Source organism: Bos grunniens, chromosome 28 (genome assembly GCF_055505025.1).
Source record: "Bos grunniens cultivar Pamir isolate PY7600 chromosome 28, Bosgru_T2T1.0, whole genome shotgun sequence".
NCBI lineage: Eukaryota > Metazoa > Chordata > Mammalia > Artiodactyla > Bovidae > Bos > Bos grunniens.
Genome location: NC_141192.1, coordinates 12,676,411 through 13,829,843, shown reverse-complemented (window position 1 = coordinate 13,829,843; position 1,153,433 = coordinate 12,676,411). Strand labels below are relative to the sequence as shown.

Genomic DNA, 1,153,433 nt, shown 5'->3' with positions numbered 1-1,153,433 from the left:
GAAGAGCCAAAACTCTCTGGAACAAGAAAAACAAAGCTTTATGGTAAAGTTTCGTGTGAGGTTTAGGTAATTAAAGCATACTGTACTTGTGCAAGGGTGAAATATAGGGTGACTTATAGGAATAGTACTATAAAGGGGGGAGCAATTACTCTCACAGGTAACAGTCAAAACAGCTGGACCAAATTATCTGAAGGCACAAGAAATTGACCAGTGACATAATAAACGCTGAGAGGTGTTGACTCTTGCTAAACTGCAGCTGCATCAGGTGAGCCCAGGTCCTCTCGCCTTGGAGTGTCCCCTACCACCATCTTGTCCTTAGGTCTGGTGGTGGGAATCCACAGCCTTACGGACTTGAAATGAGGTGGCAGAGTTCACAGCGGCAGAGCAGGTGGACATTGAAGCAGTAAGTTAGGAAATGGAAACCCACACAAGGGCTGAGATCCACCATCTTACCAGAAAGATACAACATCCTAATTAGGTATGCAACTAACTACAGAGCTTCAAAAATGACCCTTATAGGTTGAACTGCATCCCTCCAAAAGATGTGCGTGAGCCCCAATCCGGGTATTAATGCTGTCCTTGTAAGACAAGGTAAAGAGACACGATGGGATAGATCTTTTAACAGTTGTTGCCTTTGGAGGGGCAATGACTGGGAAGGGCCATGAGGGATTTTTGGTGGTACCAGTCCAGTTCTGTTTCTCAATCTGGGTTGTGGTTAAATGGCATGGCAGTTTCCACGTTTTGGAAAACCCACTAAGCTCTACTCTTGTGTTTTGTGTAGTGTTCTGCATGTATATCATATTCCTATAAAATTTTTACTCTAGATATCTAACAATAAGTAATATGCCTGTTGTCATCATACCTATACAGTCCTACACCATACAGTCCTAGAACTAATTTTGACTTCTAATACTGTGCTCCAAACCAGTAAAAGACTGATAGGTGAAAGATGATAGTTACATATGTACATAGGTGATAGATAAGTGATAGACGATAGATAGAGTGATACCGAGAGATAAATAGACAAAAGATAGATAAATGAATAGTTGGATGGATAGACAGGCAGAAAGACAGATACCCAGGGCTGCTTGGAGAGCACTCATTACTGCATGTTTGGGCCAGGAGAGAATACTTTTGATGTTGACATAAAGCAAAAATATCTTTAGCAGTTCCTGGGAAGAGTGTTAAAAAAATAACAGAGCAGTCAGTCTGAAGAGAAGGATACCTACTTGCCCTATGACAATTGGAGGTTTTATAACATAAAAAAGCAATTCTTACAAGTACTAAAATTTGTTAACCCATGAAACATTATAAAATGGATAGATATGTTCACAAAATGATAACATAACTGACTCATTTGCTTGATATCTAGTTTCTCCTCATTGCGTAGTTCAAGTGATAGTTGTATATAACTCTTAATTTTTTTTAAAAAGATATTTTAGAAAAACAAGACAAAACAACATAAAAACACAGCAAAAACCACAAACAAATTTTTTTTTTTAATGTGCTGAAATGATCCTATGAGAGTACTGACTCTCAGATCAGAAGGTACACTTCAGGAATGACCATTATGCGTGCCTGAAGCATGGGCCTGCTGCAGTTCCCTAGATGTGGACAATTAACCATTTATTTTTGTGGTTAATGCAGCACATTTATGCAGCAGAGAGAAATGTGCTGGAATGCAGAGCATTCATCACTTGCATCTGATAAGCAAGCAAGACCACAGTCAGAGACTTTGTATCAGGCAGGTAAAGGTTAGGGAAGAGGAAGACAGGAAGCTGTTTTTAAGAAAAGGAGAGTGGCAAAAGCAGGCTTCTTGCAGCTGGCTGAACCCTCATTCCACGAGGCATTGTTCACCATAGCTGTTTGCTCTGTGAGGGACTTGGGAATGAAGAAGCCCTTCCCTGTATCTGGTATCTGGGGTCAAGCTCTCGTCTTATGCTTTGTCAGAACACCATTTCCCATCCTTGACCTCTAGAAAAAGCCATATTCTCTAAACATGTTTGTTGATGTCTTCCACTCAGTATTTATCATCCTGCTGGTCCACCATGCATGCAGATACAAGTTAAACCTTGCAGGTTAATAAAACCCTATTGCCGTACTGAGACTGTTGCTCTCAATTTTAAGAGGAGTCTGCTGAAAGTTTTGTCTTGGACTAAAATGATTTATGTTTTGCAATGAGTACTCTGTCTCTCACGTGGCATCAGATTGAAGGTTCTGTTAACAAATGTGGGATTCGTCAGGAGAAGCTCTTTCAGATGTCCAGTAAGAGATGGTTTAGCCTAGGATAGAGGTCAGCAAGCCTTTTCTGTAAAAGATCAGGCAATAAGTAGCTTATGCTTTGCCAGCCCTGTGATCTCTAGCAAAAGGACTCCACTCAAAATAGCTATAGACAATATGCTAGTGAGTGGGGATGGCTGTGGTCCAATAACCCATGATTCACAAAACCAGGGGGTAGACTGGATTTGGCTTGCAATCTGAGGCTTGCTGACCTCTGGACTAGAATGCTGGTAGGGAGATAGAAGATTTTAAGAGATGGTTAAGAATTAATCAGGTCTTTCTCAGGGATTGGATGTGAAGAGAGAGAGGGGTGGTCACTGACTCACAGATACAAGTCAGCTTCCTAGAGTGATCCTGCTGCTGCTAAGTCACTTCAGTCGTAGAGGCCCTTAAAGCTGTGTCTTCAGCTCCCCTGTCCATATCTTGTACTCATTAACTATTATCTTGGCTGTTTTTCACATTTGAACACTTTTCCCAAGCTTCCAATTTTCCCACCTGTGAGTCCACAGTACCCTGCAGCAGATGCCAGAAACTTGATTTGGCAGTTTCTCTTGCAGGGCTGGGATGTGACCTATGCTCCACTGACCCAATGCCCCTGCTTGAGGCTCTGATTCAGAAGCAAGGGACTCAGTACAGCAGACACTGCTCTGAGGGGATGCAGAGAGAGATGTTCTGAGGGCAGCAGTGACTGACGTTCTAGTGACATGTCCTGACTCAGCATAAGGGTGACTGTGAGCTGCAGGGTCTGAGCCAAGTGATGCTCTCACTGATGTAGCCTGAGATAGAGGTTGTGAGGTTTTCGGGTTTGGAGGTTCTCTGGTTCTCTCCCAGATAACTCTGCAAGTGACATAATGTCTTCCAGGAAATGTCTTTCCTTCTTGAACTTGCCACACTGTCCTGCTGTGCATAACCAAGAACCCTCATTGGTACCTTCCTTCATCTCTCTCTCTCTCTCAGTCCTTTAATCCAAGCAGAAGAGGATTCTGTAGAAATGCCCAAATAATCCCTTCCATGAGACATCTTTTGGCTGCATCGAGCCTTAAGGATTACCCAAGAAAATTGTTTTTCAAAACCTAAATGTACAAAGCAGAATCACTACGAATTAAGCACTGCATTGTACAAATTGAGAGGAGAAAATAAGCTTGAAATCAAGTTTTTGAGAATAAAATAAGGATGGCAATTGATAAGAGAAGAGAAGGGTGCTATAGGCTGGAAAGCCCATACAGAGCCTCAGAAGCAGCAGGGAGATTGGTTTACATTTGTGTGGGGAGGTGGATCAGGAGAGGTGTGGATGAGCAGGGCCAGGGCATGCTACCAAGGCCTGGGATGTCAGTGTGAGAGGCGGGATCCTCTCTCGTAACAGACCAATGTCTACAATCCAGTGCTTCTCTTTCTAGGCCTTTGCAACTGCTGTCCTCCCTGCCTAGAGACACGTCTCCTTATTCTTTATGCTGGGATGATCCTTCCTCATGGGATGGGTTATGTTATAGGTCAGGTATTCAGGGAACCAGGTTCCGAGACCAAGATTTGCATGCAGGTCTCCTGGGAAGTGTCCTCAGGAGCTAGTCCTTATAAGGAAGTGAGAGGAGCAGGACTGGGCAGAGAAAGTAGCTAAACTGGATGGAGCTGCACCCAATCCCATCAGCAGCTCTGGAGCTGGGACCTGCTTCAGAGTTGTCCTGCCTTGAGGCAAGGAACTCAGGCCTTGTATCCCCTTGTGGACCAATCATTGGCTGTAAGTGCTCCAGAAAAAGTATGTTTTCTTAGGTTGGGGATTCTTCAGCTTAGGGCGATTCTCAAGGATGGAGAAGGGGAGGATTAGTTCCTTGGCCCTGAAGTAAGGATTCTACAGACTGACTCCCACCCACCCTTCTCAAGTAGGTCCCGTGTTATTCTTTTTTATAGCATGCTATTATTTTCCCTCCTAGCACTTATTATGATTTATAATTGCATATTTATTTTTATATACTTGGTTACTGTCTATCTCTTCCACTAAGCTCTAACAGTCATAAATGTAAGGACCGTATTAATCATAAGTGAAAGTGAAAGTCACTCAGTCGTGTTCGACTCTTTGCAACCACATGGACCATACAGACCAGGGAATTCTCCAAGCCAGAATACTGAAGTGGGTAGCCTTTCCCTTCTCCAGGGGATCTTCCCAACCCAGGGACCGAACCCAAGTCTCCTGCATTGCAGGCAGATTCTTTACCAGCTGAGCCACAAGGGAAGCCCAAGAATACTGGAGCGGGTAGCCTATCTCTTCTCCAGTGGATATTCCTGACCCAGGAATCAAAGTGGGGTCTCCTGCATTGCAGGCAGATTCTTTACCAACTGAGCTATCAGGAAATGTCCCTAAGCCTCACTGTATCCCTAGCATCTAGCAGAGTGCCTGCACATAGAAGATGCTGAACCAGTATTTGTTAAATGCACGAGTGAATATAAAAATAAAGATGTAAAGCCATAAAGCAGGCATGGTTGGCATTGGTGGTCGGATCAGAGCAGCAGGTGGGCATGCAGCCTAGACCAGGGAATGAGGGGCTGGTATTATGGGTCACCTGAAGCCCCCAGGAATACAGATGTAGAGACCACGGTGAATGAGGTAGCAGGAGAGAGTGTGAGTCCAAGACATACGTGACTGCCTTTGCTTTATGGAAGACCAGCCACCTTTGACTTTGCTGGAAATACCGAGGAGCTCACACTAACAGGGTGTGAAGCATGAACCCTGGACCGGAAGGACAATCATGAGATGCCTCACAGAGGCTGTTTCATCAGCAACAAATCTCTATGGGAATTCAGAGTGGTTGCTAAGTCACTTCAGTCGTGTCCGACTCTGTGCAACCCCATAGACGGCAGCCCACCAGGCTCCCCCATCCCTGAGATTCTCCAGGCAAGAACATTGGAGTGGGTTGCCATTTCCTTCTCCAATGTATGAAGGTGAAAAGTGAAAGTGAAGTCGCTCAGTCCTGTCTGACTCTTAACAACCCCATGGACTGCAGCCTACCAGGCTCCTCCATCCATGGGATTTTCCAGACAACAGTACTGGAGTGGGGTGCCATTGCCTTCTCCAGAATTCAGAGTACTTCCTGTCAAAAGATGGCTCGTCTCTCATATCATGGGGCTGACTAGTGGTAAAATTAAATGTCAGCCAAATAACTTCCTGTGTGGGTGAGTGGTTTCTCAATCCATTATGCATGTTCACACAGCAATACATTAAGGGTGAGGTCTGACATCAAGGCTAAGACACCAGATAATTAATCAAAACCCTAATTCATTCCCACAAACCTCTGAGCAATGCATTGAGCTGCACGTTGTGGTTGATACAGGACTTTTATTCTAATGGGAGAGACTATACAGCTTAAGACAATGTGAGCTGGGAATGTGGAAGTCATGTCATTTAGGGGGAAGCACCTTAAAGACTGAGGCCACAGGCCTCACACCCCATTTCACACAAGCTTGTGCTGTAAATCACAGATTCAGCCTCCTATTTAGGGACATGTTTAAACAAAATATTTCAATAAAAAAATTTAGCCAAGCTTATAGACAGTGTAAATTCATAGCTACTATCAGCTTGGATGTAAGACAAAGAATGGAAAAGGGGCTTTTCCTTAAGCTCACAGCTCAAGCACTGGAGAGCAACTCTGGGTACCTAATTGAGGCCTTTTGATTGGAGGCAGTCTGAGCAGAAGTTCATGGTATATAGCCAGCACACACACCATGGGTTGTAGAGGGTTTGTGCTCATAATTCTTCAGGGCAGTGTCTGTGATTCACAGAACCACCATCTTGGTGTCAGAAGAATAGGTGCCCAAAATGGTAGTAGTCCTAAAAAATGTACTTTTCTGTACATGTTGACTTCCTAAGCGTACCTTTCTAATGAGAGCAACACAGGCTGTGAACATCATGAGGTCTGGGAAAGAAACTGAATGTCGAGGAAAAAATCAAAACGGCTTGATGTAAACTGCAGAAAGGGCTTTCCTGGTGGCTCAGTGGTAAAGAATCCACCTGCAATGCAGAAGATACAGGTTCAGTCTCTGAGTCCGAAAGATTCCCCTGGAGAAGGAAATGGCAACTCACTCCAGTATTTTCGCCTGGGAAATCCCATAGACAGAGGAGCCTGGCAGGCTACAGTCCACGGAGCAGCAAAGAGTCAGATACGACTTAGCGACTAAACTACAGAACAGACTGCAGCAATCCCACTGAAGGGTTCTGCACGGGGTTCACGAAGCACAGTGGCAGAAGCACAGGTGTTGAGATCAGACCTGCTTAAGTGCAAATGCCGTATGACCGTGGCTGTATTACTTGACATCTCAGAATCAGTTTCTTCATCAATATGATAGGGTGTTAAGTCCAGTCTCAGAAGGACATGGGTGATGCCACACACTTATTTCATAAGAATGATAGATACTATTATTTTTAGTTTTACTGCTGTTACTATTTCTACCATCTTGCCTAAAATAGAGCTATAGAACTGGGACTCTCCACTCAGCAGGTACCCCAGAAAATGGGACTGATCCAGAACCCCTAGCCTTTTTGCTGTCAGGCTCACATGTGGTATCCTAGCCTTACAGCTGAGAGGTCCATTTCCACACCAAAGCTACCCTTGACAGAATTCTGCTTTGAACCAAGTTTGCACTTGTCCCTGGAGACACGTAAAGGAGTGAGAACCACGGGGCTGATAATCACTGAGGGAAGAGACAGGAAACAGGCCTCTCCCTATGACATGTAGTGGAGAAGGGGTTGCACGTGCAGCCAGGGCGTCAGGGGGAAGCCTGAGGAGGTCAGTGAATGCTTTCTGGAAGAGGAGAAGTCAGAAGGGTCTGCCTGCCTAAAGGTTGGCACCAGCTCCATTGTGTTTTGGTGCCCCAGCAGGTTCCTGTGGGCAGCCCCTTTCTCGCCTTAGTAAGGTCTTCAGATCCCAGGTGACCCAAAATTCATCATTCCTTCAAGAGTCTTGCTCACAGGATACTTGCAAATTTGATGAAAACTTGGATGATTTAGACTTAAGTCATCCCAGCAAAGAGCGGTGGTGAGGCAGGACTTGAGTGGCCCGACAGAGCTGTGTAGGAAGCGCGGGACCGTCACTTGTCTTGCAGGCTTCCTGGTCTGCCACGCTGTTCCCTGGGCGCCTTGCCAGTTGCTGGAAGGTGCGCCATACATTTGGTACCCTGATTCTGGGTCAGGAGGAGGTAATAGGTTGCCTCAAAGAGAAAGTTCTCCACTTCCATGGTGCTCTTGACTTGGTGGGTTTTGCTGGAAGAATGTTTCCCAAGACTAGGGCAGGTGCCTCCTATGCGAATCCTACAGCAAATCCCCCAGAAGTTGATTCCCCTCTCAGCTAGATCTTAGACATCTCTTCATGATGTTCCCAGAGAGGGACCTCACTTCCCTCTTCCTTCTTCCATTCCTTCCACGCCTCAGTGGGAGCTCAGGGTCTCAGGATAGCCAGGGCCTCTCCCAGTGCACCCACACTGCTATGGCTGTGGCCACCCCCCTCTTTATCCAGGGTCCCTGCTTCTCCTACATTCCTCACATCCTAGGATTTTGGCATCCTTCACTGTGAGTGAGTGGTCTGATGCCAGCCAGAGTCTGGGAAATGAGTCGTCCACCCCAGTTTGGGGTGTGGGAGGGAGTGGACAGGGATGGGGATGCAGCAGCAATCCCATTACTGGTTCCACAGGCAGCAATCGCCCCCTCTCCACATTCTCAGCATAGTCACACTGGTCAAATATTATAAAATGATAGAGTACAACATGCCTAAATACATCACTGATTTGCCAATAATTGGTATCGGTGTAGAAGTCTAACTGGCGGAGCAGCCACCCGAGGGATTGATTTTACTGTCTAATGGTTGAAAAAGATGTTATCGTGATTAATTAGGAGTCAAAAACAAATGCGTCTTCTATTAGATCTCCTGTGGCATTCACCGGAAAAAAATTCTACATGTGTCTCAAAAATGTTGGAACCCTAAAAGGACAGGGTGAGGAGGGAGCAGCCCATCCCTTCCACAGCCTGTCCTGCAGGAAGATAACGTTGTGAGCACTGGGCAAGCTGCTGGGAGCTTATCGACCAACAGGCAAGGGGGTGCCCATCTTTCTCTTCTTTCTAACTGCAGCCTTAAATTCAGAAATTAAAAAGAGAAGGCCACCACTGAATACAGAGCTTCCGCTGGAGTCGGTAGGGCAGCCTTCCTGATCTTGGCTGGATGTAAGTGTTCCACTTACCTTGCTATCCCCAAAACTGGTGAGCAGTCAGGTACAGGATTACAAAGGCACTCAGAAGCACCTACGGGATAATTTCCAGAAGTCATAGACAGAGTGCTGAATAATGTTATCCTTAAAGATGAAAGACATGCATATCATCTGTATGATGCCTGAATTGTGGTCGAAGAACACTTGTACAGAAAATCCCAAGGAATTTAAAAATAGAAATATTACTTGAGCATTTTTAGTGAACTTTAATGGAGAAGGCGATGGCACCCCACTCCAGTACTCTTGCCTGGAAAATCCCATGGATGGAGGAGCCCGGTAGGCTGCAGTCCATGGGGTCGCTGAGGGTCAGACACAACTGAGCGACTTCACTTTCACTTTTCACCTTCATGCACTGGAGAAGGAAATGGCAACCCACTCCAGTATTCTTGCCTGGAGAATCCCAGGGACAGGGAAGCCTGGTGGGCTGCTGTCTATGGGGTTGCACAGAGTCGGACACGACCGAAGCGACTTAGCAGCAGCAGTAGCAGCAGTGAACTTTAAAAAAACATTCATTGACTTTAAAATACCTATTCATCCAAGATGATAAGCCATCATATGAAACAAAGCTATAATGAGGGTCTATTTTCTTTTGGATTTGTGAGCTAATTTCTAACAAGCAATCTACGTTAGGTTGTTGGGTTTTGTTTTGTGTTTTTTTTTTAAATTTTATTTATGATCTGAAATTTTCTCTGCTCTTAACTTGAGCACTATCTGAGTTAGTGAAGCTGAAAGTGAATCTACCTGCCATGTAGGTATCACAAAAGGCTGAATTATGAGCACACTGGAAAACATTGTGAGCTCCCTGTGCCAAAATGTAAGTGCTCTGCCATTCAGGAGCTGTTTGCCATTAGAGAAGGTATGTGACATTTCTAAACCTCTGCATTCTATTTGCTGTCACTGGGGTTACTCAACAAATATCTATTAACAAATATTTGTCAAACTTAGAGACTATAGTGAGATTCAAAAGTGCCTGGTCCCTGCCCTTATTGGAGCTTAGTGGTAGCTGGGTGATTTTAAGTGGGATAGTGTATGTAAGAGGATTCTGAAGTCTGTGATCTGCTTACTAACTGTAATATAGTGTGTGTATATATGTGTGTGTGTGTGTGTGTGTGTATATATATATATATAGGTGTATAGTAATCACTAGATGATTTCTGTGTTCATCGGGCCTGAGTTGAAGCCATCCCATCATCCCATGAGATGTTTATTCAAAAGTCTACACTACAGGTTTGAAAGACTGTCTGCCAAGTTAATTTCCTGAATTTACTTTTTTTTTTTTTTTTAAGGACATTTTTCCCACTAGGAGAATAGTGTTCACCCGCAGAACTCAGATTAGAGAACAAGACCTATGTCAAGGTCACCTTGATGAAGGCATCCCTCCCCTACAACTAAACAGAAAGTTTTTTTTTCCTTTTTTGCTAAGTGTCAGGACACTAGACTTACCTTAAATGCTTCCCCAGTCTCCTTGCCATTCTTCAATTTCCACATTAGGCAGATCAGATCAAACCAAATCTTGACCTGAAGTTAACTTTTCTCATCATCTGACAGTGCCTGGATGCCCACTTTGGGCTGGGTTCTGTACCACGGGGCAGGGACACGGTGGACTCTTCGGCCCTTGTGGAGCTCACTGGTTTATCAAAAGGCCCTCAGAGAAGTCCCCACTTTCTCCTTTTTAGGCAATTTTGAGGAAGAGGCACAGAAGCGAACCCTCAGCTGCTTGAGGATGAGGTGGGAACTTGTATAATCATCTTTCCCTGCTCCACCTGTTTCAGCCGCTCTGCACACTCAGTGAAAAGAATGGCCCAAGAAAGCTGCCCTCAGCACCACACAATTTATAGGCAGAGAGTGGTTTAAAGGAGCCAATTTTAAAAGCTTCATGTTAAATTTATGTGGGTTTTTCCAACGAGTTTACCAGGAGAAAAAAAATATATATAGTGTAAAATGTCCACAGTTTAGCTATTCAATTATCCCCTTCTTCCTCATGGGGAAGGGACTTCACAATAGGAAACCCCTTTTCCCTGACCCACTGAAATCATTCACTGAAAATAAGAATCTCGAGTTCCTCCCCAAAATGCTGACACATTTATCAGACCTGCTCCTGGGCAGGCCAAACTGACACCCCCTCATCTATTCAAGTCTTTACATCTTAGTCCATTCAATGAATGGGCAGTGCCTGTGACAGCCGTGGAAACTCACACTTTTCCTCCGATTATTATGGGATGTGTGTGTGTGACCATAGTTAATAGCAAGTGGCTTTTGATTCCAATGTGTTCCTCTTTTTGAGCAGAGTCAAGCCTAGCAACATAATTCCTCCACAGAGATCATTCATTTAAGCATCTTTATTTCATGGAAGAGGAAATTGAGGCCTGGTGATGAAAAGACTTTTCCCAAAGTCAGCAAACAAGTAGAAGGGCCCTTAATAGGCCTGATTTCTGTGTCCACTGAAACCTCACCCATTCTTTAAGACCCATTTCAAATCCCAATTCTGGGCCTTTTTTGCCCCTATGTGGGCTATGCTTTCTCCTATTTGTTGTCTGGCTGGCTCTTTCTCATCCTTTAGGACTCATTCTCAATGACCTTCCATCAAAGAAGTCCTCTGTTGTTACCCAATAAGGATTAGATTACCACCCCCACCCCCCCGCACACCTGCCCCCCAGCTGTACCAGCTGGACAGTGAGTAATCCTGAAGTTTAATAATGATAGTAATGCTGGTATATAATGTGCTTAGGCACTCAGTCATATCCAACTCTTTGCGAGCCCGTGGACTGAAGCCCACCAGGTTCCTCTGTCCATGAGATTCTCCAGGCAAGAATACTGGAGTGGGTTGCGATTCCCTTCTCCAGAGGATCTTCTCAACCCAGGGATTGAACCCAGGTCTCCTGCATTGCAAGCAGATTCTTTGTCATATGAGCTCCAGGGAAGTTCCTGGTATATAATATATATATATATATATCAGATCAGATTAGTTGCTCAGTCGTGTCCGACTCTTTGCGACCCCAGGAATCGCAACACGCCAGGCCTCCCTGTCCATCACCAACTCCCGGAGTTCACTCAGACTCACGTCCATCGAGTCAGTGATGCCATCCAGCCATCTCATCCTCTGTCGTCCCCTTCTCCTCCTGCCCCCAATCCCTCCCAGCATCAGAGTCTTTTCCAATGAGTCAACTCTTCGCATGAGGTGGCCAAAGTACTGGAGTTTCAGCTTTAGCATCATTCCTTCCAAAGAAATCCCAGGGAGGATCTCCTTCAGAATGGACTGGTTGGATCTCCTTGCAGTCCAAGGGACTCTCAAGAGTCTTCTCCAACACCACAGTTCAAAAACATCAATTCTTCGGCGCTCAGCCTTCTTCACAGTCCAACTCTCACATCCATACATGACCACAGGAAAAACCATAGCCTTGACTAGACGGACCTTTGTTGGCAAAGTAATGTCTCTGCTTTTGAATATGCTATCTAGGTTGGTGATAACTTTCCTTCCAAGGAGTAAGCGTCTTTTAATATGTGTATATATATATATATATGTATGTCAATTATATTAATACTAGTATGCATGTCATACAAGTGTGGGGGGGTAAAGTCCATGGCAGAGAGCCAACAAAGACAGATTTGACTTGCAGAAATCAAGGACAGGCTGGAACCTACAGACTGAACTGGAATAAGGAGGACAGCCAGGAGCCCATGTTGGTCTCTTACCTCTGACAGACACCAGCTTTGAGGAGCAGTGGGCTTTAGGAGAAGCTAGCCCCATTTGTCAAGCTGGCGCTTCTTCCAGGCAATAGGAAAGCTGAAGTAGAAGACCCAGCAGGAGTTTGGGATGCTTTGAGCCCGGCCTCTGTCCCAGACCACTCAGAGGAGCCGACAGATAAATGACAATGCGTGGCCTCCACTGCCCTCCCAAGAGGAACGGAGCACATGCGCACCTCCACTGCCCTCTTCTAAATCTCAGACAGAATGTCTTGTGTGGCCCACATTAGCCTGAATCTGTGAAGGGGAAGGAATTCTGGGAAATGTTTCAGTGTGACTGAGTCCATACAATTGAAATTCACTGCAGTGTCCCCTCCCCCCGCCTTATTGAATTGGCATCCATCAACAGCCTTTTCAGCTGTAAATAAAGACAATAGCAAATTACGGGAAGGATCCCAACGTACCTAAAATTGCCCTAAGAATTCCACAGTCTCAAAGGCCTTCTAAGATCTTTCTTGAAATAAGCCATGTCCAGTGACTTTCCTGCTCCAAAACTCTTATTTCACCCTTGTTCTCATCACTCTACTTTATATCTATAGGACAGAGTTCTTCTTTACTCAGTTTTTTTATAATAGTTCTCAATTTCTTCCAACCGAACTTTGTCTGGGAGGCAGGTTGGGGTTATGTAGCAGATTTGGATGTTGAGAGCTTAAGTCTTGCCCAGGGCCAAAGTGGAGGGCCTTGAACTCTAGCCTCCTGACTTTCCTCCTGACTGGGTAACAACGCACAGACGAGCCTTTCTTTTCTGAAGTGCCTTTATCTTTTAAAAGGAGAATTCATTCTGTCGCCTTATTTTGGAGAGCACAAAACAGAGCAAAAGTCCCCGTGGCAGAAAATAAACTCAGTGGTAATTCCAAAGGGGAGTTGCCCTTTGTAACACCTTCCATCTTGGAAATATGTGACTTTCGTGTGTACCTAATGCTTTGAGAAAAGACTCTACATGCCTGTTTATTGCATGTCATATCTTCCAAATTAGCAGGCGTGCTCCTAAAGCAAGAGAATCCCATTGCTGCTGGTGCCTCCTCCACATGTGTCACACACCAGGGTGCCTGCTTTTCAAAGCAACGCCTGATGGAGAGGGAATAAGGTGTCATGCCTCCAAAACAGTTTACTAAAATTGCATGCAGGAGAAACTTTAAACACAAGGATAATTCACACAATTAAACACAAAAGAGCTTTTGGATAAGAGGTGGCCAGGGAAATGATCCACCTTGCCTTTGAGTATCCCCCCAAGTGACCCCCCAGAGCAGCTGTACAAAGCACAAAAGACATTCCCCCAGCTTCCGTATCATCACCTGAGCTGCACGCGGTTGATGGTTAAGAAGAGCTTGGCTAATTCAGTCAGCTTGGTTCTCTCTGCCCTGCTCTGACTGACAGGCCAGGCCCCTGCTCATCCCTGAAAACTAGCATCAGGGAATGACATACAGTTTGATAACATAAGATGCTTAGGTTTTTTGGCTCAAGTGAGATGTTCAGAGCTAATAGCCCTGTGAGCTGAGTTTTAGCTGCGATCTGCACCTTGAGATATCCGTTATGTCTGGCTCAGGAAAAAGGGGAAAGAATGAGAGCTTATTTCTAGAAAGGTTTCCGATGAGCAGCATTTGTCATTGAAGGGGAAGATGGGTATAATTAGCTTGTCAGTCTAGTTTGGGCTGAGCAGGCTGTCTCTGCTAAGAAAGATGGACTAACTGCCAGAGCCACTGACAGGCAGTCGATAGCGCAGCAATTAATGTCATAAATAATTCCAGAACCAATTACATCAAAATGGACTCGGAGCTTTAAAAAGGTACAGAATTCTCTTATTCTTCCTGCTAACAGCAAGAAACAGCTTTCATTTTTCTCTGTAATTACTTTTCATTGTATATAGCAATACAGCTGAGCTTTTTCTGTCCATATTTAAGCCTTGTCTTTCTCCCAGCCTCTTCCCCCACCGCCAGCCTCCCTCCTTCACCCCACAGGACAAGGCTGTTAAAGTCGATCTTCCCTGCCAGAGCAGTGGGGTGAATGTATAATCTTTTAACTTGGCTGTTGCTGGAGAACTCCAGCTACACCTAAATGATTAAGAGCCGAGTTTTCGAAAATGTCATGGACAATGACAGCCGAGTGCCCCAAACAATGGCATTTGGAAATGAAGACATTTGTGAAATAAATGGATTTGTCTTATTATTTTAAAGGTTGCTGTGACTTTGCTTACACTGAATTTATTGATTTCTTTTCCCCTTCTCCTCTTCTTCTTCTTCTTCTTCCCCTCCTCCTCTGTGTAGTTGCAAGCATAGAAGCCAGGCCAAACTATTCCCTCTGCTCTGCAAGCGCAATTCAATACCGCCCATGTGTGCTAATGGGCATTTTTTTTTTTTTTAAGACGGACGATCAGTCTCTTTAGCATAGCATTTTGCTTAAAAGCTATTCTCTTGAGCTGTCTCAACTCTTCGTCTCGTTCTCTGTGCGTTACAGCACATATGTAGATAACACAAAGGCTATTATAGCCATAATCGCAACGACATACCAGATACCACTGGTGCTAATGGCCTTTTTTTTTTTTTTTGCTCTAGCCCCATCAGTTGCTTCTCTGGCTGGTTTAGAGAAAGGAGGGGATTGTGGGAAAGCAAATTACTGTAGTATTCATTCACAGCTTTGTTCCTGGCCTGACAAACATTTCCAACTTTTCAACCATGGTGGCATTTGCTCCTGAGGGACCAGAGAAAATGGCTTATGAAGCTCCCACAGCTTCGAAACCAGAAACAGCTGCTGGTGTCGCTGGCAGTTTGCTGAGTGTGCTCTGGCTTTGAGCTCCTGCAGCTGATGGCTCTCCCTTTAGCAGGAGGTGTCACTGCGGTGAGTGGTAATTACAGCGCAAGATTTTAGAGGACACGGGATAATTAGGCCAGCCCGCGCAGGCATAAACACTGACATTTACCATATTAAAAACTGGCGATGTTGGCATTTTCCTCCCTCCTAAGACCACAACAATAGCAACCTCACCAACAAAGACACATTTTCAAGAGAACAAAGGGTCTTTGCATCTGGGGGATTTGGGACACCCAGTGTTCAGCAGTTGGTATGGGAGGGATTCTGCTGACCTCTTCTGAGAGGGTCTGGCTGAGGTTATGTGGCTCATATCCTACCCTCATAATCCTTGCCCCTGGATACACAATGCCGTATCCTAGGTTTGGATGATGGAGGGAGAGGTATATGTCATAAGTGCTACCATCCAGAGAGAACCTCTTGTCTTCCACTTCAGGTGGGGTATTGGTAGACTTTCCCCTTCACCTGGGTGGTTCTATGGCAATGACATTAGGTATATTTCCTGGCTCTTTGGCAAATGACAGGCAGGAGGAAGGTAGGAGACTTCCAACAATAGTCCTGTAAAACCAAACCACCTCTCCATGGGCTCAAGCTGCAGGGATGCTCCTCACTCTCCATCCCAAGTAGAAACAGAAGAAATGCCACCCTCCCAAAATTCAGTACTCCCTTGGGTCCAGCTGAAACCACAGGACGGGTCCAGCCTGCTTCCACTTCTGAAGGATACCAGTCTGCTTTTAGTGTGATGCTGTAGAGCCAGGACCCATGTTTGAATCCCGGCCTGGCCATTTTCCTATTAAAGGACCCTGGGTAACTCCGATCTGCAGTTTTCCCCTTTATAAAATAACAAAATAGAACTATCTAGCCCATTGGGCTGTTGTAAGGATAAAAAAATATAGCTGTATATTTACAGCATTGTGCATACTGAGTTTAGTAAAATAATAGGAAGAATTTGGTGAAATGATTTATGGTTGTAGAAGTTCATTTGCCCAAAGTAGGGAACTGTGTTTGAGCTTGATTTTCCCAAGAAGAAAAACAGCTCAATCAAGTCAAGTGTCCTATGCTTGGGAGACGGAAGTGGTTAAGTGAGGAGCCCTGGATACTCTCTGGATGCAAGAATGGGAGAAATGTTTGGTTGGTGATGAAGTGGTGTGAATCTGATGTCACATCGGCTCCCTCACTGACCCTACAGATGTAGGGGAGGCCTTTCTTCAGGCTGAGACCAGATTCCAGCTTTTTGGATGAGAACTTCTCAACATGGTCTCTATTTTAAAACATACTCCTGACCATGGAGGCCTTCATGATATATCAGAACATTGGCCTTTTCTCTGGTGAGGGCTCAGGACCTGTATCCCCTAAAGTAAGTTGTTGGGAATGGGGTCACGTAGGCATGTGATCTGGAGGGAAAGGCACTGCGGATCTGTGGAAAGAACTGGAAGCCTTGATTTAGGTGACTGTGCGCTAACTGTATCACTCTGGACAAATTACTTCAACTCTCTGAACTTGAATTTCCTAACTTATCAATAGGAGAAAATAGCTTGCCTCCACTTACCAGTGCTGTGGGAAGAATAAATGAGCCATCCCAAGTGAAACACCTGGCCCATCGCTCAAGGAGTTCGTGAGGATCCAGTGTCAAATGTACGTAAATATGAAGTAATTTCTTGTTGTTATTATTCATGGTACCCTGAGGAGCTTTCTCTACGTGGCTCTTGCCTCTTCAGGATGTCTGACTCTGTGTTCCTTGTCCTGATGCTGGCAACAATGCAACCCTTCTGGGATAGCAGCAACAACAGATGCTAGCAAGCTGAACTGGAGATGGGTCCTGCTCAATTAGCTGTATTTTCCAAATTCAAAATAAGCCCAGTAAATGTATTTCAGCTATTTTTAGATATAAAAGTTAGGCCTTAAGAGTGTTTTAGAAACATAAACATCAGAATTTCCAGAATCTTTTAATGACTTGTGAAAGTCACTTGTAAAAGGATCACATATTTTAAGTGGTAGCTCTCTTAGACGGTTTGGTCCCACTGAAGATGAGCATCTCCGCAGGAACTGAGCAGATGGTTCAGCACCCATCTGTACCAAGCAAGAGTTTGCTTGCACAGGGAAGGTCAAGGCAAGATTTGTGGTTAAGCCAATGAGAGAGTATGACCTATGAGCAGCTTTCAGCACTACGGTGGTCTCTCTGGATTTTGTCTAATATGGTCTCAAAGCTGTGTTCCCTGTGGGCTTCCTTGCCTCACTAAGAGTTTTTGCTGGTGTTTGGTATCTTGGGCAGCCATTCTTCTTCCCCCTTTTTCCTTGGCCTTAAAGAAGCTGAATTCTTATCTACCTTGTAGGTAGTGTGGGTTATTGGACAAGCACATAGGCTTTTGAATCAAACAAACTTGAGTTTAAATAATAAACCTGATGCTTTCTTGATCAACATTGTTGGACAAATTAGCCAATAGTTCTTAGTCTTGCTATTTCTTTCCTTTTCATTTCTTTCTTGTTTTCTCTTCTTGGTATAATGGGTAGAGAAATACCTGCTTCATAAGGTTTTAGGGTGGGTTGCATAACATCCAACAAGCTAGTCATGAGAGTAGTAGCAAAATTAATATTTGTAAAGTCTTAGGCCAACCTTGCTCCAGCCAGCCTGCTCCAGGTGTCCGGAGGAGGCCACCCTTTCTGCTGGACAATGAAAGGCCTGCAGTCCGGGCTACAGCACAGCCTCGGGGTCAAGGCAGCCCCCACCCCTTGGCTCCCCAGCCCCAGCCCCAGCCGCCTGCCTGGCCACCAGCCTCTAAGCTTCACAGACCTGGGCTCTGACCCCAAGGGCCAGGTCCAGGCGGTGATAATAATACTGGTAGAAGATACTATGATTTACACACTTACTCAAGTCACAGATAAAAATGATTGTAGCTAAAATCCCAATTCATTTTCTGATTTGAAATTCCTTTTTGAAATCACTGTAAAATATGCACAAAGCACCAGGCACACAGTAATCTGTGATTATTGGTTTCCTTATTGTTTGAACTAGAGGATAGTCCTTAGGGCCTCACGTTGAATTTTGGATTCACTTGAGACATCTGGATTCTATGTTGCACTCTCTTCCTCCCAAGGCACTTCCAGGGGGACAGATGACGTCTCAACACCGCTATTGCCAATGCCACTCTTGTGAATTGGGAAACAGGTTTGGTGGAGATGCTGGCTGTGATGTTCCCAAAGAAGCATAGAAGTGAGTGGAAAACTCTAGCCCAGGGTCAAAGATACTATAGAGTATTAGACATTTCCTAAACTCTTGTTTATTAGATATTCAGTAAGCTCTTGTTTGTTTTATTTTCTGTATAATTCAGAAAGTACTCAGAGCCTACTTCTGCCCCCACCCCCAGCCAGTATCTCTCTCATTTTTCTCATCATCCAAGTCTGTCCCTTCTTAATTCTGATAAAAGTTTGTCCTTCTTGGTATGTTCCAAAGTTATCAGTTCTTCTTTCCTCTGGATTGTAAGACTGAGAAGCATAGGAAACTTTACCATTTGTGTCTATTGATATATTTCTGCCTCTTGGAATAGTGAATGGAACTCAGTGAACGGAACTCAGTAAATATTTGTTGAATGAATGAATGAATGAGTGGCTTTAACTAGAGCCCTTTAAAATTTCATATGCTCAGAGAGCTTCTTTTCTAAAAATGAGGAAAACCAAGTTTTCTAAGAAAAAACATAACCCAACCTCTGAAATTTCAGGTTAGATTTCATTCTCTCAAATGACCACGCTCTTTTCTTATCAGAAATGATTCAAGTGCCTCTACCTGGTAGGCTTTCTATAATCTTACACAGCTGGTGGCTGACTTAAAACCACATTGTATGTCATATATATTCCTAATTCTGAAGACTAATAGAAAAGGCATTGTAGATATCTCTTTGAATATAGATTCCTTCAACAAAGCTTGTGTCATCTATAGATTTGATAAGCATGCCTTTGTTGTCATTATCCAAGTCTTTGTACAAGAAAAATATCAATACAAAAATTTTGAAAAGTTATCTTTTTGTGTCACCTAAGATATAATACTTATACATATAAGTATGCTAAATATAAATATTACTTAACATGACTACTACCTACATAAATTTTCTGTGCTTCTTGACTAGGCAAAGGTTCACTTCTGTGGGGTTATTATCATTTTTTTAAGATGACAACTAACCCCTTCTTACCATCACCACCCATAAATAATCTCATAATAGTCCATCATAAATACATTTCTTTCTCTTCTAATAGAACCACCTCCCTGAATGGACACCCTCGAGTAACACTTGAGTTTATTAACCAATGAAAATATCACCACGAGCAGTACCCAGGAGCAGGAGCTAGGGTATTATTGAGTAATGCATCTGAAGAATGTAGGCATGGTAGTAAAGAGAGACAGCCTTCTTTTGAGCCTGTCATTAATGAACAGAATGCAGAGATGAATTCTGGGCTTTCAAACAGTCTATCTCCCACTTCTTATTTGACCTGACTGTGCTGCTGCTCTTGGATTTCAACCTGATTTGAACACATACATTCAAGACTTAAGAGACATCTTAAAAACCAAACTTAGAAATTTTGTATTTCTTACACTGAAAAAAGACTGTGTCCAAGTTTGAAGAGTAAAGAAGATGCATTTAGTTGGAAGCTCTATTAAAAAGAGTAATAGATTCAGGGAAGTACAGAATGTTCACTCCTCTGGTCTTGCAGGGAGCAAACATTTTAGGCTTCTTATGACATAAGAGCCCTTAACCCAGAAGTATATAAAGCCAGCCATATGATCTTATAGATTGACTTGAACTGAATTTCTGTCTCTTATAGCTGAAAAAGGCCTAACACAGTATCAAATGGTTCCTTTTTCTGTTTAACTTACATTATCTTTCTTACTTCTATTCTCTTTCCTTGTTCAACTCATAGGAATATCTCATCCTTTACACCTTTAGGGAATTTGCCATCTCATTTGTCACCATTTCATATTTTATATTATTGATTTTTATGTAGTTGTCTGGTTTTTATCAATAAATTGCAAGTTCATAGAAAGTAAGATCCTAAACTTCTTTGAATTACACCTAGTATAACTTCTTTCCACACAATAGATGTTCAGTTAGTATTTGGAAATGAGAATGAATGGCAGACATGGAGAAATTCACATGCCATAGGGTTAATGAAGTTGCCACTCATTAATTCATTCATCAAATACTTATTAGATATTTACTGTATATATGGGAATGAACTTAGTCTGAAGATACATGTATTCTTCAGAAATGTTACAGATTCCCGGCATGTTAGCATGGATCATTCAGGAGAAGATTTTGGAAGAACCACATCTAAGTTATCATTTCACATTCAAATACAGAATACAGCTCAGCCTACTGGACAGAATATAGATGCAAATTCCCTGTGTTTAATATCTGTCATTAAAATGACAGCAATAAAGCCTAAAACCCAAAAAGGGAAAATCAGCTGGGTCCTTATAGATTGTTGCAGCCAAGAGCAATAAAAACTAAATCAATCACAAATTGTGGCAATAGATAATTTAGCTGGTACTGGAAATTAAATGGAAGGACATTTCCAGCATTCAGCCCCATTTGTGGGAGGATGAACATGCCCTCAGAATTCAGATGGACTTCAGTGAACAGTCAAGGGTGACTATAGGAGAAAGAAGAGAAAATTATTTAAATAAGATTTAAATTGCTTTGTTTCTTTATTCCTCCAAAGGTTGCCTTTGTTATTGCACTGCAATATTTAGCCATCAAGATTTCTGACACACTGTGGGTTCCTTGGCATTTTAACCCTTGTTCAAGGAGAAGAAAGGCAGCTCTCCTGATAGTGGGCCTATAGTCTGGGCAGCTGGAGCCCAATCATCAGCTTCTTGATAGGGCTGGTTCTGGAGAAGGGATTTTTGGTACAGAAGCAAACATGGAGAGAGGTGAGGAGTACTCTTAGGAGCCAGGAGATCTCTGTTCCAGGCCTGTTTCTGCCACTGTCAAGCACAGGTAGACAAATCTGGGCTTCTAAATTCTCACTGGCAAAGGGAAAAGATCTAACTCAGTGGCCTCTTAATGGTTAGATTTTGTAATTCCATTATTAACGATCAGTAGAAGTCCCAGTATCATGGCCTTGACCTTGAGAAGTTTGGCTACTAGACTGAGTGAATGCCTTGAGTTTAGGAACTCCTCCTCCCCACCACCCCAGAAAACATTATATCTAGAATTAATGGATGAATGAATGACCAATGGGCAGTCTACCGTTATTTGTGAATTGGCTCTCTAGTTCACCGCAGTATTCCCAGTGAAGGATCATTTTTTTTTCTTATTCCAAATGCAGTATCACTTTTTCCTTTGGGCTGATGCAAGAATTTCTGCATTCATTTCCAATGTTTGCTGTCTCTGAAGGGGATTTCCATTGGATATTAAGCCATCTTTTCTGATCCATCCAATATGGGCTATTGGCTTTGTATTACAACATGCAGGAAAGAGAGTCCAAGCCCTTTCAGGAGAAATGGATGGGGCTCAAGGGTATTCCAGCTACCTTTGAAGACCCTGAAGGCAATATTTTAAGGAACAAAATGCCTGCCCCCCTGCCATTGGCATGAAGAGTTGATGTAGGCCAGTCACGTAAATACAGATGAATGAACTTAGATGAACGTGTTACCTGTAAGGTGGGGAGTCCAGGTGACAGTGGACACTATCAAGAGCAAGGAATGAAAAGGACGGAGTAGAGAGTGACTGGGAAGACTCCTTGAAAAGTGTCAGCTGATCAGTGGATTTTATAACCATGTTCAAGGCCATTCCAAAGGCCTCAAGAAATTTCTTTGGATATGAAAGTTAATATTTAGTGAACTATTGATAAAGGGACATGGATAGCTTCTTTGAACTTTAGGAGGGAAACCCAGTTTGGAAACAGAAAACAAGTTAAGCTCTTAAACATTCTGACTTTCATTTCTAGCATCAGGATTGTTACCTGTTTCTGGAACCCAGCAGGCTTTCTGTTCTTCCAGGACCCTGTTCTCTCTACCAACCTCCATACTCCTTTTATCCTTTTAAACTTCCATTTCAAGTTCTTTCTAAAGCAGAAAGATCTGCCAGATGTTCTCAGCCATCTCTTCACCACCTACTCACAGAATTTACAATAATGACAAATATTTGGGGAGCATAGCAGACTGAGTTAGGCATATTACGTGTATTACCTTAATTGACCCTATCAAGAGGAAAGTATACGTATTATCCTCATTTAAAAATAGGAAAGCTGAGGCTTAAAGAGCTGAAGCCAATTTTCCCAGTGGAGCTGGGAGTCAAAGTCACGCATCCTAAATCCGGGCCCATGTGTTGAACCCACTACAGTACCGCATGACTTCTACTGTAATGATTAGAACTGGACCTTCAGAAATTCACTGTTTGCTTTAGATATGGTTTATATTTCTGTATCCCTGGAATGCTGTTTAGATCTCTTCTGCCAACCTGGCCCTAAGGTCTGTAGACCCATGCTCATGCCCCTGCCCTTCTTGCCACTGCCTCCTCTGTCCCCTCCGTTCTACAGTGAGAACACAGTGACACCAGCATGGCAGGTCTCTCCAAGCCCACTGTCTCCTTGGGGCCTTAACTAATTGCTTATTCAAGACCAATTTCCTACAGGATTGTCCTTTTGTCCACCTCCTTCTCTCTGCTAAGCTGTAAGAAGCCCAGGAGGCAATGTAAAATGATTAGTCCCCCTGTGTACACACAGCCTCAGCACAGCTGGGCTGCAAAGCCAGTTTATTATCTTAAGAAGAGGATCTGGTTTAGCCTGAGTTTACATCTCATCTGCCTCCCATTCATTAGATGAGCTCTGGGGCTCGGCTTACATTGCATAAACTCAGCTGGTATGTATACAATGCCAGCAATATGGAGGAGGCTAACATGTGTTGAATACATCTACTGCATCTCAGGTCTCTGAAGGTCACTCACTAAAGTAATATATGGTGCTAGTGTTGGTGGCTGAAGGTCAAGTCATCTTGCTTTTCATAATGCATAAACCTGAAACTCACTCAGACACCAATCATATGACCTAAACCTTGGAACAAATATTTTACTAAGTAAATCAGTGAGCATGCTGGCATTTCTATTAACCTTCAATGCACTGCTGACAGAAAATGAATAATGATAAATAATAACTCAAGCCTGTAAATCATGCTTAGCATCAGAAGCAAGAAAAAATGCTCATGTGTGCTACCATCTGTTAGGAGGAGAGCAGCAGGGACTGGAGGAAAGGGGTGGGAGAAGAGAGAGCGGGCTGCTAGTGGCTGGGGTAAGCACCTTTTGGATTCAATAAACTGACCCAGGAAGGGTAAGCCACTCAGAGCAGGATTGATGGCTTAAGAAAAAATCCCTTTTCCTCCTGTCTTCTGTTTGATGGACATCAGTTCTTGACTTTGATCTGCCACCCTTGGGTCTTTCCTCTTTTCCCCATCTTCTGCCTCATTAAATCCATTTCCACTTTACCCACTAGGTTTCGGGCCATTTATAAAGGAGCCCTCTAACTAAGCAAAACCCTCTTGGTGACACTCTTCTCTTCCCCTCCCTGCATCTCAGTTATAGCAATTGGTTTTCCTTGCCCCACGGGCAGGAGTAGAAGCTGAACCGTTGCCCCCAGGTTGTCGCCCTTCCTTATAAACACCTTTGCAGAAGGAGGTCCCAGGCAGAAGGGCCTCCAGCCTGCCAGCCCAAAATGGTTTACTGTGATTCCAAACAATTTGACAAAACCCTAACCTGACCCCTAGGTCTTTACATGTGAAATGGTAAAGGCTCCATGAAACATTCCCCCTGTAGGGAAACCCTCAGTTCATTTGGATGGGGAAGTTCTAGAAGCTGATGCTTGGCACCGAGGAGACCTCTTCCTGGGGCTTCATTTGCTCTTCTCTTTCTTTCAGTGGAGCCAACATTTGCCAATTTATCATTGCCTTCAAATGCATTCTGACCAAGAAACACACAAAAGCATGGTCTATGTTCAAATGTCTTGGAATAAAAATCCCCCCTTATCATTTTCTGTGGGCCCTGACCCTGGATTCACTGAGAAACCTGTCTTGAGATCACACTGGCCCCTTCTCTTTGCCTTATGACCCCAGCCTGCCCAGACAACAGGCTGCTAGAGAGGAAGCCAGGACTTTCAACAGACTTTCCGTCTCAGACCCCATGTTTTGTTCTCCAAGAGAGATGGGGAGCAGCCATGCCCGCAAGGGTGCCAGCTCATTGGGTTGAAAAGGATATTACTGAGCATAATGTGTGGCCCTGGAGCTCTGTCCATGCTGACTGCTTTGTGAGTTAAGTGTGTTCTTCTTCTTGGGAATTGTATAATCAAAGAGAGAATGCTTTCCTTTTACTGTCTGAAACATGAGTCTTCTCTGAATGCCAGTAATTTGAAGTCTTTCTGCACCCCTCATCAGAATTATGCTAAGTGATAATAACCCAGAGAGTGTAAATGGAAGAGAAGTAGTGCTAGTTGCTCATATCTGCCTTGGCCTTTCCTTTACTAGCTGTTGGATCTGTTTCCCCATTTGGATTTGGGGCCTCAACAGCGAATCGGCAGAGAAATGCGGCCAAAGAGCACTGAGTGTTCAGTGGGAACTGCGCTGTGAACTCCCCTCCACACTGAGTAACTGTGGGCCTCATCCTCTGGGCCTCAGTTTCCCTTTCCATTAAATTGTGAATTTGTGTTGTAGGTTCTCTTATCACTGTCTTTTTGCCCTCCCTTTCTTTTTATTTCCTTACTGTCCCCATTTTTTTAATTAGAGGGGAAAACAGATGAAAGAAAAAAATGAAAGGAAAAGCAGAAAATTAGCATTTTCTTGGCTTCACATTTCGGTTATTAATATTGCAATTTGGAGTAATGAAATTCACAAAATGCAAGAGGTTTAAGGTTTTCCTGGTGGGGTGAACTCCATCTCATAGTATATGGCTGGAATTTCAAGGTAAGGTTCATTATGCAGAATGCACAATGTGGGCAAGCTAACAATGCCATAAACCCTTCACTTTTGCATTTCTTGACTTTAATGTTGCATTACTGTAGGTTTTGAGTTTTAATATGTTGTATAAATACAGAATACCTATTTGTAAGTATAGGCACCACGCAAGGGAGGATTTTTCTGTTTTAAATCTCAGGCTTTGAAAGCCCAACTGTGTTTGCTCTCTGCTTGACTTTGTTAGAAAGCAGGTGGGAGAAAGTAGGGCAGGGTGAGTTACCTAGGAACAATCCTCATTTATGTCCAAATCCATTATGAAAGGCAGAGCCTTGTTTTTTACCCTCACTGGAGTTTGCAGAGGATTTAGTAATGGAGACCGGAGGCTCCTGGGAGGGGAAGCATCAGGATAAAGGAGAGATTCTGCTTGGCTCATCCCTGGCACCTGCCCAGGCCAGCCCTTCCTTTGGCTCTGCTGATCATCAGTGCCAGCTCCCTCTCTTGTCATCTCTCCGATTAATGATGTTGTTCCCACTGAGCAGTGAGTGGAAGTCTCTGGGCAACAGAAAAGATGAGAGTAGTTGCACAGTTTACCTCTAGCAGAGGACATGGTAAATTCCCTGTACTTTACATGGCCCATCAGTGAATGGGGATGGATGTTCTCCAGGGGATAATGTTGGGTTCCCACTGTCAAGGACCTCCCAGGCCCTCAGCCAGTCTGACTAGGTGCTCTCCACCATCAGAGTCACCAAAGGGACTACTGTTTTCTCTGTTAGGGGACATAGTCAGTCTCAGCACTCATGGTTGTCTGATGGGAGGCCCTGTGACCCATGGCTGGGCTCCTATTGATCTTATTGGGCATGGACTGAGCTGGGAAATAGCTTGATATTATAGGAGAGACTAATATTGTGGAGAGGCAGGATTGGGAAAGAAAGCAGAAGTCAACTTTCAGAACTCAAAAATCAAATGATTTATACCCCAGGACTTCATTTATGAGCCCTTCTGCAGGACTCACCAATCTGCCCGGAGCACCATTCTGATGCACGCCATGCCCCTAAGGTGACAGCATCTCAGCATTGTACGTGCTTGAAGCCAAGGGAGGCCCTCAGGGTAACGTAGCTCTTCTCAGATCTTTTCTCCTCTAAACTGCCACAACCTTAAGGCCTGTGCCCCTTCTAAGTTGCTTGACACCTTTTACTCTGCCTTGACCATTGGTTTACTCTGTCTCCTCTACTTTCCTTTGAGGTAAGATTTTCTCATGTCATAATCAGTTGACTCAGCGTTTATGGCATCTACCATATGCCAGATGCACTAATGGGAATGAACCAATCTGCCAATGCAGGAGACACAACAGACTCAGGTTCAATGCCTTGAAGTAGGAAAAGGCAACCCACTCCAGTGTTCTTGCCTAGAAAATTCCATGGAGAGAGGAGCCTGGCAGGTTACAGTCCATGAGGCCAAAAAGAGTCAGACTATGGTCCTTGCCTTCAAGAAAGGATATTACATGAGTAAGGGGGCTCACTCTTTGGGATGGTGCTGTGATAAATAAGCACACACAAAGGGAGAAGAAATTCTCTCTGCCTCAGGCAGTGGAAGCTTGGAAGAGTGAAAGTACATTCAGGGAATGCCAAGCAATTTACTATGATTGTTACTTAGGACTAAAGGGCGGTCCCAGTGAAATTGAGATTGAAAAGTAGATTGAGGCCTGGAGGTCAAGGGCATGTCTATGTCCTTGCCTGCTACTGCTACTGCTAAGTCACTTCAGTCGTGTCTGACTCTGTGCGACCCCATAGATGGCAGCCCACCAGGCTCCCCCGTCCCTGGGATTCTCCAAGCAAGAACACTGGAGTGGGTTGCCATTTCCTTCTCCAATGCATGAAAGTGAAAAATGAAAGTGAAGTCGTTCAGTCGTGTCTGACCCTCAGCGACCCCATGAACTGCAGCCTTCCAGGCTCCTCCATCCATGGGATTTTCCAGGCAAGCGTACTGGAGTGGGGTGCCATTGCCTTCTCCGTGTCCTTGCCTAGAATTGCACATTAAAGAAAAGAAAGAAAGAAAGTGAAGTCGCTCAGTCCTGTCTGACTCTTTGCAACCCCGTGGACTGTAGCCCACCAGGCTCCTCCATCCATGGGATTCTCCAGGCAAGAATACTGGAGTGGGTTGCCATTTCCTTCTCCAGGGGATCTTCCCGACCCAGGGATAGAACCCAGGTCTCCCGCATTGCGGGCAGACACTTTAACCTCTGAGCCACCAGAATTGCACATTAACACTTGATTACTGCAGGATTGGAACTAGAGGCCTGGGGGAGTCTACATCTGGAGAGTCTTCATGAGACCAAGCCTGGGTCTTCTAGCATCTGCAGCCAAGCCAGGGCTACTGCAGTTAGCAGACTTATATGGGTGCTCTGAGGTCTACCTGCCACATTTTGAAGAGCATGCAAAATCTCCCCTTTCCTGAAATACTTTTCTATCTCAAAACTCAACATCGTTGGTATTATTCATGTGGGTTCAAGTATGGTGTTCTGAAGGCATAGGTTAAGCTCCAAATATTTCACCTGGTGAAGACAACATGTTTTGATGTTACTTGTCATGAAAACCTGGGACCATTTCAGAATCACAAACCTAGCAGGCATCTCAGAACATCTGGAACTAGAAGATACTAAGTCCATGATAGAAGCCCTCTTGAAGGGAGTAGAAAAGTGGTTCTAGAAGCAAAGGTTACTCTTGTCCCGACCTAGAACAACCTAGATTCTCTCAGAGCTCTTCTTTCCTAAGTCAGAACTGAGGACTTCCACTAACCCACCTTGAGGTATGTAAGTCAGGATTGAGGACTTTCACTAAACCATGTCAGGACATGTGCTCTTGTATATTTGTGCTAAAAGGAAGAAAATTACCCTCTCTGTGCTAGGATACAGTGGCGCCAGCTGATACATTAGCATCCTGATCTGACATGGCTGTCAGAAAAATTATCCATGACCCAGAAAGGCCACACTAAAGGTGATTTATCCCCTTACTTGGCTTTGGCTGAGCTCTCCCCAGAGAAGGCCACACCAATTAGGCAAAAAATAAGGCAAATTGTGTGTGTTGTAATGCCTGGTGTTGACTGCTACCCCAGAGAGGCTTACAAATTAATTTCCTCATCGTATCCTTATTCTGAAACCAGTTCCAAAATGGAAACCTCAGCACTTTATCTTCTTAATCTCTTATTCCCTTCTCATCCACTTTTTTTCAAAACAAAATTAAATCATTTAGCAACGATTTTAATAAGCACTAAAAAGTGTAATGAACCAGATAATGAAGAAGAACTCATATTATTTTCTTTATCTACTTTGTAGTTAATTTATTTTGTATGTTTCCTTTGCATGCCTCTTCCCTGAGAGGCTTTTCAACATTAGGGTTGTATTGTAGGTAAATGTTTCATTTAGTTGCACTGAAACCTCATAAAAGAAAAAAAAAGAAAAAAATCCAGATTTGAAAGCTGGATGGACTCCTGTCCAGATCACCCAGGACAGGATTTCAAAGCTTATGCCCAGGACATAGTGCCCCCTTTTGGGACTTGGTGTCACTCAGGCCCCAGTGAATTCCCTCTCAAGATCAATCCAAATATTGGTCCCTCCTGAGACTAAGGAAGCCATGCTAATTTCTACTTTGAGTGTGAAGTACAGTTGGAATAAGAGGTATGGCCCATGCTGGACTGGACTTCTCCTAGTCTAGAGTTATGATCCTTGGTTGAGAGGGTCCAGACTAGGATGTAACTGAAGCTACAGGATCCAAAGTCCAGGCACTCCTGTCTCCTAGGAGTTCTTCCACATGGCTGAGCATCATTTGCCCATTCTCTGTAAGATGCTCATTACTATTCCATAACCCATTAAGCATGTAGATTAGGTAGGGAAATTAGGTGGGTATTCCTTTCAGTGGCTCCTCATAGGAATGGTCCAGGTGATGGGACAAGCAGAGTGGACCACCTAAAGACTACTTCTCTGACACTGCATCCACCTTGCTTACAGCCCCCAGAGTGAAGTAGACCAGCCAACCTGGGGATATTAGACAGAATGGATAGTACAGAATATACACAAAAGCCATCTTCCCCCACCCCAAGTACAGAGTATTTCTGTTTAAGTGAAAAGAAAATACAAGTGTATTTGTTAAACCCAATCCCCAGGTTTGAAAGCGTGTAAAGGAAGGTGGGAAGGGGGGAAAAAATAAGAAAAGAGGGAAGAAGAAAGAAGGAAATTCACTTATTTAGTTGCACATCAGGACATTTTAGAAGGAAAAATACATCTATTAAATGGCAACAAGCATGATCCAGATGGCTCAGTGGGTAAAGAATGTACCTGCAGTGCAGGAGACACGGGTTCAAATCCTGGGTTGGGAGGACAGCATGGCAACCAACTCCAGCGTTCTCGCCTGAAGAATACCATGGGCAGAAGAGCCTGGTAGGTCACAAAGAATTGGACATGACTGAAGCAACTGAGCGCATGACCCTAATTGGTTTAACCTTGAAGATGAGATTGAGGATGAGGTTCCTGGAGACTGTTTAGAGTTTAGGATTACTAGCCTCTGGGAAAAAAAATACAGAAGGAAAAGGGATCAATGGTGAGAGATATTTGCCTCCCAGAGAGGCAATCTGGGGGTATGTGTGAGGAGGGAAATTCCTTCCTACACAGAAGGTATCTGTGTAGGAGGAGGACCCTTAAGCTTCTGGACTCTAGGGAGAAGTATGGACTGAATTATAGATAAGTATTACTCAGCTCTCTCCGAGTCCTTCATGGAAGCCCAGGGTGGAGCAGAATGAGTTGTACAACCTGGCTGTGAACCCTGACTTTCCCATTACTGGCATGGTATTTCTCAGGGCCTCAGTTTCCTCATCTTCACAGTTGATATGAAGATTGGGCCTATCACATGGGTAGCTCACCGGTACCACTTGGAATAAAACTCATGACCCAGGACTGTGAATGCCAGCAGGTCCTCACAACCCCTGGAGCTTCTGTAGATGCTTCCTGTGGCTCTGAGCCCATTCCTCTCACCCACCCCTCTTGCTTTGCTCAAGCTCTCCTCCCTCCCCTGCAAACTCCTGATGTCCTCGGCTCTGTGCTAACAAGGGGTTTTCGGGAGCGGGGTTGATTAAAATGTAGTGGCATACCCTCATTTTGCGTCACCGCGTGTGTGACTAATAGCCATGGAATTCATGCCACAGATAAATAATTGGCCCTTCAGCCATCTTCCATGTCTTCAGAGACGCGCAGCCATGATCTATCACAGCCACAGACATCTCAATGAGCATCATCTCTAGATCATAATAGATCATGTTACATTTGTATATGCTCAGGAACATAATTTACTATTAAACAGGGCCAAGATCAGCTCCAAAGAAATTATCCTTCCGCAGAAGCGGACTCTTCGACTGCATTATATGCACGGTACGCTTTTTAAAATATTAATTATATTGTAAACTAAAGGTTTACTTTACCTATCATAAATCTGAGTGTCTCTTCTTTCTATGTGCCCAATAAATATACTTCTCATCAACTTTTAATTATGTTGTTTGCATTATCCTGTCCTGAGGATGAGAGGGCATGCTAAATCATGGCCTTCTAATGTGGACCGCAGCATAAGTTTAGTTAATTAAACCATATATTTTATTAGTTCTTGCACCTTCATCTTGTAAAACTATGCATTATTATGCTGAAGGGGGGGCATAAAATAACACAGCAAGGGTGTTTTTATGATTGTTGTTGTTATTATTATTAGTATATCTGGAGAGTCAGATAATTTAGGAAAAGTTGAATTGTATTATGTCTTTATGGTCCTGCTGCCCTCTGGACTCTCGCCATACTTTCTTTCTGAAAGGTGGACATATTATCAAAAGGCCAGGATGCAGTTTTGAGATCAATTCCAGACCTGAGGATGAAACTTGAGCTTGTGGGATACAAACAAGGCAAAGAGCAGCTCCCCAGATAGACTCATCCAACCCAACTCTTCTCTTCCTTTATTTTGTGCCTTTGGGCAAATGACCTTTGATATGTAGGAGCATTTCTCTCTTTACTTCACACAGAAAAATCATAGGGACTTAGAAATATTAACAGTTCTCGTTCCAGATTTTAGAGAGGTTAGCCATGGCTTCTAGCATGGATATCTGAGGCATCCCTAAAGGTAGGAAGCTTGAGAAGGAGATGAAGCGATAGAGATCCAAAGCCCGATTGGGTGATATTGAAGGTCTGCCTCTGTGCTATAGATCAGGAGTTGCTGATAAGTAGAAGCTTAGGAGCCAAAGAAAATTGAGTTGAAATCTTGCTTTGCCATTTACCAGCCAAGTGACCAAGAAAATAGACACATGACTCCAGACTCAGTTTCCTCATCTGCAAATGGGGTGCATAAAACTACCCCTTAAAATTATTGTGATGAGTAAGGGAGCTATGTCAAGGGTTTGACATAGTGCTGAAACATGTGTAATAATTGGGTTACCTGTTGCTGCTACTGCTGCTTCTACTCTTATTGTTGATATTCCCGGAATCTGTTAGGTCTGATGAGTGGCTGCACAGCCTTGACTTGAGTTGCAGGCCCAGGGGACCAAATCTGCAGCGTCAGTCAATGGCTGTACCATAACACAGCTTGACCCAAGCCGCTCTTGAGTGAAGATGGCTGGCGCTGATAGCTAAAACTCTTGTTTCTGGCAAATTCTCTATGTCCTCTCTTAAGCCCATGTTGACCACTGATTTGCATTGTCCTGTAAGGTTCCAATTGCTCTGTCAACCATCCCTTGGCTACAGACCACTGTCTGTAGTCATTCTCCTGACTTTCCCGTGGAGACATGCATCGCCATCCTCTTCTCTGCAGGAGTAGAGGCAGGCCTGCTCAGAGATGCAGGGGGCTGCCACCCCATTCAACAGAGAAGGTCCCTTTCCATGCCTGCTCCTTTATAACCAACTCCAAGGAATGTGTTGCCTTTATCAGCTACCACATTCTCCTCCCCTCTCTCCTACCACCAAAAAAGTAAATAAAGAGCAGAAGCAAGATCTGTTTTATTTCAACTTTTAAAAGCCTTTGAAGGCACAGCTATTTGAGAACATTTTAAAAAGTGTTTCGTTACTTAACTGCTGCTCAGGTGGTGAAGCCCCCCTCATTCTTCCCACAGGGAAGGGAAGAAAGGGAGGTTGTGTTTTATGGTTGGCTCGGGCTTTTCTCCTACCCACCCCCCCCAACCCCCAGCTGGAGGGCCCTCCATTTGCGCTGCCCTCCAGGCCAGAGTCCTCAGCAGAATGTGCAATAAACAAAGGCAGTGAGTCACAGCAACATGGCCAGGGTTGACTGGAAGAGCCTTTGCTTGAAGCTCCCTCCCCTGCAGGAGTGTGGGTGGGGACCAGGGCAAGGAATTCCCAGAGGAAGACTTCTCGCCTATAATGGATCCCATATGCCCAGGGCTGAGTTCTGATATTCTCCAGTCCTGAAGCACCTAGGCTTTGATTTTTATTTTATTTTTGGATGGATGGAGGGATAGAATCACTATGCTTGGGCCTCAGATCTCAAGTCGACTGTTAGGCATTAAATAAAGCATTAAACACAAAGGTGCATTTTTTTCCCCCCAGTGTGCCTGTGTGTGGTCTCACCTCCTCCTGCTGCCCTGAGTGGCTCTCAACTCCCTTCCCTTAAGACTATCTTTATCTACCTGTTTTAAAAATTGCAGAGAGGTTCGTGCTCTTAACTATGAAAATGTCACTTGCATTTCCCTCATCTAAGGACCCTCAAGGGCAGTTGACACTTTCCTCAATGTATCTTCCTGTGGATGGGATAGAGCTGTGAAGAGCAGAGGAAAAAGTGGAAGGGAAGGGATTTCAAAGGAGGTCTCATATCTAAGAGTCAACGATTCTAGTCTAGTCAAGTAGCTGAGAGAATGAAAATTAGAGAATTTTTTGTGCCTTGAACTAAATATTACATAAGCTTATCCCCTTTTTGTTGCTATTTTGTAGAAAGGAAAGCAAAGAAAGTTAGAGCAAGATCTACCCTGTTGACAAAAAGAAATTTTCAACTATGTTCTAAAAATCTGTAATGTAAAAGGCCAAGCAAGGGCTCCCCAACTCTATTTTTTTAAATCTAATGTCAAGTTCACACTCCTTGATGGGTATAAGGAATTTCAGTAATCAGTGCTACAGGCAGGGAACTTCTGAGAAGACATAAGCTTGAATCATCATAGACTGAATCCATTGACAAATCCAAGAGGATCCGGATGGAGCACAGACCTGGAGCAATTTGTGTTTGATCTGATGGACTCCTTATCTCCGTCAGGACAGGAGGCTTTGCAGGAAAGCAGAAGCTAAACTAAATTCCAGATGGAGAGGAAATCCAAGTGTCACTCTGGGATGCCGATGATCTGGTTTAGTCATTAAGAATGCCACAGCTAACAGAAAGCTTCAATCTGAGCCGTTAAGAATTTACTAGTTTTGTCTCTCAACCCCTACCGCGGGAGACCCCTGAACCTTTATTTTCCTTCGAGGCTGTCCTGGGTTTTCTTCTTTAACATTGTCCCTGATTTATGGTATGTCCACATTTCCCTGGATAGTACCATCTTTTGAGTTATACATCATCAGGGTGACTCATTCTGATGATGTATGGCCCCAATACATCATCAGAGCTCCTTGCTCTGCCGTTGCACTAATGATATGTTAGTGTAATACATCTCCGGGCTGAGCTGCAGCTGTGATGGATGGTGCTGAGGGTGATGGGAGCCCATGGAGAGGGGACTGAGGAGCAGGCTCTGGGTAGGAACAGGAGGAAAATCAGTCAATCCCAAGTCTGCCTTCTTTCCTGGTACCAGTGCCCATATTGAATTTGTACTGTGACATGCATCCTGCAACCTTAAAGAAACACAGAAGCATGTATTATCTGCAAAAGGAGTGTTGGCTCAGAGCTCATGCACCCTAGAGGTACCTTAGAGGTTTTATATATATACACCACCTAATGAAGAGGTAGGAGGTGTCTGTTGAATTGAACTAGGCAAAGAGGAGCAAAACTGAAGGTGAGCTCTGCAATAAGAACTTTTTTCCAGCAGGAGGGAAGTGAGTCCTTACAGAAGAATGCAGCATCAGAAAGCTGCTACCCTTACTCGAAACTCCCCAGTGGAGTTTGGATGGGAGTGTTCTGTGGTTTCTCAGCTGCTTTTCTCTCTGCCTTGTTGTCAGTGCTTATTCCTGCCCGGAGCTTCTGACTAAGCTGTAAACTGTTTGCTTTAAGGGAACTTTGAAGCATGAGTGTTTGTTGGTGGACGGACCCAAGTGCTAGACTGAACCCATGTCATCCATTAAGTAGCTGGGACTCAGTTTCCTTATCTGTAAATAAGATTAATAATATAACTCCCTAATGAGTAAAATAAAAATAACACAACCTCTTTTTGAGAGTTGTTGTGAGGGCTGTGGGGTGAATAGCTCTAAAGTGCTAGAACAGAGCATGGAATACATATTCACTAATGTTAGCTGTTACTACAACTACTGCTGAATTCCATGTCCCACCTGCTATAATCCTGTGTATTCTCTTACTTGGAAGATGTCAGTGTACATTAACTTATTAAAAGAGCTGGGGGATTCTGCAGTTAAGAAAATGAAATGCTACTCTAATTCTGATGGGCTGAGTACTCTGACAAATCCCCCTGCTAAAATACACCTAGAATAGGGAAAATTACAACTAATAACATATTTTTTGAGCTGAAATTCACATAACAGAAAATTAGCTATTATATAGTACAATTCAGTGGCATTTAGTGTATTTCTAGTGTTATATACCACCACCGCTATCTAGTTCCCAATTTTCATCATCCCAAAAGAAAAAGTCTGGATTCATTAAGTAGTCACTCTCCAATTCTCCTCTTTCCCATTCCCTGGCAACTACCAATCTCCCTTCTGTCCCTATGGACTCAACTATTCTGGATTTTTCCTATAAATGAGTCATATGATAGGTAACCTTGTGTGTCTGACTTCTTTCATTTAGCATAATACTTTTGAGGTTTATCCCCATTGTAGCACGTAATGGTACTTGTTTTCAAAAAATTGAAATTTAGTTGATTTACAATGTTGTGTTAGTTTCAGATATATAACAAAGTGATTCAGTTGCACAGATATATATACATACATATGTTTATATTGTATATGTATATATATATTCTTTTAAAAATTCTTTTCCGTCTTAGGTAATTGAATATAATTCCCTATGCTATACAGTAGGACCTTGTTGTTTATTTACTTTATATATACTGGTGTGTATCTGTTAACCCCAAACTCCCAATTTATTCCTCTCTCCCACTTCCATTTTGGTAACCCCAAGATTGTTTTCTTTGTCTCTGAGTCTGTTTGGGTTTTGTAAATAAGTTCATTTGTATCATTTTTTTAGAGTAAACATATAAGTGATATCATGCGATATTTGTCTTTGTCTGACTAGGTGATAATTTCTAGGTCTACCCATGGTGCTGCAAATGGCATTCTTTTTTTATGGCTGAGCAATATCCCATTGTGTATACATATCTTTACCCATTCATCTGTCATTGGGCATCTAGGTTGCTTCCATGTCTTGGCTATTGTAAATAGTGCTCCTTTGAACATTGTCATGCATGTTTCAAATTAGAGTTTTCATGTTTTCTGGATATATGCCCAGAGTGGGATTGCTGGATCATATGGTAACTGTCATTTTAGTTATCTAAGGAGCATCCATAGTGGCTGCACCAATTTGCATTCTAACCAACAAGGATCTACTATATTGCATATGGAACTCTGCCCAATGTTATATAGTGGACTGGATGGGAGGGGAGTTTGGGAGAGAATGGATGCATATATATGTATGGCTGAATCCCTTTGTTTTTCACCCGAAACTATCACAACACCATTAATCGGCTATATCCCAATACAAAATAAAAAGTTTTTATAAAATATGGTATATATGTCAATGCTGGGGCTTCCCAGGTAGCACTAGTGGTAAAGAACCCGCCTGCCAAATCCAGGAAACATAAAAGTCACGGGTCCAATCCCTGGGTCAGGAAGATCCCCTGGAGGAGGGCATGGCAACCCACTCCAGTATTCTTGCCTAGAGAATCCCATGGTCAGAGGAGCCTGGCGGGCTATAGTCCACAGGGTCCCAAAGAGCTGGGCACGACTGAAGCAGCTTAGCGTGTATGTATACGTGTCAACCCCAGTCCCCAGTTATCAGCCTCCCCTCTTGCTGCCCATGTGCTTGTTCTCCAGTCTGTGTCTTTATTTCTGCTTTGCAAATGAGATCATCTATACCATTTTTCTAGATTCCACATATATGCATTAATACATGATATTAGGTTTTCCTCTTTCTGACTTCTCTCTGTATGACAGTTTCTAGGTTCATCCACATCTCTACAGATGACCCAGTTTTGTTCCTTTTGTGGCTGAGTAATATTCCATTCTGTATATTATTCTTTATCCATTACACTATTGATGGACATTTAGGTTGCTTTCATGTCCTGGCTATTCTGAATAGTGCTGCAATGAACATTGGATTGCTTGTGTTTTTTGAAACTATAGTTTTCTCTGAGTACATGCCCACTAATGGGGTTGCTGGGTAATGTAGTTCTATTTTTAGATTTTTATGGAAGCTCCATATATTCTCCATAGTGACTGTCCCAGTTACATTCTCACCAACAGTGCAAGAGGATTCCCTTTTCCTTATACCCTCTCCAGCATTTATTGTTTGTAGATTTTTTTTTAATAATGGCGATGGTGACTGCAGCCATGAAATTAAAAGACACTTATTCCTTGGAAGGAAAGTTATAACCAACCTAGATAGCATATTCAAAAGCAGAGACATTACTTTGCCAACAAAGGTCCGTCTAGTCAAGGCTATGGTTTTTCCTGTGGTCATGTATGGATGTGAGAGTTGGACTGTGAAGAAGGCTGAGCGCCGAAGAATTGATGCTTTTGAACTGTGGTGTTGGAGAAGACTCTTGAGAGTCCCTTGGACTGCAAGGAGATCCAACCAGTCCATTCTGAAGGAGATCAGCCCTGGGATTTCTTTGGAAGGAAAGATGCTAAAGCTGAAACTCCAATACTTTGGCCACCTCATGTGAAGAGTTGACTCTGATGCTGGGAGGGATTGGGGGCAAGAGGAGAAGGGGAGGACAGAGGATGAGATGGCTGAATGGCATCACTGACTCAATGGACGTGAGTCTCAGTGAACTTCGGGAGTTGGTGATGGACAGGGAGGCCTGGCGTGCTGCGATTCTTGGGGTTGCAAAGAGTCGGACACGACTGAGCAACAGATCGGATCTGATCTGATTCTGATTGGTGTGAGGTGATGCTTGCTCGTAGTTTTGGTTTGCATTTCTCTAACCATTACTGATGTTGAGCATCTTTTCATGTGTTTTCTGGCTGTCTATATGTCTTCTTTGGTGAAATGTCTATGTAGGTCTTCCACCCATTTTTTGATTGAGGCTTTTGGTTTTTTGATATTGAGCTGCATGAGCTGTTTGTATATTTTGGAGATTTATCCTTTGTCAGTTGTTTCATTTGCAAATATTTTCTTCCATTCTGAGGGTTGTTATTATCCATCATTTTTGGCTTGAATTATCAGTACTACTTTTATCTCATATCACTTTTAAGTGTCTGATTTTTCTCTTTCACTCTTTTTAAGATCTTTTGCCTTTAGTATGGATACAGATTTTATTGTTATATGTCTAATGTAAAGTTCCTACAATTTAGTAGCATATATTATGTCCTATATCTCTGAATTACATTAAAGAAGATTAAACACAATTATTACAGAAAATGCCATGATGATATCAATAGTTACAGAAAAATCATTTGCTAAAATTAAGCAACTATTAACAAAAGGAAATAAAATGAGTCTTATGAGTCTTAAAAACAAAAAGTCTTATGAATAGAAGTGTTCCTCCTTAACTTTACCAAAAAAATCTAACAACTACAGAAAATAGCATTATAAATAGTGAAGTTAGAGTTATTCCCTGAAAAGGGGGAATAAGGAATTCGCAATATCATCACTCCTATTTAATAGTACACTTCTATTTAATAACTGGTGTGGTGGGAAAAGGTTATAAGGATGGAAATGAGGGAATAATATTGACAATAACATGTTGTCTAATCAATTTACTGGAAACTCAAAAGAATCTAAAGATAAATTATAAAAATTAGTGAGAACTTTCAATGGTGGCTAGATATAAGATCCATATAAAAATTAATGGCATCTTCTATATCAAAAATAAACATTTAGAAGATGGAAAAAAATAAAAGTACACTATTTGTAATCACAATAATATACCTAGAAATAAATTTAACAAAATAGCTGTAATTCCTTGATGCAAAAACATTAAAAGTAAATACTGTAAGACATTAAAGAAAGTTAAGCAAGTTGAGAGTATTCTTTGCTTATGAGTTGAAAGACTCAAAATTGTAAAGATGTCAGTTCTCCTAAGTTGACATTGTAGAATCAATGCAATTCGGATAAAAATTCCAATTGAGGTTTGTTGAGAAACTTGATAAGCTATTTCTAAAACGTATATAAAAGAACAAATGTGCTCAAATAGCCAAAACACTAACTAAGGAAGATGAATAGGATGAGGGGACATTCTCTATTAGATATCAGGACTCATTTTCAACCAAATAATTAAGGTATGTCACTACTTTGAAGAGAAAGTTAATTTGGAAGAAAATACAGTCTAGACAGAATTCCATGCATAAATAAACACTTGATAAATGCCAGAGGAAACATCCCATCACTGAAGAATCAGTAAATAATTGGTTCAGGGACAGATGGCTTTAGTTAGGGAAAAATGAACTAAAATTATCTACTTACCTCATCCCACACAATCAATTCCAGATGAATCAGATGCTTAAATATAGATATTAAACAATTAAAATTTAGAAGGATATATAAGAAAATATCTTCTTAAAATTGAGTTAGGCAATGATTTCTTAAACACAGCTCAAAAAGGGCTAGTCAAAAGAGCTAAATCCAATGACATTAAACTAATAATTTTGTTCCTCCAAGGACATCATAAAGAGAATGAAAGACAAGCCATAATACTGGGAAATGTGTTTGTGCTGCATGTAACCAAGATTAGTATCTGAAAAAAAAAAAAGAACTAATCAAAATGTTTTTTAAAAAGACACATTTTTAAAAAGAAAATAGTTGAAACAAACAAACTCTAATGATCCCCCTCTCTACAGAAAGATTGTTAGAACTAAGAAATGACTGCAACAAAGGCGCAGGATACAAAATCAGCATACGAAACCACTCGCATTTACATACGCTAGCAATTATGCAGCCAGAAAAGGAAATGAAAAAAATTCTGTCTATAAGAGGGTCAAAAAGAATAAAATGCTTAGGGATAAACTTAGTAAAGAAGATAAAAAACTTGTACAGTGAAAACTACAAAATGTTGCTGAAAGAAATGAAAACAACACAAATAACTGGGAAAATACCCATGTTCATGGATTGGAAGATTCAATATGTTATGCCAATACTACCCAAAGTGACAGATTTAAGACAATTCCTACAAAGTCCCATTAGCATTTTTTTTTTCAGAAATATCTATTCAAGTTCTAGAAGAAAACATAAAGGAAAAGCTTCATGATATTGAATTTGGCGATGATTTTTTGACTATGACACCTAAAGCATAGGCAACAGAATTAAAACTAGTTAAACTTGGCTACATCAAAACGTATGTGTATCAAGGCACAATCAACAGAGTGAAAAAAGCAACCTACAGAATGAGGGGAAGTATTTGCACATCATATATATAGTGAGAGGCTAATATCCTGAATGCATGAAGAATTCCTACAGCTCATAACAATAACAGCAATAAAATAACTGGGTTAAAAAATGGACAAAGGACTTGAACAGGCATTTCAAAGAAGATACACAAATAATCAACAAGCATATAAAAAGATGCTCAATATCACTAATCTTTGGGATAATGCAAAACCACAGTAAGAAGATACATAAATTGTCAACAAGAATATAAAAAGATGCTCAATATCAATAATCTTTGGGATAATGCAAAGCCACAATAAGCTATCACCTTACATCTATTAGTATGGAAATTGTTTTTTAAAGTTGGCAAGAATTTTAAAAATTTAAACTCTTGTACACTGTTGGAAGAAATGTAAAATGCTGTAATCACTGTGGAAAATAGTATCATGATTCCTCAAAAAATGAAAAATAGATTACTATATGATCCAGCAACTTTACTTTGGGTATACATCGAAAGAATCAAAAGCAAGATCTTGAGGAGATATTTGCACACTCGTTTGTCGCAGCATTATTCACAGTAGTTAAAATGTGGAAGCTGAAACTCAAGTGTCCATTGATGGAGAAATCAAATTTGGTATATAGACAATAGAATATTATTCAGACTCAAAAAGGAAATTCTGACACATGCTATAATGTGGATGAACATTAAAGACATTATGTTGAGAGAAAAAGACATTATTATGAGAGAAAAAAAAAAGAGACATTATGTTAATTGAAATTAGTCACAAAAAGACGAATACTATCTGACTCCATTTATATGAGCTATCTAGAATAGTTGAATTCTGTTAACAAAAATAGACTTGTAGCTGCCAGGGGCTAGGGAAAGGGGAAAATGGGGAATTGTTTTTTAATGGGTATAGAGTGTCAGTTTTGCAAGATGAAAAAGTTTTGGCGATGCGTTGTACAATCAAGTATATAAATATACTTGATACTACTGAACTGTACAGTTAAAAAAATGTTTAAGACGTAAATATTGTGAGTATTTTACCACAATTTAATGAGTGGTTAAAGGACTTAGAAAAACATTTCAGAGAAAAAGTGTTATAGTGAAAAGTAAAAATAGGAAAAATGATCAAATTAGTAATCAGGGATATGCAAATTACCACCACAGTGAGAGCCCATCTCATACCCACTAGGTTGCAAAAATTAAGACATTTGACAGCGCTAAGTGGTGATGGGATTGTGGAATTGGAAAACTCTTCCTCCTAAAGTGAGTGAGCTTCTAAGCAAATATATTTTTCAGAGACTGTGTCTATATGAACAATTAGAATCGCCCAAAGCAGCTCATCACCTCTCTGCTAGCAGCCCAATCTCACTCAATCCTGCAGAAGAAATACAGCCTCAGGCAGCAGAAGCAATGTGCTGACCAGGCCAAACCCTGGAACAGACACCCCACCTCTGGGCCACAGGACGACCCCACAGATGAAAGCCTGCGAACGCCTCATGGTGGATGGGGCAGGTGGGTTGAGGTGAAGTGCTAGAGGGACAGAGAGAACCCTAAAGAAACGAAACAAGCCCTAGAGTGCCCTGCCCAGTCACTGCTCCTGCGCGGGACCAGTCTTAGTCACACAAGGGAAATAGAAACTTTTCAGAAGGGCAGTTGGAAGCGCACCAAACTTTGTGGTACAGAACTGCCTGGGCAAAGACTTCTTGCTGGGCTTAAAATCAGTACTGTTCTTAGAGAGCGCAGCAACATAAGCACTTTAGGAAGCAATGTGCTTTTATCTTGTCAAGTTAAACATGCACATTACTTATGATGCAGGAATTCTCCTCATAGGTGTACATACTAAACAGCTTCTTGCATATTTTCACAGACGTCTTTTATGAGGCTATTCATTGTATCATTACTCACACTAGCTAAAAACTAGAAACAACTAAATTGTCCATCCCAGTAGTATGGATAAATAAACAGTAATATTTTTACATCATGGGACATTAGGCATTTCATGATCGATAGTTACATACAATGACATGGATATATCTTAAATGTATAATGATGAATGAAAAAAAAAGCAAGTTGTTCAAAGCTATGAACGGTATAATTCGATTTTAATAAAATTACACTAAAAGCAAAATTAAATGTCTAATACACACACCTATGTGTGTATTGTATGTAGGTAACATATGTACGGAGGGAAATTGAGGGAAACAGGGAGGAATTCACAAGTAGATTTAGAGACATTGGCATTGTTTTCGTTCTTAAGTTGATGGAAGTTCATGACTATTTATTTTACCATTAAGTTTCATAGTTTATATACGCCATATATTCTTTTAATGCATCAAATATCACATTTATTCACCTACTTTTTAAAAAGGAAATCAATTTAGAAAACCCTTTAAGAATTTCCCAAACACAGCTGAGGACAGAACATTCTTTCTAGGGGACTTCATCAGCATGGCGAACCAGTGCCCTTGGAATGCTCTAAGTGCCTGGTTTGAGAGTAAGCTGAGCTTTGTTAATGTGGTTTCCCAAGAGAGCAGGCGGAGATGATGTGTGGTTTTGTGTCTCCTCATTTCAACAGCAATGCCACCCAGGAGGGGACCGTGTTCAAACTTGCAGCTCTCCAAAAATGAGGGAGGAAACTATCGAGACAATGACAGATAATTCAAACCTGATTGTCCTCGGTGCTTGACTTCTTTATTTTACCTTCCTTGCGAGTCTAAATTATTTGCTATTTAGAGAAACATTAGTTCACTCTGAAACAATAAGCATTTTCCACGGCTGTCCGCCTGAATCCAATCCATCATGTCCTTACCCACAGCCTATCTCTTCTTTCAAAACCTAAACTGTGAATGAGAAATTATGTGTAAATTGCCCATCACACCTTCATGATGAGTAGCCCTGGTGTTTGAAGAACCAGTGATGTCAGCCTAGTGCTGGATAAGAAGGTGTTTTGACTCTTTGATCAACATATAGCTAAAGAAATTAGTTAGGCACAATCATCCTTCTCCTCTTCATGAGAGCAGGAGACCTCCGGGGAACGTGGCAGTCATGTTCTCTTGGCTGAACAGTCTTAGAAATTTGGTTCTTGGCCTTGTAACCAATGCTTACTCATTCCCAGCTGAAGTCAACAAATATCTATTGAGATTTATTGAGTGTTGGTTACAATTCTTGGACTGTGTGACTAAAAGAAGAAAAATAGGAATTCGAAATTATCCCCTGTCCTCAAGGAAGTTAAATGAGAGTCAATGGTGAAAAGGAAAAAGATTCTCATCTCTGCTGTGAACTTGCTGGGTGGGCCCAGGCCACTCATTTCATTTGTCTGAGCTGCTTTTTCTTTCATAAATTAAAGTGTTGAGAGTGGATAATTTTGAATATTCCTTCCAAGTTAAAAATTGATGTTTTTGTGAATCTTATTGAATAGATTAGACGAATCAGAGAAATCTATGATTACAAGCCATAAAAGTCATGTAGCGAACCAGTTCCTTAGGTTTCCAAACATTGAAAGATGTTTCTGACTCGTTCATGGTCACATAGCTACAGTGTAGGAAGATGGTGATCAGGGAGGAGGTGTGACTGGGTGTTCTGGAGGCACTGAAATCTTTGTTTAGGTTGTAATGTAATCTGTGGGCTGTTTCAGAAGATCAGTGGACAATGGGAAGTTGAGCTGACCCTCGTCCCTCACATTTCTGCTTTAGAAGGGTAGAAAAAATTGACCACATAGATGGAATTACATGATGAACTGTGTCCAAAGGGCCATGTTGCCAGAGAGAGTTTGCATTTAGTATAATGAAACATCCTACAGAGAATTAAAACGGCAAATGAAAAGGTCTCAAAGAATTGCTCTCCTCCTAACCACAGCCAGTGTGCTGGCTCCTCTTTTTGGCCTTGGCAGCTCAAGAGCACTTATGTTCTATTATCATCTCACTTCCATTCTGCTAATGTCCTCTCCTGAAATTAACCTGAGTGAACAGAAATCTCCCATTTCCCATTAATCCTGCCTACGATCATTGATGAGTAATGCTCACAGGACGTGAGACAAAGTGGGTGAGGAGAGCTCACTACAGAACACTTATAGAACAGTTCTAGAGGAAGAACTTGTGGCCTTATCCCCAAGCCTTGTGTGGGGACAACAGAGAAAAGTTATCAAAGATTGCACTTGAGACCATATCAGCATTGGTAAGAGTATCAGATCCCAAATGATCTTTCCAGAGGTTTACTCTCCTTAAGTATTGAGTGGTGACTCAGTTAGCTACTGCTGAGTAACAAACTTTCCCAAACTCAGTGATTTAAAACAACAATCATTTATTATTATAGTTTGCATATCTGTAGGTCAACTGGGTGTTCCTACTGAAGACTAGGTTTGCTTCATCTCAGCTGGGCTTGCCCAAGTGTCTGAAGGTTGTCTGAGGGCTTTGTCCTGAGGTGGGCCTTGTTGAGGCACCTTGGTTATAGTACCTTAGGACTCTTCATCCTCCTTGTGGGGTCAGCAGGCTGGCCTAGGCATATCTATCCTGTAGTGATGACAGAAGCCAACGAGACCAAGCAGAAACACACTTTATCTTCTGATGCCTAAGCTTGGAACTGACACACTAAATTCCTCATTCCATGGATGAAAGCAAGTCATGGGTCTGAGCCCAGATTCAGGGAGTATGAACATAGACTTCACTTCTTTAGCAGCAGGAATTGCACAGTCCCGTGAACAAAATGTACACAGAGAGAAAGGTGAAGAATTTGAGTCGTTAATGAAATCTACCACAGGAGCCTGGAAAGGGCAATGGTTTTTATTTTCATTTCTTTATATATTTATCATTTGTTTATTGAAGTATAGTTTGCTTGCAATATTATATTGATTGCAACTGTATAAGATATTCATTTGATACTTTTATAGATTTTTTACCATGTAAAGTTCATACAGTATCATTTACTGTTTTCCATACTCTGTATATTATATGACTGACTTATTTATTATACAATTTGTAGTCTGTACCTCTAATTCCCTTCATTTATTTAGCCCATCTTCCACCCCCATCCCTTCTGTCAACCACTAGTTCGTTCTCTGTGTCTGTTTCTATTTCATTATATTTGTTCATTTGTTTTGTTCTTTGATTATACATATGCATGAAAACATACAGTGTTTGTCTTTCTCTGTCTGACTTAGACTTATTTCACTTAGCATAATACCCTCCAGGTTCAACTATGTTCTCACAAATAGCAAGATTTCACTCTTTTTAATGGTGGAGTAATATTCTATTGTGTGTGTGTGTGTGTGTGTGTGTGTAATTATATAGATAACACATCTTCTGTATCCAACTCATCTGTTGGGTCCTAATTATCCATTTATAGGTTGGGTCTGTATTCTCTGTTGAGTCCTTCCTATCCATTCACAGGCTGGGTCCATATCTTGACTATTGTAAATATGATGCAATGAAAATTGGGGTGCTATATCTTTCCAAATTAGTGTTTTAATTTTCTTTGGCTAAATAGCCAAAACAATCTTAAGAAAGAAGAGCAAGGCTGGAAATATCATGATCTCAGACTTCAAACTATTCTACAAAGCTATAGTAATCAAAACACCATGTTACTAGCACACACCTAAAAACAGATATATAGATCAATGGAAGAGAATAGAATTCCCAAAAATAAGCCCTTCCCATATGGTCAATTAATCTGCAACAAAGGAGGCAGGAATATACAATCAGGAACGATAACTTCTTTATAAGCACAGATTCTTGCAGGTGGATTCTTTACCAGCTGAGCCACAAGGGAAGCCCAAGAATACTGGAGTGGGTAGCTTATCCCTTTCTCACCAGATCTTCCTGACCCAGGGAGTGAACCAGGGTCTTCTGCATTGCAGGCAGATTGTTTACCAACTTAGCTATCAGAGAAGCCCTTTATAAGCAGAGTACTTTTTAAAACATGATTGAAAATGGATAGATAATTTTGAGGGTAAAATGAAAAAGAATTCCTCCTCTCCAAGACAGATCTGTGGTATGTAAAATGTGCTTGTGTCTCTGGGGTTTATTAATCCTTTGAGTCTATCCGTGGACCTCAAATTAAAATTCCGGGCCCAGAAGGTCAACATGGCTAACTAAGGGGTGACTCTGTATTTCTATTATGGAGAGAAGGACACTGCCGCCCAAGTGAGTCCAGGTGGCTCTCCAAGTTTGAGATATGCTAATCTACTAAGAACAGGGGTTTTTCTATCAAAGGGTTAAAAGTTTTGAGATCAACAAGTGTAAGACTCAATGCCAAAGTATGTACAGAAGAAAGAGCTCTGTGTGGGTGGCTGTTCTAGAATGTAGCATATTGACACTCTATCTTGGCAGTGTTTTCATTAAATACAGTACTTTATGAATTCTAGCTTTATTGCTCCATTAGCATAGTGACAGGAAGTTATATTTCACTTTTCAAAATAAGATTATTTGTCTCTCCTTAATAGCCTACTGCTTTTGGAGAGGATGTAAGCAGTGAAAGGCAGTTAGGCCTGCAGAGTAGATGCCAGACCTGGTTCTTGAGAAGCACGGCTCTTTCCAACGCTCATCAGGTTTGCAGTTCTGATTTCATGCCTGCATCCTTCCCTGAATGGGGAGCACCATAGAGGGTTGAACCTGCACCTGCTTTTTATTCCGTGTGGTATTTCTAGCATCTACACAGTGTCGAGCACACAGTGAGAACTCAACAGATTTGTCAAGTGATCAAAAAGAGTATTTCCAAAGCCCTGGGAGCAGTTCTTTCCACACAGTAGGCACCTTATTGCACATTAGCCATTTAAGACAGAAATGAACCTATATTTATAACTGAGATCACTGTCCTTGGGTTTGGTTGTAACTTCAGGATTCCTTGGGGAGGAATGGTAATTTGAAAATGTGGTATTATAATAGTATAATTTGGAGTCAAAAATTTTGTAATGGAGCTAAATTCAACCAATGATTAAAATGCAAAATTTGAAAGCTGTTTTCCCACAGCGGCTTTATATGATGAAAATATTTTTAAGGAACTTTTTTCTTTTGATTCTATTTAATCAGGAAATTTTAACATGTTCTGTTTTACATAAAGAGTTGAACATATTATTAACAATAGGAATATTAATTGATAGTCACTGTGAACTATAATACTGTCTAGCCTTTGGGATGAACAATTAATTATTATCACTTTTTTGTTTTTATTTTAATTAAGCACTTATGCAGCACTTTACATATTTGATGTATTTTATAACCATTAATTACAGAATTAATGCACAAACATAAATTATACATGTTCAGAAAAAAAGAATCATCTTTAAATTACGAATAAAGGCGCTGTTAAGTTTGCACAGTATTTCTCTTTGGGGAGAAAACTCTCCTATACATAATTAGGAGGTTCAAAAAGCATTTTCCTATAAAGCATGACTGGACTAGTAAATGTTAACTAATTGTTTTTAAGAAGGACTTGTGGCAGATACTAAAATATAAGTGATTTAACTTTTTAAAAATATCTGCTGTTTTCACAAGTGCATGTTTTTAAGAGCTTAGTGCTTTCTAAGTGTGCCTGTTACCCTTGTGGAACTGAGTGATTAGAGGAGGAGTATTTGTTCATTTTTCCTCCTCAGCAGAGGACCTGGGGAAGACAATGGCAGATATAAGACGGAGGGTAATGTGCGTTGTCCTTTAGAAGCAGGGAGAAACATGGCTTTTGGATGCAGAGATTGGCTTTGTGAGGATTTTGAGTATGAAGCACAGAGAAGCAGGGGCTGAGGGCTGCTGAGCTGAGGAGTATCTATCATGAGCCTGACAGCCTACTCAGTGGACCCAGGAAGGAACAGGAAGCTTCTCAGAAGGAACTGTGCTGAGAAGGGATTGGCCTTGGCTGGTAGAAAACAGACTTTGGAACTACCTTTCCTGAGATAATAAAAAAAGATACTGTAAGAGGTAAAGTGTGATCTCTGGAACAAGACTGTTGAGATTTGGTTATCCAAATGACTTTGAGCAAGTTTTTCCACTTCTCAGAACCTCAGTTTCCTCATCTGTGAATTGGGAACAGTATCTCCTAGGTTTGGTGTGAAGATGAAATTAGTTAAGTCATGTGAAGTGCTTTGAACAGTAGCTGATATATAGTAAATTCTCAATATTAGTCATTTCTGTTTGTTATTCTTTGTTGTAAAACTAGGCAACTGTTTGAAAATGATGTACCAGAGTCCCTGTCATAAGAGAGCTTCTTTGAGAAAGCTTTCCTTTGAAGGAACAGGGGGCATTTTGATTAAAGAACAAACTTAGCAGGTTCAGATAACTGAAGGAAATAGATTTGTTGTATAACTCCAAGCAGCATATCTGGCAGGTCTGTATTTATAGAAACATACAGGTCAGTACTTAAAACAAAGAACTCAATACGTTTATTCAATGGAGGAATGGATGAATGAGAAAGTGAATTTGTATGAGAAAGAACTTAAAATTACCACTTAAAAAGAATGATCCCCTTTCACTGGACATGGGCAAAAATAGCATAGGCGAGAACATGACTAGAGACACTTCGGAGTCAGGCTCAGTTTAAAATTCGGCCAATGCCATGTAACGTCCATGTGGCCCTGGGGATTTTACCTAACTCTTCTCAACTCTTGCTCCTTTATCTGTAAAATGTATATATTGGCTGTACCCATCTCGTAGGGTTGTTGGGAAGCTTAAATGAGATAATGCATGCATTATAGGAATTCAATAAGTCACAATCATAACGGCAATGAGAGTAGTTATTATTGTGGTCAGGCTGGGAAAATACAGGTCAAAGATATTGTAGGTGGACTTGGAGGATCAGACTGGAGATGAGAATGACTTCTTGCTTTACTTTCAAATTATAGATCCCCTGCTTCTATTTTCAGTAACTCATACTCTTCTACTGAAACTTTTGAGAGTTTCGGTAATAGACAAAGTAGAAAGTATGAGTCTGCATGTTAAAGAGAGAGGGAGAAATCTGTCTGGTAATAAAGAGTGCAGCTTGTGTTCAGGGAAAAGAATAACAATAATAGGTATATCTGAGGAGGGATTACCTATATGACCATTGTTTTGTTGGTGCTGTGCTCTATGTACTAAGGCAATCAACCATAGAACTAGCCACAAGAGATTAGAGGTCAAAAGAAAAGAACGAAGAATGATTTCCCAACAACTATGAGCTGACAAGCTCTGGGTCCCTCTGATTAGGACCATTCTCCATGGTCCTCCATTTTCAGCACAGGGTCAACTAGAAATGCCTTCATTCTCTTATTAGTTTGATGCCTCAGGTCTCTTTGACACTAGACTCCAAGCTGAAACTTCTACTGCTGGAAGCATAAGACTGATACAACTTGTTATAGGTGGTCCTAGACTGCAGAACCCAGGTCCAGGATGTGAGGACCTAGCAAAGTTGGGTAAGGAAGAAATTTCTCATAGCCATATCAAGGCCACCACATTGCATAATTCCAGGAAGTCTCATTAATATTGTGATTCTGTACTGCAGCCTCCTGGACCAACATGGCAGTCTCCAAAATTCCGATGTACCCTGTCACCAGAGATGATCCAGGGGAGGCTAGGAGACCAGAGTTCTGATGGAGAGACTGTTGGCTCTCGTCAAACCAGAACCTTTGGCTGTTAAACCATATTAAGACATAACTCTTTCTCTACTTTGGAGAACTTATATCCTCTCTAAGGAAAGGAATCAGTTAAGGTACAGTCCATTATCATCTATGATTGAATACAATCACAGTTGCACAGGTAGTATTCTGTGTATTATCTCATTTGAAATAAAATGTTATTTTCATAATCTGGCAAGGGAAGAAATAGAGACTTTACCAATGATACTGCAGGGTTCTATTTTTTTTTTGTTTGTTTGTTTTTTTGAGGGAAAGATGCTTATTAACAAAGTCATATTCTCAAAGAGAAAGAGAGATGATCTTTACACACTTAAATATTTGTGTTTTAAAAATACAGATTTATAAGACTTGAGCAAGTGCAATCTGGCACAGGCAACCTCTGGATCAGAATCTAAGATATTGAGTGAAAAAATAAAGGAAAAAAAAAGACAAAATGAATTTGCTCATTTTGGCATATGTTAACCTGAAGAGCCGGATTTGGGAATGGAGCTCCAACATACAAACAAGAAGGAAGGACTTCCAATATGTGGAAGTTATCTGGGGGGCCTTTTGAGGAATTCAGTAAACTATGGATTATTATTCTCAGAAAAGAAGGCATATATGTGTGTGTGTGTTTCTGTGCCTGTAAATATCTCACACATACATATGCACATAAATGCTCTTACATACAGAATCTCCTTTGTGGACTTTGAAATTCCTGGATTCCACATAAGGAACTCATGTGTAGAGTGACCATCATTCCTTGGCAGTTATGCTCCTGCTCTTTCTAGGGTGAAGATTTTAGTTCTGCATTTTGTCTGGAATCTCCCCAAGAGTAAGAACTTCATTTTCCTTTCTAGTACCTTGGTACCTAGTGAAATGCCAAATGTAAGGGTAAGTGTTTAATAACTTCAAGTCAAATGAGTCAATGTTGAAAAAGACTGATTCCAAAGTTAGACCCAGAACTAGCATTTTCTCCAGCTGCCCCAAGCCTAAAGAAACAAAATTGTGGTTTTGGTATGCTTTTCTCCTCTCATAGAAGGTAATCAGTGGAAAAACAAGACCTTTCAACAGTTCTGCTTGAAGGACCACAGAGATTTCTTCTCTCTGAAAAGAATCTAAAACCTGATCCCCAAAAAGAGTTTTCAAAGCAGGAGAAACAGCCCCAAGCATGCAAACAAACATCACAAAATGTCAAAATAAAACGACATTAAAGAGTGACTGTGCCAGGAATGCCAAGGAGCTTAAGAAAGCTGTTTCAGGCGGGTGAGGATGGGGCTGGTTCTCAGGGGGGTCTTCCACCCAGGTCCCTGCAGTGCCCTGGTCACATGGGCTGGATTTTGGAACTGTGTCTGCCTCCTTGTTCTTGGCCAACTATGCCCTCAGCCAAAACCAACTGGGACACAAGGAATGTGTTCTGAGGGACTGTGAATGTTACAACTGGCCCCTTTATGAGCCTTCCTGGAAGCCCAGTGATGCTGCAGCCCCACGGCTGGGACAGTCCTTTGACATGAACCTGGAGGCCCTTCCAGGCCATGCCTCAGCCCCTGGAAAGTGAAAAATGCCACCGAAACCATTGGGAGCAGTTCAGAGAAGACAGGGTGAGAATGCTGCCGTGGGTCAGGCCCCTTCTGTGGAAGGACCAGCACAGGGTCACTAATTTGGCATGAAATAAGAGAAAAGATGCCTACTGGCGGGTTTCAGTGAACAACAACGGGCCTTTTGTGGGCAGAGAGACACAAGGAGGGAATTCAACATCCCAGCTGCCCAGATCTGCCCTTTTGGGTCCTGGCTGGGTAAGACTTCAGTCGCCTAGGGCCAAGATGCTGACTTATTCATTGGTATTTCTCCCAACACTGGGCTCTGGACCAACCCTTGCAAGGCATATTTGTGATTATTTGAGTTCTCAGAATCTGAAACACCAAAGTTTTGTGGTCCATATTAAGCCTTGGGGAAATAATCCACTTAGTTACATGGTTTATTCCCCATTTATGAATTCAGTCAACATTAATTTAACATTGGCTTTGAACAGAAATGAGCAAAACTCAGTGCTTTTCCTCTGTACAGGCATGTGCAGTGTGGACTGGGGAGATGGATATGGCCTCAAGCAATTGCAGTGGCAGAACATGGTGATGTGCAAAGCCAATGGGACACAGAGCAAAGGGTGCAAATGTCAATGATAAAAATCAAGAAAGCTTCAGGGAGGAGGAGGCGTTTGAACTGAAGTGCAAATTGGGTGGTATGAGAGGAAAATAGCACATTCTCTGCCCAACCTTCAAAAGTTCTAGGAGTAAACTTAATATATATGTGATTATGTAGTTACAGAACTGAGATTTCCCTGGAAGAAAACACTGCAGACCTTGGTTTCGGATAATCATTTAACGTAACGATGACATACTGTTGGTCTGATACATCTCGATAATGTTGCATTAGCCCATCGTGAGGAGCCAGCTGAGGTCTGACAAATACAACATCATCCCTGAGAAGAGAAGACACGAAGGCAAGAGTTAAAAAGTGGCCACACTGACTTTCAGACAGAAAGTGTCCACAGTGTTAGGTCAAGTGAACATCTTCAGGATCTTCAAGACAGAGTTTTATAGCGGGATGGTCAGACTCACCCGAGGACAAATCCTGATCGTACCAACGCTATGCACGTGATCTAGGGCAGGCCGCAGATCAGACTCTCTGAACCCGAATTTCCCCAACTGGACAATGAGTGCAGTTTTACTCACCACACAGGGTTCTTATAAAGAGTGATGCTTCAACAAAAGCAGTGATGCTTGAAAAGCACCTATCAGGCCCTCAGTGGAGGTTAATATCCCTCCCAACATGTCATAGAGTTATGCCTTGATAGGCCTGATTCAAGGTACCCATCCATGATCCCTGAACTATAGTGATAATTCTCTTACTTCTTACTCCAGCTTCCACTGGTATAAAGTAAAAACCAAGCTTCTTGGACCTGCGTACATTTCATTGTACCTGGACTTGCAGCTAATTGAACTAAAGATGGCCACGGGGAGGCTCCCGTCGGTGACACCGTTAGGCGCCCCGCTCCCCTTACGCTGTCCCCTGTTCATTTCCCAGTAGTCTCTTACCTAGATATTTTCTCAAACAAGGGCTTTAAATTTGTCAATTTGATACATTTTTACCACCTTTATAGCCAGAATTTGAAAGTAAAGATATCCAGGGGCTTTTGATTTTCATAGGCTTAAAGCAAGCTGTGGAAAAGACCAGAATTTTGTATGGTATTAGAGGAGTCTATTCTCAGAGTGTTGATTCCTTGTTGACCGCATCTGTCCACATCACCCCGTCAATAAATTTTTTAGTGCAGACACTGCTGCCAAGGATAAGGGACCTGCTGGAGAGGACTAAACAAGCAGCAGCCTTGATTCTTACAGTGTGGACCCTGGACTGCTTTTGTCGAACATGAAGAAACCCTTGTGCTACTTGATTCGTGTACAAGCAAAGTCATGGGACTCAGCGCAGACCTAATGGTTGGGTGGTGAATTGCATGCTTGACGTCTCATGCCCACTATAGTTTGGTATTTACCATCCAGATGAGGATGCCATGGCTTTCCACCAGCCTGTTGATGATGGCCATCAACAGGCCTCAAATCCATGGAAGGATGCTATGGCTGGAATTGAGGAAGCCTGGAGGGGCTGGTGAGCTTGTGTTTGGTATAGTGGTATAGAAAAACAAGACAAGTGGTCAGCGTCATGATGAGGAGACATAGGATAGGAAATGAAGGATCAGAGCAAGCAATAGTTAAACAGGGAGGGGGCCAAGAGTAAGAAAAACATACTGCCATTTCCAGAGAGCTGTGGATTCTGTGAGGATTCTCCAAGGTGCTTGCCTGGGCTCTTTGAGGAGAAAAAAAGCAAGATATCAGGTGTCTAATCAGAGAGGAATAAGAACATCTTTGGCTTTTGTTTACAAAATTCTCTGAACAATCCTGAATCCCAGTGTCCAGCTCTCGTCTGTCATTTAGCTCCAATCATGGGACATTAAACACCAGCCATGGGCCACGTCGGTGCAAGAAGCAGAGCCATACATCAGACAGTGTCCTGCACATTTTGGATATTAATCCTGACAGAAAAATCTTTAGCATTGTATGGATTAGTCAATGTAAATTCATTAACTACTTGTCATGACTGTAATATAATCTGACCTGACCGTAAAGACTCGACAGCACGGTGTTAATCAAATCTACGCAGAAAACAACGCATTTCTGTTTAGACTCAACCCCTGCTCCTCTTGCCAGATCACAGGCTGGTGTTTTAAGGGGAAGAATGGGGTGATCCTTTGCACTTCCCCAGGGGGGGGCCTTCCTACCTGCCCGTGAGCATCACAAGCCATGACAATTTGAAAGCACCTCCCGTTTTCCAGCAAACCTCGCAACTCCATGTAATAGAAGGCCGTCAATCTCCAGTCCCCATCAGTGAGAAGTTCACAGATAATAAAGCAGAATGTATTCTGCAGGGTTGAACATTTTCTCCCAGGATGAGTCATTACCAGGGTTTAATCATGCTCATTAGCCAGCCATTAGAGTCCTGTCCAGCTTTTCACTGCCAGAAATGAGAGCAGCGAGGGATTGTGGTTGGGGGCTGCACCCTACCTGGTGAAATACTCACCATCTGTTCCCAGTTGTAACTCCCTGTATGAAGCATCTTGGTTTATGGCTACAGCAGTCTTAGATCTCCTTATTTCTCCGGATCGAGCCAGGCCTGAGCCTGCCAGAACTTGAAACAGTAAGAATCGGACATTCACTGAAATCAAGGGCAGGCCAGCACCAACTTATCAATCTGGAGGTTTCCTTTTCAGCAGAAACACGCATTTTAATTTCTATAACTTGATACATTAAAGATCCTGTAGGAATGTGGCTTTGAAACAAATGAGCACAACTAGATTGAACAATGTGCCTGTTTCTTTTCTGTTCTGGAAGCAACTGCCACTGGATAAACCAACACACACCTTACAAATGCAGAGAGAGTGAAGTTTTAAAATTTCTAATGTCTTACTATTTGTACACAATTCTCTGTTGTACTTTGTCTCTGGACTGTTCTGTGTTATACAAATCTGTGTTTTATTTGAGTAGAAAACCTGAAAGATGGCTTCGTATACTGTAGGTGTTTTATAAAGTTTTGTTGAACGATAGACTATATTACATCTGTATTTTCTTACCTATAAATTATGAATACAAGGTGATTTCATCTATTTCTAGCATGAGTGTTTTTCTTTTTGTGCTTAGGTCTAATGCCCCAAAATATTCTGCCTGAATGTTAACCTTACCTATTACCCTACCTTAGCCTTTTCAGTTATAACCTGCTAGTTTAGAATTTTGTCTGTACCATAGACTAGCAAAATTAGTTAATTAAGGTTTTCGCTTTCCTTCCTGGTTGCAGCAGCTATCAAATCTCTTCTTCCCACTTTTGCCTCTTCCTTAGACTCAGATTCTATCCCACATTAATTTCAGCGGTGAGTTTTCCTGCCTTTCCTCCGTGCTCCTCATTTAAGCTCCTGTAGTGCTCAGTGCAGTAAAACGGGGCAAATGTGTAAGCCCTTGACCTCTAGCTTGATAGCCTCCCCTTCCAGTGTTAGAAGTCCAGGCAGGTGGTAAAGCAGAGTATCTCAAACAGGGATGCTCCAGGGAAGAATTTATATATTGCTGCAAGTGAACGGGTAGAGTTTGCTAATGGGAAGGAAGGGAAAAGTCAAAGAATGAATCGGTAAATTAGCCCCCCTGAGTGGAGAGCAGCCACAAGAACCTGAGTTCTACCTCCAGGGGTAGGATACCTCAGCAAAGCTGGAACATAGCTGCAGTTCCAAAAGAATGTGGTATTAAAGCACAATTTGGTTGTTAGAACCAGGCATTTGGCCTCTGAAACGAGGTAACCGGAAGCAAACTCCATGCCCAGAGCCGTGTTTTCTCTGAACATCGAGTTTGAGCTCTTAGTTACCTTCCGACCTAGGACAGAAGTCAAGAGCTCAAGTAGGTGGTGGACAACTGGCCCTATTAGGCGACAGAACCTAGCTGTGAAGACTCCAAAATTAGTTTTCTTTCTTTGAGGACAAGCTGCATTCCAAGAGATAAATGTTGCAGAAGGAGCCATACTGAAACTCCATCCATATGGCTGTGATTGCTGCGAGTTTATTGGGGTCATTGACACAGAAGTACCCCCATTTCTACTTTTGGCCAAGAATTGCCTCTCTCAATATTAAAATATGTTCTTACCAAGAATCAGTTTTTTCCATATCTACTTTTTTTCCAGTGCCTATGGATTGGTAGATATTATGATTGACACCAAGTTTTTATTTTAAGGACAGTGCTATAAGTAATTTTCTAGAGAAAACTTTAAGATCTTCATTAAGAAGAAAGAATTTTTTAAGCACGAGAAGGGAAAGTCAAAGCCCGAATCCCTACAACTTTTACTCCACAGCAGACTCAGCATCCCAGTAGGACTAGGGGATGCAAGAGGTTGGGATGGTGACTGAGACATGATGGACAAGGTGTATAATGAGGCAGGTATGCTGGCAGCTACAGGTTGTGCCTTTACACTTCTGGTGTGGGTAGCTCTGAAATCAGACAGTGGTGGAATCCTATCACTGCTCTCACTAAAGGGTTAGCAAATGAATGGAGGTAATAATGCATGCAGAACAAGACCAGACCACTTTTCACACCTGCAGTTGTTGCTGGTCAGCACGTTCGTCATGATTATTGTGATTCTTGTTATTCTTCATGGTTCCTTTGTTTGGCAGGAAGGTGTTGTGGATGTGGCACCAGGGAAGGAGAGAAGCCTTTTTGGTAGTAGATCTTCTGGAATTAGCAGGACTTTCCGCAGAATCTTGAATTATTTTGAAAGCGGTTGAGGGAATTGGGAAATGCTCCTGTTTAGGTATTGAATTCTGCAAGTGATATATTTTTTTTAATTAACCGAAGCTTCATTCATATTAGTAATAGAGTCACAGTGTTATGGAATGTTGAAATTCTTCTTTCTGCTCATAAGGAAACCAAGGCACGGAGGCAAAGGACCTTCTTGGTGGTTTGTTGTGTTTTCTAACACTTTCTTAAAAACTTCTAACTTCTCAGTCTGCGCATCCATTCTCCTCTTGAGCTCTTTGATCATCTTTATGATCATTACTCTGAACTCCGTCTCGGGTAGATTGCCTATCTCCACTTCACTTTGTTCTGGGATTTTATCTTGTTACTTCTTCTGCCACCTCTACTTGTCCGAGTTGCTATTTGTATTTTTATGTATGTGGTAGGTTAGTTATGTTTCTTGACCTTGGAGAAGTGACCTCTGTAGGAGGCATCTTATGCGTCATAACTCTGCACTCCCCTCTCATCACTCAAGCTGTATGCTCTAGGGCAGGGGTCCTCAACCTCTGGGCAGTGGATTGGTACCTCCTGTCAGATTAGCAGTAGCATTAGATTAGAATTAAAGTGTATAATAAATGGCAGATGCCGCGGTTAGTACCAGACTACTGACAGGCATAGCTGGTTCCTGGGGTCTGGCTGCAGGGCCCAGGGATCCCAAAGTCATGTCAGATTTTGGTGGGAGTGCCAGTCCTTGACACAGTTACATACAGGATTCATGGTGTCAAGTCGTGTTGGCCTGTTAGTGGGTAGGGCAGGGCCCAGGCGGTTCCCAGGATAGGTCTAGCCCACATTGCCAGTCTTACTTTTCTTGCTTCCTGGCCTGCCTCCTGGTGGTTGAGGCTGGCCTAGAGACTTCTGTAGGCTTCCTGGCAGGTGGGGCCAGTGTCTGTCCATTGGTGGGTGGAGCTGGGTTTTGGCTCACTGGTGGGCTGGACCCATGTATATGCGCACACCTAGTGGCAGGTGTGGGCTCTTTAGTGTTTAGCCTGTTGGCTGATGGGTGGGGCTGAGTCCTCACTCACTTAATTGTTCAGACTGCAGTGACCCAGCACTGACACCTGATGGCTGGTGGTGCCAGGCCTTGGTGCTAAGGAGCCAAAATGTTAGTTTCCAGTGGCAGCAGTGTTCACGCAGCTGAGTGTCAGCCGCCAACATGCCTGACACCAGCGTGCACGTCCACAGCCACCCTGCCTCTCCAGGAGACTCTCCGCGACCAGCAGGTAGGTCTGGCCCAGGTTCCTATCAGATTACTGCTCTTGCCCTTGTCCCCTTGCCTGTGAGAGTTTGCATGTGTTATTTAAGAGTGAAGACCATTTCCTCTAGTCTTGGGAGCTCCCAAAATTAAGCCCCGCTGGCTTTCAAAGCCAGAGGCTCTGGGGGCTCATGGAAAGTGCCTTCTTGTCCTTGCTGTCCCCAAAACTAGAGCCCAGGTCTTCTGGCTCCTGCTCTGAGCACTTTTCTCAGTTGTTTGGTAAGGTGTGGGCGGGCCCCGGGTGCCAGTTTTTCTGTAGAGCCCAGCACAGCCCTGGATAAACAAAAATGCTGCGTTGGACCCTGTCACTTGATCAGGTGTTTGATGAGGGCCTCTGCAAAGATGGCTTCTCACTTTCCTTCCACGCCCCAACTGCTTAAGACGCCTGATCGTTTCAGTGTGGCTTCCCTGCAGCTCAGTCCTTGCGTCTGGAAAACCTGTTCTCCCTTTCTGAGACTGCCTTCCTACGAGCTTGTCATTCACCTTCACTTTGTTTCTGGTGCCTGAGCAGTATCTGGTGGTGGCGAAGGGCTTGGACTTTAGAATCAAGCCAGCCTACGCTCAGCACTCACAGTTTAGCTCTGAGACTTCTGGCAGGTTATCTGACTGCGCTCAGTCTTGATCCTTTCATCTGTAAAATGTGGGTAGCAATGTCTATGTGTTTGCATGGGGAGGGGTAGTGAGAATGACAGAAGATGATGTTTTAAATTGAATTAAGTTAGATGAAGTATGAGGAATGTCAGGCTCACGTGAAGTGCTCAAAATCTGACAGCGGTTAATTATAATGTGCACCCCTATCATATGAGTGGTGGGGACAGTAGGTGACAGAATTCAGTGCCCAAAAGCTATATATTTAAAGAGGTCTCATTCTTTTTTTTAAATCCTGTTTCCTGATATCTAGTATTCCATGTTGCCAATCATTTTTTCTCATATCATCTTGAGCTCAGAGTCAGGAATTCGGTACTATCCGTCATTTTTCCACAGTGACCAAGCACCTGCTCTAGCAATCAAAGTGAAAGCCAACGGACCCCACTGCCTCAGCCTGCTTTCTTTGCAAAGTTGTGTTTGCTGGATGAAGGGTAGTTCACAGATTCTGTGATCTGAGGGTTCTAGTAATGAGATACGACATTTGTGGGAGGGAGTTTGTCTGAAGGTCTCCCCTGAAGGCACCACAACAGGCTCCCTTGTCTCCCTCTGGAGGGAATCGCAGTCCAAACAGCAATGTACTTATGCCTCCATAGATATGGAGTTCCCATGCTTAGAGCAAGAGTGGGGCAGTGGGGCTTTTCAATGGCAAAAAGAGGAAAGCCCTTGTTTTGCTGACCCTGCATTTCCATGACAACACCCCCTCCTTCCATGGGTCATCTATGGACTAACCACTTGAGAGTCATTCCTGTTCTCTAGTCAGACCTTGGGGCCAGGACTCTACTGGCTGCAAAGCCCAGGTGTCATGACAGCCCTAATTAGAATAGCAAAGAAATATCACTTAGAAGACATCACCAAACACAGGAAATAAGCTGTTCTAGTAAGTAGTGACCTTTACCTTTTTATGTAATTTGGTATTTCCACTTGAATGATGTGAGCTCCATGAAAACAAGGATCCCCCCTGCCTTGCGCTGATTTTACATCCACAGTACCAGGTATAGTAGGCATTCACAAAATATTTGTTGAGCAAATGATTTTCAGGTGTCCAGAGGTGGCCTTCCAACACTGAAGAGTTTATCATATGCTCAATACTGCTTTGTACACCTTACACAAAGTAACATCTTCACGCCTCAGTCCCTCATCAGTAAAATGGGTATAATATTAGGAATGAGAGTTACTGTCACATGTTATGAATTAAGTAACTTGTTCTGGGTCACATGGCTAACAAATGATGAATCCAGGCAATCCAGATCTTGAGTCTAGGGGCTGAGCTGACAAGGCCATAGAGTTACCTTCTTGGAGAAGTCTGTCTGGGCCTGCTACCCTCATAGGTGCTTATGTTTCCTCACCCTTACACAATGGGCTCTGATAAAATTACATTTAAATGGCTTGGTAGAGTGGGAATGGGTACCAGATTACAAGCTTGCGGGAGGAAGTTAATGCCAGCCTTGCCATGTGGCAGTCCCATGGAGGGAAACTCTGGACGTTAACTAGTCCAGGGCTTGTCCCTCTTCTCCAAAGCACACTTCTCTCATCCATCTCAGACACAAGTTCTGAGCTAGACTAAGCTCTGCCAGGACAAGGGCTAAGTCTGTCTCATCCATCCTATAGCTTCCTTGCCCAGAAGAGTACCTGACCATACCTGTGGCTATAAACAAGTTTGTGGAATGAATGAATGATGAGATTACTATGTGATGGGTGAGGATTTTTTTTTAAAACAAAGAGCATTGAGTGTAACTGTCCAGGGTTCAGGGAGAAAAAAAAAAAAGCCAGTAGATACAGTTTTCTTTTTTGGGGATTCAAGTTTTGAATCGGATCCCAGAACTCAGATTCCAGAAGAGATGACAAAAATAATTATCTTTAAAACTCACATTGTATACTGTGACTTTTCCTTGGAAATATTCATTGCACAATTTTGAGGATGCCAGTTGGGAGGGAGGATTTTTTTTCCCCAATAAAACAGTACAGACCACTTCAATTATCCTGGGAAAAGAGACGTTTGTTCTTCCCTCTGCCTGTATCTGACTGGTCTCTGCCTTCCTCCTGAGGAACTGTGGGAAAGAACAGGATGTGTCTGCTTCTTTCCTTTCCTCTAATAAAGTTTGTCATTTACTGAGAACTAAAGTGCTGTCCTCTTCCCTGCATGATCCGTGCCCAGCCAGCCTCTCCAAGTTGGACCTCTGAGCCACCGGTGAGGAATGGAGCCCCATAGCCTCCCCTCTGCCTGGAGCCTTCTCCGTGTTTGTGTCAGCGCAGGCCAACAAGCTTAGCCGAAAGGGAAAGACCACTGTTTCGTGGCCCCTTAACCAGGCCCTCCTGGTTGTTTTCTGGCTCTCTGCAGATGGCAACAGCTGAGATCAAAGTTGCCCTTTGTCTTCTTTGGGGACTCTAGGGAAATACAGAACACACCACAGCTAGCTGTCTTGGATGAGTGGGACGAGGGGGCCATCCCAGCATAGAGATAGCTGTTCAGTCTTGCTGAAGCAAAGGTGGCATCCGTGATGTGCTCACAGCATGTAAGTGCCAGAGGGACAGGGGTCCTTATCTCTTGAGTTTACTGATGTATTCTCAGTCCCTACAAGTGTGCCTGGTGCTCAGCAAATACGTTTTGAAAGGATGAATAACTCTGGATAGTTTTTAGAAAAACATATCATCTTTCCTCTCCTGGACTACCTTTCCTGCCTTGACGATCCCTCTCTCCCCTACCCTTCCTAAGGCAAAATCCCATTTCTATTTCACAGGTAGCACAATGCAACCTCCCCTTTCCCAGGTGCCAGTATTACTGCCTCTCCCTAGAGATCAAATGTATCATTTCACTTTTCTTAGGGAAATGGGCACATGAAGTTGCCATTATGTTGTTACATGTTTTTGTCTTCCTCTAGTAACAAGGTTTCTCCAATGTGACACCCCGTTTGTTCATTCTGTTTCTAGCATCCACTAAAGCTATCACCAGCCACTCTGGCACAGTGGCTAAAATGCTGCCGCTGGAGCCAGGAGAGCTTGGTTGGAATTCCAGTTCTGCTATTTGCTAACCATACAGACTTGGCCAGGTTCTAACATCATGTTTTTGTTTCCTTTTTTTTTTTTTGTAAAGTGATAATATTAACAGTATTTACTTCATAGAAGTTGTGAGGCTTTTAATGAATCAATACATGTAAAGCACTTAGATGGGCCTCATAGATGGCACCAGTGGTCAAGAACCTGCCTGCCAATGCAGGAGACGTAAGAAACATGGGTTCAATCCCTGGGTTGGGAAGGTCCCCTGGAGGTGGGCATGGCAGCCCACTCCAGTATTCTTGCCTGGAGAATCCCATGAACAGAGGAGCCTGGCTGGCTATAGTCCACGGGGTTGCACAGAGTCGGGCATGACTGAAGCAGCTTAGCATGTATGCACAAAGCACTTAGAATGCCTTTCACATGCTTTGTGAAAAGGAAGCACTCAATAGATACTCACTGTTATTTTTTAATTAAGAGTGGTGCTTATAGTAGAATCTATTTTTAATTTCTTTTTTAAAATGTACTTGTTTTTTGGTTTCCTATTCCAGCAGTCTTTTACCAGTAGTAACCTTTGCTTTTTTCTTTGGGAGCTCATCTCACCCTAAATTCTAAGTCTCAGTGCTTCTAGTTTTCCCGGAGCTCCATCCAGCCTTTCCTTCCCCAGTGCAGTGGGCTTATGAATCAGGTCTGCTCAGTAATTTCTCTGGTTCCATGATTGGGTCAGAGATGGATACCTGACATTACTTTAGACAGAAAAGGAGTTTGAAGCTTTTGTTGGGATTTCTGGGGCAAAGGAGGAGACCTTTTCTATACCAGACTGATCTGCAAAGATTTGACTCGCTCCAATTGTCTCACCTCCAGAAAGGTGGAGAGTGTTGAAAGCATCAGCAAAGAAGAGCTGGACCAAGAGATAGAGAGGGGAAAGCTGTGGCCTTGATGACATTGTTTGAGTCCTGATCAACCTATGCCAGGAGCCAGCAACATTTCTGGACGTTTCCTTTTATGGAGCCCTGTTCACATGGCGGTGGCTGCATAACAACTGCTCCTGAGTGTAATAGTTTAGCCAGTAGAAGACTGTATTTTGCTCATAAATCTGCAATTTGGGGAGGGTTCAGCAGAGGTACCTCAGATCTCCTCCACTAGGTGTCAAAGGTGGTGGCCCTTTGGGCTGGGGGCCAGGGCATCTGAGGGCATTATGATTGATGCTGGCTATCAGCAGTGGGCTGGGAAATCAGCTCCTCTCTATATGGTTCCCTTCCTGTGTTTTTCCCTCATGAGTTAGTCTGGGCTCCCATCATCAGGTTCAGTTCAGTTCAGTCATTCAGTCGTGTCCAAACTCTTTGTGACCCCACGGACTGTAGAACGCCAGGCCTCCCTGTCCATCACCAACTCCAGGAGCTTGCTCAAACTCATGTCCATCGAGTCGGTGATGCCATCCAACCATCTCATCCTCTGTCGTCCTCTTTTCCTCCTGCCTTCAACCTTCCCCAGCATCGAGGTCTTTTCAAATAAGTCAGTTCTTTACATCAGGTGGCCAAAGTACTGGACTTTCAACTTCAACATCAGTCCTTGCGATGAATATTCAGAACTGATTTCCCATCATGGTGACAGCTTTTCCCCAAGTGAGCATCCTACTCTTACAGCCGGTGAAAGAGAGAACCAGGCAAAAACTGCCTCTTTTAATGGAAAGTCACTTAGCACCAATTCTGTCATCTTTATTTTTTGGAACACTCACAAAGCGACTTAGATTCAAGAGGAGGGGAAGGGCAATGTTCTGGAAGAGCACGTGGGACGGGAAATATATAACTGGCCATTTCTGGAAAATATTTGTGTCATAAGTCCTTCTGGATAAAGTTTGTCGTTTTCCCCTTTAATCAAACCACAATGTTTATCATCTTCTGCTCCACATTTTGTTTAGGAAGAAAAGAAATCTTGGGTTGTAGGAAAACCCAACAAGAGTGGCATCTAAATAGATTTATTCAACTTTTCCAGTCAAGGCAGTCTTACTCTGCAAGCCTTACAGCATGGCACCCAGGACATATTTGTGCAGACATTCTAAGCCTCTCAAAACATTTCTATACCCATGAAATAGCTTGGCCCATCCAATAAGGCTTCTGCTGCTGCTAAGTTGCCTCAGTCGTGTCCAACTCTGTGCGACCCCAGAGACGGCAGCCCACCAGGCTCCGCCATCCCTGGGATTCTCCAGGCAAGAACACTGGAGTGTGTTGCCATTTCCTTCTCCAATGCATAAAAGTGAAAAGTGAAAGTGAAGTTGCTCAGTCGTGTCTGACTCTTCACGACCCCATGGACTGCAGCCTACCAGGCTCTTCCATCCATGGGATTTTCCAGGCAAGAGTACTGGAGTGGGGTGCCATTACCTTCTCCGATCCAATAAGGAGGTGAAGGTATAGTTGACTTTGAGTCACCCAGTTTAAAGATGAATAGAATTTGATAGCTAAAGAGAAAATCATAATACTGTATAGCAGACTGTAATGAGTTTAATAGAAGCCTACATAAAATTGCTATAGACTCATAGATATTTGGGGAAAGTTAGGATGAAACACAATGAAAGAAGGGTGTCTTTTTCATTTTCAGTCTAAGACTTTCAAAGTCCTTAACATGTCATTCACCTCCAGGGACTAAAGCACAGACTATTCTGAGCTAATTGGACCCTGGAATGTTTTCTTCTAAGACCCTCTTGCTCAATTCTGATGTTCCTAGGAACATAATTTGAGAAATAATGGCATTGCTAAAATCTTGGAGGCAACTACAAACCTTTTGAATTATTTTTCCTACTTGCTTTTTTTAAAAAAAAATAAGAATTTTTATTATTATTTTCTCCAGCCTATTAAATTTCATAGATTTTGTATAAACTCTCCACAAATGGTGTCCATATGAGAATGACATCTTCTGATTTATTTGAGGGAGTTCCTGCTATCTTCCTGGGTGGGATAATGTCTTTCATCTGTAGAATGTGAGACTCTCTGGTGTGTGGTAACACTGACATGCCATTGAGCAAGATAAGTCTTTCTGCCACCAAGAGAAGTGCCTTTTCCCAATTCGGAGGGGCTCTAATTCTTTTTGACAGCCTCATGGGTGCCCTGTGTCTGGTATATTATTCCCGACTCTGGAAACTGGATCTCATCCTTCAAACTGGGACTTCTTTTTAAAGAGAACACTATGAGCCAACCAACAAATAGTGGATATTTGCTTGTCTTTCATAGCAGTGTTGCTTTCCTAATACACATTTGTTGTTGTTCTCTAGTTTTTGTTTGCTTGGAACTTGGCCTTGTTGTGATTGGTTCTTCTAAGCAGAAAGGATGATAAAACAATTTCTAGAAATGTTGGCTTCCTTTCAACTCTGTTCATTTCTAGTGAAGTTCCCTGGTACTTGCTGCCCCCTGAGCATTCTTATCAGGAAACTCCTCTATGGTTTCATGTGGTATTCAGTACCTATTGTTGTCAAATATTTACAGACTGCCAGCACTCAATGCGTGACATGGAACGGATCCCAACTAGATCAGTCTAGTGAGCATCTACCCAGCTATTTACAATTCTTTTGTTGTGGGTTTCTGATGGAGAGAATATTACAAACAGCAGGAGGAAATCTTATCCACCAGCTGACACTGAAGTGTTACATTGTTCCAAATCTCTCTCTCTTTAAGAAAAAAACTCTCCCCAATAATACAGAGGTCTTTAGAAAAGAAACTATGGTTCTTAATTAGATCTCCTGGGTGACCATAAGAGAAAAGGACAAGGAAGTAAACAATGAGCAGAGAGGGTTGATGTTTGAGTCCAGCATTGCTCAAAGTATTTTCCAATTAGCATCCATTCTGCAGAATATTAATAGTCATTAGTTGAAAAAGAAAGAGGTTGTTTTAGTCAGATGAATTCTTAAAAACTGGCATTAAGAACTCTTTTTAGTATCAGATCAGATCAGATCGGTTGCTCAGCCATGTCCGACTCTTTGCGACCCCATGAATCACAGCACGCCAGGCCTCCCTGTCCAACACCAACTCCTGGAGTTCACTGAGACTCACGTCCATCGAGTCAGTGATGCCATCCAGCCATCTCATCCTCTGTCGTCCACTTCTCCTCCTGCCCCCAATCCCTCCCAGCATCAGAGTCTTTTCCAATGAGTCAACTCTTCGCATGAGGTGGCCAAAGTACTGGAGTTTCAGCTTTCGCATCAGTCCTTCCAAAGAAATCCCAGGGCTGATCTCCTTCAGAATGGACTGGTTGGATCTCCTTGCAGTCCAAGGGACTCTCAAGAGTCTTCTCCAACACCACAGTTCAAAAGCATCAATTCTTCGGCGCTCAGCCTTCTTCACAGTCCAACTTTCACATCCATACATGACCACAGGAAAAACCATAGCCTTTACTAGATGAACCTTTGTTGGCAAGGTAATGTCTCTGCTTTTGAATATGCTATCTAGGTTGGTCATAACTTTCCTTCCAAGGAGTAAGCGTCTTTTAATTTCATGGCTGCAGTCACCATCTGCAGTGATTTTGGAGCCCACAAAAATAAAGTCTGACACTGTTTCCACTGTCTCCCCATCTATTTCCCATGAAGTGGTGGGACTGGATGCCATGATCTTCATTTTCTGAATGTTGAGCTTTAAGCCAACTTTTTCACTCTCCACTTTCACTTTCATCAAGAGGCTTTTTAGTTCCTCTTCACTTTCTGCCATAAGGGTGGTGTCATCTGCATATCTGAGGTTATTGATATTTCTCCCAGCAATCTTGATTCCAGCTTGTGCTTCTTCCAGTCAGGACTCAGCAAAACCCTTAACAGTGGTCCCCAATCTTTTTGACACCAAGGACTTCTTTCCTGGAAGACAGTTTTCTCATGCATTGGGGATGAGGGTATTTTGGGGATGATTCAAGCACATTACATTTCTTATGCCCTTTACTTCTATTATTATTACATCAGCTCCACCTCAGATCATCAGGAATTAGGTCCTGGAGGTTGGTGACCCCTGTCTTGATACATTAGTGTGTTTATGCATCTCCAAAAGGAGATAGGCCAAAAGGACAGTGTTCTAGACAGTTCACATGAATTTATTTTAATCTTCACAATTCCATGAAATAGGTAATATTACTATAACTCATTTTACAAATGGGAAAGGCAGGGCACAAAGATAGGACAATTCTTGCCCAGAATCACTCAGCAAATGGGTCGTGGAATTAGAAGTTAAACCCAGGCCATCTCACTCCAGAGCTGTTGCTTTGACCCATGATGTGCTGTGTGTGTTCAGTCACTCAGCCATGTCAGACTCCTTGTGACCCCATGGGCTGCAGCCCACCAGGCTCCTCTGTCCATGAAATTTCCTAGGCAAGAATACTGGAGTGGGTTGCCATTTCCTCCTCCAGCGGATCTTTCCCACGTGTCTCCTGTGACAGCAAGTGAATTCTTTACCACTGAGCCACTTGGGAAGCCCCTGACCCACTATACCATACTGATTTTATAAATATTGAAGAGTGTGAATGCACCATGAGAGTTATTTCAAGGAAATGAAAGAGCATTGCCCTTAAAATGGTTCTGCAGCATGTGTCAAGGAAAGAATCAGATGGAAAAATATCTATACTTTTTCACGTAATAATCATTTTCCTGACTCTTTCTAGTGATACCAGCTTCTCCCACTTACATCATGTCCTTAAGTGTGCAGTGAGTGGCTCATGAGAGCACATGTGAATCCTGGCTCTGTATCAGGTGGCTCCCTCCTGACCTTGGAAAAAGGTCCTGTTGCTTAAGATGTTCTTAAATTATATTCCAAAGTTTCATGTGCTTTTTAAAAGATAACAGACTTTGTTAAAGCTGACTTAGGTTTTCAGAAAAATTAAGCACAAAGTATTTACAGTTCCCATGCACCCCCTTCTTCCCACTCCCATAACCAGTTTTTCCCATTATTAACATTGATGTCATACATTTAGAATTGATGAATCAATATTGATATATTATTATTAATTAAAGGCCATAATTTATGTTACGGCTCACCTTTTGTGTTCTGTAGGTTTTGACAAATGAACAATGTCATGTATCCACCTTTACAATATTATACAGAATAGTTTCACTGCCCTAAAAATCCCTTGCTTCAATTATTAACCCTTCTCTCCTTAGATCCAAGCCCCTGGTACTATCTTTGCCAGAATGGCATATAGTTGGAATCATATAGTATGTAGCCTTTGTAGATTGTATATAAATTTAAGATTTCTTCAAGGCTTTCACAGAATGGTAGTTCATTTCTTTTTATTACTGAGTGACATTCCATTATATGGGTATACCATAGTTTCTTGATCCGTTGACCTTTTGAAGGGCATCTTGGTGCTTCCAAGTTTTGTCCATTTGAGTATAGCTGCCATACACATCCATGCACAGGTTTTTCAACTCCTTTGGGTAAATAACTAAAAGTATGATGATAAAATCATATAGGAAGAGTGTCTTTAGCTTTGTAAGAAATTGCCAGGCTTCCAAATCACCTTCCAAAGTGATTGTGCTATTTTGCATTTCCATCAGGAATGAATGAGAGGTCCAGTTGCTCCACACCCTTGGCAGTATTTGATGTTGTCAGTGCCTTAGATTTCAATTCGTCAAATAGGTGTGTTGTAAAAGACTGTGATGCTGGGAAAGATTGAGGGCAGGAGGAGAAGGGGATGACAGAGGGTGAGATGGTTGGATGGCATCACAGACTCGATGGACATGGGTTTCGGTAGACTCCAGGAGTTGGTGATGGACAGGGAGGCCTGGCATGCTGCAGTTCATGGGATCACAGAGTCAGACACAACTGAGCAACTGAACTGAACTGAACATCTCATTGTTTTAATATGCAGTTCCCCAGATGCTGAACATCTTTCATATGCTTGTTTGTTATCTGCGTATCTTTACTGAGGTCTTTTCAGATCGTTTTCCCATTTTTTAATTGGGCTGCTTCCTTACTGAGTTTTAAGAGTTTTTTGTGTGTATTGGTTATGAGTCCTTTATCAGACTTGTGTTTTGAAAGTATTTTCTTCAAGTCTGTGGCTTGACTTTTCATTCTGTTAATAGTTTCCTTCACGGAGAAGATTTTTTTTAAGTTTTAATGAAGTCCAGCTTGTCAGTTTTTCTTTCATGGATCATGGATTTGATTTTTTTTTAAAGTAATTGACAAACCCAAGATTTGTTGGTTGTGTTAGTTTTATGTACGTAGCTGTAATGGTATTTTGTTATGGCTTAAATTTGCATTTCCTTTGTGAATAATGATGCTGAACACCATTTTTGTGAGCTCAGCCATCTCAGTCATTTTTTGTGATGACTTTTTCAAGGTACTGTTCAAATAATTTTCTAATTTTAAATTGAGTTGTTTTATTTTGAGTTGTATAAGTTTTTCACACACTTTGGATATGTGTATAGTTGTATATTCTATAAATATTTTCTCATCTGTGATTCGTCTGTTCCTTTTCTTAATGTTGTCTTTTGACAAGCAGATTTACAAATTTGGTGAAATCTAAAAGAAAAAAAGCAATTGACAAACCCAATGTGTCACCTAATTTCTCCTACATTAGTTTACAGGAGTCTCATATTTTTGCATTTTGCATTTAGTCTGTGATATATTTTAGTTAATTTTTGTGAAAGATGTAACATCTGTGTCTGAAGTCATCTATTTTCCATGTGAATATCCATTTGTTCCAGCACCATTTGTTAAAAAGACTATACTTTTGCATTGAATTGCCTTTGCTTCTTTGTCAATGATCAGTTGACTATATTTATATGGATCTCTTCCTGGGCTCTCTATTCTGTTGCATTGATCTGCTCATTATTTCATCAATAACATACTGTTTGATAACTGCAGCTTTATAGCAAGTCTTAAAATTGGGTGGTAGGAGTGTTTCCAATATCCTCTCCTTCTTTAATATTGTGTAGGCTATTCTGGTCCCTTGCCCTTTCCATATCAATTTTAGAATCAATTTGTAGATATCCATGAAGTAACTCGTGGGAATTTTGATTCATATGGCCTTGAATCTAATATCAAGTTGGAAACCCTGACAGCTCTACAATATTGAGAGTTCTTATCCATGAACATAAAATATCTCTCCATTCATGTTGAGATTTTTTATTTCTTTCATTAGTGTTTCATCATTTTTCTCACATATTTTATATATATATTAGATATTTGTGTGTGTGTGTATGTAGTATATATTTTTTTTAGATTTATACCTAAGTATCAATATTTCTCTTTCTTTCATGGCATTGTAAATGATGTGTTTATAAATTAAAATTTTAATTCTAATTGCTCTTTGTTGGTATATAGGAAAGTAATTGGCTTTTTTATATGAATGTTATATTTTGTAACCTTGCTATAATCACTTGTTAGTTCCATCCAGGAGTTTTTTTGTAAATTCTTTGCAATTTTCTACATAAAACACAATGTCAGCTGCAAGAAGCAAAGTTTTATTTCTTCCTTCTCAGTTTTATACCTTTTATTTTCTTTCCTTGTCTCATTGCATTAGCTAGGAATTCCAGGATAATGTTGAATAGAGTTGGTTAGAGGGGGCATCCTGCCTTGTTCTGATATTAGGAGGGAAACTTCTAGTTTCTCATTATTAAATATGATATTAGCTGTAGGTTCTCTGTGATGTATAGTTGTGGAATTTCTCCTCCATTTCTATTTAGCTGGGAGATTTTATCAAGAATGGGTGTTGAATTTTGTCAAAACTTTTCTGCATCTATTGATATAATCATCTGATTTCTTTACTCTGTCATTGTGATGGATTATAATAATTGATTTTTGAATGTTGAACTGACTGCTTACCTGACATAAATCTCATTTGGTTGTGTTGTATAATTCTTTTTGTATATTGTTGGTTTTAATTTGCTAATATTCAGTGAGGATTTTTGCATCTGTGTTTTATCATATATATTTTGTCTATAGCTTTTTTTTTTTTTTTTTAATAATGTCTTTGCCTGGTTTGGGTGTTAGGGAAATGCTGGCCTCATAAAAAGCAATAGGAGGCATTACCTCAAAATTTTTATTTCTGTATAAGGTTGAAGATAAATGGCACAATTTCGTCCTTAAATGTTTGGTAGAATTCACCTGGTAAAACTATTTGGACTTCACCAGTGAAATCATTTTGGTGTCAGGAGTAAAGCCATTTGGGCCAGGTGCCTTTTGTTTTAGAAGTTTATTTATTTATTTTACACCACCACCTATTTCACCCTTCCTGTGGCAATCACTAGTCTTTTCTTCCTATCTATGAGTGCAGTATTTTGTTTTGTTTTCTAGATTCCACATATAAGTGAGATCATACCATATTTGTCTCTCTTTCTTACTAATTTCACTTAGCATAATGCTCTCAGAGTCCATCTATATTGTAAAGGCAAGCTCTCCTTTGTATAGCTAAGTATATATATCGCCACACAATATGATGTGGATATATATGAATATATATCACTTTTCCTTTATGTGTTCATATATATGTATTTCCTTTATTCACTTATATATAATATGTATAAATGTTTATCACAGTTCCATTAAACATTTCATCTGTGTATAAACCCTTAGGTTGTTTAGCTTGCTTTGGTATCTTGGCTATTATAAATAATACTGCAATAAACTTGAGGCACAGATATATTTTTGAGAGAAGGATTTCATTTCCTTCAGATAATATACAGAAGTGGAATTATTGGATCATATGGTAATTCTATTTTTAGTATTTTGAGGAAACCCACAATGTTTTCCATAGTGTCTATACCAATTTATCTTCCTACCAGCAGTGTACAAGGGTTTCTTTTTATCCACCTCCTTGCCAACATCTGTTACTTCTTGGTGCTCTTACAGATTTGAGATGATATCTCTTTGTGTTTTTAATTCACATTTCTGTGTGTTTCCCATTATTCGTTATTTTAATTTCTTTGAATAAGTCTATTTGAGTTGTCTATTCCTGTTGGTGTGAGTTTTGGTATCTTTTATAATTCAAGGAATTAGTCCAGTTCATCTCAAGTGTCAAATTGGTGGGCACAGAGGTGTCAATAATACTCTTATTATCTTCTTAATGTCCATGGAATTAGTAGTAATGACTCCTCTTTTGTTTCTAATATTAATAATTTGGGTCTTCTCTTGTCTCTTCTTGGTTAGTGTGACTAAATGTTGTCAATTTTATTGACACAATGAACAAACTTAAAATAATGTATTTCTTATTTTGGCAGCGTCAGGCCTTAGTTATCGCACGTGGGATCTTCGTTGCAGCGTGTAGGATCTCTCGTTGCAGTGCGCAGACCCTCTAGCTGTGGCACACGTGCTCCAGAGCATGAGAGCCCAGTAGCTGCAGGTCCCGGCTCAGGTGCTCTGTGGCATGTGGGAATCTTAGTTTCCTGACCAGAAATTGAGCCTGTGTCCCCTGCATTGCAAGGTGTGTTCTTAACCACTGGACCACCAGGGAAGTCCCAGTGAACCAACTTTTGTTTTCACTGATTTTACCTACTGATTTCCTTGCTTCAATTTCATTGATTTCTGTTCTGACTGTTATTTATTCTTCCCTTCTTATTTGGAGCTAATTTACTCTTCTTTTTCTAGTTTCTGAAGGCGGAAGCTTCAGATACTGATTTTGGTCTTTCTTCTTCTCTAATCTGTGCATTCAGTGCTATGAGTTTCCCTCCAAGCGCTGCTTTTGCTGCATCCCACACATTTTAATAAATTGCGTTTTCTCTCTACCTTCAGTTTGGAAGATTTCTGTGGATATATCTTCTAGTTCACTGATTCTTCCTTCAGCATGTCCAGTCTACAGATGAATCCTTCAAAGACATTCTTAATTTTTATGACAATGTTTTTGAATTCGTACATTCCTCTTAATTTTTTCTTAGGGTTTCCATATTTCTGTTTATATTATCCATTTGCTCTGTTGTCCACCTATTCCATTAGAACTGTAGTATGTTAATCAAAAGTACTTTAAATTCCTGGTCTGAGAATTCTAAATTTCTGCCATAGTTGAATCTGGCTCCAATGCCTGCTTTGTCTCTTAAAGCTGTGTTTTTGCCTCTTCACATGCCTTGTAATTTTTTGTTTATAATTAGATGTGATATATTGGGTTAAAGAAAGTGAGGTAAATATGCCTTTGCTGTGAGTTTCTGTGTTTATCTGGCTAGAATTTAGGCTGTATTTGCTGCTTGTTGTAGCTGTAGGTATTAGAGACTAATTTATTCTCTTTTATTCTTATTTTTGCCTTCTCTAATTCCTCTGGGTTCCCCTCAGTCAATAAGTCAGTTTAGTCACTCAGTCGCATCCAATTCTTTGCCACCCCATGGACTGCAGCACGCCAGGCCTCAAGGTCTATCACCAACTCCCGGAGTTTACTCAAACTCATGTCCATTGAGTTGGTGATGCCATCTAACCATCTCATCCTCTGTCGTCCCCTTCTCCTCTCGCCTTTGATCTTTCCCAGCATCACGGTCTTTTCAAATGATTCAGCTCTTCACATCAGGTCACCAAAGTATTGGAGTTTCAGCTTCAATATCAGTCCTTCCAGTGAATATTCAGGACTGATCTCCTTTAGGATGGACTGGTTGGATCTCTTTGCAATCCAAGGGACTCTCAAGAGTCTTCTCTAATACCACAGTTCAAAAGCATCAATTCCTCAGCACTCAGCTTTCTTTATAGTCCAACTCTCAAATCCATACGTGACTACAAGAAAAACCATAGCCTTGACTAGATGGGCTTTTGTTGGCAAAGTAATGTCTCTGCTTTTTAATATGCTGTCTAGGTTGGTCATAGCTTTTCTTCTAAGGAGCAAGCGTCTTTTAATTTCATGGCTGCAGTCACCATCTGCAGTGATTTTGGAGCCCAAGAAAATAAAGTCTGCCACTGTTTCCACTGTTTCTCCATCTATTTGTCATGAAGTGATGGAACCAGATGCCATGATCTTCGTTTTCTGAATGTTGAGCTTTAAGCCAACTTTTTCACTCTCCTCTTTCATTTTCATCAAGGGGCTTTTTAGTTCTTCTTCGCTTTCTGCCACAAGGGTGGTGCCATCTGCATATCTGGGGTTATTGATATTTCTCCTGGCAATCTTGATTCCAGCTTGTGCTTCATCCAGCCCAGCATTCCACATGATGTACTCTGCATATAAGTTAAATAAGCAGAGTGACAATATACAACCTTGGCGTATTCCTTTCCCTATTTGGAACTAGTCTGTTCCATGTTCAGTTCTAACTGTTGCTTCCTGACCTGCATACAGATTTCTCAAGAAGTAGGTCAGGTGGTCTGGTATTCCCATCTCTTTCAGAATTTTCCACAGTTTATTGTGATCCACACAGGCAAAGGCTTTGGCATAGTCAATATAGCAGAAATAGATCAAATTGCCAACATCTGCTGAATCATCAAAAAAGCAAGCGAGTTCCAGAATAACATCTATTTCTGCTTTATTGACTATTCCAAACCTTTTGACTGTGGATCACAATATATGTGTTAAAATATGGTGTTTATTTTTGCCTTGTATGAGAGTCTCAGGTTCCATCTGTGGTCTCTACATATGAACCAATTTTGTTCCTTTTTATGGCTGAGTGATATTCCATTGTATATATGTACCACATCTTGTTTATGCATCCTTCTGTTGATGGGCATTTAGGTTGCTTCCATGTCCTGGCTGGGCTTCTCTGGTGGTGCTAGCAGAAAAGAACCTACCCACCTGCTAATGCAGGAGATGTAAGAGACAAGGGTTCAATCCCTGGATTGGGAAGATCCCCTGGGGGAGGGCATGGCAATTCACTCCAGTATTCTTGCCTGGAGAATCCCTATGGGAGAGGAGCCTGGCAGGCTATAGTCCATAGGGTTGCAAAGAGTCAGATGTGACTGAAGTGATTTAGCACAGCACACAGCACATGTCCTGGATATTGTAAATAGTGCTGCAATGAACACTGGGGTTCATGTTTCTTTTGAATTATGTTTTTTTTTTGGGTATATGCCCAGTAGTGGGATTGTTGGGACATATGGTAGTTCTATTTTTAGTTTTTTAAGGAACCCCCATACTGTTCTCCATAGAGGCTGTATCAATTTACATTCCCATCAACAGTGCAAGAGGGTTCCCTTTGCTCCACAACCTCTCCAGCATTTATTGTTTCCATATTTCATGATGATGGCCATTCTGATCAGTATGAAGTGATACCTCATTGTAGTTTTGATTTGCATTTCTCTAGTGAATTAGTGATATTGTGCATCTTTTCATGTGTTTGTTGGCCAATCTTTTGTCATCTTTGGAGAAATATCTGTTTAGGTCTTTTGCCCATATTTTGATTAGGTTTTTGTTTTTTTGATATTGAATTGCATGAGCTGTTTGTATATTTTGGAAATTAACTCTTTGTCTGTTGCTTCATTTCCTAATATCTTCTCCCATTCTGAGGATGAACTCCCTTATTAGGTTGAACAGAATAAGCAGAACAAAATATTCTGGGAGTATTTCAAAATGGTTATTTCTTTACTCCTCATACCCACTCACTCCCATCAGAAACACAAGAGAATGTTTCTCCAATGTACATCCTGAGAACCTAGTGGAGGTCCTGGAGATAAAAGTCAACAGAAGTACATGGTCATTCCCCTCCCCACTTAAGACTTTGTCTCTCATACTAATCTACACTGAATTTATAGAAATTTTTGAGTTACACTCTAAGTATTCCTACCATAACTGGGTTCATTGACAATTTCTATTCCTGGACTTCTGCTCTAAGTGAACTTTGATTCTATGTATCTACCTCTCTCTCCAGTTTTCAGGGCAATGATTTATTCTATGACTTCAATTCTCTGATGACTCAAGAAGTGTTGATTTTTCACTTTAGTAGCTTTTTTCTTGTTGAGAGGTTGAGTGGGGTAACTTCCAAATTCTTTACATGTCATACCAGAAGCTAGAAGTCAATTTCATATGCTTTAGAGGAGAAATATTTCCCACATTCCATATGCTGTCTCTTCGGATTATTTTTCCTGCTTCTGCACCGTCTCTTGTATGGAAATTCTCTTACCACCTGTAAATAATGACAAACATTTAGTGCTCATTCAAGGTCCAGGTCAGTTGATTCTCCACCAATGCACAGTAGATTTTCTTCACAGAGAACATTTGTAGTACTTATTCTCTATACCTTTTCATACTGTTCAAGGGGTTCTCAAGGCAAGAATACTGAAGTGGTCTGCCATTCCCTTCTCCAGTGGGCCACGTTTTGTCAGAACTCTCCACCATGACCCATCTGTCTTGGGTGCCCCTTACAGGTCATGGCTTATGGTTTCATTGAGTTAGACAAGGCTGTGGTACATGTGATCAGTTTGATTAGTTTTCTGTGATTGTGGATTTCATTCTATTTGCCATCTGCTAGATAAGGATAAGAGGCATATGGAAATTACCCAATGGGAGAGACTGATTAAGGGGAAAACTGGGTCTTGCTCTGATGGGCGGGGCTGTGCACAGTAAATCTTTAATCCAATTTTCCATTGAAGAGCTGTGTTCCCCCCCTGTTGTTTGACCTGAGGCCAACCTATGGTGGAGGTAATGAAGACAGTGGTGACCTCCTTCAGAAGTTTCCATGCCACACTCAGTGCCCCAGACCCTGCAGCAGGCCACCACCAACTCACCCTCCACAGAGACTCCTGGATACTCACAGGCAAGTCTGAGTCAGTCTACTGTGTGGTCACTGCTCCTTTCTCCTATACAAAAAAGAATTATGAAAGAACTATACAAAAAAGATCTTCATGACCCAGATAACCATGATGGTGTGATCACTCACCTAGAGCCAGACATCCTGGAATGTGAAGTCAAGTGGGCCTTAGGAAGCATCACTACGACAAAGCTAGTGGAGGTGATGGAATTCCAGTTGAGCTATTTCAAATCCTAAAAGATGATGCTGTGAGAGTGCTGCACTCAATATGCCAGCAAATTTGGAAAACTCAGAAGTGGCCACAGGACTGGAAAAGGTCAGTTTTCATTCCAATCCTGAAGAAAGGCAATGCCAAAGAATGTTCAAACTACCAGACAATTACACTCATTTCACACACTAGCAAAGTAATGCTCAAAATCCTCCAAGCCAGGCTTCAACAGTATGTGAACCATGAACTTCCAGATGTTCAAGCTGGATTTAGAAAAGGCAGAGGAACAAGAGATCAAATTGCCAACATCCATTGGATCATTGAAAAATCAAGAGAGTTCATGAAAAACATCTACTTCTGCTTTATTGACTATGCCAAAGCCTTTGACTGTATGGATCCTAACAAATTGTGGAAAATTCTTAAAGAGATGGAAATACCAGGCCACCTTACTTGCCTCCTGAGAAATCCGTATGCAGATCAAGAAGCAACACTTAGAACTGAACATGGAACAACAGACTGGTTCCAAATATGGAAAGGAATATGCCAAGGTTGTATATTGTCACCCTGCTATTTAAAGTATATGCAGTATATATAGCATGTGAAATGCTGGGCCGGATGAAGCACAAGCTGGAATCAAGATTGCTGGGAGAAATATCAATAACCTCAGATATGCAGATGATACCACCCTTGTGGCAGAAAGCAAAAAAGAACTAAAGAGTTCTGATGTGAGTGAAAGGGGATAGTGGAAAAGTTGGCTTAAAACTCAACATTCAGAAAACTAAGATCATAGCATCTGGTCTCATTACTTCATGGCAAATAGATGGGGAAACAATGGAAACAGTGTCAGACTTTATTTTCTTGGGCTCCAAAATCACTGCAGATGGAGACTGCAGCCATGAAATTAAAAGATGCTTGCTCCTTGGAAGAAAAGCTATGACCAACCTAGACAGCATATTAAAAAGCAGAGACATTACTTTGCCAACACAAGTCTATCTAGTCAAAACTATGGTTTTCCCAGTAGTCATGTATGTCTGAGAGTTAGACTGTAAAGAAAGCTGAGCACCGAAGAATTGATGCTTTTGAACTGTGGTGTTGAAGAAGACTCTTGAGAGTCCCTTGGACTGCAAGGAGATCAAACCAGTCAATCTTAAAGGTAATCAATCCTGCATATTCACTGAAAGGACTGATGCTGAAGCTGAAACTTTCATACTTTGGCCACTTGATGTGAAGAACTGACTCATTGGAAAAGATTCTGATGCTGGGGAAGATTGAAGGCAGGAGGAGAAGCAGGTGACGGAGCATGAGGTGGTTGGATTGCATCACCGACTCAATGGACATGAGTTTGAGTAAGCTCCAGGAGTTGGTGATGGACAGGGAAGCCTGGCGTGCTGCAGTCCATGGGGTCACAAAAAGTCAGACATGACTGAGTGACTGAAATGAACTGAACTGAACTGATTCTCTATACCAACCATCTGACCCAAACTTCTCTTTTGCTTTGACTTTTTCTGATTATTTTGTGACCTGATATTTCAAGAGAGACATGTAAAATCCCTCAGGTGAAATAGGGCCTCACTTTTTGGGTTGGCCAAAAAGTCCATTTGGGTTTTTCCATAATGTCTTAAACCCAAACTTTTTGGCCAACCCAATAAAACAACCTGAGAACTGATGTCATTCCTTTTACCCTAAGGGTCTCCTGAGACCTTGCTGGATGAATTCAGAGACAGGAGAATTCATGAATTCTGACCATAAAGGATGTGTTCTCCCTACCTCTCAATCTCAAGCTTCCGATCACCCATAGGGTGATTTTGTAAGAATAAAAAAAGACATTCTTCCCTTAAGAGGTCTACTTCTAGCACTCGCTCATTAGCATAGTAATTTTGTGAGAGCAAGGTGCTTTACTCCCATCTGCAAGGAAATGTAATACATGCACGCCTATGATGCTTACCCTGTGAATGGAGCCTTCTTGGATATGCATGCACAATCTGCACATCCAAACTGGGAGGCCCTGCCTCTGATTGCTTAAGACGTTTAAAAGTCAGTTTATGGTTCTCAGTCAGAACCATAAAAAAGCAGACCTCCGAATCCCTCTTAGTCAATTTAAAAGCCAACAACATTTTGCTTCTTTAAATGTTCTTTTTATGCTCAGTTAAATCTCTTCTCTGTTTATTTGACTATTATATGTTCTTCAAAATCCAGCCTAAGTTCTACCTTCTCTAAGACAATTTCAGTAACTCCTGCAAACCTCATTGTTCTCCCACATCTCTTAAAATCTAAACCACTGATCAGCCCCACAGAGTTCATTATATATTGTCATGTCTTGTTCACTATTATGTTAGAAATGTTAGCTTTTAGACTTAAGCTGGTTGGGGTGGTCTGAGCACAGAAACAGAACTTTTTACTTTGTCTTATATCCCCCATTGACTTTATTTGGAGGCATTGAGTGGTCTTTTTGTAAACACATTCTTGTTGGATGATAATATCATTAGGAGACAAATGAACTGTCTCCTAAACTTTTGTTTCTATGGCCTTTCACAGTCCACCCCTTGCATCTCAGCTATAATTAATCCTCTCCATTTTTTGCAACTTTATACCTGGATAAAGACATAAACCACGAACAACCCACACTACCCTAGATTGAGAGTGTGAATGAAATTACCACAAAAATATAAAATAAGCCAAGGGTGGTTCATATACATTTTTAGTGAATTTTGGGGCCTTCTTTTTTGTTTGCTTTTTACATTTTCATTGGAGTATGGTTGATTTACAATGTTAGTTTCTGCTATAGAGTTATACAGATTTCCACTTTTTAAGATTCTTCTCCCATATAGGTTATTGCAGAGAATTCAGTAGAGTTCCCTGAGCTAGAGTAATAGGTCCTTATTAATTACCTATTTTATATATAGTAACATGTATATGTCAGTCCTAATATCCCAATTTATCCTTTCCCCCAGTAACCGTAAGTTTGTGTTCTACACCTATGACTCTATTTCTGTTTGGTATTAAATAAATTCATTTGTACCATTTTTTTTTTTAGATTCAACATGTAAGTCACATGATATTTGTGTTTCTCTGTCTGACTTACTTCATTCAGTACAATTTCTAGGTCCATCCATGTTGCTGCAAATGACATTATTTAGTTCTTTTTTATTGCTGAATAGTATGCCATTGTCTGTATGTACCACATTTTTATTCATTCCTCTGTCGGTGAACACTTAGGTTGCTTCCATGTCCTGGCTTTTATAATAGTGCTTCAAGTGAACAGTGAAGTGCATGTATTTTTACAAATTATGGTTTTCTCTGAGCACATACCCAGGAATAGGACTGCAGGATCATATGGTAGCTCTGTTTTTAGTGTTTTTAAGGAACCTCCGTATTGTTCTCCATAGTGGCTATACCAAATTACATTCCCACCAACAGTGTAGGAGGGTTCCCTTTTCTCCACTCTCTCTCCAGCATTTATTTGTAGACTTTCTGATGATAGCCATTCTGACTGGTGTGAGGTGACACCTCATTGTAGTTTTGATTTGCATTTCTCTAATGTTGAGTATCTTTTCCCATCTGTATGTCTTCCTTAGAGAAATGTCTATTTAGATCTCTGCCCATTTTTCTTATTGTTGTTTTTTTTTAATTGAGCTGCTTGAACTGTTTGTGTATTTTGAAGATTAATCCCTTGTCAGTTAGTTCATTTGTAATATTTTCTCCCATTCTGTGGGTTGTCTTTTTGTTTTGTTTATGATTTCTTTGCTGTGCAAAAGCTTTTGAATTTCATTAGGTTTCATTTTTTTGCTTTTATTTTTATTACTGTAGGAAGTAGGTAAAAAAAAAACTTTATGTCACAAAGTGTTCTGCCTGTATTTTCCTCTGTTTATTTTTGTGTATGGTGTTAGGGAGTATTCCAATTTCATTCTTTCACATGTAGCTCTCTAGTTTTCCCAACACCACTTATTGAATAAACTGTCTTCTCTCCGTTGTATATTCTTTCTTTGTCACAAATCAATTGACCATAGGTGCGTGGGTTTATCTCTGGATTTATATCCTGTTCCACTGATTTCTACTTCTGTTTTTGTGCCAGTGGCATACTGTTCAGATGACTATAGTTTTGTATATATTCAGGGAGCCTGATTCCTTTAGCTCTGCTTTTCTTTCTCAAAATTGCTTTGGCTATTCAGGGTCATCTGTGTTTTCATACAAACTGTAAAATTTTTTCTTCTAATTCTGTGAAAAATGCCTTTGATACTGTGAGAGGGATTACACTGAATCTGTAGATTGCTTTGGGTCATCTCATGATTTTCATAGTATTGATTCTTCTAGTTCAAGAATATAGTATATCTCTCCATCTGTTTGTGTCATCTTTGATTTCTTTCATTAGTACCTTATAGTTTTCTGGGTACAGGTCTTTTGCCTCCTTAGGTAAGGTTATTCCTAGGTATTTTATTCTTTTTGATGTAGCGGTAAATGTGATTGTTTCCTTAGTTTATCTTTCTGATCTTTTGTTGTTAGTGTATAGGAAGGAATACACAAGATTTCTGTGCATTAACTTTGTATCCTTCAACTTTACCAAATTCATTGATGAGCTCTAGTAATTTTCTGGTAGCATCTTTGGGATTTTTTATGTACAGTATCATGCCATCTGCAGACAATGACATTTACAAACAAGTAAAAGAAGTTTTACTTCTTTTCAAATTTGGATTCCTTTTATTTCTTTTTCTTCACTGATGGTTGTGGCTAGAATTTCCAAAACTATGTCTCACTAAGAGGTGAGAGTGGACATCTTGTTTTTCACCTTAAAATAAATGCTTTCAGTCTTTCACCATTGTGAATGATGTTTGCTGTGGTTTATCATATATAGGCTTTATTATATTGAGGTCAGTTCCCTCTATGCCTACTTTCTGGAGAGTTCTCACCATAAATGCATGTTGATTTTTGTCAAAAGTTTTTTTCTACATTTATTGAGATGATCATAGGGGTTTTTTTAGTTATTTTTTATTTTATTTTTTTGATTGGAGTGTAGTTCCTTTACAAAGTTGTGTTAGTTTCTGCTGCACAATGAAGTGAATCAGCTCTACATACATATATCCCCTCCTTGAAGCTCCTTCCTGTTAGCCCCCATCCCATTCATCTAGGCCACAGAGCACCAAGCTGAGCTCCCTGTGCTATACAGTAGGTTTCCATCTAGATAATTATTTTGCAAAGATTATATGGTTTTTATTCTTCAGTGTGTTCATGTGGTGTATCACATTGATTTACATATATCAAAGAATGCTTTCATCCCTGGGATAAATCAAAATTGATCATGGTGTATGATCTTTTTAATGTGTTGCTGAATTTAGTTTGCTAGTATTTTGTGGAGGATTTTTGCATATATATTCATTGGTGATACTGTGATTTTCTTTTTTGTGGTATCTTTGCTTTTAATGTTGGGGTGATAGTGGTGAATGTTGGGTGATAATGTTGGGGGGTGTTCCTTCTTGTGCAAATTTTTTTTTAGTTTCAGAAGGATAGTGTTAACTCTCCTCTAACTGGTAGATAGATTTCACCTGTAAAGTCATCTGGTCCTGGACTTTCGTTTGTTGAAAGTTTTTAAATCACAGTTTCAATTTCATTACTTGTGATTGATTTGTCCATATTTTCTATTTCTTTCTGGTCCAATCTTCCTGTACCTTTCACAGATTTTGTCTCTTTCTTCCAGGTTGTCCATTTTATTGGTGTATAGTTACTTGTATTAGTCTCTTATTATCCCTTGTATTTCTGTGGTATTTGTTGTAATTACTTTATCATTTCTAATTTTATTGATTTGAGCTTTGCCCTCTTTTTTATCTGATGAGTCTGGCTAAACATGTCAGAGAACGTTTTAGTTTCATTCATCTTTTCTGTTGCTTTCTTCATCCCTATTTATCTCTGCTTTGATCTTTATGATTTCCTTCCTTCTAAGGGTTTTGTTTGTTCTTCTTTCCCTAGTTGCCTTAGGTGTAAGATAAGGCTGTCTACTTGATATTTTCTTGTTTCCTGAAGTAATCTTGTATTTCTGTACATTTCCCTCTTAGAACTTCTTTTGCTTTGTCTATAGGTTTAGGATCATTTTGTGTCTCCACTTGTTATTTGTTTCTACCTATTTTTTATTTCCTCTTTGATTTCTTCAGAGATCCATTGGTGTTTAGTAACATTCTGTTTATCCTCCACCTGTGGAACTGTGTTCCTGTCTTGCTGGGTTTTGGCCTGAGGCTTTCCAGCACTGGAACCCGCAAGCTGTTGGGTGCAGCCAGGTCTTGGGGCCAAAATGGGGACCTTCAGGAGAACTTATACCAATCAGAAGCGTGCCGGCTGCGAGGGACCACGCCAGAGCGCGGCTAAGAGGAGCTACCCCTCACCCAAGGTCAGGGGCGGCGACCGAGAGTGCCAGGCTGCGACGGCGCAGGAGTGGCCTAGAGGAGCTACCCCACGTCCAAGGTCAGGGGCGGCGGCTGAGAGGAGCTACTCCATGCCCGAGGTCAGGGGAGGTGGCCGAGAGGAGCAACGCCACATCCAAGGAACCGTGGCTGCGCGGGTGCAGGAGGGCTGAGAGGAGCTACTCCTCATTACGGTCAGGAGGGGCGGCCTGAGGAGATACCCCTTGTCCAAGGTAAGAGAAACCAAAGTAAGATGGAAGGTGTTGCGAGAGGGCATCAGAGGGTAGACACACTGAAATCATAATCACAGAAAACTAGCCAATCTGATCACATGGACCACAGCCTTGTCTAACTCAATGAAACTAAGCCATGCCGTGTGGGGCCACCCAAGACAGACGGGTCATGGTGGAGAGGTCTGACAGAATGTGGTCCACTGGAGAAGGGAATGGCAAACCACTTCAGTATTCTTGCCTTGGGAACCCCATGAACAGTATGAAAAGGCAAAATGATAGGATACTGAAAGAGGAACCCCCCAGGTTTGTAGGTGCCCAATATGCTACTGGAGATCAGTGGAGAAATATAACTCAAGAAAGAATGAAGGAATAGAGCCAAAGCAACAACACCACCCAGTTGTGGATGGGACTGGTGATAGAAGTAAGGTCCGATGCTGTAAAGAGCAATATTGCATAGGAACCTGGAATGTCAGGTCCATGAATCAAGGCAAATTGGAAGTGGTCAAACATCAGATGGCAAGAGTGAATGTCGACGTTCTAGGAATCAGCGAACTAAAATGGACTGGAATGGGTGAATTTAAGTCAGATAACCATTATATCTACTACTGTGGGCAGGAATCCCGTAGAAGAAATGGAGTAGCCATCATGGTCAACAAGAGTCCAAAATGCAGTACTTGGATGCAATCTCAAAAACGACAGAATGATCTCTGTTCGTTTCCAAGGCTAACCATTCAGTATCACAGTAATCCAAGCCTATGCCCTGACCAGTAATGCTGAAGAAGCTGAAGTTGAACGGTTCTATGAAGACCTCCAAGACCTTTTAGAACTAACACCCAAAAAAGATGTCCTTTTCATTATAGGGCACTGGAATGCAAAAGTAGGAAGTCGAGAAACACCTGGAGTAACAGGCAAATTTGGCCTTGGAGTATGGAATGAAGCAGGGCAAAGGCTAATAGAGTTTTGCTAAGAGAACACACTGGTCATAGCAAACACCCTTTCCAACAACACAAGAAAAGACTCTACACATGGACATCGCCAGATGGTCAACACCAAAATCAGATTGATTATATTCTTTGCAGCCAAAGATGGAGATGCTATATACAAAAACAAGTCAGCAAAAACAAGACCAGGAGCTGACTGTGGCTCAGATCATGAACTCCTTATTGCCAAATTCAGACTAAAATTGAAGAAAGTAGGGAAAACCACTAGACCATTCAGGTATGACCTAAATCAAATCCCTTATGATTATACAGTGAAAGTGAGAAATAGATTTAAGGGACTAGATCTGATAGACAGAGTGCCTGATGAACTATGGACAGAGGTTTGTGACATTGTACAGGAGACAGGGATCAAGACCATCCTCATGGAAAAGAAATGCAAAAAAGCAAAATGGCTGTCTGAGGAGGCCTTTACAAATAGCTGTGAAAAGAAGACAAGTGAAAAGCAAAGGAGAAAAGGAAAGATATAAGCATCTGAATGCAGAATTCCAAAGAATAGCAAGAAGAGATAAGAAAGCCTTCCTCAGCAATCAATGCAAAGAACTAGAGGAAAACAACAGAATGGGAAAGACCAGAGATCTCTTCAAGAAAATTAGAGATACCGAGGAAATATTTCATGCAAAGATGGGCTCGATAAAGGACAGAAATGGTATGGACCTAACAGAAGCAGAAGATATTAAGAAGAGGTGGCAAGAATACACAGAAGAACTGTACAAAAAAGAGCTTCATGACCCAGATAATCAGGAGGGTGTGATCACTCACCTACAGCGAGACATCCTGGAGTATGAAATCAAGTGAGCCTTAGAAAGTATTACTACAAACAAAGCTAGTGGAGGTGATAGAATTCCAGTTGAGCTATTTCAAATCCTGAAAGATGATGCTATGAAAGTGCTGCACTCAATATGCCAGCAAATTTGGAAAACTCAGCAGTGGCCACAGGACTGGAAAAGGTCAGTTTTCATTCCAATCCCAAAAAAAGGCAATGCCAAAGAATGCTCAAACTACTGCACAATCACACTCATCTCACACGCTAGTAAAGTAATGCTCAAAATTCTCCAAGCCAGGCTTCAGCAATACATGAACCGTGAACTTCCTGATGTTCAAGCTGGTTTTAGAAAAGGCAGAGGAACCACAAATCAAATTGCCAAAATCTGCTAGATCATCAAAAAAGCAAGAGAGTTCCAGAAAAACATCTATATCTGCTTTATTGACTATGCCAAAGCCTTTGACTGTGTGGATCACAATAAACTGTGGAAGATTCTGAAAGAGATGGGAATACAAGACCACCTGACCTGCCTCTTGAGAAACCTGTATGCAGGTCAGGAAGCAACAGTTAGAACTGGACATGAAATAACAGACTGGCTCCTAATAGGAAAAGGAGTACGTCAAGGCTGTATATTGTCACCCTGCTTATTTAACTTATATGCAAAGTACATCATGAGAAATGCTGGGCTGGAAGAAGCACAAACTGGAATCAAGATTGCTGGGAGAAATGTCAATAACCTCAGATATGCAGATGACACCACCATTATGGCAGAAAGTGAAGAGGAACTGAAAAGCTTCTTGATGAAAGTGAAAGAGGAGAGTGAAAAAGTTGGCTTAAAGCTCAACATTCAGAAAACTAAAATCATGGCATCTGATCCCATCACTTCATGGCAAGTAGATGGGGAAACAATGGAAACAGTGGCTGACTTTATCTTTTTTGGCTCCAAAATCACCACCGATGGTGATTGCAGCCATGAAATTAAAAGACGCCTACTCCTTGGAAGGAAAATTATGACCAACCTAGATAGCATATTAAAGTGCAGAGACATTACTTTGCCAACAAGGGTCCCTCTAGTCAAGGCTATGGTTTTTCCAGTGGTCATGTAATGATGTGAGAGTTGGACTGTGAAGAAAGCTGAGCGCTGAAGAATTGACGCTTTTGAACTGTGGTGTTGGAGAAGACTCTTGAGAGTCCCTTGGACTGCAAGGAGTTCCAACCAGTCCATCCTAAAGGAGATCAGTCCTGGGTGTTCATTGGAAGGCTAATGCTAAAACTGAAACTCCAGTACTCTGGCCACCTCATGCTAAGAGTTGACTCATTGGAAAAGACCCTGATGCTGGGAGGGATTGAGGGCAGGAGGAGAAGGGGATGACAGAGGATGAGATGGCTGGATGGCATCACCAACTCGATAGACATGAGTTTTTGTGAACTCCAGGAGTTGGTGATGGACAGGGAGGCCTGGCGTGCTGCAGTTCATGGGGTCGCAAAGAGTCAGACGTAACTTAGCAACTGAACTGAACTGATACCAATCAGTATTCCCTGGGGCCTCTGTTCTTGCCTCATAGCAGGCTACAGCCAACCCCTGCCCCCCAACCCAGGAAACCTCTAAGGCCCCTAGGTAGGTCTAGCCCTGGTTCCCTTAGAGGTATTGCATTGTGCTTGATCCCAGTGCACGTGAGACCTTGTGGGCACCCTCCAGGAGTGGAGTCTCTTTTTCCCGCCATCCTTATGGCAGAAAGTGAAGAGGAACTAAAAAGCCTCTTGATGAAAGTGAAAGTGGAGAGTGAAAAAGTTGGCTTAAAGCTCAACATTCAGAAAACGAAGATCATGGCATCCGTCCCATCACTTCATGGGAAATAGATGGGGAAACAGTGGAAACAGTGTCAGACTTTATTTTTCTGGGCTCCAAAATCACTACAGATGGTGACTGCAGCCATGAAATTAAAAGACACTTACTCCTTGGAAGGAAAGTTATGACCAACCTAGATAGCATATTCAAAAGCAGAGACATGACTTTGCCCACAAAGTTCCGTCTAGTCAAGGCTATGGTTTTTCCTGTGGTCATGTATGGATGTGAGAGTTGGACTGTGAAGAAGGCTGAGCGCCGAAGAATTGATGCTTTTGAACTGTGGTGTTGGAGAAGACTCTTGAGAGTCCCTTGGACTGCAAGGAGATCCAACCAGTCCATTCTGAAGGAGATCAGCCCTGGGATTTCTTTGGAAGGACTGATGCTAAAGCTGAAACTCCAGTACTTTGGCCACCTCATGTGAAGAGTTGACTCATTGGAAAAGACCCTGATGCTGGGAGGAATTGGGGGCAAGAGGAGAAGGGGACGACAGAGGATGAGATGGCTGGATGGCATCACTGACTCGATGGACGTGAGTCTGGGTGAACTCCGGGAGTTAGTGATGGACTGGGAGGCCTGGCGTGCTGCGATTCATGGGGTCGCAAAGAGTCGGACGCAACTGAGCGACTGATCTGATCTGATCTGATCTATGGAGCTTCTGCACTCAAGCCAAATTTTAATGGTTTTCCTGTCAAGGCTGCCTCTCACAGTGTCTGCCAGTATTCATATACACAGACACTCATGCAAACACACCCACACTGCACTGGGTCCTGAGAGAGGTTATTTGCAAGAGCTGAAAATGGATTCAATGCAGTGTATGCCCTCAAGGAGGCTCTGAGTCTTGCTGGTGCAAAAAACAAACTCGTAGAGTACAGTGAGTGCAGGAGAGTAAATGTGGCTTAAGTGGTGTGCAAGAGCTCATAGGAGGGAGAGAAGGTGAGCTAGAAATCAGAGGGAAAGGGGCTTTGACCTGGATAATGAACTCAGAAGTTTATTTGGAGAAAATAACAAAAGAAAGTGTTAATGATGGGCATGGAAAAGACAGCAGAAGCAAAGACATAGAGAAGGGAGGTGGAGAGATGTGCTGGCTTCCACTAGAAGCTACATTTATAGTAGCACTGTGAAGATAAAGGAGATGTGGGAAGAGGTCAAATTTTTAGAAAGTTGATTCAGTAAGTTGTATCTTAGAATCCTTTTTATTTGAACGTTCTGCAATCCCAACTCCAACTTGCTTAAGTTAAAAAAAGAAAAAAGAAAGGGAAAGATGGAAGATGGAAGGAAAGGAGAGAAAAAAATTTATTAGTGTACGTATCTTTCAGCTCAGTTCAGTTCAGTCACTCAGTCGTGTCCAGCTCTTTGAGACCCCATGGACTGCAGCACGCCAGGCCTCCGTGTCCATCACCAACTCCTGGAATTTACTCAGACTCATGTCCATTGAGTCAGTGATGCCATCCAAGCATCTCATCCTCTGTCATCCGCTTCTCCTCCCACCTTCAATCTTCCCCAGCATCAGGGTCTTCTCAAATGAGTCAGTTCTTCATATCAGGTGGCCAAAGTATTGGAGTTTCAGCTTCAGCTTCAGCTTTCAGTCCTTCCAATGAATATTCAGGACAGATTTCCTTTAGGATGGACTGATTGGATCTCCTTGCAGTCCAAGGGACTCTCAAGAGTCTTATCCACACCACAGTTCAAAAGAATCAACTCTTCAGTGCTCAACTTTCTTTATAGTCCAACTCTCACATGACTACTGGAAAAACCATAGCTTTGACTAGATAGACCTTTGTTGACAAAGTAATGTCTCTGCTTTATAATATACTGTCTAAGTTGGTCATAACTTTTCTTCTAAGGAGCACATGTCTTTTAATTTCATGGCAGCAGTCACCATCTGCAGTGATTTTGGAGCCCAAGAAAATAGTCTTTTTCTCTTTCCACTGTTTCCCCATCTATTTGCCATCAAGTAATGGGACCAGATGCCATGATCTCTGTTTTCTGAATGTTGAGCTTTAAGCCAACTATTTCACTCTCCTCTTTCACTTTCATCAAGAGGCTCTTTAGTTCTTCACTTTCTGCCACAAGGGTGGTGCCATCTGCATATCTGAGGTTATTGATATTTCTCCCAGCAATCTTGATTCCAGCTTGTGATTCATCCAGCCCAGCGTTTCTCATGATGTACTCTGCATATAAGTTAAATAAGCAGGGTGACAATATACAGCCTTGATGTACTCCTTTCCCTATTTGGAACCAGTCTGTTGTTCCATGTCCAGTTCTAACTGTTGCTTCCTGACCTGCATACAGGTTTCTCAAGAGGCAGGTCAGGTGGTCTGGTATTCCCACCTGTTTAAGAATTTTCCACAGTTTGTTGTGATAATATCTTTAGGTGTACATATCTTTAGGTGTTACCTGGATCCAGGTGTTTTAAGGTAGCATCAAGAATGTCCTTCTCCAATTTTATTGCATCCTCTTCTCTCATGATGATTAATGACCACCAACACTTCATATTTCCATTCTGTTAATTCGCAATCCCAATGGAAAGGGAGCTTCACTTTTATAATGACCCCAGCAAGTGATTCCATGATTGTCTCACTGGATAGGTTTATTCCATGTGTCAATCTCTGCACCAGTTACTGAGGTCAGAGGGACAAAATGCTTTGCTTGGCTCACTCACAGTGTGCAATCCTAGAGTCCCAGGATAGAGTCAATTGTACCCAATCCACTGAATCTTGTGTTGGGGAAGAAAAGAGACAGCTTTCCAAAGAAAACTAGAAAGCTATTTCCTGAAGGGAAATGCATGCAGGGCAGAAAACAATGAGACAAACCAGATACAAAGGCCTTAGAAAACTAGGCAGAGGGCAGCTTATGAAGTAGACATCAGTGAATAATAGCTAGGAGTCAGAGGGAGCAATTTAAAGATACCTTGGAGGAGCACAAACTAGACAGAACCCTTCAGGAGAGTGTGTAGCTTGGAGTCAGGCAGGCCTCATAGCAATGCAGCCCCAACACCAGTACTCTGAGAGTATGATGATATTCAATAGAGTTTGCTTTTATTGTGGTCTCTTATCTTCACTGTCTATTACAGTAGTCACTAGCCATATGTGGCTATTTATATTTACATTATTTAAAATTAAATTAATTAATTAAAATAAAAATTCAGCTCCTCACCTTCACTATGCACATTTCAAGTGCCCAGTAACAACATGTGGCTGATAGCTACCACATTACATAACACAGAACAGAACAATGCAGAGCAGAACATTTTCAGCGTTACAAAATGTTCTAATAGGTAGCATTGGATTAAACTATTGCTTCCATCACTTCGGTTAATTTACCCAAGAAACATATGTGCTCAGACATCACAGTTTTCTTTTGTTTGCTGGCCAATTTAAAATAATGGGAAAAGGAGTAGAATTATTCTGCTTGGGATAGACCCAATATAGAATCTCCGATGAAAGGCTTAAGTTCAAACCTGAAATTCAATTAAAAATGTTGATTATCTATGCATTGCTACACTTACCCCCCTGTGTGCTCTCTTTTTCTCTTCCTCTAAGCATGTCCTGTCAAGTTGGAAAATACATTGTGATTATTGGAAGCCAGTCAGGCTGATTAACAGACACCAATTAAGTATCTATCGAAAGGAACAAACATGAGGCTGGTAATTCTGGCTTTGGGACTCCGTGGCCTTCTATTGGCATCATGCAGGCCTCCAGCAGGGTTTAGGATAAGATCTCCAGTTCCTCTGTCAGCCAGCCTCCAGGCACCCTGGATGCTCCTGATATCGTCAGGGGAAGCCTGGTGTTCCGGGACTGAATCTTGTAGTTGATGAAAATTATTTACAACCACTACATCCTGAAACTGTAGCATATGTTTCTTATCTTAAAGGAAATCTTATGGCACATATAAGACGTCTTTTTGGTTTTATGAATGAATTGGGAGTGTTTTGAAGCGTCACTTTACAGGGAAAAGGGAATGGGATGGTACCATCATAACCAGACTCTATGCCAGGGATCTGACAACAAAGAACCCTGTCCTGTAGGAATTACACCCATTGTTACTGATGAGGAAGCTGAGGCTTAGTGAAGCCAAACAAGTTTACAGGTATTTCAAATGCTGCCATTAAGTGGCAGAGATGGGACACAAACCTATCATTGTCTGACACCTCCTTATACGCCAGCGGTGTTTGTGCTGTACAGATAAGAAAGCACAGCCTTGGACTGGGACCACCTCCTCCACATTATCAGAAGTCCACACAGGCTCCATCTGTAAAGCCTTAAGAATTTGAGCAGTGTTAAAGTTGGAAGTTTCTACTTTTGTCATGGGCATGTATGTTTGGATCTTGGCCCATTTCTTATATGCATGTATTCATTGAATCATTCTTCCAGCAAACAGTTATTAAGAATCTAATTGTGCGTCTATATGTTGGGGATATAGAGATGAGTAAATAAGGCCTTTCTGCCTTCTAAAGCTCAAAATATCCTATATGATATAGATACATCAATAAACTATTATAAAGCAGGGTGACAGATGTAAGGGAAAAAGGAAACAGGGTGTTCTGCAGTGCATTCCACAGGTAAGATGGGAGGAGCAGCCAGTGAGGGGATGCATTGTGGGGAAATTAAAGATAATAACAAAAGTAACTAAAAGTTAGATTTCTTTTTTTAATATCTCCATGTGATAATAAATTCTAGGCAATGTCAGCAATAAAATTCTCCTCCTTTCCAAAATAATTTCTTGGTGTAAATTCTAAGAAATTGCTGATATTACGGTCTAGTTTAAATAATATATACATAAACAAGAAATTGGCACATTTTTGATGCTTTTCCTTTAGGAAATATTTCACTCTGTCTGTAAGTTAATTCAGAGAACTCTCAGTTATACTGTCAACTCACCACCCCCAACTCCTCCATCCCCTAACACACACCTGACTGCACTCACTGGTTCCCACGGTCAGTTCATAAGAGTATAGGTGCCTTCTCCCCTGATGTTGTCTCCACCCTCTGTAATACAATGTATTCCTGAATTTAATCAATAGATTCCAAATAAGCACAATGGTTGGGAGGATGACAGGACAAGTTATTTCCTGCCAAGTGACCTCTTATTTGATTCAAAATTGAAAACAAAAACAGTAAGAGTTTTATTACAGGTAAGAAGAGATTTTAATTTCTACATGAAATCTTTAAAGATTGTGTACAAACCTTTGAAATTGGCATCTGGTCTTTTAAAATTGTGCATTGTTTTTAAACCAGTGAACACATTAGGAAAATAACAATTATAATATTATGAATTCTTATGCAATTTCAACTGAAAATAATTTCATCATTTAGGAGAGGTGTTAAAAAGTATGCTGTGTATATCTGATACACTAGGTCTTGTGGGTTCAGAGAAGGAGGCTCCTGAACCTCCATAGACTTGAGGGAGCTCCGTGCATTTGAAGAGTTGGAGATGGTGGAAATCTAGGATAGGTGTTGTGAAGAACAAGGGCTAAGTTTGATGAGGCCATCAGGGACCAGGTAAGGAAGGCCAGAGGCTCAGAAGGTTTTGAACAAGGAGGGAAGTGGTTACATTTGTGCCTTGAAAAGTCCATTGAGAAGTATGAGCACTGGCAGCAGCCTAGTATTTTGTCACTGTACTTATTAATTTTTTTACTTAACAAATTTTAACAACTTATTTAATTTATTTATTAAATATAACTATTTATTTTAATTGGAGGTTAATTACTTTACAATATTGTATTGGTTTTTAATTTTAGGCTTACAGTAAAGTTGCAAAACGACTTTTCAAATATTCTTTGCCCAGAATCCCCAACAGTTATATCTTAGTAGGACTGATACAATACTACACATATACTACTGTTATCTAATCTATAGACCTTATTTGAATATCATCAATTTCCCACTAATACCATTTCTTTTGGTCTAATATTCCATACAAGGTATCACACTGGATTTAGTTATTATGCTTTTGCTTAGTGTCTCCTGGAATTTGGGACAGTTCCTTAATCTTGCTTTGTTTTTCATGACCTCAGCACGTTTGAGAAGCACTGGCTGTTTATTTCATAGCCTGATCCTCAGTGGAAGTTTGTCTGCTGTCTCTACATGATTTCTTTCTGATTTTAATTTTTTGCAGAAATACTGAAAAATTGATATTTTGTTCTTTTTAAAACATATCAAGAAACACTTGTTGATTTGTGACATTACTGATAATGTTAACATCACTTTAAGGGGACATATGCTTGGTTTCTTCACTGTACTTATTATTTTTTTCCAGTTGTAAGTATATTGTGTGGTGATATTTTGAGATAATATAAATATCCTGTTTCCCATCATACTTCCACCCACTAATTTTAGCATTCACTAATCAATTTTGCCTGAAACAATTTTTACTGTGATGTGTCTCAAATGATGACTTTCTATTTCCACAATTTCTTCTACATGACTTAGTTGGAATTATGCTATAAAGAAAAGCTGTCTTATTTATTTGTTCATATCAACATATAAATGTATAAACGTACATTTATATAAATATCAGTATATATCAGTATAAAGCCACAGAGTCTTATTTTAATCTATGGGTTATAACTGATTACTGTCATCATTTTGTTCCCTAAAATTTCCTAGATTTGGCCATTGGAAGCCACTTTATGTTGACTTCTGAGTCTTTGCAACATTTCCTAATGTTTTTATTTTAATTGATTTATTTTTTCAATATATATATTTATTTATTTATTTTAATTGGAGGCGAATTACTTTACAACATTGTATTGGTTTTGCCATACATCAACATGAATCCGCCACGGGTGTACACGTGTTCACCATCCTGAACCTCCCCCCACCCCCCTCCTCATTTTATTGCTCAAACAGTATGTATATATTGTGAGGGTTTTTTAGGAAAAACAAAAAACCAGAATTTGGATATATTAGGTCTCCTTTTCCTGTTACTGACATGACTTGATATTGTCTCACAACTCTAGGGTACTCTGTTTTGTGTTTCCGCACTTCCATTCTTTTTCCTGCTTATGTTTCCGTTGGGTCATTGCTGATGACTTATCCTCCACCTTAACTGATTATTTCCTCAGCTGTGCCGGTCTACCAGTGAGTCCAACAAGCGTGCTCTTCAAGAGTGCTATTACCAATTGTTCTTCCTAGGACTCATCTAGGAATGAATATTTCCTATAGCTTATTTCTTCCAAAATGACCCATGCTTTTATTTTTTATGAATGCTGCTTACCAATTTACTGGAGCCGTTAGCATGTTAATTATATTTATGTTTGATTCCCTCTCTGATGTTTCCAACATCTGGTTTACCTTTGAGCATTATTCTGCTGATTGCCTTCTCTCTTAGCAGTGGGTGCATTTTCTGCTTTTTAGCATCTTGTCATTTTTGATTGAATGGCAGACATTGTGTATAGATCAGTTGAGGCTGATGTAAATAATATTTTTGCCTAGAAATGAGCATATATTTCTTCTGGCAAGCCATTGAGGGGTTTAGTCAGTCCATTTAGGTCTTGAACTGAGTTTAGGGTTTATTGTTATACATAATGTACTCCATCTGTAAATTTTTTAGCATTGCCTTGTGTTTAGGTTGGAGTCTCCAGCATGGGATAGCATGCTTCAACTGTCAGCCTTTCCCATGCACCTGTGCAAGAGTGGTTTCTCTCTGTGCTTTGCCATTCTGTACTTTAGTAACTTCTGTTTATATCTGTGTTATTTTCTCTTGTGCTTTCTTTTAGTCTGGTTTCTTATACATTGTTTATATTTTTGTTGAGCTGAATATTTAAGTTTTTAACTTTCATGGTTTCATTTTTATTTATGAGAGTATTTTTGGCTATTCACTTTCTGAAAATCATTGCTTTAAGTGTATCTGTAGATTCTTATAATCAGTGTTTTCATTATCATTAAGTTTTTAGATTCTGCATTTTCAGTGTGTACTTTCCTTTTACATGAGGTAGTTTTCAATTACAGGTGGAAGGGAGTTTGGAATTTTTTATTTTCTCGGTGATATTTAAGTGCTCAAGGGTTTTTTGCATAGTAATCAGACAGTAAGTTATATTTCTATTTTATGAAGCATATTACTATTTTCTTTGTAACTTAATATTAGATCAGTTTTTTGACGACCCACAAGTAGTGTAGAAGAAGGTATAATATATTCTTTGTTATCAGTGTGTGAAGTGTGTCTGTATTATCAGTGTAAGACGTGTGTGTATTCTTGAAACCATAAGGATTTTTCTTTTATCTTTGAAGTATAATAGTTTTATATTACCATCTCAGTGTTGATCATCCATGTTTACTTTCCCAATACTTTTATGGGTCCTTTCAAGATGTAGATTTAAGTTTTCCTTTGTTTCTGGAAATAGTATTGAATTACAGTTTTAAAATATTCGATACACTAAATTACTTTGGTTTTCTTGCTCTGGCCATCCAATTATATGTATGTTCTTTCTTCTTTGCCTGTTTCCCATTACTAACAGTTTTTTTCTGTCTTTCTTCCTTCTTGATGTATCTCATTTACATTATCTTGGATATTTCCTAACTTTATTCCATACCATTTATTAAACTTTCATTTGAATCTATTTTTCCCTGAGAATCTTGCAATTTAGTCATAATTTCTGAAATAATTTTGCTTATTTTAATCATTTTATTTCATTGGTTTGATGAACTGTCCTTTCTTTTTTTTCTTATATTTTTGTTTCTGCCTTTTGAATTTCTGATTCAAGGTGATTTTTCATATTTCCAAAGGCTTGCTCATTTATATGTAATTAAGTCTGCAGTGATTTCTTGTAAGTTATTTCTACTTTATGATTATTTTTGGGGGGAGAATTTACATCAGCTTAATTGAGTTGACTCTTCCTTTCTGATCCATATTATAATTTTTAATAGATTCTTGTTTCCCATGGATTTTTTTTAAAGATTTGATAATATTTAGATTTCTAATTCAATGCTGCCCTCTTCTGCCAATTCTAAAGTCCATTTCTTTAGTGGAGTGTGTGTGTGTGTGTGTGTGTGTGTATGTGAGAGAGAGAGAAAGAGAGAAAGAGAATGGGAGAGAGGGAGAGAGGTGAGGAATATGGACCATGTCTTTTATTTTTTGTTAAGTCTTTTTGTTTTGCTTGTTCTCTTCCAAAACTCTAAACTTTTCCAATTTGTTTCTTTTCTCCTTTTCTATTAGTCAAGGGAGTCATCTCCCTTTCCTTTTGTTGTTCCTCTCCCTGAAGCCATGCCTTTCAAAAGCTGCCATGTGAAATCATGTGTACTTTTCAGCATCCTTCTTGTCATCAGTAATTATATTTGTCAATAGACATTTTTAAAGTACTTTCACACTTAAGGTCAACTTTCTCTTTTTGGCTGTGCTTTTGAGAACTCTTTATGTACCTTTACCTTCCATCTCCTCATTTTCTTATAGTTTTTTTCAAACTTGTTCAGCTTTTGGTAGGAGTGTGCGTGAGAGATCACAAGATTTGACGAGTTTTATTTCTCCGGTTATTATAAAGTTTGACAATCCTCTGTGGTTTAGTTATGCTGAGATTGCAGGGTTTATGTAGCTTCATTTGCTCCTCTTATTGTTCTTTCTTATTTTTATAGGATATATGCAAAGTGTAGACCTAGCGAGCTGCTATTATTTTCAGCTCTCCTGAAGTTCTCAAAGCGTCACTGTAGAGCAGCACACCAGTTTTATACTCAAAGATTAAAAAATGTTGAGGCTCTATGGGTAGTAAACCCAAGACTATACAGCTCATCAGTGACCAGAACTGACAATAAAGTAGTTATTTGAAAGCAAGTGTTCCGTTAAGCCTTTCTTCCCAGACTATGGAGCCTTCATTGTTTTGGTGCCTGATTCTTCTCTGTAGAAATAACTAGACTTCTGCATGATTGTCCCTAAGGTGGGTTGTAGGATGTTTTTCCCTATTCACTAAGTGTACCGGGCCCCTCTCAGAAATGTGCATTTTGGATCTTTTCTAGATTCCATTCCTTCCATACAGAAGAACATCTATAATAGTGATTTCTGCCACAGATGCTAAAGTTATAGGATATAGATGCATGCCCAGCAGAACTCAAGACCAGTAATGAAAGCTATCATTTCTGATTTTTCTCTGATGCTTTCTCTGATTCAGCCTTTTTTTTTTTTTCTTTTTTTTACAAGGGGGATGGATTATCTCACTGTTACTCTCCCCATTCCTGGCAGCATTTTATTGAATATGATTGTGTAGGTCAGTAATTTAAACTGATAAGTTGCATAGAAATGTAATGCAAATATAAAGGCAGATTTCATCAAACAAGTTTAGAACGGCTCCAAGTTTTAAAAATAGTTACAAATAGACTTGTCATCAAACCTCAATTTAGCAGCAAACATGACAACAAAATAGAATTCTGTCTTAAAAACGTGTTACCTGTATATCTACCTTGCCCATCATGTCTAATGTAATGTCCTAATTTCAAATAAATATTTTTTACCACTTTAGGTCACATGTCAAAATTTTCATTTAGTCAACACAGTCACCAAACCCAGAAAGCATGTGATATTCCTATTTCCCCAACTCAGTGATTATCATCCACAAAACTGTAGTATTGTTAGTAGCTGTGGTAATAATCATGGTAGATAGCTTTTATTGAGTACTGTATGTCCACTTTGTTGTTTAATTTAATCATCATAAAAATCCTGTAGGATTTTTGTATTCTGTAGGCCATGCCTTTTCCTAAGTTTACTATAAAATATGTTTCTTTTCACCAAACTTCTTAGAAGATTCTCTATTTCATGACTTTCCTTTGCATTCTTTTAGCATGTGGCTCCTGCCCTCATCACTCTATTGAAACTTATAACCGATAATCATCTTATTGACCAATGGAAAGGCTTCTCTTTATTTCTTATCTAGGTGGACCTTTCCTAAAGCCTTTGATATTGTTTACCACTCAATTTTTTATGCAGTTTTATTTATTATTAATTATTTATTTGGCTGCATCAGGTGCTAGTTGTGGTACATGGGGTCTTCATAGCAGCATGGGATCTTTCTTTGGTGCTCAGCTTTCTTTATAGTCCAACTCTCACATCCATACATGACCACTGGAAAAACCATAGTTTTGACTAGATGGACTTTTGTTGGCAAAGTAATGTCTCTGCTTTTTAATGTGCTGTCTAGGTTGATCATAGCTTTTCTTTTAAGAAGCAAGTGTCTTTTAATTTCACAGCTGCAGTCATCCTCCGCAGTGATTTTGGAGCGCAAGAAAATAAAGTCTTTCCCTGTTTCCATTGTTTCCCCATCTATTTGCCATAAATTGATCGGTCCAGACACCATGATCTTAGTTTTCTGAATGTTGAGCTTTAAGCCAACTATTTCACTCTCCTCTTTCACTTTCATCAAGAGGCTCTTTATTTCTTGTTCGCTTTCTGCCATAAGGGTGGTGTCATTTGCATATCTGAGGTTATTGATATTTCTCCTGGCAATCTTGATTCCAGCTTGTGCTTCATCCAGCCTGGCATTTCCCATGATGTACTCTGCATATAAGTTAAATAATCAGGGTAACAATATACAACCTTGACATACTCCTTTTCTGATTTGGAGCCAGTCTGTTGTTCCATGTCCAGCTCTAACTGTTGCTTCTTGACCTGCATACAGATTTCTAGGAGGCAGGTAAGGTGGTCTGGTATTCCCTTATCTTTAAAAGTTTTCCACATTTTGTTGTTATCCATACAGCCAAAGGCTTTGGAGTGGTCAATAAAGCAGAAATAGATATTTTTCTGGAATTCTCTTGCTTTCTTGATGATCTAACGGATGTTGGCAATTTGATCTCTGCTTCCTCTTTTCTAAATCCAGCTTGAACATCCAGAAGTTCACAGTTCATGTACTGTTGAAGCCTGGGTTGGAGAATTTTGAGCATTAGTTTGCAAGCATGTGAGATGAGTGAAATTGTGCGGTAGTTTGAGCATTCTTTGGCATTGCCTTTCTTTAGGATTGGAATGAAAACTAACTGACCTTTTCCAGTCCTGTGGCCACTGCTGAGTTTTCCAAATTTGCTGGCATATTGAGTGCAGCACTTTCACAGCATCATCATTTAGGATTTGAAATAGCTCAGCTGGAATTCCATCACCCCCACTAGCTTTGTTTGTAGTAATTCTTCCTAAGGCCCACTTGATTTCACACTCCAGGATGTCTGCCTCCAGGTGAATGATCACACCATCGTGGTTATCTGGGTCATGAAGATCTTTTTTGTACAGTTCTTCTGTGTATTCTTGCCACCTCTTAGTATCTTCAGCTTCCGTTAGGTCCATACCATTTCTGTCCTTTATTGTGCCCATCTTTGCATGAAATGTTCCCTTGGTATCTCTAATTTTCTTGAAGAGATCTCTAGTCTTTCCCATTCTATTGTTTTCCCTTTATTTCTTTGCATTGATCACTGAGGAAGGCTTTTTTATCTCTCCTTCCTATTCTTTGGAACTCTGCATTCAGATGCAGAGTAAATCTACATTCAGGTTTGCTCCCTGGTCCTCTACAAAAAAAGAAAAAAATTGATGATCCTTGCTTTTGGTTATTGAAAAGTATACTTAGCAAATGTTAAGTATAATTATATATATATATGTATATACACACACACATATATATGCATATATATATAATTTTTATCTTTGATATCACTTTTAATTCATTCTAATTTGTTCACACTAGATCCCATGATTTTAATTGCATCAAGAAGAGAATGTTCCAGTAAGTGAGGAAAAATAATAATTTCCATCCAAGTATCTCTCACACTACTCGTTTCGTTCCTCAGGAGTTCTGCCATGAGGCACTTCTCTTATTTTGCTAAACCATTGGATGGTTTGGAGAAAGAATTGCTGTGGAATCATAGTCTTAGAAGATTTAAAATAAGGCAAAATGTTTCTCCAGGGAAATATATTTTGTGAAAAAAAAAAAAAGCAACAACTCTGTGTATTTATGGCTTTCTTCAACCCTGATTTATAAGTCTAAAATAATCAGCTAGAGCCACTGGTGAGAGTAGGCTTCCTGGCTGATGCAGAGAGAGGCACATTCAGTGAAGGCCTTGTGTCCTTACATGTTGCTTTGGCAGGGTGTTAATGGGATTACCCACGCTTCATTTGGACAAGGCTTGGCCCAGAATACATATCTGGATCATACCTGAATACCAAAGGAGAGATTCCTCCATCATAAACATCCCTGAGCCCCTGCATTGATGTTAAAACCTTGGATGCCTTTGTTATGGCCCTTAATTCTGTTAATCGCCCTAGGTAAAGATTAGCTGCTCTTGTCAATTTAATTCAGCTTCAAACAAAGCAACAAGGTCACTATTTTTTCCCCTTCTCTCCCTCTCTCCCATTCTCTCTCTCCCTCTCCCTCTCTTTGCCAGCACACAGGATTGAGTTGTCATGTAGCTCTAATAGGCAGCGTGGGGAATCGTTAGTCCACCTCAACGCCCTGACTGATGGGCACTTCACTTCAATCATCTGCCTGAGCAGTAGTGGCCCAGTACTATTGACACTGTGTCAGCTGCAAGAGAAGATGCCTTAATCGGCCTCGACACCCTCTGCATTGATTTGACAAGTTGCTGTAATGACCTTCTTGTTTTTCTGAAGGATTACTGTTTACTCAGGAGGTGCTGCTGACTAAATGTACTGCATCGTCATGGAAACGCTGCTGGTGGAGGCTGCCTCCCCACCAGGACTGGGTGGAGGGTGACATTGATAGGAGACTCTGAATATTTCAATGAACTGGTCTGTCCCAATAGTACTAATTCCAGCCCATTAATCAGACCTGCTCTGAAGAGCCAACTGGAATTAGGGACCAGCCTTGTCAGGTCCCCTGTAAAAGACAGTTTGCTACAAAACTCATTTTTTCCCCCAGAACCCATGTTGAGGTTTACTTAGAGTGAGAAGGCACTGTTCACTGTGGCTACTTCCTGAGTGCACCTGGAAATTATGATCATTTACATATTATAGAAGGAGGCTGCTTTCTCCTTCACAGACACACCCTTGTCCGTGAAGGGACAAGGGACAAGAAGGGACAAGAATGGAGGAAAGGAAACAATACTTGTAACTGGCAATGTGTCAGCGCTGTTTCCTTTATGAATAATAATTGCTCTATAAGTGATAGCTATTGTTATTTTATTTCGTTGATTCTAAGATAGAAAATGTGCACCCCTAACATTCCTGAAATCAAGCACGTCTTATAAATCAATCTGTACATCTGTTGTCAGCCAGGTGGCACTTCTGACACAGGAGAAAATGTTCCACTCACCTTTTCTAGTAAGAACAAAAACAACAGCATCAAAGTCTCTTAGATTCAATATTGCAGGTTTTTGCAGTGAGTGCTTTATACAGATTACTTCTTTGAATTTTTAACAAAACTCGTGTAAGTGCATATTGTATTTGGCTGCAAGAAACAAGGGCCCTGTCTACAGAGGACTAAATGCAAAAGATTTATTTTTTTGTTGTTGTTCTCATTAACAAGAAATCTAGAAGTAAGTGTTTGTTGGCATTGTCTCAGCAAGTCAAGGATTTCAGATCCAAAGTCTCAGCAATTCTCTTTATCTTTTCCTCGTGGGTCCAAGATAGCTGCTGGAGTTAAAGGCATTGCATCATAACTGCAGTTGAAAGGAGGAAAAGGGGGAAAGAGTATAGCTCTCATCAGCCCTTCAAAAGGATTCCTGTACATCACTCTTAACTGTTTCCACCGTCTTCCATCCAAGGGTAGATGAGTAGTAGATCTCATCTACCCCTCCTATATTCAAGAAAAGCTGGGTCTTTTAAAAATCATGGCATGTTGCATCCCTACCCAAACTGGAATTATTGTCACTAAGGAAAAAGAGCAGGAAGGATATTAAATAGGCATCTCTAGTGTATCCTATGAGTAAAATATAACTATACATATGCCCATTGTACAGATCATGAAATGGAAGCTTAAAGAGGTTAAGTGATTGAAGCTTCACAACTGTCCCATGAAAGAAATATTCTTGTTCCCATACTACAGGTAAAGGGTAAGCCAAGTTTACAGAAATTAGGGAATTTGCCCTCATTGTCACACATCTACCTTCTTCTAGAATTTTGACACCATGTACTACACCACAAGTCATTCTAGGGAAGGCTTTGATTCAATGGCAAGACAGTTTGAAGATGGAAAGAGGAACTGGGCTAAGAAACATGATTGAGACTTTGTTTTTCTTCTCCCAGTGATTCGGCCAGTGATCATGAGCAGAATCTATTTTGTGGTTGCGTGTGATTTGTTTGATGTCTATTAAGTGAGCACAGAACATCTGGCTACTTTTCCAAGACTCTTGAATGGAGGCCATCTGCCCATTTTTACTGCTTATTTTGAGGCTCATTGGCCATGCGAGTGTTTTATCTCTTGGGCTCCTGTTGACTCCTGACTTCCCTGGAAAGTCCTGGGCAACTTCAGCTATAAATTAAAGACTACTTAGAGGAAAAAAAAAAAAGAAAGAAAGAAATTGAGACCTGGGTGGAGGGCAAGAGTCCTGTACATGGTAAGATAAGGAGAGATGACCATATGAGGTGATCCTGAGTCAAGGCACCTGGGTAGGTAAGGAGAATTCTAATTCCCCTTTCCTATGAAAGCTACTCTTCCCACAAACAACCCCAACCCCCAGGACACAACATTACGTGTAGTTCTGATGGGGCTATTTATACTGAAATTCCACTTTTAGCCCCCTGGTCCTAAGCTGTGCTCTGTCTCCAGCAGACCTGGAATGTAAACAAATAGTGTTTAGTCCAGTGATTGGCAGTGTGCACTAGGTAGGGCCATTTAGAACTCTCCCTAGATTCTAACTCTTAACAGTGAGAGAATGTCCCTATTTTTTCCAATGATGAGCCATTAGTATAAAGGTCTAGGGATGCTAATACTCTCTCTCACCACCGGGAAGAGAACTTAGCTGCGAATGATACAGTCATTCAGTGGGGGATGAATCCAGACACGGCAACATAGCCAGAGCCCTGAAAATATCATTGAGCCCCTGGATCTACCATTGCCTGACCTGTGACCTATTTCAAACTAAGTTAAACAAAGGAACAGCAACCAAAGAAAAACAGCAAGGAATCTGTTGTCTGGTGTAACTGGAAAGTCTCTCTCACTTTTGATAACAGTGATGCTGACTAAGACTCTAGAAATGAAGCACCTTGCTAAATAAAATCAACTAAAAAGTTTAAAGGAACATAACCAAGGCAATAATCCAAGACTATTTGAAGGACATATAAGGAATGAGTTGAGAAGAATGGCTGAAAACTAAGTTTGAGAACATGGAAGGTGAGATATTGCTTTTCTTTACACAGTGAATGTATACATACAAGTACATATATGAATGTATGTACATACACACATACATACATATATTTGTATGTACACATGCATATGTGCACACACAGACGTATATACCTTGTATTATCTCATGGATGTATGTGTGCATGTACAGGTGTATGTATGTGTATATACAGTTATTTTCAGATCTATTTAAGTGCTATTGTGATTGAGTTGATAGTGCTTATAGACAAACCTGAATTTTCTCCAAGGTCCTTTTTATCGTTTTCTATAGCAACAAATAAGAAAAAAAATGTTCCTACCCCATTCATAAAAAGGTCAATTAATTTTTTGTGTTTTTCTATGGTCTAGTGGCTAACTGAAAACTCTCCCCATCTCTTACCCCCAGCAAGAGCTTCAGAAACACAAAAGCTGATGCAGTGTCCCTAGTTCTTAAAGCCCCTCCTCCAGACTTTTTCCTTTAATGAGTTTAAAAATTCAATAATAACTATGCATATGGGAGTAGAATCCATTGTGTCATCCTTGTTTAAGTGTTTCACTATTAACCTCTTACATTTATAAATATTTTCAAGGGAGAGCACATGCATATTTCATATGCCATGCTGAATGTGCTCTCTACACAGGTTGCCAGAAGGCAAAATACAAACACATGAAATGTTCAACTAGATCATATGCAGCTCAGTTAAATAAATACTAAGATGACAGACTCTAACAGTAATTCACTATCAAATTGTTAATAGACAGTACATTGTCTGTTATGCCCAAATTGTGTTACCAGTGAGTCAAATTAAAGGGTGAAGAAAGTTAGATTTGTGTGTCACTTTAAATTGAAGCCTGCTTCAAAATGCTCTCGAGCATAATGAAAGAATACCTATAGACCATCCTCTGTTGGCATGGTAATGTATTAAGCTAAGATAAATGGGGCAGTCATCTGAAGCAGGAACTAATGTTGACCAAACCAGCAGTTAACAAGCTGGGTACCTGACATATATCAGATTTTGAAAGACAGAAAACATTAACAGTCCTGCTGATCAAGATCTGATGAGGGTTTTTTTTTTTGTTTTTTTTTAAAGTTCACTGGGTCTTGCTAACCACATATCTAAAAGAAAGAGTCCCTTTTAAAAAAATGTAATTTATCATTTCATGTATTTATTTTTGGCTGTGCTGGGCCTTCATTGCCGCACAGGCTGTTCTTTAGTTGCTACGACCGGGGCTACTCTTGGTTGCTATGCGCGGGTTTCTCACTGCGGTCTTCTCTTGCGAAGGAGCACGGTTGCAGGGCACACAACGGTAGTTTGTAGCGCGTGAACTCCGCACTTGTGGCTCAAGGGCTCTAGCGCACAGGTTCGATAGTTGCCCGTGGGCTGAGTCGCTCTGTAGCATGTGGGATCCTTCCTAATGAGGTTGAAGCCATGTTTCCTACATGGGCAGGCTGATTCTTTTACCGCTGAGCCACCAGGGAAGCCAGTAGTAGCAGGGTTTGCAGTGGTTGGGAGGGTTAGACCTCATTATCCATACTATCACCTCATGCCACCACCCCAGCTATGTCATCTCAGCATAATGACCAGATGACTTAAGTTCCTCAATGAAGTATACTTCTTGGCAGGAGAAAAGAAAATTCAAACTGTGATCTATATTTCAGAGCTTAAACGATGTGGAAATTTCTGCTGTTGTTATTATTTCTTGATATTTGGGGGTTCTTTTGTTTGTTTTTCTCAGTTTACATCTTGAAAGATTTGTGCTACTCTACCATTCCAGGCCAAAATGCTATCTTATTCAGAGAGTAGGTTAGTATCATCATGCCTCTGCTGGACCACAGCCATGTCTCCTTAACGGAGTCTTAGGCCATGAGCCTGGGAGGAAGGAGCTGACATTCAGTGCCCGAGTGCTGCCCATCCATTCCCTTCTCTGACCCCTTCTCCCCCATCCAATCTGAGTGGTCTCCACTCCTCTCTTTTCTTTATGCTGTATTTCACTTATTCGTAATGACCATACACTGAGGTACCCAACTCACATTCTACCCCTAAGCTGTTGCAGCTGCTGCTAAGTCACTTCAGTCGCGTCTGACTCTTTGCAACCCCATGGACCGCAGCCTATGAGGCTCCTCCGTGAAAACTCCATGGGAGTTTTCAGGCAAGAGTACTGGAGTGGGTTGCCATTGCCTTCTCCATCTACTCCTAAGATGTGCCTCCTAAAATTGTGTTGTCTATTTGTGATTAGGACCATACAGCAATTCCAGAGACAGTATGTATATGTGTGTGTATATATATACATACACACACACATATATCTACCTGTATGAGCCCCGAGGCAGCTGTGACATGGACTGAAATGAACTGGTCAGTGAATATCAAACTGAACATGTGTACATCTGAGTGATCCTGGACATATCTGTGTACACATGTGTCTGTCAGTCTGGGGAGCATAAAGAACAGTGACCTCTGTACTGATGGAGACATCTGTCAGGGGCTGAGATATATACCCCTCTGCTCCCCTAACCCAGCCATGGATAAGTAGATACCCTGATAAACCTCTCTCTACACACCTGTATTCATGAGAATTTGATAGTAACAGATAACCTTTCCTGCATATAATACATGTCCGTGTTAATAGAAGCCACATGGTGATTGGATACATTAGTGAGAATGCTAAGATAGTAGGATTTGGAACCTCCTAAGCAGCCAGTGGGACCTTCCAGTCCCTCTCAAAACCATCTGCAGCAGTAGTCACCTCGGTGATCCCCATAAAGAGCTGGGTCTTACTGTGGACAAAGCCCCATCATTAACCTGTGCATATTTTTCTTGTGCAGCAACAGAAACATGAGGTCAGTCCAGCCTGGGGCAGTTTCTCTCCAAGAGAAGATGGAGGAAGCACAGCTAAGTGACTGGAAATTTGACATGCCTTCATGTCAAGAGATACCTGTACCTCTTGGAAACAACAAGCCCTTTGTGGTACCTCAGTGGGATCATCAGTGGGGCATGGCCCTCTCTTGGACGACGTAAGAGCTCTGTTATATTTCCCTGGCCCCTGAAGGGCTTCTGAAGCATCACCTCCTTTCCCTCACCAGCTTTACACTCCTGGTTCTGCCCATCACATCCATTTCCCCAAGTGGCATCTGCCTATTGCCTCCAGGTCTGTGGAAATTGTCTCCATCTGCCTCTTCCCCTGGAAACCTCTCACTGACAATCTAAGTCTCTGCTTCTATTCTCTTCATACAATACTATCTCAAAACCAGTGGTCCTTAAAACGTGCCCCCGCCCCAGACCATCAACACTGATAGTGTCTGAGAGCTTATTAGAAACGTATTCCTGTGTGTTTATCTTGTTTATCCTTTTAAGAGTATGGAAACAAACCGTGCAGTTCCCATTCATTGTGAAGCCTCAACAATCAGACCCATTGTCCGTCAGAGCCGGGAATGCGCTTGTTCCTGCCTGATCCTTTGTGTCCAGGTGGTGTTGCTGGGGGAGGCTCTGAGCCTGACTGAGCAGGAGGCTTGGTAAATGTTTATTGAATGAATACATGATTTACAAGTGAACAGGAAGCAGAATCATAAGGCAGTAGAAAGTCCAGGCTCTGAGGCAAGACTTTCTCAGAGCAAATCCTGGCTCCTATATTGCTGGTTCTGGGGCCCTAGACAGTTACTTAGTCTCTATGCTGCTAAGTCACTTCAGTCGTGTCCGAGTCTGTGCGACCCTGTAGGTGGCAGCCCACCAGGCTCCTCTGTCCCTGGGATTCTCCAGGCAAGAACACTGGAGTGGGTTGCCATTTCCTTCTCCAGTGCATGAAAGTGAAAAGTGAAAGTGAAGTCGCTCAGTCGTGCCCGACTCTTCACAACCCCATGGACTGCAGCCTACCAGGCTCCTCCATCCATGGGATTTTCCAGGCAAGAGTACTGGAGTGGGGTGCCATTGCCTTCTCCTATGCTTGCTAGCAAAAAAGGCATGGTAATGGTGCCGATTCTGTGGGCAGTGTGTGGATTTGATATATTAATACAGATAAGTACTTTGAATGGTGCATGTCATCTAGTTGCTATTGTTATTGTTTAGTTGCTCAGTCGTGTCCAAATGTTTGTGACCCCATCGACTGTAGCCCACCAGGCTCCTCTGTCCTTGGGATTTCCCAGCAAAGAATACTGGAGTGAATTGCCATTTCCTTTTCCAGGGCATCTAGTAAGCACCCCCTATTATGAGTATTAATTAAGAAGGATTTTAATTCTGATATATTCCTGTTGAAGGATTTCACTGGATTTCCCCAAAGGATACTTGGAATTAGAATCTGGAATATACAGACAGACAGTCTGTGACTTATGATAGTTCAACTTATGATTTTTCAGTGTTATGATGACGTGAAAGCAATGTACATTCAGTAGAAACTGTACTTTGAATGTTTCATTTTGATCTTTTCCTGAGCGAGTGATACGTATTACAAGACTCTCTCAGGATGCTGGAAGTGGCACCCATAGCTTGCAGTCAGCCCTGACTGACAACCAACACACTTACAACCACTCAGCACCCAGGCAACCATTCTGTTTTTCACTTTTAGTGCAGTGTTCAATAAATTACTCAAGAGATTCAGCACTTGATTATAAAATAGGCTTTGTGTTAAATGATGTTGCCCAACTGTAGGCTAATGTATGTGTTCTGGGCATGTTTAGGGTGGGCTAGGCTAAGGTACCATGTTCCATCAGTTGGATATGCTAAATGCATTTCAATTTGTTATGTTCTCAACTCATGATATATTTATAGGGACATAACCCATCATAAGTCAAAGAAGAGCTGTATATATATTATCTTCTGATTCTATTTCTTGGCACTTCTCAACACAGTGTCTGGAAAAGAGCTTTATTTGGTGATGTCATTTTCTACCCACTAACAGTGTTTATAAATTTGAGACAGAGTTGAAGAGAGCAGAATTTGCTGAAGTCTGTCTTGCTCTTCCCTTTTCACCTCTCCTTTTCCTCAGCCCCCATCTTCTTTGGGGCTTCCCTGGTGTCTCAGTGGTGAAGAGTCCACCTGCAATGCAGGAACTGCAGGAGACGCAAGTTCGATTCCTGGGTCAGGAAGATCCCTGGAAGAGGGCGTGGCAACCCACTCCAGTATTCCTGCCTGGAGAAGCCCATGGACAGGGGAGCCTGGCGGGCCATAATTCATAGGGTCACAAAGAGTCAGAAGCAACTTAGCACACATACATCTTCTTTTCCCTCCTATTTCCTGCTTTTCCCTTTTCTTTCTTGCTGTCTTTCTATGCATCTCTCTCTTCTCTCTGCCTCCCCTTCCTCTTAACCCACACTGACTTCCTCCTTTTCTTCCTCTCTCTCACCCAGATGCTTCTGGAACCATCACAATTGGTTTCTGCCAAAACAATGAAATGCCACAAAATGTCTGAAATATTATACATGACTCTTAACTGCCCTAATGAACATGCTAGGAAAGTGTCCAGGGAAACGAAACATTATTGCAAGTGAAGTACTCAAAGTTATTTTTTCACTGTACCTGAAATTGAACTTCTTTGCTATTCTTTCAGCTGAGAACATCTTGTTACAAACTATCCCCAAAGCAAAGGCAGGAAGGGCTGCCTGGGGACCACTTGGGTACCACCTGGTATCCCAGCCCACCAGCAGAATGCCAGTCTCACCCGCCTCGCAAAGCGGACAGACTGCAGGTCTCATGGCTGCTGTCTTCCATCAGATGCCTCATTCGCCCCTGCAGCTTGGAGGGGGCCTAAAATGGAGAGTTCATGATCCCCCCGTGCTCAGAGGCTGAGTATGCCCCTCACATGTACTGAGGAGAGGATTCTGATGTTTGGTGGGAGGTTGGACACAATGACCTCAGAGATCCCTTCAAAGTGGGAATTCTGTGATTAGGGTCAATTCTTAACCTCTGAACTGTTGAAGGTAACTGGAATTCTGCTGGACTGTGGGTCACCCCACCTCAGCCCTCAAACCACGGAGGCCTTTTTTAATGGTCAGCATTCCCTCAGCCCTCTGACAATCATCCAATACAATTCCTCTGTATTCCACCTTAGCTCTGTACTCTATCTCAAATATAAACAGTAAGTCAAACATGTCTCTCTGAAGTGGCTGCAAAGATAGGGTGTTGCCCACCCAGGCCAGCTGATTATGGCTTTTTGGTTCAGATGGGGGGTGGCTCAACACAGGAGTGAGTGACGGTGCCAGTGGGCCATGCCCGTCCTTGACTTCTGCCTCAGCAGAAAAGCCCTCTCCTCCTCTTGGGGGTGCATCCTCCTCCCGTTTTAAAAGTCAAGCCGAATTTATACCCCCTTTCTCTCCCAGCCAAACAGGTGACTCCTGCCAGGCCAGGAAGAGAAAAAGGGCATTGTCTGCTTCTCCCTCTGGCTCCACTTCATTTCATTGAGCTCACGTGTTCCCTCTTCATGTCACTGAAAATGTTATTTATCGATCCTGCTGACAGTGGCAGTAAATAGAGCCCAGGCTGTTTTACATCGCTGATGAGAAGGCAGGCTCCATAACTCATCAGGCCCAATCTGATTCCACATCAGTCCTCTTCCCCTTTTTTCTCCTCTGTATCTCATTACAGAAAGAGGAATTAATACACATGGACAGAAGAGAAATGAGTTTGGCTGCTCTTAGGGCTTTTGTGGGAAAGCAGACATCCTCAGTGGCTCTTTAAGAAAAATGGATGGAGGGTCAGCCCACTTGCTCGCTGTGGACCGTTAGCTGTGCCCTGATGATAACAGACTGAGGGGTCCTCATACCCTTGGACTGGAGCTGAGATTTGGGGATTAGCATAGAGATGGCTTCCCAGCCATTCTTTTGAATCTCGATGTACAGCTATGGGCCAGGGATGCTATGAACTGTAAGATAAAATGATGCATTTTCTTGCAATGCCTACTTTAGATTTAAGGAGTAAATGTATATTAAAATAAACACAAATATTTTAATGTGGGGTTAACTCGAATGGACATGGATTTTAGTGTGACACTTCAAAGAAATTTCGCTTTTGTGATGAGTTCCATTGGAGCTATGCTTCAGACCTCAGTGACGAGCAATCCCTTCATCCCTTCATTCTGGCTTTGGGCCTTCTCAAATAAAACACTTCCAAAAATGAGCCAACCTGTTCATCCTACTCTTCCATCTTTTAATGTTTATTTATTTGGCTGCATCAGGTCTTAGTTGGGGCATTCGAGATCTTCACTGTAGCCGTGGCCTCTCTAGTTGTCGTGTAGAGGGCTCAGTAGCTGTGGTGCTTAGGCTCAGTTGCTCCGCGGCATGTGGGATCTTGGTTCCCTGACCAGGAACTTCTGAAAACACTTACTTTGCGTTGAACCCACCATAGTAGACAGTGAGTCTACACTGAGACAAGTGGTACTGAGTGGAATCCGTGCTGAACGTAGGGTGGGAACCCTGAGATTATTCTCCAGGCCTGTCCCTTTGTTGCTGGATTTCAGGCACAAAGCTCCCTCTTTCCCCAAACTCACTATCCTCCTCTGTTAAATGGGGTTGATGGTATCTGCCTGCCTGAGCCTTCGTGAGCATTAACTGAGACAGAGAGAGGAACTTTGCTCGTCAGTCGTCTTGTACCTGGGATTAAAGCAGTATTAGAATGCAGAATCAGCGCCAATCACTTTTCTTTTATCTTTTTAATATTTATTGGTTTGTCTGTACCAGATATTTAGTTGCGGCATGCAGGATCTTGGTTGCCACCTATGGGATCTTTCAGTTGTGGCATGCAAGACCTAATTCCCTGAAGCCCCTTGTGTTGGGAGCAGGAAGCCTTACCTGCTGGATCACCAGGGAAGCCCCTGAGCACCCGTTTCTGATGGCAGGTACATCATCGTCATAAGGGCGTGTGGAAGGACTACATGTTACAAAACGTCCCACCATGTGAAACAGAATTTGTGTCATTATTGAGCACTCGCTAACCGACTTAAGGTCAGACACGGAGAATACTCTGTGGAGTACAAGAGGACTCTGATCTAAGGAAACCCATGTCTAACTGAGATAAGTAGACAAATGTCACTAGTGTGGGACATGGGCAAGCAATAGCTAGACTGTGCAGGTAGACTGTCTGTCCAGACTCTATAATAAAAACAGGACTATCACTGTGAATGTTTATGGGTGTTTAGTATGTTCTAGCAGAGAAAGCAGTGGCACCCCGCTCCAGTACTCTTGCCTGGAAAATCCCATGGACGGAGGACCCTGGTAGGCTGCAGTCCATGGGGTCGCTAAGAGTCGGGCACGACTGAGCGACTTCACTTTCACTTTTCACTTTGATGCATTGGAGAAGGAAATGGCAACCCACTCCAGTGTTCTTGCCTGGAGAATCCCAGGGACAGAGGAGCCTGGTGGGCTGCCACCTACAGGGTCGCACAGACTCGGACACGACTCAAGTGACTTAGCAGCAGCAGCAGCAGCATGTTCTAGGCATTGTCCTAAGGACACTACCTGTAGTTATCTCCACTAAACCTTCTAACAAACCTCCAAAATGTATCTTCATTTATAATTAAAGAATCCAGGCTTAACCAGATGAGGAGGTTCCCCCATGATCCTGCAGTGTTTGCACCAGATTTGTTTGACTTTGGAGCCTCTGAAAAGGCCTTCTCAGGGAGCTGTGACCATGCAGGGCAGGGGTGCGTGAACATTGCCAAATAAGCCCAATTTTGTTCACTTTTATCCTCTGGGCACTAGGGCTCCTCAACCCCTCACTGTGCCTCAGGTTCTTCATTTGCAAGAGAAAAGGACTGACTTAGTTGATTTCAATTCTGAGACTCTGGATATACTTGTGAAAAGGGGAACTAGATAGATTGAACTTCAGTCTAAAAAGCTTGTGATAGGCTTTGAAAACGGGCATGATACAGCCCTAAACTAGGACTCGGTTATCTCTCAGGAGATGGTTCCTTTAATTTTGGAAAAATAGATGCACAATTCATCCACTTCTTTGAAATAAATTTTGAACATATGTGTGTACATGTATGTACATACACATATATATTCATATGTAAAATATGTACATATAATACATATACATTCATAGGTAAAATATAGGTATTTATATAAATATGTACCACATATATATAAACTATATATGTATATGTATACAAACTATATATGTATATTGTATATGTATACAAACACTTATCATTATTATTGCAATCTTTATTAACTTGCTTGAATTTTAAGTTGACTCTCCCTCTCCTATACTCAAAGTTTAGAGCTCTGAGTATTGAGATATCTGAAAATCCTAGCTTTTATTCCTTTATTTGCCATCTTTAGAAGTTACTGCTGCTTGTTTTCTTAGCTATTTCATAGTTCCTAAACTTTGCTTAAAAGTGTTTCTAATTCTTCACATTGAAAAGTGGACTGCAAATGAAGTTTAATACGGAATGTTTTGTACCAAGAAAACTAATGCCTCGTTTTCCCCCCTAATGAGTGCCAAAATCATCACAGACTCAAGGCTCATGAATAATGCATATCATCCAATTAAGTACAAATGCTGTTCAGTTCTTGCAAGTGGTATGTGATACCAGTCTGGCCTTAGAATGGGCACTGAGGGTAGGGATGGAAGAAGGGCTTGGGGAGCGTTGTGGTTGTGTGCCTGTGTATCTGACAGCTAAGCCCCCACAACTTGTCATGCTCGTTATATCCTGCGAGCTAAACTTCCCATGCTCGAGTCCACAGAGAGGTGTTTTTTGTTTTGTTTTGTTTTTCCTAACCATAAATAGAACTTATCTTAAAATTTTAAATCCTCAGGCTCTAATGGCCTGGGAGCTCTTGTCTGGTCATGTCCTCTGTTTGTGAAACCATCCACTCTGACTGGCCAGCAGACCCCTCTCCCCAAGCTGAACTGCTTCAGGTGGTCACCCTCTAGAGGCTGACCCTCCGAGGGAGATGCTCCAGTGATTCTCTGTACCCAAAGAATACACTTCACTCTTTTGGCTCCTGATCAAGATGTCCTTCTTCACCAAGAGATCTTGGCAACCTTTTGAGGGTGCTGATTTGGGTGTTGGGTATGTGTTTGTTTATTTTTGTTTTAGCATTTATTTATTTGCACACAATACTGTGGTCAGGAGCTTGCTACTTCTCCAGGGAAGTTGTCTGCAACGCATCATTGAGGCGACAACTTAACGATTCAGAGAGATCATCCTCTGTGGTCTGCCATGGAGACTCAGGAAAGCATGAACTGGGCATGTTCTTTATCTTCCACGACCAAAAACACAGAGCCTGAAGGACATGATATCACATCAGCACTTTCAGACAGCCAGTAAAGGTGATTATATGTCTGAACCTCAGTTCCCTCATCAGAAATAGAAGATAGTAACTAACAAATGTTTTATCCAGGTGGGTGTATAGAGTAAAAGCATTGTTACCTATAAATCCTGAAGCCTTGTGCAAATGTTTGTAATTACCCTCTTCGCTATGAGTGTATAGACATCCCCACTAGGACTTCATGACTGGACATGACAAATCTCCAGGACTTGGGCTTACCCAAGCCAGGTTAATGTTGTTCATAAAAAATATTCATCTATCAGGGTTTGCATTTGTAACATTTAGTTGTGCCAAATAACAGAGCCAGCCGGCGGTTTCTTAGAATTACACCACCTAATAATGAATGCTGGAGACAGAATTTTTTTCAGCCTAAAATCTCTTCTTATAACTCAGGGTTGATGAGTGCTGCCCTACATTTCTCGATGGATCCAATTTAACACCAGACGAAGCAGTGACTCAGACTAACTTAAATATCTCAAGACAAGTTTCACCTTTTCCTCTGAGGCCGTATCAGTTCAATTGCATAAGTGCAAATTTATTGAAAGTGGTTTGGTGCTTAGCTTTTCTCTATTGGCAGTAATGGAGTTTAAATTTATAGCAGGCTGATGAATTTCAGATAAGAGAACCATTACCTTACAACAACATTAAGGAAAAATATATAACTTCAATTGCTGAACCTCAAATGCGTATTGTTTGAATGAGGGGAGATGGATGAGGTAGGCTGACATTTGCAAATGCAATTCCTTTCCATCCTCGTGGTACTAGCCCAGGAGTTTGAAAGCATGGCATATTCCAGAAAGGGCTCGGGATAGTTATGCATTACAAGTGCATTATAACAAAATAGCAGAAGCAGGACATGATCTAGAGGTGAGGGATTTTTCCTTCTCCTAATTAATATAATTGGAGGTGTCTTTTGGCAAAGGACCAACGCTGTCGTAGGGCTTGGGTGATTCGTTTGGTACTTGTGACATCGTCGCCCATGTGTTATGTTCCTTTTATACTTGCTTTGTCTTCCCACAGGGTGGAACTCTGGCATTATATAGACGAAAATGAAGGATGCAGTCCACGTGTGAGGGCCAAAGAGGCCTGGGCGTCTCCATTTTCTTGAGACTTCCAATATATGGGGGAGGGGGAGAGGAATGCAACTGAAACAGCTTTATAAAAATTATATGTGTTATATTTATATGTTGTATTTTTAAATGTTTATGCTGAGTAAATGAATTCTTTACCTTTAAGAATGTAATATTATTTGCTACATTAAGATTATCACAGAATTGATAAAATGGGGGTTATAGACAATATTCTCACACAATGGAACACAAATTTCGGGTTGTGTGATGCACTTTATCTTTTCCCCATTTCTGTCATGCATCTTAGAAATTGTGTGAATGACATCATTTAGAGATAGTCTCTTTTTAAAATAATTTATTTTGATTGTAGTTGATTTACAGTGTTTCAGGAGAACAGTGTGACTCAGTCGTACATACATATGTATATCTATTATATTTCAGTTTCCAGCATAGGTTATTACAAGATACCAACTATGGTCTCCTGTGCCATACAGTAAGTCCTTGTTTGTTTATTTTATATAGTAATGTGTATCTACTAATCCCAAATTCCTAATTTATCTCTTTGTCCCTTTCCCCTTTAGTAACCATTAGTTTAATTTCTAAGTCGGTGAGTCTGTTTCTGCTTTGTAAATAAGTTCATTTGTATCTTTTTTTGAGATTACACATATACTCCACTTTGTATGAATATAAAGTCTTAACATGAGATGCTTTGTGAGTTTGTGTGTCAAATACGCCTTTCTGCCTTTCCATTTCCACCCCATTCCTCTATAGACCATAGCTTTCCAAAAAATGTCATTCTTGGGCAAGTTACTTACTTTTCTGGCTCTTGTTCTCATTCCTAAAATGCATGTGTGTCTGAGGCAGGGGTAAAGGTACGGGGGTCCCCAGCACCACCACAATCCAAGATGAGACACCAGATTTCCCCAGGGTGAGAAGCATTTTCCCAGCTTTTAGAGAGAAGGTCACTTCAGTCCCCAGGGAAACCCCACTGGGGTTGACTTCTCTGTGGTCCTCTCTCAGTCCAAGGCCCCTCCTTTGCAGTCCGTGCTACCCATGGGGAACCAGTCACTACAAATGCCCCAACCCTTCTGAGAAGGGGGTGGCTGAGGAAGGAGCCGTGAAAAGTGTCATTTTATTGATTTTATTGACGTTTAGTTGCTTTACAGTGTTGTGTTATTTTCACGTGTACAGCACAGGGGTTCAGATAGGTAGGTGGATAGACAGTTCTTTATCCAATTCTTTCCCCTACAGATTATTACCAGATCATGAGTGTAGTTCCTTGTGCTATACAGTAAGTCCTTATTGATTATCTATTTTATATAGTATGTATATTTTAATCCCAGAGTCCTAATGAATCCTTCCCCACCCTCACCATTTCCCCTTTGGTAACCATAAGCTTGTTTTCTATGTCTAGTTCTGATTTGTAACTGAGTTCATTTGTATCGTATTTTTAGATTTCACATAAAAACGATACCATCTGACACTTGCCTTTGTCTGGCTTACTCAGATTAGTACAATACTCTCTAGGTCCGTCCATGTTGCTACAGATGGCATTATTTCATCCTTACGGCTGAGTAATGTTCCCTTGTATATGTGTAGCACATCTTTGTTATGCATTCATCTATTGATGGACACTTAGGTTGCATCCATATTTTGGCTATTGTAAATACTGCTGCAGTGAACACTGGGGTGCATGTATCTTTTGGAATTATGGTTTTCTCCAGATATATGGCCCAGCAGTAGGATTGCAGGATTATTTACGGTAGTTCCATTTTTAGTTTTTAAGAAACCTCTGTACTGTTCTCCATAGTTGCTGTACCAATTTCTATTCCCACCAACAGTGTAGGAACGCCCCCCTTTCTCCACACTCTCCAGCATTTATTATTTGCAGACTTTTGATGATGGCCATTTAGAGTATTGTAAGGTGGTTGGTACCTGTTTAGTTTTGATTTGCATGTCTCTAATAATTAGCAGTCTTGAGTATTTTTTTCATGTGCCTGTGGGCCTTCTGTATGTCTTCTTGGAGAAATGTCTATTTAGATCTTCTGCCCATTTTTTTACTGGATTTTTTTTTTTATACTGAGCTGTATGAGCTGTTTGTATATTTTGGGAATTAATCCTTTGTTGGTTGCGTCATTTGCAAATATTTTCTTCCATTTCATAGATCGTCATATTATTTCGTTGATGGTTTTCTTTGCTGTGCAAAAGCTTTTAAGTTTCATTAGGTCCCATTTGTTTCTATCAACAAATATTTAGGTTGCTTCCAAGTCTTGGCTATTGTAAATAGTGCTGCAGTGAAACTAGGTACATGTATCGTTTTGAATTATACTTTTCTCCTGCGTCATTTTAGACACCATTCCTCTGACCGTTGTCCCAGCACTATGGGCAGGGAATGGAAGTTCTACACATTCAGTGTCTTTCCTATTTGGCTTGTAATCTCTGTCCTACGATACCAGAGTCAGCCCAGCACTTAAAACACAGTTCTCTCTAAGAGAGACTCTTCAGTTTTCTGTAAATAATACCAGAGGAATTTGTGTGGAATGAGACATTCGTTTTGTAGTTATTCACACAGCACATTTGAAAGAAAGGGAACTGAATTCAGTTGGCTGGTGGTTTATTATGAAAAGAACTGGCTATTTGAACTCAGGAAAGTTTGAATGAAATTAAATAGTCAAACACATGATGTTTTGCCAGCAGTTTTTTCAGCCAAGAAATAGCTTTTGGTGTGGCCCAGTCTTGGAAAGGTTGATACTGTCGCTCTAGGCCAGAGCAACTGACTCTGGTCCCTTGTTATAAAAGTCCGTTAGAAAACACCCAGACTAATGTGGCCTTGGGGGGAAAATTATATTTCAAGTGCAAATTGCAGAGCAGTGTCCATAGCTGATCCAAGAACATCGATTATAATTTTAATATGGAGCCTTTGAGGATCTCACAGTAATCCCAAATTGATTTTTTTTTCTAACATAAGGACAATGGCACATCAAAATCATAAAACTAAAAGTGACTGCAACTATCAAAGTACATTTTAATTCACAAACATAACTTTGAAAATAAGAGATTATTTAGTTCAGTTTTCTAATTTTACGGATGAAGAGACTATGACCTATAGAAATGACCCTCGTGCCTTCCCTGGGGTAGAGATTATAGTCCCATCTCCTCTTTGTAGTGTCTTGCCTGATAGAAATTGACATCATGGAGCTTCATGAATTAGGAAGGACAGATTACTTTTTTTGGTCCTATTTTAATTTTTCTCAAAACTCATAAAATATCATTAGAGTGCTTTTTAATTTTTTCTGAAAAGCAGGAAATCGTAAGATTGATAAATAGTTTAATGTGAACCTGATGGCTTGATTAATTAATCACCAAGCTGAGGAACCACTACAATTCATATGTCAATTCAGACTATTTTCGGGAAATGATTTGAATCAATTGCTAATGAAATTGAGAAATTTAGGAGCCACTTTCTGACTTCCAAATGACAGGGCTCATATTTAACTCAAGAGATGTGACAGTTAATGACAACATAAAAAGTGCCATGAATTATTTTCCAGATCATGGGAAAATTACAGCATCTCCCCATTGAAACAGCTTGCAGCTCATCAGCATGAAAATAAACAGCCTTAATCACATGCTAAGACATCTTCGATGCTGTTTAAAATCTAGGTTCTTTTTGAAATAAACAAAGACCATAATCCTCAGGAATAATTGTAATATTTCATAACCTCTTCCTTAATACAGAGTGATAGATGAACCTAGTCTAACTGATATTACTCCTGAAACCTTACAGAAAAAAAAAAACAGTATGGATCATTGTAATTAATAAATCTAATTACTTTAAATCCTTATACTAGATAAAGGTTAATTTCTCTTCCCTACTTTAATTCATAGGCTGAGGTTTCCAACCCTGTTTATGGCTTGCTTTGTATATCTTTCCATAACTTTTCACTTCTAGGCAGACACCTTAATGAACTTAACATTACATCGAGATATAACAAGACAGTTGTTGTGTGTTAATGAAATATCAATGGCAATGGGAAAATGCACTGATCAATATTTAATCTAATTAAGGTGTATACAAGGCAATATTATGTAATTAACTCAAAAGAGCATAAGTGATACATGCATGTTTAAATTTTTATTAATATATTTGTTAAGAATTTTTACATCATGCTGCTTTATGGGCTTACTTGAGAGATATAAAATTAAAATGTTTGTCAAGATGCTACTGGAGCAAGTATTAAATGTGGCTCTTAATCATCTTAACAGTCTTTAAGGTTCCCGTGCAGTTCTGATAGTCTCACTAAGGATGAAAGATGAATTTTCCAACAAACAAGGGTCCATATATAAAACCTTTCTGGAATGGTCTTTTAATTTTTTTCTTCTAGGTTCTCATGCTGCTTTGCAAAGAGAATATATAACAGGATTTGTACAGGTAAGAAAATTTGAAATATGTTTACTATTTTTAAGAACATTCTTTAAAGAGCTACATGTTGCCAGGGAGAAAATATACGGAACTGTAAATATCATTGAGTTACTCTACATATATCTTTTGGGATTTTAATACCACAGCTTCACAAATTCCTGTAGAATTGCAATTTGGGGGGGGCGGTGAATTTTGGTGGGACGGTGATTATGTATCTCATACAAAGACCAGAATAGACTGTTATGATTTTCTACTTTGCAAATATACAAAGCTGCAATATGGGAAAACACTTAAATGGGATCTTGAAGCAAATCCAGAAACAGGCCATTGTGCATAGACATTAACAGGGATGGTGCTGTGGGATGTACATTTGTGCTGAGTAAGAACAAGTTCAAGGTTACAAAGTCTAAGCTCCTTGTTAGGTCATATTGCTCAGAAAGTTTGTAGTGTCTCATGGTTCTCTAAACCCCGCAGGCAAATCTAGCTCTTGAACCAGAGAACCATCTACTTAAATGTACTCATTTCCTGTGCAGATATTCATAGATGTGGTTAGAGCCTCTTGGATTGCTGTAGCTGCTGGAACACCAAAACTATAGGAGAATTTTTATCCAAATAAATATATAAAGACTGACTGTGGTTGCACAGTGATCTTATTCTAAAAACTTTCATTGCTTCCCTCCATCCTACCATTTTATTGTGGAAAGAATATTGGAGTCACTGGGACAATTTATTGTTCTCATACATTCCTGGTATGTATATCTTGCCTAAATGTTGGGATGGCATTTCTGGTTTTATCTCTGTGAATGAGGGAGTGAGGGATAAGTCATACCTTATGACTCCCCATCTCTCCTGTGAGCAATGATAACAACAGGGTGAGTCATCATATAATATACACACAGCTTATTTTTCTTCCTCTCTCTTGAGAAGGGCTGCAAATGCTGAAGATGACAGTTAAGGAAAATGAAAACTCCATAAAAGGTATGGGATAAAGATGTTCCAAATAGAAGTAAGCTTTTAAATACTTCTGTGCAACTGTGTTGGTAATGAAGCCATTGATAGGTGTGTGGCAAGCTAACAAGAATGGCTTGAAAAGGATTACCTTCACCTCTGGGCTTTTTTCACTGTAGTTAGAATCATCTCGAGTCCACAATTCCTGTTGTGTTACAAATCTTTTACAGCTAGACAGTTTTTAGGCCTAAGCAACTCTTAAGGTGAGCAAGGGAAAGATTCACAATGTCCTTCCTCGTGTAGGCTCATGTCTGAGCCCATCATGGTGAGGCAGGACAACCCATCTTGGAGTTTGTGAGGGAGCGGGAGAACTGACTAACCCAGATAATCAAAAACTCCCCTACCTCATACTGTCCCTAGAAGGAAATGTGCAAATGAAAATTCTGGCATTTGATTATCCTTTTCATATCAAAACTGAAATTTTAAAGGTTTTTGCCTGTAAAGGAACTATTGATCCTTCATCTTAAGGAAAAGGAAACAAACCAGCAAAGAACACAGCTAAACTCTTTAGAAGAGTTTTCTAACAGTCATTTCTGAATTTGATGTAATAAAAGTATTCCAAGTGGCCTATTACCCTCAACTTTTAATTTGCAAAGAAAAATAGTTCTTTAATTCCTCTGTCATTTCTGAGCCTTTCTTTTTTATCAGCTTTGTTGAGAACTTTACATACCAAAACTTAATTGGTATGTAAAATCCTAAAAGATATATGTTGAGAACTTCACATACCAAAAAGAAAAAATATCACGAATTTTCAATGTACAACTTTATGAGTCTGGCAAATATGTAGTCATTTAATAACAGCAGTCAAGATACAGAATAATTCAAGTTTTGTCCTGCTCCTTTGCAGTCAATACCCTTCCATGACAGTTAGAGGCAACCACTGATACTATTTCTGTAATTTTGCCTTTACTAGAATTTTATTCTTATGGAATCATAAGATTGTCTTTTGTGTTAGGCTTCCTTTACTTAGCATAATGCTTTTGAGATTCATCGTGCAGCTGGTTATTTCAATAGTATGCTTTCATACTGGTGAATAGAACTCTTTGAATGGATATGCCATAATGTTTAATTCACCGATTAATACGTTTTTGGTTTAGTTTTTAGCTATGAAGACTAAGACCCATATGAACATCTGAATACAAATCTTTCAACAGCCCTATGTTATAATTTGCCTTGAATAAATAGAAGTGGAAATGCTGGATCAAATGGTAACTGTGCATGCATGCTTAGTCATGTCCAACTCTTTGCGACCCTATGGACTGTAGCCCACCAGGCTCCTCTGTCCATGGGATTCTCCAGGGAAGAATACTGGAGTGGGTTGCATGCCCTCCTCCAGGGGGTCTTTCCAACATAGGGATCGAACCCACGTCTCTTGTGGCTCATGCATTGGTCGACGGATTCTTTACCGCTGAGCAGCCGGGGATACACAGAAGTGGGAATGGTAGATCGAATGGTAAAGGGAAGTGTGAATTCTTAGAGACTGCCAAGATGTTGTTTAAAGTGACTGTATAACTTTGTATTCACACCAGCAATGTATGAGAGATCTATTTCATATCTTTGCCGAGACTAAGGTTGGTGGTCTTTTTATATATACCACATCTTTCTTTTTCCATTCATTTGCCAATGGGCATTTGGCTTGTTTACATGCCTTGGCTATTGTAAGTAGTGCTACTAAGAACATTGAGATGCATGTATCTTTTTGAATTTTCATCTTTTCTCAATGATTACAGGATCATACAGTAACTCTATTTTTATTTTTTAAGGCGCCCCATACTGTTTTCCATGGCAGCCGTACCAATTTACATTCCCACCAATAGTTTAGGAGGTTTCCATTTCCTCCACACCTTCTCCAGCATTTATTATTTGTAGACTTTTTGAGATGACCATTCTGACTGGCACAAGGTGATATGTCATTATAGCTTTGATTTGCATTCCTCTAATACAGTAAGCCCCCCACATAGAAACCGTGGAATTGTGACCTTTCAAAGAGACAAACGTCCATTCACATGCCCAATCACGTAAGTTAGTTCACATGTCTGGCATACACTGCCAGAGGCATGCACCCTGTACGAGTGATTGTGCTCCTGTGAACTTTATAGTACTGTATGCAGTAGTACAGAATCTTTATTTCAAGCCCAGATGTCTGGAAGCAAGCATCAAAGCAGTGGTGATGTAGCTGGTACGACTGTACTTTTCAAGGCACTTTGCTGTAGGATTAAGTGTCTTAGTTTTTATTTATGTATTATTTGTGTGGAAAGTATTATAAACCTACTACATTACAGTTCCTATACAGCCGACCGTGTGTGTTGGCTTCCCAACTTCATTGGACTTAAAAACATGCTCTCAGAATGGAACTTGTTCATATGTAGGGGCTTACTGTAATCAGCAATATTGAACATATTTTTCATGTGCCTATTGGCCTTCTGTATGTCTTCTTTGGAAAAATGTCTATTTAGATCTTCCACCTATGTTTTGATTGGGTCACTTGTCTCTTTGAAATTGGACTGTTTGAGCTGTTTGAATATGCTGGAGTTTAATCCCTTGTTGGTCACATTGTTTGCAAATGTTTTTTCTCATTCTGTATGTTGTCTTTTCATTTTGTTGCTTCCCTTTGCTGTACAAAAGCTTTTAAGTACTATTTATTTTTGCTTTTGTTTCTATTACTGTAGGAGATGGGTTCAAAAAATATTGCTGTGATACACATTGTGGAGTGTTCTGCCTGTGTTTTCCTCTAGGGGTTTTATAGTATCCAGTCTTACATTTAGGTCTTTAATCCACTTTGAGTTTATTTTTGTGTATAGTGTTAGAGAATGTTCTTAAATACAGTATACTAACGCATGTATATGGAATTTAGAAAGATGGTAACGATAACCCTGTGTACGAGACAGCAAAAGAGACACTGATGTATAGAACAGTCTTATGGACTCTGTGGGAGAGGGTGGGAAGATTTGGGAGAATGTCATTGAAACATGTGAAATGTCATGTATGAAACGAGATGCCAGTCCAGGTTCAGTGCACGATGCTGGATGCTTGGGGCTGGTGCGCTGGGAAGGCCCAGGGGGATGGTATGGGGAGGTTGGGAGGGAGGAGGGTTCAGGATGGGGAGCATGTGATTTTTTTTTAAAAAATAAAATTTAAAAAAAAAAAAGAAAAAAAAAAAAAAAGAGAATGTTCTAATTTTATTCTTTTTGTATAGCTGTCCCGTTTTTCCAGCACCACTTTTTGAAGACACTGTCTTTTCTCCATTGTATATCCTAGCCTCCTTTATCATAGACTAAGTGACTTTTTCTGTCCTGTTCCATTGATCTGTTTTTGTGCCAGTACCATACTGTTTTGATCACTGTGCTGCTGCTGCTAAGTCGTTTCAGTCGTGTCCGACTGTGCGACCCCATAGACGGCAGCCCACCAGGCTCCTCTGTCCCTGGGATTCTCCAGGCAAGAACACTGTAGTGGGTTGCCATTGCCTTCTCCATTTGTTCTAAACCTACAGTAATTGAAATCTGTGATGTTAGAGTCAAGATAGAGGGACAATGAAATAGAATAAAGAAATTAGAGATAGATATCTGATTAGTTTACCTTCAACAAAGAAGGAAATATTATTTAATGGAGAATAAATAGCTGTTTCAACAAATGATGCTAAAAAAGTTAATATCAATATTCAGAATTGAAAAATATTCAATGTCATGTCTTACAATATTTTAAACAATAATTAATTGGACTTTATCCAAATTAAAGACTTCTGCTCTTTAAAAGACACTGTTAAGATAATGAGAGAGGCCACAGATAGGTAGAAAATATTTGCAATCACATATCTGATAAAGGACTGGTATCCAGAATATGTAAAAAAAAAAAATAGCAAATACTTCACTATAAGAAATAACCTAATTTTAAATATGGACAGACCATTTTATGGCTAGAAGTCCCAATATAATATGTAATAGAGGTTTTGGAGAAAGGAAGAAAATGAAGGTAAAGCAATATCCCAAGTCATAACTGGTCATTACTAAGAAGTAAATTGAAAGGGATGACAGAGAAGACTAAAGCACCCACAACAAGAGCACCAAAGCTGTATTGACATATCTTGTGTACACCTCAGGGCATTGTTAGTAAAGGGAAATCTACTTGTTTGCACATCTTCGCCTCAGAACATGCTGCAAGAATTCAGGTTACCACAGGTTTCTTGTCAACAATATTGGAAAGAAGACAGTGAAACGCCTGTGAGTCCAGATGGAAATACTTTGATCCTAGGAGTCTGTGACCACAGAGACTAGCAGGGAAGGGTGAGTTTCGTCTCAGGCTGTTTCTGAAAATAGCTACTTTTTGGAGGATAAAGTACATCAGGGAAGAAAGTTAATCCAGAAAGAAACAGGGGGATGTGTGACTATATAGTTGATGGAAGTGAGAACTACTCGTTGGTAGGTCTAAATAAGTATTATGAAAAGAAAAGAATCTCAACAATATGAATTAATATTCTAGGCATTTTCCACATGGACATTGGTGGAGGCAAGGGAAAAAAAGCAGGAAAATGAAAGCATGTAAAACTTTTACATTGGTCTGGAGGAAACAACAGTTACTAATTAACTGACTCCAGACTTTAAATGAAATAAAAACTATAATAATGAGTAATAGAATTACCTCACATAGAGATCGCTCAGTTAATGATGTTGTACCATAATAACTTGAAAAAACGACTCCTTTTTTCCTTGGCATAGTGACTTATCACCTAAAAACACATTAAGTAAATGCCATCTAAGATCTGATGTTTTCTAAGATGTTATATTTTCAAGCAGAAACCTTCACCAATTTACTAGACACACTTTCTAACCAGAGACTATGATATGGAACAAATTTAAACTGCAGGCCATAGCTCAATGAACAACGTTTTTATTTGTGAATATATGCCAAATGAGTTCTTCTTCAGCTCTTTAGTCTGTGCACTTTTTTCAAATGTTTCAATGTGCTTCTGCTTCTAAGTCGCTTCAGTCGTGTCCAACTCTGTGCGACCCCATAGATGGCAGCCCACCAGGCTCCCCAGTCCCTGGGATTCTCCAGGCAAGAACACTGGAGTGGGTTGCCATTTCCTTCTCCAACGCATGAAAGTGAAAAGTGGAAGTGAAGTTGCTCAATCATGTCTGACTCTTTGTGACCCCATGGACTGCAGCCCACCAGGCTCCTCCGTCCATGGGATTTTCCAGGCAAGAGTAGTGGAGTGGGGTGCCACTGCCTTCTCTTTCAATGTGCTTTTAGACCTACTATTATTTTGCCAAGATTGGTGTTTCCTCCTTTTTGATTTTATTTGAGTCCAAAAATATAAACTCCAAAATGTTAAGTAAGAAAGAGGTGCAAAATAGTGAATACACCTTCCAAAGAGTGAGCTCTACCCTTCTCCACCAAACAGCACCTATTCTGAAATTTTCTCTTTGCTCCATGGAGAATGCAATAAATCTGTATTACATCAGGTATTTATTGGCTTTAAAATTATTATCTCACAGTTATTTACTTATTCAATGTACATAGTTATTATTTGTGAGATTATGTGGGGTCTTAATGGTGACTGCAGCCATGAAATTAAAAGACGCTTACTCCTTGGAAGGAAAGTTATGACCAACCTAGATAGCATATTCAAAAGCAGAGACATTACTTTGCCAACAAAGGTCCGTCTAGTCAAGGCTATGGTTTTTCCTGTGGTCATGTATGGGTGTGAGAGTTGGACTGTGAAGAAGGCTGAGCGCCAAAGAATTGATGCTTTTCAACTGTGTGGTATTGGAGAAGACTCTTGAGAGTCCCTTGGACTGCAAAGAGATCCAACCAGTCCATTCTGAAGGAGATCAGCCCTGGGATTTCTTTGGAAGGACTGATGTTGAAGCTGAAACTCCAATACTTTGGCCACCTGATGTGAAGAACTGACTCATTTGAAAAGACCCTGATGCTAGGAAAGATTGAGGGCAGGAGGAGAAGGGGACGACAGAGGATAAGATGGTTGGTTCGCATCACCGACTCAATGGACATGGGTTTGGGTGGACTCTGGGAGTTGGTGATAGACAGGGAGGCCTGGCCTGCTGCAATTCATGGCGTCACAAAGAGTCAGACACGACTGAGCTACTGAACTGAATACTGAAACCTTATCTCACATAGGGAAAGAGATTTTCTTCCCCTTGTAGTCCTTTGTAGGATTAGTATTTCATCTAAACGGGAAAGGAAACATGAACAAGGGACAGTTTCAAGGAAATATATCAGGAACTGGGTACAGAGAAGATGGGAGGAGCTCTATGCCTTGAAAAGGAATAGAAACAGGGGTGAAGGCCACACTCTGAGACCAAGTTCCACCAAAAGACATTCTTACCTTCTCTGCACTCAGCCCCCACACCAACAATCAGTGTAGCAGAGAATTTACAACTGAAAATCTATAAAACATAGAGCCCTCTGAGAAATAGTGTAACAAACCTTAAAGCCAAAAGAGGAAATAAATAATGACAATAGAGGAGCTTGGAATCTCTACCCTTATAGCTACAGCAAACGTTAAAATACAGCCCAACTCATATGTAGATTACCATAAATCCTGCCCTCGAAAGGTGTATTTCCTGCAGTGACTATGGACACATGTCAACTTTGAGTTTTTTATTAAAAGGCATACTATAAAAGTCACAGTTTTGGAAGACTTGGCAATCATAACCACATTCAGATATGTGAGTTAACAGATAATCATGGTTATTTGAAATGCCTTAACATGTTAACAAATAGCATGTAAGATCAAATGGGTAATGTCAGCAGAATTGTAGAAATTTCTAAAGTAAATGTTAGAAATCAAAACACAGTTAAAGAAGGCCTTCGCGAGGCTCATAGACTTACCCACAGTTAAGCAAAGAACTACTAAACTTGAAGATAGATCAATCAAGACAAAATTAAAACACAAACAGAAAGAAAAAAAAAAAAAACCCTGAGAACTCTGTGTGTGTGTGTGTGTGTGTGTGTGTGTGTGTGTATAATTGCAACACCAGAAAGAATGGGGCAGAAGAAATGTTTGAAGTAATAATTGCTGAGATGTTACCAAAATTATTCCCAGACACCAAACCACGATTGCAGAAGTTTGGAACACCAAGCAAGATAAGTGCAAAAAACAACCACATCTAGACTTATTACTGATATGTTTACCTATAGAAAAACCAAAGACAAGAGAAAATGCTGAAAGAGACTAATTAAAGAAGAAAACCTTCCCAATATAGGGAACAAAGCTACGAACACAGCAAACGTCTCATTGGAATCCACGCAAGCAAAAGTAGAATACTGCACAATATTCCAAGTGTTGACAGAAACTAACCAACATAGAATTCAACGTCTAGCAAAAGTATTTTTTAAAAGTAGACGAGAAATAGACTTTCTAAAACAAAACCATAGCAAGTTTGTTGCCAGCAGATCAGTCCAATTAAAAAACTAAAAGAATTTCTTGAGATAGATGAAAATTTTCTGGATCAAAAATTTGGATCTACAGAAGTGTGTCAGAGAAGGAACAAAGGTAAAAATAAATATTTTTATTATTCTTCTTTCATCTAAAAGCAATAAAGTAGTAATGTATTGAGTAACTGTAACTTATGTGTAAGTGAAATATATTACAGAAATTTCACAAGGGATAGTTGGAGGAATTAATACTCTGTTATAAGGTCCCTGCACTATGCATGAAGTTGTATAATGTCATTTGAAAGTTGATTTATATTGTTAACCTATATATTGTGAGCCCTAAGGAAATCACTAAAAGCATGTTAAGAGGAAATAAAAATGATATACCAAGGGGAGACAATTGAGAACAATTGAGAATCATAAATTATCAACTAAAAACCAAAGAAGAAAAACAAGAGGTAAAAAGAAGCAAAGAACAAATGTAATGTTTAAAAAACAGTTACAAAGATGGCAGAATTCAATCCAACTATATCAAAAGCCACTTATAAATGGACTAAACAATTAAAAGCCCAAGATTGTCAGACAAGAGAAAGAAACCTAATTATCTGTCATCTAGAAGAAAGACATTCTAAATATAAAGACTGCAGATAAAGGAAAGCAGTGGTAAGTGATATAAGATGCTTAACATCAAAATTAAGCTGGAGTAACTATATTAATTTCAGATAAAGTAGACTATCAGAGATAAAGAAAGATATTACATAATGACAGAGGGAAGTCAGTCCTCCAAAAGCACACCAAAAATTATAAACCTATTGGTACCTAACAAAAGAGCATCAAAATGCATGAGGCAATAATTAATAGAATAGAAACGAGAATAGATTAGTCTGCTATTATATTTGCAGACTTCAACACAACTCTGTCAGTAATTGATAGATTAGGCAGGCCAAAAATCAGTAAAAACATAAGTGACCTGGACAGCACTATAAATCAATTTGATCAAATTGACATAAATAGAATACTCCATCAAAGAACAGGAGAATACTCATTTTTCTCAAGAACACATGAAATAGTCACCAAAATAGAATGATACACTAGGCCATGACATACATCTTAACATTTTTAAAAGAATAGAAATCATGCGGAGTATGCCTTTAGATTACCGCAGAATTAGACAAGATGTCAGTACCAGAAAGATAGCTGGAAAACGCCCAACTATTTGGATATTAAACAGCATACTTCTAATTAATCACTAGGTCAAATGTTTCCAAGAAATTTTAAAATATGCTAAACTAAACAAAAATATAACATGAAAATGTTCTTTAGCGGTTTATAGTGTTAACTACTTATATTAAAAAAAGAGAAATTTACAGTTGATTTCTGAAACATCCACCTAAGAAAACTACAGTAAGAAGAACAAATTGAACCTAAAGCAAGCAGAGGAAATAAATTATAAACACTAGAGGAGGAATCAATAAAAGTTAAGAGAGGAAAACACAAGAAAATGAATAAATCAAAGTGTTTATTTGAAAAGATTAATAAAAATCGATAAGGCTCTACACAGCCTACACCTGAAAAAGAAAAATGATGCAAATTACAAATATCAAGAATGAGAGAGAGAGCATTACTACTAGTCTCAAGGACAGTAAAAGGATAAAAAGAAGTACTATGAACAACTATACGCCCCCAAATTTGATAAGAGATAAAATGATCTACAAAGGTCTGTCTAGTCAAGGCTATGGTTTTTCCAGTGGTCATGTATGGATGTGAGAGTTAGACTGTGAAGAAAGCTGAGTGCCAAAGAAGTGATGCTCTTGAACTGTGGTGTTGCAGAAGACTCTTGAGAGTCCCTTGGACTGCAAGGAGATCCAACCAGTCCATTCTAAAGGAGATCAGTCCTGGGTGTTCATTGGAAGGAATGATGCTAAAGCTGAAACTCCAGTACTTTGGCCACCTCATGCGAAAAGTTGACTCATTGGAAAAGACTCTGATGCTGGGAGGAATTGGGGGCAGGAGGAGAAGGGGACAACAGAGGATGAGATGGCTGGATGGCATCACCAACTTGATGGACGTGAGTCTGAGTGAACTCCGGGAGTTGGTGATGGACAGGGAGGCCTGGTGTGCTGCGATTCATGGGGTCAAGAAGAGTCGAACATGACTGAGTGACTGAACTGAACTGAAAATGATCTAATTAAATTATAAAAATTTCCATATCTCACTTGAGAAATAGATATTCTGATAGTACAACATAACTATTAAAGAAGCAGAGTTCACTATTTACAAATTTCCAAAAGTGAAATCACCAGGTCCAGGTAGTTTTACTGGTGAATTCTATTGAACTATTAAGGAAAAAATGATACCAATTCTCCACAGTATCTTTTAAAATGTTTTCTTCATGAGGAAACACATCCTAACTAGTTTTATGAGACCATAATTATCCCAAATAGAAACCTGGTAAAGACACTATAGCAAAGGAAACTACAGGCTGATATATCTCAGTTCAGTTCACTTGCTCAGTCGTGTCTGACTTTTTGTAACCCCATGGACTGAAGCATGCCAGGCTTCCCTGTCCATCAACAACTCCCAGAGCCTGCTCAAACACATCTCCATTTAGTTGGTGATGCCATCCAACCATCTCATTCTCTGCCGTCCCCTTCTCCTCCTGCCTTCAATCCTTCCCAGCATCAGGGTCTTTTCAAATGAGTCAGCTCTTCATGTCAGGTGGCCAAAGTATTGGAGTTTCAGCTTCAGCATCAGTCCTTTCAATGAATATTAAGGACTGATTTCATTTAGAATGGACTGCTTGGATCTCCTTACAGTCCAAGGGATTCTCAAGAGTCTTCTCCAACACCACAGTTCAAAAGCATCAGTTCTTTGGTGCTCAGCTTTCTTTATAGTCCAACTCTCACAGCCATACAGGACCACTGGAAAAACCATAGCCTTGACTAGAAGGACCTTTGTTGGCAAAGTAATGTCTCTGCTTTTCATAAACTGTCTAGGTTGGTCATAACTTTTCTTCCAAGGAACAAGCGTCTTTTAATTTCATGGCTGCAGTCACCATCTGCAGTGATTTTGGAGCCCCCCAAAATAAAGTCTGTCACCATTTCCACTATTTCCCCATCTATTTGCCATATAGTGATGGGACTAGATGCCATGATCTTAGTTTTCTGAATGTTGAGCTTTAAGCCAACTTTTTCACTCTCCTCTTTCACTTTCATCAAGAGGCTCATCAAGAGGCTTTCATCAAGAGTTCTTCATTTTCTGCCATAAGGGTGGTGTCATCTGCATATCTGATGTTATTGATATTTCTCCCAGCAATCTTGATTCTAGCTTGTGTTTCATCCAGTCCAGCATTTCACATGATGTACTCTGCATACAAGTTAAATAAGCAGGGTGACAATATACAACCTTGACGTACAATCCTTTCCTGATTTGGAACCAGTCTGTTGTTCCATGTTCAGTTCTAACTGTTGCTTCTTGACCTGAGTACACATTTCTCAGGAGGCAGGTCAGGTGGTCTGGTATTCCCATCTCTTTAAGGATTTTCCACAGTCTGTTGTGATCCACACAGTCAAAGGCTTTGGCATAGTCAACGAAGCAGAAGTAGATGTTTTTCTGGAACTTTCTTGCTTTTTTGATGATCCAACAGATGTTGGCAATTTGATCTCAGGTTCCTCTGCCTTTTTCTAAATCCAGATTGAACATCTGGAAGTTCATGGTTCATGTACTGTTGAAGCCTGGCTTGCAGAATCGTGATCATTACTTTGCTAGCGTTTGAGATGACTGCAATTGTGCGGTAGTTTGAGCATTCTTTGGCATTGCCTTTCTTTGGGATTGGAATGAAAACTGACCTTTTCCAGTCCTGTGGCCACTGCTGAGTTTTCCAAATTTGCTGGCATATTGAGTGCAGCACTTTCACAGCATCATCTTTCAGGATTTGAAAGAGCTCAACTGGAATTCCTTCACCTCCACTAGCTTTGTTCGCAGTGATGGCTCACTTGACTTCGCATTCCTAAGGCTCACTTGACTTCGCATTCCAGGATGTCTGGCTCTAGGTGAGATAACCACACCATCATGGTTATCTGGGTCATGAAGATCTTTTTCGTATAGTTCTGTGTATTTTTGCCACCTCTACTTAATATCTTTTGCTTCTGTTAGGCCCATACCATTTCTGTCCTTTATTGTGCCTATTTTGCATGAAAAATTCCCTTGGTACCTCTAGATTTCTTGAAGAGATTTCTAGTGTTTCCCATTCTATTGTTTTCCTCTATTTCTTTGCACTGATCACTGAGGAAGGCTTTCTTATCTCTCCTTGGTATTCTTTGGAACTCTCCATTCAAATGGGTATATCTTTCCTTTTCTCCTTTGCTTTTCACTTCTCTTCTTTTCTCAGCTATTTATAAGGCCTCCTCAGCAACCATTTTGCCTTTTTGCATTTCTTTTTCTTAAGGATAGTCTTGCTCACTGCCTCTTGTACAATGTCACGAACCTCTGAATATAGTTCTTCAGGTGCTCTATCAGATCTAATCTCTTGAGTCTATTTGTCACTTCCACTGTATAATCATAAGGGATTTGATTTAGGTCATACATGGTCTAGTGGTTTTCCCTACTGCTGCTAAGCTGCTGCTAAGTCACTTCAGTCGTGGCCGATTCTGTGCAACCCCATAGATGGCAGCCCAACAGGCTGTCCTGTCCCTGGGATTCTCCAGGCAAGAACACTGGAGTGGGTGGCCATTTCCTTCTCCAATGCATGAAAGTGAAAAGTGAAAGTGAAGTCGCTCAGTCATGTCTGACTCATAGTGACCCCATGGATTGCAGCCTACCAGGCTCCTCCATCCATGGGATTTGCCAGGCAAGAATATTGGAGTGGGGTGCCATTGCCTTCTCCAGTGGTTTTCCCTACTTTCTTCAACTTAAGTCTAAATTCGGCAATAAGGAGTTCATGATCTGAGCCACAGTCAGCTCCTGGCCTTGCTTTTGCTGACTGAACAGAGCTTCTCCATCTTTGGCTGCAAAGAATATAATCCATCTGATTTTGGTATTGACCATCAGGTGGTGTCCATGTGTAGTGTCTTCTCTTGTGTTGTTAGAAGAGGGTGTTTGCTATGACCAGTGCGTTCTCTCAGCAAAACTCATTAGCCTTGTTAGCCTGCTTTGTTTTGTACTCCAAGGCCAAATTTGACTGTTACTCCAGGTATCTCTTGACTTCCTACTTTTGCGTTCCAGTCCCCTATAATGAAAAGGACATCTTTTTTGGGTGTTAGTCCTAGAAGGTCTTGTAGGTCTTCATAGAACCATTCAACTTCAGCTTCTTCAGCATTAGTGGTTGGAGCATAGACTTGGATTACTGTGATATTGAATGGTTTGCCTTGGAAACGAACAGAGACCTTTCTGCTGTTTTTGAGATTGCAGTACTGCAGTTGGACTCTCTTGTTGACTATGATGGTTACGCCATTTCTTCTAAGGGATTCCTGCCCACAGTAGCAGATATAATGGTCATCTGAGTTAAATTCACCAATTCCAGTCTATTTTAGTTCACTGATTCCTAGAATGTCAATGTTCACTCTTGCCATCTCCTGTTGGACTACTTCCAATTTGCCTTGATTCATGGACCTACCATGCCAGGTTCCTATGCAATATTGCTCTTACAGCATCAGAGTTTACTTCCATCACTAGTCACATCCACAACTGGGTGGTGTTGTTATTGCTTTGGCTCCAGCTCTTCTTTCTGGAGTTATATTTCTCCACTGATCTCCAGTATCATATTGGGCACCTACCAACCTGAGGACTTCATCTTTCAGTGTACTATCTTTTTCCCTTTCAAACTGTTCATGGGGTTCTCAAGGTGAGAATACTATAGTGGCTTGCCATTCCCTACTCCAGTGGACCATGTTTTAATAGAACTCTCCACCATGACCCATCTGTCTTGGGTTGCCTTACACCAGCATGGCTCACAGTTTCATTGTGTCAGACAAGGCTGTGGTCCATGTGATCAGATTGGTTAGTTTTCTGTGATTGTTGTTTTCAGTTTGTCTGCCCTCTGTTGGAGAAGGATAAGAGGCTTATGGAAGCTTCCTGATGGGAGAGACTGACTGAGGGGGAAACCGGGTCTTGTTCTGATGGGCGGGGCCATGCTCCGTAAATTTTTAATCCAATTTTCTGTTGGAGAAGGAAAGGGCAACCCACTCCAGTACTCTTGCCTGGAGAATTCTGTGGCTGGAGGGACCTCATAGGCTATAGTCCATGGGGTCGCAGGGAGTCAGGCAGGATTGAGTGACTTCACTTTCATTTTCTGTTGAAGGGCGGGGCTCATGCCAAACTACAGTGGAGGTAATGAAGATAAGGGCGACCTCCTTCCAAAGGTCTCATGCATGCCCTGCTACACTCAGTGCCCCCAACCCTGCAGCAGGCCACCACCGACCACACCTCTGCCAGAGACTCCTGGACACTCCCGGGCAAGTCTGGGTTGGTCTCTTGTGGGGGTCAGTGTTCCTTTCTCCTGGGTTCTGGTAATCACAGGGTTCTTTGTCCCCTCACAGAGTCTGTTTTCCAGTCCTATGTAAGTTCTGGCAGCTCTATGGTGGGTTAATGGTGACCTCCTCCAAGAGGGCTTATGCCAAACCCAGGTCTGCTGCACCCAGAGCCCCTGCCCCCGCAGCAGTCCACTGCTCACCTGTGCCTCCTCAGGAGACACCCAAACACAGTTCTGCCTCAGTTTCTCTGGGGTCTCTGGGTCCTAGTGCACACAAAGTATGTTTGAGCCCTCTGAGCATCTCTGGCAGCTATGGGGTTTGATTATAAATGTGATTTTGCCCCTCCTACCATCTTATCGGGGCTTCTCCTTTGCCCTTGGATGTGGGATATCTCCTCAAAGTCACTCCAGCACTGCATAGCCACCACTCCATTGCTTCAACCTGAGCCCCATGCAAATATCTCAAATATAGATAAAAGATGTTAATAAAATATGAGTAAATTGACTCCAGTAACATACAAAAAGCTTAATAAAGCACTATTGAGCAGGGTTCATTCTGGGGAGTCAAGGATAATTTGATATCATAGAACCAATGAAATTCACTGTGTTAACAGACTGAATGTGAAAAATTATATTCTCATATCAACAAATATAGACATTTAACAAAATCAGCACCCATTTAGGATTTTTAGAAACTAGGATAAAGGGAATTTCCTTAACCAATGAAGTATATATTAAAGAGCCCCTATGCTGCTGCTGCTAAGTCGCTTCAGTCATGTCCGACTCTGTGTGACCCCAAGAGCCCCTATAGCTAACACTGTAAGATACAGAATACTTTCTTCCTAAGTTTTGGACCAAAAAAATGATGCCCTTTGTTACTACATATGTTGAATGTTATAAAAGAGATCCCAGGTAGTACAATAAGAGAAAAAAAAAGTTACAGAGCTTGTAAAGAAATTAAACTATTCTTATTTACAGATCACATGTCTATGTAGAAACTCATAAAAAACAAACCCTTGAAATTAAGAGTTCACAGGATACAAGGCCAGTATGCAAAAGTCAATTACTTTCCTTTAAATAAGCAAAGAGCCAATTCATTGGAAAAGACCCTAATGCTGGGAATGATTGAGGGCAAGAGAAGGGGTGACAGAGAATGAGATGGTGAGATGGCATCACTGACTTAATGGACATGACTTTGAGAAAACTCAGGGAGATAGTAAAGGACAGAGAAGCCTGGCATACCGCAGTTCTTGGAGTCACAAAGAGTCAGACACGACTTAGTGACTGAACAACAACAACATAAGCAAAGAAACAACAAATTAAAAAAAATTTTTTTAACACCATGTAAATAAAAAAATATGTACAGGATCTATATGTAGAAAACTATAACACACTGATAAGATAAATCACAAAAGATCTAGATAAATGAATAAATATTAGACATTCATACATTAGAAGTTTCATAATTGTCAGTTCTTTCCAGCTTGTTCTATAGAGTTAATACAATCCCAAAGTCCTGGCAGCTTTTTTGGTAATTAACTCTAAAATTTATAGGGAAAATCTTTGGAGAAATGTCTATTTAGATCTTTGGCCCATTTTTTGATTGGGTCATTTATTTTTCTACAGTTGAGCTGTAGGAGTTGCTTGTATATTTTTGAGATTAGTTGTTTGTCAGTTGCTTCATTTGCTATTATTTTCTCCCATTCTGAAGGCTGTCTTTTCACCTTGCTAATAGTTTCCTTTGATGTGCAGAAGCTTTTAAGTTTAATTAGGTCCCATTTGTTTATTTTTGCTTTTATTTCCAATATTTTGGGAGGTGGGTCATAGAGGATCCTGCTGTGATGTATGTCAGAGAGTGTTTTGCCTATGTTCTCCTCTAGGAGTTTTATAGTTTCTGGTCTTACGTTGAGATCTTTAATCCATTTTGAGTTTATTTTTGTATATGGTGTTAGAAAGTGTTCTAGTTTCATTCTTTTACAAGTGGTTGACCAGATTTCCCAGCACCACTTGTTAAAGAGATTGTCTTTAATCCATTGTATATTCTTGCCTCCTTTGTCAAAGATAAGGTGTCCATATGTGCGTGGATTTATCTCTGGGCTTTCTATTTTGTTCCATTGATCTATATTTCTGTCTTTGTGCCAGTACCATACTGTCTTGATAACTGTGGCTTTGTAGTAGAGCCTGAAGTCAGGTAGGTTGATTCCTCCAGTTCCATTCTTCTTTCTCAAGATCGCTTTGGCTATTCGAGGTTTTTTGTATTTCCATACAAATTGTGAAATTATTTGTTCTAGCTCTGTGAAGAATACTGTTGGTAGCTTGATAGGGATTGCATTGAATCTATAAATTGCTTTGGGTAGTATACTCATTTTCACTATATTGATTCTTCCAATCCATGAACATGGTATATTTCTCCATCTATTAGTGTCCTCTTTGATTTCTTTCACCAGTGTTTTATAGTTTTCTATATATAGGTCTTTAGTTTCTTTAGGTAGATATATTCCTAAGTATTTTATTCTTTTCATTGCAATGGTGAATGGAATTGTTTCCTTAATTTCTCTTTCTGTTTTCTCATTATTAGTGTATAGGAATGCAAGGGATTTCTGTGTGTTGATTTTATATCCTGCAACTTTACTACAATCATTGATTAGTTCTAGTAATTTTCTGGTGGAGTCTTTAGGGTTTTCTATGTAGAGGATCATGTCATCTGCAAATAGTGAGAGTTTTACTTCTTCTTTTCTAATTTGGATCCCAAAGAAGACATACAGATGGCTAACAAACACATGAAAAGATGCTCAACATCACTCATTATCAGAGAAATGCAAATCAAAACCACTATGAGATACCATTTCACACCAGTCAGAATGGCTGCGATCCAAAAGTCTACAAATAATAAATGCTGGAGAGGGTGTGGAGAAAAGGGAACCCTCTTACACTGTTGGTGGGAATGCAAACTAGTACAGCCACTATGGAGAACAGTGTGGAGATTCCTTAAAAAACTGGAAATAGAACTGCCTTATGATCCAGCAATCCCACTGCTGGGCATACACACTGAGGAAACCAGAAGGGAAAGAGACACGTGTACCCCAATGTTCATCGCAGCACTGTTTATAATAGCCAGGACATGGAAACAACCTAGATGTCCATCAGCAGATGAATGGATAAGAAAGCAGTGGTACATATACACAATGGAGTATTACTCAGCCATTAAAAAGAATACATTTGAATCAGTTCTAATGAGGTGGATGAAACTGGAGCCTATTATTATACAGAGTGAAGTAAGCCAGAAGGACAAACACCAATACAGTATACTAATGCATATATATGGAATTTAGAAAGATGGTAACGATAACCCTGTATACGAGACAGCAAAAGAGACACTGATGTATAGAACAGGCTTATGGACTCTGTGGGAGAGGGAGAGGGTGGGAAGATTTGGGAGAATGGCATTGAAACATGTGAAATGTCATGTATGAAACGAGATGCCAGTCCAGGTTCAATGCATGATGCTGGATGCTTGGGGCTGGTGCACTGGGACGACCCAGAGGGATGGTATGGGGAGGGAGGAGGGAGGAGGGTTCAGGATGGGGAACACACGTATAATTTTTTTAAATTAAAATTGAAAAAAAAAATCTTAAAGGGGCACATATTTTCATCAATTTTCATTGATTTAGTAATCCTGATTTCAAATATTTTCCTTTCTGTTTGTCTAGGAAATCATGCTTCCTCTAAGAACTCACTTTATTGAATGATTTCCTCATATTGGCATTTTGATTGGATTGATTCTACTTTCTATTTCTAGAACTGCAGTGAGTTTATTTACAGATTTTTGTATGGAGGGTTGACAGTTAGAATTTGTTATAATCTTGCATTTAGGCCCCAAGAAAAAAGAAAAAAAAAAAAGAAAGAAAACCATTCCAAGACACAGCATGATCCCATTGCTGAAAACCAGTGATAAAAGAAAAAATCTTAAAAGAGGTCAGAGAAATAAGATATACCATGTGGAAAGGAACAAAGATAAGAAAGTACAGACTATTTATCAGAAGTTATGCAAAGTAGAAAACATTGGGATGGAGTCTTTAAAGAGCAAAAATAAATAAATAAATAAATAAAATTTATAGGGAAAATCAAAAGACCCAGAATATTTCCAAAATACTGAATCAAGAAGAACAAAGTTGCAGTGATCAACTACTAAACTTCAAGACATAATAGGAGGAGGAGACAACATGTCAGAGTAGAAGGACTTGAGCTCACCTCCTCTTACGAAAACATCAAAATCACACCTAATTGCTGAACAATCATCAACAAAAATGACTCGAGTCTACCAACAAGGATGTTCTACATCCAAAGAAGCCACAGCAAGGTGGTGGGAAAGGTGCTCTCTCGATAGAATCAAATCCCACACCAGAGTGGGTGACCCACAAACTGAAAAATAATTACGTCACAGAGTTTCTCCAACAGGAGGAAGTTTTGCACCCCATGCCAGGCTCCCCAGCCTGATGTTCAGGCATGGGGAGGAGGAGCCCTCAGAGCATTTGCCTTTAAAGGCCACTGGGGCTTGAGTACAGGAGATGCATGGGCCTGGGGTAAACAGGGAGTCAACTCTTAGAAAATGCACAAGGTTTCACGTGCACTGAGACCCAGGGGAAAGCAGTGGCACCACAGGAGCCCGGGACAGAGCTACCTGCTGGTCTTGGACAGTCTCTTTTGCAGGCAGGGGTTGGCTGTGGTTTACAGTGGGGACACAGACACTGGTGGTAGAGGACCCAGGGACTACTTCTCAGTGTGAGCTCTCCCAGAGGTGGCCATTTGGCACAGAGATGGAGCACTACCCACTGCCAGCAGGCTCCAGTGTTGGGAAGCCTCAGGTCAGATGTCCAAAAGAGTGAGAACACAGCCCCACCCATCACCAGAAAGGCTCTCTAGAGTCTTCCTGAGCCAACAACTGCCTATCAGAACACCTCTGGGATTAAGCCAATAATACAGACAAGCTAGAAGAAATGGACAAATTCTTAGAAAGAAACAACCCTCTAAGACTGAACCAGGAAGAAATAGAAAATATAAACCAGGGCAATCACAAATAACTGAAATTGAAACAAACAAGAATACTGGAATCAGTTGCTTATCTCTTCTCCAGGGAATCTTCCCAACCCAGGAATCAAATGGGGGTCTCCTGCATTACAGGCAGATTCTTTACAAGTTGAGCTACCAGGGAAGCCCAAACTAAAGTCTAAGAGAACATAAAGTCTATTCCCCAACCGAAGAAGCTGAACAGTTCTATAAAGACCTACAAGCCCTTCTAGAACTAACGCCAAAAAAAGATGTGTTTTACATCATAGGGGATTGGAAGGCAAAAGAGGCAGCCAATAGATATCTGGAGTACAGGCAAATTTGGCCTTGGAGTGCAAAATGAAGTAGGGCAAAGGCTAATAGAGTTTTTCCAAGAGAATGCACTGGTCATAGCAAACCCCTCTTCCAACAACACAAGAGATGACTCTACACATGGGCATCACCAGCTGATCAATGCCAAAATCAGACTGATTATGTTCTTTGCAGCCGAAGATGGAGAAACTCTACACAGTCAGCAAAAACAAGACCAGGAGTTGACTGTGGCTCAGATCATGAACTCTTTATTGCAAATTCAGACTTAAATGAAGAAAGTAGGGAAAACCCCTAGCAATTCAGGTATGACCTAAATCACATCCCTTACGATTATACAGTGGAGGTGTCGAATAGATTCAAGGGACTAGATCTGGTAGACAAAGTGCCTGAAGAAATATGGACGAAGATTCATAACATTGCACAGCAGGTTGCGACCACAACCATTCCCAAGAAAAATGAAAGAAGCTAAGTGGTTGTGTGAGAGTGTCTTAGAAATACCTAAGAAAAGAGAATTGAAAGGCAAAGGAGGAAAGGAAAGATATACCCATCTGAGTGCAGAGTTTCAAAGAATAGCATGGAGAGATAAGACAGCCTTACTAAGTGATCAATGAAAAGAAATAGTGGAAAACAATAGAATGGGAAAGACTTCTTCAAGAAAATTAGAGATGCCAAAGGAACATTTTGTGCAGAGATGGGCACAATAAAGAGCAGAAACAGTATGGACCTAATAGAAGCAGAACATATTAAGAAGAGGTGGCAAGAACTATACCAAAAAAAATCTTAATGAGCTGGATGACCATGATGGTATGATCATTCACCTATAGCCAGACATCCTGGAGTGTGAAATCAAGTGGGCCTTAGGAAGCTTACTATGAACAAATCTAGTGGAGGTGATGGAATTACAGCTGAGCCATTTCAAATCCTAAAAGATGATGCTGTTAATCTGCAAATGTGGAAATTTGCAGTGGCCAAATGTGGAAAACTAATGTGGAAAATGTGAGTTTTCTAATGTGGAAAACTCAGCAGTGGCCACAGGACTAGAAAAGGTCAGTTAGTTTTCATTCCAATCCCAAAGAAGGGCAATGCCAAAGAATATTCAAACTGCCACACAATTGCACTCATTTCACATGCTAGCAAGGTCACACTCAAAATCCTCCAAGCTAGGCTTCAACAGTATATGAACTGAGAACTTCCAGGTGTTCAAGCTGGATTTAGAAAAGGCAGAGGAACCAGAGATCAAATTGTCAACATTTGTTGGACCATAGAAAAAGCAAGAGACATCCAAAAAGATCTACTTCTGCTTTACTGACTACACTAAAGCCTTTGACTGACTGGATCATAACAAACTGGAAAATTCTTAAAGAGATGGGAATACTGGGCCACCTTACCTGTTTCCTGAGAAACTTGTCTGCAGGTTGAGAAGTAACAGTTAGAACCGGAGATGGAACAACAGACTGGTTCAAGATTGAAAAAGGAATGTGTCAAGGGTGTATATTGTCACCCTGCTTATTTAATTTATATGCAGAGTACATCGTGTGAAATGCTGGGCTGGATGAAGGACAAGTTGGAATCAAGATTGCTGGGAGAAATATCAATATCCTCAGCTATGCAGATGACACCTGCCCTCAATCTTTCTGAGCACCATGGTCTTTTCCCATGAGTTGGCTCTTTGCATCAGTTGGCCAAAGTATTGGAGCTTCAGCTTTGACAGAAAGTGAGGAGGAACCAAAGAGCCTCTTGATGAAGGTGAAAGAGGAGACTGAAAAAGCTGGCTTAAAATTCAACATTCAAAAAACTAAGATCATGACACCTGGTCCCATCACTTCATGGCAAATAGATAGGGAAACAATGAAAACAGTGACAGACTTTGTTTTCTTGGGCTCCAAATTTACTACAGATGGTGACTGCAGCCATGAAATTAAAAGATGCTTGCTTCTTGGAAGAAAAGCTATGACAAACCTAGACAGCACATTAAAAAACAGAGATGTTACCTTACCAACAAAGTCCCGTATACTCAAAGCTATGGTTTTTCCAATAGTCATGTATGGATGTGAGAGTTGGACCATATAGAAGGCTGAGCACCCAAGAATTAATGCTTTTGAACCATGACATGAAAATTAATGCTTTTGCAGTCCACAGAAGGACTGCAAGGAGATCCAACCAGTCAATATTAAAGGAAATCAATCCTGAATATTCATTGGAAGGATGATGCTAAAGCTGAAGCTCCAGTACTTTGGCTACTTGATGTGAAGAACTGACTCATTGGAAAAGACTCTGATACGGGAAAGATTGAGGGCAGGAGAAGAAGGGGATGACAGAGGACTAGATGGTTGGATGGATCACGGACTCAATGGACATTAGTTTGAGCAGGCTCCAGGAGATGGTGAAGGACAGGGAAGCCTGGCATGCTGCAGTCCATGGGGTCACAAAGAGTCAGACACGATTGAGCTACAAAACTACATAGGATAAGATGACTTCAGAGGTAAATTCTACCGATCATTTAGAGACAGTTAATACCAATGCCTCTGAAAGTGTTCCCAAAAAGTTGCAGAGGAAGGAACCCTCCCAAACTCATTCTATAAGGACAAAAATCACCCTGATATCAAAAGCATACAAATAAAATAAAATTACAGCCCCATATCACTGATGAACACAGACATGAAAATTCTCAACAAAGTATCAAGCAAACCAAATCCAAGAGTACATCAAAAAGAACATATACCACAATCAACTGTGATTGATCCCAAGGATGCAAGGATTTTTCAGTATCTACAAATCAATCAGTTTGTTACACTGCATCAACAAATTTAAGAATAAAAACCATAGTATCCTCTCAAGAGATGCAGAAAAAGCTTTTGACAAAATTCAACACCCATTTATGATAAAACTCTCTCAAAAGTGGGCATAAAGGAAACCTTAACATAATAAAGATCGTATATGATAGACTTACATCTAACATCATACTCCATGGTGAAAGCTAAAAACATTTCCCTCTAAGATCAGGAACAAGAAAAGAATGTCTACTCTTGCCATTTTTATTTAATATAGTTTTGGAATTCCTAGCCATGGAAAGAAGAAAAAAGGAATCCAAATAGGAAAAGAAATAAAACTGTCACTGTTTGCAGATGACATGATATGATACATAGAAAATCCTAAAGATGCTACCAGGTAACTTCCAGAGCTCGTCAATGAATTTGGTAAAGCTGCAGGAGACAAAATTAATGGACAGAAATCCCTTGCATCCCTATACACTAACAATGAAAAATCAGAGATAAATTAATGAAACAATCCCATTTACCATTGTAACAAAAATAATAAAATACCTAGGAATAAACCTACCTAAGGAAGCAAAAGACCTGTATTCAGAAAATTATAAGATACTAATGACAGAAATCAAAGACAACATCAATGAAAAGAAATGCCATGTTCTTGGATTGGAAAATCAATATTGTCAAAATGACTATACTACCCAAACTAATCTACAGATTCAGTGCAATTCGTATTAAATTACCTGTTCCATTTTTTTACAGAACTAGAACAAAACATTTCAAATGTGTATGAAGGCTCAAAAGAGCCCGAAGAGTCAAAGTAATTGTGAGAAAGAAAAATGGAGCTGAGGAATCAGGAATCCTGACTTCAGTATTCAAAACGGTATGGCACTGGGACAAAAACTAAATAGTGACCCATGGAACAGGATGGAAAGCCTAGAATAATCCCATGTGCCTGGCCGATTAATCTGTGACAAAGGAAACAGGAATATTCAATGGAGAAAAGACAGTCTCTTCAGTAGATGCTGCTGGAAAAACTGAACAGCCATGTATAAGGAATGAAACTAGAACACTCCCTAACACCATACGCAAAAGTAAACTCAAAATGGATTTAAGACCTAGATGTAAGGCTGGACACTGTAAAACTCCTAGAAGAAAACATAGGAAGGACTCTTTTTGACATAAATCACAGCAGTATCTTTGGGGATCCACCTCTTAAGAGTAGTGAAAATAAAAACAAACAAATGGATCCTAATGAAACTTAAAAGCTTTTGCATAGCAAAGGAAACCATAAAATGAAAAGACAGTCCACAGAATGGGAGAAAAATTTGCAAATGAAGTGACCAACAGGGATTAATCTCCAAGATATAAAAGCAACTCATGTGGCTCAATATCAGAATGGTCATCATCAAAAAGTCTACAAACAATATCTGCTAGAGAGGGTGTAGACAAAAGGGAACTCCCCTGTACTGTGGTTGGAAATGAAAACTGGTACATTCACTATAGAGAACAGTACTGCAGTTCCTTAAAAAACTGAAAATAGAGCTACTATCTGATCCAATAATCCCACTGCTGGCATATATCCTGAGAAAACTGTGGTTCGCAGGGATGCATGCAGCCACTGTTCATTACAGCACTTTTTACAGTAGCCAGGACATGGAAGCCACCTAAATGTCCATTGATAGATATGAGTGGATAAACAAGATGTGATACACACACACAATGGAATATTACTCAGCCACTAGAAATGAAATAATGCCATTTGTAGAACATGGTTGGATCTAGAAGTTATCATACTACTTGAAGTAAGTCAGAGAAAGACACTTATCTATCACTTATATGTGGAATCTAAAAAGATGATACAAATGAACTTAAAACAAAAACAGATTCACAGACTTCAAAAACAAATTTCTGGTTACCAAAGGGGAAAAGTCAGGGAAAGGACACACTCAGAGGTTGGGAGGTTGGAATTAACATATACACACCACTGTATACAATGTGTAGTCAACAAGGACCTGCTGTATTCTTCAAGGTACTCTGCTCAATCTTGTGTGATAACCTATATGGGAAACAAAACTGTAAATCAATGGAAATATATGTAACTGAACCTGTTTTCTATATACCTGAAACTAAAAACACTGTAAATCAACTATACCCTAATATAAAAGAAAGATTAAATTTTTTAAAAAAAGACATAATATGTCTTACACCTCATTTTAGAGACAGTACAGTTTTGGTGAAAGAATAAACACATAGATCAATGGAAGGGAATAAAGATACCACAGGAACCTAATCACCTGACTTTTGACAAAGATGCAAAGGCAATTCAGTGGGGGAAAGAATGGTCTTTTCAATAAACAGCACTGAAACTATTAGATATCTCTCTATATAGACACAGATCTCACAACTTATATAAAATTAACTCAAAATATATAGAGACCTAAATGGTAAGTGAAAACTATAAAACATCTAGAAGAAAACTAGTACGATATTCACTAGTTATGACTTTTTAGATGCAAAAACACAAAGAATAATTCATGAAAAAATGACCCCAAGTTGGATGTTATTAAAATTAAAAACGTGATCTGTGAAATACATGGTTAAGAGAATGAGAAGCCATAGACTGCGAGAAAATATTTGCAAATCACATATCTAATAAAGGACTTGTATCCAGAATGTACAAAGAATTCTTAAAACTCAGCAATGAAAAAAAGAAAGTTTTAAAAGATCAAAATATTAAGCACGCCAGCAAAACAGATATGCAAATGACAAATAAGCATATGAAATGACCCTCAGTATCATATTTCATTGTTGTTGTTTAATCGTTTTTTGCAACCCCACGGACTGTAGCCTGCCAGGCTCCTCTGTCCATGAAATTTCCCAGTCAAGAATACTGGAGTAGGTTGTTGCTTCCTACTCCAGGGTTCTTCCAGACCCAGGGATCAAACCCACATATCCTGTATTACAGGCTGAATCTTTACCACTGAGCCACCTGGAAAGCCCCATATGTCATTAGGGAAATAAAAATTAAGACAATAATGAGATGCCCCCATCAAAACAATGAGATATCACTACACACCTATTAGGGTAGCTAGAACAAAAACCCAAGACAAAGTCTGACTACTAAATGCTAGTGAGAATGTGGGAAAGCAGGAACTCTTGTTCATTGGAAACAAGTTGTAAGGTTTGTGTTTTTTAGATAAAGCATACTTCAATTGTGCTAAATATACATTATGTAAAATTTCTCATGTTGATTATTTTTAAGTGTATAGTCCAGTGGCATTAACTGAGGATATTCACATTATTATGTAATCATCACCACCATTCATCTCAGGAACTTTTTTCATCTTCCTAGACTGAAACTCTGTATCCATTAAAAATGCATTCCCCATTCCTCCCTCCCTCAAACATCATTCTCCAATAAAGCAAACTAGGACTTCCAGGAGAAATGACAGTTTTGAAAGCCAAGGCAAGAATATACAGGATGAGCCTGGAGCATCTCATAGTGTCGGAAGGTAAGGAAAAACAAAGACCAACAGGATATGTCAGAGGGGCGTAGAAGCAACAGAGAGAGTGAAGTCTCTCAGTCGCGTCCGACTCTTTGCGATCTCATGGGCTGTAGGAGCCTACTGTGCTCCTCTGTCCATGGGATTCTCCAGGCAAGAGTACTGGAGTGGGTTGCCATTTCCTTCTCCAGAGGATCTTCCTGACCCAGGGATTGAACCCAGGTCTCCCGCATTGTAGGCAGACGCTTTACCATCTGAGCCACCAGGGAAGTCCTAGAAGCAACAGAAAGAGCTCCAAATGTCCAAAGCTGAAGCCTTGAGCAATAAAATAAATAACATGTATTAGAATATAACCCAGTGTATAAATCTAAACCTAAATATCTATGAGCCTATAGTGATGTAATAAATAAATTAATAAGAACAGGCAAATCTCCCATACAGAAGAATTCCTAACACTATATATAGTTACTCTCTCAAGAAATAGGTGGATCATAATTCCTCACTCCCTTAATTGTGGGAGGGACTGACTTCCTTCTAAATAACATAGTATAGAAAAAGCCAAGGAGTAACTTTACAGTGGAGAAAGTTGACAAAACTGCCTCAGCCATGTGATTAAATTTAGCATCTTGAGTGATAAGTCATATGGGTAGCATGTGCACTTATGATGTGATAAAGCTAGCACTTTACAGATACTGTGGTCTTCTAAAGACCTGGAAGTTCTGTTTAATCATGAGGGGGGGAAAAAAAATCAGACAAACCCAAATTGAGAAACATGCTTCTCAATACCTGACCAGTATTCCTCTAAAGTGTCAAAGTCATTAAAAACAAGAAATATTTGAGAAAGTGTCATACTCTAAGAGGAAGGCAATGGCACCCCACTCCAGTACTCTTGCCTGGAAAACCCCATGGGCTGAGGAGCCTGGTAGGCTGCAGTCCAGGGGGTCGCAAAGAGTCGGACACGATGGAGTGACTTCACTTTCACTTTTCACTTTCATGCATTGGAGAAGGAAATGGCAACCCACTCCAGTATTCTTGCCTGGAGAATCCCAGGGATGGGGGAGCCTGATGGGCTGCCGTCTCTGGGGTCGCACAGAGTTGGACATGACTGAAGTGACTTAGCAGCAGCAGTAGCAGCATACTCTAAAGAGCCATTATTCTAGATGGAATCCTGGGACAGATAAAGAACAACAGGTACAACCTAAATAAATCTAAGTAGTTTGGACTTGAGTGAGCAATAATGAGTCAATATTGTCAATCAGTTTTAAAAAACATACTAATGAAAGATGACCACTTCTGTCCTAGAGCATGAATGATTAAGATCTATAAAACAACACATTATTATACAGAGTGAAGTAAGCCAGAAAGAAAAACACCAATACAGTATACTAACGCATATATATGGAATTTAGAAAGATGGTAACAATAACCCTGTGTACGAGACAGCAAAAGAGACACTGATGTATAGAACAGTCTTATGGACTCTGTGGGAGAAGAAGAGGGTGGGAAGATTTGGGAGAATGGCATTGAAACATGTAAAATATCATGTATGAAACGAGATGCCAGTCCAGGTTCGATGCACGATACTGGATGCTTGGGGCTGGTGCACTGGGACGACCCAGAGGGAGGGTATGGGGAGGGAGGAGGGAGGAGGGTTCAGGATAGGGAACACATGTATACCTGTGGTGGATTCATTTTGATATTTGGCAAAACTAATACAATTATGTAAAGTTTAAAAATAAAATTAAAACAACAACACATTAATACTAACTTTCCATATTCAACCCTCAGAAGTTTAATAAATGCAATAAACTATCAAAAATATTTGATCTTTTCTTTTTTTCAGAATCCCATTTCTCATTTCCTCAAGGTCCAATCCTCACAAGCCAGGACTATTCAAGCACATCCCATAGTCAACCCATTATACAGTGGCCCAGTTAAGCTGAGCTATTGGTTTTCCTACAACTTTTCCTTCCATAGATCTTTGTGAAAGCTTGAACATTAAGCTTTGTGAAATGACTCTGATTCTTCATTATCTCTATATCTTGCTCAATGAAGGACATGCAATCCTGGAACTGATTCTAGAATCCATTTCAAAAACAAGGGAAGAGAGAGTAAATGACTGCAAGCAATATATCCCTGAAGTTTCTTCATTCCCAAGAGGATATTTTTACCAGATGAAGGAACCGTAGATTACTGAAATTGGGAAAAGCCATGGATAAGATCCTTGAACAAGAAGTAAAGATCAAGCCCTATAGAGATTGCATGACTTGCCCAAGGTCATAGTTTGTTAGTCTCAGAGAAGAAACAATGCATTTTTCTAAAATAGGATGCTTCTCACATTTTAGTCTTTTAGCAAATTTAACCTTCCATACAGCTGTTGAGATAACCTACTGGTTTTACAAGCTAAATCAACACAAGGGACATCGCTCAGAAAATGCCCCCAGACTGCCTCCCTTTTCATTATTGAAAACCACGAGATGAAAGTCTTTAATAACTTACTGCACAAGAGGACCATTACTGTCAGCATATACCACTCAGCCATATATTATAGCTTTTTACTTCTCCACACAAAATTGCTTTGAAATTTACATTTGCTATAAAGGATTTAAGTCCATCACTATTAATTTTCTTCTACAAATTATGTTTAATTATCACCTCTTTCTACCTAGGAAGAAGCCCCTCTTGTACTGCCATCTCCATATAGCTCTCAAGAAGAGTGTCCTCAGCATGAATCTTTGATGGTAATTTTATACTCCTTACTTGCCCTTCCTTGTCAAGCGCACACAGCCCACTTAGAGATATGGAAATGAACTCTTTGCCTGGCTCTGCATTTCCTGCATACATATGAAATCTGGTCTCCCTAAGCAGGAGGAAAAAGGAACATTTTCCAGCTTTAGCCTGTGGAAAATTAGGCTAGAAACATCCCATTTTAAGATTCAAAGCAGCTTTGAAAGTCCATCTGTGATTGATTGCTTAACAGGTCATATACTACATCTAATCTTTCTGATGCTTCAAGAATCATCTTATTTCCTCAGTTTTGGAGCCCTAGAAGAAACTAGTTTGAGAGAAATAGAAATCCAAAAATTATACTTTACTATTTTTCTCCATTTAATTTCTATGCTTCCTTACTACACAGTACCATATAAATAGCATAGGCTTCGAAGTTAGAAATACTAGCAGTCCAATCATAACTACCAAAAATTTACGTAACTTCAGGCAAATCACTTATCTCTGAGCCCCTGTTCTCTCAACCTTAAAGCTATCTTAAGTTTAACTAAGATTAGCATGTATTATGCTTGGCACATTCAAGGGATTCAAATGCTAATTGTCCCCTTCCAGATTCAGTGCAGCAGTATTTTTGTCTATAATCAATCTTCTGTCTGCAACTGATAGAAACTCAACTCAAACTGCTGCTGCAGCTGCTGCTAAGTCGCTTCAGCCATGTCCAGCTCTGTGCGACCCCATGGACTGCCAACTCAAACTAGCTGAAGCTAAAATGGAATTCACTGATTCACATAACCAGGAAGTCCTGGCATGTTTCTGACTTTAGACATAGCTGGATTAAACTTCCCAAACAATGTTGCTATGGCTCTTAACTCTGTTGATCTCTGCTGGTATTGCTCTGAACGTAAGCACTAACCAAAATGACTGGCAAAATATAAGTTATAGATCTCCAGCCCCCTCTCTTACTAGACCCTCAGTGAAGAAATTGCCTCCTACTAATTACATACCAAGTCCAGGGCAGACTCTGATTGGCCTTGCTTGAATCGTGAACCTGCCTCCAACCCAATCATTGTGACCATGGGGAAGGGACGATTCAGTTTAGCCAACATGGGTAATGTCCTACCAGTGTGGTAGAGAGCAAAGTGGCATGATTTATAGTCTTAAGATTAAATGGAGTTAGGGACCCTGAGGAGAAGGCGATGGCACCCCACTCCAGTACTCTTGCCTGGAAAATCCCATGGGCAGAGGAGCCTGGTAGGCTGCAGTCCATGGGGTCGCTAGGAGTCGGACACAACTGAGCGACTTCACTTTCACTTTTCACTTTCATGCATTGGAGAAGGAAATGGCAACCCACTCCAGCGTTCTTGCCTGGAGAATCCCAGGAATGGAGAGCCTGGTGGGCTGCCGTCTATGGGGTCGCACAGAGTCAGATACGACTGAAGCGACTTAGCAGCAGCAGCAGCAGGGACCCTGAAGAAACCAGAAGAAGGACTATTAAAACTAATACTGAAATAAAGAAATTAAATAAATGACAACTATAAATCAATAAATAAGTACCTGGCGTCTTTATTCACAATCTGATTTTCCTTTTCACTCTAGGTTGTCTTGTTTGGGGATCTGCAGTCTATGTCAGGGATTAGCAAACTACAGAGACCAAATGTGACCCACTACTTGTTCCGTAAATACAGTTTTACTGAAACCCAGTCATGCTCTTTCCTTAATGTGTTATCCATGGTTGTTTTGACACTACATTATCATGGTGAAGTAGTTGCAATAAAGTTCACAGAAACTGCAAAGCTTAAAATGTTTACTGTCTCAGTCTTTTCAGGAAAAGTCTGCCGACCCCTAGTCTATGTCACAATAACAAGATAACAAGGCAGGAAAACATGCTTATTTAGAATATTTACTTGAAATAAAATAGAAATATTGATGACAATTTTACATAATTTGCATCCACAACCTGTTAGAAGTTAGAAAAATGTATCTTGTCCAAAAAAGTATCCTCCACACAGTAGATGCTCAGTATATATTTTTAATACATATTTAGCAGCACACCATCCACTAAATTCACTCAAGCTCCCAAATTAGTACTATCCTTAAAGCATCCTTTTCCCTCATATTCCACTTCATCCATAATGTCAAATCCTCTTAGCTCTACCTTGACGATACATTTAAAATGCCTCTACTTCTCTCCATCTTTCAGCTCCATCTGTAGTACAAGCCAACACCATTTCTTGTCTAGACTAATGCATTCATTTTTAAAAAATTATTTATTTTAAGTGAAAGTGAAGTCGTTCAGTCGTGTCCGACTCTTTGCTACCCGTGGACTGTAGCCCACCAAGCTCCTCCGTCCATGGGATTCTCCAGGCAAGAATACTGGAGTGGGTTGCCATTTCCTTCTCCAGGGAATCTTCCCAACCCAGGGATCAAACCCAGGTCTCCTACATTGCAGGCAGATGCTTTAACCTCTGAGCCACCAGGGAAGCCCTTAAATACAAAAATACAGTCTCTCAGAAAACCTACTATAGAGACACAGAACTACTTTACAATATTGTGGTGATTTTTGCCATCTATTGACATGAATCAGCCCTGGGTGTACATGTGTCCCCCATCCTGAACCCCCTCCCACCTCCCTCCCCATCCCATCCCTCTGGTTTGTCCCAGTGCACTGGCTTTGAGTGCCCTGTGAAACCAGAATTGAAAGAGACACGTGTACCCCAATGTTCATCACAGCACGTGTATAATAGCTAGGACATGGAAGCAACCTAGATGTCCATCTGCAGACAAATGGATTAGGAAGTTGTCGTATATATACATAATGGAATATTACTCAGCCATTAAAAAGAAAACATTTGAATCAGCTCTAATGAGGTGGATGAAACTGGAGCCTATTATACAGAGTGAAGTAAGTCAGAAAGAAAAACACCAATACAGTATATTAATGTATATGTATGCAATTTAGAAATATGATAACAACAACCCTATATGCAAGACACCAAAAGAGACACAGATATAAAGAACAGACTTTTGGACTCTGTGGGAGAAGGTGAGGGTGGGATGGTTTGAGACAATAGCGTTGAAACATGCATATTACCATATGTGAAATAGATGACTAGTCAATTCAGTGCATTCATTTTTTAAACAGTCTCCCTGCTGCTATTCTTGTTGAAGTAATAGAAGTAATGCTGAAGTAATGTTGAAGTAATCCCTTCAACATCCGAGAAGGAACCTTTTAAAAACAAATCAGATAATATTTCTTTCTTCCCTACAGCCCTCCAAGGATTTCCTATTTTGTTTAGTCTGAAACCCAACTTCTTGTCCATGGACCAAAAATCAGTACATAAACTGGTCCCTGCCCACCTCTTAACCTTAACCAGATTCACTATAGCCCTTCTTCCCCATTACAACTATGAAAGACCCCTTTGGTTCCTAGAATATACCATGCTCATTCCCTCTTTAGGACTTTTCCTGTCCCTCCTTCTGCCTGGAACTTTCTGTTCCCATCTCCACATGGCTTTTGAATTCAGGAATTCAAAAGTCACCTTTTCATTGGAATAAAATATATTGTTTCATAGCTTTTATAGAATACATTATATTGTAGTATTAAAAGTTATGTGATGTTGAAGCTGAAACTCCAATACTTTGGCCACCTGATGCAAAGAGATGACTCATTTAAAAAGACCCTGATGTGGGGAAAGATTGAGAGCAGGAGGAGAAGGGGACAACAGAGGATGAAAAGGTTGGATGGCATCACCGACTCAATGGACATGAGTTTGGGTGAACTCTGGGAGTTGGTGATGGACAGGGAGGCCTGGCATGCTGCGGTCCATGGGATTTCAAAGAGTCAGACACAACTGAGCGACTGAACTGAACTGAACTGAAAAGTTATGTTCTGTTTTCTAACTGATTACCACATACATTATGAGGTTTACATTATGTGTAATTACAAAGTAATTGATATCTGTAGCCTATTGTTTATGACTAATCATCACATGTTAATAGCCTGACTTCCTAACATGATCTTGGTGGTGATTGGAGTGATATGAACATGATGATATATGCTAGGCAAATGACTATTAATGAAATTTAGCAATACAATATTCATATATTTTCTTATTTTCAAAGACTTTGACAAACTGTTTTATAATGAGCTCTAACTCATTTACAAGTTTTGTGAGCTTGCTGTTGAAGTTAACAATCATTGGCTAAAATAGATTTGACACTGATATGTACTATGAAAACATGTTTCTGTATCCAGTTTAATAAATCAATGAAGCTATATATTTTGACCCAAGAGCTTTTGATGTCAGGTAATGCAGGCAAAAAAAAAAAACCTTCTTCATGAGCAAAACATCAAATCTCATAAATCTCATGTCTTTTGAGAATAATGCGAGGCAGGAGGTATTTACAGATATTCTGCTATAGGACATAGTTTTAAATGACCCTGAATATGACCCCGATCTAACAGGGTATTAGCACTACATTAAAAAAAACCAAAAACCACTTCTGTGGCACTATGACTAACCTCTGCTGGTTCATAGTTATTCTGAATAGCCACAAGTTGAAAGAATATATTACTGCAGGTTAAAATTGAAGAAAAATGAAAGTGTGAGTCGCTCAGTCATGTTTGACATTTTGCAATGCCATGGACTGTAGCCTGCCAGGCTCCTCTGTCTGTGGAACTCTCCAGGTAAGAATACTGGAGTGGGTATCCATTCCCTTCTCCAGGGGACCTTCCCAACTCCAGGATTAAACCCAAGTCTCCTGCATTGTAGTCAGATTCTTTACTGTCCAAGCCACCAATCCATACCGTTTAGAGACAATCCTTCCACCAAGTACTAGCCACCTTACTGAGTATGTCAACCCCATACTTGTCCATAAAACCATTTTGAGGTAGTCAATGCCATTAAAAAAAAAAATCCAGATACAATGTATACATATGCTTGATCTACAAACAGTATCAGAAACAAGAAATGGGATTTATCTATCATGATTTTTCTTGATGACCCCACCTTAGGTCCTGGTGGGAACTGCTTTCCCTCTTCAGTACTTGTAAAGCAGCTTATAATTTTCATCCAAAATGTCTCAGATCGATAGTGCATCATGCTTTTCAAGAAAGCCAAATGCTGCCTCTCATCTCTAGCACATCTCTTAATGTTAAGGGATATTATTTGGAAGCTGCCTTCATAGTTCAGCATATAAGGGCAGCCATGAAGGAACTATGCACTCAAGTAGAACCACAATTGACCTCCTACCATCTTGCTAATTACCTAGGGTCTTAGTTGCCGCACACTCAATACCAAAGCTTTCAGTATGAAAAAACATTTCTTTGTTTTTTCATACTGATGAAAGGAAAAGTGAGTTTTACCCATTATATACATTGTTCTGATAGAGAAGAGTCAAAGAAAGACATCTAGATATTCAGCGGATCAGCTCCAGGCTGGTCAGTGGCAGTGGTGAGGCCGGGGGGTCCTCCACCCCAGGCGTCTTCCAACATGGGCTCCAGCCTTCCCCAGAACTCCTTCCCAGGCACTCCACCAGGGCCTTTGCCTCGACCCCTGGCAGCGTGTTAACTGACAGTCAACCCCCAGTGAAGGTTTACACACTCCATGAGGACCAGCAGTGGGACAACCAGAACACCAGGCGTGTCATCCAGCTATGTTGAGTGGCTGAAGGACATGTCCCTGCTAGTTTGGGACTGATAAAACATGGTCCACTGGAGAAGGGAATGCCAAAGCATTTCAATATTTTTGCCTTGAGAACCCCATGAACAGTATGAAAAGACAAAAAGATAGGACACTGAAAGGTGAACTCCCTGGGTCAGTAGGTGTCCAATATGCTACGGGAGAAGAGTGGAGAAATAACTCCAGAAAGAATGAAGAGGCTGAGCCAAAGCAAAGGCAACAGCCAATTGTGGATGTGATGGTGATGGAAGTAAAGCCTGATGTTGTAAGAACAATATTGCATAGGAACCTGGAATGTTAGGTCCATGAATCAAGGTAAATTGGAAGTGATCAAACAGGAGATGACAAGAGTAAACATTGACATTTTAGGAATCAGTGAACTAAAATGGACCGGAATGGGTGAATTTAGTTCAGATGACCATTATATCTACTACTGTAGGCAAGAATCCCTTAGAAGAAATAAAGTAGCCCTCGTAGTCAACAGAAGAGTCCAAAATTCAGTACTTGGTTGTAATCTCATAAATGACAATGATGTTGGTTGGTTTCCAAGTTTCCAAGGCAAACCATTCAACATCACAGCAATCCAAGTCTATGCCCCAAACCACTAATGCTGAGAAACCCGAACTTGAATGATTCCATGAAGACCTACATGCCCTCCCAAAACTAATACCAAAAAATATGTCCTTTTCATCACAGGGGACTGGAATGCGAAAGTAGGAAGTCAAGAGATGGTGGTGTGTGTGTGTTAGTCACTCAGTCGTGTCCAACTCTGCGACCCCATGGACTGTAGCCCACCAGGCTCCTCTGTCCAAGGGATTCTCCAGGCAAGAGTACTGGAGTGGGTTGCCATTTCCTTCTCCACAAGAGATAGTGGAGTAGTAGGCAAGTTTGGCTTTGGAGTACAAAATGAAGCAGGCAAAGGCTAAAGAGTTTTGCCAAGAGAACGTACAGGTCATAGCAAATACCCTCTTTCAATAACACAAGAGACAACTCTATACATGGACATCACCAAATGGCCAGTATAAAAATCAAATTGATTATATTCTTTCCAGCCAAAGATAGAGAAGCTCTATACAGTCAGAAAAACATGACCTGGAGCTGACCGTGGCTCAGTTCATCAGTTCCTTTTTGCAAAATTCAGGCTCAAATTGAAGAAAGCAGGGAAAACAATAGGCCATTGAGTGGTTGGATGACCTAAATCAAATACCTTATGATTATACAGTGCAGGTGAAGAGTAGATTAGAGGGACTAGATCTGGTAGAAAGAGTGCCTGAAGAAGAATTGTGGACAGAGGTTCATAACATTGTATGGGATGTGGTGACCAAAACCATCCCCAAGATAAAGAAACTCAAGAAGGCAAAGTGGTTGTCTGAGGAGGTCTTACAAATAGATTAGGAAAGGAGAAATGAAAGGCAAAGGAGAAATGGAAAGATGTACCTAACTAAATACAGAGTTCCAGAGAATAGCAAGGAAAGATAAGAAAGCCTTCTTAAGTGAACAGCGCAAAGGAATAGAGGAAAACAATAGAATGGGAGAGACTAGATATTTCTTTAAGAAAGTTGGGCATACCAAAGGAACGTTTTGGAAACTGGCTTCCTCAGTATCTCCTACACTTGCAATGCAGGAGCCATAGGAGATAAGGATTCAATGCCTGGGTCGAGAAGGTTTCCTGGAGGAGAGCTTGGCAACCCACTCCAGTATTCTTGCCTGGAGAATCCCATGGACAGAGGAGCCTGGCAGGCTACAGTCCATAGGGTTGCAAAGAGTTGGACACGACTGAACCGACTTAGCATGCACACATGTAAGGGAACATTCCATACACAGATAGGTACCATAAAGGACAAAAAGGGCAAGGACCTAACAGAAGCAGAAGAGATTAAGAAAAGGTGGCAAAAATACACAAAACTATACAAGAAAGCTCTTAATGACCCAGATAACCATGATGGTGTGGTCACTCACATAGAGCCAGACATCCTGGAGTACTAAGTCAAGTGGGCCTTAGGAAGCATCACTATGAACAAAGCTAATGGAGGTGATGGAATTCCAGTTGAGCTATTTCAAATCCAAAAGATGATGCTATTAAAATGCTGCACTCAATATGCCAGCAAATTTGGAAAACTCAGCAGTGGCCACAGGACTGGAAAAGGTCAGTTTTCATTCCAATCTCAAAGGCAATGCCAAAGAAAGCTCAAATTACCACACAATTGCATTCATGTCACATGCTAGAAAAATTATGCTCAAAATCCTTCAAACTAGGCTTCAACAGTACATGAACAGCGAATTTCCAGATGTATAAGCTGGATTTAGAAAAGATGGAGGAACCAGAGATCAAACTGCCACCATATGCTGGATCATAGAAAAAGCAAGGGAATTCCAAAAATACATCTACTTCTGCTTCACTGACTATGGCTAAAGGCTTTGACTGTGTGGATCACAACAACCTTGTAATATTGTTAAAGAGATGGGAATACCAAACCACATTACCTATGCTATGCTATGCTATGCTAAGTCACTTCAGTCGTGTCCGACTCTGTGCGACCCCATAGATGGCAGCCCACCAGGCTCCCCTGTCCCTGGGATTCTCCAGACAAGAACACTGGAGTGGGTTGCCATTTCCTTCTCCAGTGCATGAAAGTGAAAAGTGAAAGTGAAGTCACTCAGTAGTGTCCGACTCTTAGCGACCCCATGGATTGCAGCCTACCAGGCTCCTCCGTCCATGGGATTCTCCAAGCAAGAGTACTGGAGTGGGGTGCCATTGCCTTCTCCACACATTACCTAACCTCCTGAGAAACCGGTATGCAGGTCAAGAAGAAACAGTTAGAACTGGACAGGGAACAATGGTTCATAATTGGGAAAAGATATGAAATGCTGGGCTTGATGACTCACAAGCTGCAATCAAGATTACCAGGTGAAATATCAACAACCTCAGATATGCAGATAGTACCACTTTAAGGGAAGAAAGTGAAAAGGAACTAAAGAGCCTCTTGATGAAGGTAAAAGAAGAGAGTGAAAAGCTGGCTTAAATTTCAAAAAAGTGGAAACAGTATCAGATTTCATTTTCTTGGACTCCCACAATCAATGTGGACAGTGACTGCAGCCACAAAATTAAAAGACACTTGCTTCTTGGAAGAACAGCAGTGACAAATTTAGGCAGTGTATTAGCAGAAATGTCACTTTGCCAACAAAGGTCCATGTAGTCAAAGCCATGATTTTTCTAGTAGTCATGTATGGATGTGAGAATTGGACCATAAAGAAGCCTGAGCACTGAAGAATTGATTTTGAACTGTGGTGCTGGAGAAGTCTTGAGAGCCCCTTGGACCGCAAGAAGATTCTAAAGGAAATCAGTACTTAATACTCATTGGAAGGACTGGTGCTGAAGTTGAAGTCCCTACACTTTGGCCACATGATGCAAAGAACCAACTCACTGGAAAGGACCTTGATTCTGGGAAAGATTGAGGGCAAGAGGAGAACGGGGTGACAGAGGATGAGATGGTTGGAGGACATCACTGACTCAATGGACATGAGTTTAGCAAATGCCTAGAGATGGTGAAGGGCAGGGTCACTTGGCTTGCTGCAGTCCTTGGGGTCACAAAGAGTCGGACATGACAGCAATGGAACAACAAGATATTTGGGGAAAACCTTAGCCTTGTCACTACATAGCATCTGTAGCATTTTCCCCACCAGGAAGTCTCACCGGGTGATTGCTTGATTGACGTGAACTGAGAGCAATGTGTCTATCACTTGCTGATAACTGCAGAGACAGAGATTTAATGGTAGACATTCCTGGAATTTAAGTCGTGTGTGTGTGTGTGTGTGTGTGCGCGCACGCATGCATATATGTAACCAGTTTGGAGCAGAGAAGAAGAGAATCGCTCAATAGATTTTGAATCCAGTTTCCATAAATGGATCAAAGGAAAATTGAACAAAGCTGGGCACGTTTTTTTGTTTTTGCCTCACCTCTATTTCCCCCTCCTTATATGCTCTAGCCCCTCTTTTCTCCCAAGGCCTGGGTCGTGTTTCTCCCTAGCAGTTGCCTCAATTTCCCAAAGAGACACCTCCAAACCCCATACATAAAACTTTGTGCTCCTAATTTTTTAATGATAGACTCTTAGAAATGAGCTACTAGAAAATATTTTGAAAACATGTCTAAGAACCTTATTACATATTGCCAAAACAGTTTTCTTTTTCTTCATCTCAGAACTGAGATCTGTGGTTACAAAGTTTAACTCCTAGGACTGTGAAGACCTCAAGACAGTTCTATGAACTTGATTTTACTCTTTCTTCTTGGAAATTGTTGCCCATGAAGATAAGGTTATAAACCAATAAATCACTTTCACTGTTAGCTTCAGAACTTTTCTGGAAACTAAGTTATATGGATAATTAGGTTGCCCATCTAGATAAACAGAACTTGTCAAAACAATAGATTGTTCACATGAGCAAACAGCTCACATATCAAACTATTTTTACTTAGAACACTTGCTTGAAGATCCTTATCTTACAACACTCACCAGTCTTAAACTCTTGTATCATAGTTTGACCATTCCTTATCAAATCTTTAACACTAAAGCCTGCCTCAAACCACTCAATCATCAAACTGTATAGATTTCTACCCATGACCACCCTCTTTTGAGGCATAACTAAGACTCTGTCGAGGTTTGCTCTCCCTTACTGCAGTAGGTTTACTCAAGTTAGCTTTGCTTAAGCCTCAGTTTATTCTAGTGACATTTTGGGAGGTCAAAGTCAAAACATCCAACAAATATGTATTAACTCTCTGGTCTTTTTGGCTAGATACAGGGGATTCAATGTTGACTAAATGTGACAACAGCCCATGTAATCCTGGAAAGGAAAAACATGTTAGTCAAATCATTATAAATATATACATTTTGATTGTGATTAGCGTCATATGGCAGAGAAGGCAATGGCACCCCACTCCAGTACTCTTGCCTGGAAAATCCCATGGATGGAGGAGCCTGGTGGGCTGTAGTCCATGGGGTCGCTAAGAGTCAGATACAACTGAGCGACTTCACTTTCACTTTTCACTTTCATGCATTGGAGAAGGAAATGGCAACCCACTCCAGTGTTCTTGCCTGGAGAATCCCAGGGACGGCGGAGCCTGGTGGGCTGCCATCTATGGGGTCGCACAGAGTCGGACACGACTGAAGCGACTTAGCAGCAGCAGCAGTGTCATATGGGCAGGTTATAAGGTGGTGTGAGAGCAAATAATTAAATAATGTGACACTTTCAGGGAGAATAAGGTGGATGCACTGAGCAGGTAATGTTTAATCTGAGACTTCAAGGATGAAAAAGCCTCAGCTAGGAAAAGATGCAAAGAAAGTGGTTGAGGAAGAGAAAGAATGGAAGGGAAAAGGGAAAAACATGGGAGAAGAGGGGGAGCAAAGAAAAGTGGAGGAGGGGAGCTAAGGAGGGGGCTAAGACATGAGGAGGAGAAGTGGGAGGGAGGGAAGAGATGGGAAGTCTCAGAACCTACTAGGCATACAGAAAATCTGTGTGAAGGCAACTGGGGGAAAAAATTCCCCTCATCCTAGAATAGAGAGCAAAGGGAAAGCAATATGAGGTGCAACATATAGGCATACAGACCAGAAAAATCATACAATTTAACCTTCATCCTTAAGTATACGAGAGTGTCAGCTTTACCACGTTATCACTAACATTATTACCCTATGTTTATCCTTACTAATCTGATGCATGAAAAATATTCTATTACCTTAATTTTTAATCCTTTGTTTACTGGTGAATATACGAAGAAAAGTCTTCCCTGGTGGCTCAGACAGTAGTCTGCCTGCAAAGCAGGAGACCCAGGTTCAATCCCTGGGTCAGGAAGATCCCCTGAAGAAGGGAATGGCAACCCACTCCAGTATTCTTGCCTGGAAAATCCCATGGATGGAGGAGCCTGGCAGACTACAGTCCATGGGGTTGCAAGGAGTCAGGCACAACTGAGCAACTAACACTTTTTATACAAAGAAAAGCCAATTTAACATTTTATTTCCTCCATTGTAATGCATCTCTTCATTTATTGACCTCAATATAACATTGAGATTCCTGTTTCTTACCTATTTGAACAGAACTTTATATATTGTGATCTTAGCCCATCAGCTTTAGTTTTACAAATATTCCCCCTAGTTCACTCTTGGTTTTTAATCTCTATATTGTTTTATAAAGACATAGCAATTTATTTTTATGCACTAAATACATGAACATTTTCACTTGCGATTTTCCCTTTGCTTTTCTACTACAAGAGTCTTTCTTAATCCAAAGAGTTAATCACCTAAATATTTTAAACAGTTTTATAATTTGCATTTCTACATTTAAATCTTGAAATATTTGGTATTTATTTTGGAGCATATCATCTGTTAAGGATCTAAATATACTTTATCCCCTTAGTAAGTTTCCCGGATTGCAGAGTCATTCGTTGACTAATCTTCTCATTCTCTCCTTACAAGTCCTTGATATCTCCTTTATCATATTTTGCCTTCTCAAATACTAGCTGGAAGCTTTTACAAGGTCACCTATTCTACTTTGTCTGTTTATCCCTGGGGCCAGTGATTTAATTATTTGAGCGTTAGACTAAGTTTTAATATCTGGTTGTAGCCTGTCCCAGCCCTCACCTGGTTATCCTTCCAGAAACACTTTAGAAGAACAGTATCAAGTCCTGAAGAAACAAATCCTTTTGAAATGTTAATTTGGAGGTTGTTAACAGGTCCACCTTCTTATATTGGAATGCCATTCCAGACACTTCATGTAAGCACATATATTATTTAGCCTGCTAATTCAGGCTTCCAGAGCCATAATTAGATAGACTAACACCCAAAGGCCTGCGTTTGAGGTCAGATTTCATGACTTTCAGCATCTACTTAGGGTGCCGTGTGATAACTTCTGCTTCCCCACATAATAGATGGTGGTCCCTGTGCATCACATGATGCTATTCCAAGGATGAAATAATGTATGAAAAGGCTTTTGTGGGCAAGAGGTCAAGATAAGTGCTAAACTCTGGAGCTGCGCCAGGCCATCCACTTGTGGCCATGACTGCACCACAGTTACACCAATCTCTTTGTCATCTTCCCTGGCTTCTTCAGCCTAAAACCTCCCTATTGTCAGGATCAAGTTTTGTAATTTTTGTAATTAATATTGTAAAATCCAATATTGCAATGCTTAAAAGGGACCACAGTATAATCAGGCTATACAGAGAAGAGCCTAAACAAACACATGAAAAGATGCTCAACATCACTCGTTATCAGAGAAATGCAAATCAAAACCACAATGAGGTACCAGCTCACGCCAATCAGAATGGCTGCTATCCAAAAGTCTACAAGCAATAAATGCTGGAGAGGGTGTGGAGAAAAGGGAACCTTCTTACACTGTTGGTGGGAATGCAAACTAGTACAGCCACTATGGAGAACAGTGTGGAGATTCCTTAAAATACTGGAAATAGAACTGCCATACCACCCAGCAATCCCACTGCTGGGCATACACACCGAGGAAACCAGAATTGAAAGAGACACGTGTACCCCAATGTTCATGGCAGCACTGTTTATAATAGCTAGGACATGGAAGCAACCTAGATGTCCATCAGCAGATGAATGGATAAGAAAGCTGTGGTACATATACACAATGGAATATTTCTTAGCCATTAAAAAGAATACATTTGAATCAGTTCTAATGAGGTGGATGAAACTGGAGCCTATTATACAGAGTGAAGTAAGTCAGAAAGAAAAACACCAATACAGTATATTAATGCATATATATGGAATTTAGAAAGCTGGTAATGATGACCCTATATGCAAGACAGCAAAAGAGACACAGATATAAAAAACAGACTGTTGGACTCTGTGGGAGAAGGTGAGGGTGGGATATTTTGAGAGAATAGCATTGAAACATGTATATTATCATATGTGAAATAGATTGCCAGTCCAGGTTCGATGCATGAGACAGGGTGCTCAGGGCTGGTGCACTGGGATGACCCTGAGGGATGGGTTGGGGATGGAGGTGGGAGGGAGGGTTCAAGATGGGGAACACATGTACACCTATGGCTGATTCATGTGAATGTATGGCAAAAACCACCACAATATAATAAAGTAATTAGCCTCCAATTAAAATTTAAAAAGAGAGAGAGAAAAGCCTAAAAACAAACAAAAACCAGGGGCCTCTCAGGTGGTAAAGAATCTGCCTGCAATGTGGGAGACATGGTTTTGATCCCTGGGTCAGGAAGATCCCCTGGAAAAGGGAATGGCCACCTACTGCAGTATTCTTGCCTGGAGAATTCCATGGACAGAGGAGCCTGGCGGGCTACAGTCCATGGTATTGCAAAGAGTAGGACACAGAAAGTCACAAGGAATGACTAACACTTTCACTTTCTCAAACTGAAAGAGCTTGAATTTGAGGATCTGGAGATTTTTCCAAGACCAGATGGATAAAAATGATGGTTTCCTGTGTGTTCATTCTATGTGAAGAAACGAAGACAGATGGGTCTGCCACGGGGTCAAGCAAATAGCTAACAGAAACAAAGAAAAGAGGAACAGGAGAGGACCCTTTAAAGTTCATCCAGGCCCCCTCACCTAGGTGGTAGAGATGAATTTCAATGAGGATGAAAATCCCCACTCTTTCCTAGATGGGATCTCTCTTCCTCCAGCCCATAGGGCTATTTGCCCAGGTCCAGCCTTACAGGAAGGCAGATCCCAGAGAGGCCTCTCTGAAGGCACAGCCACCCTCCCCTCCTCTGTGGCTGGGCTCCAGGTTGTCACACAGCCCAGCAAACCCCAACAAGTTAATTTGTAATCTTAGGGGGAAAATGATGGTCGCTCTGCGTCTGTCACCGAGCACTCTCCCTGCCAGTTTAAACAGCTGATTAGTTAGCACCACTGGAATCGATCCGCATCAGTTCCACCTGCATGCACCCACCAGGAACCACTTTATAGTAAATCAATCATTCTGCAAACATCTCACAAAGGGATCAGGCTTTGCTAACAAGCCGCCCCTTCCTGTTCCCTCTTGGAAGCGCCCAGCAAAGGTGACCAACATTTGTTCAAAAATTATCTCTTTAGGTTCTTTTGAGCCTGAGCAGGGAGCAGAAAGGCAGAAAAGGATTGAGGCTTCCTAATACAAGCGCATGCTCAAGGTTGTGGGTTTGTCTCTCTGGAATCAGGGCCAATGTTTGTCCACGCCCTCCCTTTAAGAAAAATAAAAATGTCTGGGCAAAAGTTTTGAGTCGACTTTTCACAAAAGAAGAAATATGGATGGCTGGAAGGACATGAAAAAATGCTCAACATCACTTGTCATCTCAGAAATGTAAATTAGCACCTCAGTGATACCTACACCACCACCAGAAAGGCTAAAATTAAAAAGACAGACACCTGATGTCAGGGAGGATAAAGAGCAAACTGAACTTTCAAACATGGTAGGTGAGAGCGTAAGATGAGATAACTACTTGGAAAAAAGGTTTGCTGTTTCTTATAACACTAAACATATATATACCCCATCACCAACAATTTTACCCCTACTTATTGACCCAAAATAAATGAAAGCATATGTGTTCTTGAAGACTCGTACACAGATATTCACAGCCACGTTATGCACAACAGCCAAAATCTGGAAACAGCCCAGATAATCATAACCAGGTGAATGGATGAACAAACTGTGGTATATCTACACATAGGGAATAATACTCAGCAATTGAAAAAGGAATGAATTACTGATACACACTGCATGGATGAATCTCAAAAAGATTATCCTGAGGGAAGAAATTTACCCAAAAGAATTATCTACTCTTATGATTCCATATATATGACACTCTAGAGTGAACCAAACTATTCTATCTATAGGGGGGAAAAGATTGTAATATTGGATACCTCTAGGGAGGTGGCACAGAGAAGGCAATGGCACCCCACTCCAGTACTCTTGCCTGGAAAATCCCATGGATGGAGGAGCCTAGAAGGCTGCAGTCCATGGGGTCGCTGAGGGTCAGACACAACTGAGCGACTTCACTTTCACTTTTCACTTTTCACTTTCACTTTTCACTTTCAGGCATTGGAGAAGGAAATGGCAACCCACTCCAGTGTTCTTTCCTGGAGAGTCCCAGGGACGGGGGAGCCTGATGGGCTGCCGTCTATGGGGTCGCACAGAGTCGGACACGACTGAAGCGACTTAGCAGCAGCAGCAGTAGCAGTAGCAGCTAGGGAGGTGGGGTCATAGGTTGACTGGAATGTGACATGAGACATTCTGGAGTAATGTTCGTATTTTATACCATGATACGGGTTTGGATTCTACAGGTATGTGTAGATGTCAAAACTCAGTGAAGGGTCCACTGAAAATTTCTACATTATATTGTATGCAAACTTTACCTCAAAATTCAAAGGTAAAGAGATACATAAATATTTGATTTAAATAAGGATATGTATGCTGAAGTGTTTTGAGTGAAGTGTACCAAAGTCTGCAACTTATTTAAAATGTATTAAAATAAGATGGATTGGTAATTGAACAGAAGGATGGACAGAGAGATAGATGTGACATAAAGCAAGTACAATAAAACCTAATAGGGGTGGGGGGGGGTTATTCACTGTGAAATCTTTTCCACTTTCTGTATGTTGGAAATTTTTCATAATAGTATACTGTGAAGAAAACGAGAGAAGGGAAAGAGAGTGTCTTCCTCACCTGGTCAGCATTAATAGTACACCAGGGCTTTGTGCCTTGTCTGAGTGTTCCCACAGGTCTCTAAACCAGTCTTTACGGTATCCATGGGCTAAATGAAATTATTAAATTTTGACTACCCAGAAGACAAAGCTGCCAGGTATAACACTGGAAACACACTCCTTAGTGAAAAAAAAAAAATTTGCAGGAAATACTGTAATTGGTTTCCAAGAGCCTTCTATAAAATAAGTTCAAATCTTTAATTAAGGAGATGGGACAAAAGCATTTCGTCTTGAGATATTTTCCCTCTACCTTTGTGGCTTCTGCGTGAATCTCAGAATGTGTGCAGGAAAGACAGAGAAAACTGTGCTCCCATTCTGGGTAAAGGAGAGCTCTGTTGTTTGCATTTGGTTAGAAGGCAGGAAGGTAAGTCATCTGACTTTGCCAAATATGGCCCAGACAGCCTCATGCAGGAACCACTCAGCCCATTTGCTGGCAGATGACTGCATTGTCAGCGCTGCGTGGCTGAGGGTGACTGTGTGGTGCTGATGACTCCCCTATAAACCTGGCATCAGAAGGCAAATTCCGAGTGTCATTTGAGCAGTGGAGAAGAGGAGAGCTGGATTGCAAGGACCTGTTGCCCGTTACCTGGGGCCACACTGACTTGGGTGGGGGTTTGTGGAGGCACAAATAGGAGAACTGCTGGCTCACCAGGGAGACAGTTACAGTAATGCAGTGTTAGGTTTCAGACATTACTCTCTGTTGCTTGGCTACTCTCAGCCCCCCATTCAGGTTGGATATTCTTGTTCTGGGCATGGGCCATAACTTATCATAGTAAGCACTATAAATGCAAGCTATGAGCAAGTCTTTTTAGGCTGAACAAGTGCATCTTGAGGATTCTTTCACAGAATTAAAGCACAGGGTCCCTATACTTCTGGGTGGTTATCAAATATTTCTAGGCCTTAGCTTTCTCTTGTTAGAATAAGGATGATAATGCCAGTTTTTGCAGAGTTATTATGGGGGTAAGAATAATAAATGTAAAGTACCTGTAACCATATATAACTCATAATAATTGCTAGATAAATCATATTTGCATACATATGTGCATTTATTGAACAATTAACATATGCATGTGTAAAATAAACATATACACACATATAGCTGTAGTAATAATTATCATATGTAGTTATAATCAGATGAATGAGGGCTGCAGGTGAATTATCTAGATATATGAGTATCCTTCTTTTTCAGAAGGAGGCAACTTGTAAAGTAACATTCTAGCAAATGATTCACCTGGAGATGTTTGGTAAAGTTTACTTCTACCTGACTCTATTTTAAAGCTATATATATCATAGTAATGAAACTTATGAGCTATTTAATACTCCATGTAGAGCAAAGGTTAAAAGAAACAATTTTCTGTGACATAAATATTAATAGTAATAGATTGGTAGAGGGGGTTCTGATGATAGTAATAATAATATCATATAAGAAATGAATCGCCAGTCCAGGTTCGATGCATGATACAGGAAGCTTGGGGATGGTGCACTGGGATGACCCAGAGGGATGTTATGGGGAGGGAGGTGGGAAGGGGGTTCAGGATGGGGAAAATGTGTACACCCATGGCAGATGCATGTCTATGTATGGCAAAACCAATACAATAAAAAAAAAAAATGTAATGGAAAGAATAAAGTCAACTGATTAGAAACCTTAAAAAAAAAAAAAAATCCACAAAGTATTTCCCAGTTTAACAATGTATGTTCATTCAAATTGTTCTTCTAAACATGTTAAAATCACAAAACAAAATAACATGTAATCTTAATTCTACATATCTCAGATAATCAGATTGAGAACTTGGGAAAATACATAACTTTAATCATTCTTTCATTAAATATGTTTGATAACCCATCATGTGCCCAGCCTAGAGCTCTGAATTTAGGGCATAAAGAGGACTAAGTCAATATAACTGTGGATAGAGGATTAAAATCTAGGTAACATACTGTTTTTCCAGGTCCCACCAGACACATCCTAAAAATAAAAGTCTTCAGTTAAAAAAAAAATGTGAATTTCAACCCTCCTACATATGCCCCTGATGGAGGTTTGTAATGCATGTAGGCATATTAAATACTCTAAGTTTTAGGAGAAGTTCACTAATACTTCACTTCAATTATTTGACCACAGAATCATTTTGCTAGCAAGACATGTGTTGATATAATTTGGAAATTCTGTACTAGAAGAGAACAGACGTACGCATACATGTGATAACATGTGATAACTGCTGGGACAGGTTGGTGGCCTGGGCAGCCTGAAAACAGAGAGGATAGGGGAGTCAGATCTGCCTCTCTGCATTAACCAATGGGTCAAGGAAGGCTTCCACATTTGAGCCAAGTCCTGTAGCCAAACCATGGAGGTACCAGGACCATCCCAGAGCACCTTGAACTAGACCACAGTGCTTCTAACAAGAAAATACGCATACTGAATAGAGATACTCCAACAAATACAATTTTTTTTAAGGCTTTTGCTGTCTTTGAGAAGTTCAGCATTGACTTCCCAACATATAAAACAAAGAGATTGAACTTGGTTATTTCTAATTGCATGCCAGCTTTCCAGGATTCTGTGCTTTAACTAAAGGTACACACATTCTGCAGAGTTTCATTAAAGGCCAGTGGCCTACAGGTCAGCAGAGCAGGGCGTTTCTGCCCCAACCCCAACCAAGTTGAAAAACCAAAGCTCTTTACAAAGAGGTTGAACTCTTTAATGATGAAATGTATTGATTTAGGCTGCAGAGGACAACAGAACACATCATAACAGATACTATGAGAAAGAAGCTTCTAAAAAAAAAAAAATAAATTAAAAAAAAAAAAAAAAAGAAGCTTCTAGGTTAGATTTGATTGTAATTGGGAAGTCAGAAAGCCATAAGTAATTGCTTTGACCTCTCCACTGATGAAGGACTTCATCATACCAATGGGTAACTCTGGGTTATTCTAGAACCTAGAGTTCTGTTCAAAAGAAATACAAATAAGAAATAGACTCACACACATAGAAAATGAACTTATGGTTACCAAAGCAAAAAACATGGGAGAGGAGAGATAAATTAGGAGGTTTGGATAAATATATACACACTACCATATAATAAAATAGATAAAAAACAAGGACCTAGAGTATAGCACAGGAAACTATACTCAATATTTTGAAATAACCTATAATAGAAGAGAATCTAAAAAAGACTACATATACATTATACATACATACATATATATACACATGAGGAGGAGGAGTTTTAGTCACTCAGTCATGTCTGACTCTTTGCAGCCCCATAAGACTACATATACATTATACATACATACATATATATACACATGAGGAGGAGGAGTTTTAGTCACTCAGTCATGTCTGACTCTTTGCAGCCCCATAAGACTACATATACATTATACATACATACATATATATACACATGAGGAGGAGGAGTTTTAGTCACTCAGTCATGTCTGACTCTTTGCAGCCCCATAGACTATATGTAGCCTGCCATGCTCCTCTTTCCATGGAATTCTCCAGGCAAGAATACTGGAAGTAGATAGCCATTCCATTCTCCAGGGGATCTAACCCAGGCATCCGACCCAGGTTTCCTGCATTGCTGACTGATTCTTTACTGTCTGAGCCACTGTATATACATATATCTGAATCACTCTGCTATACACTTGAAACTAACACAACATTGTAAATTAACTATAGTTTAACTTAAAAAAAAAGAAATACAAAGAAGAGGTGCATGCATAAGTACCGTGTAACCCCACTTGTATAAATAGCACTCTCATGCAACCATCCTCCCGTTGGTTTTCACAGAGATCACTAGCATATGGGATACCTCCTTACTCAAACTAGAGTCTCTAACTCCATGGGTTGAGTCTCAGGAATTCATATAGTTAGAAGGAGATAAAAAGAAGAGGGCAGAGTCAGTGAATATTTTAGAGAGATTCTTGGCCAGTTAAAACATGAGGACAAAGACGTAGAATCGTGAATGGCCGCCAAATTTCTGACTTGAGCAACTTTGCAATTTAGAGAACAATTTTGTGTGGGTTTCACTAATAATGTAATGCTGATATCTTTAATTAAAATTGGCATTCTAGGACTTCTAACATGTAAAGTATTGACAGAGAATGAGGCCTGATTTTCCTGACCTAGCAAACAAGGTCTGGATAGTATTTGCCTCATTATGAAAAGCTTCCTTTGCATGCAAATGCCCTGTGCATTCATATTATTAAATTCAAAATACAGGGAAAATAAGTTCATTACAGAACTAGATCTGAGGCTCTTTTTATAAATAATGACAACTTCTATGAGTTAGGGTTAGTGTAAACAATAATATCTGTCACACTGAATTAATATTTTAAATTTGATTTGTATTGCTTTTAAATTTTTTTACTTAATTTTCAAATTTGCTATATAGCTCACAGCTTTTGTTTTATTTTATAGTTGAGGAAGAGCTATATGCATAAAGATTTCATTACTAGTTTTATATTTATACATTTATAGAAAATTTTATTTAACACATATAACACCTAATATATGCCAGGTTATCTGTTTTTAATGCTTTGCAAATATTAACTAATTTGACAAACCTAATCCAGCAACACATTATAAAGATCATGTACCACAACCAACTTGGATTCATGCCAGAGTCACAGTATGGTTCAACTTTCACAAATCAATGGGATGCGTCACATCAACAAAAGACAAAAACCACATGATAATCTTAATAGATGCAGGAAAAGCATTTGATAAAATTCAACATCAATTCATGATAAAAAAAAAAAAACCCTTATGAAGGTGGGTATAGAGGAAACATATCACAATATAATAAGACATATTCATGACAACCCACAACTAATGTAATACTCAACAGTGAAAAGCTGAAAGCCTTCCTGCTAATATCTGGAACAAGACAAAGATGCTCACTCTCACCACTTCTCTTCAAACAAGTACTGGAAGTCTTAACCACAGCAATCAGACAAGAAAAAGAAATAAAAGGTATTCAAATGGATAGGGAAGAGGTAAAATTGCCATTATACAGAGATGACATGATACTATATATAGAAAACACTCAAGTCTCCACACAAAAACTACTAGAAAGTTTGGGATTAGCAAATGCAAACTATTATATATAGGATGGATAATCAAGAAGATCCTACTATGTAGCACAGGAAGCTATATTCAATGTCTTGTGATAAACCATAATGGAAAAGAAAGAATATATATGAGTCATTTTACTGTGCAGCAAAAATTAAATGTAATTAAAAAAAAACCTAATACAACAAATATTAGCTACTTTAATTCTTATAACAATATTATGAATATAGCTATTATTATCCCCATTTCACAGATGAGAAGGCTGGGGCAAAGAGAGTTCAGTGATTTGGTCAAGGTCAACATAACCAATAAATGGTAGATCTAAGATTAGATTCAAACCCAGGAAGTATGGCTTTTGCGTCTATGCACTTACATAACATTAATAATTTAAGATAACAAAGGAGGATCTGTGAGTTTTTTTAATGTATTACTCAAGTTTGAGGAACACTGTCACAGAACATTTGATCCCTTGAGCAGAATGTAAAGAAGATTCAGTATAACATCCTTCTTTTTAGCCAGAGGGAAAGAGGCAAGTATTCTTTGGAACCATTTATTTGTTGCCTTATAATGTTATTCCAGTTATTTCAGTAGTCTCTGAACTTCCTATTCAGTTTATGCAAAGAAAGTGTCTTTTCTGTCTCCAAGGACCTTAGGACAGTACTACACACAGACTACAGAATTCACCACCATTTAATTAGGCTTGTATGATATTTAGACCAGTTAGGGATCTAACTCAGAGAAGGTGATGGCACCCCACTCCAGTACTCTTGCCTGGAAAATCCCATGGATGGAGGAGCCTGGTAGGCTGCAGTCCATGAGGTCGCTAAGAGTCGGACACGACTGAGTGACTTCACTTTCACTTTTCACTTTCATGCATTGGAAAAGGAAATGGCAACCCACTCCAGTGTTCTTGCCTGGAGAATCCCAGGGACGGGGAGCCTGGTGGGCTGCCGTCTATGGGGTCGCACAGAGTCGGACACGACTGAAGCGACTTAGCAGCAGCAGCAGCAGGGATCTAACTGGCTAAGAGAAATTGGGACACATTTCTCTCCTCTCAAGTATCAGAGGAGGTCCTTAATATGAGACAGCACTGGCCTACATGAGCCACTGAGTTGACCCTAAATATCCGCCCATATCAAATGCCCATTTCTTTCCTCGTCCTTCCCCATGACCTGGAGAACTACTACAAGGATGGCAAGACCCAGTACAAATACTGTCTCCCTCCTGCCGTTTTCTGTGAATTAAGCAACTTGACTTGCCGATTCTTCCTGGTGCCCTCCCTACACTCAGCATCCGCCTCTACTGCCACACGTCTTATTCCATAGCGCAATTAGTTTCATTTGTTTCAATGACTGGGTCCTGTGGGGCAAGGACTATGCCCCATTTGTTTTTGTCTCCTTGCATCTAGCAGTCTCAGCTGAATTCTATCCCAACCCCCAATAACTCCAAATGTAACTGTATTTGGAGATAAGGTCTTTAAAGAGGTGATAAAGTTGAAATGAGGCCATTATAAGAAGAACAGTTGCCAGATGAACACACACAGAGGAAAGGCCACATGAGGACACAACCAGAGCTCAGCTATTCTCAGGGAGACTGGCCTCAGAGAAAACCAAATCTGGAGCACCTTAGTCTTGGACTTCGGGCATCCAGAAATGAGGAAAAATAATTTCTGTTGTTTACCACCCTGTCTGTGGTATTTTGTCCTGGCAGCCCTAGCAAATGGTTACAGTTAGTACAGGGCAGTCACATATGATTGGTGCTAAAGATACAGGTGGGTATGTATTTGTATTTATAATTTCATTTATCCCTGCTGTCACTTCAGTCCTGTCCAACTCTGTGTGACCCCAGAGATGACAGCCCACCAGGCTCCCCCATCCCTGGGATTCTCCAGGCAAGAACACTGTGGGTTGCCACTTCCTTTTCCAACGCATGAAAGTGAAAAGTCAAAGTGAAGTCGCTCAGTCGTGTCTGACTCTTCGCCACCCCATGGACTGCAGCCTACCAGGCTCCTCCGTCCATGGGATTTTCCAGGCAAGAGTACTGGAGTGGGGTGCTATTGCCTTCTCCACCTTTATATCTATGCTTAAAAATAAAAGTGACTTGTCCAAGGTCAAGTAAACTGGTAAGAGATTGTGAACAGAAAACCCGTCCTCTCTTCATCCAGCTCTCAACCCTGCTTTCAACCCCAAGTCTCTGTGATGATATGATTCATGTGATTTCCAGTTGCTGTGAAATGACTGAAACCAGCTACCTTGGTCAGGCATCACAGTAACCATTTGCATGAGTTATTTTATTCCAGGAGATCCTGGTAAGGAACAGGGAACTAACAAGGCAACACCGACTGGAAGAATTCAGGAAAGGTCACAAAGAGACGCCACATGTCCTACCAATCTCCCAGAAATCTCCTTGCTGGAATCCGTCTTGGCTGAGCAACGTGTGCACCACCAAAAAGGACCCTGAGCCAGAATGACTGGCCAGAGACAACCTGGAAACTAACCCCATCACCATAAAACCTGAGACTGAGCCATGCAGCAGAGCAGCCCTCCGCCCAGGTGCCCCTTCTCAGTAGTCGCTTGCTTTGTCAGCATGCGTGTCTCCTTGGACAATTCATTTCTGAGTGTTAGACAAGAGCCCACCCTTGGGGGCTGGAAGGAGTCCTCTGTCCTGCAAAATGAGGACCTTCCAAGAAGTACAAAGTTTTAGCTATGACATAATAAACTAGATAAAACAATTTCTTACATATTTGGAGAGGATGCCTGATTGTTTCAATTAGGATCAACTGAAATAAAGAATAAAGCAGCAAAGTGTGTGTGTGTGCACACATGCACACATGCACAATCACAGCACATGATTAAATTTATCAGAATCCTCATGGGCCCTTTTTGGAACCATGATCTCATTCATACTTTTAATATTTCCCCCCAATAAATGTTTATACTTTAAGCAGCCACTGGAGACAGGAGATGTGGAAGGCTATGATAACCCTCTCAGAGTTGAAAAAGAGACAGAAAATCAGCAAATGCAGACATCTGGGTTCCCGGCTGGAAGCTAGAGCCAGGACAACCAAATGCCTAAGACCTGACTCAAAGGAGGCAGACATGGAGAGAAACATTTGGAGACAGAGATGTGGGAGGCAGCACAGCCCATTTAAGGATCTTCTCCTTAGCCTGTGGCTGAGTTCTGTGCTGCCCATTCTCAGACTTCAAATGCATTCTAAGTCCCACTCTGCATGCTGTTGAGTCTCAGTAAGTATGTGTTGAATGGATGAATAAATCAAAGCAACTGATTTAAACTGGGAACACACTTTAATGTTGATTATAGAAAAAGGAGGTGGGCTCAAATACTACTAGCCCACAGTATAGAAAGCAATTCAATTACCAACACTAACAGACAATAAACTCAGGCTAAAACATGGCAATCTGATGAGACAGTTGGCTGCAACAACTCTGCCTTTCTTGTCTCAGTTTCTCCTTTCCCTTTCCACCCCCTATTGACTATTTGTAAGCACCACAGCATGGTATCCCAGCTTTTTTTGCCCCCTGAATCTCCTCATCACTGTGTGGGCTATGGGAAGCCTAAAATGGCTGATTAGTCATTTGTTTTTCTTTTTCCTTCCCATATAGTTGAATAACTCATATGGTCTACAGGCTTAGGTATTTGGCATTACAAACACTGCCCACACAATGAATGAGTACCTTATTTGTTGAGAACTGGGAAATAGAGTTGGGAAGGAGTTTAAAGCACTGAAAGGCTAGAATTTGCCCTGACTCCCTGGTGGTTGAGTAGGTCAGAGAATAAATGTAACCTTAAGATTTCTGGGTCCCTGAAAACAGGGCAAAGGCATTCAATCCAAGGGATTAGCAAGTCTGTTAGTTAACACATGAAAATGCCTTCACAATCTTCCCTGCAGGAGGTCAGAGAAGGGGTAGGGAAGAGGGATTAGTTGCTGGGAGGAGAACCAAGAGGAGAAAGAAGGATGCTGATTTTTAGACTAAAAGAGAGGACAAAGTCAGACGCATGTTGGGATCTGTCTTTTGGGTGATGCAGGGTAGGATGGGGCTTTGATCTATATTTAGTCCCCAAAGCTCAGAGCTGCACGGCAACCTTTGTTATGCAAGAGAGACTCATGTTGGACACCAGAGCAAGGGCAAGAGAGGACAGTGGGAGAGAAGAATTACAGGAGGGAGATGAGGGCTCACAAGGAGGGGGCTACAGTGGGGGGAAGGGGAGCCCTCTCCTCCCCTCCTTTGTGAATATACAGACAAGTCCATCAAGCCCGTGGCAGGCGGCAGTGATGAGAAAGATACATAATATGATAAAGCTTGGTAGCAGGCATGTGTGATTGAACAGACCAATGAAGAGATAACATTTGAAAGCTTTACTGCTCGGAAAGCTGTTAGCAAGCTGGTGTCCCCTTCATCATGTTTAATTTTACTTTTACTACCCTTCATTTGCTTTGACGGGTTGATGTTGCCATGGTGCGGTTGGAATTCTCATAAAAGTGCTGTTACCCTTTCAAGATGGCCATTTTTTTCTAGGGTTTATACCACATTTTATAGTTATGTCAGAAGGTTTACTTGGTTTATGAATTCTCCAAGCTCTAAGATTGCTCTCAAAAAACTCTGGGTTGCCTTCCATTCTCGCCGGTTAATTTGTGATCTTTTCACAACAGTCACATCTTTGGATGACGTCCCGACATAATTAGAAATGCACACACACACAGAGAAACCAAGCCCACTTTTCCTAGGTCATAAGTCCCTGAATCTGTGTAACTGTCTATGTGTGTCTGAATATTGCATTTGATGCATAAAATGGTAATAAATAAAAGAACTATGACCAACTATAAAATCTAATGATTAATATGCAGCCATATAATGATGACTTCTTGATTTCCTCTCTAACATTTCAAGGCTGGTAAACCATGTGAGAGGAAAACACTCTTTATTAAATCCCTGAGAAGCTCAGGCTATAGGTTATGAATAAGCCTTTGAGTAGGTCTTCAACGTCATCAATTAAAACAGTCTATTCACTTATTCAAAGAAGTTTCATTACTCATCAGATCTGGGTCTAGGAATTTTGGAAACCGGAGGAATTCAAGCCATAGTGTACCATCACATGAGAAAGGTCATCCAAGCCAAGACTGTCAAAAGCAGCGTATAATTACAAGACAGCATGCTAAAATCTTGTATGTAAATTCAATGAACTGGAATGTGGTTTTAGGTTAAGATTTGAGGTGAGACTTCAGAAGTATATTTTAAAGCCCATCTGTCAGGTATATCCTGGTCAATAAATATTCAGTCCATTGTTTCTGCATTGCCTTGCAAGGCCTGAAATATGGAAGCAGTTTGGAGACACGACAAACTACCCATCTACTCAGCGTGCTAGGGGTGCTCTAACTAATTACCACAAATTTAGTGACTCAAATTTATCATCTTAGAATTCCAGAGGTTGGACGTGAAAAGGGCCTCACTGGGCTAGGGTCACATTGTCAGCAGGGCAGCATTCCCGTGCCGGCTCTAAGGTAAAATCCTTGCCTTTCTAGCCTCCATAGGCTGCCTGCATTCCTTGGCACATGGTCCCTTTCCTCCATCTTCAAAGCCGGCAGTGTCCCCGTCCTCTGACTGTTCTTCCAGTCAAATGTCCTAACATTCTCCTCCTATTTCCCTCCTTCACTCTTAAAGACTCTTGTGATTACACTGGACCCACCCAGATAATCCAGGAAGATCTCCCTTTTGTAAGGTCAGCTGGTTAGCAACCTCAATCCTCCCTGCAAACTTAATGCCTCTTTGCCATGTATAATCACATGTTCACAGTTTGTGGATTAGGACATGGACATCTTTGGAGGGGGCTCTTTATCCTGCCAATCACACCATCCATGGAAAGATAGCAAGCAAGTCAAGCAGTATGGAGAAGGCTCCCACATTAAATCAGAACTGAACTAAATGACCAAAGGGCAACTTTCCAGCACAGTGATTATGTGACACTTGAAGACTGTACAAGGAACTAAATCTATGTTTAGCTTCCTCACTGCTAAAATGGGTGTGGTAACATTTTACTACCAACAAGCAAGAGTTTTAAAGACTTCAGCGTGTTGAACTTCCAAATTGCAATCATACTTGATCCAATGGTATGAACATTTTTAGGGATCTTGATATTTTCCAAAATGGCAGCATAGTTGCTAATGTACATCCCAAGGAATGGACAAGACAGGACCGACAAATGAAACTACTTATGCCCACAGTCCATGGTTCTTGAGGCCTGTTATGAAAGGCTTAATGGTACACATGTTTATATATCATGGCCAATAAATTCAAAGGAGTTAATTTTACAGTGCTCAATGAAACTTCAGAAAGAAAAAAACCTGTTGCAGTTATTATGTAGAAAAATGGCTTAGGATGTCAGAGTTCAGAGAAATTTACAAAGTGTCCCATGATACTCATCATTGTAATTTTTATGACACACAGCTCCCCATTACAATGAGATTGAAATCAAACCTCTGTGTGGGATAGAGTTCACTAATACCAGTGTACATACGTACCAGACAACTCCATTCAATGCATTTATTCAACCATATTTATTGAAAGTCAACTATGTTTCAGGACTTGTTCTAGACACTTGTGATACATCGACGAACCAGAGTCCTGACTTCACGGGGCTCACATTCCAATGGAATAGATGTGGCTACTGCTGAGTAACTACTGATTGAGGAAGGCATACTTAAATCAAAGCCGATTCAACTAACCCTAACTTGACCCATGTATAAGGCTAGTGTGTGCATGCTAAGTAGCTTCAGTCATGTCCAACTCTGTGCGACACTATGGACTGTAGCCTGCCAGGTTTCTCTGTCCTTGGGATTTCCAGGAAAGAATACTGGAGTGGGTTGCCATGCCCACCTCCAGGGGATCTTCCCAACCCAGGAATAGAACCTATGTCTTTGACATCTACCTGCATTGGCAGGCAGGTTCTTTACCACTAGCGCCACCTGGGAAGCCCTTAAATAAGGTTAGCGAGTGAGTAAGTGAGTGAATAAGTGAAAACTGCCCAGTCATGTCAGCTCTTTGCAACTCCAGGGACTATACAGTCCATGGAATTCTCCAGACCAGAACACTGGAGTGGGTAGCCGTTCCCTTCTCCAGGGGATCTTCCCAACCCAGGGATCGAACCTAGGTCTCCCGCATTGCAGACAAATTCTTTACCAACTGAGCCACCAGGGAAGCCCTAAATAAGGCTAGCTGCTAAGTCGCTTCAGTCATGTCCGACTCTGGGTGACCCCATAGACAGCAGTCCACCAGGCCGCCCCATCCCTGGGATTCTCCAGGCAACAATACTGGAGTGGGTTGCCATTTCCTTCTCCAATGCATCAAAGTGAAAAGTGAAAGTGAAGTCGCTCAGTTGTGTCCAACTCTTTGCAACCCCATGGACTACAGCCTACCAGGCTCCTCGGTCCATGGGATTTTCCAGGCAAGAGTACTGGCGTGGGGTGCCATTGCCTTCTCCAAAATAAGGCTAGAGACCCAGCTAAATCATGCCTAGACTTCTGATTTCCCCCCACCAAAACTGTGAGATAATAATTCTATAATTTGTTAAGCCACCAAGTTTTGTGGATAACATATTCCTAAGTTGTCTCCTAAAAATGTCCATTAGTTCAGCCATCCTTTAGACTGGAAGTAATGATGTAAATTGCTTTAAACTACTCAATATCACCTTTTTTCTGGAAATGTTCTGCTCTCATCACTTGTGATTTTGATGGGCCTGGAAATCATGACTCTTTTCCTTTACTGTGGGGTTATCATCCTACCCCCACAGTCAAGGGAAAGCATTGATGCATTTAAACTGTGGTGTTGGAAAAGACTCTTGAGAGTCCCTTGGACCGCAAGGAGATCAAACCAGTCTATCCTAGAGGAAATCAGTCCTGAATATTCATTGGAAGGACTGATGCTGAAGCTGAAACTTCAATACTTTGGCCACCTGATGTGAAGAACAGACTCATTGGAAAAGACCCTGATGCTGGGAAAGATTGAAGGCAGGAGGGGAAGGGGATGACAGAGGATGAGATGGTTGGATGGCATCACCAACTCGATGGACATGTATTGAGCAAGCTCCGGGAGTTGGTGACAGACAGGGAAGCCTGTCATACGACAGTCCATGGGGTTGCGAAGAGTCAGACGCGACTGAGAGACTGAACTGAACTGAATCAGAATCTCCTCCTTATGATTTAAATATCAGCTTAATCAGAGAAGACATAGGGGAATATAAGCTGTGTGGTGCCACGCCTCAATACGAAGAGGCCCCAGGGAGGTGCACCCACTGCTGCAGCCCCTGGAGGAGGCTTGGTTACTTCCCTTGCAGCGGCCTAGTTATTCTACTCTTCCTGTCAGGCCATGAGCCCCCATTATCCTTCCAATAAACATCCTTCTCCCTCAAACAATGATTTCGAACTTTAGTTAGTGAGAGTCCATTTCTGTTGCTTAGAAGGGCGAACCCTGACAGACAGACACCAGACGCATTCAGCTGGTGATTGCATGCCGACCGTAAAGAAATCCTGTAAGGTTTTCGTTAGTACTTCTTTTGATGGGCCCCAAATAAAAACACTTAATGACGAAACTGTAGGGAGCTTAGTCCCCGTCTAAAGTAAACTTATTGCTTTTTAAGGAAGCAAATTGAGTCTCACAGTCAGACGATAACTTGCCTCAGTTGCCACAAGGAATTATTGGTAGATTCAGAACAGTTTTATATACTTTAGGTCACACCCATATCAAGAGCCAGTAGACCAAAAGAGTTGCTATTTTAAATTCTGAGAGAAATAACACAACAATGTAACTTTAATCACTATATAGGAAAAGATTTCGTTGCTAGTAGTAGCCGTGATGATCACACATATGTAGGTAGTAGTGGAAATGAGAAGGAGCACCTGTAACTCATGATTCTATTCTTTTTAGAATGATTTTGCTCTAAAAATTGGGAAGGAGGCTATTAATTAGACCTTGGCCTTTCATTACTGTATGAAGCTTGGCCAAACCTTAAAACCCCTTTGTAGTGGCTGACCTTGGAATCATATCTATTTCTAGGGGATGACCTCTAGGATGACTCCCAGTGATTCCCCACCTTCCCGGTATGCACACCCTCGTGTAATCTCCTCTTGAGTGTGAACTGACTGGCCTAGTGACTTATTTCTAACCAATAGAACACGGAAAGGCAATGTGATAACAATTCTATGATTAGGTTACAAAAGACTGTGACTCTGTCTTGCTGGCCTGGATGAAACATGCTGCCATATTGGAAAGGCCACATAGTAAAGAACAGAGGGTAGCCAGCAAGGAACTGAAGTCCTCAGTCCAACAGCCCTCAAGACACTGAAGACCAATAGCAGCCAATGAGTAAGCTGGAAAGCAGATCCTACTGCCTTTAAACCTTGACTGCAGCCTTGCAGGAGACCCTCAGATCAATGACCTCGCCAAGCCAAATTCTTGACCCCCAAAAAACTGAGAGACAGCAGTTTTGTATTTTTTTAAGCCACTAAGCTTTGCAGTACTTTATTACATAGTAATAGATTATTTATACAGACCTTGATGGAATACAATTTTTTGCTCAGTCCTGGGAGACTGAGGCTTTCTTATCACAGTTACATAAGAAAGGAAGTTGGGCTATGGGTTTTGAACACGGTCACCCTAATGGCCCCGTGCAGAGCAGCAGGGAGTGCATTATGTCTGTTAGAGCCAACTAACTCTAGATAACTAAAGACTGTGAATCAGGGAACTAGGATTTGTAACACATCTTGAAAGAAACTTTTACCACACCTTGAAAGAAACTTCTGCAAGAAAGAAAAAGACTCAAATAGCACTGGTAGGAGAGAGAGTTTTTGAGATATAGTCAGTCTCACCAGTGCCCTTAATTGCACATCTTTATTTAGTTTTAGCCAACTGGCAGTTAAACACCATTTTAATTATGTTAGCCCTGGAAAAAGAAGAGCATCTAGTTCAAGTTCCTTGTTCCAACTGCTGTTCTTAATTGCCTTTTCATTCAAGCCAAAGACTTACAGTGGCAGCCACAGCCCAGTTGGAAAACAATTCATTGTGTCAGTGACTAGGCCTCATAACAGAGCACCTTAATAAGACCAACTTCTGTACTTCCTGGCTCCCCAAGATGGATTATGTTCATAGTCTATTATTTGAACAAGGGTATCTGACTTATGGCAAATCTATCTGAAACAGCATTGTAGTACTGTATTTTATCTTTAAGAAATGTATTTTATAAAAGTAAGATATTTACTTCTGTTGCAGGAAGGAATTTAAGCAGAAAAATTTCTCTCTAATGTTTGTTGAATCATAGGAGAATGATGAGGGGGAACAGAGTGATACATCAACCAACTAACTTGAAAAACTCAGTTGTATTTTTATTTCAGGAAGAAAGGCTGAGCTAAAGGCGCCCTGTGGTATTGCATGAAATACCTTTCTTCTTTTTCCAAGTCATGCATATCACCCAGGAATCCACAAGGGTAGCATCTCTGTTCTCTATTACTTAAATTTGCACAAGCATGTGATCAATTCTTCTTTCCCATTCCTTCCTCTTTAGGGCTTGTGAAAGGAGTTGAAATTTATAGTCTTTGAGGATGGCAACCTTTGTTTGAAATCATAGAATCACAGACTGTAAGAACCAGCAAGGACCTCAGAGATTATCTGGTCTGACTTTCTCATTTTACAAGCAAGGTAACCAAAGCCCTTTAGTGAAAGACCTGGCTGTGATTAATGATTTTAATGACACCTATAGCCCTGAACTGGGTGAAAACCAGGGTCAGGATCCACACAGAGCAAGGAAATCATGCACACCAGGTAGCAGTTTTAACTTTATCTTAATTTTTCCTTCTTCTTTGAAGGAAATTAGAACAATAGTAGAGGGCCAGAGTCACACAGACCCTGGGGTCTGTTTGGCTCACCCACTCTCTGACTCTGTGACCTTGGAAAAGTCACTGTACATCTCAATCTCAGCCTTGGTAAACCTGGAGAAAAGCAAGGTAGGACCAGTGTCTTGGGTGGTGGTGAGAACGACACAAGCAGACATATGTAAAGCTCTTAGCACAGGACAAGAGCTCATAAAATGTATGTAATTGTTATTCTTAGCTTCCACTAGTATTGTTGGAAAAGATACTGATGCTGGGGGAGATGGAAGGCAAAAAGAGAAGAGGGCGGCAGAGGATGAGATGGTAGGATGGCACCACCAACTGAATGGCCGTAAACTTGAGCAAATTCCGGGAAATAGTGAGGACAGGGAAGTGGAGGACAGGGAAGCCTGGTGTGCTGCAGTCCACAGGGTTGCAGAGAGTTGGACACGACTTAGTGAACAAACAACAATGAGTATTATACCACCTTGACTGTGCTGACCCTTGCCAATAGCAAATAATTTTACCTGCTGGGCCCCAGTTTGGGCACATACAAACTGAAAGAATTTCGGCATTACAACTCTTTTGATCCTGGGTCATACTCTTCCACTGACCTCAGCTTGAAAGTTACCTCCTCAGCCTTGAATGGTCTCTTCCATCAGCTCCCACCCTAGCTACCTCTACACCACTGGGCCACAAGTACCTTGAGGGTAGAGCTCACAGCTGACCTTTTTCTGCTTTTTCCTCAGACCTAACACCGTGTCTTTGACTCCTAGGTTCCCATTTTAAATAAAAGCTTTGAATTTGTATTGCTTCTAGAGACAAGGCAAGCCGGACAGCTTCGTGCAGATGCAAAAGAGAAGATTCTAGCTAAATAACAGCTGAGGATAATATAAAAGAGCTCATAATTAGTGTCAAGGGCTCTGGGAATAGCAGGCTATCAAACTACACAAGGCTATGGGAAAGCTGGTAGGTAAAATATGAAACAAGAACCCAACCAAGTCATCAGTTTAAGACTTGGGGTTGAATAGAAAGATCAGTTTTATTGGAGGGGGAGCCTATAGTGGGAGGTTAGAACAGGTTTAGTGGTGGAAAGGGATTCACAAATATTTATTAGTTATTTTTAGTCACTTATCCCTGAGGCAAAAGACGAATTGGTGCCTTAGTGGATTTTTTTTAAGTACCTGAATTGTAGCTGCAAGCATGAGGATCTTTAGTTTACCAGCATGCCTGCTCCACAGAGTGGCCCTGCTGTGATTTTTCACACTTCTTTCTTGCCTTCCACAGAGTTTCCATGACAGGCAAAGGTTTTGGAGAAAACAAAGTGCAGCGTGTCCCCTGTTGTCAGGACTTAAATTTTAAATCTTTCTTGGCCGCTCAGTGTGGTAGCCGGCAAAGAGTCTTTGTCAGGGAAAGGTCAGAGGCAGTTATTAACACAGAGTGACAACTGTACTTCAGAAAACAACTGCCCTCATCCATCCCTCCAACCTTCACAGAAGCCTTTGCTGACAATCTCTTCATTTCTATACATTGTCAGCAAGACACTTAACAGCACTTTGTTGTCCATCTTGGCTCTCTCAGAAGTATGACTGAGAGAGCGCAATGTAACTTGGGAGAATAAAGGAGAGAAAGAACATTTTAATCTCTGGCCGGGTCAGTTCAATGCCACTTCAGTGAACATTTTTTGTTTTTCCTCCTTGGCTAGCAAGACAGAGCCAACTCTGGGTCATAGCCTTTGAGTTTTAGAGCTGGGAAGAGTTCCACTTACCCCCTGAGGAACCCCAAAGAACTCCAGGAATCTGACCCTGTGGCTAGAGCTGTCTCTATGGGACCTATTCTCCATCACTCTCTCTGCCTGAGATCTCAGTTACTGGTAGAAGTTCTTGGTTTCTTGGGACCCCAGGTCATGCCAACCAATATGTGGCTGTGATTTCTCAACACTGTGCATCCTGCTGCTGCTACTGCTGCTAAATCGTTTCAGTTATTTCCGACTCTGTGTGACCCCATAGACGGCGGCCCACCAGGCTCCCCTGTCCCTGGGATTCTCCAGGCAACAACACTGGAGTGGGTTGCCATTTCCTTCTCCAGTGCATGAAAGTGAAAAGTGAAAGTGAAGTCTCTCAGTCTTGTCCGACTCTTCATGACCCCATGGACTGCAGCCTACCAGGCTCCTCCATCCATGGGATTTCCCAGGCAAGAGTACTGGAGTGGGGTGCCATTGCCTTCTCCGAAGAGAAAGGCAGTAATGCAAAATCTCACAGCCTTCTATGACTTTGAGTTATGCATCTGGGTCTAGCTAAACAGGGATTACAGATTCAGAGCAGCACACCGTATTGATAACGTCCTGTCTAAATATATGTCTGTGTGTGTGTGCAGTCGTGCATGTGACATGCTCATGGTCCCAAAACCATGTTCCCAAAGCTGTGCGTATGAAGGGAGGAAGAAGACTGAAAGGGTAAAGAGGACTGAATTATTGGCAGTATTATTTTTCATAAGTTCCCAAATCAGGTAGTGACCATGAATCACCAATGTCTGGTCCAAATACTAGTACGAATCAAATCCCTCTTCTCAGTGGAGGAGGGCCTCTGTGTCTCTCTGTTTTGTTAGCATGCTGCTACTACAGATTCCTGAACCTGGCCAGCCCTGTCGTAGGTAGATTTGCCCTTCAAGGTAGAACTTGCCCTTCAGATTGATGCTGAAGCTGAGGCTCTAATACTTTGGCCACCTGATGCAAAGAGCCAACTCACTGGAAAAGATCCTGATACTGGGAAAGATTGAGGGCAGGATGAGAAGAGGGTGACAGAGGATGAAACGGTTGGATGGCATCACTGACTCAATGGACGTCAGTTTGAGCAAACGCCAGGGAATAGTGAATGACAGGGAAGACTGGTGTGCTGCAGTCCATGCGGTTGCAAAGACTCCCACACAACTGAGTTACTGAACAACTTTCCTCTTCAGAGCCTGTAGAAGAAAGGAAATCTGCTCTGGAGAGCATGTTGAGACTGAACAAAGCTGTAACATGTGATAAAAAGATGAGTTCCCCAGGGAAATCCCCACAGGCATGTCACTAGCTCTATAATTAGTATTGTCCTCATCGGGGGATGTATGTTGCCTTTTTCCAGCCTTTCGGAAGGAACAAGATATGATTTGGATATTGCCCTGCTATTGACATGTTGGCATTTCAGCTTTTAACAACTTTTAAAGAAACAAGTAGGAGTTTACAGTGCTGGATACTTCACAATCCCGGAAGACAGCTGAGGGAGGTTGCATGGATGCATATTACATTTTTCCGCAGGCTTCTTTAGGCCATTAAATGTACCCCAAGCACTTCATATAGAAATTTCACTTATCTATACTCAGATAAGGAGAAGGAAATGGCAACCTACTCCAATATTCTTGCCTAGAGAATCCCGTGGACAGAGGAGCCTGGTGGGCTGCTGTCCATAGGGTTGCACAGAGTCAGACATGACTGAAGCAACTTAGCATGCATGCATGCATTGGAGAAGGAAATGGCAACCCACTCCAGTGTCCTTCCCTGGAGAATCCCAGGGACAGAGGAGCCTGGTGGGCTGCCGTCTATGGGGTCACACAGAGTTAGACATGACTGAAGCGACTTAGCAGGAGCAGCAGCATACCCAAATAATAATTGCTGATGAGGTGGATTTTCATGGATTTTCAACAGATGGGGTCAAGAATTTAAAGTCAAAATCCTTGCCACCCTGATTCCTTCCTAAAGATTGGAACTTTATTGCTCTAGTGTTGTATACAGAGCTGATTTGTTTCATAAGACTTTGGTGTCAGAGACCATAATTTCTTCCAAATCTGCAGAGTAATAAGTTTTGCCAAAAATGGGTTCATCTTTGTTCTATCTACAAGAATTTAGACATAGACACCGCAGGCAGAGGTCATAGTTTTTAAATCACTTTTCAGAGATGTCATTGGTCATTGCTTCTCATTAGCTCCTTATTCTCTAATTGAGTCTGAACCACTTCAGGTCAATGACAGGAATTTGTTTCCATTTCCAATGTGGAGGGTGCCAAATGAAAAAATGCTGAGTTGAGGTAGGACTGAAAAGTTTAAAGCAAAATTCAAAGAAATTTGTCTAGTTTGCAACAATGTTGATGCTGTAATGGCATCATTTTTTATTCGACTTTTTAAAGAAATGAACTTGTTCCTGTTTACGAAGTTTAGACTCTGCTTCTTACACATTAATGATTGTTTGTTTGCTTTGGTTTGGCATAAACACTGAGACCAAAACCAGGAATCCAGTGGCTGTGAGAAAGTATGTAATTGTGGGTGTTGCCGAGTCTAAATAGTACCCAATTCCAATCGCACTGCATTCCTCTATTCTTGAAGATGTTATCACATGCCACGAAAACCCAAGGCTTCCACCCAAGGTGGTATCTGTTGACACTGGTCTGTCTTGGCACTTGAAAGCAGGTTCATAGCCAACATTCTTGACCATTTTATCTGCCATCTGCTTTCTAGCGTTAATTGAAGTTATTCTCCCTCACACATATTTTGAGTGAAATTGCATGTAATCTATACATAAATTTAGAGAACATTTTTAAATTGTGAAGATTGAAACTTTTCAAAAATAAACACAGTGTCTCTCTCGATTTACTTAGTTATTTCTCATGTCTATTAATAAAACTCTTTTATCCATGATGTTCTAAAGCTTTGTTGCTGTTGGGAATTACAATTCTTAAATTGTATTTTTGAATTGGTCATTACCAGCATGTAGAACTAATTTACTAATTTATGAATTAATTACTATTTCTAAAAACTATTACTACTTTTTATGTTGATCTCCTATTTAAAAATATTGTGACTTCTAATAGTTTGTAGATTCTCCTGAACTTTTTAGTCTAGAAAAAAAAAAATTCTCATAACAGAGTTTGCCCCCTTTCTTTCCAATATTTATACTTTTTGTTGATTTTTCTGAAGCCACAAGATTGAAGCCCAAGAGCCACAACAAAAGATGCTGTGTGTCACAGCAAAGACCCCACATGTGACAACTAAGACCCAACACAGACAAAATAAATATTTAAAATCCTATACATAATATTACTAATTGTATGTCAGCATATTTTTTAAGAAAGAAAATAAAATTTCCCTTTAACTCCTTGAATATATATATCATTACTTCTTTTAATATATGTATAATAGTTGCTTGAAAGTTCCTGCCTGCTAACTATAACATCTGGGCCAACTTAGCTGTTTTCTATTTCTATATCTTTTTCCTTGACTGGGAGCTATACTTGTCTCCATTTTCCCATATCTGGTGGGTTTTCATTCTCTATTAGATACTGTTGATAATACTTTTGAAAGATTCTAGATTATATTATATTCTTCTACAGAAAGTTGCTTTTTATTCAAGTATACAGTTCAATTCTGGTATGACCTAAATCAAATCCCTTATGATGATATCATATCAGATCAGATCAGTCACTCAGTTGTGTCCGACTCTTTGTGACCCCATGAATCGCAGCACGCCAGGCCTCCCTGTCCATCACCAACTCCTGGAGTTCACCCAGACTCACGTCCATCAAGTCAGTAATGCCATCCAGCCATCTCATCCTCTGTCATCCCCTTCTCCTCCTGCCCCCAATCCCTCCCAGCATCAGAGTCTTTTCCAATGAGTCAACCCTTCGCATGAGGTGGCCAAAGTACTGGAGTTTCAGCTTTCGCATCATTCCTTCCAAAGAAATCCCAGGGCTGATCTCCTTCCAAATGGGCTGGTTGGATTTCCTTGCAGTCCAAGGGACTCTCAAGAGTCTTCTCCAACACCACAGTTCAAAGGGAATGACAAATCGATTCAAGGTATTAAATCTGATAGACAAGGTGCCTGAAGAACTATGGACAGAAGCTCGCAACATGGTACAGGAGGCGGTGATCAAAACCATCCCCAAGAAAAAGAAATGCAAAAAGGCAAAATGGTTGTCTGAGAGGCCTTACAAAGAATAGAAATGAAAAGCAAAGGAGAAAAGGAAAGATATACCCATTTGAATGCAGAGTTCCAAAGAATAGCAAGGAGAGATAAGAAAGCCTTAAGTAAACAATGTAAAGAAATAAAGGCAAAAAAAAAAAAAGAAAAGAAAGGCAAACAATAGAATGGGAAAGACTAGAGATCTCTTCAAGAAAATTGGAGATACAGATACCAAGGGACTATTTCATGTAAAGATGGGCACAATAAAGGACAGAAACGGTATGGACCTAACAGAAGCAGAAGATATTAAAAAGAGGTGGCAAGAATACACAGAAGAACTGTCCAGAAAACTCTTAATGATCTGGATAACCTTGATGGTGTGGTCACTCACCTAGAGCCACACATCCTGGAGTGTGAAGTCAAATGGGCTTCAGGAAGCATTAATACGAATAAAGTTAGTGGAGGTGATAGAATTCCAGCTGATCTATTTCAAATCCTAAAAGATGATGCTGTTAACATCCTGCACTCAGTATGCCAGCAAATCTGGAAAACTCAGCAGTGGCCACAGGACTGGAAAAGGTCAGTTTTCATTCCAATCCCAAAGAAGGACAATGTCAAAGAATGTTCAAACTACTGCATAATTGCACTCATTTCACATGACAGGAAGGTCATGCTCAAAATCCTTCAAGCTAGGCTTCAACAACACGTGAGCCAAGAACTTCCAGATATACAGGCTGGATTTAGAAAAGGCAGAGGAACCAGTGCTCAAACTGCCAAAATCCACTGCATTATAGAAAAAGCAAGGAAATTCCAGATAAACATCTACTTCTCCTTCATTGACTATGCCAAAGCCTTTGACTGTGTGGATCACGACAAACTGGAAAATTCTTAGAGATGGGAATACCAGAACACCTTACCTGCATCCTAAGAAACTGGTGGAGGTCAAGAAGCAACAGTTAGAACCCAGACATGGAACAATGAACTGGTTCAAAATCGGGAAAGTCTACATCAAAGCTATATATTGTCACCCCACTTACTTAACTTATGTGCAGAGTACATTATGTAAAATGCCGGGCTGGATGAAGCACAAACTGGAATCAAGATTGCTAGGAGAAATATCAATAACCTCAGATACATAGAGGATACCACCCTAAATGTCAGAAAGCAAAGAACTAAAGAGCCTCTTGATGAAGGTGAAGAAGAGTGAAAAAAAAAAAGGCTTAAAACTCAACATTCAAAAGACTAAAATCATGGCATCTGGTCCCATCACTTCATGGCAAATAGAAGGGGGAAAAATAGAAATAGCAACAGACTTCATTTTCTTGGGATTCAAAATCACTGCAGATGGTGACTGCAGCCATGAAATTAAAAGATACTTGCTCCTTGGAGGAAAAGCTATGACAAACCTAGACAGCGTATTAAAAGGCAGAGACATCACTTTACTGACAAAGGTGTGGATAGTCAAAACTATGCTTTTTCCAGTAGTCATGTACGGATGTGAGAGTTAGATCATAAAGAAGGCTGAGCACCAAAGAATTAATGCTTTCAAACTGTGGTGCTGGAGAAGACACTTGAGAGTCCCTTAGACAGCAAGGAGATCAAACTAGTCAATCCTAAAGGAAATCAGTCCTGAATATTCATTGGAAGGACTGATGCTGAAGTTGAAGCTCAAATACTTTCACTTCCTGATGCGAAGAGCCAACTCATTGGAAAAAAACCCTGTTGCTGGGAAAGATTCAGAGCAGGAGGAGAAGGGGACAACAGAGGATGAGATGGTTGGATGTCATCACGGACTCAATAGACATGAGTCTGAGTAAGCTCCGGGAGATGGTAAAGGACAGGGAAGCCTGTCTTGCTGCAGTCCACATGGTTGCAAAGAGTCGGATATGCCTGAGCAACTAAATAACAATAACTATGGGTTAGTCAATTTGATTTTATGTAGGCTTAGTTTTGTACTTTCTTGGGGAAGACCTATGAAAATCCTAACCTCTTCCTTAATTAAAATATTTCTACTTGGAAGGACTCATCTTTCAAACTCTGCACTCTCTATAGATTTGTGTTGGGTCTTCTTATCAGGGAAGATCTAGAGTAGGCTTTCTAGAGTAGGCCCCTGTTCTTAGGTTGGACCTTTTTGGTATCTCTGTTGGATGCTTGAGATGTCAACAAGGAGTTAATGAGAACTTTTCACTACAGCTGAACTTGCTTTGTTCCCTAGATTTGCATGACCTCCAGTTTCTCTGTTCTAGCCTCATCTCTGATGAACTTTTTGGAAATCCTCCACTTACTTTGTCTTAAGCAAATACAGTCCAACACATAGTCACAGACTTCTAGGGAATTGCTGTGCATACTTATGGGGTGTCATCTCTGCACAGCTTCTTCCTATCTTGGATCTTTCCCACAGACTCCAGCCTCTTCAGCTACCCCAAACCCTTATCTCCACCTCCTTGATTCATCAAGATGACTGAACCTGGTTTGAAGCTTAGCTTACCACACCATAATCTAAAAATTGCCTTCAGGCAGAGGGCTAAGACAATCATTCTTAAATGTAGCTTACTTCTTCAGTTTCTCTTCTTCAGGGGTCAGTCTTGAGCTCCCTGTTGTCCAATGCTTTATAAATTTTTGTGGGGTTTTGTGTTTATTAAAAATGAGAAGGTGAATTCAGCACCAGTTTCTCTATCATAGTTAAAAACTAAATCCAGATATAGTATTTTTTTTTAATTCTAGAAATTTTATCGGATCTTTTAAATAGATTCTAATACTTTAGCAAAATTTTCCTTCTTTTATTTTGGCCATCTTTATCTCTATTGTCTTGAATAAATTCATCACATTGATTTTAGGAACTTTGTCACCCAAAGCACAATGGATCTATTTCTATTTTATGCATTATTTTCTCTTTGTTTTTGGTTAGCTAGCCCTGTATAAAGTGAAAGACTTCACTTTCACTTTTCACTTTCATGCATTGGAGAAGGCAATGGCACCCCACTCCAGTGTTCTTGCCTGGAGAATCCCAGGGACCGGGGAGCCTGGTGGGCTGCCGTCTATGGGGTCGCACAGAGTCGGACACAACTGAAGCGACTTAGCAGTAGCAGCCCTGTATTATAATCCTGTATTTACAAAAGAACTAATATTCTTTTGAGTTGATGTACAATAAAAAATTCAAAAATCTTAAGTTCATGATTAAATGAATTATTACATATGTGTAATGACTGTGTAACAGCCATTTAGATCAAGATAATAGACTATTTCTGGATCCTGGAAGACTTGATTATGCTTCCTCCCAGTCATTAGTCCCCTACAGGTAGTCATTATTCTAATTTTCTGTCTCTACAGATTAGTTTTAAACTTTCATATAAACATTTTATGTACTCTTTTGTGTCTAATATCATCCACTTTATGAGTCTTTAGATTCATCCATGCTAGCCTGTGTATCAATAGTTTGTGTTTTTTCCCATAGTGTGTATTATTCCACTGTCTGAATTTACCACACATTATTTATCCATTCTTGGTGGACACAGCAATTCCTTCCAGGTGGGATGTTTAATTGTAGTTACTATGATTATTCCTGTATATTACTTTTGATAAATATATAAGCTTCCATTTCTCCTGGGTTCATATCAGAGAGTAAAGTCATTGGGTTATAATGTGTATGGAACCTAGGCTTTAGGAAATACTTCCAAATAATTTACCAAGTATTTTATTCTTATCACTGTAGAATGCTCTCTGCTGCTGCTAAGTCACTTCAGTCGTGTCCGACTCTATGCAACCCCATAGATGGCAGCCCACCAGGCTCCCCTGTCCCTGGGATTCTCCAGGCAAGAACACTGGAGTGGGTTGCCACTTCCTTCTCCAATGCATGAAAGTGAAAAGTGAAGTTGCTCAGTCGTGTCTGATTCTTAGTGACCCCATGGACTGCAGCCTACCAGGCTCCTCCATCCATGGGATTTTCCAGGCAAGAGTACTGGAGTGGGTTGCCATTGGCTTTTCCGAGAATGCTCTCTGGAAACTCTCAAATAATCTTGTCTTGTGAAAGTGAAGTCACTCAGTCGTGTCCAACTCTTTGCGACCCCATGGGCTGTAGCCTACCAGGCTCATCTGTGCATAGGATTTTCCAGGCAATAGTCCTGGAGTGGATTGCCATTTCCTTCTCCAGGGGATCTTCCCAACCCAGGGATCGAACCTGGGTCTCCCACATTGTAGACAGAAGCTTTACCATCTGAGCCACCAGGGAAGTCAGGGACAGCCCAATTCTCTCTCACAGACCTTCAGGGAATCCCCATACATAAGGTATTCCATTTGTTCTACATCCTTTCTAACACCTGATATTATCAGGTTGTTTTAATTTTAGCCATTCTCAACGGTATGCCTAAAAATGATCCTCCTATCTTGGATAAGAGGATATATATATAAAATAGTATCTCATAGTGGTTTTATTTTGCATCCCTTTGATGACTAATGATATTGAGCACCTTTGTACATGTTCCTTTCTGTTTATATGTTCATGTCCAATTCCATCAATTTATTTATTTTATGAATATATAACAGAAATGTAGAGATGCAAGCTGACAGTAACTTCTTCTAAAGGATTCCTTTCCCTTCACAGGGAAGGTAGAGTGGAATTTAAAGTGATGATTTCTCTTATAGGTATTTTCTGGGTTCCTCTGACTATAATCCTGTGATGTAAGAAATATACATCTTCGTCCAGGCCTTTCTGCAGCCTTATTTTGTTGGAGAACGCCTCTTCCCAGGCCTCTCTGCTGGAATCCTGCCACCACTCTAAGTGGTACTCAGTGGTCATGGTGGGTTAGTCACTAAGTTGTGTCCAACTCTTCCAACCCCATGGATTGTAGCCTGCCAGGTTCCTCTGTCCATGGGATTCTCTCGGCAAAAATACTGGAGTGGGTTGCCATTTCCTTCTCCAGGGAAACTTCCTGACCCAGGAATCAAACCCAATCTTCTGCATTGTAGGCAGATTGTTTACCAACTGAGCTATGTACTCAGTGGTAGAGTTCTTAAATGGTCCCAGGTCCACTCTTTCCTCTGATGACTTACTGTTGGTCCACAGGAAACACACAACTCCATGCCTTGTCAGGTTATTTTCAAATGCAGACTTACTTTTACTTTCCCTTGATCGCAGTGCTCAGGTCAGCAGCCACACTTCTTTTCGATATTCCTCAGACATGGATCTGACAATGGTCAAACTCCAGGGGCATATATTTATTCCCCAGGTGGTTTCCCATCAGGCATTATGTTATGGAGAAGGTATTTCCTCTCCTTTATTATTTAGGACTCATAGCCTAGCTTTCACCAAAGAAATTCTCAGAATCCACTCTTGACAGTTTTATACCCAGAAAGTGGTTGAGGGTTTCAAGGGCCATGAAATCAGTTCAGTTATTTCCCTTGAAAATTTGCATTTTGGTCTGTCAATTTACTTTACAATTTAATATCTGTGATACTGTCATAGGCTGAATAACCTCCCTGCAAATATGTTTACATGCTCACACCCAGAATTTTTAAAATATGTTACTGTACATAGTAAAAGGAAGTTTACTGGAGTGCAGAACCAACATGGCATAGAAAAACCCTGAGCTCATCTCTCATGAGCACTCCAAAGCCATACTACCTGCAGAACAACCATCAGTGAAAAAGACTAAAACCCACCTGGAAAGATCTTCTATGTCTAAAGACACAAAGGAGGAACCACAGTGAGATGGGTAGGGGTGCAGACTCATGATACAATCAAGTCAAGTCCCATACTTCCAGATGGCTGGCCCACAAACTGCAGAGGTTCTGCAGGAATGAGTGTTCTGAGCCCAATGTTGAGTTCCTTCAGCCCGGGGGGCCTGCACAGGAAGATGAGCCTCCAGAGCATTTGGCTTTGAAGGCCAGTAGGACTTAATTTCAGAGGTTCCCCAAGGACTAGGGGAAAGGGAGACTTCGCTCTTGAAAGGCACACACAAAATCTCATGTGCACCAGGACCCAGAGTAAAAGCAGTGACTCTATAGGAGCCTAGACCAGACCTTCCTGTTGAACTTGGAGGGTCTCCCTGAAGGTGGGGTGGGGTGGCTGTGGCTCACTTTGGGGACAGAGACACTAGCATCAGCCATAATTGAGAGTTGGGTCTACCACCTGGAAGCAGCCAGGGCTGGTGGGTGCAATCTTGGAATTCTTCCTCTACCTCATTTGCACCAAGACCTGGCCCCACTCCACAACCTGTAGATGCGCAGTGGTGAGACTACAGGTATCCTCCACGTCTCAAAAATTTGCTTTACATCACTCCAATTTTAGGAAAGATCCTACTTAAGTATCACTTTTCAAACTGAAAGAAATCCAAAGATTTTTGCATATACAGAAAAGGTGGAAAACACAGGTAGCATCAGCATTTGTTTTGCAGCAGGCCCTTATAGAGGCATTGCTCACCCTAAGCCATGAGAGTGGTACCACCAAGCTCCTCCAGCAACTATACTCCACACCTCAGCGTCAAGCTGCCAGGGCCTTGGACTGTATCTGTGAGCATCTGTGCTTCATCTCCACTTATTTAGTGCACCATTTTGCAAGAGGTGCCTCAAGGTAATAGCTATTCCACTTTACACATTTTGGCTCATGAAAAATTTCATAGGCTGACTCTACTTTCGCATAGTGGAGGAAACCGGTATGTTGATGTATAGGGAGATACCAGCGTAGGCAGCAGTCATTGTTTTGAGGTCTCTGAAGGCCTTAGGTATGTTTTCAATAATTCAATTACCCTGGTTTTTCTGTAGAAAAAATGAAAAGACAAAGGATTTCTCATGTTCTAGCCTAGGCCTGCCCTTGGCTAATTGCATTTGGGCTGTTTCCTAATAACTCTCTTCATCATGTGTCTAGAAAAACCTTTAAAAATGCATCCTCATTGTGTGGAGCTATTTTCTTAAATGTGAATGCCAGGTAGCCTATTAAAAGCACTTCAAACCTGTGTGTGTATGAGTTTATGTAGGCTTATATATGTATGTTCTATGCACATGTTTCATGTATATGTTTGTATGTACATGTAACAGTTTGCTTCTCCCTACCTCAGCTACTCACTCCCAGTGTCACACTCTTAACTTTTGAACAATCTACTACCTTCAGAATCTTAATTTCTTATATTCTATTCTCAAGAGACTGTTCTATATTTCCAGTCCTCACTTTTATAATTCCTTAGCTCTCATCTGACCTCATCAAAAGTTCAGTCTCCAATTCATGAATCCTACCATTGTCTCATAATCCTTTATTTCTCTGTTCTGATATTCTCTCTTCATGCAAGCAAGAGCCCGTCATCTATTACTATAATTCAGTGTTTGCCATTGCAGGAGTTTACAAGGGCAGGCAGAAAACCTAAACAAGTACAACAGGCAAGACAGAGCACGGCAAGAAAGTCTACAAACATGGTGAACCAAATTGACTGTGTTCTATCAAAAGGAATTCAAATGCCTAATTTCAATACAATAGGCAAGCCAAGTAAATCTGTCTCCAGGCTAAATGTGCCCATTCACCTCTTCCCTTACTCCCATTTATTACTATCCTCTAAAACCTCAACTTTTGTTGAACTCACTCTCTGCTTTCTCCATGTCTGCATCCACGTTGCTTCAGGTAGAGGGGAGAAAAATCATACAATGAGGCTGACCATTGACTTTCAATTCACAATCACACCGTGAGGCAGGCAGGAGCTCTGAGCAGCCATCCTCCCACACTTCCTAGAAGGCTTTCTGTTCTGCTGTCAGAGGTGACAACTTCACACTTTCTCCTCTCCATGTATCTACTTATTGAGATGCTTTTAGCTGCAGTAATATTCACAATGAGATTTATTGTGAAATAAATGTATAAGAAATCCTCCAACTTCAGTTACTTGTTATTTCTTTCTTTCATTGCTGTCATTATAATCTACAATTATTTGGTTTTACTTACTGATTTTTGGTGTGTTTTTTTTTTTTTTTTTTAATTTCCCTCCACCAGAATAAAAACTCCCTGAGAGTCTGATGCTGGGAGGGATTGGTGGCAGGAGGAGAAGGGGACGACAGAGGATGAGATGGCTGGATGGCATCACTGACTTGATGGACGTGAGTTTGAGTGAATTCTGGGAGTTGGTGATGGACAGGAGGCCTGGCGTGCTGCGATTCATGGGGTCACAAAGAGTCGGACACAACTGAGCAACTGAACTGAACTGAGAATAAAGACCATGCCTTTCTTATTTATCAAGTAGCTCCAGTGTCTAGAACACTGGCTGCCATAAATTAACTCAATAAAAATTTGTTAAATAAGGAATTGACAAGGTTCAACATGTGTGAAATTCCAAGAAATTTAGGAAAAGTGTTTCAGATAAGATTGAAAACAAGACTTTGTCAACTTTGTTCTACAAAGGGACAGAAAAGAAACATTTTCAGCTTTGCAGGCCATACAGTCTCCGTCGTTATTATCCCATTCTTCTGCGATAGTGTAAAAGCAACCATGGTAATACACAATGAATAGGAGTGTCCCGATTTGGACCACAGTCATCATTTGAAGATCCTTGTTCTAGATGAACAGATTCTTTGTGCAAACCAAAATCCTGGGCTCATACTGTTATTTGTGGGTGTTCAAGAAATGATATATGCATGCATAAATTACATCTGTACTATCTACTGAGCAGCATATCAGAGGGATTGAGGGTGGCAGACACTAGAACCAGGATACTCTGTTTAAGCCCTGGTCTTTACATATGTACTTTGTGACCATTGGTAAGTCACTACCCTCTCTGCACTTCTGTTTACTCATCCTTGACATAGGGATGAAAATACAGTCTACATCATAGAGGTAAATGAGTATTAAGTGAGGTATGTGAAACACTTAGAACAGAGCTTGGTACCTGAATACTAGGTGTATTGCATAAATGTAGAATAGGTTCTTGCAAAGAACTTTGCATACATAGTCACATATCCTTCTCACAGAAGGCTAAGTATTATTTCCATTTTATTATCTCAGGGATTCAGAGACACTAGGAAAGAGTCCATGGTCAGTAAGTGATAGTATTAGGGGCAGATAAACACATTTAGAAATAAAAAGCTCTGAAAAGAATGTATTTCTTATCTGCAATATCAACTCAAAATCAGTTCACTTCAGTCACTCAGTTGTGTCCGACTCTTTGCAACCCCATGGGCTGCAGCCAGACCTCCCTGTCCATCATCAACTCCCAGAGCTTGCTCAAACTCATGTCCATCGAGTTGGTGATGCCAGGCAACCATCTCATCCTCTGTCGTCCCCTTCTCCTACTGCCTTCAATCTTCCCCAAGATCAGAGTCTTTTCAAATGAGTCAGTTCTTGGCATTAGGTGGCCAAAGTATTAGAGTTTCAGCTTCAGCATCAGTCCTTTCAGTAAATATTCAGGACTAATCTCCTTTAGGATGGACTGGTTGGATCTCCTTGCAGTCCAAGGGACTCTCAAGAGTCTTCTCCAACACCATAGTTCAAAAGCATCAATTCTTCAGTGCTCAGCTTTCTTTATACTCCAACTCTCATATTCATACATGACTACTGGAAAAACCATAGCTTTGACTAGACAAACCTCTGTTGGCAAAGTAATATCTCTGGTTTTTAATATGCTGTCTAGGTTGTTCATAACTTTTCTTCCAAGGAGCAAGCATCTTTTAATTTTGTGGCTGCAGTCACCATCTGCAGTGATTTTGGAGCCCCCCTAAATAAAGTCTGTCACTGTTTCCACTGTTTCCCCATCTATTTCCCATGAAGTGATGGGACTAGGTGATGGAATTCCAATTGAGCTATTGTAAATTCTAAAAGATGATGCTAATACAGTGCTGCATTCAATATGCCAGCAAATTTGGGAACTCAGCAGTGGCCACAAGACTGGAAAAGGACAATTTTCATTCCAATCCCAAGAAAAGCAAAGCAAAAGAATGCTCAAACTACCGCACAATTGCCCTCATCTCACACGCTAGTAAAGTAATGCTCAAAATTCTCCAAGCCAGGCATCAACAATACGTGAACCGTGAACTTCCAGATGAACTTCAAGCTGGTTTTAGAAAAGGCAGAGGAACCAGAGATCAAGTTGCCAACATCTGCTGGATCATTGAAAAGGCAAGAGAGTTCCAGAAAAACATCTATTTCTGCTTTATTGACTATGCCAAAGCCTTTGACTGTGTGGATCACAATAAACTGTGGAAAGTTCTGAAAAGATGGGAATAACAGATCACCTGACCTGCCTCTTGAGAAATCTATATGCAGGTCAGGAAGCAAGAGTTAGAACTGGACATGGAACAACAGACTGGTTCCAAATAGGAAAAGGAGTACATTAAGGCTGTATATTGTCTCCCTGCTTATTTAACATATACAGAGTACATCATGAGAAACGCTGGGCTGGATGAAGTACAAGCTGGAATCAAGATTGCCGGGAGAAATGTCAATAACCTCAGATATGCAGATGACACCATCCTTACGGCAGAAAGTGAAGAAGAACTCAAGAGTATCTTAATGAAAGTGAAAGAGGAGAGTGAAACAGTTGGCTTAAAACTCAACATTCAGAAAACAGATCATGGCATCCAGTCCCATCACTTCATGGGAAATAGATGGGGAAACAGTGGAAACAGTGACAGACTTTATGTAGGGGGGCTCCAAAATCACTGCAGATGGTGACTGAAGCCATGAAATTAAAAGACGCTTACTCCTTGGAAAGAAAGTTATGACCAACCTAGACAGCATATTGAAAAGCAGAGATATTACTTTGTCAACAAAGGTTTGTCTAGTCAAAGCTATGGTTTTTCCAGTAGTCATGTATGGATGTGAGAGTTGGACTATAAAGAAAGCTGAGTGCTGAAGAATTGATGCTTTTGAACTGCAGTGTTGAAGAAGACTCTTGAGAGTCCCTTGGACTGCAAGGAGATCCAAGCAGTCCATCCTAAAGGAGATCAGTCCTGAGTTTTAATTGGAAGGACTTCATTGGAAGTACTGATGTTGAAGTTGAAACTCCAAAACTTTGGCCACCTGACACGAAGAACTGACTCATTTGAAAAGACCCTGATGCTGGGAAAGGTTTAAGGTGGGGAGGGGTTTAAGGAGGGGTTTAAGAGGTTTAAGGAGAAGGGGATGACAGAGGATGAAATGGTTGGATGGCATCACCGACTCAATGGACATTAGTTTGGGTAAACTCCAGGAGTTGGTGATGAACAGGGAGGTCTAGCATGTTGCAGTCCATGGGGTTGCACAGAGTCAGACACGACTGAGCGACTAAACTGAACTGAACTGAAGCAGGGTGATAATATACAGCTTTGACATACTCCTTTCCCAATTTGGAACCAGTCGGTTGTTCCATGTCCAGTTCTAACTGTTGCTTCTTGACCTGCATACAGATTGCTCAGGAGGTAGGTAAGGTGGTCTGGTATTCCCTTCTCTTTAAGAATTTTCCACTGTTGTGATCCACACAATCAAAGGCTTTGGCGTAGTCAAAAGCCTTTTTCTCTGGAACTCTCTTGCTTTTTCTATGAGCCAACAGATGATGGCAATTTGATGTTTGGTTCCTCTGCATTTTCTAAATCCAGCTTGAACATCTGGAAGTTCAAAGTTCACATACATTGAAGCCCAGCTTGGAGAATTTTGAGCATTACTCCACTAGTGCGTGAGAAATGTGCAACTGTGTGGTAGTTTGAACATTCTTTGGTAAAATTCAAAATAAAGGTAGCTAATATAGATTAGTGTCTGCACAGGTTTTAAAATATGGCTGCAAATACCCCCTCACTAGGAGGAATCCCCTCCTCTTGAATCTAGGTGGATTTGAGACTACTTTAGCTGATAAAGCACGGTGAAAATGACACTGTGCGACTTCCAAAGGGCTGCTCAGCTTTTGCCTTGTTCACTGGCACATAATATCTCAGAACTCTGAGCCACCTTGTAAAAATTCCCTGATGCCCACATTTCAAGGATGTCCAAGTCAGGCTCCTGCCATAGGGTCCTTGGGGCTGGAGCCTGGAGATTCATGAGGTCACAGAGAGGGTGTGACTACTGGTTGACTTGGAAGCTAGTCTTAGGCACTTGGAGGCACCTGACATACTCCCGTCTTGGACTGTCCTTCTGTCCATTGTTCCCACAGTGGGAGGTGTTCCAAGGACACAGCCTTGAGAGACCAAGGTGTTTTTGAGACCATCTGGACTGAATATTTGACTGAACCCAGGGACAAGAGACAAGATGGCAGAGTAGAATAACATGGGCTCATCTCCTCTCACGAGAACACAAAAATCACATCTAACTGCTGAACAATCATTAACAGAAAAGACTGGAACCTACCACAAAATATTTTACACCCAAAGACGAAGAAGCCACAATGATAAAATAGAAAGTGCATTTACATGATATAGTCAAATTCCATACCCACAGGTGGGCAACCCACAAATTGGAAAATAATCATATTGGAAAATAGATATATTTTCCCACAGGAGGGAGTTTTGAGCCCTACATCAGGTTCCCAGCCTGAGGGTCTGGCGTTGGGAAGAGGAGCCCCCAGAGCATTTGGCTTTGAATGCAGGAGTGCAGGAGGTCTTAAGTGCAAGAGCTCTTAAGTGCAGGAGCTCCGTGGGAATGGGAGAAACAGACTCCATTCTTGGAGGATTCACGCAAGGTTTCATGTGCACTGGGACCCAAGACAAAGCAGTGACTCCATAAAAGGCTGAGTTAGACCTACCTGCAGGTCTTAGAGGATATCCTGGGGAGGTGGGAGTCAGCTATGGCTCACCGTGAGGGCAAGGACACTGGTGGCAGATACTGCATGGAATACTCATCAGCATGAGCTCTCCTGGAGGTTACCATTTTCACAGTGAGACCAGGCCCCACAAAACAGCCTGCAGGCTCCATTTCTGGGACACCTCACACCAAACAACAAACAGGATAGAAACACAGCCCCACCCATCAGCAGACAGGCTGATGAAAGTAGTCCTGAGCCAACAAAGCCCTTCACAAACCCTGCTCAACAGATGGATAAGACCTAGCTCAACCCACCAATGAGAAGACACCAGTCTTTCCCACCAGAAAGCCTGCATAAGCTCCTGGAACAATCTCACCCACCAGGGAGCAGACACCAGAATCAATAAGAATTATAATCCTGCAGCCTAAGGACAGGGACCACAAACACAGAAAGTCAGACAAAATAAGATGGCAGAGAAATTTATCCCAGAGAAAAAGAACAAGATGGAACTCCATAAGAAAAATTAAAAGAAGTGGATATAGGCAATCTGCCAGAAAAATAACTCAGAGAATGAAAGTAAAGATATTCAGGATCTCAGAAAAAGAATGGAGTCACAGACGAAGAAGATACATGAAATGTTTAATAAAAAGCCAGAAGTTTTACAAAACAAACAGATGAACAATGCAATAATTGAAATGAAAAATATACTAGAAGGAATCAATATCAGGATAAATGAGGCAGAAAAATGAATAAGTGAGTTGGAAGACAGATTCATGGAAATCACTATGGCAGAATAGAAGAAAGAAAGAAAAATGAAAAGAAATGAGGACACCAACATTTGCACTGTAGGGGTCCCAGAAGGAGTCGAGAAAGCAAAAGGGCTTGAAGAATATTTGAAGAGATAATAACTAAAAACTGTTCCTAACATGGGGAGGGAAACATTCATTGAAGTTCAGGAAGCAAAGAGAGTTTCATACAGGATAAACCAAGGAGCAACACACCAAAATACATGTTAATCAAAATGACAAAAATTAGAGAAAGAGAAAATATTAAAAGCAAGAAGGGAAAAGCAATAAATAACATGCAAGGCAATCCCTATAAGGTTATAAGCTGATTTTTCAGCAGAAACACTACAGGCTAGAAGGGAATGGGATGATAATATTTAAAGTGATGAAAGGTAAGAAGCTACAACAAAGAATACTCTGACCAGCAAAGTTCTCATTCAGATTTGACAGGGAAATCAAAAGCTTAATAGACAAGCAAAAGCTTAGAGAATTCAGCACCACCAAACCAGTTTTATACAAATACTAAAGAAACTTCTCTAGATGGGAAACACAAGAGAAGAAAAGGACCCAGTAAAACACCTCACACCAAACAACCGACAGGGTAGAAATTGTCCCATACAGTTAAGAAAATGGTGATAGGAACATACATATTGACAAGTACCTTAAATGTAAATGGATTAAGTGTTCCAACCAAAAGACAGACAAGCTGAATGGATTCAAAAATAAGACCCATATATATGCTGTCTATCAGCATATACAGACAGGGAAATATACAGACTAAAAGTAAGGGGGTGGAAAAAGATAGTCTATGCAAATGGAAATAAAAAAGCTGGAGTAGCAATATTCATATCAGACAAAATAGTTTTGAAAATAAAGACTGCTACAGTCTTTATAAAAAAATTAAAGAGACAAGGAAGGACACCACATAATGGCCAAAGGATCAACCCAAGAAGAAGATACAATTTTAAATATTTATGCACCCAACATAGGAGCACCTCAATATAAAGCAAATGGTAACTGTCAGTAAAGGGGAAATCAACAGTAAAAAAATAATAGTGGGGTATGTTAACATCCCCACTTGAACCAACGGACAGAACATCCAGACAGAAAATCAATAAGGAAACATAAGCTTTAAATGACACATTAGACCAGAAAGATTTAATTGATATTTATAGGACATTTCATCCCAAATCAGCAGAGTACTTTCTTCTCAAGTGCAACGTTCTCCAGGACAGATCACATCTTGGAGCATAAATCAAGCCTCGGTAAATTTAAGAAAATTGAAATCATGTCAACCGTCTTTTCTGACCACAATGCTATGAAATTAAAAATCAATTACAGGAAGAAACTGTAAAAACACAAACACGTGCAAGGTAAACAATATACTACTAAATAAACAAGAGATCACTGAAGAAATGAAAGAGAAAACCAAAACATACATAGAAACAAAGGACAACCCGAACACAAGGACCCAAAACCTATGGGATGCAATGAAAGTAGCTCTAAGAGGGGAGTTCATAGCAATAGAACCCACCGCAAGAAACAAGAAAAATGTCAAGGAAACAATCTAGCCTTAAACCTAAAGCAGCTAGAGAAAGAAGAATAAAACCCAAAGTTAGTAGAAGAAAAGAAATCATAAGAATAAGAGCAGAAATAAATAGAGACAAGAAACAATGGCAAAGATCAATGACACTAAAAGCTGATTTTTTGAGAGGATGGATACAGCTGATAAACTTTTAGTCAGACTCATCAAGACAAAAAGGGAGAGGGCTCAATCAATAATTAGATATGAATAGGAGAAGTTACAGCTGATACCACAGAAATAAAAAGGATCATGAGAGACTACTACAAGCAACCATATGCCAATACAATGGACAACCCAGAAGAAGTGGACAGATTCTTAGAAAGGTCCAACCTTCCAAGACTGAACCAGAAAGAAATAGGAAATATAAACAGGCTAATCACAAGTAATAAAATTGAAACTGTGATTAAAAATCATCCAACAAACAAAAGTTCAGGACCAGATGGCTTCACAGGCAAATCCTGTCAAACATTTAGAGAAGAGCTTACACCGATCCTTCTCAAACTCTTCCAAAAACTTGCAAAGAAAGGAATACTCCCAAGTTCATTCTACCAGGCCACCATTGCGCTGATACCAAAACCAGACAATATCACACACAAAAAAAGAAGATTACAGACCAATATCACTGATGAATATAGATGCAAAAATCCTTAACAAAATACTAGCAAACAGAATTCAACAACACATTAAAATGATCATACACCATGATGAAGTGGAATTTATCCCAGGGATGCAAGGATTCTTGAAGGGTCACAAATCAATCAATGTGTTACACCATATTAACACACTGAATAAAAACCATGTAAGCATCTCAATAATTGCAGAAAAAGCTTTTGACAAAATTCAACACCAGTTTATGATAAAAATGTTCCAGAAAGTGGGCATAAAGTGTACTTACCTTAATGTAATAAAGGCTATATACGACAAGCCCATAGCACACATCATTCTCAATGGTAAAAAACTGAAAGCATTTCCTGTAAGATCAGGAACCAGACGAGATTGTCGATTCTTTCCAATATTATTCAACATAGCTTTGGAGGTCCTAGCCATGCACTCTGAGAAGAAAAAGAAATAAAAGGAATCCAAATTGGAAAAGAAGAAATAAAACTGTCACTATTTGCAGATGACATGGTACTTCACATGGAAAATCCTAAGAATGCCGCCAGAAAACTGCTGGTGCTAATCAATGAATTTAGTAAAGTTGCAGGACATAAAATTAATGCACAGAAATCTCTTACATCCCTATACACTAGCAATATCAGAAAAAGAAATTAAGAAAACAATCCCATTTTCTATTGCAACAAAAAGAATAACATACTCAAAAATAAACTTACCTAAGGAGGCAAAAGACCTGTACAAAGAAAACTATTAATATAAAATTCTGATGAAAAAAATCAAAGACAATACAAACAGATGTAGAGACATACCATGTTCTTGGATTGAAAGAACCAATACTGTGAAAATGATGAGACTATCCAAAGCAATCTACAAACTCAATGTAATCCCTACCAAATTATCAATGGCATTTTTCACAGAATTAGAATAAAAAATTTTACAATTTGTATGTGGTGTGTGCTAAGTCCTTCAGTTGTGTTTGACTCTTTGTAACTGTATGGATTATAGCCCACCAGGCTCCTCAGTCCATGGGATTCTTCAGGCAAGAATACTGGAGTGGATTGCCATTTCCTTTCCCAGAGGATTTTCCCAACCCAAGAAGTGAACCCAAGTCTCTTAAGTTTCCTGCATAGACAGATGGGTTTTTTACCACTAGCGCTATCTGGACCCTGAATAGCCAAAGCAATCTTGAGAAAGAAAAACAGAGCTGGAGGAATCAGGTTCCATGATTGCACACTGTACTACAAAGCTACAGTAATCAAGCCAATGTGGTACTGGCACAAAAACAGAAATATAGGTCAATGGAACAGAATAGAAAGCCCAGAGATAACCCTCCACACCTATGGTTATTTAATCTATGACAAAGGAGGCAAGAAAATACAATGGAGAAAAGACTGTCTCTTCAGTAAGTGATGCTGGAAAACTGAATAGCTGCATGTTAAAGAATGAAATAAGAATGCTCCCTAATAGCACACATAAAAATAAATTCACAATGGAGCAGAGACCTAAATCTAAGGCCAGACACTATAAAAAATCTTAGAGGAAAACATAGGCAGAACACTCTTTGACATAAGTCAGGGCAAGATCTTTTTTGATCACACACCTCCTAGAATAATGATTGGGCTTCCCTGTGGCTCAGATGGTAAAGCATCGGCCTGCAATGCAGGAGACCCAGGTTCGATCCCTGGGTCGGGAAGATCCCCTGGAGAAGGAAATGGCAACCCACTCCAGTACTTTTGCCTGAAAAACTCCATGGAGTGTCGCCTGAGGAGCCTGGTAGGCAACAGTCCTTAGAGTTGCAAAGAGTCGAACACGATTGAGTGACTTCACTTTCAGTTTTTCCCTAGAACAATAAAAATAAACAAAAGGGACCTAATTAAAGTTAAAAACTTTTGAACAGCAAAGAAACCATAAACAAAAAGAAAAGGCAGCTTTCAGAATCGGATACAATATTGGCAAACTAAACAACTGACAAGGAATTAATCTCCAGAATATACAAACAGCTCATTCAGCTCAATATTAAAAAAAACAAAGAACCCAATCAAAAAAAACGGATGGAAGACCTAAATAGACATATCTGCAAAGAAAGCACATAGATGACCAACAAACACATGAAAAGACCAATATCTCTAATTATTAGATAAATGCAAATAAAAACTACAATTACGTATCACCTCACATCAGTCAGAATGGCCTCATCAAAAAGTTTACAAACAGTACTGGCGAGGGTATGGAGTAAAAGGAACCCTTTTACACTGCTGGTGGGAAAGTAAACTGATACAGCTATTATGGAGAAGAGTATGGGGTTTCCTTAAAACGCTAAAAACAAAACTGCCATATGGCCCAGCAATCCCACTCCTGGGCATATATATAGGGAGAAAAGAATTATTCCAAAAGATGCATGCACCCCAATGTTCACTGCAGTCTTATTTACAATAGACAGGACATGGAAGCAACCTAAACATTCATCAACAGAGGAATGGATAAAGAATATATGGTACATATATACACTGGAACATTACTCAGCCATAAAAAGAAACAAAACTGTGCCATTTGGAGAGATGTGGATGGACCTAGAGACTGTCAGAAAGAAGTCATAAAGAGAAAAACAAATATATATTAATGCATATGTGGAATCTAGAAAAATGGTACAGATGAACCCATTGGCAAAGCAGGATAGAGATACAGACATAGAGAACAGACATATGGACACCAGGTGGGAAAGGGAGGAGGGGGATAAATTGGGAGATTGGGAATCACATATATACACCACTATGTGTGAAACTGATAACTAATTAGAACCTACTGAATAGTACAGGGAACTTTATTTGTTGTTCTGTGGTGACCTAAATGGGAAGGAAATCCAAAAAAGAGAGGATATATGTATGCATATAAATGATTCACTTTGCTGTATAACAGAAACTAACACAAATGTGTAAAGCAACTATACTCCAATAATTTGGTTAAAAAAAGAAAAGCAATTACAAACTATGCAAGCATATGAATAACCATATCTCCCAAGAGATTGTACAAGTGACCAACATGTGCATGAAATGATGCTCAATATTATTGCTCATTAGGGAAATGCAAGTCAATACCAAGTCTCAACCATGAGATACCACTACGCACCCACTAGGGTGGTATAATCAAGAACACAGGAAATAAAAAGTGTTAGCAAGGATTTGGAAAAATTGGAATCCTCTTACACAACTGACTTGCAATAACGCAATCATGGTGGTAAACCCTCTGGCAGGTCCTTAAAAATTCAAACATAGAGTTTCCATATGACCCAACAATTCCCGTCCTTGGTATACACCCAAGAGAACTGAACACATGTTCACACAAAAATATTATCCTCAAATGTTCATAGTACCATTATTCATAATAGTCAGAAAGTAGAAACAACCTACATGTCCATCAGTTGATCAGTTTACAAGCAAAGCAGTCATGCAATGGAGTGTTATTCATCCATGGAAAGGAATGAAGGGTTGACACACTGCAACATACTCATCCTTGAAGACATTATGCTGCACAAAAGAAGTCATTCACAAAGTAACAGATGCTATACAATTCCATGTATATGAAATGTCCACAACAGGCAAACCCATGAAGTCATAACGTAGATTAGTGCTTTTCAGGTAAAGGAATAATGGGAACTGAAAGTGACTGATAAGAGGTACTGGGTGTCATTTCTGAGGTGATGGAAATATTCTGGAATGAGATAGTGGCAATGTTTGAACAACACTGCACATATACTAAAAACCAGTGAATGATGAAAGAGGAGAGTGAAAAAGTTGGCTTAAAGCTCATTCATAAAATGAAGATCATGGCATCGGGTCCCATTACTTAATGGGAAATAGATGGGGAAACAGTGGAAACAGTGTCAGACTTTATTTTTTTGGGCTCCAAAATCACCGCAGATGGTGACTGCAGCCATGAAATTAAAAGATGCCTACTCCTTGGAAGGAAAGTTATGACCAACCTAGATAGCATATTGAAAAGTAGAGACATTACTTTGCCAACAAAGGTCCATCTAGTCCAGACTATGGTTTTTCCAGTGGTCATGTATGGATGTGAGAGTTGGACTGTGAAGAAAACTGAGCACTGAAGAATTGATGTTTTTGAACTGTGGTGTTGGAGAAGACTCTTGAGAGTCCCTTGGACTGCAGGGAGATCCAACCAGTCCATTTTAAAGGAGATCAGCCCTGGGTGTTCTTTGGAAGGAATGATGCTAAAGCTGAAACTCCAGTACTTTGGCCACCTCATGCAAAGAGTTGACTCATTGGAAAAGACTCTGATGCTGGGAGGGATTGGGGGCAAGACGAGAAGGGGACGACAGAGGATGAGATGGCTGGATGGCATCACTGACTCGATGGACGTGAGTCTGAGTGAACTCTGGGAGTTGGTGATGGACAGGGAGGCCTGGCATGCTGCGATTCATGGGGTCGCAAAGAGTCGGACATGACTGAGCGACTGAATTGACTGAAAAGTATATTACATACTGAGTTGTGCATTTTAAAATGTTGAAATTTTAGGTATTAAATTACATCTGAACAAAAACTGTAAAATAAAATAATAAACATTACCAAACTAGAAAAGACTATAATGAAGTATCACTTCACACTGGTCAGAATGGCCATTAACAAAATGTCTACAAACAATAAATGCTGAAGAGGATGAGGACAAAAGGGAACCCTTCTACACTTTTGGTGGGAATGTAACTTGGTACAAGTATTATAAAGAACAGTATGGAGGTCCTTCAAAAACTAGAAATAGAACTACTGTATGATCCAAAAATACCAATCCTGTACATACATTCAGAAAAAATCATACTTTGAAAAGATACAGGCACCCCAATGTTCATTGCAGCACTATTTACAATAGCCAAAACATGAAAGCAACCTAAATGTCCATCAACAGAAGAATAGATAAAGAAGATGCGATACATACATACAATGGAATATTACTCAACCACAAAAAAGGAATGAACTAATCAACAAGGATCTACTGTTATAGCACAGGGAACTCTAATCAATAATCTGTAATAACCTATATGGGAAAAGAATACAAAAAGAATGGATATGTGTATATGCATCGCTGGGGCTTCCCTCATGGCTCAGACAGTAAAGAATCACCTGCAATGTGGGAGACCTGGGTTCAGCTCCTGGGTTGGGAAGATCCCCCGGAGGAGGGCATGGCAACCCACTCCAGTATTCTTGCCTGAAGAATCCCCATGGACAGAGGAGCCTGGTGGGCTACAGTCCATGGGGTAGCAAAGAGTTGCACACGACTGAGCAACTAAGCACAGCACTTATGTATAGCTGAATCACTTTGCTGAACACTGAAGCTAACAACATTGTAAATCAATTATACTTTAATATAAAATAATTAAATTTTAAAAATGGGACGCCCAAGCCACCTCGAGAAACAGGTGCATAAGTCAATAGTCCCTTCTGAGCCCACGTTGGAGTCATTCCTATTCAGGGACCAGACACGAAAGTTGAAAGTCTTCAGTTCCCAGTAATGGAGCAACTCAAACATCTAACTCTTCCCAACTAGGCCCCACATATCATAGAGCAGACAGACCATCCCCACTATGACCTTGGTTCTTGAACCACAGAATACATGAGCATGATAAAACAATGGGTGGCTTATGTGACTAAGTTTCAGGGTGATTTATTATCACATAGACACACAGAAGAGTCTTTTCCCAGATTTTCCTAAGCTAGAATTATAGTTCCATTTGTCAATACTGGTCTTCCTCCCGTATTTCAGTGGCCTCGCTTCAAAGTCTTCTGAGTCGCCCAGCATTAGAAGGAGCTGGGATCTGAACCCAGAAGTCTTCCTTTGGAACAGGGCTGCTGACCCTCACACACTACAAGCAAATCATTTCATTTCTTTGGGTCAGTTTCCTCTTCTAAAATGGTGAGCCAAGCCTGCTTTGCAGGACTGCCATGAGAATCATATGATACCATGGACATAAAACTGCTTTCAAGGAATTTAGATTTCAGATCTATGGCAAAAGACCTGGGGCAGAGGGTAGTTTTAATCTTCCTGGAGTTCCAGTCTTAGAAAGAAGCATATCTGCCCAAACAAATCGACAGTGCTGATGCCACGGCCACCAGGAGAGCAAGCACGCTCCTCACCACACACTGGGGGTTCCTGAAAAGTCTGCATGTGCACATACACTTGTGCAATTGAACACCGGGCCAGCCTGGTGATTCTGAAACAACTCAAGTGTCTGACTTGAAAGCGGGTGACGGTACTTGGAACCAGGGCCATGAAATGCAAGTACATTGCAAATCACTCAGTCGTGCTGTCAAGGGAATCGTAGTCACCATATATATTTTCTTAAATGTAGTTTCCCAGCAAACCTTTCATAAAATTCACGACTGTGACTGACCCCTGCTGCATGCTTGCCTCCACAGCTTCCCCTTTCCCCTCCAGTATAAGACACTTGTGGCTGATTGGCTGCTGAATTGCCATTACCAGCACCCTTCTCCCTTTCTCCCTCCTTGCAGATGGTCCTCAAAATCGATGCTTGCCATCCCAGCTTCCCATGCAGCTGGGGTAGCCAGTGTCTGTGAGGACTAAGCAGCAGTCATTTGGGAAAGGTCATTTGTAAAACATTTTTCTTTTCCGCTACAAGGATACATAAAGTCACAGAAAGCCAGCACAGGCTTTCTCATTTACCCTTCCTCCTGCCTTGAATGCATAATGGATGCAGCTTCAGCAGCCTCCATGGAACAATGAGGGAGACCCCAAAAGTGGCATCTGCTCTAATTCCTTTGAACCAACCACCTTTCTTTGGGGGGGGGGGGGCGGCGGGGGCAGAAAGTCCCAATTCGTGTAAGCCACTGGGGCTATATTTTCTTTTACTGGCAGATGCAGAAACTTCTAATATAAAACGTATGTCATGAGCAACTGAAGCCTTGTCCTGTGTAAGCAGGTAGCTTTCCCTTCCCTGACCTTTACAATGAAGGTAAAAACAAAAGCCCATGAGTGTAAAGTCACACTAAGAGACCATGGGTTTCTCTGTGTCTACTGGTCCAGGACCTCACAAACAGTCCCTCCCGTAAAGTTTTGCCACTCTGCTTAGACCACTGCCAAAGCCTCCCTGGGTTTCTTTGGTTCCTAATTCCGGTGCCCTGCCATCCTCTACACTGAAGCCACAGGGGTCTTCCCAAAAGCAAATGTCCATCCATGTACTCCTGCGGAAGGCAGCATGCCAGCGCTTGCTCAGAAACGCCTGAACTTCCCCGCTCTGCTGAGAAGACTCGCCCTGACCTGGCCTCTGTGTCCCTCTCCAGCTTCTGCTTCAGCCACTTTCTCTGCAGTTTCCCCCTCTATTCTTAGCTCTTCAAACTCTCAGCTTGAATTTCAAAGCCCCTTCTCTGACTATTCTAATCCCTCTGCCTGGGTAACTCAGTCTCACCCAGACTTCTCTGCATACACACACTCTCTCTCACTCTCACACACTTTCACACTCTCACTCTCTTTTTCACACACACTCTCTCACACACTCTCACACTCTTTCACACTCATACTCTCTTTCACACACACTGTCTCTCTCTCTCACTCTCACACTGTCTTTCACACACTCTCACACAATCTCACTCTTTCATATTCTTTTTCATACTCTCTCTCACACTCATTCTCTCTCACACACACTCTCACACACACACACTCTCACATTCTCTTTCTCACAGTCTCTCTCTCACACTCTCACTCTTTCACACTGTCTTTCTCATACTCTCTCTCACACCCATTCTCTCTCACACAAAATCTCACACAAACTGTCTCTCTCTCACACACACACTCTTTCTCATACTCTCTCTCATATTCTCTTTCTCATACTCTCTCTCACACTCATACTCTCTCACACACACACTCTCTCACACTCTCTTTCTCACAGTCTCTCACACACTCTCACACTCTCACTCTTTCACACTCTTTTTCTCATACTCTCTCTCACTCTCACTCTCTCACACACTCTTTCACACCCTCACACTCTTACTCTTTCACACACTTTCTCATACTCTCTCTCACGCTCATTCTCTCTCACACACACACACACTCTCACACACTCTCTTTCTCACAGTCTCTCTCTCACACACTCTCACACTCTCTCTTTTTCCCACACTCTCTCTCACACACTCTCACTCTTTCACAGTCTCTCTCTCACACACTCTCACTCTCACACACACTCTCTCTCACTCTCTCTCTCCATAGCACCCTAACACCAGTACTTGGAGCAGCAAACACAGAATACAAGCAAATACCTTTCCCACAAGATGGTAAGCCTCCTAAGGGCAAGGCCTGCATGTATCTTATTCTCTCTTGTGGTATCAGCACAGGTATTCTGATCAACTCCTATGCACCCCACTGGTGTGGGATGATTCCTTCATTCTAAACAGTAGGTGGCTAAACACACACCACCAGATGCCAGACAGATCACTAGCCGCATGTACTCACAGAGAAGAGGAAGAGGACGCCGTAAGCCAGGCAGGACCATGCAAGGACTGTACTTGGGAGTACAGAGAGCCAGCCACCGCCCTAGGAGTCAGGCTTTGTGGTGAAGAGAGTGCGGTAACCCTTTGTTCACATGGAGGGATGTGATTGGCTTGTTTGTATAATTTCACGATTTGACAGGGAGGTGAAACTCATTAGGCTGAAGACCAGGTGAGGCACAGCTGATTCTGCTGATTGGGGAACTTTCCAGGGAGGGAGGCTTTCCTGCTGGGCTAGGGGTGGAGCAGAGGGAGGGCATATATACAGGAACAGGGAAACTCACAGCTAGGCATTGAGGAGCAATGAACCTCAACACTATTAAGGTATCCCTTGACATTTTACATTTTATAATACAGAAGAGAGTAGAGGGGAAGAGAGCAAAGGAGAGAGGAGGAAAATTTCTTTTCATAGTCTGGCCTGCTGCTGCTGCTAAGTTGCTTTAGTTGTGTCCAACTCTGTGCGACCCCATAGATGGCAGCCCACCAGGCTCCCCTGTCCCTGGGATTCTCCAGGCAAGAACACTGGAGTGGGTTGCCATTTCCTTCTCCAATACATGAAAGTGAAAAGTGAAAGTGAAGTCGCTCAGTCGTGCCCGACTCTTAGCGACCCCATGGACTGCAACCCACCAGGCTCCTCCATCCATGGGATTCTCCAAGCAAGAGTACTGGAGTGGGGTGCCATCACCTTCTCCGAGTCTGGCCTGACTTGATTCCTATTTTAAGATCAAAAGTTAGACAGGGTGACTTTTCAATTGCCACCTGGAGTAGTTATTGATTGGTTGATCCCAACCCCAGTCCCAACCTCCTTTTTCTTTGTCTATTTCCCAACCAGGTCTGGTCATGGGTCAAAGTGCTGGTCAGTGGGACACGTGTAGAATCATGCTGTGGGATTTCTGGGAAAGTTTCTGCTGCTTGATTTAGGAATGTCCTCTTCTCTTTATTCCTCCTACTTAGTTTCTGCTGGAATGTAGATATGATGGCGAGAGCAATAGCAGCCAACTTGTAGCCATGAGAAATAACCAGGAGAATCATAAGGATGTGCAGTATCTCAAATAATTTACTTTTTATTCATTACTTCTCAGGAAGTTTTTGTGTAACTGGGTTTTACTTTTTTCCATTTAGGGTTTAATTATAAATATATTTTCTATGCCACTAAATAGTCTTTCTAAGTGTTAGTTAAATTGTCCACATGGCAAGAATGAAAATAGGAAGTGAGAAATAGAGTCATCAGTAGGGAAAGCAGCAAAGTGCAAATTATGTTATGTGGTTGCAATCCATGATGAAGCCGCGGACACCGAGTCGACACAAGGCACCGGTTGCAGGATGCTTGCCTACAATCGTGGGAGTGGATACAAGAGAACTAAGGGACCCTTTTCAGCTAGATAATCCTACTTTTCACTTTTCCTAGTTATTTTTCCAACTTTTGTGTAATTTAAAACCATTTCTACATGAAAAAATAAATTTTCAAAATTGCTCTTACTGAAGTTGGTGGGGGTAGAGGTGGAATTGCCGTATATTCTCTGTCCAGGTGGCTTGGTGGTAAAGAATCCGCCTGCCAATGCAGGAGACACAGGAGACTTGGGCTCAATCCCTGGGTCAGAAAGATCCCTGGGAGGAGGAAATGGCAACCCACTCCAGGATTCTTGCCTTGAAAACCCCATGGACAGAAGAGCCTGGAAGGCTATAATCTATGGAGTCATAAAGAGTAGGACACAACTTAGAGACTAAACACCACACAGACACCACCACCACCTCTGTCCCTTTCTTCCCGCCCCCAGTGGCAGCCATTGAGAAGGCTCAGTGGATGTCAAGGGATCATAGACCAGCCCACATCATTCCTCTGAGCAAAGCCAGGTAAGGGCAATTCACAGTCTTCTGAGAATCTGAGGAAATCTACTAACCCTCTTCTTAGAGATTAAAAAAAAAAAAAAGAAATGCCAACATAAAACTGCTCACAATTTCAGAGGGTTAGAATCTCACCTTAAAAACTGTAACACTGAAATTCAGGGGCCATAATTGCCACTTTCTCATCTCTTTCTGCCTCTTTCCTGCTACTCTTTCTCTCCTACTCTTATCAGTCCACCTCTTACAATTATGTTCTTGGATCCCAGCCTATGACTAAACATCCAGATAAGCCAACGGCTTCAGGAAGTGCAGAGGCAGAGTCCTATGGCACACTTTCTTCCTACCAAGGAGACTTGAAGTTATTTATATCCAACAAGAGTTAACAATTAGAGATGAAGAAATTCGGTAAACATTTCTGCGGGTGGTCCCCAACTATGTTGAGCACCCCATAATCCACAAGGGAACTCTGTCCCCATCCAGGTGTGATAAACCAGTGCCTTCACACAACTTCCCCTTCAGAGTCTTCATGCTCTGGGGGACTCTCCAACTGTAGAATGTGCCCCCTCTCTTTGGAATAGCCATCAGGAACTCATCTCTTCCTCTCCTTTCTGGACTTCATTCTGCTTTTCCCTGCAAGGATTCTAATCATCTTCCATCAGACCTCACTCTAATTTTCCCTGCACTGAAGTGAGTTTTTTTTCCTGCACTGATCTTCATCCGGACTCAAATCTCTAGCTCCTAATTTGCTCTGGGCTCCTGTGCAACTATACTTCTCCATGGGCAAAGTCAAAGGCAGAGATTCATGGAATAACAGGCAAAGGAAGAACGACTACCAAGTGAATGAAAAAGCCAAGACCTAAACTTGATAGAACAGACAATAAGTACTGATGATTTCAGAGGAAAACATAATTAACCAGGACTGTGTAAAACAGGGTAAGTGTCACACTGATGCCTGGATTTAGGTAGAGAGCCTTGAAGCTACTACATCTGTAAAGCTTACCTTGTGTTAGGAAACAACAACCCACTTCAGTATTCTTGCCTGGGAAATCCCATGGACAGAGGAGCCTGGCAGGATGCCGTCCATGGGGTTGCAAGAGTTGTACACAACTTAGTAACTAAACCACCTTTACCACCACCACCGAATATCGCACTACACAAGCTCTTTTAATCCTCACAGTATCTCAAGGGACGAATTACCATGCTAATTTTGCATATGAGGAAACTGAAGCTCAGAGATAGTAAGGAACGTAGTTTCACAGAGCTGCGATTTGAACCCTGGCACATAGGAACTGCTCTACCAGTGTTTGTTAAATGAGTGAATAGAAGGAATAAATGAAACAGTCGTGTGAGGATGAGAAAGCTCACATCTTGTAATGTGGATTACACATCCATGGTGGAGGGGGGGGGAGTTTAAATGGAGGAAGTGGTTGTTCAGCTACCAGATCACTGATATTTACTGAGCGCTTACTATGTGCTAAGTGCTTTAACACACTTCAGGACAATCCTCTGGAAGTCAGCAGAAATATACTGAGCACGAGACATTCTGGCTGGCCCTGTATTGTGCCCTGAGGATGGCAAATTATTCTCAGGCATCCTCAGCCCAAATGTAGAAGAAAGATGTGTAAAATGCTTCACACCACAGATAAGGCTATCTGGGGGTTTAATTTACCTACTCTCTTCTCACCCTCCTCAACCACGAGCAATCCATCAGGAGTTAGGTTTCTTTGGCTGTAGGGGTGTTAGGGTGATCCATGGGCTCTGAAAATAGTTGGAATCCACCCCCCTTTCCCAGTTCTCACAAACTCCTCGTAATAGACTCCATATAGCATGAGCAATTTACAGTATAATGAATTTGTTTTATTCCGGTTCAGTCTGGGCACCGCGGCCCCCGGCTGCCTTCCTATTGTTTTATTTACTCCTCAGCCACTCTCATCTTTGCAGCTATTCCCTTTAGCTCTCCTGTTTCTGTAAGGTCATTCTAAGGACAGGATGTTGCAGTGGGCAAGATGAGTTGTGAACAAGTGCAAGCTGGGTGTGTGTTGGTGATTCTCTCTTTTTGGGGGCTCTCTGAAATCTGGTCCATAAAGAAAAAACATCACATGCTCAAGATTTAAAGCTTAAATTCCGATTCTGAGGTTGGTGTCATTCAGATGAATGCCCCTGAGCCCAGGCACAACAGAGCAGTTACTGGGAGAGATACGGTGATTCAGTGTCACACCTCAGTGAGCTGTAACTCACCAGGGGTGGGGGAGACATTTCTGTAACCACTAAAATGTGTAAGGCCAGCCTCAGCCCTATATATCGCGGTTTTCCACAATGGCTGTTTCCTGGAGAATCCATCTCTTTCACCACAGGGTGCTAGGAGCATTGAGAATTAGTCAGTTTGCAATACTGGCCTTGTTAACACTTGTGGCAGGACATTAATACAGGATAATAGTCCTCTCATGGGTGTTAAATATTTGCAGTGTTAGGGCAACAACTTCGAATCTCAACTCACTACGTTTAATTAATGGTAATGTTGATGGTGTCACCAAGGAAGACGGACTTCTCAGCCTTCTTGTTCAGACAGTACAAACACTCCCGTACTAAATGCTTCATTTATATGTGAATGCTAAGTAAGATTAGCTTCTAATTCTTTCTGGCACATGCTTTTTAGCGCCAGAGCCTTTAAGTCACAGCGGTCAAAGGGTAATGCATCATAACAGGTTACAACATCCCCAAGGACTTCTTGATTGACATAAAAAAATTTTTTTCCTCCAACTGATTGACACGATGGCAGGTGTGAAGTGATGGCCAAGCTTCTAGACGTCCGTTAAAAGATCTCAAATCAAGGAGAATGTGACTTCAATAATTAGCTTCCATATTTGAGGGTTGAGACCAGCGGGGCTGTACATAGCATTCTTTTAGGAGTTAGGATACCTCAGGAATGGTGGGACAGTCTTTCAGTGGAGTCTCTCAGTGCCAACAGCTTGAGAAAAATTTCCAAAATTTCTGGAGTAGGTGTTTTTCTGGATTTTTTTTTTTTTTTACTTTTCTGGAGGATCATAAATTGTAGTAAAGCAACAGGATGATCTTGAGCTAGAAGTAGGAAATTTGCCAATAAGAAGAATTTGCCTTTGTCTTTGCAGAAACCTTGTGCAAACAGACGGGAAATGTGTTTACCTTCAAATATTAGAGCATGTATTTCAGCCACTCATTGGGAAAGTGAGCAGGTGTTGGGTCTTAGGAACTGTAACATACTGTAACCAAACGGGTATATTTGGGAACAGTTGAAGGACTGGCACCTCACTGTGTTCGAAAGCTCTGTGTGCCAGGATGACAACATTCCCTTGACCTTCTACACCTGGTCTCCCATTCTCCTGCAACTTGATCTACATCACGGCTTTGGTTTGGAGAGAAGGTCTTCAAATTTATGTTTGTTCACTGGAAGGTGGGAGGTTTTGGAGGCAAGAAATCCATGGATTTGAAATCTGCTCTCCTCTCAAAAACTCCTGGGGAACAAGGACCTGGCTTTTCCTGATGTCTGAGACAAATTAGCCAATAAGAGGAAGGAAATAATACTAAGTAAAGATGATTCAAACATCCTGGAAAGGCAAACCATTATTATTATTATTTTGCTTAAAAATTAAATCTAGGCATACCTGTTTAATGTGTGCAATTGAGTTAATAGTTCTTAGTCTTCTTGCTTTCAGGTTCTCTACCCAACTAGACCAAATAAAAATTCAGTGTTTCCTATGCATGCTGATGCTATAATCAAAAGAACAAAGGCTTTTCAAGGAGTTCAGTTTGTAATCAAAGAGTAAGATATAATACATATACCAAATAATGAATCCTTAGTGCTTAAAGCACTTGGAATCTGCATTCACCAAGGGGTGTGGAAGTACAAAGAAGGAACGGATTAACTCCTCTGGGAAGAGAGAGTTGATCTACAGACTCCAGGAAAGCTTAACAGAAAAGCTGATATTTAAGCTGAGCTTGAAAAATGACCATGATTGTGCCAGGTAGGGAACATAATGGGAAAGTGGGAAATTTCCAACAGCATGCCCAAAGGGGTGCCACAATATCATCTTCACCCAGCAGGATGTGCCAGCAAGGCAGAGAGGAGAGCAGCAGCAAAGCCTCTAAGGGCATATCCATTCACTCAGGAACTGGTTGTTGAGAATCTTCTATGTTCCAAGCACTGAACTATGCAATAAACACTTTCATGATGCTGTTTTAAAAAAGAGAGAGAGAAACCTCAATTAAGTAGAATCAGGAGACCAGAGGGGAAGCCCAGCAGGAAGAAGAAAGACTCCTCTTTTTTCATGGCAGGCACTCGGTTGATGAAAAGCTATGAACTCTTTTACTCTGGTCCCCTCAACTTCCTCCTTCCCTCTATAAAAGAGTTCTCCTTTTCTTGCCCTGCCAAAGACTTGGATGTGGCTCACCGTGGCTCACCATGGTTGCAGATGCCAAATTGTAATTATTTGCTGATCCCCAATGTATCCATCTTTATTGGAGCAATATCTGGCAGTCTATTTGCTTTAAGTCAACATCTTGGTGGCCTGTATAAGGAACAGAGATGAACCTCAAAGGCTCCAGGCTGGTGAGCTAACAGGTACAATATCCACAAGTGAGCCCATTGTCACTCACTGCTTTTCTTACCAACCCTGAAGTTTGAAGATATGTCTTTCTTCAGAATCCCAGTTCATTCCCTCTTTGCATTTGAAGCTCTCCAGACTTCTTTTAGGATCTATTTTAAGGTCTTTCTGGTTAAGGTCTTGTTCTGTATGCAATATTCATTTGGCACATCAGTCTGATTTCAAAATTAAAAAAAAAATTTCAATGGAAGCTGAGAAGCCATCAGTCCATTCCTTTAGAACAGAGGTTGTTGTCTGGAACCTGGCTGAAAAAGTCTTTGACCTGGCTTCTCCAGGACCAAGCTATTTCCTCAGAACTGGCTGTTGTTAGCTTGCAGACTGTTTGAGTTGCAAGCTGTTGGTATTGAGCTGTTTGTGCTGTAAGCTGTAACCCTAACCCTATTTGAAAGTTGTTCTTTTACTCTAGAGAGAAATTTCTGAGAAATGGAATTTCAATTATATAAATACTTTCAGGGCAACTCTCCTATAGAGACTCTGACTTCTGTGTTGGCTCAGTGATAAAGAATCAACCTGCCAAAGCAAGATACACAGGTTCGATCTCTGGTCCAGGAAGATCCCACATGCTGGAAAGCAACCAACCCTGTGCACCCCCCTATTGAGCCTGTGCTCTAGAGCCCAGGGACTGCGATTATGGAGCCCACAGGCCACAACTGTTGAAGCCTGTGCACCCTAGAGCCTGTGCTCCGAGACAAAATGAGCTACCGCGATGAGAAGCTTGAGCTCCGCAACTAGAGTAGCCCCACTCACAGTAACTAGAGAGAAGCCCACGCAGCAACAAGGATCCAGCACAGCCCAAAATAAACAAATTGCAGTCCTGGGCTTCCCTGGTGGTCCAGTGATTAAGAATTTTCCTTGCAATTCAGGGGACACTGGTTCCATCTCTGGTCCAAAGATCCCACACGCCATGGCGCAACTAAGCCCCTGCACCCCAACTACAGAAAGCCTGTGTGCAACAGCAAAGACCCAGCACAGCCAAAAATAAGCATAAACAAATAAATAAAACTGTGTTAAAAAAATCTTTAAAACTGCAGTTCTTCCTCAGGTGCAGTTCCAAATAAACGGACCAACCTGAACAACAACAATTTAGAATATCAATGAACATTATGGGGAACTTCTGAAATTCCCAACCTTTATTTTCTTAAAACCAAATTGGATTACAATAATTTAAAAATTTCCAGAACAGAGTGGAATGCCTATTTTAATTGATAGTTTGAGGATTCCCAACATTATCAAGAGCCTAAAATTACCTCTCTATAGAGTAAGATTTTAAGGTTAACTGAAGCAAACAAACAATAAAAGAAAAATAAAATGCTCCTGAAGCCCCGGACTCCTCTTTTTGGCTTCTGCGTCTCAGGTTCTGCCCCCAGCACCATCTGGTCTCTCTCCTGGGCCCCCGTAGCCAGGCCCTACCTCTGGAACCATCTTCATCTTCCCTGCCTATGCATCCTCTATACCCTAAATTCCCCTGGACTAATTTTCTCATCAGAACTTCCCCTTTCCTCTGAAATTGTCCCCACTCGCTCTTCCTTTGATCTTGTTAGACCCTATCCCTTTAAAAATAAGCCTTCAGGAAAAAGAGAACCCTCTTGCACTGTTGGTGGGAATATAAATTGATACAGCCACTATGGAGAATAGTATGGAGATGCCTTTAAAAACTAAAAGCAGAACTACTGTATGATCTAGTAATCCCACTCCTGGGCATATACTCTGAGAAAACCATAATTCAAAAGGAAACATATACCCCAAAGATTCATTGTAGCACTATTTACGACAGCCAAGACATGGAGGCAAACTAAATGTCCATCAACAGATGAAGGAATAAAGAAGATGTGGTGTATGTGTGTGTGTGTGTGTGTATGTGTGTGTATAATATACATAGGAATGAAATTGGGTCATTTGTTGAGACATGGATGGATCTAGAGTCTGTCATACAGAGTAAAGCAAGTCAGGAAGAGAAGGTCCATCTAGTCAAGGCTATGGTTTTTCCAGTGGTCATGTATGGATGTGAGAGTTAGACTGTGAAGAAAGCTGAGTGCTGAAGAATTGATGCTTTTGAACTGTGGTGTTGGAGAAGACTCTTGACAGTCCCTTGGACTGCAAGAAGATCCAACCAGTCCATTCTGAAGGAGATCAGCCCTGGGATTTCTTTGGAAGGAATGATGCTAAAGCTGAAACTCCAGTACTTTGGCCACCTCATGCGAAAAGTTGACTCATTGGAAAAGACTCTGATGCTGGAAGGGATTGGGGGCAGGAGGAGAAGGGTACGACAGAGGATGAGATGGCATCACTGACTCAATGGACGTGAGTCTGGGTGAACTCTGGGAGTTGGTGATGGACAGGGAGGCCTGGCGTGCTGCGATTCATGGGGTTGCAAAGAGTCAGACACGACTGAGTGACTGAACTGAACTGATGCATAAATGTGGAATCTATTTTTTAAAAAAGGTACAGATGAACCTATTTGCAGGGCAGAAAAAGAGACACAGATGTAGAGAAGGGCCCTGTGGCCGCAGAGGGGGAAGGAGAGGGTGGGGTGAATTGGGAAGGTAGCACTGACATGTATACACTGCCGTGTGTGAAACAGCCAGCTAGTGGAAAGCTGCTGCAGAGCACAGGGAGCTCAGCTCAGTGATGACCCAGAGAGGCGGAAGCGAGGTCCTACAAGGAGGGGATCTATGAACACATACAGCTGATTCACTTTATTGTACAGCAGAATCTAACACAACACTGTGAAACAATTATAGTCCAATTAAAAAAAAGCCTTCTGAGGATCTAGAAGCTAAACCCTTTATTTTTTATATTCCTTGCATTGAAGCTGAATGCGGAACCATAGTCAAAGATTTTCCCAAAGTAACTGAATATTTTCATAGATTTGTTTAGGGACTTAATATAGTCATTCAAACTTATCAACCTAGTCTCTCTGAATTATACTGGCTAGCTCATGTGCTTATTGATGAAGGCAGGGATCAGCGTTGGATGAAAATCACTGGGGAAGTCCTGGAAGATCACTAGAATTTTGACTGTTTAGCTTACTAACTTCCATCACCAAGCCCAGGCAATTGCTAGGAGACTTCATCAAGCAGTTCCTAGAATTGTCTACAGCCTGTTGTTGGAAGAGAATTCAGGCTTGCACACAAATATTGTATGAACCTGTTCATGACTATTATAATACAGCTGTAGACAATTTTTAAAGAAAACTCTGGTCTTCCTTCAGGTGTTGATTCTACCTGCATAGCTTTCAACCTATGCTTATTATTGGGCTGAACTGAGACATTCTCTTCCATTAAAAAGAACCGGGATGGAATTGTAAACCATGTCCATTCCAGATTTTACTTAGTTTGGCAAACCAGCTCTCTCCCATTCTAGATGGGTCACCCAAATGGAAGATCACCAACATTCTGGGGTTTTCAACTCTAGCAGATGAAGCTTCCCAAATAGAACCAAACCCTTATAATTTCTGCTATTATTGCAAAGAACCAGGACATTGGAAAAGAGGGTGTTACAAATTTTAGTGTTTCAGGCGACTTCACTCCTCTAACCATTAAAAAAAAAAAACAAACATGTTATTTTATAATAGAGTATAGCTTATTAACCGGAGAAGGCAATGGCACCCCACTCCAGTACTCTTGCTTGGAGAATCCCATGGACGGAGGAGCCTGGTAGGCTGCAATCCATGGGGTCGCTAAGAGTCAGACATGACTGAGCGACTTCACTTTCACTTTTCACTTTCATGCATTGGAGAAGGAAATGGCAACCCACTCCAGTGTTCTTGCCTGGAGAATCCCAGGGACGGGGGAGCCTGGTGGGCTGCCGTCTATGGGGTCGCACAGAGTCAGACACGACTTAAGTGACTTAGCATAGCATATTAACAATATTGTGATAGTTTTAGGTAGACAGCAGAGTGACTTAGCCATAAATAAATATACTTGTATCCATTCTCCCCTAATCTCCCTTCCCATCCAGGCTGCCACATAATATTGAGCAGAGGTCCCTGTGCTATGCAGTAGGTCCTTGTTGCCTACCCATTTTAAATCCTAATCAGCCTTTCCAACATCCCCTCAATTCTAATGCTAGGATTCTGAGGAAGTACAGGGCTCCTCTCGATCCTTCCTCTTGATTGGCTTGGGGGAACACTTGGGGTGGGGGTGAGTCTATTCCAGTCCTAACTGACGCCAGAGCCACATACTTGGTGCTCAGCTCCACTATTATAAAGCAGTTCCTGCCTTTGAGTTCAAAAACAGTTCAAATGGTGGGATTTCTATTGCGCTTCAAGAGGTTCCTGTCTTTGAGCCTATCCCATTTTGTTTAGATCCTTTAAGAGATACACAACTTTTTCTCTTTCATTCTTCAGCGCCCATGAATTTATTAAGCTGAGATCTCTTAGAGAAGTACCATGCGAGACTTTCTTTCTCTTAAAAGAGGAAACTATTCCAGAACTTGGCGGCCTGCAATGCAGGAGACCTGGGCTCGATTCCCTGGAGAAGGGAATGGCTACTCAATTCAGTACTCTTGCCTGGAAAATTCCATAGACAGAGAATCCTGGTGGGCTATAGTCCATGGGGTCACAAAGAGTTGGACACAACTGACCAACCACATGAATTAAATGACCCTTTGACATCTTTTATTTGTTCCAACTTGGACGGTACTAGAGCTAATTCTGAAAACACTGACAATTTGTCCCTTATCGAATCAAATACCACATTCCTTAAGGGCAAAATCCCCAACAGACATTGGCAAAATTCACAGTGTGACTCCCATCACAATTCAAATTAGATCCCTCAAACCTTCTTCCTAGGATTATTCAATAGCCAGTGAGTAAAGAAGCCTTCAAGGCATAAGGTCCCTAACAGGAGACTACAAGGCTCAAGGTCTCATTTTCCCTTGTAACACCCTATTTTACTGGTCAGAACACCGGCGGCCAAGGGTGGAGGTCTGTCAAGGATCTCTGAGCGCTAAGCCACACTGTCATCCTGGACACCCTGCTGTCTCTTACACTCCTGTGTCACGGGCATCCATTCCCGCTGGAAGTACATTTTTTACTATAAATGATCTATGCAATGCATTCTTTAATATTCCAGTTGATGCAGCTCAAAAACACCTTTTGCCTTCATTTGAGAGAAAAAAATTCATCTGGATAGTAATGCCTCAGGGTTTTACTGAGAGTCCTTTGTATTTCTCACAAATCCTAAAGGCCGATCGGGACAATATAAAGCTCCCTAGAGGCTCTATTTTGTTGCTATATGTGGATGATTTGCTTCTTTGCTCTCCTCAAGCCTCCTCACAGGAAGATAGTGTCCACTTGTTAAAACTTTTCACCTTAGAGAGAGATAGTCACCAAAGAAAATTTTCAGTCTGGGTTAATGCTGGTTTGATATTTAGGGCATCTGCCATCAGAGTTAGAGATACATCTAGATCCAGATAGTCTTCATGATGTCTTAAGTTTTCCAAAATCCACAACTGAATGTCAACTATGAAGTTTTCCTGGGCTATTTGGTTACTGCCAAAATTTGATCCCAAATTTCTCTCTTATGGCCAAAATTTGTTATGTTTTTACTAAACAATAACAATGATAACAACCATGACAAGCTATGACAAACAGTGTGTTGAAAACCAGAGACATCACTTTGCCGAAAAGGTCCGTATAATCAAGGCTATGGTCTTTCCAGAGGTCACCTATGGTTGTGAGAGCTGGACCATAAATAAAGCAGAGCACCAAAGAATTGAGGCCTTTGAACTATGGTGCCAGAGAAGACTCTTGAGAGTCCCTTGGACAGTAAGGAGATCGAATCAGTCAGTATTACAGGAAATCAACCCTGAATACTCATTGGAAGGACTGATGCTGAAGCTGAAGTTCCAATATTTTGGTCATCTGATGCAAAGAGACAACTCATTGGAGAGACCCTGATACTGGGGAAGATTGAGGGCAGGAGAAGAGGGCATCAGAGGATAAGATGGCTGGATGGCATTACTGATGTAATGGACATGAACCTGGGAAAACCAGGGGATGGTGAGGGACAGGGAGGCCTTGCATGTTGCAGTTGGGGTTGTGAAAAGTCTGACATGACTGGGCGACTAGGCAACAACCCTGACCCAATGTGATGGGGAAGACTGGACAACATAGCTTTCTAGGCCTTAAAAGAGGATTTGATGAACCCACCTGCTCTTGGGCATGGCAATTATCGGATTCCTTTTTCCCTTTTGTATATGAAAAAGGATGGAAAAGCTCTCATGGTACTCACCTAAAAACACGGGGACCACCATCAACCCATATGCTATTGTAGTCACGAACTGGACTCTGTGGCACTGGGACACTGCCCTTGCCATAGAACCATTATGGCCAGTGCCCTTTTGATTAAGACCTCCAAGAAATTGTGGTGGGATCCCCTTTAACCATGTTGTACCTCATGTAGTAGAAGCCCTCCTGAATTCTCATCACACTCAACATCTCTCAGTCAGCCCCCTCATTACCTATGAAATCCTTTTGTTAACTGCTCCTCACATAATCCTTTTCTATTATAGTATCATTAACCATGTTACTCTTCTCCCCTCCAACACTAACTTCCTCATGACTGCTTACCACTGTCAGATCACCTCCTGACTCCTCGTGGTGACCTACAGGAAGTTCCTCTGAGTAAACTGGCTTCTCCTGGTTCACTGATGGTTCTTATTGAAAAGGTGACAATTGCAAATATTGTACCAGGTATGCGATCGCAACTTCTTTCGATGCTGTTAGGCAGCATCTGTACCTATGGCTGTGCTGTGCCGAGTCACTTGGTCATGTCTGACTCTTTGCTACCTCATGGACTGTAGCCTGCCACACACTTCTGTCCATAATTCTCCAGGTGTGAATACTGGAGTGAGTTTCCATGCCCTCTTCCAGAGGATCTTCCCAACCCAGGCATCGAACCCAGATCTCCCACATTACAGGCAGATTCTTAACTGTCTGAGCCATCAGGGAAGCCCTTCAGCCCAAAAGGCTGATTTATACACTCCTTAAAAAAAAAAATTAATCAGTTTTATACCTAACCTATGGATCTTATTCTAACATTCTTTTTCTTTTTTTTTTAACCCCCTTGCCTTTAAGTATTTCAAATAGTTTATTAGCTTTGCCACCCTACTGGTTCCCTCAGTATTTCCAGTTGCTCAGTCGTGTCCAACTCTGTGTGACCCCATGGACTATAGCCCACAAGGCTCCTCTGTCCATGAAATTCTCCAGGCAAGAATACTGGAGTGGGTTGCCACTTCCTTCTCCAGGGGATCTTCCCGACCCAGGGATCAGACCCAAGTCTCCTCATTGCAGGCAGATTCTTTACCATTTGAGTCACTCGGTATGTTTAAAATTTTATTATTGGAATATAATTGTTGCACAGTGTGTGTTAGCTTCTGCTGTACAACAAAGTGAATCAGCTATGTGTATACAAATATCTCCTCCCTCTTGAGCCTCCCTTCACCCCCCATCTGACCCCTCTAGGTCATCACAGCACTGAATTGTACACTCTTACAAGGGCTTAAAGCCAAGGGCAAAACTGCCATATTTATACAAACAGTAGATATGCTTTTGAAGTAGCTTATGATTTTGGAATATTGTAGAAGCAATGTTGCGTCCTTACTTCCCACAGAAATAAAATTTAGCACTGCCCCTATGTTTCGGGAATCATTGGATACAGTACTTTTCCATGTCACTTTCGCTATTAGGATACCAGGGCATTCTACACTTGACTCTCTGAGAACTGAAGGAACTCACCTTGGTAGTATTTTCTCAAGGAATGCTGCTAATAACAGGGACCACCAGCAGCTACATCTCTGTCATGGTTCAGAGGGATATTTCCTCAAATTATATTTTAGAAAACTGGCTAGAGAAGCCAAAAAATTGGCTAGAGAAGCCAAACAAGAATAGAAATTCAACAAAAACAAGAATGGAAATTCGACAATTGTCAGTTTGATAAAAAGAGCAAGTTCTAATTGAATCCTAACCCAATCCAGTCCAGCCAGAGACTAAAATTCCCACTTCTCATCACTGCACATGCATTGAACCGCCAGTCTATGGACAAAATCATAGAATTCACAAATCAATATTGATGGGGAAATACTACCATGGCCACAAAAGGTCCCTACCTCTGTGGGCCCACTTGTCTAAACACAGCTCAGGGAAGTCTGTTGGTACTACTCTCAGACATGTGGCCGTTTGAAGTCTGGCAAATGGATTTCATACAACTCCCTCAATCTCATGTACATAAATATAGTTTAGTCACTGTCTAGACTGAAGACTTGCCTTGCAGACAGGCTACTGGCTCTTCAATAAATAAAGTTCTTATGGAAGAAATGATCCTTACCTGTGGAACTCCTCTTGAACTTCACAGTGATCAAGGAATTCATTTTATTAGCCAGGTACTTGGAAAAGTCTATACTATTTGCCCAATTTTATAGCACTCTTACTGTGCTTCCCAGCCTCAAACCTCTGGTTTATTCTATTGCACTAAAGGTATTATTAAGACTCTGTGGGAAAAGTTTTTAGAGGCTCTCCAAATACCTAACCCCAAAACATTGCCATTGGTCTTTCTAAATCTCAGATTTACCCCTTTTGGAACTCAAACTCTCACTGTTTGGGACAGTCATAGGATGCTCAATACACTTGGTTCATTCTTCTTTTGACCCATAACTTATAAAAGGAGAGATACTACAACAGTGTAAAGGCCTAACTGCTTCTATTAAAAATAACCATGCCTGTCATAGTGGAGTCAGAGAAAAAGAAATAGTGTATGATATCCCTTATATATGGAACTAAAAAGAAACTATGCAAATGAATTTATTTCCAGAGAGAAACAGACAGACAGACTTAGAGAATGAATTTATGGTTATGAGGGGGCAATGGTGAGGGGATAGGATAGTTAGAAAGTTTGGGATCTATCTGTACACACTGCTCTATTTTAACTGGATAACCAGCACGGACTTCCGTGTAGCATAGAGAACTCTGCGCAATGTTATATGGCAGCCTGGGTGGGAGAGGAGTTTTGGAGAGAATGGATATACGTATATGTATGGCTGAGTTGTTTTGCATTTCACCTGAAGCTATCACATTTGTAATCAGCTATACTCTAATATAAAAAAAAAAAGTTAAAAAAAAATAAATAAAATCAATCACCATCTGTTATACAAGAGATGTTGCTTGATTAGGGAGGAGATGGAGAAAAAAATAACCATGCTTTGGTAGAGCAATCTTTTCACAGTGCCCTCTGTGTAGACCAAGACCTTAAGCATAACACCTTGTATCCTGGAGATTTTGTCTATTGGAAAAGCATCTCCAGAATTAACTCTCCTCAATCTTGCTGGAGAGGCTTCTATCAGGGACTGTTAATGAACCCTTAGGCCATCAAACTACAAGGAACAGACTCTGGGATTCACATAGTACACTTAAAGACAGCACCAAACCCTGACTGGCCTGCGCATCCTGTAGTGAGCTGAACGTGCAAATTCCCCAGGACTGAAGCGGATGACCTCCAAGGAGACAGCTTTCCCAAGATATCCAGACCAGGCCAGTTGGAAGTTTGCCACCAAATCTTTGACAATGATGTTACACTTCGTTGATCTCCAATGTCTATAATAAAAAATGCCTGACATTTTCCCCTCTTACCCCATCTTGTCACTCAAATGTGACCTCAATAGTTTTCCCATCTATACACTTTCCCTCCAATGTGAGACATTACACCAGTGAAAGGTTCTTCCTGGCATTGAGGGACAAAAACCTACTGAAACTGGATAACTGACTCCCAGTTACAATGCTTTTAGAAAAATCTTGATTGAAAGGGGAAAATGCCTGCGAAAACCACCATTGAAAAATACTCATGTACCCCAATGTTCATAGCAGCACTATTTACAATAGCTAGGTCATGAAAGCAACCCAGATGTCCATCGACAGATGAAGAGATAAATAAGACGTGGTACATATTTACAATGGAATATTAATCAACCATAAAAAAGAATGAATTTGAGTCATTTCTAGTGAGGTGGATGAACCTAGAGCCTGCTATACAGAGTTAAGTGAAGTGAAAGTCGCTCAGTCGTGTCCGACTCTTTGAGGCCTCATGGACTGTACAGGCCATGGAATTCTCCAGGCCAGAATACTGGAGTGGGTAGCCTTTCCCTTCTCCAGGGGATCTTCCCAACCCAGGGATAGAGTCCAGGTCTCTCACGTTGCAGACAGATTCTTTACCAGCTGAGCCACAAGGGAAGCCTAGAGTGAAGTACGTCATAAAGAGAAAAACAAATATCATATATTAACAAATATATATGGAATTGAGAGGGTAGCAGGCAGGCAGGCTAGGGGTCCCCAAGTGGAGGAAATGGACTGCAAGTAAGTGTAAGACTTTTTTTTTTCCTCTCTCTCTTAAGTGGCAGGAGGAAACAAACCTCAAGTGTCAGATATTTTTTCCCCCTTCTCTATACAAAAGTGAAAGGTTAGTTTTTAAAATTCACAACTACACCTGGTTCCACCAGAACTTTACTTTTCTCAAACCTTGAGCTAACCAATGTGCTTTTCTTATGGGAATGTTTTTCTTAAGCTATGTTAATGAAATTATGTATTTGCTTGGAAACCTGCCTTTCTTCAAGATTCATGTTAATTGTTTTATGGCTCTGGATGACTTACCTTATTCAAATGCTATCCCAAAATGTGTGTTGTAGGGGAGGGGTCTGGTGCCACTCTCTCAGTTTTGAGACATTTCCTGTCTTAATTAGCAGCTTGCTAATAGTCAAGGCTATGGTTTTTCCTGTGGTCATGTATGGATGTGAGAGTTGGACTCTGAGGAAGGCTGAGTGCCGAAAAATTGATGCTTTTGAACTGTGGTGTTGGAGAAGACTCTTGAGAGTCCCTTGGACTGCAAGGAGATCCAACCAGTCCATTCTGAAGGAGATCAGCCCTGGGATTTCTTTGGAAGGAATGATGCTGAAGCTGAAACTCCAGTACTTTGGCCACCTCATGCGAAGAGTTGACTCATTGGAAAAGACTGATGCTGGGAGGGATTGGGGGCAGGAGGAGAAGGGGACGACAGAGGATGAAATGGCTGGATGGTATCACTGACTCGATGGATGTGAGTCTGAGTGAACTCCGGGAGTAGGTGATGGACAGGGAGGCCTGGTGTGCTGCGATTCATGGGGTCGCAGAGTCGGACACGACTGAGCGACTGAACTGAACTGAACTGAATAGGTATATAACTTCTTGGTATAAACTAGCAAGGCGGGACTCTTTCTGCCCCTTCTGATGTCTATGTCAGAAGCTTTCTATATCTCTTTTATACTTTAATAAAACTTTATTACACAAAAGCTCTGAGCAATCAAGCCTCGTCACTGGCCCTGGATAGAATTCCTTACCTCCAGAGACCAAGAATCCCGGTGTCATTCGGGGCTCATAGCAACAACCATTCAGGATCTAGAAAAACGGAATTGATGAACCTATTTACAGGGAAGGAATGAAGATGCAGATAGAGAGGATGGACTTGTGGACACAGTCGGGGAAGGAAGGAGTGGGACGAATGGAGAAAATAGCACTGACATGTGTAACCAGACAGCTGGTAAGGAGGAGCTGCATAAAGCAAGAAGCCCATCACAGCCTGGCGCTCTGTGATGACCTAAAAGGCTGGTATGGGGGAGCGGGGGAAGGAGGCTCAAGAGGAAGGTGATATATGCATAACATGGCTGACTCATGTTGTTGTATGGCTGAAACCAATACAACATGGTAATCTTCCTCCAATTAAAAAATAAATTAAAAAAATAAGAAAGGGGGAAATGTAAAAACAAACAGAAACCTCAAGTAGAGTCAAGAGAGAGAAGCTCTCATACCCTGTGAGGATAGCAGAGCCCAACAGGAAGAAAAAAGATGCCTGGCAAGAGGTCAGCCAATCAAGAGCCAGGAGCTCTTTCATTTACTATAGACCTCCCAACTAACTTCCTTTTCCCCTCTGTATAAGTGCTCTTCCCTTGCCATGCAAAGACTTGCACGTGGCTTGACATGGTTGCAGACCCTGAATCACAATTCTCTGCTGATCTTAAATAACCGACGTGTATTTTCAAAAATGCCTCAATTGGCTATTATTATGCACACTGAACTTTACAGAGGACTGTTACAGAAATATGAAAAGAAACTGACCAGAAATGAGGAAATGGACTAAGAATGTGGGCTCAGGTGAACTAAAGCATGTAAAGTAGCCCATCATCATGATTACCAGATTCTTAACAAGAGCTTGGAGATAGAACCAAAAAGGAGGGAGGCTATGTTGATCCAGAATATGTGAAATCAAAAGGTGAAGAAGATAAGACTACGGAAAGTAAGAGAGTGCAGCTGATTTGACCGAACCACGTTAACCACACAGGTATGGTAGAAGTACTTCCGGAAATGAAATAATTAATGGGGAGTCTTAGCCAAAGTTAAAGGATTTAAGGATGCTGTGATGTCCCAGTGCCACTTTCCTGAGGTGAATGACAGGAGAGGTGAAGGGAGATGGTCAGATAAAGGTATGGTGGTACACGTAGGTTGCTGAAGCGGAACAGAGCTAAAAGACAGTGTTCTACTCACAATCAATTCCCTGCTTTTCCTGATATAACAAGGAAGTCTGGTCACTAGCAATATGGGGGGCAAATTACTTGTAAAACAAACGAGAAAAAACCCATTCCCTTTCTGTAATCTCTTTATTGGTTTTATTCATCCATGTCTCACCTCTCCCTACCTTCATCATATTCTAGTGTTTCCTGAAGGTGAATAAATCTGCAATCCAGTTCCATCTCCCCAAACTGCAAATTAAAATGGAGCTTCAGGATATGCATACACACACAAGCCTTGATTTTCCATGAAAGATTATTTCTTCCTTTGCCTATCTAGAGAAATCACTTGACTTCTGTGTGTTGCGTTAGGCCACTGTCATTAACAACAGTGGTGTCATTTTGACATGCTCTGTGAGGCAGCGGTCACTTTGAAGTTGAAAGATAGAACAGACATGGATAAATAGTACTCTGAGCAGACTGCTATTGCACCATTATTGCCAGCAATTATTTCTCCAAGTGACACATCTGATAAAAAGTCAGCCACCTTCCTTCAGGAAGTGTCTCAGTAGCTACAGCTAGACACTTCTGCTTGATTTTTTTTTTTTTTTAAATGGACAGAGCTTATTAATTCTCTAGCTGGAGGTCTGTGCTCCCTCTTCTGTTGGTTCTGTCTCCATTTCTGGAGATCGAGGTTTTAGATCCTGGCTTCATGGGAGCTAGCATGGATTCAAGGCTAATTCCTGGGACGGGATGTGTAGTGCCCTTTTGATTGGTCCCTTCCAGGTTTCCTTTTTGCGCAATTCCTCTTCTGCCTGTCATTACCCTTGACAGCTTTCCATTTCTGGCTTTGGAAATGCAGATGTGATGGCTTAGAAACTAACTGCTATGTCTAAAGAAGACAGCATTTGATGGGCTGTTATTTTGATCATCATGTATAGCATGATGTGCATGATATTGTGTTAAGCAAGTCTACCAATATTAACTCACACAATCTCCATAATGATGATTGAAGGTCCTTATTATCCACATTTTGTTCAGACAGGGAAACTGAGGAACAGAGGTGAAACAGAGGCCAATAGCTCATGGACAGCAAAGCAGGATTCAAATCCAGGCAGTTTGGTTACGGACTACCCAGCTGCCTCCCTGGCCGTGCTGTTCTTGTGGACGATGTGACCTGGTGTCAGTGCGGGGAGAGGGAAATAGTGATGAGTTAGAGGGGATGAAATTGGTCCAATCACACAGCCACTATGGCCGGGACTGGGACACCTGGCTCCTGATCAGAACATTGTACAGGGGAAGGCCTGGACGTACCATTGATGGGGAGGTAGTTCCAGTGCCAGAGATGGAGGACTGAATCCATGCCATGAGCCTATGTAGCCGAGAAACATTCAGCAGTGGGGGGATATGACCTAAGGCTGGGACGAGAGCTGCTGGCAGATATTCCTTGGAGCTGGCTGTCTAATGGTTGGTTCTGCAGCCACAACTCGTGGGCCTCCATTCAAGTGGGAGTTTCCTGAAACCCCCACATCTCTTCTCTGAATGTGATGCCAAAGGGAGTCCATACTTGTGTGCAACGTCTTTTTTTTTTTTTCTACCAAACTTGTTATTTAGATTGAATTCCTGCTTTAAGCAAGAGTACCAGGACCTGAGGATTTTTCCCATGCCAATTCCCTGGCATGGAAGACTGTGTGGTCCAATCAAATGGCATATTAATGACAATAATAAAGGCTGAGCACTCTCATTCCATTATCTAGAACTGAGGACACATGCCTTATAAAAATAAACAGAAACCTCAGTTTAAATAGTCAGCAGTAGATAACTGGTAAGAACCTACTGTGTAGCTCAGGGAGCTGTATTCAGTGTTCTGTGGTGACCTAAATGGGAAGGAAATCCAAAAATGAGTGGATATATGTACACAAATAGCTGATTCACTTTGCTGTACAGTAGAAACTAACGTAACATTGTAAAATAACTATACTCCAATCAAAATGAATTTAAAATAAATTAATAAAATAGTGTTATAGAATGGAAAAAAAAATAGTTAGGAGGCCAGAAGGGGAAACCCTCACATCCTACAATGACAGATGAGTCCAACTGAAAGAAGAAATGCTACTGCTTCTTGCATGGCAAGAGCTCAGCCAATGAGAAACTGCCACAACTCAACCAATGAAAAGCCACTAGACTTCAAACTCTCAATTCCTCCAATGGACTCTCGCAACTTCCTCTTCCCCTTTTTAAAAAGAAGTTCTTTTTATTTTCACTGGGGACTTGTTCTTGACTTGCCATGATTGCAGACCCTCAATTGTTATCCTTTACCGATCCCAAATAAACACATTTTATTTTTTGCTGGAGAAATAACTAGCAGTCTATTTGTTTTAGGTCAATAGTCTTTAGCCAGATTTCACTATAAAGGTGGCAGAATATTTCTACTTCCTCACCTCTGTCTTTCTTTTGTCTATTCTTACTGCTAGGTGGAAACTGGTCTTTGGTAAAACTGGCTAAAGAAGTGGATTACCATCTGAAACTTTTAAATTATGTTGAACAATTTGTTGGCAAAATTTATCTTGCCAACAATTATGTTGGCAAGATAAAATTTAATTCATATTATAGATGTTCCAAATTATCAGTTCATTTGAGGTTTTTGTGCATGTTTCATAATTCCCACTAATTTTTTAGTATAGATAGAAAAGGAGAAACATTAAAGACTTGAAGTTTCAAAAGAGTTAAGAAATCAAAGCAAGAAAGTCATTGAGTTACAAGGCAAATGTGAAGTCAAAGCTTCACAGTGAAAGCAAAACAGTTAATCCAAAATCTTGGTGCACCAAAAAGCAAGCAGACTAGATAGGAAGTGTATGAAGAATCTATTATACCCAAAGAACAGGAAATCAGTTTATCATCAGCCTTGGGATCTTGAGGCAGGAGGGGGAGGACAGAGGAATAGCTGCGGGGTAAACAAATACAGTGTCTGCCAACCAGCGCTTAGGGTCATCTGAATCCATTCTTGCTTCTTGTGGAAAAGTCTTGCAATTTTCTTGCTCTCTGGGGCCCTGTTATCCAAGGAGACACTATAGCCCCCAGATCCAGGGGTGGACAGGATAAGGAATACGTGCCCTCAGACTTTTCCTGGGACAATCATGAATGACAAGTTGCACAGCTGCTCAATTATAAGCCTGGAGCTGATGTTGGCCATTTTTCCATCACAGTGGGAGAGCTTACCTGTTAATAAAGTCAACCCAGAGGAAAGCGGAGTCTAGAGACACAGAGACAAAATTCTCGATACCATGTGATTATGTGAATTACACTGCACCTGAAGACATTAACCCTGGACTTTGAGACCCATAAGCAAATAGTTCACTCTTTATGTTTAAGGTTGTCTTAGTTCTATTTCTGTCCTTTGCAACTAATACAAACCAGGACTTACTCCCTTGAGACCACACAAAGTTTTATAACCAAGAGTGTTTTCTGTCTCAGAATCTGGAAGATACACCAAGAATTACTAGGAAATAAGCATTTAAAGTTTCAGGTGTTGATAAGCAACAGTGTATACTGTATAGCACCGAGTGTTAGAGCCATTATCTTGTAATAACCTTAAAAAGAGTATAATCTGCAAAAATATTAAATCACTATGCTGTATACCTGAAACTCACATAATACTGTAAATCAACAATACTTCAATAAAAAAAGCTTCAGGAATTAACAAGCATTCTCTTCAAGTGTGTGTGTGTGGTACTCAGTCGCGTCCGGCGCTTTGCAATCCCATGGACTGTAGCCCACCAGGCTCCTCTGTCCATGGGGTTCTCCAGGCAAAAACACTGGAATGGGTAGCCATGTCCTCCTCCAGGGGGATTCCTGATGCAGGGATTGCACCCGTGTCTCTTGCGTGTCCTGAATTGGCAGGCATATTCTTTACCACTGTACAACCTGGGAAACCTCTCTCTTAAAAGTACCTGATAGCAAATATTTTAGGCTTTATGGACCAAGAGGCAAAACTGAGAACAGTATGTAAATATTTATACAGCTACTTAAAATGTAACCATTTTAAAAAAAATGTAAAATTCAATCTTAGCTCCTCGGCTGTAAGAAGATGAAAAAAGAAAAAAAAGTCAGGTTCCTTGATTTAGCCTGCTGGCCCAAGAAAAAAAGTGGCACATCTTACTTTGAATATTCTTTCTGTTTCTGCTTCATAGAAGAATGCGTTCTTTTTATTTTCATCCTTCAAGACTCAGCACGATTGTCTCCTTATCAGGGAGCTTCCTATGAGCACCTTGGCCCGGTCTATGTTTCGTCTTTTATGCTCACAGTCTGCCAAGCTCGTAACCTTTATTTTGTTCCTTCATTATGCCTTCACACACTTTGACATTTTTAAATTTTTAAACTTCAGACCAAAAAATGATATAAGTTAAAATAAACACTTGTGTAATGTGTAAAACCAAGCATAACACTTAATGTAGTTCCAATATATTTGAAACCCATGTTGTATATTTCCAAAACATGTTTCCTCCCTCCTCTACAGGTAGCTACTGTCCAAAATTCAGCACCAGCCATTCTTTTGCATTTCATTCTAATTTTATACCATCTGCAATTAATCCTTTATAGGTGAATCCTTTATATGTGAATATAACATTGTTAAATATGTTTAAAACTTTGTATAAAATATATGGGTTCTTCTAAAATTTGCTTTTTTCTTTTTTCTTCTTTTACACCTCAAAATTGTGTCTATGAGTTGTCAAAGCTAATTTATGTAGTTATAGTTCATTAACTTTTATGGCTCTATTGAAATATATTTGATGAATGTACCATAATCCGTCCAGTTTCCTGTTGATGGATGTTTGTAGTGCTTCCAACTTTTTTCACATGCAAAAGTGTGCTGCTCTGAAAATATTTTGCCTGCCTCCTTGTATCCTCCATCTTTGACAGTACCTCTACAGTATATATGCAGAAGAGGAATTGATTTGTGGTACATTATGCTCATCTTCAAATATACTTGAGCCTGCTACGAAAGTGAAAGTGTTGGTCGCTCAGTCTTGTCTGACTCTTTGTGACCCCATGGACTGTAGCCCATCAGGCTCCTCTGTCCACGGGATTCTCCAGGCAAGAATACTGGAGGGTGTTGCCATTTCCTTCTCCAGGGGATCTTCCCGACCCAGGGATCAAACCCAGATCTCCCGCATTGCAGGCAGATTCACTACCATTTGAGCTACCCGGGGAAGCCCAAAAGTGAAAGTCACTGAGCTGTGTCTGACTCTTTGCGACCCCATGGACTATATAGTCTGTTTCATTCTCCAGGCCAGAATACTGGAGTGGGTAGCCTTTCCCTTCTCCAGGAGATCTTCCCAACCCATAGATCGAACCCAGGTCTCCCACATTGCAGGCAGATTCTTTTCCATCTGAGCCACAAGGGAAGCCCAAGAATACTGGAGTGGGTAGCCTATCCCTTCTCCAGTGGATCTTCCCAACCCAGAAATCGAACGAGAGCCTCCTGCATTGCAGGCAGATTCTTTACCAACTGAGCTATCAGGGAAGCCTGAGACTGCCATATTTCTACCAAAAAGTGAACCAGTTACCTGACTTAATAACATCTATGAGTATTAGTTACTCCAAACCATTACTAAAGCTTGGTGTTGTGAAAAAAATTGTTTTTACAGAGAAATTCAAACATATAAAAAATAAACAGAATTGTACAATAAACCTTATGTATTCATCACCCAGTTTTAATAGTCATTATCTCACAGCCAATCTTGTGGTAGGAGGGGTAGGCTCACGATAAAATCAATTTCCATCGGACTCCTCAGTGTAGAGTCTGCAGGCCAATGTAGGAGATGCAGTTTTGATCCCTGGGTTGGAAAGATCCCTTGAAGGAGGAAATGGCAACCTACTCCAGTATTCTTGTCTGGGAAATACCCTGGACAGAGGAGCCTGGCAGGGAGAGCTACAGTCCATGAGGTTGCAAAGAGTCAGACACAACTTAGTAACTAAACCACCACCACCCTGGGGTAGATGACCACAAACTGGAGAATAATTTTAGTGCAGAAATTCTCTCATAAGAATGACAGTTCTGAGCTGCACAAGAGGCTCCCCAGCCTGGGGGTCCTGCACCAGGAAGACAAGCCCCCAGGAAATTTGTTTTTATTTTTTTATTTTTGGAAATCTAGTTTTGAAGGCCTGGGTGGCTTCACTTCGGGAGCCCCGCAGGACTGGGGGAAATAGACACTTCATTCTTAAAGGGCATACACAAAACCTCACAGACACCCAGACCCAGGGCAAAAGCAGTAATTTAATAGGAACCTGGTCCAGACCTACCTGCTGGTCTGCCCCCTGGAGAGGCAGGGTGGTGAGGTAGGGCGGGCTGAGTCTCATGCTGGGGACACAGACACTGGTGGCAGCCATATTTGGGAGCTCCTTCTAATGTGAGGAAACTGCTGGCATGCTATCTTAGGCTCCTCCCTCTTGCTCATTACCTCTGAGACCTGGCCCCACCCACCACTGCTGGGATGCCTCAAAACAAACTGGGCAGGGACATGGCCTATGCATAAGCAGACAGGCTGCAGCTATTTCTAGACCTGATTCAAGACACAGCCCTGCCCACCAGGGCGCCAGGACACAGCTCTGTCCACAAGCCTCCCCACCAGGAGGCAGACACCGATGCAAGAAAACCACACTTTCCCCATCAGGCCATACCCTACCTTGTGACCAGCTGGGCTTTGGCCCTGTCTGCTAACAGGCCAACACAAACTCAGGATAACACCCAGACCCTGTACTCAACTGTATCAGAAGCTAGCCCCCCATCCCCCCAGTAGAGATCTGACACCAGCTCTGAGACCACTGGGCTCTGTAACCAGACTCCAGGACCCAGCTCTGCCTGCCAGGAGTCTGGCATGAATCTCAGGACCTGGCTTTACTTACCAGTGTGGGAGCAACAGCCCTGGAGTTTTCTGGACCCTGACCTGGCCCACCAGTGAGCCTGCACTAGCCCTGGGCTCCCTGGGGTTCTGCCTTGTGACCAGGCCCCAATAACCAGCAGCTAGCAGCAACCCCACAAAGCAGGGCCCATAAACCAACCTGGCCGAGGGTATTTAAAATTAAGAGATCAGAAATTTTAAACTGTCATGTATATATATAGACTGCAATACAAAAACCTCATGGTAACCGCAAACCAAAAATCTATAAGAGATACACACACAAAAAAGAAAAAGGAATCCAAATGTAGCATTAAATATAGTCATCAAATCATAAGAGAAGAGAATCAAAGAAGGGGGAAAAATAAAGAGACCTACAAAAGCAAGTCCACAGCAATTAACAAAATGGTAATAGAGTATACTGCTACTGCTAAGTCAGCTCAGTCGTGTCTGACTCTGTGTGACCCCACAGACGGCAGCCCAACAGACTCCCCTGTCCCTGGGACTCTCCAGGCAAGAACACTGGAGGGGGTTGCCATCTCCTTCTCCAATGCATGAAAGTGAAAGTGAAAGTGAAGTCGCTCAGTTGTGCCCGACCCTCTGCGACCCCGTTGACTGCAGCCTTCCAGGCTCCTCTGTCCATGGGATTTTACAGGCAGGAGTACTGGAGTGGGGTGCCATTGCCTTCAGTAATTACCTTAAATGTAAATGGATGAAATGCTCTCCCCAAAAGATATAGAGTGCCTGAATGGGTACAGATACATACATATGCTGCCTAGAGGAGACTCACTTCAGATCTAGAGACACACACAGACTGAACGTGAGGGGATGGAAAAAGGCATTCCATGCAAATGGAAGTTCAAAGAAAGCCAGCAACAACAATCACTCCAATGTTCATAGCAGCATTATTACAGTTGCCAGTGTATTAGTGTTAGTTGCGCAGTCATGTCTGACTCTATGCAACCTCATGGACTGTAGCCCGCGATGGAATTCTGTCTGTGGAGTTCTCCAAGCAAGAATACTGGAGTGGGTAGCCATTCCCTTCTCCAGAGTATCTTCCTGACCCAGGGATTGAACCCAAGTCTCCTGTTTGCAGGCAGATGCTTTACTTTCTGAACCACTAGGGAAGCCCACAGTATGGAAGCAACCTAAACGTCTATCAATAGATGAATGGACAAGAAAATGTGATACATATATTCCCTGATATTGGAACAACAAGGCATACTCACTACATCTTTTGTTAAAACACTATCCTAAGAGGTTTTCACTAAAGCAATGAGGCAAAAAAAAGTAATTGAAGTATAATAGTTGAAAATAAATAACACTTCCATGTTGCTAGATATAATTGGGATTGTGTACATAGGACATACAAAGGAATAAAGCCAAATTATTAGAAGTGATTAAGTAAATTTAGGAAAGTCACTGGATATCTGGTCAATAAACCAAAATGCATATGGATCTCTAGATAAGAAAAACAAAAATAAAAATTATGAACTAAAACAATGAATCCATTTAAAGTCACAAAAAAAATTCTAAATACAAAGTCACAAATATCTTTTGTCACTGTATTTGTAGCTCACCAAGGCCCTCCACAAACATTTTGTCTTTGAAAAAAAATAGATAGCTTTTCTAGTTGTTCTTCCTGGAACATTTGGAACAGGTTACCAAAAATATAAATATTTCTTAATTTTCCCCCTCTGCCTCCTGCCCTTCCTTCATGATCGTTGTTTATGCCTTGGGCTAACTTTCTTCCAAATTTTAATAAATGTATAAATATATGTAATCAGTTAACAGTAATGGAGTCTTTCTATTCATTATATTTTCTCCCTGTATGCAATATGGGCCAGGAGTCAGTAAACTTTTTCTGTAAAAGGTAATATAGTAAATAATTTAGACTTTACATGCCATACAGTCTCTGATGAAATTACTCATCTCTACTGTTTATGGCAGGAAATCAGCTAGAGATGATACATAATGAAAAGGTATTGCTATGTTCCAATAAAACTTGATTTACAAATATGCCTCAGGCCTGTGTGACACCATTTGCCAACCTCTGATAAACATGAATCTACTTCATCCTTTGTCCTGAGTGTCTAGTACTTCACTGAATGGATGAATACATTTATTTAACTCATGTCTCATTGATAGAAATCTGCAACTGTTTCTGTTAAAAATCCTCTCGGGACTTTCCTGGTGATCCAGTGGTTAAGACTCAGCACTTCCAATGCAGGGGGCATGGGTCTGACCCCTGGTCAGGGACCTAAGATCCCACATGCTACAGGAAGCATCCAGAAAAAGCCAAGACAGAAACCTTTGGAACCAAGTACTACTTATCACCCAGCTGGGTTAGCTGCTGCTCGCTCTCCCTCCTCTGGGGAGCATGCTCACTGCTCTCTGCAGTGCACTGGCATTTCACACCTGTGGGCTGCTCCTTGGGCTTTCGTCAGCTGACCTTACCAGTAGCCCCAAGCCAACTGAAACATGTGTGCTTGTTCCTGTAGCCTGCCACTGAGGTAAAGAGCATGTTAACCAAAGAAACAGAAGGACAAGGAAGAGATCATTGATTCTACAAAGTTAGTTATTTTTGGAAAGAAGTGATTAAGGTAAATTGCTTTTTAAAAAATCTGTTAAATTAGAAATGGACTCATTGACATAGGAAACAAACTTTTGGTTACCAAAGAGTGGGAAGGGATAAATTAGAAGTGTGGGATTCAAAGATGCACCTTACTATATATAAAATAGATATACAACAAGGAACTACTCTATAGCATAGGGAATTATATTCAATACGTTGCAATAACCTGTAATGGAAAATAACTTGAAAAAGAATAGCTACATATAGATCTATAGATGTATACCTGAACCACTTTGCTATGCACCCGAAACATTTTAAATCAACTATAATTTAAAATTTAAAGAAAGATTATTTACAAAACAGACCTGTTAGGTATGAGTGAGGCAATTCAACAGACTGAAAACTAGGGAGTGTGAGGTGGGCAGTGAGAAGACCCCCACTTTAACTCTTGGATGGTACAGGTCTAGCAGCCATGGTGAATCTGGTGCCTGCATAGCCCTGTCTCCTCCTCTCACAATTTTCAGAAGCTGGCCTGGGCAGGACAACTGCCTTCTGCCTGGCGATACCCAACGCCCCCACCTTGTCCAATCATTCTTTCCAGGTCTCGGTGGACCTCTTATCTCTGACTCCTAGCCTACATTTTCAGACTCTTTAGACGTGAAAGGTTAGTAAGCATGAGATCCTGTTTCTTCTCTCAGAGGCCTGATCCATTAACATTTAAAATAGTCCTGAGCCCGTATTTACATGTTGATATCATTCATGCTTTTATTTTCTTTCGTACCCTGTCTGTTCTGTTTCCCCACCTCACCCCCAGTTTTTCTTCCAGGCAGAATCTATCTCATCTGACGTGGCAAAGCAGTTAACATTGATTCTGGTGAATGGTCTACTTTGATTTTTGCTACAGGGAGATTTAAACACAAATTCACATATATTGTTTTCTCAACAAATAGAAAAATATGCTCCACATTCATCACGCTGTGTATGCCAAGCCTGCTATTCTGTAACTCACTGTCTCTTCTCTTTTATTTGCTTTCTCCATCACTGTTGATCTCTCCCTAATACTTCATCCTTTATGCAGACTCCTTCTTTGGAGCCGAATTTGGCAGTGAAGTTTGCCTAACTAATGAGAACCATATGCTCTGCAATTACATTCCCCAACAACGTTCAGATTTGTTAGCAAATATTGGAGAAGGCAAGTTGAGAAACCAGAATCCAAAGACTGTCAGGAATTGGCACATTCTGACAGGTGAACCTGCTTTTGCTGGAAATGAGTTCTAGTTTGGGCTAGTATTAGGAACTTCCCTGGTGGCTCAGATGGTAAAGCATCTGTCTACAATGTGAGAGACCTGTGTTCAACCCCTGGGTTGGGAAGATCCCCTGGAGAAGGAAATGGCAATCCACTCCAGTACTATTGCCTGGAAAATCCCATGGATAGAGGAGCCTGGTAGGCTACAGTCCATGGGGTCGAAAAGAGTCAGACACGACTGAGCGACTTCACTTTCACTTTCGGGCTAGTATTGGCTTATGGAAAACAGGGATTTGTTTTCTCAAAGTATCAGTCAATTGGTCGACCGTTCTTGAAATGGCTAAATGCTTCTCTCATGCCTTCCCATTGGCATACCATACTAATCCCTATAGGTTAATTTTTAATATGTGATTATTACCTGTTGATTTGTTGGTTCTATTCCTCCCCAAACTGGAGACTGGAGTCATGATGCTACTCCCTGTTGTATCCCCAGCTCCCAGTAGAGGAAGGTGAGCATAATCACTATTCAGTAAATACAGCTCATAAACAAACGAGATAATCTCTCAAATACATTAAGTGCCAATCATCATACACATTACATACATACAACTTGGGTGGCTTTTATCCATTCTCAGCTCCTCCTCTTCCTCCAGGCTAGATCAGCCTTAAATTTGGGAGTCCAGTCTCCCTAAAACAGTTCAGACTTAGTATTTTGAAGATGATTTAAATCACGGCTCAGGGACCACAGCATCAAGTTTTAAGAGATTTTTTTTTTTCTGTTTTTTTGCCTTGTGATAAAGTTTCATCGATTGCTCTGTGGGGGTGAGCGTGGGGTGGGATGAGTGAAAACTTCTGATGGTTGTCTTGATATGCCAAATGCATGGGAAAGGAGCACTGTTTGCTATGCAGGTATCAGGAAAAGAGTAACTAACTTGGGTACAAGTGGCTGAGGACAGATATGTTCTGGCTTCCCATGGGCTACATAAAAGCTGTCTATCTCTTGAGCAACCTGCATGCTGAAGGTTTCTGCAGGAGCGTGTGTGCCCTCTGGCCATGGTGTGACCCTGGAGGGACTGACTCCCAGGCACCACATCGAATGACAGAGTCTCTTCCTCTCCTCTGCCATCCATTGCTGTCTTGGGCTGGTACCTACTGACAGTCTCCTTGGAGATGCAGGGCTCTGTTTGCACTTGAAGTTGCAAAGGCAATGGAAGGGCATTCCCATGGCTCCGATCTGTCCACAACTCTGCCGTCACCAAAGAGAGGCACAGCAGCCTGATGGGGACCCACAGACTCCACTCTCCCCTCCCCCACCCAGCCCATGAAGTGCGGGTGCTGGAGACAAAAGGCACATTCACCGATTTAGAACACAAATACATAAATTTTTAATCTGCGAAAAATACAAAATGAAACCATGTACAAGTTATGTACAAACCCTTTTTACAAGACAAGAGAGTTATCACTGGTTGTTACAGATGACAGGGTAGATCATTTCAGAGCACCAGCATTTAGTCTCTCCTCTGATTTGGTTAGGTCCTAGTAATCCGCCATCATCATCATGCCAACGATCAAACGTTTGAAAGACAGATGAATAAGCCACGCTCTTTTTCCTTAATGAACGAGTAGGCTGACCTCTGTGTAAGCATACTTTTTTTTTTCCCTTTATCCCCTGAAGAAACGTTGAGTGCAGGTTTTGGTGTTAAGCGAGGGACGGTTACTTTTCAGCATCTGGGGGGTGGGATGTGAGCCAGAAGTTTTACACAGGATGTGATTGTGCCACCTGGGAATGGAACGTTTTTAATTAGGATTTCCAGGCAGACCTTGGTTTATGTTTGAAATGTTGCAGTTCTGGTCGAATGTGTCAGGCTGTACTCAGTGGAAGGAAGGGAGGGGGGCAGGCTGCTCTGGGGCGGGGGGATGGGGTGCTTTGGAAATGGGGCCCCGTCAACCTTGGTGGGGCTCCCCTACCTGTCGGCTACCTCCTCCCACTGACCCTGAATCCCACCTGACAGCCGCTCCGGTTTGCTCTAGCAGGCACATGTCGGTGCCATGTGTACATTTCCATCTAAGATTCTGAGCAGCGGGCCCAGGCATGCCTCCCAAGGCAGGCACACTGGAGACCTTTGGTGTTACTTCTGTCCCTGCTCTGCCAAATAGCAAGGTGGAGGAGAAGAAACACAGACGTCCTCAAGGGGATAAATAGACCAAAGGAAACCTTTTTAAATTTGAAATCTACCTAGAAATTAAGGTTGGCTTCACTGAGTCAAAAACCCTCTCTCCTCATGCTGTATGTCCAGAAAAGCCACTAAAGCAACAGACTGTTGTGTCTGTTTTAGCAACGCTGACACCAAAGCCGCCAGGATGTGGGAACGGGGAACGATGGAATGACAAGCACAGGGAGGTGAAAGAAAAAGCACAGCTCAGGATCCCTCTCTTTGGGTCCCTCTCTGGGAAGAGTTCCAGTGGCCTAAAAGTCCTGTGCAACCTTCCTTGCCTACAGCATCCAAAGTAACACGGAGCAGAACCTGACTGCCTGCCAGAGCCAGGCATCCTGACAAACTCCACAGTTAAACAAGCGATGTCCCTGCCCTCTTCAAGGGAGCCATTTTCCTTCTTACTTCCAAGTCACCATCTCTTTCATTTCCAGCCTCATGTATGATCCACCCTCCCTTTCTCTTAACGTTTCCATCTCTATTAGTTTCCCTTTTCCTGATTCTGGGGTACCTGAGATCTCCTTTCCCAGCAGCTTCTACTTTTTTTTTTTCCTTTTAGCCCGTAAAAGTACAGTTGCCATTGCCACATTCTGCTGCCTTCAAAAAATCCTCCACACCCACCCTTCCTCCTTTAGAGACCCAGCCACACTGTGTACGTACCTCTGTGCTTCTGATGTCCAGATCCCACAGGACCTGCCGCGACCCCCTCCCCAGCTCCATTTTCCTCCATGCCTTTCGACTGCCAGACCTGCCTTTATAGATAACGCTCCGCTTCTTCCACTCTGAACTAATTAATACAACAGTTCTCAGCTGCCTGCAATCTTTCCTGTTCCTCCACAAGTTTCTTGTATTGAGGTCCAAATTAAGTGTTCCTTTACAAAGGATCATTTCTAGATTCACAACCATTGCCCCAAGTCCCAGCCCTCAAACCAACCTCTATACTGCCAGTGGAACTTCTACAGCTATGAGTGTCGGTAACATGTATTTGAGGAAGGTAGGACTTCACATGCTGAGTTTTCACTTGGAGTTTGTTTGAGTTGGAGTCTTTGACTTTGAGAACTCCATGCTGCTGAGAAAATGTTCAGCCCTGTATATTTGCCCTTGATGACTTCCAGGAAGTACTGACTTCTCAAAACATACGATCTAAAAATGCACAGGTTCATTTCTGCACAAGTTCAATTCATCACTCTTTGTTTAAAACACTCAGTGACCTTCTATCACTTTCTGGATGAAGCCTCAACATCTTAGCTTGGCCCTGAAGATAAGTTAGTTTCTAGTGCCTTCTCTGAAGTCTCATCTTAGTTTCCCTCTGCTTCCATAGAGAATGGACAGATTCTGCAGTGGAATACCATGTCTAATTTGAATGATTGGTTTAGTCACTTATAAGGTAAGGTGACTCACATCCCAGTTGGTTTGTGTTTTTTTCTCTCGTTCTTCCCCTCTGCCTCCTTTTGTTCCTTCTTTTTTTGTTTTAACTGAGATTCTTTTTGACAAAGAAGAATGGTAGATAAATGTTAGAAATGTAGAAAGAAATAGCTGGTTTACTAATGAGAGGGGGAAAAAAATCAAATAAACAGAGGACAGGAAATGAAGTGAGAAGTAAGATTAGTAACTTCCTAGTGCCTAGATTCATATCCAGAATCTGGGAGTTGTGAGCCTCTAACTACATATTGGAGATATGGGTTAGAGAGGAAGGGATTGATAGAAATTGAGCCAATAAAAAAGGTAGGCTGGGATGAAATTGAGAAGAAAATCCTAGGAATACATAGAAAAATCACATCAAAGTGACTCAGGTGGCTTTAAAATTTGAAATTTGTATTTTGACCCTAAAGAGATTCTGAAATGTAAAACAGAGGAACAAATCTAACTACCATGTGCCCAGAGCAGAAGAGGCGCCACCCTCAGGAGCACTGCTTGGGCAATGCTGCAGGAAGGACAGAACGGGGTTTTCTCCACGTTCCCACTTTTAACTCAGATCACATCCTCTCAGATCTGAAAAGGACCTTAGGAGTCATCTAGATGAATCACTTTCATTTACAAATGAGGTCACTGAGACTCAGAGAGTTTCAAGAACATTTCCTAAGTGTAGAGCTAGTTATCTGCAGATGTAGCTTGTTGAACCATCATAATTAAAACGTAAGTAGGAAACTTGGACTCTTTTGCTTTTAGACATGAAAACATCCCCAATGTTATTATGCTTTCTCACTTTCTTCCCTTCTAACCCTAACCAAACAGTTCTAATTCCCTGTTTGTTTAAAGCCCTCAATTAAATTTTTTACAAAGTACATCATAAGATGCCCCAAGCTTTGGAAGGAGAGAGCTTCTGGGTGTTCCCTGTATGCCTTAGTCACAACCACTTTTACTGAAGATGTTTTATCTTGGCTCAAGACTATTTTAAAATACAAAATTGCTCAGATGAAAATAAGAGTTATGTTAATGAAAAAGATGATGATGATGCTTTGATAAGTAGGTGCTTTCTGCTTTTTCAATAGCTTGTTGGAGAGTCTGATTCCCAAAGCACTTGAGTTATTAATTTAGGAAAATGGCTTTTCTGGAATCCTAAAGTGGGATGGGACATCAGAGCCTTATAACACAGACCACACCAATGACAGCCATCATTGGTCTATGCTGAGTGTAGCCAGGAGGAGGGGTCTGTCAGAGGGTGGTGAGGACTTCCTTCAGGCCAGATAGCTCAACAAACGGAAACAAACCAAGAAGCTCTGGCATTCCTCCAAGCCCTTCAATGATCTTATGATCTTGTTTCTATTCTCGTTTCACTTTCCATCTACCAGGTATGAGTTTGTGCCAAAGGAGCCAACAACCAACCATTTTATAGATTTCCTTTTTAACAAAATGCATAGCTGTGTTTTCTGGCCCCTAACAATTCATTATTAACAAAGGCAAAACAGCATGACTTTGCTCTACCTTAGAAGGAAATGGATTCTTGCCAACTGGTTTTTGAAGGGGAGCCCTTTGCTTTAGGAAGCTATCTTTGCCATTTTGATTAAAAAAAAAAAAAAAAGAGTTTATCTTCAAACCTCTAGCTGTAAAGAGCATGGAGTTTGTACTTGCGTTTCCATTGTCCCTCAGTTTGCAGAGATGGGGAAGAGAGAGCAGCGGGCATGGGGCATTGTGGCCTAACATTCTCTAATGGAAGGACATTTAGGTGGTGGCCATCACTGCCTGCCAGAGGAGATCAAATAGTTAAGACAAATTCAGAAATGGTTATCAAGTTATCAGTAACCCACTAGGGTTCATGAAGGAAAGAAGAGCGTGGGTCGATGTACTAAGAATGTATACGAAGTGACCCCAATGCAAAATTATTATGTATAATAGAAGAAGGCCTAGCTTTCAGAAAAGTTGTCAAATCTTAGCAAGGGATTCACCCCCACAAACCCATTTAACTTCTGTTGGAAACCAATAAATGTGTATAAGCCTGAATAGAGACAGCTGACATCATTTTAGTCTGCTGAGTAGACTAGTGATCGGTTATAAGTAGTTTTTAAACAATCCAATTGGACATACATTATATTCACAATACTTTTATAGAACTAATTCTACAAAATGTGACGACAGGGTAACCACAGTCTGACAAGTCACTTCAGGACGACGCCTACAAGGTGGAAACACGACATTGGCTCTGCAGGGACCGGACAGAGTTGGAAGCTCATTTTGCCTATGGTGGTAATTGGAGTACCTAGTGGACATGTTTTCAGGATGGTTTCATTGCTTGGCTCTGATCTGATTTGCAGTAACATACTATGTACCACGGGGTCAGGGCCTAATGGAAGAGATCGCATGGGACTTTGGGGGGATATTTTGGTTAGTTCGTTTTTTTCTCTTTTGAGTGTCCACAATTAACATTTTTAAGAAAATAAAAATCATACTTCATGCTGCTCCAGAGACCCTGATGATTCTATCAAAGATTTATCGTTTTGAAGTTGAAAATCATTTGAAATGGAATAATTGCTGGGATGCTGTGACACTGAGCATGCAAACATCAGAGCTCAGACACATCAGAATTGTGTCTGATGGCTAGAGAAATCTTTTTTGACCACAGTTTGAAGTGGCTGATACATAAAATCTCATCACTGGTAATTTTCAAAGGCCTTTTCTAATAGACTGTATTAAGTGTATTCATAGCTGTCCTTGAGCTAATATTTTTTAGGTTGCTGTTACAAGTTTTGTGTTTTGTGCCAGCAACTAAAGGAAAGCCTGCAAAATTTAGATCTGGGCAAAAAGTTGTCTCCTCGATCATGAAACTTTTCTGGCTTTTACACAAAAACTCAGTGAATCGCATACATGTGTTATCCCATCCTATTGTTAAGTAGAACTATTAATTGATGTTTACAAACTTTCAGGCTAAAAGCCCTGGACCTGGGAGATGGGGAGAGTCCACCAGACCTTACCAAAGTTGAAATTACTTGCTTGGTTGGTTTGGAGATATGATATGAGAAGCATAACAGCATGTAGGAGTCCCCGCCATTGGAACAACAAACAGAGAAATGTCTTCTGCGCATCTGGTCCTCAACTCGCACATCCCAGGCATGCTCACAAGCCTCCTGGTATTTAGCTGACAGGGTAAACCCGATCCGGCATTTGTAGAAAAGCTGCAAGACGCTCTTCCCTTTAAATATACGAACAAAAGGATAAGAAATACAGGATGAAAACTAAAACTACAAAAATATGACTTTTGAATGTGAAAATAAGTGTTTCCATTTATTAAGAGCTGGTGTCAGTGTAGCCAAAATACACATCCATCCAGGAAATTCACCTGCCCCCTTTTGTCTTTTTTTTTTTTTAATTTACTAAAATACATGTTTACATTATTGGGCCATTTTAAAATTGCCTTAATAATCCAGTTTCCTTAATTACAATTAATTGTGGTGGTGACCATCACTCTCCTTAAAGAAAGAGATAAAGAAGAGAAATATGCATTAAGGAGTCTGGCCACTTAGGCGTTTTGATTTTGCATTGTTAGATATAGGGAAGATATTTGACAATGAGAAAAAAAGAAAAAATATATTTTCTTTCTAATAAATAAAAATAATTTAAAATGCTAGAGGCTATACAGGACTATTTTAGTATGTTCATTTATAAATGAAATCATTTTCTTTTCCAAAATACATGGAAGCAATATTCAAGGCAGACAAGGAGAAAGATCTGTCTATTTTTCTTGCAATTCTTGCTTATCCTAACATTTCCACCAGTGATTCAGCATGTTAAGAGGAAGAAAAGTCACGTCACCATTTATGAAGTTTGTCAGGCTTTAAAAAAAATAGTTCTGGTCTCCTGGGAGTCAACATTCATCTTCAACTTCTCTGATTGGTGGAATCAAGCTGCTTGTGGATTTATATTGGTTGATCTGGTTAGCCATGTGGGTACTCATGGGCTTGATTTGAATGTTTCTGGGATAGGCATTATCCGGTTCATCTGTAAACCATTTCTTTTCTGCTAAAGGGCAAAATGGATAGAGAACAAGAAGGAAAAATTAGAAGCTTAATTAGTCCTAGGCCAAAGATTTTGGAAAGTTCATTGAAAAATGCAAAAAGGTAATCGAGAGAAGCTGACAGTGAGTAATTGCTAAAAGAGACGGCACAGTGTAGGGAGAACCCCAGAACCTGAAACATACCTCTGCTGCCTGTAGCAAGTGATGAACCAACGGGCTATTGGGACCTGGAGGCACCAGGCGTGGACTTCAGAGAATAAAGAGGGGTTGGAAGATTAACTCTGGCAGTGTTCTCTGGGGTTCCTTTGGTGGCCTGAAAAGCTTTGGTGGTGAGGAGATGACGCATATAACAAGTATTAGGCATGGGTGTTGCACCTAAAGAAAGCCTTGTGCATCCATTGATTTGAGTGGAGATGAAGGGACACTGTCCCTTCCACAGATTAGGAGATCTAGAATCTGCTGCAGGGTTTCCTCCTCCCAGCCTTTAATTGGCTTTGCTTGTACAAGCTCACTTAAAGGTATATCTCCGTTACAACACTCCTTTATTTCTTTTGAAGCCAGTTTTGGGAGTCTTAAAGTAAGCCCACAGATTTTTGCTGGCCAGTGAGGGTGAAACATTAGATTAGCAACCAATGTTTTAAAAGGCTTTTGAGATGGCTTTAATTTCAATAAAACTCTCTTGGTATGAAGTTATGAAAAGAATTCCTAGTGGCACTATCTTAACCGACTATAATCACCCAAGCTGTCAACAAGGGAGCTTGACAGGGTCTTGGCATTTCATTCTCACCCTAGATCCAGAGATGGCAGAAGAGAATGCTGAGTCAGGGCACTCAGAGGCTGGGGTGAGGATGCGATGGCCTAGCATCCTCCTGGCAGCTAGTATTATTTCACAAGACTCAGCCCTTATCCCTACCTTTTTACACTGGAATATTCTGGGAAATCAGCCACGGGCATAGATACAAAGGAACTGGGGCAAACAGTGCATTCTAACTTGAGAATCATATGCCTCATTTTAGCGGCTTTTAGGAAAAGCAAAGAAAAAGGAAAAAGCTTTCAAGCACGCCCACTGCTATAGAAACGACGGCCTCTCTGGCCTCTTCTTCTGTCTTTCAGAACAGTTCATAACTGTTGGATATGGCTGGATATCCATATGGCTGGATATGTTAACAAAATTGCTCACCTGGCTTGATCCTGATAGAGGACCATGCGTATGTGTCCCTTTATGGCTAATGATTTATAGATCCGACACCTACGATCAGGTCATGACCACTCTGCTTGTCTCTCCTTGGTCCATGCTTCCTCTTGCTGTGTCCAGGGCCCTGGGTCCCCAGCGTAGACACTAAACTAAGTTGAGCCTTGAGAAAGCTCACTCACTGTCCTTTGTTCAGCAGCTCGGTGTACCCCCTCCTCAGGAAACTTCCTGCCTCTTGCATCATTCTCCACCCCTTCTCCTTCCTGCACTGGCTCTCTCACCTATTATAATTAAGTTCACTTTGATTTGAACAGATTGGACGATAGGAATTCATAATGCTACATCCTCACAGTGAAGCTAACTGATTAAGTGCTTTAAATTATTCCCCCTGACAGAATGATAAAGTTACAATCTGTTCTGAGATGATCTACAGCTTGCCAGACTCCTACAGCTTCTTTCTACATTCATTTATCTTTTTGTCAAGCAGAGTTTTTTTTTTTTTTTTTCCCCTCCTAAGCTTCAATTCCATAGATCTTTTAAAGTCATCAGCACATCTGAATTATTAATGAGGCTTTAGAGGCAAGGTTCCTGATGGGCTGGTTAAAAAAGGTTGTATAGAAATCCGGGACTGTGTACACATCAAAATAATTTCAGCTCCATTTAAAAAACCATTTAGTTCAAGTGTGACATAGTGAACCATTACGCATTTGTGGAAACCAATTTTTTTGTGGTCTACGATTAAACTAACCTTTCAGAGAGGAGTAAAGTATGATGGTTATCATGTTTTAAAAGCATTGCCAGGCCGATGAAACAATTTCAAACTATGACTTTTTCCAATGGTTTACGTATAAGGATGATTTTCAGAAGAGCTGAACCCAGTGTCTGTGCTGTTTGCCTGAGCTGCTCTTGGTTTTGGCTGTACCCTTCTGCGGACTGATTTTGCAAAAGGATTTAGTGCTAGGTTGGACATGCCAGGTTGGAAGGGAGAGTGAACTCTGCTGATGGAAACGAGTAGGTCTTCTGGGTGAAAGACCTAAGACAGCTGCAATTTGCTGAAATTTTTACAACTGCTGCAGAGAATAATTGTTCAGAATTTAGTCTTTACAGTTCAACTCAAAGTTGGCATTTTGACCTTTCACGGCAGAGAGAGTATCAATTTCCTTCTGCTGTCTGTAAGAAAGAGAGCATTATTTCCCCATTTAAGTGCCTTTCTCTCTTTCCTTTTACATTTCTTGCCATAAAAATAATCTAAGCAGAGTCATCCCTGTGTTGACCATTCAGCTTCTGCACAGAAAGGAGTTGTTTTAAAGCATATCCTGGTGATGAGCCTGAGAAACAGGCTTTTTAATTCAGGTGCCTTGTAAGATATAAACAACTGTGTTGTTGGAGACTTGGTTAGATAAGATGTTGAAGAAATGGAAACAGATGAAGGCTAAAATGGGTAGGGGCAAAGGTGCCTCTCCCAAAAGGCTTGACAGGAACCACACTGTAATGACTGTCAGTCATTCTGCTCCAATGGAGAGAGCCTTGCTACGACAATGACACTTGGGGTTATCGAACTTTGCCTTCCAAAGAAGGAGCTGCATCACTGGGCGCTTACAAAACTGGCCATAAGGAAGAGTACTCAGGGAAGGAATTCGAGTGAGTGTTGGAGTGGTCCAAGGTCAGTCCAAAGCCCTGAGCTGGTCTCCTCTCCCTGTCACACCCCACAAGCCAGAAAGACTTCTGGGGGCTTTATTTTTATCCCTAGAATGAGAAGGGCAATGATCTGGTTTTGAGGCCCTCCTCCCTACCAAAGAAAAAGAAATTCATTTGTTAATAAGTTCTTGAAGATGTGATACATGGTTCCATCACTGTGAGTAGAATGTGTGACGTGCCTCAAGTCAAGGAAGGAGTGGCATTTCAGTCTGTGACAAGTAGGCTGGTGGAATAAGATCAAACCCAGAAAATAACTGCAGAGAGTCAGGACACTGCCACTGGGAGGCATCAGCTATCAAGACCAGACAGGCCACAAGCTATCCACTGCAACCAAGGAGATGGCATAGGACAGTACGTAAGGCCAAGGGTCTTACCTACTGTCTGGCTACTGTGAGAGCGTCTGGCTCTCTCACATACTAATTCCTGGCTCTGAGTGAGTTGTTACATAATTTATCTTAACTTCAGTTTCTCTTCTGTAAAATGAGGCTAATGGTCTTTCTAATGGTGTTGTCTGGATGAAAGGGGTTAGTGTCCATGAAGCACTTATCTACATACATGATACATCAATGTGAGCTGTTAAGGCTATCAGTATTGTTGGTAATATTAGGGGGCATTATAGCATAAAGTTCATGGACTTTAGTTTTAAACACCTCTCTGGTACTTCCTGGCTGGGTGACTTCGAACAAATCTGTCCCTTGAATCCTGTATCTTTCAGATGGGAATACTAACTGCATCTACATCTGAGGTTCTCTGGAGAACTGAATAAGTTAATATACATAAAGTGCTTAGAAGAGTGTCTGACTCATGGTAAGCACTTGGAGTGTGTTAGATTTTAGTTACGGTTAGTTAACTATGCATAAGGTTAGCATGAATATGAGTACTCAGTGCCAAAGGACATAAGAATAGGTGATACCTTTTGGTGTGATTACAGGTGAACTAGGGGTGGAGAACTGAGGTGTGTAAACCTGGGGGCTGGCCAGAAGAATGGGGATTGTGGCAGCAGAGATGGTGAAGAAGGATTTGACTGGATATCCCTCCTTAGGAAGAGGAGGAAAGGAAGGGGTGACGACTTTCAGTGGTACTTGTGTCTTTGAAATATTGGCTTTCAACTTGGCAGGGGCCCTACCCCACCTGCAAGACATCCATGTCTTCCGTTGCTACTTTCATCACTGACCTTCGAAGGTCTAGAATAAGGGTCAGGACTTCCTCCAGCCATGAAGGATCCCAGAGGAGTGGGCTATGGCAGAGAAGGGCTCATGATCTGGGCTGACATAACTGCTGGGTTTTCTGGTGCTGTGGGTTGTCAGTGCTGTGGGATCTGGCCTTTTCTCTTAACACTCCCAAGAGAAGAGCACATGAAAAGGGAGATGATGATACAGCAAAGGTATTTGGAATAATTGGGCCTTTTCTTGCTATACCACTAGCTGAGGTTGAAACAGAAAGGGTTTGAAAGGGAAAGATTCCATTTGGATAGAGATAATAGTTGAGAACAGTAAGAGCTAACAAAGAGCTCAATCCTTCAAAGGTAATACTGTGTGAGAGCTTCTGAGAGCTAGTCTGGCCTTCGCCCTCTGCCCAGCAGACCCCAAGGCCCCAGTGGACCCCACCCACCCCTACTGTCTCCTTTCCTTTCCGTGGACAAAGTATGGCTAGAAATGAAAACTGCAATAGAATCAGAGTAATTTTCCCTTATAAAAGCTGTCTTGCTCCTTTGCAGTTCTCTGGTGTGACCCCTTTTAACTGTAAGTCTGATGCTGCCGTTCCCTAAGCAGAACAACTGCCCCCTCCTGACACTCAATAGAGACTGACTTTCACTCCTCTCTTTCAAGTGGCAGGGAATAATCCCTCTTACCTCCCTAGGTGATGGATGTACAACTTCATGGTGGGACATAGTCTACCAGGTTAGTGACGGGTGCCCACATGGACTTCATCACCTTATGACAAAGCAGTGATGGGCTGAAAGAAGCTGATTGAGAGACTGATTTTTTTTTTTTACCCTGTCTTGACTTCTGCAGTCCCTGAAGTTTCTGCACCCTCTTCTTTCTCCTTCAGGAGCCTGTTGCTATAGAAACCTGGCAGGTTGATTTAATTGCCTCTATTGGGATACAGACACCTTTCAGCTTTTCCCATGCTGAAGAGGAGCCAGTCAAAAGGTTTTTCTGGTCATCTGGGATCTTGATGATGCTGGCAGAAGGCACAGTCAAGTCTCTCCTCTCACTGAACTCACAGGACTGTTCCCTTCTCTCAGAAGCTGTGTACTCAGCCCAAGAAAGTGTCAACAGCATGATAGCACTATGAAGCACCTACGGGCATTCCTTGAATTTTTGTAAGATAAACCAAGGAGGTGAAGATAATTTATCAAGTGACTAAAGATATAACAATATTTAAGATCAATTTATTTCAAAAATATGTATTGAGCACATATTGATAGTAAGGTTCTGGGTCATAGCCTGTATGGTCTTCCCTGGTGGCTCAGATGGTAAAGAATCTGCTTGCAATGCAGGAGACCTGGGTTCAATCCCTGGGTCTGGAAGATCCCCTGGAGAAAGAAATGGCTACCCACTCCAGTATTCTGGCTGGGAAATCCATGGAAGGAGGAGACTGGCGGGCTACAGTCCATGGAGTCGCAAAAGAGTTGGACACTACTTAGTGACTAAACTCAGAATTTGAAACCTCTCCTAATGGTGGTAGAAATCTAACTGTAAGGGTCCAAGTCTCCCTCTATCCATTTGAACCGGCTTCAGGAAGGGACCTGGGTAGCAGCCATTAGGGATGTTGATTTCATGATCACCTGAGTGTTGAGGCTGAGGTTTCACTGTGCCTCCTGTTCTGTCCATTTACTTAAGCTTCACCCCTTTCAAAGCCTAAAACAAATTGAATTGAATGGCTTACAAATTGCTTCTCTTTTAGAATGGTGCAGATAATTGAGTTTCTAGCTGTTGTTCTCTTTAAGTACACATACTTTCTCTTCAAATAACCTTTCACTTTCCACCCTGACCTACTTATTCTTTGGGTGGGGAGGGGGAAGAGGAGAGGTATCACGTGAAAACCTTGAATGCCTCCTTGCTAAGAGAACCTGAAAGAAGGATGAGAATTTGGGGGTCACATGGAAAACACTGGAAGAGAGTCTTCATTCAACTGAGGAAAAACAAGATTGTAGTTTGGACTCATAAAAAATAGAAGTAATAATGATCCCTTTTTCATCACTGAATATATCATTAGCCAAGTATAATCAACTTTCAGTTGTATGCCTGAAGTCCAGAGAACATCCCCAAATTTCATTGCAAGTCAGTCTGTTCCCCCTCCATTCCCATCACAAGATCATCTCATCATAGCTGCTAACAGATTGTATATAAAACGCATTTTGGATTTACTTCTCTCTATCTGCCCAATCTCTGGTTGGGATTTCACAAATGTCTGAAAGGCAGGTGGGAGAAGAGACCCAGGTAATACAGAGACTGAATCATCAACCCCCAGATAACTGGGTACGGGCTATTGAGTTTTTACATATAGCTAAACAGCTTTAATTTGGGAGTCATTCTGATCCAACTTCAAGAAGATCAAATTTTTTTTTTTTTTTACCCGTTAATAATCCTCCTGGTTTAAATCGAAAGGAGGGTAAACTATTCACCAAGAAGCAGGTTTGCCAAGTGGAAGAGCTGCAAATGTTTTCCAGAAAAGTTTATCACTTGGCATTGTCACTTGATTTAGTTGGTCTTGCCAAGATAAACACAGAGATGTGGACAGACTGATGGGGTACTCGGTTGGGGTGATGGTGATGGGGGGAGGTGGAGGAAGCTGGGTTTCTTGATGGGAAAATGCTTTTGAACTTGGAGCAAGGTACCAAGGTGGGCAGGGAGGCCACGTGCAGATTGAAAGGCAAGCCAGATGGAGAGAAGTTCCCCCCAGATTACCCAACCCCAACCCCAAGAACACCAAAACAAACTCTAAGGGGTCTAGCAGTAGCAGCAGGACAGCCTCATTGCACTGAGCAATTTAGAAAGTGGAGGAAGGGGGAGAAGAAGGAAGGGGAGAGGAGGGGAGGTGGGGAGGGGGGAAAAAAAGCAAAACAAAATAAATAAACCCACAAACAGAACAATAAAAATAAAAATAAACAAACCAATAACAGAATAAAATTTGTAACTCCTTTTTTTTTTTAATTTCACAAAAGTTTTCACAAGGACAATGTTATAGAAGAAAACCCCCAGCAGTGGCTAGGTCATGCAGAACCATTAATTGTCATACCTTGGCCCATTCTATTCATCCTTGTTGCACTTTAGAGAGAGAAGTAAGCTATGTGAGTTTTACAACGCTTTTAAACTGTCATATTTCCTGTTGAGCACTTTAACTGGCACATTCTTATAGTTATAAATGTTCTGAGGGCATAACTTTATAACCTCCTTTGCAAAGAATGCATGAATAGCTCTTCATGATCCCAAACTAGGGGATATGTGTGTATGTATATATATACATATACATATATATACGTATATATGTGTATATATATAATTATATATAAAAAAGATAGTTGTATGTAATGTATAAATCAATACATGGGGACAAAAATAATTTGAAAAAATCTTCCACTCATAGGGCTTTTTAATATCCATGTATACAATGACTGCCCACTCGAATACTGATTGGAACACCGCCTTGCCCTGTCTTGGGTGTGGGGATGGAGATTTTGAGTAAGCCTCACTATTTCGTCAGTAAAAGTGCTTGTCAATTCACACAGCAAGCAGATCTCAAAACTATCATGCTTGGGGGGACAGGGGATTCAAAATCTAAACCCAAAACATTCACCATAAAAACACCTTTTTAGAGATGGTTACAGCTGTGACATTTTCCTCCCCCCACCCCAACACCTGTGCTGTTCACTGAAATTTGTTTTCAAATAAACATTTCAAATATATATATTTATATATATAGCAGCCCAAGGCTAGTCCATCCTCACAAGAATTTGATTATGGTGGAGTTGGCCAATATTTAAGAACTACTGTACATTGCCTAAAGCATGGTTTGCATGCATAAAATATCTGAAAACTGCATATTGAAAAAAGGGTATTTCTCTACTTTTTTGCTCATGCTTACTAACTGTTTAAAAAAGAAAGGAAGAAAGAAAATGAAAGAAAAAAAGAATTATACCAAAATGTGTTTGGCTCACTGTTACACTCTTTTTCTTCTCTCCCATCTGTTAATGACAAGGGGTCCTTCTCTATGACTGTCATTCACCTGCCTAAGTAGATTGGCTACGTTAAAGCAACTGACGATGAGGAATTTCTCCCACTGGCTTTCTGCTCTGGAACAGCCAGCATCATGCAGCTGTGCCAACAGTTGAAGCTGGCTTTTGTCTTTGTGGAATCAACTGTGGCTTGATCCTCCTACATTCTGATTTATTTAGCATGCTGGCTTCTAGAAAAGCATGATCTGCCGCTGGGTTTATCTCCCTCTCTCTCTACCATGGCCCCAGCCCTTGCTCCTCTGTGGCACTGGGGCCCTAGCTGATCAAACAAAGGGGAGTAAAAAGGTCCCCAGAGAATGCGTGGAAAAATACTTGCTCTTTCCTGAGCATTATTTATTCTGTACATAAGGTAGGTAATTCACCTTTTAAAAGATGTAAAAGTCCCAGGAAGGCAGTTTTTAATGACTTACATCTGATATTTATGATACATATGGCTTTTCATCCCAAATGTCAAAAGTGAGAGAAAAAACATAGCTATTCATATGGCAGCATAAGGAGACAGAATAACAATATGCAATCAAACCTCTTTTCACTTAAATGAAATGACTTGCATTTGATACATCCAAGAATGGAATACTAGTCTTTCCGCCACAGTAAGGGTAGAAATGTTCCTATAGACTCTCAAAGGAAGCTAGCTCAGGGACAAAAGGCCTTGGTGAGTAACTAAAAAAAATCTCCGATGTTCTAACAAGCAAGTGCATTTCACCATCGACACAAATGGCGAAAGACATTGAAATGCTTTGAGATACTTCGGCCCAGAGAGTAGAAACCATCGATAGATACGTTTCCGTTGCTTTGGGGTTGCTTGTTTCAAATACATGTGTGTGTATATATATATTATTGTGTATATATAAAAAAATCAAGAGAAGGAAAGAAAGGAAAACAACAACGAAATCAAAACCCAAAGCACCCTGATAAAACTGATACATCAGAATAAACTTTTCTACACTAACTAAACTTGCTTTGCATAACTGACGTGGGGATCACACGCACTCCCTTCTCATCTGTGAACTCATTCCTGCAGTGAGCTATTTATGTCTGGAGCATGCCTTTGGGTTATTTTTCCCCTAGAATCATAAATAACTTTTGGTCCGTCTGCTTATTTGCTGTTGTGCTCAAGGGTTTTATGGTGGTGGAATAAAAATGACAACCACATGCACACTATCATACATATGCAAATATGTGTAAAAAAAAGGGGGGACTACAGGGGAAAATGGGGGAAGTTACTGTTGGAAACACCCACTGGGGAAATGAGTGGCAGATACAGTTTCACACACGGAGGCAGTGGATACACACATCAGAGCCGCTCTTCCTGCACGTACTTCTGTTTGTCTCGGGACTCCCGGGACTTGGGCCGGTTCTGTCGGTTTGCCGTGGATGGGATGGAGTGGACGGAGGAGCTCTTCTTGCTAGAGGACTGGGATGAGTGGGAGGAATGGGAGAGGCTGGCCCGGGACTGGCCGGCGTTGTGGTCAAACTGCATTAAGCAGAAGATCAGGTCCGTCGGCACGAGCTCAAACTCGTACGGGGGGTTGGTGATGACATACCTGGATGCGGAGAGCAAAGAAGTCACAGAATGAGGATAAGGTGGTGGAGATTTCACCTCTCTGAACCAAACCAGGTCTACCCGAGGATTCCAGCCAGCCCAAGGCCTTAGACAGTATCTACGTAGTGGAACAAATTTGTTTAGCTCCACAGAGGAAGTCAGCCATAAGCCCTCCCAGAGATTCTGAATTAGCGCTAGACAAGGGAGAAAACAAGTGGTGCTTCCTGTGGTCTGTATACCCACTTCAGTACAGTATCAAGTTCCCTTCTGATCCTGAGACGCACAAGCGCATACAGGAGGTTTCAAGGACTGCCCTGCATCTCTTATCCTAGAATCTTACAACAATCTCACACCCATATCACAGTATCTTTGTTTACCACCATCTAGCAAAACCTTAGTCCTCTCTCCCTCTTTATCTTTTAAAAATCAACGTTGGTGAGTGATTTCACCAAATGGAAAGCTATAAAACACCTCCCTGCCTATGTGTCTCTCAGGCTTTAACTGTTCTCCTCAAAGATCACCTTTTTCCCTAATTAATATCAGATATGACTAAAAAATCACCATTTCATTTCTAGTAATGGATCTCAAAAGTGTGGTTCTCCGGCCAGATATATAAGCATCATCTGAGAACTTCTTAAAAATGTAAATTCTTTTTTTGTAGCTGATGTATATTTGATTTACAGCAAAGTATACAGCAAAGTGATTCAGTTATATATATATGTTCTATTTCAGATTCTTTTCCATTTTAGGTTATTATAATATATTGAATATAGTTCCCTGTGCTATACAGTAGGTCCTTGTCAAAATGCAAATTCTTAAGCAACTCCACTCAAGTCCTACTGAGTCAGACACTATGCATTGGGGATCAAGCAATTTGTGTTTTAATAAGTTTTACAGATGATTCTCATGTTCACCTAACTTTGAGAATCTGCTAGACTACAGAAATTATGTTCAATTCTGGCTCTATTGTATAATCTCTGGGCATTCAAACTTCATATTTTCATTTCATACCAGTTAAGTCAGAGTAATCAGAGTACTTTTAAAAAGCACCCCCGGAGATTCTACTCTGCAAGTAGGTCTGAGAAACACTCATCTATCTCTATGGCATTGTTTCCTGAGGTATATCATACAAACACACTGACTGACAATTCTAGGATGTACTTTTAAGTTTAGGCTGCTGTGAATTTACTTTAACGTGTATTAGAGAAATATAACTAGCATACATGAACTGTAATCTTTTTTCTGCTTCAGGCAATAATATACAGTTTTCTTTAAAGTAAATATATAAAAGTAAAAAAGTGAGTCAACTGAAAAATACATTAAGTAAAAATATATGTGTCCATGAAAATAGAATATATATATAACTGAATCACTTTGCTGTGGACCTGAAACTAACACAACATTGCAAATCAACTACACTCCAATAAAAATTAAATATATATATATATATGTGCTTGTGTGTGTGTGTGTGTGTGTGTGTGTGTATATATATAGAGAGAGAGAGAGAACGCACGTCCCCAGTGGTGCAGTGGTAAAGAATCCGCCTGCCAAGCAGAAGACATGGGTTCAGTTCCTGGGTCAGCAAGATCCCCTGGAGAGGGAAATGGCAACCCACTCCAATATTCTTCCCTGGGAAATCCCATGGACAGAGAAGCCTGGCCAGCCACAGTCCGTGGGGTTGCAAAGAGTCAAACACTACTGAACAACTAGACAACAACAACAGGTATATACGTGTGTGTGTGTGTGTGTGTGTGTATAGGTGTGTATATATATATGTCTAAGACAGGGCAAAGGAATCATTTACCTTAAACAGTAGCAATATGAAGTATTTCTATATGAGATACCAACAGAATTATCCCAGTAGCTGGAGTCTGGAGGATGTTTTCCTTCAGACTTGTGTAATTAGGTGATAGATGGATGGAACCATCCCATAAAACTTGAATTCTCCCCACAATGTCTTTATACTTGCTATTGTAATGAAAGAAAGAAGCTTCCCATAACCACCACCAAAGTCAGCACTGGATTTAGTATGGGCAGAGCAATTTGCATGCTGAGAACATGCATGTAGACTTTTGCCCTCCTTGTGGGAGACAACAGAGGGCATTTTTGTCTCTGCCTTTGGGAGGGCAGATTGGAAACATACTCACCTCTTCGTGCACTGGCTGGGGGTGCTGAGGTGAGCATCTCTCAGCCGATAAATTCCAAAACAAAGCATATTGTATGTTTTCAGAGCTTTGCAGAACAGATCACCATAACAACCACCATCCTGGGAGACAACAAAAGAGCAGAGAGAAAAATCATTTTTATTTGCCTGAAAAAAAAGGTCCTGGGGGTGGGAGGGAAGGGCCTTTTCATGAAAGCTCACACTAGTGTCTCCTGAGTCGGAGGGTCTGTGCTGAGGAACAGTGGCTGAAGAAGTTAAATGTGCTTTATAGCCTACACCCCAATGTTGGTGACTTTTTGGGATCAAATAAGAAAGGGTTTTCCTCTGGTTGTCTCCAGTTTTTCATCTGCAGGAATGAGAGGTCTAAGGAGCCGGTGCCTCTCCTCACTTTAAGGTATGATATAAGCTTGAAGGTCTCAGATGTCTGTTCGGCTAAGGAGTAGAAATCAGCTCTGCAAAATGTTGATGATGTTTAGCCCCAGCTCAGTTGCAACCACAGTTATCTGACCGCATTGTCAAAACTGCTCAAGTGATAATTAAAATCACTACCAGAAGAAAAGACCCCACCAGGTACTATGGTGACAGGCTCTTTCAGAGAAGGACTGTGTGAAAAGCACAATTTACAGACCTTGGAGATGGCAAGGGTGGAAGAGAATGTGTTTCCCCAGGAGCTGGAGGTCTGCAGGCTGAATAACTGGGATTCACAGTTCTAATCAGTTCACAGTCATTTTCCAAGGGTCTGGGGCCAGACGAGGAATGTGAAAGCAAACTCACCCAGAAGCACTGGCTTCCTGCAGCCAGCTAGCTTCAGGCATTAACACAGGAAGGGCACCAAGGGCTGACTTCACTGGGAATAAAGTGACTGCATCTGTCCTTCCTGTTACTGAAACTGCCAGATGGGCCTCATGCTCGAGAACACAACTGGAACCAGATCTTACCATTATTTAAAGTCCTTGTTCTTTTAAAGTGTTATTGTTTAGTCGCTAAGTCATATCCGACTCTTTTGCTACCCCATGGTCTGTAGCCCGCCAGGCTCCTCTGTCCATGGGATTTTCTCAGGCAAAAATACCAGAGCGGGCTGCCATTTCCTTCTCCAGGGGATCTTCTCGACCCTGGGATTGAACTCACATCTCTGGCATTGGAAGGCAGATTCTTTACCACTGAGGTGTACCAGTGAGTAAATGATAGATAAAAAGAGCCACCAGCTATGGAGATGACCTTTTAAAGAAGCTCTAAGTCTAACACAGATTTTTGTCCCTCACCAAACTAAAACACGTGCAAATTAGCATCACAGTTTCAGAAGACATGGAGAAAGTGACCCTTTCCTTGGCTCCTTCTCCACTATTTGGACTTTCTGGGTGGCAGGCAGTACTGTTCATACAATAGGCTTACTGGCTCTTAAGACTGCTGGTTCCAGCCGTTGAATACATTCATGGAGTTGGGCTGGGAATAAGGGTCAACTAAGAATGCATACTTCTGCCAGAGTGCCTGAAGCAGGCTGATGCGTGGAGCCGGAAGGGAGGCCCGGGTCACCTCTGTAGCAGGGAGGGCAGTGGGGGAGTGGCTGAGTCCACACCCAGAATTAACAGCCCGCCTGCATGTGTGCTAAGCCACTTCAGTCCTGTCTGATTCTTTGTGACTCTGGACTGTAGCCCACCAGGCTCCTCTGTCCATGGGATTCTCTAGGCAAGAGTACTGGAGTGGGTTGCCATGTCCTCCTCCAGAAATATAATAGTCCCCAGAGCTTTTAAAAAACACTGATGGCCAGGACTCTGGGCCTGACCCTGACATTAGTGGTTTTCAGAACACTGTAGCTTATTATGTGTCTCTAGACCCACTGGCCCAACCAATAGCCTCTCATGTGGATCCTTTATGTCTCTAATTCCAGACTGAGTTCTCTTAATTCTGAGGCTGGAACTAGTCACTCTCTCCTAGCCCCATTCCTCGCTGCAGAGGTGACCCATGCCTCCTTTTGGGTGCCACATTCCAGCTTGCTTCAGGCACTCTGGCAGAGCAATTAATGTGCAGTTGGGGTTAAGTAGCCCTGATCCATGAGAAGGCAATGGCACCCCACTCCAGTACTTTTGCCTGGAAAATCCCATGGACGGAGGAGTCTGGTGGGCTGCAGGCCATGGGGTCGATAGAGTCGGACATGACTGAGCAACTTCACTTTCACTTTTCACTTTCATGCATTGGAGAAGGCAATGGCAACCCACTCCAGTGTTCTTGCCTGGAGAATCCCAGGGATGGGGGAGCCTGGTGGGCTGCCGTCTATGGGGTCACACGGAGTCGGACACGACTGAAGTGACTTAGCAGCAGCAGCAGCCCTGATCCATACTAAGACCTGCAGAATGGGTTCCCTAACTTGTGTGCTTCTGAAACCACCTGAGGCCTCCCATCTTGTGGCAGAAGATACTCTAGGAGAGTCAGTAAGCCCGTGGGCTCTGAAACCAACATTCCTGGCGCAAATTCCCTGAGAGGGCCAGTCCTTGGTTTCTCTGAGCCCTAGTTTCCTTAGAGCATGTGATAAGAGAACCTATGCCAAAGGGTCACCGTGGGGATTCAATGAATGAATCCATAAAGCACAGTGCCTGATACACAGTCAACCACAAGCATCACCTCTGATACCTCTCTTCATGTGGAAAGAACCAAAGGCAGGGGGCTAGCCTGACACATTCAGATCCGGTCATTTCCACCTAACAGGCTCAGGTGCCCTCTGCCCCCTGAACTCACCCCCAGGTCCGCAAAGGGCCCGTCCAGCAGCGCTAACTGCGCCACACGGCAGCGGTCCCTGTTGGCCAGCGTCTGGGGGGTGCTGTAGCCCCCTCGGAGTGCATTCTCCTCGGCGATCAAAGCCTCCAGCTCCGGTGTGGCTCCTCCAGTCACCAGGGTCCGTATCAGGGTAAGGATGTTGTCATTGAAGTATGTCTGGGAAGAGATGGGAGCAAAGTCCTTTAAGCACACACCCTAAAGTCACGACAACCGACATTCAAATTACTTTTCTTGATGTCTCCTGTTTAAAGTTCTGGCCTGTCTCTTCAAATAGTTTTATGTGGGAAGTGAAAAGACAGCAGCCTCCAATTATTCCATTCTTTTCTCTCCTACTTGGTTCTGCTATGAGAGCCTGACTTTAAAACCTGAAATTCAGTGGATTTTTATTAAAGGGCTAAAGTCAAAATGGCTGGTGTTTACCATAATTGGTGCTAGTAGGGATGTAAATACGGCTTCCTCTCCTGCTTGCTAAGGGACTCTGGGCGTATGTACTAAAATGCAGCCTGACCCAGGCAGGACGGCCTCTGAGTTTCTGCAATACACATGCCAGGAAGCTGCTTCCCCCAACAATGGTTGAACTTCTCTCTAGAGTGAGATGCCAAGAGCATCATTAAGGCCATGTGTTCAACAATTTATCACATACTTTGATAATAGGCTAAACCAGAAGTTTCTATCAATTAAATATGCCAGATAAATGTATGACAAGGTGGATACCCTGGTATTTTTAAGTAACCTCTGTGGTCTGAGGCGAACATAGCTTATTAAGGAAGTTTCCCTCAATGTGTACATTTGTCTCACATCTGAAACATTCTGCCAGGAACAAAACAATAGGAGTTTTAAAAAATTAATAGGATGTCAAATAAAAGAGCTCAAAAAGGCATTTTTCACACAGCCTAATTTGAGGAAAATCTCAGTTAAGGGTCTGTTTTCCATTTTCCAGTGTAAGAAGAAATCAAACAGGCTAAATAATATCAAGCTAAAGTTTGCCTGTGGCTTTTGAGGATGGATGGATCTTTTGAAGCAGGTTAGGCAAGACAGCTGCATTTTTACTTCAGCAGTTTTTTGGACAGTTCACCTGGCAAAAATCTAGTGGGTAACAAACCAGGTAAAGGATGAGTTCTCTACAGTTTGGCCATCATAATTCTATGTCTCGGGGGAGGTTGTCTAATCTTTCTGGTCTTTGATTTTCTCATCCGTAAAATAAGCACCATCATTAAGATCAAGTTTATATGCAAAGAATTCCAGGAGGACTTCTGAGTTAAAATGGTAGCTGCTAGTGAGGCTAGAATCCCTAGGTTATTGAAGTACTCACAAAAGCACCCAAAGTGATGCAAAATTTCAACAGCAACAGGAAACTAGGAATGTGATTCAAAACCAGTCAGGCCCTAAGGAGAAGGTATCATCTGCCAGAGCTTAGATGCCCCCTGGGGGTCAGAGAAGCTGAAGGAGGAACTATTGCTGGTGTGGTTAAGGGGTGAGAGGCAGGCTAGGGGTTCAGCGCTGACCTCGCCGCTTAGTAGCTGCATGACTTTGGAAAGTTATTTCTCATTTTTGTGCCTCAGTGTCATGATCTATAAAATATAATAGAGTGGGTTGCTGCTGCTGCTAAGTCGCTTCAGTCGTGTCTGACTCTGTGTGACCCCACAGACGGAAGCCCACCAGGCTCCCCCGTCCCTGGGATTCTCCATGCAAGAACACTGAAGTGGGTTGCCATTTCCTTCTCTAATGCATGAAAGTGAAAAGTGAAAATGAAGTCGCTCAATTGTGTCCAACTCCTAGCGACCCCATGGACTGCAGCCTACCAGGCTCCTCCGTCCATGGGATTTTCCAGGCAAAAGTACTGGAGTGGGGTGCCATTGCCTTCTCTGAGAGTGGGTTACAAGGACTATATAACTGATACCTGTGAGGCACTTAGAAAAGTGTTTCGTGCACAGGGAGCACTGAAAAATACTTTTGGGACTGATACCAGAAACTCGGGCCTTTGTCACCTAGTGTTTAGTACATGGAACTCTGCTCAATGTTATATGGCAGCCTGGATGAGAGGGAAGTTTGGGGAAGAACAAATAACCAAAAATATATGGCAGAGTCCCTTTTCTGTTCACCTGAAATCATAACAACATTGCTCTACCCCAACACAAAATAAAAAATTTAAAAAAGAAACTTGGGCCTTTGTTGATGAAAGACAGGTCAATTCATGACCAATTTTCCCTTTCAAAAAGTCTTTTCTGGCTTTTTTTTTTTTTTGGTGGGGTAGAGGGGTGGGGCTACAAACCAAGGCCATTCATTTCACCCTTGAATCTGCACTTCTCAGGCTGCCTCCATGCTAAGACTCCATTTAGACTTTGCAAAGAGCCAGCAAGGGTTAATAGGGACTACATGCTGAGTGGTGACCAGAGCCACGTGGGCCACCATAGGTGAACTCTCATGGAAACTGGTTCTGGGTACACATATAAACACATATCCCAACGTCGTCAGAGGTAAATTGTCTTCTCTATATTCAATAGACCATTGTCAGAAGCAGAAGCCCCCTCACCTGACCTCAGCTCTGCGGCGCATTAAATGAGGGAGTGCCCGACACAGAACTTTGACAAAGGCTTTTGTGCTATAATTATCCTTCTAGATCAACACCCAGGGAGGAGTTAGCCAGTATGAAGTGTGGACGGCAGAACACTAATGACCTCGTGGTGAAAAATGGACCTCTGTCTTGCTCAAATGTACAGAGAGAAATAGCTAATATAAATATTTTTTAATATTTACTGGAAGAACTGGAAGAAGTAAAAGAAAAATTTAGGAAGCATATGTTTTAGAATAAAAATCAATTAAAAAAATAATGAGTATCTCTAACAAACAAAAAATCAGATGATAAGAAAGCTGACTTCATACAACTTACTCAATTCTTTTAAAATGTAAGATATTGAAATTAAAAAGAATATATTTGGGAGAATGGCATTGAAACATGTATAATATCATATAAGAAACAAATCGCCAGTCCAGGTTCGATGCAGGATACAGGATGCTTGGGGCTGGTGCACTGGGATGACCCAGAGGGATGGTATCGGGAGGGAAGTGGGAGGGGGGTTCAGGATTGGGAACACGTGTATACCCGTGGCAGATTCATGTTGATGTATGGCAAAACCAATACAATATTGTAAAGTAATTAGCCTCCAATTAAAATTAAAAAAAAAAAAATAATATAATTTAAAAATGCCTGAAAAGGATCCAATGCTTTTTCATGATAAACACACTCAAAAAACTAGAAATGGAAGGGAATTTCCTCAATCTGAAAAAGGACATATATTAAAACATCAGACTTATAGGTGAAAGATTGGAAGCTTTCCTTTTACATTAGGAACAAGACGAAGAAGCAGCTCTCACCACTTCTATTAAGCACAGCACTGGAGGTCTTAGCCAGGGCTAGAAAGAAATAAAGGTATCTATATAAAAACTGAAGAAGAAAAATTATCTGTATTCACAGGGGACATGATCTTGTATATAGAAAATCCTAAAGAATCCACTAAAATGGTATTCTCGGTAATAAATGAATTCACTAAGATTGCAGAATACAAAGCCAATCATTTGTGAATCCATGCACGTCCAATGAAAAACATAAGAATGAAATTAAGAAAACAATTCTTATTACAATAGCATCACAAAGAATAAAATACTGAGGAATAAATTTAACCAAGGAGATATAAGATTAGTACACTGGAAACTACAAAATATTGTTGAAATAAAGAAAATATAAATAAATGGAAGGACATCTTAACTTGATAGATTGTAAGACTTACTATTCTTAAGATAGCAATATTCCCCCAAACAATCTATAGATTTATTCCAATTGCTATCAAAATCCCAAAGACCGTTTTTATAGAAGTGAAGAAGCTCACTTTAAAATTCCTGTGAAATTGCAAGGAGCCCTAAATAACCAAACCATCTTGAAAAGGAAAAACAAAACTGGAGGACTCACACTTCCTGATTTTGGAGCACACCATAAAGCTACTATAATCAAGAGAGTATGGTATTGCCCTAAGGATAGACTTATGGACCACTGGAATCAAATTGAGAATCCAGAGATAAACTCATACGCTTTGCCTCAGTTGATTTTTCAACAAAGCTTCCAAGATCATTCTACAGAGGAAGAATATAGACTCCTAATCAAATATTGCTACCACAGCTGGGTATCCACATTCAGAAGAATAAATTTGGATCCCTACCTCACACCCTATGCAAAAGTTAATTCAAAATGGATTAAAGACCTGAATATAAAAGATAAAACAATGAAACACTTAGAAGAAAACACAGAAGTAAAGCACTATGCTTTTGATTTGAAAACTGATTCTTAAATATGACACTCAAAGCATAGGCAACAAAAGAAAAAAATAGGTAAATTAAACTTCATCACAGTGAGAACTGTCTGTGCACAAATCACACTATCCAGAAAGTGAAAAGAAATCCTACAGAGTGAGAGAAAATATTTGCAAACCATATATCCCATAAGGACCTAGTATCCAAATATATATTTAAAAATATTACAATTCAACAACATAAAGAAAAGTAACCCAAATTTTAAAATGGACAAAAATGAGCAAACTTTACTTAAAAATACTGGTGAAATATATTAAAACATGGAATTCTTGAAGGATATATTATTATCAAACAATGTAAATGTCAAAAGTAATTCTTGAAAGAAAAAATATGACAAAATTATCTATCAGTAATATTAAATCATTTTTAAAAGTCAGAAAAATGAGGTAGGAGAAAGGAGGATGGAAGTAAAGACACATGTAAATTCCCTGATCATATAGAGGAAGAAATCAAGAGCTACTAAATTTTCTAGATAATAATATAAATAAAATGTAGCTTCAAGTACATTTATAGAGTATATGGTATCCACTAACTAGAGTTAAAAACAGAATGTATAATTTACACATCATTAGAGAAAATAAGCATACAAAAATAGACTAATGCCCAAGGATAGATAATAAAGGACACAATTATCAGAGCATAAAGTATAATGCAAATTTTAGCATTATAGATTATATAACTAAACATAAATGAGCTAAATGATTTGATAAAATGGCAAAGTTCTCAAACTTGTTCAAAAACTACAATCAAAATCAAACTCTGGTATCTTCAGAGACAGGAAAACACACACACACACACACACACACACACACACACACAGAGCAAAGGAAAGTATATTTAAAGGAAAAATTTTTTAATTTTTATTATCAAATTAACTACATGTTCATGTAGTTAAAATTTACAAAAAATATATAACATTTATGGAGAAAATATTAGAACCAAAATATAGACAACAAAACTAATTAATCATTATAGTAAAATAAATACGGATTGAGAGTCATATGTAAAAGGGATATGTGAAATATCATTGTGTTTCTTGTTTTCACAGCTCAAACAGACCAGAAGTATAAGGAAATGAAGGATATAATATGGGCATTAAGTACATTTGTGCTAAACTTTACAACATTTTTAGTTAGCTTCCAAGTAATGCTAACAAATCATGATCAATGGCCCAAAGTATAAAATCTCAATATACATACTAAAATATAAGATGTATGGCCTATATTTTAAAAATAAACATAATAGTAGAAAGAAAAGTAAATAACCCAATACTTCAAAGTTTTTTAAAAGTATCCTAAATAATTACAGGTCAAGATGGAAATAAAACTCAAGAATATAGAGTATTAAAAAATTAAAGACTATTTGAAAATAACACACAAAAACGTCATGGATTGAGGCCAAAGCTACAGAGACAAATTCAGAACCTTAACTGCTTTTATCATTGAATAGAAAAGAATGTCAACTAATAATTCTAAGCATTTAAAATAATTGTTTTTGGTTGTTCTTTTTTATTTGAGAAAAATAGAAGGTTGAAATAATAAAGCATCAATTAATGAAGTAGCAAGAGGATATTTAGTGAATTGATACATTTTTAAACTTGATAAAATTATGCTAAATTTCCTCTGGAAACAGTTTATGTAACTGTCTTTCAAAGTTTTGAGAACCATACTCTAGTAGTTATATGACCTTAATACAGGAGTTAGCAAATCAAGGCCATGGGAAAAATGTAGACTGCCAGCTGTTTTTGTTTTTTTTAATAAAGTTTTATTGAGATGCACACATCCCACTTGTTTACTAACAGTTTTTGTGCTGTAATGGCAGAATTGAATATTGTCAACAGAGTCTATATGGCTCTCAAAAGCCTAAAATACTCACCATCTGGCCCTTTATAAAAAATGCTGTTCCATTTCTTAATACAATAAGGAAAGCATGACACACCATGGAGAAGGGACGTTTACTCAACAAATGATTTAGGGGAAATTGCTATCTGGAAAATTTTTTTCAACAATATGGAAGTGATTAAATAATAATGATATACTTATGTGACTTACATTGTACAGATATTAATATTATGCTTTCAGAGAGTATTTAATGGCATGGTAACAATTACATGACATAATATTAAAATATATTAAAAAAAGCAGGATCCAAAAATCACTAAGATCTCATGTTAAACTCATGTTAAAAGTGCAGACCTCCAAAGATATATAGTCATATAAAAATATTTAATATTATGTAAATATTAAATATTTAGTACCCCAAAATTTTACATGGAAATTAATTCCTGGTAACAAACAGAATTCTGATCCATTTTCATTTTTTCCTATAATTCATTTTATATATTTCCTACTATGAAAATACATTTACTTAAATTTCTAAGAGAGGAAGCAAATGGAATTTATACAACTCATTGGAAAAAAAAAATCCCAAAATTTGATTAAAAAATGGATAAAGGAATGGAATAGACATTCTTCCAAAGAAGATATTCAAATAGCCAACAGGTACTTTATAAAAGATGTTCAACATCACTAGTCATAAGGAAAATGCAAATCAAAACTGTGGTAAGACATCATCTCATACCTGTTAGAATGACTACTGTCAAAAATATGAGAAATAAGTGTTGGTGAGGTTGTGAAGAAAAGGAAACCTTTGTAAAGTGCCAGTGGGAATGTAAGCTGATACCGCCACTATGGAGAACAGTATGCTGGTTCCTTGAGAAATTACAAATATAGCTACCATACGACCAAGCAATTCCACTTCTGGATATATATCCACAGGAGAAGAAATAACTATCTCAAAGAGATATCTTTTTCATCCCTATGTTCACTGCGGCATTGTTTACAATAGCTAAGACATGGAAACAGTCTAAGTGCTCACTGAGAGATGAACTGATAAAATGTGGCAGATACATACACAATGGAATATTTAGCTGTAAACGGAGGAAATCTTGCCCTATGCAACAACATGGATGAATTCTGAGAGCATGAAGCTAAGTGAAGTAAGTCAGAGAAATATAATTTATACTCTTACTTATATATGAAATCTAAAAAAAACCGATCCTATAGAAAGTGAGAACAGACTGGTTGTTGCCAGGGGCAGGAGGTGGGGGCTGGGAGAAATGGGTGAAAGTGGTCATAGGATATAATTAATAAATTCTGGAGATATGGCACACTATAACACAGTGTATAAAGTTTACAATACTGTACTATATATTTGAAAACTGCTTAAGAGAGTAGATTTTTACAGTTCTCAGCAACAGCAAGAAAAAATTGTAACTGGGAGGTGATGGATGTATTAACTAACTTTACTGTTGTAATCATTTCACAATATATACATATATCATTGTACACCTTAAACTTATGTTATAATGTTATAACTCAATGATATAAATCAATGATATCTCAACAAAGTTGTGGTGCGGGGGAGGTAAATGTTATAAAATAGTTAAAGGCAGAAAATATAACCACAAACAACCTGGTGAAAATATAGCTGAATATTTAACCTATCTCAGGGAAATTCCATGGACAGAGGAGCCTGCTGGGCTACAGTCCATGGGGTCACAAAGAGTCGGACACGACTGAGCGACTAACACACTAACAGGATACTTGATGACTTCTTTTGTTCAGCAAGCAGAATTCAGGCATAAAATCTATAGAAAAATTCACAAAAGACCATATGCATTTACATGGTTATAGAGAAGGCAATGGCACCCCACTCCAGTACTCTTGCCTGGAAAGTCCCATGGATGGAGGAGCCTGGAAGGCTGCAGTCCATGGGGTAGCTGAGGGTCGGACACGACTGAGCGACTTCACTTTCACTTTTCACTTTCATGCATCAGAGAAGGAAATGGCAACCCACTCCAGTGTTCTTGCCTGGAGAATCCCAGGGATGGGGGAGCCTGGTGGGCTGCCGTCTACGGGGTCGCACAGAGTCAGACAGGACTGAAGTGACTTAGCAGCAGTAGCAGCAGACACAAGTTAAAATTATAGATACTTCAGAACAACCACCAACACAACTGAAGGACCCCCTAAGGAAGATGATAATCACTGCTCACCAAAGTGCAAGAGATGGCATGCACACACCACTGATGGTGGTGCAATGGTACAATTGTTTCTGGGGGATAATCTGGCAATAGATACCAAGAGTTTTAAATACGTTCATATTTGTTTAAAACCCAGTAAGTTTACCTCAAAGTAATAAGTTTCTTCTTGCTCAAAGATTTATGTACAATAATACTTATCACAGGGTTAGTTATTTTTATAATAAAAATGATTAAAAACTGAAATGTCCCACAATAGATAATGTTTAACAAGATTCTGGGACATCCATATGTTTGAGTCTCAGGAAGTCCTACATGGAGACCATTACAATGATTCCAAAGAAAATGACATGATTAAATACTCTGATAAAAATACTAACTCTGAAAAGCAAAAAAAAAAAAAAAAACCAGATATAAAACTGGATGATTCCATATTTATCTAACCATCTGGAAGAAAATATACCAAAATACTAGCCAGGCTCATCTTTGTGTGTTGGGAATATGATTTATTTAAATTTTCTTCTTTATATATATCTGCACTTTCCAAAGTTTCCCATGGAACAGGAATTCATTTTCTAAGGAAAACAGTCGATGGTTCTTAAACAAAGAACACTCTAAGTTCTGCTTTGCAACAATAAGTCAGGGAGGTCAACATGAAAGGTTATTGTTTTGTCAAATCTTTAAGATTTGACCTTAAAGTGTTTCCCTTGCTGTGCTAAAATCAGTTACGCTGAAACAGCTTAATCTTTTTGATCAATCAGTCACTGACATTTATTGAGCACCTACTAATCCCTGGCTCTTGGTTTGGACTGAAATTGTATGCTATTCCAAAAGTGTGTCACTTTCAAAATTGCCCATCAAGGGGTATAATTTCAGGGTGGGTCAGAGGGTTTCAGAGGTCCCTGCACAATTCTAGAACCACTCACAACATTGAACACAATTCTCTGGCCCCTGAGCTGGCACTGTATCCCAGATCTCTCTCCTTGATTTTTTCATCCAGGCATCAAGGAGCAGAGCTATAGGTAACAGTTTCTGCTGTGACGGAGTATAATGACGCCTGTCAGAGAGCTCTGTTGCTCCCATTTTGGTGCCTCAGTATTCAGCTGCAGAGAAGTCCTCTGACATCACATACAGGTGTGCTCTGAGCACGTTTCAACGTCTCTTTGTGATCTGAGTAACTTGGTGGAAAGACAATGCTTCCCCTGATAAAGGATGTCCAGTTATTTTAGGGGGCAAATTTCTTTATGGGGCTGGGGTACCAGTCACAGAACATAGACAGGTCTGCAATTAAGCATTCTATCCAGTGCTTTCTGCTTAGGAAGTGACAGTTTAAGCATCACGAGGGCAAACCAGGTGCTAGGACTTCAAATGCCAGTTATCAAAGACTATTACTATGGAGGATGTGGCAGCTAGAACAAACCTCTCCACAGCTCATCTGACCCAGAAGGCACCATTCTTTCCCTGGGTAACAGAGACACCAGATGGAAGAAACAGAATTCTGTAACACACAGGTGTGTTCCTTTGCCTCCTAAGCTTTTGTACTCCTAGTTTTTCCTGTGCTCTGCATGGGCCTGTTCACTATATTTGTGCTAGAAGCCTTGTGAGAAAGTCTGGCACAGAATCTCCAAACCGGGCCAGGACTAGTCTCCAGGAATGCATTCAGGTCCGACTCTTTGCGACCCCATGGACCATACAATGTCCACAGAATTCTCCAGGCTGGAATACTGGAGTGGGTAGCCTTTCCCTTCTCCAGCAGATCTTCCCAACCCAGGAATCGAACCTGGGTCTCCTGCATTGCAGGCAATTCCTTACTAACTGAGCCATCAGGGAAGCCCTCATTTTCAGCAGAAGACTTTGCAATGGCTGTTCCTGTGTCACATGTTTTTGGGGGCGCTAAAGAGAACAGAATTCTCCAGGGTTCTGCTCAGTGCCTGGGATCCAGACACGGGTGTAATCTGAATAATATGGGAGTCCCTCTTCCCAGTGCCAAAGTCCGGATTCCACGTCTGGTCTGGGCAGACTTTCACCTAAGTATGGCAACATGGCACCCCTAGATCTGTGTACAGACTTCAGAATTTAGTTGCTATTATTTAAAATCTCTTGCAATGGCTATGACAATAGGAAAGTTGCCTAACTTTTCTGGGTTTTGGATTCCTTATCCATATAAAAGGGATTAGAAACAAATAAACCCAGATTATTGGATAGTGTTAACTGAGATATTTTGTGTAATTTTAATGAACAACAAATGCTCAGTGTGCTCAGTCATGTCTGACTCTTTGCAACCCCCTGGACCGCAGCCCGCCAGGCTGCTCTGTCCATGGGATTTTCCAGGCAAGAATACTGGAGTGGGTGCCATGTCCTCCTCCAGGGCATCTTCTTGACCCAGGGATCAAACCCAAGTCTCCTTTGTGTCTTCTGCATCGGCAGGCGGATTCTTTACCACTGCGCCACCAGGGAAGCCCATCAAATACTCAATAAAGGGTAGCTTATAAAAAGAACAACCAGCTGACAATGCAACCAGTTTAGAACACTGCTTTCTCTCTGCATTCTCAGCTCCAGTATCAGCTGGCCCAGATCACATGAGTGGCCCCTTAGCTTCTGAACTTTGGGGAGTAAACCCAGAAGTGCTAGGGAAAGGACCAGTGAGTTACAACAGGGAAATCTGAGCCCACAGCGCCATCTAGCCCGTTCCATGGAGGTCCCTCTGCGCTCGTGTCTCCAACACGCTGCAGCATCCTTCTCTTTTTTATTTTTTCAAAGTATAATTACCAGAGCTTATGTTTCACAGTTAATGCTGTCAAGCCTTTTAAACTAATTGGTCTTTTATAGAAAATTTTACTGAAAATTAACACATCTTTTAATAACATTGCCTTAACTTTAATGGCACTTTGCCTTTCGTTTATAATTGCTCTAAAATTGTCATTTTCCATGTCATAGCTGTCATTTTTTATATTTGCTAGTTTTCATGGTGTAGATTTTTATTTTTAGTATTTTTCTCTCACGAGGGATGAGAACTATTTGATGTTTTGTTTGTTTTTTTTTTTTTCCCCTACCCCAGCCCTGCCTGGCCTGATTATGACAGTGGCAGTGTGTTCTGAGTCCATCCATCGTGCCCACAGTGGTGCTGGCTCACCTGCCACAGGGTGGATTACGGGCTGCCTGTCTCCTTGCGAACAGTCTACATGGTGACTCTGGAATGGAGTTCGAGGAGGAGAGTCACAGAGGAGGAATCTGTTTATGTAACTGACATCACAGGGCACTGGGCTGCCTGAGAACTCAGGCTTTTCCATAACGCACCTCAAGGGTTCAGCCCTTCAGGCAAGTACAGTTAGCAAAGTAAATCGTGTGGTTCCCTCTTCCAGAAGGTCCTACTCTCCCATCTTAGCCACATAAGTTCAGTTATTTCTGGCAAGTAGGGAGGTCAGCTCTCTGTCTCACAAAGCTAAAGATCCTCACCCTCAGCTGTACTCCTCTGGTTTTTCAGTGTAGTTCTCCACACCCATTCAAACTATTTTGTGTTCTTCAAACTAGTTATCCCTATCTGCTAGAGTCCAGGTGCCCACTGACACAGCTACTGGCCTGAGGCAGTGACCACCCCCTAAAATGACAGTTCAAACCCCAAGAGGGCATGGGACCGCATCTTTCTTCTTCCAGCAAATACTGGATCCTCAGCATGAACAATAGTGCCTAGGCTCTAGTAAGTGCCCCAAAATGTATTGATTAATAACACTAAATGCGTATGGAGCTTGCCATGTGCCAAGCACTGCACTAAAATCTTTGACTGTGTGGATCGCAACAAACTGTGGAAAATTCTTCAAGAGAAGGGAATACCAGACCACCTTACTTGTCTCCTGAGAAGCCTGTGTGCAGGTCAAGAAGCAACAGTTAGAACCAGACATGGAACAATGGACCGGTTCCAAATTGGGAAAGGAGTACATCAGGGCTATATATTGTCACCCTGCTTGTTTAACTTATATACAGAGTACATCATGCAAAATACTGGGCTGGATGAAGCACAAGCTGGAATCAAGATTGCCAGGAGAAATTTCAATAACTTCAGATATGCAGATGACACCACCCTTATGGAAGAAAGTGAAGAGGAACTGAAGAGGCTCTTGATGAAGGTGAAAGAGGAGAGTGAAAAAGTTAGCTTAAAACTCAACATTCAAAAAACTAAGATCATGGCATCTGGTCCCATCACTTCATGGCCAATAGATGGGGGAACAATGGAATCAGTAGCTGACTTTATTTTGAGGGGCTCCAAAATCACTGCAGATGGTGATTACAGCCATGAAATTAAAAGACACTTGCTCCTTGGAAGGAAAGCTATGACCAACTTAGACAGCTTATTAAAAAGCAGAGACATTACTTTGCCAACAAAAGTCTGTCTAGTCAAAGATATGGTTTTTCCAGTAGGCATGTATGGATCTGAGAGTTGGACCATAAAGAAGTTTGAGCACTGAAGAACTGATGCTTTTGAACTGTGGTGTTGAAGAAGACTCTTGAGAGTCCCTTGGATACCAAGGAGATCAAACCAGTCAATCCTAAAGGAAATTAATCCTGAATACTCATTGGAAGGACTGATGGTGAAACTGAAGCTCCAGTACTTTGGCTACCTGATGTGAAGAGCCGACTCATTTGAAAAGACTCTGATGTTGGGAAAGATGGAAGGCAAAAGAAAAAGGGGGCAACAGAGGATGAGGTAGTTGAATGGCATCACCAACTCAATGGACATGAGTTTGAGCAAGCTCCAGGAGATGGTGAAGGACAGGGAAGCCTGGCATACTGCAGTCCATGGGGTCACAAAGAGTTAGACACGACTGAGCGACTGAACAACAATGAACAAATCACTTTACAACCTTAGCTCATTCAATCATCTCAACAGTCCTATGAGGTGAGTGAGTGAGTGAAAGTTGCTCAGTTGTGTCTGAATGCGACCCCATGGACCATACTCCATGGAATTCTTCAGGCCAGAATACTGGAGTGGGTAGTCTTTCTCTTCTCCAGGGGATCTTCTCAACCCAGGGATCGAACCCAGGTCTCCCACATTGCAGGCAGATTTTTTTTTTACCAGCTGAGCCACAAGGGAAGCCCTCCTATGAGGTAGGTACTATTAGCAGTCCCATTTTAAAGATGAGAAAAATAAGGCACAAAGAGGTTAAGGCTATGCAAACAGTAAGTGGCAGTGCTGGGATCCACATGCAAGCAGTCTGGCTCCTGAGGCCCTGACTAATTTTTTTGTTTCTAGGGTAGGTAACTCAAATTGAGGTGAGACTAGGGGAAAGTGGGGGCGGTGTGAAAAAGAAATCTAAATACCCATGTGCCAGTTTCACGGAGAGGCTTTATCTTTCACATAAGTATGAGCAACAAACTGGATGATTCTGAGAAACACATTTCTTGTGATCTTCTTCTCAGAGGCGTATATCCATAAGCATACTTCTTGCTTCTCATCATGTGTTTCTGCTGTGGGTTCACAGGACAAAGCCAAGAGGATGTGTTGGTAACATCGCTATCTGTTCTGGGAATGCATGTGATGAATCAGAACATTGTTCTTTTTCACAAATGAAGCAGTAAGCAGCAGGAGTTGAGTTATGAAGGACAATATTCAGGGAATGTTTAGACACATTATTAAATGGCAATTTGGGGAGCAGTGCTAGAAAAAGGAGATCATAGACATCTAAAGAGATGTGTGTGCGGATATTGTGATGCTGCTCATGAGCAAGTGCCTGAGATGGAAGCTTACCTCTGACTCCTGCTGTTTGGATTCTCACTTTCTCAATTTATATTCCAGTTACTGCCTTGGTACTAGATAATCTCCTGTTTTTTCATAAATTACAATTGTGGTAGAAGGCTAAGAAATCAAAAGTAATCTGTTATCAGAAGGTCTAGATCCAATTGGGTCTGTTGAACCAGATCGAATTTGAGACCTCACTTTGGAACTTGCTTATCCCAGACAATGAAAACAAAGCCTGGAATAAGTGGACAGGCATTCTGTTTTATGATTTGAGAAGTCACAACAGTAGATCAGTTAAATAGGTGTTGCCTCAACACTTAAACCAGGTTGACTCACATTACTGCCTAAAATAATATTGTCCAAAATAATAATAATGAAGGGCTTTGTACAGTTCTGGACGTTCAATAAATAATGCTGCTGCTGATCATTACAATGGCGTTACTAGATTCCCGACACCCCTTCTTCCCAGGCTGGAATTCAGAAGTGCTACTTTGCTAGCAGGCTGTTGTATTCATACACACCTTAGCCATGCTCTGCCAAACATTTCAGTTTGCATTTCAAAGGAGTTTAGAGACAGATTTTTTTTTTTTAATTTCACACTTTGATTTCTCAGCTGAGTTTCCAAGAACTGACTCACTAGTGCTGCCGTAGAGAGAGTAATGCAGCTCAAATCTAGGCGCACCCCCACTCCTACCCCATGGCCACCATGTGTCCCCTTGACTGTGTGGAGGTGAAGTTCTTGAGTCCTTTCATTCCTTGCAACCAGGGCTGGTTTGCTGAGTGTGTGGCCTGCATTGTCACCCAAAGTGCATGCTCAGAAGAGCCCCTCATTTGGTTCAGCGCTCTGCTGTCATCATTTTGAAATTCTTAGTAACTTATGGTGGAGAAGGAAATGGCAACCCACTCCAGTGTTCTTGCCTGGAGAATCCCAGGGACGCGGGAGCCTGGGGCCTGCCGTCTATGGGGTCGCACAGAGTCGAACATGACTGAAGTGACTTAGCAGCAGCAGCAGCAGTAACTTATGGAAAAGTAGACTTTCAAATTATGTAGCCAGTCTCACCTGGAATATCCTGCATGTCTGATCTATAGGAACAATTTTGTAAATTTGGATTTTTTAAAAAATTTGGATCAAGTATTTTATAGTTCTGAATAAAATCTATTATAAACAGTTTCATTGTCTTCTTGTGAAAACAGTCTTCTGAAATCTGTCTGATTAGGATCAGAAGTAAAATGAAACTTCTGAGGAGTTACCAAAATCTGTTTGGTAACTGGATTTGGAGACTGCGTGGCCTACTACAGAGAATCCGGCACCCTAATGAGCATATCCTGCTGCTTCCGTCAGGCCCTCTGGCCAGCCTGGGGAGTTGGCCCAAATGGGGCCCAACATCACTGGCAGGTAGAAAGATGAGGCTCAGTATCCTCACACCATCAGAAAGGTCATGAGCCCTGGGAAACCAAGATGGCCCTCTCTAGGGATCTCTTGCTCGCTCTCCTCCTTGGCTTGGCAAGTGGTGAGATGGCATGAAGCCCAGTCGACCTTAATTCAGATGAATGTTGTTTCATGTTTATTTTTAAATGCATAATTCTGATTTTTCACTAAGATATGCTCGTAGTTGGACCACATTCAGGAATATAGAATAACTTAAATTAGTCTTAAAAAGCTTTATGACTTTTCTTTCCTCAAATAGAGGTCCTTCTGGGATTAGCTTTAATGAATAGATGAGAATAATGCATAATTAGCACATCAGTTGTTTAACACATGCAGGAGAATAGCCTTCTTAAGCACTTAAAGAAATGTACGTATATAAAAACTCTCTGGGCTATGTTTACGGTTTTAATGAGTTCAATAAAACTCTTTTTTGTGTATGTGGGTGGATTCTCCAAAGGTCAGTTATTATCTAGCCTATGTCTATATTTTTACAAATGGTAAAGTTGAAAATTCCAAAAAGAAGATTTTTCTATATAATAAACAAAGCCACTCAGTGGGAACACTTTATAATCCCCATTCTAGTCTGCTTTGCTTTTTGTAGTTCAAGACTGCTTCTTTAAGATGGTACCTAATTTTTTTTTTTTTTAATTTAGATATGCTGGGTCTTAATTGTGATATGCGGGATCTTTAGTTGCTGCATGAGAACTCTGAGCTGTGACATGAGGGAGCTAGTCCCCTGACCAGGAATCGAACCTAGGCCCCCCCAGCATTGGGAGGCCAGAGTCGAAGCCACTGGACCACGAGGGAAGTCTCAGGATGGGACCTTTTTGTCATTTGATTCTGGTCTCACAAGTGAAAACACAAATGCCTTGATCGTTTGATGCATATCAAGTTACAAAAGCAACTGGAGATGCTCTGGATCCCTGGGCCAGCCCACCATCCTCTCTCTGCCACCGGTCCACTCCTACACTGTGCCAGAGTCCCGGCCAGGCCTGGCCTCACACCACTCCTCTGCCAGGACCCCATCTCCATGACTGACAGTGACCTAGGAGTCCCCCTTGGCATTCTGACACTCTGTGCTCTTCTGCCTTTTGCTCATATTCAGTCTGTTCCCAAGTCCTACAGCTTTTGCTGGCAAACACCACTCAGACGCATCCACCTCCCTCCAGCTCTGCGGGCTCTATCCTACTCCACAGGGCAGGACAGCCCCTTACTTAGACTTCCTGTGGCCATCTTGCCTCCTAAGCCACCCTCCACACACCTGCCTGGGCAATCCCACAAAACATAAACCTGATCACATCACTTGCCACCTTAAAACCCTTCAGCGCCTCTTCACTGCTGTCAAGAAAAAGACCAAAAACATGAAGATGGGTTTTGAGGTCCTATGGGTCCAGCTCTGCCTTTCCTCCACTTTCGCTCCCTCAGGTCCTGATACCCAGGCCTTCCCTATCTCCTTTGAGCCTGGCAGGTACCCTTCTCCCTAGCAGGTCTTTCCCTTTGCTGTCCTTCTTTGGGGGGTACTCCTCCCCACAAAAGCTCCCTTCTCCATTGTTCCGATCTTGACATAAAATAGATACTGTTTCTTTGGAGAATTCTTTCTCTAGTTTCGAGACTGGGTCAAGTGCTCACCTATATTTACTCACAAGCTCCCTTGTACTTTCAAGAATTTATAATCAGGTGTTTATCTGTGTACTAGTTAGATCAACAACAGCACCTCCTACCAGATGGCGCGTTTGCATGGCTCTGCTCTCCAGTGTAGCCCAAGCTCCAGCCCATGCCCCTTATGCACTGGAGGCACGCCATCCCCACATCCCTGTGTCCCCCACTTACTGCGCTCATGAGTGAATCCAGGACACTGACGGCGAACGCTGTCCCACATGCAAACGGCTGCGTGAGGTACAGTTCTGTGTCGGGGTCATCGTCATCGTCTTGGTCCAAAAACTGAACATTAGTATCGTTCACTAGGAAAAGTATGAAGTAGGAGTTAGCTCGAAAAACTACATGGGGGCAGTAAAGTCAGAGGTTTAGAAACACTGAGGTCACTGGAAAGGAAAGAAAAGCATGGGAGAAGCTGTCGATGGAGCTCGGGGTAGGGGTCGGTGGGACTCAATGGACTGCTCTGAGGTGCTTGTTCAAGGTTCCCAGACCTGGAGAGCAGAGACATCAAGTGGATATGCTCCATGGCAAGCTGGTGGAGCTAGGGTACACTGGTGTTGGTCAGTTCTTTGGTATAGCTTTAGGATCATGATGAAAAACACTCTGAAGTGTTTTTTGGTAGCCAAGTCCTTTGAGAGATGGACATCTTTCAAGGATGAGGAGCCATGAGTAGCCATGCTGGGATGGGAAGGTTAGCCACAAGGAAAAGAAAGCCATTTAGATTAGGAGCATAGCAAAGACAACTAGCAAGGGATCCACCCTCAGGCACCACCATGCCTCAGGCATGGATCTGGGTAGTGTCCAGCCCTGAAGCCAGGCCCACATCCAGCAGATCCCATTCAGTATAAAGGCGACTCCAGGTGGGATGTACCCCTGGCTGTCTCGGGCTGTGGCTGACAAAGACTTGCTCTGCATCCCAAGATGCAGAGGGACGCCCACGTTCTCCCTTTCCCCTTCTAAACAGCTCAATCTTTTATGTGCTTCAGCTCAAGCAGACACAGCATTTGATGCTGTATTTCATTTCCATCTGAGGATTCCTCAAGGCCTCCTCTGGCATGCACGTGCAGACTGATTGGTTGTGTCACCGAGATGTCTTTAACTTATTAAAAATTAAATGACAAATTAATTTCCATTCCCATCTTGGCTTCAGAAATTATCAGTTTTGCAGAGCAAGTAATGGGGAGGGGGAGGGTGTGAGGTGGGGGAGGAGATGAGCACTTGTGATTTCTGGAATAATTATCATGCTTTTAGGAAAAGAATAGATGAGGTTTCCTTTTTCTGAATCCTTTCTAAAGCTGATTCTCTTTTCTAGAGTTATTGTTTTATTTTATTTTTTCCAAAAGGAATTTTTGAGAGAACTTTTCTTTTTTTAAAAAAACTTTTATTTATCGTATGAAGCAGAATAAATGATAATAGGATAAAAGGCTGGGCATGGAATTATTTTTAAATGACACCATCCTGTTTCCCTGGAGAAAGATCCTAATGGGGAAAAATTTTTGCTCTCTGTTCTTTCGAAGTTTATCACATCTGGCTCCCCATTGTCTTAGCAGCACTTAAGTTACAGGCTAGAGAAAATGCAAAATCCAGGATTCAACAAGTGAACTCTGATTCAGGCTTTGTCACTAATTCTCTTGAGCAAAGCATTTTATCATTCTGCACCTTAGTTTCTTTCACTGTAAAACAGGGGGGCTATTAGCAACTTTCCTGATAGGCCGTTAGGAGGTTCCTATGGGATTCTCCTTGGTGAGCCCAGTTCAGCATCTTGATAAATAGTAGCTTTTCTCGTGATCTCATGAAATTATGAAAATTCCCAGCCTCCCTCTGCCCCTCTCAGAAGACTCAAGGAAGGCCTTGCTCAAGGATCCTACCAGAGTCACGTGGAAGCCATAAGTATGTTGTGGGTCTAGTTTAGAAGACTAAACTGCTTTGTGAATGGGAAAATGTGAACTTGGGACAAGATGCAGAGGGATGCGGTTTTAATTACTCGGAGCTGAGGAGGGCATGTGCATGGACCCTCCCTAAAGGACCTGTTGGTTACCTCTTCTCAAGATGATGGGGAGGGTCTGGTTCTAGATCTGACAGACGACGAGACTGTCAGCCAGTTAGGGATTCAAATCTTTGGGAAAAAACTCCAGGGCACAAGCCCAGGCATCCTTCTGGGTTACTTAGCCAGTATTACCTGAAACCTAATTCACAGAACAATAATTATGTGGGTGCTAAGAGATGAAAACAATCACCCCCAAGCGTTGGTAATCAAATGCAACTGAGAAATGGATTAAAGAGCTTCAAACAAATTTCCTTTATGTGGACCTTCTAGAATCCTTTGACCTGCTAACATCAATTGGGACTCTTCAAGTACACAAAGACTGGGACAGACTACCCGGTTTAGCGAGTTTGTTTGACATTGGCATCTTTTGTGTTTTGGAACCTGTCCTGGTGCAATGCAAAGGCATCTCAGAATAAGTAGGTAGATAGTAAATATTTGTGTGGATAAGGAAGGTGAGGTAGTCAGAGGATGATGGTCTAACTGCCAAAAGTGGTACGCCCAGTAGGAAAACTGGTCTTAAGGCAGAGGGTGAAGGTGAAGTGAACACATGGAAGGTTCTCTGAGTTCATAAAAGAAATCTGGCAAGGGACGAAGCCTTTAGGATACTCAATTATGCTGACTGAATACTTGAATTGTTGGACAGATTGGGGGTATCAAGCCTTTTCTTTTCTACTCGTCGCAAATCAAGATATCCCAGTTATTTGGCAGTGCATCAATTCCAAACAAATTCCTGGCAATGATGATTTTGAAACACTGCTGAATTTTTCTGAGACAGAGATGTCTGGATGAATTTTCCACCTAGAGGTCTGGGCCACACAAGCTCCTTGGGTCTCTTACCTAAGGTTCTGAGAAGAGCAATCCACCCGTAGGCTTTTAACCAACTTCTCTAAACATGAAAAAGACACCTGTCCTACTGTTAGAAACATAAAATAGTGTGCTGCTCCTTGACCTGAGTCAATTTGTCCTGAAAAATAGCTCCATCGACAATAATACAGTGCTGAATGGTGGACAATTTATTCCTTTGTTTCCAGACACCTGGCAAGCAAGATTACTGTGTTAAAAGCCTGCTCTCTTATTTTGAAATATATTTTGGGGCCAAGAAAATGGCATGTGAGTTTCATTTGTGAGCCATTTGAAGGCAGGTGCTCCCTACCTCTCAATTCACCCTCCACTGAACAGCACTTGCTGTCTTTGTCTAGAAGATCAATCCCTAGTTCTGAGACCTGCTGCTGATGGGTGCTTTTCATTGAGTTATTAACCAAGTCATAGGGAATTGTGGAAAAGTTTGACAAATGCCGTCATGACCAGAGCCCTTCATCTTCTGGATGAGTCCTCTCTGAATCTCCCAGAGAGGACTCTGGGCCAGTGGGGTGGGGGTCAGAGTGCAGGGCTGGGCCTTGGTGATTGCTAACCTCATCCTCTGCATCCTTTCTGAAGACCTGGCTTTAGCAAGAAAGGGTCCCCTAGGAACTCGCTGCTTTTATGGCTTCAGAAACCAGAGCTTCTGAGAAAGGGCCAAGTAGTGGGGGAGAAAAGGCAAATAAAGTCAGAATAAAGGAAAATAAACAGCTGCAGGGAAGGTACCGTATTAGGTTTCTTATCTTAAAATTTTTATATTTCTCCTTTGACTTCCTCTGAGAGTTGTGAAGACACGTCAGTCAAACTGACAGTATGTTGGAAGAGGAATAGAAGGGAGGAGGTGGGAGGAGGAGCAGGGGGACACATAGCGGCGGGGGGGGGGGGGGGGGCGGGAAGGCCCAGGCTAAAGGAAATGAATTAGAGCAAAGATGCTTTGGAAATAACTGCCAGCTCAGATGGGTGTGATCAAAGGTTTACTGATGCTGTGTGGGGAAAAAATCATTAAGAAAGGCCAGAACAAGACAGTCGATTCCAACCAGAGCCACAAATAAAACACATTCAAAGCAGTGCCATGGGGTAGCCGTTCTGCTACAGCCGGTGAAATAAAAAACAAGCTGGTGATAGTCGGAAACACCAACCACAAACGAAAGGAGATACTGATGTGAAAGAAAACAGTGCTTCTTACCCAGTTCGGTTATCATTAGAATGTGCGTCCCACTGTTTTTTTCCTGATTGACTGATACCAAAGGCAACTTGCCAGGTTTAGCTAATTGGATACAGCATTTAGGGTTGGGGAAAGGGAGTGGAGGAAAGTACAGAAAAAGAAAAGAGTGAGGGAATAACAGAGAAAGCATTCTGAAGTAAAGGGACCCGGGACCATAGGTAGTTTAGTGTTTATCTTCCAGGGAAGAGACCTTGTAGCAGTTTTGCAAATTCACAAATAATAGCAGGAAATGCCATGGCCAGGTTAAAAGCTGGATCCCACCGGTCAACGATCGTGGCCCTCAAAACCCTGTCATTTTTCTGGACCAGGGTGACAGTCACTGAAAATGCCTTTCAGCTGAAGAGTTTAACTAGAATAGATTAAATGTAAAATTATCACACATCAGGCCAGTGTTTCTATGCAGTTCTCAAAATGGGATTGGCTTAGACCTGAGGCTTTGTACCTCAGGGGAGGGAACTTCCACAGATGCTTCCAATGAGAATCACTGGGAAAATACTTGTGGACTATACCTATCCTCCCTTCCTCCCCATTCCCGAATGTATGCCCCAGTCTCCAACCCATCATCTCATGACCCTTTGCAAACAGTGACCAGCATGCAGGAAACTGTCTATTCATCTCAGAGGAAAGATAGATCAGTTTTCCTCTGGGTCATCTGCCATATTTCTACTCATACTCTTCTCCAATTTTCCCCTTCTCCCCCCAAAAAATACACCATTAGAGCCTACCACAGTAAGAGAGCTAAGAGACAGGCCAAACTCCTCATATCCTGCATGGTTGGAAGAGAGGACCAAAAAAATCCACCCAAAGCTGACGTTCACTCCTACCTAGTTCAGTGATGATGGGGATGTTGACCCCAGTCGTGATGGAGGGCTGGCGTAACATCCCATGTACCGGGCTGTTATCTGGTGAGGATCGGTCCATTCCTGGAGGTGTGAACCCTAGTGGGAAGGAAAGAGAGGAAGGAAAAAAATAAAAAACGTGCAAAACTTGGAAATAATGAGAGTACAGTGTATACACACAGTAAAAAAAAAAAAAAAAAAAGCATTATTTATAGGTCAAAAATTAACACTTCCAGGATAAACTCTAATGACTTGTTTTCAAAAGAACAAAGTGTGAGACTATTATAAATAATTCTTTTTTTAAAATATAAATTTATTTATTTTAATTGGAGGCTAATTATTTTACAATATTGTATTGGTTTTGCCATACATCAACATGAATCCACCACAGGTATACACATGTTCCCCATCCTGAATCCCTCTCCCCTCTCCCTCCCCGTACCATCCCTCTGGGTCATCCCAGTGCACCAGCCCCAAGCATCCTGTATCATGCATTGAACCTGGACTGGCAATTCGTTTCACATATGATATTATACATGTTTCAATGCCATTCTCCCAATTCATCCCACCCTCTCCCTCTCCCACAGAGTCCAAAAGACTGTTCTATACATCTGTGTCTCTTTTGCTGTCTCTCATACAGGGTTATCGTATTATAAATAATTCTAACCCACATTGACAGATCCCTAAAAACCAGTCTTTACACCAGTTATTGATTTTGTTCACAGATTTCTGCTCCCTCCACACAGATTGCACCTCCATGCTTCTGAGAAGTTAGACATGACCATGTGACATAGGAAATGCTCTGGCCCATGAAAAGCAAACAGAACAATGCATAGCATCACTTCCGGTATAAGTATTTGACTTGCCATCCCTCTCCCAGGCTGTGGCAACAGTGAGAGCATGGGTTACCATGGCGATGCAGGCTGGGCCGCAGCCTTGGAAAATAACCCAGACACACAAAGCATTCTGAGTGAAAAATCAATCTCTGCTGCTTTAAGCCACTGAGATTTGTTTTGTTGATTTTTGTGCTGTTGTTGTTACCACAGCATATCCTAACCCATCCTGACTGTTACCTTAAACCAATTGATTACTTATTCTCTTGCCAGTGAGTGACTTAAACCTGGGTTCTAGCCAAGAGAAAGTGGGAGGAAATCTGCCTGGGGCCTCTAGGGAGTCTTTCTTTGCCTTTAAAAAGAATCATATGAGAAGAGATTCTCTTTTATCCACTGGGCATTGCTTCTGTGCCTGTAGTGAGTGGAACTGTAGCGGCCATCTTGTAACTTGGGTGGGAACTAGCCAAAGACAAGCCAGCTTAATGAGCTGGCTGAAGCCAATGATAGAAAGTTTGAAGGACAGGAATAATTTTCCCTACTGCCTGAATTAACCAGCCCTAGAACCAAAACCAACTGATCTCAGGATTTCTTTACTACATGAGATTTTATACATTTATAAATGATATTATAATATAAAATGCATAATATATATAAAGAGATTTCATATATATTATATACATAATAATGAGATTGTTTTTGTTGTTCAGTCACTAAGTCATGTCTGACTCTTTGTGACCCCGTGGACTGTAGCACACCAGGCTTCCCTGTCCTCCACTGTCTTCTGGAGTTTGCTCAAAATTCATGTCCATTGAGTCAGTCATGCTATCTAACCATTTCATTCTCTGCTGCCCCCTTCTCCTTTTGCCTTCAATCTTTCCCAGCATCACGGTCTTTTCCAATGAGTCAACTCTTCACATCAGGTGGCCTAAGTATTGGAGCTTCAGCTTCAGCATAAATCCTGCCAAAGAATATTCAGGGATGATTTCCTTTAGGGTTGACTGGTTTGATCTCTTGTTGTCCAAGAGACTTTCAAGAGTCTTCTTCACCCACTACAGTTTGAAAGTATCAATTGTTTGGCACTCAGCCTTCTATATGCTCCAACATCTATACATGACGACTGAAAAAACTATAGCTTTGATTATACAAACCTTTGTCAGAAAAGTGATGTCTCTGTTTTTAATATGCTGTATAGGTTTGTCATAGCTTTCCTTCTAAGGAGCAAGTGTTTTTTAATCTCATGGCTACAGTCATCGTCCAGTGATTTTGGATCCCAAGAAAATAAACTGTCACTGCTTCCACTTTTTCCTCTTCTATTTGCCATGAAGCAATGGGACCAGATGCTGCGATCTTAGTTTTTTAAAATGCTGAGTTAAACAATGATATTTTATATGTGTATATTTATGTACTTTGTATTATGTATTAAATATTAACATATATACACATATACACAGCTTCCCAGGTGGCACAAATGGTAAAGAATTCCCCTGCCAATGCAAGAGCTGTAGGTTTGATCCCTGGTCAGGATGACCCTCTGGAGGAGGAAATGGCAACCTACTCCAGTATTCTTGCTGGGAGAATCCCAAAGGTAGAGGAGAATTGGCAGGGTACAGTTCACTGGCAGGGTACGGTTGCAAAGAGTCGGACATGACTGAGCATCTGCGCACACATACACTATATATATGTATATTTCCCCCTTCTGTCTAAGCCATACTGAAGACTTTACTTGCAACTGAAATAGTCTTGATTGATGCATATGCTACCTATTTAGAGTGGACACTTGAACTTCCCAGTGTGACACAGACTTCACATGGTAGAACGTAGATGTGGGCACAGTAAACCAGAGAGTAGCCTACGTGTTTTCTGATTTTTGCAGTTTTGGCTTTTTTGGGTTTCAGACCGAAATCTCAATACATATTAGAATGAGTTTGGCCCAACCATATCTTCAATTGAGGGAAGGTGGGAAAGCATCCCAGCTAGGCCAAATGGCTGCCCCTTTAAGGATGTACGTAGCCATACAGGCATGAGACATTTATTTTCTTCATACACTCATTTGGTGAAAATTAATTTTACCAAGTGAAGCATGTGGCAAGCAGCAGCACCGGCACTGTGCTGGCCGCCGTGCCCTACTTCCGCCTCCGCCTTATAGAACAGGCCAACAGAGGTTCACGTTCACTTTATCTTCTCTGCCTTTGGCGGATGGCTACCTGGGCTTATTGATGAATTAGGGAATTACAAAGTCACTTGCTAATTTTCCAAGAACAAAATTTCAAAGATGATGTGACCCGGTTCCTTACTTACTCGGGAATGTGACAAGAGTGGGTTGATTTTGGCATTAAGATATGTGTAAATCTTTATCCACCAGAAATGAAATGACAAGTGCATGTAATTGCCTGTTGTTTTGGAAGCACATCCTGCATGAGATGCCAGAAAAATATAAAAGAGTTTTACTATTTTCTGCTCTCCTGTATATAAATATCATCCAACTGAGTGCCATACTTTCAGAAAGAAAGAAAAAATGTTCCACTCACCATTCACTCCCTGATTGCACTTAATTTTACTCTTTATATTGATACACTGTGCATAGGTAAGTAATTTTGAATGACAATATAAGGTCCATCTTTCTAAGCTTTGGAAAGTGTGTGTTTTCAGCCATGCACATAGCCAAGAACATGCAATTGAAATGCTACCTGTTTTCTTCCCCTAGAATAGTGAAGGGGAAAACTAAACTGTTTTCATCAGAAGTTTCATTCAAAAGCATGAAAAACTGCAAATGACAGCTGTGCAGATTCAGTGGATGTGACGTTTTTGAATTTCTTCAACTTGACAAGTAAACACCTTAAATCGGTAATGCTATATGCATAATACATGGCCTGTATTTTGACATCCATCAACAAATGCTGACTTGAGAAAATACGGGTTTGTACATCAAGGAATAGCACCCATAAAACAGGGAGAAATGCAGGTCACACGGTATTAGGAAAACTGTATTTCATTACAGAACCTGCAACAAACCAAAGCATCCTTTTATTTTATCTTATTTAAAGATTCCATTTTCAGCTGTGAAAAGACTCAATTCCTTTGCATGAAACCTTCATTTAGAAATGACATGCTTGCCTCTTAGGCTTCTTGCATTTTGCTTTCATATTCCATTTTCCCCTTCAGTCACCAAGCCTGGTTCCATTAGCATCTGCAACTGACAAACTATGGTGGATGGCCAAAGACATCTCTCCATTAAAGGTCTTTTTCTCTCCTACACGTGACCCCAAGAACGAGGTGCTTTTGTTGGAAAGAAAACTTCAGCAATGATAATGTCACTTATTATTTGCTACTTTTATAGCCACACGTTTTTACAAGCAAGGGGCAAAGACAAAAGAAATAGATTTTATTTAATTTTTTTTTAACCCTTCCTGGAGAGTTGTATTAAAGAGGAACAGAATGTATTAGCATTGTTTCTTTCTTAGAGATTCTAATACAGGAAAATTGTGGCTTGAAATAGCAGGATTGACCCAGATTCCTGAAGTGACCTTGAAAAGAATAGAAAATCAGGCACTTTCCTTCCAAGGGGATGAGTGAATTCGGCCTTTGGTATCATTTGTTGGCAGCTACCCTATTCATCACAGCAGCTGTTGATAAAGGGGCAAGTCTAAATTGTATCCAGTTCTCTGATTGTCTTGCTCCTCAATCCCTTGTTTGCTGCAGTGGATAACATCTTTGGTTGAACTTTAAAGCCCTCTACATAAAGCAGTGCTCTGGTCCTGCATGTGAAAGTCCTTGCACATGGAGTGTCCTCCAGGGACCCTGATCTACAACTAGAGGATAGTGAAACTGGGAAATGCTCCTTCCATTAGTTGAACTAACACTCAGGAACTTAATTTCAGAAACACGCTCATTTTGCCAGAAGAGATGAGGAGGAATGTTGGCATTGGATGGATAGAATGAAAAGTTCTCAATCAAGAAAAGATTCAAGTTAAGTAAACACAGCCGCAGCCCAAGCTCTTACCAAGACAGCCTCCTGGTTCTTTAGATGTGTTCCCATTTCTCTCTGTTGAGTGTGGACATGAGAGGCAGGTTCTGGGCCAAAGATAACTTTAAAGACTACCTGATCTCCTTACGTTGAAAGCCCTGCCCCATTTGATATCAGGCAGAAATGGGCCCAACATTGCCCTCTGCCAAGCAAGCTTACTCCATATGCTGTAGAGGAACTTTAGGTTAAAGCCTGAATTTTCTATATATTTAAGCATCCCAGACTTTCTACAAATTGCCTGGCTCACAGAGAAGAAATGGAGTGGAATAGTTAAGAGCGTGTGCATTGGAGTCAGATGACTTAGGTTTAAATTCTGGCTCATCTACTGATAAGAAACATCACCACACACATGGCACAGACTCTCCAAACCTCTGTATCTTTGTCTAAATTGGAATTACCTCTTATACAGGGCAGTTGTGAGAATAAGATGAAATAGTATGTTCAAAACATCTAGTACAATGTCTGGAATGAAGGAAAAACTTTAAAATGTTGACTACCAAGGTTAATATTTTACCAAGTACATAGTAAATATCTGTAGCAAGGAACAGCTTTCATTGCTTCCCCCTTCCCTATGGCTAAAGAACTAAGGTAGCTTTTGGTAGAGATTTTTTAAAAAGAATGTTCACATTGAGAAAATCATGAAAAATTAATGGGAAGGTATTAGTAGTGTGAACATATTTTAGTAGAAATAATCAGATCAACTCAGTGATTAAAAATACAGCCTAAAATATTTAAGGAAGGAGTATTTTGGATATCAGATGGCTAAGATTTTTTTTAGTATGTTGAAAGACTGGTGTCCAGTCTCATGAAAGAAAGCTTCTTAATTCATTACAGCAACTGCAAGGTCTCTGGAGTCTTGTTTTCTAGACTTAATTTCCACTTCCTCTATTTATTTAAGGACATGAACTTTCCTATTTTGCTTCTTGAGCTTTTGAAATGGTTTTCACTACTCTCTATGTTCTTTTCCAACATTTGTGTTCTCAATCACATACACCACTGCTGGGTTCAGCTCAACAAAATCTGTAGTACTTGATGTTCTTTTTATGACTGGTTATTCAACAGACTGGTTCCAAATAGGAAAAGGAGTACGTCAAGGCTGTATATTGTCACCCTGCTTATTTAACTTCTATGCAGAGTACATCATGAGAAACGCTGGACTGGAAGACACACAAGCTGGGATCCAGATTGCTGGGAGAAATATCAATAACCTCAGATATGCAGATGACACCACCCTTATGGCAGAAAGTGAGGAGGAACTAAAAAGTCTCCTGATGAAAGTGAAAGTGGACAGTGAAAAAGTTGGCTTAAAGCTCAACTTCAGAAAACGAAGATCATGGCATCCGGTCCCATCACCTCATGGGAAATAGATGGGGAAACAGTGGAAACAGTGTCAGACTTTATTTTTGGGGGCTCCAAAATCACTGCAGATGGTGACTGCAGCCATGAAATTAAAAGACGCTTACTCCTTGGAAGAAAAGTTATGACCAACCTAGACAGCATATTGAAAAGCAGAGACATTACTTTGTCAACAAAGGTTCGTCTAGTCAAGGCTATGGTTTTTCCAGTGGTCATGTATGGATGTGAGAGTTGGACTGTGAAGAAAGCTGAGCGCCAAAGAATTGATGTTTTTGAACTGTGGTGTTGGAGAAGACTCTTGACTGCAAGGAGATCCAACCAGTCCATTTGGAAGGAGATCAGCCCTGGGATTTCTTTGGAAGGAATGATGCTAAAGCTGAAACTCCAGTACTTTGGCCGCCTCATGCGAAGAGTTGACTCATTGGAAAAGACTCTGATGCTGGGAGGGATTGGGGGCAGGAGGAGAAGGGGATGACAGAGGATGAGATGGCTGGATGGATGGCATCACTGACTCGATGGACATGAGTCTGGGTGAACTCCGGGAGTTGGTGATGGACAGGGAGGCCTGGCTTGCTGCGATTCATGGGGTCGCAAAGAGTCAGACACGACTGAGGGACTGAACTGAACTGACTGATTCATTGGTGAGCACCACTTGGTCTGTATCAGGGAAGTTACTGGAAGATAAATTGACCTCTAGTTAAATATGACAAGGCCATTTCTGTTTGGATGGCTTCACATGAAAGAATTTAACACAAACACTTGGTCTATGCCCATAAGGTTCAAGGAGAAGAGACTCAGTAACAGCAAGATTATTAAGGTTTCATTTTTTAAAGTAACTGTTTTGGGTACCTGCTGCATGCATGCATACAGATGCAGCATCCAAGGAGCATCCGTGGTTACAAGCAATTGACAGGTTCTGACTCAGATAAGATCTACCAGAGGGAATGGCTAGAAAAGGGTTCCAGGATAATGAAGTTGTGAGTACATTCAAAAATGAGAAAGACTCAATGTCATGTTCCTTATAGAACTCAAAGCAAAGGTAAGAATGTTCTAGATCTAGACTAAGACAACTGAGAATGAAGGCGGTAGGCTTAAATAGAACCTTAAGGAAAAAATAGTAAAATCCAACACTTACTGAGTGTTCAGTATGTACCAAAACCTGCTCGTGTTTTAACTTTCATTCTTGCTGCTGCTGCTGCTAAGTCACATCAGTCGTGTCTGACTCTGTGCAACCCTATAGACGGAAGCCCACCAGGCTCCTCTGTCCCTGGGATGCTCCAGGCAAGAACACTGGAGTGGGTTGCCATTTCCTTCTCCAATGCATGAAAGTGAAAGTGAAGTCGCTCAGTCATGTCCAACTCTTAGCAACCCCATGGACTGGAGCCTACCAGGCTCCTCCGTCCATGGGATTTCCCAGGCAAGAGTACCGGAGTGGGGTGCCATCGCCTTCTCTGAACTTTCATTCTTACCAAAATCCTATCCCTATAGATTGGGATTATAAGATGTAGCTCAGTCAGTAAAGAGTCTGCCTGCAATGCAGGAGACTCGGGTTCGATCTCTGAGTCAGGAAGATCCCTTGGAGAAGGAAATGGCAACCCATTCCAGTATTCTTGACTGGAGAATCCCATGGACAGAGGAGCCTGGCGGGCTACAGTCCATGGGGTCATAAGAGTCAGACATGACTTAGTGACTGAAATACCATGTACCAAAACCTGCTCTTGTTTTAACTTTAGTTCTTACCACCATCCTATGTAGACAGTGCTGTATTACAGATGAGGAGATTGAAGAACAATGAGTTAAGCAACTTGCCCCAGAGGATACATCTAGGCCTAAGCAGATCTAAATCTGAACCTAGGTTAATGGGCTCCAGGGCCTCCTCTAATGGAGGCCATGGCATACTCTTTCTTATTACATGCCAAAGCTGAGCTAAGGGTTTTTTTCACAGGCCACCTCATCTATTCCTCATAACAACCCTATAAGGAGAAGGCAATGGCACCCCACTCCAGTACTCTTGCCTGGAAAATCCCATGGACGGAGGAGCCTGGTGGGCTGCAGTCCATGGGTTCACGAAGAGTCGGGCACGACTGAGCGACTTCACTTTCCCTTTTCACTTTCATGCATTGGAGAAGGAAATGGCAACCCACTCCAGTGTTCTTGCCTGGAGAATCCCAGGGACAGAGGAGCCTAGTGGGCTGTCATCTATGAGGTTGCAGAGTCGGACATGACTGAAGCGACTTAGCAGCAGCAACAACCCTATAAGTACAGGAACTGCTAATACTACCATTTCGCATATGAGGAAAATAAGATTCAGAGGAAGTCAGACAACTTCCTTCAGCATCCCAGCTGGTAAGGGGCACATCTAGGGGGCTACGGCCAGACAGTCTGACTTCAGAGGCCAAGGGTTAGCCTGCTCCATGCTGCCTTCCCTCCGAGTGTGACGGCCTCTGTTTCTGTGATGGTCTCTCTTTCTCACGTGCTGAGCTTGGCAGGCAAGTTGGAGGCCTGAGCCAGTCTTACTCTTTTATTGTTTTCACTTTTAAACAATAGCAGATAACAGCTGGGACCCATTGCAGTTATGCTTAACTTGCTTTGGTATGGTAGCATGCACAACTCAGTACATATAATAAATGCTTTATTACAGTGCTTTTCCGTGGGGGAAAACACAAAGTACTTTCTAAATCTTCCCTGGTTAAATCCCCAAGCTTTTCCAGGGAGAGAGGGAGATGGAAATTCTTATAAATCACCTCCCCTAAAATAGATGGAGAAAGGAAGGTAAGTGCCTCCCCCGCCCCCATAGATTTAACATAAAGGAATTGGTTCAAATGGTGGGGCAAATTATCTTTTATTGTGTGCATATAAATGATGGTTAGAAATCCATATGCTACGTTAAACTAGGGAAATAAATTAGGCAGAGTCATCTAGGTTTGCTGAGACAGGTATTCAATATGAAGTTGTAAAAGGGAAAGATCACCATTAAAAATGATCTATAAAGACATGTTAAAATCAAGAGAAACATCTCATATTACATCATCTAGGAGATGAATTAAATTTCCTGTTAATGCCAGGGGAAAAAAAACCCCAAAGCCAAATGTCAGATGAAGTGAAGATCAATAAAAATATTTTGATAAGTAAATGCAACAATGCTATTTAACACATGATTGGCAACTGCTGAAACATAAATTATCCAAATTTCCCATTGCTGCTTATGGGAAAATTATGCAGATTAGAACTTGATTAGGCTTATATCATGAGACTCAATTTGGACTTTTAATCTATTAAGCTCCAATAAATGAGGCATCTGAATAGCTCCCCTGAGCAAGTACAGTAATAGCCACAGCAGTCATTTTTGCAGTATGTATTCCAACAAATTCTTCAGCAGCTGAAGTAAAGAAAATTCCATATATAGAAGCATGATTGCTTTTTAACTTGTGGGGAAAAGTCCACATGCATAGGCTGATTGGGAAATAGATTTTTTTTTTTTTTTTTTAGAAAAGTCTGCAAGAGAAATCTGGCCAAGGGAAAACCCCAGTTGAACCTTGTAATATTTTTTCATAGTCGTTTTCAGTGGCTTTCCACAAAGTTGGAGTCCTGTCATGACAGCCAGGAGCTGACTAGTAGTTGACTCAATAAAAAATGATTATTTGTCAAAGCAGCAACTTCTCCTGACACTGGCCAAAGGCTACTCTGACCACTCTCCACTTAGAAGCAGGAGGTGGTGCTGGCCCCCAACAGGTTACTGGAAGTCAATGCTGGGGAAGAAGGGGGATGAGAACACCCTTGCTAGTTTCAACTGTGTTATTTTTGCTTTATTCTAAGAAACTCATGAGCTTGGAGCTGGTAATTGTTCCCTACCTAGAGCCTAAAATCAAAGTTTTATAAATTATATTAATAGAGAGCTCTGAGGAACCTAAACTACACCAGTTGGGTCTCTTTTTGCCTCTTTGCCAATCACTCTGTTAGAGATAGAAGAACTTTGGAAACGCTCTAATCATTACTTCCATTTTACAGATGAAGAACACTAAGGCTCAGAGCAGAGAAGTTACTAAGTCCAAGGTCATGGACCAGTTGGTGGCAGAACCAGAATAGCTCATTTTGTTGTTACTTGCTTCCTTTAAACCTTCTCTCTACATGAGAAACCCATTCCACAGTGTTTGGTATGTGTGTGGTGGTGGTGGTGGTGGTGGTGGTGGTGGTGGTAGGGTGTGTGTGTGGAAACTCTGCTCCCACCCTGTCCACAACAGTGGACAGCCAGGCAGTCTGACTCCAGGGCCAGCAAGATCGACCCCATCATCCTGGACATATGCCTGGCCTCCAGGCTGGGGCCAAACTGTTTTCTCCTCAAGACCTGATAAGATGTTAAAGAAGGATAAAAGTATGAGGCTGCTGGTGACCATTTAGCTCACCAAGGGTCAAAGGCAAGCAGGGATAAAGAAAGTGAGACAGAGCTCTGACATAGGCTCCTGGGCTCAAATGTGCCCAAAGTCAGAGGCACCCCAGTTATAAGACTTTCTTTTTATTTAAGCCTTTGGGGGTTGGATTTCCATTACTTGTAACAAAAATGCCAAAACAATACAGTAACTGAGAAAAATCTCTATTTTTTTCTTGGTAAAATGGTGCATGAATGTCTGAGTTTCTATTGAAACAAGTGACTGTATCTTCATTGAAGCTTTCTTGTTCACTTCCAGTGTCTAGGAATGAGACCTGGGTCAATACTTCCCTCTCCATTTCTTTATTTATAATCAGCAACATTGATATTTTTAACAATACTCTTTTCTAGAGACTGTAATTAATGAAAGCCTTGGGAAGCTGCACAAAGTACTTGATCTTTTTTGGAGTTTCTGTTTGGGTCTAAATTAAACCAAAGGAAACTGAACCAACCAACCAATCAACCAACCAAAGTTCTCCATAGCTATTTGTCCATGAAGTTTCATAAGATATAATCAGCACTTAACAAATATGTTTGCAAGAGTCGTCTCTCTAAGCAGTCTCTTTCCTTAAAGAAAACTTAAAGAGCTTACTGTTCTTAATACCTGTCTCTCAGAGGGGCCGGTGTAGAAAGGAAGGGAGGGAAGGAGAGAAGGAATGAAGAAGGGAGGGAGGAAGGAGAGGAAACTAGCTACAGCTCAAGCACAATTAAGACCACAGATTTGGAAAGAAACCTAATATCCACCTGGTCTAACATCTTCATTTGCGCAAAAGTTCATGGTGTCATGATGAATTTTCCACAACTTCTCAATCGCTTTCTACCTCCTCCAAATTCATCTTACAACTTAAAAATAAGACATACTTTGGCTATACAGATCAAATGACTTAAAATCTGACATACCCTTTGGCTTAAAATTTTTCATTTCTAAAAATATATAGAGAGCCAATATTTCTTCATATTAAAGATTTGGTTATGTTCTTCATTTGTAGTTATTAAGTAACAATGTTATAATGAAAACAGCATGAATATCCAGTTTTAGGAAACTGATTATGTCAAGTATGCATCCACTAAAAATAATGCAGAAAATCATTTTATGACATGGAGAAATGGTCATGATAAAACTGTGTGGGGAAAAAAAACAGGTACATACTATTATGTGTGATCCATTTTAGAGGAGTAAAATATTTATATCTGCAGAAACAAGACTATCACTAACTTTCTTATGTCCGAATGCTAAAATTATAAGGAATGTGTATTTGTTTTCTCTTTGTTTATACATAGTTGCTAAATGTTGTAAAGTAAATATGTTTTATTTGTGCAAGGAGGAAAAAATTACCAAAATTATAAATTAATGAAAGAAAAAGCATGAAACCTCACAACTTCTTGTCATCTTCATGGGCTGAAAACAGTTGATTGACATGGTGGAGGGACTCATACTACTGAGCTGTATCAATCCTAAAGGTCATTTTGATCTACTTAAACTTGGGGAAAACAAGATTCTGGGATAGATGTGACCAACAGTTACAGATTAAGAGGCTTTAGGAAAACATTGTCAAAATAAGAGTTTTCATGGTTCCCAGTTCTCTGCTATTTCAACTTCCTACCATTTTATGAGCCATTCAATCTCAGAGAAAAGGATGCTGAGAGCTTACATGGGTCCAAGGCTTCCTTGGTGGCTCAGATGATAAAGAATCCGCCTGCAATGCAGGAGACCCAGGTTTGATCCCTGGGTCAAGCAGATCCCCTGGAGAAGGGAATGGCTACTCACTCAAGTATTCTTGCCTAGAGAACTCCATGGACAGAGAATCCATGGGTTGCAAAGAGTTTGGGCATAATTGAGTGACTGATGCTTTCGCTTTTCAAAGAACCCATGGAAACGTATAGTGCTCTGTGCATTCAGCCAAACAGAGGAGCAGTTAGAGCTGGTTTCTACACAGAAGAGTGGCACTTGCTGATTCCCACCCCTGCTCCCACCAAGTCTTAACCACCTAAGACATACTGTCCCCTCGATTTGCCCTCAGCTCAGCTCCTGCCCTTCCTTCACCACCTCTAGGAAGACTACCTTGACTAGCTTTTCTCCCCTTATGTAGTTACTTCATAAAGATATCTTCAGCTGGACTTTTTCCTTTTCCTTTATTCATTATTTTAAAATAAGAATTACTACTGATTATGTACCAATTTTGTGCATAAAGGAAAAAACCTTTCTCATTTTTGCAAAAGTAATACATGCTTATTGTAAAGAATTACATTTGGAGAAGGAAATGGCAACCCACTCCAGTGTTCTTGCCTGGAGAATCCCAGGGATGGAGGAGCCTGGTGGGCTGCCGTCTCTGGGGTCACACAGAGTCGGACACGACTGAAGCGACTTAGCAGCAGCAGTAGCATGTACCAATTACTATATACCAGTGGTTAAAAATTTTTTTAAGTATCTTTAATGTTCTCTTTTCATATAGTCATACCTATTGGATTCTTCATTTCAATATGGCATGAACTGTATCAGCCTTCTGTATCATTATATTGAACTATATGGAAAATTCTATTATTATTTCTACTTTATTATTATTATTATTACTTTTTAGTTCCTTTTCTGGACCCTCCCTCTTTGCTGCCATTACAAGAGGACAAAGGCCGTTTTGCCACTAACATAGAATCTTCTCTTCCACGCTGGGTCACATTTCCAGTAAACTAGAGGCGTACTATGCCAGGGCAAAGGCAGACGCACATATTACGAGGCGGCGATACAGAGTGGATACTAGTAAAACACACGGAAACCCTCACGCTGCCAAGACTATATACCGTTTTGTTTCCATTACATCAACTTTTTCTCCCACTTTTGTGAGCATTAATCAAAGAAATGCAAAGAGCTCATTAAAGTGATAGATTGACTGAAAATGTAACCACCTTCACATTATAAACAGTTTCTTTATGTTCTCAATGCTGTGGGCTTTGTTTTTCAGCATTTGCCATGTAGTTCAAATGTCCTTTTATATTTAAAACACCAAATGCCAAATGGGCCCCAGTTGTTTGGTTTGATACAAACCAATGGCCAGCTAAGCAAAAACCAGGGCTAGGAAATCACGAGCAGACTAAAACACCCATATCTTAAGCGCCCAGAAAATTAAGTAGCTGTAAAAGATGGATTTGCCAAGTAGTCCAAGGCATTGCCCTGTAATTCAGGAAGAACAGAATCCCATCACTGACAACTCTCCGCCAGCTGTCTCCGACAGGTTCTAGAGACAGGACGCCTGGCCGGAGATAGAGGCTAAGGTTCCAAACATGTGATAGTCTTTTAAAAGAAAGCACTGTAAATGTTTTCTTTGAAGTTTTAAAGGCTTTCCTGCATATATGTTGATGCTGGCAGATGAATATGTAACTGGGATCTTGTATTTTCAGAGTGAGGCATTCCCCACACACAGATCTTCACTAAAGCAGGGGCTGGCTGGTGCTAGTTTGATTTTGAACATCTCTGTTTACACCATGATCGATATCCTTGGACCACATCCTGAAATGAGCCCTAACACCACGGAACTGGAATTCTGCAGTTAGACTGCTTAGGTTGAGTGCTGCCTCCTTCAGTTTCTAGTTTTGTGATCTGGGGCAATTTAATTTTACGTCTCAGTCTCCTCATCTATAAAATGGAAGCGTAATATGATATGAAGATGAAATGAGTTAAATAATACAGTTACATAGCACAGAGAACTCTGCTCAATTTTACATAACTACCTAAATGGGAAAAGAACTTGAAAAAGAATAGATACATATATTTGTATAACTGAATCACTTTGCTGTATACCTGAAACTAACAACAACATTGCTAAGCAACTAAACTCCAATATAAAATTTATAACACAATAATATTAATACAATTAATAATAATTAAATGTATATTATTATTTCAATATAAAATCTGAAGTTAAAAAAATACAGATGAACTGCCTGCAACAGTGCCCAGCACACAGTAAGCACTTTATAAATACTACTTTATTTTTGATGATGATGATGTCAGTGGTAGACTGGTGATGTTGACAGAAAAACAGAGAATCAAAAGACATGGGTTTTAGCTCCAGGTTATCCCCTAAATCCCTGTGAGAATTTAGAGAGATTCAACATGTTATCCAAACTCAGTTTGCCCATGTGTAAAACTGAGGCAGATAAAGCAATGGCTTCCCAATGGCTTCCCAAAGGCTTCCCAGTGGCTTCCGGCTCTCAAAAATCTATCATCCTAATTCTGGGGAACTGTATGCAATATTAGAACCATGATAACTCTGAGTTTGACCACTCAGTATTCAGGAATGTCTGCAGTCATTTCTGGGATCATCTTTCGAAAAAGTGAGAGACAGTAGCCCTTCCTTCTAGTATCCTGGCATATGTGCTGTGTGCTCAGACACTCAGTCAAGTCTGATTCTTTGTGACCTCATGGATTGTACCCCACCAGGCTTCTCTGTCCATGGATTCTCCAGGCAAAAATACTGAAGTGGGTTGCCATGCTCTCCTCCAGGGGATCTTTCAGACTCGGGGATCGAACTCAAGTCTTTTATGTCGCCTGCAATACTTCACATCAAAAAACATCAGTACAGGCATATGAGAGACACGCACTAAAGGCACTGCACATGACAACTGAGCAGCGTGCATATCGCAGCTCTAGGCAGGAGATAATATCCTGTCTCAGGAGTAGCCCATAAAGCTAATCCTCCCTCCAGGAGCCCTGCATCCAATCCGCTCATTAACAGACAATCCGGGTTCATCTCCTATCATGTGATCACAGTCATAGAGGCCACTCTGGTCCTCAGTTTCTTCATCTATAAAATGGGGATGACTCTAAAGTTTCTTTCAGCTCTGAAGTTTGTCTCTTTTAAGACCCTAAATTAAAAAAAATAAGCTCCTACAGAAACTAACAAGAAGAATCAAGAGGATCTCTTCTCAGACGCCCTCACACTTTGTAGGGCAGATCCTGCATTTCAACTCTGTTTTATACCTTTGCCAGGAGAATGAAATTTCAGCGCCAAAACCAATGAGAAGGATGTACTTTCTCCAAAGTTGCTATAATGGCTGAAAAGGCCATAAATAACCATTTATTAAACAAACAGTGTGGGCTGAAGGAAGAGAAACTGCCACAAATAGGTCCCTGGGGCCTGCAGGCACAGTACAGAACAGTGGGACTAGCTCATAATCCTGGCAATATGTTATCAGTTGTTCCATTTTCTTGAAGTTATCTTCATAATCAAGATGCTATCCCAGTCATTGTGGGCTTTAGAACTATTTTTAATTTTAATTTAAAGAGCAATTAAAGAAAGACAATGGATATGCGGGATAATAAAGTAAGTGATTAGCAGCATGCAAATGACAGAGGCTTAATGATAATATGGTTCTAGTCTCCAAAGGGCTTGTTGAGAGAAAGCCCTTTCTACATGTGGTTGTTCAGCTAATGTGTCTCAACCCACAATTACAACATTGCTGACACCATTAACCAGTGAAACAACATCACTTCGAGAAATCCTTGTTGTCTCATTAAAATGGAAAGGGTCAGGTAATTTACCAGCGTTGTATGTCTAGTTTTGTTGTTGGTAATTAGCGAACATTACCCAGCATGGACTCCCGCTGGGAGCTGGAGAAACTTTGTGAAATATTAAAGAGGGAAGTCTTTATATTTCACTGGAAAATTGAAAAGAGGTGCAGTAATAGTCTCCCTGTCACTTCTTCGCACTTAGGAAAAGGAAGGACCAAGTGGGGACTCTAACGTAGCGAGAAATGTTCAGCACTCATCAGGAAGGCACCACCCAAACCAATAATACGCTGCATCGGGGAGCATACTGGCCATCAGGGTCTGTGCCCCTAAGAAAGGAGCTGGGGAGGAAGGGAAAATTGCAAACTACATCTTTATTGTTCTGACTAAGGTTCTCTGAATTAGTCTCCTCGAGTAGAGGAAAGGGGCTATAAAAAGTTTTCTCTCTGGAATGCTTTAATGATTTAAATAAGCACCAGAATTGTTTATTCAAAGAGTTATTTATATATAGTTTTAAATATAGAGATGGGGGAAATGTATCTCAGGGCCCTGACTTCCTGCCTCCCTGCTTCCTAATGCAAGCCTCTACAGACACGGGGACTGAGACCCCCACCCGAAATGCCAGCCAACACTTGGTGTGTTGTCAGGAAGCAGAATGGTATCTTATTCTTTAAATGGAACTTTTGGAACATAAAACACATTCCAATAAATGTGAACAGAAAATTACGAATTCATTAAACTACTTTGGTATCGCGTGCTATATATAATATTTATATTCCGACTACTGTAAAATATGCTTTAATATCTTTAGGCAACTATAAGGACTTAAATATTTATAAAATGGCTAAAGATAAAGTATGGCCCTCTTATTCCTACATACAGATGATGTAAGGCGTGCAATCAAAGACAATAACACTCTCTGCCCATTTGTCATCTTAAAGGAGCCGATCAACACGCCATCCCTCGTGTACCATCTACATAAGAGTTGTTGCCGACACAGGCAACTCCAGAGGAGTTTGCGCCTTAAAAACTACCTAGAGTGCTATACTTCACAGAAAACAGGGCTTTCTGAAAATGGAGACAAAACAATAAATTTGCAGGCAAAACAGCTCCAAGAGGGGCTTCAATATACTGCTGTATTTATCTCTGGGACATCTGGGAATGGGAAGCATTTTGATTTAATATTTCATAACGTACAGGCAATTGCTTCCTTGCATGGTATATAATTAATGTTCATAAAAAACAGGGCTTTAAAAAAATTCTTCAATATCCTAAATGTAAATAGATAAATAAATGGATAGATAAATAAATAAGAGATACATCTGGGCTGCCTTTAGAAATGTGGAACAGCCTTATATAACCCAATAAGAAGAAAGGTATCATGAATTTATAATCACCCAAGGGCCTGTTAAAACTAGGTTTATAGATTAAGTGTGAAACTTCAACCCTGACGTTCTCTCATTATTTACTGTCTTTCCTTGTCATTAGAACCAGAGACTGACTGATTTTCAAAAATTTCCCATTTCCTCTGCCGATTAGGCATTCTGAGAATTACCTGCCCCCGCCTGCCTTGGTCTCTCCCATGCACACTCCCCTACTTTATCTCCTCTGCTCTTTCTGGACTGGAATAGAGGAAGGCTGGAAGTTCATGAGTCAAAGTTAGATGCCCTCCAAAATCCCCAGTTATCACCCTTAGGAGGCTGCCAGTCCATGGGGATTTGAGCTTAGAGACTCTGCAGCCCTGATAGGAGGTTCACAGATAGTCACTTTGCCTAAAGAAGAGCAGAGGCCTGCGCTTCTCAACTCTAGTTGCACCTTGGAATCTCTGATGCTCAGAGTCTGACTTGGTCGCTCTGGGATGCAGCCTGGACTTGGCAGGGTTAAAAAAGTCACCTAGTTGATTCAGTGTGCAGCTAAGGTGAAAAGACACTGGGCCTGGTAGATTTCTTGAATGCATATGCAAATATTTCTGCACAGACCTATGGCGGGGGTTCCCCTGGAGGAGGGCATGGCAACCCACTCCAGTATTCTTGCCTGGAGAATCCCATGGACAGAGGAGCCTGGCGGGCTACAGTCCATAGGGTCATAAGGAGTCAGACATGACTGTAGTGACTGAGCATGCACGCATGTGGTGGTGGTGGGGGGGGGGTGGTTTGAGGGGGCACTAAGGAAGGGACCCATTATTTTACTAGGCATTTAAAAGGATGCAAGACCCTTTCTCAATGAAGAATAAGTCATTCCCCAGCATCCCAGGCTGAGGGCCTAAATTATATTTTTTGAAGTAAAAAGAGGTAAAGGAGGAAGGCTGGGTAAAACCTACCATCTAGCTGGAGCAGCATGAACTCCACTCAGCCAGCAGCAGCTCTGGATTGATGTCATTTCACCCAATCGTCAGCGCTCCTCCATAACCAACTGCCACAGAGCAGCTGTGTGTGAGGGCTTCTATCACTGAGCGGAGGCCTCACCTTTCTGCTTCCTAAAAGAGCTCCATTGAGGGATACCACACTGCCTGTCTATGAGGAAAAACTCCAGTGGTAACAATGAGTCTGCCCTCGTTCTTCTTCAACACTCTGTAGGCTATTGTAAGTCTCCCTAACCTTGATGGCTCACTTCCCAAAGGGGTCTTGGTTTCGACCACTATCAGCATTCCATGCATACCTACTGATGAACAGAATCAACAGGAAATCTGGTTGATGGATACAAATGGCTAACCCTACCTTGCTAATTGCTATTTTGAGTGAGCAAATGAAAGAAAATGAAAAATTATCAAATATTAATAGCAAAAATAGAAGAAAACAACAGAATGGGAAAGACTATAGAGATCTCTTCAGGAAAATTAGGGATATCAAGGGAATATTTCATGCAAAGATGGGTACAATAAAGGACAGAAACAGTACAGACCTAACAAAAGCATAAGATATTAAGAAGAGGTGGCAAGAATACATGGAAGAACTATTCAAAAAAAGAGCTTAATGACTGAGATAATCATGATGGTGTGATCACTCACCTAGAGCCAGACATCCTGGAATGTGAAGTCAACTGGGCCTTAGGAAGCATCACTACAAACAAAGCTAGTGGAAGTGATGGAATTCCGATTGAGCTATTTCAAGTCCTAAAATATGATGCTGTGAAAGTACTGTACTCAATATGCCAGCAAATTTGCAAAACTCAGCAGTGGCCACAGACTGGAAAGGTCAGTTTTTGTTCCAATCCCAAAGAAAGGCAAAGTCAGAGAATATTCAAACTACTGAACAATTGCACTCATCTCACACACTAGCAAAGTAATGCTCAAAATTCTCCAAGCAAGGCTTCAACAGTATGTGAACTGAGAACTTCCAGATGTTCAAGCTGGGTTTAGAAAAGCAGAGGAACCAGAGATCAAATTGCCAACATCTTTTGGATCACAGAAAAAGCAAGAGAGTTCCAAAAAAAGATCTACTTCTGCTTAATTGACTATGCCAAAGCCTTTGACTGTGTGGATCAAAACAAACTGAAAAATTCTTCAAGAGATGGGAATACCAGACCACTTTACCTGCTTCCTGAGAAATCTGTATGCATGTCAAGAAGCAACAGTTAGAACTGGACATGGAACAATGGATGGGTTCCAAATTGGGAAAGGAGTAACATCAAGGCTGTATATTGTCACCCTGCTTATTTAACTTATATTCAGAGTATATCATGTGAAATGCCAGCCTGGAATCAAGATTGTTGTACAAGGTGGAATCAAGATCGTTGGGAGAAATATCAATAACCTCAGATATGCAGATGACACTATCCTTATGGCAGAAAGTGAAGAACTAAAGAGTCTCTTGATGACAGTGAAAGAGGAGAGTGAAAAAGTTGGCTTAAAACTCAACATTCAAAAAACGAAGATCATGGCATCCAGTCCCATCACTTCATGGCAAACAGATGGAGAAACAATGGAAATAGTGACAGACTTTATTTTGGGGGGCTCCAAAATCACTGCAAATGGTGATTGCAGCCATGAAATTAAAAGACACTTGCTCCTCGGAAGAAAAGTTATGACCAACCTAGACAGCATATTAAAAACCAGAGATATTACTTTGCCAACAGAAGTCTGTCTAGTCAAAGCTATGGTTTTTCTAGTAGTCATGTATGGATGTGAGAGCTGGACTATAAAGAAAGTTGAGTGCCAAAGAACTGATGCTTTCAAACTGTGGTGTTGGAGAAGACCCTTGAGAAGACCCATGCAGTCCCTTGGACTGCAAGTAGATCAAACCAGTCAGTCCTAAAGGAAATCAGTCCTGAATATTCTTTGGAAGGACCGATGCTGTAGCTGAAACTCCAATACTTTGGGCACCTGATGCAAAAAACTGACTCATTGGAAAAGACCCTGATGCTGGGAAAGATTGAAGGCAGGAAGAGAAGCAGATGACAGAGGATAAGATGTTTGGCTAGCATCACTGACTCGATGGACATGAGTTTGAGCAAGCTCCAAGAGTTGGTGATGGACAGGGAACCCTGGCGTGCTGTAGTCCATGGGGTTGCAAAGAGTCTGACACAATTGAGTGACTGAACTGACTGAACTGAATAGCAAAAAGGCTAAATTTGCTTGACCTCTAACTACACCCTCAATACTGTTTTATATCCATCCATTCAAGCCATGCATGGTTATGAAGGTCAGATACTGAGCAACAGCTTCCAAGTGGGCATCACTCATACTGTGGACACATTATATTTGCATATTTATTATGATGTTTTTTTTTCCCCAGCAGATGGTAGAAAAGCATACTGTTCAAAGATAATCAGTGTATTATGAGAATTTTTCAACAGATGGGAGTAAAGTATATCAAGAAAGAACTGACTTTTTCTGACTCATGTAAAGGTAACATATGGACTAGAGAAAGTCCTATATCTCATTTATATCTCAAAGAAATTTGATGAACCAGGTACAGTTAGTGTTCTCAATGAGAAAACTGAGGGACAGAGAGGTTAAATAGTTTGTCCCCGCCTACTAGGTAACAGAACTGCATTCAAATCCGAGTTTTCAGTTCTAGAGCGCACACACACCATGGTTAACTTGAGTGCACAATGCAATCTCTAAAGCCCTTGATGTTTTATGAAACCACTCTGCAGTCATCATCTTCTTGGGTTCACAAAGTCCCTCGGGATATTTAGGTGGTGCCACTCTAACAAACCCCGTTTCTGGGATGAAGAAGTGAAATCAGAGTGCTTATCCAAAGTTAAATACCACACGACTGACATAAGTAGGATTTAAAACTTGGTTCCTTGACCCTACACAATGGCGCCATCCCTCTGACGGTCCACTTGTGATTCACCATTACTGTGTTCAGTCGCTCAATCATGTCCCACTCTCTGTGGCCCCCATGGACTGTGGCCCGCCAAGCTCCTCTGTCCATGGGATTCTCCAGGTAAGAATACTGGAGTGGGTTGCCAGCGCCTTCTCCAGGGGATGATACTGACCCAGGGATCTACCCTGCGTCTCTTGTATCACCCGCATTGGCAGGAGGATTCTTTACAACCAGCGCCACGTGGGGAGCCCTCAACATCAATAAGCAGAGAAACAAAACCCATCTGCTGGATTGCCCTTGTCTACTCCCCACCCAGGCGATAGAGCACAGTTGGCTGCCCATCAGATGCTGAGAGGAGACAGCATCAATCTCCATGTGGCCAGGGAAGCTCTGAGAAACCATTCCAAGCCCCCCAGAGCAGAAAGTAGAGATGTTTTCTGTATGTTACTGAACTTTGAGGCTTTCAATGCTACAGCCTCCTCAGGCCTTGGGCTGGTACAGTGAAATATACCTGCAGTGAGGCTAGTAAAATGCTGAGGATCAGGAGCTATTAGCATAGATTAAAAGAATGGGATGATTTGCACTAGAGAACTCTTGGACAAGTCTGACCATGGCTCTTATGAACAAGTTCAAAGTCTTTGATCTTTGGAACTCTTGCCCAGTGCCCAGCTATCAAATGAATGGAGAGTGGCTGAAGCCTGGAAGGAAAGGATGTAGTATTTAACAGAGGGATTGAACTGCTTTATCTCACTGGAGGGCAAGCTAAAGCAGAGCAGACTGCAAACACAGATATGGGGATTAAATCATGTATCTACTCACTCCACCAAGCTCTACTGAGGATTTACTAGGTGTGAGGTGCTATGCTAAGCATTTAAATGCCTGACAATGGGTGGGAGAGGGGAGGTCAGCAAGATGGTAGAAAAGGCCATTCTTTGAAAGCCTATCCAAGTTAACAGTGATCTCCCCTACAATCATTTCCTTTGACACTCTGAGATCTTTAAGCCCCTCAGCTATGTCATCAGTAGACATATAGCCAAGTGCCCTGTTGTGAATAAACTTGACCTTTCCTGCTTGTATGCCTTTTCTCACTTTGCCCCAGCCCTTTCCATCTGCCTGCAGCCCCTTTACTTACAATAATCACACCTATTTTGAAATTCAAGTCCACTGAGTCTGGAGCATCGCAGCCCAAAGCAACTTCTGCCTTCTCATAACACAGTGTGTGGTGATGGCCAGTGGTACTTAGGATATCTGGGAGAAACTCTTTACAGGAGATATGTAACAAGATGTTCAATGACTACTATATTGCTTTTCCAGTGGGGGAATAATTTCCTCCAGAACATTCCTTGAAGTATAACCACTCATACCCTTAAATATTCTGTCAGTCCAAAACTAAAGTCATTTATAAGTCACTTGACTTTTTTGCAGGGCTATTTTTTAAAAAAAGGAAATAAAGGTTTTAGGACTTCACATGAGTTTTTGCCTATAAAAGGATGAGTAATGAAACTTCCTTGGTGGTTAAGTGGCTAAGACTATGTGCTCCCAATGCTGGGGACCTAGGTTTGATACCTGATCAGGGAACTAGATCCCACATGTTGCAATAAAGATCAAACATCCTCAGTGCTGCAACTAAGAACTGGCACAGCCAAATAAATAAGTAAATTAAAATAATTTTTCTAAAGAAAAGGATGGGTAGAGACAAAAATACACAGGATAATTGGCTAGGTTCATTTGATAGCCTGAGGCACGCGTGCTATCTTCACAGCATATGGATCTCATTTGTGCCTCAGCAATTACAAAGGCCTCACACCATGCATTTTGCAAGGTACTCTAGAATGTTCCAGCCCCCATATCATTAAATATGTACATTCAAGTTGTGTCATACTATTCACTTTACACATCTATGTCACTTCTGCCTAGAGATCCCTATAGTGTCATAATGGCATGGACCATGGAAAGAGCAGGGACTAACCTCAGGCAACTTACAAAACTAATGCTCAGGTAAAGAACTGTTGATCCTCATATGGAATCTCATCAGCAGTTTCAGTGAATCAGTGAAATGATAAGATTTCTTTTACCTTCTCTGATTATACAACCACCCTTTCCAATGCAAAGAAATAGGAGGAAAACAATAGAATGGGCAAGACTAGAGATCTCTTCAAGAATATTAAAGATACCAAGGGAACTATTCATGCAAAGATGGGAACAATAAAGGATGGAAATAGTATGGGCCTAACAGAAGCAAAAGATATTAAGAAGAGGTGGTAAGAATATACAGAAGAACTATTCAAAAAAAGATCTTCATGACCCAGATGGTCTGGTTATCTGGCTCACCTAGAGCCAGACATTCTGGAATGCGAAGTCAAGTGGGCCTCAGGAAGCATCACTAAGAACAAAGCTAGTGGAGGTGATGAAATTCCAATTAAGCTATTTCAAATCCTATAAGATGATGCTGTGAAAGTGCTGCACTCAATATGCCAGCAAATTTGCAAAACTCAGCAGTGGCCACAGGACTGAAAAAGATCAGTTTTCATTCCAATCCCAAAGAAAGGTAATGCCAAAGAATGCTCAAACTACCACACAATTGTACTCATTTCACAAGCTAACAAAGTGATGCTCAAAATTCTCCAAGCCAGGCTGCAATAGTACATGAACCAAGAACTTCCAGATGTTCAAGCTGGGTTTAAAAAGGCAGAGGAACCAGAGATCAAATTGCCAGCATCCATTGGATCATTGAAAAAGCAAGGGAGTTCCAGAAAAACATTTACTTTTGCTTTATTGACTACTCCAAAGCCTTTGACTGTGTGGACCACAACAAACTGTGGAAAATTCTTAAAGATACAGGAATACCAGACCATCTTACCTGCCTCCTGAGAAATCTATATGAAGGTCAAGAAGTAACAGTTAGAACCGGACATGGAACAATGGACTGGTTCCAAATTGGGAAAGTAATACGTCAGGGCTGTATATTGTCACTCTACTTGTTTAACTTCTATGCAGAGTACATCATGCAAAATGCTGTCCTGGATGAAACACAAGCTGGAATCAAGATTGCCAGGACAAATATTAATAACCTCAGATATGTAGATGATACCATCCTTATGGCAGAAAGTGAAGAACTAAAGAGCCTCTTGATGAAAGTGAAAGAAGAGAGTGAAAAAGTTGGCCTAAGACTTAACATTCAGAAAACTAAGATCATGGCATCCAGTCCCATCACTTCATGGCAAGTAGATGGGGAAACAATGGAAATAGTGACAGACTTTATTTTGGGGAGCTCCAAAACCACTGCAGATGGTGATTGCAGCCATAAAATTAAAAGATGCTTGTTCCTTGGAAGAAAAGTCATGACCAACCTCGACAGCATATTAAAAAGCAAAGTCATTACTTTGCCAACAAAAGTCCATCTAGTCAAAGCTATGGTTTTTCCAGTAGTCATGTATGGATGTGAGAATTGGAGCATAAAGAAAGCTGAGCACCGAAGAATTGATGCTTTTGAACTTCAGTGTTGGAGAAGACTCTTGGGAGCCCCTTGGACTGCAAGTAGATCAAACCAGTCCATCCTAAAGGAAATCAATCCTGAATATTCATTGGAAGGACTGATGCTGAAGTTGAAACTCCAATACTTTGGCCACTTGATGTGAAGAACTGACTCACTGGAAAAGACCCTGATACTGGGAAAGATTGAAGGCAGGAGAAGTGGATGACAGAGGACGAGATGGTTGGATGGCATCACCGACTCGATGGACATGAATTTGAGCAGGCTCCGGGAGTTGGTGATGGACAGGGATGCCTGGTGTGCTGCAGGCCATGGAGTCACAAAGAGTCGGACACGCCTGAGTGACTGGACTGAACTGATTACACAACCACACTTTCCTCCTATAGGACAATTTATCTGGGCCATTTTTCAGCATAACACACACCCTGAAATCCTAGATTCTGAGAGCTACAGTAATCTGTTCATTCTCTGCCTTCCATGGAAAATTCCACCTGGAAAGTGGGATAAGTAGATAAAACCTGGAAATATTTTATACATTTCTGAACAAAAGAAAGCAATGTCTGGTTCAAACTTTCCACCTTCTTTCTGACAGCTTCAAAATCAAATGTATATTAACAGGAAAATAAGTTCAACAATTATATTGTTCACAGAGGCAGGTAAGAACTCTTCTCCCAACTCTGCTCTTGTCTGTCCAGTTGTTATGGCAATGAAGTGGTACCAAGAGGGTCCTAGTGTCTCTGATTGCTGGGGTACAGAGGATCAGGGTCACACAAAATGAGGATGTCCAGAGACAAGGGCATTCAGAACAAAGTTAGCCCTTGAGCACAGGAGGCAGTTTGGAAGTCTGGTGAGCCTTGAGTGCTTCCATTTCCCTGAATGCTTGTCCCCAGGGATGCTTCCATGAGCCTGAAAGGCAGATGGATAGATGCAGGCCTGCTTGCTTCAGAATAACACTTGTTCTCTTTTGAGAACAGACTGATGTGGTAAGAAAAAGTACAGGCTTTGGAATCAGACAGTTTGGGGATCTGAGCTAAGAGGCTCTGGGCAAAGTGGCTGTATTTTCCTGAATCTCAGTTTTCTCATCTGTAAAATAGAAAGAAATCACATCTGCCTGAGCAGGTTATTGGGGGGATTAAATGAGATATTGTCTATGAACATGCATGGTACATGATTCATCTGAAGATAAAAGGGGGGATAGTAGTTTTTTTATAAAGAGCATTAACTAGGCACATGAGTTTTGAGTAGCTAAGCAGCTCATGAAAGCCTGATGCTTGGACAATGAGTTCAGCCGCACCCCAACACCTCCCCACATCTGTTTTCTGTCTCTGAAGCTCAGATTTCCTCTCACTGCAATTGTCCCAAGCTGGGCACAGCTTGAGTCAGGAAGCAAATTCTGCTAAGCAGGCTATTGAAAGGAATAAGTGATACTGTCCATTCTGACTTTCTCTTCCCCATCTCCACTCCCCTAATTAGATCTCGTTTTACGGAGGGTCTAAAAGCCTCCACAGGTTCAGAAAGTATCCCTCCTTCCTCGATCTCCTGTTACAGATTGTGATGGTGGTGGTTTTTCCTTGTTTCCTTCAGTGTCAATCAATTGCCAGAATAGTAGATGGCAGTCTTCAGAGCATCTCTCATGTGGTGAAATACGCTGTGTAGGAAAAATTCTCCCAAGTTGAAGTCATTTAGAAAATGGCTGCAATGACTGCTTTGCTGAAATACATGTGTCCCACTGTGCTGAGATCCATCTCATGATGTCCATGCAAGAAACGGGATGGGGCAGGCCCCTTTCTGTACTTGAGACCCGCTCAGAGCCCTGAGCCAGATTTTCTTTATTGTTTAGTAAGCTCTTTTAATGAAATGTACTCCTCTTATTATAGAGGACTCAAAATAAGATCTAAATCACAAACCAATAAAAGAAAATTATTGGGCTGGGTATCTAAAGTTACTACCTAGAGGCTACTCCAGTGTGGTATTTATAAATCTCTAAACAGTTAAGTATAATTGTCTTTCTGGTTTTTGGGACAGAAGCCAACAGCCATTTCAGTTACAAGTGAAGAAAAATATTTTAGCGCTGAGCTTTGTTCGTTTGGTGGGTATAAAGAGAAATGGCTTCTCCCCCACCACCAGTTCAGAATTGAGAGAGAATATTGTGGTAATGAAATGTTATATGGGAGGCTGAAAGAAAGGCTTCTCTGGTTTCAGGGAGAATGTGTGTAGGATATGTGTATAGGTACACTTGCAAGCGAGAGAAGTCCTGGGTGCAGGATGGGAGGGCTGCTGGGAGAGGGGAGGGAGGGAGAAAACTGGAAAGGGCAGGTGTTGAGGGCTGACATGGGAGTTGAAGATGGGGGTGGTCCGTCAAAATAATGCAAAAGCCAGATGTGCAGCTGCTCACCCCGATGCAGGCCACTCCCCATCTCAGACACAAAGACAGGGCCATTCTGGAAGGCATGAAAGTTTCCACGAAGAGATCTGGTATAACCCCAATTCTGCCAAAGACTGTAGCCCCGCTTCTGGAGTAAGACCTGCTAAAACACAGAGCTCTGTATCATCAAAATCAAGAAAATAACAGAGACCCACAGTTATAAAGGACCACAGAACTCATCTCATTCAATTTCCCTGCCGTCAAAAAGATCATGCCGGGAACTTGCCTTTGGCAAATGGTCGTGTGGCGATAGGACTCTCACCATCGTTTTAGGCAGGCTATTCTGTGCTGGACATGCCTTTCTTCTGCGAGGTTAAAATCTGATTCTCCTTAATCATTAGCCATCAATCCCAGTTTTGTTCCATGGAGCAGAAGCTAAAATCACCCTTTCAGTCCCTAGCCTCATTCTCTTAACCGCTGGGCAAGTGACATGTAGTCAAGCATTTCCCCATTCTGGTTGTCCCCTTGGCAGCATTCCCTGTCTGTCAATGCCTTCCTTCAGATCTTCATAGCTCTTGACACACTCCCTCTCAGACCAGCCAGGATGAAACAATCACTGCTCCAAACAAATTGCACCTCTATCAGCAAGGTTTATCCAGCCTGTCTTGAGTAATTATTTGAAACTTAATGCTGAGTGGTCTTCATTCCATTCCATTCTGTGGATTTTGTCCCATAGTTCAAGTTTAGGAAGGTCCCTTTTGAATCCAGATTCCTGTTGTCCAATATAATTTAGAGATCTTAATTCATATGATCTCCCTCATATATAAAGCAGAAGTCACATTTTCTTCTCTGGAACAGTAAAAGCTATCTCAGACTTTAGGATGTACCCTGTGCCCCCAATTAATGCTGGCTCTCCAAGGACTACAGCCATACTTCTAAAGAAAAATGTCATTCCCTACTTGAGGCTCTTAACCTTTGCTGAAATTCAGACAAAGGAGAGTATCTGCTTCTACATGGACATTACTTAGTGTGACTGTGTCTGAGGGTCATGGAGGGCTGGAGGAACCGTGGTGTGTGTGTGTGCACACATGCATGTGTCTCAAGCTTGTGTGCCTGCTGGTGTGTTTACGTAAGTCTATTATAATTTTTTTAAACTTGTGGCTGTAAGAAGGCATAAAACATAAACAAATTTATTTAGAGGAAAATAGGCAGTGAACGTTTGTTCCGAGTTTGAGACACATGCTCCTCCCTCCTCAAGGACATTGAGAACTCGGCTCAGTTTGTGACTCTCTGGCTTCTACCAATGGTTCCCCGTGTCCTTTCTAAAATGGTCTTCAGATTTCTGTGTTTCAGCTTGCTTTCAGGATCCTCTCCCCTGAGTCTCTTCTCCACTCCTAGAACATGAGCAAGGGGATGGATCTCTAAGTGTGACCCTCTCCTGGAGTCAGGATTTCATTTCCACCCACCTTCAGGCCCACCTGGACTTTTCCATTGAGTCCATGCAGAAAAGAATCATAACTGAAACCCAACACAACCAACTGACCAACACTGATACCTACTGCGTCCTCCTACAGCCAGTGTCTCCTCTCCACAAGCTTCTTCCTATGCATGGGCCCTGGCTTCCATCACCAGGCAGGAAGCTCACGTTCATTCATGGAGTCCGTTTCACCATCTCATCTCACACGAGATTCTCCCCTTCTTTTTCTGATTCAAGGTTCCTGATCTCCTCCTGGGTAACCACTGTTCCTACACGGTATCTCTGCATCCTCTTCTTTCTAGGTGAAACAGTGCTTCATATGGCTGCCAGGTCAATCTCTCCAAAGCACAGGTCTGATCCCACCACTCTCTTGCTTTGAAATCTTCTGTAGCTCCCTAGTGCCTACTGAATTATTTATAGCTTCCTAACATACAGACTCATAAAAAATTATTTATAGCTTCTTAAGTAAAATAAAAAAGTTCCTCAATGCCCAACCCACTCTTCAGGCTCATGCCTCCCTGCTCCCTGATACACACACCGTGCTCCTGCCAAACTGTACTGACTGCTGTCCCTCAAACACGTCCCCCTGTACCGCTGTCCTTCTTACCGCCATTCTGCTCTCTGACTACAGCCAGTTCTATTTGTTTCCAACTACTGAAACCTTGAGTACTTTTTTCCAGAGTGTCTCTCAAACCCACTTTCTTTCTCTTCTTGCCCCCGGTGTTAGCCTCAATAGATGCTAATTCTCTCACAAGAATCAACCAGCGTCCTGAAGAAGAGTTATATATTTGCTAGGAAGTTGCAATGGCAACCCACTCCAGTGTTCTTGCCTGGAGAATCCCAGGGACGGGGGAGCCTGGTGGGCTTCCGTCTATGGGGTCACACAGAGTTGGACACAACTGAAGCGACTTAGCAGAAGCAGGAAGTTGCAAAGACTGAGAATGTGCATTATGACTCTTGACTCCTCAAGAATGCCTGCCATGCACAGTCTGGGCACATGACAGATGCTTAATAAATTTTTGTGGGATTGGATTGACAACTTCAGGACAGATAGCATGAATCAGACGAATGCAAAGCATATAAGAGGAAGAAGAACAAGAGAGGAACCCTAACACCAACAACCGAATTTAGCCCAGGCATGAAAATAAACCCCTGCCATCTTCTTGAAGAGATCCAGACACTGGGAGAAGCATGCTGCTGGCTTTAAGGTAAGTGCTATTTAATAGCTATGTAGTCCTAGATCTCAGCCCTGCCACCTTTCAAAAGCTGTGGTCAAGAAGAAGGTCTGTCTACGGGCAACTAATATCCTTTACTTGTCACTTTGAAACATATGACAGAAACCAAATGACAAACATAGCCAGTTGGGCAGAAGACAGAGCCTGATTGCCCACTGCATTCCCTCATCCCCTTTTTCCACCTAAGGATTTTCAATACTGGGAAAGCTAATGATCACCCAAAAATATACAAAAAAGAAGAATGTAGACCAACAGGTCAAGACAACAGACATACGTGTTTAGTTGCTCTGTTGTGTCCGACTCTTTTCGACCCCAGGGACTCTAGCCTGGTAGATTCCTCTATCCATGGGATTTTCCAGGCAGGAAGTATTGGAGTGGGTTGCCATATCCTTCTCCAGGGGATCTTCCCCACCCAGGGTCATATCTGAGTCTACTGTGTTAACCTGCATGTAGGTGGATTCTTTACCATTGAGCTACCTGGGAAGCCCTGTCAAGACAACAGAATTGTTCTAGTTTAAAGGTTAGGATTTCCAGGAAATCAGGAGATTCAGGTTAAAATTATTACTTAGCTTCTATAAGCCTCAGTTTCTTCCTTTTTACAATCAAAATGGTAACCTTCTTATTTCATACATCTCCTCTGAGGACTGACCAGAGGAGTGGTTCTGGACAGTGGTTCTCAACCCTAGCTGCACCCAGGAAATATCAGGGAGCTTCAGAAACTCCTGATCCACAGGTTGTACAACCTTCCACCAGCTAAATCACAATTGCTAAGGGGAAACTCAGGCACAGATATTTTTTTTTTTTTTTAACATTTTTCAAGTGATTACAATGTGCAGCCAAGGCTAGAAACTGGTGCTTTGAGAAATGCATATTGTCTTGGTTGAAAAAATACCTACCACAGAATGGCAGGAAATGTTCCAAAAGCATAAGAATTACTATGATTGTTGTGATCAGGGGTGGTGGTGATGGGTAGCGATGGTGCTGGTGGTGACCAAGTGATCTTTGCTTTGGGCTCAAAGTCCTTGTGGAGAAGAACTGTTTTCAGGGCAATACCACCAAGCTCTGTTCTGGCTCTGCAAGGAACACTTCACTCTCTGAGGTCATCACATATTCCTCTCTCTATTCAAACCTCCCACCCTTTGGCTCTCCCACTCCTTTACTTCACAATCCTGTTCTTTGACCTCACAGGGATTTGTTTCTTGCTTCATTTTTGGCCTATCTGCCTACAAGCCCCCTCTAAATCCAATCATCTCCTTACGTGTTTCCCGTGATGTCTGCGCTGACCCTTGATTACCATCAGTTCCCTATCCAAACTGTCCAACTCCTTAACTCCTCAAGGAAGGCCAAGCTGGTTGCTTCATAAAGAAAGGAGGAGCCATCAGACTGAAGCTTCCTCCAGCTCCATCTTCCCTATCCAGCTTTCTGACTCAGAGAAACAGGAGTCATTCTTACCCTTTTAAAGGTCACCTGATCTCTCCTGCTTCTCTCTGATTTCCTCTTTATCATTTAACAACTCTGTCCTATAGCTTCAAACTCTCCCTCTCTGGGGCTTCACCCTAGTCTTATGTAGCAACAACTATGGCGTATTTTTCCCTCTTCTAAAAACAAAAAGGGATTCCTTTCTTTGAGCTCCTCTGAACTATCCCATTTCTCTCCCTTTCTCCACTTGAAAGAGTAATAAAGGGTCTCCAATTCTTACCTACCATCAAGGCTTCAGCCGCCTGAATGATGGCTTCTACCAGTGACAAGCTACAGCAGCTGCTCCTGCTAAGATCATCGGGAACCTCCTGAGGGTCAAATGCACTGCTGGCATTTTCAAGCCCTTGTCTGTTGGACTTTTCTGCAGTATCTGACAGTGCTAATCACTGTTTCCTTTCAAATCAGTTCAGCCCAGCAAATTCTTCTGGCATGCCAACGCTGTGTCAGGTCCTGTGCTTAGAGAAACTGGAGACATGAAGGTGAGCAAGATAAGGAAGAGTCCTTGTTTCTCAGAGAGCCCGGAGTCTACTCAAGAAAACATGTATAGGGGCAAACAATAAGGAGACTAGATGGTGGCTCTGGAATTTATCCAACTCTCTTCTCATTTACCTTCATACCGCCTACTCCTGTTCCCCTAAATCTTTGTCCTCAGCCCTCTCATTGGGTTCTCTTCCTCTGTTTGTCCCTTCAATATTGATGTTTCCAAGGTTCCATATGAACCCCTTTTCTCTTAATTGTCCTGCCTGTCTCCCTGAGAAATATCCATCCTCAAGGCCTATACATTGTCTATCACCAATGACCCCCAAGTCTATAATTTCAAATCTAACTTTATCCTTATAACCATATGTTCTTATTTCTTGCTGGATATTATCCAGAAAATTTCAATACAAATGAACGAAGACAAAATGTTTACCTTCTCTCCCAAGTCTGTTTCCTCTTCTGGGTCCTTTGCTTAATCACTTATACATTTACTCAGTGGCCAACCTTGAAATGCATTCCCAACTCCTCATCCTTACTCATCCACACTTCCTTCCCATCAACCAGTCTTCAACCTTCCTTCCCATCAACCAGTCTTCAACGACTGTTTCCTCTATTTCAGATCCATCTCAATTTCTGTCATCTTCACCACTAACATCACTAACCTGTCCTGTTGGGCCTCATCTGATCCCCTCTAGTCCACTGAAGTAGTCTTCTCATGTAGCTCACGCCACCATCTCTTTCCACCTCTACCATGGTCATATTTTTGCTATCATCTTTTTAAAAGATAGATTTAATCATCATATTTGTATAAATCCAAACGCTTAGCAAGGCAATAAGCCTCCGCTCTAGATCTGCACTGTTCAATACTCATGTGTGTTCTGGGTGCTATACTGCCTGATGCATAGTGGCCACTCACTTACTCCTCTTTCTTTCCCTTAAAACTTACTCTTGAGAGCTTCAGAAGATGGCGGAGGAGTAGGACAGAGAGAACACTTTCTCCCCCACAAATTCATCAAAAGAGCATTTAAACGTCGAGTAAATTCCACAAAACAACTTCTGAATGCCGGCAGAGGACATCAGGCACCCAGAAAAGCAATCCAACTCTTCGAAAGGAGGTAGGAAAAAATATAAAAGACAAAAAAAGAGACAAAAGAGGGAGGGACGGAGCTCCGTCCCGGGAAGGGAGTCTTAAAAAGAGAGAAGTTTCCAAACACCAGGAAACCTTCTCACTGCCGAATCTGTGCCGAGCTTTGGAAGCACAGAGGGCAACATAACAGGAAGAAAAAATAAATAAACAATTAAAACTCGAAGATTGCGAGTCCTACGGTAACTCCCCCAGTGGAGAAGCAGCGCAGACGCCTGCAGGCGCCATTAACAAGCGGGGGCTGGGCAGGGAGGCGCAGCGCGGGCTGCATCGCTTAGAGTAAGAATCTGGCCTGAATACCCTGAGCACTATCTGAGCGAAATAATTTGGGTTAACAAACCAGACTGTGGGATATCTACTACGCGAAAAGCCAGCCCCAACCTAAGACCGCCAGGCCCGCGCACGGAACAAAGAATTGAACAGAGATAGCCGGCGGCAGACCTTCCCCCTCCGGTGATAGGCAGCCAGAGCCGGAAGGGGGCAATCGCAGCCCCAGAGAGACATTATCTATAAAACTGTAAGCAGGCTTCTTTGCTAACTAAAACTTCTTGGGGGTCTGGACGGTTAACATCTGCCTAAGAAGGTGCGCCGGTTTTGCGCCCAGATAACCGAGTGGCGGGGAGGCGATAAGTCGCAGCATTGGCGCTCGCCAAACACCTCATCACTTGAGCTGCTCGGACCTGGGAAGAGCACAATACTCAGGCCCAACTGAGTCTGCGCCTCAGAGGACTATCCGAGTGCCTGAACCTGAGCGGCTTGGACCTGGGAGGTACATGCAACCCAGGGCCAGCCTCGGATTGTTCCCGGCGGAACAACCTAGAGCCCGAGCAGTGTGGGCAGGGAAGCTACACGCGCAGTGAGCGGGGGCAGACCCAGTGTGGCTGAGGCACTGCGAGCGCACGCCAGTGTTATTTGCTTGCAGCATCCCTCCCTCCCTCCCCACAGCGCGACTGAACAAAGAGAAGAAATACAGTTCCACCCATCAGAACACTGACACAAGCTTCCCTAACCAGGAAACCTTGACAAGTCACCTGTACAAACCCACACACAGTGAGGAATAGCCACAATAAAGAGAACTCCACAAACTGCCAGAATACAGAAAGGACACCCCATACTCAGCAATTTAAACAAGATGAAGAGACAGAGGAATAGCCAGCAGATAAAGGAACAGGATAAATGCCCACCAAACCAAACCAAAGAGGAAGAGATAGGGAATCTACCTGATAAAGAATTCCGAATAATGATAGTGAAATTGATCCAAAATCTAGAAATTAAAATGGAATCACAGATAAATAGCTTGGAGACAAGGATTGAGAAGATGCAAGAAAGGTTTAACAAGGACCTAGAAGAAATAAAAAAGAGTCAATATACAATGAATAATGCAATAAATGAAATTAAAAACACTCTGGAGGCAACAAATAGTAGAATAACAGAGGCAGAAGATAGGATTAGTGAATTAGAAGATAGAATGGTAAAAATAAATGAATCAGAGAGAATAAAAGAAAAACGAATTAAAAGAAATGAGGACAATCTCAGAGACCTCCAGGACAATATTAAACGCTACAACATTCGAATCATAGGGGTTCCAGAAGAAGAAGACAAAAAGAAAGACCATGAGAAAATACTTGAGGAGATAATAGTTGAAAACTTCCCTAAACTGGGGAAGGAAATAATCACCCAAGTCCAAGAAACCCAGAGAATCCCAAACAGGATAAACCCAAGGCGAAACACCCCAAGACACATATTACTCAAATTAACAAAGATCAAACACAAAGAACAAATATTAAAAGCAGCAAGGGAAAAACAACAAATAACACACAAGGGAATTCCCATAAGGATAACAGCTGATCTTTCAATAGAAACTCTTCAAGCCAGGAGGGAATGGCAAGACATACTTAAAATGATGAAAGAAAATAACCTACAGCCCAGATTATTGTACCCAGCAAGGATTTCATTCAAGTATGAAGGAGAAATCAAAAGCTTCTCAGATAAGCAAAAGCTGAGAGAATTCTGCACCACTAAACCAGCTCTACAACAAATACTAAAGGATATTCTCTAGACAGGAAACACAAAAATGGTGTATAAATTCGAACCCCAAACAATAAAGTAAATGGCAACGGGATCATACTTATCAGTAATTACCTTAAACGTAAATGGGTTGAATGCCCCAACCAAAAGACAAAGACTGGTTGAATGGATACAAAAACAAGACCCCTACATATGTTGTCTACAGGAGACCCACCTCAAAACAGGGGACACATACAGACTGAAAGTGAAGGGCTGGAAAAAGATTTTCCATGCAAATAGGGACCAAAAGAAAGCAGGAGTAGCAATACTCATATCAGATAAAATAGACTTTAAAACAAAGGCTGTGAAAAGAGACAAAGAAGGTCACTACATAATGATCAAAGGATCAATCCAAGAAGAAGATATAACAATTATAAATATATATGCACCCAACACGGGAGCATCGCAGTATGTAAGACAAATGCTAACAAGTATGAAAGGAGAAATTAACAATAACACAATAATAGTGGGAGACTTTAATACCCCACTCACACCTATGGATAGATCAACTAAACAGAAAATTAATAAGGAAACACAAACTTTAAACGATACAATAGACCAGTTAGACCTAATTGATATCTATAGGACATTTCATCCCAAAACAATGAATTTCACCTTTTTCTCAAGCGCACATGGAACCTTCTCCAGGATAGATCACATCCTGGGCCATAAAGCTAGCCTTGGTAAATTCAAAAAAATAGAAATCATTCCAAGCATCTTTTCTGACCACAATGCAGTAAGATTAGATCTCAATTACAGGAGAAAAACTATTAAAAATTCCAACATATGGAGGCTGAACAACATGCTGCTGAATAACCAACAAATCACAGAAGAAATCAAAAAAGAAATCAAAATTTGCATAGAAACGAATGAAAATGAAAACACAACAACCCAAAACCTGTGGGACACAGTAAAAGCAGTCCTAAGGGGAAAGTTCATAGCAATACAGGCACACCTCAAGAAACAAGAAAAAAGTCAAATAAATAACCTAACTCTACACCTCAAACAACTAGAAAAGGAAGAAATGAAGAACCCCAGGGTTAGTAGAAGGAAAGAAATCTTAAAAATTAGAGCAGAAATAAATGCAAAAGAAACAAAAGAGACCATAGCAAAAATCAACAAAGCCAAAAGCTGGTTCTTTGAAAGGATAAATAAAATTGACAAACCATTAGCCAGACTCATCAAGAAACAAAGGGAGAAAAATCAAATCAATAAAATTAGAAATGACAGTGGAGAGATCACAACAGACAATATAGAAATACAAAGGATCATAAGAGACTATTATCAACAATTATATGCCAATAAAATGGACAACGAGGAAGAAATGGACAAATTCTTAGAAAAGTACAACTTTCCAAAACTCGACCAGGAAGAAATAGAAAACCTTAACAGACCCATCACAAGCATGGAAATTGAAACTGTAATCAAAAATCTTCCAGCAAACAAAAGCCCAGGTCCAGACGGCTTCACAGCTGAATTCTACCAAAAATTTAGAGAAGAGCTAACACCTATCCTGCTCAAACTCTTCCAGAAAATTGCAGAGGAAGGTAAACTTCCAAACTCATTCTATGAGGCCACCATCACCCTAATACCAAAACCTGACAAAGATGCCACAAAAAAAGAAAACTATAGGCCAATATCACTGATGAACACAGATGCAAAAATCCTAAACAAAATTCTAGCAATCAGAATCCAACAACACATTAAAAAGATCATACACCATGACCAAGTGGGCTTTATCCCAGGGATGCAAGGATTCTTCAATATCTGCAAATCAATCAATGTAATACACCACATTAACAAAATGAAAAACAAAAACCATATGATTATCTCAATAGATGCAGAGAAAGCCTTTGACAAAATTCAACACCCATTTATGATAAAAACTCTCCAGAAAGCAGGAATAGAAGGAACATACCTCAACATAATAAAAGCTATATATGACAAACCCACAGCAAACATTATCCTCAATGGTGAAAAATTGAAAGCATTTCCTCTAAAGTCAGGAACAAGACAAGGGTGCCCACTTTCACCATTACTATTCAACATAGTTTTGGAAGTTTTGGCTACAGCAATCAGAGCAGAAAAAGAAATAAAAGGAATCCAAATTGGAAAAGAAGAAGTAAAACTCTCACTATTTGCAGATGACATGATCCTCTACATAGAAAACCCTAAAGACTCCACCAGAAAATTACTAGAACTAATCAATGATTATAGTAAAGTTGCAGGATATAAAATCAACACACAGAAATCCCTTGCATTCCTATACACTAATAATGAGAAAACAGAAAGAGAAATTAAGGAAACAATTACATTCACCATTGCAACGAAGAGAATAAAATACTTAGGAATATATCTACCTAAAGAAACTAAAGACCTATATATAGAAAACTATAAAACACTGGTGAAAGAAATCAAAGAGGACACTAATAGATGGAGAAATATACCATGTTCATGGATTGGAAGAATCAATATAGTGAAAATGAGTATACTACCCAAAGCAATTTATAGATTCAATGCAATCCCTATCAAGCTACCAACAGCATTCTTCACAGAGCTAGAACAAATAATTTCACAATTTGTATGGAAATACAAAAAACCTCGTATAGCCAAAGCGATCTTGAGAAAGAAAAATGGAACTGGAGGAATCAACCTACCTGACTTCAGGCTCTACTACAAAGCCACAGTTATCAAGACAGTATGGTACTGGCACAAAGACAGAAATATAGATCAATGGAACAAAATAGAAAGCCCAGAGATAAATCCACGCACATATGGACACCTTATCTTTGACAAAGGAGGCAAGAATATACAGTGGATTAAAGACAATCTCTTTAACAAGTGGTGCTGGGAAATCTGGTCAACCACTTGTAAAAGAATGAAACTAGAACACTTTCTAACACCATATACAAAAATAAACTCAAAATGGATTAAAGATCTCAACATAAGACCAGAAACTATAAAACTCCTAGAGGAGAACATAGGCAAAACACTCTCTGACATACATCACAGCAGGATCCTCTATGACCCACCTCCCAGAATATTGGAAATAAAAGCAAAAATAAACAAATGGGACCTAATTAAACTTAAAAGCTTCTGCACATCAAAGGAAACTATTAGCAAGGTGAAAAGACAGCCTTCAGAATGGGAGAAAATAATAGCAAATGAAGCAACCGACAAACAACTAATCTCAAAAATATACAAGCAACTCCTACAGCTCAACTCCAGAAAAATAAATGACCCAATCAAAAAATGGGCCAAAGATCTAAATAGACATTTCTCCAAAGAAGACATACAGATGGCTAACAAACACTTGAAAAGATGTTCAACATCACTCTTTATCAGAGAAATGCAAATCAAAACCACTATGAGGTACCATTTCACACCAGTCAGAATGGCTGCGATCCAAAAGTCTACAAATAATAAATGCTGGAGAGGGTGTGGAGAAAAGGGAACCCTCTTACACTGTTGGTGGGAATGCAAATTAGTGCAGCCACTATGGAGAACAGTGTGGAGATTCCTTAAAAAACTGGAAATAGAACTGCCTTATGATCCAGCAATCCCACTGCTGGGCATACACACTGAGGAAACCAGAAGGGAAAGAGACACGTGTACCCCAATGTTCATCGCAGCACTGTTTATAATAGCCAGGACATGGAAGCAACCTAGATGTCCATCAGCAGATGAATGGATAAGAAAGCTGTGGTACATATACACAATGGAGTATTACTCAGCCATTAAAAAGAATACATTTGAATCAGTTCTAATGAGGTGGATGAAACTGGAGACTATTATACAGAGTGAAGTAAGCCAGAAGGAAAAACATAAATACAGTATACTAACGCATGTATATGGAATTTAGAAAGATGGTAACGATAACCCTGTGTACGAGACAGCAAAAGAGACACTGATGTATAGAACAGTCTTATGGACTCTGTGGGAGAGGGTGGGAAGATTTGGGAGAATGTCATTGAAACATGTGAAATGTCATGTATGAAACGAGATGCCAGTCCAGGTTCAGTGCACGATGCTGGATGCTTGGGGCTGGTGCGCTGGGAAGGCCCAGGGGGATGGTATGGGGAGGTTGGGAGGGAGGAGGGTTCAGGATGGGGAGCATGTGATTTTTTTTTAAAATATTTAATAAACTTAATAAAAAAAAAAAAAGTAGAAAGAAAATAAGATATTTAATTCCCAAAACAATCTTCAAGAAAGAAAGCAGTATGAATATATTTATGGGAGCAATATGGTTGATAAACTATATTCAGATGTTTTGGTGGTAGAACTTTTCTGGCATAAAAAAAAAAAAAAAAAAACTTACTCTTACTAGAAGGTTAAGCAGGAAGAAACTATAGATGCTCATTTCATAACTAGATATAACTGCATAATAGCAAAAAATTAAAAACGGAACTACCACATAATATAGCAATTACACTCCTAGGTATACATCCCCCCAAAAAACAAACAAACAGTAATTCAAAAAAATGCATGAATTCCACTGTTCATAGCAGCATTATTTACAATAGTCAAGATATGGAGGCAACCTAAGCCTTCACCAAAAGATGAATGGATAGAGAAGATGTGGCCTACACACACACACACACACACACACACACACACACGAATATTAGCCATAAAAAAATTTTAATTCTGCCATTTGCAACAACATGGATTGACCTAGAAGGTATCATGCTTAGTGAAATAAGTCAAAGACAAAAATAGTATATTATCACTTACATGTGGAATATAAAAAATAAAACATGTGAATGTATATAACAAAACAGAAACAGACTTAGAGATATACAGAATAGACTAGTGGTTATCAGTCAAGAGAGGAAAGAGAATAGGATAAGATAGGAATAAGGGATTAACAGACACAAACTACTATGCATAAAATAAATAAGCTATAAGGATACATTGTACAGTACAAGGAATAAAGCCAATATTTTATAATAACTTTAAACGGTGCATAATCTATAAAAATACTGAATCACTATGCTGTGCACCTGAACCTAATATAACCTTGTAAATCACCTCTACTTTAACAGCAAGAAACACATAATGGGAAATTCAATCGCATGATCCTTCCTTTCAGGGTCTGACTCAAGCAGCTCTCTGAGAATAGACCCTTCCTCCCTCTGCTCACCCTCCATTGCAAGATCAGACTCGGTTCCTATCTTTTGGAACCACAGGGACAGAGTCTGGCAAGAGTCACTGTTGTACCAGCTGATTTAAATTGAAATGTTTTCCCCAGATAAATGTGTGCTAAATAATACACCAGCTCTCCAGCCAAAGGGAAGTGACAGGCGCTCTGTAAATAAAGGCACTTAGTTGCTGGTAAAGAGCTGTAAAGTGGTTCTGAGCTGATGTTTGCTGACCAGCAAGAAGCGGCTTCACCTGCTTTATATAATTGTCACTGCAGTCTTGCCTGCTGTATATTAAAACTGCATCTCATAGACCCAACTGTCACATCGGATATACCGTCCAGCATGGAGTATGCCACCTCTCTCTGTAATTGTTTCTGACAACCAGCCATCACATTTCAGATCTTTTCAGAAAGTATCTGGTCCAGAATTCCTATGCTGGGCCAGCCCTGACACCATGTGGGCTAGAACAGCGACACCAAAAGGGAATATGAAAAAAGAAGAGGAAAAAGAGCTTGTGTGAGTCTAGGAGAGCAAGTGACACGCAATGTCAAGTGTCTGGACACAAATCCCAGGGAAGACTCTGCCTCCTCAATGTTAAGACACATCTTGTTTCATTTCATGTTAGAACAACTTGCCGTAAGGCTGCATGAAGACTGTGGCCCCAGAGGACACACATCTGTCCTGGGTCCACAGTTCTGACCTGCTATGTTCTGGAGAGATGGAAACATAGCTCTCAAGGCGAAACAAAGGAATGGATCTCATAAGGACTACAAAATAAAGAGTGATGAAAGTGGGGAGTGGCAATCAACCTCAATAGCTGAGTTGTGTCCAATTCCCTGTGATCCCATGGGCTGTAGCCCACCAGGCTCCCCTGTCCATGGGATTTCCCAGGCAAGAATACTGGAGTGGGTTGCCATTTTTCCCTCCAGGGTATCTTCCCGACCCAGGGTAATTCCAATCCACTTGGAGCTTGGTCATGCCAAATGCCCAGATGAAAGGTAACAAAAGTATCTGAGACCAGGGGACGTTCTAGTGGGTCACCGGGGTCTCAAGGAGGGGGAGCAGTTGGAATCTCAATTTGTCCATCTGATCCCATGGATTGGGATGAACCCGAGAAGTGGGCTGTACAGTGAGCTACCAGAGGTGAATTTACAACACCCACCCATCACGGAGTGACTTCCTACGTTGACAGCCACCACAGGGCCACCGCTTTTAGAAGGTCAGAGTGTCACCACAGGGAAGTGTTAGAAGGTCAAGAACAAGAGAGGAGCAGGTAGAATAAGAAAGCGAGAGGGAATATGGACTCAGTGAGGCTACAGCTTCAACAGTCCTTCATTAAGAGTTGAATGAAATGCTTGCTGGTTACTGGGGGATGTACACTCCACTCCAGTGCCAACCAGGAGTCTCTGAAGACTACCACCAGCCATAGAGCACATCCTCTGCCTCTTCTGGGGTGTGTGTATGTGTTTGTGTATGTTTATTTACAGAAAAGAGCCCCTCTTTATTGCAGAAAAAAATGAGTTCCCTTACTCTTCCTTCTCTCCTTCCAAGATCTACTTTTCTTGCTTATTGATGTGATAAAAACAGTTAAGAAGGCTTTTGAGATTGAGTGAGTATCTTAGAGGAAAGGGGAAGCATTTTTTTTTAAACCAGTTTGGCCATTAAATAGGATCTCAGAGTCTGGGAAAAGGTTTAAGAGAGCTGGAAGAAACACCGACGTCAGATGCATATGTGACTATACTGTATGTCAAGATACTAAACTAGGACCTTGAAAGTTATGATTACTGAATTGGGAGGAAACTGGCATGCTGGGGAAAGGGAGTCTTTTCCTTCCCACCTGCCCCCCAATTTGGTTCCTTCTCCACCTGAAGGGAGCACTTCCCCTGCTTCTACTTTTTTCCATTCCCTCTGCTAGTTCCTGCCAGGAGAAGAGGGGCATCTAATTGGGTTGGGTCATGTGTCCACTGGACCCCGTGCTGTGAATGTGAACATTTTTTGTGCCTTAAAGTAGTGCACACAGTCACCCAGGGATGCTGTTAGGATGCAGGTTCTGACCACGTAGGTCTGGGTGGCATGAGAGTCTGCATTTCTACATGGTCCCTGTGTGATGCCCACGCTGGGGTATGGGTGGGACGACACAGTGAAGATCAACTCCCTAAAGGCAGAAACCAAAACCTAGCTTGCCTCTTCCTTCTACAAGAAGACAAGCTCACTGTTTCCTCTCATCCTTTGTCATCTCAGCTCCCTGAGCAGGCCGTGCAGGAGGCAGGAAAGAGTTTAGGCTCTTTCTTCGGGCCTTGGCACATTGCTCTGTCCAGCAGGCATGACCGAGCAAATGGAGACCAAGATTTAAATTGGGGGGCAAGGCAAAGGAGGTGGAGTGGAGAGGCCAAAACCAAGCTACAGGCTGTATCAACCAGGGTATGTCAAGAATAGAAGCCACTCTGCTACAGGTAAGATGAAAACTAGAGGCTGACACTACCTAGAGAAGGGCTGGAGGAGCAAAGTCAAAGAGGCCAGCATTATCCATTTCACTTGCAACACCAAGGGGGAAGTTCTCCTGAACTTCAGCAGAACCTCGGGACCCTCAGGGAAACTCGCACCCCAGTCTCCATTTCAAGTAGCAAAGTCAGTGGTTGCCAAAGTTTCTGCTGAGAGTCGCTTTGAACCTTGCATCTGTTCAAGGTCTGGCTGTAACTGCCTCCCAAGAACTAAGGCTTCTTTTTCTCTCCTACCATCTAGATAGACCCAGAGTCCTCTCTCATTGGTAGACTCCAGCCCATAGCCATGCAGGTAAAGGGATTCTAGGAACTATCGTTCCTGGCTTCACTGTGATGTTGAGGAGACCTCAGGAGGAGGCAGTGGTGATGCTGAGTTGACAAAGATAATGTGGCACATAGGCCTAGGCTGCAGGATGGAGCTTTATCAAACCACCAAGACGGTGCTTCATCGCCCAGTGGCTATAATTCTCATGGGCTGTGCATCGTCTGCCTTTACTCTTGGGGTGATGGCATTCAGGTCCCCATCAGGCACCCAATGCCACCCATCCAGCAGACCACATGTGACAATGATTTTCCAGCTCATGGCAAACCCACACAGAGGTGTTACTTGGCAGAACACACTTCCCATCCAATCCCGTCAAGGCCATGATGAGTGAGGTTGTTTGCTGCAGGGGTTCAGCAGTGCTGCTTCTCTGAGACTCCTAGACAACATCTTTACTTGTTACCATCTGTCCAGGATCCCAGAGCAAATGACAAGAAAGACTGGGGCAGAGCAGAGATGGCAGATGTGTCATTTAAAGCCACCGTGCCTCCTACAGAGAACGCTTCCTGGGCTGACAAGTGTCACCTCTTGCTAAATGACTTTGAGTGTCCATATAGTCCTCACTCTCCAGAGGCCACCATCCCCTGATCATCCTGTAACAATGCAAAGCTTAACACCCCCGTGCAGCTCTAACAATGGCAAAGCTTAACCCAGGTCAATGGCAAAAATATGTGTCCGGCAGAAACATTGGGAACTGTTTGGCCAGCATCATTTCAGTGCTCTGACATTTTGCTTGTGACCTTGGTCATGAAGCCACTGTTTGGGAAGGCTGAGGGGGTGGTGTTTCAAAAGCTGGATCATTCTCGGGAAGGCAGTCTATTGTGAGTGTGGGTGTTCAGGTCTCAAGCCCGCTTCCTGGGCTGGCAAGAAGAGGCAGGAGATGCCCCTTTGAAAGCTGCGGCAGCCACAGCAGGTTTCACTACCAGGCAGGCTGATGTGAGCCTCTTTGAATTACTGAGTGAAGGATATCCCTCTTGCCAGCCCCTGTCCCCTGTAGGCACAGCAGAGAAGTATTACAGGCTGTCCTTACCTTGGGAATTAGCCTGCAAGACCCCGATGCTGTCATCAAACTGCATAGATTTGATGTTGAGTGACGCCAAGATGCATTCCTTGTCCTGCAGCGAAGTATCATCAATATTATTCTGATTGGCTGACAGGATAACGCACATGTCACAGAGGTTGATGTTGACGGCCCTTAAATCAGCCCGACTTAATGGCGTACCCTTTGGCATAGAGGAAAGAGAAAAAAAAAAAGGAGAAGCAAAAATGAGACTGAGGGACGAGAGGGAAAGAGGGGGAAAAAATAAAAACAAATTAAAGATTGAGCCGGAGCTCTGGGAAATTATTTAACAAGTATCTTTTTTATGCCTTGACATTAAGCTGGCCTAACTACATTCAAGGGAATAGGAGCTGTGTGCTAATCTAAAGGGTAGTTGGTGCTGATGGCAGCATTTTAGGCTTGCTCTCAATACTCAATCAAGCTATTACTAACTAACGAGGGAGAGGAATAATGCCAGGGTTCTACATCTTCTTCCTGCCTGGAAATTGTCTTGATTTAAGTAACTGTCCTGTGGCAACCTCTGGCTTTCAGAATGTAACAAAGGGGTGGATTTCAAATGCCTGTTTATTTAATAGCAAGTCACTTCCGTCTCAGGCAAAAAGACAGCAGCTCCAACTAGAATTTCCAAGGCAGCCAAGGGGAAATAGCCAGGGAGCATGGTGTGATGAGGTGGGGCTGAATGCAGCGCTCAGTTTGGAAGAGGTGGGAGAGAGTGCAATCAATGTGCATCTTGCAAAGGGGAGATGGAAGCGTGGGTAAAGCTTCATGTCATATCATTTTACTGCATCTTTTGAGCAAGAAAAAAAAACAAGGAAGTCGAGTCATTGTCCAAGAACATAGGCCTGGTTAAATACACCATCAGATAGATTTACAGTGGAAGTCTCTGTAGTAGGTAAAAGGACTGAAAAAGAGTTCTCCATGTAGTATTGCTTTGGAAGGATCTCAAAGAGAGAGGAGCAAGTAAAGCAAACAAACAAAAAACAAGTTCTAGACAATTCAGAAAGTATGATTTCATTTATGCAAAAAGAAACCCACAAAATAGAACTATACATGCATGAATGTATATACAAACTTTCAGAGAGAAAGTTCAGAAAAAGTACACACTAAATTAATAACAGGAATTACCCCTGGGGAGGGGAATAAGACTGGAAGGAAAAGTTTGTTTTTGACTTTACATACTTCTTTTTTGTCTGAATATTTTATAACAAGAACATATTTGTATATTACTGGAGTAATTAAAAATAAATAAGCCAGTAAACAGATTTTTTGAAATGTCCCATAACAACAGAAAACAATGGGGAATTACATTTGAATGACAAAACAAAGGAGGGAATGACAGAGAGGTCAGAAATGTAGCCACTGGTAAAATATAAGGGTTAGGATTGAAGGACAGGGGCATGACCCCCACATGCTCTGTGTCCTCGTCGAGGGCTATGGCCGAATAATCTGGCCATCCCATGTAAGAGGGGCCCACAGGCATCATTTTGGAGTTCATGGCCAGCTACCAGCCTCCCTCATCCTCCAGCCTAAATCCAGCTTCTGATGTGCCTTCATAGAGATCTGAGTTACCTTCAACTCACTGAGCCAGTAGGGAGAGGGTCTGCCAACTGCCTGTATCTCTGGATGCCTTCCTCTCATTCTCCTTCCTGGAAAGGGGACTTTGAGAATACTAGACTTGGCCACAGAGATCAAGGCCATCAGCCCTCTTTTTATGACTCAGTGGCAGTAATGATTCTATTCTCAGCCTCCAAAATATTGCTTCAAAGTGAAATTATGAAGGAAGAGGCCTATAGGGTGGGGAAGCTGCTAGTTCCAAGCTCTGGAGCAGGATCTTTTGAGAGAAGAACTCTCCCCTCTTTTCCTGGGGTCTTTGGTGCAAAATAAGTCTGACCAGCTTCCTGAAACATTTCACCAATGCATAAGCTTCAACTGCTTACATCCATATTCTTTTAATTTTCACCTTGCAGAAAATCCAACAGTAATTGTGATATAAGACAATCCCTGTACAGCTGTACACACATGAGTTCAAAACTCAAGTAATACAAATGACATACACAGAAACACTGTGTTTCTCTACGTGTGCTAAGTTCTTTCAGTCACTTCTGACTCTTTGCGACCCCATGGACTGTAGCTCTCCAGGCTCCTCTGTCCATGCGATTCTCCAGATAAGAATACTGGAATGATTTGCCATGCCCTCCTCCAGGAGATCTTCCTGACCCAGGGATTGAAGCCACACTTCTTAAGTCTCCTGCATTGGCATGTGGGTTCTTAACCACTAGCACCTTCATGCATTGGAGAAGGAAATGACAACCCACTCCAGTATTCTTGCCCAGAGAATCCCAGGGACAGGGGAGCCTGGTGGGCTGCCGTCTATGGGGTCGCATAGAATTGGACACGACTGAAGCGACTTAGCAGCAGCAGCAGCACCACCACCTGAGAAGTCCATGTTTCTCCGGGATGGCCCAATTTAAGGAATGAAATAGATGAAGAAAAAGGTGAGGGCCCATTTTGTACAAATATGCCATGCCTGAGTGTGCTAAATTTTGGAAGGTTTGAAATAGGAGAGGCTGCAAACAGAACTAGTTCACATAGACATAGGCAGATGAGTAGATGTGCACAAGGGCACGAAGAAGGAAGCACACACAACAAACAACCATACATAGCAAACACCGTACACAGACCCCAACATACACGTGGACAACTGTGTCCCAGAAAAACAGTAAGCTCTTCACAAAATACTTTTGTACCCCAGTCTATTGCTCCCAAGGACATGTAGGAAGGCACATGTAGGAAAAATAATGGTGGAAATATGTAATCACAACTATCACGTTCCTGAAATTAGCAAGGTGTATCTCTGCTTCTGCTCTTCTGGGTAAGACTATTTGATTTTCTGCAGGTGACTATTTTTAGCCACATGTGTTCATCAAGTCAGTGATGAACTGACTTTTGTGGTCCAGCATCCAAAAGATCTCTGTCTGTATTTTTCTCACTTCTTTATATATTTATTGTCTATATTAACTGTCTTTTGTGCTAGGTGTATATAAGGATACATGGTAGCTACAAATGGCATTGCTTATGGATAGATTTTTATGTCTTTCTTATTGAATTATATTACTTGATTCTTTCCATTTCTGAGATTCCAGAAGCTAATAACAGAAAAAAATGAATTTTAGCTTCAAAAGTGGGGAAAAAATCCAGACTTCTTGAAATATAGAATCAAATTTGTGTCCCTCAGTTTTAGGGATATGAACTTCCAAGAAAAATGTCTGGAGAATAAGTAGCATTTGCATGGATTTGTAGCTTGAAGAACTACAGGAAAGGTTAAAATGTAAAGTGCTCTCCAATTATTTGGGAATTTATAGAAAATATATTGATTACTAATTAAGGAAGTAGTTACATGACTCTCAAATCATGAACCCCATGCCCTCACATTAAATTGTGGAGTCCAAAACTGTTCCTTTTATGTGTTTTATAATCAATAATATCACAAGCACACATGGGCACCGATGTGTACACATGCAATGGTATGGAAACATTACAGGGTTTCTAAATGACGATGATGGAAGCAGGGGTTGGCCAGCAGAAGGGGTTGGTCCTCTGCACAGCAGAAATAAAAATTCTGTTAAATACATTTAGTTAAAAACAGAACAAGATAAAATAAGATTTCTCCAAGCAGTTATAATGCCATAAATAAAGTGATATAAATAGTTCCATATGTAAATTCCACTATAAGCATTATACTATTGCAAAGCACTGGGTTTGGGTAGGTAAGAGAGAAAGTGTTTAGACACTGATATGGTTAATACATTTGATATCAGCTAAACTCCATGTCTGGTGAGTGACTGAACTTGGCTGCAAATTCCTTTTAATAAGGTCTCTCAGGGTTTGGATATTCCTAGACAGAGTGTAGGGGAAGGGCTGAGTCCTCAGGCCCATAACCAGATGAAGAAGCAGAGGCATGATCAAAGCTACAACCATTATATTCATCTGGGATTTCTCTTTTGTGAATACAAAGGAGAAAGAAGCATTGGTAACGTGACCTTGGACTTACAGGCAAGATGGAAACCTTGGGGAAGTTATGCAGTGTCTCCCATTCCCGCTTGAGGTACTCGATGGAGCCCACAAACACGATGTGCTTGAGCTCGTGGTAGTGAAAGTTGCTGGCACGGAGCGGCATCACCAGGTTCCGAAGGCCAATCAGGGCAGAGCTGACGTCGCCGAAGATGCAGACCACCACGTGGCCGCTCAGGACGGTCATGGCAGCTTCACTTCGGGTCTGCCGGGGGAGAAGAGCACAAGCATTGGAGAGAAGACCTCACGGGGTTGTGCAAGGGACTAGAAAATCACTTTTGTAAAATAACAAGTAAACAGTCACTGAGTGCTTGCTATGTACTATTATTTTTTATTCCTTCAATGTTATATCCATGCCATGTGTTAATCGCTCAGTCATGTCTGACTCTTTGCAACCCCATGGACTATAGCTCACTAGACTCCTCTGCCCATGGGATTCTCCAGGCAAGAACACTGGAGTGGGTAGCCATTCCCTTCTCCAAGGGGATCTTCCTGACCCAGGGATAAAACCTGGGACTCCCACACTGCAGGCAGATTCTTTACCATCTGAGCCACCAGGGAATATATGCCTATACCTCGAGTATGTGTACAGAAACTATACTGATGTAATAAATATGAAGTCCATGGGGTTGCAAAGAGTCAGACACGACTTCGTGGTTAAACAACAACAAAAATATATATTCACACACATCACTACTTTCTTTTAAAAAAAGATTTAAGGAAGCTATGCCATACATACATATGAACAGGATTCATGGGGAGAGATAAGAAAGAAGAGCAATACTGACGTCATTTGGAAAAGGAAGTCTTAGTTTCCAGGAAATTGTTGATAAAACTGTTTTCCTTTGTTGCTGAGATGATGATAAAATAGTCAGACTCGTGCTGGCCTTGGCTCAAGAGATGAGCTTTGAATTCTAGACTCATCAATGGGATCCCACAGGACATTACTACATCAGAAGGTAGAAAATGACAGCCCAAAACCAGGGGCTAGCAAACGATGACTCACAGGCCAAATCTAACCCAGTACCTGCTTATCTCTGGCCAGTGAGCAAAGATTGGTGTTTATGTTTGAAAATTGTTGGCAAAAAATCAAAAGAAAAATATCTCATACTACGTAAAACTTATATGAAGTTCAAATTCCAAGAAAGTTTTATCACAACACGGCTGGTCTTACTGGTTAGGTGGCTGGTTTTACATTACAAGAGCAGAGGTGATTAGTTGTAAATTCTTTGTTATATGACCCGTTACAGAGAGAGTTTGCCGACCGCTATCCACTGCTGCCTTAGGGTTTGCAGGGACACAACTAGAGCGACCACTTGTGCTAAGTCATCAGAGGAAGACTCCCAAACAATCACGAGAAGGATCATAACAGCAAGAGCAACAGGCCCCCGTCTTCCCCCAACTCCAGGCCTATAATTCACAAAGGGGACAAATGAAAGAATAAAATCACCCCAGTTTAAGCTTCCCAGGACAATTAAACCTTTAGCCCCTGCTGGCCCCTCTGCTTACTGTGTTCGTGCAAAGAGCAACACAGGAGGCCAGTTGTGGGTCTTTCTCTGCCTCTCTTTCTGGTCCAATGCCTCCCAACTTCCTTTCTTCCTCCCAGTTCACCCATTGCATGTCTGGACGGCCCCATGTGGCTTACAATGCTTTTGGGGAGGCATATTAATGTCCACTGCACATATCAAACTCTGCTCAATTTAATCTCTAGAATTGACCAGTGTATTGATTGTTTAAATGCCAATATTGCAATTCATGACAATGTCAGGGTTATTACAGCAACCCCCAAGGAGAGGAAGAAGCTAGCTTTTACTCCCTGATCGTTAGAATAAAGCAGGGGCTGTCACTGTTATTGGTTTCTCTCTGCAACAGTACAGGGACATCTAAGATGCAGGCCATAAAACATGTCTTATAAATGGTGACCAAGGAGGAGCCGCTAGGGAGTCACATCCCCATCACTGCTTCATGGATGAGTGAGTTATCTTGGCTGGATGGAGCATGCATGTCTAGGTACCAGCAGCAGAGGGTCAACCTGTCTGTAATGTGCTGTGATGGGATTCCTGATTAGTTTTATTTGGCCAGGTCATTTGGGAGGCTAGCTCCCTTCAGGAAGCCTGGGAAATAAAAACTAAGTTCAGAATACAGGCCGGAAATCTAGACGTGTGGAGCTAGGGAAAGCACCAGTTAGCAGAGTGGCCGTTCACTGTGCTAATCCCAGGAGCTTAGATCTGGTGTCCAACACACGAGATCCTCAGACTAACCAGAGCAGTATGACCTGGAGAACCTGGTAAAGACCCCAATTCCCAGGATGTAGCCCTGGGGAAACGGATTCAGTCAGATATTAGACCCAATGGAGAAACCACTTGTGTGTATCTTCTTTTTCCTATATATCCTTCAAGGCCTAGTCCATGTATGTGGGGCCTTCACGGCCATTAACCCCTTCTCAGCTCAACCTGTTTGTATCTAATAAGATTTCCCTGGCCACTTAAATACACGCTAGAGTGAAACAGCACTTTGTGTCTTGCCACGCTTAGCTTTTAATATATTGTTTCATGGTACATTATATCTTTTAATTAGATGGTCATTTTCTCAGAATTATAGCCATCTCAAATTTTCTAACTCCAAAAGCACTTAGTATCCTACATGCACAAACAATCCTCGTGCAGCTGGCTCTCGCAAGCATTCTCATCTCTTTGAGAGGGTTATTTGACAACGGGTTTTTTGGACCACCCTGTCTAAACAGCACCTACAAGTCCCTTTCTAGCCCATGCATGTGTGGGTGCTCCGTTGCATCTGACGACACGGACTGTAGCCCTCCAGGCTCCTTGGTCTGTGGGATTTCCCAGACAAGGACGATGGAGTGGGTTGCCATTTCCTTCTCCAGGAGTTCTTCCTGACCCAGGGATTGAACCCATGTCTCTTACATCTGCTTTACTGGCAGGTGGATTCTTTAGCACTGTACCGCCCGGGAAGCCCCTTCTAGCCCACACTGCTGCTGTTGTTCAGTTGCTAAGTCCTGTCTGACTCTTTGCAACCCCATGGACTGCTACAGCATGCTGGGCTTTCCTGTCCTTCACTATCTCCTAGAGTTTGCTCAAACTCATGTCCATTGAGTCAGTGCCATCCAACCACCTCATCCTCTGGTTGCCCCCTTCTCTTCCTACCCTCAATCTTCCCCAGCATCAGGGTCTTTCCCAATGAGTTGGCTCTTCACATCAGGTGGCCAAAGTTTTGAAGCTTAAGCTTCAGTCTTTCCAATGGATATTCAGGGTTGATTTAGCCCATGACCCCATTTTATTTTCTTCATAGCATTTTATCAATATCTAAAATGTTATTACATAGTCATTGTCTATCTTGAGATCTGGTCTTTGTCCCCACTAGATTACAAGAGCTATGAGACCAGCTGTTGTCAGAGGTTGTATCTTTAGCAACAAGAACAAGTGTCTAACATGTAATAGGTTTGTGAAATACGTTTTGTTAAATGATCCTATTTTTCAGATGAGAGGAGTAGTAACACCTCATTAAACTCTTTGGGGCTGGTAGGGTGCTTTGAATGTCAGCCATGCACTTCTCAGGATTATCTAGGCAAGCCATTGAAAGCTTACATCCCAAAATGTCAACCCAGCTTCTGACATGCCCCAAGGTGGGTAATAACAGGATGAGTTTATATCCCCAGAGCAAAAGTGGGGCAGATACAACATCAGAATATAAACAAGAGCAGCAGCTTTGTAATGAGAACCATTTGTACTCCTTGGAAAAGGATTGCTTCCTGAGAATTCTGACTTTCTATGCTTTTGTCTGCAACTTTCACACCTCCCAGACAACCTCCAGAACAGAGCTGTATTGGTTCTTAATGCTCGATTATAATTAAATTGAGAAGTCACACACATATTCAGATAAAACACAGGGGAAAACCTAGTGGATTAGAGCACAAAGGCATTCTGAGGAACTGGAACCTTCCTTTCTTAGGAACAGTGGCCATAACATCAGCAATGATAGGATTTTCCTGGCTGACATAAAGGAGCAGGCGTCAGCAATCTGAGGATTAGAAAGCACAAGGGAGGAAGAGCCTTTCCATCTGACCTTCCTGATTATAAATCCATTTTGCATGGATTAGCAAGACAATAAACTGGTAGGAAAGCCGATGTAGGCATAAAACCTTAAGCTGTTAATCGGACAAGTCTAAAGAATAGCATGGATTATTATCTGTTCTAACATTCCTGAGACAGACCAGAAGAAGCCCACTGCTGCTACTGAGATGAGTCAACCAGGAAACGGGGCTATGGGCTCCAGCCTTTCCGAGGTGGATCATGGTCATCCTTGTCATCATCAGCAAGTGGGATTTGCCTGCCTACCTTATGAGCTAAGAAGGATCACAAATATGCAAATATATTATCTAGAAAGATACAAGACACTATTATAAACAAATGATGATACAGGTAGCATTCAGATTTCTTCATGGCATTTAATATATAATAAAAATAGGTAAGTTTATGGAGTCCTATGTTGGGTTTTAATCTTCACTACAATTCTATGAGTTAAGGTCATTCTCATCCCATCTTCCTACACATAAGAGATGAAGTGCAAATTCTTCAAGGGACTGATCCAAGGCCACACAGCTAATGGCATAGGCATGCTCTGGCCTGACAACCACGCCTGCAGGATATGGTACATACTGCTCCCACGATGGCTTTCACACCCTAAGGTAATGAGCGAATACATATTCACAGATCGAAAATTCCACTCTTGGGTCATGCTCTGATATGAGTTCTAGCTGCTTCAACATATGTCCTGAATATTAATTACCAAAAATAATTAGGGCCAGGAACAAACACCCCACCACCCAGCTAGGAAAACTTCATTCACAGCAAATATAATTTGGGACAGAAGCGGATGGCACAGATTCTGCAACCTGTCACTCACCAGGATGACTTTCTCTATCTCCTTGGGCGCACACCAGTGAAACATCCCAGTAGAGTCATATTTCTTCACATTGGAGTCCATGTTGTCAATCTGATCATTGCCAGGAATTAACAAGGGGTCATGCCTGGGGAGAAAAGTACAGGAAAACCTAAGTGGAAAATGTGATAAATTATAAATGGAAAGTGCCCCCTGAGTTACATCTCAGAGGAGGTGGGAGAAGCGGAGGAAGCGCTTGTCTCTGAAGGCCAATCTTTTACTTGCAGAACCCATCCTGTGAAAGATAACTGCCCTGAACCCCCACCAACTCCTGAAAGTGCAGGTGACCTGTGCTGAGTAGTAATTCTGCCTTTCTTTCCCATTCCCCTTTCTCTCCAATGGACTTCACATCATTCTGTGGATTCAGTCTCCCTTCTTATGGATGTCTCACTCCTTCTGTTCTCATTTACCAGCTATCCAGTCTCTCCATGACACACACACGCGCGCGCACACCCAAAGGGTTGTTATTAGCATTGGCAATGAAGAGGAAAGAAGAGGAATAGAGCCTCATGCTGACTGACTGGCATGAGGATGGAAAGCCAATTACTCGCTCTTTCTGACTACAACTTCTGACGTGATGCTCTTCGCAGTAAAAGCTTTAACAGGCTGCACTTTAAATATTTTAGCAATTTGCCCAATCAGATTTTGCTCTCCCTGGCTGAAGCCCTTTAAAGATTCAGCAGCATGTCACTTCAGAGCAGATTGACTACCAAATGCCCACATCTGGAATACATGATTTCAATACTAAACAACACGCTCTCTCCTTGCCTTGACAGCTGTATTTGCACTCACTGTCCAATGACGCACCGCCCCACCTGCACCTTCACCTCCCAACTGCCACACTCCCTCCACAGATGAGAGCCTCGAGCTCAGAGGCATCTTAATAAACTTGTCTTGAATTCTCAGAGCTACATTCACTTGCTCTTGCCTTATTTACTGGTGGAGAAAAAAGATGTCTCTGTAGAGGCTTCCCCTCCAGCGGACTGGCAGAGCCTTACCAACAACCATAAGAATTACAATAGAATCAGGCAGCTCTAACAAGCTTACAGCATAAGAAATATAAATCGTGCATCTTGGCTCATATCTGTGGTCTAGATTCTATCTCTGACAGAGATTCTGGACCTCCATTTTGAGGGAGGTATTTGAGTGCCTACAACAATGACCATATAAAATTAGGATAGTATCCTAGGCATAGTTACCACAGTATCCCAGGGATAGTTACCTATCTGTACAGTGGAACTATTTCCCCTGAATAATCTCATCAGTTTGAAACAGAAAATATAAATAAGTTGAAACTCCCAAAGTTTAAAGTTATTTTACCTTTTAAACCATCTATTTCAAGTGTAAAATTGAACTTTTAGTTCTTAATATTTCTTCCTCTGAAATTTCTCTGATGTATCTCATCTGTATGTTTGGAACATAGACAGTGTAATACCAGTCCCTTTGATATGGTCCAGAGACCTAGAATTGAACATTTAGGATTCCTACCATGGCCCTCCTAGCAGGCCTCCCATTCCCACTTAAGTGGGGAAGACTCTCACTGCTTTTATTTATTCCTGCAAATTTTCTTTTAGGCTGCACCAAATGACAAATATTGTGCAGGGCAATCCTACAGTTATCTTCCATGAACATGCCAGACGACTACAGGAACTGTCATATCTGATCTTAAAAGGAGAAGAACGATCAGCTCGGAATAACATCTCAGTAGTTGGGTTGCTGCAAAGTCTGGAGGTGTTGTAAACCAGCAGGTCACCTTTCAAACACTGAACTCAGCCCAAAATGCTAAAATAAAAAGGCAGTTGCTGATAAGAACGGGTTACAGATCATGGCAAGAGAAAACTTAAATATTTTTGTCCTTGAAGAATTTTTTAAGAGTCCTATAGATATCCACTACTCACCATAAAGAAGGAGTCTGAGAAAATGAACAGAATAGATTCTTTCTTCCTAGCCCTAGAATGTATTTTAGTTGGAAGAGAGTCTTCCCTGAAGATACAGAATCAGTTTGTTCATTGGTTGGAGAGGAAGTATTATCTCAAGGAATACTTCTGAGTATTCCTACCCCCAATATTCAGGATTTATATTCATATAATATGAGCAAGCAAGCAAATGATGTAGCAAGCTGACCAAAATTCCTTTTGGAAAATATGTGCCTTGCAAGGGAGGAGATACATTTTGATTTCCTATCTTTCTTGGGAGGAATCATCCCTTGGTTGTACTGGTCTCCAACCCTCATCTTAGAAAAGTAAACAAGCAAGCCTGATGATCAATTGCCCCTCAATGAGAAGAAAAAGACAGCTTTGTAATGTCAAGCCTCATTAACTAGGGTGAGGATTTGGGTACCCCACGTATTATTTGACACGAGAGCTGCAAGCCAGGATTTGTGCTGGAACATCTAGAAGCATCACGGAGGTCTCAGTGGTAAACCACGTTGCACTCTGCACTTCCTGCAAGCCTCTCAGCCTGCCCCAAGATCATTTAAATATAAGTCGTCCAGGACGTTCCTGCACCCCACTCCAGTACTCTTGCCTGGAAACTCCCATGGATGGAGGAACCTGGTAGGCTGCAGTCCATGGGGTCGCTAAGAGTCGGACATGACTGAGCGACTGCACTTTCACTTTTCACTTTCATGCACTGGAGAAGGAAATGGCAACCCACACCAGTGTTCTTGCCTAGAGAATCCCAGGGACGGGGGAGCCTGGTGGGCTGCCGTCTCTGGGGTTGCACAGAGTCGGACACGACTGAAGTGACTTAGCAGCAGGATGTTCCTAAAAGAGGATCATCTGAAGACTGTCAAAAATCTCCCTGAACAAATATATTTCCTTTTCTGACCAGTCATGGTACCTGAAATTTGACCTTTGGTTTCTTGAATCAGTAAAGCACCCAGTAAACCTGAACCCCCTCTTCTGTGCCAGGAATGGAGGAGACTGTAATGATGAAGGCTCAGTCCCTTGTTAAAGAAAGGGTTATCATACATTGAGCAAGAGAGAAAACGCCCATCAACAGCTGTGATAAACTGCAGCAAGTGTTATAGCAAAGTAATGTACAAGGTGGTCCGAGAACACCAATAAAACACTCAATTGCCTGGTATTTGAGTGATCAAGGAGACCTTCGCAAAGAACGTAACATTTGCTCTGAGCCCTGAAAGGTGAGAAGGAATCTCAGCCTATTTTAGTCATGATCCACTAGAAGCCATTCACAGGATTGAGGCCCCAAAGAAGATCCAAACAAAAGATGTTATCTTGGAGATGTTGTATTGCCTGACCTATGGTACAGAAGACTCAGGCCAGGCTCCCAAGTGGCACTCGGGTGTGCACTGGGAGTCAAGTGGAAGGGATGGATTCAGCTGATTGAATACGACTGATGGAGCCCAGACTAGGGATTTAGATAGAGCCAAACTCAAGTTTCCAAAAAGGAAGAATGTCATACAAATGGGAAGTATTTTTTAAATGACATGAGTTGTTTCCCAAGGCAGTGGATTGCTCATCATTTGAGACATTCCTAAGGAGCTGTGGATACAGAGGGGATTTCACTGTAAATGTTGGGTGAGCCTCGAAGATCTTTAAGATTTGAAGCACTGTTCTCTCAACGAACAAGAGGTGCCTGGAAAGTTTGTATTTTTTAACCACTATTGGGTATCAAAAGGCTGGAGGGCATGCAGTAAGCATAGAAAAGTTGTTTTTGGAGCAAAGATGGAGGATAAGTAGCACTTATCCTGAAGACTGATGACTAGAACTGCTCCTCGTTAACTAGATTCACTAGATGTCTGGGAGGAATCTTAGAATGTGAATCATTCCAACAGCATGAGAGGCTGTCACTACTCTGGGCCAGACAGGATATGTTTCTTTGCCATGTCTGGTCCTGCATCAGTGCACGTGACATAGGCTGGCTTAGGCTACTGAGAGATCTCTGACATAGGTGAAGAGTAAAGAGTCAGTCATTCCACAGGAACTTCTGCCCCTTGAGCATGTCAATCAACAGTGCTTTGGTCAGGGGAGGCCCAGGAGAATAAGGCAGTTTGTTATACATGGAAAGAAGGACCATCAGAAACCTCCCCGAATATTGAATCTCATCATTATTAGTTTACAAAATGATGAAGAGAGTCACTTTCACAAGTTCTCAGACAACTCCTTTAAAGACTTAGCTGGAACCGAGGACCAATCCTAGATACTGTCCTTCGCATCTGAACTATTTTATATGCTTCCTCAACTCACAAAGTAATCCCAACTCCCACCAAATGGACCATAATTGATTCAAGGTTCATTTGTTACTTATCACCTACATGCCTTGTTTTAGGGTGAAACTATGAGGGAAGGATATCTGCTGTGTAGTTGTTAGGGACTGAATTGTATCCCCCTCCATCCCACAAAATCTGTATGTTGTAGTCCTAACTCCTAGCATCTCCAACTGTAACTATATTTTGAGATATGCTCATTAAAGAGGTAACACAGTTAAAATGGAGTCATTAGGGAAGGCCCTAATTCAGTATGATTGTTGTCCTTACAAAAGGAGAAGACGGCCATCTACCAGCAAGAAGAGAGGCCTGAAACAGATCCTTCCTTCATGGCTTCAGAAGGAACCAACCCCGCCAGCACCTTGATCTTGAACTTCCAATCTCTAGAGCCATAAGAAAATTAATTTCTGTGTTTAAGACACTCACTCTGTGAACTTTATTATGGCAGCCTGAGCTAATTAATACAGTTGTGTATCTTGAATAAAAATGGGCACGATTGACCAGATGTCACTCCACTGATGACCCTGGCTGTCCTCTTGCACCTTAGGGCTCAGCTGTTCATTTAAAGGAAAGAAGCATCCTGCCATCAGTTTAGAAATACATGGAAACATACCAGAAATATACAACATCTTCACAAAAGAGTTTGGGCCACATACATACCCAATTAGATATGCTCTGCCTGGGAGGCTTCCTGGTCTTTAACTTATGCATTTGAGGATCAATACCTCTGACAACCCCATCCAGAGAAAAAGAAGAAGCCGAGACACCAGCCAGTTAATTTGTTCAGTGGGACCAAGAGAGCTAATCCTCCAAGGGAGTTTTTGGAAGTGGATACCACTGATAGAAGAAAACCAACTATTTCTTTAGCAGAGTGCTTGTGTATACTGGCTCCAGAGCCAAAATGTTTGTCTTCAAATTTTGGCTCATCTACTACTTGCTACATTGTGCAAGTTTCTTCATTTGGAAAATGGGAGTGTTAAATGGCATCATTAACTAATGGGTTCAATTTAAGGACAGTCTGAGTAAAGACATGCCACGCACCTGGCACAGAGCATGCCCTCACTAAATGTTAACTACTATTATTATTATCATTCTTTATACTCTGCTTATACATCACCAAAACGGTCAATACCAAAATCAGACTGATTATATTCTTTGCAGCCGAAGATTGAGAAGCTCTATACAGCCAGCAAAACAAGACCAGGAGCTGACTGCGGCTCAGCTCATGAGCTTCTAATTGCAAAATTCAGACTTAAATTGAGAAAGTAGGGAAAACCACTAGGCCATTCAGGTATGACCTAAATCAAATCTCTTATGATTATACAGTGGAATACTGTATAATCTATTGGTAATACTACAAGTAGACTCAAGGGATTAGATCTGATAGAGTGTCTGAAGAACTACGGACAGAGGTTCCTAACATTGCATAAGAAGTGGTGATCAAAAACCATCCCCAAGAAAAAGAAATACAAAAAGGCAAAATGGTTGTCTGAGGAGGCCTTACATATAGCTAAGAAAAGAAGTGAAAGGCAAAGGAGAAAAGGAAAGATATACCCATCTGAATGCAGAATTCCAAAGAATAGCAAGGAGAGAAAAGAAAGCCTTCCTCAGTGATCAATGCAAAGAAGTAGAGGAAAACAATAGAATGGGAGAGACTAGAGATCTCTTTATTAGAGATACCAAGGGAACATTTCATGCAAACATGGACATAATAAAGGACAGAAACAGTATGGACCTAATAGAAGCAGAAGATGCTAAGACGAGATGGCAAGAATACATGAAAGAAGTATACAAAAAAGATCTTAATGACCCAGATAACCATGATGTTGTGACCTAGAGCCAGACATCCTGGAATGTGAAGTCAAGTGGGCCTTCGTAAGCATCACTACAACAAAGCTAGTGGGGTGATGGAATTCCAACTGAGCTCTTCCAAATCCTGAAAGATGACGCTGTTAAAGTGCTGCACTCAATATGCCAGCAAACTCGAAAAACTCAGCAGTGGCCACAGGACCGGAAAAGGTCAGTTTTCATTCCAATCCCAAAGAAAGGCAATGCCAAAGAATGTTCAAACTACTGCACAATTGCACTCATTTCACACACTAGCAAAGTAATGCTCAAAATTCTCCAAGCTAGACTGCAACAGTCTGTGAACCAAGAACTACCAGATGTTCAAGCTGGGTTTAGAAAAGGCAGAGGAACCAGAGATCAAATTGCCAATATTTGTTGGCTCATAGAAAAATCAAGAGAATTCCAGGAAAACATCTACTTCTGCTTCATCAACTATGCCACAGCCTTTAATTGTGTAGATCACAAATGTGGAAAATTCTTTTTTTTTTTTTTTGGCCATAAATAATATTTATTTGAATTGTTTTGTTGTTATTTAGTCACAAAGTCATCTCCAACTCTTTTGCAACCCCATGAACTGCAGCCCACAGGCTCCTCTGTCCATGGGACTTCCCAGGCAAAAATACTGGAGTGGGTTGCCATTTCCTTCTCCATCAAATGTGGAAAATTCTTAAAGAAATGGGAATACCAGACCACCTTACTTACCTCTTGAGAAATCTGTATGCAAGTCAAGAAGCAACAGTTAGAATCGGACATGGAATAACAGACTGCTTCCAAATTGGGCAAGGAGTACGTCAAGGCTGTATATTGTCACTCTGCTTATTTAACTTATATGCAGAGTACATCATGTGAAATGCCAGGTTAGATGAAGCACAAGCGAGAATCAAGGTTGGTGGGAGAAATATCAATAACCTCAGATATGCAGATGACACCGCCTCTTCGCAGAAAGCGAAAAGGAACTAAAGAGCATCTTGAAGAAAGTAAAAGCGGAGAGTGAAAAAGCTGACTTAAAACTCAGCATTCAAAAAAACGAAGATCATGGCATCCAGTCCCATCACTTCATAGCAGATAGATAGGGAAACAATGGAAAGAGTGACAGATTTTATTTTGCGGGGGGGGTGGGGGGGCATCCAAAATCACTGCAGATGGTGACTGCAGCCATGAAATTAAAAGATGCTTGCTCCTTGGAAGAAAAGCTATGACAAACCTAGACAGTGTATTAAAAAGCAGAGACATAATTTTGCCAACAAAGGTCTGTATAGTCAAAACTATGGTTTTTCCAGTAGTCATGTATGGATGTGAGAGTTAGACTATAAAGAAGGCTGAGTGCTGAAGAACTGATGTTTTTGAACTGTGGTATTGAAGAAGACTCTTGAGAGTCCCTTGGACTGCAAGGAGATCAAACCTGTCAGTCCTAAAGGAAATCAATCCTGAATATTCACTGGAAGGACTAATACTGAAGCTGAAGCTCTAATACTTCGACCACCTGATGTGAAGAGCTGACTCATTAGAAAAGACCCTGATGCTGGGAAAGATTGAAGGCAGAAGGAGAAGGGATGACAGAGAACGAGATGGTTGGATGGCATCACCAACTCAACGGACATGAGTTTGAGCAAGCTCTGGGAGATGGTGAAGGACAGGGAAGCCTGGCGTGCTACAGCCCAAGGGGTCATAAGGAGTCAGACACGACTGAGCAACAACAACAAAGAATCTACTCTTATATTTGTATCTCTTATAATGGTGAAAGGAGACAGGAAAGAGAGAGTGGTTCAATAATAAAGATGGGTTCTCCTACTATTCCTCTGACTACTATATTACTACTACTGCTACTACTATTGCTACTAAGATGAATAGCCATCCTGGGTTGAGCTCTTACAAATGTTGCTGTGGTAAAACTTTTACCTACATTTTATGATGTACTCATCACAACGACACAGGCAATTTCTGTTATTATGATCCATTTGCATGGATGGGAAACAGAATGTGACTAAGTATGTGGCTAAGATAACACAGCTAGAGGGAAAACAAGGCTTTGCCCAGAGAAGACTTCTTAACTGGAAGTCAGTGATGCCTGGTCCCTATCTCACACCTTCCCACTTGCAGGAAGCAGCTGGATCTCGTTCATTCCCCACTGCAGTACCCCAAGCCGCAGTGCCCTGTGTCGCAAAGAGAGGAAAAGCAGCATGTCGGGCATTTATGAAATGCACAGCTGGTGTGAATAATCAGTAGAAAATTTCCCCATGAGCCCCTGTCAGGACAATGTGCTAAGGAGAGCCTCAATAATCAATTAAGGCTAGACATGCTTTTGTCTTGTCCTAATATCTGAAGACTGCATTTAGGAATACCCACATTTTTATAACAACTGAGAAGCCCCAGTGAGTTAAATTTTTCATAGCTATGCTTCTTGAATCTCAGCTCACACCTCCAAAGTCCACAGCTAGAAATTAAGCATGCCTGACTTCAAAAAAAGAATAAAAGATCATTATTTTGAGGATTTGCAGAGCAAGGAATGCCACTTGCCATCAATTAATCTCAGGAAGCGAAATAAATGCCCAGCTACAGCAGACACACCAAAAGCTTGCCTTGAAGACAACAGCCTAAAGCAAAACCACAAATCCCTTCTCTAGCAAACCTGCTGTGAGGAAGCTGGCATTATATTTTAAAGAGCACAGTTCCCCTAAGAAGAGAATCTGAGTTTTTTCCTGTGGCAGTGGGTTCTGTGCTGGCCTTCAGAAATTTATACTAAAGTACAAGGAACCAAAACCAACCAACCAAACAAAAGGTATGAAAGAGAAAGTTACCACATGGGTTTTAAATTGTCTCCTTTCCTTGCTTGATTTTCAGGACCTCATTTCTACCTACATGATGCAGCCTTTCCTATCATTACAGGCATCCCATCTAGATTGAGGCCAATCCTGCAGTGGTCCTCCTGGGAATGGGAATCTTGATAAAATGGGGCGATTTCTCCTGCCTCTGTAGGCCTTTCATCCCAGGGGTAAGAAAGTGATTTTACTGAGTGTCTATTATGTCCCATAGTAAGGGTATCAGGACATTTCTGAAGCCTCATCTGTTCAGTTCAGTTCAGTCGCTCCGTCGTGTCCGACTCTTTGCGACCCCATGAATCGCAGCACGCCAGGCCTCCCTGTCCATCACCAACTCCCGGAGTTCACTCAGACTCACGTCCATCGAGTCAGTGATGCCATCCAGCCATCTCATCCTCTATCGTCCCCTTCTCCTCCTGCCCCCAATCCCTCCCAGCATCAGAGTCTTTTCCAATGAGTCAACTCTTCGCATGAGGTGGCCAAAATACTGGAGTTTCAGCTTTAGCATCATTCCTTCTAAAGAAATCCCAGGGCTGATCTCCTTTAGAATGGATTGGTTGGATCTCCTTGCAGTCCAAGGGACTCTGAGGAGTCTTCTCCAACACCACAGTTCAAAAGCATCAATTCTTCGGCGCTCAGATTTCTTCACAGTCCAACTCTCACATCCATACATGACCACTGGAAAAACAATAGCCTTGACTAGATGGACCTTTGTTGGCAAAGTAATGTCTCTGCTTTTCAATATGTTATCTAGGTTGGTCATAACTTTTCTTCCAAGGAGTAAGCGTCTTTTAATTTCATGGCTGCAGTCACCATCTGTAGTGATTCTGGAGCCCCAAAAAATAAAGTCTGACTCTGTTTCCACTGTTTCCCCATCTATTCCCCATGAAGTGATGGGACCAGATGCCATGATCTTCGTTTTATGAATGTTGAATTTTAAGCTAACTTTTTCACTCTCCTCTTTCACCTTCATCAAGAGGCTTTTTAGTTCTTCTTCACTTTCTGCCATAAGGGTGGTGTCATCTGCATATCTGAGGTTATTGATATTTTTCCCAGCAATCTTGATTCCAGCTTGTGCTTCCAGCCCAGCCTGTCTTATGATGTACTCTGCATATAAGTTAAATAAGCAGGGTGACAATATACAGCCTTGACATACTTCTTTTCCTATTTGGAACCAGTCTGTTGTTCCATGTCTAGTTCTAACTGTTGCTTCCTGACCTGCATACAAATTTCTCAAGAGGCAGGTCAGGTGGTCTGGTATTCCCATCTCTTTCAGAATTTTCCACAGTTTATTGTGATCCACACAGTCAAAAGCCTGAAGCCTCATAATTTGCATCAAATGCTCCTCTTGAGCTGTCCTCCTCCGTAACCTCAGGCAGACATGGCTAGGAACTCTTACAGAAGTGAGATGATCTTTCAGAGATAATAAATTGCCTGACTGTCTTATCCATTAGTTGGTGATGTTCTTCAGGGCAGGGAACTCATATTTTACTCCCCCACACATTTCTGGAACCCAGCAGAGGACTTAGTAGATGCTCAATAAACAACCAAGTACCAAGAGAAGCTGATGATGAATGATCTCTGGTCTCTGACTATCTCTTCAACAGAGTACCCCAGACCTTCCAAGCAGACCAGAAAAAGTGTCCAGAGAAAGCCCATTCAACTTTGATTCCTGTAACAGTTTGTTTGGGGAACAGTCAAGGCTCTTGGGCTGTTTCCCACTTTACAGGAACAGAGTCTGTAATAGTGCATGGTGACTGGGAGGGAGACCCTATAAATATGTCTGTAACCATTCAAACTACCTGGTAGGTGCCCAGAGCCAGCTGCTGTAACTGATCAGCACAATGCACTCATGTTTGATGTCCAGTGGCGGTCAATGCAGATGTTCTTAACTAAGCAACTGTTTAGTGCTCCAATGCCAGGTCTGAATATTTCTGTGAGAAGGGACCCCATCACATGAAGTTTCTCGCACTGCTCTGATTCATGTAAGGAGCAGTTCTCAAAGTGTGGCCCCACACCAGTTGCCTCAGCATCACCTGGGAGCTTTGAAGAAATGCAATTCTCCAGTGAAGCCCAGACTTACTCTGTCTTAACAAGGTGCTCTATATCCCTCTGACACATGCTAAAGTTTAAGGATCATTGTTGTCAAGTTTCACCCAGATGGACAGGCTTTGTGGTTCAAGTCAATCCTATCATAGTTAACATCTATTTGGAACATACAGACTGGAAGGTTATAGTCCTGTTCAACAAGGACAGGACCAGAGTGGGACCATGGAGGGGCGTCAGTGCAGAGTTGAAGGAGATACCTCACATACCTCACTCTAGTCCCTGCTTTTCAAATGGAGAATGTAGATTTGGGGACACAAGCAAATCCAGGCCACCTGCTCTGACTCTCTTTCTGTGACTCTCTGGAACTTTAGGGGTTGTGTCAACATTTGATGGAAATTTCTAAACCAGATGCAAGTGACTCTCTCTTGCTGACCTCTATCTCCAAGAGCTAATCAGCAAATAAGCATAAAAAAGTAAATGAAATATTCATTCTTATTAAGTACAACATATATTTCAGTTTTTTACCCTCCTTGGTTTCCAACACTTCCACTCCACAGAAGGCAACCTGGCAGGTATTAACTAAGTCCTTCAGAGCCACATTCAGGAGCAGCAGGTCACACACACGCATCTCTGGCTGCACCAGTCAGAGAAGACTGGAGGGGGTCTCAGGTGGTCTCCTCTAAAGGGACCATACTTGGGTTTTCAGTACCATAAATGGTTCTGACTCAATGGATCTGCATCATTCTTGGGTACATTTTATTTCTGGGTGGATTTTATTTCCTGCTATGTTGCAAGGATCCCGACTTTGGGATTCTGGCTCCAACCTTAATTCATCCTTCACCATTGCCTTCACCATCCTGGGTAATGCTCATCTCTCCTGAGACATGGCTGCCCCTACCCCCATCCCCAAATCCCACCAGATAGGCATCCTGGGAGCCACCTTCAGAAAACCTTCAGGCCACTCTGGCCACACTTTCTGTATCTCTACTTGTACTTTTTTTTCCCCTGCCCAACAAATAAGCAATTAAGAACTGTTGCTCCTGAGTATGTCATCTGTTGCTAGGCAGCCACTGCTCTCAGAGGAAGAAGGAAATTAGTGCCTTTATGTTTGGGAGACAAGCAAGGAGATCTGACTTGTTCTTCAGTCCTGGAGGAGAGTGGACAAGATGCTCCTGAAACCAGGGGATGGGATAATGACCCTCTGCTGTGCATGCATTGTGTCCAGGGAGCTATGTCCAACTCACCCCAGCCCTGGGATGACGAGACTCACCATTTCTTTCCTCTCCAGTCCTGTGGGGGCCTGTCACTTGTGATTTGTTTGTGCATTAAGAGGTGAATTTACTCAGCTAAGCTGTCCTGGCTTTCCTTCTTCATTCTGCCCAGTGGACGGAATTGTAAGAATGGCATTCTGTCTCCGACTCTGAGTGGACTCAGGCCACTTTGCTGTTTTCTATTACTAAAACCTTTCAAGCTGGCAATCCTAACAAAAAGACCCAGTGAGAGGTATGAATCAAAAGGGAGGGGATGGAACTTAACAAGCAGATGAGTTTATTTCACTTAATGATCAGTTAGTGCCCACAAGGAGGATAATCTGTTTTTCTCCAATCATATTTCCACTTTCATTCAGAAAACAAACCGCTCATGTTTCCTGGGTCTTAGGATATGAAGCTCCTTTCACAGTGTTCAGTTTCTCTCTGGGGCATTGTCATTTATCCTCACTAGCCTGGCTGGGGGCTATCTCTTTGCGGAAAGTGTCTACTCAACACACCCTGGGTAGATCCTCAGGGCTCATGGCGTCTTATCCCAAGTTCCCCAGCACCTGAGGGAAGCGATGTAACTGATGTCAGGAATGCTATATGTCCTTCTTGGGAAGATTGTTTAGCCTACATCTGGCCCATGGTTTGACAGAGACCCTGAATGATTTGGTACCCAAAGGACTTAGGCAGAGGCCAAGGCGGGGATAAGCCTTCTCTTCACACCTCTGAATTTATGTGTCAGTGTCTCCAGAAGGCCCAGATGCAGGCTTCTAAACCCTTCCTTATAGCATCATCAGTGATCCTCTCAAAACACAAGTTAGGGTATCGCTTCCTCAAAAACCTGCAAGGTTCTAGTCTACAACAGGAAAGGCCTTCATGATTAAGTGCCAGAACACTCTCATACTGTCAACTAAGGACCTCTTTCTCCAGCCACTTGCAATGGCCTAAGCACTGCCCTGTGAAGCAGTAAATACAGTGGATTTGGAAACTAAGCCATTTAGGTTCATACCTTCCCAATTAGGTAGGACTTACTAGATTTACTACCCTTTATATCTCTGTGATTCAATTTCCTTATCCATAAAATGAAACAGTGGTCCCTCCTCATGTAGTTAGGACTCCATGAAATAATAGGCATAATGCTCTAGAAATGATGCCTGGCACCTGGTAAACAGTGGACAAGGGTGGGTAGTGCTCTTAGTCAAGAATTCTCCTCATCCTTCACAGCCCAGGCTCAGCCTCCCAAACCAGAGGCAATGAGGGCTCTCTCTGTTCTCTCAGCCTACATTGGTAGGTCGCCACCCTGCCTTTATTATATTTTGCTGTATATTCTTGTCTGTCTCCCACATTAAACCATGAGCCTTTTGAAGACACGGGCCTGAGTTTGATCCCTGAGTTGGGAAGATTCCCCTGGAGAAGGGAAAGGCTACCCACTCCAGTATTCTGGCCTGGAGAGTTTGATGGACTGTATAGTCCATGGGGTCACAAAGAGTCAGACACGACTGAGTGACTTTCACTCACTTCATTAAATCCATATAATCTGAAGACTATAATCCACTTTATTTTTACACCCTCAAAGACCTACAATATCTTGAGTACAGTAGATTCTCTCTAAACCTTTCCCAGATAAAAATTAATCTGAGAAAGGAAATAGAAGTGGGCAGCTGAAAGGCATAACCTTTGGGGGTGCATCTGAGGACAGAGCAAAGGATCCAGGGCATTTTCCCCATACCGGTCTATCCACTGAAGATATCTACTCAACAGCCAAAAAGCATCTGTGAAGGCAACCACTTGAAGGTGGTCATGAAATAAACTGAATGTGATAGTAAACGGGGCTGGAATTCAGAGAATCCAAGAATCTCCTTCAACTGTAGTCAAAATGGTGTCCAATGAGCTTTTTTTTTTTGCCCCTAGAAAGTCTTCCTAGATATATTTCATTGAATAGTCAATGGGTCTGTGTACATGCTAAGTCGCTTCAGTTGTGTCCGACTCTTTGCTACCTCATAGGCTGTAGCCCACCATCCTCTATCCATGGGGATTCTCCAGGCAAGGACACTGGAGTGGGTTGCCTTGCCCTCTTCCAGGAGATCTTCCTGACCCAGGGATTGAACCTGTGTGTCTTACATCTCTTACATTGGAAGGGGGGTTCTTTACCACCAGCGTCACCTGGGGAGCCCTAATGGGATCTGGCAGCACCCTAATGAAGGCAGAACACTCTCATATTGTCAACTCTAAGAACCTCTTTCTCCAGCCACATCAAGCCACTTGCAATGGCCTGAGCACTGCCCTATTCCCTCCAGCAGCTGCAGGAGTGAAGCAGTGAACAAAATGGGTTTCGAAACTAAACCATGTAGGTTCATATCTTCCCAATTAGGTAAGACTTACTAGAGTAAGATTACTTACTAGATTCCTTACTAATTAAGAACCCTTGACTTGGTTATTCAGAGACAAAGTGCTTCACTCTAGAGCCTTAAATGGAAGGAAGATACAGCTTTCCTTACAGGGCACACACCCACTGAGTAGGGAGAACTGGGCAACAGGTGCTTGGTGATTTTAGAGGAAAGCTAGGAGAGGCTCCTTAAACTATTCCATGTTAAGAGACCAAGAGGGAGAAGAATAACAGGGCCCTGGTCACCTCTTCAGTCCACTCCCTTGCGGGATCTGAAGCCAAAGGTCTCTATCATGACACACAGACCCCTGACTTGGAGCACAGGTGCTCGCCATTGGCTGAGTCTGGTTGTGAGGGCACTTTTCTGTGTCAGGGTAACTGAAAAAACATACTGCCTCAGGATCCAGACACACCAAGCAAGGCAGCTCATCTAATGATGCTGCAGAGAGTGAAGTGACACTCGGAAGCCAGGGTAGGCCTGCTACCAGAACAAAGGGGAGACAAAGACCATTAGTACAGAGTTCCTGCTGCATTTCCTGCTGGCAGATGGCTTGCAAGGACCCCTCACGCAGGAGTCTGTTTTATTTGCAGAGGCCACAGTGGTAAATTAGAGCCCAGCCCGGCCCATTCTGGGCTCACCAGTTTCTCTCGGAATGATTCCTATCACTGCCCATAGGCCACTAAAACCTGCCCACATTCAGAATGATTGATTCTGCTCAAGCAGCAAGCCACAAACTCATGTCGAAACATCCACTTCAAATGAGTCATTAGCTTCCTTTATGGATGTTTCAGGTCATAAGGAATGGGACCTGCGAGTCCCATCTCTTGTAGAGTAGATAGGGAGTGTTTGCAGATGTGGTGGAGAGTGGGAGGGACTCTGCTTCCTGTCAATCAGCAAGATGAAGCTAGAAAAAAATAAGCCCTGGCAACCTCATGGCCAGAGTTGGGGATTCAAACCAAACCACCCACGGGCTCTTCATTCCTACCCTGGAAATGAAGGGCAACAGCAACAGGGCTCCACAGAGCCTATGGAGTCTCCACAGACAGACTCCCATCTTGACTCTGTAAAGTACTGGAACACAGAAAGTTGCAGTCAAGGAGGGGGATGTCTAAGACTTTCTGCCTTGTCATGGGACAGCCCGTTCCAACTGAGCACCGATCCAGGTCGTCATGGGCTGGCGGGGTAAAGAGCTCCAGCGACAGCAGCCACAGCCATAGCAGCAGCCCAAAGGCAGCAACACCAGAAACCTGAGTTCTGTAGCCCGGCAAGTTTCAGCTCACCGCCTGACCCACGTTTAGCAATTCTGATGTACCGCAGAGCAGACAGCCCCAGCCCGGGATGACTGCCTCCCTCAGCCCCTCTCTGACAGGCAATGAAAGCAAGACCCACTTTGAAAATTCTCCCCCATCATGCAAACTGACACAGGCATGCTTTTCAAAAACCCACAGCCAATCTGTTGATCATTACTTATTTACAAAGGCCTTCGGGCAGAAAGTCCTGTAAAAACCATACTTGATACGGTATATACTTGCTTTTTCTGCTTGTGGAAAAAAAGTCCCCCCAAGGCTACCTCAAACCATCACTTTCTATTGCACATAAAATGTAGCGTGTAACACTAAAGTATTTAATATATAGGGTATAATATATCTACAGGAAAGGCATTTGTGTAGAAGTATGTTACCCCGGATTTGGTAATTTGATGTTTTGCTGAAGGCTACGACTTAAAAAAGCTTCCACCTCGTACAGAAGACCTGTCATCTTGGTACCCAAGAGCCAACAGAATAAAGAAGTACCCTTAAGCAGCAAAACTTTGACACAGCTTTGAAGCATATGAAAACAGTATAACTCCTCAGAATTATTATTACTCAAGATCAAAGAAATGAGCCATACTTTACATAGCAAACAGGGACAGGGAATTTGGCTCCAAAGGTTTCAGATTTTCAGACTTCTCTTTATTTATTTATTTGCTTCTCTAAATTTAGGCAAAAGCAAGTGCCTGGGCTTCTCTGTATTTTCAGTGGATAAAACCATTAGCATGAGATAAGGCGATCACCTAATGGTGAGTCAATAGAGAATGGATGCGAGCATGACAAGTGGCACCGGAAAAACAAGGGCTTGGCAGTTGGCACGTTTTATTTCTCCTCACAAACTGTAAACAAGCAGGTAAATCAGCAGCACCCAAGGAAGACTGAGCAAATGGGAGACAGGAAACACTGAACAGGGAGAGGGGATTGTGATGGAAAAGGACATGGGGCTGGGTGAGCCTTCTGGGACTTGTGTTCTCGACCACATGAAGAACTGCCCTGTCTCCATCCTAGAAAGCTGGTTGTGGAGAGGCAGGAAGAGGCGAATGCTAGGAAAAGGTAGGGAGGAGGAGGAATTCATCCTGATTTTTGTATCAATCATCAAAGGGAGGAGACTGGCCAGTGGCAATGAGAAGAAGAAAGCACCATGAAGATGGCAGGTGTTTCCATGGCAGGCAACATTTAGGGAAAGTGCAAATCTGAAATCATCCCTGTTTCACTGAGGTGCTGGAGAGTGAGGATGATGGGGAAATAAGCACTAGGATTGGCAGATGAATCAGAGACAAAAAAAAGGAGAGGAAAGATGAAGAGGCCAAGAAGAGGAACCAACAGAAGTCTACTGAAAAATTGGCTTCACTTGCCTTTTCCTAGAGGAAGCTGCAGTCAAGATAGAGAGAAGGGAAGAAAGGAAAGAAGGAAGGGAGCAAGTGAGGAGCAGAGAGAGGGGCAGAAGGAGGGAGGGAAGGAGAGAAAGAGAGCAGAAGAGTGCACACAAGCTGTATTCCATAATTAATATTGCTTTTAGCCTGAGCAGAAGTGGATTACTTTTGAACTTTGCTTTGGCAAGTCCACAGATTATTAGACTTTTTTATCAGTCAAAATCAATTAACAGAAATTTGATTTCAATCGACAGGATAAAGAGAAGGTAATCTTCAGGTTCATTTTTGATTGTGATGATACATCTCACATATGGCCTTAAGTACAGAAAACAGTCCTCGGAGGGACTCCAGCAGAAAGAGACTTGCCGGAGGCAAACTAACCACACACATCCCTCTGATTGGCTGCTGCCGTCATTAGTGCCACTGCTGTTTAGGAACTACACATAGACAGGACATGGTGACAGCTCAGACTTTAAAGCCTATGTATTTTTCAAACAGCTTTTCAAACTGTTTTTCATGACAGAATTTTTTCAGCTCTATCATTAACTGCTGACAAGCTGACAGAATAAATACTCCAGCCTTTACGAAGCCATCTAACGATCTCGTCCCCTCCTCCCCTGCGAGCTTACTAGGGAGGGGAGCCGCTGGGCCCTGGAGGGTTGGGTGGGGGGGCGATGAGAGGAGATGGAGCGAGAGGGGGACCTGCCACCAGGGGACCCACTGCACAGCCCGGGCCCCCATCCATCCTTACCTCATCAGCTTGGGTGACGAGCTGGGTGAGTTCCGCATGCCTCCGTTGCGCTGCTTTTTTTTGGGTGACAGTGTCGACGGCTGTTCATCTTCAACTGGAAATACAGGCAGCTCATGAGATTATGAACAGTTTGAGGACAGACTGTGAAATACAGGCAAGATATCAAAGGACACACACTTACGGCTCAGTCACTCACTAGGAATTCGTGGCCGTGTCTTAGGACCCAATGACAAAAACCAAGGCGTTAGTCAAAGAGCCCGGCTTAGAGGAGGTGAGAGCATCACCTCTCAACACTCCAGCATTTGAACATGCACTCTCAAAGACTAAAACAGTTTATAAACACCCTGCCAATAGAAAGAACAGAAATTGCAAAAATATGGATGTATATATGGGAAGACGCCATCATTCTGCTTAGAATTCATTTTGGTTCCTTTGCCTTGCTGGATGACCAAAAATCAGAAACAGAGTTGTCTTTGAAGCAGCAGCATGAGAGCTGCCAGCTGGCTGCTTCTGCAAATGAACCAACAAAACCGGTTCCTAATTCCTGCACGCCAGAGGAAAAGAGCCTTGGAGAGGCAAGGATTGGAGGCCTTAACAGCCAATGTTTCAATCCATCAGGACTGGGAACATTGGTGGGTTCTGGCTCAAGAATCCCAGCCCAATGCAGCTCTTGTCCCTCCACCTCCCAGGAGAGAGGGCCTGTGGGGCTGTGCATGTGGGGTCCTTTCTCAATTCATTAAGATGGGAGAAAGGGGCTGCAAGCACCCAAACGAAGGAGGAGGTTGCCATTGAATGATATCTCTGATGATGCGGGGGATTGCAGGGAGAGGGGTGGTGGGCAGGAGAGCAGGGCAGCAGAGACTATTGGAAACCACAGGTTGTTTTCCAAATGTTTAAACCACACAGATCGCTAAGCAATGTGAAGCTCTGCTCACAAACAACACAGCATACTCTACTGCTTTTGCCCAAAGACACCCACTAAGAAGCTCTGGAGATGTAGTAGCCTGCATCGTACCTCTTTTTTAAGAGAGCTGCTTGATAATTAGCAGATGCATACCCAGCCTGTCACCCAAGGGCACCAGCAGCACAATCCTAGTCTTCCTCTCCCCACCCCCACGATTCAGGCTAAAGCTGTAATGTCAAGAGGGAAAAGCAGGATCCTTGGATTCTTATTGTTGACTGCAACACAGACTGGGAGGAAGCATCCCTGAAACTCAAAATGACATGCAGTTACCTTAAAGCTAAGAGGAGAAATATTAGCAGCGACAACATCAAAAGAAGCTTGATAGGTGTTAAAGGTGTACAAGGCTTAAGTGGGGGAGGAGATGCCATCTCAGCTGCTTGATATTATCCAGGAAGACCCATATCAGAACGTGCATGATATGGTACTTCCCTGAAAACACTAAATACATTTAATGTTATGATATATGGCCTCAAAGAGTTTATAATAATCCAGTGTTAGTGTTAGTCACTCAGTCGTGTCTGACTCTTTGCGACCCCACGGACTATAGCCCGCCAGGCTTCTCTGTCCATGGGATTTCCCAAGCAAGAATACTGGAGTGGGTAGCCATTCCCTTCTCCAGGAGGATCTTCCCAATCCAGGGATCGAACCCAGGTTTCCAGCACTGCAGGCAGGTCTGAGTCAACCAGGAAAGACCATGATAATCCAACTACCCTTCTTCCAAGTATCGCCTTGGTACACTCCTTTATTCTACTGTCAGTCTGGGGTTGTCTAACTTTTGGCTGACACAGGAAATGGAACAAGAATGTAGTTGGAAGTGAGAGCATGACTGGAAGAAATAAAGGCAGATAAATGACCTGCAAATGCCCTTAGCCCTTACTCTCTATCACCTGCTGCTCCCCCTGCACAGGCTCCCCTCCCTCACCCTACCCCATCTGCCCGCCAGAGGCCCAGGCTCAGGCTGTGACCCTATCAGTCACTTAGGTCTCCAGGAAGGAACTATGTGGCTGGAAGGATAACGCATCTTATCAGAAATGAGTATCCACAAGCAAATCACAGAGACTAAACAGCACTTAAAAGATTAAAGGAAATAAATAGAAGCCACATAAATGGTATTGAAAAAAATCACTTAGAGGTGATATGCATCTCTCAGCAAGCAAGCAGGCACTCTGTTCTTGACCTGCATTTATCTTCCTTTCCTAGGAGAGGGGCCAGGCATCCCAGGCAATGATGGAGTAGAAAGGGAGTAAGACTGAGAGACAGAGAGAATGTGTACGGGTGTAAGTGTATTTTTGCACTTTTCCCACCTTGAGATGGGGTAGAAAGTCTTGCACTGACTACCCATGTAATACAAAGTCATCTTTTAATATGGACCACTTGCAATGCTTGTATTTTGTTCAAGATGACCTAGATTAATTGAGTAGCATGTGAGTTGATCTAGTAGGAGGTGGAAATTCTTTTCTTCTTATCACACAAGCCTTCTTATAGTTAGGATGAAATGTCCATAAAGGTTTTTTACCTACCCTAGCCTAGCTTTAGTCAAGTCCACCAGATGTTGCCACGGTTTTGTCCAATTATACAAGAAGCCTGTGTTTGTAGGAAATCACAGTCTCGGGCATTTCTGCTGGATTCTTTTGCTTAACTTTACTTTCCTCATTTACACTGGGCTAATGATACACAACCCTCTCTTGTTAAGTGCCCATTAATCTGGCACCTGGGCACTATCTGTTTACCTGCAGTGATCTTCAGAGGGAAGACTTGCAAGTTAATACCTGTTCGCCAGCTCCAGGGAAACACCTAGTTCTGGTGCTAAAGTCAGGCACCTACTATGCAAGGAAATGATTTATTTTCATCACAACTCAGAAAGCTCATCCATCATAATCATACTGCATTTAAACTGGGATTTGTTCTCTTAAATGAAATGCATGTTCAAAGGTTTCCTCGTGTACTGGAAATGCAGATCTGTTCCCTGAAGAGATGGGGCAGGGTGGGGGGGGGGGGGTGTGGTGCAGGGAAATGTCTCCAGCTTAAATATACGAACGCTGTGTAATGGAGACCATTACACGTGGCTTAGATCCTACCAGAGGAGCCGTGATCACTTCTGCCTCCTAAGTAGGATATAAACCATATTTAATTATTATCCTTTTATATGGATTCCATCAATTTCTGCATATTTAAGGAAAGCAGATTGAGGAAAACTTTTAGTTAGGCTATAAAATATAATTTTCATTTCACGGCTTCTGTGACTACATGAGAGGAATAAAAATTGAATTAAAAAGGGAGACTTACTTTGGTGAAAGACAAGTATTAAAGGAATGGGCTACTACCTCATGCCAACACACACATCCAGGTTCACAGTTAGCCTGGTTTCTGGCTAATTATTATACACCTCTGTCTCCGGCATTTCCACTAAGGTCCTCCTGCTGTGGAAGCAGTAGGAAGATAAGATCTTTTAAAGGAACCTGACTTACCAGCTTCTTTAAAACACAAACAAGTTCAGGAATCCAATGTGGAATTTTTATAGGAGCTGAACTCCATCCAGTCTCTGAGTACTCATAAAATTCAAGGGCTTGTTTTTGCACATCCCTAAGTATAACACTTAATGTGCTGTTGTAACTTCCCAGTGCTCACTTGTCTAATAGGCACTGAATCTAACAGTTTTACAGTTTGGGAAGACTCAGTGCTAGAAAAATGTCAGGCAAATCTAATGAGCCTTCAGATCCCTTGGTTTGCGCTGGAGTTTAATTTAAAGTTACAATGATGTTTTAACATGTTTGCTTATACTTGACTAAAGAGGATTCATTATTTCAATGACATAACCTCCAGACAATGTTCTGGGAATTGATTTAAGATGTGGTGGTAATTCCAACAGCCTTAATGCAGAGCCGAGCATCTGTAACAACATTTTACTCAACTTTTCATCGGCACTTTTTTTAAAGCAAAAGCAAGGCAACGTCTTCCAGAAACACTGGCCAGAACTCCGGGCTCCCTTCAAGATGATCATATACTTTACTGCACTTTTTAAAAAAAGAGAAATCCCTTTCTTTATTGGCCTAGCCAACTTGCAAACACTGTGTAAAGGTTCATCAATGCCTCTTCACGGGCACTTTGAGTAAATTGGGCAACAATTTCAGCTTGCCTACGTAGTCCAGAGCTGACCTGTAGTGGACCCAATTCTCAGCTCCAGCCTGGGGCACATTCCTTTGTCCCTGTTTCCTCAACAGGGTTTAGGGGGATGATGCCCTCTGAGACTTAAAGGTGAGTTTGTTGGCTGCAGTTAAAAAATAGTTCAAAGCAAATAAACTCGGAAATGTAATAAAAGGCAAACAACCCATAAACATGAGTCAACTGGCTATCTTCATTACGTTATTAATCACCACATCTGGCGAAACCCACATCTGCACACACTTAGCAGATCATTAGTAATGTCATATTCACACTGGAATCACTCAGAGTAAGAGGCATGCAAAGTGGTTTGAACGCAGAGGCATCGAACTAACAGGGCTTCCGACTGGAGTCCTGTGCAAGCTGCGAGTTTGGGGGGAGGGTCGTTTTAATGATTATTTATCATTTTGTATGGGTTTTCTCTTTGGTATTTTGCTGCCCAACAAGCTAGATGCATGCTGAAATCCACAGTAGCACATCTTCCTTCTCCCCCTGAGCTCAGCATGTTAAGGTAGAACATTAAGGGGTGCAGTTATTAAAAATTGGGATGGATTCCAGAGCTCCTTCACCTGGCTCGGTCACAAGCTGAGAACTGTGAGCTGTGTTCTTGAACTCAAATGGGTCTTTGGGATAGCGTGATCTAGCTCCAACCTTGACTGCCAAACAATAACAAGAAAAGAAAACTGAAATTAATCCTTTGTGAAATTTTTCATTGGAAAAGCTCCAAACCAGTTTTCACAGTGAACAAAATTATAGTTTTAAATTAAAATGGAAGTTTCTTCCCTCACAGCTAAATTGCAGGGTTTTTCCTTTTTTCCCCCCGATGACTTCTTGAAATTCTTTTCGCTGCATTATTGTCATCGATGTCAGATGGGATAATGTGTCAGCAGACAATCTTGCTTGTGTCATCATTTCCCCAAATATACAGAGTTCCTTTCTCCCCCCATGATATATACAAGACACAGACAATTCAGTTTTGCAGAAAGACCAAACTCATTATCTTCTAAACACTGCTAAAATGCATCCTCCTGAATAATCATTAGAGTCCAAGTCATCAACCCTCAATGTGAAACTATCATTTTCATCTCAAACCACTGGCTTGGTTAGCTCCCTTGGTTGTGATACCGCTGCTTAACTTGCATTAAATGCCAGGGGTCTGCCACTCCTAAGAAAGGGTGATGTGTCACATCTCCATGTATGGTGAGTGATATCAGTGAGAATCGGGTGTGTGTTTTCAGCCTTTCAGGGCGTGAATGCTGTTTTACTAAAAATGGCCACTTATGAAATTGTGGGACTAGAGATTGAACAAGTGTGCTTCCTGTTGCCTGGGTTTATCAAACTTCCCTTCCTCCCAAGAAAAATCAAGTAAGTTGTGGTAATACAGTCACTTTTCAACAAACTGATTGATGATAGACAAAACTCCCAGGCTGATTCAACCTCTCTATAGGATAACTGCCTCAGACTTTCACTAGGAAATCTGGGCTAGCAAATTCCAAGGTCTTACAGTGTAGCCAGGAAAGAGAAATCCCTGGCTTGTAGCACACAATGGCACCTATTTTACAAAGGGACATTTCCTGTCTTACAATTATAGACCACCAGAACCCTGGCTGTCTATCACTCAAACCAGACGAGTGAGAGGGTATGAATGTTCCCATAAGCAATGAAGGCAAAATAAGAACAAGAACAACAAATGCCAGATAAATAACCCATCCTGTGAGTTTGGTCATATAACTGCTATAAAGGAGCACTTAACGATTGTTTCAGGATGAATCTTGTGGTGGGAATGCTATGTGCCCATCAATGGGCTGAGCAGCTACAATAAAGTAAGACAGGCATCTGAGCCAAGTTCTATGCCTACAAGGTCAGTAGGCAGCTCAAGAACACGGGGAAATTAAAGTGGGTGATATCCCGGAAGTAAGAGTTTCTGGTCTGACAACCTAGTGTATGTGTGTATATGTGTGTGCATTCAGTAGCATCTGACTCTTTGTGACCCCATGGACTGCAGCCCACCAGGCTCCTCTGTCCATGAGGTTTCCCAGACAAGAATACTGGAGTGGATTGCCATTTCCTTCTCCAAGGGATCTTCCCAACCCAGGGATCAAACCCACATCTTTTGCTTGGCAGGCTGCTTCTTTACCACTGCACCATATTTCACCAAGAAGTTTGGTGAAGCTTTTGCAGTATTATTGATAAAATCAATCCCCCCAAAATCTGATTTTTTGGAAACATCATGGTGAATATTAATACAGAGCTCATTAAAAGATGAAGGATACTGCCTACCCAAAGCAATGTGAACACTAATAATATCACCAACACAATATATATAACTCTCTACAACTGAATAATCACTTTACCACGTACAGTATCAGGCAGGATCATTTTACAACTTCTAGCTGAGAAATAGTAAATACATTTATTTGGAAAACCTAGAGGACGGAGGCTGGAAACAACAGACCTGTTACCATGTAAAATGAAGGTGGAAAGAGTCCCCAGGCTGCCTGAGTCCAGGCATGGGGTGTAGCACCCCACGGGAGACTGAGGGGGCAGGGAAGGGGAGGCTTGTTGGAGCTTTTTCATTTCTGGCTTTTGTGGAGCTAATAGGAGAATGGGGAGGGAGACTTTAAGGAACAATGGGTTATGTAGAAGTTAATCACAGGGTATATTTCTGGCTCTATTCACTGCCTAGGAAACCTGAATTGTGTAAGTTTGAGGCCATCAACACAGAGTAATGAAAGAATTCAGCTCCTGCATGGGAGAGAGAAGAAATACTATATATTAACAGAATCCACATGACCTGGTTTGTAATGTTCTCTACAGAAATACTGTGGCCTAACAGATCCTCAAGAATCAAATCTGGTGGTATAGATGTACCTTCTGTACCGACGCACCCCATCTCAAACCACAGCCTCCTGTTCTATATGCATCCTGGTTAGAGTCCAACATTCCCCAGTCTCCTGTATCTAGAATCTCAGCTCAAATATCTTTACTAACAATCTGACCTGTCATTACAACTTGCCCGGTGCTCTTGCCCTGCTCAGTATTCGGTAGAAAATTTCTTTTGGCAATCCAGTTGCCTTCGGTACTTTTCTTTTCTTTTTTTCTTGGAATAACTGTCTCCATCACCTCAAGGGCAAAGAAGAATCTCAAGAAAAGATTACAATGCATAAGCTTCTTAGAGATGAAGACAGAGAAAACAAGGAAAGTTTAAAAGCAAATACACAGTGGAAGTGAGAACTGCAAGAACGTCTTTGAATTTTCACTATGGAGTTTGGAGTTGGGAAGACAGTAGAAGAAAGCTTTTACTTTGAATTAAACAGGAAGAAAATGTATAGAAGTTCAACCAAAACAGCCTCTTCTCAACTTTCCTCTCCTTCTCTCCCTGCTTGCTACTCCCAACACCAATAAAGCTTTGAGGTCAAAAAGTGTGTCTCACTTCTTTCTGCAACCCTGACACATGTAATACATGTTTTGTGGGGACAAGCTTCAGAATAAGGATGAAATCTGCCAAGTTCCTGGCACCAACAGCTGCCGTCTTTCTTTTTATATTTCTCAAGTTCTGGAATCAGCAAACTATACTGTGGAACATATTCGTGTAGAGCTTATAAGCTAAAAATAATTTTTACATTTTTAAGTGGTTGAGGGGAAATCTAAGGCGAATAATATTTCATAACACATTGAAATGATATGAAATGGAACCTTCAGTAGCTCTAACTGATGTTTTATCTTTACATGGCCACAGGCATTTCTTTACCTAGCATCTCTGGCTGTTTGCACTCTACAACACAGAGATAAATAACTGCAACTGAGACCGTGTGGCCCGCAAAGTGTAACACATTTACCCTTGATAGCAAAGGTTTGCTGATTCCTGCTCCTATCTTCTCACATTTTCCTAGCTTTCCAGTTTTCAAAAAGGACAATGCTCTTTCCAATCTGCCAAGATAACCAGACAATGAAAGCAACACATACGGAACTCACATCCAGTGCACAGATGTGGAAAAGTCGGGAGGGAAGTCAAGTCAGGAGGGAAGTCAGGAGGGATGGAGCATTAATAGTGTAGAGCCTCGAATGTCCTTCCCACCAAATCTGCTATTTGTCCGGCAGGCTCCCTTGCCTCGGGGGGGACCAGTCAGGTGAGTTTCTCATTTTCCCGTGCGAGCTAAGTTAGAGCCCTCCACCGTGCACTTTGAGAATCAAGGCCAACCACATCCACCATGAGCAATTCCTCGGAGCTGTCAGTGTGTGCTCCAAGTCCACCCGGCAAGAGCCCATCCAAGACAACAGATTAACCATTAGACTAGATATGTTGAAAATATACAGCGTCAACCTTTCCCCAGCTAGCTCAGAGCGATATATAGATGATTATTTCAACCGTCAGCTGCCGCATAGATTTAAACCCCTGCACAATAACTCCCGGATTCATCTGCCCCTTGTCAAACTTGCACAGCTTTACTTGCAGGGTACATGGTGTGGCAGTTTCACTGTGAACCCAGAATGATCCAGACGGCTGCTGTCTTTTTGTTAACAGGAAGCCAAACTGATGAGTTTGTAATGCATTTCTTATCAAAAGTACTTTCAGAAGAGAAAATGTGCCCCATACGTTTGGCTAGAATTTCACATCGACTAGATTATGGGCTTAATCAGAACATCTCTGTGATTTTCTTGGGGAAACAGATAAATTCTGCATTCATCCCATTCAAGTCACTATATGCCCATAAGAGACGTATATATGAATTTATAATTATTCTTGATTTTTTCCCCTCCTGCAGTATACTTAATAAAAATCATCAGTTGGAGTCTACGAAGCTATGGTGCTGAATAGGTTCAAGTGTGCTAGTGTATTTTTTAAAGTTAATGCTGTTCCTTTTGAGCTGTGTGTCTGAAATGACCATTGTGAATAAAGGGATTGTAATTTTCAACTCAAATGTTTAACAAGGACAAAATGAACCGTAATGGAATTTATGGAGTCTGTGAAGGAACTCTCTAATATGGTTTATTATCAAATAGATTTGGATTTACTGTAGGACAAACTGGTCTCTCTGAAATGTATCAAGAGAAAATGCCTGGAAGGTGCTGAACACTGTTCAGGAACAATTAAAGTGCTCACATAGATGGCAGAGCTGCCAGTTGTGCTGGGTTTGTTATTCTAACCCCTACTGACTTATGAAATTCAGTACTTAAATGCCAACACTAAAATCACTGTTTGTCCTGCCTTTATTTGAGATTCTAACATTTTATTCATCATGCATTTTTTTGCATTTTGATGCTTTAAAATACTGCATGAACCTATTATTTATCTTGGGGCTTCCCTGGTGGCTCAATCAGTAATCACCTGCAATGAAGATGTGGGTTCAATCCCTTGGTCAAGAAGACTCCCTGGAGAAGGGCATGGCGACCCATTCTGGTATTCTTGCCTGGAGAATCCCATGGACTGAGGAACTTGGCAGGCTACAAGTCCATAAGGGTCACAAAGAGTCGGACACAACTGAAGTGACTGAGCACATGTTATTTATCTTGATGACTAAGGTTTTTGGTGACTCCTTAGATTTGGTGCCTCAAGCAAGTGTCTCATTCTTCCCACTCTGGCCGCAGCCCTGCCTGGCCATTTCTCAAGAGTGTTCTAGGCACTGGACTCTGCCTGTGGTTACAGAGAAGTTATCTTAATTTGCCTGTGTGTATACATGCTCCCTTGTTCAGAGCTGGACAAGGCAAATGTGAAATATGACTCATTCTTTTGATCACTTCATGCTGTCTGTATAAGACTGTTCAGGAAAATCCTTGCAAGAAAGGCTTCCTTGTGGATTTACAGATTGTCAGACACCCAAAGGAGTGGAGGAAAGATCATGCTGCCTCCGGAATTTGAGATACACCACCAGCCCAGGGTGAGAATCAGAAGACAAGCAAAGGGTCAGGTCTCCCGGACTTAATTTCACACCTCACATCAAATTCTCCCGCTGAACACAATGTGTATTTACATTTCCACTTTGAGGTAGAAGTTTCTATTTGCTTACATGTGTTGACTCAGTGGATACCTTCCTTCTCTTTTTGTTTTTCCTCCCCCTAAACGGCTTCTAGTAAACAAGACTGGCAGAAGATGTCAATCAGATTTTCATTTCCATTTTCACTTTGGTATTTATGTCTTCAGAATTAATGCTTGCCCCAATGATTCTATTTGAAGATCAGCCTAGGATCTAATTGTGTGTATGTTAAATTATTTTCTAAACCATAAGACGCTATACAGATAAGGACCATTATTATTACTAATATCATTATTATTATTGGTTCATCCATAAACACCATATCTGCCACTGAGCCAGTCTTGTCAAGAGCCCCCTAGCATTCTAACATGTATTCCACATGACTGCACTGATATGCTCTCTGAAACTCAGATAAAGGTAAAATGCATGGGTTTTTAGTGTAACCCAGGCGCACTGCATGGCCTGATGAAGAATGCCCTGCCAGACCACTTTAGAAATTCTGCATGCTTTTAACCTTGGGAGGTAAGGACCAGTCTGGGTTGTGACTTTACACTAGACACAGCATTTAGTATATTTCCTAAGGGCATATTCACCTTCTAAAGATGTTCTCAAACTATAAAACCATCATCCGTATTCTACTATAATTTATCTTCAGACATAGCCCCTGCCACATTTGAAAATGGGAGCTCACAGCAGGACATTGCTGGTCAACACAGAGCAAGCGGAATGTAGGTGCGGGGCTGGACTGGGTTTAGGCATGAGCAGGCCTGACCCTCCCTGGGCTCAAGGCTACACTAACAATACCAACCCAGGAGCACCCAGGTCTGTGGACTTCTCTAGATCATTTGCTGTCAGAAGTCTGTTAGTGAGAACAGCATGAAGACATGGGTTTGTGGAGTAAGGTGACCTGTTCAAGCCCTAACTCTGATCTTCATTAGAGGTCTCATCTTACACAACTCCCCCAATGTCACAAGATCCATGCTGAACAGATGAGAACACCAAAATCTGGAGATGCTGTGGGCTTAAGCGAGATAACCAGTGACCATATGCTGAGGACAAATACTGTCTTGGTGTGCTCTGCATAGCACCATCTGGCTGCTCCATCAGATTTTATATGTAGGACAATCTTTAAAGATTATCCATAAAAATATGGATTTTAACTGTTTAAAAACCTTGCAAAAGACTGGGCTCCCATCCTAGGAAGGTAACTGTCTCACAGGACATGAGCTCACCAGCTCCTCAAATGCTGCCTCCTGGACCCCCAGTCACATGGCAGGTACCCCATGTCAGCATCTCTGGCTCTGACTCCAGTGACACTCAAGCGTGCTATTCCTGAGACAAGGAGCATTGGGGTGGAAGATCCCTCTACATACATCAACTACTACTGAGCTGCAGTGAGGATAATGGTTAAGCACACAGGACTTGAAACCACTCTGTTCGGTCTGAACTTGAGTATCTGGTAAATTACCTAAATTCATTTTTCTCACCTATAAGCTGGGAATAATCTTTCCTCACAGGGTGGTGGTGAGGATAGATTGAAAAAAATGAAGAAAAGGGAATAGCTTGAAAAGTGCTAACAAGAGTTCCTGGCAGGCTCTTGATAAATGTTACCCATCATTATTATCTTGGCTTTGAGAAGTCAAAGTAATTAGAGCTCTTCACCATTACAAGGCCAATCTGCTTTATTTTGATTTTGTCCTACTCAAATGGGTTCACAAACTCTCCTCTGCCCAAAGCAACTGAGCTGGTATCCAGCCACTAGAATGGGGTGAAATTCACCACTCCACCCCCATTCTCTACGTCCTGTCGACAGTCACCTTTGTCCCGTATTTCATATGGCCCCAGTGAACTGCTCGGGTCAAAATAATTAGGCTATGCCAAGTGTCATAAAAACAAGAAAAGCCAGAAAATGTTTAAATGGGCCTCAATTGAAGAAGGCTGGAACCATTCAGAGCAACAACAAATGAAAGTCAGATGGAAACATGGAGAAGCCCCACTGTTTCCTCTAAATTACAGGAAATTCATGTTGCCTGATTGTGAGGGGCTTTTCCTTGGATTTCTCGTGGGAGGTCATGGGATTGGGCATGAGCCTGGGAGATGATAGGAGGGGCAGGGGGATGATGAGGTAGAGGTGTGGCGACTCCTCATCTGTTCCTTCCTTTCACCTCCCTACTCTAACTACCCTTCAAGAAACAGGTTAGCTTGCTTCTTCAAGGGAACCTTCCCAGATGACTGTAACAAGGCAGAATCCTTAATTTCTTTAAAGTCCCTTGGCACTTCTCATCTCACACCCCTTTGATATCTCTCTTTTTTTTTTGCATTATTATTTGTTTCCCATTTTCCATGCCTTCTCCCCAACTAGACGTGTAAGTTTCATAACGCAATCTACAAATTTCTGAATCTCTTATAGTGCTGAGCCCCTAGTAAAGTTTCTAAGAAATAACTCCTAGTTACCAAGGAGGTGTCATTGCAGAGGGAAAAAGCACAGCCAAGTGGTGAGGAGCCCAGGTCTAGGTCCAAGCTTAGACCCACTGTGTAGCCTTGGCAAGACCCTTCCCCTTCTGAGGACTGGCATTAATTAAGCATAGGAGTTTTTCAGCTCTGCTTTTAACGGTTCTGGGCTTAACCTTCTCTTCTGTTACTTGCCAGATATCACAGGAGCCAGCCATGGACTGAAGGCCTCATAACCCTACAACCACAAATAATTATCCACAACTTCCTACCCAAAGACTCAACCCAAAGCACTAAAGACTAGGAAAAGTAGGATTTCTGGTCCAAGGGAAATGGTTCTCAACTCCTCCTTTCAATAGAAGAAACTGGAGAACTCTATAGAACACCAAAGCAATTCAACACAAATCCTGAGGGATCAGAGGTTAGGCATTTCTTTTTTTCCAAAATCTTTTTCAAGATGTACAATAAAATAGATCCACAAGTCTAGCTGGAGTAACAAGCCAACTGCATTAAAGTTATCTATAATTGGGTAAAATTCACAAGTTGTATGAAATAACAAGGTTGCATGATAATATCAAGTGAGGGCTAAATGATACCCGCTAGAGAGAAAGGGTGAAAAGGTCTGAGAGGTCAGGGAAAATAAGACTGGAAACAAGAGTTGGATGGCGAGAGATGTCAGTCTCATTCACCTGTGTATCCCCAGAACCAAACACAGGGCCTGGCACTCAAGCTGTGATGCTGAATAAACTGGGGGTGGGAAGGGCATGCTAGGTGGGGAGGTGAGCTGGAGCAAAGAGAAGGAAATGGGGGGTCACTAAGTCTAGGGACTAAAGGAAAAGCAGTTTGGCTGGAGTAGGAAGGTTTATTTAAAGGCACATTTGGGGGACATAGGAACACAGAAAGTGTACAGGCTTTGAAATCCAAATGGAGGGATTTGGATACTACTTAGTAATAATCTGAATCCTCTGGAAGGTATTTTTCCTTTGATTTCAATACTCAGATCCAGAGAGGACAGTATGAGGTTTGCATCTTGGAAAAGTCTATCAGAAATCCCCGTAATTCAGTCTACTTTCTTTCTGGCCACTTAGAAGTTATAAAGGTTCAAGACAAGATGCACCGCATGTGCACGGAATTGATAAGGAAGAGGCCCCTGGCAACCGTCCAGGTCTATTGGAGGCCTTGATTTTACTCTAGAGAGTAAAATATTTCACAGGAAAATAAAGTTATTTAATGCCTGGGCAAGGGGTCTTGTGAAACCCACAGGCTGCTTCCTCAAAGCCCAGCCAAGTAAATCTACCCTTGACCCTGGGTGGTTATTTCCTGTCTTCAACTATACATGTTGATCCCAGTCCATATACACAGAACTTGAAGCTACAAAACTGATTGCAATCAATACTTTGAAAAACATTTTCAACAAAGCCAGTGTTTTCAAGTGGATTCACTGCAAGGAAATGTTGCCCCCAATCCTATACTTCATGGTTTCACCTAACCAATAACACTTCAGGATTTTCTCTGCCAAAAGCATATAAGTGGATAAAATAAGAATGTACATGATGTCATCTGGATCCTTAACCTACACCCCTATAGATTAGTATGCCTAGAAAAAGTTTTTTAAAAAACTCAGAGAAAAATTCCTACAGTATTCCCAAAATTAATGGTTTCAAAGTTTTAAATTACAAAAAGAGTAAAATATTTGCATTGAAATTTCTCCATTTGACAATGAAGAAAATAAACCCAATATATGAGTCATCCTGGAATGTATTTTAATTCCCCCCTTACATAATCTCAATAAATCCACTGTCTCCTAAATAAGCCATGTTTATAGCAAACACCCTGTAAAAAAGCAATACTGTAGATTAAAGAAAAAAAAATAGTAAAAATATGTAGTTATGTCTTTAAACAAATTTAAAAGATTGAAAAATTACCCGTGGGTGGATTAAAAACAAAAAACAAAAGTAAGTTTTGCCTGTACATTTGTTTTTCCCCACTCACTGTTGACAAGCTGATCAGCCTTTGTGTGGATAATCTTATCAGAAAACAAAAACAAAAAACCCTCTGAGCCTGTTTGTCAGAAATTTAGTCCTGGCCCAAGGAGAAAAGCAACCTTCTTTGGTTAACTTGGATTCCAAAGTAATTCTTGATGAAAGAGCATTATGTTAAAATCATTTTTATATAGCACATTAATCTGGAACAAAAGCCCCCTTTATAAAAATGACCCTCATTATCCTGCTATGGAATGAAGCCTAGGAAATTAATTTGTATAAATAAACATTAGTTAAGAATGAGACTTGCTGCATAACAATGATCAGATGGCAGAGGTAATCCAGTCTTAGGGGTGAGAATATGGTATTGTGTAGTTACCTTTTAACAACAGCAACAGTTATTTAACTAGGACTTGTTCCAAATGAGCCTTAAATCAAGCAACTTGGATTTAAGGAAATCTTTGCAATTTAAAGGCGTCGCCTTATTTGAGGGCTGTCTCCTCAACAGAAAAACAAATGAACATAGTTTTAGAAATTCATTGCAGAGAAATAAAGGAGAGAGAATCTGTAAAAGAAAAAGCAGGGAGTGGACGGCTGAGGGTAGGACCTAGAGTGAGCCAGGAAGGTTTCATTTATAGAAGAGCAGCGCCACCTGCTGGTAGACCGGCATTTCGAGGCCCTCTGCAGCGTGGGGGCCATCATCTATCTTGCAATCTATGCATAAATATACAGCGGTAGTTTTCAGCTGCTGTTATACATAAGAATTTTATTACCAGTCAGCAGATTTCTAACACACTGGTTGCACTTTAATAATCCTCTATTACCTGAAGTATGGGTTATATAAAAACCTAGAATGTTAATTGTTGACAAACCAATTCTAATACGTAAAGCACTGTAAGTCACCCAGTAAATATCCAAATAAATCAAAAGGGATGGCTCTTTTTCCTCTAACAACATGTTATTAAACTCCACAACTTGATCACTTATATAAAAATAGTGTTCACACATTTCAATATACTAAGAAACAAGGAAAAATGCATCATAATCTTACTAATGGAGAGCTTTCCCTTCATTTACAATTTAGAGGAAAATGTTTTTGCAGAGAATATTTTTCCCATCTTTAAAAACTGGACTTAAACCAATGTGTCACTTAGGGAATTTTCTCATATAACAAAACCTGAGTTATAAACAACTAAGATTGCATCTGTAAAAGGTTATATTTTTTAAATGGCACCATAGGAGTCACAGAGCATATAAGTCACTGATAGAGTGAGAAACAGTACCTGTCATTTTTTTCCAGAAAAAGATCATACAAACGTGATAGCAAAGGAACGCAATAAAAGGAAGAAACAGGAATGTGATAGGTGACTCTGATTAGATCAGCAAAGGAAACTGTGAAATAAATTAACACCCAAGCACCCGGGAAAGGCATGTTGCGGCTTTACGGCAAGTGATCGGTATGCAACAGAGAAGGCTGGTGATTTTGTAAGAACGGAAATAAAGTGTAGGCTGCAAAATCTGGTGGTGATAACTAATGACCACACTACTTACAACTCTGATTTGATCTCTAACAGAAAAAAATTAAAAAGCACTCTACAGGATAGATGTATCCAAATAGGAATCGAATTTTTCACTTGAAACGAAAAAACCCCAAATGGGATCAAAGGACCCCAGAAAATGAAAAATGACAGTTCCTATGTTGCCGTGATTTGATCTCAAGCCAAACGACCATGCTGATAACATTCCATAGCTTAAGAAGAAGGTAGGGCTGTTCTTGGATGGGAAGTGGGTGAGTGCCACTGCCCATTCAGCTGATGGGAAGCCTGCTCTAATTTCAAAAACTTATTGAGATTTAATCTCTAACAACTACAGTGAAGAAGAAGCTGGTCCAGCAACCAAAGGGGCATCCCTTAACACACACACACACACACACACATACTCAATTTTGTTATTTCTGAATTGAACTGTGGAATCCCTCCACATTCCATTCTTCCACCTAAGTTGGGTAAGACATGTGTAAAGAGAATCAAACGTCAGAGTGCCTCCTGTAAGCCTACGGCATCTCCAGTTACCTATAACAGGGGACTTGAGGAGGAGGGTCTTGAGCATGAGCAGAGAGCATCTTCTCTCCCGTTTCAGCTGGTTCCCACTCACGGGGAGAGACAGGGTTGCCAGGAGCAATTCCAGGTAGATGTGGAAGATGTGTGGGACTCTGCAATCTAGGGCTGTAAAGACTTGAGTGGGTCATCCAGTGTATTAGCACAGCGAGAGAAGGTCCCCGCAGCTGACTGGGGTCTGAGCGATTAAAGGTACAAGCCTTGCCTTCAAACCCGTTGGGACAAATTCAATTAATGGGGGATCAGAGTTCGATGAAAGCAGCTTGTTTGAGTTAGAAATGTACTGCAGATCTGAAGGGCTTTGTGAGGTTACTCCAGGAGAAGTGAAATAATGGGTCTGCCATGCATTCCCAACTCGCACCTCAACCATTAAGACTCAAAGGCCTGATAACATATAGAAGGGAACGTATCAGCATCCCCAGATCTACCACAGACTCCAAACACTCAGCCTACCGGAGAAGCAGTGGAAGAAAGAAGAAACAGTGCTCATTTCTGCACCCAGCTCATCAAGAGTACTCTAAGCAGTCAAAGGAAGCAGCTGCTCAGAAACAAATGTTTTGGTCAAGACAGCACGAGGAAACAAGCAGCAAGACCTCTAAGCTCATCTCTTCTTGTCTCTTGAGATTCGTGCCTAATAAACTGTGGAAACATAATCCCAACACAGTGTATATGTTATTCAGCAAATCTGTGTTGAATTCCTACTGTGTGCCTTGGCTGCTGTGTGTAATACACTGGGAATCCAAAGACCAATGAGAGTTGTGTGTGCGCATGGTTTATTTCTACAAAGCTCAGTATGAAAACTGCTCTAAATGAGGCTTATAGCAAACTAGATGTCCATCAACAGATGAATGGATACAGCAGTTGTGGTACATATAGACAATGGAATATTACTCAGCCATAAAAAGGAACACATTTGAGTTCATTGTAGTGAGGTGGAGGAACATACAACCTTTTACACAGAGTGAAGTACGTCAGAAAGAGAAAAGCAAATATCGTTTACTAATGCATATACATATGGAATCAAAAAATGGTACCAATGAGCCTATTTTCAATGAAGGAGTGGAGAATAGAGAACAGACTTGAACACAGCAGGGGAAGGAGAGGGTGGGATGAACTAAGAAAGTAGCATTGATATATATACACATTGATACATATGTGTAAAATAGATAGCTAATGGGAAGTTACTGCATAACATAGGAAGCCCAACCTGGCACTCAGTGATGACCTAGAGGGATGGGATGGGGTGGGCGAGAGGGAGACTCAGGAGGGAGGGTGTGTGTGTGTGTGTGTGTGTATATAAATATATGTGTGTGTGTGTATATACACACACACATACATATATATAGTTATGACTGATTCACATTGCTGTATGGCAGAAACCAACACAATACTGTAGAGCAATCATCCTCCAATTTAAAATAAATAAATAAACGAGGCTTATAGGAACTGTTAAGAGAATTAGAGAAGACACATCCATTTGAGGGGGGTGGGGCAGTGAAGAAGTCTTCACAGAGATGGCGATATTTGAACTATGTGCTTAAATCAGGAGTCAGCCAGTGTTTTTCTGTAAAGGTCAGGTAGTAACTATTTTACTTTTGCTCTCTGTTGCAACTACTCAACTTTGTGGTTTTGACTTGAAAGCAGACATTGATAATATGCAAATGAATGGCTGTGACTGTGTTACAATAAAACTTTATTTACTAAAACAAGGAGAAGGGCCACAACTGGCTGGCCTCTGCTTTAAAGGATGGATAAGTTTCTATCAGCTAGAAAAGCAGAGGAATCACAGGCACAGGGAAAAGTTATAGAAATGTGTCTATAACGAAAACTAGACATTTTTTAAAGAAAAGTTAGATGAAAGATACATGGAGAATGGAACTAGAAAAACAAGGTGACGTCAAACTGTGAAGGGCTTTGAAGGCTGGAGGTTGCCCTATTGAAAATGAGAAGCCATCAAAAGTTTATTATTTTCTCCTTTAAATGGGATAACAACATGATGAAATCTGTGCTTTAATATAATAAATGCAGTGGCGGTTTAGTGGCGAGAGAGACTAATTAAGTGGCGGGCAGCAGTAGTATAACAGATGAGAGAAAAAATGAGGGCTTGAAGTTAGCAATGCCACTAAGGAGAAGAGAGGGCTTGAAATGTAATCTGGAGATCAAACTAGATGGCTTGGCCATCAGTAGGATGGAGGAGAGAGCAGGATCACACAGAACCCTTAGGATTTCAAAATGTGTATCAATACTTACTCAAGCCATCTCTAGACTGTCCCCACATCAGGTCTGCTCAAAGAAAGAGACAAAGGCAGGGTGTAGGTATTTGGTACCATTGACCCTGATCCTTGCACTAATCTTACTAACAGGGAAATCAACAAGCAGAAGAGCCCAACTTTTTGTAAAGAAATTTGGAAGAGGTGATGTTATGAAACCTCAACACCACTCAGGCCTCAAAGATCAGCTGAGATCAAGATCACCATCAAGAAAAGAAATTTGGATGGAATTTAAAAGGAAAGAAATGTTCTCTCTCCCAGTCCTCTGTTCCCCTCATTTGCTCTCCGACCTTCTTCCAAAAACATACTGAATTCACCATCTCTATGTCTACTTTAGAGACGGAAAAGTCATAAGGCAACTTCAGTAAGATAAAGAATGATGAGAAACAGAGTCACAGTTGGTCCATGAGGTCCTATTATCCTTTTTTCAGAAGAGGAGACTAAGGAATAGAGAGGTTCTAAAGCTCGTGCAAAGGCCCATGAGAGCAAGGGATGATGTCAACTCTGGGACTGCCTAGATAAAATAAGACAATGTCGGCGCCTAAGGCATTATTCTTATGATAGCAATCAGCATCTGCCAAACATCCATTTGGTGAACAAATCAAAACATGACTGCATCAGGACTGTTCTCTAAGTCCCCAGAAAATGTACAAATCTCACCCCTTCTCTCTTTTTCCCTGCCTGAAGGTTCCCAAGAATGTCAAGCTTTAATTGCCAAGGAGATCACTTAGTTCACTACACTAAGTGAGTGGGAATAGCTTGGGAGTTCCCTACTATAATGCAGAGAAAAGACAGGGGATGTTAGCCTATCAGAGACACATCTTTGTGTTCATGGGAGAAATCCGTGAAGGAGCGGCCCTCCCAGAAACTAGCACCTTGCATATTTCACATCTACATCCCTAGACCTCCAGGCCACATAACCTGAATCTCTACCTCCTCCCTGTCTGCATTCATGGCAAGTTTCATTCTGTCATTTTCACTGTGCATCTCTTTTCTCTGCGGGTCATTGTACCTCCTTTTTCAGGAACACCTGTTTAGGGCTTGGGCTTTGAAGAATCGCTGTGAATGTGTTCTCTCAGTTGGATATGTTATAAGCCATATGTGGAAACTGACTCATCTGCACTGAAGAAATGACCAGATCAACCTTGACAAAATGCAAGAGCAATTCAAAACCACTCAAAGGTAAGGGAACGCTTGGTACATCCTGAGAGAGCTCTGTGAGCAATGGAGAAAGCTCCCTGCCCACTTCTTATCTTGAGAAGAACACACAGAAAAATGATACAATAGAAAATATCCATGAGACATGAAGCCTTCGGACACCTTAAGGTGGGAGGAATTGTCATTCTGGTGCTGTAGGACTCGATTTGCCCACAAGTCACTGTCAATGATCTTAATAGCCATGAAGCGAAAGTGTTAGTCGCTCAGTCACGTCCGACTCTTTCCAACTCTATGGACTGTAGCCCAGCCTGCCAGGCTCCTCTGCCCGTGGAATTCTCCAGGCAAGAATCCTGGAGTGGGTAGCCATTCCCTTCTCCAGGATATCTTCCAAAGCCAGGGATAGAACTCTGGTCACCTGCATTACAGGCAGATTCTTTATTATCTGAGCCACATGGAAGCCATGAGTGGCCTTAGATGTGTCTCCACATTTCAGCAGGTTGACCGGGTCATCTACAAATAGTCACAGCTCTCTACAAATGGACCCATTTCTCACATGACCCCACCTGATGAATTATTATGTTTGTGTCACCCTGACTCACATGAAAGTGGTCAACTTCATCAAAATTAGTAAAACTGAATGCAAATACCACAAGTCCTTGATTTTCTGGGACAAACACACTACATACATGAGCGTACTTTGTATGGTGGTATCCCTGTCTTTCCTCATTTGAAACACTGGTGGTTTTTGTCTACTGTGATTTTATTTTATTTTATTTTTTGGTATTTGTTTCTAGATCTTCTTTCCCAGTATTGAACTTTCACAAAGAATATGGATTGTAACTCCTAGCTGATGATTTTTCAAGATCCTTCAGTTATGTCCTAGTTTTTCTTTTTCTTGCTGTATTATTCCCTCTGAATCTTCTTGTACACACACATGCATTACATCTGTATACCTGTATCTGTACAGATGTACATACTATATTGTAAGCGGCTTAGAAAGTTTTAGGAAACTTCACAGATCTGGGGCCATCTGGTTTCTGGCAGACCTTCTATTCCTTTAGCTGATGGCTGAGAATCCTTCATTCATTCATTCATCAAATATTTACTGAACTGGAACCCTTCAGGCCATCTCCTATTCAGGTATTCTTGCCAAAACACAAAGCCCAGCCAAGAATGCGAGTGTAGTATATTTCTGGCCCTGGAGGGAAGGCAGGCAGTCCCCCAGGTCTTTTCTTGACTGAGTGGCAATCCAACTGGCTCCAGCCCAGAAAGCTGGCAAGGGCTCGAATGGAGATCACATTCAGGCAAGCAGTCGGCTCCACTCCCAGAAGACAGCCCTTGCTTGGTGGTCTGCAGAGCGCCCCTGTAGGTACCATCTTATGTGGCTCCAGCTCCGAGGAGCAGTCTTTCTCACTTCACTTCTAAGTCTTTCAGTGTAGCTGATCGTCCCTGACGCAGACCTGCCTCAAAAGCTTGCACTTCGTGCACAGGGTTTTCTCTTTAGCTTTAGGAGTATTTGGTGGTGCTCATCCTATCCTACAGAACGGGATAAAACCAGGACTTTCCGTTTTATGAGAAGAGGTTGGAAGAGTTTTCCTTTTGCTATTTCCCTTGGTGGTGCGAGGGTAGCTCCTCCTATGGATGACCAGATGACATGATCAGAGAAGGAAGGCCACTTTGGAATCTCCAGACCCTTTTTCCCCAGCTCATCTGAGCTAGACATCAGAAGAATGCCTCCTCAGAACAAAAATCTAGGGGTTTGTCTAGAAGCTCTCTGCAAACGAGGCACTATTTATCAAAAAGCCTTTTTGATGCTATCTGAAATTTCAACTGTGTGGCTCTGACAACGCTGAACTTGTTTCTGTCCATTCAGATTCTCTTTGAAAAAATGTTTGGCTGGAGAAGCAAAATTTTGGTAAGCAAATGTGAGGATGGATGATGCCTTGATTATCTAAGTAATTCAACATGATGGAGCACCCAGTGGCTAAGACTTTGCACTCCCACTGCAGGGGGTGCAGGCTCAAGATCCCCTGGTCAGGGAACTAAGATCCCATCAGTCATGTAGCATGGCCCAAAAAAGAAAAATGTTGGTTTAGGAGTAGACCTCTGAGAACATGGCATTTTCAGCATGCATGCTCTACCACTGCTTGAGAGCTCAGGATCCGTGTGCTTTTCTGTGCTGTTTCAACCACCTTTTGGGCTTGAAGGGGTGCATAAATCCTCCAGTCCTGGATGCTCACATACAGACACAGTGAACTCAGATCAAATTCATGTGCACTGAGAAATGAAAAAGAAGATAAAATTGCACCATGGTACTTAGAAATGCCACATGACTTCCTCGGATTGTTTGTGGCCATACTTCACAGGAAATGTGTTTTGTATTTCCACTGGAGTTGGATAAGTGGTTGGAAACAACGGTGGATTCTCAGTGAATGGGACATGAAGCACTTGATTATTTTCTTCCCTCCATAGATGGAAGGAGATGTTCTGTCTTTCTGAAAAAGATGGGAGGAGAAAGTCGCCTTGCCATACACAGGGATTTTAAAAAAGAATCCCCAGGAGCTCTAACTGAAGCCACTGCAGGCAGCTTGAGCCACGACCCTCAGGCTGGTCACATGCCCCGCTGGTGGCCCTCCTTGGTTTTGTTTCTGCTGCTCAGCCTGGGTCAAGGCCATTCATGCCAGTGATTCAGAGATGCCTGGCTCTATCCCCATCAACACACTCAAGATGTGGGTCTTGCTGGAAAATGGGAGGCTGGTCAGGGAGGAAAAAGAAATACTGATTCAAAAAAGAAAATTGATGGAGTGGGTCCCCAAGACCAAGGGCAGTGGAGGCAACCCAGTAGGTCTCTAGTCCCAGCCGTATTGTTGTTATTGTTGTCCAGTCACTAAGTGGTGTCTCTTTGCAACCCCATGGACTGCAGTATGCCAGGCTTCCCTGTCCTTCACTATCTCCTGGAGTTTGCTCAAACTCATATCCATTGAGTCAGTGATCCTATCTAACCATCTCATCCTCTGCTGCCCTCTTCTTTCCCAGCCATGACTTCAGGAAATTCCCTAGAAGACGACTTCACAGAGCCCCAGTCGGAATCACAATGACTGCTGGGTCACCTGGGGAGAATTAAGCTCAAGAAATTTAACTAATGGAATTCAGCCACTTCACTGCCATTAATTCAAGTTTCTTTTAAAAGGATTTAATTTCTTGGAATTGTATCCGGATAATGTGCTTCAGCTGCGAGTCCTAGAGGCTGTTAGATGGAGTCTTCCTTCTTTGGGCTTCTGAGGGGAGCTTGCTCCCTCCTCCTCCTGGCATAGCCCCAACTCGCTGGTCTTCTTCACTCTCACAGCGGGGTTACTCAGGACCTCCTCAGGTGCAGTCCTTCCTTCCATGCCTGCCATGGAGGTCTTCCCAAGACAAAGCCTCTATGGCCCATTCCCCTAGCAAATACCTAGAATGCTTTTTATGCTAATAAGAGGGCCCTACTCAACCTGTGATTTTTCCAGTAGTCATGGACAGATGTGAGAGTTGGACCATAAAGAAGGCTAAGCACTGAAGAATTGATGCTTTTGATCTGTGGTGCTGAAGAAGACTCTTCAGAGTCCCTTGGACAGCAAGGAGATCAAACCAGTCAATCCTAGAGAAAATCAACACTGAATATTCACTGGAAGGACTGATGCTGAAGCTTCAATACTTTGGCCATCTGATGTGAGGAGCGGACTCACTGGAAAAGACCCTGATGCTGGGAAGGATTGAAGGCAGGAGGAGAAGGGGGTGACAGAGGATGAGATGGCTGGATGGCAGCATTGACTCAATGGACATCAGTCTGAGCAAACTCTAGGAGATAGTGATGAACAGGGAAGCCCGGTGTGCTGCAGTTCATCGAGTCACAAGGAGTCAGACAAGACTGAGCAACTGAACAACAACTCACCCTTCAAGGCTCTTCTGCTGGCACTCCCAGGCACAGGTCTCAAGCTCTAGCCAAACTGGGTGGCCAGCTGTTGGGAGGCACCGGCCACCATCCTCTGCTGCCACACCCTCTCTCATGCTATGAGGCAGGACACTCTCTGCCTCCCATTCCCCAAAGCACATCTGAACTGCTCCGTCCTGTGGAACCTTTCCTCAGCTGACCAATAGGAGGTGGCCTCCAGGCCTGCCCTCCCTCTCTCACAATAATCCCCACATTATCTCCAGCTCTCAGGACTGGAACCCTCGTCTTTCTTCCCCTTCCTTGGAGACAGACTGACCTATCCATCTTCTTCAGTAAGTCAATCTGCTAAAGGCTGCAGAACTAACCATCCAGCCTGACCTCAAATCCAGCCCCACCACTGACTCACTGTGTGGCTCCTGGCAATCTCTTAACCTCTCTGTGCCTCAGTTGCCACACCTGTCAATGCACAAATGTGTCATTTACAATTGCTTCAACTGAAAATAAAGATTACTACCTCATGGTAAAGATTAAATAATATTTGTAAAGGGCACAGAATAGCACCTGCAATGCAGAAAACGCTACATGGGTGTTCAATTTAACAACAACAAACACACATGTATACACACACCCCCTGCAGTGTTAGCAGAGTCCCTTGCACATAGTAAGAGCCTCCCTGGTAGCTCAGTGGTAAAGAACCTGCCTGCCAATGCAGGTGCTGTAAGAAATGTGGGTTTGATCCCTGGGTCGGGAAGATTCCCTGGAGGCGGGCATGACAACCCACTCCAGTATTCTCTCTGGAGAATCCCATGGAAAAAGGAGCCTGGCGGGCTACAGGCCACAGGTCACAAACAGACATGACTGAAGTATATAGTAAGAGCAGATATTATACTAAGGCCAGTCTTAACGTGAATCCAAGTTAAGCAACTGGCCATTTCCCAGCACTGCTACATAAACAAGCCTTGGGTCCTAGATGATGCAAGATATATACACTAAGAGGTGCCAACCTTGCTTCAAAAGGGGAAAGTGATTTTCCAGCAAATTTTAGTAGCCCTTCTTCCCTCCTCACCAATGAGTATGACCTGTGTGTACTCTCTACATCCACTCTATTCTGAAAACAGTTCCCATTATGTCGTTCCGCGCTTCATCGCTTGTAGGCTTAAACGCGAATCAAAGAGATCCCAAACGCTGAGAACTTTCCTATAAGCATGCTGGCAAATGTCCTAAATCTGTTGGGCCAGATGACAAATGTCCATCTCAGATCAGAGAAGCATCCAACTGACATGATGGGCACCATATGAGAAGAGAAGGTCCCAAAGCCTGATTGAGACCAGAGCGCTCAGATCAACTGCTCATTTCCGTCTGGATGGGATTTGCAGGGAGGATGCAGTGTAGCCTGGGCCGCCGCCCTGCAAGCCTCTCTCCAGTGGCTTTACACCATCCTCAGTCTGATGTTAATTCAAGACAATGCCTCATCGCATCACAACAAATTAGCCACAGACACGCGATAGCAATCAACTCAGGGGGCTGTCCTGAATGCGGGCTGGGGGATTCCCTGTCTCCACGAGCCACACGCTCCCACAGATGTTTCTAAAAGCCTCTTCCCAGAGGCCCATTTAGAGAGAAATTAAATGCAACTTTGACTTAATTAACGTTTTAAATGATAATGAATACAATGTAGATTCATAGGAGGCATTTACATTGTGTTGTAAAATTGATAAAAATTTAATAACTCTTTGTTAATAAGTTATGTCTCCCCAGACCCATAAAAGCCTAAGGCACTGCAAACTCCAGCCTGGGTCTAATCCAGGCTCCTGGTGCAGGTGGAGAAGGGAGGCAGAGATGGACTTGACATTTGCTCCAAGCCTGCTCTAATTCAAACCTCTGCTTGTTCATCAGGACTTTATTTCATACAGTAAAGGTCAGGATTTGGGCTCAAGGCACAGCCTTGACAAGAAAGCTCAAGTGAAAGGCAGGCTGGCCCTGGCATCTGTCGCCTGCTATAGGGGAGGAGGGGGGAGATGGCGAGCCAACTGGCCACATCTGCCCTCCACCATGGAGGTAAGAGGCAGGGTCCCCTGCCTGGTGGTAGGAGCTGTCAGGGCGAGTATGGTGACAACTGGCCACTGTTCTGAAATAAAAATGCAAACATAATTTCCATGTCACCTTGCATAAGGACTTCTGTTTAGCTTCCTCGTGGCATGCCAACGCTTTTTCCGGTTTGTCCTTGAAGAGCCCAGTCCCTTATTAAGGAATCATATGCCTGGGAAGCAGGGTGTCCCACAGACAGGGATGCACACAAAGCTCCCTCTCCTCTCCTCAATCTGACTATTGTACTTCCTGTCTCCCAGCTCTGTTTCAAAGGATTTCTTTTAAAAAGTTGGCTGCTGTTTGCCTACTGTTCCCTTCCTCTTTCATCTACATGCAGTGTCTTTTCACAGCATATTTATCTTGAAGAATTCAATGGTACTATTTTTGAGAGAAAGAGGAGAGCACGTCACGGTCCCCAAATGCAAGTCAGTTGCTTTCACTAGACCTGTGTCATAATAGAAAAAGCAGTTATTTATTATGAATAAAAACATGATTTGTATAGAGATGTCCTTAGAGATGGACAATTAAAAGGGTTCATTTCAAAGGAAACTTTGCCGAAACATGATGGTTGTCTTACGAAGTGCAAATTGTCTTACAGTGAGCTGCCCACTGTAGGAAAGAATATATTGTGTCACCCTGCTGCTGAATGTGGCTACCAGAAAATCCAGGGACAGATGTGGGCTTCTGCAGTCTTGCCTTCTACCAACAAAAGTGCCCTAAGATTCCCATTGAGGTCCATTACGCGTGGAATGATTAAATGGTTTCCCAGGTTGAGTTGCTTTCCTGTTTTTCCCTTCCTGTGATGAAGTGCAACTGGCCAAATCAGGGCACATGGGCCAAGCCTAAAGAGGTAGGGCAGCTGCCAAAGGTTGCTGTAGTATTTGTAGCTGTAAACGGACACTGGGGAGGGAGGGAGGGATAAGGGAGAAAGAGAGATTCCACCAGCAAGCATGAACAAATGGGAGATACTGCAGATCCAGAATTAATGGGTTTTAAAAAATACAGGGCAAACCATGATTTAGATCGATTTGGGCTGAGTGTGCTTTGACTATCCTTTTTCTTTCTACCACTGACGGTGGTCATGGGAAGAAAAAGCCTTTGGTTTCAAGGTCCAGAAACAAATAAACAAAAATAAACAAAATTTAGGATTGGGGAGCTCGAGGAAGTCACCCAAAACTATACCTACAGAAAAGGACTGAGATAATTATGTGCTGTTGGTTTTTAAAGGCAGCTTATTACATTAAATCTCCCTGCAACAGGCATTGGTGACTGTCAGCATAGAGTCCTATTACAGACACTGTTCTGGAGCTATTTGCACCCCTGCCCTAGTATCTGATTTTATATACTTCAAAATGTCATTAGTGCAGTCGAGTGACTTTAGTTCTACTGACAACATTAATCCTCTGCCTGTACAAACCAAAGGCTACTTGGGATAAGCTGATTTTTGTTTATTATCTCACAAGACTCAAGATTACACTAAACTGATCTTGGTATTTCTCCCGTCAACCTAATCGTATTGGACTTCTCTTGACCAAACCATTAGAGTTGAATGCCTCCTTGTATTATATTTACACCCAAAAGAAAAGTTGTGCACCATTTAAAATTAGCTACAGCAATGCACAAGTGGGTGTATGTAATTGTGCAGGCTTAAACTATTAGTAAATTGAAAGGCTAGTGTGAGTGATCATACATGTCCTTTAGCTGAATCTATTTCCGTGTGCAAGTCGAAAGATCTATTTCTCTTCGAGCTCATGATTAATTTGTTCATGCCAGGGTTACTGATGGCTTGAGGCCAGCACCATGTCAGGCAGACCTCAGCAGGTCTGAATCAATAGGGTCTTATGTTGTCACTGTATCATAATTTGGATTGTCCCCTTTATATTAGACTTTACAATCAAATATCAGGCCAGGCTGAAATAACAAGAATAAATTCTAAACAGAGAAAAGACACTATTTTACAAAATTATATGGAAGAGAAGTGGAACCGATTAGAACTTCAATCTATATTTATGTGTGTGTGTGGATACTGTCAGTCATATGTGTGTGTGTGTGTGTATGTGTGTGTGTGTGTTTGAGAGTACTAGAACATAGCTACTTGTGAAAAGTCTGAGGCCCATACTATCTGAGCATCTTTTAAGATAGCTGGTACTTTTATTTAGGATCAGGCAAAGTAGAAACAGAATCAGAATGATCCCAAAATGATGCACACCAATTCTAACCTACCATATTGCATGGTTCATTCCTGCCAAAAATAGACAGAATAGCCTTGTGATGCATCCTTACTGGTCACCCCTTGTCTAACTTTTCTGACATTGCTTGTTAGGTCTTTTGTAAAGAACTCCTCCTTCTCTGCAAATCTTTTTGTCAGCACAGTGTTCACAGACATCTCATGAGTTCAACAGAAGGAGACATCTGTGAGAAAAGTGTGTGACTTAACAACACAGGGAATGTGTAAGGGGCCACACCTCCAAGGAGAGGTGCGGGGAGCAGGCAGGCCCTGCTGTTAGGAGGCAGATTTCTAAAATTGTGTGAACACTTTTAATATATCACTGCTCCTCTGGGAACTGGCTACTTCTTTTCCCACTTCAGAAAACACATAATGGGACTTTGCATTTCAATTTAATGTCCCTTGAAGACAGAAATCTTTCCCCTTATAAGAAAAAAAAAAAAAAAAAAAACAGGTAGAGGAAAGGCAAAAGAGTGAATCAGCGAGTCTCCAAAATACACTGGCTCAACTAGGAAACTGCGACCAAAGCAAGCTCCATAATAGTATAATGACCTTTAATGACTGTCTTGGGAAACAATACAGCCCCGGCATAAAAGACAAAGGGCAAAACCCATCATGGTTCTGCTGACACTAATTCAAGATGATTTTCAGAACAACTAAAGAATGTAAGAGAAGTAATCTGATCCGCCCATCTGACCTCACTTTGATGCAAGGGCCCTTCTGCTGCCATTTCTAATTGTCAAACCCTCTACGTCTCACATCTGTTCATATTTAATGAAAAGCCCACTCTCACCACTGCTTTTTGAGGCAACCAGCCCTGTCCAATGGGCACCACCCAACCCCACCACTAGCTAGGGGAGCCCGGGGATTGCTATTGGAGCTCTACCAGCGGAATTCTGCATAGACATAGACATCCTTTAATTGGAGAAGAGGGCTTACGTGGGCCCACGGAGGGGTTCAAATTGGAACGGATTTTTCTAACTTATTATTAATGGTCAAAGGTGAGTGGACTCACACAGGGATGGATGAAATCTGCTTTTGTATGATGGAGTGACGACGGCGGGGAGGCTGATGAAACAGAGGAGGCAAACCTCCCCCCTGAGCTGTCAGTACCAGTTACGCCTTCGACATACAGCCCAGAGCTCCACATTCGCAATAGTGGGGCTGATGCTGGATACGTAGAAAGACAACAATCTCATGCCCGGGATGCTTCTGAGTAGATGGGACAATCCCACCCTTAATTCTTCTCCTGGTCTCCATCAACACTTGGATTAAATTGCAGAGCTGAGAAATCCCTCCAATTATGGTTTTGCCTGCATAAGATGGAAATTGCACATACTAGGCATCATGGGCCTCAAGCAGGGGACATAGATTTGCTGTGATTGGTAGAGGCGGCCAGTGCCAAGACATGACCACAGGCCTGAGTTTAGAGCCTGAGTGGCTCCTTCCTTTTCTCCACTAGATCTCTGGCCAAGGTTTTAGAGCCCAGTGGTTACTTCAAAATAGAAGTCGTGCCTTACGTGGGTAACCGAGGGGGCTGGTGCTTACATTTGCTGCCATCAATCAGAGATGTGGTCAAACTGGAGCTCACTAGAGCTCACCCCTCCACCACCCCACCTCCCCAGCTCCTGTCTTTGAACCTGGTGTCTTGCCACACATCACAGACAAACAGGTTCTTTGCATGTTTGTGACTCAGCTCACTGTGGTGGTGTCATATGAACTGGAGAGATCTGTGATGAGAAGAATGGTGTAAGGGCATGGACTGTGGCATCTGAAAATTTTCAAAGGAAATTTCCTTTTGAGGATGTTAGGCCACTGTGATTGGGACAGTTCAAAATCTCTCTCACACTACATCTACTCAGTGTCACTGTAAAAATAATTAATCCTATCCCTTGGCACTGTTGTGAAGGAGCAGTGAATCACAAACCAGAGACAATGATGATTCTCTGGTCCTAGATCAGACTTTTCCAAAGGCCCCTAAGACCACTCCCAGCACAAATAACGTCTCAGACCTCAACTGTGAGTTCAAATATCAGCACCGGGCTTGCCACACTCCAATGCGTACAGTGAAATGAGGGCTCCCTCGGCCCAGGACACCCCATGGGTCACAGCCATACAAGCACATCATGCTGGGCTCACCTTCAACACTAGCATGTAAGCCAGCTAACTTCTCATGGGGATAAATTCTCAAGAGTGAACTGCTCTTCCCTCCCCGCCCCCTGGTGCCAGTATGAAGTAACTGCTGCTGGTGAAAATTTAGTTGAACCAGCTCTGGGCACTTAGAAGAAAAGATAATGGATAATATGATTACCAACAAATATGGCGGGTGCTTCCAAGAGGAAGTGATGAACACAGACGGAAGGATCGGCTTCTACCGTTCATGCTACCGAATGCGGTGACAGCCACCCTTGAAGGTATCCAAGTCCTCATGCAAACCACAACCTCGTCTGCCCTTAGAAGAGGACCCTCAGTGAATAAGCTGGAACTTTCAGTAATATCACCTATGAACTGTTTCAGTAAAACACCAGCCAAGCCCATGCTGAAGGCGAGGAACGGGGGTGTGGTGAGACTCAGACGTGCCAGCTGTCACTACAAGACCACGAGAGACTCTGTAACCCTTCTGAGCTTGCGGGGGGCAAAGACTGACCCCAAGGACTGCACAATGGACACAAGGAAACCAGGGAGATTCTTGGCTTATGATTTTTGCTGTTATTCAGAATCACCATTGTGACAAGACAGCTTAGTTAAACAGGGGGAAAAGGAAGTTTGTAGTGGACTGATCCTTCGAATGAATCATCATTGGGAGGAAAAACTCTAGAATCCACCAGCCTGTAAGGGTTGGCAGATTCAGAATATTCTTTTTCAGAGCATTAGGAGGCAATCCGGTACTAGAGGAACAAGATACAAGTTAGGAAGACACTGAAAGAAAAGAAAAAAAAAACCCGTCTGCATGGAAACCCTGCTGTATTTTGGAAAGTATCTAAGCTCACTAAGAGCAGTTTTATGCCAGAGTTGGCTTGTTCTCCCTACATCGTTTTCCTACCTCCTTTCAACCCAATCCAATGTCTGACGCCTTTCCCCAAAGAGGAAGGTATACATTTCCATGCATCTCTGTATCAATTCAGCATTTGATGTGCTGTCAGATTAATTTCTTTAAAGGAGAGAGGAATAATGTCACTGGATTATAATATCACAGCCTGCACGCTCTTACAAGAAACGTTAAGCTCACAGAACAGGGAGGGAAGCCTCCCCAGCACACACAGTGACACAGGCAGCGAGGGCAACACGCCATCACATGCGGTGGGAGGCAAGCACAGCACCACGGGGCACACCAGACGGGGATGACGCCACAGACAGCACAGATACGGAACTCTGTGTGTAGGGGTTGAACTTACAGGCACGGAAAGTGGTGGAGCAATCACTAACAGAGACAGAAGAAAGTGGGAAGGCTCTCTCAAGGGTGTCCACGTTACCACGCACACGGCCTGACATGCACGAGCAGTCACGCTCAGAACGTCCGCAATCAAAACAACATGCCCGTCTCATTCTCTTGTAGATGGACATCTTGGCTATAACCACAGGGGTTGGATGGGAGGAGAGGAAGAGCGGTAGTTAATGGCAAAGTCACACACAGCGAGGCAGCTGGAAGGGAGCTGAAGGGATTGAACACAGGTCTTAGTTCACATTAACAGTCTTGACCCAGAAAAAATAAAATGCAGAGAGACTCTTGGTAACAGTTTGGTTGTACATCGAAAAGAGCAGAGAAAGCATCAGTGGCCTGTAGAGTCCTCCAAGGCTGCTGCGTATTATTTTTCTCCCCTATGTAAAGCAAGTGACCACAGAAAAGGCATGGCTGATGACAACAGTGTTGTTGGATAAGAAGCAACACACGTTAGAGACAGCAAAAACACAACCAACATTTTTTTTCCCCTGGCACGATGAATACAGGACACAATATACACACAGCCAATTAATTAATTCCTTATTGGGTACAATAAATGTTGTGGGGTTTTTTTTGCAAGATGCAAGAATATCTAATATGTAGGCTTTCTAATTTCCATCCATTTCTGGGCATTAGGCAGAGGCTGGGATAAGCTTTCATCAAATTAGATGTGAAACGATTACATGTTAATATCGAATCTGAGGATGCCTCTGTTGAACTTCCCCAGAGTGAGTTTACATGATGCCTACAGGAATTTAAATTTACTCTTGACAGAACAAATATCCAAATCTGTCCATGTAAGAAATGCAGCTACTCAAGGCGAACGCTGCATATTTGACATTAAAAGCATTTCACAAATAAGAAATCACCAGAAGCATATGAGATGTTGGTCTGTTGGAATGCACTAAGCTCCTCACGGGTGTATTTTCTGCTTACAGCTCAGAGAATGAAAATCGCATCTGCTTTTCTCTCCCCACCCACCAAAAATTCAGAAAGTTATAGGGTTATTGGTTAACAATAATTTTTTCCTATACAGAAAATACTGGCCAGCATAGAGGAGAAATTACAAAACATGAGACAAGAGAATAGATCCCATGTAAAATATCTTACTGAGATCTGCATGAGGCCTTGAGAGCTTGTCTTAAGCCACTATCATAGGTTCTGCACTGCCTGGGAATCCAACTTGAGTGCTGACCTACAAAACTTGTTGGACCCCACTGTTCTAGTTCTGAAGGCCCTTCACCTCCACCCTTCAAGCCAATTTAGATTTCAGTACAATGAGAACCTTTTGTACCTCATTTTGATGCTACAGCAGGCAAACATCATGACTTATCCTTAGCACATGCCTGCCTGCTCCTCTCACAAGATGGGAGAAGAATTCATGTTTATTCCAAGCATCACAGCCAAATAGTCAGCTAGACTGGAGAGGTGTTATTCCCTGTGCCCATACCTTTCATTTTGAAAGTCATTTTTCCTCCATTTTTTTTTCTTAGCGGAGAAATGGTTGCACTCTTACTTTAAAATATGGCCAGTGGTTTTGCCCTCTTGGAATGTTACCGTCACCAGGAAGAGAGGTTTAAATCTCTCCAATGGGTCAAGTCCTGTTCTAAGACCTTTATGACTTGCCATCCAGTCTATTTGTCAAGCAGGGGGAACGTTATGATTGTGAGGAACAGGCACTGGGGGAGATGGATGAGAGATCTCTTCAGCAGCAACTCCATTCCCGTGATCTTGGCTCACACTTCTAGCGACAGGTTCTGTTAGCATCCTAGCTAGTCAGCTGTTCAGGTCATCACCATGCAGCCCCAGCCCTGTTCGATGCGTCATTCCTGAGCTTAGCTTTTACAAAGAAAAAAAGCAAAGAAAAAAAAGAAAAAAATTCCACTATAGCATTTGAATCAGAAGAATTTAGAAGGCACGGTATGATTGCCCAGACACCCCAAACAGCAGTTGTTGAAGTCAAGAAAGGGAAAACAGCCTTTGGTGGAAGACATGAAAATCAAGTTATTTTAAATGCATCCAGATCTGGTGCCCAACTCACAGACCACTTGCTTGGTTTTGCCTTCTCAGTTCTTTTACTGGAAATATTGACTTGTTATTTACACAGAGGAGGGAAACGAAGATGATTTTTTGTTTCGCTGTAGATAAATTGTTTTGAAAAAAATTTTAATCAAATGCTGTAGCAGAAGAGAAGCCCATCAAACTCTGAAATGCTATGCTTCTCATTAGCAACAGTGCCTGGTTTTCGTTTTCATACTGCCATTTTGGGTTCATACACAGTAATAGACTCTGACACATTTATAGGGAAAAAAAGTTCTTATATGTATACTGTCTTTAAGGACAAGGGGAGGGAGGAAGGGATGGAATAACTTTTGAAACGGTTTTGTCAGGGGTAAACCCATCATAATGGGTGATTGAAACCTCCTACTTGATAAGGGTTCAGGAGGAAACACAAACTTCAAATCAGTGCCTCTCGGGGACTGTTTGCAATTGTTACTGTTGGCTCTTCTGGAGACCATGCATTGTTCTAAAATTTCATAGTGTTAGCATGCAAGAACAGGCTGAAACTGGTAATCAAAGCATCAAAAAAGAAAAAAAAAAAAAAAAAAACTTTTGCTATAAGAAGATTAAATGTTAATTGTCAGCACTCACATTCCAAAGCAGCATATGCATAAGAAAGAAAGCATGCTATTTCTTGTCATTCCTTCCCAGTCATCAGTTTTACAGTCACACCAAATCCAAAATAGAAATCTCAGGAGACAAACAAGCAGCACCGCACACACACAAAATCAGCAAGAATGATCAATGAGAGGCTGAAAGACAAGACAGAAACAGTTAAAAATGACTGAGCCCCACACGCTGATAAACCTTTGTGAATTACAGCATCTAGACCAAGGTGCCACCAGTTAGGAGGCTGGCACTTCTGCTTTACTTCTGAAACAGTCCATTTTCACCGATCCCCCATCAGGTGTCTTCACCTATACACTTCTGGGTCCACTTTCTTAGAAGGGAAGGCCCATTCTGACCTCCTCCTGGTGACTGTGATCCATCGGGCTTGAAGGATGTTATGTCCCAGCCAGGAAGAACCTTCCACTGGGCCATGTTATGAGTCACAAACAGGCTCTTTAATTAAAAATGGATGAGGATGTGTCCCTCTGGTAGTAGCCGTTCCAGGAGAAGTAGATACTCTGTGTGTAAAATTATACTTTCAAGCCGTAAAATTTTATCAAAATTAAGTCATGGATCTCCAACTTTAGAAAACACCGTCCTCATCCGCCTCGACTTTCTCTCTGCTTCCTAATCCTTCGTTTTTGTTTTAGTGAATTGAGGCTGTTCAGAATTAACTGATGTTTTTTATTTCCATGTCTCCATGATTGTTTCCTCTTTTAGAGCTGATGTAGGTTCGAAGGTTAATTTCAGATATCAGAGTGCCACTTAAAACTCCCAAGGTTAGGTTTCAAAGGGCAATTGTGAAAGTTTCAGTATTTATTTAAAACAGAAGTTAAGGTTCCTATCTACTCTCTGGCCACATAGAGTGCCCTCTCTCCTCTGGTGTTTGCTGATTTTCTTTTTTTATCTAGTCACATAATGCTCTCTTCCCCAATCTCCATCCTCAGAAAAGGGAGTTTTCCATAGGATCTCAATGGTAACACTAAGTAGACCTGTGAGGACATCTAGTGGATCCGTGTGGAAGAGCAGCTAGTTAACAGACCATCCGGCCAAGCTGGGTGAAGATGCTGCGTGCCTCTAAGAATTGAACCCTGCAGTGTCATTTCAACTCAGCGGCTTCTCCCAATCCACAGAAGATTTTTAAGGGAGAGCCAGGATGAAAGCGAGAGAGATTCCAGGACATGGTCCTAGAGTGGTCAAAAGTGGCAGCTTGCATGGGCTGTGCAGTCATGACCCATAGAGCAGGACTGCTTCGGCACCGGCTGGCTGGGTCTCCTTCAGTCAGGTCAGTTCAGTCGCTCAGTCGTGTCCGACTCTTTGCGACCCATGAATTGCAGCACGCCAGGCCTCCCTGTCCATCACCAACTCCCTCCACGTCCATCGAGTCAGTGATGCCATCCAGCCATCTCACCCTCTGTCGTCCCCTTCTCCTCCTGCCCCCAATCCCTCCCAGCATCAGAGTCTTTTCCAATGAGTCAACTCTTCGCATGAGGTGGCCAAAGTACTGGAGTTTCAGCTTCATCATCAGTCCTTCCAATGAACACCCAGGACTGATCTCCTTTAGAATGGACCGGTTGGATCTCCTTGCACTCCAAGGGAGACTTAGAGTCTCCTTAGAGCCCTGTTATAGCTTCCTGAGACAGGGAACAGACAAGAGTGTGTCGAGGAGAGGTGTCTGTGATGCAGCTACGTGTCATTCCATTTCAGCGTTCTTAGAACTTTATGCTCAATTAATTGTCCCCATCAGCTGGCTTAACTCTGGGAAAGTAGAGAAATATAAGCCCCTGGAGACTCCGTTTCCTTTTGGCCCACATCGTAAGGTTCTTGTTCTTGGACTAGTGCCACAGATGCAAACAGGTTATGTGGTTGCCAAGAATTAGACCCTAGGTCTAAAGGTGTTTCTCCTCTAAGAACTTTGTCCTAGCAGTTTTACAATTTGAGAAAAAGCTTTTATGTCCTTTCCTTCACCACGATGAAGTGCATATTCATCCAATACTTCCATTATGACTTCCTAGTGCTATTTTTAGAGACAAAAGTATTTTCCTCATGGACATCATCAAAGCTGTTTACTCAAGTGTTGAAAACTGGAAGGTGTCTCAGACATACTCTTGGACAACTGTTCCTATACATGCAAAGGTCTTGATCATGAGAAAGGAAACCTGTAGAGAAGGGGCTGCTATAGATTAGCTTGGTTACTGCTCTTTCCTTGTGTCAAGCTGACAGTCAGTTGTCAAGTTCAGGTTCTCTGCTGGTTAGCCCTTCAGAGCCAAGCTTGGAATGGAAGAGGGAGTTGGACTCCATCCCGTTCTCACACCATCTGCCTCCTGAATCAGCAACCAAATTGTCAGCCAATTTCCAATTGTAGAATCTTAATTTCCAGGGTGGGCTGGAAGGGGCATGAAAATCAGTGCTGGACTGAAAGGCTCAGGTGGAGTTTTCCAACTGCTGGGAAAAAATACTGTAGGTTTCAAATGGAGCAATTCGAGGCAAGACTGGAGTGGAAGAAAAAGCAAAACAACAAAAACCTGCTCTTCAATTCAGATTGCAACTTCATGTTTAAAATCAGTCCAATGAAGGGTGGATTATTTGCTGAAGGCGGAACTCTAGAGCTGCTCTTTGTATGCTCGGCAGCAACTAAAATTCTAAGTCAAAATATCCATGGAAGAAAAAGTCCACTGAGGTGTAAGACAGAGGCATTTGTTTGATAGAACGATGGGAATCCGAGAGCATTCTTTCAAGTCCTATAAATGGGGAGTGATGTCTTCACTTGGTGAAATTCTCCAACTAGCTTCTGGAGGGATGAGAAAGACCTTCCCAGGTAGTTTTCCAGCAATGGAAAGAAGGGAACAAAAAAGCTGGTTAATGACAGCAGCAGAGAGCACACTGAGCTAGTAGGGTGATCCTGCCCTGAACGCTGTACTGTGGCTGGAGAAGACAGAAGAATTTGGCACTGGACTTGTTTGCGGACTGACACCATGGTTTCCCTCCACTAGCTACAGTAGGCAGCTTGGCAGGAAGGAAAGCCGTCCATGTCCTCAAGCCATTTTTCAAGATGTTCTGCCGATAAAGGGAGCCACGGAGCCAATTCTGGCAGAATTTTGCCCCAAATTGAAGGTCACTTTTGTTTTGTTGGTACACAGAGTGTTCCATACCCTCCAATGACTAGCCCAAACCAGATGACCAACTTTCTTCTTCTTCTGCAAAGGAGTCAGACAGGACCAGGTGCAGAAACATCTCCACATTCCAGGGCTGCTGTACCGAACGGTCTATAGGTCGGGTCTCTCGTACACGAGTAAAGGTGGGTGCTTGTTGCTGGTGCCGTGGAAAGCAGTACTGTTCCAAGGCTCACACGGAAACGCTGGCCTCAAAGGTCATCATCAACTGCCACATCTTGCTGGGAGAGACGGTCCAACTCTTTGAGTAACTTAGGGCTCAAAGACTTCCATTTACTCATCCAGGCTTCTACACAGCTCATTAATAAAACGGAACATAGTCTTTGAGCCATCCCTTTCTGCCTTAAACGAGTAAGCAGATCTTGCATAGATGTCTAGGTATACAGGAACTAGGTATGTCCTAGTGGGTATTGCTGAGGGAGAAATTTTATTTTAAAGCAAGGTACTTCACAGACTATAGAAAATAATTACCACTGTGGAAATACTTGTCTCCAGTAAGGCAATTTAGGTACTTACAGTCCCAAAGTTGGGTGTCCAATTAATTCTCTCTCAAGCACTTACTTCGTGTAGAGAGGCACGTATGGTGTAATAAATATATCACTCTCTATATATCTCTATGCTTATATATAAAAATGTACATTTTTACATATAAAGTACTGGTACATATCATATATATATCACAACATGGGAATATATATGTAGCATATGTGTTTCCTTCAGGATAGGAATTCAAGCTTAATAGCAGAGGAGACCAAGTATAATTTATCAAAGGCAAGCATGACAATGACCCCCATTTGATGAGGCTTCTAGAGCTAGTGGTAATTACCTCAGCCGACTCAGTGTCCCCTCAAGGTCCCTGAGACAAGGCCTTCAAGACAAACACTGTTGTTAAGGTCTTATTTTCAAGTGGAAAAATAAGACAACGCCAGAAGCTGGCAAGAGGTTGGCAGAGGGGGCATGGGGGGGGCCATGGAGGGGGTGGGAGGTGAATGAACAGAGAGGGGTTCCCTGCTCGCAGGGTTCTCCAGCTCCAGGCTACTCTGCAGACCGAGTTGGGGCATGATGTTACTGCTACATGCAACATGAATACCAAAAGAAAAAAAGAAACTGCAACTGTACAGAAAATAAAAGAAGTATCTCTTCTAGAGAAAGACAGGGGGAACTGGACTCTGGGCTGCTGGGAACCCGTTTTACTCACAATATATCACTACCAGTGTGCAGTTAAAATAGAGTAGGGGCCGTATTCCAAGGCAGCAATGAGAAAAAAAAATAAATCAAAAATATGTCAATGATTAGAAGTTAAAGAAAATCCCTTCAAAACACAGCAAATTTAGAACATGACTTGTCCCCTAGGAGTCCACCTTTTGGCAAACTTTTAGAAGCTGGGGGAGAAAAAAGGAAATCATTAGACTGGATTTGTTACACAGAAAAAGAAAATGAGTAAATAGCAGATTCTGAGAACTTGCTCCTTGGCCAGACAGCTGAATTTGACTCTCTTCCTGGATGGAGAACTATGAAAAAAATGGGAAAAAATGCAAAAGTTAAACTATACTACCACAGAATTTCCAGAAACACAATGTCCACACTCAATATTTCTCCAGGTAGTATGACATAAGACATTTAAGACTGAATGAAGGTGAATGGGGATGTTGGGGATGGGATGGGAAGATTTAGAAAGGGAAAAGCGAGGTTGGGAGGGGAGGGTTAGAAAACAATAAAATCCAGGGATGTCATCAGCTCTGCCCTCCCAGAGACATATCATTCCAGGATGAATTGTTAATACTTGGCCTACCAGGTTTGGACAACGGAGCGTGGGTCATGCTGCCCTCTCCAATTTAGGGTTACAGGCAATGTGTGTTCAAAGGCAGGAAACCACCCGACTTGCATGCATTATTAAAACTTCTAGCTCCTTCTAACAAAAGTTTCTTGGCAACCCTATCTTCCCCAATTTCCTAACCTGCCCAGCATGCCCAGGGAAGTTCAAGTTTAATCATTCATTTTATTCTAACCACCCTGCTCACATATGCATCTGCATCCCACCCTCTGTAACACAGGCTGCTATGGCCTTTTAATGAGGAAGAATGATATGTGAACAGTTCTGACTGTTAGCAAGCATTAGCCTCACAGCTGAAGGCCTCCATGAGGCCCAGAAGGGGAGAAGGGTACAGAGAGAGGGAGCGAGGTCCTATCTCACTGCTTGGCTCTGCAGGGACAGTCCTTTTGTAGAAGGAAACGGCAACCCACTCCAGTGTTCTTGCCTAGAGAATCCCAGGCATGGGGGAGCCTGGTGGACTGCCGTCTATGGGGTCCCACAGAGTTGGACACGACTGAAGTGACTTAGCAGCTTAGCAGCAGTGCTGCCCTGTAGGATGGGAGATCATTCGATTCACTAGCTGAACCAATGTTAAAGGTAATGAGAGTAGAATTATTTCAAACAATTACGTCCCTCTCTCTCCAGGAGGAAGCTAAAGTCAGTGGCCGCTTGCTTGCCTGGAATCAAGATGGAAAAATATCTTAGAGGCCAAACTCTCATTTCCAGGGACTTAAAAACCTGATTGCTGGGTTCCACGTCAGTGCCCAGTGAGGAACATGGAGTCAGCATCCAAGCAGGAGTCATTCCCTGCCATTTCCATTCTCGCCTCCCTAGAGCCTGTTCTCTGTCTAGTCACCAGGGAGATTCTTTAAAACAAGAATTGATGATATCATTAACTTGCTTAAACTCTTGCAATGGCTGTATTTATTATAGGACTAAAACCCAAGTTTCTTCCCATGGGCCCTGCCTGACCTCATCTCCTACCAACCTCTCCCCAACCCCACCAGCCTCATTGGCCTTCCTGCCTTTACTCAAACACAACCAACTTATCCCTGCCTCTGCCCATGCTGTTTACCTGGACTGGATCTCAGCTTCAGCATCATCTCCCAAAGAACACCTTCCAGACCTTTCTGGCTAAAGCAGCATTCCCCTACAAGATCCCTCACTCTCTCAGGCAGTCTTCTCTCTCTTCAGAGCACTTGTCTCTCTCTGAAGGTATTTAATTATTTCTATGCTCACTGCTTATCTCCATTCACTAGAGTGAAGACTCCAGGAGGGCAGGGACTGTCTTATTCACTGCTCCCTCCCTGCCTCCAAGAGTAGTGCCTTGCACAAAGAAGGCACTCAAACACATGTGAATGACTGACCAACAAGTGAAGGGAGTCTTGCCATTTCACTGATACCCCATGGGGCCAGATTCTCTGGCAAGTATCTGGTTAAGGGTTATTGGCATTAATACTCTCCTGCATTCCCCAAACCCCTTCACTACAAGGGTTTTCTGACAAGGGTTCATCCTATCATACTTGTTTCTCTCCCATGTACTTCTGCCTTTGGATGTTGTATTCCTTCTGATGGAAGTGATCCAGGCGATGCCTGGTCAACTGAGCTCTGTTTCTATGTTTCCAACCAACCGAGCTGAGCTGAGTGGGTGCACTGCCCAGTGAGAAGGGCCTTTTGAGTTATGGAGTGTGGGGGACTGGATGAGAAGTGAGTTTGTTCTGCGTCTTTACAGGATTTTAGATGCTCTTCCTGGTAGGCTGCCAGAATTAGAGCATTCTTAGGCCCCAAGAAGTTAGAGGTATGGATACTCTGCATGGTGAGGTCTCAGAGATGGGTAAAGCAGACCATGTGTTAAGTCCGTGGAGCAAAGCTGCCCCAGGCTTGTGAATCAGCCCTAGAATATTTCTGAAGAAACTTCTCTAGACAGAGAGTGCTTCCCATGAGCATTTGCCACAAGACTGACACAAGCCCATGTGTGTGCTTGTGAAAAAGTATTTTGTGGGTGACCTTTTATCATTGGGTTCTTACTCTGCAGATCCAAGATCACTCACCTTGCCCTTCTCTCTTACTAAAAAGACTAGGGAACAGCATCAAGAGGAGTCTTCAGCTGAGCCTGAACCCCTGTCTGTCGGATCTGTGTGATCTCATCAATCTCATCCTCCCACTAAACTTGGTGCCTCACTTTCCTCTTTCTGTAAAATGAGATTAATCATACCCGCTGACAACTACGCAAGGTTATGCTGAAGATCAAAGATAATAATGATCGTAAAGAGCTCAAGAAACATGAAAAACACCACGGGAAGGAAGGAATCACTATTACTGTTTTCTCCAGGGTTGTGAACAACTTCTACTAGACAATGCAACGTAATGACTGCAAGCTTTACTTGATGTCCTAATGCTTTAGGTCAAGAGTTCACCATCCACCATTCCTGATTTACCATATCCTCAAGAAGTCCCACTGGCTGCTTTGTAAGGAGTTTGAGACAAGATAGGCCAGCAGCTGTCGAGCCCAACCTAACCCATCTCGAAGAGCAGTGGTGTTTGAGGTTTGGTCACCAGGCAATGGTATGTAAAGTCCAGTGGTGATGATGACCAAGTTCTTCCCTTAGGCCAGTCTGAGGGTATCGCAACTGAAAACTCTGACCTCTGGTAACCAATCCAGCAAGGATCCCAAGTGGAAAGAGAGTCATCTCCCAAACCCTCAGACTCAGTTTCCCTTCAGCCCTAGCACAGCCACCTTTACACTTGACAGCCCCTAGTCCACTGAAAATCACCATGCGAAAACGCTCCCTCCTCCAGGGCCTCGGCTGCCCGCCGTCTCAAACCTAGATCGCATTTACTGTGTTTGATGGACACAGCTACCTAGGCATCCCTTTAGAGTCAAGAAGTGGGGATTAGGCGTGAGGCTCACACCGAGGTGTTGATGGTGGCGATTTTCCATCCTCTGCTCTGATCAAGTGAGGACGAGAATGTATTTCATGTCTCTTTAAACTGTGGGGTGAAACATAAACATATTCAAGAACTCTCTTGATGTTTAGTGTTTCTTTAAAAAGGAAAGGAGAAGGGAAATGAATTGGGGGGAAAGAGGAAGGAGAGAGGGAGGGGAGGGGAAAGAAACACTACTTACGCCGTTTGCAGCCGCATTTTTTTATCCTTTTGGGATCCGTGATGTCATCATGACAGGCCTTGCAGTAAAAAAATGCCCTGGAGAGAGAGAATGGAAAAACTGACACATTTCATAATCCACCCAAGTGAAATGAGGACCACATTTCCTCCACCACGGTGCCAAATTAATGAAACACGCCAGCACTAATTTCCTTTAATCTTCTGAAAGGTTTAGACATTCATAGACGGAAATGTTTGTTGCAAGACCATTTACTTCAAACACAGGATTCTGCAATTTGAGTTAGTGCTTCTTTTCATAAACTTTTATTTGAAAAGGAGCTGGGAGAGGGTTTGCTGACGTGACACACCATGTCTGCCCTCCCTGCTTGCATTTTCGAGAACAGCCCTCAATGCCACTCATCAGAACACTGGGCAACCAGCTCTGGGCCCTCGGTCGGAGGTTTAATACATCCCTGACATCCTCATGGTCTGATCAAAGAGGTATTAAAAGGGCACAAGGATGACTTTCCTCAGTCAAATAAAAATATCAGCCTTGTCACTGATAGTTGAAAGCACGATCTCTTGTCAGCCAAGGTAAGCAAGAAATTGAAGAAGAAGGGAAAGTCATGGGGGTCCTCTGTCAAATTCCTTCTGGGATTTCATAGCCCATATTTACTCCCAAACAGGCCAGACCCACTCCCACACTCTCCGGACCTGAGAATACTACATCAGTGAAGGTTTTCTTCTTACTAAGGAGCACAGTTCACTTGACCCCAGGGATGGGTTGGGCAGAGGGTGTTATAGGGTTAGGGTAGAGGACTAAACCTGGGTAGAAAGGTGACCCACAGGCAGCAATCAACAAGAAAATCCCCTCGTGTGACTCAAGTGTCAATATGTGATTACAAGGTGCATTGGCTGTGCTGGAGATATATTCTGGATGAGACAAAGCAAGGTCACTGGGGCACTGTTTAAAATGTACAGGGCCTGGAAAAACAGCACTGGGGGCCTGTATCCTTTCAGTACTGGGGAGGGGGGTGGGTACTGTGACAGTGATAAAATTCACCGGAACAACCTTCTGAATAAGGAGACTAACAAAATTTCTGGCTCACCACCTTCATCACTCCCAACATGCAACTGAATGCCAAGGATAAACATGGTCCTTCCTTGACCTAGGCTATAAAGAAAGAAACACATTTCTTGACCATGTTATTCTCGGTTCCTTTTTGTTTTTCATAGGACTTCATTTATGTTTGGCACTGGCTGGAAACCAACTTTAAGACTTTGGGATCTGGAAGAGATTGTGTAGATCTTGCAGCTGAAGTCCCTGGGACTCAGGGTCCTCATCTGTAAATCGAGGAGGTTGTCATGATCTGCCCAAAGTCATCCTGTCTAGACCTTAGCCAACTCCAGGACTTCTAAAGTCAAGCCCAAAGCTCTTTCTACCTTAGCAGCTCAGCCACTGCTTAAAATGCCAGTTCTCAACCATCTTGCAAAAAACAAAAGGTAGCTGACTGCTTGCCTGAGTGACAGTGTGGCTAAGAACCCAATCAGTGATGACTTGCCCTGAAAGGGGAAGGACAGGAAAGGAGGAAGCAATTTTTCTTTCACTTCCCTTGGACATTTTCTCCCCCATTTGATGTCTCTACACATAATAATAATTGTAACAAAAATGCATTTATAGAGCACAGATTATAGCCCAGGAGCTGTTTTAAGCATAAGTATTAACACATTAACATATTTGATTCTCAAACAATCCTTTGAAAGAGATATGATTATCTCTGAATTACAGATAAGGAAACTGAAGCACAGAGAGTTTAAGTGGCCTGTCCAAGGTCACAAAGAAAAGAGTAGCAGATTCAAACTCACACAGTCAAGTGCTAGAGCCCAAGGTCTTAACACATCTCCACTAAAGAGATGGTGAGACAATGGATGGGTCTGAATAGATGACTAAAAAGGTAAAGTATGATTATTTCATGAATTAAAGCTGGATTCTGAAAATGAAATATGCAAAGGGCCAGACATGTAAACTTAATGAGTAAAATGGGGGTGGAGGGGCCTGTGGTGACCTGGAGATGCACTACCCCCAACCCAGGGCAGAGTATCTAAGCTCCAGCTGATTCTTGCTAAGAGGCACTTCTCTGCACTTCCCCACCCATCTCTGCCTTCCATGCTTACCTGGCAAAGCCCTGGCGCTCCGTACACCTGTACTCAAGCAGCTGAGCCTTGCTGGGGAAAGGAACACACCTCTATGCCAACTGATTTCGCTTTAAATCCATGGTTGTGCATGCCAGGGGTCTTTACACACTTCTCGGGATCCCCTGCCTCGGACCTCCTCCTCCCTGTCAACTTTCTCGCCACTCCCTCTCCTTCTCACCCACCCCTTCTCCAGTTGGTGACCTTGCCCTATCCATCACCAAGACGAGATCTGCATCCTGCAAAGCTGGCCTTTAGGGTCTCCTTGTCCTCAGGTTTCCTGTTGTGTTTGGCCAATGGGAGGGGCCGGCAGGAGACTGGAGGGTGAAAAGTGGTAGGAATTGGCAGTGATGAGATTCCTTTACTGAAGGACCCGGCTCCTGCCAAGCAGTGTTTCCTACACTGCAACCTTTCTCTCCACATTCTGACAGCCCTCCTTTGAGTCTCCAGATCCAGGGCTAAGAGTGGCTCCCGTCTGTTGTGAGCGCTGGTGTGCTTTGTCATCCCTTGCTAGTTTTCCTTAACTCTGTGCCCATAGCTTTACATGGTCCCTTCATAAAACTCGCCTCCCTTTTCCCATTTAAGCATGTCATTTGTTTCTTGCCAGGACCCTCACTGAAACAGCAGCCACCCAAATGTACATCTCCAGCCCTCACTTTTTCCCAGAATGCCAGAATCTTAGGTCCCACTGGCTGTATGACATCTCCATGTGTATGTTTAGTGTGTATTGCCTGCTTATCCTAGTCTAGATAGAATTCTTGATTTCCTACCACCCAGAATTTGCTCCTTCCCCAATTTACCCTATCTCGGTAAGATGGAGCCATCATTCCCCCAAACAGTGTAAGCTCCAGATCTAGGCTCCATTCTTGATTCCTCTTTTCCCCCCTTTCTTATATTCAGTTCATCAGAGGGTCCTACAGACTCTGTAAAATGTATTCTGAGTTGGTCTTACTTCTTTCCACCTCTACTCACCTCTTGCAGCAGCCCCCAAGTCCATGGGCCTCCTCTCCCCTACTCCCACTACCTCCCATTCTCTACCATGCAGATAGAAACACCTTTTAATACATCATCTCCAGCTTAAGACCATCCATGATTCCATGTAATAACACAGCCTCTGTATAAAGTCCTATGGAAACCAGCCCCTGCTGTTCCCTCTAACCTCATCTCACCCCCTCAGTTCCCTAAACATGACAAAATTGTTACCACCATGTCTCCTCTTCCTTTCTGATCCCTGTTCAATGGATTCTTTGTCATCACCTCCATCTCTGCTCATATATCTCTCCCTCAGAGCAGCCATCACTTCAGTTCAGTTCAGTTCAGTTCAGTCCAGTTCAGTCACTCAGTCATGTCCGACTCTTTGTGACCCCATGAATCACAGCACACCAGGCCTCCCTGTCCATCACCAACTCCCGGAGTTCACTCAAACTCATGTCCATTGAGTCAGGGATGCCATCCAGCCATCTCATCCTCTGTCATCCCCTTCTCCTCCTGCCCCCAATCCCTCCCAGCATGAGTCTTTTCCAATGAGCCAACTCTTCGCATGAGGTGGCCAAAGTACTGGAGTTTTGGCTTTAGCATCAGTCCTTCCAATGAACACCCAGGACTGATCTCCTTTAGAATGGACTGGCTGGATCTCCCTGTAGTCCAAGGGACTCCCAAGAGTCTTCTCCAACACCACAGTTCAAAAGCATCAATTCTTCGGTGCTCAGCTTTCTTCACAGTCCAACTCTCATATCCATACATGACCACTGGAAAAACCATAGCCTTGACTAGATGGACCTTTGTTGGCAAAGTAATGTCTCTGTTCTTGAATATGCTATCTAGGTTGGTCATAACTTTCCTTCCAAGGAGTAAGTATCTTTTAATTTCATGGCTACAATCACCATCTGCAGTGATTTGGGAGCCCAAAAAGTCTGACACTGTTTCCACTGTTTCCTCACCTATTTCCCATGAAATGATGGGACCAGATGCCATGATCTTTGTTTTCTGAATGTTGAGCTTTAAGTCAACTTTTTCACTCTCCACTTTCACATTCATCAAGAGGCTATTTAGTTCCTCTTCACTTTCTGCCATAAGGGTGGTATTATCTGCATATCTGAGGTTATTGATATTTCTCCCGGCAATCTTGATTCCAGCTTGTGCTTCCTCCAGTCCAGCGTTTCTCATGATGTACACTGCATATAAGTTAAATAAGCAGGGTGACAATATACAGTCTTGATGTACTCCTTTTCCTATTTGGAACCAGTCTGTTGTTCCATGTCCAGTTCTAACTGTTGCTTCCTGACCTGCATACAGATTTCTCAAGAGGCAGGTCAGATGGTCTGGTATTCCCATCTCTTTCAGAATTTTCCACAGTTTATTGTGATCCACAAAGTCAAAGGCTTTGGCATAGTTAATAAAACAGAAATAGATGTTTTCCTGGAACTCTCTTGCTTTTTCCATGAACCATCACTTACCCGCAATCTAAATCAGTGACAGTTGCATTAATTCTTTGCAACATGAACAAACAAAACTGCAATTCTCTCCTCCCTAGATTGTGAGCCCATGAAAGCAGTGTCTCCTCCCCACTGTTCACCACTGCTTCCCTGGCACCTAGTACAGAGTGTTCTCAAAAGTGAGCGACCTGCAGATGTTTGATGAATGAAGGAGTAAGATAATGCTCAGAGGGTTTCACCCCTCTTTTCCTAAAGCACTGCATCTGAAAGTTTCTCTGAGCTACAATCCATTAACTTTTTCCCAACACTTTTTTTGCAACTGAGGGTGCAAACTCAATACTAGATCATCATAATCTACTTTTCCATTTTAGCAAACTTGTTTAGTTTCCTGCAAACCTCCAATGTCCTTTCTGTGGTTTTCAATCCCCTGACAGCATTTGCTCTTGACACATCACACACCACGGAAAATTACAGGCTGGTGTTGAGGCTGATTGTGTCAGCATGTATTTGGAAACACCATAAAGCACTGAAATGAGACATATTGTACTCCCTAACACAGGAGGTAATTTGCTTTTTGGACTGCCTGGTATTTGTGACATTCATTAGTGAGAGATGTAATGGGAAATAGAATTACACGAATAGGAGCTTCATGTTAGATTTGCTATCTGGGAGGCCCATGGGATCACTTGTACACTTGTGCCCCCAGCCCCTATGCATGCTGAGCACTGTTTCCAGCTTTTGTGTCTTGTGTCTGGTCAAGGGATCAACCTTCTCTCCCAGGAGACCTGGAGGGGCTTCAGTCCCAGTTAGCCTCGCTTTCCTCTCACAGGTGACCCCAGTTTGGGGGGTACTCCTGGAAAAGGAGAAGCTCTATGAACTGGATAAGGAGCTTTTCCTCTTTCACCTGAATAATGACAATCCTGTCCAAATTTGCAGAAGTAAATTTAAGTCATTAGATACCTCAGTCTCAAGGAGTTTTTTCTTTAGCTTCTACACCCCTTTTTTTTTTTTTTTTTTTCTGAGCTTTTTTTTTTTTTGGCTGTACCACAAGATACACAGGATATCTTAATTCCCCAACCTGGGATTGAACCCATGCCCCCTGCATTGGGAGCATGGAGTCTTAATCACTGATCCACCAGAGAAGTCCCCCTAAAAGCTTTTATAACTAGCAGGGCTAGTTTTTAAGAGGGGATGAAGAGGAAGAAAATAAGTGTCAGTTGTCAAATCTCATAGGTCTGTGCTCAGCATGGCAGATTCACCTCTTGGCAAATAAGAATGTAAGCTCTGGAATGGGACTTCCTGGTTTTAAACCCTGGCCCTATGACTCAGTAGCCATGTGGCTTTGGGCGAGTTAATTTACTAATCTGTGCCTCAGTTTCCTCACATGTAAATGGCAGTAGCAATGCTCCCTGTCTCACAGTCTGTTGAGAGGATTAAATGAGTTCATCAACGTCTGGTGTCTGCAACTTAGAACACAGCTGGCGCACACGGAACTCTGCATACAAATTCACTAGTGTTTCTAACTGTGGTCAAAAATGTCCTTAGAAAAGGAAAGATCAGTTCCAGTTGGGCTCTGCCACTTGCTTATATGCTGCATGCCCTTGTACAAATCATTTGTCTCGATTTCACAGATGAGGAAACTGAAGCCTGGAGAGTTTCAGAAGACCAACCTCACCAGGTTATTTTGAGGACTAGCAGCAAAGACTGTACAATACCCAGCATCAGCCTGGCTTTGAATAGGAGCTCACTGGGTGAAGACAATGTTCTTATGTTCAGTTGCTAAGTCGTTTCTGACTCTTTGTGATCCTATGGACTGTAGATCACCAGGCTCCTCTGTCCATGGGACTGTTATAGGCAAGAATACTGGAGTGGGTTGCTATTTCCTCCTCCAGGAGATTTTCCCAATCCAGGGGTCAAACCTGTGTCTCCTGCTTTGGCAGGCAGATTCTTTGCCACTGAGCTCCTGGGAAGCCCAGTGAAGACAACAGGCTTAATATAAAAATGACACCTGAACAATTCATCATTTATTTAAGATATTTTATGTAACATTGTCCTTGAGCTGAGTGACCTTTCTGACCTTCTGAGTCACATTTTTCTATTAGTAAATTTTTTCTAGTTCACAGGCTAGAATCAAATATAATAACACTCCATGGTATTCTGCAGAAAGTCCTATGATTTCCTGGGCTGTTTAAACAGGTTTGAGAATATGAACAAAAGTGTCATGAAACATTGAGGCCAATGAAATCCTGGACTGTACCTACAGAGGCTTAAGAATTAAACCTGACAAAGTCAGCCACTTATCTAGAAAGGCCACCAATAGAAATATAGCCAGTTTGGCATTTCATCTGAAATTAATCCAAACTTTTTTGAGATTCCATTTGACACTTAGAGTAGAAAATAGAGACTTCTCGAGTAAATTTGCCTGGATAATGTTAAGAGCACTAGATGAGGGGCCATTTTCCTATGTTGTCCTGGGTCATCAGGAATTAGGATGATCTTGAACAATCGCTTAATCTCCCTGAGACTCAGCTTCTTCACTTGGAAAATGCAGGACCAGGTATCTAGGGTCTCCTAGGTCTAAAATGTTATTATTCTAATTCAAAGGTAGGGAACTCGTTGTGTGATGAGGAGCCCATGGGGAAGCATGTCAAAGCACAATCCCTTTTTCCTAAGGTTCAGCACCATTTGATGGAAATAGACATGTTAAGCACTTCTGGGGTTAGGGCCCAGTACACATTGAAAGCATAACTCAGTGCATGGAGATAGGTACAGCTGAGCCAAAAAGGAAGGCAAGTGAAAATAAACTCTTACCTTTTAACTTCTTTGGCATCACTTGCGATGAAAAATCCTAAAGTACCTTCTTGGATCTTAAGATGGTTTCCAGGATTAATTAATATACTGCTCAGTGAAACAAGAACAAACAAAAAAGACATAGTTATGAGGTCATGTTCTGAAGAAAACCTTAAAGACTACACCATATTGTTAACTTTATAGGGGGCCCACTAGTCTAATGCTTTCCCCAAAGATTTTGTCTAGAGCCTGATCTCCATGGCCCTACACATTTAATTGGACGATGCCATCATAAAGTTCTGCTGCCAGGTTCCCAGGCTGGCATACTCCCAGTTGCAGATATCAAAGCAAATCCAGATTTTAGGGCTGAGTTTGTACAATGGGATTGCCATGGGCTTCTGGTTTGAGGCAAAGTTCCTAATCATGTATTGTTTTGGAAATTACAGTTGATGGTCAGTGTTGAGTGTTATTAGTCTAACAGAGCTATGGCTACACTGATTTTCCATTCGAAGGCAGGGTATTAATGGGACCCCTATATGCATACAGAAACATACATGTATACACACCACATATTACTGCAGGGAATGGTACGGGATGCCTGTAACCAATGTAGAAGCAATCAGAATATCTGCATAACACTGATACGGACCTGGAAGTGGATTCCATGTGCAGCCTGGGTAGAAAGAATTGCATCTACCCTGACAATGAGAAAAAAAAAATGCCAGCAGTTGGAAATACTTAATGATTCCAGTCTGCTGTTTACAAAAATGTATGGGAGTGTTTGAATAATGTATGTGTCTAGTATATCCTGATTGGGGCCAACTTGTAATTAGAAAAAACAAATGCAAATTATCCCTAAAAAAACTTACCCCGTGAGGGAAGTATAAACCTAAATATACACTGTCCTACTTCAAAGTGGTATAAATAGATTAGCTGACCAAACTGTGTTTGGACTGACAGAAGAGATAAATGTATCCTAATCTAATAAATGGATGAAACAAACAAACTTAACTGTCTTCAGACCAAAAGCAGAATACAGACTATTTTGCACAGAGACTGAGATGAGGCTTTGAGCTTAAGGGACACAGAATTGAGGCATTGTAAACGCAGCACTGGATACCACAGAGTTATTTTTTTGATCTGAAAAGTTGGTGTTTAGTAATATATGTCTGGAATCAGGTTAAAGGAACTCCTCCACTGTCTAAGACAATCAAAACGGAGGATGGCATTTAAGACGTCATCTTTTACTGCTGGTAAAACCATTCCAGAAGAGCGCCATGGCTAGCACAGTAATGCATCTGTAGCAAGACAGGAAGGACCCAGGTGAACTTTTGTTCTCTTTGGAGAACTCAGAGCAGGTCATTATTGCAAAATGTTTGCAGTCACAGAAGCATCGATTATTACCAATAACAAGACCTGACAGGAGGAAATCGATCCTGTGAGATCACTGTGATTAACACTGAATGACAGCAAGCATCTGAAGATTTGAGGGTTCTGCCCTAGAACCACAGGCAACAGTGAGATTCCTCACAAGCCAGGAAGCAGCAGGTCACACTAAAGTGCAGTTTGCGAGGGGCAGGAGCTCCATACAGGCACCTCCTGAACACACCCGTCAACCCCTCTTCACCTTGGGTTAGCAGCCCTCTGACTTTTCACCATTATAGAGGAAGACAGTCAGAGCTTATCACAGTTTCAATGGGTCCCTGTTTCAAAGTCAAGCAAACGGGATGTTTTAGAAAAGCAGAAGGCTGGATTTTGCACTTTCTTATCCTCATGACTGTGCTGTATGGCAGTTCTTCTGTGCCCTAGTTCTACAATAAGAAATTGGGTCCAAATTCCAACCCCACCATTCAGTTACTGTCTGACTTTGGGCAAGTTACTAATCCTCCCTAGAACTCAACTTCCTCACATACAAGATGAAGATAAGCATAGTCTGCTTTACTTTTTTTTAAAGGATTAAGGGAGATGATGCATAGAAAGCTAATGTATATTAGCTTTTTTTATTTATTATTGCAGAAAAAGCCAAAAATGTATTTCATTTTTAATGAAATCATTACTTTAGCTGGCCCTGTAGAATGGAACATAGAACTTCATACCAAAATACCTTGGCCATAATTATATAAAGTTATTATAGGGAGAAGAACTGTACACTCCAGAATAATATACAGGAATATACATGAAAATTCTGAGTCCTTCTGGAGTTTAAAGGAACTAATTTCTTGAAGTTGAATAAGCCTACATTTTGATGTGTATTCATATAAGGATGTAAAAGCTTCTGAGTGAAAAAGAAATCCTATCGTAGTTTTAACAATGCAATTCAAAAGGGGAAATTTGACACTCATCAATGTCTGGGTGACATATAGGAGCAAAACAAGCCTCACACAAAACCCTGTTTCTTTTTTTTTTTTCATCATATGCTTCATTAATTGTACTCCAATGATCAAGCCCATTGTGTCATGGTTCCTATCAATGGAAAGTTTCTTTTCATTTCCTTTGTTCTTTAGCAACAGTGAATAAGAATCGGCGTACAGTGAGGATTTGGGACTGTCATTCTGGAGACAGCAGGTTGAGATAATTTATTACAGCCTCCAAGCTTGCTTTAGTCACGTCAGTGCAGCGGAGAGGAAAGCTTTTGGGCACTGATGGAAGGTACATTAGTGTTCAAATCTCAGTTTCGATGCCTGTGTTGGTTAAGGGAACAGGTGTGTGTGTTGGACAGCCGAGCTCAGGTCCTGGCCTTGGGCATGGACCTGCTGATAAACCTCACTCTCCTCATCTGTAAAATGGGGGAATAATTGCTAGCTTACAGTGTCACAAAGCGAATTACAGTACACACCATACATACTATGTCCTCAGTGAGGGGTCACAAAGCAGGTCCTTAACACTTGGTCACTATTATTAGTAAGCAAGGTAATGACAGCACCTAAACAAGAGGTAGACAATCTCTCAGAGCCTCACTGCTCTCCGTTTGATCTTTGGTGCTAATAAACTACCTGCTGCTGCTGCTGCTAAGTCTCTTCAGTCGTGTCCGACTCTGTGCAACCCCTGAGACGGCAGCCCATCAGGCTCCCCTGTCCCTGGGATTCTCCAGGCAAGAACACTGGAGTGGGTTGCCATTTCCTTCTCCAATGCATGAAAGTGAAAAGTGAAAATGAAGTCACTCAGTCATGTCTGACTCTTCGTGACCCCATGGACTGCAGCCTACCAGGCTCCTCTGTCCATGGGATTTTCTAGACAAGAGTACTGGAGTTGGGTGCCATCGCCTTCTCCAATAAGCTACCTAGGAGGCATCTTACTGGTACTGGAAGAGCTCTGTACTGACTGAGATATCCAAAGCGTTTTTATCCCCATGCCGTATCTGGAGATGGGCTCATCTGGACCGGCTTTTGGCTGCACAGTGGAGTATCTCCCTGTTCTTTAAACCTCATGGCTGATTGTGTAAGGCACTGTAAGCACCTCCAAGGGCATCACTGACTGTGTGATTCTAGGATGCCCTCTTGTTCTCTTTTGGACAGGAGGGGAGGCTTCACATCATCTCTGTGTGAGATTCAAGGCTGCATCATTTGCAGTACCCTGCTCAGGCTAAGGCAGCCTTCTGGGTGGGAATCAAAAGACTGAGCTCAGCTCTCGAGAATAATGAAGGAAAGAAATCTAGATACACAAAGAAGTTTGTTGTGCTGGATTCCACTCATAGATTTAAGGGTTTGGTAAAGAAGCACGTGCCCCTGATTTCAGGGGACCATTGCATATAATACTTCCTGTGTAAGGGTACAAAGTTTCAAAGTCTCTTGAAGGAAGTCTATTACTCTTTTTGATATTTTAGACAGTGAGTCTTCTATCCACATTCCAAATCTAGAAAGTTTAAATCCATTAAATCCTCCTCTCTTTGAAACTATAAAAAGATAAGGATCCTAGACAGAAGTAACTTTTTTTTCTGCCAAATGCTTGCTACCCTTAGAATATGCTATTGACCTTCTAATGGGAATATGTAAATCTTTCCAAAGATCTTTGATCTCAAAAGATGTTAAGTTTGTTTGGCTTTTATGGCTGCCAAAAGTCTCCCTCCCTGTGCCTCACTTTAAAACAGGCTTTTGCTCCAATTTTGTCTAATTCACTAGCTTATCAGAGATAAACTTCAAGATGTGCCATGTGAAGAATCAAGAAAATCTCTAAGAAAAAAAAGCCTAAATATCAATTAGCAGAATTCCAATAGGGACATCTTCTTGGCAGGGGTGGATTTTTTCTTAATTCAAGAAACTATAAATGATCCTCTTTTTTTCTATGACCTTGTTAATTTGAACTGAAAACATTCAGTAACAGCTGGAGGCAAAGGGCTGGTGTGATCCCTTCCCCAAGGGTTCTTACTCTCCCTCTCTTTTTCCTAGTTTTGTATCTAGACTTATTTTTTGGTTCCTTATACACCCTATGGAGCAAATATTTATTTTCTGTAGGGAAACCATAATTAAATAAAAGACTGAAAACCATAATCCTATTTTATTTACTTCTATAAGCAAGTTTCTCATGCTGCTGCTGCCGCTGCTAAGTCGCTTCAGTCGTGTCCGACTCTGTGCAACCCTATAGACGGCAGCCCACCAGGCTCACCCGTCCCTGGGATTCTCCAGGCAAGAACACTGGAGTGGGTTGCCATTTCCTTCTCCAATGCATGAAAGTGAAAAATGAAAGTGAAATCGCTCAGTTGTGTCTGACTGTTAGTGACCCCATGGACTGTAGCCTACCAAGCTCCTCCGTCCATGGGATTCTCCAGGCAAGAGTACTGGAGTGAGGTGCCATTATCTTCTCCGAAGTTTCTCCTAGTAATCAGCTTAAAGCCCTGCCTGCAATAGGCACATTTCAACTCTCTTGAATGAGTGAAAACCATAAGCAGTGGCCTCAGTTACAGAAGTGTCTCTTTCCTTCTCTAATAAAGAGAAACGTAGTCGTAGATGTTCTTCCAAAGACCAAGCTGCAATTCTCACCAGTTGGGCCTATCAAAGGAGTGACCACACTCCTGGGGATTTGGGGCTTGACAGCAAAATGATTTGTTCCCTTTCTCCACCACTTACGCATAACAACTGGGAAACATCTAGTTATCCCTTCTTCAATCATCATAAACTTTACTTGGTTGCTATTTTTGGAGACAACCAAGGATTAGTCATTCAACTGAAACACATTTTTTTAAAGTGAACTTTTTATCCATTATGGATAAATATGACAGGTGTGTATTTCTCTCCTCCCTCCCCTCAGTTTTGATAGGTGTAGCGTACCATTCCCTGAGCAATTACAAAAATATCACTCACATGAGAAAACAGTTTGTACTTGATAACATGGCAATTATATCTGTGTCTAGCAAGCTAATGGGACTTCATGAACTAGAGCAAAAAGATAAGGACATCGAGCACTTTATTTCACACTGTGCCCAGATGAATCATGCCACTGGGGGGTGGTCTTTCTGACCACACAAGGTCACAGAGGTTGCTATTGGGTGGGACTTTGACCAGTGGTCGCCCTGCTGTTTATGGGCTATGTTCAGGAACAGCCTAAAGAAACCCCAAATCACAAATCTTATTGACTTTCTGGAACTTTTCATTTTTTCTTGGGTTTAAAATATATTCTGCTAGAGTCCCACACAACTAGACACACGCACTTTTCCTATAAAATATATGTAAGGGCACGGTGAGTATTCCATGCTTCAATATGTTTGAGCCCAATTCACTTACACAGAGACAGCATAATAAAGATTGCTCCCAGTTGGTCACACTCAAATGACCACCTCTGTGGTCTGCCAGTGACAGGGGCAAGGACTTGTTTTGCCTGAATCCATCTCAGTAATTTTAGAAATGTCATTTTAAAATCTATTTTGCACATAAGGAAAACAGTAGCCATATGCGATGGGAGAGAGAGTTCGTTTGGGAAGGACCATGATGCATATTTGGTTCTGGGAGCAAACCGTGTCACTTTCTGATACACTTCAGAACAAGTCATGCCTATATCACGACATGCCTCACCACAAGATAAAAGGGGTCAAAGGCCAAAAGTGAACAGCAGAGGTGCACCACTGTGGACCTTTGAAGATGCAAAGTGTCGCAGTAACTTCTTGCAGTTGGATCATATCAATAATACCAAACTGACAGGAAGCCACCTCTACTCAAGAAAATCACAGAAGAATCTGATTTTGGAAAGTTTCAGATAGATAGATACACACACACACACACACACAATTACAGACAAAAACACATGGCAGTGATTACAACCACAGAACAAAACAACTCTAGAGAAGACGAACAAAGAGGCATCTCAATAGTATGTTTTCAAGAATACTGTCTTTGAGAAAACAACACTGCAAATATTAACCCAAAAAGTTGGGGGGAAAAAACATCTATTGATGAGGATTTGGTCGTGCTTCATGCAACATAAAACAGCAGCAAAACAGGGTGAGGTCACATGGTGAAAACTGAGATACTTCATATTAAGAAATATGTCCAAACACATTGGGAAGAAAGAGAAACATGAGTTCATCTCAATAAACAGTACTCATTCAGCAAATCAAATGTGATGACCTGGCAATTGAGTAGCAGCATTCTAAGTCTGTACTGAGTACTGGCCCAGGGAGAAAGTACAGTCAAATGTTATCATCAAAATTAGCATACGGAAAGAGAGTTAAGTGTAAGGGCTTGGTCTCTGTTTTGTGGATAAAAGGACACAAACTTGTCTCTACAAGCTGGAAACGGGACACAGGGCAGAGGAGGTCACTGGGAATGTGGATGTGGTATGCAGACAAACGGCACCAAAGCACATCAGGACAGGACAGAAACAGACACCGAGGGCTGGAGAGACGCGTTCTCCTTTGTCAGCTCTACTAGCGTTTGCTCCCATCGCTGGTGCCATGACTGAAAACAGGGTTGGGCCTTTGTTTTGTGTAGCTTTCCTGCAAAGAAGTTAGTGCATGATCCGAAAGAATCAACAAATCAAACAAGAAAGGCAATATGCTACTTTCAGTGTTTATGGACTCTGGTTGGAGAGAGGTTTGTATATAAAAACACATATATACACACACATATATATATATGTATATACGGGGCTAGACAAGGGAATGAGATTATATATATGTATACACATATATATAATCTCTATCTTCCTGAATTCTTGGCAAAGGGTTAGTCCTGTGGTTAGACGTGAAGACGGAGGGTGGAAGTTGGGAGGAAAGTTAACGAAGAGAGCATACCGCTTTCGGCTTCTGCAAAACGACAAGAAAAGAATTGAAAATCAAACAATTGGATAATTAGTTGATTGACACCAGAAGGAAAGAAGGAATAAAACCTTTGTTTCAAGTTATTTGAAGGATGCATGTGAAAACAAGGTTTTCTGGCAAAGCATGGGAACAGTATCATGGGGGTGAAACGGCAACAAAGGAGGCAGTCCACACAGGTCAGAGGCACGGGGCAGGGTGGAAAAAGAGGGGGGGGCGGTCCTCTGAATGTTAACACCCAGTCACTTAGGAAATGGGAGAGGAAGGCAAATGGGACATTTTTAAATGAAGAACAAAATCAAAATGAGTATCTCAGGAAGGGTCAGAAGCTCAGTTCTTTTTAACACGGACATTGTGTTTGAGTCCTGTGTTTTCTCGGAGGCATGATCCACATTCCCTCCAACACACCTTTTTCCACAAGAACCAATGTGCTTCCACACTGAGACCAAGCCATGTTTGAGGATTAAAGCTGGCAGCTATAGACAGAAAACTAAACCCAAGTCTTATTGGTTCTTTTCTCCCTCTTCTGAAAAAGGAAATTCTAAAAGCTCTCTGTATGTACAAATATGGCTTTGTTGAAAACATCTCTGATTTGTGAATTAATTGGAGCATCTATCAAATAAATGATTGTGCCTTCAGGGAGAGCACTGAGTTATTTTTCTTAGAACAGTGACTGTGGATTCACACTGAAACCATTAACAGTCTTTCTCTCTCCCTCCTTTGTGACCAAAAAGTGGCAGGTGGGAGATGGCTGGTTAAGGTACAGGGTGCAGGCTCCTGCCATGGAACTATTCCAGAATGGCTGAGAAACACTCTTCAGCGTCACCCACATGATGACATTTTTTCCCTTAGAGATGCACAGAAGTGACAGAGAGCACTAAATTATACAAAGATTTACTAACTTGGCAACATGAGAATATCATTTGCAGAAACCCAGGATACACATTTTCCCCTACACAGGTACAAGGATATATTGGCAACAACATGGAGAAGCAACAATCCCAGAAACATCCACTTTATCTGTTGAACTGCAAATAGTCAAGAGCTCTCGGGTGTTTTGCAAATAATATTCTTCACTTTGCCAGCACAGAGAAGAAAAACGTATATCTACATAAATAGTTGTCAACTGCTAAGACCATGGTCTACCATGTGGTCACCAAATCTACCATTTTGTCTTCCTTTTGGTTGATTTGGATATTCAAAATTATTTAATATGTGATCAGATTGACTTTGTGAGCAATCTGATCTGGTGGTTAAGGTAACAGAGAACATTGGATTGACTGGCTCACAATCCAGTGTTTGATTTTGTTTGTTTGTTTGCTTTGTTTGGGTCATAGAGACACGGACTACATATTTGAAAAGAAAGTGAAAGTGAAGTTGCTCAGTCATGTCTGACTCTTTGCGACCCCATGGACTATAGCCTACCGGGCTCCTCTGTCCATGGAATTTTTTAGGCAAGAATACTGGAGTGGGTTGCCAAAGTCTGGCTTTATTGAGTCATTCACTCAGAAAATGGAAACTCCTTAAATGATGATAGCAGGAACCTTCTAGTCCTGCCCTGCAGTCAGTTAATAAGGCATTTATTGGAGGATATTTCCACCATTCCCATGGACACCTACAGGTAAACTTTTTAACATGGATGTCAGTTCAAGGGCCATAAGCCTGAGCACTTCTCAGTAAGCTCTCCTTCTTCTAAAGCTATTGATAAGAATTGAGGAGCAAAACGTCATCTCTCTTTTATCTGTAATGCATCCAGTACTCCAACAAAAATTCCTTGTTAATGGCAATGCTTCCTCCTTCCAGCACAAACTCATATATTGACTGGAGTGTTATCTATTTTGACCAGACCTGGTCCCTCATCAGTCTGATTTGCACATAATTAAGTACAAAATAAATAAATAAAGAGGGCTCCTGCCTCCAAGCCCTGTTCTCTGGGCTAATTTACATGAAGCTGATATTCTGCCACCTGGATTTCAGTTGCACCGGGAGAAACACATATGGTACACAATAGGCTGCTTGTAATTTGGCTCCAAGAGAGCTGTGATCTCCCATCACGGCTCTGCCCCATGCCTGCTTTGAAGGAGGCCAGAGTCCACCTGCTTTTTGCTCACAGCAGTAAACATGGGTTTAAGGACAGGGTCTGTCCCTCATTTTGTATTTAGAGGGTGAAAAGTGTAAGTTGGTGTGATCAGGTGGAGATCTGGATGCCTCATTCCTTTCCCCTGGAGAAACAGTCTCTCCAGTGGGGTTTGGGATGCCAGGTGTGTCTGCGATAGAAGTGGCAGGATCTAGTTAAATACACCTTGAAATGTGACTTCAAGTCAGAGAAGTATTGCATTAGGGTTCCAAACAAATAAATAACGCGTTACAAAAGAAGTGAACTGAATGTTCCCAGCCTGCATGCTCACCATCATAAACGTCAGGTGGGCGCTGGGTCACGGTGAACTTACCGGCTCTCTCGATTGGCGGACTTGTACTCAATGGCTATCATGAGAAGTTTGAGCTTCACAAAACACAGCCTGCAATGAGACAGAAAGTGCTTCCCAGTCAGTGGTTCCAAATGACCAAAGCCACACAACAAACACTGTTACGACCTTTCCATCTCCTGATGCGGTCATTAACCAAGGGACCCCTATTCAACAGTCTGTGTGCCAGAGGGAGGGGGCTAGGAGCCACGCCTCCCCATCCTCCCCATTAAACTTGATTTCTCACAAGTGATAAGGTGCTGAATGTTCAAAGTGCAAATTGCACTCAGGTCTGGATGTCTAGACATACACCCCAAGCAGGGATTTCTGCCTGGGGATTTATGCTGGGCCAGATTCATTAGTTACTCGGTTGGGTAGTAAAATGTTAACTGCAGGGGGAGGGAGGTATTTGGAGCAGCTGGACCTGTTATTTGGATTCCATTTTGGTTTTTGTACAAATGGCTCATATTGTTGTTCCGAGCAGACCCCTGTGCGCTTGGAATGATGGTAATAACCCTTAGCACGTGATGACGGCACCGCGACTCCTGGCTCCATCCAAGCTCTCTCACCGCATCTGCCGGGTGTTCCTACCTGCAGCCCAGACTGCATGGAGGCTGGCTGGCTCCTGCCTCCAGGTCTTCACTCACATGGTTCCTACGGCAGAAAGCCTCCTCTGCTCCCAACCCAATCTCCAGGCCCAAGTCAAATTGGACCTTCCAACGTAGGCCTTCCCAGACTACCATCACTCTCTGATTTTCTATCTCAGAACACCTCCAGCACCTTGTGTACAACCACATCATTTAGCCCTTAGTTGATTTTATACCGGCTGTGGTTGCCTCCTACGGTTTCATGTGTCTGAACTTTATCTCCTCAACCAGTGCAACTTCTTCAAGAGTTACAGACTTGTTTGGAATTCCTCACAGTACTATACATTGAACCTGATACAGAAAACTCAAAAAATGAATGAGTTCTGCTTACTCATGTTTGGTTCTAAGAGAACAAAAAAAAAAGTTCAGTAAAATACTTATGCATAAAGATGCTCATGGAAGTACTACAAATACACAGTAAAAAAAAACTGAAAGTAACCTAAACGTCCAATAAAAAGGCAAAGATAAAATAACATGCAGTATAGTATTAGCATTCAAAATGACTTTTAGAAGAATATTTCAAGGTAGATCGACAGATATTATTTTGTAGGTACAAAGATGTGAATAACCTGATACAGTGAAAACATATATTTATAAACTCATAGAAATAAGAGCTCACATAAACTAACAAAGAATTATATACATTCTGTATCAAAAGTTTCCTAAATGGGCATTATCACTCATGCTCTAAGGACTTTTCGACAGAAAAACATTGGTTGACTGATAGACTGAGAAACGAGTTGGTGGTTATTCGGCTTCAGTGTTGTGGGGGAGGAGGTGCTGGGTCACAGGTCAGGCTCTTGGTGTCCTCGTTTCACCCCCATAATCTCCCTAAGAGGGAGATACGACCCAGCTATTCAGACTTCCACTGGTGTTTCTGGGCTTCCCTGGTGGCTCAGATGGTAAAGAATCACCTGCAATGTGGGAGACCTGGGTTCGATCCCTGGGTTGGAAAGATCCCGTGGAGGAGGGCATGGCAGCCCACTCCAGTATTCTTGCCTGGAGAATCCCCATGGACAGAGGAATCTGGTGGGCTACAGTCCATGGGGTCTCAAAGAGTCAGACATAACTGAGTGACTAAACACACATTGATGGTTCTGTTTTACAAGTGATGAGACTAAGGCTCAGAAAGCCCGTGCAACTTGCCCTAAGTCCCCAGCTCATACCTGGCAGGATATACAACATCTTTGTCCCCAGTGAAGCCTATTTTATATCAGGGTAGATAGGCAATATACCAGTGAATAGCAGATATACCCGGGTAGATAGCAAATACACCAGTGAATACATAATACCTTTCCAGATAAGGACAAACACTGCAGAAAATAAAACACCTAAGAGGTTAAAGAGTAACGAGGGAGGTGTGTTATCTGTGATGGTCCAGGGGGAAAAATTAAAACAAGAGCACAGAGCACTGGAGCATGATGATCAGGGGCAGGCAATGAGGGCATCTGGGCAAAGCGCTTTCTAGGCAGTGGAGACAGCAAGTGCAAAGGCCCTGAGGTGGAAAGGGAGGCACAGTGTTTAAGGACCAGCATGCCAGCCAGTGAGGCTGCAGCTGAGCGAAAAGGGCAACGGTGACCAAGCAAAGTGACAGCAGAGTGCCAGTCACCAGGTCAGGGAGAAAGGTGGGAGCCAGAGCGTGAAGACTTTGCCGGCCACAGCAAGGAATCTGCAGCTTATTCCGAGTGGACTGGGAGGCTCGGGGTTGGTTCTAAAGAGAAAAGTGACATCATCAGATTTGCTGAACCTGGGGACGTGCTGCTTGCAGGTAACGTGCTGGTGAAGGCCTCAGGCTCTCTGGTGGGAACAAGGACAGCTGCTCATCCCTGCCTGGGACGTCATGGTCCCCCACACTGCTTTCAACAGTCAGATTTCAGAGGACCACTTGCATCCAGGCGCTTCTGGACTCTCCCAGTAATTTGCAGGTTTTCTGATTCCTGCCAGCAAACGCTAATGACCTGGGCTTTGTGCTGATTATGCAGGCTGCTGAAACACCAACCCACATATCCAACTACGGCTGGAAAAGTGCTCTTCTTAAGTTATGTTTGATAGAGCATCACACTAACACACACCGTTTATAGGGCTGTTACCTCTGGAGCTTAAATTGTTTAAAATATCAGATGGCTTGTGCAATATTTGTTGAAATAAATTACCAGATTAAGTAACCACTTTTTAATGTAAATAGCAACCAAGAGCCAAACTTGAGGAGAAGGCTGATCTTAACTCAGTACAGATCATGAAGAGGCTGATTTGCTGAAATCTTTCGAGCAATAGCCACTCCCATTAAGGATTCTGATGGTTCTTGGCATCAAGGACCTTAATTGCTTTAATGACCTGATTGTATTGGTGAGAAGGGAAGAAATAGTTCATAGTTAGGGTGAATCATGTCTGCCTAGCTACTACAATACCATTTTCCAACTCTATATAAAAAGAAAGCCGCTTTATAACTCAGAAAAGTCATTAAAATCTACATGGCTTTGTGCATATTCCTCACCTAGCCCAGGGCGGACCAGCAGACCTGAGTCTTCTTATGTAACTTTCAAATCCATATCTAAAATGATTCTATGCGGGCTTAGAGAGGCCTCTTTCAAGAACTCTTTGACTTAAAACAAGCCTTTGTTCGCTGGCCAAGGGGATTAAGAAGACAGGGACTAAGTGATACAAACAAAGTGATCACAGGGAGATCCTGGGTTCTGTGTGTTTGGTTCCAGGCCACCTCAACAAAGCAATATCACAATAGAGCAAGTCACATGAAATCTTGTGTTTCCCAGTGTATGAGAAAGTTATGTTTACACTATACCATGTCTATTAAGTGCACAATAATAGCATCATGTCTAAAACATAATGAACATACTGTAATTAAAAAAAAAATCCATTGCCAAAAAAACAAAACAATCACAAGAGTGACATCAAAGATCACTAATCACAGGTCACTATAACAAATATAATAATAATCAAAGTGTTTGAAATATTGTGAGGATTAGAAACGTGACACAGAGACATGAAGTGAGCAAACTACTGGAAAAATGGCTTGAATAGGCTTGGCTTGAATAGGCTTGCCACAGACCTTCAATTTGTTAAAAAAAAAAAAATGCAGGGTCTGCAAAGTGCAATAAAGACAAGCATAATAAAAAGAGGTGTGTGTGTAAATGCAAACAGTGTCACAACCATAGGTTTTGCAGACTCAGGCACTTCAAGATTGACCGGCCCTGCCCTTCTCACACGGAGGACAAGCTGAGGTTCAAAGAAGGAAAAGCAACGTGTTCAAGGTCAAGTGGTGTTTAAGAAGAAAAGCCAAACGCAGAAATCAGCAACTTGTTCAAGATTAAACAACTTTCATGGAGAAATGTCAGAAGTGGAAACCAAGTCTCAGTGCAGCGTGCAACACAGCCGCTTCTTACAAAAGCAAAGGGAGTGAAGTGGTTGCCAGAAGCACACAATGCAGACATACTCTGTTTGGTCAGTACAGGGTTTAAAAAACAATAACAACAGCAAACAAAACACTAGAATTAGATACCAACAAGTGACTTCATAGAAAAGCTAGCTTTCAGTTTTCCTTGAAAACCAGATCTGGCCATATTAGAGCTGCATTCAGGACATGTGCTCTCCAATGTGCCACAGTCCCCTTCACTCCCTAAGGTCCCAGACCTCCTCTTTCTAATTGTCTGTTGCTGTCTGTCCCCAGTAGGCATTGTTGTAGTTGTTCAGTCGCTCAGTCGTGTCTGACTCTGTGGCCCCATGCACTGCAGCATGCCAGGCTCCTCTGTCCTCCACTATCTCCCAGAATTTTCTCAAATTCATATTTATTGAGTCAGTGATGCTATCTAACCACCTTATCATCTGCTGCCCTCTTTTTTGCCTTCAATCTTTCCCAGCATCAGGGTCTTTTCCAATAAGTTGGCTCTCTGCATCAGGTGGCCAAAGAGTTGGAGTTTCAGCTTCAGTAATAGTCCTTCCAATGAATACTTAGGGTTCATTTCCCTTAGGATTGACTGATTTGATCTCTTTGCAGTCCAAGGGACTCTCAAGAGTCTTCTTTAGCACACAATTTGGAAGTATCGATACTTTGGCATTCAGTCTTCATGATGATCGCAACTCTCATATTTGTACATGACTACTGGAAAAACCATAGCTTTGACTATATGGACCTTTGTCACAAAGTAATGTCTCTGCTTTTTAATACGCTGTCTAGGTTTGTCATAGCTTTCCTTCTAAGGGGCAAGTGTCTTTTAATTTCAAGGCTGCAGTCACTGTCCGCAGTGATTTTGGAGTTCAAGAAAATAAAATATCACTGCTTCCACTTTTCTCCCTTCTATTTGCCATGAAGTGATGGAAGTGGATGCCACGATCTTAGTTTTTTGAATGTTGAGTTTTAAGCCAACTTTTTAACTCTCTTTTTTCACCCTCATCAAGAGGATCTTTAATGCCTCTTCACTCTCTGCCATTAGAATGGTATCATCTGCATATATAAGATTGTGATATTTTTCCTGGAAATTTTGATTCCAGCTTAGGATTCATCCATCCTGGCATTTTGCATGATGTACTCTGCATAGATGTTAAATAAGCAGAGTGACAATATAGAGCCTTGTCATACTCCTTTCCCAATTTTGGACCAGTCCGTTGTTCCATGTTCAGTTCTAACTGTTGCTTCTTGACTTGCATACAGGCTTCTCAGGAGACAGGTAAGATGGTCTGATACTCCCATCTCTAAGGATTTTCCACAGTTTGTTGTGATCCACACAGCTACATGCTTAAATGTAGTCAATGAAGCAAAAGTTGATGTTTTTCTGGAACTCCCTTGCTTTCTCCATGATCCAACAAATGTTGGCAATTTGATCTCTGGTTCCACAAATCTTGAGCAATTTACAATTTACACTGGAAACAGAACTACATCTTTCCCGGTTTAAAATCACAGTTTTTTGTGAGTTCCTGCCATAGAAAACTGGCGAAAGTCAGGTACAGCCTCTCTTGGGGTCCAGGAGGAAGGGGCAAATCAAGGTAAGTGAATAGAGTGGGTGGGCTGTGGTCACACGTGTTTACTTGTCTCTCTGTCCTCAGACGGAGATTCTTCAGTGCACGACATATGCTTTGTCTCTCTGGCATTTTTCAAAGTGCAAAGAGTAAGCTTTCCGGAAATGCTGATTAAATGCATGTATGAAACAATAGGAACCAAAATCTCATGAGCTGCTGGCATGATCCACAACAGATAAAGTGGTACACTAGGAGAGTCTAGTTTAGGCAGAAAAGGATTAGGAGTCTAGAATCGTGAAACAAGATACTTTTTAACCTGTGAGTTAGAAGCAGACAGGAAAAGAAAGGTGTAGAAGGAACTAACAACAGTGATATGCTCTGGGAATCTAATGTTTGCCTTCAATCTGCTGTGACTTGAGGTAAGTACAGTTCTAAGGTATAGACTGATTTCTCCTTGGAACCACCCCGCCCCCGCCCCAGATCCTGTTACAAAAGATGTGCCTTTGGACTACTTAGAATGGATGTCCTAAAATTAAATATTTACTTGCATCATTTGACACCATTTTTTTGTAAAGCAAAATAGGTTTTGCTCATCTAATCTTCAGAGTCATTCTTATGGCTTGAGCATATACAGACCTGGGGTGGGAAGAGAAAGGAGGCTTAATGTGAGGGAAAAAACAAGAAGGAAGCCAGGAAGCTTCCTCAATGACATATACAAGATGAAATCATCCATAAGGTAGCAAGAATTTAATTCTTGTTTTCTAAAATAAAATGTCCCAATATGTTCAAGGCAGGAAGTTGCCACTGGATGCAAAAATAATTACAGGGGAATCGAAATGAATTCTTTTTTCAAGGAAAAAAAAAAGCACTACTTGTCACAAAAAGGTCTTAAACCAGCAATCTGCAATAAAACTGTTGTAATAACAAGTTAGATTGCTTTCTTGATAATTATTAAGTAGAGGTCTACCAAATTTGACAACATTATACAAAGCCTTTTTTTTTTTTTTTAACTGCCAACATCATCTGTTAACTACAGTAGTTTCAACCCAGATGTTCCTGAACAAAGGCTCTTAAGAATTAGAGTCCAACTGTTTCCATCTACCCAGAGGGAAATAAATTGTTCTTGCTATTAAATCAGCCCCCTTGACTAGAAAGACTGCTTGCTTGTATGAATTAAGCACAGAAACCTGTTGTAGAATTGATACTTTCTAATGTGTTCAGGGAGGGTATGCAAAGATGTTGTTTGGGGCTACTGAAGATGATTCACCCAGGAGTGAAGGGGCAAGGACAGAAGAGGCAGCTTTCACTGTGCCCTCCAAACCTAGCTCCACCCTGAAGCGCCAGCCCCTCTTCAGTTGTCCAGAGGCACCCTGGGAATGTCAGACTGACACATGTAATCAGAGTGGATGAGGATGTGAACACTGAGCACTGTGAAACCAGATCTTTAGGATCTAGGGGCTAAAACAAAGAAAAAAAAGAGAGATGCACATTTAGGAGCTCTGATTTAAAATGATAAGCTCTCAAAATGAAAACATCTAGTTAAAGAAGCTTTGAACCAGTGGGATTTGTGAGACTCAGTACCAGGAAAATGGAAGTGATTTAAAATGCTCATGAAAAATGTTGTTCAGATTTCCCAGTAGCTTTGAAAAAGATGGAGTGGGGAGGCTTTAGAATACCCACCTTCAAACATACCCAAACTCACAATATTTCCACTGCACACCTAAGACACTTGAATGTAAATATAATTATATTCTTTCATACGGGCAATTAACATCTGCCTAAAAATCAGTAAGTGCATTTTCAGAAAGCATCAGTAAGTACATTTTTAAAGAAAGCTTTGTTAGTATTATTCATCAGAAATATAAAACATAAACTGCGTATTTCTTATGTGCATCCAGACTCAAGTCAAGTCCAGGCATTTTCTGTTGGACTGCCTCCCTAACCTGTCCTGTAGAGAATTCTAGACTTGTCGTTGCCTCTGTAGCTTTTAAGAGTCTTAATAGATTTTATGGTCACTGGTTTATTCACATGTTGAAGGATTACTAGTCACTTTCTGAATCCCTATAGTAGAAATAATCATCAATGTTGTATTCCTGTCATTATGTGCTCAGTCCTAATTATAATACCCTCAGATAATTGAATGAATAGGGCTGGTTCTTCAAGGAAAAATATTTTTTAAAAATGAAACTTGAGCCTCTCCATAAATTCTCACAAAATGTTCATTTCTGCAGCTGGCTAAATAAATCTATCACATAATAATAGAGCCTGCTGCCTTCTTTCTGTTCCATGTTCAAATTCTGATGTCTTCCTCTAGAAATCATCTCTAATGATTTCATAGAACTCAAGTTAAACTAACTGTAGTTTTCATTGGGCAAGAGACCCAGCTTCCTCTAAAAAAAAAGTGTTAATAGCTCAGTAATCTCTGACTCTTTGCAACCCCGCCAGTCTCCTCTGACCATGGAATTCTCCAGACAGGAATACTGGGGTGGGTAGTCATTCCCTTCTCCAGGGGATCTTCCCAATCCAGGGATCGAACCCATGTTTCCCACATTGCAGGCATATCCTTTACCGTCTGAAAATCAGGGAAGTTCCAGCTTTCTCTTTGTTGTTGTTGAGTCACTCAGTCGTGTCCAACTCTGAGACCCCATGGACTGCAGGCTGCCCTGCCTTTCACCAACTCTTGGAGCTTGCTCAAACTCATGTCCATTGAGTCGGTGATGCTATCCAACCATTTCATCCTCTGTCATTCCCTTCTCCTCCTGCCTTCAATCTTTTCCAGCATCAGAGTTTTTTCCAATGAGTCGGCTCTTAGCTTCAAGTGGCCAAAACATTAGAGCATCAGATTCAGTATCAGTCCCTCCAACGAATATTCAGGATTGATTTCCTTTAGGATTGACTGGTTGGATCTATTTGCAGTCCAAGGGACTCTCAAGAGTCTTCTCCAACACCACAGTTCAAAAGCATCAATTCTTCAGTGCTCAGCTTTCTTTATGGTCCAACTCTCACATCCATACATGACTACTGGAAAAACCATAACTTTGACTACATGGACCTTTGTCAGTAAAGTAATGTCTCTGCTTTTTAATATGCTGTCTAGGTTGGTCATAACTTTCCTTCCAAGGAGCAAGCAGCTTTTAATTTCATGGCTGCAGTCACCATCTGCAGTGATTTTTGGAGCCCAAGAAAATAAAGTCTGTCACTGTTTCTATTTTTTCCCCATCTATTTGCCATGAAGTGATGGGACCAAATGCCATGATCTTTGTTTTTTGAATGCTGAATTTTAAGCCAACTTTTTCACTCTCCTTTTTCACCTTCATCAAGAGCCTCTTTAGTTCCTTTTCGCTTTCTGCCATAAGGGGGATGTTATTTGCATATCTGAGGTTATTGATATTTCTCCAGGCAATCTTGACTCCAGCTTGTGCTTCATCCAGCCCAACATTTCACATGATGTACTCTGCGTATAAGTTAAATAAGCTGGGTAACAATATGCAGCCTTGACATACTCATTTCCCAAATTGGAATCAGCCCATTGTTTCATGTCTGATTCTATCTGTTGTTTCTTGACCTGCATACAGATTTCTCAGGAGGCAGGTAAGGTGGTCTGGTATTCCCATCTCTTTAAGAATTTTCCACACACAGGTTTTTGTGATCCACATAGTCAAAGGCTTTACTGTAGTCAATGAAGCAGAAGTAGATGTTTTTCTGGAATTCTCTTGCTTTTCCTATGATCCAACAGATGTTGGAAATTTGATCTCTGGTTCCTCTCCCTTTTCTAAATCCAGCTTGAACATCTGGAATTCCTCAGTTCACATACTATTGAAGCCTGGCTTGGAGAATTTTGAGCATTACTTTGCTAGCATGTGAAATGAGTGCAATTGTGTGACAGTCTGAACATTCTTTGGCATTGCCCTTCTTTGGGATTGGAACGAAAACTGACCTTTTCCAGTCCTGTGGCCACTGCTGAGTTTTCCAAATTTGCTGGCATATTGAGTGCAGCACTTTAACAGCATTATCTTTTAGGATTTGAAATAGCTCAGCCGGAATTTTATCATCTCCACTAGCTTTGCACTTGACTTTGCACTCCAAGATGTCTGCCTCTAGGTCAGTAATTACACCATCGTGGTTACCTGGGTAACTAGGATTTTTTTTTTTTTTTGTATAGTTCTTCTGTGTATTCTCACCACCTCTTCTCAAAATCTTCTGCTTCTGTTAGATCCATATCATTTCTGTTCTTTTTTGTGCCCATCTTTGAATGAAACGTTCCCTTGGTATCTCTATTTTCTTGAAGAGATCTCTATTCTTTCCCATTCTATTGTTTTCCTCTATTTCTTTGCATTGTTCACTTAGGAAAGCTTTCTGATCTCTCCTTGCAGTTCCTTGGAACTCTGCATTCAGATGGGCATATCCTTCCTAGCTTTCTCTAGGTAGTCTTAAATTTAAGTTTCCTCAAGTGGCTTCACTGGAAAGATCTGTCCATGCCAAACAGCCCAGGATGAGAGCATGGCTTTTTCAGTGTGAGGGGCCCTGAATGCCTGTGGGTGAGGGAATGGAGGACTACACCCTGGAGCCCTCACACTGTTTGAAACTAGCATAGAAGCCTCCAGGCTGGTACCCAGGCTACAGTGCAAAACTCCAGGTAACATCTGATTAGAGATCCTCAAGTCACCCAGGCATGAAATACTCCACATCAAATATGACTTTTAACTGTTCCACCAGCTGCAGGGGGACACAGAGAGACACGCAGTATTTTAAACACATCTTTTTTCCTAACCCTTCTGAGCTGTAAAACCTGATACAATTAAGCATCAATTAAGCGTTTATATTTTGCTAGTGAGGAGTGTTATATTTCACAAGGGATGACCGACTGGCTAATCTCCCCACCTAAAGGGGAGATCCATTTGTTCTTGTTGGAAAATCTCAGAGATCTAAGTGTTTGAGAGAGTTTTGTGTGGCTCTCAGTCTCCTGGTTTGTTATCACTTAGAATTCCCTCTTTTCTCTCTTTATTTCTTCTCTGAACCCAACCTCCATACAAGGCACACCTCAAGTGTCATCTCTTTCAAGAAGCCTCTTCTGCATCTCCAGCCTACAGGGAACTCCCTGTCCTTGCAGCTCTCAGTCTCTGATCCCTGGTTGCGTGCACTCATCAAACACTCATCAGTGGGCGTACTCATCTCCCTCTGAGGATGGCTATTGTTTTCTTTGGCCAGACTGCGAACTTTCAGAAGGCAGTCGCTGTAGGGAAACAGAATCCTTTCCCTGGCATTTGAAAGTATTGGTATTAATCTTTTAAAGAGCATGCATGCATGCTAAATCTCTTCAGTCATGCCGGACTCTTTGCAACCTATGCCCCCCAGGCTCCTCTGTCCATGGGATTCTCCAGGCAAGAATACTGGCGTGGGTTGCCATTCCCTCCTCCAGGGGATATTACCAACCCAGGGATCGAACCTGCTTCTCTTATGTCTCCTGCATTGGTAGGCAGGCCCACTAGTGCCACCTGGGATGCCCTTTAATGAGCATATATTTAATCAAATCTAATTGTAGGTTCTTCTAGAGACAGCACCATGCCTACACACTGGGACAAATATCCCAAGATAATTAAATATCTAGCTGATTAACTGGCTGGTGACTGATGGTAGAATTTTCTAAACAGTTGAGTTAACAAAACTTGGAAATGCCAGGATATATTTCTTTCTTTCTTTGTGCTTACAGTCTATTCAGTGGGGCAAAATAGAAGGATGGTGGCAAGAAGGCAGCAGAAGAGGGGAAAAGGACATCAGCTGGTACTGAGAAAAGTTCTATCATTTTGATTTCAGCATCTGACCATCTAAGGTCAGGCAGTTGGTAATTATCAAGAACAGGATAGGCAGAAATCAAACATCTTGTCCAAATCACATATTCAGCAAGTCGTTGATCTGGGGGTGTGACCCTTGCAACTCCACAGCTCATACTTCATGATATCACACAGCACCCTACTATTCAAACTACTCAAAAACAGGACCCCTTGGTGCAAACATAGTCTCATACCCTAGCCCCTGGATTCCTGTAGGCTTGGCTGGCACTGGCCATCTGCACTCTCCATAGTCCCTTGCTGAAGAAGATGAGGAATACGAGGGGAAATGGAGCAGCTTGTTTACTGGTGTTTAGAGAGCAGTGGATGGCACCCTCTCCTTCAGATCCCAAAACTCCTCTGCCTTGATCTTATTGCCACAAAGACCCAGGGGAAAGCCAACCATGCAAAAACCAAGAGGAGATGTTCAGGAGTTGCTGGTCCTTAAAAGGAACATGTTAAGGGTATTCTAGGAACGGCCACCATGATGCCCTCAAGGTCAAGAGGTATCTAGCCAGTTGTATCTTGAATTGTCTTTCTCTGCATTTGGTGCTTATGTGAAACTGCTTTATGATCCCCAGTGGACAGAGAGCATTAAAGGGCTCAGAACCCCCATGCCTTTTTCCTATTCTAATTTGGATTAGGTGCAGAGAGTGGGGAGAGCAGTCGCAGGTTGCCTGGCATGGTAGTGGGTAGACTCACTCCTAATGTCCATAGAGATTCAGAATACCCTTTCATGAAAAAGGAGAGATGGTGAGGAAGCTGCCACAAAGACACAAATCTTAACTTTAGCTTATAAGATGTGACCCACCTACAATTCTATGATTTGGCTAAAATCAGAGAAAAGCATCCCAATAGCTAAGCCCAGAGTGGGGTGGTTTAGTCTCTAAGTTGTGTTTGACTCTTGTGTCCCAATGAACTACAGCCTTCCAGGCTCCTCTATCCATGGGATTTCCCAGGCAAGAATACTGGAGCGGGTAGCCATTCCCTGCTCCAGGACATCTTCCCAACCCAGGGACTGAAGTGGAAATAAGAGGTTATTCCAGCCTGTGTGGAGGAATGGGGTCTGTAGGGGTTTTGAGTCATCAGACTTCAGATCAGAATCACCTGACTTACTTGCAAAACAAATGCAGATTTGGGAGGCTTATCCCAGATATAAAAATCTGGAGATGGAGTCTAGAAATCTCTGTTTAATAAGCTCCCCAGGAGAGTCTTAATTAGCTAGCCTTCAGCTAGCAGCTCCTCCAAGCTGTTCTCAATTGTATAAGGCCCCAGCACAGGAGGCCTGGCTCTGTAATTTGTCTGCTCGGTGTCTTTGGAAGGGAACACCAACATTTGAGTCTCAGTGTCCTCCTTTATAAACCAGGGATGGTGATAGTCACAGAAAGGTCACAGGATTGTGGTGAAAATTCATTGAGAAAATGTAAATGATATTTATATTTATAAATGATATTGTATTTTGTCTAAATTATTGTTTTTGGAACAAAGCTGTGACTTCTGGTGATGCACACATAGAGGCCAATGGCTCATGCAAGTCTCACCTGAGCCGGAGAAAGCATCACTCTGCTTGAAATGCTTAAAAGAGTTAACCTCGGGGGCCTCCTGCCCTTGCTCTCTTCTTCCCACATTCTGTTCTCTTGGGGAATGACCTCAAATTTCACCTATTAATCCTGCCTCTTTATCTTTTCACTGCATGACTCTCCCAGCTTCTGAGAAAACTCCAAGCTTTCCGGTGTGGTGATCCTACCCTGCAAGGGGGCACTCTGCCAGCCCAGGGGAAGAGCAAATTTATTTCTTTTCCTGCCTCAAGACGTTATTGGCTGCATATTGTTTTAATGCTGTGCATAATTACAGAAACGGCTCTGAAAATCTGTATATTTTATCTGTGTTTTATTATACCCGGAATATTCCCCAATTCTTTTTCTTTTACACGAACCAGCTGAAAATATATTTTGGCGTCCTTTATGTCATCTTGAAATTGAATAGCCAATTCTTACTGTAATGAAAATACTTATGTGCCAGCCCAGTGATATACAGCCCCACACTCTAATTACAGCTGTGCTTTAATTAACCTGAATTGAAGAGTCTTATCATTAAACTGCTGGTAACTTTGAGTTATGGCTTTTCTTTAATTTAAAGTAGAAAACACAGATAATTAAGCCTCCAGATAATCAAATGCTTGAGGAGAGCTTCAATGTTTTGGGATGTTCCTAAATCTCATTAAATGTCCTTTCTTTATTGATTATTTCTACCTCTGCTGTATCATTGTATTAAAGGAATAATAGCAGTAAGTTGAGCAGATTCTCACTCTCAAGTTTTTCATCATGTGTGTGTGTGTGTGTGTTCTAGAAGCTGTACCAAACAAATACTAAATTCTCTGACAACAAGGTATGTCTGAAGGATTTTCTCCTTCTCAGAACATGTTGTCAACATGAAAATCAATCAAGGGGAATATTTACAGACTGGTGTCCAGTTCTTGAGCCGGCTCCAGTGGGCAGAGAAGTTTCACACACCCCCTATGTCAGAGTGGGCTAGCTCACCCACGGAGGAGGCCAGGCCCCAATGTAAATGCGAATTTGGCCACTTTAATAAGACATCAGGGAGAGAATGATCCTTCACTACACCCCTCCTTACGGTGAACTGGAGCTACTTAAGCCTCAGTAGAAATGCAGGTCCCATGTTGGCTTATCAAATTTTCAAAAGAGGTCGTTAATCTAGTTTTTATGTGAAAAACCATTTATTTGAAACACTGGTGACCAAGTTTTAAGAAAGTAAACACTGTGTAAGACAAATATGTGAGTCAAACTGACCCCAGAGATACCCCAGCTGGAACTTCCAGACAGGGCACTCCTAACCCTGCAGGTTAACACTGTTAAAATGAACTGCCTCAGTTCCCAGAAGCAAAAATGAGAAGCAGTCGAAAAGCAGAGGGCCAGGGAGGGGGGCGGGGTTGCGGGACACAGATGAATGGACTTCCAAGGGAGCACTCAGGTTGACACCAGTCAAGTCAGGGAGGCTCAAGAGCCAAAGAAGGGGGCTTCACATAGTCCCCCATCATGTCCCCAGTGCCGCAGGGGACTCCAGGCCCTGGCAGGTCTGCTGTGTGCTCAGACCACCCATACGTTAGACATAGGCGGCTTCAACTGCCTTTCTATAGAACCAGTTTCTAATACAAGTCCTGAATCCTCCTGGGCTTTCTATCCTAGGCAGTCCACGTTCCAAGGTAGAGAAAAATCCCCTGGGACTGCCTCAGGGCTCCTGGACCCAGTGCCTCTGAATGGTTAACTCCTCTCTACGGCGGAATGAGAAATGGCTCTAAAAGAAAGGAACTCATGGGAGTTACAATAGGGCATCCATTTTCAGAAAATAACTCCTTCGGAATCAATTACCTATTCGCTTTTCCAGTCCATTTAGCATTTAAACTTCCGCATTGAGACAGGGTGAGAAATCTCAGTAAACAGTCAAACGACTCTGGATTGCTCAGGGTCTGGGCCCGGGGACAGGCAGGGTGCACCTGCTGTGCTCACTGATGGAAGCCACTGACAGGTAAACACCAAATTACCGGGTGCTCTGGCCCCTCTCTGCTGCTCAGAGAACAGAAAACTGTGAGGAGCCCAGGAGCCCCCAGGACTGTCCTCCTCAGGTCGTCCTTTCCAGAAGGTGGCTTTGGTTTGCAGGCATGCAGACAGCACAAAGGAATATCTCTTCTTCCTCAGCCCAACGAGTTTCCAGATTTTCCTGCTTCGTCACAGTTTTTATCAGTGAGACTGAGTTTACCAAAGTCTTTGCTACAGTGTCAAAGGATGGGGCTGCATGTTGCAACATCCCCAGTCTGTGTTTCCATGGGGACAAAGCATCTATTTGACTTCTGTCCAACATCTGAGCCATTGTCCTGGTGAAAACTTCTTGAGGTCTGGGATACCTGGAGCTCCCGACATCATAGCCCTTAAATGATCACCTGTTCTACCTTAAAGGGTCATGCAGGCTAGGGCTACCCCTTGCTCAAATCCATCCTGCTGAGCCAGTAGAAGGAGACACTAAGGCTTTTTATTGTTATAATGTGGCAGATGTCCATCTTGGGCTAAATTGCTCAGGACTATTAAAAGCCTCTTTGTGTACATTTGGCTCCACATTCCCTCAGCAAATACTGAAAGCACTTTGAACAGCAGCTTCTCTAATGTCTTTATGATCTGACTTGATTGAAAGAAATTAAAATTTCTTTTATCAAGGGGCTAGCACGACTTGGCTTACCCTGGTAAAATCAGAGGCACGGGTTTGTGCCACCCTTCATACAAGTGTCTATATCACAGGGGCATAATTCAAGACATGCAGGAAAAACTGCAGTTCATAATTTAGTGCATATGAAGGATCCAAGCCTAAGAAAAGTCAGCAGAAACCCCCAAAGCAGAAACCAACTTTCCCCTTCGTCGCAGAAGGCTGAGCACAGGACATTGGTAATTGTCAATGGCTGCACTGTGCTGGCTACAGGTGAGATGTTTTTCCTGCAAGGGACACATTGAATGTTCGTGAAAGCCAAAGAGCATATGGTTAACGGTCACTTACTCACAAACAGTAGGGAAGGACAGACCCACGAAGGCACTGGAGAGATATTCTGTGTACATTTCATTTGAGACTCCTTCCAAGTAGTATTTCTGCCACGTGTCTTCCTCAATCTAAGGGAGAAGAACATAGGAGAAGGGTTTAAGGTAGGACAGTAGACTGTACAAAGGAAAGCAGGTTATCCCATCTGGCAAACAAACGAATGCACTGGTTGGGCAACGGTGACTCACTTCAACAACCAGGAACACAGCCACGTGGTCACGTGATGCTTTCCATGACCCTAAACGCATAGACTAGCTATCCACTCTAGAGCACCACATCTTCCGGTATGATTTCTAAGAATGTGGAGGCATGGGCACTCACCACAATTGATACAATTTTTTGAGAGCAATTTTTAATTGTTACCAAAATTTACAAAAGTGCATACTCTTTTTTGTTGTTGTTTAGTCACTAAGTCACGTCCAACTCTTGCGACCGCATGAACTGCAGCACACCAAGCTTTCCTGTCTTTCACTTTCTCCTGGAGTTTGCTCAAACTCAGGTCCATTGAGTCGGCAATGCCATCCAACCATTTTATCCTCTGTTGCCCCCTTCTCCTCCTGCCCTCAATCTTTCCCAGCATCAGGGTCTTTTCCAGTGAGTCAGCTCTTCACATTAGGTGGCCAAAGTACTAAAGCTTCAGCATTAGTCCTTCCAGTGAATATTCAGGGTTGACTTCCTTTAGGACTGACCAGTTGGATCTCCTTGCAGTCCAAGGGACTCTCAAGAATCTTCTCCAGCACCACAATTCAAAAGCATCAGTACTTTGGCACTCAGCCTTCTTTATGGTCCAACTCTCATATCCATATGTGACTACTGGAAAAACCATAGTTTTGACTATATGGACCTTTGTTGGCAAAGTGATATCTCTACGTTTTAATACACTGTCTAGGTTTGTCATAGCTTTCCTTCCAAGGAGCAAGCATCTTTTAATTTCATGGCTGTAGTCACTGTCTGCAGTGATTCTGGAACACAATACTCTTTTTACACAATTCCAATTTAAGTATTCATAGCAAAAAAAAAAAAAGTATATAAGTATACACATGCGTATGTACAAGAATATACTTCTATTTGTGAAAAATTAGAAACCACAAATGGTAGGTTTATACCACTGGATACAGGAAAGCAATTAAAAATTATGATGAAAATTTCTGCATAGAGAAAATTACATTAAAAGACACATTACTAAATAGCATATATAGTCTGATTCTATTTTTTAAATATCCTATAATTAACTAAATGTTTGTAAAGCCATAGAAAAATACAGAAAGCTCTATACCAAAACAGTAACAGTTGTTATCTTTGAGACATAGAATGACTATGAAATACGGAAATCTATAGATTTCTGTGTAGTCTGAAGGCTTTTTCAATGAGCATTATGTATAAAACAAAACAATGTATCTATTTTTACTTTGGAAAAAGTAAAATTTTCCAACCCTAACTTGAATATCACTAAAAGTTAAATGTAGTTTCAGAAAGGTCTCCATCCCAACTTCATTAAATGTCTTTTTTCCATAATTAATCAAGTTCAACTGGTTTTCCCAACAGCCCTCTTCATGCTAGGCATTTCTGGAAGGGATTTACCATGGAGTCAACCATTTCAAACTATATAAAGTGAATAGCAACAAGAACACTGAGCCCCTCTGGGAGTTTGGGGATGTCCTGGATTCCCAAGCCAGGAAAACAAGCAGTCTGTGTGGTTCTTGGGTATCTGTAAGCTGCCACCTCCTCAGTTCACTCCCACTGGAGGTTAGATTAGGGGGAGGAAGAAAGAGAGCTTCCCCGCCAATCAGGGAAGTGACTCTTAATAATGGCCTGCACTGGTAATGAATGAAATGTATCTTGCTTACGGGTCAATAATCAGTTAACTGGGGGAGATATGAGAGACTTGGCAACAGTAGGAAATGCACACCTACTATCTACTTGGTGACACTCTGAACTACAAAAGCTAGGAATAATGTAGAAATAAATTGACTGCTCCCTGCTTCTCTGCTATTTGTCTGCTTTGTGCTAGGGCTGGGTGATTAAATCGTGTGGGTTAACCCCATTAGTCTGAGCTGCTTCTGACCTACTCCCACACATTAGACATGTTCTATGCAGTATTGCTGGGTATGGTTATTCATCTACACATTAGTCTTCCCCAAAGTGGGGTCTTTTAAAAAAAGAAAACAAAGAAAGGACTCAACCTTTTCTATTGCTAAATTTTATGATTTACTTAAAATTAACTCTGATGTGTTTAGCTAAGCACGAACTTTTTAATCTCTCCCATTCACAAGACTTCAATTTATTTTTTCAAAAACATATTCTTGACTTAATAAGCAACGGTCATCAATGCTAACTAATCTGAAGAAAGCTTAGTCTGCATTAGTAAATAGTTTGAAATATATAATATTTGGGACACTATATTATTATAATTTTTATTGGTAAATAGGATACTACCTGATGGATTACCAGTTATAAATCCTTATAGTTGAGTTTCATGGGAAAATAGTTTTCTTGAAGTAGAATTCAGCTGATTCTTTCAGCAGGGACATTCCTTTTATAATATATTGCTTCTGCTGTTAATTTAAATATTCTACTTGATTTTTAAAAATAATGAAAACATGACTCTTTATCTTAATTATTATTATTGACACCATTCCTAAATTAATATGGTTTTAATTTGGCTCTTTTGGTTATGATCACTATTTTCATGCTTCTATGGCCTAATGGAACTATGCTTGAGACCAAATTTTATTGTAGGTTCATCATTAAACTTCTTAAATTTAAGTAGAAACAAATTCTTTGTAGAGTATCACTATTACTGTTTTTTGAACTTAGCATACATTTTTTCATTGATTCATCCTTTCAGCAAATATTTATTGAGCATATTCTGTGTCTTAAGAGTCGTTCCAGTTACTGATTGAATTTTATTTAAACTGGCATACTTTTCTATTTGCTAGTACAACATATACCTAGAATCTGCCTGCAGTGCAGGAAACGCAGGAGGACTTGTGTTCAATCCCTGGTTCAGGAACATTCCCTTGGGGGCATGGCAACCCACTCCAGAAGGGGCAACAGAGGATGAGACGGTTGGATGGCATCACCAACCCTATGGACATGAGTTTGAGTAAGCTCTGGGAGTTGGTGATGGACAGGGAAGCCTGGCGTGCTGCAGTCCATAGGGTCGCAAAGAGCTGGACATGACTGAGCGACTGAACTGACTGACATATGCAGATTCTCAGATGGTATCTACAGTGTAAGATGGAGTAGCATTGAATGGACATTCTAAAAGCTGAGGAGTTTAATGTCATTGTCATAACCCTTTCAGATTTCTGTGTCTTTAACACAGTCTCCTTATTGATAACAAGTTTTTCAGGTTCTAATAAATGTTCCCAGAAAAAAGAAAACCCCACTGAAAATGACTTAAATGGTAAAATGGTAAATTTTATGTTGTATGTATTTGACCACAATTAATTTACAAGACGATACTATAACATAAGAGGAATCAGTAATTATAATAAACACTTACACCTTTTAATCCTTAAGGGCAAGAATGACAAGTTGTGACAACAACGACAGGAACAGGCCAGTCACATCAGGAGAGGCAGGGACACTGTAACATGTCACCAACTGAGACAACAGGACAGCAATCTTCATCCCGAGGCAAGGGCTTCAATTACCCCGTCTTATCAAAGTTTACTTTTGTAAGTCTCAAGCATGGCACCTTTCACTTATTTTGAAAAGAGCCAGAGCAAAAGTGCACATTCCTTTTACTTTTGTCAGCAGTAATAAGATACATTATTAGAAAAGGAAAAATTAGTGTGAAATACATTGAGTGTAAAAACTTGGCACTGTTCAATGACAGTGAACAAAGAGATCTAGAGAGAGTACAGTGAGTTATTGTCATTATGAGTCCCTTTAACAGAGGATAAAACAGAGGCACAGAGAAGTAACCCACTAAAGGTCACAAAGCCAATGAGTCGTATAAACAGGATTCAGAGTTCATGCTATTAACCACTCCCCAAATTATCTCTTGCTAGAGACTGAAGAGGCAAATGTATAAGGAAGCAATGGTACTAGGATTTTGGTGGACTTAGAGGGTTTGCTAAATATAAAAGCTTTGCTAAATATTAACTAAGAGGAAAATACCAGAACAGAAGCACGCAATATCTTAAACCCTGGAGCCCCTGACTTTGTAAGAAGTCAGTGAGAAGTATTATTGATTTTAAGTTGAGCTGAAAGGAGAGTTCCTCCTCTCAGAGCACGAGGACATCATTTCTATTCTATAAAATGGAACCATCCCAGCCTACAACTTCTTTCCTGAAATAGTACATGCTGTTCTCCACATTTGTGTTGTCAACATATTTTTAACTGTAATGTGAATACATACTTTCCAGCAGAGAAATGGAGGAATGGGAGCAAAATGACTTAGGTAAAGGTGCCAAAATTATTTTGCCAGCCATTCAGCGATCAGTCAAAGGCGAAGCATTCCCTGAGGCAGCAATTTCTCCTTTGGCTGTCACATCAAACTCCTGCTGCTTTAGAAGAGCACCTAGCAAAGATGAGCAGGTGATGTGCTCTGGGTCCTTATTCATCAAATACTCACAGATCTTCAGAGAGAAAACAGAACCGAGCCGTGGGGCTCGCTCATCCACACTTCTCATGGTCTTATTTATCTGCCCTTCATTATCTAATTTTTCAACCAGCCTAGTTCAATCCCTTAAGTAAATGGTTGTACACCAATCCGTGGGCTGATGGCTCCATCATCAAAGGTACCATCCAACTGGAAACATCAGCCTTGGCTCTGGGGGAAGTAACACCTTCTTGATCCCAGATTCTGCATGTGTTACTAATGGTGGGTCAGTAATGACACCTTTTATATTTTATGCTTTCTCTGATTAGAGTGAAACTGTGTTTCTCTAATGCTAACAACCCAGTGAATGTGAAAAATCAACCTTCCCAGCTGGGGTATGTTATGACCACTGTGATTTCTGTTTCCAGTGAAGAGTCTGAATAACCATGTTGATTACAGCTAAATAATTTTGCAAAAGTCTGTCCCTACCTCCAGAGTCATGTAAATGATTCCAAAGACTATCATACCTCAATCCTTATTTAATTGAAAACAAGTACATTGTTTTAATCTAAATATATGTTATGTTGTGCACATCAAAAATAACGAACTAAGAGGAAATTATAAAAACCAATGACCATTATGTTAATAGCTGCAATAAGAAGAGGTGAGTCATAACAAACACACCAGCGTCACCTAAAATTGAGAGAAGAAAGCTATTGTAATAGCAGGCATTTTTTACATTTACGATTTTTTAAAAACCTATCCAAATTCTCAATATTCTTCCTTTAAAGGATGTACAGCTTTCAATCATAAGTCTTTAATTAGAATTAATTAATTGCATCTGAATATTTGTGCATATAAATTATACTTTATCTCTGTCCTTTGTAATGTGACAGTCTAAAACACAGCGCTGAGATAGGAACTGGCCAATGTATCTTTAATCCCACAAAACATATTTATTCCCACAAAAAAGAGGGAACCCCCACAGAATGTGTCAAGCTTTTAATTACAATTAAAAAAAAATGGGATCAGCATTGGTGGGCTCTAGGCTGGTCACTCGGAGAAGGCAATGGCAACCCACTCCAGTGTTCTTGCCTAGAGAATCCCAGGGACAGGGGAGCCTGGTGGGTTGCTGTCTATGGGGTCGCACAGAGTTGGACATGACTGAAACAACTTAGCAGCAGCAGCAGCAGCAGCTCAGGTCCTCCTGGGTGCCAGAACAAAGAATGCCTCCCTGCAGAGCTTTCTAGGGGTGGAAGAAACGTGTGATACAGTTGAGATGACAGAAAAGCAGAAGAGATGGGAAACCAATGGTGATTTGCACCTTTTCAGAATCTCTCTCTCCTCTGCGCCAAATTGCATATCAACGCTGTACTTCTTGGATGTGGACTCAGGCCGGCTGCCCTTCCGAGAACGGCATTGGATTTCAGGGACCCCATAATGATTTGGCATTCCACCATTATGGCCTATTTCAGATTGCATTTTCCAGAATGAGAGGATAGGACCAAAGGATCTCAGATTGTCCAAAGGCTTTGGGATAATGTCAATTAAAATACATTATTTGGGATTTGATGGAATGCCAGATAATTGGTTGCTTCAGCACTGAACGAATAAATAAACAACTCCAAAGATAAATTTTGGGGTGGACTTGAGCCAAATCTCTTATTCCCAGACTAGTGGGCTGCAGACTATCAAGTGAGATTTCTTCCATCAGGCATTATGAAAAAAAAAAAAAAATCAGTCCACGTGAAGTGTGCAGAGAGAGGTTAACAGACCACAGAATACAGGGCATTTCCCACCTCCACCCCACCTCCCATGTTACTCCAGTTCAGATTATTTCTGAAAACACAGAACAAAGAATGCCAGAGGAACTGCAGTTAAAGGATGGGTTAGCAGAAAGAGAGATATGAGAACTTTTAAAAAGAATTACTACTTATAATTTCAGAAAGTATCACCTATGTGGCAGAAAACTGGTAATTTTTTCAATATATAGGTTTGTCTACCCTTTCCTTCTTTTCCTCTTCAATGCAGAAAGGTATTTATGCTTAAGTGATGTCAGACCTTTTTAAAGATGGGCCTATTCACTATCTGTCCAAATAGAACTTGGTTTTGCAATCTTGATATTAGTTAAGAACATTCTCATTTGTACTTCAAACAAGAAGGCTCTTAAAATACTACTAAAAATAATTCTCATCTGGGTAGTGCAAGCAGCAAGTGAGTGTTCTCAAGCAGACACCTGCCGAGCAATCCTCAGGGGAGTAATGCAGCCCCTGGCAGGCAGGGTTTTCCAGAACAGCCTCTCAACCCATTTGGGGTAAGAGACTGGGTTTTGTTTGTATTTCTAATATTCACTGTTTGGCAGACTCAAACTTCTGCAAAAATCTAACAGAAATGAATTCCTTAAAAAAAAGAATAGACAAGAGATGCAAAGTACAAGTCCAAAACTTTTATCATTAGATTCAACTAATATAAAATGAATTTGTCAAAGATTTAGGAACTTAGAAGTTCCTAAGCACTTCCTCTCATTTCCTGTACTTGACTCTTTGTAGAGGCAAACAGTTCACAGCACCCATCCACAGACTGCATTTGCAGTTACACTGGTCCCACTCTATCTTACAAACCTTACTTCTCACAATTTCCCCCAAATTCCAGTAAAGCAGGATTATTCCCAACCAAGATTTCCCAAAGTAAACTCAACAGAACTTGTTAACAAGTGTCGCCTTGAACACAAGAGAGTGAACAAGGAGTCCTGTTAGTCCCCATTAAAATGTAGGTTTTTTTAAAGGCAGAAAAATTCATCTAAGTCTGCAATGCCTGGAACAGTGAATGGATCACAGCAGTAGCTCAATATTTGTTGAATGGATGATGAAATACATTTGGGAAGCAGTGGATTTCACAAAGCCAAACTTGGACTTTTCTTAGTGCAATGCAGAGTACTTCACATGTTACTATGAGTTTTAAATCTCCATAGCAGGAAACGTGATACTTAGTTATGGAATCCCTTATTTCAAGGAGGAACTGGTGGAGACCAGGATGCTGTTCTTAACATTCTCTCTCCCTCATCTCCCCACCATTTTGCTTCCCTGATTCTACTGTCAGAACCCAACTCTTACTGTGAAATTCCCATCATATGCCACCTCATCTGTGTGGTCTTCCCTGGGTTCCCCAATTTGATGTGCTCTGTCCTGCCTTATTCGGAACACAATCATGCCCACCTCTGGGGAGCTTGGGAGGGCTGAATAAGTTGATGGATAAAGAATGCTTAGAACACTCCCTGGCTTGCAGGAAGCACTCAGTACACATTAGCTATAGTTAGCTACCATCACAGCATCTGAGACTTCTAATGACTGACAAGAACTATAATAAAGTGGAATTTGAAACACAAGCTCCTCGCTAATGCATTCAACTTTGTATCCTCTAGAACAAGCAGCATACTACCCTATCAGGTGCTTAAAAGAAGTGCTTAATTAATATTTGTCTAATTGAACTGAGCAAGACAAAACTGGAGAAAGAGAGACAAAGAAGTCTAATTTTTCTAGGCATCCAATCACAACTCAGTACTGATAACTTCACAACATTAGGTGTAACCATAAAAGAAATCAATTTGTGCTTCTGAATGCTGAAAAATTCTACATTCTTGGTATCTCATAGGGAATGTGTATAATTAGGTGATTTTTAAACTTCCCAGAACTTGCTGAGCAATACATTTTTGGGGGGAAATTTTGTCAACACAGAACATCTTGGGCTACTTAGTAAGTGGTTTATGATTTTCTAAATTTTAGATCCAATACCTTAGAGACTTGAATATGAAAGGAGGGACTCTCAGGAACTGGTGTATTTGCCAGCAATCTAATAGAAGTTCTCGTTCTTACTAGCTACAGTCCCACCACCCTGCCTGCAAAAAGGAGCCCCCTTTGCTCTGTCCATGACTATGCTCTCTTTCCCATGTGACCCAGCCCTCAGTCTTCTTATTTTACTCTCTGAATTTCAATGTAGGATCAAACAACAATTCAGCAGGAAATAGAGTCCAGCAAAGGCTGTACTTGGCAATTCCATTGCTCCTAAAACTGAGGCCAAAAACAACTGTTGGCTATTAATTAACTAATTAATTAATTAAGAACTGGGAGAAAAGAAAGGAGTTAGAGAAGCACTTGAATCAGCACAGGAATCATAAGGTTGCTTCTGATGAGACAAATCACTGGAGAATTACCTATGCTTTTAGAAAATCTTCAATATTTTAGACAGTTTGGGGAGAATCTCACTGAATTCACTGACGTTAATACACGATAATTTCTTACCAGTGGAAACATTTAAAGCTGCGAGTCCAGTGCTTCCCAGACTCTGATGAAAATGTGTTGTCTGTAGTCCTAGAATAAGGTCTAAGATTCTGCATGTATAACAAGCTCACAGATAACATCAATACTCCCCAAAGATGGATCACACTTAGAGTAGCAGAGGTACTCCCAAAGAGAGTGAAGAACAGGGAACAAGTATTCTCCATCATGGCTTTGAGGACCAGGGACTCAATCATGGCTTAGCAGATTTGAGTAAGAGATGAAAAAGGATGCTTTCTACAAGTATCACTAAATACTGGAGCCAGTTACAGTGAAAGCTTGTGGATAATTAAACACAAGATGGGTATCCCAGTGTTTTGGTTGCTGTGGTCATTAGTCTAAAAAATATTTCAGGCATCCAGATTTATCTACTTAGTCTCTCTCCATTGATTCAGGGACCCCAATGATAGCTTAGTCTCCATTTCAATGTGGGCTGTGTAAAGAGGGAACAATGACATGGCTATATTTAATTCAATTAAAATGAAACTTTCAGAAAATGGCTCTAATTTGTATCCCTAATTTTTATTTAACTTTTCCACTGTAGGACAAAGTGTTGAGTGTGAGGATAAAAATGCTTGCCAACTCAGTCCTGTTTTAGTGACAGCAGATTCTGGATACTTATGTCTCCTATCGCTGTACAATACAGCCTAATAAAGTCGGGCCAAAGAGACTAGATTTCATTTCAGAGCAAAGGGTTTCAGCCATAAACTTTGGCTTTCTGGCTGAACAGAGCCATTCAAGCCACGAGCATAAATTCTGCTAGTTTTAGGTATCAGGGTGATTGGGAAGCCAAATGGGTTATTTGTGAGCCAGGTATCCAGGGCAGAGGCACCCGCTTTACTGTGTATTCATTGTTACCTAGAAAATCTCTTGCCAGCTAGAGAATATTTTCACAGGAAGTTAAAATGACTTCAGAAATTCCCCTCTGTGGCTTCCTAGAGTGAATTTTGGGCCTCATCAAAAAGACATTTGGTTCAGAGATTGAAAGTGGACAGCTTATAAAATTGCTTAGGTGGTTAGCTGGGCTTAGCAGTTTCTTTTTAAGAGGAGCCCTGATCCCGAGTGCAGTAGCAAGGCAGGAAGTAACAAAGTACATGCAGCCTCTGAGTTCAAATCCCATCTCCCTGAATGCCCCAGGCCAAACTGTATAACCTCTCCAAGCCTCAATCCCCTCACCTGAAAAATAAGAACAACAACAGTACCTACTTCTTAGGAAGATAGATGGAATGAAGTGATCCCTGTAAAGCACTAACGTCCAGTTCCAGTTCAGTCTCTCAGTCATGTCCGACTCTTTGTGACCCCATGAATCTCAGCACACCAGGCCTCCCTGTCCCTCACCAACTCCCAGAGTTCACTCAGACTCACGTCCATCGAGTCAGTGATGCCATCCAGCCATCTCATCCTCTGTCATCCCCTTCTCCTCCTGCCCCCAATCCCTCCCAGCATCAGAGTCTTTTCCAATGAGTCAGCTCTTCGCATGAGGTGGCCAAAGTACTGGAGTTTCAGCTTCAGCATCATTCCTTCCAAAGAAATCCCAGGGCTGATCTCCTTCAAAATGGACTGGTTGGATCTCCTTGCAGTCCAAGGGACTCTCAAGAGTCTTCTCCAACACCACAGTTCAAAAGCATCAATTCTTTGGCGCTCAGCCTTCTTCACAGTCTAACTCTCACATCCATACATGACCACAGGAAAAACCATAGCCTTGACTAGATGGACCTTTGTTGGCAAAGTAACGTCTCTGAGCTTGTATATGCTATCTAGGTTGGTCATAACTTTCCTTCCAAGAGTAAGTGTCTTTTAATTTCATGGCTGCAGTCACCATCTGCAGTGATTTTGGAGCCCCCCAAAATAAAGTCTGACACTGTTTCCACTGTTTCCCCATCTATTTCCCATGAAGTGATGGGACTGGATGCCATGATCTTCGTTTTCTGAATGTTGAGCTTTAAGCCAACTTTTCACTCTCCACTTTCACATTCATCAAGAGGCCTTTTAGTTCTTCTTCACTTTCTGCCATAAGGGTGGTGTCATCTGCATATCTGAGGTCATTGATATTTTTCCCGGCAATCTTGATTCCAGCTTGTATGTCTTCCAGTCCAGCGTTTCTCATGATGTAGTCTGCATATAAGTTAAATAAGCAGGGTGACAATATACAACCTTGATGTACTCCTTTTCCTATTTGGAACCAGTCTGTTGTTCCGTGTCCAGTTCTAACTGTTGCTTCCTGACCTGCATAGTACCTGACAAATAGCTAATGTTTGCTGAGTGGTTCTCTGTGATGTGATAGGTACTCTGGTGGTTTAATCATATTAAAAGATGGCACTTATTGGGCATGTACTCTGTAGATGTTCTGTAAATGTTCTAGCATTATAAATAATGAATGTTTGCGACGGTAATGATGTTGGTGATCGTGACGATGCTGATGCTACTGATGATGATGGCGACGATGCCGGTGATGGTGATTATGAGGACATCTCTATCACTCACACAAAGGTACATAGCTAGTTAGATGCAGGGCCACCGATTCATGGCTTAGCTGCTGGTAGAAAAACCTGGGACATCACTAATGATCCAATGATCCTCTGGATTGAGGAGAAAAACTAACTAGCTTGAGTATATCCCCTAAAGATAGCAGTGTTCCCTGGAGGTCCTCCTGCCTCCTCCCCTTCCCAAGTTCACTCTGAACAGATAGGATGATAAGGGAGACATTAGGCATTTGGAAGAACTGATGTCTCCCCAAATGGGAGGAAGGTCATATGTGATCAGAAAGGTCATATGTAATCTGATATAGAAAGACCCAGTCTGGTCTCCTGAAAGGACCCCTGAGACAAAAAGACCCTGATACGTTGACTGGATTAGCTACTTCTGGTTTCTGGGCTTGACTTCTGCCCACATCCCTCTAAGTAGAGACTCACTAGATTCTACTCTTGTTATAGTTCAGTATTCCCAGAAAATTTCCAGGATGATGTCCTCCAGTTGGTATAAGATGAGAAGAAAAAGACGACTTGTGACGATCCTTTTTGGTCAGGGACAGGTCTCTCTGTCCCTATGCTCATTGGTCCCATGAGCAAGTTCAAGTCCATCAGTTCAGTTCAATTTCTCAGTCATGTCCGACTCTTTGTGACCCCATGGACTGCAGCCCGCCAGGCCTCCCTGTCCATCATCAACTCCCACAGTTTATTCAAACTCATGTCCATTGAGTCCGTGATGCCATCCAATCATCTCATCCTCTGTCATCCCCTTCTCCGCCTGCCTTCAATCTTTCCCAGCATCAGGGTCTTTTCAAATGAGTCAGCTCTTTGCATCAGGTGGCCAAAGTATTGGAGCTTCATCTTCAACATCAGTCCTTCCAATGAACATTCAGGACTGATTTCGTTACGATGGACTGGTTGGATCTCCTTGCAGTCCAAGGGACTCTCAAGAGTCTTCTCCAACACCACAGTTCAAAAGCATCAATTCTTCAGTGTTCAGCTTTCTTTATAGTCCAACTCTCACATCCATACATGACTACTGGAAAAACCATAGCTTTGACTAGATGGACCTTTGTTGGCAAAGTAATGTCTCTGCTTTTTAATATGCTGTCTATAGTATATATCAATACTCCAGGCAGGACCCAGGAAGTTGCTGCACTCTCAGATTTCTCCATAGGTGACACAGCCCAGCATACAGCTGTTCTTCCAGAAACTGCTGCTGCAGGGCTCTGTCCTGGGCAGGGCTGCTCTTGCTAGTTGGAATCTCATTACATATGGGAAAGACCAGTCAGCAAACCTCCATTCACTGAGACACCTGGGAAAAGCCAGGCACACACAGGTTTCACCTGTATATGTAGATAAAAGCTTCTAGCTTTGGGGTAGGGGTGGGGTTTTGGCAGAGAATTGAGGGATTTAAAGGACCCAGTGTCACTTAGGCTAATGAATAATGCTGCACTCCTAGAAAATGTATTCAGGCAAATCATAAGTAATCTAGGGTAGGCTGCCTTGACACCACCCTAGGGGTTAGTTTTAGATAAAGTTCACCCCTCTGTGTTCTCCCATCAGTAGCCCAATCCTAATCCAGTATGAGGTCTCATTGCAAACCTAAACCATACCACCTTAAGAAGGATAAAAAGGGTGAGTGCCATCATATATTGGTAATTTTTCAACAGTCTGCTAAGCTCTTCCACTTCTTACAGTGGGTAGTATGAAGCCCAGAAAGCTTAATCAAGTAGTGCAAGGTCTTACAACAAATCATGTTCTAAATCAGAGCCTTACAACCACTCCCTCTAACCTAGGCCTCTGCCCACCACACAGCTTCACAATTTCATTCACATTCCGTGAGTGAGGGAGAGCAGGAAGGGTGAGGATGTGGGGGCACATTTGAATAATAGCATGTTCCATGGATCTACTTGGACAGGGAGACACCACCCAAGATTTGTGGATGATCAAGTCTAATACTTTATTCAAATTCTGAAAGAGGCACCAAATATTCCTCTTTCTCTGGTACTTTCCTCACTAAATTTAAGGAGAAGAAAAATATACCCAACCATCAAAATAAAAAGACTTCTCATCACCAACAAGAAACCAATAGAAAGTCCTTATGAAATGATATTTATTTTGTCACAGTCAATGCTATGCTATGCCACTTCAGTTGTGTCTGACTCTTTGCAACCCTTTAGACTGTAGCCCACCAGGCTCCTCTATCCATGGGATTTCTCCAGGCAAGAAAACTGGAGTGGGTTGCCATGTCCTTTTCCAGAGGATCTTCCTGACCCAGGGATTGAACCCGTGTCTCTTACATTTCCTGCATTGGCATGCGGGTTCTTTGCCACTAACACCACTTGGGAAGCCTCATTGTCACAGTCTAGGGGGGGAAAAAGAAACTGATTAAATCCACTGTCTGTAAAAGAAATGCCAAAAATATGGACTTCTCCAAGAAAAACAGACTTTTCTTGGCAGACTGATCATAGCAAAGAGCTTCTGCACACCAAGGTCAATGGGCATAGAGCTGTCTGCTACTTCCTGGTAGACAGAGATACTCTCCCTGCCAACAGGAAAAGGAAAAGGGAGGAAGTGATATCTCTCACTTATATAACATCAGTTAATTCCATTCACTTCCTGGTCTACTTCCAAACCCCTAGCGTACACAAAGCACAGTGTTGAGGCAGGACCCCCATATTTCTTTGTACCTGAAACTCTAATCAGTGGGCCTGCATGATTCTTGCTACCATGGGATGTGTGTGACAGCTAATGATAAAAACTACAAAAATTATACCCAGTTGAAAGGTTTTATTGCATGCTGTTTTTCAAGATGGCAGATGGATGCCTAAAATGATCTCAGCGTCATTTTACAGGTGTCCCAAAGTTTCTCTAAATCAGCCAAATGAGTCTGAAGTGGAAAGAGCTACCTCCTATTGTTCTACCAGGAAATGCATAGGATTCCATTGTAAAGCAGCCTGCCAGGTTATGTTATTCATAGTCACTGATGAAAAAGGCTGATTACCTCAAACTCACCCCTAAAGACAGTGACTGCTGAATATGCTAAAAGGACATGATGATGATAATGATGACACTGCCTTAGAGGCAGTATTCCCCCTGGTCCAGCTACAAAGGACAAACATAGAGTATCATTTCTAAAGTGATATCTGGGTTTCTGGCTCTGAATAAAATAGAATAAGGACATTCCATCATGTGTCTTTCATTGAATGCATCTATTAGACCTGGAAAAAATGCATAGAGCTGATACTTGAAGACTCTGAGACATAAACAGTAAGCAGGTAAGGAGAAATGACCAGAATTGGAAGCAATCAGCAGAGTTTGTTTTTGCTCTGGTATCCTCTAGCCTGACTTCAAGGAAAACCAAAATCTGTAAATGAAGACAAGAATGTGAAAAGAGAAAGCTCCAAGAGAAGCTCTTGCTCTGACTCAAGACCAGTAGAAAGAGCTCTTAATACTCAGAGGAAGAGTGGGGAAAATCATGGCTTAGGGTATTTTTTCTTTTCTTCTCTTCTCTTGGACCCCAACCCCTAAGCACCCAGTGGTGGCAGTAGCAGTAGTGGCAATGGGAGATAGGCTGCTGTTGCTGCTAAGTCGCTTCAGTCATGTCCGACTCTGTGCGACCCCATAGATGGCAGCCCACCAGATAAGAGGAGGTAGGAAAAACTTTTCTGGCCTGAGGATCTGAGGTCCCAAGAGAGTCTCTCTTTGTTCTCCCACTGGTTTGTCCAGGTGAGGAGCCCCAGCTTTCTGGTCAGAGGATAGAAAAGAAGACCCCATGGAAGCTCAAATTCCCCTGGAGATCACAGAGAAAGAGAACTTAAAGTAGCTCCTTACAATTAGTTATGAACTCCTGGGCTCACCCTGAGCTGTGCAAGGAAGAAACTGACCGTACATAGTATATATAGATTTTGAAAACCAAAGCATAAACTATCACCCAGCTTGAGATCGATGTGGGACACATCCAAATAGCCCTGCCAATGTTTTGAAAACTCAACTCATATTGGAATTACAACCCATAGAAGCTTGGTCAGGACTTGCAATCTAAAATAAAACAGGTCAATTAAATATACCACCATAAAATTATCAACGTGTTTGCAAAATTTAAACAAGACCTACTACTAACACTGGGGTTCTTCATTTCTTCTTTTTCTAGTTGCTTTAGGTATAGAGTTAGGTTATTTATTTGATTTTTCCCTTGTTTCCTGAGGTAAGCTTGTATTGTTATGAACCTTCCCCTTAGCACCGCTTTTACTGAATCCCACAGGTTTTGGGTTGTTGTGTTTTCATTTTCATTTGTTTCTATGCATATTTTGATTTCTTTTGTGATTTGTTGGTTATTCAGAAGTGTGTTGTTTAGCTTCCATATGTTTGTATTTTTAATAGTTTTTTTCCCCTGTAGTTGACATCTAATTTTACCACATGGTGATCAGAAAAGATGTTTGGAATGATTTCAATTTTTTTGAATTTACCAAGGCTAGATTTATGGCCCAGGATGTGATCTATCCTGGAGAAGGTTCCATGTGCACTTGAAAAAAAAGGTGAAATTCATTGTTTTGGGGTGAAATGTCCTATAGATATCAATTACCTCTAACTGGCTCATTGTATCATTTAAAGTTTGTGTTTCCTTGCTAATTTTCTGTTTAGTTGATCTATCCATAGGTGTGAGTGGAGTATTAAAGTCTTGCACTATTATTGTGTTACTGCTAACTACAAAAAGAAGAAATGAAGAACCCCAGGGTTAGTAGAAGGAAATAAAAGTAGGGCAGAAATAAATGAAAAAGAAACAAAGGAGACCATAGCAAAAATCAACAAAGCTAAAAGCTGGTTCTTTGAGAAGACAAATAAAATAGACAAAATATTAGCCAGACTCATCAAGAAAAAAAGGGAAAAGAATCAAATCAACAAAACTAGAAATGAAAATGGAGAAATCACAACAGACAACACAGAAATACAAACGATCATAAGAGACTACTATCAGCAGCTATATGCCAATAAAATGGACAACTTGGAAGAAATGGACAAATTCTTAGATAAGTATAATTTTTCAAAATTGAACCAGGAAGAAATAGAAAATCTTAACAGACCCATCACAAGCATGGCAATAGAAACTGTAATCAGAAATCTTCCAACAACAAAAGCCCAGAAAAAAGCTTCACAGAAGAATTCTATCAAGAATTTAGAGAAGAGCTAAGACCTATCCTACTCAAACTCTTCCAGAATATTGCAGAGGAAGGTAAACTTCCAAACTCATTCTATGAGGTCACCATCACCCTAATACCAAAATCAGACAAAGATGGCACAAAAAAAGAAAACTACAGGCCAATATCACTGATGAAGATAGATGCAAAACTCCTTAACAAAATTCTAGCAAGCAGAATCCAACAACATATTAAAAAGATCATACGTCATGACCAAGTGGGCTTTATCCCAGGGATGCAAGGATTCTTCAACATTTGCAAATCAATCAACGTGATACACCACATTAACAAATTGAAAGATAAACACCATGTGATCATCTCAATAAATGCAGAGAAAGCCTTTGACAAAATTCAACATCCATTTATGATTAAAAAACCCTCCAGAAAGCAGGCATAGAAGGAATATATCTCAACATAATAAAAGCCATATATGATAAACCCCCAGCAAACATTATCCTCAGTGGTGAAAAATTGAAAGCATTTCCCCTAAAGTCAGGAACAAGACAAGGGTGCCCACTCTCACCACTACTATTAAACATAGTTTTGGAAGGTTTAGCCACAGCAATCAGAGAACAAGAAGAAATAAAAGGAATTCAAATTGGAAAAGACGAAGTAAAACTCTCACTGTTTGCAGATGACATGATCCTCTACATAGAAAACACTAAAGACTCCACCAGAAAATTACTAGAGCTAACCAATGAATAAAGTAAAGCTGCAGGATATAAAATTAACACACAGAAGTCCCTTGCATTCCTATACACTAACAATGAGAGAACAGAAAGAGAAATTAAGAAAACAATTCCATTCACCATTGGAAAGAAAAGAATAAAATACTTAGGAATAAATCTTCCTAAAGAAACAGAAGACCTATATGTAGAAAACTATAAAACACTGGTGAAAGAAATCAAAGATGACACAAATAGATGGCAAAATATACCATGTTCATGGATCGGAAGAATCAATATAGTGAAAATGAATATACTACTCAAAGCAATCTATAGATTCAATGCACTCCTTATCAAGCTACCAATGGTATTTTTCAGAGAACTAGAACAAATAATTTCACAATTTGTTTGGAAATACAAAAAACCTAGAATAGCCAAAGCAATCTTGAGAAAGAAGAATGGAACTGGAGGAATCAACCTGCCTGACTTCAGACTATACTACAAAGCTACAGTCATCAAGACAGTATGGTACTGGCACAAAGACAGAAATATAGATCAATGGAACAAAATAGAAAGCCCAGAGATAAATACATGCACGTATGGACACCTTATCTTTGACAAAGGAGGCAAGAATATACAATGGAGAAAAGACAATCTATTTAACAAGTGGTGCTGGAAAAACTGGTCAACCACTTGTAAAAGAATGAAACTAGAACACTTTCTAATACTATACACAAAAATAAACTCATAATGGATTAAAGATCTAAATATAAGACCAGAAACTATAAAACCCCTAGAGGAAAACATAGGCAAAACACTCTCTGACATAAATCACAGCAGGATCCTCTATGACCCACCTCCCAGAGTAATGGAAATAAGAGCAAAAATAAACAAATGGGATCTAATTAAACTTAAAAGCTTTTGCACAATGAAGGAAACTATAAGCAAGGTGAAAAGACAGCCTTCAGAATGGGAGAAAATAATAGCAAACAAAGCAACTGACAAAGAATTAATCTCAAAAATATACAAGCAGCTCCTGCAGCTCAATTCCAGAAAAATAAATGACCCAATCAAAAAATGGGCCAAAGAACTAAACAGACATTTCTCCAAAGAAGACATACAGATGGCTAACAAACACATGAAAAGATGTTCAACATCACTTATTATCAGAGAAATGCAAATCAACACCACAATGAAGTACCATCTCATGCCAGTCAGAATGGCTGCTATCAAAAATGGCTGCTACAAACAATAAATGCTAGAGAGGGTGTGGAGAAAAGGTAACCCTCTTACACTGTTGGTGGGAATGCACACTAGTACAGCCACTATGGAGAACAGTGTGGAAAGTCCTGGAAATAGAACTGTTATATGACCCAGCAATCCCACCGCTGCACACAGAGGAAACCAGAATTAAAAGAGACACATGTACCCCAAAGTTCATCACAGCACTTTTTACATAGCCAGGACATGGAAGCAACCTAGATGTCCATCAGCAGATGAATGGATAAGAAAGCTGGGGTACATATTCACTGCTGCTGTTGCTAAGTCACTTCAGTTGTGTCCGACTCTGTGCGACCCCATAGATGGCAGCCCACCAGGCTCTGCCGTCCCTGGGACTCTCCAGGCAAGAACACTGGAGTGGGTTGCCATTTCCTTCTCTAATGCATGAAAGTGAAAAGTAAAAGCGAAGTTGCTCAGTAGACTCTCCGCAACCCCATGGACTGAAGCCTACCAGGCTCTTTCATCCATGGGATTTTCCAGGCAAGAGTACTGGAGTGGGTTGCCATTGCCTTCCCCAATACATATACACAATGGAATATTACTCAGCCATTAAAAAGAAGGCATTTGAATCAGTTCTAATGAGGTGGATGAAACTGGAGCCTATTATACAGAGTGAAGTAAGTCAGAAAGAAAAACACCAATACAGTATATTAACACATATATATGGAATCTATAAAGATGGTAACGATGACTCTATATGCAAGACAGCAAAAGAGACACAGATGTAAAAAACAGACTTTTGGACTCTGTGGGAGAAGGTGAGGGTGGGATAATTTGAGAGAATAGCATTGAATCATGTATATTATCATATGTGAAATAGCCACCAGTCCAGGTTCGATGCATGAGGCAGGGTGCTCAGGCCTGGTGCACTGGCATGACCCTGAGGGATGAGATAGGGATGGAGTTGGGAGGGGGGTTCATGATGGGAAAACATGTACACCCATGGCTGATTCATGTCAATGTATGGCAAAAACCACTATAATATTGTAAAGTAATTAGCCTCCAAGTAGAATAAATAAATAAATAAAATGGATAACCAATAAGGATCTACTGCATAGCATAGGGAACTCTGCTCAATGTTATGTGGCAGCTTGGATAGGAGGGGAGTTTGGGGGAATATGGAAATATGTATATGTGTGGCTCAATCCCTTTACTGTTCACCTGAAACAATCACAATATTGTTAATTAACTATACTCCAATACAAAATAAAATATTAAAAAAAAAAATAAACAAGACCTAGAGTTTCATGGAGAAGGCAATGGCAACCCACTCCAGTACTCTTGCCTGAAGAATCCCATGGACAGAGGAGCCTGGTGGGCTGCAGTCCATGGGGTCTCGAAGAGTCGGACATGACTGAGCGACTTCCCTTTCACTTTTCACTTTCATGCATTGGAGAAGGCAATGGCAATCCACTCCAGTGTTCTTGCCTGGAGAATCCCAGGGACGGCGGAGCCTGGTGGGCTGCCATCTATGGGGTTGCACAGAGACGGACACGACTGAAGCAACTTAGCAGCAGCAGCAGCAGCAGAGTTTCATAATAAAATAACCAAAGTGTCCAGAATATAATAATGAAAAAACCTTGGCATATGAATAAATTAAAAAAAATCTCAACTTGCATCCCATGCTTATATGTCACAAATATTAGAATTATGTAACAACGGCCTTAAAGTAGCTATTATAAAATCTTCCAATAACTAAGAACACTTTTGTAAAGAACTGAAAGACAGAAAGCCTTAGTAAAAAAACAAGATAAAAGAAAGAATCATATGGAAATTCTAGAATTGGAAAATATAACAACTAGCACACTCACTGGATAAGCTCAATTGCAGAGGTGAAAAAGGAAAGAACCAATAAACTTATCGTTGCTTTACTCACTAAGTCATGTCCAACTCTTTGTGACCCCATGAACTGTAGCCCACCAGGCTCCTCTGTCCATGAGATTTCCCAGGCAAGAATACTAGAATGGGTTGCCATCTCCTTCTCCATGGGATCTTCCTGACCCAGGGATCAAACCTGCATCTTCTGTATTGGCAGGCAGTTTCTTTACCACTGAGCCACCAGAGACAGGAAACGACTAAAGGCTTAGGGCCCTATGGTATATTTAAAAGTCCAACATTTGCGTTATAGGAATTTCAGAAGGAGAGCAGGAAGAGTATGCTGCAGAAGATATATTTGAGGAAATAATGAATGAAAATGTCCCAAATTCTGCCAAAGATGAAGCTAGAAATTCAAGAATCTCAGTGAGTCCCAACAGAATCCAAAAAAATAATGCTTAAATCCAGTGTAATCAGATAAGAGACAACTAAATACAAAAAGAAAATCTTGACAGTAATTGGAGAAAAATGACTCATTACTTATAGGTTAATAATTCCAATGACTAAAGATTTCTTACTAGAAACAATGGAGGCAAGAAGGAAATGAAACAAAAATTTTAATTACTGAAAGAAAAGATTTCAGCTTGATTTCAGCTGGAATCAAGATTACCGGGAGAAATACCAATAACCTCAGATATGCAGATGACAACACCCTTATGGCAGAAAGTGAAGAGGAACTAAACAGCTTCTTGATGAAAGTGAAAGAGGAGAGTGAAAAAGTTGACTTAAAACTTGACATTCAGAAAACTAAGATCATGGCATCTGGTCCCATCACTTTACGGCAAATAAATGGAGAAATAATGGAAACAGTGACAGAGTTTATTTTTGGGGACTCCAAAATCACTGCAGATGGTGACTGCAGCCATGAAATTAAAAGACACTTGCTCCTTGGGAGAAAAGTTATGATCAACCTATACAGCATACTGAAAAGCAGAGATATAACTTTCCCAACAAAGGTCTGTCTAGTCAAGGCTATGGTTTTTCCAGTAGCCATGTATGGATGTGACAGCTAGACTATAAAGAAAGCTAAGCACTGAAGAATTGATGCTTTTGAACTGTGGTATTGGAGAAGACTCTTGAGAGTCTCTTGGACAGCAAGGAGATCAAACCAGTCCATGCTAAAGGAAATCAGTTCTGAATAGTCATTGGAAGGACTGATGCTGAAGCTGAAACTCCAGTACTTTGGCCACCTGAAGCAAAGAACTGACTCATTGGAAAGACCCTGATGCTAGGAAAGATTGAAGGCAGGGGGAGAAGGGGACGACGGAGGACGAGATGGTTGGATGGCATCACCGACTCAATGAGCATGAGTTTGAGCAAGCTCCAGGAGTTGGTGATTGACAGGGAAGCCTGGCATGCTGCAGTCCATGGGTCACAAAGACTCAGACATGAAATGAGTGACTGAACTGAAAGAAAAGATTAATCAACCCAGAATTCTGTGTCCACCAAAAATGTCCTTCAGGAATGAAGATGAAATAAAGACATTCTCAGATGAAGAAAAATCATTTATAAGGAAGACAGAATGGAAATGATTCCAAGGGGGAAGTTGGAACATCAGGAATGAAGATAGAACAACTGAAATGGGAAATATTATAGCACTGTCTGATGGAGTTATCAACAATACAACTATAACAAAAATGGGGAGGGTAAGGAGATCCACAGGTTAGTAAGTTTTCCACATTACACTAGTATGCCACTGAATCTAAGTAGATTTGAAAAGTTAAGTATGCACATTATCCCAAGGGTAATCAGTTAAATACTATATAAAGTTATATAATAAAAAACACTACAAATAAAATGAAATCTAAACTGTTTGTAAGACGAAAATTAAGAGGAAAGAGGAGAACTAAAACAGAGGAAATTCACAGAAAACAAATAACAGAATATTAGATATAATCCAAACATATCTATGTTACATATAAATGGTCTAGAGATTCACAGAGTAATTTTTTAAATGATCCAAATATAAGTTGGCTATAGGAAAATCACTTAGAATTTAAAGAGGTAGTTTGTTTCAAAAAAAATCATGAGAACCTATATATTTCTTCATTAAAACATTAATCAAAAACAAATCTTGGATGGGTCTATTAAATCAGATCTGAAATCTACTGGACTTTAGAACAAAGAAAATTGCCAAGGATATAGGGACAAAATATAATAACAAAAAGTTCAATTCATCAAGAAAATGCAACAATCCAAATATATATATATATTTAGTAGAGTTTCAAAATTCCATTGTCCATCTAATGGCCCAAATGAACATTAATAGAACATTGTACCCAACAATAGCAGAATATTCATTCTTTTTAAGCTTGCATGGAACATTCACCAAGATAGATCATATAAAACACACTTTAACAAATTAAAAGAATCAAAATCATACAAAGTAGGTTCCCTTACCATAATGGAATCAGAGCATAAATAATAATATAAATATAAGAGGAATAGCTCTAAATACTTGGTGATTAAGCAACAAACATTTAAATAACCCATGAGTCAAAGAAGAAGCCTCAAATGAAATTATAAAATATTTTAACTATATGCAAATACATCATTTCAAAAATTGTGGAATGTACCTAAAGCAGTTCTTAGACTGAAACAGATAGCCTTAAATGCTTACATTAAGAAAGAAAAGTCTCAAATCCATAACTACACTTCATCTTTAAAAGTTAGAAGAGTAAAATAAACCTAAAGCAAGCAGAAAGAAAACAGAAAATAAAGAATATAATACAAGCAAAAACTTTGAAAAGATCAGCAAAATTTATGTGCCCCAAAAAAAGAAAGGAAGGGAGGAATGAAGGAAGGAACAAGGCAAATCTAAAAATCAAGAATGAGCAGAGGTCATTATTATAGACCTTATTATAATGTCCTGAAGACATTAGATGGACAACAGAAAACTACGACCTTATATACATAAATTGAACAACTCAGATATGTTCAACTAATTTCTAATTTTTTAGAAAGTTCAAACTGCAACAACTCACCCAAGATTAAATAAAATAATCTAAACATATTTCTAACTAATTACATTAGTCTTTAAATGGCAACCCTCTCCAGTGTTCTTGCCTGGAGAATCCCAGGGACGGGGGAGCCTGCTGGGCTGCTGTCTCTGGGGTTGTACAGAGTCGGACACAACTGAAGCTACTTAAAAATTTTTGGTAAAATAAATCTAACGAATTCTACTAAACATTTAAGGGAAAGAAAAAAACCCACCATTTCTACATAATCGCTTCTAGAAAATTGAAGGGAAAGATTTCTCAACTTATTTTATGAAGTCAACTTTACCCTGATACTAAAGACAGACAAACATAGTATAAAAAAATCTATAGAAAAATATTTACTCACCAACACAGACATAAAAAAATGCTTGCAAATATATTAGGAAATCAAATCTATATATCTACCTAAGGATATATAGCTATAGAAATAGATAATAGACATAAATAAATCACACTGTGAGCAGTGGGGGTCTGTCTTGGAATGTACAGGGTCTGGTTCAAAATTCTCAAATCAGACAATGTAATCCACAATATTAAGAAGAAAAGAGACATGATTTATCAATTGATGCAGGAAAAGCCTTTGGCAACATTCAAAATCCATCCACAAAAAAAAAAAAAAAAACTCTCATTATATTATCAATAGAAAAGAACTTCCTCAACCTTAGGAGAACATCTACAAAACACCTACAACTAATATTACACTTAATGGTAAAATAATGATTATTTTCCCCCTAAGAGGAGGAATAAACAAAGATGTCCACTCTCACTCCACCTATTCAACATTCTGCAAGTACCAGCTGGTGCAATATAGTGAAGGAGTCAATGTCAACATAGAAAAATAACGTTTACTTCTACTTACCACCAATGAACAACTGGAACCTGAATTTTTTTAAAACGCCGCTTAAAATATCTCCCCCTAAATATAATATTTACATATAAACCTAACAAAAATATAGAGAATCTGTTTGCAGAAAACCACAAAACACCAATAAAAGAAGTTAAAGATTATCTAAGTAAATGGAAATACCATGTTCAAGGATTGGAACAGAAGTTCATGAATGCTAATGTTCCCCCAAACTTTATCTATAGGATTAACACAATTCCAATCAAAATTAGTAGGGTTTTTTTTTTTTTGTAGATATAGAAAAGCTGATCCTAAAATATATATGAAAAGCCAAAAGCACTAGAATAACCAGGGCAATTTTGAAGAACACATTTGGAGAAATCACATTACCGATGGCAAATTTTAAGCCACAGAGGATTATTCCCAGATCTAAAAACCCAATGGAACTTGTTTGGTTGGATTTTGAAGGTACTTGGGGCTAGTAGCTCCTTTCTTCCTCCCATTTTTTTCCCTTTGGAATGGGAATGCCTTTAACTGTTATGGCTGTCCTGTTATTATATTTTGGAAGCAGAATACCTGTCTCCTAATTTTAAAGATCCACAGATGCCCTGAAAATACTTCAATTTTAGTCCAGAGAAACTGAATTCAGACTTCTGGCCTCCAGAAAAGGAATAGAAAAAAAAATCTGTTGTAAGTAACTACCTTCGTGGTAATTTATTATAGCAGCTAGAGGAAATTAATACATATGGTTTCATTTCTCTTGGGTAGATACTTAACAGTAGAACTGCTGGATCATATGGAAACTCTCTAACATTTTGAGAAAACCTCTGAACTTCCAAAATTAAAAACTTTACCTGGGAAAAACAGTGTAAGAAAATTTCCTTTCTTCTTCTCAGCACTGTTTAGCTCTTCTGGATCTCATGTCCTTTTATTGATATGATCCCCATGTTGGAAATCCAGCATCTTCTGACCCACTGATACCCTCCTTTAGAGGGCTGGGAGTATGGTTTTTAGCTTTTTTACATCCTGGCTCAGCAAATTGGTCATCATCTCCCTCCCTGGATCCAAAGCAGCACTTGACTTGAGCAACAAATTCTCCCAAATGACAAGGCATTATGGTCTTATCAGTCTTGCTTGGGTCTTTTCCATACTAAGGTGCCATGGAGGGAATGAGGGCAGATACAAGAATTTACCACCTTTGAAAAATATCTTATTTTTCATATCATGTATTTAGGCATACTTGGAGAAACCTAGGATACTACTTCTGCAAATACTGCGAAGTGATTTCTGTTCTTAGAAGCCATAAATTTGAATACAAAACCAAGTAGTGTTTACCTTTAAAGCAAAGTGTAATTGTCGGGAAAGTACTGAGTGAAGAACATAAAGATCCAGCAGCGATCTGGTCTTTGTACTATCATTCCCATCGACCATCTTCTATTTTCCCTTCTCCTATTTCTTCCTACCCTACAGATTAAATGACAGTATTTTAACTGAAATGCATTATCTTCTAAATTCTAAAGTGCTGTGCACATTTAGGATGCTATGGTAACTAGAGATCTTGACAAAACAGCTCCCTTATCAAATCAGTGGTGGTTTCTTGCTTCACACCCCTGAGATATGTAAAATGGTCATCTCAGAGGTCCAGGTCCCTCATCATTATTCTGGGCATAGATTTATATTTGATATCACTTTACGGCAGGGATAACCAAAAGCTTTAGTAAGGGAATCTGAGATTTTATTCCTAATAGTTTAACAGCATTTTGAGATTTTTGCTTGAAAAGTCAGTGATGGTGGTTAGCACCCATAAAACCTAAAAGTTAGAAATTGTAGTGGGTGGGGGGAAGGTGAGGAAGATGCCCAAGTGTACTCAGAAATGACTCAATTAATTAAAGGCCAATAATCTCTGAAAGAGCTTGTTTTGATGTTGTACCAGAGGCTTGGTCCAGAGGGCCTTCCTTCATGTTAGTGACAATAGCCTACCAGCTGATAAGGGCCAGGGGGAATGGCAGCTTCTCCTGGGTTTCACTGAGTCCTGGCCACTGCAGTTTCTGGGGCTCCATCCTCAACAGGCACAGGGCTTTGCATATTATGTAATCTGTGTTACTTCCCCTTTGCTCAGTCCTTGCCAAGAGCCAAATAAAAGAATCCATATGTGATTACAGCTATAAAACCAAAAGGAAAATATTAGACAAAAATATAACATTTTGGGGTTTCTAAGTTTGTTTTACCTTTAATGCTAGGCAGACAGTTTACACAAATCATTTTGCTGCAAAGTAAAGAATAATGAATTAAATGTGTTCCCTGTCACCATCAATCATGTACGTTTGCCTTTGATTGACCAAACATATAAGACACATGAAATGACTTTCTAATCATGTTAGGGGGAAGAAAAGAGGGAGAAGGGGAGAAGATGGGGAAAGGGAGTTTCAACCATTTTTATTTTATTGAGAAATTCCATTGACATTTTCTGGCAATCTTCTAACATGCTGTATGGGCTTCTCTTTGCTAATAATGTTTGCCTTGAGAATTTGTAAAGGTCTGAGAACTCTTTAATTCAATGTTCTAGAAATTACCAGGGCCAGAGGGGAACAGAATCCTTGTTAATAGTTCATGGATTAATTCTCTCTTCACTTGAAATCGTTTCCAGGGAAGTTGTTTTGCATTCAGGTGGGTGTTAGTCATCTTGGGCAGAGTCAATAGCAGTGGGGGAGGCAGGTAGAGCCCCTCATCTAATGAGATTAAAGTAGGATGGAAAGAGGGTACACAATGATGTTGCCCCAAATGGGATACTGAAGTTCAGCAAATTCATTTCAATTCATGGGCATTTATTTTGATTTGTGAATTTAAACAACACACTGACTGGATTTTCTGGCAGTCAAAATGGTTTAATAACCAAATCTAACCAGACTCCATGCATCCTCACCAAGCATTATAAAGCTTTGAATTTCTAGTTTATATATGGAGTCAAAGCTCTTTAATTTGGCAAAGGAACCACATATAGTAGCAGAGGGAAAAGTTTTCAGCACCATAATCACCTCAAATTTTAAGTCTCTGCTGGTCCTGCCCCCACCCAGCTATCTGTAATAAAGGCTGGTAAGACCATTCATTCATTCAAAATGCATATATTGAGAACCTACTGTGAATCAGATGCTGTTCTAGGCACTGGGGAGAAGCAAGTAGCTCTAGGCTTCAGGATGCTTACACTGTTTATGAGAAAAGAGGTAATACACAATAAATACCATGGAGAAAAACAAAGCCAAGAGAGTCAACAAGGATGTGGACATATGGGGTGTGGAGGCAAGGGGGATGCAGATTTTAAAAATGCAATTCTGATGTTTTTCTCACATGGAAACTTTATTCTCCCCATGAAGTCTAAGAGAGCATACAGATCCTTCCTAGAGAATATGTAAAGTAGGCCATCTACTCCTGGTAGGGACCCTCAGAAGCCCCATCAAAATTTGTGAAACTTGGTCACTTTCTTCCTGTTTTTCCTACATTTGCCAGGGAAACTGCTGATTTATAAAGCATCCCTTTATTATGTAAAGCATCCCTTTATGTATATATATATATATATATATATATATATATATATATATATATCCCTTTGTATACCATCTTCATAGATAGGAGAGCTCAACATTGCAGAGATGTCAATGCTCCCCCAAGAAATCCCCAAAACAGACCCACACATACACTGTCATCTGGCTTAAAAACAGTGGTTCCTAGGGGTACTAATTATGTAGGGTTTCTTAATCTAGGCCCTGGTTACACAGGAGTGCAATTTTGTGACTATTTAACAAGCTGTCCATTTATCAGATGCACACTCCGGTTTGTATATTATACTTCAACAAAAAGTTTGTTTTTAATCCCTTTTTAAATATGTGATTTTAATGTTTTAGAAAAAGGTCTCCCCGAGAAATTAACACTAAACAAGGACATGAAGGATGTGATAGAGGGAAATCAGAAGCTATCTAGGGGAAGAACATTCCCATCAGAGGAAGCAGCCAGTGCAAAATTCCTAGATTAGGTAAACAGAGTGTGGATGATGTTAAGGAGCAGGAGATTTAGGAGACAAGGTCTGTGAGGCCACAGGAACCTGACTTCATGGGACCTATAGACATTTGTAATAACTTTATTCTGATGAGATGGGACACCATGGAGAGATTTATGCAGAGGGGTGATGGGATCTGACTCATGCTTAATAGGAGAGGGATAAGGCAAGGCAGGGAGGTCAGTTAGGATGCTGATCTATACTTTAGGAGATAGATGATGGTGGTTTGGATCTGATAATAAAGTGGAGGTAATGAGAAGTGCACAGATTCTGGGCTTATTTTGAAAGTTGAACCAAGTGGATTCTTTGCTGAATTGAATATGGTGCATGAGAGGAAGAAAGGAGCTAAGGGGGAATCCCAGAACTATAGCATGAGCAATGGAAAGGATAATCTTGCCAACAGTGCAATGGGAGAAGATCAGGTTTACAGAAAAAGAACAGGAATTCAGCTCTGGATAGGTTAGGTCTCAGAGGAGATGAAACATTCAAATAAAGATGTTAAGCAGCAATTAAATAAACAACACTGGGGTCGGGTTCTGGATGGAGATATAAATCTGGGAGTCATCCATAGGATTTATGAAAATAAATGAGATGACCGAGGAAATGAATATACGTGTATCAGGAGCAGCTCTCCACTGGTGACAGATGTCTGTAGAAGTCCACTGTTATACCATTTGTGATCAGGGTGACATCATTCTTGGGTATGGAATAAGCAACAGTTTGCATCTCACTATCTAACACCCCAAGTAGGTTTACTTTGCCAAGTGAACCCTCTTCTCTGGCACCATTAGGATTTCCTCCTGGAGCAGAAAGCCGCTTGGATCCCAGCCTTATCAGTTGGAGTCTTGGCCCCTTTTCATAAACCCTGTCACCCACCTCTCTCCCAATCCACACAGGGTTGAGCTCTGCTTCTCACATGCCTCCCTCACCTAGATGAATACTTCCGGTTTCCAGAGCTTACACACCCATCAGCCAATAAGAATTTCTTGCTATCTCCCAGAAGCACCTACTTAAGTCAATCAGCTTCACCTCCTGAATAGGCCATGTGTAATGTCATTTCCTTCTTGAGAGCCTGTTCATTTTCCCACCTTGACTCATCCAAGCCTAAGTTAACCCCTCACCTGTCTAATGCCATGACTTCTGCCCCTATAGAGCTGACCAGAGACAAAGGCCAACAAAAGCCACAGGATAGGGCTGTGCAAACATGTGCCCAGACATCCCAGTCAGAACAGAAGCTTCTTGAAGCTTATGAGTACCTCTTAGCCATAAAGATAATAGGGTTATTAGCACACTGCTTGGAATATGGTAGGTGCCTGGGGAATCTCTATTGAATCAAGAGTTCCCATAACATAAACAACAGAAAGCTAAGGTTCCCTCTTATCGTTTATCTTATTTCCTATAGAAATACTCAAGGATGGACTTGGAACCAGCATTCCTGGTTTGACACGTGAGTTTGCCAATTCTGAGCTTTACATTCTCACACAAGATGCTAAACTTTCCTTAACCCACAGAACCTGTCCCTGTACAGAGGTAATGATAATACTGCCAAGTTTGGGTGGTTTGTGAAAATTAAATGAGACAAAGCCCATACTGCATTTAGCACAGGGCTTGGTACATAGTTGGAACCCAATATAGTCTAGCTATTACTAAAGATTCTTGATTTCTATTTCCATAATGTTTTTATACATGCATACATACAAACACACATATATACATAAATATAACCCAAAATAAAGGTACTAAAAACAATTCCCTTGGCTACAATTAGTACTTGGACTCTGTACTGCTGACAGTGTATCTCAATGTGACAATGGCAATACTGACAAATGGTTTCTACATACAGCAAAGTCCACCTCGGCCAAGATACAGTCTGAGGGACTTCCCTGGCAGTCCAGCAGCTAAAAGACTCCACACCCTCAAAGCAGGGAACTAGATCCCACATGCCACAACTAAAGATCCCACATGCTACAACTAAGACCTGGCGAAGTCAAATTAATAAATGTATTTTTTTAAAAAGATACAACTTGAATAACATGGGCCTGATTTCCCTAGTGCTTCCGTATTCAGAAATAGACGATGTGATAGAAGAGACTGTGCTGTAATCAATCTTCAGTAAATTTCACCCATAAATTCCAAATCTTGTCAAACAGGGAAAACAAAAGAAGTGCATCATGTATTCCTCCAATTTCATAATCGATTTATTCAAATAATATAAACTTATGGAATACATACCATGTTTTAGGCTCTGTGTGTGTGTGTGTGTAAAATGGTAGATTAGCAGAGTTAAAATCATCGGCGATCCTGAGAACAATTTAAATGTGCTAAATTCGAAGGCAGCACGGATTGAAAAGAAATATCAAGAGTTAATCACTCTCTAAAATACAACACCCACACACATAATTCTGCATGTCCAAGGACAGCTAATCCTAGTAAAAATAATAGCACAATTCACAAAGACAGCAGGTCAAGCCCCAGCTTGAAACCAGATATTTTGAAGACAAAGTTTAATATTACCTGGCAAATCTCTAAAAAAAAATTTTTTTTTCTAAATCAATGGATCTTAATTATATCCAAGTGAGGATGCCAAGAAGAGGATACACGTGGCCACTTATTCATGGATGAGGCAACAGCAGATAAGCTAAGTAGTTCATTTGTCTTGGTCGGTCCAGAAGATGTTAGGAAGATACTCATTTGAACCTGACAGGCAGGTGGTAGGAGATCAGATAGCAGTCAATGAACAGGATGTTCTGAGCCCGATTGATTACATAGATATTGACAAGTCACAGGAATCAGGGTACTTGCCTGCACCCCTTCAAGGCATTCAAGGGTGAGAACTGGGTCCTGGTGGACAAAATGCTCCTTCACCTGCATCATAAGCAACAAGCTGCTGAGCCACAAGACCCCTGAGTGACCAGTCTGAGCTGCTTTCATTAAAGGTACTGACTTATAAAGTTAGGGGATTTGTTCAACAAATCCCAGCACATGAGAAACTACACAAGCCATGTCTTGAAGGTTAAGTGGAGCAAATTAAGGACAAATAGTCAGAAATAAGTCTTTAACAGCAGTTAGGAATTCTTAAGGAAACTTAAGGCCTTCCCCAGTGGCTCAGAGGTAAAGAATCTGTCTGCAATGCAAGAGTCACAGGCTTGATCCCTGGGTCAGAAAGATCCCCTGGAGAAGGGCATGGAAACCCACTCCAGTATTCTTGCCTAGAGAATCCCATGGACAGAGGAGCCTGGTGGGCTACAGTCCGTAGGTGTCAAAGACTCAGACACAACTGAAGCAATTTAGCATGCACACATGCACACAAGGAAACTTAAGGAATTCATTAACCCCAAAGATATAAGCTAAAAATATAAACAGATTCCCCAAAAGTTTAGATCAATTCAGAGGAAGGCTTTCAGAGGCAATGACTTGGCACCCTAGGGCAAAATGTCTTTGAAAGTGCCCTTGCTGAAGGGATAAAGAGGTGTTCCCCTGTATTTTCTGGTACCCCAGGGGTGGGTCTCTTTGGTATCTTCCATTTATCAGCAGTCCCTCTTTCTTTCATGGAACTTTATCACCCTCACTGTCAGGCTTGGCTTTTTGGCCTCATGCATTCCGAAAGCCTGGTGGACAGTCACTGTGATACGTCATTCCTGTTTCAGTCTTGTCCTGTCTTCTTTCAGCAGGGTCAGGTTACAATGGATTCCACAGGAGGAAGGAACAGACGTCATATCTGCCCAGGGCCAGGAAGAGGGTGAGCTCACACTCCACCTTCGGCTTCCAGAAATGCTAAGCTTTCTCAAGGGATCAGGTCCTGCCGAAGCCTCATGCCACATCCCTCCATCCCTACAGGCCTGCCTCTCCCCATGGAAGATAAACTCTCTACCACAGGACCCAGGGGACACTGCAGAAGGAAGCCATTTCTGCAAACAGTAATCCAGGTATAGATTCTCTTTTCCATCCAACACCCCAAATAAGGCTTTGTGACCCCTGGAATGTGAGACAATATGTAAAATATGCCAAAGAGAGCATCATTATGGTGTTATTATGACCTAAAAGAAACAAGGATCTGGAATGTGGAGGATAAGAGCATGAAGACAACCCTGCAGAATTGGGAGTGTGTGCTTCAGATTGTCCTTATTTCAAAAGAAAAGAAAAAAAAAAGCATATCACTTGTTATATACAGGTCATGTGCCTTAAAAAATTCCATCAGAAAGATCACCTGAATGTCAGAAGGTGAAGGCCATATTCAAAGATCTACCTCCAAACATGGAGGGGTTGGCCCTGGACACAAATCACATGATAACATGACCCTGGGAGGGAAATGTGTTCTGAGTTATACCAGGGCCCGACGAAGCCTCTCCCGCAGGCTCTTCCTAAATAGGAACTGGCCAGTGGGATTAGCGAGGGCTGGAGGGGACATCCTTGGCTACAGAGGTGCGGCCCTTTAGAGTCTTGAGGAAATTTGGACAGAAGTTCTTTCTCCCTGCTGGTAATAACACTGAAGGATCAGCGTCACATCTATTTTATTAATTGTCTTGACAGGCAGATCTAGTTTCCACGCAGGCACCACAAAATCAAAACATACGCATGTCAAGTGCCCCGTGTGGGGTGGGGCCCTGCCAAGGCCGTGTTCTATCAACACCAGGAAGCAGAGCCAAAGTCCCCAGATCATGTGTGCTGGTCCTGTGGGTAATTCCCTGCTGGAAGAAACCACCAGAGTTCGCTTGGTGACAGTCCTTTATCCTGGTCTGGGCTCCTTGTGTTGAATGTAAGAGCCCTGGGAGACACTAGGCTACACATGGCTTTGAGGCTCGTCTCTGGGTCCAGCCACAAAGACCTCCCTGCTGCCTCTATTTGCCTGCCTTCAGTTGTATCCAGGCAGGGACTGGCAGCCTGGATTAAAGGAGCCATTTAAAGAAAAGCAATGTCCTTATTTGTGAGCTGGGTCTGAGCCAGGATTCTGCAGAGTTGAGGTCTCTGGGCACATAGTAAAGTGAAGGATATTTTCGTCAAGGCATCCGTCACTAAAGTGATTGAAAGGACTCCAGGATGATTTGTTCTTTTCTGTAACGTTAACTATAAATTGGCTAAATGATGTAAATGAGTTGGGCAGAGAGGGTGAGTTCTGAGATGAAAATCCTATTCTAAGTCACACAACTTACGGACGCCAAGGGTGAGCCCTGACAGGGAGTTAGCTCATCACCTGCATTCCCATCCTCCCTACCCACCCCTGTCTCTGCATCCAGGGTCACTCCCGACTGCTGGTGGTGGAGGCAGCAACAACAGCAGCAAAAGGCTGGAGAGTTCACACCTTCCATTTCAGAGTTTCTGGCCCCTTTGCAGGATCTCTTAGTGACTGACTCACTTCCTACCTCAACCATTAACAATTCAGGAAGCGGAATGTAAATAAACAAATAACAGGGAGAGGAATATAAGGCTAGATCTTGAGCTAATGGCCACCAATACCAAATCAAGGAGGCCCAGTCTAGACAGGATTTACTGCGCTGGTTTGCTACCTTGTCTGTCTAGGCTAAGCAGTCCAAGGATAAGGATCACCAAGAGCTCTCAAAGCCCACTTAGCAGAGTCCTGGGTCCTCAACCCGATGTCCTAGAAACACTCCTGGCCTGGCATGTGAGGACAGAGTTGGGTCTTCCTGTGTCTGAGTTAGTCCAGTGGTCAGGGGCCACTTTGGGGACTTTGGAGAGGCTGCCCAGTCACCCTAGGGGTGAACTGCTGACCGCCTGATGAGTATATCCAGACCGCCCATCTCACGGTGTAAAGGGCCCTGTGGCCTGGGACTCAGTTCCTCCCTTGACTCTTCATGCAAACAACCATGGCATGTCGGCCCTGCTGGCCTCCTTGATTGTGCAGAAATAAATAAATGAATTATGTTGTTGGGGTTTGGGCTTCAGCACAAACACATGGTCTGCATTTATCCGCACAGTGAGAGGTCCAGCAGCCACTTGATGTAAAAGAGCAAAATGATAATTCTTTTCTTTAGGCGCTCTGGTGCCATATGGAATGTATATAAATCATATTTTTGTTTTAACAGCGGAGGCTTTGTTGATAGATAAACATGTGGTTTATCTAAAAAAAGAGAGAGGATCATGCTTTGAACAATCATTTAATGGCCATGGATGTGCCAAATAAAAATAAAAACATAATTTTGAAAGAAGCTGGCCTTGTGCCCAAATCTGTAACAAGGAATTTCTCCTTAACCAGAGTGGTTAAAGCCCGTCGATCTGTTTTGAGTTTAAGTTGTGCTCTCTACTCAACCCCACGACAAATTGAATCCGGGGCTAATGCGCTCTAATCGGACGAGACGTTACCTTTATGAATGACCTCATGGAGAAGAGGTTGGCGAGCATGGTGGAGAGCCCTTGAGCCAGGCAGCTCTGGGCGATGAACCCCAGCTTCAGTTCTGCGAGGCAGATTGCATCATCCCCCTCTTTCCAATTCCAGCTCGGGATGTTTAGCAGATGGGCCTGCGGAAACAAAAACAGGTATGAGACCTTACTTTGTTAAATGTTCAATTGTTTAAAGTCTCCTCTGGGAAATGCAGTATTTCCCAACTGCTCAGGGTCATCCAGACTCCGCCTTCCTCTCCCTTGCCTGGGTCTGGCATTTCCTGCTTTATTCAGCTCTTCTGTGCATTAGATCTCAGTCTCCCTGCAACTCTGCTTCTGCACCTACCAGGTCCAAGTCTTCCCCTTGGGTTTGTCACTGAGCCAAACAGAGTCCAGAGAGAATTTCCTCTTGTGACAGACACGTCAACTTGTGCTACTAGAATGTCTGGCTAGGTTGTTCTAAACTGGCTCTCCAAAAAACCTTAAGACTGTCAGATGCCTGTATATTTTAGATATCTTTTTTTATCTGCCTTCCCAGATCTCTCGCTCTATGACTCCTGAGCTTGAGTGGGCATCCAGATCAACTGAAGGATTTACAAACTGCCACCCTCTCCCCCCACAGGTTCTGACTCTTTGCGGGTGGGGTAAGGTTGGAGAATTTTCATTGCTCACAGGTTCGAGGTAATGCTGAGCTAGGAACCATTTTTTGAGAAGCACTGCCCTAAATTATCAGGCATGTCACAGTGGAGACATGTTACAATCTCTTGCAGATGGACTGATCCTATTCACCAGCGAGGTCAGACCCTGAAACGAGGACCCAGCGGCATAATCATCCAATTATTTTTAAGTGGCATGAAGCAGAGAGTCAGAGATAATACACTAGATGAAAGAATTAAGGCTCAAAAGTTCTCCAGAGTTGGAAAATGGGCCAAAGAAACAACCAGAAAAGATTCAAAAGGCCTTAATGTCAAGTACAGCACTTAGGTTTAAAAAAATCAATTATATAAATCCAAAATGAGAAGCCCTTATTTGGCAACAGATATGAGGGGACAGAAAAAAAAAAAGTGTTTGGGTAAACTAAAAATCTCCAAAAGAGGCCAATCTGTGACAGATTACAGAAAAATCCAACGGTAGTTCGTCAGAAACTGTCTCCAGATCATGGGACATACAAATATTCTCTTCTGCTGTGAACTGGTCAGGCTACTTCCCCAGCATTTGATCCAGTTGTCAGATTAAAACAGTCAGATTTAAAGAGAAGTTGACAACTGAATAACTCCCAGAGATAAATGACAGGCTTTAAGACGAGACATGGTTTCTAAACAAACATCTTTTGAAGAACAGTTAAGGAGCCAGCAGCATTCAGCCTGAAGAAGCGCCACACCTCCAGGAAGGCAGGATGGTTACCTGGACATAACTCAGGTGCTGCTGTGACCAGGAGAGACCAGGCCTGTCTTGCTTTGGTCCAAGGGCCAGAATTAGGAATGACTGACTGGTGTCTATTATAACAAAGAAGCTTTGGGCTTGTTTTATAAAGGAAGTTTTTAAGGATGTAATTTGCCTAATAACTGGAGAAAGTTACCTCCAAAACTGCAAGGTCTTTGTCCCTAAAACTCAGTATGCATTTCTCCAAGACTCAGTAGATAGACTTATGCTTTGCACAGGACACTGAGTCAGACCTTTCTAGGCTTCTACTAATGCCAAGACTCTATGGCCCTGAAATGACTATTTCTCTCCAGGTATCAGCAAACACAAGGAGCACAAAGGAGGAGTCCCTTCACTTTCAGGGCAACATACGATCGGTGTGCTACTAGAAAGAGAAGACTCCATTGTGGAGCCACGACCAAGTCCAGTGTCCAAGCTTGGCTTTCAGAAATACCACTCTTGTGAAATTCCCTCTTACAAAATCCTGTTCTGTAACAATCTTGTGAATCCTAATCCAGCAGTGTTTACTCCTGGGAAAGCTGACTGTATCCTCCCCAATGAAAGCAGTTAAAATAGTCCCATGTGTGGGCTATAGCAGATGGGAATTTCTGTCAAGCTAAGTATCAGAGACCTTCCCACATCATAATTCATCACATCCCAATTCCATTAATTACCCTGCCCTCCATCCCATTTCTCTCCCTATCCTTCACTGGCTTAAGAAGCCCATTTTTCCCCTTTATATCCCTGGCATCATAGAAAATATATCAAGCTAAGTGGAAAAACACTCATCTGCATGAGCATCATCTGAGAAGAATGAGGATAAATTACATCTAAGTCATGAACAAATAAATCATCACGTGTGAAAGGAGATGTGGGTGGTCCAAGCCCCAGACAGACAACATGTAACCTTCATGGCACCTTCAAACAAATAAAAAAATCTTTTTAAGATGATCTTTCACATCCCCGTGTGCCAATTGTAGGATTTTAGGTCTTGGGTCCCTCATGTACCCATCTGGTATTGAGTTCCTTAGACATGCTGTTACACAGAAATGTCATCTGTTTCACTCGTCAGCCTTGTTTGGCTATCATATCTTCTCCAGTTGTGGAGCAGGGAGTCACCAGGGACCTGCCAAAGGTTGGAAGGACTGTGTTCACCTCCCCCCGCCACCCCCCCCGCCAAAAAAAAAAGAGAGGAGACTGACCCAGGATTTCAACTCGTTTGCTTCTGGTGACTCTGTATTTTTTCACTTTAGGGAAATGTGGGTCCAGTGGGAGATGCCAGCATATTACTATGTAGGAGTCTAGAGGCAAATCCTCTCTCATCTGGAGAACCAGCCCTGCTAAGGCAGGACCAGAGCTTTCCTCTGTTTGAGATCAAAGGAACGTGAAAATAGGCTGTTCTGGAAACCAGAACAAACAGATTCCAGGCACAGTGCCATCTCTCACTACACATGCAACTTTGGGGAAGCCACCATGATGAAGAAAGAAGGTCATCTCAGAGCAAACACCTTAACATTTCTGCTCAAGGATAAGGATTTACAGTGAGAAAGCTCAGAGAACGTCTCTCTCCATTGGCCCACTGGGACTTGGCTTCAGGTCATAGACAAAGATCTCTTTTTCTAGAGTCTGCTGGGAACATTTTAAAAATCCATTGATAGTGAAAGCATCAGGAGTGACATTTTTCCAAGATGTCATAAACCATCCTTTCCTTCAAGAGTTTTAAGCCATTTGCACTCAAATAAGAAAAAAACCCTGTGCCGCCTCCTTTCCATGTTAAGAGATGGTGAGATTGAGTGTTTCTCTCCTTGAATTCTACTGGGGGAAACAGGTGGACTTTCGAGACCCTCAGTCCTTCTGTAAGTCCTACCCAGAGGAACCGCAATTTGGTTCAAAAGCCTGTGGCTCGACTGAATGAGAGGGTGGCAGTTGGCAGTTCTGTCTTAGTTCACTGTCTGCCAAGTGACCATGAGTTATACCCCTCAGAGATGCTCTGTCTGAGACAGAACTTAGACCCATGGTCTGCAGTGACACTGAGATACTGAAATGCACAGACGGTTAACTGAGGGTTCAACGAGATAATGGATGTCTAAGCTCTTTTAAAACTGTAAAATATGACACGAATGTCTGAGATTATGATGATGATAAACTCAGAACCAGTTTTATATGGAAAGAAGACTGCTTTCCTACATCCCTAGATCCTAGAAGACCACCATCAACAGATCATGGGATATTGAAGTTCTTCCTATTTTAAGGTTGGTATTCAATTATGGAATTAACTATCCTCTGGAATATGCTGACAGTCATGTAAGTGTACATGCATGCAACAGGTTCTTTCCCGAAAGCAAGTTTGTTTTGTTTTGTTTTTTTGAAAGCAAGTTTTAATGGATGGAGATCTATTGGCATCTAGTTGTGGGTAAAGAGAAAGTGCTAAGAAATGAAGAAAAGTAATATTATAAAGGCAGCTAGGAGGATCTTAGAAAACCAGCAAAATTGTAAAGCAAGGTGAAGAACGCCTATTTGCAATTCTACAAGGAATGAGATGACAAATAATGACCAGTGGACTTCCTGTTCTTTCTCTACAAAAGGAAAAGGAAATGAAAAGAGCCCTGTGACAAAGTCACTATGCCCCATTCACTCTCACACAGACTACAAGAACAAAGTCTTATAAGCGACTTTTCCTAACTCTGAAACCCAAATAGATTGGGGTGGTTCTAAACAAAATGTGTTTTAAGCAATTAATCATGGGTCGATTGATGTGTTCGTCACTGTTTCTGAATAATGACAAGGCAGAGGCTGTAAAAGACGTTCAGCTTGCCCTGATCATGTGAATACTGACCAGTGGCATCTGGACCCTAGGTCCACAGAACTACTTCTGAGTTTGACAAGAATCACAGAGCTGAAATTCTCCTTAATTCCTTGAAGATGCTGTATCAGCACTCATTGGAAGGAGAAGAAAAGGAACTGACATCCCTTTCTAAACATGCAACATTCATTTTCCTATTCAATCTAAATTCAGCCCCAAATCTAAACAATGGCTTAAGGCACTCCCACACTAACTGAAATTTCAAATCACAGAGGAAGGAGGGAGAGTTCACAGCCTCAAGAGCTTTCACCAGCCACAGCCTTGTTCATAAACTTCACGTCCGCTACAGGGGCTGCTGTCAAGACTTCTCCAGATTGGTGCTGGTGGATTACCAACATCCTCACTTTCTCTTTAGTGTCCTGGGTTTTCCAGAGACAAAGAAGACACTGTGACCCTGGGTGCCCACCACCCAACCCACTGGCTGGAGCCCAGTACAGTCTGCAGGGGAACCACCCGGGAGCACTGGGAGGCAGTGGGCCGTGGGCAGCCTCCCAGTCATTGCCAGCAGGCTCCGGTCCACAGTACCTCCGACGGGCTTCCACACAGCAAGAGGGGACAGTACTTGCCAGCAATTAAGAAATAATGGCAGGGCACTGGCACATTTGGCAGAATGGAGTCCTCTCTGGGTCACCTGACTGCCTATTTCGTAGGGAATATGGCCCATAAGATGGGACAAACGCTCGCTCACAACCCAGCAGGGAGTCATTCTGTCCAGACAGGACACCTGGCGGCAGGTACTGAGCAGCCTCCAGTTTCTCATAACTGGTTCCACATCAAACACAGAGAGACGCCACCTTCCCTCCCCCAAAGCTGTTTTCCTTGGAGTCTCCTGGCAGCCAAGCAAAGGAGTACTGCCCCTGAATGAGAGACAGGATTGTGGTTTACGGAGAAGGAATCATAAGGAAAACAGCGTAGACTCCAACACTGGTTTTCTTTCTGATCCCCCCTAAACTGTAACACGAGGAAAATCCCTCTATGTTTAATCTCTGGAGAGCCAGCTGTTTTCCTCAATTCAACTGTGCACATGCTCACCTTGAGTTTGAGAACTCCGTGTTCCACATTCTCCACCCATGCACGGTCCACCCACCCCAAGTTCACCTGGTCTCAGGGAGAAAAGTGCCCTCACTCACCTGGGACACTCTTCACCTTGACTGCAAAATCCCTGAGCACATACCATTTCCATGTGGGCTTGGAGGAGTCAGGCCAAGTGCTCACCAAGTAGTAGGCATTCATTAAATACCGATGGAAGAAATGAGTGCAGCACACAGAAATGGAGGTTGTTGGAGTGGAGTCTAAGGGCATATTGATATTTCTGAACCCAGGAGACCAACAAATGCTTCCTGAATAAACGAGTCACTACGTGAAGCAGTTTCGCTCCAGGGACCACCTGCAAACAAGGTGTCTGGACTGAAGAAGTGTCCTGGGAGGTTTTCACCATCACTCCTCCTTCTCCAGGTCTCTGGATGGCACTGGGGTGTGTGTACATGCACGCACACACGTGAGTGTGCAGCTGGACCTCATACTCATGAGAGCTTGGACCCCGCCTGTACCTCTGAGCTTGGGACAGGCTTGCTACTCTACCTTATTGTGATACTGCAGCATCTGAGTGATGATTCTTATCTTCGGGTGGTAGTTCTTTATGGAGATGACTCTGAAAGAGAAGAGAACAAAAGCTGAGCCAGGGTCTGCCTCACCCTTGGAGTCCAATGGGGAGATTCATTTGATTACATCCAAATGCAGTGCCTATGGGGCCGGCAGCCAGGGCCTTCAGAGGTTCTGTGGGCACTGGGCCAAGTCAAGCTGCGTTTCCACCACCATATCCGATGGTCGTGTGAAAAGGAAATCACAGAGCGGCCATAGACCATGTCTTAGACATGAAAGAAGAAAGAGATCCTGTGATGCCATGATGACAACGTGTGTTTACTGGGCATGGGGGGTCTGGAGCGGCGTGTCACGGGCTTACTGCCTACCTAGGCATCTAAATAAAGCAAGTTCTACTCGTGGGGCCAACAGAGGTTTGCCATCTCACATACCCTAGGGAGGAGCCCAGAAACAATTTGCTCTGAGTTCAATATTCCAACAACATGAGACAACGTGACAAATCAGACAAGCAGCCTGACAAATGATTCTAATTGTCACGCACACATGGCTACTCTCACAGAAATGATTTCTGAGCAGGACTCTTAGGAGGGGATCCATGACTCAGCCTTTGAAAGTTAATAGCATCTAGATGACGACTTTGATGCCGGTTAGATAAGTGCCAAGGCCTTGCGGAGGTCGTGGTCTGCTGGAAAATTCCCCCGAACTGCTCTCAGTCCATATTTAGTATTAACCACTGCCTGCCCCCATCTCAACCCTCCCTTCTGTTCCCCATAACAATCACAATGCTGAAAGGGGAGGGGCTGGGGACAGAGGACTAGAAACACCTGCATACTAGTCTCAGCTGCTACACTAACAAACAGGGTGACCTTCAGGAAATCCCTGGGCACTCTGTGACTGTTTCCTCATCTGGACAGTGGGGGCAAGGGTACCTGCTTTATGTATTTCACAGGCTTTGGTATGAGCAGCACATGAAAAACCAGATGTGAAAATGCTTTGAAATCATTAAAAGCTCTCTCCATGTGTAAGTTATGGTTTTTGTCATTACCGACTCTGTCAGAGGTGACATTGTACATTTCCTTTTGTGACAAGGAAGGCTAAAGAATAGAATTCCACAAAAGGCCCACCTCCTAAGCCTAATCAGAAATGCAAGTGCGTTTATCATGACCACCCCCACAAACTTCCCACCAGGAAGTGCTCTACGCTTCATCCCTTTTTGTGCAAAGATGGAGAGAAAGCAGCCAGGAAGCAGCTTTGTCTGAAAAGCGACCACTTGTGAATTTAGGAAATGGATCATGCAGAAACCTCTCCCGGCACAAATTCACCCTGGGCTTTTACACTTGAAGGATTTCATTTTATTTTTGAAAAAGTGTTGTGTTGGCCCATGCTTATAACTCAAGGACTTTGAGCCTCTGTCAGCTCTCGGAATTCAGTTCACAGCATCAGCCAGTTTTCTGCATTAGCTCATTTCAAACGGATCTTTGACATTTTAATTTCAGAAGGGGCAGATTGGTCTCATTAAACTAAGGAGAAAGGAGGATTATACAAATAAGGGAAAAACAGAGCCCATTTTTTAACCCTGAGCTTCCCACTTCCTTCTGCTGGCTGGGCCTTAGTTCTGATTCTGGTTAATGGATGGCTTAATCACACTTCTGATACTACCTTTATTCAGTCATTTTTTTGCCGTGGCATAAGGTGCCCTATATGTCTTTATGTTAACCCTACTGTCGTCAGGACTTAAACAGAATATTGTGAAAAGAAACGGCCACTTCGAAACTATTATCAATTATTCACTTAAAAAAGTAAAATAAAAGGCAGTATCAGCCCCAAATTTCTCCATGGGGTCAAAACATTAAGCTTCATCTTCTTTTGGTTTTCCATTTGACATTTTGAAAAACAGTGTTCTTTAAATCTACAATTTTATCACTTTAAATGACACAAAAATGTGAAGGCTAGAAATCTAGTTCAAGGAAACAGTCAAGTGAGGCACCTTAGGCTGGGGCCACTGTGGTCACTTTGGAGCTGTGACTGGTTAGGGGACAGGCCCAGATGTGGCAGCAGGTCCCCCATTCCACCAATTCCCTGTAGCCTGGGAAGCCCAGTGCCTACAGAAGTTTGTGCATTGATTCTTTTAAGATGACTGCGCTAAGCATACTGTCGAAGAAAAGTGAGCAGAAAGAGCACTCTGAGCCAGATGTCACTTGCCAGATACAAAGACCAGGTGCTGAGAGGAGGATGGACGTGCTCCAGAGGAATTCCGCCCCCTCACTGATGGGAAAGCTCATGGCCCCACTGAGGAAAAGCCAAGCCAAGGAGAGGCAAGCACTGTAGTGGTGCAAAGGCAACTTCCTAGCCTCTGTCCCAGGTAAATTCCCAGGACACAGGAAACCAAGCTGCAGGGAGAAGGGAATCTTGGTCTAGACCCAAGGGATGGCTGTTCACAATTAGCCAAGAGTTCCTGGGAATCTAGTGGGAGTGAAATGTTTCCTCTTAGTTCATCTTTTCTCCAGAAGATTCTCTTTAGGATCCCCTCCCAGTTCTCTTAACTACTCTGCAATTTATGCTCCAGTCAAGAAGAATCCAAAAAGAGCTTTGACTGTCTGAAGCAAAATATCTTATCTTTCTGGTCACCGCATAGCCCCAAGATGTCTGTAACATGGGTCTATGTGAAGAAAAATACGGAATATATTTTGATAAAAACAATAAGGAGCAGAAGTTGGCCTGAAAATGGGCTTAGATGGGCCCAGCCTATTGACAACAAAGGCATTGGGGAGCGTTTTCCAAAGACTGACCGCCACTCCCCCTCCCCCACCCCCACCAGGAGGCGTTCTGTTAAAAAAAAGGCTGGGGGGGACTGTAGTCAAATAGGTTTGAGAAACTCTCTACAGAACATTACCTTAGAAATTCATATGAGTATTCAAAGCACTGAGGAGGCTTTCAGTAAAGAAAACTATTTTGTTTGGGGAAACTGGTTGAAACAAGCCAATTGATCAACAAACCCCTCTTTGTGGGAGATATTGATGAGTGTGCTGTAGATGCACTTGGAATGCTCTAACATGGGGCTTCTTATTTGGGGCCGGACAGTTTTCTGCTACAGGGGGCCATCCTGTGCATTGTAGGATGCTGAGCAGTAACCTTGGCCTCTACCCACCAGACATGAGCAGCGCTGTCCCCTAACTATGACAACCAAGAACACTTCCAGATATTCCAAAAGGCCCCCCTAGTTTAGGCATATTCCCAGTGAAATCTCTTTCCTTTGCTAGTCCTGCACCTCACGTCTGGTTGTGAGCCCTCGTATCTTTTAAGGCTGACGATGCCTTGTGTCATTGCCTTCTGCACCCACCACGGCCTCAGTTCCCCCACCCTGGGCCTATGCAGGTGGTGAGCTAGAAGGTGGCTAATGAGGAAAGAAGGTCCTGCAGAGACGGTGCTCTGCAGAGGGACCCAACAGAACAGCAAGTGGCCACGGAGCACCTAGCCCGGAGCCCTCCCCATCTCCCTGAGATTACCTCATGATGTTGGAGGCATCTTCAGCGTCGGGGTCTGCGCAGTACTTATTGGCAAGGATGAGGCACGCATCTGCTGACTCTATCTAAGACACCAAAGAAAATCACAGAACATAGAAATATGAATAGCCATCCTTGGTTGCAGTCTCTCTCTGCTGACAGCTCTGGGGGAAACTGGTGCTTTGCAAGGAAAAGAAAAAAATAATAATCCTGAGAGATTATAGTTTTTGTCAAAAGAGTAGGTTGCAAGTTCTTGTTATGGTATAAACATTTCATCTTGTTGCTGCTGGAAGGGACAACGTGTACCTTGGTAATTACACTTTTCATTTTGCATAGCCTCTTACACAGAAGCTTTCTGTCTTGAGGTAACAATTAATTAAGGCTTTCAGTCCCTCTCCACCTCCTTTCCCCACCATCTGCACCATCATCCCAACTTTTCCAATCGGGAAGTGGTGTTAGGTGGGTGAAACCCCTTCTCTCAGGCTACCAAGCTAACTGAGTCATTGAGGATTCAGAAATTTAGACTCTTAAGTCCTTCATCTAACCTTTTTTTCACATCTTAAATGTGGAATAAGAGGAAATGAGAGCCCTAACTCAGATAATGGCTCAGTACTGTTTAGTATTCAGTTAGCATTCAGATATTCAAAAGACAACAAATCTGAGTGTGAAATGGTATGTTACAGATGACCTTGAAAGACAACCTAAAGACTTAGCTAAACATGTGCCAACAGAGATTTATTCCTTTGAGAGGATCACAAGTTGTGCTAAGAATTGCTTGCAACTAAATCAGGTCCATGGACAATAATTATTTCCCCCAAGTTCTCCTAAGATTTCACATTAGACATAACTTGGATCGTGTCTGGATAATAGTAACTAGACTCTGTAAGCGAAAGAATTCCCATGCTGGCTCTGGTCGGTCCTACTTGGGATGTTGTGTTTATGACAGACTATTTCTGCATTTGATGGGAGGGCATGGTTTTCTCCATGGTATGTCACAAGTTGTCTCCAGTTTTCTTTCTTTCATAAAGCAAAGAATTTGCCCAAATTCTTTTGGCTTATTCATGCTTGCCAATTACATTATTTACTGAATTATGTAGTGACCACAGTAAGCACTGAGATGTCAATGGATTCAGAATATTAATCTATCCCCAATGGCATGCAAATACGGAACATGCTTACAAAATCCATATAAAATGAGTACAGTAGTGGATGCCATTTTGCTATATCCCTTTCCCTTGTAAGTCTTAGGTGTGTGTATAAGGAGATTCTAACTTAGTAGGTTCTAGACAGAAAGACCAGCCCATTACCAAGTGCTGCCAGATAGCTACATGCTTAGTTGTGTACCTTTAGTCTTTGCTGAGGAAAAAAAGGAAGCTCAAAATGTTTGATGGCTTGGGTAAACTTTATTTATACTTTATCCTTCATGTTCCTTCCTGATAGAAATAACAGATTTCAGAGCTACGCTGAGTCCAATTTAAGTATTCAAAATGGGGATGAGTTGATTGCTATGTCATATGAGACCACTGAGCCCACACAAGTGGTCTGCTTCCTTTAGCAGTGCTGATATTGAGGGGCCCAGTGATGTCTAGCGTGTTACATACAAGCAATCCACATATGGACTGCTCATAGCTGGTCTACCCAGTGCCAGCAGAACAAAGTCCTGGGACCAGTGCAAAGGTGATATCAAGGTTGGTAGTATCTGATTTATTTTCTAAGGGCTTTGGAAGGGACTCTTGGCCAGGTCAGGAGGCATGTCCTGTCACCCCAGAGTCACACACCCCCTAGATGGAATAAAAGCAGAAGTCACTTCTTCCTTCTTACCTTGACTCTTGCAAGATCATGTGGATTGAGGACTGAACCCTGATAAAACTCCACCTGAGTAAAATGTCGTTTGAACAGAGCTTCCAGCTCCAGGTTAGGGGAGATGCTGTTCAAGGAGAGAAGAAACAGCTGTTAATATAGCAGAGTCGGGTATTCAGCCTCCGTGGCCTCCCTTCTCTCCAATTTCCACAGAGAGAGACAAGACTTTCACCTTCAGAGCACCCTCTTTCTTGCCATAAATAAGAGGCTCACACTGAAGAGAAGTAAAACCCCAGCCCAACTGAAAATCAAAACCAGTACCAAGTTAAAATGAAGAGTTTCATAACCTTTATAGAGTCTGAGGCCTCTGCGGCAAAATGTCTTCATCACAAATGGAATCCCTATTTTTTAAAATTTCATTTCACTCGCTGTTTTCGTTTACTGATTGATTTGTTCATCTGTGTTGGGTCTTAGTTGCGGCACGGTGGGATCGACCTTGCTTCATGCAGGATCCTTCTTTGCGGTGCACGGACTCTCTAGCTGTGGTGCAGACTCAGTAGTTGTGGTGTGTGGGCTTAGTTGCTCCACAGCTTGTTGGATCCGAGTTCCCTGACCAAGGATCGAACCCATGTCCCCCGCATGGCAAGGCGGATTCTTAACCACTGGCCCACCAGGAATCACTATTTTATGAATGAAGAACAGAGGCTGTGACATCAGGGATCAGCCAAAGGTCTTCCTGGCAGAGCTTCCTGCTGTTCCTTTCACTAAAAGCCTTTTCCCTACTTTCCCACCTCATGGACTTCTCAACCTCAGGAACTGGATCAGAAAAAAGTCTCCTCTGAGTAGACATACACAGAGTCAATCCACTCCCAGTATTGTTCTTGATTCAGCCTTGAGCCACACCCTGCAATCTTTCCCATTGCAGGACAAGGATTAAAACATTGGTTAACCTATCCATTCATTTATTAATTCTGCAGAGATGAGAAACCCCTAGTCTCTGTTAGGTACTTCACTAGGCACTGGGAGATCACATTCAGATAGAACCTACTAGGTGCCAAGGACTGAGTTAATCAACTCTTGCCTAACACAGGACTTAGTAATGATGATAACTGCTAATGTTCTTGACCAGTTGCTATGCAACAGCCACCATTCTAAGCACTTGACAAATATTAACTCATTTAAACCTCAGAACAACTCTAGAGGAAGGTATGTTATTAACCCAAAGCTTGGAGAGGTTAATTAACTGGGCCGTGGACGACAGGGCTGACAATGATAGATGCTGGGGACACAAAAGTAAATCCTAGCAACTGAAGCATTAGCAGCCAGCTTGTTGATTTGGACTAAAGCAGTGGGTGAGAGAAATCCATCTGCCTGTGCAAGTCCAACTGGTCTTCCAGATCTGTTACAAGCAGGGCCTCCTTCAGGAAGTCTGCCTGCCCTGGTAATACAAGGAGTGGTGGTCTCTCCCCAATACAGATGTCCCACGTGATTCTGCCACTTGATTAAACTGGCATCAGTACATTAATAGAACTATGTTGTGCTCTAATTGCTGCACACGTGCTCATCTTGAAATGTCCAAGCAGGATGACTTGTCTTCACCCTTCCACATGCTCAGCAGAGGACAGGCCCCACAGCTGGTCATCAGTGGCTGAGCAGTTAACTGGATCTATGGGTTGAGCTCCTGTGTCCATGGCCTGCCCAGTCCTTTCAGAACTTGGAGAAGTCAGTGCTAAGGAGAAAAATGCTGGTGCTCAACCATGGTTGCCAGTTCCATATTCACAAATGTCAAAAGGAAGCAGATGTACAGGATGACCTTCACTGAGGTTGTAGGGAAGTCAGCCTCAGTGAGATCCCAGAGCAGGACTGAGTCCTGGGTGGTCAATTCCGAGTGCAGCTTGTGCAGCCCAACACCAGCATGTGAGCTCTGTCCCTTGGCAGCGAGGGGCTAAGACCTGCCCCATGATGACCCCATCTCCATAAAAGAGGATGACAGTGCCACCCACGTGAAAGTGCCTGCATTCTCCATCTCTCCATCCCTGTGGTGGGCTACCTTTTACCTAAGAGGGGACCAGGCAAAAGATCTCAACAGCAGTGGATGGAAGGGAAATATCTTGGTTTCCTCCCCTATAAAACAAACTTGATTAAGTCCTACCACCTAAGTCCACTGTATAGCCTAATATATTTTTTCTCCCATGATAACAGCTAACATTTATTGGGCACTTACTGTATGTCTGATTCTCTTTATATGTGTGCATGCTAAGTCACTTTAGTTGTGTCCCAACTCCTTGCAACCCTATGGACCATAGCCCTCCAGGCTCCTCTGTCCATAGGATTCTTCAGGCAAGAATACTGGAGTGGATTGCCAGGCCCATCTCCAGGGGATCTTCCCAACCCAGGGATTGAACCTGCATCTCTTACAACTCCTGCATTGGCAGATGGGTTCTTTACCACTGGTGCCACCAGGGAAGCCCACTGCTCTGTACACTTGGAATGAATTTGCTTTTCATTCTGTTACTAGCCCAAGATGGTAGGTAGAAACCATTTTGACCTTCCCATCTTATGGAGGTGGAAACTGAGGCCCAGGGACTTAATTGGTTCGGGACTTAGTTGAGTCAGGATCCAGATCGTCCCCTGAGCTGAGCATGCACTCTTGCTCCCTCTTCTGATTTAAGGAGAGCCTATGGTGACCAGCACTGTGTCCTACACTGAAGGTTCCTAGGAATGACAGCTGCTGTTGCTGTTGTAATTGCCTAGTACCCTGCTTACGGTTACTTCTGTGTCTTGCTTGCGCACTATGTTAGTCCCACACTCGTAAAGAATCCACACCAGACACTGTGGACACAAGTGGACTGCACAGATCCAGACAGCTTTGGGGACGGTAATGATGTGTTTGACCAATAATGACCTACTGTCATTTGCCAGAGTCACCTCCACAGAGGCAGGTGCTACTCTCATCACCAAATGACTGGGTTGCTTCCTTCCCATCGTTCCTAGAACATCCTCTCCAATGAACCTAGCAGAGATGGTGGCTGAGTCAATTCTGTCCTGCCCTCCGGTGCCACTCCCACATCACCCCACCTACAGACACTCAGGGGGTCCCCTTGTGCTGCCTGGTTGGGTGGAGGGTCTCAAAACCACGGGGGCCTCTTACTTGTGAAGAAAGACGATCTCCACATTGACATCGTCCCGGTCCTTGTGCAGAAAGTCCTTCAGGAAGTTGGAAACGCTCTCCAGTGTGATGTGTCCACAGACCACTATGTGCCTGAATAAGAAAGGCCAGTTAGATGAGGCCATTCCAGAGACGCCCTGGCACCCACCCCTGGCAAGACAGAGAAAAGCGCACAGCTGCAGGGAAGCGTTCATGACCTCCGAGGAGGCTCGTAAAGCCCAGCTCCCTTCCCCAGAGGGCTGTGAGGCAAAGCAGCAGGGCCAGAAGGTGCTCAGAGACTCCTCGACAGAAAAGCATATGGCTTCTCACCTGATGCTACACAAAATCCTATTAAAAGCCCAACCGCTTGGCCAAGTGGTTTTATGCATTTAACAATAAGTGACATTATGCTTGCGCTTAAACGCTGCATTATCAAGCCCCTTGCAGATTCATATCTCTCCCTTTCTGCCCACAAAGCGTCCTCCCGGGAGATTTACCGAATGAGTCTTGGTTTATGACATAGAGCTTATCAGGTAATGAGATAACAAATCTTGCTGAAACGATGATTTTGTGTGTAAGAAAGCGGACTTTTATCAGGGTGGCTAATGTGCGGCTTGACACGTTATGGGCTTTGCTGGCCATAAGCAGTAAAAAGGAAATTTTGCATTTTTCTGCCATAACTCCTCCGACAATGGGAGCATGTAACACTTTACAGTAAGTGAGCATCACTCAGGGCTAAATGTGGGATGGGACACCTATGGAATCTGAGATGGTGCCGCAGGCAGGCTGTGCATCCCCAGGCAGCTAGCTGCTTCCTTAGGGTGCCTGAGATTTCCACAAGAGACAAAGGAATTTACTTTTGGACAGGGGAGAAAAGCTAGGAAGGGATGAGGATGGAATGCTTTGCCTTTGTTTCAGGGTGCTCTGGACTTGTCTCCAGAAACAGTGGCTCCCCTTGAGGAGACGAGCCCATCTTCCAGGGCTACCGGAAGAACAGTCCTCACCCCCTGCACCCCGCCAGTATCTCTGGGCTCCTGGACCAATCTGACTTTGACACTGGGCTATACTGTGGCCATTTACATTCGCTATTTATGACGCTCAATCAGGAGTAAGCTCTTTGATACAAAAGTATCAAAGAGACTAACTGCGGAGATGAAATCTGCCAGCTTCTAGTAAAGAGACTGCAGCAAAAGGCTCACTAAGCCCAGATCCCTGTGCCCCTCATGTTGACAGCAACAGAGGCTGACTCCCTGGCTGGGCTGTGAGGCATGGGCAGGTGGTGAGCATGAAGCACAGTAATTTTGTGGGAGAAATTTAGAATGGCCAGGCCCCCTGCACTCCATAATTGCTCTGTGCACATTCCAGTAAGGCAGAGAGCTCATTGGCTGGAGGCGACTCCTAAGAGGAGGCAGTGATGATCACTTATGCGATGTTCCATTAGGTGCCATTACAAGAGCCTGCCCTTTCAGTGTAATTTGGTGCTTGACTAAGTATGTGAGAATAATGCAGTAAACTCATTGGTGAAAGGATAATGATGCAGAACAAAGAGTAAATCAATAATATGCACGATGCAGTTAATAATATCACCATTATGGACTGTTATTGTTACGGAGCTGCACTTAGTGATAGGGCAAGTGGAGGACCTTTTCGGGGGGGGGGGTGTCAATGGGCTTCCTCAGAAGAGATGTTTTAATATAACCACTTGACTCTCAAGCCAGTACCTGCTAGGTTAAGGGAGGTCCCCTGGCCACTGACCCAAATTTGATGTCCCCAAATGTGTATGAGTAACTCCCTTCTGAAATGCACAGTATGTCAGAAAACATGATGCAAATTGAACAACTGGATTATACACATTTTTGTCGGGTCATATCTTGAAAAAATGATTCTTGTGGCAAATGTGCATTTATATGGACAAAAGAGGCTGCAAATAAATGTGCATTTTCTGAATAAGATTTCTGATTTTGAATTTGCCAAGCCTGTTCAGAAACTGACCAAAAAAAAAAAAAACATCTCCCTCCTAATTTGACATCTCCACAAAAGACAACAGGGTGTTTGGGGGACAATTCTAATGCTTCTGCCTACAAACTTCCATGATTGAGAATGAGGCCAGAATGAATTCAATGTATGGGCACCTCTGCAGAACAGATAGGTGAGTGGGACTCTTCTTGATAGTAAGGCAGGTGTGATTCCCTGCTCTGCCACCAAGGATGTGTGTGATTCTGGGCAAGCTACTTATCCCCATTCGATAGATGAGGGGGCTGAGAGGTTAATACTACCCATCCAGCCTCCTGCACCAAGCACTGCAAAGCTCAAAGTTCTTTACCCGCATAAGCCTGGTTATCATTCAGAGCAGGACTCAAATCAATGATCAGTCCAGGGAAATGCCAGAACATTCATCCTTCCCTATCTTGTACGCAAAGAACTGAATGAACATCTGCCAGCATTCCTTCTTCCTCTTGTGAGATCATTCATCTCTAGGACAGATGTGTGAGAAGTGGAGGGGAAGGAGGTGAGTCCATCCTTTCACCCTTGAATCAAAGACTCAGGCAGCTGATTTATTCAGCCTTAGAAAGAGTCAGGGTTCTCTTAGTTGAAAATGTGCTGGGTACATATAAAATATATTCCAATGCAATCAATATTATCCCTTAAGCCTTTAATTAGCTTTCACTTCTCTTAAGAAGCAGACAAATGTTGGCAGGAGAGGGGAGAAAAAAAAAAGGATTGACTTTTCTCATTTGATGCTGGCCTATCCAATACCATTCTAGACAATTGAAAAAATATATATCTTTAAGCTATAGCATGATTTCTGAGGTGGAGAGCAGTCTTTATCAAAAAAGGAAGAAAAAAATCTCCCTTCAACATAATTGGTATTTTTGCTCAGGAAAAAAGCGAGATTGATTGAAAGCAGATTGCCTTTTTGCCCAAGAAGAGTTATTAGGTACATTATCATGGCAACCTTGGAGAACCCATATTGTTCCAATCTGTCCTCTATCTGAGTTGAAGATTTACGGCTTCCCCCTTTTGTGCCAATAATCATTTCCCTCCACTTTGTTTTCCATACAGTGGAAGTTATCAGGGAGCCCACATATTGAAAATGTTTGAATGCAGTTGGAACTGATGGGTGGGGTGAAGCTGCCTCTCTGACTCAGCACCTGCATTAGGAGGTCTGCTCCTCACCAGCCCGTAACTGAGGGAGTGAGTGCTAGGGGCCCTGTGGGAGTACAGGGAATGGACGGTGAACGGGGAAACATTCTTTTTCCAGCAATATTTTCAGGGTTCTTGAAAATTCCAGAGGCACTAGTTTGAAGAAGGCTGTTATTGTTGGGGAGAAGAGAAGCAAGAATGTCTCACATCTTCAGTGATGGAAAATATTGTGCGATTGAGAGCAGGGTGTGCCCTCCTTGGAAGCATACTGATGGTTGTTCACTGTGCTCAACTTGAAGAACGCCAAAAAGTTCCTCATCCAAAATGATCTCTGTCGGGTTCCTTGACACCTACAAATCTACCATGTGAGATTCATATGTTGATAGCCCTGTGTCAGCTCAGCTCAGACACTAAATAACTAAACAGTCTTGGGCAAGGTACCAATTCTGCATTTTACAACCATAAAGTCAGAGTCTCTGAGGGGTTGGAGCTAGTACCTGATTCATGAGGTTATCTTGAGGATTTATGTAAATAGACAGTACATATGAAGGGTCTACTAAAGAGTCTGGGCCATTGTAAGCATGATTAAATGGTAGGATTCATGTGATGTCTGTAAATCAGGATGTAATAGATATGGAGTGCTCTGTAGCTCCTGGAGTCTCATCTGATCCTCAAACAACCCCACATTCCTACTCTCTGCATCTTTCCAAATAACTCTCTGAACCTCAATTTCCTTAAGCCACATGCCTGACATCTCACCGAAGGTAAAGTCACTTGCCCAGGACATGATCTGGGTCTCTGACTCTAATTCTCACAAAGACAAAGGTGAAGACGTGGAGAGAGAGCAGAGGCTTGGGTATTTCAGCTTCTACTCCTTTACAACAGACAGGAATAGGTCAATGAGAGGTTCCCTCAGACGTACAGTGGAGGAGACACTGGAGGGTCCTCCCTGGGACAGGAGAGAGGCCCTCACTTAAAGCATCACCGCAGCCTGGTATCAATAGACACCAGCTGCATCTTGTCAGCCAGGCTGGCAAGCTCAAGACAGCAAAGGCTGAATGACCGCAGAAACTCAGAACCAAGTTGTTAATTGAAGGCACACAATTTGGCAAGCCAAAGGGCTGCAAGGTGACATAAACACCACCTTTACAGCATTATATACCATGCCCAGCCCAAGGATCCCACAAGAGAACAAAAAATCTAATAAAAGATTCACTGACAATAGAGAACATTCAGGAACATTGGCTGTGAAGGGCTCTAATGCTCTTCCCATCTGTGGCTCTGCATTCAAACTTTTCAAGACTTCCAGTAATCTTAATGATTGATGTCATTAAGGGCCTGGCCACTTGGTTTGTGAAGATGGCTAACAAGCCTACATCAAAAACCATTTCTGATGGAATGACCTCTTTGGTTTTTAAAGTTCTGTCAAGTCGTGTGAACAACTCTTTCTTGGGATAAACTAATTTTAGTGGCTTGGATTAAAAGACCCATCTCAGTCAGATACGTGAGGAAGCATCTTAAATGCCAAAATAGTAGCCAATGGCACTTTGTGGGAAGAAGTTACTCATCCAGTGTAAGAAAGCATGCCTGGTTTGGATCAGGGCTCCAGAAAGAGGGGATGGATTGAATTAGAATGGGCAACCCTAACATGTCATGGAGCAGGCTTGGCATCAAGGGTGGAGTGTGACTTAATCAGAGGAATGATGCTTGACTATTACAGGCTCTATCGTGAAAGTGCTAATTGCTTATTTCATGGGCACATCCTCATTCAATATTTCCCTCCCATTAAGACGCATCTCCACTTTCGGAATGAAATCCCACACAGTATCCTCAGTCTCACTCCTCTCTTCTTGGAGATGGGCCAAGCATGCTGGAATGCCCCAGTGGAGTTGGCAATTCAATTTAAGAACTCAATTCCACTGGCATCTTTCTGAATGGATCACTAAGGGGAACTGACTTATGGCAGAAGGCATAAGATGAGGACAGAAAAGGGTCTCCCAAAGGTTCCAGCGAATGAGGCATCCGGAGATCAAATGAGGTTGAGTGTAGCTCGATGAGAACCAATGTCTACACCTTTTGAAAGATTCAAGTAACGTTTCTTAAAGCCAGTGGCCTTTGAAAAAGAGATCTGCGGCGACGATAGGCTCTTTTCCACGTCCTCCGTGTATCTTAGCCTCAGGACAGCCCTTGGTGAATGTTTAGTCTGCTGTCTGCATTATTTCAATGTGGAAACCGAGGTCCAGAGCTCAGTGCAAGGTGAATGCCACAGGAAGGGCAGACCTATCCCCTTGGTTTGATATCTGCAATACCAAAGCAGCTGGTGCGCCTGAAAGGAGCCTGGGCTAGGACTCAGGAGTCAGGGGGACCTATGCTGTGTGACCTGGGGGCCAGTCACTAGAAAATGAAGAGACCCAGACTGTTGGGGCTGCACCCACTCAAGTGTTCCAGCTCTCTGCCCCTACTGTGTTCATACCAGCCTATCTGGTCTAGACGTCTGCCATAGCTTCCCAATGCAGTTCCCTGTTTACTAAACCCCCACTCTAAAAAAAATTTTTTTAAAAAGCTCTCAAGAGTGAGGACTGAGAATCTGACTGCATCACTTCCCACAAGGGCAGGGAGGTCTCAGATCTCTCTTCAGCTGAGCCTCGCTCCAGGAAGACAATGTAAAATGCACAGCTCTGGGCTGTTTATTTTTAAAGATACTATATCCATTTTTACTGGAACAAGTATAAAGAACTTAAAAAACCCATAGCTATCCTGTCACAATAAATCATACAGAGTAAATTGAAAATCCTATACAGCTTTCCCTGAATACATTGCGCTCACTTTGTCAAAGAGGCAGATGAAATGTGGCATATATTGATCTAGATGTCTCTGTAAAACTATAATATTTATATCAAATACATATGCTAGAATCTTTCCTGTCTCTCTGCTGAGCCTTCTAATCATGCTTGGCTCGTCCTCGCTCTCACCCCCAACACCTCCCACTACTGGAGACTGTGTCTGATGGGAATGAATTTTAAGAAGGACTTGTCAAGGGAATTCTGCAGCATTTTATCACATAGAAAGCAGGGCAGGGGTGATAAAAGACCCCACAAACCAGATCACACGGTGGTCAGCACCCAAAGTTCACGTTGTCCCTCCTACGTTGAACTGAAACCGTCAGGGGTCAACATAACTCTCTCCCCAAGACTGTCTCTTATGAGAGAGAGATTCAGGAAGATTCTGAGCTTTCCAGTGTGTCTCACTCGGTAGTGCTTCCCCTGACTCGGGGCATGTCCTTTACAGCAACTGTTACCCAGATTTCCCCTTAAGGCTCCTAATCCCATTGCCTGAAGGAAGAAGGCTAACCCTAGTCCTGCCTTCCCACTGCCTCTTATACTGGGAGCCCATCCCAAAGGAACTGCCTCCCAGTGGGGTGGTCATCTTCAGCAAACAGCTGCTAACTGCGGGCTACCCTGAGACCCAGCTCAGAACCCCTAAACCTTTGTGGGCTCTCAAGAACTAACTGTTGGTCAGTGGACTGGTTGGCGAAGTATGCTTGGCTTGGACACCCTATGTCATGGGAAGTGCAGAAGACATTTTCTAGTTAGTCCACTGCAAGACTGCAGGTCACTGGCTGATTCTGCCACCTCTGATCTATCACTGTGTCTCAACTTTGTAAGAAAACAGTGCATGCAAACAAGACAACAATGAAAACAAAACAGTTTTGAGTGTGTATAGAGCTCAGGATCCCATGGTTTTAACCATCGCCCATTAAAACAGATGAAAAAACAAAAGCAAGCCAACAACAACAAAAAACCCAAGGAGGTTCAGAGATAATGGTCTACCCAGGACCCACATCTAGCACTTTGCTGATCACAAAGAAAGGGAATATCTTCTCCCCACTAGTGAGGAAGAGAATAAAGTAATCATCTTATCCAGCTGTCAATAGAGCTGTTCTGGAGGAGAAGGCTGTTTGGCTGTTTCCCTAAATGGGGGCAGAAGGCTGAGCAAATAGATTCCAGCAGTGCACCAAAGGCACCTCTGTAAAGCAGAGCCCCAAGGTCAGAGGACAGACTACTGGCAGACCCAGCAGAGAACACTGGGATGCCCTGACCGGACCAGAACTTTCTGCACAGAGAGGGCACATCTCATCCTACACAGACAGTCAGGATCTAAAGCATCCAGAGAGATCTGTATCTGTATCTCCATTATCCCAAATCACAACTAGACCTCCACAATTGTAACAGGCATGGAAGAAAGTGAAAGTGACATCGCTCAGTCGTGTCCGACTCTTTGTGACCCCATGGACTGTAGCCCACCAGGCTCCTCCATCCATGGGATTTTCCAGGCAAGAGTACTGGAGTGGGTTGCCTTTTCCTTCTCCATGGGATCTTCCCAACCCAGGGATTGAACCCGGGTCTCCTGCATTGCAGACAGACGCTTTACCGGGAAAGCTGAGCTGCCAGGAAAGCTACCAGGCAAGACGAGTGGCCAACACCTTGCGTAGCTTGTTGCCAAAAAGGAACCTCAGCCCAAGCCTTGAAAATAAATACTAAGAACCTCAGAGCAGGAGATACTGACTTTGTTCCAGTCTAACATGCACCCTCCTTTCAACAGCACCTCATTTCTCGGGAAAAAGTAAAATAGTCTACATCTAAATTTTAAAATGACATCAAATGAGGGAGTTTAGGGTTTAGTAATTAATTTTTGATCTTTATTCACTGGATTTGGCTATAGAATGAAATTTGCAGTTACCTAAATGTATAGATATTTTTTAAAAAAAGATTTTTTGATGTGGACCATTTTTGAAGTCTTTATTGAATCTGTTACAATACTGCTTTTGTTTTATAGCTTTTTGGCTGCAAGGTATATGGAATCTTAGCTTCCCAAACAGGGACTGAAGCTGCACCCCTTGCACTGGTAGGTGGACTGCCAGCAAAGTCCCTAAATGTACAGATTCTTAAATTAGGTGCTAGGTTTGTTTTGGACACACAAACATTCACGCTTGTGTGCACACACACATTTTTTTTTTTTTTCACAATGTCTTCAAAGTACTTGCAAAGAAAAATGCAATGATCGGGACCATGGTGAGGTCCCAGTTCTCTGGTTGCCTGGAATGGCATTCATGATAAAATTAAGCATAAACCTAAACCTTGGACTGGGGAAAGGAAGGAGGGACACAGGGCTGAGGAGGGGAGATGCAGATAAGCCTGCTTCTGCTGCTTGCCCACATAATTAAGAAGCTGCCCCTCATCTGGAGCATAGGCTCTGTCCAATCTAGAGAACAACACCTCATTTTAAATTTGGGGAACCATTCCTCCCCAATCAAATACAGTTTTGGGACCTTCAACCATGGTTCCTGCCCGAGCTAGGACAAGCAGTGCTTTTCAGTCTTAAATGAAGTGACACTAAGTTCATGGTGGGAACTGACTGATCCTCATGGCGAAACCTTGTGAGCACTTTCTCTGAGTTTCTGCTTGCTGGATCCCAGCGCTGCTTCTCAGCCTCACCTCTGTCCTTTCTGGCATCTTCAGCTTTTGTCTGAATGCTGTAAGATACTTTAACCTTCCAAAAAAAAAAAAAAAAAAGCTTTTTCTGCTGAAGTCAGCAAGAATGAATTTCAGTTGCCTACAACCAAAGAACTTTAACTGTAGATTTGTTTGCCTTTAGTTTCTCACTGAATTCTCACAGTAACCCAGTATGCAGGGATTAGCACCACTATTTTGGTTTTATCTCTTTCTCCTTCCTTCATGGAAGAGGACTTATATAGCTTCTTAAGCAAGCAATTCTCTAATTGACCAAATCTCATAAATAACACTGGTTCTTCCCTGTGTCTCTCCACAACACCCTGCCCTTCTGCCTTTGTTTCATCCATTACTTCAGGCTTTGGTGGCCTTTGGGCATTTTTAAGTAAGCCATTCTTCCTTTGACCTGATTCTTCCAATTTTAGGTGGGTCTTTGCCTTAACAGAGAAATCCAGGCACTTGAACATCATTTTCCTCTATTCCAATCAAACCAGATCTGCCTGTTTCCACCTGATAACACTGCTTCTAACACAAGGCACCAAGAGAAGAGAAGATGAAAGAAGATCAGCTACACCCTCTGCGAATGAAGACAGAACAGAGGGAGAATGAGTACAAGCAAAGGGGCGGTTCTTAATTTTGCCTGGCAGAGGGGAAGTATGCTAGCTTTGACGTGCAAACTGACCCCACTGCCTTCTCAAATACCCCTGCATGCCTCGTGGCCCTAGAACACAAGCTTTTGGATATGGCCGTCCCATAACAACAATTAAGTTGACATATCCTGACACACCCTTGGGTGTGGCCTCATTCCTCAGCCACACCCAAGGGTGTTGCCCCTGCTAGCCATGTGCTGCTAGCCGTCCACTGTAAGTAGACCCAACACCCTGAGCCTCCATCATCTGCCCAACACACACTCACGTTCTGGGCGAAGTCCACAGGTTCCAGAGCCTGATAAGGCATAAGACACCACAGAGCGATGTTCACCAGATATGGAGAGGCCCAGAACTCAACGTGGCATTAGCAGCCCCTCTACTTCCTGAATGTCTCTGCGCCCCTCTTTTACAGGGTGCGTCATTAGATTTATAGGTTTTTAGGTCCACAAGTCATCTCTCTGTTACCTTTGCCCTAAACTACTCCAATGGAGACATCTACCAATGTGAATTATCTAATGCTTTTAGGAGCATTCCCTCTAAAAGGCTTGCAGTCTTCATGATTGCCTTATACCTTCATGATTTTATTGAACAAAATTCCTGCCGAAAGAGCATTTCACGGAGACAAGGCTCCTCTGTAATCTAGCTTCTACATAGCCGCCACTAGCTCTTGGGTGGTTCTGATTCATCAAAGTCTCAGGTAAGCCGCAGGGGAGCAAGAAGCATATCTTCTTGCTCATCCTTTAACCCACAGCACCTAGCACAGTGCCTGGAACATAATAGGGATCAAATAATTATTAGTTGAGCAAATATATTGGGATGGGAGCTTTCCTAAATCTGTTCTGTATACGAGCTAGCATTTGCCTCTGAGGTCAGTGGCTAGGGCCACAAAGCCTCTCACGAGATGGGCATACATCTATCTCTGAACATGTGTCCTTATTGATCAAGTATTGGAGGTGAGATAAGTTTGCTTTTACTGACAACTGGTATTCACATTTGAAGAAGCCCCTATGGTTTGGGGGGTTATGCAATACCAGTACCAGATGTGGGGATGCAAACCCTGAGAGGCACAGAATCAAGTTTCCATGAATTTCATGTTGTATCAGCTTCTAAATTTCTTTTATAATAAAAAGAGACACTGGACTTGGGCAGTTAGAAGGTTTCCTGGTTTATTTTCAGTGTGTGATGGCAGCAGTGGGATGAAACCCCAAATCTACTAGTAATCGTTTTGTACAACTCTTCGAAGACTGCTATCAGAATGAATGACATAGCGGAAAGAGAAAACACAGTGCGATGTAGTCTCGGAGGGCTGTGTTTGTCCTCTAGATTTAGAACCTGCCCAACAAGGATTCACCCAATCAAATGTGAGGTTAGGCAGAAAGAAGCTTCAGGGATTCTAATCGAAAAGTTATACTCAGAATTCTTTTTCTTTAATGGAAGAAAGAATACATGAGGGTGAAAGTCAAAGTCTGAATATGACTTTTTATTTTTTAAGGTACATAGTTCATCTCCCACCTACATGTCTATTCTTGTTTTCAGAACAATAGCTGGAACATTTTGACAAGTGTGTGGAAGGGAAGAGAGAAAAGCGGTGGTGGGGTAGAGGGGAGACAAGCTTTCATCCCATTAGTATTATCAGGAAATAGATTTAATATGCATCCAAGTCTCTCTAAATAGAGCTCCAAGTTTGAACAGGACTGAAGACGTGGCTTACAAGAATCCAAAGCAGATGCAAAGAAAGAAGTGCCCACATCCACACCCATAAAGACCCCTCTCATTGGAAAGGAATACCTGGCACTTTACATTACATGATACAGCATCGAATAACACTCGTTTTCAGTATCTGCCCCTTGGTACTAAATTTCAGAAGTAGTCAAGGGGTCCTTTTTTCAAAGTATTAGGACAATCTCATTTTTTTTTCCTTCCCCTCAAAGTTTAATGCTAATCAAAGCAGAATGCCTAATCAGTCCAACATGGCCTGTCAACTTGAATTATCTGTTTGTCTTCCTATTTACTGTATCTGTCTGTCTACAGTTCTTCATATCTCTGTGAAGATCAGTTATTGGGGCCTGTGTTTTCTTCTGACTAGAATGGCTACCAGATGATCCTTCCTGGTGATATGTTGATGATTTGCTAATTTATGGCTTTTAAAATCTAGGAATCTGAAAACACTGCTGAGAGTTTAGGCTGGGGACCACGTGGGCCCCATGACTAGAGGGCTGAACAGCTTACTTGTTGAGGGACTGAAGTTTGTATAAAAAGCAAAACAGCAGTCACATTTCAGCCAGAGGGATGTCTGTGATGCAGAAATCTTATAGACACCATCCCTCCTAGGAACAGCACCCCATTCACAGGCCGAGGAGGAGGGAGGGGGAATGTTGTCTGTGTTACACACGGACAGGAAGGAAAAGGACATGGGGCTCAACCCAAGACAACACCCTATGAGTTAACCCCACATCCTATTTCCAAGCACTGGGGTCAGACCATCTCAGAATGAGTAGAGGAGAAAGTATTATTGTAGGAACCAAGAAGGGAGGTTTACACAAGCTCTGAGTTTGAACTCCCCAACCACTTTGGCGGCCAAATAATGTAACGTATCGCTCAAGATAGATGTGGCGAATTTGGAGATTTTCATGAGCCTGTACAATGCATCTGGCATGTTGCAAGCGCTCAGAAAACAGACATAGATGAGATGAAGATGAAGGCAGGACTCACATTAGTTCTTTTCGGGGGCTGGAAACGGACAATGGGGGTAGATTAAGTGAGTCTTTATAAAGAAATAATCCCTGTCCTGGTGCAGCGGAACATTTAAGATCCCAATTCTTTTTTTAAGAAGCAGCGGAGAAAGTGGAATTTCATGTTGATACAAAAGAGCTGGGCAGGAGGGAATAGAATGTGGTCTCAGAGAAGAACGAAGGATGTGAGGGAGGTGAAGGGCTTACTTCTGATGAGAGGAAAGACACAAAATTAAATGACCTCATCATCAGGAAGTAGCATGGCCTGCCCTGGTAAGCCAGTGGACAGCACTACTGTAGGCGAAGGAGGGCCTGAAACACAAATGAGATTTTTAAAGACCTAGTCCCTTGGAGGTAGCACTAGAGACCCACAGTTGCAGGAGGGGTTCCCATAATCTTAATTTAAAAACCTGGAGTGTTAGCTCCCCTCTGTCTAGGCAGTAATGGAAGTTGTAGAGTAGGCTGTGACAGCCCTTTCTCTGAGGTGTCACCTCCCTAGACCACTTCATCCCTGTAAACCATCCCTGTTTTGCTCTAGAACAGAATCTTGGATCATTCTTGCTTGCGTTGCGTGTATTAAAATCTGTACTTGGCATTTCCTTTTATTCCTACCCTTGCCATTGCCTGTCACCTTCGGGACATGTAGCCTCCACGTGACAGATACCATGCACAGCTGCCCGGCATGTGGTCCTAAGAGAGGGTCACAGCCTGAGCAAGTGAACCAGTGGCGGTGGCAGCAAGAGTGGAGAGCGAGGCAGGCAACTCGCTGTGCCCTGTGTTCTTCATCCTTGCAATTCTGTTCTAAATCACTGAATGCTTTATAAAGTATGAGCACTGACATTGAAGGATGTAATAAAGTACTCTGCTTCATCTTTAAATGGAAAAGCATGATGAAGTCTTGACATTGTTGTTGTTCTTTAGTCATGTGGGACTCTTTGCAACCCTATGAACGATATAGCCCGCCAGGCTCCTCTGACCATGGGATTCTCCAGGCAAGAATACTGGAGTGGGGTGCCATGTCCCTCCTCCAAGGGATCTTCCCAACCGTAGGAACAAACCTGTGTCTCTTATATCTCCTGCATTGGCAGGCAGGTTCTTTACCACTAGCGCCACCTGGGAACCCCATGATAAAGTTGGCCAACCTCTATGGTATTAAGGCGGCTTCTTGCAACCCTGAGGCCACACCTAGGTTTGAAGGTAGAGCCCCCAAACTCCTTCCAGAAGGACACTGCCTCCTGAGGGTCGAGATTTTCACTCAAAGCTACGAAATAAACCCAGGGAACCCACCCAGGATTTTCCAAGATGGGCAACTGCTATTCTAGTTCTCACTGACAGTTAAGAAACCACAATTACAGAAGTGCCCTGAGTGTGCAGACCAGCTGGGGAAATGAAAGGCACAGGTAGATATGTTTGCCAGGGCAAAGAATGCTCTTCTTCAGATGACCATCAGGTAGGCTGTGCTCAGGAGAGAGTCCAAGTCTCGCAGATCACAACAATCCCACCACAGCTGGCCCCCTAGGAAATGATCTCCGCAAGAAGGACGGAACCAGGAAGCGGAGAACAGGTAGAAACCCACAAATCTTATTTTGGCCAATGATCTTTCTGTCCATCCTTAAGAGCCCCTCACTGTTAGACATGTTCAAGAGGTAAACACTTTTCCAATCTAACCAAATGAGAAAAACCAGGAAGAAATGGTTCTGTCCCCTCTCCACCTTTTTGTCCTTGACCCTAGGGCCAGGCTCCTTAGAGGCACTAGGTGAGTAGAAGGGAAAAGGGCCCAAAATGATGCTCAGGCCTTTACCTTCCTCATCATCTTATATGCAGTGTTCTGGCCCCACTGTGGGTAGAAGTGGAAGAAAAGTTACAGTGATGGGATCACTGAGTTTAGAGCAGAAAGGAGTCTCAAGAGGCGATCTAGAGAAGCAGCATGGCCCAGTGGAGCAGACTGCGCCTGGGTTCAGGCCCCAGACTAACCCTTTACTAGGGTTGTGATGTCAGGCGAGTCACTTGGAGATGACAGTGATACCTTCCTCACACGGCTGCCGTGGGGATGCAGAAGGACGGAAGCACCTATAGATATTACCATTGCCACAGAAGCCAATCACAAGACTTGGGTTCTATTGATTCATGCTCTCGTTTCCAGAAGTATCTGGCACTCCTCCACCTATATAAGGAGGTCTAAGAGAATCTATTGTACATTTCTGTTTCACAGACAGATTTCATGAACAGGAGTTAGAACCAGGTTCATCTGTGACACCTATTCCCCAGCTAGAAGGGGACACTGACTCCTCACCCAGCCAAGGATCTTCCTCCCAGTAAGTTACATTCAGTTCTTGGCCCCCTTTCCATATTCCTTGTCCTCAACTATCCATCCTTCTCTCTATGTCCTCCGAGTCTTCAGCTACCAGGAATCAGTAGAACAATCCAAACCCATCTAGCCTCCCATCTCCTAACCACTTGGGCCGGGGCTGCTTCGGTTTCAGGCCCCAGGAGCCCTATTATGGGAAGTTCAATGCCTGGATGGCTCCCCAGTCCAGCCGTCTCTGACAAGGGGGTTACCGCAGATGGATTCTTCTCTCTGGCTGATTATTTTCCATGGCCCTTGGCCATGTGACCTCAGACCATGATCTTGTCAGTTCTCATAAACTAACCAGCAGCGGGTTGAGTCACAAGCAGAGAGGAAACCTCTGGGGAAAACAGCATGAGCTGTGGGAGGAAGAAGAGCAAGCTGGGATCCCAAAGGCCATGGGAGCCTCACCCATCCACTCTACCACCTCTGAGAGGCTTTGAACTTACAGGAAGGGAAAGAAGTGGAGACAGTGGCCTCGAGGCAGGCTGGGCTACAAGAGGGCTACTTTTCTGAATAAGATCTAAGGTCTCAGCCCAAAGAGACTAATTGTTCCCAAGACCTCAACTCGAGAGACTGCCTGACAAGATACTGGTTAGACCTTTGGTTATTGACCAAGTCCCTATCTTAGGGACTACATCATAATGGATAAACTAGAGAATGACTCTCTTTCTCACACACACACTCACACTCACTCACACACACACACACCCCTATCTCTACTATTGGCTCTGGGTGTCCTGTAGGAGGTCAGGCCAGGGATGTTGATAAGAATGTGAGCGTGAGCGACCGTGAGCCCTGGATGCTGTGTTGCTGGTGAGGATGTTCTGGGGACACTGCATGAACTGTATCTATTATGCCAACATCGATTAGAACTGAAAATGAGGTGCCACTGAAATGTTCATATTCTCCAAAACCCTGAAATTGGGTGTTGTGTGAACAAAACACCATGGTTCTCTACCCAAATTTTTTTGACTTTAAATAATCTTTGAATTTCCAATGCATGTGTCTCCATGGCTTTGGATCACGCGTTACCTTGAGTTCTCTGACAAGTTAATGCATTGTTAGAGAAGTTATATTCTGAGCAAAATGTGCACATGTAAACAAATCCCTTAACTATGTATACATTTAAGTTACTTTCTGGGCATCCATCTGATGAAATCTTAGGGAGAACCCATGGACATATGTCCGTGGGTACAGTGCATATATTTATGCACACACAAAAACACAGGGCGAAGCACACTATTTTAAGTATGAGTTCTATCTTTCAACAAAGTTTAGCTGCTTTTCTTTTGCAAACGCATTTAATTTTATCTGGAAACTTTTTGACGTTAGAAATAGAACAACTGTAGTTTCTCATTATGTTTGCTGCCAGAATCCATGCTTGGTTGCTCAACTAAAGACCTTATATTGCTAATTACTACCACATGCCCATATCCCAAGTGAAGGAAAACTTATTGATTCTGACAGCCCATTCTCTCAACACTGAATTCCAAATGAAAACTCAAATTTTGGCCAAACATAACATTTCATCAATCTTGTTCTACTGACTAGAAAAACAACATCAAACAAAGGGTGCTAATGGCCCTTTATTACCGTTCCTTTCCCAAGCTTACATTTTCTGATGAAAGATCTAAGTGACCAAAGGGCTTCTTTAAACTACTTAGTAATTAGCTTTTGAACCAGGAAACAATGCGTAAAGTAAAGCGAACAGTCCCAGTGCTGATGACAGAACCTATTTTCTGTCCGCGGGGTCGGGGGACCTCAGAGACCCAGAGGAACATTAAAGGCGAAGCGTGCATTTTCATAAAGGGAGAAGAGAAGAGAGAAAAAACCAGGGTAAAAGTAGCGATAAAAGATGATGGAGATGGAGCCAGAACAAAAGCTGCGGGAAGTCTGTGATCTGAAGCCTTCGACGCAGGGGTTTGAGCAGAGGTGCCAAGGCCAAGGGGCAACCGGATGGGACTGGAGTGGGTGAGCGACGAGGGTCTCAGGGCCTCATCTGGGTCACCCATCAGCAAAAGCCCCCCGCCAGCAGGCCCACCCACACTGGACTATGGCAGCTATTTCGGAGGGGAAAAAAAAATGTACCTGAGTGAGAGTCGGGAAATATTTTCAACACAGACATCAGGGCAATTGACTTTATTGACATCTTCAGGGGCGGTGAGGGAAGGGGAAGGCTGGCTGAGACAGTGGCCTGGGGAGGCCAGAAAGGCAGCCTGCGTGCCCCGGGCGCCTTCTGCTTTATGGTGACCTGTCCGCACCTTCAAGGCAAAACGAACCGAGAGGCTGTTTTCCTCTTGGCATGGAATAAATGACCAGTGGAAATCTCTGGACTTATTTGGCCTTTTGGATCTAACCAATGGCCCAGAAATCGGAACAGCTTGGTTCTCATCTCATCCAGGGCTGTTACGATAATAGGAGGAGGAGGGCTCCATCAGAGGGGAGGTGGGAGAATGGCTGCCTCCCCGGAAAAGACGCCAACTGGCCTCCTCTGTCCTCCGTGCCTTTGAAAGGAAACGGGTGTCCTGTGGGTAGTTCAAGAAAATGAGTCCTTTTCCCCACCTCCTCATTTTCTAAACAGAGGACTGGACACCTGAGCTCAGGATGCAGTGGGATCACTGATGGGAGAAGAGGTGGGCTCCTTCCAATGTGACTGTCAGGCAAGGAGGAGGTGGTGGATGGAAACGCGATGCTACTGCTTTCGTTTTTCTCTTAAAGAGCAAATAGGCTATTGAAGAGTTCATTTGAAAATGCATAATCATGGCTGATTGTGTTATTGTATAGCAGAAACCAACACAACACCGTAAAAATTAACAAATATGTATTTAAATTTAATCAAAAGCTGTGGCTCAGATGGTAAAGAATCTGTCTGCATTGCAGGAAACCTGGGTTTGATGCCTGGGTTAGGAAGACCCCCTGGAGAAGGGAATGGCAACCCACTCCAGTATTCTTGTCTAGAGAATTCTATGGACAGAGGAGCCTGGTGGGCTCCAGTCCATGGAGTAGCTAAGTCAGACATGCCTGAGTGAAATTTTTTAAATGTATGGGATAAGAACAAAACAAAAAAAAACCCTAATTCCATAATAGGAACTTCCATGACTGGGGAAGGGGCAAAGTGATAAAATTATTCTGTATCTTGGTCTGGGCGGTAGTTACTGGGTGTGTACAGAGGTACAAAATCCTTGAGCTGTACATAAAGATGTGTATATCTTACTGTATGGAAGATAAAATGAAAACCAAAACTCAAAAGCAAACCAAAGTCAATGCTCAGAAAAAGCTTTGAAAGAAAAACAGTACAGAATGGATGCTTCCACCCTGCCTCCCTCCAATCTTCTCCTTCGAGACAGAGCAGTCAAGGCCTTACATCTGCTTAGGAGTAAAACTTCCAGCTGACAACACTGCCACACACTGACTGTGATATCGACAAAGTGATGTGAGCACAAATCGAAACAGTCCCCGAGAAGAAAGCATTCATGTATGGAAAGCCAAACAAAAGATGCATCAGGAGCCCGCACAGTGCCCTGATATACTAGAAACATCTTTCTTGTCCAGAAGGAATTTCAACTGAGTAATGAGTCCCTTTGAGGACAAGCTTGGTGCCTCCTGGCTAAAGAGACCCGGTCTCCTGGTGACCAGCGTGCCAATGTGATCTTGATCTTGCCCTCCTTGGGACTTCCCTGCTGGAGTATGAGCCATGGTTTGGCTGCACAAAAACCCCATAAGATGGCACCTCTTTAGTCTTAGGGACCAGAATGTAATCAATCACCTAATTAATATAAAGAATGAATAAACTGGGCTTACACATTAGGGATCAGAATAGAAAATAAGAGTTCAGTAACACATGGACTCCTTCCAGGACAAACCTATTATGTCTCTTGGAAAGTGGGTGGGGAAGAGAGTTGTGGATGGGAACAGGTCTCAGTAGTTGGTCCTTGTGATAACTTGGAGGGGTCATTCTGACATCACTCCCCACACAGAATGTGGCCCTTCAGGTGGGGTGTAAGGGGGGCAGGATTCAGGTGTCACTGCCATAGGGGCTCTGAAAGTCACTCAACCACATCTCTTCTGATACAACTGACTTACTTTCTGCCTCCATGTTTGTTAAATGTCCCGCCGAATTTATTCCGATTCAGGATGAGAGCAGCAATTTCGGGCACGTAGCGGGCAAACATTGCCTACATGCATGAAACAAAGAAACAAGAGCCAAAAAAAAAAAATGGCATGCAGAGAGGATTCTACCGCAGTGGAGGCAGCAAAACCTCTTGGCATACTTACTTTCTTCCACTAACCGCACTATAGGAGCCCCCGTATTTCTTGCGGTTTCCTATTAACTCTATGATTTCAGGGACGTAGCTGGCAAACATGGCCTGAGGAGAAGATAGGAGACAGAAGAGAGACTAAAAAGACAGGCCAAAGAAAGGGGGTGACCTTTTCAGAAGGGGGAGGGGGGAAATACTAAGATCTGAAAACACAAAAGGACTAGAACTGCAAAGGTAACGTATTCATGGGCTGGATTGGATTTAAAAAAAAAAGAGCAAGCTTCTGAAGTTACATAGGACAAAAAACAAACATTAACCAACCTAGACAACTAAAAAAAAACCAAAAAAAATCAGTTAAGAAAAATGTAAAGGAGACAGGAATAAATAGACATTAGCTCTACTTCCTGAAGAGAAATAAGGGGAGGCATGCTAGAGAAATAACACACACACACACACACACACACACACACAATCAATCATTCATAAACTTACACACAATTTTAAGAGAAAACCTTTCTTTCTAATTAAAATTCAAATGAGAATCCATGCCTTTATGAGTGATTAAAGACAATAAACACCAAGAGAAGATTTAAAAATATACGAACTTCTCCATTAAAAAAAGAATCACTAAAAAGCACACAAGGTAAATTTAGGAAATCACATGGGAGGAAAGAATAGTGAGGAGAAACACAAATCTGCCATGTTTTGTCCAACAAACATTGTGCTTGTGGCTGGATAACGCGGTCCTGTGATCTGCAGGGACCTCACGGGTACCATAGGAACACTGAGCACATACACACCACACATACATTTACATACATTTCTCAAATGTATACGCCATATGCATACAAAACAGAGTGTGTATGCATGAGATAAATGCATGTGTGGTGTACATATATGAAAGCTGTGTGTGAGTTTAGGTTTACATTACACACAGCAAAAATCTAAACATCGAATGGGCTACTCTGAAAGACAAAATGCAGTCACCGCCAATGAGTGGCCAGAAATCCCCCTTGAAAAGTACATGGTAACCCACCGAGGTGATCTGCATAGGCCAGAAAAGCAAACAGTGCAACTTTCTGACTTACAGAGTGAGGGCAGAAACACCCACCCGGGTCGCTGTGTAAGGGAGTTGTGGTCTGTTTACAAAACCACACTCAGCTCACATGGTGATGTCCATCTGGGGACTAGTGGGCTCTCTGTCCTCTGGGGTGGGGACCCTCCTCTTTAGGGCAAGGGCCCAGCCACAGTGTTTGTTGGAAGTTTGGGGAGGACCGGGATGGGGGTGGGGAGCTCTTGAAACCGCAGATTGTCTACAGAGTATCAACATTATCTACCAGGTCAGGTGATAGCCCTGTCCTTGCAGAATACCAGAGGCTGAATTACATTATGAGGCACAGACCCTCTCACTTGATAAGTGAGCATCCCTTTCTTAAGACAATGAGGTTTGCTCTGGGCTAAATGGCCGTCCCTCACAAGGACACTGTGCCTGGGTCTCAGGGAAACAAACTCAGTACACAAAAGAAATAGGCAGAAAAGGCACCATGGCATTTGGGATTGCCTTAACTGGACTGTAACACTAAGGCAGTCAGTTGCTTCTAATGCAGAAACACAGGCTCAAATACACAGCCTGCAGAAAATGGATAATAGAAAATACCAATGATCACAAAATCAACATCGTAAGAAAGCATTTTTACCAGTCCCCCGAGGATGAAGAAGACCATGAAGAGACGCCCGAGCGTGGTTTTTGCATAAACGTCCCCGTAACCAACAGTGGACATGGTCACCATGAGCAGATAGACACATTCCCAGTAGGTAAGAGCCTGGTTGTTTTGGAAATTTTCCCATGGGTCCCCTGAATTCTCCACCTAAATCAAGGAGACAAGGGAGAGAAAGGAAAACATTATAGGCATAATAAACCAGAAACACCACAACTCCAGCATCTAGGCTACTTCTGGATGTTCTGCATCTTCAGTCACAGGAGTTTGCTGCCCCAAGGGGAACTCTGTAAGTTGGGCTCACAGCCTCTGAACAGGCAGTGGAAGAAGTGGAGTGAAAGGCACACCCACATACCCACCAGGCTGATGGGGGCAGAGAGGGAACAAACTGACGTACGTATCCAGAGTCCATTTTCGTCTCGTTGTTAAAGACCTGAGGCCAGCAGAATTTTAGGGCACTGCCTCTGGTCATGTGTTACAGCATTCTTTTCCAGGAAAGAGCTAGAGAGCCCTGCCCTGGTCTAAAGTTTGCTCAATCCCAAAGAAATCCTGGACCCTCCCACAGAAAGCCTCCTCCTTTCATCCTTTTGACCAAGGAGATGCCTGGGGGACCCTGCTCCTTCAGATTATGCACCCAAACCCTGAACAGCATCTCTCAGAGTCTGACTAGGCTCTCCCTGCTTTGCAGAAGATCAGGGACCACTCTGCCCTACAAACTGCAGTAGCCTCCCTCGGGAGCACAAAATGTGAGCTCAGAAGAACTATCCCGAACCCTATACTCTGTAGACCAAGGACCAGCAAGCTTAGTCTGTGCAGGGCCAGACGGTCAATATTTTTGGCTTTGCAGCCCATAGGGTTTCTGCTTTTTGTGGGGACAACTCATCTCTGCAGGTGTAGCAGGAAATCTCTCAGAGGCAATGGGTGTGGAAGGCTTCTGCCCCTGACTTCTTTTTGTTCGGTCGCTCAGTCGTGTCTGACTCTTTGCAAACCCATGGACTGCAGCACGCCAGGTTTCCCTGTCTTTCACCATCTCCTGGAGCTTGCTCAAACTCATGTCCATTGAGTCGGTGATGCCATCCAATCATCCATCTTCTGTTGTCCCCTTCTTCTCCTGCCTTCAATCTTTCCCAGCATCTGGGTCTTTTACAATGAAGCAGCTCTTTGCATCAGGTGGCCAAAGTACTGGAGCTTCAGCCTCAGCATCAGTCCTTCCAATGAATATTCAGGGTTGATTTCCTTTAGGATTGACCGGTTTGATCTTCTTGTAGTCCAAGGGACTCTCAAGAATCTTCTCAAACACCACGGCTCAAAAGCATCAATTCTTCGGCATTCAGCCTTCTTTATGGCTTTCACATCAATACATGACTACTGAAAAAACCATAGCTTTGACCGTATGGACCTTTGTAAGCAAAGTAATGTCTCTGCTTTTTAATATGCTGTCGAGCTTTTCTTCCAAGGAGCAAGCTTCTTTTAATTTCATGGCTGCAGTAACCATCTGCAGTGATTTTGGAGCCCAAGAAAATAAAGTCTGTCACTGTTTCCATTGTTTCCCCATCTATTTGCATGAAGTGATGGGACCGGATGCCATGATCTTAGCTTTTTGAATGTTGAGTTTTAAGCCAGCTTTTTCACTCCCCTCTTTCACCTTCACTTGCTGTTGCCCATCTCTGCTTTAGACTCACAAAACACTTCCTGTCCTCCCATCACCTATGACCTGCCAGCAAATATGAGGCAGGTAGGAGAGATTTTGCAGAGAGGGGCCCAGCCCTACCATACACCCAAAGGCCAATGCGTGTGACCTGCCAGAATGGTCCCTGTGGATGGCCGGCCCCAAGCCTCCCTCCAGGCCGCCAGCCTGCCTCTGCAGAAAGCTTCCAAGGCCTGGCACACATCAGTGCCTGTCCTCCATGTGCCCTTTCTCGTGGAGGTTTCCTGGTGAAGCAGAATGTACTGGGTTGGCCCAAAAGTTCATTCAGGTCTTTCCATAAAATGTTATGAAATGAACTTTTTGTCTAACCCAGCACTTCACACACCAGTAAGGTGAGGTCACTGCTGACTGAAAACAACCAACTAACCCTCCATATCTGTGCTTTTTGACACTTGGCAGAGTTAGAGTGATTATCTAAGGGTGATTTCATCCAAGAATCCCATCAGCATAAAAGGGTGGGTAGGGTGGGGAACCATCAGATCCAGTAACTGAGTGACAGCTCAGTTTTCCTTTGAATGCCAATCACAAAAACCCCAATGGGAGGTAGGTAACAATGCTTCCTTCCATCCATTAAGCAGACTGAAGCTCAGTGAGGGAAGGGCAACTTTACTCAAACTTCTGTTAGATGATGCTCCTTCCAGGTGTAACAATTTGTGTTTGTATGAAGCACACTTCTCAAAATAGCTATACTCTCTAAAAGCAGACAGAAATCTGCCTTGGGAATGTGAGTACAGCTTGACTTCATAATATAAGGCTTTCAGTGAGTTGTTAATTTAAAAGAATTAACATTTTTGAGATGCAAAATAACTTGACAGGTAATCAAGCAAAAGAATCAAAGAGGCCTTTTTGTAAGGGGGTGAGTGAAAGTCACTCATTTGACTCTTTGCGACCCCATGGACTACACAGTCCATGCAATCTCCAGGCCAGAATACTGGAGTGGGAAGCCATTCCCTTCTCCAGGGGATCTTCCCAACCCAGAGATAGAACCCAAGTCTCCCACACTGCAGGCAGATTCTTTATCAGCTGAGCCACGAAGGAAGCCCTTATAAAGGGAAAGTGAAGAGAAACTGAGGAATCTGTTATTTGTTACTTACTAAGAGATGTGTGGCTCAGCTGGTAAAGAATCCACCTGCAATGCGGAAGACCAGGGTTCAATCCCTGGGTTGGGAAGATCCCCTGGAGAAGGGAATGGGTGGGGAACCATCAGATCCAGTAACTGAGTTATAGCTCAGAAGTTTTCCTTTGAATGCTAATCACAAAAATCCCAATGGGAGGTAGGTAACAATGCTTCCCACTCCAGTATTCTGGGCTGGAGAATTCCATGGACTGTATGGTCCATGAGGTCGCAAAGAGTCGGACACAACTGAGGAACTTTCACTTCTCTTCAACAGATGGGGATCAGACTTCCAACCTGGTCGCCAACCTTTTCCAGTGATTGCTTAGGAAGCACTGCCATCTTGTGGTTTGCTGGGGTTATTGCAGACAGAAAAAAAAATCTACGGAAGCCCCTGCCCCAGCTATACAGGTGAGCTGAAAAACACAGGTTTAGAGTGTGAACATGACTCACCATTTGGAATTAGTTTAGGTTAAAAGGGTTGGAAACCTAGACAACTTGTGCAGTTGTTTTTCCTTTTTCTGCATTCTCCAGCAGGGCTGAAGTTTGTCTCCCAGGTAATAAAATGACTCTGAGAGGGTCTTCTTCCAGAAAAGTCAGAACTGAAGCATCTTCAAGGATACTTACCAAATGGATGAACCCGGCTGCTGTGAGCCACGTGCTGATAAAAATGGAGAGCAGATTCACCAGCTTGATGGAATTACTGTGCAAAAGAGACAAAAAGCAAGATCCCCAAGTTACAGAAGACCCTGTTGGGAGTGGCTTCCAGGACAACAGCGCCCCTTTAAGGAGGAGGCAGCCCATCCCCAAGCCCCCAGTGTTCCTCCCCGTCATAAGGGAAGGATCTGAAAGGCGGCAAATGTAGTTCAGGCTGGAGCCTGTAGGAAGATGAAATCTGAGCTGCTGAGAGTGGTCCCTAAATAAACCCCTCTGGTTGTTTAAAATTTTTTTTATTACTTTTTACTTTGAACATTTTTATGTCTACAGAAATAGTGAAAGACAAACACTGGGATGCCCTTCACCTAACATTTTGCCACATTGGCTTTATCTGTATATTTTCTCCCTCTCTTTTTTTTCTGGCTGAAACCATTTACAAGCACGTTGTAGACATCACAACACAACCTTATAAACTTCAGCACTCAACACCTAAGAAGGACGCCATGTAAAACGATCATAGTCCAACTGTCCTACCTAAGGAAATTAACACAGATTCAGTAATGTCATCTAATATTCACTCCCAAGCTAGATTTCTGCAGTTGCTCCAAAATTAGGCTTATTGATGCTCTCATGTTTTCACCCTAAAGAAGTAATAGAGATAATAATGTGCTGCGTTTGATTATTACGTGGCTTTAATCTAGGAGTCAGGAAACTTTTCTAACAAAGGGACAGATAGTAAATATCCAGGCTTTGCTGGGACATAAAGTCTCTGTTGCAACTATACACAGGAGACCTGTAAAGGAATTAGTTGTGGCTGTGTTCCAATAAAACTTTATTTACAAAGACAGGCAGTGGGTTGATTGGCCCATAGGCTATGTATTTTCCATTCTGTGCTTTATTCTCCTTTAATCTGTATATAGCATGCCCCGCCTACCCGCCCCCACTACACACACACACATACACACACCCTTTTTATTATGTCTTTCTGTGATTATTTTATTTTCTATGCAGCCAAGCCTGCTGTTATCCAGAAAGTCCCATATTCTGGGTTTGTCTGACAAGATCCTGTTTCAATACATCTGTTGAGAATACCTGCCTGGGATGGCATCACATCAGGAAATTGCAACTCTGTTACACCAGGTGCAGTCACTTGGTATCCGTGGGAGCCCGAGGTGGCGCCACTGAGAAGCGCCAGCTTCCCTTTGTAATCAATATGCCAGCTGGGGAGTGGGACTCTGGTTTATTCCTATGGCCCAGCAATAGATATCCCTATTGCTGGGCCATAGGAATATCCTATTCCCTAGCAATCTTACACCTAAAAATTTCTGCACCCACTGGTGTTCTTTGAGAAGTGAGTTCTTTGGAACTCACTAGATGTCTAGCTCCCTGAGAGCAGGGGCCTTGTCGGCCAGAAGCCTGGGAGTGGTGAGTCCCCCGTGCACAGTAGGGCCTCTAAGAATTTGCACAGAGTGAGCTGGTCTCCCCTCTGCATTCTTCCTCCCTGCCTTCACCCCGTTTTCTCCCACTGGCTGTACAGCTCCTCAACCACTGTTGCAGGGGGTTGCTCCCCTGTCCAAAGGTTCTCATGGACTAAAACTCTATGTCTACACTGCCTCCTTCCACACCCGCTGAAGTCTCAGATATTCTCCTACCACTGTTCTTTCTACATAAACTCTTGCAACTTCTATCAAAGCCAAAAATATCTGCCAAAACTGTTTATGCTATGACTCAGCTTGAGAGCCCTCCCCACCTACTGAATATTTCCCTTTCTCCAAAGCTTGGTATAGCCCATACCTCCTCCTTAAAGTAACTCCACCCATGGCAATACCAAGTGACCTGCAGCTTTTTTATCTCCAGCTAATCACTGGACACCAATCCCACTCTCTTAAGCCATCATTTTTACATTTCTAGTTGACTTTCTCGTGTTCCCAACTGCATCACGCAGAAAAGAACCCTATGTTCTATCTTCTTCAGTCTTCCCAGAGGGGTGTAACACTGCCCACAGGCTCGTTCAGCCCATCAGACTTAATAGATTGATCTCTGACCCCTTCCACCTCTTTCTCAAGGGAATACGGACGACTGAAATTCTAAGAGTTTAAGATCACCCTGATAAGAATGGCTAGCACGGTTCTCTCACAGGATTTACCATGCGTACTGCTGTTTTAAGTACTTCATGTATATTAATTCATCTCATCTTCATAAAGACTCTATGAGTTGGTCCCAAGGTTAAGAAACTGACCCAAGTTCACATAAGCAGGCAGCAGAGTTGGGATTTGAACCCAGGCAGTTTGGCCCCAAAGACTGCCCTTTAGTCCACTACACTACACAACAAAAGTCACAGACTGGGGTCCACCAGAAAGTCCTCCTTGCTGTGAAAGCAAAGCTGGGACTCCCCCACACTCTTGCATAGGATATGAAGAGGGTCAGAGGCCATTGCCCCAGAGAGGAGAGAGGTTACCACCATATCCACCGCCCAACCAGTTTCTCAAGGGGAGGCCAGAATAAAGTAAAAGCCTCCTCTGAGGCACGTTAATACTGGACAGTGAGAGACTCATGAGTAACAGGTAGTCAGTAGCAAAGAAAGAGATCTCAGGGATGCCTGTGTTGTTCAACTTCTCCGAAGATAATTGAGTGCCGAGGTGACTCACTTACATAGTCCTGGATGCTGGAACAAAGCAGTGTCCCAACGATAACCATGCAGAGCCCTCTTGAGACATTAAAACTATGGGAATCTCCAGGCCTCATGGTGCTTTGGAAAATGACCCAATATGGTGATTATTAATCTCTAAGTGATTGTCACAGTGATATTAATAGCGCTTAAGGGAGCTCTCTGTTGTGTAGAGAACATTTAATCATTGTTGCTGAAAGAGTCTCTATTAAGCACTGAAATCTGATTATTTTTATGGCATCTGCATTATTACAGATCCCCAGTATTAGGATTTGCTTTTCAAATTAAACTCTATGACCGGGCAATCATCTAAAAGCTCTACGCAAGAGATACAAGATTAACTCTTGGGGCACTCTCTCCATATTCTAAAATTTGAATCTCACCAGGTTGCAAAGAGCTCCCTGGAAGGAGGAAAAGGGTTGCAGGGTAGGTCTGTGGGCTCTGCGTGGACACTGGAGATAAAGACTTGAGGGTCAAGTTCAGAAGTCTGGACTGAACCCTAAGGTCCTAAGGATGAGAGTGATTGGAACAATTCAGATTCTAGCATTCTCGTGATAAGGGATAAAAAGTGTGATCTTTGCATGATAGCTTAACTTCACTTTCGTGTTTTCTATTATTGTTTCTGGGACCCTGGCCCATGAGTTCTCACTAGCCACGAAAGGATACAATGAATCATTATCCACAGGGGAGACACAGAGACCTTCCTGTTTTTACAGGTCAGAGACCTTTCTCAGGACTCTGTAGATACTGGGGGAGAAAGAAAGAGAGAGAGAGATGGTGTGTGTATCTCTGTAGATACTGGAAGAATGAATGTCCATCTCTTTCCAAGATTATCGCTAAAAACACAGAACCATGGGGGTTATCTTTGCTCAGTGAATTTACCAGGACATGTTTTGGTTGACACTGAAAATGTCATCCTCCTTCCACAGAGAAACACAAATTCGTCCCAGTTCTGGTTGATTAGTATCTTCCTCTTTGCTTCCGGCTGAGAATACAGATAGGTGCCAATGTCCTTATTTTGTTTCATTGTTACCTTTGCCAGACAGATGTGAAGCCCCCTCAAAGTCAACTGCACTGTATCCCACAGGGATGAAGGGCCTGAGCTATAGACACAATTCAAGTTCTGTCAATTCTACACCTTAAATATCATTCAATCTCTCTCCCTTTTCTAAGGCCAGTCCGTAGTACCAATGCCTGGACAACTGCCCCCCTGACATCTAAACATCGATGGCTTATATGTTTCAAGCCCACTTTCCATACAATTTCCACGTGGAATTCATGACATCTGAGAGCCTTCATGATGTGGCCTCTACTCTTTTAAAGGCCTTTAAACTTGGAGCCATTTCTGAGGCCATTTAGGTAGTACAGTGGTTTCAGTTTCCAAAATGTAAAAAAAAAAAAAAAGTGTGTTGCTTAGGTAAATGATGGTAAATATTGTACACAGCATGGGAATGCTATGTGGGAAATAAGTGACGCGGCAGAATGGTTGTGGTTGTTTAGTCACTAAGTCGTGTCTGTCTCTTTGCAACCCCATGGACTGTAGCCCGCCAGGCTCCCCTGTCCGGGATTTCCCAGGCAAGAATACTGGCGTGGGTTACCCTGCCTTCCTCCAGGGGATCTTCCTGACCCAGGGATTGAACACACGTCTCCTGCGTTGGCAGGCAGGTTCTTTACCACTGAGTCATCAGGAAGTCCCTCCAAGGGCTCTCTTCTCTCACTTACGTTCCTTTTGCAGCTGCCGTGACTGGAAGTCAGCTGCACCCCTCGCTCTCACAGGCCCAGTCTCCAGCCTCACCAGGATGACACCTGGCTGTCTACAAGGCTTACTGAAGACACCCTCTTTGCCTTGAAAGGATCCTTGACTGCCCCTCATTCAAGCTGAGGCTTACTTAACTATTCTCCTCTATGCCTCCAAGGTCTGCATCCCAGTACCAACCACAGTCGGCTCTCCCTCCCTCAGGGGCTCTCAGAAAGCAGAACTCAATCCTGGCACCCTCTCACTGCTGCACAGGTGGGTGCTCGATTCAGGCTTGAACTGACCTACTCACATGGTTGTGACCGTAAGCCAAAGGAAGTGGGACAATTCCAAGCGTGAGGCCGAGATGGAAACCATTCTCCAATGACAGGGGAGTTTAATTCTGTGGGCAGCAGGATGCTGGGAAAATGTTTGGGGCTTAGGATGGCAGACTCCGTGGTAGCCCACTACCTCATGACTCTCCCAACACAGAAAGTCACCTCTTACCCTCACTCATCGCTTCAGGTATTCCCCTCCTCTGCACTGGGAGAAGGAACCGCCTTAATTGTGGAGTTCTCAGGAGGACTGTTTCCCCAGGGATGCCAGTGCTATTTCCTACACCTAAAGGAAAGTTTGCCCCACCCCCACCCCAGGAAGTAGGAAATTGGTGGATCTCTTGACAAAAGCCCAGAAAAAGATATTTTACACAGATGGCTTATCATTCTCCTAAGTCCAGAAAGGATCGCATGGAGTACAAGGAAGGTGAGAACACAGTTCTTTCCGTGTTACTCCTCGGAGTGATGGCACCTTGGGGTCAGAGGATTAAAAGACTCCTGAACAAGTAATCATGAAACAGGGAGACGGAGGCACTCTACCACGTTAGACAGTGTGGACAGCTCCATATAACACCATCCCCATGAGTGTCTCTTAAATGCAGCCCCTGTGAGCAGCACTGGGTCCTCACCAAGTCTACTTTTAAAAACCCAGTGTAGCAAATATGATATAGGCAAACCTTAGGGATGGCTAGCTTTGTCAATCATTTTAATTTCAAGAGTAATATGGGTCCATTGCACACAAGAGTCATAAAATGGTAGCAATGAAGGTTACTGTCACTCAGAAGAAATATGAAGAATAACAATATTCATCCTATATTAATAATAGTACACACAATGGAGCACCAACAAATTCTGACCCCAGGATTACGACAGTAAGGGTGTTGGAACACACGGTAGAAGACTACCAGGGCATTTGATGCTCATTTTCTTTTTAACTTGACTAACAGAAAGTGAATTTATTCCCCTATTCACATAGATGAATAGTTAGCAAGGGGAAATCAATCTGGAATTAAAACAAACAAAAATAAACAAAAAACACTAAGACCCTAAGAGGAAAGCCAAGAGCCTGTCACACTTGTTGGATGTGACATATTCCGGAAGTTGAGTCCCAGCCTCAGTTACTGGGAAAACAATGCTAAGTCCAAGTCCCCCTCGCCTCCCGCCCCCCAAGTGCAGGTGTATTCATTATAAATCACAAACTCGGAGGTGTCCTGTTTTTCATCATTTATCAAACACGCTAAGGCCAACCGAAGAGGAAATGGAACATTAGCAGTGAGTTTCTCAAAGTGTAATTTCCTATGAGAGAAATTTATGACCTGTACTTATTCTCCATTAAAAGACGTCCAACCTCTTTTATTAGTTTATTCATCAAGGCAGCCCTGGTTTCAGGCCAGCTCTGAGAACCTGCAGGTCATCAGGAAAAGGGTCTCTGGGGAATTTTTTTTCTCCTGGTCCAGTAGTGTTTTCCAGATCATAACACAGTTAACAGAAGTAGTCATGGTGCCTTCAGCAGGAGGTTTTTAGGTATTCCCCAGAAGGCAATTCACAGAGCAAGCCCCAGGGGCTACACGGGCTATAAAGTGAACATCTAGAATGTACTTTGAAATGAAATGATTTTCTGTGTGCCGTATGAGGTTTGTGATTGCCTCTCAAAGAGCATTGCTTCCACTGCTTTCATGGCCAGGTTCAATTTCTTATTTAGTGATGTAATAAAGGGGTGATTTAAAACCTGTGAGCAAGGACTTCCCAATCAATGAGCAGACCTATCCCTCATCCACTGTGCTCCTCTCTCCACGATGCTGTGGCTGGTGCCCAAGCAACCCCACGTGGTGCCCCCAAACTGCCTCTACTCCCCCACATACACGGCCCTTCCTCTTCTCATCACCACAGAGTCCCCTGTCCCGCAGAAGATCCAACGCTAGGCTCTCCCTGGATTTCTGGATTGGAGCACTGTCTCTGTGCACAAAAGAACACTAATTTTATCGTAATGAAAGTAAATACACCTGATATTTACAGCTTAGCACTGGGGACCAGAAGGAGGAAAAAAAAAAAAATAGGAGACAGAACATCTTACCTTGTTTTCAGGATATTCAGAAACTGTAAAATTTCTGAAAACTGGATCAGTCTGAGAGCTCTTAAAAATCTCAAACCTGGAAAGAGAAATGAAATTAGAGCTGCGTTATTTTCAATGTGTAGTTTTAATGCCTACACTCTGCTGCTGGATTTAGAGCTGCCAAGATTGAGGGGATATGAAATTCCTGCAGAAGACTGAACCATCCAGTACCTTGGATGTAGTCCTTCATCCTGATCCTTGACTGGTTTAATCTCAGCTGGTAAACTGACAGGCTCATTAAAGGGAGCCTGTGTGGAGCTACAGCTGAGGAAGTTCTGGCGGGGAGAGCCCAGTTCACTGAGCTGTCTCGTGTCCATCTCTGATTTAAAGCACTACGTCTAAGTTGCACGGCTGTTTGAGAGGATTCTGCCTCTGAAAAATACTGGGAATAGCTCAGCGTAACCCTTGTGCTAAGAGCAGATTAGGAACAAATCGGATAACCTCACCTCTTTGGTGAATTTTTTTTTTTCAATTTTTATCTTCAGTACTGATAAAATGAAGAGTATAGCCCATGGTGTTATCTGTTTCCTACAAAGTTCTATATTTTTCTCCCAATCAAAAAAAAAAATCAAATCAGTAAGATCTCACACCCCATAACATCAGGATTCAAAACTTCTATAATTCCATTTTATTGAATGTCGAGATAAACGCTTCTTCTTCAGAAATCAGCAACCTCTCTTGAAAGAAGAAGCAGCAGTGTTTCTACATGTGAAGAGAGAGAGGGAAATGGGGAAGGAAGACCCAAGTGAAGATTCAAGGAAATACAAATTATTGTTGGGTTTTAATAGCCATGAGTAAAATGTATTTCTGTTGAGATCAAATTAGTGAGTCAAAAGCAATCTGAGTGGCACAGGACTTTGAAGCTTGGCAGTCTTGTAGGAGTACTGTTTACAAAATACTGATTATCGCAGCTCTGGAACACTTTCAACAGCACACCTGCTCTCAAGGGGATGTTCTTGTGCGTATTTTCTGAAAGCATTATATTAAGCTGCCCCATGTATCATGCGTAGAGCTGAGCACAGAGTGGGCTAAACTGTGAGTGGTTAGCTCAGAGCCAGTGGGTGAGACTTTATTTGGCGCCTTATCTGAGGCAGCAAACGGGGAAGGCATGCAGAGCAGAGGGAAGAGGCTGTGGTGATTCTCTTATGACCCCAGGGTGAATCAAGGAAAGAAGACAGATCGGACGTGTTCTCCTAAATGGCTCCACACTGGGCCCAGATAGATGATTCTTCATTCACGCATAAGGTGAAAGAAAAAACTAACATAAGGCACACAGACAGAAGGACGAGAAGATGTGGCTCAAAAGGAAAATTTCTCATCTAAAAGGATTTAACTTCATGGACAGAAGATTTTTCAGAAGACATCTGCCTTCTGTTGTGAATGATATTCATCTTACTTTTATTAAACAAGAAAGTGCAGAGATGAGAAGGGATGTGGATGAAATAAAAGGCTCCCGAGCCCAAAACTCAGTCCTAACTGAGCTGATGAAAGGTGGACTTCACACTGCTGAAAACTGGATGCAGAGGGCAAAACGGAGGCCCCGTCTCACGAGGCAGAGAACATGAGAAAAGGGAGGAAAAAAGATGAAACGTAAGGAAACAGAAATGAAGTGGAGAGTACAGAGACCCAACCTGTGAGTGAAATGTGTTCCAAAGGGAAGTGCAGACAACACGCAGATCATAAATAATGGCCAGGACATCACAGGAGTGCAAGGCAAAATGAATGACCAGCTCTGTAAGACTGATACCAAGAAATCACCTATTCGTATCCTTCAAATTTTAAGCATTAAAATAAATGAAAATATAAAAAAATCAAAGTGATGAGGGTGGGGAGAGGGTTACAATTAATGCAACTAAGATTTAATTATATATCAGTGAGTGTTAAATGACAATTGAGCAAAACTCAGAATTTTAAAACAAAGAGAGTCTAACCCAAGATTTTTATACCCCATCAAGTAGTTGTTCAACAGTAATAAAGGCAACAAAAAAATACTTTCAAATATCCAAGTTCTCAGAAAATGTACTGTTTGTATAAAATATTTGCAATGTTTCTAAGTCTTATTAAATCAGCATGGGCAGAGGGGCAGGCTGGAAAGTGAGTTTTTTAAATAAACGTTCCTGCTGGTTCTAAGCACCTAGCCCAACCTGGATGGCTGATCTAACTCCAGCATCACTGTCACATATTGCTGGGAGATAAAATAACACGTTTAGAAGCTCGACATAGGCAAGGACTGGCAGTTAGCACTGAAACCAGTCACGATATAAGGATGTTTTAGTAATGTATAAGCCACTGATAATTTCATCCTGAAAAATTGTGTGTCTGTGTGAGTGAATTTTCATTTATGGAAACAAAAATAGAATACAAATGACCCACACTTTCGATGGCATATCTTTATCGTGAAGCAATGCCTTTTGTATCCTATGTTATTTGTTGGTCGCTTGTCACATTTTAAAGCAACTCAGAAAAATATGTGTGTGAAAATAAAGGTAAGGAAAAAAAAAATGCAGCTGTCACTAGGTCCTATCCTCTTGCTGGCTGTAAACTGGAGACCTGGGTTTGAGCACTTTCCCAAGGAGAGCAAGCAGGAAGATTAATAATGTACGAAAGAGGAAAACAAGCTGGTTCTCAGGAGAAGAGGAGAGCCCAGGATGGAGGCCCAGGACGAAGGTCTCCCTGGCAAAGGGGCTCGGGGTGATGCAGGAGCAACACTCTTCACGCACTACACAGCTGTGGGCTTTGTTTACTCGGCCGCCTCGGGCTGGTCACTATCACAGCACGAGGCTTCACTAGTGCAAATGCGAAACAGTATTCCACCCAGGTTAAAAAGCAGAACAGTGTTGGGACTTCCCTGGTGGTCCAGCGGTTAAGAATCTGCCTTGCAATGCAAGGGACGCAGGTTCAATCCCTGGTCTGGGAACTCAGATCCCACATGCTGTGGAGCAACTAAGCCCCTGGGCCACAGCTAACCCCTGAGGCGGCCAAGATGAACAAATAAAATAGATAAATACTTAAAAAAAATCAGTCTACATGCTCTCCTCAGATTACGCTAGACACTCTGGAGAAATGCACGGTCTGGAGTGTTGATCCTTCCGGCCGCATATCACAACAGCTCCCTAACTGCTTCCCCACTGGACACTTTGTGGTCAGTCCTCAGCAGAGCAGCCAGAGAGCCTGTCACCAGGTAAAATGGTCATGCCGCCCCTCTGCTCAAAATCCTCCAATGTGCCCATTCCACACAGAGGAGAAGTCCAAGTCCCTCAGCGACCTAAAGCAAGGCCAGTCCTCATTCCTTCCAGACCTGCTGACCCCCTCCTCCCCCTTATGCTATCAATATCAGTACTTAACCTCTCATCTGAATGTCTTCCTCAGTGAACCTGCCTCAGGGCCTTTTGTTCCCCAAATGGTGCACTCACTCACCTCCTTCAGGTGTTTGATCAGCGTTAACTTTCTCAGTGAGACCTTCCCTGGCTATGCTGTCTAAAACCACAATTCCCCCTACAACCCTACCCACCCCCAAAAAACTCTTCATTCCACTTGCCTGTTTCACTTTTCTCCCCAGCATGAAGCACAAGCATCTTACTTACATAATTTACCTTCTGTCTCCTTATCCATAGCGCCACCTCTAGGAGGAGAGGGACTGATCTTTACTTTGTTCACGGCTATATCCCATTCTGAAGGAGATCAGCCCTGGGATTTCTTTGGAAGGAATGATGCTAAAGCTGAAACTCCAGCACTTTGGCCACCTCATGCGAAGAGTTGACTCATTGGAAAAGACTCTGATGCTGGGAGGGCAGGAGGAGAAGGGGACGACAGAGGATGAGATGGCTGGATGGCATCACTGACTCAATGGACGTGAGTCTGGGTGAACTCCGGGAGTTGGTGATGGACAGGGAGGCCTGGCGTGTTGCAATTCATGGGGTCACAAAGAGTCGGACACGACTGAGCAGCTGAACTGAACTGAACTGAACTGATATCCCATGTACCTAAAATAGTGCCTGGCATAAGGAGGATACTCAGCAAACACTTGCTTGAATTGAACTGAATGAATCAGACTTCTGAGAAAGAATTAGACAGCAGAGAGCTAAAGATTAGCTACTCTGCTTGTGGAACCCTGAGATTACACATTGTCTACTAGAGGGATAAGCCATGACCTCTGAAGGTTCACTTGACAGAGGCCAGGGCTGACACTCTTAGGAAATAAGAAGGAGCCTAACCAGGAAAGAGCCTTGATCCACGGTCATGCTGCTGAACCCAGAGAGGTCCTGAAAGAGGATGGACAGCAACCTCACGTTCCATAAGGAGGCCAAGAAAAGGAAACAGTGGAAAGGGCAATGCCTAAGCAACAAATATTCATCTCCTCTGCTTTATAACATTATATTCTTATAATTTAGTCTATATAAGTTAAAATTTCTCTGAAATAAAATTATATTTTTAGGAGATAGAAAACAGCCATAACAGAGTTGTGAAGAAAATGAAATGTTAATTATGCCCTCCAAAAGTCTAGATGGTTTCACAAGCCAGTTCCTTTAAGCTATCCAAATACAGTAAACTCCTCTACATACTCCCTATTATATACTTAAGTAGTAAAAATGGTCGGACATGACTGAGTGACTTCACTTTCACTTTTCTCTTTTATGCATTGGAGAAGGAAATGGCAACCCACTCCAGTGTTCTTGCCTGGAGAATCCCAGGGACGGGGGAGCCTGGTGGGCTTCCGTCTATGGGGTCGCACAGAGTCGGACACGACTGAAGCGACTTAGCAGCAGCAGCAGCAGCAAAAATGGACTTTTCTTTTTCTGTACTCTGTATTGGTTAGAAAAGGGGCATTACCTAGACATAGGTACCCCACATACTAAAAGAAAAAATTGGCAAGCTCATCACACTAATTACTAACCACAAGAATCCTACAGAAACTCTGAGACTGTATTAAATAAATAACAAGCATGGGCAGTAGCGGCTGCTGTGGGGGGCAGCCCAGATTTTTTTCCAGGGATCTTTATTCATCACTGGCTCCTGAAGAAGGACCTTGCCCACACGCATCACCAGGGTGGCTCCCATGGCTGGTGGATGTGGGGACAAAGGTCTGCCACATCGCCTGGATCTGCAGCAATACCGAAGGGCTCTCCAGCTTCAGGACTACAAAGGGATGGACGAGGCCTCTGGTGCAGCTGCACTGCAGCCGAGCCCTCCACCCCGTCCTAGCTCCCTTCTTCTCTCCCAGTGATAGCGCTGAAACCTGCCCTGGAGGCATGGTCCAGAAGACTAAGGATCCTGCAGAAGCATGCTGAGCACATCGGAAATACTAAACAGACAGTAATTTCATCGCATGAAGCTATGGAATTGTGAAACAGCATATTATTGTTCACAATTTCAAAGAAAAGTAAAGAAGACAAAATAGAAAGCTGATAAAGATTCACACACACACACAGAGTACAGAGCATTCCTGTTACTTTCAATTAATGGCGAAACGATGATGTTGACAATGAAGTAAATCTATTATGATTGATCATATGTTATTTTTAATTACTTCTACATGCCTAACCCTTTAGCTGTATCTTATTTAATTCATACAACAGAAGAAAACACCTAAGAATAAACAGACAAGCGAGCGTGTCCAGTACAGTGTGTAAGCAACACAGCCAGATTCCATTCCACACTTGTGTAATGCCATAAAGCCAAGCTTGTAACCACTGCCCCGGCACAGACGTTGTTGGCCAATCGGTTCAGATTCTAAATATCAGCACTCAAGTAAGCGCTCACAGCACTTGTGATCCTCCTGCCAAACTCTCCTAACAATTTACATTTCCATCAGGGGGGAAAGGCTCTTTGCCTACAACCCCACCAGAGTCAGTATTTTGATGAAGAAAAGATGAAGGAAATGAAGAGAAGGGAGGAAAAGAATGAAAGCAGGAGTCTCAATCTGACAGGTGCCAACCCCAAACAGAGGGGCTTCCCAGGTGGCACAGCGGTGAAGAATCCACCCGCCAATGCAGGTGCCAACGCAGGAGGCATGAGAAGACGCGGGTTTAATCCCTGGGTTGGGAAGATCCCCTGGAGTAGGAAATGGCAAGCCATTCCAGTATTCTTGCCAGGGAAATCCCATGAACAGAGGAGTCTGGGTGGGCTACAGTCCATGAGGTCACAAAGAGTCAGACGTGACTGAGTGACTTGAGCACACACACATGTAACCCCAACAGAGCTTACCGCTGTTTCATTTTGTCTTTTAAATTAACAAATGAAATTAACTGTGTTCTCATATATTCACTAGTCGTTTTACTTTCTTTTTTAAAGTGGTTTATAGTGGTCTCTGCCAGATTATCTGTGTATTCATCTTATTGCTATATTTGAGCTGTCATAATGAGAATATATGTTGTATATTTTATCCCACCGTTCACCATTCTTTTAATTTTGCTCAAAGTTTTTTTCCCCCTAAGTCTAAAATTTATTTAAGGTGTCTTTTCCCCCTGAATTCCAAAGTTTGCTATATGGTCAAATGTATCAGACTTCCAATATTGTTTCTTTGATATTCAAAAATTTCCATTTCCATCATAAAAACAGATTTTTTTTAATGCATGCACATTTTCCCTCTGTACTTTCAGGGCACTGGTTCTCAACCTTGGCTGCATATTTAAATCACCTGGGAAGCTTTAAGAATTATTGATACCCAGGTCTCACTTCCTCCTCCTCGATTTTGACTTGATGGGTCTGAGGTACAGTCAGACAGAGGGAATTTTAAAGCTCTGAGATGATCCAAATGAGCCATTACGGTTGAGAAGCATTTCAAACTTTTTCTATAAATGGACGGATAGTAAATATTTTAGGTTCTATCACAACTACCCACTCTGCTGCAAATGACATGTAAATGAATGCATGTGACTATATTCCAGTAAAATTGTATTCAAATAAATAAGCCATGGAGCCTAGCTTGCTATGCCAGCTTTAGAGACCAGCTATTTAAATTCCACGTGCACATGAATCATCCAGGGTTTGTTAACATTCACACTCTATTCCTTGAGTCTGAAGCGGGGCCTGATGCTCTGCAGTTCTAACCAGCTCCATGATGTCACCGATTTTGGTCTAATATCACACCAGTAACAAGACTGCAAGTCAGTGCTTCCCAGACTTTGTTGCCATTACAATCACCTGGAAATTGTGGAACAACACTGGTGTCTGCCTCCCACACTCAGATATTCTGATTTAATCGCCCTAGGTGACAACCTGGGTGTAGACAATTTTTATAACTCCCCCCTCTTGAAAGTCCCCTGGACTGCAAGGAGATCCAACCAGTCCATTCTAAAGGAGATCAGTTCTGGGTATTCACTGGAAGGACTGCTGCTAAAGCTTTAACTCCAATACTTTGGCCACCTCATGCGAAGAGTTGACTCATTGGAAAAGACTCTGATGCTGGGAGGGATTGGGGGCAGGAGGAGAAGGGGACAACAGAGGATGAGATGGCTGGATGGCATCACCAACTTGATGCACATGAGTTTGGGTGAACTCCGGGAGTTGGTGATGGACAGGGAGGCCTGGCGTGCTGTGATTCATGGGGTCACAAAGAGTCAGACACGACTGAGTGACTGAACTGAACTGAACTGAGATGATTCTAACGTGCAGTCAAGTGTGCAAACCATCCATTTAGGGTATCTTTTCTTCTTTTGACCTTTAACATGCAAATCCATCTTGACATATTTATTTATTTTGGTTAATAATGTGCCAAAGGGACTAAGTTTTATTTTTTTCCCAAAATAGTTGGCAAGTTTCCTTTTCCCTTAGTAACCATTTGAATATTCTAAAACCACTAATATATCCATGAAGCACTCTGCCTCTTCACTTTTAAAGAACATACTAACTATAAACTAGAAGAAATCAGTAGCACGGTAAGAGATTACTTATAAAATAATGCATTCAGCTCAAGATCTTAGGAAAAAAGTAGTCTTTACAACCCTAGAATAAAAGATGATTTCTACTTTAGTGTTTATACTTGAATAGTCAGAGAACTAAAAAATATTAAAAGTGATAAAAATTTTCAAATCATTTTCTGGGGGTAAAAAATAACAATAATAAAACAAAATAAAAACCAATAAAGCAACAGATAGAAAAGGAAATCATGTACAATTATGGACTAATAAAACTTGAAATCTGCAGTGAGAGGGATGACATTTCAAAAAATGTAAACTTTGTAAGTTCATACACACAAAAAAGAAAACCATTACAGGATAATAATTGAAATATAAATTGAAATTTTTTACAGATAGCTTCCCCTCAGCGACTTTGCTCCCATATAATTTATTAAATTTTTGAAAACATGTACATTATATTGAAATTCTAAACTATTCCATAATACACAAAAAGATGCAAAACTATGAAACTTGCTATAAGATAATCATAAACCTGGTACCAAAAACTGCCTCTCAAAGCACAAAAGTAAAATAATTTCCCTAAGATTAGTGATACTAAAGTTCTACATAAAATACCAATTATATATAATTCATCCCTGAATTAAAATAATAACCTAGAGCATTGTGGTTACACTTAGCAAATTGGATAGAATAATTTATCTCTGCCTCCTCTCAAAATCTCATTAAAATAATGCTAATAATACTAATAATAGCATAACACTGAATGGGGGAAAATAGCAATATCCCATGTGGGCAAAAAGAAAGGGAGAAAAACTATAGCACGTAAGAGAAAATCACAAAACGCTAGTAGATGAAAAGTGGATATTCTGTTGAAAATTACCTTGACAGAGCTCAGAAACCTAACTTAACATTTGTATAACATATATAGTAAGAAACATATATGTCTATACTAATGAAAAATATCAGAAGTGTCTTTGGTCAATAAATTTGATAATGAATTTCACAAAGACAGATTGTTGGGGTCATAGAGAAGGAGAAAGCAACTGTTCAAAAGATAAGATGAGGTGACTGACATTGGGAAGAGGGAGGCTGGGACATTCACTGATAGACTGGGGTACCAAATAGGGGCAGCCGGGACAAAGCAGTACCATGAACATTTTAGTCGTCAAAGCAATATTGCATGAAAACTGGTGACTCTGAGAAGAAAGAAATTGTCTCTACAGCTGCAAGACCAATTACTGGAACAAAACACACTTCCACATACCCCATCACTCTTCAGACTAGGCACATTAAGCAAAGACCACACTTGAATAGAAGCTAACAGAAAAATCCCAAATCCAAAAAAGAACACAAAACTAAGAATCGCCAAATATTTGAGGAAAGTCAAGCTTTCTTTGAAGAAAGGTACACAGTCTAGCAAATTTCTACTTAATGCTACCTTAACAGATCAACAATTTTCGAAAAACTTGATTGAAAAATGTAGAGTTGTGAGAAAATATGTCAACTCAGCAAAAGAAATTAAAATTTTAAACATTAAAACTTTAAAAAGCCAACTATTAGGAGAAAGGACACAGTTGCATACAAACTAGACTCTCAAGCAGAGGTCTTGTCATACAAAGGGGAAAAGGAATGAAAAGTACAAAAGGAAGTTCAGAGACAAGGAAGACAGGTGTAGAATTTTCAACATTTATGTAATTCAGTTTCCAGAAGGGGAAAATAAAGGGCAACAGAAAGCAGGAAAAATTCCCTGGCAGTCCAATGGTTACGACTCAGTGTTTTCACAGCTGGGGAACTGGGTTCAATCCCTGGTCAGGGAATTAAGATCCTACAAGCCATGAAGTGCAGCCAAAAAGAAAAAGGAAAGCAGGAAAACTTTCAAACATTAAAGTTTCCCAGATCAAGATGATGCCCTGCATTTTCAGACTGGAAAGGTCTGTTAAGTGTCCAGCAAGTTAAATTTCAAAGGACCCAAACAGAGGCATATTACAGAGACATTTCAGAACCAATGCAAAGATATCTACTCCCAAAGCAATGAGAATCAAATTATTGTCAGAATTCTCCTGGCTGTACTGGATGCAAGAACACAAAGGAAAGATACTGTCACAATTTTCAGGAGAAATTATTCTGTAAAAAAGATCAGTAAAGAATCTGCCTGCAACGCAGGAAATCTGGGTTTGATTCCTTGGAGAAGGAAATGGCTACCCACTCCAGTATTCTTGCTTGGGAAATCCCATGCACAGAGGAGTCTGGTGGCTACAGTCCACGGGGCCGCAAGAGCCTGACATGACTTAGCGACTAAACCACCAACAGGTGAGGAGGGCTAGCACAGGAAGGAGGTCCCGAAGGAGCAGTAGAATCTGAAAGAGAAACCACTGAGTGACTTTGAATGTTCCTCCTGAAGCTTTCTTTTTTGGACTTCCCTCATGGCTCAGACAGTAAAGAATCTTCCTGCAATGCAAGAGAACCAGGTCCAATCCCTGGGTTGAGAAGATCCCCTGGAGAAGGGAATGGCAACCCACTCCATCATCCTTGCCTGGAGAATTCCATGGACAGAGGACCCTGGCGGGTTACAGTCCATGGGGTCGCAAAGAGTCAGACACGACTGAGGCGACTTAGCACGCACAAAAAAAAAAAAGATATACTTAACCAGCTGAAAGAAAAATAAATCCCAAAGAAAAGTGAGATACAGGAAGCAATATGAGAAAAGAGTAAAAGTAATCAGTTTATGTGTTGATTGAATATTACAAAAACTAATAAATAATAATAATGATCTAAAAGTAAAATCTCTAGATGCTACCATGTGGAAGTTGGAGGAATGGAGGAGAGAGGGCAGTGAAGGAAAGAAAGTTGTGCTAAGGTTCTTGTCTTGCTTCAGAAGAAAGTACTATTAATTATATATATTAATAGAAAAATTTAAGTATGTGTATCGAAAACTTCAGAATTCCAAATCTCAGTGGGGAAAAAAGAACAAAAGAATTTTATCAAGCCAATTAAAGAAAAGCAATTGTGAAAAAAGAAAAGTATATTAATTAGTATTACTAAAATACTATTGCATCAGCAAATACAACCTAATTATTTTAGTAACCACAACAAAATTGAGTAAGTTAAAATTTATCTGCTAATTGACAGACACTCAGATAATATAAAAAAGCAATAATACATTCCACGTGAAATTCACTGAAAACAAGGAAGTTGGAAATGAAAGGCTGAAAAATATGTACCAGACAAATGCTGACTAAAAAAAAAAAAAAAAAGAGCTGGGTGTGGGGGCAAAGAAACCAATAATGATATCATATAAATTGGCAGCTACTATGAAAATGTAGAAAAGAAATAGTAATACTTCATATTGATATGAAGGAACAATTCACCAAGAATATGTAACAGTGAAATAAACTCTACACGACTAAGACTGTATCTTTGAGGCTCATGTACAACACAGTCTGGTGAGAATGCATCAAACAGAAACTGACAATGCCACGTCACAGTGGGGAGCCCCTAATTTTCACTTTTCAGAAACGAGCCAAAACATAAACACAAAAAATGTTCAGATAACATTTAACTCCTTTGGGTATATTTGTATATCTCTATCTGAATGGATGGATCGATAGACACATGCATATATATTATACCCAGTAACTTAGGAATACAATGTTCAATAGCAACCTTTGAACAGTCATGAAACTGACTATGTATTAGGTCACAAAGGAATTTTACCAAATTCCAAAGTACTGAAATCATATAGGCCACATTTACCACAAAGCCCTAGGATAAGCAAAATCACAAGAAGAGAGGTAGAAGAGATTATATAGAGAAGAATTTAATACATGATAAAGAAGTCATCACAACTCATAGGGAGAAAAGCATTATGTAATAATAATGAAATAGCTGGTTAACAATGAGATTAAACAGTCACCTCACCCCACAATTGAAATCACATTGAGATTAAAATTTAATATTAAATTTAATATTAAAATAAAGCCATAGGAAAACTAAAGAAAATAAAATTACATACTTATTAGCCCTCTAAAGAAAGGAACAATTTCTAGACTCAGATGTGACAGGAATCATAAACATTTTTAAATGTCACCATAAAAATATCGAAATTCTACATGTCAATAAAAGAAATGAAGAAGATAATCTACTAGAAAAACAAATCAAATATGACATAATAAGGATAAATTCTTCATAATGTCAAAAGGATGTACCACATCAGTAGTCCATAAATAGGCAAAAAGTCATAAACAGACATCATGAAATAGGAAATATAACTAATGAGCAACATTAGAATTATTACACTTGATTGAAATAAAAGACATGGCAATTAAAAATATAGTGACTTTTGTTTATTCTACTTAACTAGCAATCTGTTTGAATTTCACCTACTAGAGATCACTCTTGGAGAAGGCAGTGGCACCCCACTCCAGTACTCTTGCCTGGAAAATCCTATGGACAGAGGAGCCTGGTAGGCTGCAGTCCATGGGGTCGCTGAGGGTCGGACGTGACTGAGTGACTTCACTTTCACTTTTCACTTTCATGCATTGGAGAAGGAAATGGCAAACCACTCCAGTATTCTTCCCTGGAGAATCCCAGGGATGGGGGAGCCTGATGGGCTGCCGTCTATGGGGTCACACAGAGTTAGACACGACTGAAGTGACTTAGCAGCAGAGATCCCTCTACAAGAAGAAAGTCTTATAATTTGATGGGAGAATTGTAAGTTGATATAGCATTTTCATATAATATCAATACAGCATTTTCAGGGGCTTCCCTGGTGGCTCAGTTCGTAAAGAATCAGCCTGCTATGCAGGAGATTGCCTGCAATGCCAGAAACCCAGGTTTGATCCCTGGGTTGGGAAGATCCACTGGAAAAGAAAATGGCAACCCACTCTAGTATTCTTTCCTGGGAAATCCCATGGACAGAGGAGCCTGATGGGCTACGTCGATGGGGTTGCAGTCAGACACAACTTGGGGACTAAACCAGAAATAGCATTTTCAGAAAAGAATTCCACATTATAAATCAAACTAATTCCATTTCTAGGAAAGAAGCCTAAGAAAATATTTAAAAAAAAAAATGGAAAGATGCTACAGAAACAAAGATGTTCATTGCAAAATTATTCATTAAATAAGAAAAACAGAAAGCAGCTTGCTATCTAAAAATAAGTCTTCTTAAATATAGTCCCTCTTTTTTTAATGGGATATTATGGTGAAAAAATAATATAGCAAGACAGAATATGCTTATGATACAATGTTAAAGAAGTAGATACAGAAAGTATAATGGTGCTCACCAAGGGCTGAGGAGTCTGGGAAAAGAGTAGCTGTTTAATGTGTCAAATTTGCAAGATGAAAATATTCTGGAATTGGTGAAAATATTCACAACAATGCAAATATGCTTAACACTACTGAACCGAGCATTAAGATATGGTTAACATGGAAAAGTTTATGTTATGCATTTTTATTATAATAAAAATATAGCAAATTGGAAACATTTTAAAAATATAAAGTGCATGTTCTCTCTGATAAAACTATGAAAACTATAGGCATATGAAAAATAGAAACTAGAAAGTGCATAAAATGATGACAGAGTTATGACACCAAGGTAGGATCGAGTTTTTAAAATTATCTATAATTATATAAAATTCCTATTTTATGCATAATTTCTTGTTGCTGTTGTTATAAAGTTAATGGCAAGTCAAGACTGAGGACAGGTCTTCTGATTCTGAGCCCTATGTCCTTCTCAAAAATTCAGGAGCCCAAGGCCAGTGGCTCCAGGCACGAAGGAGCGCTGGCTACTGCTGGTTCTTCAGAGTGTCACACGTGGCACCTGGGGCCTGATCAACCAAGTGGGGCATCCTGAGATCCAGTGCCATGTAATTTTAGTGCTGCTTGACCAGAAAAGTTAAGGGATTTAGGATTTCTTTCTCAGATGGACACAGATTATTATACTGACAGAGACTGAGGGACACGCAAGTAAATGATGAATCATTCACCAAGCAGGGTCCCCACCATCCCAGGACAGAAAGGACTCGAGCAATTTCTGTAAGCAAGGTCCCACTGCAGTTCAAGACAGAGAAAACACAAAAGCAAACATACCCCAGCCTGGGGTGGAAAGGGTTTTCCAATTTGCTGTTTTCCATTCCCTTTAACTTCTTAATCTTTAAATCCAAAAAGCTGAAAGGTTCAAATAAACCTCTGTCATTTCCAATCCCTCCGCCCCCACATAAATCCCAAAGAGCAATTATTTTTGTGGTGTCTGACAAGGTCAAAGTCATCTGGCCTTGAAGCTTGAGAGCTTACACTAAGGATAAGACTCATCAGGGTAAGGAGGGGCAGACCCAAGCCCAGGGAGACTTCTCCAGGGTGGTCCCTGCACCCTGCTCCCATCCTTGGGTACCACCTTCCATCCCCCAGCTCCATCACTGCCCGGACCAAGTTCTCTCCCCACCAACACAGAGAGAATCAGAGCCTTTTTTTCCTAGCTGGAGGAAGAGGACTGTCTTTCTTGTTCTCAAATGCCCCTGGGATTTTGTTTCTCCAGTCCAAATTTGTGTTTTATAAACAGTGCTTGCTTGTCTGACCTTTTCAAAACTTTTCCCTCGATAATTGCTCAGGCTGTTCTGTACCCTACCTTATCCCAGTCCTGCTTCCTTTCTGACAGACACTAAACATCGGTTAATATTCAAACTGGGATTCTCGCCTATCCGTTCATTTATTCATTCCTTTGTTCATTCCTTCATGACATACATGTGCAGTGAGTACCTCTCTGCACCAGTCACTCGCTGTCTTAGACCCTGAAAGCACAGAGATGAAGCTGCACTTTGAGAATCTTCTATTTGAATACAGGAACCAGAAAGGAAACATTTAAAATAAATAAATAAATAAGTCTTGTTGAACCACCTCTTAAATACATATGTTTAAAAACTCATTTTTTCCCTTTCCAATGCCAGAATTGTGGTCCAAGCCACTGTTACCTCTAATTTGGCCAGCAGCTTCCAAGCTGGTCTTCCCTTTTATTCCCTCAGCCCACCACTTCCCACCATCCATTTCCTAGAAGCGGCCAACATGTTCTTTGCAGACATCAATCAGATCACACCGCTCCCAGCTAAAAGCCCTCAGGTGGCTTCCATCTCTCTGGAAATAAAGTTCAAATTCCTCACCCTGCTCTGAAAGTTTTCCATGATCTAGTCTGTTCACATGTCATCTCTATTCTCCCCATCCTCACGCCCTCCACAGGGCAACTCTGCTCCAGAATATCTCCCAGTGTATACTCAGCTCAGGGCTTTCCCTTCCATTTCTTTCTGGAATGTTCTTCCCCTAGATCGTGGCAAGGCTGGCTCAACTGACACTGTCTCAGAGAGGTCTCTTCTAGCCACCCAACCTGGACTCCACCTCCCATTACGCTGTTCTTTTCTACAGTATTTATCGCAATCTATGATCATATTCGCGTGTTCATTTGCCTGTCTTCCTCTAGAGAACGTCAGCTCCACTGCAAGAGCACCTCATTCACCTGTTCCCCACCATGTCCATCATCTTCCCAAACAGCGATGCCAGGCACATAGTCAGCACTCACTGCTGAAAATGAACGAATTTGTGAGAACCCCTTTCAAGGGTAAAGTAACGAGACTAAATACTAAGTTGAAGTTGTGGTTTTACTTCCTTGACTCTTTCTCCGGAAATGCTCCATTTTCTCTTAGCTTAATAATCCCGTCATTTGCACTCATCTCTCTAGCAGCTTTAATACTGGCCCCTGGCAATGCTGGGTGTCATAAAGCACCAAGTAGTTCTTTCCTGACATGAAGAAAGAGGAAACAGAACAATTTGGTCAGCAGATCTAGGGTCACAGACATGGGGGCGTGAATATTTAGATTCCAAATGAAGTTCATGCAAATGTTACAGCTCACAGAGGTCTTTTATGCCCATTCGAATGAAAACGATTGAGTGGGACTCACCTATCCCTTGCTTGCTAATTGGAATTTTGCTCTACATAGTTATATAATGCAGAGACAGTCGAGCTGGGCCCATTCACATCAGAATCTTAAGCTGGGTTTCAAAGGGACTATACTTCATTTTAAAGAAGCTGCTTGTAACACTAACCTTTCTGGAAATAAAAGATATCTCTTCCTACGACTGGAATTTTTAGATCCAGAAATGCAAAGTTAAGCCATTTATTTCAAACCCCCATACATTATAGATGTTCGAATAAAACCAAATCCCTACTGGAAAGCAGTTGAGACAAGAAAATCTGCCAGAGGATATTTCTTATGATCTCTGCTGGGTGAGAATACTGAAATACCATCCAAGATAGGCAAGAAAGCATTACCATGGCCCGATTTGAAAGCAGAAGAAAGCAAACCAAAACAGCATTGTTATCCCTGAAAAAAACAGAAAAATACTGTCGACAGCTTCAAATGCTTTTCTTAAAAAATGCTGACTCACTGGAAATTATTATCACTTAATAAATAAAAAAGGAGGCTGTTTCTGTCATTTGCCAAGCTTTCTCCAACATTTCTAAAATATATTTTTTAATAGCTCAGAAACAGTTAGTCACTCTAGAGACCAGTTATATTCTTCTAAGAAGGAAGGACCGGGTTTCTGCTTGGCCCAGCACATCTGTGCTCAGGGGGGATGCTAAGCACAGAGGAATGGAGAAGCCTATCACCTGTCCACTTGTCCACAGAGAGGGCTCTTCTTTCTTGGGCAGCCTCTCAGAACACAGGATGCTTTTGAGGGGATTTCTTACCCCAAGAGGTGCAAACTCTGCAGCAAGACACCACTGACTGCCTGAAGCTCTGTGGTTCCTCCTTCTCAGCAGCGCTGGGCCCAGACCTCACCCGGAAGCCGTTTTGGAACAAATCTCCCAGGGACTTTTTGCGGCGCCTGGCAGGTCTGTAGACCTCTGTGTTGGAGCTGCTGGGTGGGTAATGGTAGACCAGAATCTTACTGGAGATCATGGTGGAGGCAGAGAGCTGAGCTGGGCTCCAGGCTGCCTTTAATCACTTCTTGCACAAGCTGATGCTCTAGACCTATGTTTCTCTGACCTGTGCTGCAGACAGGTCCTCAAGTCCAGCCCAGTATGGCTCACCAGCATCTCTGTCCTCCCTTACCCACCCGCCAAACTGCAAGAATCGCAGAGCATCAGCGACATGAAGCACGTCAGAAAGGCAGTCAGGAGGGGAGGGAGGCACGTGTTGATCCACGATGTCCTACAAGCTGATCTAGCAGCTTCATTCTGTAAATTACCACGTAAGCTCCTTTGGACATGGTTTAAGGGAATGGAAAGAGGAAAGGCTGTAAATTCCTCAAATCAGGGGGTACAGAATAGAGTGTAGGCGTTTGGGGCCCCTGGGTGATTTTTTTTTTTTTTAATTTTAATGATCCTGTCTAATGATGGAGAGCTCAAAGGAAGGGCTTCTTTATAGGATGTGATGCCCAACTAGAGAGAAAAACCAATGGCCCCCTCCTCCCATCCCACCTCCCACTACCAACATAACCCAAATACTCAAATCCTCTGCTAATCCTATGCATAGGACTGAGGCAGAGAAGAAACACTGGGCTGTGTAGAGGCAGACAGGAGGAGACACTCCTGTTACACCCACCCCCAACCCCCTCACTCCACTCTCTGTCTTGACTTCTCAGCATCTTTCCTCATGACCAGGGGTGGGCCCCTCTATCCCCCAGGGCACTGAGTGTAACAAAGACATAGGAGGGACAGGAGGAAAATATGAAAAATAAGAACAAAGAAATATCTAGATTCTGTAAGTTGTTAGTCAAGGCTCCCCATAACCTGATCTCTACCTATTTTTCAACACTGCCTTCTAGCAAAACTAATATTATTAGATAGAATTTTCAAAGAGAACAACTTATTTCTCCTCAGTGTAGATTGGTGTGTTCACCCAATCAGGATGTCTCAAGGATCTATTATGTGCCAAGCATTGCGATAGGTACTAAGTATTCCAACAGGAATAATACAAGTCCAGCCTTGACGGTGCTTATCATCTACTAAGAGAAAGAAACAATGTAAAGGTTCTATCACAATTTTAAGAAATTAGTACTTTGAGTAAAGTGCTGCAAAGGAAAGGCATTAAGCAGCTATCTATGTGCGTATGTGTGTGGTGGTAGGCATACGTGTAGCTGGGTGTGTGTGTGCATGGAATATATTATGATGTGCATATCAGAAGGGGGTTCACATTAATTCTGAATCCTAATGGTTGAGTAGCAAGCAGATGGATAGGTGAGAAGACATAAAGGTTGTGGTGAGGGGAATTTGTTTTCAGCTTGTGTCAAAAGCATAACAAATACACTAAAGAGTGAAGAAAATGATCTGTTCCTGATTTGAAAGAAACTCAATGAGTGGAAAATGAAACAACGGATGCAAAATGAACTTTTTAACACCCAGAGTCCTCTAAAAATGAGAGATGTAACTACAGATCCTACCAACATTAAGAAGATAATGAAGGGCTATAGTGAACACTGGGGCCTCCCAGTGGCTCAGTGGTAAAGAACTCGCCGCCAAGCAGGAAACACAGTTCCATCTCTGGGTTGGGAAGATCCGCTGGAGAAGGGAATGGGAACCCACTTCAGTATTCTTGCCTGGGAAATCCCATGGACAGAGGAACCTGGTGGGGCCAAAGTCTGTGGGGTCACACAATAGTCGGACATGACTTATAACTAAACAATAATGAACAATAGTATGGCTATAAGTTTAAAAACTAAATGAAATAGAAAATTTTAAAACAATGACACAAGAAGAAACAGAAAATCCAGACAACCATACATCTGTTAAAGAAATCAAAACTTCAGTTAGAAACCTCTCCACAAAGAGAAACTGGAACCCTCCTACACAGTTGGTAGAAATGTAAATTGGTACCACCACTATGGAAAAAATATGATGGTTCCTCAAAAAACTAAAAATAGAGTTGCCATACCATCTAGCAATCCCACTCCTAGGCACATAGCCAGACAAAGGATAATTAACTCAGAAAAATACACGCAGCCCTATGTCCACAGCAGTCCTCTTCACAACGGCTAAAGGATGGAAACGGCATGAACAACCACCGACAGACGAATGAATCAGGAAGATACGGTACATACATACACCTGAACAGTACTCGGCCACAGAAAGGAGGAAATAATGCTATTTGCAGCATTATCTGCAGCATAAACCTAGAGATTATCATACTGAATGAAGTCAGAAAGAGAAAGACAAATACATACGATATCACTGATATGTGGAATCCAAAATACAACACAAAGGACTTTATCTACAAATAGACTCACAGACACAGAGAACAGACATGTGGTTTCCAAGGAGGAGAAGGGTTGGGAAGGGATGGACTGGGAATTTGGGATTAGCAGAGCAAGCAATTAAATATAATATGGATAAATAACAAAGTCCTATTGTATATTACTGGGACCTATAGTCAGTATCCTGTGATTTTAAAAAAATGGAAAATAATATGAAAAAGAACATATACATATGTATAACTGAGTCACTTTGCAATATAGTATAAACTAACAAAACATTGTAAATCAACTATATTTCATCAAAATAAAATTTTAAAAAAGAGAACTTGAAAAAAATTCTTCTCTCCAATAAACTTTATTTTGAGGGGAAGAAAAATCTCTACAAAGAAAATTTCAAGTCTAGATGGTTTTCACTGGAGACTTCTACCAGCATTTAAGAAGGAAATAATACTGATATTAGACAAATTCTTCTACAGAGTAAAGGAAGAGGAAACAATTCCCAAATTGTTTTACCACGTCAGCATAGCCATGACATCAAAACCCGACAAGGGCATTACTAAAAAAATAATAATAATAATTAACAGACCGATATACCTCATCAACATAGGTACAACAATCCTTAAATATATACTAGTAAAATTAATCTTTAAGTATGTAAAAAAGATCATTTATTAAGACCAATTGGAGTTTATTCCAGGAATACAAGAGTAGCTTAACAAATGAAAACCAGCAGTGTAATTTACCACATTAACACATTAAAAAATTCATATGACCATTTTGATAGATGTCAGGGAAAAGTCTGACAAAATACAACACTGTTTTCTAACAAAAACTATAAGCCTACATGTAATTAAGTGTGTTAAGACAGCGTTTTATGGCCTAAACAAAGACAAGCTGATTCATGAGAGAAGAGGCCAGAAATAGACTCACGTGTATACAGAAAGTTGATTTACAACAAAAGTACCAATGCAATTCCACTAGACAGGGGGCATTTCTCAATAAATGGAAGTGGAAAATCTGTATATTTATAAAGGGAAAGAAATGAATCTCAACTCTTTTCTAATAATATACACAAAATTATTTTGAGAGGGATCACAGACTTAATGTAAAAAGCTAAATATAAATCTTGTAAAAAGCAGCAATGGAGAGGATCTAGAGGACAGTGGGGTAGGTAAAGATGTTTTAGGAAACAGAAAGCGCTGTTTTCAAAGTGATAAATAGCATTAAAATGTGAAACTTCTCATTAAGACACTTAAGATCATTAAAAGATAAGCCACAGATTGGGATTAAAATATTTGCAATACGCTTATCTGACAAAGAACTTAAAGAAATGCACACTGAAACCTCAATAAAACACCACTACAAATCCATTAGGATGGCCAAAATTTAAAAGTTGACAATACTAATTGTCAACAGAAAAACAAAGGAGCTACGATTCTCAGACATTAATGGTGGAACTGTAAAATGATACAGTGTCTTTTGAAGTTAAACATACATCTATCCTACAAGCCACATATAAATCTCAAAAACCTTACTGTGAGTGAGAGGGGTTATACACAAAAAAGAATAGCCTATCTAATTCCACGTAAATGAAGTTCAAAGGTGGGCAAGAATAAGCTAGAATGGCAGAAATCAGGATAATGATCACCTATGTTTGAGGGAAGAGGGCAGATATTGATAATAAAGGAGCATGAAGAAATTTTCCAGAGTCATGGAAACGTTCTGTATCTTGAGATGAGTAACAGCCTATTTCACACTGCTGCATACATCTGTAAAAAGAACTGCACCATTAAGATCCAGGTGGTTTACGGTATGCCTAACATACCTTACCAAGAATATTGAGAAAGGCTGCCTCCTAGAAGTCACCAGAGGAATTCAAACAGAGGTGACTAGTACAACTTGGGGACCACTGACCTTGATGTCGCACACACAGGTCCTCTGCTTTAACCCTCTAAACTCCCTCCCAACTCTGAGGGGACAGGGTGGAAGAGAAACCCCAATGACTTCAAAAGACAGCTGTTTTAATGGACAGCAGAGGATTTGCACCCAAGCTGTACCATGATAGCTGAGTAGTAGAACAAGCTACATGACCCATTCCCCTGACCCAACCCTAGAGCCTCGCTTTCCTCATCTCTCCAACAAAAGGGTTAAAACTACTTCACAGGCGACTGTCTAGATTAAATAATGTCCCTGCACAGAGACTGACACAAGGTGGTAAACGACAATTCCCAAACCAATCTACCCCAGTCTTAGGGCATGGTCAGACTGATCTATCTCCCACCTACAGACACCCTATCATTAACAGGCAACATGGCCTCCAAGCATCAGTAATCAAACCCCTTCCTCTCTCCATGGAACAGGTCTGCCACCTTCTTCAGCAGACCCCGTTGATGTGGCCTTTAGAGCCAGACTGTTGGAATTTGGGTCCTGGCATCTCCATGTATGATCCACATGCTCTTGGGAAATTTCCCAAACTCCGCCTCAAGTCCCTGACCCTTAAAATAGGGGATAACTTCTCAAAATAAAACTGTCTGCCATAAAAACAGGGTTTTTTAATGATAATTTTTTTAAATATTAAAAGAATTCTATGCAAACATATGCATGTGTGCCTGTTCAGTCGTTCAGTTGTGTCCACCTGTAGCCCAACAGGCTCCTCTGTGCATAGGATTTCCCAGGCAAGAATACTGGAGTCAGTTGCCATTTCCTCCTCCAGGGAATCTTCCCAGCCCAGGGATCAAATCCACATTTCCTGTGTCTCCTGCATTGGCAGGCAGATTCTTTACCACTGAGCCACCTAGGAAGTCATGCAAATACATGCACACACTCAAATGAATTTGGTTGCATTTTTCTGGGCATCTAAGTATTATGAAAAATGACCCTGAAAAAATGGTCCAGTGTGTCCCATGGGTGCTACCCTATGGGATTCAGTGAGGGTTTTGTTTCTGAAGGCCCACTGTTGCCAACATGGAACATCATCCTTGATCGACAGAATGGGGTTGGGGGTAGTGAGGGAATCAGTAAAGAAAATCATAGGAATATTAATCCATTCTTTCAAAAATACTGACCAAGCATTTAACTGACACAGTTGAACCCTTTGGTGAAATCAACAAACACCCAATTCCCTAGATCCTATACAAACTCATGTGGCAGCACGTTTATTCAACTACAGATTTTAATTAAGCACCTGTTTGGAAGAGAGGCAGAATTCTGGACCCAGAACGACGGGATACAAATTTCAGCTCTGCCATTGCTTGGGAGTGAACATTTGCAAATTCCTTCAACTCACAGTATCTCAGTTTCCTCAACTATAAAATGGGAATAGTAACAGTAACCCACCTACAGGGTGCTTGTTAGGCATAAAACAATGTATCTATAACAGTTAAAATCATCCTTGGTACACAGTATCAATGAGTGTGTGCTATTATTATTACTATGAGTCACATACTGAGCTAAACACACTGCAGATGCAAGTATGATTAGTTATAAATCCATCCCCAAGGAATTAACCCTTTGGTGGAGCAGTTTATAATCTATAATTGTATTTAGCTGGAGAGGAAAGATGACTACCTATATATCGTATTTTAGCAGAAGACCCCCCAAGTGAATACTTTTCCCCTCACTCACTCACTGATGCCTGAAATTTTGCCATTAGAGCAGCAGTATTACATGGTAAGAATGACCTAAGTATCAGATAGATGTGGGTTTGAACCCTGGCTTCCTTCCTTATGCACTGAGAACCTGGGTACATAAACCCAGGTTTATGAGTTTAAACCTGCAAGCTTATCACTTCAGGTTTCATAAAATATAAAAAAATAACTTTGCCTCTTAGGGGTTGTGAAAATAAATTGATTTAACATGCTTTTCAATGCCTAACAGAGAATATGTTACATAAGCAGTGCCCATTCCTGGTCTTCTCTGAAGTCCCCATACTTGGTCCCTCTTCCTTGAGTCTAATGATCTGGTCCTATTAAAACGCATGCCTGCCTAGGAATCATAATCCATAGGTTGGAAATAAGGAATTGTTGGGGGTGAAAGAAAAACTAAAGAGGGTGCAGAGAATAAAGAAGAAAGGGGCAAATTGTGGACTAAAACCAACTCCACTTGTAGGCAAGTTATGGCCCTATTTTTACTTGGCAAAAGAGCCAGCCAATCTCTTAAGGATGAATTTATGACCAGGTACATATTATTTGTACTATAACTTATTTCCCAATTTCCAGACTGTTTGAATTAAGTGTCTCCAGGTCACCTCCCCACAGCCCTACTCTTTGTATATTGGAGATTTGAAGTTTGTGGTGTTTTCACAGGCCTCAGATTACAAGGATAAAGGGTACTTTGCTTTGGTCCCTGGTTCTGCTATTCAAGAAAATTCTGCCTGATCTCCAGCCCACCTGCCTCCCTGCATTGTACACCGTCTTCCTGAATCCCTCCCTCCCCTTCTTTTCCTTTCTTCCTTCTTCCTTTCCCTCCTTCTTTTCTCCCCCTCTCCCTCCTTCTCTCCCTTCCTCCCAAGAACTAACCATCTAAGGGGCAGAACAGTCTGAGATTCAGCCCGCTCTACCCTCCCCAGCCTTCCCATCACCACCCACTAGCACTGAACTTCCTAATCCCTGCAGTTTCCTCCACTTCCGAAATCACAGGTTCTGTCTGTCCTGACACACCATGTGATACTGCAGACAAACAGATCCAGCTCATCCAATATCCCCTTCTCTTTCTCAACATGAAAACCTGAGCTCAATGAAGAGAACTGGCCTAATCCTCCCTAATCCTACGTCCCAGGCTGAGCCCCCACCGGGAAGCTGACACATGGCCTGTGCCTCCCTCTTGCCTGACATTTGGACCCAGAGGGGACAGATGGCAGTTCTGGTCTCTGGAGTACACACTGATTTGATTTTTGAGATCTGTAGCCCTTCCTACTGCCAGGAGAACCCAAATCAATTTGTTGTTGCTTAGTTGCTAAGTCCTATCTGACTCTGCAATTCCATGGACTGTAGCCTGCCAGACTCCTCTGTCCATGGGATTTCCCAGGCAAGAATACTGGAGTGGGTGGCCATTTCCTTCTCCAGTGGATCTTCCTGACCCAGGGATCCAACCTGTGTCTCCTGCATCTCCTGCATTGGCAGGTGGATTCTTTACTACTGAGCCACCAGGGATGCCCTCAATCAGCTTAAGCGATCAGAAAAAATTCAAAACCTACATATAGGGATAAACTGGAACAGGGCTCCTGCTTTCTGGAAGTAGAGGGATTGGATGTCACCAGTCACCTGCCAGCAACATGACAAGAGTAAGGCTTAAGAAGCACCTAGGGCACAAAATTTAAGGAGGTACCACATTTTACGGCCAACTCCACCTTTCATTGCCCTGAGAATGAGTGCCTCCTTAAATGTTGCGCCCTATGCCTCTCTCGCCTCACCCAGTCCCAGCTCTGGCACCTGTAATGAGTCCGTTACTAAGTTCCTCTCTGAAATTGGCTCTGCATTTATCCTGTCACCTATGGCAAGAGAGAAACATACCAGGGTTGTGACTGTGACATGGGAAAACCTATAAAGTCAATTCAGAGATCCACATTGTCCTAAAATGAAGTTCAAGCAGAATTTTTGTGCCAGCGGCTTTGAATAAAGACTGAGGAACACCGTGAATTATATCTTCAATTACAGTTTACAAAGAACAGAGGCATTTCTTCCAAACAGGCGCTCTTGATTTACCTCTCTATAAAGGCAGAAAGCAGAACACTGAATCTCAGGTCAGTAAAAACATTTTCATAAGGGCCTCAGGTGCCTTCGGGATTTGGCTATGTTTAATTTTGATGCTCAAAATTAATTTAAGGTAAACTCAGAGGATGAAAATGAAGTGTTTGGTTTGGGGGCGGGGATTAATTTGCCCCCAGCTATGCTTTGTTCTGATGCTTTAAATTAACAGCAGGATAAATTTGGATAATTGAAATCAGGGGTGGCAACATTTTTTCGATGAAGGGCCAATAATAACTATCTCTTGGGCTTTGTGAGCCACACAGTCTCAGTTGAAACTACTCAACTTGCCCACTGTGGTGCAAAAACCAACAGACAATAAGTAAGAAAATGAGGTTGGCCCCCTTCCAATAAAACTTTATTTCAAAGATAGCTGGAGGGCCAGATTTAGCCTGCAGACCCTAGCTTGCCAGCCTCTGATTTAATGACATTTTGGAGGGAGGAAGGAATAATTTGCCAACAGGTGCTTTTTCAAGCTACTAACTCTTGGTATTTCCTCTGTTCCCTGTAACACTCATTGCAGTGTCTGATATCATGCTGTTTTACTTTCCTAGCCTAATTTGTGTATTTATACATCATTTTGGACCATGAACTCCTCAAGATCAGGGGTTGTGTCCCTCTTCTTTGTGTAGAATCTGTAATGCACAGCCAGGCACGTTGCTTTTGCTTAAAATGATTTTTCCCTTGATGAACAAGGGTGATTCACATCCCTGGTTTTGATGTGCGAGGACTTGGAAATCTTCTTAACCTAAGAGGAGAAAAAGTTTCTGCCAAAGGACGGATTGTCATGCCCTTCCCCATGCACATCCTGTTTTTAGTACATTCTGAATAAAGCTATGCTAAAGGTATAAACCAATTTGCCCAGATCAAAAGCAAGTCCCACTTTGTGATTCCAAAGTCCTTGGCTCATGTGCTTTCATCAGCACATTCTTCCAAAAAATAAATGGCAACATGAATTATGTCTCTTTCTGCCCATATCCTCAGTGTCCAGCATATGGTAATATTCACTAAATATGTGTTGAAGACATGCGGAAATGAATATAAGTTGGGCTTAGCTCATAAACCCTTTGTTCTGCTCAAAACCTTTGCCAACTGGTTCAGGCAGTTACAGCATCTATTAGGCAAGACCTTGAGCTGTGGAGCTGCCCAGTTCAAATCCACATTTAGCACTGCTTAGTGGAATAATCCATCTCCAATCTCAGCCTACATCCCCTAACCCTGATTCATCCCTGAGCAGAAGGAGGTCCCTGATATGAGTTTGAATGGCAGGCTTTACTGACCCCCACCAGTTCCATCAGCCTCACCCATCTCTGCCTATAGGCTCTGAGTGACAGGAGCTGAGGACTGAAATCGTCATCCTTCCACAGAACCAGGGCAGAAGGCACAAAACCATCTGCTTAATGGTCATGTGGCAACAGATAACATCTCAAAAGTCCTTACAGTATATTACTTCACTGATGAAGATGGATCACACTTAAGCAGCGATTCTTGATCTCTACGAAACAGCTCATGCACAGCAGGACAATCTCAAAGATAAGACAAACAGCAGCAAGCTGGTCTGGGACTATGAAAATGCCTGCCGAGACATGATTTATGTGAAAAGAAATGAGGTGGGTCACTCCTTTATCATCAACAGTAAGTGGATTCTTCCTGGCACAGACAAACGGAGGATGTAAACAGACAACACACTTGCATTATTACTTACGCTGTTTTTCTTTACCAATGGCCTGCCTGAGATGTGGGTTTACAAATAAAGTCAACCCACTATTATTCTGGACTGATTATTCAATTGGGGTGGGGGGGTGGGGGCGGGTAAAAGAGGACACCCCTGCCCTCATCTTCCACCAGATACTTTCCTTGTGGCTATTTCACTGACTGCATGAGGGGACAAGAGAGGAAATCAACGGGAACCAGTTTCAAACCCAGCAAACCAAGGGGAAGAACATTGATTTAAAACATGAATTAATCAGCAATAATTCATGGCATCCCTACCACGCTTGGTCCTTTAGAAGGAGTGGTTAAGACCAGAAACATTGTAAGACATGGTCCCTCCTCTAAAGGAGCACAAACAATAGCAAAAAAATAAAAGCAAAAGTGAAAGACAGCAAATAAATAACCATTTAAGAATGAAGGGATGGAGCCAAAGCAAAAACAATACCCAGCTGTGGATGTGACCGGTGATAGAAGCAAGGTCCGATGCTGTAAAGAGCAATATTGCATAGGAACCTGGAACGTCAGGTCCATGAATCAAGGCAAATTGGAAGTGGTCAAACAAGAGATGGCAAGAGTGAATGTCGACATTCTAGGAATCAGCGAACTGAAATGGACTGGAATGGGTGAATTTAACTCAGATGACCATTATATCTACTACTGCGGGCAGGAATCCCTCAGAAGAAATGGAGTGGCCATCATGGTCAACAAAACAGTCCAAAATGCAGTACTTGGATGCAATCTCAAAAACGACAGAAAGATCTCTGTTTGTTTCCAAGGCAAACCATTCAATATCACAGTAATCCAAGTCTATGCCCCAACCAGTAACGCTGAAGAAGCTGAAGTTGAACGGTTCTATGAAGACCTACAAGACCTTTAAAACTAACACCCAAAAAAGATGTCCTTTTCATTATAGGGGACTGGAATGCAAAAGTAGGAAGTCAAGAAACACCTGGAGTAATAGGCAAATTTGGCCTTGGAATACGGAATGAAGCAGGGCAAAGACTAATAGAGTTTCGCCAAGAAAATGCACTGGTCATAACAAACACCCTCTTCCAACAACACAAGAGAAGACTCTATACATGGACATCACCAGATGGTCAACACCAAAATCAGATTGATTATATTCTTTGCAGCCAAAGATGGAGAAGCTCTATACAGTCAGCAAAAACAAGACCAGGAGCTGACTGTGGCTCAGACCATGAACTCCTTATTGCCAAATTCAGACTGAAATTGAAGAAAGTAGGGAAAACCACTAGACCATTCAGGTATGACCTAAATCAAATCCCTTATGATTATACAGTGGAAGTGAGAATAGATTTAAGGGCCTAGATCTGATAGATAGAGTGCCTGATGAACTATGGAATGAGGTTCGTGACACTGTACAGGAGACAGGGATCAAGACCATCCCCATGGAAAAGAAATGCAAAAAAGCAAAATGGCTGTCTGGGGAGGCCTTACAAACTGGAGTTTTGTAAGCTCTTTTCACAAATAGCTGTGAAAAGAAGAGAAGCGAAAAGCAAAGGAGAAAAGGAAAGATATAAACATCTGAATGCACAGTTCCAAAGAATAGCAAGAAGAGATAAGAAAGCCTTCTTCAGCGATCAATGCAAAGAAATAGAGGAAAACAACAGAAGGGGAAAGACTAGGGATCTCTTCAAGAAAATCAGAGATACCAAGGGAACATTTCATGCAAAGATGAGCTCGATAAAGGACAGAAATGGTATGGACCTAACAGAAGCAGAAGATATTAAGAAGAGATGGCAAGAATACACAGAAGAACTGTACAAAAAAGATCTTCATGACCCAGATAATCACGATGGTGTGATCACTGACCTAGAGCCAGACATCCTGGAATGTGAAGTCAAGTGGGCCTTAGAAAGCATCACTACGAACAAAGCTAGTGGAGGTGATGGAATTCCAGTTGAGCTATTCCAAATCCTGAAAGATGATGCTGTGAAAGTGCTGCACTCAATATGCCAGGAGATTTGGAAAACTCAGCAGTGGCCACAGGACTGGAAAAGGTCAGTTTTCATTCCAATCCCAAAGAAAGGCAATGTCAAAGAATGCTCAAACTACTGCACAATTGCACTCATCTCACACGCTAGTAAAGTAATGCTCAAAATTCTCCAAGCCAGGCTTCAGCAATACGTGAACCGTGAACTTCCTGATGTTCAAGCTGGTTTTAGAAAAGGCAGAGGAACCAGAGATCAAATTGCCAACATCCGCTGGATCATCGAAAAAGCAAGAGAGTTCCAGAAAAACATCTATTTCTGCTTTATTGACTATGCCAAAGCCTTTGACTGTGTGGATCACAATAAACTGTGGGAAATTCTTCAAGAGATAGGAATACCAGACCACCTGATCTGCCTCTTGAGAAATTTGTATGCAGGTCAGGAAGCAACAGTTAGAACTGGACATGGAACAACAAACTGGTTCCAAATAGGAAAAGGAGTTCGTCAAGGCTGTATATTGTCACCCTGCTTATTTAACTTCTATGCAGAGTACATCATGAGAAACGCTGGACTGGAAGAAACACAAGCTGGAATCAAGATTGCCGGGAGAAATATCAATAACCTCAGATATGCAGATGACACCACCCTTATGGCAGAAAGTGAAGAGGAACTCAAAAGCCTCTTGATGAAAGTGAAAGTGGAGAGTGAAAAAGTTGGCTTAGAGCTCAACATTCAGAAAACAAAGATCATGGCATCCGGTCCCATCACTTCATGGGAAATAGATAAGGAAACAGTGGAAACAGTGTCAGACTTTATTTTTCTGGGCTCCAAAATCACTGCAGATGGTGACTGCAGCCAGGAAATTAAAAGACGCTTACTCCTTGGAAGGAAAGTTATGACCAACCTAGATAGCATATTCAAAAGCAGAGACATTACTTTGCCAACAAAGGTTCATCTAGTCAAGGCTATGGTTTTTCCTGTGGTCATGTATGGATGTGAGAATTGGACTGTGAAGAAGGCTGAGTGCCAAAGAATTGATGCTTTTGAACTGCAGTGTTGGAGAAGACTCTTGAGAGTCCCTTGGACTGACTGCAAGGAGATCCAACAAGTCCATTCTGAAGGAGATCAGCCCTGGGATTTCTTTGGAAGGAATGATGCTAAAGCTGAAACTCCAGTACTTTGGCCACCTCATGGGAAGAGTTGACTCATTGGAAAAGACTCTGATGCTGGGAGGGATTGTGGGCAGGAGGAGAAGGGGACGACAGAAGATGAGATGGCTGGATGGCATCACTGACTCGATGGACGTGAGTCTGGGTGAACTCCGGGAGTTGGTGAGGGACAGGGAGGCCTGGCATGCTGCGATTCATGGGGTCGCAAAGAGTCGGACACGACTGAGCGACTGATCTGATCTGATCTGATGAATATCTTAAGAGTGCTGAGAGCACGGTCCATAGGGCAGAAATCCAGAGATGATGTGAAAATGATACATTGGTTGATAATGTAGACTTCCTGTCAATAGAATTCTTACATCTGAAGTGCTGAGAGAGAGAAGAAAAAGCATACAAACTTAAGATTTCTGGTGGGTATGGAAAGAATATCTGTATGATAGCTTGAACTAAGTGGGTTCTAGGTTCAGGAATGTTCCAGCATACCCTGTCACCTTAGATGAGTCATTTTCTCTCCTTATGATTTAGAATTCTCACTTGAGGAAAGAAAGGAGGGAGGAGAAGGAGGGAGGGAGTGGCAGGGAGCAGCGGGAGGAGGAATCAAGAAAGGTGAAGAATTGGTAGTAGATAATCTCTAATATCTCTTTCACATCAAATTTCTGTAATTATGTCTCTGTGCTTCTAGAGGTCATTCATGAACAAAGAATATTTTTAAAGTTGCCAAAAATGAAAACTAAGAATCATTCTCATAACTCTACAGTTTCTGAAGCTACTTTGTAACCAGGGACAGAGGCTGCTGTCCGCGGAGCAGGGACTCACTCCTGTAAACTTCCACGTGTCTGTCTCAGAGCCTGCCCGCCCAGCTGGACCAGATGTATTGGATGCTGGAGCTTATTAAGATGCCTAATTTCCAAATGATCCCACTCACACCAGGAGGACAGCTTTGGAACAAGTGTTACGTCTCAATGGCCTCACCTTATGGAACAGTTTCTTTTTATAAATGCTAACTGCAACTCATTAATTGAGAAAGATGTTACACTGAGCAGGAAAATCATTGAGTTGGGAAAACCTTGCAATTTTCTCCAGCACTTATCATGGACCAAAAGCCTTTATCTGATACATTTTGGGGTGGCCTAAAGGGCAGTATAGGAGCTGAATATCACAGCTTCTGACACAGGGATCTGATATGAAAAAGGCCTCCTAGATTAGCAGGGGTCAAGCATCTGTGCTTAGAGAGTATATAGAGTACTATGGTTAAGGGCAGAGACTCTGAAGACAGGTCTGGACTAATTTATTTCTGTTTACTGTTCAAGACAGAGGATTCTTTTTTCCCTATCATCTCAGCACCTAGGCTAGTTCCAGGCATATATTAGGTGCTCAATAAATTCATTGATTTACTTTAAATCCTGGCATTATCATTTATAAGCTGTGAGTTGGGCTACCTTATGCAACCTCTTGGAGACTTTCAATTTTTATTTTTATTGTATTTTTGTTTTGCCTTTTTTTTTGCGGGGTCGGGGGGTGGGGGCGGGCGATAAAATGGACTATTTCAGTTTGGCTTTCCCCAAAGCAAAACATGAGAAAAGAATTTGGCTGCCCATTATTTATTTGGGAGATGATCTCAGGAAACACCAGGTAGGGAGGAGAGACATGAGAAAAGGAAGGGAAAAAAGGTAGCGATGAAAAGTTATCAAGCAAGTATCATGGTGGACTGTGTAGAAGGCAGCATTCAAAGCTCTCCACTGGCTGAGGGGACTGTTAATCCCTAAGTGCTCATGACCTAGAAGCCCACAGGTAGGCTTCAGAGACTGGAGAAAGACCCCAGGCAAAGACATGCTGATGCTGGCAATTCAAATTCCAGCCACCTCCACCTGCAGGATAGGTAAGAGGAAGGGGGTGTGGTGGGGGTATCAACAGGACCTGTCCACCAAGGAATAATAAAACCTACCTCTTGGGTTGTGGTAAGGCTTAAAGGAAACAGTATACAGAAGTGTCGTTGCTGTTTTTAGTCACGCAGTCGTGTCCGACTCTTTGCAACCCCAGGGACTATAGCCTGCCAGGCTCCTCTGTCCATGGGATTTTTATGGCAAAAAATAGTGAAGTGGGTTGCCATTTTCTTCTCCAGGGATCTTCCAGACCCAGGGATCAAATCTGCATCCCCTGCATTGGTGGCAGACTCTTTACTACTGAGCCATCTGGGAAGCCCATATAAAAACGACCTGGCGTTATCACTGCTCTCTGCACTGTGCCTCCACTTCCTGAGTGCTGGTTGCTGTTATGTGAGAACAAGGAAACGCTGTGGCTCTTCCCTAACACCCCTGGAAGGCCATGCCAAGTAGGTGAACACTACCCCAAGGCCATCAGAAGAGGTCCAGAGAGGTGCCACGTACTGTTCTTGGAAACTGACAATGAGTAAGGCTCTAAGAATTCCTGCAGTTAAGAAATCCTTTAATTAAACTAGAAATTGCCAAAGTTACTCAACCATAGTGCTCTTTTTCTATAATGCTTACCAGCTTTCTCTGTAACGTAGAATTCCATGAAGCACATTTCGGGAAAAGAAGGCCTGAGACTGATGAATTTTATCCAGGAAACCATTCCATAATTTTCAGCTCACCCACCCCCCACCAAATTCTGCTGACAAATATGCTTGCTTAGTTCCATCCAAATCCTCTGATTTTCACCTCCTTTCTTGGTGAACTCAAACCCACACTGATGATTCCCTTACTTTTCGTTTCTTAGGCTCATGCTGGTGTTAGCTTTCAATTTGAAATTACTCTTTCTGACACCCATATGTTCAGCTCATGCCTCCAAAGAAAGGGCTCCTTGCAAGCTGTCTGAAGTTGGTCAGTGGTTACCACATTATTATCCCTTAACTGGCAGTTACCTCCAGTCCTGGCTCTGCCACTTATTACCTGTGAGAGATTAAATAATCTTTCCAGTATCATTTGTAAATGGGAAAATGACTCCAGTCCATAGGTTGCTATGAAGATCGAGTAAAATAGAGCACAAAGTTTCCAACACTGCAGCACACAGCTGGCACTCAGTGAATGTCACCTGCCTTTCAAACCTCCTGCTCGAACCTCCCACAAGGATCCTGGCTTGAGTTCTTATTGACTCATAATTGTCATGTGAAGAGAAAAATGGATGAGAGCAGGTAGGAATACTGCCTGAATAAATCAAGCTATTTGGTGATTACCTCTATCTATATGGGCATAAAGTCTGTCTGCTACTTACTGAACTCTCAAAAGTGTGTGATTCCACTCAAATCCTCTAACACCAGAATGATCCTGTGAAATGAAAAGTAAGGTGTACATTGGTAGGTAGCTGTTGTTGTTCAGTCACCAGGTCATGTCCAACTCTTTGCGACCCCATGGACTGCAGCACGCCAGGGTTCCCTGTCCCTCACCATCTCCTGGAGTTTGCCCAAGTTCATGTCCATTGAATCAGCGAGGCCATCCAGCCATCTCATCCTCTGTTGCCCCCTAACCAGGTAGGCAGGTAGGAATAGAAAGGCAGATGATAGGTAGATAGATCTATTTTTGCACAGCTATCTATAGGTACATAGATAAATATTTTGTTCAATAACTGTACACTGAGGGCCTGCTGGTGCCAGGCATTATACTCTTTTCTGTGTAGCAATGAATAAGACAGACATGATCCCAAGCCTCAAGGAATTACCATCTAGAGGGACAGACACACTATAAGAATAAACAACCAACCAACCAAACAATCACAAATTGCCGCCCATGGTCACAAAGCAAACAAACTTCTACGGGGGCCACATTAGACTTTGTGGCCAGCCAGACATACCAGGCCTTTCTAAGGAGGGGAGAGATGGGTGAGGACTGAAGGTGAGGAAGAGCTGCCCCGGGGTGAAGCAGCAGCACCTCATCCAGCGTGGGGAGGGGCAGCTGCAGTGTTCAGAGCCAGGAAGCGGTGAGGACACCTCCTGCCTGCAGTCGGCGGGGCTGGAAGAGGGAAGAAGCACCCAATGGCAGGCCTTGGAGGCCGTGTGGAGAATACTGGCTTTTAGTCTAAGAACAAGGAAAGGCATAAAAGAGTTTAAAGCAAGTGAATGACATTATCAGACTGAAAGAGATTTGACATTTTAAAAGACTTCTGAAAATGGTTAGAGTAGGAAGATGCATGGGAGGTTCTTAGAACAGGCTTTACCACCAGCTACATACTGGTCTCCAAGCATGATTTTCTAATAAGAGAAACATTTACAGTGGGTCAGATACCTTTCTCAGTATTTTTAAGTAACTCATTTCATTCCCTCAAAACTATACAAGAGGGGGTGGTAATTTGTCCCCATTTTACAGATGCAGCAGTTGAGGCACAGAGAGGTTAAAGAGTTTGCCCAAGCCCACCCAGCAATTAGGTGATGGGGCAGGGTTCACAGCTCGGCAGTCCTGATCCTGAGGTCAACAACACTCCTGCACTGTTTTACTTCCCCCAGGTCCATGACTGGTAGCCGCTCAGGCCTCCTCTCCCCTTTTCCACCCCTCCCACCCAAGAGATTTCATCCTGTATAATCCTGAACCTCAACTCAAGGATCTTCCTTCCCCATACCATCAGCACTAAACCTGTAAGAAGCAGCTATGCAAAAACAAGACCTGGGCTAAGTATCTCACATCTTAAAATTCTTAACTAAAACCGAATGAAAATGGGAACTCTAGTTCTAGAAGAGAATGTTATAAAACCTTGACAAATTACAAATAATAACACAACTAATTTGTGAGGGGAAAGGATGTGGGAGGAAATGGAAATGTGGCAATTTTCTCTCCTTTCACAGCAGAAAGTTCATCCTTATTACATCAAATTAAAAAATAAAGTTAAAACATGACTCTACTTCTATTAGTTTTCCCAATTGCTTTCTCTTAATCATACCCACAGCCTTAAGGAACTAAAAGTTACCATGGTTAGCGATTCCTTCACTTCAACTTTTCCTATTATGTTCAAACAAATTTAAATTATGACATTTTTATTTTTAAAGCAGCATATGCAGTATGAGTTCATTTCATATAAATTTCTGTTTATCTAACATTCATCTAATACACAGAAAGATGTCTAAAATGATCTTCACCTAATGTTGTCAAAAATTTTATGATGTTTTAGTTTGATGTATTCTTTGCATTTTCTCTGTTGCTTCCATTTCTTTTAAGTGACAACATGTCATTTTTATAAAAATCATAAAAGAATTACTTTGGAAACATATAATTAAGATATCTGGACTTCTTTTTCTTGATCTCATAAAATAAGATCTTCATGTTGGAATAAAATAAGAGCTCATCTTGGAGGGACTGGAAGCAAGTTCAGGGTTTCTGAGGAAGCAACATGCCAACCAAAATCAAAGCCTGTTATCCTAAGGTCAGGTTCCTCGGGGATGGCCAAAGGCTGGAAGGTTCTGAACAGGACACTGCAGTGTCCTCCAAGCCCCAGTGCCTTGCCCATCATCCTAAGGTCAAGTTCCTCAGGGATGGCCAAAGGCTAGGAGGTTCTGAACGGGATGCCTCCATGCCCTCCAAGCCCCACTGCCTTTAATGGGAACAGCATCCTGGCACCTTCTCCAGGACCGGTGCAGTGAGCCATAGCCTCTGGTCACCTGCATCCCAAATGGCCCAGCAAGGTCCTTCTGCTCAGCAATGAACTGCCTCTATTATCCTAGCTTCTGGTGCCTCATGGGTCGGGGGCAGGCAGAAATGAGCTAGGAGAGAAGGATCTAACTAGAGAAGCATGTGGTCACATCAAAGGAGTACAAACAGGCCCTACCCAGGCAAGAGACCAGATTTTTAACAAGCTCAGAGAAAACAATCAGGAATAAGTGGAAAGACAGAAATGAGACTAAACAAAAGAAAAAGCACTGAGAGAGAAGGAAGTCTGAGTCAGGTCATTGTCCTTGAGACTCTTCATTGAAGTAAAAGGGCTGTGTGCAATGAGAGGAAAACGAAACAGGCAAAGCAAGTGAAAAATAATCCTAGCCATAGGCTCAGGACTAAAAGAGGTATTTCCTTTGATCTTTGCAAAAAATCCCTTAAGTAGCAAAGGCAAGAGCTCCTGTCCTTTTTACAGGTGAGCTGTTCAAGGTCAACCAGACTGGCAGGGGCCCAGCCTAGACCACAACTGGGTCTCTGGACTCAACTTTCAGGGCTTCTCACCCTTGATTATTGGGCTATGGGGTCTCCTCTCCCGCCACCTTCTCACAGAAGGAAGAAGTGGATGAATCTATTTCCCACAGTCCCTCCTCCACAGGTCCTAGCCTACTCCTGGCTCCTTCCCTTACTCCTTCACAGGGATCAAAACCATACTGACTTGAAAAATATGTTGAAAAAAATCCCATTTATGGCTTCCTTACAAGCTGTCCTACAGAGCTCCTTTGTTTCCTAGGGAGAAACAATTCCCAGAAAAAGTTAAGTTTCTTGCTTGGGTTTAATGTAAGTCAAGATGAAGCTTTGGTAGATGCTTAGTATAATTTCATGGGAAGAAGGGGTTTGAGAGGATGGCTCTCTTTAGGAGACAGCAGGTAGGATTCTGTGTTCTGGCTATTGTAGCCTAGCCCCAGTGTGTAAGTGAGTAATCCTCACACCCCCACCCCACCCTGCAGGAACTATGTCAATAACCTTGACCCACAGACCACCACCCCTCCTATCAATGCAGGTTCAGATGAAAGAATTATGCGTTAAAAATAACAACACTGTATAAATGTTCTGCTGTGTGAGTATTTTCCCCATTCCTTTTTAAAGCAACTGACTTGGTATATAAATCACACTGTATGCTAAGGAATATACGACACAGCTGTGAGTTACAAGGTCATAATTTTGCCAGCAATTTTAGATGCTACCATAAGCCATCTAAGGTCTGAAGAGAGCTCTCATACATTTTGATTTTTCCCTAAGCCCCCAGAATGGCATTCTAGCTCAGTTTTTAAAATACACGACATTTCTTGCTTTTGTATTAGAAAAAAACAAAAACAGTCCAGTATCACCGTCTCCTCCCTTCCTTCTTTTCTTCTACTATATCACTGCCTTTACTCTTTCTTTAAAAAAAAAAAAATTTATTTAGCTACACCAGGTTTTACTTGCAGCATGTGGGATCTAGCTCCCTGACCATGGACTGAACCCAGGCTCCCTGCACCAGGATTACAGAGAGTCTTTAAGTCACTGTTCCACCAGGGAAGTCCCCTCTCCTCCTTCTTACATTACTGTCCCATATCTTTTGTTCACTCATTCGTGTATTAATTCGCCTAACATTGAGGGTTTCTTTTACTAACTTCACTAAGACCTAACATAGTGCCTGGAGCATAGTAGGTACACAATAAAGGTGTGTCAAGTGAAACGAAGTGAAAGGACGGAGTGAGTCAACAAGTAAGTGGATGAATTCCATCTACTGTGCATCTGTAGGAGGTCATCAAAGAGAAAGAACAAAACAGGGTTAACAGGGAAGGCTCTCCTCGAATTTCCTGATCTTTCTCAAAGAGGGCTTCAACCAGCCTGCCTTACTGGGGGTAAATCCATTTGAGTTACTTTTGCCACCAATGCAGATCCATCAGCTACCCCCTACCACACACACACATACAAATACTCTGAAATATCTGGACTCATCTACTTGCTAGCTCCCCAGAGAAGCAGGCAAACTCCTCCCTCTGCTTACCTTATGCTCTTTTCTGGAACACCCCCCGCCCTTCCACTCCACTGAGTCAGACTCCAACTATGCTTTAAGGCTCAACTCAAATCCCATTTTCCCAGCAAGTCCTCATGGAACAGGCACATCTCTCTGCTTTCAACTGCCACACAAAGGGGGCTCCCTAACCAGAGAATAATTTCCCTCAGCTAAACATACAGCTAAACATAAACTGGTCAACACCTAAGAAGGCAGAGCCATGCTATGGTTCTCACATCACAGTAGGGAGGTGACCGGAAAAAAGAGCCTTAATTCCAGCCCTAGCCATGTCACTTTCCAGGTGTGAGACATGGGACCAGTCACAGACCTCTTGCAACTTCCTTATCCACACCTGCCAAACTAGGGAGAGAAAGAAGCCCTACTCACAGAGTTGGTTAAATACAACAGCATTCACAAACTGCTTTCATGCAGCGGGACAGTCACAGAGACACGTGTCTCACAAAGACATGTCAGCTGAAGCCATCCTGGTACAGCCTAGTGTCTGTCTGTCATGGTAGCCACTCCTCCCCTATATACACTCCTTTGGCACTGAGACTTCTTTCAAGCTAAGAATTGAATGCTCAAGCAGAAGACTCAACAACTCACAATTCAGGCCTGCTTTCATTCTTGCCACCAAATTCCACAGGGAGCTGCCACCTTGCTCTTGACTTACAAGCCTATTTTTCTAGGAGGCCCAGTCTCTCCAAGGCTCTTTCGTCCACTCAATAAGGCCGGTCGCGGGCTTGGCTGGTGCCGCCTGATGATGGAAACATTGTCTGCCTGCTCCTCGCCCACGTGATGGTCTTCAAGGACAGATGTGGGGTAGGGAAATAAACAACAGCTGTTTTGCTGACGCCGCATTCACTCACTCAGGGCAAGGTGAGCAGGACAGGGAGAATTTTCCATTTGGACCCACTGGTATATTCCACTGCTTTTAATATTAGTTACTGCCTTGCGCTCAGACCAGATACCTGATCTGAGAAAGTCAGGCACACAAGTTTCTATCATTTAGTTCCTCTCCTCCTAAGTTGAACTCAATTATGTGTGTACAGATATGTGTGTGTCTCATGCAATCAACATATGGGTAATATGTGAATTAAATCCAAAATAAAAAATGTGTCTATTTACATTTCAATGCACACTTCTCATGGCTACTCTTCAGTGCTATTATTTAACTGTTTATATATTCCTCTGTTCTATACAGCTATCAATATGCAAAGTGAAAGTGCTGGTCTGCTCAGTCATGTCCAACTCTTTGTGATCTCATGAACTATAGCCCACCAGGCTCCTCTGCCCATAGAATTCTCCAGGCAAGGATATTAGAGCGGGTAGCCATTCCTTTAACCAGGGAATCTTCCCGACCCAGGGATCGAACCTGAGTCTCCTGCATTGCATGCAGATTCTTTACCAACTAACACTTTCACTTATTAATATGTTAATATGTAAATTTATCCCAATTACTTATTTACGGACAAATTTTACTCATTTACATATTTATGTATAAATATGAGGGTATACTGATATACATTTTACATACATATATTTAAAATACACGAGGTTCAATCCCTGGGTCAGGAGGATCCCCTGGAGAAGGAAATGGCAACCCACTCCAGTACTCTTGCCTGGAAAATCCCACGGACAGAGGATCCTGGTAGGATGTAGTCCATGGGGTCGCAAAGAGGCAGACACAACTGAGAGACTTCACTTTCACTTTTATTTATAAACTATATTTAACATATGTTAATCTGTTATATATATTGTTATATGTGCATCATGCTAAGTGGTTTCAGCCCTGTCTGACTCTATGTGACCCTAGGTACTGTAGCCCGCCAGGCTCCTCTGTCCATAGGGTTCTCCAGGCAAGAGTGGGTTGCCATTTCCTTCTCATTGTTATATATATTGTCATATATCTCATACTCATCAAAAACTTTAAGACTTTACACTCCTGTTGAAATGGGTATTTTGAATTCCCACATTCATAACCAAAATAAGCTACTCTAGGCTCAAAGTGTGTTTTATGTTTCACAGTATCCCATGCAAGGCAGGTGCAGAGCTAAGATTAACACATTATCTGTTGAATCATGTATTAATCTCAAATTGCATCCCCAAATCCTGCTTTCTCTACCTTTTTCCAGGCTCCAAGAGGTATGTGGAGTCTCCTCAAACTGTTATCACTTTGGTTCCAGTTAAAAGCACCCAAAACCAGCACTCTGAGTAAGCCCCATTCCAAGTATCCTTTTATGTAAAATGAACCATAATCCTATAAGCGAGGAACTGTAAAACTGACGGCAGCAGGGGAATTACTCCCCCATGCAGATAATGCTGTGGACCCAACGGTTCTAACAAGCAAAGAAAATCTCCCAGACAATTAAGCTGATGCTTAAGGCCATTTGCTCTGGAATCCCCAAAAGAATTCTGAAAGGTGCAAAATTGTTGGTGATGGAGAAATAAACCATTAGTTGGAACATAATAGATTATTGAATTAAAACTGGCCAGAAACAGACAAACAAGAAAAGTATTATGCAAAACCTTTTAGTGTCTAACCTTATGTTACCTGCATCATTACTAATATTTTCCTGGATGACTTTCCATTGTCAGAAATTGAGACAGAGTTTTATTGTTTTCTGACTACAATGGACAGATAGTATCTTTGCCTCTAGTTTTGATCATGATGGAGACTGGGAAAATATAAGCCAATTGAGAGGACCTAGGAATGGTTTTTTCTAAATACTTTTACTCTCTAAGTAAATTATCTAAAAACCCAGAGAAAGACAAATATCATGTAATATTGCTTATATGTGGAATCTAAAAAGAAAGATACAAATGAATGTATTTACAAAGCAGAAATAGACCTATAGACATGTAAAAGAAACTTATTGTTACCAAAGGGGAAAGTGGAGAGGGTGTGGATAAATTAGGAGTTTGGGATTAACATACATGTGTGTGTGTGCTAAGTTGCTTCAGTTGTGTCCAACTCTGTATGACCCTAGGGACTGTAGCCCACCAGGCTCACTCCTCTATCCATGGGCTTCTCCAGGCAAGAGTACTGGAGTGGGTTGCCACGCCCTCCTCTAGGGGATCTTCCAGACCCGCGGATCAAATCCACGTCTCCTGCACCTCCTGCACTGCAGGGGGGGTCTTTACCACCGAGCCACCTGGGTAGCCCCCTTCACATACACACACTACTACATATAAAATGGAGGACAAACAAAGACATCCTGTATAGCATAGGGAACTCTACTCAATATCTTATACTAACCTATAACGAAAAGGAATATGAAAAAGAATATATATGCATTACTGAATCACTTTGTGTTATACTGGAAACTAATATGGGGATTTCCTGGTAGCTCAAAGGGTAAAGAGTCTGCCTGCAAATAGGAAGATCCCCTGGAGAAGGAAATGGCAACCCACTCCAGTATTCTTTTCTGGAAAATCCAAATCAACTATACTTCAGCAAAAAAATAAAATGTAAGAAAAAATGGAAAATAAAAAACATAAAAAATAAAAGTCAATGGCAAAGGTTATTTTGGGGGTCTCTACCTAGGCTTCCATGATAGCTCCATTGGGAAAGAATCCGCCCACAATGCAGGAGACCTTGGTTCAATTCCTGGGTTGGGAAGATCCCCTGGAGAAGGGACAGGCTACCCACTCCAGTATTCGTGGGCTTCCCTTGTGGCTCAGCTGATAAAGAATCTGCCTACAATGTGGGAGATGTGGGTTCGATCCCTGGGTTGGGAAGATCCCCTGGAGAAGGGAAAGGCTACGCACTCTAGTATTCTGGCCTGGAGAATTTCAAGAGTTGGACACAACTGAGCGACTTTCACTTCACTTCACCTAGATGAGAAATATCTGGAAGTTTTAAAACAATGGTTCTTAACAGAATTTGTGAAATTTGCATGGAAAATAAAAACAAATTCCACTCCGGAATGGGCAAAAAATGAGAGAGAGAACTCTCAGAAAGTTTTTGAGCACTAGTTAGGCAAACTGACAGTGTAAAAATCACTCCATCCAATCTGAAAATGGAGAATGTTGGAAAGATGCTTGTGACATTTGAAAGGTGTAGGCTGCAAGTCCGTAATTAATTTGAGAGTGCCTCACATATATTAATGAAGTGGACAGTGTGGTTCTTATTTACCAAACAGTCATGACTCATCCTTCAGAGACCCGACCTGCTGAGGGTAATGATCTTGTCTCTACACCGGTGACTAATCCTCATTCTGACTGCCAAGAGAGGCTGGTCATTCCAAGTCTTTCCCCACTTCTTTCCCCAAAGAAGTACAGAAGTAATTATTCCTGTTTTACAGATACAGGAATTAAACCTTATGATGAGAACTCTCTTAAAATTCACCAAAGAAGGAAGCACAAAAGATCCATTTACCCTCTCCTAAAACATGTCCACTTTCCTATTATCTGTGAGGCGGATGGTACCATTCATGAGGGGACATCCAAACCAGTCATTCTAGACTTTTGCTACCTCCCTCATCCTCCACACATCCATCAGCCACAAGGCCCATCAGGGTCTTTTTCCTTAATATTTCTCTTGATATCCCCAACCCCTCCATAACTCCTGCTTCTGCATTAATGAACACAGACTTCTCCACAAGATTCTGATTCTCAAGCAGACCCTGTCTCCAAGCTAACTCCCTCCTGACTTCTCTCCACAGGGTGTTCTCCACATGCTTCCCTGGAGACTGTGGATTCTAAAAGATTTTCAGAGAGACAATTCCAAGGATCAGATGTGCACACTGCAAACTCCTTCACCCAAGACTCCAAATCCTGGCAGATATGATACCTTCCTCCTAGGGCTGCCTTTCCAGGGCTTTGTCATTACATCTACCTGAAGGAGAGAGATTCCAGTCCAACAAAATAAACTGCTTCTGAGCCTTTCTTCATGTGGTTCCTTCCTTGTCTATTTCTGGGCATTATTCAGGCCATGATGTAAAGAACTCCATCTCCAGGAACAGAACTCATGAGCCTTTCCTGTGCTGAGCTTAGGTCACTGCACTATATACGTTTATTGCATTTTTATCTTTTAAAACATTTTATATTGGAGTACAGTCGGTTAACAATGCCGTGGTAATTTCAGGTGCACAGCAAAAGGATTTAGTCAAACATAAACATGTGTCCATTCTTACCCAAACTCCCCTCCCAGAGAGGCCGCCACATAACATTGAGCAGAGTTCCCTGTGCTCTACAGTGTTCACTGTTGGTTACCCATTTTAAATATAGCAGTGTATTACACTTTTATTTTTTAGAAGTATCTTCTTTAATTAGATGCTAAACCATCTGAAGACAGACACTGTGTCTTATTTCTGTTATATGTACATTGGTTGGTACACAGCCTGGCACAGAGCAGGTCCTCAACAAATGCCTGAATGGATGAATCAATCAATCAATTAAAAAATCTCCTAAAACCTTTACTCTAACCATTAATCTACTCCTATATCAGGGGATGCTAAGCTATAGCCTGTGGGCTAAATCTGACCTTGTACTTCTTTCTATACAATCTTCAAGCCAAGAATTTTTTTTTTACATTTTCAAATAATTCAAAAATATTACAATAATATTTCATGGACATGAAATTAGATGAAATTAAAATTTCAGTGTTCTCTAAGTTTTAGTGGGATACACCCAGGCCCATACTTTCACATACTGTCTATGACAACTTTTCTGCTGGAAGCCAGAGTTGAATAATTGTAACAGAGACAGCATGCCCATCCCCATAAAGCCTAAAACATTTAGTATCTGACTCTTTATAGAAGTTTGCTGATCCTTATCTTATAGAATGGAACTTGGACAGCCTTACTATTTTATTGTTTACTTAATGAATATTACCTTCCCTAAATTAATCATTCCCTTCTCTAACATGTGTACAGGTGACCTAGATGCAAGACCGTGTACATAGTCTTACTACAGCATAGCACGTGGTATCGGAGAAGGCAATGGCACCTCACTCCAGTACTCTTGCCTGGAAAGTCCCATGGATGGAGGAGCCTGGTGGGCTGCAGTCCATGGGGTCGCTAAGAGTCGGACATGACTGAGCGACTTCGCTTTCACTTTTCACTTAAAAGTCTTTAAATTTAGTCTGAACAAAGAATCCTTGGTGGAATAGAGAAAGAAAAGTGTTCTTCCCTTTGGGGTAATTATTGTTTCACTGTTAGGAATTTTAGACCCAAGAAGGAACAATATCAGTGAATATGTACAAATTACTAATTCCGTGGCTATTCTCTGAAATGGAACTTTTTAGTGCACTTAAAATTGTTCTAACTAGAGCTGGATCATTATCATTATCAAGTGTTTTGGAGGGTTCTAGGGATAAAAAAAAATAGGGCCAAAAACAGGTACCTGCATGGTGGGACTCATAGTCTGGGTCTGGAGCAGGATAAGGAGACTAAGAAATAACCTTACAAGCACCATTGTGATGACAAGTCTGATGGGTGCTAAGAAAAGGCAGGCAGGCTCACTTACCATTATATACTGATAGTTACTGTCATCATTACAGATTTTCAAATCAGTGCCCAAACTGTTCAATACCAAGGTGGATCTCTTTTTCTCCTTTCCCCCTTTTTCTGCCCCTAGACTCTTGGTTCACAATCAAGTTTCACTTACAGACTGACTTGTGACAAGCTTCTGCTCCTTGTGTGACACTCTTCATAACCCCAGTGTGGAGAACAAAGCCTGACCCCTGAGAGGCACGCAGGCGTCAGTGCTGAATACAGGGAAGAACTAACTAATTAGGAGAAGAAACGTGGGCAAATTCCTTGGCATCCCTGGGCCTCAGTTTTCTCATATGTACAATAAAGGACATGTTGTCCCCACGTCCCTCTGGCTTTGCTCTCTGCAATTCCTCCATCCTGAGAGCCAGCCCCCACCTGGCTTTCTGATTCACTCATTTCCATGGACATAAGGCAGCCTCCGTCTGCCTCTGCAGCCTGATGCATCGTCTCCTGAATGACACATGAACTCTGCCCAAGGCGACGCGGCCCACACCAATCCATTCCACAGATCACTGCTGACAGAGAACAGGGAGTAGACCTTGAGGTTTCAGCCAAGGTCTGCTCAAGGTCTTCAGCATAAAGGGTGGCCAGGCTGAACACACACCAGCAGAGAAGAGAGATGACATGGGCTTCATAAACTGGCCCATGAGAGCTAGGAATCATGAAGATTTTCTTTCCACACACATTTTTAGATTGCAACTCTGACATGGGCAGCTATTTTAAAACACACCCAAATATACATGAATCAGCCCCCGCTTGTCCTCCTGGACACACACACACACACACACACACGCTGGTGATTGTTTTTACAAGATACCGGAACCTATGGGGCTCTGAAAACCTAATTCCAGGATGACTCCAGAGCTCTTTTCCCACTGGAAGCTGTTGTTTTCCTCTGCTACCTACATCCTATGGAAGCGGTTTGGTCAAAAGGAGATTTCCACCCATGGCTACTTGTTTTTCTTGTCCTGTGAACTATCTCCTTCGATAGCAGACAGAGCCAGATAACTGAAGTGCCCCTTCACCAACCACAAAGCTCCCAGGATTCCTGTTAGCCCTGGAATAAAACGGCCAACTGCTCCAGTGCATTTCCCCCTTGAAAACTAAACTTTTCATAAGGCAAGAGGGCAACCAGAGTTCTGCTTTTCTTTCTGTTGTAGCTCTCACTCCTTTATGGTTTCTTCCCATCTTTTTTTTTTTTTCCATCTAAAATATATATATTTTTCAACTTGGCTGAGATAAAGTCTAGCTAGAGAGTCAACAGAAATGATATAAATGTCATAACAGGAGAAAAAAAAAAAAACAAACTTTGTCTTCCCTGAAATGAGTTGATGCAGCTCACGATAAAAAAACATTCACCATTTTTTCAGTCTCTTTTCATATTATTCTGCGTCTACTAGAGGACCAAAAGCACATTATATGAAAAGCTCTATTATCTTTTATAGAAATGACCTATGAAACCCACCCGATGGTAATCAATGGTAATATTCTGCCAACTCACCTCCCAGGAGGAAAGAATGAAATAATAATAGTTACTAACACAGCGGTGTCTCATTTCAACGCTGCAGTTCTGTTTCAATGCTGCTATATTGAAGTATATGTACTATGACTACACTCAAGTTTATTAACAAAGTTCCTACTTCTGTTTAGGTTTGACAAACATGTATATTCAGAATCTGTGCGTTCTTTCACTTTCGGAAGCTAGCAGCTTGATGTACAAAAAGGAAAGTGACAGATCATTTCAATATTTCTTTCAAATCCCAAACCAACTCAGTCAAAAGATGGGAGGAAAATATCCTCCTGGGCCTAACAAGATTATATAGACAACTGAAGATGGTCCTTCACTTTAGTGAAACAGATAAGATATTCACTCTGGAATCAGGCTAGAATTCCTCTTCTTGACCTGCCCTGGATATCCACTGAGATTTGGTTTTTTAAGGTGAGTGGTTGTAGCACATGCTTAGCCTAAATACTTAAGCTGCCTTCTCAAAACCCTAGCTATTGCATGGACAGTCATCTTTTGGGGGCTCTCCACATAGTATAGAGACCCTCTGAGGAATGGGTTATCTTTTCGGCATTAAAAACGTAACACCTCATTTCAGCCAAGGTTAGTTAACCAGGATTCAGGAAAGAGCCGATTCTGAGGACAGCAGCTCCTGTGGCTTCCATTCCTACTTTCTCTCACTAGGTGGCAGCACTGCCCAGCAAATCTGCAGAACCGTGGCCTGGAAAAGGCAGTGGTGCTGAATGAAGGGCTGCAGAGAGCCTCTGAGTTCCTCAAAGGACAGAGCCTATGGGCAAGTGACGCAGGGAAAAGTGTGTGGCATCTGCATTTCTCACAGGTCCCTTTGTGTTTGCAGTCCCTTCCTCTCCACCAGACTAGAAGTGCTTTGCCTAACGGGAGGGAAGAAAATGCGTTATCACGTAAGATGAATTAAAAAAACCAAAAACTCAGAGGTCTTCAAACAATGTACACATTTGCTCCAATAGCCATAACATTTGGGAAAGGATTTCTGACTCGGTTTGCAAAGTCAAATTATGATGTCTTAAGCTACCTAAGATGTTCACCCACCATATTAAGAATATTTAGTTGTGAATCTGCTATAACCTGGTCAGTGACACCACGTCATAGGCTTTGTAATGATACAGGTCAAGACATGTCGTAAAAGGGAATAAAGTCTAAGAAGACCATTTTGAACAAAGAAGACACCAAAATTCCTTGTGTCCCAAGCAGAGAAATAGCCTATATCAGTTTCTAAAATGCAAGTCGCTGTGGTCAAAAATAATTGATCCAGAGGAAGAGGAGGGGAAAGGAGGAAGGGGGATGGGCAAGAGAAGGAGGAGGGGAAGGAGGAAAGGGGGGGAGGGGAGCGCAGAAAGGGGTAGGGGTAGGGGAGAAGTTGCCACTGGACATGGGAAGGTGTCAATACAGCAAGAATCAGTCAAAGAATCAGCAGCTATGCTTCCAAGAGGAGTATTTACTCCGCAGCTAGAGACCTCCTTCATCTGGCAGGCTTCACTCATCTGTCATCTTCCTGTCCCTGTAAACATTTGGGTTTATAAGCTGGCCTCCATGGACTTGTCTTTCCCACCTTAGGGGAAAAACAATTTACTCAGTTTAAACTCCAAGGCCAACACAGCAACACAACACAGTTGTTTTAAGGTTTGTTGAGTGGATAAGTGAAAATAAAAATAATAAAACAATGGCCAATATAGTAGTTTCTTAACTAGGGCTGAGATTAAAATAAGGCAAGTGAAGAGCCCAGTGAACAAAATCTAAGAAGGTGCTGGCTTTCAGGGTCACTACCTGCTCCTGGTTCTCTTTATACCACATGCCAGTTTTGCTTATGAGCTTCATCTCCCTGAATGGGTTTTTGAAGATTTCCATCTCTCATTGCATATAAGGGTTAGTACTGAACTGAGATCGAGTGTGCGTGGGGTTGGGGGTGGGGAGCGCAACTCAGTCATGTCCAACTCTTTGCAGCTATGCACTGTAGCCCACCAGGTTCCTCTGGAATTTTCCAGGCAAGAATACTGAAGTGGTTGCCATTTCCTGCTCTAGGTTATCTTCCCTGTCCAGGGATCAAACTCCGCATCTCTTGCGTTTCCTGCATTGGCAGACAGATTCTTTACCACTGCACCACCTGGGAAGCCAGAACAGTGATTCAGTTCAGTTCAGTTCAGTTCAGTTGCTCAGTTGTGTCTGACCCTTTGCGACCTCATGAATTGCAGCACGCCAGGCCTCCCTGTCCATCACCAACTCCTGGAGTTCACCCAAACTCAGTGATGACCTAGTAGTAATTAAAAGCTCGGGCTCTGAGATCACAAAGCCCTGAGTTCAAACCCTTACTGTATCACTTGCAGAAGTCATAATGCTAAGGAGATGGTGCATCTCCCTCAGGTCCAGGTTCTTCTTCCTCGTAGGGCTGTTAAGAGGATGAAATGAGACAGGTGCAGAAAGAGCTTGGGCTTTTACCTGATACATAATATGTGGTACCTCTAATGAAAATAACAACAGCAAAAGTAAAATTTCACATCATTACTGAAATGTCACTAACTGATATCAGAGGAAAGTTCATGCCTAGTTTATCAAAATTAATTAGTAGTTTACTGTGTGCAAAGCTGCACGAGAACTTTAGAGGAATATACAAGAATATAAAATGTGGCTGCTGATCTACAGGGGTCAGATCACAAACCTTCTATAAAAATCCAGGTTGTAAATTGTTTAGACTTTGTGCACCATTAGTCTTTTATTGCCAAAAACAATATGTGAATGAATGGGTGAGGCTGTGTTTTAATAAAACTTTATTTACAACAGGCAGCAAGCCAGATTTGTCCATTCCCAATCTAGTTTGATAAGCGAGGACTTGTGATATTCCTTATAAAAACTCAGCCAATATCAGAAGATCGCCCATTCAAGATTCAGATGTTAATGGTTTTAGAAGAGGCCAGATCATAACTGGTTGAGTTCAGGCAAATGTTTAGAGAGGACAGCTAGATAGGGAGACTACCTAAGTCATGGAGATGAGATGTATCTGTCACTGGTGTGGGGGTGGCACTCAGTAGTTCTGCTTGGAGAAAAGAGGGGAGAAATTCATAGGCAGACAAGAGGAGTGGAAAGGGAGGATGGATAAGAATATAAGGGTCAAAGACTGCAAGACTGAATTTTTACAAAAAGGAAGAGTTTGCTGTGCCCCTAGTCTGTCCAGGAGGCTGTTTTTCAATCCACCCAGGAAATAATGAAATGAACAGTACCTTTTGTGGGGTAGGTTGCTAAATTTTCATCTGGGAAGACAGAAGTTGAATTTAGTCATTGTCATATGGGAGCAAAGCAGTGTCATGCTGGTATTTGGCATTTATTTCTAGCAATACAACGTGTTTCATTAAAAATGGAGCTCTGCTCATCGCCCATCATCTGCCCTTAACTTTCGCCAGGAGGCCAAAGTCTAGGCCCGGGCATCTTAGTATCTCCAGGTAGGATGACTGGGAGAGAATATATGCTAAAATAAATCATCTTGGAGGGTGAGGAGAGTCAGGCCCTAACAGAATCCTTCCCTGGAGAAGGGAGCTGAGCTACTGTATCCCAGAGGGAGAGGACAGGCTTGAGGGAAAGGATGAGAAAGGAACCTGGGATCTCTCTCGCCACCTCTTCTTTCCAAATCTCCAATACATCCTCTTTCTATTTTCCTTAATGAGCCAACCCTACGCCAGTTCAAGGGAGTTTAGGAAGAGATATTAACCCACACTGGCTCTGGGGGAAATATGAAAGTGAAAAGTTAGTCACACAGTCGTGTCCGACTCTTTTCGATCCCATGGACTGTAGCCCACCAGGCTCCTCCGTCCATAGAATTCTCCAGGCAAGAGTACTGGAGTGGGTTGCCATTTCCTTCTCCAGGGGATCTTCGAGACCCAGGGATTGAACCTGGGTCTCCTGCATTGCAGTGGGAAAAATGGGTGACTAATAAACACAAACAAAGGTCCTTATCTCACTAGTAACCCAGGACCTGAAATACCTTAGCACAGAGTTACTCATGAAAGATCAGAGGTCTGTCTATAGAGGGCCCCTCTGCTCAAGCTGAAATTAAAATATGGACTACAATATGTTGGGTATATCTTGTGATATAAATGATTCTGATTTTAATTCAAAAAACATACTAAAATAAGGGATTGCAACAATAAAGAAACTGATATTTTGGTACATAAAAATAGTAAGGTTTACTAGAATACAAGAATCCTGGAAACTGGCAGAACAGCCAATACCAGAAGTCAAGTTCAGTTTCATACTAGGCTGGACTAGGGGCTCTCAGGGTGTGTATGCGTGTGTGCGTGTGTGCTCAGTCACTCAGTTGTGTCCAACTCTTTGAGATCCTATGGTCTATAGTCTGTCAGGCTCCTCTGTCCATGGGATTCTCCAGGCAAGAATGCTGGAGCAGGTTGCCATGCCCTCTTCTAGGGCATCTTCCTGACCCACGAATGGAACCTGCTGTGGCTGCTAAGTCACTTCAGTCGTGTCCAACTTTGTGTGAACCCATAGATGGCAGCCCACCAAGCTCCCCCATCCCTGGGATTCTCCAGGCAAGAACACTGGAGTGGGTTGCCATTTCCTTCTCCAATGCATCAAAGTGAAAAGTGAAAGTGAAGTCGCTCAGTTGTGTCCGACTCTTCGAGACCCCACAGACTGCAGCCTACCAGGCTCCTCCATCCATGGGATTTTCCAGGCAAGAGAACTGGAGTGGGGTGCCACTGCCTTCTCCGAGGAATCTCTTGATTTGCATCTCTTGAATTACAGGTGGATTCTTTACCATTGAGTCACCAGGGAAGCCCCTCAGGGTGTGACCCCAGACTAATAGGATTAGCCATTCCTCTTGAACTTGTGAGTGAGGCACACTCTCAGGTCCCAACAGATACACTGAATCAGAAACTCTGGGAATGGGGCCCAGCAATCTGTGTTTTAACCTTCCCTCCAGGTGATTCTGATGCACGCCACTGATCTATTAATATCCAGAATATGTCATGTCACTGTTCCAAAGCAGCTACCCTTCATCATGACCAAAGACTGACTCAATAGATCCGGGAAGGGGATCACAGGTACTTGTTCTTGTTTTCTAAGTTTTTCAGGCATCCAGGTATGTTTCTGATTACCACTCCTGTGGAGGGCTTCTCAAACCTGGCTGAACACTGGAATTAACCAGGGAACTCTAAAGCATTACAATGGCTGAGTTCTACCCCAGCCATTCACACTTGGTCTGAAGTACAGCCTAGCTTGGCGATAGCAGGGGAGTCTCAAAGTTCCCAGGCAATTCTCATGTACATTGCCAAGTTTACTATAATATACACTCGTGTACACTAATATGTTAGTGTATCTAATATACAGTTCAACATGTATTAAAATCACCTGGATAATTCATTGAACCAAATTCCTCAGCCCCCCGCCCAAAGAATCTATAGGTTTGGGTATGGGTCCTGAAATGTTCACTTCTAAAGAATTCCCAATTGATGTGCTAACCAATACCACTCTAGAGGAATATGCTTACTTTTTAGATACCTGGGATCTACTTTGGGCTGGGATGGCCAACTTTCTACCCTCTGTTCCTCCTCCAAACTCATATATTTAACATTCATTCTTCCTTATAAAGTACCCATCCAGTTAAATTATCAACATTTTTAAGGCAGAGCTATGTTCTCCCCATCTGTGGGCCACTCTAGGAATCAGTGAGTTGCACTCAGTAGGTATTCAGGTGAATAAGTGCACAAGTGTCTCAGCGCTGCTTCCCAACGCTTCTTTTCTCCCTACTGGATCAGCTAGCCAGGTCAATCTATCAGGGGCCCTTGATCTCATCGAAAAGAATCGAGGCATCTATTTTTCTTTTAAGATGACGGGAAGGTAAATATCCGTCCAGTCCTAGAGATTTAGGTTGCTTGGGGAGACTGTTCCAATAATACCCCAGATGAAGTACAGCCATCTGGAGAGTGTTTGGCATCGATGGAAACCTACTGCTGAATTTGTTCCTGGAAGACATTCATTTTAGAATGTTATTTCCAATTTGGCACATCACAGAGCTGTACAAGTCAGAGAGGATTTAGAATCCCTGCTACCTACAGAGGGCATCTTATTTAAAGCATGTCCCTGACAAAGCAATATCAAGGAAGCACAATTGGAAATCTCCTACAGGGGAATAATCTCTCTACAGCTATAGCAGCTACTGGGACAGCAAAGCTTCCTAAAAAAAAATCTAAACTTTTATCATTCCACTTTGCTGGGGCTGCCTTCTTCAGAGCCCAGTCACAGGAACAGAACTTAATAAGTTCATTTCTCTTGACCCACAACAGCAATTCAGTCTCAATGCCATTGCCGAGATGCATGATGCCACTGAGGCTTCCCCCACCCCACAAAATAAAAGCTCAGGCAAAGAGTAGAGCCCATAATCTCTAACATGATGGTCCATTCTAGATGGACTAACAGAAGGTAGCGCCATGGTGAAGAATCTGCCTGCAATGCAGGAGACACAGGAGACTTGGGCTCAATCTCTGGGTCAGAAAGATTCCCTGGAGTAGGAAATGGAAACCTATTCCAGTATTCTTGCCTGGAAAATCCCATGGACAGAGGAGCCTGGTTGGTGGCTACAGTCCATGGGGTCACAAAGAGTCAGACATGATTGAGCACCACCACCATAGCAAAAACAGCAATAACATGGGTTATTTTTACTACCCCACTCCAGTATTCTTGCCTGGAAAATCCCATGGATGGAGGAGCCTGGTGGGCTTCAGTCCATGGGGCTGCTAAGAGTCGGACACAACTGAGCGACTTCACTTTCACTTTTCACTTTCATGTATTGGAGAAGGAAATGGCAACCCACTCCAGTGTTCTTGCCTGGAGAATCCCAGGGACGGGGTAGCCTCATGGGCTGCCATCTATGGGGTCGCACAGAGTCAGACATGACTGAAGCGACTTAACAGCAGCAGGGTACTCATATGGAATAAAGCAAGAAGCTCAGAAGAGGGGGATGAGTACTTTGGAAGTAAAAAAAAAAAAAAAAAAACAGTTTAAAAAAGTACTTTGGAAGCTGGTAAGTTACTGAAATTATCATTAACTCAATTTTTCCAAAGAATGCAATGAGTTACTTTGCTTCTCAATTTCCTTTCCCACCTGGGAGAACCAATGCAATACTGATAGGGAGTCTTTCTGCCTTTTGTCAGGGGCCTGGAGCAAGGAGGAAGCTGCGTTTAGTCTTCAATCTTATTGGACAAGACTGCTAGACTCATTTTTAAGGTGTAACTATCATGGCCACATACACTTATATCTTGAGCATAGTACATTATTAAGAAGCATGGACCTTGAAGGTGGATTGCCCAGGTCCAAAGTCACTGTCACTTACCCACTCTGTGACTTTCGGCAAGTTACTGAATCTCTCCATGCCTTGGTTTCCCCCTTTATAAAATGACCTATTTCACAGCATCATTTGGATTACTACCTTCGATAATGATCTATATGTACATGACGTACATACATGTATGTACACAGATAATATGTATACTATAAATGTATAATATGAATACATTCATCTCTACTCTGGTTACAGAAGAACTCTCTTTTAAAGCATGTTCTCTCTCTCCCCACTTCTCTTTCAATCTCTCTCCACTCCCAAAACATATCTGACCCCAAAAAGAGAAACTAAAAAAAAAAAAACAAAAACTTTTAATTTTCTTTATTATTATTATTTTAAATAAAACCACTGACTACAGGGAAGAGTTTACTTCGAAGGCTCTGAGCTTTAGAGACTCTAGATGGAGGAGTTAAAAGTCCAGCAATCTCAGTTTTGGAGTAGGTGGCCTCTGGGGACTCTCAAAGGCCCTTTCTTCCAGACCTTGGGCACTGTGACCTGGAACCCCCTTGGCCATGGTGGTTGGGTCAAATTATCAGATGCCAGGTACCCTACGGCAGGGCAAAGTCAGCCTGCCCTTCCCTCTGCTAACCATGCACTGCCCGCTTGACCACGAGCTCATTTGTCCCCCTTCCCTCTTCTATCAGACTTATCTCACTCTAATCCAGCAAACTCCAGGACAGTCCTGTAGGGGGAACCAGAGTCCTTTCTTTTCAGAGCTCAAAAGAGTTCAGAGTTCTGGAGATAAAGGTGGGGCTGGAGCCAGGGCCTCTATTACACCTTTTTGCCTACGCAAGCCTTAAGTGCATTTAATTCAGTTTGGGTGGGCTAGTGAGGGGTTTCATTTCATTCACCATATTAATGAATTCCCTTGCATCCATCTAAGAAAGCTATTTACTTCTTTTTGATACAGACTTTGTACCATTAGTATCCTTCCACTAAAAATAACTTCAATAAACATTTGCTAAGCTTCCACTGCATACAAGTGTCCCAGCTGTACAAAAAGTGAAAAAGTGCATAGTACTTTCTGTCACAAGACTCACATCCTAGAGCACTGGGGTCCAAATGAATTTCTATGATGATGGAAACTTTTTATATCTCTGCTAATATCTTAGCCACTAGCCATGTGAAACTCTCAGGTATTTGAAATATGGCTAGTATGACTGAAAAATTGAGTTTTTACTTTGATTTTGATTGGTCTACATATAGACAGTCAGACGTGGCCAGTGGCTACGCTATTGGACAGCATGGTCTAGACTGGAAAACCATGCTACTTAAGAGTGGCCCCCATGATCCCTAGGCCAGAGTATCTGCATCCCCTGTAGCCTGCAGAAAGCAGTCTCTGATCTCACCCTACACTTCCTGAGTTAGAAACTGCACTGGAATAAGATCTCCTGGTGCCTCATCTGCACACTGAGTCTTAGGAAGCACTCTTCTAGGGAGGAATCCATTCAACAGTCATAAAAGATATATATATATCTTCTCTATATATACATATACATGTATATATATATGCAAGTGGGTCTCGCAATCTCTCAGAGTTTTTGATTCGTTGGGTCTGGGTTGGGTTCTAAGAATCTGTGTTTCTTTATTGTGCTTCAGATGCAACTGGGGAGTGTTAAAAAAAGTGCTGAGCCTGGGCCACCGCTGCCCCTTAACCTAGATTCTCCGATTTAATTTGTTGGAGGTTTGGCCTGAGCATCGAGAGTTTTAAAAGCTCTTCAGGGATTCTGATGGACACCGAATATGAGAACCTTCCCAGCACAGCCTAGGACAGTGGTTCTCAAAACTGGGTGGACGTCAGGATGACCAGGAGGGCTCATAAAACATACGTTGCTGGAGTTTTTGATTCATTGGGTCTGGGTTGGGTTCTAAGAATCTGTGTTTCGAACATGTTTTCAGGCAATGCTGATGCTGCCTGCTGGTCTGGCAAGCCACTCACTCAGTCATTTTTTTAAAAAGCACAGGTTTTGGAATCTGACCTGGGCTGAGCTCTCGATCCACTGTTTACTACCTGAAGAAGTTAACTAATCCCCAAACCATAGCTTTTTAAATTGTAAAACTAGACTTTGGGTTGCTGTGACTGCTATTAAACAACTGAGATAATGCATATGAAATGCTGAGCCCAGTGTCTGCTCTTAAGCAATTAAATTAATTATTCATTATTATCATTAGTGTAAGAAGAGATACCCATTCGCTCATGCATTCAATAAGCACAAACTGTGTGTCAGGCACTGCTCCAGATGCTGGGAACACGGCAAGAAAAAAAAAAACAAGATGGTCAGGACCTCTGCCACACTACCCATACGACTGGACTTCTAACTGAGAGGAGAAAACGGACGGATTATACAGCTCTTACAACACAAATCACAAGAATGAAGGAAGCAAAGGTCAGGGAAGAATTCGTTCCACCTGGGAGAATGGGAAAGCTTCACCCAGGAGGTGGGGTTAGATCTGTGCATTCATGCAGACAGAGAGATGACATTCAGACAGGAAGGGAAAAACCCACTCCTGAGGCAGGCGTGAGGGAAGATGAGCAAGACAGATGCAGCCTGGTGGGGCCGGGGCGGGAAGTCTAAGGAGAAGGGAGGCAGGGAGGTAGGACTGTGTACTGAGCACTGCCCCCACTCTCTGCCTAAAATCACACTCTGCTTTTTTTTTTTTAATTTCAATATGCTAAAAATTACTGAAGTCTAGAAAGTGAAACCATCCAAAGGCTTTTATTCTTTTTTTACATGTATATTTTTTTAGTTCTTGGACTTAAATTTTTAGGGAGTATACTTTTTAATTGGAATATAATTGATTTATAATGTTGTATTAGTTTCAGCTGTACAACAACATGAATCAGCCATAAGTATACATATATCCCCTTCCTCTTGAGGTTCCCTCCCACCCTCTCCCACCCTACCCCTCTAGGCCCTCTAGGTCATCATAAAGAGCCAGGCTGGGCTCCCTGCGCTATACAGAAGCTTCCCACGAGCTATCTGTTTTACACGTGGCAGTGTAAATATGCCAACGCTGCTCTCTCAATATGTCCCATGCTCTCCTTCCCCTGCTGTGTCCATAAGTCCCTTCTCTGCATCTGCATCTCTATTTCTGCCCTGCAAATAAGTTCTTCGGTACCATTTCTCAAGATTCCATATACATACATGTGTGTGTGTTAATATATATTTGTTTTTCTCTTTCTGAATTACTTTTGCATGACAGTTTCTAGATTCATCCACATTACTACAAATGACCCAAATGTTGCTCCTTTTTATGGCTGAGTAGTATTCCATTGCATATATTTATCACAGCTTCTTTATCCATTCATCTAGTGATGAACATCTAGGTTGCTTTCACGTCCTGGTTATTGTAAATAGTGCTACAATGAACACAGGGGTACATGTGTCTCTTTGACGTATCATTTTCTCAGGGTATATGCCCAGCAGTGGGATTGTTGGGTTATATGGTAGTTTTCTGGAATGCCAAAGAATTGATGCTTTTGAACTGTGGTGTTGAAGAAGACTCTTGAGAGTCCCTTGGACTGAAAGGAGATCCAACCAGTCAATCCTAAAGGAAATCAGTCCTGAATATTCATTGGAAAGACTGATGCTGAAACTGAAACTCCAGTACTTCGGCCACCTGATGCAAAGAACTGACTCATCTGAAAAGACCGTGATGCTGGGAAAGATTGAGGGCAGGAGGAGAAGGGGACGACAGAGGATGAGATGGTTGGATGGCATCACCGACTTGATGGACATGAGTTTGAGTAAGTGCCAGGAGTTGGTGATGGAGAGGGAAGCCTGGCGGGCTGCAGTCCATGGGGTCTCAAAGAGTCGGACACGACTGAGCGACTGAACTGAACTGATGTTAGTTTTTAGTGTTTTAAGGAACCTCCACACTGTTCGCCATGGTAGTTGTGCCAATTTACATTCCTACCAACAGTGCAAGAGGGCAAGGCTTTTATTCTTGATTACTCTCCCCCAATGCAGAGGGTAGTCAATGAAGGTCCTGATATGAACTTCACCTTGCCTTTTGTGGGGTTCTTCAAGCAAGGGAGGGGCCTTGGGACCACATTATAAAGTGGATGGACAACACAGAGACTCCTGGCACTTCAGTAAAGCCCCTGGAAGACTGACCACTAAAGGGGACAGTATCTGACCCGACACATGGCTTTCCTTGGAAGAATGGTGACAGGCCATTGTGCCTCATTCACTCACCCGGCACTCTGCATTTCCATTTCTCTCCACCCTTAAGTAAACTCCCCCAAAATCAAGAAAACATGAGATCTAAGGAAAGAGGGCTTTTAAGCAAAGGATATGCAAATTAAATAGGTTCTTCTTCACTAGTACAGCCTCAAAGGAAAGGGAATCCAGACCTCTCTAACTTGCTTACATACAATGATAACAAGCACATCTATCTGGTAATTCATCTGTTCCCAAGAAAAGAAAGCAAAGACCCAGTGTTACATAGAAATGCAGGAAGGGGTACACGTGTCTCTTTCCCTTCTGGTTTCCTCAGTGTGTATGCCCAGCAGTGGGATTGCTGGATCATAAGGCAGTTCTATTTCCAGTTTTTTAAGGAATCTCCACACTGTTCTCCATAGTGGCTGTACTAGTTTGCATTCCCACCAACAGTGTAAGAGGGTTCCCTTTTCTCCACACCCTCTCCAGCATTTATTATTTGTAGACTTTTGGATCGCAGCCATTCTGGCTGTTGTGAAATGGTACCTCATAGTGGTTTTGATTTGCATTTCTTGATAATGAGTGATGTTGAGCATCTTTTCATGTGTTTGTTAGCCATCTGTATGTCTTCTTTGGAGAAATGTCTATTTAGTTCTTTGGCCCATTTTTTGATTGGGTCGTTTATTTTTCTGGAGTTGAGCTGTAGGAGTTGCTTGTATATTTTTGAGATTAGTTGTTTGTCAGTTGCTTCATTTGCTATTATTTTCTCCCATTCTGAAGGCTGTCTTTTCACCTTGCTAATAGTTTCCTTTGATGTGCAGAAGCTTTTGTTCATCGCAGCACTGTTTATAATAGCCAGGACATAGAAGCAACCTAGATGTCCATCAGCAGATGAATGGATAAGAAAGCTGTGGTACATATACACAATGGAGTATTACTCAGCCATTAAAAAGAATACATTTGAATCAGTTCTGAGGTGGATGAAACTGGAGCCTATTATACAGAGTGAAGTAAGACAGAAGGAAAAACATAAATACAGTATACTAACGCATATATATGGAATTTAGAAAGATGGTAACAATAACCCAGTGTACGAGACAGCAAAAGAGACACTGATGTATAGAACAGTCTTATGGACTCTGTGGGAGAGGGAGAGGGTGGGAAGATTTGGGAGAATGACATTGAAACATGTAAAATATCATGTAAGAAACGACTTGCCAGTCCAGGTTCGATACACGATACTGGATGCTTGGGGCTAGTGCACTGGGACGACCCAGAGGGATGGTATGGGGAGGGAGGAGGGAGGAGGATTCAGGATGGGGAACACATGTATACCTATGGCGGATTCATTTTGATATTTGGCAAAACTAATACAATTATGTAAAATTTAAAAATAAAATAAAATTAAAAAAAAATAAATAAAAAATAAAAAAATGAAAAAAAAAAAAAAAGAAATGCAGGAAGGGGAAAGTCTCAAGCTCCAAACAAGATCTCCCCAAGGGTCTCCTCCCATGATAAGCTGGGAAAATGCAGACCTAAGGGCCCAGAGGGCCCTAAATGCCTACAAGAGTTTATGGACTCCAATGGACTATGGAGAGCCATTGGATAGCCTGAACAGGGCACTGGTCCCAGCTCTAAATTCTTCTGGCCGTCTATGACTTTGGGCAAGTCACGCACTCCCTCTGAGCCTCAGGTTCCTATTTGGCAAAATGGGAATAATAATAATAATACCCCTTTCGGTAGGCAGAATGAAAAAGTTAAGTCGCTCAGTCATGTCCAACTCTTTGCAACCCCATAGACTATATAGTCCATGGAATTCTCCAGGTGAGAATACTAGAGTGGGTAGCCGTTCCCTTCTCCCTTCTCCCGGGGATCTTCCCAATCCAGGGATCGAACTCTCCCACATTGCAGGCAGATTCTTTACCAGCTGAGCCACAAGGGAACCCAAAGAATACCGGGGTGGGTAGCCTATCCCTTCTCCAGGGATCTTCCTGACCCAGGAATCAACCCAGGGTCTCCTACACTGCAGGTGGATTCTTTACCAACTGAGCTATCAGGGAAGGCAGCGTAATGGCCCCTCAAAAATATTCATGTGAATCCCCAGAACCTGTGAATCTGGTAACTTACATGACAAAAAGCAACTTAGGTAGCAGGGGAATTAAGGCTGTCAATTAGCTGACCTTGAGATGACAAAGCATCCTGGATCACCCTCCAATGTAATCATAAAGGTCTTTAAAAGTCGAAGAGGGAGGAAGCAAAGAGAGGCAGACAACAGAAAGCGAGATCAGAGAGATGCATTGTGAGAACTCCGCCCTCTGTGGCTGGCTCTGAAGATGGAGAAGTGACCACAAGGAATGTGGGTTGGTTCTGGAAGCTGAAAAAAGCAAGGAAATAGAATCCTCCTTGGAGCTTCCAGAGAGGAGCACAGCCCTGAAGATACTGTTTTGGATTTCTAACCTACACAACTGTAAGATAATAGATATGTGTTGCATTAAGAGTAGGACGCTAATGCATCTGTCTGGCAGGGTTATGAGGCTGATCTGATGCCTGGCAAACTGTAAAACTACTTTCTTATCTCGGGCGGTATTACCATCCGTGGGCACCCGCCACTCTCCAGACATGGTAAGCGCCTCTCCCTGCAGAATGCTCACTTCTTCCCACTCTGCCCATCTCACCTACATCACAAGCCTCAGCTGAGCCCCAGCTCATTGCAGAAGCCTCCTCTCTTTCCTCTGCCCACGTGAGCTTTCTCCTCCAAACTCCCACTGCCCTGACAGCCTGGACCTCGCAATTTCAGACATAATTATACAGCGGGTAGAGCTACCTGCTGTTGCTGTATGCGTGTTTATTTTGGTTCCAAAACTAAATTGAAACCTTGGTCTCAAACAGGAACTGTGTTTGGTCCTGTTGTTGTTGTTTTTAAGGACCTGTACCTTTTTTTTTTTCACAGTCCTGTTTTAACCACCTTTGACACAGAGAGTCACTGCCCAGGCATACATTTGTAAGCAGATACTCAATCATTTTAATTGTTCCATGACTGGACACTAACTCATTTTTCTACTTTTTTAGCAAAGTTTTCTATTTTCTAGCAGAGTTTACTGAAAGGCCTAAGGCCAGGTCTGACACAGACTAGAGAACAGCTCTAGTTTTCGAACACAGTGATTGGAGCTCCTCGTCATACCCTGATCTCATCAGTCAGAGAGGAGGTGGGCAAGGTTGGAAATCGCAGTAAAACTAGGAAAGAAGGTGGCCAAGCATGTGTCCCTCTTACCCCAGGACTGGGCACACAGTAGGTACTCAATAGCAGTCAGTTAGATGACTGGCTGATGTCTGTGTACCATTTTTTCCTCTACTGGCTGCCTTTACTTCTGGAAGATGCCCCTCAACAAAGACATATCCATAAACAAAGGAGGCAGAGCCCACTGGCCCACCCTGGGGACACAGTTCCCACAAGAATGAGACAAACAGACAAGAGTTCTCCCCAGAGCATGTTTTTCAAGTCTCAAAATAAGATCCATCTCTCATTTCAAGGTACATTTATTTTAGTGAGGCAGGATAAGGATTTTGTGAATAAGCTGGTGTGTGGGAACAGGAATTAAAATAAGCATTGACTTGCTGCCTGCCGACGTGGATGTCCTCACATCCCACTGCCTTATTTTTGGTTCCATTCTGGTTTGTTTTCTTCTCTGGGGCTTTAAAATATGATAGGGAGGTTAGAAAGAAAGGCTGTGGATAACCATGGCTTCTGTTCACAAAGCTGGTCCTGTGTGCCTGGTCACTCATTACACTTCACTGAATCCCCACTACACTCATCTCAGGTGAGTGCTATCATTATCCCCATAGGAGAGGTGAGAAGACTGAGTTTATGACAGGGAAAATGACCGTGCTCAAAGCAACTCATGAACATGTGGCTGAGCACAATGTGAACTGAGGCGGTGGAGCCCAGAACGGGACCCTGAGCCAATCAGCTCTACTGATCAAGGACCTGCCCCCAGTCTCTCTCTCTCTCTTCAGGCGGAGCAGATCCAGTCCCCAAGTTGCTAGGATAGTCTGGGACTCGGGAACCTCCACGCTAGCTCTAGTTCTAGAAACTGGCGGTAGATAAGGAAGAGTGAGAAAAGGAGGAGCTATGAGCTGTGTGTTTTTAAGTAAGACCTCTTCCCCTCCCTGCCTGCCTGAAGCAACAGGATGAGTTAGAGAGATGCCAACATAAAGCAGTAAAAGTTGGCTCAGTTATTCCCAACCCAGTCCTCAAAACCCCAAACCTCTCAAAAGGGTCAGAACAGAGGCAGAAGAACAGCATAAGAAAATGGGCATGAAGTCAGACTAGATTTTGGGTAAGGAAGGCCTTCCCCCACTCCCAAGCTACAGAATCCTGGACAAGAGAGAGAGCTCCTCTGAGCCCGCATCTCCTTATCTGTAAAATGGGAAAATAATTCCTACTTTACAGGTTTGCTCTAAGGACCAAGTTCATGTATGCAAGGGTTTATCATAGGGCCCAGTGCATAGCACAACTGGAATAAATACTAGCTGTTTTTATTAACAGACTGTCCAATGGACTAAGACGATGCATGCAAAAAAATAAAGACTATACTATATAATATGCAACCATGTTAAGAGTCGGAAGTCAAATGTGATGCAAGTTACGCTCCAGAAAAGGTAAAGGCAGGGGATGTGATGGTCATTTCACTTTTTATCCCCCATGGTGCCAGCTGCAGCACAGTCCTCTGCTCTCGACCGGGCTTCCGAGATGTGAAAGAGCCCACTTGCCAATGCAGGAGACATAAGAGATACAGGATCGATCCCTGGGTGGGGAAGATTCCTTGGAAAAGGGCATGGCAACACACTCCAGTATTCTTGCCTGGAGAATCCTATGGACAGAGGAGCCTAGCAGGCTGCAGTCGATGGGGTCGTATAGAGTTGGACATGACTGAAATGTCTGACACGACTTAGCGTGGGCTCAAGAAGCATGTCGGAGATGGCAATGGCGCCCCACTCCAGTACTCTTGCCTGGAAATCCCATGGATGGAGGAGCCTGGTAGGCTGCAGTCCATGGGGTCGAGAAGAGTCGGGCACGACTGAGCGACTTCACTTTCAATTTTCACTTTCATGCATTGGAGAAGGAAATGGCAACCCACTCCAGTATTCCTGCCTGGAGAATCCCAGGGATGGGGGAGCCTAGTGGGCTGCTGTCTATGGGGTTGCACAGAGTCGGACACAACTTAAGCGACTTAGCAGTAGCAAGAAGCATGTGCAGATTTGGGAAAGACTTCAATTTTCCTGCATTTTGTTCTAAACCTCTGCCAGCAAAGGCAGTACTTTTCATTTACTAAGAGGAGGGCAGCGCTTTCTGAAATGCCCTATTTAATGGAATTATTCCTTTTACTTTATAAGCCACACCTCATGGGAATGTTCATTTTATCTCTGGCAGCTCATGAGAACAATAACTGTTTCCCAGTGCAATAACCTATGTATTAAATCACAATGGGGACCTCCTTGAAATATTACTATACTGAATTCTCTTCCATAACAGGCAGACCAGTTTTGGATTTCACCCAAGAGGCTTAGTCACCAAAGAACCAAAAGTATTTCATTAAATGTGTTTTCTCCTAAAAGAGGAGAAAGGTTATTAGTAGTTATTATTATCTCATAGCCTCAAAGGTTGTTGGTCTTTGTTTCCAGTTTCAATAGCACTTGAATCCCACAGAGGAGGAGGCTGAAGGGCTGCAGTCCATAGCATCACAGAGTTGGACACAATTGAAGTGACTGAGCACTTATGCTTCCGAACATACTATATAACTTACTTATTTATTAGGCTTCTTTTTTCCCCTGTTCTTCCCCCACCGCAATGTCAGAGGAGGGGAGGGGATGCTGCCTACTTTATTCACTGTTGTTTCCTAATCATATAGAAAATGCACCTGGCACATAATAGCTGCTTTATAACCCTGTTCAATTCATGAGCAAATTAAAGCATATTTTAGAGCATATTTTTTTTGAAAAACAACTACAACTGAAGCAAAGCATCTCTAACTAGTTTTCTCTTTTCTGTCTCTGCCCCCTTTTTTGTTTAACTGAAGTATAGTTGGTTTACAATGTATTCGTTTCTGGCGCACAGCAAAGTGACTTATTGGTGCACATGTGCTAAGTCACTTCAGTTGTGTCAGACTCTTTGCAACCCATGGACTGTAGCCCACCAGGCTCCTCCATCCATGGGATTCTCCAGGCAAGAATACTGGAGTGGGTTGCATGCCCTCCTCCAGGGGATGTTCCCAACCCAGGGATGGAACCTGCATCTCTCATGTCTCCTGCATTGGCAGGTGGGTTCTTTACCACTAGTGCCATCTGGGAAGCCATATATATAAATTTTCATATTATTTTCCATGATAGTGTATTACAGGACACTGAATACAGTTCCTTGTGCTATATATATAGTACATGGGTGCTCAGTCCCTAAGTCATGTCCAACTCTTTGTGACCCCATGGACTGTGGCTTGCCAGGCTCCTCTATCCATGGGATTTCTCAGACAAGAATACTGGAGTGGGTAGCCATTTCCTTCTCCAGAGGATCTTCCCGAAGCAGGGATTGAATGCACGTCTCCTGTATTACAGGTAGATTCTTTACCACTGAGCCACCTGGGAAGCTCTGTGCTATATGGTAGACCCCTGTTATTTACCTATTCTATATACAATAGTTTGTATCTGCTAATCCCAAATTTCTAATTTATCCCTCCCCCAACCCCCTTTCCTCTTTCTTCCATTTTCCTGTCTGCACAGATAGATTTTTACTAGATCAGAACCCCTCCAAAAGTCAGAATGACATCATCTACAAAAAGGAATGGGTTTTTACAAGATCTAAGTCCTCCTAATGGTGACTATTCAGGGAGACTCACTTACGCAAAAAAAAGGAGACCTGGCTCCACACCAGGGGTGCGCCCTGCTGGCTGCAGAGGTGGGATGTCTCCACCACAGTCAGGAAGGGGTCCCCTCCATCTTCCAGGACCACAAGGGACCTAGCATCAAATTCAGGTTTGGGAAGTACATGGACTGGAAGGTAGGTTAAGTCCAAATATGCCATTTTTCCAATGGGAAAACTGAGGGTCCAGAAAAGTAGTGTTTGTTCAAGTACACAGAGGAAGTAGAGCCCAACCAAGAAGAGAAGGCAGATTCCTTTTCTTCCTCCTCCCTTACTCTCTTTTCTCTTCCATCCTTCTCTCTCTTTCCCTCTCTCCCTCTCCCTCTCTTCCTTCTCTCCCTTTGTCTGCTTGGGGTGTGTGTGTGTGTATACATGCGTCACAATGATGGTTTAGAAAGAGCTCTGGTTAGCAGTCCATACAAAACTTTGACCCAGGTATGCTGGTGATTAATTTCACTAACTACCTAGTTCTCTACAACAACCAAGATTGCAAATTTTCTCAAAGTTCCCATGAACAATGCAAGAGGTTTAGAAATTTTCTGAAATGAAAGAATCTTTGAGATCATCTAGCCCAACCTCTATTTTACAGGTGAAAAACAGCAGGTCGAGGGAAGAAAAGTGAGTTCCTCACATCACAAGGTGGGCTCAGAGCTCAGTTGAAGCAGCCAGGATCTTGGGCATCAGAGCCATGAAAGGATACTCAGGACGCTTCTCACTTGGGTATCTGGCTCTAATGGTCTCACCATGCTGGCCAGAAAATCCCATCTAAGAGAGCACATCTCAGATCAAGGGCGAAAACATTCCCCTTGAGCAAGTAAATACAACTCAAATGAGAAAACTAGCAGAAAATAGAATCCGCATGATAAACACACACACACATACATACATGTATGCGTTACTGCACACACCATATATAAAAGATTCTTGTTTTAAAAGTACTTGATACTAGGTATAGAATACATTTACAGGACTAGCAAGGACATCAAAAGTGCTAGCAGAAGCATATTTTGACACAACATTTTTGAAAAGTTATCCATTAATATCTATAAACTAAAATACACATACTCTTTGATCCAGCAAGTCCTCTTCCAGGAACTTGGAATTCTCTCTAAAGATAGAACTGTATGGATACATGGATGAGAGTGCTTACCAAACCACTGTTGATAGCAGAAAAGTAAACAATCATGTTGTGCATTATTTGGGTAACAGCTGAATAAATGTGCTAGAGCAATGTATGGGATTTTGCGCAACTGTCATAAAACGAATCATTACAGAGCTGAAGGGATGGCCATCACTTACTAGTAGTAAGAGAGTCAACTGCAGTGTGATGTGACTGATAACAATGATTTCATATAAAGACAACCATCTCTAAAACACTGTGATGTGTGCACATCTGTGTTTGCTGGTGGTGAAACCAGCACAAAGGAAAGATGTGGAAGTCTGTAACACTGAGCATCCTGGGCAGAGGGTAGTGATGGATGTGGGCGGAAGAGGTACTTAATATTTTCTTTATACATCTTTGACTATTGATGCTATTTTACATATATATTACTTTGAAGAAATATGTTAAGACCAAAAATCTCTGAAAATAAAGACAGAGGGAGCCCACAAATAGTCCTCCAAGTCCTATTTCAGCCTCCCCTCTTCCCCTGTAGACTTGTGACAGCAAGAACATTTTGAGGAAATTACTCAGTGTGGCAAAGAGAACCCAACAGCTGCCTCTCTAAACCTTTGGTTCCTTGACCATCCTCTGAGTTACTTACTTTTCCCACTAAATTATCCTAGACTTGATACAGGAAGTGACCTGTCCAGCAAATACAGGAAGTGAGGTGTGAACACAGCTCCAGCAAAAGCTCCTCCATTCACACAGAGAAGAAGCTGGATCTCCCTCGAGGTGAAGGTGTCTTATTCCACCCCCACAAAGGAGCTCACAATTTTAATTAAACCACACAGGGTCCACCCATCACAAAACTGTGAAGCAGACAGAAGCTAACTCTGGCAGGCAGGCCTCCTGGGGCACCTGAAGCTGTTACGCAGAAAGCTTTGTGCCCATGCTCTGTTGAATAAACAGTAAGAGAACCATGAATGCAGAGGTTCTGCCTGTGACCATGATGACCACTGGGCTTCAACAATGATAAAACTGCATTCTCTGAAGCACTCACTGTTCACATTCTTCTTGGCTGGTGCTTGCTTCTGAGAGAAAACTCTCACCATCAACTTCTAAACCTCTGAGAGTTGTTCACACAAATCCAGGAAGGTTTCTTTCTGTGGATTCTCAGTCCTCCAATGCATCCCAGATGCACCACCTGATATATTTCAGCCATGGCTCAGGAGCCAGTGAAAAAGAAGGGAGAGAGATTGACTTACCAAGCCAACTTCTGTTTAAGTACACGGACACAAACACAGGGGGGACCGTGAAGAAATCTACCACAGAGTTCACTTCAAGCCAGAACCATAGCTTATCGTTGGCTGCAATAAACTGGGGGAAAGAAAACACGAGAGAGAGAGAGAGAGAGAAATTGAGAAGCATGGTGCTGGCATGCAAACAGTACTCTTCCCCCCCTCAAAAGAAAACACTTATTTATTTTTATTTTTTTTTTATTTTTAATTGAAGGAAAGTTGCTTCGCAATATTGTGTTGGTCTCTGCCAAACATCAACATGAGTCAGCCATAGGTATACATGTGTCCCCTCTCCTTCTTAAGCCTCCCCCCACCTCCCACCTCTTCCCACCCTTCAGTTCTAGAAAGTTGATACTGATGAACCTATTTACAGGGCAACAATGGAGATTCAGACATAGAGAACAGATTTATGGACACGGGTATGGGGGAGGAAGGAGAGGGTGGGAGGAATGAAGAGAGTAACATGGAAGTATATACACTGCTGCTGCTGCTGCTAGTCGCTTCAGTCGTGTCCGACTCTGTGCGACCCCATAGACAGCAGCCCACCAGGCTCCCCTGTCCCTGGGATTCTCCAGGCAAGAACACTGGAGTAGGTTTCCATTTCCTTCTCCAATGCGTGAAAGTGAAGTCGCTCAGTCGTGTCCGACTCTTAGCCACCCCATAGATGGCAGCCTACCAGGCTCCTCCGCCTATGGGATTTTCCAGGCAAGAGTACTGGAGTGGGGTGCCATTGCCTTCTCCAAGTATATACACTACCATATGTAAAAGAGATAGCTAGTGGGAATTTGCTGTATGACTCAGGGAACTCAAACTGGGGCTCTACAACAAACTATACTCATTCTTCCAAAGGGTACATTTCAGTTTTTCATGGGGGCCTAGAGGGAGATGTTATGTTCTTATATCTATGCCAGTTCCTTGCTATTTCTGTCTTAGAATTTGGATCTACAGTCTTTTCTAGAGAGTGACTATATGCTCTGAGAGCCTTGGAGAAAACTCAGGGAGTACATTTTTCTGTGGTTTTCAGTAGCGTCATAGGGCAGTTTGAGAGACCTCACGTTTCTTAAAGTCTCCACTGTAAATATTCACCCACACAGTCTGTACAGCTCCCTTTATAGACATGGTTTGGATAAATCCTCCAAGCCCTCAATTCTGCCAATCTACCCCCTTGCTTCAACCCTCACAACTCACTGTTCTCTCAGGATTCAGTTAAGTGAGCACTGATAAGCATAATTTTAAGAGTGGAAGGTTTTTCCTCCTGTTTAAGGCAAACCATGCATTCGTGCGTGAATGGAGAGATGAGAAACAGTAGACCAGTAAGGGTGTAATAGTCATTTCAATCCTTATTTCTCCTGCTCAGAACAAAATTAACATACACATGAGGAAATGCTGACCTAAGGAAAGGGCTCTCTCACAAAATGAAAATCAGAATTCGGTCTCTTGTCTCCCCTGCAAACACTGGGCTTCATCTTGCCTGTGGGAGCAGATGCTGATGGGGAATGGTCCCTAGGTACAAGACTCACACGCTCCATTGTGATACTGAGCAGTCTGGTTCAAACTTACCCGCAAGCCAAAGTAGAGAAGGAAGAATACGTTGAAAGCCATGTCGATCTGTAATGTGAAATCTTTGTAGAAATTCTGGCAGGATTCTATTGGGCTATTAGACAGGAAGAAGAGAAAAGCAAGAGGTAAATGAAAAGCATCATCACATGTTCCATATCGCTGTGCAGTGACGGTGCTTAGGGAACAGGACAAAATGAACGTTCAAAAAATAAAACATTTGGTCTTTGTATCCCCTGTGATCATCAAGCAAGCATTGCCAAGGGGCCTTTCCATTCAACCATACAGTCTTTTGTTCTTTGTTTTCGTCATTTGATACATGTATTGTTTCCATCATCATTCAACAGTTGAGCTAAGAATCTAAAGAGGATCATGCAGACACCTTGAGGGAAGGACAAGCAGAAGAGACCACCAAAGTCCTCAATTTCATATTAACCCTTAAAGAACTGACCTCTTTCTTTGAGAGGACACGAACCTAAGCTAAAAGCAGTCCCTCCCACTCTCCAGCACATTAGAAATGAAGTCCATTTTCAATTAAACACAGCGGTTGTGTTTTGGACCTTTTAAAAGCCATTGGTTGATTAATGATAAAGGACCAGGAGCATCTCAGGAAAGCCGTGGAGGAGAGGATCCTGGTGGATGTTCTGGTGAAACTAAATATGGACTTATATGCGGCACTCTGATCTGGGGAAAGAAGCATTGCCCAACTGGTAGAATTCAAGACCATTAAATCAATCTATTGAAGCAGTACTCTAAGGGTTAATTTTTATTTTTATTTTTTGGCATGCAGGTTAATTGCCCTTGTGTGTGTCAAGCAGCCAATGCGAACCCCCAGCACATTCTACTTTGCTTGAGAGTAGGCAGTTCAAAAGGGTACAACTATACAAACTGGTACGTGGCTTCCGTGTGCTTTCCTGCATCAAACTGATCAGAGGATCAGAGTGTGAAAAGTCCCAAAGTCTGGGCTGGATGGGAAGTAGGAAAGCCTCATAAGCCTTTCAAAGCTGTGAATGAATATGTACAGGACACTGTTATCAGTAAGCCAGTGGAACCACTCAGGCCAGGAATGTCAAGAAGGTGTGGTGAGGGAAAGGATAGGGGAGGATGGGGAGAAGTAAAATACATTCCCCAGATGGGAAGCAACGTGGACCTCCAGGATGGGAGAGGGCTAACTTGAGAGGTGCAGGATGGAGGATTTCCAAGTATCACCACTTTGGAAATTGCTGTACGCAATACCAGTTAGTATAGTTGTACTTCAGTAAGGGCAATTCTTGGTTGTTCAACAGGCAGGAATCTGTGCAGTACAGATATGCAGGGCCCACTTAAAGGCAGGGTGACTCAGTCTGTGGGACTCTCCGATCGAGTTACATGCACTGGATTTATCCATTCTTCATCTGTATTACAAGTCAAACATGCCCTTTGTCATCTCCCAAATCACAGATATGTGGAAAACCCTACAGACAAGCATGAAGAGGAATCTACATTCGCATTTACAAACTAAGCAGACTGAACAAAAAACAAACACTGAAAACCATTTGTATAAAGGAGATGGCAAGTACTCGGTTTTCACTAAGGTAAAGCGGGAGGAAAATAGCACGGAATTTGCTTACTCCAATGATGAAAGAAGGCAGGAGCAGAAGAGACTGAACACCATAGCCTGCCACTGCTCTTTGCCTGCTCTCTTACTCAGATTCAGTGAAAAAAGGAGAATCCAGGACAGGAGTTAACAAGTGACACTTCTGCAATCCTCAATCTAGGATGGAATTTTGTTTTAAGAGCAAGACCCACAGGGTTCACAGATGTTAGAATTCTTTGCTACTCTAGGTGCAGTGGAAAGAAGTATATGAACTAGGTTGACCAGAAGCCCACTATTGATCCCAAGGGATGAGGAGACCATGCATCTCTATACTGCGTAAGCTACAGGTATGATGGGCTACCAAAATACTGAAGAGTAAATGGTGTATGTGTGGGTGTATGTGTGCGTAAGAGTGAGCAGGAGATTGAGGATGGGCGGGGGGGATCCTGCAGGGAAATACAATATTGTACTCATGTCTTCCCTTGTGCCAGCAGTGACTTAGCTGTGCCTTATAAACTTGTCCACATCAAGACTGGTGTGTATATTACCAAGGGGACAGAGATGTCCCAAGTCTGTTACGGAAAACCCACTACCACTTCACCAAGGCCAAAAGATCACCTTATTTATTGCCTTCACAATAGTCATTGGTGGCACATTTGGGGGTCCTTGTGAGTTCCTTAACTCCTATTAATTCCATGGCTTCTGTGGTCAATTTCATAGTAACCTTGAAACACACTGAGTAGGGAAAGTATTTGCTAGGCTGTGGAAGAGAAAGGAACAGTGGGGGAAGAGACGCTAGCTCAATACCATTGAAGATATTTTGGTTCAACATAAATGGAAGCAGATAATTAAGAGAGTATAAGGAATTAGGCTGTAGCAACTAATTTCCACTATTCTTTGCCTTCCTTGTCATTTCTGCTGCTGCTACTAAATCGCTTCAGTTGTGTCCAACTCTGTGGGACCTCATAGACGGCAGCCCACCAGGCTCCCCTGTCCCTGGGATTCTCCAGGCAAGAACACTGGAGTGGGTTGCCATTTCCTTCTCCAATGCATGAAAGTGAAAAGTGGAAGTGAAGTGGTTCAGTCGTGTCTGACTCTTCACAACCCCATGGACTGCAGCCCACCAGGCTCCTCCGTCCATGGGATTTTCCAGGCAAGAGTACTGGAGTGGGGTGCCATTGCCTTCTCTGGTCATTTCTGCTACTTCCTCCTATATTGCCCATCCCCAAAGGCAGCAATAAGAGAGCTTGATGGTAAAGAACACTGTGCTGAAAAATATACCTCTACAACACACTGATTTACAGAAAACAATGTTGAAATCATAACAGACCTTTTCTCTGGTCTTTCAGAATTTTAGAGAATTAATTTAATCATCCTTTTATATCATTCCTTGAGACTTATACTTTGAGCTGAAATAATAAAGGGAGTAAATTATGCTGCTGGGGCTGGCAGCTTTTCCTCTGGCTGAAGCTCACCAGTAATAAGAGCCACTCAGCTAAGATGAAGTAGGAGAGAAACAGGAAATTCTGAGACAGAAGAGGCTGGCCCCTGGAACCCAGGTAGGACCAGAGTGATCAGACAGTTTATTTTCTATCCCTCTCAGCTCTTTGCATGAGAGCCCAAGGAGAAATCTCCTGCCTAGTTTTCTCAAGAGAGATCAGAACTGTTTATCAGGATCCCCTCTGAGATAAATCCTCTGAGTGCCTTTAGTCCACAGACTCATACAGTCAAAGACCACAGAGCAGAGACTCTATAGGCCCATCATTTCATTCCTCAAATGGAAACAACCCACAGAGAAGTTCGTTGATCTTATAAAAAGAAAACACAGAATTCAACAACAAAAGGGTTGGCCATACTAGCCAGGATTTATTTTCCTCCCAATGAGACTTTATCTTAATGATTAATGCTCATTGTAGAATGGAGAATGAAATATAAACTCTTCTTCCTTTTTGTGTAAAATAGAAGAGTTCCTTGTCTAGAAGTTTTAGGAGCTAGAAAAGAAATCACCTTTTTTTTCCTACAAAGGGAAGTGATTCTGAATTACACACTTAAATTTGGATCTCCATTCTGATAAGGCATGCCCACATTAGAATAGGATTTTTACAGACATGTTGCCAACAGATAAAAAAGGAGGGTTTTAAAAAGTGAAATAAAAACACTACTCCTGGTGGTAGAGCTGACTTTCTCTCAATTGTTCTTGGTTAACTAGTAACTTACTAATTAGAGGACCTAAGATACTTGGTAAGTTGATAGACTGTTAATTACTAGGCTCCTACAGTCCACGGATCAAGCCTGGTACTAAAACTTTAGGCAAATTTAGCATTTCGATCAGGACACTATGATTGGGGCACCTTCAAAAGAACCTCAATAAAAAGCTGCTTCTGATGGGATAAACATTCAGTGTAGAACAGAGACTGAAATACAAACCTCTGTTTCCTCTTGACCATCAAGTAAGCATATTCTTAGTATTCAGATGTCTCTATAGAGGAGAATGAGACTGACCAAAGTGGGAAATATATCTTTTTCTCCACCTATCTAACAATACAGGTGAAGACCTTTGGGCAGGAAGATCCAACGGTCCTTCTTGAAGACTGACTTAAGAACTTGTCTTTCCAAAGCATGAAGTAAGCAATGACTGCCCAGGTTGTTTTTCAAAGGCGAGGGGGCTAAGGACAAAGTCTCACTTCTGGCAGTTGTGATGTCTGGTCTATCTCCAAGAAGGAAGTAATTGCCTCTCTTCTCAGCCTCTAAACTTTTCCTAATATTTTCTGAAGTCTGTTTTCCTAACTCTCTGAGCCTGGCTGCCCAAACCTTTCAAAACATTTCCCCAGAACAGTGTTTCTAAAACTTTAGCATGTACCTAGGGGGCTTGGTAAAACACCGGTGGACCCCATTTTTCAGAGCTCCTGATTCAGAGGGTCTGTATGGGACCCTAAGAATTTGCATTTCCCAGATGCTGCTGCTCACCCAGGAACCACACTTTGAGAATCACAGCTCTTGAAGAACTCTTCTGCAACTACATGTTAGGGAAAGGTGTTGCTGCTCGAGGTGATTCCCATTCAGACCTGAATAAAGAGGATTACACATTTGGGCCCATCCCTGGACAACCACCTGCCTGCTACTAAATTAAGTGCTGAGATCAAGGGGTTACAAGGAGACTTTGAGTTTCAGATGTGAACAAGGTGGGTGGGGGTGGAGCGGAATTAAGATAATACAGGGAAGTATTATTGGGTTGGCCAAAAAGTTCATTCAGGTTTTTCTGTAAGATTTTGTGGAAAAACCCAAATGAACCTTTTGGCCAACCCAATAAATACAACGCCACCATGCAAGCTTCACCAATGACATTCCAATTAAGTGCCTGAGGGGCACATTTTTAGTTTAAGATTAAAAGGAAAAATAATGAGGGCTGGATGGGGAGAGGTTATGGAGAATGTCGTTTATAAGAGATAAAGAAATGTTAAGCATCTTAGGAACAACAGCAGCAGCAGCAGACATTCGAAATGATTTAATAAACAACTGCATGAGAGGGAAGGGACTAGCTGAGGAATAAAATAGCACTTTGGGAAATAATTTCTAACATTTACATTCTCCTCACTCTTGTGGCTAGTCCCTTTTTTAATTGGATGAAACCATCTCAATTCCCACCAGGATTATGGACCACGGGAGTTCAGGCCCATAGAACTGCAGACATGAATTAATACAATAAATTTAATGATTCCAGACTCTCCTCCTAGTCTCACCTCTGCAATGTTGCCAGATTAATTTAATTAAAAGGTGTCATCCATCCACCATTGTGGCTCTCTCCTGCCTAATGCATCAACTCCAAGTCTGACTGAGAAAAACCTCTAAAACCCAGCCTCAGTCTACATCTCTTGTTTTATTTTCTACGATGCTCCAGGCCAAAGCTCTTCCTACCATGAGCTGATGCCTTCATCACTTCATGTATGTGACTCTCATATTCCTAATTCTAACTCTATGCTTTTGCTGTGAACTTTTCAAGTGGTCCTTCCTCTTTGAGTTCAAACCTCAGGCAGTCTTCAAGGCCAGCCAGAAGGCATTCCTTGGCTTCTGCCATCACTGAACTTTCCCATCTTGAATTCTCATAGCACTAAGAGTAAGGAATTCTAAACTGCTTTGGAATGTTGGTTCTTACTCAATATAATAATACTTGGCAATTGCATAGAGTTTACACATACTATTGCACTTGTCCTCACAACTTGGCAAAATCAAGCAGCAGATATTTTGGTCTATTCCCCATTTTTCATACAGAGAAGCAGAGGCTCAGAAACCTACCCAAGATCATGCAGCTATGTGGTAGAGTTGGGATAGAAATTTCAATACCCTTCTGCCATACCACCTCCCTTCTCCAGACCAATTGCAGTATCCTTGGAGGGGAAGAAACAGCATAAGGCATAGGATCTGCTATCCACAGGGCCTGGCATGAAGCTTATATGAATCAATAGGAGTTGACAATGGGGTGTGACTGATTTATGGAGGAGGTAACACTGTCCTAGAAAAACATGTATGTGTTTGCGGAATGTTCTGTAAAATTCAGAGGAAGCTGAACTGTCCAAACTGTATCTAACCCTCCTCTGTAAAGACTGACATATGAGATATTACTAATCCCCAAAAGGCCTTCCTGGGACCCTGCATAGTCATGGTGTCATGGAGTTTGACCTTAACTGCTGAGGGAAGTTCCTCTGCTTATAGAGAAATAAATCCTAGTTTTCCATAGTCTTAAAGATGGATAGCTCAATTTCTCTCAGCCTTTCTTATTCTAGAAGAACAAGAATGTATACAGCAATGTATGATAATCCTTAGATACTATTAATACTTCTAATCATGGATTAGAAAGTTTTGCATTCCATTCAATCAAAATACAGAAAAATTACATCATATAGTCATGGATATTAAGAAACCTATCTGTGATGAAGAGGGAGTAAATCTAAGTGAACTGTGATTTTTTAGTATTGTTAGGATATATGGGATAAGTAAAATGCTTTGGTTTTCTTGCCCACGATATAGAAATAAAAGCACCCAGCTAATCAGAATATTTGAGACCAAGAAATTTTAAAAGGGAGGCCAGATGTTACAATATACTCCAAATTAGAAACCAATGTTATTGTTGATATAATTTTCTGTCTCACAAAAGAGACCTAAAATTCATCCACCATCCACCATCCTGCCTCATGCATCAACTCGAAGTCTGGCTGAGAAAAACCTCTGAAACCCAGTCTCAGCCTCCATCTCTAGTTTTATTTTCTACCATGCTCCAGGCCAAAGCTCTTCCAACCATGAGCTGGTACCTTGGGTCTCTTGCAAGAATTTTAGGTCTCTTGCAAGCTAATAACAATAGTGGATTTTGTGAATGGTATACTTATTAGTCAATGATAAAGCAAGAATCTTTATGTAGAACATGGTCTTCCAAACTAGACAGCACCTCAGGAGTGCCCAGGTCTTGAATGGATCCAAGTTGAAGGCTTTCTATCTGTTTGCTTTTCTCAATGTCAAGGCAATCTTAATTGCCTTGACAGAGCTATGCACTTAAGAGTTAATCTTTCCAGTTTGGGTGCTTTGGTGTTTATACTGGGTGGGGCACATATTCAGTAAGTTGTGTAGTTTTTAGGAGTTTAACCAAACAGAAGGCGACCTGTTCTGTTCACCATCATTGTGAGTTTATCATCGAACATCTTGAAGTTGTTATCTTCTGAGATATTGTTACCGTTGATGGGTAAATTTGTTCATTTATTTGTTCATTGATTCATCAATACTAACAATAATAACAACATCAGAATAGGCCCTTTGTTTCATCTTAAAACACTTTTCTTAGATCTCGCAATGGCTCTAATGTGCACAGAAAACATTTTTGTTACTTGCAGTATTGCCGTACCATGATTTCTAGCCAGCTGGTTAAATGGCTTTGTTGGGAAATCTTCGGTTATGGGTTTGTATCAATCGGCCTATTAATCTTTCTGACAGCAGCAGGCTTCTAATTATGCCTCTGCTCAACTGATGAGATGTAATCCAACAGCCACAAGCATATGCCTCATTAGGGTCATGTTGAAATGAATTGGAACAAATGGAGAGGTAGTTTATAAACCCTCACTACTCGCTGGAATCCTACATGCTCTGTCTTCTTGAGCTTTGAGTGATCAGAGAACCTTGAACAATGGTAGCAGTAGACTTCAGAGTGGCTGTATGGCTCAGGGTGCCTACCTGAATGATTAGCCCTAATAATTAAGCATTCTTCTAGGAGACAAAGGAAGTGACACAGATTGCTGATGGAGAGAACAAAACATGTCACTTCCTTACACACCGGATTTTTCAATGAAACACACAGACACTTTGTTTTCAGGAAACCTCTGTCACTTTCTTATGGAGCCCTTCTGAATTTTTTCACAAGATTTCAATATGCTATCTGAGTTTAGGTTTTCTTTCTCATCTTTGTCTCTCCCATCTTCTAATCCACTAAAGCACTTAAGTAGTAAAGTGTGGGCATTACAAGCTGACTTCAAGAGTGGTTAGCAGTTGGGTAGTTTCAGACTTCAACAGAAGAATTAAGATACCAACTCTTACTTACTAGCCATACAGAATGGTAAGCACATGATCTGACCTCTCCAAGCCTTGGTTTTCTCATCTGTAAGCTGGATATAAGGCACAAGCCTCAAAGGTTGTTGTGAGAATGAAATCAGATAATGAGTGAAGACTAATTACTGAACAAGTGATAGTTATCTTAAAAACAAAGATAATAGTAATAATGATAATAAGAAACGTTTGTAGAAAAATGCCCCAAAAGGCAATTATCCAAATGAACAAAAACAGAATTAGTTATTTCACACTCTATTTTTTTTTTTTTTTGTATCTGCTTTATTGCCTCCTTATCAGGTGTTGCAATATAATTCAAATGCCCAATAGGATTTGCAGTGAGCTGACATCTGGTGTGATTCTATGTATTACAACTTTAACTTAGGGTAACATCGAAAAAAAGAAACACCGGGAAAAAGTTATGTCCATGAAGGCAGTCATACAAGTCTCATAAATACTAAATAATTAACCAAGATTTCCCAGCATAGAAGACCATGAGTCACTTTAATAAGGGGCCACAGGACATGTGTATTCTCCTTTTTTCAGGTCTTGAGCAGAGGAAAGAGTTTCATTTACCTGGATGGCTTAGCGTGGGTCTGGAGGAAAGGGAGGGGGCTGAACCAGTCACAGGTCTTCTGAATATCTCTTCCAATTCTACGTCCGTAAGATTATGTATTTCTTCAGTGCTGGACTCTCGAAATGATATCCAAGACAACCTACCCACTAATGCTTGTTTTCTGCAGTTTATTTACAGACTACAATTATTTCAATCACAGTTGTTACCAGAGTGGAATTACTATTTGTATTTGCCAGAAACTTTTATGTAATAAATCAGTTAAGCTACTGTGTTAAACAGAGTCTTGCCAAATGAGCCCTGCTTCAGCTTTCACCAAACTGTCTGAGGAGGCTGACTGAATGATCCTTACTCCCTTGTTTCTCTACCTCCACTGACTCGAGTCAGCTCCTCTGCAGTGAACTCTTATTTTTCTAGTAGAGGGACGTGATGGAGTACATGATTGAAACAGCCTTTGGTGCACAGACACTCAAACACAGATACAATGAAACAGAGTTCTTCAAGGGCTGGGTCAGTGAACCACGCACAAGTGTGGGGTGGCACCCGTGGATGGGCACACGCTCGTGCACGGATCCACAGCCTTCCAGCACCATGTCTGTTCTCTACCCAACTCCAGCTTCACTCTGGGACCATCCACAACACCAGACAGCCTGGATAAGGTGATTAGAAATGGGGAGAAGAAAGAGGAGAAAAGAAGTCCCAGGTCTGAATGGAGAAGAAAGAATTCAGACATAGTGCTTGGCATAGGGGAAAGGGGATGGTCAGTAGTACCTCTGACTCCTGGAGCCCTATTCCGCTCACGTCTACAAATGCTTAGACTTGAGGAAGGAAAAATTGAGCAGTCATCCCACCACTGCCTTCTGTCTCCAATGCCTTTTTTTTTTCCTGGATGTTAAATTTTCAACATGTTTTAAAAGGCCCATAAACAATCATTTCTAACTAGTAATAACCAATCATCAGCTTTGAGACACCAGGGAGCAGTTGTCTGGTGTGCCTGCTTCTTAAAGGGAGAGCAAGATTGAAGAATAGCCTGGGATAGTCTCAAGGCACTTCAGCCTCAAGGTTGCCCACAGAAAAAGCTCTCCAGATTGCCAAAAGTCTCCTGGAAAAAGCATGGGCCCTCTATTTACAAAAGCTGGCTCACTGGGGCAAGGTTGAGCAGGTGGGTTGGGATTTCCACAGTACAACAGGTTTTCAAATCATCATGGAATCTCTTTGGGCTATTATTGGATATAGACTTCAAAATTCTTCTCTCTGACCCTTCTTCTTATATTTGTCTTAGACTCTTCTAGGCACTTCTTGGTCACTCATTTGTCTCCTACTTATTCAGCTTAAGCCATATGCTTCCAGCCCTGTCTTCCTCCCTCACATAATCCTGAAGCACCTGGACAGCCTGACCTTGGCAATGCCTCCTTGCTATGGGTCTACCTGCCAGGATTAGGGTGGGGAAGCCTGTGCTGGGTACCAGCCTGGCAGTCTCACTGCCAGGGGGCATGAAATAGCTCCCTTTCCTATTCTCTTTGACAAAATCTAACATTCTATCAGCAGCCTAAAAGAACTACTACAGTTTCAACCCTGCTATTCACCCCAGCCACATCAGGACCCAAGCAGAATAGCAAGCACTCCCCTCAGTGGTCTCATTCAAAGGGCTACCCTGATGAAGAATGCTAACACTGAGGGCCTGCCTGGCACTGATTGTTGGCGGTCCAAGGCCCTTTGGGGACAGTAATGAGAAAAAATAATTATTTAAAGAAACAGCTGCCCCCTTTACCTGCAACTTGACTTTGAAGAATAAAAAACACTGTCACATAACATATATCCTCAACACCAGGACCCTGCCATTTGTTAAAAGCTACATACAAATTTTAAGTGATGCCAAAGGATAATGATGATAGCTTTGTTTCTGACATCCTGAGTTTTTTTTTTTTCTCTTTCATTTGTTTTTTGGTGTTTGATTTTTAAGAAGACACAGAGAAAGACCTGGTACAAGTCTTTCTGACATCTGGCATACAGAACAATTATACCTTTATTACAAGGAAATAAAATAGCTGTGTCTTAGCCCTGTCTTTGGCTGACAGCTGAGGCATGAAAGTTTCGCAAGTATTCCTATTTAGGAATTTTGTTGAGAGCTCAGCAGCCTCACAGCCAAAAAGGAGAGTCTGAGATGTTGCCGATTAGAAGTCTTGAGTCTGCTGAGTGCAAAGCAAGAAGAGTCACTCCTTAGGAATGTTATAAAGTGACCTGGGCCATGGAGACCAACGTCTCCATAGAATATCAAGTTGCCTTAGAAACAAATCATCATCACTAACAAGGAAAATGGTAACTTGTTAAACCCTATGATTTTACAACCGTATCTTCAAGTATACACTCATTTATACTATCCTTAACTACTTCATGAAAACAACTTATCTCTTAGAATATTTCTTTTCCTTCATTTAGTTTTCTTTCTTGCTTATTTCCAGTTAGCATTGGAAATCACTTATTTATCATAATAGTCCTGCTCATGCCTCAGAAAAAAAAAAATAGCTCTTTCTATCCTATCAATCAATGGTGTCCCCATGATTTTGGGTCCAAATTTAGTAAAGAATATCATGAATGACATGTTCCATGGGGTGAAGTTTATTTTTCCTTCCTTCCTTCTGCAGGTCCTCTTTTCAATTATATTGCCACATCTTTGATTTTTCCTTGAGAATTGTTTTCCCATCACTATAAAACCATCTCTGGGAAGGACTCAGGAAGACCCTGGAAATCTGATTCCTTACAATCTTCTCCTTTGTCTCCACGAATGGACCCACTTATCCTCACACTGTGTTGGGTTTCAGAAATTCTTTCATTTTATCCAGAAGCACTGTGGTTTTCAGAGAAAGAGGAATCAGTCTCTTTGCTGAAGAACCTGAAAAGAAGGATCAGTTGTTTCATTTACAAAACCCCAGATAAAAGCCCTGGGCAAGAGAGAGCATTTCAACATGCTGGCGGCAGCATCACCTGCTCTGCACAGGTCTGTCTGCACAATAATGTCATCTAAGCCCCTTTCAGAAAGGGAAATGCCTCTGTTCAAAGGACCTCTACACTGGTGGCCAAGAGGACAGGTTATGAAATTCGAAGCAAAGCCTGTTTATATAGGGTGACTAGGATACATTTAATAAAATAGGAGAAAATAGAAGTTTGGTAAGAGCTTCAATCTACTAAATCCCCCAGATATAAAGAACTCACAATTCATGAGGGAAAACTAAAAACAAGATACAAAGCCTTCAATTTTGTGTCATTATGGCTGCTCAGTGAATAGTTTTAATCTAAGGGGTGCTGCCAAGCTAGTACTGCCAAGAATCTCTAGGAATTATTATTCTTACCCTAGGATTATCAGAAGTCTGCTAATGCCCACCTGTCATCCTACTCAATTTACAGCCACTGTAATCTAAAATGTCTCTATTTATATAAAATAACAAAAAACTCTAGTAAGAAAACAGTTCCTGACAAGTATGCTTTATAAAAGTCCATTCTGAGAATAAAAGGGAGTAAAAAAGAGGAAATAAAACATGCTTCTTAAAAAAAAAATAACACATTTAAAGAAAGCCCTAAGGCAAACGTATTTTAAAGAGAGAAAATGATTGCAATTACTAATTAATAATGCAAATGCAATGCCAACATGTTCCAATGGCTATGATTGTCCTTTTTAGTGCTACCAGTTCACATCTTTTAAAATTGAATTAGTGGTATTCCTCTTAATACAATAATCTAAGAGAAAGATCCATGATCACATTCCCCAGGACATGTAGCTTACGAGGTACTTTTTAAATTAGGTCTATAAATTTAGATCTAAGCAAAAGATTAGATCTAAATGATTAGATCTAAGCAAAAGCAAATGAGGTAACAGTCTTCAGAAAGATGTGATAAGGTATTGTAACTCTGATCACTTTGGCCACATCTGTGCAGAGGTGGGCATCTGTAGGACTGTAGGTAAAATGCTATTTGGAAAAATGACTCTCACTTCTAAATTCTTTGTCATTAACTTTTGCTCAGCCTATCCTTAACAACAGAAGATTCATTTCTCTCTTTCCCAACTTTCTAGGCTTGATCTTTTAATGGACTGAGTGGCCTTTGTGATATCACGGCAAACTGGGGGCCCTCAATGATAGGCAAAGAGAATCTTAGATGCTAGGACTTCAGTGTATCAGAATGTTCGCCACTTCAATTCCATGCATGCGCCAGGTGCTTACTACATTCAGGTCCAAGCCTGGCGGGGAAGCACGTGACATGCATGGGCGGTGCAGGGAAAGGATCTGGTTAACCTGGAGGCGACAACCAAAAGGGTGAGGTTGCATCATGCAATGAAAATCACAGCTTGGCCTTAGCTGCCATGCAGAAAAGACCTACATCAAAGAGTCTGCAGTGCGGCTCCTGGGTAAGAGTCGATATGAGAGAGGTGAGTTACTTCAGCAATGAAAGACACAGGCAGAAAAATGTTCAAACCACTCTAAACAAAACACTGTACAGAGCACTGGCATTACACGCGAGGAGAGGCAGCTCTGGGGACAAGGAGGGGAGAGACAGAGGGGGCAAGGTGGGGACAGAACTAGTTGTTACTCAGATGAGATGGTGTCCCTGGCCCACCCAATATATGCAGGTCTTTTTATAATGTATATCGCATTGAACAAATAACTCATTAGACTCTTTAACATCATCCGTAATTATCAATTCAACGCTTTGAAAATTCAGGAGAAGCAAGGCATCTGTTACATGAAGATACACACCATGATTTCCTGGGTTACAGTTCGTTACAGATGCAGAGCTGAGCTGGTCAGATAAATATAGATGGTTAAGTGCCAAAATCCTTTACATACTAATTACAGAGCTCATGGTGACTCCCAGTGCAAAGCATGATATCGAAGGAACCCATCAGTTATGAAAACTTGGGTAGGTGCAAGGGTAGGTAACCCTATGCTACTATGATCCCCGAAAGCCACCTATGAGCCTGACTTTAAACCCACTCCTGAGGGGCGCGATCTTATCATCTCAGCATGCACGACAGGTCAGAAGTGAGTTCACCCCATGTGTACCTTGACCACTTCACTGAACCTTAGCTACAGGTGAGATTTCCTAAAGGTGTTTCTATCAAAATAAGTTGAATAGCAAAAACAATAAAAACAGAAGTTTAAAGTTGCTTTTAAAGAAACAAAAATACTACGGACTCAGCAGGGGCCTATCACGCCCCTCTCTGATATCAAGGCCACAGGAATGATCACTGACAGATTGAACACAACTCAAAGGATGGTGCAATCTAGCCCCTACTCACACTTTCTCTCTCTTGGTTCTGACCAGAAATAGTAGTCCTCTTAAAATGTTCTGGACACATGAACTCAACTTTCACCTTCCCCGCGCCTGTGATTACAGCCATGAATGGGCAGGGCATGCCCTCAACCTCACATGCTCAGAGAGAGCTGGACACCCGCCAGGATCCCTGGAATGTGTGGACGGATGCCGGCAGAAACGAAATCCATTTTCCTCCCAGCACCTCTCCTCATGCCTCAGGGTGTTGCCACTTGATCGCAATTTATTCCCTTTTATTGATTATAAAACTTGAACATTTAAGTTGAATGTTTTCAAAAAACACTACAGTTTTGAACAAAACTATAATAGTCCATACATTCATTTGGCAATTTTCTCTGCGGTTTTCCTTCTGTGACCTGCACTCTGCTGGTTCCAGGGACACAGATTGATATTCTCTAAAGTAACTGCTACCCGGCTCTTAGCAGACACTCAGGAAATGGTCAGGTACAGCTGGGAAGGCAGCGCAGTGGGGCAGCCCCTGGACCGTGACCTCATTTCAAAAGATAATGTGATAGGTCTGTGTTCTTACTGTGAGTTTAGCTAATCGTGTTTTCTTCTTCACAAAGTCTGAGAGCAGAGGGTTCATTTTCTTCATATCAGCATTTGTACTCCTGTCCTGGCTTCATGGAAGCTCCAGATTAGGATGAATTTGGAACAAATGAAAATCCACCAGACAAGCATGATCACATGGTCACAACAGTATATAAACAAAACTCGCCTGTTTCTGCTTCATCAGCTAAGAGTACTAAGTCCCCACCATCCTTCTACAAGAAAGTTAAGTGAGCGTCGAACATTCTGGGTAACTTCCAAAGGAAAAGTATACTATCAAAAGTGGTATTTTCCCTCTTGCTGTCTTGACTTAAACCAAAAGAAAACTACACAGCCCCCTCCCCAGAATTAACGTTCTTGAGCAACTTTCTGAGAAACCAACTGGAAAATCACAAGAGATAAGAGCTCCGACCGTTGTTCCCAAGTATCTTCCCCAGCAACTCAGTATCTCTGCTTCACCTGCTCCTGCCCAAACCTGTGTTCCTGCCAGGAAGTAGTGATAACTGTGTGTGCATCCATATGCACCCATCCACCTGTGGTATCAGATGAACACGACACAGTGAGAAAAATTTTTCCATAGATAGCAAGTTTCCACCTTGATCAACAGAAGTGACCAAGGTTTTATTTGGAGAGGCTAAAAAAAAAAAAGATTTAAACAAAACCCCACATATACCATATTCACAAGTAGTCAACTGAATTACAATAGCTTTTAGTGGGATTTTAAACCTCAATCTGTCATTTTGAAACAAGTACCATTTTAAAATTCATTAATGTGACTTATGAAAATGTTGGTGTATATTTTTCAAATTATTGATCTTTTTTTTAAAGTTTGGCCTCTCACAATGGCATTTCTTTGTACTGATGGAAGAATTCTGTATTCTTACTGGAGAGGTTAAAATATAAAAACATGCAATAAAATATCCTCAAACTATACAGAAAAAAAGTGTTTCTAAAAACCAATAGAAAGCTAAAAAAGGTAGTATGTGAGTCAACAATATTGTGCCAATGTCAGTTTCCTGGTTTTAACAACACACTATGGCTATGTAACATACAGTACTCAACATATGGTACTCGCATTGGAGGAAATGTGCCCAGTAACTTTGTATTGCTTTTGCAACTCCTTGAAACTATTTCAAAATCAAGTTATAATAGCAAAATAATCAGTTATTTTGGTTGCTTACATTCATTTCAGCCAGGTGTCAGCCAGGTATTCTATTTATGGTGATCAGTTCAGTTCAGTTCAGTCGCTCAGTCGTGTCCGACTCTTTGTGACCCCATGAATCACAGCACGCCAGGCCTCCCTGTCCATCACCAACTCCCAGAGTTTGCTCAAACTCATGTCCATCGAGTTGGCGATGCCATCCAACCATCTCATCCTCTGTCGTCCCCTTCTCCTCCTGCCCCCAATGCCTCCCAGCATCAGGGTCTTTTCCAATGAGTCAACTCTTTGCATGAGGTGGCCAAAGTACTGGAGTTTCAGCTTTCGCATCATTCCTTCCAAAGAACACCCAGGACTGATCTCCTTTAGGATGGACTGGTTGGATCTCCTTGCAGTCCAAGGGACTCTCAAGAGTTTTCTCCAACACCACAGTTCAAAAGCATCAATTCTTCAATGCTCAGCTTTCTTTATAGTCCAACTCTCACATCCATACACGACCACTGGAAAAACCATAGCCTTGACTAGACGGACCTTTGTCGGCAAGGTAATGTCTCTGCTTTTTTAATATGCTCCTTAAAAACTATATACAAACTGATTTCTTTAGAAGTCATTTCTTTGGCGCCTGTTATCTGTGTAGTAATGTGTTCAACTCCAAAAGATACAAAAAGAGGTACAAGAGAAGCTTGCAATGCCAGTCAGTATTAACCAGCTTCCTCCCTTTCTCAGAGGAATATCAATTGAGGCAGAGATGTTGTTTATCTACTATGCAAATATTCACAGACGATCCCTCAAGACAAAATCAACTGTCAATAAATATAGGTCACTAATGTGATAAGGAAACTCCTAGCTTAACCAGCAGGAATCTCCTCAGGTAAGCAGATGTTGGATGACGAGCTTTGTTGAGAGACGCTGCTGATGTTATGATGATCTCCCCTTATTTAAAGCTGTTCCTGGACTAAGCTATCCTTTTGTTTGTTTTTTTCAACCTCATGTCCCTTCCTGGAGCTCCATACGTCCCATACTAAGGAGCCAATAATTGAGACCTGCTTAATTATGGTACAAGGTGATATGAAGAGATCAGTTCAGTTCAGTTGCTCAGTCGTGTCTGACTCTTTGTCACCCCATGGACTGCAGCACGCCCCACTTCCCTGTCCATTAACAACTCCAGAGCTTGCTCAAACTCATGTCCATCAAGTCAGTGATGCCATCCAACCATCTTGTCCTCTGTCATCCCCTTCTCCTCCTGCCTTCAATCTTTCCCAGCATCAGGGTCTTTTGCAAGGAGTCAGTTCTTTGCATCAAGTGGCCAAAGTATTGGAGCTTCAGCTTCAGCATCAGTCCTTCCAATGAATATTCAGGACTGATCTCCTTTAGGATGGACTGGTTTGATCTCCATGCAGTCCAAGGGACTCTCAAGAGTCTTCTCTAACATCACAGTTCAAAAGCATCAATTCTTTGGCGCTCAGCTTTGTTTATAGTCCAACTCTCACATTCATACATGACTACTGGAAAAACCATAGCCTTGACTAGATGGACTTTTGTTGGCAAAGTAATGTCTCTGCTTTTTAATATGCTGTTTAGGTTGTGCATAGCTTTTCTTCCAAGGAACAAGTACCTTTTAATTTCATGGCTGCAATCACCATCTGAAGTGATTTTGGAGCCCAAGAAAATAAAGTCTGTCACTGTTCCCATTTTTTCCCCATCTATTTGCCATGAAGTGATGGGACTGGATGCCACAATCATTTTTTGAATGTTGGGTTTTAAGCCAGCTTTTCAACTCTCCACTTTCACTATCATCAAGAGGCTCTTTAGTTCCTCTTCACTTTCTCCCATAAGGGTGGTGTCATCTGCATATCTGAGGTTATAGATATTTCTCCTGGCAATATTGATTCCAGCTTGTACTTCATCCAGCCTGGCATTTCACATGATGCACTCTGCATATAAGTTAAATAAGCAGGGTGACAATATACAGCCTTAACACACTCCTTTCCGGATTTGGAACCAGTCTGTTGTTCCATGTCCAGTTCTAACTGTTGCTTCTTGACCTGCATACAGATTTCTCAGGAGGCAGGTAAGGTGGTCCAGTATTCCCATCTCTTGAAGAATTTTCCACAGTTTGCTGTGATCTACACAGTCAAAGGCTTTGGTGTAATCAATAAAGCAGAAGTAGATGTTTTTCTGGAATTCTCTTGCTTTTTCTATGATCCATCAGATGTTGGCAATTTGATCTTTGGTTCCTCTGCCTTTTCTAAATTTAGCTTGAACATCTAACAAGATCTATGAAGAGATACTTAGATTTTAAAAAATAACCTAAAATACTTTACGAATGAATTTATAATTGTAGAATTATAAAATTCTAAATTGCGATTTAGAAAGAGATATTTTGGAGTAAAGATTTTTGCAGCATCCTCCAAGTCACCCAAGGGTAACTATCCACTCTATCTACCAAAATGATGTTGTCCTAGGTAATTCTTCTGGAAGTAAACTCAAGCCAAAGTAAGGCAGTAAAGACAGATCCTTAAAATATCAATGACTTTTCAAGAAATATGTCATCTGTTTTATCTTTCTAAGACGTTTTCTCTAAAACAAAAGAAAAATGGAGAAACGCACAAAGAATAAAATCTCCTGGAACTGAAGCCTCACAGACGAATATCCAGGAAGAGTCAATTCAATCTTTCCTGAAATAGAAGATGTGGCCCTGCTGTTAACCTAACACTGTTATTACCTGCAGGTTATTTGGGCTTGTGAAGCGTCTGAAACTTCCATCTTTCCCTAGTTGTTTAAAAGACAAACAATCAGAACAGCTCAAACTGGAAATAAATGAGTTATTCGAACCATTCCCTGAGGAGCCAGAAGCTCCTACTATGAAGAAGGTCCTATCTTAACTGTGTTATATGTATATATTTTTTAAGAATTTCTTCACCAGTGGAAGACAGAAGACTCACAGAACGATCCCGCATCCGTAAGAACGAACGCCAGCTGTGAAAGAATGCACTGGTGAAGTCAACTTTCTCTTTCACGCCTATGCTATTCGCTTGAAAACTCTTACTCATTTACCTTGTAACACAGCTCAGTGGTTACCTCCTCCAGGAAGCTTTCCATAATCCTTCCCTCAGCTGGAAGGAGGTGAGCCATTTTCTGGCTCTTCCTTGCTTCATGGGTGCTTTCACTGTAGCACTCCTAACTAACTCAGTGGTCATTTATTTGTTTTCTCATCTCCCTCCCTTTTTTACTATAGATCATGAGTTCCCTAAGAGAGACCGTGGGGTCATTTTTTGTGTCTGTGTTCCTGCTAGCAGAGTGCCCAAGAAGTAAGCCCTCAACAAATGTTTAAGGAAGAGGAGAAGGATAGAGCAAAGAAATGGATGGATCTGGGGACAAATGATCACAATCCATTAGCACCTAGATGAGTTGCCACGCCTTCTAGAGAAATCCCAACCTCTCACTTGACTTTAAATGGGCCCAGAGTTCCCATATGGATTGAGAACATATTAGTATGACAGTAACTATTGTAGCCATGATGTTACTACAATGCCTAGTGGATGCCATATCCTCAAAAGACTAATATATGGGTGCCTTCCATGTCCCAAGAGAGTTACAGGTTACCTCCCCTACGATGTATAAGGAGATTTTAAGCCTTAGAATGAGAATGGTCTTGGAGATAGCAAGGTTCACCACTCAGTGAGGCCAACTGACCCACTGGCTGTGAAAAGCCAAAGCTCCAAAAGGGACACAGGAGATTTTGAACCCTATACTGGGAAGGATCTCCACGGGGGCACTTGATTTCTCTGTGTCACTTAGGCATCCCAAAACGAAATGCCTAATGCCAGATTAAACCTCATTTCTCTCAAACTAATGAATCAGTATTTTTCTCTTTATAGAAGGATTGTCTTCTGTCATAGGGAGGCCAGGATGGAAAGAATACATAGAGATGACTGGCGTCTCAATTCATTATTCTTCCTTTTCTCCACATGATGTCTATTTTTTGTGCTCTAGATTCAGAAGGTGATCCAAACTTGGCATTAGCATATTAGCAGCATAAACTGAAAATCTACAGATCTGTCTGATCCACTGCTCTAGGAACCCAGTTAAGTGTTGAAGTAGCAACAGACCCAAATTGAGGATCTCCATAAAAACACAGCAGGGGGGCAAGAGTTTAGATGAGGGTTTGAACCCAAAGGGTGTGCTTGCAAACAGACCAGTCTTACTGGATATGCAACAATATGCTCTACTGTTCAAGTGATGCTGAATACAATGCATTCTAAACTTTGAAAACTACAGTAACACTTAATACAGTCTTACATCGATGAAGATGGGGCCTATCACAGCTACTCCTCAATACTGCACATCTGGTAAAGGTCCACTCAGAGACTGTCTCTGAACCAAGTGTTCAAATCATTTAACACTGACTTTCCCTTTAATTTATCCTCTCAAATCAGCATATATTTTGATGGACAGCTCCTTGTAGCCATGATTCTCCCTGAATAGTAAATTGATTAAAAAAAAAAATCAGGATTATCTTCTAAAATTATATGAGATTGCCAAAAAAAAAAAAAAATTAAGCTGTCACTAGCTTCTGAAACATTGTGCTTTGTGTAAGCAATTCTAAAGATAATCTGTAGTTATGTGTGAGCTAACAGTAGTGAAGCAAAGATATGATATTCATTTATTATGAGCAGCAACAAAATTCTAGGAATCAAAACACCACTTTGGTTCAGACAAAACTATGAACAGCATGATATCATAGTGTGAACAGAGCAAACACAATAAATGGATCCATTTAGTAAACCCCTTTGCAAATGAGCCAGTTCCACCATAAAGAAGGAGAACACTAGTTTAATTTAAAGCTTAAAAACAGTCCCATTAAGTATAAAATACTTCTCTGCATTGAAAAAAAATGTATGTATGTATGTGTGTATGAATGCTAAGGCCATTATATTAGAACAGCATCACCACTGTTTAAAACTGGAAAGAAAAAAAAAAATCTTAACGTCATTGTGTCTTAACTCTGTTAATTCAATAAAAAGGATTTTTAGAATTACCAATCTGACATTGAACTCATAGCTTTTCAACTTGGTAGAGATGTTTTAAAATCCGGTGAATGGAGCTGTAAGGTTTCAATGAGTTAAAATGTGACAAGCACTTAGGACAGCCACTGGATCCTAGTAAGCACTCATTAGTTGACTTCTGTTGAAGACGTTAAACGTGAAGCCAGGAACCAAGCCTCCATGTGCCTTGGGTAGGTTTCACTGCACACGGGGCCGCCTCTGCTTCTGCATTAAGTTTCTTTTTTTTTTTTTTTTTTAACCTTGCTCTGACTTTATTTTTATTTTTTTTTTTTGGACTTTTTTTTTTAAATTTTATTTTATTTTAAAATTTTACATAATTGTATTAGTTTTGCCAAATATCAAAATGAATCCGCCACAGGTATACATGTGTTCCCCATCCTGAACCCTCCTCCCTCCTCCCTCCCCATACCATCCCTCTGGGTCGTCCCAGTGCACTAGCCCCAAGCATCCAGTATCGTGCATCGAACCTGGACTGGCAAGTCGTTTCTTACATGATATTTTACATGTTTCAATGTCATTCTCCCAAATCTTCCCACCCTCTCCCTCTCCCACAGAGTCCATAAGACTGTTCTATACATCAGTGTCTCTTTTGCTGTCTCGTACACTGGGTTATTGTTACCATCTTTCTAAATTCCATATATATGCGTTAGTATACTGTATTTATGTTTTTCCTTCTGGCTTACTTCACTCTGTATAATAGGCTCCAGTTTCATCCACCTCATTAGAACTGATTCAAATGTATTCTTTTTAATGGCTGAGTAATACTCCATTGTGTATATGTACCACAGCTTTCTTATCCATTCATCTGCTGATGGACATCTAGGTTGCTTCCATGTCCTGGCTATTATAAAACTCCACATATCACTCTCTCTTGCCCACTAAGATCCAATCATGAGCATCTTCTTTCTGTCTCTCCAAATCCCCATGTTTTTGTCCAGTCATTGAAATGCAAGCTCCATGAAAGCAGGAAACGTATTTGTTTTATTCATTGCTTCACCAGAGCCCGAACAGTACCTTGAACATCGTACATGGTAGGACTCAATAAACTCTGCTACATGAATAAACAAATAAATGGAGGCCCAAAGGAAGGAATTAAAGGACTGAAAAAGGGGAGGGAAGAAAGCAGGAAGTGAAGAAAAGAAGAGGAAAGCACAAGCTAGGAAGAAAGAGGGAGAGGGAGAGGGGACTGAAGTCCTAGATCAACCTCGATAAGATTAAGTCTCTGGTTAATAATAGTGTTTCCCTTGTCACACCGTGATGATTAGCATGAGATTGCTGCCACCTCACTTCCCATGTATATATGACGTTTGTACCCACATCAAAGGATTTTCATCTCTCTTATTCCAACCTAAGGAGTTTCTTGATAATATAACAGTCTATAATATATGCACCCAGAAAGATGCTTGACACCTAATTTTTGACTTACACTTAACTACATACTTCCAATCTCACTGGACGGCAAAACAGAACATTTCCTTGTCAACTGCTTTCCTAAGTTATATAAAGAAGAAATTGCCAGCCTGCCCCAAAGCTCATCTTGTTATGTTCATTAATAAAGGAGTGTCCCAAAATAACCCACCCATGCAAATCTCCCACACTTTGAAAACATGCTCACAATGATGAATTATCCAGGATTCCACAGATATTGGCATATAACAGGATGTATCATCTTGGACTTAAGAAAAAGAACTCTGGATTCAGACCAGGAGCTCACATTCTGGTCCCAGTTAGTAACTGCGTGACTTCAACCAAGTTATTTAAATTTGGTGAGGCTCCCTTTCTTCATCAGTCAAATGGAGAACATCACAATAGTGTTACTGAGTAATACAATGAGATCAGTTCATCAAGGGCTTATCTTTGCACTTAGTAAGTTCTCAATAAATCCAGAAACCACTTACAGGCCTAGAGAGAGAATATAAGGACTAATGTCAGAATCCCTTAATGACAATGAGCTAAATGGGTGCCTGACCCCCTGATTTTGGAAGGACTGATGTTGAAGCTGAAACTCCTATACTTTGGCCACCTATGAGAAGAACTGACTCATTTGAAAAGACCCTGATGCTGGGAGAGATTGAAGGTGGGAGGAGAAGGGGACGACAGAGGATGAGATGGTTGGATGGCATCACCGACTCAATGGACATGGGTTTGAGTAAACTCTGGGAGTTGGTGATGGACAGGGAGGCCTGGTGTACTGCAGTCTACGGGGTCTCAAAGAGTCAAATACAACTGAGCGACTGAACTGAACTGACCCCTGATTATCTGATACATATTGGCTGAAGGAATGGCTGCTTCCTTGTGACTGGCCATGTGGGGGTCCTTTCTTCTTTTCTTTGCTGATACCTGTTAAGGTTGTGTGGTGCTTCTGTGCTTGTGAGATGCCTTTTTGCAGACTCTCTTCCCTTGAGCCGATTATCCCAGAATTGCATACAAACGGTAGAAGCCTAGGTGGGGCAGTCTCTGTAAGACTCTGATGCTGGCTCCTTCTCAAGCCTTTAGCCATCAGCACAGTGCACTTTAATCTCTGCACTGGCATTTTTGGTTAGAAGAACAAACCAGGAGTGGCTAGTGCTGGGCCAAGAATCTGGTGTGCAGATTATGACAGTTCGGCAAGTTGATTTGTGCAAACAGCTTACGTTTCTTTGGCTTTCATTTAGAAAACAGCTTTGGCTGCTTAATATCAGCACATCTTCCATTTCACACACTCTTAAGTTTCTGAGGGTGGAGAGTAGAATACCACATTGCTCCATACCTGCTGATCAGCACTGCCGTAACCTTATTGGAGCTGGGGAGATGTAGAAGAGAGATTTGGGCTCCAAAGTTCGAGCATGACTCCACTCTCTTAATTTCCAACATAACTGTTCAGCCCTTTCCGTAGCTGAGTGTTGAACTTACTTCCCTGGTGGATCAGACAGTAAAGAATCTGCTTGCAATGTGGGACACCCAGGTTCGATCTCTTGGTCAGGAAGATCCCCTGGAGAAGGGAATGGTAACCCACTCCAGTATTTTTTCCTGGAGAATACCATGGACAGAAGAGCCTGGTGGGCTATAGTCCATGGGGTTGCAAAAAGCTTCACTAACCCTAGAAACTAGAAAACCTCCATGCAGGAATGAATGCCCACCACAGTCACATAGAAAATAAAACACATTTCTGGGATTATCTAGAAAGCAAAGGACAGACGAATATGTCTAGATTAAGATCCCTTAGATTCCACTGTATATATGGAGGCTTCCACAGAAGAACCCACAAGAGAAGAGAATGCATGAATATGCCTTTGTTTAGATATAAATGCACATTTCCCTCCTCATTTGTGCTACTGTTAGCTATGCAGTTTGTTCATTTTTATTGCACAGGCAAGAGCTAACCCAGCACACTGATCCCCCAACCTGACCTGCAATAGCATTAAGACTTATTTTTACAGCAGTGTCAACTACACGCACCAGCCATTATGTGTATGTTTGAAGTAATCCTCATCCTGTCAACCACTGTAAGATCCCAGAGCAGATGCTAAGCAAGCCTGGTGCTCAGTGGTTATGCAGTACTCAGCCAAGCCCAGCGGATAATTTTCCCGAAGTATATATGTGCTTAAATGGCACCTACCAATTATATCTCTTTGTTGGAGCACAAAGGCGGTGAGCCCACCCTCCCAGATGGGAGCAGTTCCCACCTCCACAGAGCACTCCCTGCCTCTCCTCTCTAGCAGCACCAGGGTAGCACTTTTCCTGGGCACAGGAGAAGCTGGGAACACTGTGACATTTCTCACTGTTCTCTACTCTGGCTCTGAGACTTGAGCCAGAGAACACTTACTTTCAGACATGGCCACTCCTCTGGGTGTCTCTGTAGAAAGAAAGCTGGCCCCATGTGATACAGCACCCAGGGTTCAAGTTGACCTCGGCACCCCAGTTCAAAACTACCCAACAACCCAAGATAAGGTAAATGAAAAATGATGACTGCTATATTTATTCCATAATCCATATTTCAAATATAGGCTATCTCCTCTATTAACCTCTGGTCTCACAAGTCTTGAAACGACCTGTCCCTAAAGTTCTAACTTCAAATAACAATCTCAGGAGGAGTTTGATGAAACAAAATCAATGGTGAAGGAAAGCAAAAGTCAAAAATGCCAGAATGGAGTAGGTAAGGAGTAAGGTAAGATTCAAATAATACATTGGAATTGTTCGAATTTATTTGATTCTGGGCTCTTTAAGTCATACTGCAGTGGTTTTAATCACTAAATGTCAAAATTGCTATAGTCTCTCTCTCTCATCAATCTCCTCCTCTTTGCTCCCTCTTCCTCTCTCCCCTTCCCCCTTTCCTTATTACAGAAATAAAAACTATCTGCTCTTAAAGACATGGCAGAGGCAGATAAATGTTCTTGCTTTTGACATCCTTAGTTCTTAGCACCACACTTTGTTAGAAGAAAAACAGACAGGAAACTTCCGAACAAGGTGCTGCCCCGTCATGGTTCTCAAAGATCCCTCCCGACCACACCATTCCTTTCACTTGCTAATTGGTCTCATAAGCCTTCTTCCTTTTCTTGTTTTCTTGTCCTGTTTTTGGGGCAATTGCCAATGTAGGCACAGTTCTGGATTTTATTTTAAGTAATTTGTAGTTGACTATCGTTTATTTGTGCAATTGGTATAATTAAATCTAATTACATAATTGGTGGAAGCCTGAGTAATCACATAATTAGAATGTACAATAATAACTGCTGAAATCCCATTGTTATGACATGCAATGATACAATTATGATGTGTAACAACATGGCCTGATTCACACGGCACCCTGCAAAAGAGCAAAAAGCTCTGGTCCTACATGCGTGGAATGCAGCTGAGGTTGCAGACCAGGAAGGTAGCTTTCAGCATCTGGGCTTGCACTTTCTAGTCATCTTTCTCTTCTTAAACAAATCCCTGATGTTTATGTTCTATGCAAATCGAAGGCAGCAGCAGAAGAGACCTGGAGAAGGCTCATGTGAGGGGAGAAGCACCCACATCTCCAAGGCCAGGTCACCCAAACAATCACCCTTAAAATATTAATATAGGAGCTATAAGGGACTAACTTGAATTTCTGAAAGTTTGATTCCTGTACATCGATATTAAATTTGAAGCTGTATTCAAGGCACAAGAAACAGGGTAGCAAAATGTATCCTATCGCGCACACAATTACAAGTGGGCCCAAAGGGAACTAAAGACCCAACTCCTGGCTCACAGTCTTCCCCGCTCACGCCACTGCCTCTCTTCTTGTAAATATGACACAGATGGATCATCAGAAGAGCTAGCCTCTCAGTTCCTTGCTGTGCTCACACCTGTGACCTTTCCCTATACTGCATGCCCCCCACCCAATACATGGACACCGCTCTGGACCTGGCCAGTGACAGCAGCTGCGGCATATCTGATACCTGAACCCCAACCTCTTACCCCCCGGGCTCACTTGCTCGAGTCCCCACTGGCATCATTCTTCAACCTCAGGGAAACCTCTGAACCCCCAGCCCCTAGCCAGCCATTCGCTCCTGCCTCACCTCATGCCCCACCTCATCTAGCCTAATTTCCACAATCCAGCCTTACCATCTGCAGCCACCCTCCACCTGTAACAAAAAACCCTCCCCATGGTAGTCTTAACCCTTCCTCTGCTCTACACGGGCTTCTGGGCAGTGAAATTTCCTGGATAAAAACTACACAAGTGAAATGACTGGGTTCACTTTACACTCATGATCTCATAAATCACACTGACACTCATTATTAACTGGCAAATGGCTATTTCTCTTAAAATGGTTTGTTTTCCAATTTCCAATTATTTCATAGTTTCTCTTCCGCCTGTAACTTCTCATATGCTTTTCTGCGCCATTATCCTCAACTGAAGGTCTCACTTGTCATTAACAATAATACATGAAATCAGATCAAGTCTCACTCTTTCCTCCCAGCAGCCCTCCACGCCTGCACCCACAGGCACCCAGTCCCTCTTCTGCCTTCTCATTCAGTGGAGCAAGTTCCTCTCCTCCTACAAAAGGCCATGCCTTCCTTGGATGCTCTTTCAGCTCTGTTCTGTCTGTGCTTCCTTAGCTATCTCTCCGTCACTATTGGAACGTGGGCACGAAAATATATACTTGCTCAGCTATCTTCCATTGCATAAAACAAAACTTCCCTTGAGCCCAGCTCCCACTCAGATTCCCAATTCATTGTCTCTACAGACAAATTTCCAAAAGAGCTCCATCTTGGGCCCCCTCTCCCTACCACTTGTGAAGTCTGCCCTGGTAGGGATACCAATGACAGCTGTGTAGTACACTCTGCAGATGCCTGTGAACCCTGATCCTCCCTGATGTCTCAGTAGCATCTGGCATGAGACCACCCCCTCCTCCCTGAAACGCTGGCATCCCTTGACTTCCATCATCCCTCCTGGGTCATGTTCTTTTCTCAGCTTCCCATCCAGGCTGCTCCTGCTTTTCCAAGCCTCTCAATGTTGGCAGCTCTCCTCCCTCCACTCTGGGCCACTTTTTCCTCTTTCCTCTGCACAACCCCACCCGTTCCCATGAGTTCCAAATCATATTTTTACTTCCTGATAGTATAACTTCAATTCTGAACTCACTCATGAGAAAAAAGAACCAGCATTTATCAAACAAGTGTTATTGGCTGGACACTAGCTTCGTAGGTGACTTGGACTTTGAACACATCATTCATTTAATCTTCTACAGCTATCCTTCAGGATAAGCATTGTGCTTCATTTTACACAAGAAAATGGGCTGTGGAAAATTCCCATTGTCAGTACCTTGCAGAGCCAGGATCCTAAGCCCTGTGCTTAAGCCTTTTCTCTGCTGCAGTATCATAAATGAAAAGTTCAAAGTGAAAACCTTGAGAGCAGAGGCCTTCCTTATGCTGGTGTTATTGATGTTTTAATAAACCCTCCTTTTTCAGTATTGGCTATAGAGGTGTAGGGAGCTTCCCCGGTGACTCAACAGTAAAGAACCCACCTGCAATGCAGGAGACATGGGGTTTGATTCCTTGGTCAGGAAGAACCCTGGAGGAGGGCATGGCAACCCACTCCAGTATTCTTGCCTGGAGAATCACCATGGACAGAGGAGCCTGGCGGGCTACAGTCCATAAGTAGCCAGTCTGCAAAGAGTCAGACATGACTGAAGTGACTGAGCATGTATACATAGAGATGTAGATGCCAGATCAACCTCCATCATTTCATCCCCCATTTTTACCTCGACCATCTCTTTCCAACAACTGTTACATAATAAAGAAAGGGGAATTATGATTCATTTATGATCCACTTATTCAATTATGGAGATTGTTTCTGGCCATTCTTGGGTTTCCTACACTTAATTTGTGGGTTTGCTATAAAGTCTTCCTAAACTGTAAGGATGAAAACACAGAGATACTTAAAGATGACACAGAACAAAGCAGAAAATGAAGAACAAAATGAAAAAAAAAAAAGTGGTGTGAAGTACAGAGGTGCACCTCAATTTATGCTGCAGATGTTTTGCTGAAAATCATGTGTAGATCAAATTGTTATAAACTAAATCCTATTATAAATTCAACAAGAATACTGTGATAGAACCTTGGGATGGAAATTTTTATAATGAGAAAAATCCTTTTGTGTTGAGAATAGTCAATTCCCAATCTCCATTTGAATTCTGTTTTTGTTTTTTTTTTCAAGGGGGGCCCATCTCTACATAAATACCCCATCACTCCCTTGGGTCCCTAATGGACAGGAATGTCATGAGACCAAGAGATTTTTAAAAGGCTTTGAAAGTATGCCTGTCTATCCTATTCATAATAGTAATTTCCATAATGTTTTAATGGGAGGGATGCAGGAATGCTTTCTGAAAAAGGATGAGAAAGTGTAAGCCCTGGGTAAGATCCTAGGACCACCACTGGAGGTGATGGGATGGAAAGGCTTGGAGAATACGAGCATCTCCTTCAGATCCCGCAAAAGCTGTGAGCCCTTCTCTCTTGACAGCTGAGAGGGTGGTGGTGAAAGTTGAAGTATAGCCCCCTGTTCCCAGGTGACACCTATGGCTGCCTTGTGCTTACGAAGTAACAAGCTCCCTGGTTTTCCTCTACAGTCAAAGGTTACTAGCCACCCATGTGGTTTTTCAAAATCAAAAGTACTGCATTAAGAAAAAAAAAAAAGACTGTATCTTCATAATCACTGGAATAAAAAGATCTGAAAGACTTGTTTCATGTTCCTACTGGGGATTAACTCACTACAGTTGAGTGCGTGTCCCCTGTAGACAAGTGACCCAGTCCCCACCACTCCTTACTGGATTACATCCCACCTGATTCCTGTGGGCATTTTCTGCTCAACCCCGGAAGAAGGAAGAAGGCCCTTCAGAGCTAAGCCCCACCCTGTGGTTCAACCGCATCAATGAGAGAGGCACGTCAGCTTTGCCCATTCCCACCAATAGCCCACAAATACCTATGATCTCAAAAATCTTGCTCTACTCTGGGTCAGATTTCAACACTTATAAGACTTTTTTTTTTCCTTTTTTTAAAACAATAGATTTTTCTTTTTTTAGATCCATCCCCAAATTTTTCACATCCTCTGCTCTTGAAGTTCCTGCCAGGGTCTCTTCGTCTAGTGATCATCATTACTCTACATGGCTGCTGTCTCCAGAATCAGCAGTGAAAACACGTCTCCAAAGCTTCTGCTTCACAGACATGCTTAATAAATTAACTTTGTCCTTTTAGAGCACAGAGCTTAGAGAGGAGCACCGATTTTGTTTTTTCCTGCTTGACATCAGCATAAAAATCATTCTTCAAAAAAGAACCCTACCTAATACATTCATTTCTTCAAAGCACTATTACCAGAAACTTAATCCACGAAGGATGCAGGCACTCGGGCCCACTGTGCCCAAACTGGGAGGTGGTGGATGGAGATGTAAACCCCATACTCAGGCAGGCATGGCATCCTGGGTACCGAGATGAGTGACATGCTGCCCCAGGCCTTGCATCTCAGGCACTGCCTGAACCACCCAGGACAGGAGAGGTCAAGATCAACATTTTAAGGTTCTGACCAGCTACAAGGTTTCTCAGCAACCACAAGTCTTAATCCGTGTGGGAACTGCCAAGACCTGCTGGTTTGTTTCTTGTCACTGGGGTTATCACCACGGCTGCAAACACGGATGAACACGAATGCTCCACCCGGCACTGTTCTATGCATACTGGCTGTATTTTCTCATCCTCCTCAAGATAGCCTCATTTTCATCAGTGCCTTTCTATAAGGAAAACCTGAAACTTAGAGTCCCAAGGATAATAATAAAACTAAAATTCTTTAAGAACACTGTTCTAATCCTCTAAACACAGCAGGCACTGTTCTAAATGCCTCCAAATGCTGGTTCAATTAATCCTCATAACAGCCTTAATTGTGTTACGATTTATGTCATTATCTTTCTATTATAGGGGAAGAAAGTGAGGCACAGAGAGGAGGCCAAAGCCAAGCTCACCAAGCCAGCGAGTGATCAGGAAGGATGTGCACTCAGGCAGTTGGCTGTCAAAGCTGTGTTTTAATCTCTAGCCTGTTTGGTCAAAGTCATATACTGGTCAGGGTGAGAGCAAAGTGTCTACTTCACATGGTCAGAATCTAGACCCACAACATAACCATGTGCTCTGCAACTTCTCAAGATCACTGCAGAGTCAGGTCTCCTCTGCAGTTGTCTCCACTGACTGACCATAGGCTCTGGGATGGATGCTCTGCCTCCTCAGAGCCAGACTGAAAGATCTTTCCTAGTCTCGTTTATTTCTGAAATCTCAGGAGAACCTGTAGCAGAGGAGATAAGCCATATGAAAGAATTCTGTGTCATCATGGTGCATTCTACATGGGCCACTCTCATAGTAGGGGGACCCTCTCAAGGTGTCGTCTCTAAATACAAGAAGCAGAATTGTATTAAGTTTCCTTCCTGCTGCTGCTAAGTCACTTCAGTCGTGTCCGACTCTGTGCGACCCCATAGACGGCAGCCCACCACGGAATCCCCTGTCCCTGGGATTCTCCAGGCAAGAACACTGGAGTGGGTTGCCATTTCCTTCTCCAGTGCATGAAAGTGAAAAGTGAAAGTGAAGTTGCTCAGTTGTATCCGACTCTTAGCGACCCCATGGACTGCAGCCTACCAGGCTCCTCCATCCATGGGATTTTCCAGGCAAGAGTACTGGAGTGGGGTGCCATTGCCTTCTCCAGTTTCCTTCCTAGGGGTTGGAATTCTATCTAGTATTGAAATCTGATAGCTCAGTTGGTAAAGAATCCGCCTGCAATGTGGGAGACCTGGGTTTGATCCCTGGGTTGGGAAGATCTCCTGGAGAAGAGAAAGGCTACCCACTCCAGTATTCTGGCCTGGAGAATTCCATGGACTGTATAGTCCATGGGGTCGCAAAGAGTTGGACACGGCTGAGTGACTTTCACACATCACACATTGAAATCTAAAACTCCTCAAGCTCTTAGGTCTAACCTTTCTCACCCCCTTTTAGCCATATATTCCAGTTTCTGTGAAAAAAGTGTGCCTGAAGACATATAGTATACCCATACTCACAAGGTTACCTGTTTTCCTTTTCTTTTTTTTAAAAATATAAATATATTTATTTTAATTGGAACTAGAAATTCCAGGGCTCTGAGAAGTCTCTGGCTGTCTGTGACATGGTCACCTGCATCTGGGTCTTACAAACACTGGCCCCGGGGAGCACAATCAAATCATCAGCCACTCAGCCCCAATGACATTAACAGAGCGTGGATAGGGGGAAAGTTTATAAATCAGGATGAATCATTTGGTTCACCGAGGGAAAAGATAAATAAACCAACACTCCAATTAATTTTAACCTGAAGAAGAAAGTGCTTGTGAATGGTGCTTCAGCCAAGTCCTTAGGGTCTGAACAACCTTAATTATTCACAATGCAAATTGCTTTTACTGCTTGTCGGATAATTCCTTAATGCTGTCTATCTTTCTTCCTCTTCCCTTTTCTCATCCCCTCTGCATCCTCCCCTCTCCTTTCTTGCTCTTTATTCCTAAAGAACCAATAGGAAATTTCTGGAAAAGCCCTTCCAATCACCCAATTGTTTTCTCCAAAAACTATTAATGAACCTTTTGCCTCCTGTATCTTTGGCCATACCCCAAGGAATGTGGGATCCCAGTTCTCTAACCAGGTATCGAATTCAGTCTCTGGCGGTGAACGCACCTAGTCCCAACCAATGGACTGCCAGGGAATTCCCACGAATCTTTTAATGAAGCTTTCCAACCCCTAATCAGCTTATCCTGACATCCCAAGGCTCAAGTAGGCCTACATAATCCACAGATGGGGTCCACAGCCCCTTGGACTGCTGGAAATTGAGTGCAAAACTGTAGAGTCTAGCTGTTTCCTGACTCTCTGTCTACCCAGGGGTCTACAATTTTCATAAAACTCTTCAGAAAGTCTATGTTCCCCACCACCTTCCAAAAAAGAGCATTAAGCATTAAAGAACTGCTCCATACCTACCTAACCACTGTACCACAAGGACATTTAAGATACAGAATGGAAGAGTCTGGATTTTGGAGCCAGGCAGACTCAGATCCCAACTCTGTCACTTCCAAGTTGCATGAATTTAGACCAGTGTCCTAACTTCCCTGAGCCTCCTTTTCTCATCTGTAAAATGATGATAATAACATCTTCATTCCAGGATTACTGCTTGATTAAACAAAATAATACATGAAAATACATAGCATTCATCTACAGAAGCAGCAAAACAAAAATATTCTCTATAGGAGAAAAAAGGTATATCTAGGCTCATTTGTGGTGAATTTGCTCTCCTATCTTTGGGAGGTGCATCCCAGGCTTTGTTACAGATAAAGGTCACTGCTCTATAGAGATAATCAGACTGGGATGGTCCCTAGGAAATCCACAAGAACCAAATAGTAGGAGACATCTTTTCTGAGCATCATATTAGATTGTAATTCCTTTTATGGATCTCATAGTGAAATGCCCAATCTGAATTAAAATAAACTTCCAATCTTCTGCTTCCCTACCCACTTTAATCTACTGCCCCCTCGCCCCCCAACATGATAAGCGAGGTCTGAATATTTCAATCGTGTAAAATGTGAAGCTGCATCACTATAAAGACACTAAAGTGACTTGAGGGAGGCTGCACAGCCTGTCACCAGGGGTCCTGCTGCAAGATTCACATCTCCTGCATCTCAAGGCAGCTCGGTCCTACCTGGGTCAGTTGACTCTCTGGGGTGAATGCCAGTTGGATGATTCTAGATCCTTTGGCTGCTGGGGCTTCCAGGACAGCAGCAGTGATTCCAGAAATATCTTGATTAGTTGGCTCCCGTTTTATTGGCCAGATTCCAGGGAGAGAGGGCCAGGAAAACAAGGGGGATAAGAAGAACCCATCTTTGCATTTCTGTTTCCCAAAACAAACTTGTCCTGACCTCCAGTTAAAAAAAAAAAAAATCAACATCAACCTTCAGACTAATTAGCTGAGACTAGGTCAGGGACTGGAACTGATGACTGTTCTCTAGATATTTGATTTTATGTTACAAACTGGATCTGGTGTGGGCTACTGCAGAGCTGAACTGCATTTAAATACTTATGGCATTTCTCTTTGGCTGTGATGAACTGTAATTTGGAAGCCATTTATAGTGGTCACCGTTCTTTCTCATCAGACCATGTTGTGATGGAGACTGTTGGTTTTCTGGATGACACTGACCCTGCCACTTGCTCATCTTATACTGTTCAGGTGATCCTTGCCCACTTGTACTGTCATCCTTGAAGTTCTAATTATCAGCCTCACTCTCCAGCTAAAGAAACTGTCTTTAACAAAACAAGTGTAAAGGAGAGTACAGGAGAGCGAGAGCGTGCCTAGAGTAAACCAAGAATGAGAACCGCGTGACAGTGGAGACCCCCTGGGATGCTTTCTTGACTGGACATGCCTTCGTGGTGGCAGGAAATCCACGCCAAATGTTCTAAGAGCCGCTGCCAGGGGGAATACCTTGCTCCCCTCGCTTCCCTTCCTTCCTCAGTTCTAGGGGGTTGTCCCCTGGCCAAGGGTCACTTCCCTAAGGCAGCACAGTTTCACAGAGAGTGAGCTTAGGCAGAGGTCATGGGCACAGTGACGAGGAGCACCTTGGTGATGCTGACTCACTTGCAGAACCAAACAGCCCAGTGAGCCAGAGAACCGGGGCAGTAAGCACACAGAAAGCGGCACTACTTGGTACATCCACCTGACATCACGCAAGTTCCAGAAGAGGGCAGTCCTTGAGCAAATCAGCTGCCTCTCCCAGCACAAACCTGGTGCCCACAGAAGGATTTGGACAGCTTTTTCTGCCATGCCTCTGCTACTGGCCTGCTGCTAACACTGGGGCACAGACAAAGGGGACTTTCCATGAGTCACTCTGTCTCAATCTCAGCCTCTGTCTCTCTCCTTTTGCCATATTTGCTGTACATGTGGGATGTTATGGTTCCACAGACCCAGGCACACCTGGGGTTCTGCTCACCTAAGCGCTAGATGTGTCTGCTCCCAGAATAGAAAGTCAGTTATTCCAAGCTCCATTCTAACCAACAAGGCATGGTCCAAGTTTGTGACTCTTAATCCCAAATTGGGAGAGGAGTCACATTCCTTCTGAAAGGTTCCTAGAAGACTTTTGATCCCACATGACAGCAACTTTGAAAGTCTGTTTTGAAAACAGAGCTGAGCACATGGGTATGCCTGTCTCCTCTCTGCATACAGCTCCCAAGTCTCTGGATCTAAAGGGAGTATACGGAGAAGCACATCTCCTTTGCAGGGCCCTCACACCACAAGAGAGGCTACGGGGTAACTCAGCATCTAGAGCCTGAGCCTAGAGGATGATGCTAAAGACCAGGGTGTGCCTTGGGGAGACTCAGGACCCAGTTCAAGCATCAGCTGGTAGAGCGGCTTTTCTTCACCCACCAAGTTGCTGAGTGCTTCCTCCTCTTATGCCCATCCTGCCCTAGACCCACATCTGCTGGAGTACCAATTTAGAGCATCTAGCCCTGGAGCTGGAGCTCCTGAGACTCAGATGCTGGTGCTGCCCCCATTATCTACCTAAGAAGCTTGTGACACCCCTATAGTTGGTCACAGACAGCTCACAGAGCTGGCCTGGGCTGTTGGCCACCGTGTAACCACCACTAGAGAGGCATTGTGGCCCTCCTGTGACTTCAGGAGGAGCCTAGGGACTAAGACCCGGGAGGCAGTCGGGAAGCCACGGTGGCCACATGTCCACAAAAAGGAGGGTAGCAACCTCCTTTGAAACCAAAACTGCTGAGGTCCCGTTCGCAGCTCAGACAGCACTGTGGACCCCTCCCAAGGGATCATTATCTCAATTATCTCACCTGGGCCATGACTAACAGCCCCGCGGTGCTACCGCTGAGACCCCAGATTCTAGCTTAGAGGTAACTTCCTGCCAGTGCCCTGGGACTTCTGTTGCCAAGAGATATGAGACTATGAGGCAAGAGGCCCATGTTCTCCCAGAATCTAGGGGAGGAAGGAGGGCTCTGAAAGGCTGGAATAGGCATGCTCTGCCAGCCCTTTGTGATTTCAGACATGGTATTCAATCTCTCTTGAAATGCCAAATACTATTGAAGGAGCACGTGCTATTTTATGATTTTTCAGGAAGGGTCACGGACTAATAAGAGGTTGAGAACATTGCCTAGAGGGTCCGCGTCCCTGCTGAGTACATAGTGCTGTTCTATTTATAACTGATATTAGTGGCTTTACTCCTAACATGGAAACAACAGCAGAATCCAGAACTAGCAGATGTATCCACCCCTGCAGTCGGTCTACTTCTTCTCTCAGGTCTCGAGTATTCTGGATGTTCAGCTAAAAGGTTGTTCACATCAGCAAAAAGGAACTGACCAAATGCACAGTCCAGAAATAAAGGTCCCTGGCCTTCTTTTGTCTTCACGTAGGAGATACCCAATTGGACCCATCCTGCCTGAAGACTCCAGCATCCCACACCCCTCCCGCCACCCCGTCCCCAAGCAGGAGATGGCAACAGAAGGTCCCCGGCAGCCACAGGCATGTGTCAGGGTGATTTGGTGAGATCCAGCACTGAAAGCAATTTCTTACTCAGAAAATCATTTATCATGCACAGTCTGTCGAAAACAATCTCATTTCAAACCCTTCCCAGGGAGAGAAGAACTGACAACGAGCACTAAGTAATCTACAACATGGCCACTGGGAGTCATTTATCTTCCCTTCTCTCAGCCCAGGACTTGATGGATTCAGGAGAGAAGAGGAATGAGTCATACCGACTCTGAGGACACCCGTTCACCCTGTAAGGAGGGGCTTCAGATAAAAGGGTGGGATGCTATATTAGGACAGCCACACACTCCTGGGTGCATAACTGGAAATTTCTTATCTTCTCCATTTTACTAAGTCAATGCCCAGAAAACAATTTTAGTATTCTAAGAGAGAGTTGTACCTCCCTCATTGCAAAATATGCTCTTTTTGTACTTTTAATTCATCTTAAGAGCTAGAATTCTCCTTCTTAGGGAGTAATTAAGGAAAAGCTGGTTGCTTTTTCTATATAATCTGACTTTCCCTTTGCCTGGGGCAGTATTTCCTTTGCCAGACCATAGCATGGAGTTTACGGCATATTAGATAATTATTCTGTGCATGCCATCAGCACTGACGTCAACACCCTGGAAACAGACAGACAATCAAGCAATTTGAGGTCCACAGAGAAAAGCGGGAGGTGGAAAATTTTCCCTGTTAAGTTCCTGGCATTTTTTGGTAATTAGTTGCAGATAGGAAAAGCGATCAATCACTTTCCTTGCAGAGTGTCTGACTAAACGAAGGTTCTGGTTTTGAGGTTCACCAGGCCCACAAAGTGGAGAAGGAAATGGCAACCCACTCCAGTGTTCTTGCCTGGAGAATCCCAGGGACGTGGGAGCCTGGTGGGCTGCCGTCTATGGGGTCACACAGAGTCGAACACGACTGAAGCGACTTAGCAGCAGGCCCACAAAGATGCCTGTGAACTTCAGAGTTCCGTCATTTTAAAGCTGTGGTCAGCCAGTGACTTGGAAAGTCCTGCCGAATGCAAACTGTGACAGGGATGCTAACTTCCTAGGAACCAAATTAAAACAGAAACACCTTTATAAATGCACCAGTTCTCAGAAAGATTTACATCATAGATACTTCATGACTGTAGCGATTTTGATTCTGAAATAAATCACAAGGGTGTGTATATATGCTGTTTTAGGATGAAATGGTCCCCAAACTGTTTTCACTTGCTATCGTTATCAGAACATCTGAAATCCTGACTTCGAAAGAAATAAGATGCAATTTTGCCCAAGACAAATGTAGGGATTAAAGTTAAAAATCTGGACTCAAATCCTCCTTGTGCCATATGCTAGCTGCCATTTCCAACCCCTCTGTGCCCTGGTCTCCTCACCTGTTACTGGAGTGAGTTGCCATTTCCTACTCCAAGGGATATTCCTGGCCCAGGGATGGAAACCAGGTCTCCTACATTGCAGGCAGATTTGTTGCTGTCTGAGCCACCAGGGAAGCCCCCCTCACCTGTTATGGGGGTGATACTGGCACCTACCTTACCGGCTGCTATGAGGATGAACAGGTGACACAAGCAGCTTAGCACAATGCCTACCACAGAGTAAGCATTCCATTAAAAGCTTTCTGGAAAATTCTCGGCCAGAGATGAATTAGGGGGGGTAGGCCAACTGGCCAGTTTCCTGGAGGTCAATGTATAAGATGCCCAAGAAATCACTGGAAACATAACAAGATCAAAAAATGGGATTTTCAACAAGAGTACTTACCACACATGATTAGGAAGAATGCTGGGGCAAACCACTTGTAAGAAGGTAAGCCTCTGTAAGGATAAATTCAAAGACCAATAGAGGGTCTCCGAACTCCTGGAGCCAAGTGGCCAGGGTCTTAGGGGTATCTCTGTAATAGTTTTCTTCCTCCCCCTCCCTCTTTCCCCAAGAGGAAGCTCAGTCTCTTCACTAAATAAGTATTTAATAAATTATAAAGAATACCAATCTGAAGGCATGAAAATTTATTAGCCTGTCCAGGTGTCTCCTTGGTCTACCATGCTCTGAGCTATTTGGGCACTGGATCTAAACACTCTCCCGGCTCTTCTCATTCTTTCTCATTATTTAACCACCCCTCAGTGGTCAGAAATTCCAGCTCAAACCACCTGTAGTCAAGTCACAAGGCACCTCCCTCCACTGGGGCCAGACTCCAAGGGAGAAGTGACCCTCTGCACTCGTGTGAGGACCTACAGCACTTAAGACCAAGAAAAGAAAAATCCACTATTAAAATACCGCTGGGACCTATCAGTGAGTGTTAGAAGGTGTGGTTGAAATTTTTCTGTAGGGATGTAAGTTTAGATTGTGAATAATATAAATAGTTGCTGACTTTTCCAAAGTTAATATAGCAGCCTGTGGTCCACAGTTTTTTTTTTGCTAGAATGATAAGAAGGCTATGGTCTGATCAATAACTACTCCAAGTCCATCCTGAACCATGGACACTGTGGAAAGTAAAAGAAAGGTGAATCATCCACCTGGAGAATCTCAAGATCAAAAGGTAGCCCAGTTTATCTTCCTGATTTCATCATGAACATTTATCTCCTTCACCCTCATCAAGAGGTATACACAGAGAATAGATAAATTAAAATTTCAGTTGTTAACTTAATCAAGCATGATTTGACAGGGAACCTGCTGCAAAGAGGACACTCTATGATGAAGTCCAATACCAAAAATAGTGAGAGTTTAAAAGTGGATTATTTGAAATCTATCCCATTCCCGTTACTCGTATTCATTGCTGAGAAAGAAGATGGTTTACTCAGTCTACTATCGTCTAGGCACATGGAATGAAGTGACTCATTATCTTCACTCAATATTAAGGAAGGCAACACCATGGCCAGTGTACAGATAAAATGGTCAAGACATACAGAGACCACAATTCGGCCAAGGTTGCACTCCTATAAAGAGGCAGACCTGCACTTCCCACGCTGCCCCGCTGGCCCACTCCTAAAACTGCCGTGGAAGATGGAGCAAATGCCTCACATGAACCGGAGTGGGTATCAAACACTGAGCGTGAGCTGCTTCTACTCTAGAAATCAACAAGTGATGACTATAAGCAGACAGAAACAGAAACAAAAGAACTGAAAATAACCAGTGTTGGCGAGGATGTGGACAAACTGCAACTTTCACACATTGTTGGTAGGAATGTGAAACTGTACAACTACCATGGAAAATAGTTTAGTGATTCCCCATAAAGTTAAAACTGTTAGATAGCCTAGCAAGTCTGCTCCCAGATATATAAGAATTAAAAATAGGAACTAAAACAAATGCTTGTGTACAAGTGTTTATAGCAGCAATTAGTCACAATAGCTAAAAGGTGAAAACAACCCAAAAGCCCATCAGCAGATGAAAGGATAAATAAAATGGGATATATCCATACAATGGAATATTATTCAGCCATAAAAGGGATGAAGCATTGACACACAAGACAACATGAATGAACCTTGAAAATAGGGTCACAAATATCACAAAAGGTCACATATGTACCATTCTATTTATAGGAAACATCCAGAAGAAGTGAATCCATAGGGACAGAAAGTAGATCAGTAACTGTCAGGGGCAAGGAGGACAGGGAAGCAGGAAATGACTGTTTAATGGGTATGGGGTCTCCTTTTTGGGTAATGAAATGTCTTGCAACTAGACAGAGGTGATGACTGCATAACAGGAAATATACTGAATGCCACTGAATTGGACACTTTCATATGATTAATGGCTAATTTTATGTTATGTGTATTTTACCTCAATTTAAAAAAAAAAGACAATCAAGGGTGGTAAAGAGTAGAAAATGACCCTTCAATTTCTCTGTCCCACTCTGTCCTCTGTGAGTGAGGAAAGGGACCCATGCGGAGTTGCCTAACCTAGAGTTGTACAGTGAAGTTCCACTGCTGGGATTGGGATCAGAAATGAGCCCTCTGTCAATTAATTTAACACAGCTGGACAATGCAGCTGGGTACTCCTGCTCCCCAAGGGCACTACAGGGAAAGGAGAAAAATAGTAAGGGAAACATATCTTCTTCAAGCATAACTAATTGTATCCCAACTCCTGTTTCTCTGGCTCAAGGCTAAGGTCCTCCGGGAAGGCTTTCTCCATTTCCAACCCAGGGAGAGAGGCCTTCTATTCCTAGGTAAGCACCATCCTAGGAGAATTCAGCATCATGAAACACTCTTGACTCTCCTCAACAGAGTGATTTACATGCTCAGAAAGAATCTGTTTCATTTGCTTTTGCTTGAAGTGAAGTGGATAATCTCTATTAACAAGATGATTACTGCTTTAATTTCCAGAGCTCTTATCCATTACTGAAGCCATGCTGTCTCTAGAGAAGAACCCTAAGTAACTTGGGTTTTAACCCACCCAGGATTGATGATTTACTAAGCCTGGGCTTTAGCTGGGGCCAAGTGACTGGAGAAATCATGGTCCTTTTATCCATTATTCTGCTGATATAAAAATCTCATAATACCCAAAACCCTGAAATGACACTTTTCTCTCCTTTACTATTTGTACATGTGACTAGGAGAAAATTATGCTTGATGGACATGTTTAAGATACATAAATTCTCAAACAGTTTCTTTCCTGCTTGCTCCAATCTGTTTCCACTGAACAAACCTGCATTGGCCTGAGAAGTCATGAGGCTCAGGGCTCATTCTTTCCATGCTGGCTTGGCTTTCTGAAGTGTGTGGTTTTTACGTCATTGCCTTGAATGCAAGAGTGTGCGTATAAAGATGTATGAGTATGTACAGGTATACAGTAAATACTTTTCCTGTTAAAAGTACAGTGAAATTGATGGTGTTAACACCTTGCTGCCCAGCTCTCTGAAAGTTTGTCGTTTTTAGGTCTGCCACTAATCCTCTCAACATTTCTACAGACTGGAACTGAAACTCTAGTCTTCTAGGAGGATAATACTAGTTATTAAGATTCACAGCCTAGAAGTCATTCTTGAGTTCTCTTTTCAACTAACCAGCATGTTCTGTACATGATACCTCATAGTATGTGCTCACCAACTCCATCCCTCCTAGCCCAAGAGATAACCTTCTCAGCTGGGACTAATGAAGTATCAGCCTCCCAAATATTCTCTTTGTGAGATAAAAATCTTGGGCCTTACACTCTATCGTTTGCATCATAGTCAAAAGGACTATTTTTGATAACAGCTCTACTGAGTTGCATACCACACAATTCGCCTATTTAAAGCGTACAACTCAATAGTTTTTAGTATAGTTACAGAGTTGTGCAACCATCACCACAATCAACTTCAGAACATTTTCATGACCTAAAAAAAAAAAAAAAAAAAACACCTCTGCATCCTTTAGCTGTCAACTGCCAGTCTTCCCACTCTATAAGGCCTAAAGCAAACACTAATCTATCCTCTGTCTCTAGACACTTGCGTATTCTGAACTTCAACATGAATAAAGTCATATAATTTATGACTGACTTCTTTCACTTAGCATAATGTTTTCAAGCTTCATTCATGTTGTGGCATATATCAGTGCTTCATTCCTTTTTATGGCCTAATATTCCATTGCATAGATACACCATGTTATATTAACCATTTCTCCATGGATGAGCATTTAGGTTGTTCTCATGTTCTTGTTCTTATAAGTAATGCTACTATGAACATTCAGGTACAAGTTTTAGTTCAGTCGCTCAGTCGTGTCTGACATTTATTTTCATTTCTTTGGGGTATATACCTAGGCGTGGAATAACCATGTCTTATGGCAACTCCATGTTGAACTTTTTGAGGAAATGCCAGACTGTCTTCCAAAGCTACCGTATCATTTTACATTTCCATCAGCAGTTTACAATTTGTCCACATCTTCCCCTTGCCAACACTTGTTATGAGCTGTCTTTTTTATTACAGCCATACTAGTGCGTGTGAAGTGGTATTTCATTGAAGTTTGGATTTACAATTCACTGATGACAAATGTGTTGATGAATCTCTCTCCTTGGCTCATGTTTTCATCGAGTTGTCTTTTTATTACTGAGTTGTAGAGTTCTTTATGTAGTCTAGATACAAGTCTCCTATCAGATATACAATATGCAAATGTATTCTCCCATTCTGTGCTGTCTTTTCACATATTGATAGTGTCTTTTAAGAAACAAAGCTTTTAAATTCTGATGAGGTTCAATTTACGTATTTCTTTTCTTGCTTATGCTTTTGGTATCATACTTAAGAATTAACTGCCAAATCTATTGTCACGAAGGTTTACCTCTATTTTCTTCTAAAGGTTAACAGTCCTCTCTTACGTTAGGTCTTTGATCCATTTTGAGTTAATTTTGAATACGATGTAAGGTAAAGGTCGAACCTCATTCTTTTACATGTAGCTATACAGGTGTCCCAGCATCTTTTTAAAAAACACACTACTCTTTCAACAGTGAATGATTTTGGTACCTCATCAAAAATCAATCAACTATAAATGTTTTATTTTGAATGATGAGTTCTAGTTTGTTAACCTATACATCCAGAATGACTTTTAAAAGTAGAAATCACATGATTTCTCTCTCAATAAAACAGCTCACCCCCCATCACAAATCACACTCTATTCCAAAGGTTCTTACCCAGGGGCCACAAATTCCCAAGAGGTCCTAGGATAATATTCAGGAAGTCTACCAACTTGGATGAGAAAAATTACATCTTTACTTTTATGAACCTCTAACTCAGACGTGGCATTTCTTTATATGTACATAAAAATGTGAGCAGAAAACTAGAAAAGTATTAATCACACTTCTGACTTTGTTAGCAATAAAAACCCCAGATATTTACATCTAGGATTATAACTGATGCACATATCTCAAAATATCATTTACATTAATCCTACTTTAAAATTATAGGAGTGTATTAGAACCATTGCTCTTGGTCTTCATAATAATGCACTAAGAGGCACATTCAATAATGAACTTGTTTTTATATATTATGATAACTGTATTTCAATATAATTGGTTTTCTTACAATCCAATGTTTTTATATTATACATTTATAAATATTCTGAGAGATGGAGTCATAGTCTTCACAAGACCACCAAAGGACTCCTGAGCACATAACAAGCTGCTGCTGCTGCTGCTGCTGCTAAGTCACTTCAGTCGTGTTCGACTCTGTGCGACCCCATAGATGGCGGCCCACCAGGCTCCGCCATCCCTGGGATTCTCCAGGCAAGAACACTGGAGTGGGTTGCCATTTCCTTCTCCAATGCATGAAAGTGAAAGGTGAAAGTGAAGTCACGCAGTCGTGTCTGACTCCTAGCGACCCCATGGACTGCAGCCTACCAGGTGCCTCCGTCCATGGGATTTTCCAGGCAAGAGTACTGGAGTGGGGTGCCATCATCTTCTCCACATAACAAGCCAAGGAACCCCAATTCTCCCATTACCAGTTTTACCTTCTTCACAGCAAGGATCATCAAGTTAAATTATTTATTTGCTGACATATTTATTGCCTGTGTTCCTCTGACACTACAACTGGTTAGTGCCTAGTACTTAATGTAGTGCCTGGCACATAATAGCCACTCAATAAATATTTATTGAGCTAATTACTGAATCATCAGTCATTTTCTAAACAAGAGTGAACTCATCATCTTAATGAAAATAAAGATTACCCATACCAAGCTAGTGATGTATAATTCATACTGAAAATAATTTCACATTTATATTATCATCATCAGATTTAATAAGTGCCATCATGTCCTACGTCCTGTAGTAAGTGCTTCATGTGCAGCGTCTCATTTACTGTTCTCAGAACTAAGGAGCCAGAATAATTATTATCCATATTTACAGTTATGGAAATAAACGCTCAGAGCAGTTATATTCTTCCCAAGGTAACAGAGCTAGTGAGTAACAGAGTCAGGATTTTGTAACCACATCTACCTGCCTCCAGATTATCAGGTTTTGTTTTTTTTTTTAAACTACAACAAGACACTTCTAGGGAGACTAAAATACGAATTTCAGAGAAAAAGAGGGGGACATTTCTGATTATCCAGTTGAGAAAGCTGAGATCCTGTAAAGTTAAGAAATATGCCCTAGGATGTAGAATTTAGCGGAAATTTTCAATAAAATGTTCTTTCCACTGTCCTGTTTATGAGCCACAGCAGAAAAACCCCTCAGCAAAAATATAGCAAAACTAGGTGCTAATGGACTGTCTCACATGAAAGGATGAATTTTTGAAAAGGTTTATTTTGCAAGCACAATTAATACTAATAGGCACTAAGCTGAAGTCTGTTCTTTGCTTTCCTGGGGTCCAGTTTGCTTCTCTAAATATTAGGGCTCGGCCTCATTTGGGACATTAAGCACTTCATTAAGCTGAAATCCAAGTTAATTTGATTGCACAATTACAAACTGTCCCCGGCTGGGGATTGTCTCATTTGTCAGGTGGCGAGGGGGCAGCATGGCCTGATGATATGCCAGATCCGCATTTTATCCCCAGCTTGAGGTCTCAGTGTTTTCTGGTTTTGACCTCATCAAGCCTTATGGTAAGGAAGTTAAACTGGAGCAGGAAGACAGATGCTCTCCTTACCAAATCTGTTGAGGGCACCTGGAGGCCCATCTACTGGGTCTGCAAAAGGACAGGGCACAGGAAGAGTGCTGGTCACTTTGAGAAGGCAGCAAATGGGGTCAATCCAGGGGTCCCCTGTGCCCGGGGCAGCTCAGTCATGTGAGGAGCATGCCTCCAGCAGCCCCTTTCCTGGCCCCTGTGCCCAGTCTCATTTTTACCAGCTGAATCACCAAATTATTCAGCTTGGGTATAGGTGGGTGCCAAGGAGATGGATAATCATGTTCAATGGTGATTTGCTGACATTAACAGACCCTGGAAACACCACATCTTGTAAAGTAGTATTTCCTTCTCCTCTGCTATTCATGGATGTAGTCAAAGGACCCACTTCCAGCCTTCTCCAAGAGAGACCCCTTCTCCAGCCAGCCCAGTCCCTCCACTGACTCAGCTGCAAAGATGTCAGCCTTGCCCAAGAGACATCTGCCCTTGGCCGTCAGCTGCTGGGAGGCAATCTCTCAGCCCTTGGGATGTCATGTCTGAACAAAGTCTTTTGAGGGTCTTGGGTCAGCCAGGTAGGAACAGTAAGATTGGGAGTAGGGAAAGGGTGGTAAACTGCATGAGAAAGTCCATCAACATGATATATGGTGGAGGCTTTGGGTCAGGTGGAAGCTGTCAAGCTCCAACGTGGCTGAAGAAGGTCAGTCAACACAAGTTTATGTGACTGAGTCCCAATAAAAACTCTGAACACCAAGGCTCAGTGAGCTTCCCAAATTTGCAGAATTCCTCACATGTTGTCACGCATCAACGCTAGAAAAGAACCACCGTCATGACTCCAAAGGGAGAGAACAGTGCGGAAGCTCTGTGTTTAGTACTTCCCTGGGTTGGTCTGGCTTCTGTGCCTCTTCCCTTGGCTGATTTTAACCTATACCCTTTCCTTGTAGTAAATTGGTTGTGAGCATAACAGCTTCCAGTGAGTTCCATAGTCCTTCTAACAAGTCAGGGGTGGTTTGGGGAGCTCCCCGAACTTGCAGGTGGTGTCAGAAATGAGTGGTCCTGTGGACAGCTCACCTTCCCCACTTCTTCTGTATTATCTAAGCTCCACCCATGCCTGGGGACCCAGATCTAGTCTTCTTTCCTACTTGAAGATGTCCTAAATTACTGCAGCCCAGAAAGCACACCCTCTTCTGGACTTAAAGCTAGTGTTTCTCAAACCACTTTTTAACAAAACCCAAATGAAGAAATATATCTTACGTCACAAACCAGCACACACCATATGTTTATATATTATATAGAGATCTGTGTACATAATCGAGAGAAAATTTTCATATAATCACATTGACCTTCCCAAGCAGTATTTTTATCTAAGTCTGTTCAATCTCCTTTAAAAAAAAAAAAAAAAAAGATTCTTGCTGTGTCCCACTCTATTGCTTTTACAAATTAGTAATGAATTGAGACTTGCAATTTTAAGAAACTCAGGTCTTGCCCACTACCTCGATAATTAACCACATGGCTGCTTTGTAATACATCTTGTTTTTTCCCCTTAACTTTAATGTGTTTACACCTTGTCCCTTTAAAGAAATGATTAAAAGTTTCAAAATAAACCTCAAAAGGAAAACAACAATATTTAATACATTTTTGGCCACTTTCATGCTAGGCAGTGTACTAAGAGCTTTTACATGCATCACCTAATTCTTTCTGCACACTACTCCAAGGAAAGTAATATCATCATCCTTCATCACCATTTCACCCCATTTCACAAGTTTGGAGAGGTAACCAGCTTGCCCAAAGACACACGGCACTAAAGAGGCAGAGCAAGATGAAGCCCGGAAGGTCAGATTCCAGAGCCTGCTGCTAACGACCAGGAAGGACTGGCTTTCCTTTCCACCCATTCTCATTCCTAGCCAGAGCTCCCAGCTAACCCTGCAGCCCCTCAGTGGACAGGGCATTCATACACACATGAATGCAGAGTCCTGGCCCAACCAGCTCAGGGAAGAGAGAGCTGGCAAAAGTTTCCTCCTCAGTCAATGCTCTTTTTAAGCAAGGGTCAGTAACCTTCTGCTTGCATGTAGCCCCGCATGCAGGCCTGTCCATTATGCTTCCCCTCATTCATCTCCAGGAAATCTCTATCTTCCAGAATTCCAGTCACCCCTGCCTGCTTCTCCCCACCCCTCCCGCCTTCCCCGTACCAATTAAATGGTCATAGTCGACCAGCTTGCAGACAGGTTAAGACAAGGAATCTGAGGGAGGCAGGGAATTCAGGGGAGATGGGGCTTCTCTAAGAAGCTTCCCTGCTGTTCTCTGTCAAACTGGTCTGAAGACAGGTTGGATGTGTCCACAGTGATCCCCAGCGACTCTCCAGTAGTAGGGAAGAGTCACAGTCTTGCAGAGAGGTGGCAGTTGTTTTCTGCATCTGTTTGGGCACCCCAATGATGCCCAGGTCCTGTGCCCCAGAGCTGCATCTCAGAAGGAGTGGTTTTGACTGGAGATTATTTGCATATTTGACTCATAGCTCAAGGAGGAAAACTGCCCCTAAAAACAGGTGCTAACTCACAATGTATAAGAGAGGCAGAATACACAGTGTTTAGGCTCTGGCCTTTAGATTCGTCTCACTTTACATACTGCTTCCTGAGTTGCTTGGTATTAGAGGAATAGCTGGGAATTCTAGGGCCTCCCTTCCCTAGTCACGTCAGCATTGCCCCTACATTTTCAAGATTTCAAATGCAATGAGGGAAGGGGTATGACCCAAGGAGAGGTATACACCACAGAGAGACTCATACTGAGACTTGTCTTGTATGCCCAGGAAGGGGAGGGTTCCCAATCAATCTTTACTTTGGGTATGAAGACTGCCCTCTGCCATGTGATCTTAATGGCAGGAAAACAAACAAAAAAACAGAGTGAGCGAGCAGGTAAGACTACCCTAACAGAGCAGGAATCCTTAACTTGGGTCCACGGACTAACTTGAGAATCCCTGACAAGCAAAAATTCCTATAGCACTCATCAAATCCCCCAAAGGGTGCTTGACCCACAAAAGAACCACTACCATCATGCATGGCAATGCACACACGCTTTCTATCATTTGATTTGATAGAAATCAACCCTCACCCATTTGTGCCTCCTTCAAGCATACACACACACACACACACAAGACACGCAGGCACCAGGTACCCTCTCCTTGCCTGTCTCCCAGCCTCACCACGTACTTGATAACAGATGTGCTCGAAGGCACAAACAGGCTGCATGGCTCAATTATTGATGCTGCTCTTTACAGACCTTGTCTTATTATTGCTGTTGATGCTATTAGGAAGAGGGAAAAATCCTTAATGCAGTCCTCGCCCATCTCCTCCTGCTGCTAGAAGAAAAAGCATGTGCCAGGTGGAGCCACCTAATAGCATCATGTTTTCACCTTTCTCTGCAGACAGTACCTGCAGTTTCCTCTAGGGCATCAAGATCAAGTGTATCTCCAACCAGGCTATGGGCTCATTTTCTGTGGGGACTGGGAAGGCAAGGTAAAAACACCAGCTCTCAAAGGAAGAAATGGGGACTCTGAATAGGACGTCTGCATGAACAAGAATGTGGGTAGAGTATGTTAACAGGTGGACCCTGGAGCCCTACCTATGGTTTCTTCCTGAGAGAATCACAATCAGTGAAAATTCAGGAGAGGGAGCCATAGCTCAGACTTGAGACTGTATCTGGAGAGGAAGGTACAGAGATGCCATGCTTTATTTTGTCCTTGAAGGGGTCACAGTATAAGAATTTCACGAGCTGACCCTAATGCTCGGCAAATTGGGAAATTTAAGGTTGATGAAACTACACCCAGGGTTTATCTATGTTAACCCATGCTTTTATGCCAACATATGTTAAAGATTAAACCAAGTTTCAAATGTGCCCATTTGTCAGAAAATAATCTTGAGCAATTATCACCGACACACTTAGTATAGCCAACTCTCTTTCGGTGAAGTAATACACCAGCAGAACAGAGAGATTTGGACCTTTATTTCTTATAAATAATCTGACAATTTAAGGGGGTTATGTTCGTTTCCATTTATGTCCTGGAAAATAGACTCTTGTGACTTAGCAACCATGTTTAAAAAGCTCTTGCAGTTCTTAAATAAACAGAGTGTATGTTTATGAGGTCCTAACGATGTTATTTTCAGGGATGATGTAGACTTACTGATATGTGTCTTTGGGGATTTACAGTAAGTTGTGGGTGATTTGTTGCTGCAACATACAGTATTTGTCTAGAGAAAGGTGGACATTCTCTTATGCAGCATTTGCAAACATGTTAAATGGGAAACAAGCTGGGGCTTGCTCACCATGGAAAGAGAAGGGCCCCTTTTTGGGAGTCAGAAGACTAAGAGTTAAGAATATTTTCTGGCAGGCAGGGATCAGAGCTAATTCAAGACCAGAAAGAGAGACCGTTTAGAATAGAGATTGAAAACGGCCTACAGAGATGTTTTGTTTGGCCTGTAGAGTACTTTAAAAGTGGTAGAGTCATGGGCAATATTTAAAACTGGAGATTCAACATGAGAGCCCAGTTTCTTCTCTTTTTCTTGAAACAGGGAAGATTTGCCCACACAAGTCTGCATTTTTGCTTGGGGACAATCAGGTGGGAAGTTATTTCAGGGATGGCTCAGGCTCTCAGCTCATCCTGGTCCTCGCATATCTGCTAGCCTCATTTCTAACATCTGCCCACCCCTTTCCACTTGAGCTTGAACACCTCAATGCAGGAAATGTTCATTTTTGACTGTGGCACTTTCAGTGAACAGATCTCTTACACTGGAGAGGCTCATTTTCAGATATAAGGATGGACAAAGCACATGTGTCTTCAAAACTCAACAGAAAAGCAAGACTATTACGTTTTTCTTTTTTAATGGACATATCTATAGGGGTCATTTTTATTAAATGACATCAAATGACATTACTATTGCCCAAAGCCAAGTCATAAGACACGGTTTGAAATGGAATGTTTGTTTTTATTTTCTCATCTGAAACAATTAGATGACACCGGGAGGGCTGTGGTATAAAGCATCTGTCTCTGGGCATGTTTTCTTATCTGTGAAATTTTCCAGACGGTTGGGGCTGACAGGGAGGGAGGGAAGGGAGCCAAATTCTCCATCAGGCACCGCAGACACAGTGCCGAGGGCCCTCCATGCTTCCAGCGACCCACAAAAATGGCTGAGTTCCAATTTCTTCAAAATCAGAAGAAAATAATAATAATGAACATGTCATAAGGACTCTAGCCTGGATTATACTTATCTTTATAGAAAAACAGTAGTAAAATATAACTTTTAGTATTTTTGTAGAGAAATGGACTTAAGAATGCAAAAGCACCCAGAGCCCATGGAAATCACAGGGCAGCCCTCCAGGCAAATGCTAGTCTCCAGACCAGCATCCCAGGTTGAGCAGTGGTGGGTCTGCCCGTAGCACCACCTCCTTAGCCATGACTTTTGTCTCCCACCATCTCTATGGATGCTCTGCATGTGGCAAATTCATAGGTGAGGCCCCTGTAAGGAATGTTACACCCAGGCCTCAGTTTCAAAAAGATGGAACAGATGCCTTTTATCCAGTCACTTCTGGATATTTCTAAGTAGAAGTGTCCAAAAGTTTGTCACCACACACAATTGGAGAAGAGTATTACTGCCACCAGGGACAGTTTGCTTTTCGGATTCTGTTCTGCCATCCTGAAAGCATTCTCAATTCTTAATCTCAGTGGCCAATTTCGAGGCAGGGCTTCACTGGACTCGGTACATACTGAAAAGAAAATCCAAGAAGCCCAAAAGCACATGCCATAATAAGAGCCCCTTTTATGGATTACTTGAGTTGGTAGGGGGGACTGAGCTTTCTGTTTCCTCAACACAAAATCGCCCCAGAGCCAAACACCCTATAAAACCCAGCTACCTTTTCAGCTTCTGAAACTTCAGCTCTTGTTGTTAACAAAGCTCATTATTAGAAACTGATGACATAGAGCCTAGTGATATCTCACTGGTTATCTTGTTTTGTTACCTTATTTTTCCTGTATTTATGGCCATGCCCTCGTGAAAATATTTATAATTTAAAAAGCTCAATGGAAAAAATCTAGCTTCATACATAGTATTTGAAACCACCAGTATCTAGAAAAATACCTCATGTACAGTCAGTACTTAATAGACATCTATGACTTGACCGATGGGCTTCCCTGGTGGCTCAGACAGTAATGAATTTGCTCGCAATGCACAAGACTCAGGTTTCATCCCTGGGTCAGGAAGATCCCCTGGAGAAGGAAATGGAAGATCCCCTGGAGAAAGAAATGGCTACCCTCTCTATTATTTTTGCCTGGAGAATTCCATGGACAGAGGAGCCTGGTGGGCTATATTCCATGGGGTCACAAAGAGTTCCTGATTGATACCTTTAAGTTAGGTACACGGCTTTCAGCCCATCTCTGTTATTATGATGAGACTGGGGGCTAAGCCTTCCATGCTGTACTTTCCCATCCATTTATATGTGAGACAAGATTGTCTCCTATATACACACGTGCATGCACACCCACACACAAACATATACACTTCCTTCTCCCCAATTCTGGGAACAGTGACGTGTATATCCAAAAAGTCCCAAGGGCATCCTTGCCGCAAGGGACTCTATTTTTACTCCACAAATGACTCATCACCGACCAGGGTCTCCCCAAAGCTTCCTTTTGTCAGGCTGTCAGGAAGAAGGACAAGAGAAATAAAAGAAGAGGCAGAGGTCACATCTCCATTCCTGTCTGCAGCCCATAAACCCCATGATGAAGCTGTACCAGTCAACACCACACCTCAGAGCAACCATGGTTGTGTTAAGCATGTGTTCTGCCCCTGTATTTGGATCAAACTGTTCTGAACTCTAATCTTTCCCTCCAGCTGGCTTTCACACTGATCTCTCAGCAGTTGCTGAATGCATGCCTGGCTGCGACTTTAGGTAAAGGACCAGAGCTGGGCAATGGGGAGACGATCCAGCCCTCTGGTGGTATAAACACACCCTAGTTGCAGAAGACATAAATAACTAACTGGGTCTGAAAGGGAATGCATCTTCTTCATTTGCCCTAAAACAATTATTCTTTCCTTTCCTTTTTTTTTTTTTTTTTAAAAGCCAGAGGCCTAAAGGAGGGTCAGATAATCTGAGTTTTTCTTTTAAATTCTAGAGAGTAGTGAAAAGAGAAGAAATACTTCATTCTAATTTTGGAGAGTAGAGTACATATGGATTTATAGACACAGTTACGAGATAGTGTTTTCACAGAGGAAACAAATGAGCAGTGGGGCAAAATGTACTCAAAAGTTATGTGTAACAAATTCCAAACAGGCCAGACCAATGCATTCAGCCCTGTCAACCTCCCACAACAGAGCTGGACTCTAACCTCCTTTCTGAAACAGTACACACAAGCACAGAAAGAAAAGGCAGGATCTTAAATTTAAGAAACTCAACGCCTCATGCCAATGGGAATGAAATAAACTAATCCCAAGCACCCAGCTGGCTGGGTTTGCTCTTTTCCACCTGGGATTATCTCTGTTCTTTTCCACATCCCTAACATTTCCCCCAAGATAACAGCCTGAAAGTCCAGAATTGTGTAAAAAGTCATTATCGCTTCTGCTATTCACTGGATAACACTGTCACATCTTTATCTTTTATTTAGTAACCAAAAGATCAAGTAGAAAAGGGCCTGGCCTGGGAGGGAAGGACTTTGACTTCTGGCTCTAGTTCTATCTGCAGTTGGTGGGGCGACCATAAGAAGGTCACGTAGCTCTCAGTCTGTAGGAGAGGATGCTGAGGCACAGAGAACAGTGAACTCCGTTCCGGGTAAACTCTACTGGGTGAACTCTGAAGCCTCGGCAAGTTGCAGCATTTTACTCTAAAGCTGTCTTTTGCAGCAAACCTGGAAAGTCTAGCTCCATCTTCCTTCCCACTCCTAACAGCCCTTGATTTTTGCCCCAGGAAATGCTGAAGATAAGCAGTTCCCTTGACGTTTCTAGCTGCTATTGCCCGTGGTACCTCTGCATCTCCTACACAGTGAGTAGCAAGCGAGAAAGCCTAGACCCTTGTGCAGTGTGGAAGATGGAAGGAACAAGGTCGCTTACCCTCTCAGCATATTCTACCTGTCTTCTCTACCAGGCTTACAGCCCACTGATATAAAAAGGGCAATTTGCAAAAACCATGTCCGAGAATTGAGGGTTACTATTCAAGGTTAAATTGCGAACGAGGACAGGACTTCCCATTGGGAGTTATTTACAGCCTCTTTGCCCCTAAGGCGTCTCCTTTCCCCCAGCCCTCTTTTTGTGGGCTGGCCCCCTCCACCATCTGACATGCCATTCTTTCAACAGCTGCTGGCTCTCCTGTTGTGTTCCCTTCACAGATGTGCAGTGCTGTTCTGAACATCCTGCCCTTGAACTTTCCCTACCCATAATTTTCCAAACCAAAGCCTGGCAATAAAAATGTCAGTGAGGGATGGAGAAAATTGGGGGGAGTATTTAAAAAGGAAAAGGGAAAAATAGGGAGATGCTTCACACACACAGGGATCTGTGCTGACTTCCTCCACAAAGGTTTAAATGCATGTCACGATGTCTTGAAAAGGGCATGAAGGTGGGGAGCTGGAGCCAATTTCTCCGAACGTTACCTAGAAGGACCAGGTTCCATAAAGGAGCTGGGTCCAGAATAAATGGTGAGCTTCCTTTGCGGTGTCACAGGCTGCCCAGCTGCTCCTGCTGTGGGGATGGGGGGTGTGCTACTGGCGACAAGGAAAGTAGCATTCGTGCTCCTTTACAGGTCCCAGCGTACTGTTCTGGGAGTAACGTACATTGGCCTCACAGTTCTCCCAGATGCCTGCTCGAGGTCAACACCTGTGTGTGGGATGGGCAATAACAAGCCCAGAGCTGGAGGCTAGATATCTTACACGGTTTCAAAGACCTACACAGAAACCTACTTGGAATCAAATTTTCCTAAAGTCCACCGGTTTGATGTACACATAATGCTCTAACGAACTCTGACGCAGAACTGTAACAGATTAACTCTATCCTGAAACCCTCTAAAGAGATAAAAGAAACTAATGGGGAAGCAGAGCCTCTCTGGTTATCTCCTCTTAACCTGCCAAATAACAGGCTCAGAGACCTAGGTAAGGATGGGAGGGCAAAGGGGGTTTCCACCAGGAAATAATTCAATTAGTGGGACAGGCCTTTAAGAAACAATCAGCTTTCCTTGTTCTTTGCTAACTTGATCTTATTCCATCACAAAATGCTGCCTCTTGACTGAAAGAGAAGACATTCTTTTTTGAGCCATAGGTTAGAATGAATCAAGGCTCAAACACACATCAGACAGTACATGGTCCAAACACCCCATGTCCCAGTAAGGAAGCTCACAGGACCCTTGTAAGCATGGCTGCCTTGCAGACTTGGCCCCAAAGGTGCGGAATGGGGAGATGGAAAATGAAACAAGAAACAAGACAGATGAGTTGGCAGGACGAGGCTATGTGAACTCTCCTGTAACATCTACTGAACCCACGCAGACACTTCCACATCTGGAATTTTACTCCTTGACTTGCAAGTGAGGTGACTTTAGATGTGTGGATTCAAATCCTAGCTCCAGGATTTACTAGCTACGTGGTTTTGGGCAAAATACTGCAGTTTCATCTGTAAAGTGGAATAGGTCACAGGCCCCACCCTATCAAGTTGTCAGGACAATTCAATGAGACTGCACATATAATTAATTTTGAAGGGCTTAGCGCCTTACCTCAGCACACAGCACAGGATCAGTGAATGTTCCTCCGCCCTCTCTCTCCTTTTAAGGAGAATTTCTAGGCAAAGGGATTAGAGGCCTGGCTGTGTAAAGATTCAGGTAGGGAGGTAAAATGGGAGAGTAACTAGCCAGTTCTACTAAAGCTCTGGGTATCCCCATTACATCAATGATGCCCGTGCTATTTTTAGAGACTATGAAAACAGTCTGGTCAATAACCATACCTAACCATAAGCAATTTGACCATGTGGAAAATATTCATCATGATCACAATGAAGTTGTCTCGAATGAATGAACTGAATATAAAGTGAATGAATTGGGGGAAGGCCGTTTTCACATCGTAACACCACTGTTTTCCTGGAATCTGGCCCTTGGATCAGACGCTCTCCAAAACGTGTGCTGCCATCCCCACCCCCCACCGCCCAATGTCCACAACCCTCCGGAACAGCATTTCTGACACCAGAAGCAGAGAGCAAAGACCGATGAAATCAGCAGGTGCCCCTCACTGTGCACCAGCCATTCTGGAACAGATAAAGTCATTAAGGAAATTTTTAACAATGCATAACCTTTCAGCCTTACTCTGCTCACAGCAGGTAGCCTGCCTTTTTAGAGACGCAAGCCAGCAATGAAGTCACCAGTGAGCAGGACTTGACCTTCATTTTCAGCGTGTGCAACGTTAAATATTCATAATCCACCTAACTGCAACGCAAGAACTAGTGGAGTTTAAACACGAATCACAGGAATAAATATCTTCACACAGGTTGAGTCATCTCTCCAAGAATGCCCTTGGAAAAAAGGCAAATACCCAGGCCCCTGAGTCTCAGCCTCAGTTCCCTTGGAATTCTAGAAGCAGCAGGAACGTATACATTATGCAATCCGTGGATCCTGCCCTCACACTGACATCTTTGGGTCTTTTTTTTTTTAGAGAAGAATTACTGTTTCCACGTCAAAGGGAGGAACTAGAGAGGGATGGGACCAGCAACAGTAACATTATCACCCACGGGATGTCCAGGGGCACTTTTCACTACATTGTACAATTTTTAAAAAAAATCTTTGCTTCACAGATGATCAGAGTGTGTAGGAGTAAAAGGGATGTGGGTATGGAGAGACATCAGAATTAGGAGCTGAAGCGCCTTAAATCAGGTGCCTTTTAAAAAATGAAAGTCGTTAACAGAGTCAATCCTAAGAGTGCTCATCACAAGGAAGAAAAATGGTTTTTCTTTAATTTTGTATCTATATGAGATAATGGGTGTTCACTGAACTTACTGGGGTAACTGTTTTATGACGTACATTAAATCAAATCTTTACACTATACACCTTAACTTACACGGGGCTGTGTATCAATCATATCTCAATAAAACTAGGAGGAGAAAAAGAAGGAAAAGGAAATGGAGTTCTCTGGGACAGTATCTGCCTCGTGTGGCCATTTAACGTTTTGGGGGGAGGTGGGATTACTGTGTGCGGTGGGCTTAATGCTTCTCTGTCCATCCAGTCATTGGGTGGAACGTCTCCCTCTGCTTGGGTGGTTTCTTAAGAGACTGCTGCTGGGGTAATGAAACCTGTTAACATGGTTTCATGTAATTCTCTTTGGCTTTCCAGACCAGGAGCTCTGAGCACAATCTGTCTCAAGCAGATAGTAATCACTTGAGGCTGCACACGTGATTCTTCTGTGGTGACCACCCTAAGAAAATTAAACCCAAAGAAGGGCTTCCCAAACCCCTGAATGAAAAAGACCTGTGTGGGGATCCATCTTGGCTTAACAATGGAAAAGGAAAGAAGTGTAGCAGTCGTCTTTGGAAATGACTTACCCACTGCCTCTTGATGGTGAAATAAGCTTTGAAAGGTTAAGAAGATCATAAACCCACCGATGACGACATCTGAACTGCCTGTTTATTCATACCACCTGCACTGACTGTCCTGCCTTGACACCGAGTCAGCCACAATGACCAATGGAGCCTGTTTTCTATATTAACGTGTATTTCTTGCGTGATTTAAAGGGCCAGGTGCAGAGAGCCACACATCTTGAACCTGAGCACCCCCCAACATTTTGGTTAAAACTCACTCAGACAAGCCATTTCATGGACCATTCATTGTCTCCCCAATTAGGTTCACACAAGGGAAAGCCTATGCATTGTCTTCCATTTACTCGAAGGGTATAAATACTATAACTGAAATTCATCTGAAGAATACGAGGCACTTTTTTCCAGGGTGATGATTTAGCGTAACTTCCAAGAGATGCTTAAAGCTCTCTTTCCAAGATGCCCAGATGGCCAGGCAAACCACGAGTGTGTAAAACTGGTGACAGTTTTGAATGAAAGGGATGCACTTTAAGAATTTATATTCTGCTTTCTTACTCGCTTCTCATTTGCATCTTATATGTGGATAGAACTTTTTATCTTGCTTACTATGCTTAATTATAATTTGTCTAATGGACTTTCTTTTTATTCTTGGGAATGAATCTGTGGCTTATCATGGAGGTTACCTTATTGCTTCTGCTTTAATTCGTCTCCCTACTCACAGGGAGCATCTTTGCTGACTTTCCCCAGGAAGAGAGTAGACCCTTGGTATCGACTGTACTGATGAGGTCACCCATAGACAGACTCCTGAGGTTTGACTTCAGAACCCAATGCAGTAATTCCAATGAAAAGTAGAAAGGGCTACACAAATAAACATAAGATCGTCTTATAAACAAAGCCTCGCTATGCCAACCACACAGTTTAGTGACAGAAGAAAGACTGACGTTAGGATGAGGCTAAAATAGTCCCCAGGGGGAGTGAGGACAGTCTTGGTTCTAAGATTCTTGGCACTTTTGCTTGGAAAAACTGAGCACAGAACCACAAGTCTATCCACGGAATACTCTTTGCAAGTCCATGAAGGAAACCAGAACCAGAGATGGTTCCCAGGGCTGGCTTTCCCAGGCTCAGCAGAATCACAGCCAAATCCAAAGGACGCTGAGGTGGTGCAGGGGGCATCCAGGAAAGAGGGCTCTGCCTTGGGGAATTCTATTCCCTTCCAGCCTCTCACTTGGAGCTGAGAACACCACACCGGAGAGAGCCAAAGACCACTCCCCAGTGGACGCTGGGAAAAAGGACACGAGTCAAACCCATTTTACAAGAGCATTTTATTTCTGAGAAACACAGAGGAGCCAAAAAGGAGCGACAAGGAAAGAAGGCGCCAAGGTCCTTCTGACCGATCACCCCATTCACTTCCACGTGAGGGTTTGCCTATCTGGGGCTCACAGACTACACGCCTGTAACTGCTTCCTGAGCTCTGCATGGAAGCCGACACAGGGTGTGCTCCAAGACTTTTGAGAACATTCCTCAGCCCTGGGGGAGAAAACGGAGAAATAAGACAAGCGGCTCTAGAAGATATTCGGTTCAATTCAAATACGATCCAGAATTATGAAGAGGAGATATTCAAATGAGGCTTACCTTCGATGACATGCCAGTTGGAGTTTTCCAAACTTAAAAAGCTCTTTTCTCTCTTGGCCAGGAAGAGCTGACGGAAAAGTGCATGGAATCTCAATCCTGGAGAACATTTTAAGAGTCCACCTGCGGTGGGCGGGGGCAGTCCAGCCTTGTGCATGTGGATGGGCTGAAGGACCGCTGATACTCTAGGTATGGCCAATTCCCAGAGACAGGTGATGAGAGGAGATGTTTTCTTTATCTTCCCTGACATGATTTTGGCTCAGCACCCAAATGCACAAAATCCTTTGGCTGGTGATCAGTAACTCTGAGAAATTCAGAGTTTAGGCATGCATGAAATTACTACCATCCTGAGCCACAGGAAAAGAACACTAAACTCAGAATTCAGGCACACCAGGCTTTGAGCCAAAAGGGATACCAAGCAGGTTTCCTCAGATCAAACTCTAGCACCGCCGCGTTCTAGGCTGAGAGTTCAGGGAATCAAAAACACTCTCACGGTGGACAATGCAAAGAGCCTAAGGCCACCGTCAGGTGTCAGGTTCATGTCCCCACAGAAGGGAGTCAAACCAGCTCAGCTCCAGTTTCCCAGATGCTGTCAATTTCAAGCCTGTGACAGATCAGTTGCAACAAATGATGTACAAGTGGGAGTGGGGGCAACACCTGCGGGAACCAGGGCAGAACTGGCCACCACTGAGCAGCTTTGCTCAGCGCCCTCTTCTGCCTCAAACAAAACCTTTTCTGTGTGTGACACAGACAGACCCCACCCAGAGCACCAGTCCTCTCAGCTGGCACCCCCGGCGTCTGCATGAGTGTCCACTCTAGGAATTCTCAGATAGCCGTGGGCCTCCACTCTGGGAGTTATCACAAACTCCTCTGTCCCATCTCCTTACCTTCATGAGTCAAGAAGCACCAGCCAGCGATGCTTCAGTTGACTATTCAACTGCCAGTGCAAAGGATAGCATCATGCTTTCTAAGTTGACCTCCAATAAGAGCAAAGCATTGGCAACCCTAATAAGAAAAGGATTCTAAACTGCCATGGCAAGCATGGCTCACACCCTCACCAGTTGGACACCATGACCCTCTCAGAGGTTGCAAATTCACATCAGAGACCTCTTGACTTCTTTCTACCTTCAGCACAAATACCACACCAGGAAACAGCTATTTTAATAGCAGTAACAGCCAGTGAAAAAGTTTGATGACCCCAGATTCCTCTCTCACCCTCCTAGTACAGTATAATCAAAGTAGTCTTTCTCATGAGAGCTTGCTTTCCGATTCAGAAAATTAACACAGACAGCCCTGCCTTCCTCCAAAAGTCTCCCACACTCAAGGAGGCTCTTGCAAAGGCTGGTGTTAAAGATCAATGTAAAAGTTTGTGATTGTTTTAGAAAAGAGGGCAAGAAAACATACTGAATACTCACTTGGACGAATCTATGAAGTATATTACAAGTGCACCAATGCTGAGAGCAAAGACTAAGACAACCTGCAAAAGAAGAGAAAAACGCCGTCACTTAAGAGCTGAACGCTGGGATGTTTACTTATTTATTTTGTGGAACACCCACCTGCGGCCTGGAAACATGGTGCTATCAGGGGCCTGCTTGGCAGTGTCGTCCCCTTGCTGCACCCACAGACCCCCCCTTTCCGTTGGCTCCTCACATCACAGTGGACAGCAACCTCACTGCTGGCCAACAGAGGTCAGGGCAGACTTCTGTATCCCCTGGCACCAGGTTTTATCCGGCCCTGTTATCTCAGAGTCTGACTTCTCCACAGCTGAAGTCAACAGACCTCAGTGGGAAAAGAGCAGGTAAAAACAACTGCAGTGATACAATTTTTCCTATTATATGTAACCTAGGCCCCAAAAGGACTCAAAGTTAGGGATATCAACTTTTAACAGCTTTGCTGAGATAATTTACATACCATAAACACTCCCATTTTAAGTGTACAATTCAATAACTTTGAGTAAATTTACCAAGTTGTGCAGCCAGTATTTCATCTACTTTCAAAACATTTTCAACAGCCCAGTAAGATCCCTCATGTCCAGTACCTGTTCCTACCCCCAATCCTAAGTGAAGTGAAAGTGTTAGTCACTTAGTCGTGTCTGACTCTGCAACCCCATGGTTTGTCCACAGAATTCATTAGGCAAGAATACTACAGTGGGTTGTCATTCCTTTCTCCAGGGGATCTTCCCAACTCAGGGGTCAAACACGGGTCTCCTGCATTGCAGGCAGATTCCTTATCATCTGAGCTACCGGGGAAGCCCAATCCCTAACAAACAATAATTTACTAACAAAAAATAATAATAATAATTTACTAACTTACTTTCAGTTTCTATACAAGAAATTTTAATCAAAAAGCACAAACTTGGTGTCTGTACAAATGTCCATACATGCGTGCTCGTATGCATGCATATCTATATTCACTGCCTGTGCGTGTGTGCGTGTGTGTGTGTGTGTGTGAGTGTGTGTGCACGAGCGTGTGGTTATATGACTTCTCAAGTATTCTGGAGATAGTTTAAGTGCAGGAAGCCAACTTAGGTAATATGATCGGCCAGGTATATGACAACCCTTGTTCTTCTTTATACTCTTCACTCAAAATTAATCACCACAGATACAAAAGACGGTTTTGGCATCTCCTTCAAAGAATACCTGTCATGCTAAAGTCTATCAAATGAAAATGTAGCAGATGAGGCTGATGCTTCTGTCCTCACTCAACGTTCCAATTTATTTATTCTTTCATAAAGGAGACTAGGAGTGCAACTAAAAGGATGTACAAAAATAAAAAAGATGCCAAGAGCCAACAATGAAGTTCGAGAACAAAAAATAAACACCATCACATACAATGCCTGAGGCGGGGGTGGGGGGTGGGGCGTGAAATAAGTGCCTGGCAGGTGTGCCAGTATCCTAAAGGGACTGCGGGGTGAAGGGTGTCAGGAGGTGTCGGCCTCCTCAGCCTGCCTGCAAACTGACATCCCTGCAGCATCAGCAGGTGGATGGATGTGCATCTGGATGTACGTGATGATGAAACATAATTGAGTCATGTGTATGTGTGTGTGCACACATGCAAGTGTCAAACAGGCTGACAGAAACTGAACTCTGCATACATATTCACTTGAAACATAATAAAATTTTGTGGAGCTATGTCCATTCATTCCATGGATGGTGGGCTACAAAGCAGACAACTGACAGTTGAAACAACCAGACATTATAAAAGGAGTACGTACTTTCATAGCATCTGACGAATTCTCCTTATGAAAGGAAGCATTAAAATAATACACTACTGGCGCTCACTTTATTCTTCCATTTTGTTTTCAAAACTAAAACAGGCTCCAGTTGAATTGAAGGAAACTCCTGCTGTGTCTGTCAGTAATTACCCGTGGCCCAGGGCTAATCCCCCTGCCCCTTCCCTCCGCCCGCCCCTGCCAACAGACTCACTTCAGTCCCCTCACACATTCATTCATTAATTTCTTGCACAGTTATACATAAAAACAAACAAAAACATCAACGGGCCTCTGCTCTTCCCTCTATTATCTGAATGAGGCAGCAAATCAAATAGCTTAAGATTAATTTTGATCTGTGCTGCTATTTCAGAGACATAAGCAGTTAGTTCCCGGCCCTGACCTCATTCTCATAATGCAGCAAAGAGAAGGGGCGTGGCCACGTCAGAGCGGAAGGCCCTCCTCTTCATTCATAAACAGTTGACGCAAGATTAATTTCTATCAATTTGGCTGTGCTTGTGTGTGCGCGCGCACGCACACCTCTGAGTGCAGAGCTTTTGTCAGAGTGGCTGTCCAGGCCTAGGCCATTAAAGCTGGAGAGAGATTGAGGGGAAAGGATGGAAGAGGAGGGGAGGAAGGAAAGAGGAAAGAAAAAGGAAAGGATAAAATTCTCGCAAGTCGTTATCTACATCATTCTGAAATAAGCTCAGTATCTAAGCTATCCTGCAACGGTGATGACTTCCCAGCATCAGGGCAGAGGAGGTGGGGACAAAGTAGCTGACACTAATGCATCCCAGATATCCCAGCTTGGCCTCTGTGATGTGGAAAATGTGTAGCTTATTTAAGCAAATCAGCCAGTGACTGGAGGGGAGCACTCTTCCTAGCCTCTTCATATGCAAACTCAAGTATCAGCATTGCTGTTAGAATCAGGGAGAGAGGAAAATTCAGGAGGAAAAGGACTCAAAAGCTCCCAGGAGCTGAAGATTCTGAGAAGTGGACCTATTCCTGGGTCCACATGTTCAGCAGGAAGGCTTTAAGGCTTTCTCTCAATGAGGTTCTGGGTGTCCAAACTGTCCCACCACCCCCACCCTGCACCCACCTGCCTCCAGACTTAAAGTGATCAATGGGGGGAGATTGCCTCTCTGATCTCTCTGATCAATTGCCTCTACTGAGGCAACCAAGCATGCAATTTTCAAACTTGCTAAGTGGCCCTTTGTCAGGCTTGATTACACTGTCATCCCAGATCCAGGTGCTGCAGAAAAGGAATCAACCCTTTGGATTTGGCCATGAAAAAAGGAACCCAACAGAGATGAATCTTCTCAAAGGGCTAGTTCTCTCTCGCATCTTTCATTGTCTGAGATCCCTACTCTAAATATGAAAAAATTCAGTCCAACTACACAAAATGGCTAGATTTTAGCCTAAGTGGTAATGGTTATGTTAGAGAGTACACCCAAATATTCATCTAAGTATTTATTTCACATTTGCTACACATAAGGCCTTAGGAAAAATGAAAGAAGCCCACTTAGAGTCACAAAATATGCTCTTTTTCTGGAGTAACACTTAAACTGGTGAATCCTAGGCTACTATGCACGTCAAGAAGCAACAGTCAGAACTGGACATGGAACAACAGACCGATTCCAAATAGGAAAAGGAGTACGTCAAGGCTGTATATTGTCACCCTGCTTATTTAACTTATATGCAGAGAACATCAAGAGAAATGCTGGGCTAGAGGAAGCACAAGCTAGAATCAAGATTGCCGAGAGAAATACCAATAACCTCAGATATGCAGGTGATACCACCCTTATGGCAGAAAGTGAAGAAGAACTAAAGAGCCTCTTGATGAAAGTGAAAGAGGAGAGTGAAAAAGTTGGCTTAAAACTCAACATTCAGAAAACTAAGATCATGGCATCCAGTCCTATCACTTCATGGCAAATAGATGGGGAAAGAGTAGAAACAGTGTCAGACTTTATTTTTTGGGCTCCAAAATCACTGCAGATGGTGATTGCAGCCATGAAATTAAAAGATACTTGCTCCTTGGAAGGAAATTTATGACCAACCTAGACCGCATATTAAAAAGCAGAGACATTACTTTGTCAACAAAGGTCCATCTAGTCAAGGCTATGGTTTTTCCAGTAGTCATATATGGATGTGAGAGTTGGACTATAAAGAAAGCTGAGTGCCAAAGAATTGATGTTTTTGAACTGTGTGTTGGAGAAGACTCTTGAGAGTCCCTTGGACTGCAAGGAGATCCAACCAGTCCATCTTAAAGGAGACCAGTCCTAGATTGGAAGGACTGGTCATTGGAAGTCATTGGAAGGACTGATGCTGAAGCTGAAACTCCAAAACTCTGGCCACCTCATGTGAAGAGGTGACTCATTTGAAAAGACCCTGATGCTGGGAAAGATTGAGGGCAGGAGGAGAAGGGGACGACAGAGGATGAGATGGTTGGATGGCATCACCAACTCGACGGACATGGGTTTGGGTAGACTCCGGGAGTTGGTGATGGACAGGGAGGCCTGGTGTGCTGCGGTTCATGGGATCACAGAGTCAAACATGACTGAGTGACTGAACTGAACTGAACTGAGGCTACTATGCAATTAGTGCTCAACTGTATGGTATATGTAGAGTCAATATATAGTAAGATATTGAGTAGGTGGTACATACATAAATGGAGTAGCTAGGGAAGGGTGGAAACAATAGGAGTTTTTGTCTCAATGGCCAATTCTTTCTCAAAGCTTCCCTTCTTCCGACATGTTATGGCTACTTTAATATCTCTTCAGTGATGAGGAGAGCCAATGGGAATTCCTCCATGAACTTCCATAGTTCCAGGGATCGGGGCCCTGCAGCCCAAGGGACATGGTAAGATGAGACCAAGAAAAGCACAAAAGTTGAGATCAGAAAACATTTGCCCTTCAGCAGCTGAGTCACAGAACACTCCTTACAGTGACCATGCACTTTACAAAGAACCATCCCAAACAAGAGTGTGTGGACACAGCTTGACACATGGGGTGACACGAGTTGTCCCTTTCAGCATAGCTTACGCCTGCCGCGAAAGCCTGATCCGCCTTCCTAACTTTTACAGTCTGCATTCACCAAATCACCTTGACTACCTTGCATAGTGCTAACTGCCGTGTTCTTAGGTTTACTGCAAACACCCATATGCTGTGTGGTGGTAAAGTCCTGAGTGATATTTACATAGTGCCAGATTCCTAAAAACAAAAGCAGTCTGATAAATGTCACTGGAACAATGGTGCCCATGAGTCATCTGTTTTCAAAACTCCAAGATCAAATATGACGTGTGTTTGCACAGAAAAATGCTAGGAACATACACAAAGAGTGTCCCAAAAGAATGTCTGTCCCCTAACACCTGACACCGGAAGTCTGATGAGCCATGGGGAGCAAAGAGATGGAAGCCACGGCCATTTTACTTCCGTGGTGGAAATTCTAGCGGGCCCTGACGACCTTCCAAATGTCTCGGGAAGTTCAGAAAAATGCAAAGCAGTATGGCAGAGCTCATGGAATATCCTCTCAGGTCACCGGAACTCCCTATGGAAAAGACAGACCCATGGGTGTGGTATGGAGGAGAATGAAGCTGGAAAGCTGGCTCTTCAGATACGTTGGGTGTTCTTGAACCTGGTTTTCAAGCTGTCGGGTTTAGGCCCAAAAGCTTTGAATCCACACCCGAGGCTACACAGGCCTTCAGACATGGATTTGGAGCAGAGGTTCACGAAGGTGGCTGCCACTCCAGTCTGATCACCAGAGGAGCTTTCCTTAAAACAGAGATGCCCTCACCTCACCGAGGGAACAGAGGGTTGATAGCTGAGGGGAGGAGGAAGCTGGGTATCTCTATTTTTAACAAGCTCCTTCAGTGAATCTGATGTGTGGCCAAGAATGGGAGTCATTGAATTAAACCCATTAGGGAAAACCACTTAGCTCAAGTCAGAGATTAATTTACAAATGTCCCCTTAACAATTGGCCCATTAGAACATTTGTATGAGGCCTGCAGGCTTTGAGAATCATGCAAGGAGTACTCTAAAAAGTACAGAGAGGAGAATGCATTAATTCTCTTCTGAGCAGATTTTACACATTCTGCTCAGCTCATGGCAGAACAAATGACCCTAATTAATGATTCTGCATGTCTGATAGGGGCCTAGCCAGCTACTGGCAGCAGCGACCCCTCAGAAAATGAACAATTTTAGATACAGGATCCCAAAGGCACATTACCTTTTTTTAAATTATTGAGATATAATTTATACACAATAAAATTCACTGTATGTTAAAAAAAAAAAAAAAAGACATAAGGACTTCCAAAGCAAAACAATCTGGGGATGGTTTGTTTATGAGGATAACATCATTCTAGCATCCAAATTATAATGTTTGGTCTGGCAAATTTAACAACCCTACAATCAACCTTTATTGAACTCCTCTACAAAAGGCCCAGAGGGAGAGAGAGGGATACAGAAAACCGAAATTGCTAAGTCAGGCCTGATCTTTGCCCTCAAGGATCACGGAATCCAGAAGTTTAAATTACTCAGGAGTCCTTGTGAATTTTGTAAATGCTACACGTATAAGTAGACCCTTCTGCAATGTCCAGGGGAGGGAGGGTGGCTAGAAGTAACACCACTGCCAACTCCCACAGTGAAAGGGGAAGAAGGGAGCGGGAAGCCAATGAGGATTCCTGATGTTCCAGGCCCACTTGGCTGGCCCAGGGAAGGACAGGCACCAGCTGCACTGGGTGTTTGGCACAGGACTCCAGTCAGGAGGCCTTCCTGGGTTCAAATCTCAACTCTGCCACAATATGCAACATACTCTTCAGCATATCATACAACGTCCCCGGGACTCAGCTTTCCAATCTGTGAAATGGTGGGATCGCAACAGGTGTATCCAGTGGGGACCTTGATAGGTTACTCTAGATGGTGAAAGAATGAAAAACATTTGGCTTGAAAAGGTAGAGCTCTTTTATGCCAACTGTACAGCGTGTGACACTGATCTGTGTCAGAGAGGCTTGCTTCCTTCAAAAAACCACAAGCGAGGACTCCACGGACACCCAGGTTCAGAGTCTGCATTTCCAGTAGCACAGTTAGTTGTCCCTGTAGCTTTTCCTACTACAAAGCAAAAGTCCTAGAGCCAGGCTCTGCCATCCCCTGGCTCCACCACCTCCTGGCTCTGCCATCCCCAGGCTCTGCCACCTCCTGGCTCTGCCACCCCCCTGGCTCTGCCATCCCCAGGCTCTGCCACCTCCTGGCTCTGCCACCCCCTGGCTCTGCCACCTCCATGCCTCAACCCTGCCATTGCTACCGGGCACTGCATGGTGGTTTGCCGCAGCCCCTTTGCTCCTGCCTCTGTGATTCTCTAGAAAACTCATTTCTGCCAGTTTTCCCCCAAGAAGCTCACACCCTGAGTCTCAATGTTTTCTCAAGGGAAAGGGGGACAGATTTCTTTTTCTTCACTATCTGGCAAGATTAGTAGTATGGTTTTCTCATCCCTGAACTATTAGTGGTTCTCAGTAGGAGAAGACATCGTCTTACTACCAAAAAAGGTATTTTTGTTATCCTAAATAACAAAAGATTTGTAAAGTACAAAAGCAATATTTTGACAGTGCCAGTTAAACAGCTGAAGAGCCCCCTAAGTTTCCAACCTAACATTCTGGCACATTACATTAGACTTCGGGAAGTGCTTACACAAAAATGCCATAAATGGATTCACTGGAAACCAAGACTCCAAACAATAGCTGAAGTATAGACGTAGTCAAGATCAAAGAAAGGAAGGAGAAAAAGGAAGTTTTCAGGAGCTGGTACTTAGAATTACAGCATTAAAATAAAATACATGGGACTTCCAGATAAGAGTAAAACTGTGATTTATTCAAATGTAAGGAAGCCTAGTAAAAACACCTGTGATTTTTGTGGGGATTCAAAGCTGGTGTCTCAAAAAATGCAATATGTAAAGTGTAGAATGAACTGGATTTTCAGGACACATAATATAAAATTCCAAAGGCCTCCCTCAATTACTGCAAATGACTTCCACAGCTTTTGGTATGAAGAAAAGCATCCTTGGCACAGCTTAGAAGACCCTGAAACCTGACCATTTTCCTCCTCTCTGGCTTTATCTCATACGCTTTCCCTTTCTAAACTCCAATTAATGGAAATTTGAGTTCTTATTCACACACGCACATACACCCCAACCACAGGGTCTTTGCACAAGTGCTCTCTTCCTCCTGGAAGACTTACTTCCGCTCAGACCATTCATCCTTCAGATCTCAACTGCACTGCCACTTCCCTGCTCACATAAGGGGAGAAGGTCTCCATGAGTACAGTCCGTACCTGGTGGCACTTATCACGGGGGCAATTTGAAATTTTATGTTTCTTTGTGTAATCATTTGATTAACTCCTCTTTCCTTTGTGTCACTTCAGTCGTGTCCGACTCTGTGCAGCCCATACACGGCAGCCCACCAGGCTCCCCCATCCCTGGGATTCTCCAGGCAAGAACACTGGAGTGGGTTGCCATTTCATTCTCCAATGCATGAAAGTGAAAAGTGAAAGTGAAGTCACTCAGTCGTGTCCAACTCTTTGCGACCCCATGGACTGCAGCCTACCAGGCTCCTCCATCCATGGGATTTTCCAGGCAAGAGTACTGGAGTGGGGTGCCATTTACTTCGCTACCTCTCTCCCCTGCTGGTGCTGCTGCTAAGTCGCTTCAGTCGTGTCCGACTCTGCACGACCCCATAGACGGCAGCCCGCCAGGCTCCCCCGTCCCTGGGATTCTCCAGGCAAGAACACTGGAGTGGGTTGCCATTTCCTTCTCCAATGCATGAAAGTGAAAAGTGAAAGTGAAGTCACTCAGTCATGTCCGACTCTTAGTGACCCCATGGACTTCAGCCCACCAGGCTCCTCCATCCATAGGGTTTTCCAGGCAAAAGTACTGGAGTGGGGTGCCATTGCCTTCTCCGGCCTCTCTCCTCTACTGGAATGCAAATTCTATGAAGACAGGGTCCATATCCATTTGTACTCATCACTAAATTTCCAGGAGCTAGCAAAGTGTCTCAACCAACATTTGTTAAATAAAGAAGCACATGGAGTAAAGACTGAAGAATGAGCTGGAGACTGGGTACAGTGAAAGCAAAAGAAAACCAGAAGATATGAACCCTCATCAGTGGGACTTCAGAATTTAAATCCCTCCCTGCAATGGCAGGGTGTAGGAGCCTTGCTGAAGTGGAGTGGGCCTGAACAGCATTGCAATGAGGACGATCAGGATCTGGGATGCCCAGGAGTCAGCTATGACATTCAAGTGCACAGACTGGAAGGTGATGACCAGCGGGACCTGGAGGTAGGTAGATAACAGCAGCAGAGAGTAGATAGAATGAGGATTTAGTCAGATGGCCGGGACCTCAAGAGAAAAGGTTTTGAATAGCATGGAAGAGGCTATGGAGGACAACAGTGTCCAGTGATCCTTGGGCTATAAAGAAACAAGCCACCTCCACACAGAAAAGCGGGGGAAACTACAACTCCAGTGAAAACCAGTTTGTTAGGAGTGTTACATGAAGAGGCTAAGAATTTAGATTAAGGCAAGGATTAGGAATGTGTAGGAACAAAGGGTAGCCCATGTCCTGAGGAGGTGTGATACGGAATAATATAAATGTACAAATGGTGTTAGTCACTCAGTCATGTCCGACTCTTTGTGAACCCATGGACCGTAGGCCACCAGGCTCCTCTGTCCATGGAATTCTCCAGCAAGAATAGTGGAGTAGGTTACCATTTCCTTCTCCAGGGATCTTCCCAAGCCAGGGATCGAACATGGCTTTCCCACACTACAGGCAGACTCTTTACCCACTGAGCCACCAGGGGAGCCCTGTACGTGAATATATGTGGATGTACTGGGTTCTAAAAATCACTGTGGACAGTGACTGCAGCCACATGAAATTAAAAGACATTTACTCCTTGGGAAAAAAGCAATGACAAACCTAGACAGAATATTAAAAAGCAGAGACATTACTTTGCCGACAGAGGTCCACATAGTCAGAGCCACTGGTTTTTCCAGTAGTCATGTCTGGATGTGAGAGTTGAACCATAAAAAAGTCTGAGTACCGAAGAATTGATACATTTAAACTGTGGTGCTGGAGAAGATTTTTGAGAGTCTCTTGGACAGCAAGGAGATCAAACCAGTCAATCCTAAAGGAAATCAACCTTGAATATTCACTGGAGGAACTGATGCTGAAGCTCCCATACTTTGGCCACAGATGCAAAGAGCCGACTCATTGGAAAAGACCCTGATGCTGGGAAAAGATTGAATGCAGGAGGAGAAGAGGGTGACAGAAAATGAGATGATTGGATAGCATCAGTGATCACTGGACATGAGTTTGAGCAAATTCCAGGAGATAGTGAAAGACAGGGAAGACTAGCATGCTGCAGTCCATGGAATCGCAAAGAGTCAGACACAACTTAGTAAATGAACAATGACAACAAAAATGTACGCATACACAAACACACATAAACAAATTGCAAAGAATACAGAAACAAAGGGATAGTCCACAGATGAGTCACAAATGCTGGATCTCTACCAATATTTATTAAGCAACTACATTCCCAGCAACGTGTGTCTGTCCATTTTCAAATTAGGTAGTAATTTCAAAATGACTGTACATACAGAGAAGCCCTAGAAAATAATAGGGCTCCTTCTCAATGTAAGCTAAGAACACACTTATTATAAACTATGTGTCTGCTGGAAAACAGACAAATTAAGTACAACAGTGGGTTTTCTAGAGAGGGTGGAGGAGAAATTGATTAATATAGTAGATATAGAGGGGCTGGGTTCTCCTTGGTTTGCTGTGCTGTTCAAAGAAGAATCTGGGATGTAAGTGATAAGTCAGTTGCCTCCTCTCTGCTCCTCTGAGGATCCATGTTGGGTGCCAGTTCTGTGAACTTAAGTGTCCTCAGTTGCCACAGGAGGATCATCTGTCTTATATCCTGGATTTCACTGACCATGCCCATCTCATTCTGTGCAACTTAAAAATACAGAAGAGTTCAATGTGTTCCTCTAAGGTCTAAATTTATTACAATTGAAACAAGAAACTGAAATAAAGGAAAGCAATAGTAACAATAAGACAGAAAAATTTCCCTAAACTGTCTCCTTCCTGAGAGTTGAGGTTTAATGACATTAAAATCTTAGGTCATTGCATCATAAAATTCAAAAGGTTGATTTCTGCATATTTTTACCAATGGCATTAAAATTGATGTCTTGACAAACAAGACAAAAATCTTCCATTCAAGGCCTGAAGTTGGAAAGAGCTTTCCTGTCTAATTATTGAAAAATCCAAGGGAAAACCTTCCATCTGCTGGTGGAGTTTCCAATTTTGCAGCTAATGAGCTTTTAAAAAAATTGTTTGGCTTAAAAGCATGAGAGTTTGGCAAATTGGACTGTTAATTTAATTAGGTTTACAGGATGAGAAAACTTCTGGGGCGCTAGCAGGTCACCAGTTGCCACTTATTGTCACCAAAGACTAAATGTATGACCATCATGTGAAGAGCTAACTCATTGGAAAAGACTCTGATGCTGGGAGGGATTGGGGGCAGGAGGAGAAGGGGACGACAGAGGATGAGATGGCTGGATGGCATCACTGACTCGACGGACGTGAGTCTGGGTGAACTCCGGGAGTTGGTGATGGACAGGGAGGCCTAGCGTGCTGCGATTCATGGGGTCACAAAGAGTCGGACATAACTGAGCGACTGAACTGAACTTGCCCAACTTTTCAAATGTTGCCAGTTCTTATGGTATATTAAAGGCAAAAATGGAAATGAAAGCAGGGACTCTAACAGATACCTGTACACTCAAGTTCATAGCAGACAAAAAGGCAGAAGCATGCAAGTGTCCACTGACAGATGAATGGATAAACATATGGGATCTATACACACAAGGAAGTGTCATTCAGTCTTAGAGAGGAAGGAGATTCTAGGGGACTTCCCTGCCGGTCCAGTGCTCAAGGTTCCATGCTTCCAATGCAGGAGGCATGGGTTTGATTCCTGGTCAGGCAAATAAGATCCCACATGCTGTGCAGCACAACCAAACTTTTTTTAAAAAAGAAAGCAAATTCTAGCACATGTTACACCCTGGATGACAATTGAGGACATTCTGCTAAGTGAAAAAAGCCAACACAGAAGGACAAATACTGCATGATTCCACTTATCTGAGGTCCCTAGAATAGTCAGATTCATAGAGACAGAAATGGGATGACACTTGCCAGGACCTGGAGCGGGGTAGGGATGGATATATGTGGTTTAGTGTGTATAGAATTTCTGTTTGTTCTTCTGTAAAGGGCTGAATAGTCAATATTTTAGGTCAGCAGGCTACTTGGTCTCTATTACAACTACTCAAGTCTGATACTATAGTGCAAACAGCAACAGAGACAGCACATAAATAAATGGGAATGGCTATTGCCAACAAAATTTTACTCATAAAACCAGGGGAAAAAAAGAATTTCTGTTTGTGTCAATGAAAAAGAAATTGACAATGAAAATGGTTGTAAACACTGCTAATGTACTTAAGCCACAGAACGGTAATGGCTAAAATAATATATCTTATTTTATATGTATTAAATGAAAAAATGGAAGAAAATTTCAGAGAACTTGCAAGTGGAATCCAGCAGTATATTCATATTTCAAATCTCAAATTTAATCACCTTCTCAGGGGGATACAAATATCTCTCCTTTCAATAGCAGTGGCTATCTCCAAGAAACTTGTATTCCATACATGAGATTCTTTTCTCTCTGGGATGTTTGATCCTATCCCTTAGTTAATTCAAATTTCTCCTTTAGATTCCAGAATCTCTCCCCATTTAGCCGCAGAGACCTTATATGGGTCCCTACCTTCCCCTTCTTCTCCCATCCTCATCTTTAACTGATACACAAAGTGGGCTATGACTTTCTTAGGAATCAGGGGCTGACTGTTGAACCCATTCCAGAGATTCTAATTCTAGGATCTGAGGAGTTGAGAATTTGTATCTTTAAAGATTCAGGTGAGGACTTCCTTGGTAGTTAAGACTTCCTTCCAGTAGTTAAGACTGCCTTCCAGTGCAGCTGGTGCAAGTTTGATCCCTAGTCGGGGAGTTAAGATCCCATATGTCTCATGGCCAAAAAACCAAAACACAAAACAGAAGCAATATTGTAAAAAACTCAATAAAGATAAAAAAAAAAAAAAGACCCAAGTGATGCTGAGGCTCTCAGTTTAACATATGTTGAGAATATTTTGACCCTATTTTGAGAATCCCTGCTTTTAAATCCTCATAAAATAAAAGTTTTCCTTTTCAGGACATTCTTTCTTTTTGAATATGGATGTAAAAACACCTTAAATTAATTATTTTAGGTACGCACTATTTGCACAAAATTCCCTTAAAATATCTATAACAACATACTTCAAAGACTTCTGGAAGGAAAAATAAATGGCTAGAACTCTATCTTGAAACATTAATCAAAACCATTTTCACACTCTAGTTCAATGAACTAGACAATGCCAAAAAGATATTGTTGTTGTTTTTAAATTAAGTTGATATATCTTGCCCCATAGAAAGCTACCTCATGAATTTAAATATAATGTCACTGCTGCTAATAAGAAGACTGAGTGCCAAATAACTGATGCTTTTGAACTGTGGTGCTGGAGAAGACTCTTGAGAGAGTCCTTTGGACAATAAGGAGATCAAACCAGTCAACCCTAAAGGAAATCAACTCTTAATATTCACTGGAAGGACTGATGCTGAAGCTCCAATACTTTGGCCATCGGAATGCGAAGGGCCAACTCACTGGAAAAGACCTTGATGCTGGGAAGATTGAAGGCAACAGGAGAAGGGGGTGACAGAGAACAAGATGGTTGGATGGCATCACTGAATCAATGGACATGAGTTTGAGCAAACTCTTGGAGATGGTGAAGGATAGGGAAGCATGGCATGCTGCAGTTCATGGGGTTGCAGAGTTGGACACGATTTAGTGACTGAACAACAACAACTGCTAATAAAATGATTAAAACCCTCATTTCCAATATATAGGCTTAGCTATCTGAAGTCCTAGTTCCACACAGGAGTACAGATTTGTAAAGGCTGAGGAGACTTGGTTTCCAAAGATAGTACCAAATGGAAGACGGGAGCTCATCAATAAATGATATCCTTTATTGTTCAGAAGAAATAGTTCGAAAGAATAGCTGCCCTCATAGCCTCTAAAAACAAAGGGACCAAAGGCTGTGGTTCTGTGCATTTTCTCCCTGGAAGTGTCTAAGATAGAGGGAGGCCAGAACAATGCCTTCTGTTTGGGCCCCACCCCTGCAAGAACCTTCTGGCAGTCATTTGGCTGCCCTATCTTCATTAGAACACAGGTCTGCTTTGCACCATCTCTCCAACAGCAGTCACTGTATCATCTTGAGTAGCTATTCTAGATTTTGTTGTGAATACTATTCAATAACACAGGATGGTTGAATGTTTTTAAGCCTTGTTTCTTTTTCCTTTTCTTTTTTGCTTATTTCTACTACTGAAAAATCAAGCCCCTCAGATGCACGTGGAGTGACAACTTATAGTCTTTCTTCTAAAAGTATCTTCCTCTGCTACTCTGTTGAGGGGGCCTCCGAAGGAGCCTGGGGAGATGTTAAGCATTTTTTCCTATTCTGTACTAATCACTAGTTTTCTTCTCAGCCTCCAAAATACAATTTCCCTGAGGGTATAAAGTGTGCTGTTCACATCTGAGTCCTCACCATTCCCTTATTTATTCCACAAACACGTAATGAGTACAGTAAATCCTTACTGCTGCAGAGCAAGCTTTGCGCAATGCCTGGACACACAGCAGAAAATAAAAATGGGCCCTGCCCTCATGTAACTCATTGGCGGGGTCAACCAACGGTCACATGAATGAGTAAAAACTGTACATGCTAAGAAGGGCGCTAAAGAGGAGGAGAGATGAGCTTTGTTGACTGTGGTGTCCATGAAGATGTCCCCAAAGAAGAAGGATGAGAAAGAATTAACTAGAGTAAGATGAGCATTTCACACACAGAAAACAGCACACCCAAAGGTTCTGAGCAACCATCCTATTTGTTTGCTGAGTGAATGGAGGGACCAAGATGGTGTTACTCACTCGGCATGACAGCTCGAGGTGAGGGCAGAGGAAGCACTGACTGCACGGAGCTGAATGAAGACCCACCGTCCTCAAGAAGAAAGAGGATAACTCCATTCTGAAGGCGGACAAACTGAGGCATGGGGAGCTTAAAGGTCTTGTGCAATAGGCACAGCTTTATTGAGGCGTCATTGACAAAATTATATATATTTAAGGTGTACAACATAATACTTTGATATATGTGTACACAGTCAAAATGATTACCTCAGTCAAACTAACACATCTATCCCCTCAGTTACCATTTTCTTGTGTGTGTGGTGAGAACACTGAAGACCTACTCCCTCAGCAAATTTCAAATATGCAATACAGCATTATTATCTATAGTCTACACGCTATACAGTGTCTCTAGAAGCTATTCATCTTATAAGTGAAAGCTGTACTCTTAGACCAACATCTCCCCCAGCCCCTAAAAACCATCATTCTACTCTCTCTGCTTTTGTAAGTTAGACCTTTTTAGGTTCCATGTATAAGTGAGATCATGAAGTATTTGTCTTCATGGGTCTGGCTTATTCCACTTAGCAGTGTCCTCCAGATTCAGTCATGTTATTAAAAACTGGCAGGATTTCTTTCTTTTTTGTGACTGAGTAATATTCCACTGAAGACAGACATTTACATACATTACATTTCCCTTATCCATCCAACCATCAATAGAGACTTCAGTTGTTTCCACATCTTGGCTATAGTGAATAACTGCAATGAGCATAGAGGTGCAGATATCTCTTTGATTCACTGAAGCTGTTTGTTAAAAATACACTTCCAAATATTCTGATTGGACCATTTGCTGCCACCTGAACATCAGTAGCCTGAGTAGTTTAAGTAAACTGTTCCTTGGCTCTGCAGGGTCCTTTGAGCAAGCACAGCCATCTCATCTCTTGCTCCTTGGCACCTCCAGGTCTAGGTACGGGGTTTGGCTCTCAAGTATTCAGATGGGGAGACAGCTGTTTCTTGCCAGTGGCAAGGCAGGCCTTGCTCAGTCCTTCCCAAGAAACAGGCAAGAGCAGAAGGTATAAGTAGGATCTGGTTCAGAGATCCCACAACTCAAACCAAATCAACATCTTTCTCAGCAAAATGAAGGTCATATAAATGCATGAGTTCCCACAAACTTCTAATTTGTGTCACTCCCTTGGCAAAATGTTAGTAACAATAGCATATGTTGATCCCTGAGAACCTGGGACAAGGAAGAGGATGGAGAGGACCCAGAAGTCCCTGGAGAACCTGTCACTGGGGTGATGGCTCAGTGTCCATCCAAACACAACAGCTAGTTCCTATCTGGTCAAGCACCCTATCCAGTGGCATGAGGGCAAACTGCAGGCCAGCACCGTGCAACAGAAATAGAATTCAAGCCACATCTGTAACTTTTAACTTCCTAATATCCATTTTAAACAATTAAAGCAATATTCACATTTTAAATATTTCATATTTAACTCAATATATCCAAAGCACTTAAGGGCATTAAGAGGAAAAGTGAAAGTAGCTCAGTTGTGTCCGATTCTTTGCAACCCCATGGACTATACAGTCCATGGAATTCTCCAGGCCAGAATACTGGAGTGGGTAGCCGTTCCCTTCTCCAGGGGATCTTCCCAACCCAGGGATCAAACCCAGGTCTCCTGCATTGCGGGCGGATTCTTTACCAGCTGAGTCACAGGGAAGCCCAAGAATACTGGAGTGGGTAGTCTATCCCTTCTCTAGCAGATCTTCCCAACCCAGGAATCGAACCAGGGTCTCCTGTATTGCAGGCAGATTCTTTACCAACTGAGCTATCAGGGAAGCCCTATTAAGAGGAACGTAACATTCAAAACAGAGCCTCAAGGACTTTGTGGTATTGCAGTGGCTGTGTTGGGTGTACAAGTTGTGTTAGTAGTCTAGCTGGGAAGATAAAACATATACTCAAAAAATAATTAAACACATATATTAAATTGTATGGAATAGACTGTCTTCAAAATGTGAAACATGATATGTGCGTTGGAACATCAAGCAAAGAGAAGCAGGGAAATCTATACATTGAGGAAATTCATTCATTCACTTATTCACTATGTCAAGATGAACCAGGGTCTCCTGTATTGTAGGCAGACTCACCAGCTGAGCTACCAGTGAAGCTCAACATGCAAGTATTATTAAAAATTATTAATGAGATACTAAACACAACCTGTGCACCCAACACACCCTCTTCAACACCACAGTGTCTTTTGTGATGCCACAATTGTTGCATTCAGTGAAAAACCGTCCCACTAAAACAACAAAGTAGTGCTTGGCAGAAAAATATTTTGTATTGCCTTAGTTTTGAGGTTTATATTGAAATTAATTGAGGTTAAATAAAATTTGAAAATGCAGTTCTTTGGTGATACTGCTGCTGCTGCTAAGTCGCTTCAGTCGTGTCCAACTCTGTGTGACCCCTGAGACGGCAGCCCACCAGGCTCCCCCGTCCCTGGGATTCTCCAGGCAAGAACACTGGAGTGGGTTGCCGTTTCCTTCTCCAATGCATGAAAGTGAAAGTGAAGTTGGTGATAGTAGCCACATGTCAAAAGCTTGATAGATACATGCTAGTATGCACTGGATTGGGCAGCACCCAGATGGAACATTTCCTTTCTTGCAGAGAATTCTCTGGTGTAGCACAGCTCTAGACCTTTAAACAATTAGAAAAGGTCCCATGCTCTTTCTATCAGTCCGGGATGACAATGCTTGGAAGTATCCTGAGTGACATGGATGCTCCCTCCTGTCATGGCAAGGAGCCTGAAGGTTAAGGGCTAGAACTGTGCACTCACTCACCACCACGTGACCTTGAGCAGATCACGCTCTGTGCCTCGATTCCCATATCTGTCAGAAGGGAATAAGAAGAGCAGCTACCTCAAAGAATCATGAGGATGAAGTAAATAACTGTAAGACACTTAAGTCTTTACCTTTGCCACATAGTAAGTGCACTATAAACAGATGTTAAAGAAATGACTTTCTACCATGATGTCCACTGATTGGGCAGTGAGCACACTGACACAGTGCATTCCAGGATGCTCTTACTGGAAGACGCAAAAAATATCTCTCACCTGTCAATAGCTACCAACCTTCTAGATGACAGTATCATTCACTGATTCACTCAAGGAATATTTACTGAGTTCTTACTTTATACCAAGCACAGCAACCTCAGGCTCAGATGTGTTCCAGACTGTGAGTCCCTTTCCCATCCTCCAAACTGTATCCTCCTAGTTGTCCAAGGCCAGGATAGAATGCCACCCTCTTCAGGCTCCCTTCCGTATTCAGGTCTGAGCTCAGGTAGGCTCCTCCTAGAAGGCTTTCCTGACTGTACTTCCTAAAGCTGTGTCATGGGTGTGCCAGCAAGCAGGCCTGGGCACCCAGGTGCACACTGCACTGGCCTGTCCCTTACACCATTCATATCCTTTGTTGGCTTATCATTCCCTGAAATTACTTTGCCTGTTTACTTCTTTACTTGTTCACTGCTTACCTAACCTCAAGAGAAGATAAACTCTATAAGAAGAGAGACCTGGTCTGTTTTGTCCTTGCTACACTCCTTGATAAGATCAGTGGCTGAAAAATAGTAGCTGCTTTATATAAAATTGTTGAGTGAATTCCCCCCTTGATTATAGATTCTCCTGCTTCTTCTAGCTTGATGTTCCAATGCACATATTTTTCACATTCTGAGGACACTCTATTCCATACTACTTGATATAGATGGCTATTTTTGTGTAAATGTCTCATTTCCCCAACTAGAGGTCAAGCCCCTTGAGGCTGTGTACTGAATGTTACATTCCTCTTAATGCCCAGCATAAGGCACACCCTCAATGAATACTTGTTGATGAATGAATGGGAAGGACAAAGCACAGTCCCTAAACTAAATTTTTTGGTCACACAGAGTGGACTATTTCTACAAATAATAATTTGTAAAATGAAGTAAATATATATATGCATACAGCTATATGTGTTATGTTTCACATTCTAATTAAAGGAAGCTATTTTTACAACTGTTTTCCAGTCCAAGAGTAAAACTGTAAAGAATAATGTTAAATGTTAGATCATTAAGTCGGCTTTCTTTAATTATATGGCAGTGTTTCAAAAAAGCTTTGAGTCATCTTTAAGATTCTTTGCCAAGGGTACACCACGCTACATTTAAAATGGCATTTATCTTAGTATATGCACTTCTACTGCAAATGATTTGTTCCAACAAAGCAAAACCTTGGCAAAGAGCTGCCATTCCTTTCAAACCCCCTATCAAGAAGAGATCCATGGGAACATTATAAGGACCAGAGATGAGAAAGCTTGGGAAGTTCTCTTTACCAGAAATTGCCAGGATACACTTTTAACAGAAGCATCAATGTGTCCACCCTCTTCAATGTCCAATCCTATGAGACTTATTTTTTGTAAATATTTTCTATAAGATAGCTGCAAGTCCTCAGAACTTATAATAATAAAAACTTATGGCTATCAATATACATCCATATTTTCTTTCTCTCTCTTTCATTCCCTTTCTTCCTGCCTCCCTTCCATTTTTCTTCTCTGCTTTTCTAAAACAAAAATGAGGAGGTCAGTACCATTTGTTCTTGAACAATTAAGCACACAGGCCAATCATTTGAAGCAGAAAAAAAAAATCCCATAAAGGCTAAATTATGTTCTGATGTACTTATTACATGAAGCGTCTATTATGATTAACTATTATACATGGGAGATGAATCGAATTCACATTTATGCACCTCATCTATTCCTAAAGAAAAGCAAATAAAAATTTTATAGCAACCTGAAACGTTTGTGAAAATGGATCTTAAAAAAGATCAATATTATAAGGTTTTAATGTCAAATTGAGACCATAGAAAAGACGGTCCACAGCAAGGGCTCAATTTCCAACAAAAAAATTAAAGAGTTAATCAGGTGAGCAGAGGAGAGCACAGTCATTCAGGTGGGAGCTGTTGAGAAAGGAGCTGGTAGAACTCTGGTTAAGCTAGTAAGGAATAATGGGCAGAACTGGAGGGCAGAAAACAGTTCATCTATGATTTCATTTATCCGTGCCTATGTATTGACCTCCTGTTATATTTGAGATAACATTTCCAGCAGAAGGGACATCACACAGGAACAAGGGACAAACAGAGGCCCCTTTCTAGAAATTAGTTTTGACAAGATATGCACAGTGTGATATTTACATGTGCATACAGGACAGGGAAGGATTTTTATTTATTTATATTTTTATGTTGCCTTTCTCTTGAGTATTGAAGGTTTACCTTTATGATGACATCTAGAATTTCTCTAGGCTTTGTGAGATTTGCATTGCAACAAGGAGCTTCCTCTCATGAAGCCTGTCTCATCCTTTCTCCTTCCCTCTTGCCATTATTAATCAGGGGATACAGTTAATGACCCTGACAAATCATAAAAGATTTCTCCTAACTTCTTTAAGTGTGACTACCCAGGTCAGAGCCTGAAAGTACACCCAGCCGTGAACCACATGCTATTTATAGGCTTAAAACCCAGGCAGAATTTGTATCACACACGATGAAAATGCCAGCCTCTCACAGGACCCAGGATCTGAAACAAATCACTTCTTCCCTAAACCTCCAAAGGATAACCACATGGTTCCTCCCAGATATGTGTTTAATCAGAATCCCCTCCTCCCCTGCAATCAAGGAACACACAATTACTGAGCTAATCATTTAAATGATGCTAGTGAGAAACAAAGCCATTTTCCTTGTTAAAAATGTGTTTGCTGTCCTATCCATTTATCTGTTTTCTTGGCAGTGCTCTGCATTAATTTATTGCTCAATAAAGCACAGACACCAGCAGACTTGCTGAGCCATGCCTAGTGGAAAGCCCACTATTTCATCCTACAAAGACAGCCTGCGAGCCAAAGGCAGAAACAAAAGCACACTGGGCCTCACAAGCCCTGGCTGGTTAATCCTGGCTCCATTTACTCTCCCAGAGACTCGAAAGGGAGGCAGGTGTACAGCACTGGGGAGAATGCAGGTGACTAAACAGTTATCGATCGTCAGAGGAAATGGAGTAAGTTTGGTCTGTTGGCCAAGTGCCATTGGGTTTCCTTTCTGTTGGATGGTAAACCTCACTGTCACAAGTAATCTCGCGGTGAGCTTTGACGGGAGAGAAGCTAAGAAGGGAAATGATGAAGATGAAGACAGGGTGGGACTTGGCTTGCCAAGGTGTCTGTCATTCCAGGAGATTCTCCCTTTAAATGAAAATGAGGCTTGTGGCTTCCTTTGCAGTTAAGGTACAGGGACTAATCACAAGGCTACTGTTCAGATCTTTGCTTCAGTGTGAAACCTTGGCCATGATTAGCCTGTGTATGGAAGGGTTTATCATCTAAGAATCTCTTTCATGGGTGATCACTGGGTGATCAGGTATGGTCAACCACATAGACACAGGTACTTTTCATTTGAAGGCTTTGACCTCAGAGAGCCTTCATCCACTAAAGGTTCATCAACAGAGAGTTGAAGGGATCTCCACAAGTGACGGGATTCCCTTCCAGACTTCTTATCCAGCACAGTCTAGCAGGAGGTTTCTAAGGAGACTGAGCCCAGGAAATCTGGGCTTTGGCTCAGGAACCTAATAGTGAAGGAAGATGTTTCAGAGCCAAGAAAACTGAGCACCGAGGATAATTCCAAGGATTCAAAAAATTCATTGGCTGTTAACTTTGATCATCTTGTCCTGGGCCTGAACTTTAGGGGAGAAAACTGGGACTGAGAGAGGAACTCATTTGTCCGGAGTCCTTGTAAGAGTCAGTGGTAAAGTTAGGAGGATGGATGACAAATAAGGAGGGGAAATGCACAAAGAGTCTGCCTTCAACTCAGTGGTTGCTGCCCCAGAGAGGGCACACCTGGCCAAGCTACTCATGAGCAAGAGACACAAAACCGCAACAAAACCCTCAAAACAGAGGGTTTTCCTCTCTGCAGGCAGTTCTCAGCAGGCTACAGTGTATCATCATTCCTTAGCAGAAGTACAAGAGGGAGAAGACAGGCACATGTAACACTGTCACCAGGAAAGAAAAAATGCCAAGGGAGGTCCCGCACGTGCCCAGCTCCAATCCATGCATGCAACCCCCTTTCTGTACCTCGCTGCATTAATAGTAAAGGGTGAGGAGATGCTGCCTTCTGTCTCTGCCCAAGGGTGCCCTTGGTGAAAGCACAGGAAGGCAATGAGAAACAGACACTGAGTTTGCAGAGAAGGTCTTCAGTTCATCAGAGAGAGGGGGAAAGTGCCAGCAGGGGTCCTCACCACCCCAGTCACATGCCATCGTCCTTTCGCCTCTGAACCTTTTTCAAAGGGTGCCCCCATGCACACTGTCCTCGTCACTCTCCTCCACAATCACAAACCCTACCAGTCTGTGTAGCTCTGTTCATGAACCTTCCTCTAGTCACTCCTGTCCCCATGACAACATCCTTTTCTGAGTGTGGACAACAGGTATCACAGCCTCATTGGTTAACTGGGCTGCTCTTCAGAGCAGACACGGCAGATGTACACAGAATTTGTACCCGCTATGTACTTTTATTTAATAAGATGATCACTTCCACAATCAGACCGCTTGGGAGCTGGGGTCATCCTTTATATGCCTCCCACCATGTGCCTGGAGTAAGCTCTGAAGCTAACATGTAGATACTGCAAACAGCATCTGCATCCAGGTCGGGAATCACAGCCTCAGAGTGCCTCCCACTGCAATGGGTGGACAGAGGACACGAGAGAACACTCACTGACCTCGCACAGTCAACACTGACCGTGGAGAGGGGCCTTGGGGTCAGGAGACCTGGTCTTAATCCTGCAGATACCGCAGGCATATGGCTCATGGATGTGAAGTTTCCTGCACAGACCCAGGTTTAACTGGTACTCACTTCCAGGGGTTTGTGTGAGGAGTGAAATCTGTGTAGCATACACAGAGATCAATCCAGGAACTCCCCTGAACCAAAACCACAATGAAAGGCTAGTGACAGCCTGGTGTGGGAGTATACTAATAACATAATAACCCTATAATAACTTAAATAACAAATATAAAACTGATGACATAATAAATTAATAAGAGTATTACTAGCAGCCACCATATATATGATATATATTTTGTGCCAGGCATTCTTCTAAATATTTTACTTGTAATAACTCATTTAATCAAACCAAAATATTTTAGAAGACAAATACTATTACTGTCATATCCACATTATAAGCTGGGAAACTAAGGCCCAGGACTGTTGGGTCATTGGTCCAACATCCCGCAGCAGTTAAATGGCATAGAGGTGATGTTCTGATAACCGCTCCCCCTTCCTGAAACAGAAGCCGGCTGCATGGTTCATCTCCTCTCTTTGGGTCTCTGCCGTGAGATCTGCAAAGATGTTTTCAGCAAGCTGTCCCTGCCAAATAGAGAGCTCTGACTTCCCCTGGATAAAGCCCTCTGTCCCCCAGGGGAACAGAGGAGGAGGTGAGAAGCTGCTATCTCAGTCTATTCCACCCACCAGCAGGGTTTGCAGGGCTGGGCTCCAGGCCAAATCTTAACAGGAAGAACCATCCCTGGACCTCTACGCCAGGAGCAGAGTCCTAGCCCCACCCAATGAAGAAGGTGCCTAGGGCAAAAATGCAGAGGTGGTACCTGGTAAGCTTTCCCATGATGTAGCCAAGTTCTGGATGAAGGGACTGTTGATTAGCCGATGAGTTTTTAAACTTCTGAATGATTTATGTTGTCTCCGCAAGCAGAGGAATTATTAATAGATGAAACGATCACACTGTCCACGTGCCAACAGACAAAGAACCTGGGACCACAGCATGGACACCGGCGCCCAAGATCTGCCCCTGACAACCCACCTCCATGAACAGGGAGTGTCTGCAAAGTGAGGGTGACATTCTTCCTGGGGCTTATGCTCTGTGTCCGGGAATCACCACAAAGGGCCTGATCACCGTTCACCACATAACTGGCTCTACCTTTTAAATAGATTCAACAGATCACATTTCTCACCACACGCTGCACCAGACTGAGTCCAGGGCACAAGATTCTTCCACTAATCCACCAACTGCTGCTCAGTCGCGTCCGACTCCGCGACCCCACAGACGGCCGCCCACCAGGCTCCCCCGTCCCGGGGACTCTCCAGGCAAGAACACTGGAGTGGGCTGCCGTTTCCTTCTCCAGTGCATGAAAGTGAAAAGTGAAAGTGAAGGCGCTCAGGCGTGTCCGACTCTGCGACCCCATGGACTGCAGCCCACCGGCTTCACTGCCCATGGGATTTTCCAGGCAAGAGTACTGGAGTGGGGTGCCATTGCCTTCTCCAAATCTACTAACTAGTCATCCTAATTCTATGCTTGACTCCAAGCACTGTGGGTCACTGGGCCAGTATTGATTTTCAAAGCTGCCTGAGAAATTGACAGTTATCCCTATGGAAATGAGTTGTTGAGCCCTTTTGGTTTCTAAGGGTCCCTCCACGGGACAAAAGGATGTTGGAGATATTTCCTTTCCATCTAAACAGTTAAAAGGTTATACCCTGCCACTGAAGGATGGCATCACCAATTCAATAGACATGAACTTGGGCAACCTCCAGGAGATGGTGAGGGACAGGGAAGCCTGGCATGCTGCAGTCTATGGGGACACAAAGAGTTGGACACGACTTGGTGACTGAACAACGAACAACCCTTTGGTTAAGCAATGCCGTCCAACTCAATCACACAGACCCCAACACCATTCAAAAATAAGCATGGCTTATTTCTCAGGTCAGTCTTGCTGATCATACGTATATGATCAGTGTGCTTTGACCTTTGTGACAGACAGTCTACTTAACTCAGTGCACATCTAGCCAATGCAATTTGCATTTAAGAATTTGAAAAAAGTTGGCTCAGCATCTGTGGTAATTTGGGCTACCTGCTAGGTGCTGCAGAGAACAAAGTGAAGTGAAGTTGCTCAGCCGTGTCCGACTCTTTGCAACCCCATGGGCTGTAGCCTACCAGGCTCCTCTCCAGGCAATAGTCCTGGAGTGGATTGCCATTTACTTCTCCAGGGGATCTTCCCAATCCAGGGATTGAACCCGGGTCTCCCACATTGTAGACAGACACTTTACCATCTGAGCCACCAGGGAAGACAGCTAGGTACTGTAGAGAACAAAAGGGAAACATAAAATATGATTCCCTCTTAATGAATATATATGTCCCACGGGCTGATAAAATGAATACTCAACAAACAGCCTGACAATCGTAACAGATTGTGTACAGTTAAAAGGAACTATCGGTAGGAGAGATAATAAAAGGCTTAGGAATTGAGAAGCAGATGATCAGTGCGGCTACAATGGCTGGGGAAATAATCTATCAGAAGTAAAGGTGATACATGTGAGAAATGTAATCCTAAGTGCACTGGGTCCTGTAAAGCAAAAACATTCAGGGCACTCGATTAAAATGCTGCTGCTGTTCCTCACTCCTGCATCTGTCTGGAAACCACAAAAAGAAAGTGAAAGTCACTCGGTCGTGACTGACTCTTTGCAATCCTATGGGTTCCTCTGTCCATGGAATTCTCCAGGCTAGAATACTGGAGTGAGTGGCAGTCTCCAAAATCCAGCCTCATCAGAACATTAGGGAAACCTGTCAAGGTGATGAAGACAAAAATAACCCCCTCCCCACCACCATATTGGGTCATCCAAAGGAATTCAGGAGCTAAAGCAAGGTACAAGGGATTGGATGTGGTAGAAGTTAAGAATCATGTGACTCAATTTGTGAAAGAATAGAACCTCAGCTTCCCAGGTGGCATAGTGGTAAAAAATCCTCCTGCCAATGCAGGAGATGCAAGAGACAAGGGTTCCATCCCTGGGTTGGGAAGATCCCCTAGAGTAGGAAATGGCAACCCACTCTAATAATCTTGTAATCTTGCCTGGAAAATTTCAGACAGAGGAGCCTGTCCATGGGGTCACAAAGAGTTGGACATGACTGAGCACGCACACACGTGACCTCAGTCCAGTGGGAAAACTGAGGGACAGCAAAGTTACTAAAGCTGCACAGCTAAAAGGAAAATAGCCTCCCAGCCACTATTCTCTACCCCATGGCTAGTCAGCTTTGTTAGTGGAAGCTGATTGAGTAGACACAACACACAGGAAACTGCAAGTGTTATAGACATTCCTAAATCCTTTTTCTCTTGGAGTAAAAATATACCTGAAGACTCCCTTGTGATTTATAGGAATGGAGTCAATTCTAGACTCATAGATCTCAGAAATGTTCCCTTTTTTATATTTTGGAAGCTTCAGCATTTTCCTTTCTACCACCTGCAGCACTGGGGCGGGAGAGGCTTGCCTGGTGGAGCTGAAGAATTCCATTAAGCTGTGACGAGACTAATTTTGAATTTATAGCAAGTCTTCTAAGACTACGTGACACTCTACTACATTTAGAATAATTATCCCATCGACTGTTTACTTAAACATTTTAAAGGAAAGGAAAGAAACTGAGGTGGGTGTTTTAGGCTTTATTCTAACAGATTTTTTTGAGGGTAAATAGAAAAATCCCAAAGCAGCCATTAAAAATATTTAATCCCATGATGGGGGCCTCACTTGCTACAGTGGAAATTAATGATGGAGACAGAGAGGCAATGGAAGACAAATCAACCCAGCAGGAATACAAAGGGCAAGCCTGGACAAATTAATACCACTTCCCAGCTAACTGGTACTTTTCATCAGGGAACCTCAACGCACTTTACAGAGAATACTTATTTTCCTGTCTCAAAGAGGCAGGGAGATAAATGGCAAGCCCAAAGGTCACATAGGAAGTGTGTAATGATTTTAGGGATAAAATTCAGCCTTATTCCCCAGTCTCTGGTCTAACAGGTTCCTCCCTTCAAACTCCCCTGTGCCTTTCACCCTTGGTCTTTCCACCAACCACAGTGTCTTTGAAAACACCCCTGATTCTTGTTCCTCTAACAAAGGACACTGTACACCAGGGGCCACTTGAGACCTAAGAAAACATTGTCCTCATCTTGGAATCTAATCTATATTCACCAATGTCCCAGAGACAGCATGAATCACCAGTGGAAGGGAAAATGTGTGGCTCCTTAGAAGAAGATGCATTGTCAGACCCTGGAGAACACCCCTTTGGGTTATCTGATTCTGATTGTATGGAAGCCACTTTGCAATCCTGTAAATTGTAGATAAGTGATAGCAATGCAAATAATACTTCTTGTCTATAGACATGTAAATTCTGTCCTGTCCAAGAGAGGTCCAATTGACTTCTCCCTCCCGCTGTGGAGAAAACAGTTTTTGCACATTTGCACATTCATTCTAATATTTCTGATCCACAAAATGTGTCTGTTCTTTTCAATAGGTTATAACATCTGCCTGATTCCCTGATTAGGAAATAGAATAAAATCTTTAGCATGTATTCATTCTGATATCTGACAGTCATGATTTTACCCTTGTTGTGAAAATTATTTTTTAACACCAATTCAACCACAGAAATGATGTACCCCAAAGTTAGAAACACAGATGGGAACAGCATGAGATGTCAGAACTCAGATGAGAACCGATGAAAAAAATAGAGAGGTTGAAAATTCCTCTTGCTCATGGTACAGCTGTAGAGCTCTAAATATTGGGTTGATCAAAAAGTTTGAGTTTTCCATAACATCTTGCGGAAAGACCTGAACAAACTTTTTGGCTAATCCAATACAGATTAAGGGATGTTTTTCTTTTGAGAACAAATCCATAAATTTAAAAACCCCTAGGGACTTCCCTGATGGTCCAGTGGTTAAGAATCTGCCTTCTAAAAATAAAAAAGAACCACCCTCCCCATGCAGGGAATGCAGGTGCAGTCCTTCATCAGGGAACTAAGACCACACATGTTGCCAGGCAACTGAACCTTTACCTCAACTAGAGAGCCTGCATACCATAATTAAGACCCAACACAGAAATAAATGCATACATAAATATGTATTTTAAATATATATATATATAAAACATCTGTAGATCCAATATTTCATCCTCTATCTTATCACTACCTAAATCTTAACTCAAATATAAGCTATGTTAACTGGGTCCAAGACCTCAGCTCTGACAAATGTCGACTGACAGTGCAGTCCTGCTGAAAACCGGGACACGGTTTTGTAAGGGTTAGAAAAGGCCCGCCCCACCCCACCCACCCTCACTGGAAGAAACACAGTCCTATACTGGAGTCTATGGTTTGGCATACGGGATGCAGATTTTATGTGAGCCCTTTCTTGTGCCTTCAGCTGGGCACCTTTGGTCAGTGCTCAGAGAAGGCAATGGCACCCCACTCCAGTACTCTTGCCTGGAAAATCCCATGGATGGAGGAGCCTGGTGGGCTGCAGTCCATGGGGTTGCTAAGAGTCCAATATGACTGAGTGTCTTCACTTTCACTTTTCACTTCCATGCATTGGAGAAGGAAATGGCATCCCACTCCAGTGTTCTTGCCTGGAGAATCCCAGGGATGGGGGAGCCTGGTGGGCTGCCGTCTATGGGGTCGCACAGAGTCGGACATGATTGAAGGGACTTAGCAGCAGCAGCAGCAACCTATAACACTGTACATGGTGACCCAGACAGAAGGAATACTCACAGCCCAAGACCCAGAACCATTAGCAGGAATGGACAGCTAGAGAATGGCTGCTGCTCAGGAGGGCAAGAGAGAAACCGAGAAGCCTATGTCCAAGCTGACCCACTCAATCCAGTGAGATCCATCAGACAGTCACTAACTCTGTGGCACCCTGCTCCAACCACACACAGGGACTGGCTGACAACTGCCCCATGACCGGATGCTTTCCCTGGGGGTTGGCGGGGGGCTATCAAGAAGTAGCTGAGCAGCCATAGAAAGGAATGAAGTGCTGATATATGTTGCAACATGGATAAAATTTGACATCATTATGCTAAGTAAAAGAAGTCAGGCACAAAAGATCGCATATTGAATGATTCAATTGCTATTCAGTGTCAGAATAGACAAATCTATAGAAATAAAAAATAGACTCATGGTTGTCTAGGGTTGGCGGGTGGTGTGGAGATTTGAAGGAGTTTCCCTAAGACATCCCAAGCTGTGTGCCTGGATGTTGTAACAAGTGATAATGATAAAGTGATCATCGGGCTTTCTGGGAAGGGAGACTGCAGTGCAGGTTCACAGGAAAGCTGGCTTCATTCTCCCCACCCTTATTACTGGCTAGCTCTGCCTCTGTCCTTTAATATGCTCTTAGAAACACTTTTGATTACTATCACAGCCGGTTTGCCTCAATTTTTTCCACTTTCCTTCCACCCCTAAGACCTCATTCCTCACCCACTTTATTCTTTGCTTGACAGATGGCAGAACAGAATCTGTGCAGACTGGGTCCCTTCACTGTCCTGACATCCAGGTCAGGCCCCAGCCCCCTCTACAGCTCCAGCCACGATAGCCTGTCCTCAGTGACTGAGGTCTGCCTTCCTCCACTCCCGACCAGGCTCGGGCAAATGTCTGCTCTGTCTGAAACATTCTCTCTGATCCTCTTCAGCCAACTCCTTTCTCATTAGGTCCCTTATTCATCCCTTCAGATCTCAAGCCAAGGGCCACTCTGGGGAGCCTTTCCTGATCTTCAATCCACTGGCTCTCACAGCAACACTTCTCTCTCTCTCTCTCTCTCTCTCTCTCTCTCGTGTGTGTGTGTGTGTGTGTGTGTTCACACAGGCAGAGCAGGTGCATTTGAATTCTCTAAGTTATAAACTCACACATGATCAGATTCTTGTTGACCAGATAATGGTCAGGGAATTGGAGGACGACAGACTCCTGCTGCGGAATAATTTTTGCCTGTTTGGCCTTTCTCCACTGCCTCCCAGTCTCCAGTCTGTAGCAACAGACTGATAAGAAACACAAGTGGCCCCGGGGCCAAACACATTCCCACCTCTGTCAGGATGAGCTTCCCTACCTTTGGAATCAGACCAGGGAGAACAGAAGTTTGGAATCATGTTGAGCGGAAAATATAAAAGCTTTGGAGCCACATAGGCCTGGGTTTAAATAGCAGCCCTTTCCTTCTTTGTCTGTCATCTGCTTACTCATCTGTGATGAGGGATGAATGAAAGGAACAATGGTTGTGTGTACGGCCTGGTCTCTGCAACATGGTGAGCAGCTTGTAAATGTCCGTTTCCTTTCTTTACAAACATCTTCTTTGTTCTTTATCAATAATTTCAGTAAGACTTTATTTCCTCTTCTGCCAGTCTCCAGTTTGTCTAGATAGAACTTAAAACTACCACTGTCTGACTCGAGGAAGAAGGGAAAAGAGCTAGGATTCTGTTTCCCTATCAGCCTGTCCACTGCAGCCTGGCAGTCCCGCAGCCCCAAAAGAAACCTGAGTGGTCCCCCACCTATCCAGGATGCTGCTGATCAGGAAAGTGACTTGTGGTGTACAGACTGACTGGGACGGACAGCCTCCCTGTAAAGCTCTTGATAAATCCCAGAAAATGCCAGGAATGCTCTGGTCCCTTCACATACTTGGCATATTAGGTCAAAATCAGAAGTCATGTTGGTGAAAACTGAAGGAGGATGATGGAGAACAGGATTCCTTGACACTGAGGGCAGAGGGAGGGAACATGGTGATTGTCCAACACTCCTAGCCACCTATATATTTCAGAAATACTTAATTGAGTGCTTATTATGTGCTGGGCACAGAGTGAGATGCTGAGGATGGACATAGCTGTAGCAAAAACTAGACTGAAGCTACTCTCAAGGAACTCAATTTATCCACATAGGTAGACACTCATCCAGTAGTCACCCTCAACAAGTGAGTGAACTCAAACAGAGATAAGAGTGTGAAAGAGCACAGGGAATTCCCTGGCACTCCAGTGGTTAGGACTCTGCCAAGGGCCCAAGATCAATCAATCCCTGGTTGGGGAAGTAAGATCCCACAAACTCCACAATGAAAGAAAGAGAGAGAGAGAAAGAGACAACGAGAGAAGGAGAAAACGAGAGAGAGAGAAAGGAAGGAAGAACACAATTCTAGAAGAGTAGCTAACAAACGAATAGAGTGAAGGGAAGTATCCCAAGAATAAGTTGACTTCAAAAGGAGTTGGAAGTGCTATCCGTGTGAAAGATGTGTGTTGGAAGGGATATGAGAAAAAGAGAACGAATTCTCCAAACAGAGGGAACAGCATGTGCAAAGCCCAGCGACAACAAAGTGGTACAAAGAGAAGGGTATGAAGTCAATGTGATGGAGCCCAAGCACCAAGGAGAAGAATGAAACCTGGGGATTATGACGAGGACAGTTCCTGATGACTGGGGAGAGGTGACTGGGGGTACACTCTGGGCTAGAAACATACCCCTGCAGTAAGTGCCTAGAACTAAAGTAGGGGGACCAAAGTCCTGCAGGCCTGTTGGAGAGCAGAGTAAGATGCAACTGAAGACAGGTTGAGATTGACCATCAGTAATTGTTTATATTTCTCCTAATGAGCAAGGTTGTGATACAGGCATATAAAAATGTTAAAATTCAAGCAGAACCAACTTAAAACATATCTTTGACTGACAAGGCATGTGTTTGTCATTTTTTCAGGGGAGACTGTTAAGCTGAAAATGAACTAAACGGCAGCGTTATTTCTCTGTAAACATATGTAATTGCCTTTTAAAGAATTCTCAGATGAACGTTACAGCAGCGAGTGATAAACATTCATTTATTTCTCACAATATCAGAGAATGGGATCAGCATTAACAAGCTGCCTTTTCCTGTTTCCTCTTAAGCGGTCTCATTTATTGTGAGTTTCTGTAAGCATTAACAATTTGTAAAATGAGTTAATTATATTCTTGGAGGTTTAATAAAATCTACCAACTTGAGTAATATCCTGAAGGTCTTGAAATTTACCCAGAAAACTTATAAAAAGGAGCAAACGCATTTAGCTGAGCAGAACATCCCGTATATTTATAGACAGCATATATTATCCTACAATGGCCAAGCTAACTATGTAACAGTCCTGCTGACAGACTCTCAATCACGCTGAGCTGCAAAAGGATCCCTCCTTTAAAGTTTAAAAAATGTTCACGTCAATGTATAAATCCTGACAGAGAGCCAAGCCAAGCATTCCGAATCCAAAGACTTTGGTGGTTCAGACTGAGAGAGAGAGAACCAATAATCGAGCTGAATTGTTGAAGAGCAAAGCGGGGATTTCAAGACCATGCATTGATCTTTAACAATCACTGGCATGAGGGAAACAGGGAAGGGACCGTGAAACAGAGGTGAGAATTAAGATGTCACATGGATTAAATACAGGTTTCAGCTGTTAATTTTAGGTTGGTGTTTTGTCTCTCTCGTTTCTTTTTAAATGTGTTTCTCTTTTTCCTCACTAGCAACTCAATTTGCCAACAGGTAGTAAACTGAATGACTCCAGTCTCCAGTTTTCCGTGTCCCTGGTCATTTGCCTGGAGTGTTACTGGGTGTGAAACGGGATGTGGCCTAAGGGTGAAACACCAGGATCTGGAGTCCAGTTGCTGTGTACGAATGCTGGATCTGCCCGCTTCCCAGTCATGTGTCTTTGGAAAGTCAGCCACAACCTCCAAGTGCCAGCTTCCACGTCTTCGAAACACAGAGACTGAAGCAATACACACCTCACGGGGTTGTTGGGATAATTAAGTAAGAGGTACGAAAGATACTTCGCTGTAAAGGTTAGTGATCAGCGTCCCTCTGCTGGGAAGAGTGGCAGTATTTACAAGGCGGGAGAGGAGCTCATCCCCATCTCCTCACCACCCCCCTGAAATCATCCTCAATGGAAGGGTCTCTAACCTCCATCACATCCTATCCCAAGAGACAGCATGTTATAACTGGGTCCCACCTGCACAATTACTTATAAATATGTTTCTCTTGAAACCGCATTTTTCTAAATTTGTTTCTTAAATGGATCTTTATATTACTATCAGAAATGGAAAGCCTGCCTTACTTGTCATAACTAGGAAGGAACCATAAACATACAGCAAAAAAAAAAAAAAAAAATCATCCAGATTCTCTTGATACTGTTAGCCCAGCAAAGACTCAGAGCTTGAAGCTGATGACTGCAAATTAGAGAGGTCCCAAAGAGATGACAGAACCAAGTGGATGGCAAACAATGTTAAAGGAAAGACAACCCTCTCACCACATGAGTCTGCAGCATTGATGCTGGGGTGACACGCCACGTGAAATCCTGGTAACGTCCATCTCTCACAATGTCATCTAGAGTGACTTCTATCACAATTTGTGGGGGTTTTATGGATAAACAAGCAGTGTCACATGGCAGCTGAGAATAATTCCAATACTCCCTTGGAAGGAAGGCTCCCAATTAATCCTAGCCATTCATTTCTAAAACGGAGTGAGACACTAGAATTTGTGAAATTTACAGACCTGTGAATTCCCCTGGCAAACAGCAATGTATCAGCAATATACATACATACATACATACGTACATACATATATATATATACATACATACATATATATATACATACATACATACATACATACATATATATGGCAATGGCGCGCCACTCCAGTACTCTTGCCTGGAAAATCCCATGGATGGAGGAGCCTGGTAGGCTGCAGTCCATGGGGTCGCTAAGAGTCGGACACGACTGAGTGACTTCACTTTCACTTTTCACTTTCATGCATTGGAGAAGGCAATGGCAACCCACTCCAGTGTTCTTGCCTGGAGAATCCCAGGGACGGGGGAGCCTGGTGGGCTGCCGTCTATGGGGTCGCACAGAGTCGGACACGACTGAAGCGACTTAGCAGCAGCAGCAGCATGGGAGGTGGGCTACTTAAATTTTATGCATCCTCAATCAGACCCCCATCTCTCTTGAGGTTAGATTTCTAAGTTGATGGTTCCTACTTCCCATCTCTGTCTATCAATGCCTTCAACCCAAATATCGTGTGAGTCCACCAGTACACATGTCCTTTAAAACACCCCAAGTGGGAACCACTACCCGTTGAGGATTAAAGTAGACATGTAATCACGTTTCATCCTGAGCTACAGCCGTCATCTAATATAAATGCCACAATCACTTGGAAGGGTGTCTGTACATTGCAAATAGCAGGGGAATAGAAGACGCTTTCCTGAATCAGCCTGCTCAGCAAATCTGAACTCATTCAGTCACAGATCCAGTTAATTCATGCTTCAGGGTTTGTACCACACTAATAAGATGAATGAAAAAGCAAAGACATACACATGGAGGGAGTCCCTTTGCTGTGCATGCAATCAACTTCTGCTTCATGGGAACGTATTGCACAGATAATAGAGAAGCACCTGACAAACAATCCGTGCAATTCTGGAGTCTGCCCCAGGAAAGCACACACTCTCTATGTGCACAAGAGGCTCTTAATCCCTGTTAGTTCCTCCTCTCCTGCCTGTCACATTCGCTTCAGCAATGATAGATGATGTTGTGTCATCCAGAAACTCCGTCAGCGACAGGAAATCCCAACCTGGGATTCTAAATTTGACCACAGATCACTCAGATGGACAATGGGAGTTATCTGATTTGTGGACTAAGCAAAAGCCAAAACCTTCTGTGCATCCAAGAAAATGTATTTGTGAGTCAAAGGCATCTATTTCTTAGATGGAAGCTGGCGTGGGTACCGTCTGCGAGGAGAGGGGGAGAGAGAGGTTTCCTGGAAGGGGAGGCAGGCTGAGTGCTGAAGCACAGGAACACGTGGACAAGCTGCAAGCTCGTCAAGTGCTTTTCCCCACTCCCATCAGCTCACACATCAGCTTGGAGGGCTGACAGGTCCCCGATCACTCAACGGGCAGGCAGCAAACTCTGAGGGCGGAGGGAGTTAACTCGGCCTTATCTTGAGCTCCGCTATTAACAAACTTGTCATCACTTAACCAAGTTGTTAGTCACTGGAACAATTTGATGGAAAGAAATTTGTGTCCCAGGGAGAAACAAGTTAACCCAGATGGGGTGGCCCACGGGATCAAGTGGCAATAAACTCTGTTATCTCTCCTAGTTAGCAAACAAAAAGCTAAGTAAACAGATCATTATGAACAGCTCCACGTATCACATATGGTGGTCATTATGCAGATGAATAAGCACCTTAAAAATACACTTAACCGGAAAACTCCACCCGAGTAAGTAACTTCTGTCACTAGTGACTTGGGTTTGTTGATCTGAAAATTACTCTTGTCTTGACAAGGCATGAGAGGACAAGTTAATAGAGAGTTCCAGTTAACCAAGTACCCAGTTTATACAGATCATCAGGTGTCTGCTTTGCATTGGGAAGAAAGGGATTAAGAGCCCAGGGACATCTCTAGTCCTGGTTCTGCCCCTGGACACATTACTAAGCCTTTTAGATCTCAGCTTTCTTCTCTAGAGTGTGAAACTATTAGACTGATGAGCAGTTTTCAATCTGAATGTAGCAACACTCTGGTAAAGAGCTCAGATATACTCTTCAAAATTAACTTATAATGAAATACTGGCATTTATTAGTTTCCTTAAATGTATTGACTAGTGAAGGAGACATTAGTGTCACCCCCATTTTACAGACAGGAAAACCAGGGCTCAGAGAGGTCGGCAACTTGCTTGAGGGTCACCCAGCCAGCCAGAGGCCAAGGTAGGACCTAGAACCCATGTGGTCTGGCTCTTAACAACTCCACTATCTGCCTCAATAATGGTTAATAGCAGTTATTTGTTGTTTAGTTGCTAAGTTATGTTTGACTCTTTGTGACCCCATGGACTATAGCTCACCAGGCTCCTCTGTCCATGGGATTCTCCAGGCAAGAATCCTGGAGAGGGTTGCTATGTCCTCCTCCAGGGGATCTTCCCAACTCAGGGATTGAATACCTGTATCTCCTGTGTCTGCCAATGGTCAATCAGTTATAGCCAATCAATTGACAGACTGTCGGCTATAGGAGATTTGAAACTTAAGATGAAAGTCTATTCTCACCAAACCAATTCAGCAGGGTTTTGCTTGCTTGTTTTCTTGAGAGACCAAGAGATGGGATTATATAACATAACCTGAGGCTGTGTCACAAAAGTGAACTCAACCCACTGGTTAAACCAGAAGACAGACTGATAGGCATCTGCTGACTGGAAAACATGCTGGTTCCATGCAACTTAGCCATGATTCCTTGGGGCTTTGAGAAAGCAGGCTGCAATATGCTCACGTCCCTTCTGGCAGTACCAAAACCTTGCCTCGAAGCAGTGACAATCCTTGGCCTAAAACAGCTGGGAGGATCTTGACAGGCTTATCTCCTCCAGCTCCTAGGATGTCTCCTGCTAGCTGTCAGATTGAGATCACCAAGGCAATTCTCTCAATTACCTCCTTGGCAGGCGATCACACCAGAGCAGTGCATTCTCCACCTTGAACCCAGCAGTCTCCTGTCCCCATGCAGACAGCACATTGTCCTGGCAGAGCCCAGCCACAGAGGTGTGGGGCTCCTGAAGGCATTCATGTGGTTCCTGCATGAATATGGTTGGTTCCTCCACGTGGTTGGTCACCATAACCATATATGGACTGTGTTTGAGCAGCCCCATGGCTCCAGAACACTTGGCTAAGCGGATAATATTCCAACTATCAGCAGGCACCTGGAATTCCAGCCAGCCTTCCTCCAGGCACACAGCCTACACTTGACTTATGTAAGAGAAATGGACAGCAGCCAGAAGTTACTAAGGGCCTATTACGTGTCAGTGTCTGGGACAGAAATGAAGGTCTCAGAGCTGTCTACCAGTCCCTGTTGCTGATTTCCTAAGTGCTCCTTTAGGGAACCACTCAAATTCTTCCAAGCTTATACAGGACTGATGCTGAAGCTGGAGCTCCAATACTTTGGCCACCTGATGGGAAGAGCTGACTTATTGTTAAAGACCCTGATTATGGAAAAGATTGAGGGCAGAAGGAGAAGGGGGTGACAGAGGATGAGATGGTTGGATGACATCATCAACTCAATGGACATGAGTTTGAGCAAACCCCAGGAGATAGTGACAGACAGGGAAGTCTGGCATGCTGCAGTCCATGGGGTCACAAAGAGTCGGACACAACTGAGTGACTGAACAATATAATGAAATGATACAGGATGAATATGTACTTCAACCAAAATAGGCCCATAAGAGAAGGCAGCCTCAAAATGTCATATACTATGGATTCTACTTATCTGATGCTCAAAAAGTCAAAATTATAGTGATGGGAAACAGATCAGTGGTTTCCAGAGGCTATGGGTGGAAGGCAGGAGCTTTACAGAAATAAAGGCAGGTGTGTGTCCTGATTATGAGGGTGATCACAAGCAGCGATGCATGTGCTAAAATTCCTAGAACTGCACACAAAAAAGTGGGGAGGCCATTCTACTGTTATCATGTGGGCTCCCCTGGTGGCTTAATGGTAGAAAATCTGCCTACAATGCAGCAGACACAGGTGATCTGGGATTGGTCCCTGGGTCAGGAAGATCCCCTGGAGGAGGTCATGGTAACCCACTTCAGTATTCTTACCTGAAGAATCCCATGGACTAAGGAGCCTGATGGGCTACAGTCCATGGGGTTGCAAACACTGAATCGACTTAGCACACACATATGTAATGTAAAAAATAAAAATGTGTAAAAGACCCATGAATAGATTTTCTTCCAGAAAATGACTTTTCTGCATCATTTTTTTTTTCTAATTTGAGTCATACTTAGAATACTATCGATTATCTCACACATTTCAATGGTTACAATTGCAGGAGAGATGAAATGAAATAACACATTAAAATGCTTTTAGAGTAGAAAGGACAGGGAAGATGTCATAGGCCTGGTAGTGCTTGGAGAAAGAAGTCAAATTAGGCTTTCCAACCTCTCGTTAGACAAGGGTTTGAGGGTCTGGGTGCCCCCAAGCCCTGCAGCCAAGGGCGGTTGCCCTTAGAACTAACTTCACTTCCTTCATGTGTGGAAAGAGGCGTCTAAGAGGGGATTATTTCTTTGTGCCTTTCAATGCTATTTCACAATTCCTTAAGTGCACAGACCCATAATTGAGAGTTAGTTGTTTTCCTTTAATACTTAAAATAGAACGAGTTTGTCCTTTAAAACCAAAAGTACTAAGGTTATGAATGAAAGCTGATGAAATTCTAGTCTTGTGGGAAATTCCACTTTCTGACAGTGCCTCTGACAAAGGAAAACACAATGATTCTGCTTCTGAAGAGCAGGGTGCAAAAAAACTCAAGCAGTACTCCTCAAAGCCCGGAGAAGCCTGCGTCATCACAAGCTTGGCTAAGCCCCGTCCTGTGAATTGATCAGGGAGAGGCTAACTGTTTGGAAAGCTGCGGCGTACTTTTCAGCGGTGTCTCATGAGGCAGACTGGGAGTGGCTGTGGAAAGATGATGAGGAGATTCGACACACAGGATGTTCACCAGACAACATTCTTAAAATACGCCCTTCACCTACCGCCATATTAGCAATTCAGAAAGATCTTGGAAAATTACACATATACACTCTCCACCACTCTCCACCAGAACCACATCTTCCTATGCATTTCTTTCTCATGAATTTAGTGCCAGCCCCCATGAGCTGTCACCTTCCAGTCTCCAATTCAATTGAAGTAACTTCCAGAAATGTCCTAATTACAGTTGGGCATCACTATTACATTAGAGGCTTACATAAAAGCCTCTGGACTTGAACCTGCAGAGATTTCCAATAGTAAAAGGTACTTAGAAAGTTTTGATAAAGCACCAGTCAACCCTAACACTTAAATGGGAAAAACTGTTGCAGCTCAAAATTCAACCCTTGTGCAAAACTCTGAGGGCAAAGCAGCAAAAGGTACCACCTCAGCAAAAAAGAAAGAGCAAAAGAGGAAGCAAAGACAAAGGAAAAACATGTACTCCATAAATTACTCACATAAATCAGTGTAGGCAGACTACAATTACTTTTAAAGGAAGAAAACCCTTAAAGACAGATTCATAGAAAACCTACAATTACTCCTTTACCAGGGAAAAATGTCAAAACAACAAGGAGATATATTAATAAGTGGCCAACCACTGCCTTTGTTCCAACCAAATCCTTCCATGGAGGATGGTCAGCAGGAGGAAACCTGAAAATCAAGGCTGAGGCTGGTGTGAGCCATGGGTGGAAGCTGGAATAGGGGCCAGCTGGGCCACCTCCCAGTTTGGTTGGGGTAGGAGAATGGGGCTTCCCTGGTGGCTCAGATGGTAAAGTATCTGCTGGCAATGCACGAGACCCGGGTTCTATCCCTGGGTTGGGAAGATCCCCTGGAGAAGGAAATGGTGACCCACTCCAGTATTCTTGCCTGGAAAATCCCATGGACGGAGGAGCCTGGTAAGCTACAGTCCATGGAGTTGCAAAGAGTCGGACATGACTGAGCCACTTCACTTCAGGGGAATGGGAAAGGAGCCTCTGGTGCTCTACTTAGAGTGTTTCTTTCATTATTTCATGTTCCTTCCAAGGCATTCCACACTCCAGACAAATAGCTGTTCCTATGAAAGTGAAAGTCACTCAGTCGTATCCGACTCTTTACAACCCCATGGACTATACAGTCAATGGAATTCTCCAGGCCGGAATACTGGAGTGGGTAGCCTTTCTCTTCTCCAGGGGATCTTCCCAACCCTGGGATCGAACCCAGGTCTCCCGCATTGCAGATGGCTTCTTTACCAGCTGAGCCACAAGGGAAGCCAAGATGTTCCTATGTGTTGAATCAGTTCCCCAAGGTCACCAGATAGAGATCCTAGGGAATGTGGGATTCAGCTCTGGTCCCTTAACAGCCTACAGCCATGAATAAATCCAGGATGCTGGGAAGAGTCACAAACATCACATAGGAATGAAAGTTGAAAACTGTCTTCAAAGGAATTCCTCAAGTAACACAACCCTGCATATATAAAAGCATCAGCGGGCTCAGATTAAAGGACTCAGGAAAGAGAGTTATTTTCAGAAATAAAAATCCTTTTCCCTTCCTCTTGGCTAGGGCAGCAGAGAGAGCAGAAACACCTGGCATGGAACCCATCTAGGCCACAAGGAGCAACGGTCAGGCGCAAGTCCCAGAGCTGCTCCCTCTTGGGTTCTGGCATTTTAACAGGGATCCGCCCTATGAGAAATGATGTCAGGAGTGATTTATGTGGACTCACACATGCCACTCATTCATCCATTCACTGCTTATTGAGGATCTATTAAGTGTCAAGGGCTCGAGAGATGCTGGGGATGGAGCAAGGTACCAGTCACAAGGGTCTTCTCAGATCTATTCCCTGCCTTTCCCCTGCTGTGTTTTGGTGACAGGGATAACCTCTGCAGGCTATGTTTCCCTGGGGGAGCCTTGACAACTGGCTCACAGCTGGCTCCAGCCAATGGGAGCACTGCGGGAAGCTGAGGGCCAGAGGGCAGGAAAAGCTGGCGAGAGCTTGCTTCTCTGCTGACTGCCTCCCTCTTCCTCTCCTCTCCCTCAGGTGGTGCCTCCAGCAGTGATGGGATCTCCTCCAAATCACCACCTCCATCCCTGGTCCCTCCAGGGCCAGGTCCCCTTCTCTTTCTAACCTCTGGGTTTCCCTGAGGTGGCCTAGTTGACCTCTCCACTCTTCCTAAACCCAGGCACCTAGTTCCCCATATTCAGTTCCCTCTCTCAATCCACCCTGTTTTCTTGATTGGATTCTGACTCCTACAGGCATTGAAGACGACTAATCAGATCCCTGCTCTCTTAGAACTTACATTCCAGTGGGGAGAAACCCAAAGGGCAAGAAAACAACAAAATAAACAAAAAATAATAGTTCTTGGTTGTGTTAAGGGTTATGAAGGAAATCAGCAGCAAAGTGGCAGGAGTCAGGGGCACAGGGTGTATCAGATGGCAAAGACACATCTCCCCAAGATCTGAAGAATGCAGTAGAATCCACCCATGAAAGGAGGGCAAGAGCACTCAGGCAGAGGAAGGAAAAGAAAAAGTACAAGTGTTAGTCCCTCAGTTGTGCCTGACTCAGACCCCATGGACTGTAGCCTGCCAGGCTCTTCTGTCCATGGAATTCTCCAGGTGAGAAGACTGGAGCGGGGAGCCATTCCCTTCTCCAAGGGATCTTCCTGACCCAGGGATCAAACCCACGTCACCTACACTGCAGGCAGATTCTGTACTGTTTGAGCCACCAGGGAGGCCCAACCAGCATGGCAACGGTTGTGGTGCAACAACCAGTGTGGTGTGTGTTCAGAGTCAGAATCACTTTGGCCAAGGTATAGACAGCGTCCCTTACTTGTCCATAGAGACAGAGATCCTCAAACCCCGCTCCTTCAAATTGCTTGCCCACCCAGATATATTACCCCTTCCAAGAGACAAATAACCATGTCCCAGCCAAACTGCACAAAGAGGGACAGAGGGGACAGCACAGCTCCTGAAGGGTGGGTTTTGGCCCCCCTGATAACAGCTCCAATGCGTTCTGAGGTCAAAGGAGAGGAGAGGTTAACACGTGTGTGCACAGTAGCCTGTCACTCAAAGGTCTTAATGATCCCTCCCTCCCTTAACCATTTTGGAAAGTTGCCAGCAGAAAGATAAGAGCACACCAGCATACCCTCACATGCTGAGGTGGTCCACCGGGCTGTCCAGACTCTGGCAGTGAGACTCTCTCCCCTGCCCCCTTGGACTAGCAGAGAGCTGCAAGTTTCCATGCTTTGCTCTGCTTCTCAGTTCTCTCTCTGCTACATTAGCCAGGCTCTCTCCATTTTCTCAAAGTGACAAATGTATGCTGCCAAGCAAAGCTGAGGGAAAGGAGAAAATAGAAATGTAGTCCCCATCGTGCCTTCTTCCCTGAAATGCTACTAATCTGGCATTTAGGTTGTTTGCTCCTTTAATCAGAACGCCATTAAGAAATCTCTGCCGGGTTTCTGTACACAGTTTTTCTCTAATGAAGCATCAAATCTCTTTCACAAATAATAGCTGTGTCACATCCAAGCACTCTGGCCCCCGCCAACCAGCGGGGCTGCAATCCCCAGCAAATGCAGTGCCTCTTTCAGGGCTGTTCCTTCCAGAATGGCCTGCCACCCTGGCCCTTGAGTCAAAGTCTGGAACCTGTCTGGCTCTGGCAACTTGGAGAGACAAGAGAGATTTTCAAGGAGACAGTGTTGTGTCCCCGGCATTTGACATAGCATCTTAGAAAGTGACCCTTTATGAATATACTTTTGAATGTCCACATCCCTCCTGGTTTCAACTCTGGGTCCAGATCTGCCCCCCAGCGAAGAGACTTGTAAATCCTGGACTGAACCCCTGGATAGTAAGGGTGGACATGGTCAGAAACAATCCATAATGAGGTGCCCCAGGAGCAATCAGTAAGGGTCACAGCAGGGCCCTGCTAAGCATGACATTTAGCCACGCAATGTCATGCAATGTCAGGCAATGGCAACCCACTCCAATACTCTTGCCTGGAAAATCCCATGGATGGAGGAGCCTGGTGGGCTGCAGTCCATGGGGTCGCTAAGAGTCGGACACGACTGAGCCACTTCACTTTCACTTTTCACCTTTATGCATTGGAGAAGGAAATGGCAACCCACTCCAGTGTTCTTACCTGGAGAATCCCAGGGATGGGGGAGCCTGGTGGGCTGCCATCTATGGGGTCGCACAGAGTCGGACACGACTGAAGCGACTTAGCAGCAGCAGCAGCAGAGGCCATGGTCTCCAAGTACACGTTGATATGCTTCTCTTGGAAGGCAATGTGGCGACAGCTATCTAAGTTTAAGATGTACATAACCTGGCACCCGTCAATGACACTCATTGGGGATTATGCCATAGATAAACTGGCACACATGTGCAAAATAAAGTAAGATGGTACTTGCTATAACATTGTTTATTACAGCAAAAGATTACAAACAACCATGAGGTCTCTGAACAAGGGGCTGGCTGGTTGCGTATATTCTGATATACCAATACAATGGAAAACTATGTAGCTGTTAAAAGGGGTAGGTATAGAAATCCTGCTGTGAACAGATCATTAATTGTACCATTTGCAGAGATGTGGATAGATCTAGAAACTGTCATACAGAGTGCATTAAATCAGAAAGAGAAAAACAAATATTGTATATTAATGCATATATGTGGAATCTAGAAAAGGGCTATAGATGAACCTATCTGCAAAGCAGAAATAGAGACACAGATGTACAGGAAAAACGCCTGGACACCAAGTGAGGAAAGAGAGGATGGGATGAATTCAGAGACTGGGCCTGACATACCTATATCTACTAGAATGTATAAAACAGATAACTAATGAGAACAGACTGCATAGCACAGAAAACTCTACTCAGCGCTCTGTGGTGACCTACATGGGAAGGAAATTCAAAAAAGATGGGATATATGTATACGGATGGATGATTCACTTTGCTTCTCAGTAGAAACTAACACAACCCTATAAAGCAACTATACTCCAATAAAAATTTTTACAAATGAAATACAGTAGTGTGAAAACGAGTTATCATTTGTGTTTTCAAAAATGGGCAGTTATGCACACATACACATGTACACGTGCACATATGCTTACATATGCATCGATTCTCACTAGAAGGGTACACTGGAAAAGAAGGGTGAACACAGCTTCCACCTCTGGGAAGAAGAAATGGGGACATGGAACCCTAGAAACCAGGGGTGAAGACATATTTTTAAGTAGTTTTTTTTTTTTTCTTTACAAGTACAATTTGGCTCTTAACAATATTTTTTTAAAAAGAGCAAATGCAATGCTCCCTGAGGCTTTGGTGACTAAAACAGAGAAATCATTCGTTGGAAGTTGGGGTAGACAGGATAACCGTCTCCCAGAGACATCCACATCTTAATCCCCAGAAACTGTGGACGTTACCTTACACGACCAAAGGGCCTTTGCTGGTGTGATGAAATCAAGGCTCTGAAGATGAGGGGAGGGTCCTGGACTATCCAGGTGGACATTAATGTAATCACAGAGTTCTTATTAAAGGAAAGCAGGAGGCTCAGAGTCAGGGAAGGAGATGTGACAACAGGAACAGAAGTCAGAAGGACGTGAGGAAGGGGCCATGAGTCAAGAAATGCAGGTGGCATCTAGAAGCTGAAAAAGCAAGGAAAAGGATTCTCCCCAGGAGCCTCCAGCCTGGCCAGCACCTTGATTCTAACCCAGTGAGACGGATTCTAGCCTTTAAACTTCCAGCATGGTGAGATAATAAATTTGTGCTATGACATTAAATTTGTGGGAATTTGCTATAGCAGTGATTGTAAACTAACACAGACACATACCTTTAAAACAGTCTAATTGATGTGTCAGAGGGGGACAATCAGACAGGCTTACCGCAAGTGGTGGCTCATTGGCCCTGACTGATCCTTCTGTGGAGACAGGTTTTCCATAACTGTCAGTTACAATAAAGTCTGATGAATGACAAACATCTCCCTTAGTCAGCCTGCTACAGCTGCCACCGCAGCCCCACACACGAGCAAACTTAGCATCCATCTGGCCTAATTGCTACTCCTTCAACAGGATGGCATCTCTCCCCTAACACGTGTCGGTCCCACTTGTCAGGCAAGAGGAAGACAGATGAGAGGTCCTACCTGCCAACCTGCTTAACAGGAGTTAGAAAACGCAAGAAGAATGTCCAGGGGGCTCGTGTGGAGAAAACCAAAAAGCTCTTTCTGGGGCCCTGGTATAGCCCATTGTGAACCTGAACTTCCCTCTGCCTTTGAACCACTTGGTGGACTACACCCAAGACATCTCAGGAGGATGTAGAATGCTTTATTGCTTCAGAAATTAAGACCACCCCCCACTGTGTGACTGAGGACCTAGTTTCTGCCAAGAAGACTTTGCCAAGATACAGAGGAAACTGTGAGAGGTAAAGTGCATAATCACAGCCTCTGGCTTCCAGAGAACCACAGAACCCAAGACAGAGTCCCATCATCTCTTGTCCCAAGAATTGAGTCCAAACAGGTGGCCCTGTCACACCCAACACAATGTAATGTGGAGCCAAATCGCTTGCCTCAATCCACATTTCATCTACAGGATGTTGTCACCGTAATTCTTAGATATCTTAAACACAAGATTATTAAAGAGCTAAAGATACAATAGCAAGAACCTCAGTGGAAACATTATAGCTATTTTCCCCCCCTCTGTTTGAGGAACACAAGCCTTTGGCATTTTCTTTCATTCAAGTGACAGCTTCACCCAAGCTCTGGGGCTGCAGTGCATGGCTCTGCTCTGGTGGTTTATAACCCCTTGAATCATCATCTCATTAAGTCAAAGGAGATTAGTATGTGAACCTATTTTGTAAACTGTGAAGCACTTACACACAGGTCTGGTGGCAAGACTAGTTAAGCCCTAAATACACACAATTAATTTGGCTGCACACTAAGACAGATGATACAAAAGAGGCAGCCTTTACCTATGTGAAGAAGAGGAGAAAAAAAGATAAAACCCATTTTCTTGTTCAGCCAGGTTGTATCTGCTTTCCCACTCCTCAGCCTCTTTATTGCCAGGATGATCTGAACACCACAGGTGTGGAGAATGGAAAACGCACTTCCTCTCTTTGTTAATTTCTCCTGTCTGGACTCCAAGAGGGGAACACAAATGAGGAGACTTGGCCATTAACTGTCCCCCAAATGAACGCAGACAGTAGTCCCAGTGGTGACACCAAGTGATGATGACTAACCCTCAGGGCAGCAAAATCGGTATCCATCCCAAAGGCCTTTGGCTTACCATTTCCTCCCAAGGCAGGCCCTCAAAGTCGTCGAAAAAAATTAGCAACATCTACTCGTGATCCAAACCAGCAGCATGAATTTTCTCCTAAGAATTCAACAACTGTAAACCCAGTTCAGTTTGCAAACCAGAGAAAGCTTGTCAACAATGAGAACTAACTGGCTATAGATGCCCAAGAGTGAGGAGGAAGGGGCTCTCAGTGGGCCATCAGAAATAACCAAGAGGACCTCCCTGTTGGTACAATGGATAGGAATCCACCTGCCAACGCAGGGGACACGGGTTAGATTCTGGTCCAGGAAGATTCCAGGAGCAATCAAGCCAGTGCACCACAGCTAATGCAGCCCGTGTGCCCTAGAGTCCTTGCTCCACAAGAGAAGCCATGGCAATGAGAAGCCCATGCACCAAAGTGAAGAGTGACCCCCACTCGCTGCAACTAGAGAAAGCCTGTGCACAGTAATGAAGACCAAGCACAGCCAAAAACTAAAAAAAAAAAGAACCCAAGAAGCGTATTAAATATGCATACGTAGGCACCATGAAATATCTTGTAATGAGTAAGAGACATATAACTCTACTGAAAAATTAAAACAAACAAACAAAAATCCCCAGATGCTTTTAACACCCATCAGAGTTCAGGCCCTACAGAGTCAGGTGATCTGCCAAAGGTCCCCTCAGTTAAGGCCCCCTGCCACCCCCTGCCTGACAGTCTGCAAGTCTAGAGAGGAGTGGGCCTCAGCAACCAGGGCTGCCCTTTCCAGTGCCCACAAAGCCACAGCCACTCTGGGCTTCCACTGTGTATAGGCAGGGAGGACCGTCTGTAGGAGGTCTTCACCATGGACAGCTGAGCAGAGATGAGCCTCAACACCCACCCTCCAAGCACCAAAGAATCTGTACCCCAGAGCTTCAGATGATGCTCCCATTTGAGGAATAACAAAGCTGTCTTTGAACAACAGATGAGGTGGTTGTTGTAGCTCTTTCCCCACAAATATCTGCCCTCCAGCAAACTCTATAGTCACACAGGCTTAGGAACAGGGGAGCTTGGGGGCTTTCTTTTCATGCACTTGCAGAGCTTGCAGACTGTGATCATTTATACTGCATGCTTTGGGGTTGTGATATGGTCTACACCTTCCAACCTTCACCCACCCACCCCTTACTGCTGCCACCCACATCCCTCATTTAAACATCATCGTAATGCCAACTAGACGCTGCACCTGTTGAGTAAACATTTCCCCCAATCTGAAATTCTCCCCAAAGAGCCACATTTTAAGGCTTTCAGCATGGGTCTTAAGGAACTGCCACTCTGGCAGCCCAAATGAGCAGCAAAGAAGACCTCCCTTACCAACCCGGTGTCTGGATTTCCCATCTGGCCCATGCCTGGAGCTGCGTAACCCTCTGGCCCTCCTCCAGCGAGCCGCAAAATGTGATTTCATATTCTGGGTCCAAGTGGACGCTTTCTGAGAGCCAGTGTAACCCATCAGGCTTTGGAAACAAGTTTAAGTTGTTTTTATACTTTCCATTACCCAGGTTGCTCTGGAATGCAGCTCCTAAGAGATGCAGTCTGCCTTCCCGTCAAGGAGCTTAAGAAAAGGGGAAAACAAAGGAGACAAAATCTGTGCCAGAGGCCTGGGGTCAGGAACTCAGAGCTGTCTGTCTCTGTGGTTCCCGGTCAGCCCCCCACCCTCCTCCATTTCCACAGTGCTTGTGGATAGAGCAAACTGCGTGGGAAAGCAGAGACTTTCGTCCTGAAAGCTCAGTCGCAAACACCCCAGAGCTAGAAGGACCTCAAATTTCTTCTGCCTCGTCCTTGTCCATCAAACAGGTCCACTGTACTGATCCTCCATGAAGCTGTGCACGAGGTAAAAAAGCCACCGGAAAGGTAGGCAGAGCCCCGCTCACTTCCACCGGCTCCTCTCCTAGGGCAGGGCTCCACCATCTCACACTGAGCCCCCGTGGAATTGGAAGAAACAAGCCCCCTGAGCTCAGGGCCTCATGCCCGCTCATTTCCTTGGCCAGGTATCCTTGTGCAGGACACAACAGGAGCAACTATACGGTACAATCCTGCCTCATTAAGGGAAAGCCACCTCCCAGGGCTCTAGAGAAAGAAAGAAACCCAAAAAAGTGCAGCTTTGGCTCTCATTACATTTTCTGGACTACTTCTGAAAACCAAAGCTCAGCTCAAATCCCAGTTCCATCACCGATCTGTTCTGTGACTTGGATCAGCTTATTTAACCTCTCTATTCCTCAACTCCTTCCCCATAAAATGGGAAAATGGTAGCACTTATTTAGTAGGACTGTTGAGAGGATTAAATGAGCACACGTATTTAAATCGCTGTCTCATTATGTTATTAGATCAATTCCAAGAGTACCAACACAGAATGATTATGAAGTCAAGATATATTTTACCTTCAATGAATATTTTAATACATACCTAATATAGCGTTTTCTTCCATCCCTTTCATCCAAAAAAGCAGTTATTAAATCAGCATTATATTTTAGAATCAGGGAAATATAGGAAGGAAATATTTTCATGACCATTTCATGCACAGCAACAGATGCAAGACTTCCTTCAAGACTCGCCTCTTCTTTGGGAATTCTGCAGCTTAGTTCAATGCCCCTGGGGGAAAAGCTGACACCCTAGCCAGCATCTCCTTCTTTCCTCAACCCCTCCAGACCCTTTTCCATGCTCTCAAACCCAAACCCTGAGAAGCCCTGCAGGAGGAGCACGGTGCCCAGTGGTTACCCACCCTGACTGCTCCCTGGGATCCTAGGGAGCTGGGCCACCCTAGAGGTTCTGATTTAATTAGTGGGAGTGTGCCTGTAAAGCTCCCCAGAGGATTCAAACAGAATGCAGCCAGGATTGAGAATTATGGCTCTACTTAGTCTCATCACCATATGATGTCTGAATCCACCCAAGCCTGGCAGTTAATAGATGGCAGCCTCCTCCCTAATTCCAGGAGAATGGAAGCTCTCACTAACTTAGGTCACAGAACAGTACAAAAAAAAAAAAAGGCTCTTCCTCAGGCAGAGCCTTTGTTGTTTTGAGATGAGGTTAAGTCCTTAGAGGCATTTTAAACTCAGAAATGAGGAAACCTATCCTAAAAAAAAAAAGATTCCTTCTTACTAGCCAGCTAAGCTAAGATACCTGGATATTAACCTACTTTGAGTTTCGTAGAATCTTTTGACTTACAAATGATCTAATTCTCCAAATCAACCATGCTGAGAATGCGAGATAACTTTAATGCTGGCTGGACGCCATAAAAAACGATGAATGGTAAGGATAATTGTTAGAAGCCAATTTTTCTAGGTAAATGGGTTTCCAGGTAAACTAGATCCACTTTTGAGGAGTTCTGCCTTCCCTCTTGCATCCATGCCAAGCTTTTCTTTTTATAACACACCTTGTTTCCCCTCCATGTTCTCTTTTCAGAGCCACATTCCAGCAAATTATAAACGTTACTCATTTCACGGACCACAGAGACACTACCCCACCTTGGAGAATTAGTATGAGCTAGCTTCAACTGCACTTTAATTGACCCCCTAGAGGGGGTGTGCATACAATTCCACGTGTATCCAACATTAGAAACTCTGTGATTGGGCAATAAATGTTTAATTCTCTGAGAAATTGGCAAAAGCCACACGAGTCATCCAAGATGCTTTTAAATCACAATAATGGGAGCACCTCATAACAGCTTAATGTTTTCAACCGGTCGGAAGGCAGAGTCCGAGACAGCCAGGAGAGCTCGGTGGCAAATCAAAGCCAATTAAAGTCAGGCAGGGTGGCCTCTCATCCCAGATTCCAAGGCTTGGGAGCAGGGTTGCAAAGGGCCGAGTGGAGAAGAGCTGCTGAACACTGAAGGCACGCTGAGCCAGGAGGAGGGTTGGGTCCTTCCTTTACTTTCCCACTGAACGTCCTTGTCACGGTCGCCGGGAGGCAGGCCATAGCAGACCTGGGATTCAGTCCTCCTCCCTCTGATTTCCAAGCCTCTTTCTACAAAAAGATGGGTCAACTTGCTCCCCATCCACAGATCCAGACCTGGGGAACAGGGTGCTTCGAGGATTCCAGGAGCTCCTGGTTGAGAATTCTGTTTTTTCCCATCTTTGTATTGCTCCCCACCTACACTGCTCCTTAAGCAACGATGTCCTGTGACCAATCTTGTGTATAAACCCTCATTCCACCACTGAGAAGCTGTGTGACCTCGGGCAAGTTATCTAGCCTCTCTGACCTCAATTTCTTCATCTTTGAAAAGGAAACAATAATAGCCAGGATGCTGCAAACATTAAATGAGTTCATTTACAATGATGGATTACTGCTATTACCTTCACTGGCTCTGTCTTTCATTGCTCCATTATCTACCTTTTCAAAGATAAGTGTCTTGTAAACCCCTTAAGGGCAAGTCTTGTTTTCCTTTTATCTCCTCAGGGCCTAGTTCACTGTGAAGTGAAGTCACTCAGTCCTGTCCGACTCTTTGCGACCCCATGGACTGTAGCCCACCAGGCTCCTCTGTCCATGGGATTTTCCAGGCATGAATACTGGAGTGGGTTGCCATTTCCTTCTCCAGGGGATCTTCCTAACCCAGGGATCGAACCCAGGTCTCCTGCATTGTTGGCAGACGCTTTACCGTCTGAGCTACTAGGGAAGCCCAGTCCAGTTCACTGTAGGTGCTTAATAATCATCGTCTTATTCTATATTTGGAAGTCTAATAAGGTCATTTTTCTAAACCGAAGGGACTTTTTTTTTTAATGAAGTTTGCATTTTTATTTTATTTATTTTATTTAATTACTTTATATCTTTATTTCGGCTGCGCCACAGCATGGCATGAAGAATCTTAGTCCGCCAATCAAGGATTGAACCAGTGGCCCCTGCAGTGGAAGTATGGCCTCTTAGCCACTGTCCTCCAGGGAATTCCCTAGGGACTTCCGACAAACTTCTACTACTAAAGCCAACTGTAAACCCCATCCTATAAAAATCCATAAGAGAGGTAAGTCATCGAAATCTTAAGTTGCCACTAGGCCCCCACAACTTTCCAGTGTGGACCAAGGAAGGCACAATCCCCCCAGTGCTAGGCTCTACCTGCCACTCAGTGTGACCTCCAGACCAGGGGGATGAGCACTCCCTGGGAGCTGCATAGAAATGCCAATGCTTGGGCCCACCCATAAAAGCTGGGGCTGAAAAACAGAAGCTATTGCAACAAGGTGACAAGGCAACCTTTATAAGACTTATGAAGCTGTGGACCCCAAGTTCGACACCCTGGCTGCACATCAAAATCACCTGAGAGAGATTGTAAAGATACTAAGGAGCAGGTCCCACTCCCAGAGATTCTGATTTAATTGTTATGGAGGCGGGGGCGGGATGGATGGCCCAGGCACTGGGTTTTTCAAAAGTTCCCTGAGTGTTCTAATATGCTCTGACACAGAACTCTCCCATCAGTCCTCCTTGGTCCACACCATGCCACCAAAATGTCTTGGCCGCACACCTTTCTATTTAAACAACTGGCTTCTAAAAATCTCAATTTCAGGACTTCAAAGACAAGCTGTAAAACCTTGGGCAATAGAATTTTAGCAAATACTTACAGAGTACCTACTATATTCCAAGAACTGTTTTAAGTATTGATATATGTTAACCAAAGAGTTTTATCTGTTAGCAACCCTAAGGTACAAGTACTCATACTGTCCACATTTAATAAATGAAAAAAGTAAGGAACAAAGAGGCTGAGTAACTTATCTAATCTAGCAAATTCAGACTCTGAGCCCACGTGGCCTGTGCTCTTAACCATTATGCTAATACTGTTTCTTTATCAGCAATAATATTGCGAATCATACTCACTCAGTCTACTCATTTTCAGATCTATTGACTCCAACACATTATCAGCTTTTAATATTATATTAGTTTATCATCCTTTCTTATCTTTCATGTCAGAGATAAGACTGGCAGTTGTCTTCATGCCTGGACCCAAAGAAACAACAAAATAAACACTTCAGTCTAATGCTAAGGAATCAATGGGACATATTGATGGGCCAAAGGGCCATAAAGGATCTACGAAATCACACCTCATTTGCCCTTCTCACGGAGCTGGACTACCTCACTACTCAGAAATATAGGAAGGGGAAAAGGTAGAAGGGAATGTGGGAAAGAGAAAGAATGAGGGCACCCTCCTTACCCTGTGAGAATCTTCCTCAACTAAGGAGTTATCCTAGAATGACTGAATGTTATTAGCAAGGGACTGAAAAAATAATATTATCCTGCCATCTGTTATGCCTTAGAAATAGCTAACAAGCATGTCTTAGAGACTCTGAGGTCTCTGGAGATGACCCCACTCAGGTCCCTCATTCACAATGAGTCGCACCTCCTATCTTCACCCCCACAAGAGAAGGAACCTGAGTACTAAGGTCTCCACACCTTCTCTTCCCCGGTCCTTCAGATCTCAGCATTCAGTCCCTGAGGCCAGGAGCAGGGAATGCTGCAGGGCTCTCTCCTTGTTTGCTTGGTTCTTCCAGACAGGGTCATTGCTGCAATGGGAAAACGACATAGGGAGGACATTCCGCGGTAGGTACATGGTTAAAGAAATATTTGCCTTTGTCTTAAGTCACCCAGAGGTGTGTTACTGGTTGGAGCTGCCTGATCTGGTCCTTCTGGTCTCTGAAGAATTAGTACTTAAGTCCAGCACAGCCCCAAGAAATTAACATTTGCCCAAAGGGACCTCAGCTACTTCAAGATGGTACTCCTGCTTTTCTGGTTCTCAAATGAGTGGTAGGGTAATTTCCAGAAACACCAATTTATGTTTGTGCTCCCTATGGGCTGCTCATATCTAGCAAATGGATTTTAGGAGAGAGTTTTTGTAGATGGGAAAATATAGGTAGCTTGATGACAAAGGCTTTTCTGGTTTATTGGGGTTCATGGAAGAGATGGTGGTGGAGAGGACCCTTGGGAGCACCACGGAAGACAGGTAGGAGAAGACGAAGAAGGAGGTAAGCAAGAGATTCACATCCTCCTGGTGGCAGTGAGACAGCAAGATCTCAGACAGGGATGGTACCCTGGTGAGGATGTACCACTGGTACAAGTTCCATGTCTATCCAGAGACTCCTACTCCCATGATCCTAGGGCAGCACAGGTGAGGCAGAGGCCCAAACCCAAAGAAACTCGATGTCACAACGGTTTCAGCAAGGACCGGGTGGGCATACATTAGTGACCAGAAGCCTCTGACTGGGTGTTTCCTTAGACCCAACAGCTTTGGCCAACCCAGAGGAGGGGCAACTCCTCCCAGTAAACATGTGGATGAAAACTTGGTCACATTTCCGTTGATTAGAAGATTAAAAGTTAGAAATGATTTTGTTTGTACACCTACACTGGTAAACTGAGTCACCCATACAAGTGCTAGTTATAGATTAACCAACCATCCCATGTCCACTTGCTTCCTGCCTTGAACATTTCCATCCATCAGGTCCAGCTCCAGTGCTGTGTCTTTCACGGAGCCCTCCCTTATCCCAAGCTTGTAAGTTTCTCCCCTTCTGCCTATGCCACGCAAACCATAAATTACACTCCATCTCGTGTAAATGTGGCATTATTTCTGTAACTTCAACTCAGTTCACCACTACTTCCAAACTCCTGGAAGGCAGAGCCCATGACATCATTTTTTCTCCTTCTCGGCCTAGCAAAGGGCTAGGCCTATGGCAGACGACCAACAACCCCTAGGCTGATGGAAGGAGCAGAACCCTGCCCAAAACTTGAACAGAAGGTTCTCTTTGGAAAGTGAGCTGGGGCAGTGCGGCCCTGAAAGATTTGGTCCTTTTCTCCAAAGAAGCTGGGTTCTTGTAGACCCCAGAGACTAGCAGGACTGCTGCACCTTAAATGCGGCATTAGGGGAAATGGCATTGCCCCCCTCCTCTAATTGCCCAGAGAGTTAAAACACAGGTACACCTCGTCTGCACACAGACAGGCTGTGCGCAAAGCCAAGTACAACTCCCACAGTAAATGGAAATTTAAACTAAATGTTTAAAGCCCCTTCTCAAAGGGAAGTCCAACCACCACCACCTAAAAGACCTTCCCTCGCATCCCTTATCCCTCTGCAGCTCCAACCTCCTGTTTGATGCAAAGACTCCAGAGCCACCTGAGGCACAGATGCCCCTAACTGGGTCTCCAAGATGGAACACATTCAGGCAGAGAATGAAGACTTCAAAGAAGACATGGTAAAGGCAGATGTTAGCTCACGTCTGCAACAGCTTTTGGAGGAATACCTCCAATGACTGCTCAAAACATGGAGAGGGAGCCCTCCAGGTGGAGGGGCCAGGAGTTAGTCAGGCAATCAGAAAGCAGGTGTGTCTAGGGCTGTCCAGACAAGGCCTCCTCCTCTTTCTAAGGGGTCTATCAGCACAAGAACATGGTCAACACTGTTTAGCTCCAATACTTTGAGTCTCTGTCAAATGAGGACGATTAACAACCACGAGAGGCTTTCTCATGTATGATCTTGCCAAATTCCTCAACAATCTCAAGGCGTGGAGAAGAGAAGACAGGGGCCACATCTGCCCACCCCAGGCTACACTGTCTGGGCCTGGCCCACGGTCAGCACAGGACAGACACTCAGAAAATATCAGCAGAAAAAAAATAAACATTTCCATTTTAGTGATGAAGACATTTTACCTTCTAAGCTTAAACGACTCGCCCAAGGTCACAGAGCAAATTAGGAAACTTGAGTTCTAATCTCTTACTTGCCATTTTTACTCAGAGACCTAGGTAGTTACATTCTTGAAGCCGTGATGAGGAGGAGGAAGGGGAGGAGGATGCTAATGGTGGTCTCTGCAGCAAATGCACCCGGTCACGGTGACGTACGGGCCCTAGAGGGGCTTTTCTCACGCAACTCCTGTAATCCCCACAGCAACCCTATAAAATAGGGCCTGGTATGCTCCCCATGTACACAGAAGGAAAATGGGGTCTGATAAATACAAATAACTTGGCTACATTCACTAGGCAAGGAGGCTGCAGAGGCCATACTTTAAGTAATGGCTCCATCGACAAATGCTGCATCAGGCGACCTGGGTTCAAATCTCAATAGAGTCTTGATTTAGAATCCTGCGCTCTTTCTCCTACTTCCCTCTGTTCTCCTCTTTCCAAAGACCACCGTGGTTCAAGATCCCAAGGAGGAAGGCCCCAGAAGTGACTGCTGCTTGGAAGCCAACATCGGATGTGATATTAGGACTGTGAGCGTGGCGTGTTAGAGCCAGAAGTTACCAGGGAGCAATGCTTCCCAGACTTCACTGTGCCCACTGACCAGCTGGAGAACTTGTTAAAACACAAAAGGTTTGGCCCTCCCCACAGAATTCTGAGTTGGGGAGCTGGGGTGGAGCCTGAGAATCTCCAACAAGGCACTGAGTGGTACTGCTACACAGACCACACTTGGAGTAGCACCACTTGCAAGATCAAGTCTGTCAGAATCTGAGATGAGGAGGAGAATGCTAATGGTAGCATCGGCACTGCCTAAGACAGGACCTAAGACAGAATCTGGGAACAGAGAGGCTGACTAATTTGCTCAAGGTCACCCAGCATGTCAGTGACAGAGCTGGAACCAAGTGTCCTGATGTTTACTTTATATTTTGTTCCTGCTGAACCAGGCTTACTTCAAAACAGCAACAATCATAATCATTTTATTACTTCTAGTTCTTTTTGAATACCAAGTGCTTCTCATATTTCATCTCCTTTATCTTTACAATCAGCCTTTGAGGTTGGGTGGGGGCAGTGGTCAAGATTTACAGAGGAAGAAAGGAAGGGCAAAAAATTAACCAATACAATAAAAATTGGCTCAAGATCACAGGCCAAGGTGCAGAACTGTATTCCACCAGGTTCTGTCCAACCCAGAGCAGCTTCTCCTCAGGCCTCCTCAAGCTCTCAGAAGGGAAGCCTTCTCCACCAAGAGCTGAATGGGAGATTCCACATAGCCACTTAGCTGGCAGGAAGGAGGGCCCCCAAAGACTAGGGTAAAATTAAAATAATACGACAGTGAACAAAATTTCTTTTTTAATGTTTAAAAAAAAAGTACGGCTAGGAAGAAAGCTAGAGGAAAGACGCTGGAGTCCCAACCACTCAAAGACTGCCTATCCTTCTCTTTCCAAAACCTTTTTCAGGGGTTGAAGGCCTGGGTCCACGTCCGACACCCCACACAGCCCTGTAAATCCTGTCCCTAAGAGTCCTGGCTCTCCGCAAATAAATTTAATAGGCTGCAAACTCTAAATGGGTGATTACAATCTATAAAGCAGCCCATAAAATGACATCACGGGGATTCACATTTATTCTCTCCCACCAATTTCCACTATAAATTTGCCCGGTTTATGAGTCAACATAGTTTCTTCTGCTCTGCGCCCAGGCACAAAGCTCATCTAAGGGAAGAAACATCTGTCCGAGGTGCCTGGAGTTCATTTCAGTTTCAGCGGTTCCTTGGCCTACCAGGACACATGGCAGGAACCTGCGAGGAAGCTCTCAAAAATCCAAAGGCTCCAGCACCTCTGTACACGTGCACTGAATCATGCTCAACTGCAGGCTGGAGCTGGGTGCTGAGCCAACAAGACGGGGATAGTTCCTGCCCTCAGGGAACTTGCGAGGGGTCAGAAGGAGGAAAGGAAGGGGAAAACAGACATCAAATGTCAAGCAAGCAAACGAACTAAAACTACTCAGACCACACATAGTAATTCATGAGGTGCTACAAAGGAAAGGCTCAGCAAGCTGAGGGGTATGGGATGAGAGATGCCCTCTTGGCCTGGTAAAGGGATGAAGCTCATGAGGGATGAACAGGAGGGAGCTAGGCCAGAGGTGCGGATAGAAATGGAGAGGAGACATTCCCAGTACAGGGATTCGTGTGGGTAGAGGGTATTTTTTTCTTTTTTTTCGCTTGTGGGATCTTAGATCCCCCTGCAGTGGAAGTGCAGCATCCTAACCACTGCCTGCCAGAGAACTCAAGGCCAGTTGATTTTTGTCTTGAAGTTGCATTATGAGAAGCACATAGAGAATGACAAAAGTTCTGGAGCAGAAAACATGTGCTGAGGAGACTGGATTTTCTTTTACGTACAAGGGGGACAAATGAAGAGCTTCTTAAAGGGAATTAACATGATTAGAAAACCACTGTAATTTTTTTTATTTTGTAATGTAAGTTTCCATGTTACTCTTTCCATGCATCTCACCCTCTCCTCCCCTCTCCCCATGTCCATAAGTCTGTCCTCTATGTCTGTTTCTCCATTGCTGCCCTGTAAATAAATGCTTCAGTACCATTTTTCTATATTCCATACATGTGTGTTGAAAACCATTTTTAGAAATGTCCCCTGGCCTCTGTTGGAAGAATGGATTGGATAGGGGTGTGATGAAGAGGGAATGTCAGATTTTTAGATCATGATCATAGTTGTCAACACAAGAAGTAATGGTGGCCTGAACTAGGTGAGGAGCAAGTGGACCACAGAGACACCTAGGAGGTTGGACTGATTGGGGTCATCCTTAACTTGGGTTCCACTGGTGCTCAGCACGACACAGGGCTCGGCTCCAGGGAGTTGTACAAGAGCTAAATGGCCATCAGTGATTTGTAACACACTTTGAATGCAATCTCATTAGAGTTGGATTCGAATCCAGAGTCACAGCTGGAAACCACTCAGCAGCCAGTTTTGGTACTGAGTCAAGTGACCACCTATCCAGGCCACCATGGTACTTGTATGGCCAATCCAAGCAGTCTCTAAGCCAGGTGAAACTCTCAGCTTGCAAAACGAAGGGGAAGAACCGCCCTCCTGCTATTAAACCCAGGCTCTGTTACTGCCTCAGGCTCAAAGGCATCAAGCGCAGAGTTAGCAGAAGGGACATGGCCACCCTGCAGTAGGTCCATTTTCCAATCAGCTGTGCAGGCCTCTGGTTTTATATGCCTCATCCACAGCCAATCATTTCCAGACTTCAGAAGTCTCTCCCTCTTCTAAACTCTAAGAACATTTACATTGGTCCTACATATATCTATCTTGCTTCGATTCAATTCATAACCATAATTTATACTGTCTTAATTTGATCTACTATTTAAACACTTATGAATCGTATTTCCCCCAAAGACTTTAAACCACTAGAAGACAGGCATGGTACCCCCAGCAGCGTGATGTCCCATGGGAGTGCCCGTATCAGGGAATGGAATTAGAAGACACTGTTGGACACTGGACACCAATGGATATTGTGATACCACGTGAACTGGGAAAAGAGAGTAGGAAAACAGGCTCAGAGCACTGTGCTGTCCACAACGGCTCTCGTGTACTGGCCAAGACAGTGGTCACTCCCTAGGTGACAGTGGCTTCCTTGAGCAACTGATCTAAAAGGAGATCCAACCAGATCCAGTCATCATTTTCACACACTATCCAACCGAGTACCATGCTGAGCACCGCCCAGATGAAATCACTACTTACGGGTATTACTTACAGCACGATCACAGGTCAATCCTTTTCACATCTCACCCCCCATGGAAGGAAAGGCCTTGTTCTCTCTTACTCAGACATTAGCTGGGCTTAAAGAGATGCATCTCCATTTCTTATTGCCTGCTGCGATTCCAGGTAATTCCTCTAAGTGCACTATTAAGTCCCAGCAGCTGTTCCAGATCCCGGCAAAGAAGAAGATTCCGGCTGCTGCCTTGTTGGAGCTCAGGAAATGGAGCAGGCCAGCTGGCAGCCTCCTAACCCTGCGATGTGGCCAGAATGGCAGCCCAAGGGTCACTTTATGTACAGGTCTCTCCACCACCACGCGTACTTCTTCATGCTATGAGCCTACTCTGAGGCTGAGACTGAGAAGCTCAAAGCTCTGGGTCATTCTCCTCTGAGCTACCCAGCTGTGTTTATCCTTGAAAGCCCATGAGAATGACCCCAGAATTTACACAGAGCCCCTACCCACAAACCAGCCTCAAGTGTTGTAGAATTGCCCAAGTTCAGTCAGCTGGAAGGCAGCAAAGTCAGGATTTGAACTCTAACCTTGGGTATGCCAAAGCATCAGACTTCCCTACCCTACACCAGTCCCTACTGTCCCAGAAGCCACTGTGTGTCCCTTACCCAAAGGAGCCTGGCTGTCTCAACGGTCTTTTTTCCCCATCTGGGCCAATCATATGCCAATCCAGTGCATAAATATGGTTCCCACATCAGCATCTTTGCACCTGCCATTTTCCTCCAGAAGGATTTTTCCATGATGAAATGACAGAATTTGCAGCCAGCAGAGGGGATCGTAGACACACAGGCATATACAAACACATTTATCTCATAGCCTCTTGGCCTGAATAACCCCCTCCAGATGTTTCTATAATCCAGACGCTTCAAAGGCCGATCAGCAATTCCCTGACCTCAGAACAAGTTTGTCTAAGGAATTTACATTTGAAACAGGTTCTCTAAAACCTAAGCCAAGCACGTATCTTACCAACAGTAAAACTTCCCCTAGCATGTGGCTGAAAGTTCACCCCCTTGCCCAGGTGGGTAAGAAAGAAAGACATCAATGCTTTTCATTTTCCCAGCACTCCTATCCCGGTGTAAAATATGGGGCAGAGAACCTGGATGGGAGACCTCACCCACTCTCACTGCCTGGCTCCAGTTTTCCCAACTGGTGCATGCTATCTCCCCCAAAAAGCGTGCTTTCCCCTTATCCGCCTCCCATCCAAGTGACTCAGCAAGCATGTGCTGGGGTAGGAGGGTGCTACACAGGGTGGGGGCTGACTCTGTTCTAATTCCAGGCTTAAGGAACAGCTTCACTAGTGGGGTGCTGGACAAGAAGCCTACGCAGTGGGGCTGGAGAGGGAGGTTCCAGATTTGTTCCCGATGACTGGGGCGGCCTGGGAAAAGTCCCTGCCAGCTCTCTAGCCCAGTTTCTTCATCTGTATTTCTCAGGCTAAATGCTCTGTGATCCCCTGACTCAGCCAATGGTTCAATTATCCATGCACCAACGACCTTCCCTCCTCTTTCTTCCCTCCTGGAGTAAGGAGGCAGGGCATGAGAGTTATGGGTTTAGAGCTGAATCGTATGCATGTATGAGGCTGAATTTGAGCTGGGTCTTCCTTGACGGGCGGGATTCAAAAAGGCAGTAAAGACATGGGCAGGGGTACCAGTGGCATAAAGACGTGGATGTAGGGATCTGCTTGGCATCTCTGAAGGCTGACCACCAGGGCTCATACTTTAGATAGGATGCACTGGTACCACCAAACATCCTTCTAAAATATTGAAGCCTTTTGTGTTGGTTGGCAAGCAGTCAATGGCCAAGCTCCACAAATGTCCTCTCAGCTGTCCCCTCCTGCTCCACTTCTCGGTCCCCCCACCAACCCTATGATCCAACAACTAAAAGGTTAATAGTCATACTTCAGGTCTTTTTTTCATATTTATTTTTAATTGATGGATGATTGCTTTACAATATTGGTTTGATTTCTGTCATACAGCAACATGAATTAACGGTAGGTGTACATATGTCCCCTCCCTCTGGAATCTCCCTCCTTATACTTGAGGTATTGATCCAAAAGGTGCCCGCACCATGGCACCCACCTCCCCAGGCCAAAAAACACAGCACCTTGGGTTGAGCATCACTAAATGTCAGGTGCTGTGTTAGGCATATTTGTATGTTTACTTCCTGTAACCTACACATTGACCTCTTTTCATGAAGAAAGTGAGTCTTGGAAGAGTGAAGTGGTTTGCGTCCAAGGTCATTTTACCTATGAGTGGAAATGGCAAGACTTGAATACTGACGAACAGGCCCAAGTTCACACTCATTTCATAAAAATCCCAGCTGCTTCTGAGAAGCGCTGGACCACAGACAGAGAAGCTTTGGAGGCAGCGGGAGGAATTTGGCCCTGCTATAAGGAAGATGGTTTTAAGATCAAGAATTGTTAGACAGTGGAACAAATTATTATGGGGGCTGATGAAGTCACCTTCTCCAGAGTTTTATACACAAGAGGGATTAGAATAGGCCTGGAGGCAGAGGGATGGATGAGCTGACCTAATAAGGCCTTTTCCAACCCCTGAACTCTTCTGTCTCACACAAACATGAAAGCCTATCGATTTTTAAAGTCCCAACTTAACTCCTGGCACATTTAGGAGGTTTAACTATGTCTGAAAGCAAAATGAATTGTTTTCTTTTTTCTCTTTCCCCCAAATCCAACTCTTCATTTTAAATATTCTTCTGGCAGGTCTGACAAACAGAACCTTCCAGCCAGAGCTGCTGTCAGTTCAAAAGTTTAGCACTGGCATCTGAAGGCCAAACTCAGCTCAAGGCTGAGCTCTTTCTAAAAAGATTCTTAAATCCTGTTAGGAGTCACTGACAGAGGGGAAGCTGGCGTAAGAAAGCAAAAAGAATGGCACCAGGCGCTGTGGCCCACTTTGCTAAGCCTCCATAACTTATGTTTAGATGAGTTCCTCCAGCTTTCTCGCCTAGAAAATATGGTGACTGGCCGTGGCGCCCCCCAGCGAGGCCTAGCAGCAGAATCAACGTCGGCACCTGTTTAAGCAGCTACAGTTAGTGTGGAGAGCAGCCTGCTCATGCTCTGGGCTGGTTTCCATGGCAATGGATGCTTCTTCCTCTCTGTCTCCTGGCTCCAGGGAAAGACAAGGACACCCAAGAGAAGGTGGTGGCAATGAGCGGGGGGAGAAGTACCAACACATCCCACTTTCTCACAGACCAGGTAGCTGCCACCCCACATGCTGGCAGTGACAGTCCTCACTGACTTTAGGCAAGTCACGCCCTAGCTGTGGACCTCAGCCTGTTCATCTGTGAAGAGAGGGGGCTGGACTACAGGTGATCCAGCAAAACCTTTCTAGCTTCAATGCCACAGAATTCAATGGCTTATTGAACCAGGCCAGTCTCTGGGAATGGCCTCTTGTCTTGTAGACCTCAGTGTAAAAGACATAAACAAATACAGCATTCCACAGGACAGGAATCAATTTGCCTCATGCAGAGGCTCAAGGCTTATTCGTTCTCTAAGCCATGCTGCCTCCCTGACAATGGTCTGCTCTGGAGGAGATCATCTCAGTGAGCTTATCTCACATTTCTAGGGTGCACAGGTTCCCTAGGGCTCATTCAAGCCATGGTCTGCCAGCTTAGTGGGAATGTCAACCCACCCAGCCATTTGCATCCTATCTCAATGACATTATTAAGTTCAAACCTCAAATTCAGGTGTGTAACAGCTCACTAGTGTCAGGCCCCTCTTGTGACTATGCAAGTGAAGGAACTCAGGCAAGAAGAACACGTAAGAGGTCATTCTACTCAGTATGGAGAGTGCCGAGGTGAGCTGACTGCAGGAGTGTGAGGGAAGCCCCCAAGGCAAAGCAGGAGGGAGCGCCCAGTAGAAGCAGGGAGCCGGGAACTCCAACAGCCCCTTGGGTTTGGGGGAGTATTTGTAATTGTGGCTGAATGACCTAAATTAGAGGGGCCAGCATGTGAAGAGCGTAAAGGGGAAAAACAAACGTGGAGGAAGATTGTCTGGAGGTCTGATGACACGGTGGTGTTTCCAGAGCCGGACTGAGGGGAAAAGGGAGTTCTTGGGTTGGAGGTGCAATCCATGTGCCCAGTGCTGGCTTTCTTCAGAGTGGCAGAGGCTGAAGGGAGAGGGTAGTGGCCCTTCCTGAGAGCCAGGGGTGGTCACTTAGCCGTCCCCTCGAGCCTAGGAGAGGCGGGGGTGGGTGGACTTGCTCCCATTTTATGTATGAAGGATGAGCAACTCAGAGCCATGGAGTGATGGAACCTAGGCAACCAGCTGCTCCTTTCCAGGAGAATATAATCTTGCAGGGCAGTAAAATAATCATAAAAAATTTAGCACATGACTCTAAACTGACATGTGGCCACCCTGTCAACTGCCCTCAGAAGTCCAGAGCAAAGGAAGGATCAGCACTGACAGGGACATCTGAGGATGAGACTCTCATCATGGGGGCGGGGCCTTAAGGACCATCCAGCGCCTATCCTATCCTCTTGGACCCAGTTCACCTCTAACCACCTGACAGATGGTTCAAGTCAAGAGTCCTTCCTTAGCATAAGCTGGTCCATACATAAGACATCTGATTAGTTCCCAACTCTGAGCCATCTTGGGCTTCCCAAGTGGCGCAGTGGTAAAGAATCTCCCTGACAATGCAGGAGATGAAATAGATGTGGGGTCAATCCTGGCTTGGGAAGATCCTCTGGAGTAGGAAATGGCAACCAGCTCCAGTATTCTTGCCTGGAAAATTCCATGGACAGAGGAGCCTGGCAGGCTACTGTTCATGGAGTCGAAAAGAGTCGGACATGGTTGATCGACTAAGCTTGCACACACACTGAGCCATCTTATTTTGTTAGTCCCTGCAAGTCAGCTCACAGGATCAGTGGTCTACTTAGGAAATGAAGTATCTAGGGCTCCCAAGAGACTGAGAGGGAAAGGACCACCTCAGCCAGCCTTCGTTTACTAATATGTGTTCATTGTGAATTTATTTTTTATTAACAGCAGCATGTTAAACTCTGCTATTGGACTAAGACTTCAGGGCCAAATAGTTCACTCAGTACCATCAAGGAAAATGTGCTGGAGATGAAGTTCAAGGGTCCTTCCTCCCAAGGGGGATGCAGGGCAAGCAGCTGCTGGGACCCTTATAACCCCATCAAACCTACTCAGTGTCCCTATAACTTTAAACTCCTTGAAGGCAGGAGCCGTGTTTTAACTTACTTTACACACCTCACATTACCATAGCCTAGCACAGTAGCTGGTAAATAATAAATGGAATGAATGAGCAAAGGAATCAATAATTGATTAAAAACAGATGGTTTTCAGTCAATCAACAACCTTAGGGAAAGCAGCCAAGATGCTGGAGTAGAAAGAAGACCCCGAATTGATGTCCTCTCACGGGCACACAAAAATTACAACTATCTGTACAACAAACCTTCGATGAAAAGACCGGAACCTACCAGAAAAGATCTTCTACAATGAAAGCCAATAAAGAAGGCCACAAGGAGACGTGTAGGAGGAACAGATACACAATATAATCAAATCCTGTGCCCTCTGGATGGGCGACCCACAAACTGGAGAAGTTCTCCCACAGGAGTGAGAGCTCTGAGCCCCACATTGGGCTCCCCAACTCCCTACCCATGGCGGGGGGCAGTGGGTGGGTGGTCCTGCACCTGGGGGAGGAGCCCCCAGAGCATTCCACTTTGAAGGCCAGCAGGGCTTAACTTCAGGAGCCCCCACAGGATCGGGGCAAATAAAGACTTGACTCTTATTTTTTTTTTTTTTTTTTGGTGAAAAAAAAAGAACTATTCAAAATTTATTCTCCAGCAGGCAGACAGCATCAGCAGGTAAAAACTAGAGGGGTTTCTCCGTAGATAATACATTCACAAGGCATTATTAAACTTAACAAGTGAGAGAGTCTCTGGTCTATTTTCTGTAACAATATCCGCTTCACAGTGTAAATAGGTACTATTATTGTGTTCACTTACAATTCCAGAAGGAAAGGCACAAGTTGGCAAAAAATAATAATAAGAAGAAGAAGAATAAAAACTTTTTGGGGGGGAATCCTAAAGTCAGGTGCAGTTACCAAGAGACAGACTTGAAAACAGCCATGATCCACTCTTCAAAATAGAAGGGCAAAGACTTCCCCACCCAGAAATGTGGGTCTTTCTCCTTGCTTGTTAAATCTTTCAAGAGGAACGCTTCATCATCTGCTTAATATCACATATACAAAAGGGGGGATTAAGAAGAAAAAAAAAGAATCACGACAACATCCTGAACTTCCAGCTGCTCCCATCAATACATCAACTCTAAGGTTTACGACAGGGTCTAGGAACACTTTACTCTTAAAGGGCGCACACAAACTCTCACAGCCCCCGGACCCCAGGGCAAAAGCAGTTATCTGATAGGAGCCTGGGCTAGACCTACCTGCTGGCCTTGGGGAGGCTCCTGGAGAGGCAGGACGGGGCGGCTGCATCTCACCCTGAGGGCGTCAGTGCTGGGCGGGGGCGGGGGGGGGGACCCCATATTTGGGAGCTTCTACCACAGACGCCCCTGCTGGCTGCAGCTCATTAGCAGCAGCAGTTACCTGGCCCCGCCCACCAGCCTGAAGGCACACGTGCTACGGCATGTAAGGCCAAACAACTAACTTGGTGAGGACACCAGCCCCAGCCATCAACAGGCTGCCTGAAGACTAAAGAGCTCACACTGTCCCTAGACACACGCCAGCCCACCTGAGGGCCGGGACCCAGCTGCACTCAGCAGGGGACAGGCGTGGCCCCGCCCACCAGGAAGCTTGCGCAAATCTCTAGACCAGCCTCACCCAGTAGCCGGCAGACTCCAGAAGCAAGGAAACTACACCCCCACAACGCAGGACACACTCTAACCTGGGACCTGCTGGGCTCTGACCCTACCCACTAGCAAGCCAGTGAAACCTTCCTGACCTCTCAAAACCCCAGAGCCAACTGTATCAGGAACCCATCCCCCTGAACAATCTTAAAGGAACTTTTGGATCTTTGAGCCCTGCACCCAGACTCCAGGAACCAGCTCTACCTACCAATAGTCTGGTACTAACCCCAGGATCTGGCTTCACCTGCCAGTGGGTGGGCAACAGCCCCAGAATCTTCCAGACCCTGACTCTGCTCACCAGCAGCCAGAAATAGCCCCGGGGCCCTGTAGGATCCAGCAACCAGGAACCACTAACCAGCAGCATCCACACAAGGGAGGCCTGGCAACCAACCGGACCAGGCAGAAAAAGAAAAGGCCCTAGCTAGAACGAGATAATTATGGAAGAAAAGGCTTCCGTAAAGGTAGGAAACACTCCACACAAAGCCAGTAGGGAGGTTAAAACAACTTTAACCGAGAGCCTGCTGCACACTGAATTTTACACCGAAATACAGTGCTGATTTATACTGGTTTTACAGCATTTGAGGTGGAAAGAGAATCTGAATGTAACCTAATCTGGTGGGGTTCTTTTTTTTAATTGTCACCCATTGGTGGGTCATGAAATTGATCAACCTAATGAGTTCTGACAAACATTTTATAAACACCATGGGAATGGAATGGATCAGAATGCATCACATTCAGCAAAAGTAAGCATACTGGGTGTATCCTGTCTTAAGTCCAAAACCACTAAGAAATCCAACATTCATCCAGTGGTTTCACTACCTCAGAGACTACATCTGGGATGAGCGGTTATCTAGCCTTTCTAGACTCCTTTTGTCATAGGAAATGAATTTCATCCAGAAGTTGGCTGTTACAGAGAGTCTGGCTGCAGCGATTCCAACATGGCTCAGAACCCATCACATCAGACACACCCACATGCCCATACACACAAACCAAAATCCAGTTTCATGAAGCAATACTTACTGAGATAAAATAATATTTTATTTCATTCTTTTTCATTTTTTAGTGATGTTGGTGATGACCCATTAACTACGTTTCACAAGCATACTAATGCATCATGGACTATGATGCATTGCTGCTGCTGCTGCTAAGTCACGTCAGTCGTGTCCGACTCTGTGCAACCCCATAGACGGCAGCCCACCAGGCTCCCGTCCTCGGGATTCTCCAGGCAAGAATAGTGCCTAATACTCTGAAAGTGGCAGAAAGGGGTTAGGGTAAGAATTTCACATCAATCCCCTTTCTTTTCATCATGTCTATCTGCATGCCTATATTTGTGTGTAAAGGAAGCTAACTGCCTGGTGAGCTGGAGCCTGGCTACTCTGGGGGCTCACAAAGGAGTGGTCACAGTCTCCTGCTGGCCCTATGGGCAAGCTCATTGAGAGAAGACAATGTGAGTCTTTTACGGAGCATGCTAATGGCTATTGAAAACACATAATTATTCCTGGTTCTCTTGCTGATAACAACAGAGTGGCCATCACATGTCTCCTCTTAAGATCTGAGAGCAAAAGCATCTCAAAGATTAAAAGTTAGAAGCTAAGTTTGAATGGTGATTCCCCCCCAAACCCCACTGACCCAACTTGGAAGAATCTGTCTTTGGAGAACCAACTTAATCAAATAAAGTAGAATCAATTTACTGGAGACATAATCCAACTTACAATAATTGTCCTAGCTGGTTTATACCACAGCTGTTCACAAGGACACGGTTCATTAAATAATGAAGTCTTCATCAGACTCTCCTTCACTGATCTGCAGTGCTTTTATCCCACACCACCAAAAAAATGCTGCCTTCATTAGTACGCAGTGTCACCAATCACCAGTGGGGTAATTGGGGGAATTTATTTTTATGACACTCTATTAACTAGACATCATCAAACGAACAACTAAAAGCCATTGTACTTTCCCCAGTGGAGAATGGCACCACTAGATAATCACGCTAGACTGTGGGTTCCTGTGAGCAGGGACCACCTCCTTTCATCTTTCTATTCCCAGTCCTAAGCAAAATGCCTGGCATTTGGTGGGTGCAAGATAAATATCTGTTGACTCGAGAAGAAAACATCTCCAGTGTGGGATTCCTAATGGCTTCAAAAGAGCGATGCTTAGAAGTCTGGCAGCAATGAACATTTGGTCCCGAATTGTGTCCCCTTCCTTTCTGGTTTGTTAATTTTCCACTTGACTAGACCAAATTGTCCAAGTTCACAAGGAAGCAGACGGGACTCTCAGAATCCCCTCTGGCCAACAGAAGGTTCAGCAATGATAATTTCACTGTCTTCGAGCCCAGAGGCACTGTTAACCCCTCTGGGTGGTGGAAAACCTATGCCAATCCCAGCATTTTGGAATAATTCCACTGTTAAAAGAGGACACTGGAAGCTGGGCTGCTGAGAAGTAGCAGTGACCTTGTAAATTTCCTCAGGTGTGAGAAGTCAGCAATCTGGTTTACAGAGCATGGCAAGGAAGACTTGCTCTAAAACTGGGAAGATTTATGGCTTAAGTAGTTCAGACCAACTCAAATGTATTCAAACACAGATGGCCAGACCCACTCCTAGAGTTTCTGATTCAGTAATCTGCACCTCTAATAAGTTCCCAGGTTGATACTGCTCCTCCAGGCACCCCACTTTGAGAAACATTGGTTGAGACTGAGGATTATAAAAAACGCTCTGGAGCCAGCTGGCTAGGTTGGAGCCTTGAAGTCTACCACTTACTAGCTTGTGGCTTTAGGCAAATCATTTAAACTCTTCCAGCCCCGTGATACCAAGTGTCAAAAGAAGGCACAAGAACATCTTTCTCCCAAGGTTGGTGTGAAAGTCAACGAAGAACATCCCCTGCTTAACAGATAGAAAGGGCTCCATTAAAGTTACTCGAATATGGAAGAGAGGTGGGAATACAGTCTGATGGAAAGACTGTTCGACAGGGGAGCCAGATATCCATTCCAGTTCTAGCCCTGCCACCAGGGACTTACTGTGTGATCCTGGGCACATGGCTTGGCCTCCTGGGCTTCATGCCCTCATTAGTAAAATGAGGGCATTTGACACTTTATAATGGACTGAGGATGCCTTTGAGCTAGAAAGATTCCAAAGCATTTTGCTCCTCCATTCAGCACCATACATCAGATCAGCCTCTCCAAACACTCCCTACCACCCTCAGGCTTCCCACTGCCAGGTCATCAGCAGGACAACTCAAGACTCTCTTGGACTCATGACCTGATCCTCTGCCCTAGAGTCCTCTGGCTTAGCTATAGCCCATCTGACTCAGCTAACCCAAGCTATGGGCCCCACTTTCTCAGCAGTTCAACCTGGCATCCTTCTTGCTGAAGCCCTGTGACACTCCTCCAAGATGTTTTTCCTCCTTTCATCTGCAACGAGCTCCACTCATTGATAATTCTTTTATGGTGGCATTCTAGACTGGAGGATGAACAAGGGTACATGAATATGCTCAGAGGGGACAAGTATGGTTTCATCCAGAGTGCTGCATTCAGATGGGCATTGGAGGGTGAGGCATACACGCTCAGAGAGAGACACAGCTGTGAAATTGATTTTCACAGCCCAGTTTGGGGGAGGGACCTAGAGGAGCTTTGAAGTCCAAGTTCCGCATTGAAGATACAAAATTCATTTCTCCTCCCCACCTACATTTTCATCAGCCCCGTCGCAGGCTGCTGCACTAGCTTTCTGCTAACAGCTGATGACAGAGAAAGGGCTCTGGTTGGCACAAGGCCACTGTGCATTTTGCTTTTATCAGATGCTGACAAAATTTCCCCATCAAGGAAGATAAATTCGAGGTGATATTAATAAACCTCCAAATGCAGAGATCAGGTCTGGCTGGCACTCTTAATGATCCCATCAGCGGCAAGCCATTTCCAGCCTGGGGAACCCAGAAGTTTATGATTCTGTGTAAGGCAACCTGAAGGCTGGCGTCTCTTTGCCTGGCTCCTGGTGGAACCTGGAGCCCAGCTGGGGCTCCAACTGGAAGGTGGGGCTCCTCCAGGCCCCCTAGTGAGGCAGGAGCTGAGAGAGGAGGGGCACTGATGAAAAAAAGCCCAGAGTAAATGTCACTGGGCAGTGTTTTGCACCCAGAAGGTGCTAAGCGTTTTGTACCCATCTTCTCATTTATCATAAGCTGAGTGAGGGAGGTGCTATTTTTAGGCAAGGACGCTCCCACTTAGAGAGGTTATCCTTAGCAATATCAGCGTCATCATACTGGCTGTCACTTACTAAGTGCTTTCTGGGTGACTGGGCTTAGGATTTTGTCTGAACTTTCACAAGTCTATCAGCTCAGCCCCATTTTTGAACTGGAACTTGAGGGGTAGAGAGGTTGGATGTATCACTTGAGGTCACACAGCAAAGACGCTTAGTGGGCACCAGAATTCACGATTGGATTCCAAAGCTTATGCTGCCATGTGCTGCCCTCATCACATGGTGCTGCAGGAACACCACCAGAGGGGACCCTCTGGCCTCTATCATAGCACCCACCACTCCAGGCTGCAGCAGACGGCTCACTGTGCTTCCACCTTCCTGGAGGAAAGCTGTATGCAGTCATGAGCCATGTCTGCCTGGAGGATGCAGCTCAATGGCTACTGTAGGGCCTGGCACTTTGTAGGCATTCTTTAAATGCTCAATATTCAAGTAGAAAAATGGGAGGTCTCTACACACATCCCCTGGTGGCTCAGTGGTAAAGAATCAGCCTGCAATGCGGGAGACCTGGGTTCGATCCCTGGGTTGGGAAAATCTCCTGGAGAAGGGAATGGCAACCCACTCCAGTATTCTTTCTGGAAGAATCCATGGACAGAGGAGCCTGGTGGGTGACAGTCCAAAGGGTCCCAAAGAATTGGACATGATTGAACGACTAACACACACACACACACACACACACACACACGCTTACCTCCTAGAAGACTGCAAAGGTACCTCACTCCACTCTCCTTTGGGAGGGGTGTAACTTGGCTCAGAGAAACATGAATTTCAAGTTCACTAAGCTTGGATTGAGGCGGTGAGAACATAAAAGAAAAAAGAACCCAGCAAATCCTGAAGGGGAAAGCTGGGCCCTGAAGCAGCCATCTGCATAGCAAACACTTCCTTTCACAGCACAAATACATCAAAGTCCTTAAGTCCTTTATTGATGCTACTCTAGTTAATCTTCACAATGACCCCATTTTACAGATAGAAAAAGTGAGGCACGGCAGGACTGAAGTACTTGCTCAAGGGTCCACAGGTTATGAATAGTAGAGCTGGGATTCGAACCCAAGCCATCTAGCACCAGAGTCCATACTTTGGGTGTCTCCACTTACTATCTGCTGGCTATGGGCTGTGTTCAGGGGTGGGGAACCTCAGCGGTCCAGAGAGCTCCCAGAGAGTCCACCCCACCAGGCCTCAGGCTCAGGCTGAGAGGAGAATGCTCTGCAAAGGCAGCAGCTGGAGGTTAAATTCTGAGTAATTAACATGTTTATCCATCATAGCAGAATTGTTCCCCAGAGAATTCAAGTGTCACTTCACTGTGCCTTTAATCCAGGAATGCTTTTACTGTGTCTTGCCAGCAAATACTAAGGGGAAGGGGCTGGCAGCTCCTTGACGCAGCAAAGAGGGAGCCGGGCTTCTGTCTGGACCAGGTGGAGGATTACCATCTGGACTGTTCTCAAGGAGCCCGAGCTAGGGATGTGGGGGCAATTTGTGTCTGCTTCGGGGGTCCCAAGTCTTGTAGCAAACAGCACCCGACTTATACGTCACAGTCAGAGGGCGAGTAGGGACTGCACAGTCGTGACAGGCAGAGACTCTGGACCTGGGCCGGGTTCAGTCCTGGCTGTACCACTTACCAGCTGTGTCACCTTGGCAAGTCACTTCTTTTACTGCACATATAAAATGGGGATAATAATAGGAGTCTTTAGCTGAATCCCTCCTAAAAGCAGCCCTGAAGTCCAACACCTGGTACAAGTAATTTATCTGGAAGACAATCCAGGGAAACAACAGTGTAAGTGAGACATGCAAGGGAGGAGACCAGTGCTGGGTGAACTGATGAGCAATTATTCGCACAGTGGGCGACCAGGGCTCTGTCCCTCCAGGGGCTCTTCAAAGGGGGTGTCCCACTGGAGCTGAGAGCTGGGTTATCTATTCCACTAACCCACCCATCATTGCTAGAGGGGCACTGCTGGCGCTTCTGGCCTGCCTCTCATGGAGACAGAGCACCCTAGGGCAAGAGATGCAGGGAGGCGCCTGTGCGGATGGGGTCTGCCCTCAGGATTCACCCTCAAGAGACCCCAGGGATTGGGTGTGGGGATATGGGTGGGCACAGGAACATCTGCTTCAGTGCAGGTAACGTAGTTGACGTAGGGCCTGGTAATGGAGGAACACTCTGCCTTAAGTGCTAGTTTGCTGTCATGGTGATGATGATTGTCATGGTTATCATTGCTGCTTCTGGCCTCGGGAGGACAAGCAGGAAAATGAGCCATCCCAGGATAGAGAAGCAATAGCTGATGAGATGGATGCCCCTCCTCACCAACGAGTCCAGCCCCTGCTCCCACCCATCACCTGCCATGAATCGAGGGGTATCCTGCTGAGAGCAGACCCCCACCCCACCCCCACCCCCGCCGTCCCCTCTGTGCCCTGGGGGAGGCTCAGAGAAAGACCAGCAGCCAAAGATGGGTGGTAGCACAACATTCAGTAGGTGGGGAAGCTGGAGGAATACAAGGATTTCTAGGCTGCCTGACTACTTGAGCTGAGAGTCTGGGGACCTGGAAGACAGAGGTTGAATCCTGAATAAATAGACACAGAGTCCAGTGACATGGATGAAAGGCTGTTCATTGGTTCACTGAACAATCCTGGCATACCATCCATCTTTCCAGCACTGTTCTAGGTACTGGGAATGAGGAGGTGAATCAGATACTGCCCAGAGGCTGGAGATTGCAAAAAAAAGACAGAGGAGGGAGAAGGACAGGCATGAAAGAAGGAAACTAAATGTCTCCTTGAGGAAGGATATCTAAGTGGGCTCTAGCCTACCCGTCATCTTTCAGTGCTCCTCAGGACTCTTCTCCGTGTAGCTGGCCATACCTTTCAATGTGGACACCCCAACACCACCACCCCACTTTTACTCATGTACTGATATAACACACTTATATAGAGTGATCTCCTGTATTTGCTAGTGCTCCAAGAGCTTCACAAAATATGAATTCACACCAACCTTATGAAGTTTTACAGAGAAGGAACTCAGAGAAGCTAATTAACTTGCCCACAGTCACAAAGGCAGGAAGGGGAGAACGATCTGCCGTCAGAATCCATTCTCCTCTACCCCTCACCCCCATCCCACCCTCAGCAGAGCCTGCCCTGCCTCCCCACCCTTCCAAAGCTTGCAGCCTACTATGAGCGCCCCTCACCTGGGGGTCTGACAGCCCCACCCACCCAGCCCTTGGGGCCACACACAGGCTGCCTCATTATGTTTTATATTTCACATGTCTATGGTTTGTCTCCCACTAATTTTTAATCTACTTCAGGAGCAATTGTCAATTTCTGTGATTTCTGTGATTTTTGTGATTTCCTAGAATAGCACATACTTCCAAGTAATAATAACTCTGTTCATCCACATGAATGCAAGCTCCCTGAGAGCAGAGACCTCTTTATCTGTTCGTCACTCTATTCCCAGGGTCTGGTGGAATGCTTGGAACAAAACACTCTGAAAATACTGCTGATGATTGAGTGAACAAACACATTTACTTGCATTCATCACATGCCAGGCATTGTATCAGAAGTTCCATATGCATTATCCCACCTTATCATCGCAGATGACAGCAGGAATGAATGAAGTCATAAATAAGTGAGTAAAGGAGTAATAAATGAATGAGGAGGTAAGTGAAGGAAGGAATTCCAAGGACAGCCTCTTGTCCATTACCCTCAACTCCCAGATATTCCACTGCCTCGCATCCTCCAACCATGTCCTGTTCCAGGGCCCCACACTGCCATGTGCCTCCCAGCATATCAGTGGAGTCACTCTCCAGAGTCGAATATCCATTGGCATAAGCAAGAACAGTCGAGGAAACTTTCTGTATCCTACTTGAACAGCAGTGGGAGCCTATACTGCTTTAACAGACTTAGAAGTCAAGGCTGGGTGTGAGTGAGGAGAGCTGCTCGCTGAGTGAAGAGCTTTTCTGGTCCACCCAACATCATCCTCTGGCTGCAAGCCTACAGCATGGCTTCAGAGCTCAGGGTAGAGAGGGATGGGCATATTCACTCACTCACTCATTCACCCACTAACAAGCCTCAAGCAGTGGAGCACCTACTGTGCCCAGAGTAGTTCTATGTTCTGCAGAGGATGCGCATATAAATAAGAAACGGTCCTTGACCTTGAGGAATTTATGATCTAGGAGGAAAATAACAGTGACGTCAGCTCGGATGTCGGCCATCTCTGGTTTATCCAGTACCCGGTGCCATGTATACAGCCTCTGCTTTCGCCCTGAATGACTTATACCCTGGATGTGGCACTTGTTTGAGACCTCCCCTCCAACCCATGCCCCCAGACACAGGCAGCGGGGACCAACACAGATTGTTGAAGATTTCACAGGTAAGGTGGAGAACGGATTCAAATCGAGCACCTCAGGACAAGTGGGTCTCATGGGAGATTTTGAGTTCACCCAGTTTCTTCAAGGCCATGGTTCGACCAAAGATTTCTTCCCCAGCCCTTCCCCATATAGCCCTTAAGGTAGAAACATCCCAAGAAGCCTAAGTCTCGCACTCTCCCTCTAAAAGCCCCTTGACCCTCAGCCTCCCACTAGATAGGGCTTCACCTCTATGGACATCTTTAGAGAGATTTATAAATATTGCATTTTTTTCCCTTTTCCTGGGCAATTGGTAATATATCTTCTAGTCTCCTTTGAAGTTATGTGTTGCCAGTAGTTTGCTCTGACTAATAAATCATGAGCAAAATGATGTATGCCATTTCTGGATGGAAGCTTCCCAGCCAGAGGTGCACCTCTATCTTGAACCAGGATGATCCTGGAAGTAAATGCCAAGTTGGAGTTTCACTCAGCTTGGTTCACTGAGTGACTTTAATAAAGAGTCTTCCCTTCTCCTCCTTTCTGTCCCCATGATTGATATTATACATGGAAGGAGCAGGAAATAAACCTTTCTTGTGTTATGCCACTGCTGGGGTGTTTGTTACTGTAGCATAGCATGGCTTAACCTGACTCATGCAGCCTCTATGATGCACGACAATTCAGCCCTGCCTCGATCTACAGGCAAACTCATACACAACTAATTCTGGTGCTCACCATTAAAAAAAGATCCTCTAGATAACAGAATCCACACTCTGCAAAAGGAAGTTGATGGCATCTTTTGATAGCTGAACATTCTCCTTGAGGTCTCACCCCTCATTCTCAAGAGACATTCATCAACATATTTTTTTCCTAAACAAAATGGCGGAGGCTCCCATGGGAATTCTGGAGAAGGGGCTTCTAACTGGCACAAAAGAAATACAGTCTGGCGAGTGCCATGAGAAAGTGGGTGTCAACACCACGGGGACGCAAGAAATAGTGGGACTTATTTGGATATGAGATACCTTTAAGAGGGAGGTGATATCCCCGAAAAACTCATGAAGGTGTTCTGCAAGAAAGTAAAGAAACAAGTCCCTAAGAATTGAATCTGAATGTGACTCTGAACTCTAAAGCTGATGCCTGGATCCCAGATAAACTTGCAAGAACAGAAGGAGAGAGGTGCTCTGGTGGCTTTCCAGTGGCACTCTGTGTCACTGGGCCAAACCCTTCTCACCACACAAATGTCAGAGCTTTGGCAGGCCTGCCCACTCCTGCCATCCTCCCAGTCACTCGCCAGACCAGGACGCATGAAGGAAAGCACTTTCTGATTTGGATTCTGTCTCACTTCTCTCTCCTCCTGACCTGCCAACCCCACAACCTCTGAGACTAAGCAGACAGATCATCTGACTTACGTACAATATGACATGACTCCAGCCTGAAAGTTACAGGGAAAACCTGAATACAACTCTAAAACATTCAGGAAGCCAGTGTTTAATGTGAAAGAAATCAACCTCACAGGACCTTTATGATACACCAAGGCAGGAACCCACGATCCACCCTGAAAAAATCTGGACTGCTCATCACCCAAACATACTTCATTGTCCATGGTCAGTGCTCTCGGGCTGCCTGGGGCCTCCGCTGTAGCCTTCTGCTCACCTCCCCCCATCCCTGCCATGCTCCATCCTTAAGCAGCTCTCTGCCTGATTTCCCATCCTCCATAAAATAGATCTGATGGGAGAGGAGCCAGTTTAATTGAGCCAGTTTAACTCACCACCTCTCACAGATACATCAAAATCACAACTCTTTGCAGAACCATCGAGGAAAAAGACTGGAACCTACCAGAAAAGATCTTCTACAACTAGAGGCATAAAGAAAGGACCACAAGGAGATGGGGAAGACGGGTGGACTCATGATGCAATCAAATCTCATACCCCCAGGTGGGTGACCCACAGACTGGAGAATAATTCTCGTGCAGATGTTCTCCTTTAGAGGTGAGAATTCTGAGCCCCACACTGGGCTCCCCAGCCTGGAGAGTCCTTCACCTGGAAGATGAGCCCCCAGAGCATTTGGCTTTGGAGGCAGCAGGGCTTACTTGCAAACAGCCCTGCAGGACTGGGGTAAACAAAGACCTCACTCTTAAAAGGTGCACACAAAAATTTCATGTGTACCAGGCCACAGGGAACAAGCAGTCATTAGATAGGAGCCTGGGCCAGACCTACCTGCTGGTCTCAGAGACGTGTGGGGTTGGTTGGGTGGGTGTGTGTGTGTGGGTGTGTGTGTGTGTGTGTGTGTGTGTGAAGCTTACCCTGGGGACACAGATAGTGGCGACAATCATGTTTGGGAGTCCCTCTGCCTCAGTAGCTGGCACTGCTGGTGCCATTCGCTTATTAACACCAAGACCCAGCCCTGCCTAACAATCTGTAGGTGCCAGTGCTGGGACACCTCAGGCCAAACAACTAACTGGGTGAGTAAACAGCCTCACCCATCAGTAGACAGGCTTCCTAAAGACTACAGTGCCCATGCCAGCCTCTGGACATGCCCCCTAGCTGCGGCCCAGCCCACCAGAGGGCCAGGACCCAGCTCCACCCAGCAGAGGATAGGAGTGGATCCGTCCCACCAGGAAGCCTGCACAAGCCTCTAGACCAGCCTCACCCACCAAGGGGCAAGCTCCAGATGGAAGAAAACTACCCCACACAACACAGGCCAGACCCTAACCCTGGGGCCAGCTGGGGCCTGGTCCTATCCACTAGCAGGCCAGTGCAAGTTGCTGGACACCCTGGCCTCATTCCCAACTGGACTCCCCAGCCCCACACCTGGCAGTGATCTGACACAAACTCTGGGATCCCTAGGCCCTGCAGCCAGACTCCAGGAGCTAGCTCTGCCTTGCCAGTAGTCTGGTACTAACCCCAGAATCTGATTTCACATATCAGCAGATGGGCAATAGCCCCAGAGTCTTTAGGACCTTGACTTTGCTCACCAGTCAGTCAGCACTAGCCCCAGGGCTCCCTGGGATTCCATGACCAGCCACCTTGTAACCAGGCCTGGAACCAGCAGCCAGCGGCATCCATATAAGGCAGGGCCTGGCAACCAACCAGACTAGGAGCCAACCAAGTCTACCAGACCCCACACAGGCAGCCTGCCACAACAAAAGGACCCACACAGCCCTCCCAGGGGGAACCCCTAGAGCATACAGCATGAGTGATGAAAGGGGAGTGCACAGCTAGGATGAACAAGACACCTCCTACAGAGGCCACTTCTCCAAGGTCGAGAAACAAAACCTACCCCATACATAAAAATACATACAGCTCAAACAAGGGTGGCAGAAGAGTATGTTCCAGATGAAGGAATAAGATAGAGCGTCAGAAAAGAACTAAGTGAAGTGGAGGTAGGCAATCTACCCAAGAAAGAGTTCAGAGTAATGATTGTAAAGACTATCAAAAAGCTCAAGAGGAGAATGGATGCACAGAGCAAGAAGTTAAGTTTTCAACAGAGTTAGAAAACATAAAAAACAACCGAGCAGGATAAATGCAGTAACTGAAATCAAAACTAGAAGAAATCGATAGTAGATTAAATGATGCAGAAGAACGGATCAGTGAGCTGGAAGACAGAGTGGTAGAAATCACTGCTGCTGAACAGGAAAAAAAGAGAGAGAGAGAGACAGGAAATTAGGACAATTTAGGGGACCTCTGGGATAACATTAAGTGCACTAATTCTCCTTTATAGGGTTCCCAGAAGGAGAAGAGAGAAAGACTCTGAGAAAATATTTGAAGAGAAAAACCGATCTGATGGGATCCATTCTCTTAGGTGTTTTCCTAAAGAAATTTCAAATTTATGCTGTTAATGACTGACTATTTTGCTGTCTCCAGGAAGGCATTTAGGTACATTACTCACAGTGGAAATTTTTGCTATGTGATGGATCACAATGGAAAGGAGACCATTCTGACATCATGATGCACAAAAGTCCTCTTCTTGCGTACCTTACCCTAAACATCATTCTATCATATACACCAAATAAGCCTCTTACATACAACTCCAAGAATACCACATGAGTATCCATTTCTAAATAAGTGACCTTTGCCCTTGTCAGAGGAGAAAGGATCAAATTAGATAATTCTGCTACACAGTAAAATTCTCCTGAATAGGAAACTGCTTCTCCCACAGATAGAAAAGCTGGAAATTCTGAGGATACTGTCAGTGAAAACACACACAGATCGTAGCTAGTTATTCATCAATTAATTCTCAGCTAGCTTTGTCCCATGGAGAAGGAAATGGCAACCCACTCCAGTACTCTTGCCTGGAAAATTCCATGGACAGAGGAGCCTGGTGGGCTACAGTCCATGGGGTCTCAAAGAGTTGGACATGACTGTGCGACTAAGCACCGTTTTGTCCCAAGTCATCCAGCAGACAGAATAAGAAGATATTTACAAGTTGTGTGCATTTCAATTAATATTTTTAGACATCATGAGTGTGTAATTAATACTTTCAAAGAACACATCCACACCAGATCAGGCAGTGTTGTTTTCTGCCCTTGTCCATATGCCGGTATTTTTAATTCCTTTCTGGAAGGAAGACAACAGTCCTAAGTTTTTTTCTTCTGTGGCTCAGAATAACCATGTTTTTTCTGCTTCAGTAAATCGTTACTGCAGCTTGAAAGGGTTCCTAGAAAGTTCTGGTTCCATTCAGTCTTTAGGAGGAGGAGAAGCAATCTACAAATACCGAGAACTAGAGGCTTCAGGCATAAGGGTAGTTGGCCTCCAGACAATGTAAAGTCCATTCATCAGGATAGGTAAGGTTACACTGCACTAACAGAGAAACTGTAAACTTCCCCAAATTTACCTTTTCATCATTTATTTCTCACTCAGGCAAAGTCACTTTGGGTCTGGTGGTTCTCCAAGGTAACTTCTTTAAAAGAGATAACTCAGGAATCCAGGCTGGTTTTTATCATGTGATTCTACCATCTCAACACACAACTTCTGCCATCACCATGAGAGGGCAAGAGAGAGCATAAGGAAGCAGGAGGGGGCTTTTCATTGACTTGGCTGCATCGTTTCTGCTCACAGACCACCCAACTGCAAGGGGCTTGGAGGAGTGGGAAAATTCACAACTATTTGGTGGCCATTAAATATCTCTCTACAATGGTTATCACTTTGCAGTCTTGGGACACTTTATACCTACTTAGCAATTCTTGAATTCCAGTCCTTAGAGTCTGTGCTCCAAGCTCATTATGAAATCACCACCAGAGGTGACAAAGGGATAAAGAATGTTGTGTACCTCACCAGCAATGTGACACAGCTGTGTTTATTTGAATCCAAGGATCCTTCTCTTTGTTCTCTGGGTGTCCCAGAAGTGCCCCTTGGAACCGCCACTTGTGCTGTGCAAAGAGAAGAGGGACCAGAGGAATCACCTTGAGCTTCTGATGACCGCCCTGCTTAAGATGGACCAGAGGAATAACCTTGAGCTTTTGATGAGAGCCCTGCTTCTCAAAAGGAAAATAAAAGTTGTCAGTCTGGGGGTGGGAGTGAGCACTAGCTCCACTGTACCCGCACTGGGAGGATTTTACTGCAAATTTTCCTCTGCCTGGGAACCAATAGATAAATGAGATCATTGTTTCCAAACCCTGGAAGGAGGACTGAGATGTTAAAAATATATAAAGCCTCTAGAAATTCTAATTTAGTCAATGTAAAGCAGTTCCCAGGAATCTGCATAGTAATAAACACCCTAGATAGTTGCAATAAACAATCATATTTGGCAGCCACTGCTCTGGAGGAAAATACAAGTTCACCACCAGTAGGATTGATTTATTCAGTCTTAAAATGATAGCCAGGACCAAGTAAGTGGCTGAACCAAACTAAGATCAGCAGAGAACTGGGCTCTCATCAACCTCTGATGGAAGGCAAAAGTCTGAGGCTGGTGTTCATATTGAGAACAGACTGGTGCGTCACAGAAACAACTGGTCCTCTCATTTGGAAACCAAAGCTCCTAGGAGTTTGATTATCCCTTTAGAGACAAATGGGAATCCCTGGCAGGACTGGAAGAATGGTTCTGAGGTGGGAAGAGGTTCGATTGAACAGTCTTTGTCAAGGGTAAGCTATGGCCTTTCCTTTCCATACCAGGTCCACACCAGGTCCAACTGGTGAACCTACTTGGACAGGGGCACATGGATAGGTCAAAAGGAACAGCACTTTGCTCTGGGTGTGTTTGCTGCTGCTTTCGGCTGCACCACGTCTTCTCTGCAGCACACGGGCTCTTCACTGATGTGCTCAGGCTTTCTCCAGTTGGGGTGTGCAGGCTTCTCATTGCAGTGGCTTCTCTCCTTGTGTAGCACGGGCTCTAGGGCACATGGGTTGCCTTCAGCAGTTGCAGCTCATGGGCTCTAGACCACAGTCTCAGTAGCTGTGGCACTCAGCTTTAGTTACCCCACCTCATGCAGGATCTTAGGTACCAGGCACAGAACCTACATCCCCAGCATTGACAGGCATATTCTTAACCACTAGACCACCAGGGAAGTCCCTGGCTTGGCTTTTTATACTCTACCTAAATGTGCTCAGGCCCATCACTTTTCACTAATATAATTTTACAGCAAGAGATTTACCACATACCTGCTAAGCTGTGAGAGGGGTGATATGAATGTGTAGATAGCTTTGGAAAGCTGAGTGATAGCTCAGAGATTACAGAAAAGTTGTGTAACATAAATGTATTTCTATATATGTTTTTCTGTTTCTCTCTCCTGCCTTGCATACTACTGCAAAACTTACAGGTCAGGTGTCATATCAGGCCTGTAGAATTTCCCTCATAATGTAGCGTTGAGGGGCCTGGGGCCTGGGGATTCAAGGGTAGGTGTGTTCTAGAGCTGAGACTGGGAGCAAAGCAACAGAACCATCCACTGGCCTATAGCTGTCATGGGTAAGGCCTGGAGGCCATGTATTTTTTACCTTTTTATTTTAAATTAAGAGTATAGCTGATTAACAATATTGTGACAGTTTCAGGTGGACCGCAAAGGAACTCAGTCATACATCTACCTGTATCCATTCCTGGAGGCTATTTCTGGACAGGACATTTTGTGAGCTTCTTGGTCCTGAAACAGATATTCAGATGCTTGCCAAGATCCAGTTTCAATAAGACAAGGAGATAAGAAGCAATATCTTCTCTGAGGATTCTGGGGGCAGCATGGGCATTGAAGCAAAAGGAGTGTTCCCTCCTAACACTCAGGACTCTCCATGGACCACTACAGGCTACTGGAGTGGATGAGATCAGAGGAAGGGGTGCACACTGGATACTGCCCATACTCCAGACTGGTCCATGCTCCCTGCACCAGCAGGATGGCAGCTTTAGAGTCGGGGAGATATGGCATCCTTCCCAGTTCTGGAATTCCCAGCTGAGAACACTCCAAAATCCTCCAGTTGCCTCATCTTTTAAATGGGACCCACTGGATCCTGCTGAAAACTGAATGATACAATACAATCAAATAACCCAGTACTGAGTCTGGTACTTTATAACCATCCAGATCTTAGCTTCTGAAGTTAGAATGGCATCTACCCCACCCACCTCTCCAAGCCTCTGGGAAGGATAAAAGGGCAAAAGCCCTGAAATACTAAAATCCATGTGTGGCTATGTAGATGATTTTTGTCATGTTCTTGGCCTTCCTGAATGCATACAGCAAAATTTCAATCAATGCTCCATCCTGCCTGGAAATGGTTTCATTAGTAGCTGGAAAGCCAGGCCAAGGTAGAAGCATTTTAAGGTACCCAAGTTGTCTGGGCTGGAACTGCAAATTCAGGGTCATCAAAGAAGGAACCAGGGAGAAGTGGACTTTTGAACAAAATCACTATACGTCTGGGGACTGTGTGTGTGTGTGTGTGTGTGTGTGTATGTGTGTGTATAGGGATGTATGTATGAGAGAGAGACAGGGTGAGAGAGATTAACTCTGAACTGATCGGAAGCCTCCCTTTCATTATCATGCTGAGTTAAACTGCCAAGACTTTAGCTGGGTCAGACCACTGAGGAGGAAAGACAATAGGAAAACAGAAGGTGACTCAGGATGCAAACACCTCATTGTTGCAGCGCAGTGAATGGATTCACTGCTTTCTAAATGTCAAGTTAATATTTCTCTTGGCACCAGCTGCGTTCCCTCCCCTCCTTCCCCCTACAGTGAGCCTGGTCTCCCGGAAGCCCGCCCTTTGGCAGCTGCCCAGCCTCAGCATTGGGATTTGAGGAGGGCGGGATGGCTGGCACGGTGAACACACAGGCTCCCAGCTCAGCTGAGGAGGGGCAGCAGCCTTCGTGTGGAGTAATACCCACTGTTGTCCTCAAGCTCTGGCTCTGGGGAGCTCTGGGCTTCAGGATGCAGCTCTGGCAGCTGACCGCACCAGGGAGCGGCACAAACAGAAGTTTTCCCTGTCCTGCTCATAGGCAGGGAATAGCAGACAAGGAAAGAGAATGACCTTCAAGGCCAGTTGCCAGTTGGAACTTTGTGCTCCCTGCACTGCCCCTACAGTTTCCAGGCTACCCTCCACAAGATCAGCAGTGTCTCCCCAAATAGATGACCCACTCAGGTCACCCCCTAACTCAGAATCCTTCCCTGATTCCCTCTGGTTTTCAATATAAAGCCCCAACCTTCATCAAACCACTGAGGACTGAGGTTGACTCCATTCCTCAGAGTTCACATGGTCCCTTCACTCGGCTCCTTGCCCAGACCTTATCATCAGGATGCCGGTTGTCTATTTCAGGGTCTTCTCCCCCATTCTTTAGTGCAGGGTCTATATCTCTCACCTCTGTATGCCCAGTGCCACCTTGCACTTGATGGGGCCTGGTCAGGGAATGCTACCTTCAGTAGCACCTAGAAGGTCATTCATTCATTCACTCTTGCAGACCACTCCACATATTATTTCCCCACCTTCCACCTTCACTTTGAAAACTATTCAGGCACTCCTCACTTTATAGAGGGTCCTGTCTACCTTCTTCATTTTCACCATCCTAATCAATCTTTGTGGCTTAGCTCAGGGTCCCCTGCAAAGCTCATCTCTATGAAGCCTCTTCATTGTTCTGTTTTTCCTAAGCATCTATTGTACCTGATTTGGAGAAGGCAATGGCACCCCACTCCAGGACTCTTGCCTGGAAAATCCCATGGGTGGAGGAGCCTGGTAGGCTGCAGTCCATGGGGTTGCTAAGAGTCAGACACGACTGAGCGACTTCACTTTCACTTTTCACTTTCAGCATTGGAGAAAGAAATGGCAACCCACTCCAGTGTTCTTGCCTGGAGAATCCCAGGGACAGGGGAGCCTGGTGGGCTGCCGTCCATGGGGTCGCACAGAGTCGGACACGACTGAAGTGACTTAGCAGCAGCATTATACCTGATTAACTGCATCCCCCATGTGGAGCTTCATAATGGAAGGTTTTGTAATAGTTACTTAACTCCTCTGAACCTAATCTGTAAGCATGGTTAATAATAGGTTTGCTATAAGTTTTAAATTAAGATACAGTATAAATAAAGCACATAGCACTGTGCCTGGCATATAATGAGTGTTCAAAATAGGCTTCTTTAATGATGATATCTTTTTAAATCTCAAACTCTAGATTGTCAGTCCCCTCTTTGAAGGGAAGGACCATGGCTTTCTTTGTCTTGACAAACTTCCAAACATACAGCCCAATGCTCTGCTGTTGGTGGAAGCTTTATTGATAATATTATTGCTATTATATGTTACTGATTATTAATTGTGTTTGCATGTTTGATGGCATAGAATCATGGAGAGAGCACTGGATTAGTAGTTGAACACTGACTTTTGTTTTTTTGTTTTGGCTACATTGTGAGGCTTGTGGGCTCTTTGTTCACCTAGCTTGGGCCCCCAAAAGTGATAATGCTGAGTCCTAACCACTGGACTGCCAGGGAATTCCTCCAAACACTCACCCTGAATGGTTTCAGTCCTGTTTTCCCACTCTGGGACTCAGGTTCCCCTGATGTGTAGAAAAATATTTTTCTGGAAGGATCTGAAGTTCCATCTCATAATGATATTACAATTCAGTGGTTATTAATGAGACTAGTTGATACCACACTGAGCTGACCCTCCATCCATATGTGTCATCCCTACTCACTATGCCTTCACACAAATGCAAATACACCAGTGGGGAAACATAGAAACGAGGATTTATGTCAGCCAACCAAAAGAACACCAGTCCTCACTGCAACAGGCAAATGTTTTCTGTTTTAAAGGTTACTCCAGGCAGCATCAGGGTTGACATTCCCTCTCACAGCAGTGGGTTAGCAACAGATGTTGCAGCAAAATGATCCTGACTGGAGGTGCTTATTAACCCTTCTGCATGGCACACCCATCTTTACTTCTGGGCCCACGCCTTATGACTCTTAAGGCAACTTAACCTGCCATCCCTGGCTTCTAGAATATCACTACCCCCCTGCTTGGGTCATTAATAGAACAAAAGACTGAGCATCAAGTCTTATCAAATATAATCACATCTCCTATATTTCTGCCAAGAAAAAGGTTATACCTGCCCTTCTATTCTGAGGATCTCAAGGGAATAAATACAGGATGACCTAAGATTCAGAATATGAGCTCTATTCCACTGTTTATGACCTAACTGAATTATCTTGAGCAATTTACTTAGTCTCTCTAATCTCATCTTATTCATCTATAAAACTGAAATAGATATCCATGTTGCCTAGGACTGTTGTGCTTGTGGGGGTTAAATAAAATAAAATATGCAAAATACTCAAGGCAGTCTGGTTTACAACAAGCACTCAATAAATGTGCATTGTCATCACCCGTGATATTGAAGAATGGGCAAATGCTTATTTCTTTCTTTCATTTTTAGAACCAGACACATTGAAAGATCAAAATCTCAGGCAGGCAGGCCTCAGTGTAAAGCAAAGGGTCAAGTCCATCAAGTTCCAAGAAGACCAGAGAAAACAGAAAGGGGCTCATTATCCACTCTGCAGATTACCGCTGGAAAATATTTTAAGCATTGTACACTCTGAGGTCAGCATGTGGGTACTCAGACAACGCTACTATGACTTCCTACAGGCTTTGAAAAATGTCCAGTGGAAGAGAAACTGAACCAAGGACATGAGTATAGCCTAACTAAAATGCTTGCCCGCGCCAACACCCGGGCCCTGTCCGTGGTCCTGAAAGAGACAAGCAGCAAAAGGCAGGTAGAAAATCGTGACTTCTAAGAGATTGCCAAGGCAGAAAGAGAGAGACTCTTTGGAATTTTGTTCAGATACATGCAATTATTGAGAATAAATGTTTTTTTGGCTCATTAATTGGGCTTCCTCACCTATTGTGCTCCTGATTCTAAACTTATTGTCAAAAAGAACCTCATAATGCATACCAGAACTAACACAAATTATTTGGGGAATCACTGGCTCCCCTCTGTTGGCCTGGATAATAAGAAATTGAACAACATGAATCTCCTATCCTGAAATGAGTTAATTTTTCTCTTCTCTAATTTAATACTGCAAAGAAATGGCAGAGAATATTCATTAAGAGTGAGCCTCTGGAATCAAACTGCCTGGATTCCATTCCTAACTCCTCACCTATCAGGAGATAATTTCTTTCACCTCTTCATATCTCAGTTCATTCATCTATAAAAGTAACCATAAAAATAGCACTGAGCTCATAAGTTTACTTAAAAATTAAACAAGTAAGGCATATAAATTGCATAGAAAGTACACTGTAAGAACTCATTAAGTATAAAATTATTATTATTAATATCATAATGGTTTTCATTGTTATTATTATTCCAAGTCAGACTAAACAAAAATGAAAACTTCTTTATTCCCTCCTGCATCCTGGTTTGCATGATGCCCTTCACTCTGCCTGCTCCTATTATTGCCTGCTTCCATCTCCCTCCTGAGCAAACTGTGGAGACAGATCAAGTAAGAGATGAGAAAGTTTGTTTACTCACCTACCCACTGAGTTCAACATAAAAAAAGCTCAGAAATTTCTTAAAATGAAAGACAGATCCATAAGGGCTACAATTCCCCTAAAAGCCATGGAGAGCTTAAGGGCCCTCAGTCCATATGACAACAGAGCCACTCTTAACCCCATGCTTGAGACCACCATCCACTTGCTTTTCCACCACTCTGTCAGCTTCCAGAGCAGCTCAGCAGGCTCACAAGGCTTATACAAGCTGTGCAGATCTCAAAAGCCCAGGCTCCAATAGCTTGGCTCCTGTGAAGAATGCTCAGTCTTCCCAGCCCATGACCGAGAAAGTTCAGCAGTCAGGATGGAAGACAAGCAATGATAGTGACCCTATTTGATTCTGAACTCACAGTACTTTCCTAAACACTGCCATGCACCTTACTTTGTTCAATCTTCTTAACATCCCTCCAAAGCAGACAATTAGTGCCATCCCCATTCTGCAGAAGGGGCTTCCCAGGTGGCACTAGAGGGAAAGAACCCGTCTGCCAATGCAGGAGACATAAAAGACACAGGTTTGATCCCTGGGTTGGGAAGATTCCCCGGAGAAGGGCATGACAATCCACTCCAGTATTCTTGCCTAGAAAATCCCTATGGACAAAGGAGCCTGGCAGGCTACAGTCCATAGGGTTGCAAAGAGTCGGACATGACTGAAATGACTTAGCATGCAACACATTATACAGAAAAGATCACTGAGGTCCACAGATTGATGTGATTTTTCTACAAGTCACACAGGTACCAGTGAATGGCAAATTCAAAACAGCCCAGGCTGACTGTTCAGGGAACAAGATTTAGTGAGAAAAGCATGGGAAAACAGCCAGGAAAAAGTCTGAATCCCAGTTCTGCCTCTTATTAGCTGAATGATGTAGAAAAGGTGAGAACTTATGAGGACTCGGTTTTTCTCATCTGTAAAATGGAAATAGTACCTTCTTTTCAGAATGTTGACGGGTAAACAAAAGTGTGGCATAGAGATGGAGTTAAGTAAGAAGACATCAGTGTCATTATTGTCACTGTCAGGCTAGCTCAGTTCTCTTTCCAGTGTTCAAAGCCATATGGAATCTAGACTGAATGATACCATAACATACGCTGGCTTCAGACAAATGCCAGTGATCTATTGTCCCCTCCCTCTCCATCCTCTCTGATACACCTGCTTAAACAGCAAAGAGCTCAGTTATCACATGTGACTTATCTGGAAAACTTTTACATTCCATACTGACCACTTGGCACACTCCCAGGCTCCTCGCACTGACTGGCAGCAGATCTGAGCATGAGGAATATAATAACTAACCATTTAGATAACCCTGATCATCCTTATGTTCGGTTTATACAATGTGCTTTATGTTATATGGCACCATGACAACAGTGGGTCAATGAAACACACCCACTTCCATAAACAACTCTTTCCACCTTGACTGGAACCAATAAGGGTGAAATGATACTGAAGACAGAGGCAGTGAAAGGCATTTGATAATATTTAAACACTGAAATCCTCATTTTTAGTTAGTAAATATGGCAATGATCAAGAAGATAGATAATCTGCCCCCTTCCCCTATATTGCTCTACAGAAGGCTGCAAAGCCTTAAAAAAATAAATTTTGGATTATCTGAAAATTTTTGGCTTTCTTGGCTATTTTGGCTTTTCCAGGCTGCTATTTCCTCTCATTCAGTGGATAATCAAAAAAGTCTGTAATTAATTAAATGATACCATGAGCACAGATGGGATTTACTCAAGGCTACAAATATTCACAGCACCAGGTGTATTTTTCCAGGCTCCGGAAATGCAGAGGACAGAACACAGCAGGTGACTGGCACGTGCATCAGAGAGGATTGAGGGGGAGGGGACAGTAGGGCACTGGCATTTGCTGGAAGCCAGAGTATGTCACTGCCTCCTTTCACTAAACTCTGGGCACTTAGCTCAAAGCTGAAACCCAAAGAGGGCACAGGAGTCAGCCAGGGGAGGAGAAGGGGGAAATGAGAAGTTGCCCTGAACCAAAGAAACACGTGAGCAAAACCCTGTTTGTCAGAGAACTTGGCTTCAGTGCAGCCACTGCAAAGATGTGATGTGGTAAGCAAAAAGTGATAGTCCATAAACACAGTCACCTACCCAACACAGTTCTTTGCTTGCTCAAGAGCTGCAATGGTCCCCAGCTGTTGCCACCTGCTGCCAGAAGGGCTGGTTCCAGGTGAGCTGTTCTGCCCTGGGTCCTGGGTGATTTGCTGTGTCTCCTTCAGGCTCAGCCCTGAAACCCCACCTGCTGCTGTAACCCTAGCTGCCCCTCCACCTGCCTCCCAGGGTGGCAGAATGAACAACTCCACCATCTGCTTCCCTCCCCAGAGCACCAGATATTGAACACTGGGGATTTGTGGGGTCATCAGGCAGAGCTAGGAGAGTTTGGGAGTGACAGGGAATTATAAACACATCTGTGAGGTGACAGCAAGGAAGTCAGAAAAGACAGGTTAGATACTGAGAGGAGAGATGTGGGAACCACAGAAGTGTGTGGCTCTCAGAAGAGTCATTTAGTCAGCTTCATCTTAGCTTCCAAATTTCAGACACACTCAGAGAGATACTGGATTCATTCAGTGATGAGTCTCTGTGTTACCGTTGCTAAAGATAACTGTTCTAGTTTTAAAGGTGAAGTTAATGAAAGAGTGATTTTTCACTCTTTTGAGCAATGGGGCTCTTACATAAAGAATGCAGACTCATCAGCTATGAGTCAAGGAAACATGTTATTTTCATGCTGTTTCCTGTCTGGAGTTCCAGGATGGCTTCACATGGGCAGGGTGGGTCTCAACTCTGCCAGCCCATCCCACAAAGGGAAATAATAAAGGCACAGGAGATATATAAAGTAGGATGTGAGTCTTAATACCTTAGATTGTCCTGAACAGAGGATCTGTTGGTGCCTCTCTTAATGGACTAAATGGATGAGACACAACTTCTACTGGGAATAGCCTGGGACCTTTCAAACCACATCACTCCAAACCAGTCCTGTGCTTGCAGTTCAAAAATAAACTCCGTGCCTAAATTCCAACTACCACACTGCAGTGAAATTGCGCCATTTTTAGCCCTCAACTCATTTTGGGTTCAAAATGATAGCAAGCGCCTCGCCACATTTGGTTGCAGGATGCAGGCCTCTTGAAAGGAGTCTCCCCAGGCAACAGCTCCAGTACATCCTGGAGCATTAGAGGATATTTCGGAGAAGCACTTGTGTTACCTGAGAATATGATAGAGTCACTCTGCAGCTGCTGAAGTGTTGCCTAATTGAGGATCTGCTTTAAGAGGATGACAGGGTGATGTATAATTGGCACATTTCTCATGCTTCTGAGACTAAGCTGTGAGCTCCTTGGGCAGGAGAACCCAAGGCTCACCACTAAACATACAAAAGGGTTTCAACACATGTATCTGTTGAATGAATAAATGAATCAAAGACACATGATGTTAGGTGAATTATTGAATCAAGACGATAAAGGGAGTCCCAAGAGACTTGCTCACCTTCTTTAGAACATTGATCAATGGCTATTTACTCAATCGAGCCCCATGGAAGATTCCCAAGTCATCCACATGACCCCACTGCATGTCCTCTCCTTTGCCTGGTTTTGTTTTTCCCCAGGCTGCTTATTATGCCACCTGACCTGTATACATTTTATCTTGGAAATGTGTTTAGTTTCACACATGGTGTAAGGTCCTAAGAGCAGGGACTTTTATCTCATTCATCCACCACCGCAGCCCTATTACCTAGTACTGGCCCATAGCAACAGTTCACTATTAACCACAAGACTTTTAAAAAAGGGTTCTATCTTGAAACAGAAATGACTGAAGATATTTCTGCTCCATGCACCAAAGATCTTTATATGTGTAAATTAATCAAGCAATTAAGATGTACTTGAGGATCATTATTCTAAAAAAAATGTAACTGTGTCATCTTGCAGGGTTTTTCAAACCTTTGCATTACAGTCCCAACATAACATTTGAGCTTTATTATATCAACATTATCTCCATCACCATCATCAAGGAAAACTACGGAGAACATCTACTACTGCCTGTTGAGTACAATATGTTTTGATAATAGGTGTTTGGCAGACAGAAAGTGAACAGGATACTGAAGTCCCTGTCTTCAAAATGTCTATCGGTAGGAAACATTAAGACACAATTACATATACATGTGAAACATACACTGCCTAAGGGGAGGTTAAACCAGTGCTGTCTGATAGAAACAGAATAATGTCAACTACATCGGTTAAGTTAAATTCTTCTAGTAACCACATTAAAAAGTAAAAAGAAAAAAGTGAAACCAATTTTAGTAATATTTTACACAACCCCAGTAGATATTATCATTTTAACATGCACCAAATATTTTAAAAATTTGTGTCAATGAGATGTATTATTTTCTCTTTTTTGTACTTAATCTTTGAATATGTATATGGTACATGTGTAGGAGAAAGCAATGGCAACCCACTCCAGTACTCTTGCCTGGAAAATCCCATGGACAGAGGAGCCTGGTAGGCTGCCGTCCATGGGGTCGCGAAGAGTTGAACATGACTGAGCGACTTCCCTTTCACTTTTCACTTTCATGCATTGGAGAAGGAAATGGCAACCCACTCCAGTGTTGTTGCCTGGAGAATCCCAGGGATGGGGGAGCCTGGTGGGCCGTCTATGGGGTCACACAGAGTCAGAGACGACTAAAGCGACTTAGCAGCAGTTGCAGCAGCATGGCACATGTGTGCATGCTAAGTTGCTTCAGTCATGTCTGACTCTGTGTGTATATGACACAGCACATCTCAATTCAGACTATTCATATTTCAAGTGTCTAATAGCCACGTGTGGACAGTGGCCACCAGGAGGAACACCACTCTCTTCCCTCCTTTCTTCCTCCTCTTTCCTTCCCTCCCATCCCCCTCTGCCCACCCCTTGGAAGCAAGGATGATGGAGGAAGGGAAGCATAGGCATCCAAGAAGAAAAGGAGCAGAACACCTGTCCTACTCATGAGCGCTGACTCCACCCCGTCTCTTGCCTTTATTCTCTGAGGTACAGTCAGAAAAGCTAAAACCCCAGCCCAGCACTAATGAGAGATCTGGGTCTTTGCCTACAAGCACTAACACAAGGTTCCTCTGATCTCTAAAGAAAAGTGTATTCAGGCTTTAGGCAACCCTAGGGAACTGGAACTATTCTCAACTCTTGCATGCATCAGACTTACCTGCAAGGAATTTTTAAAGTGACAGAGCCACAACCATACATCCCCACATTCTGATTTAACTGGTCTAGACTGAAGCCTGGGGATTTGGGCACATGCTACAGGCCCCTAGGTGAGTATAATGGTATTTAGGGCTGAGACCTGCTGGGTTGGAATGTGGAAGGTAAACAGAAGAAAAGAGGACAGAACAGCCTGTTTGCTACAGATGCTGTTAGGTACAGTGCTCAGCACTGCACTTTAAGTGCATTTTTTCATTTGATCCATATGAGATACACACCTCTAGGAGAGATGTATCACTAACCCCATTTTACAGATGAGAAAACTGAGGCTCTGAGAAACGAAGTGACTTTTCCAGCATTGCACAGTCAGCCACTGGCAAAGAGAGAAACCCAAACCAGGTCTGACCCCAAAATTCATGCTCATCCTTTATCTGCCCTTGTCTATCCTTCTTTATCAATTCCACCCCCTCCAGCCCCCCACCCCAATCTTGGTACAAGGTAAGAGACTGGGATGGGAACGAGAGGAAGAAGGTAACGTTGCAGGAAGGGGCTGGGGGTGGGCGGGTGGAAGATAGAAAACAGTAGGAGATGCATCCGTAAAGGAAGGCGTCTTTCGTAGAGGGCCAGTGTTTCCCGGAGGACTTCTGCAACTACAAAGAGACTGAGCACTGAAAGAGCATGTGCGGTGAGGGCACCAGTACTTATCGCTAAACTTATTTGGTATTATGACAATGAGGAAAGATACCCCAGGAAAAGGAATCACTATCTGACTTCCACAGAGGAGCCTGCCTTCACTCACCAGTGCATAGACTGGAAAGATGGCCAACAACTAGAAGAGAAAGGATAAAGGGGTTGCAAATAAAGATGTGCTCTCTTAGAGTTCTTACTCTGTCAAATCACCAAGCAGTGAAAAATTAACTCAGTGCTATTAAAAAAAAAAAAAAAAAAAAACAGAAGAAAGGGGGAGGGGGGAGAGAGAGAGAGAGAGGGAGGGAGGGAGGGAGGGAGGGAGGGAGGAGGGAAGGAAGAGGAATCTGGTGATACTAGAAATCAGTCTTGCCTGACAGAATTTAAATTGAATGTCTGTGAGCATGGCCCATAATTTTTTAGCAAAAGTAGAAGCTATTAAAGAGTCGGTGCACAAGATTAAAATTTAGAATGCTGTTTTAATAATAGTGAATTCTACTCAGTTTCAAATGGCTGTCATTTTTAAGCTCCACCAATTTGAGAATATTTGATGGATGGCATTGGGAGCTGATGGGAAGCCTGAACTTGAAAGGTCCAGCTCAGCTAACACAGCCCGAGAGATGAGCTTCTATCCTTAAGGAAATAAGCTGACGTTGTTAATGCACCATCTCTGAGACTGCTTACCTACCCGTTCAATAGGACAAATAATACCTGCCTTACCTAAAGGAACAGACAGAATAAAGGATGACAGAACCACTGTCAAAAGCAAAGTACCGTGAAGGAATGCATCATAGACCTGGCATGTGTGTGGCCTGTGCTTGCCACTGGTTCACGGGCCATTTTTTCTGGAATGTTCCTCAACCCCACTTCCAATTCCTAATTTAGAGAGTCGATCAGCAAGCAATTGGACTAGTGCTAGGATAGAGGGATGCCCAGGGTGTTCTGGAAGCCAGAGGGAACTTAACTCATCTGTCAGCTTCAGAAGACCCACCACCCCGAGTGACTGGGATTTTGCTCCATGTGTGGGTCCTCAGTAAGTATCTGTAGGTCTCTTATCAACATAGTCCTTATTCCTGGGAGTTTTAACTTTACTTGGGCCAACAAATATTTTGTTGTTGTTGTTGAGTTTAAGTCATGTCTGACTGTGACCTCATGGACAGCAGCATCCCAGGCTCCCCTGTCCTTTGCTATCTCATGGAGTTTCCTCAAACCCATGTCCATTGAGTCAGTGATGTTATCTAACCATCTCATCCTCTGCCACCCCTTCTCCTCCTGCCCTCAATCTTTCCCAGCATCAGGGTCTTTTCCAATGAGTTGGCTCTTCGCATCAAGTGGCCAAAGTCCAGATTCTAGTTCTTCCAGTGAATATTCAGGGTTGATTTCCTTTAGAACTGACTGGTTTGATCTCCTTGCTGTCCAAGGAACTCTCAAGGGTCTTCTCAAATATTTACTGAACAGCGCAATATGGGCATTAATAGAGAGATCATTAGAGAAACTAGAGGAAGAAAACATTTCTCCCTGATCTTGAAAAATCAGTTTAATATCTTCATCACTCATTATTACCATTGTGGTCATCCTTAGAGTCTTTCACAAATATCTCCTGCTTTTCACATGTGGGTTATATGCAGGATTATGTTTCCTTGTCCCCTTTGAAGTCAGGCTAAGCCAGGTAACCTACAATGGCCAATGAAATGTCAACAGAAGTGGTGGGAGTTGCACCTTGGCAGAAACTTACAGAACTGTGCACAATTCTCCCCATGCTCTCTTCCCCCACCTGTGGAAGCATATGAGAAAATAAGGCTCTGGGGGAAAGACAATACAGGTTCCAGAAGCCTGTACCATATAAAGCATGGAGAGCATGTGCACAAGGGGGAAACACGCCTGGCACCACCCCACTGAGATTTGGGAGTCATTTATCACAGAAGCCTTTTCTCATTGACCATCATGTCCAAAAGGGCCCATGTAACTACCTGTCCACTGTGGAGGTCCATCACCCTGTATGGGAGAACATGAGAGAGCTGGCAGGTCTTTGGAGAACAAGGAAAGGAGATTCTAGTCTTTTATTCTTTTGGTCATAGACTCTGCTACTTTCTTTCAGAGATTTCCTCCACTGGGAAACTCCAAAAAGACCAGTTAATTTCCAGAATCTTCTGAGTTAGGAACCCCAGATGCCTGCCCTTTATGTTACCATCTCCTGCCCTAACCTGTGAACCACGTCGCCTCATGGCCATTGTGCTCAGTATCAGAGCTGGATTCCTGGCTGAAGACCACGTTCCAGCCTGACCTCAAAGAATAAACAGGCCTCCCCAGGGCTTCCTCGCATTGCCTGGGATGGCTCCAACCTGGGTTCCCCCAGCTCCCTGGTAAGATTCCTCATCTTCAGCCAGAGTCCCATCTGGGCCCTGAGCCTCCTACCTTCCTGCTATTCCCACCACCTGGCCTGCCTCCCTGTCTTATTTCTGGGTCTTCGAGGCCTGTTCCCAACCACCCCCTGCAGAAAGTGTCACCACAGACTCCAGTCCATCCTGCTGTCCTCACCCCACCAGCTCTAACATTTGACACTTGGCTCTATCCTATCACAGTGGTAGCATTACCTCCTGCATCTGGGCAAGCTGGGTTTCTTCAAAGGAGGGGTGAACCTCTTAATTGAGATGCCCTCATTTGTGACCTGTCGGGTGAGAACGTGTCTATGAGGCACCGCCTTGGTGCCTGGCATATAACAGGTGCTCGAGAAATGGGAGATTCCGCCCCACTCCCCTTCTGCACAAGGTCTAAGCACAGTGGGTGGGGCCAGTCCTTCCCCTCCCCAAGGAAACCCGTATGTGACCCCAGAGATGTGTCTACTGCAGTGTTCTTGATGGGGACATATCTCCTCCAAGGAGGCAAACACAGGTACCGGGGGCGGAGGTGGTAAATAAAAAATAAAACCCCAGATATACATAATGTACCTAAACAGATAAAAGCTCAGGTATACACACAGTACCTAAACAGATATACTGTATATCTATGATATTAAAATTTCACTGGGCGAAGGGTAGAGAAGATGATTAGGGAAAAAATGCAAAAAAAAAAAAAAAAAAGACTCCACATCAGGGAGTAATGAAAAATTGGTTGAGAAGCCCTGGTCTGATATTACCTCCAATCAAAACACAGGCAGCCTCTCTCACACCCAGCTCAGCCGAGCCTCTTAACATCTGTCTCTTAAATTTCCTCTCCCATGTCTCTTCCAAATCAATAATACGATATTTTTGAAACTTCTGTCAAATCCACATTCATGCTCCTCAGCTCCCTTCCCAGCCTCTCCACTCCTTCACTGATCTAATCTGCCTCCTCTCCTGGGATGTGAGCCGTGCAACAGGCTGCAGAGAAGGCAAGCAGTGGAGAGCTGAGAGACTCCAGTCCCAGTTTCCCATGACAGACAGGACAGAGTTCATCCCCACCTCCAGCAGCAGCAGGGCAGGAAGGAGCTGAGTGCCCCGGCCTCCCCAACCCCTGCCACTTGCCACTACCTGGATGAGGCCGCCAGTCCAGGCTGGCCTGCATCTTCCATGGGAGCTAAAGGCACACCCTCTTAGTAGGGGGCAGTGGGCAGGGAATGAAGCTTACCACTGGGTGTGGGCTTCACTGGTTTGTTGGAATATTGTAGACACTGCGGTTAGGCTTGCCCAAGGTGGATTTCTACCTGTCCTAGAGGCTTAAAGGCTGCCTACTCACCTCACTTGTAGCTTTGAATGGCCATGTCATATACTCTGCATGGGAAGAAGGCTGATAAGGAGGAGGAGGAGGAGACAGCTTAACCTGATGCTGCCCTTCTGTTCTTCCTAAAATACACAGTAGTTATGATGTCGCGCCTTCTTCTTGCAACCACGAGGAAAACCCAAAAGAATCTCGACATTCTAGAGAGGTCGACCTTGACACGATACAACAGCTGAACTGGCGGCAGCAGCCACCTACGTCTGGACTTCATTTTGTGTAGAAGAATGGTGCTCTCTGTTGATCCCCTAAAGCATCCTAATAACACAAGGTCAAGGGTGAGATACATAATGGTCTCCCATCTGCTTTCTCTGCAGTCTCTATACCAGTGTATCTCTAGTACAAAAGACAGCACCATATGTCTCTCATCGTGTGGGCCTGCAGCGGGGCTCAGAGGTGCTCTGCCACACTGGCCATACTCCCAAGGTCAAGGCATTTCTGCAGGGGGATAAGCATATGGGCTGTGCAGTCAAGAGACCCTGGGTTCTAGTCCTGAGCTCCCACTGAATGCTGTGTGACCTTAGACAAGACGCCTGACCTTGCTGAATGTCCTCTATCTTTATTACAGAAAACAAAAGAGTTGAGAATAGTACTTATATCATACTACCATTGCTAAGATTAAATGAGCTACAATACACAAAGTGCTCATCTGGCGCCTGGAAGCTACTCGGTACATACTCGATGGCTATAGTGCCCATTTTCTATCATTCTTCTTGTGAGTCTGTCTGTCTTGTTGTCTGGCTCTTTTCTCTAGTCTTCCCCTCCTCCATTTCTCTGCAGGTCTCTATGTGACTCTTCCCTTGCTGGTCCCCCCCTCCCATTCATTTTCACAGTGGAAGGATGTGGCAATTTGCCTGGTGTTCCCAGTCGCTGAAGACTTCATTCCTTGCAGGCAAAGATCAATCCCCACATACGCCAGGCCCAGGCTCTTATCACTGCTACTAGGTTTGGCTGAGGCTGTGGACTTGGCAGTGGGGGAAGAGAGTGGCACCCAAGCCTCCAGAAGGCCACTGTGCCCTCCCTCTAGAGTGGAACCTCTCAGGCGTGGCTCATGCCCCAGGAGACTCTGCTACAGCAGCTGGGAAGAGCCAGAAAGGACTCAGAGGTAGTGCCCCATTCAGCCTCTGAACTGAGACCAGACCAAACTGTTAGTGCTTCCCAGGACCTCACGGCCCCATCCACACAGGGGCAGGCTGATACTGCCCCCTGGGAATTCACTGGGGACAGGAAATGTGTCCACTTTACAAACCAAAGAGCAAACAACTCCAAGGAAATGGTAGGGGAAAGGCTGGTTTGCTCATTTTCCAGAATATGTGCTGATGGAATCCTGTCCTTCTGCAGGTCAAGGGAAAGCCCTTCCCCAGCTCTCAGGCACAGTTCTTTGGATGGAAATCCCCAGACTCCTTGTGTTTCAAAATGCTGTGAGTCAGAGGAGAGGGGAGGGGTGGCTTCCTGTGGACAGGTTGCTGAAGGATCAGGGTATTTATTCGAGAGGGGATGCACTGGTGAGAGAGCTCAGCTGCCCCTCACCAGGAGTCCCACACCCTTCAAAGCTAGATTCAGCAGCTCAGTCTGGAAGGATCACAGCATCATAGACTCCACTCCCAACTCATTTCCTGGCCTGCATGGAATTCCTGAGCAGAACTCAGAACAGTGTGGCAAGGAGAATTCCTTCTTTCCAGAAGCTTACTCCCCACAAAGGGAAGCAAAACCTACATAAACTAGCCCACCCCAGAGACCCCTCTCCCTGCCCTCCTCTCTAGGCTTCTCCAGCACCCCAACTTCCCCCTTTAGTGAGAGAGGCAGCTCACCCATAATAAAGAAAAACAGCCAACCTCCCTAAGCTCTTACTCTGTGCCAGCAGTTTGTTCTAAATGTGTTTCCTGCAGTAACTTGCTGATGACCAGCTCAAGCCACCCCCAGACTTAAACACACAGACGCATGAAGGGCTGGCCACGTGAACACTTCCTGCTTGGTCTCACAAAATGCAAAAGGGCCTATTATCACAGAAGCCAAGGCTGCTTGCAGACTACAGAGGTGACACAAGGTAAATTCATTTCCTTCCTGTCAAGAGAGACCCAACAAGGCTATAATCAGAGGCTAATGTGTGCACCTGTGATTGGGCCCATCGCAGGGGTAGCATGTAATTGAACAAGTTCGCTGTGCCCAGAGGAGCATGGTGAAGTCCCATCACTGCAGAGTGTCACTCTTTTGGTCTGCCTACCTCAATTTTTAATAACATTATGGAAATACTGCTGAAGGTCAGGGCAAGGACAGCGCCTTGAGGATGAGGCCTCTCTGAGTCATGGAGAGCTTCAACCTTGAGAAAAGGATCTTCTGCCCATATCTGGGTCAGTCACTTTTCCCAGGGATCCTTTCCCTAGACCGAGTGGGGTCTAGGGTCCAGGTTTCAGTGTGGCTGTACCTTTTTGCTGAATGGACCCCCAGGCCCCCCCCCCAGCACCCCCCCCACCCCCTGGTGAGCACTGAGGCCAGGCTTCTTGGTTACCAATGGGGCTGCCCAGTGGGCAGGCCCCTCTCCTCCACTGATGACTGGTAACAATGCTAATACTTGTGCTGTGCTAAGTCATCCCAGTCATGTCCGACCTATGGACTGTAGCCCACCAGGCTCCTCTGTCCATGGGATTTCCCAGGCAAGAATACTGGAGTGGGTTGCCATGCCCTCTTCCAGGCGATCTTCCTGACCCAGAGATCAAACCCATGTTTCTTGTGGCTCCTCCACTGGCAGGCAAATTCTTTACCACAAGCACCGCCTGGGAAGCCCGTAGCGTCTTACTATGAGTGAGGCACTTCTCTGAGCCGTTTGCATGTATTAACTCACTTAATCTGGAAAACAATCCTAGGCATTAAGTACTGCTCCTCTCGGATTTCACAAATGAGGAAACTGAGGTATGGATGAACTTGGCTAAAGTCACACAGCTGGCACATTGTGTTGAGGCCCTGGCAGCCTGGCTCTGAAGTGCATCATCCTGACCACACTTTCTACTGTCTTTTGAGTTCCCTTGTGGCTCAGCTGGCAAAGAACCCACCTGTAATGCTGGAGACCTGGGTTCTATCCCTGGGTTGGGAAGATCCCCTGAAGAAGGGAAAGGCTACCCACTCCAGTATTCTGGCCTGGAGAATTCCATGGACTGTATAGTCCAAGCGGTTGCAAAGAGTCAGATATGACTGAGCAACTTTGACTTCAGTGAGTCAGCACAGCGGAGCTGAGGGGACCAGAGAAGCAGCAGGTGGCAGGGAGGTGCCTCCCTGGCAACTGGCACTCATTCATTCACATTCTTTTTTCTTTCCACTTAAAAAAAAAAGTAAATGAAAGATTCTTTAAATTCTATAGTGCTTTACAATTTTCAAAAGTTTCACACACATGATTTCATATAATCCCCAAATAATCCTTTTTTCTCCTACACCTATCTTGTCCCTCCCCACTTTCCTATCCCCTCTCCTGGTAACCACTCATTTGTTCTCTCTATCTGTGAGTCTGCTTTTCTGTTTTATATATTCACATTCTTACTGAGCATCTTCTTTGCACCAGACTCTGTTCTAGGCACCAAGGAGATGTGATATATAAATAGATGGAAGATTACAGTCTAGTGAGAAGACAGAAATACATACATATATGTACATACACACACACACACACACACACTTAAATAAGGTAATATCATAGAATGGCAAATATGTGGAAAAAAATAGAGCAGGGATGTCAGATAGAGTGATTAGGCAGGAAGAGGTGTGGGAATTATTCTAAGAGGGGAAAAGTTAAAAGAAACAGGCCTATCCAAGGCTGAGTAGTCCATTGGCAGAGGTTTTTGAAAGCCTACAAAAATACAAGGAGTAACATGTCCTTGAGGCCCAGAGAAGCCAGGAAGTTATAGATCAATGAAGACAAGGGGATTGGGGTCCACTCCATGCTCCCACTGTGGGGCCCAGGCTGATGGAAGCTCTGCCACCTCGCACTGGACCACATGGGTATCCCCTGCCTCCTGGAAGTGATGCCCAGCTCCTAGGTTCCCACATCCCTCCTAATTGTGGGCTCTGGGAAAGACACAGGAGCCACTGTAGCAACTGGTGAGCTTTCCTGCCTCAGCCACAGGCCCAAAGGGGACATGAAGGGATACAACAGAGACACGTGAGGGCTCTCGCCCTGAGAGGCAGAACCCAAGCCAGGCGGAGTGGAAAGCCAGCAGTCTAGGAGCTGCGAGTTAATAGATTTCTCCGAATGAATGGCCCTTCATTCTAATTCAAGGAGGTGAGGGGATCAGGTGAAGGAAGCCAGGAGAAAAAGAGGATTAATCCATCTATCTGGGACCTTTGGAACTGAAAACATGAAAAGATGAATTCATTTGTGAGCCATAATGATTCACTACCGGGAGAAATAATTATCTTGAAGCTTGTTTGGCCTCAGAATCAATCTTTATTTAACTGTATTTATTTTGGGCTGCTCATCCTGCTTGCCTCTCTTGGAAACTCAGGGAGGGCTTTCTCCCTCCCTTGTGTGTGTGTGTGTGTGTGTGTGTGTGTGTGTGAGTGTGTGTGTGAGAGAGAGAGAGAGAGAAATTCCAAAAGCTTGCTTATTTCATGGTTTTCAACAGAATGATCTTTGTGTGGGTCTTTCCATCTCCCCTTGTCCTATGTTGGTGATCCTCACTTCTAATCACTCACTTCCCAGTAGTCTCTTGTTTCCTTAAAGCACTTTTCACTATCTTCAAATCTATCAGTTTATTTGCTTTTTAGATAATCTGCCTCTTCCACTGGAACAAATGACTGGTAAAAGCAGGGACCTTGGCCATCTCCTAGATAGATCACAACATCAGACCAATTAACAGCCATGGAATAAACAAACAAAAAGATACTAACAAACACAGGTAGCTCATGACCTCTTTTAGTCTTTCTTACAACCCCAACTTATTATTATTGACTATGCCCTTTTACAAATGAGACAGCTAACTGAGGAACAGAGAATAATTAAGTAACTTGCTCAAGATTACAAAGATAGCAAAATCCTGCACCAGGATTTGAACTCAGACAGTCTGGCTCCAGAATCATTGCCCTACTGACTTGAGTTTTCAAGACATGATTCTTGATTGAATGAATAAATCTTGAATGAATGACTGCCTTGGGTTTCCTGCTTTCCTTCCCAGTGTTACTTGTTTTTAACTTTTCTTGGACACCCTACACATCTGGCATGGTCCTAAATTCTCCACCTGTATGATTCAGTGGAACCCTCAACCTACTCTGCTCTCCCTGGTACAGGTCCCAAGTCTGACACTTAGAACTGTACCTCATTCTCCAGCATAGGTTTCCTGGCTCCCCATTACCAGGTGATACTGCCCTGATCTGAAATCATGGACTTAGTTCCTTCAGAAAGAAAAACCAAGGCTTCAGGGGGATGCGCCTCCCCGGAGAAGAATGTGGCTGACTATGGATCTGGAAGACCCCCTTCTCTCTCTGTTCAGAAACTGAATCCAAAGAGATGAAGTTATAGGTTTCATGCCTGTGTCCACCCTTCAGGCTGGGGAACAGAGGCAAAATAAATACCAGTTGCTAGAGGCTAGGATGGGAGGGAACGAAGGAAGAAAGTAAAGTGCTTTTCCAACTAAATTGGCTCTGAGAGTAGAGTTATTAAGGAAGCATTATCATACAACACAGGTCTTCAACTCCCAAGGGAGCGAGCCCTCCCCTCTGTCTTGCAGCCCCCATGGCTGACTCTATGAGGGGTGATGAGTGGTCCTGCTTGACACATCCATCACCAGTCATCATTCTCTTCCATCAAGCTTTATGTCCATGCCTGGAACAACACTCGGCACACAGTGGGCACTCAGTCAATGCTGGCTGGATCAATGAATGTGCCAACACTTGGCACACAGTGGGTGCTCAGTCAGTGCTGGCTGGATCAATGAATGAGGGAGGCACTCCCTTTCTGCCTTGGCTCTGCCCTCATCCCTCACCCCCATGGCTGCACAGTTGTACCTGTCTCCATCCCCACGGACTCAAATCTTGGTCACATTCATGTACTGACTACCCTTGGGTATGTACTCCCATTCCCCACAGGAATGTTTACAGGACCCTGAGTCAAAGAAGGCAGAGTAGGGATATCCGGAGAAAATGTGCTTTCACTGACTGATAGAACTTGCTATTCTCCACAACCATCCCTGGAACATGAGAATACTACAACAGTTGTTCTTCCCAAATTGCGGGTCTTTACAGACTCAGGCCAACACCAAGTGATGCTTCACTGAGCAATTTAAAGTCCAGTCATACAAAGCTGAGTGTGCTTTCTTGTCTAGGAAACAAAAACGTTCCAACTGCTCAGCACATCCAAGTCAATACTCCTTTAATAACCCATACTAAATCTTTCCCTGGACTCCAAAAGCCATAGGAAAGCCATGCTGGTAACCTCAGACTCTCCCTTGTGTTCCGTTCTCCCTCCTGTTCCAGTCTTACATCTGTACCTCTGGTCATTTGTTTTGTTCTTGTCTTTCGAGTTGAAGGGCATCCATGATTTTGAAATCATTAACTAGAATTTATCTGGAGAATTCAGATTAAGAACTTGTGCAATCCCTCTTTCTCTCTCTACTGCTCTGCAATGCTTGGGTTCTTCCTCAATCAACTGGAGGACTGTTTGGGGACTTCTTCAGTTTGTCTTGCTGGAAGGGTCTCTTCTGGTCACTTAGATTATTAAAGAGGTCCACTGGGATTTCTGGGTCCTGTGCTGTGGCACAGATTCTGACCCAGCCAAGCATGCATATATGAATGAGCCACCATCTCTGACTGAACTGTTCAACCCAAGACCAGAGTTGGTACTTCCTTCCTGGAGAAACAGTATTAAACTTCTGCTTTATTCTCCTGCCCCAGGAATACCATCTTCAAGCCCAAATGACAGCCCTGTCCTACAGAGACAAGATCAAAGTGTCCACTGCCAGCCTGCCCTGCTGATGGTCAGCACCAGCCATGTAAGCACTCTAGTACGTGGCCTAAAGAAGAGGAATGGGGAAAGAGTTTCAACAGAGTAAGGCTGCTGGGGTTTCAGTTTCAACTTCATAATCTGTGGCCTTAGGACCTTGACCAAGTCACTTAATCACACAGTGACTCAGTTCCCCCTCTGAAAAATAAACAGTCCAGATCTCCTGGCGGTGTTGAGAGGATTACACGAGATCCTGCATGGAAAACATCCTGAAAGCTGATTCCGAGCATCTTTGTGAGCTGAGACTTACTGAGTACTGATGATACGCTGGACCTTGTACTTGACACTCACACACCATGTTATTAGCCTCACTGTGCACAGATGACATGGATATTACCTTTTCTATTTTATAGCAGAGGAGACTATAGAGCAGAGAACTCAATAACCTGCACAAAGGGAAGGAGTTAGGGAGGGGTGGAATTCAGATCTGGACTGAGGGCTCCCTCGCCATATGAGGAGGATCCACGAGGAGCTGACATCAGCCTCCTGTCTCTGGGTCCCCATAAAGGGCTGGTTGACAAGCAGCTCTACAGAGATGCTGGAGATCGTGACTTGGAGCCACTGAGTCCTCCATGTGTTGTGTGACTTAGGACCAGCCTCTCTGCTGCTCGGGATGTTTTGCTTCCTCTGCCATAAAAAGAGACAACAGCAATTTCCTTGCAAGATTGCTAAGGGGCTTAAGTAAAACAATGGTGCTTTGCCATCTTTCATTCCTAGGTAAGATATTCTTACACTATGCCACACTCTGCAACACAAAAAGAAGACAATAACAACCCTCAGCACAGTATTAAAAGACTTTTGTTAGTCACTCAGTCATGTCCGAATCTTTGCAACCCCATGGACTGTAGCCCACCAGGTTTCTCTGTCCATGGAATTCTCTAGGCAAGAATACTGGAATGGGCAGCCATTCTCTTCTCCAAAGACTTTAGAAAAATAATAATTAATGAGATGAATAATAATAGCTAACAAACACAGGCCATATTATATTTCAGCCATCTGCCTCTGGTGGCTCAGATGGTAAAGTATCTGCCTACAATGCGGGAGACCCAGGTTCGATCCCTGGGTTGGGAAGATCCTCTGGAGAAAGAAATGGCAACCCACTCCAGAACTCTTGCCTGGAAAATGCCATGGACGGAATTATATTTCAAGACCTGAACTAAAGCACTTAACTCTCATGACAATGCTATACTATAAAGTAGGCACTTTTCATCATTTCCCTTTTACCAACAAGGAAACTGAAGCATGTCATGGTTAGGTAACTTGCTCAAGGGCACAAAACCAGATGCTGAAAACTTGCAGGCTTGTAATTCCTTTGGATACATGTGAGCTTTATTCAAAGAATGAATCAGTCCAGGACAGCAACATCAGGATCCCAACCTCTCGGTCTCCCTGGGAACCACTGGGATAAACAAAGGCAAACTTGTCCAGGTCACTTTACTACAAGACTTGCATGGTCTTCAAGATGTAAATGTGCATGCAATATCATCAAGAGGGAGATAGAGTACGCAGCCTCCCCAGAATTGGAGGGGGATTAGAATGCCCCAAAATATAATTTTAGAAATATGCATCTGGGTCATTTACTCTAGATAGAACAGCTCCCATCAGCTGTTAGCAAAACTGAGCATAATGCCAAAAGAGAGAAAAGGAGAAATGAATAGGCCAATGTCCTTCATCCTCTGTCTTCTGTCCTCTGATCCAGCTCTGTAGAAGTGTGTCTGCCTGCAGGCCTGGATACCCACGAGCCCCACACTGAATGAAGACCCACGGAGGCCCCCAAAAGGAGTGGCAGCAGGAAAAGGAGGTCAGTCTGGCACAGTCCTGGGAGGCAGAGGCTCTGGCCAGAGCCTGCTGGGAATCAATGGCCTGTTTTTAACACAAGTGTGACATTCACCTGCGATATTGGGACTCAGTGATGGGAAAGAAGGCTTTCACATCCCTGCTTTTACCACAGTAGGCTCCAGAAATGTATTTCAGTAATTCCCTTAGCTGGTAAGTATGAAAAAGAGAACACTGAATATTCCAATAGGGATCTGACAGAACAGGGGCACGTTCATTAGCTGCTGAATTTCCCAATGACTCCTAGAAATAGCCACAATTAGACCAAATTAAATACTTCCGTTCCAAATATAGGCAATCATGGATCATTAGGGTATATCTCTGCACTGCTGACCTTGCAAAGGAAGGTCCTAGAATTCCAGAAAAAGCAGCCTCTCCTTCCTTCTTGCTCTCTCTGAGCAAAGCTAAAATTCAGTGCCAAATTTCTTGAGGCTGCTTCTAAACCAGGATGGCTTTTCATAAGATTCCTAAAATTGAATCGGCCTTTGAGGAGGCGTTCCTTCACTCTGCAACTCACGTTCTTCATGTAATCACTGAATTCTCCCTCATCCTCCACTGGGCGGGCAAAAGGGTAACATCCACACCCCATGTCTATGGTAGATACGGAGATGTGGGATGTCATTCCAAACCCACTGGGTGAGTCAACAGGGAAACTGAGATCAGTAAATCAACTTCATTCCTTTCCTCCCCACCATCAGCTCTCCCCTATAGGAAACTGACAGGCAGGTCTTTGGCATCCAGAGTCAATCTAAAAATCACTAACGAAGTTTAGACAAGAGGTCACAGCTTTCATCTTTTTTTTTTTCATGTTCAGAACAAAAACGGTAATGATATTTTACGGAGCATGATAGTTAACTGGTTTGAAGAGAGAGGCCAGCCATTCAACTGTCTGGATCTACAATCAACATTTTCAAAGAGTTTTCATCTTCTAGTGAGTCCTAGACATATTTATTTATATACCCATTTCACAGGCAAAAATACTGAAGCAAATGGGACTTCCCTGGTGGCTCAGATTGCAAAGAATCTACCTGCAATGCAGGAGATCCAGGTTCCATCCATGGGTTGGGAAGATCCCCTGGAGAAGGGAATGGCAACCCACTCCAGTATTCTTATCTGGAGAATCCTATGGTCACAGAAGCCTGGTGAGCCACAGTCCATGGGGGTTGAAAAGAGTCAGACACGACTGAGCAACTAACACTTTTCACTTCATTGGCACATGACATGTTACAGAAACAAGAGGCCTTGGAAGACAGCGTTCATTCATCCTTGTACAAAAGCGAAATGCACGCACTAGCACCATGCCTGCGGTGGTCTTGTTTTTGGCGGCAGCGTGAGAGGCCAGATAAGCATGATGGATCTCCTGAGCCTCGGTGGAGACCACCGCAGGGCCGTCCAGATTCCCATACCCAAGTCTGCAAAGCAAAAGGAACTGGAGCGACCTGAGTCAAGTTCAAGGTAGGCTGGAAAACCTCCTGAGGGCCTTCACAGCAGGCTCCCTGAACCACTTTGAAGACAGGCTATGTGGAGGCCAGTACTCAAAGCTTCTAACTGGCCGAGGAACTCATGAGCCAAGTTCTTTGAGGATAGGCTCTCCTCTAAAGAAAAGCCTACAGAGAATCTAGACCCTACCCCACCAGTGACCTCAGAGGAGTCCCTTCCCCTGCATTCCTGCCATGACAGACATGCCTTGAACCGGGCCAAGCAGTGTGTGCATTATCCTCTCCTCTTCAGCTGCCTCCTTATTGCTGGGCCAGCATCAGGTCACTGTGATGACCAGAAATGATGTAAGGACTTACTGAGTGATGCTCTGGATCACTCACTGGAGACATGGGCTAACTCAGAGGCTAGAGGAAGGTTTAGGGGGGCTGAGCATCAGTGATCAGGGCCCCATCCTTTCTTTTCCTTCAATCATACTCCACCCTTATCTGTACTATACGTTGGGTTCTAGCTATGATTTCATTTGAGCAAAGATTTTGGAGGAGACCCTCCACCAAAAGAGTTTAAATATCACTAAGATAATGCTGCAAGGGGAGGGAGGTCTCACAATGATATTTTGTTGTTGTTGTTGTTGTTGCTGTTCATTCACTAAGTTGTGTCCAACTCTTTGTCACCCCATGGACTGTAGCATGCCAGACTCTCCTGAAGTTTGCTCAAATTCATGTCCATTGAGTCAGTGATGCTATCTAACCATTTCATCCTCTGTCACCCCCTTCTCCTCCTGCCCTTAATCTTTCCCAGTATAATATTTTTATAGTATTGTAAACCTTTAAAGAGCGTTCTCAGTGAGAAGAGCCAAGAAATTCTCCTTGTAATATCACCACTCAACCTTGGGACACTGAAGGTCAAAGGGTACCAAAAACACAACCCAAAAAGATGACCCTTGAGCTGAAATTCCCAGGACACCACAATTAACTCATGACTATGAAGACATTTGGGGAAGATTATCCTCTTGTTCTGACACTTCTGGACTCTGACAGTTTTACAGATATCCTCCACCAGACACAAGTCTATTTGGTAGGCCTGTCACAGACAACCTGGAACACAGTGAACCTCACACTCACCAGAGGCTCCAGGCACCACAGGAAAAGACTATCTCTGGCAGGACATCAGCCCTTCCCTACACTGGTTCTGAACCTTGGATCTCAGACTTCAGAGGCAGCCCTGGATCCTCCTGCACTTTCTTATTAGCCCAGACAGCCAACACTATCCTCTGCTTTTCCTTCCCCCCAAGGACAGAAGAATGCAGAAACCTTGCCCAAGGATGTGTATTAAGCTATGTAAACTGATTAAATCAGTCATTTTCCAAATTAGGTCTGGTGGGTCCCCAAGAGATCCATGGACTTTTTGCAATATTCATGCAATGAGGTTTATCCCCTTGATCTATTGAGTCACCTATTGACAGCAATCCAACAGCAGCAAGCATCATCAAAAGCAAGTCTATTCATTTCTGGTGTATGCTTTTTGAGATGAATTAGTAGACTGGGTTGTCCACAAGTAGATTTGCCCACCTAGTAGTCAACAGAGATGTTATAGTTCTGACTGGACAGGAATATTTACTAGTCTAACAGTTTTTCTGAACCCCTTTCTCTCTCTAACATAAGCAAGGCTCTACCTTGGCTTTCTGGCTACATGCACACCAGTCACCAGTGGATTGAAACACATGTAATACGCTATACAAGTTCAGTATTCATATCAGGTAACAAAATATACATTTGTATTTCTCCCTAAGAGAAAAATTTCCACAGTGGTGGAATGTTTATGTTGATCAGAGAACAACAGTCTCTCATTTCTCCTGTTATATACGTGGTTGAAAATTTCAGGGGAAGTACATGCAGAGGCAAAAAGGGGGACTGTTTAATATTCGTGCCTGGTACTTTGTAGCTAAATGCTAACACCCGTATACCAGTTGCCTCTCCTTTTCTCCTTCGTGCTAAATGCTGTCCCATACAACTCTCTGTGTCAATGGAAATGTGCTTTCTGTGTCATGCAGGATGGTAACCACTAGCCACCTGTGGCTACTGAACACTTAAATGTGGCTAATGCAGCTGGGTAACTAAACTAGTAATTTCATATAAATTTAAATAGCCACACCCAACCAGTGGTTACCATGTTAAACACTGGACTGATCTGGAATTCAGGACCTTGGAGAGAGTCGTGGGGGTTGGTCTTAGTGTGTGTGCAAGACCTACCATAAATCCCTTCGGCAGGGTGTTTTACAACCCTGAAGAAGACGCAAAGATCACTCGTCCACGTGCCAACAAATATTACCACTTTCTTATACCATACTGTTTTCCAAAGAATCCGTCTCTCTTTCCTGAAGACACCCATCTGTGGGAATTCCCTGGGGGTCCAGTGGTTAGGATTCTGTGCTTTCATGGCTGAGGGCCCAGGTTCAATATCTGGTTGGGGAACTAAGACCCTAAAAGCCAAGAGGCACAGTCAAAAGAAGAAAAGAAAAGAAACCTATCTGTTCTTCCATAGAAGCCACTTCTCCCCTCTCCCTTTCCCCCTAGTAAGTTAGGTTTATAAGCCTTTGTGTGGGCTCAGTTATATCCAACTCTTTTGCAGCCCCATGGATTGTAGCCTGCCAGGCTCCTCTGTCCATGGGATTTTCCAGGCAAAAATACTGGAACACGTTGCCATTTCCTTCTTCAGAGGATCTTCCTGACCCAGGGATTGAACCCTCAGCTCTTGTGTCTCCCAGATTGGCAGGTAGACTCTACCAGCTGAGCCACCGGGGAAGCCCTTTATAAGTGTTTAATCTTCACCATGTAACATGTTAGTTACTTTTTTGGTTGGCTCCTGTGAGCACAGAAATAAACTTTTTCTCTTATTTAAGGGAAGCACGTGCACACACACACACACATACACACTGCTCTTTCTCTAGTGAGCACTGTTTTATGGTCAGGGACTAAAAAATATGCACAGGGGGTATCTGAGGTTCCAGCTTCTTGCTGTTCTAAGGTCTCATCAAAATACATTTCTTAGTGTTCCCTCTGAGTAGCACAGTTCTGCATTCATTAGGAAGAGGAGCACATGCACACAGAGAAGCAACAAAAGGTACAGACACACAAGGGGCAAAATAGAGATGCAACCTTGAAAAGTGACAGATAATTCAGAAGGCGACAGCTCTCCCTACTTAGCTGGAAAGCCAAATGCCAAATGGGAAACAGCAGTCTCTTCACGTCCCTGGAAAACAATCCCCTGAATGCGAAATTAGAACTTGGTGACTATTTCCTGATCCAGCCCTTTGTATTTTTCATGAAGCTTAAAGGAGATTAATGGGACAATCAGGATATTACAGATGAAAACCACATGCATTTCAAAAGAGGCTGTGACAAATGACTGAGAAGTCTGCAGACTAGGTGGGGACAGCACAGGGAAGAGGTGGGAACTGGGAAACTCCTCTCCATGGGCTCTGTCCTACTCCCACTAGGACACCCTGGGAAGGCATTCACCCCTATCCTGAGACCGACTGGACAAAAGAAGAAGCCCCATCATTGAGCAGTGATGAGGTCCAAGGGGGCAATATTGGAAGCAAACACCCCAAAAGTGAGCAAGTTCTACTCCAATGACTCACATTATTAAGCAGTTCAATCAACATAGTTATTATTAATAATGGCTAGCATTTATCAGGTGTCTGCTATAGGTCAGGCAATATAGACACAATGACTCTAAGGCTCATAGCAGTCCAACAAGACATATAGGACATGTCTTGAGCTTCAGTGTACACTCATTGTTTCACCTGGGTTTTTTGCCATTCTATGAGAATAAATTTAGTTCCTCCACTAGGAAGGGGAGAGTGGTGGTCTTGGAGGTTGGGAAGAGTTTTAGCAAATGCTGTCAGTTTTCTTTTTAACCCTCTTTTAAGAAAGACATTCTGATGATGGCCTCAAAAATTAGTTGCTATGAAGTTCTAGACCATTCTGAGTGTTATTTATGCCTTCCTACTCACAGAACCCTGGTCTGCCCACAAAATTCATTACATTCTAAGAAAGAGTGGGTGTCCTCAGACCAAGTCAAACCAAGCTGGTCAGAGGACAAACTAGGATGAGACAACAGAAAGAAGAAAGTAGTTCGTGGCTGGATTGCCCAAGGTCAGGCCTAGAGTTAGAGCATATAGATTTATGAGCAGTAGGTATATGGTACCTTCCCTGTTCAAAAGATAGAGAAGGCACAAACTTGAGTTCTGTAGAGAACATTCTTTAAAGTTTTCCCTTTAAAGGAACTGTCCGTTTCCTTCTTCCACCAGTCCCCAAAATTCCGTGCGAGGATTCATGTAGTTCCAGAGAAACTGACTCCATCAGTGGGCGCTGTCTCTTGCCACAGGAATTAGCTCAGAGCTGAGCACCAGTGACCTAAGCCAGTCCAATCAGAGTGACTCTCAGGTCTCTGGCTGGGAAACTGGGAACAAAACCACCGTTCCTTCCAGGTGGGCATAAGAAAGGAAGACACAGCCCGAGAAGATTTCTCAGTCATCTTAGGGCTCCAAAAGGAGCTGGCTTTTGATTTAAAAAAATAATAATAATAATAATTGCATAGACAGAATGGGGAGAGGGAAGAAACCAGACCCTGGGTGAGAGTACTCAACCAACAGATCAAGGCTTGCCCTATACCAGCCCTAATTCTGTGATTTTTTTCAATGAGATGAGACACTAAATCCCCTTTATTGTTTAAACTACCTTGTATAGGGGTTTTTCTTTGCAAATGAAAGCATCTGAACTAATACAAATGTGTATCCTTTTGGCCTTGCAGTAAAATGAGAAGGCAGAGTCCAAGATGATATTACATTTCCTGAAACTAGCAGCTCCAACTCATACAAAACTCATGCATAACTCAGTTAAAGGACAAATTCCCTCTGTACTGTATCCTCATGGGAAACTCCTACTCACTCATCAAGACCTAGCTCAAATGTCCCTTCCTGCCTCCAAGACTACACTCAGGCAAAATTAATCACTTCCTTCTATTTTATTTTTTATTCCCATAGAAGCATATTACTCATTCTTTTATGTAACTACAAACGCACAGCAGTTCCTTACTGCTCAAGGGCAGAGAACATGGCTTCTGTATCCCTTCTATAAGCATCAAACCCAGGCCAAGACACAAGCATTCTGCCTGCTCCAGGCTGAGTGGCCTTTGACAGGTCACAGAACACTCTGACCCTGTTTCCTCTCCAGAAAAACAGGGCTAAGTATGCATCTCACAGGATTTTGGGGGAAGAGCTGACTTAATATTTATACAGCATATACACAACTGCCCAGGACATAGTAAGTACTCAATAATAGGCAAGTGTAGGCATTTCATAAAAATGTGTTCAATTAATAAAATTAAATAATTTCAAATGTAAAACTGAATGGATAGATAGACAGACACAGATGGACAGGCAGATAGATAATTTTTTAAATCTCCAACAGTTATCAGCTCTCAACTGATAATTTAAAATTAATAATAATCATACTGGGTGGAAGTGATTTGTTAGCTGCAGTTGGGGAAGAAATGTGGACAAAGAGATTGCCTAGCCTTATATACACCAGATCAACCTGGTATATTAGGCTCTGCATGCTCAATTTCCAATATCTAGAAACAAGATGGCAGGACTGCACCAGCAACTGAGATACTCTGTAGATATCCAAACAGGAAGACACTGCCTAACAGGATCGGTTGGCAAACATGGATCATCCCAGGGTTGACCCCTCAAGTCTACCTGACCAAGTCATGTCATAGTGGATAGCTATTTCTTTACCTGCCTAGCATACATGATCCCTCTGGTAAGAAAACAATCCCTCACTCTCAATCTTTGTGGTTCAGTGAGCCCCCCCACAACTCTCCAGTTCCAGGAGTGGGTGTACACCAGGCTGACCCAATGAGACCAGCAGACCCATCTTCCTGGTCATGGTAATTGGTTCAAAAACAAGCGTGTAAACCAACCTGTTCTAGTAAGAGTCAGTTTGGGTTATTTTTGCTGGAACTTCTGTATTTAAAAAAAGAAACTGCCTTTTCACTGAGAGTTAAGGGTAAGAAGTGAATATGAAGTGCATTTGCCTCTGTTGCAGAAAGTATAAAACCAACGCAGAGGTACAAATGTGATATGAAAGGTGAAATGGAGTGAACCGGGAAGGACAAGGGACTTGCTGACATCCTTCAGGTGCCTGGGGTCAGCTAGACAGAAAGCCAAACCTAACCTCTGGGGTTTTCAGTTACCAGAGTTCTCCAATCCCTCCTCAGCCTTTCCTTTTTGTTTTTATTTTGTGCTTAAGCAACTTGAATCAGATTTCTCTCATTTGCATACAAAAAAGTCCCAGATGATACATGCACTCATGCTGGAAAGACTTCCCATTCCTTTGCTCCCAGGATTTGCACCCTGACACTCTTGGGTTTGGGGAGGGTCCAGAGAGGGTCTGCTTGGCTCTGCTTAGGTAGAGCTCACTGAAAAGGAGACATGATAAATTCAGCCTTGATTTAAAAATCTGGTCTTATAGGTTCCATTCAGCACTTCTTCTTCTCTATCCCATAGGTTTCTCTTGAGCTGAATAAAGAATCATTTTATAAGTAAACATCTTCACTGCTTATCCAGCAGAGCTCTCCTCTTTATTGGAAAATGCAATTTATTTTTAAAATTAAATTCCCCACGGGATGCAGTCATTTAAATTAAGGGAAAAGCTAGTATTTCTTCAACTTCAGCTTGCTGTATCCAAAGGGACATTTTATGGATTCCAGAAACTTCCAAAGTTATGAAGATGGCCCTTGGGTTTACTCCTGGGTTCAGACTCTCTTCATTACTTAAAACAACATGCAAAGGATGAATCACAAGCATAATCTGAAGAAATACAGAAAGAACAACCTAGGAACTCAAAGCTTAAGAAAGAAGAGGAGGGACTTCCCTGGCGGTCCAGAAGCTAAGACTCCGTGCTCCCAGTGCAGAGGGCCCAAGTTTGATCCCTGGTCAGGGAACTAGATCCTACATGCTGCAACTAAGGCTTGGTACAGACAAATAAAATAAATAAATACTTTAAAAAAGAAAGAAAGAGGAACTTAAAGATAAAAAAGCAAGATGAGGTGAAGTGGACTGGTGTCTCTGAAAACATAACGTCCCAAAATCAGCTTAGAGTCCAAGAGAGCTGCAGGATGATCAGATGCAGGATAGAAAGAAATGTTTTCGTTCCCAAGTCTCTTTTCCAAGTGAAACATTTAAGCACAAGATAGAAGAAATATGTAAGTAGAAGAGCTCTCTCCAAGAGGGGGGCAGTCTAAGGAGGAACAGTAAGGATCAGCTGAGAACCAGCCCCCAGGACTCCCTGCAGCCCAGCTGACGGTCACGGAACCAGTGCTCCCTCCATACTGTGCTCCATCACCCTCCCACAACTCTAGCTGAGATGCAGTTGCACTCGTCAGACATTCTTCCAGGAAGCTTTCAGGAGGAGACAAGTCTTCTTCCACTGGAATCTTCTGTAGGCAGGCATGGTCAAGAGTAGGACTTCTCTTACTGACCTTCTGCAATAGATCTGGTTAAATACAGGTAACAATCTCCTTCTCCACTTTTCTACACCCACCACCGCCACTACTCCCCCGCTGCCCCGAGCAGGACGGATGTTAACTATGAACCTGTATCTCCCCAACCCTCCCATCTGGAACCTGGAACATGGCACCAGGACACTTCCTAGGACCTAACAAATGATTGCCTCCCCCTGCCCTTGGACTCATCTCTTCTTTTCCCTCTCAGAGGCCCCAGGGACCTGGCCCTCCAGTGTCTTTCTCCAGACAGCCCTCTTCCTCCAGGCGCCTACCAAGGAGCAGGACACTCTCTGCCACCCTAACACTCAACCTAGACTTCTCCAAGACAAGTCCACAAACACCTTTGAGGATTATTACTGCTACAGCCACATGGAGGCAGTGATAAAGTACCAAAAACTAGAGTGAGTTTATAAAGAAAGATGAAATGTTCTACATCATTATAAAATATTTGCAGGACCTTCATATACTTAGACATGAATGTATGCCTGCTTCTCCTCTCATCCCACCACCCTCATCCATCTCTTCATGAGTTGCTTCATCTAAATCTTATTTTAAAGCCATCCTCAGTTAAGCCTCCCCTCTTTTAGAATATGAGGAGCCCATCCTTCATTCCCCCTTAATGCTAAAAGTAAGCCCCATTTTCAATATGTGCCCACACCACTTCCTTAAGCTCTCACTCCTGAAGGTAACAGGAGCCAAGTGAGACGCTTCCTCTAGAAAGACCCATTCATATCCCAGAGGAGGTGGTGTTCTGTGTGTTTTTCCCATTATGCTCAGGATCAGCCATCCAAGACTTGTTCCAACCTGAAAGGCAGAAATGTGTTCACTGCCCAGCAGGTGCTTACAACCCGCAATTCTGCAGTGAGAGCCTGCGTGCAAATCCTCTTGCTCAAGTCTGTTGGGCATCACGGCACACAGAGGTACCCTGGTCCTGTACCTGCAGCGTGGGAGCAGCAGGAAGGCATCCCCAGCAGGAGGAAAGGTAGGTAAACGAGGGTGCCGTGTCTGAGCCAGGGTGGCAATGACATAGCCGCTGCTGTGTGAGTGTTAAACGGGTGCTGCTTATTTGAATGTGGCATCTGTCAAGGCTCAGTGAGGATGACAGATGTCTCTCTGCTCCAGGAACAAACATCACAGCCCTGTGGGGGTGACACAGACAGGCTCAGCCAAATCAGACTGGAGACGTGCGATTCTCTGAGAATCATCAGAAGACAGCGTGGAGGGATCCAGAATCTACCGCACACCTGCTCCCCTAAAAAAAGCCTGTTCTCATTATGAAACCTGAGAAGTGCCAACTCCAGGAACAAGTGTGCGTGAGCCTAGGTGGCCTCATTCATTACCAGATGAACTGCTCATTCAGGAAAGACTTGAGGTGTACCCAGGCAAGGGCCCCTCATATATTCAACCCTTGAGTGAGCTCCCACGGGAATCTCAGCTCCAGGGGTGACATCATTAAGCCAATGAATTGAGCCTCACCCTAAGTCAGCCCTAATTCTGTGCTTTTCAATTGCATAAGACAATTAAAGCTACATATATGCTCATTTCTGCACATCCAGCACCTAGACGAGTGCCCATTGTTGCTCAATGGCTGAGTACTGAATAAACAAACAAAACGCCAAGGAGGGGAAAGCAATGGGAAGCAAAGCTATAAAAAAAGAAACACTATGGGCAGATGGTAATAAGGATAATTAATAATTCCCACTACAAGGAAAGGGAGAATAATCTGATCCAAGTATGCAAGAGCAGAAACTTACTGTGTATGCTGAATTATGCCAGTGGTATTTTAAATATTTCACGGGACTAAGCACAGAAGAAGAGATCATCCTATGCTTAAAAGAGTTCTCAGTCTTGTCTTAGAAAAAAGGAGAAAGACATGTATAAAGTTGTAGGGAGACTGTGATGTAGCTGATGTTCTAGAATAAGGTCTGGAGCCATGATACTGGGCAGGCAGGGAAGACTTCCCAGAGGAGGTGACAGTGAGTGGGCCTTGGAGGAAGGATGAGAGCCTGGGGGAGAAGCAGGGTAGCCACTGTGGACAGAGAGAGCAGATTTCAAGAACTGTCCCCTCTGTAGGCCCAGGGGCCAGAGAGCTGCTGGCCTACCAGTCCTCCCAGAGACGGGGAGGCCCAGCTCCTGGTGGAGCATAAGGCTTTGTCCAGGCTAAGGAAGCGCTCCTGGTTCAGGTCTCTGATGGTCTCAGGCAAGTATGGAGTCAAGGCTAGCAGGATCTCACTTCACCTTGACCTCTGAGGTACCAGGGTGGGCACTCTGCCCCCCTCAGACCACTCTAAGATGGATATTTCCCTGAGCACTGGGTGGAGGGGATGGGCATCCTCTTCACTTTTGCAGTCTTTAGTCTTCTTTTTCCCATTTTTCTTGCTTCTTCTCACCTTCCTATCCGTTTTCCAGATGTGTTTCTCAGGCCTCCAAAAGAAAAACTAGGAGTAGCTGGGTCAGGCTGCCTCGAGCCTCTTTATGTCCAGCACCTTCTAGAGTCTGCAGCCCAGCTCAGACAATGGCACACAGGGGGCTCCGTGCAGACACGTGGGGGTAGGGGGCAGTGTGGGAGGAATGAAGGAGCCAGAGCACTAGTGCGGTCAGGGGTCTGAGCCTCCTCACTGCCAGGAGGGGGAGCTGGGAGGACCTGAAGCCCTGCCACTTCCAGGGGGGCTTCTGAGTAAGTGACCCTGGGGCTCTGTGAGTCATGAGTCGGAACGCCCCAGTGGACAGAGCTGGGCTTGGGGTCAAAGAGATGTGGGCATAAACTGCGGCTCAGTCATCTTCCCACTGTCTGACTGCTGGCAGTCACTCAGCCTCTCTGAGCATTAACTTTCTTATCTGTAAAGTGACTACCATGCCTGTCTCACAGGGATATTGCTAGAATTATATGACATGGGGTCTACATTGGCACAAAACAGAAGAGTAGAAAATGAAAGCTAGTTTAACTATTACTGGTATTATGATCATCACCATCATCATCATCAAGGTTAGACACATCTCAGACCAGGCCCCTGGCTGCCCAACTCTGAATCCAGAGCCCTTCACTTCAGCAGATGTGAAAGCGAAGGTGGCCCTGAAGTGCAGCAGGCCTGGAGGAGTCCCAGTGCGTGCCCCTAAATCCCAGACCTCCCTCCCAGGGAGGTCACGGTGCCACAAGCCTACGATTCCATCTTTGCCCCAGGAGCAAGGTAACTGGCTAGCCCTGGATATGCCAGCAGCAAAGAACAGGAAGGCAGAGCAGGAAAGCACAGGAACTAATGAGATTCTGAAAGCATGAAGATTAGAGACAATTGGGAGGGTGTTGCCACCTAATTGTTCCAGCACCTCCCACTGCAAATGGCAGAGAAACTGCAAGGAGGAGGTGAGAGCAGGAGGAGGAGAGCCGGAGGGGCCGGAAGTCCCAGCGTTGGCTTCAGCTGGGAGCAGCTAGAGGGACTCTTGCAGCTAGGTAGGACAGAGTGACCTCTGCTCCCTGCTGCCCATGTGGTCCATTTTGGGGGCCAAGGGAGGCACCCCAGCTAATTCTCAGCTTTAAGAAGCGGGGATTAGAGAGCCCAGATGCACACCCAAGCAGGGAGCAGCACACCCAGGCACTCCCTCAACCGTGCAAATGGAAGCGGGTGACGTGGGTTCAGGAAATGTTGTTTCTGACCCAGCCCAGGCAAAGCGTGGCCTGATTCTCAGTTCCCCGAGAGCTGAGCCCACTTGTGGCTGAGCTAGGACCAAGGTCTCCCTTACAGGCTGCTGGCTGTCCATTCTCACCTCAGCCTCCTCCCCTGCACTCCCTCCTCCCTAAAGAACTTCCACATCCATTAACACACACCAGCACCCAGCAGGCTGGCAAGGGCAGGCCAACAAGGCAGGCACGCTGACCCTGCTTCACTGGGGAGAAAAGGACAGCCCACTGACAGGCCAGAGGCAACACTCAGATCCTCCCAGTCCAATGCCCCTTCACTGTATCCACCCAAGGACAATGTCCTAGCATCAGGCCAAGCTTGGGAGGATCACACCACAGGCCCTCTCCCCGACATCACACACATACAAGGAGTTGGTATGGTCTACGAGACAACATAGAAAGAGCCAGAAAGATCTGCACCCAAATCCAGTTCTACCTTGTGTCTTGGTTTGTCCAAGCACCTATAACAAAAATGAACTGCATACATGTATTTCTTACGGTTCCAGAGGCTGGGAAGTCCAAGATCAAGGTGTCGGCAGGTGTAGTACATGGTGAAGGACCGCCTCCTGGTTCATAGACGGTCATCTTTTTTTAGTGTCCTCATATGTGGAAAGAGTAAGGCAGCTCTCTGGGGTCTCTTTTATAAGGGCACTAATCCCAAGAGAGCTCTGTCCTCATGCCCTACTCACTTCCTAAAAGCCCTACCTCCAAATACCATCGACGGTGGGGAGAAGATTTCAACATATGAATGTGGAGGGTGGGAGGGACACAGACATTCAATCTATATCAACCCCTTCTTGCCCATGTGAATTTGGGTGTATTATGTAACCACTCTGAGTCTCCACTGTTTCATCAAAAAAATGGACCATCACTGGGAAGGATAAATGTGATGGCCTGAGGAAAGGCCAGAGCCCGGAAGACAGCAGACTCTGAATAAACGTGAGAGCGTCTTCAGAAGGATCATGGCCACCGTTCTGCCTCAGACCTGGCTGCCCTGCTTATAGGGCAGCTACAGCCTTGCAGGACCTAGGAGCTACTGCCCATCTGCCTGAGTCTCCCTTATCTCACTCTGCCACACCCACTCTTCCAAGAAGGGACTCTCCCCTGGATAGTTAGCTTATAAAGAGATATGCATCTGTCCAAGGGGCTTTTGATGAATGTCTCCCTGGACTCCTTGCAGATATAAAGAGGAGGAACATTCACACACAAAAAAAGTTGCCACTTCTCTCCAGGCCAAGCCATTCCACTGATCAGGCTGCAGTGGGCACAGAGAACATATGTCCCCTTCAGAGTGTTTAGGGTCAGTGAGAGGAGATGGACATGACTGACTTAGTTTGAATGACCTTTTTTTTTCCCTGAAAAATACAGGGTTAGCTTCCTTAACCCAGTTTATTCCAGCTGATGCCACAGACTCACCATTCCTCTTCCAATCAATAGTAGAATCAGATCATCAAGCTGGAATTATCCAGTTGAGGCCACACAGATAACAACCTTCTGGATTCTCACTCCTAGGGAGTCCCAAGACAACAGAAAGTCTATGGCTTCAGTGAGGCAGAACCCTACAGAACCCAGAGACTGCAGCATCTCTGAGTTGCCCCCAGCTCCATGAAAGATCAGAGTCAGGGAGAACCAAAGACTATTAACAACGGCCACCACCCTTGCCTTCTGCCAGCCCTCAGCACTGAGTGCATGAGCTCTTCCCATAAGTAGGCAGTGTATTCTTAGTAACCATTTATTCAGTCCAACTGGGTCCTAATAACTAGAATTACATTACTTCTTTGCTTAAAACCCTTCTATGGCTTGCTGTAGATCCCAGGATAAGATAGCATGCCCGTGAGCTCTTATCCTTCTCTCTTGCTGCTTTTCAGCCAGGCCACTCCTTGTTCACTACACTTGGATCCCCCTGGCTTTATTTTTCCTTCCTTGAACATGTGCATTCAGGACTGGATATGTGTACTTTCTCTTCTTTGTCCAGTTAATTCCCACACCCCACCTCCCTTTCTGGTCTCAGCTCAAATGCTGCTGCTTCAATTCCTTAACTACTCCCCAGGACAAGTTGTTTCCACCAACTTCTCTCTTCCAGGTCTTTTAAAAACAGACTGATCAATATGTATGATTGTACATTTCTAGGTTCATTTTCCTTTTCTTCCCTACCATGTAAGCTCTAGGACACCCAGGACAATATCTAATTTTCTCTACCAGCTCTCATAATATCTGATGACTAGCAGATTCTCAATCATCTTTGATGAACACATGTGTTCCTTTATTCATTCCACTCTCTAAATTCTGACTTCACATTTAATCAAAGAGCTTCAATGAACCATGAATTAAGAAACCACTGTTGACTGAGCACTGTCCTAGAGAAATACATGAGCTCATTTGTATTTGTAGTTAGTAATGCTGCCATTTTTAAATGAGTAAATCCTGACTCCAAGAAGCTAAGTAACTTTTACAAGTCATAGAACCAGCAAGTGGCCAAACCAGAATTGGAAGCTCTGGCTCATAACTTCTTTCTTTTTCCACCATATAACAGAAGTGATAATCACTTGGTGCCAGGCACTTGGGTGCCTGGAATGAATGGTGAGCAAGTCTTAACTGTGTTTGTCTCCAATCCTCCAGCAGCCAGGATTGGCCTCAGTGTCGCATGGTTCCTCCACCACAGCAGAGGGGGCTGCTTGGACAATGAACTAGAATTGGCATGTTTACCTGCCTCTGATTAACCAGAGTTTTTATTTGACAGCAGTTGCTGAAATAACTGAGGCTATAAATAAATAGAAACTGGGCTAGAATCTGAACCTGCTTTCAAAGCAGGTTTCCAAAGGAGCTGTACAAAATCCAATCTGCTCAGGGGGAAAAAATGGAACAAGGGAAAAAAGGCTTTCATCTCTGTGGTATGTTAACTAAGGATTAATTGAGGTTGTATGCTGCAAGGAAGTTAGTGTTGAGAAGTCATTGTCAAGAAAATTGAGGTGCAAGAACCAACTGCATAGAAGAATCATCTAAGGTTATCAACCAAAGCACAACTGAAGGCAGTGATACTTGGAGCAAACAACAGAGGCATGAAATATCTCACCCCAATGTCTCAACATAGGAAATAGGTCCCACTTGTCCTGCAGATCCCTGGCTCTTCTCACTGCCATCCTTGGACAGGCAATGGCAATTCATGAACATCTTCCACTCCCAAGCCTTGAGCAGCACAGATACCATTTCCAGGGACCTACTAGAGACAAGGTTTGTTCAAGACAAGGTTATTGATTTGTTCAAGATCCCTCAACAAGGTAGCTGTCAGTTGCAGGAGGACTGAAGCCTGAATGGTTTGACTCTAATGAGCCTCTCATTCAACACTGGAACTTTCATGAGGACCTCCTCTAATTGGAGGCAGAGAAAAGACAATTAGGAGTAGGTGATAATACGGCTTTCTGCAGGTTCACCACTTGACAAAGTGCCATCGTGTACTTGAACCTAAACTTGACAGTCACATGTGTGAGTCTGCAGCTGACTACCCAGTAGAGTCCTGAGAATCTGCTCCCTGAGCTTTGTATGTCGTGATGGTTCAGGCCACTTGATCTGCCTCTCATGGGGACCCTGGGGGCTCTGGTAGCTGAGAAACCTGCTTCCACCTTACTCTTTCTCTAACAAGCTCTATTAACCTTCCAGGGTCTGGTGATTATTACCTGCAAGATACGGAGATGAACCTCTGCCTAGGACCCCACAAAATATATAGGGTATCTAAAGAGCATAATACACAAGAGCTTTGAGAAAAGTAGAAAGCTCTGACAGACTATGCTTAGATAAATAATGCAGTGTATCCTCCTTGGATTCTCCTAACCTCTGGGGTTAGTTCCAAGGAAACACTTTGCAAAGTGTTTGTCACCAACAACTGATGAAGTGTTTGTTCAAGTCTTTTGCCATATTTCAATCAGGTTGTCTTCTTGCTACTGTGTTTTAATATTTCTTTACATATCCTGGCTATATACGAAGTCCTTTGTGAAATATGTGATTTTTAAGCATTTTCTCACAGTATGTAACCGATCTTTCCATTCTCAAAACAGTGTCTTTCACAGAGCAAAAGTTTTTAATTCTGACAAAGTCCAACTGATCTATTTTTCTTGTATGAATTGTCTTTCTGGTGTCATGTCTAAGAACTCTTTGCCTAACCACAAGCCACAAAGATATCACCCTGTTTTCTTCTTAAAGTTTTATAGTTTTACATTTATACATGTGGTCCATTTTGAGCAAATTTTTGTACGAGTGTGAAGTTTAGGTGGAGGTTTTTCATTTTTTAATTTTGGATGTCCAATTTTTTTTAACTTATTTCTAGAAAATATTATCCTTTCTTCATCAAATTGCCTTTAAACCTCTGTCAAGAAACAATTTTGATGTGGGTCTGTTTTTGGACTCTATTCTGTTCCCTTGACCTTCGTGTCTATTTCTTTGCCAATACCACATTGTCTTTATTTCTACAGTCTATAACAAATTTTAAAATCAGGTAATGTGATCCTTCCAAATATATGCTTTCTCAAAATTATCTTAGCTACTCCAGCTACTTACCTTTTCATAGATTTTAGACATTGGCTTATTTTTACCTATAAAAAGTCCTGCTTAGATTTTGATTTGAAATCTGTAGAGAAACTGAGAAAGAATTTACTTATATTTATATGTCTTTACTTATAAATCTTCCAGTCCATGAACATGGGATGTCTTGTCATTTCTTTAAGTCTTCAGAATCTTCATTTTAATAAGATCTCCAGGTAAACTCTGAACATCAGAGTTTGAGAAGCACTCTGCTCTAGAGTAGAAATCACAACAACGTCCTCTGGGAAAATTTACAAAACATGGCTGTCTGGATCCCCTCTAGACCAATTAAGTAAGAATATCTGAAGGTGGAGCTTCCCTGATAGATCAGCTGGTAAATGCAGGAGACCCTGGTTCAATACCTGGGTCGGGAAGATCTGCTGGAGAAGGGATAGGCTACCTACTCCAGTATTCTTGGGCTTCCCTTGTTGCTCAGCTGGTAAAGAATCTTCCTGCAATGCAGGAGACCTGTCTTTGATCCCTGGGTTGGGAAGATTCCCTGGAGAAGTGAAAGGCTATCCACTCCAGTATTCTGGCCTGGAGAATTCCATGAACTGTGTAGTCCGTGGGGTTGCAGAGTCAGACACGATTGAGTGACTTTTACTTTCACTTTCATCTGAAGGTGGGCTTAGACACTGAAATTTTAAGTCTCCAGGTGATTCCGAGCGTCAGACAGGTGTGAACTTCTACTCTAGACTAAGGTGAGGGCTTATGAGAATCTGGGCTCCTGTCACTCTGGCTGATTGAGGCCATGGGTCCACTGCTTCTCAGCCCATTGCACTTCAGAATCACCTGAGGACAGGAGTCATCTCACTGAGAAGTTTTAAGGAACAATTCTGACTGATGGCTTTACCTAACTCCTTCTATTGGTCTAATGTGTTTCCTATACTTGAAGATTGCCTTCCTCTACTCACCCCAGGAAGTGGAGCAAGATTCCAGAAGCCCATCCTCTCGCTGCCTCTTATCTTCACAAATCTCTCTGGAACTTACTGAGGCAGCAGGAGACAGAGGAGAGAGAGAACATGTGTGGGCACGAGAGAGATGTCCAATTGCGTAAGTCTGATCAATAAGATCCATGACCCAAAATACTCAGGGAACATCTTTTGCTTTCATATCCACCTCCTTCCCCTGCTGAGTCAGAAAAACAGTTCCATATTTGAGAGAAAAACCCTCCTCTAATCTCTAAGGGCACACGGAAGTTTGGCTGTGTCTTTTTCGGTGGCTCCTTGTAAAGGTTAAATGCGTGTCTCAACTACGGCAAGGTGGGACACGACACGTTGGTCCCCCAGATATGAACCAATCAGATGTTGCCTGAAGAGAGGTCTGTTTCTGTTATCTTTTAATGGATTTGGGGGACAGAGGAGCTGATGTAGATAAAACAGATGTAAAACTTAATGCTTCCATTTTGGATGAGCACCAACCCCAGCAAGCCAAAAACAGACAAAGCGCATCAATAACATTTCTCTTTTAAGTTGCAGGTCCTTTGGGGAGTTTGCAAAAGTTCATAGATTACAGAAAAGCAGAACGATGAAAACAGTAGAAGCTGCATGCTAGGCCCCCAGGTTGGGCCTCAGTGACAGCCATGCAGGAATATCTGTTTTTTAGACACTCTGTACCTATTTCCTACAAAAAGCCCTTCCAAGAATGATAAGAGCACATTCTCTCCTGCAGGGCTGCCAAGTTCATTCTCAACACTGCTGCCACTGCCTATCTGAAGATGACACATCTCTGATTCCTAGTTCTTTCTTTGAAGCTAAACGTTCAAAGAGCTTTAGAATCATAAAATCCCAACACACGAATACTTCAATTGCAAAGCCATGGCACCCTGAAGTTGAACCAGGCAGGCCCTAAAGTTTCCCCTCCTGCTCTTCTGTGAGAAGGTAGAAGTGACCTATACAAGGTCACACAGTCAGTGCAATATAGAACACAGTGAAGGACATAGTGTGGCCAGAGGAGTGGTGGAGACCATGGGAAAGGACTCGGCCTGTGCAATCAACTGACCTGGGTTCCAATACCAGCCTTGCCATAGATCAGCTCTGTGACCTTGATCTTGAACAAGCAGAGTCACAGTATTTTCTACTTTGCATGGCAACTTGGAGAATTAGGAGAAGTAATGAGAATGTGTATGGAGTGGCTGACACATGATGGGTTCTCCATAAACAGCAGGGACTTTTATAACTTGACCTCCCGGTTCCTAGCTTAGTGCTCTTTTCACAAGCCCATCTCACAAACCCTTCCAATAAGCCCAAGTGTGTTAAGGGTTAGAGCTCCTGCCCTCCTCACATATACAGGACAATACCATCCAGGCTTCTTTAAAGACAGGAAAGGAAACTGGATTTGCACTGTTCACTCAACTCTGACCCTGACACCTCACAACCTTTCCTTCAGTCTTTCTTCTGTCTGGGGCTGTGGTTCCTGGTCGGGCTGAGCCCCGCTCGGTATTAATTGTGACCCACTGTCACAGTGGACAAGGCCCTGACTCTGAAGCTGCCTGCTCCTTGCTCAGTTCTCTAGGTCAGCATCTTCCTCTTCCCTCTGCCCTGAGGTACCCAAGCAGTAAGGACCTTCACTGACCACGCTGCCTACGGAGAAATGATGAGATGGAGCCCTGCAGGTCACACGGCTATTTGTTGACCCACAGAATGACTTTATTTTTTCTTTTCATTTAGTTGACAACATGTAAAAAACAACAACAACAGACTTCACCAAAATGCATATTTCTTCCCTCCCTTGAAAATTCACAAACTGGTCACATGGCCACATCAGCCAGAGCCCCAAGGCAGCTGCCCCCTCCCTGACCCTCACTCCACGAAGCATGGCCCCCAACAGGTCCTCTTCCCTCATGGCATGATCTTCCTAGCTCATAACAGCATCTGAGTTTTTAACCTGATACAACATGGACCCCAGTACTTCCGCTGGACATTCATGGTTCTTCACTACCTGACCCATCCCACCTGTTCAAACTCTCCTCCCAGGAACCCTGGGAAATCTCCCTGCTTCCAGGCCTCTGCTGGGAGCATTCCCGTGCCCAGAATGCCTCTCTTCTCTTTTGTTTAAGCAACCCAATCAAGAGCGTCTCCTCTCCAGAAATGCTTCCTGACCACCCAAGCCACCAAGAGTTCTCCTCCCCCAAAAGCCTTGAGCCAACAGCCTTCTTACCCACTATCACACACTGTGGCTTCTTCCTGTGAGTGTGTCTCCTGTTTCCCTAGCTGAACTGTAAACTTCTTGAGGCAGTTACCAGTGCTTACACTTGTTCCCCTTCCCTAGAAGGCAGTTGCAGGCTCTGTATAGAAAAGCTTTTGGCCAAAAATGAATTGTTTGGTCAAGGGTTATCATTCATATCAAGGGTTATCATTCATATCATCATTGAGCTAAAGGTCATGTCTCTCCAGCCTGGCTTGTCTCCATACCACCCCACCTATTACCCCTTCTCCCAAATGTACCCAAGACCCCAGTCTCCTGGAAACACTCCAGAAGGACTGGGACTTGTTTTCTATGTCATCAATAAGGGTTCCCATCTCCTCCACTCTCTACACACACCCCAGGGTCAAACAAAGAGAACTTGGCACACATCAAAGGCTCAACAAAGATCCACTCAACAAAAAGCACCTTACATTTGGAAATTATACAAATGAACTTACTTACAAAACAGAAAGAGGCTCACAGACTTAGAGAGTGAACTTAAAGATGTCGGGGGAGGGAGAGATTGAGGAAAGAGATACTTAGGGAGTTCCGGATGGACATATACACACTGCTATATTTCAAATGGATAACTTACAAGGACCTACTGTATAGCACATGGAATTCTGCTTAATGTTATATGGCAGCCTGGATGGGAGGGGAGTTTGGGAAAGAATAGGATATATGTATGGCTGAGTCACTTTGCTGTTTACCTGAAACTACCATAACATTGTCTGTTAATTGGCTATACATACATGCTAAGTCACTTTAGTTGTGTCCAACTCTTTGTGACCCTGTGGACCACAGCCCACCAGGCTCCTCCATCCATGGGATTCTCCAGGCAAGAATACTGGAGTGGGTTGCCATGCCCTCCTCCAGGGGATCTTCCTGACCCAGGGATCTAACCTGTGTCTTTTACCGTCTCCTGAATTGGCAGGTGGGTTCTTAACCACTAGAGTCACCTGGAAAGTCCTTGTTAATTGGCTGTGTGTGCTGTGCTATATTCAATACAAAATTAAAAGGTTGTTGTTTTTTTTTTTTTTAAAGAACCTTACTTTTTATTCTCTGTACCTTTGCATATGCTGTTTACCTGGTTAAGCACAGGTTTCTCTTTTTCACCAACCACCAGATATGGGGCTTGGAAATTCCACATCTAATGTTCTTGACTTGGTCCTTTCTCTTCCTCTCCCCCGCCAACTCATCCCTCTGTCTAGGCTCCGTGGCACTCTGCTCTTGCCTGTCCCCGTCATTGCCAAATGGTGGTGCCATTATTTGCACACGTCTGCGTCTCCTATGGATGTCATGTTCTTCCAGCACTGGGACTACACGACCTTCTTCCATGCACCTGCCCAACGCCAAGCCACACACGAGCAGAACTAGCCCGCGAGGGAGGTATGATGAGCCTCATTTTGCGAACAAGAAATGGTAGCAAAGACCCAGACTCTATGCATGTATGAGGAGGGCAGAAAGGAGGAGGAGAAGGAGTGGGTTTGCTGAGAAGACTTGGTTCTATCATCAGGATTAAAGGAAGAACATTCCTTCAATGTCATATTTGGGGCATTGTTTGACAGCTGCCCAAAGGAATAGCTAATTATATAGTTGAAAGCACTTTTGTCTGATTTGTCGTTTACTTTCAACGAAAGGCTCAGAGTCTGTGAAGTTGCACGATCATTCGACCAGTAGAAATGCAAATGATTTCTGTTCAGTAGAAAAGATAATCCCCAAGTTTATGATTTTATGGCCTTGTAAGACATTAACTAATTTTATATTTAATCTGGCAATCGTATTCCAGTGTTCTTTCCTCAGTGCGTATGCCACTCCATTTCGCTATTTTGTTGATCCCCTCATTAGATAGCTAAAGGCAATTTTTGACATGTGCACATTCTATATTTGTATGAGTCACATTTTTAACTTCTGAAGATTATATTTTGACACTAAGCCTGCCACCAACTCTGAGAGTGTGGGCAAGTCTCTCCCTTCCCTCTTTTGGATTCAGTTTCTTCATCAGTAACATAAGGCAGCGAGTCTAGATGGGGAAATACAAGCCCTAGACATTTTTTATTTTAATACACAATCTTCACAAGAATAATTTTCTCACAGGGTTGAATATCTCACAGAGTTATTTCCCAAAATACCAACAGCAGCGATCACTAACACTTATCCCACCTCAGGGTTTAATACCGAACGCTATCCCATCAAATTCTCAAACAGTGAGGCAGGTGTCATTGTCATTACTCCCGCCGACAGAGGAGGCCAAGAAAGCTGAAGCACTGCTGCTGTTATTCCAAACCAGGAAACCCTACCTTCATCCCTCTACCCGTATTTCCTTCTCTTCATCTCTTCACCAGTCTACTTACCCAGCCAGCCAGCCAGCTGATAAAAAAACACACACGATGCCCACTTTCACACTGGATCTATCTACCTGACTGAAATGGCAGTTGGAGGAGGCAGCAATTGCTTCTGGCTGGTGGGTCCAGGCGGACATTGTGGAAGAGATGTCATTTCAACTTTGTTCCTAAAGATTCGAGCAGGGCTATTTAGGGAGAGGGCACACAAGCATCCTCAGCTGAAGGAACGCCTGGAGGCAGGAAGGACCAGGGGCAGGAGGAGGGGGACATGCACAGTGAGCAGGGAACACCGGGGCAGGCTGCTGAGGGCGGGGCAGGAAGGGTGGATGGCGGCAGACGGAGCTGGGAAGAGATATTGATTGGTCCTGATGTATGTCAACGTCTCACTGAGCATCACGCTAAGTGTCCTTCATCTAATGCCTCCCCACAATCATCCAGACCTGGAGTACCATGCACAGTGGTAAGTTAGCCAAGGCAAAGCCTTCTCCAATGCCAAGGCTGGGCACTCCAAAACAACCAGAGTTCTACACCCTTGGATGGCAGAGTGGCCAACAACCACAAAAGGAGATCTACTCCAAACTCTAGCCTCCCTTCCGGAACATGTGGCCCAGAGCTAACTGAAGCTAGCCTGAGCTCACTCTGCAAGCAGTTGTCACAAGGCACTACATCAGAAGGCTCGCAAGGCCCAAGTATTTAACAACCAGAACACTCCCTCCATCCATCAGTGTGGTAATTCTATCCAAGGGGGAAAAAACCTACTGGGGCTTCTTTCTGACCTGCTCATTTCTTATAAACATGCCAGGGCCATTTATAGCTCACAACTCACTGTTCTCTAAACATTTACACATTTCTCCCTCTTAACACATCCTTGGCCATTTGATTAAGTGGTAGGTCATAGAGGCTGGACATCAAGGCCTGGGACCTTTGGATTCTGTCCAGACCTGCTTTCAAAAGCCTTTCATGCCAGTCTCCCCTCTTCAGGAAACTTGGGGATCACTGGTCTCCTTCAGCCTTGTTGATGCCTTGATCTGCCCCACACCCGCTTTCCCACTTGCTGCTGGGAGGACTGCTGGCAGCCTCTTCGGGGTTTGCTAAGCTGCAAAGAGCTGCCCGGACCAAGGTCACACCCTTCAGGGGCTGCCCAACTCCTATATGACTGATCGGGGTGAGGAAAAAGAAGCCCATTTCAGCTCATACCAGGGCAATGCTGGCAGACCATCTGAGTTCCAGCTTTCTCTATGAGACTGGGTGAGGCTGCAATAGGGCTGCCTCACAGCCCAGCCTCTGTGAAGTCCTGGCCTGCTCCCCTCCATCCATGGACTTTGGTCTTATGGACACTCTCTGATGAATATCCCTGAGAAGCATGCTCACCAGGCCTCTGTATCTGCTTCCCAAGGGTGCTGAATGCCACAAACTCTTAATTTGTTGACTGAACACATGTCAGAAACAAGACTTCTTGCCTGCTAAATCCAAAGTAACCCAAATCCCACGTGCCCAGACAGGGTGTGGTCCCGGCCCCTCTAGATCCTGTGCGCTCTTGCTGCTGGCATGGCCAAGAGAGCAGTGTAAGCAAAAAGGCACATGGTGGGTGCTCTGACCACCCTGCTGCTGCTGCTAAGTCGCTTCAATCATGTCCGACTCTGTGCGACCCCATAGACGGCAGCCCACCAGGCTCCCCCATCTCTGGGATTCTCCAGGCAAGAACACTGGAGTGGGTTGCCATTTCCTTCTCCAATGCATTAAAGTGAAAAGTGAAAGTGAAGTTGTTCAGTCATGTCCGACTCTTAGCGACCCCATGGACTGCAGCCTACCAGGCTCCTCCATCCATGGGATTTTCCAGGCAAGAGTACTGGAGTGGGGTGCCATTGCCTTCTCCCTGACCCTGAGGGGGGGCCTTATTTCCACATGGGCAAAGCCCCCTTCCAGGGAAATCAGGTACCCAGTTGTCTTCCAACAGTGTCTGAGAAGTTTTAGGCAGAAGTTGGACACTATAAACCTTCTCTATCAGAAAGAGCCACAAGGTTCAGTTTCCCTGGGTAGCTGGGATAGTCAACCCTGGGTGGAGAGATAAATGAACCAATGGAACACCCAACAGGGAATGTTACACCCAACCTGCAATGGGACAGCATCCCCCTACCTTTTTTTTTTTTATTCCAGGAACCACCGAGGACTTTGAATGGCTCAGATAAATGTAAATGTAAATGATGAAGGACGGTCACCTCAGGGCCTTATGTAGAAAGTCACCTTGAGGGAGAAGAAAGCTTCCATCAATATCAGAAAAGCCAGATTTTTTTTTCCTTGAAAATAAATGGCTAATTTCAAAATAATTATTTTATCAACTGTTGTATGTTTTCTTTTTAAGTTAACTTTTTAAAAAATGAAATGTTTCACTTTTTAAATGAAACACTGGGACATTTAGATGTAAAGTGCCAGTAAGTTAGTTCTTTTTGGGCAGTGAGGTAAGGGATAGAGAGGGAATTCAAAGAATCCCCAGCATTTAAATGGCTTAAAAATCTGAGAAAAAAACAGCATAGTTCTGAGAGCACTCTGTCATCATCCACCGGAAGCAATGCTGGTCACCACAGCCGCAGGGTGCCCGGAGTCGACAAGCAATGAAAAGAAAATGTACTGACTCTCCCATCCAAGAGAAAGGGAGCCACAGGGACGCGAGCAAGTGGGGAGGGGGCCGCTTTTCTGCGATTCCTGTGTTTGTACCCCCTCTTTGCCCCACTCCCATCTCACAAGCGCCTGGGGTTTGGGCCAAAGGCTGAGCTAGGAAGAGCTTAAGACGTCTGCTATTGTCTTGACTCTTCAGGGAGAGGAAGGAGAATCTGTCTTTTGCTAAGGTGAGGCACACAAAGCTGCTGAGTTGTCCGTGCCCCGCCCCTGCCCCAAGTGCTCCGTTTTCTACTTTGAGCACAGTGGATAGGATGAGGGCCTGTCAGTGGTCCAGCAGCTGGATGGACAGGATGACATCTACCTCTGCCATATATATTCAGGGAAAAGCCTTGGCTCCCAGAGTCTAGAGACTTGAATTAGGTCAACTGTCACTGCTGATTTGCTGTTGTGTGTCGCAAGGCACGTGACATACCCTCTTTGATCTTCAGCTTCCGTGTTGTGAAGAGAGATCTTAGTGCCAGCCTCCTTACTTCCAGGGCATTCGAGATGTTCGAATAACAAATAAGATAGCATATGACAGAAAACCTTGACAAGTGAACATCAAGTGTATGCAAATACGAAGCACTCTTATCTTCATCATAAACCAACTAATCTATGCTGATCACTTGGCAGGAAGGATGTAAGAAGGCAATTTCAAGACAGAATTATTATTCATTGTAGGATTATTTGTGTAATGTTGTAAATGACAGCTCTTCACCTCATCCCAGGATTCAAATTAAAAGGCTCATTCCATGGCCTTTACACACACATTCATTCTCATTGTTCAATTACAAACACTGAGATGAGATGCTGATGACATCCTGGGTAATTGTCTGGTTTCTATTCAGAAGTTCTTGGTTCACGAGCATTGTTTCATTTGATATTTGGGGAATAACTAGGCCTTCCCTTGACACTTAAAAAACAAAAACAGTGTTTAACAACTTCTATGTTAAACTGAGTAATAAATAACCAAGAAAGACAATGGACCAAATTCTGTGGTTAATAGAGAATTCTGAGGCTTGCTCCCCACCCCAATCAACTGTCCAATAGGGAATCAAAATATTCTTCTGATACTAATTAAATTAAAAGGCAATTTAATGTTTTTGTATTTAAAATAGAGATCGACTAAATCATCGAAAATTTTAAAATTAAAGCCTAAAACTCTTTTTTACTCAGTAAGCAATAAGAAAACACTTGAATTCTTTTTTCATGGGCATTTAAGGGATACTAATAGGTACAGAGAGAAAGGGGGAAAGTAAAGAAAACAGCTGGATAAATACCTAAGAGGAGAAAACAAGAGCGATACAAGAGAAAAAAAAAGAGAAATGGTTACGAGAGGCATCTAGGATAGAGACAGAGGAGAAAATCAGACAAAAGCAAGCAGAAAACAATCAACCCAACGAACAACACTACAATGAAAAATGAAGATAAACTCTCATAAAGCAGCCTCTAATTTTGGAATGTTAACACTAAAAGCTTTGAAAGCTATTTTACAGATTTAGCATGACAGGAGTTAAAGGGTATGCAACCTCTTGGTAACTACTTCCTTAACGAGATAAAATCGTATCAAGACTACATCCAGCTCAAGGGCAAGTCGCTCCTCATCCCTGTCTGATAAAGGCCATGCTACATGTTTCTCATGTAAAACATTTGATGTCTATGCAGGTCAGCATTTTTATCAGGGCTTCCCCTTACTAAGGCAGGTGACTGACTTAGCTTCCCCATACCACAGTGTCCTATAGGGTCCTGGAATGGGAATGAACACGGTACTTACTTCATGGTGGAGATGTGAAGGTTAAAGATATAACACAGGGAAAATACCCAGTACCTTAGGTGGCACTTAATAAATCCTTAATAAATATGAGCATCTGTTATTAGCTAGGGCTACAGTTCACTTTGATGAAAAAGAAGGAATGTGTGTGTATAGATTTTTTTAAAGTATTTTGGATATTGTATAACATCATCTGAAAGCTCTTTCTTTATTAGGTTGAAGGTATCACGCTCAGAACCATCCTTGTCTCTTACCCTACATGAAGCATGAAGAACATGCTGCATTTTCTATCCTGCATCTCCTTCCCGTCTCTGGCTTCCACACCCAGACCTCAGGCTTGGTCAGCCCCCAAGTCTTTTTAGGGGTCAGCCCCCAATTCTTCTTAAAGTCTTAGTCTAGCCTGGACTGTTAACTTCGAGAGGCACTTCTCTTATTTCAGGTCTTCATTCAGGCCATGGTTCAACCACAGCATCACCTCTGTCTCCTTCCTTCATTTCCTTCAGAAAGGAATCCTTTTATCCAGAGCCCTTAGTTTGGCTCCTTGAAAAAGAGTCTTTTCTTGCATCACTTTCTTGCTCAGCCTACCTTTCCAAAGAATGAAAGCACCTTTTAGGAACCTGCCAAAAAATGTTAATCCTTGTTTCTCTCATTGTCCTACACACAAACCCTCAAATACTCATACACAAGTCACAGGTCCACATTCAACTCAGAGCTTAGCACAGAGTAGGCTTCTGTGTTCACAGATTTGATTCTAGCATCCCTTCATTTAGAAGACCTGCTCCTCTTCCTCCAACCTAGTGAAACACTACTGGAACTTGGTGGGAAAAAATGCCTTCTCTATTGAGGGAATGATGCTCTAAGCATCCACCTGTGTCCTGTTTACATCAAGCAGTATAGTGGGCACCATGATGGGAAATGACTTGTCTACTTCAAAAGAGCTCAAAGTTCCAAGACTTATGACCTCTTTGAAATTCATTATTTATAACTTAGTATAGGACAACTCTGTGCTGTTCTGACCTTAGAGTCTCTCTCCCTGTATCTCTCCAGAGACTCTGAATTAGCTATATCTTTGAAGCCCATTAGCTCTCAGCCCCTCCTTCAACAGATTCATTCATTCAACACTGACTATACTCCAGCAAGTTGATGCTAAAGATACTGCAGTGATCCAGGCAGACAAAATTCTTGCTTTTATGGAGTTAGTAGGAATTCTAATGCAGATGAGAGAAGATAGATGATAAACAAAATACTGAACAAATAATCAAAGTATATAAATACTATTTTAGAGAATTTTAAGTTTATAAAGAAAAATGAAAGATGCAGAGAACAAAAAATCAGAGTAATTTAAAATAGAGGAAACTTATCAGGGTGGCCAAAAAGTTCATTTTTATTTTCCCCTAAATTCTCGGAATGATTGAAAGTTGGAGAAAATATAAGGAAAATGCCTTCAGAATAATGATACTAATTTGCCGTGTAAAAATGGCATGTAGCCTGTTCCCTCCAAGCCTGTTTCCTTCTCTACGGTACTTTGTATGGTGCCTTCTAGCACTGAAATTTTATTTCTCTGAGTTATAAGTAGCAATTTAAACTGAGACTAGAGTTTGCTGAGACCTAATTACTGTGATCTAAGTTCAATGACATACAGAAAACTCCCACGTTCCCCAGAGGTCTCCCCAAATCCACCATGTGTATTCCTGGTCCCAAACAACTGTGAGGGCAATAACAAATTCACTGTGATTTTATTTTCTTCCACTGACTCAGAAATAACTTTAAATGCAGGTCCTGCCTTCCCTCAGACACCCTCCTGATAGGGATGATCCTAAAAAGAGTCAGCAGGTGGACTCTGAGAGCAAGGATGCTGGGCACCCTAGCTTCAAGCAGCAGCTCATTCCAGAGCCATTGGCTTGACTCCAGTGAATTCAGACCTGATAAGGTGGCACCCAACCAAGGGTTTCCTCTTCTGGATCTTTTATTTTCCTCTGTATTTTCCTCAGAACTGATACAAGGCTCAGGAGGAGGCCCTTTGTCTTGGAAGAATCATCTTGGGACAATCCAGAGAAGGAAAGCCATCCATCAAGTGCTCATCAGCTGTAACTGATTAAAAGCTCCCTTTGGGGTGATTCCTCTGCTTCTCAGAGTCAGCACTCTGCCTGCCGGAGGAGCTATGATGACCAGGTTAGGAAGGGCCTGGAGGCCCTGGCACAGCCACTGGCCCCCTGCAGTCTGATGAGAGCTGAGCCTTCTCAGGTTCTTCCTATGGGCCAGACACAGTTCTGAGTGCTCTGCATATGTTAGCTCACAACTGTAGGAAGTGGATTGTTACTGTTATTCCCATAATACAGATGAAGCAAATGAGACCCAGTAAAGCAGCCTGTCCAAGCTCATCAAGTTTATAAACAGGAGACAGTAGCCTAGACTCTGTGATTAACCACAAATGCTATGGAGCAGCCCTATCAGAAGAAATATCATACAAGACACATACATAATTTTAAGTTTTCTAGGAGGCATTTTCGGGACACTTAACTGATTTATATACTAGTTTATTGATTGATTTATTTAAATCTGTAGATATTTAAAGACAAATCTTTAGATGGGAGGCCCCTGGACAGCAAGATCAAACCAATCAATCCTAAAGGAAATCAACCCTGAACGTTCACTGGAAGGTCTGATGCTGAAGCTGAAGCTCCAATACTTTGGCCACCTGATGTGAAGAGCCCACTCACTGGAAAACACCCTGATGCTGGGAAAGATTGAGAGCAGGAGGAGAAGGGGGTTGACAGAGGATGAGATGGTTGGATGGCATCATTGACTCAATGGACATGAGTTTGAGCAAACTCCAGGAGATAGTGAAGGACAGGGAAGCCTGGAGGGCTGCAGTCCTTGGGGGTCACAAAGAGTCGGACATGGCTGAACGACTGAACAGCAACAACTGTTGGAGGAGGAAGTACTTAAATTGTTTTCACCTGAAGCTCACATACATTGGTTTTCTTGTGCATCTTTTTTTTTGTTGTTTCCTCTTTGGCTGCCCTGAGCAGCATGTGGGATCTTCGTTCCCCAACCAGGGATTGAACCCATGTACCCTGGATTGGAAGCACAGAGTCTTAACCACTGGACTGCCAGGGAAGTCCCGTTTTGTACATCTTTAAGGCTGCAGTGTCTGCCGCCCTTTCCCCCCTCTCTTCAGAGAACCCTGCTTCAGGGATGCAAGTGACTCATCACAGAGACCCTGGCTTCACTCCTCGGTAGCCCTCGGCAGTCTCAGCCAGTCACAATGTTGCATTTCTTCACCAGCAATTGGTTTAGAACCAGGCATGTGACTCAGTTCTGGCCCAAGAGATAAATGGGGAGGTGTCCTTGGGGCTTTTAGAAAAATGGTCCTAAGAAAGAGGCCTGAAAGAAATGGTTCCTTTCCCATTGGATAATTTTTTCTTTTTGCCTTCTTTTAACTGTAGTGAAACATACAATGTAAGATTCATGTTAACCATTTCTAAGTTCAATGGCATTAAGTACATTCACATTGTACGATCATCCCCTTATCCATCCAGGAGCATGTTTTTTTTAAGTCAAAAAGAAACAGGTGAAATTAATTTTAATAAGAGTTTATTTAGCCTAGATTAGGTTCTGGTGAGACTGTCCTAAATACTACCCTTTCAAGATACAATCAATATAAAAATTATTATTATCAATAATATTTTAGAGTCTTCCTTTCATGTTAAAATTTTGTACTCAATTTGTACTCAAAGCATATCTCGATTTGGACTGGCCACATTTCAAATGCTCACTAGACACCTGGGGTTAGTGGTTCCGATGTTGGACAGCCATATCCAGTTCTTCTGGTCCATGCACACTCAGCCAGCCCAAGGCCATCCCAGGGGAGAACAACAAGCCATCTGTTTACCTACGCACATCACCACCACCTCTCTAGGGCAGTCTGTGATTCACTGCCAGACCCTACATGGTGTCTGACTCTATTAGTCCTAGATCAGCATCTCTAAGCTCCCTTACCCCCAATTGCCATCATCATGATGACGTCAGCACAAGATGTAGGCCCTGAAGGAGAGCATTTCCTGGTGGGGCAAACTTTGTGCCTCTGGCCAATTCACCTGTAGGTCCGTGTCCAAACTGTGAGGGTGACCTCAGCAGTGCAGGTGGAGACAGCACCTACGTAGCCACTTGAGCACCCCCGGGCTAAGCCAGTAATAAACAAACACAGGCCTGCCTGGAAAGAAGGAAGTGTGCGAACAGAATTGAGGCAAGCGATGGTTGCCATGGAAACCAGCCAGCCTCACTCCAGACTTTCCCCTGATGTCTTGATCATTATTCCGTGGCTGATGAAGCCCAGTAGATACGAAGCACTGTCCCTGTACCCACGGAAACCTTCCAAATGGTCCCGTTATGATCAAAACAGATTAAAGAGGGAACAGTCACAAACCTGTTCTCTCCGTCATCACATCCACCTTTTGTCCTGGGTTTTACCCAAAGGATCAGAAAATAAAACCATCCTTGCCTCAGAGATAAATACCTGGAGGGCATCAAGGTAAGACAATAGAGATGAAGTGGATCCCAAAACAAAAATGCTAAAAATGCTTGACTGGACAAATGGTTATGGCTTCAGGGGTTTACCACCTTTCCAAGCTGACTGAGAACTCATCCTGTAAAGCACATCCTTGGACTGATCTTTTTCCAGAGCCATGGGTCTTCGGGATGGTCCAATATAGTCTTTCACACATCCATTCATTCCCTCACTCATTCATGAATGAGAAGCACCACACATCCAGTTTTAAATTCCAATCCTGATGCTTATTGGATGTATTGTGTTAACTAAATTATTTTTTTAATCTTTGTAAACCAATTATACTCCAATAAAAAATTTAAAAATGAAAAGAATAAAAAGTAAAAAATTTCGTGCTGTGCCCTGGTTTTCTCATCTGTAGCATGGGGGTGAGAACAGAATAATATTTGTCATTTGTCATCCATATAGTCATAATCAACATCCTTAGATATTGACTTAAAGTTATATCTTTTCCCCTAGACTGTGAGCTCCTTGAATATTGAAACCATATCTCACTCCATTTTGATCATAAACAAACTACCTAGCAGACAGCCTGGTACTTCCAGATGCTCAATAATATCAGTTGGATGAAGAAGTGACAAAGTGCTTTCCCTCTCTTTTAACTTCATTCTCACAGCAATCTGGTTCAGGATTATTTTAGCCCAGTGCAAGACAAAGGAGATTATAATATTAAAATACATGCTTCCTGTTCTCAAGGTATTTACCATTTACCGTATTTGACAAACAGTTTATATAATATTTGGTCTGTGCCAGCTACTGTTCTAACTACTTTATAAATATTAGCTCACTGAATCCTCATAACACTTCAATACAAGGTTAGGTGCTGCCTGTAGGACTATCACTGGCCCAAGGTCGCATGAGTTCATGGCAGAGCAAAAGTCAAATTCAGCTGGTCTGGCTCTACAGCCAGTGCTCTTAACCACTCGGGCAATGCCTTAAATATGGGACACAGGTCAATTGCACAGTATAAAGAATGCACAAGGGTGACAGGTTACAGAGGAGGAGAAAACCCCACACTGCATCTTCAAGAGGAGAACGATCTGAACACGCAAGAACATTGGAGAAGAAAGGCTGGCTGGAAAGCTAGTAAGGGCCAGATGATGGTCAGCACTGACTGTCTGCATAAGCAGTTTGGGCTTCAGGCCATGGGATGCCACTGAAAGTCTCTGAGCCATAGGGGAAGCTAAGCAAAGCTAGCTTTAAGGAAAATTCATCTGACAATGGCATGCAAGGCAGACTAAAGGGAGGAGATGGGGCAAATGCGGAGAGTGACACAGTGACTGATCATTATGACCCACATATCATGGGTCAAGGAAGAGGTCTCAGAGTCTAAACCAGGACGATGGAGGCAGAAGCACAGAGGGCGAGTCCATAGGACATGGCTTCTGCCATGATGTAAGATGTCTACATCAGCTTTCCATCAAATCACTCAAAGTAGAAACAAGTTCCAGGAAACTCTTACTGGGTACTCTCCCAGCCATCCAGAGTGGCACAGGGGCAGCTTACAGCACCGGTCTCCAGAGAAGGTAAAACTCAGAGCTCTTCTAAGGACTGCCTGGAAATGTAGGCTGAGCTCTTTCCACGTATATGCAGCTGGTTACTGAAGCTAAGATGGAAAATTCAGTCATGACAAAGAATCCCAGCCGTTTCAGAGGTGAAAGGCAGCCTAGTGCATCGAACTGCTGCCGTGTCATATCACCCTATCCATCACCACCCAGCATCTAAACCCAGCCTGGGTCTTACAGCTAGTGGAACTTTCTATTTCAATTCCCATCGCAGTAGAAGTAAGGAGCAAAATGAGGAATGGGTGAGCAGAGTGGGGGTGAGTTACGGCTCAAGGACATGATTTGTGAGTTTTTTTTCCAAGATCTACCAGTTGTCTGAAATCCTTATCTATCCCCGGTGCTGCATGAATTCCTGGGGAAGGTTCTCTCTGACATCAGAATAAAATAGATGCCAGAGAACGCATATAATAGGTTGACTCATAAAACTGGTTCAGAGAGCTTTGCTCTGACAAAAGCTGGAGTCTTCCTTATTATTTATCTATCACATTTGAAGCCTTGGAATCCCATTTTCATCTTGATGGAAGCGATAAAAGCTTAGCAAACTTTTATGATTCCCAGGTCGAAGCTGAGGACTCTACCCCCTGTTCCCACCCAGCAATGCTTACAGACTTTTCAATTCAAAGTCAGGGCAGAAATTGCTTTTGGTCAAAAGCAAAACGTATTTATCTTTGTAAGCATAGTCATTAAGATGTGAGCATGAATACCTGAAGAGATAAAACACAAAGGGAGAAAACAGGCAGAAATAGAAAGTGAGGCTTCTGAAGCTAGAGAGAAAATGATGACACGTCAACCCCCACTGAAAACTTTTTATGGTGCAAGAGAGTGGGGTGTGGAAAAAGGCATCTTCAGAGATTGGGAGAATGGAACCCCGAGAGTGGGCCAAGGGGACAGCCTTGCAGTAGGAGGGCTGTGATCAACCTGTGCTCAGTGCTAAAAGAGCTTTGAGAGGAGACCTAATAAAGGGGAAATTTTTGCTTGCATTTCTGTTTGTCTGTAGAATCACTGTGGATCTGAAATCCACCCCCTCCACTTCTCCTCACACTGAAGAAAGTCTCCAGATGGAAAAATCTGAAACTAGGCTTCAATATGAAAAAGAAAGAAAAGAAAAAGAAGGCTCATCCAGGAAGCTGACAGCTTTCTCCCCCTCTAAGATCTAACCTATGGAGCTCCAGTATCAAATATTAGAGAGAGTTAGGAAACATGGGTTCTTGTCTATTTGTTGCTTTGGACTGACTGCGTGACCTTGGACAAACTTCACTTAAATCACTCATAGACTTTTTGGAAAATGATCTAAAACAGAGGTAGCAAAGGCATAACAAGGCATAAAAAACACTGGCACTGCCACCTCCCAAGACACTGCTCATGGCAGACATCACTAATCAATCACAGCATTCTGTAGAGTAGTTATCCCAATTACCCTGCTGCACAGCCTTGAATCTTCAGCAAAGCCAACCAATCTGGCCAACCAACTAATCAGAATGGGCCCTGGAGATGAAACCTGTTCACCTTCCCTGGACTAAATCTCTTCTAATCCTTGAATTCCAGAGCTATAAAATGCTAGATGTCACATATATTCTCATTACAGATACCCTTGAAAGTGAAAGTCACTCAGTCATGTCTGACTCTTTGTGACCCCATGGACTATACAGTCCATGGAATTCTCTAGGCTAGAATACTGGAGTGAGTAGCCATTCCCTTCTCCAGGGGATCTTCCCAACCCAGGGATCAAACCCAAGTCTCCCACTTGCAGATGGATTCTTTACCAGCTGAGCCATCAGAGAAACCCAAGAATACTGAAGTGGGGAGCCTATCCCTTCTCCAGTGGATCTTCCTGACCCAGGAATCAAACCCATGTCTCCTGCATTCAAGGTAGATTCTTTTCCAGCTGAGCTACCAGGGAAGCCCTCAACTAAAATCGATCTTTCTTCTTTTCCTTGGCCTTTTTTCCAAGCCCTAGCAAGGCTGCTGCTGCTGCTAAGTCGCTTCAGTCGTGTCCGACTCTGTGCGACCCCATAGACGGCAGCCCACCAGGCTCCCCCGTCCCTGGGATTCTCCAGGCAAGAACACTGCAGTGGGTGGCTAAGGCGAGGCTAAGCCAAGGCTATAAAGAAAAAGACTGGCTGGAAGGCTCTTCCGTTACACCTATGTCTGAAGCTCCGAAAGTGACCCTGTGTATTTTTCTTGGGCCTCTTTACCTTAGATTCCCTCATTCTGCTAAAAAGCTCCTCCTAAGGCCAATGTCCCCTCTATCCTCTTAAGGATTTCATCAAGGTAGAGAATTCTGTTCCTTTTCAAATGCTATGAGATCATGGAAGAAAAGACAGCCTGGGGAAGTTCAAAGACATTTAATTATTATCCTCAGTTCTTTTGAAAATTATTAAAAAGCCCAGAATTAGAAATTCAGATTTCCTCCAGATCCCTGAGAACAAACATCTCACTTGTAAAATGGCTTAATGTGTCTGTTTAATGTACACAAAATTGTCTTTCAGGAAAGCGGATTGTTTTTCATGTCATTTTGCATTTCTAAAATATACCACCTATGGCAAAAGGATTGCGATTCAAGGTCTGACAAAATCCACAGCAGAAATAATTAGCCCCAGAGGCTGTGTCTGAGAGTTAAATGAAAGAGAATCGAGTTACTTATTTATTTCTATTCTATCTGGATCTCTCCATCATAACCTGGGGAAGAGGAACTGTATCTTTGGAGGCTGGAAGGGTATTTTGCTGCATCGTCTCTATGAGGTTGATTTGTTGGAGAGAGCCCTGAGCCCCCAACACAGCAACTCCTCCTGGTCCAGGAAGCTACGAAAATCTGCTTCAGCAATGTAACTTTCTAGGAAAAGCTACCAGAAAATTCTACTTGTTTGCAAAGTTTGCCCAAATCAGAGGAACAATGATGTTTTGTTATTTAGCATCCAAGGAAGGGCTCAGTCCTTACTCCCAAGGACATGGACGGTCTTTTCTTGAACTAAATTGCAAACATCAAAATAGACGGCCAATTGAGGGTCTGTGGTGGTTATTTTTTCAAGTTCATCAAAGAAGTTTACTGAAAATAAAGCTTCATTTAGGGGAAACTCTGCAACATCAAACCCACTAAGAACCTCAGTATTCACAGCTTTGCTGTAATTTGGAGGCTAAATGCCTGGCAGCTCCTGTCAACCCCCTAGGCATATTAGGTGTATAGGTATATCAGCTACCTTGCTCCCCAAATGAAAAATGACTCTTGCCACGGTCATGTCTCCTCGCTCCTCAGCACCTCTTGGGTGTCTCTGTCGGTCATGACTTTAAATAAATGTGCCTCTTATGAAACATTTACAGATATCAAGAGATGGAGCTGCCTCTGCCCTCTGCCCTCTGCCCAGAAGAGGAACAGACTTCCAGGAACTCTGGGACTCTCACTGGCATCTGTCAAAGCAATGCAAACAGCAAAGGGCAGAACCCAGACCTCCCCGAGGGTCTCCAAAAGGCTGCTCCATGGGAAAGAAGGCTCTTCAGTTCAACTTTGGTGCCAGTGGGGTTACTAAATCAGAACGTGATCCCCTCAGGGGTTTCCGACTCTTGGGAGACAACTAGAGGAGGGATATCCAAGATGGAAGTGGTTTACAGGAAGACACTTCTTCCAAGAGCAACTGGTCCCTTGGGATGTGACCCCTCCTCCCACCGCATCCTTCCTCCTACCCAACTCCATGGTCACAGGCCCTGCTCCTCCTGCCACCTGCTTCTCTCTCTGTATATGGTGATACGCCTGGAAAGGAGTCCAGGAGGAAAATAATCATAAGAGATGAGAGGGAGGCAGAGGCCTGATGACACAGGGAGAGTTTTTGTTTTTGTCTTAAATGAAGTGCCAAGCCAGGGCAGGGCCAGGAGATTGGGTCCTTGACTATTTTCTGCATCCCTCCAGTTTCTCTGGAAGCTGATAAAGGACTATTCTTTCTCCTTTTCCAGTTCCCCAAGTGCTGAGCTCATTGCCAAATGCACCACTTGCTGCCTTTGCTGAATAAAGGACAGTAGAGGAAGTGAGAAAACATAACAAAATTTGAACTGCCAGGGAACAGACTATTCAGTTCAGTTCAGTTGCTCAGTCATGTCCAACTCTTTGCAACCCCATGAATCACAGCACGCCAGGCCTCCCTGTCCATCACCAACTCCTGGAGTTTACCCAAACTCATGTCCATTGAGTCAGTGATGCCATCCAGCCATCTCATCCTCTGTCGTCCCCTTCTCCTCCTGCCCCCAATCTCTCCCAGTATCAGGGTCTTTTCCAGTGAATCAACTCTTTGCGTGAGGTGGCCAAAGTATTGGAGTTTCAGCTTCAGCATCAGTCCTTCCAATGAACACCCAGGACCCATCTCCTTTAGAATGGACTGGTTGGATCTTCTTGCAGTCCAAGGGACTCTCAAAGAGTTTTCTCCAACACCACAGTTCAAAAACATCAATTCTTTGGCACTCAGCTTTCTTCACAGTCCCCCTTATTTTATCCATGGATACACCAAGACCTTGAAAAGGAATGAACTTATCCAAGGTCACCAGAGAGATTATGGCAGAGCCCGGATTAAGAACACAGTGTTCCGCTGTTCACCATTCTTCAGATGAAAGGAAGTGATGGTAACCCCTGCTCTCATATCCCAAATTGATCTTAAAACACCATCACCAATCCCCAAGGCCCAGACGGATACATTGCATGAAGCTAGGTCAGTAAACTCATTTCCTCCTTCCTGAGGATGTAAGCTTTCTTCCTGGAGAGGTTGAAAGTGGTTGAGAAGCCATACTGCCCACCTCATGGCTTGGGGGAGACAGTAACCTCATGGCAGCTTCTCCCGGAGCCCACACACAGGGGCCTGTGGGAACAAGCAGCCCCTGAAACCAGCCACTCTCCATTGCAGGAAGTTATCTGTCACTCCTGGGGCACAAGCCCTGGCAGAAGGCTCTGTGAATGCCTGACTGACAGAACTAACTCCAGAGAGATCCAGCATGACACAGAAGGAAACAGGTTGTCCCCTCCCAGAGGGATTCTGCACCCCACCCCTTCCTGGGCAAGTTGAAGCCCACAGGCTAACAGAACCAGCAGGTCCCTGTGGAGGTCAGGGAGCCGGTAGCTTCTGCCCTGTGAAATGCTACTTTTCTGTCATTCAGCTTTCGTTGCAAGCTATTTTTAGTATAAGCAAAGCCAATATTTGAGGGAGAATGATGTGGGAGTGGAGCCTTGTCTTCCTCTCTCCTTTTCCGTGAGCTGCTTGCTCCCTGTTTCCCTGGGGACAGTTGCTTCCTCAACAGCCACCATGAAATGAAGAGGAAAAAAAAAAAATTGCTGAAAAGAGAAAAATGGGGAAATGGGGAAAAGATCAAAATTCAGCCTCTTCACTAAAAGCAGTCTGGGAAGGTGAAAGTTTTTCAACCTTTCAGCGTAATGCGCTGGATCCTGGCTTTTCCATAGGTACAAGAAACCAGAATGCCCAGTCCATTTACTTTCTGGATTAACTCACCTCCAGCAAACAAGGAAGGCCCAGAGGTCTGCTTGCCCAGGGAGGAGGCAAGTTCACAGGTAACCTGGATGTCCTCAGGTAAGATCTGTGTCCCCGGAGGCTTGTGAAGCAGGAAGCAAGCTTCCACTCAAACAGGTCCCTGGCTCCTCAGTTTCGTAGAGCCTTCCATGTCAGCACGGGGCCAATTTTGTGAACTACAGTTAATTAGATGAGCAAAAAGGACAGCCCCAGTGCTTAAGAGGCCTGGGTACATTTAATTGAGCTTTCAAGTGCCCTAATTTCCTTAAGAAAGACAGAGAAGTAAGTGTCCTGTCCTACTTCCCTCCACGACTCAAACACCTGAGAACATTTTCTGCAATTAAGTTTTTAGGGCAGATTTTCTGTTGTTGTCATTCTTCTGAAGTAGTTGTTTTCCTGGGAAAAGCCTCATTCTGAACCCAGACCCTAAAAACAGGGCTTTGAGTGCACCAATTTGGGGTGTTTGGGGCCCAGAGGCACGAGTCAGTCTGCCTCCTCCTAAACATAGCCTCGTAAACTAAGCCTGGAACCATCAGCTCGTGTGTGGTCCCGAGTGTGATTTTCCAAACACGTGTTTCCTGGCAATGACAATGGCTGGCAACTTTGTCATCATCATGTCTATTTTTGAGTCTTCCTGTTCAACAAACTTCTTCACAGCTGAAATGGAGGCTCCAAGGAGAGTCTCAGCCCATCAGGTACTTTTCTGACAAATGGGCAGTGCTAAACTGTGAGCATTTCCCGAAGGCCCTGGGGAAAACGGTGCGTGAGAAAGTGTCCCAGCGTGAGGTGCATCTGGTGTGCCTGTGCTCAGTCATGTCCGACTCTCTGAGACCCCATGGACTGGAGTCCACCAGGCTCTTCTGTCCGTGGAATTAAATACTAGAGTGGGTTGCCATTTCCTATTCCAGGGAATCTTCCCGACCCCAGGGGTTGGACCCATTCTCTTGCACCTCCTGCATTAGCGGACAGATTCTTTACCCCTGGGTCACCCGGGAAGCCACAGATGGTGGACTTCAAATACAGATGTTCTGTTTCCTACAGAGCCTCCAGGGGGCGCCAGCTTTTACTAACTGGGAGGGAGGGAGGAAGAAAGAAACAGTGGGAAGGAGAGAGAGTGTGCCAGTGTAACATGAATCATATATGGTTAAACTCAGGCCCCTTGCATCCAGCCACAGAAAGACACAAGACATGTGATCAGGATTAGAAGAGGTGGGTCTCCAGGCCTGTCCGAGGATGGATGGAAAGGTCACAGGCCCTGTTTTATCACCAAACTACTTCAAGCACCTTGCCACCCAAAAGCTCTGCAAGAAAATGCAACAACACATTTTCACTTTCAACACCTGGGATGATTTCACTTTGCAGACTTTGCTGGAAGAACCCCTATGTGTCCAGTGCCTTGAAGAGCGTCTGACACCTCTCAGGTACTCCAGGAATACTTGAAGGAATGGGTGAATGACTTGGAGGAGAGTCCGGGCATATACAGTAGAACCTGTGTCCTTCTCTTCTGGTGACTTAACACACCTTCTTCCATCTTCCCAACAGATTTGGGGTTGCTGCCTGTCAATGGATGGTAAAGACACCTCCCTATGTCAGAAGGTACTGGCATGCCTTCTGAAACCAGCCCTGTGTTCATCAGCCTCACCCACATCCAGGGAGGACTGGATATGGGGACCACAGTGAGCACACTTGTCCCTCTTTCCTCAAGATTCATCTGTCAGCCTGCCAGGGTTTCCTGTGACACACGTGCCTACAATGTACAGTTCCCAGGGAGAGCCCAGCCAGCCCTCCGGCCCCCAGCCAGCTCAGGATGGCTGTATGAAGTGAGAATTTCCTGGCTGACTTGACAGTGATGAGTCAAGCTGGCATGAGCCAGCTTCAGAAATGACAGGGCCTGAATTGTGTGCATGGACCAAATATCATTGGCTGGCTGGACCCAAACCTGGGTCCTGGAATACTCAGACCCCATTTAGATGGCCATGCCCAGAGGTGGCTCAGCACTCTTAAATGATGTCTGAGTTTGGCAGTGTCTGAGGGCTCCTCCATTCCTGTCACAGGAGAGGATTTATCCTCCACTCCCTGTCCCTGTGTGTCTCCACACCATCATGTTTCCTCCATGTTATGGTGACCAGGCTCCCTTAATACTAACAAAAATAATAATAGCAAATGCTTATTAGCACTAACCACATAACGGGCACTATTCTAAACATTTTACATATGTTGATGCATCAAATCCTCCCAACAACATGAAAAGGCAGATGTGCACTGCTATATTTAAATGAATAAGCAACAAGGACCTTACTGTATAGCACATGGAATTCTGCTCAATGTTATGTGGCAGCCTGGATGGGACGGGGGTTCGGGGGAGAACAGATGCATGTAAATATGTACAGCTGAGTCCCTTTGCTGTTTACCTGAAACCATTACAACATTGGTAGTTGGCTATGCCCCAACACAAAATAAAAAGTTAAAATGAATGTTAAAAGGCAGAGACTATTATTAACGTTCATTGAACGGATGAACAAACTGAGGCACTAGAAGATGAAGCAACTGGCCCGGGGGAAAGCCCTAAAGCTGAGATTCAACAGAATGACCACAGAGGCTGTGTTCCTAACCACCCTGCCATACCACACAGAGCAGCCCTCCACGTGCCAAGCACCATAGCATCCCTCCCCAAGGAGGCAGGTCCCAGGAAGAGAGGAAAAGCAGGACCTGGCGATCTGGGGATGCTAAGTGCTCCACCTGTCCTTCTTGCTGGCTCCAAATGAATGAGACACAAGGCCAGATGGGGAGCAAAAGAGAGTAGAAGCCCCAATTCAGATGGTGCTGGATCAGCCCCACAGTAGGCTGCTGTCTCTCAGTCCAGACAGAGAAGCTGAACCGGAGCCAACAGAGACAAGGGAGAGCACTGACTGCCCTGCTTTATCCACTGCCTGGACGCCATATTCGCTCCTGTGTGCTGGGGAACACCAGCGAAGGCATGTGCATTGGACGGATGGATGAGTGGATAGAAATGGATAAACAAACAGATGGATGAGACAGAAGAACAAAACAGGCACCCACTCCTGGCAAAAACCCCAGTGGAAAGAGGCATCAGCATAAGCACTGGCCACTAGAGGCTGCGGAAGCCGGGGGTGAACAGCCGGGATGAACCAGACTGCTCCTGGGTCAGAAGGCTCTTCCTTCCCCCAGGACTCTCTGGGGATTAATTTCTGAAAGTCTCCTTTATTTTCATGGGGGAGGGTAGAGAAGCCAACACACCAGCTAGCAAAATTAATAGTTGCTCTTTGCAGAATGTGCTAGAGAGGCGGGCACACACAGCCTATGCCCTGCAGACTGGCAGCACGGTCCAGTGGCTGGTATGGCTGAGGCACTTGGCCTGCAGGCCTGGACCAGGGGCATCTTCCATGGCAGGGACCAGACACTGGGCTGCCGGGCTGGGCCTGGGGTGCACTGATTGTAGGAGGATGTAGGCAGGTGGAGTCCAGGAGACAGAAAGTGACCCTGTTGCACAATTCTCAGACATATTCCACTGACCGTGGGAAGCGGAAATTCCTATGCTGAGTCAACAGTGGGATTTGGGGTCCTGCCTAGCTCTGACCCCTGTATCCCTCTCTCTACTGCATCATTTAGTTGAACTTGTGGAAGTAAATGTAGAGGGTCTCTATAAGAAGGGACTGGATGGTACATCTCATCCATTGCCTTGAACCATGGTAATAAGTCCTGGTGGCCACTCTGAGTCCTGTTGGCCACAGAGCAGAAGGAGAACTTGCTGGTCTGGTTTTGGAGTCACCAAATGCATTTGTCCAGTACCCAACAGTAACTCCCCAGGGTGGTGATTCTGGGACTCTGCAGATACTATCCAATTCTGCTATGGTAGTGCATTGCAAAAACAGCCATAGACAACATGTAAATAAGAACATGGCTGTGTCCCAATAAAACTTTATGAACACTTAAATATGATTTCACACCATTTTCGCATGTCACAGAATAATCTTGATTTTTTTTTAAAGCCATGTAAAAATGTAAAAACCATCTTGAGCTTGTGAGCTGTATGAAACAGACAGTGAGCCAGATTCGGCCCATAGGTGATAGCTGGGGTGAGTAAAATTTTCCCAAAGTTTGTTCTCTATGATGCCCACAGATGCTTCATGGGGTAAGGGTTCCATGGTGAAACAGGAGTGGGAAATGCTGGGCCAAAGTCTTTCCTATTGCAGGAATTACACGGTGATACCCACTGGACGATCTTGAAAACGGGACAAGAAATCTGTTCAACTTCCAGGAAAGTATTTTTATTCTGGAGCATCTCCTACATCTAATTTTCTGTGGACCCTAACGAAAGTAATGAGGATGAAATCTGGCCAACCATCAGAAGCAGTGCCACCAAATGAGATCCTGCCCTTCTTTGAACATCTCCAGTGACAGACAGCTCACTACTAACCATGGGTTCCTACTGAATTCAGTGACTTCTCGGACTTGTTCTCCCACCCAATGATGCTGGGTCCCAAGTAACAAATCTAGTGCAGTCTACTGCATCCTTCATCACAGATAAACCTTTATGTTTAATAAAATAAATAAAGCTTTCCTTGTTCGATTTACTGATTCAAACAGCAAACATAAACTCTATTTATCCACAGGATAAAATAAAGAGTCATTATTAAGTCATGGGGTATAAGAGTGTGGATTACCACTCAGTTCCTTTAAAAGAAGCCTCAGGGGAGTTAAACTCAAATTAAATCTCAATTTACTCCCAACTGCATGAAAAGCAGGATATACCATTTCACTATGGGGGCATTGGAGAAGGCAATGGCACCCAACTCCCGTACTCTTGCCTGGAGAATCCCATGGACGGAGGAGCCTGGTAGGCTGCAGTCCATGCGGTAGCTGAGGGTCAGACACGACTGAGCGACTTCACTTTCACTTTTCACTTTCATGCATTGGAGAAGGAAATGGCAACCCACTCCAGTGTTCTTGCCTAGAGAATCCCAGGGACGGGGGAGCCTGGTGAGCTGCCGTCTATGGGGTCGCACAGAGTCGGACACGACTGAAGTGACTTAGCAGCAGCAGCAGCAGCATGGGGGCATTCTTACTTTAAAAAAAAAAAAAAAAGTCTATGCAACCCAAAATCTGTCTGCTACATAGGGCGTCATCTGTAAGGGATCATCTGTAAGGGATATAGAAATTTTATGTACATTTGTCTAACATGTAAAAAAGGGAGATAGGGAAGGAGGTGAGGAAGAGAGTGAGATGGAAATGTGAGGTATGTGAATCTGCCACCGAGCACCACTGAAAATACAAAGTAGAAGATGCTGATAAGAAATGTCACCAGCATCATGAGGCACTTAAAGGGAGAAATGAAGTCAACGGTGTCACCTGTGATTAAGCTCTGCCCATGTGCTCTCCATTTTGTTCAACTGGTCCAACTTCAGGTACAGACAGCACAGCAGTGAATGCACCTATTTAACTCTATTAAGCCAATAGGATTATTTCTCTTTGAAAGGCTTGTTACATAGTCTCTATGGGGCCCTAGCAGATAAGGATAGAATGGTCTAGGCTATGTATACTATGTTAATGTAAAATGCCACACATGCATATGTTTAGGAAGATAAAAGGAAAGACTGGCATTTTTCTTTCTCCTTATTTCAACAAATCATTCCCCAGACAGTAAAGCAAGTAGAATATATTTTCAATTCATGGATTAGATGCGTCTGTTTCCTGGAGCAATATTTAAATATAGCAGCATGGGAATATGAGGTCAATAAGCAAAAAAAAAAAAAGAGTAATTCTAAAGGCTCTATCTTTGTTCAAGGAGCTGATAGATATATTGGCAAGACCAGGCTTTGAAGTGAGCACAAAACACTGAATCTATAAAGGGGCTGAGCAGCTACACAACCCAGCCAGTGTAGGCTGTGCTTACACCTTGAGGTGAGGCCATGCTTGGCCACAATACATAGTTTTTCTAGGGAAATAGTCACTCTGAGATTGCTGTGGAAATTAATACGAATATTCAGAAACAAGGTGCTAATGGAGATGGTGTGCCTATATCTATCTCTAAACTCTGTATGCCTATAATTTTTCCCATTATAAATGTGTTCACTGGTACTGCCACTTCCGTATTATATTACCTTAGGGAATTCCCACCTAAAATTTTTCTTTCAATTTCTGCCTCTCAATTTCTTAGTTTATGAAATACGAAGTTGAACTAGACCAACAATCAGTAAACTATGGCCCATGAAACAAATCTGGGCCCCCACCTGTTTTTATAAATAAAGTTTTATTGGAACAGAGTCACACCCATGTACTGTCTGTGCTGATTTCAAACTACAGTGGCAGAGTGCAGTTGTGACAAAGTCTCTCTATAGCTTGCAAAGCCTAAAATATTTATTAGCTGGCCCATTACAGAAAAACTTAACCCTGACCTAGACTATTTCTAACACTAATTTTGGCTTGTGAATCTATAAAGTACAACCAAACAATATAAACAAAAGCCTACTCTGTGTGGTTCTTATCCTTTTTGTTTATATATACAGGCACACCTCGCTTTATTGCACTTTACTGATACTGAGTTTTTTTACAAATTGAAGATTTGTGGCAACCCTGCCTTGAGCAAGTCTATAGGTGCCATTTTTCCAACAACATTTGCTCGCTTCACATATTTGTGTCACATTTTGGTAACTCTTGCAATATGTCAAATTTTTCATCATTTGTTAGGGTGATCTATGATCTTTTGATGATAGTAAATGACTCACTGAAGGCTCAAATGATTGTTTGCATTTTTTAGGAATAAAGGATTTTTAATTAAGTCTCTTTAATTAAGATTTAATTAAGATTTTTTTTTAAGTCGCTTGCATTTCGGACAGATTCTTTACCAGCTGAGCCACAAGGGAAGCCCAAGAATACTGGAGTGGGTAGCCTATCCCTTCTCCAGCGGATCTTCCCAACCCAGGAATTGAACCGGGGTCTCCTGCATTGCAGGCAGATTCTTTACCAATTAAGCTATCAGGGAAGCCCAACGTACGTATAATACATTGTTTTTAAAAAAACATAATGCTATTGCCCAGTTAACAGACTCTAGTATAATGTAAACATATTTTACATGTACTGGAAAACCAAGAAATTCACATGACTAGCTCTATTGTGTTACTTTATTGCAGTGGTCTGGAATTGAGCTTGCAGTATCTCTGAGGTCTGCCTGTATTGGCTTATTCTTAGAAAGATTTCATTTAGTTCCCCAAACTCTACAGAGCACATAACTACACACATGTAAAGTTCAAATAGTACACAAAGGGGAAATGAGAGAAGAGATGCGGAGATGAAGCTGGGAGGATGCAAATACAGAATGTAAACCCTGAGACGCTGCATATATTCAATGGCCCAAGAACTTGCCTCCCAGCAACCACTACAGAAAAGGGGTCAGTGTCCCTTTCCCAATTTAGAGTGTTCACTGGAGGTTAACCAGAAGGACCACAGCGATCCTGGCACGAAGAACTATTTACCCCAAGTCTGTGCTTAAGCAGATAACATGAGATGTAGTGAGAAGAGTCCCCAGAAACACCCAAACAGCTGGGCAGCATCTCACTGGCTTTCACTGTGACATTGAAATGTCCTTCAGCGTGGACCGGCTCCAGGTCCCAAAGTGGAACCGATCATCAGTTCTCCCAATACATTCCAAAATTTTGAATTAAGCATGCACCAACATTCTAATCAGAAGATAACAAGTATTTTTGCTTTAAGAAAAAGAAAAGAAAGTAGTCATCCTTAAGAGTCTGGGGGTGCACTCTGATACAGAAACCCTCAGCCATCACTCTAAGAGGAAGCCCTATGCAGCCTGGATGTGAGGGAACTTTGGGGAGAATGGATACATGTATATATACATACACATGTATGTATGAGTATGTATGTATGTATATGTAAGTGTGTATGAGTAATGGAGGAGAGTCCCATTGCTGGCCACCTGAAACTAGCACAAGACTGTTAATTGGCTCTACTCCAATACAAAATAAAAAGTTAAAAAAAAAAAGAGGAGGCCCTAGGAGGTCTCGCTGTTTCTGTAAAGCTAAGGCTGAGACACAAGACAAAGATGGGCTATTCTGAGACGTGGTCATCCAGTTGTTAATAGAATTAACAGTTAATAAAAGCACCAGTAAACAGTGACCCTCATTTCTCATTGTTTACACTGAGCGCTACAACCTTTTATCTAGCCTAGCAACGTGAATAATGCACACGCTGAATCCCTGCCCGGTGCCTGAAACAATGCCTGGTGCAGGTGAGAAGTAAATACTTCCTGAATGAACGGTGTGCTCGTCTGAGAGATCCGGACAACCAGTGATTCCACAGATATGCCAAGGCTGTCTTGGACAATCCTTCCCCAGCTGGGCCTTCCCCGCCTTGCCTGGTTTTGAGACTCACCTGTGACAATGAGACAAGTAAGCGCCCAGATGTGGAGGCCAAGCTCCTGAACTGTGCGTCAAGGAAAACAAATTAAAAATTGAAAAGAAAAACTGCACAGCCGGTGTCTAGTCTCACTCGAGTCCCATTGTTGCAAGGATAAACATTTGGACAGTTGAAGACAAACACAGCTTTGGGTTCTGAGAAGGGAGAGCTGCTTCCCCTCGCACGCTGAGACTGCAGTATGAAATCTCTTTCCTGCTCAGAGCAAGGACCTGCCGTCCGTAAAGGAGAGGCCTGCTCTGAAGGTGCCGCCTGTACTCAGAGCTTCCTGCTCTCTGGGCAGTGGGACTGATCCACCCTGAGCACACCTGAGCAGCCCAGGCCACCTTTTCTCCCAAGAGATCTTCAGAAAGCAGCTGGCCTCGGGCAGTCCCAGCCAAGAAGGCCTGAGCATGCCATTCTAGTCCACGCAAATGTTAGGAGCATCAGAACAAGCAGCCTCAGGACCTAACTGGGCGCAGAGACAGTCATGTCACAGCCAAAGCAACAGACGACAGTGGCTTCAAAAGAAGGCATTATCTTCAGATGGGAAGTGATGACACGGGAAGAGCACTGGATGGGGAGTCTGGAGGCCTGCAAGTACCAGCCTGGCTCTGTCACTTCACTGCCCTTCCTAGGCCTTGATTTTCTCAACTGTAAAATGGACATAAATTCACTGATAAGACTGGCTCCGTGCCTTCCTCATCATGCACCCCTATAACAAAATGGGGGCTAAAGAACAAATTCAACACTGTCCTTGCCCTTCAATCTGATCACAATATTTAGGGCTTCGCACAGTGCCTGGCTCCCGACAGGCTCTCAGTAATGTCGTTGTCAGCAGTAGTATCTGACTTTAAAAAAAAAAAAACAAAACACATGATTACATTGACATGAAATGCCCAGTATATGCAAATCCATAGAGATAGAAAGTACATTAGTAGTTGCTAGGGGCTGGGGATAAGGAAATGGAGAGTGACTGCTAAAACAGGGTAAAGGGTTTCCTTTCGGGGTGATGACAATTAGATAGCAGTGGAAATAATGCTCAATAAAAATGGGAAAAACCCTCAATAATAACAAATCAATTAGAAATGGGCAAAATATTTGAATAGAAACTTCACTTGACATATACTGATGGCAATAAAGACATGGAAAGATGATATTTAAACATGGGTAGCCAAGATCTTCCGGAGAAGGCAATGGTGGGCTGCTGTCTATGGGGTCACACAGAGTCGGATACGACTGAAGCAACTTAGCAGCAGCAGCCAAGATCTTCAGGGGATCTTCCCCACCAAGGGATCAAACCTGGGTCTCCTACATTGCAGGCAGATTCTTTACCATCTGAGCCACCAGAGAAGCCCAAAACATAGGGAAGTACAAACTAAAACCACACTTAGATATCACAACACACTGCTTAGAATGCTATAATTTTAAAAACGAACTGATATTACCAAGTACCAGCAGGGATGAAAAACAACCAGAACATCATTCATACAGTCCTGGTAGGTACAGCTAATTTGATAGTTTCTTGCGAACTTAAACTTACCAGAAAACAGAACAATCCAATTCCCAGATACTTACCAAACTGAAATCAAAAATCATATTCCCATAAAAATCTGAAGGAAAAGTAGAAACAACCCAAGCTGGTAGATGGAAATACAAACTGTGATGCATCCCAAAAATGGATGATTCCAGTCCAAAGTCCTCAGCTCAGCATCTGAAGAGCCGACAAGCTGTCTCCAACCCACGTTCCCAGTCTCACTGCCCCTCAGGTGCCTCTGTATTGCCAGCTCCAGCCTCACTGCCAGCAGCACACCATGCCCCTGATCTTCTCCTGCTGCTCCCTCACTGTGCAATCGTTTCCTCTCCTTTAACTTTTCAGGATCCTAACCCACATTGCCAAGCTCCACTCAAATGCTTTCAGTTTTATTAGGCATCCTTCTCAGCTCCTGGCCCACTAAGTAGTCTCTGTTTTCAAGCTCAGCTATGTTTTTCTTTTTTATATTGTCTCTATCATCAAATGTGCTCAGTTCACCTTGAAATAGATGTTTCAGCTCAAAGGCTTTCCCTCCAATGAAGCCCTGTGAATTCTTCCTTGACTCCCTGCTTCCCCACACTCAGCCTCTCCACCACAGACACACTCACACAATATTTGTATTCAAAACATTTCTCCTCCAGAAATCCCTTCAATACCTTCCAACCATGCTGCGATGGAATTAGGATTATTCATTATTTTTCACAGAGATGATAAAACACCGGGCCTACAGTTGGTGCTCAGTATCTCTTAGCTGATGAAGATAGACAGAATGGTCCTAAGGGACCACACTGAAGCAGCAGGCCCCACACTGTGCGACTGCGCTGTTTGCGGTTCCCTCACCCTCTCACTGTTCCTCTCATTGTACTACACATGAACAATGCACTACTTCCATTTCAACCCAGGTGAACGCACAGACCCAGACTCCAACCTTAAATTTCCCACACAGAATCTACTCACACACAAGTGTGAAAAAATAACAGAGACTTTACTGAAGACTCTAGAGGGGAGATGAGGGTGATGGTCAGACAACACAACCCATAACAAGCCACCTTCAATTCCTGACGAGACACTCAGGGCTTCCCAGGAGAGCCTAAGTCCCACCAACCCAGACCACCCACCTCCCATCTTCCTCCACACAGCAACTGGCCTCACCAGTTTCTCTCTCCTCCTTTCCATAATCCCAGCTTTAAATTTTCCCACTTTCTATTTTGCTGCTGCTGCTAAGTCGCTTCAGTCGTGTCTGACTCTGCGCGACTTCATAGACGGCAGCCCATCAGGCTCCTCTGTCCTTGGGATTCTTTTTGCTACTACTTAACAATAACATACGGAGAAGGCAATGGCACCCCACTCCAGTGCTCTTGCCTGGAAAATCCCATGGATGGAGGAGCCTGGTGGCTGCCGTCTATGGGGTCGCACAGAGTCGGACACGACTGAAGTGACTTTGCGGCAGCAGCAACAATAACATAATCTATGACTCCATAACCAGATGCTTCAGAAGGCACAGCACAGTTAACAGAGCCCTGTCCTCCTTGAAGGCTGTTTGGCCACCAGTTTGGTGACTTGAACATGACATTTAGTGACTTACTCCTTTCCTCAAGCAGTGAGTGAGATACTTATCAAAAATATAATGTAGAGTTCTCCCCAAGGATTCTGATGGGTGAAATTTCACCATCTCCCAACATCTGTGGTCACCTTCTCACTGAGTTTTTGCCATGAAAAATCAAGAGTGACAGCATCTACCTTTCAGCATCCTTGCCTGATCTCTGATACTCCCTAGCCACCAGGACATCCCCATTCATTCTATGTCTAAGCCAAATGACTCTTGACTGAGCCCCAGCATCAGGACAAGGAAGGACAGCCCATACAAAACAGCTTCCAGAATCACAGGGAGTTATTTAGAATGTCACATCCTTCTCAAGGAAAACTCTTGACTCCTCAGACCCAAGAAAGCTGGTGGTCAGGGCTACCCAGGGAAGAAGCCCAACCACAGCATGAGCCTGGCCTGACCAGGTGATCAGCTCATGTCTGTTTACCCACAACTTTCCCAGTCTTTGCACCAAAAGAACCATGTCCCAGGTTCCCCAGGCAAACAGGGATTACTGGTCACTGAAGGCTTGTTCCACCCACAATACTTGCCAAGAACCAGGAGCTCATGAGGCCAGTTAATGAAGCCTAGCTCCACACAAGCAGATCAGAGAGAATGCAGTAAGCGCACAGAGAAGGGGAAGGATGAGCCTAGGCTGCGGGTGGGGCTGAAACAGCCACCTCAGAAATAAGGTCACACAAGCAATGCTCCAAGCATGGGACCAGCGGTCACAGGTGGGCTGCTGGTGAGTTTCATCACCAGCATGACCGAGGGTTTCTAACATGGGCATGATTCTGATCCTATAGGGCAGGATTTCTGAAAATTATGGTGGCCAGAGGACAATAGTCACATCTTCAGAAGGCCACCAAACACACACATGCACACCTGTGCATGTGCAAGCAAACACATACACTCAGAACTCACCAGATCCCATATCATAGAGCCTCTGCAGAATTCCGAGCACACATTTCTCTGATCCTTCCTTCTCACCAAGATAGTCAAGGTGTGTGTGTGTGTCTGTGTGTGTACTGTGTGAGAGTGCACACCTACTCTGCTAGCAGAGGAAATGCTCTACATTCTCCCCAACAGGCCCTCTCTGCCCCACATGCTGGCTCACTCTGCAAATCCCCCCCCACAGACCACTGGCTCAGATGTGCACAAAGAGGCCAGTCTCTCCATGATCCCATATAAGCGCTCTTCACCCCCGCCTCACAACAGCCAATGGTCTGGAGAAGACGGAGTGAAACACCACATCCCCATAAAAGCAGAGATCGTGGGCCAGACAGCAGGCCCCCTCATGTGAGGAGGGGGCCAGGGACTCACCAGGACTCTGCCAGTCAGCGTCTGGGCAGATATCATCACCCCCGCCCAGTCTTTCACGGAGGTCATCCAGCCGACCTCGGCTGCCACCGTCTCCTCTTTTTCATCCACTGGCTTGAGAGTGCCATCTGCCTGGCTTGAGCCATTGTTAATCTTCTGGGCCTCCTGGCAAGAGAGAGAACAAGGATTGAGATGTGGGCACCAAGAGGATTTAAAAAACATATTCTACCCAAAAGAATTAAAGCCAGACGGACCCCTGCTGAGGTGGACCTGGTTTGAAGGTACAGAGGTCAGGAAGAAGGGATGGATTATGGCTTTGATTGTTCTTTTAAATCTTTTTTTAAAAAGAACGTTTCCTTTGTTTCCTCTTAAACTATTTTTGTGAAAGAAAGAATGAAATTATTCTCTTTCCATTTTAAAGAAAAAAAAATCAAAAAGCTCAGGAGAGAAACCATCCTGTCTAGGATGAGAGTGGCCAGGAAGAAAGTGAAGTCGGCATTCTGTAATCTCTACCTGCCCAGCCTTCATACCCTTCTTACAACTACACTCTATTTTCCGAAGGAAATCTCCACCTTCTCATTCAGTCTGCATGGTTCAAAAGGGACTAAAGGTATACACTGTCTCCAGGAGTGGAGGCTGGTCAATCAGACCAGTCTATCCCTTTGGCAATAGCAGTTGGGCCAAGGATGGTTATATGAATTATGCCAACCCAATACAACTCAAGCCTGCGATTTTGCTGAAAAGAGTAAGAAAGGTTACCCTTCTCTGAGAATGAAGCTAACACAGAGGAAACTAGAAGAAACGGTAGAATACTAACGTCATCATTGGAACACCTGGATCCAGCGGCACCTGAAATCCACTGCAGACTTTCTTAGACAGGAGACAGTAAATTCCCCTTTGTGGCTAAAAATGTGCTTGAGGAAACAAGGCTGACCTCATCAGATAACTGAGCCTCACATGAGGCCCTAAACTGTATGCTTTTGTACACGCTGTGTCCTCTGCCTAGAATACTCTTCTCCCACCAAGGATCAGGGCTTACCCTCTCACCTCCCTCAAGTCTTTGCTTCATATATGACCTTTTCAATCATTCTTCTCTGGCTACTCTTTCAAAATTCCAACTATCTTCTAATGATGCTGCCTTTCTGCTTTATTTTTCTACAACGCGCCTAAAACTTGTAACACACTCCGTAGATCTCTTACTTATTTCTTTTATAGTCTGCATCCTCCAACTGCTGAATCCTGAGTGCCCAACAGACAGCCTGGTGTACAGCTGGCTTAATAAACATGAATGAAAGAGTAAAAGGGGTTATGCATGTCAGCCCCTCACTGACTACAGAGCCTGGGCTTAACGGCTGCCAAGTAAAATACAGGAAACCCAGCAAAACCTGAATTTCAAATAAACAACAAATAATTTTTCAGTTTAAGTATGTAAAGATTTTAACCCTGAATATTCACTGGAAGGACTAATGCCAAAGTTCCAATAGTGTCCACCTGCTGGAGAAGACTCTTAAAAGCCCCTTGGACTGCAAGGAGATCCAACCAGTCCATTCTGAAGGAGATCAGCCCTGGGATTACTTTGGAAGGAATGATGCTGAAGCTGAAACTCCAGTACTTTGGCCACCTCATGCGAAGAGTTGACTCATTGGAAAAGACTCTGATGCTGGGAGGGATTGGGGGCAGGAGGAGAAGGGGATGACAGAGGATGAGATGGCTGGATGGCATCACTGACTCGATGGACGTGAGTCTGAGTGAACTCTGGGAGTTGGTGATGGACAGGGAGGCCTGGTGTGCTGCAATTTATGGGGTCGCAAAGAGTCGGACACGACTGAGCGACTGATCTGATCTGATCTGATGCAAAGAGCCGACTCACTAGAAAAGACGCCAATGCTGGGAAAGATTGAGGGTAAGAGGAGAAGGGGGCGACAGAGGATGAGATAGTTGGATGGCAACACTGACTCAACAGACATGAGTTTGAGCAAACTCAGGGAGATAGTAAAGGACAGGAAAGCCTGGTGTGCTGCATGTTCACGGGGTCGCAAAGAATCAGACGTGATTTAGGGACTGAATAACAACAAAACATTGCATGGGAATACTTATACTTAAAACACATTCATTTAAAATTAAATTAAAATTTAAATTTAACTAGGCCCCCTACTCAAATAACCACTAAGGTTATTTTTGCAGACATAGATGTTTCAAAAAGATGTCAGCAAAATTATGTTCATCATTTATTTATTATTTTTTTTTACTTTACAATATTGTATTGGTTTTGCCATACATCAACATGCATCCGCCACGGGTGTACACGTGTTCCCCATCCTGAACCCCCCTTCCACTTCCCTCCCCATACCATCCCTCTGGGTCATCCCATTGCACCAGCCCCAAGCTTCCTGTGTCCTGCATCAAACCTGGACTGTCGATTCGTTTCTTATATGATATTATACATGTTTCAATGCCATTCTCCCAAATCATCCCCCCCTCCCTCTCCCACAGAGTCCAAAGACTGTTCTATACATCTGTGTCTCTTAAAATGCTAGAATCCATTAATAAAACAAACTGACCCTGGGGATCATTGTAAATTGGAGTGAGGAGGAAAACCCGAAGGCAGAGATAGAAATCTTTGTCTGTGGTGAGGGGGTGGGACAGAGGGAGGAAAGAAGAGCTGGGAGGCACTGAATGAGTCATCCTCCTGGGGACTTGTAGGCAGGCAGGAAGCTGCTCCTGACGCTTGGTTCTCCCCCGCCAGCCACCCCTGACTCAGGGCGTTGGGAAGACAGACTGAGCATCAGTTATACCAGGCATTCATGCTTAATTTCCAAGTGTACTGGGCTCCCCAGCACTGGAACGATCCAAAAGGAGCCCTGGGGTGGGGGCACAGGGTGGGTATATTTGGGGGCTGTTTGATGATGTCTTTGGAGCCAGCTACCCAAGCCACCTGAGGCCAATCCCAATGGCCTGTTAGGGCCCTGAGTGTTGGCCATATGGAGGCTGCACAGGCGGGTGCCCAGGAGGAGACAGAGACCCTGATCCAGGGGCAACCTCTAGTAACTGAAGGTGTAGATTCAGCCACTCTGCCTCACGGGCCTTATTTGGAAGACTGCCTGCCCTCTAGGTGTTTCTGGGATTAAACAGTGCCCAACGGCACAGGACAGCACATGTCTTATTATCTACTCTCACCGCTTCCTGTGCCTCCTGGAACCACAGACCCTCGAGCAGTGGTTCTTAAACTTCAAGGGCATCACCTGGAGAGCTTGTGGAGAAACAGTGCTGAGGGACTCGTCTGGCGGCCCAGTGGCTAAGAGTCCACACTCCCAACACAGAGGGCCTCGGTTCAATCCCTGGTCAGGGAACTAGACCCCACATGCTCCAGCTAAAGATCCCTCATGCCACAGTGAAGATGGAAGATCCCTGTGCCACAACTCAGACCCGGTGCAGCTACAGTGCTGGGCCCCACTCCCAAACCCCCTTTCCAACAAGTCCCAGAGAATGCTGATGCAGCTGGTCTGGGAACCCCAGGGTGAGAACCACTGCTTCTAATCACTCTGGCCTGACTCGATCATCCCTGCCCTGATGTGAACTGAAATGTGCATCTTAACCCCCAGCTTGATCCCAGCTTCTCCCTCTGCCCACACAGGGAAGAGATTAGGGCAAGGCCCTCAGATTAGAGGCTTGTGTCTCCTTTTGAGCAGTGCCTCCGAGAGACATTTCTGAACTAGTCCAGGGCCACGACCTGGAGGACTAGCTAGCTCTCTGCTCCTCGATCCTGGGGTACAGATCCCCAGCCACTGGCTGACTCTGGAGGAGGCAATCGGCATGCAAGAGGCTGGGAGGCAGGGAGTCCTCCCCAGACCCAGTGGTTTCACTGCATCAATAATTCACAGCACAAGAGGTATACGGCAGATAACGCTCTCATGCCAGCCCACTTACCTATTGTTTTACAAGGCATTCATTATTTTAATTACTTTATGATATGAAAGGAAAAACACAGACTAAAGGGAGATAATAGTCTCATTATTACTTGCTTACACTACATGTTGTGAGCATAATTACGTGTGGGAGACAGGACTTGAGGGGGCGATGGTTGGGGGAGCAGGGAGATGGGAACACCACAAAGTCTGATGCTAGGCCACCAGGTTAGTGTCCTTGGCCTGAAGGGAAAGTCCTTCTGCACCTCTGACCTCACTCTGGCCAAAGCTTCAAGAGTAGGTATAATCCCTGCTCCAGAGAAAGGGGGCAGAGGCCCAGAGAAGTGGCCTTGTTGGGTACGTATAGGGGTGGGAGTTGGGGGGAGCGGAATGGTAAGGAGCAGAGTCCAATACAATAGTGATTGACCATCATTCATCAAGCCAGAGCTGGGTGCCGGAAACTAAAAATCAAGTGTCCTCTCTGCATTATCTTCCTTAGACCTGGCAGGTGAAATTATCCCCATTTTACAGACAGGCCAACGGAGAGCAGGTATTTATCAAGGGAAGGGTCACAGAGCCTGAGAACTCCAGCAAACCCATCTGGACTTAGGTCTGCTCTGCCACATAAAGCTGGCTACCTCGGGCATGTTAGCCCACAAGTCTCAGCCTTCTTCCGTGTAAAATGGGGACTGGCCGGCAGACCCCAGGAAGGCGGCGGCAAAGCTTATGTGAGATAAGCAGTGCACAGCAGTTAGCACAGGGCTAGGGGTGTGGTAGTTACAGCTGGCGTGGCTGAGCACCCGCTGACGGGACAGGCTGGCTCCAAGGGTATTCAGTGCACTCAAAACTAAAGCATCAACTGGAGGCCCTGGGAGGGACACCAGACCGTAGTGAAAACTTAATAATTACAGAAGATAAACCAGTATAGGTTCTAACAGCTATGAGGCTTGAACTAGGAAATGAGCCCCCAGGAGATAAGGCACCCAACTTGTGGAGGTTCCAGAAAGAGCTGTGTGGCACTCCCCCAGGACAGCAGAAGCCCAGATTCCTACACAGGCAGCCCCGGACCCAGTGACCTCTCAGATCCCTCTATGCTCCGTTAGATCAACCGCCCTTGTGATGAGGAAACTGAGGACCAGAGAGAGGCGGGCCCCTGGGTTCCAGGACACTGCTCTCTCTCCTGTGCTCCACGACAGGGAATGGGGCTTTGATCTGAACGGCAGAATGGGTGTCCTTCCATCCTCACACCTTCCACCTGCCACTGCAGAGAAGGACCCAGTCCCTCTGCTAGGAGGACTCAAGCTGGGCCAGACAGGCTCCCCCTGGTGTCAGGAGTGAGCTGGCCCTGATCCCTGCTCCCCCTCCAAGAAATCATGGTGAGGTGGGGTGGAGTATGATAGGGGTGGTGAATGTGTGTGTAAGAGAGAGAACTCCGCCAGCTACAGGCTCCAACTACCCTAGCCTCAGAAAGATCATGAGATTTTCTAGAATGAAGAAAAGGGTGCCTTGGTGGGAAGAGAGAAACAGGAGGAAGGAGAAGCAAAAAAGAAAAAAAAAGACCAGGTGGTTCCTGGGGGTGTCCTGGAAGGTGGAGGTCAGGCCACAGCCACACACCCCCCACCGACCCAAGGAAGGGGCTCCTTTTTGCCCTTTCTCCCACCAGAGTCTTGTGTAAAAGAAGCCACAGCTTCTGGGGGCAACATAGGGCAGTTCTAATCTCAGTGCCTGGACTAAAGGACAGGGCAGGCTGCCTCCAGGAGGCTGGAGGGACCCTGGGGAACAGAGTAGCTGGCAGCCCCCTGCCATCACACGCCCACACAGGCAGCTCTCAGCTCTCATGGCCTGGGCCTGGGCACACGGCCTCACCCCTCCTATGCCCCCTGCGGCCAACAGCCTGACTGGACCACAGTCACCCGCACAATATTCACTGTCCAAAGCACGTATCTGTTAGATGATCGGGCATTTCCCGCAAACCATCAGGTCAAAGACCAAAGCCTGACAAGGGACCTCAGCCGTGCCTTTGGATGCCAACCCCGTCATGGAATGGATGAGAACACAGAGTGCCTGGGGGGTGGGGATGGTCCACAGGCCCAGTTGCCCAGTGCCACCCTGCCCCACTCCGTATGCACCGAGCCAAGACACACCCCGCAGCTAGCTCTATTTCCCTTCCCTCTTGTTGCTCCTGACAGGATGATTCTGCCGCATCTAGCCCAGGGAACCCAGCACTCCCAAGCAGATCCTTGCCCTGCCAGCCTGCAATCTGGAGTCCTCGTGTTCCTAGGACTGCAGAAATCTCCACCTAGTCTGATGTGGGGGCCCCACAGGGCAACGCTTCTCATCTTCAAGGGGCTCAGCTTTCCCCAGCAGTGGGAGTTGCCCAGGCCCAGCAAGGGAGAGCAGGCCTGAGCTAATCCCAGGACCCCACTGCTTCTGGTCCTCTGGTCCCGGTTGTCTCTCTCTCATCCTTCCCACATTGGACCCAGTATACTGGGAGCCTTGAGTCTTCTGTGTGGTAAGAAGAGCTCTGAGCGTCAAAAGATCCTCAAGTCCAGCTTTTCTGGATGGCCTTGGACAAGCCATTTCATTTCTCAAAACCCCTTCTGTAAACACGGATGTGTCCTGCCATATAATCTGGTCAGGCGGCATCCAGCACTTTCTGAAAGTACCTTCATCTTTTTTATGAAGGGCGGGCAAGGATGGCATCAAGGCTCAACTCTCAGATACCCGCCTATCATGAGCAGGGCCTGGTTATCTCCCTGGGCACAAACAGGATGTTGGCACTGACAGGTCCTGCCAGCTGGCCTGCTGTGCTGGCCACACCCTCCCTGGGAGCCTCGGCCACACCTGCTTCTGCTTAGCTGGACTCAATCACCTCTAGGTGCCAGGTGCCAAGGCCACCCTGGGCACCACACCTGCTGGCTGACTGCCTCGGGGAGGGAGGAAGATTCCAGAGTCCCCTTGCTCATCCCCGCTGAGGCCACCTACCCCCTGCAAAGCTCCAAGTCTGTCTTGGGTTTAGTTAACATTTCAGTTGGATCTAGGAAGTTGTTTAAGCAGTGATCGTCAGGGAGAAAAGCTATGCTTCAAAATGTAAGTCCTTCTCATCCCACTCAGAGGACAAGTCAGAGACGTCACACAGTCCAACCCACCCGATCTGGCCCGCTTCTGCCATCATCCTACAAGCCTCCCACTCACCCCCTCGCTCGCTCAGCTTCACTGGCCTCTTTGTGCTGGCAGAATGTTCTAGGCCCACTACCAGCTGGGGCTGATGGCACTGGCTGACTCCCAACACCCACCCCAGATAGCCACGGCTGCTCCCTCCCTTATTATTCATTCAAATCTTCAACCCATCACTGAGAACTCTCTTGCCACCCCCTTGACACCCCACCCCTCCACCAGTCCCCTACTCCATCACCCCCATCTATGGCCCATGCCTTCCCGAGGATTTCCTCCACCATCTGGTAGCTGGCACACTGCAATCATGACTTGGTTACAAGCTCCATGAGGGAAGCATTTCTGTCTCTTTTGTTCACGGCTGTGTCCTCAACAATGAAACATTATAAGCTCAGTAAGTAAGCACTTGATGCACCTTGGTGAAAGGTAGGAAGGAAGGCTGAAGGGAGAGGGGAGGGAAGGAGGGAAGGAGGCCAGAAGGAGATAAATGAAGGAGACAGGGAGAGCTGTAGCAGATGGGAAGTCAGTCATCAGCAAGCACAATATCTAGAACAAATAATATTATTAGTAAGTAAGGATGATAATACTCAGAAACAATACCACTGTTTCTAAACATCATCACCATGACTCTACAAGGCAGGTTTCAACGCACTCATTTGCAGACAAGGGCTTAATCAGCTGGCCCGGGAAGATACAGTCGGAATTTAAACCCAGCTGTCTGACACCAAAGAGAGACAAGCACCTGAGCTGACTTCCTCTCAAGGATAATGTGTGCGGAAGGATTATGGACTGTTGCGAAGGGCCCAGGAGAGGTTTGTTACCATCAGAACACTCAGTTTGGCCGACGTCTGGGTACTGCGTGTACCACAGAGACCCTTCTTCAAGGCTCCTGTGCCTTAAGAGGACGGTTAAATCAAGAACAGAGGAACATGGTTCCTTTCTTGGCCAAGAACCAGCTTGGAACCCTAAATCACCCTTCACGGAGCAGAGTGTCAGATGGGAAATGAAGGTGGCTGAGTTGACAGGTTGCGAGCCCTCCTGCTGAGCACTGAGGTTCTCTATGCAAATGCTGCCAGAGGAGGAGACACCTTCTCTTGTGCAGTCTGCATCCCTAATAGGGCAACCTGGCCTGATGCTGCCAGGCCTGGAGAGCCTCTGGGGCGGGGCATTGTCCAGGACCAGAGCACTTCCCATCCCTGGGAGTCCCATTCTGGACCTCCCTCTGTCCAGGGCTGGTGCTATGGAGTACTTCCTGGGTGCTCAACATCCAGAAGGCTGTGGGGGAAGGGAGGACCCAGAAACCTCCATCTGCCCTCCCCTCACGTCTCATAATCCCACTTCATCCTCGCATTTCCCTGGTTGACATCAGAAAGCCATTTCTCCTGAGCCTGCATTGATGGATCCTGCTTCAGTCTGCCTGGAACCCCCACCCTCACTCTTCCCCAGCAGCAGTCCTCTGCCCCTCCATGCCCTCTCTCACAAAGGTAAACTGAGCCAGCAGCCTGGCAGGCAGCTGCCCTCAGCTAAGCACAAAGTAGGAATCCAGAAATCCTTGTCTCCTGTCAGAGGGATGGTAGCAAGGCTCAGACAGTAAAGAATCCACCTGCAGTGCGGGAGACCTGGGTTGGGAAGATCCCCTGGAGGAGGGCATGGCAACCCACTCCAATATTCTTGCCTGGAGAATCCCCATGGACAGAGGAGCCTGGAGGGCTACAGTCCATGGGGTCACAAAGAATCGGACACGACTGAGCAACTAAGCACAGCACAGCAAGGCCAAGGGCTCTGGGATATGAGTTAGGAAGCCTGTATTCTAGCCCTGGCTTCGCCAGGCACAGGAGGTGTGGCCTTGACCAGCCACCCAACCTCTCTAAGCAAAGTAAACACAGTCCCCATCTGGGAGACGATGGGGAGCGGTAGGTTAGATCCACACTTTTCTGTCCCCTAAAGGCCAGTATTGTGTGTTTGATCAGGTACCTTAGGGGGTTGGCAAGAGGCAGCCAAGAAGGCAAGGCCCCCAGGCCTCGTGAAAATCAAATCACCATGACACTGAGCATTTTCACCTATTAAGGTTCTGGGCTAGACTGCACTTGAGTGAAGGGGTTTTCTGCAGAAAAAGAAGTTTGAAATCTACTGAGTAAAAACCCATAGGCCCATTTTAGCTTTTATAAGATGCTCTGTTTCACGGGCAATGTGCTAACATCCTGTGCCTCAGCCTGGCCCAAGACCCAGCAATGCCTGAACATCCACATCTATAAACCCACAGGGCTCCAGGACACCCTCACAGACTATCATCCCGTCCCTCTGCCACAGGTCTTCACCAGGCCTAAAGGTTGGAGATCTTCCAAACAGCTCAAGAGGAAATTGTCTCCCACCCTCTCCTGCTGCCCCCTACAGCCTCCTTCACATTCTAGAAGGGTGGCCCAGCCGCAGGATTCTCCCAGGTACCAATAATCCTGCATATTAGGGATTAGGCTGAATACCTCGAGCAGCTCAAGCAAATAAAGCATAACGTGGGCACCACCAGCTCGGATTTTCATAGGGTTTTGCAAAGAGAGAGGAGGAAGGAGATGGGCACCTGAGACTGGGCAGGTGGGGGTGGAGACGAGGCAGGATTGGTTTCTGCCCTTGGGAAGTCCTAATCATCCAACCTGCCCCGGGTAGGAGGGAGCTCCCCTGCACCTTGTAGCCTCATCAGCCCCCCAGGACCCAGATATATATGGGGCACCACATTTGTGCCAGACAGTAAAGAATCTTCCTGCAATGCAGGAGACCCAGGTTTGACCCCTGGATCAGGACGATCCCCTGGAGAAGGGAATGACAACCCACTCCAGTACTCTTGCCTGAGAAATCCCATGAGGAGCCTGGCTGCAGTTCATGGGGTCGCAGAGAGTCAGACATGACTCAGAGACTAACACTTCCACCTTCAACCGATGCAGCAGCTATTGTGTCTGTTAACGACAGGTTACATGTCCAGGGAAGGAGCAGCATGCCCACAGAAACAGGCTTCAGGAGCTTAAAAAGAAGTTCGGACAAGGCCAGTTGCTCTGGGATGTCAGAAAACCATCGCATTGCCTGGGTCTCTCTGCTGGTTCTAAGTTAACTCATCGTCACGGGCATTTTTAGCTCTGGCTTCCCAGGTACCCTGTCCAGATTCACACTCCTAGGAGTCCACCTGCGCAGTGTGTGAAGACATAGGTGGTCACGGAAGGGAAAGGGTGGCAGCAGAAAAGGGCCGGGTGCTCTTTAACAGTCGCTTACCATTTTTGTGCCTCAGGCTTCCTTGCTTCCAATTCAAAGGGGCCATGGAAACACTCCCCAAGTTTCTGTCCAGCTCTGAAACCGCCTGACCTTGGCCTCTGGACCGTGAGTCCTGCGCTTCCCCGTGTCCCAGCAGCGTGAGATGCTGGGGAAGCACTGGGGTCCTTACTGGCTCTTCTCACATTCAGCACTGCCCACCTGTTGCCTGGGGACTGAGAGGGTCAACTGACTGTTAGGAAATCCTTGACTTCTTGTCTCTACCAGCCATGTTCTCTCCTTGGCAGTCTTAGACCATCTTATTTAATCCTCACAACAATCCTGCAAGGTAGGAATGTTATGAGGCTCACAGAGGATGGGTAATTTTCAAGAACACTCATCTTTTAAGTGGCAGAGGTGAAATTTAAATCCAGTCTATTCTAAGACCAAAGGCCATGTTTTTTCCCTCTTCCTTGCTGCCTCAGGATAGGCAAAATGTACCAAGAAGAGATGGAATCTCCTTATAAAATGCTGCTTATTTCTAGCATTGAAACAACTGCCTTATACCCTATGGCTTATAAACAACAGAATTGTGTAGTACAGACATCTGGTTATAACCAGCCATGTACGGATAGGGTGTTGGAAAAATGGTCTACGGGAGAGGGTGCCAATTAGGGAATAGAGTGACCCATTAGACACTATATCCCATGGTGAGACGTGCCACACTTGTTGCTTAAAATTAATGAGTCAACCCTGAACTTTCAAGACTGATGCATCCATCTCAGCCTATACACCATGTCTGCAAAGTAACGATCTCCTTCTCAATCAATCAGTTTAACAAAATGGGGACAGAGAAGTGACAGTCCAGAGTTCACTCTCTGGACCTGAAAGACTTGGAATTGGATTAGCAGAGACCTCAGCTCTGACCTCTCAGCCAGAGCAGCCGGGCTGAGCCCACAACAGCCTGCTCACATGCAAAGACACAGCGGTTGAGCTACCATACCAGTCTGAGGGCAGCCTGCCCTGTCCTGGGAGAAGGACTCAGGAACCACAGGCACAAGAAAACCACCACAGGGGCTCAAGTCAGAAGACAAAGATCACACTTGTTTTCCAGTTGAGGAATCGCTTGTAACCAGAGAAGGCAGGTCTGAGGCAGGACCAGATACTCAGAAAGATTGATAATAGATACACAATTTTCTGAATGCCTTGTATTCGCTTGGTGAATCCTGTTAACAAGACTGTAAGTTAGGCACCATTATGCCCATTCTAAAGATAAGCAACTGAGGCACTAAGGCTTTCTGCAGGGCTGTGGTTAGTACAGTCTTATAAATCCCACTGAGGCCTATATGCTCAGTACAAATCCCTTTTCCCTGTAGGAAGAATCTGGCACTGTATGGGAAGGCAGTCCAGAGGGACTTCTTGTTTCATGGAGAGCACTCAAACCCCTTCAAAACATGTGTTTCTTTTTTTAATGAAGTGCATCTCAGAGTCTAGATCTGTAGACGTCAGAGCCGTAAGGGACCTGAGAACATGTATAAGGCTGGTTCCTTCCCTTTAGAAAGAAGCCTAGAGTCATAGAAGGGTAGAAACTTCTTCAAGGAAACACAGCTTGTTCACTTAAAAGACTGAGTAGACCCGCCCCCGCCATGGCTAAGACACAGCACAAAAAGGGTGGCAGGCACAGGGGATCCTTGTGCCCAGAATCCACTTCCTGACTTCCCCTCATATCAGCTATACAACCCAGTACAAGTCACTCCACTTTATCCAGCATCAGTGTCCTTAACTGAACAACAGGTGTACAAACACCTTCTTCAGAGAATATCTACAAGGATCAACTGTGATGATGAATGCAAAGTAGGTGGTGAGAACGCAGTGAACAGTTTTATCGACTAAGTGCCAGAGTATGCACTTGTGTGACCTTGGACAATGACCTGCCCAAGGTTCCATAGCTAACAGAGGGCCCATCAGGATGGGAATCCAGATTTTTCTAGACAATAAACCCCATCTCTGTCTTCTTCACCAAAGTGAAGGCCAGCTTTGTTTCTAGTCAAAACAGACTGGATAAGGATAACTAAGACCCAGAGGAAATCCAAAACCTTCATTTTCACAAAAGAAGGCAGAAATCTCCATATCATAGCCCAGTTAACTTTTATGACCCATGTGAGTAGAAAAAAGGCAAATGGAATAAAAACAAGAATGTGAACTTGATTGGGAAACAACTGAATCCCATCCAAAGGTGTGGAGTTTTGACATCTGAAGGACCAGATCATCTGGTTAGGGAGGTCATGGGCTCCTCCTCTCTTCCACCTCTCCCAGCTCCTGAAAAGCAGCCCAGGGCAGTTTGGAGTATCCCCACTTTGAGAGAGGAGTTGCTGAGAGAGACAGTGGAAGGGTCAAGAGGTGCAAAGTAGAGGAAGGAAGGGAGCCTGTGGCAGACTGAACATCAGGAAGAGGATCTGGCTCCCCACAGCAAAGCATCCTGCGAGGCTGGCTCTCCGGCGCTCTGGTCCCGTGGTCCCCACCCACTGGGCCACAGAGCAGCGCTGCACTGCGATGGAGTTTAGAAGTGGAAAGCAGGAGCTCAGTGTAATATGTGTGTGGTGTGTGTGCCAGTGAAAAACACCCAACACTCCTCCCCAGGGGAGAAATATCCTTTTCTCTGACATGTCATCACTCCTTGCTTGGGTATTAACATGCCCTTTGAATGAAATGACAATCTAGAGCTGGCATTTCACAGGTTCTTTCTTGCTTGAAAAATAAAAAGCTGGCAACCCTCTGAAATGCTCTATGATTTTTAAAGTTTATTGAGTACCCAATGGAAACTATGGACCACTCCCCTAGTCTTCATGCTACAGATGGGAAATTCAGGCCCAGAGAGGTCATAGTGACCAGGAACCCAGGGTGTGTCTGTCACACCATACAGGGATAGCCTTGGGGCCAGGAGAGATAGGACCCAAGGGATGGAGATGAGGTCCCTCAGGGCTCTAACAGCTCAGCTGGAGCAGATCCCGAGAGCGGAGGGAAGGGACTGCATCAGTATTCAGGGCTCAGGGCCATACCATGGAGTCCTGAGTTCCCAGCCCCACTCTGAGTTTAGCATCCCCCCCTGCTTCTACAGCAGGAAACACGCAGAACCTAAACAATCTCCCTGGAAACAGGGACACTGTTTCTGTGGCCCCAAACCATCATTCAAAAGGCATCTGGAAAGAAAGTATTTACCATCAGAGAGCAAGTGGGATGAATTGCTGATGGTTGGTTGAACAATGCCCTCCAAGCCAACAGACAAAAGCAACATGGAGGAAAAAGGTGAATGACTGGTGAGCAAAGTCCCTGGGAATGCCAAGGGAAGCCAATTCCTTTCATCCCCTTAGTTTGCAACATTGTTCCTCATAGCCATTACCACTGCCCAACCTTATACCCGGGGGCACTTATTCCCCTTCAGTTTCCATGACAGGGTAAGCTCCCACCCATCTCCACTAGAGGGTAAGCTCCAGGAGGGAACTGCCTTGGCCAAATCTGCTCCTTCCATATCCCCAAGACCCAGTCTTCAGGCCTGCCGGCTTCCCTCCCACTCCTAACTAAGCCCGCTCCCCCACCAGCTTTCTCTGGGAGGACCCAGTCCTCGTGACCTCTACAGCTATTCCCATCCCAGGAATGCCCTCTGCATTTCTCTCCGCCCATCTTCATTCTGCTCCATCAAGCCCCAGGAGCCCCGTGGTGCCATCTCCGGATGACAGACAGCCCTCCATGTCCTAACCCCAGTGCCCACAATCCACTCTCTCTCAACACCGCACGGGCCCTGGCTGGCAGCCTTAGCTGTCTTCTCATCCATGCATGTCAGAATGCCCCAATTAGCCTGAAAGATCCTTGAAGTCAAGGTCCATTTTTTAAGATATCCAGAGTGTGTGGCATACAGCAAGTGATGAGCAGGTATGCACACTGAATGAGTAAAGTAAAACACGGCTTAGGAGGCGTTGGAAAAGCAGGCCCTTCCCCGGGCACCACTGACATCCTGGCCCAACCAGGCCAGTTTCCATGACTTGAAGCTTGAACAGGACTGCTGGCTCCCACACTGATGTTCCTCCGAGCAGCTACATTTTCAAATACAAACACCGAATCCCAAACAAGAATACATGTCATGGGGCTTCTGAGAGGCACATGCCTCACTAGGCACGTCAGTCAAAAAAAGATGAATGTTCTTGTTTACAAAAGGATCTGCCCCGTTCCAGGAAAATTTCCACCACAATTTAGGACCTAACCCAATATGTGCCTATAGACCTCACCAACTGAATATTTTTCCACCTCTTCCGTTTGCTGAACTTGGATAGGGTTTGGCTTCAGGTCAAAAGAGCTGTTGCAATAAAGGCCACTGCCCCTGCCCCAGAGCCTTTCCCAATGGGAAACATGACCCCCATTCAGGAAACCAAGGCCCAGCAAGTCAGAGAGACCTCAGGAGGCAGAGGGATGGCCAGGTGATCAGGCATACAGATACACTCAGGACCCAGTGATGTTAACAGTGTGAGGACCCAGGAGCAGATTGCTGGGGGTCTGCAGAGAGGCCTGTCTCCCTGTGCTCTGAGCTTGCACCCGCCTCGGAAGCCTGGCTGGGCTCTGAAACTCCAGCCTCCTATGCTTCTGGGTTCCCACAACCCTAGCCTGGATCTAGATTTCCAACACAGCAGCCAAATGCAAGAGAGTCTGGCCTGGCTGTTAATGTGAAATAATAACAATAATTCAACAGCCGGGGGAGAGGGGAGGGTTCTTCTATTTCTACTGTGTTCTGACAACTGCTTCTCCTTCTCCTTCTACTGCGAGTTGGGAACGACCAGCACCCCAGCCCTGCAAAGCCTCCACTCTCCACTTGGTACCCCTGGACCCATCAATCTCCTCCCTGTGGCCTGGGACCCCTCCAACCCTGGACGTCGGGGAGAGGCTCAGCAGCTGTGAGAACCTTCTTTCTCGAAGAAGGTTTTTCCAAAATTATATCAGGTTTCCTTCTATCCCGGCTTGTCAGCGGGGGACTCTTTTGCCTAACATGGTTGAAGAATGTCTTAGAAACTGGTGTGATTCAGTCTGGCTTCAGATGAGGTTTTCCACCCAGACAGAGCACACCGAGCGTCTGGACGTGGCGGCTCGCTGCCCCCGGGGCACCCACACCCTTCCCCTGTCTCCAGACCTCGGTCAGGAGGGCACACTTGACAAAGAAGCAGGTCCAGCCCAAAGATGAAGTCAGAAATAGAGTCCACAGGAAGCCAAAGCAAAGTGCATGCAACCCACGTACTTGCAAACACAGGGGCCTCCCTCCCCACAGGAGCCCTCCCCACCCCCCAATTTTCTGAATTTGCAAATCTAATTGCAGTGCACCCATTATAAATATTGAAGAGCTACTGGGGTGAGTGATTCAAGAACTGAAATCTCAAAAGGCACACACACCGTTCTCCTAGAAGCCTTTCAGCCTTCTCTTCCGATGGAGATTGCTTTTCCCCTTATGCCTGTTCAGATGGGCATCCTTCCACAAACACAAACTCTAATCAGAGAGGGGCCCAAGACAATTGTTAGAAAAACCAGCTTGCAAAGCTGTCTGAAACCTGCACATCACATTTGCTAATGAATGATTACTGAACTCTTACTCTTAGTTCTGCCACATTCTTGCCTAAGGACCCACAGTCTCCCCTGGATCAACAGCAGCATTCTCTTCCTCCTGTAGTGCTCCATCTGCAATAATGAAGTGTGGCTGGATCAGGAGGATGCTGGGAGGCAGCTAACACGAGAGAGGAATCTTCTTTTAAATCTCAGGAGCTTCTTGTTAGAAGTACATAAAAACTGCAATGAGACAAGAGCCCTACAGCATGGGAGCCCCTGGCTGAGTGCTGTGGCCATCACCTGAGCCACCATCCTGTGAGCCCCATGTTTCCATAACAACTGTCAGCCTGGCCCCTGGAACTCACGGAGACCAGACCTCCTCTGTGTGGGCTGCTCTGAAGAAAGGTCAGATTGTTGCCTGAATACCAAGGTTCTGTTTTTCTTCTCCTTCTGCAGCTGCTTTTCTGACTGGAAGCTGGACAGACAGAGTTGTTACTAGCATTCCTCGGCACTGATGCATCAGAGGTGAGAAGCCAGGTAAGGAGAAGGGACATGCGCAGAAGCTCCTGGGGACCCCGGCAGCATTCTATTCCTTGACCTGGTTGGTTACCTGGATTGTCTCATGATCATTCACTTTTTTGTTGTACTTTCGTATTTTATACACTTTTCTGTATATTTGTTTCATTTCACAATTTTGAAAAGACATCTAAAAATAAATCAGCCAAACTGTTTTTAAGGGGCCTGCCATCATCACCCACCTTTATTAAGTATCTTATGGGACATGACAGAGACTCGAGACTCAAACTGCAAGTAACCCTGTGTCACAGCCCTGAAAACAGGGCCAAGAACCAAGAAAAACCTCATTAAAAGCCCTGCCGGTTGCATCATTTGAGAAAATATTTGCAAATGATGCGACCAACAATCAATCAATTTCCAAAACATATAAATAAATAGCTCATACATCTCAATATCAAAAAAACAAACAAATCAATCCCCAAAATGAGCAGAAGCCTAAATAGACATTTCTCCAAAGAAGACATTCAGATGGTCGACAGGCACATGAAGAGATGCTCAACATCATTAATTATTAGAAAAATGATAAAAAAAACACACACACACACACAATGAGGTATCACTTCACACTGGTCAGAATGGCTATGATCAAAAAGTCTAAAATAATAAATGTTGCAGAGGGTGTAGAGAAAAGGGAACCCTCCTACTGTTGGTAGAAATATGAATCAGTGCAGCCACTATAAATAACTGTATAGCGGTTTCTTAAAAAAAAAAAACTTCCAGTTGCCATATGATCCGGCAATTCCACTCCTGGGCGTATATCCAGGAAAGATGAAAACTCTAACTCAAAAAGATACATGCACCTCCATGTACACAGCAGTACTATTTACAACAGCCAAGACATGGAAGCAACCTACATGTCCATCGGCGGATGAATGGATAACGGACATGGAACATTAATCAGCCATAAAAAAGAATGAAGTGACTCCATCTGCAGCAACATGAATAGAACTAGAGATTATCACACTAACTGAAGTCAGACAGAGAAAGACAAATATGATATCACTCATATGTGGATTCTAAAAATATATATACAAGTGAATGTACAAAACAGAAAAAGACTCACAGACATAGAAGACAAACTTACGGTTATCAAAGGGGAAAGAGGAGAATAAATTAGGAGCTTGGGATTAATATATACACACATTACTACATATAAAACAAACAACAATGATCTACTGTGCAGCACAGGGAACTACGTTTAATATCTTATAATAAACCATCTGAAAATGAATAGACATGCACTTGTGAATGTAACTGAATCACTTTGCTAAACATCTGAAACTAATCCATGCACGCTCAGTCGTGTCCGACTCTTTGCCGCCCCGTAGACTGCAGCCCACCAGGCTCCTCTGTCCATGGAATTTTTCAGGCAAGAATACTAGAGTGGGTTGCCATTCCCTTCTCCAGGGGATCTCTCTGACCCAGGGATCAAACCTGCACCTCTTGCATCTCCTGCATTGGCAGACAGATTCGTTACCACTGAGCCACCTGGGAAGCCCCTGAAACAAATACAGCATCGTAAATCAACCATACTTCAGTAAAAAGTTATTTGTTTTGGGGAAAAAAACTCTCACAGTTTTGAGGGGCAGGCACCACCCAGAAGAAGAATGTCAAAGTCAAAGCAGAAGTCAGAAACACACAGCCATGGGATGAATGGGCTAGGAACCCCAGAGGACTTGATAATACAACAGTCTGCTGTTGGATACAGGGTCTGAGCCTATAAACAAGGCAATGGGGAGGGGGTGTGTTTTATTGTTTATACTTGCCTCAGGAGGTCATGAAATGAGGTAGGCAGGACCCCTTGCCATCAGAGAAAGAGAGTCTTCTCTTGCCCTGCAGATTTACTCCTGAGAGTTGCTCATGGTCTCAGCACAGCCTTGATTAAAGTGGCAAGAACATTAAATCAGTCAGAAGACTAGGTCAAGTCCCATGCCAGATCAGGAGCCTCAGGACCCCCTCTTCACCTTCCATAAGCTTCCACTCATCACTCACTCCAGCCACACTGCTTCCTGAGCCCTTTGCTGTATAAATACCTCATACTGTCACAAGTCCATTATTTTGGTCCTCTTGGACTAATTACAGTTCTTTCCAAATGCAGGACATTATTCAAAACTGTTTAAAGGCACCTCCACCATGAAGCCTCTCCAGATCTCTTAATAAGAATTAACACCTCTCAATGATATTCACTCAAACCTTACTCTCTGTCCCCTCACAGTACTATTTGTTCCTCTGGTTATCAGCCCTCGATATGTTCAAGCATCCATCATCCCTTCCAATTAAGAATCCTGAGGTCAGAAACCTGGCTTATTAATTTTCATATCTATAGAATATATATGGGAGCACATACCTGGTGGCTCAGAAAGTAAATAATCTGCCTACACTGTGGCTGACCCAGGTTTGATCCTCGGGTCAGGAAGATCCCCTGGAGAAGGGAATGGCAACCCATTCCAGTAGTCTTGCCTAAGAAATCCCACAGACAGAGCAGTCTTGCTACAGTCCATGGGATTCCAAAGAGTTGGACATGACCGAGCAACTAACATTTTCACTTTCACAGAATATATATATATTCTGTAAAATATATATTATACATTCTTTAAAATATATTCTATAAAATATATTGATTATAAATTCTTGTATCTATAGAATATAAATACATATTCTAGACAAATACATACCTACATCTGTAAATATCAATATATAACAAGAATATGTATATTCTTATTAATTACTACATCTATAAAAACTTATATTCTAAATAAAGATAAATATATCTCTACATCTAGCACTGAGCCTAATGGATATGTAGTGCGTGCAGCAAGCAATCAATGCTCACTGATAAGTCAGGGTCTAAGAGGATGCAGGCTCATTGTGTAGAAGGCCATCACGAAGCACCCAGGGTCCAGCACGAAGGTGCTGAGTATCACAGAAAGCCTCTGCACCTCCAATCACGCATTTCCCTCTACCCACACCTTCTCTCCCCAGACTGCTAGGCTTCATAATTAATAATAAAGTATCTGCTTTTGCTCCAGTGCCCCATCCATCCTCCCAGAGAAGGCAATGGCACCCCATTCCAGTACTCTTGCCTGGAAAATCCCATGGGCCGAGGAGCCTGGTGGGCTGCAGTCCATGGGGTCGCTAAGAATCGGACACGACTGAGTGATTTCACTTTCACTTTTCACTTTCATGCATTGGAGAAGGAAATGGTAACCCACTCCAGTGTTCTTGCCTGGAGAATCCCAGGGACAGGGGAGCCTGGTGGGCTGCCGTCTATGGGGTCACACAGAGTCGGACACGACTGAAGGGGCTTAGCAGCCCATCCATCCTCCACACTAAGCCAGAGAGATCTCGCAAAGTTGACATCACTTCTATCATCCCTGTGCTTAAACTCTTCCATGACTCCCCACTGCTCTCAGGGTCAAGTTCAGCTTCCTCAGCATGGCCTTCAGGGATGTTCTTGGATGTCTGGGTTTTGCCTTATATCTGATCCACATATGAAACCATTCTCACCCTCACCTTCCTTATTCTCCAGCCATACTGGACTTTCTTCCCTTCCTTCCATGAGTGGGTCTCCTTTACGACTCATGGATTTGCATGTACCATTCCCTGAAACAACCTTCTCCACCCAGTCATATTCTAGGCTTCCCACTCAGACATGAGCTCTCTCTCCAGCAAGCCTTCCCTAATGGCCCCTCCACCTCCACTGAGTGAGGAAAGCTCTTTAATCACGTAGCGCTTTCACTCCTCCTCCAGAACATTCAAGGCATCCACAAATACTTGCTCACAGCCTCTGTGCTTCCACAGAGCAGGAGCTGGCAACTGTAAAGGGTCAGCTGGCGAATGTTTTAGGCTCTGGACGTATGGGTGCTCAGTCTTGTCTGACTCTGCTACCCCGTGGACTGTAGCCCACCAGGTTCCTCTATCCATGGGATTTCACAGGCAAGAATACTGGAGTGGGTTGCCATTTCCTTCTCCAGGGGGTCTTCCCAACTCAGGGATTGAACCTATGTCTCCTGCATCTTCTGCATTGGCAAGCGGATTCTTTACCACTAGCACCACCTGGGAAGCCCTATTTCAGGCTCTGCAGGAGCCTAAAATCTCTTTGGCAACTAATCAACTCTGTCATCACAGAACAAAAGTGGTCAGAAATAAAACACAGACAAACAAGAGTGGCTGTGTTCCAATCACATTTTATTTATGGACACTGAAATTTGAATTTCATAGAATTTTCACATTTCATAAAATATCCTTTATTAAAAATTTTTTCAGCTCAAAAAAAAAAATGTAAAAACCTTTCTGAGCTAGTAGGCCATTAAAAAAAACAGACGGCAGGGCAGGCTTGGCCCACAGCCTGCAGTCTGCCAGCTCCAGCACAAGTTCTCAGTTCCATGGAGAGAGAAACTATGTCTTCACTGCTCTATTCCCCCAACACAGGGCCTGGTTCTTAGAAGATGATTCATAAAAAGTTTGCTGAATGGCTTCATATGTGGACGGGAGCAGTGTTTCCCAGTGCGTACTCTACAGAATGCCAATCCAATGGGATACTCCGTACAGAAGGACTTCTTTTATCAATGAAATTTGAAAGTGCTACTGTTTCCTTTCCTGGAAATTTTCAATGTTCAGTGCATAAAGCATATCAAAAGCTCAGAGCTAGTCACAGAACTTGTTTGACTTAGACCATAGAACTATACAATGGCTCATACCAAAACAAAATCAACACTGCCGCAGCAAAACATACATTTCAGATTTTGAGGCTGGTTCACCTATATGATGGTATCACTGATGCGAGGAGTTTGAGTAGGCTCGGGAGTTGGTGATGAACAGGGAAGCCTGGCACGCTGCAGTCTATGGGGTCACAAAGAGTTGGACATGACTGAGCAACTGAACTGGACTGAAGTACTATATTTAACAAACTCTTCTAGCTTCTAGTCTCCACCGTCACCCCCTTCCACATACATTATCCAATCCTTGAGAACAGGAACTGTGCCTTATTCATCTTTGCATTCTACCAGGGATGTACAATAGTGTTTCATATACAATAAATACCCAATAAATATTATATAAAATAGTTTACTATCTAAGAAAAAATTTAAAAAAAATATTTTTTGACATAAATCATTCTTTTTAGAGAATCTTTTTTTTTTTTTTTTTTTTTAATTTATGGCTGTGCTAGGTCTTCATTGCTGCACATGGGCTTTCTCTAGTTGAGGCAAGTGGGGGCTACTCTCTAGTTCTGGTGTGCGGGCCTCTCATGCAGAGAGCATGAGAGAGATTTCTCTCACTGCAGAGAGCACAGGCTCTAGGCTCATGGGCTTAGTAGCTGCAGCTTGCTGGCTTAGTTGCTCCACAGCACATGGGATCTTCCAGGACCAGGGATCAAACCCACGTCTCCTGCATGGGCAGCCAGATTCTCAACCACTGAACCACCAGGGAAGTCCCAACACAGTCCATTTTTAAAGTATTTATTGAATGTGTTACAATATCAGTTGTTTTGGTTTTTTGACCCCAAGGCATGTGGGATCTTAGCTTCCCAACCAGGGGCCAAATCCACACCCCCTGCACTACAAGGCAAAGTCTTAACCACTGGACCACTAGGAAGTTCCAAACTATTAATATCTACTTTAACCCAAAACATCTTCCAGCATTAACAGGCAGCCCCATCTGAAAGCACTGCAGTAAGAACAAAAGACAAAAACATACAAGAATAACCCTTGAACTGTAGCATCAGAACCACCCAACAGAGGTGGCTGAGCCCCACCCTAGAGTTTCTGGTTCAGTTGGCAGAAAGTGAAGAGGAACTCAAAAGCCTCTTGATGAAAGTGAAAGTGGAGAGTGAAAAAGTTGGCTTAAAGCTCAACATTCAGAAAACGAAGATCATGGCATCCGGTCCCATCACTTCGTGGGAAATAGATGGGGAAACAGTGGAAACAGTGTCAGACTTTATTTTGGGGGGCTCCAAAATCACTGCAGATGGTGACTGCAGCCATGAAATTAAAAGACGCTTACTCCTTGGAAGAAAAGTTATGACCAACCTAGATAGCATATTCAAAAGCAGAGACATTACTTTGCCAACAAAGGTTCGTCTAGTCAAGGCTATGGTTTTTCCTGTGGTCATGTATGGATGTGAGAGTTGGACTGTGAAGAAGGCTGAGCGCTGAAGAAGTGCTTTTGAACTGCAGTGTTGGAGAAGACTCTTGAGAGTCCCTTGGACTGTAGGGAGATCTAACCAGTCCATTTTGAAGGAGATCAGCCCTGGGATTTCTTTGGAAGGAATGATGCTGAAGCTGAAACTCCAGTACTTTGGCCACCTCATGCGAAGAGTTGACTCATTGGAAAAGACTCTGATGCTGGGAGGGATTGGGGGCAGGAGGAGCAGGGGACGACAGAGGATGAGATGGCTGGATGGCATCACCAACTCGATGGACGTGGGTCTGGGTGAACTCCGGGAGTTGGTGATGGACAGGGAGGCCTGGCGTGCTGCAATTCATGGGGTCAAAAAGAGTCAGATACGACTGAGTGACTGAACTGAACTGAAGTCTGGGGTGGGGCCTAAGAACTGACATTTCTCACAAGTTCTCAGCTGATGTAGATGCTGCTAGTCTGGAGAACCCATCTAGGGAAACACAGATCTGGAAAAAAGGACATTCAGAGCTTAAGTCCTCTACCTGCAGTTTTCTCCTCCTTCCAGGAACCTGATTCCCAGGAGAACCCCAGCTTGTTCACTTCACACTGGCAGGAGAAAGCCTGATCCATCTCTTCAGTGTTCAGGCAAGGCGTCTATACATAATGGGTTGCACTGCATTCCCCTCCAAATATGTTTATGTCTAAACTCCAGAACCTGTGACCATGACTTTATTTGGAAATAAGGTCTTTGGAGATGTAACCAAGTGAGTCATTAATTCAATATCATGTGCGTCCTTATGAAGGAGGAGAGAGTAAAACAGGGAGGAGGAGGCCCTAAGAAGACAGAGACACAGGAAGAAGCCCACCCGAGGATAGAGGCAGAGACTGGCGTGTTGCAGCAGCAAGCCAGGGAATGCAAAGGATGGATGACCACCCTGGAAGCTAGAGAGAGAGGACAGAGCCTCCTCTACAGGTTTCAGGAACACAGACCTGCAAATCCTTGATTCTGAAATTCTGGTTTCCAGAACTATGAAAAAGTTAATTTCTATTTATTTCAGTCATCCAGTTTATAGCACTTTTTCCTCTAAGCATAGTATTTCTCACTATTACAGATACCGCCCCCCCACACACACACAGAAAACTCAGGTGAAGCTCTGGCCAAGCCCTAACCTTGGTGAGGGTCCATGTGAACTTCAAGGGAATGATGGGCCTCTGTTCACTGATCCTTTTGTCATCTCTGCATCACTGCTAGCAAGGCAGTAGTTTGAGCTGGGGTCTCTCTCTGGAAATTAGATTATCTAATTAGTATGATGTTTTGTTGGATTCCTGCCCCAGGGCTGGTTTTGGCCAAAAGTATGTGATTGTTTTCTAGCCTAAAAAAAAAAAAAAGAGTCAATGAATAAATTAAGGAGACTTGGCTTTGCCCATACTTGCTCAACTGGTCCCGTTTCTCACTGGAAGACACTCACAAAAGGCTTCTCACTAACAAATAGTTTCTTCTCCAGATCTGAGCTAGAAATGACTTCTCTAATTGAGGGCTTCCCTGGTGGCTCAGACGGTAAAGCATCTGCCTACAATGCAGGAGACCCAGGTTTGATCCCTGGCTTGGGAAGATCCCCCGGAGAAGGAAATGGCAACCCACTCCAGTACTCTTGCCTGGAAAAACCCAGGGACAGAGGAGCCTGGCGGGCTACAGTCCATGGGGTCCCAAAGAGTTGGACATGACTAAGCGACTTCACTTTCACTTTCAGTCGACACAGAAACATCCAAGCAACAGATATTTTCACAGTCTGAGCACCTTGGTTTTAGTCACAAATTATACCCCTCTTGTTTTTGAAAAATAAGGGGTATAATTTTTATTCTGAAAAGAGGCAGACACTGTTGTGTGCCCGATACCCTAGGACGGCGCCAAGAAGGGAATGTGGACACAGCATGTCACTGTTGATGAAGAGAAAGGGGACGCCAGGGGGTAGGGACTCTGTATTCTCAAGATCAGAGACCACAGAATAAAAATGAGAACCAACCAAATGCGTTCCTTGCCTCTCCAGTCCACGCTAACCCAGGGCTGCCTGCTCACAGAGTCAGTGTGAACTTGGAAACCTTCAGATATTTTACAGGTAGGTCAAAGACTGTAAAGCCTAGTTCTGCTGCAGCAGGTCAGATTTTCAGGATGCTGTCCCCCACCCCAAGGCCCTTGAAAAATAAGAGAGGGGTCTGATTCTTTGAGATGAGCACACCCCTCCCCAAACCTGGGAGTTAAGTGTTCCCTCCCTCATCCCTTCCAAAGCCAGCATCTCATTTCAAACGTCCAGTCAACCCATGAACAGCACGTTAGTCTCTGTCCAGGAGGGTGGACTTTTGGAACATCAACCTCTCAGCCTCTGACTTAGGAGCTGAGAATCAATCTAGTCAGAGGAGTGGCAGCTGCCACAGAGGACACACCGTCCCGGCTTTGCAGACCTGCCTCCTCTTTCGTTTGCTTTGCTTATAATCTAAACTTGCCGCACAAACTGCAGCAGGTTACTTAACCCTTCAAAAACTCAAGTTCCTGAGCTGTAAGATAAAAATGATAAGAAATGCTTGGCAAGGGGGTTGTAATCCTTCTCATCCTCACAACTAGTACGAATATCTCCCGTTCTGCAGATGAGGACCAGGGGCACAGAGAAGTCAAGACACTTGCCCATGGTCACACAGCCAGTAAGCAGCCAAGCGGAGCTCAGACAGGCTGTCAGTGGGCATGTGCTCTCATCACAGGGATCTTCTGTATCTCCATAAGGGGTTAGAACTGAAGGCCCATGTTCATTTATTCATTCAACAATTTACCTTTGCAACACTCACAGAAGGAAAGCTCACAGGAGGTTCTTAGACGATAAAAACGGCCTCTACTTCCAGGGTGTAAGAATTAATAAGAACGTATATTAATAATATATCAACATATATTTATTAATACATATTAATTAATAATATATATCCTTCTTATGTGTTTATATATTTTATATTATGCTAAGTCGCTCAGTTATGTCAGACTCTTTGAGACTCCATGGACTGCAGCCCACCAGGCTTCTCTGTCCATGGAATTTTCCATGCAAGAATACTGGAGTGGGATGCCACAAATATATATTTATATATATTTAGACTATATATTCTATAGTTATAGATATAGATCTATATCCAGCACTGTGTCTAGTGAATATGCAGTAGGCGTGCAACAAGCAATCAAAGCTCATTAATAAGTCAGGGATCAGAAGGATGAGGGCCCGGCACCCTGGTGGGGCAGGCGGGCTGCCCTCCAGCTTTGCCCAGGTGGCAGGACTTCTGCTGAGACCAAAACTGATATCCTGGGTTCCCTGGAGCTGAGCCAGATAACTAAGCACCCTAATGATTCCAGCCCTTCTCAGGGACCTTCCTCCAAAGGCAGGAGAGCCTTTAAAAATGCATGGGTTTCTGCTGGGCCACGCTTCCTGTTTGGAAGTCTCTTCAGTCCAGCACTTCAAAGAGGAACTGCATCTGTCATGGGCTTCCAGCCCAAGCGGGGCCTTGCATCTCAGACTGAGAGAGGATGAGCCAGGTGTGGGGAACAGCAGGCTGCTGATACCTCTCAGACCCCAGCACAGCCCCCAGCAAGGCTGTCTGGGGGCTCCAGCAGCTGTGAGCGCCATCAGGAAGCCAGCTCTCCCTGTGGCTCCGTGAGTCACCCCTCAGAGAGGGCTGGGGCATTCCACAGAGCCAGCTTCAAAACCCTCCTTCTGCCCAGTGGAGAGAACAGCACCCTTTTCTCTGGGCCAGGAAAGGACCAAACCAGCCACATCTTCAAAGAAAGCAGAGGCGGCAGGCCAAGGACAGGATGCGCCCTCTGGTTCAAAAGCACAGGTCTCAGAACCAGACCCACCAGGGGCTGGGGCCTAGCTTGGCCCCTCTTTAAGCAAGCCACATCGCCATCTGAGAAATGGACATAAGAAGCCCCACTTCCTTGGACAGAAGGACATACATGGGAGACTCTGCACAGTGTCTAGAATATTTTTATGATGAGAAAACAGTAGTTATGGATGACCACGATGGGAAGATGATGGAGTTGGTGATGGAGAGGGAAGCCTGGCGCACTGCAGTCCATGGGGTCACAAAGAGTCAGACACGGCTGAGCAACTAAACTGAATGATGGGAAGAAGAATATTAGAAAAATAATCATCCAGGCCTGCTCTAAGCCTTGGTAAAGCTTCCTGTTAGGCACTCAGTTAAAGCTCATATGCTCACCTTTATGTAACGAGTGTCAGCTACTCAGTCATGTCCAACTCTTTGCAACCCCACGGACTGTAGCCCGCCAGGCTCCTCTGTCCGTGGGATTGTCCAGGCAAGAATACTGGAGTGGGTTGCCATTCCCTTCTCCAGGGGATCTTCCCAAGCCAGGGATCAAACCTGAGTCTCCCACATTGCAGGCAGATTCTTTACCATCTGAGCCACCAGATATAATAAACACACACATACATATATGGTGGCCCTGGGCCAGGCATTGTTCTGAGCATTCTGTAAACACTAACTCAATCCTCATAATAACTTCACACAGTGTGTATCGTTCTTACGCCCATTTTACAGATGAGAAAACTAAGGCACAGAGAGATTAGGTGACCTACCCAAAGCTGTGAACTGTAAGAGATAGAGTTGAGCTAGGATTTAAACCTAGGCCGGCTGCCCTGGAGTTCATGCTCTTAACCACAGCTACTTTGCACTGCTCCATCATTATTCTTGTAGACACTGCCTATTACATCCCCTCACCTTGCTGGGTAGAGCTGTTCTCTCGCACTGGAAAGGAAGAACTCAAGGTCAGCAGGGACCTCCTCTCTAACATCACGAAGCCCCCAAAACACCAACAAAGCCCAGTTCAGAGTGGGCTCTCAGCCAAACCTTGCTGACTGACCTGCCAAGACCTGCTGTGTCCTTTTTCCCCTTCAACCCACCCACCAAGCAGAGATTCAAAGAGCACACACAGCGTGCCTGTCTCTGTAGCTGGCGGCCTGCCCAACTCCCCTCCTGGGTGGTGCTTTCAAATTTGTAACCTTCACCCGCAGTAAGAAATTTATTCTCCATTGTGACTCATACACATCTAGTATATAAGTAACTGCAACAAAGGGCTCATGGAACAACATCTAACCTTATTACACGGGATGTACTTTCATATACTTTTTTGTTTTTTTTTTTGCATTGGTTGTGACCCACTAAATTGATTTTATGATCCACTTATGGGTTGTAGCCATGGCCTGAAAAATTCCTCTTAGGTTATTTCAGTTCTAACAGGTGAACATGTAATTTCTGAGCACACAACAATCCTTCCTGAAGCTGGAAAGCCCTGCCTACTGCATGTAAGCAGCATGGTGCTGTCACACTCTGGGTGGTCACTCTGACCCTCCCCAGAGCCCTGAGCCTGGCTGGAGCACTGAGGTTGTGGAGACTGGGTACGAGCTAGGAGCTAAGGACCTGAATTCAAATCAGCACTTGTGGGAGGCACAGAATTAAGAGCATGGCTTCAGAGTGTGCTGGAAAAATGAGTTGAGGTCTGGTTACAACTTGGGTGGTTCTTAACCTCCTATAAGCATCAGTTGGCTCACCTGGAAATGGAAGTTGTTAATGTCCGCTGCAGAAGGTGGCTGAAAGGGTAGCTGGGAGAGCGGATAGAGGATGGCTGGGTGGAGGGTTGGCAGCGGGCTGGGTGGGTGGATGACAGGGTGGGTGACTGAGTGGGTGAATAGGTGGGGAGCTGGGAGGGTTAGCTGAGACACAGAAAGCACTCAGCAAAGCGCCAGAACCTGTAACACCGAATGGGGGCTGACTGTAGTGGCGGGAGATCTTTGCTGCCCCCCGACACCTGACCCAAAACCTTACGACGCCTTCCGTCCCCTTCTCCATGTCTTGTAGTTGCAGACTCTGCAGCCTTCAGAATAAACAGCAGCACTTCCCTAGCACAAGGTTAACACTCAATAAAAGTCTGAACCAATTAAGCAAGAGGCTGGGACTTATTCATCCAATAAGTCACCCATCACTGAGTGTTTTTTTGAAAAAGGTGTTTTCTACAACCCACTCCAGGGCCAGTGGCCAGTAAAATTTGTTGCATTAATTTCACTCATTTGACATCTCTGGACACAGGACAATGCACCCCACCACCTAGGATGGAAGAGAGGGGACAGATTCCACCATGGCTTCCTCAAGACGATTGTAAGTCACCACCGGTGACAGAGCTGGCCTCGCTAAGCCTGCTGATCCTTGCCTACACAGCCTTCCCAGGGAGAGACAAGTGTCTTGGTAAATGGCTCATGCCCCTGAAGATAACGAGGCACCGTGATGAGAAGAAGCACAGGACTGATGGGGTAGGAGGCAGGCAGGAAGTGTATTTCCACCTTGAGTTGGACTGCTCATGTGGCCCGGTGGTGGCAGCGACTCCTTAGAGGATGTGTGCCTCTGAAGCCCAGAAAAGGAAGAGATACTACCAACAGTCTACCTTGAGCCACAACCGGCTGATCTCCCTGAAGTTGTACAGGGAAGCATTCACTTCTGTGAAAGGCTAATTAGTCAAGACGGCACCATGCTTCAGACACAATTGCACTGGTCCCATTTGGGTCTCTATGGGTCAGCTGTGATGAAATTTCCATTACCTATTGTGTTTTGGTTACTGGAGGACAATGTGTGTTTGGAAAAGTGGGTGTGGTCAAGAGGAACCACAAAAAGCCAGAATATCTTGAGTATCTGTAAAACCCATTTCTGATTTTAAAACTTCACAAAGATGATGAATCTCTGTGAGCTGAAGAGTCTTCTTGGAATCTCAGCACTGTCTGTGGGAACGGCTCCTGGCAGGCAGTGTGGGCTTTGAAATTCAAGTCTCTCCGGCAACAGAGCAGAGTGAGCTCCCCCAACTTGGCCACTGAGAGTGGAAATAAGACCCAGGAAAGGGAGACTTTGTGTTCTGCTCACCTGGCCACCAGCCCTCATGCTCCCAGAGATGCAGACCACGGTTATGGATATACGGGTACATGGCTTGTGAGCCAGGAATGTTCAAGTATCAACAAGGATAAAGCAGAATGACCTCATCTCTCCTGCCTTCCAGAGAGCAATGACGTGAAAGGGCCAGACATCACCCTGGGTAAACAGGTGCACCAAGTTACGGGGTGTCACCAAAAGGCCCACTCCCCCAAAAGTTAGAGCTGGGAGGGGGAAGGCTACTTTAGGGACCATCTCACCCAGGGTTTCTCAACCTCGGCACTAATGATGTTTTGGCAAGATAAACTTGATGTGGGCATCTGTCCTGTACATCTTGGAATGTTTAACAGCATCTCTGGCCTTCAGCACTCTTCCGCTCTCCTAGGTTGTGACAATTAAAATGTCTCCAAACATTGTCAAAAGTCCCCTAGGGGGCAAAAATCATCATAGATTGAGGACCACTTATCTAGACTAGTGGTTCCCAAAGTAGATGCGAAGGAACATCAGTTAGTAGGCTCCTCTACAACCCAAGTATTCCATGATCAACTAAGTTTGTGAATCACTGCCCACCGTACCCCACTGCAGTAATTTACTGTATTATTGGATTGGCCAAAAGGCGCATTCAGTCTTTTCCATAACATCTTATGGAAAACAAAGCTCTTTTTGGCCAACCTCTTAGTGTCATTATATTAAGGACCCTGAAAAGTACCACAGTAAGTAGAAACTTGTTTAATAACTTTAACTGTTTTGTGATCTTTCCCAAATAAGATGCTTTTATTATTGGTTTATATCTTTCAGAGCTAAAGAATATCTTGTAAGATTTTTATATGTACATGTGTATGCAGGCACAATATACCAGGCAACCTTTCTCCCACTGACTAGATGAAGGGAAGCCATAAGCCAGTCTTGTTCCTAAGTCCCATTAACAGATGTGGGGCAGAGCTACGCCTAGCAGCCTGGAGCCCTGAATCCCAGTCCACCTCCTTCTGCACAAACGGTTTGGACGCTATCCACAACAGAAGTCCATCTTCTCACAACCATGCCACAATATGGTTCTACCAACACCACTGAGAACATCCACCTGGGGAGCTCAAGCTAGTGAATGTCAGCACAGTACTCCCCGGAGAACAAACCAAGCAGGCACTTGCTGCAGGTGAAGTCGAGGAGGACCTCACGAAGGTGATGGCCACGACCATGGAGGATACAGGCAGGAGCTCAACATCACATTCACACGTGCCTCCCCAGCCCATCCAAGTGCAATCCCCACCAGACACTTAACCTAACTCATCTCTGTCTTAATACAGTGCACCTTCATATCGGGGCCGGCTCAGAGTGGGCTTTGATAAAGTCTGGAGTATGCTAACCAACAAAGGTCAAGGGCTGAACCACTGACATGCCTTGATTACAGTTCACAGGTCACCACTCCTCTCTGCCCTCTTCACACTCTTGGATCACATTTCATCTTGGCCTTCTGGGCTGCAGAGAGAATTACTCCTTTTAAAGGCAGCAGCTTCCCCCTCCTCTGAACCGTCCACTGTCCATCTCTGCACTTGCACCAGTTCCAAGAGATAAGATCAATTCTAACTCACATTAGTCAACCCAGCGTCCCTCCTGGAGGCAGTGTATCAAGGCACGTTTCCCAAGCAGATGTAACAACTGATCATTCACCCTCCTGGTGGTCTCGGCTGCCCAGACTGAGCACTGGAGGGACCATAGATTGGCTCTCATTCTTGGATTGCAAAACAACCAAAATAATATTAAAAGGGAAACTATTGATGGCATGACATTCTACAATTTTTCATGATGACTGAAATATAATTCTACCTCACGACCTCTGGGTCCTGGGGATACTCTTTCAGTCCTAGGGAGCAGAAGAGGATCTCAGGGATTGCTCCTGGCCCTTTGTGACTTTTCAAGCAGAGGGGCTGTAAGCACAGGGAGTGGGGAGGGTTCCAAGCTGGAGGGAAGGCCTGGGACCCCTCTGCTGGTTTACCTCGGCTCCAGCCAGTCTGAAGCCTACAGCAGTAACTGCAGGCCTCTGAGCAGATGCTGAGGGCTCAGCCCCGGGGCAGCTGCAGCCAACGGGTGTCTCAGCAGCTGCAACATGAATACAGCAGCAACTGCAGACTGCCTGCAGCTTCCCCCCAAAGTCTGTGCTGTGGAAACAGACAGTCAGTGACTAGGAGGCCGGGACCTTGGATCGGAAAAGCACACAGCCAGCCCCTCCCACTTGCAGGATTCCAGACCCAGAGCCTCATCTTCACTCTTGCTTTCTCTTTCCCTTTCCCTTGTCAAGTTACTAGGGTGAGGTCATGCTTACCAAGAAGCCAAAGGGACATTGCCTCCTTTGGGCTCATTTACCACTTCTCACAAAACTCACATAATCACCTCCTGTTCTTTCACTTCATGAACCTATTTTTATTGCCACTATGCTAGGTGCTGGGCCTATGGTGGTGAACAAGACAAAGATGACCCGCTCACTGGTTAATCCTATTGTATTTCGATAACTGCAAGAAATTCATCCAAAGCAAGTGGTTGTCCTGATTTAATTTCCCCATTTCACACTAGTGTAACTCAAGCCCAGTCATCCAGGGTCAGATTCAAAAACCATTAAAATGGGAAGAGACTTTGGAGATGACTCTTGGTGTCCCATGCCCCATCAAGGAGCAGCGGTGACAGCTGGAAATAAAGAGGCTCATTTGTCTGTCCCCAGTCCCTTTGGAGTTTCCCAGGTGGCACCAGTGGTAAAGAACCCTGGCTGATACAGGATCATAAGAGATGCAGGTTCGACCCACGGGTCAGGAAGATCGCCTGAGGAGGGCATAAAAACCCACTCCAGTATTCTTGCCTGGAGACTCCCATGGACAGAGAAGCCTGGCAGGCTACAGTCCATAGGGTTGCAAGGAGTTGGACTGAAGAGACTTGGCACACATGCACGTCATCCCTTTGAAAGGCAAGTGAGAAAACAGAGCCCCGCACACTTGAAGGGGCCCCACATGCTGTCCATGGGGAGGCAGTGGCCCTGCCAGGCCCAGAAGGCAGGGAACCCAAAGTTTTTGATAGATCATCACCAACTGTGTCACCATCACGGTGACATCAAGCCTGAGTGACACCCAGTGTTTTAGCTGTCCCAAGCCTGGAGCCCAGGCCACAAAGATAATTGCCATGCAGTCAGAGCCACAGCCAGCCAGACAAGGCCTCCCTTTTGGGAAGATCCACTCAATGTTTTATAGCACCAACATGCCACTGCCTCCAAGGGACCCATCCCTCATCCAGCTCAGGACTTTTATGCCCACATCACCAGCTAGCACAAGCTTGTTCCTGCTTCCCAACCATACAAACACAGCACGTGCCTTGCTGAAGTAACACACAAAGGCAAGCCTTAGAGCTGTGTGGACCACTGAGGAGGGTGGGGGACTAGCATATCCTCTGACATCTGTAGTAACGCCCAACTCTTAACTTCTGGACAACTTTCCCCATGGCAGAAGCGACTGCTAGGAATTCAGCTGCACCAGGATCACCACAAGTCCATCACTATCTGCGTTAAATAGTTGAATAATAATGTGTTGAGGTCCCTGTGAGGGGCATGGGATGACAAGGATGCAAAAGATGGTGCCTGGGCTTCCCCGCTCTCCGTAACTAGAGAAAAGTCTGAGCAGCAACACAGACCCAGCACAGACAAAAATAAATAAATAAATAGAAAATATTTAAAAAAAAAAAAAAAAGACTGTGCCTCCACCTTCAAGGAACTATCTGGCTGGTGGAAGTTACCCCAATGTGATCTGTCAATGGTGAGGTCAAAAATGGAGTCGAGGTCAGCAGCTCGGGGGGCTAATCCAGGACAGGGACTCAGTCCGTGCCTCCTAAGCTACTCACACCTGCTCACCACACACTGCCCCATTTACGTGCTACCTGCACCATTCGCTTCTTCAGCTTTTTCTTTAAGCAGACTCATGTTTTTAATTAAATATATCTCAATAAAACCTTAGAACACTGCTGTATGTGAAAAACTGGTATAACGTGTGAAAAAATAGAAGATAACTTTCAAAATAATCACAATGCAAAACAAAACCAGGTCACGAAATTCCAGCCAGATGCCATTGCTGACAGAGGCTCTCAGCCAAGGCTGGCCATGCCTTTGTTCAAAGGGGACAAGGCGGAGTGTTGAGAAGTTTTCAAAACACCAAAGTGATAAACTTCCCTGGTGGTCAGGTGGCTAAGACTCTGAGTTCCCAATGCAGGGGGCCCCAGGTTTGATCCCTGGTCAGGGAACTAGAACCGCATGCTGCAAATGCGAGTCCACACGCCACAACCAAAGACCCCGCATGCTGAAATGGAGAGCGAGGACCCCGTGTGCCACAGCTAAGACCCAGCACAGCTAAATAAATGAATACATATTAAAAACAAAACACCAAACCGAGATACTCTACGTGTGATCATCAGGACTGGAAGAAAAGTGAAAAAGGACTCTCTTCTGCCTGGTGATTCAAGGTCTTATCTACGCATCACTGGAAGGTACCAAAACCACCCGTTGTGTGCTTCCTGCACTTGGAAAAACCCTGAAGCCTGAATTGTTTCCATCAACACCTAGAATCAGTCATACCATAAGTTTATGGCTTAACATCAAAGTCAGGCACGAGGATGTCAGACAATGCTCAAGCAACACTGGGTTGCTGGTTGAATTAGGTTTCCAAATTTTCTGCCGTCCCTCCAGTGTTAAATACATCCCATGGGTTGCAAATCAGGACAAAAAAGACCAGAGTTGGGAGAGAAAGAGCTCAGCTCACCCAGCTGGCAGCAACAGAGAGAAAAATCGTCGGGGACCCAGAATCCGGAATGAAGAGAGGGCTTTTCAAATGGTTTTATTCTCAATTTTAGACCATGCGTGGAATTTCATCAGAGGACCCCCAAGAAGTGGAGGCAGTGAATCAGTCTTGGGAGGTGCAGAGCATGTCTGAACCAGGAAGGGAAGGCAGATCTGGATCCCCTAGAGGAGATCAGCACCATGACCCAGTCCAAAGTCCATTCCTAAGGAAATTAGGAAGGCCCCAGCAAAGTTGGCCTTCACAAGCTACATACCCAACTGGAGAAGAGTTCCCAGAATTCCGGGTAGAACTAGGCAAAGAAAACTCAACAGGTTAAACCGGAGCCCTACCAAGTCAAAAGCTAAATCAGAGTTGACTGTTTACTTTACAAGAAGATTCTTCCCTCTTGAAAAGCAATCCTTTGTAGGCTAAGCTTCCCTGGAACACTTAAGTGTTTGTTAACAGATTATTAACTCCTTGGCAGGTTCTCAAGCTCTAAAGAAAACTTGTAGGGAAAAGAAGAGGGAAGGATGTGGAGTCTCTGCCCTGTCTGCCAGGCTTTTTGCTTGTGCTTCACAGCCCCTGCGTGCATACTAAGTCGCTTCAGTCGTGTCTAGTTCTTTGAGACCCCATGGACTGTAGCCCACCAGGCTCCTCTGTCCGTAAGATTCTCCAGGCAAGAATACTGGAGTGGGTTGCCATGCCCTCCTCCAGGGGATCTTACCAACCTAAGGATTGAACCTATATCTCCTGTGACACCTGCACTGCAGGCGGATTCTGTACCACCAAGCCACCAGGGAAGCCCTTACATACTGTATCTCCTTTAATTAACCCTCCCAGCAGGGTTAGGAATGATCAGCTCTATTTTATAGAAAAGAAAACTGAGCACAGAGAAGTAAAGTAACTCACACAAGGTAACACAGCTACTGCAGCACCAAAAGCAATGGCTGTTTCTAGCAACATATAGCATGGCCTTCCCAGGGAAATACTGTTTGCATAACATTTGCATTTTATGATGACTGTACTAAAATATGCCTGCTGGCATATAATTCAATGACTGTTTCAAAAGCACATACATACATTCTAAGAAAGCCATACACAGTAAAGATGACTGTATGGAACGGATAACTTATGAGTCAGAAGTATCTAAAGAAAATTACCTGGTTATACCAGGCTAGAAAGGGAGAGGGTTCCTGGTGCCTAAAACTCTATCAGTCCAGTCATATCCAATACACACACACACACACACACACACACACGATCCCTCAGCTGAAATGTTCCACTTGAGGAGATGGAAAAGCTGGTGTTTCCAGCTCAGCCGTGATGTTGAGCTTCTCTACCTCCAAGGATCTGGAACTTATCTGGCAAGCCAGGTGGCAGAATAGAGCGCTCCATTTCCAAGGGTGGGCCTGGGATGCTTTCTGAGCAGGATCAGGCAACTGTATCCTCCTTCAGGAGATAAACTCTGAATGTGGGATGGAAGCATTGTGTTATAAACCCTAAATGTAGGATGGAAGCATTGTGCTACTCAGCAGTGATCAGCTGGGGAAGGATGGAAGGAAAGGGAAAGAAAAAGAGAGGGGAGGGAAGGAGGGTGAAGGCAGGAAGTCAACCTAAAATACATTGTCAGTGGCACAGGGTGAAATAAGAAGAGCTTTTCAGTGACTGAAAACATTTTTTTAAAGGAAAGATAGGGAAAGCTGCTATACTAAGCTGGTGGGATTTGAGTTGATTTTTAAAATGTCAAGTTCCTATTAAATAGGTTTTTCTACAGGTAAAATTTTGGAGTGAAAAGGTATAGGAACATTTGTGGATAGAAAATTCAGAGCAACTCACCAAGGGGAACTTGGTTTGTGGGAATGTCATAAAACAGGCATATACACACTTCCTAATGCAACTGTTTAGGCCCCCAAGAGCCCAAACCAAGGCCCCCTGAAGTAGACATGGGATTTCATAGAGATTGAAGTGGGCTTCTGGTGGCAGGGCCTATAAACCCACAGAGGGAGGGGTTATAAGATACAGAGGTAGGACACCTACACTCGGAGCCAGGACCATGCCTGTGGACAAAACAGATGACCCTGGGCAAGTCCCTTAATGTGGCTGGCCACTGGCCACCTCCTAAAAGTAAGAGGCTACATACATCAGTGGTGACAAACTCAAACGCTTTAAAAAGTTAGGCTGGGGACACAGGACTGAAAGGGTCAGCAGGGACTACGGTGATCTAGAAAGCACATCCAGCGGATCCAGATCACTGTCAGGTCCCATGCGGCCAGATCAGTTGATTTTTTTTCAACAGATGCTAGAAATCTACACCTTCATGTCGATACACTTAATCTTTCTGTTTGCATCTAATGTTTTCTTTTTCAATTAGACACCATGAACGTGGCGCAAACCCTGGAAGTGTTCTCTGGATTAGATGCTCAAAACGCTCTAGAAATGTGTGTCAAGTCGGGTGGGTATGTGTCCCCTGATTTATTACTGCACAGGGCAGGCAGCGTGGGCTCCCATGGCTCTTCCAACACCCCACTTCTGTTAGAGCATACAGACAAGAGAAAAAGGCAACAGAACACTTCCAGGCGGCTCTACCTGAGGTCCCCGGACCCCAAGGAAAGGTGATAAAATGCCCGGCTGGCCCATGGACTCTGCCTCCTCACTCTGCCTCCTGACTTGGGCTGTGACTGGGCACCTGAGCATCCTGCCATGGCCTGGCAGGGCCCTTCCCATCCTGCTGTTTGAATCTGTGGGCCAGTGCAGAGCTTCTCTAATAAGCATCAGCATCCTGCTTTTCTAACAAGCTCCTGGGTGATGCAGCTGTTGCTGGTCCTTGGGACCACACTTTAAGGAGCAAGGCCGCGCTTGTATAACCTTCGTTATCTCCTGCCCCTTTCCTCTCTTCCTGCGACCCACAAGCAAGTCTCCTCTGACTGCCAAATTCCTTTCCCTCTCAAGCCATTACCCAGTTCTCTCCCGAATTTCTAATAAGCCTTCTGCAAACTAGGTCTAGACTTACAGCCTTGACTTCTCTACCACCTTCCTCTCTACTGAAACCCCTGCTCTGGCTTCTCCTCCCATCCCACTATGTTCCTAGAATTATTCCTTCAGGTCACTAATAATCTTCTAATTGCCTAATTCAATATCCTCTTCTGAGAGCCCATCCAAACGAAGCTCTCTAATTGAAAATAACAATGATATTTATCAGTTGGATATTAAGTGCATCAGTGACTGTCCCAAGTCTTTGCCTAAAAGTACTTCAAATGCATTTATCTTACCCCCTAAAATATGTTCTATAATTAGCCTCATTTTTACAAATGAGGAAACAGGCTCAGAGAGCTTAAGTAACTTGTCCAAGGTCACATAACTAGAAAGGAGCAGAGAGGGTATTTGTTACTTGGGCAGTCAGCTACAAAGTCCTCACTCTCCCCTCGCAATATGTTATTACGAAAAATTTCAAACACATAACAAGGCTGAAAGAATTTTACAGAGAACACCTGAATACTCACCACCTAGATTCTACCATATGCATGGTATTAGTCGCTCAGTCATGTCCGACTCTTTGCAACCCCATGGACGGTAGCCCACTAGGCTCCTCTGTCCGTGGGGATTCTTCAGGCAAGAATACTGAGTGGGTAGCCATTCCCTTCTCCAGGGGATCTTCTCAACCCAGGGATCGAACTCACATCTCCTGCATGGCAGGCAGATTCTTTATCACTCGCATCACACATGGTTTTACCATGAACATCATTATATTTTACTGTATGTATTGCTTTATCACAAATCTGTCTGAAAGTTGTCATCTTTGGCTCTATTTGAAAAGCAGCCTACAAAACACTTTTTAAGGCTTAGCTCAGATGTTACAATTTCTGACCCCGCCACCCCCCAACCTCACTCTCTCCTGGGGTTGGGATGGGGCAGCAGGAAACCGGTGTTGATCCTGGAGGACCTGTGTAGCTCACTATACCACATGTCCCAGCCAGCCTCTGATCCCTCTTCTGGCACAAAGCAGGGAGGGAAGGTGTTTGAGAACAGTTCACCACCTTGAAATGCTTCCCCAGGCTCTGAAGAGTCTTTCAGAAAGTGGCCAGGGGAACACAAGGACAGGCAGTGTACAGGACAGGAGCCATGCCTCCCTGGGAGGCCTTTAACCTGTTCTAGTGGGATGAATGGCATTTGTTGGCTCTGATGCTTTTGCGTTTCCCAGATGAGGAGGCCTCAGGCTCCATCACTAGACCCAGGAGTATGATGGGAGGGTCTCTTTGCACATAGAACACGCTGTGAACAATCGATGTGAATGATCCCCCTGGAGTCCTGTAGGCCGGTGGTGCCTCTGCCAACCCCAGCCCATCTGCTCCAGGGAAAAGGTGTTCAAGCATAAAATAACAGCTTTCTCTCAGTGCCTCTTGCAAAGTAAAGCCCCCTCAAGGGGGCAGCATATGAAAAGAAAGGTCTCCCCTTGAAGCGCTGGAATCTCAGTTCTGCCACCTCAGGCTCTCCATCGCTTCCTACCGTGTGACCTTAAGAAACCCCCCTACCCTCTCTGGGCCAGGGTTTTCTCATCTGTACAAATAAGAGGACACCAAATAAAACAAATAAGCAGATCTGGCCCATCTACTCTGTCCATGGCAGTGGGCTGGGGCTGGGTGGAGGGGAAACAGGCATACGACAGATCTCAGCAGACACTACCATGCCCTGTTCTAAGCCCTTTTTTGCCTGTATTAACTCACTGGATCCTTCCAAACTCTATGAGGTGGGTGCGATATTTATCCACATTTTATAGGTGGGGAAACTGAGGCAATGAAAACTTTCCTAAGGTCATATGGTCAGTAAGAGGCAGAGCAAGGATGAAACACAGGAGGCTGTGGAATCTGCACGGATGAGACCAATACATCCAGCTGCCTGCTGGAGAAGCGTATGACCCTCTCTGCACCTTCCAACAAGACTCAGTTCAGTTGAGGTGGCAGGACAAATATGAAGATTTAAATGCTGATGAAATATTTAAATAACACTTTGAGATAATAGTGGGGAAGACACTGCCAGGCATAACAGGATTAATTGCCAAATCAAAGTGTTCAGACAGAATTGCTCTAAAGGTCCAGAAAAAAAAAAAAAGAAAAACGTGAGATCATTCTGAGATTGGAGGAATCCCGGGAGGCTGGAGGTGAACTAGATTTTGCAGGATGAGAAGGATGAGAACAGGCAAAGAGGAAGTGAGAGGGGATTCCAGCAGAAGTCAAAATTCAAGAGGTAGCCACCCCCCTCCCAGTTCTGGAGAAGCGGGGAGCCCCAGATGACTGAAGGTGGCTTAGGAGAAGAGGGTACGAAGCTGCTGGAAAGGTGAGCTGAGGCCAGGCCTCGGATACCAGGCTGAGTCTGAAACTGACTGTAGGTAACAGGGAGCTGTGAAGGAGCTGGAGTGAGGATAGAGAAGGATCTTTACCAGAATGCCTTCAGGTGATATACTGCATATACCAGACTCTAGAGGGAACTCAGTGAATCATAGACATTGGCCAAGGAACTCTGGGGTCTTGACAAAGCAAAGCAAGACCCAACTAGGGAGGGGGACACCTGAAGTCTTCTGCTGGGCTTTCTTTCTAGGGCTGTTAAGAACTGAGCACACTGTACAAACAGAGAAGCAAGCAACTATGATCCAAATAGCCCCCCAGGGTCATACCCGGCGAACACAATTTTTTCTAAATGCTATTTTTAATCCTTCTGTTGACCAAAAACATACTGGGAAGAAATGAAGCGTGAACATCAACAAGAGGCTTTCCAAACTCTCCTCTCTCCTATTAGCCACGCGGCGGCCCCACAGACTCACCACATGGCCCACCAGCCAGGCGACCCCTTCTGGTCCAGGACAGGAGGATCTGCTTAATTATGTGCTGACTATAAATAGAAGGCTTGAGCAATAGGCTGAGATTTGTTCTGTCTCATATACCAAGGTAGGGTCCCACAGTTGGCCAAGTGAGGGTCATGGGGGCTCACTCACTCCATCAAGGCCACAGAAGCATAAGTTCGGAACAGCCTGGAGTCCGCTGGGGACTGCCCTCTGCTAGAGGAGCCAGCAGTGGAGGGGAGTTGGCCACTCACAGTTCTTAGAGGGGGGTGGGGGGATCAGAAAAGAGATGTCCCAGGAGACTAGAAAGGCCCATTTTCTCTGAGGTGTCTCCCCACCCATGGGATCAAGATCTGGCTCCAGCCCCCCCAAGGCCGTTCCTCTTTGCTACCCACTGTGCCCATGTCCAACCTGCACTCTGAGTCCCACCCACTCCCAGGCTACAGCAGCCACCCCAAGTGTGAATTCCCTGGACCAGATCCGGGAGGTGAGACAAACGAACATTCGAGGGCAGGAACACCCATCCTTGGTTCCCAGTGCCAGCAAATGGAAGCCTGGCACCCAAGCCCCCCTTCCCCTCGCCACCTGTGCCACCTCCCAATGCCATCTCCATTGTCACTCCTGCCCAACTGGTCCTCCCACCCTCCCAGCTGGGCTTTTTGCGCTCTATGCATTAGCCCTCTCTTGCTCCTAGGTTACCCACCCAGCCCCTGCAACCTCAGGGGGACCCAGGACTAACGTCAGATGAGCCTGGCCTGGCCTTCTGGACCCGCTACTTCACTAGCTGTAAGACCTTGGCCAAGTGACTTAATCATGCAGTGCGTCCATTTACTCATCTGTGCAATGGGCACAACAGTGTGTGGATCTCCCAGGGTTCCTTATGAGGATGAGAAAGAGAACACAAAAAGGGTTTCTCCTGGAACCTGGCACACGGCAGTGTTCCCCAGGAGAGTCACTGGCAGCTCTCATCCACATCTAGCAGGCCTGTGTGTGCACTGACTGAGCACTGTGGGTGGCTGCCCCCCACCACCTTGTCCCCTCCACAACCCAGTGGCATGGCAGGTGGCAACAGGAATCCGCACTCTGTACTTGGGGCTCCAGCTCCTGTCTGGTGAGAATCTGAACTCATTTCCCTAAGTGTCTGACAACTGCTATTTACCCCATGATTGTCCCTCCTCCTGTCCCAGTCTGGGGAGGCTTCCAGGGGTGGACAGAGCAGTGTGACTCACTCTGCACAGGTGGCCAAGGTGTAGGGAGGATGTTCCTTCCTAGCACATGTTTGGTTTTCAACGAATGTGTTTGCCCAACCAATGCCATGATGACAGCCCAGGGTCAGCCAGGATCCGGAAAAAGACAGGTACACACAGAAAGATAGGCAACTAGCCAAGAGAAAAAGCCCTGGAGGCCACCAGTATCCCACGGAGAGGCCAGACCCCCTCCATATGCATGTTTTCCCACAGGAAAGGTGGTCCCAGTAGGCTCCTGCTGGTCTTGAAGCCCCTGTATCCACAGAGTCTGCCAAAGATACCTACTTCCTTCAGACCAATCACTAAACCCCTGATGGGCATTTTCACAGCCACTTAGGCATGGTGGTAAGCCTTGGAAAATTCTTCTTAGGGTGGTTCATCTAGGTTGAACTTGATAAGAGCCAGAGAACCAGGTGAGATACCTGCCCATCAGAGAGAATGACAGCCGTCAGGGAAGTACAAAGACCTCAGTTCACAAGGAATCAGGTCTGCCTGGCCCTGCACTGTCTCTGAGTTGGAACACGAAGGGACTGGGGTTTGGAATCGGAGACCAGAGTCAAATCTTAGCTGCGCCACTTCCTAGCTGAGTAAACACTGGTGATCTATTTAACCTCTCTGAGCCTCAGTCTCCTCATCTGAGAAATGGGACCAAGAAAACACCTTCTACAATAGGCTGCTTTGAGAATACAAGGATATAATTTAGAAAGCTGACAAGCACAGAGCTTGCTTAATATGGCTGGAGACTTTCCCGCCTGTGGAATTACTGTGGTGACTTGTCCAGACTGCCTTCTCCTCCGGGGGAAGACTCAACCTGAGAGTCACCCAATGCTTCACCGAAGTTAATTCTCCAAGGATGAGCAGCAGGGAAGAGAGCGACCTTTTCCGTCTCTTCTTCAAAAGCTTCAGGCTGCCGGATGAAGTGTGGTGTAGGTGGCCAAGCTGCCAGATCCTTAAATAGTAGCTAATGTCTTTGATTGGAATTACTAATGAACCAGCACCTGTTAGCTGACTCGGAGCCTCCTTAATCTGCCACATGGCAGTTATATTCACTATTGTATCAGCTGGCTCGTGAGATATAAAATGCCATGTGACATGCCTCGGTCATCTCCATGCTACAAGGGAGAAACTGTCCCCAGGGTGGTATCAGTCCATGTTCCCAACTGCTCTGGAGGTTATCCTAGGGGCTTCCCAGACAGTCCCAATAGCACAAGGACTCCCTGACCCAGTGAGTGCTGCTGAGGCTGGAGGAAAAGCTAGGCAGCCTGTCCAAAGGCGAAGGCTGCCCCTAAGCGAAGGGAAAACCACCTTGGAGGGTGGTTTTCCCATAGTGGTCACCATGGTCAGGGCCTTGAAACGCCTCACTAATTAGCACGGGGAGTTCTCAGCTCAGGCCATGAGCAAAGAGGTCACCATCACCGTTGTTCCCAGGTCAGGAGCAGCACATGTAAAACTAAAAAGGCCCCACGCCACATTGTGAGATTCGGTTTCTATAGCAACCCAACTGCAGCTGCAGGAGCACCTATGAGATGCCCAAGGCTTGCCTCAAACAGACCCACAATGCAGAATCCAAACGCAAAAACCACCCAGCAGTATTTAGAGACAGAGAACAAGCTTTGTTCAGGTTCAGAAAAACCACAGGGGAAAAAAAAGGAAAAAACATAGCGAGTATCTCAGAGTTCTATCAAGGCAAGCTCCAAGAATATCTTGTGTGCTGAGCTGATGCAGGCCCCATGGGTTAGCTGAGCTGTGTTGGGAGTTTAAAGGGAAAGGACCCATTCAGGATCTTCCACGGAAAGATTCTCTCTCTCTCCCTCTCCCTCCCTTTCTCCTTCCTTTACTCCCTCCCTCTCCCCCTCCACCATGTACAATGCAAGCACATATGGAAAATTAAAAATATATCAAGGTTCCTATGATTGATTTCTAGATCAGAAAAAAAATCAGTGAAGGACCAATTTCAATAAGACCCTTTAATGAAAATTTCTATTTAACATTACCTTCGGACACTTCCATCACTGTACCTGTAGAGTAATTGTTATTTCAGCTATGCAACATTTCCTAAGAGAGCTCAGCATTTAGCGGGAGGGAGGGTAGGGTTGAAACCCAAGCCCCATGCAGGTACAAGCTAGCACATTTAGCAGCCAGCAGTCTGGCTCCCCGATGGCTGATACGGAACAGCTCAGGAAACTCAATCCCATGCGGCTGCACTGGGGACCTGCCTGCTGTCCACACGTCGCTGTAATCATCAGTCAAGGCTGAGGGAAGTTAGCCACAAACAGGCCACCAGATCACTCTGTCTCTCATCCTTCATCAAACCCCAAAATACCATGATGGCACCCAATCAGGGCCTCTGAGGATGCATGAGAGGAAATCCAACTTTATGGAACAGGGACTCTAAGGTGTGGCGCTCATCGGCCAAGGGTCAGCGTGGGCTGGAGAGCCAGGGGAAGGCAGGAGGCTGGGGGAGGACCAGGGAAAAAGGAGGAGGAGAAGGATGAGCAGGAGGCACCTGGCTGGGCCCTGGGGAAGCTTTTCAAGAGATGACACTTCTGTTCCCATGCTCTTTCCTTACAGCCCCTGATGTCTCAACAGCCTGGCCAAGGAGACCTCCCAGATCACAGTGAAGCTGAACCAAGTCACCACCTACCAAGATGCTATCATTCCAGAGCTGACTCAGGAATGAAAACAACCAAGCCATCAGGCCCAGACTTTCTTCATCTGAGGGGCTTCAAGATGCCCAGCAAGTATGATCGCCTGGCTGGTGGCTTCTCCCAGATGCTGGTCAGAGGACAAGGGCTGCTTCACAGCTGGGAGGTGGGGTGCTCTATCAGGACCCCCCACACCTTCCTCAGAACAGCCATTAACCACAATGGGTGGCCAGGTCAAGGACATGCTCAAGACTCTGGTCTGCTGCCCCAGCGGTCACCTCCACCTTCACTAGTGAGGAGCCCTGAAAATCCAGGCTCTGCACCAGAAAAAGCAGATAATCTCCCCGGGGACCCAAGGTGCTCAGGCTGGAGGACATGGAGCAAAGGCTATCTGGGGGCACTCAGGAAGACATATCCCATAAAGGTGATGGGAACAACAGGCTTCAGAGGATCGCTGGAGAGCAAATGCCTGGGAGGCACACACAAGAGGTACCTACAGGCCGTTTCTCAATGGCCATCAGTCTCTGCCTAGACATCCAAGCCACGGTGACTTGCATTCTGACTCTGGCTCCACGTGTGCTATTTTCCTACCTCCACACCTCTGCCCACACCATTTCACTCCCCTGGAAGCTCTCCTTGTTCCTTCATGACAGCCAGAGGCCAAGGTGTTCTTCAAGGTTCAGGCAGAGCTCCAGTTATACCCTCAGCTGTGCCTGCCTGTGGGATGCCCTGATCCCATCCCCACAAGGAAGGAAGCACTGCCCAGCTCCAGGGAGGGGGGTCAGCTGAGCCCAGCAGGGTCACCTCAGTTGCAGGGAGTAACTTCATCCAAGATCATGGCCTTCCTGGGATCATGAGCATCTGGGGAAGAGAGGCCCAGCCCTTCTGGGCTGATGGAACCAACTCTACTGGGCAACATTCACTGCAAGGACCCTGCTGGGCAGGCTGAGGCTTGGTGGAGTCTGTATCACCCTCTCCTCACCCCTCTGGCCACTCCTGCCTCTGCCCCTCCTTTCAAGGCAGTTGATCCCTAATAAACATCCTGTGCCAAGGTCTGTCTCCAGAGAGTCCAGTTCACACCAGTGCCCATGTTCTCATTTCATGCCTGGCCATTAATATTACAACCTTGGTCTCTCTCACAGATGCTCAATAAACATCTGGCAAACAGATAAAGTAATTCACTGTTTCCACCTGCTGAGGGAGCTCTCTCAGAGTCCACCCCTCTTCCAGTAGCTACTGATTACATAGACAAAACGCTGCTGAGGCTGACCGGCCAGAACACTGTTACAAGGAAAGGCCTTCCTCTGGCTCCCCCAGTCACAATCCACCCTCACTCTTTCATCTCACACCTGCAGCCTGAGGACCACATGGGACGTTTTGGATCCTGGGATCCAGAACAGTAGTCAGCTGGGCTCCCAGCCTTGTCAGTGATGGGTCATCCTTCTTTATCCTGGGCTGTCGGCTTTAGTGGCATCTTCTCATCAGCAGTGCTGCCACTGGGTGCAAAACGCCTTGTTCACCACAACACTTGAGTAAAGATGGCGCAACAGTGTGGTAAATGTTAAAAAAAGTTATAATGAGAGATGCTTTTAAAACAACCCAAGGCTTAGTGTTACTAAAGATGTGTGCAGAGTTTAGTGTCATATAAATAGTAGGGTTTATGGTGTCATGCCTACAGTTTTGAGCAGGCTGACACTTCAAGGGGACACTTGGTGAGTGCCCATTCTAGCTGGGACTTCTCTTGCCTTACTCTTCTTAATGCCTGCTTTCTCAGCAACAGTAATCCAAGGTGTGTCTATCCTAATAATGGGGTGATGATATCCTGCTACTCAAAGGGCCTGGACAACCACCCTAGAACACAAACCAAAGCTCGGTGGAACAGCTGCAGCTCCCCAAGCTGCGGGAAACACTGTCTCCTGCTTGGGGAGCTCACAGCATAGTGATTCCATCAGTTCAGATTTAAAAGCAATCTTGCAGAGAGGGACCAGCACTCATCAGAATAAGTGGATTGCTTTTTAGCACAATTTCAGACTGAGGCTGTGGATCACACATCACAGAGAGCAGCAATCCGCCATTCAACAAAGACGATAATTATAATTGTGGCTCCCCCTGGCCAGTGGCTACCTCTCCACACAACCATTTTCTTCTTACACCATCTGACAAGGCAATTGCCGGCACACCCACTTTACAGATGAGGAAACCATGGCCCAGAGAGTACATAACTAATCCACCATCACACATCTAAGCAGTAACAGCATCTGAATTCAAATTTAGGTCCATCCAATTCCCAGTTTGGCTCTATCAGGGCTTACCTCTGAGTAGAGATGGGAAGTTGAGGAGGAAGGGGTGCGTTTTATTTTTCATTGCAAGTAAGTACTTCTGTGTTGTTTGAATTCTTTTAAAAAAGAGCAGGTCTTCAGGTATTACTTTTTTAATCTTCAAAACATCAAAAGGAACTTATGGGTCAGAAAAATGGTCCTGTTTCTATAGAAAAAAAATGTATCATAATTTGACAGTATCTATCAACAACGATAATATTTCCTTTTGTTATAATATTTCTGTTTCTAGAAAGCTGTCCTGAAAAAATAAGCAGGTGGGACACAATATTATATGTAAAGATGTATTTATTTCAAAGTATTACCTTTAATAACACACTGGAAAAAAAACTATATGTTCTAAAGAGAATAGAGATGGGACATCTACATGATGGAGTACAGTGGTACCACTTAAGATATTATTGAAATATCAGTAGCAACAGAAGGAAATGTTCATTATGGATCTCTAAGTTTGTGTGTGTGTGAGTGCGTGTGTGTTCAATCACTCAGTCGTGTCTGACTCTTTGCAACCTCATGGACCGCAGTCCCTCGGGCTCCTCTGCCCATGAGATTTCCCATGCAAGAATACTAGAGTGGGTTGCCATTTCCTTCTCTAGGGGATCTTCCTGACCCAGAGATTGAACCCTCATCTCCTGCAGTGGCAGGTGGATTCTTTACCATCTGTGCCACCAGGGAATAAAGTAAAAAATAAGCCTTAACTAGAGCTAATATATGCATTTCCCTCTCCACATCCCTCCCCCCACCCCATGGAGAGATACAGAATAATCTTTGAAGAGCAGATACTTTTGGAGAAATGTTTCAGGGATTCAGATGGATGGATGGGCAGAGAACTCTTCCTTTGCATTTTATATCTTCATGAATCATTTGAATATTTATCGTATATGCTACTTACATTTTAAATAATAAATATATTTTAAAGCTTTACATAAAGTACGATCCAATCATGCTTTCAGAATAACATTACATTTTAATAATAAAATACACCGAATATGATCATTGCACTGCAGAATTATAGTTGACACTGCTTTTGCTTTACGATGCTTTTATTTCCTGAGTTTTATATCATAAACACATAATTTTATTATCATAAAAAGCCTCTTTTATTTCCGCTTTAAGACAGCCTTTTAGTACAAGGATATACTGACTCTAACAGAGCTTAGAAATTTCAGGGTGTCACCAGTCATGTCCTGCCCCAAACCCACACTTTCCTGAGTGCAGAGGAGAAAAGGACCCATCTGAGACCCATGACAAGAAGCCAGCTAATGCAGCAGGTCCACACCCTTATTGGCTTAGCCTCAAATCCCAGCTGATGCCACTCCTCATCAGTCCTGGACCCCTAGAATATAAGGGCCACCTGACCCAGAGGAACCCTAGAATCAAACAGTAAAGCATCACTTCTTTTTTTTCACCCTGAGCGATACCCCACCTAACGGACAACATTAGGCAGTTGGAGAAAAGAACCACTGAAGCCTGAGGTAATCTGTCCACCTGTGAGAGGTGACATCAGCTCCACGCAAAGAAAGCACTGAAGGGGTCAAAAAGATGGCCTTGACCTAGACCTCGACCCGACCTCAGAGGAGGGTGCAGACCAGATAAGGATGTAGGAGGGCATGTAACTAACTCAGATCCCAGAAATAAAATGACCAGAGCCCTAACATCAGAGACATGGATGGGGAACACCTGGAGTTCAGAGAAGGAAGGTCACTTCCAGCCTGAAGCAGGCAGACGGCTTCTGGAAGACATGGCACATGAACTGAGTTACACTCTGGGTATACTTAATCAGAGGCCAGGTGTTCACCTGCCTAGGCATGGGCAGTCTCCGCAGTGTGTGGACCACATATTCTAGTGACTGCCCCTCCTGTTCACAGGCAAGGCTGCCAGCCATCACCATGTCAGGGCACCTATATATTCATAGACCTGTGTCTTTGCTTTTTTCTTTCTTCCCAGGGAATATACCTAAATTACAAGCCTGCAGTCAGCCAAAGCTTGTGTACTTTCACAAAATGTTTCCGAAATTCACAAGTCTTTTCACAACAGGGAACTAGGCCTAACAAGTACTTTCTGTGGAACACCCCTGACTCTGACAAACACCCCAGTTAATGTCATGTCTCCTTCCCACCAAAACTTTGCTAACAGCAGTGAAAATAAAAGCAGAGACTCTGTATTTGCTTGGTGCTCTCATGAAATTAAAAGACGCTTACTCCTTGGAAGGAAAGTTATGACCAACCTAGACAGCATATTCAAAAGCAGAGACATTACTTTGCCAACAAAGGTCCATCTAGTCAAGGCTATGGTTTTTCCTGTGGTCATGTATGGATGTGAGAGTTGGACTGTGAAGAAGGCTGAGCACCGAAGAATTGATGCTTTTGAACTGTGGTGTTGGAGAAGACTCTTGAGAGTCCCCTGGACTGCAAGGAGATCCAACCAGTCCATTCTGAAGGAGATCAGCCCTGGGATTTCTTTGGAAGGAGTGATGCTGAAACTGAAACTCCAGTACTTTGGCCACCTCATGCAAAGAGTTGACTCATTGGAAAAGACTCTGATGCTGGGAGGGATTGGGGGCAGGAGGAGAAGGGAATGACAGAGGATGAGATGGCTGGATGGCATCACTGACTCGATGGACGTGAGTCTCAGTGAATTCCGGGAGTTGGTGATGGACAGGGAGGCCTGGCGTGCTGCAATTCATGGGGTCTCAAAGAGTCGGACACGACTGAGCGACTGAACTGAACTGAACTGGACATGAGATGGCATTCCAAGAGACCAAAGTGCTCTTTTACTAATAACAAAATTCAGCAAGGCTCTTCCCTCCTCTCCCACCCCTACCTTGCCACGAGAAGGAGGAAGTTACCAGACTCTGATCTTCTCCCCGACTGTTGCCTCCTCCCACCCGGTTCAGTCTGGGTCTCCCATGCAAAGGGCTAAATCTGGTCACATCTCAGACAGGACCACAAACAGGACCCCAGATCAGGTGTCAGATCACATGCAGGGAGTCACACTCGAAGGACAGAGTGAGGTGGCTGCACACGCGGGCAAAGCGGTGACATTTAACCAGGTTCTTCTCTAGATGGAGACGGAGGTGGGAGCAAACTTGTGGAAAAAGTTTATTAGACAATAAAGTAAGTGCGTTAATTTAATTGGAGTGTGAAAGACATTTTGATGGTGATGCGGAGGCGAGGTGATGATTTATTTATAATCGACAAGGTTGTATCCATCCAGCTACTGGAATAATTATATACTTTAGAAGCGCACACTCACTGTGATACAAAAAGCCCCTCCATGCATTGAAGATGGGGGCCATCAAGGGGAAGTCCTGCCAGGGAAGGTGCTGTGACGCCACCATCCTATGACAGTGACATTGCTACAAGAGCTATCGGCCACCGGCCGCCACTAACCCCAACTATATATTAGGGACTGAATGATCTCTCAGTTCCCTTCTAAAAATGAGGCCTTTTCCCGGAGTAAGTGTTTAGTCTCCATCTGCTTCTGGGGATGTTTTCTCATCTCAATGCAGGGACAAAGAAGGATTCTTCATCTTGTATCTGATCTTTTGTTTCTGTTTTGCTTATTTGGGTTGAAGGTCCAGCTCCTGGATTCTCCCTAACTAAGATGCTAATGAAGATATGGGGCAATAATGACATCTCATTGAAGGGCTGGCAGAACCCAGTTCAAACCTGAGATTTGGGAAACATCCTTTATCACCTGCAACGTCCTCATCTGGAAAACAGGGATGCTGGCACCTGTCTCACTGGGCTGCCATAAAGACAAAACCTGGCACAAGGGAAATCCTGGTATGTACTAAAAATTCACGGCTGTGACTTCAGGTGAAAGAGGACCTACATGTTGACACTGGCTCCTTAATAACTGGTGGGTCCGGCTTGTTCTGTTTGTTTGGAGACCAGGTTGGCGCCTGTGACCACTGCTTGCATCTCCAAAGGCTCACAAGCACTCAGCTTAACAATCCAATCAAAAATTTATTCCCAGGGATAAGCCACAACATCATTAGAATAGAAATTCCAAAATTCAACTTCTAACACCCACTAGAAATACGAGCTAGAATGAAAAGTTCCAGAACACTAGAGGTATTCCCCACAATCCAAAGACTCCCCAGAGGAAGTAACAGGGGTGTATTTACCTCACAAAAATCAGGTGTGCTATTTGAAACAAGAGTTTGCAGACACTGGAGCTCAGACAGGGCAGGACAGTGACCCCTGTGAAACAAACAAGGTGAATCCATGACCACCCCAGCCTTCAGCCTGGGGGTATCTGGGCCACAGCTCAGAGCAAAGGGCCCAGGCAGAGCCCAGGGGTCTTGCTGAGTTGAAGAATCAGAGCTGGGATTCTAGGGAAGCCCAGGCACCTAGAGTTCACAGGACAGAGCACCAGAGAGGAGAAAGCTGCCCAGACAACACTCTGAGGATCAGCAGAGAGACCTTCTTGAGTGTTCAGTTAAGTACTGAATACTTAGTACCCAAGGTGGGGGACAGAAACACCCTGAAGGAGCACAGAGAACAGCCCCTGGAACTCACGTGGGGCCGGGAATAGGTCATGTCCCACCAGCCAGAGCAGGAAAGTTCAAAAATCAAAATACTGTTATGAGCTGAATTGGGTTCCCTCAAAAATCCCTATGTTGAAATCCTTAACCCTACCCCCTTACCCCATGCATCTGAACACAGCTCTATTTGGTCATTAGGGTAGACCCTAATGGAATATGGCTGATGCCCTTTTTATATTTATTTATTTATGTTTTTATGACTGTGCTGGGTCTTCACTGCTGTGCGGGCTACTCTCTTGCTGCAGTGCACAGGCTTCTCATTGCAGTGGCCTCGCTCGTGGAGAACAGGCTCCAGGGCGTGTGAGCCGCAGGAGCTGCGGTGTGTGGGCTCAGCGGCTGCAGCTCTGGAGTATAGGTTCAGCGGTTGTGGCGCACAGGCTTAGTCGTCCTATGGCATGTGGGATCTTCCTAGACCAGGGATCGAATCCCTGTCTCCTGCATTGGCAGGTGGATTCTTTACCACTGAGCCACCAGGGAAGCCCTGACTGATGTCCTTTTAAGAAGGGATTAGGATACAGATATTAGACAAAGGGGTGACTACATGAGGACACAGCAAGAAGACAACTATGTGTAAGCCAAGGAGAGAAACCTCAGAGGAAACAAGGCTGCCAACACCTGGATCTCAGACTTCTGGTAGCTCCAAAACTGTGAGAAAATAATTTTCTGTTGTTAGGTCACCCAATTGGTGATATTTTATGGCAGCTCTAGCAAATTAATCCAGGTAGTCAGACTGGTATTGCCTCTGTAGTGGGAAAAAATTTAGTCCTAGATTAAGGAATCTAAGGGCTTCCCAAGTGGTGCTAATGGTAAAGAACCCGCCTGTCAATGCAGGAGACTAAGAGATTCAGGTTCGATCCCTGGACCAAGAAGATCCCCTGGAGGAGGGCATGGCAACCCACTCTAGTAGTCTTGCCTAGAGAATCCTATGGACAGAGGAGCCTGGAGGTCTACAGTCCACAGGGTTGCAAAGAGTCGGACATGGCTAAAGTGAGTTGGCATGTACTTGAGGCATCTAATAAGGCTTGAAAGCAAGACCCAAATGCAGAAAACTGCTTTCATGTAACTTAACTGTGTCCTAGAACAAAGCTCAGGATTATTTATAGAAGTACTAAAATATCCAGCACCTACCAAGGTAAAATTTGTCTGGCGTCCAATCGAAAATTACCAGACATGCAAATGAGCTTGGAAATACAACCCCTAATAAAAAGAACCATCAATCAAAAGACTCCCCCCAGCAATTCTACCATCACATCCACACTGTATTTCAAGACCCTGCCAAGGAGCCCACCTGGCCTCAGAAATGCATTTTAAAATGATTCTCCAATTCCCTGCAAGAGACTGGCTCTATCCTTTTTCATTCCGAAGAGGGTCATTCTAGGTGATAACAGAGAGAAAACACAGAAATGCTCACTTTCTGTTTCGTTTCTTTGCTAACAGTGTCATCTTTCCTGAGGAGTGATACTATCACATCTTGTTCATCATCTAACTCTGGGCCTATTGTTTTACAAAGGTCTGTGGCTATCTTTAGCTGTTTTTACCAGTTTTAGTTCATTTTGTGTTTCAGCCTTGCCTAACCTCTTTCGATCAGCCCTAACTTGGGTGATTCTTCATCTTGCAACCATTCACTTTCACTTCCTCCCTGTCACTGTTAATGCATAGTAACGCTAGCTCCTTCAAGTCATAAGGTTCTAGAATAATATACCAGCTTTGATCTCTTTCCATGATGCCTCTTTCACTGAAGCAAACAGATAGTGCCTACTATGTGCCTGGCAGCAGTTTCAAGCCCTGTATCCCTCTAGAGCCATCAATCCTGAGAGACAGGACAGATAGGTATCACTCCCCCCATCCTAAGAGTGAGGAAGCTGAGGCCTCTAAAAGAGACCAAGTAACCTGCTCCAAGTCACAAAGCTAATGAAATGTGGAGCCAACCCAGGACCCCCGGAACCAAGTCTCTTGTGGACATGTCTTGACCACTCACTGTACTCACAGCCCTAAACTGGCCACAGCAATGGGTTGGAATGCCCCTACCAACCCCACCCAGCCCACTCCAGGCCTCCTCAGAATTTCCCATCTGATGTTCCTTTGCAAGCCAGAGGATTAGTAAATTTTACTCCCAGTTCATTCACATGCTGTAGGTTCACACAAAAAAAAAAAATTAAAGTGACCTTCAGCTAAACCTACACCTGCCCTCACTGCCAAGGGGACAGGGTAACGTGAGGCAGGCCTGAAGCATCCAAGATGAACTCAAGCGGGGCATGGGGCTGCTCCACACAGAGATCAGAGACCCTCCACCCCTCCCCTCCCGAGTTCCCTTCAAGGACACTTCCATCAGGCCTGACTTGCACAGAAGGCCCGCCCCCCATGAAAGGGCAAGCTGGAAAAGTGACCAGCCCGGGGCCAGCACAGAGAGAAATGCAATTCCCTCCCCCGTCACTGCTGTGCTGGGTGGAAACTGGGTCAGAGCTGGCCAGCCCATTCATTTAATCCAAACTCCCCCTCTCCATTCAGCTTTTAGTCTTCAGAGCTTTCAGTCCAAGGAAGCATGATTTCCTCTGCAACATCAACAAAACAAATTAAGCCCATGCTCTTTGATCTCAGAGCTTTTGTGCAGTGGATGGCCTGAACAGAAACAATCCCCCATCCTCCTGGCATCTCAAAGATACCAAAAAAAAAAAAAAAATCAGCCACTGTGTCAGGAGGCAGAATGCCAGCTTCTAGCCACCTGCCAGACACACTGCTGAGAATGGGGCTTGGCTAAGGAAGGGGAGCTTTGCCACCCATTCACCCATTAAAGCAAGAAGATCCTACGAGAGGCAGAGCCTGTCAGACGAGTCAGCCTCTAAGGCAGGAGCTCTCATTCAGCCCATTTTGTTGCTGCTGTGCTCCCTCAGCCCCACTCCAGGGCCTCTGCACTGGCTCTTACGCCCATCAAACATGCTTTCTCTCCAGATTTTGGAAAACTAACTCCCTCTTATTCTTCACATCTCCTAGCAGAGGCCCCCCCCGTCAAAAGTAGCTCTCACACTTGACTCTAAATACTCTATCCCATCACCTTGTCCTGTTATCTTCTTGGCCTTTATCACCATCAGAAATTACCTAGATTGACTATTCTGTTGGTTTTCCAAGTCTATCTCTACCCCCATAACAAGACGGATATATCATCTATCTTGATTAGCAATGTCTCCCCAGCAGTGAGTTAAAATGCCTGGCATGTGGTAGATGCAAGGCACATGCTTACTGAAGGAGGAAGATTGAAGGAAGAAGAACTGGGTTCTATCTCCAGCATCAGCTCTGCATCCTCCGCACACTGGGTTGTCTACCTACACCAGGATGCAGATCAATGCATGGCTGCTACGGGCTGCAGGAGCATGTCTGTGTGCTTGAGCTCAGGATGGCTCAAGAGACACACGGCTGGTTTTGGAGAAGCAGAGAAGGGACTTTCCCTAGTAGGTTTGCTCAGCTGGGATGATCAAAGGACAACAGCCAGTTAGCAGAATATATATTATAGACACAGCTATATATAGATATAGATTTACATATACATATAGGGACTAAGAGAATAGGAACCTATTTTTAACCTATTTTCTAATAGGTTCCTAATAGGAACCCGTCTGTGCCCTTGGATTTCCCATTCATGAGAAAAGATGGTTGGATTATTGATTATGCTGAATCTTTTTGTGGTTTCAGACTAACTTGAGAATCTGAAGAAAGACACTGACTTTTTTTGAGCAAAATGCACAAGCATATATAGAAAAATAGCGCCTGCATTTCCTAGAGGTGCACAGACTCTCTGAACCTCATCCACGGGTCCAGGATGACAGCATCTCATCCTAAGGCTCTTTCTCAGGCCCCTATGCTAGCCATCTGCCTGCTTGCCTTCGGACCCAGCCTTGAGCCCTCCTCTACACTCCCCTGACTTCCTTCCTCTGGTTAAGTCTTGTCAAAAGGAATATCCACGTAGAAGACCATATTCCCTGTAAAAACACGAAGGAAAACCAGGGTACTTCTCCCCCTCTTGCCAATCTGCATGGTGCCTCTCCCCACTCTGGGTCTCCATCCCTCCCCCAGAGACCCCTTCCTCTGTGGTCCTGCCCCAGCCGGCAGGCCTTCCACAGTGCCCCCATCCCCGGGTGCTGCTGGATCCTGGGCTCCAGGAAGCCAACCGCCCCCTGGCCCTCCAGCCTGAGGGATGCTAGCAGCTTCCTCCTATTGCCATTTCCTGGTTACCTCTCTATTTCCTGCTCGACTCTGGATCTCTTCCAACACCTATACCCAGCTCCCCGTAGAAACTCCATCCACTACACTCACGGGCAGGAGCCAAGATTTCCTGAATGGTCCCTGACAGATGAGTCTGGCTCCATCATGGGAGGAAGTTCTGGAAGGCTCTGAACTTCAAGAGAAGCCAGTCTGAGCTGAAAGAACAAACCCCTAGGAAGTCCTAGACAGATGGGAAACCCATACTACCAGCAACACCACTCTCCTGCTCAGTACCATTTCAGGAAAAAGCTAAAAATTAAAAGCCTCGCACTCACCACCTCGTTAAACTGTTTACAGCCTTTTTGTGGACAAGGGAAAGAAACTGAGGCTCCGAGCAGCCATCAGTTCATCGTGCTGCTGAACTGATCTAACAGCAGCTGAGGTGAGTTTTCCCAGCGCTTCTGCTCAGGAGCTCATGCTAGCTGCTGAGTGCTCCCTGCCAAACAAGATCTAAGCATGCAAAGACAGGCTCAGGCGCCCCCATCTAGGGAGGCCTGGGGCAGCCTGGGCGCCCAGTCCTGTAGCATCAAAGGCACACAGTGTCTGGAATCTGTCATCCATGCTCAGGCACCCTTCCACCCAGGAAGTGCAGCTGGGACCCTGCACCTGGAAACAGCCCAGCACAGGAGAGCACCTTATATTCTCACTGCGTTCACGTCTTTAAGTGAACAGCCCCTTCCATGAGCTTCCTCATTCCTTCCAAGCATTCTACAAGACAGGTAGAGCAGACGTGCAGATGGGATTACCCTCACTGAGGACTGAGGCAGAGAGAGAGTCAGTGACTTGCCCAAAGATACACAGTTACTTTGAGGCAGAGCCAAGTTTGGAACCCAGAGCAGGGAATGACTTCAACTGCCCTGCCATGCCTTGCACACAGAAACCAACATAAACCTCAACATTCCATGTATGAGGTTGGATTCCACCAGACACTAATCCAAAGTGGGAATTTCAGTGCAAGCTGAATCAGGAAAGTACCAACATTCAACCACTTTTTCAACTAAAACAAGGGGCAATTTCATAGGATTTGGAGAAATGCAAATAGCTTCTGACCTACAGTGTTTCAACTTAATGATTTTTTTTAAGTTTACAATGGTGCAAAACCAAAAACATTTGACAGAAACCATACTTAGATTTTGAACCTTGACCTTCTTCTGTGCTAGCCACGTATGGAACAACACTCTCTCGTGATGCTGGGCAGCAGCAGTGAACCACGGCTTCTGTCACCCATCCACTCACAAAGGTAAAACAACTGACACCCGTACCACACCCAGAAAAACCACTCTGCTTTTCACTCTCAGTACAATAGTCAACAAACTACATGAGAGTTTCAACATACAGCAGGATTTGTGTTAGGTGATTTGCCCAACAGTAGGCTAATGCAAGTGTGCTGAGCACAATGAAGGTAGGTTAAGCTAAGCTGCGGTGTTTGGGTGGTGAGGTGCATTAAATGCATTTTGGACTCAAAATGCATTTCACACACAATGTATTTCAACTCACAATATGTTTGTTGGGCTATAATCCCTGGTGGCTCAAACTGTAAAGAATCTTCCTGAATGCAGGAGAACTGGGTTCGATCCCTGGATCAGGAAGCCCCTGGAGAAGGGAATGGCAACCTACTCCAGTATTCTTGCCTGGAGAATCCCATGGACATAGGAGCCTGGCAGGCTACAGTCCATGGGGTCGTAAAGAGTCGGACACAAGTGAGCGTTCACTTTTCATTTCAACCCCATCATAAGTCAAGGAAGGCAGAAAGTCAAGGAAGATCTGTACTTTGTTTGGGTGGCAATTCCAGGGAAGAAGCAGTCAGGGAGTGGGCAAGGTGAGATTCAATGCAGAGTTTGATGACAGTTGGGACACCAAAGGTGGACAAAAGACTTGGTCCTTCTGGGGACCTGAGAGGCACGGCAGAACTGCCCTGCTGAACATGCCAGGCACCAGTTACATCTTGCTACTTGACATGACAGTTAGTTAAAATTAAAAATTCACTTCCACAGTCTTACTAGCCACATTTCAAGAGCTCAATTGCTGCATGTGGCCAGTGGCTGCCATATTGGACAGCACAGCTGTAGAACATTTCCATCATCACAGGAAATTCCGTGGGGGCAGAACATGCCTAAAAGCCGTTCCACGTGAGAACTAGAATCTGGGGTATTTATCCTCCCATCAGAGTCTCTGACTGGGGCTGCTTGTGGGGGCTCTGACCCTGGGCACCTCCAGTTTCTCTGGCTCATTGTGGCTCCAGGAAGCGAGGGTAGGGGACTGGAAGGCCCTGACAGCATCTGCTAGCCTCACTGATTCCTACTGCACAGGACTCTCTGCTCTTGTAGAAGGTCCTCTGGATTCAGGCATTTTAACAGCTCCTTCCTGATAAGACTGTGGTCCTGGAATCCTCCAGCCTAAAGAGAAGCCTCTCTCCCTGCACAACTGAGAAAGACACATCCCAGGCCTTCTGTGCATGTATGATTTATGGCAGCAAGCAAGACGGACGACAGCACGTGGCGACTGAACAAACACTGACCAATACACCAAATTAGGAAGGCTTTGTGCAGAAGCCCGTGTGAGCAGTGCCCAGCTAATGGCATGCAGCTGTCGCCTACAAGAAGTATCTAAAACTTAAATACAGCTCCCATTAGGCAGGCTAGTCCCTGAATATTCACATTATAGCAATTGCCGAAGCAGAGCTCAGAGACAGCACTGTCCTTGTCCAAAGCCAAGTCAAAGTCTGGCAAGGTCAAGGCAGTGCTCTGAAGCCTGCACTCAAAATTTTCTCAGCCTGTTCTCCTTCCCTGAGGGGCTGCTCTCAGCACTGCACGGTGACCAGAGCCCAGGCCCTCCAGAGCCCAACCACCTGGGTTCACACTCCGACTACTTCCTAACTGTATAGAGTTTGGCATAGTATTTGATATCTCTGATTTCAGGTTTCCTCATCTGTAAAGTGGGCATAATAATACCTTCTCAAATTATGAACATTAAATGAGTCCATATTTGTAAAGGATATAGAACAGAGTGGTAGACTTTTTCTGGAAAGAACCAAACAGTATTTTAGGCCTTGCCAGCCATATGGTCTCTGTTCCAATTTCTCAACTTTCTCCTGGAGCCCAATGCAGCCATAGGCAATATGTAAATGAATGGGCATGTGTGTTCCAATAAAACTTTATTTATAAAGTCAGGGGGTGGACAAGACCACCTAGCAAGTTGTTTCTTAGCACAATGCCAACCTCTATCTTAAAACAACACCTGCTCTATAATATGTGCTATATTAATGTTTGTTAAATGAATGAATAAAGTATGCGCCCTTCTCCCTTTCAGATTCTTCTTGCATTGTTTCCTCTACCTCCCACTCCACTCATTTTTCAAGGCCAAGCTCAAGAAGCCTTCCAAGGCCCACCCTCTTTTTTTCAGCCTTATTCCCCAGAGCACTGTGCTTGCTCTTCTATCATGACACCTGTCCCAGTCTGACATTTGCAGAGTGACTTGTTCAGTTGCAGAATTTAATGGTTCCATCTAGTCAAAGCTATGGTCTTACAAGTAGTCATGTATGGATGTGAGAGTTGGACTATAAAGAAAGCTGAGTACCAAAGAATTCATGCTTTTGAACTGTGGTGCTGGAGAAGACTCTTTGAGAGTCGCTTGGACTGCAAGGAGATACAACCAGTCCATCCTAAAGGAAATCAGTCCTGAATATTCATTGGAAGGACTGATGCTGAAGCTGAAACTCCAATACTTTGGCCACCTGATGCAAAGAACTGACTCATTTGAAAAGACCCTGTTGCTGGGAATGTTTGAAGTCGGTAGGAGAAGGCGACAACAGAGGATGAGATGGTTGGATGGCACCATCGACTCAATGGACATGAGTTTGAGTAAGCTCCAGGAGCTGGTGATGGACAGGGAAGCCTGGCATACTGCATCCATGGGGCCGCAAAGAGTTGAACACAACTGAGCAACTGAACTGAACTGATGCACACATTAGCCTAAACACACAGGCTCAAATATTCACAGACATATGCACACATATAAACACATATACACACAAACACTGAGATGTAACACACCTGAGCATACAGGGACACAGATACATGCACACAGTGACACAAACACACATATATACACACAGATATATACACAAACATGCACACTAACGCATAAAGATACATTATAGTAGCATTTACATGCAAACACAAATATGTACACGCAAAAAGACATAAGCACACACATATACACATTCACACATATCTCTCCACACACCCAGATCCTCACACAGATCAATACACATTGTACACACATGGATGTACACACACACACACACACACATGTACACACTGCCTGATGCTTTTACCTTTACAGATATACACAGCGTGCTTTCCCAGGAAGCTGTCTAAGGCCCCTGAGAACAAGACTGTGCCCTGTTGATGTCCCGCCCTGAGACTTACACCCTTAGCATCCTGCCCGGCACTGTGAACACAGCTGGCGCTCATGTTTAATTGGTGGAAGAATGGGTGAAGTTGTCACATCCAGGGGCCCTGAGTAAAGGGGCAGAGCTTTGTTAAGAAGTCTCGGCTGCTGGCTGTGTCACCCCAGAGCTTTAAAGCAGTTCTCTGCCCCCAACCCACGGAGGCTCCACCAGCCCTGCCAGCTGGGAGGCCAGTCTGCCTGTTGCTGGCTTCCTGGCAAGCACTGCTCATTAACACCTCCACCCGAGGTGGCGAGATCTCATGAAACTCAAACCAAGTCATTCGGCCACTTGTCTCGGGCTTGAGTCAAAGGTCCCCTGGGGTAGGAAGAGTGTGGCAGAAACCACAGGCTTAAGTGGCCCTGGCCTCTGTCTCCCAGCATGTGGGTTTTCCAGCTGAACTTTAGAAAGAAAATCAGAGCCAGGAGCTCATTCTACCTGATGGGACCCAGGACATGGCCCCCAGCTGGCTTCCTTTCAAATCCCAGTCTTCAAAGCAGTGGCTCAGGGACAGCCTGGCTCTGCTCAGCCTGGGAAGATGCCCTTTTGTCCTGACCTCTCCCCACTGGGGAAGCGAAGGGTTGAGGAGCCCTCTTCTCTGGCACCATCACCAGGCATGGCCCGAGCTTGCCGACACCCGCTCTGGGCCTCAGTGTTTCCGCCACCTCTACCAAATGGGGTGGATAACCTCTCCATCCTAAATGATATGGATGCAGCACCAAAGAACAGGGACTCTGACCTCTGGAGAGTTGGGAAGGAGGAGGGGGCAGCCTGCAGAAACTGGAAGAAGAACACTCCTTGCTGGCACCTCCCCACTGCACAGAAGAGCTGCTCTGCAAGTTAAGTAATTGATGGAGCACACTCTAAAAATACAAACTAGGTTAGCACTCAAGGTGGTGGATTGCTCCAAGAGGGAGTTAATTCAGGCATCAAATCTCCCTGGAACGGGGACTGTGAGCCTAAAACAGCAGGTGTGTGAGCCAGGGGGGCCCCCCAGAAACTGACTGAGCTGTGACGTTCACTGCAGCCCCAAGCAAGAAGAAACTGGAGAAAATGGGCCGGGAAGCACTGGGGCAGCAGCCCAGGCCCTCCCTGCACAAGGAAAAGAAAACTCAGGAAAGAGTTGAGGGTATGGAAGACAGTAAGGAGGTGCGGGAGGTTTCACACAAGAAGAGGGCTCACTCCCACTTGATTGGGCTGCAAAGACCCCAGCCTCCTAGCTTTATGGAACCCCCTGCTATTTCAAGTCATGTCCACAAAACACTGGCATCAGCACTGCCTGAATCCCGTTAGAAATACACAATCTCAGGCCCTACCTCGGACCTTTGGATCTGCATTTTCACAAGATCCCCAGGAGATTCTTGGGTGCATTAAAGTTTGAGAAGCACCAACTTGGGTGTCAAAACCCCTGATTCTGGCTCAGTTGTTGCCATCAGATTTCTGTGTGATTTTTATGGAAACTGCTTGACCTTTCTGGGCACTGGAGTTTCCTCATCTGGACTATGAGGCTTGTTTCTCTCTCATGGGTTCCAGGAGGCTCATGTCAGATCCTCCTCCTGCAAGCCCTTGCAGAAGTGGGAAGACTTTTACAAATAATCATTTCTTTCCTGGGCTTCCCTGATGGCTCAGCAGGTGAAGAATCCATTTGCAATGCAGGAGACATAGAAGATGCTCGTTTAGTACCTGGTTTGGGAAGACCTCCTGGAGGAGGAAATGACAACCCACTCCAGTAGTCTTGCCTGGAGAGACCCATGGACAGAGAAGCCTGGCAGGCCACAGTCCAAAGGGTCACAAAGGGTCGGACATGACTGAGCACGCACACACATGGATTCCATTCCCACCAGGCCACTCTCTTTTTCAGCTCTTGATGTCTTTGGTGCACAGAGAGGGAGGTAGGGAGACGATCCTTGCAGGACACACTGAGGCCAAGAAGAGGACCTCCTAATTTCATTTTAAACTGTAATGGAAAAGAAGGGGAGCAGGTGAGAAAGACACAGCTCTTGTTAACAGGAAAGCAAAAAGTCTGAGGAATGCTAAGTAAGCTGCTGCTGCTGTTGCTGCTAAGTTGCTTCAGTCGTGTCCGACTCTGTGCGACCCCATGATCTGCAGCCCACCAGGCTCCCCCGTCCCTGGGATTCTCCAGGCAAGAACACTGGAGTGGGTTGCCATTTCCTTCTCCAATGCATGAAAGTGAAAAGGGAAAGTTAAGTCACTCAGTCGTGTCCGACTCTTAGCGACCTCATGGACTGCAGCCTTCCAGGCTCCTCCATCCATGGGATTTTCAGGCAAGAGTGCTGGAGTGGGGTGCCATTGCCTTCTCCTAGAGCATTCCATCTAGAAATTCCCAGGCCTGACATAGACCCTTCACACAATTCAGGTATCACTACTGAATACCCATTTGAGAAATGAGGCTTCCTAGGCTCAGACAGGTTAAATGAGTGAGTCAAAGTCACACAGCCAGTGAGAGGCAGGGCCCAGAAAGGGAGCCGGGCTCCCTGCCTTGTAAGGCAAACTCTCTTCCGGGCTTCCGGGTACCATGTCCTTGGCAGCCAACCCAGGCTGGTGTGCAAACAAGAAGGAGAAAGCCATTCTAATATTGGTCTGAGTTGAACAGAATTGAGAAGATAAATCTGCCATGGGAGGAAATTACATCAGAGGGCTTGGATAGAAAGTCTCTGAATTATTGCTTATCTGGTTTCATTAAATGCATTGCTTCCTTCCATTCGCTCCAGGGGCTGAGATGACCAAGCACCTGTCTTCTACACAGGCCTGTGGTTGTGTGTAAACCCATAGGGGAAGGGAACAAAGGGATATGGCACAAATTCTAAACCAAAACCAGATGAGAGACAAGTACACCCACAATGGTACACACACACACCAGCAACCCAGAGGTTAAAGTCCGAGGAGGGCAGCTTGGGTCCTTCTGGCCCTTACCTGGAGACCCACAACAGTCTCTGAGGTTGGAAGTAGCAGAGACCTCAGCAGAAACAAGGCTCTTTGCCCACGGCTTGTTTCCAAGAGCACTAGGGGCAAACTGCTTGGTCTTCCCGAGCTGTGGCAAGGGCTCTTAGGCCGCAGATTCAGCCAAGGGTAAAGCTGGCAGCCACTGGCCCAAGGGCACCGGGCAGTCTACAGCGACAAGCACATTCTAACACAAATGGAAAGAAAGACATTCTGGCCAGGCCCTCCCTTCTGGCTTCAGGATGGCACCCCTGTCCCTGGAGCTGCCTGGCTTTTCCCAGGTCTTAGGAAGCATTGTGGTAGTGTAGAAATATTTATTGCCTAGGGTCGGGGTTGGGAGGGGTGGGGAGTTGGACGAGCCTGAGTTTGAATCCAAACTCTGCTACCTATGAGCTGTACCCACCTTGGATGAGTCACTTAAATACACTGAGCCTCAGCTTTCTCATCTGTAAAGTGGGGATAATAACAGTGTCAGCCCCAGAGGGCTGTAGGGATATAGATACTGTATATAAAGCATCTTGCCTTACCCAGCAAACAGCAGGCATCAAATGAGTGTCGATACCCTCCTCCAATGTAAAACAAAAGCTTTTCAGGGGTGGGCCCCTCCTGGGCCTATATCATATTAAGAGAGTGGGCCAGCCCCTGCCAGGTTCCCAGTTCTATCCCTCAGCCAATGACAACTACAGGGGCACTGCCCACAGTGTGGTCTTAATGCACAGTGCCCCTCACCTGGGGCTAGGCAGCCGCACCTATGGAGATGTTCATGGGATGCTGGGAGAAAAAGAACAGACCCAAATCAGCCCTGGTAGGGAAGACCACCCCAGCAAGTACTCTGGCGGGGTCTCAGCTAGCAGGAGGGGAAGTCTAGCAAAGGCACACCCTTGGCAGGAGCAGCAGAAACTGACCACAGCTGCTGAAGATGGAAGCAGAAATGGGCTCAGGACTGATCCATCATCCCTGGCTCAGAGCTCCCTGCCTCTCTGAAGCTCAGCTGCCCATGCCTTACTCCTCACACTACCAAGAACAGGCTCCTCGCACAGCCCTTCCCCTCCCTCACCTGGTCTCCTCAACTGGACAAGAAGCTCCCCATGGGCAGGGGAAGGATCAGTTTCACTGTGGTTCCCTACAATGGAGCAAGCCAGGTCTGTGTCATCTGATGGATAGCGGTGATGCTTTGGGCAAGTCACCCAGCTATCTGACCTACTTTTTACCTCCACAGGAGACTGACATACCCACGCACCTACCCTCCCAGGATGTTAGAAAGCCCAAGTGACCTTATACAGTCATTCAACAAGCATGCTGTGCAAAGCTCCAGGAGAGTAAGAGTGAGAAAGACAGACAGGATCTGTCTGTAAAGTTCTGTTCTCAAAGAGCTTACACTCTTAGTAAGAGACAAAGATCAACCAAGCACACAAACATAAATATCATGCATGTGTTCAATTATGGTGACTCTCAAGAAAGGCGTCACTGTGGTTTATAATCAATCATTGATGGCTTCAACAGCCATAGAAAGAGCTGCACATGAGGCAGGATGACTCTGGCTCCAGCAAGACAGTCAGGGGCCAGAAAGGTAAGAGAGAGGAGAGAGTATGAGCAAATAACCCACCTATGCAAGAGAGATCTCTATGCTATGATGCCCCTTCACAGAACAGAGGGCATTCATGTTATGACACATGGAATGGAGATGCCTACCAGGGAGGTGAGCGATCACCTTCGATTTGGAAGCCTTGAAGAAAGTGAAGCCTAAATCACACAAATAGGACTCACAAGAAAAGAGGGAAGAATGGGAGAGAGAAGGACAAAGGAGAGAAAAATAAAGGAAAAGGAAGAGGTTGGGGAAGTACATAAAAATAGAGAAAAGGGAAACAAGAAAGACAGAAATCTGCAGGAAGAAAACCCAGCTGGAAGAACGCAGAGCCTCTGTCAAGATCTCAGGGTGACCTCTGGGCAAGACTGTGAAGCCCACCACGTGATAAAGCTATTGCCACCTCTATTTGACAGGCATTGTCACTCTCCATGGCTCCTGGCCTTAGACATCCATTTGTTAAAACAAATCTTACATCGCAGAGGCTATTGCTTCACTGCTGGTAGGACAGGCTCCACACCAAATTAATATACTTTAATCAAGTCCTCTTGATTGATTGTGTTTTTTCATGATGGAAGGTCTGTCTCCCTCGCAGTCATCCACAATAAGGGTGGATGAGTAGCGTTCAGTGGATGTCATGTCTGGTGACTAGAAGACCCAGGGGCTCTGGGTGCCATCGAGGATGATCCAATAGGGTTCCAGACACTGCAGTCAGTTTTGCTTAATATTCAGCCACAGAATCGAGTAACAGAGCTCTTAGTCACAGCGTCAGAGTCGCAGGGATGTCTGGAGCAGCTGGAGCCCATAAAGGTCACCTTTTCCTCCAATACCTCTATGTGCAGATAGGAAAGTTAAGTTGGAGGCATTTGACCTTCCCAAGGTCACTGCTGCTTTCTGGCAGAGTTGACACCAGAACCCAAGTTTCTAAACTTGGGAGGAAACAGAGCATAGTATTCTAAGACCAGAGACTGGGGAGTCACAAAATTTCAGAAAGTCTGCCTGAAGCAGACAGAGAGGCGCTGAGGCCACTAGCCAAGCTCTACATTCACCAGGGACCTGGGATTTGGACCTCAAAGCCATCCCTGATGAGGTTATGTTTGCATCCAGGGAGATGCACTCACAGAGTGGATAAAGACACCACTGCTTGTCAAGTTCAGATTTCATCCTCAGGGCTTATCAGATCTCACCCGTGTAATACTCTAGGGATTAATATTAAGTTTACATATTAAGTAACTGCCCTTTGAACATCATGATCATACTGTACTTGATTTCTTTTTAAAAGCACTCCTTTATTTAATTCATGGAAATATTTAAAACAGATCACAATTTGCATAACCTTGCTTTGGCATGTCTTCATTTTAATTTTTTTCTTTATGGACAGAACCAGGGGTTTCTAGAGTCAGGCTGCCTGAACTATAATCCCATAGCCCCGTGACCTCAGGCAAGCTACTTTAGCCCCTCTGTGCCGGTAGTGGGCTGACTGTGTGTACTGCTCTAAAAAAATTCATATCCACAGCAGCACTATTTACAACAGCTAGGACATAGAAGCAAACTAAATGTGCATTAACAGTGGATAAAGAAGGTGTGGCACACACAGATGATGGAATGTCACTCAGCTATAAGAAGCAACGACATTGGGTCATTTGTGGAGAAGTGGATGGACACAAAGACTGTCATACAGAGTGAAGTAAGCCAGAAAGAGAAAAATGAATATTGCAAATCCATGCATAAATATATGGGAAATCTTAAAAAATGGTATAGATGATCTTATTTGCAAACCAGAAACAGAGACATGCAGAACAAATGCATGGATACCAAGGCAGGGTGGGATGAACCGAAAGATTGACATTGACACACACACATTATTGATACTAAAATAGATAACTAATAAGAACCGACTGTATAGCACAGGGAACTCTACTTAATGCACTGTGGGGACTTAAATGAGAAGGAAATCCAAAAGGGAGAGGATATACGTACACATATGGCTGATTCATTTTGGTGTACAGTGGAAACAAATACAGCACTGTAAAGCAACTATACTTCAGGAAGGGCTCCCTGGTAGCTTAGTCAGTAAAGAGACTGTCTGCAATGCAGAAGACCCACGTTCAATCCCTGGCTTGGGAAGATCCCCTGGAGAAGAAAATGGCAACTGACTCCAGTACTCTTGCCTGGAGAATCCTATGGACAGAGGAGCCTGACAGGCTACAGCCCATGGAATCACAAAGAGTTGGACACGACTGAGCCACCACCACATACTTCAATAAAAACTAATTTAGAGAAAAAAGAAGGGACACAAAGACCCTCAGAAGCCAATAAGGCTTCCAGGGGAACCTGGAAGCTTGGCCCAACTGTAAAACCCCAGCACTGCGCTCTCAGTGAGTAGCAGGAGATTTGGTGACAATGGAAGCTTCCAAACCTACACGGCATTGGTGATAAAAATTAAGGTCATTTAGAAACCCAGAAACTAAAGCCGGTCGGCCTCTGAAGGGAATTTTAATTTGTTAATGGATTTTCCAGCTGATGGCTGGGGAGAAAGATAGCAATTCACAATGGGTCTGATGCCAAAAATAGGGCCACACAAGCCAGCAAGTCTCAGAGAGTTCTTTCGTCTTTCTTCAATTGCATCAAGAACACGCTGTCCGGGGACGCAGATTTCTGCACTCCCCCACCCCCACCCCCATTTTAATCAGCTAATAGCAGATGAACACCTAGTGATGCTGCCAAGGATCTCTTAATCCCATCAGTCACGGGGAATGAGGGTACAGAGGGCAGGTGCCTCTCGTACCTCTGCCAGGGGGATGCAGGATTTGGCAGAAACCCCAGGGGCCAGTTTCTTCACTCGTCACCAGCGGTTTGGAGGGAGCCAGGAAAGAGAAGCAGGTGCAGCTCTCTTCCTTGTGCTTGCTCTGGGGAGGACATTAGCAGCAGAAGTATGTTCACTTATCCCACATATGATTACGGACTACACTACAATGACTCAGATGGACCCAGTCCCCAAGCTCGTGGAGCTGATGGTCCAGCAATGAAAATGAATCTGACTGAGCAAAGCAAGGAGGGGATGCCACAGAACCACATTAACAGAGCCCTGCATTCAGTGCTGCAAAGAGAGGACTGGGGGTTGTGGGGAAGCACCCAGAGGGAGTCCCCAAGTGGGTCAAGAGAACAGTTTCAGACTTTCCTGGTGGGACAGCGGACAGGAGTCTGCTGGCCAATACAGAGGACACAGGTTCGATCCCTGCTCCAGGAAAACCCTATATTCTGCGGAGCAACTGAGCCAATGCACCACAGCTACTGAAGCCGCGAGCTCTAGAGCCCATGCTCCACAACGAGAGAAGCTATCACAATGAGAAGCCCACAGAAGGCAGAGAAGAGTAGCCCCTGCCCTCTGCAACTAGAGAAAGCCCATGCAGCCACGAAGAATCAGCACAGCCAAAAACAGAATAAAACTTCTCTTAAAAAAAGAGAGAGAGAGAAGAGCTTCACCCAGAAATGTAAACCAAAGGCCACCCACCTTATCCTGAGTGCCCAGAGCTGCTGAGAGATTCGGCCACCACCTGAGGCCTCTAGACCTGACCCTCCTTGGGAACAATGCCCGTGCTCACAAGGGTGCCTCTGTGGTGAGGACAGAAGAGAAAAACCCAATTTCTGAATCTTATTTTTAGCTGCAAGCCAAGCAGAAGAGTAGAAAGAAGCCACTTGACTAGAATCCTGACCACACAGAACGAGTCATTTAATCCTTTTTAAAAGCCTGTCCATGGGATCTGCCATCTAGCTGGCATCTAACTTGGGAAACTCTCATCTCATTTCAAATGACAGGAGCTTCTCTAGAAGAGCCACCAAAAGCCATTTCCCTGAGAAGTGCAATTTCTAGCCGTTTGTTTGTCCCGAAACTTGGACTCACACCCACATACACAGTTTTCTTGCCTTTAACAGAAAGCAGAGCTTTAAAAAGGAACAGAGAAAAAGTGGGATTGGGACCATCAGCCCACTCCTATTATGTATGAAGCTTTTACAAAATATCCTCTGAAGTCTGATTTTCCCACACTTGAAAACTAATTTCTTTCTTTTTGCTTCATTGTTGTTGCTAGGCACTAAAATATAAATATCTGTGCACACCGAGGCAGCTTCGCAATCTTTCATCCGTGACATTTGGGGAGAACTCTGAAGCCTGTATATGTGTATTGACCACCATCATAGTGCTTCAACCTTAAAACTACAGAGGAAGCAGGGAGAAGCTGGAGATCAGTGAAGTGAGGATGCTCACAAAAGGTCTCCGGAAGGGTTGGTCAGCAGCAGAGCTGGGTCTCAAGTGTGTGACACTGCAGGTGTCTGCTGTGAGCCAGGGGACACAGCCTTGCATAAGACGCACCCCAGGCTCCCACCATCAGGGTCACCTACAAGTGTGGCTGAAGGGACTCCATCATTCTTGGGGCTGGCAGAGTGGAACATGCAAACCAGAGCTGCCCAGGTGCTCATTTCCCAGAAGGATCGCACGTCAGGGTGCTCTGGCCAACCCCCTCTGTGCTATGGCCTGACCCAGGGGCATGGTGCTGCCTCTCACCTGGGTCAGACTCCCACTATCAATACTCAGCCTCCATCTTTCTCCTCGCCAAACCAAGAGCACAGGTGCCTGTGGAGTGATTTCTCTTTAGAAGAAGCCTGTTTTCCCCAGAATTCCTCAACAAAGGCCAGGTGACTACAATTGGCCAAGTTTCATCTGGACCCAGAACTGGAGCAGTACCATAAGGCAGGCACTCAGGAAGGTCCTAGAGCCCAGGACTGAACATTTATTTACATTTTTCAAAAAGTCGAGGCGGAGCTATATTCTGAGAGGAGCTGCTGACGGTGAAGTGGGGCCCTCAGCCTGGAGCAGTGACAGCCAGCAGAGCTTTAGCCCTGACTCCAGTGACTCTGAAGAGCTGCCAAATAGGGGGACGTGTTCTCTCCAGCTGTGTGGACCCAGACAGCTGAACAGAAGATGTAGAAAGAAGTTCCTTCCCACTTTCCTAGGTCAAGATGGGCCTCTGGGATAGAATATGGGTGGCATTTAGAGGAGGTTGGATGGTCCCTCAGTGGGGACACATGCAGTGATACAGGCATCATGTGGAAGGGTGGGTTGATGGGACCTTGTAAATTTCTTCCAACCCTGAGAGTTTCCAACTGGACAGAATAAACACAAAGCTCCGGGGAGACCTCCTGGTCACCTGACTGCAGGGCTCTCCTCTGGACCTAAAAATAAGATTCCCAGAGTCCTGATCCAAATTAGATCCTTAATAATGTGTCACCATGGCTATAAATATGTCTGTTTGAGGGCCAGTTAATATGATTATATTAATCAGCTACGCTCCCTAGAAGGACTACCAGCTCCCTTGCCGGCCCCAAACACGTGCATTCTGAGCAGACTGGGTCCTCGCACCCTCACTAAGCAGATCCACCATGGGGTAAAGGTCAGGGTGGTCATGGGTAGGCCCCTCTGCTTCCCCCTCTCCAACACCCCTGGGACATTCATTCCATTTTGGGATCTCTGCTGATCATTCACCAAGACCCCCATAAAGATAGGGCTGAATACAAATGGATAGAAGGTGTAAAGTCAGACACACCAATATGAGAAGTGTTAGGGCCTGAATCTTCCCCTCAAATACCTATGCTGAAGTTCTAACCCCCTAGTACCTCAAAATATGATGGTATTTGGAGACACAGTTTTTGAAGAGGTAAGTGGTTAAAACAAGGTCACCAGGGTGAATCTTGAGCCAATCTGATTGGCATCCTTACAAGAAGAGGAGATAAGGATACAGACACACAGAGGGAAGACCCTGTGAAGAGAGGCAGAAGATGGTCACTCACAAGACAAGGAGAGAGGCCTCAAAAGAAATCAACACTGCCAGCACCTTGATCTCAGATTTCTACCCCCCAGGACTGTGAGAAAATAAATGTCTGTTCTCTAGGCCATCAGTCCGGGGTGTTTGCTATTGCACCTTGAGTTGACTAATACAGGACATTTGGAGACTTCAAATTCTTTGTTTTCCCTTCCCTCAAAGATCAGCCAACCAAAAGTCTTGTACCTCGCTTTCACCAGTGTATGACCCCTGCTGGAATGTCAAGGAAAGAAGGGCAGTAGGGTGTAAGAGAAAGGGCACTGGGTCCCTGATCAGGAGAGCTGATTATTCCAGGCTCTTTCAACAAACTGTGTGGTCGTGGGGGCTTCCCGGGTAGCTCAGTGGTAAAGAATCTGTCTGCCAATGCAGGATCGATTCCTGCATCAGCAGGATTCCCTACAGAAGGAAATGGCAACCCACTCCGGTATTCTTGCCTGGGAAATCCCATGCAGAGAGGAGCCTGATGGGCTACAGTCCATGGGGATGCAAAAGAGTCGGACACAACTTAGTGACTAAACAGAAACATGTGGCCACGGAGCCACTCAGTCGTTTACCTTAGCCCCCATCCAGGCATCAGTTACCTGAAAGAGTTGAGCCAAGCAACACTGAAGCGTCCCTCCATCACTAAGGTTCTCTCCTTTCAACTTTAAGGCTTGAGGATACCAGCTAGCAAGGCAGCTTTGGGGCACAAGCTCCAGTGGGAGAGGCCCGGCAGGCAACGTAGGACAACAGCAAGAGAAGCACCAGAGGTCAGGGGTGATGCGATGGTGCTGTTGGGCTGCCTCCTGCAGCTGGAAGCTTCTGTTTCTGGCCGGCCCCTGTCCTGTTTCTGTTTACTAGCTGCACGGGCTTGGGTATTATCCCCACATCCTGTAAATAAAGTAACAAGAGTGTACATGCAGTATACTGATAAAACATCCAAGCACACTCACCATTACTAATGAACAAGAAGGAAGGGCACACTCCTAGGGGTATCTCAGGACTAACACCCAAGTCTCTCTGAGTCCCCACAGGCGACTCCCTGGAAGGCTGCCTGAGTCTTCAGTCAGAGTGAGACCTGGAGCTCCCATCTTCTCCCCAGGACAACCTTGGGCAGCAAACTGCTAAGCCTAAAGATGCTTCAGGAGACCAGCCCTGTGAGGGATGAGACGTGGAGAAACTGTGATGTGCCCCTTCCTTCAGTGTAAAGCTGCAGCAACCGTATGACGGGCCCTCACGTGTGCCTAGCTAGCCCTTTGCATTTTACATGTGTGTGCATGTGTGCCTTCAGTCATGTTTGACTCTTTGCCACCCCATGGACTATAGCCCACCAGATTCCTCTGTCCATGGGATTTTCCAAGCAAGAATACTGGAGTGGGTTACCATTTCCTCCTCCAGGGGATGTTCCCAACCCAGGGATCGAACCCATGTCTCTTGAGTCTTCTGCATTGGCAGGCAGATTCTGTACCACAGTCACCTGGGAAGCCCTTGCATTTTACACAGAGTTTACCAATACTATGACCTGAGTATTATCATTTCCATTTTACAGTTGAAGAAACCAAGGCTAAGGAGGTTAAGCAAGACAATGAGGTAGGGTGGGGGGAAAAAAAAACAAAAACCGTGGCTTAAGCTCTTATCTTGACTTTGAACAAAGTTATTTAATATCTTGGTATCAGATTGCATGCAAATGAAATCACATAGCTGACTCAGCCAAAGTTACTATGTGATCTGAGGGCTCCAGCTCAGAACTATTTCTACAATTCATGGATTCAAATGATCTCAGAACTGGTAAGGCCCTGGGCAGTCACAGCTCTGATTCCCTCGGTCTACAGGTAAGCAAACTGAGGTCCAAAAATTTCTCTGCCCACAGTCCCACAAGCTCTGGCCAGACTAGGGTCAGAGCTCAGGGGCCTATCCCTTATCAGTGGTCTCCAACCTTTTTGGCACCATGGAAGTTTCATGGAAGATAAGGAGGGGTTGGGTGGATGGCGAGGGCTGGAGGATGGTTTTGGAATGATTTGAGTGCATTACATTTATCGTGCACTTTATTTCTAATCTAATGCCACCAGGAGGTACTGGTCTGTGGCTCAGAGGTTGGGGACCCCAGCTAGACACTCTGCCCTGTCCATTTGCCTTGAAAATGTTCCTCTTTAGAAACCAACAAATCGCAAAGAGAAGAGCTTCTAGGACATTTGCATTGGATCCCGGGGAGAGGTCACCATGCCTAGTCCCCAAATCTGGATCCTTGCTCCAGGCTGCACTGCCGGCCTCTTGCAGTGACTTTCAGGAGAACTGGAAATGTGTCAAGTGCCCCTCTCACAGGATAAGGCTGCTGGGAGCAGCTCAGAGGACTGGAATTAGAAATTCTAATTATTTGAACTCTCAGAATGCACCAAAGGACAATTTATAATTAGCACATGTCAAAAGGCCATCCCAAAAAGGGACGCAGTAGAACTCAGAAAACAAAGATGGTCCAGAGAGGGATCAGGGAGCCCAGCTATTAGGCCCCTACCCCTCCCTCCAGCCCTAAGATCCAATCTACCCCCCATCCCCCCACACCTCCTGGTACTGGCCTCTCTCCTGCTGCCCTGTCCCAGCACCAGGTATGGGGTCCTTGTCCCCGCAGTCCTCCACCCTTTACAGCAGAGGCACTGCCACTGTTCTGGAAGTCCTTCCTTGCAAGGATCCCTCTACTCAGGACCCAAGCAGGTCTAACCCCAGGTCATGAGCTGGTTAGAGGCTTGTGGGTCCTGCCATCAATGGCTGCAAATAAAGACATAATGACCAGCCTCTTCGTGGGGAAGAAAGCCTCCATGGGACAGAGAATGTCATCACTGGCTGGTGCCTGTCAGGGCTGCCTCCTAGCTGGATTGCTCTTGTGATTAAAGCTCAAGACACACCTTACCCCCAGAAGGGACGGGGACAGGCCAGCATGGGAGGAAAGAGAAAGCTCCTTGTTTCTTACATATGTGAATGAATGAATGAATGAACGACCCATCTGCTGAGTTATAGGCCATAAATATTTTCTTGAGCATTTCCTGTGTGTTAGTTCTAACTTGAGATGGAGGTGGAAAAGTAATCAAATATGCAGAAATAAAACATGAGCTTGCCCTAAAGGAATTCCTATTAGCACAAACTTGACAGATTAAAAAAAAAATTTTTTTTTTTAAGGCATACCAAGATAACTGGCACCTGGAGGCAGGGATACCTGGTTTCTAGGGAGCATTCCTAGCTGCGTGACTTGCCTCATGCAGCGCATTTATCTGTCCTAAGCCTCTATCACTTGCTGCATGGAGATAACGCAACCTTGATTAACCAACAGGTGTTGCTATGGAGAACACATGATAAAATGCAGGGATAAGCCCTTTGGGATGTGCATACAACATAACTCATTATCATAACGTGAAACGCAAAAAGGATAGCAAAAAAGATATCTATGCTTTTTCATCTTCACTGGTCCTGCTCAAGACCACACTCAGTTCCTTGGACCAACATTCCCAGAGAAAGGCAATTTATCAGGCTCTCACCTCTGTGCCCACCAAGGAACCTTTGCAATGTTGATTTCTTTTCCTGCCTGGTGTTTGTTGCCCATAGGAGAAAGAATGCCTCAATACCCAGGAGTATCAAGAAGGTTTTACTCCAGGAGCAAATATTTGAACTCCATTTGTTTGGCAGTGGCTGAGAGCACTGTTAAGAAGGACTCTGAGCCTGTGTCATGGCTTAGCTTTAAAGAGCATCCTAATAGATTAAGGGTATCTTTTACTAGGAAGGGATAGGAGGTGGCAGCTTGTCATTTATGACAGCGGTACCTCACTCAACCACATTCCTTGATTGTTTTTATAACTGGATTCATAAGTCATTCAAGAGTTAGCTGAGTATAGGTCAATACCCTGAACCAGATTCTTCCCTGTCAATTGTTAAAATTAAGTTCTCTGACCCAGGAAAGCTAGAAGCATAACCCCAGGGAGGAACTGTTATCCTTAGGAAATTAGCCCGTCTCTCAGCTCCTATTTAAATGTGCAAGCTTGCCTCAATCATGCTGTTTATAAACTGAGAACAATATCTCATAAATTCGGGTGCTATCTTCTGGGTCTAGAGAATATGGCCACACAAAACCATCCAACTAAAATATTCTGCAGGTACCAGATACCCTTTGAAAAGTGAAAGTGAAAGTTGCTCAGTCATGTCCAACTCTTTGCAACCCCATGGACTATACAGTCCATGGAATTTTCCATGGACTGTAGTGGAGTGGGTAGCCTTTCCCTTAATTTAATACCCTTTGAAAAGCCTTAATTTAATAGCCTAATTTAATACTCTTTGAAAAGTGAAAGTGAAAGTCGCTCAGTCATGTCCAATTCTTTGCTACCCCATGGACTACACAGTCCATGAAATTATCCACGGACAGACATGGAGTGGGTAGCCTTTCCCTTCTCCAGGGTATCTTTCCAGCCCAGGCCTTTATTTAATTCTGTGGCATCTTTTTAAAGCCTTTCAAGATTTCTGTCTTCAGTGTTTGTCAGGACAATGCAATCTCTGAGTTTATCATGGGCTTAATGTGGGAGGAATTACCCCATATGTGCAAGATCTACTCTGCTCGAGTTTTAAAGGCGACCTCTCCCTTGATATGTCATCATTCAGTGAACAGTCTTCCTTCCTAGGTTGTTCTGCTCACCATTTCTGTGCTAACTGCAAACAGAGCTGGGCTGCAGTCAAGCCCCAAACTAGCTATGCAAAAAGAGGGCTGCGCTAATGACCGCTGTGATCCCCAGCAGAAGGGGAAGGGGACAGGCTCTGTCCAGGCCCATGAGCATCATCTGTGGACCAGAAACACTCCAAACACAGCCTCAGAGAAGTACCAGGAAAGAGGGGCCCTTGGATGATCTTACATTTCCGTAAGAACCACAAACTACTGGAGGCAGGAAGTAGCTTCAAAACCATCTAGTGACTATAGCTGTGGAAACTGAGGCCCAGGACAATTAACCTGCCCATCGTCCTATCATAAGCCAGGGATAGTGGCTACAGATAACAGTATCACAAAACTGCATGTTTTTAAGTAGTTCATCTATGTGCCTTTTTGTATTTCAGATGGTTTCCTCCCAAGTCCTCTCATAAGATTCCCAGGATCCAAGTGTCTAAAAGCTCTTCTCTCAAGGCTGAAAAGCACATCTTGTACATTACACAAACTCAAAGTTTTTTAAATAAGTGAACAAATGAGGTTATATATATAATTTATGCATATAATTCTATAGAAAGATATCCAGTGTAACTCTATGATTATAGCCAAAAAAAAAGGAAAAATGAAAGAAGAAATATGAAGAAAAGGGGTGACTGTCCAAATCATGGGATATAAGTCATTTAAAAACATGTTTATAGAGTTTCAGTAACACATGGAAATGCTGATAATATGCTGATGTTAAAGATAAAAGCAGAACACTAAATTGCATGTACTCTATGATCTCAGCACTATAAAGAAAAATGAATGGTAATACTGTTAGGAGAAAATAAAGCAGAATGTGAATCGTAGTAGATGTTTCTGATGTGATTATGGATGATTTTGTTTCTGCCTCTGCACACTTCTGTTCTCTGCAAATAACTTGCACTGTGCCAGTAGGACCTCCAGAGACAGCAGAAGGGGACTAGGAAATAGAAAAGAATGTCCTCAGACAATATGCACCCTTCTTGGGATCTGGAAAGACACAGAATTTCTCTCTTCTCATATAAAGCAGCTAATGAAACAGAGACACAGGTGCTGGGCAAGGAGGCAGGCTCCTCCACAAGCCCCACCCACTAAGGCCAGCCGGTCACTCCTGCTCTGGACATTTGCAGCACTGAGTAGGTGCTGCCTTAGGACATCTCCTGAATTGCCACCCATGCATCTTGCCTTTGAGGCCAGTACTAGCTGCTGTTGAACCTTTCCTGTGTGTCTCTCTTGCTTCCCTTGACTGGACTGGGGGCTCCTTGGGTGGCAGGGCTTGTCCCTGCCTGTCATTCCTGTGCCCTCTCCCATCTCAAGCCTGCAGAGTTTTTCAATACTCAACACCTCAAGTCTCAGGAAATAATCTGCTCATCGCCTGACTGACTGAATAGGTGAACAAGGAGAATGGACCCATGGGGCAGGTTGGCTTTCAGCCAAGATAGAAGTCCAATGCACCTCCCTGAGGACCCGCTGACCTCACCCACTAGGACGCCAATGGGTATCAAGCGTGATGTAGGCCTTTGCCCTCGGCATCGACGACGAGATCGCAGGGCACTCAGACATCAGGATGTGTCCCTTCCTTCCCACCAGACCTGGGCTGGCTACAGGCCAGTGAAAGGGAAGGGCTGGCCCTGCTGCCTCCCGTCTGGCCACAGGATCCGGTTCCAGTTTCGGACCCGCATGAGGGTCTGCTGCGGTGACCCAGGGCTCCAGCAGGCAAATCCCAGTTGGAAAGCTCCTGTCTGATCCCATCCCACCCACCAGGCACACTCTTACACTCCAGCAGAGCAGATCTTCAGCTGAGCCAAAGGCACTCCCACAGGGCTGGGTTTACTTTTGCTAAACTATTAGAATGGCCCGTGCAAATAAGGAAATGGCTCCCTAAGGTCCCCAGGAGCAGGACAGACAACAAATGCAGGCCTGGGACAAAAGATTATATCTGACTTGCATCTTTTTAGCCGAACTCAAAGGTGCTACATACTTGGAGACAGTGGGTTGTGGCTCTCCTCTCTAAATTCTTCTGAAACCAATGGAACTTCTGCAGGCTTCTCTTAAGTGCTGGCCCCACACCTCATCCTACCTCCTGGTAAAGCCTTCCTAATAACTCCACCTCTAGTAGCCTCAACTGTTGGGAACCTTTAACTCTCCCTGCATGATGAACATGTTAAGACACACAGACATACATACATGAATAGTGTATATATGTTTTTTCCCCAATGAAAGTGTATTTTCCTTAGGAGGTGTCCAATTGTTAACAAATGAACCCAACAGCCTTGAATGAATGAATGGACAAAAAGTAGGCTTGTTAAAGGACTGATAAATTGCTAACTCCAAAGAACTGCAGGCAACAGCCTACAAAGCAGGCCTCCAAAATCATGCTTTCCCAAACCCGAGGAGATACTCAACTGAATCATGGTATTGTAAAAATAAAATAATAATGATAGTAAAAATTTCTTAGAACCTACCAGATGCCAGGTGTGAGACATTTTATATCTATATCACACAATCATTTTTTAAGTAAGGTGGTATTATTATTATTATTCCCATTTTACAGGTAAGAAAAATGAAGACTGAGGGCTACCCAAGGTTGAAGATACTGGAATCGGGATCTGTTGGGACATTGCTTTATCTCCATTGCTGGTCTTTCAGAGCTGCCCTTCTTGAATACAACATGGGCAAAGTCCAAAACTCTGGAGTATAGAGTCGGTAAAGACACGTGGAGCAGGTGGGTTCACCAGGACGCCAGCTGTTCCTGGGGACAGATTCCAGGCAGAAATTAGCTGGCCTGACTCGCCTTTTGCTAAAGTGCTGAGAAGACAATTCCCATCTTTCAATTTTATTTAATCAAAGCAAAGAATTCATAAGACTCTGTATTCATTCATCTGGCAGTTAAATATTTGATAACCCTGCAGTTGAATTTTTTATGGCTCAGTGTGTGGCGGGAAGCATTCCCAGGGAGGCCACTGCTGACCCTGGGACAAAGCAGTGGCCAGAAGCAGACGGGGCAGGGCTCTGCTCCACGCCTGCTCATCTGCCCTGACCACAATAAGATGCTCCATCTGGATCCCTGGGCCAAAGAGACACAGCTGCTGTTTTCTAAGTTCTTAAAAAGAGAGTCTAGAAAAGGAAAGACAGGTTATGGATAAAGCAGGCTGAGGGCCTGGCAAGGTCTGGGAGGGACCCAGGTGACTCCAAATGTCCAGGTTCCAGGAAAGGGAGGCAGCCTTCTCCTTCTGCCTCTTTCCTAGGTCACTAAACAGCGAAGAAAGCTTCTGAAAAAAGAGTATGCCTGGCAAATGGACAGCCATCCCCTCCATCTCCCTCCCGACTGACAGCACCATAGGAACATTCTGGACTTTTCCCTCCCCTTTCCAGCAACACTCCTCAGTCACAAAGGACTTCCTTATGCTCCTTGTGGCCCTCGTGAGGCTTGCGAGTCTGCAGAGCAGAAGAAGAATTAGGAGGTATCAGTGTTTCACATCCTCAAATGGTTTTCTCCAGGGCTAGAGAGGGTCTGTCTCCCAATCCTCTGCTTCCCATCAAGGTGAAATTCCAGCAGATTTTGCCTTCTCTGCCCCAAAATGCTCAAATCTCCTTTCAATTCCCAAACTGCCCCCAACTCACCCCCATATCCCCTGTGAGGGAGACACACACACCCCCCTTCCTCTCCGCCCACCACACAGAAAGAACTGGTATCTAAGCCTTCAGCTGATCCCCTCAGGTCAACACCCATCCAATTAATTTGTTTGAGGGTTTAGAGGGGCCAGGAGAGGAGATGCCTGCATTCCAGTAGCCAGCAGAGATTTCTGTTTTAATTTCTTTTTAATTGGCTGTACCACTAACGGCATATCAGGAATCTCTCCTTTCTGACCCTTCTCCCCTCCGCTCGTACAGGAGAAGGACGTCCCGACAGCTTGCCAGGAAGGGAGAGAAATGCCACTGCAGAGCCCAACTCATTTTTCCCGCTGTCCTTATTCATCAGCAGCCTAACGAGGAGTCGTGGTTCTGACATCAGCCCTCACCTCATCAACGAGTGGCTCATCAAGGCAGGCAAGCAGGAGGAAACTGACATGCCTCTCCTCCCAAGAAGAGCTACTGCCTCTGGATGGTAATTCCCGAGGTGGAGGGGCCTCCTCCCCAAGCTCTCTTGCTCCATCTCTGCTCTGCAGACACCCTCTCAGGGCCCTCGGCACTCTCCAGGGAGGACAGGAACCTTCTAGCAGCCCGTGCTGGCCCGGCTCCAGGCCTCTCTGGAGATGGATGTGTTGTCATTGGACACCATCACGGAAAAAGAAGAGGGAGTGTGTGGGCAAGGGAAAGCTGTTTGCCCGTTTTCCTCATTTAAGGATCTGGTGAAATTACGAGCAGAGCTTATCTCCGCGCTGGGACAATTCATGTTGCAAAAAAACAGCACCGAGACACATAAAGGGAGGAGGCAATTTATTTGATGCCTTGGCATGGTCACCCAAGCAATTACTGTAATGGCAGAAGGACACGCTGGACGGCCACCACCACCCTCCCCTCCTCCAGGAAGCCAGGCAGAATTTTCATGGCTTGCATTTGACATTTTAATAGAGGCTCGGCATCAGAGCACAGGGGAAGCAAGTTGAAGACAGGATTTGATGGATAGGATCAGGGTAGGAGGGAAGTGAAACGGCAGGGAGAAAAAATAAAGTGGTCCTGGGGGCAAAACAGTCTTTTGTGACCCAGCCTGCAGGTCCTCCATGGTCAGATTTTTGACTTTTTCTTTTATTATTTTAGGAAAGGGGATGTATTTTCCCAGAGGACAAAGTACGAGTCACCTCAGTAAATAACTCCCTAGAAATTTCTTTTATTGGATTATTTTACAAACTATAAAGCACTTCAAACATTGGATCCTGTTAGACTGGTGTGGTTAAGCACATTTTATCGAGGAGATCCACTTGCCCAAGAATCGCAGAGCTAGTGAGGGAAGCAATTTGGGAACCAGGTGTTTCTGGGCCTCCTCCTTTCAGGTGCTACCACCCTCATCATATCCAATTAATGGGAAAAACAATACCTGAGGCTGGATACCGAATACCTCTACTCGCTCTGCATGGTGCTAAGCATTTTACATCAATTATCCCCTATTTCCATCTTCATACTAAAGTTGGGAGAGAGTTGTTTAAACCCTCAGTAGTCAGACGGGGAAACCAGGTCTCCGAGGAGACCATTAGTAACTTACCCAAGCTCACAGAAGCAGAGCCAGGACTCCAACTCCATGCTCCTGCCAGGGTATCTCAATGGTTCTCACTTTTGCCCACACATCAGAATGATCAGCTGCAACAAGGAGTGCGGGGCCCCTACCCCCAGTTGCTGATTCAGGGAGTCTGGGGTGAAACCTAAGAGTTTGCATTCACAACAAGTTCCCAGGTGATGCTCAATGCTGCTGGTCTGGGAATCCCACTTTGAGAACACTGCTCTATCAAACGCTGCCTCTCATCACTCATCAGCTAAAACATTCATCCTATTAAGAGGTACGACACAAGTGTGCAAAGCTGACAGCAGGAAGCTACCTCTGTGTTGCACAGAACTGCTCTCAAGACTTGTTACCATAAATAGGGTACACACCATCCGTGGAGACACTTAAGTACCATCTGCATCAGTTAAACATCAACAGAGGGATGTTCTAAGCCAATTTACACTGAAAACCGCTCTGTTACATTTTTTTTTTTTTTTTGGCAGTGCTGTGGGGCTTGCAGAATCTTAGTTCCCTGACCAGGGATCAAAGTGGTACCCCCTTCACTGGAAGCACAGAGTCCTAACCACTGGGCCACCAGAGACGTCTCAAAACTCACTCTGTTCTTCATCTGGACCTCCCCCTGCTGAAAGAGATTCAAACACCTATCCTCCAGCCAAGAGATTTCATTATCATTAAAACACTTCTGCAGAAATATGGCAAGCATTCTGGAAGAGCAGCTCCCATCAGCATATACCCCCCTGTGTGTACATATATACATCAAGAGCCATACCATATGAGTATTACATACACTGCAATATGTACACAGAAAGTCACTTAAAAAGCTCACAAAAATAGAAATTAATATTTTAATATTTTCCCCAGTATTCCAAAGGACAGTTTTGTACATCCTACTTTAGAGGGTGTTGGCCCAGAATGCATTGTCCTCCAGGATTCAACTGAGAATCTGTCAACTGCCCCCTGTCCCTGCTGAAGAACCACTGTGCCCGTGGTTCAGCAAAAATTGGTTCTGGGGAGACAAACCACATGGAAGTGCAGCGGAAACACAAGCCTCTGGAGCACGCCTGACTTCCCCTCAAAGAGTTACCCCAGTCAGCCCCCAGTACATCTCAAGTGCACCACCAGGAGCTTTCAGCCAAGGCTTCTTGATTGCCCAAGTTATTTTTCCAAAAGAGGATGAGAAGCATCAAGGAATCAGAGAGAAGACAGCAGCTGCCTATAAAAGCTGTGTCTTAAGAGCACAGAACGGAAGACTGAGCCTCACTTCTGGAGGCTGCGGGAGAGAGAGTACCAGATCAGGAGTCAGGGAGTCAGTCTCCATCAAGAATCATGGCGAGGCTTGAGGCATGCTCTGTCCACCTCTGCCAGGCCCACCCTGCCCACCTCGGGCACCAGTGTCTTCATCTGTCAGTTGGGGTACAGGGTGACCAACTGTCCTGCTTTGCCCAGGGCTGACTGAGGGTTTTCCCAAGATGCGAGACTCGCAGCGCTAAAACCACAACAGTCCCAAGCAAACCAGATGGTTAATCACCCTGGGTGTGGACCACGTACCAGCTCTTGGTGAGCCTCAGTGTTTATCAGCCCCACCCTGAGCTCTGCTGTGAGAGGTCCTGGGAGAGCAGGAGGGAGTCAGTGCCTGTTCTCAGGGGCTTTGCAATACTACTAAGATAGAGTTACTGCAACAATAGTAGTAGTAGTAATCGCCATCAGCATCATCATAATCCAAACCAAATTAAATGTCCATAGCAGATCAAAACAGAGGTTGGAAAGAGGGGCTAATATAGGCTGTTGCAGCTGGACAGACTATGGAGGAAGCCAGGGTCCAGGAGGAGCAGATAGGGCACAAACCCCAAAGTCTAATCTCTGCCTTCATCTTCCTCCTATCCCCCCATGCCACCATTGTCTGGAGCAGGACAGGGGAACAATTAATCCCGGTGCTGGAGTCTCATGGAATCCAAACCTGATGCTGCCCTTTTATTTTTGGAGCAATTTCAGTAATTACTGAAATTCTCACAGCCTCAGTATTTTCTTTAAAATGGGGGAAACTTCACCCCCCACTTGGAGAGTTGTTTTCAAGACTGAATGAAGGAACACAGGCAGAGTGCTTCAGAACTGTGTCTGAGGGCATGCGCTCCATCAATATTGACTGTTCTTCACCTCTGTTGACCCTTTTCAATCTATTATAAACCTACACATTATTTTGCCAACAAAGGTCCATCTAGTCAAGGCTATGGTTTTTCCAGTAGACATGTATGGATGTGAGAGTTGGACTGTAAATAAAGCTGAGCACCGAAGAATTGATGCTTTTGAACTTTGGTGCTGGAGAAGACTCTTGAGAGTCCCTTGGACTGCAAGGAGATCCAACCAGTCCATCCTAAGGGAGATCAGTCCTGGGTGTTCACTGGAAGGACTGATGTTGAAGCTGAAACTCCAATACTTTGGCCACCTGATACGAAGAGCTGACTCATTTGAAAAGACCCTGATGATGGGAAAGATTGAGGGCAGGAGGAGAAGGGGACGACAGAGATTGAGATGGTTTGATGGCATCACCGACTCAATGGACATGAGTTTGGGTGGACTCCAGGAGTTGGTGATGAACAGGGAGGCCTGGTGTGCTGCAATTCACGGGGTCGCAAAGAGTCGGACACGACTCAGCGACTGAACTGAACTGAAAGGTGTTTTTAAAGGATGGTACTCTGCACACAGCAAGAGATATTATGAATAATTTTGTGATGGATGATGGAGGGAGCAGGCTTAGTTCTGTTGCTGTCCACTACTCCTAAAGTCAGGGGGGACACAATATGAAGGAGAAGTCACAGAGAAGGCGGCCCCTGGCCCTGGCCAAAGCCCAAGGGTCTCTCCTGGCCCTGTTCAGAACAAGGAGCACACTTTCCAGCTGGAGCTCAAAGCTCCAAGCAGTTACCACAGAGAGGGTCTCCTCCCTCTTCAGCCCCGCAGGATGTAAAGAAAGAAAGTTACCTGGGTCTGCCCCCCCTGCTGTGAGGCTGTGTCCCCTCAGGCCAAGACAGGTCCCAGCTAAGCATCAGCTCAGGACCACTTCCAGCTCTTGGAAATGAGCTTTCTAAGAACATGGCAGGTTTCAAGACTCTTGCAGGTGAAATGTTCAGCAGTATTTCCCATGATCTCAGGCAGTGAGTTGATGCTGGAGACCAGAGAGGGTGTCCTCCTGCTTAAGCTGGTCTCTATCCAGGTCAGCCCGAGAAGTGGACATTAATAATCGAATCCAAATCTGTAAGCTCCCACACACATTTGGGTCTGAAATTCCACCACTAGGCATCATTTCTTTGATACTGATATCTCCTCTTTTGGCAAATGCTTTTTTTTTTTTTTTGGTTGCCTACCGTGTCCTCAGAATTAGAAAACACTTTAAAAAGGAAAATTGAGATTCACTTCAGCCTTTTCCCTGAGGGTTCCTACAGGTCAGCTGGGGAGACAAATCACACAAACTGCAATACACAGAGAGAAGGAAACTCTATTACGCTTACCTTCAAAAAGTACCCTCTCAACTGTCCCTTCTACACCCCTACTGCACTTCCCACATAACACTCCAGTAGAAGCAAATAGATTAGTTGGCAATTGTTTTTTTTTTTTTCTTTTGTAATTTCATTTTTTTTAATTTTATTTTTAAACTTTACAATATTGTATTAGTTTTGCCAAATATCGAAATGAATCCACCACAGGTATACCCGCGTTCCCCATCCTGAACCCTCCTCCCTCCTCCCTCCCCTACCCTCCCTCTGGGAGGTCCCAGTGCACCAGCCCCAAGCATCCAGTACCATGCATCGAACCTGGACTGGCAACTTGTTTCATACATGATATTATATATGTTTCAATGCTATTCTCCCAAATCTCCCCTCCCTCTCCCTCTCCCACAGAGTCCATAAGACTGATCTATACATCAGTGTCTCTTTTGCTGTCTCGTACACAGGGTTATTGTTATCATCTTTCTAAATTCCATATATATGCGTTAGTATACTGTATTGGTGTTTTTCTTTCTGGCTTGCTTCACTCTGTATAATAGGTTCCAGTTTCATCCATCTCATTAGAACTGATTCAAATGTATTCTTTTTAATGGCTGAGTAATACTCCATTGTGTATATGTACCACAGCTTTCTTATCCATTCATCTGCTGATGGGCATCTAGGTTGCTTCCATGTCCTGGCTATTATAAACAGTGCTGCAATGAACACTGGGGTACATGTGTCTCTTTCCCTTCTGGTTTCCTCAGTGTGTATGCTCAGCAGTGGGATTGCTGGATCATAAGGCAGTTCTATTTCCAGTTTTTTAAGGAATCTCCACACTGTTCTCCATAGTGGCTGTACTAGTTTGCATTCCCACCAACAGTGTAAGAGGGTTCCCTTTTCTCCACACCCTCTCCAGCATTTATTGCTTGTAGACTTTTGGATCGCTGCCATTCTGACTGGCATGAAATGGTACCTCATAGTGGTTTTGATTTGCATTTCTCTGATAATGAGTGATGTTGAGCATCTTTTCATGTGTTTGTTAGCCATCTGTATGTCTTCTTTGGAGAAATGTCTATTTAGTTCTTTGGCCCATTTTTTGATTGGGTCGTTTATTTTTCTGGAGTTGAGCTGTAGGAGTTGCTTGTATATTTTTGAGATTAGTTGTTTGTCCGTTGCTTCATTTGCTATTATTTTCTCCCATTCTGAAGGCTGCCTTTTCACCTTGCTAATAGTTTCCTTTGTTGTGCAGAAGCTTTTAAGTTTTTAATGTGCAGTTCCCTTGTTGTACTGTGGGTTCCCTGAGGCTGTTTTTTTTAACATTTTACCCCCAAACTTGGTGCATGGGATATAGCAGGCATTCAATTTGTCTGATTAGTTACTTAATGAATATTTTAATAAAAATAAAATTGAAACACAAGGCATTTGAGAAGGGCCATCATTTCAGCTGGTGACCCTCAAAGTATGGTGTTGAACCAGTAGCATCACCCAGGAATTTGTTAGAAGTACAAAGTCTTGGTCCCTACCGCTGAACTCTGGAGCCAGGAATCCTGAGCTGGGGCTGGTCTCTGTATTAACAGTATCCAGGTGATGCTGATGCCCACTCGAGTTTGAGAACCAGCGACCTCAACGTTTCTCATCAGATGCTTTCTACAAAATAGCGTTACTGTGCTCTTCTCTCTCATGCACCGGTTCACACGCACTTATGCACCTACAAAGCACAGTCAGGTGTATCCACTGGTCCTCGGGAGGCCCGTGGATGCCCACAAGATGGCAGGCAATGTGGTGAACAAGTTACCCCTGAAGACCCTCAAAGGCTGTTCCTGGTCAACATGAAGAAAAGCCACCATCAAGGCCATGGTCAACTGATCACCCTTCAGGAACAAGGAGCAAGGCCGTGGAGATGAATTCCTGCAACAAGAAGCTGCTCTGGGGAGAGGGACAGGCGGCATCCTGACACCCAGCAAGCCCAGACCTTGGGTGGGGAGGCGGAGGGGATGGAGCAGAGTAGCAGCTGACCTCTACCTGCTTTGCAGCCCAGTGTCAGGACTAGCAGGCGAAGATGCAGAATCAGTAGAGAAGGCAGGACGTATGAGGTCAAGAGGCCGGAGCAGCAGTCAGCATCCTCCTGTCACCTCGCCTGTTAACAGCCTCGACCTCTAAGCCTCTTCTGAACAAAGGGGCTGAGGTCATAGACTGGCAGCAGCCGGGCCCACAGCTCAGAGGCGGCTCTGTGGGTGCATCCTGCCCCGTCCTCTCCCGCTGAGCTGTCCTCTCCCCTGAGCTGCTGCAGCTGCACAGCTCCAACCCTGCAGGCAGACCCAGAGTCCAGGCCCCACGCACGGAGAGCACCTTAGTGCTGGAAGGCTCTGTGACCTAGCCGAGGAGCCAGCGCCCAAAGCCCTAGCACGCCCCAGGCCAAGGTGGCAGTGTTCTCTAGAAGCCAGTGGGATGGGCAGGACTCTGCTCCTGGTTCAGGAGCAAAGTTGCCAGGATTTCCCTAGACCTGGTGTTCCAGGAACATAACTCACTTGCTGACACTTCACTTAATCTCTTCAGTTATGAAATGGGACAGCTTGGCCACCCTCTCAGCTTACAGGCCATTTCCCTTTAGCCCAGTATGGATGGCCAGTCCCTCCCAGACACCTGTGGGCAAGAGCGGAAGATGTTGGCTCCATGCTCAGGGCCACCCTCCTCTCTCCTGACCATCTTTCCCCTCCAGGCAGAGGGGTCTCGGAGCAATGCCAGAAGCCTCAGGCAGGGATAGAAAGGTCCCACAGCCTGCGTGTGATCTCTAGATTACAGGGTTTCCAGGTCCAAGCAAGATGCCCATCTATGGTTTTTTTTTTTTTTTTTTTCAAACTTTACAATATTGTATTAGTTTTGCCAAATATCTAAATGAATCTATGTTTTTAACTTCAGATAAACAAGAAATACTTTATTATTAATTTACTAAAATAGTATGTCCCAAATACAGCAGAGGACATACATAACCAAAAGCTCTATCCTGCTTATCTGGAATTCAGGTGTAACTGGGCATCCTGTGTTTTTATTTACTAAATCTAGTGACCCTTCTCTATTAGCCAGGTCTAGAATAGTGAAATCTGGCTTTCTCAAATCAGAAAACTCAGGAGATCACAAAAGAAAGTGACTTGAAAGTGATAAAGTATAAAATAAGATCTCAGGAGCATGATTAAAGTTGATTGTTTCATATAATGAGATGAAGGCACTAAATATAACAGGAACAGCTCTGGCCTCTGGTCAACCAACTCAGTTCTGGGTCCCAGGTCCACCTCAGACATTACCTTGGGAATCACTTTCCCCTGCCAGAACTACTGACATTTTGGTCCAGATAGTTCTTTATTGTGTGTGTTTGGGGAGGGGGGGTCGCCGTCCTGTGCATTGTGGGATGCTTAGCAGCATCCTTGGTCTCTACCCTCTAGGTAACAGAAACATCACACTCCAACTGTGTCCAATGTCCCATGGGGTGAGACTGGGGGCTCAGTCAAATTCACTCCTACTCAAGGATCCCTGAGTTAGAAGACTATATATCCTGATGTCTGCAGCCCCTGCCGACTTTAAGAGTTAACGATTTTAGGGCTTTACACATGGGTTTCTGGAAAAGGTTTCTCTTAAATATCCTGTTTCCGTAAAGAATCTAACATAGAATGTGATTTACCAAGGTTTCATTACATGGAAACCTTAAAAAATGTACTCCTACCTCTATTCACACTCACATTCAAAACTTGACCTAGCTGGTTTCCAGTAAGCGACTCTGGCTTTCTGATGGCTTTACAGACAGCAGTGGCTTGATAATACTCAAAAATGAAATGACCAGCCCCCTGACTGAAAGCAGTGATTATCAGAACTTCTCAGCAGACACAGTTTTTATTAATACTAATGTAACTAACGCCTCCAATATCTACAGTGTTTGGGGCGCCTTCTGCACACCAGGACCACCGAGGCACTTTGGATCCAGTCTGTCGTTGGCTGGTCGTCCTGCCCTGAAGAGCAGAGTTGCAAAGAATCTTGAGAGGTAGGGTGGCCTCATTGTAATCCTCACAATAGCCCTTGGAGGTCAGTACCTTTTGGATTCACATTTAATAGCTGGGGGGGAAAAAAAAGGGTTCACAGAGCTTATGCAATTAGCCTAAGGTCACGAAGGCCCACCTGACTCCAGAGCCTGTGCTCCTTCTACTATATAAACATTCTATCATATACAGTTCCCATCAGGAAAGGGAAATTCCCTCCTCCTGGGCCTCCATTCCTGCTCCTAAGGCTCTCGCCTCCAGGACCCAAATCTCTAGGGACAATACAAGGCCAGCAGACACAGTGACACAGCCAGCATCCCTCACCTTGGACCACACAGAGCCCTGGGCCCTCTGGAGCTGCCACACACACACAGCACACTGGCTTGTGAACGTCTCCAGACCTGGCTTTCACCTGGAACACTCTTTGTAACTCCAGTGCCAGGCCCGCATAAGGCACTCAAAAGATGCTTGTTAAGTGAGTCACTGAATGTCCATTTCAAACATGGGGACACCGAGGCCCACCTCATTCGATGCAGTTACAACCTAAGGGAAAAACCAGCTCTGGCTTTCAAATTCCCTTTGCCCTGCATCCAGATTCCCTTCAAGTGCCCATTCACTTTGTTTTTATAACTCTTCCAAGGATACCCTCATTCCCTTTTGTATCATGAGTGACAGGAGAACTGGTGGCCCCTGGGAGACCTAGTGGTCCCAAGGACTAGAGACCACTAAAGAATTCTAGAGCCTCGGCCTGGAACCAGAGTTTGGAAAACTGTGCGTCTGTGCCCTCAGTTACTAGGGCACCTTGAGTGGGGCTGCCTGGCTGCTCCGTGGCCCAGTTTCCCCTTCGGAGTGCAGGCCGAGCGAGATTCCCCCATGGTGTGCTATTATTACTTGGCACACTGAGGAATGAGGCTGCTGTACAATGAGGCCACCCCACCCCTCAAGATTCTTCAAAATTCTGCTCCTCGGGGCAGGACAACCAGGCAATGTAGGGCAGCAGCCGCTCCAATTAGCCAAGGACTGGGGGTTGAAGAGGGCATCACGGGGGTGAGCCGGTAAACAGGGCTCTGGAACACCCAGTGACAGGAGGAGGAACCACAGAACAAAAGGGTGAAAACCGTGGGCCTCATCTAGGAGGAAATGAGTTCAAAATTCTCACACACACACACACGCACACACACACATACACACATACATACTCACTCTCCAGGGTGTCTAATTTTAGTAGCCGTTCGCCCCAGCAAAGCACTTTGCAAGCAGTTATTTTGAGAAATGCTATTAGCCACTGGGATATTTTTAATGCCCCTTGTGGGACAGGCATGTGTGACACAAACAGCAGCTGAAAGGCAATAAGCTTATAGCCTTGGACACGTCCAGGACCTGGGGGCCAGCCTCTTGGGATAGCAGATGGAGGGACTGGGCAAGCATCCCACATGCCCTGCTGGTCCCTCCCTCTGTGAATACCGCTCTGTTCATCAGAAATGGGCGCAGATTTGAATGAATGAGAAGTCGCCCCCATCCACGACAGCTCAACTGCTAATGGGCCAGCAGAGTCTGAAATGATCCCCCACGAGCATGGCACCCCTCAGAGCCTCCCCACAGCTCACAGGTCATAATTCCCAGCCAAAGTCCCCAACCTAGCTTCCCACACCCAGCATTCCCACACAACTGCCCCTGGCACCCTTCTGGCTCTCTGCTTTCCTACCTCCCCTTACGTTTGCCCAAACAGACACCCTCAACTTGGAACACTTCACCCCACCTCTCCTAATCCAGCCACACAGAGTTCCATGCTCTAAACACCTATAGTAAAAGAGCTGTATCGGCCTGTGGGTGTTCTGTATGTGACAGCTTGCATTTTTGGCCACCTGTGCACACACAAGGGCTTCCCCATGGCTCAGACTATAAAGAATCAGCCTACCATGCAGGAGATCTGGCTTCAATCCCTGGGTCGGGGAGACTCCCTGGAGAAGGCGTAGTATTCTTGCCTAGAGAACTCCATGAACTGAGAAGCCTGGTGTACTATGGTCCATAGCGTGGCAGAGTTAGACACAACTGAAGTGACTTAGCACACATGCACACACGGGCACACACATGTGTTTCTTACTGAAAGAACTGCTACCACGTACTGAGTGCCTAGGAGGCACCAGCCATCCTCCTTAAACCCTCTACAAAGCTCAGAAAAGTCTCCTAAGGCAGGTAGTTTGGGATGGACAGGTACACACTGCCATATTTCAAATGGATAACCAGCAGTGACCTCCCGTAGAATACAGGGAACTGTGCCCAGTGTGATGTGGCAGCCTGGATGGGAGGGGAGTTTGAGAGAGAATGGATACATGTATATGTTTGGCTGAGCCACTCAGCTGCCCATCTCAAACTATCATAATATTGTTACCTGGCTACACTCCAATATAACTTCCCAGGTGGCATTGATAGTAAAGAGCCTGCCTGCCGATGCTGGAGACATATGAGACGCGGGTTTGATCCCTGGGTTGAGAATATCCCCTGGAGGAGGGCATGGCAACCCTCTCCAGTATTCTTGCCTAGAGAATCCCACGGACAGAGGAGCCTGGCAGGCTACAGTCCATAGGGTCACATAGGTCAGACACGACTGAAGTGACTTAGCATGCATGCATACTCCAATATAAAATAAAAAGTTTAAAGAAAAGAGAGAAAATTCTCCTAAAGGTCTCAGTTGGTACCTCACCATCCCAATTTTAAAGATGAGGCAACTAGGAGGTATAGGGGAAAGATGACATAAGGCAGGTTGTCCAGGGTCTCATATGCTGGTCTCAATAAGGCCATGGAGCGCAGAGGTTTAAGGCACAGATCTGGGGCCAGATGGTCTGCATCAAACCCCAACTTCGCATCCTGGAACCTTGGACAACGCCTCCTAACCAGTCTGTGCCTCTGTCTTTCCCTGAGCTCCCATGTGAGTGAAGTGACTAGTACTTATAAAAGCCCCTTTAAAGGAACCTGGCACCTGGCAGGCACTGTCACGGGGTCAGCTCTGACCCCTGCAGTGGAGGCAGTGGGGGGGTGGGTACTCTCAACTCCTATTTACTGGGTCCTGACAACATGCCACGTGCTCTGCAACTGCTCGCCAAGACCTTGTAGAAGTTTACAAAGAAATTAAGTTAAAAGAAATGAAATCTTTTGCCTCAGAACAAAGCTAGGTGACAGGAATTTGACTGGGTACCTGAACACCAGTCTGAGTGTTAACTAGAGTTTTCCACTGGTCTTGTCTCTCTGGAAACAGTAACTGTGTTTTTCAGAGTTCCTGGCATGGGGTTGGGTCCTTTAAAAGGACTCAATGATAACTCTCAGTTTCTAGCAATGCTTTCTAAATGGGGGGCCCTAGGTGAAAATCATGACCCCTGCCCCTTCCTGGGGTTGAGGAGGGGGCTTCTCATCCCCTTCTCCACCTGCCCTCAGGCAGGTGTGGTGCTTTGAAAGCAGATGAGAGGCTGAAGAACACTGAAGAAGCCAGGGCTCATTCAGATGGCAATGAGCTGCCCATGGGGACCCAAGGCCCAAAGGTCAGGAATTTGGGACAAGCCGGCCATGCTGAAGAAGTCCAGAATTGTAAGGCAACAAGCGTGAGCTGGAGGCTGGATGGCAGAGAGAACGCAGGCCCAGCTGAGCAAGTGAATTATGTGTACGGTTCAATTTTAGGCACCAGGCAGATTTGTAAAGCTCATCACCCTCCTGCAGTTGCCTGCAAAAGGCCACACGTGGATACCACGCCTGTCAATCAGCACAGGAGGGGAGTGTGTGCCCCAGCAGGGCTGGGAGCACAGGAGCTCCAGCAAAGAGGTTACCACTGTCCCTGAAAGTCCATGGTCTTAGCCAAGGACATAAGCTTTGCTCCTATGGAACACTTTTGTTGCTATTCAGTCACTAAGTTGTGTCCGAATCTTTGCGGCCACAGGGACTGCAGCATGCCAGGCTCCTCTGTCCTCCACTATCTCCTGGAGTTTGCTCAAACTCATGTCCATTGAGTTGGTGATGTTATCTAACCATCTCATCCTCTGTCGTCCCCTTCTCCTTTTGCCTTCTATTTTTCCCAGCTCAAGGTCTTTTCCAATGAGTTGGCTGTTCACATCAGGTGGCCCAAGTATTGGAGTTTCAGCTTCAGCATCAGTCCTTCCAATGAATATTCAGGGTTCATTTGCTTTAGGATTGCCTGGTTTGATCCCCTTGCAGTCCAAAGGACTCTCTAGAGCCTTCCCAACACCACAATTCAAAAGCATCAATTCTTCAGCACTCAGCCTTCTTTATGGTCCAATCCTAACATCCAAATATGACTACTGGAAAAACTGTAGCTTTGACTACACACCTTTGTCGGCAAAGTGATGTCTCTGCTTTTTAACACGCTATCTAGATTTGTCATAGATTTCCTTCCAAGGAGCAAACATCTTTTAATTTCATGGCTGCAGTCACTGTCCGCAATGATTTTGGAGCCCAAGAAAATAAAATTTGTCACTTCTTTCACTTGGAACATTAAGCGTAGCCTTTAACACACAACTCTGACATGGTGCCCATCAAATCCCACATTTCCTGTGAGCCTACTTTGTGCCAGGGAGCCGTTGTGCCTAGTTCTGCTTGTGAAACATTGAAGAAATCACTCCAGCCTAGAGTCTTGGTTTCCTCCCCTCCAAGAAGAGGATGATCTTGATCAAACACCCCACTCAGGCCAGCTGAAGGAGGTAAGCCCCAGGCCATGCTGGCCTCCCCTCTGCACAGTGAACAAGACAGGGAGAGGCTTCTGCCCTCGCGGAGGCTGTAAGTAACATAAAAGGGATGGAATCGAGCACTGAAAAATCAATACAGGGCTGGAGGAGGTACACATGCTTGACCATGTCTCTCAGTAGAATGGGATGACCAAGGCAGAAGACTTTGAAAGCCAGAGAAACTCACCATGTTGTGCTTGACCTGTGCAGAGGGGAGGCCAGCATGGCCTGGGGCTTACCTCCTTCAGCTGGCCTGAGTGGGGTGTTTGATCAAGATCATCCTCTTCTTGGAGGGGAGGAAACCAAGACTCTAGGCTGGAGTGATTTCTTCAATGTTTCACAAGCAGAACTAGGCACAACGGCTCCCTGGCACAAAGTAGGCTCACAGGAAATGTGGGATTTGATGGGCACCATGTCAGAGTTGTGTGTTAAAGGCTACGCTTAATGTTCCAAGTGAAAGAAGTGACAAATTTTATTTTCTTGGGCTCCAAAATCATTGCGGACAGTGACTGCAGCCATGAAATTAAAAGATGTTTGCTCCTTGGAAGGAAATCTATGACAAATCTAGATAGCGTGTTAAAAAGCAGAGACATCACTTTGCCGACAAAGGTGTGTAGTCAAAGCTACAGTTTTTCCAGTAGTCATATTTGGATGTTAGGAAGGTAGCCTCTATTTAGTCTGAGTGTCTCACCAACCAGACCACAAGCTCCCCAACAACTAGGTCCTAGCTTTCATCTCCCAGCCCCTCTTGAGCCTAGGGCCAAGGGCAAGCTATGAACTGGCAGCCTCTGCCCATAGGAGCTACCTGGATTCTCCGTGACTCACAGAGCAGCTTCTGATAGCCAGATTGGGAGGGCTTATCAGAAGTGAACTCCTCAAGGGCAGGAGCTCACATACATGATCCTTTGACATCAGTGGAAGCAGTTTCCAGGGTGTGGAAAAATGAGGTCTGGAAAGCTGGGTGTATTCATCTGCCAAGGGTTGCTATCACAAAGCTTCAAGAAGTGGGTGGCTTAAACAGCAGAAATTTATTGCCTCGCATTCTAGAGGCCAGAAGTCTGAGATCAAGATGCCAACAGGGCTGGATCTCCCTGAGGGTTATGGGGGAGACTCTGTTCCTCGCTTCTGCTCCAGCTCTGGTGCTCTGCTGGCCATCTTTGACCTTCCTTGCCTTGTAAGTGCATTACCCTGATCTCTGCCTCCATCTTCACCTGGTCTTCTCCCTGTGTGCCTATCTGTGTTCAAAGTTCCCTTTCCTGTAAAGACAGCAGTGCTAATGGGTCGGGAAGATCCCCTGGAGAAGGAAATGGCTACCCACTCCAGTATTCTTGCCTGGAAAATTCCACGGACAGAGGAGTCTGGTAGACTGCAGTCCATGGGGTCACAGAGAGTCGGACATGACTGAACAGGCACGCAAGTGCACACTACTGGGCTAAGGCCCACCCTGATGACCTCAGCTTGATCATCTGCAAAGACTGCGTGTCCTATAGACGGCAAATAGGCACAGGAAAGATGCTCAGCATCACTAGTTATCAGAGATATGCACGTAAAAACAACAAAGTATCTGTATGGGTCAGAACGGCCATCATTAAAAAGTCTACAAATAACAGATGCTGGAGAGGGAGGGAGTAAAGGGAACCCTCCTACACTGCTGGGGGCGGGGACCGTAAGTTGGTGCAGCCACTATGGAGCTCAGTGTGGAGATTCCTCAGAAAACTATAAACAGGCCTACCATATGATCCCGCAATTCCACTCCTGTGCAGACAAAATTATAATTCAAAAAAGCAGCACCACTCACAATAGCCAAGACGTGGAAACAGCCTAAGTGTCCATGGATGAATGATAAAGAAGATGTGGTACATCTCTACGGTGAGATACTTGTTTAGTTGCCAAGTTGTGACCGACTCTTTTGTAACCCCATGGACTGTAGCCCACCAGGCTCCTCTGTCCACGGGATGTCCCAGGCAAGAATACTGGAGAGAGTTGCCATTTCCTTCTCCAGGGGATCTTCCCAACCGAGGGATCAAACCCATATCTCCCTCATTGGCAGGCAGATTCTTTACCCACTAAGCCACCAGGAAAGCCCCAAAGAAATGCTGCCGCCGCTGCTGCTGCTACTAAGTCGCTTCAGTCATGTCCGACTCTATGCGACCCCATAGACGGCAGCCCGCCAGGCTCCCCCGTCCCACTCAGCCATAAAAAAGAATGAAACAACGCCATCCGCAGCAACACAGATGCAACTAGAGGTTATCATACTAGTGACGTCAAAAAGAGAAAGACAAATATGATACCACTTATACATGTAATCTAAAATATGACACAAATGAGCCTATCCCGGAAACAGAAGCAGAGCCACAGATATAGAGAACAGACTCGTAGTTGCCAAGGGGGAGAGGGTTGGGAGAGGGATGGAGTGAGAGGTTGGGGTTAGCACCTATAAGCTTTTATATACAGAGTAGATAAACAATAAGGTCGTACTGTATAGCAGAGAACTTTATTAAATTTCCTATGATAAACCACAATGAAAAAGAATAGTAAAAAGAACGCATGTATATATATACATATAAATAATAAATATACATATAACTGAGCCACTTTGCCATACAGCAGAAATTAATTTAAAATTATAAATTAACTGTACTTCAATGTAAAAAAAAATATATGAAAAGAAAACAAAGACTGTATTTCCAAATAAGGTCAGTCACATTTATAGGTACTAGGGGCTGGGATTTCAACATCTTTTGGAGCGGACATAATTCAACCTGCAATACTTGGGTTCCCTAAAGAAAAAAACAGGTTTTTTTAAAGCCAGTTGGAATTCCTAACATTACTAATATACTGGGGCAGAGCCCCAAGAAATAGGCTACACGTCTGAAAAAACGTCCTGGCTCTGTCCCAGCCCGGGCCTTTGTGGCCTCGTGCCTGTAACACTAGACGGACTCCTAACTGTTTGCCCTGACTTTGGTCATCCCCTTCCTGTGCCCTCCAGCCTCAGGCTGCCTGACTCTGAGTCATAGCGTTGAGTCCCAGCCCCAGCATACCACTGTCCTGCTCTTCAAGCCTCCGACGGCTGCCCACCACCCAGAGGACAGAACACGACCTTCCCTGCCACCTTCTGCACCCCGGTGAGCACACCAACAAGAATATGGGCCAACAAGTGCCCTTGACTTCTTGGGCCCTGTTGTCTCGTTTGTGAAAGAGAGAAAACACAAACTTCCCGGAATGCTCCCCTGAGACACCAGCAGGAAGCCCAAGCCAAGGCTTGCTGCCCTAGAGGCTGGTGCAGGTGGACACAATAGCTGTGCCCTGGCCCAAACCCAAGGGGCTGGGCAGAGGATGGCAAGAGACCTCAGGCCAGAGACAGGCGCTGCTTTTCCCCAAGGGGGAGGCAGAGGGCTGCTGAGCCACTCCTGCCTTACTCCCTGAGGTTTCTCACGGAAGGCTGCCAGTCTCTGAAGTCTTCCTCCCTGGGAAGCTCGCTGGTCCCGAGGCTGCCTGAGACCATCCGCCAGAGAGGCTCAGCAAGCATCGGTCTGATAAAGACGCAGAGCCCTCCTTGGAGGCCTTGGAAGAAGCCTCACTGGGGATGGACAGCTTTGAAAGGCACACAGTGCTCGACGTCTTGGCTTTGATGGCTCTCACCCACCTCCAGGGCCCCTAAATTATCCCTGAACCACCTGCACCCACCTGACCACATGGCCTAGCCAGCCCATCTTGGATCCCAGACCCTCCCTGACCATCTCACTGACAACAAAATCCCGTCTATGTGTTACCCTTCTCATCAAAATCCTCACCAGGGGACTTCCAGCGACCTGAACACCTCATGGCTATTACAAAGAATATTTCAGGGACTTCCCTGGTAGTCCAGGGGCTAAGACTTCATGCTCCCAATGCAGGGGCCCTGGGTTCAATCCCCAGTCAGGGAACTAGATTGCCCACGCAGCAACTAAAGATCCTGTGTGCTGCAACCAAGATCCAGCACAGCCAAACAAATAAAATAAATAAAAACAATTAAAAAAAAAAAAAGACTATTCCAGAAAAAGCACCCTTCAAGGAAGAGATATTGAGCAACTTGCCAGACCAAAAGGGACCCAAAGCAACACCATGTTAACTGGCTCTCTTGATTTCACAACAGAACATGAGGAAGCTCTGAACATTCTCATTTTATAGGGAAAGTAACTAGCATTCCAAAACATTGAATGAGTTTCCAAGAAGAGAGTGAAGTAGGGGCCTGATGCTACCCACTGCATCTCCATGGACTTATTTCCCTCCCGCTGCCTACTGGCTGTCTTAACCTGGTGTCCTGTAGGTACCTCAAACTCAGCCTCTCCAAACTCATTGTCTTCCCCTCCTTGAGTTTCCTGCTCCCCTTCCTCATCAGCCCCCTACCCTCTGACCTTGCTCCCCTGGATTTTTCCTCCTCACAAGGTCATCAGCGTCTACTGTGTTGACAAAGCAGACAAAGGGACCAGGCCCCCCTGACCAAGTCTTTACAGAGGCCAATACATGGCAGTAAGAAGCATCTCAGGGAGCAGACCTCAAACGTGCCTTGGGAGTTAACCACCAACCTGACCATGTCCCCTCTTGGTTCTCTGTCCTCTCATTGGAAAAACCCCACCATCACACCTAATGAATTTTCTGAAGGCAAACAGTGCTTAATTACCCACGGTCATTTATGAATATCAACGTCCAGTGAGGAAAGATCATCCTTTCTCAGCCTGGGAGCCAAGGCTGTTTGCTTATCACATGTAATGCCTCTGGAGTGTCAGGTTTCTCGGTAGAAGTGACTGTCAATCAACTAAACCTCAAGGAAGTGAGCGTGCCAAGCACCAGACCCGGACGGATTTGGACATGGTACACCGAATCCGTGCCCCGTGAGCATGAGTGAGCACACACACTCAGTCTGCTCCTGACACCACTGCCCTCACCTCCAGACAATGAATCTATGCCCCGTGAGCATGTCCACCTCTGGGTTCCAGAAACCCCCAGACAGGCTTCTACATCCTGAGTTCCTGGCCTGAGAGTGATGTGTAAGGAGAGCTGGCAGAGGACCAACTCTTTATTATAAAGTCTCTTAATCTACCAAAACAGACCTCAGTTTTGCCTGACTTTGATCACCAAGACCAATGTTGCCAGAATCATAGAAGCTGTGGTTACAGTGGACTTATCCAACTCAACGCGTCAGATCCAGAGGCCACAGTCGTCTTCTCCTGCTAAGACTGAAGATCTGAAGTGGGAAGAAAGGGAGAAAGTGGAAGAAATAAGCAGAGGAGAAGTCAGACAGAAGCAGTGACCCATCCCCTCCCCACACTCACGCACGTAGGAGGTAGAGGGAGAAAGGCCCTTCAACCAGTCTCAGAGGGAACCGTCCATTAATGAGTTACCATGGCAACTTGGCACAGGCTGTGATGCCTTCACATCCAGATTCCTGTTAACATAACCAAATGAGGACTGCAAGCCTGGGGAACTTGCACAGCTCAGGAAACCAGGCACAGGTGCCATCCCTGTGCCATAAATCTAGAAGAATCTCTGGGGGGAAAGTGATGAGGAAAGAGAGAGGGCAGTGGGCCCCAGGGCAGATGTGCTTCTTGAGAAGTGGCAGAATGGCTGTGCAACCGGGAGTAGAGGACATCAAGACCCGCAGAGCAGAGCTGCCCAGACTGAAGGACTCATCGGGACATGAGCCAGGCAGGGGGCAGACAAGCCGCACACATCAGGTTCCTCTTGTCACAAAGGAGCCTCAGCACAGCCCTGGGAAGCCCTGGGAATCACGTGGCAGACACACCAAGAAGAGAACTGGCTGGGGGCAGGGGCTTGTCCCTGACGCGGCAGGTGGCAGCTCCAGGAAGGAGCGCGAGTTCAAGCACAGTTTGTACCCAGCACGGTGGCCAGGCCAAACAGCGAGCCAGATGCAAACAGTTGGCTCTCGGTGCAGTGGGCTCACCAAACTGGGGAAGAAATATCACAGGGATTAAGTTTCCCTTCTGGAACAACTCAGAGCTCGAGCTCATGAAGCCTGGCCTTACAGCCCACTGGATCTTATAAGACCTCATTTCATCAGCCCGTGTTCTGGTGGAAAAGCCAAGAAGATCATTCTATCGGCTGTGAGGTGGACAGAAAAGGGGACCCAGGAAAACTGACCCTCCTGACATATGGACAAACACTGTCCACATTTATGCATGAAAAACACAGAAACCTCCCACCGGAGTTGTGAAAACATTCTTCACCCCAAACAGCTGAGAACCCAGCACTCAAAGTGAAGAAAAAGATTTGTAAATGACAGCCTGGCTGGGAAGGCATTGTATCAACATGGCTAAGAGCACAGTGAAAACTGCATGACCCTGAATTCCAGCCCCAGCACTCACTAGAGGGTGAAGCTGAGCAAGGTTCAACATCTCTGAGCATCTGTTTCCCCAGTCTATACAGTGAGTGAGGATACGCGAAGTACAGGCCTCTCAGACTTATTCTAAGGATTATACGCAGTGAAGCAAGCAAATGGTTAGCACTTAGCCTAGAGCATAGTTCCCAGTACCCGAGAGCTCCTATGATAACTGAAGCGTTAAGAAACCATCTTTTCTCCGTCCGCAGTAAAAGTTAAGGGAACTTCTGAAATCATATGTGTTGTGCAGGACAAATTTAAAAAGCACTCCCAAAATGAAGAAGAAAGATGTGAGCAGAAATACTGTGAGATCTAAGACAGCAGGTTATACAAAAAGATTGCACATCTAGAGGACAGGCAGACAATCCGGAATGAACTGAATTGAAAACCTCTGAAAATTCCAGAAAACCTCCTAACAGTAAAGACAGAACTAGGTCTGAAGGTCAAAATGCTCACTGATAACTGGGTACATGTTTATTTATTTCTTTCATGATGAAAATATAAACGCCTCCAAACAGAAGACGGCACGTTACCTACGAAAGAAAGAAAACCAAGGCAAGTATCTGACTTCTGCAAAACTCAAGGGCAGGGCCAAGTTGTCACATCGGAAGATACAAAGTACACCAAACAAGTACACATTTTTCAGGAAAGCCCCACGGGTGTTAAGCTTTTCCATTTATGACCAAGACATTAATCAAAATAAGGAATTCAATAGTAGGGGATGCCTGTGGGAATAAAGATCTGGCAATGAATACTCCCCATTAGGTCTAAGTTAACTGTTATAACTGTGACATATCACTAACCAAAATGAAAATTAAAAATAACACTTCCCTAAAGGGAAGATGACAATGTAAGAACTGTTATAACACAGGAGAGATTTAGAATACCAGATTACATAATAAAAGCACAAATGTAACATTTTACATGTAAGGGGGTGAAAAGATAGAAAAGCTTTAAGTTATTTACCTTACTTGGTAGGGAGTCAAGAGAAGCTGTTTCATTCTGAACATTAACCATTAGCAAAATATGGTTCAATAACTTTAAGCATCTGAGAAACAACGAAGGTAGAGCTAACATTCTTATTGAAAAACTATAAAACAAAATTTTAAGTGGTTCATTTGAGCAAGACAAAGGAGTCTACAAAGAAACATTTAAAAGAAAAGAAAGCCAAAATATAGTCACTGTTAGAATAAAACACATACACACAAACATATATATACTATAAAACATGGTATAATATATGGTGAATAAATATAAAATTAAATCATTGAAAGGACTGATGCTGAAGCCCCAATACTTTGGCCACCTGATGTGAAGAGCTGACTCACTGGAAAAGACCCAAATGTTGGGAAAGATTGAGGGCAAGAGGAGAAGAGGGCAACAGAGGATGAGATGGTTGGATGGCATCACTGACTCAATGGACATGAGTTTGAGCAAACTCCAGCCAACAGTGAAGGACAGGGAAGCCTGGCATGCTGCAGTCCATGGGGTCACAGAGCCAGACATGATTTAGCGACTGAACAACGATATTTTTTATAAGAAATGTACCCTAAACAAATTGATAAAGTTCAAATTAAAAGAAGGGCCAAAAATATATTAGCAAAAATCAAGTAAAAGAAAATAATGCCGTATTGGAGGTGTCAGTATCCAAATAAAGGGATTTTCAAGAAAAAAAAAAAAAAAGAGAGAGAGATTAGACAATGCAAGAGGTTTATATTGAGAAAGCGTGTAAGCCAAAGTGACCATCCAGGAGTCAGGGACTTGATCAACTAAGTAGGAAAGCATCAAAACATATAACAGCAAATTGCCAAAAATAAAAGGAGACAAGTGACGGAAACGCAGTAGCAGTAGGCGAGTTGATCAAACCGCTACTGCTCTGTCATAAATTCAATTGGCCCAAACTAAACATAATTCTGAATGATTAGAGAATGGCATTCGTGGTAGGAGACTCCAATCCTTTGTTTGACAAGCGAGGAGACTGGGATATGGAAGATCAGTTCTCAAAATGTGGTCCCAGGTCCATAGCATCAGCATCACCTGGGAACTTCAAAGAACTGCACATTCTTGGGCTCATCCCAGACCAATCAGAATCAGCAACTAGGGGGTGGGATGATCCAGTCCTCTAGGTGGTTCTGATAACAAGTTTAAGACTGGGAGTCACTGATGTGGTGATTGAGCCCACAGACTCTCAGGGCCAGGAGCACTGAATCCCATTTAATTATTGCTGGGTGACTTCTGACAAGATGCTTAACCTCTCTGTGCCTCAGATTCATTGTCCACAAACTGAGGAGAATAACAGCACCTCCCGTCTTGGGATGGCTGTGAGGATGGGATGAGGTCACCTCTGTAAGCACTCACAGTGCCTGCAGTGAGATGGCACAAGGACGGCCCTCGATCAGATTCAGGGCCACATGGAGAGCTCCCGCTTGAACCCTGCTGCTCTCCCACCTCCCAGCTCAGTGAACCTTCTTCTGTACCGACTCCTCCATGCTTGTGCCCTAGAAGGATGTGCCGCCCCCGTGAGAATAAACCAACGCCATCTCATGGTTGGTCCCTTGCCTTCTGCATGAGGCTGCGCCATAACCCCCTCCTCGACTCTCTCCAGCTGCAGCTGATGCTGAGTGACTCACTGAGCTTGTCATTTCAGGGCCTCCGTCCCCAGCCCACACCGCCCTCCATCCCTGCCTCCCAGCCCCATTCTTCCTCCCCAGGCACCTCTGCAGAGCTATGTAGACGCAGACCAAGACTCCAGGTGCTGGTCTCTGCAGAGGCAAGAAAGCCCACACTCAGGGGAGCCCCAGGCACGTGCCAGAACACAGCCTTCAAGTGCCAAACAGGTGCTTCCCCAGGCGGGTGGGGAGCTAAGGCGGGCAGGCTAAGGCCTCAGGCCACACAGCAAATTCTGTGCCTATAAACAGACCAGGGTCAGGTACATCCGAGTTAAATGAAAATGTCCCAGGAGGCAGGAGACACTTTTTCCACTCATAAAGATGTAATTCAAGTTTGAGATACAGCAGGGATTTCACTATCGCTGTGTGTCATCACAATGAGATCATACACCCAAGCATCTTAGAGCTACAAGTGCCCTACAAATAACCAGTGTAACCCCCTCCTCTGGCAAGTGAGACCCAGGAGACAGAGAGGCTCTGGGGCAGCCCCAAAGTCACAGAGCAGAAAAACCTAACAGCTGGGACTAAAACACGCATCTGAGGTGCCAGCAGCTTCTCAGTGCTATCTCAGGCTGCCATGAAACAACAGCTGTGGCGCCTGGAAAGAGGGGGAAAAGTCATGAAAGAAGTTTCTACCTGACACTTCCACTGGTAATCATGCTCTGACACCAGAAGCGCCTGTTCTTCATAGCACTTCTTCTCACATGGAGAAAATGCCTCCCATAGTGCTTTATCTCTAGTTGAATGTGCCAGGAAGATGGGAAGACTGAAGCCAGAATGCTTGAGTAAGCTGCCCCTGAACCCTTTCTCAGCTTATTTCCTCCACTCAAGATGCCTGCCTCTCCCTGCTACCTGCCCTAAAGTGCCTCCTCCTCCGGGTAGAGTGTTTCATGAAACCCAGAGTTTAGTTTAGGCTCTTAAAGACAAATTCAGAAAAGCCTGGTAGCTTTCTTTCACATTGAAGAGGTCATTAAATTCATACCATTTTCGTAAGTAAATTTCTCAGAAGTTCTGAGCACATCCTCTAGGCTCTGGCTGCCCTCCCGTGTTAATGGATCTGCTTCCAGCATCTGGCCATCAGATAACAGCCCAGTAACTACCCTGAGCTGGGCACTGCTCCAGCAGGTGAGGCTGTGAGGGTGAATCAGGCAAATCCCTGCCTGCATGGAAGCTGGCATTCTGTAAACCATTTCTCAGAAAACCCAAAAGGAGCCAAGGACTGGTCCATCCTCATGTTGGAATTGCAGTGGAAGGTGCTATGGGATTCTTCAGTGCAGAGAGGGTCAGTTACAATGTATCAAGCATGAAAAAACTTTACTTATTTAACAAGTTGGACTGAGGGCCAGAGCAGGTGACTTGCCCAAGGTCACACAGCCATGCAACATTCAGCACACCTGAAAGGGGGGTGGGGTACAAGGAGGGGACGATCGCAGATCGCAGGATGCAGAGGGGTGGCCCTGGAGGGTCTCTCCATGAGGGGTACCACTGAGTGGCATCATCAGGTGAAGTGTTCCCAGTGGTCCCCTTTTGGGTGATGCTCCTGCCTGAAAGAAATATTTTTCTCATACTGATCCCCACAGGCTTACACTGCACTGGCTATGTCATTTATTCCACATGTACTTTTCAGTCTTACCATGTTTCTAGCTTTTATGTCTCTCCTCTGGGAAGATGGAACACAAATGTCCCTTCTCCCATCATCCTCTGGACCCAGGGTCTATACTGCTGGAGGGACTCAAACCCAGCTCTGTGCACCCATCACGTCTAATCCTTCATCACAGTCTACACTCTGCTGGAGATCAGCCACGGGGTGGGAAGGCAGGCAGTGACGGGGTGACAAGCAACCAGGTGTGAGGGGTGCTGAACAGGCCAGATCACTGCACACTTCTCCATTACAACCTCCACAGCTACGAAACATGAACACCAACTTCCCATCTCAGAGCTGGGGCTGCCCTGAAGCAAGGCTTCTGCAGGTAAGGAGTTTCTTTAAAGTGTTCCATTTTCTCTTTTAAAATGCCTACATATTTGCATTACTCCCTGTGATAACTATGATTGAGTATTAAAGAATATGTATTCCCAAAGCCTCGAGAAGAACTGTTTCTTCAGGAAAATATGCCATGTTTATACTGAGGCTCCTAGCACTCCCCATGAGGCCCTGAGTTGTGTGCTTCTAAAGCTGGGAAATGCAGATCCAAGAGATCTGGGTCCCCTGAAATTCCATGACCATCTGTTCATTCATGCCATCCGCTCATTGATTCACAGCCCGGAGGAGCCCCAGGTTAGCGACGGGCAGCTGAGTCAGCAGCTCTCAAGGCAATCACCTCTTCTCCCACTCATGAATCACTAACCTGCCGCCCCTTGCTACGTGCCTGGAAATACACAAGCAGGCCTGAGTGAAGTGGCACCTGGGCAGCAAGTTGTTACCAGCAAGAACCAGTCCAAGCGAGGTCAGGGCAAACAGCAGAGCAGGGTGAAAACAAAGGCTGAGCCCCACCAGACACCCTCAGCCATCTGTACATTTACGCATGAAACACTATGGCATATTTGCCATGCGCAAGGCACGCTGCAGTGGTGATTCAGATTTTCACAAAGCTCAAGGAGGTAAGACCAGTATTCAGAAAACTAACAGAAGGCCCAAAAGTTTAGTGCTTTAAGAGAGGGAATGGGGGAGGAGAGTGCTAGTTAGAGGAAGGGGAGATGACTTCTGGACTGAATGCCAAAAATAGAAGCATCCTGGAAGAGCTGGCTTTGGCCCTAGGCTATGAAAATTAGTGGACCTGAAGGGTTAAAAAACAAGGAAGCAAAAAGGACAGAACATCCTACCACACAAGGCAGGAAATAAAGATGCAAGGCCAGGGATGTGGAGGGAGGGCAGACAGGGGTGAATTATAGAGATCTTTGAACACCAAGAAAAGATGTTTGGGCTTTCTGTTTTCCTCTGGCTAATGAGGAGTCAGGAAAGGGCATTTGATGAGGAAAGTGAAATCATCAGCTAACATTTAGAAAGTTTAATTGGGTAGCCAGATGTCTGACTAATCAGAAATGAGAGGTGATGGGGCCATCTGGAAGACTATTGCAATAGTCCAAGCAAGCAGCAACGGCAGCCTGAACTAGGCAACAGAGAGAAGGAATGTACACAGAGAAGGACTGGGGGAGAACTGCTAGGATTTGGCAACAGACTAGGAAAGACACAGAGGAAGCCAGTCCCTAAAAACCATGCTGCCTGGGAGAGACACTCTCTTTTTCTCATTTCCTCTTAGAAAACAGCGGAGTGACTCCCCTTCCCTCTTGGGTGAATTCAACCACACTGGCTCATATGGGGTTAGAAAGCTAATTAAGACTTTCTCCTAAAAGTTCTGAGACAGTGAGCCTTCTTGGACAGACCTGCCCACCAGGCCCACGACACATCCTGTTTCCTTCCATCATCTCCACATCCAAGGGGTACAGCTCAAGGGAGCCCCCCCCTCCCTGGGTATGGTTAAAGCCAGGAAACACATCCTTTAAAGAACAACCCCAAATCAAAAAAAGTTTTGGGGGGCTTTATTAGGGCTTCCTACACCTGGAGAGAAGCCAAGGACACAGAGTTGATGTTTCCAAGCACTGGCGGGGGGTGGGGGCTTTTTAATGTGGGGAGAGAGAGAAGGAGAGAGAGATGAAGACAGAGTTCCTCCTCCAAACCCTGCTGCTGCTGCTGCTGCTGCTAAGTCGTTTCGGTCGTGTCCGACTCTGCGACCCCAAACCCTGCAGCTCCCAGCAGCTCCCGGGCTCAGAATTCTAAGCCCTTCCCACCACCCACTGCAGAGCTTAATTCTGAAGAAGCCAGCCATTCATTCTAGACCGGTGTTTATGCTGTCAGCTCAGTATAAAGAGCAGTATGCTAGTTCCCAAATGGGCTAGGGTAGGTTTCTACAATCCACCAAAAACTTCTAAAATTTGAAAAACAGAAAAAGCTTTGCAGCCTCTCTTTTTCTTTTACTCAAAAAATAAACGACTATATGGAACATCATAGGATAATATACATTCTCGCAACCTGGTTTAGTTTCCTATTAGACAGAAAAACGGCCATGAGAAAGTAGGCACTGTTTTCTCACTCTTTAAAATGTAGTACCAGAGTAAACTGGAGAAAAGCAACACAGAGATGGCTTTCAAATGTTCCCCCCACAACCGCGAACTAAGATCAAAGGGCTAAATCAGGAGGTTCAGTGAACCCCATCTGACTGGCTCAGCGGACTGCCGACACCGCCCCAGCCCAGAGCTGGCCTGGCAATCAGCCCTGATAAAAATCTCTAGACTGGAACCACAGCACCAGTATCAAAGGATTATCCCTGAACTGGCTGTTCTTTCCCGCTCCGAACCCCTGGCTGTTCAGAACGCTCATCAGCCCTGTCTCAGCTCACTAACCGGTGACCACTCGCTGCCCAAGAGAAGAAGGCACAGGCCAAGATGCAGTGAGGTCTGCAGTGGACCAGGCTGCCTCTCTCTCTCTCTCTCTCTCTCTCTCTCTCTCTCTCTCTCTCTGCATCCTCCAGGCTCCCTTTCAGGAAAGGAGGGAAGCGAATGGGAAAAAACACTCCTCCTCACACCCTGTGGGTGAGCCCGCGTGAAAGCAGCACGATCCTTCTGGAAAGCAACCTGGCAACGTGAACAGGGAATCTTAAAAACATGCACCATTCCACTTCTAGGGGTCAGTCCTAAGGAGACACTGCGTGATGTGAATAAAAATGGACACATACAGACCTTGGCATAGCCTAAAACAGGGAAAAACTGAAGCTAACTCAGAGGACCAACCGTAGGGAGACGGTTACACAGGTTAGCCATCTGTTCAAGTAGATTGCCATGCATCTACTTGAAAAATGAATATGCATCACTTAAAAGCATATTTTCAAAGAACTATCAATGAGATGGGAAAGGATCTCGCTATGCATCTAAATTCATAGAGAAAAGACTGATATGAAACACATCCAAATATTAGCAGCAATCGCCTCTGGGATATAATAGTTCCTTTCATCTTTATGCTTTAAAAATTGTGATCAAATACAAATACCATAAAATGTACCATTTTAAAGATCTTTAAGCGGACAGTCTTCTGGCATTAAGTATATCCACACTGTTGTGCCAACACCAGCACTAACCATCTCAAGAACTTTTTCATCTTCCCCGACTGACAAGCTGGACCCATTAAACAACTCTATTAATTCTTCCCCACCCCATCCTCACTCCAGTCAACTACCTTTCTACCTCTTCTCTCTATGAATGTGAAAACTCTAGATATTTCATATAAGTAGAATCACACAAATGTCAGTGCTTTTGTAACTGGCTTATTATACCTGGCATCATATCTTCAAGGTTCATCCATGTTACAGCATGTGTCAAAACCTTTTTCTTTTAAAGCTAATATTTTGTTAATCCATTCTTCTATCAACAGACACTTGCACTTTTCAGCTATGGTGAATAAAGCTGCTGTGAACATAGGCATACAAGTTATCTGTTTCAGTCTTCGTCTGCATTTCTTTGGGGTATACACCGAATAGTGGAATTGCGGGATCATATGGTCATTTTATGCTTCATTTTTTAAGCAACCGCCACAGCAGCTACACCACTTTCCATTCCCACCAGCAATGCACAGAGTTTCCAATTTCTCTACATCCTCAACTCACTGTTTTTAATTTTTTTTTTAAAGAAAAGTCATCTTAATTGGGAATGCATTTTTATAGTTTTTTTGTATTTTCAGAGTTTTCTACCAAGAGCATGTGTTATATTTAAGACAGAAAAATAATTAATGCTGTTTTTTTTAAACTGTGCTGAAGAATGGCTCATCAAATGCTGCCCACCCCATCTATTATCAATGCTGCAGGGCTCAAAGCCTCCTCCAGCCTCCTCCTTCACAGCGTCAACTCACAGCCATCACTTGAGGTTCTGGTTTTCTGCTCTGAAAGTGGCTCCTGCCTTCACCCTCTGCGAGCTTCATGAGGTCATACAGATAAAGAAAGGGATACGATTTGGGGTCCACACAGTCTTGGAGTGAAATCCCAACTTCACTACCTACAAGCTATCAGACAAGCAATTACACCTCTCTGTGCTTCATTTTCCTCATTAGGTAACTGAGACGGATGGGGTCAATGCCTTAAGGCTGTAGGGCCTTGCACTCTGCCTGCCAAAGAGGAGGTGTTTGATAAAAAAAAAAAATGATCCCCCTTCATTTCTGGAATCATTCGTAGCTTCTACCGCAGGAAGGAACACAGCATACCTATGAGTAAACACCACTTAATTGACTGATGGAAACTCATCAGTGTGAAGATTTCAATTCAAACACTTATAGCTCCCCCAGAAGCCTCCAGGGAGTGCAATGTTTAACAAACATCAGTCCTGGGATTTGCTTGCACAAAAAGGATTCCACAGTGAAATAAGTGTGGGGAACATAAACATTAGTATCTCCAAAAAGAGCAAAAGAGCAATCAACAGTTTTGTTGTTGTTTAGTCACTAAGTCATGTCTGACTCTTTTGTGACCCCATGGACCATAGCCCACCAGGCCCCTCTGTCCATGGGATTTCCCAGGCAAGAATACTAGAGTGGGTTGCCATTTCCTTCTCCAGAGGATCTTCCCAATCCAAGAATCAAACCTGCATCTCCTGCACTGGCAGACAGATTCTTTACCACTGAGCTGCCTGGGAAGCCCAGTCAACAGTTAAAGGTCTGCAATAAGGAAACCCACGGTTCTCAAACATAGTGACTACAGACATCTGGCCTAACATCCGCTAACATCACATAGAACTAACTTGGGAGATGATGCTCTGGTCCTCCTTCCACCTGAAACATCCAGCCTTGGATTTCCAAAAGCAAACTCCGGCTAGTATGTTGGGATCAATGTGGACTGGTGGTCTCCAAACTGAGAAAGCATGAGACTCACTTGGAGGATTTGTTGAAACACAGAGGGCTGGATAGATTCCAGCCTCAGATTCTGACTCAGCAGACCCAGGGTCAGGTCTGAGAATTTGCATTTCTAATACATTCTCAACTGATGCTGATCTGCTCCTCCAGGGACCCCATTTTGAGAAACACTGACAGGTTAAAAAAAAAAAAAGCCTCATATACAAGTTAAACAGCAGACATAGATGAAATCTGTCTACTCTCTGCAAAGAAATCAAATCTACTTCAAAACTTGAAACATCCATTCTCTTCAGGGACAAGTTCTTAAAGGAAGCATTTCATAGATGTTTAATAAACAGTCTTCGGGATCAGAAAACAGCATGTGCACAAATCCCCATTCCCACCACTGCCTGGCCAAAGGAGCACGGACAAGTTAGTAAAACTTGCCAAGGTGTAGCTTCTTCATCTCTAAAATGGGGATGATAACAATACTGACACAGACTGCAGGGTGACTGGGAGCATACCTGGCACTTAGTAAGTAGGTGCTCAATAAATACTGGATATTCTTTCTGGTAACTTTGTTCTTTGACCACCTGACCTGGCGAACAGCTCATCGTCCGTGTGCCATCTGGTGGCTGTGCGAGATGCCATTGTTTACACTCACTCCCAGCCTCCACGTTGCACAATCTCAAGGCACTTGCTGTCTCTGAGGACCCCATCTCCCCTCCCAGCCTTGTGGCACTGGACTGGACACCTGTATGTGAACACTTGCAAATATCTTAGTACCGGCTGATCATTATCTAGAGACAAACCGAGAGTGTCAAGGGAGAGCAGCATCTCGTGTAAACCTCACGCTGCCCGCAAAGCTGGCTCTCTAAGGACAGGGGCTGTTAAGGATTGAATTGTGTCTTTCCAAAATCAACACATTGAAGTCCTCAGCCCCAGGACCTCAGAACACGACTATATACCGAGACAGGGCCTTTAAAGAGGTAATCAAGTTAAAGTGAGATCATTACAGTGGGCCCTGACCCACTATGACTGGTGGCCTTGGAAGAGGACATGAGGACACAGACCTGCACAGAGGGAATGCCACGTGGGGACACGGGAGAAGGCAGCCATCTGCAACCCAAGGAGAGAGGCTGAGGCAGAACCCACCCTGCCGACAGCCTGAGAGCAGACTTCAAGCCTCCAGAACAGTGGAAACATCAACTTGGGCTGTGTGACCACTGTTGGAAGAGGCCACAGAGAGGACACGACTGCTGGTTGACCCGTGAGCTGGACCCGGGCAACCAGAGGCTCCTCATTTCCTCCTCTGTCCTTAGAATGAACATTCTGCACCATTCCCATGGTGAGAGCTGCTCCAAGGACACAGCCTTGAGAGAGCAAAGTGTTGCTGAGACCATCTGGACAGAGTATGTGCCTGAACCCCGTTAAGGCCTCCATAGAAACTTTAAGATTCCAGTGGGTGGGCGCAGAGATGTACCCAAGGCAAGTCTGGCTGGTAAGTCCCCTTGCTTATATAATCTGCCACCTATCATCATGGGGTGCTCTCTCTTTCTTCCACCTCTCCTTACCCTCCATGTACAGTGGCTGGTTTCCAAACTAACAGCCACGCCAGTCAGTGGTGTTTGTTATGACAGCGATAATACTACAGTGGCCACAGGGACCCTCCCCACTCCTGCTCAGGACCCAGTATCACACTGTGCAAGAGAGAGGTGGGAGGTCCCCTGAGACACTACAACTGAGAAGAGGAGAGAGTGGAAGCCTTTACCTGGGGGTTCTGGCGGCAACTTTTAGCCCTGCTGCTTAGTGGCCATGGGACAAGTCATGGGTACTCTCTGAACCTCTGTTTTCCTCTCTCTCCCTATTAGGGCTGCTGGAAGGATGGAGATGAGTTATCAAAAATGAGCCTTAGAGTCCAATCCATGGTCATGCCATTAGCTTAGCAAGATAAGTGCAGGAACCTCCTAATAGGCTCTCTGCTTCTCCTCCTGCCCTTGTGTCCCGGCCTCACTACCACAACAGGAAGCTTTTAAAAATGTTCATCAGATCACATGAATAGCTACTTAAACCCTTCCAATAACGCCCCATCACACTGAGCAGGAAAGCCAGACTCTGCACCATTGCCTGCAAAGCCCTACAAGAAAACAGCCACTGCCAGCCTCCTCCTCTCTCCCCTCTCTCATGCCTTAAATTCCATTTGGGGTGGCTTCTTAGTGGTTTCTGAAACAAGCCAGCTTATTCCTACCTTAGGGCCTTTGCACTCTCTGATCCCCCTACCCAAAAGAATTTTCCCTCAAATTTCCACCTGGTTGGGTCCTGTCTCCTCCTCGGAGCCTTTCTTACTCATCCTAAAGAAAATGGTATCACTTCATGCTGTTGTCTCCCTAGATGTTCTGAGCAGTGGCTTAGCCCCACCTCCTGAGAGTAAGCACCTTTGTCTGTTCAGGGCTGCCTCCCCAGCACTTGTTCAGAGCCTGGAAGGAACGCAGAAAATAGGTGGTGCCTGAAAGTGCTTTGCAAACTGTAAAGTGCTACGTAAATGTGAGTGTCACAAGCACCCCAAAGAGCCAACCAAGTAACTCAAAGAAAAATGGCATGGAAAAGGAAGGGGAGGATGGAGGATTCAGAGTGGGAATGCGGAGGGACATTGAATGGTGATTTAAGAAATAAACCAAGCAACCCATTTTCTTAAATATATGAGGCTTGTGAGCCAGAGAAGCACAGATCACACTGACAATTATTCATTTATTCTAGTCAGGCTTTATCTGCTCCACCCAGTCAAAGGAACCACATAAATTACAGATAGCCACAGTCCTCCCGGAGCCAGGCAGCAGAGCCCCTCCTTGGGGCCGCCCGGGAGGGGACCCTGGCCTGGCAGCCAGGCTGACTCACCCTCATCACATTAGCCCTCCTTCCTGCATCTGGGCCTGTCTCACTGCTGCCTGCCTGGGGCCTGCACTCCCACAGCGGGTGGGTCTGTGATTCACAGATGGCCCATCACTCCCGGTGCCAGCAGAGCACCACCCGAGCCTATCTTTAGAAGTTCCGCAGGCTGAAAAATCAATTTGCCTGCCTGGCACCCGTGCCTGGAGCCTCCCCGCCAGTATCAGCAGCGGGCAGTGTGTGGTTCCCCCCACTGCCCTTGCACCAGGCCTCGTTCAAAGTGTGGAGGGCCTGGCAGTGCCACCTGATGAGACTTCTGTACCCAAAGACACACTGGCCCGCCCTCAGAGTTAGGCCAGGCCTCACCCAAAACCACAGGCCAACACTAGACCTTGGAAAGCACTGGCAAGGAGGAAGCCGATCACTCCAGGTCCTGGCTGCCCCGCTGGCACACTCCCCAGGTGGTCATCTGACACCCCATCCACAAGTGGTCATGCCACAGCAGCTTGCCCAGGCACTGCGAGTTCAGTCTCCTCCTCAGAGCAAGGACCAGAGCACAGAGAACAGAATATGACTCCTCATGGTAGTATAGACTCAAGAGCCCAGTTCCCAATGCAGTGGCTCCTCCCAACCCACTCCTAGGCGTCCCACTTACTGGAAATGACATGAGAATCCAAGAAGCCAAAGGGAACCCCATGCTCGGGGCAGGGGGTGACCATCTGGTTAGACCCTGACCATATCAATATGGTCTTATTCCTTCCTAGAGAGATGCACTGGGAAACTGGCTTGGCGAATGGACTGCAAGGAGAGGACAGCTAGAGGGAGTAAGAGAAGAGGCAGGGTGGCCCTAGCTGTCCCCAACCTCTGTACCTGTGAACTCTCTCTGCTGGAGCTTTGAGAAGGACCTCTGACCTTCACCTCTTGACCCACATCTAGACACCGTTTTTACAGATATTGGGAGATTTGGCTTATGTCTTTCAACAGTGCAGTCTAGAGCCCTGCCCACTCCTGCTTCTTCCCATTATTACTGATATCTAATCACATTCAGGTCAAAACAAGTGGGAGGGGCTCCCTCCTACTGACTTCTAGTTGAGAAATGAAAATGACCCAGAAGAGTCTGAGGGCTCAATCCCTGAGACCTTGCAAAAGTACAATCCTGTCTTTGTTTCCTTAATACAAAAAAAGGGGTGCAAGCTTGCCCATGTGCCCCTGGGAACCAAACTGCTGAGGCAAGAAGGGGGCTCTGGGTGGGAGGAGCCCTGGCTGCTCTCCCCCAATCATCGCCACAAGAACACAGGCCCCTGAGTGTCCATCTTCCATCTTTACTCAAGGAAAGGTAGAATGACCTGGGTTTTTAATCTGAGAAACTGTTTGCAAACCTAGGTAGTTAATGCAAAAAGAGAAATAACCCATAAAATGGTAATCCTAGCAGACCACCATCCTGTCCTCGCTGAGAGCGAGAGGGGGGTACATCCACAGGTCTGCATCTTCCTCTGCTTCTCCCCAGGAAAGCCTTCCTGGCCTGCCTCTCTAACAGCAGCACTGGCCAGAAGGTGAGATCAGACCGATGAGACAGGAAATCTGGCTCCCACCACGTTGAGGAGGGAACCAGGACAATGACCAGCAGGGATGGGGAGCAGCGTGGGTCAGGCACTCCCAGTCGGGCGGTGGGAGGGGGGCAGGGAGCCCCAGGGCTTGTCCCACAACAGTGTCAGCTTGCTTGCCCGGTGATGGATTTTACACCTGTCTCGTCCCCTTGTTTGCCCAGCACAAACAGAGCAGGAAGGCAAGAGTAAACAGCACTCCTGGAGCCCCCAACTGCTAGGAAGCCTCCACCAGACATTGCACGGGTGGCATTTCCCAAATCTTTGTGGGTCACCCCTCTGCCTGCAATGTCTTCCCTCTTCTTTCCTCTCATTCAAGGCTAGCCCCTCTCCTTCCTGGAGATTCTGTAAAGTATCAGCTCCTCCAAAGAGCTGCCCCCTCTTCAGTGCCCTGCCGCAAGCCCTGTGTCCACCAGCCTGGGGAACGTCTCTCTTGGGCATGCACACTATTCCTGCATCCCACTGGCCACATGACTAGCCAGGAGCTGATCCAAGGAAGGGCTGGGTCTTTCCATCCGGTCATCATGGAGAGCTCAGAACACAGAAGCAGCCCCGTATAGAACTGAAGCATGCAAAGCTTCAAGGAGCAAAGGTTTTCTGAGTTCCAGCCCTCCCCAGTCCCCTTCACAATCCCTCCTTCCCCCAGCACTCATCCTTAGCATCTATCTGCTCAAAATTCAACCTGCCAAAGCGCTTTTCTCACTGCCCTGTGTAAATCAGCACTTCCTCATCACTACTTTTCCCCTTTCCCTCTTTTACTTGTCCATTTGCACCTGTCACCACCTGACTTATCCTGTTTACTTAAAGATCCTATTAATGGTCTGGCTGCCCCCTAGGAAGCAAATCCCCGAGCAGAGGGCCTGTGTCTGCTTTGTTCTGTGCAGCTTCCCCAGCGCCTAGGACAGTGCCTGCCACACAGAGGGGCACAGTAAATGTCTAAATGAATGCAAGATCCTCTCAAAAAGCACTGCACGAAGCCGAGGCCTCAGAGACCCTGAGAAGCAGCCAGAACTCTTGCCTCTTCTTCCTCCTCCTCTGCTATCAGTGAGCAGGACACCTGCAGAACTTTCCATCTCTCAGGTCTCATCACATTTCTGTGACTCAGATGCCACAAAGCAGGTCAGGAACCCCTTCCGTGTGAGTGCAAGAGGATACAGTGGGGCGCCCATGTGAGGGGATGGGGTGCAGGGTGAGGATCTGAGTGTGTACAGGTGGACTGAGGGGGACAGGGTCCAGCAAGGAGGCATGTTTGGGGAACTGCAGTGTGTGAGCAAGTGTGCAAGTTTGGGAAGTGGAAATGTTTGGGCACAAGGGAGTGGAGTAGCAGAGGGTGTCTGTAAGATGAGGGGGAAGAGGAGCAGGCAAGCGTGTGTGGGTGTGCACATGAGTGTGAACGCAGGCAAGGTGTGTTGGTGGGTGGAGGTGTCGGTGCTTCCTCCCCCTGGTGCAAACTGCAGCTGGAGAGACACAGTGGGATGAAAAGGGTTCTCCCCTGGGTCCTCAGGAAGAATCCCTCCCTCCCTTTCCTGCTCCAGATCTATATCATGCTGTATGGGAAGGAGCTAATGTAACCAGAACCCAGGCCTCCTTTATTAAACATCCAGAAGGCAATTACACAGCAGCAACCGGGCAACCAAGTCAGCCCCTCTGAAACACAGGCTAATGCTAAGCATGGGTGTCTTCCGGCTCTGTGGGTGTGGGGTCACCAGCACCCACCAGAAGGAGCCCAGGCTCCTAGTGATTTTGCAGCACACAGAGATCTGGATCTCTGGAGCTTTCAGGAAGCAACAGAGGCACTCGAGCAGGGTATGGGCACGTTACTACCAATGCATAGCTAATAAACTTTGCAGACTCTGGAAACTGCCAGGCTCAGAAGGGCGGCGACCTGCTGGTCTTTTGGCTGGACTGGGGCTCACGGGTCCCTTCCAGCAGGCCAAGACACGATGCCTACGTGGAGGGGGCTGCAGACAGGAGGAAAAATGCAAGAGGCTGCTTTCCAGAACCCAGGACCGGAAGGGAGACTGGGGGCGCAGACCCGGCTCTGCGTTCACTTCCGCATAACCTCACTCAGCACCCATTTCTTTCTGCCTTATTGATGAGAGGGAGCTCCGTGGTCACCTAAGGCTTGGGGCTTCCAGATGGAGGGAGCGGACCCATTAGGAGAGGAGACAGGTTCGGCTGCCTCCCCATGTTGCCATCAGGGACAGCAGGTTGGGGGTTTGAACTACGGAGTCGCTCCCCAAGACAGTAATAGAAGCAAAATGGGGAAAACCCAACCATGGTGGGAAGCCACGTGCACTTGTATTAATGCGCTCTCCACGGAGATCATCTCCTGGTTGCTAAGCACCGGCCGTACACACAGTTACTATTAGAAAGTTAATCATGGAAAATGCTGAGGTCTCTTTGCCCCGCCCGGCATCTCACGACTCCACGCTACAATTTCATCTTCCATATAACGTTACCGGACAATGCCACTGGCTCCGTTCGCTCCCTCGTCCCGGGCCTATGTGACCTTTCCATTCCCTTCAAGCTGCACGCCACGTCAGCCCCGCAGAGCTCGAAGACTCGCTGGCCGGGGCCTGGCCTGGATCAGCCCACTGAGATTTTCCATGCAGCCGCACAGCCAGCAAAATGCTCAGGGGGGATTAAGACAACTTGCTCCATCACCCAAGACGCTTTAGGGAAGGGAAAAACAGCACCAGCTCCACCTTGGCTGCAGAGGAGATCCACACACCATCTGTACCCGAGAAGAGAGGCCAGAGCAAAAACTGCTTCTCCACCCCCAACTTGCAAAGCAAGGATTAACTCCCACCCTGTACTTGCTAAAGCTCCCCAGAGACGCCAGTCATACTGGAAGGTCAGCCTCGTAAAGGGCTTAGTTCCTGTTTGTCAGTCAACACCCCAGGGAGCAGATAATAAATTGTTTCTGTTTTATGATTATTTACGGGTGCTGGTTCTCATTTCTTTAGCCTGGATAACAGGGAGGAGAATGCAAAAAAGTATTAAGGCTCAGTGTTCTGTGATGACCTAGAAGAACGGGCTGTGAAGCAGGGAAGGTCCAAGGTATATATGTATGGCTGATTCACTTCATCATACAACAGAAACTAACATAACATTGTAAAGCAATTATACTCCAATTAAAAAAGCGTATTAACATCCCAACCAAGGTCACCCTGCCTGCCGCCTCTCTGACCCAAAGACTGAGTTACTGAGTTATTGTGGCTTTTATTAGTAAAACCAGGAACAATAAATACCATGAGTGCTTACAAAGCCAAGTAATTCTGCGAATATCTCAACAGCTACAACCTGCCTTGGTGAAACACAGAATGAGAATTATTTTTTCCTATAGTTCAAGCTAGGGGTCTTCTGACAATGTAAGTGTCTTCTGCTTAGTGACACTAGAAATAAGAAAAGGGACTTGTTCGAGGGGCTGGATAGTGTGAGGTCAAGAGCTGGCAGGTTCCCAGCTCTACCAGCTATGTGACCTTGGGCAAGTCCCTTCATCTGGCAGATTCCCACATCACACAGAGTCAGTGAGGACTCAGCGAAAGGATGCACACAGAGGGCTTGGCATGGCATCTAACAACAGAGCAGAACTCCCTAAACGTTAGCTCCTATCATAAGATATTATCATGACTTAATATGAGTGTAATACCATCTCAAGCACAATGATGTGATCTCTTTGGTCCCCATGCCACCCAGGGATGGAGATGAAGAGGGCATGTCCTCCACTGTCCCTCAGCCTGGCTTTCGTGCAGCACTCGCCCCAGAGGAGGCCCCTGGGCATCCCACACCATACACTCCTCTGCTCCTGGGAGCCAGCTCACCACAAGTCTGTTCCCACACCCTCCCCCCTATCCTTGACTAAGAGCAACAGGCACCACCATCTCCATTTTAAAGAGATAGGCTGGGCTTCCTTGGTGGCTCAGTGGTGAAGAATCCACCTGCTAATGTAAGAAACGGGTTCGATCCCCAATCCGGGAAGATCTCACATGCCATGGAGCAACAAAGGCCATGCGCCACAGCCATCAAGCCTGTGCTTTGCCGCCTAGGAGCCGCAGCTACTGAGCTCACCAAGGGAGGTTAGCCCACAAGGACGAAGTAAACAAAAAAGTAATTACAGATCATGATAAGGGCTTTGAAAGAGCCAAAGGGGTACTGACGTGAGTAACAAAAGCACTGCTGCTGCTGAGTCACTTCAGTTGTGTCCGACTCTGTGTGACCCCAGAGACGGCAGCCTACCAGGCTCCCCTGTCCCTGGGATTCTCCAGGCAAGAACACTGGAGTGGGTTGCCATTTCCTTCTCCAATGCATGAAAGTGAAAAGTGAAAGGGAAGTCGCTCAGTTGTGTCCGACTTTTAGCAACCCGATGGACTACAGCCTACCAGGCTCCTCCATCCATGGGATTTTCCGGGCAAGAGTACTGGAGTGGGTGCCATTGCCTTCTCCAACAAAAGCTCACTGCAACATTTGTTATATGGTGTATTTATTATGTACTTTCTGTTTCTCAATAGATGAAGCTCCTCGAGGACACTGATTTGTGTCTGTTCGTTACTACATGCCATGTCCCTAGAATAATGAGCATGACACACAACATATATTCATTGAATGAGCATTGCTGGATGGTTAGAAGGCTTCTCTATCCCGGTGGTTTTAAGCTAAGACATGACGATGAGAAGGAGCCAGCATACAAAAAGCAGGCAGAACCAATAATTCTAGCCACAGAGAACAGCACATGCAAAGGCCGTGAGGTGTATCATAGTTTGGCATGGTTTTTTTTCTGTTTCACTGTATTTTTATTTAATTTGATGTTTTTAATAGGTATTATATTTACATAAAGAAGCAAAACAATATAAAAGTTACATACCAAGAGTATGGTTCCCACCCTCTTCTCTCCTCCCTATTAAAACACTTTATTAGATTTTTTAATTTACCTTCCAAGTTTTCTTTATTGGCATGTTCTTTGTGGACAGGATTCTAGAGGCTGATAATGCGCAGGATAGACTGACACCTTTTTGTCACTGTCATCCAAAAGCAACCTTTAAAAAGTCACAGGAGACACCATCCTCTACTCAGTAAATCTCTGAGCCCTATCCCCTGTCTTCCCCTTCCACATCCTTGCTCTCAGCTCGTTTCCTCAGTTTCCATCCTGGAGCCTCATTCCTGGTGACAGCAAAGTTCAAGGTTAGCGGCAGGCACCCTAGTGCTGGGAAGCCAGGTTCCAACCCCAGTTCAGCCACTCACTGCTAGGCTGACTTGGGGCAAGTTACTCAACCTCTCCCTGCCTCAGTTCCCATTTTTAAACCAAAAGTATGAGAGAATCAATTCTGAGAGCAGCTATAAAGGTAAGACAAGTTAAAAGATAAGCTCTTAGCTTTAGTCACTGATACACAGGAGGCACCCAGTAAATGTGAGCATTGTCGGTGTCTATTTTAAGCATCATCGTTCTTATTATTAGATTCCCATTCTCTGCTCAGCCCACTGGGAGTGATGATACTCATCCACCCCAGTACCACATCCAGATTCCCAAACACCTGAACACTCTTGCCTTAGAGGTGGTTATCAGTCAGATATGCCCATCCCAAATCCTAACTCAATACACTGACTTCTGGGGACCCTAAGAGGACTCAGGGCTTCCCATATGTTCCCATAAGCCACTTCCAACTGGCTCCTCGGGGCTGCCTCTGGTGTCTTGGGACAAAGTAGGGGGACTTTTTGATCCTACAGAAGGGTTCTACAACCATGACTGACACTTGAACTTCCCCCGGCTGACATTCTTCCCTTTAACTTTTAAAAAAAATACCCCCAACATGTTTGCCTTTTCTTTTTTTTTCAATTTTGTTTTTTTTTCATGCCTCTCCTCCCCCTCAACACCCCTCACCTCCCCCCAAATCCCCAGTAGTTTCAAAACTAAGTAACTGTTGGGAATTGTATTTAAAGATGCTAATTTAGACACACACGTCAGAGGACGCTGAGATAGTTTTCTTAGCAACAGCCTCTCACCCACGCCTTACAGCTGCCCAGGAGCAGGGCTTGAGGAAGCCCCCAGGAAAGCAGGATTTGTAGGAAGCAGAGTTTGAGGAGCCCAGTTTAGGGTCTGCTTCTGGCCTCTACCCTCGGAGGGCAATCTCCAAAGGTTCAAACTTTGCCATGCTGCCAACTGCACCAGAATGGTTCTTAGGACAACCAATTATTTAGGTAAACCCACTGTATCACATTTTGAACTTACAGAACTGCTAAGGTAGAGAGCCCTAATTTCCTGTAACAAACCTCCATCTTCCTTTTGACTCAGCTTCACACATTAAATAGCAGAACCTACCCTCAAAACATAGTAAGACTCCTTTCCGTGTTGTTCACATCAAAATGCAAGCATGAGTTCCATCAGAGTCACGTCTCCAAATGATGGGGACAGAGTAAAAAGGACAACGTAAGGGATTAAATAGTTAATTCCACCAAAGGATTGTCAGTAGAAAAAATATGGGAGATCCCTGTAAATTAATGATTACTCAGGAAAGCATGTTTGCTTAACCACAAAACCATGCCACAGAAACACGTGACATGCCCCCAGACAATAAAACAATGGTGGCAAGAGACCCATATCCTGCCCAGCGCACTCAGTAAGTTAATGATCCCTAGGACATACTCTCCGGAGAAGGCAATGGTACCCCACTCCAGTACTCTTGCCTGGAAAATCCCATGGACGGAGGAGCCTGGTAGGCTACAGTCCATGGGGTGGCTAAGAGTTGGACACGACTGAGCGACTTCACTTTCATTTTTCACTTTCATGCATTGGAGAAGGAAATGGCAACCCACTCCAGTGTTCTTGCCTGGAGAATCCCAGGGATGGGGGAGCCTGGTGGGCTGCTGTCTCTGGGGTCGCACAGAGTCGGACATGACTGAAGCAACTTAGCAGCAGCAGCAGCAGGACATGTTCTCTGCGCATATAAAAAATAATAATTTATGGAAGTGCTTATTGTACAGAGACAAAATATTTTTTTACAGTCCTGGCTTGATCGTGCAGGAACAAAAACTTGTCTGCCCAACCTAGAGGAGAAGCTGATGATGGAAACATGACATCTACTCAAGAATGAGAAAGTGGTCTTTTCCCCCTCCCTACTTTTCCTGTGATTATAAAACGGCAGCCCACTAAGTTCTCAAGGCACAGCACCCTCTCACCTGCCTGTATGTAAGCCTCACAAGTGTTCTGTTCGAATAAATCACTTCTTATCTATCACTTTGCCTCTCACGGAACTCTCTCCGTGCTGACACATAAAGGATGGAGACCCCCACCCCGAAACTCCACCTAACGGTCTCACAAGTGGCAGAGTAACATGTCCCCTCCTTTACAAGCTCTCCTGAAGCACCCTCAGACAGGAGCAGTTTTTCCCTCTCCCGTCTCACAACTCTTCTCTGATATCTCACTTAGGTAGCAAGTTCAAGGGCAGGCACATTTTGTCTCCCTCTGGACTGGCACATCCTTGAGAAGTACAGCCATGTCTTACTTGACCTTGGATCATGTCTCCACTGCACTCACATCTCAGATAAACACACAGTATCTGTCAAAATGCCTGGAGCACAGTCAGTACTGAATAAATAGTTATAGGTTCCCAAGGTAAGTCATTTTATAAATCCAAGAGAAGAGTTCACCCATTTGAACAGTAAAAAAATAAAGTAACATTGGTATTATGTAAGATTGCCTGCAGTTGATCTCATTTGTAAATATGGCTTTTCATATGCTGGGTTTTCCTTAAAAGGGGGGTATATGAATATGCATACAAAAAAGACAAAGACAGTAGCTGGGACATGGGAAATGCAAGCCAGGTAACCCCTGCATGGGAGAAAAATTCCCACAGTCTGATGATGGGCAGGCTTGACATGACGGTTATCAGAGGGGTGGATTCTAGAATGCAAAAATGCTCCAGAGAGAACACACACATGCCTTGTATCTCAAGTATTTATTTCAAGAAATTCTGAAGATGTTCTGTTTTCCTGATTACATGGGTGTGGTCCATTTGCTTAGATGTCTGGACTTTATGTTATTTATGGTTGCTTTTCAAGCATCATGTTACAGTTCAACTAACACAGTAAAAAAAAAAAAAAAAAAAAGGAATGATTAAACCACATTTCCCCTGGTGAAATTAACCTTCACTATCCAACTGAAGTCAACGTGAGAATTGGATTTGTTTTATAAAAATTCACTCTATAGAGAGCTCAGCTGTTACCAGCTATAAAGTAAGACGGGTGCCCACAAAGGCGAGCAGCAGCACCACGTGAGATGCCAGAAGGGAATGTGGAATGCTTGAGTAATAAAACAGATGCAGAGAACTTTCCATCGGACAACGAGAGGACAAGCGCTGATGGAACTCACTCTCCCCTCGCAGACCAACTGGGCTTAAGAATCCAAATGCTGAGAAAGTCAAGAAGGTGCAAAAGACACTCTATCAGAATAATAAGAGGGCTACTTCTTTCTCCTCTGGGAACCTTCAAGTATTTTGGAGTTTCTGACACTCTCAAGATGGCACAGAAACCAGAGCCTGATTTTAGAAACCTTGACACGGTGAGCGGGGCAGGAGGGTGGTGATGCTCTGAGTACTGAACAATTTAGAGCCCTGGTAACTCGGTTCTAGGGGAGAAAACGAAAAAGCCAGGCACACTGAGGCAGCTGTGGGTTGCTTTTTTGCTTTGTTTAGGGTGGCACCCAGGGACTGAGCTAGCTGTCTGCCAGCTACTCCCCACCCACATTTTCTGCAACTGGCATCGGACCACAATAGACAGCTAGAATCTCCTTGACAATGAGAGAAGGAAGGGTTTGAGGAGTGCCCTGGGGGTTATATAGGAGGCAAGAGGAGGACACACTTCCTCTAGACACTGGGGTCGGGGCAATCGTGATGACTTTCCGGGATACGAGCGCCAGGCTTTCTCAGCACCGGCGAGCTGCACCCGCGTCGAGGCCTGATGCCAAGCCTGATGCCAGGTTTGTACCTAATCAAGGCCACAGTCCCCAACGAGGCCACACGGGTTCATTCTCAGGCAGGCAGATGCTTTAATATTTTCCTTTGGACAATCTTGTCCAGAGAATCACTATCACGACTTAATTTTATCACCATCTTGTGCAGGTTAAAATAAGAAAATCAACATTTCCTAGACCTTGTGTAGCTTTAATTGATGAAACTGGACACGCATTTATGGAGTGCTTATTGTGTTTCCCGATAGCTCAGTTGTTAAAGAATCCACTTGCAATGCAGGAGACCCCAGTTCGATTCCTGGGTCAGGAAGATCCGCTGGAGAAGGGATAGGCTACCCACTCCAGTATTCTTGGGCATCCCTTGAGGCTCAGTTGCTAAAAGAATCCACCTGCAATGTGGGAGACCTGGGTTTGATCCCTGGGTTGGGACGATCCCCTGGAGTAGGTAAGGGCTACCCACTCCAGCATTCAGGCCTGGAGAATGCCATGGACTGTACAGTCCATGGGGTTGCAAAGAGTCAGACACGACTGAGCATCTTTCACTTTATTGTGTTCCAGAATCAGCTGCACGTCCTTGGAATCAAGAAGTAAGAATAGGGGGACTTTCCTGGTGGCCCAGTGGCTAAGACTCCGCACTCCCAATGCAGGGGCCCCAGGTTTGATCCCTGGTTCGGGAACTAGGTTCCACATGCTGCAACTAAGCGTTCACATGCCACAATTAAAGATCCTATATGCCTCAACTAAGACCCTGCACACCCAAACAAACATAAATATTAAAAAAAAGAATATGGAAAATAAGAACTGTCTCCAGAAGAGATCACACATTAGCTTTGACTATGCCTTGATGAGTTAAACTTCTCTTATGGACACTATACTTTTCCATATAACACCCAGAGAGTGCAGAGTTAGAGGCTCAATGGTGGATCGATATATTTACTGAATGAAAATGGCAGGCCCCACAAATAGTTTCCAGAAGGCCTGCCAACTACTCTCCCACCCTGGGTTCTAGTGCTCTTCCACAAACTGTGTAACATCAGCCAGAATACCCCACCAGCGCACGATGCCCACACAGTTGGAGCCTGATTCTCACACTGGATTCGGTGGCTTTGGGCAAGTTGCCCCAACCCTTGGGGCTCAGTTTCCTTATCTATAAAATGAAAGGATTGGGGCAGGTTGTCTCTACTCCTCTCCTGAGTTCCAGCATTCCACGATGCCCCATGCATTCAGGTAACTGGGACCTTTCTTTCACTACTTATGGATGCAAGAGACAGCCACACATCACCCCCGCCTGCTTTTTTAGCATGGCTCTGTCTCGTCAGGTTCCCACTGCTTCCTCACATTGTCCCTGAGGCCTCAAGCAAGCTGAGCCCATTCCCTCCCCAGCTGCTAGGTCCCACATAATCAATACCAAAGGGCACCCCCATTCCACTCCCGCTGACTGACTCAGGGGCAAGCAACCGGCCTACTTCTGGTCCATGAGACAGACAGAGAACATGAGGGAGGGGCTTCCAGGAAAGGTTTCCTCTCTTTAGAAAGCCTCACCAGAAGGGACGGTCCCCACCCCTGAACATTGCTAAATCCAGATATGAACCTGGAACTCCTGCAGCCATTTTGCAGCCATGAGAGGAACCAGATCTAGGATGAAACTGTCACTAAAGACAGCAGAGCAAAGACACAGAAGGAGTCAGGACCTCAAACATCACTTGGCCACAGAGCCAGCCACGCTGGAGGGCCCCCACCTCCACCCCAGCCACCTCTGTTCTACTTATGGGCGATACATTTCCTTAAGCACATGAAAGTTGGTGGGAGAATGGCATTGAAATATGTATAATATCATATATGAAACGAGTCGCCAGTCCAGGTTCGATGCATGATACTGGATGCTTGGGGCTGGTGCACTGGGATGACCCAGAGGGATGGTACGGGGAGGGAGGAGGGAGGAGGGTTCAGGATGGGGAACACATGTATACCTGTGCCAGATTCATTTTGATATATGGCAAAAACCAATACAATATTGTAAAGTTAAATAAAATAAAAATAAATAAATAAATAAAGTTAGTGTTTCCCATTACCTGAAGCCAAAAGTGACCTAACTAATTTGAAAAGAATAGATGCATTCTGAAGCAAACGTTAACACCAAAGCTACACTATATAGAGCTGAATCTCCCTTTAGTGTCTAGGAAAACACTCTAGAACACCATTTGGATGGAGATTACACTCTCAAGTAAATCCCTGACACTTCCTTTTCTTCCTCATAAGCCAACAGCATCCAGACATTTGTACTGTGTAATTGCTTGGTTTCTAGAAAAATGTGAGTGGTCCAAATATTCCAACAAGAAACAGCGCTCTGACGTGCCCTCGTCCGTGGACACAATGGAGAACAGCCATGAACTCAATCATAAGAGCAGAAGAGTCAAAACTGGCACTTTGAACAGATGATTCTACGCTGTATCGGTGGTTTTGAGCTTTCAAAGTACTATTCATTTTTGTTTTACCTCTAAAAGAGTCCCAGATTTCTCAATCAGCTTACTGGCTAAGATAGATTTCAGCAAAATATTAGGGAGAGGACAGACGTAGGCATATAGGTTTCCTCCTCTCTCTCTCACACTCTCTCCCCGCCTCCCCGCTCCCCAACTTCTCACCACGGTAACAAAAGAAACAATAATTAAGTTGATGAGCATTAACTGGTGCTACCAAGTGCAATAAAAAAACACCTCCCGGCTTACACTGCCATTTCCTTTTTAAACCCTTCGGGGGCATTGTGTGCAAATATAGTAAACAGCATTAGAGGGAAATAATGCGGCACATACTTCTGGGAGCACGTCATGTCCCTTTAAGACAAGGCCCACTGTTCAGTTCCATTCTAGGCCAGAGCTCCAGTTTCAAGCCTGCGGTCCCCTTACTGCCTCATGCAGTATTAATATGGCCCTGGCACGCTCCCAGTTTGCATTGTAAACCATAATCTGGGCCATCTCCCACACAGCAAACTGGTTTGGGGCTCACTCTTCATTTCCCAGGAGGGCTTTCCCCCCTCTCCCCAGCCAGGCCATCCCTTCCTCAGGGTCCCCCACCTTCAGCTTCAGTGAGGGGAATATCATGGGTTCCAAAACAAGCCCAGCGTGGGGTATCCTCTGTAAGTGCTGCTAATGCAACAGCCGATGAAGCACACTGCTCTGTGGACTGCCATGCAGCCTGGGGAGCGGGGGAGCTCAGACACCAGAGCCCAAGCCCAACTCAGGGTCACCTCTGTGGCAGCCCTGGAGGAACCATGAAAACCCCCAGGCTGAGTGGTCCCCTGGGTTCCCCTCAGATCTGCTAAAGGAGCACTTTCTCTCTCCCCTTCCCAACCCCACCTCTATCGAACCATAGGGCAGGGGCTTTCTATGGTATTATTTCTAGAAGAGGTCCCAAACCATTTTCATTTATTTAGGTTGGCCCTAAAGTTCATTCGGGTTTTTATGTAGGATCTTAGGGGAAAAACCCAAAGGAACTTTTTAGCTAACCCAATACTAAAAGGAAAGGTGGTGGTGAGGCTGGCAGCAAGGTGGGTGGCGAGAAGACAAAGTGGAAAAATCAAGGGTACAGCTGAGTGGACCCAGAGAGAGAGCCTTCAAACCCAGGGGCTCCTGTGGGCATCATGCTGCACAGATAGCCTCCCACCACACATCAGGAGCCCCCCACCCGGGCTCAGCCTGTGGCCCTGTCTGTGCACACTCTCATCCTCAGGTATCAAGTGGTGTTTCAGGGCAAGACTGGGCTCTGCAGACGGGCCATCTGGGCTCAAAACCCAGATCCACTACTCACAAGCTGTATGACCTGGAGTATGATGCTAAACCACTCTGAGTCTCAGTTTTCACATCTGAAAACTGGGGACAGGAGCAGCGCCCACCTCCTGGGGGTGACTAGTGAGGATGCAAAACCCTGCCTGGCACGCAGTCATTGTTCAGATCATCTCTCAGAGTTTGTATGGGCAGGGCACGGCCCTGAGCAGAGGATGGGGCCAAAACGTACCCTCAAGAATCCTGCCGTTTCCTCAATACATTAAAGACAGAATTACCACTGTGACCCAGCAATTTCATTCCTAGGCATATATCCAGAAGTACTAAAAACAGGTGTTCAAATAAAAACGTGTACACAAACATTTATAGCTGCACGCTTCACAACAGTCAAAGGTGGCAACAATCCGAAAGTCCACAACAGAGGAAAAGACCAATAAAACACGGCATATCTACACAAACATTGACTTGAGGGAGCTGGGCAGGAGGCCGTCCCACACCCTGCGTCATTCAGGCTGCACAGGCCAGACCCTCTTCTAGAGGAGGAAACGCAGCCCTGGGAGGCCAGTGGCACCCCCAGGTCACACAGCTAGCCTGAAACACTGCAGGCACAAAAAGCCAGCACTTACAATTTTAAAATGCATTTCCTCTTCTTCCCGTAGGGTCTACACAGTTGGATCTCCAATCCTCTCACCACAAGGAGAAACATAGGCTGTGCTGAAGAATAAGATCTCACGGTCCTGGACTTACACATGTTCACTGAAAAAAACATGCGCCACCTAAAAGTTAAGCACTGTGTTTTATTCAGAGGACTCTGGGCACTCAAACCCAGGAGGCGCCTCTCAGATAGTTCAGGGGGACTGCTCCAAAGAGGTAAGGAAGGAGTCAGGCTACATAGGGGTTTTTGCAACAATGACCAAGTAGTCAGAACATCAAAAAATTGCTATTAAAGGAAACCAGACATCTCAAGTTACTGAATTTCGCACTATTTCTATGTATGGGAAAATGCAAGAGTCTGGATTCATTGAAATCATTCCTTTGATATGCACCTTAGCTATCTATGGGCTTCCCTGGTGGTTCAGTGGGTAAAGAATCTGCCTGCAATGCAGGAGAACCAAGTTCGATTCCTGGTTTGGGAAGATCCCCTGGAGAAGGAAATGGCAACCCACTCCAGTATTCTTGCCTGGGAAATCCCATGGATAGAGGAGCCTTGTGGGCTACAGTCCATAGGGTCACGCAGAGTCACACAGGACTGAGCAACTAACACTTTTAACTCTCACTTAGCAATCTCGGACCAGTATCCTGTTCTTTCCAATCCTGAGTTCCCTGAGGTTCACCCTTGGGGCAATGGTAGCAGCTGATGATCGCAGCATCCTTTGTTTCTTCGTTGCTGGTAGGCAGGCAACATTTTTCATCCACACACAGCTAAGTCTAGGTGGGTCTTGTTCTAAGAACACACTTCAAACAATGAAGCAGCACAGAGGAAAGAAAGGTCTTCAAGGGAAACACTTAATGGGTTTGTCTCAGCCATTCCACTAATTATTTGTCTGTCTTTGAGTAAGTATATTTCTCTGAGTCCTTTGTTTGGTTAAATAATTTTTGAATCACTAAAGTCTACTATAAAATGGAGTAGACTGTCTCCAAGACCTATTCTAGATCTAAGGCTCTAATTTCATAATGACTAACACCTGCCCTGGAAAGATTTGGAAAAGTGGCCACCTGGTCCTTATTTAGGATGACGACACACAAAGCTGAGCTACTGGCAATTTTTATGAGTGTCTCACACCAGCACCCTACATCTCCCTGCCCCAGGAAAACACAAGAAAGCAAAGATACACAGATTCTGTTCCCACCATGTACTCTCCATGAGATTTTGAATATAACAGAGCTGGGTAGTACCCCAAATTCTGTTCAACTCATCCACCTTACCAATTCCTGTCTCCCTGCCATGCACAAAAATTCACTGCTCGTTTTTCCTGAACTCAACTTTAAATTGTCTCACTTTTTGTAAAATTAGCATTGTCCTGAGCAATAGTATCTGTGAAATCACAAGTTCTGATCTGCCAGTTCTATTTTTTCACCAACGTATTCAAATACACAACTATAATAAGAAATTTGTCTGGGTCCCACCTAAAAGCATCCCACGGGTGTGGGGACGCTGCAAAACTCAGCTTTCACTCACTCTGTCTTCACCAGCAAACTTCTTAGATCAACGCTGTTTTCTACCACTGACAGAAGGTAAACAGATGCGCAGGGAGGCTCATATTTAGCGGGATACAGCCCAAAGCACCATTGCTGGGCTCCAAACTCGGGTGTGCCTGATTCATTAATGCCACTCTTGTAAGCATCCAGCTCATCCACAGCCTACAGGGGTGAATAAAAAGGCAAGAGGTTGTAAATAATGCTGATGACCTTTATCACCTATTCTACCTAATCCTGCCCTAAGTACTTGACAGCAAGATTTTCCATAATAATCTGAAACAAGAGTAATTCAGCTCTGCATAAGCCTAACTGACAGCCAAGAGCACTGGGGTGGAGGGCAGCATGGGCGGCCCCTCACCCACCCTGCAAGGTCACGGTTGATTCCCCATCCGGGCATCATTAGATTCAGGCTGTCCCAGTCTCAAAGCTGTGCCACCAGCCCTGCCAGCCTTCCTGAAAATGCACAGCTTGGTCACAAGGGACTCTGGCTGAGCACGTGTGTGACTCAGCACACATCTATCAGGCCTCCTGGGAAAAACAATGGCAAGACTACTCAGGGTTGACAGTGTCATCTGTGAATGAAGAAGTGCCCGAGTCTTCACACACTAAGCCACCAAAGAAAAGGGCTTCCATCCCAGCCTGGAAAATGTAAGCACTGGGTGGGCCAGCGCTCAGTATCATCTGGTCTGATCGCTGGTAGGACAGCAAAAGAAAACCAGAGCCAGACAGTTTGGCTGTGTCAAGCCAGGTCCGGGCAGAAGTGCCCCTGTCTCAGGCAAGAACCTCGGTCTTGGAATGGTACAGCTTCCAGCAGTCAGCATCCCTAGGTTTAGCTCTTCTCTCTGCCACAATGGGTGGAGGTAATTGTCAATTACAGAGCCATCCCCTAAATTCAGGGATCAATGAAGTGTAAGTGGAGAGCCCAGTTACCCATATGAATTTGACAACAATAACAAAGAAAAATGAAGAGGAAAACTACCCAGCTCATTACCCCTCTCAAACAGTTTCCAGTAACAAGTCAATATGCACCAGAAAGAATCACCTACAAAAAGCAGCAGTTGGTGGGGGAATGTACTCAATTTCAAGAAGAAAACAGCAACCTATTCCTGTATTCTTGCCTGAAGAATTCCACGGACAGAGGAGCCTGAAGGGCTACAGTCCATGGGGTCACAAAGAGTTGGACACGACTGAGTGACTTTCACTCACTCATGCACTGAACTGGTGCTGGGAGACAGGAGAGGCTTGCCGCGCCTTACAGCATGATGCAAACCCTGCCGGGCGTCATACAATATGTCAACTGCAGAAGGATCCCCCAAGAAGGCATGTGCTAACTCATCATTTGTCTCCATCGAGATACCTCTGAGCCTCCCCATGATGTCAAAAGGGGCAAATTGTCCCCTGCAGGCCAGTGGGCTCTCTGGACCATCTGATCAAGTGAGGAGGGCAAGAGGCCAGCAGCCGATGAGGGGCTGACCAGCAACGGGAAAGACAAATGTCCCCTACACAAAGTAAGCTTCCACTGGGTAGGAATAAATGCTGCTGCTGCTGCTAAGTCACTTCAGTCGTGTCCGACTCTGTGTGACCCCATAGACGGCAGCCCACCAGGCTCCCCCATCCTTAGGATTCTCCAGGCAAGAACACTGGAGTGGGTTGCCATTTCCTTCTCCAATGCATAAAAGTGAAAAGTGAAAGGGAAGTCGCTTAGTCGTGCCCGACTCTTTGCAACCCCATGGACTGCAGCCTACCTGGGATTTTCCAGACAAGAGTATTGGAGTGGGGTGCCATCACCTTCTCTGGGGAGTAACTGAGGTCAGTGTATTTCTTCCCAGATCTTTCACTTTACTGAACCCTGAAAACACCTCCCTTGAAATCCCTCTGATGAGCACCAAGTAGGGTTTTCCCCAACCCTGACATAGGAAGAAGGACTGTTCCCTGCTTGGGCTTTGGTTGTGGGGAGAACTGCCTGTTACTTGTTGACAACTGAGGGTAGAAATACCAGAGGGGTGAATGTGGATGGAAGGGTCACAAGTGTGTGGCTGCTCTTGCCACTGGGCACCCACCTCGACCATCTCTGTAAAACCACATCTCCAAGAGGCATTCATTTTCCCTAGCTCTGTGCCTGGAGATCCTATTTCTGCCTTAAAGAAGAAAGAATCCTTCTCTCTCTCACTCTATCCACCCCAGGGCTGGCCCACTACACTGCCCAGCACTGGCCTTGGGGAAGGCAGCTCCTGCCAAGGGCACACTTGAGCCAGGCAGCCATGTAACCCCAGGCCAAGCTTCCCACCAGGGACTTACCAGCCCTTCCCCAGTTTCTCCTGGGTGTGACAGATCCCCAGCCCCATTGTGCCCCAGGAAACCATCTTCAAGAGAACTCAGCTCAAAGATGATTGCTTGAGCTGTTTTTTTACTTAGACATCCAAACAGTACAAACACCCTAAATACCCAACTCCAGAGAAAGGCTAAGAAATGGTGGTACAGCCACACTGGAATACATGCAGCCATCAAAAATGGTTCCAGCCTTATGGGAGGACAGATCTATTATAGTTGGGAAAGTGGGAGGGCGCATACAAAACTGGCTAAGGAGCACAGTCACAGCTAAGGAAATGGAAATAATTTGAAAATCCATACAAAGTAAAGAGGCTTGAAGGAAATACACCAAAAGGGAACCAACCAGAGACAAGGTCCTTCCTCTAACTATGTTTATGTGTATTTATAATAGCAAAATACATATACTGCCTTTGAAAAACATCTCATTTCTCAAAAAACAACATATACCCAGAAAGATCAGGAATCTCGGCATCAAAGGATCTGTATTCTAGCTTCAGGTGTGTCTGCTCCCAAACGCATGTGACTTTAAGAAATGAAAAGCCCTTTGTTCTATTTCTCACCTATGATATATACTTATAGCCTACAACCTACACCTCCAATCTATAACATCTGCCTGTGAGCTACACCTGTAACTTACAACCTACATCTACAACCAACAACCTATACTTACAGCCTGTACCTACAATCTACAACCTACAACTACAACCTGTAACCTATACCTACAATTCACTTGAGCAACCTATGCCTACAAGGTATAATCTACAACCTACATCTATAACCTCTAACTACAAATTATACTTACAAACTATACCCATACATATAACCTACAACCACAACCTACACCCACACTTACAGCATAAATCTACAACCCTCAATTTACAGGGCTGCTATTAGGAGTTTGGGGATTACCCAAGTACCAAACTTTATATGAAGACGTTACATGAAGGTGAGGCATGAAATCGTTATAATTACTTGAGATCTACACACACATACACACTTCAATATCAGCAACATGTCAGTGCACTAAGTGAATCTTGATTCCAGAAGGAAACGCTAACAGACCAGAAAATTCCTATCTGGGCTCAAAGGTCTAAACGGCCGCCATGTGACTCCTGTTTACCTACTCGGCACTTCTCTCATAACTGCAAAAAACTAAAAATTACTCAGCATCCTCTTTCTCCTGACTGAGAGCTTCAGAATTCACTCAGTTATGCCTGAACTCTCTCAACTGCTTATTCCCCAGCTCCCCCTCTTCCTCCTTCTTCCTTCCATTCTGCTTTAAAAACAAGAAATACATACTTAAAAAAAAAACCCTACCTAGCCCTAAGAAACTGTAAACAATCTGTTATTCAGAATATAACGGCTCCGAAGGATCCATTAAGAGTTTTGGTGGCAACGCAGGTCCCACTGTCACCCAAATCATCACAATGGGCCATTCAGACTGTAAAACGCTGCCTGATCCTCCCGGGGCATGAACGTTCTTTATGGCTCTCCTTCACTCTAATTTTTTGGCGAGGCTCAGAGGGAATGGAATGGGCTTCCATTATAATGATGGATGAGTGGGCTGCTGGCAGAGCAGGGCCTTTGGGAAAGCACTCTACACACACACACACACACACACACACACACACATTCACGTAACTCTAGACCAACTCTACACCATACACATACACAATCCCCACTCTGCACTCACACACACACACATCATTTACACACATTCACATAACTCTAGACCCACTCTACACCATATATATATATCCAATCTCCACTCTACACACACACTCTCACACATACACACCACTCAGACATTCTCATAACTCTAGACCCACTCTACACCATACACATACACAACCCCTATGCTTATACACACATTTACACACACTCGAGACATAAGCTACACTCTACAACCTACACACATACACTGAAACACACACTGTATACATGTGCTCTCCCCTACCCCCTGCACACACACCCACACATACTTGGACTCACCCTTGGCCACCAGCTTCCAGGAACTCCCACAGTGGTCTTATGCGCCAAGACTCCTTGCCAAGCTCTTTGGCCACTGAAGCAGCCCCATGACCCCTAAGACTCTGGCCCCTTCCAACCCTAGAGTCTTCATTGGTATCATTAACTCTGCATCCCTGCCTTACTCTATAGTTAAGCAGACCTGGGTTCAAATCCCAGGTTACTAGCTGTATAGCCTTGGCAAAGTCACTTAACCTCTCTCAATCTCAGTTTCCTCATGTTTATCTGGGAGCGTGCATGCATTCATATACCATACTCCAGGGCTCATATGAAGCCACTTCTCAACAGCCCAGCCAGATCACAAGTCCCCAGTCTTTGAGCCCCCAAGTACACCAACCCTGGTCCCTCCTCCAAGGACCCCTCTGGACCTTCCACAGCCTAATGGCTAAAGGGTTAAAGCCTGACTCAGCAGGATCCCACTCCAGTTATACCAGCAACATCCAATCTGATTGGTCCATGCCTGTAAAGGGCTGGTCGTCAGGACGCTGATTCAGTGGTATGCCGGATCCTACATGAGAAGGGGTTAGCACAGGGTCTGACTCCACATCCCTGCTTCACACAAGTTATCTCCAAGGCTGGGCTGCTCAGCCAGCAGGTCCCTATTCCTGCAGAGTAGCGACCTGTCTCCCTCATGCCTCCAATTGTAGTCCTGCATCTACCAGTAAGGCAGCTGAACGGATTCTAATACAGGCTGGCTAGTCCAAGAGGACCCCTGGGAAGAGGCTGGGGACTGACCTACATCATCCATATCCTAGCTCCCCCAACCCTAGGGAAGAAGCAGATGACCCCAAGACTCCCTCTTCTCTTTAACTCTCTCCCACTTCCAGAGCCTGCAAAGCCACTCTCTCATCTGCCGTCCCAATTTCTCCAGCCCAGGTAGCAAGGGCAGATGTTATTAGTTTGTACTTTACAGATGGTGAAGCACCCAAATTAGAAGGCTTATCCAAGATCACACAATGATGGAGATTAAAACCTAGGTCCCATCTCTTGACCCCTCATCTACTAAAATATCTGCATTTCTAATTTTACAGGTTAGGGAACAGACACCCAGATGGGATAAGTGAGTGGCCTAGGACTTCCCAGACAATATACTATGGAGGTAGAGCAGAATTGAGGCTTGGGGACCAGAACTCTATCCTCTTAGGGGTTGATCTAGGAGGCATCTTTAGGGATGAGATCAGCTCTGGCAAAGTCCTTCATCCCCCCACATCCAGGTTCCCCCTTAGGGTTCCTCAGATCCAGGCACTGGGGAACCATGGGCTGAATGCCCAGCCATACCTCTCAGTTCTAAGCTCAGTCTGTGGGCACCCAACATGGGCACTGCCCCCTCTCAGAGTATCTGCAACACCTACCCCTGGGAACACTGTGGCCACTGAGCAAAAACAGAGCAAAGTGCGCTGCCAGCCCAGCCCTGCTTAGTAATCTGCCCTTTGCATTGCCAGGGAGCAGTGGGGATACAGCTGCAGTACCTGATGGTACATCTAAAAAAAGCCAGCTGAGGGGGCCCACAGACTCCCACCGGTCTTCTCCCACCCGCCACTCCTGGAGATCGGCAAGGAGCTGCTGTTTCTCTTTTTCTCCCACCCCAAGGAGATCAATATGTTGTGCAAAAACAACTCCATCCAGCAAAGCTCTACTTTACACCTACCTCCATCTGGACCGTCCCTCGCAGCATTCCGCTAATTCACCGATAATTCCTCCCAGAATCATCATGATTGATTTCCCAGTGCTGAGTTGCCTCCTGCCTGGCTGTGCCCCAACCAGGTGGTGCTGAGAGCAGTCATCTCCATGCTCATCCCACAGGAGCTTTGGGTCAGGGGATCAGGGCCAGAGGGATACTCTCCCAGAAATGGCTTTCAGAGGAACAGGGTAAGATGACAAGTCAAGACTAGGATGTTTGAAAAGGGAAGTTCAGCTTGGTATCCATAAAACGGTGGCCAATTATGGGACACCTACTGTGTGCTAAACACTTGAAAAGACTTATCTCATTGAATACTCAATGTAACACTTTGTATATGAGAAGACTCCTGCAAAGGGATGTTGTCATGAGCCCAGACCCAAAATGCACCGAGACAGAGTGCTCTTTCCTAACAGATCCTCTTTTGGGAAAAACTGTCACTATTCAGTGGTAAAGTATATGTCTGCAATGTAGGAGATGCAGAGGACATGCGTTCGATCTCTGGGTCAGGAAGATCCCCTGGGGGAGGGCATGGCAATCCACTCCAGTATTCTTGCCAGGAAAATCCTGTGGACAGAGGAGGTTGGCAGGCTACAGTCCATGGGGCCATGAGGAGTCAGACATGACTGAAACGACTGAGCATGCACGTCACTATTCAGACTAGAAATTCTTCTGAATAATTTTCATCATGTTCAGCTTCTTGATAATGTGCTCATGGATTACAGTGATGCTCAGCAGCTCTCTGGGTAAAACGATGATATTAATATTAACCGTACTGTTGGCAATAGAAAGAGCAGAACTAGCCACTGGAAATTATTGTGCATTTTAATGACTATCAGGCACTTTGCTCAATCTTTTCTATACAGTATTTTATCAATAATATGGTATCACTCTCAATGGTCCTAGAAAAATTTTGGTTAAATATGTATGTTAAAAGTGTTCAGAAGAATCACTAAGAGAATAGAACATGATCTCTTGCTTGTGAACCAACAAAGGGAAAAAGGAATGAGTGTGAAACTAGGCATTTCATAGGACAGGAAGGTAAAAGAAGAGCAAAGAAAAAAATTGATCAACAGAAACCTAAAATCAAACAGTGGGGGAAAACTCAGAAATCACGTTAGCAATGATAGTAAACGCGGTGGTGGTTCAGCCGCCAAATCATGTCCAACTCTTGTGACCCCATGGACTGTAGCCCGCCAGGCTCCTCTGTCCATGGAATTCTCCAGGCAAGAATACTGGAGAGGGTGGCCATTTCCTTCTCCAGGGATCTTCCCGACCCAGGGATCGAACCCAGGTCTCCCACATTGTAGGCTGATTCTTTACCAACTGAGCCACAAGGGAAGCCCCGATAGTAAACATAAGCAGATTAACTTTACCTATCAAGAGACAGAAATTATCAGATTGGATTAAAAAGTTGAACAAAATTTAATATGATTATAAGAGACATGTCTAAAGTAAAACCTTATTAAAAGGCTGAGAATAAAGAGACAGTAAAGAATATACCAGGCAAGCACTAACCCAAAAGAAACTGTTATAACATGTAGTTAATGTCATTCAAAATTAATTTGGGTCTTCAAAACAACCCTCAAAATGCCAAATAAATCCTTATTTTGCATAAGAAGATGGAGGTATGGAGAGGTTAGGTTACCTGCCCAAGATCACTCAGGCAGTAGGGGCACAAAGAGGAGCCATGCTCAGGTTTCTATTACCCCAAAGCCCATGCTTTCAACCACAACACACTACTGTCCTAATAACATTGTGTGGGGAAATATTTAGTGGATGGAAAATACATGCCCCATTACCAAGGCCTGGAGTGTAAGTGAAGGCAATAGAGAAAGGGCCATGAGTCACTGCAGAAACAAGAACAACTCATTGGTTCTCTGGGTTTCTCAAGTGGTGCAAGTGGTAAAGAACCCGCCTGCCAATGCAGGAGACTTAAGAGATTCAGGTTCAACACCTGGGTCAGGAAGATCCCCTGGAGGAGGGCACAGGAACCCACTCCAGTATTCTTGCCTGGAGAATCCCATGGACAGAGGAGCGTGGCGGGCTACAGTCCATAGCGTCGCACAGAATTAGACACGACTGAAGCGACTCAGCACAGCACAGCAGTGGTCCTCAATCCTGGCAGCAGGTTAGTTAGCAAGAACACCAAGGAGAGCTCTAAGAAAAGGCCAGTGATTTGGGTCCCATCCAAGACCAATGAACATAGCATCTCCAGGGGTGAGACCCAAGCCATCAGTATTTTCAAAGCTTCCAAAGTGACCCTAATGCTCAGGCAGAGCTGAGGACAACTATCTGTAACACAGACTCAGGTACAGGTCTCCTAAAAGATAGAGGGTACTGTTAGGTCACTGCAGAAAGCAGAAACGAGACGGCCCTCCAAACTCATCCCTCCTACCTACCGTTCACAAAAGAAATAATTAGAATAAGAAGAGATATGTGACCCCCTCCTCCTCGATGAGGGGAAACCACGTCTGAGAATATCTGGGGAAAGAGAGATGACAGAATCCCTGTGCTAACGCCCCCTCCCTACTTCTTAAAGAGAACAGAATGAATCACAGAATCTCAGGGGTGGAAAGAACCTTATAGGAAACTTAAAAAGGATCCCACACTTGGGTGATTGTTAAAACTGTCTTGGAAACTTTGTTAAAATATAGATTTCTCTGCCGCATCCCTAGGGCAATCTGACTATGTTTCTAGTTGAAGCATGGGAAAGAATATTTTTCAGAAGATACTCAAAAGAGTCTTTTGGAGAAAGATGGCACAGTGGAGCCAGATCATAATAATTCCCTTTCTCAATAATTAGGCAAAAGAAAACAAAAAAGAAGCAATATCATAACAAATCAATAAAAACTTTTTAAAAATGAGGGAGGAAAATCAGCAGTAATCAAATAAGGAATGCCTTCTAAAGGGGAGACCTGAGTGAGGGTCAGAGAATAGGATTTGGGAGGTTTCTGTCAATTGATTTTCAGTCAATCCTAAAGGAAATCAGTCTGGAATATTCATTGGAAGGACTGATGCTGAAGCTGAAGCGCCAATGCTTTGGCCACCTGATGTGAAGAACTGACTCATTGGAAAAGACCCTGATGTTGGGAAAGACTGAAGGCAGGAGAAGGGGACGACAGAGGGTGAGATGGTTGGATGGTTTCACCGACTCAATGGACATGAGTTTGAGCAAGTTCTGGGAGTTGGTGATGAACAGGGAAGCCTAGCGTGCTGCAGTCCATGGGGTTGCAAAGAGTTGGACACGACTGAGCAACTGAACTGAACTGGGAGGTCTCTGTCCCTACCCCTATCCCCCAGAAACTTCACTGGTGAGGCCAAAATCAAGAGACTTTTCACTAATTACTACATGTTGGAAAAAAGCAGACTATGTCTACTTTGCTGTTTTTCCCCTTTTCTGACTTAATATGGAAAAAGTTGAGGAGACAAATCAGAAACTGCTAGAAGAGGGCTGTAAGACAGCGCTATGGAGAGTTGGGGTCCCTCCTTCTGTCTCTCTCATAGAAGTGCAGACTCCAGGGCTCAATGCCTGACTGAGGAGATCATCTAAATGTCAAGGGCATCTCCCCATGGAAGACGGTGCATCCCCCATGGGCGGAAGGAACCCTGGAACAGGACACTTAGCAAACTCTCAGGAGAGCAGCATGCAGCCCTACCAAAAAGAACACACAGCTCTGAGCCCTGACCCTCCCAGATTCCCATGTTCCCTACAGCAGACATCAGAAATCATCTCAAACTACAGCTCAGACACCAAGGCAGAGACTTTGAGCGAGCTCCAAAAAGAGTCATAAAGCATTTGCCCACAGTATCAGCGCAATTTTCTAAAAAAAAAAAAAAGCTACCCAAGTTCAGCATAAGCAAGTTAAAAAATATCATGGTACTTGTATGTATACAGATACTACAGGTGAAAAATATGGGACAAAGCATACAGAAGATGAAGAACCCTGTCTCGATAAAAACAGAACCAAAGAAACAGGAAATTTCCAACTAGTGTTTAACACTGTAGTAGAAATTAATCAGAATATATATTCAATAACACAAGAAAGTTGGATGACAAAGAAGTTAGATCAAAGAAAACAAACAAAAGACCAAAATAACACCACTTCAGATTGCTGAACAAATTGGAGACAGAAATAATACATGTGAAAATTGGATTCCTACATAGGGGAAAGGCTCGAGACTAAACAACTTTGGAACTTATTAAATATTATCAATCTTAACAACATAAAAGCAATACTCTTACTAAAACAAGCCAGAAGCAGAAGGTAAGATGAAGAATATGAATGCTAGAAAGAAGAAAAAAAAGAATGAGTGCTGATTTCTTCATCGTTTAACGGTATGGACTCAAAAGTCTAAAATTCAAAATAGTTAATGGAGAGTGAGTCACTCTGTGCAGCAGAAATTAACGCAATATTGTAAATCAACTATATAGTTCAGTAAAATTTTATAAAAAAAGAAAGTAATGACTCCCACCTCTTAAAATTTTTCATTACCTTAGTGAGATCTTTTAGAAAATTACCTGTTTCAATGGAGAAACATTTATCCAGAGCTCAACATTTCCTTCCAATGTGCCCTATTAGAAAATTAAGCCAAAGAAATTAATACTCTGTTAACATAAAGATGATCCTATTATTCTACAATTATTCCTGCCAATCTATGATCTATGTCTCCTTCCAGCTGTATATACCCATAGAAAGATTCTTTAGTGATTTTTCTCCTACTGTTAGAGATGGTTATTTTGAGGTTGTGAGATTATGAATTATTTTAAAAATTCATCTATGAACACTGGTGTTGCTTGAGTTACTTGCAGTGAATATTTTCAAAAACAACTGTTATTTTTAGAGATGGTTTAGATGGGACAGCCAAGTTTGCGGATCACTGAATCTACTCAGTGGTGATTTCTAAATCTTACCCAGATATCTCCAGACAGCACTCCTGAAAAGAAGGCAGCCTCCCAGCTGTTGCCAAAATCTCCAAGCTTAATGATGCACTCACTACCTCCCAACTGTCCCATCCCACTGTAGGCCAGTTTAATTTTACAGTACAGCTAATTTTTCTTCCTTTTGCTACCCTTGCTATCATATGTTCTAGCAACAATGCCCACTCTTTACTGAATTGCCCTAACCATGCACTACTTGTATTCTTCTACATCCTCCTTTAAATCTTTAGCGTATGAGGTTATGAGGCTTCATTACAGTTCTCCCATTTTCCTGTTGAAGAGACTGAGACCCACAGAAGTAAATTTTCCTGAGACTCCCCAGCTAGTAGGTGCTAGATCTGGGCTTCAAGCCATGTGTTTAATCAAAATGCTTTGCTAGAAAGAGATGCTTTGTATTGATCCAATATCTACCTTAGTCTGCTCTGTGGGGACACACCAAAAAAGTGTAATCCCTTTCCAAACAGCACTGCTTTCCAATATAGGAAAACAAAAATCACATGACCCTCATCTGCCCAGCCTTCCTCCCACAAGCCATCCCACACCAGGTGCAAAAGATACTAAGTGAAGTAAGTCAGAGAAGGAGAACTATCCTATGACATCCCTTATAAGTGGAATCTAAAAAGAAATGATACAAATGAACTTACTTACAAAACAGAAAGAGACTCACAGACTTAGAGAATGAACTTGTGGTTGGCAGGGGAACTGCGTGGGTGGGAGGGGGAGGTTGGGGGGCAGGGATAGTTAAGGAGCTTGGTTTGGACATGTGTACACTGCTATATTTAAAATGGATAACCATCAAGGACCTACTGTATAGCACATGGAACTCTGCTCAATGTTATGTGGCAGCCTGGATGAGAGGGGAGCTTGGGGGAAAATAGATACATGTATATGTATGGCTGAGTTCCTTTGATATTCACCTGAAAACATCATAGCAGTGTTAATCAGCTACACCCCGATACAAAATAAAGCTTAAAAAGAAAAAAAAATTTTTTAATACGGAGAAAAGATGGCATTTTTCTATTGGTCTGTGATAAACCTCTTGAATGATGAATTTAAACAGAATCAGGAAGTTTCCAAGATGCTCTTACCTATATGCTATCATTTCAGTTCCATTTTGAACAGTTCCTAATAGTTGGGTTCCCTGGGAAGATCTCCCAAGAGACTTTCATGCCACAGATGACTCCTAACTTCCTGGGTTATTGGACGGCTACAGTGATGTGGATCAAGTAATTTATATATGGCACAGATGTGTATTATATGCATTTTTCAATTTATCTTTCTAATTATATTCTTTCACAGATTCAATTCGTATTGAAATGAGTTTCTACTCCCCTAACACATGTTGGCTGGCAGTGGGGGGAGGGAGAGCAGGATGAAAACGCTAAGTAGATTTTCCACCAAGCCCGACTCCTCCCAACATCGTCACCCGTCACCAGGAGCTTGCAGGGCTAGGAGGATGCTGGGGGCTTGAGGGGGGCCTCCCTGGTTTATAATCATTGAGTCTGACTTTCACACACAGATGGGACAGGCCTTCCAGCAGGGCAGTGCACACAGTCTGGCACCTCTGTGCCACAAGCCACAGGCAGCTGGGCACAGCGGCACCCCAGGCCTTGCCGGGAACACTTTCTCCCAGGACTGCGCACTTCCCAGCAGGGTTCTGTTCCAGGGAAAGATTCCACGGCCCTGGTGTTGTGCACAGGCCGGCAGGCCTCCACCAAAATGCACACCTGTGTTGGCAGCGGGGCCATGGAACAGGGCCTGGAAAACATCGGCCCATGCCTCAGTGAAGGAACAGAGGCCCAGTATAGCTCAGCCCAGACCGAGCTGGGCTGCTGACCCCACTACCCTGTCCTGAAGTCCTCTCCGGCCGTGTCCTTGATATCACCTCTGTGTCCTAAAACCCCAGGGCCTATACAGAGCCCTTCACTTTCTCCTGGTGGCTCTCCTCCAGGGGAAATCAGAACTCACTTCTCCTGGCCCCTCTGTCCCTTACAAGGGAGCGGGGGACACACAGTGCCATAGCCCAGAAGGAAACTCCGCAGGGAATCAGTCAAAAGACAGACACTAAAATTACATTTGCTCACTCCCTTCTCATTTGGAGGGAAAGTCTGTGTGAGGCTGGCTGTGATCACACACTCTCTGTGAAAGTGAGAGAACCATCTCGACTGCCTCCTCCTCCTCCCCGTTTCTCCTCGTTCTGTCCCCTCTCCAGGCCTGCAAGGCCTCCCTCCTCCACTGAACCCTCAGCTCACTGCCTCCCACTGACTTCCTGTGTGCCGGGGGGTCCTGGCTTCCAGAGACCTGTGGAAAGCCCCGGTCCACCAGCCAGGAAAGGGTGAGCGTGGCCCCTGCCCTACACAGACACTCAGGATACAGGAAGCAGGGGAAGTCAACAGTGTTTGGACAAAAGATACCTCACACAGGAGAAGAACAAGGGAATATTCCAGCCTCTAAGAGTCTATAAATACTTTGGTACAAGGTCCAAAGCTAGTAGCCTCTTCAAAACCCCAAAATATATGGAGTCCCAGGCCACTCCTATCGCCTTCTTCTGGGAAAGTTCACACAAGAAGGTTATATCTCAAGATTCTCAGACACATGTTCCTTCTCCAAGTGCTGCCTGGCTCCCAAACTGCCTGAATGTATCCATGAGAAAGAGAAAGGGACAGGCTGACTCTGAGAAATGCTTGTCCACTGTGCAGTTGCTGGCCCCTGCAGGCCTCCTTCACATCTCAAAAGATTACTGCTAAGTGGTTACTAGTCATGGAAGCACACAGACAACCTCAAGGATGTGGAAACAGACCTGGACAGTTGAACCAAGCCTGACTCTTACAACTAAATCATTGTGTTCCTTTATAGGGCATCTCCCTGGTAATGAATCCGCCTGAAATGCAGGAGATCCAGGTTCGATCCCCAGGTCAGAAAGATCCACTGGAGAAGGGGACAACAACCCACTCCAGTATTCTTGCCTGGAGAATTCCACAGACAGAGGAGCCTGGAGGGCTACAGTCCATGGGGTTGCAAAGAGTCAGACATGACTGAACGACTAACATTTTCGTTTTTCATAGGGCACCCACTGTATGTGCCTACCAACCCCCATTCAGTCCTCCAGCGACCATGAAGATGGTGTCACCATCCTCTGTGCAGGTGAGCCCGGAGAGGTTAAGGATCTTGCCCAAGGCCGTTACTTGCAGTGTCCAGTGGTCAGTTCATCAATCTAGCCCTAGAAACCACACCAAACGTTTCCCCTAATGAGTGCCCGTAACTCCACAAAAAAATCCAGCCCAGCCTGGATAATCCATCAGAGCCAAGGAAGAAAACTCCTCTGTCAAAATGAAAGATGCTAATAGCAAGGGTGTTTAGCAGCAAGCATTCAAATTTCCATTAAAAAACTCCCTGTACAAAGATGAAGCTGAAAAAAATCATACTGAATCTGCCTCTTAGAAGCCAGTACCTCCCGGAATCAGGACATCTACTAAAGAGCCCTCCTGCTTTCCCACCGACCTGCCATCCCCACCCTGACTTATTAAGGAATCATGAGGGCTCGGAAAAAGGAATAGAATTGGTCAATTATATTTTATTCTACCCACTAAACCTGAAATATTATGCCCAAGCTCTGACAGCTCTTGACTTTCATTTATCTTGGCTTTAAGAAGACAGGGAAGGGGTATGGAGCCAAAAACCCAAGTGTCTGAGCATTCATAGTAATTTAGCCTCACCCAAGACTGGGCTCCCTGATCCAGGTCCACCACTGCATGGCTTTTCCAGATCAACTAGAATTTGGGGTGACAGCCAGCCTTTCCGCACACAGTAAGCCTTCTGCATGGAAAGGCACATGTTTCCAGAACCACCCAGGCCCTCTCCTGAGCAAGTATTCTCACAGAGGGGTTTCGAAGCAGAGACTGGTAAGTCAACATGGAATTGCCATCCCCTTGGAGGAACTGACTCAGGCAGGACCCAGAACTTGCAAGACCAAAGGCAATGGGTTGACTCCAAAGACGATCATTTAGAACAAGAGTCCGCAAACTAACAGCTCATGGGCCAAATATGGCCCAGTGTTTGTTTTGGTAAATAAAGTTTTATTAGAACACAGTCATGGTCCTCTGTTGTATATTGTCTGTGGCTGATTTCATGCTACAAAGGCACGTTTGAGTAGTTACAACAGCATGGCCAACAAAGTCTAAAATCCTATTTTACCCTTTATATACCAAAAAAAAAAATTTTTTTGCAACCCTCAATTTAGAGAAACTTTCAAAAGTGGTTGGGGCTATTTCTTGAGACCTTTCAAGAGCAAATGATATCTCTAGAATATAACTGATACAGTCCTGCATGGAGGAAGAAGGATGGAAAAACTGTCTCTGGAGGGTCCTGCCAGCACCATAGGACACCAATAAAGGGACCAGGTGCCTTGCCTGACACTCAGTCCCTCAGGTGACAGAAGTCCTATTTACAGAACAACAATCTGTGAAGAATAGGAAACCCTCCTACACTGTCGGTGGGAATGAAAATTGTCACAACAGTTGTGACAAAACAGTAGGGAGGTTCCTTAAAAAACTAAAAATAGAGCAACCATATGAACCTGTAGCTCTATTTTTAGGGTTTTTTTTAAGGAACTTCCATACTCTTCTGGGGCTTCCCTGGGGGCTCAGATGGTAGAGAATCTGCCTGCAATCCAGGAGACTTGGGTTCGATCTCTGGGTCAGGAAGACCCCTTGGAGAAAGACATGACTCCAGTATTCTTGCCTCTGAAAATTCCTTGGACAGAAGAGCCTGGCAGGCTATAGTCCATGGGGTTGCAAAGAATCAGACACGACTAAGCAACTAACACTTTCACTTCACATGACCATGTAATCCCACTCTTGGGCATATACCTGGAGAAAAACATGGTTTGAAAGGATACACGCACCCCAATGTTCACTGCAGAACTATTATAACCCAGACACAGAAACAACTTAAATGTCCATCAACAGAGGAATGAATTAAAGATGTGGTGCATATACACAATGGAATATGACTCAGCTATTAAAAAAAGGATGAAATAATACCATTTGCAGAAACATGGATGGATTTACAGACTATTATACTAAGTGAAGTAAGTCGGCCAGAGAAAGACAAATATCATATCACTGACATGTGGAATTAAAAAAATACAAATAAACTTATTCACAAAACAGAAACAGACTCACACAGACTTCTAAAACAAACTTATAGTTACCAAAGAGGGAAGATGTCGGGAAAGGTAAATTAGGAGTTTGGGATTAATATATACCTGCTACTATATATAATCAACAAGATAATAGATAATCAATAGATAGATATCAAATAGATAGATGGAAATCAATAGATAATCAACAAGGACCTACTGTACAGCACAGGGAACTATATGCAATATTTTATGATAACCTATATAGGAAAAGAATCTGAAAAGGAATGGATGCCTGTGTATGTAAAACTGAATCTGAAACTATTAGAATGCTGTATACCTGAAACTAACACAACACTGTGAACCAACTATGTGTGTGTCAGTCGCCCAGGAGTGTCTGACTGTTTGTGACCCCATGGACTGTAGCCCACCAGACTACTCTGTACATGGAATTCTCCAGGCAAGAATACTGGAGTGGGTAGCCATTCCCTTCTCCAGGGGATCTTTTCAAACCAGGGATCAAACCAAGGTCTCCTGCATTGCAGGCAGATTCTTTATTGTCTGAGCCACTATACTCCAATAGAAAATAAAAATTAAAAAATTTTAAATTAAAACAACCACCACCAGTACACACCTTTGGGAGGTCAAACCAACACACCTGGAATGACCATACATAAGGAATTATGCCAAGATGAGAGAACCACGTACTCAAGCTTTGGTCACCATGGTTAGAGGAAAATGCTGCTGCTGCTAAGTCACTTCAGTCGTGTCTGACTCTGTGCGAGCCCATAGACGGCAGCCCATCAGGCTCCACCATCCCTGGGATTCTCCAGGCAAGCACACTGGAGTGGGTTGCCATTTCCTTCTCCAATGCATGAAAGTGAAAAGTGAAAGTGAAGTCGCTCGGTCGTGTCCGACTCTTCTCGACCCCATGGACTGCAGCCTACCAGGCTCCTCCATCCATGGGGTTTTCCAGGCACGAGTACTGGAGTGGGTGCCATTGGTGTCCCCTTAGAACTGGCATCTTGGTGGTAGCAGCAAGAAGTGAGAAATTCCCCAAGAAAAAGGTAAAACTGGAGAGAAAGTCACTGACATTCAGAGACCGCTGGCCCACTTGATGTATTCTTCTCCATTGCCAAGATAGGAGGGTTTTGGAAAGTGCTGGTTTATCCAGGGAGAGAACAGCTTCACTTTCAGAAGAGGAGGATGCTAAGAGGGGAGAGAGGCTGAAGAGGAATGACTTAAGATTCAGGGGCCCTGGCCCTCGCCATCCAACAGACTGTCCCGAGCCGGGCAGTGGTGCTCATGGCTGGTCTGCTCACCACCAGGGCCAGGGTAGAGTGAAGAAGAAAGGAAACGAAGGCAGAGACAGAACTGCCTCTGGCAGAAGTCCGGGTGCATCTGGTGGGGAGAACAGGGGTCAGAAAAGATGGAGGACAGGCCCAGCTCCGAGGCAAGACTGGACCACCTCTCCCCAGAGGCTCCCACATTGGCTCTGGCTGGAGCTGGGTCTTGCAATGCCTACAGTGTAGACCTGAGCATGTGTGCTCCCCAGGGGTGCCACACCATCCGGAGCTATCTTCATTCTCCTGCTGTGAGCGCTGGGAAGCCCCTGGGGCCTTGGACCCCTCTGGGACCTCACACTGTTCTCTCCTGCCTGGCTGTCTCTTGTATCTCTCAGATGAACATACCGCTGTGCCATCAGCACCCTGTTCAGTGTGCCTGTCTTGGCGCTGTGACCTCATGCAGACTCACAGAACAGAAGAGCTAGAGAAGGCTTTGGAAAACATTCCCGAACAAGCACCTTATGCCTCTCCCTAGGGACCCATGTCTAGGGAGAAACGAGGCTGCAGAGTGGCAAGGGCTGAGTGGGCTCCTACGAGTACATTTTCCCAAATGGGGCACTTTTAAGGTAAGACATTGACGTAACTGTTAAGTCTGGAAAGGAAAGATCCTAAAACAATGTGAGAATAGAACCCTGAGACAAGCAAAGAACACAGTAGTCCAAGGGGGGGGGGGGGTGTACTATTTTTATATGCTGCCACCTCCAATCCAAGCATGTCCCAACCTCTGCTCCCCAAGCTCTGCTTCCCAGAGGTAAGGCTCCAAGATTTTGGTGCTGGCGATCAACATAGTCACTCAGGGGTCAAACTCATAGAATATAAAATTGATTCAAAGATGCAGGGAGGAGACCAAGATGGTGGAATAGAAGGACATGGAACTCACACCACCTATAAATACATCAAAAGTACATCTACATACGGAAACATTTTCACAGAACACCTGCTGGAAGCTGACAAAGGACCTCTTATACAAGCGAAGCTGCAAGAAAAATACACACGTAACTGGGTAGAACAAAAGAGGGGAAATGTAGGGAGGACACAATTTTTATAATGAATAAAACATCTTGGAAGGACAGAACGCCTTGCACAAGTTTATGAAGTATTGTGCACAATGTGGGTGACTCTGGATTTTTCTGCTCTATTTTGAGGGAAGAGATGGGGGGAGGGCTCATTTACCTTTATCCTTCTCTCTCCTTAAAGGACTTCAGTAGAAAATTCTTAGAAACACCAAATTTCTTTTTTTTCCAACTTCTTTGAGAACCAATATTGACCTACAATACTGTATAAGTTGAACCGTCTTGTCGTACACCCAGTCTCTTAATGGTCCTATTTTACAGATGAGAAAACTGAGACCCAAAGAAGGCAAAGAGTAGAAGCAGCCCCTCAACCCCATGATCAATGCTCTTTCCAAGAAAGTATCACCCAAATTTAGGAGCCCCACTCTACAGGGGCCGGGAATTGCTTCCAATTTAACTCATCCTGCCCAGTGACCGGAACAGCACACTACTAAGACACAGCCTCAGTTGAATAATTCTGATGGGCACAGTGATGCTAGGAGATTCCAGCCAGGGCTCAGCGGATGCCACAGCCCTGAGTCTTCAAGGAAGACCCCTTTCCCCGAGGATGGCATGTGTGGAGCACTGAGGAAGGACCAAGACCCTCCGGTCCAGCCTGGCCAGCTCAGCTACTCCAGTCTCAATGTGATGACAATGTGTATTTGGAAGTAATCCTCTCCTTCCGGGATAGTCCTGGTGAGTCCCACAAAGGGGACACCATGGTTTTCAGCTTGCAGATGCCTTCACAGCCCAGTTCCACTGAAAAGCCAGAAGTGGTGAGAAGGAGGTCAAAAGCCAGTGACAGAGGCCTCCCTGAGGCATCACACGAGCGAACAATACAGAAACAAGCACTACAAGGAATTCCCCTGATGGGGAAGGGAGGGCATTCAGTCCAGGGAAGCGAGCTGGGGGTCTGGGGGGAGATGTGGCTGATAAGCTGCAGGCACAGGATGAGCAGGACCCTTCCTCACATGGCCGGTGATTGCAAGAGAGAGGCACAAGGCCCTTGGTGCTTCTTGGGACCTGATCTGAGCACAGATAAAACTCGATGGATCAAGGGTCGTTTCTGACTCTTATAAGAAGTGAGTATCCAGGACAGAAAACACCACAGTCAGGAGAATTAAAAAAAAAAAAAAAAAACAGATATGTAGACCTTGGAGAAATAACCTGAAAATCAGAATCAAGGAAGGGTCAACCTCTCTTTTAACAGAAAAAAAAAAAAAATCATTTACTAAAATGACACTTCAGTGACACCTGCTTTTTCAAGCTTCTCTTTCTTAACTGAATGCAAAAAAACAATGGTAAAACTAAGTTCTGCTGGTTCAGCCAACTTAACGACAAAAAAAAAGAAAAAAAAAATCCAAGAGCCTCTCGTGTAAGCAGAGTCCTACGCCGAGTGTCTTGAATTGTTCCAAGATCCCAACCCCCAGGCTGGAGTTAAGAATGATGTACGAAGCAACATAAAAACATCATTTTCCATTTGGCACCAAGAACTTGGTATAAAGCTTTGGAGGTTAAACTAAACAGATGAAAAGGGAACAGTACAGAGATCCAAACTCAGCTCCCCCGTGCGTTTTGCACATACATACAAGCCACAGCGGGGCATCCAGAGATGCAGGTGGTACCAGAGAAGTCAGAAATCTGGGCTGTGTTTGGGGGCTCCAGTTCTGTGCTGGAATCAGCGAGGTCAATTCCAATGAACTATCACATTCTTGAGTTACTATCCAAGAATTCACTTAGGCAAACACTGATATTCTACAAAGAATCAGTAGCAAAACACAGGGTTTCAAAAGCATTTTGAGCTCCTCTCAAAGAGGGTCGGACGAGAATCCAGAGTGAATCTGTGCTGTGCCCAGGAAAAGAGTGTGGGTTTCAATTCGGGGTTCCAAGATACTTTCTACCACCTACCATCTGGGGAACTTGGGACCAATCATCTAACCTCACTGAGCCTGTTTCGTCTTCTTTAAAAATAGAATGAGAGCCTTCAAAGTGATTAGGAAGAATTAAAAATCATAATTCAGGGGCCAGACCTCTGTCACCTCAAAAGTCCTTCTGCAGAAGTGGTTGTGTTGTGGATGAGGAGGAAGGTGGTGATAAAGCCACGATTACGTTGCATCAAGTGGGACCAGGGACCCTGGAGACATGGATCAGATCCATCCAGAACTGAGGATCGAGATGCCCATGGACACACTCAGACAAGCGCCCCGTACCTAACACCAGGGAGCCATCTTCCACCAACACCCAGTGGTCACGCTGCTGGGATGCACATCAGTGAGCCAAAACACCCTAAGAAAACACAATCGCCGGAGCATTTCCCCAGCAGCTTCCGGCCCGTGGACCACAGGCACAGTCCTACCCCAGTGCCTCCAACCCATCTCCTATGCGCCCTGCCAGGAACGAGACCGAAAGTCACGGAGGCAATCAAGCATATGTTCTCTCTGATGGTCCTCTAGCTGCAACAGCTGGTTGGTTGCAGACTAAAATAAATAACTCACTCAGAAAATTCTGGCAATTAAGTCTGGCAAAAGGGCTGGAGATGGATGTGACATACACTAAGTGAAGACCAGCACAAGAGGCAGGTTTCTGGGAGGCATGGAGAGCGATGCAAAAAAATTAACTCCAGAGCTGTTTGCAGGGAATCAGGAGCTCTGGGCTCATTATTTCAATCTTGGCAGCTGTCAATCACAGCCAAAAAGCAGCTTAATCTTGCCCTAAAGCTTTCAGAAGCACTAGGAATCAAGGCCCCCAATTAGCTCTTTGATGTTGAATTCATGAGTTATGGGCTTACCAAGTGGGAGGGCGCAAGCTCCTCCTGGATGACGTGTCCAGGGCATGAAGGATGTGCAGATAAATACAAATACCCAGACAGCCAGAGGTGAGAGAAACGGGTCCATAATATTAGCCCAACTGAGTTTACGGGAAACAAGTATGCAGTTTGATACTGTTTACATGGTGAATGCAAGACTCTCGAGCAGTAACAGAGAATGTAATTCTCATCCCCTTTAGGGTTTCCAAGATGAACTGAAAATGTAGGAGAAAAAAAACAGTAATAATGTGCTATCAGAAGGGTTGGGAAATCTGGCATAATCCCTCCCCCATATTAAAAAAAAAAAAAATTCATTGTCTGGCAAGGTTCCGAAATTCATCCTGGGGCTTCCCTGGTGGTCCAATGATTAAGAATCTGCCTGCCAAGGCAGGAGACACAGGTTCGATTCCTGCTCCAGGAAGATCCCACAGGCCTTGGGGCACCCTAGAGTCCATGCTTCACAACAAGAGAAGCCACCACACTGAGAAGCCTGGGCACTGCAATTCGAGAGCAGCCCCTGCTCACCTCAACTAGAGAAAGCACACACACAGCAACAAAGACCCAGTGCAGTCAAAAATAAATACTAAATAGAAAGAAAGACACTCAGCCTGCCTGCGAAGTGATTTTTTTTTTCTCATTATATCATTTTCTGAACAAGCAAGCAAACATCCCAGACTGGAATTAGAGAAAGACGGCACCAGTCAAATGAGGCATTTGGATGTCTGGATGATAAGAAATGCTAAATAATCAAAACAGTAATTAAATAATAATCATTTCTTTCCCCTTGTGCTGAATAATCTGCAAAGCCTTCTCAAGTGCTCAATCTCACTGGGTCTTCACAACAAAAGCTGTGAAGCAGGCATTCTTAGTCCTCCTGGTTGGGATAAGGAAAAGGCTTCTCATTTCTCTAGGTAGCAGGTAACTCCTGGAATGTTTGTAATTCTAGTCTTTGCAAAAAACAAGAACACAAAGGAAGGACAGCACCAGGAGTCAGGTGATTCCTGGATGGCACCTCCCTCAGCTTTCAGACTTGCAGAGTCAGGGGTGTACTGAAGACCACTCCCCTCCCAGCCGTGAGCAGACAGCTATTTCATCAGATCTACTGGATCATAATGATATCAGGGGAGGGAACCCATCAAAGCCGTGGGACACAGCAACTGAGACCTCAGACCTATGATTCGCCAGCTTCCATGCCGTCCCGGAAAGTGTCTCAGATGGCAGGTGTCCTGAGGGAGAGAAGCCAGGCTTCTGGCCAGTTCTAAGAAGACAGGTTGCTACAATACAGCTGGTGTTAACTGGGGATTTTTTTGTCCTTAGGCATGCCCCTCCCAGTCGAGAATACTGCCACATCTCAACAGCAACACTAGGACTCCAAATAAGACCACTGCCCATTCAGATGGAAGACAGCAGAAGCCCAACATATACCTAAGAAACAGAGGCTAGGAAGTCAGGGTCAAGCCAGGCATCTTGACAGAAGTCCTGGCACAGTCCCCATTGGGTGAACCTCGGGGCTTCCCCAAGCAATACACTTTCTAATGAGTCTTTCTTCCTTTAGAGTATGTGTGACCTTAGATGGAGATCTGCTGATGCAGCTTTATCGTACGACAGCAGTGGGCATTCGGCTCCAGTGCTACACCAAAAATGTGCTGACTGACTTGAAAAGGCCTGATGGGCTATTCTTGCCTGGGACTTCCAGCCCCAAATATCTAATACTCCTCCATGCCCTTGGTCAGCCCAGCCCCTGTCAACACTCAGGAGGCATTCAGATCACCCTCAGCTGATCCTAAGAGGTGGAGTCTCATGGTGGTCTCTTTAAGACAACTGAAGGCAACAGGCCACATGCCCAGGATTGAAATTCAGATGTCTGCACTGGTGCAGCGCTACCAGTGTTAAAATACTGAAATATTTTTTACATGTTAGTCAGTAGCTTCTGCCCCAAACTCTTGCATGTCCACCACCATGACACTGATCCTTCTCCTGTGACCCCAGACCTCCCCGTGATTCAGAAACTCCTAAGTCACCACTTGGTGGGGCAGGTGGATACCTCTCCAGGACCAAACTAGTGCCCGGGGTGTGCAGCTGAGAAAGGATGTGAATCCCACCCCCACCTCACCTCCCACCCCCACATGTGCCCCATCCATGTTGCTGCAGCTGGGTCGCACTGGAGGTGACAACTTTGCTGGGAATCAGCTGGGACCACATCGTCTACTGTTCTCCCCAGCTCTCCTCTTCAGCTAGAAATCCTAACTTCATTCCCATTGGGACTGAGCATACTGGAGAAGGACCTATAACCCTACACATATTGTCACCACACTTTGGAGTCTACATGTTACTCGCTCAGTCGTGTCTGACTCTTTGCAACCCCATGGACAGCAGTTCACCAGACTCCTCTGTCCATATTATTCTCCAGGCAAGAACACTGGAGTGGGTTGCCATGCCCTCCTCCAGGGGATCTTCCCAACCCAGGGATCAAACCCAGGTCTCCTGCATTGCAGGAGGATCCTTCACCATCTGAGCTACCAGGGAAGCCCTTGTTTTCAAAGAAAAGGTCAAAACGGAAGCAGCAGCTCCTGGCTCCACCTCTGCAATTAAATATCTGGTTGGTATCACCCACTAAACATTTCACACACTGTCTAGTCCAACAACCAGAAGCCACTGCTCTCCCCACTGCTGTCCCAACAGAACCGAGAGGGCCCTCAACTCTCAATTAGCCTGGTGTTTTCAAACTGCAGACTGCAACCCATGAGCAGATCACAGAATCAATTTAAGAGTTCACAACTGGCATTTTTCAGCTGAAGCAGAAAACCACCTAGCAGAATAGAAAACAGAAAACATTGCATACAGAGGGTGCTACTGCGTGGCACTCTGAATTACACACCTGGACGGCTGTGTCGGGTTGAAAAAATGAATCGCTCATTGTGGGTCCCCAGGGAATAAACAGAGCTTGCAAGCCCCTGATCTAGCTAACTCCACCCTAACAACGATGAAGAAGCTGAGACTGGAAGAGCAGCATCACCTGTACCAGGAGCATGTAAGTGGCTTCCGGTCCACGCAGCCTGCTGCCTTCACTTCTCTTCTAAGCAGGTCTGACTCTGGACACAGCTGTCGGGTTTCCGGGATGCTAAGTAGCTGACTTTTCAGCCGTCAAGAGCAGCACTCAAGTGGCACCAGCAGACTAAACCTTAACACCGGACCTCCTGTCTCTGACCAGGACGCTCTGAGAGGAACACACTTCTTGATCTGCCAGGCCCACAGCCAGGCTGGGGCTGGCAATGGTTTGGGCCCAGCCTCCACCTTGAGCCTCCTATGAACTTCCAAAGTGCCTAATAACACCCGCAAGCTGGGGGACCACTGGGCCCAGGGCCTTCCTCAAGTGGAGACTCCAGCAAAGCAACCAGAGCTCTTTATCCCACCTCCCTGTCCCCACAGGTGCACCCCGCATCCACCGGGAAAATGAAGAGTGTGAGACCTTTGGAAGAGCCTGAGACAAGTGAAAGGCTCCTTCTGTTAACATCACCTCACTCAGTACAGAATAAAGCCCTATGATAAAGGTGTGTATACAGCACTTCCAGGTGGTGCAGTGGTAAAGAATCTGCCTGCCAATGCAGAAGACAGAAGAAACGTGGATTCAGTCCCTGGGTTGGGAAGATGCCCTGGAGTAGGAAATGGCAACCCACTCCAGTATTCTTGCCTGGAAAATTCCATGGGGCCGCAAAGAGTTGGAAATGACTGAATGACTGAGCACATACAGACCACACACACACACACAGAGCTATCCCTTCTACAATGTTCATCCTATTTTAAGCGTTTCATATCAGTTCAGTTCAGTTGCTCAGTTGTGTCCAATGCTTTGCGATCTCATGGACTGCAGAATGCCAGGCTTCCCTGTTTATCACCACCAGCTCCTGGAGCTTGCTCAAACTCATATCCATCAAGTTGGTGATGCCATCTAACCATCTCATCCTCTGTCATCCCCTTCTTTTCCTGCCTTCAATCCTTACCAGAATCAGAGTTTTTTCCAATGAGTCAGTTCTTCACATCAGGTGGCCAAAGTATTGGAGTTTCAGCTTCAGTATCAGTCCTTCCAATGAATATTCAGGACTGATCTCCTTTAGGATGGACTGGTTGGCTCTCCTAGCAGTCCAAGGGACTCTCAAGAATCTTTTCCAACACCACAGTTCAAAAGCATCATTTCTTTGGCACTCAGCTTTCTTTATGGTTCAGCTCTCACATCCATACATGACTACTGGAAAAACCATCGTTTTGACTCAACGGACCTTTGTCAGCAAAGTAATGTCTCTGCTTTTTAATATGCTATCTAGGTTGGTCATAGCTTTTCTTCCAAGGAGCAAGCGTCTTTTACGTTTATCCTATTTTAAGCATTTCATACATTAACATATTATTCAATCTCACCCTCAGCTCAATAAAGTAAATGCTATCATAATCCCCAGGCTTTCCCTGGTGGTTCAGTGGTAAAGAATCTACCTGCCAATGCAGGAAATGAGGGTTCCATCCCCAGGTCAGGAAGATCCCCTGGAGAAGGAAATGGGAAACCATTCCAGTATTCTTGCCTGGAAAATTCCATGGACAGAGGAGCCCAAGGGGCTACAATCCATGGGGTCACAAAGAGTCAAGACATGACCGTGCGACTAAACGACAGTTATAATCCCCATGTTGCAGGCAATGGATTGAGGTAAGCAAGGCTATATGACTTGCTCCCTCTACCAGGTGGTCAGGAGCCTGGACTGAAGACCCTCTGCAGTGCCAAGCCTTGTGCCTTTAGGAGCTGCCTTGTGGGGAGGTCCAGATGCTATCAGGGAAGGAGCCAGAGGGAGGAAGGCATTCACAGAGCTTAGGGAAATGGCTATTTTAACCAGCAGGGGCATTTTTTAAAATGCTATCGCACTTCCCAGGGGTCCAGTGGTTAAGACTCTGCACTTCCAATGGAGGGGGCCCAGGTTCAGTTCCTAGTCAGACAACTAAGATCCCACATGCTGTATAGCACGGACAACAATAATAATAATAAACGTTATCATTTTTGACCACTACAAACAGCCCAGGTAAGAAAGAGCTAATGCTCTTACTTGAATCTTTGAATTTGTTATTTACAGGGTTGGAGGTCTGGAAAGGACCCTAGAGCATATGCAATTCAGCGCGCTCATTTTACTGATGAGGAAACCAAAGCTGCCACGTGAATCATCACAGTCAAGGTCACACGGCCAGTAAGTGACAGAAATGAAATGAAAATCCAGGGGCCCGGATTGGGGTTTTGAGGGCGTGTCCATTGTCCCTGCAAAATTAATACGTGTTGATGTGGTTGTCTAGAGTCTAGTCCACAGCTGATAATGCCACATCCTAACAGTCCTGGGGTCCTAAAAGAGGTCAACTGCCCAAATCTCCACCAGAGACCTGGCCAGCCTCCCGAGTATTCAGATTGCTAAGTAAGCACCTGAATTTTGTGTGACTGATTTCAGCACCCATTGAAGGCGGCTTCTAAATTTAGAATTAGCATCCAAGGCAGTCTGTTGCACAAAAGTATACTTCCTCGGGAAGATGTTGTCAGAAACAGTAAAATCAAAACACATAAAACAGTTTCTTCATACCTTAATCATATGGAGCTGCAAAAATAGAGTCTCTTAAATAAAACTCTAACCATAATACCCTTCAAAATTAACTACAGTGTCAAGGACTACACAGAATTATTTTTTTTATGAAAATTCAGAAATGTCCCATCCTTATTTTCTCATTTGTCAACACAATTTTCTAGACCTGGCAGTTATTTCTAGACACCTGTCATTATCCCGTCTAGAGATTTAGCAATTAATCTTGTGGGGTACTAATCTGCACGTTATGTGACAAAAATCACCTTTGAAGAAGCTGAAGCTTCTATTAATTTTAATCACCTCCTCTTTTGCCTATTCCAATTAGTTGCTGATATTCAATTACACACATCTCTCCTACACTCTGCATATGCAGCTGGACCTGGAGGAGGGAGAAGGGCTTTCATGGAGGACAGCTTAAGCAAGGAAACACTGCAAAGCAATAATGTAGTGCGATTCACAACTGATGTTTCCATGCAAGCTTCCATCAAAACGCCTTATCGTCCATTGCCAGAACACATGGAAAAAAAATTACTCTTATGCCCTGAAATTTTCCATTCTTGATCTCAGCCCAAAGGTGACTTTTTTATTTTTAAACTTGAGCAAAAAAAAAAAAAGTTCAACTATTTTTGATTCATGCCTGGGCTAAAGAAACACACTTCGTTCTTGTTAAAGCAAGGTAAGATTTTTTTTTTAACACGTAGGTAGCTCAAACAGCTAAGCTTCAAAAGCCCAAGCATTCCAACCAGCTAGTGTTCACAGCAACAGCACCTTCACTATAATTGCAAAACCAACAATCAATTGCCAGGGTGAAAGGGAGCTGGGATTCCATTTTCTATATACCTTGGCTTCAGCTCCACTAAATACTTTAAAGAACCAGATGGAATTCTGAAATTTTTAAGCTGAGTGGTGGGGCCTGAAGTTTTTTTCCCCCGCTTTTCTCTGGGTGCTAAGGAAACCCAAGAGCTCGTCCAACTCCAGGGAGAGGTGGCAAGTCTCCTGACTGCGTCTGTCCCCCGGCCTTGCTCACCTGCTCTCTGCTCATCCATCCTATCCAAGTTCAGCCCCCCGCTCCTCACCAGCCCTCTATTCCTTCTAGTCTAGCTCCATCAGCTATTGCCGGTCTCCATGGAGGACAAGAAGGAGTACCTGAATGACAAGAATTAGGAGAACAGTGCACCCTTTATCCTAACCAGCCTGGGTTACCCCATGTACCTCTCTGCTCCTTAATGGATGCTCTGGGTTTTGGGTGCAAGAGTCTCCTCTCCACTCTCGCATCCTCCTCTCACACACCTGATGCACACTGCAGGCCCAGGGGAGAGTGAAGGGAGTGCATCCACCCATCCTCCTGTGGGGCTGTGCAGCGCACATGTGGTAAGACACACGTGGCGAGCCTCAATCCTGGGTCTGCCACTTAGAAACTATGCACCTTACCTCTCTGCAAACGGGGGCTAATCAAGTCTGTCCTGCCTGTCCCCTACCATTGTTAAGAGAATCAGGAGAATCACAAATACGAGCATGCTTTATAATCAGACCCCAATATAAACACATATTCCTATTAATAGGCACATGGTGCAGTAGTGTGGTATGTTCCTTTAGGATAAAGTCCAAGAGATACTGGCAATAAAAGAAAGTAAATTTTTTAGGGCAGAAAACAAGGCGCTGAAAGAGAAGAACAGAGACTAGGATCTGTACAGCTCCAGGACAGAGTGAATTCTCAGTGATGGAACAATCAGTGAGGGCTTCCTGGAAGAGGAGGCTTTATACACAGCTTGGAGTAGCTTTTACCACACTGATCAAAGGTGCTCTCCTACATGCCCCTACCCTAGACCAAGAGCTCTTCAAGGTCAGGGGACCTGTTCTGTACGTCTCTGTCTCTCCCTAGCCTCTTCCTGCACCATGAGTGCTGAGTGAATGAAAAAATGAATGGAACCCTGAATGAACAAGGAACCTGAATACCTGGGGGAGGAGGAGGGAACCCCAGTTAAGAACAGATGTGTCTTGAGGGCTTGTTCAGGGCACTCTGTGGCCCAGGCCAGGTAGAGTGGGGTTTGGCAGGGGCGGGTTGTGCGGGGTGGAGCAGACAAGGCAGGCAAGGTTGGAAAGGCAAATCAGGGTCTGAGGGCAAAGGGCCTGACTTTGAGGCAGAGCTCAGGCTTCTGCGCCCAGACGGAAGGGAAGGGAGTTCAGGGTGACATCATGAAATCAGCATTCAGGAGATTAATCTGGCAGCTGTGCGCAGGGCGGCCTGGAGAAGGCAGTGAAGTAAACGGAGCAGAGCAGCCAGGAGGCAACTGCAGTAACTCAGGCAGGTGGTGAGAGGGGCCAGGATGCCACTGCCTCCCCCGCCAGTCACGCTTCTGGCAGCACCGGCCCATGACAGTGGGAGCTCCGTCGAGGGCCGCGCTCGGTGACTGTCCTCGCTGGGCTGGACCTCAGATGTCCTCTAGTCCCCTGCCTGACACCGGCTTCCTGCAAGTGGTCACCTTCCCCCTCCTGAATCCCTGCAGCGCTGAGCCAGTCCATTTTTAGATGACAGCTCCCATAGTACGCGCTCCCTGAAAGGAGATAAACCGTGAGGAGGCAGGGAGGCAGAGACGGAGCTTTCTCTGCAGAGCACACGTCTCCCAAAGTGGCGTCTCCTCAACAATTGAAGGTAATAGGTTCATGTGACAGTTAGGACTGCGATAAAAAGGGGGAGAGAAAAAAGCATGCAGAAAATGCTGGTGAGTTCGACATGTATCAAAACCATGCTGAGAAGTATTGGGTTGGCCAAAAAGTTCGTTCAGGGTTTTGCACCATCTTACAGAAACCTGAACAAACTTTTTGGCCAACCCAGTAAATCCTGCCGGTTAAGACTTGGGGGAGGGAAGCTCTGATGTCAGACTACCTTGATTCCATTCAGCCCCCGCCACTTACCAGCCTGTGACCTCAGGCCACTGGATTCTTTGTGAGTCAATTACGTGTGTGTGTGTGTGTGTGTGGGTAAGTGTGTGTGTGTTCATTCTCAGTCGCTCAGTCATGTTCGACTCTTTGTGACCCCATGAACTGTAGCCCACCAGGCTCCTCTGCCCATGGGATTTCCTAGGCAAGAATACTGGAGAGGGTTGCCATGTCCTCTTCCTGACCCCCATCTCCTGCATTGGCAGGTGGATTCTTTACCACTCTGCCGCCTGGGAAGCATAGCAAGGAACTAGGGGACACCACGAACAACAGATTCAGGGGCCCTGCCTCAGACTCTGGGGAGGAGGCCCGAGAGACTAAGTGTTTAACTTGCTCTCAAAGAGCTTCCAAGGCATACCTACACTTGAGAAAGCCATGTGTGAGGCTTCAGTTGATTCTATTCACATTATTTGGCAGAGCAATTAAAGTGATGTTAATGATCATTCCCACCCAACTGAACAGTCGCAAGAATGAGACGAGGTGATAGGTACAGGACTTAGCACTAAGCCTGATGGATAGGTGCCCAGTAACCCATAACCATTAGAGTACTGTGCTGGAGGTTGTCTGCTGAAGCATAAACTCTCTCTAACACCCGAGGGTTATGAGCATGTCCCGTGCACTGCAGCTGCTCTACAGCAGGGGTGGAGGTGTGAGCTCCTCACCCCCACTGGAATCCCAAGATGAAATGTGCCTCCCCACAGCTCCGATTCTCTTATCAGGGGACACACAGACCCAGTTGATGCCTCTTCCTCATTCCAGACCTTTGAATACGGCCAGGCAGAGGCTGCCTCTCCTCAAAACAGTCTGTCCTCTAAATCTCTGCGTTTCTCTCTTGCTTCGTTTCTCTTACATTCACCCACTGCACAGAGACGACGAGGCAGAAGAGACAGGAAAAGAAGAAGAAAATACTTTTTAAATGGAATAGCAAAAGGGGGTCTTGAAGAGTATTGCCCAAACGGATCGCATGGGTTCTGAAGGTCTGTTTCAATGGAATCCCACGAACAGAAAGCTGCAGTCCTCTGGGGAATGTCCCTGAATACCACCCACAGGAGCCCTGCCCCAGGGAAGACGGGGGCTTCACGGCCCCCTGGTGTCCAGAGCAGCCACCTGAAAAATCCCGCAGTACAGACAATTCTCGCCATGCACGAATGCTGTGGGAAGCCTTTGAAAATAAAGTTTCCAGTTACTGCTGGCATTTCCTGCGTGTCCTGCTGCTGACTGCAGCTGTCCCACGGAAGGCAGGTGACGTCATCCGCAGGCCTGACCGTGCTGAGTTCCAAGGCCGGGCTGGGCCCGTGTCACTGCAGAGGGGGGACCTGCCATTTCCTCCCTGAGGCCAGTGCTGCTCAGGTTCACAGCTGCTCTTCCTGGGTAGAATTCCACTGTCACTATGTGGACTCACACCAGGAAAGGTCCAGAAGCTTTCCCAAAGTCCAGGACAACCCCATTCGACAGTTCCTCAAATCTTACTCTGTGCCAAGACTGTTCTGGGTTTAGGCAAGCCCAGACGAGACCTACCCCTCAAATCCTCACTGTACTCACTTCCCAGAGCAGAAAAACAAACAAACAAACAAACAGTCTTGCATTTCTTTGCCAAAGAGAAAGGGAAGAGGAAGGAGATTAAAAAGAAAAGAAGAAAAAGGAGAAGAAGAAAAGAATGCACGCAAAGAAAGTGGCAAGAGGAGGGAGCGGTGACCGGGGAAGGAGGGAGAGGGAGACAGGCAGGAAGATGGGGACACTCCTGCCCAGGTGCCTCCCATCCCCACCTGCCTCCCACAGTCCAAGGCGCTCAGGCCCTGGGACAGTCCTGGCAGGTCTCCTGCCGGGAGAGCTGACCAAGAGGACAGGATGCCTGCAGGGCACTAACAGATTGGGCCCGAGCCCTGAAGTAGAGTTCAAGTTCAATGCAAAATTCAGATTTCCCAAGGGCTGGGATTAAGTTAATTGGGGATAGGATTTGCAGGCTGTATCTGACCAAAATCCGTATCTGTCAGCATATTAACCACACTCAGGCCCATCTCAAAGTCAGAACCGTGCCATCCACCACCACCCTGGGATGGGAGGCCTAGCCAGAGCCTTGCTACCTGGAACTGACCCCCTCTGGTTGGCAGTCTGACTTTCAGTCATCCCAGCCCCCTCCTTATAGAGCCCCTAGCTTCCAGATGAATGTGTAGCTCCTGAACACATACAAGTCCCTGGGGGAACTCTCAGTGATTATGACACAGTCCCTTCATTCATCTGAGGAGCTAATTTAATTAAACAGGAAACTGCAGGACCCTTCTCTAGGGAGAAGGAGGTGGAAAAGAGATGCAGTCTCCAGAATCAAAGGAGGAAGAGGGAATCAAGACTCTTGTAAAAACTGTTTAGTTGAACCCTCTGAGCAAAACTGTAGGGTCAGATTACACAAGAGGAAACCAAGAATCTGAGAGGTTAAGAAGTAACCCAAAATGTCACACAGTCATGAAATGAAAGATTGCCTGGGTTCCATATCTATTTTCTTTCTAATGCAGTGTGATGCATTCAATAGTACATGTGTGCATGCAAAGTCGCTTCAGTCGTGTCCGACTCTGCGACCTATGGACTACAGCCCACCATGCTCCTCTGTCCATGGGATTCTCCAGGCAAGAATACTGGAGTGGGTTGCCATACGCTCTTCCAGGGACTCTTCCTGTCTCAGGGATCGAACCCGAGAGTCCTGCATCTCCAGCATTGCAGGTAGATTCTTTACTGCTACTGGGGGAGCCACCAGGGAAGCCCCCATTCAATGGTACAAAATTGTGCAAATTAACTTTTTTAATGTTGTTCTTGTTGCAGCCTTATTCGGAATTGCTATCTTGATGCTTCTAATAAGAAGAACCTGTGATAGCACATACCTAGTGCTAAAGATGATATGTTCAATTTCAGTTATTATATTTTTCATTTCTGGATGTCCTGTTTTTCCTTCAAATATCTGTAGATCTTTAAAATTAGTATAGTGTTTCCTGTTCATTGTTTTCAATGACTTGTTTTACGTTATTAACATTTAAAGACATTGTATATCCCATTGGTCTTGTATCTTAAACCCTTGGGGGTCTGATTCCTTTGCTTGTTATTTCTGCTGACTTTCATTCATGAGGACTTGCTTCTTCATCTGTAATTGAGGGTAAAATCTTGTGTTGGAATGGCTGGCTTTTATCTACAGAATCTTTCAGAGTTTGAACTATGAGTACAGCCCTCCAAAGATGATTCTCATTTGACTCTGACAGGCACAATGTGACGCTACCAACCCCAAATTATATCAGATGAATTTCACAGCTTGGGGTTCCTTGGGACACACAGGTAGTACAAATTCAAGGCTGAACTGTCACCAAAGATCTGTGTTCATGCAAATTTTCACAGGAGACACTGTTTCATTCTCCTACCCACCACCAAGCCAAAGTCAAAACAAGTTAAGTCCCCTTGTCTGTTTCCTTGGCTCTCTCTGGCAGGTGTCTGCTGACTATCTGTTCCTTGAAGATGGAGGACCCCTGGAGAGGCTGGTTTTATGCAGAAATCTCATTTCCAACATCCCACCCAGCAAGCACCTAAAGTTTGTCTCCTGGGCCTTGGGAAAAGCCACACTTTGAATCCTGGCTTAAAGTCTGACATGCCCTCAGCCTGACTTCTTTTAGACATCTCCAAGTATTTCTCAGAGCTTGCATCTGTGCCATTTCCTGCAGCTAAATGAACACTGGGTACGCCTTCCTCTAGTCTCAGAAGCCCAGAGTTCCCAGGGCCCTTGAAGGTATAAGCTTTAAAAACTTTGAAGTTCTGAAGCCTTTACTGGGAAAGAGAAAAAGCTGCAGCAGCAGAAAGGTTTAATGACCTGCAAGACTAATAGTTAGAAAGAAAACTGCACACCACTGTGCAGTCAGCAGTTTCGAGGAAGGGGGCAGCTGAATATTTTAAAGGAGGAAGAACAAAGAGGAAGGAAATAGTAAAACAGAGCAGATGAGATATGAGAAGAGTCTACAACGAATGTAGAGACATTCCTCTCACTCTCGTTTTATTTAGCTTCGTTATTCCTCATCTGTGGCTCAGCAAAATAAAGTGACACATTTTCAGCCTACACACACACATACACACAAAGTGGGCCTTTGGTATAGTTGGAAATAAGTGCACGGTTAGAGACTACAATTCAATTACCTAAGAAGCCACACCAAACACCCTGCTTACACCTCAGGACCACTCTAGTTTCCCAAAAACCTGGGGGCCAGATGTGTTTTAGAATTTGATTTCAGATTTTAGAAAATTAATTGTGTTCCTGTGGGGTTTGGACCACATGACCCAGCCACATGCACTCCCATTTCTTCAGGGAGACTACCCACTCTTCACACTGAGCTGGATGAACAAAGATCATCATTAATCCCACATTAGTTCAAGGCAGGTTTGCCTCCAGATTATGTAAAAACATTCACTTTTCAGAGCTTTGGGAATTTTGGAATTGTGAACCAGGGGCTGTGAACCCAGATAAATGAGTTCTTTCTCAAAATGCCTACCCTGGAATCCACCATCCCCAAATCTTGAGACTAGGCCTCAGAATCCACACTCTGGTTCTCAGAAGGTGCAGAAAAGATCAGCCACCTGGAGATTTACCAAGTACTTGGATGAGTGATGGCCGGAGAGCGCTTGGCAATTAGACTCATTTTTCAGGGAGGCTGTTGCTCCCCAGTCCTTGACTGGGTTTCCTCCACTTGGGCTAGGGAAGCAATGAAATGAATCTAATCCAACAAGCACAACACAGGGGAAAGCACGACCATCGAGCAAAATACAAGTAGTACTGTGTTCTGAGATGATGTGGGTTTTGTCATGGTCTGCAGTACAGCTCAGAAGAGAAGGCAATGGCACCCCACTCCAGTACTCTTGCCTGGAAAATCCCATGGACAGAGGAGCCTGGTGGGCTGCAGTCCATGGGGTCACTAGGAGTCGGACACAACTGAGCAACTTCACTTTCCCTTTTCACTTTCATGCATTGGAGAAGGAAATGGCAACCCACTCCAGTGTTCTTGCCTGGAGAATCCAAGGGATAGAGGAGCCTGGTGGTCTGCCATCTCTGGGGTTGCACAGAGTCAGACACGACTGAAGTGACTTAGCAGCAGCAGCAGCAGCACAGCTCAGAAAACTCAAGCTTTCAGTAATACTGTACAAGAACTTGTCTAAAATCACAGCACCAATGTCTGCCTAGTTGAACCACAGTTACTCCATTTTGACCTTCAAATGCATTCCCTTCAATGGACAAAGCAGATGTACAGTGCATGTTTGACGGGCCACAAAATAGGCCACTCTGGTCAGTAAAGTTTAAGTTAAACCATGTATAAGCCAAAATGAGTTCCCCACACCTCTGCACATGAAGATTTTCCCATCAATCTCCCTTCTGATTGCAAGTCTTTCGATAGACCAAAGTACACGTCCCTCAAAGCCGGGATGAATGCTGCTTGCTTGCCCTGGGGCCAGATCATCATGCTCCTTGGTGCTTTGTCGTTGCTGTTTAGTGGCTAAGTCGTCTCCAGCTCTTTCATGACTCCATGAACTGTAGCCCACCAGGCTTCTCTGTCCATGGGATTTTTCAGCAAGAATACTGGAGTAGGTTGCCATTTCCTCCTCCAGGGGATCTTCCCAACCCAGGGATCAAATCTGTGTCTCCTGCTTGGCAGGTGGATTCTCTACCACAGAGCCACCTGTGCCAGACCACTTTTATATTTGCCTAGTTACTCATATTGAGGGGGAACCAATCAGATACTGCAAACAAGCTCAGAGGTATGTTGATGGGAAAACATTTTAAAGGCTATACATTGTCAATCATACCAAATGGTGAACACTGTACATGTGTTTTCAGCAGCAGATTCACAGCAAGCAGTGACATGTGTCATGAGCAGCTACACTCTGTGACAACTTCACTAAAGAATTCTCTCTCCATCCTGAACACCAGGGCAAAAATATGGCCAACACAGTGACTGTCTCAAATACAGACCTCAATCAGCAGAACCAGAATTGAATACTCATTGAAACACAATATTTTTCTCTCTAAAGTTACCCACATCTCCACCAAACAGAGCCAAATTAAGACTAATTTATTTGTGAAACAAATCTGGTCAGTTGACCACATAGCTCGCTCCAAACTGCCTGTGGTGAAATTCCTCAGAAGGCATCTCAGACTGAATTCCCAAAAGGCCTCTCAAGGTCAGGACAGTCATGCCAAAAGCCTGACATGATGCTCTTCCTTGGTGGATGTCTCTCTTTGAGAGGTCCCCAAAATGTTAAAATTCCTGCACATGCCAGGAAACAGTCTTTCCCATGCACGTGGGGAGGCAGCTCAGAACCCAAGCGGCTCCAACTTCTGAGAGAATAGGAAAAAAGAAAAGACAAATGTTTAAATTCTACCCACAGGTCTGGTGTACCTCATCAATGTAAGTCTTAGCTAATTTGAGGGGAAGGGCTTCCCTACAAATGGAAAACATAAAAACCAGTAACATTGCAGACAAAAACCATACAGATTAAAATCACACTGACCACTGCACTCAGCCACCAACCCCTTTCCCTTTTTATGAAGCCATCAGGTTTTCCGTTAGGATTCTTTACTTTCTTACCCAGTTCAGCAGTATAATCTGAAGTTGATCAGAGACCTGTACTTATCAAAAGGTCTTCTTATGAAAGTTCTCGAAGATGAAGCACTTTTGGAAAAGTACCAAAGTACAACAACTGTCTGTGTATCACAAAAGACTTAAAAGGGTTGTTAAACACCTGGTTACAATGTAATTGATAAAGCAAACTTGGCTAGAATAACTAGAAATATAACTGATTATGCTGCTGCTAAGTCACTTCAGTCATGTCCGACTTTGTGCGACCCCATCGACGGCAGCCCACAAGGCTCCCCCATCCCGGGGGTTCTCCAGGCAAGAACACTGGAGTGGGTTGCCATTTCCTTCTCCAATGCATGAAAGTGAAAGTGGAGTCGCTGAGTCTTGTCTGACTCTTAGCGACCCCATGGACTGCAGCCCACCAGGCTCCTCCGTCCATGGGATTTTCCAGGCAAGAGTGCTGGAGTGGGGTGCCATTGCCTTCTCCGATAACTGATTATAACTTAACCCTTAAAAAATCTTAATCTCTGGCAAAAACCAAGAAGCAAGTAATTGTTAACTGTTTGTCATACCAGCCCTTCCTGTTTGGAAAACTTATGCTTTAGCCTTCCTCTCCTATGAAGGCAAAGGCAGGTCAACTTAGACCCATCCAGCAATGCATGTTTCAATATTTTATCCTATTTGAAATAACCCAGCTAGTTAATGAATTCTTTTCATTTAACTTAGTTTACTTTCAAGTTACCAGTGTCTAGAGAAACTATCATTGACAGACATTCCCCAAGCATAATTATACAGGTTTCCCGAAGTTGTACGATGTTAAAGAATCAGCCTGCCAATGCAGCAGACACAAGAGACGTGGATTTAATCCCTGGATTGGGGAGACCCCGTGGAGTAGGAAATAGCAACCCTCTCCAGTATTCCCGCCTGGAAAATTCCATAGACAGAGGAGCCCAGTGGGCTACAGTCCATGGGGTCGCAAAGAATCAGGCATGACTGAGACTAAGCAGCTGAGGCACAGCACAAACATAATTATTCCTGTAGAGTTTTAAAAGACTTTTCTCATTTTTCTTCACCCTAAGAGATCACCTAGGATCTTAAATTAAAATTTCCAAGAAGGCACAAGAACAGAAACACCAATTCTAAAAAGCTGGCTTAACCAATTACAAAAGGCTCACTTTGATAGAACAGCAGAGTCACAAGGGGTCATTGTCCGCCACATCTCTTGGTGGCCCCCATTCATCAAGGACGGCCGCCACAGGGCCCCACATACAAGCGGACAGCCACCGTGGGTTTCCCCTGCACCCTTTGGGCTCCATGTTTAGTAAAATCAAGCAGGACTCTATGGTTCCTCCCCACCGTGACCTCTGCCTGCCTTTTGTCCATAGAAAAATTTTTGCCAAAGAATAAGTTTAATCAGAGTAGTGAGAAAATGCAGAAAAAAAGCTTTCAAACACGACAAAACAATAGTCAGTAAGCATCGTCAAGAACCTTCAGTTCCTCCTCAAGGGCTACAGATAATATTCTGAGCCACAGTCTGTGAGCTGTCTTACAGAGACGGAAACCCTCACCAGGTGGAGAAGTTAAGTACACGATGACCAGACTATAGCCATGACATAAGTTGCCACAATTCTGAGAACTGGCATCAAAGCAATGGGAACAACCAACCCTGGAACTGAAGATTAACTGTACTTAAAACAATCAAGATGATGCTGGTCAAACCATCACATGACCAATTTCAAGATGATTGTCAGAGCTGATTGTCTTCTTTCTACATGTAGCTCCCTCCACCTATAAATGCTGTTGTCTTCTGCTTGTCAGTGGCAGGGAACCGACCTTTGGGCAGGAGTCTACCCTCCCCTCGAGCTGCCCGGCCTCTGAAATAAAGCACACTTTCCTTTCCACCAACCTTGCCTCCTTATTGGCTTTTGAGAAGTGAGCAGCCAGACCGCACCTTCAGTAACATTAGTGGATGGGCACCCCGGGATTACCCCTACAACTCCTGGACTCCACTTAGTGGACAGCCTTTACAGCTTTCCCTTTCCCAGAGGTCCTTATTTCCCAACATCTCGGTGCTCAAGGGAATTTCCTCAGTCTCTGGGCTGACCCCACCAATTACTGGGCTGTACCCGAAGGCGAAAAAGCCCTGTATTCACTCAACTTCAAGACCTAAGGAAGAGCCTGGAGTCTGAGACAGAGATATGGATGATTTAATGGATGGGAGGGCAGAGTGTGGGGTGACTTACAAGCCTGAAGCGAGGTCCTGAAGTGACACCCCACCCCATGTGGCAGATAGCAGGTAGAACGAGGCAGCAGGCTTCTCTCCAGGGGAGGGGCAGGGGGAGGACACCAGTTAAAGGTAATTGACATCAGGTGGGCTCGTCAGTTACTAGGGAAACTAACAGAGGGACACATCCCGCAGGGCCTCTTTAGTAAGTTACTGGTGGAGATGCTCTGATCTAAAGATTACAGCAATTTCTAGCTGGAGATGGGGCAAGCTTGTAGGAAGGTCAGGTGAGTAGGGTGTAGATGAAGCAGGGGATACAGACAGCAAGAAAACAGCCATCTTGGGTGGCCAGATCATATACTGTGCCAGATAATTCCCTGTGAACCTTTCCAGGATTATTTTTCTGGTGTTACATAATCCAGGTATTCTGAATTAAGTTATTCCCAACCGGAAAACATGAAGAGGTTTGACTAAACCTTTTGTTTTTCAAGATATGCTTTAACCACTGGGACCTTATTTTGAATTGTGTCTCTGCTGCTCACTCACTATGATTCCTGGGCATGTACCTCACCTCTGGGTCTTGATTTCCCCATCTGTGACATGCAGAGGTTGACCATCAGAAACCCCTGAAAGCAAGAGTCAGATAGGACTTCGCGACTGAAGAGCAACAACAATGTATTAAAATGGGAGAGAGAACAGCACACAGCTTATGGGGTGGTTGTTGAAGATCACAGGAGGTAACGTGTAGAATAGCACCTCCAGGCACATGGGAAGTACCACGTAATCTCATTTTTTAACATTAGGTTATGATCACATTCCGCATTCAGTTTCGGATCCAGCATATAACGTACACGCAGCTTGCCCCTTTGTAGTTGGAACTAACGGCTATTTCCATGAGCCCCTCGGTGCTGGCAACCATAACCACCACCCTTTTTCCTGCCTCGTCTCAGCCCTTGGAAGGCTCGGCTCGCCCCTCCATAAATCACAACCAGAACTCTGTGTTTGTTACCTAGCTTCCTGGGAGACGGGCAATGGCATAGCAGAGGGATTACTCTGGGTAAATATTTCTGTAAACTTCATTCTTGCCACCACCAGAGCTCAGAGCAAGTAGGCTCAGCGCCCCAACAACCCTTCCATCCTATTCCAAGGGAGCCAGAATGGGGCAAACTTCATCATCTCCCCAGCACTGAGCAAATGGACCCCACCAAAAGTGAGCCCCAGAACTAGGCACTGGAGGCAGCGAGGGGCAGCTTGCACTGGGCTCTCAGGGAACGAGCCATCTTCTTCCCCAAAACAGAGTTACTGCAGCAAGCAGGGGATCGTCTTCACAGCACTTACTCCTTGGATCTGCCAGCCACCGCATGACAATTCTACCCTTGAGGCCATAGTGGACATCCAACCCCGCCTCCTCTCAGCACAGTAATCAGGGCTGCACCTTTCCTGACAGGGGAAGCCTGTCTCCTCTGTGCTTTCCCAGGTCCCAGACAGCACATGACAGGCTCTCCCGGGCTCTGGGAGTTATCCTACACAATTCTACCCAATTTACAGTTGAGAAAGCTGAGACTTAGTACATGTGCCTAAAGCACTGGTTCTCAGTCCTGGCCACACAGGAGACACCGGGGAGCCCCTGATGCTCCCAAAGGCCCTGCCACACCCAGATGCTCTTCGTGACCCAGGTGTTGCCTTTGTGCTTTTTTTTTCCGCTAACTGATTCCACTGTGCAGCCGGGACTAACAGTCCTTGCTCCTGGTTATCAAGCTCAGTGCTTCAGAGCCTCCTGGAGGGCTGGCCCCACCCCAGGGGGTCTCATTCCCCACCTCTGGGGTGGAGCCTGAGGATTTCCATTTCTAACAAGTGAGGCTGATGCTCTTCGTCCAGGGAGAAAAATCAGTGCTCCCCAGCGACCAAGAGACAGACCTTAACCTTTGAGAACTCACGGCCCATAATGGCCTGAATGTTCTCAGCTGTGGATTGGTAAGAGTGGCTCCTGGCTTAAGGAGCACCGGTCTACAACAGGGCTCCTCCGATTTCCATGCCCACAGCTGGCATCTTGTTAAAAAGCAGATGGGGGGGCTCAATAGGTATGGTTGGTACCCAGGCTGCATGCCTGGACTAGTCTGCCTAAATCCCAGGTGGGAGCTCTGCCCAGGCCTCTCCCTTGAAGCAGGCCCAGGGCCCAGCAACTCACCCTTACCCTGACGGAGATCAGCCTCCTTGACACTTGTACCTGACAGCCTTGCTCGGAGGCACAGGATAAAGGGAACAGGGGCCTCTCCCGGGAGCGTTCCCACGTGTCCTGTCCCTACCCCCATCCCCTGGCTTCTCCATACAAAGCGAACCATTCCTGTCCCTTAGCTCTTCTTCCTACGTCATGACAAACACAACTCCCCACTGGGACATGCTTCCTAGGTGCCCACTAGGTGCTGTGTCCAGGGCTAGGCACACAGAACCCAGTTGGGGCAGAAGGACAGAGACACAGGAAGCAAAGAGCATCGTTAAGACATGGAACAGGAAGTCCCCAGCTGTCCAGTGGTTAGGACTCCATGCTTTCACTGCTTTACTGCCGAGCGCCAGATTCAATCCCTGGTTGGGGAATTAAGATCCCACAAGCCATATGGCATGGCCAAAAAAAAAAATTTTTTTTTTAAAGAGAAGGTGCCCTGGTGCCCAGGAGGAGGGACACTAACGGCTGGACAACAAGAACTGCAAAGGAAGGTGACTCAACTCTCATTTTCAGGCTATCGCCCTCTGTCTGCTCCATTCTCCACGAGACGTAACTACATCAGCCTGGAGATGCTGTGTCTTAGCCAAAGTCACAGGAGAAGAAGAGAATTCACAATAATGAATTACACTGTTTCACATAACTGTAATAGGCATTGTGCTAAGTGCTCTACAGGTATTATCTCATTTAATCCTGCCAAAACTCCACAAGATGCTCATTATTTACTGAAGAAGAACGGAGACATAGATGGGAGATACCATGCCTGATGGGAAGTAACAGAACTGAAATTTCACCCACACTCTTAACTGTCAGACAGCCCCATGTCACCAAAGGCTGGGAGGGCCCTAGACCCAGTGCTCCTCCAAGATCAAGGTTTACACACACGATGGTTATTTCTGGGCAGGTGGAGTATGACCGTCCTCATGCCATGTCATACAGTAATAAATAACCAATAATTTTCTTATTCTTAAGATACAAAGCTTTTTAAAATAATATATATATACACACACAGATTAATATATAATTACATAATAGGATAATTATGTATTATAATGATTAAATTCTTATATGTCTATATATAAAGTACATATACTCATTTAATTTTACAGCATCCTTATTACATACATATTATTAAGACCTTTGTTTTATAGATAAGAAAAATTGAAGGACAGAGAGTTTGAGTAACTTTTCCAAGGTCTCACAGATGTGAAAAGCCAAGACTCAAACTCTCACAGCCTCGTGCCCAAACCATGCTCTAGACTCCGCCTCCCCCCACTGGCTTTCTCTGACTTCTCTAAAAATTAAAAGCGAAGTTCAAGGCTTCCAGGTGCTTGCTGCGCCCCCAAAGGCTGAACTCTTTGTAGGTACCTTGATAAGTGCCTACTAATAACCGAACAGGTGTTCCCCATCCTATTTATAGCTCCCAGCATGGCCAGTGGGCTATAATTAGCACAGCCTCCTGGAGGACTGCGGCTAAATTAAACCAGCTGGGTGAGAGGCCAACAGCTTCGGACAGTGCCTCGGGCCACCTACAGCCGAGAGCCCCCGTGAGACACAGGAGGCGTCCCTTCCAGGAAGCACCCTGCCTCCGCCGGTGGGTCTCTCTCTCGAGTGGTATGTGGATCCACAGGGTTTCCTAATGGTTTCTACAGGCCTATCTCAGCTCTGGGGGCTGATTTCTCCTGGTATCCCACCTACAAATCTAAAAATGAGTGATTTCTTTTTCTGAGCATCCAGAGTCCAGGATTCTGGTCCTGGCTTGGCATCTGATCAGCCCAGTGACCTAGGGACCCAACTTCTCTGGATTTCAGTGTTGCCTCTTGAAATGGAGAGGTACCGAGTCTGCAAGCAGTTGGTTATATCTAGGGGTTGAGATAAATGGCTGGAGCATAACAAGCCCATGGTGGACATACTACTATCCCCATTTTGCAAAAGAGGAAGACTGAGTACAATCTGCGTAGTCACACAGGTCCCTGCACTTCGAAAGGCCCCACACTTGGTTGAAGTCACCATCTTAACAGTTCTCTGAACAAGGGGCTCACATGTTCACTGTGCCCTGGCCCTTACAAGTTACGTCGCTCTTCCTGCTCAAAGGCAACTGGCTCAGGTCACATGGCTCACTAGTGACCCCAGGCATCAAACCCTGACACCTGCCTGTCTGACCATGACATACTTGGCAATTACATCTGTGAAGTGCCTCCCTGATTCTAGGTTCTAGAAGGCAAAGCCAGGGCAGATACCAGGACCCATTTGACACTCAAGCCTGAACAAAGGCTCAGTGGCCTGGGCCAATCAGCCCTGAGCCCAAATCTCATCCCTCCCACTCTCTCCCTCCGTGGGGAGCAGGCATCCCTCCTCACATGGCCATCCCATTTCCATGATGACCTTGGTGGTGACTGGGAACACTGCATGGGGCCCACATGGAGGATGGTCTTGGAAGGGCCACCAGCCCCAGCCAGTCTGGCCCTGACTACAGATGTACACGCCCCTTGACAGGTGAAGGGAAAACTTTAAAGAGCATCTGAGTTTAAGGAGGGGTAGTAGAGAGCCACAACAGAGACCGGTTCTACAAGCCCATGTCCATCTCCCACATCCGGGCAATAAAGGGAAAGTAAAACCTCTTTTTGAAAATTCAGTAAACCAAGAGACATGCCCTTGGGATATGGTGCCGAGGCTCCTCTTCTCATATTTTTCAAAGGTTGAGGAGATTGGCAATTTCTCCAGCAAGACCAAACGTGTCTCAACCCAGCCCCACCCAGGCCAATGAGGGGTCTTTCCTCAAGGTCACTGACACAGACACTGAGCCCGGTACATGGCCCTGGAGCTAATGGGCCTGGGGTTGAATTCTCCCCAACCCCGGCCCATTCCCAGCCTTGACACTCACTAGCGGAATGCACTTGGCAAGTCACTTAGCCTCCTAGTTCCTCCTCTTCCACCTCCATAAAACAGAAATAACCAAGTCTGTCAGACAGGGTTGTTATGAGGCATAAACATGTTAATATGCATGGAATAAGAGCCTAACAATTGCTAACAACTAGTATTAATATGATTCTCTTCAAGCTGGAATTTAGGAACCCGAGGAAGTGCACAGGCAGCCGGAAACAGCCTCTGCTTGGCCACGCCCTACACCGGTCCCCTCTGGAATCCCCAAGACAAGCAAACAGTGTTGCCCTCTCTTGACCAATTGCAAGGAAGCACCTGCCCTCACCAGGACACCCATGAGGGCAGCTCTCAGAGCTGTGCCCCTCTGGGGGCCTTGACCTGAGCCGTTGAGGTCTTGGCAGACACCCAGGTGTTTGGTTCCATCTAGCTAAGATGAGACTCTCAGCCGACTTTATTTAATAGACTGTGACTGTTATGGGCACGGCCCCAAGGCAGGAGATAAGCAGCCAGCCAGGGAGGCCCCACTTCCTGTGTGCTTTGTCTGCACCCATGCCTGGCCACCAGCCCCATCTGCCCTCAGGGCAAAGGTGACTGGCGAGGTGAGAGAATTCCAGCATCTCCATCCCCTCCTGCTTCAGTCTGCAGCACTGTGGGCCTCCAACCGTCCTTTGGCTACAAATATCACTCACAGGTCCAGGACCGCCATGCTTAATGGGCATCTTCATGCCCAACGCATGAGCAGGGCTACTCCAGCTGACCTCTGACCACTGAGAGCCTGGTCCTCATGGTTTTGCCTGCTCCTCCTTGGTCTTGACCCTTTGCCTCTGCTCCCTGGACTCCCAGGCTGGGTTTCTTTCTTTCAGCCTCATGATGGCCTGACCACAGCTGCCTCCACTCTGAGCAACTGAAGATCATCAGAAGTCAGCTTAATGTATCACTGACCAAGTTTCACAGAACGAAGGATGGGGAAACAAATGGCCACTGGAATCCAGGTCCTGACAAACTCAGGCTTATTAGAGCCTGGGTATCATTTCTCACATAGGGACATCAGTGCAGAATGTAGGGTCTCCGGGGACTGGTTAACACCCGGAGATTCTAATCCCAAAAAGAAAATGGCTCTACAAGGTTTGGCCTTGGAGCCCACACTGCTCTAATTTTCTAACATCTGATATCTGAGTAACGATAATAATCAACTTCTTGAGAAAAAGCCCATCTTTGATGGAAACTGCTCCACCATTCTCTGATCAGTGACTTAACTTTCCATACGGGCAGAGCAGGGTCAAGGTGAGCCCCAAGGTGTGGGATGATCTCCTTGGCTCTGTGGCAGAAGAAATGGGTGCTGCTTCTTTATTCTTTGTGGTTTTCACCGACAGCCCATCCTTGTCACCTGTCTTCCAAGTTCAGCCTCAGCACTGGCTCAGCAGGAAAGGGCAACACATCCAACCCCACTTTCGGAAGGCCTGGTCTCCAGCACTCAATCTTGACCACAGCCAGGGAGGAGACCCCGGGGAAGGTGTAGATTTTAAAGGAATTTTCCATTTCTGCAAACCACTCCAGTGTTCTTGCCTGGAAAATTCCATGGACAGAGGAACCTGGCAGGCTACAGTCCATAGGGTCACACAGAATCAGACATGACTGAGCACATAACACACACACATATATCTTTTTCAGATTATTTCCCCATATAGTCCTTACAGAGTACTGAGTAGAGTTCCCTGTACTGTACGTGGGTCCCTGTTGGTTGTCTATTTTGTATGTAGTTGTGATGACACCACCCTTATGGCAGAAAGTGAAGAGGAAATCAAAAGCCTCTTGATGAAAGTGAAAGAGGAGAGTGAAAAAGTTGGCTTAAAGCTCAACATTCAGAAAACCAAGATCATGGCATCTGGTCCCATCACTTCATGGGAAATAGATGGGGAAACAGTGGAAACAGTGTCAGACTTTATTTTTTGGGGCTCCAAAATCCCTGCAGATGGTGACTGTAGCCACGAAATTAAAAGACGCTTACTCCTTGGAAGGAAAGTTATGACCAACCTAGACAGCATATTCAAAAGCAGAGACATTACTTTGCCAACAAAGATCCGTCTAGTCAAGGCTATAGTTTTTCCAGTGGTCATGTATGGATGTGAGAGCTGGACTGTGAAGAAGGCTGAGCGCTGAAGAATTGATGCTTTTGAACCGTGGTGTTGGAGAAGACTCTTGAGAGTCCCTTGGACTGCAAGGAGATCCAGCCAGTCCATTCTGAAGGACATAAGCCCTGGGATTTCTTTGGAAGGAATGATGCTAAAGCTGAAACTCCAGTACTTTGGCCACCTCATGCGAAGAGCTGACTCATTGGAAAATACTCTGATTATGGGAGGGATTGGGGGCAGGAGGAGAAGGGGACGACAGAGGATGAGATGGCTGGATGGCATCACTGACTCAATGGACGTGAGTTTGAGTGAACTCCGGAGTTGGTGATGGACAGGGAGGCCTGGCGTGCTGCGGTTCATGGGGTCGCAAAGAGTTGGACATGACTGAGCGACTGAACTGAACTGTGTGAATATTGGTAACCCCATCTTCCTGATTCATCCCTCCCCTCCCCCTTTCCCCTCTGGTAACCAGAAGTTACAGAAGTGACCTCTGCACACCCGTGTTCACTGAACCATCACCGCTAAGAGGCAACATATGGAAGCAACCAGGTCACACTTGCTAATGTCCACTTTTTGGGGGGTTTGTTTGTTTTTCAATTCTCTGCGCCTTGCACTGTATGTAAGCATGGGCTGCACTCAGTAAGTGATTCCTGACCTAATGAATAAATGACAGTAACTTTTCTCCACTGAAAAAAATAAATAAAAGGAATTCTCCATTTCTGAAAAGCCAAGTCTTATTCACAAATGACACATGTTGCAAGGACCTGCTTTATGGGATAGGATGATTAACTTGCTTCCTCTTTAATTTGTCATGCTTTATCATCCTTTACCAAGGACCTGACTTGGTGACATTTGGTTGATTTCTTCAGGTACTTAGCTTGGTTACAAAAACCCAGAGGGTAGATCTTTGGCACTTTGCGTGCGTGTATACTAAGTCACTTCAGACGTGCCTGACTCTTTCTGACCCTATGGACTATAGCCTGCCAGGCACCTCTGTTCTTGGGATTCTCCAGGCAAGAATACTGGAGTGGGTAGCCATGCCCTCCTCCTGGGGATCTTCCTGACCCAGGGATCCAACCCACATCACTTGCATTGGCAGGTGGGTTCTGTGCCACTAGTGCCATCTGGGAAGCCCTTTGGTACCGTACCAGTCAGCAACTCAAGATCAGAGAATTGCTGTCAGTCTACAGGCTGCTTCTTTTGTAGTCCCTGAATGCCTTGGACCAGGTTTGGTCCCCACTACCCACTGTGTCTTCTCCCAACAACAAGCACCAATACATGAAAGCAACATAAATCTGTGAATGATTCTTATTTGCTCTCCAGTCATAGAATGTGGTAATTTGAGTTGTACAATAAATGTTTGTAACAGTGCAAGTGCTCCCTGGAGTCCACGCTGTGGGTCATGCAGTTTCAGCCTTTATCTCTGAAAGAGACACCAAAACACGAGTCAGGAGAGGGTTTGGCCATCTACTATCACTTCACAGGTTGGAGGTTTAACCTCATCCTTCAGACCCTGAGAAATTCCCCAGAAAAGCCAGCACTCCCAGGTCCTCAAGGCACACCACTGGCTTCCACCTACGTCCCCAGCATCACATCCAGCTCCCTACATGCAGCCCACACTCCTGCCTAAGAGGAACTGGCACTCTTAATCCCTACACTGCCCAGTCACCTACCCACTCCAGCCCTTTGCACTGTCCTCTCACCCAGAAACATCCTCCCTAACCTTCTCTGACTGTCCCTCTGAACCCAGAAGGTACACCCACTTTCTCCTTAAAATCTCCATGGAGCATCTTTGGTACTCAGCCTGCATTTACCAAGCTGAGGTCACTGCACAGTGTGCTGGATAATGGCAGGACCAAAAGGAGCGAACCGTATCCCTGCTCTCAAGCCGCTCACACTCTGGCGAGGAAGGTGAAACACTGCATCCTGGGAGAGAAGCGGCAGCCAGTGGGGCCGCGGCCCAGACCACAAGCTCCGCGTCGGCCCAGCACTCGTGAGTCCTGGCATTGTGACATACCAACTGTGTGAACCTAAGCAGCTCACTTCATTGCAAGCATCTCGGTTTCCCCTTCTATAATATGAGAACAAAGATGATTCTTACTTCAACGGGCAGCTGTCATGATCAAATAAATTAACACAATTAAAGACAACATTTATTATTCTTGTCTGTAAGGAGTGCAGATAAGCACAGGGAATATTACTTGGTTTTATACCAAGCTCTTATCTCATTCTTTTCACTCGAATGGAGCCCTAGTCACATAACAGGCTCTCCAAATATATTCATTAACCTGCCTCGAACATGCTCTGCATGTGAACACTTTCTCTCTTCCTTTCACCTCTCTCATCTCTGTTTGTTTGTAAAATACATATTCTTCAATGATGGGCTCAGATGCAACCTCTGTAAGTCAGCCTATGCGCTTCGTGAGTCCCCGGATGAACAGCTTTCCTGCCCTGTTTTCAGATATCTTCGGCATCCAAGAACACAGGTCTTCACCACCTTTAATTACACCCTTCTGCACAGGTGCGCTATATGCTCCTTGAGGACAAAGACTGAGTTCACTCATGCCTTCATTCTTCAGCACCAAGACCCCAGGGGTCGAATGATTACGGCAATGCTACTTCTGCGGGGGAATGCACCAACATTCCTTTCTGAAACCTCCTTCTCAAAGTACATGAGCCAGACTGGCCTTCTGGAACCTCATTTTTATCAAAACGAGAAGCCAATTTGACCAAGCACCCTTTCTATCACCATGAAATTGAATGCCCAGATCAAAAAGTCTGTTTATCAACACACATCTTCTATCTCCGCTATATAATAAGTGCCTCAATTTCCATGCAACACTTTTTTGAAATCAGTATGTAACGCTCTCCACTTGTAAATCTAAAACCAGTCAGTTCAGAACACTGGAGAGACTGCATGCGAGACTGTCTTCACCGAAACACAGGGCCACGTGGTCACTCCACTGAGCTATTCGCACCTGTGCTCTGGGTCCTGAGGACGACAGAGGAAAACCGATTCGAGCAATCAGACACAGGCTGCAGAGTCTCATGTTTGACAGCCTCATCTTGTGCTCCACGTGAAACATGTCCTGGATCCTATGTGAACTCCCCTCCTCGCCACACACACACACTGCTGTCTATGTTCACTGGAGCAGAGCCAAAACCCCCCGTTTCTAGAAGGCAATAGTCTGCGTTCCGTTCCGTGAACAAACAGGGATGCAGTAATAAATTAAATGATTTGAGCCCTCATCAGTAGATAGTAAACATTACTCTTTATTAAAAAGCTAATAATCCATTCAATTTTTAATATTTATTTGGCTGCCTCAGGTCTGAGCTGTGGCATGTGGGACCTCTAGCCCAGACTCTCGAGTTGTGGCACGTAGGCTTAGCTTCTCTGCAGCATGTGGCATCTTAGTTCCCCAACCAGGAATCGAACCCACATCCCCTGCACTGCAAGGCAGATTCTTAACCACTGGACCACCAGCGAAGTCCCCCCATTCAAATTTTTTTTTAATGAAGCAATAGCTTTAATATAATACGTTGGAATAATTAAGCCTAATGTTAATGGAGTGAAATCATGAATGAGGGGAGAAATCAGTTCTAAAACCTACATTTTTCCCCCACATAAACACGCTGATAAGGAAACAACAGGAGAAAAAGGTTTTTATCCGCATGCCATCATAGCACTTATTTGTCAAAGGCAAGGTTCCTACATATGCTTAGATGGCTGTAAATATTTAAAGATGTATAGAGAATTCTCCTGGAGAAGGCAACGGCAACCCACTCCAGTACTCTTGCCTGGAAAATCCCATGGATGGAGGGGCCTGGTAGGCTGCGGTCCATGGGGTTGCGAAGAGTCGGACACGACTGAGCGACTTCACTTTCACTTTTCACTTTCATGCATTGGAGAAGGAAATGGCAACCCACTCCAGTGTTCTTGCCTGGAGAATCCCAGGGACGGGGGAGCCTGGTGGGCTGCCGTCTCTGGGGTCGCACAGAGTCGGACACAACTGAAGTGACTTAGCAGCAGCAGAGAATTCTCCTAAATCAGGCCTCACTGTTGACTCCTAGTTCTGTTTTTATTTAATTGTTTTTGTTGCTTTATCTCTTTCCATTACAGACTGAGAATTGCCTATTTCAGTTACAGAGAGTCCTAACCAGGACGCAGGTTTATAACCCTGATGGGTGGTCTATAAAGCACTTCTCAGTGTATGACAACATGTTCTAAATGTTCTCATGTTCTAAATAACCCCACACAATGATTCTAAACAAAGCACTGTTTGTAATTATTTGTCTGAAATATCACCTTGCTGCCACATCACTGAAAAGAAGGCATGAACACCACATCTGCCTGGAGACCCAGCACCGAGGTCGTGCTGTCACACCCGGTAGAAGGCAAAAACCCCCTTCTGAGGCCACTGAGGACAGGCTCGGGTAAACAGGCAGGAGAACTCGCCGGGCAGAGATGAAACATTTGCACTTCTCTCTGAGCATTTTAAACAGGAAAGCGAAACTCATTCTACAAGCTAAACCCTTTTATACATTCTTTAGTGTCCAAACAAACCTTTCCCTGGCAGCATGCACTTCTGTGGCTTTGCATTATTGGGATAAGTCAAAGGGGGAGGGAAAAAAGGAGCTTTTGCACTTTTAGGAAGATAAAAGTGAAGAGGACAGAGCTAGGGAGACACACGGGATCCTGCCTGGTGAGCGCTCTCAGGGGCTGAGTTTGTGTCTGTGCTGCTAAGCATGCAGGGCTGTAAGGCCATCTTTCGCAGGATCGGTAGAAGGTATACATCAGGCCGGCTTGCAGGGATAATCCCCTGCTTTACAGAGCCTGTTTTGCTTTCCCAAGCACTCTCCTATCTTGTATCGATCAACAAGCAAACATTTACAGAGTGTCTCCCAGATGCAGGGCCTGCTGCTGGAGGTAATCTCACCAACAAATCACCTCCCAGCCCTAATCTTCATATAAATGTGCTACTCTGAAAAAAAAAAAAAATAAGACCCAGCTCTGCCATCAAGATGATTCCAATTTATTTGAGGAAAAAACAGAGAGTCCCAGAAAAAGACAAATATTGCTGTGAAGCACTCTATTTTAACTTAGCGTTCCTCAAACTTGGGTCACCATCATAACCACACTCGGAGATTGTTACCAAGCATCCATAAGAATTAAAAAATAGCAACAAAAAACACTACCCTGGGTAGGTAAACGATAGTTACTCATGCTGGTTAAGGTCAGATGATTCCAGCAGGGTTAGCATCAAGGGGATCTGCAAGACCAGAGGGCAGAGAAGCAGAAATGGGAGCGGGGAGGGTCTCAGGGAAAGATACAATAAAAATGCAGAAAATTCTGAATGCAGCAGGTAGCACTGAAGAAGTAACAGACCAAGGCAGACAGGTATGTCAGGGTCAAAATAAGAAGGATCAGGAATACCTACTCTGTAACATAGAGAAGTCTGTTCAATATTCTGTAATAACCTGAGTGGGAAAACAACTTGAAAGAAGAATAGATACATGTACATGTATAACTGAATCACTCTGCTGTACACCTGAAACTAAATAACATTATTAATCAACTATACTCTAATATAAAATTTAAAAAAAATTTTTTTAAAGAAAAAAGCCCAAGAAAAGGGTCATGAATGAAAGGCCCAGTGAGTATTTTCATCTGTAAGCAAAAAAAAAAAAAAAAAAAAAAAATCACTGAGAGGGTGGTACCACAGGAGCAAGGGTTTCAGAAAGAAATCCAGTGCTGAGCAAGGTTAGAATCGTCAAGAAGATCAGAAGGTAGGCCAACAGTTCCAGTAAGATTTCTAGTATCCTGCTCTAACCTCACCATAAATCAATGACCTCAGTTTTCTACAGAGAGAAACTGGGGCACAGAGTGGTCCAACGGCCCTGCACACTCAACCAAGTGACCAGGCGACCCACTGCCTTTCAACACAGATTTACTGAGCACTTACTACAAGAGGAGAACAGAAGAGGCATAGGTGAATGGAACTCCATTCCTGCCATCCAGAAGCTCACTCTCTGGTGCCAGGGCTGGCAAACTTTCTCTACAAAGGGCCAGATAGTCAAAATTTTGGATTGTGTAGGCTATTGGATCTCTGGAGCAACTACTCACCTCTGCCACCATAGTGCTAAAGCAGCTGTGGCCAATACATAAACAAATGGGCACAAATGTGTTTCAATAAAACTTTATTTACAAAAACAGGCAGTGGGCCAGATTGGATCTGCAGGCTGTAATTTGCTGATCCCTGATCCCATACACAAATACTTACAAGAGAGGTCTGCGATAAAGCAACTTTGGTTCATAGAAGAAAGAGAGAGCCATTTGGTGACTGCCCAGGGATAGTTGGGGAGGTGACACCTCAGGAGAGATACCCTTTCAAGGTCTTGGTTAAGATGACAAGCGTGAACCAGAAACACCCTCTTGTCTCAACTACGGTTCTGTTTGTATAACATGCTGCCTTCCTGCGCAGGGTGTTCCAACAGCACAAGCAATACTGCCTCTCCAAGCTTGCTGATGCCCGCCCCCACCCCCCTTACCTCTAACATCAATTTCTCAATGTCCCTTAAAGGTACTGAAAGTCCTGAATAATTCTGGAAGCTTAAACGCTCACACACACATATGTAAACATTCCTACCATCACTGTGTCATATATCCAAACATAATTTAATTATTTGTCTCCCTAAAGGCTTTCTTCCTCGTTCAGAATTTCCCTTTCCAAAAAGACCCCATCTGCTTCCACAGCAGATACTCTAGAGAGATGGAAACATTCCACCTGACCAAGGGCCAGCCTCAAGAAAAACATGGAGTCAGGAGGAAAGCAAGGGTGGCCGCACACCTCATCTGCCCCCACTGAGCTGGTGCCAGACGGGAAAACAGAAATAGAGCCACGGAGCCCAACAGCAACACCTCCAAGGTTGCCAGCAGGCAGCAGGCACAGCCCAGGCAAATAAACACATCCAGAAAGCCTGTGCACCACGGGCCGAGTCCAGGCCTCAGAGTGACTCGGTCCAAGCCAGCCAAGGTCAACTCTTGTCAAAGGCTGAGTCAGACTCCTCTTCTGGGGGCTCAGACTCCCCTGGCTGAGATCGTTCACGGAACCAAGAAGGCCAGACAGGGCCACAGTGAGGTCAGAGGTCCACGGGACGGGGCAAAGGCAGACAAAGGGCACCCACAGTGTGCATGTGACGGCTGTGTGTGGCTTGATCCGCACCGGTGTAAATCTCACCCCACTCCAGCCTGACCTCCTCCTCCACGAAGCCTTTCCAGTTTCTGCTCATTGGCAGTTGCCTCTTTCTCCTCTGAACATCTAGAACCGTGGTTCTCTAAGTGGGGTCCCTGGACCAGCAGCATCAGCATCACCCAGAAACTTGCTGGAAATGAAAGTTCCCAGGCCCCACCCCAGACCAGGTGAATTGGAAACTCTGCAGGTGAGACCTAGCAATCTGTGTTGTGACAGAGTCTGCTGGGTGAATCTAAAGCAGGCTGGAATCTGGGAACCAGTGATGCAGACTTAAACCATTAACTGTCAGCAGCATGGCCACTGTCCCTTCTCAGCCATTTTCCTGGACTTTCAGCCCATAGGGAATATACATGAACTTGAGAGCTTCGATGCGCAGTGCCCAGCAGAGGGTTCCACAGCCAGCACATGTTCAGCTAACACGTGTGGAGTTTTATGAACTTGAGCTCATCTACCCCCATCAGGTTATAAAATCACAGAATCTGAGTGATGGAAGAGGACTCAGGGCACACCCACCCCGGCCGCCCACCAAGGCTCTGCCAGCATCTGGCCGCTCTGGGTTTCTCTCATTCCAGAGCAGATGCCCAGCTAATGCTGGGGAGTTCACCACCTCAGCTGTCACTCGGCGAGTATCACGCAGCATGGGTGCCAGGCACTCCAGTCGGGGCTGGGGTACATCAGCAAACCAGACAGATCAGGAAGCCTGCTCTGGGGAAGCCGGCAATCCAGTTCAAGGGGAGACCCATTAGACAGTAAAATAAAATCAGTACATATTACCTACAAGAAGATACAAGACAAAACATGGGGATACTCTGCAAAAATAACTGGCAAAGCTCATCACAAATGTCCAAGACACAAAAGATGAAGCCACGTCACAGACTGCAAAGGACCCTGCAAAGGAAAAACGGAGTACGTGAACTAATCGGTGACGTTGATAAGAGGTCTGTAAATGAGTGGGTAGCATTACACCAAAGTTCAGTGCTTGGGTTCCAGCCTTGCTCCACTCTGTGGTTACTAAGATGTGAACATCAGGGGAAGCTGGGTGAAGTGTAGACAGGAACTCTCCATACTAACTTTCAACTTTTCAGTATATTTTGGATGGTGAATCCAGTCCAGAAAGAGAGGTCAAAGTATGGGGGTGGTGAGAGGTGTGTGTTGAAATAGAGGGGTTCCTTTAGACCTCATCTAGAAGGTGACACGGGAGCAAGACCAGGAGGCAGTAAAGGGTTCCACCGGGGAAGAAATGAATAACGAATAGGAGGCCAGAGTCAGTTTTGCCAGAACTTCCTCCCACTGGTCCCTATACTATTGACAGTAAGCCTGCTGCCCTTTGAACACAGAACATCCCCCAGTCTTCTCTCCAAAGGGGGCCTCCCTGTCCTGCAGCCACGCCTCCTGAGAGTGCCTGGTAGCCAGCGTTCCCTCCCCATTCCGGGGAGGGCAGATGGGAGAATCACGAGGTCAGTAGGATCTGATAAAGACCTCGGTCAGGAGCAGGGGCACCTCTTCCTGTCTTTATCTGGAATTGCCCTGGTCTCCTTTCCTTGCTGCCAAGCCACTTCAGTTCCTATTCCCTTCTTTCTTGGACTCTGTGCCCAACCTTCTTGGCATCTGAGCTTCTCCTGTGAGCACTGTCCGAATTTGCCCAGAACCTCAAGCAGTGGCTCTCTGAGTGGGGTCAGTGTGAGCAAGCGGACATGAGTCAGAGCAGCAACTCCACCTAATGACTAAGGATAAATGTCCCACCCAAAGCTCCTGGTTTCTAGCCTCTTCAAAAGCACAGGCTATCATAACCCAAAAAGCAAAACCACCCGCTCTAGCACTGAGACTCTGAAGTCTCAGGCTCTGGAGACCTCAAACAAGTCAGTTCCCTCCATGTATGTTTCACCACATACAAAGTAGCAAGGCTGGATTAGTTAATCCCCAAAATTCTTTCCAGCACTAACAATCCATGATCATTAAGTACCAAAGGAAACTGCACTGTAATTGCAGCTTTGAAGTATGTCCGGAGTAACAGTAGCAGCAATGAGAGCTCCGACCCCAAATGAATCACCATGATTAACAGTTGTTACTATTAATATAATACCTTATACTGCAGCATGCTTTTCCATTTACAAAGCACTTTTATACACATTATCTCATATGACCCTCATAAGAACCCAATAAAAGTGATGGGAAAGATGGTATTTCTTTTGCACACATTTCGTTTGCACACATTTCTTTTGCACATATCAATTTCAGTGGCCATTCAACTGAAGCAATAGTGCAAAGCCCTGCACATTGGCCTCTTAACACCCCATCTTCATTCTGTAGCTTGCAGCTCTATCTGCTACCTTGAGGATCCACACACCCACCCATGACTCTGTCCCTAGAGGCTCTGACCAGGTTAGTTCAGGTCACTCACCCTACAAGGAAACCCAGGTGCCCACCCTGGAGAAGAAAGCATACACGGTGTGCTCAGAGCCACTTGGCTCAGTCCATCCAGCAGGCTCTTGGAGGCACAGTCCTGACTCAGAGGGGAGGTGACAGCATCATCCCACATTTGCTTCCCTGCTGCTCGAAATAGAACAGACGAGATATCACAGTTCACATGCTGATCTCACTGCAGCATCAAATGCTTCAAAATAATTAAATACAAGGAAATGGGAGTATGAAGAAGAGAGCCCCAATTTCCATGTTACCATCAGGCAAATGATAGCAAAGGGACGGTAGACAGAGTCAAGGTGAGGGACAGCTCCTCTGCAGGCACCAGGTGAGCTCCAGTTCTGTCCTACATGGGCCACCTTGGCCAAGCCTTCCTACCGGTAGCAGTGCGGTCACCCTTCACCATTCAGCTGGTATGGTCAAAGGGTAAGAGCCGTCTTCCCCCCTCTCACCACACACCAGGGTGGGGGATACGCTCAGATCAGCTTCCGCTGTCCCCTCACCAAGCAGTCCCGTTCTCCCACGCACAGAGGTTGGCCCTGGCATGCCAGCATGTATCTGCGCTGTATCAGAAAGGGCCAGGCGGGTGACAGCTTTGTTCTCGAGCCCACTGTCCCTGCACCTGTGCCTCGCCTTGCGTAGGCACCAACGTCTCTAGGCTGTGACCCACTCAGCTCCGAAAAGGGGTTAAAAACATCCACCTTACCTCTCCCTCACAGAGCTGTCAAAGGACAGAGTGAAATCACACTTGAGAAGACAATCTGGAAATGCAAAGTCCCACATGGCATTCAGAGATCTTGGCACACCAGGCGCCTGGGGTCAGCACCGACCATCTGGGGCACATGCTGGCCTCCACTGCCCAGCCTGCCTCTGGTCAGCGGCATGTGGGCAGGTCAGCTGACCCATGAGACCTTCCCTCACACAATCCCCTTCTCTCTTTTCCCCTCTGGCAGCTGGGGACACAGAGGCAGCCTCTGGGGACCTATAGAGCCATGGACAGAAGGAACCTGGATCCTTGACCAGACACTTGGGGATTGCCTCATCAGGAACACCCACTTGGGTGTTAATGATAAACATCACGGAGGTGGGAGATGTCCATCATTGTGTTAAGTTACCGAAGTTGGAGATAGTAGGCAAACCACCTTGACCGCAGGGTGACCCGTGGAGTCACTGCTTCAAAAACTCGGGCAATGGAGTTAGTTGCAAATTCAAGCAAAGGGAGCAAAATGTTATAGCAACAGACAGCCAAGTTCCCTCATATTTCCTCCAACCCATGATAGGATAAAAATGAGACCATACAGGAACTTCCCCGGCAGTCCAGTGGCTAAGACTCTGCACTCCCAAGGCAGGGGGCCCAGGTTTGATGCCTGGTCAGGGAACTAGATCCTACGTGTCACAGCTAAGACCCGGCACAGACATATAAATAAATAAATGTTTACAATGAGACCATAAAAATGATGTTCCCAGACTGATGGACACCAGGGTCCAAGAGTTCTCTGTTATGGCAGAGTTAGCCAGTTTGAGGAATGGTCAGTACACATACTTGCCCAAATGTAACCAACCATGATTGAGTTTGTGGTTGAGACCTACTTCCTTTTCGCCATTGCCTAGATTTTCACTCCTGACAATAAAGATGACATGGATCAACCTCTAAATAGTCAGACACATTAGGTTATCCAATCAGAGTGTCAAATGTCCTCATAATGTGGACAGACTGTGCTGGAAGGGACTAATAATCCACCAGGAAAATAAAAAGGACAAAGGATCTGAAAGACAGTAAACAAACATAAAACAGAAACATATCGACTGATGAAATGTCTGCCCTGACTCCTGAGAAATAGATACAAAATGAAACAGCGGTGAGACACGCCTCACGCATCAGCTTGGCAAACTCAAAACGTGTGACAAGACCCTGTGTGGCCAACGGCACTCTCTTGGATGGGGACACTGGTCCTTCTCCAGAGGGAAGTCGGTTTCGTAATATCTATCAACACATAAGTGGCAAATCCCTTTTGACTCAGTGGTTCTGCTTCTAGAAATCTACCCAACAGATATCCTCATACATCTGCCAAAAGACTCCTGCACAAGATGACTCATTGTTTGAACTGGGACAGATAGGAAACGGCCTAAGTGCCCAACAGTACGACTCACCAAGTACATACAGCTATAAAACAGATGAGAAGTCAACCTCAAAGTTTACCAGATCCCATTGGGAATGTTGAGGGGTGGGGTAGGGGTCAAGTACACACCCACCGCCGTTCTACCCACATGCGCAGGCGCATAAGATGAGATGCTCGGAGGGAGCCTTATCCTTAAGAGCTCCGGGAGCACGAGTCAGCACCCCATGACAAGGTGTGACTGTATCCACGCTGCTCCTCAAAATAAGCTGCTGTGCTTATTTTCAGCGTATGGAAAATCAACCATAATGCAAACAACACAGCAGCAGCTGTGTTTCCATCCTCTTGGTGATCCTGACGTCACAACCATCAAATGCAACCTCCCCAAAACAGCAAATGATGTTCCCGGCAGCACACTCCGAAAGGCTACACACCTTCCGCCGAGAGAGAGAATTCCAGGGCTGTCCTTTTTTGTAGGTGTGATCTCCCCTGTTCAGAGCAGCAATTTAGCAACTTGCGTGCAAAGCCATCTGAGCCTTAGGAACAGTTCTACCATAGAAAGCAGTCACACAACCTTTCTGGAGAGAAATCGAACACTATCTATTAAAATGAAATATACATGTGCCCCCGACCTAGAAATCCCACGCTCCAACAAGGAGAATAGAAGCACCAGAACGGAAGGCAACACGTACAAGGGTGTTTATTACAGTACTGCCCTAGTGAGTAAAGAAACAGCCTGAAAGTCCATCAGAAGAGAGCGGCTGACAGTGGGGAGAAGGAAGAGGGAAGGGGCAAGAAAGGAGACAGGGATTAAGAGGTATAAAACACTATGAATAAAATAAATAAGCTACAAGGATATATTCTACAGCACAGGAAATATAGTCAATATTTTACAATAACTTTAAACAGAGTACAATCTATAAAAGTTTTGGATCCCTATGTTGCACCCCTGAATCTAATATAGTACCATAAATCAACTATACTTCAATAAAAATAAGATTAAATGGAGTATAAGCTGTAAAAGTTTTGAATCCCTATCTTGTACACCTGAACCTAATATGGTATTATAAATCAACTATACTTCAATAAAAAAATAAGACGTAAGAAAAATTAGAAAAAAAATATTTAAGAGAATGGCTAAATCAAGCATTACATGAGTATTTGGCAACTGGTTTTTTTTTATGTATTTATTTATTCTAGGTTGAGCTGGGTCTTCATTGCTGCACTCAGGCCTTCTCTAGTTGCGGCAATCAAGGGCTACTCTTCATCGTAGTCCAGTCTTCTCATCGCAGCGGCTTCTCTTGTGCAGCACAGGCTCTAGGGCGCACGGGCTCAGTAGCTGTGGCGCACAGGCTTAGTTGCTCCACGGCACATGGAATTCTCCTGGACCAGGGATCGAACCCGTGTCCCCTGGTCTCTGCACAAAGTTTGCTTTCTCAGTAAATTCTACCCTGACATCTTCATTCAAAATTATAAAGGGGGGTGGGGGACTTTTTCAGCTTTATTTTTCTCAGTAGAACTGACACCTTAGATATCTCACTAGTAGATACTTCCTCCTTCCAGACGATAAGCTCCATGAAGGCAGGGATTTCATCTCTGGCTCACTGGGTACCCCCTGCTGCTGCTAAGTCGCTTCAGTCGTGTCCGACTCTGTGCGACCCCAGAAACGGCAGCCCACGAGCCCCCCTGCCCCAGTCCCTGGGATTCTCCAGGCAAGAACACTGCAGTGGGTTGCCATTTCCTTCTCCAATGCATGAAAGTGAAAAGTGAAAGTGAAGTTGCTCAGTCGTGTCCGACTGTTAGCGACCCCATGGACTGCAGCCTACCAGGCTCCTCCATCCATGGGATTTTCCAGGCAAGAGTACTGGAGTGGGGTGCCATCGCCTTCTCTGGATCTAGCACAGCGTCTGTCAATTCCACTGAATGAAGGGAAAACCTGTTTGCACCAGGAGGAGTGACTGGCAACATGCATATGAGGCTTTCACCACCAGTGGGGTGAAGCTGCAGCAGATAGCTGTCAAAGAGGAAATAAGACTACCTTTTCTTCTGTGTTATTTATTCCCCCAGTTGCACTGAATGTATGTCATTGTTATAACTGTTGCAGAGGCACTGAATAAAATTAAAAAGTAAAGATGTAAATCGGACTAAGAGGAAGCAGTGGAGGGTTGGGCTAGTCAAAATGCAGGGAGAGAGAACCCAGAACACACCCAACAACTACCGCTGGCCTCTGTGTTCCCTGTTTCCATCTCAGGCCAGGCACCCTCAAAGCGAGCCCTACCCAGCATCTCACACACAAGTGCTCTAGGAAGGACGAGATGTTGCTCATACAAGACATCACAGGGACCTCCCTGGTGGTCCAGGGACTAAGACTCCCCGCTCCCCGTGCAGGGGACCTGGGTTCATTCACTCCCTGGTCAGGACACTAGATCATCCCACAAGCCACAACTAAAGAGCAAAGATCCTGCATGCCACAGCTAAGACCTGGCAGAGCCAAATAAGCGAAAATAAATGTATACAGAAAGAAATCACAGAGTGCACTCTAACCCAAATGTAAATGCTTCTGGACCATGGCTCCCACAGAGCCCTGCCTCTGCCAGAGATGAGCAAGGGGAGACCAGCACTAGGAAAGGATGAAGTCTGAAGAGGGCAATCAGGGAATAGCACCAGGGAAGGAGCACTGAACTCCCTGGGAGGCCAGGTCCCAGTTCTTCCCCCGATGCACAGTGACCTTGGGAAAGGTCACTTTAACCTCTCGGAACCACAGATTCCTCCCCTGTGAAAATCAAAATAAAGCTACCTGTCCTTTGTCACACTGCACACAGACAAGGAGACAGTCACTGCCACGGATGCCACGTGGATGATGTCAAAACCCCTCACTACACAGAGCCCTGGTTTCCTCAACTCTGCTTTCTGGTTTTTTGCCATTGGTCTATGAGAAAAGTATGTATTTTCATACATGACCTTTGGCCACTTGGCTGAACTCTGTCGCTTCTAATAATTTATAGATTCAGAGTCTAGGATTTCCTCTAATCAGATGATCAGATCACCAGCAAATAATTACGCTTTTATCTCTTCCTGCCTGTTGCTCATGTCTCTCTTGTGTTTCTCCTGTCTTATTGCGCTGGCTCAGATCTATAGTTCATCAGTGAACAACAGAGGTAACGGGATTCCTGTCTTATTCCTAACTTGAAGGGAATGTGTCCCATGTTTATCTAGTAAGAATAACATTGGCTACAGATTCTTGTACGTATCCATCACCAAATTTAAAAAATTCCTTTCTGTGCCGAATTGGTTGATGTTTTCTCATGAAATGCCAACTGCATTATATTTGAATGCTTTTCCAGCAATTAAAGAGATCATCACATGATTGTCTCCCCCTTAATATGCTTTTGATTTTCATTTTAACTGAGGTATAGTTGATCTACAATATTGTGTTAGTTTCAAGTGTATAGCACATCAATAAGTGTGTGTGTACTCTTCAGATTCCCTTCCTATAAAGGTTATTACAAATATTGAGCACAGTTCCCTTTGCTATACTGCTGCTGCTGCTGCTGCTAAGTCGCTTCAGTCACGTCCGACTCTGTGGACCCCATAGACGGCAGCCCACCAGGCTCCACCGTCCCTGGGATTCTCCAGGAAAGAACAGTGGAGTAGGTTGCCATTTCCTTCTCCAATGCATGAAAGTGAAAAGCAAAAGGGAAGTCGCTCAGTTGTTTCTGACTCTTCGTGACCCCATGGACTGCAGCCTACCAGGCTCCTCTGTCCATAGGATTTTCCAGGCAAGAATACTGGACACCCCAACCCAACGCTGACTTTTCAAGGTCAAGATCAAGCCTCTGACCCCAGTCATATGATGTCATTCTACCTCAGCTCTAGAGCTCTCCTAATGGCTGCCTTTGCTCTTCAATCCTACAGCTCCCTAAGTTAATCTCCTCCACCTCCACCCCACTCACTCACCAGTTCCTACAATGCCACAGGCCTTCACCTGTATAAAGGGGATGTCAAGACAAGGTAGAATGTCAACCCATCTCTACGTCATGAAAATTCATCCCACATCCCACATCCCACACCCCATGGGATGAATTTTCACAATGTAGAGATGGGTTGACATTCAACTGTGGGAAGGGAACCAATCATATGATTTTCTCAAGATGAACAGCTCATTATCGTGATGTAAACACTGCACCCTCCACCTTGGCGCATTTCAAGATTCACACAAAACTATTCCAAACTGGAGAGAATACCTCAGGCCTGGAATTGTAGTCCGCTTTCCACTCCCAAGGGTATATAAACAGAGATGGGAATGCCCTCCTCCTCAATATTGTTATACAAGGGAGTGGCCCAAGGTCTCTCCATCTGTGAAGTGAGAGAAACAGACCAATCGAAAGGAAAAGGAGGAGCAGGAAGTAGGATGTATTGAGCATTTCCAAGCAGTCTATACACATTCCCTCCTGGTCCTCACAACAGCCCTTTTAGGTGTTAGGATACACGGAGAAGTTGCTACCACACACACACACACACACACACACACACACACACCCCTTGTTCAAGGTGACAGAGCCCAAGGGTGCACCAGGGCTCTGCTCCACTCCTTACACCTCTTCCATTCCGCCACCCTGTCTCCTTAGACAGGGTGTGAAACCGCTTGTTAAGCTGCCTAACACAGCGGCAGCCACATAATGGGTACTTAATGATTCTGCCCAGACTGAGATGGTCAAAGGTCCCTCCTGCTGAGCAAAGGCAATTTTCTCCTCCGCCAAGTCACGGAGAGACTTCACCCTGGCCCTTCGTGTACAGGAGGTCTGACCATGAGGCTTTTATGGCCAGCCCTTTCCACCTTTCCAAAATAAATTCAGAAACATGATCTCATCTAAGCATCACATCTCTTGACAGAGAGGGTCACCAAGGCTCACAAGTGAAGGGTCTGCCCAAGGTCCCACAGCTACACAACAAGTTCACGTCCAGGGACACCAGGAACCATGATGATCTCCATCCCAACCAAGGCCTCGCGGATGAAAAGAAAGGACAATCTCAAATAGGTCATCAAAGAGCAGCTACAGTTAAGGCTATGTTCAAAGCCAAGTTTGTGCTGTGGATCAGTGGGTGACGGGCACTCCATAACTGCCTGGCAACATGGATGAAGAAGCAGACAGCTCATGATCTGGCCAATCAAGCACAAACCATGCCATCACCTTAGACTCAGACCACATAACCTTTAACCCTTGAAGTACAAATCTATGCCTCTTTCGTAATCTAGGAACCAAAGTATCTATTGGTAGCTCCTTCCCACCAGCTCCAGGATGAAGCAGCTCCTGTATTTGGAAGTCGCAGTCTAGTTCCAAACGTATCTTTATTGTCAGAGGTCGTCTCCATGGTCCCTCCCCTCCCCACAGGCCCTGGTAAGCATCAAGGCCACTTCACTGGCCAGTGACTCAACCAGAAACTATGTGAACCTCAAGGCAATTTATTGGGCTTTAAGGACATGGCCAAAGTCAATCTGGTCAAGAGATGTAACAAATTATTTGGACCAAGAGCCAAAACAGAAGGTATAGACCTTGCTAATGCTTACATATCCAGGAAGAACTGAGTTCCCAGCAAGGAACAGCAGATGCCCAGCCCTTGTTCCTTTGTTTGCAAGAAGACTGATGCCACCTAAGAAACTAACCTTGCTTCTCACCAAAGCTGTACCATACTAAGGGATACCGAGGAATGAAACCGTCCTTTATACACTTCACCATTCCATTTGACCGATGGCTTTCTGGATTTATTCTAACTTGTGAGGCATAAACTCACCAGTATATGACAGCAAAATCTGATGGCATCTCCCATCTCCACCAGGGTCCTAAAGCCTAGGGTAGGAGAGAAAGATGGCCTTGTGATATGAATGTTCTGGGTTCCAGTGACTCTCAAGTCTGTTGCATACAGAACTGCTCAGAGAAAAGGATAGAGGCTCGCTCTTACAGCATGACATGGAGATCAGAGAGGTCACATGCCTATGACTCCATTTATATGAAATAACCAGAACAGACAAATCCTAGCCAAAAGCAGTTTAGCAGCTGCCAGACTGGGCAAAAAGAGGCAAAGGGGAGTGACTGCTCAGGGGTAAGGGTTTTCCTTTGGTAGGGGTGGCGATAAAAACGGTCTGGAATTAGATGGTGGTGATGGTTGCATAGCTCCGTGAATACACTCAAAACCAATTTAAATGGGTAATATTTATGATATATAAGTGATGTCTCAATAAAGATGTGTGATTTTAAATGTTGATGGTGGAGAGGAAATAAAGCGACTGCACCAAGTTAGGAAGTGCTTCTCTGCCTTACATCTGACCACTGCGCCGGGTCCCCATCCCCTCAACCCTTGGCAGTCCCATAGCTGTGGGACCAGCATCCTACGTGCTGTTCTTTGCTTGTCAAGCCCTCAGCAGGCGCCTCCTGCCAACCAATCACCCTCATCCCTGCTATGGACTCACGGCTTCTAAGCAACCAAAGCAGGCATGGGAACATTCTCACAACAGTCCCAGGAAACACCTCTGGGAATAGTCATTCATCTGGTAGAGAAGCTGGCTGCGTGGAGCCCAGGAAGGGGGAGGGCATGAAACCAGAGAGAAAGCCACCTTCCTCCTAGGAGAAGCGGGAGCTGGCAGGAAGCAAGACCCCGAGTCCGATGGCTGACATCATCATCCATGTTCTTCCAAGCTGTGTCGAAGTAAAAGTACAGTGTGAGGCTGAAGGCAAGACAGACTTCAGAGCAAAACAAATCAGGCAAAGAAACTGCTAGAGGTTCCATTAGCAAGACAGAGCCAAAAATTGGATTCCCCCATTCCCCCGTTGCCCTTGGGGCCCCTCAAACTGCTAAAAATAAAGCAACAGGCCCTGGTATTTGTGATGCTAGAGTTCTCAGGAGTCCCTGCAGGGCCAGCCTCCCTCTGGACTTCCTTCGATCATCCTTGCCTCCCTTTCTCTACCACTTCAGCATGGATTTCCACAGCACAAGGAGGGGTCCGGGAACGAGAAAAACATTTCCACTGATCAGAAGGCTGAGACAGATGTCCCACCACAAGGATGTGGTCTAGAGCTTGAGAATCAAACATGCAGATGATCAACTGAGCATCTATATCAGTGGGGATGGGGGGATGGGGGATGCAGATCCATTCAATGATTGAACACCCATTCCTACCCATTCCTACCCTCTGAGGTCCTGGCCACTTTTAGAGGAAGGAGTCATAAATGGGTGGTGGGGGCTTCCTCGGTGGTCTGATGGTTACCAACCAACACAAGGTTACCTGCCAACACAAGGACATGGGTTTCCATCCCTGATCCAGAAAGATCCCACATGCCGTGGGGCAACTGAGCCCATGAGCCGCAACTACTGAGCCTCATGCCCTAGAGCCCATGCTGTGCAATAAGAGAAGACACTGCGATGAGAAGTCCATGAACCACAACTACAGAGCAGCTCCTGCTCACTGCAACTAGAGAAAGCCTGCATGCAGCACCGAAGACCCAGCACAGCTACACATAAAGAAAGAAATTTTCTAAAAAATGACAACTCCCTTACAAGTACAATCTAGAGTTGAATTAAAACAAAAGTGAGTGCTGGGGGAGAAGAGCTGGGGCAATATGTAAGCCTGAGCTCATGCCCACCCTCTTCGATTACACAGCAGGGAGCACCACCTCTTGCTCCCTCCATAGACCCCCACACTCATGCAGAACCATAGTCTCTTGGAGAAAGAACAGCCTCAGAGCACTATAGCTGGGTGATATGAGTGTACACCTTCTATCCGACTGCCTGGCTTCCGATCCCAGCTCCAGCCCTTCCTACCAGAGTGACCTTGGACAAGGTACTGAACCTCAGTTCTCCATCTCTAAATGGATGATGCAATATTTCCTACCTCACAGAGTTAATCTGAAGCTCTTACAAAAGTGCCCAATGCATAAAAATGTACAATAAGCTCCAGGTGTTATTGGGGACCCACTAACAGTGTCTCTCTAAGGAAGCTACCAGCACTGGGGGCTGGGCAACTTTTGTCTGTCCAGGGCTGCCCTACGCATGGCAGGATGCTGACTCTTCCCAGCCCCTGGGAAGTAACTGCTCACAGCCAAATAATGCTCCTTTAGACTTGGTGGCAGTCAAGGCAGCTGAGTGGGGAGGACAGGATTCATACCGTATTTGTGTGACCCTAAACCCATGCCTTTAACCCTCCACCAAACTGCCTCCTGTAAAACCACAGCAGACACAGAAAGTCTTTCTGTCAAGGATGGTAAGAAACAGAGAAATAGGAATTGAAATAAAATAAGCCTCTTCAAAAACAAACGATTGGCAGTCATCATTCATTTTTAAAAGTTAACACATTCTACTCTTCAGGTCTTTTGAGGTTACCTGAGGTCAGAGCTCAGAAACTAGGTGGTCACGCCCTTCCTAAACATTAGCCGATGGCTCTCATGGGAGGTGGGCACCTGGAAATTCAAGGCTTTTCTCTGAGGGCCTCAGGGTGACTGGAAACCCTGGGTCCTGGCTTTACTGCCTTGGTCCTCCCCAGCCTTCTCCTTTCACAGGCAGCTAGAGGTGGCCACCCTATGCCACTGCAGCCCACCGATGCTTGGGGACACCCCAGAGGGCTGGTTCCCCCTGAGGCGTGGCTCCAAGAACAGTGACCCATAAAACAGCCTGGAGGCTGTACACGAAGGAACAGCCATAAAAAGTGGCAGTTCTAATTGTGGCTACCTGAGCATCTGGAACAAAGAAGCCGCAGAGGGATGCCCCCCACCCTCACCAGGACCCCACCCAACTGCTGCCCGGGGACACGGGATGGTTCCCCGAGGCCACGTGGAAGAAGAGGCCCCTCTCGAGCTGCCAGGGGCTGTACAGGAGGCCCTCCTTCAATGAGGTCAAGCAGATGATGCAGGAGAGAGCTGGCACCCTGCCCACCGCCGGGAAGGACTTCATGAACAGCACCCTCACCTTTCCTAAGCCTAAAAGCATGCCAGCAAGGTGGGTGGGATTCCCACCTTTCAGATCAGGAAACTGAGGCTTAGAGAAATGACACAGCTAGAAAAGGACTGCCTTGCACCTCAAGCCAGGTCAGTCTCCAAACATGGGCTTTGCCCACCTTCTTCTTCCAGGGTGGCCCCTGGAGAGGCTGGATGGCAGGGCTTCACAGCCTGCCAGCCGTCTGCTCAATGTCCACCGCACACACACACACACATCCACACACACACAGGGCACGTGGGCTTCTGCTGGGACAGCCCCCCACGGAGTCTCAGGGGAGTGAGCCCCAAGCAGCCTCCCCACACTCTGCCATGGCCGGGGGAGGAGGCAGGCACCATCTCCCACTCCCCCTTCTGGAAAGCTTTTCCACATCCCAGGCCAGGCCCTGCAGGCCCTGGGGCTAAAGAAACAACGGCAATGTTAACAGAAGCAGCTCATTCTTAGGGTGTTTCCTAAATGCCGCATGCTCCCCCATATTAGCTCACCACACGGGCGCACTCTCCATGAGGAGAGGCCCATTTTACAGAAAGCCAACACGCAGGGATACGCAGCTCATCCAAGGTCATGCAGCTGTGAGTGGCAGAGCCAGAGCTGAATCCACGCTCCCCACGACACCACCCCGACTCTGGGGACACAGCCACAGATGCATCCCCTCACACCACCTTCTGGCCATGCTGGAAGGGCTGTGGCCTGGGTCTCCTCCTCAGGATCCACCCTCCACCCTTCCCAAGGCCCTCTGGCCTCCCCTGGCACCTCTGCCTTCGTCCCTTTGCAGCTAAAACTGCTAGACGGCCAGGCTGACTCTAAGTTGGGCTCATCCTGTCCCATTGCCGTTCCAACTGTCAGTAAGGAAAGATGAGACCATCGGGTACCAGCCCCTCCTCCAGAGAAATGCTCAGACCCCAAAGGTCCTTGACACAGCACCCCTCCTTAGAGTCAAGAAAGACATGTTTGCTTCTGGAAGTTGCCTTTTTCCTAAGTCCTTTCTGGGGCACCAAGTTGAGAGGTCCAAGCGAATGGCGCCACTCCATCACGGGGTTCCCTTGGTGACCTGGAGCCCTCCTTTTCTGAAGCAGGCAGAGCCATCTGGAATTTACCATGTTCAGCCAACAAACTCTTGCGAAGGGCCATCTTGGTGGTTCCAGTGCCACCTTGGGCACACTGACCAAGCGGAAGAACCTACAAGAACTTTGGGCAATGGCAGTGGCCTTGCCTCATGCCCTCTCCCTGTGACTGTCTCCAATAAATTACCCTAGCCAGCTTCCAGTCTGACTCACCTCATCTGATAGGTGATGTGATGGTGGAAACAAAGACCTGGGTGATGGACTTGGAAGCTGGAGGAAGGAGCCAGAAGATAAGGAATACAGGTGGCCTCTGGAAGCTACAAAACACAAAGAAAGGATGGTCTCCCTTGGAGCCTCCAGAAGAAGCAGCCCTGTGAAGCCAATTACAGACTTCTGATCTCCAGAGTTGGAGGAGAATAATTTGTGGTGTCTTAAGCCACTACACAGAGAAGGCAATGGCACCCCACTCCAGTACTCTTGCCTGGAAAATCCCATGGATGGAGGAGCCTGGTAGGCTGCAGTCCGTGGGGTCGCAAAGAGTCGGACACGACTGAGCGACTTCCCTTTCACTTTTCACTTTCATGCACTGGAGAAGGAAATGGAAACCCACTCCAGTGTTCTTGCCTGGAGAATCCCAGGGACAGCAGAGCCTGGTGGGCTGCCGTCTATGGAGTTGCACAGAGTCGGACACGACTGAAGCAACTTAGCAGCAGCAGCAGCAAGCCACTAAATGTATGGTTATTTGTCACAGCAGCAATAAGAAACTAATACACACACTCAGTCCACCTGAGGAGGGAGTGCACTTTCTCCAGACTCGGCACCATACTAGCCATGGGCGGTTAAGCCACGAGCATCAGGGACCCTTTCCTGTCCTCCTAGAGATTTTGGTTGTTCTCCTCCTGTCTTCCTCCCTAGGGTCCCTGTGGCCTGGAATACACTGTCATCGCCTCTCTAAGTCCTCCCCAGCCTTGCAGCTTCCAGCCCACTCCCTCCGTGAAGTCACTGGAGCCATGGGGATGTCAAAAAGTACCAACTCCTCCACACTTTCTTTGCCCACCCTGGCTGGCCAACACCTCTCTCCTTACAACTCACTTCTGCAGAGAAGCCTTCCTGGGGCCCTGCAGCAGATGAGAACAGACCCCTGCCACATTCCATGGTCCTTCATCCCACTCTAGACTTCCATGTGTGTGTGTGTGCACACGTGTGTGTGTATAGTTGGGAGGAAAGATCTAGCCACAGCATAGAACCCTCACCGCAGAGTCCTGGGGTGACATGTTCTGGCAGAGTTGGAGAGCGGGTATAGGGGAAAGTGCCCACGAAGAGGAGATGACCTGTTTCATCAGGCCCTGACAATAGGATTACTTGGCCCTGAAGGGAGGGATGGTGGATGTCTTGTTCTCTCCTGAATCCCCCTTACCACCCCCCCATCAGTTGTGGGCACTTTCCCCGATACCCTCTCCCCACTCTACCAGAACATGCCACCCCAGGACTCTGCGGTGAGGGTTCTATGCTGTGGCTAGATCTTTCCTCCCAACTACATAGACTCCCTGAAGGCAGGAGCCTCATCTTCCCCTCCATCGACACTCACTGACAGACAGGACTCAGAGCTCCCAGGGGCCAGTGGCATTGGGCGCTCACCTAGACTAGGACAACAGTCCCAGGATTTGGTCAACAGCACGTTTAAAGATAAAGAGTATGAAAGTCTTTGAATAATCACATTCTTTAAAAAAATAAATAAAAGCAGCTGACTGGCACATTCAAGACTAAATCAGAAATAAGAGGAAGTCTCAGCTCAAGTCTCAGAACACAAAAAGAGATAAAGCCCCAAACAGATGCCAAAGCCTTCAGGGCGGACGCTCATCAGCACCTTCAGGCGGTGGCCAAACCCTTCTGGAGCAGAGGATGCAGGTAGAGTGCGGCCCCTATGAGGGAGGAACCACTAGGGAAAAGCAGGAACAAGGTGGCAGAGATAACCATCTCCAACCAGAGGACACCACCGAGTCCCACCCTCGGGCCCCACGCCTCCTGCTCCTCAGCCTGGAGCACGTTCTTCCCCCCAGTTCTGCCCGGGCACCTCTGTCCTCAAGCTGATCTCAGCTCAATGACACATCCTCAGACAGGCCTTCTCTGGCCACCCACCGAGGGAGCCCCTCGAGCACCCTTGATCCCATCCCCCAGTTTTCTCCGGCGTGCCGCTGGAAATAATTCATTTATTGATTGATTGTTATCTGCCGGTCCCTGCTCCCAACCCAGCCTTCTTCCTTCCTGTCCTCCCAGGACTTCAAACACTGCCTGGTGTACGTGGGTGCTTAAGAAGGTAGAATGATTCCTCACTGTCCAGATATGGAAGATACTGGGATACAGAGGCCCCCCCTCACAGAGCCCCAGTCTGATGGCTCCCCAAAAAGTAAACAGCCCATCAGTGAGTCTTCCTCTCTCTCTTTCTCCCTCTCTCTTTCTTGCACAGAATCTCTTTCTTCTCCAGCCAGCCGGCAGCACTGCCCATTTAATGATGGTTAAGACAGGAATGGAGAATCTTGAGGTTAAGCACAGCAGATCCCACTCAAAAACTGCTCGCTGGTTAAGTGAAAGAGCCAGACACAAAGGCCACGTTACGGGATTCTGTTTATATGAAAAGTCCAGATTAGGCCCATCCAAGAGATAGAAAGTAGATGAGCCAGAGGCTGGGAGGAGGCGAAATGGAGAGTGACTGCCTAGAAGGTTCAGGGCTTCCTTTCGGAGGGATGAAACTGCCCTGTAATTAGATGATAGTGATGTTTGCGCAACTGTGCGAATATACTACTACTGAAGTTGTACGCTTTAAAAGACTGAATTTTATCTCAGTTAAAAAAAGAAATGGGCGTAAATGGTCAGTGGTGTCTCTTTGTGACCCGATGGACTCCAGCCCACCAGGCTCCTCTGTCCATGGGATTTTCTAGGCAAGAATACTGGAGTGGGATGCCATTTCCTTCTCCAGGAGATCTTCCCGACCCAGGGATCGAACCCACATCTCCTGCATTGTGAGGTGGATTCTTTACCACTGCACCATTGAAAACTACCATGGAGTGGTCAGAATTGCAGTCTCAGAGTCAGACTGTCCAAACTCATCTCCTCAATTGAGCCACAAGCTGTGTGAACTCAGGAAAATTACTTGGCTTCTCTGTACCTCCTCCACTTCCTTCTCTGTAAATGGGGGTAATAACTGTGCCAACCTTGAGAGAGTGTTGTAAAAACTAAATTTGACCCTGATATGTAGGGGACTTTGGTTGACAGCTTTCCAAATGTCCATCTTCCCATTTTCTTGCAGACGCTATTTTCCATTCAGGCATCTTTGAGGTTCCGACTGTACCACCTGGCCTCAGCCTATCCAATTAGATTGACCCTCAGGACTTGTGCAAGGTATGCTAGAGCAAAGATGCTTTATTTTCTGCCATGCATGAACATAACAGCATGTGTATTCTGGAGCTGTGGCAGCCATCTTGGAAACCAGAGGCAAAGCAACCTCAAGATGAGGCCACTTGTAAAGAAAGTAGACTAGAGAGACAGAAAGAAACTGAATCCTTGGAGACATCATTGAACCCCTGGATCACACTTCACCTGAAGTCCCTTAAATTCTATGAGCCAAAGAAGTCCCTTAAATGTTTAAGCATTTCTGTAAAGTTGTCATTTCGGCTACTAGAAATCAAAACCCTCATAATTGACTCAGATATATAAAGTCCTTCATTCTGGGTCTGGCACATAGCAAATTCTCAAAAGTGTGAGCTACTGTGATTTTTTTTCTAAACTTATCCTATGCTATTCACCAGGGTCGATGTTCACCCAGACGTCTAAAGATGAATACTATTGGCTTATCACCAGATACCGGCTTATCACCTTATAATCCAATTCCATGTCCCTGTGATGGCAAGCCACAGACAACTTCCCCAAAGATGCTACACCGAGTGCATACAACAGGCACTCCTGGGGTGACAGGACCAGGGGAGCAGAGGGAGGAGGCTGAGAGAGGAGAAAGGCACGTTACCATAACCCAACAGAGGGGATCAAAGTCTGCAAAACGGTCAGGCGTACATTTGCCTCCTTGCATGATTTAAGCTGAAAGTGGTCAAGGAAGAAGATGGGAGTCCCAGTGGCTTTCTACTGTCTCCTGGCTCCCTCTGCTCCCACACAAGGGCCAGATCCAAACACACCCCATCCAAGAACATATGGAGGAAAGCACACATCAGGGCTCAGCAGCAGGTCTTATTACCACAAACCCCAAAGACAAGGCACATATTCCACAAATGTGGCCAGAGGCAGCACATCCTAAAACGTGTGCGCAAAGCTGGCTAAACTGTTCAGAGTCTAGTCAGTTCCCCTTCGCCAGCACACCCTAAAACGTGTGCGCAAAGCTGGCTAAACTGTTCAGAGTCTAGTCAGTTCCCCTTCGCCAGCACATCCTAAAACGTGTGCGCAAAGCTGGCTAAACTGTTCAGAGTCTAGTCAGTTCCCCTTCGCCTCATTTCTCTTCTTCTTCCCTCTTTTCCTCCCAGTGCAGCAAGAATGTGATGCGTGAAACAATTATTCTTCAGAACCCAGGGGCAGGTGGGAAGCCACAAATCCAGAGAAGGCAAAATGTAAATGATGCAAAAAGAGATCAAGATCCATGAATATTCATCTTCCTTCCCCTTATGATGGAAACCAGGTTTGAGAAGGATCATCGAGCTCCATTTCCTCTGAATTCCTCAGAGGAATTCACGGTCGGCTTCTCATCTTTCTACCTGAACACAGAACATGAGGAAGCGTTCTCGCTTCCAGGAACTGGTGGTTACACAGGTATGTGTATACGCGACTGAAAATCCACCCACCTCGATATTTAAGATCCGTGCGTTCCCTGTGTGTATTTAGACCTCAATTTTAAAAGTGAAAGTCAAAAGACTGGCAGACTGATTCTCATCCTTCACAGCATGTTTCAAACGTGACATTCTAGTGGGGAGAGCCTTCCTCTCTCACCACTGAGAATAAGTCCCTGCCTCTTCACCTTGCCCTGCACACATCTCTGACATAGCTCCTGGCCCCAAACAAAACAATGAAAGTGAAGAGTCCTCTAGAGGCTGTTTGCTCCCAGTAAGACAAACCTGGGGCTGATTCATTTCTGGATCCGCTTCATGGGGCAAAGGCTTATAGTAATTGTTTATTGTGGGAATAATTTCGAATGGTCTAGAACTCTGTCCCACACAACAGGACTGGAAGCTCTCAAGGTCTGTGTCTTCCAGCTCCAGGGACATCTGTGTGACCCCAGAGGGGTGAATTAACCTCTCTGAGTCTCAGCTCCTGAACAGCACCTGCCCTTCAAGGATGCTGTGAGAATTTTATCAGCTAAGATGTAGTAGCCATGTATGGATGTGAGAGTTGGGACATAAAGGCTGAGCACCAAAGAATTGATGCTTTAGAACTGTCGTGCTGGAGAAGACTCTTGCGAGTTCCTTGGACAGCGAGGAGATCAAACCAGACAATCCTAAAGGAAATCAGTTTTGAATACTCATTGGAAGGACTGATACTGAAGCTCCAATACTTTGGTCACCTGATGGGCTGACTCATTGGAAAAGACCCTGATGCTAGGAAAGATTGAGGGCCAGAGGAGAAGACAGCAACAGAGGATGAGATGCTTGGATGGCATCACCGACTCAATGGACATGAGTCTAAACGAACTCTGGGAGATGGTGATGGACAGGGAAGCCTGGCATGCTGTAGTCCACGGGGTTGCAAAGAGTTGAACACAAATTAGTGACTGAACAACAACAAAGATGCAAGGCAGCCAGTTCAGAAGGCAACGAATTTTAAGCTCTCAAGATATAGCAAGTCCCCTGCCCCACCTTCTCCCAGTCACAGTACAGGGTTTAAAACTTCCCAGGAGCCCGATAAACCCTGGTTGACTGAAACCGAGCAGCCCTACCTGGGGTGCTCTGTGTCTCTCTGCAATACATGTTCTGCCTACGTACAGAACTCAAAGCCAGTCAGGCCCCAAAACAATGCTTTTGTCTAAAATCAGACCCAGTGGGGCTAACAGTAAATCGGGAAGCTCGTGGGAGCGTTTGGGCCAACTGAACGTGGATTCCTGAGGGGAGGTGGTTCAGGCTACAGGCCAGCTCACACAGCAACCTCAGTGCACACCTAAGGCCTAATTAGCCTAAATAGATGCTTCAGCTCTCCTCTGTTCTGTCACTCCCCGTGTGCAACAAAAATTATCATCTCTCTGTTCTCTGACAGGATGTTTGTGTTCAAGCTAAAATTGCTTTCTCTGTCCAATTTGCGGTAATTCTGTTCGGCATCGTGCGATGAGGAACTTGGCTCATCTCACCAGAGCGCGTGGCTGGCCTGACAGAGGTCCCTTCACACCGGGAATGAAAGTAGGAGATGGGGCCGGGCGACGGGGAGGGTGGAGAAAAGGACGAAGCTGTCATTTTACCAAACACAAGCAAAGACTGTCTGTAGGAGAGAAGCCGCCGTCTGACGCTCAGACACACAGAACACACAAAACACCCTTTCTTCTGGGGAAGTCGGGCGTGAGACACTTCAGGACCCCAGGCCAAGCCACCGGAAAGCGGGGTGGGGAGAGGCTTCCTTTGCACCCACATGCTGCCGCCGCCTGGGGCCTGGACGCGCGCCGGGTGTCGTCCTGGTGAAGGTGTCCTGAAAGGTTCAACCTCAGCTTCAAGGGATAATTAAATACCCTCAGTGCTCAAGAAGCCGCAGACAACAAAGAGATTCAGTGCCCAAAATATAAATGTAACCAGTGGGGACTATTAGTCAATTCATCAGCAAGAGTCTATTGAATGCCCCTGTGTTCATTCATTCGCCAAATTCCACCAAGTGCCCACTTTGTATCAGGTTTCGCGCTTGGTTCTGGGGATACAGAGGGAAGTGAAGTTCACAGCCCAGCACCTGCCAAATCCTGAGTGATCGAGAGTTAGGAGCTTACAATCTAGCCAGAGAGCCGGACAAGTGAAGCAATGTATAATTCTCCAGGGCTGGTCTCCATCCTGGACCTAACTCAGCACTTTGTGTAGGGTGACTTGACGGTGGGCTTGAATGTATCTGCTTCGGCTAAATGACATCATTCCACCTGGATCCACACTAAACATGGTGGCCACTAGCACCTGACTAGTTCTCACATGCTGGGTAGAACTTTCTCCATGGTCTTCATCTTACAACCAAGGAAGCTAAGGTTTAGAGAAAGCAACTTGCCCAGGACCACACAGCGCATCAGCGGGGAAGGCAAGAGCTGCGCCCAGGTCCTGGGGCCCAAATCCCCGGCCCTCCCCATCTCACCGCATAAGCAGAGGAAAGAGCACCCATGTCTGTCTCTCACTCAGCCCCAAATCTACGGTGGGTTCCCCCAAGGAAGCACCACCACAAGGGATACCCTTGGATCCTCTTCAGAGCCCAGCCCCATAGAGGACAAGTTGCCAGAGAACAAACTATTTGCTTAACTCAGGGACTGTGGCAGAATCAACTTGAGCTAAGAGGGGGCGGAAGGGGGAAAGAAAGGCGATCCGGAAGTTTTCCTGGAGGATCTTGGTGTACAGAGAATGTTTCTGATGCTTCAGAACACATAATCCCCAGTGGAGGAAAAAGTCCGAGAACAAATACTAGATGTTGCGTAAACCTTCAATCAGGCACCTGGCCTGACACAGTGCATCAGTAACATATGTTCCTCAATGGAAGAAACTCAAGGAACAGGTAAACCTGGTGTAAGTCAGAAACAGAGAAATATCAGATATTAAAGCATATATATGGAATCTACAAAAAATGGTACAGATGATCTTATTTGTAAGGCAGAAATAGAGACACAGCCATAGAGAACAAGCATATGGGTGCCAAGTGGGGCGGGGAGTGGGATGAACTGGGAGACTGGGATTGACATACACATACTATTGATTCTATGTATGAAAAGATAACCAATGAGAGCCTGCTGCGCAGCACTACTCAATGCTCTGTGCTGACCTGAATGGGAAGGAAACCCCCCAAAAGAAGGGATACTTGTATATATGCAGCTGATCCGCTTTGCTGTACAGCAGGAACTCACACAACACTGTGAAGCAACTACATCCCAATAAATATTAATTTAAAAAAAAAGAAAAATAAGAAGTAACCCCAGCAAGGAAGCTGAGGCTGGAGAAGGGCCTTCTTCAGGACCCTTACAGCCCCAAAGACCTCCTGTCCATTCTCAGCTCACTGGGCCCCTTGAATGCATTCACAGGATGAGAAGGCGGCTCAGGACAGAAGAGAGATGGGCCTACCAGACTCAACAGCCTCTTTGCAGACCCTCAGCCTTCTAGAAGAAGCACCTTCTGGGCCTTCCAACACCTTCCATCTCTTTTCTCCCCTTTGCTATGATCTCCATCTGTCTGAGGTCAAGGAAGGAAGGGGAGGGGGTGGTGCAGGGCAGAACACTTAGAGCCAAAGCCAAATCCTTACAAAAGCACCAGAGACCCACAAAACTGTCTCATCCAACTCTCATCTGGTACTCACTGTTGGCGTCTGGTTACCACGCTCCCTCAAAGGGTCTCTTCCTCCTCATCTTCCTGGCATCCTCATCCAGGGCTACTGATGGAGGAGAGAGGTCAAAATAGCACTCCATTGCATGATAGCAGGAGCCATCTGTTAAGCACCTAAGAGGCACTAAGAGCTCAAGGTGATCATCTCATTTAACCTGCACAAAAGACCCTACATGGCAAGTATTCTCAGTATTCACATTTTACTGCAGAAGAGAGTGAGCTTGCCAAGGAGAACTGTCCACAGCTACGGCGCTAGTGCAAGGCAGAGCTGGGACCCAAGCCCACCTTTGTCCAAATCCAAGGCTACGTTTAAAGAGACCAAGTCAACATTCAAAACGTGTGCTTCCCCTCTGTGGTGGGGAGGCTGGTAGGGGAATGACACATTGGCTCCAATGCTGCCAATACTCAAAGCATTTCTAGAACTTTTCTTTGGAAATCGCCTACAGAGGTAATTTACACACCACTCAGAACTTTCAGATTCTTATGTGCAATCATAATTACACATTTAGGGGACCAGAAATACCTTACCCACATTGGCTTCCTCTCTTATTCATTATACTTGCCTGCAAACTCCCTTGGACAGTTTTCTAAAACCAAATTGACTTTCAAATGCTGAGAGATGTCACCCCAGCAACACTCAAAAGAATGCACCGATGCTATCACCAGCCTGTTCCCAAGGAGAGACCTTCACTTTCCAAGTAAGGATGAAATCCTTTGCTCTTTCAGTCCCGCATTTATTCGAGAAGAATTTTGTGATGCTGGACACTAGTGTAGGTTGCTAAGGAAACAGAGATAAACATAAAAAAGATCCTGTCATTTTGGAGTCCTCAACATGGGGATGATATTTCAGGCAACTTTTGCATAGGACTTTCAGATGCAAAGATGGACAGCATACAGTCCCGGGCTTCAGTTATACAACATTCCAACACGAGTACAGGTATGCCAGCCATCCCTCTGGAAAATGGAGTTACCACCTAGGAGGTGATTGTAACAGTCCATGTTAGGAAGAGTCAGTCTCCCAAAGGTGACCAAAGTGAAATAACAATATTACTAACAATTATTTAGCACTTGTACTGGATGCTACTCTTAAGTAATTAACACACATTATCCTCCCAGCAGTGGCACCCCACTCCAGTACTCTTGCCTGGAAAATCCTATGGACAGAGGAGCCTGATGGGCTGCAGTCCATGGGGTTGAAAAGAGTTGGACACGACTGGGCGACTTCACTTTCACTTTTCATGCATTAGAGAAGGAGATGGCAACCCACTCCAGTGTTCTTGCCTGGAGAATCCCAGGGACGGGGGAGCCTGGTGGGCTGCCGTCTACGGGGTCGCACAGAGTCGGACACAACTGAAGCGACTTAGCAGCAGCATCCTCCCAACAACCACATAAAGGGACTACTATTACTAGTCCCACTTTCCAGGTAAGCAAACCGAGGCTCTGAGAGTTTAGGCAATTTATAAAAGATCTCTTAAGTCTGCAAGGAGCAAACTATGATTTGAGCCCATGAAGTCTGGCTCCAGATGGCACGCTCTTGCTAACTACACTGAGCTAACTAGAATGAGAGATGCTGCCCAGGTGGACACGTGTGTTATGGCCCACTGAGTTTTAAAAGAGCAGCCACATCACTCACGTTTCCTCATGTTTGATCCCTTGCTGTCTCAGCAGTGAACTTTTGGACTCACTCTGCTAAACATGACATCTGAATTGGATGGAATGGGCCAAAGGGAAATGACATTTCCTGCCCCATTTCGCCATGGGGCAGCGAGAGAGCCAAGGGACCAGGGAACCAACCTCGGCCATCCACTCCCCTTCTGCTTTTGATATTCCAGTCAAAGAGCCCCATCAAGGTATTAATAATACTCAAAGCAGGAGAGAGCTGAGAAGATGGTCCTTTCACATCAGATGGAGGGCAGAGACAGTGCCCCTACCCCGGCATTCCACCCCTTACTCTGGCGGGGAACAGGGGTCAGTGTCTCCCGGCGACACTCGAGATGGCGTTCTCTTCTGTTCTCTTTGGAACGTGGACGGAGGAGGCATTTAAACCCCTTGGTCCATTTGTTCCTGAAGGTGTTTAAGAAGCAGAATAACTTATAAGATGAAGGCAGGGACAAGAATGAGGAGAGCTGAGGGAACCCCAGAGCAGTGGAGGAAGTGGCTAAGACTTAACACTCTGAAGCCAGAGTATTTTGAGTTTGGATCAGATCCTGCTACTTCGTAAGTGACATCCCTTGGGCCCATGATATACCCACAGCAAGCCACAGCGTTTGCTCAGCTACAAAATGAGGATAACGGTAACAACACCTACAACACGGGCTTTTTGAGAGCATCACGTGAGGAAAAGCAGGTAGAGTGCTCAACAGTGTGTGTGATACCTAGTGGCACCCTGTCTTAATATTCAGTATTTCTATTCTGAATATTCCATCTTAACACTGAGTATTAATTTTCAGTATTAACACCCAGAGTGGTTACTGGGTCATGGTCATCGTTAATTATGGCCGAGCCAGCAGCGGACAGCAAAACCCCTCACTCTGTCTCACTCTGGAGCCCCGTCTGCCAACTGAGTGCTCTTCAAATCCACTTCCTACTCCTAGGAACACTACATATCCCAGGATACCTTGCAGTTAAGGTACCATGTGAAAGTTCTGACCAATGGACCGTGTTGGCAGAAGTGATGGGAATGATTTCCAGGATCACTTTCACAAAACCACACCTCACGATCCTTACTTCTCATTCCATATCTGTCAGATGGGTGCAGAGGATTCAACAGAGACCTTTAGCGTCCCCTTTGAAATGGCAGATCCACAGACATAAGGAGCCAACCCTGGGAATTCCTTGGCAGTCCAGTGGTTAGGATGCCACGCTTTCAGTGCTGAGTACCCAGGTTCAATACCTGGTCAGGGAACTAGGATCCCACAAGCTGTGGGGTGGAGGGAGGCGGCAGGGGAGACAGAAAAAAGGAACCAACCTTGAACAATTGCTTGGAACAAGTCCCTTACCCCAACCCCCAAAACCCCACACACACTATCAATGGTACTTCATATGAACAATACATACACTTCTATATTAAGCCCTCGATATGTCGGCATTGCTCATTACAGCAGCAAACCCAGTCTTATACACAGAATTAATCAAGCCTCAAGATGGACTCACAGGCCCCTCTTAGTTCAATACTTCTGAAAGGTTGTTGTTGAATCACACAAAGACACCGGGATTCTTGGCCCCCAGAGGAGGAGAATTCAATCCGGGGCCAGAGACGAGGCTTGATCACTCAGAGCTTTGGTGTAATAAAGTTTTATTAAAGTATAAAAGAGATAGAGAAAGCGTCTGACATAGGCATCAGAAGGGGGCAGAAAGAGTACCCCCCTGCTAGTCTTCAGCTGGATGTTATATAGTCACTAGCAGTCTGTTAATGAAAGAAAGGAATGTCTTAAAATTCAGAATGGCACCAGGCCCCTCACCCGTAAGATGTATTTTGGGATAATCTTGGCACCAAATGGTTTATCCTGGGCCATAAAATTATTAACTTGAATCTTGAAGAAGGGCAGACCACCACACAAATAGTTTCATTTACATAGATTAGGGGAACAATATCTGAGTATAACATACTGGTTTGTCAAGTAGGTTCTGAGCCAAGAGGCGGAACCGACTTGAAGACAGAGTCTGGGGTAAATGCACAGTACATTAGCATAGCCTAAGACAAACATTTCCATAAGAAAAAGGCATTGGTTATCTCTAGGTTTGAGAATAGTTAACTTCTGGTGAAACCAGGTGTCGTTATGGTAACACAGTATTTTAAGAGAAACCTCCTTTTAAATTTGTATAGAGAAGGAAAAAATATCGCTAGCTTGTTTCCTCCTGCCGCTTAAGAGAGATAAAAATGTCTGATATTTGCAGGCTATTTCCTCCGTTTGGAGATCCCTGGCCTTCCTGCCTGTTACCCTCTCACTTCCATGACCACAGAATCTAGATAGAGTAATATGGTCCAAGAGAAAAATTAATTTATCTGTGACTGGTTACGTGTGGAAAGCATGAGGAAGAGCCAGCAGTAACTCAAAGAAGCAATGGAAGGACCACTGGCCTAGAAGAAAGGGGCCAGCCCAGCAGCAGGGCCGCCTGTGCTCACGATGGGCTCCAGGTCCTTCATGAGCGGAGGGCAGCGGAGAGACCACGGTCCCTGAGGCCAAGCAGACCAGAATCCACGCCTGCCCATGATTTACGGAGGGAAATAAGCCTCTCTGAGCTTCAGTCTCCACATACACATAATATGGACAACATACCTGCCTCCTGTTCTGTGCCATCATGCTGATTATCTTGGAATCAGCCATGGTGGGAATATTTACAAACTGACAAACGCCACCAACGTGTTGACAAATGTACAAATCGAGGCGTTCTTCCTAGAGGTTAAACAGGTACCAGCACATCACTAGACAAACAGGAGAGGGAGGTCAAGGAAAGAGAATTCCAAGTAGAGTGGATGGCGTTTGTGAAGGCCCAGGGGTATAAAAACAGAAAGTTTAGCAAAGTGAAGGAAGCCCTCTATGGCTGGGTGCAGAGAGCTCAGGAAGAAATCTAAGAGCAACCCAGACAGAGGGCAAAAGTCAGAGTTTGTGGAACGCTCACCCTTTAATAGTTACGTGTTCCAGTCATCTAGTTCTATGATAAAAAATTACCTCAAAATGCAGTGGCTTGAAATAATCACTTAATTTTATTTATGATTGATAAGTCAGAAACTCAGGGAGGATGAGCTGGCTGGCTCAGCTCTGATTCATGTCAGCTGGAGCTGGACAATCTACTTCCAAGATCGACTCTGCCCACCATGTCTGGTGCCTTGGTGCTCCTTGGAGAGTCTCTCCCTCCACACGGCAGCACATCCCCGGGCCTCTCCAAGTGACCTGCTCTTCTCAGAGCATGGAGCTCTCAGGGTGGTCAGGCTACTCCATATGAGCCTGGGTCAGGCTCATGGCCTCTCCTGGAAGATTAACCCAAGGAAGCAGGTGGAGTGCTCAACAGTGTGTGTCATACCCAGAAGGACCTGTGTGCTTCCTTCTCCAGGAAGCCACGAGGGAAGCTGCAAGGGTGCTTCTGACCATGTCCTGGAAGAAGCAAAACCGTTCCCACCACATTCTACTGATTACAAGCAAGTCACAGAGCCAGCCCTGTTTCAAAAGTGGGGCAGGGGGCACTACCCAAAAGTCTGAACAGCAGATCCGTGGCTTACTGGGAGCTTCTGAAGACAAGCTGCCACACTATTACTGATCAGCCAACACCTGCTGCCCACTCCCTGGGACCACCTGGAGGAGGCACAGGAGTTCAAAGAAAGGAAAACCACCAGCCCTGTCCACAGGGAGAATTCAATGGATGTTGCTCGCACAGGATACAGAGGATAAGGTGGGGTAACAGTAGAGAGACCAAGTCTCGACTCAGGCGAGCAGAGAAGGCTTCCCAGGAAGGTGACCTTCCCAGCACACGAGCCAGCCCTGAAGGATGTGGGAGGCAGCATGGAGGGTAGGAAAGGAAGGAGTAGACCATCTCTGAGGCCACTGCCCAGCCTTCTACCACATCTGGACTAGCCATGGATGGGGCCAGGCCATCTCCACCATTCCCAGTCCAGGCAGGTAGCCCAGGCCTGGGCACTCTGCAGCCATGGTCAGACAGTTCTAGAGCAAAAGCAGCTCCTGCCCATACCAGCCCATCACCAGGCCCATGAGTGTGCCCAACACGCTGGGGCTCGGGGAGGAGCCGTGGACTGTGGACCTGTTTATTCTGGCCTGACCTCCTCACCCAGAGCCAGCAGCACCGTGACCAGCGGAAAGGCTAGTTACGCAACGGACCTATAGCAGCCTGCCAGCCTCTGAGGCCCGGCCTGGCCACCAGGCCTGGAAGCAAGACTGCTTCTGCCTAGCTGGCCGGCCTGGACCCCCACAGCCGTTTTCCATACAGGCACAGGATGCTCTGCTGACAGACACCTGGAGACAGCAGAGGCCGTGGGAGGGAGCTAAAAATAGCACAGCTAGCAACAGAGGGCTTTTCCAAATCCTCAGGGTCCTGTTATTCCTTGCCCACGTACCCACATGGGCAGGCACCCAAGCTTTCACCCTTCTCCAAAGCTCATGCTAAGAACAAGCACAGGAGGCCCCCTATGTCACAGTGCTCAGAAGTCACGGAAGCAGCCTGTCCTGGAGGCCAGGCCTAGGGATGGGCAGGCTGGGTCCACTTTACAACCCACAGCCCCAGTGGACTCTCTCTGGCCACCCCTACTCTGACCAATTCTCAGTGCTGTCCACCTTTTTGGACTCTCGGGTTCTTAACGTTTCTCATACTTGGTTGGCCTTTAAGAATTACGGACCTCGTGCTACGTTTTTAACTTCACTTGTATTATGCTCACTCAGCCAGATGCCGAGAAAAGTCACACGTATGGACGTGTGGGCTGCAAAGTGCACAATTCCAAGGGCATCATTCATGATTGTCATGGGAATGGTACCCCAGAACCATGCAATGTGGCTACCGGTGTTGCCAGGGAGGAAATTATGTCTTACACAACCCTGCATCCCTGGAAAAAGAACGGCCACACTGATAAAGATTCGTGGACTGACCCATTCGGATCTGCTACCAAATATTCTGTGCATCGGGTTTGGCAGGCACAAGGCCACAATGTCCAATGGTTAGAAAGAAATCCATAATGTGATACAATAATGTATTTTCAGGCCATGGAATTGAAGGGGGCGAGGGATCGATCTTTCCAAGGCAAGGGAAGATTCACAGCCACTGAATAAGTTACCACTACCTCCTTCTGAGTGTGCAGATTAAATTCTCTGGCCCACCGACATTCAAAATGCACTTTATTTATAGCAGGCCAGGGAATTCAGAGATATTTATTTGCTTTTCATAGAATTTCCATTCTTTTAATAACACAGTTGCAGAGCTTGAGATATGAGCAAATAGCATGTCGGGCATCATTTCACATCAGGATGCTTGGTTCAGAGTCTACTGAGAAGCCTCTGCTGGTGGGTGTCAAACTATCTCACTCCTCCACACACTCCTGAATGAGTGCCCCTGCCCTTTCCACATGAAACTCTCAAGGGTTTTGCTTTTGTTTTTTTCAATTTATTTTTTAATTGGAGTAAAATTGCTTTACCATGCTGTGTTAGTTTGTGCTGTACAACTACGTGAATCAGCTCTAAGTATGCAGAGGTCCCCTCCCTTGTGGGCCTCCCTCCCATCCCTACCCCACCCACCTCCTCCAGGTCATTATAGAGTACTGAGCTGGGCTTCCTGTGCTACACGGCAGCTGCCCACTAGCTATCTGGTTTACACTCCCTGGTAGTTCAGCTGGTAAAGAATCCACCTGCAATGCAGGAGACCCTGGTTCAATTCCTGGTTGGGAAGATCCCTGGAGAAGAGATAGGCTACCCACTCCAGTATTCTTGGGCTTCCCTGGTGCTTCAGATGGCAAAGAATCTGCCTGCAATGTGGGAGACCTGGGTTCGATCCCTGGGTTGGGAAGCTCCCCTGGAGGCGGGTACAGCAACCCACTCCAGTATTCTTACCTGGAAAATCCCCCTAGACAGAGGAGCCTGGCAGGCTACTGTCTATGGGGTTGCAAAGAGTTGAACACGACTGAGCAGCTAAGCACAGCACAGGGGATACACGTCAACGCTACTCTCTCAATTCATCCCACCCGATCCTTCCCCTCTGTGCCTACAAGTCCGTTCTCTACATCTGCACCTCTATTCCTGCCCATTTCTTAAGATTTTTAAAAATACATTTGAATTCTGCATCCTACTCCTAATAGCTTCTGTATATGTGTTAATATTAAAACTATGTTTTTATCCAAAACTTCCAGGAAGACTGATAATCAGAAAAATGCCCCAATATGTATGTGATGCCTCCACCTACACCTCATCACAGGGATATGGTATATTTGCCCTATTTCATAATGTCCAGTCTTGCATTATTTGATGTCAAAGTCATAGCAGCCCTGCAGTTGTGCAGTGAGCAACATGCACAGCTGCCCACAGCGCACCTGCCTGCTGGGGAGAGAAAAGGTGCTTGCTCTGACCAGCAAGGGAAAGCAAGACAAGGAGAGACTCAGAGGACTAGGTAACCCTTAAGGCTCATTTCTATCCAGATAGGACAGCACTTTCCAAACTTGTCCAGGGGAATCTCACATCTTATCTAAGGACGGTGCCTGACTCTACATACTATATCCTCTCTTCAGTGCTAGGTCTCCAAAGTTTCCTTCAATATGTGGAGGGATGAGCTGAGCAGAGCCCACCTACCACTACAGCAGTAGTGACTGTAGGTGAGCAGTACAGGGGTTAGACACAGGGGCTCCCCTGCCCACTGCCTGGACTTACACCCATGAAATTAAAAGACGCTTCCTCCTTGGAAGAAAAGTTATGACCAACCTAGATAGCATATTGAAAAGCAGAGACATTACTTTGCCAACAAAGATCCGTCTAGTCAAGGCTATGGTTTTTCCTGTGGTCATTTATGGATGTGAGAGTTGGACTGTGAAGAAGGCTGAGCGCTGAAGAATTGATGCTTTTGAACTGTGGTGTTGGAGAAGACTCTTGAGAGTCCCTTGGACTGCAAGGAGATCCAACCAGTCCATTCTGAAGGAGATCAGCCCTGGGATTTCTTTGGAAGGAATGATGCTAAAGCTGAAACTCCAGTACTTTGGCCACCTCATGCGAAGAGTTGACTCATTGGAAAAGACTCTGATGCTGGGAGGGATTGGGGGCAGGAGGAGAAGGGGACGACAGAGGATGAGATGGCTGGATGGCATCACTGACTCGATGGACGTGAATCTCAGTGAACTCCGGGAGTTGGTGATGGACAGGGAGGCCTGGCATGCTGCGATTCATGAGGTCGCAAAGAGTTGGACACGACTGAGCGACTGATCTGAACTGAACTGGCCCTCACTACTGGGTGACCCTGAGCAAGTCACTGCACCTCTCCACGTCTCTGTTTCCTAACCTATAAAGTGAGGATGAAGACACCGCCTCTGTCACTGGGTTGTGGCGAGGATTAAATAATATAAAGTGCTTAGGAACTACCAGGCACACAAATGCTCAAAGTTTGTTACCCAAAAAAGAAAGAAAATTACATCCTCTATGCCTCAGTTTCCTAATTTGCAAACTGGGAATCACAACAAGGTTCACTCCAGGACTTCCCTGGTGATCCAGTGCTTAAGAATCTGCCTGCCGATGCAGGAGACATGGGTTCGATCCACATGCTGCGGGGTAACTAAGCCACAACTACTGAGCCCTCGTGCCTAGAGGCTGTGCTCTCCACGTGTGAGAAGCCCGCACACCACAGCTAGAGAAGGACCGCGTGCAGCAACCAAGACCTGGAGCAGCCAAAAATTAATTAATTAATTTAAAAAAAAAGTTCACTCTGCAGGACTGTCCTGAGGTTTAAACAACATAATAAACATCCTCCTCCTCCTAAGTCGCTTCAGTCGTGTCCGACTCTGTGCGACCCCATAGACGGCAGCCCACCAGGCTCCCCCATCCCTGGGATTCTCCAGGCAAGAACACTGGAGTGGGTTGCCATTTCCTTCTCCAATGCATGAAAGTGAAAAGTGAAAGTGAAGTCGCTCAGTCGAGTCCGACTCTTAGTGACCCCATGGTCTGCAGTGCACCAGGCTCCTCCATCCATGGGATTTTCCAGGCAAGAGTACTGGAGTGGGGTGCCATTGCCTTCTCCAACATAATAAACATATGGAATTTTAAAGGAGCACTCGATGCTATAGTAACTACTTTAAAAAGTTTCTTAAATTTTTTCCCTAAAAAGCCAGTTACTCCAGTTCACACAGAAAGACTCGGCAAAACAAAAGCACTGGTAAGTGTGGACATCAATGCAATGTCTGAGGAGGGAGAGAAAAGACCAAGAGAGAATGTTTGAGAACAGGTGCTGTTTTCTACAACAGGTGGTAGGCAGGATTTACTAACAGTGACAGGTCTCTGCTCTGAGTCAATCTCTCCAAGGTCAGGAAGCAAAGAGGGGCAGGGTGAACCCGCACGGTGGGGTGGGGAGGAGAGAATGGGAGTGCTCTCTCGCTGGCTTTTCTTTTCACCATTAAAACTGCTGTCAAGCCTTGCCTAGCATTTAAATAGCATCATCCCTGGAGATAGCTGTTTCAGTTTCATTAGTCTGTGTTCATAGAGTACAAGTAGAAACCTTCGTGATTTTATTAGTTTCCATGCAACTCAGGAGAGATCTGCATGATAACATTTCAGCTCCTGACTTAAAGAAGGGTCCAATTAAAAGCAGAGTGCTTGCATCGCCTGTCACTGGAAAATGAAAAGCTTCCAGAGCTTTCAAAAAAATTTCTGTCCTAACTGGCTCATGGCCAGAAATCAACTGTTCAGTACAACAGATTAAAAAAAAAAAAAAACTATGGTCTTCAATTTTTTAGTTTATTTTGTAAGAAATACTTGCAGGATGCCTGCAACCCTCCAATAAAAGTTAAAATATAACAGAAAATCTAAGGAAAGTATTTTTATCTGGGCCTCGTCAAGTCCTACATCATCACCAATTCGTTCGATAAAGCCCCCAAACTACCTGGCACTCTGTGGATCTGTGAAGTATTAACAGAATGGATCTGTGGCAAGTTAAAATTTAATACATGGCCCTAGTAGCATAATCTGATTAATGTTATATAACCTAAGAGACTATTCAGCAGGTTCTGATGTGCTGGCTATGATTTGAGGCGGGGGTGGGGGGTCCGGGCAGGGAGGGGCGGCACTTCAGAAGTTACTGACTCCATCGGACATGCTCTCCTTTGCCACAGACACTGTGGTCATCTTATCCCTCATTTTGGCCACTGGAACGCCGTGGAATACGACTGAGATGAACATTCTCGCTTTGGAGTTGTCTTCTGGGCCGAGTTAAGGAAAAGCATGAAAGTACGCATGATCTCCTCTCAAATCAGATGTTTCTTTTTATTCCCAACCTCAACAAAGCCGGTCTATCATAGTGGACTGTTTATAGTCTAGTCTATAATCTAAGCCCATGGGGTCGCAAAGAGTCGGACACGACTTGGCGACTGAACCACAGCAACAACTATAATCTAAGACCTTTTCAGCCTCTCCCCCACATCAGAAACTAAAACTAAAACTTCAATAACAGTGTGGTTATGTCAGAAATTAAAACCAAAACTTCAATAACAGTGTGGTTATGTCATCTGAAGTAACAGCACAGTCACAAAAACCTATTTCTGAGACTCTTTTTTCTTTTAATGCTAAGTTTGATAGTATTTCCAATGGGCCTATGTCCCCAGACTGTCATTCTTAAATATGCCACCTCATCAAAATCAATATGGAAGTTCTGAGAACAGGTCAATCAAATTTCACTCTGGGGATTCATTGAGGAACCAGACCTGCTCCCTGGACCCACTGCCTTGGGTAAGTTAATCTCGGGTTCTTTATCAGGTAAGAGTGACAGCTCTAAAATCCGATTTAAGAAATGGCTGTCCATTAAAAAGCATGGAATAATGTCATTTGCAGCAACATAGATGGATCTAGACAGTGTCATATTGAGTGAAGTAAGTCCGACAGAGACGCAGAAATGTCATATGACATCTCTTACAGGTGGAATCTAAAAAGAAATGATACAAATGAACTTATTATAACACAGAAAGAGACTCACAGACTTAGAAAATGAACTTATGGTTGCCAGGCAGAAGGGATAATTGGGGACTTTGGGAAGGTCATGTACACACTGCTGTATTTAAAATGGATAACCAACAAAGACCTATTGCATAGCGCATGGAACTCTGCTCAATGCTATGTGCCAGCCTGGATGGGGGGAGGGTTGGTGGAGAGTGGATACATGTGTATGTATGGGTGAGTCCCTTTGCTGTTCACCTAAAACTACCATGACATTGATAATCGGCTATACTCCAATAAAAAAATGTTTTTGGTATTAAAAATTTTCTAATTTAAAAAAAAATTAGCTGTCTACTGAAATCTCCCTGAAATGAATCAGAGAGCATGTTTCACACGAGAAAGCTAGGGCCTGGAGACGTGACTTGCCTACGATACTATAGCTACTTATATGTCAAAATAAAAAACACACGAACTTCCTAGATAGTCCAGTGGTTAAGACTCCATGCTTCCAATGTAGGGGGCATGGGTTCCAGAACTAAGTTACCACATGCCTCAAGATGGAGGCAAAAAAATTAAAAATCCAGTGTCCTTTCACTTCACACACTATCAAACGAGACTCACTGGCAGAAAGAGAGTTGCTGGGTCTGTCCTTCTGCTCCCACTATGGGTACCATCAGAACCAAACAAGGCCAGCCAGGAAACTTCTCCCAGGACTGCCTGTTACCAGACCTTGGAGGAAAGATATCAGCTGCCCCACCAACCAACATGAGCACCACAGTGAAGAATGTGATCAAAGATAATGATGACAAACTCCAGGAAGTGGGGTTCAGAGGGATTTTCTTCCTTTCTTAAAAAAATTTTAACAGTGGGAAAATAGACATAAACTTAACCATCTTAACCATTTTCAAGTGCACCATTTGGTAACATTAAAGGGAAGTTGCTCAGTTGTGTCCGACTCTTTGTGACCCCTTGGACTGTAGCCTACCAGGCTCCTCTATCCATGTGATTTTCCAGGCAAGAGTACTGAAGTGGGTTGCCATTTTCTTCTCCAGGGGGTCTTCCCGACCCAGGGATCGAACCCAGGTTTCCCGCATTGTAGGCAGACACTTTACCATCTGAGCCACCAGGGAAGTCCTTTTGGTAATATTAAGTATATTCATATTACCATGAAGAACCTTTTCATCCTGCAAAGCTGAAATTCTATATCCATTAAACAACAATTCCCTCATCCCCCCACCCCCCAATAACCATCATTCTACTTTTGTCTTTAGGAATTTAGGCGCCTCAACATAAGTAGAATCACACAGTATTTTGCCTTTCACGACTGGCTTATTTTACCCCGCGTAATGTCCTTGAGGTACATCCATGTTGTAGCACGCGTCAGAATTTCCTTCCTTTTTCAAGCTGAATAATATTTCATTGCATGTACATACCACATTTTGTTTATCCATTTATCCATCTTTGGACACCTGGGTTGCTTCCACCTATCATGAATAACGCTGATATGAACAGAAATACACAAATCTCTTCTTTTAGATATGTACCCAGTAGTAGAACTGCTAGGTCAGGTGGTAGTTCTATTTTCAGCTTTTCTGAGGAGCCACCATACACTTCCCATCACAGCTGTATCATCCTGCATTCCCAGTGCACCAGGGTTCCAATTTCTCCACATCCTCACCAACACGTGCTGTTTTCTGGGCTTCTGACATAGTAGCCATCATGATGGGTTTGAGGCACCCCTTTTTCTTTTAGTGCCTCTCTGTCCTGCCTACATCTTCTACAACGCATATATACATACTTTAAGATTAAGGACAAAAGTTCGAAACACAAACTGAAAAAGAAATCCTACGGGGAAGACGGTAGTACACGAACATTAAGAAATGGATTTCTTTAAGACAGGCAAATCACTGACTTCTCTGATGGGCTCAGCTCAAGACACCATTCCTGTATTCTTCAAGAATCTTACCACTTGGTCAGCTGTGGCTGCCACAATCTACGGGAGAAATGGTCGTAACTCATGAGCAGTTAAATCAATGCCGCTGAGCACTATGAGCAAAGTGCTCCCAGATGCACAAAGAAAATAAACAATATATTAAGCGGCGGCCAGCTAATGTTGGCCATGAAAATCCCCGGCACTTGGATAAACCCTTTCACCTTCCAGATCTTTCCTCCGAGCCTCAGGGCCCTTATCTCTGAGCTCTCCATTGTTAATCATTGTACATCTACTTTTTCCCCTTCCAGAGCCACAAAAAGTCTACTTTCCAAAGTCAAGTATAGAGAAAACAAGTTCATACAGCATCCTCTCCCAAAGAAAAGAATGCTGCTCCTGCGTAAACAGATGCACAAAGAAGAAAAGCCCCCAGAAACCTTATGACCCTGGGCGTCTGGGTCACAGGGCCACACACACCTCACGGTAGCAGTTAATCAGAGGGAACTTCTCACTTGAAAAGCTAAACTCTTCCAAGAGGGAAAGCACACTTTCCACTGGTCTTTATATCATTCTGCACACCTTGGGGGTGAGGTCACTTATCATGATTAAGACAAAGGTGAAGGGACTAAAAACAAAATCCATCCAATTATATATTTATCTAACCTCCAGTTTCCAGAAGAGAAATTCTACTTTTCTTTGTGTGAGCATCTCCTGCTCCCCACTGCCCTCCTCCACCCTCCCCTCTTGCATGCTCTCTTTCTGCTCTGATTTGTTTCTGCTCAGCAAAATAGGGAGAATGACAGCAGTGGTATAGAGAAGCCCAGAGGAGAAGAGATAAGATGAGCAGTTGGAGAGGAATAATCTTCAATTCTAGAAGCAGCTGTATTTAAATGTTTCAAAAAGAGGCTCAAGATCGCTGTCTGTTCTCCATCCTTTGGGAGCAGCCAACACCTAGAAAGCAGAGTCCAACTTGTGCTTCTTAACAAAGGATCCACACTCCACATCTGGATTCTTGGCATCACCCCCAAATCACATCTGCTCTCAGCCAAGCTCAGCACTAAACTCTGAAAGAAGCTGAACTTTGGAAATGCCAGGCACGATCCAGTGACAAAGAGGTGACCTGATGGCTCAGGGACAGCCACGTCCTCACCCCCAGCGTCCAATAAGACCCACACAAGGACGTCCCTGGTGGTCTAGCGGTTAAAAATCTATCTTGCAATGCAAGGGACACCAGTTCAATCCCTAGTCCAAGAAGATCTCACATGCCACAGAGAACTAAGCCCATGCACCTCAACTTCTGAGCCCACACTCTACAGCCCAGGAGATGCAACCACGGAACCCACATGCTGCAACTACTCAAGCCTGTGTGCCTAGAGAAGCCACCACAATGAGAAGCCTACAACGAAGTGCAGCCCACTTGCTGCAGCTAGAGAAAACCCACATATAGCAACAAAGACCCACCACAGGCCAAAATAAATAAATAAGTAAATCTTAAAAAAAAATTTTTTTTAGTGCAAACTGTGGGGAACAGGACATGGGGAAGCCTCACCACTTCTGGGGAAGAAGGACTAGACAGAGTCATGAGAAAAAAAAGAAGGTGGTTTGCATGGTAGCAACAAAAGTCAAGGGAATTCTACATCTCAAGATCATTGCTGACAACTAAACCTAAACCAGCCCTGGGCCTTTCTGGACTGGACTGAATCCAAAATCCATCACCTACCAAGACGTGTTCCATATGTCCCAGAAATACCCCAGAAGCAAAGAGCGGCTAGTGCAAGGAGAAAGACCTTTCCATTTAAAGGTGGGTTTGTGCCCCCTATGGAAAGGTGACTTCAGAAGACCATGAACACCCCTGTCTCCTCTAGAGATGGGGCAGAGGGCTCCTAGCACTGGTGCTGAAGAGGAGGTAGGACCCCAGCCCCAAAGTACCTTTCTATACTTACAACGTCACAATCCCACACGCTTCTAAACTTGCGAGATCAAGCCCTCATTGCTGTCCACTAACCTGCAGACTTCAGTCCCTCTGCTCCTGGGCTTGGCAGGAACCACAGGGAAGAAGGGAAGTCAGGAAAAGGATGGAGAGCAGGAGAAAGGGGAGAAGGAAGAAACACAGAAGTTCCTGTTAACTACCTTTGAAAGGCCCAGAGTCAACCGGATCTGGTCCCCTGGAAAAGCCTAGCAGGGAGGCCAGTGAAGCAGCATAAAGAACACCAAGTAAATGAGATGTTTTAAATAATTTCTCTTTTGGCCATGTAAAGAAGCATTAGTCACCCAGGTAATGAGATCTTACACAGAGATGATTCCGAGGCTCAGCTTGACGATGTTAAGTAGATCCATTCTGGACCCGGAGTGCCAGTTACATTTCCAAACTGGCAATTAGACACAATCCCCCAAGGACAATCACCAAATAATGTCCCAAACAAAGCAAAGCCCATCTTCAGACTGCCACTGTTTTGAAGCTGTCCTTCCATCCCCTGGCTGACTCATACAGCTCAAGAACAAGGGCTCGTCATGAACTAATGCTTGTTACCCACTGGTCAGGGGAGACCAGGGTGGCATAAAAACTTAAATTCAGAAGTGACTCAAATATCATTTTGTCACTGAATCAAACCCATCTCTTTCACTCAGAGTTTCTCCATAGCTTCTAAGAAATTACCCTAAAGATCAGCAAACTCTATTTGTACCTATAACATTCCCACACAGCTCCCCTCACGCCCACTCAAAAACCACTGTGGAAAGGACCCACCCAAAATACATGTTTGCTTATATTTACACAACTCGTCCTGCCCTCAGGCAGGTTTGCAGGCAACTCAGAGACCAGACATACGTGTACCCATGAGAAGATAACTGAATTTTTCCCTCCCCTCCATCAAACAGACTCGATCTTATTTCTCTTCTAGCACCTAGCTTGGTTCCTGGAACACAGGATGCACTTACTATGGAACAAAAGCAAAAACAACAATAATAATAACCATAAGATTTATCTGAGGACTGGGACTTCCCTGGCGATCTACTGGTTGGGGTTCCATGCTCCCAGAGCAGGGGATACAAGTTCAATCCCTGGTCAGGGAACCAAGATCTCACATGCCGCGCAGTGCAGCCAAATTTTTTTTTTTAATTATTTGAGGACCTACTGTGTGCCATGCATCATGCTAAGGCCTTCATTTAAGCTGAAGATGCTCAAGATAAATGTCTATTCCAGGTTCTCCCCTTTGACAATGGAACAACACAAGAAGCACATCTCCAGGAAAAAGACTCTGACAGTACGAGCCGTGAAAAACCCGACAGCAGGGTGAGAAAACAAGCTACTTCCAACTGCCCCTGCTGGAACTGTGGAGGAGTACCCCTGGAGGGCGGTACAGCTCAGGGCCACCCACCTCTCCACACTCAGTGATCAGGTCTTAAGCCCAATCCTCTCACACTGCACCCTCTGTGAGAGGGTTTGGGAAGGCCCACCCGGGTCTCTATGGAAAATCAGGCTGCAGTTTTGCGGCCCACCAACTTCAAACAGTCCGGAGGGCATGGCCAGCAGCTGGCCTCCCGGAGCTTCACCACAGAGCAGCCCCCGCTCCACCAAGAGCCTCTAATTTTGCAAGAGGGTGGTTTGGCTGAGTTGCCATCCTGGACTTCGGAAAGTCTCACCCCTTGCAGTGGGACCCACTGGCACGAGGGAGAGCCTGTGGGCGACACATGGACCACACCCCACACATCTGCAGGATGCTGCCCTGGCCACCATGACCGAAGCCCAAACCAAGGGCTCTGTGGGTTCCTCGGGCGCAGACACGCCAACAATCAGCTTTAGCCTCGAGGGTCCAGACTGAACTGCAGCAAGAAGAGGCCTGAGCCGAGTTTTCTCGACCCGGTTGTCCTGGCACAGTGAACCTTCCTCTTCTCATCCCTTCCCATGCTGAGGAAATGGGAACTTCCATATTTTAAAACAGCCCTGTCTTCAGAGAGGGACTGCTTGGAGACTGAGGAAGGGACCGGATACTTGCTTCTCAAAGAGTGGTCTGCCCAGCACCTGTGTCTCATGAGAAATGCAGAGTCTCAGGCCCCACCCTGGACCTTCTGAATCAGAATCTGCATCCCACTAGTTCCCCAGGTGATTCGTGTACATATTAAGGTGCAAGAAGCACCAGGAGCAAACAGACTGATGCTCCCTCTGGCCTTTGGAGGAGGAGATCTGACACCCCAACTGCACAGCCCTGGAGCCTTCTCCCCAGAGTGCACACCCTGCCTCTGAGGCTGGGCCCCCCCGAGCATCCTTCTCCGTGTGCCCAGGGTCAGCGTTCCACCTGATGCATTTCAGGGACTTCCCTGCTGACCCAGTGGCTAAGACTCTGCGCTCCCCATGCAAGGCGCCCAGGATGCATCTCTGGTCAGGGAAGTAGATCCCACAAGGTGCGGCTAAGAGTTCGCCTGCCACAATGAACAGTGAAGATCCCGTGTGCTGCAACTAAGACTTGAAACAGCGAAATAAGTAATTTTTTTTTTTAAGAAAAGAAGCATTTCATAAAAGAACACTCTGTTATCTGCTCCCTGCTATGCACAGAAAGGCTCTGGGAGGTCAGAGGTCCTGTGGGAGGCCAACCTTGCCTGACCCCCAAACAGGGCTTGCAGAGAAAAGGGTTCCCCTCAGGGCTCCAGGAGCTGTGGCATCATGGCACCAACACGGCCCCTCTCGTGCGAACCACAGGGGCATCCCAGCAGGGGCACCACAGCTCTGACGTCCCAGGAAGATGGTGTTGGCTCCTGTGACTCACAGGCTAGCACAGCCACTGCCACTGTGAGCAGGGACACCCCGGCTGCCCACACTGGGAAGGTCCTGGCATTGTAATCCAATGCCAACCTAACTGCTTCAGCACCAGGCTCCTCTTGCCCTGGCCAGAGAGAGACCCAAAGCAAGAACTCCCTGTAACAGCCACACAGAGGATGTCCCCATCCAGGAAAGAAGGCCCTAGTGATCCTTGCCCTGGGAGTCCTTTCTCCCCAAGGCCACACACTAGGGCAGCTCTTTAGGCCCCTGGGCACCCGGAAGCAGGGCCAGAACATGGTTCGCAGTCACTGGTGTCCTCCTAGGAAAAGCTATAAAGTGGGGTCCCCTAGAGTACCTATCCCAAGGGGCTGTGCTCTGCGATGATCCCTAGCGTACAGATGAGGAGACTGAGGTACAAAGTGGCAAAGTCCTTACCCAAGGTCACAGGCTGACTCTGGGATGCTACCCAGTGACCCTGACACCTAAGCTGAGCTGCTCAAAGTGAGTATGGCCAAGGGTAGTTTACCCAATTCTCCCGTGGAACTTCTCCCAACCTGTGATTTGACTCTCCAAGGGCCCGCAGCTATGTCAGCTATGTCAGAAAGTAAGCTGTGTCTTGACTTTCAATTTTGTTTCACAAGGTAAATGCAAGGGCATGTGCTCCACAGAACACACTGGAGGAAATACCGCTCTGGGGACCACCAGGGTAGAGCTGGTCTGGGGAGAGGGCACCCTGGTGGGGAAACTGTCACAGCCTCAGGGGAACAGGTCTGTGAGCACTGGACTGGGGATAACAGGGGTGGAATTCATCCCTTCTCAAGGGACATTAGACAGCCATGCATGGCCACCAAACCTTTCACTTGCACTAGGTCTGCAGCTCCTGGAGCCGCACGATGACGAGGCTCATCCACTCTCTTCCCCACCATCAAAGCACTAGCCAACTGCCAAGCTCTTCTCCACATCCACATCCACGTCCAGGAGCCTTCCCAGGCTGCCCCTCCCCCACCTGCCAGACTAGCAGCAGCCAAGAGTCATGAGTCCAAATCTCAGTCTCAGATCCAAGGACAATCAACTTCAGGGTCTAGAGGTCCCTTTTGGTTCAAACTTCTATTTGTTGTAGTTAGAGCCCTTCCAGGGTCAAAAGTTCAAGGACTTAAGGAGAAAATTTTAAACTCGCCGTCTTGTGAAGCCATGAGATCTCCTACTAACAGGCCTGCTAAGTAACAGGCATTTCCTGGGTGGTATATACCCAGTACTGTCCCTCCTTATAAGAAACCTACAAAGGAAGCATCATCACGCTCTTCTTACAGGTGAAGACAAACAGCTTAACTGGGCTGCCAGCCACAGATGCCCAGGTAACAAGCGTGGGCTCCACGATCTGTACTCGGGTCTGTCTGACTGCAGTGTCTCTACGGAAGCGTGCATTTCCACAGGGAGAGCCAGGAACAAGGAGAAAAAGCTCTCAGGACAAGGAAGGTCACCTGCAGCTCCCTGGTGCCTGGGACCTGAGCGCTTCTCCAAGGCCACCTTAAGTGATGCCATCAAAGCGGAGCATCTGAAGGTCATCCAGTGCCGCCGATCTCCAGGATGAGATGAGGCACCAGGGCCAATCTGGAATCAAGAATTCTGAGGCTCCGAAGCTCCAGCCCTGATTGGACGTGCCAGGCCAGACCCTGGGTAATCACCAAGCCGTAATGGGATCTGATGTTTATATTAGTCACGAGCCTGACAGAGAAAACGTGTTGTTTTCTCAGACACAGCCATGAAGACAATACCTCCATAATTCATTACATGCAGACCAGACTTGATCGAACACAAACTTCTCCGAGGAGGATGGCTTGCACAGAGAAAAGGATGAGTCTATGCCTGGCCACGCGAGGCCCCTCCCAGCAAACCACACCATTGTAGGAAACTGGCCTCAATTTCCCCAGGCATTTAAAGCAAAGCAGCCTGCGGGCTGGAGGAAGAGCAGAAGGTGGAAATAAAGACACACAAGCACTCTGAAGCTGGAGAATTACAAAATGTGTCCTGAGCTAGACACTTTACCCATAGATCGCCAACTCCTTCTACTATCCTCCACTGGGTCCCAGGGCAGGAAGGGGCAGTAGCACTCACAGAATTCAACCCCATATTTCACACAGCAGGAAAGAGACCAGAGAGACTAAAACCACGCCTTCAAGGTCACACCCTTATCGAGGCTGCCAGAGCAGCTCCTTGTTCACTACAGTCTGCGGCTGGCTTCAACCTGGAAACGTCACAGCCAAGTGAATGGAGGGCTCTGATGAAACCCATCAGAGAAAAAGACCATGAGGTGAAAAAATACAGCAAAGACTATAATACCGGAATGACTGTGCCCAAGTTCCAAACAGCGAGAAAACGGGATTCTTTTTTGTCTTTTGTTCCCTAAAGAAGCCCACGTGCCATTCTTTTCAGAACAGTGAAGTCATTCACAATTTGAGATTCAGAGGTCAGAGGGACTAAGGATGAGATGCCTCTTGATGTACACCCAGTTTCGGGCTCCTTTGATCGAAAAGGATGGTATAGTCCCAGAGGCCAAATGCTGTAATTCCAGAGCTCCAGCTGAAGCTTATTCCCCTAGAGTTTCAGATGTGAAAAAGACCCTAGCTCCAGGTCAGACCACCTTGGGGCTAAATCAGGATGAGGGTGAACATATCTGAGGGCTGGTAGAATAGTAAGGAAAAGCAGCCTTGGTTTGCTTGGGAAACCCAGCACTAAAATAATTATTCCAAAGTGAAGCCAAATGCATTCTTCTGAACGGCATCTTGACAACTACTAAATACTTGGAAAGCAAAAAGAATGAAGGACAAAAAAAAAAAGAAAAAACAGAGAGAGACTGCAGTAAAAATACAGACCTCAAGGGTAGAAAGAAAAGTTTATAAAAGGCCCAAGTAACTACTATTGGGCAAAATGAGATGGCTACACACACTTGTTTAATTGAGCAAATCAAGGGGCAGTGATCCTAGGCATGTTTTTAAAAAGGACTCTGAAGACACAAAAAGTAACCCTATCTCATTCTATACTGGCCTCACATCTTCCCAATCAACTGCAAGCATCTCTCGTTCCAGGCTGATTCTTTGTAGACACTTCCGGTTATGTCAACTTGGCATGTACTGGAGCTTCAAAATATAGCTTGATATAAGGGGGTTGTTCTTTTTAAATGATTGTTGCCAAAAAACGATTTTCTTGAGAAAACTTACAGAAGTTATGCTTGGTCATCATTTAGGAAAGAGACTCTACGTGAAATATCCAATCCGCATGTCACCACAGGCACTGCCATAGCACTGATGAACCTCCTACAGTAAAAAGACTTCAGAAGCTGCGTTTAAAACCCCAGGATCACAAAAACACTGAAACTTATTTTCACTCACTGAAAGAAAAGTTCTCAGTATGATCAAGCCTGCCCAGTTCCTGAAAGATAAGAGGTCATTTAAAAGTTCACTAAAATCAGTCTAGAAAACATTTGAGATTTGTACGACTCTTTTCTCCTCGCCCCGCCCCCCAAGGGTAGTCACAGAATCTCCGTAAAGGAAAAACATTCCCAGACTGAAGACTGCTGGGGAGGCAGAGGAGAGGGAATGTGTGAATAAGAAGACTCTATGAATAAGCGTGGGTTTCCTAGGTGGCTCAGGGGTAAAGACTCTGCCTGCAATGCAGGAGATGCGGGTTCTATCCCTGGATCCGGAAGATCCCCTGGAGAAGGAAATGGCAACCCACTCCAGTATTCTTGCCTAGGAAATCCCATGGACAGAGGAGCCTGGTGGGCTACAGTCCATGGGGTCACTGGAAGAGAGTCCAACACAACTTACCAACTAAACAACAAGGACAACATGAACAGGCGCCCAGTCAGGAGGGCTGGGCAAGGGGCCAGGTCTAGGGGGGTCCCAGGGTTAGGATCCTGTGTAACCTGCTGGCTTCTCTGGAATGTGGGAGGTCTTCCACCCTGACAAGTAAGGAGAAACCGCTATGGCCAAGAAGGTATCTCCAGAGAAAACTGGCTGGCTAACATCTGGAGGTCTCAGAGAAGTAGGAGGAAGGATCGGATGATGGCTTTTATTTTTCTCCCTTATTTCCAACACATCAGTATTTTCCAAAACACAAATGTGCTGCCACAAAACACAGCTGAGCCCCAGTACCCGACAGGATGTATAATTAATGATCAGGAGAGAACGCCAGAGCTTCCTTTCACCCTCGTGTGTCATACATAGCCCCTGTCTTACCTACTCCCTCTCAGAAGCAATTAAGGAGGCTGCTACAAGTTGCCGTGCCCTGTGGAAGTTTGAGGGGTCCTCGGACTAACTTTATTAGAAAAGACGTGAGATCTGCTTCTACCATGCACGGTTCGCTGTCCCTCTCTGATCCCCCCTCCCTCTGAACACGCTAGCACTGGTTAGACCCCTAGATTAAAAAGTGATCTAAACAGAAAGCAGCCCGGTCACTCTTTTTTTTTTCCAGTTCTTTCTTTTTTTATCCTGCAGTTTTCTATGAAAAGCTGTCCCCCGCACCTTCAGCCAGTGCGGGGGAGGGGGGGGCGGTGGAGAGAGGACATCTCTAGGGACACGACGCGACAGACCAGGCAGTCAGCCTAGCAACCGCGCATAAGGTGTAGTGAGCCCGGGTGCTGGTGGGCGTCTCTGCGCCAGGAATAGCCAACATCCAGCCACCTCAACAACGTCGGGGAGGAGGCTCGCGTGAGCACCGCGGCCTTGGCCGGCTCTCGGTGGTCCACCCCCGGCTCCAGCGCCACGCTGTCGGTGGCATTTTCGCGGACCTAAAGGCGGTGGCCTGGGGGCGAGAACACAGATGCCGAAGAACTTGGAGAGAGGGTCAGTTCCAGGATAATATCTAAGAGTCACAGAGGGAGGGGATGTCAGGCTTGCCACCTCGCTACATTCCTAAAGCGGCAGCCTCCGCCGATTGTCTCTAAAAGTGGGATGCTACTCCCCAACTTTCTCTCGCCCCTCCAGGTGCCCCACGCCCTCTGGTCATGTTCCTCCCTTGGGATTCCCTAGTTCCAAAAGATGTCCTCCCTGCCTATAGGATTTTCCTTTTCTGATTCCACGGACTCACCTCCCCAACAGGTTTCTAAAGTGCGAGTTGACGTGCTCCCCCTCGCCCACCACAAGGAGCCCAGCCCGGGCAGGTGAGCCGCGCGGAAAGCTCACCCACGGCCCCCAGCTTGTTCGGTGCCCGCCGGGTCGGCTCTCCCTAACTCCGCACCACGGGCCCCCGAGCGGCGCGCGTACCCCGTCTCGGCCCCAGCCGCTGCCGCAAACAACCCTATAATAAATTAAAAGGTCGGGATGGGGCGTCCGCGTCCCGGAGCGCATCCGCTGGGGGCAATTCCTCACCCTCGGTGCGCCGGCCGCTGCCCCAATTGGCGGGCGCCGGGAGAGCGGAGGGAAGGGAAGACGGCGAGGGGCAGGCAGGCAAGGATGGAGGGAGGCACGGCGCGCTGAGGAGCAAGGAGGTGGGCTGCAGGGGACGCCGAGAAGCGGCGGGGCTGGCGCAGGGAGGAGGCGCCCGGGGCGCGCGTTACCTTCGTTTTGCCCCCGCAGTGGCAGCAAACGGTCCACAGGTACTTGAGCGTCCTCCAGAGCAAGATGATGAAGAGGCCGCCGAAGAAAGTCACCATGGAGGAGGCCAGGAAAGCCCACCACATGCGTTGGCCCCGGCTGTCGCACGGCACCTCCATGGTCACCGGGATGATGAGCGCATCCATCTTGGGCTCGTGGACCGAGGACGACGAGGAAGAGGAGGAGGAGGAAGAAGAGGAGGAGGAGGACGCGTCTAGGCTGAGATGGTTCGCGTGGATATTGCTGCTCATTCTAAGACTGCTGCCTCCGCCGCCGCCGCCGCCGCCGCCGCCACCATTTGCCATAGCTAGCAACGGGCAGCCGGCGCAGGGGCTCGGGGGAGCTCCTCCCGCCGCCGGCACCACCCCGAACACCCATCAACAGCCATATTGCTGCTACTGCTGCCGCCGCGGAGCGCGAGAAGGGGGCGGGGAGGCGCCTGGGCTCGGGGCGCTGTGCGCGACCTGGCGGGGTGCGCGGAGATATATACAGCGGGCCGCCGCCCGCCCTCCCTCCCCCCGGCCGCCCGCCCGTCCGGGGGGGAGGGGGACGGAGCGCGCGGGCAGATCCCCTCCCAGGCCCGCGCCCCGCTCGTCCCGGGCTGCGCCGGCCCCGAGCGCCGAGAGCGAGGGGGCGCCGCGGGCCGCCGGCGCCCGGGGTCTGCGCCGCCCCCGGGCCCGCCCCGGCTCTGCGCGCCGGCCCGGGTGCCCTCGGCGCCGCGCCGCGCCGCCCGCCGTGCGCCACGCGTGTGCGCCGCGCTCCGGCCCGGGACCCCTCCCCGCACGCCGCTCGGGCAGCTAGCCCGCCGCTCTGGGCTTATTAGGTGGCAACTCGTTAATAACGTCTCATCAGCCCCCTCCCGGGCACCCGCGCGCCAGCCCCTCCTCTCCCGGCTGCGCTCGGCTCTCGCTCTCCGCCCGGGTGTGCGTCGGGCCGCGGCAGGTTCACCGCGCCTGGCCCGCCGCCGATGCCGCTAGCCCATGCTCCCGGGATCCCCGAGCCGCGTCGCCACGACACTGAGCCTCCTCGGCCTTCGTTCGATCTTCCTCCCCGCTTGCTCAGGCTCCTCCTCGTCCCCGTCCTCGCCTCCCGAGCCTCTTCTGCGCGCTCCCCGCAGCCGCCAGCAACAGCAGCTGCAGCAACTGGAGCCGGCGCGGGCTCAGGCCGCCCGAGGCGGGAGGGGAGGAGGCTCGCCACGCTGGCTTGCCTCAGCTCCGGGCTGGGCAGGGGGCCGGCAGACCCCTTGGCGGCGGCCTGGCACGCACCCCTGAGTCCCAGTGCGAAGGGTACAGAGCCCCAAACCCAGGCGCAGGACCCGACACCTCTCTCCAAGGTGCTGCGCCCCCAGCCGAGCGCCCTGGCGCGCCCGAGGAGGACCGTCGGGCGCCCGTGGCAGGCCAATTTCCCCAAAGCAGACCCCGGTGGGGAGGGGAGAAGTAACCAGCTGTTGATTGCACAGGCCGGACGCCCCAAGATTCTCGGGCTTCGGGAGTGAGGAGGACCCTTCTCCAGGATACACACCCTCGATCAACCCCTATCCATCCCTACAGGCTCTTCCCTGTTGCCCTCCTAGGTGCCCCAATCCCCCGTGCCGGGCCTGGCGGTGGTCTGTGCCCTTTGATAGCAGCAGATGGTAGTGTTTGTTTGTTTGTTTGTTGCCTTTTCCTTATTAAGCGACAGAGGCTGCCTAAGAAAGTAGCCAGAGATGGGCCTGGGAGACCTGGTCTCAGGGACAGTGCCAGCTCCTAGAGACAACAGAGTTCCCTAAAGTCACTCTGTGTTTATCCAGCCTCAGCCTCCATCGTGTGAGGAGCGCAGCTCAGGTTCAGTTCAAGGCCACCTCTCCCCACTTAGGATCTTCCCTTCTCCCCACTTAGAGATGAAGAAGGCATCCGGGTTTGTTCAACAGCCTCTGTGCCTTACCACCAGGGGAATCCTCCTCTGACGCTCCCTCTGGACACTGCCCTTCCTCCTGCTACTAGCTGGACCACAGGTTTTTCCAGCGCTAATTAAAAGTGAGATGATCACACTCTCCCCTCATTGCCCACAGTGGTTTCCCCAAAGTTTCCAGCTCATTAGTTTAAGCTTAATTGGAATTCTCAGGTTCCTTTCAGCCCTTCCTGTCCTGAAGGCCAAGTTAGCATCTTTCACGGTATAGGCCTGTGCTGTTTCAATCAGAGCTCAGCCCCTCCCCTTGCCCTTGGAGGCCCTAGGATGCAGGGCTGGGGCAAGAGAGGGCAAGCTGGGCAGCGAGGTTCAAGGGAGTGTTTGAAGCTTCCTTCCCTGCTCTATTCAGAACACACTTATTGGGCTTGGGACCCACATCCATTAGAAAAGTTCTCTGTGTTCAGAAACCACTCTGAACACATTCCTGTTGCACCAGTCCTGTGCATGCAGAGGCCCTGGGTCCTTTCCAGCACTGGGTTGAGGGCGTCAGCCCCAGAAATGCTGTGGGGATGTGCAGGAAGGTGGTCACAGCCCAGAGGGTCCTTGATTTATTGGGTTGGCCAAAAAGTTCGTTTGGGTTTTTCCAAACCCAAACGAACTTTTTGGCCAACCCAGTATTAGCCTTCTAAGTGGCTATACTTTGCTGCCTCTGGGTCTCAGCGTACCAGTAAAGTTAAGGACTTTCCTCAAATTTTAGATTTGAAATTTAAAAGCAAAACACATGAGGATGAAAAGAGCAGCAAAGGATAGAACTATCTCCCCAGTGGAATATGAAACCCCCAGGATGGATTCCCTTTCCTCACATAATTAAGCTTCTACAAACCAATGAATCCCCTCCAGGCCTTGCTGGACTTTCCCCATAGTCTGGGTTCCCCTCTGACACCATCCGGGGGGCGAGGAGCAAAAGGCCACCAGTTGCTGTGACTTCTGTCACCCCAACTGCAGAATCCTCACTGGGTTTCTCCTCCATCATCACCTTCATCATCTCATCATCCTTCCAGAGGGTGCTGGGAGGCCCCTGAGACATCATCTCCTCTGCTTCTTTCATCACTTGTCATCCCTGTGCTGATTAAAGCTTTTCGAAATTTCTGTATTAGGCAACGCAGAACCTAGACTAGGCAGGATCCTCAGAGATGCTCCCCATCAAAGTCAAGATCCTGTTCTTCCTACAATCTCCAGCCCTCACCACCTGCTGACTGCTGCTGCTACTGCTGCTAAGTCGCTTCAGTTGTGTCCGACTCTGTGCAACCCCCAGGGCAGCCCACGAGGCTCCCCTGTCCCTGGGATTCTCCAGGCAAGAACACTGGAATGGGTTGCCATTTCCTTCTCCAATGCGTGAAAGTGAAAAGTGAAAGTGAAGCCGCTCAGTCATGTCCGACTCTTAGGGACCCCATGGACTGCAGCCTACCAGGCTCCTCCATCCATGGGATTTTCCAGGCAAAAGTACTGGAGTGGGGTTACATTGCCTTCTCCGACCACCTCCTGACTGGTGGGCACCAAATGAAAGAGTGCCTCCATCCACCAGCGTCCACCAGAAACAGCCCTCATCGGGCCGCAGCTCAGCTCTCGCACTACTGCCTTACCAGGCACAGATTTCAGAAAACCTGGCACCTGGCCCCACCAGTTTAGACCTCACACTTAAAGGGAACCTCAAGTACCCCTTCATTCATTGTGTTTTCTCATTTGTGAATTGGAATAGCAACAGGAACTGCCCTGCTTACCTCAAAGGACTGTGTGTAGGGATGAAAAAGACAACATACAGGTCTCTGTGTGTGTTTCACCCCTTGTAGCTGTGTCTGCAGGCTGGGAATTGAGGGCCAATGAACGAGAATGAAAATCCTTTACACAAGTAGAATTTCAACCTCTCCCATTCTGAAAGTAAAACTGTGACCCAAAAACAAACAGCCAAACTCAGATCAGAGCTTCTGAACCCTAAGCCAGTCCCTGTGTGTGTGTGTGTGTGTGTGTGTGTGTTGTGGGGGGAATGTGGACAAAATTGTCGCTCCGTGACCCACACTTCTGTGCTGCATCCCACGGCCCATCAGCTGGGTTAAGAACTGAGGCGCAATGCCTCTGCCCTCTGCCGCAGCCATTACACAGCAGCCCATGTGGCCCCCGACAACTGGGCATGAACAGGTTCCACGGCATGGCAGGACCACTCTGGGGGTGATGGGCCCTCTGAACCCTGACATGCACACCTGCTCCCTGCCTTCCTGCTCCCTGGGACAGCCTCAGGAATGCGAGGGCTACAGAGTAGCACCTACAAATTGCCCCAGTGCATTCCACCTCTTGTAGGTATTTCTGCAGGCTTGGAATTGAGGGCCACTGCACAAGAAGGAAGAGTCTTTGCAAAAGTAGAAATTCCAACCTCCTCCGTTCTGAAAACAATACAAACCACCTATTCATTTCTCATCACATTTATAAACTTCTCAGTGAGGAGGGCAGCCTCTTCATGTGTGAGCATGTGTCCATGGAAGCTTTCAAAGCAAGTCGGGGCTTCACGTTTCTAAATTATTCAAATCTGAACAATCCCAACTGATTTAAAATAAATAAAAGTGAATAAACAAACTAAAAAGACAGAGAAACTAAAGTAATAGCCAAAGAGAACAAAGAAGCTTATTTACTTAAATGTAGACCCAACATCATAATGAATGTACGTTGGATTTCATTTTTTTCAGGCCTAGACCCACTTCCCATACTCTCCATGTAAATCTGAGTGATTCTGCTCCAGAGAAGTCAGATGGGTTCTGTAAGGGATTTAGCGCCCTCTGGTGGCTCTTTCTGGCAGCACATGACATTATTTTGTTTCAGTTCGAAAAGGGGGCTTATTAAAATAGAAATTTAAGATATGAAAATTCCAAAGAGAAAACTGCAGCTGTAAAAATATACAACCACAATAATATTAATTATCCATCTGTCAGTCCTAGCAGCATATACACTGCTGTGATAAAGTTGCTAACAGAGCTTACATTGTTACCATGATTTCTAAGCTGTAACTACTACTGGAAAAGTGTTAGTCATGTCCGACTCTTTGTGACCCCATGAACTGTAGCCCACCGGGCTTCTCTGTCCATGGAATTCTCCAGGCAAGAGTATTTCAATGGGTAGCTATTCCCTTCTCCAGGGGATCTTCCTGACCCAGGGATTGAACCCAGGTCTCCTGCATTGAAGGCAGATTCTTTACTGTCTTAGCCACCAACCAGGTAACCCATCACTCCTTAAATTACCATTGTGTTAAAATACTATTTAACTTACCTTCCTGCAGTTCAATTCAGTTCAGTTCAGTCGCTCAGTTGCGTCCGACTCTTTGCGACCCCATGAATCGCAGCACGCCAGGCCTCCCTGTCCATCACCAACTCCCAGAGTTCATCCAAACTCATGTCCATCGAGTCAGTGATGCCATCCAGCCATCTCATCCTCTGTCGTCCCCTTCTCCTCCTGCCCCCAATTCCTCCCAGCATCAGAGTCTTTTCCAATGAGTCAACTCTTCGCATGAGGTGGCCAGAGTATTGGAGTTTCAGCTTCAGCATCAGTCCTTCCAATGAACACACAGGACTGATCTCCTTAGGATGGAGTGGCAGGATCTCCTTGCAGTCCAAGGGACTCTCAAGAGTCTTCTCCAATACCACAGTTCAAAAGCATCAATTCTTCGGCGCTCAGCTTTCTTCACAGTCCAACTCTCACATCCATACATGACCACAGGAAAAACCATACCTTAGTCTTTATAATCTCTTTGTAGCATCAGAACAGACAGTGGCTATGCTCCCATTTTACAGGCAAGGAAACTGAGGCTTAAATCTCTTGAGTCATCACAAGAAAGAATGTACTTTCGGAGGAATTTATCTCTTTGTGATTTATAACAAAGGAATAGGACCACGGCAGCGCCATACTTAAGGGCCTTTGAATACCAACAGGGAGCACTGGTCCCCAGGATGGAGAGAGGGACTCAGACAGCAAGCTTTGAAGGGTTTGTTTACTATAAATGTTTTTTTCTACTTTACTATAAGTATCTTTTTCTACTTATAAGAATAACTCAGACTCCTAAAGTTTCATAAAATAATATAAAATTCACCTAGAATGATCAACAGGTAACCATTATTAATATTTTTACATATTTCTTTCAAACGTTTTCTTGGGTGTGTATTTTTGCAAAATTACGGTTAGATCGAACATCTAATTTTTACTCTATTTTCCATTAACATTACATTGTAAGCATTCTCCTCTGTGTCATTAAATATCATAGAAAATACTTTGTTTTTTCATGAAGTGTTCTGTATTATGCATTGCAGCTGCAAATCTGCCCTCTGAAGTTTTCAGTTCTTAATGACAGCAGAGATTTGGGGTACAGGGTGGAGTTAGACTGATATGTGACTGATGAGGTGCAAGTGTGAGTCTGAGGGCCATGGAACACAGAATTTCCCCAATGTGTCTTAATTACAAGAAAACATTTTTTTAAAAAAGAATTGAATAATATTCTATTTGATGGCCTACTGCTGACATTTAGGTTATTCCAAAACTTCATCTTTTTAAATAAATCCTAAAGCTTTGTCAGTGATTCATACAAGTCAAAAAGATGCCCTGAAGATTTCTATGGGCATTCTTATATCATAGACCCAGTGCCTGTCTTCCAGATGGGTGCAAGTCCAAGCCAACCTACCTGTGAGCTACTTCCCAGCCTTGCCCCACATAGGGGCTTTATATCAGCCAGTTCCAAGTGAAAAATCTGGGGGCTAGGACAAAGAACGCATGGAAAATTCTGCCCTCTTCTAACACATCAAAGCCAATGGCTCTGAGGAACATAGTGTCTATGGTCCCACCATACCTTCCTCAATCATTGGCCCCAGCGCCAACCAAAGAATGCAGCCTTCGTTCCCTAAACTGCATCCATGACTGGGGCAAGGGAGGCCCAGCTCACGGGCCCTGCCCTGCTTAGAACCCGTCTTGCACTTTCATCCCATTCGACTTTTAGAAATCCCTACCTCCCTTTCATCTCTGCGAGCAGCGTCACCCCACCAGAACACCAGTACTGTGGACCTTGTCTCTGGGACATAGGCAGGGCAAACATTCATCCACCCATTTTCACAGTGGGAAAAAGAAGACCCCAAAGGAAAGAGGTCGTCCTCAGGACTCCTCACTTGTTCTTCTGACTCTCAGACTGATAGACTTTCTCGTCCTCTTCATAGAAGGTCCCTGATTAGATCTTTGTGAAAGCTCTGGTTCAGGCTCTGTTTCAAGATCAAGTCTAAAACTCAACTCCTTATCGCTTGTGCTCCAAGGCCCTCTACAGACTACATTATAAAAGGGGTGGAGGAACTTCCCTGACAGTCCAGTGGTTAGTACTCTGCGCTTCCAGTGGAGGGGGCACAGGTTCAATCCCTGGTCAGAGAACTAAGATCCCGCATGCTGCAAGGTATGGCCAAAAGAAAAAGAAAAAAATACAGATATATAAAAATAAAAGGGGTGGACTGTGCAGAAAAATCAAGGGATTTAATCCCGCCTCTGCCTTAGAAACTCTTGCCACTTTGGCAAAAAAAAAAAAAAAAAAAACAACGTGGAGACCATCCTTCCCACTTACAAACCCTCTTGAGAAATAAGGAGAAATGAGTCAAAAGTCAGACATCTCTGTGGCTTTCATTGACTTCTAATTTTGACTTACACTGTTGGTGTCTGCTTTTAGCATAACATTATCCAAAGCAGGATCCCTTTGTTTCACAGTGACAACTGGCGCCCTTGAAGTCACATCCCTTCTTCAACTTTAGTATCTATCCCACACTTGCCAAACTTCCTGCTTCCCAAAGGTGAGATAATAATTTAATGGCCTAACAAATTATAAACCATGGTATTTTAATGAGAGGTAAGGCTATCTGTGTGAAACCAAGAAATTCTGCTTTTGCAACATTTTTGCAAAAACAAAGAAAATAAGACAAAACTCCAATCTAGCAATATCCTAGGAGTTAAAGAAAATAAGCTGTTAAGGAAACAAGCCTTCGAAAACTGAAAGCTGAGTTCAGGAGGAAAATTCATGACACCCCTTTATGGAAGGAGCTTGCCAGGTTTCAGCAGAAGGCTGTTAGATGTTCAGCATATGTGAAACACTGTCCTAGGGATAGTGTTAGGGACAAGAAGGCAACATAGGTCCTCACCACTGGTCGGGACCTGAGTCCTTGAGTCTGCCACCAGGGGGGATTTTGCACAGTTGTCCTACTAATCCAGAGAGAGCACTGTGCAGATGGCTACCAGTCCAAACACAGAAAGGACCGACCTCTGGCTTATCCAGGTGCTGAAGCTGTTTGGGGGCATCCACTGAGTGCCCCCCTCCCCCCGAGATCTTCCTCCCTGGAGACTTCTGACATGGGCTTTTAAGATCACAAACTTTGGATACTTCAGATACTTCTAGAAAGATATCTTACACTATGCAGGTCTGACAGACCAGACTGTTAGAGGCAGATAATCCCAGGCACATGGCTAAATCTTTGCATTCAGAAAGCCCCAGGGAGCCCCAGGATGCTGTGTGAAATATACCTCCTGCAAGGCGCTATGCTGGACGGGAGGTTTAAAGAAACATCCCTTGGCTTCTATATAAATTTCATTTTGTTCTCCCCTTCTTGTAACACAATAGAAATCTGTGAGTTGAACAAAGTTAACACACAAGCTGCCCTAATCATCTTGGGAACTTCCTGGGTGATGGATAGTCATGGACTTGCAGCTTTTGTTTTCACTTGCTCTTGACTCTTCTCTGAAGATCTGTCTTGGTGACACTATACTGAGACACATTGGTGGCTATGCATAAGTGGCTTTTACTTCATAAGGTAATACATACTCTGTTTCAGTTCAGTTCAGTCGCTCAGTCGTGTCCGACTCTTTGCGACCCCATGAATCGCAGCACGCCAGGCCTCCCTGTCCATCACCAACTCCCGGAATTCACTCAAACTCATGTCCATAGAGTCAGTGATGCCATCCAGCCATCTCATCCTCTGTTGTCCCCTTCTCCTCCTGCCCCCAAACCCTCCCAGCATCAGGGTCTTTTCCAATGAGTCAACTCTTTGCATGAGGTGGCCAAAGTATTGGAGTTTCTGCTTTAGCATCAGTCTTTTCAATGAACACCTAGGACTGATCTCCTTTAGAATGGACCAGTTGGATCTCCTTGCAGTCCAAGGGACTCTCAAGAGTCTTCTCCAACACCACAGTTCAAAAGCATCAATTCTTCAGCATTAAGCTTTCTTCACAATCCAAATCTCACATCCATACACGACCACTGGAAAAACCATAGCCTTGACTAGATGGACCTTTGTTGGCAAAGTAACGTCTCTGCTTTTTAATATGCTATCTAGGTTGGTCGTAACTTTCCTCCCAAAGAGTAAGTGTCTTTTAATTTCATGGCTGCATCACCATCTGCGGTGATTTTGGAGGCCAAAAAAATAAAGTCTGACACTGTTTCCACTGTTTCCCCATCTATTTGCCATGAAGTGATGGGACCAGATGCCATGATCTTCGTTTTCTGAATGTTGAGCCTTAGGCCAACTTTTTCACTCTCCTCTTTCACTCTCATCAGGAAGCTTTTTAGTTCCTCTTCACTTTCTGCCATAAGGGTGGTGGTGTTAAACATACTCTGTTTAACAAAGTACAGTGGCTCCGATGGGAATTCCAACCCCTTTCTCACTAGTGTAGACATTCAATGGTTTCATAATCTGGGGGCCCATTGGAAAGACTTTCCATTAAACTCAATGGGAGAGACCATTTGAGTCAGAACTAATCTGAAGACTGAACAGGATTTATCCCTGCACTGCCCGAAGGGCTTGCTACAAGGACACAGGTGTCATCAGCACAACTTGGGAGCCGAGATGGCAGGCAGAGAAATGGCGTGTGGCAGCACGTGCCCTTCCTTTGAGGGCAGTAACAGTCATGATTACCCACTGGGAAATCCCCTGGACAGAGGAGCCTGGTGAGCTTATAGTTCATGGGGTCGCCAAAGAGTCAGACACAATTTAGCAACAAAACAACAACAAATACACCAAAGAGGTCAGGGACCACAGGAAGCACTTGACATGTTGCTAGGTTTATGCAAACGTTTCCCCCAACTCTTAGATCACCTACACAGCTTACACCAGAGCATCGCACTGCCTTTACTACTACTTAATATTTGTCTCCAAGAGATTGCATTTACTTACTCAAATTTATATCAAGAGGATATTCTATGACCTTCGTGGAAAACCAGCATTACTATGGGCAGAAGACAAATTAAATAAGAAATAAAAAATTTTTAAATAAGATAAAATACGAACATGGAGATAAAGAATAAATAGAAGGAAAGTGTAAAAACAGACATAATAAATAAAAACGATGTTATCAAATCAGAACTTGATATTCTCAACAGCCAGCCCTTACCCTGAGGCCTGGACTTCCTTTGATTAAAGGAGAAATTGGTGAGTGATAGAGATGTGTTACAGTCATGCTGACTGTCTCTGTGGCAACTGGGTTTGAGAAAGGATTGAGCAGGGCCTGACTTTGTCACTGAGTGCCAGGATGAAGATGAGCTAAAGTCAGCCTAGGTACTGCCTGGGGCCATGTGGCTTATCCTTGAGAAACCCTGGCCTTTCCCTCTTGTTTTAATTCCAACAGGATCCCATAAGTAAGTGTTACTTTACTACACAGATGGGGAAACTGAGGCTCAAAAGGTCACGTATCCACCTCATCCAGAGTCACACACTGCTGGTATTTGTTCCAAGGCCTTCCTGGGATCAGTGGACAACAGCAGCCTCAAGGTCACTCAGCCCTCAGCCCTCTCCTGGGACCATCCTAACGCCAGAGCTGGAAGGATTCTAGAGACCATTTTCTCTGACTTTTTCTTTTGAAATGGAGGACTGTGAGTCTTGGAGATATTATGTAACCTGCCTGGATCTTCATTCACTGGCATCTGAGCTGAAGTTGGAGTCCAAGTCTCCTCCTTTCTTATCTGTGCCTTTCCTGACCTCTCAAATGCCACCTGGGCAGCAGATGGGCCTGCTGGGGGCCTGGGGCTGGCGAACTTCCCTAGCCATCATCCCCTCTGCTCCCAGCAGGTCTCAGCAATCCCTTCTGGCTGACCTTTCTTTAAAATGCTGATCTGGGTCTCTGAGCCCCATGGGGCTCTTTGTCGCATTGGGAGCCCACGGCTAGGGGGGTCCCCACAGTGGGTGAGCACAAAGGACCTCAGAAGTCCCCGGGGGCTGACGGTAGGCAACCCAGGAGTTTGTCCCCACAGCATCGGGGCCTCTGGGCACCCTACAGGGGCCGGGCATCCCAGGTACCCCAGGAAACACTCTCCAGTGAGGAACTTTAAACTCAGCAGGTGTACCTGGCTGCCCAGCTTTTCGGCCTCTCCCTGGAGCCAGGATGCTTTTCATGAACTGTAAGCTCAAGGAGCTTTGAAGAGCCTCTGTGGGATGAGCCCTGAGGCTGCAGGCAAGCCAGGACCTTCTCAGGCATGGTGGGGTGAGGGAGGAGGTGGAATGGGGTGTCATGCTGTGCCTTTGGAGAGAGAGAGCGTTGGGAGGTAGAAGGAGCGATAGAAAAGTTCACAGAAAGCAAAGTGCGCGTCCTCGGGGGAGGGATCGGGAGAGCAGAGAAGGAGAGGGAAGAAATGACAGGAAAAGTTAAGGAGGGAGAGACAGCAACAGAGAGAGAGAGAGAAAGGCAGGAAGAGGGAGGCAAAGGGAGGACAATGAGGAGACCAGAGACCCAAGGAAGACAGACACGCCGCTGCCGGGTCAGTGGCCTCTGCTGGGTGCTCCCCTCACAGGCAGCCTGCAGCCGTAGAATAAGGGGGCTCCCAGACTTCTGCAGTAAGAAGTTATTCCCTTTATAAAGGAAAGGCACAAAATCTTGGTGGTGAAATCCTGGCAGTGAACATTCCCACCACTCCCCACCCTCCCAATGCCTGTCACTCTGGGTTTTCTCCTTTCCCAGGAGAATAAATACTTGAGGTGCTGGGTCTACCTGCAAAGCACAGGCCAGAGGAAAGCCCACAGCTTGGACATTCCAACCCTACCAAGTCTCAGGTTCTGCAGTGGTTGAAGGTGAGCCTGGGCTGTGTGTGCAGGAGGTGGGGACAAGGGAGGAATCCCTCCCTTATGTGGTCTCTTCTCATCACCGAGATACGGATGATAATAATGGGACTCAGCATGATTGATACCTAAAAACTGTCACCCTGCCTAGGGAGTGTTCAGGCAGCAACTCCTTCCTCATCATTGTATCAGCCGGCAGGATGACATGCTTCTCGAAAATCTCCCCCAGCCCAGCCTCCTCACCAGAGAAAGTGCCAGGGTGCTGGTCCGGTGACGACTTTAAAGCCCAGGGAGGAGAAGGGAGGAGAGCACCTCACCCTAACACAGCTATTCCACCACTCCAAGGCTCAGCTCCTCAACTCTACAAAGGAAAAAACATGAGTTGCTTACTAGGCAAGTATTTACTAAGCACCCACCACATGCCATGTGGCTTTCCCTGGCGGCTCAGATGCTAAAGAATCTGCCTGCAACGCAGGAGACCTGAGTTCAGTCCCTGGGTTGGGAAGATTCCCTGGAGAAGGGCATGGCAACCCATGTTCGGTTCTGGCGCAGGATACAGCTGGGTCACATTTCAGCTCCGCTCCTCTCTTTGGCTGTGGGGTATGGGTTGCATTTCTCAGCTTCGTCAATGGCAGTGTCCTCATCTGTATATTAGGGAGAATAGAAGTGCGCCCTCAATGAGACGTTATGAGGATCAAAGGAAAGAATCCAGACAAAGCTGTTAGCACAGTCCCTGGCACACGGTAAGTCTTGGCCTTCTGCTGTCCTCTGTCATCATTAATAAAAGTGGAAAGGTGGCGATACATACCTCTTCCCACCTTCTCCGAGTCTCTAGCCTCCACACCATGAGCTGCCTCCCCCAAGCCCTCTGGTCCCTTGCCACATTATCCTCGTGTTTGCTCCCCTCTCTCAACCCAGAGATGATGGTGGTCTTGTTCACTCCTCTTTGACGCTGCTTGATATTGTCTCTCCTCCTGTGACTGAAGGACTCTGCCATCCTCTTTCCCCCCTTTCCAGAACATCTGCCTGTGTCTCTTCTTCTGAGAGACAAGAGCTGCATTCTCTTGTCCCAAGAATGTATGTCTCAACCATAGTAAAAAAAAAATCTCAGACTCATAAGCAAAAATGCTTAGAGGGAAAGAGGTAGAGAAATAAATCCCCTTCCAGTAAAAGGTGGAGGGTAATGAGATTTATTTATCTTTTTGTAGGTTGTCCGTACCATCAATAAAGATGGTTGAGCATCTAATACACATACTGTGGTTGTTATTGTTGTTTAGTCAGTAAGTCGTGTCCAACTCTTTGCAACCCTGGAAATCCCATGGACTGTATCGGGAATGGGTTGCCTTTTCTTTCTCTAGGGGATCTTTCTGACTCAGGGACTGAACCCAAGTCTCTTGAATTGGCAGGCAGATTCTGTACTGCTGAGCCACCAGGGAAGCCCAATATACACATTAAAGTATATTAACTGACAAGAATAAAAAACTTGGAAGAGAAGATACATATCCTCAACTCAAGATGGGGAAAGCTTTCTGAAGATAAAGCTTCACTCACAATCCAAAATTTCAAAGCCCATGGAAAACCACTGCATCAGGAGCAAATGTCAATAGATAAAAGGAAAGCAAAATCAGCTAGGGCTGCCAAGAACTTCTGGTAAATGAATAATATCAGAGAGAATATAAAATTAGTAACTTTAAATTATTTAAATGTATAAAAGAAAGAAATAGAAAAATAGGGGGAGGGGAATGCAGTGGAACAAAAGCCAAGCGGATCTGGAAAAGAACCAAAAAAAACTTCTGGAGAAAGATTTAATAGACACTAAAATTTTTAAACTCACTGAGTAGGATAAATAGCAATTAGACTCAGTGGGACTGTAAGAGTTAGGCAAATAAAAGTAGATCTGAGAAGAACAGCCAGTTTACAAAAGAAAAAGATAGAAATAAGTGCATTGGCATGGCAGACAGAGCAGATAAAAGGCGAATTTCTCTCATGGATATCTAATGAGAATTCCAGAAAATGATCATGGAGAATGATGAGAGAGAAGACGCAAAGAGATAATGACTGAGGATTAATGGAAAACAAGACTTCATAAATCAGGTAGCCCATGTTCTAGGCAGGATAAATAAAAAACCCAGCTAGAGATGCTCTGTAGCGAAACCATCATTCACCAGTGTCACAGAGTAAAATATGAAAAGCAACAAGCAAGAAAAGAGAACTTACCTACAGAGGAATGACAATCAGTGGACCTCTCAACAGCAAAACGGAGCCCAGGATCAGCAGAACACTGGAAGGGCTTCAGGGGGCTGCGTGAAAATGACTGTCAACCTAGAACTCAATGCACATCTACATGGCAGCTCAACTGTGAGGCTGAAATAAAAGGGTTTTAGGCAAATGAGAACTGAAAGCATCTGTCACCAACAGTGTCTCCCCGGAAGAATTTCTGAAGGATGGGCAAGAAATGGAATGCAGAAGGGAGGAATGAGGAAGAAACACTGACAACAATATTAATGACCGATTTGGGACGGACCAAACAGGCTGGAACCAAAACACCAGATTCAGTAGCATGCTGGGCAGCGTGTGCATCAGCGTTAGGCACAGCACAATTCTTAAACTGTCTGTAAGAGGGTTAGAGATTATGTCAGGTGAGTATGTTAAAATTTTAGGAGCTGAAAGAATAAAAATGGAATGGATTGCTCCCAAATCAAAGAGGGGTGAAAGTCAAAGAACAGAAAAGGGAACAGTGGCGGGTGCGGGGGGGCGGGGAGCAGCATGAAGTAGGACAAACAGAAATAATAAAAGAAAATGAAAAAAAAAAAAGAAAATGATAGAATGTGTTCAAACAGAGCCTCTTGATGAGGGTGAAGAGAAGTCTGAAAAAGCTGCCTTGAAACTCAACATTAAAGAACTAAGATCATGGCATCTGGTCCCATCACTTCATAGCAAATAGAAGGGGGAAAAGTGGAGGCACTGACAGGTTTTATTTTCTTGGGCTCCAAAATCACTGCAGATAGCGGCTGCAGCCATGAAATTAAAAGACACTTGCTCCTTGGAAGAAAAGCTATGACCAACCTAGACAGCATATTAAAAAGCAGAGACATTACTTTGCTGACAAAGGTCTGAATAATCAGTTACAGTTTTTCCAGAAGTCATGTACGAATGTGAGAGTTGGACCATAAGGAAGGCTGAGTACTGAAAAATTGATTCTTTCAAATTGTGGTGCTGGAGAAGACCATTGAGAGTCTCCAGGACTGCAAGGAGATCAAACCAGTCAATCCTAAAGGAAATCAACCCTGAATATTCATTGGAAGGACTGATGCTGAAGCTGAAACTTCAATACTTCGGCCACCTGATGCAAAGAGCTGACCACTGGAAAAGACCCTGATGCTGGGAAAGAGTGAGGGTAGGAGGAGAAGCGGGCAACAGAAAATGAGATGATAGGATGTCATCACCGACTCAATGGACATGAGTTTGAGCAAACTCTGAGAGACAGTGAACGACAGGGAAGCCTGGTGTGCAGCAGTCCACGGGGTCACAAAGAGTTGGACATGACTTAGCGACTGAACAACAACAACATTCAAACATCTAAAACTACAATAACAGTAAATAGATTCAACCAACCAATTAAAAGACAAGATCACCTGACTGGGTTGAAATTATTTAGGAATGTGCTATTTCCCAGAAACACATCTATAACTTGAAGATTCAGAAAAGATGAAAGTAAAGGACAGGGGAGAGCTGCAGCAGACACATTCTAACCAACAGAAAGCAGTTGGCTGTTTATTATCAGACAAAATAGGCTTTTAGATGAGAATAAGGTCAGCTGGGACTCCCTTGGCGGTCCAGTGATTAAGAATCCACCTTCCAATGCAGGAGACACAGGTTTGATCCCTGGTCAGGGAAACTAAGATCCCACAAGCTGCAGAACAGTGAGCCCAAGTGCCACAACTGGAGAGCTCGCACACTGAAATGACAAGAGCCCACGTGCTGTGCTGTAACTAAGACCGGATGCAGCTAAAAGTAAATAAATTTAAAAATTTTAATAAAAAAAAGAATAAGTAGAACTGACATAAGTTTATTGGTGGGTAAAGAGGGGTAGCCATTGCAAGCAGAGAAACTGTGTGAGTAAAGACACAAAGGAAGAGGCTGCCTAACACATTTTGGGAGCCCAGATTCAAACATGGGCTACACAGAGATCCTTCTTTGATTGCAACATTACTGTCTGTTGTTTTTTCATGTATATTTTTAATATGTAGTACCTTGTTAATTGCTCCATATAATTTCTACTTTGATAAATCTCACAATGTAGGTACTTTGTTACAATTAATACCATTTGGGTTACAGAAAACCACCTCAATTTAAATTGGCCCAAGTGGACAGAGATGGCTCTCGCACTGGAAAAACCCCAGGGAAGGGCTTCAGCTGGCAAAGTTTGAGTCACAGCCACACTCCCACCAGTGAGCTCAGGAGGACGGACGACTGTGATGCAACAAGCATCGCGTGTCTGCCTGGCCTGGGGTGTGGGGTGTTACAGTGAAAACCCCCAATTCAAACCTCATGACCGATGTAGGGAAGGGTATTTCTCAATGGAAGGAGCCTGACATAAGGATGGGTTCCACAAGAGGAGATTTTATTATTTTACAAATGAAATTCTGAGACTCAGAGGCCAAGTGTTTGTCCAAAGCCCCAAACTCCTACGCAGATGAGCCAATAGGGAACCAAGCTTTTTTTCCTCTAAAGAGCTGCACTTTTTCTCCAGGCAATAGGCACAGAACTTTGTATAGATCAGGTTCTCAAGATACATATGAATTGATTTTAAAGAAGCTATCACCAATAATGATAACTGGCCAGTTTTCTTCATAGTCACTACAAGTTTTGGAACAAAGAGCTTGAAAGCCAACAATCCTACAGCATACGGGCCCTCCCAGGGTCTTCCGCAGACACTTGGCCTTATAACTGGTCCTCCTGTCTAGGACCCCTTTGCACTGATAATCTGTGCTGTGCAGTTTAGCCCTGAAGTCATCTTTTATTGCTTCACAGCTGGTCTGAGTCTAGTGCCTCCCTGTGTCCCCCACAACCCCCAAGCCAGTAGTGGATATTTAGATAGTTAGCTCTAGGTTATTCGACTAAAATAATTATCCTTAACAGTTTTAAACTCATGGCTACATCTGGAAAATTGATGAAACCTATGGGATCCCGCCCCCAGGGATGGAAAAAAATCAATGTCTATTCATGCATCTACACAAAACTTTTAGTGACTCTGCAGCCCCCTAAAGTGCATTCAGGATGTATACACTGCATGAATTAAGAGGGTTAAGAACTGCCTCAGGACTTCCTGGTGGTCCAGTGGTAAAGAATCTGCCTGCCAATGCAGGGGACATGGGTTCAGTCCCTGGTCTGGGATTGACCAGGGGATCCTGGTCGTGGGGCATGACCATGGGGCAAGTGAGCCCACGCACCACAGCTACTGAGCTGTGCTCTACAGCCCATGCTCTGCAACAAGAGTAGCCACCGCAATGAGATACCACAACACAGCTAGAGAGTAGCCCCTACTCTCAGCAACTGGAGAAGCCTGCGCAGCAGCAAAGACCCAACACAGCCATAAGTAAACAAGTAAATAATTTTTTTAATTTATTTTTTAAAAAGGAACTGCCTCAGAGAGAGTAGAATAAAATGTTATTATATGGACTGCCCCCCCCAACCCCAAGAAATAGTACTGCAAGCTATTTAATCAACTTGAAAAGATCAGGGCCAATTCATGTGTGACCATCCTAAGTGACCAGGGTGTGCCAGCCCTCAAGCAAGGATACACTCCGTAGTCGGCTGTTGGCTACATGGCTTGTACTCAGAGTACATGTGCTAGGTACTCTGCTGGCCATGGGGTCTACAAACTAGACTAGGACCATATCATAGATCCCTAGGAGCTCAAGACAGATGAGCAAGCAATGACCACTCTAACACGGTCAAAGCTACTGTAGAACCATTCAGAGGGAATACTGGTGGGAGAGGGAGGGAAGGGAAAATTCCAGTGGCAAGAGAATCAGGTGTCTCCTCTTTTGGGGAGGAGAGAAGCATCCCTGATGGTAGGAACATGAGCAAAGACCCAGACCCAGGTGGGGTGACATGTGCTGGGAATCCTGAGCAGGCTGGCATCACTGGAGCACTTTCGCTTGTCACATCTGGTGGGGAGGGGTGTTGCTCCTGGCATCCAGTAGGTAAAACCCAGGGCTGCTAAACATACTTGAAACAAGGAACAGTCTCCAACAACAAAGAATTATCTGGTCCACGGTGCCAGCAGTGTTGAGGATGGAGAATGGTTCCCTGGGGTGTGAATGGGAGAATGGTCACCTGTGTGAGAAACCAAGACCCCATATACAGGGACCTGCTGCCATCAGACTTGCCTTCCCAAATGCAGAGATACAACACTTGCATCATCTCAACAGAAGAAAATAGTGGAAGTGGTCTATTCTGGAGGGTGAAAGTATGAATAAATTCTTAGAGCCAGCTTGAGGTCTGTACTCATATCTCAGCTGTGTTTTCGAACAAGACTATGTTGTACCAAAGAAAAGTGACCTGGGGGTTATGATGGAGATGATTTGTATGCCCATCCCAGGGAGCAGCAGGTCAGGGGATTTGGTTTATCCACGGGATTTGGTTCATCCATGGGATTTGGTTCACCTGGTTAGAAGACAGTGGGAATTGGAGTTGCTTCTAAGGGCCACCTGGGATCAGACATCATCACCAAGGACTGGTGAATTCTCTCCACAATGTCAGGAACATTTCACTGGGGAGTAGAAGCTCCAGGTGTAACTGTCTCTACAGTGAGTTCCCAACTCTAGGAATATGGGAACACGGTCCTTAAAAGAGCTGCCTGGAAATGCAAATGAAACCTGCAATGACCTATCATCTCACACTGGTCAGAATGGCCACCATCAAAAGTCTGCAAATAATAAATGCTCCAGAGGGTGTGGAGAACAGGGAACCCTCATTCACTGCTGGTAGGAATGTAAATTAGTACAGCCACTATGGAGAACAGGGGGGAGGTTTCTTTAAAAATTAGAAATAGAGCTGCCAGATGACCCAGCAATCCCACTCTTGGGTAGAAAAGACAAACTCTAACTCAAAAAGGCACCTGAACCCTAATATTCACAGCAGCACTAAGTTTAATAGCCAAGACATAGAGGCAACCTAAGTGCCACCAACAGACAAGTGGCTTAAGAAAAAGATATATACTATATAAACATAGTATATATAATGAAATATTATATTAATATTATACAATAGAATATTACTCGGCCATAAAAAGAATGAAATACTGTCATTCGTGGGAACATGGATGGACCTATAGAATATTCAGTTCAGTTCAGTCGCTCAGTTGTGTCCGACTCTTTGCGACCCCATGAATCGCAGCACGCCAGGCCTCCCTGTCCATCACCAACTCCTGGAGTTCACTCAGACTCACGTCCATAGAGTCAGTGATGCCATCCAGCCATCTCATCCTCTGTCATCCCCTTCTCCTCCTGCCCCCAGTCCCTCCCAGCATCAGAGTCTTTTCCAATGAGTCAACTCTTTGCATGAGGTGGCCAAAGTACTGGAGTTTCAGCTTTAGCATCATTCCTTCCAAAGAAATCCCAGGGCTGATCTCCTTTAAGATGGACTGGTTGGATGTCCTTGCAGTCCAAGGGACTCTCAAGAGTCTTCTCCAACACCACAGTTCAAAAGCATCAATTCTTCAGCACTCAGCCTTCTTCACAGGCCGACTCTCACATCCATACATGACCACAGGAAAAACCATAGCCTTGACTAGACAGACCTTTGTTGGCAAAGTAATGTTTCTGCTTTTGAATATGCTATCTAGGTTGGTCATAACTTTCCTTCCAAGGAGTAAGCGTCTTTTTATTTCATGGCTGCAGTCACCATCGGCAGTGATTTCGGAACCCAGAAAAATAAAGTCTGACACTGTTTCCACTGTTTCCCCATCTATTTCCCATGAAGTGATGGGACCGGATGCCATGATCTTCGTCTTCTGAATGTTGAGCTTTAAGCCAACTTTTTCACTCTCCACTTTCACTTTCATCAAGAGGCTTTTTAGTTCCTCTTCACTTTCTGCCATAAGGGTAGTGTCATCTACATATCTGAGGTTATTGATATGCCTCCCGGCAATCTTGATTCCAGCTTGTGTTTCTTCCAGTCTAGCGTTTCTCTTGATGTACTCTGCATATAAGTTAAATAAGCAGGGTGACAATATACAGCCTTGACGTACTCCTTTTCCTATTTGGAACCAGTCTGTTGTTCCATGTCCAGTTCTAACTGTTGCTTCCTGACCTGCATACAGATTTCTCAAGAGGCAGATCAGGTGGTCTGGTATTCCCATCTCTTTCAGAATTTCCCACAGTTTATTGTGATCCACACAGTCAAAGGCTTTGGCATAGTTAATAAAACAGAAATAGATGTTTTTCTGGAACTCTCTTGCTTTTTTGATGATCCAGCAGATGTTGGCAATTTGATCTCTGGTTCCTCTGCCTTTTCTAAAACCAGCTTGAACATCTGGAAGTTCACGGTTCACGTATTGCTGAAGCCTGGCTTGGAGAATTTTGAGCATTACTTTACTAGCGTGTGAGATGAGTGCAATTGTGCAGGAGTTTGAGCATTCTTTGGCATTGCCTTTCTTTGGGATTGGAATGAAAACTGACCTTTTCCAGTCCTGTGGCCACTGCTGAGTTTTCAAATTTGCTGGCATATTGAGTGCAGCACTTTCACAGCATCATCTTTCAGGATTTGAAATAGCTCAACTGGAATTCCATCACCTCCACTAGCTTTGTTCATGTGATGCTTTCTAAGGCCCACTTGACTTCACATTCCAGGATGTCTGGCTCTAGGTGAGTGATCATACCATCGTGATTATCTTGGTCGTGAAGATCTTTTTTGTACAGTTCTTCTGTGTATTCTTGCCACCTCTTCTTAATATCTTCTGCTTCTGTTAGGTCCATACCATTTCTGTCCTTTATCGAGCCCATCTTTGCATGAAATGTTCCCTTGGTATCTCTAATTTTCTTGAAGAGATCTCTAGTCTTTCCCATTCTGTTGTTTTCCTCTATTTCTTTGCACTGATCGCTGAAGAAGGCTTTCTTATTTCTTCTTGCTATTCTTTGGAACTCTGCATTCAGATGCTTGTATCTTTCCTTTTCTCCTTTGCTTTTCACTTCTCTTCTTTTCACAGCTATTTGTAAGGCCTCCCTAGACAGCCATTTTGCTTTTTTGCATTTCTTTTCCATGGGGATGGTCTTGATTCTTGTCTGCTGTACAATGTCACGAACCTCATTCCATAGTTCATCAGGCACTCTATCAGATCTAGTCCCTTAAATCTATTTCTCACTTCCACTGTATAATCATAAGGGATTTGATTTAGGTCATATCTGAATGGTCTAGTGGTTTTCCCTACTTTCTTCAATTTAAGTCTGAATTTGGTAATAAGGAATTCATGATCTGAGCCACAGTCAGCTCCTGGTCTTGTTTTTGCTAACTGTATAGAGCTTCTCCATCTTTGGCTGCAAAGAATATAATCAATCTGATTTTGGTGTTGACCATCTGGTGATGTCCATGTGTAGAGTCTTCTCTTGTGTTGTTGGAAAAGGGTGTTTGCTATGACCAGTGCATTTTCTTGGCAAAACTCTATTAGTCTTTGCCCTGCTTCATTCTGTATTCCAAGGCCAAATTTGCATTACTCCAGGTGTTTCTTGACTTCCTATTTTTCCATTCCAGTCCCCTACAATGAAAAGGACATCTTTTTTGGGTGTTAGTTCTAAAAGGTCTTGTAGGTCAATATCATACTTAGTTAAGTCAGAAAAAGAAAGGCGGATACTATGTCAGATACATGGAATCTAAAAAAAAAAAAGAGTACAAATGAATCTGTATATAAAACAGAAATGGACTCACTGACATAGAAAACAAACTTAAGGTTACCAAAGGGGAAGCAGCTGGGGGGGCGGGGAGAGGGATACATTAAGAATATGGGATTAACAGATACAAACTATATAAACTAGATAAACAACAAGGGTTTACTATATAGCAAAGGGAATTGCATTCAGTGTCTTGTAACAACCTATAATGGAATATAATCTGAAAAAAACAACCAAATCACTATGCTGTACACCTGGAACTAGCACAGTATTGTAAATCAACTATAATTTAAAAAAAAAGAAGAAGAGCTGCCGGGAAACGGGCTAGGAACTTTCTATGGAAGATCCACAAAATTGCAGGAATATTATCTCATGGAGGGGCTCACTGAAAGTTGCCACAGGAAAAAAGAGACTCCCCCCAGCATCGACTGCTGAGAACAGCCGCTACCAACTGTCCCCACCCAGGGGGAGACCTCCGGGCCTCACCAACAGCCCACAGCTGCATCTGAGAGCTACTGGGGAAACAGCACTTCCGAAGCTTCTGATGGAAACCCCCACCAAGATGGTCAGACTGAGCATCTACTTTCAGAGACTAGTTTCCACGTTTTCTTCCCCATCCTAGCACAAGCCACCCTGGACATCTTCGAAGAACGTAAAATGGGTTTTCAACACACCCATTACCGAAAGGAAAAGCCAGGTCCCCACCAACAAACTTTACCAGGAACAGGTCTAGAAACTCTGGGTTAGCCAGGGAGATTTGGACTGTCACCCTGTGCTCAGTCTGGGTGGAAAAGATGACCTGGGAGAGATGATATTCTGAGATAATTTGGCTGACAATTGTAGCAAAAAACCCAACAAACTGACTCACAGCCTTTTCTTCTTCCTACCCCAATGCTCCAGCCAAACATGCTAGGCTGGCTATAGGAAATCAGCTGAGATAGGAAAAAGAGAACACAAGAAGGCCATTTATCCTGAAACAAACTGGTCCTTCAGCTTCCACACGACATCCCATCACTCACCCCTCCAGGGGAGCACCTGCACGTCAGTTGCCTTACTTTCTGGGCACAGAGCATCATTAACTTTAAAAATGTGTAAACTGTGGTGGTGGAGACGAGTCATCAAGCATGGTGCAGGGAAATGGTGGTTTGGGCTTCGTTTATGGAAACACACTGGGCGCTCACAGGCTGCGAACCTCCCCAATGGAATCTTTTGAAAAGGCTTCTCCTTCCATCTGGCAATCCCACCAGCAGCAGACACGTGCCCTGGGAAACGTAGCCTGGAATTTCCATCTGCCGAATACTGGTGCTTTTGCATCTCAACTTACTCTCAACTTGGGGTCCCTTGAGCGAAGTCATTTGAGGATGGAGCCCACAGCTCTACCTCTGGAACCCTATTTTTAAATATCCTGTGATCTAATTATTTTTACAACCAAACTTCAGAAACCAAGTCAATTTTCTCAGGACTGTTGGGGCTCCTCTGGGACCATGTAATTACCCGGCCCTATTTGCAGGCTTAAGTGTGTGGCCCCGAGGTTGTCCAAGTACAGGAAAAAGTTCTGTTGTGCGTACGTGTGCATAATGTCTTCGTTGCCAAGTCATTCCTAAATCGTTAACCGCTTTAAAGACGTGTTCCATAAAAACTTTCTTCTGGGCTCCATCCAAGGCAGTGGAGCCAGCATGGTCCTGGATGGATATTTCAGGAAGGCGAGGAGCAACCGCAAAGAACCGTTGTGCCTAATCATGGCACCCGTCCGGACAGTGTAGGAAAATTGCGACCAAAAATACCTCCTGAAGACAGAATGACTACCCGAACTGGGGCCGGCTGGCGGCGTCAAGGTGTTGGGTTTTCCAAGAATGGCACATAAAGAAGACAAGTAAGAGTTGAACTGGGCTTGGAAAATGGCCGTGGCGATGCCAGGAGAAGCGCTGGCAGTGTGTAAAATAAAGACTCTCATATAAGGAAAATATACCTCGGGGCAATGGGGTGTTGGGGGGTGTGGTGTAGTCAAGAGGAACGTGTGGCAGCAGAGAGATCTGGGTTCAAATCCCAGCTCCATGCCTTACTAGGATCATGGTGTCAGACCATCGAACTAACTTCTCTGATTGCCTGGTTCTTGTCTTCAACAATGAGGATCACTGCGGGAGGAACAAAGGAGATTAAGTATGTAGCGCAGCTCCCAGAAGGAGAAGCTGATAGGCATTATCATCATAGTTATTGTCTCATTAGTAACTTCTTACATCTGTAGAGTATTTTAGAGTTTGCACAGGGCCTTACTAATCTTTTCATCTTTTTTTTTTTTTAGAAAAACTAGGTAATTTATTCATGCAATTAAAAAATTGAAACAATATTAAAAAACACAATGAGACTCTAGCCCCACCTGGGTCTGTCCACCCACTCCCTTCCTCACTCCTATTCCTTCCGGTAACCACTTTCTTTAGCTTCAGATGTATCTTCCAGTGTTCCTTTATGCACATATGATACGCATATATTCAGATATTTCCCCTTCTCTTACACAAAGAGAGCATTCTATTTACACAGAAAAACATCTATTTCTGCTTTATTGACTATGCCAAAGCCTTTGACTGTGTGGATCACAATAAACTGTGGAAAATTCTGAAAGACATGGAAATAACAGACCACTTGATCTGCCTCTTGAGAAATCTGTATGCAGGTCAGGAAGCAACAGTTAGAACTGGACATGGAACAACAGACTGGTTCCAAATAGGAAAAGGAGTATGTCAAGGCTGTATACTGTCACCCTGTTTATTTAACTTATATGCAGAGTACATCATGAGAAACGCTGGACTGGAAGAAACACAAGCTGGAATCAAGATTGCCGGGAGAAATCTCAATAACCTCAGATACGCAGATGATGCCACCCTTATGGCAGAAAGTGAAGAGGAAATCAAAAGCCTCTTGATGAAAGTGAAAGTGGAGAGTGAAAAAGTTGACTTAAAGCTCAACATTCAGAAAACGAAGATCATGGCATCTGGTCCCATCACTTCATGGGAAATAGATGGGGAAACAGTGGAAACAGTGTCAGACTTTATTTTTCTGGGCTCCAAAATCACTGCATATGCTGACTGCAGCCATGAAATAAAAAGATGCTTACTCCTTGGAAGGAAAGTTACGACCAACCTAGATAGCGTATTCAAAAGCAGAGACATTACTTTGCCAACAAAAGTTCGTCTACTCAAGGCTATGGTTTTTCCTGTGGTCATGTATGGATGTGAGAGTTGGACTGTGAAGAAGGCTGAGCGCCGAAGAATTGATGCTTTTGAACTGTGGTGTTGGAGAAGACTCTTGAGAGTCCCTTGGACTGCAAGGAGATCCAACCAGTCCATTCTGAAGGAGATCAGCCCTGGGATTTCTTTGGAAGGAATGATGCTAAAGCTGAAACTCCAGTACTTTGGCCACCTCATGCGTAGAGTTGACTCATTGGAAAAGACTCTGATGCTGGGAAGGATTGGGGGCAAGAGGAGAAGGGGATGACAGAGGATGAGATGGCTGGATGGCATCACTGACTCGATGGACGTGAGTCTGAGTGAACTCTGGGACTTGGTGATGGACAGGGAGGCCTGGCGTGCTGCGATTCATGGGGTCGCAAAGAGTCGGACACGACTGAGCGACTGATCTGACTGATCTGACCTGACTCTTTGATGTTTTTAACCTCATGATAAACCTTTACTGTGGACAGACCCTACAACTACATTGTGCTTCGCGGTGCGTCTCTATCCTTGTTTCTTCAACCAGCCCCCACTGGGTGGACACGTGGGCTGTTTCCGAGGCTAGCCTTCCGTTACTCCAACACTGCTGCAGTGAAGACCCTCGTCCACTGTCATTTTGTGCAACAGCAGGCACACTCTTAGAATAAACAGAGTAAATAATTGTGAGATCGAAGGGAACGGGCATCTGTGATTCTGATCAATGTTGCCAACTGCTCCCCAACAGGATTATGCCATTTTGCACCCCCTCCAACAACAGACAAGATTTTGATAAAGGAACAATCCCTATGAATGCTTCCGTTGTTTCCTCTGCTAGCTACTCACCCTTGTGTCTCCAAATGTTATGCCTAGCTGCTGTTTCTTTACTTTTACCATATTAACCATATTTAAAGGTACAAATCAACGACATGAGGTACATTCACAGTATCCTGCAGCCATCCCTACTTCCCATCTCCAGAATTCTTTCATCATCACACAGCAAAGCTCTGTACCCATTAAACAATAACTTCCCATTCCTCCTCCTAGTTATCCTTATCAGTCCTGCCACTTATCCATGTAGCATGGTTTGAAGGGAACCAAGCCTCCTGCCAAGCCCCCTAAAATACTCCCACTTGCTCTCAGAAGCATAACATTCTTGCAATAGTAAGAGAACAGAGACTTTCATTGTATTATGAGAAATTAGCCTGGTAGAAAAACATTGCCCTGGAAGGGGAAACCAAAATCTTAAAATTATATGTAAAATCTCATTACACATAACTCATTTCTCTGTGCTGCTTTCCATGTGGGTTGGTGGGGACGAGGCTGAAAGGAGAGTGATGATGTTATGTCTCATGACATGTGCGGCTCAGGGAATCAAAAGGGGAAGGCTGGGACTTTCCTGGTGATCCAGTGGCTAAGACTCCATGCTCCCAATGCAGGGGGCTCAGGTTCCATCCCTGGTCAGGGAATAAGGTCTCACATGTCACAACTAAGATCCTAAACGCTGAGACGAAGACCCGGTGCAGCCAAATAAATACCATTTAAAAAGTGGGTGCAGGGAAGGCTGAGCCAAAGTAAGCAAGCACATTTATCTGCCCCCTTCAGTAAGAACAAGGCCTGGCTATCATGTACAGAAGGGCACATTTACTTTTGCATTAGGCAAATACTTTGCTTCCTAAGCCCTGCAGTTCTGTAGGTACCTCCCTACCTGGACCACCCAGACTCTCCAGCCTTATCCAAATTCCTTGTTTCAAGCTCCAAACATCTCCCCCAAACTACAAGCCAGAGGGTTTAGGGGATAGAGAGAGAAGAGCAGGTAACAGTAAGTAGAAGGGATGCTGAGATCACGTGAATGAAGTGCTTATTTGAGGGCCTGGCACCTCTAAGTGCTCAGTAAATGATGATGGTGATACAGATGATGAAGACAATGATAATGTAAACAAGAGAGAAGCTTCCTCCAGTGTCAGTGGCTTGCACGATGGCTCAGCTCCTAACTAGTGCAGCTGCTAACTTCCTTATTCTGACCTGGAACCTGTCCTCCTCCAGCTCTCACCCATGGGTCTTAGTCCTACCTCTTGAGTCACCTCAAATCTGATTACCCTTCCACACACACATACCACCTACCAGTAGGCTGAAGAGCATGATGGTGGTTCTTTCTGGCATCTTCTCTTCTCCAGTTGGAACATCTCATCCTCCTTCAGACATCCCTCCTAAAACTTGGTTTCTAGAGCCTCATCAGGTGTTTCAACAGGTTGGAACAAGGGAGGCAAGGAGAGAGTGGCTTCTATCACATGAAACATAGAGAAAGGAACATGGCTGAGGAGCAGGTAGAACTTGAAGGACCCAGAGACTGAAGAAACAGGATGAAAAGTAAGGGATTCTTTGGGTCATGGGCTCAAAGAAATGGTTCCTAAAATCTCACTCCAGAGTGGAGACACATGGGCACCAACACAGGACTCTTGGCTGGGTGAGCCCTGGACCAGGGGACGCCAGGACCTGATAGGCTGAGTCTCTGGAGATTCTGTCATTTAAGTGTGTTGTTTCTGAAGTTCATCTAAGGTTCCTGTGAGCTCATCTAAAAGTAGGATGTCAGAGAGACTCGCAACACCCTCTCAAAGCCACCATATTTATCTTTAGGTAGAGAATGCAGCTGAGATATGATGACTTTGTATTCCACATCCCCAGGGGTCAAGACCCACTTTGACCAGAAGAGCTCTCTCTCTCTCTCTTCTCTGTGAAAACCTGTTTGTGGGACAGGACAGAAGAGAGGAGCAACATGCCACAGAGCAGGAAGGAGACATTGAGTACAGCTTTCCTCTCTTCCCCCGGGAATCCCTGCAGCCTTCACAGCCCATGGGCCAGTGACAGCTTCAGCATCAAAATCTACTAATCAATAGTGGTTAATAGGCTGGCAGGTCCCTGCTGCTGAACTCCAATTAGATTATATGTCTATGCACATTTTTTGAGTCCTAGGTGATCTTTCAGCTCAGATTATCCAAGCATGTGTTCACTGCCGCAGCTCAGCAGCTTAATTTCCTAAGCCTTCATTCATTCCTCCCCATGCAGAAAATCTTCTCTGTCCATGATCCTCACTCTTCTAAAAACCTCCCCAGAGCAAATGACCCATGAACACCCTCTTCTCTATTAAGTCTAGCAACAGTTTCAAGAATGAAGGCACAAGTAGACTTTGACAAACAGAACACAGCACCAAGAAAGAAATCATGGCCACAGGTGTCCCCTTGAAGGGTGTCACCACACAACTGTGAGCAGAATAGCCATCGTTGACTCCCTGCTTCTCCTGGTTCACTAGCCACAAGCTCATGTATCCAGATGCAAGATGCCTGATATCAGATCCCCATGATATCAGCAGCCTGGTTACTTGCGCATGCCGGAACAGATCCAGGTGGCCCGGTATTGGGGCCTGGAGGGTTCGTCTACACAAGGTACAGATGTGGAGGTCAAGTTCAGGTTCTGTGACCTCAGCAGGAGGACAGGTGTGGCTGCATGTAGCTAGTCTCACTCTTTCCCAGGTGGGGCTGCAACTTCTTCCTAGCAAAGTACCATCTTTATTGATGCTGCCCAATTTTTCTTCCCATCCACCTTCTCTTTTCTGTTTTGGCTTGGTAGTGACTGCCTGAGTTGGCGCTTATGAGTCAATTCCACCTACTTTTGGTCAAACTCCACTCCCGGCTTGGTGATCTTCCAAGACAAATGCAGAAGCCACAGGAGGCTGGAGAGGTGCCCTGGCGGAGAGCTGCCCAACAGAAGTTCAATTAATTTCTCAAGTCGCCATCAGGACCTCCAACACGGGAGCAGAGGTCAGCATCCAAGGCCTGGTGGGGCTCCTGGCTGGTGTTCTGGGTAGACATTCAGGATAGCAGGACCTCCTTACCTCTGCCTTTCAATGCGAGAGCCTGTTCCTGATTCCAACACTCATACACACGTGAGAGGGACAAAGCTTTTGAATTCTACTTATTTCCTAAGACAAGAGGCAGCGAGGAAGGCAGATAGAGAAGCAGATAGAACACTGCTTCAAGTCTGGCTCCAGTCCGCTTCTCACACTTAGGCCCTTCACTGCGCTCACCCCACATCTTCAAACTTATGCCCCTCCTGTTCCCCAGCACCCACAGTGGCTCTGGAATTTTTATATGAGAAGTTGAGAATCTGACTGGAAAAGGACCTAGGGAACTTGTTTTGAGTTGTTTATTAAGCACAGTATATTGAGGTTGAGGAAGTACTTCTTGGTGGTGACTGATGGACATGATCGGGGTAGCCCCACTGCCCGGCGATCACCACTCCAGTTGGCTGAGCCATTGTTCTCTTTCCTCTCAACTTATAACACCCATGCCATGGACCTAGCTTTACTCCTCTCCCTTCCTCCCCCTGCCCCAGAAGAACACTGCACAGATCTTCCCAGGCCCGGCTTCTCAGTGAGACCCAGTTAAACACATTCAATGAATACTGCTCATTTAATTGGCAGCTGGGTATGGTGCCTGGATGGATGCCAGGCATTGTCTGCTGCTGCTGCTGCTGCTGCTGCTAAGTCGCTTCAGTCGTGTCCGACTCTGTGTGACCCCAGAGACGGCAGCCCAACAGGCTCCCCCGTCCCTGGGATTCTCCAGGCAAGAACACTGGAGTGGGGTGCCATTTCCCTCTCCAATGCATGAAAGTGAAAAGTGAAAATGAAGTCGCTCAGTCATGTCCAACTCTTAGCGACCCCAGGGACCGCAGCCTACCAGGCTCCTCCATCCATGGGATTTTCCAGGCAAGAGTACTGGAGTAGGGTGCCATTGCCTTCTCTGAGACACTGTCTAACAAGCCCTAAATCTATTCAAGACTTCATGATTTGCAGAACTTTCACATTCACCATCTCCTTCAACTCTCACAACTATTTAGAAGAGAGAGGGTCATTATCCCACCTTAAAAATGAGGACAAAAACAGGCGTGGCAACACAGATTTTAGATACACAGACCTGAACTGAAAGTCCACCTCTAGCTGCTATTGCTCTGTGTGAGCTGGGACTCGGCCTTTCCATGTATAAAGCGGAACTATAACTACCCACCTTGTAAGATTTTGGTTAGACCTAGAGATAGCATTCAAGTGCCTCGCAAAGTATTTGGGATGGAGGATGAACTCCTAAATGTAACAATTTTGATGATGATGAACATGGTGGTGGTGGTATCGGTGATGACAATGATTATGCTAACCAAGATGTTGGTAGTGATCTTGTTTATATTTTCCAACTTTTCTACGGATAATCATGACTACTATCATTTAAGGGAAAAAAAAAATGATTCGAGTTCTTTCAAATCCTCCTGATGAGGGCTTGATTCTTCTACTCCAGAAGCCGGCAGTCACAGGCAGGTGCTGCCTGAATGCCCAGCCAAGGCCTCATTCCCCTCACTTGGTCTCACTCACCATGTATTCAAATCCAGGTAATTTTGCCCAGCAGCTACTGGTGCTCGTGTAATTGTCCCCAGATTGTTCCACTGGCCTTTCTAGGAGGGAGCTCTTTATGATTAGTCCTTTCATTAGGATGCTGAAAGACAAGTGATTATTTGGGGGAATTACTTGTCAGCAAGAAGACAAAGCTCTGATACGACATAATAGAATCGCGTGTTAATTACAACCTGCAAGATGCTATCACATCGTTTCTTAATCCACAGCTTATTAGGCATTCCAACCTCAGCTCCCTGTCATTACTGTGGGCTCGTTACAGCACGTGAAGCAAACGGCATCTCAAACGAGGAAACTTCAGGACTGTGAGAATGCGTCCACGTGCAGGTGGTCAGCAAGCATCTTCTTAATGAACCTAATGTTGCCTTGGATCCCAAGTACCACCTGTATACCCACAAGGGCAAGCATGCCCACGCTTACACAGCGGCAGACACTCTCAGAACATCTTGTGAAAAATATCCAAATGCTTCCTGATTACATTTCTTCTGTTTTGCCTTCTCTGTGTTTTTTTTTTTTTTTTTCTCCTTAAGCAACTTGGAATGATTTCTTGAGATAGAAAACGAAAACTATCAATCAAGTATTCAAAATTCTCAACCAAGTGCCAAGCCTGCCGCAGACACAGGGGCACGAAAAAGATAACAGAGAAGGAGAACATGTGTCCTCATGGAGTTTGTAATCTAATTAGAAGGGCTCAGGGTCAACAGAACAAGGAGCAAAAGAGTGGCAGGAGCAGGAAAGCAGGCAGGTTTAATCATATTCCAAATATTCCTGGCCTTCTGAGAACTGAAAGAGCAGGGAGCATCTGGTGAGACCTAGGGGAGTAGAAACTGGGTTTAGTCTAGAGGAATGGGTCAAATAGGAAGCAGAAGCAGGGAGGATCCTATTCTGTAAGCAGAGGGAAAGGGAAGGGATGAAAGGGGTGGGGACAAGATGAGTGTATAAATCTTGATGAGAAATGTCATAGGGCTCCATAGTGCTAATCCGATGTCCTTGTTCTCTGGAGTAGATGAAAGAGTCGGGGGTAAAACAGACAGGGGTTAGGAAGCTAATGATGCCCTTGGACTCAGGAAAGGTTAAGGGGACCTGGCTCCTCCACTCTTTTATAGTTCAGAGCCCCATCGTCGAATTTGTCAGGACCCTTCTATGTCAATTTTATCCTTGACTAGGAGGTTTTCCTGCTTGCCGAGGGTGTCTGTATTTGGGGATTGCTTGTTACCCACAGCTTAAGAGGGACCAAATTCCTAAGGGCAGTGGCCTCAGGTTTTGTCCCTCATTGTCCATGTCAAGCCAAGTCATTTTAGGATGTAGCCACAGGGGGCCAGTGCTGGGTCAGGTCTCGGTGATGGGCTCAAGACTTACAGGGATTAAGGCGAGGCGGCAGACACCAGATTTGGTTTCACTGTGATCTTCACCAGGATATTGGATTGCGTTCAAGGAGGCACTAATGGAGATGAGGGCGGGAGGTGCCCAGCCCTTTGGAAAATAATAACCCCTGAAGATTTTCCATCCTGATAGTGAAATCCAGTCACCTAACGGTGGGCCACCACTCGGGATCGCTGCCCCACTTTGCTTGGTTAGAGGGAAGTCGACGACACCAGCAGGCCTCGTACCAGGGCCAGGGAAGGAAAAGGTCACCAGCAGCGCTGTCGCCAAGTCAGCATCCGGGGGGGAAGGAAGTCATCCACTGAGCCCCCAATTTCCTGAGCCCACGGACCCCCCAGTGGGGCAGGCAGAGGTGGCCCCCCAGACAGGAAGGGGTGCCGGGAGACCCTCCTGCCAGCTTGTCCACCACCTGAACACCCACATTAGTGATTCCTTCTCCACAGACAACCTGGGGGCGGGGGGCGGCTTTTGGGCTCCAAGGACCACTTCAGTGGTGTGACTATCCACAGAGGCACAGGAGGAGAGCTGTGGTTGACCGCGAGGCCTCATGGGATCAGAAGCCAATCTGGGCTCAGGAAGGGGATGAAAAAGTAGCTAAACTTTATTACCATTTCGCCAAGGTCAGCATTCAGGGAACGTGGCCTTCGGGGCTGCTGACTCAGATGTCACCCTCTAACACAGAGAGAGCCTGGGCTTAATCCCCCCCAGCTCTCCCTACCAGACCAAAGTATTTACCCAGCTCGCTCAGAGCTCGCTACAGCCTCCCTTCGGCCTTCCCCCGGGGCCCCGCATACTCCTCCAGCTTGCCTTCCGGACAGCCTCACTGGTTCCATCCCCTGATGGGACCCAGTGCTGCCACTCTGGATCCCTCTGTCTGCTTTCGAGCACACAGCGAGGGGCAATGAAGGAGTGAAGGCATCACAGCCCGGGGCTGGGACTCCAGCTCTGACACTGGTGAGCGGGGGGCAGCTTGTGACCCTCACTGTCTGAGACTCTGTTTGTGGACATCCTTAGAGTTGACTGTCAAGCTGTGGTGAAGACTAAGTGAATGTGATGTAGGTGGGTGACCAGCCTCTGGCGGGCCACACAGTAGATGCTAAATTATTTCTCGCTCCAGAATGTGGGCCCCTGAGGGTAAGGACTGAGTGCTTTTCCTCTTTCATTTGCGCCATCCCTACGTGACTAGGACAGGGCTGCGTGTTCCGGGAGCGCCAGTGGCCAGCACTCAGAGGTTTGTGTTACCCTCCAGAGAACCACCAACCCAGGGGGCCAAAGCAGCATCACTGTCTGGGCTCCAAGACGCGGCAGCCGAGGCCTGTTTATCTGGGTAATGCATTAAGAACTGTCCAGGATGCCACCCTTCTCACCCACCACCCCCACCACCTCTAGCCCTACCCCATGTTCCCAGACCCCCTACACCAACCTACCCTTTGCTGGCAGGGGCAAAATCAGTGGCAGCTTCTGGGGAGCACAACTCCACTCACCCATTCCCTTCTTCCCCCTGGGCCAACAGCTTCTTTATAAGGCACATTTCATCATCAAGATGGAAAATCTCCAGCGCTGCTTTCCAAAGGGTGGCCAACCAAGCAGCAGTGCAGCTCAGTGGAAAGAGCCAGAGGCCATGGCAGGACCCCACTCTGCCACGTATTAGCTGAGGAACCTCGAGCCAGCGGCCTAACTTCTCTGAACCTCTGTTTCCATATCTATAAAAAGAGAAGGAAAAGAAGGCAGGGTTTTCAGTGAAAGGATAGAGTGAGATAATGTATACAAAAGGGCTTTTTGACCAGAAAGGGCTGTTGAAAAATGGGAGGCAGAGTTGTTAAGGACATTTTTTTTTTTAACTGAAGGATAATTACTTTCCAATATAGTGATGGTTTTTGTCAAACATGAATATGAATCGGCCATAGGTGTACAAGTGTCCCCTCCATCCTGAGTGCCCCTCCCATCTCCCTCCACACTCTCCCCCTCCAGGTTGTCCCAGAGCAGAGAGACAGCCTAAGGTTGTCTGCCGTGGGGTCCTTTCGTCCACTACGTACTGATTGTGTGTCTCCTATGTGACAGGCAGGGCAAGAGGCTGGAGGGTAACAGGAGGACCTGTTTCTGCCCTGGAAGAGCTTCTGTTCTCATGGAGGAGACAGACAGTCACTATACTCTATGCCATGGGATCAGCGCTGTGAAGGGTGGAGCCGCGGGAGGGGAGGGAGCTGAGGAGGCTGGGGTTACTGATATACAGAGCGTGCTCAGAGCAGGCCTTTCCTGCAGGACTGCCTGTCCTCCGGAGACCTCCCATAGCAAACTCCCTGCCTTCCTCTGGGACAGTCCGACAGCAGCCAATAGAGGGCGAAAGACTTCCTCCTACTGGCTGGCAGATTCTTGCCACCAACATCATGGTTGAACGTCATTATGGAAGTACAAGCCAGTGCAATTAGGTAAGGAGAAAAACAGGAGGCAAGTCCATTAGAAAAGAGGAAGCAGGTGCGATACGATTTCCAGATGATATGACTATACCTGCAATTCAACTGAAAAACATTAAAAGCAAAGCAGAGAACTGAACTGAGCGGTTTCTTCTTATACAAACAACAGCCACTTAGAGAGTCTACTGGAAGAAAGGTTCTTATTTATAACAAGAAAAATAATAAAACGCCTTAGAACAAATTTCACAAGAACTGTCCAGGAGTTGTATGAAAAAAACTTTTAACAATCTACTGAGGAATTTTAATAATATTTGAATAAATGAAAAATTATAAATTCTTGAATACAGAATCTCAGTGCTGTAAAAATTTCAGTTTTCCTCATTCAAAGCAATTCCAGTTAAAGCAGCAATATGATTTCTTTTGACAAGACAAACTTACTTTAAAGTTTATCTGCAAAAACAAAGATATGAGACTTGTCAGGAAAATGATGGAGGGAAATGAAAACAGATTTCCTCACCAGGTATTTATAAGTATTCATTGTAAATCTACAATAACTAAAAACTTTGGGACAGTGCATTAAAAGACAAACTCAACAGAAGCAAGTCCACATATAAACCCAAATGCATATTGGAATTTGGTATAAATAAAATGCAATTCAAATCAGTATTAAAATTAGATTAATCAATCAAATGGTATGGGAATCAGCCTAATTACTGGGAGGATGGGGGAATGAAGCTGGAAACTTCACACCTTACATTGAAATAAACTACGTATGGGCAAAATTTTAAAGAAAAATGTAAACCCTGGAAGTTCTAGAAAGATACACATTTGACTTAAAAAATAATCTTGGGGTAGGGTGATTTTCTTTTCCTGGCATAACACAAAACCCAACAGTTATTGGAGGTGAAAAAAAAAAAGACTATGTAAGAAAAATTCTCAATCTATATGGTGAAAAAATAAATAGCAAAGAAAAGGTAAAAAAAAAAAAAAGCACACATATTTAATTCAAAAATTAGAAAAGGCTACTTGCTAAGTATTTTGTGTACCAGTTAGCAGAAGCTAACTACTAGATAGACCCTAAAATGTATAATGGCTCCAGCTTAGTGGTTTCAATGAACAGCACAGTGCAGGGCAGCTCTCCTTGGCTTCATCCAGAGGCGAGGCTGGCAGGGGTCGTGTCAGTTTCAACCACTGGCATCGCTGAGGAGGGTTGCTGGGAAATGCTAATGGGCTGGGGTCCGCCCACTAGTGTGTATCATCCCTGCTCGCAGCCCACGGGCTGTAGCTCAGTCACAAGGCACCACCTACCCTAAAAGGGGCTGGAACGTGGAGCCCTAGCTGGCAACCTCCTCCCAGGAGAATGCCACACATCAGAAGACAGAGTACACTTTCCTTCGACAAATACTCAACCATCGCAGCCTCACTGTGAATTTATGTCACACATAGAAAACCAAAGGGCAGATATTGTGAACTTAAATACAGCTTCACAAATCCGTTTAAAAGACAAGCAAAGGATATGAACTTACTCTTCACAGAAAAACAAGTGCCAATACTCATGAAACACATAAAAAGTGGTAAACCCCACTCAAAATTAAAGAAATTAGAATAAAAACAAGATACTAAATTTTATCAGATTGGTAAAAATGAAAATGTTTGGTAATAGGAGGTGTGCAATACACACTCTTACATATAGTGGGTGGCAGTATAAATCAGTGTGACAATCTTGGAGAACAATTTTCAGTATCAATAAAAAAAATTTAAATACATCTATCTTTTGTTCGACCCAATTCCAAACTAAGAAATGTGTCCTGGAGATAGACTGATTGTGAAGGCTCATGGAAGCATTTGGTATACTAGCCAAAAACAAAACAGGCAAAAACCGGGAATAATTTCTTTGGCCACAGATAAGAAACATGTGGGTTAAGATACATGGTACAATGGACACTATTCAATATATAAAATGAATGGTGTGGAACCATTTGTGATCACGTAAAAAGATGTTCAAAAAACCCAGAAGAAGCTCACCTAATCAGTCTTTTCCTAACAGACTTTCCAAATCATTTGATACTCTTAATGCTTCTGTAGAACCCACTATATGATGCCCACAACCCACTCTCCAGCATTCCAAGACTCTTCTTAGAGAAGGATGATTAGAAGGAATCAACGTGTGTTTGTTCTCAAACACATGTGTGCCAGTCATACTTGTTATTGCTAATTCGTAACTAAATACTATAAAACAATTAAGGTGACTTCCCTGGTGATCCAGCGGTCAGGACTCCAATCATGCATTGCAGGGAACACAGGTTTAATCCCTTATCGGGGAACTAAGATCCCACGTGCCTCATAGTGTGGTCAAAAACAAAACAAAGCAAAAAAACTGAGTATAAAAGTGAGTCATTTCTATGAATGCTAAGGTGAATGCCTTGAAAATGCTTGATAAAAGTGTGCTTCTAAAAAAACCCAAATGATGCCAAAATAGGTGTGAGTGAGACAACTATAAAAAATGGTGGGGGAGGGTAATAACTACTTTGGAGGATCCTGTCATCACATCTTCCAAAATATCTTTAGATTCTCATTCCGCATTAAAAAACTGAAGCTGCAAATTGTAGATCACGTGTTACGAATGTGGTTTTCACTGAAGGCAGCAAAGGATGGCACTAAGCTGATTGCGCACCCCAGAGAAGGGCGTTCACCCCCCTGTAAGTCCATCTGCTGCTGTTTGATGAAATGAAAGATTCAATAATACATTTTGTAGCTGTGATAATGTTATTGTTATGTTTGGTTGTTTTACAGAACCCTTATCTTTTAGAAATGCAGTACTAGTTAGCATGGGCTGCTGTAACCAAATACCACACGCTGGGTGGCTTAGGCAACAGGAATTTCTCTCTCACGGTTTGAGAGACTAGAAGTCTGACATCAAGGTCCCGGCAAGGTCAGTGCCTGGTGAAAGCACTGTCCTTGGGTGACAAGTGGCCCCCTTCTCAGCAGATACTCACATGGCCTTTCCTTGATGCCTGTCACTGGAGAGAGGCACGCTCTCTGATGTCACCTCTTACAAGGGTGCTAATCCCATCATGAGCATCCCACCCTCGTGACCTCAGCTGACCCTAGCTACTTCCCAAAGGGCCCATCTCCAACAACCATCACCCTGGGGGCTAGGGCTTCAACATTTGAATTTTGGAGAGACACAGTTCAGCCTGTAGCAGATGCAAACAGAAATATTACAGATGAAGTAAAATTATTTACATCTGAGATTTGCTTCAAAGTAATAGTAGGTTGGGAGAACAGATATAAAAGAAACAAACTTGGCTACAATTCATAAGAGTTTGATGGTGGGCACATGAGGGTCATTATACTATTCTATTTTGTATATGTTTAAGATTTTCTGCAATACAAAATAAAAAAACAAAGTAATACATGCTCCTACTGACTAAATTAGTAAAACATTTAAAGTATATATATATATATATATAATTTTTATAATTACCATCTTAAACTGCTCTTTAACCAGTATCCGTTACATCATTAAAGGAAAAATAAGCGGGCATAGATCCAGTTATTACGCTGCACATAATATGTTAGTAATATGCATCTGGAGCATATGTAAGTTTTACCCCAACTCTCAGGCACAAGCAACATTATTTTCTTTGGTACTTTTCTGAAGCCAGACTTAACCTGTTCAGAGTCCCCATGCTGCAAGGGTGATAAGAATGTTAATCTCTGGCATTCTGGAACTTCTTGTCTCATCTGGTAGACATTCAGTGAAGGAAATCATTGTTATCTTCCTCCCCATATCGTCCAGACGGCAATAAGAGACTGCAACACCCCCAGAGCAGCAGACCCCACTCCCTTCTCCTAGTGCCAGAGGAGAAGCAGCCTTCCTCAAGTTGAGCCCCAAATAGCAGCCTCCACTGCCCATTTCTCCTGTCCCCAGTCTTCATGCAGTGCACCTGCAGGGCATCCTGAGCCCCAAGAGGTTTACAGGGCAGGTCAGGACTTCCTGTTCAACCACTGCACAGGTGTGTCTGAGAACTTATTCTCCCCACTCAGGAGGCTGAGAAAGGCAGCTGAGGAAAAGATGCAGCAACAAAACTTGCCTGAGTCATTAAGGGTCTGTAAGGCCCTGCAAGGGACTTATCTTGGGGAAGCCCTTCTGCCCTTACATGTCTCTCCCAAATACTTTTTTTTTTAAACCACTGATAGTTTAGAAAAGTTCTTTTCAGCTTCACAATTTACTATTGGTAATGTCATGCACATCTTCAGAATTGTTACATTTGGGGAAATCTCTATCAAGGCTCTGTCCTACATCAGCTGAAAAATGGCAGGACATTTCAATTTTCTTAGATGTACAAGTTGGTGGTTTTACATGGGTTCCAAATTACCTTTTGAAATACATTTTTTTCAGCCTTCAGCCTGTGGTTTCTAAGAGATATCAGTTAAAACGCTGCTTCCTTGGGGGAAGAGGATGCAAGGCTACCCTCTTTCTTGGAAGTAGACATTGGTTTGTAGGTGGGAGAAAAAAAGAGAAACAGCCACTGCCAAATGCCTACTGTGTGCCAAGCTGTGGACCTGAGACCCTTTCCATCGCACATATTCCGTCTTCTCTACAAGGCTGGGAGGTAAGGATTATCATCAACTTACTTCTAGATGTTAAAAGGGAACTAGTCAGATGCACGTGCTGGGACTAGGATCTGAAGCCAAGACCATGTAGGTGTCCGGCTCTTGCCATGGGAACACAGGCCCTGGGACCACGGGCAGCCAGCAGTTCACACGGCGGGAACTTTTCCAGTCCCTCTGCTGGGCTGAGCACTAGTCTAGGGGACCTGGGCCCACCTATATTTTCTCCCCATTTCTATTTAGAAAGACTTCATCATCTGCATTGTTTCGGGCAGCAACCAGAACCATCTGACCATGGGCAATAATATATTTTAGGAATAATGAATAAAAATTAAAATGTGCAAGGCAGCCGCTCACAGTGCCTGGTCCTTAGTAAGTCTTTAATTAGTTACAGCTATTAACATAATTGTCAAGAATTTCTTTTTCTCATTCCTTCTTTCCTTCCTCCCATGAAAGCATTTCAAACTGCAAAGGTTAACTGGCTCCTTCTGCCTCCCAACTATCCAAGTTGGGCTGCTAATGAGCAGATGTTCTTGGAGATCAGAGGGAGCTGGGGAGAGGTGAGACAGGGGCTGCATACAGTGGGTCCCTCTGGGAGACACACCCCGCAGGCCCTGGCCATCTGGGGCTGTGGAAGGAACACCTCTTCTCAACTGCACAGCCAGAGGGCTGGCCTGCATCTCTGCTTCTCCCACTTGTCGGCTATAAACTTTGACTTAGCTGGGCCTGTTTCCTGCCTGTAAAATAAAAGGGTTGGACTGGGTAGCATTTACTCTCACATTCAGCCCATTCATTCAAGAGGTGTTCCCCAAATGCCTACTAGGTGCCGGCCTTGAGTAGGCAGTGGGGCACAGCCAGGATCAAGACTCATCAGGCACCACCCACCTGCTGCTTTGCAGAAAGCTCTCACAGCCTGGGGTCTTGGAATCTGAGGGTCCTTGATGTGTTTCTCCATCCTCTGACTCCTGTTCAGAGGCACTTCCAGGGTCTGGTCTCAAATGACAGAAAGAAAAGTACTGAAAACAGCTGTTAATGGGCCACTCGCCCTCCACAGGGAGAAACCTGGAAGACGTGCCCCGCCCACCCCAGTCAGGGAGAAAACGGCCCCAGACCTACAAGTGGCCTGCTCCCTGCCCAGCGAGACTTGGGGTTAAATCCCAGGTTTGCATTAGGGAAATGCAAGTCAAGCCCACACAAGGAGATACAACTTCCCACTCACTAGGATGACTAAAACAAAAGAACAGACAGTGACAAGTGTTGGTGAGGATATTGTGAAGCTAGATTTCTCAGACAGTGCTCACGGGAATGCAAAAGGGTACAGCTGCTGTGGAAAACAGTCTGTCCCTTCCTCCAAAAGTTAAATACGGGATTACCATGTGACTTGGCAATTCCACTCCTAGGCACATACCAATGCAACTGAGAACACACGTCCATGCAGAAACTTGTATACAAATGTTCAGAGCAGCATTATTCACAATAGCCAAAAATGAGGAAACAATCCAAATATTGATCAACTGATGAATAGCTGGATAAAACTTGGCATACTCCTACATGCGTGCTAAGTCGCTTCAGTTGTGTCTGACTCTACGACCCTATGGACTATAGCTCACCAGGCTCCTCGGTCCATGGGATTCTCCAGGAAAGAATACTGGAGTGGGTTGCCATGCCCTTCTCAAGGGGATCTTCCCGACCCAGGGATTGAACCTAGGTCTCCCACATTGCAGGAGGTTCCTTACCATCTGAGCCACCAGGGAAGCCCTATACCACTATTGCTGCTGCTGCTAAGTCACTTCAGTCATGTCCGACTCTGTGCGACCCCAGAGACAGCAGCCCAACAGGCTCCCCCATCCCTGGGATTCTCCAGGCAAGAACACTGGAGTGGGTTGCCATTTCCTTCTCCAATGCATGAAAGTGAAAAGTGAAAGTGAAGTCACTCAGTCATGTCTGACTCCTAGCAACCCCATGGACTGCAGCCCACCAGGCACCTCTGTCCATGGGATTTGCCAGGCAATGAAATATTATTTCTCAGCCATAAAAAAGAATGAAGTTCTGATGCATGCTACAATATGGATGGCCCTTGAAAACACTATTCTAAGTTAAAGAAACCAGACACAGAAGACCACATAGTGTATGATTCCATTTCTGTGAAACGCCCAAAATAGGCAAAACCATAGAGTCAGAAAGGAGATTAGTCGTTTCAGGAGGAAATCTATCCCTGAAATGTATCTGGTTGAAACATGGTCATCGTACTAAAACCTGACCACACCAGGCATTGCCTGTTTAAAGGATTTCCTTATAGAAACTCTTCCTATGTGAAGTGCATAATCACCTAGTAATTTACCTTTCCTTCCTCCAGCCAAGCTTTCACATCATGACCTTGCTTCAAGCTGCTGTTGCCATATTCTGGCACAGGCTCTGTTCTTAACAGGGCATCCCCCTGCTGACTGCATGTTGAAAAAAAAATTTGAAAACACTTTTCCAAGTTATAAACAAAGACCCGAATGAAACCTGCTTCTCTGTCTCACACTCTGATAAACTGACTCCCCCTACCTACCCCTTCTATTGCAAGTGCCCCTGAGCCAATCAAACAAGAACAGGCTCCATCTCAGAGGCCTGTGTAAGGAGGCAGACAGCCATCCTTTCAGTTCAGTCCAGTCGCTCAGTTGTGTCCGACTTTTTGCAGCACGCCTGGCTTCCCTGTCCATCACCAACTCCCGAAACTTGCTCAAACTCATCACCATCATCGAGTTGGTAATGCCATCCAACCATCTCGTCCTTTGTCATCCCCTTCTCCTGCTGCCTTCAATCTTTCCCAGCATCAGGGTCTTTTCCTGTGAGTTAGTTCTTTGCATCCGGTGGCCAAAATATTGGAGTTTCAGCTTCAGTCCTTCCAATGAATATTCAGGAAATCCTGATTTCCTTTAGGATTGACTGGTTTGATCTCCTTGCAATCCAAGGGACTCTCAAGAGTCTTCTTCAACACCACAGTTCAAAAGCATCAATTCTTCGGTGCTCAGTTTTCCTTATAGTCCAACTCTCACATCCATACATGACTACTGGAAAAACCATAACTTTTACTAGATGAACATTTGTTGGTAAAGTAATGTCTCTGCTTTTTAATATGCTGTGTAGGTTGGTCATAGCTTTTCTTCCAAGAAGAAAATGTCTTTTAATGGAATCCTATTTTTCAAAACAACATTTAGCTTACATGAAGCCAGACCCAGACTCAGAAGTGTGGACGTGGGGGCTGAGGGTGGGTGGGGGAGGCTCTGGGGAGTTTGGAGATGGAAGCCTAGGAGCAGAGCAGGCTTTCTCTGCAGGGCCAGCAGGTACCTACAGTGGAGTCCATCTCCCTGCTCGGACAATGGCTGTTGAAAGCCCACCCTGAGAATCACACAGGAGTTGAACAATCCTGTTTAAGAGTGAAATCCTGTAAAAGTGAAGGTGGGAGGAATGTCAGAGCTGCAAGGGACCCTCGCAAGGGTTCGCCAGCCAAGCACCTTATTTTACAGACGGTGGAACAGGGGTCACAGGCCTCTTTCCCTGGCCATGTGAGGCTGCAGCGGAAGGAGACAACCAAGGGCAACAACTGGTCCAAGTCGGGGGAGTGATGTCCATACAAGCAGGTGTTGGATGGAAGCACTTAGGAGCAGCCTGTTCACTTTTTAATTCATTCTGGATTTTTTTTTTTTTTTTGGCTACTCTGGGTCTTCACTGCTTTGCATGGGCTTTCTCGAGTTGTGGCGGGTGGGGGCTACTCTTCATTGCTGGGCTCGGGCCTCTCACTGCGGTGGTTTCTCTTGTTGCAGAGCACAGGCTCCAGGTGTGAGGGCTTCAGTGGTTGTGGCGCACAGGTTTACTTGCTCCACAGCACGTGGAATCTTCCCAGACCAGGGATCGAACCCATGTTCCCTGCATCGGCAGGAGGTTTCTTATCCACTGCACCACCAGGGAAGTCCATCTTTTCTAATGATCTTAAGGGAAGTCTTTTGGGGAGTGGATCTCTCTTTATCATCTAACTTGCTATCTCCATTTTGACCCAGACAACAAGGCAGACGATAGTACCCAGCCAGGATTTGATAACACTGTTTTAGATTGTGGTGGTGGCTGTGATGATGATTTTAACCATTACCGTCTATTTGTGCCATGCGATTCTGGTTGTTGTTCATGGGACTGATTGCAAGTTTTCTTTAAACAAGCATTTGTGTCCAAAAGAAAGAATTAAAGAGAAAAAATATATATATATATAAAATTAAATGGGTCCCCGATATTTCGAAAGTCTGCAGGACGGTACATGGAGGGGAAACACGAATCTAGTGCAAGCCTACAAGAGTTGTGTGAACTGGTGCTGGTCACACAACTGTTCCTCCTCTGAAACACACACACACACGTGGTCCCTGCCAAGCGTCTATCCAGTCTCAGCCTGGATATTACCAGTGATGGAGCCTTTACTAGCTCTCTAGTGAGTTTCTACAGTCTAAGGTTGGAGAGCTCCAGCTACTCAAAATGAGAAAGTGCTTATTTCATGTTCCTCAGCAATAACAACCCTTCCCACCCCAACACACCAGCCCTGTTCCCCCCTTTTGTTGAATGGGTAGGATTTGGCCATCTGCCTGTGCTGTGTAGGGCCAAGCTCTGGGGGTCACTGGTGCCCAGAACAGGGCAAGTCTGAGTTTCATGACAGGTGCTTGGTGACTCTGAGATCCCAGCTGGAGGGAAAGAGATTTTTCTCTCTGAGTTTGCATTTGGGTTACGGGAGGGGAGAGGCCAGGCAGGCAAGGTGGCCTCCCGCTGTGGCTGGCCTTGCAGGCGCAACCTGGCTGTGTGCTGGGAGTTCTGGGGCCGCAGAGGGGCTGTGTCAGCCCTGAAGAACACAGAACAGAAGGGCTTCCTAAATTTGGGGGAAGCCTCTGACACAGAGTAACCCTGAAGCTCCTGGGTCAGCCCCCAAGGTTCTCGCTCACACACATACACACACACGCACACACGCGCACACGCACACACACACACACACACACACTCACTCATGAAATCCTGCAACAGGAAGCAAAAAAGGTCTCCCTTTCCACTACTTCATCATTTTCAAGCCTGGCCACCTGGCCTTTTCAGGGCTCCTCCCGCTGCCAGGCGAGTCCTTTGAACCGTCCCCGTCCGGGGCCTGCTTCTGTGCCGTCAGCTTCAGTGATCTGCCAACTCAGGGGACTCTTCAGGGCACTCCCAGCTACAACCTTCCTGACTTCCTTCCTTGCCCGCCTCAGTGTCCTTGCTGCCCTCTCTGCCTCACCTGTGATCCAGGTCACAAGACTCTTTTCTCTCATCCTGACCAACAGACAGCAGGAGGTGATGGTTTCCAGGCTTTGCAGAGAGGTCCTGCCTGCTGGGCAGTGGAGCCGTTCCCCACCCTGTCTGATTGCTCAGGAAGCCTCCAGCACCACACTGCACCCTCTTCCCAGCTCCCCTGCTGTGGGGCCTCTTCCTTCACCCAGGAAAGGTCAATTAAGGTCATGTCATTCTGCACCTCTCAGGAGCCCCTGGAATCACAGCTTCTATCCTTCCAGCTGGCTTTTGGCACATGCACGCCTTCTCTGGCCACCCCCAAGGGACAGCAGACACTGGGAGAGTCTGGCCTCAGGGCAGGCTATGTACCCATGGGAATTTTCTAAGACTTGGGGATAATATTCATGCAAAGAGGTGGATTTTGTATTTCCTTCTTGTTTTTCAACCTATCTGAAACAAAAAGGTAAAACATGGCTCCTCACCAGAATTTTAAGCCAAAAGTAATCTAGAGCTCCCGCTTTCCAGCTCAGACTTGATTCAAATCTCCTGTACCCCTCACTATAGGGTCAGAGCCACCAGCGACCAACTAGGTGGTGTGACCTGGGTACAATGTCCACTGGCCTCTGACAGTCCTTAGAAGGTGACAGCCCCTGCCTTCCCTGCCTGCTCCCATCCACCTGGCAATCCTGCAAATGGTGGCAGAAAGCCTGCACTGGGGGATGCCAATCAGACCCTCCTAGAAAGGGACACAGCAGGAATTATGTCCAGCCCAGTCCCAGGGGCAGGCAGAAGGGTGCAAGCTCCCTGAAGGTTGGCCACCTTCAAACTCCCAAACACCCGCTCTACTCCGTGTTGCTTGTCAGATGTAGGAGAAGCTGAGAGGTGGAAGAGAAGGTAGAAATTGTTAGACCCAAGCCTCTCTTGTTCTCCTGAGGAGACTGAAGGATGGGTCCCCATCTTTCAGGGGACCCTTGGCAATGCCCGTCAAAGTCTCCCATAAACAGGCAAGACTAATTTATGGCTAAAATAAGTGATCTATACAGCAATTACAGGGACTTTCCTGGCTTAGACTTGGAGCTCCAAATGCATGGGGCCCAGGTTTGATCTCTGGTCAGGGAACCGGATCCCACATTCCACAACAAAAATCAAAGATCCCACATGTCTCAACTAAGACCTAGAGCAGCCAAATAAATAAATATTAAAAAAAAAAAAAAACAGCAATTACCTCTGGGGTTGGCAGAGGAATGACTGGGACAAGGCATGAGAGAGCATTTTGGAGTAATAAGATTCATTATATGCAAGTTTTACTGCAAAAGAAAAAAAACCCAACAACAACCTGTAAACAGATATTAAACTCTGAAGCAGCCCAGTCCAACACAACACTCTTGGTGAAGGAAGTGTTCTGTGTCTGTGCTGTCGTCAGTCTCTGCGGCATCAGGCGATGTCAGGACTCAGGTGTTGGGATCTAGTACCTGATTTACACACAGGCTCTTCCGCATCCTCCCAGCCTTGAGACCAGCAGGGTAGGGTGACCTTCTCATCAGAGACCAAGGTGGTTGTGGACACAGAGTGGGTGGGCGCCTTGCCCAAGGTCACACAGAGATGCAAGATTGCCAAAGGCAGGAAACTCCGACTCTCCCTTTTCTGAGGTGGAGTCCTATCTCCCTCACATGCCAGAGAGAGAGAAAAGCCTTAGAGCTTGGAGAGTAAGGAGAGTCCCAGAGGCTGGAGAAGCCTCGGGAATCTCAAGATGTCAGAGGTTCTGAAGGCCCAGCATAGAGAAGACAAACTTCTTTCTAAAGGAGACAAGCTTCAGTCTAACAATGGCAATGGTTTTAGTCTATTCTGATATTTTGAATGTGCAAAGGCAGTTTCACACACGGAGTCTTTCATCCCATCCTCACAACTTGGAACAGGGCCTTCCTCCTTCCTTCTTTCCTTCCATCCAAGTGGTGGCAACAAAAAGATGTAGGGGTATAACATTCAGACTCTGGAATCAGAGTGTCAAGGGTGACTTCTGATTTTCCAAGCATCCGACTCTGTGTCACAGCTTTGTAACTGACAAGGCGAGAACTGGAGTCTGGCAGGGGCCAGTTCAGAAGCCCAGGAGACAGAGTCCTAAAGAGCTGAACTGGAGCTGATCAAACGCCATAGGAGAGGGGAGTTGGAGTCATCAGACCCCTCCTGAGAGGGGGTGGAGTCGTCAGACCCCACAGGAGAGGGGGTTGGAGCCATCAGCAGGGCCCTCCTCTCTCAGAGCAAGCACCTGAGCTGTGTTTTGCACTCACCTCTGAGGTCTCTGCCCTTAGAGAGGGATTACCTTTAGCTCGTGGATCTCCCACCTGAGATGGGATGTCACACTCCTGGCTTCACCCTACTGAGGTGATGAATCACTAGGATCATCACCACCATATTTGATGATCCATCTCCTGCCCAGTAAGCAGCGTGCCAGGCTTTTCTTCCTGGAGGCTGTAGTCAAGAGGGGAGCTTGACAGGATCAAAGTGATGTAGGGCCAAGGGACTTAAATGTGGACCTCCCTATCTTCCCACCAGCCTGTCAGGGTGGAAGATGGAAAATCAGTTGTTAGTAAACCATGTGTGTGTGTGTGTGAGAGAGAGAGAGAGAAAGTCTTTACATCACACATCATTTAATTTGATCCTTACGAAACCCTAAAGGAACAAGTATTTTTTATTCCTATTTCTTGAGATGAAAATTGAGTCAGAAGGGGCTCAATGATCTACCCGGTCTGGCTGTATTAAATCTTGGTGTGTGCTATTAGTACCCCATCAATTATGATATGCTTGGAGAGTTCCCTGAAAGTACCACTTTTAATCAAAAAAGGGCCTTGTTGAAGTCTCAGCCAGGTGTCTGTCTACAGGGTCCTCCCAGCTTCATTCTCTTGGTCCAGGACCCAGGCCTTGCCACTGCGCCGGTCCTCCGAAACACCCTCCCCTAGTTGATGGATGACACACTCAGCTCGAGGGGATAGGTATTAGGGAGACCCCACTGTGCCAAGCACTGGGCCCAGGTCATGAAGGGAGAGGGTGCAGGCTGGGGATATAAAGACACACAGAGGCAGAGGCTGACTCCAGAAGATAAGAGGCATGTAGGAGCTTAGATGCCAGCACTCCAGACTGAGCTATCAATCATGTCCACAAGTGGGGAGAATGATTTGTTGGTGTTTGGGCTGCAAACGTACCGCCTTGTAAGTCTAAGTGAGATTCTGTGTCTTAATTATGGTAATAGGTCTCATTACAGAGCACCTCCTGTTTGCCAGGGGAGAAGGAAATAGCAACCCACTCCAGTGTTCTTGCCTGGAGAATCCCAGGGACAGGGGAGCCTGTCCATAGGGTCGCAGAGAGTCGGACACAGCTGAAGCGACTTGGCATGCATGCATGCATTGGAGAAGGAAGTGGCAACCCACTCCAGTATTCTTGCCTGGAGAATCCCAAGGACAGGAGAGCCTGGTGGGCTGCCGTCTATGAGGCTGCACAGAGTCGGACACGACTGAAGCGACTTAGCAGCAGCAGCAGCAGCCTGTTTGCCAGACCCTGTGCTAAGTGCTTTATATAGCATAGCCTTGGCGAAGCCTCAGCTGAATTGACAGAACCTTGCAAAACAGATGCCTCTATCATCACCATCTTACCCGGGAGGAGGTTGATGCCTGCCAGGAATCCCCCTAGTTTGGCTTGGAAGTGGTGGAGCCAGGATTTGAACCAAGGCAGTGTGATTCCAGAGCCTCATGCTAAACTGCCAATGTGGGTCTCACGCTGTTGAAGACCTTTTTCTGAGCCTGTGTGTACCTAAGACATGTATGGAAATTCAAGGAGCATCTTGTTTAAAACTTAGATGATTCGCTTTAGCCGTGAAGGTATAGATAAAGTCCATCCTCATTAGTTTACTAATCCTGTGCCCTTGTCCAGATGAACGCTTTGGCCACATTTTTGTCCATAGCAGCGATGTAAATCAAACAAAACAAATCCTTGTCTATTCGAGCATACAGGGTCCCAGTTACCCTCTAAGTGCTGAACTTCATAGTTTCTCTTTGTGGTCAGTTCAGAGGACCCCTAGGCTGGACGTCACATCATGCCTGGGATGTATCACCTAGTGAAGGGGGTACGGGGGCTTCAAACAGGGCTCTGTCCTCTAGCAGCCTGTGTCCTAGGGTAATCACTTCACCTCCATGCAGGCTCCTCTAACCTGTCAAATAAAGCTCTAGAGCCCTGCCCTGCCCTTAGTACAGCAGAGATGACACAGCTGATAATAATGATCTGATAACAGATAACTCTATCACTGATTGATCATTTGCTAAGTGCTAGGCACCGTTCCTCAGAGAAGGCAATGGCACCCCACTCCAGTACTCTTGCCTGGAAAATCCCATGGATGGAGGAGCCTGGTAGGCTGCAGTCCACGGGGTCGCTAGGAGTCGGACACGACTGAGCAACTTCACTTTCACTTTTCACTTTCATACATTGGAGAAGGAAATGGCAATCCACTCCAGTGCTCTTGCCTGGAGAATCCCAGGGATGGGGGAGCCTGGCGGGCTGCCGTATCAGGGGTTGCACAGAGTCAGACACGACTGAAGTGACTTAGCAGCAGCAGCAGCAGGCATCGTTCCTGCCTTAGCTAATTTGGTCCACACAGCAACCCTGGAAGGTAGGTGCTGTAACAAATTGCAGTTTGCAGATGGGAAAGCTGAGACCCGGAGGGATAAAGTATTTGTGCAGTTAGATAACTAGAGCACGGCATGCGCATGTTCATTCTATACAAGGCCTTGCTCTGGAGCCACTGGCAGGTCTGTGGGTGCCCAGCAGAGTGCTGCAGCTCAGCAGGCGCATGGAAGCACGTCCCAGCTCTCAGCACCTGTCTCACCAGGCAGCCTGGGTCCCTGCCTAATCCTGTCCTGTTGGTCTTAGGCTGACTCATTCAGAGGTCTAGAAGAATCCAACTCTGCCAGCCTTAAGAGCCCACTTCTGCCTGATGGCACCCATCTCAAGAAACAACACATACTCGATTCGGTAGCCAGCTTTGTGCAGCTCTCAGCACAGGGTAGGTGTCTGACGAATGTTGATACAAGAACCCATTACTGTTCTGCTCCGTGCGCTGCCTCTGGTGGTGCTTGGCCCTCCATCAGACGCTGCTTCTCCAGGCACCAGGGCAGAATGGTTTGGGGTTCCCCAGCTGGCTCTGGCTGGAGAAGGAAATGGCAACCCCCTCCAGTGTTCTTGCCTAGAGAATCCCAGGGATGGGGGAGCCTGGTGGGCTGCCGTCTATGGGGTCACACAGAGTCGGACACGACTGAAGCGACTTAGCAGCAGCAGCAGCAGCAGCTGGCTCTGGCAGGTCTGTGCCACCACCTGAAACACATCAGACTGATCAATTGTGAAGCTGCCACTGGTTAGAGTTCATTAAGGATTTGCTTCCTCCAGGACTCAGAGAGTTCCTGGTCCCTAGCCCTCAGCCCATTTTCATCCTCCTTTAACCATCCTCACGCCAAACGCCCCTCTAAGTGCATGTGTGTGTGTGTGTTAAGTCACTTCAGTCATGTCTGACTTTTTGCGACTGTATGGACTGTAGCCTACCAGGCTCCTCTGTCCATGGGATTCTCAAGCAAGATTACTGGAGTGGGCCGCCATGCCCTCCGCCAGGGGATCTTCCCAACCCAGGGATTGAACCCACATCTCTTATGTCTCCTGCATTGGTAGGCAGGTCCTTTACCTCTAGCGCCACCTGGGAAGCCCTTAAATGCATATATGTAGTGCCAGACCCTATTCTAAATACTTGACCTGTATTAACTCATTCATCCTCACAACCCCTCTTGACAATTCCACTACATTTGCTGAGAAAGCTCTGGTTTATGCTATTATATTATCACCATATTTTACCATATTGTTGAATGGGTAAAACAATTACATGGTAAAAACTATGAAAGAGATAAAAGGATATACATCAGCCCATGTCCAGATGGGTTACCCTGCAACAACCTTTAAACGGGGACCAGAATGGGCCCCAGCTTTTCCCCTGCACCCCAGCTGGCTCTTCATTGTCTCCTGGCAGTGACCCAGACAGAGCTGGAGACTTACAGCGCTCGGGGCAGGATGGTTTAGCCTGGGCTAAACTAATGTTTCCCAGACTTGGATCTTCCCAGGACTTTTGTCTCAATTTTTGCCACATTTTACCTTAAAAATTATATTTAAATTAGCTTTAATTTAAATAATTTCTAAAGGAAACTTAGTATCACTGTCCCAAAGGAGATGGTAGGGAGTAGCTGCTAAGAACATGGGCTCTGGATTGAATCCAAGCCTGGCCCTTTTCTCCCTGTGACTCTCTGGGTATTTACTAAAATCCTCTGAACCTCAGCTTCTGTATCTGAAAAACAGGGGACCTAGGACTCTCTCATGGGGTTGTTGGTGAGGACCAATTCACAACACTCCTTGGAACTTGGCAAGAGTTCACTACCACTTAGGAGATGACCGCAAAAACAAACAACAGAAAAGCAAACAATTGATTAAATATTAACCAGACACTGTCTGTAGCCCAGTGTTCTCTTTATACAAAGATGAACAAAGGTTACAGCCATTTTGAAAACTTACAAACTCCAAACAAGATTTTTCTTAATGTGGTCAGAAGTACTGTTGCTGTTGCTGCTGCTGCTGCTGCTGAGTAGCTTCAGTCGTGTCCGACTCTGTGCGACCCCATGGATGGCAGCCCACCAGGCTCCCCCGTCCCTGGGATTCTCCAGGCAAGAACACTGGAGTGGGTTTCCATTTCCTTCTCCAATGCATGAAAGTGGAAAGTGAAAGTGAAGTCGCTCGGTTATGTCCGACCCTCAGCGACCCCATGGACTGCAGCCTACCAGGCTCCTCCGCCCGTGGGATTTTCCAGGCAAGAGTACTGGAGTGGCATGCCATTGCCTTCTCCGCAGAAGTACTGAGGAGAGTTGAAAGAGGAATAACTATCTCACCTGTGAGACACTCTTATCACTCCTGTGTCCCAGCTAGAACCATCCTGTGCACTTTCCGTCACACGGTCCACTCTCTGAGAAAGGCTGGGTGGAGCAGTAATTTCCCAGGGGTAGAGTGGGGGTGGGGTGGGGGGAGGCACGTGTCTCCCACAGAGAGATCTGCTGATTCACCCAGCTCCTCCCCGACCCCGACCCCTGTTCGCCGTACATGTCTTCCCCAGGTGAAAATTATTGTGTCTGACAAGAGCGTGTTGTTTGTGGGAGAGTGTTGCTCATGTGAACAGTCAAGAGCCAAGGAAAGGGCTTTAGACCAGCGTATGAAGGGGCACCTTAGCCGATTTAGCAGATAGGTACGAAGCTGGAGCTTAGGCATCCTTTGCACACACTGCAGCATGTGAGTAAGATTTCATATTCACTTTCTACTGAGTTCACCAATGCAGTGAACCATTCAGGCAGATGATGATAAAACCAAGACAAGCCACGATTAGCTTAAATTGGACAAGGTAATAGGTGACATTAAGGAACTGGTGTTAATATAGCTGGGTATGATGATAAGCATTTCCCTTAATAAAATTTACTTATTAATATTTAATGCCATCTTGGGCTTCCTCAATGGCTCAGTGGTAAAGAATCTGCCTACAATGCAGGAGATAAAAGAGATGCAGATTTGATTCCTAGGTTGGGAAGATCCCCTGGAGTAGGAAATGGCAACCCACTCCAGTATTCTTGCCTGAAACATCCCATGGACAGAGGAGCCTGGTGGGCTACAGTCCAAAGGATTACAGAAGAGTTGGACATGACTGAGCAACTGAACAAATACCATCTCGGTGTGCTTCTTGGAGAACCCAAACTAACGTGATAGCTCAGATGTTCAAGAAGAAAAAGTTGGGGGAACACACTCTACTTAATATCAAGATTTGTTCTAAAAGCACAGTAATTTGGACAAATAGATCCAAAGACCAGAATAGACAGCACAGAAGCCTTGCAATGCACGCACACACACACACACACACACACACAATTTAACAAGTGTGGCTCTATAAGAGAGTGGAAAAGGGACAATATTTTTATAAGTGAAACTGTAATATTGGATATCTCTATGGGAAGGGGGATGAAATAGCACTTCACACTTCATACAAAAATCACCTCCAGGTGTATTATAAACCTAAAGGTAAAATAAAACAATGAAACTTCTATAAGATAATATGGGAGACTGTCTTCATGGATCCAGTGTAGGAGAAAATTTCCTAACTGGGATACAGATAGCTGTAACAAACGAGGAAAAGACTGCTATTTGGACCCCATTAAATTAAGAACCGGAGAAGGCAATGGCACCCCACTCCAGTAGTCTTGCTTGGAAAATCCACGGACAGAGGAGCCTGGTAGGCTGAAGTCCATGGGGTCCCTAAGAGTCAGAAACAACTGAGCGACTTCACTTTCACTTTTCACTTTCATGCATTGGAGAAGGAAATGGCAACCCACTCCAGTGTTCTTGCCTGGAGAATCCCAGGGACGGGGAAGCCTGCTGGCCTGCTGTTTCTGGGGTCGCACAGAGTCGGACATGACTGAAGCGACTTAGCAGCAGCAGCAGCAGTAAATTAAGAACCAGAGAAGGCAATGGCACCCCACTCCAGTACTCTTGCCTGGAAAATCCCATGGATGGAGGAGCCTGGTGGGCTGAAGTCCATGGGGTCGCTGAGGGTCGGACACGACTGAGCCACTTCGCTTTCACTTTGGACTTTCATGCATTGGAGAAGAAGTGGCAACCCACTCCAGTGTTCTTGCCTGGAGAATCCCAGGGACGGGGGAGCCTGGTGGGCTGCCGTCTATGGGGTCGAACAGAGTCGGACACGACTGAAGCGACTTAGCAGCAGTAGCAGAAAATTAAGAACATTTCCATCAAAAACAACCATTTAAAAGTTGGAAAAGGATCTTTGCAACACATATAAGTGGTATTGGGATCATATCCAAAATACAAAAAGAACTTCTACCAAAGAGCAAGAAGCAAATATTCCAATAGAAAAATGGTAAGAGTCTTGAACAAGCAATTCACAGAAGGAGCTCAGCTCCATTCAGTATCAGAGAAATGCAAATTAAAATCACCGTGAGATATCACTCTGTACCCACCAGAATGTATAAGTACAAAAGCACAAAGAATGACAAGTATCCAGGAGTTACAAAAATACACAAACGTGTACTATTCAAACTGATCACGCCAAGTGTGGGTGAGGGTGTGAAGCAAAAGGAATTCTCATGTTGAGAGTAGGGGTATAATTTTGGTACAGCCACTTTAGAAAACAGGTTGGCACTGCATACTGCAATTGAAGATAGGCCTACCCTAGAATTCAGCAATTCTACTTCTAGGTTGAACAAAACACCTATTCATAGAAACATAATTCTTACAGTTCCAAAACAAAAATTACTCAAATGTTCATTAATAGCAGAATGGATAAATAATAATGTGGTAACTTCAAACAATGGACAACTATACCAAAAGGAAAATGTAGCAGACTGCCATTGCATATAAATGTATGCTGGATTTCTCAAACAAAATTAAGACATATTTTTAAAAACATACAGTACATTTCTATTTATTAAAAAAATCAGAATTAAGCAATACTGTATTGTTCAGGGTGAATACACATATATGGCAAATTATAAAGAAGCATAAACACCATAGTCAGGATAGTGGAACCCTCCAGGACAAAGTGAAGTTGGTGTGACTCAGAAGAGCCATGAGGTGGGGCTTCCGGAAAGTCAGCAAAGAGCAAATTAAGTGTGTTTGCTTTTTCGTTATTTATTGACCCATAAAGTTATACATCTTTTTTTGGGTGTTAGTTCTAAAAGGTCTTGTAGCTCTTCATAGAACCATTCAACTTCAGCTTCTATAGCATTACTGGTTGGGGCATAGACTTGGATTACTGTGATATTGAATGGTTTGCCTTGGAAACGAACAGAGATCATTCTGTTGTTTTTGAGATTGCATCCAAGTACTGCATTTCAGACTCTTTTGTTGACCATGATGGCTACTCCATTTCTTCTAAGGGATTTCTGCCTGCAGTAGTAGATATTATGGTCATCTGAGTTAAATTCACCCATTCCAGTCCATTTGAGTTCGCTGATTCCTAGAATGTCGACATTCACTCTTGCCATCTCGTTTGACCACTTCCAATTTGCCTTGATTCATGGACCTGACATTCCAGGTTCCTATGCAATATTGCTCTTTACAGCATTGGATCTTGCTTCTATCACCAGTCACATCCACAACTGGGTATTGTTTTTGCTTTGGCTCCATCCCTTCATTCTTTCTGGAGTTATTTCTCCACTAATCTCCAGTAGCATATTGGGCACCTACTGACCTGAGGAGTTCCCTTTTCAGTATCCTATCATTTTGCCTTTTCATACTGTTCATGGGGTTCTCAAGGCAAGAATACTGAAGTGGTTTGCCATTCCCTTCTCCAGTGGACCACATTCTGTTAGACTATGCAAAAGCCTTTGACTGTGTGGATCACAATAAATTGTGGAAAATTCTGAAAGAAATGGGAATACCAGACCACCTGACCTGCCTCTTGAGAAACCTATATGCAGGTCAGGAAGCAACAGTTAGAACTGGACATGGAACAACAGACTGGTTCCAAATAGAAAAAGGAGTACGTCAAGGCTGTATATTGTCACCCTGCTTATTTAACTTCTATGCAGAGTACATCATGAGAAACACTGGGCTGGAAGAAGCACAAGCTGGAATCAAGATTGCCGGGAGAAATCTCAATAACCTCAGATATGCAGATGACACCACCCTTATGGCAGAAAGTGAAGAGGAACTAAAAAGCCTCTTGATGAAAGTAAAAGTGGAGAGTGAAAAAGTTGGCTTAAAGCTCAACATTCAGAAGACAAAGATCATGGCATCTGGTCCCATCACTTCATGGGAAATAGATGGGGAAACAGTGTCAGACTTTATTTTTCTGGGCTCCAAAATCACTGCAGATGGTGTGCAGCCATGAAATTAAAAGATGCTTACTCCTTGAAAGAAAAGTTATGACCAACCTAGATAGCATATTGAAAAGCAGAGACGTTACTTTGCCAACAAAGGTCCGTCTAGTCAAGGCTATGGTTTTTCCAGTGGTCATGTATGGATGTGAGAGTTGGACTGTGAAGAAAGCTGAGCGCCGAAGAGTTGATGCTTTTGAGCTGTGGTGTTGGAGAAGACTCCTCAGAGTCCCTTGGACTGCAAGGAGATCCAACCAGTCCATTCTAAAGGAAATCAGCCCTGGGATTTCTTTGGAAAGAGTGATGCTAAAGCTGAAACTCCAGTACTTTGGCCACCTCATGCGAAGAGTTGACTCATTGGAAAAGACCCTGATGCTGGGAGGGATTGGGGGCAGGAGGAGAAGGGGACGACAGAGGATGAGATGGCTGGATGGCATCACCGACTCGATGGACGTGAGTCTGAGTGAACTCCGAGAGTTGGTGATGGACAGGGAGGCCTGGCATGCTGTGATTCATGGGGTCGCAAAGAGTCGGACATGACTGAGCGACTGAACTGAATTGAACTGAAAGTTCTACATAGTGAACTTTCCTGAGTGTGTGTCATATTTTGAAATAAGTAAACTTGACTTGGTTAATTAGTTTGACAATGACAATTAGCTTTGCACCTAGAATATCTGGTGAACATTTTCCAAGGTTTAGATGGCAATGTGTTTAAAGCATTCACTGAGACAAAAGCATTTCATCAAAAATACGAAGATGGTAAAGGTAAACTGAAATTTAAGCATATTTCCCAACTCTTTTTGGGAATATCAGTTTTTAAAAAGTTCCTCTGTAAAGGAATGAGAGGATAATTAATAGTTATTTGATAGGTCTCAGTACATAGCCTTTTTGATATACTTCCCAGAAACTGAGAACATTAATTACTCTAATGATTGGGTTGCAAATCCTTTGCAAATCAATGATTTCTAATTCTTGGCTTTCAACAAAACTTGAGGACTTAGTCAAACTATTAGCTGATGTAATGTTAAAAGTGGTTTTTGATGATAGATCATTGATTTTTAAGAATGTCATCCATAAAAAGTTCCAAGAATGATATATATGACAATGTTACAATAAAATACATCCGTTCCTACTGTTTATGTGAACAAGACTTTCCAGTGCTTACCTCCATAAAAATATTCAATAAAAAGAGAAATTAACTGACCTCTTTCTCATTCTAGCAATTAGTAATATTCCACAATGGATAAATGAACCAAATAATATTTAAATGCTCAGTTTCTATTATTAAGAAATGAATTTCCTTTTTACATTTATACTTATTTATAAAAATTTTAATTTACTCATATGGCTTTGCTCACTTGTATATTCATTAAAATTCTAATATAGCTTAATCTAGGATATGATCACAAGAAATAAAATTTTTTTTTAATTTGTGTGTGTTTAATTTTATTGCAGAGATGCAAGATAAAGTAATCTCTAATAAGATTTTCAAGCATAAGAAATGGTAGAATGAAATTTTATCAGATGTACAGAATAGACTTAAAGATTGTTCATGTATTTTTAAATAAATGATTATATCAGATTACTATGAAATTTAACATCTTTAAATATATTTTATTTTTGGCCACACCACGCAGCATGTGGGATCTTAGTTCCCCAACCAGGGATCAAATCTGTGCTCTCTGTGTTGGAAGCTTGGAGTCTCAACCCCTGGACCACCAGGGAAGTCCCTTGGAGATTCTTGATTTTTCGCACAAGAGACTGCAGTGACATGGACAGATGGAAGTGGACTTCCTGCCACCGCAGGCAGTGGGTCCCTGTGATGAGAGCAACCAAGGGGGGAGAAAAAACCGGCCTTCCACCTGCTAAACAAGGAGGTACTGAAGCCCTCTGTCCAATTCCACCCCGCATTTCTCAAGCCTGGCTGACTCCCCCTCACCTTAGGTGCCTCTTCCTCCAGGAAGCTCTCCATGATATCTCTTGTGTACTTTCCCCACTGGGGCACTCCTCATACTGTGTAGCAATTGCCTTCTCAACTGTCTGTTTCCCCCACTAAACCTCAGAGCCTGCTGAAGCAGTGGGCTGTATCTGTTGAGTTCAGCCCCTGCCAGGGGTCCTGGCACGTGGCGGTGATTGGTCATGAATGAATGAATGAATGAATGGAGTGAATGGATAAATAGTAGTCCTAAATCAGGTGGCTCTCAGTAGCCCCACATCTCTGAAGAGGATTCTACATCTTATTTTTTTAAGGAAACAGAGATAGAGGGGAACTTGGAGTCACGTGGTTCCCTCCTGCCAGGTGGAGGAAGACCAATCAGACAAGAGTCAAGGACCTCGAGGTTCCGTGTGCAGAAAGACGACGGGGCCGGGGACACTGAGCACACTGGGCTCTGGGAGGTGGAGGAGGCTCAGACTTCTTCTGTTCTGAAGCCCTGGCATGCACACATGTGAAGACGCGGTAGTTACCTTATGGAATGATGGTTCATCAAACATAATTCACAAGAGTTGTTTCGGCCTGTCGTGCATCCTGTCGGGGGGTTCCCTCATCGTACACATGCTCTGATTTGGACATTATGTCCCAGGCCTGATATGCAGCCCTCCATGCCTGAAGGCCTGGGTCCCAGGGTCCTCTCCCCACCACCCCTCCACACACACACACAGCCCCAGCCCTGTGCTGGGATATGCCTCAGTTATTACTTCTTACTGTTCACATTCAGGGTATAGGCTGTGCTCAGAGCATCTCAAGCTCAGAAAAATCCTGTTGCCTGGCCCAGGGTGGCCCAGCTCCCCGAGCATCACAGGGCTGGGGCTGTATGGTCATCCTGGCAGTCCCCAGGGAAGCAGGAGCCCTGAGCCCTCGGTGCACTTTAGCTGCACTCCGTGCTGCTCTCTTGCTGCTCCCCTGGGTCTCTCTCCTTGCCACTCGCCCCCTAGATAATGCCAATAACTGGTGCTTCTCCAGTGAGGGCTCTGAGGAGGCCTGAGGCTGCACTGCCAGCTCCAAGCCGGGAACAACAGCTCTGGTGACCTGGCCTGGCCCGTAGACTGGCGCCACCTCCTGGTGAGAAGCGGAACTGACATGCTCTTTTCATCGGTATCCTCCACCCATGTCTCCAGAGTCGGGGGGCTTTTGCAGAGCCCCTGCTGCGTCCCCTGACCTCTGGAAGAGACGGGAGGGGGACTGAGACTTGAGGCACAATGTCCAACACTCAGAGTCTATCATGTATCCTGAGAAAGCTGCTGGGCCACAGGTGAACAAGATGAAACCCCAACCAGCAGAGGATCAGCTTACGTGCAAGCAGGCCTTCAACTCAGAGTGGAGAAGCAGATGGGAGGGCCTAGTTCTGAATCTCAGCTTCTCCATAAGCCAGACGTGTGATCTCTAAGCAGTTACTGTTCTCCTCTGAGGCACACGTCCTGAATCTGCAAAACAGGGCTAAGGACACTTGCCTTGCTGTGTTGTGACGATTAAACGATGGATATGAACCACTTGACACAGAGCTCAGAATCTGTCCTTAAAAATAATCCATTAATAATAGGGAACTAAGGCTCAAGAACAATCACTTTTAAAATATAAATTAGAAGACATTCAACTTTATTCCTATAAGAACATCTTGGTTCTTACTCATGTTCTTGAGTAGCAGTAACAGGAGTAGAGTGGCCACCAGCTGAGTAATCAAGTCACCATCTATTTTACTTAAGCTGCAGCCATGGAGAGATGCCAAAAAAAAAGTCATCAAGAGCTGTAGAAGCAGCAAGGAGCAGACAGATGCCAGCACTGATGGCTTGGGAGATGCACTCACTGTGCCATGTTCTTTGGGGAAGGGAACTCCCTTAATCCTCAAACAGCCCCACGAGTAAGTGCTATTATTGCTCCTATTTTAGAGATGAGGAAGCTAGGGCACCCAGAGATTGGGGGACCAGCCCAAGGTCACACTGCTTCTAAGGAGCCAAAGTAGGATTGGAACAGGGCAGTCTGGCCCCAGAGCCTCTCTCTTCCCAACTACTAGGTGATAAGTGCCTCTGATCTGGGAACTCTGTTCATCGCCATTCCTTAGATGAGAAAACTGGTGTTCAGAGAGGCAAAGTAAATTTTGCAAGGTCACACAGTAGTCATTGGCAGAGCTAGGACAGGCATGATTTTAAGCTGTGATTTTTTAGCCAATTGGGTTTCCTACTTAATTTACCTTGGGATCCAAAGCAAAAGCCAGCCCCTCTCCAGTAGTGGGAAATGCAGAAAGTGAGCCGAGGGCCTTGTTGGCAGCCGTGTTTCCCATGTGGGATGTGGCAGAAGCTGGACTATGGTGAGAGACAGTGAAACCATCACAGAGAAAAGCAAAGATGAGACGGCCAGCAGATCCGAGCCCTGGTTCCAGCCATTCCTGAAGCCCAGCTGTACCCTTCTCTTTGGAAGATTTGGTGGTTCAAATTTAGGACTTGACTTCAGGAGCCAATAGAGTCTCTCTGTGTCCCCAAGTTGCTATGGTTGAGTGTCAGTCATTTGCAACCAAAATGGGTTCTCACAGAGAAGGCAGCATGCAGAAACAAGAGGCTGAAACTGGAAGAATGGGGGACCAGGAAGAACGGCAGAGGCAAACAGAAGGCGGAGGAAGCAGAAAGCACCGAAGGGCACGAGGTTAAGAGAGCCATTAGCCCGCTTTCCCAAACCTCAGTACTGCCCGGTTCATGAGCTTAGTCCTGCAGCCCCGAGGCAGCCCCGAGACAGCCCCCAAACAGCCAGGAAACATCGTGCTCGGGCGCTGCGGAACATTTCCTGTTCCAAATGCATATGCGTTTCATAGCCCTTCTGAATTCCATGTGTAGACACTCATTTATCCAATTTCTTCTTAGAAATTGTGATTTATTTCCAGTAAATCTTCACACCAGCTAGAAAAACTCCCCATCCTTCAGAATGCCTCTGTGCTCTCCCTAAATACGTGTTCCTCCGCCTCCCCGCTCTGCACCACCCTGGCAAGGCGCTTCTGTGAAGGCAGATGGTACCAGCTCAGAACTGACCCCAGCCCAGCCTGGAGGAAGGCAGAGCTGTTGATGAGTCAGCAGGGTCTGCACTGAAGCATCTGTCCCCAATTACCAAGATGGAAACGGCTTCCTCAGATCGCTCACAGCCCAACAGGAAGCACTCCACGCGGGCTGCCCCAAGCCTGCTGTTATTCATGCGTGCATTTTCATTTAGCTACAGAAGAGGGATGAGCAAACAGCATGGCATAATCCTTTTCTTTTGAGAGAGAAAAATGGGATCGAGGGAGGTGACATGGCTTTCCTAAGGTCACCGACCAGTCACCAAAGAAGATCTCACTGGGGCAGGTTTCCTGGTGTCCATCCGAGTCCTGGTCCAGTCAACAAGCTTCTCAGTCTGGCTGGAGTTCACATGGAGTCACATTCCTCACCTTCTTTCCCCCCACCCTAATTTTACTTTCTCTCGGAGCTCAGACTAGAGGAGAGCTGGTTTCATTCCTTCAGTCTGTCGTTCATTGACTCACTCATTCAACATGTGCCAGGGATGAAGAGACCCACGAGTCATCTGACCAAATCCCTCCCACCCGGTGGTGCTGGGCTCTTTGATTCTAAGACACAGAAACTGACTCTAGCTAATTGAAGCAATTTTTTTTTTTAAGAAAGAAATGATTTGGAGCTGGGGAAGCTCATAGTATTGGAGAAAAACTGAAGACTTGAGTCCCTGACAGGACTGGTTCCAGAGGTCTTAGGAACCAGAATCCCTGGTTGGTGTCTTGAGGGTTCACACGCTCCCAGCCCCCACATCCTACTCCCCAAGGTGTGCAAGGCAAGCAAGAGGCCAGTCTCCGTTTTGCTGAAATGTTGCTTAACTGGCAACTGGACAAGATCCCCTGAGCCCACACCGGACACCCAAGGAGTGATCATCACCTACCCCATTAGGAACATTCAGACCCTCTGCATCAGCAGCAGCAAGGTGGGGAGGCGGGACTCACTAGCTGAGCAGCTGGCATCACATCTCAATGATGTAATGTGGAGCTGGTACTCCAGCTCCCTCAGCTCCCTCTGGTACTCTTGAGCTTCCCTCAACCACAGCAGATGGGGGCTCTCCTTGCCACCCTCTTCAAGAGGATGATGAACGGTCAGCTCTGAGTCAGCAATGGGGGATGAGATGACGCGACAAACAATCTGGAGCTGGATGATCCTGAGCAATCACCTTAGTTCAACTATCTTATTTAACAGAAGACCCTGGGCCCCAAGAGGTTCATAGAGTTGATAGACGACAATCAGAATCCAGAAACCAGGTCCCCTCCCGTCTTAAAACCCAGTTCATGGTTTTAAGGAGACCCCGGTTCAATTCCTGGGATGGGAAGATCCGCTGGAGAAGGATCGCCTCTACCACGAAAAGCAGAGGTGGTGAGGCAAGGGACAGACGGGAAAAGGGGGCATATTTCCTCATGAACTAGTCTGCCCAGGAGACAGATCTGATCTGATGGTAAACAGTAAACTTTGTCACAGAGAGGCGGAGCAGGTTGCCCAGGGCACACAGCCAGTGTAACCAAGCCGGGATTGAAGCCAGGCAGTCAGCTTGGCAGGCTTGCTGGGCTGCCGTGGGTCCCCACCATGCCCATACAGCTCCTCAGAGAACCCCAGGGCTCTGGCTGTCACTGCTCTTTGGAACCTGCCTCTAAGCTTTCCAACTTCAGCTGTTGCTGATATCACCACGAAGTACCTCGATAAGTTCTGCCAATTATAAACTTTTGGTTTGTCTGGTTTATTGACTAAAGAGCTCTTATACAGAGCCAGACTGCAATGTTTCAGGTTTCTTAAAAGATACAGAATTTTCACACCAGTATAGTGGATAAGGGCCATTTGTTTTCTTCCCATCTATTTCCTACCACCCATAATACACTAAGGAGTTGCATTTGACCCTAAGCTCAAGGAGTGGCCACCTCTGCAACCTAAATAAGCCCAAGGATGATGGGTCCCATTCATCAACACTTCCTAGCATGATAATCTACCAGACACTGAGGGACACCAGGGGGTCAGATATGATCTCTGCATTCAAAGAATGCGCAGTCTCCTGGAGCCACTGAGCGCAAACAATGGTTACAATACAGCACAGTGAGTGGTACTACAGAAGGGTCCACATGCTTTGATTAGATAAAGAAAGAGAATCCAGCTCTGAGCAAAGTAGCAGGAAAAGAGTCTGAGAGACTGGGGTTTGACTGTACACAGCCCAGCTGTCTGGACAGCCTCAGAGGTGAGGAGACACTGGAAGGCTCGAGGTGGGGGTGCGGTTTAGAAGGACCATGGTTCTAGATGCACAGAGGGGAGAAGGACCAGGGGGCTAGGAGATGACTATAGAGTTCAGGTAAGAGACGAGGGTCATGCCAAGGCAGAGGCACTGAAGATGGAAGAGAAACAATGGGTCAAGGATAAAAAATCAGAGGTGATATAAATGGGGCTTTTTTTTTCTTCCATGGAGTTCACTTCAGCTTCAGATTCATTTGCCATAAAAATAACTTTGGATCTGATTCCTATCATGCTCGAAGAATCACAGAGACCTGGTTTTTAGGTTAGGTCATTTCAAGCTTCAAGGAAAACACAAGTCAGATTAGAGGACCAGAGTTCAAATCATGTCCATAAAGTCACGTGACATGCACCTGGGCAAGTCACTTTCATCTCTGAAACTCAGCACATCATCTGCAAAACTAGAATTAGGGCTTCTTTCTCTGAGCTTGTTATGGCATCAGTTCACTTGGGCACCAACATCGTCTCATCTCTTTTTATCTCTAACAGCATTAACATCAGCGTGCACAATTTCCTGAGCACTTACTATGTCCAAGCACTATTCTAGCATGCATAACTCATCTAACCCTCACAACAGCCTCAGGAGACAGGTACTATTATTATCCTCATTCTGCAGATAGAGAAGCTGTAACAGAAAGAGATGCAGTAACTTGTCATTTCCTCATAGGGGCAGAACAAGGATATGAACCCAGTTGAGCCACTTGCCATAACTGTCTAAGCACCCACCTACCCTTCTGTACTTTCTGTAGAGAAGCCCTCCCTCCTCCCCTGCCTAAGAAGCCTACCCTATGGGTCCTGCTTCCTGGCACCAGGTGGATAAAGAAAAGGCTCAGCTCCCTGCTGCCATTGTGAGATGCCACCACTAGATGTCACTATCGAAAGTCACTCTTTCAGCTTCAGGAGGTGTGCTGGTGGCATGTTCTGACAGGCTCAGTTTCCCTCTGAGCTACAGTGGGGTCCCCTGGTGGGGCTCTGAGACTTCAGTTCTCCAGTTCTCATCCATATGCTTAGCTGCTGCTTAGTCACTTCAGTCGTGTCCGACTCTGTGCGACCCCATAGACGGCAGCCCACCAGGCTCCCCCATCCCTGGGATTCTCCAGGCAAGAACATTGGAGTGGGTTGCCATTTCCCTCTCCAATGCATGAAAGTGAAAAGTGAAAGTGAAGTCGCTCAGTTGTGTCCGACCCTCAGCGACCCCATGGACTGCAACCCACCAGGCTCCTCCATCCATGGGATTTTCCAGGCAAGAGTACTGGAGTGGGTGCCATTGCCTTCTCCGTATGCTTAGCTAACATTCACCAAATTGCTCTAGGGGTGGCAGGCCCTGAATCCAACATGGCTTCCAGACTCCCCTTTGCTTTCTAGTCGGTCTCTTTTCATTTGACTCACTAAGTGCCCCTGACTTCAAGTCTCAGGGAGCCACTAAATTTAAGGTCCAAATACTTTTATACACAAGAGACCCCTCTCCCTCCGCCCACCCCAGGGCAACTTGTACAATTTGGTTCACCCCCTCTGAGACTGACTTACTAAAGCGAGAAGCAACATTTTTTAAACACACACACACACACTCAGAAACAAAACAAAAAACATGCCCTGTTGTACCCTTTTCCTGGGGTAATGGGCAGCAGTTCCCCTTACCTGCACACAGCTATCAGGAGTTCCAGTGACTGCTGTCTGAACAAATGCCTACTCCACACCACACATTCTGTTCACCAGCAGGCAGAAGCACCAGAAGATTCTTCTCTGTCTAAAGAGGCTATTGCAAACCTTGTGGCCATTGGGAACCCTTTCCTACACCAAAGCAAAGCTTCCCACAACAGATGTTAGGACGAGCCACCGGGCCACCAAGACTTCATAGAGTGTGTTGAAAGCTTCTTTGTGGACTGATTTCAGAAGTCTGGTGAATGCAGTTTCTGCCCTGGGTAGAAAGAATATGAGGCTGAAATCTACTGTAGACACAAACATCTTCATAAAATGAAGAGTCCCAACACCAGTCCTCAGCAAAAGCAGGAAAATATCACAGAAAATTGAGAGTGTCCTGAAGTGTAACTATGATGAGCATAGCAGATTTAGCAAGTAAAAACACAGACTATCCAGTTAAATTTGAATTTCAGGTAAACAACCAATCATTTTTAGGATAAGCATATCATCTGCAATGCTTGGGACATACATTCTCTAAAAAATGATCGGCTATTTATCTGAAATTCCAGTTTAATTGACCATCTTGTATTTTATCCATCAATCCTAGTTTTGAAGTATAACCATGATCAGAAGTAAATACAAGTCCTAAGAAAGCAAAAGTCAAAGGTACTTCACAGGTCAACAGTTAAAATCTATCTGGCTACTAAACACTGACCAAACTTTTAAAAAATTTAAAGCAGTGATCCTTTAAGTCTGACTACACACTGGAATTACCTGAGAATTTTTAAAAATATAGATATATAGATGTGCATGTCTGTCCCTGAGGATTCATACAAAACTGAGTTCATATCAATTCACATTAAAGCATTCAGTTTTAAGAATTAATAGTATTTCTATGAAATAGGAGATGTTAATGTTCAGAGTTGAGGACCATTGTCTTAAAGTGAAGAGTTGTCTGTACCTGCCGACCCAGCTGAAAACTTTTCTGAAATGATGAGGGAAATAAGGCTGATGCATTTTATTTGCAATTATTAATATAGGCTTCCTTAAACTTGTAACTCACAGTAAGTTCACACCGATGATAGCCCTCAATATACTGAGGGAAATTTGGCAAAGAGATAGATCCACTTACTATAAACTGTGGAAAATTCTGAAGGATATGGGAATACCAGACCACCTGACCTGCCTCTTGAGAAACAGGTCAGGAAACAACAGTTAGAACTGGACATACCACAACAAACTGGTTCCAAATAGGAAAAGGAGTACGTCAAGACTGTATATTGTCACCGTGCTTATTTAACTTATATGCAGAGTACATCATGAGAAATGCTGGGCTGGAGGAAGCACAAGCTGGAATCAAGATTGCCAGGAGAAACATCAATAACCTCAGATATGCAGATGACACCATCCTTATGGCAGAAACTGAAGAACTAAAGAGCGTCTTGATGAAAGTGAAAGAGAGAGTGAAAAAGTTGGCTTAAAGCTCAACATTCAGAAAACTAAGATCATGGTATCCGGTCCCAACACTTCACGGGAAATAGATGGGGAGACATTGGAAACATTGGAAACAGTGGCTGACTATTTTTCTGGCTCCAAAATCACTATTGCAGCCATGAAATTAAAACATGCTTACTCCTTGGAAGGAAAGTTATGACCAACCTAGACAGCATATCAAAAAGCAGAGACATTACTTTGTCCACAAAGGTCCGTCTAGTCAAGGCTATGGTTTTTCCAGTGGTCATGTATGGATGTGAGAGTTGAACTATAAAGAAAGCTGAGCACTGAAGAATTGATGCTTTTGAACTGTGATGTTGGAGAAGACTCTTGAGAGTCCCTTGGACTGCAAGGAGATACAACAAGTCCATCCTAAAGCAGATCAGTGTTCATTGATCTGGGTGTTCATTGGAAGGACTGATGTTGAAGCTGAAACTCCAATACTTTGGCCACCTGATGCGAAGAGCTGATTCATTTGAAAAGACCCTGATGCTAGGAAAGATTGAGGGCAGGAGGAGAAGAGGATGACAGAGGACGAGATGGTTGGATGGCATCACTGACTCAATGGACATGGGTTTGAGTAGACTCTGGCAGTTGGTGATGGACAGGGAGGCCTGGTGTGCTGTGGTTCATGGGGTCGCAAAGAGTCCGACATGACTGAGTGACTGAACTAACTGAACTGAACTAGCAGTTTTTGTTGTTGTAAAAATAACATTTCTAATCATATTCTTTGTCCTTAGTAATTCCACTTTAGGGTATAAATCTTAAGAAAATATTAAGAATTCTAGACAAATAATAATATGCAAAGATGCTAAACATAATGATAAAATAATGAAAAACTGTGCTTCCTATAAAAAAATCATTTCCATTTTGCCTGAGAACTTTTTATGATTCCTTGTAATGAAAGTCAGCAGGAGCCAAGTTCTCTCAGCTTTTCTTTGTGGGACAATATCTAATTTTCTTTCATCTTTGAAGTATGTATTTTGAATAATTTTTTTTCTTTCAGCATTTTAAAGAAGCCATTCCAATGACTTCTGGAGTCTACTGTCTTTGATTAGATGTCAGACCACATTCTCATTATTGTATCTTTAAAGGCTGTTGTTATTCAGTTGCTAAGTCATTTCTGACTCTTTGCAACCCCATGGACTGCTGCACACCAGGCTTCCCTGTCCTTCACTATCTTCAAGTTTGCTCAAACTCAAGTCCATTGAGTCAGTGATGCCATCCAACCACCTCATCCTCTGTCACCCCTTTCTCCTCTTGTCCTTAATCTTTCCCAGAGTCAGGGTCTTTTGTGATGAGCCAGCTCTTCACATCAGGTGGCCAGAGTACTGAAGTTTCAGCTTTAGCATCAGTCCTTTCAATGAATATTCAGGGTTGATTTGCTTTAGGACTGACTGGTTTGACCTCCTTGCTATCCAAGGGACTCTCAAGAGTCTTCTCCAGCGCCACAGTTTGAAAGCATCAGTTCTTTGGCACTCAGCCTTCTTTATGATCCAACTCTCACATCCATACATGACTACTTGAAAAACCATAGCTTTGACTACACAGACCTTTGACAGCAAAGTAATGTCTCTGCTTTTTTTTTCTGATTATATAAAATAATTTTTTTTTTAGCTTTTGATAACAGAATTGTGGTTAAGATTTTGAGTTATTTTTTAGAGATATATTCTAAAATTTCATGAGTAAAATGACATGAAATCTTGAACTTGCTTCAAAATACCTTGGGGGTCCCGGGGTGGTAGGCATGAGCATGTTAGAGGTGAAATAATATTGACAGTGTATTGCTAGTATAAGGAGGCTGGTGGTATGTTGGTTTTATTATTTTCTCTGTTTTTAACTTGACGAAAATTTTTTGTCTTTTTTTATTGAATGATAATTGCTTTACAGAATTTTGTTGTTTTCTGTCAAACCTCAACATTAATCAGCCATAGGTATACATATGTCCCCCTCCCTTTTGAAAACCCTTCCTATCTCCCTCACCATTCCACCCGTCTAGGTTGATATAGAGCCCTTGTTTGAGTTTCCTGAGCCATACAGCAAATTCCCGTTGGCTATCTATTATACATATGGTAATGTAAGTTTCCATGTTACTCTTTCCATACATCTCACCCTCTCCTCCCCTCTCCCTGTGTCCGTAAGTCTATTTTCTATGTCTGTTTCTCCATTGCTATCCTGTAAATAAGTTCTTCAGTACCATTCTTCTAGATTCTGTATATATGTGTTAGAATACAATATTTATCTTTCTCTTTCTGACTCACTTCACTCTGTATAATAAGTTCTAGGTTCATCCACTTCATCAGAACTGACTCAAATGTGTTCCTTTTTATGGCTGAGTAATACTCCATTGTGTATATGTACACAACTTCTTTATCCATTCATCTGTCAATGAACATCTAGGTTGCTTCCATGTTCTAGCTATTGCAAATAGTGCTGCAGTGAACAATGGGCTACCTGTGTCTTTTTCAATTTTGGTTTCCTCAGGGTATATGCCTAGGAGTGGGATTGCTGGGTCATATGGTGGTTTTATTCCTAGTTTCTTAAGGAATCTCCATACTGTCTTCCATAGTGGCTATATCAATTTAAATTCCCACCGACAGTGCAAGAGCATTCTTTTTTCTCCACACCCTCTCCAGCATTTATTGCTTGTATACTTTTTGATGAGGGCCATTCTGACCAGTGTGAGGTGGTATCTCATTGTAGGTTTGATGTGTATTTCTTTAATAATGAGCAATGTTGAGCATCTTCTCATGTGTTTGTTAGCCATCTGCATGTCTTCTTTGCAGAAATGTCTGTTTAGGTCTTTTTCCCACTTTTTGATTGGGTTGTTTGTTTTTCTGGCCTTGAGTTGTATGAGCTGCTTGTATATTTTGGAAATTAATCCTTTATCAGTTGTTTCATTTGCTATTATTTTCTCCCATTCTGAGGGTTGTCTTTACACCTTGCTTATAGTTTCCTTTGCTGTGCAAAAGCTTTTAAGTTTAATCAGGTCCCACTTGTTTACTTTTCTTTTTATTTCTATTTCTCTAGTAGGTGGGTCATAGAGGATATTGCTTTGATTTATTTCATCAAGTGTTCTGCCTATGTTTTCCTTTAAGAGTTTTATACTTTCTGGTCTTACATTTAGGTCTTTAATCCATTTTGAGTTTATCTTTGTGTGTGGTGTTAGGAGGTGTTCTAATTTTATTCTTTTACATGTAGCTGTCAGTATTCCCAGCACCATTTATTGAAGAGGCTGTTTTTGCCCCATTGTATATTCTTGCCTCCTTTATCAAAAATAAGGTAACCGTAGGTGCATGGGTTTATTTCTGGGCTTTCATTCTTGTTTCATTGGTCTATATTTCTGTTTTTGTGCCAGTACCATACTATCTTGATGACTGTAGCTTTGCAGTATAATCTGAAGTCAGAAAGGTTGATTCCTCCAGTTCCATTCTTCTTTATCAAGACCGCTTTGGCTATTTGGAGTCTTTTGTGTTTCCATATGAATTGTGAAATTTTTTGTTCTAGTTCTTTGAAAAATGTCATTGGTAATTTGATAGGGATCACAATGAATCTGTAGATTGCATTTGGAAGTATAGTCATTTTCACAATATTAATTTTTCTTATGTAGAAACATGGAATATCTCTCCCTCTGTTCATGTCATCTTTGATTTCTTTCATTAGTGTCTTACAATTTTCTGTGTACAGTTCTTTTGTCTCCTTAGGTAAGTTTGTTCCTAGAATTTAATTCTTTTTGTTGCAATGCTGAATGGGATTGATTCTTTAATTTCTCCTGACTTTTCATGGTTAGTATATGGAAATGCAAGTGATTTCTGTCTATTGATTTTGTATCCTGCAACTTTGCTAAATTCACTGATTAGTTCAGTTGCTCAGTTGTGTCCAACTCTTTGCAACCGCATGGACTGCAGCATGCCAGGCCTCTTTGTCCATCACTGACTCCCAGAGTTTACTCAGACTCATGCCCATTGAGTTGGTGATGCCATCCAACCATCTCATCCTCTGTCATCCCCTTCTCCTACCGCTTTCAATCTTCCCAGCATCAGGGTCTTTTCAAATGAGTCAGTTCTTCGCATCAGGTGGCCAAAGTATTGGAGTTTGAGCTTCAGTATCAGTCCTTCCAATGAATATTCAGGACTGATTTCCTTTAGGTTGGACTGGTTGGATCTCCTTGCAGTCCAAGGGACTCTCAAGAGTCTTCTCCAACACCACAGTTCAAAAGCATCAATTCTTCAGTGCTCAGCTTTTTTACAGTCAAATTCTCATGCCTGTACATGACTACTGGAAAAACCATAGCTTTGACTAGACGGAACTTTGTTGACAAGTAATGTCTCTGCTTTTCAATATGCTGTCTAGGTTGGTCATAACTTTTCTTCCAAGAAGCAAGCATCTTTTAATTTCGTGGCTGCAATCACCATCTGCAGTGATTTTTGAGCCAAAAAAATTAAGTCTGTCACTGTTTCCACTACTTCCCTGTCTATTTGCCATGAAGTGATGGGAACAGGTGCCATGATCTTAGTTTTCTGAATGTTGAACTTTAAACGAACTTTTTCACTCTCCTCTTTCATTTTCATCAAGAGGCTCTTTAGTTCTTCTTCACTTTCTGCCATAAGAGTGGTGCCATCTGCATATCTGAGGTTGTTGATATTTCTCTCAGCAATCTTGATTCCAGCTTGTGCTTCCTCCAGTCCAGCATTTCTCATGATGTACTCTGCATAGAAGTTAAATAAGCAGGGTGACAATATATGGCATTGACATACTCCTTTCCCTATTTGGAACCAGTCTGTTGTTCCATGTTTACTTCTAACTGTTGCTTCTTGACCCACATACAGATTTCTCAGGAGGCAGGTCGAGTGGTCTGGTATTCCCATCTCTTGAAGAATTTTCCACAGTTTGTTGTGATTCACACAGTCAAAGGCTTTGGCATAGTCAATAAAGCAGAAATAGATTTTTTTCTGAAACTCTCTTGCTTTTTCAATGATCCAACGGATGTTGGCAATTTGATCTAAGGTTCCTCTGTCTTTTCTAAATCCAGCCTGAACATCGGAAGTTCGCAGTACTGTTGAAGCCTGGCTTGGAGAATTTGGAGCATTACTTTACTAGCATGTGAGATGAGTGCAATTGTGTGCTAGTTTGAGCATTCTTTGGCATTGCCTTTCTTTGGGATTGGAATGAAAACTGACCTTTTCCAGTCCTGTGGCCACTGCTGAATTCACAAATTTGCTGGCATATTGAGTGCAGCACTTTGGCAGCATCATCTTTTAAGGTTTGAAATAGCTTAACTGGAATTCCATCACCTCCACTAGCTTTGTTCGTAGTGATGCTTCCCAAGACCCACTTGACTTTGCATTCCAGGATGTCTGGCTCTAGGTGCGTGATCACACCATAGTGATTTTCTGGGTCATGAAGATCTTTTTTGTACAGTTCTTCTGTGTATTCTTGCCACCTCTTTTTAATATCTTCTCCATCTGTTACGTCCATACCATTTCTGTCCTTTATTGTGCCCATCTTTGCAAGAAATATTCCCTTGGTATCTCTAATTTTCTTGAAGAGATCTTTAGTCCTTCCCATTCTATTGTTTTCCTCTATTTCCTTGCATTGATCACTGAGGAAGGCTTTCTTAGCTCTCCTGCTATTCTTTGGAACTCTGTATTCAAATGGGTATATCTTTCCTTTTCTCCTTTGCCTTTCACTTCTCTTCTATCCACAGCTATTTGTAAGGCCTCCTCAGACAACCATTTTGCCTTTTTGCATTTCTTTTCCTTGGGATAGTCTTGATCTCTGCCTCCTATACAATGTCATGAACCTCTGTCCATAGTTCTTCAGGCACTCTGTCTATGAGATCTAATCCCTTGAATCTATTTGTCACTTCCACTGTATAATTGTAAGGTACTTGATTTAAATCATACCTGAATAGTCTGCTGGCTTTCCCTACTTTCTTCAATTTAAGTCTGAATTTGGCAATAAGGAGTTCATGGTCTGTGCCACAGTCAGCTCCCAGTCTAGTTTTTGCTGACCGTATAGAACTTCTCCATCTTTGGCTGCAAAGAATATAATCAATCTGATTTCAGTATTGACCATCTGGTGATGTCCATGTGTAGAGTCTTCTCTTGTGTTGTTGGAAGAGGGTTTTTGTTATGACCAGTGCATTTTCTTGGCAAAACGCTATTAGCCTTTGCCCTGCTTCATTCTGTACTCCAAGGCCAAATTTGCCTGTTACTTCAAGTGTTTCTTGACTTCCTACTTTTGCATTCCAGTCCCTTATAATCTTTTTGGGGTGTTAGTTCTAGTAGGTTTCCATAGAACTGGTCAACTCCAGCTTCTTCGGCATTGCTGTTTGGGGCATAAACTTGGATTACCGTAGTCTATGCCCCAAGTCTACCGTAGTCTACAATATTCAATTACTTGGATATTCAATGGTTTGCCTTGGAAACAAACAGAAATCTTTCTGTCATTTTTGAGATTGCATCCAAGTACTGCATTTTGGACTTTTTGTTGACTATGATGGCTACTCCATTTCTTCTAAGGGATTCCTGCCCACAATAGTAGATATAATGGTCATGTGAGTTAAATTCACCCATTCCAGTCCATTTTAGTTCCCTGATTCCTAAAATGTTGACATTCACTCTTGCCATCTCCTGTTTGACCACTTCCAATTTGCCCTGATTCATGGACTTGACATTCCAGGTTTCTATGCAATATTGCTCTTTACAGCATTGGACTTTACCTCCTTCATCAGTCATATCCACAACTGGGTGTTGTTTTTGCTTTGACTCCATCTCTTCAGTCTTTCTGGAGTTATTTCTCCACTGATCTCCAGTAGCATATTGGACACCTACCAACCTGAGAAGTTCATCTTTCAGTGTCCTATCTTTTTGCCTTTTCATACTATTCATGGGGTTCTCAAGGCAAGAGTACTGAAGTGGTTTGCCATTCCCTTCTCCAGTGGACCACGTTTTGTCAGAACTTTCCACCATGACCCATCTTGGGTGGCCCTACACTGCATGGCTCATAGTTTCATTGAGTTAGACAAAGCTGTGGTCCATGGGATCAGATTGATTAGTTTTCTGTAACTGTGATTTTCAGTCTGTCTGCCCTCTGATGGAGAAATTCACTGATTAGCTCTACTAATTTTCTGATACTATCTTTAGGATTTTCTATATACAGTGTCATGCCATCTGCAAACAGTGAGAGCTTTACTTCTTTTCCAATCTGGATTCCTTTTATTTCTTTTTCTTCTCTGACTGCTGTAGTTAGGACTTCCAAAACAATGTTGAACAATAGCGATGAAAGTGGACACGCTTGTCTTGTGCCTGATCTTAGAGAGAATGCTTTCAGTTTTTCAACACTGAGAATAATGTTTGCTGTAGGCTTATATATGGCCATTACTATGTTGAGGTAGATACTATGCCCATTTTTTGAAGAGTTTTAGTCATATATGGGTGCTGAATTTTGTCAAAGGCCTTTTCTGTATCTATTGAGATGATCATATGATTTTTATCTTTCGGTTTGTTAATATGGTGTATCACGTTGATTTGTGTATATTGAAGAACCTTTGCACTCCTGGAGTGAACCCAACTTAATCATGGTGTATGAGCTTTTTGATGTGTTGCTGAATTCTGTTTGCTAAAATTTTGTTGAGGATTTTTGCATCTATGTTCATCAGTGATAGTGGCCTGTAGTTTTCTTTTTTTGTGTTGTCTTTGTCTGGTTTTGGTATCAGGGTGATGGTGGCCTCGTAGAATGAGTTTGGAAGTGTCCCTTCATCTGCAATTTTTTGAAAGAGTTTTAGAAGGACAGGCGTTAGCTCTTCTCTAAATGTTTGAGAGAATTCTCCTGTGAAGCCATCTGGTGATGGGCTTTTGTCTTTTGGAAGATTGTTGATCACAGCTTCAATTTCAGTGCTTGTAATTGGGTTATTCATAATTTCTATTTCTTCCTGGTTCAGTCTTGGAACATTAAACCTTTCTAAGAATCTGTCCATTTCTTCCAGGTTATCCATTTTATTGTCATATAGTTGCTTATAATAGTCTCTTATAATCCTTTGTGTTTCTGCATTGTTTGTTGTAACCTCTTTTTCATTTCTAATTTTGTTGATTTGATTCTTCTTTTTTTTTCTTGATGAATCCTACTAAAGGTTTGCCAATTTTGTTTATCTTCTCAAAGAACCAGCTTTTAGTTTTATTAATATTTACTATTATTTCTTTCATTTCTTATTTCTGCTCAGATCTCTATGATTTCTTTCCTTCTACTAATTTTGGAGGTTTTTTTCCTTCTTTTTCCAGTTATTTTTAGGGGTAAAGTTAGATTGTCTATTCGATGTTTTTCTTGGTTCTTGAAGTAGGATTGTATTGCTATAAACTTCCCTCTTAGAACTGCTTTTGCTGCATCCCATAGGTTTTGAGTTGTTGTGTTTTCATTGTCATTTGTTTCTAGAAATTTTTTTATTTCCCTTTTAACTTCTTCAGTAACCTGTTGGTTATTTAGAAATGTGTTGTTTAATCTCCATGTGTTTGTGTTTCTTACAGTTTTTTTCTTGTAATTAAAATCTAGTCTCATAGCATTGTGGTCAGAGAAGATGCTTGATATGATTTCAGTTTTCTTGAATTTACTGAGATTTGATTTGTGACCCAAGATATGGTCAATCCTGGAAAATGTTCCATGTGCACTTGAGAAGAAGGTGTATTCTTCTGCATTTGGATGGAATGTCCTGAAGATATCAGTGAGATCCATCTCACCTAATGTGTCATTTAAGACTTGTGTTTCCTTATTAATTTTCTGTTTTTATTATCTGTTCATTGGTGTGAGTGGGGTGTTGGAGTCTCCTACTATTATTGTGTTACTGTCAATTCTCATTTTATGTCTGTTAGTATTTGTCTTATGTAATGAGATGCTCCTATGTTGGGTGATATTTACAATTGTTATGTCTTCCTCTTGGATTGATCCCTTGATCATTATGTAGTGTCCTTCCTTATCTCTTGTAATCATCTTTATTTTAAGGTCTTTTTTGTCTGATATGAGGATTGCTACTCCAGCTTTATTTTGCTTCCCATTTGCATGGAATATATTTTTTCATCCTCTCACTTTCAGTCTATATGTGTCTTTAGGTCTGAAGTGGGTGTCTTGTAGACAGCATATATATGGGACTTGCTTTTGTGTCCATTCAGCCAGTCTGTGTCTTTTGGTTGGAGCATTTAATCCATTCACATTTAAAATAATTATTAATAAATATGTTCCTATTGCCATTTTCTTAATTGTTTGGGGTTGATTTTGTATATCTTTTTTCTTCTGTTGTATTTCTTGACTATATAAGTCCGTTTAACATTTGTTGCAAAGCTGGTTTGTTGGTACTGAATTCTCTTAACTTTTGCTTGTCTGGAAAGCTTTTTATTTCTCCATCAATTTTGAATAAGATCCTTGCCAGGTACAGTAATCTTGGTACAAATTTTGCCAGGTACAAAAATCTTGTAGATTTTTCCCTTTCAGTGTTTAAAATATATCCTGCCATTCCCTTCTGGCCTGCAGAGTTTCTACTGAAAGATCAGCTGGTAAGAGTATTGGGTTTCCCTTGTATGTTACTTGTTGTTTCTCCCTTGCTGTTTTTAATATTCTTTATGTTTAGTCTTTGTTAATTTGATTAATATGTGTCTTGGCATGTTTCTCCTTGGGTTTATCCTGTATGGGACTCTTCGTGCCTGTTGGATGTGATCAACTATTTCCTTTTCCATGTTGGGGAAATTTTCAACTATTATCTCTTCAAAACTTTTGTCATATCCTCTCTTTTAGTCTTCTTCTTCTGGAACACATAATTCGAATGTTGGTGTGCTTGATATTGTCTCAGAGGTCTCTGAGACTATCCTCAGTTCTGTCTATTCTTTTTACTTTATTCTGCTCTTCAGAAGTTATTTCCACCATTTTATCTTCCAGTTCACTGATTCGTTCTGCTTCAGATATTCTATTGATTCCTTCTAGGGTATTTTTCATTTCACTCATCATATTGTCTTGTATGTTTATTCTTTAATTCTTCTAGGTCTTTGTTAATTGATTCTTGAATTTTTTCCATTTTATTTTCAAGGTTTTTGATCATCTTTACTATCATTACTCTGAATTCTTTTTCAGTTAGTTTACCTATTTCTTCATTTTATTTGGATTTCTGTGTTTCTAGTTTGTTCCTTCACTTGTGTAGTATTTCTCTGCCTTTTCATTATTTTTTAACTTATTGTGTTTGAGGTCTCCTTTTCCCAGGCTTCAGGGTTGAATTCTGTCTTCCTTTTGGTTTCTGCCCTCCTAAGGTTGGTCCAGTGGTTTGTGTAAGCTTCGTATAGGGTGAGATTTGTGCTGAGTATTTTGTTCATTTTTCCTCTGATGGGCAAGGCTGAGGTGGTAATCCTGTTGATGACTGGTTTGTATTTTTATTTGTTGTTTAGATGAGGCATCCTGCACAGGGTGCTACTGGTGGTTGGGTGAGGCTGGGTCTTGTATTCAAGCATCCTTTGTGTGAGTTCTCACTATTTGATACTCCCTAGGGTTAGTTTTCTGGTAGCCTAGGGTCTTGGAGTGAGTGCTCCCACCCCAAAGGCCCAGGGCTTGATGTCTCCCTGGGATGCCTTCCAACACTGTGCTGGTCTCTAGACCTGCTGTGGGCAGCTCAGATTCTAATCTGGTCCTACTCCAGTGTGTTCTTGCCTCCAATGTCCACAGCTATCAGAACAAGTGCACTTTCTTTTATGGGAGTGCTCGATGACCTTTTATATATTCCATAGAAACAGAGTCTGCCTAGTTAATCGTGTGGATTTAATCTGCAGCTTGTACAGCTGGTGGGAAGGTTTTGGGTCTTCTTCCTTAACCACACTGCCCTGGGTTTCCATTGTGATTTTATTTCCACCTATGCATGTGGGTCGTCCACTGGGGTTTGCTCCTGAGGCTGCCCTGGAGGACTTGGGTTTGCCCCTGTGAGGGCCAGGAGTGGAGGTGGTGCTGCTTCTTGGGTTGCAGTGTTTCTGGAAGCACCAGGTACTCAGGGGAGTTGGCGGCTAGGGCAGCAGGAAATAAAGTGCTCTAGAAGGGTATGGCAACCAGTAATGGCCAATATGCTCCAGTATTCTTGCCTGGAGAATCCCACTCCTTGACAGAGAAGCCCGGCAGGCCACAGTCTACAGGGTCACCAAGAATCGGACACTACCAAAGCGACCCTGTGCACATAAATGCAAGACTTTTTTTTTTTTTTTTTGCCTGTGGCAGCTCTGCCCTAACGAGAGTTGAGTGTGAAGGTGGTGCAGCTGCTTGGCTTGGAGGGATCTTGGAAGCGCCAAGTGTGCAGGGACACGGACTGCCTCCACTGCAGTTACGGCCCTCTCAGAGTCTTTTTTCGAGCCTCTTGTAGCTGGCAATCAGAAGGTCTCTTTGGCCAGTCTTTCTCCATAGCTCCACCCGTTCAGGCACTTAAGAGGGCTCCCTTTCCTGGGGTCCTTCTCTGTTGTTCGGCACATCATGCACATAGAGGGGGCCCCCCTGGCTGGGGTTCTACTCTGTAGATCGGCACATTAGGCACTTAAAGGGGCACCCTGGGTGGGTTCTACTCTGTGGTTCAGTGTGTCAGGTGTTTGATGGGCCAGGCTGTCTACTGTTCAGCTGCCAATGCTGGCGTGTCGGGGGGAGAGAGGCTATGGTGATGGCTTTATTCCCTATGTATGACTCAGCAGTATTGCCTTGCTTCCATGGCTGCCCAGCTTCCCTCCACAGGTATTTCCCACCACAATCTCTTCCCTCACATCCCCTAAATCCGTCTCTCTGCAGTCAACAGCAGCCCTCACCCTGGGATTGCTCCACAATCCCTAAACTCCAGCTCCCAGCTGCTGTGCTTTCCAGGGGACCTGCATCCCTGTCCGGGGTATATATGGCTGCAGCAAAGACTGTCCGATTCCCATTCCATTTAGTCTGCCACAGATCAGCTGTTTCACTCTCAGCCTTTAATGTTTCTCCTCTGACTCAGACAATTGCCCCGATGTGAGGATCAGACCCCTCCTTCTGTTCCCCCTGCCGCCGAGGGCAGGTCCAGTCCTACTAACACTCCTGTTTTCCCCCTAGTTCCTTCATCCTACTGAGCTTTGTGTGGTTCTATATATGCTTTCCCAGCTGGTCAGGTACTCCTGTCCACTCTCAGCTGGTGTTCTGCATGCACTTCTGTGTCTGAAGGTGTATTCCTGACGTATCCACGGAGAGAGATGTACTCCATGTCCATATACTCCTCCATCATCTTGTTCTCCAAAGACACCATCTTGTTTGACAAAGACTTCTCACGTGGCCAAAGCAAGTGCCTTGTTTCCTTCACCACAAAAGCACTGTGGGCCAAGAACGCCAGGGTGGTGGCAAGTGCTGGGGTCTGTCCCTTGGGTTGTGCTGAAGGAAAGTGCAGAGTTTCTTGTAGAAGAGTCTGGAACTGCTAATGCTCAAAAAAGAAAAAGAAAAAACAAAACGGTCTCTGCTTTTTAATACGCTGTCTAGGTTTGTCACAGTTTTTCTTCCAAGGAGTAAGCGTCTTTTAATTTAATGGCTGCAGTCACCATCCACAGTGATTTTGTAGCCCAAGAAAATAGTCTGTCACTGTTTCCATTTCTTCCCCATCTATTTGCCATGAAGTGATAGGATTGGATGCTATGAGCTAAGCTTTTTTGAATTTTGAGCTTAAAGCCAGTTTTTTCACTTTCCTCTTTCATCTTCATCAAGAGGTTCTTTAGTTCCTCTTTGGTTTCTGCCATTAAAGTGGTATTAAAGTGGTATGCAAAATAAATTTCGCGTAACTGAGGTTATTGGTATTTCTCCCAACAATCTTGATTCCAGTTTGTGTTTCATCCAATCCAGCATTTCACATAATGTATTCAGCATATCAGTTAAATAAGCAGGGTGACAAGATACAGCCTTGACGAACTCCTTTCCCGATTTTGAAACAGTCTGTTCTTCCGTGTCTAGTTGTCTCTTGACAGTTGTTTCTTAACTGTTGTTTCTTGTCCTTCATACAGGCTTCTCAGGAAACAGGTAAGGTAGTCTGGTATTCCCATCTCTTTAAGAATTTTTCCACAGTTTGTTGTGATCCACACAAAGGCTTTACCGTAGTCAATGAAGCAGAAGTAGGTGTTTTTCTGGAATTACCTTGCTTTTTCTATGATCCAGTGGATGTTAGCAAATTTGATCTCTGGTTCCTCTTTCTTTTCTAAATCCAGCTTGTACATCTGGAAGTTCTTGGTTCACATACTGCTAAAGTCTAGCTTGAAGGATTTTGAGCATAATCATGCTAGCATGTGAAATGAGTGCAATTGTACGGAGGTTTGAACATTCTTTGGCCCTGCCTTTCATTGGAATTGGAATGAAAACTGACCTTTTCCAGTCCTGTGGCCACTGCTGAGTTTTGCTGAGTTTTCCAGATTTGCTAGCATATAGTACTTTAACAGCATCATCCTTTAGGATTTGAAATAGTTCAGCTGGAATTCCATCACCTTCACTAGCTTTGTTCATAGTGATGCTTGCTAAGGCCCACTTGACTTCACACTCCAGTATGTCTGGCTCTAACTGAGTGACCACACCATCATGGTTATCCAGGTCATCAAGACATTTTTGGTACAGTTCTTCTGTGTAGTCTTTCCACCTCTTCTTAATCTCCTCTGCTTTTTCTAGATCCTTACCATTTCTATCCTTAATTGTGCCCATCTTTGCATGAAATGTTCCCTTGGAATCTCTAATTTTCTTGAAGAGACCTCTAATCTTTCCCATTCTATTGTTTTCCTCTATTTCTTTGCATTGGTCACTTAAGAAGGCTTTCTTATCTCTCCTTGCTGTTCTCTGGAACTCCGCGTTGAGTTGGGTATATTTTTCTCTTTCTCCTTTGTCTTTCACTTCTTTTGTGTCCTTTTTCTCTGACTGTGCTTAAGATATTCTCTTTAATTTTGGTTTTCAGCAGTTTGACCATGATGAGAGTTGCTATGGTTTTCCTTGTTATTTACTGTACTTGGGTTTTCCTTGGCTTCTAAGACTTATGAATTAATATATTAGTAGTTATCAATTTTTGAAAATTCCCAAGCACAATCCCTTCAAATATTTTCTCTCACCCATTTTCTCTTCTCTTTTAAAATTTTTATTTATTTACTTACTTTTGGCTGTGCTGGGTCTTGGTTGCTATGCAGTCTTTCTCTAGCTGTGGAGGGTGGGGGCTCCTCTTCATTGTGGTGCATGGGCTTCTCATGCAGTGGCTTCTCTTGTTGCAGAGCACGGGCTCTAAGAAGTGCAGGCTTCAGTAATTGTGGCACATGAACTCAGTAGTTGTGGGTCCTGGTCTCTAGAGCACAGATTCAGTAGCTGTGGCCCACAGGTTTATTTGTTCCGGGGCATGTGGGATCTTCCTGGGCCAGAGATCAAACCAGTCTCCTGCACTGGCAGATTATCACCAAGCCACCAGGGAAGCTCCTCTCTCCTCTCTTTGAGGGGTTCCAAATATGTATATACTCTAGTGCTTTATAGTATCCTAGTGTTCTCTGAAACTCTTCTGTAACTTTTAAAATTTAAATTCAATTTAATTTTTCTCTCCTTATGTATTAGTTTGGATAAATTTTATTAATCTACCTTCAAGTTCCTGATCTTTTTGTTAGGTAGATATAATAGGAAAAAGGAGTCCATAAAAGACAAAGAAGAGAAAAGCCCACAAAAATAGAACAAAGGAAAGTCCGAGGATTGGAGTGAGAACCTCAGATAAACAAATAGCCTTCCTGGCTAGCCCAATTTAAATAGGGTACGCTCAGGGGGAGGAGGAAAAAACATATAAAAAGAGGAGCCAAAATTGAGCTGAGGGACCTCTCTTCATGTCTTTTGGGTCGGCCCACCCTCGCCTCAAGGATGCACTTTCCTTTGCTTGCTAAATAAACTGAGCTGTAACACTGGTCCATCCGTTGCTTCAAATTTTTGCTGCAGTGAAACAGAACTGAGGAAATTACACACTGCCCCGGCATCTCTGGTGCTGTGACTTGGATTCAACCTGGCTGAAACAACCTCAATTTGGCCCCCACGAGGCAGAGGCCAAGCACAGCAGAAGCCTAACTTGGCAAAAGCTCCCATGGTGGAACCTGAACGTGAAGAAAACCCAGCACAGTGAGAATGACAAGAAACCCTGCATGCTGGAAACTGGGACAGCAAAAACAAACTCAGCAGAAAGATCATGCAGCTCAGTCTCAGATTCCAGAAGGCCTCCGGTTAAGGTCAGAGGTCCTCGCCCCTATGGCTGGAAGGACTTAGGCTAACAAAATCTTAATTCCTTTACAACCTCTCTTTTCTTGTTTCCTCGAACCCCCTGCAAATAGGTGAGCTGCAGTGGGTGCAACTGAGGGACTCTGGCAGGGGCTACTCCCCAGTGTGTCCCAAAGGCTCCACTGTCTGCTACGCCCTAGTAGCTGTTGCCCAAGGGCATAAGGATTCTTCTGTCCTTAACTTCCTTTGTGCCAAGGATCAGGCCAACAAAAACTGTGAGCACACATCAGGTATTTAGCAGATTTTCTAGCAGGTTATGAAGGGGATTCCTCAGCACATTTTTCCCACTGTTTTTTCCTCCTGTCCTTCAGATCCTCTCTCCATCTATGCCACTGCTTACAAAGTATTGATCAGATCATCATCTTTCCATTTCTGAAGGTTGTGCTTGAAACCATTTATCTAAGATTGGGACTCAAATCCATGTGGCAGGGACTCTGTGCTATGCTTACTCAGTCATATCCAACTGGGACTTGAACCCAGCCAAAATCCATGGTGCCTAGTTTTAGGACCCAATGAAGCTCAGGCTCTTGATGTCTCATTGCAAAAAATATTGAGAGAGAGACACAGCGATAGGTAAGAGGTGGATTTGTTCGGATTTAGAGAGAAGCACACCCTGCAGGGTGTGGGCCATTTCACAGGGTGAGTGTGGCAGCCATGGAATGTAGGGTAGTTAGTTTTTTTGAGCTAATTTCATATGCTAATGAGTGGGAGGATCATTCCAACAGTTGGGGAAGCACCCACTCCTCAGTCTTTTGACAGTGCCTTGGAACTGTCCTGATCCCTCTGAGTGTGTCATTTAGCTTGCAGATTGAGGATCAAGGTTTAGTTGCATTTGACTTGTCCTCTTGGACCCATTTGATTTTAATCAGTTATGTTATGCCCTTGGGTTATGTCATTCTTTCAAAAGTTGTGCCCTGCCCCTTCCCTCCTGTTTCTTGCTCTTTTCCTGAGCTCCGTCTGGGCCCACAATGTTGGCTCTACAAGATTCTGGAGGGACAACCAGAAAATAGCCAGCCCTTCGGAGAGAAATACTGTATAATATCCAATCTCTCTATAGATATTCCAGCCTTCATCTTCCATGTTTCCTACAACATGTACAACAGCATCTCTCAGTGAACCAGCTAGGGTGGGTGACATGCACACAGTGCCTGCTAGAAGTCCACCTGTTGGTGGAATCCCTTAAGGGGCAATCGGGCTTCCAGGGACAATGTTTGCCACTTTGGGAGTTATCCCTGCAGGCTGTTTGGGCCCAAAGCCTTACCACCCTTCTCCTAAAGTTACAAACATAACCCTGGATCAAATCTCCATTCCACTTTTATGGAACATCTGGTCTGTTGCTTCTTATTAATTTGTTCTTAAGCCACTTACTGCTACAACCAGGACCCGGCTCCCTTGTAGGAAACATTGCTCCACCCCCCCCCCATTATTAAACTACTCCTAATGCCCATGACAGGACCAGATAACCCACTCCTTTGTCATTACTTCTGCTATTACCTAAAGTGGGTCTATGACAATGAAATGTTTACCATTGGAAACACCCTAAGCTGTTCTTATGGAGGACCAGGGGAGGATATCAGTGACTTACATCCCCTCAGAGCAATAAGAGGATAAGGCTTATGGCTGTTTCACCAGGTTCCCAGTCTCAGGGCACAGGCTTGGATTGCTTTACATCATGGTATCTATTCCCATCTGTGGTGGACAAACTGGCAGTGAGTTAAGATTATAAACCCTTAATCTTACCCAGCACTGGTCATGCTGGAGACCTTGGAGATATGCAACTCCAGTCCAGGGGTTCCAGGAGGTCGACCTGCCTTGACATGCCTAGAAATCTGGTCCTTGGAAGTTTGTCATGCCTCAACCTTCTTGGGGATCTAGCAGTCCAGGGGTCCCAGAAGGTCGACATGCCTCGACCTGCCTGGGGATCTGCATTGCACCCTGACCCAGGGATGCCTGGCTCTAAGGTTGCAACAGTACTGGATAGGATAAACTTCAGAAAGACTCACTCCTAAGGAAATACACCCATGGACATAGAAGGAAGCCTATTAGTTGTGGGACTGTGCCTGGTCTCAGCAATAACTCAGGGGTCCAACAAGAGCCTCATTCAGATCAGATCAGATCAGTCCCTCAGTCGTGTCCAACTCTTTGTGACCCCATGAATCGCAGCACGCCAGGCCTCCCTGTCCATCACCAACTCCTGGAGTTCACTCAGACTCACGTCCATCGAGTCAGTGATGCCATCCAGACCTTTCTGAAAAGCCTAAAAGAGGCCCTCAAAAAGTTTATCAATCTCGACATAGACTCTTATGAGGGACAGGTGATTTTAAAGGACAAATTCCTGTTCTGATGTGCATCAGGCATCAGGATAAAGTTACAATAGCTACAGCAGCAGGGGTCTGCTGCCTCTTCAGATGAAATGGTCCAGACAGCCACCAATACCTTTTATAACAGAAAACAGGAGAGGGAGGTCAAGGCCCAGGAAAGGGAGAAAAGGGAAGAGACAAGGTATGCCCAGATGCTAGCCACGTCCAGGGAAGCCCTATGACAAACCCCAAGTCCTTAAAGGACAAGGCATGAGGCAAATGCCTAATCTGTTGACAGGCAGGACATTGAACCAAAGAGTGTCCAAACCATGACAATTCTTCTAAAACAGCTTGCTACAAATGCCATCAGTTGGGACACTGGGTGGCACTCTGCCCTTAGGACCCAAGAGCCTCAAGGTCAAGTGCCAAGCCTTCCCTCACAATGGTTCAATAAGACTGAAGTGGCCCTCTCCAGCCAGCCCACCTGTCACAGATAACCATCATGGGGCTGGAGCCAAGGGTGCAACTACATGTGGCAGGAAGGTCTGAGAATTTCTTGGTTGACACAGGGACTACCTACTCTGTCCTAACCTACTCTGGAGCCTTATCCTCCCAAACCTGTACCATTTTGGGTGCTACAGGTAAAAGAGTTACAAAAAGATTCACCTGAGCACTTCTTCATTGCTGGGATGGACAAATATTTTCCCACCAATTTCTGGTGGTCTCTGAAAGTCCTACTCCCTTATTGGAAAGAGATATACTCACTAAACTGGGAGCCACCCTTGTGATGGAAAGTTTTTCAGCCCCTAGAGCCCTACAGCTTCTGGTTACTACCGAGGAACCCATCACACCATCTCCAATAGGGAGGGACCAAAAACCACGGGAGGACAAAGTTAACTCCCAGGTATGGGACTAGGGGACTCCTGGACAAGCCCACCAAGCTGAACTGTTCATCATTGTCCTCCGAGTTCCCACTGTTTCCAAACCAGAAAAAATACCCCTCAGAAGAGAAGTTTGGGAAGGACTACAGCCTCTAATAAATAAATAATTTGCCCGTGGGCTATTGGTCCCCACCAATTTGCCGTGTAACACCCTGATCCTCCCTGTAAAGAAAAAGGATGGGACCTGGCGAATGGTTCAAGATCTCCAGATCATAAATGAAGCTGTAGTCCCCCTCCATCCCACAGTACTCAATCCCTATGTAATCTTGGGAGATATCCCTCCCAGTGCCAAGTAGTTTACAGTCCTGGATTTCAAAGATGCATTCTTTTGCATATCACTGGCTAAAGAATCCCAGTATCTTTTTACCTTCAAGTGGGAGGCTCCAGGAGAAAAACACCAACAGATGACTTGAACAGTATTACCTCAGGGGTTCAGAGATAGCCCCCACCTGTTTGGGCAGGCTCTTAACTGGGATCTCCTATGTCTGGACCTGGAACCTAATGGGAAAATATTACAATATGTAGATGACTTACTAATCTGCTCTCCAGATGAGAAAAGTGCCCAACAACATGTAATTCAGGTTCTAAACTTTTTGGCAGAGAGAGGATATAAAGTCTCCCATGCTGAGGCACAGATGGTCGAGACAAAGGTCACTTACCTGGGAGTTCAGATTACACAGGGGTCCAGGAGGCTGTCCTCTGATCGAGCACGAGGAATCCTCCAGTCGCCCTCCCCCATGACTCAAAAACAGTTGCGAGCTTTCCTGGGGCTAACTGGGTATTGTAGAATCTGGATACCCAACCATAGTCTAATTGCCCAGCCCTTATATGAAAGATTGAAGGGACAGGGTGATTCAATCCCACTGATGTGGGGAACTCCTCAAAAGAAGGTAGAGGCTACAGTAAAACAAGCACCTGCCTTGAGGTTGCCAGACCCAGAAAAAGCATTCCAACTTTATGTCCATGAAAAGGAAGGAATAGCCTTGGGAGTGTTAATTCAAAAGTTGGGACCTGAGCCCCAGCCTGTAGCTTACTTATCCAAGAGGCTCGACCCAACTGCCTGAGGCTGGCCTCCCTGCCTTCAAAATCTTGCAGCTATTGCAGTCCTGATAGAATATGCACTAAAACTCTCTTTGGGGGGCAAACTAACGATTTTTACCAGCCACCAAGTGAAACAACTCCTGAATGGAAGAGGCCACTTATTGATGTCTGATCAAAGGATCCTCAGATATCAAGTAGTGCTGCCAGGCCCGATTATATCTCCTTGTGAGATTCTTAAATCCAGCCACCCTCCTGCCTACCCCTGAAGGCTCTCCCCTTTCACTCTTGCCTAGAAACCTTGGACCACTGGACAAAACCCTAAGTGGGATTGTCAGAAGATCCTCTGACCAATCCTGAGGAAATCTGGTACACCGATGGAAGCAGCTTTGTCTTGAATGGAAAAAGAAGAGCCGGATATGCAGTAGTCTCCAATTTTGAGACGTTAGAGGCTAAACCTTTGCCACCAGGTACTTCAGCCCAATTAGCTGAGCTCATAGCCCTGACTTGAGGTTTAGAGCTGGAAAAGGAAAAACAGTAGCCATTTACTCTGACTCCAAGCATACCTTTCTGGTGCTACATGCATATGCTGCTATTTGGAAAGGAAGAGGCCACTTGACCACCTGAGGGTCCCCAATAAAATACGGTGATCAAATCCTTAGGCTCTTGGAAGCAGTCCATCTGCCTGCTGAGGTTTCAGTATCCCACTGTAAAGGACACTAAAAAGAGAGAGCATGGAAGTGGCACGAGGGAACCAAGCAGCCGATCAGGCAGCTAAGAGAGCAGCATTACAGAACAATGACCTAATAAGGATTGCCACCTTGGTTCCACAGACTAATTTGCCAGAAACTCCTTCATATACTGAAGGTGAGACTCTTAAAGCTAAGAGTGAGGGCTTTCAAGAAGATCATATGGGGTGGTTCCAAAAGGAGGGACTCCCTTTTTCTGCCTGGGAACCTCCAGTAGAAGTTGGTTAACGCCCTACATGCCCCCACTCATTTAGGGGAAAAGGCCCTCCAAAGATTACTAGAAAGGTCCTTCAGGGGAACAGGCCTCCAAATGATAATAGGCAAATGGTCCCGTCTTGTCCCACTTGCCAATTAAACAGCCCCCAAGGAACCTGAAGACCCCAGCTGGCCCAGCCTGTCCAACAACATGGGACCTACCCAGGAGAGGACTGGCAGATGGACTTCACCCAGATGCCAGTTTCTCAAGGGTATAAATACCTATTAGTCATGATAGATACATTCACAGGATGGATTGAAGGCTTTCCCACCTGGACTGAGAAGGCTGAGGAGATGGTAGAAAAACTGCTCCATGAAATCATTCCAAGATTTGGTCTGCCCAGGTCATTGCAAAGTGACAATGGGACATCATTTACTTCTAAGGTCACCCAAGGGGTCTCTAAATCATTGGGCATTACTTATTATCTCCATTGTGCCTGGAGGCCTCAGTCTTCAGGAAAAGTAGAAAGAGCCAAGCAATTCTTAAAATCAGTAATAAAAAAGATAACTCAGGAGACCTCCCTTGGATGGAAGGAGGCTTTAATTGCCCCTAAGGAACAGGTTGGTCTTAGTCCTTATGAGATGCTATATGGAAGATCTTTTGTTTATGTTAATGACCTCTTCCTAGATTCAAGGCTCAGACCCTCCAGTTATGTACCATGGCCACTGGGCAATTTCAACAAGATATATGCTTGTGGGGTGTCAACCAGGACCCAAAGGATTCTTAAGGAGCCACCACTATATGCTCCAGGGACTCAAGTCCTAATTAAAGTCTGGAAAGATGGGTTCCTAAAGGCTCAACTCCAGTCTACATGGAAGGGCCCCTACCCTGTAATACTCTCTACCCCCACAGCAGTCAAGGTACCAGGACATGGCTCCTGGATTCACTACTCACAAGTCAAGCCATGGAAGAAAACAGAAGAGCACACTCAATACACCTGTGAGCCCCTGGGAGATCTCAGATGCCTATTGAGTACTACAAATGAGTGACATTCGAATGAGCACCCCCAAAATTAAGTTTCTGGGGATAAGATTTCTCAGGATAGTTCTAAAGAGCCAACGATATCTTGGCAGGGGTTGTACTCCAACATAGACAGGAGATAGATCTCCTGATCCGTGGACAAGGAGGAACTTGAGCCATCTTGAATGAGACATGTTGTTTCCGGGTAAACACCTCCAGTCAAGTTAAAAAAGTCTCACAGTCCTCAAGAAAAACATTCAGATCCTACTGGATCTCAGAGAACAAGCTGGAGAGTTCTCAGGGTGGCTACAATCTCTCTTTGGGGGATCCTTCTCCTGGTGAGGGGAAATATGGAGTTAGCTAATGCCCCTGCTAATCTTTGTCATCACCATATTGATGCTGCTTATGATTGCTCCATGTATTATCAATTCTCTAACCTGTTTTATCTATGCCCAGGTCAGCAAGCTACAACATGCAGTGCCAGTTCAACAAGGATATATAAAACTATAGCTGACCATGGAAAATATCACTCACCCTTAGGTGGACACCACTATAAGGGCTCTGAGGCTTGAGACTAGCAAGAGAGGGAATGCCCCATTGGGAATGTCCAATGGCCCTTGCCATTCCAGTTCAGCAGGAAGTAGCCAGAGAGACCTCAATGCCCCTATTCCCAAAGAATTGGGCCTCCCATCTCTTGAGAGGGGAATGTTAGGTAGAATAGGAAAAAGGAGTCCATAATGGTCGTGGCTAAAAAACAAAGAAGGGAAAAGCCCTCGAAAATAGAACAAAGGAAGGTCTGAAGACTGCAATGAGAACCTCAGGTAAAACAAAGAGCCCTCCTGGCTAGCCTGATTTAAATAAGGCAGGCTCAGGGGAGGAGGAAAAAACATACAAAAAAGAGGAGCCACAACTGAGCCGGGGGCCTCTCTTCTCTTCACGTCTTTTGGGTCAGCCCACTCTCATGCCTCACGGATGCATTTTCCTTTGCTTGCCAAATAAAACTAGCTGTATCACTGGCCCATCCATCACTTCAAATTTTTGCTGCGGCAAGACAGAAACAAGGAAATTATAAACTCCCCTGACACTTTTCTTCTGCTGTATCTAGTCTACTGGTAGGCCCTTCAAATAAAACTTTCATTCCAGCTCTAGAATTTCCACTTTATTCCTTTATAGGATTTCAGATTCTCTGTGGAAAAGATGCCCATCTTTTCATTCATCTTGCCCATCTTTTCCAGTAAACACTTCAACAGTTATATTACTTGAAGATTCTGTTTGCTGATTTCAACATCTGGGTCATTCCTGCTTCTGTCGCTATTGGCTATTTTTTCCTCTTAATTACAGGCCAGTCTTCCTGCTTCTTCACATGCCTCTACCTTTGACCGTGTGCTCACTGGTAAAGAATTGGTAGGCATATATGCCTTGAGGGGTTCTCTCTATCCTTCCAGTCCTTGCTGCTGTTGTGTACTCAGTGAAGACTTAGAAGCAATAGGTGACTGCTCCAAGCAAACTCTCTGTCCACCCTGATTTCTATCCTTCATTTTCACCAGGCTAGGGCCATGCAGTTGGTGAAGCCCTACAGACAAGAACTGGCAGACAAATGCCATTTAGCACTTAAGGTTGGGGGTGGGGAGAGATTTTTAAACATCATTCCAGCTCATGGAAATGTCAGCTTGTTCAGCTAGCTTCTCAATGCATCTTCAAAAATTCCCTGTCTATAGTGGGTCTGCTGTTCAAGCCACCATACGTACCCCTTTGATGAAAGCAGCTTCATATCTCACTCTCCTAGCAAAGGCTCTTTCCACTCTGGAATTTAGCTCATTTTAAATTCTTACGGATTTTTAGCAACTACAACTTACTTGCATTGGTACATAGAGAGTAATGACCCTTGCAAATTTCTATATCCTGGAAATGAAAGTCCAAGTGTTTTTCAAAAAGACTTACACATTGAAAATATAGAGTAAGGTTGAGAAGGAACCTCTGACATCTGTAGACCATGAAATTATCCATTTCCTCTCCATATTTAATTGCTAAATTAACTCAGGGAGAACACCCTCAGGTCACTTGGCTAGGTCTGTATCCCTGCTGAGAAAGTCCAGGAAGGCTAATGCATCACATGCCCACTGCCATGAAAACGTCTGTCTTCAAAAAAAGGCCACCTGTTTTAAAATGGAATGTGGGGGAAATGGAGTAAAAACTAATTTGTTCTTACTTCACCAAATAGGATTTCTGATATCATTTAAAATGCCCTTTATTATCCTCATTTCAATATATTTCCACTTCTTAATCCTGCTGAATTGGAACCAAATCTAGAAGACCATTTCTCTAACAAACCTGCTGAGTATGAACAGACGGTTTAACTTAATACATACCAAAAAAAAAAAAAAAAAAAACCCTGGGTTCAAATAGAGCTTATGCTATTTCACATGAAGAAAAATAGGAGAAAAAGGAAGCTGATATGAAATGCTCTTTATAGCAACACCTTTTCTGAAGCAGGAGAGAGAATACAAAATCTGAAACACAAACCTTCTCTCCCCCGAACAGTTAGTCAACTGCTCTGCTGCTGCTGCTGCTAAGTCACTTCAGTGTCCGACTCTGTGCGACCCCATAGACAGCAGCCCACCAGGCTCCCCCGTCCCTGGGATTCTCCAGGCAAGAACAATGGAGTGGGTTGCCATTTCCTTCTCCAATGCATGAAAGTGAAAAGCGAAAGTGAAGTCACTCAGTCATGTCCGACTCTTCGAGACCCCATGGTCTGCAGCCTACCAGGCTCCTCCGTCCATGGGATTTTCCAGGCAAGAGTACTGGAGTGGGGTGCCGTTGTAGGATATAATTGGTAAATTCAGTAAGAAATTACCTAAAAATCCACACTGAATTTGTTTTAAATAGTCCCGAACTTTATGATCACAAAACCTTTTTTAGCATCTGATGAGCAGGCACAATGGAGGGGGATACAGCTGATGAGGTTTTAAAATTCCTCAGCCCACCCTCCCCCAGGAACAGACACAATTAGAACTGTAAAAGAAAAAAAACCACATAGAATCGATAAAGCAGTACTTGGAAGAAGTTCTAAAAGCTAGCGTCTAAGTTTCTACAGTAAGAAAGTAAGAAAGAAAAGAGCAGCTTAAACCCAAAATAAAAAGGTAAAAGTAGAAAATGAAGGCAAGAATAACAATAACAAAATAGAAAATGGGCAATTAATAGCAATTAACCAATTAAACCAAAAGTTGTCTTTTAAAAATGTGATAATATTGATAAACTTCTAGACTTACCAAGACAAAACACGAATTACCAACATTAGACATTAAAGAGGAGTCATAACTATAGGTCCTGCAAACATTAACATGATAAAAGGGAATATAAACAAATTTATGCCCCCAAATTCATCAACAGAATGAAATTACCTGTTCTTTAAAAGGGGCAAATTATAAAACTGACATAAAAGAGATCATCTAAATAATACTATACCCATGAAAAAAATTGAATCCATTTAAAAAAAAGTAATAGCCCATTAAAAAACAAAAAGTAATAAAAAAAAAAAAAAGGAGGATGGTTTCATTGGTGAAATCTACCAAACATTTAAAGGGGAAAAACCACCAATCATACATTAACACTTTCATAAGAGAGGTGAATAGAGCACTCCCACATCATTTTATCATGCCAACATTATCCTGATAAGAAATCTCTTGTGACTATAAACCCTTAACAAAACATTAGCAAATTGAATCCAGCAAAATATAACAGGATACTACACGTGACTTAGTGGGGTCTATCCCAGAAAAGTAGAGTTGGCTTAATGTTTGAAAAAATCACTGTAATTCATTAACAGAACAAATCACCACAAGAGACACAAAAAAACAACAAAATTGAACTGTTTATGATTAAAAAACAATCTTAACAAAATACTGGAATAAAAGGTATCTGGAAAAAACCACAAAACTATAGCTTCTGCATGTGAACAGAAAAATAAGCTGAGGGAGGAGAGTTGCCTAAAAATAAAAATAATAGGATATTCCAAAAAAAATAGTAATTCTAATCCCACAGGAGACAAAAAAAAAAAGTCAAAATCACAAGCCACTTATGATATTAAATGCTCAAGTGAAGAGACAAAATCTGTAGATAAAAATTCTTGTAAGGGTCATAATAATTGCATCTTTGAAGCAAGGAACAATCAAGTGGCAATAAATTACATGATACACACTCTTAACCTACTAGACACATGGATTGAAAACAGGCAGATTAATGCGCAAATTGGCAGGAGTGCTATTCACCTTAAACCCTGGATAAGCCACTCCTCTTGACCCTCCTCCGACTTAACTATAGAGAAACTAAAGGGCTGCTATTGAACCAGACTACAATGAAGATGACAGCAAAAGTAACGTGTTTGTAAGAGAAGAGGAAACTTCCGGAGAAAGGTCTAAGGAACCAAACAATAAAGTGATGGAGGAAGGGAGAGACCCTGGACACAGCAGCAGCTGGCCAGACAGGCTCAGCGGAAACCAGAGCCAAAAAAGCCCCAATATTAGCCCAAGATTCAGTAGATGGCCTTGATGGAAGCCCAGCCCGAAACCAGAGTAGCGATAGCACCAGAAACCATATAATACTTAAGAACAAATAACTTAACAAAATGGACATGCAAGACCTGTGCCCAAGATTCAGTAGATGGCCTTGATGGAAGCCCAGCCCGAAACCAGAGTAGCGATAGCACCAGAAACCATATAATACTTAAGAACAAATAACTTAACAAAATGGATATGCAAGACCTGTAAGCCAAAACACTGCACAACATTGCTAAGAGAAAGTAAAGAAGACTTACATAGAGCAATATGCCATGTACACTCTTAAGATGTTGGTTCACTCAAAATTCACCTTACAGATTCAACATAATCCCATTCAAATCGCAGCAAATTTTTTGGTAGAAATTGACAAGCTTATTTTTAAAGTTATAAGGAAAATGCAAAGAATACAGAACAATCAGACAAAAAACTTAAGAACAAAGTGGCAAGACTTATACTACCTGATTTCAAGACTTCCTCTAAAGATACAGAAGTCAAGATGATGCAGTAGACCATTGGCTTCCGTGAGCACGAGCTCACTGCTCTACTTCAGTGGCTATGAAATGAATTCCTCCATCAGAAGCAGTGCAAGGTGGAATAACATCTTGGTGAATAACTCATTCTGTCAATGCATGGATACTAGTTTGGGAAACAATAATGCAGACAGGAAAAGCAAATCGGTATCAAGAGTAAGGACCTGTGTCAGGAAGATCAAAATACCATCCCTTGCAAGGTGGAGGTGGCTCACTGATTCTCCCAAAGAATGGCGCTCTGTTGGGGGCTTGGTGTTGGCCTGTGTGCTGTTGGCAGGTTGGCCAGTCAGCAGAGACCATAGACAGAGAGGCTTCAGGAGGTGGACAGTCCATGTTGTCGAACCTGTGCACAATCTCCATCACTATTGCCATGGCCACTTCGATCGTGAGGCCTTTGTAAGGACAGAGACTGCTGGGAAAAGAAACTAACCTCCAGAGAACAGATGATTTCATCTACTTGCTTACTGAAGAATTTCTCTGGTATAATTACTCCTAGGTGACTACTGGGACACAGATCTTCACATTCTGTGGTCATTCAGAGAGATCTATCCACACATCTCTTCCCAAGAACCTTCCCACTGTGATCATTAAGTTGTGTCCTTTTCAGGTCCCTGAGCAGCCAGCCAAACTATTAACCACTGCCCATGTATCAAAGTCGATCCACATCTCTGGTCATCTCTAATGTCAGGCAAATGAGTGCCAGTTGCACTGGGTCAAGTTCTGCCCCATGGGAGTATATTCCTCCACTACTGTCCTTCAGGACCACACCAGAATGGCTTCTTGTTCAGATCTCAGTACAAATAAACCAACTACAAAAAGACATCATGAGAGATTGTAAACAGAATATGCAGTGATATGAGATTCTATTAAGACAATATTATTAATTTATAAGATGTGATAATGAAGTACTAGCATTCTTTTTAATTTTTTTAATAAAAACCTTATCTGTTGGAAATATATTCTGAAGTATTTAAAGGTAAAAAGAAAAGATGTGTGAGGGGTTTTACTTAATATTTTTCATGGGAGAAAAAGTTGCAAGACAGCTCAATGGAAGAAGCTGGGCAAAAAGTTCATTAAACTGTTTTCTCTGCTTTTATATGTGTTTAAAATAACATATAATAAAAAGCCTAAAAAATATTCTAATGAAAGCTATAGACAACCTCCCTTTATAAATGTACCTAAGTTTGTAATCTAAATGTTACCTAGCCTCACCAGCCTGTGCCCTCAAAAAAAAAGGTTAAATTTCTACTAGGACCCAATTTATGATGCCTGTGCCCCAGGAGCATAGTCTCACCATCTCCGGAAGAACTCCGTCACTTCAAGAAGTACTCAAAGGATACCCACATATCAGACCACAAACTAGGCTGAAGCTGACAGCCATTCCTCAGGCTCTGCTGTTCTAGCTCCCAATTGTCTACATCTGCTGCCGGAGAAGCTGCTTAAAGAGGCTTAATCACGGCTGCTGTCGACAAAAAGAAAAGCATAGGAAGCATTCCAAATTAAAGGAAACTAGAATACACATTAAAGGGAACTAAATAAAACATATGTGCTCCTCCGTGGAGTCCTAGACTTGGGGGGAAGAAATGACTACTAAGTCATTATTGAGGCAGCTGAAATTACCAAAATATGGTGGATTAGACGATAGCATTTTAATGTTAAATTGCCAGGTTTTTATCATTACATGGTGGTTACATAAAAGATCTCACCCCCAGCAAATACACACTAATTCTTTAGTGTATAAAAATAAAGCATATACATTGAAAATTCTCTGTCTTGACCCAGTCTCTCAGCCACACAATTCCGCTCCCCCTGCTCCTCGCCCTAACAGGCAACAGATGTTTTCTCATTCTTGGATACATCCACCCAGAGGTATTTCATACTTTTGCAAGCTAACACATGTTCTACATCTCCTTTACATCAGAGTGCATTCTCTGTACTCTGTTCTGTGCTTGGCTCTTTTTTAATATATCCTTGGACATCATTTCATCTCAGAACATGAACCATCTCCTCCTTATTTTCTGTAACTGTGTAGTATCCCACTGGGAGATGTACTGTAATTTATTTAGGCATGCTCCATTGTATGGACATTTGACTCATTTCCAATCTTTTGCTGTCCTTTATTAATCCTTTATTAAGATGTGCAGGATAGGAAACTTCAAGGGACGCAGGAAGACTCAGGAACACAAGCATATAACAAAAGTATGATTACTAATATGTGATCATTTTGTCAGGGATTATATTTTAAGTGGTTACTGATGAATGCAATGTTTTATGTTGTTAACCAGAGAAACAGACTTGGGAATGAATGACTGATGGGTATGAGAAAATAAGAATGTGTTTCCCACACATTCAGTGTTAACAACCCTCTGTTTTAAACGTTAAACCTGTCTGAAAGAGCATTTTATTTATTTATATTTTTGGCTATGCTTGGTCTTCATTGTGCATGAGGGCTTTCTCTAGTCATGGCAAGTGGGGGGCTCTCTTTAGCTGCAGCCGTGACTTCTCATTTTGCAGAGCACGGGCTTTAGAGTACACGGGCTTCAGTAGTCATGGCACATGGGCTTAGCTACTCAAGGTATGTGGAAACCTTCTGGATCAGGGATCAAACCTGTATCCCTTGCATTACCAGGTGGATTCCCAACCACCTGACCACGAGGAAAGCCCCTGAAAGAGCATTTTAATACAGTGGGATTTTTTGTTTTTCAGAACTCTTATCATAAATATCAATAACCTCAGATATGCAGATGACACCATCCTTATGGCAGAAAGTGAAGAGGAACTCAAAAGCCTCTTGATGAAAGTGAAAGAGGAGAGTGAAAAAGTTGGCTTAAAGCTCAACATTCAGAAAACGAAGATCATGGCATCTGGTCCCGTCACTTCATGGCAAATAGATGGGGAAACAGTGGAAACAGTGTCAGACTTTATTTTTCTGGGCTCCAAAATCACTACAGATGGTGACTGCAGCCATGAAATTAAAAGACGCTTACTCCTTGGAAGGAAAGTTATGACCAACCTAGATAGCATATTCAAAAGCAGAGACGTTACTTTGTCAACAAAGGTTCGTCTAGTCAAGGCTATGGTTTTTCCTGTGGTCATGTATGGATGTGAGAGTTGGACTGTGAAGAAGGCTGAGCGCCGAAGAATTGATGCTTTTGAACTGTGGTGTTGGAGAAGACTCTTGAGAGTCCCTTGGACTGCAAGGAGATCCAACCAGTCCATTCTGAAGGAGATCAGCCCTGGGATTTCTTTGGAAGGAATGATGCTAAAGCTGAAACTCCAGTACTTTGGCCACCTCATGTGAAAAGTTGACTCATTGGTAAAGACTCTGATGCTGGGAGGGATTGGGGGCAGGAGGAGAAGGGGACGACAGAAGATGAGATAGCTGGATGGCATCACTGACTCGATGGACGTGAGTCTGAGTGAACTCCGGGACTTGGTGATGGACAGGGAGGCCTGGTGTGCTGCGATTCATGGGGTCGCAGAGTCGGACACAACTGAGAGACTGATCTGATCTGATCTGATCAGATACTGAATTCAACAAGCAATGATCAAGAGTAATAGTAGAGCCACAGATAATGTTGTTATTGCATCATTAAAGAAAGTACTGACTAAAGAGCAGGACTTTGCATTCATTATACATTCAGCGCATTCATAATAAAAGATCTAAAAAAACGTAATGGCTTAGAGCCACAGCAACAAATAAAAGTTGTCTTTCACTTCATTCTGCCAAATAGGGCTGTTCAGAAGGGGAAGAAGTTAGCAACCAACTTAGAGAGTAGGGTGAGGTATGTACATCCATAGCTATACATACACTGAGCTTGGGGGTGTAGGATATTTTGCTGTTGTTAATAAATATAAATTCATACTCATTTTTATCTTCAATATTTTTCCTTAGGTTCTTGAATTGCAAAAAGTAGTGACTTAACTTGACATAGATTTAGGCAATATACCAGAAGCCCAACAACACATAAGCCACTCATCCTGACCTAAAAGCCTCTCTCCTTGCAGGAATCAGAGTCCAGGATCTCTCTGCTCTCACCACCTTCTTTCCCATGACCATAGTCTTTTATGGGTTTTCACTCCTCCAACTGGACAGTTAGGCCTTTGAGGGCAGGAACCGCATGTTAGTCCTCTAGGCTGTGCACTACTAGAGCAGGAATGGGGGCAGTGCCAGCTCTCCACTTGTCCAGCAGTGGCTCCATCTACAGGGACCACTGTCTGGCATCACAGTGATGCTCGTGTAAGCTGCTGTGTCTTCGCTGCCAGTGGTAGCATTGGTATCTCCATGGAAGTTTTGGAATGTGATTAAGTCACTGTGTCTGGCTGTGAAGCCACTGAACCTAGTTATCTGACTTTATTGATCAGAATAGGCTAAGCCATTTCAGAAAACAAGACCTGACCTCTCAGCAGCTTAAGCAGTGAGGTCCATTTCCCAATCACATGCAGGTCCATGTAGGCTGGACAGCTCAGTGGGGCAGCATTGGTCCAAGTGGTGACTTGAGGCCCAGCTGCTTCTACTCTGTGGCTCCCCATCTCAGGCTTCCTTTCACAGGGAGAGTGAAAGCCAAGGATCTGGCGAGGACTCCTAGGGCCAGGCCTGGAAGAGCTGGAAATCATTCCCCTTCCCACCTTGTTGCATTGGCCTAACTGAAAGGTAGGCTGAGAAACATCATCTCCCTAAGTGCTTAGGGACAGAAATGGGATTGGGAGCCTCCAGCCAGAATCCACCTTCTCATGGACTTAATGAGCTCCTCTTATCCTTCAGAAATCCACTTTATGATTACCCTGGCCAGGTTTCTCTATCTGCACCTAATGTTGCTTTGATAAGCAGCCAGGACTCCTTGGAAAATTCCAGAATAAGTCAAGTGTTTGTCTCAGGAAGTTGTTGTGAGGATTAAATGAGTTAATGGTAGGCGCCTAGAACAGTGTTGCCTGTCTTTAGTGCTCAGCGAAAATGTGAAAGTATTAGTAACCTAGTCGTGTCCGACTCTTTGCGACCCTAGGGACTGGAGTGCCCGAAAACTCCTCTGTCCATGGAATTCTCCAGGCAAGAAAACTGGAGTGGGTAGCAATTCTCTCCTCCGGGGGATCTTCCCAACCCAGGGATCAAGCCCAGGTCTCTTGCACTGTGGGCAGATTCTTTACCATCTAAGCTACCAAGGAAGCTCCGATACTCAGTAGTGTTTGTTTATTATTTATTCTCCCCCAAATCTACAGAACCTTAGAGACTTCTGGGAAGAGGTACTCAGAAAGACTTGAAGGAGAAAATGGATTGTAGAAGATTGAACAAAGGAAGGGACCTTAAAGGAAAATGAGTTTTTCCAGGTAGGACGCTGTGTTATCTCTGAATTAATATAAGCACTGAGCCCCACAGAAAGTGCCCCCTGGGACCTGAGTGTGTCTGTCATGGGCTCCAGGGAGCCTCCATGTGTGAGTCCAGATAAGCCTCTCTTTTTTTTTGGCTGAACCATGCTGCTTGCAGAATCTTAGTTCCCCAGCCAGGGACTAAACCCAGGACCGTGTCAGTGAAAGCATTGAGTCCTAACCACGGGACTGCTGGGGAACTCCCCAAGCTTCTCCTTTTAAAATCCTAGCTTTGGGAGTTGGACTTGCAGCTACCAGGGCTGGTTATCTTGCCCAGGTTGCCCTCTGGCTCCAGTGTGGGGGTGGAGATGGGCAAGCCTATGGGAGCCAGGCCTGTATGGAGAGAGCAAGGCTGCTGGCCACACAGCAGGCAGGTCCAGGCTTGGGCTTAGGGTGTCAAGAGGGGAGATGGTTGTTCTGAAATCCCAGGTGCAGGCTGGAGAGCCCCCTCTAACTTTAAGGCTTTGGACTAACTGCGGGGACAGGTACAGGATCTCTGCTGCACAGCAGAGGTGATCGGGCCTGCACTCACTCTCGTGCTGGCCAAGTTGCTTACTAAGGCTGTGACAACCCCATCATCCCTAGTTTCTCCACCAACATCTCCTTTGTTAATGCAGAGACCACACTATAAAAGAGGCAGTTTCCTCTGCCAGAGCCCAGCAAGCCTGAAGGCCCCCACCCTCAGTATGCACCCATGGAGGACATGTGATGGTGGGTCAAGTCTCTCCCCAGGACAGCTGTGAAAGCCCTATGCCATAAGGCCTCCCCTGGAATGCGGCCTTTCCAGGTAATGAGCACATTTCGGCCCGAGTCCTCTTTCTCTAGAGAAAGAATTTTCAAATATGAAAGGATCGAGGATCCTATCTTGAGAGTCTCTTCCTAGAGGGTGACAGCCCAAGTCCTCCCTAAAATAACAGTAGCATGTGGCAGAAAACAGCAGGGGAAGGGCAGAGGAAGTAGAGAGATGGATGAAAGGGACTCAACGACACAGCCAGGGAGATGGACACGGACTCTCAGCCTCAGGCATTCATGCCATAGACTGGGCCAAGGGCATTCAGGGCACCCATCCATTGCTGGGTGTCAGGGTGCTGATGCAGCAGGGAGCCTGAAAGTGAAAGTCGCTCAGTCGTGTCTGACTCTTTGCAACCCCATGGATTGTAGTCCATGGAATTCTCCAGGCCAGAATATTGCAGTGGGTAGCTTTCCCTTCTCCTGGGGATCTTCCCAACCCAGGGATCAAACCCAGGTCTCCCGCATTGCAGGAGGATTCTTTACTAACTGAGCTATCAGGGAAGCTATCAGAGAAGCACTGGAGCCTAGACCCATCATTTACTAGTCATGAGCCTCAGACGTGACAACTATCTGAGCCTTGGTTTCTTCATTTGTCAACTAGAGCTAAAATTCCTTGTCCAGACTGCTTCACATGGTCCTCTGATGAACAAAAAAGAAAAAGGTCATGAGAACACTTTATAAACCAGAAAGGGTTGTCATAAAGCAAAGAATTGTTAACATTGTATTAGGTTGGTACAAAAGTAACCGCAGTTTTGCATTATTGAACTTTGCCATTTGATGTTGAAATACATTCTTAAATAAATGTGGTTATGTTATACATCATTTTAATGTGCATTTCTCACTTTGCTTTTTTGCTAATGATTTCTTACTTGCTGTTTATTTTATATTTATTTTAAATATAGGGAAATGACTAGGGAAATGATGTTAGACAAAAAAGCAAATTCGAGCAATTTTCTTATTCGAGTTCAAAATGGGTCACAAAGCAGCAGAGACAACTCACAAAATCAGCAACGCATTTGGCCCCGGAACTGCTAATGAGCATACAGTGCAGTGGTGGCTCAAGAATTTTTGCCAAGGACATGAGAGCCTTGAAGATGAGGAGCATAGTGGCTGGCCACTGGAAGTGGACAACGACCAACTGAGAGCAGTCATCGAAGCTGATCCTCTTACAACTACAAGAGAAGTTGCAGAACAACTCCACATGGACCATTCTATGGTTGTTCGGCATTTGAAACAAATGGGAAAGGTGAAAAAGCTCAATAAGTGGGTACAACATGAGTTGAACGAAAATCAAAAATATCGTCATTTTGAAGCATAGTTTGCCTCATCTGCCATATTCACTTGACCTCTCACCAACTGAGTACCACTTCTTCAAACATCTCAACAACTTTTAGCAGGGAAAATGGTTCCACAACCAGGAGGAGGCAGAAAATGCTTCCCAAGCATTTGTCAAATTCTGAAGCATAGGTTTTTACACTACAGGAATAATCAAACATTTCTCATTGGCAAAAATGTATGGCTTATAATGGTTCTTATTTTGATTAATAAAGATGTGTTTCAACCTAGTTACAATGATTTAAAATTCACGATCTGAAACCACTATTATGTTTGGACCAACCTAATAGCTGTTAAGATCAATCTTAGCTCTCTAGGAACCTGCAATCTAGTTGCAGAAATAAATTAAGATACCTGGAACAGTAAAGTGTAAATCAGGGCAGTATGCATGTAGCATAAAATAGTGTCAGCAAAATCACATGCAGTAGGTTTTCTGAAACAGCCAGGTGTAGAACAAACCAGATAAAACAAATTTCATGAAAGTAATGGTAAGAATTGAAATGAGTCCTGGAAAAAGAGAAGGTTGTGGAGAAATTGGAAGAAGTAAGGCATTGTGTGAGTGTGTGTTGTATGTATAGTTAAAAAAAAAAAAAAAGCTCAGCCAGAACATGCACCATTCTAGGCTACTGACATATTCAGAAAGCGAACACGGTAAATGGGTCCAAAGCAGAGACTGCTAAACTATAGCTCCACAAGTCAGTTTTTGTATAGCATGCAAGCTAAGAATAGTTTTACAGTTTTATTTTTTTTTATTTTTTTTTTGACATTTAAACTTTATTTTATTTTTAAACTTTACAATATTGTGTTTTGCCAAATATCGAAATGAATCCGCCACAGGTATACATGTGTTCCCCATCCTGAACCCTCCTCCCTCCTCCCTCCCCATACCGTCCCTCTGGGTCATCCCAGTGCACCAGCCCCAAGCATCCAGTATCGTGCATCGAACCTGGACTGGCGACGCGTTTCATACATGATATTATACATGCTGCAATGCCATTCTCCCAAATCTTCCCACCCTCTCCCTCTCCCACAGAGTCACACATCAATTAGAATGGCCAAACCCAAGAACTCTGACAACACCAAGTACTGGCGAGAATGTGGCGAATAGGAACCCTCATAGGATGATGGACAGACACTTTGGAAGGTGGTTTGGCAGTTTCTAACCAAACTAATCATACTTTTATCTTATGATCCAGCAATTACATTCTTACTTAAAGCGGGCTGAACACTTAGGTCCATACAAAAACCTGCACACAGATGTTTACTCATAACTGCTAAAACCTGGAAGCAAACAAGTTATTCCTGAATACTTGGATAAAAAAACTGCAGTGTGCATCCAAAGACGGAATGGTTATTCAGAGTCAAAGAGAAATGAATTATCAATTTGCAAAAAGACATAAAAGGATCTTAAATATATATTACTAAATGAAAGAAGCCAATCTGAAAAAGGCTACATACTGTATGAGTCTAACTATATGGCATTCTTGGAAGAAGCAATGCCATGGAGACAATAAAAATGTTGGCAATCCATGGTGGCTAGGGTTGGGGGAGAGAGGAAGAGTAGGTAGAACACAGAGGATTTTTTAAGGCAGTGAAACTACTCTGTATGATATAATGCATGTTATTATACATTTGTCCAAGTCCATAGAATGTACACAATCAAGACTAAACCCTCAGGGAAGCAACGGATTATAAATGACAAAGATGTGTCAACGTAGGTCCACCAGTTGTAGCAAATGTCGAGGATTTGATAATGTGGGGGTAGGATGTCTATAGGAAACCCTGTACCTTTCTCTTAACTTTGCTGTGAGCCTATACCTGCTCCAAAAAATAAATGTATTTTTTTAAATGTTATAAGGCAAAAAAGAAGAGTAGGAGTGACATAGATCAGGGTCCCACAAACCCTAAGGTATTTATTATCTGTCCATATACTGAGGTCTCCTGAACCCTGGCCCAAAGGATGAACACTAGACTGTCATTTAGTGTAGTGTTGAAGAACCAGATTTGTGTGGCACAGCTAAAGTAGTGCTGATAGGGAAATGTATAGCACTTAATAAAATGTTTACATTTACACAAGGCCTCAAATCAGTAGTCTAATGTCCCATAATAAGAAACTAAAAATAGAGGAGCAAACTAAACTAAAAGCAAGCAGAAGAGAATAATAATAGCAGAAATAAATTAAATTGAAAACAGAAAAAAAAAAACAGAAAATCAATGAAACAAAAACTCTGAAAAGTTCAATAAAATCAACAAAATTCTACCAATACTGACAAAGAAAAAAGGAGAGAAGACACATATTACCCGTATCAAGAATGAAACATGATATCACTGCAGCCCCAGCAGACATCAAATAATAATAAGGAAATACTGCAAACAACTTCCCTACAAACAGCTCAGTTGGTAAAAAATCTGCCTGCAATGCAGGAGACCCTGGTTTGATTCCTGGGTGGGGAAGATCCAGTGGAGAAGGGACAGGCTACCCACTCCAGTATTCTTGGGCTTCCCTTGTGGCTCAGCTGGTAAAGAATCCACCTGCAATGTGGGAGACCTGGGTTCGATCCCTGGGTTGCAAAGATCCCCTGGAGAAGGGAAAGGCTACTGGCCTAGAGAATTCCATGGACTGTATCGTCCGTGGGGTCACAAAGAGTCGGACACAACTGAGCGACTTTCACTTCACTTCACTCACAAACAACTCTATACACATAAATTTGACAGCATAGATGAGATGGACCAATTCCTTCAAAAGCACAAACTACTACAAGGCACCCAACATGGTATAGATCATCTGAATAGGCCTGTAACTATTAAGGGAATTAAATTTCCAGGCACGGATGGCTTCACCACTGAATTCTACCAAACACTTAAGAATTAACACCATTTCTACACGATCTTCCAAAAAATAAATGAGGGAAGCTGCCAATTCATTGTTTCCTGCTTTACTATGGTATAATTGACAAAAATTGTATGTATACACAGTGTACAACATTATAATTTGATCCATGTATACACTGTTAAATGATTACTAAATCAACTTAACATATCCAGAGCTTCCCGGGTGGTACAGGTAGTAAAGAACCTGCTTGCCGATGCAGGAGACATAAGAGATGTGGGTTTGATCCCTGAATGTGAAGATCTCCTGGAAGAGGAAATGGCAACCCACTCCAGTACTCCTGCTGGAGAATCCCATGGACAGAAGAGCCTGGTGGGCTATAGTCCATAGGGTTGCAAAGGGTTGGACATGACTGAAGCACCTTAGCATGCATGCATGCACCTTACACAGTTACCTTTTGTGTGTGTGTATGTAAGAACACTTAAGATCTACTCGTTTAGCATATTTCAAGTACACAATACAGTATTTAAATATAGTCACCATGCTGTACATTAGATCCTCAGAACTTATTTCATTTCATAACTGAAAGATTGTATCCTTTGACCAGCATCTCCCCATTTCCTTCAGTTTAACAGAGGAGCCTGGCAGGCTACAGTTCATGGGGTTGCAGAGAGTTGGATACAACTTAGCAACTAAACCACCACCAACCAGTCTCTGGCAACCATCACTCTATGCTTCTGTGAGTTCTATTTATCATGCAATATTTGTCTTTTTCTGTCTGGATGATTTCACTTAGCATAACATCCTTCAGGTGGATCCATGTTATTGCAAATGGCATGATTTCTTTTTTATAGCTGAATAATATTCCATTGTATATATATAAAATATCATTTTTTATCCATTCACTCATCAATGGACATTTAGTTTGTTTCCATATCTGGGCTATTGTGAATAATACTGCAATGGACAGAGAGCTGTATACAGCTCTTCAAGATCTAACCTCATTTTATAAAGCCAGTATTATTCCAATATCAAAACCAAACAAATATATTACCAAAAAACTCAATATCCTTCAAAAATCCTTAACAATTTCCCCTAAATTGATATACAGATTCAATGTAATCCCTTATCAACATCTCAGCAGTCTTTTTGTAGACACTAACAAACTGACTCTAAAATTTACATGGAAATGAAAAGAATCTGAAATAGAATTTAAAGAACTCACACTACCTGATGTTAAGTTTTATTAGAAAGCTATAGTAATCAACAATGGGGGGATTGGTTTAAGGGTAAGCCACGTAGGGACACTGAGTTCAGAAATGGACTCCATATAGTCAGTTGACTTTCAATGGGGAAAAGGAGAAACTTAAATAAATGGTGCCAGGACAACTATACGTCTTTATTAGTTGAGGAGGAAAAGAGGGAAACTCATTCCTTTTCTCAAACCATACACAAAAATTAACTCTGGATGAACTGAAGAATGTTTATAACAACTTTATTCATAATAGAAAATATTTGGAAACAAACCAAATCATGTGAATGTATCAACAAAGTCTTGTCTATCCAAAGGACTACCAATCACTCAGTCATAAAAAGGAACAAACTAATGATAAATTCATTAATAATAAATTCAACAACATGAGTGAACCTCAAAAACATCACGCCAAGCAAACTCAGATACAAAAGAGGACACACTGCATAATTCTATTTATTGAAGCTCTAGAAAGGGCAAAGCTAATCTGTTGTCCAGGAAAGCAGATCAGTAGGTCTGGGGCTGGGGCTGAATGCTGGGAATTGATTGCATGAGGGCGAAGTCCTTTATCCGAATTGTGATGATGGTTACAAAAGTGTAAACATTTGTCAAAGCCCTTCAAACTGTACATTTTAAATAGGCCCATTTTATTGTATGGAAATTACACTTCAATGAAGTTGATCTTTAAAAATTAACTGTAAATATTACCATTTTCTGCTCATCCCTGCACATCTATATGATATATCATCGCCCATATCTGTGGTCCTCAAAACATTAGTCACCCAAGAAGCTTATTTTAAAGCTCATCTTTCCAGGCCCATCCCCAGGCATAGGTAGGGGACCTGGGACCTGACATTTGAAACAAGTACCCTAGATAATTCTGACTTGGGCATCCTGAAGTCCACACTTGGGACAACTGGCCCTAAGTGGACTATGGCATTGGACTTTCCTCCTGGATCAGAATCAGGTCACATTTGGCCGTCTGGTAAGAGCATCTCTGAGATCACTCAGGGCCAGCATTTCCAGTTTACAGCAGGAGGTGACACTGGAGCTATCATGGCAGATAGAGTGATAGCCTCTCTTTCAAGAGAGGATAATCTGAGTTTAATCCTGGCTTGAATGACTCTAATCAAGCCATGCCCCCCATCTGTGAAATACAGTTAAGAGTCGTTGCCCCAGCAACCAACTGAAAGTTCTTGAATAACTGTCATCCAATTGGTAGGCTTAGCCCCACCCATGTTGCCAGGGCAACCAAGCCTTCGGAGATTGGCCCCACCTCCCAGACCACAGGGAGAAGGCAATGGCACTCCACTCCAGTACTCTTGCCTGGAAAATCCCATGGACGGAGGAGCCTGTTGGGCTGCCGTCGATGGGGTCGCACAGAGTCGGACACGACTAAAGCGACTTAGCAGCAGCAGCAGCAGCCCAGACCACAGTCACCAGTGGAGAGAGGAAGGCCAAGAGGAAGAGCTTACAAAGAAAGAAGCCCTCAGGGGAGCTATTTTCCTCCCTGAGGCAGGAAGGAGACTAGGAGATGAGGAGAAAGGGAAACAGGTAGTCCCTTCAAGGGTTTAGGAGGCCAGGGTCCAACATGGGTCCCCTATACGCAAAAGCCTCCTAAAGATGCTTTTTTCAGAAGCTGCGACAGAAGGAGGCCTCAGGGCTGCTGATCAGATAAGGGAGGAGCCGCCATGAGAAGCCAGCTGCTGAGGAGAAAACCCTTTTGCTCAGTCCTCAAGGGAAGAAAGCTTTGCCACCATGAGTCCCCAGTTGGGGGTGGGCCCAGGTTTTTTCTCGTAAAGGGAGTTGATGAAAAGGCATTGGGAACTGTGAAATGAGCCTTCAGCAAAAGCTTCAAACTGACCTATATAAATCTATTAAAATATAATAGACCCAAAGCCTGCTAACACAAGAAGGGGAGGGCCAGTGTGGGAGAGGCCAGGGAGTAGAGAGGGAGGAGAGAAATCAAATCACAAAGAATTGGCCTCAGGAGACTGGAGTTAATTAACTGTGCCCCAACTGTAGCTCTGAACTTCCTGGCAGTGAAAGCAGAACAAGGAGCAGATGGGTGACATGAGACTCTTGGACTTCCCTAGTAGAAGGAAACAGTACCAATTTTTCAGGAAAACGATTTCCTGACTCCCAAGCGAGACAGCAAGCCATAGCTTCTCCTTACGTTTCTCTATGGTTGAAATGAGGATTCAGCATCTGTATGTAGCAAAGGAAACTCTTCAAAGAGATGAGAGTGAGGGTTTTCGTATCAAGGAAAATGAGGAATAGTTTAGCTCAACAGGAAGGAGGAGGTTGACTAGAGGCTATTGCCTTGAAGCTAAGGAAGCTTAATTTCAAGACCCCCTCCACACAGGGCCTGTCCTAGAGTTCTCTCCCTTTTTTCTGTCTGTCCAACAACTGTATAGACTTTTTTTGTTTGTTTCATTGATTTTACAAATTTAAATCAATTCATGGGCATTGAAAAGTAAAAGCAGTAACTGCTCTCCTAAGAGCCCGGTACATTGGCAAGCAGCCTGGGAAACACTTGGGCCTCTCTTTTCAGACCATGAGTTGCTAGGGAAGCCAGGAAGAAGCTGGCTGGCGGGACCAAGGACACAGGGCCTCACCAGCTGCTTGCAGACAGGTCCAGGGTTGGAGGGTGGTGGGCTACCTTACTCTCTGCTGATCTGCACCCTCCCAGCATACCCAGGATGCCCTGCTGGGATGTGGGGACACTGTAGGCACACCACCAAGCCCAGGAGTGCACAGTTCGGACTTCTCTCATGGTACTTACATTACCTTCATCCTTTCATAGCTGTCCATACTTAATCTAATCTTCCCAACAATATGTCCCTTGAAGCCAAGGGCAAAATCTTCTGTGTCTCTGCTCCATCCAGGAGCTACTAAGTGTTGCTCAAAATACATGTCAACATACTCTTGTGGCTTTGATCCAAATGGAAGTAAAGGAAACAGGAGACTGTGAGCTCTGAACTTCTGGAAGTGTCCTATTGTAACAAGGTACTTGGGAGCAAACTCAGGCCCACAGATTAGTTACACAGCAAATGAGTTACTACCAATGGTCAGGAGCAGAGGTGGGTGAGAGTTTGGTGTAGGCTGGAAGTCTATAAAATTGGGAGATCTTCTCTAAGAAAAACAATAGATTACAAATATAAAATAAGGCCCAGAGCTTGGGATAGTGGGGCCCTGAAGGCTGAGTTTCAAGAACTTCAAGGATAAATAGCCTGTGGTCTTTGCAAGAGGCCAGTGCTAAACACGTTAAAGAGATGGGACCTGAACTTGTTGATTTCTTGACCAGGCAGCCTTTGGAAAGATCCAACAAAAAGGGCTGAGTGATAGGATAAAATGTTAAGAAAGAGATGTAAGAATGCCAGAGATCTGCTGGGGCGCCAGTGAGCAAACCAGCTGGACAGGAACTTTGCAAAGTATAGGTGGAGAGAGGCAGGCCAGGAACCAGCTAGTTAGATGGAGGAGGCCTTGAGTGCAGGCTAAGGCATCTGAATGGTATCTCATTGATTACAGGAGCCCTGGATAGTTTTACTTTCTAAATGTGGCTGAGTGACTTGAATAAAGGAATGTTTTAGGAAGATTAGCCTAGTTGAGTTGTACAAGGCAATAAAGCAGAAACTTTTTTACAAGAGTCTAGGCTTGGGTGATAAGAGCCTGAAACCTAGGCCATGGTTGTATGGAAGCAAAAGAAAATAACCAACTCAATGGGCTTTGGTGATTTAGGTACCTAGAGAGGTAAGATTCCAAAATCATTGAGGTTTCTGCTGGGAAAGTAAGAAAGGAGGGCAGATTAGAAAGAGAAAAACCATAAAGGAGAATTTTATACATTCTGGATTCGAGGTGATTAAAAACTATGGATGTTGAGATAGTCATCTGACACTTGGGAATTTAGGAAAACAGAAGTCTCTGTTGGTACTCAGAGCTCTCATTCATTCATTCACTGATTCATTCATTCAACATGCATTTGTTGGTAACCTCTGGCACACCCAGCCCTGTGTTAGGCGTCAAAGGAACATAAAAGTGTTTTCTCCTCTGAAGAATTAAATTTAGGATCTCAAGAGAAAAGAGACAAGGGTGAGACTAGTTAAGTAAAGTAGGGTTTGTTGTGTCTACGAATGTGCAACCCAGAGGTGGGGGTGTTGGCTGTGACATTTGTATCTGCATTGCTCTCCAGGTGCGGGTTAGGGTTAGGGTGTTCTACTCAAGCGGCACCACCATGCGTCGCCACCACTTCTCCCCAACCTCACTCATGTTCCTACCCAAACAGCAGACTTGTCTGAAGAGAACAGTGTTCCCAGAGGCCACGGCTGTCCTCTGGTCAAGCATCCCTTGAGTAAAATGAGTGATACAAACAGTAAAAGTGATGCCACTTCTCAGAATGGTGAGATCCCCCTATGAGAGGAGGGACAGCTTGGGGCAGTTGCTTCCCGGACCCTGGAGGAGGTGGGACTGGATCTGAGTCCTAAGTGACTGAGGGGTTGGCATAAGCAGAGTGGAAGGTGCGGGGGAGGGGGGGCAGACCTGGCCCTAAGAGATAACCACCAACTGTCATCTGCTGGAAATCAAGCTGATATCTGGCAAATCCTCTTCAAGTCCAAAACCCCAGCTACTAGGAGGAGGAAACTGCCTTCCCAACAGCAGCTGTGTCAAAACAAGGAAGGTGATGTGAGACCACAGGGAAGCCCTCATGACTTTCCACGTACCGGTCTCTCCATATGGAGCAGTTTCACCAAGAAGCAAATGTAGCAAAGCTAAAGAAGGGGAACCGAAGGCGAGAGGTGGGCAGACAGGAGCAACAGGGTCCCAGGAGAAATGGACAAAGATCCAAGATACTCAAGTGAATCCAAACTCCCAAACTCAACCTTGAAGACGTTTCCTTAGCAGCGAGCTGACCAGAGCTTTTTTTGAAGTGCCTTAAAATGAATAGAGGTGATTTCCTACACAGGTTTTTTGTTTGTTTTTTGTTTTTTAACTTCTGTCACTGAAGTGTGTGTTTCAATTTCCTGAACTTTTTATATGAATGTGTATAATACATAGATTTAAAAACAGCCACTTTAGAGGGCAAACTGAAATTGAGAGGGCTTGGTTTTTCCTCTTAATTGCCAATCAAGTATTGTGTCCTCACACTTTTAAGGAAAAAACCGATTCACCACAGACCTCCCAAACATACCCTCAGAGATGCTTTTGTGTTCCCAGAAATACCGTTATCTAAAAACCCTGACTTTGTCTCTTGTGGGCTGCCTTTTGTCTCTTTAGGAGTTTTATTTACCAGCCATGAATTAAGTGAAGACAGGGAAGGATCAGAAAAAGGAAGAAATAGCAATCAAGTTAATTTTGCCACTTATTCCCACCCAGCCACCCAGGGTACAATCTGATACTGAGATTGCAAGTAGAATGAGGGTTTGCAGTCATTTCCCCAAATGGTCACACCCCCATATTGATGGACAGATGGCCCATCTGACGAGAAGAGCTGGTTACTTCTTAGACGGTTGAATGGGTACCTGGTGACAGGTGTTGAATCAGCTCCTACTCCTTCAGCCAGAGAAAAGGGGCTGAGATGAGATCCCAGGCTCTTTGCCTTATAACTTCTATCGCTCCATACCCACTAAGCCTAGCTTCTTGTCCTGACGTCTAAGACACTCTCACACCAAAGAATTTTACCCTTCCTGCTGGAGATGGGGGTGGGGGTGGCGGTGGGAGATGGGGATGGGAAGGGAGTGGTGGGGAGAGGGTGGGGTAGGGGTGTGGGGATTGGGGTGTGGGGAAACTTGCTCACACACTTAGAGCTCTTCCTAATTGGAAACAGAAAGGGGCCTTCAATATGAAGTAGGATCCCTTTGTTTACTGATTAGGAAATAAATTAACAAACTGAAGAATATTGAGCATGAATGCCTACCCACCCCACTACCTAACTCTAGCAAATTCAACTATTTCACCCTCCTGGTTCAGATCTTTTTTTTTTTTAAGTAAGATACTACTGGTGTCCATGAAGCTTCTATTCGGGCATGAGGGCAAACAGGATAAACAGAAGAGTTTCCTGTAACAAAATGCCTAGAAAATGTTGGGAACAATTTAGAAAACTTAACTTTAATGTGTAGTTGAGTTTGCAGGAAGGTATGGGAAACTTCCGTGGGGGCTAGAAGGTCAAAGGAACAGAAATCCAGAGTGTTGACCAATAGCAGCCGCCACACATCGCTACCTAAGAAGGGGAGGGTGCAGTTGGAAGGGTTATGCTTTAGGAAGCTTGACCTTCAGTGCCCACACAGGGAGAGGAGACAGAGCCTCTGGCTTTGCCAGGGGGTGCTGGGACCCAGATACTCCTCACACAGACACATCACTGGGATTCTCTAAAAGCAATACTTACTCTCAGATAAAGGGGAAATTTAGAAACATTCACACGGGAAGATGGTCCCCAGAGAATTCTTAACTAAGGTCTAGGACTCAGAGGCTTTAGAGTTTAAATACACACTCACTCTCCTCATACTTGCAGAACTCAAAACATTGACACTGAGCCAATGCTATCCCTAGGTTACCTGGCAGAAGCAAATGAAATATCTCTGCACAGGACTCAACCATAGGCCAGGCCTCCCAAAGATCCCACAGATAAAACTCTGTCAAAGATGAGCTTATTTCAGTCCAGGTGGTAACAGACTGAAATAAACAATTTACCCCCTGGCTTATATATTCCCGCACTTTTTCCAACTACAAGATACACCTGTTGTGTGATATCACCTGCTCCTGTTTGCAGCAGAATTTGGCCCTAAGAATTGTATGCCCCTCCTCTATAGTCTATCCCCTTCCTCTTTGAGAGTAACCACTAAATCATTGCTGATTCCCATCCATCGTTTTATACCATAATGAGCGATTCCATAAAGAGCATATACATTTGTTTGCAATCTCAAAGTTACAGGAGATAACAGTGAGGCTCAGTAAAAGGCCTGTTTTTGCTGGGAGCTTATCTCCAAATGAAGAGTACATTCCATGGTCTCAACAGAGGCTGAGTGCTCCCCATGACTCTCTGCACAAGAGTGATGAACCCTCCTAGCCTCAGGGTCATCAGAGAGCCACCAGCATCTCAAGGGCAGGGCCCATGTCTGATTCAATACCCTTGGATCTTGAACACTCAGGAAAGACACTGGCATGTGGCCAGTGCCAGACTGGCAGATGCATGACCTGGGTGACACAGCAGGGTTTGTTCAGAGGCAATGGGGTGATACCTGCTCCCCCGGCCCAGTATAACCTACAAATCTCCAACTCTGCAAGTCCATGTTCAAGGCAGGCAAAAGAAGAAGCAAGAGACCCAAGATGGGGGAGGTGCTGAACTCTCCACCCACAGCCAATGGGGCTGGGGTTCCAGGTGGAGACCAGGTGGATGCCCAGAAATGGGCATCACACTAACGGCAGCCCCTCGCCTTGCGGCTCATGCATCCCCACCCCTCAGCTTATGTCTCCTCCCCACACCTGTCAGCTGAACCAGCTGCTCCTCTCCTGCAGCTGTGCCCCACCCTGACCATCCCAGTCTCCGCAAAGGTTTCTGCCATGGCTGAGCTGATGATGCTCTGTGTCTGGAGAGCTGGCCCCAGAGCACAGAGCCTCTAGAGGGCAGAGACCGGCAGAAGCTCAAACACAGCCAGGCGGTACTGCCTAGGGTCCAAGGCTTCTTCCTACTCCAAATGCTGATGGCAGAGTGACTGCCCACTGCTGCCCCCAACCCGGGAGAGCCCACAGACCCCGTCTTTTCTGCTATCATCATACCTTGTCCACCGCAGTGTCCTTCTGAGTGATGTTCTTCCTGCCATTGGCCTCTCAAGCCCAAACAGCACACGGTGTGTGGCTTTTAAAACAGGGTCTAGTGATGGGAAGGTCAGGAAGAGGAGATAGGGAGTGAGGAGATCCGGGGGAAGGAGCACTGAGTTCTGAAACAAACAAGCTTTACAAACCCTTCTTACCTGAGTCATGAGTGATCCAAGAAGTGTTAGGTTCTTAGTTGAAAACGTTTCAGACCAAAATCAGTTTTTGCTATTCTGTTCAGCATCTCCTTTTGATGGCATGAGGTTTTCTGAAACACAAATGTGACTGCGTAAGTCCTCTGTGTTGTAAATTCCTCCAACGCACTCTAAGGGAAAATGCCCCATTTCTGTGTGTCACCACGAATTATCCCACTTCCTGCCTTTGACATTCTTGAGTTCCTCCTGAAGAGCTGGGCTCCTTCTTGACTGCTGGGTATGTGCTGGTCCTCCTGGCCTTTGCACTGCACTCCCCTCACCCACCTCCTGCCCAGTCTCCCTGTCAGGCAACAAACCCTTCTTACCTGAGTCGTGAGTGATCCAAGAAGTGTTAGGTTCTTAGTTGAAAACGTTTCAGGCCAAAATCAGGTTTTTTTTGTTATTCTATTCAGCATCTCCTTTTGATGGCCCTTGTCCTTTGGGGTCTCAAAGAGAAAAGACACAAACCAGACTGGTGAGCCCTTGGGAGACTGCCCGCCACTCCTAACTAGGGCATCACTGCAGAAAGATGTGTCTCAAAGGAGTGTCTTTGACCAAAATTCACCCAGCTCACAGGAACTTCTCTCCCCCGCCAAGCAGTTCTCACCACCTGACCCCATTCCTGTCTTGTTAGACTTCCATAGCCCCCACCAGCTCCGATGATGCTGGCAAGGAGGGTTCTCTCTGCAGAGGTGGGCCACAACCCTTGCCCACAGCCTCAGAGGCCCCTGTTCCCAGAGCTTCCCACCCCATCCCCTGCTTGTCACTCACCTTGTGACAGAACCTCTGCCCAGAAGCACTCCGGGACCCTGACTGGATGGGTCATGGTGGCCCCTGGGGTCTTGGTCCCACATCAAGTATAGGCAGGTCAGCTGGAAAACCCCTGAATTGGAACGACCTTCTGTCCTCAGCAGAGGAAACAGGAAAAGTGCTCTCACCCTGGGGAGTGCTGGCCACACAGAAGGGCTGTGTCACACAGAGAAGGCACAGGAGCAGAGGGCTGCCCCGACAGATGCCCGCCACAGTGTCTGCACACTACGTGGCACGACTGTCTCCCAAGATTGTGAACTCCTCGGGACAGGGACCATGTCTTATTCACGTTTGTTCTGCTGTGCCCAGCATGTGCAGGTGTTCAATGAATAAGAGCAATGACTGGCGCTTGGAAGGGCAGTTAGGGACCAGGGAGGGTGGGACATGGTAAGGAAGGGTTCTCTAATCTGAACCTGCAGTGTCCACCAGGACTGGCTGGTCTCTGGATGGAAGAAGCAGTGAGGGGTTAGGTGGTAAATAAGCACCTGGTCCACAGCCTGGTCCCACAGCCCAGCATGAAGACGGGCTAAGAGCCAGAACACCGAGAGCTGGGCTTCTGACAGTCACCCCCAGAGACTGCCTCTCATTCCTGTCCTCTTACCAGATGCTCTGCGTGTAGGTCAAGGCCCATTTCAAACACATTTTAGCTTGGAAGGGTCTGGTTTTTTTTTTTTTTTTAATGCAATGTCAGAATCCCAGGGATGGGGGAGCCTGGTGGCTGTCGTCTATGGGGTCACACACAGTCAGACATGACAAAGTGACTTAGCACTGGGGTCCAGCCCCAGCAGGATCCAGGGATACCCTCAGGATGAACGGCATCGGCGAGAGAGAAAGTAAAGGAGAGAAAAAGAGACTGATATTCCTTGGTTTACACAGAAAGCCAATAAAGCCCCTGACATGGGACTTGCTCTGTTCACGGAGGCCACAGGCGCCCTCTCGATGGAGTGAAGACGCAGAGCGCCTTCTCGATTGGGTATTAGAAGCCCAGGCAAAAAAGTGAACTCAGAGAGCCTCTGTGCTCCAGGGAATCAGCCTGAAAAAACAGAGAGAGAGAATGACACGGGGAGACCCAGCTTAGGTGGAAAGGGTCTGCAGCTTTATTTTCAAAAGGGGCTTTTATACCCTGAGTTACACATTTCCAGAACTGAAATATACAAAGTCATGCAGAGTCAGCTCAACATTCCATCAGTTTTACCTTTATCAAAACCAGGACATTTTTTGCATAGCTATTCATAAACAAGGGTCTTATGTTATGTACATTGTCTTCTGGCACTGTGGCCTGTTAACATTTTGTAACTCTTTCTTGATAAAGGTTGATCAACCAGAAAACCTGCTTTCCCTTTATCTTTCCAGTCTGCAGTCCCCCTCAGGAAACAGAGCTACATTCTTATGGAGCAAAGGTGCAGTGGGTTACAACAAAGAAACAACTTATTAACTCAAGGGTCTTATGTTGCTAATGCCAAGGCTACTGCTTGTTTTTCTTGCATACCAACTATACTAGCTGATGCACTCCCAGGCACACATTGGGTAAAGGAAAGGAAACTTGGTAGCAAACATTGGTTCAACAATGCAGTATTATTCTAATAAAGCTTTTTTATCGCTCGAAGGTTATGCTCGGGGTGTTGTGAACAATCGTGTGCGTTAGTTGCAAGAGTGTGGACAAACCTGCCAAGCAAGCTAAAATAGTAACAGAGGGGTTAGAATTAAAATGCTCCTTTCAAGCCCAGGAGACTTATTAACTAGAGCCTTAAGTTGATTTTCTTCAGAGAAAGGTGGTCGGGGATAGTCCCCTGTTAATGTCAGAAGAGTTTGGTGAAAGGCATAATATAGTGAACAGCAGACAGACAGATTTTGGTTTCGGGGCAGATGCTCAAGCAGGTCCAGGGAATCCCTCGAGTCCTGATCCGCCTTTGCCTGTCAGGTCTTGTCCGCATGACCTTTGTCATGGGTGGGCTCTCCTGTGGTGGCTCCCAGCAACTTAGCAGCAGCAGCATGAAATTTAGCATATGACCTTTGTGGCATCTGTCTCACTGCTGTAATATATATATTTTTTCCTTTTCCTGTTTGTTTCAGACAACTGAGGTTACTAGGTAAAAGAATCTCCGTACAAATGAGGTGTTGCTAAATATTCTCAGCCATGATACAAATCAGGGATCCTAAGCTTTTTTTTAATACTAAAATAGTGGTATAGAAAAGTTCAAACAGATGTGAACTGTAGCCATCACAGAGACAAGGGATGAGGCGCTCTGTAAACAGTATGAAGGGGCAGGTGTTCCAGCAGCAGCCAGGCCATCAGAGAATGCAGCCTGGAGGCTCTGCACTGGACAAGCAAGATGAATGGGAAACATAAAGAGGGCACAAGAGGGATGGTAAAAGCATCACATGGTGCTTTATGGCACTGAACAGCAACACTGCAAAAAAAAAAAAATGAAATGACAGTTTCTCCTTTTTCTATATTGGAGGTACATATAATTTTCTGTCAGAGTTCTGATAAAGCTTTTATTACTAACTTAAAGGAAGATAAATATAGTAAGAAAAAAGTCAAGGAAAAGAGTTTTTATCAAAATTTTAAACTGTACCATTCACCCCAGAAATCCCACTTTGGGGCATCCATTCTAGGGAAACATTCACAGTAGATAGAGCAGCTTACACCATTTTTACAGCAATTTTATGGCAAAAATGTCTATTTCAGTAAGGGAACAATGAACTAGTATAGGACACAGCCAAACTATTAGAATACTAGGCAGCAATGAAAAAGCAAAAGGTTCTGATGTTCAGATCCTAGGCTTATATCAAGCACAGATCTGTTATCACTGGGAGAGCAGACCACAGATACAAGGCAGGGTTTGCCTGCCATGAGGACAAGAAGTAAGAATGCTAAAAACAAACAGTCCCCAAATCCACACACACAGAGCCCGGCTAAAACTCAGGTTGACCCAGGGAAACAGAAATTCCCTTCAACACTCCCCACATGAGCCTGGCACCAAGTAGCAAGCATCATCAGTCTGCCGCTGCCGGAGAAGCAATGCATACAGACACACCCTCTCTGTGGCATGGATATGAGGAGACTTCTCAAAGCTGATGGTACAGCAGGAACACTGAGAAAGACCTTCTGGCACCCCAGACACCACTCTCAGGACAAGTTAACAGCAGACCCACTGCTAAAGGAATCTGAAGTCTGTGATACATTGGGGTAATGATATCACCAAAGAAATCAAAACCTATCTTGTCTCATAACCCATACTAACAAGCTGACAGAAGAGGCATCCTCATTTCTGGGCACAGATACTGTTTACTAATCCATTCTTCTAAAATGATGTTTAGCATTAAATTTAAAGCATCCATACACATTTTAAAAGGAAGATAAAACTACTATCAAAAAGTAGTCATCATAAATGTACTCAAGAGATTTCCCAGATCTTGGGACTTATCGGAGTATTAACATAACTACAATTAATATGCTAAATGATCCAGTGGAAAAGGTGGAAACCTACAAGAACAGATGGGGGGATTTCAGCAGAGATATGAAACTATAAAATAGTCAAATGGAACTGCTAGAAATAAGAGACACCATGTTAGAAATGAAGAAGTGCTTTGACAGGCTCAGATCAAATGATGCATAGCCGATAAAAAGCATTATTGTACTCAACAGGTCAGTAAGAATAAGCTGAAGCGCAAAGAAAAATGAGAATGGGGAAAAAAATAATACCCAGAAAAGAAGAGTCAAAAGCTGTGGGACAATATCAGTCTAGCATAATTGAAGCTGCAAAAGGAAAAGAACATAAGAATTATCTGAACTAATGGTCAAAATTTTTCTAAAATTAGTGGCAGCAAACCATACACTCAAGAAATCCAGACGATTCAGAACACAACTGAGCAGTGTCTTTAAAGTAGAAAGGGAAAAAAAAAAATCCTGTCAACCTAGAATGTGGTAAAAATGAAAACCTCTTTCAAAAATGAAAAGCAACATTTTCCTAGCATCAACAAAATAATTCCTTAAAAAGATAACATTCCTTCTTGATCTTATAAGGGCCAGGATGACACTTAGACCTGGATTGTGTAAATTGTTAACACATCATTTAATGTACAGGCCTCTGTCTCAAAAAACTTCTATAACTGTGCCTTGACTTCTAACATGCAGAACAGTTCTCAGAGTCAGAGCCTTTCTGAGATGTTCTTCCCATGTTATAATCCTCAATTTGGCTCAAATAAAATTTTGCATTTCTTAAAAAAAAATAAATGTGTGAGGTACATGAAAAAGTTAAACACAGAATTATCATCTGACCAGAAACTTCTCTCTTAGATATATACCCAACAGAATGGAAAGCAGGTATTCACACAAATATCTGTAAAAGAATGTTCATGGCAGGCACTATTCATAATAGCCAAAAAGTGGAAACAACCCAAATGTCCGTCAATGGATAAATGAAAAAATAAAATGCAGTATAACCACAAAATAGAATGTTATCCAGCCATAGAAGGAATGAAGTATGATAGATATTTCAATGTGAATGAACCTCAAAAAAATTATGCTAAATGAAAGAAATCAGAAATGCCATGTGGGGACTTCTCTGGCAGTCCAGTGGTTAGGCCTCTATGCCCCTAATGTTGGGGGTCAGGGTTCAATCCCTGGTCACAAAAGTAGATCCAATGTGCCTCAGTGAAGACCGAAGACCCAGTGTGATGCAACTAAGATGCAATGCAGCCAATTAAACGATTAAAAAAAATGCCATGTGTTGTACGATTCCATTTATAGGAAATATCCAGAATAGGTAAATTCATAGAGATAGAAAGCAGATTAGTGGTTCCTAGGAGCTGGAGGGGGAATAGGATGTGACTGCCTGGGAATGATGAAAATGTTGTGGAACTAGATAGATGGCTGTATACACTGTGACATAGTAAATGCCACTGAATTGTACTTTAAAACTGTACATTTTATGTGAACTTCATCCCAATTTTTTAAAAGACACGGATAATCACAGACAAATTATAATCCCTTGCTTAAATACCTATGTACAGGTAATTAAGCTTTATGGTATGGAATATTGTGAAAAGACATAGGTATGCCATTCACAGATACATTATCCTCAGAAGTAGCTTCACAAACATGACAATAAAATTCACTTAAATTTTTTTTTTAAAGATGACTTTCTCATACAACCAAAAGCTGAGAAAAGTCATTGTCATCAGACCTATACTACAGGAATATTACAAGAAATTCTTCAGGCAGAAGGCGTACGATACCAGATGGAAACTTGGATCTACACAAAGACACAAAAAGTGTCAGAAATGGTGAAAAGAAATTCCTACAAGTCAATTTATTGAAGTTAGTTGCAAACTTACTTACAATTTACTTATCAAGACTCACTTCAAGACTTCTCCTCATTGCTTCTAATTCTAAACCATTGTCCCATGAACTGTGCCTGGGTCTCCAGTCTGCCTTAAACCACTGGAGCCAAAACTTTACAACTATCCAACTTCTGACTTTCCCTTTCTGAGATACTGCTAAGACTGCCAAAGTGATGGTCTCTCTTACTGCAGTGAGTTCACATAAATTTAGTTTGCTTAATTTTTTTTTTTTTTTTTAAGAGAAAGCAACTAATTCAGTAAAGTATGATTCCACATATGTGGAGTACCCACCAAACTCTTGCAGCAGTCACAGTGGGAGAGGACTATCCTGGAAGATTCTGGGGAAAAAAGGAGGATTTGCTTCTTTACACTATATTCTTTTGTGTTATTTGAATGCTTCACAATGAGCATGTATTATCTCTTTGATTTAAAAAAACCAATTTCAAAAAGAATCAGGAACTGCAGCTTGCTCAGGCCATAGAGTTATGAGTTTAGAGGGATATGTTTAACTCAAAATGTATCACGCATCAGAAATAATTTTTGCTGGTCAGTACAATAACTTGGGCAGGGAAGTACTTTTATTTTTACAAAATTGTGCCTAAGACATTAAGAGGTAGGGGAGTCATGATCAGACTCTCATTTGGCCCACTGGGTCCTAGGAGGAAATGAGTCAGTGAAGTGGAAGACTGGCCCCTACTGCAGTAAGTCCTTGGGGCAGGAGGCAGTGGAGCCAGCCCTGCTCTAAAGCTTGGGAGAAAAGTACAGGAGACACAGGAGGGAGGCTCAGCCCAAACCAGAGGGCAGCTGTTGCAGGCAGACCTTACTCTGAGACCCAGGCCAATCCCAAGCAACTTCCCTATGACCCCCAACTCAATCCATCCCAGTCCAGGCCCAGAGCCCACACATCACACAGCCATCCACCCTACCCAAAGGGCGAGCAGCCCCCCTCACCTGGTGGGCGATTGGCATCAGTTTGGCCACAAGCTCTTCCCCAGATTCCACATGGTCAAGGACTCCTTGCAAGACCAACTGCTGACCTTGGGGGGGGGCGGTGGTGTCTTCCATGTTCCCTTTGCCTCAAAGCCTATTTTTACAGACAGCAAAACCAAGACCCAAAGAGCTAGGGTGACTTTATCAGGGTCATAGTAATTCCGGAGATGAAGAAACTTTTATAACACCAACTCCCTTGACCTGAAAGAAAGAAGAAATTCTGGCATCTGGAAGGGGGTTTTGTATTCAGCAATATTTCCATGCTTCATACAAAAAAGAAAATTCAAATGGTTTATTCAATACACACATGCTAAGCTAGATCAGAATTCCCACTAATTTCATACACATAGTTTAGTCAGGTTTATTAAGGAAGCCAGGACAGCAGGTATCAGTCATTCTGAGTCTCTCTGTAGAAGGAAGCCTCAGATGGAAACACACCAACGATCTTTTTTGTTGCTGTTTCTCCTATTTTTGTGTAATGTCATGAAGGCTTTATTAAGAAGTCATTTTTAAGAAGTAGGCACTAACTGGTCATCCCAGGCTGTGTTCTCAGCCTGCTCCCAACAGGGCTCATCCTCAGGGACCCAAATGCACATTCCCGAGAGTCAGGGCAGGGGAGAACCTGACATCTGCCTCGTCCTGGTTCCTTCTGATAGAAGATGCCCGGCTCTGGGGACTGGGAAGCCCAGAGAGCAGACAAAAGGGTCCCATGTCGTCTTGGACATGGGATCCTTCCATCTGAAAGGAGCCTTGGAGGAATGGGGAATGCGATCTTGAGCTGTTGTAATTTCCCAGACCCGTTCTGTGGGTAGGTTGGGAGCAGCAACCTGAAAACGTAGCCAGGAACGCACCCAGGGTGAGTCAGACAGTACTGGGGACCCGCGGCCTAGCCAACTCTCGGGTCAGCCAGCGCCCGGCCGGGGGTCTCAGTATTGTGCTGCACTGTGAAACAGGTATGGTGGTCAGGAAGCTCTTCCCCACACTGAGAAGTCTCCTTTGGGGAACTTCTCTCTTGGGCCAGGTTCTGGTGATCCTCATAAGCCCAGCATCATTTTTTCCCTAAAAAGTCTCTGGATTCATCATCAGGATTTGCTGTAGGGCTGACTGTGCAAAATCTTCAGACTCAGCAAACCTCCATCTATCTCCTTGTCTATCTCCTACCTGTGTGGAGCATCTGGCCTGCTCTGTAAGGTCAGGGTGGCAGTGCATTCATTTCATTGTAGCATTTTTATGTAGACCTATGCCCAACATTCTGCTTTCCAGATTAGTAGGCCAACCCGGGATCTCTCCCAACTATCACCCTAAAGTTGCCCAAGAATCGCCAGAGATTGCTCAGCCTGTTTTCCCCCACCTCCTGGGGTGAGAATCAGAAGTCAGCTGCAGTTTTTAGCTTCCGTGACTTCTGCTGCTTCTATACAATGTTGCCTCTGACCACTGACCTCATATAGTAAGATGCACTCTTGCTCACAAATAGGATGGTGTTCTTGATGGTTCAGATCCCCAACGAGGTCGCAAGTGGGAAACCAAGAGCCCACATACCCTTGGTTGCTCTGTCCTGTCCTCAGCTTGCCCACAGGGCCGGCCAGAGCCCTCACCATGACACCAACTCTTTGAAGAGCCTTTTTTCACAGTGGCTTTCTGCTGCAGAGGCTTAAGACTAACAAATCCAAGTTCCTTGCCTCCCCAGAGGAACGCACACTGAAGCACATGGTCTCTGAAGCTTGGGGTTTTGTTCGAGACCTTAAACACACACGCAGGCAGATGCCACTCATCTCACATGGATATAGCTAAGACGGGCTTCTTGGGAGGTTCCTCCCAAACAAAGATCCTGATCTGGGTTCCTACTACACACGGCAGTAACAGGACACCCAAAAGTCATAGCTTTGTTGATGAAACATTTGAAAAATACATCTATTCCACTAGGCAACTGACGATATATTTCTAACAGTTGCTTCTAGTTAAATTCTAAAAAAAAAAAAATTCTTGAATAATTTCTTAAAAGGATTTTGAATGAGCCCACCTCTCTCAGTCAGTGGTATCCACTCTGGAAATAGATTGCCTCCACTTCCTAATTACTGTGGGTGAAGGAGCAAGGGCCAGAGGAGTGGGAGGAAAGAATCCGCCTTCTAAAAGCTGAGGGCCTCTTGTGAGATGACGTTATAAGTACCGGTGTCCCTGTTCTAACTGAACAGATACTTCTGTCTGCAGACTGGCCACCCTGACCAGGGCATAGGGTCACAGCCTCTCTGGCCCTTCCCTAATGATGGATGTCAATTCTGCCTCCCTGTTGGAAGTGGACATTGGCAAGGCTGGATATCTGGGGCCTCCAGCCATGGCACTGGCCAGTCAGCACAGAGCAGGCCTGAGGGCTCACATGCCCCACAGCTAAGCATGACTTCAGGGTCCGCAGTCCTCAGCAGGACCGCTGAGTGTGAGCCTAGCTTGAGTGTGACCATAGCTCCTGCTTGCTCCCCTGTCTCTGCTTCCCCCACATCTCTTGGCCAAGCTTTGTCCTCTGCTGAATTAGCACAACTGCCTTCTTCTCCAGACCTCCTCCCGGGCCTGGCCCAGTCACCCAGGCCTGGATTAGGGATCACCTTCTCCACTGCCTGGCAGGTGTTCAAAGAGAGGATTTGAGAGCCCAGACTCTGGCATTGCCATTGATTAGCTGTATGACCTTAAGCAAGTTTCTCGGCTTCTCTGTGCCTCAGTTTCCTTATCTGTAAATGGGGATAATAGCACCTACCAAATAGGGTTGCAAGTGAACACATAGGAACTACTTAGGGAAGTACCTGGCAGACAATGAGGCTCAATTAAGCCACCATTACTATGATCACTGCTTGCTCAGGACGTCTCAGCCCTTCATCCCTTTAGCTGCCCATGGCTGTGCCATACAGCTAGGAGAACCTCTGACTGGATACTTAGAGACCAGAGAGATTCAATGGGCCTTACCAAGGACTTCACTTCGCTTACACATTTTTCTGTTTTGGTGTGGGGTGTTAACAAGGGATAGGGAGCCCGCTCCTGGCCTCAAATGGAGCATAGCCACCCCTTCTAACCCTGCAGTCACACTGAATCCAGGGAGGCCGGGAGACCACGGCCCCCAGGGAGCAGCAGGGCCCTTGGAGGGCGGTGAGGCTTCAGGTGGGTCCACAAGGTTGCTTGCTTACTCCTGACTTGTGAGGTCAGGATCAGACAATCTCCGTATCCTCTCCTTTAGTGTGGCCTGTTAGGATCTGGCTTATTCTAAAGGGTCCCTCAGTTACCTATGTATCTTCTTAATAATCCACAGAACCTAAACTCAGGGTCGTGGGATCTGCCTGAAAGAAGAAGAAATAAGGGTCTGAAATTAGTGTGAAACTCAGAATCAGAAAATGAAGTTCTCCAAACAAATGGTATGGTTTTCTAAATGGTAGATCCTCACTTTTCTAAAAAGCACCGAGATGCAGAGCGCAAAGCTGCAGAATTGCAGCAAACCCCTCGCTCTCTTTTAAGGCAAATTTTCAGAAAAACTAAATTACATGCCGAACTTTAAAAAGTGGCGTGTCGGGGAAAAGCTATGAAGGAAAGCAGAGAAGGATCTGCTCCACCTCCCAGGGGCACATCCTTGTGCCCACAGCAGGGGGCCACCTGGGCTCCGGGGACGGATGGGGCTGGCAAAGCTCTGCCCTCTACCCGACGCTGGCTACCCAGGGGTGCCAGGGGGTTGTTGTTGCCACACTTGTAGTCTTTGTACACTGGGTACACACATGATATTTCCCGGCAATAAGGGGTTGAAGAGAGTAGCTACGGGGTTACTCAAGCAGTTTTCATAACCATTGCTTGACACTTCTCGTGTACAAAGCACAGCTCAAAAGTCATCCTCATTCTATCAATGTGTCATGGTGGCCAGGGAGGTGTGCCTTTCAGTCTCCTTCAAGAGAGCCTGCTATGGGCACAGAGTCCCCAGACTAACAGCTTCCAGCTCCAGCCCGTGACCCCGGGGCCCCACCTCCTCCAGGCTGCCCCCGGGCAGTGACTGAGTGCAGCACAGGTGGTGGGGCTGGGCCACTCCTGCCTCACGCAGGGCGCTCCTGAAGAGACACTTCTGCTCAGGGCCTTTGGCCTGGCTGAGATTTTCTCAGAACTGCACTGCGGTTTGAGGCTCTTCCTACTCAGCCCTTGCCTCCCTCTTTCCTTTCACAGGAAGCAGACCTACCTCCAGTTTGAAGGCTTTTTTCTGTGTGCCTAACTCCCTCCCCCTCGTTCTTCATAGGCATGGCCCCCACAAACCCTCTTGTGTGTCTAATCCCATGTTGGCACCTGCTTCTCCGGGGGCCCAAATAGACATCTGTGTTACATCTTTTCCCCACGCATTCTTTTAAAAATTGAGACCATCCTCAATGTATGGCTTTGCATAGCTTTTCATAAGACGTTTTGAGTATTTTCCTATGCTGTTAAGTGTGCTTCAAAATCGGTGTATAAAATGGCCACATGATATTGCATGTTAGGAATGCACATTATCTATTTAAAGACATTTATGGATTCACAGTATCTATTTATTATGGTTGAAGCTGCTAAAACTTTTGAATACCCTTCCTCCGTTTGGGAAATTCTCGACATTAGTGGGTCCTGTCTCCCCCAGCTAGACATGCAAATTTGCTTTCTCAGGTTCCCTTGCAGCCAGGGTGGACAGATGGCTCTGCCAGCCACAGCTGCAGGAACCCTGCATCAGAATGCGAGCAGTGCATCGTGGGGGACAAGGTTTCTACCGGGGGCGGTGAGTGGTCTCTGCTTGTTCTTCGTCCTACAGAGATACTATCTTATGGGCTGCAAGGAAGTATCAGCTTCATTTACAGTAAAGGAAACTAAAAACCAGAGATAATTGTTCAAAGTAACTCATCCACCATTAGGTCCCTTACCCTGGCTTGAGGTATTTGGACTCTTAACTGCCCCCAAATTATACGCCAGGCGACAGATCAGTCTCTCGGAGTCCAAAGATAAATCATTTCCCAAAGGAGTGTGTGCTAGAGGAAAGCCCTGGTTTTATGAGCCCCATTTCTCGGGCTTTGGAGACACGAACTTGGCTTCAGAGCCTTGTTCTTTCTTGCTTGGCTGTGTGTCTTTGCTCAAGCAACCGGCCTGTTTCCATCAAAACTTCCTTGACAGTTTCTCTGAGAGTAGAACTAGATAATGTTTTTAACAGAAAAACTATACAAAAAAATGAAGGTTACGTCTGTTTTTTTAAAAAAAAAGTTTACTCATTCAAATAAATACAGTGTGTTGGCATATAGACAGATCCACATGCTCTGCTATGGTGAAACACCCCATGGCATTGGGTAAGGAAAACCCAAGTAGTTAGCTTCTGATTTTGTCTAGGCGAAAATTTGAAAGGAAACACAAGTCTATTTTTCACTTGTGTAGGCATAGATTGTAATGGTGGTTACATGAAGTAAGTAGAACTGAGGTTAGATCAACACAGACTCCTTCCTAAGCATTATTACAAGTTTGAACTTGCTTTCCTGTGATGAAAACCCATGTACTCACCATCTAGATCTAAAACTACAACTTTGTGCCATGTCAAGCATCTACATTTCCCTGAAGCATTTCAAGGGAAATTAGACACTGTACCTCCAAAGGAGTTAAGCTTGCATTGCCACACAGAGCCCCTACACAACGCCACTGGCATTCCAGCTTCATAAATAATTCCCTCATGTCTTTTCATTCTGAACCCATATTCAAATCTCAATTGTTTCCCAAATGTCTCTTACAATTTTTTCCCTCATATTTAGTTACAAAAATCTCTTGATTCTTTTAATCCAAAACAGCCTCCACCCATCTATCCCAACACACACCTTTTTTTTTTTTTTTTTCATACATAGCATTGAAGAGACGTGGTCATTGTCAAAGAATATTCCTCATTGTAGATTTGTCTGGTGTTTCTTTGTTCCTTAAACTCCCTCAAACCAGCAGCTGGACTGAATGGTTAGTTCAAGAAGCCAAATGACCCCTCTAACCCTTGGCCCCAAATGGCTAAGACTTGATCAACACCTGTCAGCTTCCCTCATTTTTGCCCCAGCTTTTCCAGCTTCATAGGACCAACCAGAAAAAGCCAAATATGCACTCCTGATCAATCACATAGGATGCTCCACTGCTAGTCAGCCTGCCCCAGCTTCCCCAAGGCTAACAGACTCTGATCAGGGCATACCTGCAGATTTCTCCTTTTCCACTACAAAGCCTTCTCACTCCACTGCCTACCTTTGACTGTCTGACCAAGGCAAGTGACGGTAGCTGATTCCCTTGCTATAGCAAGCTGGAAATAGTCTTTGCTTATTCTCACTTGACAGCGGTCTCCATTTCCACGATTGTTACTGATGGCTAAGTGTGATCACACTTAAGATGGTAATAGCCACCTTATTTAACCACTCACATTGTCAGAGTGGAATCTGACTTTTCAATTCATGCCCTGTTACAAATTTGCCTGTTTTGCCATGTGCCTTTATTCATATCTGCAAGAAAAAGATGGATGAATTTCGCACACTGAATTTATTTTCACCTTAAGCAAATGCTTTCCAAGTAATTTTTAGTCAAGCTTTACATTTCTGGCCTAATGCATCAATATGTTTTGCTGTTTTGAAATGACAGAGTTTGGCCAGCAACTGAACAACAACAATTTAACGAGACTGCCCAGTATCTTAGCCTAGAGGCCCCTCATTTATTTCTTGCTTATTATTTATTTACATTAAACATGTAGTCAATTAAGTTGATCTCATAAAAATAAGTTTAATCTTAACATAATTTGAATAAAAGAAGGCTACAATCAAATAGTAATCATTAAAAATAATAGAGTTTTAACCCTGGGAAAATGTACAGAGAATATGAAAGTCAGTATAATATATGGGTGTTCTGCAAATACCAGGACGCATGACCACTAGAGGGCAGCACTTCTGCCTTCAGGTTATGTTCAGTCATGACCTGCAGCACATCCCAGAAACAGCCCTGCCACCTCCATACACAGCGGCATCGCCAGAGGACCAAGGACCCCTCGCAGTGCTTAGAGAAAACTGCACCACCGTTTCCTGTGTGGGTGGCCACGACACACCCTTTCCAAGGCTTTTGAAGACTTGGTGTCCCTTTCTCCAAGCTCCTCCCTTCGTGCCTTACAGTTTTAGACAAAACATCAGGCTCAGGAAATTATATGGGGATCACGGGGGCGAGGGAAGATGGACACACACACCTTCTCCTTTAATCCCACCAGAACCCTCCACCTCCAGTCACCTTAGGACGCAGAGAAATGGCTACCCAGCAGCCCCAAAGCAGGGCTTGCCCCCTACACCACGGTATGGGCACAAGGCAGGCCTCCAGTCCGGGCCAACATAAAACATCTCTAAAACCTTTCTGTTCCCCCATTCTAAAAACTACATTCCCTGATTTCAGCTGCCAGAGAAAACTAGAAAATGAGGGCAGCTCACAGTCGCTGGGACACACCCTCCACCCGCACAGATGCCATCCCAATCTCTGGCCTTCTCTAGAGGGCGCTGTGGAGCGCTTGAGCAGCTCCTCTTCTTCCAGAGAAACTGGCTCCTCGTGATGGGCGACAGGGGCTTGTGCTCTCTTGCGTCTAGGCTATTGGCCCGCCATGTGGTTCTCTGCATTTTTCTGGCCTCAACTAGGACAGCTCCATTTGCAGTAGTGACTGCAATACAGGCCAAAAGGCTACACTAGCAGTTTGGGTTATACAAAGAACAGCACCAAACAGCTCTGTGTACGCTCACTCCTGGGTGAGAAAGGAGAGAGTCTGCACTTGATTTAGCTGGTACTCTGCATCAAGAAGCAGTGGAGAAAAACTGATAAGAATGCGTTGTCTTTCCTGGATAAGGCATTGAATGAGACATCTCAGTGTATATGGTTTTATCTCTCTTCTACTGCTGAAGCAAAAGGAGAGAAAAAAACCTCCAGGAAGATCTGATCAGCAAACCCTTCCAGAGTGAGGTCTTCTAAGCCAAGGAGGCACTTTCAGTCCCACACTGGAATCCTGAAATCCTTTATCCACCCATTCCCCCACCCCATCACTGGTGTGTTTCACGCCATGCCCTTTCATGCCATAGGGAAGTCAGGCCTCCACCTGGTCCTGTGGGGTCATCTGAGGCCTGCAGGGGGCAAACCACAACAAACAACCCAAGAACCCTGGGATGAAGGGTGCTCAGGACAAGGGGACACACAACGTCCCCCACTGGGACTCTCTGGCTTGTTCTCATCCTTTCGTTTTATTTACCTAAAGACTGGTTCGGTTGTCATATCCTGCTATCTCAACTGGCTTGAGGGCACTGACTGCCTCCTGGGGGCATCTTGCCTTTGGGGCCCATGCACTCGACCCTGCCAGCAGAGGCAGTGACAAGCCTGGGTGTTTTGACTGTAGCTCCTGGTGTCCCTTCTGGGGCTCTGAACCCAGCACGTGATGGTGAGTGCTTCTTGTCTCACCAGTTGGCTGCCGTGGAGAGATCAGGAGACCTTCGCAGTGAGTTTAATCCCTACAAGGGACCTGATAGTGCCTGCTTATGGGCCTTGACCCCATCTTCTGTGGCCAAGATCGGCTGAGTCTCTGCTGTCACTTGGGGAGTTGCAACTGTCCCACCACTTCAGTGGTTTCAGTACCCCCAACTGCATCAGCTGCTGCTGCTGGATGACACACCCGTATCTTGACTTGTCGGGCTACTGACTTCCCAGGGGACTGGATTGATTCCATGATGGTGGCCACTACAAGGCTGACTCAGGGCTGCATACTGACCCAATCTGTATTTGGGGCAGACCTCTAAGTGATCAGACTGCTGACTCGATCATTCTGCTTGTGGATAGATACCGTAAAGGCCTTCAACCTCTCGGAAAGTGATCAGTACTGGCAATGACCTTCTCTGCTGATCCCATAACAATGCTGAAGAGTGTACCAGGGACACAAGTAACATATCAAAGCAACTTCAACTGTGTTACCCTGAGCTCCCATCCTGGGCAGACTGGCTGTCACATTGCCTGCTGACTGGGTCACTGCTGCTGCTGCTGCTAAGTCGCTTCAGTCGTGTTCGACTCCGTGCAACCCCATAGAGGGAAGCCCACCAGGCTCCCCCTGTCTCTGGGATTCTCCAGCAAGAACACTGTAGTGGGTTGCCATTTCCTTCTCCAATGCATGAAAGTGAAAAGTGAAAGTGAAGTCGCTCAGTCGTGTCCGACTCCTAGCGACCCCGTGGACTGCAGCCTACCAGGCTCCTCCGTCCATGGGATTTTCCAGGCAAAGAGTACTGGAGTGGGGTGCCATTGCCTTCTCTGGACTGGGTCACTAGATAAGCAGTAATGCCTGACTTCTTGGGAATGCCATCAGCATCGAGAGCATTGTAGAACCCACCTGTTGCACAGCATAGGATACTGATCAAGTCTGCTCTTACAAGACTGAAGGAAGCAGTGAAGGCCAAGTCTTCAGTTCCCTAACACTGGGCTCTCGACCTTGGACCGTCGGGGAAATGAGTGTGCAGCCTGCAAAGGACCCACAGAAGTTCTTTTAATGGGCTTGCATCCCATGTTCTTCTGCATCTGCAGACATTTTTGACTCGTCCTATCACTGCATTTTTAAGGACCAATTACCTTTGACCTGAAGCAAGGAACTTACCTTCTAAGCTTCCATGATGTGTGCAGACACACACCTCTCAGATTCAACTCTGAGATTTTTGGTTTTAAACAATTGTACTTCCCATAAATGAAGATGCTGCCCAGCAGCAGCATGCTCGAGGATCACCTGCTTAGTCTAGACCCTTAAGGTGTAGAAACAAGAGACAACCCAGGATGTCATGAAAGCTAACTTTAAAAAACACACTGGTTAGGGAATTGTTTAGAAATTATAAATAATAGCAGAATATTTATTGCAAACACCAGAGTGTAAATACAAGTTTCTGTACTTCAAGGAAAATGTAAACTTGTAAAATGCAAAAATTAAACATATATCTTTCCTCTAATTATTAGCAGATAATCTTAATAAAAATAAGCTGTTGGTCAAAAAACAGCCACTGTCATGTTTGGCAAAATATCCTGCAGTTTTAGATTTATAATTTTATTTCCATGGAGAACCAACATCAATACACACCACTGCTGGACTCAACACAGGTTTTGTCTGATTCTACTATCACTGTGCGTTCTGAGATGTGTACCAGGTGCCAGCCACAGCCCACGGTGTGCTCAGGGGCAGCCTGGCCCCGCAGAAGCCTCTAGTGCTGTCTGCAAGAGGGCACCCAGGCCTGCCAGTCCCTCCTCTTAGCCCCCATAGTCACCTGGTCCTCAGGGCATCTCTGTCCATCTCTGAAGCAAGCAGGCATAAAGCAGCTTAGATGGTGAACTTTCTCAGAGCAGGTCGCATCTGTGAGGAGCTAAGATCCTCTCCAAACTAAGCACAAGTCTGCTTTTACCCTCAGGGCAACATGGCAATAAGAAAGGTCTGAGACAATTTCCTATAACTGCCCAAAGCCAGAAACCCCACAGAGAAGCTTCTATCAAGTTAGATAAATCTATATATAAACACAAATAACAATAAAATTAATTCAGATACCCATTTGGGGGAAACCAGTTAGGTAAGTTATTGGTAAACCCACTGTGACAAGTTTTTTTGATGTGTCAATTTGACTAGGCCATGGTTCCATTATTAAACACTGTGAAGGCATTCCGCAGATGTGATTAAAGCCCATCATTAGTCAACAGTAAGAGTAAGGAAGCGCCCTGGATAATCTGGGTAGGCCTGATTCGGTTGAAAGGCCTGAAAATCTGAAACCTCCCTATAAAAAGCAGAAATCCCACTCGTGGCAGCAGCTTCAACTACATCTGTGATGCTCACCCTGCATCCTTTGCTTCCTGTCTAAGCCCGTGAGTCCCACCTGCCCACCAGGTTCTTCCTGCTCCCCTGCCAGCCCATCCCAGGGGATTTCAGACTGGCTTAGCCAATATCCACAGTCACGAAAGCCAAATCCTTACAACAAATGGACACATACATTTACATGTACATCATACTGTTCCTAATGGTTCTGCCTCTCAGGGCTCCCCTTGTGGCTCAGCTGGTAAAGAATCCGCCTGCAATGCAGAAGACCTGGGATCGATCCCTGGGTTTGGGAAGATGCCCTGGAAAAGGGAAAGGCTACCCACTCCAGTATTCTGGCCTGGAGAATTCCATGGACTGTATATAGTCCATGGGGTCACAAAGAGTCAGATACAACTGGGCGACTTTCACCTTCTCAGGCTGAAGCCTGACTGACACACTCAGGAACCGGAAGGGGACGCTGCTGTTAAAAGCAACCAAGTACGTAATTCAGGTCCTCTCAAGACCTCAGTGAAAGTAAGATAATAGTTAAAAGAACATGGAAAGGTAAACCTTAATCTCTGTGTTATAAGCAAGCAGCTTAGCTTGATACATAAGCTAGATTTTTTTCCATTATTCAAACCTCACTAAAACAAAGGAAATACAGTAAAAAGATTCCTTTTTTAAAAAAAAATCCAAAAATACGGGGAGAGCAGAGAGGTATGTAACCAAAAAATCATTTTAGAAGCTGAGAAGCAAATGGACCAGTGGTAAATTATTTAGTAGACCTGAGCCCAATCCTAAGACAACAGAGGAAGCAGCAGCTGTGGCATTACTTCAGAACTTGGGGTGGAGATGATGGCTTAAAGATGGAATTCAGGACAGCCCAGGAGAAACAGATTCCTGGAGTCCAAGCTACGGGGTTAATGCATTTCCCTAAACTCAGCAGAAGCCAGGAGGCTTTACTGCCTGGAGAATATTGAGAGGATTCCTGGATTAGGCGTCACCAGGCACAGATCAGAGAACTGGTACCATACTGGAGAGAGAGGGACTAAGGGACTGCATGCAGCTATACTGATACTGAGTCACCTTCCTCTGCAGAAAGAATTCGGATCAGGGGTTAACCCTCTCTCCTCACAGGCAGCACAAGAAGCAGGAGATCCATCAAAAGAGAAAAGAGTCAGAGAAATCAAAAAAACTCCCACAAAACTCTCAGGAAAGTGGAGGAAGTCCCAGGATGAGGGCTCACACCAGACAGAGAGTAAAAAGTCTGGTCTGGAGCTGGGACTCAAGACAGAAATGTCAAGAGCTATTAGCACCAGGGCCTCTGGCTCTTCTCTTAATTAAGAGAACAATAAGGTGATCCTGGCCCCATTCTCATTTGCAAGGAGATCAAACCAGTCAATCCTAAAGGAAATCAGTTCTGAATATTCATTAGAAGGACAGATGCTGAAGCTCTAATACTTTGGCCACCAGATGCAGAGAACTGACTCATTGGAAAAGACTCTGATGTTGGGAAGGACTGAAGGCAGGAGGAGAAGGGACGACAGAGGATGAGATGGTTGGATGGCATCACCGACTTGATGGACATGAGTCTGAGCAAGATTCGGGAGTTGGTGATGGACAGGGAAGCCTGGAGTGCTGCAGTCCACGGGGCCGCCAAGAGTCGGACATGACTGAGCAACTGAACTGAATGGCCCCATTCCCACCTCTCCTAGGCTTGATCGACAGGAGCTGACATCCTTCTCACTCCTCAGATCAGTAGGAGAAGTCAACATTTCCTGCCCCGGAGGGCACAGGTTTGGCTCACCGCTGAAATCAAGAGGATGGTCGCAGTGAGCATGGAATTACAGTCAGCAGCTCCAGCCCTCCGACCGTATTCCTGCCAGACCACGAGGACTCGGTTTGTCCACAGTACGGCCACACACCCCGAGCGTGGCGGCCCCAGTGTCCCCAGGACCCTTTCAAGTCCCTGCTTACCGATTTCCCCCAGAGGAATGGCACTTCAAAATCCCCAGGGAAGCTGAGACTCCCCCTGACCCAGAGGTCACACTGCTTTTCCAGCCCATGTCGTCCAACAGCAGGGGCACTGCCCTCTGCTCTCATAGCTCAGTGAGTGTTTGAAGCCTGGTGTCTTCAAAACCTCACATAATATTGTTTCAAACACCTCCACCGGAGGGTGAAAACAGAAAAAGCGAGGGAATCATTAAACCACAAGTCAGCCCAGCACTTCCCGGGGGAAAGGGAGAATTCAAGTGTGCGAGGCATCAAGAGGGCTTTCACAGCAGTGCTGTGGTTCTGTTTCTTAACGACAGACACACTATTATTCTTTAGACCATATGTTTACATTGTAGATGCTCTTCTGTATGTATGACGCATTTCATGGTTGAAAAAAGACAAAAGATAGAAACTCACAATAGGAAGGAGAACTGAAGGCGAAACATCAGGAGTCTGGAGACTACATTCCAGAAGGCATGAGTGCACAAGAGTCTGCATGATTGAAAATAAGGTCCAGGAAACCCACAGGGAGAAGTGAAGCTGAGGGGGCAGAGGATAAGGCCTGGCCGTGCAGGGCCAGACCTCGGAGCCCCGTCCCCGAAGAAAAGATTGTCGTCCACGCCAACTGGTTCCCCCACTGTGAGTTCATGCTTGCTCCATGCCCCACCTGGCAACTCCTCATATTTCTTTCTGTCTTTGGCATTTGTGACCCATGCGGCTCTCTGCACTGTCAGCCCCAGGGAGCAGGGTGCTGGGGTTGGCAGCAGCCTCAGGTTTCCCAGCCCTAAATTCCAGTTGTCCTGCCCTTTTGGTCAGCCTCAGAGCCTCGCTCCAGCTGAAGAGGCCCAGGACTCTGGCCCAGGACTCTGGGTCCAGATAGTTTCAGATTCTGCTCCTGCATGTGAGGCATCAGGGACTCCACCAGCCTCCAAAAGTCACGTGTCTCAAGGTTCCCAGAGTTGGGGTTTTGCTCAACCTCCCCAGAGCCAGGAAGGAAGTCCCGCTCCCTACTCGTAACTGAGATGTCAGCACGGGATGGGGCCTCAGAGATTCTCTCGTCTGCCCTGTCTTTGGAGGCCCATGTGAGATGTGTCCAAGATCTCGAGGCTGCAGCCCAAAGTCAGTACTGCCTTTCCAGAAGGCTCTGAGCCTGCGTTATGCAGACACCACCCGGGGGCAGAGGCTGTGCACCTCCACCCCCTGCCTGGGCTCTGCATGGGTTTAGACAAGCACTGGTCCCTTCTGGCCTTCCTGCCACCCTGGAACAGGCTTTTGGGCCCAAACAATCTGCCCAGGCGAGTCGTGGGTGGTCTC

At 44.0% G+C, this 1,153,433-nt stretch overlaps 2 protein-coding genes, 3 long non-coding RNA genes and 1 other non-coding gene across 28 annotated transcripts in view; 4 read left to right on the top strand and 2 right to left on the bottom strand.

The window, feature by feature from the left end:
- Positions 1–120,324, top strand: part of LRMDA (leucine rich melanocyte differentiation associated) — a 1,316,517-nt gene extending 1,196,193 nt beyond the window's left edge. For both annotated transcript variants that reach the window (XM_086381846.1, XM_086381847.1), the window contains 3 exons: positions 105,186–105,374; positions 118,078–118,124; positions 118,820–120,324. In XM_086381846.1, coding sequence (XP_086237972.1) covers positions 105,186–105,374; positions 118,078–118,124; positions 118,820–118,977 — 394 coding nt within the window. In that variant the 3' untranslated portion in view covers positions 118,978–120,324. The remainder of the gene's footprint in view (positions 1–105,185; positions 105,375–118,077; positions 118,125–118,819) is intronic.
- LOC147342865 (uncharacterized) lies at positions 74,484–209,898 on the bottom strand. 4 transcript variants are annotated; one of them, XR_015156784.1, is made up of 5 exons: positions 209,753–209,898; positions 201,561–201,717; positions 143,120–143,193; positions 75,680–75,724; positions 74,484–75,051 (listed from the first exon to the last, which is right to left on the bottom strand). It is a non-coding gene; the product is annotated as an uncharacterized LOC147342865 (long non-coding RNA). The 4 variants fall into 4 exon arrangements; XR_015156785.1 differs by lacking the exon at positions 143,120–143,193 and adding an exon at positions 75,805–76,010; XR_015156783.1 differs by lacking the exon at positions 143,120–143,193.
- A 30,983-nt stretch (positions 209,899–240,881) lies between these two features.
- On the bottom strand, positions 240,882–1,020,820 carry KCNMA1 (potassium calcium-activated channel subfamily M alpha 1). Of its 19 annotated transcripts, XM_086381835.1 has the most exons (31): positions 1,020,326–1,020,820; positions 792,582–792,743; positions 637,225–637,286; positions 578,316–578,409; positions 576,723–576,834; positions 510,525–510,600; positions 503,683–503,758; positions 500,213–500,383; positions 498,532–498,623; positions 479,874–479,984; positions 476,744–476,849; positions 474,926–475,008; positions 471,399–471,468; positions 465,515–465,670; positions 430,888–430,997; positions 414,864–414,932; positions 405,189–405,275; positions 397,772–397,848; positions 386,942–387,115; positions 355,225–355,318; positions 337,165–337,288; positions 332,222–332,446; positions 328,141–328,333; positions 283,974–284,087; positions 283,111–283,191; positions 279,194–279,324; positions 261,758–261,952; positions 259,008–259,126; positions 256,637–256,861; positions 254,318–254,346; positions 240,882–247,187 (listed from the first exon to the last, which is right to left on the bottom strand). In XM_086381835.1, the coding sequence occupies exons 1-31, from the start codon at positions 1,020,665–1,020,667 to the stop codon at positions 247,033–247,035; spliced, it is 3,915 nt and encodes a 1,304-aa protein (XP_086237961.1). In that variant the 5' UTR covers positions 1,020,668–1,020,820; the 3' UTR covers positions 240,882–247,032. The 19 variants fall into 19 exon arrangements, 17 of the variants coding, with proteins under 17 accessions (XP_086237961.1, XP_086237966.1, XP_086237967.1 ...); XR_015156775.1 differs by lacking the exons at positions 254,318–254,346; positions 283,111–283,191; positions 386,942–387,115 and adding an exon at positions 359,920–360,006 and having other exon boundaries at positions 240,882–246,360; positions 246,981–247,187; XR_015156776.1 differs by lacking the exons at positions 254,318–254,346; positions 283,111–283,191; positions 386,942–387,115 and adding an exon at positions 359,920–360,006 and having other exon boundaries at positions 240,882–246,360; positions 246,981–247,184.
- Positions 465,559–472,444, top strand: LOC147342864 (uncharacterized). Its single transcript, XR_015156778.1, has 2 exons — positions 465,559–465,688; positions 467,269–472,444. It is a non-coding gene; the product is annotated as an uncharacterized LOC147342864 (long non-coding RNA).
- LOC147342863 (uncharacterized) lies at positions 750,557–765,974 on the top strand. The gene is made up of 3 exons (XR_015156777.1): positions 750,557–750,847; positions 762,514–762,691; positions 765,805–765,974. It is a non-coding gene; the product is annotated as an uncharacterized LOC147342863 (long non-coding RNA).
- TRNAC-ACA (transfer RNA cysteine (anticodon ACA)) lies at positions 816,711–816,782 on the top strand. Its single transcript has one exon. It is a non-coding gene; the product is annotated as a tRNA-Cys (tRNA).
- Positions 1,020,821–1,153,433: the final 132,613 nt, after the last annotated feature.

What these genes read in the sequence shown, in the direction of transcription:
- KCNMA1 (XM_086381835.1), bottom strand. Translation starts at nt 1,020,667, where the DNA reads ATGGCAAATGGTGGCGGCGGCGGCGGCGGCGGCGGCGGAGGCAGCAGT. An exon ending in GATGCCAAAGAAGTTAAAAG is followed by an intron (nt 397,849 to 405,188) that starts GTAAGAGTTTAT and finishes CTCTCTCTCCAG; the next exon opens with GGCATTTTTTTACTGCAAGG. An exon ending in TCGTCACCCAAGCTGATGAG is followed by an intron (nt 337,289 to 355,224) that starts GTAAGGATGGAT and finishes TTTTCTCCCCAG; the next exon opens with GCATGACCCCTTGTTAATTC.